The 1,070,345-nt window shown below is 39.7% G+C and overlaps 7 protein-coding genes, 1 long non-coding RNA gene, 3 other non-coding genes and 2 pseudogenes across 43 annotated transcripts; 7 read left to right on the top strand and 6 right to left on the bottom strand.

Annotated features, from left to right (window-relative positions):
* Positions 1 to 14,719: 14,719 nt before the first annotated feature.
* Positions 14,720 to 14,824, top strand: LOC117308768 (U6 spliceosomal RNA). Its single transcript, XR_004522949.1, has one exon. It is a non-coding gene; the product is annotated as a U6 spliceosomal RNA (small nuclear RNA).
* Positions 14,825 to 109,835: 95,011 nt separating this feature from the next.
* On the top strand, positions 109,836 to 338,226 carry SNTB1 (syntrophin beta 1). Of its 6 annotated transcripts, XM_073794702.1 has the most exons (8): positions 109,842 to 110,064; positions 110,232 to 111,012; positions 208,258 to 208,474; positions 250,320 to 250,527; positions 288,877 to 289,016; positions 324,191 to 324,387; positions 331,594 to 331,784; positions 334,691 to 338,226. In XM_073794702.1, exons 2-8 carry the CDS (start codon positions 110,439 to 110,441, stop codon positions 334,781 to 334,783), a joined length of 1,620 nt encoding a protein of 539 aa, XP_073650803.1. In that variant the 5' UTR covers positions 109,842 to 110,064; positions 110,232 to 110,438; the 3' UTR covers positions 334,784 to 338,226. The 6 variants fall into 6 exon arrangements, with proteins under 6 accessions (XP_073650805.1, XP_033698565.1, XP_073650804.1 ...); XM_019932062.3 differs by having other exon boundaries at positions 109,842 to 111,012; XM_033842674.2 differs by lacking the exons at positions 331,594 to 331,784; positions 334,691 to 338,226 and adding an exon at positions 330,876 to 331,313 and having other exon boundaries at positions 109,837 to 111,012.
* Positions 273,548 to 425,635, bottom strand: MTBP (MDM2 binding protein). Of its 7 annotated transcripts, XR_004522713.2 has the most exons (24): positions 425,448 to 425,635; positions 424,093 to 424,173; positions 421,126 to 421,199; positions 420,879 to 421,030; positions 419,179 to 419,237; positions 417,074 to 417,218; positions 415,933 to 416,050; positions 413,945 to 414,079; positions 411,811 to 411,905; positions 410,910 to 410,982; positions 406,460 to 406,577; positions 390,985 to 391,158; positions 389,682 to 389,789; positions 380,621 to 380,776; positions 375,776 to 375,914; positions 370,113 to 370,268; positions 367,260 to 367,355; positions 361,053 to 361,319; positions 359,231 to 359,480; positions 358,389 to 358,502; positions 355,297 to 355,362; positions 297,098 to 297,156; positions 277,881 to 278,041; positions 273,548 to 273,854 (listed from the first exon to the last, which is right to left on the bottom strand). XR_004522713.2 is itself a non-coding variant. In XM_073794701.1 (22 exons), the coding sequence occupies exons 1-22, from the start codon at positions 425,563 to 425,565 to the stop codon at positions 353,956 to 353,958; spliced, it is 2,730 nt and encodes a 909-aa protein (XP_073650802.1). In that variant the 5' UTR covers positions 425,566 to 425,635; the 3' UTR covers positions 353,651 to 353,955. The 7 variants fall into 7 exon arrangements, 4 of the variants coding, with proteins under 4 accessions (XP_073650802.1, XP_019787616.1, XP_019787617.1 ...); XR_012327329.1 differs by lacking the exon at positions 273,548 to 273,854 and having other exon boundaries at positions 277,786 to 278,041; XR_004522714.2 differs by lacking the exons at positions 273,548 to 273,854; positions 277,881 to 278,041 and adding an exon at positions 294,262 to 295,371.
* Positions 425,636 to 425,805: 170 nt separating this feature from the next.
* Positions 425,806 to 461,300, top strand: MRPL13 (mitochondrial ribosomal protein L13). Of its 2 annotated transcripts, XM_019932065.3 has the most exons (7): positions 425,807 to 425,964; positions 429,193 to 429,316; positions 434,483 to 434,576; positions 437,250 to 437,310; positions 442,929 to 443,015; positions 449,482 to 449,603; positions 461,011 to 461,300. In XM_019932065.3, exons 1-7 carry the CDS (start codon positions 425,881 to 425,883, stop codon positions 461,030 to 461,032), a joined length of 594 nt encoding a protein of 197 aa, XP_019787624.1. In that variant the 5' UTR covers positions 425,807 to 425,880; the 3' UTR covers positions 461,033 to 461,300. The 2 variants fall into 2 exon arrangements, with proteins under 2 accessions (XP_033698566.1, XP_019787624.1); XM_033842675.2 differs by lacking the exon at positions 442,929 to 443,015 and having other exon boundaries at positions 425,806 to 425,964.
* A 13,296-nt stretch (positions 461,301 to 474,596) lies between these two features.
* On the bottom strand, positions 474,597 to 742,008 carry COL14A1 (collagen type XIV alpha 1 chain). Of its 6 annotated transcripts, none has more exons than XM_073794695.1 (50): positions 741,088 to 742,008; positions 740,848 to 741,015; positions 723,213 to 723,323; positions 700,066 to 700,191; positions 690,167 to 690,283; positions 683,213 to 683,356; positions 678,832 to 678,921; positions 653,560 to 653,715; positions 652,519 to 652,638; positions 650,816 to 650,980; positions 648,012 to 648,173; positions 634,336 to 634,487; positions 632,687 to 632,816; positions 631,083 to 631,228; positions 628,297 to 628,426; positions 624,873 to 625,012; positions 617,342 to 617,468; positions 615,774 to 615,913; positions 615,155 to 615,287; positions 613,780 to 613,839; positions 612,023 to 612,174; positions 604,358 to 604,487; positions 598,644 to 598,766; positions 596,308 to 596,457; positions 593,066 to 593,182; positions 585,348 to 585,494; positions 581,233 to 581,289; positions 570,678 to 570,817; positions 567,679 to 567,802; positions 567,344 to 567,487; positions 565,997 to 566,161; positions 565,372 to 565,410; positions 565,051 to 565,189; positions 554,424 to 554,566; positions 550,086 to 550,195; positions 547,775 to 547,933; positions 540,837 to 540,914; positions 538,052 to 538,138; positions 532,115 to 532,168; positions 530,401 to 530,496; positions 529,188 to 529,241; positions 528,758 to 528,811; positions 516,787 to 516,840; positions 516,004 to 516,075; positions 504,009 to 504,044; positions 502,941 to 503,007; positions 499,887 to 500,075; positions 478,910 to 478,987; positions 477,087 to 477,242; positions 474,597 to 475,456 (listed from the first exon to the last, which is right to left on the bottom strand). In XM_073794695.1, exons 4-50 carry the CDS (start codon positions 700,151 to 700,153, stop codon positions 475,377 to 475,379), a joined length of 5,394 nt encoding a protein of 1,797 aa, XP_073650796.1. In that variant the 5' UTR covers positions 700,154 to 700,191; positions 723,213 to 723,323; positions 740,848 to 741,015; positions 741,088 to 742,008; the 3' UTR covers positions 474,597 to 475,376. The 6 variants fall into 6 exon arrangements, with proteins under 6 accessions (XP_073650796.1, XP_019787628.1, XP_019787629.1 ...); XM_019932069.3 differs by having other exon boundaries at positions 612,032 to 612,174; XM_019932070.3 differs by having other exon boundaries at positions 474,597 to 476,279; positions 741,088 to 742,007.
* LOC117308759 (U6 spliceosomal RNA) lies at positions 610,079 to 610,185 on the bottom strand. The gene has a single exon (XR_004522940.1). It is a non-coding gene; the product is annotated as a U6 spliceosomal RNA (small nuclear RNA).
* Positions 703,555 to 713,313, bottom strand: LOC101324563 (protein limb expression 1 homolog pseudogene; annotated as a pseudogene).
* TRNAA-CGC (transfer RNA alanine (anticodon CGC)) lies at positions 708,352 to 708,424 on the top strand. The gene has a single exon. It is a non-coding gene; the product is annotated as a tRNA-Ala (tRNA).
* A 22,894-nt stretch (positions 742,009 to 764,902) lies between the features above and the next one.
* Positions 764,903 to 912,147, bottom strand: DEPTOR (DEP domain containing MTOR interacting protein). 6 transcript variants are annotated; one of them, XR_012327328.1, is made up of 10 exons: positions 911,908 to 912,142; positions 875,947 to 876,125; positions 874,806 to 874,929; positions 847,128 to 847,306; positions 820,893 to 821,078; positions 818,774 to 818,908; positions 814,770 to 814,840; positions 812,629 to 812,733; positions 765,954 to 766,098; positions 764,903 to 765,070 (listed from the first exon to the last, which is right to left on the bottom strand). XR_012327328.1 is itself a non-coding variant. In XM_073794699.1 (9 exons), exons 1-9 carry the CDS (start codon positions 912,027 to 912,029, stop codon positions 766,087 to 766,089), a joined length of 1,113 nt encoding a protein of 370 aa, XP_073650800.1. In that variant the 5' UTR covers positions 912,030 to 912,142; the 3' UTR covers positions 765,134 to 766,086. The 6 variants fall into 6 exon arrangements, 5 of the variants coding, with proteins under 5 accessions (XP_073650800.1, XP_004323322.2, XP_033699138.1 ...); XM_073794699.1 differs by lacking the exon at positions 764,903 to 765,070 and having other exon boundaries at positions 765,134 to 766,098; XM_004323274.4 differs by lacking the exons at positions 764,903 to 765,070; positions 765,954 to 766,098 and adding an exon at positions 769,695 to 771,979.
* LOC117308754 (U2 spliceosomal RNA) lies at positions 853,170 to 853,276 on the bottom strand (annotated as a pseudogene).
* An 11,303-nt stretch (positions 912,148 to 923,450) lies between the features above and the next one.
* On the top strand, positions 923,451 to 940,390 carry DSCC1 (DNA replication and sister chromatid cohesion 1). Its single transcript, XM_019932072.3, has 9 exons — positions 923,451 to 923,886; positions 926,361 to 926,529; positions 928,981 to 929,115; positions 931,268 to 931,358; positions 933,431 to 933,569; positions 934,027 to 934,079; positions 934,271 to 934,425; positions 936,813 to 936,961; positions 940,193 to 940,390. Exons 1-9 carry the CDS (start codon positions 923,708 to 923,710, stop codon positions 940,299 to 940,301), a joined length of 1,179 nt encoding a protein of 392 aa, XP_019787631.1. The 5' UTR covers positions 923,451 to 923,707; the 3' UTR covers positions 940,302 to 940,390.
* Positions 940,391 to 942,856: 2,466 nt separating this feature from the next.
* On the top strand, positions 942,857 to 1,023,454 carry TAF2 (TATA-box binding protein associated factor 2). Of its 11 annotated transcripts, none has more exons than XM_073794681.1 (27): positions 942,857 to 943,261; positions 943,680 to 943,733; positions 952,243 to 952,403; positions 960,070 to 960,188; positions 961,520 to 961,661; positions 962,886 to 963,117; positions 964,312 to 964,496; positions 965,808 to 965,921; positions 967,523 to 967,622; positions 969,256 to 969,341; positions 972,456 to 972,591; positions 973,599 to 973,753; positions 974,408 to 974,522; positions 974,874 to 974,983; positions 976,854 to 976,919; positions 978,952 to 979,204; positions 980,634 to 980,774; positions 983,374 to 983,484; positions 987,583 to 987,776; positions 988,634 to 988,773; positions 991,621 to 991,690; positions 997,787 to 997,896; positions 1,007,275 to 1,007,504; positions 1,008,818 to 1,008,973; positions 1,009,465 to 1,009,570; positions 1,011,952 to 1,012,074; positions 1,021,926 to 1,023,454. In XM_073794681.1, the coding sequence occupies exons 1-27, from the start codon at positions 943,178 to 943,180 to the stop codon at positions 1,022,216 to 1,022,218; spliced, it is 3,786 nt and encodes a 1,261-aa protein (XP_073650782.1). In that variant the 5' UTR covers positions 942,857 to 943,177; the 3' UTR covers positions 1,022,219 to 1,023,454. The 11 variants fall into 11 exon arrangements, 10 of the variants coding, with proteins under 10 accessions (XP_073650782.1, XP_073650786.1, XP_073650789.1 ...); XM_073794685.1 differs by lacking the exon at positions 1,021,926 to 1,023,454 and adding an exon at positions 1,020,429 to 1,021,179; XM_073794682.1 differs by having other exon boundaries at positions 942,859 to 943,261; positions 1,021,956 to 1,023,454.
* Positions 1,023,455 to 1,026,089: 2,635 nt separating this feature from the next.
* Positions 1,026,090 to 1,035,773, top strand: LOC109549463 (uncharacterized). The gene is made up of 3 exons (XR_002175772.3): positions 1,026,090 to 1,033,336; positions 1,034,955 to 1,034,979; positions 1,035,098 to 1,035,773. It is a non-coding gene; the product is annotated as an uncharacterized lncRNA (long non-coding RNA).
* The last annotated feature ends 34,572 nt before the right edge of the window (positions 1,035,774 to 1,070,345 follow it).

Raw genomic sequence — 1,070,345 nt, 5'->3', positions numbered from 1 at the left:
ACCGCAAAAAAAAAAAAAAAAAAAAAAAAAAAGTATTTATCCAAAGAGAATGTTGAAAGGAATTTATTCTCCAATGAATAACCTGATTCTCCAAACACGAATTTCACTACAGTTTCCAACACAAGAAAGAGGGAAAAATGGCACAGAAGGCGATAGCATGACACACTGAGGCACCAAACTTGAGTCCTCCAGCCTCCTCTGTGCTCAAAGCTTTACCTTGGCTGTTCCCCTGAGCTTTCAACTGGCTTCAATTACCTCTAGATTTAGCTTCAACAAACAACCAAGTATTGAAAACTCAATTTTCCATTCTTCAAAGTGCATTACCAGAAAAAGTGAAATGCAAGGCAACAAAGAGCATTTAATCATTAGGATCTTGCCCTTGCTGTGGTGAAACCACACGGCTTGGCCCACTTCCAAGGCTAGAATTAATGAATGAGCAGGAATCTCAGGGAAAGCCTTTAACTACAGTCTGCTTAGCCCACAGAGCCTGCCCCTTTATTGCTCTTGGCATGTCTGCCTCTGTTTCTAATGGATCACCTTCCCGGGGAATACGCACAGGGGGAAAGGTGCAGCCTTATGAATTCCTGTTTCCATTTCTTTTCTTCTCTTTAGAAACAGACTTAAGGAGATTTAATTATGCTGAAGCAGAAAAGTCTTGAGTCTTAAGACTAAGACAGCAATCAACTGTGTTCCCTCTCTGCCATTTCTCAGCTGTGGGGAATCTGACACTTGCTTGCAGCCATGCTCCTAGGCTACAGTATCCCAACATCCAACCTTCCTTCAGCTCGGACCTCATGGGCCTCACAGCATCAGCATCACAGATCCCTCTACCTATACTCTACCTTCTTGAAGAGGCAGTGTGTTGTTGAGTCAGGGTCAAGGGCAATGCTGGCTACATCCTAGGGCTGGAACTTCATTAGATAAGCTATAGGTTAAGAGCTTTTGGCTTCTATTCTAGGTCTCCTCTCCTGATTGCTTCTCTCTGTTGGGCCAGCCTAAAGCTAGAGCAGGAAAACAGGCCTGAGGGTGCTTTGTGACATTTATTGTATGTAGGCTACCCAATAATCATATCCTTCTTCTTATATGAATGTCACCTCAATAGGCTTTTAAGGAGTTCCCTCCTCTCTAGACACAGACTGGCAACTGGCAACGAATCACCCTGCCCACCTCTAACCAATGGGTGAGCACATGACATAAGCTGGGGCCACATACCCTCCTCCCCCAAATTTTACTCTTCAGCAGGATGATTAGAAAAACTGAACACAGATTTTTTTCTTGAGGAAGAGGACTGTTTAGGGGAAGACACATTATCAGTTCCTGCTCTAAAGAGTCCACTCACCTTCTACTGCCCCCAGCACACACAGACGCATGCTGTTGTCCTGTTCATCAGCCCCCCTTCTGTTCCATGAGTAATTCCACATCCTTCCAATAAATTCCTTCTTGCATCAGTTAACCAGAGTCAGTTTCTGATACTTGAAACCAAGCAGCTGCATAATAGGTTCATTTTTTCTCAGTTTAATAAAGCCAACTCAAGGATGTAACTGGTCTCTAAAGATGGTCTATGCTTCCAATCTTCAAGGAAATCTTTGTAAATGTACATTATATTTGTGTGGCACTTCCCAGGCTTTAAAGTAACTCTCTCTCTCACACACACACACACACACACACACACACACACACACACAGCATGTGCATATATATAAGTACGCATTCATATATACACGTGCGTGTGTGTGTGTGTGTGTGTGTGTGTGTGTGGAGAGGGATAGAGAAAGAGAGAATCATTCTCAACTGAGACTAAAATAAAACAAACAGCTCTCCAACTCTGTGACATAAATAGCTATTGAACACAGAAAAAAGTGAAATGAGGTGCTTAGAAAAAGAATGGCATTGTAAATGTCCTCAGATTTTCTGGCTCCAGCCCAGAATGCTTTTAAGTAAACAACACACAAAAGCATAAAACCAAATGCTTTTAACACTTACTAATGAAGTATTATAGACCCCTTATCTCATTGAATCCTCTTCATAGCCATCTGGGATACTATTAGGCTTATTTAACACTATGAAGTAAATGAGAATTTCAAGTAAATTGTCTTGTGTCTCAGCTAACAAATTAGAAAAACAAGATGATGCAACACCAGATCGTTTGGAATGCCAAGTCTATGTTCTTTACCCCACATCATATCCATCCTCTGCAATGGGGGAAGAAACATACCCTTAATGGACTTAAATCAGAAAACACTTTTAATAAACGTTACTTGATAATAAACGGTTTAACTATGGGAGGGAGGGGTAAATTTCTGCCACTGAACATATATCAACATAAATTCAAGGTAGATTAAAGAGTTCAATGTTTAAAATGAAGCAATAACCAAGTAGAATAAAATATAGGCAAGATTTTTCTGATCTCAGGGTGGGGAAAGCCTTTCTAAGCTAAACAAAGGAAGCATCTTAAAGGACATTATTGATATATTTGACTGCATACCTATTAAAAACATCTGTAGCACAAAAAGTACTATGAATTGAATCCAAAGACAAACAGGAAAAATATTTCCAAAATACATTATGCAAGATAAATAGTCTTAGTATATACATATTTCTTCTAAAAAAAAAATAATAATCAACACTTCAATATAAAAATATACTCAACAGTCGTACAGTCAAATCACAGAAGTAATAGATGGGGAAGAATACATCTAATTTAAAAATACAGGTTCTCTAATAATAAAAGAAATACAAATTAAATAAACTATGAGTTTCTATTTTCACACACCACATTGACAAAAGTTTTTTAGTTGTATCAATACTATTACAACACTGAATGCACTGAGTAATTCTGTAGCAAAACTTTAATAATATGTAACAAACACCTTAAAAAATGTCATTATAACTTGTCTCAGTGGGAAGTGTTTAAAAATACATTACATTTATATGATAAAACGCAAGGCAGTTATTAGGTGTAGGATATTTTCATCTTCTTTGTTTATACATGTTATATATTTTCCAAATTTTTACAGTGAGTATCTACAGGACAATGTGTGTGTATGTACATACATATAAACACATATATTGCTATACATACACACATGTATATATATATATACATACACATAAATGATTTTTTTAATTTTGCACATTTAAGTTTGTATGTATTCGTGTGTGTGTTTATTGAGAATTTTAAACTCAATGGGGCATAAATAAGAAATCATTTCATTCTTTATTTTGTCAAATCTCCCTTTTCCCTCCCATGTTGATACCCTAGGCAGAGTCCATAATTTCTGGATTCTTTCAGTGATTTGGAAACTCAGTCTTTTCATTTTAAAACAGAGTCTGTTCTCTGCTTTGGGGCTCTCTCCAGCTCCAACCCCAGGCAATGCCCCAGCTTAGAGGCCCTCAGATGGAGAGGGGGCCGTGGTCTGCACTTGCCCTTTCTAGGTTGAGGTGGGAAAGGACGTGGTGGCTCCTGGGATACCCCCTGCTCTCCTTCTTATGGACGCAGCTTTTCCTCTCTGAGGGGCAAGGAGCCCAGGAGGCTCCACTGGTGGAACCCGCAGAGCCCTCTTCACATGGCTCCCTGTTTGCAAGACCCGCCTGTACACCACTTCTTCTGCACCCTTTCTCCTCTCCGCCACTCTGATGTTGCCAGAGCCTTTTGTTTCTGAGGCTTCTATCCGAGCAATAAGCCATTCAGGATAGAGGTCTCCGGGGCTTACCCATCATGGGGAGTGGAGAAAGAGTTAGAATACAGAGCAGGCAACTAAATGCCTCTGGACACCTCAATTTCTCTTCATTCCTGTCCCCATGAGCTCTCGCCCTCCAGCTCCCTGCCTCCCACTCTCCTCCAACTCATTCTCCACCCTGCAGCCCAAGGACTCCTTCTAAAACCCACACCCAATTGCTTAAAAACCTTTGAGTGATTTCCCGCACCCTGAGGGTAAGCTCCAAAGCTACTCACGGGGCTGTGAAATGGCATCTGGTCTCTCCTTAGTGTCTACCTTCATTTGGTCCTCCACTTCCTCTCCCATCTTAGCTGCACTGAATGTTTACCCATCTCCAACTAGCCATACTCTCCCCATTAGGTCTCCACACACGTGTTCCCTTTTTCCAACATACGCTCCGCCATGCCCAGTCCTATCACATCCGCCTCCCCCTTCACCTAATCAGTGTCTGCCCATTCTTCAGATTGCAGTCTAATCTATTACAATCCCTCAGGGAGGTCCCCCTCCTGAGACAGGGCAAGGGCCCCATGGACCCTTCCATCACCTGTCATACACTCATTATACTATTTTGCAATCACTGATTTAATTTCTGTGCTCTCTCGTAGGCCATAGTTCTGCTGAGAGTTAGAATTGCATCTGCCATATTTACATGGAGTTTATATCCTCAAGACCTAGCACCTAGTCACTAACCCAGAATAATAAATACATAATGAGGATTTGACTATAAACGAATTCCTAAACTTGGATTGAAGGCTGCTTAAGGGTATCTGGCATGGTCCTCTGCAGGACACAAGCTGAATAATCAAAAAGAACTGAATAAAAGGTGTATTTTTTCCAAACTGTGGGCACAGCCTAAGGAAAGCAGCAAGGGTGGAACAGCATCCTAAGACATGTACCTAAGGAAGCACTTACCACCCCAAGGCACAAGGGGAACAGGAAGGGAGCCTCGGTCAGGATCTACTCAGAGATAGGGCTGCACAGAGAAGGATACCTGAGCAGAAGCAAAGCTGATATGAACCTGCAATTCAGCAGGGAGTCAGGGAATGAACACCTGAACTTCTCCCTCCTCTCCACCCCCATCTCCTGTTGGTGTCTTCCATTGCCTGAAAAAATCCAAAGCCACAGGACAAGGAAGTACAGTGATGTGGTCCATCTAAACCAGGTTTCCAGGGTGCAGAGCAGGGTGGAGAAGAAGGGGGTGTAGATTTGGAGTGGTACCAGCACCAGCAGAGGTTTCCTAGCTCTACATTTCTTTGCATCCCCCTCAGTGCCCGGCACAGAAACAGTGGGCCATAAACACCCATGAAAATGGATCCACTAAATTGAATTGAATGAAACAGAATGGAATTGAATTGCTTTGAACTGAATGGAGCGAACCAGACTGCTAAGTAGTTTCCAAGTCAAAAGTTGTCTTATCTTTATGGTATAATCATGGATCTTGCACCCCTGAATTCCAGTACAGTCTCTCTAAGCCTCCTGGTTTAGCAGAGTTTGGAATGCACAACATCCCGTGTTCCGAGCAATTCCAGTGAATCCTGCAATTCACTGTTACATGACATTGTATGTAACTTCATATGTTATCTTTAATTCCTGGGTCTCCCTCCCCACTAAGTTTATAAGGCATGGTAAATTGGGCAAAGAAATATTGTTTGTCTTTAGGGTTTCAAACCCTAAGAGGTAGTAGACTGTTAGAGGTTTACACACATGCATTAAAAAATGAAAAAAAGGAAAGTGCTACTTTTACGTGGGATTTCCAACATTTGCAGCAGCATCTGTACAAGCCTCCAGGTGCTGGTATTGGCTGTAGAGAGCAGCACCTTGTGAACACGAAGCTGGTAATTTACCTGGTGCAGCGTCTGGGAGCACAGAGCCATTTGAACAGCAGCTGATGCTGGGGCAGGTGGTGTGCCCAAGGCATTACTGGCATCCCATTAGGAGAGCAGTTAGAGTCCTGGAGTTAGAAGGGTCACACGGGCCGAGTCAGGCTGACTCTAAAATAACCTGTCCAAAAATCAGTCATTTTAGTGGAAACAATTGCAAACTCTTAAAGTAACAATCAGATGATTAGATAGTCCCCTGTTTACCCAATCATGTTATTGATATTTTAGCGTAGGCCCAGTCTTAAAAAAGACAATTTAAACCCAGTAATTAAACTTGAACACAATGCGGGACTTCCCTGGTGGCACAGTGGTTAAGAATCTGCAGCCAATGCAGGGGACATGGGTTCGATCCTTGTCTGGGAAGATCCCACATGCTGTGGAGCAACTCAGCCTGCAAGCCACAACTACTGAAGCCCACACTCCTAGAGCCCATGCTCCACAACAAGAGAAGCCACTGCAACAAGAAGCCCGCGCACCCCAATGAAGAGTAGCCCCGCTCACCACAACTAGAGAAAGCCTGCGCACAGCAATGAAGACGCAACGCAGACATAAATAAAAAAAATAAATTAAAAAAAAAAGAAAATTTGAACACAATGCAAGTCCAAAGTGTCTAGTTGGACTAGAGGGTCTTTATGACTCCAGTAGGGGAACAGAACCCAACCTAGCTGCTATAGGAAAATTACTCTTTGTCAGATTTTTGGTATAATAATGAAAATCATAATAATTTCACCCACAGTTAAAACAGTCTGTGTAATTAAATCATGGTATAATGGGATTATACGGCTATACAGAGGCTGAAAAATCACTGATCTTGATGTCAAGATCTGACAGAACACAAAAAGAAACCCACAAAAACCTCACAAAAGTAGTGTTTATAGAGTCAACTATAAAATAGCACAGTGATGTGATCAGTTGTGTAATATGGAAACAAAAAAAAAGTTACATCATTCATTAAAACCTACCTAGTCTGTTCATTCCAAAAGAGAAGTATTTTAAATTAGGTTCAAATAGCATAAAGGGAGGTGGAGATTTGAAAATGATAAGGACACACTTTAAGCCAAAAGATTTTACGTCACTTTGCTGTGCAGCAGTGATCGGCACAATGTTGTAAATCAACTCTACTTCAATAAAAAAAGGTTTTTAAATAGCTATCCACTGATGATGAAAAATCTGAAAGACAAATTAAGGAAACACTCCCATTTACCACTACAACAAAAAGAATAAAATACCTAGGTATAAACCTACCTAGGGAGACAAAAGACCTGTATGCAGAAAACTATAAGACACTGATGAAAGAAATTAAAGATGATACTACAGATGGAGAGATATACCATGTTCTTGGATTGGAAGAATCAATATTGTGAAAATGACTATACTACCCAAAGCAATCTACAGATTCAATGCAATCCTTATCAAATTACCAGTGGCATTTTTTACAGAACTAGAATAAAAAAATCTTAAATTTGTATGGAGACACAAAAGACCCTGAATAGCTAAAGCAGTCTTGAGGGAAAAAAACAGAGCTGGAGGAATCAGACTCCCTGACTTCAAACTATACTACAAAGCTACAGTAATCAGACAATATGGTACTGCCACAAAAACAGAAACACAGATCAATGGAACAAGATAGAAAGCCCAGAGATAAACCCATGCACCTATGGTCAGCTAATCTATGACAAAGGAGGCAAGGATATACAATGGAGAAAAGACAGTCTCTTCAATAAGTGGTGCTGGGAAAACTGGACAGCTACATGTAAAAGAATGAAATTAGAACACTCCCTAACACCATACACAAAAATAAACTCAAAATGGATTCCAGACCTAAATTTAAGACTGGACACTATAAAACTCTTAGAGGAAAACATAGGAAGAACACTCTTTGACATAAATCACAGCAAGATCTTTTTTGATCCACCTCCCAGAGTAATGGAAATAAAAACAAAAATAAACAAATGGGACCTAATGAAACTTAAACTTTTGCACAGCAAAGGAAACCATAAACAAGACGGAAAGACAACCCTCAGAATGGGAAAAAATATTTGCAAATGAATCATCAGACAAAGGATTAATCTCCAAATATATAAACAGCTCATGTAGCTCAATATTAAAGAAACAAACACCCAATCCAAAAATGGGCAGAAGACCTAAGTAGACTTTCTCCAAAGAAGACATACAGATGGCCAAGAAGCACATGAAAGGCTGCTCAACATCACTAATCATTAGAGAAATGCAAATCAAAACTACAATGAGGTATCACCTCACACCAGTTAGAATGGGCATCATCAGAAAATCTACAAACAACAAATGCTGGATAGGGTGTGGAGAAAAGGGAACCCTCTTGCACTGTTGTGGGAATGTTGATTGATACAGCCACTATGGAGAACAGTATGGAGATTCCTTAAAAAACTAAAAATAGAATTACCATATGATCCAGCAATCCCACTACTGGGCATATACCAAGAGAAAACCATAATTCAAAAAGACACATGCACCTCAATGTTCATTGCAGCACTCTTTACAATAGCCAGGTCATGGAAGCAACCTAAATGCCCATCGACAGACGAATGATAAAGAAGATGTGGTACATATATACAATGGAATATTACTCAGCCATAAAAAGGAACGAAATTGGGTCATTTGTTGAGAGGTGGATGGATCTAGAGACTGTCATACAGAGTGAAGTAAGTCAGAAAGAGAAAAACAAATATCGTATATTAACACATGTATGTGGAACCTAGAAAAATGGTACAGATGAACCAATTTGCAGGGCAAAATTTGAGACACAGATGTAGAGAACAAACGTATGGACATCAAGGGAGGAAAGCCGCGGGGGGGTGGGGATGGTGGTGGGATGAATTTGGTGATTGGGATTGACATGTATACACGATGTGTATAAAACTGATGACTAATAAGAACCTGCTATATAAAAAAACAAATAAAAGAAAAAAAAATAGCTATCGAAAATCACTGAAGTCCTGAAACATTTTGAAACCGAGAGAACAAAGCAAGATGGGAGAAGCAATTATTAAGCTGCTGAAAAGTCCAGAGACAGGGACTGGACCCCAGAGAACAAAGAACAAGATGGATGAACCCACTTCAGAGACAATCGTATCATGCATTGCTCACGTCAAGGATCTGAAAACCCAGGGGGCGTCTCTGATAGAGCCATCTTGGGAAGGTCAGTGTGACACCACGCGTGTGACACCCTCCTGCTCTTCCCCATCTGCTCGTCCTGGACCCAACAACTGGAGAAAGAAAGAGAGAACCTGATAGGCAGCAGAGTCGAGGGTGGGGTGCCTCTACCCGTCATATGACCGTGGACCAAGTCTGAGCTTGATGGAAGGGAAACAACTCTGATTAGGATATAAGATTGAAGTCTTGACTTGGACCAGACTATATTTTTCAATACCTGAAATCAGACTGTTTCTTTCTGTTAAAGTGACTTGGCAGCTATGGGATTTTTCCAAGCTGTTATCAAGGGACAGGGAAGAAAGACACATCAAAGAAGGCAGCAGTAAGCAGAAAAGAATGTTATTTCCTCTTTGTCTTCAATTAATTCAATCAAGAAAACAGTTACTTGTGGAACTAAGTTTACAAACCCCAATCACACTAATATTAATGCCCCCCACCGACACACAGAGTATTTTAAGAGGCATAGAGCCCACACAGAAAAGTTTGTCTGATTAGTCAGTCTGAGTCACTTACACATTCTCAAATTGAAGGAGACCAAGCCCCAGGATTGAGGGTCCTGATGGTCCTACCATAATTATGTAAAAGTGGTAAAGAACATTTCCCCTAAGGAAGGGATGCTGGAAAAGAGAAACAAACAAAAAAACAGTGGATGGACATTACAGTACCAAAGTGGAGCATATCACAGCAGCTGACCTACATGTTTTGGTTTTGTCTCAGTTGTCAGTAATCATCTCCTTCTGTCTTTTTCATTAATCTACTTTTTAAACTTCTCCCTTGAATATTAGGATTGATTAAAGGAATCAAAGAGCAGGACATCTGTGAGGCAGAGGGAGTGTGGGGTAGACTTCAGGTCAGCGGGTTCTTCCTGGAAGCTGTATGAACTTGGGACAAATGACCTCATAACTTTTAAGCCTTAACACTCCTTTAAAAACTTACAAAATTGACCTAACAAAGAAAAAAAAAAAAAACAGTCAACGGTCACATGAGTGACTTCAGAAGCAACTTAATTAGGTATTGGTTTTCCTTAGAGGAATAAATATATAATCTATATTATGGTGCATCCAGTGGGTTTTAAAGATAAGATCAAGAAACATAAAGTCACCTTTTATGTTAAACAATAAAGAGATTTATATAATAGACTGCCCAGGTAATAATAAAGGCCTAAATAGAAGGGAAAGAAAGAGGATAGAAGAGAAATAGAAACGGAGAACAAAAATTTCAAGGAAAAGGCAGAGGCAGAGACAAACACAAACAAATACAAAGAAAGAAAAACCAGGCAGGGTGAGCGAAATAAGCTAGGGGTGGGGTGGGGTGGGGAGCGGGAAATACAAGCTAATGTCTGTATGATAGCAGCGCCATCTTGTGGCGTAAAAGGATAGTGCAGCTGATGGCTTCTGACGCCTTCCTCTCTCTCAACTGTACAGTAACTGCAAACAGTAACTTCACTTTCTTGGTACATTTGCAACGAACCAAGTGAAATCAAATAGCGGGAAAAGCCCAATGTATGGACTGAGGTTTCCCAATTCTTCCGAGGGGAAACAATGGCTCATAGAACATTCCAAACATTACAAAGATGAGATACACCTGAAAACATTCAGAACAAATCTAAAAATAATGACATTTGTAAGTAAAGTTTTCTTAATATTAAGTTTCCTGTGACTTACTTCTGTTTCATTTACCTCAATTAATTCATTTATTCATTCAACAAAGAATATTTATTGAACATACATGATGTGCCCCAAATAGCACTCTGTGGGTGGGAGATACAGCAGCTCCTGACCATGAAGCTTCTGTTTCAGTGGGAGATAAACAATCCAGAAATAAACAAGTAAATATAAAGTGCCAATTGGGATTGGGTGCTACAGTGCTAACCAAAGTGGCAGATAGGAAGCATGGGGGTGAGAAGGCATTACTGTTTTATCTGGGACGGATAGAATGAAAATGAGCAGAGACATGAAGTGAGGGAGTGAGTCATGTGGCTTTAGGGGAAAACAGACCCAAAGGGGACTAAGAGACAGAGGTGCTCAGGCTCTGGAGTCAGACACACTTGAGCTAGAACCCCAGCTTATCATTTACCAACTCTGTTACTTGATCTCTCCAAGCTTGCATTTCTTCAACTACAAAATGAGAATTAAAATGCTTTCTTTGTTATACTCTTGGAAGATCAAATGGGGATAAAATGTTGCAAAGGTTTATGCATATAAAGTGCTTTGCACAGTGCCAGGCACATGGCTTGTATACAAAAGGGTGGGGGGATAAATTAGGAGTTTGGGATTAGCATGTACACACTACTATATATAAAATAGTAACCAACGAGGACCTACTGTGTAACACAGGGAACTCTACTCAATATTTTGTAATAACCTATAAGGGAAAAGAATCTGAAAAAGTATATATATTTTTATATATATATATATATATAATATATATATATGAATCATTTGTTGTATACCTGAAGTTGACACATTGTAAATCAACTATCTTTCAATAAAAAAAAAAACAATAAACATTAGCTATGTCAGTTTTTTGGGGTTTTTTTTTTTTGCGGTGTGTGGGCCTCTCACTGTTGTGGCCTCTCCCATTGCGGAGCACAGGCTCCGGACGCGCAGGCTCAGCCGCCATGGCTCACGGCCCAGCCGCTCCGCGTCATGTGGGATCTTCCCGGACCGGGGCACGAACCTGTGTCCCCTGCATCGGCAGGTGGACTCTCAACCACTGCGCCACCAGGGAAGCCCCTATGTCAGTTTTGATCCATGTGACATTATAGACACAGATTTGAAAACACCTTGATTCTTACGTTTTTATGGGATTGTTCAATAATAATAGCTACTATCGAGTGCTTACTCTATTAACTTATGTTAAATCGTCACAATATGTCAAAAAGGGGTAATATTGTTTCCATTTTACAGATGAGGAAACTGAGGCCCAAAGAAGTTAAGTAGCTCGCCCATGTTCATTCATGCAGTCTGTGTGAGCCAAAATTCAGACCCAGGCAGTCTGACTGCAGAATCTGTGTTCTTAGTCACAACAGGAAACTAGCCCTCAATTAGCTGTGCACAGAAGGCAAGTGCTGGAAGCCAGAATCCGAACCCAGACTTCTCATTTCTTCCCCTCCATGTACCTCTCATTCAGACTTGATTTAATCTCTGTGATTCAAATTTGATCATTACACCCAAACTGCACCAATATGATGCCAAAACAATTGATCAGTGAAAAATAAGATTTCAAATCACCTACCCAGTTGTTTTTCATATTAGGGAAATAACCCATTAGGGAGTTGTGAAACCAATTTGGTCAATGGTAATCAGCTTCTTTTAAAAAAATGAAATAAGGCTTCCCTGGCAAGGTGGAGTCCGCCTGCCGATGAGTGGTTGAGAGTCCGCCTGCCGATGCAGGGGACACGGTTTCGTGCCCGGTCCGGGAAGATCCCACATGCCTCGGAGCGGCTGGGCCCGTGAGCCATGGCCGCTGAGCCTGCGCGTCCGGAGCCTGTTCTCCGCAACGGGAGAGGCCACAACAGTGAGAGGCCCACGTACCGCAAAATAAATAAATAAATAATAAAGAAAGAAATGAAATAGATAAAATGTAAAACACCATATAGGTACACATAGTATGGATAAGTATTTTCAAGTAAACCTTTGTTTCAGGCGCGCGCGTGCCCGCACGGGTCTATTTAAGTCCTCAGCACTCTCTGTATTGTGATGTAAAATGCATTTCTTACAGTGCGCCTCAATCTAAATATCTAAAAAAAACACTGATTTAGGTGATATTCTTTAATCTTCTCCAAAAAATGATTAGTTGCTCAATTATACTTTTTGATTTCCAATCTAGCCTGTTGAAATCAGGTATGTACATCATAAGATGAATTACCAGAATGGAATTTTCATGCCTTGTTCAGATATGTTGCTGTCATGGACAGACCAAGTCTTTACCTATATGTTATCAGCAAATCTGGAACAAGAGTACAATTTTACTCTTTAGTGTTTATTATTCTTCCCAAAGACTTATTGGATATTTTTTCTTTCATTGAGGAGACAAGTCATTTTAGCCTCCAACACATACTGCCTCAGTTTGCTAATCATAAAATTTATGTCACACACTGAAAAAGAATAAACAAATTACAAGCCTTAAAGAGACAGGTTGGATTTTCAACCAGTAGGTGAGCTTATAGACCATATATTCAGCCATCCTCAGGCATTTGTCGAAGTTGGAAATGTCAGGCATTTATATGGTTTATTTGTAAAGCACTAACAATAATTGAAACGTTATGGTCTTATTATTTGCCAAAGAAATTTATCTAAGCAATTCAAGTGGTTGAAGGTTAAGGGTGTAGAAAAATGTCATGTGACACCAAATAAAATTTTATTACTGTTTTTGCGCTTACATAACTTAGAAACACCTACTTAAAATAAATAAATAAATAGATTCCTCCCTTATGACAAAAGTTTAATCTTAGCTCACACTTTTAGAGACATGACATAGGGCAAAGGATGTTTTGATAGCTTTAGAATTTTTTGATAAAATATGATTTGGAGCCAAAAATATCAATACTCAAAACTAATCTATAATCAAAATATCAATCAGTTCTCGTAGTATGGACTTTGAGGCCAAAAACAAACAAAACCCAGAAAACCTTCAATGTGTCTGATAGTTTAGTTCCATGGTTGGCCTTCCTTGGTGTCCTTCAGTCAGTATCAGAGAAATTTCTGAAACTGAAGAACAGAGGTGATCAGAGCTCCTTCTCTACTCACCTTCCATATCACCACCATCTCTAATGCTACCACTTCCACCATTACCAGACCTACAAAGTCTAGAGCCCTCTGTGGGGAAAGCAATGAGTTCCTAAGTCTTGTCATCAGCCCACCAGCCTTCATGTAATAATCATTTGCTTCCCTATCTCTCTGCATCTCCACAATTCTATTCACCAACCACAGAACAATTGATTTCCAAGAAAAGACTTAACACTTCTATGGCCCTGATTTTCCTGATCATTTCTGGTTTCGAATACTTTGCCCTCCGATCCTCAGAAACAGGATTGAAATTGTGCCACACCTCCATGGTTGCAGCCTCTGTGACAGGTATCACTTATCGCTCTTTCCTGCTGAGCCCAGACACAGCTTCAGAATCCTCCTCAACCCTGCAACTGCGGCAACCGCTAGCAGCTAAACAGAGTTGACATGCGATTGAATGTATTTGACCTTCGTGTTACACACCATCATAATGTCTAAAACCAACACTTTGACGTTCAAACACTATATCTCAGACCGTCCCTGGCATTTGAGAGGGGAACAAAAACCAATGTCAGACAACATGTTTGATTTTAAAGTTTGGAAGAAAAGGGTTGCAGAATTTTGCATAATAAGGAAACGAATAGCTTCCAGGGAACAAAATGGCCATGATTAATATGAACAAATAATGGGAAATCTAGTTCATCCCCATGTCTAGCATTTTGCCCCATTGATCAACCCAAAATCAAACGTTTTGTCAAATAAAGAGCTGTTAGTTTTTAGATTTAAACAAAATTGACACTACAGCTATGACAATGTATTCCCTTTCTGGAGGACATTTGCAGTAGAAGTCACATCTCAAAGGGGAACCAAAGGATTTCACTTTAAAAGGATTTGACTTTAAAGAATTTCAGCCAGGAGAAAACTGGAAATCTTTGGTTATGGCAAGATAATATATGTAATATATTAATTTATGTCTTATACTAGTCTAAACTAAGGTACTTATCCCACTCTGGACTCAAAAAGGAGCCAAGCTCCCACGTTTTCCCCATGGAAAGTGGGCAAGATCCCCACAAAAGACACAGAGTATCATCTGAAGAAAATATCTGATCTACCCAGACATCAGCATTAAGCTGAGAGGAAGTAGTATTTGAGTATCTTTTAGAAGGGATCAGTTTAATTGAAAGAACATATGTTGGAGGCTCGCTTCGGCAGCACATATACTGAAATTGGAACAGTACAGAGAAGATTAGCATGGCCCCTGAGCAAAGATGACACGCACGTTCATGAAGTGTTCCATATTTTTAGAATCTGAAAAATAATAGATATATATACATATGTATAACTGAATCACTTTGCTGTACACCTTAAGCTAACACAACATTGTAAATGAACTAGACTTCAATAAAAGAAAAAAATTGGGTACGTTGGGTGGGGGGGAGAAATTGGATCCCCTTCCCCCAATTAATGACATTAAATGCAGGAAACTGACAGGATTCTTTAGTAAAATAAACATAACTAAGTTAAATAACAGCTCTGCAACATAACACACTGTGTTTGTAGTCAATGCATTTAATCGGAGTTTTTGGAGTCTTCATACTAAAGTGGAATAAAAATTGTTTTGAGGATTAGAGATGGTATACACAAAGTCCTTAGCACATAGTAGGTGTCCATGCAGTGCAGTCAGGGCAGCTTCAGGGGCTGATGTCTTCACGGTCATGACATCCTTTGTTTACTGATATAGCAGGTGACGTTATTTGTCCAAAGTAGAGAGAGGAAAAATATATTGGTGACATGTGGGACAGTTGAGGTTGTTTCCTCAGGAATTGGTGGGTATTGATCCTACTCTAGCACGTGCCATGAAGGAAACGTACTGTCTTCAGCTGATACGAGCCCTTAGGGGATATGTTAGCATCCCATTGACACAGGGGTATTCTTCCCAAAGAAGATGCAGAGCTAGAAATGCAGAGCTAGAAAATCAAAGCCCAATGTTGATCTACCTGGCACCAATCAGTAGGTACAAATGGTGTTTAGGGAGTTTGCAGCTTTCCTATCACCCTTAAAATGACATCATATAATCAGTAAGTCTTAAGTCTACCCGTATTCCGGGGACCAGAAAATCACCCCAGGTCTTTACTTCATCCTGCACTACTACGTATCACCACTAGATGACAGCAGTTGGCAAATAACTGCGTAGTCCAGGCTGGGACTGATTTTTTTTTTTTTTTTTTCTTTTTAAGGCAGAGCCGGATCCACACTTGGGAAAGTAAAGCGTGGAAGGAGAGTCACACGAAATAGTCTTTCAATAGGCTTCCATTTTCATTTTTCTCCATTGTTCCCCATCTGATAGCCCATTTGGAAAAACATGCCCCTGGGTATTCAGTATGTGAGGATTCCAAAGAACAATTGTCAAAGTGTTCTTCCATTGCTGTATCACAGGCCTTTGACTCTTCAAGTGATACTGGAGGTATAAAGAAAGTACTGTAGCAAATATGGCCTTGCAGTAGATCATGCATCTGATTTAAGATTAGGTAAGTAATGATTTTAGGTAACTCAAGGATACATTTGGTGAAATGTGACCTAAGTAACATTTTGACATGTATAGACTTAACAAGACTTAAGTTTGCTCCCTTTGAGTGGAACCAAGGACGATGTTACAAGAGGAGAAGGGAGACATTTTCAAAAGTAAAGCTGCAACGAAATAAAATAAGGCCCGCTTGGAGAAGAAAAACAGCCAGTGTAAAAAGAGAAAAAGTGATTTATCCAAAAGATCAAAATCGGTAACTGCTGTTTCACTGATTTGGGCTGAGTTCTCTTAGCCAGCATTCTGCTCTAATTGACCAATCACAATCGTCCCTCTGAGAGAAAGGAGTGTGCAGATAAAGCCTATGTAGAAGCAAGGACACAGCCCCTGGCTCCTATTCTCTCTGAATGAAGAGATCCACAAGTTGTCTCTGGCCTTGGGAAAGCTCTCCCGGCACTGAATGTGCTAAACACTTGAATTCCATCAACTCACCTGATACTCCCGAGGACAGCGTGTTAGCAGCAGGGGTTATGGGTTGGATCCCTGGTCCGCGGAGCTAAGATCCCACACGCCTTCCGGCCAAAAACCTGAAACATAAAACAGAAGCAATATTGTAACAAATTCAATAAAGACTTTAAAAAACAAGGGAGAAGAAACGCAGGGTCTAAGACCAAGACTCTTTCCTCCTCCAGGGCAAGACGTGGCAAAGCGAGAGGAGATAACACCAGCCGCTGAGGGCTCTGAATTCAGCGCAGGCACCTGCCCCTGTTCTCCATTCGGTTCCGCTGACGGAAAAAATCGGAAGAGTGGGAGGTGGAGAAACGTGGGTCCTACCTGCGCCAAACTGAGACCACAGCCTGCAACTGTTCCCTACGACCACCCACGATGATTGGGCAGCTCACGTCTGTGTTTACAGTAGAGACAGCCATTTCTGTGCTACAACCTTGTCTGTTGTAGTAATGAAACTGCTTGCTATTTGTTTTGTTTTGAGCATCACATGGCCACTTCCATCGTAAAGCTTCTCACAGGTCTTCGCTTAATGGTTTTGGCAGACATTGATGACTGGAATGGAGTCATCAGAAGGGACGGTTTTTTTTTTTTTTTTCCAGCTTTATAGAGATTAAATTGACATATAACATTCTGTAAGTTTAAGGTGGATGCCTGTTGAGTTGATACGTTTGTATGTTGCAGAATGATTTCCACCAAGAATGGAGATTTTTTAATCCTATCATTCCTCCTGCATTTATTAGCTAGAATTATCCAATAAAGAATGTTCTCTCAACAATTGTTGAATTACCTGAAACAAAAGAGGCGGGGTAGATGCTTCTTTCTTACCGTCTATTTTCAGAATAGTGAGCTGGTGCCCACGCAACCTCCAAACTAACTTGTTGATTTTACATACTTGATGTGTTTCACAGTGTTGTAATCATTATTTGTTTTTACATTCTTCCCAAATTTGGCCAGTGGGAAATCCTTCAAGTTGGCTCATATAATCTTGCTCTGGGGCATAATAATATGCCCCTAATTCATCTCAAAACACTTTCTTCCCCAGAAGTAAAATTAGGCATTTTTCCAAGGATCCCTGTTCCCTTTAAGATGGAAGTGGTACTTAGGTTTTACGTTCTGGGTACCCAGAGTGATCATTTAAACTGAGTTGGTCATGCTTCTAGGCCTTTTCAGTGGACAGGGCTAGGAAATTTGTAGTTTTTAGAAAGAGAAAAATAATCATAAATACTGATATTTCTAATTCAAATCAAAGATTACAGAATTTTTACTTCAATTCTTTTATTTTAAGTTTGTCTTTTTTTACTCTGAAAACCTTATCTCCTAAGGGTATTAACTTAATTTCTTAATTGCTTTACCTTGCACTCTATATAATGGTATTTAAAATAATAATGTGAATATTACCACTAACAACTAGCTGAAAGAATTCAATCTAAAGATATCTTTTAAAATTTATTTTATTGAAGTATATTTGCTTTACAATGTTGTGTTAATTTCTACTGTACAGCAAAGTGATCAATTATATATACATATACATTCTTCCATATTCTTTTCCATTATGGTTTATCACAAGATATTGAATATAGTTCCCTGTGCTATACAGTAGGGCCTTGTTGTTTATCCATTCTCTATATAATAGTTTTCATCTACTAACCCCAAACTCCCAATCCATCCCTCCCTCACCTCACCTCCCCCTTGGCAACCACAAGTCTGTTCTCTATGTCTGTGAGTCTGTATCTGTTTCGTAGAAAAGTTCATTTATGTAAGAGATCTTTATACTTTTTTTTGTCCTTAGGATATATCTCCCTAGGAATGTGAAATCGAAATATGTCTTTTAAAATCAGTTGAAATAATTCTTGAGATGGTTATGCCACAGAATTGATATAAAGTTAAGTTCACTTTTTTCCAGTTTATTTTAAAGTTTTAGGGCTTGTTGTGTTTTGGTTGCTTTTCTCTTTGATTTAACTTTGTTTTTAACTATGTAAAATATTTACATGATTCCAAAGTCAAAAAAAAACAAAAAAATTTCATAGAGAAGTCTATGTCCCCTCCATATCCTCTAATTACTTGTTCCCTCTATCCCATTTTTTAATTAATTTTTGGTTTATCCAGCTACTGAGATTATAAATAAGTATTTCCTATGTCTCCTCCTTTCTTATCTAAACTATAGCATTGTGCAAACATGCATGTGATGCATTTTGTTTTTGTTACTTAACAATATGTCTCGGCCGTCACTCTACATTACGACGCAGAGGTCTTCCTGATTCCTTTTCACAGATACATAATATGGCATTGTGTGGATGCTCCAAAGTTTATTTAACTAGCCTCCCTTCGATAGACATTTGGGTTGTTTCTAAGCCTTTTGCTAATTGGTTCTCTACATTTGTCTTATTTTGCCCGCCCAAGAGTCCAGTTGGTTTGGCTTCGTCTTATTTTATAGAAAAAGAAACTACTGCATAAGTAGTTAAGGACTTGACCAAAAGTCACAGAGTTAAGTGGGAGGGAACCAAGGATTCTCCCGCTTCCATAATTTCTGTTCTTTGCACAAATCTATATAATTCATACTTCGGTGTAAATAGCTGGTAACACCTTTGTTTTAGAGTGAGAAGGAAGGGGAGGAAGTGAGAAGCACATGCTTTAGGGTAGATTGTGGAGGAAAATTTAGCCTTAAGTTCAAGGCTGGAATTTCAGGTCTCAGCCAGACTGTGGGAGGAGTATCTGAGGGAACAGCTGGCCTCTCTGGCATTGTCCCCAGTCAAAGGAATGCCACACATCCACAAGCAGGTGGGTCTATTTTTGGCAGAAGGACCTTCTCTGTGCCTGCTAAAATCACATCTTGTCCCCTTCTATCGCAGGGCACTCAAGACTCCCTTTAAAGGATATAAAACAGTCCCTTCTCCACTCTTCCCTCATCTGTGACTACCCCCTTTGTCTTCTTTTGTACTCTGCAGACCAGGGGGAAAATGTTACATATACTAAACCGCACAGAGCAAGCCCAGTTCTGATAAGTAAACATCATTTTACAGTCTTCTTATGGGAGAAATTAAGCTGATATTTACAGGAAGACTTAAAGACTTGGAACAGAATCTTTCATTAATTTTCCCTTTTTCAGAAACGAAATTGAGCTATTTGTAATGAGGTGGATAGACCTAGAGTCTGTCATACAGAGTGAAGTAAGTCAGAAAGAGAAAAACAAATACCGTATGCTCACACATATATATGGAATTTAAGAAAAATAAATGTCATGAAGAACCTAGGGGTAAGACAGGAATAAAGACACAGACCTACTAGAGAATGGACTGAGGATATGGGGAGGGGGAAGGGTAAGCTGTGACAAAGCGAGAGAGAGGCATGGACATATATACACTACCAAACGTAAGGTAGATAGCTAGTGGGAAGCAGCCGCATAGCACAGGGAGATCAGCTCAGTGCTTTGTGACCGCCTGGAGGGGTGGGATAGGGAGGGTGGGAGGGAGGGAGACGCAAGAGGGGGGAGGTATGGGGATATATGTATATGTATAGCTGATTCAGTTTGTTATAAAGCAGAAACTAACACACCATTGTAAAGCAATTATACTCCAATAAAGATGTAAAAAAAAAAAATTTCCCTTTTCCCATCACTCTATTTTTTTAAGGGACAGTGTCAATTCTGAAGGAACATAAGCCCATATCATTATGTTATTTTAAAATGAGCATCTCAAGGTAGTGCCTCATCTAAGAATATGTTTCGCCCAATCTCCTCCCACCTTCTCCTCTCCAAAATAATCATATTTAGAATAAAGCACGGAGACCACTGTAAGACAGGAGGGTCAGCAGCTTTTCAACTTCAAGACACAAACCATATTCACTGCACAGTCCTTCCCAAGGCGAAACAGCGGCCACTACATCTTATAGAGATTTTCCAAAAGGGTTTAAACAAAGGAGCTTTCATCTCTGCCTGAGTAGTCGGAATACGCCATTCCCTCAGTAGTCTTGTTAATAAAGGTTGTATTGTGCCATTGCTACACTTCTGAAACCAAACAGCACAAGTAAATTAGGCACATTATCATTGTACTGCAGACGAGGCAGCAGGGGGGATCTGATCTGACCACGTGAGGATCTGATCTCATCATGGATCTGACCAGCTTTCCAAGCTAGTCTGGCTCAGGACTCTCCCCAGCTCAGCTGGGTGGACCCACTCAAGTAAAGCCAGTACCCCATAACTCTGACCTTTGTCTTGTCAAGACCCCATAACTCTGACCTCTGTCTTGTCAACTTCGACATGTGAGTCAATGCCTGAAAGTTCACTCACTCAGCATACAGGAAGTTACTTTCTGCCATGTGTCAGAGAGGAGGAAGAAAGTTGTGAGCAACACACACACACTCCCTGTTATCTGAGAGAAATGGGGAGAAATAGGGATATAGAAAGACAAATCTATACAAGGTAAGTGTTACAGCAGGACCTTGGGTACATTTTAAGCTCTTTCTGCCTGTTTGTAAAGGAGGATGACAAAAGTAGCTAAATCACAAGGTTGTTATGAAGAGTAAAACACCTAGTATCAGGCACAGGGTAGGTGCTCCACAAATGTTAGATAGAGTTAGTTATTAAGTGAATTTGAAGTTAATGTGAAGCTAGGTCTTCTCCCTATCCTTTCTGAAGCATATCTTTCTCCTCCAGGGTTTCATTTAATGAACCCAACGAGCCTGTAACATAGATGCTACCCACATTTGGAGAAGTTGAGGCCACAGAGATGAATGGGCTTCTCCAAGTCTTACACTTCACATAAAGTAGTGGTGGAACCCAGATCAACTCACATCAATTCAGCCCCCAAAATTCCTTATGCTTTTAATCCATACCTTACGCTACATTCCCTGTGAGAATCAAAACTATGAATAAATACCCAGAAGAGAGAGAGATTAATTCTATCAGGAGGCATCTAGAGAGGCTTCTTGAAGAAAGAAAGTGAGCACACACTGCCCTGCTAATCCTCCCATGGCTCCTTACTGCTTTACAATAAAGTGCGAACCCTTCACCAAAGCCAGAAATCCTCTTTTCCTTTCAGCCCTTGTATCGGAGTCCCCAAAAAGTCCTATAAGTTACACCCACGAATTTTATCCCAATACATCATTTTTATCTATCTATCTACTGCTACCACCCTAACCCAAAGTACCACCATCTCGTGTTCAGTTTGGTTTCCCTACTGATCTCCCTGCACCCCTTCCTGCCAACCTAAAATCCATTCTCTGCACAACAGCAAGGGTAAGCTTAAAATGCAAATCCGACTGTGGCACTCCCCCACTTTAAAGTCCTCCAGTAAATATCATTTGTATTTAGAGTTAAATCTAACTTCCTTTCCGTGACTCTACGTATACATGATCTGGTGTCTGCTTATTTCTCCCACTTCATCTAGTCAATGTCTTCTCTCCACTCATCATCCTGCAGCCGTAAATGCCTCCTTTATTTTATCCAACAGAAAACATTTTTGATCTCATCTCATGGCTTTGCACTTGCTGTTTTCTCTGCCCAGGATGCCATGGTCTTTTCTTCCAGACTCGTTCCGCCTTATTGTTCAGATCTCAAATATCACCTCCTTAAAGAGATCTTCCCGAGACACTTCATTTAAAATAGGACCCCATTCCTCCTGCCCCTCTCACCCGCCCCGTTTTTTCCTATTACTGCACACTGTCTAATTCCTTTAAGGTGCTAATCACACTCTATAATTTTTAATGACATATTTATTTGTTGACTGGATCCCCATTGAAATGTGAAACTCCAAGAGGATGGGGATCTTGCCTATATTGCTCCATATGATATCCAGGGCTTGTAGTAGACATTCACGACATAGTTATTAAAAGGATGCAAGGAAGGGAGGAAAGCAAGTTTCAACAGCATTTTTTCAGAAGCATAAGACTTGAGCAGGTAAATGTATAAGGAAAGTAGGGAGGCAATTCAGAGCAGAAGGGACAGCTTGAACACAAATCTTGAGTCAGATGAGTTCAAGATTTGTTTAAAGAAGGACACGTGTACTAATGTGCCCAGAAAGTAGCTGTATAAGGAAACCAGGATCTTCAATCCGTTTACAAATGCTTGTCAAATGCCTGTGATGTCACAGATACTGTGCTGGACGTTCCCGTTACATACTGCTGCATAGCAGATTATCCTAAAACTTAGTGGCTTAAAACAATCACAATCCTTTATCTTCCTCACAAAGCTGCAATTTGAGCAGAGCTCAGCAGGGGCAGCTCATCTCTGATCCACGTGACACTGGCTTGGTAGACTCAACTAGGGGCTGGAAGATTGACTTCCAGGACGGTTCACTCCCATGGCTAGTTAGCACTGGCTGTCGCCTGGGAGCTCGGCTCCCACTGTGAGCTGGGGCCCACGCTTCCTCTCCCTGTGGGCATTTCTACAGATTGCTTGAGTTTCCCCACGGCACAGTGGTTGCATTCCAACAGCAAGGGTCTAAAGGAGAGACACAAACGTGCGTGGCATTTTTATGACCTGCCTTTGGAAATAACGTATCATCCCCTTCAGCTCTACTGTTTGAGACAGTCACAAAGTTCCATCCAGTTTCAAAGGGAGGAGACAGGGAATCCACCTCTGGATGGGGAAGTGACAAGGTTCTAGAAGAATACTTGAAATAGGAGATATTGTTGCAGCCATCTTTGTGAAATAGCAATACAATCTACCACTCAGGGATACAGCAGTGAGCTCGGAATTACAGTACCTGCCCTCAGGAAGCTCGGACTGTAATGAGGAAGACAAACCCATATGGTTTTGTAAAGTGTAAGTTCAGTGATGGAGGAAAAACAAAGTGTTAAGCTGAGACCAAATGACCTGTTGCTACGCTCACAATTTAACAGCTTAAGATAATAATCAGTTGCTTTCTCACAGTTCCAGTGGGTTAGGAATTCAGGAGTGACCTAGGTGGTTCTGGTTCAGAATCTCTCATGAGGCTGCAGTCACCACATCAGACTGGACTGCAGTCGTTTAAACTCTTCCGCTTCCAAGATAGTTGCTGGCAGGAGGTCTCAGTTTTTTGCTACATGGACCCCTCCACAGTGCTGCTTGAGTGTTCTCACAAAATGATAGCTGGCTTCCCCTAGAGTGGGTCATCCAAGAGAGAGGGCAAGGAAGAAACTGCAACTCCTTTTATGACCTAGTCATGGAAGCCACACACCATCACTTCTGTTATATTCTATTCATTGAGCCCATACTCAAAGCCAGAGAATTAAGCTCCGCCTCTTAAAGGGAGAAGAATTTGTGAACATGTTGAAAGCCATCACAGACCTTATCTATTATGCAATGGAAAGAAATTTAGGAAGAAGTAATAATTGGGTCAGACATACTTTAGATAGATCACCCTGCTGGTGATACGCTGGATAGATTTGAGAAAGGTAAGACTGAAGGTCTGCAGACAAGTTAGAAGAGCCCTGAAATATCCCAAAGAGAGATCAAACAAGTCTAAGTGACTTGTAGCAACAGAGGATGAGATGGGTTTAAAAAATGCTAAGGAGGCAAAATTGTGTTATGAAAGAAATAAAAGCATTCAAAAATTAAATGTCATATTTTAGACTTGAGTGTCTGATTGGAGTGATGGTTACCAATCAAGATGGAAAATCCATGAGACAAAGCAGATGGAGGAGAAAGAGAAAATTCAGCATTAGATATTTTGAGTTTGAGCTTCCAGTTTTAGTAAATGAACAGTGGTAGGTTTTTGTTTGTTTGTTTGTTTTTCTCTTGCCACTGCAGCATTTATTTTTGTCTTATTTTGTTAACAGCCTCATTTTTACAAGGTGATCCTATCCTCACCCACTCTGCTTGGACAGGGCCATACCCCGTGATGTGCTGGTAAATGATCTCTCCAAAATAAGTAAACAAATAAAGCCCTAGTTTGTAGTGTGGATACTCCCACCTTTTCAAATTTAATGCTCGCAACAGTTTAACAATCAACTCAGAAAATTACTGGAATGTTATAATCAACTGGTCCTGGTACGATGGGACTATATCTCTGGTTTAGAAATGAATCACATGACCCAGATCTAAGCCAGTCAGCACACTGAATTGCTTCTTAACATGGTGACTGGTTCAGAGATGGCATTTTAGCCAATCAGAGCCAATGAGATGCAAAGAGATTCTTGTTATGCATCTGGGAAAATACTTTTATTTTTCCTTGATACTTGTAATTAAGAGATAATGCAACAGCACTATTACACCATGTGAAGTTTCAGAATGGAGCCAGCCTGCTCTGTGCAAAACAGAACTGAGAGATGGAAAGAAAGTAAATCTAGATGACATTATTTAAGCCATAAATCTACGTGTAGCTAAAACTAACTCTATTCATAGACGTTCCAATTAAGTGAGCCAATAAGTTCTATTTTCCTTTTTCTTCTTTCTTTCTTTATTTTCTTGTGTAAGTAAATTTTGTTTTTCCTTTCCTTTACATTCAGAGTTTCTCAGCTGGTATTATGTGTGACATCCAGATCCTTGGTTATATAAATCTGAAGCGCAGCAGACAAGTTCAGGATTGACAGAATTTAGTGAAAATTTAATCCATGAGAAGAAACAAATTCACCAAGGGAGAGAACCATCCTGCTAATCATAATTTTCTTAAGATTCTATAGAATGAGAGATACGGGAGCAACGTTAGAGATCATCCAATCAAACTCCTTCACTTAACAATTATGAAAACTGTGTCTCTAAAAGGTTCAATACTTTGTTCAAGATTACTTGGCTCTTTAGTCTTTAGAGCCAAGACGAAAACCCTGATTTCCTGACTCCTATGTATCCCTTTTCCCAATCATGGCAAATTCTGAGCTATAGGATCTAATTTAGCTGAGCAACTACATATCGTATTTATATTATGAATAAGTAAATGTATCATATACTACTTTTCAGTTTAATGGATAGCACTTTACTATTTCAGAGCACCTTGTATAATTTAACCTTCTTGCCAACACTGTAAAGTAGGTGGCACAAGTATTTTAGAGATAAGAAAATCTAGGCTTGGACTATTTGAATGACTTTTCAAAGGTCAAATAGCCAGTGAATAGTAAAGCCAGTAATAGAATCCAGGACACTTGATTCCTTCCTCCAATGCTCTTTCTTCTGCCTCTCTTTCAACTTAATGATGTTTCATTGCAAGTGCTTAAGGTGTAATTTAGATAGCACAACTTCCCCGGATTTGAGATGGCTTCTCATAATCGTCAGAAAAATATATTCTAAGATGTTTGCTCTCTGCACTATTTCTGTAACTCTCCAGGCTGCTAAGACTCAATCTGCTTAGTAATCAAGGTGTCAGCACAGATGGTTTCACAAGAAATGTATTTGTTTCCAGGGCTACTGTAACAAATACCACAAACTTGGTGGCTTGCAAAAATGGAAATTTATTCTGTCACAATGCTGGAGGCCAGAAGTCCATAACCAGGGGTCCTACTCCCTCCAAAGGCTCTAAGGGAGGATCCATTCCATGTCTCTTCCAGCTTCCAGTGATTGCTGGCATTCTCAGCTTGTGGCCACATATCACACAAATCTCTTCCTCCGTCTTCACATAGACTTCTCATTGTGCCTGCCCTCTGCGTATCTCCTATAAGGATACTCGGCATTGGATGTAGGGCCCACCCAGATAATCCAGAATGATCTTCTCATCTTGGTATCTTTTACCTTAATTACATCTACAAAGATCTTTTTGCCAAATAAGGTAACCTGCCCAGGTTCTGGGGATGAAGACATGGATATATCTTCTGGGGGGCCACCATTGAGCACACTATGAGAGGCAAAGGAGAAGGATTATTTATTTATTTATGTGCTGACAAGAGAAGAGTTATTTATCCGAAGGTCAGAAGGCTTACAAGTGGAGTGAATCAAAGATCTGCTGCACCACCAGTGATGACAAAGCACTCTTTTCCAAAGGTGACCTTCAACTCATTTACAAATTTTGAAAAGATCTAAGTGGTCCATAACACATTCTCTGAAAAGAGCCCTTGCCATCAGCTTTGTCAGCTAACTGTGGGTCACGGGCTAGAGGGTGAAAATGTATCCAACAAGTAGTGACTTGCTTACATGCTTAGGCATGTGCCCTGTTTATACGATACCCTCTGCCAGAGTTAGCTTCATGCCAAGAGGCAAACTTGAAAAGCCACTATTGAAACAAGAGCTCCTGTTTTTGTCTGACCAGAATATCAGATTCTTTGCATCATTCACTCTCTTGGAGAATCAACCACTAGACCATCTGTGCTTCTCCCATTGTCCTTTAAGTGAAGATTAATATGTGTTTGTTTCCAACTCCAGAGCTATGTCTGTGATGTGTCATAATCTACAGAACTCACATTTAAGGCACAGTCTTTCAGAGGCTAGTGGCAGCTCTACTGTGTGCTTATTCTTCCAAGGGAAAGACACCTTCTTGTTTACAGTCTCCAAAAGAGAAAAAGAAAGGAAATACGCTTACTGAGCATGCTGGGCATGTTCCATTTGCCCCCAGATCTACTCTCCATCCTTCTCTACTCTGCTCCCCAGATTACTTCCTGTGACCTTAATGGACTCTCTTACCAAATGGCTTCAAGTTGGGTTTGGCCACTAGAGAATTCTGAAGGAACTGGAGGGAGAGAAAGCAAGAGGGAGGGAGGGAAGCTGCTCTGTTCATTTCCCAGGCCCCCAGTTGTTGCCAAGGGCTGGCAATATCTCTCACGGAGGTCTCAGCGCCTCTCTGGCAGCTCCCTCGGCACAGTCTTCTCCATCTCCAAGTCCCAGGAAACACTGCTTTTACCCAGACTTTCAGGCCTGGAGCTGGTATCCCTAGAGTATTGCACTATCTTTTTTTTGGTTGTTGAAGTATAGTTGATTTATAATGTTGTGTTTGTTTCAGGAGTACAGCAAAGTGATTCAGTTACACATATACATATATATATATATTCTTTTTCAAATTATTTTCCATTACAGGTTATTACAAGATATTGAACATAGTTCCCCATGCTCTACAGTAGGTCCTTGTTGTTTGTCTATTTTATATACAGTAGTGTGTATCTGTTCATCCCAAACTCCTAATTTACCCCGCCCATCCCACCCCATCCCACCTCCTGCTTTTCCCTTTTGGTAACAATCAGTTTGTTTTCTGTCTGTGTGTCTGTTTCGGTTTTGTAAATAAGCTGATTTGTATCATTTTTTAGATTCCACACATAAGTGATATCATATGATATTTGTTTTTCTTAGTACGATAATCTCTAGGTCCATCCATGTTGCTGCAAATGGCATTATTACATTCTTTTTAAGGCTGAGTAATCGTCCATTGCGTGTATGTGTGTGTGTGTGTGTGTGTGTGTGTATATATATATATATATATATATATACACACACACACTACATCTTTACTCATTCATCTGTAGTATATATATATATATATACTACATCTTTATCCATTCATCTGTTGATGGAAACCTGGATTGCTTCCATGTCTTGGCTATTGTAAATGGAGTACTGCACTATCTTTTGTGGTTTTCCTACACTTCGCCTATACATTTTTCAAATAGTCCTGCTACTACACTTTCCCCAAATTTTCCTACTTTGAATGGACCACCTGTTTCCTAAAGGGGCTCAGGCTGATGAAGCCCAATCCTTTCAAGGTTTTCTTCTAGACGTCCCTTTATTTCAGTGATTACAACAGTCCTACAGGGTAGGTACTCTTAACCCCATGTTACGATGAGGAAATTGAAGCTTACTGAGGCGACATAACTTGTCCTAGGAGACAAGCTAGCAAGTGAGGAGTTAGGATTCAAACCCAGATTTGTCTGACTTCAAAGACCTTGGATTTTTAGCTATTTCTCCTCAACACTGAAGAAATGTCTTTTTTTATTATTGAGTTATAATTGACATATGATATTAGTTCCAGGTGTACAACATAGTGATTTCATATTTTTACACATTGCAAAATGATCCCCATGGTAGATCTAGTTACCATCTGTCACCATATAGGGATATTACGATATTATTGAGTATATGCTCTATGCCGTACAATACGTCTCGTTACTTATTTATTTTATAGCTGGAAGAAATGTTTTAAAGGATGCCTGGAGAAACAAAGCGTTTTAAGGCACTAAAATGCCAGAATGGCTTAAATGCTTTATCAAGGTTAAACTTTATAAAGCCATTCTGAGGGCCCATCTCTCCTTAGTATTGCATAAGGAGAAGAAAAAAAAAAGACAGCCCTACCCAGCAGCCACAATAATTGGAATGTAATTGACATCTCTACTGTATTCTCCTAAAAAAAGGCCAGGAGTAAATTACATTTTCAGTGCAGAGCCAGACTTCTTAAAAGCCTCTTTCTTTCCTTCATCATTCTTTCTATGTATTCCATATATGGCAGCTACTCACAAAATCTTTTCCAACCCATCCCAAGCTTTCAAGATTTCTCCCAACAGGCTCCCTGTCTCCATCTTTTCTGGATTCCTTTATGCTTTCTGGATATTTTCCCTCCTACCAGTAACTCTGCCCTTTCCAATGAAAATCCCTGTTGTCTCTTCCAGGCTTTTCCAGATTTCCCTTTGGCACCATGTCCCATTAACACAGCTAAAGAGATGGATTGATTTATCAATCAGAGCAGCACAAGCATCTTCTGGGGAGAGTGGGAGTTACGTTAATATTTCAAATAATTTTTTCTCTACATAATATAGATGTACTCAGTTTTCAAGGAGAAAAGATTTTGGTAGCACATATGAAATCTATACTAAGGATGAAGAATAAACTATAAGTACTGGAGCAGGGGAAGGGTAATGCGAGGGGTAAAGGGAATATTCAATTCACATCTTATTCATTCCCTCAACTTCCCAGTGGGCTGCCAATGTAGTACAAATATTTGTTTCAGTTCAATTGTGTGAAACTCCAGACGTATTTTATTTGAGAAACAGCATTATGGCTACCTATTTTATCCATGATAAATTGTGTTTGCACTTAAAATTATAATTACTAATTAATAATGATATTTATTTCCCTATCAATTGATTTACCATTAGTTCTTCTGTGTCCCAATTTCTAACCAGGTAACTACACAGTCATCCCAGCAATACCCCCAAAGCAACCTCTACCTCCTGGAGAATGATTATAAAATCCACTACCTTTCACATCTTTCCTTAAACACCTTAACTGATGGAAATTCAGGAAAAGATAGAATGGGTCTACAGTCAAGACAAGCTATTTGCAGTAGGTGCTTTTAAAAAAAAAAATCATTTATGGGTTGAAAGTAGTTCATCTGGAAGTATTCTCTTTGGCAAGGTAAAAAAAAAAAACAGTTGACTAGCTCTGGGACTTAAAAGACAGACCCTCACAGGAACATTAGATAATAACCCAATTCATCCTGAATCCACAGTTCATAAGATGACAAGGATCTTCATTTTTCTGGCCTCAAGAAAGGCATCAACCAAACTGAAAAGGAGACAGTTTGTTCTTTTTCTAGAGCCCGGTAGGGTAGGGAGTAGAGGAGGTGAGAAAGCTATCATTTGCTGAGCCCTGCTGTGTGTGAGACACTATTGCATAAGTTAATAACTTACCCTAGGGCACAAAATAAGAAAAGAAAGCAAATACAGAGGCCAAGAGTTAAGGAGTATTTGTATGTTCATTATCTGGTCTCTCCACCTCCACTGTTCTAGAAGTTGTAACATCTAGGGGAGCAAGCAGCTTGTCAGTCTGTTGCGGAATCCCCAGAGCCTCACATAGCACTTGGCACATTAAAAGGAGCTCAATGAACATATGCTAAGTAAATGAGCAAATGAATGAGTTCTTTCTTACTTCATAGCCCAGGGTTATCCTACTCCACCTTACTTGTGGCTAGAAAAACAAAACTCAAACGGCGCTTGCTCTGAGATTTTAAGATGTCTCCTCTGCGGTGTATTGATAGCAGGATAGAGTTTCTTCCTTTACAAACCAAACCTCCCCGTCCAGATAAATTATCATGGAAAATGGCACAGTACCATCAAATTGGAAATGAAAACCACAATTCCTGTTTGCAAACAAACACAATACCCTTAATGGTCATGGGAACACCTAACTTCGACTCCCACAGTTAACTTGAGAGCGAATTGGAAAGTTCAGCAGAAAAATTACATTATAATGAAAATTCCCATGAACTAATGCTGCTTTAGTTTTGCTTTGGCTGTATCTGCAGCCAAAACCCAGTCAATCAACCAGTTGTTCACCCTACACTATACCAAAAGAGTGGTTTGTCTGATTTTTTTTTTTTTTTTTTGTCATTGAATTGATGAATTGCTTTGGCATCAGGTAGCCAGCTTTTATCTTGGGAAATAATAATTTTCTACTGGGAGAGCTATTCAACAGTGTGGTAGTACTTTATCACCAGCTGCGCATAAGTGGTGCTGTTTGCAATTTGATAAACGTGCACAGAGGCTCAGAGGTCCCCAAACACAAGTCTGATATGTAAACATAATCAAATCGTACTATTAACCAGGGGATCGAGTTGTCATTGCTCATCCTTCTCTGTCTTTTTCAACTTCTCGGTAAAAAAATCCTCATACTTCATTCTGCACAGGCGAAGGGAGGGATAGTTTTCAGTCTTAGATGGCACTAGAATGAGAGTTAAGTACCTTCCACCTGTTCTAAACTGAATTTGTGATTGGAGAAAACCACATCAAAACAATTTCATAAGAAACTGGAGCACTTCCAAAGGCTTTTAAGCTCATTTCAAAATACTGAGCAGTACCTAAGGAATGCAGAAGAATAGCTTATTCTTTCAACTTTTCTCTACCAAAGACTTTGGAATCATAGAATTTCAGGTTAAGAGGAACTAGAAATGCCAAACACACACACACAAATAATACACACACACACACACACGCACACACACACACACACACACACACACACCCCTCCTTTCTAGACAACTAAGAACTAAAGTTAATTATTTAATTTAAGCCTTGCCAACAATTATGCCTTTTCTTCATTTTAAAGATTATGAAACTGAAGCAGAAAAATGAAGCAACTTACTATGTGTCCTATACTTGGTAAGTGCCAAAACTGGAACTCAATTCCATCCCTAAGCCCCAACGAATACACTGCACCACTTTGTTTCTATGATACTGCTGCCAACCTATGCTTGACTTCCTTTGTTGGCCATGAACTCAGCCCATCCAATCCTCAGACATCTCTGTTTGAGTTGTCTGCTCTGTGTTAAAAGTTGCCTTTCTATAACTCCTACCTACTGAACCTAGATGTGGCCTGGGGCCATACTGAATAAATGTAATCTCTCTTCCAAGTGACAGGCTTTGGAATATTTGAAGCTGACAATCGTGTCACATGGAGCTCTCTTTCTTGTGGGTTAATATTCCCAGATCCTTCAGCTGTCCTTCCTATAACATGGTTCACTCTCTTAATTGTTTTCTACTTTATACATGTTTCTCTTCAACTGTCATCTGGCCTCACCAAGAAGACCGGAAATCTCACCATCCTCAATCTATTAATGCAGCAAAAATCGAATTAAGATTTCTCCATTCTGCACCAATCCTATATTTTGAAACCTCCACTTTATGGGCACCCAACCTTGCCTCAGAGTCTCGCAACCCTCACACAGAGTGTGAAATCTCTAACAATGCTCGTCTGAAAGCACTAAGCAAAACCTCTATGAAATTAATCAGAGATCCCAATGGGACTCTGTATTATGCATCCTAATCCACTTGAATGTCCTGTCTCTCTCCTCAAAGCCTCATGGCCCAAGGATACCCTATCTCTAAGGAGTTCATAAATTCTTAAGTGTCTGCCACAAACCCAGTCACTCTTCTAGGAAAGTGGTCCCAGGTGGCCTTCCTCGCCAGAGTTGTCATTAATGTCAACAAGGTATAGTCACCTGTCACCCTTGCCATTGCTGACAAGACTGTCCCAAGGGGCTGTACAAGGTCTGGTTACCTTTGGAGCAACTATCATGAACTACAGGAAAAATGATGAGATTCTTATCAAAGGTGTCAAAACAACCTCATTATATACTCTGCTTAGAAAATATGTCAGAAAGGTAGTCTCCAAGCTCAAACGTGTGAGAAATATGTTTGCTTTAATTTCTTGACTTTATTTCTATTGCAAGCTCCCAGATTATTAGAGGTTTAATCCTAAGAAATTGAGGAGTCCCTCTCCTTTGGAAGGGGTTACCTCTAATTTGAGGGGATTTTATGGAGTGCTACTGCATCCTGCGACGTTGGGATGAAGGCATCTGATTTGGTTTATTTAACCTCACAGGCATCAACTGAGCTGTCTCCCTTTTTAGGTCCCCTTTCCTATCTTCAATCATTGATTCAATCACGTTTGGAATATATGGTCTCCATTCTTTCTTTTTTTATTTATTTTGGCTGCGCCGGGTCTTAGTTGAAGCACGTGGGATCTCCGTTGCGGCATGTGGGATCTTTTAGTTGTGGATTGTAGACTTTTCGTTGCGGCATGCATACTTCTTAGTTGCAGCATGCATGTGGGATCTAGTTCCCCAGCCAGGGCTCGAACCCGGGGCCCCTGCATTGGGAGCACAGGGTCTTACCCACTGGACCAAACAGGGAAGTCCCTATGGTCTCCATTCTTGACTCTAGGCTTTCTCCTCGTTCACTTCCTAAACACTCAGGGTCATTCTTCATACTTAAGCCAGACAGAACTACAGGAAACTCAGTAGAGCTGTTTATGACTCTTTCCTCCTTTGCATTTTCCCAAATCTCTGGGATAGTCTGTTCATACGCATCCTTTCAGATTCCCTCTGAATGCATAGACTTTTGAAATACAAATATCAAGGAAAAACTCTTTCTTTCGCCTTCTGACGTGCCATCACATTCCTGAGACAATGAGCTCAGAACCTCTTTCCTGTTACGTAATAGCAGAACGATATTCTAGGAATAAACACGTTTAAAATGACATTCCAAAAAGCATTAGTCTCTTGCAAGTAGAAGATGAGGGCACACAAAAAGATGGAAAAATCACTCAAACTCAGCAGCTGCCCCAAATGAGAATACAGGAAGTTTTCTGGTTACCATTACTATCCTTATTTCATAGGTGACCAAACTAAGATTACGAGAGGTTAAGAAACATGCGCAAAGTCACCTACCTAGTAAATAGTAGAACCAGGATTTGAGCCCAAAAGTCTGACCCCAGAGTAATGCCCTTAACTACTTCTGTGACAAGGAAAAGAGGCAGGAAGGAAAACCATAATGAAGGGCAATAGTGAACTAATGTTATGAAGAAACAGAAAATGTATAGTGCCACAGAAGTGTGTAATGAGGGTCAAAGGAAGAATGGGGGGGATCTGATCTAATCTGAAGCTTAAGAATAGATCTCTCTGAAGAAGTGACCTTTGGGCTGAGATCAGGAAGGTTGCCTAGGAGCTAACTGGTCACCAGGAAGAAAGAATAGCACGTGCAAAGGCCCTGAGGCAGGATGAGCACAGCTGTGTGTAGACCTGAAAGGAGGCCAGGACGCCTGGAGCAGAGGGAGTGTCAGGGAGACTGGTGAGTGATGAGGTTAGAAAAGGAAACAGAAGTCACTTCTGGCTGGGCCTTTTAAACTATGTAAATGAATTTTACTAGAAATGGCCATCCCATCAGAAGAACCTCAAGTCCTGCGTTTATATTATCTCTTCAAGCATTCATCTTGAATGAACTAACAAGACTTTGAACTCACAAGGTGTAAAATCTGATTGGTTCAACTTGGCTGACGTAGTCCCCACTTATCCAATCAGCAGGAGGGGCAGGATCACATGGTCTTCAGAGTCAATCATCATGAGGAAGAACGGGCGTTCTCATACAAACAAATATATGTATCTGGGCACAGGTTGCTGCATTGACCAGCATCTCTGAAATTACAAGATCCCCAGACATAGGTTTCCCCTGGGCAGTGGATTTTATTGTAAAGATAAAACGGGACATTAACTAAACCCTGATGTTCATTCAGAAAACATTAGCTCTAGCAATGCACTGCACACAGCAAAAGCACTAGCCATTCCATCACGTGATCAGCCTCGCAGCAGCAGGCCTCCAGTCTGAATGCGCTGCCGTTAAGGTTTCCTGGCATTGAGTCTCAGGGTCTGCTTCTTCTCCTCCTGTTATTATGACGTAACTCTCTCTATCTTCTGGTCCAGTTCCACAAAAGCGAGGGTCTGACTGAGCCGAGCAGTCACCTTCTAGTATTAGGCTTCCGTGTTGAGGAGCATGATTCCCATGGGTCATTTCTGGGCAAAAGCTAAAGAGACCTGCCATCACCCCAATGACATTTCCTCCCCGGAGAGCAGAAGGCGGCACAGTGGTGCTGTGGGTGGAGCATGAAAGTTCACACAGTGTTGTTTTTAAGTTAATGTGCAACCAGCATTTTTAAATAGAAAGCTTTCTTGTAAAACTCCAGATTTCCAGCTGCCCTTGAAAACCTGGAATATCAGACAACACTAGCCACAGTCAACAGATACTGCATAGTGAGTGACCTGTGACCCCTTTAGAGGCCCATAAGCTCTCAGTTCAACATAGCCTCCAATATCCCTACGGTCAACCAGCTTCACTGATTTAACTTACATGCCTGACCCTTGTAGGCATCTGAGTTGGCAAGTACTAAAGTATGTAATTACGTGCACTTTTCTCAAAAGGGAGTTCATGGTGAGGCAGGCACTTAGAGTCACTGACTACAAGACTGTCACAGTATCAAGTTCAGAAACTCTACCCTAGTATAATTTCACTGCTGCTGGCAACCCCTGAAACAATTTTGAGATAGTCTCTGAACGCAGTTAACTGGGGTCCCTGCCAACTGCTGCGTATAAGGCAAGTGAATCTTCACTCTACTGTGATAGCCTAACCAGACTCGACCTGACGATTCTGAGAAAGGTTAAGGATAGAGGAATGGCTCCTAGACATCGGACCAATTCCATTCCACATCTTAGGTCATCCCGCACTGCCCTAATAATACCTGTTACAAAACACAGTAATGGGATCTCCTTGCCAAGCTATGTGCTCCTCCTGGCTATCAGATGGCCCAGAGGAATGGATATTCATGCTGGTAAAATTGGGCACTTAGCCCCTAAACTAGCACGTTCAGGCTAGCATGTAGCATGTCTCAGTCTTGAGATGTTACGGCTTGTGGTAAAAACGCATCTTACGGGCCAAACTGGTGTCCACCTACCTGCCAACCACGTGACCTTGGCCGAGCCCCTTCATCTTTTTCGGCTTCAATTTCTTCACCTACAAAATGTAGATAATAATACGGACCTCAGTGAATATTTTGAGGATTAAAGGCAGTGATGGGTGTCTTCCTTCTTTACCCAGGTAGGGTATAAAATAACTTCAAACCCAGCAATTTGAATTACATTAAACCTCTCTAGCCACCCCCACCCCCCTCACCTTATCATCTTAAGAAGTTTCTTCTGGCCTCTTTCAGGTTACCACTCCTCCCAGGGCTTTCCCCAGTTCAAATATTTAGCCCTCGTTTTACAGAGAGAAAAACCGCTCGGTCCCACAGGTGGCTGCATACTTTCAACGAGGCTGCAGCTGCCACTGTTTCAGAGTAAAAGCCGCCTGCCCCCCTTGGCTAATTCACTACCAAAGCATCCCACTGTGCTGCCACCTGCCCCTGACCACCAAACCCGCGAGGCCAAGATGGGGCCCGGCTCAGTGCAGCTGCTGCGGTCAGCAGGCGCACAGCATGGGTGCAGAAAGAACCTCTGTGGATGACACAGGAGGGACCTGTCTCCCCTGGAGGCATATGCTGCTATGGAAGCTTCATTTGCCTATCCCATCTCTTGGGTCAGTTTTCATATTCCTGACGTTTAGGCTACCTGGCTGATGTTTAGGTTATAACTGATGTCTTCTCTCCCCTATCCCTGCCTTAACCAAGAATTGGTTCAGTCAGCACTGATTCTCCTTTGCTTTACTCTAGCATAGAGACAAGAACACTAAGTATTCAATTTTCCTAGCTGCAATCTAGCTAGCAGTGGTGATGTGACACAGTTCTGACCAATGATATGTAAGTTTAGTGACACACACTGTCAGCCACTTTCCCAAGACAGACCTCCCACCCAGCGTGGCTGAGTTGGAAAGCATTTCTGACACAGCGTCACCCTGTGACAGAACCATTCTTTCTCATGACTTCCTTAGTCTCCCAGGTCCCTGGAGGTAGAGAAAGACCTTCCATCTCACACTCTCCAGCCCGTCTCCTACAACGGGATGAGTTTGTTTCATCCATGAGAAAACATCACAAACGGGTAAAAGTCCTGGTCCAGCAGCAGGTACAGAGCAGATGCTCCTCTTGACCTTTTGATACCATTTGAAAATTCAACCACGGCATATACTATCTTCCTGACTAAAAATTTACTATCGTTAGTGTCTAACTGAGGCTTTTTCATTGTGTTATTAGAAAGAAGCAACAGAGCATTTAGAGGGAAATATATAACTGTCCCAAGCATTTTGTGTCTGAAACAAATACTTCAGGATTTGGATAAGTAGGAGGAAATCTAGATTCTATTTCCAATGAACACAATGCTTGACTAAGCCATAGAACCAAGGATGTAAGCTGTCTGGACTTACACTACTTTAATCCCATCTTGGACACAATGCCCAGTATGTTTTTGGCCTTCGACCTGGGCAAAAGGCAATGTCTGTGACCCATTTTGAGTCACGACAGCTTATTGGCTCATACCGAACATCTCTTCTGTTCTTAAAAAGTGGATTAATGTGGAATTTGCTGTCTCTGCTATGATCCCTTAAAAGGGCTACGATTACGGAGCCAAGCAAGGCCATCCGAGGTGGAGGCTCATTCTTGCTGTTCGTGCACTTGACAGTTTTCTCTGAGTGGTTCCCCAGTCCCATGCCTCTAAGGCCACAAGTGCGCTATCCTGCAGGGCCCAGCCAAAGAACTCCGGGTCGTGCCTTTCATCAGTACATTCAAGGCCAACGCCACGCGAAATTCATTTCAGCTGTCTCCCAGCTCAGTTCTCACTTCTACAGAGAGAAGAATCCGCTAATGGAGACCTTTGGTTTCAGTGTCAGTATGAGATTGTGCTGAAAGAAGAGACTTTTTAATGTAAAAATAGAGAGAAATTATTTAATTCATCATCAATCAGCAACTTTTCTTTAAGAGTTTGCTGAGTACCCGGAGCGGGGCAACACGTGAGTGCAGTGATAAATAACATGGGCCCCGGAATCAGAAAGACTTGGGTCTGAGTCCTGCTTCTGTCAGGTATTTAAGGTCGAGCCACACGATAGTTCCAGCATTCAGTCATTCTGAAATGTAACTCTAGGCAATGAGGGGCACATTCTCTCTTAGCATAGCAAAACCAGATGATTTGCTTATACGAAATGGGTTCTGTGTTATGGTAGTAGGAAGAAAACTAATCTCTCATGAAGGATAATAAAAGGTTTTTTTCTGAATGAACCTTTCTGCCTGCCCGGTATCATTGAATATCCATTCTATGGTATTGTTGGGGACCAGGCTTTTTCTATCCTCTGGTCCCACCATCCTTATGACATGACTCTCATCCTCATGATGGCAGGAGATGTGTTGCACCTTCAGCCATCATGCCTGCTTCCCAATCAAGAAGAAGGTAGGAGGACCACAGTTCTTCTACCTAAGGGAAGCCCTTCCCGTCAGACTGAATTTACGTACCATTGGTCAGAACTGTGTCATATCTCCACCGCTAGCTGGATTGAAGCTCGGAAAATTGAATACTTAGCTTTCTTGTCTCTGTGTTAGAGCAAAGCAAAGGAGAATCAGTGTTGAGTGAACCAATTCTTGATTAAAGTAAGGATGGGAGAGAGAAGACATCAGTTATTTAATGAGCTATTCATTTATGTTATGTTTATTTCCACAATCAGATGAGGGACTAGGGTTCAGGGAAACGGCAACAATTACCCAAAACGTAAAGGTAGGAGTCCAGCCCAAGTCATTCCTACTCCAATATTTTTGCTCTTAAAAAGAACTTTCCTTGCTTTGGACAAGAATCTAGAGTTTCCCTTTAAGCACCTCAAGCCAGAGTAATGGTCTCCATTACAATGTAGAAGTAACAAGCATGTTTGCAATTGGCAAGATACCTCCTTTACTGGCTTTAGGACGCAGTGAGATTGACAATTTAGTTGATTATTCAAGGTAGAGGCTTGCAAACCCTACTAGGCACTGCAGCTACTGATCTCTTAATACAATAGGCAAAAATACATCTATTTTTGGCCAATGATAAGGTCTCCAACTTGATTTAAGTACCAGTAACTTTCTCCACTTCTTGTAATGGTTTAAGTGGATGAACTAATATGACTTTTACAGTCATTTTCTTTTAAGACGTAAGCAGAAGGATGTTTAAACCATTTCCTCAGAAAGTAAAAAGCAAAGAGATACAGTTCTTGGGGCTTCTACAAAAAGGTGATCGACAAGGCATATAAATTGTGGCTGCTAAGAGATTAGTGATAGCCAGAGTTAGAAGGATTTGAGTTGGCTTCCAAATAAACCACAAGTGCAAGCGTCTGCGTATCATTCGGGGGACAAGGTCTTCTGCTTACTTCAATGCCTGATTCTTTAGGTGGAAGGTTTATCTTCACAGTGTGTTGCCTAAGACCAGACTTCATAGAATATAGAGTTGCATCATTTCAAGATAATACCTACCTTCAGAAGGCTCTGTGTCACCACACAAAGGTGAGCCATGGACAAAAGCATAGCACTCACTAAACTGCATGGTCCATAGAGTAAGGTGTGCAGCTATAGTGCTGGGTATCAGAGAAGTGACAGAATCAGAGAATCGGCTTTGGAAATTGGCCCACGGTAAATGACTCACTCACTCATTCCACAAACCTTCATTGATCACCTACTGAGCTAATTGCTGTGACCCTATTTGGAATAATCTGATCACAGATGAAAGGGGACAGTGACCTGCTTTAGTGTGAGTGTCCAGTTAAACCAGGCACCATCTCGCTTATTAAGAGCTACTTTGAGAAGAAACCTTCACCCTTCCCAGAAACAAGGGGGAGATGAGCCCACAATGACTAAGAGCATGACAAACTAATTCTTACTAGGACTTTGGAAGGTTTTGAAGCCTTAACAGGCAAGAACTTTTTGTTAAATAATCAAGCAGTTCTTTCTGAGAATCACACAGGGCTTATCCCAAAGTAAGTAAAAAGCTATTAGTCACCTGATGGGTTAGCCAATTGTTTATTCAACATGGTCTTTAAAGTAACCAAATGTGTACAAATTGAACTTTTGGAGCTATTGATGGTCATGATGGGGCATGAACTGATGACCAACTCCACTTAGCAGTTTTCTGAATTGAGCTGTTGAAACAGGCACCAAATTCATGATTTCACGTACCCCAGCACTCATCACACCTAGTAGCAAATTTTGAATTATATTGAAATAGTCTCCTGCATTATATGTCCTCTAAGGGCTGAAGATGTTCCTTATTCATCTGTGTATACTCAGCAGTTAAGACAAAGCCTATATATGAATACCAAGTTCATTTTTCTCTCAAAGGTAAAATTCACAACTGGTTAGGAAAATCACTTATGTCAGAGGTATAAAAATAAATCACTTTAATAAAAAGACAAAACAGGTGGATGAATACTTTTATTTGAAACCTTCTGTTACATTCTTCTTGGAGCAAAACAGCAACAAAATCTCTCCGTGTATTTACATGAAGAGGTGAAATCACGTCTCATTGTCAGTTCATGCTGCTATAACAGAATATCATACTGGGTGGCTTAAACAGTAAACATTTGTTTCTTACAGTTCTGGAGGCTGGAAAGACCAAGATCAAGGTGCCAGCAGATCCAGTGTCTTGTGAAGGCACTTTTCCTGGTTTGTAGACAGGTATCTTCTCGTTGTATCCTCATGTGGCAGAAAACAGAGAGTGGATGTCTCTTCTTATAAGGGCACTAATCCCATGCATGAGGGCTCCATACTCATTACCTAATTACCTCCCAAAGTTCCCCCCTCCTAATACCATCGCATTGCAGGTTAGGATTTCAACATATGAATTTTGTGGACACAAACATTCAGTCCATAGCAAACAGTTTTCTAAGATGAAGTTTTGAGTGATACCTTTTCTCCTAAGAACCCTAGGCATGATTTACAACTCAAACAATATATGGGAACAAGTCCACAATGCCCTGTTCTATCATTTCACTGCTTACTTGATAGATTTCTGTACAGGTTCACAGCAAGACATGCAGGCACACAGCAAGACATGCAGGCGCTCTCTGTAGATAATAATTTGGTGTTATTTCAAAGAAATGTTCAATAGTTACTTATTTGGGCAGGGAGAAACAGATTTTTCTCTAAATAAAATTTATACTGAAACAGATTCACTTACGAATTCAAATTCACTTATCAAAGCACTGAAATAATTTGGCAAAACCCTTTTATTTCTCTGCAATTCTTGTTTCTCTTTCATTTTCCTGTGATACTTAAGAAACAAGTCACCTTATTGGGAGGCATATTAATGTGTGCAAAACTTAGATAATGAAACAAATTCTGGGACACAGTACTGTATCATGCATTATTCATTTTTAGAATTTCAACAGATTTTCAGCGATGCCTGGACATGTGAGTCACAACACTTGACAGAGATAGGTGGGTGATAACAAGGAGGGCCTTTCTCTTTTTGACTTGAGGAAGCTCTCTATTTTGTCAGGAGCAGAACTCATTAAGCCTCCCAAGTTCTGTGTGGTAGGAACTTGAGACACCATAATTCTGATTTATTCTAAAGATGCTTTACCCTCCCTGACCCCCAACCTCAGACTGGGCTCTAAGATGCTGCATTTTGGGCATGCTTCTTTAAATTCATTAAGACCCCAGAAAGATCTAAAACAATCTCATTTAGTAAAACAATAGGGCTTTGAAGGAATTTAAAGCCCACAGCTGTCTCAGCAGAAGGCTAAAGGAAAGAAGACGTTATCATAAAGATATTTGTAGAGGTGGCCTCTGTCTAATGAAGTGAACCCCAGTAAGATTCCCAGGAGATTCACAAAGCTTTTAAGAAAAAGGAATCGGCAGAAATAGCAGCAGCTTGGATTGAAAGGAACAGATAGAGACAAAATGAAAAGAGGTCTTTAGAACCACTGAGAAGGCTACAAACTTGAAAACATGGCTACCTTTCATGAAAGAGAGAAAAATAACTCAGAGGTAGAAACAATAGCCCAGAAAGTGGAGCCAAGAGTCATGAGGGATTGTTTCCAAGTCTTTAGTCTTACTCACGCAACTACCAACCTGCCCTGCTGAATTTCAGAATTGCTATGAATTTACAACTCCTATATACCTTCAATTCCTCCCTTTTGAGAACAGAAGCATTTATAGTAGCTTTAGAGTAGAGATAAACAAACTACAGAATACACAAAACCAAAATTTGGTTCTTTCAAAAAATCAACAAAATTGACAAACCTTGACCTAGACTGACCAAGAAAAAAAAAGAGATAATACTCAAATTCCTAAAATCAGAAATGAAGGTTGGGATATTACAACTGACCTAACAGAAATTAAAAGATAGCAACAAATTAGATAATCCAAATGATATGGACAAATCCTAGAAGTATACAAACTGCCAAAAGAGACTCAAAGAGAAATAAATAGAAAATCTGAGTAGATCTAAAACAAACAAAGAGATTGAATCAGTAATTGAAATCCTTCCAACAAAGAAAATCCCAGGACCAGATGGTTCTACTGGTGAATTTTACCAAATATTTAAGGAAGAATTAATATCACCCTTTCACAAACCCTTCCAAAAGTAGAAGTCATAGAAACACTTTCTTACTCATTGTAGGAGGCCAGCTACTATTAATCTATTACCAAAGCCAGACAAAGACACCATGAGAAAAGAAAATAACAAACTAATACCCCCTATGAATATAGATGCAAAAATCCTCAACAAAATGCTAACAAAGCAAATCCAGCAGCATATTAAAAGAACTGTACACCATAACCAAGTGGGTATGCAAGGTTGGTTAACATCCAAAACTCAATTAATATGTTATACCAATAGAATAAAGCTACATGATCATCTCAAAAGATGAAGAAAAAGCATTTGACAAAATCCAACATCATTTCATAATAAAAACTTTCAAGTAGATAGAAATAGAAGGAAACTTTATCAACCTAATAAAGGGCATTTATGAAAAATCCACATCCATCATACTTAATGTTAAAACTTTACATCTGGGCTTCCCTGGTGGCGCAGTGGTTGAGAGTCCGCCTGCCAATGCAGAGGACACGGGTTCGTGCCCCGGTCCGGGAAGATCCCACATGCCGCGGAGTGGCTGCGCCCGTGTGCCGTGGCCGCTGAGCCTGCACATCCGGAGCCTGTTGCTCCGCAACGGGAGAGGCCACAACAGTGAGAGGCCCGCGTACCGCACAAAAAAAAAAAACAAAAAAAAAAACTTTACATCTAAAATCAGTAACAAGATAAGTAATCAACATTTTACTAGAAGTTTGAGACAAGACAATTGTTGGGGGGTGGGGGAGAAGATGGAAGAAAAGAAGGAAGGGAGGGAGGGAGGAAGGAAATGAAAGGGTATCCAAATTGAAAAGAAAGCTGTAAAACTATCTGCAGAAGACATGATCTTACATATAGAAAAACCTAAAGAATTCACAAAGAAGCTACTAGTGCCAGTAAACTGGTTCACCAAAGTTTCAGGATACAGTATTAATATACAAAAATCAGTTTTATCTCTACACACTAGAAAATGAACAATGCAAAAATGAAATTAAGAAAACAATTATATCGATACTTATAATAGCATCAAAATCAGTAAAATACTAAGGAGGTGCAATACTTATACATTGAAAGCTACAAAACATTGTTGAAAGATATTAAAGAATGGCTAAATAAATAGAAAGACATCCTGTGTTCATGAATTGAAAGACAATATTGTTAAGATGTCATTACCACCAAAAATGATCTACAGAGTCAATGAAATTCCTACTAAAATTCGAGCTGCCTTTTTGCAGAAATTGACAAACTGAACTTAAAATTTATGTGGAATTGCAAGGGACCCTGAATTCCAAAAGAATCTTGAAGAAAAGAGAAAAGTTGAAGGACTCACACTTCCCAATTTCAAAACTTACTACAAAGATAGTCAAAACAGCATATTACTGGCATAAGAATAGACTTACAGATCCGTGGAAAAGAACTGAGAGTCCAGGGATAAATCCATACATCTATGGTTAATTGCTTCTTGACAAGCACGTCAAAGATATTCAATGGAGAAAGAATGCAAAAGATTAAAGTTGGACATCTACTGCACACCTTATACAGAAATTAATTCAAATAATGAATCAAAGACCTAAATTTAAGAGTCAAAATGCTGGAGATTGGTTCAAGATGATGGAGAAGAAGGAGGTGCACTCACTCCCTCTTGCAAGAGCACCGGAATCACAACTAACTATTGAACAATCATCGACAGGGAGACACTGGAACTCACCAAAAAAGATACCCTACATCCAAAGACAAAGGAGAAGCTGCAATGAGACAGTAGGAGGGGTGCAATCACAATAAAATCAAATCCCATAACTGCTGGATGGGTGACTCACAAAATGGAGAACACTTATACCACAGAAATCCACCCACTGGAGTGAAGGTTCTGAGCCCCACATCAAGCTTCCCAACCTGGGGAGTGTGGCAATGGGAGGAGGAATTCCTAGAGAATCAGACTTTGAAGGCTAGCAGGATTTGATTGCAGGACTTCGACAGCACTGGGGGAAACAGAGACTCCACTCTTGGAGGGCACACACAAACTAGTGTGTGCATAAGGACCCAGGGGAAGGAGGAGTGACCCCATAGGAGACTGAACCAGACCTATCTGCTAGTGTTGGAGGGTCTCCTGCAGAAGCGGGGGTTGGCTGTGGCTCACCGTGGGAACAAGGACACTGGCAGCAGAAGTTCTGGGAATTACTCCTTGCCATGAGCCCTCCCAGAGTCCGCCAATAGTCCCACCAAAGAGCCCGGTGAGCTCTTTCTGTGTTTTAGTTTTGTGCGCTATAAACACAGGAATTCTGATGACTTCTATTTCGCATTGTTTCTCATTTAACAAATATATTAGTGGGGAAAAAATCAATGGGGAAAGAAGGAATTATATAGACCAGCATTCCATAATGGCAAGAGGCAAAAAGAGTATTGTTAATCTATTCAGTGGCTCTAAAGACAATAGGACTTAAAGATGAAAAACATAGAAGGCGTGCCCTCAAGATATTCCCTGTCTAATAGGAAAATAAATAAATGAACACTGTGGTTGATGCTATACAAAAGGACCATAAGAAGTACTGTTGGACTGGAGTGGGGAAAAGTTCAGTTAACCTTAGCTGGGGAGATAGTATAGGTTAAACAGTGATTAGAGGCACCTTCACAGACGCAGTGGTACCAGAATTTAGAGGGATGAGCTGGATTTCTCTGAACACAATAAAAGTTAAAGAACACTACAATCAGAAGAAAGTAAATATATGGGCAACACACACAATAACATGAAACAAGATGTTAAATTCTTGAAACTGCAACAACCTCAGGAGGACTAAAATACATATAGTAGAGTGATGAGAGATGGAAATGAAAAAACAGGCAGAGACCAAACAAAGCTCATTGCATTACTTGTTCCATGAATAATTAGTTGCATAAATTCATTAGGAGGAAGAATAAAGATGTATTTGTCCTTTAATTCAATTATCCCATTTCTGATCATTTATGCCATAAAGATAATCCAAAAGAAGAAAGATACTTTATGGGTGAAAATGTTTACTTCAGATTTAACTATAAATGCAAAAAAAAAAAAAAAAAAAAAACCCAAACCTATAATCAACTCAAAAGTCTGATGGGAGGGACTTCCCTGGCGGTCCAGTGGTTAGGACTCCACATTTCCACTGCAGGGTGCACGGGTTTGATCCCTGGTCGGAGAGCTAAGATCCCGCCTGCGGCACTGCACAGCCAGAAAAGAAAAAAAAAAAAAGTCTAATGGGAGATAGAGTGACTTAAAAAGTCTTCCAATGCAATTAAATGCAACTATTTAAAAGGTGATAGACATAAGGCTGCAGGATATAGAAAATATGATACAATGTTAAATGGAATAAGTAGATAGAACAAAATATATAGTATGATTGCAAACATGTAAAAAAATTCTGTCCCCGCTATGGTGGGATTGGCATAGGACAGGGGTCGATTTCTTGACACGCAGAAGCAGCCTCACGAGTAAGATGATATTTGTGCCTACTTATTAATGTGCATAATTATTCATCACACTCTCCCTTCAATTCTCAAGAGGCTCCCAGAAGGCACATGAAATTCTATGGTCATCCTCTCATGGGAAGAAATTTTACCCCAAGTAAAGAGTCCCATAGTTCTGGAAATGATAGTGGGTCATTAGGGAAGGGGGTAGTTTTGAGCACAAAATGAGGTAGATTACTCAAATTGTGTTTTAGTCCCACACCTCACTCTGTCCCCTAAGCTGTTGAGGGTATTACACAACCACATTAACTTTAAAATTAAAGATTAAACATCTGTGTCTCTAGTAAATTGAGATCACAAGGCAAGTTATGTTTTAGGTGTCACAGTGCATACTGCAAGAGCGTGGAAAAAATATTTCTCCCACTTCAGTGATGAATATTCGAGCAAGAAATAGAGAGGCCAAAAGTCACCTCACGTGGAATGGAAAATCAGCAGAGAGAATATCAGATATGAGGTGACCATAGAGGTAGGAGAGTCAGGGCAAAAAAGAAATTGATACGTAGGGATGCACAAGTTTTTGCACTCGTGTTTTTGTTTTAATGTATACTTGTGGAAAGGATGAGAAAGTGACGTACAGAAGGGAAGAGCAGTTGTTTTAAGGCAAGGGGAATTTAAGGGTCTTTTTCCCTTTCTCTAAAAATTTTTATGTAGTTCTGCATTTGTGACTTTCTCATAATAATACTTTTGTCTAAAATGTTGGCAGTTCTCTTAGGGCACTATTAGAAAGCAGAACCACTAGGGTGTACACATGTGTGTGCACATACACACATATATACATACATTTTTTACAAGAATTTGACCTTATACAATTTTAGGAGTCGGTTAAATAGTCACTCTAAGGCTGTTGTCTTTGTGTCTGATGCTGGAACTTGAAGTCCTCAAGGTAGACAATCAGGAAGAGAAGATGAATATAAAGTGAGTTCCAGCAAGATCCAGCTGGAATCCACAAGCATAAGCTGGAGCCTAGAAGGAGAGGCTGAAACCCATCAGTTCTTACCTGCATGGATGTTCTGTAGGATCCAAGGCCCTTCTTCACAGTTAAATACACACAGCTGGCCTGAGAGTTGGCGTAATGAAAGGAAGTTTCAGGAGAAGCACAAGGAGTTGCAGGCTCACCCCGGCATCGCCCCAAACGGGTGAGCCAGCAGATCAGTGACAGCACCTGCGAGCTACAAAATGGCATCTGCATCACATCACCATCTGTATGTCACCCAAGAATATCTCTTTTGTTCAACCCTAACCACGAACATACAAGAAATGGGAATTTGGGGAAATGTAGGTCACTGTGGCCAAGGTGAAACCTGACAAGGCCACCACAAAGCCAAATTGTGCTTTTTGTCAAGAACACCAACAGTTTCCATAACAAGACTGTGAAAATCTGAGCTCAAAGGAATCTCTCTTTTGCCGGGCTATCTTCGGTAGTATTTATTTAGAAGCATTTTATTTAACCTCATTCAGTTTCTTCCTTCATTATAAAACGAGGTTAGTAGTATCACCCGTTTTAAGTAGGTTTCTAAGTTATAAACCATAGAGACTAATTCGGACGCAGGATTTCTCAACCTCAGCACTACTGACATCTTTGCCAGATCATTCTTTGTGATGTGGGACTCTCCTGAGCATTGTAGAATGTTTACCAGCATCCCTGGCCTCTACCCACCATGTGCCAGCCCCCTCCCCAAATGTGACAGCCAAATATACTTCAGACATTACTAAATGTCCCCTGGGGGAGGAGGGCAGAGTCACCTGCAGTTGAGATCTACTGGTCGAGTGGATTTAGGCAGAGAGGAAATGACAAAGATTCTTTGCTTGGCCAAACTTTAGGCTCCTGAACCTTCTCCTAGCCCCATCTGTGTACTTTCTCATAAAATCTAGTTTTAGTAAGAACCCTGCTAAGTCAGTTTAGCCAAAATCCCCCAACCTTAATATCTAATTAGGTTCCTCACTCACCACCATCACCCAGGTGATATCTGATCAACCTGGTCTGTCGTCAGAAGAATCCTTTTAGGTTGGCTTAACCAGAATCTCCTTTACCCTTGATGTTTCCTCTCAGTAATTTTCCATCTACTGACCCCCACCCTGGTCCTTGGTTGTAAATTCCCATGTGCTCATGCTACATTTAGAGTTAAGTCCAATCTCTCTTATTTACTGCAAAATTCCATCACAGTGGTCCCTAAACCTATCACAGTAGCCTCCCTTCCTTGAATAAAGTCTTCCTTACAGTGATTTAACAGTGTCATTGAATACATTTTTTTCCTTTAAGGGGAATTCATTATAAAAAGATGTTGAATAGCTCACAGACTTGCTGGAACAGTAGATAACCAGGTTTGCATCTAGAAAGCAAGGAACAATGTGAGAAATTATGCCACAGAAATTTCCTAGAGAGAAAATTACTATTGCTGCTTCTAGGCTCTGCCCACTATAATCTGCACGGCTGACACCACTGACCCTTGACATCGGAACCTCCCTCCCACCCCGCCCCGGAGTCCCACTCCCTCTGCTGTTCAGGGTTAGTCTAACCCTAACCCTAACTCTAACCCTAACGATGGCTGCTGCCCCCACTAAAAGCTTCGTTGTGCTCCCCATTTCTTCTGGTTGCTAATTCCCTTTGCGAGTCTGCAGAGCATACATATGACCAGAGGAGACTGAGTTTATACCTATCCCCCTCTTAGCTGCATGAGAGGCTGGGGAAATGATTATCCAGTATCCTTCTGAGTCTCATGAGTGGGAAATTCTTCACACACAGGATACACTTCTAAAGCTGGGTGGACCAAATGAATGAGAATATCCACCAGACATATCAAGCCAATTGATTTGAGGATTATCTCTGATAATGAATGTGAAGAGTGTAGCAAGTTCCTGGCTTTAATTATAGAGCATCTGCTCCTTGCCTAGCAGAAGGCTAAGTACTATGATGGGTCCAAAGAAGTCAGGGTTCCTGAGCTCCAAGAAATGACAGTCAACTCCGACAATGGTCCAGAGTTGACCTTCCTCTAAGGTTAATCCCTTTAGCGCTGTCCTGTGTCCAGGGAGAGCAAACTCTGCCTTTTGGTTTCAGAAGACCTCATTACTGCTATTGGAAAGAACATTTTGGTCAGAGATAAACAACGTTTCCACTTTCTTGTTTGGAAAGCTATTTAGAGAAGGGGAAATGAGTGAGCAAGGGTTTCTGGTGATGTGATGGATGACAAAAAGCTTCTCTCCATGCTGCAATGGCCCAGAAAAGGCAGCAGTCACACACGTAATGCTCGTTACTGCTAATGGGAGTTGAATCTGGCATCCGGAGAAGAACATGCCCTTGGAGCTGTGCTTCCCTCTGTGGACAAATTGACATTGAGGGAACCTTTGTCATAAATAATGCCTGCCATTCAAGAGAACATTCAGCCCATTGCTGCGGAGGGAAGACAAAAGAGTCACTGAAGTTTCACAGACTCTGGGAGCTCTCTTTAGGAAGACGAAAGAAGGCCCAACAGGCCTCAGAGCTGCAGTGATGGATAAAAGAAGTAAAGAAGGGGTTCTGAGTTGCTGGGCCTTGTGATGTCTGTACTATATGCATATATGTCAAATATCCAGGCACAAAATGAAAAATTCAGTTCCTGTTCCCAAAAGCTGCAGTCTACTGTTTTGTGTTATATATTTTGACAAAAAGTAAAACAAAAAATAAAACACTATTTCAGGGTCGCAGTCCATTTAACCAAGAATTCTATCCCTGGAAGACTGTTTAAAGGTATCTTGGTGAAGGGCCCATGTTATATAAATTGACAAATAAATGAATGAGTGAAGGCTAAATGAAGGATAAATAAATAAATACAAGGCTTAACAACCAGCCTACTTGAACCTGTGTGCCTGTCATCCACCTCCAAGCACCTTTCAGAGAGTTCATTTTAAACTCTTCCAAAAGAGTTGACGACCAATGGCCTAAACGCTCCTCAAACCTAACTGTTCAGTTTGGATGGTAAATCTCATGAGACAAGTACTATAGAGCGTTGCTTCACAAAATGTTGTCTGAATGGAGTCCAGTTTACTGGAAACTTCAGTTTAATAATCTGTGCCAATCCTTTCAGCATCCCCTTGTCACAGGCCCCACCCCCACCCCCCACCCCCACCCCCACCACCACCTGCAACCCATGCCTCTTATGCTCTGACCATATTGGGCTTTTTCCCATTGCCTAAATAGACCCAGCTCCTGTCTGCCTCAGGGCCTTTGAACATCCTGTTTCCCCTAGCTGTGCTCTAGCCTCACCACCATTCAGTCAGCACCTCCCTAATGAGACCAACTCTGGCCTCACCCTAAGTGCTACCACCGCTGACAAAACCGCTCTAATCACTCCATTCACAGTAGACCTTTCCCCTCAGTCCAATCCTTTGCTTGTCTTCATAGCACTTCTGATCACTTGTACTGAAGGAGGTCAGAACCTGCCACCTTAAAATAGGCCACTTTAGCATATGAAGTATTTTGAGGTAAAGGTAATCAGAACAATCAGATGCAGGAAAAGCTCTTTATCTCCCCCTTAACTGCCTAAAATAAAGTATAAATTTCCCCTTTTCTAAAGGAAATTTGCATTTATAAAATAATTTTCCATTAGTAAAGGCATCTGTGTGAGGAGAAAACTACTCCCAGAGACAGTTGGGGTTTTTTTTAGCAGTACGCGGGCCTCTCACTGTTGTGGCCTCTCCTGTTGCGGAGCACAGGCTCTGGACGCACAGGCTCAGCGGCCATGGCTCATGGGCCCAGCCTCTCCACGGCATGTGGGATCTTCCCGGACCGGGGCATGAACCCGTGTCCCCTGCATCGGCAGGCGGACTCTCAACCACTGCGCCACCAGGGAAGCCCCCAGAGACAGTTTTTTTTTCACCCAAGAGACTCTTAATTGCATAACAAGGCAGCCTTTATTTACCAGATATTTCCTCCCCTCCCCTCCCCTAATTCACTCCCCCACCTAAGTGTCAAACCTCTATTTTCCGTAACTCAGGATAGTATACAAGTCTCAGCTGGACACCTCCTTGAGTCTTATATTTTTATAAAACTCTCCTGTGTAGGTATGTAATTAAAATTAATCTTTTTCTCCTGTTAATTTGTCTTGTGTCAATTTAATTTTTAGACCAGCTACAGAACCTAGAAGGATAGAAAGAAATTTTTTTCCCTCCCTTATGCCATCCTTATTTGTATATGTTCTTGCTTTTTCTTTTTTTCTTACTACAATTCAAGCTCCATGAAGACAGATGCAGGGTCTACTTGACTCCTTATCTTATCCTCAGGGCTAGCAGAGTAGTTATCACATGACATGAGATAAACAAATAAATGCTGAATAAATAAATGAACATATTCCCACCCCTCTCATTACAATTTTAGGAAAATGAGGAAAAAATAAAACAAGTTTATATTAAGAGATACATTCAAAACAAAAATTTCCAGCATGTATCCTGTGGGCAACAAATATTCAACCTAAGTATTACCTCTTTTACATTTATAACCAAACAAAATACCTCATTCAATAAGAAAATCTTGGAAGGCAGTAAGGAAACCAACATTTATTTATCTCTTACATATTACAGGATCTATGTCATTTCTTGCAGTTCCTCCAATAACTCTGGGATAGATATAATTAGAAAAACAAACCATAGCACTTTATTGTCTTTCCTTATCTGCAGATGTGAGACATAAATAACAATGAGAAATAGCCTGTGCAGGTCTCATACCTCAGGGAAAACTGGGATTGGTACAGATTAGAATGGTCAGAAGTGGCTTCATAGGAGATGTGAGGCTTACATTGAGTCTTGAAGAATGTGGGACATTCAGAAGGTAGAGAAGAAAAGGATGGTAAGTCCATGCAGATAGCAGAGCTTGAACAAAGTGTAAATAGTACAGGAGTCAGCACAAAGCATCAGAAAAAAATAGTGGAGAAATCAAAATGGCTGGTGGATCATGACAGGGAAAATTTAGAAAGATGGATTCTGTCGGCATGCTGGAATTCCTTAAATACTGGGCTGAGGAGACTGCATTTTATACTCCACACAAGAACAAACCATGAAAAGATTGCTTATGATGAAAACTGCATTTAAGGAAATTTAAGTTGTTTATGAATAGGTGAACTGTCATAAAGAGAAGCTAGAAAAAGTTATGAGATAAATAAGTACTGGGGTTGTAATGTACAACATGGTGACTACAGTTGCTATATGGTATATTTGAAAATTGCTGAGAAAGTAAATCCTAAAAATTCTTATCACAAGGAAAAACATTTTTTTCTTTTTTTTTTGTAACTATATGAGAGATGGATGTTAACTGAACTTATCGCGGTAATCATTTTGCAGTATATGTATGTTGAGTCCTTACAAGGTACACCTGACTCTTAGAGCTGTATGTCAATTATATCTCAATAAAACTGAAAAAAATATTGTCTTCCAATACAGAAAAAAAGAAAAGCTGGAAAAGGGGAGGCTTCTTAAAGAGCTAATGTTCTTATCTAGGTGCTTGGCAGCAGAAGTAAAAGAAAAGTGTTTAATTGTATTGTCAGAGTGTTACTGAGTCCAAGCTCACTCTGCTTGCTGCGAGGCAGGCCAATATACTGGGAAACGGGTGTTGAGTCAAGGAATATTGACTTTATTCAGAAAGCTGGCAGATGGAGGAGATGGCAGACTAGTGTCCCCAAAAAACATCTTATGGAGGTCTGGATGCCAGTTTCTTTTATAGAACAGAGAGGGGGAGGAGATGAGGAAGTAAAGTAAAAAAGCCATTAGTCTTGCAAAATATCTCCCGGCTTGGCCAGCATCAGGGGGAAGGGGTGTGTTAATTTCTTCTTTTCTGCAGCTATTCACAGGTGGGCAGGGTCAGATTGTCTCCCTGTGAGCTGAACAAAGGCACTTTAGTTTAACATTCAGGCAGAGGGGCAGGGTTCCCTGAGGCAGGCAATTATGTATGATTTTAATAACAAAAGCAATGAAAAGCAAAGGTTAAAATAAAAGAAACAGATCCAACATGGAGTCAGATTTTGCTCTTCCCTGTTACAAGGGTCCATTCAGAAAAACAGAAGCCACTCCAATCATTTTAAACAGAAGGTATTTAATGCAGAGAATTGGCTACACAGATGATATAAGAACTGAGAAGTAAAACAAGGGACAGTGAGGCAAACCAGGAATTAACAAAATCTGGAAGCTGTTACCGCCACCAAGGTTGGGGCAAAAATTGGGAAATAGCGTCTTACTGGAGTCTAGGTCTGGGGCTCTCTCAGAAGCTGAAGATGAAGACAGCCTGCCAGGACATAGATGCTGTTTATCAGAACATGGAGCCATGCAGCAGCTCTATCTGCTGCTGGTGATGCTACTCATGGAGAAAGGACACAAAAAATATCATAGTCTCTCCTTCCTTCAATCTCCCATTAGTGGTTCCTTTGTTTGAACCTAGACAGAAGGCAACTGGCCAAGATAGTTTGAAAAATATATTTTCCTACATGTCAAAGCAGAAAAGGAGGTTAGGGAATGTTTCTGAGAGTTTACAGGCAAAAAGACCAACATATATCAGTTAAAGAAAAGAGCAGCTGGGACTTTAGGACTAGTAAGCCATAAAGGGTAAAAAGTGTCCAGGTATATACTTCAATCATGCCATGAAAAGAAATGAAAGAAATTAGGAGAAAAGGTTTACAAAGAACAGCATCATTTTGCAGATTATGGAGTTGAAAACCAGAAAAGTGAAGTTATCTGACTAACGTTATGCAGCTTTTTCTTGAATGAATCCTAGGTTGAAACTGACCTCTTCTTCCAGGTAATGTAGTACTTTTTCCATTATATTCTATTGTTCAAATTTTGTACATGTTCCTCACATTGAAAGATTTTTTTTTAATGTAGAAACAAATACAGTAGGTGATTTTCAACTGAAAAGAGAATTTATCAGGCTTAATCATTCAAAAAAATTTTTTTTAATTTTATGCAACAAGTCTTAATAGAAGTTCTCCTTTATCCACATTTTCAAATGCATAATTCTGTCACATGTAGAGAAAAAGATGGCTTCTATGAACACCAAGGTTCAAACTGTGTGCTAAATGCTTGCAAAAATATTACCATATGAAATCAAAGTGGCATGCATCGTGAGGGACACCTTTCCAACTTGGCTTCAGAAATTTTTTCAAAAAAGTCTATCTCCTGCTGTGTCTTTATGCAATTATACACAGCATGATTAGATGGAAAAAAAAGATTCCTTAAATACCATGTACAGCTAGAATAAAGTTCTAATCAATTCACTGATTTTAAATTGTTTCAAAATATATCCTGGGTACTAAGACGATCATCCTTAACTTTTCTTATTTTAGTAGAAATTAAGTTCTGTTTTTTTGACCAATACATTTCTGCTCAAGATAAAATATCAAGAGGCTTAAAATTCTAATCAGAAAATACAAATTTAAGTGAGATACTATTTTTGTCTGTCAGGTTGGTAATGATTAAGAATGAAAGTATCTAGTTTAGCAAGAATGTGGGGAAAGGGGTAATCTCATATTCTTCTAGAGCAAGTATAATCACTACACTTTAGGGCAAGTGTAGGCACTATAATCATTTTGCAGTCCAACTTGGCAATATGTATTTAGAGTCTTTAAGAAATATTTATGCCCTTTGATCCAGTAATTCCAATTCTAGTGATTTGCCCTAAGGAAATTATCAAACAATACAAGAATGTTCATCACAATATCATGTATAGTAGGGAAAAGAAAGGATACTACTAAATATCAAAAAAGACAGTGTGATTAAATAAATCAGTATGTCATATATGATACAATATTTTCGGACCTCAGTAACCAAGAATAAAACATTGGCAAATAATATGTCGGTATGATATATCATTTTTTATATATGCCATTTTATAAAAGGTAGAAAGATATTACAATAGTATAATCCAATTCTCACAAGCTTTGTATAATATAAGTATATGCAGCTGTGTACACACATACATACACATACACATGAGTAGAGAAATGCAAATACTTTAGAAGTTTAGGCACCAAAAATATTTATAGAGCTTATGTCTGCCTGGAGATGATATCAACTTCAAAATGTTGCTGTCAAGATTCAATTACAAATATATATATAATTGACATACATAAAATAAAAGGTTTTTATTTACATTAATGAGTAATACAGATGTGAAACAACTTCCTTGTATGTCAAAGCCTCACTTGGGTAAATCGGATAATAGTTTTCACATAATGGGAGGATATTTCCTCAAATTTTGAGCTAATCACAATGTAATGGCTACAGATAAAAATGTCAGCATTCATGGCAGAAGTATATAGGTTGGCTACAGATACAAGAGCTTGATAAAATTCAACAAAAGCATTCTTTGAGAATTAATTGGCTACATGGAATTTACAGTAAAGAGTGTTGCATATTTTATTATTACTTGTAAATTGTGCATCCTGTATCTTTTATACTGGTAAAAATTGTAATGAACATACACACATAAAAAATGAATATTTTGTTTATTTTTATATTTTACATTCATATATCATATTGTATATAAACATATAATATTATATATAATATAATTAGTGTATTATACATATGTGTGTGTGTGTGTGTATACACACACACACACAATCTCCCTATCAGAGGGCCTGGGAAATAGTAGACCTTCAAAGAACACCAGTTACTTTCTTGCCTTTACGATGTTTTCCTTATGTAGCACTCACCCCACTCTATTCTATGCCTAACATGATCTGGCTCCAAGAATACAATCAGGGGGCTTCCCTGGTGGTGCAGTGGTTGCGAGTCTGCCTGCCGATGCAGGGGACACGGGTTCGTGCCCCGGTCCGGGAGGATCCCACATGCCGCGGAGCGGCTGTGCCCGTGAGCCATGGCCGCTGAGCCTGCACATCCGGAGCCTGTGCTCCGCAATGGGAGAGGCCACAACAGTGAGAGGCTCGCGTACCGCAAAAAAAAAAAAAAGAATACAATCAGGGATAGAGAAATACCTCAGGAAGGGAAATAAATCAAGCAGAAAACGAATAAGCTTCTAGAACTCTTTGCAGTGTCTCTGCACATATCCTGTCAGGCCAAAGCTTTAAGCTGATGCCAGCTTCCAAATGACAGCAGGATGACAGGGCTTCATCACCCAGTGCATGATCTTAAAGGCTACCTTACTGATGTACATAGACTGAGGATAACCTCTTTTTGAGAAAGTGTTCTCTTACTGCCTTTTAAAAGCATGAATCAGACCCTGGAAAGGCTCAGGTTCATTACTTTAAAATAACCATATAAAGGAACTTATATCCACATATCCAGGCCTAATGGATTCTGCCCCCTGAAAGAGGCATAATTTTGGACTCTGCTTCTAAGCGCCTGTTGGGTTTCCATGGGAACAAATGTCTGGGGGTCAACTCTACTCATCTTGGGGTTGGGGAGCTATACGAATGGGTGAGAGAAAAAATCTGTCCCCTTTGGGAGCTGATTGGGTCTAACTATGAGCATATATTTGGCCATTACAGAGGAAGGAAAGGGCTTGATGTGATATGGGGTTTTAAGGCCAGAGCCGTGAACACCTCACAGAAGTGTGACATAATTTTTAGCCCCTCCAAATGGCCCCCTGGCAAGCTGTTGCCTGACCACCTTTAGTCTGCTTTCCCTTTTGTTCAACAAAAGGGTAGATGCTATCTTTTCGGGCTATTCAAAACGAAGAGAGAAAGGACTCTCAGACCCCATCCTTCAATCTGATTTAATGGAAATGAAAGTCAAACTGAATGGAACAGTATCTAACATATAGTAGCATTACAACAAATATCTATCCAAATAAATATTTACAATGTATTATTAAATGAAAAATAAGGCTTTTGAGCATTGTGTAGTATATAATATTTTAAAATATACACTTATCAACTAAAGTATAAGTTCCAGTTCTTTTGCTTGCTGAGTAACTTTGACCAAATCGCTTAATTTCTCAGTGACTAAATGTCTTCATCCTTAAAATTGGGATAATATATAGTAACCACATAGGGCATTTTCATGAGAATGAAATGTGAAAATTCACATAAAGATTTAGCATAATCTTTAATATTTAGTAAATGTCCAATATGTCTGAGCTTAAAAATATGCATATAACTGCTATATATTATTACCACATAAAGGTGGACAAAGAATACATTAAGGGTGTAGATCAGGTTTAAAAAGAGAATTATCTGGCGGGTATATGAAGAAAGAAAAGAGGAAAAGGTAATCAAAAAGACAAAAACAACAAATATAATAAGACAACATTTATGAATTATAAAATTATGTCTATATATACATTTTAAGACATATTTTCAATAAAAATAAATGTCTTGGGCTTCCCTGGTGGCGCAGTGGTTGAGGGTCCGCCTGCCGATGCAGGGGACACAGGTTCGTGCCCCGGTCCGAGAGGATCCCACATGCCGCGGAGCGGCTGGGCCCATGAGCCATGGCCGCTGAGCCTGCGCGTCCGGAGCCTGTGCTCCGCAATGGCTCAGAGGCCACAGCAGTGAGAGGCCCGCGTACCGCAAAAAAATAAATAAATAAAATTGATAAATTTGACTTCATTGAAATTTAAAGTTTTGCTCTTCAAAAGACACTTTTAAGACTTAAAAAGGCAGTCACAGACTGGAATAAAATATTTACAATGCATATATCTTACAAAGTACTTTCATCCAGAATACATAAAGAATTCTTACAATACAATAATCAGAAGACAAATAACCTGACTTTAAAAAATATATGTATATGCAAAAGCTTATACTTCACAAAATAAGATGGCAAATAAGCCCACGAAAATACGCTTATCATTCATCATTAGGCAAACTATTAATAAAATCACAGTGAGATACCATTATATACCTATTAAATGGCTAAAATCAAAAAGATTGACAATACCAACTATTGACAAGTATGTGGAACAATCAAAGCTCTCCTACATCATTAGTGAAAAGACACACTGGAAAACAGTGGGAATTTCCTTTAAAATTATGCATAATCTTACAAAATACACAGAAATTCCATTCCTAGGTGTTTATTCAAGAGATATGGAAACATTAGTTTACACTTATACTCAAAAGCAGATTTATTCACAATAGCTCCAAATCGGAAAGAATTCAAGTTTCCATCAAAAGCTGAATAACTAAACAAATTGTGGTGTGTATATAGAAACAATGAAGTACAATTCAGCAATAAAAAGGAATGAATTACTGATAAAAGCAATAACATGAGTAAATCTCAAGAACACTTTTGTTAAGTAAAAGCATCCAGATACAAAAGACTACATACTGTATGATTTAATCCAAGTAAAACTCTAGGAAAGCCAAAACTATAGTAAAAGACAGCAGATTTATAGTTACCAAGAACCAGGCGTCAGGAAGAGAAAATTGACTTTAAAGAAGCATAAAGGAACTTTATAGGATGATGAAAATAGCATGATGACTGTAGAGGTTACACAACTGTATACAATTATCAAAACTCAACAAATTTTGCACTTAAATTAGTGGATTTTTATAATGTGTGAATTACACTTCAATAATGTTTATTTTTAAAAATAGAGTGCAGGAAAAAATCGCCTATGGCCCTAGTGATTTAATCATCAGTGGAAATTTTGTGTTGCTGTAATTTAATTATCAATAAATACAATTGCCTTAATTATAATAATGTAGCATTTTGCTGATTAGTAAGTTGCATGTAATCTGATACATGCTATGGTAATGAAACAGAAGGTTCAAAATACAGATTATTCTAAAGAGCCAAGGTAACAATACCAAGTATCACTGAGGATAGAGAGCAACAAGAACTCTCCTACACTGCTGTGGGAGCGTAAATTGGTACAACTGTTTCAGAAAATTCTTTTGCATTATTAACCTTGTTTTGTACGATTAACCCTATGACCCAGCAGTTTTATGTGTACGTATGTATCTGATAAAAATAAGGTCTTATGTCCATCAAATAAAATATACAGTAATTTCATAGATGCTTTATTCATAATACCTCCAAATGGGAAATTCATGAAATGTCCAAACACAAAAATTATTATGGAGAAATAAATTGTGATATATTCACCAAGGAATTCTATTGAGAAATTTACAGTGAACTACTGTTACCCACAACCATACAGATAAATCTCATAGGCAACGTGGAACAAAAAAAGTCAGACCCCAAATTCCATTCAAACTGTGTTAGAATAGGCAAAACAAATCTAAGTTGGTAGAAGTCAGAATGGTGCTTCTTCAGTGGGTAGTATTATCTGGGACGGGGCATGAGGGAGACTTCTGGGGCACTGAAAACACTCTGTCTTGATCTGGGTGGTGGTAACACATACACATGTAAAAATCCATCGAATTGCACACTTAAAATCATTGCACCTTACTGTGTGTAAATTATACCATAATTTTAACATTTTTCAAAGTTTAAATCATGCTTTTAAAAATTATGAAAAACATAAAATAATTATGATGTATCACAGCCTTAGAATACTAAATACTATTCTTGTTCTGTGGATAAGAGACTGAGAGAACATTCTCAGTCTAAAAGACTGAGAGTCTTTTAGAACATGCTCCATGTAAAAATCCTTCTGGAAGATATTAGGGAATTCTCAGGATCAGATAAGATGAACCTTCAAGCCATATGAGAAAAATGTGAGCTCTCAATTTATTTAAAATGTCAACACTTTCCTTACTCTTCCAGTGGTTATTTCTTTTTAGTTTCCTGTAAGGGTTGAGGACAGACCTGGCTTGATTGGTAGTCACCAGGTTGTACTTTAAGCCCCTGCTGCCTTCTGAGTAGTAGTGTGCACTTGGACAAGTCAGGTACCCTCCCTATGATTTCAGATTCCCAAAATACTATTACTAGCAATAATGAGAACAGCTTCTGTCTATTGAATATTTGTTATGAGCTGGACACTGTGCCTTCCACTTTGTACACAGTATCTCCAGCCTTGTGTGCAGGGTCTTATTATTGACAAGCAGCACAAGACTGTGTTCTCTGGAGTCAGATTCTGAGTTAAAACCCTGGCTCTGTTTCTTCCCAGCTCTGTAAATGTGGGCCTCAGTCTCTTCATCTATAAAATGAGAATTAAAAAAACATTCCTCCCAGGACTGTTGCTAGGATTAAGCAGATTTATATATATAAAGCATTGAAAATATGCCTGGCACATACGAAGGGCTATAAACATATTTGATAAATAAAAATGACAAAAATAATTTTAAAGATGAGAAAACACAAGCTCACAGTGGCAATAGCATAGATGGAGCAGAGTGCCACACTCTCATGTGTAGACAGTGAGGGGATGCATTGTATGCTGGATTTTTTTAATAAGAAAAATAAGACTTTTTATTATCATAATGCCCTGACAATTCAAAACACTATCGAAGATAAAATACTCTCCAAATGTTCTTGGACCACACCTACCTTGGACAGCCCTGCCTTGAGGTTAAATAACTTGCCCAAAGTCATAGAACTGCAGATGAGGAACTGAGATTCAAACCCATATCCATCAAATTTCAAAGTCTTCACTGACTAAACCTCCTCTAAGGGCCATCCTTGTTCTTAGAATGTATCTCTTAGAATCCCTATCTGCTGTATATAGTATTGAGGTCTTCTCTTGAAACATTTTTTATTCAAGAAATAAATAGTAGTACCTACCATGTATTGAGCTCTCTTCTAGCCACTGGGCATACAGCAGTGAACCAGACAATGTCCTTTCTCTGTTAGAGCTTATATTCTAGTAGGGTGAGACAGAAAAATGAATCCGAAGTGTTATTATGTTCAGATGGCAATAAATCCAGTTGACCCATGTGCAAGGTTGGAGTTAGGGGTGCTGAGTCTCTGTGCAGTTGAAAACCTGAGTATAACTTCACAGTCAGCCTTCTGTATCCAGTTCTGAATCCTCAGATTCAACCAACTGCAGATCCTGCAGTACTGGAGTACGGCTTTATTGAAAAAACCCATGTATAAGTGGACCCAAGCAGTTCAAACCTGTTGTTCAAGGGTCAAATGTAACTGAGGAAATAAACCAGGCTGATGGACCAGAGCTGTGCTGCCCAATAGAGTAACCATTAGCCATATGTGGCAACTGAATACTTAAAATGTAGCTAGTCCAATAGTTGAAATGTGATGTAGGTGTAAAACACATATGGATTTCAAAGATTTAGTACTAAAAAGAGAGTGTAAAATATCTCATTTAGCTTATATTTCTCTTTAAATCCTTGAAGGTATTTATATTAGCTTTTTTTTTTCTTTTTCTTTTTGCGGTACGCGGGCCTCTCACTGTTGTGGCCTCTCCCGTTGCAGCGGAGCACAGGCTCCAGACGCGCAGGCTCAGCGGCCATGGCTCACGGGCCCAGCCACTCCGCGGCATGTGGGATCTTCCCGGACCGGGGCACGAACCCGTGTCCCCTGCATTGGCAGGTGGACTCTCAACCACTGCGCCACCAGGGAAGCCCGTATTAGCTGTTTTAAGATCCACATCTGCTAATTCCATTACCTTTATCACTTTTGTTTTGTTTATAATAATGGATGCTTCTCCTGGTAGTAAGTTGTGCTTTTTCTACTTCTTCACATGTCTAGTATTTTGTTTCTATTAGACCTTGGACCCTGTGCATTTTATAATGTTGAGTGCTGGATTTCCTTTTAAGATACATTCCTTTAAAAGGCATTGGACTTCATTCAGGCAGGCACTTAAATTACTGTACTTGTTATTCAGCTTGAAATTTGCCAAGTTTTCTTACAAGCTTTTTAGTGCAGGTTTCAAGTGTCCTTAACTCTAGAGCTAGTTTATTCTCCTTCGTAAGGCAGGACCCTCCAGTGTCCTGAGGGCTTCAACACGAACTCTTTACTGTGGTTGACCAAAACTCAGACATCTCCCAGCCCCGTGTGCGTTCTAGGAACCCTTCAGTTTACAGTTCCTTGGTTGTTTCTTTGCCCAGCCTCATGGAGGCTCACCTTTCACGTCTGTAGGTTACTATTCAACGCTATATTCAAGGGGGCCTTTATGCAGATTTTGGAGAGTTTTTTTCCAGGCAGCTCCCTCCTTTCTGGTACTCTGACCCTTAAATTCCAGACACCTCACTCTTCCAAAATTCCAGCCTCCATCTCCTCCTATGCTCTGCTTGAGTTTCCCCTCCCTTCACTGCAATCTGGGAAGTGCCTCTGGACAGACAGCCCAGATGAACATAAAGTTCACATTATTTATTTCTCTTCTCTCATGAATCACAGTCCTGCACTGCCTGTTATCTACTGTCCAGAAACAGTTACCTCATATATTTCATGCAGTTTTCTCATTGTTTCCTGTCCCATCACAGTTACTCCATCACAGTCAGAAGCAGAAATAAGCCTGTATGAAATTTGGCCATTTATAAAAATTAAAATATTTTATTTTTAGAAAGTAAATGCATTCCAAGGGCATCTCATCATAAGAAGCATCTAATCTAGTCCACCGATTTTCAAACTTGGTTGCACTTTGGAATAACCTGGAATATCACTCCAAGGGTTTCTGATTTAGATGGTCTGGGATGTCATTTGGGCATTAAAAAATGTTAAAGACCCCTTGTTGATTCTACTAATATGCAGTCTAGCTTGAGAACCACTGATGTGATATACTGAAGTATTTACTGACTGACATTACACTACAAAGAAGTGGATGACGTGTGGTTTTTTGTTTGTTTGTTGTTTGTTTTGCGGTACGCGGGCCTCTCACTGTTGTGGCCTCTCCCGTTGCGGAGCACAGGCTCCGGATGCGCAGGCTCAGCGGCCATGGCTCACGGGCCCAGCCGCTCCGCGGCACGTGGGATCTTCCCGGACCGGGGCACGAACCCGTGTCCCCTGCATCGGCAGGCGGACTCTCAACCACTGCACCACAGGGGAAACCCTCCATTGGCACTTTTATCTTTGCTTCATCCTCCTAAGGGAATGTGAGGCATGTGTGATTCCTCTTTTAGAAGGTTTGCTTTACTTGTTATTGCTGCAGTTCACTCCTATCATTTCCTAATAATGACAATAGTATAAAAAGATTTTTTTTAATGCTTCCCATAGTTTTTTCATGTAATACCCATAGGATTATTACTGGTTATGTTTTATGATATAGAGATATTATAGATGCCTATATTTTTCTTTCTACCAACATGTAAAATGCTGATAAGTTAAAACCCTAGAGGGTGAGGCTTGACCAATCAAAGACAGGAAACAAGAAGAAACCTTGCCTAAAGGCATTCCACAAACATGAAGTGATCACCTAATATATTCCAGGCACTGTATCTGCTTAATAATATTACATGAAACTTTGACATAGACTATGCTGTCTTGTTTCTTTTTATGGTAAAAGGAGGTGGTTTTTTTCTTCTTTATCCTAGAAGCTACTTAAAAACTGGAATTAGTGAGAATAAAATAAAAGAGCTTGCATGCACAATGTCTTTCAAAAACGGCCATTTCTCTTAATGATAGCAAGTCTTGGAAATCTTGCTGAAAGCTACATGACTCGTTTAAAGTAAATGAGATTTCATCTTCCCATAATGATCATATCAGGGAAAGAGGAAATCTGAGAGATCAAGTGGATTACAAGGGCCAGAGACATCTCTAAAAACTATGAACCAGCACAGAGATGCAAATTTCCAATTTTTGGTCTTCAATGACAGAATTCAAAAATAAATTCAAACTATTATTACCATAATTCCATAATATAAAGAACATTTTAACCCCAGTAAGAAGGAAATTATCTCAGAATTCTAAAATTCTGCTATAAACTTAACATTATGAAAAACTCATTAAATATTTTATTTTTCTCAAAAGCTGGTGGGACTCAGGGTTCCTTCTGTCCTCCTTTAGTAGTTCATGCTTTAGTTTATTCTTCACTCATTTATTCACAAAACCTATGGTGAGTGCCCACTATGTTCTAGGATTGCTAGCAAAAGATGGAGATCTCTAAATACTGCAAAGTATGATTTTCAAAAAGTTAAAAACATGACTCATATGATCAATTTATTTAACTAATTTAATATGGAATGATCAAAGGGAATCAGCAGAATCGTAAAATAGTAACAAAGAGCATTTGAGGAACTGAGAATTTATAGGGATTAAAGAAAGAATATTGGAGTAAAATTGCTAGGTTAAGTAGAAAACGAGTAAACTGTCCTCTGTAGTTAAATTTTCTACGAGACAGAAATTTGCATCTCTATTAAACAAAAATCTACCAGTTAAAAGGTAACATGACAGAATTAGGGCCCTGATCCATAAAAAATACAATATCAAATACAGGCATTTTCTCCTTGATTATTAAGTAGTCATTGGGTAGGTCTATTAGTCAATGTTCCAGAATGACACTGAAAGGACACGCAGTCCTCTTTGCCTTATTTCTAAGTATCAGATAATTTTGAGAACAAGAAGCAGATTCTATGGGCTGGTCTATTACAACTATACTTCCCCAGCTGCTAGAAAGGAAAAAATAAAAGGATTAAAGAGAATTAAGTCCTCAGAATAAATAAACATATATAGAACTTACATGTGGCACTTTTTTTTTTTTTTTTTTTGCAGTACGCAGGCCTCTCACTGTTGTGGCCTCTCCCGTTGTGGAGCACAGGCTCCGGATGCGCAGGCTCAGCGGCCATGGCTCACGGGCCCAGCCGCTCCGCAGCATGTGGGATCTTCCCGGACCGGGGCACGAACCCTGCATTGGCAGGCAGACTCTCAACCGCTGCGCCACCAGGGAAGCCCCTACATGTGGCACTTTTAGTTCTCACGCAACTGAGCAAAGTGGTTATCACCAAGCAAATTTTAAAAATGGAAAAATCAAGGCTGAAAGCATTGAGATCCCACAAGAGGAGCCACTATTCTCAAATCCATACATGTCTGTTCGAACCTTCAAGCACTTTCCAGTAGGCTATGTGGCCACTCATGAAATTCACAGGTTTGCTGAGCCGTTCACTCACTGGTTAATTCGAAGGCATTTATTGATCACCTCCTACACACTCAGTATCTCAGGCCTGGCCCTGAAGCAGGGAGCTAAACAGGTTCTATCTTCATTTTATCTCTGCCTCATCAGCTTACATTCTAAGGGGCCCCAGGCCTTCATTTTAGCCAGTTGTCACGCAAGCATTTCCCTCTGACATACCAAAACACAGCAAAAACTAATTTGAAGTCATTTCTTTTTCTTTTTGGAAGCATGCCCCTCTTTCTGCCACTCAGCCCACAGACACCTGCCTGTTTCATCCGGCAGCCTCTCCCCTTTCCTGCTACCTCTCATCTTTCCCTTCCAAAGCCATTTCATTCCCTGAGTTCAGAGCTGCCGAGCTTTCCTTGCAAGTCAGACAGACACCTCACGCGTTCTATTCAAAGGTTTCAGATGCCTAAACAACCAGCAGCTGCTCTTGGGAAACCTGAGCCCAGAGCCCTTTCAAGCAGTGGCTCCAGGAACTCCCCTCCCCTCTGGGCCTGGGATGGACAGAAAGTCAGCCCAGGCTAGAGCTCACTTTCACACAGGACACATGTCTGAGAAGCCGGTCTTTGTTACGAAATGTCACAGCTACGTGAACAGTGGGAGCATAATCCAGGCCACTTTCTTGGTGGTCATTCACAATGGATTAGGTCACTGGTAAAACAGAACCCAAAGGTCCCCAGTGTAGAAGGGCTCCCTTTGGCTTTAGCAAGAATGCAAAACGTCAAGAGGGTGTACCTTTACAGCTCATGGAGACTATTATTTGCTTCCTTGTAAACTGGGGTAAAATTCATTTCTGTTTTGAGCTACAGTGATGTGACTGTGCAATGCTTAAACAGCAGGCCACAGAATCCTAATCTTTTAGACCTGTAAGGACGCTACCAAAAAAAAAGAAAAAAGAAAATGGTAACTATTGAGGTGATGGATATGTTAATTAGCTTGATTGTATTGATTATTTCATAATGCGTACATATATCAAAACATCAAGTTGGGGCTTCCCTGGTGGCGCAGTGGTTGAGAGTCCACCTGCCGATGCAGGGGACACGGGTTCATGCCCTGGTCCGGGAAGATCCCACATGCTGCGGAGCGGCTGGGCCCGTGAGCCATGGCCGCTGAGCCTGCGCGTCCGGAGCCTGTGCTCCGCAACGGGAGAGGCCACAACAGTGAGAGGCCCGCATAACACAAAAAATTTTTTTAAAAATTAAAAAAAAAAAATCAAGTTGTATACCTTAAATATTTACAATTGTCGTCAGTTATATTTTAATAAAACTGGAAAAAAAATCATATGTCCCATTCCTCTGCTTTCAGACAAGACTCCACAAGATCCGTAACATTCAAATCAGAGAAATCCAGTCAGAGCCCAAGGGAAGTGGGGTGGAGCTTCCCACCTTTCCCCTCAATCAACCAGTCCAAGGTTTAAGGATACTCAGCTCTCAAATACATTTTTCCTGGGGCATAAGTGAAATCCCTCACACCGGAGCCTAATCCTTTCCCCTTCCTCTTGTTCTGTAATTGCAGAGGTGCCATAAGACTGGTCAGTATCTACTGAAGTGTGACCCATTGCAAATACTTAAGCACAATCTCTAAATATTCTCGCCCCAAATGTCTGAAACTACGCGACTGGTATAGGTAAACCGTGAAGTTGAACCGTGAAGTTGAACTAGAACCCAGTGAACTTGTCTCTGTAAACTCCCTGGGGGTCTGAAACGGGAGGCTCTAACTAACCCGTGGGGAAAGGCATTTTTACTTCCTCCAGAAGGACTGACAGCCAGGCTCACTCTTATTATTCCCAGACCAAAGGCCAGGAGACAAATGGAGGCCCACATACCATATAACAATATATTTTAAAGGTATAAATCAAGCTGACAGACTGTTGGTTAAAGTATGTTCTATCCACCTTCCTTGAAAAGTACACCTTCATAATGACAAAATTGAACAATATTTTTAATACTGTTAAGTTTAAATGATTGTAAGTCAGTATAATATCAAGATAACTGAATTTAATTCAAGTTACAGTGTTCTGTTGGTAAGCCGCCAATGTCAGAATGAGTTCTAAAGACATGCCATTCATAAATTATTATGTTTTTCATAAAAATATGCCTTGCCTTTATTTCAGCACATCACTAATTACACTGTTAAAGATTTGTCACATAATCTGGGATCTACTGCCAGCAAAGCCAAATTAGACAAACTTTCTTGAGTCATCAGAGTTCTTAGTTTTTTAAATTCAATTCAATGTAGAGAAATTTCCCTCTTCCGAGACAATAGCAATTAGCATTGTCAATGAATTCTTTAAGCAAAACAGATTCAGAAAGTAATCATAATTTTACATGTCATTTAAAAATTTTTGATGTGGTCACATATAATAAATTATGATCACAAAAGTATCAAAATAATTTTATCATATAAGGCACAAATGCACTGTAAATTTAGCATCTCTTTATGAAATATTCAAATTCATAAGACGTGCGTTTCATTTCTCTCTTCTAGTGAATCTCATATGTTATCTAAATTTAATTTTGTTGCTCTAAGAATGATTTAGTCATTATTCTCAGCATGTGTCTGAGAGTAGTTATGATGTCAGACTTGATATGTTTCATCAACATGTTCCTCCATTGCCTAGATCCAGAAAACATATGTAATCTCTGATTTGTTCCCAGTGTCATTGCTATGAACATCGAGACCATTCTCCCAGTAACAAATTCAGATGATGTACCTTACATGGCACACGAAATATTTCTGTATTTCAGCCAACATTCTACTTTGCACACTTTATCACCTTACCCACCATTTGGTGCCATTATCTTAGGCCTTTCCTGATTGATCTTTTAATTACTTAAATAAGCTGAATCGTTTTTTTGAGAATTTTGTTAAATTGTATTAAATATTTTTATAAAGTACAACTTTTGCAATCCTAGCTTCGGTACCAATCTAATTGCCAATGTGAAAAATCAGTATCATGCTCCACATTCATTACATCTAGACCAATGCTGTCCAATAGAATTTTCTGCAATGATGAAAATGTTCTATATCTGAACTGTCCAGTATGGTAGCCACGCTCCACGTGTGACTAACGAGCACTTGAAATGTGGTGAGTAGGACAGAGGGCCTGGATTTTTTTTTTTTAAATAACCTCTCTTTTTTTTACAAAAAAATCTATTTATTTATTTGGCTACACCAGGTCTTAGTTGCAGCACGCGGGATCTTTTAGTTGCGGCACGCAGAATCTTTTAGTTGCGGCATGCGGTATCTAGTTCCCTGACCAGGGATCGAATCCTGGCCCCCTGCATTGGAGGCGCAGAGTCTTAACCAGTGGGCCACCAGGGAAGTCCCAGGACCTGGATTTTTAATTTCGTTTAATTTTGGTTTATTTAAATCTAAATAGCCACCATATTGGACAGCATAGATCTTGACCTGCATATAAACAAATTTAAAAGTAATATGAATTTTTCACACTGTAAAATATTTCTCATTTGGCACGTTAATGTATGCCTTCTTGTCCCTACCTGGAAACCCTATCTCCTTATGTAAAATTGGCTTCATGCTACCTGAGAGAAAGAACTTGTTAATTAATTTTTCTTTCTCTTAATTAAGAGTTCTGCCACTCAAATTATTTCCACGCCCTGATACAGTGTCTGTCTCCACTATCTTGTCCCATCCAGGAGAGGGAGTGGAAAAATGTTTTGTTGATGCCTGGGTTGTGTGTCTTATGTGAGACTTTCTAAAACGGTCTTAGGTCAAAGGCTCCTCTTGCCCAAATCTAGGATGAGGCATGTGGGTGAAAAGGAAAATCTTGAGTTGAGAAAGGAGGTGGGGAGAAGAGAAAAGAAAGTAGGGCACATAGATTGGTTTATCCTCACCCTCCTTCTTGCTTTCTCTCTTCAGGATGCCCAAATGTGGAGAAAAATGGTAGTCAGCAGCTTCTGACCACAACTTTTTTTCCATGAAAATGTTCACTGTTCTGAGGGAGGAGATCAGAACTTTGTGTAACCAATATGCAATAAGTAATAATTGATTGAATGACTCAGTAAGGCCCACATCCATATATACCACCCCCACCAACACTAGGAGGGACTTTGCAATCAGCCACTCTTTGGGATCCAATAATTTGACACATTTAACTGTAGTCCTGAGAACCTCTTGACAAACTACATCACCTCCCTGGGATTCAGTTTTATCCCTAAATCAAGAAGTTTGCAAATTGGAAAACAGAACCCATCTTCTCGATCTTCACTAATGTGCTATTCTGTGTACTGTCCGGACTTCTAATGGAATTGTTGAATCTGTCAAGTGAGAGGACTATAAAAATGGTACATCCAGGCAGTCCTCATTAAAGGAACACCATTTTAGGGGTATTATATTTGTTTGCTAGGGCTGCCATCACAAAGTACCACAACCTGAGTGGTCTAAACACCAGAAATTCTTTGTGTCACATCTCTAGAGACTGGTAGTCCAGGATGAAGTAGCTGATAGGAGTAGCTGCTCCCTCTTATGGCACTAGGGAAGGATCTGTTGCGGCCTCTCTCTTAGCTTCCGGTAGTTCCTTGGATTGTGGCAGCATAACTCCGATCTTCACATGGTGTTCTCCCTGTCTGAATGAGTCTGTGTCCACATTTCCCCTTTTTATAAGGACACCAGTCATAGTAGCTCATAGCCCACTCTACATCTTGATGACTTCATCTTAACTAATTACAACTGCAATGACTCTATTTCCAAATAAGGTTCTATTATGAAGTTCTGGAGAGACCACAGCTCTGCCAACTCCTTCGATTTTGGCTCAGTGATACCAATTTCCCACTTCTGGCCTCCAGAGCTCTGAGAGAATACGTCTACTGTTTTAAGCCATTAAGTTTAAGCCATGATAATTTGTTACAGCAGCCATGGGAAAGTAATTCAATACATCTGAATCCAAGTTTTTCATCTGTTGAGTTGGGGATGGGAGACAGAATAGATAGGCAATTCTCAACTCTTGCTGCACGATACCATCAGCAGGAGAGCTTTCAAATTATTCTGATGTGGGGCTGGCTCCAGAGATTCTGGTTTAATAGTCTGGGGTGAAGTCTGAGTAGCAGTACTTACAAAAGCTCTCCAAATGTTTATAGGTTGCAGGGAAGCTTAGAAACCACTAGACTAAGTGGTTCTTCCTGAATCTAACATGCTTTCATTCTATATTCTCGTACTTTAATACCATTACCTGTTTGAATGTGGGATAAGAAATCCCCAGAGAGGACAGGAGGAAAGAAACCTCCAGGAGAAACCAGGACAAAACTGAGTGATATGAAAGAGAACCAGAGGGACATAACAGCGAGTTTCAACATGTCCCTTTGGTGTTCAATAGCCTTCCTCTCCTGGAGAGAGTGAAATCACTCCTAGTAGTGAAGAAACACTGTAGAAGTAGGTGACTTTCAGAAAGGCTACATCCAAATGGCAAGCCAATTTACTTCTGTGCTTCACCAGAGTGAAAATCAAAGGACCAGTGGGAATTCAAAGGACTCCCTTTCTTAATGATTCATTTATCACTTTATGAAATATTTATTACAGTACTTTCTTGGATGCCATCCAACCTTTAGTCATTCAACAAATACATACAGGTTGCATACTGTGTATCAAGCACTGTTCTAGGTATTGAGATCCAGCCAATATCCAGAAAGATCCTATACTTGATGAGATCCTGGGGAAAAAACATGGTGTGAGGAAAAATAAGTCAGGGATGGGGAACATGAAATGGGGTGGGAGGTAGTGCACATGTCTGGACACGGAAAGGCTCCCAGGAGATATATCTGAGCAAAGCTCTGAAGTGGGTGAGGGAAGAGCCTTGGGCATTCACTTAAAGAGCTTCCCCAACAAAGGGAGTAGCAAGAACTCATGGCTACTTTAATAAATCTAGAGAATCATCTGTCTTCGGAACTTGAATACTTGATTCAAGAATCAATGTATTCTCTTCTGCTTTGCCCTATTTCAAAATAATTTGGAAATGGAAAATAGGAGAAACTGTTTAAGTAAAGCTTGAGTATGGGGGACACTGCATTGGTGAAGAATTGGTTCTATGAATAAGACCCTTTTATACTCTTTTTAGCAATAAAGAGCAAAAAGAGCCTTTTCAGGCAAATACCCCCAAAGCAAAAGTTGAGCCACTGTGGGGCTTCAGTCTCCAAAGGGCAAGTTCCTTGACAGGAAGCTCAAGGGAAGAACAGTGACCAAGGCAGTAGACGCCCCTAAGCTCCACGCTGTTTTTCAGCACTGTGCTGTGATTTCCCTTTATCATTTTTGGACCAGTCCCCTTTCCAATTGGGGATCACAGCTGCTAAGAATAAAGTGGTGTCTGTTCTACTGGCAGAAGGCACAATGGCCCACTCATGTCATCAATGGGAGTCATTGTTTGGGAAATATTGCCATTGAGATATTTTTAAATGTTAATGAATTAATTTCTGTTTCAATGCTGATTGTCACTCAGTTCCTTTTGTTTTTAAATGCAGGAGAGTTTTTTTAAAAAAACAAATTGTTGTGGATCAAAAATATTTCTCATGAATATATAAATTCAGAATTTCAGGAACCTCTAATATTATTTATTTAACCAACTCACTCAAAGAAGAGAATGCAGCTCAGAAAAGCTGAGTACTTGGCTAAAGCAACAATGCTACTTGATGACAGACTTGGAATTAAGAACCAGTCTCTGTGCTCCATCCAGCATTCTTTTCACTATAGCAGCCTGTGCCATCAGAAATATTTTTGTTAGAGGGATCTGTAATTCACCATTAAATTTTCTTGCCAAGTAAGTATATTCTCCCAGCAATTTTTTTCTTACTACTCAAATATGGAGTCCAGTCAAATTTCTCATGGCCTTCTCGTCGAATCAATGCTATCTTTTCCACTCAAGGAAAAATAGTCCTTGTACACTGGACAGTCTCAGGGAATCAAAGGAATGTGTTGTTCTTTCAGATACAGGCATGTTTCTTGATGCAGCCTGTTTGGTGGCTTGTGTGGACATTAGCTATAAAGCGTCCACCCCCTTTAGGTGTCCTGGTCAATGGTTTGTTGCTGTTAAATCACTCTTTCCAGAAGCTGAGGGTACATCAGCCATCTCAATACAGTGCCCTGAAGACTGCATACTCAATGAACCTCATTGGAAAAAAAAGGGGGGTCCCTTTAATATTGTGGAACATATAAGTGTGATTCAGTCCACACTTACATCAAAAAAGCTCTGCTTTATCTGAATACCCATTATTCTGCTGTCATTAGAAGAAAACACGACCCTGGTTTAGATATGCAGATTGAGCACACAAAAAAATAGCAATAAACTTGGAGTTCAGAGAATTTTTGCTTTAGGTACTTCATTCAATCATCTATTCAACAAAAATGTTCTTAAGACCTATGAAAAGTCAAATCCTATTCTAGGTGTTAAAGAAAAAATTATTCATGACACTTGGTAAAGATGAAAGGCAGACTTCATTCAGAGGGGGGCTACTGAGATCAGTATGGGGACCACTGTAATAGGGTCTTGTAGTGGAGAAGAGATATTGGTCTCAACTTTGAACACAACCTGGGCAAGTGGAAATTTATAGCCAAGGAGCAGGGTGGGGGTCAGTAGATAGAAAATTACTAAGAGGAAACATCTGGGGTGAGGGAAGATTCTTTCTTAACCAACCTAACAGGATTCTTGCTGAAGGCAGGCCAGGGTGATCAAACATCACTTGAGGGATGCTGGAAGGTGAGGAACCCAATTAGATATCAAGAGTGATTGGGGGGGACCTTCAAGACGGTGGAGGAGTAAGACGCAGAGGTCACCTTCCTCCCCACAGATACACCAGAAATACATCTACATGTGGAACAGCTCCTACAGAACACCTACTGAACACTGACAGAAGACCTCAGATTTCCCAAAAGGCAAGAAACTCCCCTACGTACCTGGGTAGAGCAAAAGAAAAAAGAATAAACAGAGACAAAAGGATAGGGACGGGACCTGCACCTCTGGGAGGGAGCTGTAAAGGAGGAAAAGTTTCCACACACTAGGAAGCCCCTTCGCTGGCGAAGACAGGGAGTGGGCGGGGGGAAGCTTCGGAGCCGCGGAGGAGAGCACAGCAACAGGGGTGCAGAGGGCAATTCCTGCACAGAGGATCGCTGCTGACCAGCACTCACCAGCCCGAGAGGCTTGTCTGCTCACCCACCGTGCGGGTGGGGGCTGAGAGCTGAGGCTTGGGCTTTTGAGATCTGATCCCAGGGAGAGGACTGGGGTTGGCTGCATGAACGCAGCCTGAAGGGGGCTAGTGCACCACAGCGAGCCGGGAGGGAGTCCAGGAAAATGTCTGGACCCGCTGAAGAAGCAAGAGACCATTGTTTCGGGGTGCACAAGGAGAGAGGATTCCTTTCCCGTGTGCCCACAGAAGGCAGAGTACCACCTAAGCAAGCTCCAGAGATGGGCGCAAGCAGCGGCTATCAGTTCGGACCCCAGAGACGGGCATGAAACACTAAGGCTGCTGCTCCTGCCACCAAGAATCCTGTGTGCAAGCACAGGTCACTACCACACCCACACCCCCCAGGAGCTTGTGCAGCCCGCCACTGCCAGGGTCCCGTGATCCAGGGACAGCTTCCCTGGGAGAACACATGGCATGCCTCAGGCTGTTGCAATGTCATGGCAGCCTCTGCCGCCACAGGCTCGCCCCGCATTCCAATTATGACTACTGTACCCCACCCTCTCCCTGGCCTGAGTGAGCAAGAGTGCCCTAATCAGCCGCTGATTTAACCTCCTCCTGTCTGGGCGGGGAACAGATGCCTGATGGTGACCTACAAGCAGAGGCAGGGCCAAAACCAAAGCTGATCCCCAGGAGCTGTGCGAACAAAGAAGAGAAAGAGAAAGGGAAATTTCCCACAACCACATAAAAGGATGCTCAACATCACTAATCATTAGAGAAATGCAAATCAAAACTACAGTGAGGTATTGCCTCACACTGGTCAGAAGGGCCATCATCAAAAAATCTACAAACAACAAATGCTGGAGAGGGTGTGGAGAAAAGGGAACCCTCTTGCACTGTTGGTGAGAATGTAAATTGATACAGCCACTATGGAGAACAGTATGGAGGTTCCCTAAAAAACTAAAAATAGAACTACCATATGACCCAACAATCCCAGTACTGGGTATATACTCGGAGAAAACCATAATTCAAAAAGAGTCAAGTACCACAATGTTCATTGCAGCTCTATTTACAATAGCCAGGACATGGAAGCAACCTAAGTGTCCATCGACAGATGAATGGGTAAAGAAGATGTGGCACATATATTCAATGGAATATTACTCAGCCATAAAAAGAAATGAAATTGAGTTATTTGTAATGAGGTGGATGGACCTAGAGTCTGTCATACAGAGTGAAGTAAGTCAGAAAGAGAAAAACAAATACCGTATGCTAACACATATATATGGAATCTAAAAAAAAAAAAAAAAAAAGTTGGTTCTGATGAACCTAGGGGCAGGACAGGAATAAAGATGCAGACGTATAGAATGGACTTGAGGACACTGGGAGGGGGAAGGGTAAGCTGGGATGAAGTGAGAGAGTGGCATGGACATATATATACTACTAAATGTAAAATAGATTGCTAGTGTGAAGCAGCTGCATAGCACAGGGAGATCAGCTCAGTGCTTTGTGACCACTTAGGGGGGTGGGATAGGGAGGGTAGGAGGGAAACACAAGAGGGAGGGGATATGGGAATATATGCATACGTATAGCTGATTCACTTTGTTATACAGCAGAAACTAAAACAACATTGTAAAACAATTATACTCCAATAAAGATGTTAAAAACAAAAAGAAGAGTGATCAGATATTGAGGTTTGAGGATTCTGGCTAAACAGACATAGCAGGATTCTTACTAAAATTAGACAATGCAGAAATAAACATGTAAATCCAAGAGTTGAAGCCTAGTTGAAAAAGAGTTTAGGAGAGCGTGAGTAGTTCGGTCAAGAAGAGAATCTTGGTTATAGGTTATAAGGGATGATGCTGAGCTAAGGCAGGTTTCCCGCTCTGTCATGATTTGCAACATGAACTTTGAAAAATCAGTTTTATATGTCTCGCCTTGGTCTTCTCATTTTAAAATGGGAAGTTTTAATACTTGCCTTGAGATTTACACAGAAGAAATATCAACACTTTATAAACTGTGAATCACGTTTCAAATGCAAACAACGATTTTAAAGACAGTCCTTGTGAGGGATGCTAGTAATAACAATAATGTGCGAATTCCTGTACTAGGATCTTTTAATCATCCCAACATCCTGCCAGACAGGCAGCATGATTTCCTTACAACCTGCCGTAACTGAGGCACAGTGAAGTGAAATGTTTGCCCAAGTTCCCAAGGCCAGAAGGTAGAGGATCTGGGATTCAAACCATGTCTGTGACTTGTTAAGTTCTGAACTGAAGACCATGCATATGTGACTTCTACAAAACAGAACTGACTTCAATTTAGCAAGAAAGAACCATAAATGACTATAAAACTCTTGGAGCAAAGTAACCAAACTGGTTTGTAAAATTTTATGCACATACAGTGACCTACTTCCCCTACCCCCAGCAATAGAAAATGTCTCCCAGACCCCGATGTCTTATCTCTTGATACAAATTCTAGAACCATCAAAAGCAATAATTGAAATCATATCTCCAGGTCAATCAGTCTTCAAATTTGACAGCTTAATCAAGAGATGTGTGGTCACCACTGTCAAAAAAACCTTTTTTTTTTTTTTGTATCTAGGCCCAGGCAATTTCAGGACGATAAACTCAGATAAATAAAGTTTACCTGGAGTTCATACAAATACAAATTTCAGGAACTGACCTTTGCCGGCCTAGACACTTTTTTCTTTCTTTCTTTTTTTTAACCACAAGCAAAAAAATCAATAGCAAAATCAAAACCAAATCAAACAAATGAACTGAAAAAACAAGCCTGAACAACTGACCACAAAAATTTCTAATTAGAAATTTAAACATCTAGGAAGAATTACCTAGAAAAGAAATTTTCTGTGGGTTTGCTCTCATCTTTCCTTTAAGGTGTCATTTTGGTTCTATGTGCAAAAGTGGATTAAAATCAACTTCACAGGCAGCCTTGACTTAAATCAAGGAGACAGTTCCATCATTACCTGGAAACTTTGCAGCCACAGCCCTGCTCCCATGTAATAATCCAAACCTTAACCTACGGCAAATTTGAAATGTTATATATATATATGTTTTAGGTAGACGTGTGTTGGCGGAGAAAAATCAACTCATCAGACGTGCTCATCTGCCACCTGGCTTCCTCTGGGTGCCTGAAACATCCCTCAAATTAAGAACATATCAAATGGAAAGAAAAAACAGCAAAGACCAAAGCTGAAGGCTCAATTCCAAACAACTGTCCAAAAACAATGTTAACATCACTCTTTCTCAACTCTAAAAATGGCTTTTTTTTTTTTTTTTTTTTTTTTGCGGTACGCGGGCGTCTCACTGCTGTGGCCTCTCCCGTTGCGGAGCACAGGCTCCGGATGCGCAGACTCAGCGGCCATGGCTCAGGGGCCCAGCCGCTCTGAGGCATGTGGGCTCTTCCCAGACCAGGGCACGAACCCATGTCCCCTGCATCGGCAGGCGGACTCTCAACCACTGTGCCACCGGGGAAGCCCTAAAAATGGCTTTTAATTAATTTATTAAAATCATTAAATTATGCCATTATAAAAAATTCATATTTTTAAGATATCTTTTCTGTGCTTTGTGTAGTCCATCCTCCAGTTGCCGAGAGAATGCTCACTTGAGCACAAATCTTCACTTCGCCCGCACGTATGTCGCCTGTGTGTTATGTTTATCGTGCCATACAGTACAAAGTTGGATATAAATGTGTTCATTACTGTTCCATGAAATGTATAAAGACATCTGGGTTGCTTTTCACTCATAGCAAACCCCTTCCATGTCCTGTCTCTTTCTGCTTAGCCTTAAAACAATCCTGTAAAGTAACTGAAAAAGGTACCATCACTCCCGTTTTACAGATTAAAAAAACAAAGCCTCCAAGAAGTTAAGTGACTCGCCTGGCAAAGGCTAACAGACTCAATGTCGTGTTGCAGGAAGAACAGGACACTGGAGCTGAGCAGACAGACCTCTAGTATTTACCACCTGCTTTCCTTCCCTTCTCCCTCCCTCGGTCCCTTCCCCTTCTCCCTCCCTCAGTCCCTTCCCCCTCTTCCTCCATCCTTCCCTGCTTTCCTTTCTCCTAGGGGTCAATAATTATTGAACTCTTTGAAGTCCAGGCAGACATCCTGTTCAGTCACTGACTAGCAAATTCATGGCCATACTCCCATTCCCGGCATCCAAAAGCAGAAACCCCAAATCTGACCAGTGTCAAATTTGAAATTGCGGCTCCTTCATGTCTTCCAAATCCTGAACTTTCCTTCCATCTTAGCTATCATAGGTATTTTTGTTGGCTAATTTGGATAAACATGTATGTTGTTTACCAGTCCACATAATTTCCACAACTGTGTCTGTTGGGATCGCATGAATATTCTTTTGTCTCCAAGTATCCTTGAGAACAATGATTTAAGCAACAAAGTTTGGGGTAATAAAAAACTGAGCAGACTTCCACATATGAGAAGGACTCAACTGGAAGATTAAGGAAGAAGGAAAGAGAAGTTTCACCCCTTGTCTCCAGCAAGACCACATTTCTTACAAACACCCTCACAATGCAGCTGCTATTTCTTGTTTCCAGCAATAATGCAGGGTCATTACTGTTGTCTTTAGTCACATGATCTCAGCTTCTGACCCCTCCATCCTTCATTCATGAAGTGAAGAAACATACCAATTGCTTCACTGTGAAGTTTGAAGGAGACTCCCTGGAGGCAATCAGCAATTTCATGATTAATGTCAATAGCAGAGATCAGTGAGCTATGGAAACGGGAGCTGGAGAGGGAAAGATAAAAGAGAAAGAAGAAGCAGCTGCATGGGAGACTACAAAAATCTACTTGTAAGTCAATTACCAATTTCCACATTTAGGTCTTCCTTGAAGGGAGAAAAATCAGTCTTTCCCAGAGTATGTGTAAAGACATGATGTTAATAGGCTTCACCACAAAAAAAAAAAAAAAAAAAAATGAGGGGTGGGGTAGGAAGTCTTATAGTCATTATTGGGCTAAATAAAATTTGAAATTTTGTAGACTTTAATATGTGAATGGAAGTGGTAAGACAAGATGAGTACAGAATACATTGGTTTTACCAGATTTATGTGATCATGGAAACAATTTTCTTACAGTCTATGACACAGAATGTTCTGTGGAACACACTTTGCTCAGTTATACCTGTAAAAAAAAAAAAAAAAGAAAGAAGAAGAAGAAAGAAATAAGAACTCCAGATAAGATATAGTTGAATTTCTCACATTCACATAGTAACTTACAGTTTATCAAACACTTAACTAACATAATCTCAACATAGGATGTTTTGATCTCACTGTCCCCTTGAATTTTACCTAATCCCATATGGTCCTCGATTAAAGCAGCTCATGACCCTTGTAAACAAGGAGAATTCTTTCTCCATCTCCCTCCAATTTCTCCCATTCTTTTCATCCAGTGTTCTCTCCTCCTTCCCCCTGGACACTAAGGTCCAGCACTTTCTTCTCTTCCAGTAGGATCCTAAAAAGAAGGGGAGTTCTAGGAGTGCAACTAGTTATCAGTTCAACTGGTGTTGAGTACGTACCATATGATTAGTTACTAGTTGGTGATGCTGAGGTTGTCCCATGTTTCTGGCACTTGGAAATGCTAGAGAATAGCAGCAAATCAGGTTGCTGTATGTATAAAGGTAAATTCCAATTAGATTGACATCCCAGCTTCACTGCTGCTGTTGGACAAAGGAAGGAGACAAAAGTATGTCTTCTGCCACTTTACATTGTAGACATTGCTGGTGATTGGATAAAGCAGGTAAAAATAATTATCTAGTAATCTCTGTGTCATTTTTACTAATATGGAATCTATAGGAGCGAGTTGGAAATTTTTTGAACATGGCTTCTCTCAACTCTTGGTCCATGTGATATGGAAAGGATGAATTTCATCCCCCTGATCCAGGGCGTGTCACATGGCCAGACAACTCCCTCCGTTGTTCAAAGGGATCAATTGAGGGATGGGCACATGACGTCAGTGGGTCAATTAGTGTTGACCCTCGGCACTTTGCTGAAACTCTCAGGAAAGAGGAGCTCTTTGTTCTCTGTGATCATTAGCTGTGAGAATGATGTAAGCCTAGAGATTTTGGTGACCAAAACCGCCACATTACTTCCATGAGAATGAACCCGAAACTGGGGAAGGCAGGGCCAAGATAGAGAGAGAGAACAAGGTGACTTACTGGTGGCATTATCTGAGCTACTGGATGCCTTCCTGAAGCTAGAAACACTTCTGAATTTCTAGTTTTATGAGCCAATAAATCCTTTTTTCCTAGAGAAGTTTGATTTGAGATTGTAACTAAATGGATTTTGATTAATGCACGTTAGAATTCTTAACCCCTAGAAAGAGACTGAAAATATATCCTTTTACTCATTTTGCCAAAGATGATTAGAAGGATTTCAAAAAATTAATGTTTGCCTTTGCTAGAAACTTAATATTCAGAGATATTTAAAAATTTTTTTTAATTGTTAACTTGGAAAAATAATTTCATTATCATTTTTAGAATGGTCCATTTTCTCTTAGTTTAAAAATGTATTAGCATAAAAATATTCATTGTAATTAGTTTTTTTAATCTCTCTGTATACTTATGTACCCCTTTTCTCCAGTCATGTATACTTGTTTATTCACTCTTTTTTTAATCAATTGACTCACAGTTTTTTCTATGTTATTATTACTCTTCACATTGAATCAATTTGGTAGTTATTGATCCTCTCTAGTTTTTGTTTTCTACTTCACTTATTTCTGCTTTTAAACTTATTGTTTTTCTTCCCTCTACTTGTTTTATGTTTAAATTGCTGGGTTTTTTCCAAGGGCTACAAATTTCCCTATAGTACAGTTTTAGATTTTTGGTAGGAAAAAACTCATGTATTTCAGTTCTAGGTATTTTCTGAGCTCCATAATGACTACTACTTAATCAATGGGTAAAAATGAAGTTTAATTTTTTTATTTGCTCATTTTGCTTTCCAATCATGTCTGGTAATTATTTAGTTTTATTTTTGTTGTAGTCTTCTAGTTGCATTGGGGTTATAGAAAAGAGTCAATATATTACTACTGAAACTTTGGTTTTCACTAAGGCATGCTTTGGAGGTAGATACATAATTGGTTCTGGCAAATGATCAATATATATTCACAGTGTAATTAGCAAATGTACATTTGCTAATCGTTAAATACAGAGTTTGTTGTAAATCCATTAGATAAAGCTTCTTAGTCGAGTTTTTTAATTTTTCTATGTTTCTCCTCATTTTTATTTTGGCTTGATTCATTCATTCACTCATTCACTTACTCAACCAATGCTCTGAGTGACTACTACCGGCCAGGCACTACTTCAGAACCTTGAGATACTGTGGAAACGATAAAAACAAAAGTTCCTGTCATCAGAAGGCTTCCTATGGGGGAAACCCTGATAATTTAAGAGAGAGGGAAGAAAGAAGGAATGAAAAAGAATGGAGAGGTATATGGTATCTGAGGGTTCGATTCACCCAGCTGCTGATGTGGAACCCACAAATCCGGAGGGCTGACTGTAGTGCCATTTTTGATAAGGGACTTGAGCATCAGTGGATTTTGGTACCCTTGGGGCTTCTGGAATCAGTCCCTCTCAGATACTGAGGGATGGCTGCAGAGAATTACAGGTGGTGATAGGAACAATGGAAAAAATAAAGAAAAAGATAAATAGTGCAAGGATGGGAAAGGGAAGTGGTCTGGATTATATGTGGGGTTCACAAGAAAGGGCCCACTGAGAAAGATACACTTGAGAAAAGACTCAAGAAAGTGGGGGTGTGAGCCAAGTAGATTTCTGAAGTCAGAGAAATTAGCAAGTAGAAAGGTCCTACAGTGAGAGCACACTTGGTAGGATCAAGGATCACGACGGACCAGTGAAGCTACCACAGAATAAGTAAGGGAGAGGCTAGGGCGTGATGATTTCAGCAAGGAAGGCTGCTGGGGTACAGTGAGGAGGGAGACTGAACGGGGACTTTTAGCTATTTTCAGGACTTTGGCTTTTATTCTAAGTGAGATGGAAAGTCATTGGATGCATGTGGAGTGATTAATATGAGTAAAATCATAAACAGGTCATTTGGATATCTTTTGGTGGGGGGCAGGAGGGAGAGTGAACAGCTGCAGTAGGCAAAGGGCAGAACCAGGGAGAACAGTTAAAAGGTAATTGAAATGTACATGTAAAAAACTATTGGATGTGGCACATATATACAATGGAATATTACTCAGCCATAAAAAGAAATGAAATTGAGCTATTTGTAATGAGGTGGATGGACCTGGAGTCTGTCATACAGAGTGAAGTAAGTCAGAAAGAGAAAGACAAATACCGTATGCTAACACATATATATGGAATTTAAGAAAAAAAAATGTCGTGAAGAACCTAGGGGTAAGACAGGAATAAAGACACAGACCTAGTAGAGAACGGACTTGAGGATATGGGGAGGGGGAAGGATGAGCTGTGACAAAGCGAGAGAGAGGCATGGACATATATACACTACCAAACGTAAGGTAGATAGCTAGTGGGAAGCAGCCACATAGCACAGGGAGATCAGCTCGGTGCTTTGTGTGAACTAGAGGGGTGGGATAGGGAGTGTGGGAGGGAGGCAGACGCAAGAGGGAAGAGATATGGGAACATATGTATACGTATAACTGATTCACTTTGTTATAAAGCAGAAACTAACACACCATTGTAAAGCAATTATAGTCCAATAAAGATGTAAAAAAAAAAAACAAAAAAACTATTGGAGCCCAGGCCAGAATGGTATCAGAGAAGGTAGTAAGATGAATGTATTCAAATACGGCTTAAAGATATAGCTAGCAAGATTTGCAAACAGATTAAATACACTTGGAGTATGAGATAAAGAAAGGAGTAAAACATGACTCCAAAAAAAGTTAATCTCTTCCTTCTTTCCATAACACTAAAGAGATTTTGAAAACTTTTCTTATCATGCCTCTCCTTTTTATATGTATTAGTTTTCCAGTATTTTACTTCCATCTTGCTTTACACCCACCAAATGAATCACTGTTCTCTTTATTGTTTTATATACAGCCGTTGCCATTTAGATTTGCCCACAGTACTGTCTGTTGTTTTTTGAAAACACACCTAATTTCTTGGATCACACTTCTTTCTTCTATATTCAACTTCCTTTTATCTAAAGTTTATTATGTCAGCTATCAATTTATTGATTCCTAGCTCGAAATTCACCCTTCAATATTTGCTCTGCAATAGTGGAAGAAATTCCTTTCAATATTTCTTCTTTACAATGAGTTAAGCTTTCTGGATAGAGGGCATGGATGGGCACTTCAGTAGGGAGGAGAGCTCCTGTTTTATCTGGATGTACTGTCAGTGAGGGGTATAGGCATTAAGACATTCAATGGTGCTTGGCCCTAGCCACACACCCAGAACATATATGGCTTTTTGGTCTAGCCTAGTGATCACTTGTCATGGTCTCAATAGGGACACTGTGAGTTCTGCCCACACTGGCACGCTAACTCCCTCTGCAATACTCCCTCTCCCTGAGGTTTGTCTCCTATGACCTGTGGCCCATGTACCAGACTTCTCACACACTCTGGCATCCTGACTCTCACTGCTTGCCCCTGCTCTGAGAAGTTTGTCTCCAGCAGCCCTCCTGATGCCACAGCCCTCCAGACAGGAACAATATATGGTAACCCCTCACCCACGCCAGCGCTCCACCTGTCCTGCAGACCTGCATGCCTGGCCACCACCTGTAGCATGCGTGTGGCTTGCCTCTGCATACTGGAGTGTTTAGAGGATGTTCTCTTATTGTCATTCTAGCTGCTTTTTTTTTTTTTTTTTTTTTTGCGGTACGCTGACCTCTCACTGCTGTGGCCTCTCCCGTTGCGGAGCACAGGCTCCGGACGCGCAGGCTCAGCGGCCATGGCTCACTGGCTCAGCCGCTCCGCGGCACGTGGGATCTTCCCAGACTGGGGCACGAACCCGCGTCCCCTGCATCGGCAGGCGGACTCTCAACCACTGCGCCACCAGGGAAGCCCTCTAGCTGCTTTTAAGATCATTTCTGTGTCTGTGCTATTCGGCAGTTTGACAGTGATGTATCTAGCCCCTCCCCACTTCTGTTGAAACCAAGCAGGTCCCTGTGGGACCTTCCTGGGGACAGACTCCCTGTGTCTCCCCCTTCTTATTTGTAGAAAAACTTTAGCCTCCTAGGCCTTCCACCAGTTCCAAAGAGCAAACTTAATCAGAGAAGTGAGAAAACGCAGAAACAAAAGAAAACAGTCAAGCAAGACAAAATTATAATACTTTAGCCATCAAGCAAGTCAAGGACATTTAGTTCCTCCTCAAGGGCCATAGATAATATCCTTAAGTTGTTTTGCAGATACCAAAACCCCCCACCAGTGGAAGAAGTTAACTGCATGCTGATCACCAGCGCATAGACCTCAGAGTGGTTGAAACTAGAAGGTTAATGATTGAAATTCTCAAATCATCACCCTGTTACCTCATGATCAACCAATCGAGAACTGTGCATAAGCTGACCACATACCCTGTGACCCTGTCCCTCACACTGTCTTTAAAAACCCTTCCCTGAAAGTCATTGAGGAGTTCAGGTCTTTTGAGCACAAGCTGCCTATTCATCTTGCTTGGCACCCTGCAATAAATGCTATATTTTCCTTTATCACAACCCAGTGTCAGTAGATTGGCTTTACTGCATGTTGGATTAGTGGGCCCAAGTTTGGTTCAGTAGCACTGTTATGTCCTTCTTGCACTTTCAAATATGAGAATCTGTGCCTTTCATCAATTCTGGAATATCCTCACCCATTTTCTCTTCAAACATTGCTTCTTTCTTATTCTCCCTCTTTTCCTTCCGTCCTCCTTTTTGACATACGTTAGGCCTCTTCATCCTAACTTGCATCTCTTTAACCTCTCTTTGTAGTATCTACTTACCCCTCCGTTCTGATAATTTCCTCAGCTCTACCTTCTACTTTCCCCTATTCTCTCTTTCAATGTAACTAATCTACAATTTAACCTATCTATTGAGTTTCTAATATAAATGACTCCAGGTTACATTTCCAGAATTTCTATTTGATTCATTTTCAGATTTGCCTGTTATTTTTTATAGCTTCTTATTTTTAGTTTTTTCTAAAGTTCTTTTGTAGTTCTTTAATTATCTTAAATGCTCTTATTTCATCATTTGAATTCCTGCTATTTGTTGTGTCTGCTGATTCTCAGGATAACTATTTTCTTAAATTGATTTATGATTTATCATTGTAAGTTTTTCTTCAGAAAGAATTTCTCAGTAAAAATCTTATGCATCACAGTTGAGAGTACATCCTTCAGAAGAAAAATTTGGCCTTCTGAAAAATGCCAGAACTATTTTTGTGTTAATTTGTCATCATGGAATCCTCAAACCATGCAGGCAGTAAAAAGTACAATCTCTCATCCAAGTGCGAACATGCCAATGGTTAAATTTATCAGAAGGAACTTTGTTCCCACTCAGAGTCCAGGGTGACAGACAAGGTTCCTTTTCATCTTACTGTGCCAATGGTTCATTTGTGTCTAATCTACCCTTTCACTAAAATGGTAGCCCTTGAAGGGTCAGACTTAATACAGTGGTCTCAGTTATAAACTTTTTTCTCATGTAGGTTCATTTTGTCCTGTCCCAGTATGTGCACCTAACGCCCTAGTTTACTAAGACTGACAACCACCAACTTCAGGACTTCCACAGTCCTATAATATCAAGTCACTTTTTTACAGCTCCATTGACACCTCATGTCTACCCTTACTCATTGAAAACCTAAGCTATGAACTCAAAAGGATGTTGTCTATATATTTTTTTAACATCTTTATTGGGGTATAATTGCTTTACAATGTTGTGTTAGTTGCTGCTGTATAACGAAGTGAATCAGCTATACGTATACATGTATCCCCATATCCCCTCCCTCTTGAGCCTCCCTCCCACCCTCCCTATCCCACCCCTCTAGGTGGTCACAAAGCACTGAACTGATCTCCCTGTGCTATGCAGCTGCTTCCCACTAGCTATCTATTTTACATTTGGTAGTGTCAATGTGTCCATGCCTCTCTCTCACTTCAGGCTATCTGATATTCCACCATGTTTCCAGATGTAAAAGTATGACTATTATTTTAAAATATTTTTCCCATAGTAAAATGTAAGTTTTCCTCATTCTGACACAAACAGTTGTAAAAAAGTTGTACTGCAACTGGCTTTACAACTGACAAATGAGAAATGTAATTTTCCTATTGCTCATTCTTTGCTTCCCAAAGTGCTTCTGTTAAACTAAAAGTCTAAGAGCAGAGAACATATTTTTATTTGAGTCTTCTGAGTCATATTAATTAGGCAATGTTTTCAAAGTGCTTTTTGAGATGAAACCATTATTCATCAGCAAACCCAGTTTTTTGTTAACATAATGATGGCTCCTTTTAAAGATGCTAATTGGCCCACCTGCCATGAAAGAACAATTTCACCTTTGCATTAATGACTGGAAACATCATACCTAGGCATCCTACTTATGAGTTCATAAATAAAGACTTCATAGGCAGAAATATATATAATTTTACTGTTACAACGGCGATGAAAAGTCACTGCAATGAAAGTGAACATTTTGGCAATGCTGTGTACCTCCTGAAAATAGAAAGTTGCTTGTGTGGGAACCACAAGAGAAAACCCATTATTATCATTGTTTCTATACATAAGAAAAATATTTTCATATTTCTCAGCAGACTAGACCTTACTGAAGTAGTCCATTCCCAACAACTGGCCTATGAATATGGTTTTAAACTAGTTCTATTCTATGTCTATAGAGGGGAAAGAACGATTAAATGATTTTTTTCAGCATTTAAATGAAAATAACAGTAACGAGTAACTTAGCAGTAACAAGAAAGTTTCTCTCAGGTTCTTCTCTAACATGCAAAGAGAATATTATGCTCTCTAAAATGTTATCCAAAGATTCTTTGGCATTTTTTTTCAAAATTATATTTTTATCCACTCTGTATTTCATTGGATATCAAATATTTGATATGGCATTTGAACTGACTTAATTTTTTCCCAAGGGCTAAAATGATTTTTTTATAAATCTTCCCTACAGAATCAAAACTATTTGGAAGGCAACATTAATAGCCTTCTCTTCTGAGAAAAGTGAGAGGGCTATAAAAATCTAGCATAGAGAGCCAAGTACACTACAGCTCTTATAAACCTTGAATCTAAAAATAAACCTTTTCATGACACTTGTTTGAAAAAAAAAAAAGGTTGTTCTAAGAGAATATTCTAGAAATAAATTTAATCCAAATGTCTCTTTTCAAAAGAATTAGTTTTGAAGTCGTTGTTCCATAATAAAACAGCCTAGTATATGAGCAATTTGCTAGCTGTAAAGTAGGCATTTGGGGGTGTTCAGTTAACTTTTTTGTGGATCCAGAGGCCCTTGAATGGGCTAAGTACCCATTTATGAAATGGTGCCCCAGAGTCAAAAAACTAAGAGAGCAATGAAAAACACCTAAATAATTGTCAACAATCAGGTTCTATCCCAGGATAATCTACATGGTTCATATATAACATAAATCTAAATGAAATTTTTAAAAATCTGATGATATATAATGTTGAGAATCTGGTTTCTAAACAGAAGTCTTATTTCTTAATTTCAAAAATCGATCAGGTTGGTTTATGAGGTTCCGTGCTATAATAAATTTCACTGTGCCTAAATAAGGAATGTTAAATAGCTGGGCCAAGAAACTCTCTACCATCAAGGAAGTTAGTTAGATGCATTTTAAGGGGCTGCAGGTGTGTCTGAAATTCAAAATTTGGATGTTTACCTTTACATATGGCACTAGGTGTTGGGTACATAAGAGGTGAATATAAAATAATGGTCCGAAGTTCAGAGGGGAGGCTGACATGTAGATCCGCAGTTATAAAACAGTGATGGCAGGAAAAAAACGAGCGATCAATTCTACTTGGGAAGCTCAGAGAAGATTTCTGAAGGAGGTATTTGCAGTCAGATTGAAAGCTGAGTAGGAGTAATGTAGGTGGACAAGGGGAACAAGGGGCATCCCAGCAGAGGTATGAAATAGGATTGCAGATTTGGAGAACTGTATAAGTTCAGTATGATTGGAGCATTAAATATACCTGGGAGAACAGTGGGAACTGAGGTTCCCAAAATACACACATACATATATTTACACGTTAACATTTCAGGCTTTTAAAAAAGGTGACTTAGAATCAAATTATAAGAAGGGTGTATTATGTACCTTGATGGCTGAAAACAACACATATTTATTATCTTACAATTTACATGGGTCAGGAGTCTGGCCAAGGCTTAGCTGGGTCCTCTGCTCAAGGTCTGACAAGGATACAGTTAAGGCATCTACTGCCATGTGCTCACCTGGAGGCTTAGCTGGAAAAGAATTCACTTCCAAGCACATGCAGGTTATTGGTAGCACTAATTTCCTTGTGGTTGTATGAGGAAGGGTCCCAGCTCTTTGCTGGCTGGTAGCTAGATGTCACCCTCACACCCTAGAGGCTGCCCACAGATCCCCACCATATGGCTCTCTCCTTAGGCAGTTCACAATATGGCGATCTGCTTTTCAGAGTCAGGAAGAGAATCTCTCTCACTGACAAAGTCTTATATGATGCAGCCTAATCAAAGGTATGATATCCCATCACCTTTACCATATGCTATTGATCAGCCCTAAGATATAACAACACAACACATAGAAACATAACAAACATTCTCAAACAAAATAATAGAAAATAAAGCTTTGATGAACTAATAGTGCTCAAAATAGCTATAAAAATTCAGATATTACAAATAATATTAATTCTGTATTTGATATAACAAACTAAATATTCAAAGGATAGCAAAAATGACACATTGGATTCGGTCATCACAACCCCTCTTCCCGTGGTCCACAGCGAGGTAACAGGTGCTGAGAGCTATTCAGAGCTTTGTGAAAACTATTTGGTCTCTGGGAGTGATCATTTCTGAATGAGATACCAAACAAAGCAATAGAAGTGGCAATTCCAAATGCAGCAAGTGATTACATGGAGTGACTTATTTACTAAAACCAGAGAGGAGAAACTTGAAAACTCCACTTATTCACTCAACAAGTATGGACACCTCCTACATGCCAGGCATTGAAAAAGGCACTGAAGACATGATGGCAAACAAGGCAGACTCAGTTCATGTCCTCAAGGAGTTCTCGTGACCTTGTGGTGTGTGGGTATAAAGTGAGCTCCTGTAGACTTGCCCTGCCTGGTATGGTACCCACTGACCACGTGTGGCTATTGAATATATAAAATGTGGCTAGTACTGATTGAGATCATTATATACTATACTAAACTATAAGCTTAAGATGTACATTGGATTTCACAAATTTACTAAAAAAAAATATATATATATATAAACTATCTCAGTAATTTTTATATCAATTACAAGTTAAAATAATATTTATGCATTGAATTAAATAAATATATATGTATACATAAAATATATTATTAAAATTACCTTCATCTGTTTCCTTTCATGTGGCTTACATGTGTGGCTTGCATTGTATTTATATTGGACAGTGCTCTAGACCAGGGACTTCTCATTTCTATGTCTTTTGTGCCAAAGATGGTGCCTGTCACATAGTTTACTCCACACCCATCAGGAAGCAGTAAAAGCAGAGAGAGAGGGACCACCTGGGGCTGTGTAACAAAGTAAAGGAGAGTTGTTATCAAAATTTCTCTCTAAACACTGCTGTTCTTGGAACTAGACAGTGGTGATCTACCACTAAAATATATATATATATAAAATAATTGTTTCTTCTCAATTTTCAGAGGGGGAAAGTCAAATAAAAGAATTTTCTTTAACTACTTTTTTTTTGTTTTTGTTTTATTCATTTATTTATTTATTTATTGGCTGTGTTGGGTCTTCGTTGCTGCACGCAGGCTTTCTCTAGTTGTGGCGAGCATGGGCTACTCTTCCCTGTGGTGCGCGGGCTTCTTATTTCAGTGGCTTCTCTTATTGCAGAGCACGGGCTCTAGGCACATGGACTTCAGTCGTTGTGGCACGTGGCCTCAGTAGCTGTGGCTCGCAGGCTCTGGAGTGCAGGCTCAGTAGTTGTGGTGCACGAAATTAGTTGCTCTGCGGCATGTGGGATCTTCCTGGACCAGGGCTCAAACCCGTGTCCCCTGCATTGGCAGGCGGATTCCTAACCACTGCACCACCAGGGAAGTCCCATTAGTATATTTTGTTCATGAATTTTTCTTAAATCTCTGTTACCAGTTGTTGCTTTTGTGCTATAAAATAAATAAGAAGTTAGTGTGATCAGTGGAAAAAACTGAAAAAGAGCCTCCATCTAGCAAACACTGAGAGCTTCCCTGGAAAACAGTTTTCCAGATTCCTTTGCAATTTATTTCCAAACTTCTTTCAAGTCCAGTTTACTTTTGGCTTCTGATCTTTAGTATCATGTCTTGTTTGGGATCCTCTTCTGCCCTTTGGACAGAAGTCAATATTTGCCTTTGCTAGCTTTGATGTTTGTTGCTACTAAAGATATTGGTTCTGTCCTTTTCTGGACTTGGGCAGGAGGAATCATAGCTCAGTTTTAGCCTCTTAGCCTTCCCGGTTAATTCTAAATTGTACCCACAGAAACAAGGTGTTAGACTGAGGAGACATTATTGCTTTCCACAGGATGAATCATTCCTAAGGAAAAAAGCATCAGCTTCCATAGTCTACTTGATACCACAGATGACCTTGTCATACTCCCTATAAGAAGAGGAACATTTTTCTGCGCCAAAATCCATGGCGGTGGGAGCTTTGGGAAGTTATTGAGAATCTAAAAAGTTACCTGTTCTTCAGATTACTTGTCAGGAGAGTGGGATGCTGAGAAAGAAGATGTACATGATGCAGAATGCATAGAATAAGAACTGTAAGAAATATCAGTTCCCTTGTTTTTCTTAAATTCAACTTAATTTGATTCTCTACTCCAACCCACCAGGTTGGCAGACTATTCAATCTCAAGCATTACTGGGGTCTTCTCTCCGTCCCAGGTTTGCACCACAGTGTGGGATCTAAAGATACAGGGAAGGTCTTCTAATTGCCAGTCTATATGAGGACCACTGAAGTCTCAGAGCTCAAGTATATTGTAGTTTAATGTGCCACTCATGGAGTCTGGGAACTCTTTCTAAAGCTGAGAACCTTCACAATAGGGTTTCCACCTCCTTATGCCCTCATCATACTCCTAACTTCTAAGTCCTTGTCTCCTCTTTAGGGACAGGCACAGAGCAGTGTATGGTATACAGATGCCCACTGGTCTGGGGACACACAAATCTTTCTCCTTTTCCACTTTCAGGGGAATCTCTTTTCATTTCCTAGCCCTCAAAAACCTTCATCATCTCACCTCTTTCTCTGGGGCACGATATTTTTAAATACCCACAGTATTTTATAAACGACAGAAAGCATTATTGACTTCAGGTTGCTTTTACTAAGGCTCTGGCTCCTACCTGGTACAGGAGGCAAGATGTGGTACAACAAGGAGGAAAAAAAAGAAAATTAAAATTTTAACCAATTAACCTGGGACCAACACTGTGAAAACCACAGATTTAAATAATGGCGTCTTTGTTTTTTAATCTGTCTCTAGTAACCAGTATTGGACGTGGCTCAATAAATATAGATTATGTAAATGAGTTAATGAATGAAGAGTATTCAGTTAGATTTATATCGGCCCCACCTTTCCCAAGGTCTGCCAAATTTAAGTTATCTCCGTCACTTTCTCAGGCTGCCCATCTAAATTTGTCTATTAACATGGCTACTATCTTGTGCAAACAAACAGACCTCGTAGTCATGGTCTGAACCTTCAATGGTACATGCATCAGACAAGCAGAATGCAATCCAGGACATTTCAAACATCTTTTAATCAAACAAAAAGTCAGTGCACCTATTTTCTTTACCCTTCTGTATGAGGAATTTTGATGGCAAGACTGTTCATTTCCCTACCAATTCTAATGTGAAAAGAGTCTGCAAATTTCTGCTCGTCCCACGAAGCCTGCAAAATCAGCTTCCATTTGAAGAAAAATAAATGCAAAGATAAGACAGAGTGGGGGTGAGACCCTGGTGCCTTCACACATCTCCATGTTGACAGAACTCAATTTTTTGCTTCACCCACTAAAAAAAGTATTTGTATCCATTTCTAGCCTTCTCTCCTTTGATCCTCTTCAGTTGAGAAGCCCTTCCCTATATTTCCCATACAGCTCTATGGCTTACGTGACTGCCTAAAGGGCACTGTGGGTTTTCACATGGCAAGTGTGACAAATTTCTAGAGCACAGTGAAGACGATGAGGTAATGTAGAGTCCCATTCCGTCGGAGTCATTTATTTGGTTTTCATATAAGGAGCAGCCACTTGCTAAACAGAAACATTATCCTCCACGGCTTCATGTTTCCACAGAAAGGTCGTCCCACTAAAGTAACACTCCTGGCCTCCTTCCCTACCCTTTTACTCCTTCCCAGCAGGGAAATGATTTATGCAAGTGAGGAGCGTGGGAGAAGAGACAGGACAGCTCTATTCCTTAAGAACTATTGGGTTAGCCCTGCCTCTGTGATGGGGATTGGAGAAGCTGTCTTGGACCAAAGACTCTGTGGTTGAGTGAGTACGTCTGTCTAATCCTAGAGTTCAATATTAGGAAGCAACATCTTCCAGCCTGGCTGTGGGGTCCCTTAACAGTCCAACACTACTGTGTCATGTTCACTGTGAGCTATTGGGAATACAAATACCCATAACAAATAATCATGGTCCCTTCACTCAAGAAACTCATGGCTCATAGGAGAGACCAGGCACATAAACATATAATTGCAATGTAAAGTGGTAAGTAGTGACTGAGAAAAGCACTGGGTACTAGGGGAACACAGAAAAAGACATCTCGTCCAACTTGAGGGGTTCAAAGAAAGCTCAAGAAGCAAGCTGAGTCTTCAATGAGAATTAAAATTTAGCATCAAGGCAGTAAATAACAACAAAAACTACCATCTATTGACAATGCGCCATGTTCTAGGCACATGCTTTACATGAATTATCTCATTTAATCCTCGTGACAATCTATGAAGTAGATTATTACTCCCATCTGAACACAGAGGACACTGAGACTCAAAAAGTAAATTATGTTTTTCCAGCTCATACATCTTGTCAGTGATGAGGCATATGCACTTTTTTTGGTACTTAAATCAGGATTCAGCAAAATTTTTCTGTAAAGGGACCGATAGCAAATATTTTAGACTTTGCAGATACTCTCAACTCTACTGGAATAGTGTGAAAACAGCCAGAGAACCTGCATAAATCAGTGAGCATCACTGTGTTTCAATTAAACTTTATTTATGGACACGGAAATTGGAGTTTTATATAATTTTTCTGTGGCACTAAAATCAATTCTTCTTCTTATTCTGAATTTTTTCAGGTATTTAAAAATGTAAAAGCCATTCTTAGCCATAAAAATACAGGCCATATTCAAACAGGTGCTAGGCCGGATTTGGCCCTCGGACCGTCCATTGCCAATCCCCGCTTTAAATCATTTTCTACCCCACTTCCTCTCTGATGCTTGCTTGCAGTTTTCCTTCTCCTTTGTGATGGTGGGGACCTTTGTTGGTTTTAGTTGGTTTTTATTAAAGTGTGAGTTACTGGATTTTCTTTGATGTCTTCTAAGGTAGAAAATAATTTCTCACCTTCCCAAAGTGCCCCATAGCTGAAAGTAAGCATGTCACGACTGGGACTTCCCTGGTGGTGCAGTGGATAAGACTCTGTGCTGCCAACGCAGGGGGCCCAGGTTCGATCTCTGATCAGGGAACTAGATCCCACGTGCATGCCGCAACTAAGAGTTCACGTGCCACAACTAAGGAGCCCGCCTGCCACCACTAAGACCTGGTGCAACCAAATAAATAAGTAAATAAAAACATTTTTTTAAAAGTCATGACTGATGCTGGCACCAGTTAGAACCCATCACAGTCTCTCTGCCCTGATGTGACTCTGAAACACTTGGCAGAACTTTACTTCTTGCTCTTCCAGCCCATTTTGTTTCTACCTTGTTATTCCCAGGCACATTCCTCTGAGTCAATAAGTTTATTCCTTTATAAGTCCAGACGGGGAGACTGATAATAAGCAAAGTGATGACTTCAGAAAATGGCCCTTCATGGAGGTGTCGGGTGAGCCCTAAAACATTCCTTCCATTTTCCAAAGAGGAGAAGTTAAAGGCTCTAGTAGACAAGGTGGTATGGAAGCCTCCTTGTAGGAAAGGCCCAAATAAAGTAAAATTGTCAAAGTTGAAGTCTGACACTTGTGATAATGGTGAGGGGGTAGAACTTTCTGAGCACTTCCATTCTTTCTTAGAGTCTGTTATGCCTGCTCAGCACCTCTTACCTATCTGCACACTTAGGTGCCCAGTGTCCTCAAAACGCCCCTTGCTCAACTACTCAGATCAAAGCCATTGGCAGAATGGCCTTTGGTATTTCGAAACTATAATGATGAGAACTCCATTTTTTTCCGACACCCAGGGATGGATCCTTTTTGGCAGAACTGCTAGTCGCTTATCCTAAAGTCCATTCTCCCTTTCTTTCTTAGTAATAGAACCCAAAATTGTTACCCAGGCAAATGACTGTCTAGAAAAAAGGTGAATTTTCCTAGCTTCCTTACAGCCATTTGTGAAGAAATGACTATGTTCTGAACAATGATATACAAGGCAGACTGTATTCAGTAGCTTTCAAGAAGCATACTTAGGTATCTGGTGTGCACCCCTGCTCTCCCTTCCTATTGTCTCTTTCTCCTTGAAATAAAGTTGCTATGGCTGTTGCTCCAGTAGCCACTTTGAAAATGACTATGAAAGCCACACACAAGGGATGCTGGGTGGAGAGCTGGAAGGAGCGTTGGTCCCTAATTTCATTTGGCCATCAAATTAGTTCCGGACTACCTCTGGATTTTTTATACATGGGCAAAAAATAAATCTTTATCTTACTTAAGCAACCACTTTATTGGGTTACTATTATACACAGCTGACCACACACACACACCCGCCCCTCCCCGAAGTCTAACAATCATCATTTGTTACAATTGATACAATCATCATGTTAGCCAAACTCATACAGGCAGAAATATTGAATCTCTGACTTTCTGAGGAAGTTCAAATCATGGACCACCAAGTACTTAGCGGTGAGTAAAGATGATCAGGGGCACCTCTGAGACTGTTACGGCAACTTCCTGGCTCCCACTCGTCAGATCAGTTCTCAGCTCAGCTATGAACTTCACGGTTTTCCATCTTACATAGGGACACAGGGTAGGATAGAGGTCAAGAGCAGAAACCCATGACCCACCCATACCTGCTCAACCTCTTACTCACCGTGTGTCCAAAAGTAGGTTAACCTCTTTAAGCTTCACGTCCTCATCACTAAAATAGTAACTACTTCATAGGATTATTGTAAGGCTTAATAAGTTAATGTAGGCTAAACAGTGTCTGAAACAAAGAGGTGCTATCTGTGTGCTGTTATTATTAATATTATCATCATTAGTATCTTTGATGCTTTGGACTTGATGTTGATAGCACTTGATCTTCCTAGTATAGAGTTACTATTTTATCCTTTGTAAGTTCATTTAAAATATTGTTTAGGGTTTCCCTGGTGGCGCAGTGGTTGAGAGTCCGCCTGCCGATGCAGGGGACACGGGTTTGTGCCCCTGTCCGGAAAGATCCCACATGCCGCGGAGCAGCTGGGCCCGTGAGCCATGGCCGCTGAGCCTGCGCGTCCGGAGCCTGTGCTCCACGACGGGAGAGGCCACAACAGTGAGAGGCCCGCGTACCGAAAGAAAAAAATTGTTTAATTATAAAAGAAATAAACGTTCTCTATTAAAAACAGTTAAACTGCACATAAGTCAATAAAGTAAAACTCAAAATGTTCCTTAACATGTTGGTTTCACTATGATTCCTAGGGTCAATCATTTTTTTTTTAATTTATTTATTTTATTTAGTTTTATTTTTTGCTGCGTTGGGTCTTCATTGCTGCGCGTGGGCTTTCTCTAGTGGCGGCGAGCAGGGGATACTCTTCCTTGAGGTGCGCGGGCTTCTCATTGCGGTAGCTTCTCTTGTTGCAGAGCACAGGCTCTAGGCACATGGGTTTCAGTAGCTGCAGCATGCGGGCTCAGTAGTTGTGGCTCACAGGCTCAGCAGTTGCGGTGCATGTGCTTAGTTGCTCCACGGCGTGTGGGATCTTCCCACACCAGGGCTTGAATCCACGTCCCCTGCAATGGCAGATGGATTCTTAACCACTGTGCCACCAGGGAAGCCCTCAATCATTATTAACGGTTGTACATGTATCCTTTCGGATATGTTCCATGCATGGAAAAATATACATAGACATATGTAGAGAGAGAAAGAGAGACACATATGGATATGCATATCCTATTGTTTTATACAAAAAGCTCCTACTATAGCTACTATTCTATTATTTGCTTTTTTGACAATATTATTATTTTATTGAGATGTAACTGACATATAACATTGTATTCACTTTAGGTGTACAACATAATGATTTGATACATGAATATATTGTGAAATGATTATTACCATGATAACTTTAGTTAATATCCACCACTACACATAGTTACAAATTTATTTTCTTCTGATGAGAACTTTAAAGATCTACTTTCTTAGCAGCTTTCAAATATACAATACTCCATATTGTACATTACAACCCCAGGACTTTGTCTTAAAACTGGAAGTTCGTACCTTTTGACTTAATATGATCTTGACATCCTTAAAAATGTTTGCATTGTATTCCCTATTCACGGACAAATATGTTGTTTCCAGTTTTTTACTATTATAAAAAACACAGTACCTTTGTGCATTTGTGTGAGTATATCTGTCAAAAAATTCCTGAAAAGAAAGAGCTGGGTCAAAGTCCACAAGCATCATAAGTAGTGCTGAAAACCTCTCCAAAAATTTTGTTTCAATGTATAGCCCACTGATAGGGAAAGGAGTTCAATCTCCCTACACTATCTTTAAGATTATTATCAAATGTCTTAGATCTTTGCCAGCCTGAGAGATTAAAAACAAAATGCTTTATTGTTTTAATTTTTATTATTAGTGGGGCTGAGAAGCTTCTGCTAAATTTATCATTTATCTGTTTTTTCTTTAAAAAATTTTTTTTAATGTGGTGTTTTTTGTTTATGTCCTTCCAGTATTTGAATCTTGCCGTTTCCTCGAGGACTCTGGCTCCGTGTGCCTTGGGTCACCACGCATAGGGACTCCTGCTGTAATTCAATCTCTTTCTGACTTCTGACACCAGGCACTCAGTTGGCATCTTGGCCTGAGTGCCTTGGTTCCAACTGCCCTCGTACGTAGATGGGAGAGGGGCTCTGGTGGGCAGGTTTGGACACACTCATCCAAAAGGGTTAAGTGACAGAATGAAAAACTATAGCCCTTCTTTCCTAAGTCATATCTCCTCTGTGAGTCAGAGGAGTAGGTTGTATAACCCTAGGCCTCTCCAAGCTGGTGTGAATCCTCACCCAGAGTCCAAGATCTCCAACAGCACCACATTTCCTAGTGAGAAACCATTACTCTTAAGTGAAGACTTTGCAGAAAGCCCAACAAGATCTACCATCCTACTGTCATGCTATGTCAGAGTTGAATCCCTTTAGGAATGGTTGAGAGGGGCAGGGTCCTCCAGGCAATAAGGTTTCCCCCAGCCCGGGGCCGTCTTTAGCTCACAAGGTTGACTCTGGCTAATACATTTCTTAGAGCTCCTGGAAGCACCTCTCAGAAGCAACTGAAGCCTCAGAATACAAAGGAAATACTAGAGAAAGTGGAGTCTACAAAACCAAGCTCTGGCTTTGCAAAGTGCATCTGTGGGCCATAATATTGGTAGGTACACAATTTGAAGAACTTGTTTGTAAGAACCTATGCAAAGCCCGGTGTTGTGAGGCAAGCATGTATAAAACCTTCCAGAGGCCTCTTATAGGCTCCTTCACTGTCCCCTAAGAAACAGCATGGTTCAACCCACTCTGCCTTATTCAGGGAAGCCCCTTCCCTCTTCTCCCACGGATGCTGCAAAATCTTGCTTTTCATCCCCTTCAGGGAATACCTGAACTCAGGAAGCTGGGGCACTTGGCAAAAGCAACAAAGTCCCCTTTAGAACAAAGAGGCACAGCTGTAAATGCAGCTCTGAGAACACGCCATACTCACCCACAGCGCTCTCCAGCGAGGAAAACCACTCACCTCTGAGAGAGACCGTGCATCACTTAGTTTGAACCAATCACCCACTTATTACTCATGCTTTTCCAACCCCCCTGTGCCCTCCTCAAACCACTGGGTCTGCACCAGTCCTGCTCTCCGTTTCTTTCAAGTTCCAACACAACACTTACTGTTCTGACCCTGTCCTTCTCTGAGGGTGCCCACCTTCCACATTTTCCTGGACACTGAAGGGTTCGGTCCCTATCGCGATGGGCTCCTTTGTGTTCACAGAGTCAGAACGGCACGGTGAAACTCTCCAGGACTTTGACATCCGGCAGAAGTGCAGCTGAATCCCAGCTCTGGCATTTGCCACCTATGACCTTGGGCAAGGTACGTAAGAGTTTCCTCCGTTGTCGGGTGGATAATCACAGTTGCCCTGGAAAGTTGTTCCAATGATTAAATCAGATAATTATGTAAAGTGCTTAGCTCTGTGCTTGATTCATGCTATGAGATCTAAATATTATTCTTAGCTTGACCTCTCTTTTTTGGTAGTTTCACATAATCCTTTTCTTTCAAATCCAAACTGTCTATCCTTTGAGATCACAAACCAAGTCCTATGTTTTTTTTAAAGCCCATAAAAGTGTCTAGCCCAGGCTGTTTATGGATTAGTCAATAACTGTTTCTGAAATTATTGGAATATTTAGACAATATTATGGTAAAATGTGAGAAAGACGGGAATCACGTGTAAGAGTTGATGGCCTCAACAGAACTGGTACAGTGCTGTACAGAGCATGATTCTCCAGATACTGAAGAAAAATGCTCAAGTTTGACTCAGAAAAGCTGAGTTATAATAACCTTGGCAACCTTGGTAAAGTCACACAACCTTGGGTTCTCGTCAGAAAATAATGCTTAACAAAACCTGCCTACCTTTCTGGGACATGTTGAGGTTCAACTGCCACCATCTATATGAAAACATTTTCAAACAGTAATATAGTATAAAAATGAAAGAGCTGAGAATGGCTGGGTAAATTAGACTTCTTAAGATTACCTAGGAAAGGAAGAAAGAGGTAGGCTGTTTCTCCTGGAAATTGTCCAGTGTCTGAACATTGTTAGGATTTGTAGCCTTGAAATGTGTACATAATCTGATCCTCCCCTGGATGACAGAGGGTCAGGCTGTACTTCCCAAGACTGCTCAGAACCAGATCTGCTAGCCCCTTCCACTCTGCTCCTGTGCCCAAGTTAACCCTGCAGTGGCTAAAAGCTAATTTCTAAAATATTAGGAGACTTTATGGGGAGCAAAATCCAGGTACTTACCCAGAAATGTTCTCTGGCTTGACTCCATTTACAAAGAATGTACAGTGCAGAGAATTCTGAGACTCCTATGGATTCAAATAAACCCCAAATTTATCTCTATACAAGTCTCATTTTTAGCACTTTTTGGGTCAGGTTGGTTTCTTTTCATTTGCTTTTGCTGCAAGCTTGTGGAAGTGTTTGCTTCTTGACAAGTAGGAGTTGGGAAAGAGGTGGAAAATTACAATCTGATAGCCACACCATGCCTTTTGGGCAAGAACCTAATAGAAAAGCATCGAGTCTGGTGTTGAACCATACAGCAGAAAACAGAAGGTCTAGCATCCTATTTCTATCACTAGTTTGGACAGTGGTATAGGCTGAAGGCGCATACCATGAAGCAGAAGAAAGTCCAACTGGCTAGTTGCCATAAAACCTACCTTGTAGCATTACACTTACTGTATGAGCAGGGATGGGACCTCCTTGGAGCTCAGAGGTTTCATTCTATGCTGTGAGAACATGAGATTGTAACAGATTATGTACTGAAGACTGAAGACAGACCAAACATATGCCAACTTCCCAGAGACTGATATAAACATCCAGAGCTCCAATTCGGTTATGTATAGTGGGAGGTACCAAGTCATGACCCAAAGTTCAAATCCAGCCTGCAGCAGTCTTTGTTTTGCTTGTCATTTATTTTATTTCTGGGGCTAAATAATATTTTATGCAAATTTGAGCCAAAGGTTTTTCCAGCTTTACTGTGGTATAACTGACGTATAACACTGGGCAAGTTTAAGATGTAAAACATGATGATTTGCTATACATTCATATTGTGAAATGATTACCACAGTTAGGTTAGTTAGCACATCCATCACTTCACAGAGTTATCTCTTTTTTTTAATGGTAAGAACTTTAAAGACCTACTCTCTTAGCAGCTTTCAAGTATGCAATACAGTATTGTTAACTACAGTCACATACTATACATTAGATCCCCAGAACTTATTCATCTTATGTCTGAAAGTTTCTACGTTTAACCTCCTTCACCTATTCTTCCCCACCCATCTGGCATCCACCAATCTACCCTCTGTTTCTATGAGTTTGGTTTTTTTAGATTCTACATGGAAATGAAGTCATAGAATATCTTTCTTTCTCTGTCTGGCTTATTTCACTTAACATCATGCTTTCAATGTCCATTCATGTTGTTGCAAATGGCAGGATTTCTTCTTTTTTATGGCTGAATAATATTCCATTACACATATAACTCACATTTTCTTTTTCCAGTCATCCATTGATGGACATTTAGGTTGCTTGTGTATCTTGGCTATTGTGAATAATGCTGCAATGAACATGGGGGTGCAGATATCTCTTCAAGATAGTGATTTCATTTCCTTTGGATATATATTCAGAAGTGGGATTTCTGGATTATGTGATAGTTCTATATTTAATTTTTTGAGGAACCTCCATACTGTTTTCCATTGTGGGTGCACCAATTTATATTCCCACCAACAGTGCACAGCATTCCCTATTCTCCACATCCTCGCCAGAACTTGTTAGGTCTTGTCTTTTTTTTTTTTTTGCGGTACGCGGGCCTCTCACTGTTGTGGCCTCTCCCGTTGCGGAGCACAGGCTCCGGACGCGCAGGCTCAGCGGCCACGGCTCATGCGCCCAGCCGCTCCACGGCATGTGGGATCTTCCCGGACCGGGGCACGAACATGTGCCCCCTGCATCGGCAGGTGGACTCTCTCAACTACTGCGCCACCAGGGAAGCCCCAGGTCTTGTCTTTTTGATAACAGCCATTCTAACAGGTTGAGCCAAATTTAGAAAGTCATTTAAAAGTATATTTCTTGATTGTTTTGGCAAATCAGAGCATCTGGCTCCTATGCTTTTCCCAAATGACAGCAATCACTGCCTGTTCCTGAACAACACTGGCTCTTGACAGGGAGCTTGTGCTCTCCAGGTTTGCATATCTCTCACCTCTGATTATTATCCAACACGGGGATCATTTATCATGGTGTTTGCAGAGAAATATCTCATCTATACTTATGTCTCTATCAAAATTTGGAAAATTTAATAGAAAACTAGAGGGCAGAGTATTTTAAGAAAACTGAAAGAGGACATATTTCCTTTTGGGGGTAAAGAATAAACATCCTCATCAAATACATATATATATATATATATATATATATATATATATATTTATCTATCATCATCATCCTATGGTCATAAGCGTCTCTCTTCCCCAAGGTAAAATCACTTTAGCCGTGAAAAACTTGCAGAGCTTACTGATTATAATTGACTTTTTGTGACAGAATCTAAGTTCACTCTAAGTTGATTCTTTGGGGGAAAACAAAATTCTCTCTTAAAAGGAAAAAAAAAAAAAGAAGATAGAAGAAGGAAAGAAAGAAATCCCCAACCAGCCTGAAACACATTTTTCAGTCACTTGATTTTCTGGAAAGAAAATAAATGGCAATAAAGTGTTTTGCATCAGTGAAAAAAATAAGACTCCCTTGCTCTGACTGTAATCTACAGCTGCCTTTACTTGGGGGCATTGGTGCTGGTGACATTGAAAAGAATAGCCATAGTTTTTTTAGCCTTTCAGAAAGCCAGTGAGACAGAGTTTAAAACATACCAGTGTTAGGGCTGCCAAAGACTCATTCTTTGGAAGAGAGGTTGATCCTCTTGTGGGTTTCCCTGTCAGAATGATTGTAAAGGCCCTCACTCAGAGGACCGCAGATGTAAAATCTGAGTTTCTATCAACTGAAGCTTAAAATATAGTGAAGGTGGCAGGGTGACCCAGTGGAAAGGGGACAGGATGTGGAGTTTGTCAAGCCTCAGTCTGAATTTCAACTCTTCCACCCAAAATTGATGTGACCTAGAATGGGCTTATTTCTCTGTGTTTCAATTCCCTGTGTATGAAACATGGATAACTTCTGCTTCACAGAGAAAACATAAATTGACCCATTGTAGGCACATTGAAGTGTTGATTCTGATTCTTTTGTTTGTTTGTTTCCTTTATGTATAATAATGTTAGCTAACATGGACTGAAATGTTTACTATCTGCCAGACCGATGCCCCTTCACCTACATTCCAGTTTTCTCCTGCTTTTAAAGTTGCTCTAGTCCCTTTCCTAAATTTGAATACACTAGAGCAGGAGTCATTCTTTTTTTCTGTAAAGGACCAGGTTAGAAATATTTTTATATTTTTGACCATCTCTACTGTCAAAGGGTTCAAAGGTCAAAGGGCTCTATAGTTTGTCAGATTATTCAAACCTGCTATTGTAGTATGAAAACAGCCACAGATAATATATAAACAAATGTCTGTGGCTGTGTTACGATAAAAGTTTATTTACAAAAAAAACAAAGAGCTGGACCAGGGACCATAGTTTGCTGCATCAGAAACCCCTTGATAAAATGTAAATTTCCAGACCCTACCAAAGGCCAGAATCATCAGAATCCTTTGGAGTGAGGCTTACGTTTCTGCGTTATTATTCCCAACTCTATTTTGAAAAAAAAAAAAAAAAGTATTAAGCCTATCAATAATTTGAAAGAATCGTACAATGAATCCCCATTTATCTTTCACTAAATTAACTTATTATTAATTTTGCATCATAGATCTCCTTCTCTTTCTCTTGTTCTCTGTCTCTATGTTTGAAAGTCAGTTGATACTTTGCCACATTTTCTTGGTAATCCCTCCCTTTCTCCATCTGAAAGTCAGTTACAGGCATCAGCACGTATCTTCTAAGAAGAAAAACTTTCTACGATTATCACCTGCAAGGAACTTAATTAACATGGATACAATTATATGATCAAATATACAGTCTGTATTTAAATGTCTTTAATTGCCACACACAAAAAATTCCTTGTAGTTTTTCTTTTATTATTGAATCCAAGGTCTTGCAATTTATTTGGGTTTCGTGTCCCTTTAGCTTCCTTTCTTTTAGAAAATTGCACCCTGTTTTTTGTCTTCCATGACTTGACACTTTTGAGAAGCCCTGGCCACTTATTTTATAGAATCCCTGCAATCTGGATCTGCCTGTTTCCCCATATTTAGATATTTAGATGGTAGATTGGATCAAGCAGCTATATGGTGATCTGCGCACCTTTACTGAAATATATCCTAAGGACAAAATGAACTACAGAGAAATTTTGAACTTACTAAGTAGGTTTGTTTTGGGTACTGCTATCAGGATAGTAATAGTAATTCTGAAACAATTTCTTTTTGTAATGTAGGACACACCAAAATGAATAGCTCTATTGACATGTATGAAAACCAGATTTCTCACATATTGGGAGACACAAATATGGAATAAGGAAAAGTAAGAAAGTATCTCATGGTGTAGAATTTGAAATGATAATAGGAGTATGAACTCTATCTACCTATCATCATAGTTTAAGTAAGCACACCTAGTCTCCAGATCTTGATTTTTAAATCACATTTCACACTGAAAGGAACCAGGGGTCGTTAAGGAATGGCTGATCCCAGGGCTAGGCAGATAAAATACAAGTTGATCCTGAAATCGCTTGTTATGCCAGAAAGCAAAAAGCAAAAAGCAAAAAAAAAAAAGTGCTTGATAATGAGGACCTGTCAAAAGAACACAAGAGGCAGCTTGAAGAGGTTCATACTGGCCATATTTGATATATTTAAGCAGAAAATAGAAAAATGATAGTAATGAATTAGAGCGCATTAGATAAGAATCTATATCACAGTGAAATTCAAAACCAACAACAAAAATCACTGTATATAGAAAGAAGTTCCTTGCTTCAGAAGCAATAATAAATGTGGAAGAAATTATTGAATTTGATACCTGCTTTTTTAACATGTTCCCCAGGTGGTTCTAATTCCCTCCAACCACTGGGAACAACTACTAGGTGTCTCCTTGACACTGTTCAATTTTATAATAGCCATGAATCTTAAACATAGCCCCAGGTCTGGAGAACCTCATACTTAATAGAAATATATGAAAAATAGAAATTCTAGTGAACCTGTGACAATTTGTTTTCTCCTTCAAAACACTTCTGAAAGTATTTTCCGTCGCTGTTTAATATATCAGTCATTCTGGCTACTCCTGAAACCTGCCTTTCTATTGTAGCGTGGTCCTAGGAGAAGTCCTGCTTACTTTCTCCATAATCCCCTGCCCCTGCAGTGCAAAGTCTTATCACCCGTGGAGACAGGAAAAGGAGGCAGCTGCCTGGGATTGCCTCCAGGCTCAGCCTCTTGCTTGCTCTATTTTTTTTTTTTTTTTTTTTTTTTTTTTGTCCCTTCACCAGGCAGACCAGAGCTTTCAGGCAGTGATTGCCAACTTCGAGTTTAGTCCAGTGGACACTGCGTGTAAATACAGTGTCTTGCAATGCCTCAGAGGGCTTGAATTTTCATTCCAGAAGTAGGGTAGTAGCCCTTTGCCTTTAAATATGTCTTCCGCCTCTGGGTTTCCAAGTTTTGCAATTAATTGGGGCTACTTTTGCATAGTTCTAGTTTAATTATGCAGAGAAGCAATTCAAAAGTTAGCATATAGTTATGAATTTCTCTCCCCATAAACACTTTTCCTTTGCTCCCATATTCAAATCGATTGCTAGACCCTATCAATTCTGCTTTCAACATTTTTCAAGCATCATCCTTTGACTTTTCACTTCCTTGCTACCACATTTTAAAGACGTGTATGGAAGAAATTTTGATTTCTTATTCCTCTTTACCTTTGCACCGGGACGTCTTCTATGCCTACTTAGGCCAACTTGCTAAAGTTTTAGTATGTGGTGGGATACACCTTGCCTACTAGGATTTCAGAGTCATTTTATTCAACATGTCTTCAGTATGGGATCTCACCTATCCTTCTACAGTTTTAAAAAAGAATCAAATTTATATCCCTTAGGAAAAGTGACTTAAATTTACAGCATGGATATTAAAAGACTGGGAATGGTTGGTTTCAGCAGAAGTAGTTATGAAGAGAACAAGAGAGAGTGGAACTCAATAAGAAAAGAGAGAGGATAAGCATCTATAACTACAATTCTGCCTCGAGCTAGTCTTGTTGCCCAAAGTCACCACTACAACATTCTAAACACAGTGAGCAATCAGATAACTCACCTGACCTACTGGCTGGCTGAGAGCCTGGGTGGTCGTCTATCTAGTTTACCAAGGATCCACCCAGCTATCCACCAGGTCTATGCAATAGAGTGTGTTGGCCAACGCACTTGAAATGGATGATGTGCCTGTAGGCCTCCTGGGGCACGCCAGAGAAGAAGGAACCTGCTCAGCCTTCTGTTCAAGCGCTGTGCCCCAGTCTCAGTGCTTCATCTTTAAAATAAGAGTCACTCCTCCTGTGCCTTGAAGAAACTTTGAGAGCCAACGTGGAGTCTTCCGTGGGTCTCCCCTTCTTGCAGCCAGTAGCCTCAAGGGTCCCCTTGGGCTAAGAATTGCATCTGGGCAATTCCTCGTTTCTCAAGGTGGTCTCTGTTGCCAGTTAAGACTCCTCAGTAGGTCTCTGTGAGGTTTCAGTGGCCTCAAAGCAGAGGGTCCAGATGGGGGCCTGACTGAGCCCTCTGCTGTCAATCTCAGCTTGCTCTAGCTGCAGCCACTAATGACAACCTTGTTTCCTTACAAATTCCAGCCTGTGACTTTCCAGCCATGTCGTTACTTGTAAAAAACCTATTCTTCTGTTGTCTTTGATGGGGTCAAAAAAATTCATGTAGTTACATAAAAATATCTGATTCACAGGGAAGCCAACTATATGTCTTGTGTTGGGACAGTTCAAAATGTAGTTCCTAGACGACTTTTGCAAATCGTTCTTGTTGCCAGACGCGCTCAGACATTGCTGTGCAGTTGTGGGGGAGGATGGAGGGAAGGGGAGGGGAGATACTTTTTTGGTCTTTTTGCTTTTTACCTTCCCCAAGAGGGGACAGTCTGGCCAGCTTGCTCCAGTAATGCAATAAAGACATTGCAATAAATAAAGCAAAAAATAGTGAAACAGTAGGGAAAGGGGCAGGGCACAACCTTTAAAGGAATGACATATCCTGAGGACACGACATAAACTGATTACAACCAAATAGGTCCAAGATGGTGGACGAGTCAACTTCCTCCAGACCTTGAGCCCCAGTATACACTCGCTGTAACACATCAGCACTCTAAATGACACATCCACAGGCACCATGACAGTTCCAAGGCTGACCATAAAGGTCAAAAAGTAGGTGGTGGCCCAATTCCTGGGAATCTCCACCCATTATGCAAAATAGCTAGAATACTCCTCCCACTCATTAGCCTACAAATTTACCCACCCCTATAAAAACTGACAACCCCATACCCCGGGGCTGCTCTCGCCTTCTGAGATGGCCCACACACTGTCCATGGAGTGTGTTTCTCTCTAAATAAATCCACTTCTTACCTGTCACTTTGTCTCTCACTGAATTCTTTCTGTGATGAGACATCAAGAACCTGAGCTTCATTAAGTCCTGCGACCAGGTGTGTGATCTCAGTTGAAAGACTGTGGGTTTTGGCCGGGTTCAAGTCCCAGCTACGTGGATGCAAGTCCCAATCAGGGTTTTGGCCAACTTTGAGTCTTGGATGCGTGGGTTCAAGCCCCAGTCTGGGTTTTGAGTCCCAGCCTGAGGGTTCAAGTCCCAATCTGAGTTGCACAGTTTTAGTTTCAATAGTGAGAAGAAGAAATAAAATAAGAGTCACTAACCAGAATTATGATTCAGAGTCTGGAATCTGGCTGCTTCCATTCATTTCACACTCAGTACTGCAGCCCTCTCATTCTCCCCATGAGTTCTTTATGTACATGTCTGTCTTGCTGTCTTAATTATCTTTGTATCCTTCGGTGTGCCTGTCTCCAGCACCTTCCACAGTGTTTTATAAGAGCAGGTACTCAGTAAGCATTTGGTCAACACGTATGTACACAGGTAGGCCTCAGCTTAGGAGCTCTGCATTTCAAGCACCCTCCTGCCCCTCTGTCATTCTGTTCTCTAATTTCCCCTCAGATGTCAAGGAGCTTTCTGCCTCCTCTTCTTCACAAGGTAAATACCTTATATCCAAACTCCATTCTGTAATTGGATAAATCCCCCTAAAGATGCTCAACCTATCTTCAGGAAACAGCATCAAAAGTACAATGATCCTATTTTCCAAACGTTAACACTGGAGCATGTGTTCTAACCAGTAAAAATTGACTCAGTAGGTATTAGGAAGTAATACAGTCTCTCGCTATCCGAGGGGGATTGGTTTCAGAACCCCAAAGGATACCCACATCTGAGGATGCTTAAGTCCCTTATATCAAATGGCATAGAGCAGTCGGCTTTCCATACTGCAAGTTCCGCATCCACGGATTTAACCAACTGCTGATACAGAGGGCCAACTGTAGTTGTAATGAAGACAGTTCCTGACAATGCAAAATGTATGATGGTTGAGGCTCAAAGAGGACAAGGAGAATGGATTGTGCTGTAATCCTCCAAGGCCCTCCTTTGTGGTCTGGCCCAGGCTATCTCTCTGATCTCCCCTCTGGTCTCTCTCTTCCTCCCAGGGGCTGCTCCAGCCATGCTGGCCTCCTTTGGTCCCTTGAACCAGGCAAGCTTAGTTCTATCTCAGGTGCTTTGCTCTGGCTCTTCCCTCTCACTGGGACCCTCTTCCCTAGATCTCTGCAAGATTCCCCTCTTCTTACCATCCATGTCTCAGGCAAAAGTCACCTCCTCACAAAGGCTTTCCTTAACAGTGGCCTTGCCCCTCGTCACTCTAGACCCTGTTGCTCTGTTTTATTTTCTTCCTGGTATTTACTTCTCCGTGAAAGTGTCTTAAGTTTGCAGTCTTTCTCCACCTCCACCCTACCGCCCACTATGATGTAAGCCTCATAGGGCACATCCTACCATTTGTCTGCTCGCATATGACAGCACCTAGAACAGTGCCTGGGACAGGACAGATGCACCACCAAACTTTGTGGAATGAGGGAGGAACACTGCCCCTTCTTGCTACTGCTTCATCACTATCCTCTGCTCTGTGCTGCTGAGGATTTCCTGGCCTGTTTTTGCAAGCCTAAGTCCACCCAAACATCTGCAGGAAAATGCACCTCCCACAGCAAAGGGGCACCCATGGGAAGATCCCACTTTGGGCTGGGTGGAAATGGAAGTCAAAAGTTTAGGACAGAAGGAGGAAACAGAACTGGAGACAGAGCTAAGTAAAAGAAATCTGGTTAAAAAAAGGAGGAGGGGACTTCAGCTGTAATATCTGGAATGCTCAAGTTGGACTGGGATTCATAACCCAGTTGTGTCTTTGTCACAAACCCACCACGTGGCCTTGGATTTGTCACTGCTCTTCTCTGAGCTTCAAAGGCCACACGCATAAAGTGAGGAAGCTAGTAGTCTTTTCAGACCTGTCCAGTGACCATTCTTCAAAAGGGGAGACCTAAGAGAACATAATCTGTCCTAATTGTAAGTATTACAGGGCTGCGGTGCAGTAGTCCCATCTAGAACCAAGAAATGAGGTAAGTAAAGTTTACCTTGGAGAGTCAGCCTTACTGCTCAGGGGCCAGATATGCAGAGCTGTGTGAGGGATAAGAAAGGGCTTTTAGGCCAGCAAGACCACAGTAGTCATCAGCTTCAACTTACTAACATGTCTAAAGAAAAGAATGTGTCAATTCTGGAAGGGCCGGGTGTGCTCTAACTTTGGAAAGCAGGAGAGGCCAGAGAGACAAGGCTGGCTGCCCCTTTCTACACACATCTAGGGGAAGGGTCTAAACCCTCAGGGCTTTCCTCCCAGTGGAAAGGCTGGCCTCAGTCCAAGGTGAACACTGGGGCTGACAGGTTCTGAGCATTTTTAGGACAGTGTAGGACAATGATTAAGGTCCAAATTCTTCACACCTGGGTTTGTATCCTGACTCTGCCATTCATTAGCTACAGGACCAGAACAAGTTTTACAATCTGTACCTCCACCTTTCCACCTGTGAAACAGGAGAGATGATAATAGTAAGTATCCCCAAGAATTACTGGGAGGATTAAGTGAACATGTATAAAGCACTTAGAATAGGGGCTATTATTCTAATTCCATTGGTGAAGGCATCTCTGGCTGACATGTATACCTCAGGCCTAATGATACTGAATATTTGCTCTTCTCCTTCTGATGCCACTTTCAACAAGCAACCTACTGCTTCCCATGTAGGGCTGCTTACCCGGAAAAAAATGTGCTTATCACAGAGATTCTGAGAAATTCCCATCCCGGAGCTTGCAATTTCTTATGGCAAATTGATACATTACTTCTAGTTATGCCTGGGCCTCTGACATCGCTTGACCACAGAGGCAAGATACAGGTGTGATGTGAATGGAGGATTTCAGTCCAAGGGCGATCTGTTTTGATTTCTAAATCATCACACTGGCATCCTGGTGCCTATCTCCACCTCAGTGCGTTTGGCAGCACTCAGGCTCCTGAAGAGCGACGTGTGTGAGTCCTCAGCCTCTAAAGCAGAGGGCAGCCCCCAGACGGTTTTCCTACCCAACACTGGAGCCGCCTGTGCTGTCCCGGCCGTGAGTACCTTTCCATGAAAGAATAAACAGCTTTTGGAACACTGGTGGGTTAGAAATATAGGAAATAAGGTTGCTACAAGCAGAAGTATAAATCTAAGCATTCCCCTTGACCTACCTGCAGTGACTTCTTTTCCTCAAAAACAAAAAAACAAAAATACCCAAAACTCAAATGTTTCCATTTCATTCTGGGACCCTGCCTGGAATACCAACCACCCGATCTCTGGGGATTGGTCTGGGTTTTTAAACATTCTCAATTAAAAGTGTGAGTCATTCTGGAAGGGTTAGAGAACTTCCAATGATAATACACATCGGTGGGAATGTGTTCAATAGATTTCTTTCCTCCTGACACCTTGCTGGGTTGGGTTTACCTTTAGGAATTCTCAGATTTGTGAATTTTGTTTTGGTTTTTGGAGAGAGGGCAGAGAGAGGAGGGAAAAGGAGGGAAAGGAGAAGTGTGAAACACTTCCAGAGTTCCATGAGACCTGCTTAGGGTCGGGGAGAACTTGAGAGGTTCAAGGACCAGGAGGGTTCTGGGAGGTTCATCTAAGACATGGGTTATGTTGGCATTTCCGCATTGGCCTGAGAAAGTAACCAATGATTATATCATTTCCCAGGAAAAATGCAGCTAGAGCTCCACATATGTCACTCATAAAGGAACTTTTGAGAGACAGTCCATTGCAACTGAGTTCTTAAATGGTGGACTTTCTATATTGGATCTCGGGAAGAAAGAGAACGTCACAGGAAGCATTTGGGTGGCACTGGGGGGAAAAAAAAGATAGGTCAGAAGCAGAGAGCATATAATGTGCTAGAAATGGAAGAACATATGTCTCTGGGGTCTGGGGCAGGTAGCGACCTGCTAAAAACCCCAGCCAGCAAAGACACCTCTCCAGAGACCCGGCAGAAAGATGTCCTGCATTTAAAAAGAAGTTTCTCGCACTCGGGTTATGCTGACGTTTCATTTTGGGGTCTTGGGACAGCCTTCCCTCGTGACTCTCAGGGAACCCAGGGCCTCTGCCTGAGTCTACCTGACAGTCCCTGCGAAAAGGAGAGACAGGTAAGAACTCAGCAGGAGAAGCCGAGACTTGGTTTGAGGAAGCCAGAGGGAGGAGATTTGAATCTAGACACCCCTGGGGGGTAGGACTGAGAGGCGATTCTACAGAGGGTGTGAAAGGGGAGGGGGCTTGGGAGCATCAGGCAGGGGACCAACGCAGGACACACAGACCACGCCAACGTGCGGTGTGGGCGCCCGCGGAGAAGGACGGGTGGAAACGAGACGCCTGGGGCGGGGTGGAGGGGAAGCTGTCCCTGCGGCGACGTGCGCTCGGAGGAGGGAGGCGGGGAGGGTCGAGCGGGCGCGCGGCGTGTGACCGCCGAGGCTGCGGCGGCTGGAACAGGTGAGCGGCCGCCGGGCGCTGGGTCCCCGCCCTTCCCCGGGAGCGACTCCCCCTACCGACCCTCGCCGGCGCTTAGCCGTTACGCGGCTTCCCCTCGGTTTGGGGTTTTGCCACTGGCAGCTGGTTTTTTTCCCCTTTCCTGTTTCTGTCTCTCCTTCTTCTTTTAGGTTGCTCCACCCCGCCCAGGATCAGGCCAGGGGGAACCGGCCGCACCGCGGTTGCCAACTCGCGCAGGGCGCTTTGGCGAAGTCCCGGAGTGGAGTCCCGCGTCCCGCCTCCTCCCTGCGGGGCGCGCTCTCCTTGCTCCCCCCCGCAACCCTTCCCCACTTTTCCCCCCTTTTGCAATCACATGGCATTTTAAGAATGCGGGAAAGATGGCGGTAGCGGCGGCGGCGGCAGCGGCGGCCGGGCCGGCCGGCGGGGGAAGCGGCCGAGCGCAGCGGAGCGGGCTGCTGGAAGTTTTGGTGCGGGATCGCTGGCACAAAGTTCTGGTGAACTTGAGCGAGGACGCCCTGGTTCTGAGCTGCGAGGAGGGCGCTGCGGCGTACAACGGCATCGGGACCGCCACCAATGGCTCGTTCTGCAGGGGCGCCGGCGCGGGGCACCCGGGCGCGGGCGGCGCGCAGCCCCCGGACTCGCCCGCCGGGGTCCGCACCGCCTTCACCGACCTGCCCGAGCAGGTGCCCGAGTCCATCTCGAACCAGAAGCGCGGCGTGAAGGTGCTGAAGCAGGAGCTGGGCGGGCTGGGCATCAGCATCAAGGGGGGCAAGGAGAACAAGATGCCCATCCTCATCAGCAAGATCTTCAAGGGGCTGGCGGCGGACCAAACGCAAGCCCTGTACGTAGGGGACGCCATCCTGTCCGTAAACGGGGCCGACCTGCGGGACGCCACCCACGACGAGGCGGTGCAGGCGCTGAAGCGCGCTGGCAAGGAAGTGCTGCTGGAAGGTGAGGGGTTAACGCCGGGCGGGCCGCTCGGGATGCGCAGCGCACGCCCCCCCGCCCCACCGCAGCCGCATCCTCACACCCACCCGCTTGCTGTCACCCACCAGGGGGCCGCAGCGCGCTGCTGGCGGAGTTTTGACAACTTTTGCCCACCTGGGGGCAACTTGTTCCCTCCCTAGGGTTGTCCCAGGCGTTGACCCGTCAGGGGTGTAGGAAAGGGCTAGGCGAAGAGGGTTTCTGTGCCGAGCACCGGGTCGGAGGCGTAGTGATGTTGTCTCATTTTTTATCCGCGCAAAATCCTTGTGTAGTGTAGGGGCTGGAAGTGAAACTGGCAATGAAGTGTACGCGCCCGCGTTCCGAAGCGAGCTCACTGAGTAATAGCAACTCTGACAGTTTTCTGCTTTGGCACAATTTTCTTCTCAGGAGCCTGGGCTGCCCAGCTAAAAAAAAGGGTTGAATCTCAAAGGGGCCAGAGAGGGGTGGCAACGTGTGAATGCTAGAACTCCCACCACCCTTCCCGATTTCCTCCTTTCAAATTGGAAACTGGGCTTCTGGCTCGGGAGCTGTGCCCAGGGCTGGGAAGTGAGGTGCAGCTGTATGCAAAAGTTCACTTCTGCTGCCAGGTGTTTGGCCGGTCCCTCTGGATTCCAGGTTGCTCCGGTGGAGGGCTGGTGAAGTGGTGTTTCTGCCTGCATCTTCCCCCGGTGTTTCCCCTCCATTCCCCCAGAGTGATGTGGAAACAACTTTGCATTTGTAAACAGTTTCCCCTGCGTGTGAGGTGTCTTAGAAACTACTCTCTTGAGATCTTATGTCCCCATTCTCCTAGTTACCGAATGTGAGCAGAATAGGTAGCACCGTTTTGTGCGCTTTTGTGACTGTGGGGCGTTACGTGGGGCAGAAGGGCAGTGGTAAGGGGATGACGCATTCTCCTTTCCCACTACAGCTGCATTTTTCACTGGATGCCTGCCACTCTGCCCCTTAGCTTGCTTTGTACATAGCTCTTTCAGCACTAATGTCATGGAAATATCTATTTATTCAGCTTTTCCCCTGCTGTAGATTGAGTTATCTGGGGTCTTTGATTTAGTTTGGGTCATCTCCCTTGAGCTCCATGACATGCTTGCTGAGTCAACGAATAAATGAACCCATGGCCATTGAAACAATGTTTCAACTGAGATCTTGTAAACCAGGTGGTTGATTTAAGCCTAAATTAAGAACTTAAGTCAATTTCCTGCTCATCAGTTGTGGTGCTGGTGTGTGAAACCCAGAAAGTTCGAAGTTGGGAAACCAACTGTTCCCTGTAACAGCTGATGCAACTCTCTGGTACATGGCCCACATCCTGGCCTAGAATACATGTTCCCCCCCCCCCCTTATTTGTCTAGAGGATTTGTGATGTCTTCATATTTAATTGCTACCCAGGATCCAGAAAGTGGAAGGCTATTTGCTTTGGCTTTATGGTTAACATAAATAAACAAAAAAAGTTTTCTTGGTTCAAGTGTGTGTCGGCTTCTGTGACAAGGGGCAGGTGGAATCTGGAGCAAGTGTAGTTTGGACTATAAACGGCTGAATACCTGCTTGGCTTGTAATATTTACTGCAAAATATCAGGGGGCACATAGGCAGGTGGCTTCTATTTCAGGCACTGCCCTTCATTATGTCTCTTCTTCTCCTCAGTTTCACTTTAATGAATAGTGATTTAGCAAAGAAGTAAAAAAAAAAAAAAAAAAAACTCTCTCACCCCAAAAGAGGAAGAAAATGTGACTGGCTACAGTTTAAAATAAACTTAGACGAAGAAAAAAAGTCAAGCAGTTGTCTGACTTTATTGGTGCAGCAACTGAAAAGTGAGCTTTGTAAAAATCTCTGAAGGTAACATTCTTACAACGGATTGTTGTGTGTTCCAGGCAGGACCTCTAGGGGCAGACCTATGGGCTTCTTAGACACGACCCACCTGGGCTTTGGGCAGCAGTCTTATTCCAGGCCTGAGTTTTCAGAAATTGACTGCTATTAAGATAAGCAAGAAACCCCCCCCCCCCCAAAAAAAAACAGTACCTCTTCTTCTGAGAGTATTGGTCCGAAATGAGGTGGGAATGATCATGTATCATCAAATCAAACAGCATACAACCTCTCTTTTGTAGCTTGGCCTAGTACAGGGATTCCCAGCTGAAGGTACTTTTCAGAATCACGGGAAGGGCTTTTTAAAATCACCTATCGGGACTTCCCTGGCGGTCCAGTGGTTAAGACTTCGCCTTCCAATGCAGGGGGTGTAGGTTCAATCCCTGGTCCAGGAGCTAAGATCCCACATGCCTCACAGCCAAAAAACCAAAACATAAAACAGAAGCAATATTGTAACAACTTCAATAAAGACTAAAAATGGTCCACATCAAAAAAAAAAATCTTGAAAAATATTTAATAAAATAAAATCACCTATCTACTTGCTACTGCACTGAAATGCCATCTTGATTTCAGAATTTCTACATAGGAAAGTCTTTGCTGATGTAATCTAGTTGGACCAGAGGGCTAAGGGAGATGTATTAAAGATATATTTATATGGCAAAGACACTGTTTTCTATTTAGATTGCTTTTTTTGGTTTGTATGATTTTTGAGGGAGCGGTTGGAGACTAGTTTCATCCCTCAACCGCAGCCAATATGACCCCCATTACATGACATGCGCCCCCTAGTGGAGACTGACTGCCTCTACTAATGGTACATCCTGTGAAATGAAACCCCGCCCAGCAAATTTCAATGCCAGCGTTCTAGTCTTAGATTCTGCCACAGAAGGATGTCAACCTCCCTGAGCCTCAGTGTTTTCTGAAAAATGAGAATAAAGAAATGCTTACTTACTGGGCTGCTGTATGGAAGAGCACTCTGAGAATTTAAAAAGGCCTGGGGAGGGGGGCGGGACAGAATGTATCAAATGCCTGCTGTGATTATTTTTACAATTCACATGAAGATGAAATTGCCCCTTCTAAGGGACACACCTTTCCTATTCCTTTACTAGAGTTTATATTTTTAAATTTTTATTTTTTTGTTGTTGTTTTTGTACTATAGAACTGTAATGTTAGGAGACCTTTGCTCTGGGAAAAGAGAATCACAGCAACAGCTAGTATCTCTTGAGCACTTAATATGTGCCAGGTTTTACTTATATTTGTTCATGTACACTTCTGGTAACCCCATGAGGTTAGTCCTACTGTTGCTTATTTTACTGATGGGAAACTAAAGTTTACAGACTTTACACGTTTAAAGTTTACAGGTTATTTGCATAAACTACCAGAGCTAGAAGGCATCCAGGTCTATCAGACTTAAAAGCTCATACTTAAAACCCCCAGGTGAAATTGATACTCTGAGCTTCTGCTTCAACTGCGTGCTTGAATCAGTTGAAGCTTCATCAGTTATTGGGCTCAAGATGTCCTTCCCCACTACTCGAATGTGCTGACATGCTTGGGCCGGCTTTGAGCAGGAAACAGCAATTGTATGGACCGCTCAAAAGGGAGAGGCAGGAAAGAGGATTGAGTCTCAAAGCCCTCATCACCAAGTGTCTGGCTATCAAGAGGGAGCGGCTGCGATATGGCCCAAATTTACAATGTGACTGAGCCTCCATCATTAAACACATGGCGGGCAAATAGACTCAATTGCAATTCAGACTTAAAGAGTGAATAAACTATGCCAGTGAAGTCAGTGTTAACCCAAACGTGCATCAAAGTTAAGATCAGAAATCTTCACACTGTGAACTCATTTCCCATTTTAGGGAGGTGGGAACAGGGACCCTGCATTCAGCCATGCAGATATTCAACCTCACAACTCCAGGGGTGCACCCTCTGGAGTTGGGCAGGGCGTACCTGCATAGACGTCTTTGGCAGCTTTGGGTACAGAAGGGGGGGTGGGGGAAGAGGTTTTTGCCCTTATATTAATAGTAAAATCATAATTTGGCCTATATCAACCTTTTTGTAACTGAAGCGACAATAAAATTGGTTTCTTCAGAACTTTGCTGAGATCGAGGAGTGCAGAATGTTCTGGAAGTGGAGGTGAGGGGTGGACAGAATTATCCTTGGCTACAGAGGTCACTTATGGAACTAGACTAGAAAAAATAGAAACGCAAAGGAGAAAGTCAGAGACAGTTGTTGGCATTAACCTTCTCCATCAGAGTTCCTCCCTCAGTACTACTCCCAGGAATGCTTGTCTGCTGAGATCATCTAAAATGTCACTTTCATAATCACTTTCTCCAGTGGTGGAAGTAGGGATGATGGGGCAGGGAGATGGCAGGGTGCAAGGGAAGGGCAGTGATATTGCTGGCATTCAGTCTCAGGATTGGATGAGAATTTGAAGTTTAAAGAATATTAATTTATTTAGGATGTACAGATTCTTAAAGAATACCCAAGAACCCTGGAATTAGAATCTTGAAACTTGAGTTATCTTTTAACTAATAATTACACTTTTGGCAATATACTTTATTTCTTTGGACCTTAATTTTCTTCATTGGAAAGCTAGAAAGCTGCAGTAAGCCATCTCTAAACCTTATTTCACTTCATAACTTATAAATTCAGACCCAACACACTTTTATTAACAAATCTTTCTAACACCCCTTTTATTATCATGAAATGAATTTCATAAATATAACCTAACTCTAATTTAAATTTAAAATCAAAATAATGCCCTATTATTAACATGAAAAAATGGAGAAATGAAGTGAATTATAAAAAATATGTTTCAACAGATAACTGCATGGTACAACTACACCAGAGGTCATAATGAAGGAGGTAGATGCTAGGACTTGTATGTAAAATTACTATCGATGCATAGCTACAAATGAAGATGGGTAGGGGTATGTAATATCACTTGGGATCTGGAAAAATCTTGCCCTGTGAAGGACTGGCTCAGACGTTGCAAGGTGTCTTGGATCCCTGGCGGCTATCACTAAATGCTAGTCGTATGCCAGCATGACCCACCTTGACCTCTAAAATGCCTCCATAAGTTTATGAACTGCTATTGGGGAAGGGCAAGAACCAACCTCTTAAGAACCAGTGTTCTGTAAGAATGCTAATTCTACTTTATAATGCCTAACCTTTTGTAAACTCTTTTTACACGTGTGATCGTACCTAACACTTATATAATATTTACCTTGTACCAGATGCTGTTCTTAGCACTTTACGTGGACCAAATCAGTGGTATCTCACAATACCCTGATGCTATCAGTATGTCTATTTTACAGATAAGAAAACTGAGGCCCAGATCAATTAAGCCACTTGCCAAAGAAACACAGTGAATAAATGCTGAGGCTGAGATTGAAGCACAAGCCTTAAAGCCTTTGATCCTCATGAACAGCTGTACAAAATAAGCGGACTAGGGATGCTTATCCTCAACTTGTTGATTAGGAAAGTGAAGCTCCAAGAGGTGGAATGATTTGTCTTTATGAGGCCTTTCTTCTACTTTCTTGTTTGAAATATTCGTTTTCTACTATGGCTGTAACAAATAACTAGAAACCCTGGTAAATTAAAACACACATTTACTATCTTACAGTCTGTTAAAGTCAGAAGCCCGATGCTGATCTCACTGAGCTAAAATCAACGTATCTGCAGGGCTGCATTCCTTTCTGGAGGCTCTTTTCCAGAAGCTTCTAGAGACCACTCTCCTGCCTTGACTCATGGCTCCCTTCCATTAAGCCTGGGGTAGCAGTTTGAGTCCGTCTCACCTCTAATCACTCCAACCTCTATTATACCTCCGTCTTGCATTTTAAAGGCCCCTTGTGATTACATTGGTCACATCCAGATAATCCAGGATCATCTCCCCATTTAAAGCTAATGTTTAGCAATCCTAATTCAATTTGCAACCCTAATTCCCCTTTGCCGTGTAAGGTAACATATTCACAGGATCTGGAGGCTGGGCATCTTCTTTTCAGGGGGTGGTGGAGAGGGATAATTTTTCTGCTACCACATCTGGTTTGCTAAAGTCATAATGGTGCAGAGTTCCCAGGTAGGACTTCATGAATACACGGAACCACAGTAAAGAATCACTTCCTGTCTCACTGCAAAAGAGTTCTTCATTCATTCATTTATTTATGCCTCTAACGAGTTATTTATTCCGTGTCTTCTATGTGCCACACGCCACTAGGGGATTGCCTTCAAGAAGCAACATTTGAGTGACAGACACAGATCAGCACCGGATCAGCACCGTACAGGCAACTACAGGATGGAGTGAAAAGGGCAACATGCGGGGTTTTATGGGATGCTGTGGGTTCCCGCGGGAAGGGCAGCTGAGCCCCTCTAGGGCTAGGGAAGGCAAATGCCTCAGGGCACCCTAAAAAAGAGCTTGGCCATCAGCTGTAGCCCAGTGTGGCTGAGCGGGTAGAATGTGACCTTCAGACCTTGATGAAGGGCAAGACTGAAAAAAGACCAGAGAATTGAGCAGGGGGCAAGGCTGGTAAGCCTTGTTACAGAGTTGGATTTCATTCTGAGGGTGAAGTGTTTTAGGCAGGGAAATGTCACGCTCGGTTTCACATTTCAAGAAGCTCGCTCTCTAGGGCGGTGCTTCTAGCATGAGGTTGGCAGGGCTTTAGTGAAATGACTGGCTCCCTGTTTCCACCCAGCTGCCCTGGGACACGGCCACTTGACCCTGAATTATACTTGGGGGCAACTCCATGAGTAAGGCTTAGGTTTGCAAAGGGGCTTTACTCACATTACGATTTTGTCACCAGGTCACCCCTTTGTGGATGCTTGGACAGGTGTTACAATCTGCCTTTTGCACAGGAGGGTTAGGTGACTGGTCCCAGGTTACCTGTCAGTGACAGAGCTGGAAATCAGATTATCTAACACCCCATCAGCTCTCCTGCTGCGCGCTACATAAACTCAAGACATCCTGTGGGGACCAAAAGAAGTCTCAGAGGAATAAGCCTTGGCCTCTGATTTGGGGAGCCTTACAGTAATTAGGGAGGCAGGGCATTTGAGGCTGACTGTGAAATACTTGAGATTAGTAAGACAAATAGGGTGATTTTGACCCCAGCATATATAGCATAGTACCTGGCAGACATCAGGCTGTTAAAATGTGTTAGAAAAGGAAAAAATGGAAGGACAGATGGAAGGAAGGGAGGGAGGGAGGGAGGGAGAGAAAAAATTGGGGGATTTAGCAGTGACCCTTTTTTTATGACTCCCATCCTCCAGCACTCCTGCTGTTAGACTATGGTGATAAACATCTGGCATCCGATAATGAAAACTATACCTTTTCCTGTAGAGAAGAGGAATAAAGAAGGGACTTTATAAACCTAGGAAGCACTTACTTAACATAGACCAGTCTTGAAAGTTCCCAGAAGAGGAGCCAGGCATGATTTTAACAGTGATCCGAAAATGTAATTAATTATCCTTTTCGTGTTATATTTATAACCACTTTGCCTTTGCCCCGCTGTGGCACAGGGACCTCCACATCTGAATAAGTAAGAACGCTTTCTACCCAAGGAGATGAAAACTCTCTGCTTAGATATTTTAATTGTTTCGTTTTTAAGCTTATGTATCAGCCTGAGAATTCAGACCATGTTCCTTAAGTGAAGCTGATCGGAATGGTCCTTCAGTTCCTTCTTTCTGCCGGGGTAGGGGATGTTCTTCTTGTTCAGCGGTGCATTTTAGCCGTCGCCCCGTGAAGTATGTATAAAAATAACTCGCTGCACATGGCTCCACACTTGTGAAAGACATCTAACCAAAGCTACCAGTGTTCTGTTTGGCGAAGGGAAATCATTCTCTGGCAGCTAGTGGCCTGCTAAGAATTCTACTTCAGATGATGCATTTCAAAGCAGTTCATGTTAAAGAAAAGCCAGAATTTCCCCCCGTATTTATAACAGGTGTTTTATGTACCAAACCTCATTACCCACTTCACTGGCTTTGATCTATAATAATGCTTGCCTTTAGCCCTGGTCTGCAGAGTGAGACTTAAGAGAAAATATATAATGTGCACCACAAAGTAAATATCCTAACAGACCCGCACAAATGAGCCGCATTCCCAGCGCAGAATAGACAAGATGGACAGGTTCATGATTAATAATGATTATCATGGATCTTAAAAGGATGACCCGTACTTTAGCTCAGTACTTTTAAAAACTGCTCCTCCCTGTGGACTGAAGCGTCGTTCTTAGCATGTTCATAAGTGTGGGAGGCTCTGTCTAAAACGTCACGGGTTGCTGAGGATGACTGCAGCTGACATGTCCAGTTTGTTTGCATTGCTGTTCAAACTGCTCTTGTTTCTTCCTTTCGCAATTTTGTTTTTTTTTTCAAAGTGGTAAAAGACAATGGTTCAGAGGGTGGGCCTTGGATTTATTTTGTCTGGGCTCGAATTTGCAAGCCACCTCTTTCTCCCTGTGTGATCTTGTGCAAGTTACTTAATTACAAGCTTCAGTTTCTTAATCAGTGGGTTCATTGTAAGGAGTAGAGTGATTATGTATGTAAAGTGGTTAGCTCATTGCCTGGAACCGTAGTCTGCACTAAATAATTAGTAACTGTGTAATATGTCAGGTCTCATGCTTATCTAGGTATTATTTTTGGATAGAGGGTTCAATCCTATAAGTAAAATGAAGGGTTCAATCATACGTTCTATAAAGCCTTTTGGGGGGCACAAGGGACAGCTTGGGATTTGCCATGTTAGGGAACCAAATGATGTAAGTGATGGCTTAGGAGAGTTCGTTTGCCTTGCAGGTGTGAATTATGATCCCACAAGGGTGTATTTCACTGATGAGTTTTAGTCGCATCAGGTGCTTTCCATCAACCAAACCACAGTGTAGGGTGCTGTGGCTTTTAGTGGGCAAATGTGAACTGTGTCTTAAAATGCTGATATGCAGGAACATGCAGAGGAGTGTTTTGTGAAGGAACAGTAGGCAGGTAGGGATTTAACCTACACAGCAAAATTCAAAACTCTAAAATTTTTTCTAGTCATTATAGGAATGTGGAGATCTTATTAACCCAAAGAAACCCAAATGTTTCTTTTACAAAAAATGTAAAATATTTATATAATCATTACTAAGTCAGAAATATACTTTAGTTTTTTATTCTGTTATTTAGTACTGTGTTTCACGGTCTCCAAGAGACCATCCAGTGGAAGATATGTCATTGTTTATGTACCCTGAAGAAAGAAAAAACTGTCTAAGATGGGAAGTCTGATAGGTTACCTGCATAAAGTTGGGACACCAAAGGGCTATGCCTTCAATGCAGGAATAAATGAAAAATAAACCCATCACACAAAAAGGGACAACGAAGGCACTCATTTCAAATTTGGTACTGGTGGAAGGAAGGAAGAATATATCTCCAATAATTTTGAATTGCAGGTTGGTTCTAATAAATATTTAGGTCTGAATATACAATGTCAGTGTGAGTTTTAAAAAGTACTTAGGCAGATAATCTAAAGTGTTTTCAGATAGAGAGAGCCCCCGATGAATGATAGGAGAAATTATAAATACTCTCTGCAAGAACTTGGTTTCCATCCCCACCTTCAGAGATTTTAAGGCCTATCCCCCAATTCAAAGATGATAAAATATGAAAAGAAATGGGCAGTTTGAATTGATGAGGTATGGTGTAAAATTGTTACACAACTATTTATTAAAATAATTTTTCTTTTAATGTTTGTAAGGTGGCACCTTGTTGGTAGATTGAAGCAAAAATCTGTAGAGGGATGAGATGAAATTCCTGTTCTAAAATAGAACAGCCCAGAGGGGAGACAGGTGTAGAGTAATAAACTACATTTATGTAAATTACAATAAGTTCTATAATAATAAAAAGTTATAAAGGAGTAAATGTTGTAACAGAACTTATGGAATATCTGAAGGTACTAAGGATATATGAAGTGGAAAGGAATGCTTCACAGAAAAGGTGACTTGAGAGTAGGATTACATAAGCAAAGTGAAATTTAAAATATAGGTAATTACATGGCTATCTGGGGCCCTGCATTTCAAATACTTTCATCTGAAATGTCCTTCATCTGCAATGAAAATCAAGGTTAATGATTTTTCTTTTTTGCTTGCGATATCCATATACTGTCCTCTGTTCTGTACTTCTTAGAATTTGTCTAAATCAAAATACTACATGTTTATAGCATTTCTTTGCCTACCCTCCCCCAGATCTTCTCTCCTGTTCCCCAGAATATTAGAATATATAGCAGTATAGGCATATTATTTAGAATATTCTAATAGCAGTATGGGCATATGATTTAGAATATTGGAATACTTTTTTTTACATACTAGAATATATATTCTAATATTCTGAATCATATGCCTATTACTGCTATTTCTTGATATATCAGATTTAGCCATTATTGACTAAATCAGTCTCTGTTTATAAAATTATGATAATGTCAGTATTGCTCCATTTTCCAGCCAAGTAATATTCTATGATCAGGTCTTTTGCACTTACTAACAGCTTTTCTTTTTTTTCCATTTGCTTAGTTTTCTTATGCCTAGCTCAATTTTTTTTTCCCAAATGCAGCACTAATGTATCAAATTTCTAGCAATAATTTTTTTTCAGATTTTCACACATATCAAATAATCCACCCATTCTGTTTATTTTTCTCCTGGAGCCCTGCCGCTCTGGACTGGTCTGTCTTGGCCTGGTGTATGGCCATCTTCCTCGGGTTGTCCTTGGCTTTATCCTGTGTCTGTTTTCCTGAATCTACTATCACCTTCATTTGTTGTTTACTCCCTAGTTTTGCTGGAGCACTTTTTTTTTTTTTTTTTGCGGTACGCGGGCCTCTCACAGCTGCGGCCTCTCCCGTTGCGGAGCACAGGCTCCTAACGCGCAGGCTCAGCGGCCATGGCTCACGGGCCCAGCCGCTCAGGCTCCAGACGCGCAGGCTCAGCGGCCATGACTCACGGGCCCAGCCGCTCTGCGGCATGTGGGATCTTCCCGGACCGGGGCACGAACTTATGTCCCCTGCATCCGCAGCGGGACTGTCAACCACTGCGCCACCAGGGAAGCCCCGGAGCACATTCTTCAGTGGCTTTCTGAGAAAGAATGTTTGGGAGGTAAATATGTGATAATATCTTTAATTTGTTTTCTCACTGGGTTGGTCCTTTGATTGTGGTGGTCTGAGGTAGCATTTTCCCTTAGCAGTTTTCAGGTTTGCTAGTGAGAAGTCTTAGGCCATTCTCGTTCGCTTTCTTTTATGTGTGAACTATTTCTTTTTGCTGGAAACTTTTTTTTTTTTTTTGCGGTACGCGGGCCTCTCACTGTTGTGGCCTCTCCCGTTGCGGAGCACAGGCTCCGGACGCGCAGGCTCAGCGGCCATGGCTCACGGGCCTAGCCGCTCCGTGGCATGTGGGATCTTCCGGGACCGGGGCATGAACCCGTGTCCCCTGCAAAGGCAGGCGGACTCAACCACTGCGTCACCAGGGAAGCCCTAATACTTCTTTTTATCTCTGAAATTCTCAGGTGTATAGACTGCCTTGCCTTGGTGTGAGGCTTTTGGTAATCAATTTTCCAAGCACTTAATGGACAGCAGTAGGCTGAAGCCGTAGTTCCCAAACTGTGTGCCAAGATATCCTAGGGTGCCCCAGTGAACTCACAAGGGTACCATGGAATATTTTAAAGTTTCAAGGAAAACAGCACCATCTCTTGGATACCAGGCAAACTGTTAAAGGGTGTTTCAACATTAGATTGCTGCATTCCTTCAATAATGTGAATATCTTTGCAAAGCCGGGTTTTCTGCGATTACTGTGATAAGAAATTAAATTAAATTAAGTACCACATGAAATGAAGGTGGCAGTATCCATGTGATTCCAAAGTTTTAGAAGTTGTGTAGTGCCCAACAAATGCTAAGTTTTTAGGACTTAAAGATGTACTACATTGTTTGGACTTAACTGCTTAATAAATTGAATTGGTAGGTGTTTCTTTGGGCCTATGAGTGTCATGAAAAAAATAACTAAGACATTTAGGGTGCCATTTACCGAGTAGATTGGGGTCTGTGGTCCAAAGGCTCTTACACGTCAGTTCTGGAACAGTTTTCTTGTATTATTTATTTGACAGTTCTTCTCCTTTGCCGTTTTTGCTCTCTGTGTGTGGAAATCTTATAGCTGGATGTTGGACCCTCTGTATGGACACACTAAGAAACTAATTTTTGTTGCTATCTTTTTTTCCTTTTTTTCTCCAGTTGTCCTTCTCTTTCATGTTTGTTCATTTTCATGAACAATTACTAGATTTGTATCTACAACTGCTGTATTGAATCTTTAAAAAATTTTATCTGTTCTATCTCTAAGCTCCAGAACATTCTCTTGGTCTCATTGTTCATTCTTTTCTTATAGCATTCTCTTGTTTTGTGGATACAATATCTTTGCTGCTCTCTAAGAACCCATGAATAATAAAACCCAGTTTTCTGAAGACTTTTTTTTGCACTAATATTGGCTCAGATGTCTCAATGTACCTTTCTGTCCACTTAATTTTTCAGTGTGTTTAGGCATATCTGATAGTGTCACGTATTCTGAGATTTGTTCCATTTTTGTGTTCCCCGAGAGGCAGAACCTGATAAGAGTATCTCAGTGTAAGAAGTTTATTTGGGGTAGAATCACAGAAAACACTGGTAGTAGAGTGGGAATGTAAGACGGTGATTGGAACAAACCCATAAAGACCCCACCGTGAGCCACTAAGCCACTCTGGGATGCATCAGATCCTAACTGAGGGGTGAGGAAGGGGGTGAAACTTATTCACCAGCTCGCCATCATCATTTCGTTAAGGTTGACTGCTGAGGGTATTACCTCTCTGATACTCTTGCTGGCATCTCTGCGAGGGTCACAAGTACCCTCCTGCCAAAAAGATGCCCTCCAGGCAGAGAACTGCAGGTATTCACTCTAAGCAGCCTTCTCTGCATGTAACATTGACTGCAGAGGAGACATGATATACTAACTTGGGCTTCATCAGAACCTCATTTCCTGATTTAAAAGTGTTCAGAGGAAATCGTGTTGGAAGATGTACTGTGCTCAGACCCATTTCTGTCCCAAAATCTTTTGTAAAGGCTGGTTCAGACACAATCAAGATGGAGTATATTATCCTCGGGAAGCCTTGTAAGGCAAAATTTTGCCCACCTTTACCTGATTTTTAATTTCTTTGAGTGTGTGGTTAGCAGAGAGGCTGGCAGTTCCACTTAGTTGATTGCACAGTCCCTGCAAGTAGGCTATGCACAGGTTAGATTAATTGAACCAAAGGGGAGCACTGTGTTTCTCAACCTCAGTGCTATTGACATTTTGGACTAGATAATTCTTTGTTGGGGAGCAGGGTCTGTCTTCTGTGACGTAGGATGTTTAGCAGCATCCCTGGCCTCTACCCACTAGATGCAAGTAGCGTCCTCTGCCCCTACTTATAATAACAAAAAATGTCTCCAGACATTGCCACATATCCCAAGGAGGGCAAATAGCCCCTGGTTGAGAGGCACTGGTGTACAGCCTATAGTACCGGTTCTCAGACTTGGCCATGCGTTAGAGACACCTAGGAAGCTTTAAAAAACCTCATGACTGGATCCCTACCTGAGGGATCCTAATTTTAACTAGTCAGGGATTTATTCTGGGTATTAGTCGGTTTACAGGCTCCCCAGGTGATTCTAATGTACCTTCAGGGCTGAGAACCACTGGCCAAATCGGTCTGCTCATTAACTGTAAAGTAGTGAAACAGAGTCTAAGGCAATCAGGAGTGGTGGGGCCCGTGGTGGACTGGGTTAATCCAATGTCATCTTAAGGTGGGCAACTTCGGCTCTTACTGCCATGTGGAAGAAGATCTCTTTTCTGTTTTGTCTCTGGAACTTGCGATTTTCCTTTATTGACGCTTTGGAGTGCACAAAATACATGAACAGCAAGCCCCTCTTTTGATAATACGATTCTTGTTCCAGGGACAAAGGAACTATTGAGTCTCAGAGGGACGGTCAAAAGTGTAGATGAGGCATGAGCAGAGTGGACAAACTAGCTTTCTGACCTTGAACAATAGCCTCACCTGTCTAGAACTTAGTTTTCTCATGGCTAACGTGGGGATAACAATAGTACTTTGTGGGGCTGATATGAGAATGGAAAGAGTGAATACAGAACTTAGTACAATATCTAGTACTGTGCATTGTATCAAAGTATCAAAGCGTGTTGGTTACTATTATGATAGATTTGTCTTCCTGCATAGATTATATGATCATAAGAGAAGGGATCAGGCCTTATCTACTTTAAGAACTTCAATGAACTGAACAGAATTGACTCATCGGTAGTTGTCTGTTGGTCATTAGCCATGGCCCTAAAACAGCAGGATTTGGGCAAAACTAAGAAACAAGCAGCTTCATTTGGTAAGATTTACAGATGGTTAAATAATGTACGTGGTGTTGGATCAACAATTATTTAACAGTGTCTCCATGTCGTAGGTCTTTATCAATACCTGGTTGAAAGAGGGGCCTAAATTAACAAAACCAGGTGCTCTGTCCCAATCCTTCTAACACCTGGAAAATAAAATTTTGAAATGGATTTGCTGGTTTAAATATATTTTGAACACTTTACAATTTTTACGTGGGTACATTTTATTTTAAATTATACCTCATGTCCCAGAATCATTATTTCTCATTCTGCCAGAAAACGTACTCTCCACAAATTTATCTTTGCCTCAATAATTATGAAATGACAGGAGACTGTATTTCCAATATGGTATGTTTATCAATCTGTATTTGTCAGGGAAAAAAATGAATATAACTTTACAACTGTTCCAAGTACTGAATTAAGTTGTCTATCCTTTGAAAACGTCCATAAGGCGTGGAAGGATGATCTGAAAGAAGAAACTTTTTTTTTTTTTTTTGCGGTACGCGGGCCTCTCACTGTTGTGGCCTTTCCCGTTGTGGAGCACAGGCTCCGGACGCGCAGGCTCAGCCGCCATGGCTCACGGGCCCAGCCGCTCCGCGGCATGTGAGATCTTCCCGGACCTGGGCACGAACCCGCGTCCCCTGCATCGGCAGGCGGACTCTCAACCACTGTGCCACCAGGGAAGCCCCAAGAAGAAACGTTTTAAAGAATGAATCTCAGCCACTGATTTGTAAAATTCCATTCTCAGCTGCTTAATTTTTTTATATATGTTCATATTTATATACGTGTGGGCATGTAATGTAAAATATGCACATAAAATATATTTTGGGAAAATGGAAAGTTTCCCTGATATAGTTGTAGAGAAAGAACATACCTAGAAAACACACATGACACTATATGACAGCTTTGCTAAATGAGTGTTGTGGACAGTAAGTGCTGCTACACACGTAATGAGGGAGGAATCCTGAAAGCTGTGGACAATACGGAATGCTTTTACAGCGCCAAGGCCTGAAGTGGACACAGATGGTTCATTCTTGTCTGCCACTGCGTCCTTCCACGCTGGGTAGAAGTAGGGTGCTTGCTTGCAGGGCAGGCTTCATCTCTTTCCTCATCAGCCCCGTCCCCCCAGGCTGGAATAGTTAGACTTTTGGGGGCCGGTCCCAGGTCTTGGGAGCCTCCCACTTCCCAGGTTCTCTCTGTCAGGTTTCATATCCAGACTGGTCTCCTTCATCTTTGGCTTTCCTCTCCAGTCTTTCTAACACATTTACAGATTCCACCCCTTGTTTTAAGTTAAATATGTCCCCTCTAAATTCTTGTGTTGAGGTTCTATCCCTCAATACTTCAGAATGTGACATGGAAATAGGCTCCTTGCAGATGCAGTTAGTTAAGATGAGGTCATACTGGAACAAGGTGGGCCCTGACTTGTATCCTCATGCAAAGGGGAAATTTGGACATGGACACACACACACACACACACACACACACACACACACACACACACACAACCTTGTGAACATGAAGGCATAGATTGGGGTGATGTTTCTACAAGCCAAGAAACTCCAAAGATTGTTAGCATGAAACTGATTCTCCCTCATGGCCCTCAGAAGGAACCAACCTGGCCAACACCTTGATTTCAGACTTCTGGGCTCCAGAACTGTGAGAGAATAAGTTTCTGTTGTTTAAGCCACCCGTTTGGGGTGCTTTGTGATGGCAGCCCTAGCAAACAAATGCACCCGCTATAGGAGGTTTTAGAATAAATTCCATTAAAATTTGGCAAGGAGTTTAAGGAGTGGGTGCATGGTCACTGAGTTCTAGCACATTTTTTTCTCTTTGTCAAATGTCTGATGACACCATCTGTCTTTTCTAAGTGTTCAAATAAATTCCTCATCACCTCTAGGTGTGTAAGTCAGCACCAGTAGGGCTGAGCAATGGTAAAGGCTGTTGCAGGTTGATCTGTGCTCATGAAATAGGTGGGAACTAGCTCTCTGTTATGATGCATACAGCACTGCAAAGTTTTGCTCTCATGCATCTTAGCCTTGCTGTGAGTACTGTTACTTGGAAGCAATTTCTCTACTTTCTGGCTGTGTCAAAACCTGATATCCACGCTACTGGAATAAATCATTAATGTCATTCCCCAAATGTTCACATATACGGTTGCTGGATGCAATACAGTTATTTGATTTAAATAATTTAAGTATAAGTATGTCCCAAATACTGCGTGGGACATAGTTAGGCTAAAAAATTGGGCTGCTTACCTGAAAGCCAAGTTTAACTGGGCATCCTGCATTTTGATTTGGTAAAGCTGGGAACCCAATTTACATTGCTTTCAACATTGTAGCCTTAAAGCCAGCCAGTGACAAAACCATGAGTCACTGGAGTAAGCCAATCAGAGGGTGGATCATTTAGAAAGGATTTTGTAAAGATACAAGTAAACCAAGAAGCTGCTCAGAAGGTGTGGCTAAAACCTAATATTACCACTGTGACCTGAAGTAGTTCTCATCTGAAAATTGAAGAATTGGCATCTTGATGCTGTAGGTGTAAAACTAATTAACAAGATTGTTATTACTAACAACCCCCCCCTTTACATCTTTACCCTGATTTCTTTCTAGCATGTCATACCCATAGTACTTCTATTCCTTAGTACAGCTGGCCTTCAGTATCCCTGGGGGATTGATTCCAGGACCCCTGTGAATACTAAAATCTACTGATGCTCAAGTCCTTTATATAAAACGGGGTAGTCTAGGCAGCCTTTGGTATCTGCAGGTTCCACATCCGTGGATACAAGGGCCAAATGTATGTATGTATGTGTGCGTGTATATATTTATATATAGTGCATATATTGTATATTGTTTATTGGTTTCTTGTCAGATTCCTTCTGTTGGAGGCTCTATTCCCAGTGCCTAGAGGATTACTTGGAATTCAGTAGACACTCAGTAAATACTAGTTAAACTGAATGAATGAATGCGTAAATGGCATTCTTTAAGTAACCCAAGGCTTTACAGAAGACCCTTTAGTTAGTCAATTTAAAAGAAAGGCTGACCCTCTGAGCTTTCTATGTGAAGGTCTGAAAATTTTCTGCTGTTGTGAATTAATTTGGGCTAGTGGGGGCTGAGAGCATGGTGGGAGAAATTTAGAGATGGAAAGGTCCTTTTTTCAAAACTTTCTAGCATTCCGTTCCAAGTTTTTGAGTTGTGTCAGGCTGCAAGACATTGTATGGTCTAAAGGACTTCTCAAAGTCTCTGCAGCTTCTTGCTAACTAGTAGTGAAGTTAACCTTCTTAATACTGAATTCACCAGCCATTTCCTGGTTCCTCCAGTTGGTTTCGTGAAGGGGAACAGAGGCATATGGGAAGAAAAGTTTCATCGCCTGGATCTTACCCTATTATTGCCATAACTAAACCAGTTGCAGGATTTTTTCTTTTCCGTGGCATTAAAAAAACATGATCATGCTTGACCGATATTAAAAATAAGTTGAAGCATATATTTATCATTGAGAAAGACACTGTGAGCTAGTCACACTTATGAAAGTCCTTTCATGTGCTTCAAATAGCAAATATGTAAAGATGAAAAAACACCTAATAATTTTTTCGTTCCTTGGCAGCAGCATTAACATTGAGATTAAATCTTTGGTTGTTAATGTGTTCTAGAATCTTGTAAATAGGATTTTTTAAAAATCACCTTAAAAAAATCTGTATTTGACTAGTTAAAACAAAGTGGGGTTTGAAGTTAAACAGGCTGAGTTGCCGTTGCGCAACTCCCCGGACCCTCACTGCCTAAATCTTCATAATTCCAGTTATCAGAAGCCAAGGACTCTGGAAGAAAAAAAAAATGTTTTTGAACTAGAGTTGGTCCCTTGAGTGGAACACTTAATAGATTGTATGCTGAGAGATTACCTTTGGGGACAGCATTTGTTCGTGGGCACCCGGTGTCCTCTCTCTTAGATCTTGCCTTATCTTTTCAGCAGCACGATTAGAAGTGGCGACTGCAGTCGCAGTGGAAAAATCCAGCAGGAGGTTATCATATTTAATGTTTCGGAAAACTTCCTTTTGAAGGCGATAACAGTATTTCTTAATCACCGTACTGCTGGGCAAGCACAGGTGTGTTGCATACCGTTAAACCACTCTCTCCTTACGACATAATGTTGTTCTTTGAAAGTATTTGGCTCTCCTTCTACCTCTTTTTCCTCCCACCCCCTCTTTATGCCAAAGAAGGCACATTTCCCAGACTTACTCTCCACACCGAGCAAGGTGTTCTTTCAGAAATCCCGGATGATTTTTTTTTTTAACTCATTCCATTCCAGTTGCATTTCCAAGCTCATGATGCATGTTTCTTATTTGGTTTCAGTCCACACATTTTGACTGAGCATCTCCTGTGTAATGAGCATTACAGCAGCTTCCAGAGGTAGAAGCAAGTCCTCGAGGGGCTTCCAATCAATCCACTGGGGGAAAAGACCTACAGAGTAGCCATGTTTTTCTCTTTTCTTGCGCTGCGTTAGGGAGAACCATGGTGTAAACAGATAGCTCAAGCCTAGTAATAAAAAGGGTGGGTTGGAATAGCATTTCAGTCAATTTTGGTCACATTCAAAGTATGAGTCTTGAAAGGCAAGTGAGGGAGAAGCACAGGACTTCTTGATGTGAGTCAGTTAAGAAACATTTTGTAAAACCAGCTACCTTTTAATTTTAACTGCAGGATACAACCCTCAATCTTTGGTCAGCCGTGGGAACCTGCTACAATTTTAGCCTCAACCTACTTTCTTCTTCCTTCATGAACACTAGGCTTTAGCTAAACTCTTCTTCTTACCTCCTAAAAACACTGTACAGTATAGGATCTGCCACAATACTTGGCTAGCAGCAGGTAATTAGTCAATATTTGGAGAATGAGGGAAAAAATCAATATGAATGTAGGTATTTCCTCTTCCATTTCAATTCCAAATTTCTGAGAGAGAGAGGAAATCTGACTGGTATGGCTTGGGTGAGGTGTCTCCCCTTTGTCCAGATAGCTGTGTCTGGGAAATCGTGTCCAGGGCAAGGTGGTCAGTCAGCAGGGGTTTGGAGCATCTGCTCTGGGAAGGGTGTCATGAGTATGACCTGCTGTACTTCTGGGCTTAAGGAGCAGAATTTATTGAGAGATTGTAGAGGATCAAGTATCTGGAAGGAGCAGCAGGGAACAAGGAGTCTGTTGATTTTCCTTCTTCGCCCTTGTAGTTGGACAGAGGTTGAAGGAATGGCCAGCATTGGAAAGAGTTACAAAGGAAGTGGTATTTTCAGGGGAAAGCCAGGCTTCCGTCAGGGCAAGTAGGAGGAGGGAGTGTTTAAGAAAAGATTGAAGATAAGGAGAAAGAATCTTTTTTCACAAGTAAACATAATTCATTTTAGTTTATGCTTAATTATGGGTATTGACATTTTTTTTTCTCGTTATCTCATTGTGATCAGATATGCATTTACTGAATACATAAGACCAAGTCTGCATGGGTAACATTGCTTTTATTTTAAATGATGCATTCCAGTTCCAAACAGTAGTGTTACAAATTGAAGGGAAGTAACCCACTTTTAGGTTGGGATTTACCCATGATTGTTGAATGACTCAGTGAAAAGTGAGTGAGTGAATGAGTGAGTTAGTATAAAACATAAACTGAGAGTGAGAAGTGGGTGTGTTTGGAAAACTATCAGCTTTATATAATTGACTCTTCTGAGAAATATTTGCTACTCTCTGTTGGTTTGCTGCCAGAGCTTGTTTTCAAATTAACCCAGATTAGTTGTCTCAAGTTAGATAGACAGATTTGCAAAAGCTTTTTAGGCAAATGTACAATTGCATATTATAGGAGAACTATTGATTAGATAAACCAAATAAGAGGAAAATTCTCCCCTTGTAAACTTCCTGTGAAGTGCCCTTGCTGTAAAGACCTGTCCAGGAAGAGTTGCGTAGAAATCAAAGCGAAACTTGTCATCCTTGCTTTTCTTTCTGGGTGGAGAGCAAAAGGTAAACATCATGGTCGAATGGAAAAGTAAATGGATTTTAAATTTTTATGTGTGTTTCCCCAGTTTGAGGTGCTCAGGCTTCATTCAGCTGTACAGTTAAAATTGACAAGACCCCTTAAAATGTGACATAGTCACTCGAGGGTTGAACCTTCCAGTATAGCTATCGGGTGGATGCTTTTGGATGATGACTTTGTTGTATAACATTTGTTATGTTTATATATAAATGCAAGCATATTTATTTATAATTTAAATTATTATTACTTCCTTTGATCCTAAATTATCCTAGAGTATGTATTCATTTAGAGGAGGTAATGTTATGGTTAGCATTTTCCATTTTATTTAGTAGAGGAGTTAACAGTGGGTAAATGTAAAGTGAACTTCTTTCAAATCTTTTTTTCCAATTGATTTTAATTTTTAAAGGGACATTCCTAGGAAAAGAAAATATTCAGTAAATTCTGTAAATGTTGTTCGGAGGAAGGCTTCAAGGACCTGGTCATTGCCTGGTTTTGTGGATTGAATTGTGTTCCCCCAATATTCATATGTTGAAATCCCAACCCCCAGTACCTTAAAAGGTGACCTTATTGGAAATTGAGTTGTTGCAGGTGTAATTAGTTAAGATGAGGTCATACTGGAGTAGGGTGAGCCCATCCAATGTCACTGGTGTCCTTATAAGAAGAGGAAATCTGCGCACTCAGCCATGCATAGAAGGAAGACCATGGAAGAGACACAGGGAGAGGACAGTTATCTACAAGCCAGGGAGAGAGGCCCAGAACAGATCCTTCCCTCACAGCCCTTAGAGGGAACCAACTCTGCTGACACCATAATTTTGGACTTCTGGTCTCTGGAACTGAGAGGCAATGAATTTTTGTTGCTTAAGCCACCCAGTTTTTGATACTTTCTTATGGCAGCTCTAGCAAATGAATCCACTTGGCTATGTAATCTGATGAGCAGGGGTGGCTATACAGGGTGCCGTGGGTCCCCCCTCGCTAGAAACTGACTTTCATTTTGGAAATTGCAGTTCCATACCCCACCTCCTGGTATTTCCCTTCTTCTCTTTAACATCAGACATTTATAATGTCTGATGAGGCTGAGTTGTGATATAATAATTTTCCAGGGAAGTCTATTGTATAGTCTGAAACTTCCTAAATAAGAATGGATCCCTTCCCTGCGTTGCAGAATTCATAAAAAGAGGCAGGTTGAGAGGGCATTGATAAGGTACAGAACTAGTAGAGAGGCTGGATTCTTGCTTTGGCTCTAGCTGTTAGCTGTGTGGCCTTGGACAGCTCACTTCTCTGAGTCTCAGTCTTTTGATTTGCAAAACAGAAGATCTTCTCTATCTTTTTGTGACTGTGAATGTAAATTCAAAAATCTAGACTACATAAGACAAAGTAAGCATACACGTAATCATAACATTTAATAGCCTTTTTCCACTTTCGTATTCTCCAAATAAAAATGCCGTTGGTTACAAAAAAAAATTGCAAAGTACAGAACACCTTATAATGAATATCACAGCCTTCTGCTTCAGCCTAGTTTTAACTAGTTTTAAAGTGAAGAATCCCCACCCTCCTTAACTTCCAGCTCACTTCCCAGAGGAAACCACTTTGAACACTTGCCATATTTAGCTCTTTTAGTGGTTACCACCCTATCTTTAATGATATGTTTATGCTACATTTCCTTGATGATCAGGTCCAGACATTAGCTCTTCACTCCCCAACGCTTACTAGTTTTAAAGTGAAGACTCACTGATTCAGCAGACATTCCTAATGCCTGTAGGTCAACAGAGTCTCACTCTCTGTGGATCTAATTTGAGAACAGAACTCTAGCTTCAGTCAAAGGGAAACCAGGGATTAGATGATTTCCACAGGGCATAAGACAAGATGTCGGGAAGGAGTTTGGTTTAATTACTCAGCCTCAAATTGGGCCTGAACTGTTATGTTTTTACTCCTTTCTCTTTTTTAATATTTTTTAAATTTATTTTTTATTTTTGCCTGTGTTGGGTCTTCGTTGCTGCGTGCGGGCTTTCTCTAGTTGCGGCGAGCGGGGGCTGCTCTTCGTTGCGGTGCGGGCTTCTTATAGTTGTGGCTTCTCTTTTTGCGGCACACGGGCTCGAGGCGCGCGGGCTCAGTAGTTGTGGCGCATGGGCTTATGTGCTCTGCAGCATGTGGGATCCTCCCGGATCAGGGCTAGAACCCGTGTCCCCTGCATTGGGAGGCGGATTCTTAACCACTGCACCACCAGGGAAGTCCCTCCTTTCTGTTTTTCTGCACATATTTATTTTAAAAGAAGTAAAATAAAACAAAATATTGTGTGTTATTTTTATAAAAAGGAAAAGTATCTACCCTGATAGCTCATCATTGATTAAAAAAGAAATTAAGAGATACTTGACAGGTTAGATGCTTGGTTCTTAAATACTAACCCAGCTGCTCTGAAAGGGTCAATTGGTGTTCATTTGTGGCACTAGTTTGATTTGGTTTTGCAACTTCCCTTTTCTGGAAAATTGCAATTGGCTATCCAAAGAGTAAGATACGGAGTTGAAGAAACCATTACTGTTTCTTGGAAACACAGCATTTCTGCAATACAGATTTTTCTGGAAATGCTATTAAGTAAATGACATTGGCTTATAATTTAGAAAACCTCTTTTTCATCCATGATGGCAATAAAATACATTTTACAAAGGTTGTCATGTTGACAACTTGGGGTTTCTTTGAACCTGTTCAAATAATCTGACGCGTCTGCTGTTCATTTCTAACTCTTGATCACGTTAGATGTCTCATCAAAGTGGAGACGGGAAACACTGATGTTAATGGAGTTTCGAATTTAACTATCATATATACCATAGCCACATATTAAGATATACATTAAGCCACATAGACCATAGCCACATAGATACATACTAACTCATAGCTTAAAGGGAGATATTAAAGGATGTGTCTACAAATGAGACAAACAAATTTGGTGGTGAGGTGAAAAGAAATGTAGAAGGAAGGGTTGGATTTTCAGCACTTTTTTCTATTTACCAACCCTCTTTCTGGAAACTCTCTTAGTTCATCCACCAGGGATCAAACCTGGGCCCTCAGCAGTGAAAGCATGGAGTCCCAACCACTGGACCACCAGGGAATTTCCTGTCTTGCCTTGTTGACTTCATAATAGCACTCTTTCCGACTTCTCCTGTTCTACCACCTATCTTTTTTTGGTAGATCATCCCCTATATGTCCCTAATAGGCTTTGGCAAGTGTCCATCTGTAATCTACTTCTTTTCTTCTTTCATAGTTCTAACTGTTATTTATTTGCACACAATTCTTAGATCCCTTTCTCTAGCTGCTGCTCCTATCCTGAACTTCCGGCATGCCAGCTGGACATTCCTGCATGAGTGACCCGGAAATTTCTCAAATGAGACATGCCCCAAACAAAATCGTCATTTTTCACTCTTCTGTTCAAACTTAACCTCCTCCCAGTGCCCTTCAGTTGGGTTACAGACTCATGCTTTGCCCACTTATCCAACCCAGGAAACGGAGGCTTGGGCTCTGCCCCTGCCCATCTCTCAGAGTTCAGTTCATTCTACCCACACAGTTTGCAAATCCTGATGCTTCTTTCTGTGCCCACTGTTCTTGTCCTAGTCAGGTCTTATCATCCTGTTTCTAGGCTGTAGCAACATCTTCATAGTTGGGCTGTCAGTCATCAGCTTCCGTAATCCTCCATTATTTAATTTTATTTTTTGCCAGAACTGTTTCACTTAGTAGGTGTTGTGATCATGTCATCTCCCTGCTCAGAAATCCTTGGCTAGATCCCTAGTGACTATCAGGCTACAACCGAAACTTCACAGCCTGACATCCGCCATTTCTTCATCTGTCCCCACTGGACCTGGCACCCAGTAGACGCCTGATGAATAAATGAATAATGAATGAAAGAATGACCAAATGAATGACTCAACAGGTATTGAGCGCCAAAGATACACTCGTCTCATGCTGCCAGGAAAGCTGTTTCCCTCCTTCTAGAATGGATGAAATGGTATCCAGTGTGTCATCACTGTGCACTTTCTCATGACTATCCAGACGTGATCAGTTTCCTCTCAGTTTGTGACTGGGGGATGTGTTATTCACACCACAGTCACAGCAGTTAGTATCCGTCATGGTTATTTACGTGTGTGCTGGGTATTCACCGAGAATTGGACCTTTTAGGGCAATGAAGACTCAACCCCGAACACAAAGCTTGGTGCACATGGGAAATCATCCCTCATTTGAATTCCCACCACCACTGATTTCTTTCAGACTCTCAGTATCTCTCACCTGAAGTTCTATAATAACTTCATAGGCGTTTTCCCTGTCTTCACTCTCTCATCCTAAAATCTACTCTTCACAGCCCTGCTAGGTTAATTCTTTTGACCTAAAAATGAAAAGTTTGCAAAAGTGTGAGAACACTGATGAAATCAGAGGTCGGGATTCTTGATTTAGAGGTTGTTGCCCTTTTGAAAGCATCTGAAGTTTTCCCTGTTTTGGTAACTCTGATGGTTTTAGAGATGTAGGCACCCTAGGTTGCAAAATGAATAGAATGTCATTTTGTGGGGCATGGGAGATCTTTCAATAAATTTTAGCTGCCTAACCATTTTGCAGTATTTGTACTTTGAGAGTAAATATAGAGTTAAGAGGAAGTGTTCCTGGGAGCAGGAAGGAGGCATGTCTAAGCCTAAAGTGAGCCTAATAAGTGTATTTCCCCTGCTAAGGGGTCTTGGAAATTACCTGAGTTGTAGCATATAAATACGGTTATTGCAGCTTGACGAGGTTATGTTCACATGCACATAGAGTGTGGACTGACGCAAATGACTGGACTTTGTCAGCAGAGCTGAAGTTTGCAGGACAGCTAAATAAGTTGGAGACTTGAGAAAGGGAGAGTTCTGAGAAACATCCATCTCACCAAAGCGTTTCTGCTGCTACTGCAGATGCCACTGTGAATTGGAATTGCTTATTACTTCAGTCACTTTCCATAGTGCTTTGGGGGATACCATTGCCTTTGTATTATCTAAGTCTGTTCCTGCCACCAGTGACCGGAAAGCCTAGGGCATTTTTATTTTTTATTTTTTTTGCGGTACGCAGGCCTCTCACTGCTGTGACCTCTCCCGTTGCGGATGGACGCACAGGCTCAGCGGCCATGGCTCACAGTCCCAGCCGCTCGGCGGCATGTGGGATCCTCCCGGACCGGGGCACAAACCCGTGTCCCCGGCATCGGCAGGCTGACTCTCAACCACTGTGCCACCAGGGAAGCCCCAAACCTAGGGCATTTTAACAGGCAGCCTGTTACTTGAGAGTTGGCTTCATGTTCCCTGTACTAAAGTAGACATTCCTCCTGGGATTTAACCTCCTGTGCAAAGCCTGAACCACTTCGGTAGGAAAAATGTGGCCCTAATCATGTTTGCCAGTCACCCGTGGCTTGCAAAGTACTTAATGCTTATTAACTCATTAATCTTCTCCATGAACCCTGTGAGGAAGGTAGATGTCAAGTCGTGTTTTCTTCCTTCCAGGGGTTGTGAATTCGAAACACAGATTTGCACAGGCTGTAGAAGCACATGTATGGCCAATCTTGGGAAGTGACCGTACCATTTTGAGCTTTGTGAAATCAACATATTTTAGCAGCTGATTCTTTTTTTTCTGGTAACTCCAAGACGGCTCTTTAAAGCCACCAAGCAAAAGTCCTCATTGAGTAAATCTAGCAAGGAGACATGGGCTGAAAAATAAAACTTGAAGCAACAGCGACTGTTGGATGGGGTGGGGAAGAGATACTTACAACATCAGGACCATGACGCATGACCTTGAGGTTGTTCCAAATTCAACATGTTTTATCAGTTTTTTGAGGCTCCTGTTTATCCAAGGGGTAAGGGTTAGTTTAACCAACTGTTTTCTAATCTCCTTAAAAATATTTATGAATAAACCATGGCAGGTGCTCTTTTAAGAGACCCAGTCTCTGGCTTCGGAGAGTTCTTTTCTTCATTCTAAATCTGAGCAGTAGAAATGCATCCTAGTTGAAGATTGGGATTAAATGCTTATAGCTGAAGCTGGGATATTATTCCTACTTCTAGGTAAGAGTGTTATTTCTGTCCCTTAGATCCATAAATTGAAGGTGATTTCTGAGGATCTGCCCTGTCACAGGGCCTGATTTTAATCAACGTGCTTCTCAGATAACCATATTGCCGTCTTATTATTTTCCTAATGAAGTATGCAGAGCCCAAGGACATGCAGACTGTTGATTCATCCATGTGTGCATTTATTCATTTCGCAAGTACTTCTTTATTACCCACCATGTGACAACATGTGCTAAGCTCCTGGGGGGTGCTGAGATGGCCAGGCTTAGGAGGAAGAGCAGGTGGGCTATTTAGCTCTAGGTCTCATGTTCATAAAAGGCCTCAAATTAAGACTCCTGACCTTGTTCCCAAATGAAGTTTTATTTTGGCTGTCAATAAGGGTAATTTGTGAAATATAAGCATTTTAGACTGTATGAGGGTTCTGATAATCCTGCTTTGGCAGGTCTTAATTCCATAGCATATTGGGAGTTTCGAAAGAGGAAGTGACCTGGGCCAGGTACCACCTCTGAGAGTTTTTAGGAATGGCTCTGACACCCTTCCTGTGTCTCATTGCCCCCCAGAAGATCAGGCATCCTTTCCCCCAAGAAAGAAAGAAGGTGGTTTGCCGGGATGAAGGAGCATCTCCTGGCAGCAGCCGTGGAAAATAAATATTAGATGGAAGGGGCAAGAGACAGCCTCTGGGGAATAGAACTGAAAAGGTATGGGACATCGTAAAGCCCCCTGGGCAGTTAAGGGCACAGTGAGACTAGAATGAAGCTTTCCGAATCTGATGTGCTCTTCTCTTTCCTCCGTAGAAGGGGACCTTCAACGAAAGATACTGTGCTTTACCTTGCTGCATGGTCCCCTACATCACTCCTTAGGATACAGGTTGACTTCAATTTGCCCTCCTCTCTCTCCCACACCCTCACTCCTTCTCTCCCTCCCTCCCTTCCTTCCTCCCTCTCTTCCTTTCTTCTTTCCCTCTCATTCTTTCTTTTTGTCTCTCTCACTTTCTCTCCTTCTTGTTTAATTGAGTACATCCTGCTTTATACTTATTGCCAGTGTCTTCTCACTACACTAGTCCATTGTTTCTACTAACAATAGAGGTTGGCCCACATCAAAAGCCAAAAGCTTGGTTTTTATCAGAACAATATTTGTGTTATGTGCTTTGATCTTGCTTGACTCTCCTGCCTGGGGCCAGAGCAGGACTTTATCACAACAGTGAACTTGAGGCTGTGTGTTCTCCTCCCTGGAGCTGGGATGGCCAGGATGCAGTTAGCCTGTTGCAGAATGAGTATCACTTGGACTAAAAACCTGCAACCAGTTTTTCTCAGTAGGTCCCAACTACGTAAGGCAGAGAGGGAGGAAAAGAAAAAACCCACACAAATATTACTCAGTCATTAAAAAGAATGAAATAATGTCATTAGCACCAACATGGATGGACCTAGAGATTGTCATACTGAGTGAAGTAAGTCAGAGAAAGAGAAATATTGTATGGTATCGCTTATATGTGGAATCTAAAAAAGAAATGATACAAATGAACTTATTTACAAAAGAGAAACAGACTCACAGACTTAAGAGAAGGAACTTATGGTTACCGGGGGGGAAGGGTGGGAGGAAGGGATAGTTAGGGAGTTTGAGATTGACATGTACACACTGCTATATTTAAAATGGATAACCAACAAAGACTGACTGTATAGCACGGGCAGCTCTGCTCAATGTTGTATGGCAGCCCGGATGGGAGGGGAGTCTGGGGGAGAATGGATACGTGTGTATGCATGGCTGAGTCCCTTTGCTGTGCACCTGAAACTATCACAACATTGCTGATCGGCTATACTCCAATATAAAATAAAAAGTTAAAAAAAAATAAAACCCACACAAACAAGCAACCCCCTTCTCTGCCTAAAACACAGAGAAGACAAACTAGGCCAGAGTGACTTATTTACCTGCCTGTCCTGTTCTTATTATTTCTCTTTCTTTGGGTTTTAGACAAGTGCAATATGACAAAAGTTTAACTCTGTGTTTTCCCTGGAGTTCCAGAGTTATCTTTGAGCTGCCTGGTGGATAGCACACTCAGTGTGCCAAAGGCTTTTCAAACTCAGCGTGCCAAGACTGCACATACCGTTTTCCTCTAGAAACCTGCTCATCCTCTTCAGTTTTCCAAATCTGCCCCCAAGATCCCAAGCTAGAAACACTGGGTTCAGCCTACACTCCTTTCACGCACCATGTTCTGTCAATTCTCCCGCCTAAACGTCTGTGAATCCAATTACTGCCACCTCTCCACCCTGTACTCCACATGGCTTCCAGGAAGATCTGTCCAAAATGCAAAGCCGAATGTGCCATTCTCCTTTCTAAAAAGCTCTGAGCATCCCCCAGACTCAGAGCATCACGTCTGTACCCGGAAGCATGGTAGAGCCACGCTGCAGCCCTGTCGGGGTTACCTGTAGCCACACTGAGTGTCCGACCAGGCCTTCACGGGGTGTGATCATAAATGCCCCTGTATCTTTGCTCTAGTTAGTTGCATCACCTGGAATATACTTTTACAGCTAGTCACATTCTGCTCGCTCTTTCAGATTCAGCTCAACTCTCTCTACTCTTTATTTTATTTTATTTTATTTTATTATTATTTTTTTGCGGTACACAAGCCTCTCACTGTTGTGGCCTCTCCCGCTGTGGAGCACAGGCTCCGGACGCACAGGCTCAGTGGCCATGGCTCACGGGCCCAGCCGCTCCGCGGCATGTGGGGTCTTCTAGGACTGGGGCACGAACCTGCATCCCCTGCATTGGCAGACGGACTCTCAACCTCTGCGCCACCAGGGAAGCCCATTTCTCTACTCTTTATCAAGTCTTCTAAGGCCTCTCAATCAGTTGGTGGCTTCATCCTTTTACCTGGAGTGTGGCTTACTAGAAAGAACATGAACTTCAGAGTTAGACCAAACAGATCTTGAGAACGCGTTTCACTCTGAATCTCAGTTGTGAGCCCTTTACAGAAACTGTCTTAGATGAATACTTATGTGTGACTTAGCATCATAAATACAGAATTATTATCATTCAGCGGATAATTACAAAAGTGGGAGCTCAAGATGGCAGAGTAGAAGGACGTGGGCTCACCCCTTCTTATGGAAACATGAAAATCACAGCTAACTGCTGAACAACCATTGACAGAAAAACGCTGGAACCTGAATCTCAGTTGTTTCATTCAGAGCATCGACACAGTGCCAACTTTGTAGACTCATTGGTAGGATTAAACAGAATGGCACTGTTTCCAATAAATACCAGTTTCCTTCTCACAAAACTGTAAAGATATATAGCACAGCGGTTAAAAGAATATGGCCCTGAATCCAGCGCATGTGGCTTTTATAAAGCCCAGCACCACCACTTACTCATATCAGTGACCTTGAGCAATGACATTCCCTTGAGCAAATTACTCTTCTTTCAGTGTCCTCATCTGTGTGATTATAGAACCTACTTTGTAGGCTGCTTGGGAATATTAAATGAGATAAATGTAAAGTTATTGTGTTTGACACACAGTAGTCATGCAATGGATGTTGGCTGTAATCATTTTTCCCCCGCACTTGCCATGCTATATCACAATTATTTGTTTACATTCTTCTTTTCCTGTTAACTTGAAGATTCCTAAAGGGAACAGGCTATGCCACACTCGTGCGTGTATCCGCAGCGACTACCAGGAAACATGGAATAAGCATTCAGAAGGTATTTCTTCAAATGGATAAAGCCAGGAGCATTTCATCTGAAGTTTTCATTCTGCACCACAATTAACAATACAGTCTGGGCTCCTTCCCGGACATTGCCCCGTTCTCCTATCCATGCCAATCACCCTTTATGATCCATTCAAAATTGGCTCTTTTAGGAAGCCTCCCGCCGTGTTACCCCAGGTCCATTCAGATCTCTCCTTTAGATCTCAGTTCCTGTTGTTTTATTACTTTTAAAGTCCATTATTATGATGATGATTTTGCAAGTGTATCCTCTGTAGGACTGGAGACTTGTCAACAGAGGGGACTGCCTTCTTCCCTGGTCTGTGAGTGCTGTTGGTACCAACAACAGTGACACACTTGTCAGTGCTTTTAATGAAACGTGTTACCTCTCAGGCTGCCTCTTATGGCAGCGTCTTTTCTTCCCCTTCCTTCCTTCTCTTCCCGTTCCCTCCAAGGGCTCTTCCAGCTTTTGAAGAATGTGGTTGATCACTGCTTTTGACTAGAGAGCTTCCATTCCTGCTCTGGACCCAGAGTCTGTCAGTTTAAGGAGTTTCTCTCCTCTGTCCTGTCTGTGGTGGGCACACAATTTTTAGTGTTCCCTATCCTTATTTCAGTTTAGTAGACCCCAGTTGTATTGGAGACATTTATCTGCGTCCTTTGTTATACTTTATATTTTTTAAAAAAGTGTGTCCCTGGGCTTCCCTGGTGGCTCAAGTGGTTGAGAGTCCGCCTGCCGATGCAGGGGGCACGGGTTCGTGCCCCGGTCCGGGAAGATCCCACATGTCGCGGAGCGGCTGGGCCCATGAGCCATGGCCGCTGAGCCTGCGCGTCCAGAGCCTGTGCTCCGCGACGGGAGAGGCCACAACAGTGAGAGGCTCTCGTACCGCAAAAAAAAAAAAAAAAAAGTGTGTCCCTAACCTTATATGTGAAAGGCAATCCAGAGGGTTCTGGACAGGACAGATATAGGACAGAGATAAAATATGTATTGTAACATTGTTACCCAACAGAAGTCCTGAGAGAAGCTTATTTTGGAAGATTTCTATTAGAAGGGCTAAATTCTGTTCTAAAGATGCTCAAAGAGCTTGATGTAAATTAAAGCTGTATGATTTGGGTTAAGTTTCAAAGAAGGCATGATTATATTTGTTTTACACGTTTTTCCATTGTTTTCAAATCAGATCCTCGAGTTGAAAATGATTCTTGTTTGGGAAGAAGACACAAACCAATCAAGGGCGTCTCCAGTTCAAACTGGTTGACTATTAAAAAGAAGCATAAGCAGACAGCACTTGCATTTACATCATCTTCATTGTATTCACTTTCTTAGTAAAGAAACCTAAATGCTTGTGATCTAAGGGAACAGAAATTACTTATACATTTTCCCCTGAATCTGTCCTTTTCTTTATTTATGTACAGAAACAAAATTTTCAGGTGTATTTTCCTAAAGAATAATTGTTTCTCCATTCTTCACATAACAGAAATAATAGAAACTAAAAGAGAATGCCACCCAGGGTTTCCTTTAATTCCATAAATTCTGATTTCCTTTTATCTTATTCTCTGGAGTCTGAGATTCTAATTTTTGACTGAATCCCTGGACCTTTCTCTTTTCCCAAAACATTGTTCACCTCCCTCTGGGACAAGAAGTTTCCTTTCTCAGAGATCCTGGGCGCCTGGCTCCATTCTAGTCCAGCCACAAATCCGGTATCACAGCAGCTGTCAAATATTCCTGATCTCCCCAGCTAACACCTTCCCTCACCCTTCCATTGAGTGAACCGTCTGGAAATAGATGGTCCAAAGTGACTCTTCCTGTTAGAATTCTGAGATCATTACTCCATACCTCTGTCTGTCTTTCCCATAACCCAGCTTAATGTAAACATAGGTAAAGATTGGTACCAGAAATAAATTGCTTAAAAAAATAAGCATGATCCATTTACATTAGATGAGTCTGCATTTTAAGAGGTACATCTTGGACACAGGATTTATAGTCTCCCTTTTAATATTGAAGATTAAATTGGTTTGAGGTCCAAATTTTCAGTAAGCACTTGAAATCAGGCAAAGAAATGCCCAATTATTATGCATGGTTCCTATCATGAAGGCCGGGGTGGATATAGGGAATGAGGTGAGGGAAAGTAAGGAAAAGATCCACACTGACTTGACGTTCTGCAGAGTGAATGGTGATTGTTTTTCTTGCCTTTTTGTGTCAGTCCCTTCACTGGGATCAATGTATGCTGGAAGGAAAAGCCACTTGGCAATGTAGGATTAGTAGAAGACAGCATCACAAGACTGATTACTATAGAGTCAGATGTTGCAGCAGTTATAGACATAAACTGGTAGGAAGAGATGCATTTCATGATGGAAAAGACAGCTGGGATGCATAGAAATGTTTCTCACAAAATACCATGGCTGATGATAACCAGCTGCCCAGTGATTAGCAAGAACAACTATGTGTAGCAGAGAGAGCCCTGGGCTAGGAGTGCAGACCTGCCTGTGTTCTAGGCCCTGCCCAACAGCAAATTTGCTATGTGAGTTTGGGTTGATCACATAATAATAATAACATCATAGGTATTGAATATATGGAGCATTTTGTTAGGCATTTTATATGTGCTGGTTATCTGTTGTGCAACAAACCATCCAATGCTTAGTAACTTCAACCACGTATCATTCTCTCTTACAATTCCATGGTCATCGTTTGCAGTGGAGGAAAACTGAGGCTCAGAATAGATGTACCAACTTGCCAGGGTCACAAGCCGACAAAGAGTAGAGCATGCTGTCAGGGCGTCATACCCTCTCTTTCAGCACCTTTTAAATGGAACATCTGGCAAACCTTACCAGCACCCCCCTCTGATGTACACTACTTCCTGCAACACTCCCTTGCTTGTTTCTCTCCAGAACCCTTATTACCATCCGGTATAGTCCATGCATACTTGTTTCATGTGAGTGTTGTCTGCCCCTCTCACTAGAATGTGGTCAAATGTAAATGATGTGGTTGCAGTATAAAAGAGGTACAAGTACAAGCTAGTGTTATTTGCACACAGGAAGTACCACTGTGTCCCCTATAGTATTCGGTATGACTTTAGGATGTCCCCATGATGAAGTTCTGAGGATGTGGGCTGCTGGGTATCCATCACTCCTGGCCTTAGGGTGCCAGTACACAGGCGAGGGGCTAATGGTTGGTGCCGTTTTGCTAGAACTTGAGTGGCATGAGGACGATGTGTTCCATGGGACTCAGTGGTGTGACGATGTACAGGTGGGTTAGTCTCCGTTTCAGGTTAATTGTTCCGGGCTTTGCTGCTGTTTTCTACGGTGAGTTTCACAGACAGAAACAACTGCCTCTCTTTCTAGCAGAGCTCTCAGAACATCAAAACCATTGTCCGGCTCTTGGGTGGATCAACAAAGCAATTGAATGCAGTTGCAGTGAAATAATGCAGACCCCAGAAAGGTCCAGCTGCTTGGCTGGGCCGTGACCATCTTCCCCAGTGATGCCTGCAGGTCTTTTGTGGGGAGTAGAGAAGTAGCATCTCTCTTTTCATTCATCAGAGTCATTAGTTGCAATTTATCGAGAATGAGAGAGGTTAGAGTTGGAAAGTGCAGAAGGATATATTAATATATATATATAGTATATTAATAATAATGCCACCATGCTCAAGAAACAACAAAGCCCGATAAAAACCTAGTAACAGAAGAAACGTTTTATTGAGGCATCTTGCAAGGGATTTCTGTGTTTTATCACATCAAAGGCTCTGAACAACCCTCTGAGGAAGTAGTACCCCTGTGTAACAGATGAGAAGCCTAGGGCACAGAGATGCTAAGTGATCGGCCCAAAAGTCGCACAGTAATGTGTCAGAGCCCAGGTTTGAACCAAGATACTTTAGCTGTAGAGCCTGAGTTCTAAACAACTATACCACTAGATCTTTCTACTGCCTTTTTTGCTTTTTTGTTGATAGCATTTTCAAGGTCTAAAGAGTGTATAAGCAAGTCAATGAATGCATCTAAGATGTAAGCTCTTTGTATTCTTCAACTATATAAGCATGGTGCGTGTGCAAACAATTTATAGACGTTGCTCACAGTTATCAAGTACGCTGGAGTGGGAAGTGATTTTAGAAGCAGTCTATTCCAGCTTCCCACCCAATGCAGGGATCCCCAGGGAATCATCCTTCAGGTTGGCTTCAACTTTAAGGTCAGGTGAATAAAAATACTAACAACCAGCATAAGAACTGATGTTAATAATTGCTGTAACCATGGAAACAAACTAGAACACAAATGACAAAAAAGGTTCTTAAAAGGGAATAAAACACACACACAGAGTAATGACTAGATTTGGGAACCCAAGTCAATGAATAAAGGCTGGATAATGGAGGAGAGTGGGGTTGGGAGAAGCATAGACACTAAATGCCTGGGCATCTATAAACCACGGTCAAACCCGTTGTTTGTTCATTTGTTTTGGTTAGGTAAATAAGATTTTTTGTGTGTTTGTGAAAAAACTCTGTGATAACCATTCATATAATTAAAAATAAGACGCCTGTCTTTTAAGTGGATATGGGACATAAAAGAGCCTCTAAAGGAAAACAAAAATAATGGAAAAGAAAAAGCAAGGACACAAAAGAACAACAGTAAACCCCCAAATGTATGCAGTATGGCAAGTTCATAGGTTTAAATTCTTCTATTAAAACATAAAATGTTTCAAAGTGGATTAAAAAGCAATATTCAGTCATTTGCATTCATTACCCGGTGAATTAAAATGGTCTAGTCAATTGTCACATTGTACAGTATTTTATTAGTTAATATCTTCTCTAATTACCTTGAAGACAGACTTTAAGTCTTATTCACTTTGGTATTGCCAGTGTATAGCTGGTATATTGTTGTCAAATATGTGTTAGATGATTTAATAATAAAAAGATAATACGTGGATAACAATATGAGGAAGATAGTATTTAATCAAAAAGTATTATACACAAGAGAGTGGGTGGTTTCACATTGATAAGTGATATAATCAATGATGAAGACATAATAGATTTGAAAGTTTATGTGCCAAAGAGCTTTGCTATAAAACATATGGAGCAAAAACTGTTAGAAATGCAAAGATAAATTGGTGGTAAGAGTATGGGCTTTGTAATCAGTCGTACCTGGATTTGAATCATGGCTTCGCTGTTTATTAGCTTGGACCAATTATTTATCCTTTCGGAACCTCATTTTCATCATCTGCAAACATGGAAATAACCTCATTGTTGTGAGGATTAAGCGAGGGAATGTAGGTCAAATACTAACCCACAGTAGTCAGCCGTCCCTCACCACCAGGTCCCTTAATTTTTTGGAAAAAATGGAAGGGAAGGAGAAGAGGGAGGGAGGGAGGGGAAGAGGAGCCCTGTTCTGTTTAATATATCACTGCTTGGATGTACCATTATTTGTTCTCTTGATGACATCTTTTTGGATGGCCATTAGAGAGTTTCTAATATTTTGCTATCAGAAACAAGACTGTAATGAATATTCTTAGAAATATGTCACTTTGCATACGTGTGAAAGTACTCCAAGAATTAGAATTTATCCTGAGTCAAAAGGTATGTGTGCTTATGACTTGGAGACTATTGCCAGATTACTCTCCAGAGCTATGGTGCCAGTCTACTCTCCACCAGCAAAGTGCTGAGAATGTATTTTTCCTCATACTCTTGCCCATTACATTGTGTTATCAACTTTTTGATCTTTGCTTATCTAATTGGTGGAAAAAAAAATTGAAACTTTGATTTGCATTTCACTTATTTTGAGTGAGGTCAAGCATCATATTGTAGATTTAATTTTTTTTCCTATTTCTGTTCTTTGCCCATTTTCTTGTTGGTGTTCTTTATAGTTTAAGGAAATTAGCCTCTTGTTAGTTGTAAAATATGTTTCCCATTTATCTTTTGACTTTGCTTAATAGTATTTTTTTCATTAAGACATTTAAAAAATGTTTATATAGTCAAATTTATTAATCTTTTAAAAATGACATTCAGGGTTTATGTCATATGTAGCAGGGCCTGCCTTACCTTAGATTATTTTAAAAGGTCATTTTTCTTCTAATATTTATTGGTTCCATTGTTTAAATTTACGTCTTGATCCTTCTGTAATTTATTTTGTTGAAGGTGTATTGTTTTAAAATGACCTCTACATTTTATGTACTAAAACCCAGTTGTACTAATAATCCCATGCCTTTTGGTGTCTAACACAAAGATAAGACCAGGCAACCAGTGCCAGATACCAGCAAGGTGGTTGTTGAAGAGAAATATGTTAGTGCTGTTAGGACAAAGACCCGTGAACTACTAGTTACAAGGAAACTGATTTCCGCTCCTCCAGGAAGAAAGAACATTTTAACAAATAGAGAGACCAACAATGGCATCACCTCCTTTTTGCAGGTTTCTTTGTGGCTTAGTAAGCTATTTTTCTGAGTATTCCAGGAAGCCTGCATTCCTCTGTCTGCTTTTCAAGAACTTTGCACTTTACAATGAGCATCATTAACCAAGCAGTTCTTGGGAAATAAGCACATGTAGTAATGGGATATGTAGAACTCATACTGTCTAAATAACAAGATGAATTTCCTGGGAATCACATACCTTGTGCTGGAGGTAGACGTTTCTGAGATAGTCCATTGCAGTGATAAGAGACTGGGCTTCAGAGTCAGAGGGCCTGTGGGCCTGGCTACACATACCTCTGAGCCTTAGTTTCTTCATCTATAGAATAGGGATAGTAATACTACCAAGGGATTGTAGTCAGGCACTCCTGAAAGTTTAAATGATTGATAAATACTAGCTATTTTTATTACTATCCTGTTTTGGTACAATTCCATTGCCTAGCATTTTTTTTTTTTTCTTTCAGCAAGCATTTATTGAGTGCCCACCGGGTACTGAACACTGTACTGGATTCTGGGGCATGAAGAAGGTTAAACAATGTACCTGTCATGAAAGACCACAGTCTTAGGTTGTACAGAAGTATGGGGACAAAATACTAATTAGATCAATAAAGCCAAAAGCACTGTACAAATTCTAGATTATAATCCAAACTAGAGAAGGAGTGGCACATAGAGCAAAGTACCTTATGTTGGCACCAAGCCTGTGAGTGCACAACAGCTGGTAGGAAAATCAAGTAGCAGCTTCCTCTGCACCCTCCAAGCCCAAACAGTCCCCTTCTTTCATGCACGTAACGAGAGATGACAGCACGGGATCAGGTCCTAATGCACAGGCTTTCATGAACCCAGTCCTTCTTTTCATCCTGATTAGAGGATAAAGAAAATGGGTTTCCTGGCTGGTCTCATCCTGGTAAACATTTTGCCTGCTTTACAGAACTGCCACCCTAGTTAAGTGCAATTTGCTGGACCTGCAGTTGGTGGAAAACAGCAGGGCCTTTGTCAGTGAATAGAGCTGTAGTGACAGGGGGGACATTTATAAAAATGCTGGTGTGTCTCATGCCGCATGCCAGCTGGTGCTGTTAGTGCTCTTTTATGTGACTCTTGAAATTCACTATAATCAATTCTGAAAGTAAAGCCAAGGCATAATGAGTAATCAAATTCAGTTCTCTGGAACCCATAGTAGCGGTGGTTTTAAACGCGGGTATTGTCTCACTGGAAGTTGAAAACTTCTGAGAAGTTGAGGAAAAAAAGGTTGATATTTGTGTAAAGAATCATATGGGTTCTTTTCCAGTGGTTTTATTTTTATTAAGAACCAGCAATCCGTGAGTTGCAGGAATACCATAGACTAGGCACCTTGTAAACAACAGAAATTTATTTCTCACAGGTCTGGAGGCTAGAAGTTCGAGAACAGGGTGTCAGCATGGTGGGGTTAAGGGCCGTCTTCCAGGTTGCAGACTTCTCATCGTATCCTCACATAGTGGAAGGGAGGGCCGAGGGATTTCTCTGCGGTCTCTTTTATAAGAGTGCTAATACCATTCATTAGCTAAGCACCTCCCAAAGGCTCTACCTTTTAATATCATCACACTGGGCATTAGGATTTCAACATATGAAATGAGGGGCAGGGGGAGACACACTCAGACCATAACAACATGGGTAACTGGAACCCATGGATTTACGTGAATCCTGCAAATCCTGGTCTGAGTTACCATTTTGAGAAAAAGAAACACTTCTATTAAAAGTCTCTGGTTGCCTCACAGGGTGTTCTATACCAAGCATAGGGGTGGGTTAACTATGACCTGTGGGCCAGTTCCAGTTCACCACGTTTTTTGGGGGGTTATCTGCCTAGGAATTAGGCTGTGTTTGTTGTTTCCTGGAACTGTAGGTGTCAGAGGCTGAATTCTTCTGATGTCCTTGTTTTTGTCTGCTCTGTTGTCTTGGGTTTCCCTAGAGACTCCTTTAGAAATATGATCAGAGCCTTGCAGTTAGCAGCAATCCCCTGTTATTATACAGTAGCCACACTGATGTGGTGGCAGCATGTGTGCGAGGGGAAACACTCTTTTATCCTTTGATTATGATTAGGTCTCAGTCCTTAGTCTCCATCATTGCAGATTTAAGAGCCTTTTAATTTCTTTTCCTGTTTATATTCTTTGCTCATTTTTCTGTTGGGTTGATTAACTCTTGTAGGCATTCTTTATCGTTTAAGGAAATTAGCCTCACATTAGTTTCCCATTTGTCTTTTTTTTTTTTTTTTTTTGTGGTACGCGGGCCTCTCACTGTTGTGGCCTCTCCCGCTGCGGAGCACAGGCTCCGGACGCGCAGGCTCAGCGGCCATGGCTCACGGGCCCAGCCGCTCCGCGGCACGTGGGATCCTCCCGGACCGGGGCACGAACCTGCGTCCCCTGCATCGGCAGGCGGACTCCCAACCACTGCGCCACCAGGGAAGCCCTGCCATTTTTCTTTTGACTTTATGCTCTTTTTTTATCCACAGAGAAAACCCCCCAAAAAGGTGAATACATTTGACTATATACAGTTCTTCACAAGTGGTTCTCAGAAGTTTTTTTCACCCCTTAGATGAAGCAGGAAGACGAGGAAGGGCTGCAGTTGGGTATTTCCCTTCTCTTAGCTCGTTTGGGTTCTAATCAAACCCCAGTAGTTTAGCCTCCGGTAAAATAGTTTCCCTTGAAGACAGGCCTTGTTAAGGAGAACAGAAGAGCCTGGGTATACAGTTGACCCTTAAACAAAACAGGTTTGAACTGGATGGGTTCACTTATACGTGGATTGTTTTCAATAAATACGTTCTACAGTACAGCACGATCTGAAGTTGGTCAGACCTTCAGGTGGTTGGTTGGTGGATGTGGAACCATGGATACAGAGTGCGGACTGTAAAGTTATATGCAGATTTTTGACTGTGGGGAGTGGGGCGGTGGGATGGGGTGGGGGGTTGGCACCCTTAACTCTCACATTGTTCAAGGGTCAACTGTATTTCAGAATGGTTACTTTTCCTCTCCTCCTGCTGGAGGCATGAAGGGCTCATTTTCCAGTCTTCACGTTGAGAACCTGATGGAGCTCTCGGAGATAAAACTCAGGAAAGTGTGGGAGTCCCTCAAGTCTAGGCCTCCAGGAGTTTTAATCTCTCAAGCTAGGCCAAACCCAGTCTCCAATAATTAGTAATTAAAGGCTGATCAGCCAATTGCAGTTTAGGTATTCCTACCCAATGCTGGCTCCAGCAGAGTTTGTGCTCCTGGTGAGGTGTGAATCTCTGTAGCTACCTGTCTGGCCATTTGTGGGAGCATGGTGATTTGCTCTCACACATTTGTGACCTCAACTCTCTAATGACCTAAGAAAAGTTGTTGATTTGTAGTTTCTCATCTTTTCTTCCTGTTGTGAGGATGGGAGCGACAACTTCCTAGCTCTTCGCGTGTCAAACCAGAAAGCGAGAGTTACCACCACCCTTTTTTGAACAGCCCGTGAGCTAAGAATTAAGTCGTTGAAAAAAATTTAAAAGAGAATATTTTGTGACTTGTAGAAATTATATCAAATTCAAACTTCAGTACCCAGAAATCAAATTCTGCTGGAGCATAGCTACTCTTATCCATTGATACATTATCTACGGCAGAATCGAGTAGTTGCGAGAGGGACTCTATGGTCAGCAAAGCGTAGCGTATTTACCCTCTGATCCTTTATGGAAAAAGCTTGCTGACCCCTGGTTTAGCACATTCTGGGTGCAGGTCCTGATTAAGTTCAAATCCTTTTTGACACTGTGCTTGAGTTGGAAATCAACATTGAGCACCTATCAAGTACGGGACAGGATCATCATATTCAGAGATGAGTGAAGACATAGGCCTGCCCCCAGGGAGCTTACAGGCTTGTGGGGCAGACTAAGGGTCAACCAAATAAGCATTTACTGGATTGTTTCAGAATGAAAGACATTGGAGTTAGCTTGCCAGAGAGCGTCATTAGAGCCCAGCCTATCGGGGCGAATAGGAAGTACTTGGTGATGGGCCAAGGGCTGGGTCTTCTTAGAGTGCCAAGGTCAGGAGATCGTTGGTGTGCTGTACTTCCTTACTCAGTGTCGATCGCTAACAGTGGTGGATGCCCCGTGACTGCTGTGGCCACCTCACTATTGTAATGCCACTTTCAAATAGGCATAACTGTGTCCAGTGTGGTTTTCAATTCTTATGTTACCAAGAAGTATACTGCTTTGGGGAGGGAGTGTGCTCATTTATCAAAAAAGTATGTGAAGCAGACTACCAACCTAATGACCAGTGAATCAGGAGAATTCCCTAAATGTGTATAAACAAGTAGAAATATGTGACCATTTCCAGGTTGGTCTTAACTCTGTTGGTCATATTTGCTGCTCTCTTTCTATCCTCTGAAGCTTGCTTTGGGTTTCCTGCAGAAAAAAAGCTAAACCACTAACTGTTGAGCTCATATATATCCTATAATGCAGAGTGAGTCTACTATGATCTCCATAGAGCATAGCAACTTTAGAACTCATGGCCATAACCTGTTTTAAACTCTTTCAGTCCTTATTGTTATGTGTATAACAGCTGAAAGATATCAGAAACACTTCCTGATCTTAAGTGGGTTGATGCTGAGGAAGGTCTGTGATGGGCTTATATAATAGGGTGGGTGTAGGCAACACGTAGATAGTACAGTCTGGATTTCCTTATTCATTGAAGATAACTTCAGTGAGGTCTGGAGTCTTTAGGAAAGAGAGATGACCACACTAGCCTCTTGGGTCTTCTTTGTGTTAAGTGTTAAGGTCAGCCGAGTTCCTGATTTAATAGTAGCTTTGAGTCTTTCTGGCTGTGTCCCCAAACTGCAGTCTGATTGCACACTATGCTGTGGTCTGGCAGGGGAACAAAGGTATATTCCCTTACCTTCTTCTTAGATTCTTTATCGGAGTGATTGTGAAATCCCCTCAGGAAGTCTTGTAAGTGAGCCATCAACAGATGACATTGCATGTAAATGGAGCTGGAGAAATAATGAAGCAAATGACCCATGCAGAAGTGACCTAGAGACTGTCATGCAGAGTGAAGTAAGTCAGAAAGAGAAAAACAAATATCTTATATTAACGCATATATGTGGAATCTAGAAAAATGGTACAGATGAACCAGTTTGCAAGGCAGAAATAGAGACACAGACGTAGAGAACAAATGTATGGACACCGAGGAGGGAAAGGGGGCAGGTGGGACGAACTGGGAGATTGGGATTGACATATATACACTAACATGTGAAAAACAGATAACTAGTGAGAACCTGCTGCATAGCACAGGGAACTCTGCCTCACTTTGCTGTACAGTAGAAACTAACACAACATTGTAAAACAACTATACCCCAATTTAAAAAAAAAAGAAAGTGACTGAGGCACGAGTAAAGAGCATATTCTTGACCGTCTTGCAGCTCTCATAGAATTTAGACTTGACAAGGACTTCCAACTCAATGCAGAGATCACTTTCATGAAAACTGTGTTCTGTTATCATCATCCAGGTCCTTTCTGAATGTGTCCAGAGGTGGGGAACTCATGCCCTCACCTCAACCCATATGCATTAGGGCTCACTAATGATTACGTTATAGGGATCTTGTGGTTGCGAGTGACTCCAAACTCAAACTCGTTTTAGGGAAAAGCAACATTTTTTAGCTCTCTTGACAAAACTTGGGAAGGGCAGGTTTCAGGGTTGAGTAGAAGCTAGGTTTGAATACTGGAAATCAATCAATTTCTCCATCTCTTTCCCTGCCTCCCTCACTTTCCTCATTTCCTCTTTCCCTCTCTGATTTTTCTCTATTCTCTTCCATCTTTCTAAGTAGAGATGGGCTTTCTCCACTTAGTGGAAAACAACACGGCCACCAGCAACTTCCCAAGCTCATGTATCCCTGCTTCACAATTAGAAAGGGTTTGCTGTTTGTTCTTTCTGGTTCCCGTGTTCCCAGTCGGGGGGGAAAGATCTGATTAGCCTACCTTCATCTGGTGTCTATACTCACGCAATCAAAGTAGCCAGGAAGGAAGGACACCCCCATTGGAATGTTACGGTTGGAATAAAGGAAAGTCTTTCACAGAGGAAGGGAAGAGTGTTAGGCTGATGAATCTAGGGATGCACATTAGAGACATCCTGGGTGCTTGGGAATGCTTTCCTGAATTAAAACTGCGTGCTTGCACTTCCTAGTTTCGCCTTCTCTTGAAACACAAAGTGCATTAATCCTTTCTTTGTGACCTTTCAAATATGTAAATACAGCTTCCACGTATGACCATTTGGCCTCTTACAACAATCTCCTGGCCTATGTCTCCTGTCCTGAGTGACCTTCTCCTTTCGCTTTCGGCTCCAATAGGACCTTCTTGGATGTCTCCCTACTTACTCTTTTCCTTTAGCCTCCTTACTCACCCTGTCATTCCACCTTAGTCCCCAGAGTTCCCCTTAATCGTCGCTCGGCTGGCCTTGGCAGCTGTGGGCCTGTTACCCAGTATCATGTAGGAATGCAGTTCTTTCATTAGAAAACAGGTTTGGGAACCTGATAGATCTGTTTTGATTCCATCTCTCCCACTGAGTAAAAGTGTGACCTTGAGAAATTGACTTAGCCTTTTGCAGTGTTGTCATGAGGATTACGGACTAATACCTACACATAGTCCCTAGCCCAAGGTCTGGCATTGAGTAGGCACCCAATAAAGGATAGCTGTGGTTATTGTCATCACGATGATTACCTTAATTCCTGACATCCCATAGGTGAGGGGCATGTGGCTAGAGACCAGATCCTCTAGCCTTTGTCCATGGAGAAAAAGATGAGACTTTTCCTAACCTGGAAAAGGAAAAAATTGGCAGGCACAAGTTGGACCTTGGGACTTCAATTTCTTTCTCCCCTGCAAGCATTAGATTTCAATCTCTGTGCCTCTGGGAATGTAGCAGTTGATTTTCTCTTGTTTTCTACCTCAGGTCTTAGGCCAATTGTCTTGAGGGAAATAAAACCTCTGTTATCCCAAGCTAGGGAATTGGACAGAATTCAAATTCCATCCAGGTCAGCTATTAGAGACCCTAAAGGTAGAGATGATTCTTCTCTGGGGCTTTCTTGAAAGTGTCAGCCCAACTCATTCAGCTCAGTTGAAGAAAGACGGTTCTCATATTATTACTCTGGGTAAATGTCTTGGCATTTGAAGCTCTCCAACTTTTGACTCTAGTTTAATTTTCCAGCTTTAATTCCCTTTACTTTCTAATACTTACCTTCTGCCATTCAGAAAAGGTCAATTTACTGTCCCCAAAGCTCGCCCTGTGAATAGGTACCTCTGAAATTTCCCTATATCATTACCCAAGTGGGTGTCCTGCACCAAACTAAATCCATCTTTACCACCTTATCCGTTCATCCATCCATGCCCATCTGTCCATCTATTGAATAAGATAATATTTGTTCTATTCTGTTATTAGTGTTCTGTTCCAGGTGCTAGATGTGACCAACATCAAGTTCCTGGTCTCGTGGAGTTTATATTCTAGTGAAAGAAACAGAAAACAAATACATAAAGAGATGCTTTAATGTCAGGTGTGTTAAGTGTTATGCTGAAAACTAAAGCAAAGTGAGGACATAGCAAATGATGTTGAGGATGGGAAGGGAAAGGGAGTGACGCTATTAGATACACTCATTATGAATCTTAGACTCTTAATGATTTGGAGGATGGGAAGTGGAAGTTTAGGCAGTCCGGAATACCACCTCGTTCTCTGAAAGATGTCTAGCCACGGAGACAATACACCATTGCTCTTAAGAGCATGGGCCTTGGAGTTGGATTAAACTGTGTTTGAATTCTAGCTCAACCACATGTCACCACTTGCTGCCATCTCAGAGAGGAGATTTTTTAAATGATATATATTTAATATTAATTAATGATATATTTTTATTTATTTTAAATTATATAGTACGTGTGTGTGTGTGTGTGTGTGTGTGTGTGTGTGTGTGTGTGTGTGTTTGCTAACCCCTGTGTTTCTGGGAACTTTAACTTAGCCAAGTTGCCTGACCTGAGATCAGATTGGATTTTTCATTACCCTTTTGTCTAATGAACCAAGTAAAACTGCCCTTCTACTAGGCTTGGCTTTTGATTTTTTTGTTTTTAAATGTATTTAGTATTTATTTATTTATTTTTGGCTGCGTTGGGTCTTTGTTGCTGCGAGCATGGGCTCTAGGCACGTGGGCTTCAGTAGTTGTGGCTTGCTGGCTCAGTAGTTGTGGCGCACGGGCTTAGTTTCTCCACGGCATGTGGTATCTTCCCGGACCAGGGCTTGAACCTGTGTCCCCTGCATTGGCAGGCGGATTCTTAACCACTGCGCCACCAGGGAGGTCCCAAGGCTTGGCTTTTGTTAATGATCTCTTTAAATTGGATATTCTTCTTTTCTCATGCTGTGTGTCATGACATAGTGTTTGGGGGAGGTTTATAGGCAAGAAAAAAACAAGACCGTCACCAACAACGGGTCGCAGGTTACAATGCCAAGATTCTCTGAAACATCTCAAATGACACAGTGAGCTGCGTGCTGGGCGGCACCGTTTGTGTCTGACTGCTTTAAGCTAGAACAAGGTGAAGGAAAGGGAATGGGTTGGAAAAGTTACCCGGTCGTAACAGCTGACATTTATTGGGTACCCACTGTGTGCAGACACTGTACTCAACTCTTACATGATGCTTCTCTTTTAATCCTCATACAGTTATTATCCCCAGCTTCCAGAAAAAGAAATGGAAGCTTACAGAATTTAAGTCGGTAGCTCAAGAGGTTGTAACTAATACGTGATGGAGCTGCTGGCTTAAGAAGTTTTTTAAAAAATATAAAATAATTCTTTGGCCCACGAGGGAAGAAAGCTTTAATCACGAGCCAAACGCATAAGGGAAAAGAAAAACCGGGACCAGCTGTAAAGGCAGGAGTTTTCTTCCAGTGCCAACTACAATATTGCCACCACTGCAGGTAGAGGTACGATCAGCGGGGACAGACTTCTTGCACGTAAAATCTAGCCTTTACGATTTAATTTGTGTGGATATCTGAAGGAGCTGTATGAAAAAGAAATGGAAATAAACACATATAAGGAGTGGCATGAGGGGCTTTGTAAACCCTTCCGTCCCAAAGTCTCTCTTCTACCCTGTTGTCACGTCTGAAATTCCTTCATTAGTGACTAATGTCCTTGCATGTTTTTTCTAGATGTCATCGTTATGTGGGCAACACATTCATAGCCTATCAGATTTCATCAAAATTCAGAGTTTGTCTTTTCACATCCACTGCCTCCTATTTCCTACCCTGAGATAACTTAGTGTCCTCACTTGGCCTTTCGTTTCTACACTGAATCTCACTTCCTCATCCCCTCCATTAGCACTTCTCCACTCTGTGAATCTGTCCCTCACTCCTTTGTTCTCTAAAGCTGACAGTGGGTGATAAAGGGTCAGTTATTAGGTGGAATCTCTTAGCCATAGATGATATGATTCCCCTCCTTAGCACACAGTGTGGTAATATTCAAGCAGCAGGCTAATTCTGTTGAGTTTTCAATATCTGAATCATAATATTCTAGGTCGGGGGGGGATGGCTGGAGGAAAGAGACAGAGTTCTTTTAAATTCTTCAGGAGCCTTTCCACATTCTTTTTTTTTTTGTGGTACCTGGGGCCTCTCACTGCCGCGGCCTCTCCCGTTGCGGACCACAGGCTCCGGACGCGCAGGCTCAACGGCCATGGCTCACGGGCCCAGCCGCTCCGCAGCATGTGGGATCTTCCCGGACTGGGGCACGAACCTGCGTCCCCTGCATCAGCAAGGCGGACTCTCAACCACTGAGCCACCAGGGAAGCCCCCTTCCCACATTCTTAAATCACAGTCCCCTTTGCTTGTGCATAGAGCTGGTTCTGATTGTAAAATGGAAGCCAGCTCTTCATTTTCCACCTGACTTCATGACAGATGGAAATGTCTCTTCCGCTTCTCCTTCTTATCGCTCAGCATCCTTCTTCTCTAAGCAAATGAGCATTCGTGACCCTTAGTAAGTCAATTCCATTTAAACAGAAGGCCAGACACACCCCAGTGTATTCAGTTATTTTATAATCAATTCCCTTTTCTGCAGCATCTTTCTTCCAAGGGTCAGAGAGCACTTTACGAACTATACTGGCAACATTATCACAAGTCGGAGCACAGTGAACGGCATCTGAGGACGGTGATTTAGGAGAGAGTGAATATGAAAAGACAAATTTGATTTTGATCAATGGATGATAAGCTCTTCGTGTGCTATCTCCATAGGCAACACCTAGAGAAATCAGCTCAACAAATGCATCCCAAACGAAGGAATTTCAGGCAAGCCAGTTGGTACTGGAAGTTAGGAACACAGCAAGTTATTTCACATTGTGGATACTTAGTAAATCTCTGCTGAATGATTAACCATGTAAATGCATTCATTCAAAATGTTTGTTGAGCTCCTGCTAGGTGCCAGACACTGGGCTCAGCCTGGGGATTATAGAGGCGGGGGGATGCTGCCACAGGGTGCAGTAGTGAATGAATATACCATAGTGCTGGCCTTTAGGAAGCTCAGATGAAGACACATGAGACAAATCAATGTAATAAAGATGATTAGAAGACACAAGAGAACAAATAATGAAGATGAAATTTATATAGCAGAGGTTACAAAACTGGCATATTTACAATGACCTGTTCAGAGTTTAAAAAGTAAATGTTCTTTTGAAAAATTGGGAGATCATACACACCCACCCACCCATACACACATGCACCCCTCAGATTTTGAGCTTCCTTTGAATCTCTCAAACCTGACAACATGAGCCCCTAATTCCCATTATGATATCTGGTGTATGCTGAGTAGCCTTTTAGAGACGGTGGTCCATCTCCGATTAGCCCCAGGTTCCCCGCTCCCACCCGTGCACGGTACAGACAAGTTCAGTTATATACAAGTGACCCTCTTTTGCATATATGCGTCCTTGCCACCCTAAGCGTTTAAGTTTGAAAAGGCTGCTGTAGGGTGCAGTGGGGAACGAAGAAGGAAGGAGTCAGTCCTATTTCGAGAGGTGTCAGAGAGGAAGTGAGTCTTGAGTGCTGTTAAAAGCTGAAGTTTTAATTAGGTGGTAAATGGTGGATGGCCATTAGGGGAACTGTGAGGTTTTGCCGGAAGCAAGAAGATATCTTTTCCTGGAGTGAGAAGGCAAGGCCAGATCATGGGAGACATTGCTTGGCGAGCTAAGAAATGTGGGCAAGTTTACAGCCTCTTTCTCTCGGCAACACCTTCTACTCAAAAAGACGACGATACAATGGCTTCTAAAAATTGAGTTCAAGATAAAGCCACCTAGTTACTAAGGCCAGAATCCTGAGTTCATCCTTGATTCTTCTGTCTCTACCCCTTCATGAATTTATTATCAAGCCCTGCTAATTCCACCTTCTAAGTATTCCTTGATTTCCATTCCTTTCCAGCTTCATCTCTTGTTCACTACATTCCTTCCAAGCCTTTGCACAGTTCCTAGATGTGTTTCTTCTCACCTCAGGTCTTCCTACATGCTGTCTCTCTGCCTAGATCTTAGTTTCCCTATGACAAGCTCTGGCCCACCCTTCAGGTCCTAGCTTAATTATCACTAACTCAGGGTACCTCGTTTTGACCTGGCCATGCTCCCTTTGTCTTCTTGCACAAGATATGGTCTTCCTATGTATGTTCTCAAAACATCCTTATGCTTCTCCACCACAGAAAATATAACGATTTTATTGCTTGTGTAATTATGTGTGCAGTGGCCCTCGCCATCATTCAGCTGTAAGGTCCAAGAGAGCAGGGGTAGGTTGTGTCTGTCTTGCCCACTCCATCACCTGTCCCAACCCCAAGCAGGTAGCAGCATAGTAACCACCACATCGTATGAGTCACATTATCGCCGTGGAGTAAAACTTATAAAAATAATTATAAAAAATAATGCTTCATATAGTAATAATACTGTGGTGTATTATCACTGCCATATTATTGCTGAGGAGTAATGACAGTGACAGGCTGTATGGGCAAAGGAATCTGGTTCATTCATTCATTCCAACCGTATATATTGGAGGTGCATTATGTGCCTAGTATTGTTTTAGGAGTTAGGGATAGAGCAGTCTCTGACTTTGTATGCCCATTGATGAGCGCATAAATGAAGGAGACAGGAAAGGATGGGCAGAAAGGAAGGAGGGAAGGAAGGAAGAATTATTAGCCTAAGTGATGGAATAATCTGTCTGCAGTAGAGAGGCCTGGCCTTGAAAGATCAATGAGCTTTCTTAATACTTCTTAATAATGAAAATAATCATGGTTATGATTGATTCAATTGAAACAGTTTCTATCCACATCCCATGATTACTAGAGTTCTATAAAGTGAAAGCTTTAAAGCTCGGAAAGGATCAGGTAACAGCTTTGATGCAAAGACTTGAACGGTCTGTTTGCCCAAAGAAGAAACAGAATCTGGACTCCTAAGGAGTTAGGTAAGTTCAAAATGGGCACTTTAGCAGACAGGGATTCCAAGACCAGCACAGACTTTTCCATACTAACAGTTCAATACTGCAGCTGCTGAGTACCAGCTACCTAGGCTTTCGGTGGAAATGTAAAGATGAGAAAAATAGCTGGCTCCTAACTTCCTATAAGTCTGTTTCAGTTTTCTTCATTGCAAACCTTTATCAGCATTTTTCACAAGACTTTCATAACAGCCGTAACACTCAACAGGCAACCACAAGACAGGGGCCTCTTCACAACGTACAGACAGCCAACCACAAGACACTACCAGGGAAGTAGAATAAAATGCACCAGGCACATACAGAGAGGGACTGTAGCGGTTTATGAAGAGTATCTTGATCCATTCCCTACACATGGAGAAACCAATAAGTTTAAGTAGTCTTTAAGAAAAGAGAGTTTTGGCTCCTCAGCAAGCAGTCTGGTCAACTGCTAGCATATAATGAAAGGAATTAGTTGAGACTTAGCCTCCATCACAACAAGATTCTGCAAACATGTAAAGAGGAAAGAGAATGCTTTTCCTTTCTCTTTTATTTTCTCCTGCAACCAGTGAACTGTTGAAGGTCTGCCCTAGCAGTTAATTTTAAAAGTTGAGGAAAACAGGTTGTTGGAAAAACTAGCTGGAAATAGGCTCTGACCCAGACGTTCTAACTAATCCCTGGAAGGCTGTACTCTAAATTTTTTCCAGACCTTCCTCTGATACCGAGTTTGAAAAATCAGGCAAACTAGAAGATTATTATTAATATGACCAGTGTTTGAAATAATATTTTTATTACTTATATTTAAACTATTAGTGAAATAACTAGCCTTTATTATTTCCTTTCTGGGTGCCAGGGACCATACTACCCACTGCACATATAATTACTAACAATAACAAAATCAGTACAGGGTTGGTAGTAGTATTTCTATTATTTTTAGAAGAGGAAATTGAGTCCCAGAGGGATGCAAATGACTTAAAGTCCCACAGCTGTGAAGTCACATGGCTGAGGACTCAAACGCTTGAGTCTGTCTTCCTCCAAAGCCTGGGCTATTTCCACGGCACTGGGCTTAGTGAAACCAGAACACCACCCTTTGCAGTGAACAAGGATATGTCATTAGCACCATGCTAGTCTTTTGCTAATACTTTTTTTGAAGTATTAACACCATTACCCTGGAAGAAATTTTCATATTTTATTTTCCTTTGGAATCCACTGCCTTGAAGTTATATAGTCAATTCAAGCACTAACATGTCTCCCCTTCTCTGGGCAGCTCCAAAGAGTTCCTGTGGCCCCCAATGCAGGAATTTGACTTTCCCAGACAGCAAATCACTTCACCCTCCTTTTCCCTCTCGAGTCTTTACAAGTCCTGCATGTGCCAGATGCTTCAGAAAACAGATCCTTTGTATTGAATTTCCAGACCACAATTCCCAGATTGCGGAAGGATGAGGACCAAAATATTTTTATATTCCATCAGCTCAATTTTTTGTGGATAGATATATTTTTAGAGTCAGTTAAAAAGGAGGAGGGAAAAAAACCCACTCCCGAGCAAACAACTCCCTGATCTAACACAGAGAATGCAGGAGTCCTTACGTTCAGTGGAATGGACAGGATGTCAACAGTTGCTACAACAGAGCTTGTTTTTCTTTGTTGTTTTTTTTTTAACATTTATTTATTTATTAAACATTTGGCTGCGCCGGGTCAGGTCTTAGTTGTGGCACACGGCATCTTTAGTTGCGGCATGTGGGCCCTTAGTTGCAGCATGCATGTGGGATCTAGTTCCCTGACCAGGGATTGAACCTAGGCCCCCTGCGTTGGGAGGGTGGAATCTTAGCCACTGCGCCACCAGGGAAGTCCCCAGAACTTGTTTGAATAGAGTGAAAATGTAATTTCTCTCACCTGCTTCAGAGCGGAAAGGGGGATGAAAGGTTTGGGTTAATTAGAGAAGTCAACAGTTACTCTTTGGCAGGTATCAAACAGTTAAGCACTGGCAAAGAAGTCCATTCAAGATCTCATCAAACAGACAATGCCTAGCAATGTGTAAAATGTATCTTTTGGGGGAAAAGTAGAGGGAAGGAAAAGGAAAAAATAATCACTTTTTTTCTCTCCACTCGGAGACAAACATGTTTAAAAATCGGTGTATTATTCTGGATTAATTTGTTTGTATACGTACATAGGTGTGTATGGGTATGCTTATATACATATATATTTTTTAAACAAAAATAGGACCGTGCTACATATTCTGTATCTTCACCTGCCTTTTTTTACTTGAAAATACAACATGAACCTCTTTCACTGGTTGAAAAAAATATTATTTTTCTTTCTTTTTTTTTTTTTTTTTTTTTGGCCATGCTGTGAGGCTTATGAGATCTCAGTTCCCCTACCAGGGATTGAACCTGGGCCACAGAAGTGAAAGCCCAAAATCCGAACCACTAAGCCACTAGTGAACTCCAGGAAAAAAAAATTTTTGTTTTACATGATTGTTTTTCATTGCTTCAGAGAATTCCTTGAGTGGATATATGAGTTATTGGCTATATATGTTGATTTCTACCTACCTATTATAAACTATCCATGTTGACATTCTTGTAGGCGAATCCTTATTCAATACAAATTTCCTTACGATGAATTAATAAAAGTGGCATTTATTGGGCTAAAAGCTCTGCGTATATTCAAGATTAAACTGTCCTCAGAAAGATCTACAGTCTGAATATAGGAAATACCATTTCTCTAATCTTCACTAATACTGAATATCCATGGTCCTGAGTAATAAAAAGAAAATCATCATTTTAAAAGCCAGCGACTTATTCATTTTGGTTGGCAAAAATTGCCTTAAGACTGCAACTTTTATATAGGAGAATGCCTCCTTGACCTTTTTTAGGTGAGAAAGGCTAGACCAGGGGGTGGAAAACTCTCTTCTGTAAAGGGGCAGATAGTACATATTTTAGGCTTCGTAGGCCAGCAGGTCTCTGTTGCAGCTACTCAACTCTGCAGGTAATGGGTATGGCTGTGTTCCAGCACAACGATGTACAAACACAGGTGGATTTGACTTCTGGCGCTATGGTTTGCCAACCTTTAGGCTAGACCCTCAGCATGGTCTTTAAGGATAAGATTGAGACAAAGACTGAACAGTAGTGCCTTGCAGGATAGAGTAACTGGTACTTGGGACACTCTTGGTAGGAGGGGCAGCAATTAGAGGGGGCGAAAGTTTGGGGGAGGTGGGAGAGAACTCAGACGAGTCCAGTATCAGGGCAGTTAGCAAGGCTTAAGGAGAAGCCTGCCAGAGAGCAATTCCCTCTGGTGGGGGTGGCTGAATAAATTTGGCCGAGGAATTTCGTCACATCTAAGGTTAATTTTAACTTATTTCCTGTTATGCTCCAAACAGGAGGCCTCCTCCATCTTTCTCAAGCCTCTGGTAAGATTTTGCTACACTTGCTACATTGTGGTTGTGTGCTTTGGAAGAATGAGGGCAATAGGACCAGTTCCAGGGGTGGGAAGAGGTGACATTGGCTGTGGTGAGTGAAGTGTTTGAGAATTAAACCAGAGAAGGGATCCAGGCAAATTGTGACAGGAGAATGTGATCTTGCTTCTCCCTCAGAATCTTCAGAAGTTCTGGCGGAATGCTGGACTCTACTCTCCATCTGTGGGATGGGGCTGTATCAGGCAGCATCCTGGCAGGAAACAGATGCAAAGCTGGAGCAGAGTCGTGGGCAGGGCTAAGGGAACCGGCCAAGATGGGGACGGGCCCAGGGACCAGTAAGAGTGGAGAGCCATCAGCACCCCTAGGTGTGGGAGAGAATAATGTCACCAGGGGCTGATGAGGGCTGGAGCCATCTAAGAGGGACCTGCTTGCCTTTGCTCGTAGCTGTGTGCAGCCTAGATCAGAGTAGACATCTAGGTGGCTGGGCCTGTTAAAATAATCACTCAGACCTCTTTTTTCCCATCTTTGTTCTCCTGCCTGTGTTCCCAGTGGCCAGACCAAATAAGTAAAAGTCAGAGGGCAAGGAGACTGGGCAGTGGAATTCCCAGAGGTCAGTCTCCCAGTACACCAAGAGGAGCAGAATGACCTGGGGGCAAAGAGTTGTAATCGAGAATACTATTCACTTTATTTGGATAATAATAATAATAAAAAAGGATATATCAGAAAACTGAAGGCCTTGGGATATCTGGGTTTTAATAAATCTGCCAAATTATTTAATGAACAACCATATTTTATTATTTATATTTTTTGTTTTAAACATGGCAACAGTGCTAGGTGCTTTAGACGGAGAGAGGAAGAGGGGACAGCAGATACATCTGTGATTCGTACTGGCTGCTTGCTCTTGTTCTGGTTTTAGGAGGCTAAAATATGCCCCTAATTAATCGATGTGTGACATCTATTCAAAGTTTCTTTTGTCCTGGGAAAACTCTACCAACACTAAAAAATAATAATAAAATATTAAAATAAAAGGAAAATGTTATGGCTGATTACAGCAGTTATAATTATAGCAATACGTCACATTTACTGGTAAAACATCGAACTTATGCTACATCAAACATATTAAGAGCAGCTGAAAAGGATGGTTTTGTATGATCTATATTTGGTGTGAATGATCCATCTTCTCCAGAAGAGTCAGCCTCCGAGGCTGGTAGAGGGGCCAAGACAAACGTTAGGACATAATCATCTTGTGTAGCTCTAGGAATCTGTACATTTTTCTATTGTACGGAATTGCATTAACACTGATCTTCACTTATGTGGATCTGTTGGCGTTTAGAGGCAAGGGAGAGGTACTAGTTAATTTTTAGTGTAAGAGATGTAGATGCACCTTCTTCTCAAGGTTGATTGAATCAGATTCTCTTCCTAATGAAACTGGAAATAAATGGAGGTGAAGACATGTCTCCCCAGCACATTAGTTTCTTGTCGGAGGGATTCCGGGACCAAAAAAGAAGCACAACATTTTCTTTTCTTGGGCCAGTACGATAACAGTAGTGTGCTCTGTGCTTTAGCCTGAGACACACAGTTTAGGAACAGATTGAGGCTATTTCGGCACCATCTGCCAACATAGTAATGATGACACCCACAAAAGCCCACCCCTCCCAAAGCCCCTCAGTCGCTAGACTACCTGCTGTTAGTTGAATGTTTTATTCATAGGTTGCAAGAGGATCTTACTCTATCAGGAGATAGAGAATTACCACTTGTACCATTGCTGCAAAACAAGCTCCATGAAATTTTCAACTTCCTTCACGGATGCACAGCCCCTTAAACACAGACCTTGGCGTGAGCCTTCACTCAGCTTTCTGTTAATATGGGCTGATTACTCCCGCTCACATTACAGGTCTCAGTTAACTACAGTGCTGCTGGCCAGGTATCGGGAACATCGATTGAGAAGCCAAGGAAAGGGTGCTGAGCGTGTTTTTGTAATTACCTCTGTGTTGCATGCAATTTCCGGACTCCAAGTGATAATGAAACACAGACACTCAGTGTCATTTTAAGAACTGTATCCTTTGAAGATTAAGCTTCATTGCGCTTGTCCTCACATACTTTGTCCCTACTAATCAGAGGTCTCCTTGCAGGACTGTTGAGCAGAAAGACCTAGAAAGAAGCATTTTTGCTTCCATAGTACGGTCACTGACTTAGAACCCAAAGGTGCCAGAGCAGGTTGCCAACTCCAAACCCTCTTTAATACTCACAAGAGAAAAACAAGTCTATTCATTTGTATTAGGCTTATATTAATGGAATGGCCAGAAACCTAGCAAGTAAGAACATGTTCGATGTTACCTATCTTCCAAGAACAGCTGAAGTTTTGATAGTTATCCCAAAGGATGACTGGTTCATATGGTCGACATCTGCTTGTGGAACTTTTGACCTTTCCTTTAGGAGTTCTGTGACTCTCAGGTTTTGACTGTGCACAAGAAGTACTTTAAAATTTGTATACACAATACCATGTTGGGCACTTTGAGAAATTTCTCAGCAGTAATTTTGGCCCTTCAGGATTTTTGCCTTACATTTAAGAACCCAAAGCCAGTCCCCACTCTCTGCAGAAGATGAGCTGTCACCCCTGTTCAGCAGAGTAAGTCTGTAACCTGGTTGTGCGTATAGTCAAGGGTCTTCAGCCTCCTGATAAGTAACTATTGATTGTTCTCTTAGTCTATTCAAAAACATATACTACTATAACAAAAAAAAAAAACCCATATAAACCGGGTGGTTTATAAACAACAAACAGTTATTTCTCATAGTTCTAGAGGCTGCAAAGTCCAAGATAGAAGTGTTGGTACTTTCTGTATCTGGTGAGAGCCCACTTCCTGGTTCATAGTCGGCTGTGTCTGAACTGTGTCCTCACATGGCAAAAGGGACAAGGGAACTTTCTTGGAACTCTTTTATAAGAACACTAATCTTATTCTTGAGGGTAGAGCACCTCCCAAAGGCCCTACCTCCTAATATCATCAACCTGGGGGTTAGGATTTCAACAAATGAATTTGGGAGGATGGAGGGGGGGGACACAGATATTCAGTCCATAGCAATAGTAAAAACAAACAAAAAAGGCTTTTTAGTCATTTTATTTTATGCCATTTTAGCTACAGCATTTTCTGATTGTAACGGATAATAGGCATAATGTCCGTGACCGGGGACAAAAAGGACAGAACGGATTATTTGTTGTGCGGAGCCTTGTGTGGTGGCTTTAGGATGCAGCCTCCTTGCTTCCTCCATGCTTTTCTGTGACTGCAGAGGCTGGTTCAGTGTCCTTTCTGTGCAGTTGTCATCTTTTCCCTAAATGCATTGTTTTGCATTTGCCTTTAGGGAAGAGGCAGTCCTTCTGGGGACCCTCTGCAGGACCTGAAGAGTCCTGTATTGTAACCCCACCTCACTTTACATTTCTTTGGAATGTCTTATTTTTGCCCTCTTGGAAATCTCTATACATTCTCTCTTCCCAATTATTATTAAAAATCTGCTGGGAATCACTATCGGTTTTACTTGTCTCCCACCCGCAAGATGTGAGTTGATCTGTCCTCCTCTCTCCCTTTGGCAAGAACCACAAGAGAGCCCTGGCTTAGTTTTGAGAAATTCATGCTGCCTTTGGGACCTCTTCTGATGTTTGTGTGGGGTTCCCCGTCTAAAAAATACCCATCAGTCTGATAATTTCCAGAAAGAGAAAGGGAAGTTTTTACTCTGAAAGAGAAATCCATTATTTCAGCCTGTATGGGGATCACTTCAAGCTCCTGAAAGAGACAGCCTAATGAAATGCCACCAGTGTGGCTTGAAATAGTTAACAAATGCCGGAAAGATGGAGAACTTCTACCCCCAGATGGAGGTGGAAGCTGGGCTGGGAGTCACACAGCTGGGGCAGGCTGCTCAGGGGCCATCTGTCAATCAAAACCTCTGCCTTCTGTAGGAAAATAAATGGCCTCAGACGAATGTGATGCTTTCAGTTGGAAACCTCCTTCAGAACAGGCGAGCTGGTCACCTCTCTCAATAATGTGTCCCTTACTCAATAATCCTAGGTTGGTACACTTTTCCTTATATCTCGTGAAAATCTTTTTTATTGCTTTTCAAACGAATACAATATAATGTCCAGGAGAGGCAGGAAGAGGGTTTTTAAAGGCACAGTTTTCTACCTCAAAATGCTTTTCCTTAAGCCAAGGGCCATAAATTGGCAGGCAGTGTTTTGCTTGTCTGGTAGATGGCTTGACATTTTTTTTTAGTTAAATGTCTTTGATTTTGTTCCCTTGTTTCCACAGACCCTGCCATTTCCTACTGTTTTTCCTTCAGCCCATTCACATGTGTGTTCTACCTGCCCAGCCCCTGTGGGTATTTGGGCTCAGGACTCTTGATTTAAACTCTTATTTTCTCAACTTGATAAAAGACAATAGTAACACGGTCACCTCTGCATCTCCTACACATACCAAACTTCAGTCCTAACCCTAGGATGTTTTTGGAGAATGAAGAGTTAATATGTGTTTTTCTCCCATATAGAAGGTTTCTCTCCCATTAGTAAATTGGTAGCATTTGCCAATTTCCACGGTATAAATCCTCCCACCATGGCTGATTCCAGGCTGCCAATACAAAACCATCAAGTGCTGATGTGGGAAAAGATGCACAAAATCAGTTGTGCAAGCCAGCCCCAGCACACTGCTCATTGTTGCTGCAGTCGTACCCATGGTCTCTTCTGGTTTATTTCCTCAACTCTGAGCTAATCAGATGAAGAGGACATTACTCCGATTGTGGCAATGGACAGAGCAAAATGCCCAAAGAAAATATAGAATATATTGCTCTGGTGAACTTTAGAAATTATATCAAACATGAGGTCAGCAATTTTTTTCCCCTATAAACAGCCAAATAGTAAATACTGTAGGCTTTGTAGGTCACATACAGTCTTTATCACATACTCCTTCTTAGCATGCCAGCCATACAAGTAAGGTCAGAAGCCCGTCAGATCGGTCTGTGGGCTACAGCTTGTAGGGTATAAAAGAGTAAACATGGGAAGATGGTCAGATTCATGTATATTTTAATTAGAAGGGGTCAAATACCCTAATTCTAACTATCTTTCTCTGAGTACCAATGCACAGAAAGAACATGAAGCAAAGTTACCTAGAGATTTTTAATGCAGGGAAATAAAATTAATGAGTAGTTGCCACTGAGACTTGGTAGACTTGGTCATATGTCTGGAATATAATCATCCTAGGATAATGCTTCATCCAAAAGGAAAAGCGCTATAAGAAGTGGAGGTGGATGCACTGAACACCAAAAACATGCATCCTTGGACCTAGACGTTATCATACTAGGTGAAGTAGGTCAGGCAGAGAAAGACAAATATCATATGCTATCACTTATATGTGGAATCTAAAAAATTATACAGGCACTTCCCTGGTGGCACAGTGGTTAAGAATCCGCCTGCCAATGCAGGGGACATGGGTTCAAGCCCTGGTCTGGGAAGATCCCACATGCCGCGGGGCAACTAAGCCCGTGCGCCACAACTACTGAGCCCGCGCGCCTAGAGCCTGTGCTCCGCAACAAGAGAAGCCACCGCAAAGAAGAGTAACCCCCACTGGCCACAACTAGAAAAAGCCTGCGCACAGCAACAAAGACCCAAAGCTGACAAAAATAAATAAATAAATGAATAAATTAAAAAAAAATTATACAAATGAATTTATTTACAAAACAGAAACAGACTCACTGACATAGAAAGCAAACTTGTGGTTACCAAAGGGGGAAGGGGGGAAGGATAAATTAGGAGTTTGGGGTTAGCATGTACACACTGTACATAAAATAGATAAACAACAAGGTCCTACTGTATAGCACAGGGAACTATATTCAATACCTCATAATAACGTAATGGAAAAGAATCTGAAAAAGTATGTATATACATATATATACACACACACACACACACACACACACATATATATGTGTGTGTGTGTGTGTGTGTATATATATATATATATATATATATATATATCTCAATCAAGAGAGAGAGCGAGAGGGAGCTGAGTCACTGCCGTACACCAGAAACTAACACAGCATTGTAAATCAACCACACTTCAATTTTTTAAAAAAGAAGGCAATGCATCCTTGTGTGCAAACTCACTGCCCAATGTTTTGTGAGGACAGAAGACTGATGTGATATTACTGTGCCTAGAGATTAAGAGCATGAGCTGTGGGTTCAGATCCTTGCTCTGCCACTGACTAGCTGTGATGTCATCAGTCTTAAACTCCCTGGGCCTCAGTTTCCACATCTGTAAAATGACAGTCATAACTGTAACCACCTCATAGTCCTGCTGGGAAGATTGAGTCGATAGATTTAAACTGCTTATAATGTGTGTAGCACATGGTAGGTGCTTTATTACTGTAAATCCAGTAAAGGGAATGGACGATGCCTTCTTAAGAGATCACTCTCTGGAAAGAAAGATGTGGAAGTGATGGGAGAACCTGAACCTGGGTGCTTTTTCCTGTATAAAATATGAAATAGAGCATGTGCCAAGTTCTTGACCATGACAGCTTCGTGACTCAGAAGACAGAGAAAGTGATGAGGGCAGCAGCCTCTCTCCTAATCTTGTCTTCAGCCCTATTTATAAGGGGTCCATCACTTCCCTTTCCTTCCAGCTCTCTTCATGTCACTAGAATTAAAGAATCCAGTATCTTGTCTGTTGCAAACACAGATCACAGAAACCTTTTTATGGGAAGGATGCAGACAACTGCTTTCCTGTTAAATTTCTTTTAGGACCATTGGCTGATTTCCCCTCGGTCTGCATGGGTTAGTCTAGGAATATGGGTTCATGCATGACTGTGTCATTTTCATTCATCCCAACCCCCAACTTCTCTGTTAACTTCGCAATTTTGAATAAGTTGCTCTGTGTTTATGATCCTCTGCTTCTTCACCAATAAAATAGGAGTAATAGCAACACTTCCACATCTGGGCAGAAGGCAAAAATGTGAGGAAGAATTAGAAAGCACTCTATAAGCCCAAATACTTTGTAAATATTTAATACTTAGTAGTTGAGGTAAATGTCAGGGGAGTATGGAACACAACATTCATCTTTTTGTTATGACAGCTCTTTAGATGTGTTTAATTTCCCAGTCCAAACACTGTGGACCCTGAACTTTTCTGACCCCTTTCTCCTTTTCTTATTTCTCTTCTTTCACAATACCCAAATATTTCCCACCCAACATCAAATCACAGTTCATTTTAATTCCTCAGCAAAGGGTAATTTTAGCTTATGAGGTGCCCCGATGTCCTGCTGTCCATCTTGAGTTCCTAAATGCTGTCACAGAAGAACTTAGGCTTCACTAGGAAATTCCCTTTTTTGACAGAAATATCCCTTTGTGTTCAAACTGGACTGAATGCCTTTATCCCAGAACAGCCCCCATTGTTGGAAGTCCTCCCTTCTCGTTAGGCTAGCTTATTCCACGGACAGGCTAAAGGCATTTCCTTCCAGCTTCACAACCCTACTGGGTCCTTGTCACTAATGAGACCCAGCGCCTGCTACTGTCAGCAAAGTTTCCTGATTGAGGCTAGGAGGGGTATAGGTAAATGAAGGCGGCAGGGGGATTATTTAAAAATGACACTTAATAATGCATGGAGATTTTTCCAGATTAACTCTGTTCTTTTGAAATGACAAGAGCTTTTCAGTAAACACTTGTCTGGATGCGGTTTCGCAAGGGAGATTTGCCACACTCTGAGGAGAGCTTTTGCTTCTAGTGTTTGTTGCTGTGCCCAGGTCACACCCACCTCAGCTGCCCAACAGAAGAGCAATTCTTATGAACAATGATTTGTTTTGCAGTTTTAGTTTATTCCTAATTTGCAGAAATGGTTGATGAGTGAAGTCTTCTGATAACTTTTTATTGGAACAGAATAGAGCATAGATTCAGGAATACTTGAGGCTGACATGTGTTTGGTGAAAAAAACAATAAAACCTCATGCTTTTTTCTTTAACTTCATGGTGATGCATGCAGTCATCTGAGGCTAGATATCTTATATTTATAGTGTGCTTTGCAATTTGCATAGGACTCGTACTTTCACGTGCTTCTCGGCTTTAAAGTACTATTATTGAGGGTTTGGGGTGATGATGTTCAGTGACAGCTTTAGAAGACAGCTGTGATGAGTGATTGGGAGTTGGGGGTGGTATTTCTTTTACATTTAAGAAGGAAGGAAGAAAGGATGCATGGAGGGAGGGAATGAGAGAAGTCAGCTACTTAACCTCGTCAAGACTTGCTTTTCTTACATGAAAAATGAAGATAATAGTAATCCTTACCCTGTTTGTCTCACAAGGTCTTCGATCCCCTGCAGTAACCTCTATATGAAAGTCCTACTTCATCCAAAAAGTGCTTTAGAAGTTCTAGTGGGTGTTACTGCTTATATTATGATGATGCATGGAAAGTCCACCCAGCCAAAATTGTTTCATTCACTGGCCTCCTGCACTGTGAAATGCCCAGTTTCAGGGGTAACACAGTAACTCCATAGCACTCATCAACACAGTAACTGGATTGGTTTAGCCACTTACATGTTAGCTTCTAGGGAGACCTAGTAGGGATGAAAAATGGGATTATATATTCTGATAAATAAGAAGGGGTTGACAAGAGTTCTGAACTGGAGAACAACAAGGAGAAAATGAGGACTGTATTGCAGGGGTAGGTTGAAGCCAGACTAAACAAAGACAGACCTTGACGTCCAGGCTGGCCCTAGAACTGCCTTCAGCCTTAAAACTCAACAACTGCTCTGACCCCTTAAGCAACTTCAGCACTCTTACGTCTCCCCAGTCTCTGGGTAGTCCTATGGTTAGGTCGTTCTGAGCTTGTTTTGGTTTTCATTTCTTCTATCAAAACTTGTCGGTTTATAGGAGATAATGTCAGGTTTGGACCCAAATTGCCCTTCTTTCCCCTCTTAGAAAACATCAATAGAAGGAGTATATGCTATACAAGTCATGACATTTGTTTAAACAAATTTATAGCTAACTTTTCTTTAATGCTTCATAGTTGACAAAGTATTTTTCAAGTATTATGTAATTTATTTAGAGCATTGACTCTGTGGGTAGGTATCCTAAGTATTGGGGGGAAAAGGGAGGTAGTAATACATACCTGCCACCCAAGATTGATAGGATTAAATGAGACAATGTTTATCAAGCACTCTGCTTAGCCCCCTGGCATACAGAAAACACATATTTCTAATGCCCCTCGTTTATGGATGAAGAAACAAATTCAGAGAGGTTATGTGATATGTTTAAGGTTACAGGACAAGGATCCGTAGGTCCGACTGCCTCTCCACCACGCTAACATGGCAATGAACAGTCAAACCACGTGACATTTAAGTTTGGATTCCATGTCACAAACTGTTGAGAAACAAACAGAGACAAAAAGAGGAAAAGGAAGAGACATAAAGAGAAAGAAGAGAGGGGGAACACAAGCATGTGCTGTGGTCTGAATGTGTGCCCCCCAAATTCATATATTGAAATCCTAATGCGCAATGTGATGCTACTAAGAGGTGGGCCTTTGGGAGGTGCTTAGCTAATGAGGGTGGGACCCCTTTGAATGGGGTTAGCACTTTTATGAAACAGATCCCTCAGAGCTCCCTGGCCCCTTCCATCACATCACAGATACAATGAGAAGTCTGCAGCCTGGAAGAGGGCCTTCACCCAACCCTGCTGACACCCTGGTCTTGGATTTCCAGACTCCAGACTGTGAGAAATAAATTTCTGTTGTTATCACCTACCCAGTCTGTGGTATTTTGTTAGAACAGCCCAACCAGACTAAGAGAGCTTTTTATTTTTGCCTGTGTTGGGTCTTCGTCGCTGCACACTGGCTTTCTCTAGTTGTGGCGAGCGGGGGCTACTCTTTGTTGTGGTGCACGGGCTTCTCAGTGCGGTGGCTTCTCTTGTTGTGGAGCACAGGCTCTAGGTGTGTGGGCTTCAGTAGTTGTGGCTCGCAGGCTCAGTAGTTGTGGCTCGCAGGCTCTAGAGCACAGGCTCAGTAGTTGTGGCACATGGGCTTAGTTGCTCTGTGGCATGTGGGATCTTCCCGGACCAGGGCTCGAACCCGTGTCCCCTGCATTGGCAGGCGGATTCTCAACCACTGCGCCACCAGGGAAGTCCTAAGAGAGATTTTAAAATGTTGACTTGCTAAGACATAGGTGAGAGATAATAAGTACTTCATCTAGGCACAGTTAGGATATTGTAAAAAAATAAGTGTGTGTGTGTGTGTGTGTGTGTGTGTGTGTGTGTGGTTGTGTGGCTTTAGTATGGTATGTAACCAAAGGGCTTATGGGAATGGAGCGCATTTAATTTTCCTCCAGCTTCTAGTTTCTTAGGCTTCCATGTTTTAGCCCTGCTGCATCAGACCTTGCATATTAATAGATGGTTGGCATGGCAATCCTTGGAGGGCCCCAGGGGAGGGAGAGGTCTTCTAATAAAATCCAAACTGGTTCAGCTGAAAATTTTGTGAAGTCTTTTTATATCTACTTTGTTTCTTGACCTCCCAACAAACATCATGGAAATGTCATTTCCAGCCACAGAAGTTTCCGTACCTTGATAGAATCTGAGGGGAAGTAGACTCACGTTCATTGGTTCCCAGCTCTTCTTTGGGGCCCCCCTACCATCATTCAGCATCTCTGACTTCCGCCTGCTGCAAAGTCTTAACTCACCTAAGGTCTCTTCAGAATCCCAACATTTGTGCTGGGCCTTAAGCTGTTACTCCCTACAATCCACCAGCCTAAGGGCTACCTTCCAAAGAGCACAGTTAACAATAAGGAGACTTGGGGGGATATTGTGACACAGCTCTGGAACTGTTTGAACCAGTCTCTTCCTGCCTCCCCCACGTTCCCCCGGCATCCTTGGAGAATCCCAGGTGACTCATTTGTTGCCTCGTGTAGTAGTTTGCTTAGGGCTTCCATAACAAAATATGCAGACTGGATGGCTTCCACAGCAGAAACTTATTTTCTCACGGTGCTGGAGGCTAGAAGGCTAAGATCAAGGTGGTGGCAGGTTTGGTTTCTCCTGAGGCCTCTTTCCTTTTTCTCACAGATGCTGCCCATGGCCACCTCCTCACTGGGTCCTCCCATATCTTTCCTCCGTAAGCACCCCCAGTCTGCTTTTGTGTGTCCTCATCTCCTCTTCTTAGGACACTAGTCACATTGAGTTAGAGCCTACCCTAACAGCCTTATTTTAACTAAATCCACTCTTTACCGGCCCTCTGTCCAAATACAGTCACATTCTGAGGTCCTGGGGTTAGGGCTTCAACACATACATTTTGAGGGGGACCCAGTTTAGCCCATAGCACCTTGACAGCTGTCAAATCTTCATGCTTTGCTGCCTCCATTGTTTGTTCCTTTTCTGGCCTCACCTCCCGCCAGGGGTTGTCTCATGGAGATCTCTTGTCTTCCTCTGCCAGCCCCTCTCCTGTGTTCTGACTCCTGTGAAGATTTGCTGACTTCCAGGCGGACTCGGGTTTGCGCAGACTTCGTTGCATTGACCTCATGTTGTCAACATGGCCGCGGCCACTGCTGAGTTGGACTATGGCCCCCTTCCACCAGAGTGATGACTCTTTTTCTTAAGACATAAAATGGGCAGATGTGTGTGTTCTCTCTCAGATGCGCCTAAGTATCTTGGCTGCTTTTCCTGTCACACTCTTTCTATTTTATATATCCTCCTTCTTGGAATTTCACACATCCACTCCATGGGCTGGGTTGAAAAACAATTGGCATTGTGTTTAATGCCAAAGCTTCCTTGTCAGATTATAGCCGTTCATCCTAGAATCATCTGCAAACTCTCAGAATCTCTATGCTGGGGGGGGGGGGGTGGCTCTCTTTCCTCCTCCAGGACTTCCTAGACAATTCAAAGGTAGCCATTGTTCTGTCTAGGGCTGGCCAGAATGTCCAAATGCTTCAGTCATATCTCATTGGAAGTTACACCAACCTGTATTAGGGAATACAGCATGGGCTTGATCCCTCTGGCCCTGGGGTAAATCCTAGAATTGCCTAGAATTAAACCCTATAATGGCCCCTCATTAAAGGAGTATTATTTCCCAAAGGTCTCAAGCTTCTTCATCTCTAAAGTGGTGATAATGAGAGTACCTATTTCTTAGTGCTGCTGTCAGGCATTAAATACGGTAGCTTAAAGTCTGGCACGTAGTAAGCACTCAGTCAATATTAGCTTTCATGACCATTATGCCAATAAGACGTCGTGGCAGTCTTGATCTTTTTACGTTAGAAGCTTCCTTCTTCCTCTTTGTGCTCCTCTTTTTATTCAACAAAATATTTATTAAATAAGTGGTATGTTTTAAGCACTGTGCTAAGGTCTTTGCATTCACTGATCTTACTGGATTTCTCACAGTAAGCCTTGCGGTGGGTATTATTAGGAACAGAACTTTACAATCCTGGGAGTATAGCCTTGAATAAGACAGATGTTGTAGCCTCTTCCCAGAGATTGCAGCATAGTGGGAAAGTCAGATGTTCGACTACAATAGTCATCATATCAGCCTCCTCTACTGGAGGTGGTTGGCTACTTCTTCTAGTGATCACGGGATCCTGGAGTTTAAATAGAGTTGGCCTTACTATTGCTAAGTGCTTCATGTTGTGAAATTATATCCCCAACCTCTGGCATCCCTTAGGGCTCTTATCAGTGAAAATCCGGAAAGCTTAGAGAAGGAAGAGAGTGGAAAGCATATGGTCATTTGTATTTTGTTAGATTAGAGCTGATTATTTATTATCACCTGGTAAAGAAGACACACAGACCCAAACTCCAGTCTTTCTTTCAGGAGGCACCGAAGAGCTTGGAATTCCCAGCCAGCATCCTTACAGAAGGCAGTTACTTGGTTGGTGGAATAGGAGTTTAGAACAGACCTATTGCTTGGAGATCCAGACTCACTGAGCCTGCCTGGGCCGTGCGACTCCGCAGAGCAGTATACCGAACACAGAAATAATGTTTTAGAGAGAAAAATGATACAGACGCCTATGCGTACACCACCAGTTGCCAGCCACGGCTACCCTTCCTAGCCCGCCGTTAAAAACCACAGCCAGATTTTCAATACGGGTAGACATTCTTGTCTGCACAAAGTGATCCCTCAGGTACAATGACTCACTCCAGGAAGAAGAAGGAACAGGCCACCCAATGATTCTGAAATAAACTATTGTACTTTTTTTTAAACCACTGTGTAAGTACTTCTCAAAGGTGATATTTACCTGCCTAATACTTTGCACACATATAATTTTATTCCCAATCAGGGCCTCTTGGGTGAAATTAGTTTCCTTTGTCACCCCGGTGATGTTTGTCACATGAACTAGCATTACTGACGTTGCCTAATAGCTGTAGTTCTAACTGTCCCTTGCAAAGATGTGTTTTAGTCTAAAGTACGATATAAACTCCTGAAGGCATAGGCAAACAAGGGTTGACTTTTGCCCATCACATAAACTTCTGCACCCTTTCTATCTGTCAGCCTGCAAGAGTCTCAGAGAAATAGTGTATGTGCTCTCTATTCATAAAATATTCCTGTGCTCGAAATAGAAACGATCAACTCTGCACTGAGGGAAATGACAAAATGATGTGAAAGCAAAAGGAGAACTTCTCATGCTCAAGAACCCAGAACCCACATCCCCTGAGCTAGGTTTCCGCTTTTCTGGTTAATGGTGAGGAATAACCAGCAAAGTCTACCTTAAATATAAGTTCTGCTAGAGACAACAAACATCATTTTGAATGTCCTTCCTTTTTTTTTTTTTTTTCCCCATCATAAGCTATAATGCTGTCTTCCTCTCAGTGGTTCAAAGTTGCAGAAATGAGGAGAGTTAAGGTATTTGATAACCAAAAGTTATAGGAAGCTATTTAATAACCAAGGGAGACTTGAAAAAAAAGTAGCTGATTACCAACGAGTCATATCAGTGCTTTGAAGAAAAGAACACAGCTGTTACATCCTATGAAAAGTGTGGGTAATAAAATCTTTACAAAGGTGTTGAGCTTTCCAACTTTATTTTTCTACCCTCGTGGAAAAATAAGCATCTTCAAAAGAGCCAAATTGCTTCCTATGGCTTTTTGAGTTTTGAGACACTGCTCACTGTTTATACAGCCCTCCCATTTCCATGAAATAAAATTGTCATTCTAGTCGCCTTTGCAGAAATTACACAGCATTGGGGAATGTTGAGTGTTTTCTGTTGAAGTTCTTATTAGGGGAAGTTAAAAATTCAACAAGTCATAATAATTACCCAGAATTAAACCCATGGTTATCTAGTAACAGCTGGGGTGCTGAATGATAGGGAAGTTCTGCCACAGACATCTGCGGGTTTGGCTTCTGGTTCTGGGTTTTGGTCCTTCCTGAGCGATTCAGGACAAGTCGCCTCTCAGTGAACCCCAGCTTCCTCCTTCGTGACGTGACTTGATGTCTGCATACTCATCGATGTCCTTTCCTGCACCAATGTTCTGGGACTCCTGGCAAGACCAGGGAGCTAAACTTTTCTGATGAAATATCAAGCAATCAAGATTTTAGGTCTCAGAAGTCATCTCTTCTAAGCCCCGTCCATCCAGAATGTCATAAACTGGCCCAGAGAGATGATATTGGTTCTCCTGGTCCATTTCTAATGCTCTGCCATTGACCTCCTTTCACTCTCTCTGGATCTGAAACCAAGGAGCTGCTACTGCCTCATTTTATGGAACGTGTGTGGTTCCCTAATATTGTGATTGTATAGTTTTTTTTTAAAGAGAAAAAAAGACAGCTAAGCATTCTTTTTTTCTTCTTCTTCTTCTTTTTTTTTTCTTGAACAAACTAAAATAACAGGGTATAATTTGACCTGGATTTATAAAACTGCGATTTATTCATTGAATGGAAAACAACTGTACTTTTTCTTCTTAGCTATTATTTTCTTTAACCTGCTTTTTTTATTAGCTATTATTTATTAAGCCACCCCATGCCAGGCACTGGGCTAAGTTCTTTTTCTAGACATACTATTTAAAATCTTTAAATCATCATGAAAGATAGGTGTCATTATGCCCATGTTACAGAAGATGAAATTGAAGTACAAAGATATTAAGTTGCCTAGAGTCACTCAGTTTGTGATGAAACTGAGATTCCAGTTCATCCCAGTCATCCTAACCACAATGTACTGTATATATACACAGATATATATCCTATACATGTATATATCAATATGTATAAAACATATTGAGGAGATGTAGGTAGTGGTAATGTTTCCACTTCCATTTCTAAAACAGTTTGTTGCAAAATGAAACTCATTTTAAACTCACCCCCCAAGGATTTAGAATTCATTGCAGTAGCCCCTAGCATAGGGTAGGTTCTCAGTTTGGTTGAACAGATGCTTGGATTTATAAACATGGGATTTATGTATGGGACATCAGTATGGGGTCGGTGATAGAATCGGCAGTGCATTTGTTGATGTTGAGTTGAGATGATGGCAGTCTCCGTGTTTGCACTTTGACCTGATACCGTGGTCATTGGCACGCTGCCTGTGGGGACACTGGGACATTAACCCACACTCTGTGTTTAAAATATGTCGGTGGAAAGATTAGGTCTGATAAACAGATTTCTCTCCAGACATGTTTTGCAATAGTCTCGCTCTTGTGGGAGGTTGATGGTAAGTTAGACATGGTCCTTGCCCTGGTCCTTCAGCCTGTTCTGAAAGGGACATGACTTTCACTTTGGGGATCTTTGAAAGGCATAGAGCATGTAGGCAAAGTGTGGAGATTTTAACTATAATTGATAATGATTATAGTTGTACCTACATAGGGAAATCTTATTTTTCAAAACAATTTTCAAGAGTTAATGCATGCATGGGGTACATAATTCAACAACTACCGAAAGTCCTACCTCCAGCCCTCCCTCTCATTCACCCAATTCCCCTCCCAGAAGCAACTGGCATCTTCCAGAATATTCCAGAGATACTCTAGACATATATAAGCACTTAGGCATTTATGTATTTTTTTTCCACCAAGAGTAATACATTTTATACAATCCTATACCTTGCTTGGAAAACAGGATTTTAAAAAAGTGTCTAGCATTGAAGGGTCATTTAGTAAATATTCTGTTTAACAAATTAATCCACAAAGGCAACAGCAAGAGGGAGGGGGTGGGGGAAAGAATATTTGCGTGGCTGGTAATACCATTCCCCAGTAAAGCTCAGAAAGATGTCTGTAGGAAGCTGGCTTCTAATCTCCATTTGTTCCTCTTGCTACAGTAGGAAGCTGGCTTCTAATCTCCATTTGTTCCTCTTGCTACAGTAGGAAGCTATGAGGTGTAGGTAAAAGATCACAGGGCTTGGAATCAAACTCATACTGAATCTGTTAGCCATTGATTTTCCCAGTGATCAGCAAACTGAGAATTCTCATAGGAAGCTACCCAGCCCAGTGCTCGGTACATGGTGGATGTGACGCAGGAACGATAGAAACTCCTGGTCTTTCATGAATCTCCTCTGCAGTATTTTCATTCTACTTCAACCTGGGTCTTGTTGCAATATTCTACATACTGTGGAAAAAATCTGGCAGTAGTTTTTCTGGTCTCTGAAAGCAGTGGCCAGCATATACTGAGTGTTACTCTGTGCCAGGCACCGTGCAAAGCACTTTGCGTACATGATCACGTTTAAGGCTCACCGAAACCCTATAAGATTATTGCCATTATTTTTCAGACCATAAACTGAGCAGAAAAGTAAAATAATTTTCTCACAGTCACCCCTTGGGTGAATGACAACTACAGGACTTGAACTCTGAGCTGCCTGAAACCAACGTGCATACTTCTCACACACTCACCTGCTCCTTGTCTGGATTTGATAGTTTCACACCTGTAGACACAGCCTTTGGACATCACAGGCAAGAATGAACTTGTTACCACCTCAGTCTAGTTCTCCACACACATCCCTGAAGTTTTATGCAGCTTTACATACCTCGTTAAGTTGTTGCAAACACAAGTAACAAGATGAGTCACACCTTGAGCCCACATGTCAGCGTTCTTCTTTACTTTGTTGGTCAGCAGGTAAGGGCTTGTACTGAGGTGCATTTTCTGATTTCTCCTACTCTCATCTTCCAACCCTCCATTCAGGAGCCCTTCCAGCTCTTGATCACAGCAGGAGCCATACAACTCTTGCTGCGTAACGCAAAAAGAAAGGGAGAAAAGTGTTGACTGAGAATTCTAGCAAACGTTATTTAAGCTGAAAAGGAGCGCTGCAGATTGACTGTTAGACTCTTAGTGCTAGGAATGCCCGGACACTTTCTTGTCAGCCTTACGGTTTCAGATTTTTATGACTGTTTAATTACCACCGCTATCCCACATTGCCCGCAAGTGCCTCTTCCAAACACTATGGAAGTTCATTGTCAATTGCAACCAGCTACGTTCACACTCTACATTGTGGGTCTTTAATAGCTTTCTTAACCCCACAGCGCTGTCACAAACAGTCCGATAACGGCTCCAGTTTTCCCTCTTAGAACTCATTTTTTTCCCTTATGTACCATGAAAACAAAAATCGGATGAAACTGTTATCTTTCTGCAGAAGAGTGATTTTCCTTGTAACGATTACTTAAACAGGAGTCTATTTCAAAATGTCCACCCTCATCTTACATGGTTTCAGAAATCTGTTCATAAATGTATTTCGCCATTTGGATAATTCTGGGAATTACATATTTGTAATATCGATGTTGAAAGAGGAGTTTAATCCACAGAGGGTGATTTAATCAAGAAAATAGCTTTGCTATTGGAATATATGGTTCTTTACAGAGCAACAAATCGAATCCTTCCTTATCCAATAAAATTTATACTCAGTGGCCAACAGTGTCTCTGAGGACATCTGAGAAACTAGGGAAGAGAGCATCTAAGGGCTAAAATAATATTCAGGGTTTTTAAGTGATAGCTGATGATTTTTAAAGAAACGTAAATTTTGAGCACAATAACCTAAATGGAAAAAGAATTTGAAAAAAGATAGGTACATGTATATGTATAAGTGAATCACTTTGCTGTACACTTGAAACTAACACAGCGTTGTTGATAAACTATGCTCCAATATAAAATAAACATTTTTTAAAAAGAAATGTAAGTGTTAAAAAATAGATTTTCTAAACTAAATGAACACAGAGCCCTTAAGTAAGGATGAGCAAAATAGTTTTGGTTATACTGCACCAGTGAGCAGGGAAAACTTTGGTTCCAGTTAAGTATATGGTGGAAACAGAAGCCTTCTTGTGGTGGGAAGGGAGAGGAGAGTAGTTTCAGTGTAATGAGATGCTGACCTCCCAAAGGATCATTGATCAGGTTGATTAGATTGGTTTATAGCAAGTCAACGGTCATATCATATTTTAGGCTTTTGGTACTAGGGGTCTAATTCATTATTAGTGTTAACGATAATGATTAACTTCATAGATTTTGTTAATGATATTAAAGGATTTCCACATAGCAACTTTTAAGAAAGTCTCTCCTGCCTGATGAAGCACCTGTCTTAAGGTAAGAAGACAGACTAGATAATGTCTTTAGAGTCCTTTCAGCGTATGTTACTATGATTAATACTGTGTATGGTCGGACCTTTTTGTAGGCATAACAACTGTTCTTTCTCTGCTGCAGCTGCTGCCGCTAACTTCCTTCCTCCAATCCTCTTTTAGTTTGGGGTCCTCTGAAAGCAGAGTCTGAGGCAAGGACTTAGGCACAGGTGCTTTATTTGGGAGGTGATCTCAAGAAGCTGGAATGAGGGCAGAGAGATTGATACAGGGAAAAATGGAAAGTCCAGGAAGAGCATAACATTGAAATATTGAGCTGGTGACCACTTTGGGCAACTGGGGCTTAATCTCATTGGGGACCCTTTAAGAAATCGTTCAGAATGCACCCAGAATAATCCCCCCTCGCCATAGGTTTGAAAGCTGCAACATCATCCACCAACTCCTCCCCCTGCCCCTGTTCCCTCTCTTCACCTCCCCCTTCCCTGCCTTCTCATTAACTCCTCCACGCTGAATGAATGGCTTCCGCAGCTCTGGAGAAAGTTCCGAGGCAGAGAGGTTGAGAAGCCTTAAGATGGGAGGCTCTCAGTATTTAAAGACCTGTCCACCACAGCCGGAGCTAAATGAAGTCAGACGTGGTTCAAGTCACAGGAGGCCATAGGGAGGGGGCACGAAGCCCCCATTAGCAGCTCCCAAAATATTCTAACTCCTTTTACCTACCAGCCCTTCTTCTCTGCCCCACAGCCCACTTCACTACTGTTCATTCGCTCTCTGCCTTGTACTTTTCAACCCACTGCCTTCACTGGTCCCTAAGTCTCCTTGCTTTTCCCCTCATCCCCATGTCTATCTTCATTCAACTGTGCAATTCTGCCACCCCTGCTTTTCTCCCTCTATTGGTGATATCGTCCTTGTTTGGGGGCTTATCGTTTTTAAATCTGCTTTCCATTTCATCAAAACAGAAAAAGGCCAAAAAAACAAAAACAAAAAGGGTGGGGATGGGTTTCCAAAGCTCAAATCTTACATTGGGTTAGTGATCGTAAAAATACTGTGAGCTAATTTGCAGCTGTCGCTTTAAAATCTAGTGCTTTCTTTCCATCAAATTACTCTTTTCCCTACTCCATGTTCCCTAGAAGGGAATCGCTACTGAAAATAACTTTTCAGCATTTGGAAGCCGGAATGTGGTGTGGCTTGAGGATTTGGGCTTGGTGGGGAGAGAGCTTTATTCTGAGAGCTGCAGGAAGATGCACACCCTGCTTAACAGGTGGCCCAAGCTGATGGGACTTCATGTTCTATAGCAGCAGTGAAGGAATGTACGATGGACGCCAACTAGAGCCCATTAGAGCAGACAGGCCCAGGCCCATGGCTGTCACTCTAAACCTGAACCTTGTCAGGGTGTCCAAGAGCTCTGACTCTCAAATTACCCACACACATGCTGTTTGGTGCCCCTGAAACGGGGGTCTGTTTCAAGGTCTGTAGAAACATGAATTAACCTTTGCAGCAGAAAGGCTCATCAATGTCCAAAGCCTTTTTTCTCTCTGCTGTTGTCTGTCGGTTTCCTTTCCAACTACAGGGACCCAAACGATCTTTGCAGAGACTGAACTAATCTCTTTCCTTCATGGGGAATGAGCAAGAATTTCGGACTCCCTGGCTCGAGCTCCATCAAGCATATGCCTCCTTTGAGTTCCCAAAACATATTGTTTATGCTTCTGCAGCAGCGATGATGGCGTTGTAGTGTCATTTATCTGTTTGCATGTCTGCTGTCTTCCCGTGAGACTGGAAGCACCTTGTGGCAGGAAACATATCCTAGGATGAATAACAGCTGCCGTTTGTTGGACATTCAGTATGAGCTAGGCATGGTTCTACGGCTGTAAGCATATTTCATTTTCTTTGCGGTAGTCCTGCTGGGAAGGTATTATTATCTTCATTTTGTAGGTGGGAAAATTTGAAGTTGAGGGAGGTCAAGTTTGCCCAAGGATATACAGCTTTTGAGGGGGCAGAGTTGGAACTTGGACCCAGTAGCCTCTATGTCTAAGCCAGAGTGTATGACCAGTGAGCTGTATGGTGTCGCTTTGTCAAGCAACCAACTAGGAGTGAATGAAGGAATTCACAGAGCAGGTTTAGCAAACCCCAGGCTCGTCTCACACACTTATTTCCACTCTGCATTTGGAAGTAATGCCAATCACACCCATCCTTCTACACTGAGGAAGAGCCTTTGCTTTGCTTTCTGAAAATAATTCCAATTGGCTTTCTGTATGGTTTGTAACGTTGGCATATACACTTTAAGTCTTTTCTAAGCGTGTACAATATGTAGTATATATGTGTGTGTATTTATATATATATAAAATATTGTGCTGTATATAGCTCACCTGAACCTTCTTTGTTCATGTAACAACATAACGCTATGAATATTCTTCCATATCAAAATATCATTTCTCTGATATAGCTGGAAACAAGTGTTGTGATAAAATAATCAGATTGGAAGGGACTCTCTGAAGTCACCACCCACCTTTATCTAAAGCGGTGGTTTCAAACTCATTTTTAACCATGACTTATTTTTTTTTCCAAATAAATCTATAAAGAATATCAACAAACGGCAGTAGGGTTATATTTGTATGAATTTATTTCATAACTGCAGCTTTACACATTTACTTATTGAGAAGGCAACCAACTAGAGTAATAAGGCTGTTTTGTCTAGACAGCCCTTTTTAGTTGGAAATTAGGGATGGCAGTTGAAGTTTTATGCGTGCCTTGGCATCTTGTTTCGATTGTGCTGTGATGGGAAGATCATGGACCACACAGCTGAGTATCTGTGAGTGGTCATCAATATGTAACCACCGCAGTTAGCTGAGTATGTGCTGCAGGAGAAGCTTGATTTCAAGGTCTGTACAAACATGAATTAACCTCGTAGCAGAAGTCCACACCTTGGTGTGTGCCAATGTGTCAGAGTTTCATATAAGACACATTGAAATCTGGGAGTACCGCTTTTTATTATCATTTTAAAAAATAGTCGAAGGTAAATTTTCACTAGAATATAAAATCTTAAACAAATATTTGTGTAACCCCTTAAAGCACGCATTGTAGAAATCTAGGATTCCATGACACTCTAGAGTTTTCTGGAACTCAGCTAGGAAACCACTGATAGAGCATCCTCCCACAAAGTCTAATAAATTTATAAAAGCTGGAAAACAGGGAGGCTACCCAAGACTGCTTCAGGAATACACCCAAGTATTTAAATCCCCTCATTATGGTCAGAAAAATTTTCCTCATGCCTGGCTCAAGTCTCTTAAGCTGCTACCTGAATTCAGCACAGTAGATAGAAGTTCTCAGAAAATCCTTGGTGACTGGTAGCTTGAGGCTTCTGTGGAGGGGTAACGTAGTTGGTCACCTTCCTTCTCGCCAAATAAACATGTCTTCTCTCACCACTCCTGACGTAGCATCGTGGGTACCCGGGATTCGGCAGCATCATTTCTGATTAGCCCCCAAATCCTGCCAAAGCAGTAGTGACTTCTTTAAGTCACCTCAACAGAGAAGACATTTAACTTGATATGTTTTCAGAGTTTGGGTTTGGAAAAGATCCTGGTTGATGCCCTTCATAGCACTTCTGTGTGTCTCTCATCCATCTTGTCATAGCTCAGTCCAGGATACAGGTGGTTGCAGTGAGTCAGGCAGAACGGGAAAGCCCGTAACTTGACCTGTCCACTTGAGCCAACTAGTTGTTTGGGAAGTTGGATTCACCTGCAGCAGATAGGAACAGGAAGTGGTAGGCAGATCTGAGGAATAAGGAAAAGACCCAGTTGTCAGAATGGGGTCACAAGGTCAGAGAGTCAAGAGCACTTGGTACTGATGGGCTGTGTCTTATGCTGAGGGTGCTTAAATCTATCCTTGCTGGCTTACGGCGGGCTTGTATGAGAACCAGGGTGCTGGCCCCTAGGACAGAAGCCAAGTAGGGAGCTGGGAAGAAAGCAAAGCTTCAGAGTTTGGATGCCAGGCAAGTTCTAATACACTTAGCATTGGGCAACCCCAGAGGGCATACATAGGGGGTTTGTCCACACACTCTTATGGGGTAGCTGGGTTCTTCTGGACATGGCACACCAGGAGGTGATTGAAATTATTTAGAGAGCACTGCCTTATCTTGCTGTCTGCTCCTTTGTCCTCGCCCATATATTCACTACATCACCTATCACCAGAAGGTGTGGTGGTAGCGCAAACTTCTAAGGGAATTTGCAGCTGTTCTAATCCTGATAGTGAGTATAAAATTTTTATTGAAATATATGGATAGTTTGAAATTGTTTTACAAACAGGAGAACAAGAGCTTTGGGTTTTCTGAGCCTTGGGTCCTATTCATGTAATTGGGTTCCTACATGAGAGAGAAAAAACGTCAGGCACATCCCGTGATAGGAGGAATGGTGTGAGCAAAGGTGAAGGTTGGGTGAATAAGTACGTTTCGACCCCAGCACACCATATTGGCTCTTCTCCTTTCTTGGTCCCTCTCTCTCCCCACATCCTTGTTTGTGCTTCTTGGAATTACCCTCCAAATAATTCACCTGCACCCAAGTCCTTATCTGGGGCTCTGCTCTTGGGAGGAAGCCAAAGTAAGAAAGTGAGTTTGACGATGAGACCATCGTCTTCCACTGAGTGTGCCGCAGCTTTGGGAGAACATTCTGTGGGGTGATGACCGAAGGCAGGCCCATCAGCCGAAACAGGCATCTTGACCTGAGCAAACCAGGGAGACTTGGCCAGGCCAATTATCCATGCATCCAAGAAAGCAGGGGTGTTCCTGGAGCAGGGAACTTGCACAGGGGGTAGTGAGGGAGGGTTGGGAACAGTGGCTTGGATCCAGTTGTAGACAACTTGGACAACCAGGTTAATGAGTTGCTTCTCTGTTCAATTCCTCGGCAGTTGGACAAGTCTTTCTTATACCCCGCTGTTTGCTTCTGACGCAGTGAGAGAGTTGGGGTTGGAAGCAGGTCCTGATCGATGCCCTCCACTGCACTTTCCTACTCGTGGTATCAGTGGAGTTCTGGAGTCACAAAAGCCCAGGCAGAAGAAAGTATTCTACTCTTCCTTTCTTGTAGAGAATTGACATTCTTTTGCCTCAATGCTTGTAATATTTGGGGTTTCTAAGGACCCACAGGGGGGAAATGTGCTCTATTTTGCTTTCCTCTTGGTGGTTTTAATTTCCCTTAACCTCTTCGTCTGTTCTGGTAGCTCTGTTGTGCCTCGTACTCAGCCCTCCAAAACCCTCACTTCCCACCTCCCAAATAACGCTTAGTCTTTCTTTCCCTTTCCCTCCCAAGAGCAGTTAGTGAGCAAGGGATGTGTCAGAAGCAGACCCGTTCCTAATATTTTCAGAGCCCTGGGCATGAATGCAAGTGGAGATCCACATGCTATTGGCCTAAATATTTTAACATTTTCAAACAGATTTTAAAAATTAAATAAAATCTATTTGGCCATCTCCTTTGCTGGATCATATTTAAAATTCTCAGGTCCCTTGGAGTTCCAGTCCAGAAACTGGTAGGGGAGAGCTGGTGGGAGAGCAGGCAGAGAAGTGGCCCTGGGGACACCTTCATCCTCTCTGTCTCCACCCTTGGCTTCACAGAGGCCACTACATGCTTTGTGCTCATGTGAGTGGACAACTAAGCCCACACAAGCTCTGTCTAAGCTCTGCCTCTACAAACATGCATTACTTTTGCTCCTCTTTGAGCCTGAGGTTGGCATACTCTGGCTCAATCAACCTCAGAAAGAAAGACAGGGGCCAATGAGACAGCAAATTCCAGGGAACTGAAAGGAAGGGAGTCACAAGCTCCAACTGGGCAATCCCCTTGGCCTACAGGATTCATCACCCCATGGGGAAGGGTGTGGCCAGAGAAGGACCAGAGCAGACCTCTTTAAGAGTAGAGCACAGGGCGATGTCCTCTCTTGCCTGGTTCAAAGGGCAGGACTTCTCAGAGCTGATGGGTGGATACATCTAACACCTCTTTTCTCCCAACTTCAGCCTGTCCTCAGGCACCCTTAGAAGTGCTCTCTTGTTTGAGCCACTTGAGGAAAGAGGGCTCTGGTTTTCATTTCATTTTTATTTTTTCTAAAAATACCCTGAAGATCCTGCCTCTAAAAGTGGGGGCATTGAATAAGCAGCTTCTAACCCTGACCCCATTTCTGTGTCTGGAACACACAACAGAAAGTTCATCTTGACTCTCCCTGGCTTCCCTCCACCCTGGACATTATTCTTGGCCATTTACCATCAGTGCTGCGGGAAGGTCTCATCTGATAATGCAAGCCCACTAGGTAGACTCCTGTCCAGCCTCTGCAGCAAGAGGTGGAGAAGGCAAACTTCGTGCTCTGGAGGCCTAGCATTATTTGCTAGCTGAGAATCTCCATCAGTAAAACTGAAATCAGAGAGAGAGTGTGTCGTGGCAAAGTTGGAACAAAAAGGCAGCTGGTGACCTGGTGAGTTTTAATCATATTCCCTGGGCCACTGGAGTCACCCAAGCATTCCTTTGTCTCGGGCCGCCTTTCTGCAAAGGCTCAGTGACTTAGCTCTAAACTTGTACAGTGGGAGAACAGTCTTAATATAGAGTGGGCCGTTTGAATGGGGTTCAGTGGGCTGCATCCCGGGCTCTGTGGTAGCCGGTGATATTACATATCATCTAGGCAGGACTGAAAGGAACATTAAACTGCATTTCCATTATCAGCGAGGTCCTGAGTGGCCTGTGGATCAGAATCAGAGCATTCTAATCAGTCTGCCTAATGTCTTCCTGGGCAGCCTCCTACAGGTCTAGGATTAGTTGGCACAGGAAGGCTGAACCACCTTTCACAGGGGAAAAAGTCATCCACAAGAAAGCCTGAAGCGTGTTGAGCCAGGGAAAAGCTAATGACAAGTTAAAGGGCCTCGTATTACGAACGAAAGGGCCACTTCTGGGGAACCTAAGGATTTCTGCAGAGAGGATCGGCTCTCTTGGCTAAAATCTGCGAGAACTCCTGTGAGGGGATCAGTAAGAAAATTGCTTTTCAGAGAAGCCCAGGCTCTGGACCTCTTGAGCTTTTACCCTTGCGTGAATTATTTAGCAGTCCTCAGAACTACTTCGTAGGGCTGGCAACAACTTCTATTTCCAGTGCAAAATCATGAAATTTTAGAATTTCAGGTGGAAGAGAAGGTAAGGGCATCTAAACAGAAGTGTGATGCAGAATTTCAGGTTGAAGAGAAGGTCAAGGACATCTAAACTGTGATGCTCAGTTCCTCTCCAAGGGGCTGCCCAGGGGACTTCCAGCCTCTGTGAGAAACCTCCCCTGACAGGGAACCCACTGCTTGTAGCTGAGGGCATTTCTGATTGTTAAAAGTTCTTATTCCCTGAAGTCCGGAACATCAACTGTCCCAAAACAGAGACCTATATTTTAATCTCTAGCATCCTCTCTGAGTGAGGAAGCACACATATTTGCAAAGTCAGCTGCTGGAAAAGATGATTAACTATCAGTATTGACCTTCACAAAATAGAGTCGTTTGCCTAGAATGCTGGCTAAGGAATCAGTTTTGTTCTGTGTGACGGTGTGAAGAGAATAACAGAATATAATGTGAATAGCTTAAATAGGGATAAAAAAATTAAGGTTACTGATGTGGGACAATACTTTGAAGTATATTTCAAGTGAAAATTGTCAGTACTAATAATAATAGAATTCCACACAGACTATATACTTTATCCTTGGGCAGTTAGTCTGTGGCAGATATGCTTAAGGTGAGAAAATGTATTCCTTTATTCATTCATTCATTTATTTTATATTTACTTTTTTATTGAAGTATAGTTGATTTATAGTGTTGTGTTAGTTTCAGGTATACAGCAAAGTGATTTAGTTACACGTATATATTTACATATATGTATGTATATATACATATATATGTGTATCTATTTATACATTCATAAAACATTTATTCGGTACCAACTCAGCCCTAAAATAGCCAGAAGAAAGACTTAAATTTTTTCATCTATGAAGGAGCCCAGAATCTGGTCAGAGAGAAGATGATTTAAATCACTCACTGTGGCTCACTGAGAAGAGGATTCCTGGGGTTCTACCAGGACTGAGGAAATGTACCTGGATTAAATCAGAAGGAATTTCCCAAGGTAAATGGGACCATCATATATTGATGTCAGCTAGTTCTCTTCGTTGCTTTCTCAGAAACCCTAGTCCCTTGATGAGTTAGACATTTGGCTTTTTGATTAGTCCAGACTCTGGTTAGTTTCTCAAAATGTTTCCCCCACTGCCTTGCAAGCAGGATGATATCATGAATACAGGGAGTGCTTAATAAATGTGAAACGAGGAGGAGAGAAACAAGAAAGGAGAAGAATGCCACCTCTCTTACTTGTTATTTCAACCTCTGGTAATGGGACCCTCTGGTCTCTGCCAAGTAGTTGGTCTCAGTACTTGACATCACTTGAAATCTTGCATAGAAATGTACTCAAGTCCTATCCATCTTCTTTGCTTATCATACTTCTAGGCATCTTCTTTTGTTTATCACTTCTTTAAAGGGGACATCTTTAAATCATACAACCCAACTCTATTCTTTTCTCTTTTAAACTACTCCCCCCCCCCCCCCCCCAATGCACAGCTCATGTGATGCAGGCTTGTTTGCTGTTGTTTTCTGGACTCTGTTGAATACTGCCAGCCTCACATTTTGATGAGAATCAGGAAACCTGAGCATTGGGTAGGTATACACTGTAAACCTCACTTAAATATCAGCAACTTATCCTTCATTAACACGATAATGAACCAAATTCCCTGTTCCTCTCCTAAGGATATTGTGAGCTTAAGGAGACCAAACACAGGCTTTGACTTTCATGCGTTCAATCTAAACTTGTTTTGGAGAAGTGAGTGGCTTAAGTTGAGAATGAATGACCTTGAATGTACTTTACTTATTAAAGGAAATGGAGCTATGCATGTCGAGGAAAAATGAAAAGAAGAGAAAATTACAAGATAAAGGTTGGATCTATTTTTTTACGACTCCTAGAGTTGTGTATTGAAAGAGAATTCCACTGTGATGGGGATTTACGTCTTTTGGGTACGTGAAATTCCTCCAGTTTGTGCTATTATGTAGCTCATCTTTTCACAGAAATCCCAGAGTGCTGACAGATCAAGAGGTTTAACATTTCAGATCCTTTCAGCATTCAGCAAATGCAATAAATATCAGAGGTGGCTTGGGTTGAATGTAAGAGCAGATTTTGTTTCTGCAGGAGAGAAACTTAAACCCACAGGCTTGCAGTAACTTTGAGGAGATTTTCTTCTACACCTCGCTCCAAATGTGACTTGGTATTTTAATAAATTTTGTGTATCTTGTTGCTTCCCTGTAGGGCATCATTCTTGCCCAAGTTGCCGCCTGAACAAGGGGTCATTTCTAAAACTCTTCTGTTAGTTCACTTAACAGAGGCTTCTGAACTTTTTGCTTGAGGGTTTGGAATTTATACCGACACCTCATCCTCTAAGACTGATTCTTGGAAAAACTCTTTGGGAATAGTATCTGCTTCCTATTTAGATTGAAGACCATGCTTTTAGTGAAGAATGTCTCTGCCAGAAAGGACTTAAAATATCCATCTCAATGATTCTGTTTCTTTCTAGTGTGTATCTATTTATTGTGGCCAAATCGCCTTCTGTGAAATGCAGTATTGGTGTCATACTTATGCGGGCCAGGCTCCAGTTCCCTTGGAAAAATTGAATTACACAGCTGGCCAGAACTGACAGCATAAGCTTTGGCTTTTGCTGAAGGCGAGCGTTATGGATGGCTTTTCACATGCTGGTCTCTCAAATGTAATCTTCTGATTTAGGTCGGCCGCTATCTCTGTGGTAGGCAAAAGGGAATGTTTCAGAAATACACTGGGAAGATACTCTTGGCATATCTGCATAGCAAAAAATTAATTTCTCCTCTGGAAGGCTAAATTCAATCCAGTTCCAACCCAAACTCCAAATATATGTGTTTCTGACGTGGGACGTCCTTAAACATACAAAGAATGCGATATGAGAGATGCTAATAATGGACTCCTTTCTCTAAATATACTCCAACCTGTGATAGGTTTAGATATTCTCCTCTTGGCTCTAGCACGCTCATGTTCCTGGGTTTCCTCTTTTGAATAATAATAACTGTTTTTTGGTAGAGCCTTTAATAGGTAATAATGTACATTATTTTAATGCTTCTGTCAAATTGTTATTATTGGGCATGAACTATTATCACACACTACAACATGGGTGAATCTCAAGAATATTACGCTGAGTCAAAGAAGCCAGAGACACACATATACATACTGTATGATTCTATTTATAGACAATTCTAGAATAAGCAAATCAGGTTGCTTTAGGAGTGGGCAGTAGGGAGGGTTGACTGAAAAAGAGCATGGGGGAAATTTCTAGGAGGATGGAAATGTTCTGTGTCGTCTTATGCACTCTTCTAATCTGACTGAATGATGTGTTTAAGATCTGAGCCCTTTACTTTATGTGAATTACACCTAAATTTTAAAAATTATGATTTCTATTAGTATATATACATGAGGAGCCTGAGTTTTAGAAAGACCAAATGAGTTGTCCATTGTCATGTAGCTGTGGAGAGAACTGTGCCTCAACCCAGATGACGTAACTCATAAGTCCAGGTTTTTCCACTCTAAAACAATTTCCAAGAATGGTCATATTTACATGACTCCACTATGAGGTCAGTGAGTTTTCAGAACTTTTCTTCCTGGGAATAGAGATGGCTTTCCAAAAGCACATGAGTGGGTACTGGAATGAGCAAAGAGAAGGGGGCCAGCATCACAGATTCACAGCGTGTGTAATGGTTAGTAGCTAGTGCTGGAATCAAAATTCTCACTCTGCAACTGACTATGCATGTGACGTTGGGCAGGTAAACCTGTCTGAGCTTCATCTTCTTCATATGTAAAATGGGTTGCTATGACGCATAAATATAGCCATTCATAGACAGTCCATAGGTGTCTATGAATTATCAATGAATGTTTGCTATTATTAGTCACAATTTTGGTTAAAGGAGGAATAAATGCCCTTGTGTTATTCACAGGTTTATTGTATTATACTGTATTATTTACCTATATGTATTATAATGTGAAATCTTTGTCTCTCCTATACCTGTCCAAGTGGCTACATAGTTAACTTATCATCATATTAAAGAAATGCATGTAAAGCTAAGAGTCAGTAGTTCCAGTACTTCTCTCCTTGACTTCCTTGTTTTGGCAACAGGCATTGTCGAACAATTTATTACTATATGTACTTCATATGCGGTGTGTATAATGTCATGTATTTTTCCAAGTTCTGGAAGAAAATTCATTCTGAGTACAATTCACTTATAAATCTATGATTCCATGAACTCTGGGAATGATTCACTGAAATGGCTTAATGTTTGTAAATGACTGTAGAACTGGAAGGGACCATCTTTTGGAAGTAATTAGTATATTACATAGTTTAATGTAGGTAGACTTTCTTAAAGCAGGATATTCCATTTAAAAAGTGTTTGAGTATTACTCAAGGATTTTAAAAAAAAAGAAGACTTTTTGAGACATGATAAACAGAATATATGGCTTTTTTTTTTTTTTTTTTTCCCGATACGTGGGCCTCTCACTGTTGTGGCCTCTCCCGTTGCAGAGCACAGGCTCCGGACGCGCAGGCTCAGCGGCCATGGCTCACAGGCCCAGCCGCTCCGCGGCATATGGGATCTTCCCGGACCGGGGCACGAACCCGTGTCCCCTGCCTCGGCAGGCGGACTCTCAACCACTGCGCCACCAGGGAAGCCCAGAATATACGGCTTTGATGGTGAAGTTTGTTTTTCCAGCTTCACTTCTATTATTATAGATAGCATATTAGACTATAAATGTTTGATTATTATATATCAGAGCCCTCTTTAGCTGGCTCAGGTCACAAATCCTGCATGACTTCTAGGCTTGTCCAACAAGGTAATATATTTTAGATAAGCACTATCTGTTGAACAAAAAAGGAGTGAAAAGTTTGGAGCTTGATAGGAAATAAAGCACTTATATATTTTTTTTCATGAAGAAATATTTTAAACTTTCTGGTTCAAGATGCCTGACAACATCTGCAACTTTTGTTTCCATGGCATGTTTGCATGGAGCGAAGCCTGGATACCCAGGACGATAGACAATAAGAATGTCTAGTCTATAATTCACAACCAGGATTTTCCATTTTGCAACCCTTCAGCTGGTGAGGTGGAGCTTGTAGGACCTTGCCTCAGAGGGATTTGGGGGAGATTTTGCCTTGGGGTAACAAAATTTAGAGTATATAAAGATTTTTTTGAATGATTTGTTTAAAACTCTGCAATATTTATAGATGTTATTTACATTAAGATAGTCCAAGTACTCTTTCAGCCTGTAGAAAACTGTTGAGTTTCATACGTAGAGTCAGTTAACCATATCATCATATTAGTACTGCCTATAAGTAATGGTATGAACCACAAAATTGATTTGAGATATTTTTCAGGCTGCTTGTCCCAGGCTTGTTAAAACTCTGGTTTTAGCCTCTGCCAGTGAACACCTGGTTCCAATGTTTCACCACAAGTAATGGTTTGTCCCTAGCACAAGCCAAAAGGATTTTCGGTTTGCATTCTTCTCTAAGTGCAGGAAATAGCCCTTCAAGGTCGACCAGCTGTCTCTTCAGGGTGTTCTGAATATGTGCTAAACATGATCTAATTGAAGGTTTATAGTAAATATATGACTTACATGTATTAGCCTCATTTAAGAGGTGCAGATACTAAGGCTTAGGGAGGTCAGGAAATGTTCCATATAGCCATTTGTGGAGGAATCAGTAGCATAAGCCAGATTGGACTGACTCTCAAATCTGTAATCTTTTACCTAAACTATATTGGTTCTTGAATAACCCAATCATTTTCCTGTTGTTTAGTTTGAGCTTTCCCTTCATAACACCCACAACCTCCTCCTCCTTCTTTCCTGCTCCCAGATTAGATCATGGAACATAGATAGTGTTTTAGAACAGGAGGAAGAGTTTAAGTCATCTGTTCATTTCAACAGCTACTTCCTTCTTAAGCTTTGATCTTTACATTTGCCCTTTGCTTGGCCCTTAGCTGTCTGCAAAGAAGATGGGGCAGGGGGTGGTGGTGGAGATGTGGATTACTTGGAACATAAGAAAATATCACTAAGGTTGGAATCCCTAAAATGACTCTAGGATGATACACACCTGCCAGCTCCCTCTGTCCTAGTGTTCTAGTTCTCTATGTCTGTCTCTGGGAGTTTGCCTCGGTTGGAAAGGATAAAGGGAGCTACGTGCGCCTTTTAAAATAACAGACACTATACGTATAGTATCTGGTTTAATACACACAACAGCCCCATGTGATTAGTATTATTTTCTTCATTTTGAAGAGGAGAAATCTCAGGCTTAGAGAGGTTTAGCAACTTGCTCGAGATCTCAGAGCTCATTCAGGAGAGTAGATTCTACATTAGTTTGGATTTCAAAAGGCAGCTTAGCACAGCACAGTGGGGAAGAGGAAGGACTTTGCAGTTAGATCCAGGCTTGAGTGAAACACCATGACTTTGAGGCTGTGAGGCCTTAGAGTAATTTATTGACTTCTGTGTCTTCATCAGTAAACTGTGAGTAATAAGAGTACCTATCTTTCAAGGTTGTTGTGAGAATTAAAAGACGTAAGCTATGTAAAATTCTGGACCTTTAGTCAGCACTCAATAAGTGTTAACCATTATGACTGTTATATTCCCTCTTCCCCCTGGGATTGAGATGAAGCTCTCACCACTTCCCAAAGCTTCAGACTCACAGTTCTACTGCCTTTTGATCTCTGTCTTCATGGATGGTCTGTCTACATCTCAAACCTTACATCTTCAAAACCGAAATAGTTTACTCTCATGTCCCAAATCTGTACTTCTTCACATATTTTCTGTTCTTTTTAATGGCATCACTGTCTACTTAATTAACCAAGGTATTTGAAAGCTTGGATTTTATAGATAAGGAAGCTTAAGAACATTGGAGGTTAAATGATTGCTAATGACCACACAGAAAATTAGGACCCCGGCCAGGATGGAAATCCAGGTATAATGAGCTCTAAGTACTTTACCTTACATCTTTTTCCTTTTTTCCTTTCTTTCTTTCTTCACTCCCTCACTTATTCATTCATTTTTTTTAAACCTTTCAATCCTATACTTTTAATTGCTTCTCGTCCTTTAACATTGCCTAGGGCCTCAAGTATTATACTGAATAGAGTGGTAATAATGGGTATCATTATTTTGGTTCTGATTTTCAAGGAGATGCTTTCAGCATTTCCTCATTTAGAATGTTTGATGTCAAGTGTTTTTTTTTTTTTTCTCTTTTGTTTTTACGTGTGTGTGTGTGTGTGTGTGTGTGTGTGTTTTGTTTTATCAAGTTAAGGAAGCTACTACCTTCTATTTCTGGTTTACAAAGGGCTTTTTTGTTTCATTAAAACTGCTTGCTGGTTTATATTATAAAATGATTTTTCTGATTGAAGTAATCGTATGTTTTTCTCCTTTTCTTCTGTTAACATACTGAATGACATTTATACATTTTCTTATATTTAACCGATCTCGCCTCCAAATAATCCAAATTTGTACTGTCTTCTAATATACTATTTGGCTTGGATTGCTGATACTTTGTTTACTATTTTTGCTTTAATTTATGAATGAAATGGGTTGGCAGTTTTCCTTTCTGAAATTTTTCTTGTCTGGTTTTGTTATATTAGCTTCATAGAATAAATTGGGGAGGCTCTTTCTTTGTTTTCTGAAATAATTTGATTAAGATTTGAATCATCTATTCTTTGAAAATTTGACAGAATTCACTAATAAACTCTGGTTCTCTTTTCTTTGTGGGAAGAATATTGACCAGTGTTTCTATTCCTTTAAGAGTTATAGGACTAGCCATGCTTCCTATTGCTACTTAGTTTTAGTAAGGATCCCCCCGCCCCCTGCCCCAGGAATTTGTGCATTTCATTTAAGTCTTCAAATTCATTATCCTAAATATGTCCGAAGTTTTATTTTATTATCTTTTTAGTCTCTCTTGTGTCTGTAGTTATTTCCCCTTCTATTTATTTATAATACTGGTTTTCTGTTACCTCTTTTTATTTCATCAAACATGCCAGGAGGCTCTATTTTTTCAGTCTTTCCTTTGCTGCTTTTAGATCTTTCCCTTGTGATGTGGAATAGTTTGACAATTTGAATTCTGATATCATCTTTACAGAATATGTTTATTAATTTAATCCTCCCAATATCCACAGGTTTTTCCAGCACCAATAGCAACTCATTAGTTATTAGTCACAATAACCTAGCCTATGTCTCCATGTCACTTGGACCATTTGCATTGCTACAGCTGGGGTTATTAGATTTATTCGATTAGATATTAGATTTAGAACATAAAAGACCAGATTCCAGGTCTGCTTCTTCCTTGAGGTAAGATAATTAAGCCCTCTGAACCCCAATTTGTCCACCTTTTTTATTGTTAAATTTTCCTATGGGTCTATTTATTACAAAGAGTTGTATCTCTTTTCTGATGCTTACCATCACTCCTTCCTTGCCTCCTTAAAAAACAAACCAAACAACAAAACAAGCCCTTCTATCTTGGCTGCTCAGGGTCAAGAGAAGCTTCTGGAGGCTTAGAGGAAAAACTTGCGAGGTTTTAGTCTCCTGGATCTGCCATTTAGATCCAAGAAGCTTGCTTAGGCCTCTCCTCTGCCATCCTGATCGGTTCTTGTAGTTCTTGGCAACTCCTCTCCCAAAAGACTCGTAAGCAAGGTCAAGCTAAGTTTGGCCTATGGGACAAAATCCAGTGCATCAGGTGTGACCAATAGGCATTAGTTCTGTTGAGCAAGATGTGTCTGTGTGCACGTATGTGTGCTTGGGAGGGGGTAGAATTTGGTGGGGAAAGTTGTTAGGCTCTTGCCTCCTGGGCCATGGAAATCTCAAGCAAATAAATGCACAGCCAGATTCTTACAGGACTTGGAGATCGTGCACGGTTCAGCGGGGATGACAATAAGTATGAAATGAGATTGTGCCCTTAGAAGTGTTTTAAACGGTAAAGCCTGTTGAAAATGGCAGGTATTCATAACATCGTCCAGTTTAATGGACCCTAATGTTTCAAAGCCCGCACCCCCATCTCCTTTACTCTCGGATGCTTCTACAGTCGCTTTAGGTCTGCAGCATATCCAGGTTAGGGTGAATAAAAAATCTCAGACACGGCCTGAGTCTGCCATTGGTCGTGATACTTTGTTTACTTAATGTGGTTTCTTTTGGAAAAGCTTGATGACTCTGGGCTTCTGCCACTGAAAAGTAACTGCAAGTTTACTGAGCCCCAAGTCTGATTTGCAGGATGTTATTACCAAGCTACATCTGGAATAATAGAAGTTTATTTTCCAGAGATACCTGTCAGGAGGAAGTGAGAGCAGGACTTCCTGCCTTTTGACGTAAAGTCCTATTCACACATGATCTTCTGTCTAGGAAAGAGTAAGAACAATATTAGGGCTTGAGCATTCAGACATCCTTTCTGCCCATTACTCATTTCCTGTCTTCAGATGTTAGGGTATAGCTGTTAAAACAGTTACTGTATTTTCTGAAGGAAGAGAAACTATGATTATTTGCGATGGTGAAGAGCTTACTGGCAAATTGTTGGAGGATCAAGTCTGTAGACATTGTTAATCCATATTCTCTCAAGTACTTATTAATACCTAATGAATACGCTTCAGTCCAATTGTGTGTGTGTATTGAATTGTATGCTGTAGCAAACCCCAGATTTAATTTATGTGCAGTAAATGCATGAATGAAATGATACTTTATGCACTGCTGATTTTGACAGTTCCTAGAGTTAGAAAAGAGATCGGTATTCTTGCAATACATGTTCTCATTTAAATTTCCTAACAACAGTAACAGCAACATAATAGCAATAGTTATATGTGAGTGCCAAGGATGTGCCAGGCACTGTTCTAATGGCTTTGCATACATTTTAAAAATTATTTAACCCTCATGACAGTTCTACAAGATAGGTCGTATTATTATCAGGTGAGGTAACTGAGGTTCAGAGAGGTTACATACCTTGCTCAAAGAAGCCCAGCTTGTAAAGTAGAAGATTTGGGGTTCGAACCCAGATTCTGTGACTCTAGAGCCCATTTATTAAACTAGTTCATTTTATTGTCTCTCTAAAGAAGACACTGTTTTCCTCATTTTCTAAATGAGAATTCTAAGATTTAGATATTGTAACTAACTGTCCCATTGTCACATAACTAATATGTAGCTAATAAGCATATAATAACAAAGAAATGTACAGCATGACTTCGCATGGTATACAACCATGACCTGCCCTCACTGTACTGGAGTCATTGGATTCTGCATCTTAATGAACCACATTCCAGGAAGAACATAGAACATGACAGCTTGAAGGGATTTTAGAAGCAATCTGTTCTTCTGCAGAGTAAAAGAATCTTTTCTGCAACGTGGGAGATAGCTCATCCAGTTTCTGCTTGAATGTTACTAGCAATAGCGAACTCACTACTTCACAGTGTTTTCTTACATTGAACCCAAATATAACGTCTATAATTTGTCTTCATTGACTGTGGCTCTACCCTGCAGAGATACACAGAGTGAGTTCGGCACAGCTTTCTGTTCTTCAGGCCCCATCAATCTTCGCTTTTCTAGGTTACCTTCTAATAATGGTAACTGACCCTTATGGTGTTTGCTATGCCAAGTTCCTTAGAAGTTTTTTTACTTATATTAACTCATTAAATCCTCACAATACCTATGAGATGAGTGAAAGAAATAACACATGAAGAACCTAAGTTATTTACTCAAGAACTTGGTGATAGAAAAGCTAGGAGTTGGACCCCAGCAGTCAGACTCCAGAGTTTATGCTCTTCACTACTATGAGCTAATGCCTCTCATTTAACCTATGTTTTCTTTATTTCTTGAATCTTTGACAAGCCGATTACCCTCTTTACCCTCATTTGAACATTGTCTAACCCATTAGGGCTTCAGGTATGGGCTGATCAAGGTGACAAAGAGGGGAACTATCCTCTTCTGAACACCATACATGAATCATTGGAGCCTAATGTCCTATTACTTTATTATGCAGTCATAACCATGGCCATCCCTAGAACCTTTCTACACACAAAACTGCTTATAATACAGTTCTCCTATCCTACATGTTACAATGATTTTTATTTTGAATACACAATGACAGAATTTTCCATCTTATCCCTATTATATTTCATTTATTTAGTTTGGGCTTGGGTGAAACTCTTAAATCCTTATTTTGTTATCTAAGGCATTAGGCCCCTCTTCCAGCAACTCTTTAGGGACCTAAAATAGTAAAAGCAACGTCTATGATGCCTGTCATACATTAGGTCATCCATTAACTCCTTTAGGCCCTGAGAGAATGTGGACCAGGAACCCGATAACAACTGGCTATCAGATGAGGAAGGTACTAGTGGTTCCAGCCTCCTTTTTGCCAGGCTTGTCTTTTTCTTTCTGTAAAGCCAAATATGTATATTTTATCTGTTTATAAGGTGCTCTAAATGCTTTGTGTACTCTGCAGAGTAAAGCCACCATCAGAGAATACAAATTATAGGAGTAAGATTTGGATTCATATAAGAAAAGGAGTATAAGAAAAACATTCCAGACAAAAAAGTCTTTTTAAAAGCATGACTTATAAATGTTCATGGTTGGACAAACAGGATTCGTTCAGGCACAAGCATCTAGCCATGTGTAGAGGCAGCATCCAGAGTGCAGGAAAGAACACGGGTTCGGACTGGGGGCTTTGGAGCCGGACTCCCTCAGCTCAGATCTGGCTCTGCCAGTTGCTGCTGTGTGACCTTGGGCAAGTCACTTCAGCTCTCCATGCCACACTCCCCTCGCTTGTGAGGTAGGCATTGTAATAGTCCTACTTCATAGAATTGCTCTTAAATAAGCTAGTATACTTCAGACATTTAGAGTAGGGCTGGATGCATAGTGAGTAGTCAGTAGCTGCTAGTTAGTATTCTAAAGCCCTTTGTCAGACAAGGCCCACTGCCTGTTTGGGTAAACAAAATGCTGTTGCAATGCAGCCACGCTGATTTATTGACATATCATCTGTGTGTCTTTCATGCTACAATGGAAGGAAGTAGTTGTGACCAAGACCCTAAGGTCCAACAAATTTTATATCTGGCCCTTTACAGAAAGAGTTTTTGCCAACCTTCATTCTTCAGGATAGAGGACAAGGATTTCTGAGCCTCGTCTGTTACTCCTTTGTCTTGAAACCTTGGATCAGCGACAGATACTCTCTGGCCTCTGCTACTTCTGTTATAAGCCTCCTTCTCCTGAAGAACAAATCTCTGAAAAATCGTATCTTGGAGATCCTACTAACTTTGTCTTTCATTTGCTCAAAACTTCCGTGTTTTACAGCCAGACTTTTGTGTTAATTGCTGTGGATATAGATGAGAATATCAATTTTTTATTTTTTCTAACACTAATGAATACTTAGCATGTGCGGACCTCAATTCTAAGCCCTTTATATGTGTTAGTTCATTTAATCCTCACAGCAACTCTTTGAGGCCGGCACTACTCTTTATCCCCACTTTACAGATGGAGAAATGGAGCCACCGAAAGGTTGAGAAAATTGTCCCAAGCTCACACAGTTGGCAGGTGGCAGTGGCAAGATTTGGAACTATGCAGTGTGGTTCCAGAGTGTAGAGTTTTCACTTCTACTGTAGTCACTCAACTTTGAGGACCTTATGATTCCACCAGAGAGACCTATATGTGAACAGATAACTGCACGTGATGTGTGTTTAAATATTTGTAAAATGAACCAGCACAGTGCCTTGCGTGGCATAAGCCGTCGTCATAATGTTTAGGTCCTGATGCTGTTAATATCAGTGGGGATCGCCACAAACCGTGGTTGGAGCTTAAGGGAGGCATGCCTGGAGGACTTCAAGAAAGAAATCTTACCTGAATTGAGACTTACTTGATATTAAGAGGAGTTTGCCAGAAAGCTTTCCATGCAGAGGAAAAAACACATGTGCAAAGAACGGAGGCATGTTCAGAGAATTAAACAGTATTTCTCTATGGCTGGTCTGCAGACAATGGGGACCAAGAGGTAGTCACTGATAGGAAGTGGGCAGGGCTAGAATGGCTCTGTAGGAATTGGGACAGACCCAGGTCCTTTAGTGGGTGTCTCTTTCAGAGCAGAGTTCTATATCTGTTTGTTTATTGTCAAACACACACCCCAATCCTGCTCATATGCACTGGAATGTAAGCACCTCAAGGGCAGGCACCCAGTCTGTTTTGTTCACTGAAATAACTCCAGCACTAAAGGCCATGCCCATAGCAGGAGCTCATTAAATGTTTGTTCAGTTAATGGATAACTAAACCAATCAGCATCCTTCTGGGTGGTTGTAGGACTCATGGAATAGGATACTTTCCCTGGGTCCACCTGTCATCCCTGGTGACAATGAGCTTGCTTTGTTGAAGAGTCAAGGCAGGAGGTCACCTCAAATGACTCTGCTGTAGAAAATAGGGTAATTTTTGAGTTAGTTTTTAAAGTAGAGGCTTAGCAAATTCATAACCAGTTTATTTTAGTCCTGACTCCACATATGAAAATTCAGCATCCTCACCCACAATGTCCTTGTGACCTCATGCGAACCTTTGGTCATCCTTCAAATGTCTGAAAATCCTACCCTCAAGGACCCACCTGGCAAAATATAAGTGAAAAAAATATTGGAAAGTGAATGAAAACAATGATTCTTCTAGGCCACTGTGCCAAAGTAAAGAAAAAGTAACCTAAGTATATAAGCTCAACATAGGTTTGTTTTCATTTGTCAGGTGCCCATAGGGCTTGGTAAAAAGTCAGAAGGCACATCTGCCTGAGGCCTCAGCATTTGGCACACATTTTAACGGTGATGTTAAATGTTTAACAGCGATTTCCCAAGGGATCATCGAATGTTTGAAGGGTAGGAGCCTTATTTCCCACCCCTGACATGTGAGGAGAATGAGGTCTAGAAGGTGAAATAACTTGCCCAGGGCTGGAGAGGTAGTTAGCGACAGGGCTGGAACTGGAACCAGGTCCCTGACTCCCAGGGTCAATTCTCTTTGCAGTTCACCGCTCAGCCTCCTGAGAGATTAGCTGTAGTTTCTGAGAAGCTTATATTACCTCTTTCATCATTTCTTGGTCTTTGTGGAAATATTGATGATCTCCCTCTGCATCTTTCCTAAGATGACCCAGGAAATGGCATTAAGAGAAGTCTCTTGCGTATTTCATTGAGTCAGCAAACCCCATTGTCACCAACTTGTCCCCAATTTGCAAGTTTCACTGAAGGTCCCAATACTCAGGTTTCTTGGCTCCAGCTGAGCCTTTTCCCCTTAATCACATTAGAAAATGTACATTTCATGTTCACATCCCCTAGAGCAGTGAAATATTTCTTTTCCTCCTGTAATCTGGAAATCCCTTTTTTGGTGGTTTTGTTGTTATTTTTAAGAAGAAAACTTGCACATAACAGAGGGACTTGCTGGTTCTTCAGAAACCAGCCTGGTAGGAGAGTTGATTGGATTTGCCTAAAGCATTTCCTCATTAGTAGCCTGTGTGTGCTTTTCCTTTCAGATGTCACCTGGCCTCCTCAACAAAGATTTAATTGTGGCAACTTGGGGCCTTTGCAAACGTGGGTTTCCTGAATGTTCTTTTGAAATCTTCACAACTGGGCATCTTTCAGATGAAAAACTGGAAACATATTGAAAGTGACTTGGTGCATTATTGGTTTGGAGACCACTTCTCATTTCTCTTCTACCCCTATTTTGTAAGGGAAGATTGGAATTTTAATTGCTCAGCCATGGTTTTTAATTCATGATGCCCAGAAAGGGCATGGTTTATTAATTAGTCCTGATTATGAGGTGCCCTGAGCCTGGGCCTGGCTGCTTCTTGATCAGTTTCAACAGTTCTTTGCCTGAAATTACTGTCTGTAAGCACATGGCGGTCTAATTATGCAGACACTAGCTGTTCAGATCTGCCAGGTTAAACCCTGTATTATACATATGACAGTGCCTTAAAAGGCATTTGTTGAAATGCCAGTTTATTAGTTCAGCCTTACAAAATCCAGCTCTCTTATGTTATAGGCAAATAGCCTTTTAATTGGATGTTTTCTCCCAGTACATGAAAACGTTGGCTTAAATACACAGACACACACAGACACAGACACACACACACACACACTCATCCAGTTAATTTTTTTAAAAGTGCGAGAAACAGTATTGCTTCATGGTTAAAGGTAAGGACTCTGGAGCCAGGCTGCCTCGATTTGACTCATGTGTCTGCCACTTTCCTGCACTCTAACTTGAGTTTATGAGTTACTCTGTCTCTCTCTCTATTGCACAGTCTTTAGTAAAATGGGAATGATTGCAATGTCTGTATCCTAGGGTTGTTGTGAGGTTCAAGTGAGTTAGTACACAACAAACACTTATCAGAGTTCATGAAACCTAGTTCTTGTGTTTTTTACTGATTGCTCCAATACATTTATTTGTGGTTATATCTTATAAAATCTAATTGTGTTAAGCTGGCACGGTTAGGGATATCTCCCTGTGGCAAAAGCTAAGAATTGTCCCCTAATGTCTATTTTCTTTTTCTTCCACAGTAATAGCCTCCCCTCACACCAACTTTTAGCCAAGTTGGCATAGAATTGTCCAGAGTTAAGAGTAAATTTCTTTTCCATGTAGAAGTGGCCATGTGACTAAATTCTGGCTGATGGGTTGTAAGTAGATAGTGTGTCAGCTTCTGAAAAGTGACCCTGAAGGAAGGGTAGTGTGTCTTTGACTTTTTCCTTCTTCCTAACGATGGGAATTTGGTCACGATGGCTGGAACCCAAGCAGCCCTCTTGGGTCATTAGATGGCAGGTTAGCAATGTAGAGCAGGAAAGGAGCAGAAGCCTGAGGACCTAAAAACTTCAGGGAGCAGAGTTTCCCTAGCAGCCCTTTTCTTTCACACTAGACTTTCGGTAAAAGCAAACCTCTATATTATTTAATACACTGTAATTTGGGGCACCTATTGCTGTCAAATCTAGTCTTAGGTAACATCTTACCCTCCCTGAATTAGACCACATTCATTATTTTGATTGCAGTGTGTAGAAGTTTCGGGACACTAAGGCACAAAGAACCACAGAAAGTTTTCACACACTCTTAATTTCCTATTAGAGGCACTGCTTTACAACACCCAGACATGGCTGCAGTGCTTTTACTGTCTGAATGAGGGGACTTAGCCTCAGGCCTCAGTTGGTGATTGGAGAGGGCACCGCTTGACAGTAGAATTATGCTCATCACTGATGGCCAAATCTTGTAGAAACTACTTGTAATATCCCTCAGAAGGGATAGTCTGACAATTTTATTGCTTCCCTTGGGCCAGAAATTGTGAGCCTCCGGACAAATCCAAGACAATTTTCTTTTGCTCTCGTTGCTATACCCAAGAACAAGTTTCTCCACTTCCTACAAATATCAAAAAGAAGCAGGACTCCTAAACAAAGGAACTTTAAGCAGGATTGTGGTGGTGTTGCTAGTTCTTCCTCAGGATAGATATGGAAATAGTTCAGTGATCTTAGTGTATCTTGCTTAGGAGCAATGATGATAATCTCTTAGTCTCCTTTATTTCCTTGAAATTGAATCTTATTTTCTGGCGGTGGCAGAGATCTCAAGACTCATTTAGGGATTTTGCTGAGCCATCTTCCCAACACTGGTGAAAAGGAGAGATGACATCTAAAGCTCTCAGAGGAAACATAGGTTCTAAGGAAGAGTGTCTGATTTCATACTTGGTACATCATGAAGAGTAATGATAAATGTTCTTCTTTATCCCCCTTCCAAACTGAGGTCCAATTTTCCTTTCCTATGGAATTGTGATAGAAATTATAAATCAGAGTACATTATATAAAAGAAGGACTGTTATTCTTACCTCTACTTTTAAAAGTCCTAGCTGCCCTTTAAGGCCAAGTTCAAATGCCACCTACTCCATGAAGCATCCCTGGATTCTCACCTCCACAATGCTCACCCCCTACTCCAGCCAGAAGGATAATAATACAATCAAAGTAGAATCTTCAATCTCAGCTGATACTTGAATTTCCCATATATGAATAAGTATAAGTCTACAATATACAAAGCTAAGCAGAGTTCTAGCTACTGCAAAAGCATTTTAGCGATGGAAATTCAGTACCTTCAAAAGAGAATTTATTTATTCCAGTTTTTAGACAGCTTAATTCTGTCCCACTAAATTTTCTGCATTTGTTTATAGGTATGTCTGTGCTCCTCTTTAAATACACTGCCCAGAAATAAACAATATTCCTTGAAATACACTGTCCCTGAATCACCTTTCTTCTTCTGTTACTGCAACCTGTGCTAACAGGTTTGCAGCAACCATGGAGCTGTTTTCTCCCAGTTGCACTTATATTCAGTGAAAATTCTGAAGTCTTCTTTTTAAATATGTGTTGGTGCTAAATGACATCTCCTCTGTCTTAAATTCATGTGGCTGGTTTTGAAATTTAGTTTGGGTCCTCCAATATATAGATCCATATTGCATGCATGTGGGTATGTTTGGTCTGCTTATTAAAGTGTTGCAAACCTAACCTGTCACTCAAGCCCCTAGATCCATTTGTCTGATGAATTCTTCCAAGGTCCTTTATTCTTATTATAGCTCATTCTGCTTTATGCCACAGTTCATGTACTTGTTTTATGCAACTGTCTTAGGTGGGGTTCCCTAGAAGCAGAGCCTCTGTCTGGGGAATCGGGCAGCAGCTCTATGGTCTCCCAGGTTTGACGGCTTCTGATGGTCCAAGAGCAGTTTTCCAGAGCAGGAGAGTAGCTAAGAATTGTTCTCAGCCAACACACAGCAGCTAGGATATAGGTGCCCTAGCTGCTGAAAAGGATCTGCCGGGACACCAACAGCACCCACTACAGTCAGCCATGATTTTGTAACTCCTAAGTATGGAAGCCACGTATTGTTTATTCCTGCAGTCTCCATGAACCTGAGTCCAAGTCTTACACAGGGAAGGCACTAGTTTGTGGAATTGAATCACCAGAGATCTGGAGGAAGTGCCCCCTGGTTTGCACCCATTCCAATCCACTGCCATTTGTAATAACAAATACCTCTAAGGGACTTACCATGTAAGTGACAGAGAGAAGGATATGGAAGCTTATATTGCATATTCCAAGAATCCAGTTTCCCTGTCCACTTGAAAGGACCAAATGCTTAAATTTAGAATTGGCAAATACCACCTTAGTAAGCATATCAAAGAGCAGAATTTTAGTCTGCTCCATTCAGCTTTTAAACGATTTTGTTTCTTTAAATTTTATAAAGTAATATATGCATATGGCTAAACATGAGAATGGTATAAAAGAGTAAGAAATGAATAGTAAAGGTCTATTTTTCCATCGTCTTGACTTGCAGTTCCACTCCTAGAGCTAACTACCGTTAACATTTTCTTGGATTTCTATCCAGAAATGGTTGTAGCTATACGAGGATAAATATCTATGATTTTATACACAAAATGAGTACAGTATATGCACTGTTCTCTAAAGTTTTTTTAGACTGTTAATAGATCTTAGAGGTTTTTCTACATCAACGCCTCTATAGCTATCTCATTTTTTTTTAATGAATGTATAAACGTCTTACAATTTATTTAACCTGTCCTCTTTCTTTTTAGTGGACATTTAGGTTGTTTCTAGTTTTTGGCTTATACAAGTAATATTTTTGCCATCACAGATTTTTACCATTACAAAATAAGTGTTCTTCTATGTATTTCTTTGCATATATGTTCTTTTTTAAAAATTTTTTTAAATTTTATTTATTTATTTTTGGCTGTGTTGGGTCTTCGTTGCTGTGCACAGGCTTTTCTCTATTTGCAGCAAGCAGGGGCTACTCTTCATCACGGTGCGCAGGCTTCTCATTGCGGTGGCGGAGCATGGCCTCTAGATGCATGGGCTTCAGTAGTTGTGTCATGCGGGCTCAGTAGTTGTGGCTTGAGGGCTCTAGAGCGCAGACTTGGTAGTTGTGGCGCATGGGCGTAGCTGCTGTGTGGCACGTGGGATCTTCCCAGACCGGGGATCGAACCTGTGTCCCCTGCATTGGCAGGCGATTCTTAACCACTAAGCCACCAGGGAAGTCCCTGCATATATGTTCTTAATACTATTAAATTGAAAAGCCTATCCCTGAGTCTCAACAGAATAATGGAGACGTGGATAGTTAATGTGGCCACCAGATTCCCTACATCTATACTGAATAACTGTGTGTCTTTTAGCCTAAGATATGCTTTCTCACTCTCTGCCCATTTGTTTTTCAGCCTCTTTCCCAGAATGCACCTCATAATCAGAAAAGATAGAAATTGTCATAATTGAAAAAAGCTGAGAGTAATTCTCAAGTTCAGGTTATCCTTATGGCAAGTTCTAAAAACCACGTCGGTACATAATTTAAGGAATAGAAATTTTGAATCTTGTTCAGATTTTAAGAGTCTCTGTTTAAGAGCTTATCTAATACAAGTTTCAAAAATGCCATCAGACTTTCCAGAAATTCAGCCCTGATGTACTGAAAAGTGCTTACTGTTGTCTTTTTGCTTGCAGTGAAGTATATGCGGGAAGCCACACCCTACGTGAAGAAAGGCTCCCCAGTATCCGAGATCGGGTGGGAAACGCCTCCGCCAGAATCCCCTCGGTTAGGCGGCGGGTCCTCAGATCCTCTGTCATCGCAGTCCTTCTCCTTCCATAGAGACCGGAAAAGCATCCCTCTCAAGATGTGCTTCGTCACTCGGAGCATGGCCTTGGCTGACCCTGAGAACAGGTAAGGGTGGCTAACGGCCTCCTCCGTATCTCACTGCTCTTTGGCCTCTGCAGCTGAAAGAGAGCTTTTATCAGGTTGTACTTGTGTCTGGAAACACTGGACGGTTTCCAAAGAATAGCCTGAAAGGACCACGATGCAGGAATGTATATGTCAAGCTAGGCCTCCCTCTCTTTCTTCCTCCATCCTTCTTTTTCTTCCTTTTATCCTCATGAAGAATCTGTATACTAAGCTCTGGTTCTGGAAAGAGTTGAATCAGTGGAGTCAGGATCTTATGTGTCTTCCCTGGGTCTGCCTCTGCCAGTATATGGAACTTTGGGCAAGTCTCTCGGAGCACTGAACCTCAGTTTTGTCGTATGTAAAATGGAAATAGTTGAAATCAATGCCTCGTTGAGTTGTGAAGATTCAATGAGGAAATCCATGTGAACTGCTAAGCCCAGGAAAACCTTCCATGAATCTAAGCTATATAATACTATGTATTATTCCTATTGGTTTTTTTTTTTTTGGCTACACCATGCAGCATATGGGATCTTAGTTCCCTTACCAGAGCTCGAACCCCTGCCCCCTGCATTGGAAGCACAGAGTCTTAACCACTGGACCACCAGGGAAGTCCCCAGTACTATGTATTGTTGATGTTAGGTAACAATAAGCAACTAGGCCTCTCTGGGCCTCGGTGTTCTCAACTGTGTACTTGGAGGGTTTGATGAGAGCATCCTTAACACTTTTCGGCTCTGAAGCGCTCTTTATCCTCCAGAGAGAAAAAGGAGTGGCCTCGATCCAAGCCTGGAGTGCTATTTCCCAAAGCCTGTACATGACATCTTTGCCACAGGAGAGATATATAACCCAATCCATGGCAATTAGAAGGAATCCAGGCAAGATGAGCCAGTATTTGGGGTCCCTATTCCCCCCAAAGTTTTCCTTTATCTCTGCTGACAGAAAACATACATCTGGAAGGAAAATAAAAGACGTGTAGAGAAGAGAGAGAGAAATTGAGCCAGAGAAGGGGGAATCGTGGTGACCTTTGCATCCTCATTCAAATGCTAGAAAAAGAAACAGCTCGACTGGCCCTTATTTACAAATGAGTGGGACAGCTGCAACCCCACCCCAACCCAACGAGGAAGTATTTGGCTGGGTTCCGAGCTGCTGATGGGGAAAACCCAAAGGAAATAAGAGCAGGGAGAAAGTTGCCTCCTTGGCTCACAGCTGAGTGCTTTTTTTGTTCTCTTCCCAGTAAACTTATGCTAAGGAAGCTGCTAGCCCTTCTGACCCCAGTCAGCTGCAGGGTCTACCCTGCTCCCCGCCCGTCAGTTCTATCTGCATAGGGATCAGAGATCAGCCATTGTATGAGCGAGCCAGGGGGTATTAGCAAAAGATGAATCTGAGAAGGCAGATTGGGAAGGAGGCAGAATTCTTAGATGGTCCATTCCCACCCGTTCTCTGTTTTGCTTCCCCTCCCCCCAATTTCTACCACTTTCCTGGGCCTCCAGTTGACATCCTGGTTCCTGAGTTTCCTCTTCCCTGGGCTTTTACCCACTCAGTCAAACAAGTCCTTTCTCCCAAGGGTCTGAGGTCTAAGGTTTCAGATCTGATGAATTCATAATTTATCCAGTGGCTATCTTGTGCTGGGCAGCATGCTAATTACTTCAACCCAGAGACTGCAAAGTGGCAGCCTTTAGGTGTCCCCAGCCCACAGATATGTTTTTTTAGTGGTCTATCTAGGGTTGCAAAGAAATTTGAATTAGTTGTTACATTGAATAGTCAGAAAATTTCGCATTAAAAAGCCAGATTTCTGGACTTCCCTGGTTGTCCAGCGGTTAAGACTGTGTGGTTCCACCGCAGCGGGCACAGTTTCAATTCCTGGTCAGGGAACTAAGATCCCGCATGCTGCATGGTGCACCCCCCAAAAAAAAGAAAAGAAAAAAAAAAGGTTTCTGCAACTTTCACATGGGCTATAAGAAATTACTTTATTAAAAAAAAAAGCCAGATTTCTAGAAAAATAAGAAGATCTAATGATATCATTAGGCCTATATTGCTGCAGGCAGGCCTCCCATCTATAGGAGCCCAGTAGAGTCTTATCCTTTGAAAAGGGAATGAACTCTCCTAGTCACTCCTTTTGCCTTACACTTAGGGGATTCCGTTAATTACCTGCCTGGGTCTTCGCATTTCCTGCCTTGTCCTTGAATTTGTAATCATGTTTAGTCCTCTGAGTTTCTAACATCATCCCCACTCTACAGATAAAAATAACTGAGGCTCAGGGCTTACGTAAGTTCCTGTGGTCATATAGTTAATGTATGATACAACTGGTCTTTAATGTCATGCCTATAGAATGGGTGACAGTGTCAGTTTACCATTCCCAGAAAAATACAGAGACTAGAAAACTCGGGATATTGTAGAAGTGGTTAATACATTAGGGAGAGAGTTTGAGTAGATGATTTCTAGGGTTCCTTTCAACGGTGGACTTACATGCTATCATATTTCTCCCAATCATTTAATTACATTGTAAAGAATATTTGGGGAGATATCAGGCCTTAGTTCAAATATTGGAAGCTTCATTTTGTCAAGCCAGTAGAGAGGATGCATTTAAAAAAATTTTATATTATTGAAGTATCGTTGATTTACAATGTTGTGTTAATTTCTGCTACACGGCAAAGTGATTCAGTTATACATATATATACATTCTTTTCCATATTCTTTTCCGTTATGGTTTATCACAAGATATTGAATATAGTTCCCATTTTTAAACTTTTATATCGGTGCTCTTCAAGTTGACCATTGATAAGTGTATGTAGGGCCTCCTAGGTGGTAAGGGAAAGCCGGTCCTGCTGGGGTGTGAGAACCAGTAGGGCAAGACTGAAAAAGAGAATCCAGCTAAGCCAGAGGGTCCAGGAGGGGATTTTGGTCCAAACAGATACAAAACTGCTGACAGTAAATTAACCTTTCACAATGTGCCTGTGTATCAAATCACCATGATGTGAACTTTAAATATCTTACAATTTTGTCCGTTATACCTCATTAAAACAGAAAAAAAGAAAAAAACCCCCAAAGACTAGGGGTTTAATTGAGTCTTGACCCTGGTTGAATAAAAGAAGAAAAGAAAAAAGAAACATATTTTATGGAACTCCAGTCACATGCCGGGCAGAGTATAATGTACCAGTCAGAAATATGGACTCTGCAAAATTCAACTCTGTGCTGAGTATGAGACACACCTAACACAAAGTGATTTTAAAAGGCCAAAAATATAGGCTGGGCAGATTATATAAGGCAAATGCAAACTAACAGCAAAAACAGAAAGCATCAGTTTTGATCTTGATATGTGACAGGGTAAAGTGCAGACTGAAAAGCACAGAACAAGACAAAGAAGAACTGGTTTATGTTAAAGGCCAGAGTTCACAAGGACCAGAATTCAGCAGTTATGCATGCACATCAGGTGACACAGCAGCAACCTTTACAGCAAAATATGCAGAAAATGCAAGAAGAAATAGAAGCATACTAAAATTAGGTAGTTCAATACTACTCTCAATCCAAGACAAGGCAATTGGACAAAAGATAAACAAAGATACAGAAGACCCAAATGACATAATTAAGGGATGTCTGGACACATCACAGTCTTTGTACCCTGATAATAAAGAGTACACTTTTTTTTTCTAATCCACATAGAACATTCACAAATTAACCATAGATTGTCACAAAAAAAAGCAGTAAGTTCCATAAGGTAGAAGTAATACAAACAACATCCTCTGATGATTGTGGAATAAAACTAGAAAATCAATAACTAAACCAAAGCACAGAAAGCCTTTCTTCATGGAGTTTCAAAAGCTCTCTCTGAAATAAATAACTCTTGGGTCAAAAGGGAAATAGAAACTGAAAGTGTACCATTTTTAAAAATAATGAAAATTATGCAAATATTAAATATAAAAGGGAAAGAAGTTGAAAGGGAGAGTGTTGCCTCTTCTGTCAGCTAGATCTACGGTGGAATCTTAGCTCCACCACTTACGTGTGAATTTAAGCAAGTATCTCATTTAATCCCGATAACAACCCTAGCTCATAAGTACTCTAATCTCTATTTTATGGACAACGAAACTTCGTTCAGAAACAAGAGTTGAAGCCAACGGGAAATCTGAGATTCAGACCCAGGCCTGGCTGGCACCAAGCTCAGTTTCTTAAACATGACACCCCATTGCTTCCGATTTTAGCGCCTGGCAGAACAGCTCACCTGAACTGTAAGCACCATGACCAGGAATTAACAGTCTCCTGGATGCTAAAACCTCAGCATCTTGGGGCTAATCCCCTCGGTTGGTGACACACAGCTACTCATAGTTTGCATTAAAAGCTCTAATGTTCGGGCTTCCCTGGTGGCGCAGTGGTTGAGAGTCCGCCTGCCGATGCAGGGGACACGGGTTCATGCCCAGGTCCAGGAGGATCCCACATGCCGCGGAGCGGCTGGGCCCGTGAACCATGACTGCTGAGCCTGTGCTTCCGGAGCCTATGCTCCACAACGGGAGAGGCCACTGCAGTGAGAGGCCCGCGTACAGCAAAAAAAAAAAAAAAAAAAAAAGCTCTAATGTTCAATTTCTCAAATTGAAACAGCCATAGAACAGCAGGTAGCATTGCTGCTCTTTGTGTAAAAAAGGTCACCCAGCAGGCACTGAATACACAAGAATATGTCACTGCTAGTGTTGGTTGTCAATGATTACAATAGTTCTTTTGCCACCTCGTAAATATCTCCTGTGTTTCACAGTCAGCTCTTTGCCATCATGGCCACTGCCCTAGTCCAGGCCCAGACTATCCCAAGTCCTCTGGACTATTGGAACATATTTTCTACTGGATGCTTCCAAGGTTCTAGTTTGCCCCTCCCCCATCCCCTAGCATCTACCCTACTCTCAGCTAGTTAAGGGAGTGTGAAACACTCAAAATTTATCCATTTGGTCAACGTGGCTTCCGTCACCTTCACTAATCATGAAACTCTTCAGTATTGCATAAAATCACCATGAGATTTTGGATCTTTCCTAACTGTCCAGCGCCTCTGCATCTCATCCGTTATGCTCCAGGAACCCTTCAACAATTTCTGCACACCCTACACTTGCCACCCTGACAGCTTCCTAGTCACCCTTTAAGCCTCAACACAGGGGTAGCACAGGTCCTGCTAAACATTGTATATAGATCCATTCATGATAGCATCCTTTATAATGACTTGTGATTTTTTTTTCCTAACATGATTACCCAGTTCTTAAAGCCAGAGGACCCTTGAGGTCTGGGATTCCCCATGCTTTTACTTTGATATCCCAGCTTTCTAAAAATTATTATGAAGAGAGGGAAGCAGCAAGTGATAGAGTAAATGGAGGGAAATATTAACAGTAGGTACACCTGGGTATTCATATATTCTTGGCACAATTGCTAATTTTCCAAGTTTTCTCTAAACTTGAAATTATTTCCAAATAAAAAGTTAAAGAAAAATCCACACACTGCCAAAAATAAGAATCCCAGCTTTCTAGAACATTGCTTGATATAAAGCAGGCATTCAAAAATATACGATGTTAATAAATGATAAATGGCATATTTATCTGCCCAGTTTTGCTATTCTTACCTTTTTCAAAAACTTCTTTTTAAAAAAATCTTCTACTAAATATTCTTGCAAATAAAAGAAAAAGCACGGTTCTATCCTGCCACGCTCAGCAAATTTAAACCAAGACAATTCATTAACCAAGCCCGTTGAAAGCAGATGGACCAATGCAGTGGGTGTTATACAAAGCTTTGTGCATGACTCTGTGTACTAGTAACAGATCCCACTGAAGATCTTCATGGTTAAATTACAGAGCACACAATCTTTCTTGAAAAACAGTGCACATCTCTAGTTATAGCACATAAGTGAAAAATGCACAGAAAGCGTCGTTGTGGTTTCAAATGGAAAAGCTCCACTCATCACACCATGATTCAGAGGGATGGGATCTCGTAAATCCTACAAGACCCATGGATTTGTTCCCACAAAGTGCCCTTGGTGATATCCCCATAATCCAGTGCCCAAGCTTCTGCCACAGAGGATCAGAAACCTAATTGGAGGCACAGTGACGTTGGATCCATCTCTAAGGGGTGGACTCATATTAACCAAGCAAACTAGGGTTCACTTGTAACGGGCAGTGCAGTTGTCAAACAGATGTAAACACCTGCATGGGAGGATCTGTGTGTCCCCGTTAGGGGCAGGCCGTATTAGAAGACAAATGTAAATAATAAGCAGAATACCAGAACTCCAAGTAACAAAAACACCGTGGACTTTCAAGGCAACCTAAGCAATGCATTCTCTCCATGTAGGCCAGCTATGTGAGAAATTAGATTGTCACCAAGGTTATCAGTACAAGATACGCCAATCGACCATAAGAAGTATATTTTCCATGAGGAAGCTGGAAGCTGTCCTCTCCTACATCAGAAGAGCTTTGCCACGTGGCCGTTATGTTAATTTCTGCTCTACTCAGACTCCCATCTCCTTTGGTCTGTATGTAAATGGCCCGGGGTTCCCCCAAGTGGCTCTCCACTGTCCCCTTAATTTCACATGATCTTATACCTGATGGGGATCAGAACAGTGGACTGAATTTTTGCTGATCAAATTATATGATTTTCCAGCCCTGGCTCCCTGAATTTGCTCCAGTATCCCCTGGTTCAGAGTTTTAGGTGATCCCAAATACTTCAGTTACACATTTATAAACAGATGGTCTTTTAGTGACCCCCAGCGGAACAGTAATCATTTTACTGGTTTCACCTTATTTTCTCCTTTTCCCACTGTCTGGGGACACATTATTTTCGTTCCCCCCCCCCCCCCCGCCATATCTTATGTAGAATTCTAAACTATACTCTTTAAACTTAGAATACTAGTGAAAAATCCTCTCCTGTAGTACATCCAGAAAGAAGATTCATGAGGTACTTATAACCACCTTGTTTCCACAGTAAGTCCTTGCGTATGAAAAGTGTTTCTCCTGTTAAGAGGCTCACAAAACATGTATTTTCTTGGTTCGGTTTTCTTCACTCTTGGTTGGACACATCATGGTGGCCTCATAACTGAAAATACCACCAGCAGATCATGATTGATGTTACATTTTGGAAACAAAGGAAAAATGAAAAATCAATTATATTGGTGCTGTAGTAAGTGGACACAGTTTAAATATCTAAAACAGAGGCCCAGATTAACTAATATCAATGAATAAAACTCTAGATTGAAGTTAGAAAATGTGAGTTTGAATCCCAATTCTGTTACTTATTCCCTTTAACTTGAGACAGATTATCTAATCTCTCTGATTCCCAGGTTCATCTATAAAATATGCTTTAAAATACTGACCAGATAAGATTGTTGTGATGATTAGATGACTTAATGTAGATATCCTCTAATTCCTGGCAGCATAACCATGGCATAAATGCAGCTTTCGATCAAAATATCCTTATTCCTGCGTGCAAGAGGGGTGGGGGGAGTTTTTTCCAGCAGAGAAGTTTCCAGGTGATCTCCCCAAGCTGTTGAGCAGAGGCTGTTTTGTAAGACATTCTTTCACAGAGGGGTTTAGCCTTTTGAGACGTCTGGCTCTCTGCAGAAACTTCAGTTCCAGTTTCCCAACTCCTGGGCTCACGAAGCCTTAGCTGTCATTTATGTATCAAGACGGTCCTCAGCCCCCCACCACTACCTGATGCACTCTCTGACACCACCCCACTCCACCCCGTTTCATCAGGGATGCCTCATGGTCAGACTGAATATTCACCCTCCTGGTTTTCAATGCCCTTGTACCCTTTTTTTTATACCTCGGAGTTTCCTTTTCTTTCTTGCAAGCTCAGTATTACATTAAAACATAAAGAAGCAAACTTTTCTTATTATATCTTATCCAGCATATCTAGGTGTTCATAGCAGAAGGGTTTCTGAATCTGTGTAGACCACCGTTGTGCTGGAACGGGAAGCCTCCTCTCATGACTGCAGACTTGCTTGTAATTGGCCATGTGTATCATGAACAAAAGTCAATGTTCTATTTTTTCAACTTATTTAGAAAAACAAGTTAAACTTTACCATCATGTTGAAAACTAAAAACAAACAATTTGAGTATTAACCTTTGGATGATCTACCACTTTCATTTGAAAATGTGGGCTTCCCTCTACCACCAAGAGCACAATTTTGGTCATGCTTATTCATCTGTCTATACCTGTCCGTTTAGCTATCTATCTATCTATCCATCTCTGTATCCATCTACTTATTTATCATCTTCATCAATCACATATCTATCTATATCTATCTATCTATCTAGTCATCTCTCTATCCATCTACTTATTTATCATCTTTATCAATCACATTATCTATCTATCTATCTATCTTTCTTTCTACCTATCTTGCTCTCTGTTCTTGTCTCTTACTCAGACAAGCCCAGTGAACTATTTTGTTACTGTAGGAAGAATACACATAAAACAAGAGATGGCCTTGGTGTTTGTTTCAACTGTGCTCACATTCTGCATTTGGGAAATATAGGAAATGGAATATATACTATTATTTCAACAATTTGTTTAAAGATAATGGGAAGGGGAAATTCAGGGAGATTGGGCTGAATTAGTCAGAAATCTGACATAGGAAATAAAGTCCTAATCAGTTGTATTGTTTTTAAGTGTACATAGTGAGACAAAGGAGGCATGCCTCACAGCATTCATAAAACAGACCTAAGAAAATAGGTAAGATGCTCCCTTTTTAAAGTTATTTTAAATGAAAGTTTAAATTTTATCAAAAAACAATAAAGGCAGATAGTTTAAAAATCAAATAAATCTAAAAGATTTGTTTTACAAAAAAAGCAATGGATTCTTACCATTAATCTGCAGCCCATTTGTAAACCAATCCAGAGACTCATGTCTGAGATCTGGGAAATTTCCTCATATTATTTATTTGATAAAATTCTCCTCTGTTTTCTTTGTTCTTTCTCTCTGCCTCCCGTGTTGGAAGGATATTGGACCTCCTAGATTGATTTTCTAAGTCTGTTTCTTTCTCTATTTCCACCATATTTTTTTACTTTATTTTTTGACCGTTCTCATGAATATATCTTGTTTAAATTTCAGCTATTATATTTTAGCTCTTTTTGTTCTCTGAATGTTCTTTTTTAAGAGAATTTTGTTCTTGTTTTATGGATCCCATATTTTCTCTTACTTCTTGTAGACTATTAATTAGTTTTGTTTATTTTTCATTGTGCTCTTTGTTTCTCCAGTTACCTTATTTCTGCTTGTTTCGATTTCATATTCCTTGCTGGAGGTTTTCCTCAAATGGCTGGTGACCCATTGCTATCTGTTCATTTTTTACATGGAGAGACTAAGAAGCCTGTGGGAACCTATGTGTGTGAGGAGTGGGGCTTAATCATTGTTGAGAATTCATGCACAGTTGCTGCCTGCTGAGTCAGCCATCCTAAGAGGCCCCTTCTGATTCTGCAAATGTTGGTGTTTGGAAGTTTGAGTTACTTAGGGGAGAACCATCTAGTCTTTCTGTGGGTGTGGGTGGTGGGAAGAGTGGAGAACCTCCCTCTGCCAGCTTTCTCACTGTCCCACCACTCAGCTTGCAGACCTCACACAGGACCCTTGTTTTGAGCCCTGCATCATCCCCAGTCCTCTCTCTGGAGGTTCCAAGCCGCTGCAGGTTTGCAGATCCAAGGGGCTCACACTTCACTGAAATCCTGTCTTCAGCCCTTCAAATTGTAAATTCCTTGCCTCTTAGTAAGGAATTAAGAGGAATTCCTTGCCTCTGACTCTGTAGTCAGTTACCTGGTTCCACTGCCGTCGGTCCTTCACACATGCATTGAACTCTTGCCTCTCTTATTTTCTTGTGGGTTTTATACCTATTTTACTGTCTTTTTCCTGGGATCTTTTAAGGGAGGGGAGATGAACATGGGTGGCCAAGCCACTATGTTTTTCCCAGTGAGAACCCTTACACGATTTGCATCTTTGTATACAACAGGGTGCACCAAAGGTTCATTTTAATGAGCTTAAAAAACATTTTCATAGCCTTGTTATTTTTAAGAAAATCAGTTTCCTCCATAGATACACTTCAGGACTGTATTCATCCTAATTATCATCCATTTTTAACCAGTGGGAGATGAATTAGTAAGGCTTCCCTGGCAATGGTAAGCAAGTTACAAAAGGGAATTCCAACTATCCTTAGTTAGCCTTGAGAAAAAGAGTTGAGGAGAAGACTTGCCAAGCATGGTTCTGTGATTTCATCAATACACCAGTAAAATGAGTTCATTTTAGTCCATTCCTGTGCCTCTAAACACCATTCCAGGAAAATCTCAGTTTCCCCTCTTCTAAGAGCACTTTGGGACATTGAACTTGACCATCTGGGTGCTGAGAGATTTTTGCTAATGTTGACTCTCAATATTTAGGTCTTGATCCTTTGCTCTTGATTCATTAATTGAACTCCATTTGGTTTGCAAAAAGCTGCCCCAGGATTTCCAGCTGAGATAATGAAGCTTCTGAAAATAACTCCAGTGCTCTCACGCAGGCGTTCTCTATTCAAGCAGGCATCACCTACCGGGCAATGGGGACAAGGGGGAGAGAGGGAGGCTCACAGAGCAGTCCCTGCCCTTCTGTCCTTTGACGCATGCGTGGAATTTTATTCTCCTTAGTAGAGGATGGGTTTGGGGCACAAAGAGCTGCAGACGCATTTAGAACAACACCCACTTGGATATACAGAGCCTGTGACTGTTGAGAGATACTCTGTTTCTAAATAATAGGAATTTTGACATTGCCCAGTCCTTCAAACCAGGTTGAGATTTCCTTCCTTCTCTTAATTTCAACTTTTAAATAGATAGTTTTGATCATTCTTTGCTAGATGTTGAAGCGGCAGCAATGACAGAGCTCTTGCCCTGACACAGCTTACTGTCAGGTGGGAAATAGGTACAAGCATGCCGGCAATTACAAAACAATACTACGGAAGGGTGACGAGAGAAGCGAGGGTGCTGTAGGAGCTGTCTCATGGGACAACTACCTAATCCAAAGTTCTGGTTTTGGAGGGGGTGGGTGCAGGCAATAAGGGGTGATTGTCGGAGGCGGTGATGTCTATGCTGAGACTTGAACCATAAAATAGAAGTTAGTCAGGCCAAAGGTCACTGCAGGGAGGCAGAGAAGGGATTCTTGGCAAAGGAAATAGTATGAGTCTAGGCACCAAGGCAAGAAAAGACATAGTTCTGATAAAGAACTGGAAGAAATCGGTCTCTTTGGAGCAGTCGATGAGAAGACTGTGTCAAGAGTCTGGAAGGGGGCTTCCCTGGTGGCCCAGTGGTTAAGACTCTGCGCTCCCAATGCAGGGGGCCTGGGTTCGATCCCTGGTCGGAGAACTAGATCCCGCGTGCATGCCACAACTAAGAGTTCACGTGCTGCAACTAAAGATCCCGCGTGCCACAACCGAGACCCAGAGCAGCCAAAAAAAAAGAGTCTGGAAAGGTTGTCACAATCTGAGCTAAGCCATTTTATGGTTAGACTTCATCCTGGGAGGGTCTGGAGCAGTGGAACAACAGGACAGAGATCCCTCGGGCCTCACGGTGAAGCAGGGGCTGGAAGCGGAAGGCAAGACTGGAGGCTGGGGGAGCGGTGAGATGGCTCTCGCAGAAATGGAGGTGAGAAATAATCCCAGCTTCTACCAGAGTAGGACAGAGGCACTAAGGAGAAGTTGGACGAATTTGAGAGATTTTAAGAAAGAGAATCTGCAGGAGTTCATGATAAAATGGACTTGGAGGGATGAGGGGAAAGAAGCTGCCCAGAACTAATCCATGGAAGCAGAGCCACACACCTGGCCACTGTTTCCTAGACGATTACACTGGCCCTGAGTGAACGGGACTGAGGACCCGTATGTTTTGGTACAGGGTTGGGGGTAGGTAGAGGCTTAGAACAAGTTTAGGCCTTTGGAGATACTGCCTCCATTGAGAGTGTGAGTATGACACCTTTGGATGGTTTTATGTCCCTACCTGGATTCACAAGCATCCTGAGGACCAGTAGCATGGCTTGGCTTTTTTTCGCATTTGCCACATTTCTTAGAAGACCACATAGAAATCACTCGCTAAATATAGAAAGGCAACTGCAGTGATTCCACTCAGGGTCCTGGCAGGTGTCTGTCTTGAAGGGTTAACTGAAGAGCTTTTAATGAAGGGACTGTTTATGGAAGAGTGGGCTGGGTTAAAGGAACCAACAACGGATGGAGAGGCGCCCAGCATTTAGCAACAGCAGGAAGCTATTCCTACCTCCTGGGACCGAGGGGCAGAGGGCACAAGTTTCTGCAGCCCAGTGAGGACCCTGGGAGATGCACAGTGGCCCAGGAAGGGTTGGGGGTAGGTCAATACCCTCAACCCTTCGTTTTTTTTTTTTTTATAAATTATTTTATTTCATTTATTTTTGGCTGCTTTGGGTCTTCATTGCTGCACACGGCTTTCTCTAGTTATGGCGAGCAGGGTCTACCTTTCGCTGCGGTGTGTGGGCTTCTCATTGTGGTGGTGTCTCCTGTTGCGGAGCACAGGCTCTAGGCATGCAGGCTTCAGTAGTTGTGGCACGTGGGCTCAGTAGTTGTGGCTCACGGGCTCTAGATCACGGGCTCAGTAGTTGTGGCGCATGGGCTTAGTTGCTCCGTGGTGTGTGGGATCTTCCTGGACCAGGGCTCGAACCCGTGTCCCCTGCATTGGCAGGCAGACTCTTAACCGCTGTGCCACCAGGGAAGCCCAACCCTTTTCTTCTTCTGCCCTAGAATCTCCTGTCGATGCTTCCAATTGGCTGCATGCAACTGGGAGCCAGAAGCTAGGGAGCCTGAATGATTAGTTAGAGTTTGACATCTTGGAGCACAGAGCAAGGCAGAGAAGGGCAGAGAATGAATCTGGAGGCAAACATAGAAAAAAATCACAAAAGTGTATATACATTCTGCCTTTTTGAACATAGGTCTGAAATGTTTATGACAAGTTATATACAAGTTATATACTAGTTATAAGAAAAATGTGGTTGACCCCAACACTTCGTTTCCTGATCTTGTTGGATAAAAACGTCTTGGACAGTCCCAAGCCAATATTTGTAGGTTCCTGCTTAATAAATGGTGTTATGCCCCGTCTAGAGTTTTTTGGGCCTCACACTGTTGTGGCCTCTCCCGCTGCGGAGCACAGGCTCCGGACGCGCAGGCTCAGCGGCCATGGCTCACGGGCCCAGCCGCTCCGCGGCATGTGGGATCTTCCCGGACCGGGGCACGAACCCATGTCCCCTGCATCGGCAGGCGGACTCTCAACCACTGCGCCACCAGGGAAGCCCCCGTCTAGAGTTTTGATCGAGATTTCTTTTCACCACGGTGATGCGAGCTGGATATAGAGATGACAATTGAGAAGCTTAGAGAAAAAGACAGTTTATTTTACGCAGGCTGGAAGCTGCCAGAAGGACAGGGAAGTGGAGTGGACAGGGCAGCATAGCTAAGAAATGGCCTTGATGATCATTGTTGTCATCTCTTCGGAAAGTGGCAGAGGTCTGGAGGGGGTGTCCTCTTCCATTATGACAGAGCTGAGGGCTGGAGAAAGGGCAGGTGAGAGCAATGCTGTGACTATACCAAGCTGCTTTTGACAGTGAAGTCTCCATAAAAAGGCAACAGGTAGACAGATGGAGATGTGAGGAGACGGGGGTACCTTTGAGCAGTAACCGTTGGTCAGTGGGAATCAAAACTGAAAACTCTTTTTAACATTCATTTGCTCTGATCTAAAATGCCACATCATATACCCTTTAGAGACACGCTTTGACTTGAAATATGGTGCTTTTTTTTTCCCCCTAGAATAAAACCCTCTCCTCTACCTCTGTTATGAAACACACAGTAAAGGCCAAGGAGTACAATGTGCTTCATTTCCTGTATTATTAAATATTCAGGCAATTGCAAAATGTTTCCTCATGTTACTTGGAAATGAAACACTAGATCCAGAAGTTAGAATTCTTGGAGCTATTTTCTCAAGCTCTCTGGCAATATTGTTTTACTGGATGTGTTGTGTCATCTTGAAAAGATGATTGACTTTCAGGCCAGGCTAACCTGAGTTCCATTGCTAGCTTTTCTACTTATTATCTGGGTGATTTTGGTCAATTTACTTAGCTTCTTTGAATTTTTTATATATATATATAAAATGAGGGTGATAGCATTTCTATGTATGTGCTGTTTTAGGAATTAAATAACTTGGTATGTGCCTAGTTACCTGCCACATAGTAGGCACTTAATCCCTTCCCATTTAGCTTTTTTTCTGGTGCAGAAATAGCCAACCCTAATAAGATTATCAAGAGAGTCTTTTAGTGTCATGAAGATATGTTAAGAATGTTTTAGATAGTTTTATTAAGTGCTTGGAAAGCCCTGGGAAGAATATTGAGTTCGAAAGTATAAAATACCTGTTTAGGTAGATGAAAACCCCATCGTGATTTTATACAGTTCTGTCTGATACCGCATCTGTAGTAGTTGACAGTCTGAAGAACTGGGTCAGTCTGCAAATAGTATCTTTAGATTGATTTCTCCAGGAAAGAAAGAGACAGGACTTGAATCACTAAGAAGGGGTAGACTCCTACCAAGGCCACATACAGTTTTATAGAAATATTCCAATAAGTCTTGATGGAAGAATTCTCTAGCCAGCTGTCAGATATGTAGAGAAGGAGAGTGATAGAAAAAAAAAAAGCGCATGCATGCGCCAGAGTAGGAATTAAAATCAAAATATTTCTGCGGATACCACAGTAATCCCAGGATCCTATTGACTTCAGTTTGCATCAGTTTTCCAGGCTTCACAAATCTATTATCATTGTGTCTATGTACAGAGTTATAACAGTGCTGTTGATGGGTGACCAGCAGTATAGAACGTGTATTTTAGTCATTTCTTTCTGGATGTGCAGATTCTTCTGTTATGTTCCATCCATCTTTTCTTTTTGAATTCTTTTTTTTCTTTTTAAACATCTTTATTGGGGTATAATTGCTTTACAATGATGTGTTAGTTTCTGCTTTATAACAAAGTGAATCAGTTATACATATACATGTATCCCCATATCTCTTCCCTCTTGCATCTCCCTCCCTCCCACCCTCCCTATCCCAGCCCTCTAGGTGGTCACAAAGCACTGAGCTGATCTCCCTCTGCTATGTGGCTGCTTCCCACTAGCTATCTATTTTACGTTTGGTAGTGTATATATGTCCATGCCACTCTCTCACTTTGTCCCAGCTTACCCTTTCCCCTCCCCATATCCTCAAGTCCATCCTCTAGTAGGTCTGTGTCTTTATTCCCGTCTTGCCCCTAGGTTCTTCAAGACCATTTTTTTTTTTTTTTTAGATTCCATATATATGTGTTAGCATACGGTATTTGTTTTTCTCTTTCTGACTTACTTCACTCTGTATGACAGACTCTAGGTCCATCCACCTCATCACAAATAGCTCAATTTCGTTCCTTTTTATGGCTGTTGAATATATAATATTCCACTGTATATATGTGCCACATCTTCTTTATCCATTCATCTGTTGATGGACACTTAGGTTGCTTCCATGTCCTGGCTGTTGTAAATAGAGCTGTAGTGAACATTGTGGTACATGACTCTTTTTGAATTATGGTTTTCTCAGGGTATATGCCCAGTAGTGGGATTGCTGGGTCATATGGTAGTTCTATTTTTAGTTTTTTAAGGAACCTCCATACTGTTCTCCACAGTGGCTGTATCAATTTACATTCCCACCAACAGTGCAAGAGGGTTCCCTTTTCTCCACACCCTCTCCAGAATTTATTGTTTGTAGATTTTTTGATGATGGCCATTCTGACGGGTGTGAGATGATACCTCATTATAGTTTTGATTTGCAATTCTCTAATGATTAATGATGTTGAGCATCCTTTCAATGTGTTTGTTGGCAATCTGTGTATCTTCTTTGGAGAAATGTCTGTTTAGGTCTTCTGCCCATTTTTAGATTGGGTTGTTTGTTTTTTTGATATTGAGCTGCATGAGCTGCTTGTAAATTTTGGAGATTAATCCTTTGTCAGTTGCTTCATTTGCAAATATTTCCTCCCATTCTAAGGGTTGTCTTTTCGTCTTGTTTATGGTTTCCTTCGCTGTGCAAAAGTTTTTAAGCTTCATTAGGTCCCCTTTGTTTATTTCTGTTTTTATTTCCATTTCTGTAGGAGGTGGGTCAAAAAGGATCTTGCTGTGATTTATGTCATCGAGTGTTCTGTCTGTGTTTTCCTCTTAGAGTTTGATAGTGTTTATAAGGTGAGAAATGCACCATTTTCAGGCAGATGCTTATAGTTTTTGATGTCTGTGGAGGAGAGGAGAACTAACTAAACATACGGGCGTTGAGCTGAATGAACTAACCAAAGCTCCATTACAAACCAATGTTCAGAGCAGCTGAGAGTTTTTGCTCCAGGTCTGTGTGTTGTAATGGAAAGAGTTTGTGCCTTTGAAAACAGAGGGACCTAGGTTTACATCCTGGCTCTTTGGATCTTGGACATCTTATGTTATCCCTCTAAGCCTCAGTTAATCCATCTATAAAATGGGCATTATAAGACCTACTTTTCAGAGTTGTTACACAGATTAAATACCTCTCAAAATGAGGTATGCATAGCCTCTTAGATAAAGTAGGTTTTATCAGGGAATATATAAGACCAGTAAATGAAGAAGTGTACTTTCCAGGAGCATGAATTCTTCTCTGAATTTTGGGAGAATAGAATTTATTATGGAGTTCATTCACATGAATTTTAAAGCCAAAACATGGGACTTCAAACAAATTTATGCTTGGAGTTATTTTAGCTCAAACCTAGATTCCCTGAAAGTACAAGTTTACTCATTTCAACAATTAAGAGTTCTTAGAAAGTTGTTAGAAGAACCTATATATATATAACAGTATTTAGCAGATGTTGTCCGTCACATCACAGTGAAGCAATAGTAACCAGCCTAGGTAACTTAAACAGAGAGAGATTTAATATAAGGAATTCACTGCTTACAAAAAATGGGGAGCCTTTGGAATGGGTCTCCCTTAATGACCCTCAGAACTATATAATACTGATATAATCAGGAAAGTGGGGAACCAGGAGGTTGCCACTGAAACTGTTGAAATTATATAGCACCAGAGCAGTGATCCAGGAGTCAGGAAATTGGAATAAAGAGGCTGGAACCTTGCATCTGCCTTGTGACACATAGAAAGTTGGTGATTGGACACCACAGCTCCAAGCCAGCTGCCATTGCCTCTTCCTTTTGATGCTGCCAGCCTTGTTTGCCAGCAGTGGCAGTTAAAACATTAGAAGTTTGTCCTCCTCTTCACTTTCACCTCCCAGATCTCATGGGAATATATAAAACCTATATCTGGCATAATCTTATATGTCTCCAGAACCCTAGCTGCAACAGAATCGGGAAAGGTGGATAAGTTTTTCTAAGCAGTCTACGTTATAGAGAGGGTATAATGGGCTGAGTTAGCCTATTCAGAGTATCCAACACATAGTGTTGGCTACATAGTGGGAGCTCATTCTCCTCTCTTTTTCTGTAAAGACTCAAAAACAAGAGGTTAAAGGAAATCCTGTGCCTTGATATGGTTTGGGGAATTGTGGCAAAGATAGGACCTCCTCTCCTGGATCAGTTTTGTAGAGTTTTGGAAATAGATGATAGTGGCAGGAACAGTAGTGCTCACCGCATCCATTTGTTCCTCTGAATTTCCAGGCCTTCTAGTAGTTATGTTGGGCCTTGTGACTAATTCTGTCTAATAAAATATGAGCAGAAATGATGGGCACACTTCTGGGCTGAGGCTGTGATGGGCACATGTGTTCTTGGAGATACAAGTACAAGATGGGGGAGCTTCCTGAGTGACTCCATGAGCAGATCCCCACCTTACCCACCTGGGACCCTTTATGGACATATAGCGTGTTATTTTCATAAAGTTTGGTTATGTGGGATGACTGAGGTACCAGGATCATTTGATACCACATTAAACCTATCCCATCATGACTAATGCGATCAGCCTGTAAACGCGCTAACCAGTCAGTCAAGCTGATTGATATTTACTGGAAGACACCCGTGTTTCTCCTGAAGCTAGGAGTCTTCAGTAAATGAAATTTTCTCTTTCCCACTTTATATAGTTTTTAATTTAGAACGCAAAAACAACCATATAGCTTTTTTTTTTTTTAGTGCATGAGCATGTGAATGAGCATGACTTAGCAAGTGAATGAGCATGACTTAGAGTTACCAGATGAAGGACCATCGGGCCTTTTCACACTCAGAACATGTGAAAAGCATCCTTTGTTGTTGCAATTATAGCTGTTGCTTTTGGGGACTGTTATTACTTGTGGCCAAGGCTCTTTCCCTCAGGGGCTAGAGGACACCTGTTTGGTCAATGAAGAACAGACTTGAAAACACTTTCCTCTCTAATTTACCTTTGCCCCTTTACCCATTCTCTCAAGTTTTCATCTATATTAGCTTCTCTACAATAATTCTCAAGCTTCTTTTTTTTAATTTTGTCACTGCATAATTGATGTGAAAATAAAGTGAGATAATGTATGTTAAAGTAGTTCACAATCTATAAAGATATAAGAATGTAAGAGAAAAACATACCTCACTGAAGATGTCTATATCTCATCACCCCTTCATCAAGGCCCAAAGAAACCAAAACTTCCCCAACTTGAGTCTCCATGTATCACCCTTTTACAGCTGTTACAATGTGATGGTGTTACATTTATTTGTGTCTTTATTTGATTAACATCTGACTCTCCCCCTAGCTCCCTGAGTTCACTGGCCATGTTTGCTTTTGCTCATCAGTGACTGGCTCAGGGCAGGTACTGAATAAATAGTCGTTGGATGTATATATGTAGGGATATATGGATGAATGGATTGATGAACGGAAGAGAGAAAAAGAACACAAGAAAGACCCAGGAGATAGGAAAGCGCTTCTCAACTTTCCTCTCCAGCATTTCTGTAGTCTGCAGGTTACCATCGATGGGCCAAACAGATGTCTAGAATTTCTTCAGCTATGATCTTTATGGTACCTTGTAAGTTCCCAAGGTACTTCTGGTTCCCAGATGGAAAAATTCTTCCTTACAATGATTGCCTCAGTCAGTATGTTAGATTGCAAAAACCATGAGGCACCATTTATGAGAGGAAAACTACCCTCCAATTATGACCAAAGGGCAGAGAATTCATTTTTTTCAAGGGAACCTCGGTTGACCTCTGTTGGCCTCTTTGTAAGAGTTGGATAGCTTTAATATTGTACCTTCCCTATTTCCATGTAGCCAGTGCTCTAATTGCATGTTGTAACCCTTCAGCTTAGAATTACTTGTCCCAAAGAGCCATGAACTTGGGCCCAGAGGACTGGTCGGGGGAAGGACTGGACTAAAGACTGGCCTTGGGAAGTCAGTGTCCCTCCTCTTCCAGGAGGTCCTGGAGCTAATCAGTCCCAATGGAGCCAGAGGACCCCAGCTCCAGGCATTCTGGGAATCAGACGGAGTTTGTGCCACTCCAGGTGGTGCAGCTGTCCCTCCATTGCCCTACGTAACCCAGGCAGAGAGGATGGCTTCCAACCACAGGAAATCAAAATCCAGCCTGCAGACAGATGTTATTGAAGGTCCACCCAGGAAAACAGACTACTCTGGGCATTTTAAACAGAGGCAATGAAAGGCAGGAAATTGGTTATACTGGTGAAGGAAGAGCTGAGAAGCCAACAGGGGTGATATGACCACCCAGAGCTGAGCAAGCTCTCTTAGACTGAAGGGACAAAGTAAGGAGGGGGGTGTACCAGCATCCAGGGCACAGGGCCACTCGTATGGGGAGGGAGAGAGTCACTGATTAAGCATACAGATTCCTGGGCCTACCCCAGACCCACAGAACTGGAACCTCCAGAAAAAGAGCATACAAATCTGCAGTTTTAACACATTTTCTTGGCATGTCTAATCATTGGTTAAGTATAGAAAATCCTCTTTTGAAATAATCAAACAAAAGCAAAAATCCCCAAATATAAAACTTGATCCAGTAGACTTGAGATCAAATACTGGTTGTGCCGGGATTCACTAGTTTATAGCCTCGGGCATATTTGGGCCTCAGGCTCCCTATCTGTAGAATGGTAGTAATGATGTCAGCTACATTGTAGGGTTTCTAAAAATGGAAAGAACATGTGTACATGAACCCTGAATGTGGCAGAGCTGCTAGGAGGCAGCTGGGACTTGAATCCAGAACTTTCTAGTCCGTGTTCACCATGAACTTTCCATTGAAATCTGTCTTCTTTTTGACTTCACAGAGGTGTCTACGTCGGAATTCTTCAAAGAATTTCTTAGGTGTCTCCAAAGAATTATAAATTTGATTCTATTCACAAAGCTGTAATACATGCCTACTTAGCAGAAAGTACTCAATGAATAGAGCAGTGTGTTATTTGACACCTTGCTGACGTCGTCCACCTAGAACCACCTATTCACCTCCCTACCCACTGACTCCTAACAGATGGACTTCATAAACTCCGGTCATTCTTTAGTCATCACACCAGGGGAGATATCACCTACTCTGGGAAGTCTTTGCGGTCTCCCTCTCTCAAGACAGAATCATTGCTATTATTATCCCGAGGAACCCTGGCTATCATTTTTACAGCACTTACTGTATTAAGACCAAGGCAGTAAGTGACAGAACTGGGTTTGAGCCCAGCCCTTTTATTCCAAAGCTCATATGGCATAGAACCATAACTTCACATACTCTCTCTCTCTCTCTGTCTTCAACCCCCTTCTAAAGTTGCCCTACGCAGATGTAGAGAATGGACTTGAGGACACGGGGAGGGGGAAGGGTAAGCTGGGACAAAGTGAGAGTGGCATGGACATATATACACTACCAAATGTAAAATAGATAACTAGTGGGAAGAAGCCGCATAGCACAGGGAGATCAGCTCGGTGCTTTGTGACCACCTAGAGGGATGGGATAGGGAGGGTGGGAGGGAGATGCAGGAGGGAGGAGATATGGGGATATATGTATATGTATAGCTGATTCACTTTATTATAAAGCAGAAACTAACACACCATTGTAAAGCAATTATACTCCAATAAAGATGTTTAAAAAATAAATTAAAACTGAAAAAATAAATAAATAAAAATTTAAAAATAAAATGTAAAAAAAAAAAAAAGTTGCCCTAACCATTCTGGATGGGGGAAAGGGGGGAAAGCCTATTTCCTCCACTGAGCTCTGACCTTCTAGTCATCCATTCCAGAGCAAAACCCCATGTTCCATTCAGTTTTGTGTCCTAGCACAATGCATGATTTATAATAGAGCAGGGGTCAAAGTATGGTCCCAGACAGCAACATCAGCGTCACCTAGGAATGTATTAGAAATGCAGATTCTTGGAAGTCTGAGGGTGGGATCAAGCCAACTCTATTCTAACAAGCCCTACAGATGACTCAGATGCACAGTCATCTGAAAGATGCACACTCCCTCCTACCTGCTCTCCAAAACACAGGTTCTCAGCCCTCTGTGTACTCTTAACAACCATTGCTTAAGCAGCTTTATAGCATGTGTGGCATCTTGTTATCATTGCCTGATTCTCTCTGTGAACTGATTTCTTAGTGCAGGTGTTTGATCTAGTGCATACTTAACTAGCCAGTACCTTATTCAGTGCCTGAGCCCTGGTAGGTGCTCAGTACATGTCTGCCAATAGAAGGGGTGAATTCATGAAGACAGGGAAGCTAGACCCATGCTTTCAAGAACACGATACATTTTTAAGAGCTGGAAGGAACTTTAGAGAACAATTCATACTAAACTGAAGCCCAGCTGAGGAGGGTTCCCAGGTTACAGCAGTGACTTAGTGGTAAAATAAGACATGAATGATGTCTTGATGTCTTCGAGCTCCTTGCTGTTCAAAGTACGACACAGAGACACCAGCAGCAGTGCATCACCTGTGGGTTTGTGAGAAACGCCACATCTCAGGCACCCCCTCCAGACCTGTTATACCAGAACCTGCATTTTACTATGATTCGTCTCACTACAGTTTGAGAGGCATTTTCATTTTGACTCAATCACTGAGCTTTCACCAAATTAATCTCTCATCCTTTGGTTGACTGTCCTTGTTTTTGTTTTCTAAAGATGAAATTCAATTTCCTAGTGAATCCACGTATGTGAGGAATTTATTAAGGAGGGGATGGTGGTGGTGAAATTAATTAAATTCACTCAGTGCCTTGGAAATAAAGCTTTAACAAATGATCAGAAAAAGTTCCTTCAGTGCAGATGGGACGACTGATTTCTCGTTTAGAACAGCACCCAACCTGGCTCAGATCCAGGCAAAATGTCAGCTGCTCCAGCTCATGAAAGGTCAACATATTGTTTCAAACAACTTTTATGAAATGCTCATCTTGGACTTCCCTGGTGGTGCAGTGGTTAAGAATCCACTTGCCACTCAGTGGTTAAGAATCTGCCTGCCGGGCTTCCCTGGTGGCGCATTGGTTGAGAGTCCGCCTGCCGATGCAGGGGACGCGGGTTCGTGCCCCAGTCCGGGAAGACCCCACATGCCGCGGAGCGGCTGGGCCCGTGAGCCATGGCCGCTGAGCCTGTGCGTCTGGAGCCTGTGCTCCGCAATGGGAGAGGCCACAACAGTGAGAGGCCCGCGTACCGCAAAAAAAAAAAAAAAAAAGAATCTGCCTGCCAATGCAGGGGACACGGGTTCGAGCCCTGGTCCAGGAAGATCCCACATGCCACGGAGCAGCTAAACTAAGCCTGTGTGCCACAACTACTGAGGCAGAGTGCCACAACTACCGAAACCCGCATACCTAGAGCCCATGCTCCACAACAAGAGAAGCCACTGCGATGAGAAGCCCGTGCGTCGCAAGGCAGAGTAGCCCCTGCTTGCCGCAACTAGAGAAAGCCTGCGTGCAGCAATGAAGGCCAAACGCAGCCAAAAATAAATTAATTAATTAAAAAAAAAAAGCCAGTTGCTGTTTTAAAAAAAGGAAAGAAATGCTCATTTCAAAATTGGAAGCACTATGAAGATGGTTATATGTAAGCCACCACCTCAATGTCATCAACCTTGTACCCTTACTCCAGCCTGCTTTGTTCCCACAGGATCTAAGGTGGAACCATTTGAGGCTTTGTTTTCTCCCATCTGAAGTAGAGCCAACTTTCTGTTATGGTTATGGCAAAAGAATAACAGTGTGAAACAGGGAAGCTCATTAGCATAAAATATTTCCCTCTAGAGTTTCAACTTCTGCCCTTAAGTCTAAGCCTAAGGGCTGCTTACAATTAGTAAAATCATGTGACTTGAGTTCCTTATTTCCTCTAGCTGTCCAGGATGCAAAATGAGTGATGGTGTTGGCAGGCACGAGAACAAAGGAGGAAGTATTAAAAGCATGGGTCATACCCAAGTCCTATAATTGGTTCCTTTCAAAGTTATTTGCTGTATACCATACAATACCATACTAATCAAAATCTCAGCAGGGTTTTCTATAGAAATTGACAAACTGATTAAAAAATTCGTATGGAAATGCAAAGGACCCAGAATAGCCAAGCAGTTTCAAAGAAAACAAAGTGAGACGACTAACACCACCTCTTTCAAGCATTTTTATAAAGTTACATGATCAAAACAGTGGGGTACTAACTTCAAGATAGATGACTTGATCAATGGAAAATAATAGGGGTCCAGAAAAAGACTCATACGTAGACGAACAACTGATTTTCAAGAGAAATGCAAAAGTAATGGAGAAAGGATAGTCTTTTTAGTGAGTGGTGCTGTAAAAATGGCATGTCCAAATGCGAAAAAAACCTTCGCTCCGTACTTTACACAGTGTATAAAATTAGTTCAAATGTATCATCAACTTAAATGTAAAACTTAAAACTATAGAACTTCTAACAAAATAAGGGAAGACTTTTGTGAATTTGGGTTGGGCAAAGGTCCTATATATGGCACCAAGAGTGCAATCCATAAAGACTGATAAATCGGATTTCATTCAAATGAAAAACCTATTCGTAAGAGAATGAAAACACAAGAAAATATTTGCAGAGTAATACTTGATAAAGGACTTGTATCCAGAACAATGTATTAAAAACTCTCTAAATTTAATAATAAAAAAGGAATAATGCAGTTTTTTAAGAGCAAAAATGTATACAGACACTTCACCATAGAAGATAGATGGATAGGAAATAAGCACATAAAAAGATGTTCTACATCATTAGGCATTACAGACGTGCAAATTAAAACCACAAATGAAATAACACTACACACATTAATCTGGCTAAAACTGAAAAGACTGATCATACCAAGTGTTGACAAGGGTTTGAAGGAATTGGAACCTCCATACACTGCTGATTGGAAAAGAAAAATTGTTACAAGCACTTTGAAATGCAGTTTGTCAATTCCTTAAAATGTTAAACACACGTCTATCATATGAACCAGCAATTTCACTGCTAGCTGTTTACCCAAGAGAAATGAAAGCATGTGTCCATAAAAAACCACAGTTGTTCATAGCAGCATTATTTGTAATAACCAAAAACTATAAACAACGCACATGTCCATCAAAAGGTGGTGGATAAACAAACAGTGGTATATTCATACAATGGATTACTGCTTGGCAATAAAAAGGAATGAACTATTGACACATGCTACAACATTGTATGAATCTCAAAATAATTGTGCTGTGTGGAAGTCAGATAAAAAGGAATATATACTGTATGATTCCATATATTAAAATCCTACATAATGCAAACTAAGCTATAGTAAGAGAAATGGAGGGAAGAAGAGCCATGGAGGGTATACATGTGTCTAAATCTTGTACACTGAAAATTATGTGCAGTTTATGGGGCTTCCCTGGTGGCGCAGTGGTTGAGAGTCCGCCTGCCGATGCAGGGGACACGGGCTTGTGCCCCGGTCCGGGAAGATCCCACATGTTGCGGAGTGGCTGGGCCCGTGAGCCATGGCTGCTGAGCCTGCGGGTCCGGAGCCTGTGCTCTGCAACGGGAGAGGCCACAACAGTGAGAGGCCCACGTACCGCAAAAAAAAATTTTAAAAATTATGTGCAGTTTATTGTATGTCAATTATAACTCAGTCACGCTGTTTAAAAAGAAATGCAGTTATAGAAAGAGTTTCCAATGAACTGGACTATTTGCTGTTTGAGAATATCCTCTGCTTCTGCGCCTCTCTGTCCCTGGTCGTGGTCCCCCTGTCCCGCAGACTGGAATGCCCTCCATCCATTCTCCACCTGTCAAAATCCACTTACTCCATAAGCCCCATCTCAAATGCCTTTGTCTTCCAGAAGTATTTCCTGATCCTTGCCATCTAGCAGCTTTCCTTGGATAACCTATGCTTCTTTAATGGCATACCTGTTCTGCCCTATGCTCTGCCACCACCCTCACTAGGCTGTAAATGGACTACATCCAACTTATCTTTGTATCCCACCACGCCCCACCATGCCTAGCAGACTTCTGTATCCATGTATGGTTTGGTGGACCCATTTCTCCAAAGATACAAGTATTAATTCATAAATCAAATGGTCAGGATAGAATGCTCTTCCACTCTGCTGTACTTTAACCTTTAGTATGTAAATTGTTCTCTCCTCTGCATTTCTACTGCTGGTACCCCCATAACTGCAGAGATGTCGTAGCAGGTGTCTCTCCCCTCCAGTCCCATCTCCCCAGCATGATCTCCCTAAAATACAGCTTGGTCATGTCACTTGCTGAAATGAAATTCTGTCAGTGGGTCCCCTTCAGCCTCTCTCCCCTGTTTGTCCCTTCACTTTCTTGCCCACATTTCCCCTACACTTCGTCTAAGCCAAGACCCACACAGAGTTTCCATAACGTGCAGTGTGGATTTCCTCTACTGTCCTTTGCTCAGGCTGCCCCTCTCCTTGGGATACTCTTCCCTGGGCTAGCCAACTGACTCCATCAACGATATTCTAACCAGTGTGCTATGTGGCCTTTCCTGGAGGGCAGTCATTGAGTTCTTTTTTTTTTTTAATTAATTAATTAATTTATTTATTTATTTATTTTGGCTGTGTTGGGTCTTCTTTGCTGCGTGCGGGCTTTCTCTAGCTGCGGCCAGCGGGGGTTACTCTTTGTTGCGGTGCGCGGGCTTCTCATTGTGGTGGCTTCTCTTGCTGCAGAGCACAGGCTGTAGGTGCGCAGGCTTCAGTAGTTGCAGCACGCGTCCTTAGTAGTTGTGGCGCACGGGCTTAGTTGTTCCCCAGCATGTGGGATCTTCCCGGACCAGGGATTGAACCCGTGTCTCCCGCATTGGCAGGCAGATTCTCCAACCACTGTGCCACCAGGGAAGCCCAGTCATTGAGTTCTTTGTCTGCCACTACCCACTCCCCCCTCACCTTTCAGTCCCTGCAGACAATAAGCTCCTCGAAAGCCATGGCCATATTGTCAGACTCAGTGTCCCTAGCACCTAGCAGACTACCTGGCAGAGAGCAGACCTTCAATAAATCTTTTTGAATGAATGATTCAAACATGATTAAGGTTATATGTACTTGCGCCAGCCTCAAATCTGTCTTCTTTCGGTTTCTTTTTTTGGAGGAAGTATATTGAAGTCTCGGTAAAAGCAGTCTGGGCTAATTGATAAGCAGTCCTCATGCAGATTGCCCGAGGGTACAAAGCTGGATATAAAGTTTAATCAGTTGCCTTGAACATCTGGAGGGAACAAATGTTTGGAATGCCTTGAGGCAGAGGCAAGTCTCCCTGGCAGCAGCCATAGAAGTCACTGCATTCTTTTCTCCCCTCCAAGGCCTGCCCCCTCCCACTGTCACCCACCCCAGTCCCCGGCACCTCCCCTACCCCATGCACTCCCATGCCAAGAAGTAGAGAGCTTTGAGTTAATTCCTTCATTTGTAACAATTTTCCAGTTCCACTATTTTAACATATATTTTCTTTAAAAAAAAAAAAAAGCAAATGAAGTCAAAACAAAATCAAACAAATCTAACCCACAGCCTTGCTGCTTCACAGAGAAACTGACTCTCTTTCCAACTTGTTTCACACCTTGGCATTTACTATAAGAATGAGGAAGATTGAATTTCGTGCAGCGTGACCTTTTGAAACTCAGGATGATCATTTGCATTATTCTGATTTTCACCCTCTCTTGCAACCAGTACAGAATTGCATGACAATTTAAAACTTGTCTAGATAGTTCAGATATAGATTTTTTTAAATAGCAATTTTGTGGGTAGCTGATTCATTTGTTCGTGCTTGTTTAAATCCTTCATGTAATGAAAATGATGATTGCTATCTACAAAAGAGGTGAAAGTGTCTTTGAGCAAAGCCTTCACAGAGAAAATAATTATGAAGCTGTCATTTCCATAAATACCTTGACAGTGAAATATCTACAAAATACTACAGTGAGTGTTTCAAACACAGAAAGAGCTACTAGCCTCAAATTCAGGATCAACCCTCTGGAAAATGGTAGAGAAAGTTGTTTGGCTCCAGCACACCATGAGTTCTCCATTCTTTCCCTATTCTCTGAACTTGGAACTTAACATGGTTGTTAAGAAGCTGGATTCTAGGGACTTCCCTGGTGGCGCAGTGGTTAAGAACCTGCCTGCCAATGCAGGAGACACAGGTTCGAGCCCTGGTCGGGGAAGATCCCACGTGCTACAGAGCAACTAAGCCTGTGCGCCACAACTACTGAAGCCCGTGTGCCTAGAGCCCGTGCTCCACAACAAGAGAAGCCACCGCAATGAGAAGCCTGCGCACCGCAACAAAGGGTAGCCCCCGCTCGCAACGAAGGGTAGCCCCCGCTCGCAACAAAGGGTAGCCCCCGCTCGCCATAACTAGAGAAAGCCCACACGCAGCAACGAAGACCCAACGTGGCCAAAAATAAATAAATTTTTATAAAAAAAAGAAGTTGGATTCGAGGCTCAGTAATATTGATACTACTGCCTGTAAGTGTGACCTTGGCTAAATCACTTCTCCTCTTCCAGAAGTTAGGGTTTTGTTGTTTTTTTTAATCTTTAAAACTAGTGGTTGGCTTAAATGACCTCTAACTTCCTTCTGGATTGCTAATTCTGTCTTTGGTCACTCATTCATTAATACATTAAACTACGATAATTTTGGTTTCTGCCTTTCTTTATCTTTATCTAGTTCTCTCATGCTAACGAAAATTGCCAATGGTCTTTTCCACTTCCTGAATCCAAATTCCCTGGCAGCTCTAGTCCTTTCAGGTGGTAGAACTTGTTCAAATTTTTCTTGCCCCATCCAATTTATGTCTCCTCTTTGCCTTTCTCTCGGGGCCCTCTTCTCTGCTGGTGGCTATTAATAATCTTTGTTGAAGGGTTCACGTCTATTAATGGTTTAAGGTGCTGCCTTCCGTAGCTAACACATCTTTATTTATATAGGGGTCATAGACATACAGTAGTGCTTTTGCCCTTATATTCTCCCCTTTTCTTCTCCTCCCTCCTTGAAAGACTTAGTCAAAATTAAAACTAAATGGATGAGTGATATTTTGGTGCTAGTGAAGCACTGTTCTCTATGTAAGCAGCTGCCAGTTTCACATGGTTAATTATTGCTTAAGTAATTTATAGAGAATTTAACAAAAGATTCTCTGCTCCTTGAACAGATACAAACTCTTCTCTTGTGTTAGGAATTTCTTATGATATTTGAAAACTTGAGAAAGTGTGTATGTTTGTCCAAGATTGCTGGACAGTAATCTTAGTGATTACAGGAACCATATCCGTGTTGAGTTGCCCTTCTCCTCATGTGCCTAATGCCATGTCTAGTAGGTACCAGACACTCAGAAAATAATTGATAAGGAAATAAATGAAAAAGGCATCTCACAATTTTGTAAATGAGGCAGACCCATAAGTCTTACTTTTTCACATGAAACTCTGACATAGAAGAGTTAGATGACATCCACTTCTATTCTTCTCTCTCAGAGATAAGCACTTTGAATTAGCATTCCTCGTGGCTTCAATTCTGTGTCATCATTTTACCCTGTTTTACACATTTGCAAGGCTGCCTGCTTTTACATCTAATCCGGGTAAGTCTCACAAGATCACAAATTGATTATTTTAGCCCAAGAAAATCATCTATGGCAAATTGTGTGATAAACATTATAATATGAAATAAAATACAATAAATATTTCTGAGCTGAATGCTATTGCACTTCACCCATGTAAACTAGCCTTCTCGTGGGACATTAAAACATGTTTGATTTTATTTAATGTACCAAGCTTATGACTTAGAACTGAAGACACTTTGTACCATAGAATTAAATTCCATTCTTCAAGACTAAAAAGGTTAATTTCTAGTAAGGGAAAAAATAAAAATGTCAGTGCAGGCAGTGATAGAACTTTATCTGGAGAGGGAGTTACTACAGAGATGAGACAATCTTTCAGTAGTAGACAGAGCCATCCATTCACTTAGCCCAACCAATACTTATGGAATACCCTCCTCCATGTGCCAGACAGTGGGGGTGAAATGAAGATAATTCTGCTATATGTCATACCCTCAAGGAATTTATAGTCTGGTGGGGGAGATAAACTATAAAAGGATAAATCTTGAAAGAAATTATCAGATGACTAAAAATGAGAACCCTCTCCAAGGGTAGGGCAATAAGGAGCTACATGTCAAAATGCTTTCTAGATATTTCTAGAAATATCAAACAGATAGCATGAGTGCTGTCAATCCTCACCGCCATGCCCATGGCAGACAGCAATGTATGATTATGTTACTTCACCTCATTGAGCCTAGAATGAGACCTCTGGCTCCTTCACAACACATCATTTCAGGAAACCACTACTTTTTAATCAAAGTTGACCTAGAAAGTAGAACTTATATCCCACCTTAGATATTGCTCCAGCTCCACTATGAAAATTTGGTAACTTACAGTCTGGCTAGCTTTTCTGAAAGGGAGATAATATTGATAACACTTGGAGACTGAATGAGCACCAGGAAAAAAAAGACAGGAGGCATCAAGGATGACTGGGTCATGCAACCTGGATTATTGGGAGGATGCTGATGCTGTGAAGACAGAGTAACCACAGAATACTCTTGGAGAGTAGCTGGTATATGTATATTCTACAAGTATGAAGTTATTACAAGACACCTAAATGAAGATGGAGCATTTATAATGTTTCTTGTCAAATCTGGACTTCGTTTTTTTTTTGTCTTGGTGATTGGCACTGTCATTCATTCAGTTGTATAAGCCAGAAAACTAGGCATCCTAGACTCTTCCCTTTTCCTCACTCCTCATAGCTAATCCATCATGAAGTCCTATCAGTTTTGTTTTCTATACATTTCTAATCCACGTACTTCATATGATTTCCACCACTAGATATTGTGCGGGACATACTTAGAGTAAAAAATGATTCATTGTTTATCTGAAAATCAAATTTGACTGGGCAGCTTATATTGTTATATGTGAAATCTGGCAACCTTAGCCCAAATAATCTGATTACACAGAAGCAGAAATAGGTCTTTAGGCTTCAAATGCTATGCTCTGGATTGAACCATGGGGTGGATTGTTTATTTTGTCAGTATATTGTACTAAGATTCTAGAGACAAATGTATATTTATCTGACCTGCATTGCACCTTGTATATTTACATGGCTTTAAAAAAAGAAAACTCCAGTTGAGTAAGGTCAAACCACAGAATATTTTGTGAGGTACAGATGAAGTGTGGAGTAGAAGAACAAAATGTTTTCTCTAGTTTGACATTAGCTGTCTCCTCTTCCAAAACTTTGATAACGATATCGCTCCCGTAGGAGAGACCAAAGTGCTGAAATTCTTCACATATTGTGTAAATTTATGTATTAGTGAAACACTGAAACGAGCCAACGTGAGAGAGATTGTCAGGTTCCCTCAGAGCTGAGCAGAATACTGTATCATGCATGACCTGTTTTTGAAATGGGGTTTTGTGAAAAAACAGCAGAACACCTTTTTCTGGCTTCTGCTGACACTTGACACATTCCTTAGATGATCTCGTCAGCTCCCATCATGGCAGCCATATTCCCAAATCTCCATTCTTAGCTGGGGAGTGTAGTTTTAAGCAACAGAATCAACTCTGGCTGAGGATATTAGGGTGCTCGCATATCTCCCGGAGTTCAGATAGCCAGGCTAGGAAGTTCAACATCCAACCACATGGTGAAGGCTGTTCTAGAAGAAATGCCACCGTTGCCATCGCTTAACAACCATCCACAGCCCACACAGCTGCCTCAGCTTGCTCCTGTGACAGCTGGCACTGGCCGAGCTCTACCACTACTGCCATCAAGAGCAGGGTGCCTCCACCACTATACGTGCCAAAGGATGGACCCTGTACTCACCTACTTTCTCACATTGCCTCCTTCAGAATTGCCATTTTGAGTGAGTGGCTCGGTGCCCTAGCGGTGAGGAGGGCTGAGAACTGGAATTCTGGCTTCTACTTTGGGGAAGCTCAACTCAGAGTTTGGAAAACTTTCCAAATACACAGGAAGGGTGTTCAAAAGATATTGAGCAAAGCGTGAAAATTCTTCTCTACTCTTTTAAGCAACAGACCATGCTTTACAAACGTCCTGCTGAATGGAACGTAATGACTGAGACACAAGCCTTGCAGTTAGGTGAACCTGGGTTCCAGTTCTAGCTTTGCCTCTTACTAACTGGGAGATTGGACAAGCCTAGCCCCTCTGAGGCACAATCTTCTCATCTGTGCTGTAGACACATTAATACCATTCCCCTCATAGGACGGTGATAAGGATAAAAGGAGGACAGTGAACTCGTTTGGTGGTGGAGTTTACATCCCACAGGACAAATCCTCATCCTCCTTTTGAACATTATTACTGCCATATTTTACCTCTTTCTTTAGTGTTGTCTTTTTCACAGAAGACTATCTTTTTTCTAGTGAATTGTTTCACTAACGACATATCGCAGAAGGTATGCAAGCATTCACTGTCTTCAACTTTTTTTCTAGTATTTTTTTTCTGATTACATTGCAAAAAGATGAGAAATTGTAGAAAAGCAGAAAAGTAGAAATAAAAATGCCTCGGAATTCCACTATCTAGGGGTAGCCACTGTTAAAGGTCTGCCATGTATTTGTGGGGAAATTTTGTATCAACCACCAGAGTCACAGATTTGTGGAACAGTAAACAACCATGTGGTTTGCGTTCCCCTTGATTCCCTGTAGTTCTGCAAGTCCATGGGCCACCTTCCTACTCACCACCTTCGTCTGTGTTTTCTCCAGCCTCACATTGGAGGGGAAAGGTCACTTGAAACCTTCGTTGCCAGGTTGCAAGTTATGTTTTATTTATTAATACTGTGTTAGGAGGCTTCAGTTTTGTGTGTCAGCCTTGTGTTTCTAAACAGGGGAAGTAGAGGATGCTGGGAAATATTATCTGGCTCTGTGAGAGCCTTTGAGAGAGTGAGAGGGGAAGAAAATGACTCTTTTGGTGTGAGGTTTGCCAAATGATCTCTGAGAAGCTGTGATATCATTCATAGGCCTTGCCAGGCTGCATGGAAACGGCTCATCTTGGCAGACATCTAGAGCGAGCATATAATTCCTCGGGGTTGGTATGGGCCTTTATCAGAAATAGTTCCATAGGCAGTATTTACATAACTGTGGTGGAGTGTGAGAATAAACACAGCTGTGGCATTGCCCTAAATATTTCTATTCAGTAGGGAATTAAAAGAGAACTTTATCGCTGAATAAAGATAAACACAATTCATCAAGCAGTGGTCAGTTCAACTGGGGAACAAAACAGGAGTTAGAAAAGACTGGCCTGCTGAAAATAGCTCCAATCAGCCAGCCTGACTTTATTGCTCCTTCCCTCCCTCCCTCCCTCCTCCTCCCCCAGTTCCAGAAATGTAGAAATCATCAGCTCTCAAAGAAGTTGTCTAGGTTTTTTTTTTTTTACACCAAGGAGGAAGTGGAAGCCCCTCAGTCTGTTTACTGCGTGTAGACCTACTGTGAGCCAGTATGCTTCCGGGTGCTTTATCTATGCGTCTCATTTTAGAAGGCTTCCCTTTTTTTTCGGGTTGTAGAATTGAATGTGAGTAGGGAGTAAGATTATTTTGCCAAGGAGAAGATTTTTTAATACCAACATGTGTTGGAATGGAAGCAGGATTGCCACAGCTTTAAGTGGTCTGCATCTTACAGGTTCCTTTCAGCATTCACATATATATAGGGTGCTGGCGATATTCTGTTTCTTGTTCTGGTAGTGGTTAAATGGGTGTTTGCTTTGTAATAAAACACTGAGCTATACAAGATAAAACCACGGTAAAATACTGTGTTTTAACTGAACAGAGGATAGCAGCTGATTTTTCCAAGTTTCTCTATAATAATTTCAATTTCTTAAATTTCGAAACATTATTCATTTACAAGAAGATGTGCATGTATATAAATGTAACAAGTAGCAAGTAAATAACATAAACATAAATAGTAAGAGAAACCCAGGAAAAATTAACGTTAAATATTTTATGAAGACCATCTTGAAGACAGGAAGAAAAAGTAGTTAAGGACTCTTTTCTTTGAAAGTGACAGACACTCAACTCAAACTACTTAAATGAAAAAGGGAAACCAGGAAGTTCAAGGGGGTGACTCCAACTACAGGCCTGGGTGGATGGAGTGATTCACATGATGTCATGAAAAATCTGTCTTGGCTCTAAGCATCATATATTTTAAACATTAGTGCAGTCCCAGGTCAGCTATGCACAGGAAGATAGTTCCACGGTTTATTAGTTTTCTAGGACTGCAGTGACAAAATGAGCACAGACTGAAAGCTTAAAAGAAAAGAATTTCATATATTCTCTCTCAGTTTTGGAGGCCAGAAGTGTGAAATCAAGGAATTGGCAGGGTTGGTCCCTTCCCGAGGCTGTGAGGGAGAAACCATTCCAGGCCATCCTTGGCGTTCCTTGGCCTTGCGATGCTTGACTCCAGTCTCTGCTTGCATCGTCACCAGGCCTTCATCTCTGTGTCTCTGTGTATCTTTTCTGTCTCTTCTACTGAGACTCTCATTGGATTTAGGACCCATCCTAATCCAGTGGGTAGATGAATAAAATAAGCATCTCATTATCATCCTTACTTTCATTACTTCTGCAAAGATTCTATTTTCAAATCAGTCACATTTGAGTTTCTGGATAGGCATGAATTGGGGGAGATACTATGCAACCATCTACACATGGTGAGCTTCTTGGGTGCAGGGACCATGCATTCTACTTTTCTCTGCAGCACCCAACACACATTGAGTGTCTGGAAGACTCACCAGTACTCACAGCATATTTTCTGTGTGCATGGGTAAAGACATCGCTGCATGTTCCCAACTCCATTTTGTAACCCAAGAGATTTACTGGCATTTTCTGTTTTAATAGGCATGACTGTCTCTTTACTAATAGTGTAGCTAAGAGAGAGCTGACTTGCTTATATGTGCCCATGGGTCCAGATAATATAAAAGCATTGCGTCCACTAATATAGTTTCTTTTTCCAGTAACTGAGACAACAACACAGTCTTAAAATGCCCAAAGCTTAAATGACAACTGCTAACATCAGGATTTACCAGTCATGAAGCACATTCACAGTTATTATCTCATTTGGTTCCTTAGTAATAACCCCATGAAGGCTATTATTATCACTTTCATTATAATGATCATTATCACTTTCATCATCATCATCATCATCCCTGTTTGATAGGAATAAAGAAACTCAAGGCTCATAGAAACTGTGACCTATTTGCGATCTGTGTATGATTCAGGACTTGTAGTTGTGTTTGAAAATTACACAGCTCAAACTGGCTTCTGCAGAAGGGGAACATGGAAGAAAATACAAGGATATGCTGAGTGTCAGGTACGGCTGGATCCAGGTCTCTCATCTTTCAGCTCTGCTTTCCTCTGTATTGGCTTCATCTGCAGGCAGACCACCCCCTTGATGGCCAGATGGCCATCAGCAGATCCATGATTATAACTGTTCCCTCTGTATATATGATGAGAGAAAAACATCATCTTAACGACGACTCCTGAAGAAATCCTGGGCCTGGCTCTCCTTGGCCAAATTGCATCACGCCTACAACCTTTAACCCATCAAGCCCCCAAATCACATAGACTGAGAATGGAGGTAAAGCCTGTTACCAGAAAGGGGGGGAGTAGAAACTGGGCAGACAGAACCACAGATGTCCATAGGAAGCATAGTTTATAAATGACAGAGCTTGGGCTTTGGGACAATGTTGTTTTAACCAACAGGCCAGTCCGGCTCCTCCCCCTCCCCTCCCCTCCCCCCTCCTCCTCTTCTGTTCAAATACAGTGAATACACAGTGGGTACACATGGAACAAAATTCAGAAAATACAGAGCTATACTGTGAAAGTTTCCCTTCTTAAGTGAGTGGGTTTGCTGATTCATTTTGGTTCTAACATTCTGCAAGGATTGATTGTGTTCTCAGTTGCTTGTTGGCATTTGTATTCAGGCGGGCCAATAAGACAGTTTTTATAATGTGGCTGTGTTTTTATGTGGCTTGCAAACATAGTTTGGTGCTATCTCTATTGTGAAGATATGGCTTCGATTACAGAACCTGGCTTTGGGGGACTATTGTACCTCTTCTGTTATTAAATGTGTATATGTTTATGTCTCCATATGTAAAGTCTAGCATAGAACTATTTTTTTTGAAATAAAATTTTTTTTAAATTTTTTAAAAAAGAGAAAGTTTCCCTTCTTATCTTGTCCTGTCACTCCATTTCCCTCCTAACTGAACCTACTTGTACACCTCTCCAGGCATAGTCTCCACATTTACAAACATTTATATGGATCATTTTTACATTAATGATATGATACTGCTCTCACTGTCTGCCCTGTGCATTTTTCACTTCCATCGTATCAGACATTTTTTGGTTCTCTGACTCTCATGACTTCAGCCACCCAACCACAGTGCCATTTTTACACACCACCTAGTTATTTTTCCACCCCTGAGTTTTTCTTTTCTTTCTCCCCCCACCCCGGCCACCTCCCCTCTTCCTACTTTATTTCCTCATCTTTATCTCTCCTTTAAAAATGGATGAGGTAATTATCAGAGTTGAAAGTGCCTTTTTAAAGAATGAGTTACCTGAAATATTTGACCCTACAAAATGGTTCTTTTGGGGTAGGTTGTCAGCAAAATACTTCAGTACGATGAAACCATTCCACATCTCTTTTCACCCCCAGAGTCACTGGTTAGCTCAGGCAGTTCAGAAAGCAAAAGGACTTCAACAGATAGTTGTAGCTCTAGTTATGCCTAAAACTCAACATAAACCTCATAAAGTCCTTTTAGGTGGAACAAATTAGGAAGTTGGGATAAGGGATAATGTAGAATCAGGTTTGCCCCAAATCTTCCAGTATCTCTCAAGAAACTCATGCATCTCTCCCCAAAGTTATTTTTTTTCCATCCCAAGATGTTAGAAATAGCCCTTGTATAACTTTTTAGTTTCTCCTGGGGCTTGCATTTTTTCAAGTCCAAGTACTCTGAAAAAGAGTCTCAGGGCCCACCCTGGAGGACTCTTCCTCGCCTCATGGGACCACTGCCATCTTCTTGTACGCAAATTGGGAAGACTCTTCATTGTAAACCGGAATACAAACCAGAATTGATCAAGATTAGCTTGGCACTGTGATATCCCACACATACGTTATCTCATCTTTGTCTTTTCAATGATCTTGAGAGGCAAGGTTGAGCCATCATCTTACGGATAAGAAAATTGAAGCTTAGGGAGGTTAAGGAACTTGGCTCACAGCCAACAAGTTTTAAAGTCAGCCTGAACCCCAAAATCTATATGCGTAACAACTACCTCCTGACACATGTGGGTTTGAATTGTTTTCTTTAAAAATGGGCCACTGAAAAAACTACTGCACAGCCAGCCCAGGAATAGGATTTTTCTCTCCTTATACTCCAAGACATGCATTGCACCTGGTACATTTACATTTTGGCAAAATAATATTAAATGACAAATTAAGCCAAAGTGTGTGTGTTTGAGATTTGTGCTAGGTAGTGTGATAAGTAACCACATATATACATAGTCACTCCATGACCTTGACCAGCATCTTGAGTTGTCTCTCGGAAGTTCTGGGGACTTTCGTGCTACCAGCTACTTGTTGTTTGGTTTAGCGTGTAGAGTACATTGGTATTAAAAGGAAAGGTTGGTACTCTTCTTCCTCCTTCCCCTTTGGGTTTAGGGAGCAGTGAATGTGGATCACTGAATTCTTTCATTTATTCATTGCACAAATAATTGACATCATTTCTGTGCCAGACGAGCCAACAATTCTTCACCCACTATCATTTTTTGGTGATTTCATGCTGCTCCCGTATGCTGTCAGTGAAAGGCTCTTTCTCATCGCCCTGTTGACACTGACCCTTCTCTTGAGTCACGTTCTGTCTCTTTACAGAATCTATAAAGCTGACAGAGCTGCAGCTTTGTCAGAAAGAATGGTCTCCCTCTTCACTCAGATCTGTAAGCCCTTCCTAGGCTGTTGATTCACAACCCCGAACACTCGCCCTTTACATTCAGGACAGACTCTCCAGAGCCTTACTTCATCCAAGGCCTGTCTGTGGTGGTTTTAAGATATGTCCCCAAATCCTTTGATTCTCTTCCCTTTAAGAAGTGAAGCCTAACTCTTCCTCGTGAGTGTGCGTTGGACTTAGTGCCTTACTTCCAACACAAAGAATGAATCAGACATATATACACTAATATGTATAAAATAGATAACTAATAAGAACCTGCTGTATAAAAATAAATAAATAAAATAAAATTCAAATCAAAAAGAAAAAAAAAGAAAGAATGAATCAGAACTGATGGTATATGACTTTGGAAGCCAGGTGATAAAAGGAGCAGTAGTTTCTTCTTGCTCTCTGGGGGAAACCAGCTACCACGTCATGAAGACACTCAAGCAACTTTTGTGAGATAACAAAAGTGTGGAGTTTTTTTTTTTTTTGATGTGGACTATTTTTTAAAGTCTTTTATTGTATTTGTTATAGTATTGCTTCTGTTTTATGTTTTGGTTTTTTGGCCCCGAGGCATGTGGGATCTTAGCTCCCAGACCAGGGATGAAACCCACACCCCCTGCATTGGAAGGCAAAGTCTTAACCACTGGACTGCCAGGGAAGTCCCAAAAGTTTGGAGTCTTAAGCCACTTAATTCTGGGGGAATTTGTTACTCAGCAGTGGATTACTAATACACTTTCCAAGAGCCCTCTGTTGTGTTGCCCTTCTGGTGACAATCCCCTACGGGCATAGCTCTTTTGGGGGTGGTTTGAGCTTGAGCTCAGAAAGGCCTGCCATAATCCTTAATCTATATAATTTGTGGAACATGTAAAGCATTTACCCAGGCCTCAACCTCTAGAAATTCTTAATAGGTCTGGGATGGGGTCCAAATATCTGTATTTTTTTGTTTTGTTTTGTTTTGTTTTTGTTTTTGCGGTACGTGGGCCTCTCACCGCCGTGGCCTCCCCCGTCGCAGAGCACAGGCTCCGGACGCGCAGGCCCAGCAGCCATGGCCCACGGGCCCAGCCGCTCCACGGCATGTGGGATCCTCCCGGACCGGGGCACAAACCCTTGTCCCCTGCATCGGCAGGCGGACCACCAACCACTGCGCCACCAGGGAAGTCCCAAACATCTGTATTTAATTAAATGATTAAAAAAGAAAAAAAAAACGACTCAGGGATTCCTGAAGAATACTTTTGATGGAGAACTTCTGCTGCCTTCTTTTTTTGACTATAAAAAGCCACAAGCCTCTCTATTCTGTATCCCCTCTGTTCCTTCTTTGAGACCGATGGGGCGGGGTGAGGTCAGTTCACTTTTCAGCATGTTCACTTCAGCCACTGGGGACCCTGGCAAACAACCAAGCTCAATGCTTTTTTCTTAGGACCCCATAGAGCACCCTTCTCAAACTGAAATTGCGTCAGATTTACCTGGAGGGGGATCGCTGGGCCTCACTCCCAGAATTCCTAATTCAGTGGGTCCAGGTACGAGTTGAGAATTTATATTTCTAATAAGTTCCCAGCTGATTCTGCTGCTGCTGGCCTGTGGTCACACTTTGAGAACCACCACTAAAAAGGCATAGGACCTGGTATTTAAACTTTGCCTCAAAAACAGTCCAAGATCCCCCCTGTAGTGCAGGCAACAACAACAACAAATGAAAACAGGCAAACAAAACCTCACCCATTTTGCCTGAAACAAGTCATCCACGGTGACAGAAATTCTGCTGGTGGTTATTTGAGGGGAAAATAACTGGAAAGGGAGTGTGAGGTGACGTCTGGGATACTTGTAATATTCTGTTTCTTCATCTGAGTGGTGGTTACAGGAATGTGTTCCCTTTGTGAAAATACATTTACCATCTGTGCACTTTTCTATATGTTACGCTTTAAAAGCTTACTTAAAAATTAATAGTAATGATAAATGCTGTCAAAATCTGGGGAAAATGGGCCTCCTCTTCACTAGCCTGGACCTCTGTGTATAGGCCAGCTTTCCTCTGGTTACGCTGGCAACCCAACAAAGAAATTATTCTTTCTTTCTTGCTGGCATCATTTTTGTACGCGCGCGCGCGTGTGTGTGTGTGTGTGTGTGTGTGTGTGTGTGTGTGTGTGTGTGAGATACCTGGCTAGTGGCTGCTTCCCAAACTGTCATTAAGAAAAAAAAATCCAGGTCTTCAAAGGAAAATATTCTAAGAGAAATATTTGCATGTTTTAAATTCCTAGAATAATGGATATTGATAGAATAATTTGAAAAGCAAGTTGAGCTCTCAGTGATGTTTTTGGAGAATCCTAGTTTGTGTTTGGCTACTCAACTTTACTGAGAACTTTGGGAGGGAAGGAAAACTCACCCTAGATTGACCACCCATTTCTTTGAAAAGTGCCTAAGAGGCATGAGAGTATTTTCTTCTGGGTAAGAACACATGTCACCTAAAAAATTCCCTGTTTCATCACATAAAACCTTTGAAGTCTTAGCGAGAAGACTTGTTTTGCAAATTTCTTACCGAAAAAAATCCGCTAATTGTTGCTAAAACTCCCCTAGAGATATTCTACTTTTTAAATAATTCTTTTTCTATCATTTCAGTTTATGGGTAGAAAAGGTTTACTCACTCTAAAATGTTGGTTTCAAATGTAAATGAGGCCAGGTTACACTGGGACTTCTAATTTTCTGATGATCTGCAAAACTGTTATTTTAAATTTAGGAGCTAAGTAGGACACTGTTGGCCATATTTGTTGGTGCTGATGCCTTGAGACAGCTGTAGAAGACAATGGATGCTCCCTTATTGGATGCCATCCAGTCTAAAAGGAGAGGCATTGTAATTCAGTATTTAAATTCACGGTCTTTTGAGCCTCAGCATCATGGGTTGAATCCCAGTATCACCAACGTTGTGGCCTTGAGTCAGTTCTTTCTCTGTCCCTCCAAACTTTAGTTTTTGTTTTTTTTTTTATCCTGTTAAATGAGGTAAATAATATCAGTCATAGGGATATTACAAAAATTATAAAAAATAATATAAAAGCGTTTAAATTTTTGCCTGACACATAGTAAATGCTCAGTTAATGTTAGCATAATTATTGAGGGATGAAGGGAAATTGATACATGGATCATTTCATTTAGTTTTGAATTTCCCAATCCCTGTATCTTTCTAATGCAAACATGAGTGAAGAAATGTTATTTATTTGCATGTATACACACATGAATGAATAAATAAAATGTATGCTTTTCTCTCTGCAATAAAAATTATCTGTCTAAAAATTATAGATGTGGAGAACAGGTTAATGGTTGCCAGGGACTTGGGATGGTGGAGGGGAGGGCAGCATTTGTGACTGTGAGGGGTGAGTGGGGGGAGAGTTATGTAAAATAGAAACCTCGGAGTAAACTGGGTAAAGGGTATACTGAAGCTCTCTGTCTTAATTTTGCAATGCCATGTAAATCTGTAAGTATTTCAAAACAAAATTTAAAAACTAAAAGGATTTGTCTAGAATTTCTGCCTTTTACCGTAATTACAGTATGTAGATCTCACTCTGAATCTCAGGTGATCCCTTTGGAGTTCTGGCATAAACTTTGGTATTTGACTTTAAATATAACACTTTTGGGAATTCCCTGGTGGTCCAGTGGTTAGGACTCCGTGCTTCTACTGCCGGGAACCCAGGTTCGATCCCTGGTCGGAGAACTAAGATCCTGCAAGCTGCCTAATGCAGGCAAAAATAAATAAATAAACAACACTTTTCGTGCATCTCTCTCCCCACTGTTACCCTCTCCTCGGCCAACTCACTCCTGCACTGCGCTTGTCCAAGTATTAAGTGGTAGGGAAATGAGCCACAGACAGGATTCTTAAAGAGTGCAGTTTGGTCGTCTTTGATGCTAATTCACAATTTACCCTAGCAGTAGGATTAAGCAAGTGGGTAGATATTTCAGTCTACTTCCCACCAGCAGCAGCTAGGTTGTGAGTATATTGTTAAAATCCTCTGTGGATTGAGAGGTAAGGAAAATTAATATCAGCTCACAGTTTGGAAGTCTTAATATGATACTACTAAAAACCCACTCAGCTGAGTAACAGGAAAACCAGACATCCTTAATTCAGGTGATTGGATGGTTGGATAGCTAGGCCCCCAGTACCTCGACCAATGCCTGCATACAGTCAGTGTTTGTAGATGAATGGATGAGTGAGTGAATGAATGAATGAATGAATGACGGGGGCATTAAGGTAAACCACGGGAAACAAGTTAAAAGTAAGAGTAAAGAATTAGTTCAACTTAGCGGGGAGAGACAATATAGAGGTAGGAGGTGGGGAAAAAGGTTATTACGGAATTATATGAACTCTCATCTGTGTGAAACTTTTGAAAATTGTAAAGCACTATAAAGAATCTTTTATTCAATTGAAAAATAAAATAAAAAATCTTAATTGAAAAGCTAAAAATTAAAATAAAATGTGTAATAGGAAAAGAAAACAATTAGTTCACCTTTGAGGCCCAGGACTTAGGAAGCATGATCTGCCAGGGAACCTTCCAACGCTTCTCTCTTTGCTTCTCTAGGCAGCTTGAAATCCACTCTCCAGATGCTAAGCACACGGTGATCCTGAGAAGCAAGGACTCAGCCACTGCCCAGGCCTGGTTCACTGCCATCCATTGCAACGTCAGTGACCTGCTCACACGAGTGATCACCGAGGTCCGAGAGCAGCTGGGGAAGACGGGCATTGCTGGGAGCCGGGAGATCAGGCATCTTGGCTGGCTTGCAGAAAAGGTAGGGAAAACGTTCCCCCCGTCGTAGGCATTTCCCCAGGCTTTCCCAGCACTTGCTGCAACCACTGAAGTCAGGTACCTCATTCCACAGGCTGATCCTCTCATTGGGATTTCTCGTCTGTCTCCAGCAGATTTTCCGTTGCATTATGCAGGGGCTGTGTCTTCAGCAACCTTGATTCCCCACAGACGGTCCAATATGTGGCAAAATGCAGGTGGTCACTAATTGTCTGTTGCATGGATGAATGAGTGAGATAGTGACCGAACAGTCTGATTCTCACATGTACACAGGAAGGGCAGGGGAAATAACTCAGACTCACAACACAGCTGTTCCCTTGGGAGGGAAGGAAGTTGAAATTGTTGCTTAAAAGAGGGTTCGTGTGGGGTTTGATGGACCTGCTTGTTAACATCGACGCATTTACAAATAATAACAATGATAATAACAGCAAGGATTTCTTAAGCAGCTACTCCATGCTGACTCTTATATATTATCTTTAAGTTGTATTCTTAAGCCAGCAGGCTCTGAATGTGTCATCATTTATGAGCACCTATTTTGTGCTAGGCACGGTGCTAGGCAGGAGTGGGGAAGGGTGTATAAAGATGAAAAAATGCTTAATGTCTTTCCCCAGGGAGGACAGCTGCTGTGGAAGGGACCTAGGGTCATGGTAACACTGTCACTTTGACTTCTTTTCCCAAGTGGTGTGATACGTTGAAGATAGTAAAACTCACTGCAGCAATCTCCTGGGAGTTAACCCTCCTCTTGATTTCAAAGGATTGAACCTTTGCCATTGCCCTTACATCTGATTGCTGTCCCTTGAACTTGACCTTCAGTGCTCAGGAACACTGGGCTTTGGTGACAGTCTGACCTCCCAGTGACTCACATTCTAATAGGTGGTAAATGGGAATAATGATTGTTGCAATAACAGCTTTCCTGCCAGTGAATCATGTCATCTGAGAAGACCCAGTCCAATGGCAACTGAAAATAATACTTGAACACAGCATTCGGCAGTTTTCCACCATTGTTCTTTGTTCGCATCAGTTCATGTGTGGGTCTCAGCCACAAAGTTCAACACAGAGTGGGCTGTTTGGTATTGTCCCATCTCTCACAGGTTTCAGAGGACTAAAGGGACAGTGCAGGTTGTGGTGGCACCAAGATCGTAATAAACAAAAACCACAGGTAGTCTCTCATGACACCGTGTGTGGGGATTCCTGATGAAAACAACACTGCAGATCTGGATGATAGCATTTCAGAAGTCGTTCTCTAACCCTCTCCGCTTTTTACTCTCTCCAAATGTATGTGTTTTTATTAGGAGAAGTCTCATTAGTCAGGGATCTTTCAGTTGCAAGTGACAGAAAGCTCAGCTCAGCTTGAGCATGAAAGGGGACCTACCACTTCTGAAAACTGCAGTGTCCAAGGGTAAGCTTCAGGCATGGTGGGATCCAGGGACTCAAATAATAATAATAGACCTGCCTCTCCATCTCTTTGTACCCTGTCCACTTTGTTGGTTTATACCCTAGCAAGCCCCCTTTACTTGGCCTAAGAGTTTCAGGCTCGTGGGGGCGGTTTTGTTTTGATTTGTTTTTGTAGCTGTGGCTATTTCAGTGAATAGAAACCTCTTTGCTCTCGTTAGTTCCCACAGAAGTCCTAAGATCAGCCTGACCCAAACCATGTGCCCCGTTTGTTGAAGGGAGGTGGTTCTCCCATGGAAAGTTAGGCCGCTGTGCAAGGAAAAGACTGAATGGGTTCTGGGAAAGCGAAAACAATAGACATTCGCTATAGAAGGAAAAGGGGAGGAGTTGATTGGGATGAAAAGTGTCCTCACTCGGTTAGGGTCCGGAATGGATGTGGAAGTGTACTGCATACTTTAGGATCCAGCAGGAGGTGGATGGCAAACTCAAAAGGGATGACTGGAAGGGATTTAACATAGCAATAATTTATAAGGTGTGGCCGAGGCAAGGAAAACCAGTAAGGGATGGAGAAGCACTCCAGAGCTCAACAGTTAGAGGTCACTGCCACCCTTTAACCTGAAATGGCCAGGAACGGGAGCAGTTACCTGAAACCAGCGAGAATTGTAGCTATAGAAAAAGGCATCCATTAAGAGCTATGGTCTTCGGGAGAGAAACACAACCCCTGCCGATCCCTGCCTGCCCATCTCCTGCTGGTGTCTCCCATTGGCTGAGGCTGATCTGAAGACAGAGGCAAGAGAGCCCCACTGATGCTCTGTTAGGGTCAGACTCCCAGGGCTCCGACCAGGGCAGAAAAGGATGGAGCGTGGATCTAGAGGCAAAAGGAGGCTGTCCAACACACATCCCTCTACCTTGCAAGTAACTGAGGTGGTCTCAACTCTAGAAGCTACTTTTCTCTCATCTCTTTTAATACCAACTACATTTAAAACCATTACTATCTGGATAGTTGAAAAATGATATTGTGTCATTAGTAGTGATCTTGACATTTTTTCCAAAGGTTCCATTTTCTCACTTATAAATTGTCTGCTTATGCCTTTTGCTTATCCCAGATTATCAGTAGACACGTTAAGCATTCCTGTGGAGCAGTCATAAAGGTGCATAAAAAGCTTTCTGCTTTTAGAATATTCTTATTCTTTTGATGTAATTTCAGATCATCATTACAGATGTTTCTTTAAATTGTAGTATGCGCTTTATCCGTAAGAGCAATCAATAATGAGTTATCATGGATAATTATCAGAGGCAAGGATGTCTTTTATTGCTTTCATCTTCAGAACTTCTTAAAAGATTACCATAGATCAAGTCCAAGGGAGCAAATGCAAACTGGAATTTTTTTGAATAAATATTTAATACTGAATCCTAGTGTGTAGACATATGAATGGTTTTTAGCAAAATGTTAGAATGAATGGCAAATCCTTAATACTGTGGCTTTCTTATATTATCACAAATATCAGAGAATTCACTTGGTATTTGTAAAGATATAAAGTATGATCCTATATATATTCAGCTGTAATTTACCTTAAATTGATATCCTTTGTCTTTTCCTATACTGTCGATCTTTGATTTTTTTGGATTAATAACAGTAGCTCTAGGACAAGGTCTGTACATATTATATTCAATTTCAAGTTTTTAAAACGCATTTACATGAACTAAAACAATATGAAGCAACATTTTCCCTTCTAAAATCCTATTCAGTGCAAACCCTAAAACTTCCTCTACACTACACAGAAGGAAAACTTTATATTTAACGTTATTCTTCATTGTGAGATGGTCCAGGGACTAGAAGAATGTCTCCTAAGAAATGCTTAGGTCTTGAGTCAATGGGGAGAGTTCAGTACACTCCAAGAGAGGAGAATGAGAATGAGAAAAAAGTGGAGTTTGTAGGGAGAGCAGACCAGAGACTGGTCTAAAGGGAAGTGGGGTCATCCTGAAGGAAGGCGGTAAGCAAATCTGGTACCTTGGATGGCACCCAATTATGGAAGATCTTGAAAGCTGGACAGATGGTTTGAATTTGATTTGGCAGCAATAGGAAATCTTCATGTAGAAAATCAGAGAGAAGGGAACTTAGAAGTGACCTCTGTGGACGGAACGTGTCTCCCCAGAATCCGTAAGTTGAAACCCTAATCCCTAATGTAATGGAATTTGGGGGTGGAGGCTTTGAGAGGTAATGAGGTTTAGATGAAGTCATGAGGATGGAGAGCTCCATGATGGGATTGGCGCCCTTATAAGGGATGAAGACACCAGAGCGCTCGCTCTCTACCACGTGAAGATACAGCAAGCAGGTAGACTTCTCTAAGCCAGGAAGAGAGCCCTCCCTAGAACCCCAGGCTGACACCCTGATCTTGAGCTTCCAGGCTCCAGAACCGTGAGAAATAAATGTTTGTTCTTTAAGCCACCCAGTCTGTGGTAATGTGTTACAGTAGCCTGAACTCTGGGACCTAGAAAATGGAAGGTGTTTTATTTATGGTCACACTTTAAGTCAAGATACAGGAATAATTAGTGAATGGGACAGTGCTGTGATATAATTTTTAATTTTTAAAAGAATCCAGTGCAGCTCATTCATGGCGATCAATTTAATTCTTTCCTTGAATTCTGGCAGCCATGCCCTGAACTCTCTACAGAATCAAGGTCAGCTCTGCAGTCGCCTTTGAGTGGGGCTGTATTCCTTGTCTCCTTGGTGTCCTCGGTCCTGTGAACTGACACCACAGTGACAGGTCCTGGACTGCTTTCCCCTGTGAGTGCCCTCACCTGTAGATGGGCCAGGTGCACCAATATAAAGTCTTTCCTATGATCATATTAGTCTCAAGCCTTTTAACTCTTTGCAAAGCCCCAGTTGCCCCAAAAGGCCCATAAATGCTCATCCCTACCCTGAACAATAAAATGCATTATGCTCCAAACAAGTTTTTTCAATCATCTTTCTTCAGTTAATCTTCTTACAGTCATTATTGAGGTGTTTTCAATGGTCCAATTTCAGACAAGAGAAAGAGAAAGAGAGAATATAGGGCTTCCCTGGTGGCGCAGCGGTTGAGAGTCCCCCTGCCGATGCAGGGGACACGGGTTCGTGCCCCGGTTCGGGAGGATCCCACGTGCCGCAGAGCGGCTGGGCCATGAGCCATGGCCGCTGAGCCTGCGCGTCCAGAGTCTGTGCTCTGCAACGGGAGAGGCCACAACAGTGAGAGGCCCGCGTACCGCCAAAAAAAAAAAAAGAGAATAAAATAAGGAATAATAAAGAAAAAATAAATAGAAAAAAATAAAGTTGTGACTCTCTCACTACTTAAGAAAACAATAATAAACAGGGATGTGGCAGAATTGTTAAATTCTGTTTTGTGCTCAGTTTGTAGGTTACTGTCTTTGCTTTACCTTGTTATCTCAGTTTGCAAACATTTCTTGTCAGATTAAAAACACAACACAATTAAAAAAAAAAAATACCCCGTTGGTAGCTCTGAGATGCAAGTTCAATTCTCAGCTTTCCTCATTTCCACTAGTTTCCTTCAAATGGGCAGTTTTATAGAGCTGTGCCTCCCCAGGGTGTTGTTGGAAGAGATGAAGCTGGTAATTAGTATTTATTATGTGCCTAGTCTGTCTCAGGCAATGTGCTTGAAATAATCCCTATCCTAGGAGGCAAACTTGGAGAAGTTAAGAAACTTTTCTAAGATCGCTCCTCTAGAAAGTGGCAGAGCCAGAGTTTGAACCCCTCTTTCTAACTCCACAGCTCAGAACTCTCCACTAAGCTGAGCTAATAAGGGACCCAGGGAACAAGTGTCCATATGAGTGAGATGCCCCCAGAACCCCGTGTCAGAGCACCACTACATACCAAAAGCACAGTTTCAGAACTAAGAGACGTATCAAAATTACTCAAATCCTTCGTTTGCCTTTATGAAAATAAAGGGTGTCTTTGTCAGTTCGGGCTATCACAAAGTACCAGAGACTGGGTGGTTTATAAACAACAGATATTTATTTCTCACAGTTCTGGAGGCTGGAAGTCCAAGATCAGGGTACCAGCATGGTTGAGTTCTAGTGAAGACCCTCTTCATGATTTATAGACAGTCCTCTTCTGTATCCTCAAGTGGCAGAGAGAGAGAAAGGGCTAGCTGTCTTCTTATAAGGACACTAATCCTATCTTGGGGGCTCCACCCTCGTGACTTAATCACTTCACAAAGGCCCCACCTCCTGATACCATCACATTAGGGCTTCAACATATAAATTTGAGGAGGACAGAAACATTCATTCCACAGCAGAGGGAACTTACATACCACGACAGAGCAACACTTACTAAAATCTTTTCTCTCCTGTCCTACAAAGACTGAAATTATCTTTGGTAGGATAGGTTAGAGGAACACTAGAATACACACACACACACACACACAAAAATATAATTTGTGTACACACACACACACACACACACACACATTGTCTATTAAATGCAGTAAAAAGGATTTGCACTGGTCCTTTCAGCAAAATATTGACTTACTGTGTGGCTCAGAGGCTAATACACCATGGTAACTGAAATCTGAACCATGTTGTTGAGAGACTGGGATTATTTAATTAAACCATGATAATTGGAATTCATAGATGTTGGAAACATGCAAAGCAAGGCCGATGCTGTGTGTGTTGTTCATCTCTGTTTGGTCTTTAGTTCTTCTAGATCGTTGTTAAACATTTCTTGGATTTTCTCAATCGCGCCTCCATTCTGTTTCCGAGATTCTGGATCATCTCTACTATCATTACTCTAATTCTTTTTCAGGTAGATTGCCTATTTCCTCTTCAGTTATTTGGTCTCATATGTTTTTACCTTTCTCCTTCATCTGTGACATTTTTTTTTGCCATCTCATTTTTGTTTTTATGAGTGGGATTGTGTTCCTGTCTTACTGGCTGTTTGGCCTGAGGCTTCCAACACTGGGGTTTGTGGGCTGTTGGGTAGAGCTGGGTCTTGGTGCTGAGATGAGGGACTCCATGAGACCTCACTCTGATGAATATTCTCTGGAGTCTGAGGTTCTCTGTTAGTCCAGTGGTTCAGACTCGGAGCTCCCACCACAGGAGCTTTGGCCAGACCCCAGGCTCGTGACCCAAGATCCCGCAAGCTGCCTGAGGCCGCATAAACAAACAAACAAAAATAACAAAGTAAAAGACAGAATTAGACTAGGAAACTAACAGATATGTTAGGAAGAATATAAAAATATAGATGAATCAACAACTGGAACGTACATCAGTACCACAACATTAAAAAAGAGGAGGGAAAAGAAAAAAAGGGATGGGATGGGGAGGCCTCGGCTGTGGAGGGCGGGGCCTAAGCAGTGGCGAGGTTTGGGCAGTGGGAGGGGCCAATGCTCAGGACCCACAGGGCTAGAAAGGCCCTGGGGCCTGTGGGGGTGGGGCTTAGGCTGAAGGAACAGAAGGGGCCCAGCCGTGCCCCCCACCTTGGTCTCAGAGGATAGGGTCCTCACCTGGGAGCCCAGCAGACTTCCTGGGCTCGAGTGGGTGGGGCAAACGCCCTCCTCTCCTCTCCTGCTCCTCCGGTCTGGGGTCAGGGAGGGGCCCTCCCACCTGCCTCTCCTGATCTCCCGGGCCTCCCTCCTATGCCCCCAGGACCAGTACGGCCGGTGGGGAAGGGGGAACCTTGGAGGGCAGGGGAGCGGCCTGGGAGCTCAGCAGGCTCCCCAGCCCAAGTGGGCCAGGTGATCGCCCTCCGCTCCTCTCCCTCTCCTTCCGGAGAGTTCCTCCCGCCTGCCTCTCCTGATCTCCCCATCTCAGGGGCGCCGAGCCTGTCTGGCCTCCACTTCTTCCCCCTCAGTCCCCCTACATCCTACCAGTTCACCTTGGGGTTACTTCCGTCTCCTTGGGTGTCAGAGTTCTCCACCAGCGGCAGGCAGGCGCCCTAGTTGTAGGGAGACGCTAACTCTGCATCTTCCCACGCTGCCATCTTCTCTGTTTTGTTTCAGGACTATCTTTTTTTTAAAAAAAGTTTGAGTGCTGTAGCATATTGCTTCTTATGAAATATAGCCTAGGGGTTTGTGTATTGTACCAAAATAGATTTAGAAGTGAACACTCCACTGTCTCTCTCATAGAAGTGTTCTTCCTTGGTGTCCCAACTCCAGGAAGCACACCAGTTATAATAAACAATTGTCTTGGACTTCCCTGGTGGTGCAGTGGTTAAGAATCCACCTGCCAATGCAGGGGACACGGGTTCGAGCCCTAGCCTGGGAAGATCCCACATGCCGCGGAGCAACTAAGCCCGTGCGCCACAACTACTGAGCCTGAACTCTAGAGCCCGTGAGCCACAACTACTGAGCCCATGCACCTAGAGCCCGTGCTCCACAAGAAGAGAAGCCACCGCAATGAGAAGCCTGAGCACAGCAACGAAGAGCAGCCCCTACTCACCGCAGTTAGAGAAAGCCCATGCACAGCAACAAAGACCCAAACAGGCCAAAATAAATAAACAAACAATTGTTTTGTTTGGGCCGCTTTAACAAAACACTATAGACTGGGTAGCTTATAAACAACAGAAATTTATTTCTCACAGCTCTGGAGGCTGGAAATCCAAGATCAAGGTGCCAGCATAGTCAGGTGAGGGCTGTCTTCTGGACTGCAGACTTCTTGTTGTGTCTTCAGATGGGGGAAAGGGCAAGGGGTCAGGGACCTCTCTGGAACGTCTTTTGTAAGGCATGGATTCCATTCATGTAGATTCCATGTCCTTACAACCTAATCACTTCCCCCAAAGCCCAACCCCATAATACCATCACCTTGTCCGTTAGTTTTCAGCATATGAATTTCAGGGAAACATTCAGACCACATGTAGAATTAAATATTTGCTTCGTGCTTCATAGTGATTTCATCTTCGTTTCCTTTGACATTCCTGAGAACTCACTGATTCTACTCCATCTAACTACCAGAGCAGAGTCGAGTTCTGTTCTCTCAGTGAGTGAGCATGAGGCTGTGTGCCCAGTTTAGAGGTGGGGACATCCTTGCTCTGCAGGAACACATTCCCTTTCAGGAAGAACACAGGCACAATCGGAGATGTTGTGCACGCCTCGTGGTTGTCATGGTGAAAAGTGCTTATTGGGATTCTGCCCAAAAAAGGTGTGATCGTTGAAAATAAAAGCTACTCTTTGAACTGTGCTGACAAGAAAGCCGATTCTCGGTGTTGGAATGATTAGTTTGACCTTTCGTTTTTAAGTGGTTTTATGAAAATATGAGCACTGCATGCACCGTAATTTTAAACAGGGAGTGTTGGGGTTTTTTTCTTCTTCAAACCAGACCTACAAAAATCAAGCTAATTTTAAATATCCATGTAGGGTCAGGTAATCATCTCTAAAATACCAACTGCTGGGAGTCTTTACCTCCTTCTTCTACTCTTAAAGAAAGGGAAACTGTTTAGTAATAGCAAGACAGTCCTACCCAAAAATGTCCTATTAAATAATTACTTTGAAACATGACGGATTTGGAGACCTGACGAAGCCTTTCTTTTCTGATACAGTTTTTCTGGTCCTGCTGGGGTTTGCTGTCCTCCAGGAAAAGGTGATAGGAGGTGTGTGAGCAGTATTCGTGTGCCAAATGATGCATTATGGGGATGCCTTGAGAGGCCCCAGTCTGGAAGAACAGGTTTTAAAGAGCTGTTTATTACTATATCCATTTAAGGAGGAAGTTGGTAGGAAGGAAACAAGGAAACAGGAAGGAAGGAAGGAGGGAGGGAGGGAGTGAAGGAAGGAAGGAAGGAAGGAAGGAGGGAATGGGAGAGAAACACATGCTTTAATAATTTTACCTCCATTAGATTGAAACCAGCTTATGTTATTCAGAGGATAAAAGTAATATTTGGATTTAAAGAGACATGCTTAAAACTTTCACTTGGATCCCTGATGCATGGCATTTGATTCCTGGAACTATGATAATAGCACTTGACAGTTCAGCACTGTCTTATTTAGGTGATAATCCTAGTAAATTCTTCATGTGAGTGGAAGGGCAAATGAATAACCATGAAGTCTCATGGGTCCTGCAAAGGGATTTTTTTCCTCCCCTCAATTTTTAATGAGGCCCCATATTTGTCGTCCTCCCCAATGGCTCCTGGGAGCACGATGTGTTCGGTGTGGGCTGTGGAGCCCACGCCGGGCTGCTGGCCTCTGCATTTGAGGAGTCCTCAGCTGAGACTCTGACCCAAGTTCCAACACATTGTTGGCTCCATCATATTGATTCCTGGCTCTGATATTAATGTGCAACTAATGAGTTGCATGGCGTACATATTAACCCAGGCTCTGGCAGTGCTAATGCCAGACGAGCCATGAGATGGAGTTGGGAGGAGGGCAGCGAGACACCCAGTGCACTGACATCTTAACAGACGCGAGCAATTAGCAAAGCTGTGTTGCAGAATCACCATTTCGTAGCTTACAGGAAGTAATAAGCCATCAAGAGGTGGAAAAACATGTCTTATATCTCCTCTTAAATAAAAAATCCTTCTGCATCAGAGGGGTGCTCTGTGAACTGTGAAGTAGGGAGGAAAGTTGAAATGTTTAAAGTCAGGTAATAGCTTTTATTACCAAAGGGAAGCTGAGTGACTTCCAGCCTTGCTGTTGAGTAACAGTAGATTTAAGACCTTCAGGCATGGCCACGTGGCACTGACCGCAAGGACATTGGTGACATTTCAAGGCAGTGCTGTGTTGTCTGGTTTTTTTTTGTTTTTTCAGGAGATGGCAGGTTGGAGGTACAAAAGGGCATGCCACTCTGGCCTTAGAAGGCAGTTGTGCACAAAAATTTCTACCAGCACATCCTGGGAGACATAATATGTCAAAGAAGGAATCGTGCCTAGTTTTGTATGGTACCCAGAGCGCCTAGCACTGTTGCTGGCTTATAGTTCAGGGCAAATGGATTGAACTGGTTAAGGAGTTGAGAAAATTGATTACAAACTCAGCCATGCTACAGAAGACAGTTATTTGACTTTGAACAAGGCACCTCTCTTAAATTTGTTCCAACTGCCTTATTTTACAGATGAGGAAACTGAGGCAAAGAAAGGTAAATGGTTTTTCACTTTACTGCACTGCTTCCATTAAGCATTAAGTTTATATAAGAAAGTACCTGCTATGATGGCATGGATAAACAGTGGACACCAAGCCCAAAAGACCCGGTTTTGACCCTCACTCTGCTCACACAAGCTCCTTCGTCTTGGGCAAACCACTGATAGTTTCTCTGAACTCTTACATGCAACCCTGAAAAAGGCAATAATGATGCATGTGTAAGCTCTTTGTAAACTGTAGAGCTCCATACAAATTGCTATTATTATTAGGACCACTATACAGGGTGGAGATACAAACATGATCGCTTTCCTCAAGTGTGCTCTGTCCAGGGCTGGAGTTAAATTTTAGCAGTTGACTATGGACACCACGATACGTGCTGCGGGGATATGAATGAAGTCAAATGAAAACAGGGATTCACTGTTTGGAGGGACACCTGGAAGGCTCTACAAAGACAATATTTGAGCTAGCTTTGAAGTAGATGTCTTCTAGGTGACAGCCAAACAAGCCCACTAATAAACAGAAAAAAACAAACAAACAACCAATCCTAATAGGACTTCCAGCAAACTCACAGGACATTCACCACGTGTCTGACACTGCCTTCTTGGTAGTTATGTGAGTTGGCTTCCTGTCACCTCATGTCTAAAGGTAACTGTTCTTTCTCTGATTTAATTTTCTGCAGAGACTGCCATAGGAAGCACTAAAAAAAAAACCCTGTAGATATTCTAAAATAATTTAAAATAATGATTCCAGTTTCTTTATTGACTCCCCCCTGCCCCTGCTGCTTCTAGTTGCTATTTAATAACTTTTGATTTTGCTGCTTCTCTCCCATCCCCACTCTTTGGTCACTGGCCAGCAAGTGTCTAAGAGTGACCATGAAGCAAGGTCTAATTACTTCCAAGCTTAGTGGTGGATAAAACTAATAACAGCCAGTATTAATTTCTTAAGTGCTCTGTTTAGCATTATCAAGAAAATTTAGCAAAGTTAGGTTAATTGCCTGCGGGAGGGTCAGCCCTGCTCAAGGGCATACGTGGGCTACAAATGCAAAACACAGTCCCTGTCCTCAGGTAGTTTATAAGCTGATCAAAAAAGGAAACAACAAAGTGAGAAGTTTCAAAATCAAACCATGATCCACAGAGAAAATGTGCAAGGCAAAAACCAATCCTGTTGGATTAAATAACAGTATAAGTCTTCCTGTGATTAATTAGGTACATCTGAGATCAGGTGGGCTAGGAACATTGGTCCAGCCTCATGGAGAGCCCCTAAGGAAAGATTTGGGTGGAAAATATGAATTTAGTAAGTCTCATCTCCAGTACCCTTAGGGATTACATATTTTCACAAGAGGCATCAGGTCTGTGCTATGATTCCAGAGTATATCAAGCCAATTTGTCAAGTATTTCCTACAAAGCCTGGAAAACATCAGGCAGAACTGTGGCCCAGCGCTGCTGGAATATCTGTGCGCAGAGACATGTTGAATATTAGATAAAGTGACACACGTTTCTCTTCTCTCCCTTCCAAGCAGAAAAAGAGGAAGAATGAGAGAGAGGGTGACATGATTCGTTTTCACTCGCTTCTGAGATTTTTTTAAACTTATTTTTCTCTTTGAAAATTAACGGGTGCTTGTTGTAAAAACTATTGTCCATTCATCTTTTAATTTGATTATAGATTTTGCAAGGGTGACTCTGCAGTGCAGGCAGCTCTCCCCAGAGACACTCCCTTGATGATGGGGAGGCAGGTTGAGTTGGAACTTCACATCTTAGCAAGAGTCTCCTCTGATGACTCAGGGCATCCTGCTCCCATCTGATGCCTGCTGGCTGGACTGTTGCTGGTAGGTGGTCATTGGATCACCCATAGAAGTCACTGGTGGGAGAAATGCTCCAGCATGGAGCTATACACATGGTCTACCCCATTATTTCCCGAGGGTTAAGGAACACTGGGTCATGAACTACACGAGAGGGAAGCAGGCAATTCTACACTGAGTTCTTCCTATGTTAGGATCTTCGCTTTTTCTGTTTCTTTTTTTTTTTTCTTGCCTGCTAGTGGATTTATTGTTTTTATTTTGTTCTTTTATTTTCCCTCTCTACTTATTTTGTAAATTATATAGCCTTTATCTGTTGTTTTAGTAGTTCCCCTTTAATTTTCAATATGTGTATATGACTTCACAAAATCTAAACAAAATTAATATCTCTAACTCATTCCCCCAAATGTAAGGATCTTAGGAAGCTTTTGCTCCACTCCTGTCCTACATGTTATTTTGTTCAATGTCTTATTTGCCATCTTGTTTTACATTCCCCAAATTAGTGGTCACTTTTTAAATCCAACAACAGACACTTGCTTAGATTTGCATACAAGTTGACTGCTCTCTTTGCTCATCATTGCTTTCTACACCCCACTTCTTCCTTTGGAATTCAGTTTCCTTCTTGATGAAGTACTTCTTTAGTGCTTTTCACTTTTGTTTTTGTTTTTTTCAGCAGGAGTTCTTTTCTTATTTTCAGCATCTTATTCCATGTTTATGGTTTCTAATATTTTTAACAGACTTCTATGTTAGTGTCTGTCCTTTTACTGTATATAGTTAGTTGTGTTAGTTTGCTAGGGCTGCCGTAACAAAGTATCACGGACTAAGTGGCTTAAACAACAGAAAATTTATTTTCTCACACTTCTAGAGGCTCCAAGTTTGAGATCAAGGTGTTGACAGTGTTAGTTTCTTTCTCTTGAAGCCTCTCTCCTTGGCTTGTAGACAGCCGTCTTCTCCCTGTGTCTTCATGGGCCGTCTTCTCTGTGTCTTCACTTGGTCTCCCCTCTGTTTGTGTCTGTCTCCTAATCTCCTCTTTTTAAAAGAATAAGTCATGTTGGATTAAGCGCCCCCCTTATGATCTCATTTAACTTAATTACTTCTCCAAAGACTGCATCTCCAAATACAGTCACATTCTTAGGTACTAGGGGTTAGGACTTCGACTGTGAATTTGGGGACTAGAGGAGACACAATTAAGCTTATAGCATAAATTCTTAGTGTTCTGATAACCCTATATGATGTGTCTGTTAACCCATTCTCATGGAAGATTTTTATCATGTGTTGTGAAATTTTGGACTGTAAACTTATCTCCTTCGGGGGCTTAATTATTGGAATACTTAGTGCCTGGGTCAAAGTTGTGTCCCTACAGAACAGCTTTATCTTGAAGGATCTGCCAGGTGCAGCCAGAGGTTCAGTGGCTCAGGTCAACATTTTTGATAATTGCTCAGCTTGGGGTTTCATGGACCATGTGGGCAGTGTAAATGCTGACCCCAGACCTTCGTGGGCCATAGCCTGTGGTTATAAATGATCAGAGGAGGCCTTTTATCCTATTCAAATCACAGGGTGTTGTCAAGGAAATTTTTTTCTGTCTATTCTTTCACTAACTGTGAAGCCCTTCAAGGGTTCAGATTTATTCATGGACAGCAATTACAACTTCCCACCTTGCAGGCATGGCCTGCCATGGCATTGGGCAGCAACCCGCTATTCCCAAGGAGTGCTGAAACCTGGTTTTGGTTATGGAAACCAGTAACCTCTCCTTCAGTCTACCCCAGCCTCTCTACGCCAGCTTGGCCGTAGCATCAACCCATTGCTTTGCAGTTCCCTCTTTTTTTCTTGCACCTGAGATTTTGAGGTATTCATTTAAAAGGATATGTGTTAGATTTTATCCAGCATTTTTAAGTGTTTCAAGATAGCTAGTCTCCCACTGCCAGAATGAAAATGTAAATGATGGGTTCTAGGGAACAGTAACATCTTTATAATGATGAAGAGTCCCTTTCAAGAACTGAGTATTGGTTTAGATTTTCTTTGAATCCCTCCAGTCTATTCTTTTTAATTTTCTTTACATGGATTTGTACTTATTTTTATTTACTTTTAGCTACTATACATAGGATCTGTTCAGTTTTCACTTTTCCAGACTGTATATATGAAGTCTGTGATTTCTATGTATTAACGTTGTACCTAGCCAACTTGTATTCTTCTGTTACTTGTAAGTTTTCCCATTGCTTCTCCTGGGTTTTCCAGTTATAGAGTCATCTCAACCCCCAAATATGATCATTTTACCTCTGTCTTCCAATTTTTTTATGACCCTATTTTATTTATTTTGCTGGATTGATAGTACTTTCTTAGCAGTGTTATATAATAGTGAGGATAGAAAGCATTCTGATATTTTCTTTTCCCTAACTTGGACAGGAATGCCACTTGTGGTTTCTTGTTAAGCTTGACACTGGCTAGTTCGCAGATTAAAGTAACTGACATTTCTGTAGGTCTTCAGAATTTAAAAGCACTTTTCTGTACATTGTCATCTTGAATTCTCACCACCACCTGGTTTTGTGAGACACAGAAAAATGGCCAATTTGCTTAATTTTCTTTTAAAGACGACTTATTGAAAATTGGACCTGAGTGGGCAGTGACCTTCAACTGGTACATACCGGTGGAAGTTTTATCCACTTTTGGTTACCAGATTTAATAATAAGACCTTCCTATTCAGACTTCCTATTGTTTATTTCTTATTGAAAACCCAAATTGGGTCTTCTCTTTAACTAAAAAGCAAGTGAGAAAAATCCAAAAGCAGTGGAATGTTTTGAACTGGAATAGATATGTCTCAGTGTAAACTTTTAGGGGAATAATAGCTGTTGCTTTGAGATGCTTGTATAAAGTGCTGAAAAACCCTCATCTGTTCTGTTTGTATTTACACAGTTGTTGATACTCACTAAGGCTGCTCTGTAAGTTTGTACAGTTCGTGCACCCCACAAAGGTGCCCAGCAGTGGGGAGTAATAGGGCAAAATCCAACTGACATTCCACTTGCCAAGCCTCCTGCGTTGGGTGTTAGCAGGAACCTGACCCCACCAGAAGAAAGGGCCCTTTATTTTCAACATAATGACAGTCTGTAGCTAAATGGTGTACCTGCAGGGCTGCTTCTTCCCAGAAGAGGGCGCCTTTTCCTAATTCTCTTAAAGAGGACATAGGCTGATACCACAAGCCATGGATTAAACCCTCTCCCCTAAAGCATAAGTCCATACACAGCTCATGGGGGTTACGGTGCAAATTCATGCTAGTGTTTTATAGGGGTTTTGCCTAATCTGGACTTTTAAAAACTTATTTATTTATTTATTTTAACATCTTTATTGGAGTATAATTGCTTTACGATGGTGTGTTAGTTTCCGCTGTATAACAAAGTGAGTCAGCTATATGTATATATATATCCCCATATCTCTTCCCTCTTGCGTCTCCCTCCCTCCCACCCTCCCTATCCCAGCCCTCCAGGTGGTCACAAAGCACCGAGCTGATCTCCCTGTGCTGTGCGGCTGCTTCCCACAAGCTATCTGTTTTACGTTTGGTAGTGTATATATGTCCATGCCTCTCTCTCGCTTTGTGCCAGCTTACCCTTCCCCCTCCCCGTGTCCTCAAGTCCATTCTGTACGTCTGCTTCTTTAGTCCTGTCCTAATCTGGACTTTGTTTTTACAAATGTGAGATAATTTTTGCAGAGGGTTCCCTTTTATAACTCTCAGTTTTGAAACATTATACCGTCTTCATCACTGTCAACAACACGCATCTACTGGGTATTTACTAAGCAGGGATCACTAATACACACTAGGTGGAAAAGAGTTGAACTCAGCATGTCTGCTTAACAAGCAGTAGCCAGAGGTGTGTGTCATGGATCATCTTGTAGATGTATTACTTTTGTTTGAAGCGACATTTCTAAAGAAGCACAAGCAGACGTGGTAAGGTCACTGGAAGCCACATATTTCCATCTGTTAGCCTTGCGGCTATTTCCTGGGAGGTTGGCAGTCTTTGTGGGAGCTGGAGGAAGTAACATCTTTTTCCAGAGTGAGTTACAAAACGCGGGAGAAGCACATAAGGCTCCTGAAAGCAGATGGAAGTCTTCGTGCTCTTCTGCAGCAGAGGACTCAGCCCATCTCTTGCTGCTCCTCCAAGCTTTGGAGAAAGGGAACTGCTGAGTCAGCACTGACGATTCAAATGAATACGGGGGGGCAGGGAATTGTGTACATCGCCCGCTCTACATTCCTCACACATGAAGGAACGTAAGTGTGGGAAGGTTCTTTACCAATCCAAGATCACATGCTTGTCATGGGAAAGTAGAGACTAAAATGCAGCACGGACCTCTACTCTGGGATTCAAGAGGCCCCTCCTTGTGAGATTTCAAGCACTTTCATTCCTTCAGTAACAACTTACGATGCACCCACTACATGCATTCATAGTCTCTGGAATAGCAATGGCTTGAATAAGGAAGCACCTCTTACTGGAGACAGTTGCCTGGCTTTGAATCCTGATTTCTATGTGTCTTACCTGGGAATGATTTCTATAGTTCAGTCTTTAGATCTGATGTTTCTGTTGGTGGAGTAGTTGGATGTATGAATATGGGACACAGGCTACCTATCCTTAGGCTAATACTGCAGTGGCTGATGACATGACCACACGAGAAAAGAAGAACTGATACTTTGGGAGCTTGCTAGAGTGAGCTGCTAGATGTGGAAGCCTAACTGACAGGTGATTGGGACTCAGAACCTGAGAGCACCTGAGCCATGAGAAAGCAGAGGATGCCCATCTGCAAAGAAAGCTGAACACACACATGAAGAAGCAGAGGTGACACCTGAAGAGGAAGAAGCTGCTTCCACTCCATCTGCCTTTCCATTTCTCAGGGGGCCTGGCTCACCTTCCCTCCTGGTCTTTGGGTTCTGTGAGACCTCTCCAGCCTCACTTTCTACGCCCCCTCTTGATTTGGTCCCATATTTGTCATTTTTCCTTTTTTGTAATCAGTGTCTGAACCAAAGTCAGCTGTCACTCTCAGACACTTGGACATGGAACCTTTGGGGGAGCAGGGGTCCTTTCACCCAAAGTCTTCACCTCATGACTCTCTTCATCCTGCTGAGAAGGGCTGCAGCCACCTCTTCACCGTCCAGGTTAGAATCCACACTGGGGAGATGAGGCCTTGACTCAAACTTTCTATTCTGTTAGAAAGAGCTCCAACAATTCACTAAGAGCTCAATCAATCCACTAATCCCCCAAGTGATGAGTGAATTGATTATTGAACTGAATTTTAGGTCTGAACATTTGACGTGATCCCTGAATGAAACTTGAATCCCACAGAACTTCTGGGAGACTCAGCCGTTGCCCTGTCTCATCCTGGGAGCACAGAGAACACTCGAGAGCACATGGTCTTCCTGTCCTGTCCTCCAGGACTGTGGTTCTCAAATGTTTATTTGCATGAGAATCATCTGGCATGTTTGCTGAGACACAGGTGGGTGGGCCCCACCCCAAGAGTTTCTGATTCACTAGGTCTGGATTGGGGTCCAAGAATTTGCACTGTTGACAAGTTCACAGATAATGCTGATGATGCTGGTTCCAGATCACGCTTTGAGAAACAGCTTTAGAACAAAACACAAGTGATAACTAGAGAGTGAATACTAAAGAGTCCAGGGCTGCTTTTGGAGATGATGAACATATTCTAAAATTAGGTTATGGTGATGGCTGGCCACAGAACTCTAAAAATATATGAAGAATCATCCAATTGTATACTCTCAATGGGAGAATGTTGTGGTATGTAAATCACATGATAATAAAGCTCTTTTCAAAGAGTCATGACTTTAATTAGAGTGGGTTGCAAGCAATATTTTTCTTTTAATTAATTGGAATGAAATAGAAAATATCAGCATGTGTTTTATATGTTGCATTAGTCAGGGTTCTCCAAAGAAACAGAAGAACAGGATATATACAGAGACAGAGAGACAGAGACAAAATCTGCAGGGCAGGCTGGCAGTTGCGGCAGGATTTGCAGTTGCAATCATGAGTCCAAAGGAAGTCTGGAGACAGAACTCTTTCCCCTACTGGGGGACCTCAGTGTTTTCTCCTAAGGTCTTCACCTCATTGGATGAGCCCTGCCCACATCATGGAGGATAATCTGCTTTATTCAAACGTACTCTGATTCAAATATTGACCACATCTAAAAAATACTTTCATAGCAACACCTAGATTGTTTAATCAAACAACTTCACTCCATAGCCTAGCCAGACATATAAAACTGACATAAACAATTTACCATCCACACAGTAAAAATATTACTCCGTGAAACTGTTGTTTCCATTTGCACATAGATGAACTGGCTTGCGATTTAAAATGTCTTCGTGACTGTGATTCCCAGATTTAAAAGTACGAAAGCCTCGGCTTTAGAAAACTTCATAAAGTCAACAAAACAAACAGAAAACCTGCTTTCTTACTTTTGGTGAAGGCACACTAAATGGAATGCAAGGAAATCTTTATGTGCCTCCAATTTAAAGACCCAGTGGGGAGAACACAGTCTCCAGACTCCAGGAGCCTCATCTGGCTGTCAACGTTATTACTCTAGACAGCCATATGTTTGTGACTGTCTGCGGGATTGTAACGCCAAGCCTGGGATGATTGAACCGAGTGGAAAACACGTGTAGGCTGGCAGGCACATCTCACAGACACATCAAGATGATTAAACAGAGGCTCCCTGTATCATTAACATGCAGCCAAAGCAGTTCTCGTTGAGGAGGCTCTTTTGACCTGGCAGCTTCTAAGCGTAAAAACACTGTGATTTCATATAGGTTATCACAGAATACTGAGTAGAGTTCCCTGTGCTATACAGTAGGTCCTTGTTGGTTATAAAACCTATATGAGAAAAGAATCTAAAAAAGAATGAATATTTGTGCATATATAACTGAGTCACTTTGCTGTACATCTGAAACTAACGTAATATTGTAAATCAACTATACTCCAGTAAAATTTAAAAATAAAGAGCAAATAAATAAAAACACTGTGGTTTCTTAAGCAGTTCCGTGCTTAGCTGATGCTCCTGAGCTCCCACTGCGTCCCCAGGCAAGGCTCACAGTATGAGTCGTGGATGGGGTGAGACACAGCAGTGGACGAAGTTGTCTGTGATACGCATTACTATGTATTTTTTATTTTGTAAAGGGCTGTGAAATTAAGGATCTTTTTTTTTTTTTAGCACGAAGGATGTGGTGAGGCTCTCAGTGGGACTAGAGATGGGGTCAGGCTCGGTATGAGGTACGGAATGTCTGAGCGGTATTTTTGGTAACACATTTACAATTTAAAGGTTTTTTTAAGGTAATTTCATATTGTCTCGTCCAAGTAAGCTGTCTCAGGATCTCAGATACTTTCATCCTCATGAGACTAGTGAAATCTAAATTCTAACATCGACATTCACCATCCCTAGGTAGGTAATGAACCCCCGCCCCCGATGTGGCCACCCCCTATCCCTTGAGACCAGTCTGATGGTGAGAGCCAGAGCTGGCCCCGTTCTTTGCTGAGATTTGGAATCATTCCCCAGAGTGAGAGTGCCCAGCTGGCCTGGCCCAGCTGTATTCCCAGCAGTGCTAGGAGACAGCCGGTCCTGATGTAACCCCACAGGGAAGCAGCTTGACTGCCGTGCCTCTTCCCCTTTGTCTGGGTCCCTTGGGCATCAGGCTCTTTTACCCACTTGAGTGTGCGGATGTGCTGGCACGATTTTCCTTCTCTCTGTACTACTGGCTTCTCCTTCCAGCTTTAGTGTAACCAGTCCCCCTCTCAGGCTGTGCATAGCTGTGTCGGGCTCTTGTTCTGTCCACCAGTCAGATTAACCTTGACAGCCCTGCTCTGTGACTTATGCCTCTGCTTCCTTCACTCCCCATCTTGCAGCGACGGCCCATCCATTTCCCCGTGACCAAGCCCAGTTTTCCCAGTTTTCCCCCCATTTCATGGCCAGCCTGAAACTGGACTACAAAACCATGCAATCTGGCTGTAGAGACACTACACCATGCTGACCAAGACAGTCTGTAGGTCAGTTAAATAATAAATTCATAGATACAATAATAGACAAGAAGAGAATTTCAGCTATCTATTGCTAAGTAATATCTACAACAATTGAATGCCTTTTTAATTGGGGTAGTGGCTTCAAAACAACCACCATTTTATTATCTCTTGCAATTCTGTGGGCTGACTGGATTTATCTGGAAAGTACTTCTGCTCCATGTGCTATCGGCTGGAGCTGCAGTCTGGGGGCTTGACTGAGCTGCCCCATCCAGAATGGCACACGCATACGGCTGTCCAGTGATACTGGTTGTCAGCTGGGAGCTTGGCTGGGATTGTCACCTGGAGCACCTTGGTCCTCTGTGTGCCTTCTCTGTAGGGCTTGGACTTCTTGAAGCATGGCAGTTGGATCCCAGGAGTTCCAAGTGTACAGAAGCAGAAATTGCAGATCTTTCAAAACCCAGTCTCAGAAGCTACAACAGCATCACTTGTGCTGCATCCTGTTAGTCAAAATTAGTCACAGGGCCAGCCTAGGAAAGGGAAATAGACTCCATTTCTTGATGCATTTGTATCCATCTTTAATCTGCCACATCAAGACAGATCAACAGATGAATAAAGAATAGGTGAACTGAAACCTTCCAGTTAAAGTTTTGAGGAGATAATGGTGGTTTTTATGTACTTCAATATAGTTGCTTCACTATATTTTCTGAAATACATAAATTGCTATTTTTTAACTTTAATAAGTATAATACATGCATGTATGTGCATATGTTATTAGTACAACTTGATGAATTTTAACAAACTGAACATACCCATGCAACTTGCATCCAGGTCAAGAAAGAGAACATTATCAGCACCCGAGAGAGCTTCTTCAATAGCTATTGCTTCTTACTGTGACCAAAAAAGTGTTGAAAAAGAAGGATCTATTATAAAAAACAGCAATTCTTACCAATCTTCTATCCTTTACAGGTAAAACCACATCTTTGACATTTGCAAAATAACCACCAACCCTTCATGATTATTTAAATTATAGATTTCAGGGCCCAATTGACTAATATCCATCAATTTGTAACAAATGAATGGAAGTGCATTTTCCTGACAGTTGAGTGGCCAGTCTGAATGTTTAGTGAATTGACCAATGGCCTATATTTCTTAGCAAAGCTTTTATCATTGTCAAAATGGTATTTAATTCTTCAAATGTGTTTTGAAATGAGGCATAAATAAATATAAAATTAGGGGTTTTAGCAAAAGCATCATCCAGCAATTAGCTTCAGAAACACACACAAAAAAATCTGCATGTGCACATAGTGTCATTTTGTCCACTTTACTATTTTCAGAGGTAGTAGCTAGATTCTCCTGAGCTAGAAATCACACAATTACACAACTGACTATTACACAGAATTCTGATTAATGTGCATTTATATTTTGAAATGGGCACTGATAAAAGATCAAGAACCAAGGCTTGTTCTTATTCTTTAAGTCTTGACTTAAAGTCTCCTCATGGCATGCACCTTCCCTGGCCACCTTATTTAGAGGAAGGACCCTTTCTTCCCACCTTGTTTGTTATCTACCTAACCCCTGTGATACCTTCAATAATAGGCTCAAAATATAACCAGGTCCTAAGCCCTGGAACCAGTGAATGTTATCTTCTATGGAAAAAGGGTCTTTGATTATGTAATCAAGTTCAGAATCATGTGATGAGGAGGTAATCCTGGAGTATCCTGGTGGACCCTACCAGTAACCACAAATGTCTTTATAAGAGGGAGGTAGGGGGAGGCTTCATACAGAAGAGGGAAAGTGATGCAATGGAAGTGGAGAGGAGAAGTCAAAGAGAGAAGATGCTATGCCTTTGGCTTTGAAGATGGAGGAAGGGGCCCCTGAGCCAAGAAATGCAAAGAATGCAGCTCTAGATGCTAGAAAAGCAAAGAAAGAATTCTCTAGAGCCTCTGAAGCGATTGCTGATCTGTGGACACTTTGACTTTAGCCTCGTATCACTAATTTTGGACTTCTAGCCTCCAGAACTGTAAGAGAATGAATTTCTGTTGTATTAAGTCACCCAGTTTGTGGTAATTTGTTACAGCAGGCATAGGATACTAATACGTACCTATCACAATTTGATTTACTTGTTGGCTTATCTTCTTTTTATTCTTTCCTCCGCAGTTGGGTGCTTGGCATAGAGTAAATGTATACAAAGTGATACTGAAGCTAATGACAAGTTGGAGAAGGTTTTTGGAGGAGTGCATGAACATTAGACAGTGGGTAAAGTAGGGGAGAGCGTTACAGACAGGGGGCGCTGTTATGAGCAAACGTGCAAAGGTGAGAATAAATTAACATGGGGTTTGGGGATATGAATGAAAAAAGAAATGGCCAAATAAACTCTGAGTTCTCATTGAGAAACAAGAACACTCTCCCCTGGAGGGATGACATGAGAGCAGATTAAGCAGGACTTTGAAAACCCAGTAAAGATGATAGGAGTAGAAAGGGATGCAGTGAAAGCTGGATAGCTTTGGACTGGTGGGCAAATGGTTTACCCAGTGGGCAGTTATAAGCATCAACAAAGTAGCCTCCCTTAACAAAAGAGAAAGCTTTATCTTTGAGGAATTAATGAAGAATTTTGCAACTGGAAAATCTACCGAGATATTCTTTTAATTTTAGCATACAATGTGTGTTCTGTTTTAAAATTAAATCTTGGTTTTATTTTGAATTACATGTAAATAAGTAAATCCACAACCTTTTTAGGACATTAAGCCTCTGCAGATCTTAAGCCTTTGAAGCTGCAAGATGGGCTAGAAAGCACTGGTCCATCCCTGGCCAGGGCTGTGTCCTGCCGCTGCCCCATGTGGCTCAGAACAGTGGATCGTTTCCAGTCTGCAGAGATCAGCAAATGGTGATCACCGATGGTGGCGCTCCCAAACTCTTGTTTTGTATAATGATGACTTACGTCCTCAGTAAGAGCTTACCAGTCAAAATGGTGATTAATTAGCAAACTCACTAATTGGGATCCTTCCTTGTGGTTCTGTTGTGAAGGATACTCATTTTTCCACTGGTACTTCCGAAAACCGCCATCCTGTAAAAATGCCAATTTAGCAAGAACCCTGGCTATGAAACAGGCATGTGCAAATCACACATGCTTATAAAAATCCATCACACCCCTTGTGGGGGGCAGATTAATGCCCCTCACGCCCACCAGATGTTGTATTACTTTTCTACAGCTGCTATTACCACAAACTTCAAAGTTTGAAATGATTCAGAAATATCAAAATCATTTGAGGTTTATACATGAAGGCATGAGCTTTTTAGAAGGGACTCCCACTTTGTAATTGACAAAAGTAATAAAGGCTCATCAAAAACTCAAACAATAGAGAATTGGGTAAAGTAAACAGTGAAAGTCCTTCCTCTCTTCCTGCCTGATCTTATCCTTGAGCAGTTCAGTATTTCCCTTCTTCAAGACAAGGACTTTTTGTATTTGTGAATTTGAGCCAGCTTTAAAAATAGACTCCCCGGATGCCTTCCTAGATGAGGTGATTTATGGGATTAGGAAAAAGCCCTGTCCAACTTGCCATCTCCCCAAATAATGTTCTCATTATGCCATTTTATGGCTGAAACTCCATCATTAGCAATTCATTTCTTTGGCTTAATGATTTGGTTTCTTAAGATGCAGATACCTCATACAAGACTAACCCTTTAAGCCCTAACGATCTTTATAAGAATGAGTTTATTTAAATTAAGACTTTCTCTCTCCCTCCTCCCTTATCTCATCACCTGCCTTGTTTATTATCACAGTTTGGAATCATTTGTGTGTTTCGGTGCTTTTTTTGTCTGTCACCACCACAGACTCTTAAGTTTCATGAGGTCAGGGACTACTTATGCCTTTGTCACTATCCAGTTACTGGGATACAATGATACCAGATGTGCTCAATAAAGATGTGATTGGATGGAAGACCTTGAAATAATGGAATCAGACATGAGACCAAAGGGTGCTGGAACATTATGGAAGGCAGGGCAATACAGTGTGAGAGGGTGGGGCTGCCTCCCAGGCCTGCTCTTCTGCTGATGTGTACCCGTCAGCATCTAGGGCTTCCTTCCTCTTGGCTCCCACTTCCGTTGGTGGGGCTGTGCTGTGGTTAAATAGCTTGAATATCACACCTGATGCCATAATAAAAATTTACTGACCTCACAGTTTTCTTAATTACCCACCCTGTAAATCAAAACTCTCTGGAACTGATTTTTTAAAGTCTGAGACGATAGAAAATCAAAGCAAGAGTATCTGTTTTATTGGGTTTTTTTCTCTCTGAGTCCCAAAAGCTGTTTTTTCCCCCTTTTTCTTTTTAACAGCTGTATAAACATTTGCAAAAACAAAAAACCATGAGAACAGGGTGTGGGTGAAGGATCATTTGCAAAGGAATCCGCTGTTTGCAGAAATATTTACAGAAAGGTAGCAACCTCCACGCACCTGTTATTCCAGGTGTGCACATCGAATTCACTGACCATGTTAGCACTTGCCTTGAATGGCGTTCAATGCACAGGGAATTGGGGAACTAAGAATAACAATGCTTCCGGAATAGGAGAAAGTAGACTTGACTCAATGGGACTCTGATATAAGCCTCATGATGAGTGGTAGCAGCCACCACAGTTTAAAATTGGATATTTATTGTTTGTTTGATGATTTCTGTAACATCTGTCTCCTCTTCCAGCCTATAAGCTCCATCTGGGGAGTCTGGTTCTGCTTCTTACAACATGCCCAGCTCCTGGCCCAGTGCTTGCATATAGCATGGGCTCAAAAATATTTGTCCCGTGAATGAATACTTATTACCTCATTCAGTTAGGATGGCCAGTACTGGTGGTGTGAATGGATTTTTAAAAATTGTTCAGCTTCTTAGTTTGACATAGGACTGTTCATTTATCATTTTTGTCTGAGTAGCTTTCTAGCAAAGCTTTCAGACTTTATTCACACTTTAAAAAAAAATTTATGCTGACAGACGACTCAGCTTTTCTCACGAATGGTGTTAACTGTGGATCATTAGTGACTGTTATAATAGAAGCAGTTGGAAGAGATTGTACCCGAAGATTCTCGTAATGAGAAAGTAGTAAAATTAAACTCAAGTAGTCTATGTTCTTCTTTTTACATGTTTCATCATCATCATCTTCAATTGAACAATCTCATGTTCAATTTAATTTAATGAGAATGGCTCTTTGCATCCAGAGACCAAACGCTTGCATATTACGGAAATCACTTCCCTTTAACCTAACTCACACCCCTTTGCACACAATGAAGATGAAAGAGTTTTTACAAGGGTGGGAGAGAAAAGGGTGCAGACTGGACTGTGTAGGACACTCAGGGGGATGAGGCTGGAAAGGACCCCAAAATTTGTTGGAGGCGAGGTATGAGGCAAGGGAAGAGACCAGAATGAGTGCCTTTACAGACTCATAAAACAGGGCCATTGTTGCTACCAGCTGCAGTCCTTCTATAACCCATTGCGTTGTCATGGTTAATATGTTTTCAATCCCAAACCTTACACTCCCCACACTGTGAGTTTAAAGCCAGAGTTATTCTTAGACATTCCTTCCTGACAGTGAGCGAGGAGGTCCTGGAGTTATGCGTCTCTGGCAAATCTTATCTAGAATAGCATGTAAGCCTTTGATCCTCAGTTCTTCAGATGGATGGGAGAAAAAAGTGACTCTAATGAAAAAGGTCACCAATTCTCTAGGGGTCAAAGATGAAGTGGACTAAATCTAACGGCGTTTGGTAAATGAAAAGCACATAAGAAGATGCTATAGGAAGATGTAAATTTGGGAAACGAAAGAGGAAAAGACAAGACGTGTGTTCTTGTGGGGTTGGGGATGGCTAATTTTCAGAACTTACTGATGATCCAAGGGCCAGGGAAAATCCAGGAGACAAGTGTCTGAGAATCCATGATGCTGAGTGTCGGATGCGTTACAGTGTATGTTTTGTGTGTTAACCACTTCTGCAGATGCTTTCTTTAGAGAAGTACAGTCAGTGTGTGCTGCATCCCAGTCTGTGTGTTCTGCATCAGTGGATATGGAGGGCTGACTGTATTGCCACTTTATATAAGAGACTTGATACAAGGATCCTTTTATATAAGGATCTTGGTATCCACGGGGTTAAGGAACCAATCCCCAGCAGACACCTAGGGATGACTGTATAACACCTCAAAGACAATTCATTCCAGAGAATCAAAAGTGTTGTCATGTTCAGTTGAGACCTATGATTAGCACAGGGGTAGCCAGGATCAGACTTGTTAAGGATGTGCTGATATGACAGTGGGCATCACTTCATGTGATGAGCCCTGTAAGGCCAACGAAAACTGTGGGGATTCCAGGAAGCATCATTATTAACAGTGTGCACTTTTACAACACACACTCCTATTGACACTCTGTATAATACTTCTAATACTTCCTACTTTTCATATGTTACCTCATTTGATTCTCAGTTATCCTGTGAAGTAGATACAGTTTTTTCCTTGAATTAGACCAGCATGAGGCACTGGTTAGAAACTAGAGGAAAAGAGCAGGGAGAAGCCAAGTTGCACTAAGGGATGACTAATAACGTGAAGGCAAAAATTTCGATTTCAAAACTCTCTGCAGAGTTAGCACATTGAACTGTCACTGGATAGCAGTTAAAACTATTCCTAAATGAAAATTTCAGCTATAGTTTGTAGCGTATTGAAACCATATTAGCCTATTTTGTCTCTTTACAACACTGGCCAAGTTAACTTTTTTATATTTGTTGCTGATTTACTCTCTTTGCTGCCTCGTCTAACTTCCATTAAGTGGCCTGAGACAGGGAGCAGAGTACCTAGCACACAATTTGTGGTAAATAAATACTTCTTGAATGAATGAATGAGTTCTGAAAGCAGAAAAAAATGACAAGAATGACATTTCTTTTCAGAAAACAACATTCTTTTTAGATTCTTAATAGTGTACTACATTAGCAGTTTTATAAATTTGAAGTTAGATCTCAGATTTAATTAGTATGAGGGTAATTTTATATGAAACCTGTCATTAAAAGTCCTCCCGGGAGATTCAAGGTCATCCAGAAAATGTCCACCTTTGGAGAGATTGCAGCTCTGACCTGGTACTGCATTTGAAACTGTGCCTTCTTAACAGTGTCTCATTTAATTCTGCTGAGCTATTGTAGAATGTTCAAATGACCTTGGAATTTTCCTCATGATTCTTTTACTCCTGAAAGTAGCATGTTGACCACAAAGAGATTGTTCGTTGCATAAGGGAAAGCTGAAAGAGAAAACGTTATTAGAGAGAGAAAGAAAAGCACATGTCACCCTATGTTTTCACAGTTACTTTTCTATCTGGAAATGACATTTATATTGTTTCCTGTTTGATACCTACAAAGAGTGCACCCACAGACATGAAAGAGACCTCTTTTCAGAGTAGGAGGTGCCTGGATGTGTGATCCGCCAAATGCCTATGAACTTGGATATTTAGACAATCCTAATAGGGTAGAGATGGAGGACATGCCTGTGTTGGAATTGTCAGAAGGGGATGAATATGAAGGAATGTGAAAGCTGAAGCTAGGAGGTAGAGTGTTTTAACTGGACATATTGTCACTCCTAATAATTTTGGTAATTCTAATTCTCTTAATAAAAAGAAGGAGAAAACAGACTTTGGGTGGGCAGCCAGCATTTATTCCCATATTAAGTAAATACAAAAAAAATCATGAAAATGGTACATTAATGACTAGAGTTTGGAAAAACTACTGTGCAGGAATCAAATGTCCATGGATATCCCATTAGGAAGAAACGAAGAGGGAGAATCCCTGAGCAGAGCCTTTTCTAGAGTAGAGGTTTCCTTGGGCCAACACACCTTTACTCAGGTCAACTCATTTCAGCAACATTTATCATACTATTGTAGACACTGATGAAATGGTTAAAAAATAAAAGGCTAAGGGACTTCCCTGGTGGTCCAATGGCTAAGACTCCACGCTCCCAGTGCAAGGGGCCCAGGTTCGATCCCTGGTCAGGGAACTAGATCTCGCATGCCACAACTAAAAGATCCCGAGTGCCACAACTAAGACCCAGCACAGCCAAATAAATAAATATTAAAAAAATAAAATTTAAAAAAAGAAGGCTATGATCCAGTGTCAGAATGAGTAATGGGCCAGGGAATCCCAAAGCAAGCTGTGCATCAGAATCTCCAGACGAAGTTGCAAAAAATAGAGCTGTGTAGTGTCAATACCTAGATATTACGATTCAGTGGATTTGGGATTCTAGAATCTGTACTTTTAAGGAGTCCCCTGGTGATACTGAGGCAGAGAATCCAAGGGCACTGGTCTTTGGAAATCACGGGTAGAAAATGAGTGCTCTGTACAGTATGATTGTGCACATGGTAATTGACACGTTGATGTTTTCAAACAATAGTGGACACAAAAATTCCCGAGCCTTTGCTGTAAATGCAGGGTCCTGGTGCCACCCCCAGTGCTTCTGAAGAACTGGATCTTAGAAGGGGCAGACATCTGAATTTGTAACTAGCAGCCCAGCTGATTCAAAAGCAGGTGATCTGCACGACAAATGTTGAGAAACACTGATTTTTGAGAACTTGATATTTTCCAGGCACTGTGCTATAAACCATATATACACAGTATCTGACTCCATCCTTCAAATAATCATATGGGAGAGGGACTTTTATTACCCCCATTTTACAGATGTGGAAACTGAAGCATGGAGAAAACTGGGTCAAGATCATACTGGAAATAGCTGAGTTGACTTGCAGACTAGAACTGTCTGACAGCAAGATTTATGATCTTAATACTAGATTGCCTCCTTGCTTTCAGGAGGTCAGAGGAAAAAAAAAAAAAAAGAATCTTCCCAGTTGAGGCAGGCTTTATGAAGGTATTTAAACAAAAGTAGGATAAGGGGACTTCGGAATTTGTTGCTTGGTCCTTGGACACATAAAGTTTGAGCTGTCTCTAAAATGAAGCCTTTTTTGCTTTTGTTTGTTTAGTTATAAAACTCTGAGAGCTCCAACTGAAAGCAAGCAAGCGTGTTGATATTTTTTTCATACAGTAAATAGTGGAATGGTGTCTGACATTATTGAATAGCTGTTGGACTAGGCCATGACTTTAGAAAATGCTGATGTGTTTTTGAGGCTGACACTCCCTACATTTTTTTGCCTTTGATAGTGTTTTTTAAAATTGAAATACAGTTGATGTACAATATAATCTTAATTTCAGGTTTATTACGTAATGATTTCACATTTGCATATAGTATGAAATTATCACCACGATAAATCTAGTAACCATCAGTCACTATGCACAGTTATTACAATATTATTGACTATCTTCCTTATGCTGTATGTTACATCCTCGAGACTTATTCCTTTGACGAGCTGTTGGTTTTCTCCTTTAAAGGATAAATAAAGTAAGAAAATAGATAAGGAAGCCCGCAGATACAGTGAAAACAGAACAAAGGATGCTGAGGCATAGATTATTTTTTTAATAACTTGCTCTTTTAGATTTAGTGATAATGTCAGCTGTCTTTCAAAAGATAACTTTTTAAAAACTTATAAATTTCTGCTGCCTATTAGCAGCCCTTTAGAGGGCAAATTTCCTGGGCATTAGAGAAGTGAAGGCTGTAAGTCAAAGATAACTTGTTTACCAGACAGGGACTGTAATTGAAATAGCCCTTTGGAATTAATGAAAGTATGAAATAGCTTTTCCCCAGCAGACCGAGAGGAGTCTAATTTAATTATCTGTGAGTGTCACAGATTAGAAGCAGCCTTTCATTCACTTCTAGAAGCTGAGTATGGACAGCCCATACCTAGTGAAGGGAACAAGGAATTGGAGCCATGGGTATGTGAAGAATGCCCATGGGAGAGTACGGTGATCACAGGCCTCTGGGCTCCAATGGCAGTAACGGTTAGGTCCTATTTACGGTGTTTATCGGGGGCCTGAGACACCGAGGTATGACTTCAGTCCTTCGGCATTCAGCCAGAATCTACTGAACGCCCCCCTGTATCCTAGGCGTTATGTAGGCACCATGCATACCTAGATACAGCATGGAACCGTGAGTATTTTGTCCAACCGGTTTCCTTTGGGGGACAGGGGGCAGGAGATTTCAAAACAAATGCCAAACTTCATATCACTTCATTCCATACGTTATTTTTCTAACTTGAACTAGTTGTCACCTGAGGTAGGCAGAGTAGTGGTCTCCCAGAGGTGTCCACAGCCTAACCCTCAGAGTCTGTGGATATGCTGCCTTAGGTGGGAAAAGGAACTTCGCAGATGTAATTGAGTTAAAGCTCTTGAGGTGGTCAGATTTTCCTGGATTATCCAGGCGGCCCCAATTTCATCACATGGGTTCTTACAAAGGGGGGCAGGAGGGTCAGAATCAAGACAAAGGATGTGGTGACAGAAACAGAAGGAGCAATGCCATGTGGGGTCATGAGCCTAGGGATGTAGGCAGCAGCATTTGGAAGGCAAGGAAATGGATTTTCCCTTCCAGCCTCTGGAAGGAAGCAGCCCCGCCAACACCTTGATTTTAGAACTTCTGACCTCCAGAACTGTAGGATAATAAATACCACTATGTTTGCAGTAATTTCTTAGAGCAGCAATAGGAAACTAATACACAAACTTTTAAAAATAGGGAGAACTCACATAATAATACAGATTTAGGGCTTCTTTTGAAAAATCAGAGACTGGGCAATGCTGAGCCCACAGTCTTTCCTGGCAATGATAGGCTAAAGCTGAAAAGAAGCTACCTTATAACTGGGATGTGGTTAGCTTGTTTTTTTCTTGTATCTGGTCCTCTGTAGTCTCTGAATTTGTGACTGCTTGTCTAGAAGATTCTGTAGTTCATATAGCCTCCATAACATTGCTGAAAGCATGTGTTTTGAATCGACCGTTATTTTAAGCCATGAGCTGGAAGGGTCAGAAGCCACTTAACTTCCTAGTGGTTCCAATATCTAGAAAGGTTTGGTAGTTACAAATATTCAAACACTATTTCATAGTCTACTGTACTCATCTGTTATATGTCCCTAAACATATGATATGTGGATGATTTAAAACTACACAGCACGTTAAACTGGACCTCACCCTCTTAGAACTTGCAAACATTTGTACTGGGGTGAACACCACCCATGAGGAAATGTGTTAACCAAAATAACAAAAACATGCACATTAAATTTATAGTGTAATGGAATGTTCCATCACCTTTAGAAAACAAACTGTGTTTCATTTACTAGCCCCTCAATTGTTCAATGAAGAGTAAACATAAGAGACTAATTTTCGTTCTAAATAGAAATATCCCTTTAGTGGAACAACCTATTACGGGTTATGAGACATTTACACCTTAGTCTTGAAATACTTTAATGAGATGTGAGACTGGGGGAGTCAAGAGCTTTGATGAAGGGAAGGGAAGTTAGGAGCTTGGATTAGACTGATGTCTGGCCTGAGTGAAGCCCTACGTGCCAGGAGGTGGGAAAGAGGGGCAAAGGGAAGGACCCGTGGGAAACAGCCTGCTGCGCGGGTGCACAGAACAGGGTCCCGGCTCTCCAGCCTGCAGGAAGCGTCATGGCTGAGTTCCCAGCCGTCTTCCCTCCTACCTTTTACCTCATTTTCCCACATCATCCCCCTTTTCTTGTAGGAGACAGCTTTGTGATATGAAAGTATCACAGCTTTGAAGACAGGAACTAATGTAACCTTGGCTGTACGTGGCTTCTCTGAACCACAGTTTCTTCTATAAAATGGGGATAATAATAAATGCCTCATCGTGTTGGAAGGATTGAAAGAAGTGAAACATATCACAGTGCTTGTCTTATTTCCTAGAGCTGCCATCACAAACTGCCGCAAACTGGGTGGGTTAAACAACAGAAATGTATTGCCTCACAGTTCCGGAAGCTAGAAACCCAAGATTCAGGCGCTGGCAGGGTTGGTTCCCTCTGAGGGCTGTGAGGGAGAATCTGTTTCTTGTTCCTCTCCTAGCTTCTGCTGGGTTGCTGGCAACCTTAGGCATTTTGTGACCTCTAGAAGCATCACCCTGATCTCTGCCTGCGTGTTCATGTGATGTGCTCCTTGTGTGTGTGTCTGTGTCCAGATGTCCCCTGGTATAAGCACACCAATCAGATTAGGGGCCCCTGTATTCTGGTATAAGCTCATCTTAATTAATTACAGCTGCAATGACCATATTTCGAAAAATGGTCACATATTGTAGTATTGGAGTTAAGACTTCAACATATGAATTTGGGGGAGGGGGCAACACAGTACAACCCATAACGGTGCTCATCATAGAGCAGGCTCTTAATACGTGTTTACTCTCTCAGCCGTATCCTCCCTTGATAAAGAGAATTCTTCCTTGTCATATAGATTTTTAAATTGTCAGATTTAAATGACTCAAAATCTAATAAGCCTCACACATGTCAGAATGGCTGTCATCAGAAAGCAACAGATAACAAGTGTTCACGAGGGTGTGGAGAAAAGGAAACCCTCTTGCACTGTTGGTGCGAATGTAAATTGGTGCAGCCACTGTGGAAAACAGTATGGAGGTTCCTCAAAAAACTGAACATAGGGCTTCCCTGGCGGCGCAGTGGTTGAGAGTCCGCCTGCCGATGCAGGGGACACGGGTTCGTGCCCCGGTCCAGGAAGATCCCACATGCCGCGGGGCGGCTGGGCCCGTGAGCCATGGCCGCTGAGCCTGCGCGTCCGGAGCCTGTGCTCCGCAACGGGAGAGGCCACAACAGTGAGAGGCCTGCGTACTGCAAAAACAAACAAACAAGCAAAAAACCTGGCTGTGCACTTATCTCCGTGGATATGTGTGATCTGCCCTAAGGTTGGCTTCATTATGAAATACCGGGGACCAAGGCATTACTTTTAATAGAGCCACCAAGGCCTCTGGGAGAGTCCGTTAGCATCTGACCTTCTGCATACTCAGTAAATAAGATAACTTTCAAAAAAATCTACTCTGGGTCTGCAAGTGTTCAAAGGGAAAAAAAGACAAAACTGGAAAACTGAAAATATAGTGGGTTCAGACCATTTTCTTATGATTAATTTCTTGTCTTAACCTTGCGCCCCCAATTCAGAACGTGACCTGGTTTGGAAATAGGGTCTTTGCAGATGTAATTAGTTGAGTTCATATTGGAATACAGTAGGCTCTAAATTCAATGACGGGTGTGCTTATAAGAAAGCCACAAGAAGACACACAGAAAGCAGTCCATGGGACAGCGGAAGCAGAGATTGGACACATGCAGTAAGAAGCCACAAAACACCAAGGAGTACTGGTAGCTACCACATGATAGGAAGAGGCAAGGAAGAATTCTTCCCTGGAGTCTCCAGAGGGAACATCGTCCTGTCGACACCTGAGGTGACTGATGTATCTATCACCCAGGCGCCAGAGTCTCACCTCACTAACTTGTATGTTGACTGTGGTGAGCATTCCAACCATAAGCCCAGAATCTGGGGCATTACTATATATGGCTTATAGGAGTCCAGACCCAGTGTCACAGTTTGGCAGAAGAGAGCAAGCTTGAACCTGAGGACTGCTGCTGTTGGTTGTTGGGAGAGTTGGCGTATAAAAATGATGTCCTCTTTAATTGCCCCACAGTCGGACTATATTTTTCATGCCATAGTTTTCACTCTGCTTTCTCCAGCATTTTTCATCACTGTCTGGACATCCAGCAGACAAAAGGGATCACTCAGTCTGCTGCTCACTCTAAGCCACCCTTGAATTCACCGTGGAATCCAGGTGCCAAACAATTTGGGAATTGTGTGAGAGGCGAGAAATTAGTCCTATGAAGCTGAGGCTCCCCCAGAACCCCGTCCTGAACCTTCTTTTTCTAGCCTTCTTCCCCTTTCTCCTTTGCTTTCTCTTTCTTTGCATTCTCCTCTGCGTCAAGCTGTGGATGACCCATCTGGCTTCTGAATGCTGGGTCTTGGTGTGGTTCAGGACCACTTGGAAGAGAGTTGCAGGTTGCGTGGGACTTGCTTAGCGCTTCCCTGTGCTCCCTTTGGTAAATTGGAGATGATCTTTATCTGCCTCTCGGAGAGTTGGTGCAGGGATTATCTAATGTTTGTAAGGCATTTGGAAGTCGATAACTGCTAATTATTTTACCCTGCTATCTTGTCCTTTGTTCTAAATACTTTGCAACCTGAGGTGAAAAGACATAAATTAAAAAGTGGTCGAGATAACCATGATCTCCAAAACAAAGGCTGTGATTGACCTTTTATGAACTGCTTTCACTCTACTGTTAGTCACTCCGCTTATGCTACACCTTCCTTCCTGAGCAGGATGGATGGAAGAAGAGTGCACTCAAGGTACGCAATGGAGAGAGTTAAGCTGCCAGTACCTGCCGTATGGGAAGAGCTTTATATGCATTGTCTCATTCAACCCTCATATAATATGCATAGGAGGTCATTATTAGCATCTTACACATCAGTGAACAAGTGCTTATGGCAGTTCTTCTAAGAACTGGTAAAGCCAGATTTTGAAGATGTTGTTTGGCTCCAAACACTTCTTCCTCACCTTGTGCTCAAGTAGAAGGAGAAAATAAGTGTGTTGTTTGTAATGAGGTGGATGGACCTAGAGTCTGTCATACAGAGTGAAGTCAGTCAGAAAGAGAAAAACAAATACCGTATGCTAACACTTCCCTCAATTCTTTTTTAAATTGAGATAAAATTGACATAGAACATTGTGTAAGTTTAAGGTATACAACGTGTTGATTTCATACATTTATATCTACTTCCCTCAGTTTTCAACCTTGACTTCTTACCACCCTCTCTTAGATTCTGCTTGTCTTTTCATAAGCCTTTTCTCTCATGCTCTGCAGAGGTGACTGTGCAATATCCCCCTATGGGATTTAGCTCACTTCAGTTGCACATCAGAATAATTTCAAAATTGAATGTCTGTTTCCCTGCTTTTTCGCTTCACCTTCTTCATTAGAAACATGATCAGTTCTTGAGTCTCTGACCGATGCAGCATCTGATGGCGGGAAGCTGGAGTGGAGATGAAAGTTGTCACATCCGTTTCAGGAGTCACGTTTCAGTAAAATGCAGACACATCCCCAGAACTGTTGCATAGACACTGGAGAATCTTTGGGTGCCAGGAAATTTGGACTTGTAACAGAAGTTGTCACCAAACTACAACCTAAATATTCAAGCCCGAAGAAAAGTGTCCTTGAAAGGCTTTACAATGTGGAGCTCACGTGGCCCAAAGTATAGTTTTAAAAACCTGTTCTTCAACATGAATATTTTCTCCTTGGAAAGTCGGTGGTCCTCATGAGCAGACTTCTACCTTTGAGCATCCACATAGTATCAAAACGAACATTCTGTACACAAGGATGGTGGGGATTGCCCACTCTGAGTCTTCTTGCAGCAGAATTAACTTATCAACACAGAAGTCTTTAATAAACCACAAAATGTTTTAGGGCTTTGGGATTATTCATACCTATATATGCCACTTAACATGTGGGTGAGTTTATGATTCCACCATTAGAAAGGTCTGCACTTTACTGATGGTATTTACTGTTGACATTTATTTTATAAACTTAATATTGTTTTTGAAGAATGATGCTTAGTTGTGTTCACATTTAAGTGACTGGTTCCAGTCAAAGTTAATGGATCAGATGTGACGAGGTAAGTAAGACAGGCGCTTTGGGAGGATTGTTTGTAGCTTCTCCAGTCCTATTCAATGAGCTGGAAAAGTAATTTACTAGGTTTAATGTAGAGGCTGGAAAAAATTTATTCTAAACCCCCCAAACACTTTATGCCTTGAGACCATAGCTTATTCACCTTGTAGGGTCTGGTACATTGCCTTCTCTAACAATTCATTTTGATCTCTTGAAGATACTGTTGGAAAAAGCAATAAGCTAAGGCTCAATTTTTTTGTATGCATAAAATGCATAAAGGGGGAAATAAGCCAGGCAGTCATTCACATTCTAGTATAAATAGCTCTACAGGGGATTTCTTCATTCTAAAAAGTAAATGTTTATTTGGAATTGTTGGAAGGTGGGCATTCAAAAGTAAAGGTGATCATTGTGTAATGAATTCTTCCTGGGAGGAGAATGAGTTGAAATTGTCAGCACCAAAGATAATCGTGTCTTGCCTTATAGTTTTTCCCAGGGAAAGCAGGTAGTTATATTGTTGCTGTTTCCAAAGAAGACCTTTTTTTGATAAGTTTAAAAATTGGTGAGCCTGCCACAATTTTCCCACCCTGAGTTTCACCATCTGCCAGGTACCAGGCTCAGCACATAACATGCACTGTCTCATTTAATCTCCTCTCCAGCATTATGAGGTCCATGCTACTAAACAGGCTCTAAATGATGTTTAATCTGCATTTTAGACATTTTAACTCAATCTTCACAACAACCCTCTGATATAGGTACTATTATTTCCCCATTTTACAGATATAAAAACTGAGATACAAAGAGAGTAATTGACTTGCCCAAGATCCCACGGTCTTGTGGGGATGTTGTAGCAAATTGTGGAGCTATGATTTATGTTCAGGCATTCTAGCTCCAGAATATACTGTTGTATATGTTATCAGTGAGGAAACAGAAGGACAGAGAATAACAACTTGCTCCAAGTTATACAGATCAGGCAGCCTATAAGCTACATAAACCTACAAAAGTTCAACCCTCATATCATCCTGCACACCTTCTCTTTGATCAGCCACACACACTTGCTTCCACCTCAATACAGATCTCACTGTGGTGCTTAGAAAAGATAATGATAAGCATAGAAAGGGAAGAAATTGCTTTATCATTTATTTAGCTTACTGTTTATTTATTTAGTTTACTGTTTCTTTTATTTCTGAATAAATTGGAGATGGTGGTTCATTATGAGAGAGTTGAATCATCACTGGATTAACTGCCAGTATCAAAGACAATCTTAATCTCGTCCACAGCAGTGTTTGTTATCTTTCATGATGATAAGAATCACCTGAAGATCTGGTAAAATGCAGATTCTGATTCAACAGGTCTGGGATGGACCTGAGATTCTGCATTTCTAGCAAGCTTCCAGGTGATGCTGATGCTGCTGGAACATGATCTGTGCTTGGAGTACCAAGGCTAGAGCACTGAGCTTTTCCAAACTGATCACAAAGATTTATGCCAGGGCCCAGAGTTCAAGTGGGAAGGAGGGCATTTTCATGGGTGGAAGAACACTTAGGGAGTCTGGTCAAATCAACACTGGGCAGAGGAGGGATGGCTCATGAGATAAGGTCTGAGCTACACAGACTCTCAGGATTGAAAGGAACTTTAAAGGTCATCTGGTCCAAACATCCAGCTGATGTTTGAATCGTCTTGTATCCCTGCCAGGTCATCTCAGCCCTTGAGTTACAGAAGTATTCTCCATGAAAGGAAATAAACATTCAGTTGAACAAAAGAATTTTAAGATGGTGCCTGAATCACAGAAACAATCTAAGAGTGAAAGACTGGGGGAAGAGCTGTGACGTCTCATGCCTGTGGAGACAGACATTTGCCTCCATGGTATATTTTTGGAGGCTTTGGATATTTATTCAAAAGCTTTCAGACCTTACCATTTCATAATAAAAACAATGCACTCTACCAGAGAACCAGCTGGGAGTGCTTATTCCCCTACGCATTTGCGTCCCACTATGAAATAGAGATTTCAGTGCTGACTGGCAGGTGAGAAACAGTGACACATGTTTGGCTGCTGGGCTACTTCTTGGCTGCACTGACTGTATATACCAGGGCCCTTGAGAAAACATATTTTCAAGGATCAAGAATCATGCAACCGGGGCTCCCCTGGTGGCACAGTGGTTGGGAGTCTGCCTGCCGATGCAGGAGACACGGGTTCGTGCCCCAGTCCGGGAAGATCCCACATGCCGCGGAGCGGCTGGGCCTGTGAGCCATGGCCGCTCAGCCTGCGCGTCCGGAGCCTGTGCTCCGCAGCGGGAGAGGCCGCAACAGAGGCCCGCGAACCACAAAAAAAAAAAAAAAAAAAGAATCATGCAACCATGAATAGTTTCTTCTCATTTTGATTTTTACAACCTGAACCAAAAGGCACTTGTATTGTTGAGTCTTCTGATTGGGGGGATGCCAACTTCTTTTCAGGTACTCTTTTCTCAGGCTGTTGCTTGATGGGTCTCTGCTTTCTGTTTCAGGCGCCCGGGGACAGCGAGAAACAGTGGAAGCCAGCCCTGGTTGTGCTGACTGAGAAGGACCTTCTAATTTATGACAACATGCCACGGAGGAAGGAAGCCTGGTTCAGCCCAGTTCACACGTACCCTCTTCTTGCCACCAGGTAGCCATGGTTTTGTGTCCGGGTATGATGTGTGGTCTGTTTGAAACTATTTTAATCAATTACAATTATTTCAGCATATTATGATATTACTGCTTCCTCTTGCAGTAAGAGCTGAGAGTTCCTCCAGAATATTGCCATACGTTTTTAGCCGTTTATTGATAGATTATTATTTATGACCAAACACAGGGCAACACAAAGCCAGAGAACAAACTGCTTCTCCATCAGGAAGGAACAGTGCCATCTGTGATATGGTCCCAGCCTAGTCACCTTCCTGGGTCTCCATCCCATTCCCTCTGAGATGAACTATACCAGTGTGTTTACAGTCTTGACGTTCAGGTAGAATTAAGAAAGGGACTTCACTTGGTGGCACAAAAAATGTCACGTGGGAATGTCCCACTGTGCTTTTTAAAGCTCACTCAGTGGGGGGCCCCATAACAAGTTCTTCTGCAGTTGTGTGATGCTGCCCATGGAAGTGGGGCTGCCAGGGTCTGTTTCTTAGCACCTTCAATGCATACTTACTGTTCATGTGACATTATCCTAATACATCATATGCTTACCCCCTTCTTTAAGGCCCTATATCCTGAGCATGAAAGCACATCAAACCAGAGTCTTGCCTTCACGCCTGGCTTCTGCTGCGAGCTCTTTCTGTATGTGCCTTATGACAATGGGTGCAGTTTTCATTACTCCTGTTACCTCTGTTTCTCTACCTAGAAGCTATGTGTGTTAACATAATGTTTGTGGCCCCTGCTGGCACAGTGCCTGGTAATTTGGGGCCCTTAAATGTCTGTTGAATGAATTATTGAACAATGTGGGGCAAACTCTGGAAGGAGTTTGGTCCAGTGGATGCAGCAGAGTGGACTGAGGTTTGGGGGCATCTGTTCTGAGCAAGAGGTAGAATCAAGGTGGGTTCTCCGTTCTGACGGGATTGAGATGCCCGACAGGTCATAGTCAAGGCTCAGGTGCAGGGAAGACGATGACACTCAGTGGCAGAGCAAAAGAACCACAAACTCAAAATGGCAATAGTGAATAGAGCTGAAACTCCCTAAAATCCCTCTTACTTCCACTCACGGTTGGTTATGGAGAACAGCAGAAGTAACCTGAAAATGCCAATTATTGGCCCCAGAGGTGAATAGAGGAAGCCTTCCGGGGCTGGGAACCAGGCCTAGATCACTTAGATATTAATCAAATAAATAAAATGAAATAAAACAGTAATTTAATTTGAGTCTCCTCAGCCTCAGAAATTTCGGCAGGCTAGCTATTCAAGTACTACTGATGTTTACAATAAAACCTCAATGATCAGAATCCAAGCATCCTGAAATGTTCCTGCAAAGATTCAGGCTATGTCTTGGGGTTCATTAAAATTCAAATTCAGCACAATCCCTATCACTTTCTTTTTTTTTTTTTTTTTTTGTGGTACGCGGGCCTCTCACTGCCGCGGCCTCTCCCGTTGCGGAGCACAGGCTCCGGATGCACAGGCTCAGCGGCCATGGCTCATGGTCCTCCGCAGCATGTGGGATCTTCCCAGACTGGGGCACCTGTGGCTCAGGGCACTCATTGAAGAAAATCATAGATATGAACCCATAAAAAAGCAAAGCCCCCAGAAGGAGAGATGGGTGCACAGACACAGTGAAGGGCATCTGAGTAGGTTTGGGTGGGGCGCCTGTCATAGGCTCATGAGCCATAGGGATGTCAGGTCTGGATTATGAGCAAAACACATGAATAGCCTAAAACCATAAGCCTGCCTCCAGTATGGAAATAGGAAATGGAAACCCCATTCAGTGCAAACTGCTCATTAGAACAGAAGATGCAACATTTCAAAAAATCAATGTCTGCCACCTAAATATAAAGGAGCTGTAGCGGGGATACTTGACCTCTTATCTCGCTACCCCTCTCCCAAATTACTGACCTCTGCACTGCAAAACACTTCACTATGATGTGCGTATATTAGCCGTAGGAGCAATGATAAAATTAGGCCCATAATCATGACCCTGATCTTAAGCTGGAAGCCTGTGAGGCAGAGGTAAGATGTTAAGGCAGCGCTGGCAGTCCATTCTTACTTCAGCCCCTTGAGCTAGTAGGTAAGGAGCTGTCTGTCCTTGAGCAGCAGGCTGGAGATGCAGGAGCTGAACTTCCCATCCTAGTTTTGCTCCCGCGAAACCAGTCTTACCCCGCCTGATCACTTCACCTCCCTCTTCTGAGTCCTCATCTGTTAATGCACTAGGCAGAATGCTGCCCTCTGCCAAACCCAGGGAGAGATGCGCTTTGGGGAAATGGGTTTTTCACTGACCTTGTTCATCAGCTACCGTGGTTTGCACACATTGGTCACGGTCAGCTCCCCTCCTCGACCCTGTGGATGTGTCTAGAAAAAGACTTTTGGCAAACAAAGAGCGAGGAAAACAACCCCTCCCTTCCCCTGTGTAATCACGTGGGGGAGATGCAGCCCCTTTGTAGCTCCAGGCTGTGAAGCAGCGTTCATCTCAGCTGAGGACTGAAACTCTTGTGTCCTTGCAGGTAAAGCTGGTTCTCTGAGGTGGGAGGCTGGGCTGAGGATGGTTTAGAGAAACCACCGTTAGAAGCGGTAGAAGTCCAAGGAAACTCTGGATCATTGCATTATAGAAGCTACCCCAGTACTTCCAGTGGCTTCTTCCCCGACCGCATGTTGAAGTTCATCAGGTGACTCTTTCATTTACTTTCCATGTGTTCCAGGCAGTCACATGTGGCACCGTGCCCTTGATATACGAGCATTTGGGCACATAGCCTGTCTAGTAGCGTTATTTGTCTTTGAGGGCATTTCTCTAAGGAAGAGGAGTCATGTCTTTTTAATATTTCTTTTGAAAACCTTTTATTGAGGTAAAATTTATAAACAGTACTGTACATGAATCTTAAATGTATGGTTCAATTAATTTTTATTTGTGGATACAGAGCCACGTCTTCTAAAATTTTATTATAGGTTAGGGTGTCTACTAATTAATCATCCTGGGTAACGTTATCACAAAGGCCATGGTAGTACCATTTGCAAATAGCTAGACCCAGCTGGTAATAAGCCAGTGGCTGACCTTTGTGGAGGGAGCATAGATCAACGCCAAGGGCTTTACATGGATTCTATCTGAGTTTGCAAAACTTATCCAATTTAAGAATCACCTGGCTGTTTATTAAGGATTCTGGCCCCAAGGCCCTGCCCTGGAGATTCTGGCTGAGCAGGCCAGGGTTACGAGTCAGGAGTCTGTTTTGTTGTTGTTGTTGAAGAAAGCAGCTTCTTTTTTAAAAAAGTTATTATTTTATTTTTGGCAGCGTTGGGTCTTCATTGTTGCTTGCAGGCTTTCTCTAGTTGCGGCGAGCAGGGGCTACTCTTCATTGCAGTGCACAGGCTTCTCATTGCAGTGGCTTCTCTTGTTGCGGAGCACGGGCTTCAGCAGTTGTGGCTCTCGGGCCCTAGAGCATAGGCTCAGTAGTTGTGGCACACGGGCTTAGTTGCTCCGTGGCATGTGGGACCTTCCCGGACCAGGGCTCGAACCCATGTCTCCTGCATTGGCAGGCGGATTCTTAACCACTGCACCACCAGGGAAGCCCAGGAGTCTGTTTTTAACAAGCATCAAGCACATGTAGTCCTCAGGGATACCACATTTAACCCTCACAACCCTACAAGGTTTAAGGTTTATTCTGATTTCACAAAGAAGTAAGCTGAGGAACTAAGAGGTTAAGTAACTTACCCACAGTCATACAGCTGGTGAGAATCAGACCTGAGATTCTGCTTCTGAACCCACCTTCTTTACCACCATTCTCTGCAGCGTCCCAGGAGCATGTTTCTTATTCCCTGAAGTTTTGGTGGTTCTTTGAATCTGCTCAAAGCATTCCTTAGCTCTCCTAACAACTTAATCATGAATAGATGGCCACTCAGATCCCCCAACAGAGTGAGGACGGAGCTGGGGATGCTCTCAGAGACCTGGAGTTTCTACCCAGGACTTAGACCAAGGGTTCTCAAAGTAGGGTCCCAGACCGCAAATTCTCCATCCCACTTCAGACCAATTAAATCAGAAACTTCTGAAGTGGAGCCCAGCCCATCTGTGAGTAAACAAGCCCTCCAGGTGTTTCTGATGCAGGCTAGTAAGAACCACTGGTTTAGAAGATTCCTGGAAGGCTCTGCTGCCTTCCAGGGTTCATGGTAGGAAGGAAATGCCATAGCAAGGACTGGGTTCTTTCTCCTCTGTGGTTCTTCGGAAGCACTGTTTTGCCTCAAGCTGTGATGACCAATGATGAATTAGTTCAAAGGGTGTCCTGGATCCAGGTGCTCACAGCTCCTAGAACGTACAGTATGGCTGCCCTGCTTTTTCATCTTATAGGCATTCTCCATGGGTCCTTTGCCCTCTACCTCAGCTTCCTTTGAATGACTGTGCAGTGCCCCACTGCATGGATCCTCCAGTGCACAGGATGTCACTGCACAGTGATGACTTAAGTACAGCCTTATTTAGCACGATGCCTGGCACATAGCAGGACGGGGCAGCTGTCAGTCCTCTTCTCTTTGCTTAGCGGTGCTGGGAAGCATTGTTCGGAATGTTAGAGACAGTCTTGCATGAGAGAAACTGGCTGGGAGTGTCACCAGTAGGAAACAGGTTTCTTCTATGATTGAATTATCCCTCAGACAGTACAACATGGCTCCAAATCCCAGCTACTTACCAGCTTTGGAAACTTGGGCAAATCATACCATCTCTTTTTGCCTCATATCCCATGTTTGTAATATGTGGATGATATTTGTACCTGCCTGGCAAGGTTGTTATAAGGATTACATTAGGGGCTTCCCTGGGGGCACCGTGGTTAAGAATCTGCCTGCCCATGCAGGGAACACGGGTTCGAGCCCTAGTCCGGGAAGAGCCCACATGCCGTGGAGCAACTAAGCCCATGCACCACAACCACTGAGCCTGCGCTCTAGAGCCCATGAGCCACAACTAAGGAGCCAGCATGCCACAACTGAAGCCCACGTGCCTAGAGCCTGTGCTCCGCAACAAGAGAAGCCACCGCAATGAGAAGCCCGCACGCCACAACGAAGAGTAGCCCCCACTCGCTGCAACTAGGGAAAGCCTGCATGCAGCAATGAAAACCCAATGCAGCCAAAAATAAATTAATAAAAAAAAGAGGATCACATTAGACAGTGTAACGTGCATATGATATGATGGTAAATGCTAAATAAATTTAGTTATTTTTACTCTTATCTCCTTAAAAAATAAAAGAACAACAACTTTATTTAATGGTAGAGAGGAAAGATCACAGTATTGGATTTGACAGACTTGGGTTCACACTCCAGTTTTGCCCAGTTAAGCCCAAGTTTACAGGCTGTATGATCTTGAGCAAATCACTTCTCCTCTCTGATCCTCATTTTCCTTGTCTGAAAACATTTTCCTTGTCTGAAAAATGTCTACTGCAGAGTGATTATGAAAGTTAAAATATGACGACTGTATTAGCTTGTGCTGCCACAACAAAATACCATAGACTGGGTGGCTTAAGCAACAGATAATTATTTTCTTACAATTCTGGTGGCTGGAAGTCTAAGATCAGGGTCCAAGCATGGTTGGTTTCTGGTGAGAGCTCTCTTCTTGATTTTGTAGATGGCTGCCACCTTGCTACAGGCTCACATGACTTCTTTGCATGCATGAGGAGAGAGAGAGAAAACTTGAGCTCTCCAGGGCCTCTTCTTACAAGGACACTAATCCCATCAGAGCATGGCCCCATCATTAAGATCTCATTTAACCTTAATGACCTTGGTTCTATCTCTAAATATAGTCACATTGAGGATTAGGGCTTCATCGTATGAATTGATAGGGTAGGGGTGGAGCAGAATTCAATCCATTGCACTGACTTAACTACAGCCTTATTTAGCATGATGCCTGGCACATAGCAGGACTGGGCAGCTGTCAGTCCTCTTCCCTTCATCTTAGCAGTTCTGGAAAGCATTGTTCAGGAGGTCAGAGATAGTCTTTTCTTTTGCACAGAAAGAACTGGCTGGGACTGTAGCCAGTAGGAAACAGTTTTCTTCTAAAATCAAGTTATCCCTCAGCTCAGACAGTTCATAGTTGATTTGCTGATTTGTTTTGAGGTTTTTTGGGGGGGCCTAGGCACATCTAATTTATATTTTTCTGGGAGATGAAAATTTGATTGTATTTCAAGGCAGAGGCCCTAGAAACGCTCACAATGTTCTTGGTGTCAGCCTCCATGCAGAGAAGTCACAGGCGTCACTTTTTCCACTGACAAAATCCCATGGTGCCTCTGTACATTGATGGCGCAGTTCATAGCAGTGTGCTCAGGAAGTTTGCAAACATGTTGTAATTTTAGTTGTTCTCATCCTTCAGCTTTTTATGCATCCCTGAGAAAACATTTTTTGCTTAGCTAAAAGCTTATTTGATGTTGCTGAACATTAAAAAAAAGAAAGGTATTCTTGCCCATAAGGAGTAAGTGTGTTGGTTTTTTGTCACTGTCGTCACAAATGACAAGTGAGATAGGTCTACAGAGAGCGAGGAGTAAGGTTGCAATATTTCTGGAATTCTAGAAGAAGTTTAACACAGAAATTCTGCTCACCCAGTCCCAGTGGTTGGTGAAAAATTCAGAAGCACAGAGCTTGTAAAAAGAATGACGCTGCTCTGAGCCCAGTTCCCAGACCTGTGGGTTTGAAGTAGCTCAAAAAAAGGAACAGATGGATATGCACGCCTCTCCTTTGATATCACTTGGGAACCAGAGACATGGAACATTTGGGGGAATCTTTGGTGCCTCAGGAACTAACCTGTTTCTAAGTGCTAAAAGTAGCTGCTGCCTCAGGCCAGCCTCAGACACTTTAAGAACGCTTTCCACTGGAAAAGGCTGGCCAATTGCATTTGTCAAACATTAAATTATAATCAGCCCCTGGTTTTCACACTAAGCCTAGGAGCCGCCCTCACTCTTACAGACTGTGGGCATATTCCATGGGCATTCCCTAGGGTAGCATGAAAGGATCTACATGCCCAAGAATCTGCACTCTGTCAAACTGAAAAGTGTGGGGTTTGCCTACACACCCATCCATTCCATTTGTTCCCATATACCTAGTACACATATTAACTGTCAGCCTCCTGCCCTCCTTCTTACCAATCCAGGAGTTCTTCAGAGGTGGTGAGTGGGAGATTAGCAGAGTGAGGAGATTCATGGACTTTGGAATCAGACAAACCAGGAGTCAAATTCTGAGACCTCTACTTGCAAAGTGATTTGGGGCAAAATATCAATCTCTCTGAAAACAAGTCTCCTCATCTATATGAAGGAGGTAATGGTATCTTCTGCTTCATATAGTTATTAATAGGACCGATTGAGACAGTGTATGTAAACGTTTAGCAGATTACTGAGATATAATAAGTGATTGATAAATGCTAGCAACTGTTATTATTGGGGAAAATATTAATAATTGGCATTAATGTATGAATGAGAAGTAATTGGACCTATTTGATCCTACCTGTGATACTGTATTTATCAGGGACTTGTAGTGTCTTAAACCAAAGTCATTGTGATGTAAGGACTGGGTTAATTAACAGTTGTGGGTTTGTTTATAGGGAGAGGGAAGTGTGAGATGGAAATAGGGAACCTGGAACCCCTTACCTCACATCACAAAGTTAGTTCTGAATGCTGCCTGTAACAGCATTGCAGGTAGGTGGCTAACTGATGGCTTCATCCTTGGAGAAGGAATTTCAGTTCAATTTAAGAAACTTTTAACAGGCTCCTGTTAGGAGCCAACATGGTACTAGAGGCTGATAGTAGGGGAATTAAAAAAATGCGAGAGATAAAAGCCAAATGTTGTAAGAGCTAATTGTTCAGTTATGCACTCATGGCTTTATTTTCTCAGTAAACCAGGGCTGATTTTAATTGTCATTACCTTACCTGGAGAAGTTCTTGAAGGTCTTTTAATAATATGTATTCTATACCCATTGTGATATACGTTGAGGTAATTAAAGCATAGATGGGATAGAAGAATATGTAAAGATAATCAGATGATTCAAAGAATATATCTAAAAATTAGAGTTCTAAAATTGCTCAATAATTAAAAGGCTATTAACTTGAAAGGAAAAACTTACCAAGACATTGGATGATCATGATGTGACAGCATCCATCAGACTGTGAGTCTTGTTTATCCCTGGAGAAGGAAAGTACATGGATGAGTTAAGCCCATGGATGACCTGAAGTCTTCATTATACTCTCTCACTTTAATTTCCTTCCCACCTAAAGTTGACCAGGTGGAGTTTGGCCCCTTTTCCTGGTATGATGGAAAGAGTCTTGTGGACCTGGGCTCAAATGCTGGACACTCAATATGTGGTCCTGGGCAGCTACTTTACCACAGAGAACCATGGATTCCTTGTTTGGAAAATGGAGCTCATAATACACTGTCAAGAGTCATTGTGGAGGATAGACGAGATAGTTTATCAGTGCAACTTTTCACATCTACTTTCCTCCCTCTTTATAACTGCCGGAAGCTGGCTCTGAATGATTGTGAGGCCATGGGGAATGTGTGGATGATGATCACGTGTCTCTGGAAATGCACCTGGGTAATACCATTAACTAGTCAAAACTGGGCTCCAGTCTGTTTTGCTGCTCATCCTCCTATGTTCAGTGGGTCTTTGCTTACACTCAGTATCCCTCAATGATATCAACTTTCTGAGAGATGGGACCTTGCCTAAGTCTTTTACCACCATATTCAGGTGAAAGAAGTTTAGAAGGTAGAAATGAGGTAAGTGTTCAATTATTCTTGGCCGAGGGACAGCACGCTTGTTCTTGGGCAGCCCTTCCTGTCTGATAGTTTGGGGTTTATTAGAGATTATTTCCCTTCACTTCTTTCCTGAAGAGTCTGTTGACTGCTGAGCCCCATTAGGGGTGACCAGTTGATGAAAGTATTCAAAAGGAGCACCAGAACCACTGAAGGGATCTAACCGGCTGCTTTTCCTCCCTCCCTCCCTCCCTTCCTTCCATCCTCCCTTTCTTTCTCTCTCTCTTTCTTCTTCCTTCCTTCCTTTCTTTTCTTTTCTTTACTTATTTTTGTGTGTCTTGCATTGTGGTATGCAGGGAGATGCTAATTACAGCAATTAAGTAAAATGAGGATGTAATATTGCTTAGCAACCCGGTTACCTAATCTGTAATTTTACTAATTTGGCTGAATCTGTGTGCTGCAACTGTTTTTGTTTTAATTAAGGATATTAATAATAATGTTTTTTTATGGAACATTTTATGTGAACACCTATCCAGAATTAAATTAGTGCATAAGCATCCCTTGTGAGATAGATTTTTTTGTTTCTGTTTATCTCAAAACCAGTCAGACAAAAGGGGCATATCTGAGGATCAAGAAACAATATGCAGCCTTATGTCATACCTCAGTTATTGATAGAGAAACAGGTGGCCTGGCCTCCCGCAGGAATGAGTATTTCTACTGTCTTGTTCCCCCAAATCTTCGACAAGGAATTTGACTTGAAAGTGGGCTTATCACACAGCCCTTCTGAGCCTCATGGAATCCACCACTTTGGGAATTGGAAGTAATTTTAAAATGTTTTGCCCTTTCTTTTTATCTTATAGAAAGATAAATGGGTTAGGGACCCAATTATATATAATTCTTCAAATGTACACTAGATCCGTGCTAGCCATGAATGTAAAATCTTAATGACTTTCATTTTTTTGATAAGATGATTACCTTCTACTCCCAGACCAAAAGAAACCCCAAACACTCAGACTCCCTAAGCAACCAAGCTACTACTGAAAACACCAGTTGCTAAAGATGGATTTGAAAGAAGAAACAGGAAATGGATGTTAGACTAATCTCGTAGAACATCCAATCCCAGATACCTTTCAAGATCACTTTTTTTTTAGGACTGAATTAATCTGGAAATTAGCATTTTAGTGGATGCAAACCAAATTCTTTGGATTTAGCCGTAACTACTGTTTGGTGTGGTTGAGGGATGGAGGGTGGGAGAGAAGTCAATATCTCATAGCAGTAATTAATCACAAACTTCTTGGAAAAGAGTCCTCTTTGTAGTCTAGCTGTTCATTTAGTCATTCATTTAAAAAATATTTATTGAGCGCCTGCCATGTGCTTGGAGTTGTTCTAGGTGCTAAGCGTACAGCAGGGGATAATCAAATGATAAGTCCTGCGCAGATCAAATTAATTATAATAATGCCTATTACTATATATTCTGTGCCAGGTGCTGTTCCATACAGTATTCCTGTAACTCATTTCATCCTGACATGTTGCTAACCCCAGTTTCCATCTGATGAACCCAAGACATGAAGAGTTTAAGAAACTTGTCAAGGTCATACCATTGGCAAAGAGCCATTGGGGTATCTGCCTCTCTGCTATGTCCCCTCCTACCTATGGCTTTATTCTCTTGCTCTACTCTTCTCATGTTATATGGTCCTATTCACTTGTTCAATTATCTACACTCCTTGCTAACAGGGAGTGTAAAATCTTGCTAGAGTTTGTGGCTTTGCTTCCAAACATGGAAATGTGTATCTGAATTTTGTACTGGAACAAAACATGTCCTTCGGCTTCTCAAGCAGTTTCAGATAAAACTTAGAAACTGGGTGTGAGACCAGAGGGCAGACAGCACAAGCAAGAAGAACTACAGTCCTGCAGCCTGTGGAACAAAAACCACATTCACAGAAAGACAGACAAGATGAAAAGGCAGAGGGCTATGTACCAGATGAAGAAACAAGGTAAAACCCCAGAAAAACAACTAAATGAAATGGAGATAGGCAATCTTCCAGAAAAAGAATTCAGAATAATGATAGTGAAGATGATCCAGGACCTCAGAAAAACAAAGGAGGCAAAGATCAAGAAGATGCAAGAAATGTTTAACAAAGACCTAGAAGAATTAAAGAACAAACAAACAGAGATGAATAATACAATAACTGAAATGAAAAATACACTAGAAGGAATCAATAGCAGAATAACTGAGGCAGAAGAACGGATAAGTGACCTGGAAGACACAATGGTGGAATTCACTGCTGCAGAACAGAATAAAGAAAAAAGAATGAAAAGAAATGAAGACAGCCTAAGAGACCTCTGGGACAACATTAAACGCACCAACATTCGTATTATAGGGGTCGCAGAAGGAGAAGAGAGAGAGAGAAAGGACCAGAGAAAATATTTGAAGAGATTATAGTTGAAAACTTCCCTAACATGGGAAAGGAGATAGCCACCCAAGTCCAGGAAGCGCATAGAGTCCCATACAGAATAAACCCAAGGAGAAACACGCCAAGACACGTAATCAAATTGGCAAAAATTAAAGACAAAGAAAAATTATTGAAAGCAGAAAGGGAAAAATGACAAATAACATACAAGGGAACTCCCATAAGGTTAACAGCTCATTTCTCAGCAGAAACTCTACAAGTCAGAAGGGAATGGCATGATATACTTAAAGTGATGAAATGGAAGAACCTACAACCAAGATTACTCTACCCGGCAAGGATCTCATTCAGATTCGATGGAGAAATCAAAAGCAAAAGCTAAGAGAATTCAGCACCACCAAACCAGCTCTACAACAAGTGCTAAAGGAACTTCTCTAAGTGTGAAACACAAGAGAAGAAAAGGATCTACAAAAACAAACACCCCAAAATCAAGAAAATGGTAATAGGAACATACATATCAATAATTACCTTAATTGTGAATGGATTAAATGCTCCAAACAAAAGACACAGGCTTGCTGAATGGATACAAAAACAAGACCCATCTGTATGCTGTCTACAAGAGACCCACTTCAGACCTAGGGACATATACAGACTGAAAGTGAGGGGATGGAAAAAGATAGTCCATGCAAATGGAAATCAAAGAAAGCTGGAGTAGCAATACTTATATCAGATAAAATAGACTTTAAAATAAAGAATGTTATAAGAGACAAGGAAGGACACTACATAATGGTCAAGGGATCAATCCAAGAAGAAGATACAACAATTACAAATATATATGCTCCCAACATAGGAGTACCTCAATACATAAGGCAACTGCTAACAGCTATAAAAGAGGAAATCAACAATAACAAAATAATAGTGCGGGACTTTAACACCTCACTTACACCAATGGACAGATCATCCAAACAGAAAATTAATAAGGAAACACAAGCTTTAAATGACACAATAGATCAGATAGATTTAATTGACGGTTATAGGACATTCCATCCAAAAACAGCAGATTGCACTTTCTTCTCAAGTGCACACGGAACATTCTCCAGGATAGATCACATCTTGGGTCACAAATTAAGCCTCAGTAAATTTAAGAAAATTGAAATCATATCAAGCATCTTTTCTCACCACAGCGCTATGAGATTAGAAACGAATTATAGGGAAAAAAACGGAAAAACCACAAACACATGGAGGCTAAACAATACGTTACTAAATAACCAAGATATCACTAAAGAAATCAAAGAAGAAATCAAAAAATACCTGGAGACAAATGACAATGAAAATGCGACGATCCAAAACCTATGGGATGCAGCAAAAGGAGTTCTAAGAGGGAAGTTTATAGCTATAAAAGCCTACCTCAAGAAACAAGAAAAATCTCATGTAAACAATCTAACGTTACACCTAACAGAACTAGAGAAAGAAGAACAAACAAAACCCAAAGTTAGCAGAAGGAAAGAAATCATAAAGATCAGAGCAGAAATAAATGAAATAGAAACAAAGAAACAATAGCAACGATCAATAATACTAAAAGCTGGTTCTTTGAGAAGATAAACAAAATTGATAAACCATTAGCCAGACTCATCAAGAAAAAGAGGGAGAGGACTGAAATCAATAAAATTAGAAATGAAAAAGGAGAAGTTACGACACCACAGAAATACAAAGCATCCTAAGAGACTACTACAAGCAACTCTATGCCAATAAAATGGAAAACCTGAACGAAATGGACAAATTCTTAGAAAGGTATAACCTTCCAAGACTGAACCAGAAAGAAATAGAAAATATGAACAGACCAATCACAAGTAATGAAATTGAAACTGTGATTAAAAATCTTCCAACAAACAAAAGCCCAGGACCAGATGGCTTCACAGGTGAATTCTATGAAACATTTAGAGAAGAGCAAACAGCCATCCTTCTCAAACTCTTCCAAAAAATTGCAGAGGAAGGAAAACTCCCAAACTCATTCTATGAGGCCACCATCACCCTGATACCAAAACCAGACAAAGATACTACAAAAAAAGAAAATTACATACCAATATCACTGATGAATATAGATGTAAAACTCCTCAACAAAATATTAGCAAACAGAATCCAACAACACATTAAAAGGATCATACACCATGATGAAGTGGGATTTATCCCAGGAATGCAAGGATTCTTCAATATACGCAAATCAATCAATGTGATACACATATTAACAAATTGAAAAATAAAAACCATATGGTCATCTCAATAGATGCAGAAAAAGCTTTTGACAAAATTCAACACTGGTTTATGATAAAAACTCTCCAGAAAGTGAGCAGAGGGAACCCACTTCAACATAATAAAGGCCGTATACGACAAACCCACAGCAAACATCATTCTCAATGGTGAAAAACGGAAAGCATTTCTTCTAAGATCAGGAACAAGACAAGGATGTCCACTCTCACCACTATTATTCAACCTAGTTTTGGAAGTCCTAGCCATGGCAATCAGAGAAGAAAAAGAAATAAAAGGAATAGAAATTGGAAAAGAAGAATTAAAACTCACTATTTGCAGATGACATGATACTATACATAGAGAATTCTAAAGATGCCACCAGAAAACTACTAGAACTAATCAATGAATTTGGTAGCCTTCCACCTGTGAGGCTGCAAGGAGAGGTCTGCAACCTGGTAGAGAGCTCTCACCCAATTATGCTGGCACCCTGATCTTGGACTTACAACCTCCAGAACTATACACCAGAAATACATCTACACGTGGAACAACTCGTACGTAGCACCTACTGAACGCTGGCAGAAGACCTCAGACCTCCCAAAAGGCAAGGAACCCCCCACGTACCTGGTTAGGGCAAAAGAAAAAAATAAACAGAGACAAAAGGATAGGGACGGGTCCTGCACCAGCGGGAGGGAGCTGTGAAGGAGGAAAAGTGTCCACACACTAGGAAGCCCCTTCGCGGGCGGAGACTGCGGGTGGCGGAGTGGGGGAGCTTCGGAGCCGCGGAGGAGAGCACAGCAACAGGGGTGCGGAGGGCAAAGCGGAGAGATTCCAGCGCAGAGGATCGGGGCCGACCGGCACTCACCAGCCGAGAGGCTTGTCTGCTCGCCCGACGGGGCGGGCGGGGCTGGGAGCTGAGGCTCCGGCTTCTGTCGGAGCGCCGGGAGAGGACTGAGGTTGGCGGCGTGAACACAGCCTGCAGGGCGTTAGTGCACCGCAGCTAGCCGGGAGGGAGTCCGAGGAAAAGTCTGGACCTGCCGAAGAGGCAAGAGACATTTTCTTCCCTCTTTGTTTCCTGGTGCACGAGGAGAGGGGATTAAGAACGCTGCTTAAGAGAGCTCCAGAGACGGGCGCGAGCCTCGGCTAAAAGTGCGGAGCCCAGAGACAGACATGAGACGCTAAGGCCGCTGCTGCCGCCACCAAGAAGCCTGTGTGCAAACACAGGTCACTATCCACACCCCCTTCCGGGGAGCCTGTGCAGCCCGCCACTGCCAGGGTCCCGGGATCCAGGGACAACTCCCCCGGGAGAACGCACAGCTCGCCTCAGGCTAGCAGTCACGACGGCCTCTGCCGCAGGCCCGCCCCGCACTCTGTGACCCTCCCTCCCCGCCGGCCTGAGTGCGCCAGAGCCTCTGAATCAGCGGCTCCTTTAACCCCGTCCTGTCTGAGCAAAGAACAGACGACCTCCGGCAACCTACACGCACAGGCGGGGCCAAATCCAAAGCTGAGTCCCTGGGAGCTGTGAGAACAAAGAAGAGAAAGGGAAATCTCTCCCAGCAGCCTCAGAAGCAGCGGATTAAAGCTCCACAATCAACTCGATGTACCCTGCATCTGTGGAATACATGAATAGACAACGAATCATCCCAAATTAAGGAGCGGTGTGGATGAAAGGCTCTTGGTGCTGCAGCCAGGAGTTAGTGCTGTGCCTCTGAGGTGGGAGAGCCAACTTCAGGACACTGGTCCACAAGAGGCCTCCCAGCTGCACATAATATCAAACGGCGAAAATCTCCCAGAGATCTCCATCTCAACGCCAGCACCCAGCTTCACTCAATGACCAGCAAGCTACAGTGCTGGACATCCTATGCCAAACAACTAGCAAGACAGGAACACAACCCCACCCATTAGCAGAGAGGCTGCCTAAAATCATAAGTCCACTGACACCCCAAAACACACCACCAGACGTGGACCTGCCCACCAGAAAGACAAGATCCAGCCTCATCCACCAGAACACAGGCACTAGTCCCCTCCACCAGGAAGCCTACACAACCCACTGAACCAACCTTAGCCACTGGGGACAGACACAAAAAACAACAGGAACTACGAACCTTCAGCCTGCAAAAAGGAGACCCCAAACACAGTAAGATAAGCAAAATGAGAAGACAGAAAAACACACAGCAGATGAAGGAGCAAGATAAAAACCCACCAGACCTAACAAATGAAGAGGAAATAGGCAGTCTACCTGAAAAAGATAGTAAAGATGATCCAAAATCTTGGAAATAGAATAGACAAAATGCAAGAATCAGTTAACAAGGACCTAGGAGAACTAAAGATGAAACAAACAATGATGAACAACACAATAAATGAAATGAAAAATACTCTAGAAGGGATCAATAGCAGAATAACTGAGGCAGAAGAACGGATAAGTGACCTGGAAGATAAAATAGTGGAAATAACTACTGCAGAGCAGAATAAAGAAAAAAGAATGAAAAGAACTGAGGACAGTCTCAAAGACCTCTGGGACAACATTAAACGCACCAACATTCGAATTATAGGGGTTCCAGAAGAAGAAGAGAAAAAGAAAGGGATGAGAAAATATTTGAAGAGATTATAGTTGAAAACTTCCCTAATATGGGAAAGGAAATAGTTAATCAAGTCCAGGAAGCACAGAGAGTCCCATACAGGATAAATCCAAGGAGAAATACGCCAAGACACATATTAATCAAACTGTAAAAAATTAAATACAAAGAAAACATATTAAAAGCAGCAAGGGAAAAACAACAAATAACACACAAGGGAATCCCCATAAGGTTAACACCTGATCTTTCAGCAGAAACTCTGCAAGCCAGAAGGGAGTGGCAGGACATATTGTGTTGAAGGAGAAAAACCTGCAACCAAGATTACTCTACCCAGCAAGGATCTCATTCAGATTTGATGGAGAAATTAAAACCTTTACAGACAAGCAAAAGCTGAGAGAGTTCAGCACCACAAAACCAGCTCTACAACAACTGCTAAAGGAACTTCTCTAGGCAAGAAACACAAAAGAAGGAAAAGACCTATAATAACGAACCCAAAATAATTAAGAAAATGGGAATGGGAACACACATATCGATAATTACCTTAAATGTAAATGGACTAAATGCTCCCACCAAAAGACACAGTTTGGCTGAATGGATACAAAAACAAGACGCATATATTTGCTGTCTACAAGAGACCCACTTCAGACCTAGAGACACATACATACTGAAAGTAAGGGGATGGAAAAAGATATTTCATGCAAACGGAAACCAAAAGAAAGCTGGAGTAGCAATTCTCATATCAGACAAAATAGACTTTAAAACAAAGACTATTAGAGGAGACAAAGAAGGACACTACATAATGATCAAGGGATCGATCCAAGAAGAAGATATAACAATTGTAAATATTTATGCACCCAACATAGGAGCACCTCAATACATAAGGCAAATACTGACAGCCATAAAAGGGGAAATCGACAGTAACACAATAATAGTAGGGGACTTTAACACCCCACTTTCACCAATGGACAGATCATCCAAAATGAAAATAAATAAGGAAACACAAGCTTTAAATGATACATTAAACGAGATGGACTTAATTGATATTTATAGGACATTCCATCCAAAAACAACAGAATACACATTTTTCTCAAGTGCTCATGGAACATTCTCCAGGATAGATCATATCTTGGGTCACAAATCAAGCCTTGGTAAATTTAAGAAAATTGAAATTGTATCAAGCATCTTTCCCGAACACAATGCTATGAGACTAGATATCAATTACAGGAAAAGATCTGTAAAAAATACAAACACATGGAGGCTAAACAATAAACCACTTATAACGAAGTGATCACTGAAGAAATCAAAGAGGAAATCAAAAAACACCTAGAAACAAATGACAAGGGAGACACGATGACTCAAAATCTATGGGATGCAGCAAAAGCAGTTCTAAGAGGGAAGTTTATAGCAATACTATCCTACTTTAAGAAACAGGAAACATCTTGAATAAACAACCTAACCTTGCACCTAAAGCAATTAGAGAAAGAAGAACAAAAAAACCCCAAAGTTGGCAGAAGGAAAGAAATCATAAAAATCAGATCAGAAATAAATGAAAAAGAAATGAAGGAAACGATAGCAAAGATCAGTAAAACTAAAAGCTTGTTCTTTGAAAGGATAAACAAAATTGATAAACCATTAGCCAGACTCATCAAGAAAAAAAGGGAGAAGACTCAAATCAATAGAAGTAGAGATGAAAAAGGAGAAGTAACAACTGACACTGCAGAAATACAAAAGATCATGAGAGATTACTACAAGCAACTCTATGCCAATAAAATGGACAACCTGGAAGAAATGGACAAATTCTTAGAAAGGCACCAGCTGCCAAGACTGAATCAGGAAGAAATAGAAAATATGAACAGACCAATCACAAGCACTGAAATTGAAACTGTGATTAAAAATCTTCCAACAAACAAAAGCCCAGGACCAGATGGCTTCACAGGCGAATTCTATCAAACATTTAGGGAAGAGCTATCACCTATCCTTCTCAAACTCTTCCAAAATATAGCAGAGGGAGGAACACTCCCAAACTCATTCTATGAGCCCACCATCACCCTGATACCAAAACCAGACAAGGATGTCACAAAGAAAGAAAACTACAGGCCAATATCACTGATGAACATAGATGCAAAAATCCTCAACAAAATACTAGCAAACAGAATCCAACAGTACATTAAACGGATCATACACCATGATCAAGTGGGGTTTATTCCAGGAATGCAAGGATTCTTCAATATAAGCAAATCAATCAACGTGATACACCATATTAACAAATTGAAGGAGAAAAACCATATGATCATCTCAATAGATGCAGAGAAAGCTTCTGACAAAATTCAACACCCATTTATGATAAAAACCCTGCAGAAAGTAGGCATAGAGGGAACTTTCCTCAACATAATAAAGGCCATATATGACAAACCCACAGCCAACATCATCCTCAATGGTGAAAAACTGAAAGCATTTCCACTAAGATCAGGAACAAGACAAGGTTGCCCACTCTCACCACTCTTATTCAACATAGTTTTGGAAGTTTTAGCCACAGCAATCAGAGAAGAAAAGGAAATAAAAGGAATCCAAATCGGAAAAGAAGTAAAGCTGTCACTCTTTGCAGATGACATGATACTATACATAGAGAATCCTAAAGATGCTACCAGAAAACTACTAGAGCTAATCAATGAATTTGGTAAAGTAGCAAGATACAAAATTAATGCACAGAAATCTCTGGCATTCCTATACACTAAGGATGAAAAATCTGAAAGTGAAATCAAGAAAACACTCCCATTTACCATTGCAACAAAAAGAATAAAATATCTAGGAATAAACCTTCCTAAGGAGACAAAAGACCTGTATGCAGAAAATTATAAGACACTGATGAAAGAAATTAAAGATGATACAAATAGATGGAGAGATATACCATGTTCTTGGATTGGAAGAATCAACATTGTGAAAATGACTCTACTACCCAAAGCAATCTACAGATTCAATGCAATCCCTATCAAACTACCACTGGCATTTTTCACAGAACTAGAACAAAAAATTTCACAATTTGTATGGAAACACAAAAGACCCTGAATAGCCAAAGCAATCTTGAGAACGAAAAACAGAGCTGGAGGAATCAGGCTTCCTGACTTCAGGCTATACTACAAAGCTACAGTAATCAAGACAGTATGGTACTGGCACAAAAACAGAAATATAGATCAATGGAACAGGATAGAAAGCCCAGAGATAAACCCATGCACATATGGTCACCTTATCTTTGACAAAGGAGGCAGGAATGTACAGTGGAGAAAGGACAGCCTCTTCAATAAGTGGTGCTGGGAAAACTGGACAGCTACATGTAAAAGTATGAGATTAGATCACTCCCTAACACCATACACAAAAATAAGCTCAAAATGGATGAAAGACCTAAATGTAAGGCCAGAAACTATCAAACTCTTAGAGGAAAACATAGGCAGGACACTCTATGACATAAATCACAGCAAGATCCTTTTTGACCCACCTCCTAGAGAAATGGAAATAAAAACAAAAGTAAACAAATGGGACCTAATGAAACTAAAAGCTTTTGCGCAGCAAAGGAAACCATAAAGAAGAACAAAAGACAACCCTCAGAATGGGAGAAAATATTTGCAAATGAAGCAACTGACAAAGGATTAATCTCCAAAATTTATAAGCAGCTCATGCAGCTTAATAACAAAAAAACAAACAACCCAATCCAAAAATGGGCAGAAGACCTAAACAGACATTTCTCCCAAGAAGATATACAGATTGCCAACAAACACATGAAAGAATGCTCAACATCACTAATCATTAGAGAAATGCAAATCAAAACTACAATGAGATATCATCTCACACCAGTCAGAATGGCCATCATCAAAAAATCTAGAAACAATAATTGCTGGAGAGGGTGTGGAGAAAACGGAACCCTCTTACACTGTTGGTGGGAATGTAAATTGATACAGCCACTGTGGAGAACAGTATGGAGGTTCCTTAAAAAGCTACAAATAGAACTACCATATGACCCAGCAATCCCACTACTGGGCATATACCCTGAGAAAACCATAATTCAAGAAGAGTCATGTACCAAAATGTTCATTGCAGCTCTATTTACAATAGCCCAGAGATGGAAACAACCTAACTGTCCACCATCGGATGAATGGATAAAGAAGATGTGGCACATATATACAATGGAATATTACTCAGCCATAAAAAGAAACGAAATTGAGCTATTTGTAATGTGGTGGATAGACCTGGAGTCTGTCATACAGAGTGAAGTAAGGCAGAAAGAGAGAGACAAATGCCGTATGCTAACACATATATATGGAATTTAAGAAAAAAAAATGTCATGAAAAACCTAGGGGTGAAACAGGAATAAAGACACAGATTTACTACTAGAGAATGGACCTGAGGCTATGGGGAGGGGGAAGGGTAAACGGTGACAAAGCGAGAGAGAGGCATGGACATATATACACTACCAAACGTAAGGTAGATAGCTAGTGGGAAGCAGCCGCATAGCACAGGGAGATCAGCTCGGTGCTTTGTGACGGCCTGAAGGGGTGGGATAGGGAGGGTGGGAGGGAGGGAGACGCAAGCGGGAAGAGATATGGGAACATATGTGTATATATAACTGATTCATTTTGTTGTGAAGCTGAAACTAACATACCATTGTAAAGCAATTATACTCCAATAAAGATGTTAAAATTAAAAAAAAAATTAAAAAAAAATGAATTCGGTAAAGTTGCAGGATACAAAATTAATGCACAGAACTCTCTTGCATTCCTATATACTAATGATGAAAAATCTGAAAGAGACATTAAGGAAACACTCCCATTTACTATTGCAACAAAAAAGAATAAAATACCTAGGAATAAACCTACCTAGGGAGACAAAAGACCTGTATGCAGAAAACTATAAGACACTGATGAAAGAAATTAAAGATGATACCAACAGATGGAGAGATATACCATGTTCTTGGATTAGAAGAATCAATATTGTGAAAATGACTATACTACTCAAAGCAATCTACAGATTCAATGCAATCCCTATCAAATTACCAGTGGCATGTGTTATAGAACTAGAACAAAAAATCTTAAAATTTGTATGTTGACACAAAAGACCCCGAATAGCCAAAGTAGTCTTGGGGGAAAAAAATGGAGCTGGAGGCATCAGACTCCCTGACTTCAGACTATACTACAAAGCTACAGTAATCAAGACAAAATGGTACTGGCACAAAAACAGAAATATAGATCAGTGGAACATGACAGAAAGCCCAGAGATAAACCCACGCACCTATGGTCAACTAATCTTTGACAAAGGAGGCAAGGATATACAATGGAGAAAAGACAGCCTCTTCAGTAAGTGGTGCTTGGAAAACTGGACAGCTACATGTAAAAGAATGAAATTAGAACACTCCCTAACACCATACACAAAAATAAACTCAAAATGGATTATAGACCTAAATGTAAGACCAGGCACTATAAAACTCTTAGAGGAAAACACAGGAAGAACACTCTTTGACATAAATCACAGCAAGATCTTTTTTCATCCACCTCCTAGAGTAATGAAATTAAAAACAAAAATAAACAAATGGGACCTAATGAAACTTAAGAGCTTTTGCACAACAAAGGAAACCATAAACAAGACAAAAAGACAACCCTCAGAATGGGAGAAAGTATTTGCAAATGAATCATCAAAGGATTAATCTCCAAAATATATAAACAGGTCATGCAGCTCAAACCCAATCCAAAAATGGGCAGAAGACCTAAATAGACATTTCTCTAAAGAAGACATACAGATGGCCAAGAAGCACATGAAAAGCTCTCAACATCACTAATCATTAGAGAAATGCAAATCAAAACTACAATGAGGTATCACCTCACACCAGTTAGAATGGGCATCATCAGAACATCTACAAACAAGAAATGCTGGAGAGGGTGTGGAGAAAAGGGAACCCTCTTGCACTCTTGGTGGGAATGTAAATTGATACAGCCACTAAGGAGAACAGTATGGAGGTTCCTTAAAAAACTAAAAATAGAACTACCATATGACCCAGCAATCCCACTACTGGGCATATACCCAGAGAAAACCATAATTCAAAAAGACACATGCATCCCAGTGTTCACTGCAGCACTATTTACAATAGCCAGGTCATGGAAGCAACCTAAATGCCCATTGACAGACAAATGGATAAAGAAGGTGTGGTACATATATATACAATGGAATATTACTCAGCCATAAAAAGGAACAAAATTGGGTCATTTGTAGAGACGTGGATGGATCTAGAGACCGTCATACCGAGTGAAGTAAGTCAGAAAGAGAAAAATAAATATCGTATATTAACACATATATGTGGAACCTAGAAAAATGGTACAGATTATTCGGTTTGCATAGCAGAAATTGAGACACAGATGTAGAGAACAAATGTATGAACACCAAGGGGGGAAAGCCACGGGGGGGGTGGTTTGATGAATTGGGCAATTGGGATTGACATATATACACTGATGTGTATAAAATGGATGACTAATAAGAGAATAAATAAACGTTTAAAAAAAAAAGGAAATTGGGTGTGAATTGCACCTTGAAACCCTGTCCCTGGGCGCCAGTATTTTTTCTAGCTGGGTAAGAAAGTTATCTTCTCTAGGGAGATAGCATTTCCTTGGTTTCTGTAGTGTAGTCCCCACTGCAGATAAGAGACAGATGGTCGTATTTTTAAGGATACACTTGCTTAAAAATGTAAACTAATTGAAAGATAAATAATAGCTGTTTCAGAGTCCCCTGCCCCCCACCCCATCGAGACTGCAGATCAGGAAAGATCTTTGGCAAGAATCTTGAGAGGAATGTAAAAAGGCTGTTCCTGGCAGGATGGGAAAAACTCAGGCAGACAGATTCTGTCCTTAGCCCTACCCTTTCAGAAGTCCAAATGATGACTTTTAAAATCTTACTGTCCAGCTGACATTTACTTGGTACATTGTATCCAGAATCTGACTACTGTAATGTGTTCTCAAATGCAGTCTGCAAATGAAGAGCCCAGTAGGAGCTTTTCACTGGCCCCAAATTTCAAAGGATTTCAAAATAGGTCAATTGTGTATGAGTGTGTGTGTTTGTGTGTGTGTGTACTTCCCTTTGTAAAATTGAACTCACATTTCAAAAACTTTTGAAAAACTTGCATTGATGCCGTTACTCAGCCAACATGTATTGAACACCGACTATGAATCAGGTAAGATACTACACACTGAGGAATCAATGAGAGATGGGACAAGGCTCCTAACTTGAAGGACATTAGGGGAGATGACGTGGTGATCTTAAGCAGTGGGGTAAATGAATTGATAATGATGTGTGGCGTCCAGAGGAGGGACGCCTACCTTGAGGAGATCCATGCTATGCTTGGTCTTGAGCACCAGCCGATCACTGTGCTGTCAACAGCAAGTCTGCTTCCCCCAACATCTTCCTACCCAGGAGCTGTCAACTTTGACACACGAGCAACAAACCTTACATACAGAGAGGGCACCCAAGAACTCCTGCTGGCTGCCAGCCTAGGCAGTCTGAGCCTTGCTGGAAATGTCGCTACCTCACCTTAGATCCCAAGAAGCAAATCATCTACTCCAAGTGTGGTTCTCCCAAGAGGGCCCAAAGTCCAGGGACGGCTTTGATCTAACCATAGACTCTGAAGGTGAGAACTCTACCATCCCTGGGGAGTCGCTGACCAGCCCATGCTTGAACACTTCCACAGATACTGCAGACATGTATGCTTGCCCCCTTCCTCCTTCCCGTTCCTCACACGGTCTCTCATCGCCAAATTATGTTCTGAGTGATTTCTGGTGCTCAGTTGAAAGGATGGAAGAAGAGGCTTGAACAGAGCAAGAAGCTCGTCGAAGGCCCCCCAGTGCACCCCTGAATCCAAAAGGATCGTGTAACTTCAACTGGCAGGTCTCAGCAGCCCTCGTAACTCACTTGCTGGAGGCCAGTAGGTTCATGTAAGGGATTAATGAGGCCATGAGTGTAGGTTTCATCCCACATGGATCGGTTAACTTCATTCTGAGAAAGGCTATTCCACAGCCACAGGCTGCAGGTGTCAGGTAATAGGAGCTAGACATGGACAATTTAGACTAACGCAGACACAAACGAATGCAAGAGGACACAGATGAGTTCATCTAGTATTCCAGCCCTGAACTGCCACTAACATTAAACAAACAAAACGTGTATTCCACACTGAGTCAGAATGCATATATTTTTCAGTGCAATGGAAGTCCTGATTCTAGAAATTAAGGTGAAATATTTGGTTTCATTTTAGTCCCATAGCCTTGTAAAGCTAATCTTTACCTTGTGCAGTATATGTTGCTTAGAGAAAAATTTAAGAATTAATAAAGTAGAAATGAAATCAAGCATGAAATTGCTTGACAGTTTAATGGATTTTTTTTAAGCTTTTATTTTACAGAGTTCAATTGCATATTTGGAGCCTTTCAATGACTACAGGTGCACTTCTCCACATTCACATATGTGTTTCTAAAATAATTTGTTGGGACTGTGTAGTACCCCATCCAGAAGGTGTGTACCCAAGTGCATTGTGTGGATATCTGATGTAGTTCATTTGATTTTCATCTGGAAGAAGTATCCTTTTGTTACCAGTATGCACATTAGGTAGCAGAAAAGACAATTTGCTCTGTCTCACAGTTTACATACAGTACTGTACGTTTCATTAACCAATATTGGTATATTCAAAAGAACACATAATTCAGCATGTTCTTCAGATTGCAAATCAACTTGTTCTTTGACACAAATGTTAGATAATTCACACTTGGGTAGGTGAAAAATCCATTTTGCCTCTTCCCTTTTCTTCTTCAGTGAGAATTTGGTGATGAAACAAATAACAAAGTACACCAATAGTCCTCCCCACAAAGGGCTTTTTTTTTTTAATCATTATTTCCTGTAACACGGTGAATTTCCCCATCAAGGACTCCCTGTGCCTGGTATTGGTCAGCTAGATACAGGGCTTCCTCATACCTTGTTACACTCTGTTAGTAATTTCATTCCTTTATATCCAGACTTACCAAATGCAAAATTCCTAACAAATTGCATTTTCCAGTTATTATTGGCTTTAATTTTATAGTCTCTCTAGAGAAAAAGAAATATTGGTAAGAAATTCACAAACATGTGACATTCTTCAGAGGGTGGTGTAACTTCTTTTTTGCTTCACTTGTGCCTCTGTGTTACATTTACACTATCCCTGGACTGTGACAAAGTTGATGTCCTCTGGGTGGAAATTTAGCGGATAGAAAGTGAGAACGTGAACAGGGAAGGCATCAGGAAAATCATTTTTACTGAATGCTTACTATGATGCACTAAATACTGGATCAAGTCCTTTATATATTTTCTTTTTGTGTGTGTGTATAAACATGACATTTAATGCATTTAACATTTATGTACCCTTAGGAACATAAAGAACCAGGTTTGTTTTTTCTTTCCTTAAAAAAAAGTAATTTTAACTAAAAAAAAAAGTACCCAGTTAAAAGCAAATAAGAGTAGAAAAAGATATATAAGGAGAAGTCAAATTTTCTACTTCAGATCTGTTTCCCAGGGCAACCACTATTAGTATTTTCTTATATGTTCTTATGTAAATATTTTATAAACACACAAAAGCATATATAAATATGTAAGTGTGTGTATTACTCCTTCCCCACCTTCTTTTCTTAAACAAATGGGAGCCTGGTCTATTCACTTTTGTTTACTATAGATGTTTCATTTCTGTAAGCATCAATACAGCCCATTCTTTCCACAAGCATATATATTATAACTGAGTATATATACTATGAGTATATATATATGATGACATTTAACCAGGTATTCCTAGTCTTTTGCTTTTATAAACAACGTGGCATTGAAAATCCTTGAATATACATACATTCCTTCACATACTTTTTAATTTATGTAGAAGCTGCCCCAATGTATACCCCAAATCTGTTACCAAACTTTTTGACCTCTTCATTTCTCTTTGGTTAACATTAGCATCTCATTGTTATTTTGATTAGCCAGCCATCTTCTGTTTAGTTCCACTGATCTTCCCATTTCTACCTGAATGAGTACTAAGCTGTTTTGAATAATACAGCCTTAAAATATATTTTTATGTCTGGTAGGTTCAGTCTCCTTATATTTATCTATAAAAGGAGCATTTAAAAAATATTTTAAGGACAACATTTCAGATTGCCTTAATGACAGACTCATACAAATCCGTCACAGGCTGACCTTGGAGATATTGTGGTTTGGTTCCAGATCATCACAACATATTTTCTTTATATACTTTCTTATATTTAATCCTAATCATATGAGGCAAGAATTATATTTTTAAAGTAAGGAAACAGAGGGTAGGGGCAAGGGATGGAATAATACTTATTGATTACAAACCATATCTAGGTTCTGTACAAGTACGGTACACAGATCATTTCATTGGATCTTTATAACACTACTTTATGAGGTGGTGACTCTTAGAACATTTCACTAATGGTAGAAGAGGGTTCTAATGCAGTTTGTTATGCCTCCCAAACCTATGTCCCTTTTCGGTTTACCATGCAGCCTGCCACCTGTGCCCAACTGACACAGATTTTAAAAAGGAAGAGCTAGATATATTTCTTGAAGCAACTAAAACGTAAACACCTTTGAAGAGAAGAACACTTTTGAGCAAGTAAGAAAACACAATAGGAATTTGTGCTTTCTGTACATACTTCTTCTTAATGAAGTTTTATCTGATCCTCAATCCCTTTAAATTCTTAGGCTTTTGAGAAGTGCTTTCCATTTTCTCTACTCTCACCCAGATTTTGAAACCTCCCAGCAGCTTCTCAGTTACTCTTGTTCCCTTCTTATTACAAAACACCCTCCTCCCTCCCAACGAACTCGACTCAGTCTCTACATGTTAAATCCCTGGGTGGCGGCACCCATGTCAGCAGACATTTTCCTTCACGCTGTCCTGGACTCTCCTCTCAATGAGATTCATGGAACTTCTGTCTTGCGTTATCTTTTTACTGGGGTATAATTGACAAATAAAAGTATACACGCGATGCTTTCATGTCCATGGATATTGTGAACTGGTTACCAATCAAGTTAATACATTGATCATCTCACATAGTTACCTCTTTTTTCACAAATTTTAATTAGCAGATTTCAAGTCTACAATACAATATTATTAACTATATCACCAGGCTGCTCATTAGATCCTCAGAATGTATTCATCTTACAACTAAAAATTTATACCCTTTGACCAACATCACCCCATTTCCCCCAGCCTCAGCAATCATCATTCTACACTCTGCTTCTATAAGTTTGCCTTTTTTTTTTTTTTTTTTTGCGGTACATGGGCCTCTGACTGTTGTGGCCTCTCCCTTTGCAGAGCACAGGCTCCAGATGCGCAGGTTCAGCGGCCATGTCTCTCTGGCCCAGCCGCTCCGCGGCATGTGGGATCTTCCCGGACTGGGGCACGAACCTGTGTCCCCTGCATTGGCAGGTGGACTCTCAACCACTGTGCCACCAGGGAAGCCCAAGTTTGCCTTTTTTTATAAAAGATTTCACGTATAAGTGACGTCATACAGAATCTCTCTTTCTCTGTCTGGCTTATTTCACTTAGCATAATGCTTCCAGGTTCATCCATGTTGTTGCAAATGGCAGGATTTCCTTCTTTTTTAAGGCTGAATAATATTCCATTATGTATATATGCACCACATCATCTTTATCCATTTGTCCACTGATGGACTCTTAGGTTGTTTCCATATCTTGGCTATTGTGAATGATGCTGCAGTGAACTTGGGAGTGTAGGTATCTCTTTCAGATGCTGATTTTGCTTCCTTCAGATATTTCCTCAGAAGTGGCATGGCTGAATCATATGGTAGTGCTAATATTAATATTTTGAGGAACCTCTATACTGTGTTCCATAGTGGCTGCACCAAGTTACATAACCACCAACATGTACAAGGGTTCCCTTTTCTCCACATTCTTGCCAACATTTGTTATCATTTGTAATGTCTCTATCTTCAAAGAATTGTACAGCCAAAAACCTTTTTCAATTAACCTTTTGCTTCAAGTCAGCACTGCAGACCACATCTCCCACTGAGTTTCAACTTTGTAAGTAAAAGAAAGCTCCTCAGAGTTAAACGAGCCCGTCGCTAGAAATTCAGTGGGCTACAGTATGTTTTATTTCAGTGATAATTTTGGTCTACAATATTTAAGCTTGCAAGAGAAAATAAGCTTTTGGATTTCCTCTGTACAATTTTTAATCTAGAGGTAACAAGCCCTTTGCCTAAGAAAATAACTCTCTCATCCACCAAGTGAATAGACACCTGGAATTTCTCTAGCCAATACTGAAGTGTTTCTTTCCGTATTAAAAGATAAGGCTGAATATGCAAATACCCTGGAGAGAAGTAATATTTACTAAATTATACTCATTCTCTCCTGCAAATTATTGATATGAGAGTCTCTCCCAGAAGGAGGTTGGGGTGTGGAGGAGAAGGAGAGAGCATAAGAGATTTGAGTGTTTACAGGGGGCAAGTGGGAAGCAGGAGCCAGTGCCTGCTCAGAGGGCAGCACTCACAGCCTTTGATTCCTCATGTTTCCGCTGCCCTTTCAGAAAATATTTACCATGAGAGTCACATTTTATGCTGTGAATGTATGTTCTAAAGTCAGTGTGAAATCATGTACAGTAAAAATCACCCTTGGAGGTGCATCAGACCCGGGTGACAGGCAGAGCCACGATGACGTTGCAACAGCCCTGAGGCTGAGTGGAGGTGAGAAAACAGGCTCACGGATTTTAGGGCTGTGCCTGGGTTCCACAACCGGCAAGTGACTGAGGCACCACTTCATCCAGTTCTTCCAACTTTAAACCCTTCTGTCTCTCAAGTGTTGGGTGCCTGCCACAGGTCCCCGACCAGGGATCAAACTCAAGCCCCCTGCAGTGGAAGCGCAGAGTCTTAACCACTGGACTGCCAGGGAATTCCCCAGAATCTGCTTTTTACCAAGACCCCTCCTGCCAACCAGCTGTGTGGCTCACAGGGTCTTGGTGCTCCAGCCGGGTGTCAGGCCTGAGCTTCTAAGGTGGGAGAGCCGAGTTCAGGACATTGGTCCACCAGAGACCTGCCAGCCCCTTGTAATAACAATCGATGAGAGCTCTGCCAGAGACCTACATCTCAACACTAAGACACAGCTCCACTCAACGACCAGCAAGCTACAGTGCGGGACGCCCTATGCCAAACAACTAGCAAAACAGGAACACGACCCCACCCATTAGCAGAGAGGCTGCCTAAAATCATAAGTCCACTGACACCCCAAAACACACCACCAGACGTGGACCTGCCCACCAGAAAGACAAGATCCAGCCTCATTCACCAAAACACAGGCACTGGTCCCTTCCACCAGGAAGCCTACAAAACCCACTGAACCAGCCTTGCCCATTGGGGGCAGACACCAAAAATAACAGGAACTACGAACCTGCAGCCTGTGAAAAGGAGACCCCAAACACAGTAAGTTAAGCAAAATGAGAAGACAGAGAAACACACAGCAGATGAAGGAGCAAGGTAAAACCCCACCAGACCAAACAAATGAAGAGGAAATAGGCAGTCTACCTGAAAAAGAATGCAGAGTAATGACAGCAAAGATGATCCAAAATCTTGGAAATAGAATAGAGAAAATACAAGAAATGTTAAACAAGGACCTAAAAGAACTAAAGAGAAAACAAACAATGATGAACAACACAATAAATGAAATTAAAACTTCTCCAGAAGTAATCAATAGCAGAATAACTGAGGCTGAAGAACGGATAAGTGACCTGGAAGATAAAATAGTGGAAATAACTACCACAGAGCAGAATAAAGAAAAAAGAATGAAAAGAATTGAGGACAGTCTCAGAGACCTCTGGGACAACATTAAACACACCAACATTCGAATTATAGGGGTCCCAGAAGAAGAGAAAAAGAAAGGGACTGAGAAAATATTTGAAGAGACTATGGTTGAAAACTTCCCTAATATGGGAAAGAAAATAGACAATCAAATCCAAAAGTGCAGAGTCCCATACAGGATAAATCCAAGGAGAAACACGCCAAGACACATATTAATCAAACTATCAAAAATTAAATGCAAAGAAAAAATATTAAAAGCAGCAAGGGAAAAGCAACAAGTAACATACAAGGGAATCCCCATAAAATTAACAGCTGATCTTTCAGCAGAAACTGCAAGCCAGAGGGAGTGGAAGGACATATTTAAAGTGATGAAAGGGAAAAACCTGCAACCAAGATTACTCTACCCAGCAAGGATCTCATTCAGATTCGACGGAGAAATTAAAACCTTTACAGACAAGCAAAAGCTAAGAGAATTCAGCACCACCAAACCAGCTTTACAACAAATGCTAAAGGAACTTCTCTAGGCAGGACACACAAGAGAAGGAAAAAACCTACAATAACAAACCCAAAACAAGAAAATGGTAATAGGAATATACATATTGATAATTACCTTAAATGTAAATGGATTAAATGCTCCAGCCAAAAGACATAGACTGGCTGAATGGATACTAAAACAAGACCTATATATATGCTGTCTACAAGAGACCCACTTCTGACCTAGGGACACATACAGACTGAAAGTGAGGGGATGGAAAAAGATATTCCATACAAATGGAAATCAAAAGAAAGCTGGATTAGCAATTCTTATATCAGACAAAATAGACTTTAAAGTAAAGACTATTACAAGAGAAAAAGAAGGACACTACATAATGATCAAGGGATCAATCCAAGAAGAAGATACAACAATTGTAAATATCTGTGCACTCAACATAGAAGCACCTTAGTACATAAGGCAAATGCTACAGCCATGAAAGGGGAAATCAACAGTAATGCAATCATAGTAGGAGACTTTAACACCCCACTTTAACCAGTGGACATATCATCCAAAATGAAAAGAAATAAGGAAACACAAGCTTTAAATGATACATTAAAAAGATGGACTTAATATTTATAGGACATTCCATCCAAAAACAGCAGAATACACTTTCTTCTCAAGTGCTCATGGAACATTCTCCAGGATAGATCACATCTTGGGTTACAAATCAAGCCTCAGTAAATTTAAGAAAATTGAAATCATATCAAGCATCTTTTCTCACCACAATGCTATGAGATTAGAAATCAATTACAGGGAAAAAAAAAAACATAAAAAACGCAAACACATGGAGGCTAAACAATACGTTACTAAATAACCAAGATATCACTAAAGAAATCAAACAGGAAATCAAAAAACACCTAGAGACAAATGCCAATGAAAACATGACGATCCAAAACCTATGGGACGCAGCAAAAGCAGTTCTAAGAGGGAAGTTTATAGCAATACAATCCTACCTCAAGAAACAAGAAAAATTTCAAATAAACAACCTAAACTTACACCTAAAGCAATTAGAGAAAGAACAAAAAAGTCCCAAAGTTAGCAGAAGGAAAGAAATCATAAAGATCAGATCAGAAATAAATGAAAAAGAAATGAAGGAAACAGTAGCAAAGATCAATAAAACTAAAAGCTGGTTCTTTGAGAAGATAAACAAAATTGATAAACCATTAGCCAGACTCATCAAGAAAAAAAGGGAGAAGACTCAAATCAATAGAATTAGAAATGAAAAAGGAGAAGTAACAACTGACACTGCAGAAATACAAAGCATCATGAGAGATTACTACAAGGAACTATATGCCAACAAAATTGAAAACTTGAAAGAAATGGAAAAATTCTTAGAACAGCACAACCTTCTAAGACTGAACCAGGAGAAATAGCAAATATAAACAGACCAATCACAAACACTGAAATTGAAACTGTGATTAAAAATCTTCCAACACACAAAAGTACAGGACCAGATGGCTTCACAGGCGAATTCTATCAAACATTTAGAGAAAAGCTAACACCAATCCTTCTCAACTCTTCCAAAATATAGCAGAGGGAGGAACACTCCCAAACTCATCCTACGAGGCCACCATCACCTTGATACCAAAAACAGACAAAGATGTCACAAAAAAAGAAAACTACAGGCCAGTATCACTGATGAACATAGATGCAAAAATCCTCAACAAAATACTAGCAAACAGAATCCAACAGCACATTAAACGGATCACAACATGATTAAGTGGGGTGTACCCCAGGAATGCAAGGATTCTTCAATATAGGCAAATCAATCAATGTGATACACCATATTAACAAATTGAAGGATAAAACCCATATGATAATCTCAATGGATGCAGAAAAAGCTTTTGACAAAATTCAACAGCAATTTATGATAAAAACCCTCTAGGAAATAGGCATAGAGGGAACTTACCTCAACATAATAAAGGCCATATATGAAAAACCCACAGCCAACATCATTCTCAGTGGTGAAAAACTGAAACCATTTCCACTAAGATCAGGAGCAAGACAAGGTTGCCCACTCTCACCACTATTATTCAACATAGTTTTGGAAGTTTTAGCCACAGCAATCAGAGAAGAAAAAAAAGGAATACAAATCGGGAAAGAAGATGTAAAGCTGTTACTGTTTGCAGATGACATGATACTATACACAGAGAATCCTAAAGATGCTACCAGAAAACTACTAGAGCTAATCAATGAATTTGGTAAAGTAGCAGGATACAAAATTAATGCACAGAAATGTCTTGCATTCCTATACACTAATGATGAAAAATCTGAGAGAGAAATTAAGAAAACATTCCCATTCACCACTGCAACAAAAAGAATAAAATACCAAGGAATAAATCTACCTAAGGAGACAAAAGACCTGTATGCAGAAAACTATAAGACACTGATGGAACAAATTAAAGATGATACAAATAGATGGAGAGATACACCATGTTCTTGGACTGGAGAATCAACATTGTGAAAATGACTATACTACCCAAAGCAATCTACAGATTCAATGCAATCCCTATCAAACTACCAATGGCATTTTTCACAGAACTAGAACAAAAAATTTCACAATCTGTATGGAAACACAAAAGACCCCGAATAGCCAAAGCAATCTTGAGAAAGAAAAACAAAGCTGTAGGAATCAGGCTCCCTGAGTTCAGACTCCACTACAAAGCTACAGTAATCAAGACAGTATGGTACTGGCACAACAACAGAAATATCAATCAATGGAACAGGATAGAAAGCCCAGAGATAAACCCACAGGCATATGGTCACCTTTCCTTTGATAAAGAAGGCAAGAATATATAAACTGGACAGCTACATGTAAAATAATGAAATTAGAACACTCCCTAACACCATACACAAAAATAAACTTGAAATGGATTAAAGACAAATTTAAGTCCAGACACTATAAAACTCTTAGAGGAAAACACAGGCAGAACACTCTATGACATAAATCACAGCAAGATCCTTTTTGACCCACCTCCTAGAGAAATGGAAATAAAAACAAAAATAAACAAAAATAAACAAATGGGACCTGATGAAACTTAAAAGCTTTTGCACAGCGAAGGAAACCATAAACAAGACGAAAAGGCAACCCTCAGAATGGGAGAAAATATTTGCAAACAAAGCCACTGACAAAGGATTAATGTCCAAAATATATAAGCAGCTCATGCAGCTCAATATCACAAAACCCAAACAACCCAATCCAAAAATGGGCAGAGGACCTAAATAGACATTTCTCCAAAGAAGATATACAGATTTCCAACAAACACATGAAAGGATGCTCAACATCAATAATTATCAGAGAAATGCAAATCAAAACTACAATGAGTTATCACCTCACACCAGTCAGAATGGCCATCATCAAAAAGTCTACAAACAATAAATGCTGGAGAGAGTGTGAAGAAAAGGGAACCCTCTTGAACTTTTGGTGGGAATGTAAATTGATACAGCCACTATGGAGAACAGTATGGAGGTTCCTTAAAAAACTAAAAATAGAACTACCAATATGACCTAGCAATCCCACTACTGGGCATATACTCTGAGAAAACCATAATTCAAAAAGATATAAACCACAGTGTTCATTGCAGCACTATTTACAATAGCCAAAACATGGAAGCAACCTAAGTGTCCATCAACAGATGAATGGATAAAGATGTGGCACATATATAGAATGGAATATTAATCAGCCATAAAAAGAAATGAAATTTAGTTATTTATAGTGAGGTGGATGGACCTAGAGTGTGTCATACAGAGTGAAGTAAGTCAGAAGGAGAAAGACAAATACCATATGCTAACACACACATATGGAATTAAAAAAAAAAAATGTTCTGAAGTACCTAGGCACAGGACAGGAATAAAGGTGCAGATGTGGGGAATGGAGTTGAGGACATGGGGAGGGGAAAGGGTAAGCTGGGATAAAGTGAGAGAGTGGCATGGACATATATACACTACCAAGTGTAAAATACGTAGGTAGTGGGAAGCAGCCGCATGGCACAGGGAGATCAGCTCGGTGCTTTGTGACCACCTAGAGGGGTGGGATAGGGAGGGTGGGAGGGAGACCCAAGAGGCAGGGGATAGGGGATATATGTATACGTATAGCTGATTCACTTTTTTATACAGCAGAAACTAACACACCATTGTAAAGCAATTGTAGTCCAATAAAGATGTTAAAAAAAAATCACTCTTGAAAATCCCTTTAATCTCCCATAAAATGCAGTTCTCCTCCATGTCTCAAGAAGTCCAGCATTACTGTTCTTTTTCAAGCTTTAACACTGATACACAGATTGCTACTTCTTCAGCTGAGTCCCCTGGTTGCTTGCATTTGGAGGCTGTGAGCCTGAGAAATGCATGCAGAAGTGCAGCCAGATGATCCAAAGTACAAGAACACAGGGGGTAACTAAGTCTAACCCAGGAAACAACAGATTTCCTTTCTTGTCTCATGCTCTCACTGGGTCATACATATGCCCAGGAATGGAATGGGAGAGATGGGATTTTCCACATTATTTAAATTGTTCTCTCAATCATTTACTTAATTGTCTTCCTTTCTGGTTGAGTAAGTATAGCTGAATTTGTCTAAATAAAGTTAAAGTCACAATATTCAATTCCTCTGCATAGTCAACCGGATGCACAGTTCTCGGCCACTATGCTAATCTCCCTCTACCATTGGCCAGGCACTGGGTGAGGAGATGGCAGAAAACCATGGTGAACATTAGGGTATAGTGGACCTTTTGGTTCCGGATCAGAAAATTGAGAGCAAATCACCAATTTGGGGCTTTTCACAGGTGTATCAGGTGAATACAGTAGTTTCCATTTTGATCATTTCTCTCTCTCTGTTTTTCTCAACAGGCTAGTCCATTCAGGTCCAGGGAAAGGATCACCCCAGGCTGGTGTAGATCTGTCCTTTGCAACACGAACTGGTACCAGGCAGGGTATTGAAACGCATCTCTTCAGGGCTGAGATCAGCAGGGACCTCTCACATTGGACAAGGAGCATAGTACAGGGGTGCCATAACTCAGCTGAACTCACTATTGAAGTCACCACAGGTGAGCATTGTTGGCTTTGGTTTTGTGATGTCACATCCTTATGGAAAGAATGCACTGTCTACTCCACCACAGCCTCAAAATTGTTTCCATTACTGGCCATTTGGGGTACTTAAAATTCCAGAGATAAACTTAAATTCCAGAGGTAAATTTAAAATTCTTCTAAATTAAGGCACTGAATGCCCTACTAAAATGGAACCTAGGGGTCTGATTGTGAAAATATCTCATCGTCATTCAGGAAAAGTGGGTAACTTGGATAGTCAGATGTCATTTCTACCATGGTAAACAGTGCAAATCTAGAACATTTCCATCATGGTAGAAAGCCCTGATGGTATCTGCTCTGGATGAACAGGATTTTCCCACAAGACCTCTAAGGTTATGAAATAAATGAAATAGACACCAAGAAAACAATACCAAAGATCAATGAAATTAAAAGCTGGTTCTTTGAAAAGATAAACAAAATTGATCAACCTTTAGCCAGACTCATCAAGAAAAAAAGGGAGAGGACTCATATCGATAAAATTAGAAATGAAAAAGGAGAAATTACAACTGACACCGCAGAAATACAAAGGATCATAAGACACTACTACAAACAACTATATGCTAATAAAATGGAGAACCTGGAAGAAATGGACAAATTCTTAGAAAGGTACAACTTCCAGGACTGAACCAAGAAGAAACAGAAAATATGAACAGACCAGTCACAAGTAATGAAATTGAAACTGTCATTAAAAATCTTCCAACAAACAAAAGTCCAGGACCAGATAACTTCACAGGCAAATTCTTTCAAACATTTAGAGAAGAGCTAACACCTATCCTTCTCAAATTAAACACTCCCAAGCTCATTCTACAAGGCCACCACCACCCTGATACCAAAACCAGACAAAGATACTACAATAAAAGAAAACTACACACCAATATCTCTGTTGAACATAGACACAAATATCCTCAACAAAATACTAGCAAACAGAATCCAGCAACACATTAAAAGGATCATACACCATGATCAAATGGGATTTATCCCAGAGACGCAAGGATTTTTCAATATACGCAAATCAATCAATGCGATACGCCATATTAACAAAATGAAGAATAAAAACCATATGATCATCTCAATAGATGGAGAAAAACTTCTGAAAAAATTCAACACCCATTGATGATAAAAACTCTCCAGAAAGTGGGCATAGGGAGAACTTACCTCAACATATGGCCTCAAAGGCCATATACGACAAACCCATAGCAAACATCATTCTCAATGGTGAAAAACTGAAACCATTTCCACTAAGATCAGGAAAAGACAAGGATGTCCACTCTCACCACTCTTATTCAACATAGTTTTGGAAGTTTTAGCCACGGCAATCAGAGAAGAAAAAGAAATAAAAGGAATACAAATTGGAAAAGAAGAAGTAAAACTGTCACTGTTTGCAGATGACATGATACTATACATAGAGAATCCTAAAGATGCCACCAGAAAACTACTAGAGCTGATCAATGAATTTGGTAAAGTTGCAGGATACAAGATTAATGCACAGAAATCTCTTGCATTCCTATACACTAGCAAAGAAAGATCAGAAAGACATTAAGGAAACATTCCCATTTACCACTGCAACAAAAAGAAGAAAATACCAAGGAATAAATCTACCTAAGGAGAAAAAAGATCTGTTTGCAGAAAACTATAAGACACTGATGAAACAAATTAAAGATGATACAAATAGATGGAGAGATATACCATGTTCTTGGACTGGAGAATCAACATTGTGAAAATGACTATACTACCCAAAGCAATCTACAGATTCAGTGCAATCCCTATCAAACTACCAATGGCATTTTTCACAGAACTAGAACAAAAAATTTCACAGTCTGTATGGAAACACAAAAGACTACGAATAGCCAAAGCAATCTTGAGAAAGAAAAACGAAGCTGTAGGAATCAGGCTCCCTGACTTCAGACTCCACTACAAAGCTACAGTAATCAAGACAATATGGTACTGGCACAAAACCAGAAATATAGATCAATGGTACAGGATAGAATGCCCAGAGATAAACCCACAGGCATATGGTCACCTTTCCTTTGATAAAGAAGGCAAGAATATACAATGGAGAAAAGAGAGCCTCTTCAATAAGTGGTGCTGGGACAACTGGACAGCTACATGTAAAAGAATGAAATTAGAACACTCCCTAACACCATACACAAAAATGAACTTAAAATGGATTAAAGACCTAAATGTAAGGCCAGACACTATAAAACTCTTAGAGGAAAACATAGGCAGAACACTCTTTGACATAAATCACAGCAAGATCTTTTTTGACCCACCTCCTAGAGTAATGGAAATAAAAACAAAAACAAACAAATGAGACCTAATTAAACTTAAAAGCTTTTGCACAGCAAAGGAAACCATAAGCAAGACGAGATGACAACCCTCAGAATGGGAGAAAATATTTGCAAATGAAGCAACTGACAAGGGATTAATCTCCAATATATACAAACATCTCATGCAGCTCAATACCAAAAAAACAAAGAACCCAATCAAACAATGGGTGGCAGACCTAAATAGACTTTTCTCCAAATAAGACATACAGATGGCCAAGAGGCACATGAGAAGATGCTCAACATCACTAATTATTAGAGAAATGCAAATCAAAACTACAATGAGTTATCACCTCACACCAGTCAGAATGGCCATCATCGAAAAACCTACAAGCAGTAAATGCTGGAGAGGGTGTGGAGAAAAGGGAGCCCTCTTGCACTGTTGGTGGGAATGTAAATTGATACAGCCACTATGGAGAACAGTATGGAGGTTCCTTAAAAAACTAAAAATAGAACTACCACATGACTCAGCAATCCCATTCCTGGGCATATACCCTGAGAAAATTGTAATTCCAGAAGATATATGCACCCCAATGTTCATAGCCGCACTACTTACAATAGCCAGGACATAGACGCAACCTACATGTCCATCAACAGAGGTACGGATAAAGAAGTTTTGACACATGTATACAATGGACTATTACTCAACCATAAAAGGGAACGAAATTGTGCCATTTACAGAGACATGGATGGACCTAGAAACTGTCATACAGAGTGAAGTAAGTCAGAAAGAGAAAAACAAATATCGTATATTAATGCATGTATGTGGAATTTAGAATAATGGTTCAGATGAACCTATTTGCAAAGCAGAAATAGAGACACAGACATAGAGAACAAATGTATGGACACCAAGTTCGGGGGTGGGATGGATTGGGAGATTGCGACTGACGTATGTACACTAGTGTGTACGAAGTAGATGGCTGGTGAGGGCCTACTGTATAGCACGGGGCGGGGAGAAAGACGGTAAAATCTGTTGGAAGGACATATATTAAGTTAACCTTAAAAATGCACTCCAATATACATTAGATGCAGACAAATACTGTTTGACTCCACTTACACGAGGTATGTAGAATAGCCAAATTCATAGTCAGAAAGTACACTGGTAGATGCCAGGGGCTGGGAGGTGGGCAGGGGAGGGGGAGTGGGGAGTTAGTGTTTAATGGGGACAGAGTTTCCATTTAGGAAGGTGAAACATTTGGGAGATGGATGATGGTGAGAATTGCACAACAATGTGAATGTACTTAGTGCCACTGAACTGGTTAAACAGTTAAATATGGTTAAAATAGTATATGGTTAAATATGGTTAAAATAGTATGTTTTATATTATGTAACTTTTACCACAATAAAAAAAATTCTTTTAAAAAGAATTAATTAAGTGGAATATAAATCCTTTCTCCATCTCTGCTCTGAAGCAGAACTATTCCTCTATCCTAAACGAATATCTGTCTCTTGAGGTTCCTGAGTTAGGTGTTTCATCCAGGGAGGGATGCCATATAAAAACAAGACATTTTGTGTTTACTTTAGGTTAAAATAAATTAAGTTGGCCTTAAAAAAAACAAAACAAAAAGACCTCTTAGGTACAGTGTTTCCAAACTTCAGTCACACTGAAAACAAGAACAACAAAAACAAAGTTTTTTAGTTGTACCCTCAGAAGCCTCCGATTGCTGATGCCTATCCCTAGAGATTGTGACGCAGCAGTTCTGGGGCAGGGCCTGAGAATTTGCATCTAGTACGATACCAGGCAGTGCTGGTGCTGCTGGTCCGTGGACCACTCTGTGTGCAGTACTGCACTAGGGTGCAACTTCCTCCAGCACCCAGGAGGATTCTAAAAGATGGGACCCACGTCAACGTGTAGTAGGGTTTCTCCACATTTCCTTTACTGGTGCAAACATGAAAAACCAGATGTTTTGTAGAATTTCTGCTGCAGCATCTCTGAGATAATCACTGTCTTTTAAAAATTATCCTGAAACTAGTTAGTACCCCCCAATATTTTCCAACATTGTTGAAAATGTCTCTCGGAGTGTCACTGAAGTTTTTATTTTTTAAGCCACTCTGTATGGCACGAAAAACTAGAGTTTCAAACCTGAGAGTTGGAAAAGGCTCAAGTCACCTGAAAACTAAATTTAATGAAGTTATACGTGTAATTGCAGAGAAGTCCAGACTCCTTGCAACAACTTCTGGTGTGTTCTAGAAAAGAATGAAGATGGCCAAAGGGGTTTGGTTTAGTTTACATTCCACAAATTTCATAAAATCCTTCTCTCAGTAAGCTGAACTCTACTTTGACAGGAAAACAATGAGGCTGTTAATAGACTAGCCAAAGGAGAATAACAAAGAATTGTGTGGACTGAGCTAGCTGGGTGGTGGGAGAGAAGAAATTATGGAAATGACCAAAGGTGCAGCCCAGTTTCAAATGGAAAGATGCCTGCAGAGAGTTGGGGGGAGGGGCTTATGTTTTAATCAGAGCTTCAATTAACTTGATAATGGGTTCAATTTATCCTGTGTAGATTAAGAACGTCTTCAGATACCTGATTACATTATATATAAAGGCCACGAATACCACTTTAGGTCAGTTAAAATTAAAAGTAACCAGAGTCAATTAATTCAAACCATCCAGTGGCACAGCTTTCAAATTCAAACATAGAGGAAGGGGGAAAAAACATGTTTAGAGCTCAGGCACCCACATATTCTGCAGATGTTAGAAGTGAAAACTTTCAAAAACGAGGATTCGAGATGGGAAGTCATAACTACATCTGTGCCGTGTCTATGTTATGTTTTGGTCATCCTTGAACTGGACGGGTGGCAGGGGTCTAGGGCCCTTCTGAGAGGATAACTTAAGACTTGCCAAGGGGCTCTTCCCTGGACTCATTAGAGAATGCACCTTTGGAAAATACCAACCCTTTGTTACAAGTTGAAAGATGGCTGCGGTCAGTCGAAGGAAGGGGTATATGTTTTAACCAATTAAAAGCCACCTCATTCTGTGGGCAGATAGACACTCTGTTCCTTCCCCCAAACTCTGAGGGGCTCCCCCCACCCCAGTTATTAGTCTGAGAGCCTCTTTGCCAAGATCCCTCCCCACACGCCTCCGTGTCCTGAGCACCAGCGTGTGAGAAGGCTGTACAAGACAGACTGGAAGGAAAGAAATCTAAACCACTGGGTTGTGACATGTTCACCTCTCTGAGCTTTGCTTTTATCACCTATAATATTAAGCTAAGGTCCTGCTTCTAAAGTGTGCTGAGGTGAAATTCAGTTTGGTATATAAAGCCGAGCTGAGCTGAAGTTGGTAGAGAGTAATCAATACTGCCTATGTCCTCCTATCCTCAAAGAGCTTTCAGATGTATATGAAGGCCAGAGCCAATTGACTTGCCAGGGCCGGTTAAATGTGGTGTTTTGTGAGGCAAAAAAATCCAATCTGATACTTTTGCGTTTTTTTTTTTTGGCCGAGTGGCTTGCGAGATCTTACTTCCCCGACCAGGGATCGAACCGGGGGCCGGCAGTGAAAGTGCCAAGTCCTAACCACTGGACCGCCAGGGAATTTCCTCCAGAACTTTTTTTTTTTTTTAAAGCCTTTATTGAATTTATTACAATATTGCTTCTGTTTTATGTTTTGGTTTTTTGGCTGCGAGGCCTGTAGGATCTTAATTCCCCAACCAGGGATCAAACCTACACCCCCTGCATTGGAAGGTGAAGTCCTAACCACTGGACTGCCAGGGAAGTCCCTGTTGGGTTATTTATTTATTTTGCGGTACGCGGGCCTCTCACTGTTGTGGCCTCTCCCATTGCGGAGCACAGGCTCTGGACGCACAGGCTCAGCGGCCACGGCTCACGGGCCCAGCCACTCTGTGGCATGTGGGATCTTCCCGGACCGGGACACAAACCCGCGTCCCCTGCATCAGCAGGCAGACTCTCAACCACTGTGCCACCAGGGAAGCCCCCTAGAACTTTTTGATTAAGGGTTTTAAACACTCACAAGTCTTCCTAATGGGAACTTGGAATCAGGTAGCAGTCCCCCTGTCGAGCTCATAATCTGAGAGCGCTGGTCTCTTTTCCTAAACGCAAGGTGGACCACAGAAAAATGCTGGCACCTAACCTGATCAGAAGGTTTTACTTTTGTTCCGTTGGATCAGAGGGCACCTTGTGGACACCAGCTGAGGTTCCTGAATACCACACTGGACAGAGGGAGGAAACAGCATCCTTCACCGAAGGTGCCACACCTGACATCGATCTACAGCAGCAGCTTTTCCAGGACCCAAGATGATCAGATCATCAGGGAAACTCAAAAAGCACTTCTTTCTGTTTATAAAATGAGCTTTATTCAACTTTTTTAAAATTAAAAATCAGGTTATTTTTTCACTACTCACTCCTGACTTCTTACGTGTGTTTTTGTTACCTTGGGTAATGTCACTGGGGGATTGCTTGCTTCTTTCACCAGGTGGTAGACATGGCATTGATTGATCGATTGATTGACTGTGTGTGTGTTGACGATGATCAGAGGTAGCTTACTCTAAATCAAATGTCAGTTTTTTCCAGCTTGATACAAGGCCATTGGAACACCCGTCTCCCTACATACATGTTGTCAGATGGTCATATAAGGGCTAGAGCCCAGACAAAATCCAGCAAAAGGAATTTCTTTCAGTTTATTTCCCTTAGTTTCACAGGGCAAGTTAAATTACAATGTCACAATCAATCTAAGGAGAATATTTTCATGCATGATTATTAATTTTTAACTTTAGAAAGAAGTTGGTGGCTGGGCCCTGGGTTTGGGAAGACTAGAAGCTTAAGTGCCTGGGAAAATGGATGGACTTCCACTGTTCATACTTCTGTCTCCATGTGTCTCTCTCTCAGCTTGCACCTATAAAAACCAGGAGTGCCGGTTGACCGTACACTATGAGAATGGATTTTCTATTACCACTGAACCACAGGAGGGTGTCTTTCCCAAGACAATCATACAGGCTCCTTATGAAAAGCTGAAAATGTCTTCAGATGATGGAATCAGGATGCTGTATTTAGATTTTGGAGGCAAAGATGGAGAGCTTGTAAGTGCACTTTTCTTTAGACAGTGTGGTTTCGTATATTTTGTCTTGCAGTACACCCATTATGGCCTGCAAACATAACGCTGCCTGTATTTATTTAGCATTTGACTATTTACAAAGTACTTATAGGTTCATGTCTTAATTGAACCTTTAAAAACAGTGAGGGGATCCAATTTTTTCACAGTTCCTTACTTTGGTCTCATTTCCCATGGGAATATTACAGAAATATTTGAATCAAGGAAAGGATCCTTTACAAAGTCAGCATTAAATTCTTTTCAAAGAGGGTCCCACCAGCTTTAAGATATACCATTCATTGTTTAAAAGTATCAAGCATCTGATCTAACCTGGGCATTGCGCCAGGTGTCAGGGATGTAGGGGTGTAAAACACCAGTCCTGGCAACCTGGGGGTTCTCAAAGGAGCAGAGAGCATGAAGAGTACAGACGGGGAGGGTTGGGAAGGGGCAGAGTGGAGGGGGCAGTGAGGAAACCCAGCAAAAGTGGTCAACTCTACCTGAATGGAGAGAGGGCCAGACAAGGACCCAGAAGTTTTGAACTCATATCAAAAAGTGTCCAACAAGCTCAGCAAGTTTGTCAGTTAACATAACATGTACTTCATATCATTGCAAATTGCCCATGTATTTAAAATCATGATTTCCTGTGATCGTTACCGCCTACCATAGTGAAAAAATATGTTACTCTAGTTCCACTGAAGGGTGAAAGTGGCACATTCCTCTACTTTCTAGCAAGTATAGTTCTCAAGAAGACATAGCATCTCATTTAAGCTGTGGAATGTAGAACTTCAAACAGGACCTTGATTTGGAACTAGTCTCTGTCTAGGTCCTTCCTAGTCAACAAATATCTGTTGACTCACACTTGATAACGGGGACAGGGGATATATAAAATGCAGAGATAAACCTCAATTTTAAAGATCTAGTCATTTTAACTCGGCTACTAGCCTTGCACAATTCTCCCTCTCCCTACTCCCGTCTCTCTGAAGGAAAGGGCCAGGGCCACACTTGAAAGAGCATAGGAGCCGGAAATCTCAAAGTTTCAGCACCACTGTCCTAGGTCATGCAATACTACTAGCCCCAGTGCAGTACCAGGTTTCTTCCTATGGGTGTCACAGGAGTCATGACGAAGTCAGTGCCCCGTGGCTGACAGGTGATCTGAACTCACTTTCTGAGAACAATTTCCAGCCAGTCATTTTTCTAACCTTTAAAATGGATCCGCAGAATTTTTTAGAGTTTTGTTGTTTATTTGTGTGTTCAATCGGTAAATTCAGCCTGAAGGCACCAGTTTGGAAAGAAGAAAGTGGTTGGAAAGTCCATTTTGCTGAGAATGCTTCTGGTTCAGTTGCTGCTCTCTCCATCACCCAGCTGTGCACTTTTTCCTAAGGGTGACTGCTCCCTAGCAGCAGGGAAAGGAACAAGAAGCAGTCTCCTGTTTTATCCATGGCTTGAAAATTCAAGGCTTTTTTGCCCATGAGGAAAAAAATCACTTGTGTCTAAATTTCAGCCTTTCTGCCTGTAATTACAACCTGACTTGAAAGACTTAGGAAGGACTGATTTTTTGCTGCCAATATATTAGGCTGATAAGCTCAAGTTCAGACACAGCTCCCCCAGGGTCTAGCTATGCAACCCCCAGAGGCAGGTGCCAGGGAGGAGGAAAGGAACAGAGGTGAGCTGTACAAAATGCAATAAATGGAGGGTCAGGAGACCCTTGCTTTCTTTCTGAGTGTGGAACTAACTCACCAATTGTCTTGCGCAAGTCCTTTTATTTCTTTGGATCTGAGTCTTTATCCATAAAATACAGTGACTGAAGTAGATAATCTTTAAGGTTACTTCTAAAAGTTGCATTCTGTGTTAGTGAAATAGAATATGGTGATTAAGCCCAGACTCTGGCATCAGACAGACCTGCGTTTGAGTCCATGCTTTCTCTTTACTGCAAGATCTATGATCTCAGAAAGTTTTATAACTTCTCCAAATCTTAGTTTCCCTTATAAAACATAGAGATAGTAACGATAGCTACCTCATAGTGATTTTATGAAAATTAAATAAGATAGTATATAAAAAATATTTAACACAGCACCTGGTTCATGCTAAATACAACTTAACTTTGCTGGATGTTATTTTATGATCAGGTTGTTATTCCCCAACAGTGTCATCATCAGAACAGAACTGGGGACAGTGGATGAGAATTGGGAGCAACACACTCAATGCTCCTGAAATAGGTCAGGTGATAAAAATTCAGCCTATTAGGCTCTGACCACGTGCCAGCCCAGTAGGAACACACGGAGAAAGATAAAACTTTAGAGGGGGCCTTAACAGACAAGTGATGTATGTGATTACAACAATCTACGAGTATAGGACAGTGAGGACACAGCTGCTTCAAAACCTGGGTTCTGCATTTTATGGTTTATAAGGAATTTTCACATACAGTATCTCATTTTAATACTCTACCCGCTGTGAGTTAGATAGGCCTGGGAAAAATTTTCACTGACTTGTCCAAGATTATGTACACATCTAAAAAGTATTAGAACCACGACTGAAACCTATGATGTGAAATTTAGTACCGCTTCATACTGTACCTAATCCGACATAAATAATATCACTATCGTGATACCAAAAATAAATGGTTTAGACAGTCAAGAAGGGCAACACTGATATTTATGCTATGGGTATGTATAAATTTCACAGAACTTATTTTGGAAAAAAAGATATACGAGATGTAAGGAATAAGCTCAAAGAGTTATTTTTTTATCTCACTGGGGGGGCAAGGATTTAAAAACACAATTGCTCCAGTTAACACTTAAAAGCAGGAAGTGCATAGATCTGTTTGATGTGTAAATCACTATTTTGTATCAAGCATTAGTTTAAAATCTTTCATATTCTCTTCTTTTTGAATTTCAGCAACTGGACCTTCATTCCTGCCCCAAGCCGATTGTTTTCATCATTCATTCCTTCCTGTCAGCTAAGATTACAAGGCTGGGGTTGGTGGCCTGAACAGAGGAGCGAATTGCCTTTGAGAAAAGGAGGGCTGCGATGCCACCGAAAAGTGTCATATCAGACACCATTTGCAGTGATGCACCAGATGTAGCATGCCACTGTCAGCTTTAGATCCCAAGAGTCCTGTGTAACAGTCCCAGACTCCTCTGTCAATTTCAGCAACCATAAACAGTCCCAGACTCCTCTGTCAATTTCAGCAACCATAAAGGGTACCTTCAGAAAAATTCCACAAGGATTATCAGAATGAAACTGTTTTTTTAGAACAGTAAAAGGGTAAAGAGGTGAGGCTGATTGGAAATACACAGCATAGCTTTTAAATAATGACAATCAAGGACATGAACATTAGAACAGCATGTGCAGATCTTAATCATACCAGTTTCTAGGCAACTGGTTCACCCAGGTAAGCAAGGGCTGTATAGATGAGAAATGGACATTTTTCACCTCTCCCCTCCCCACCCCAGTAATAAGGACCCCTTGTTTTATTGTGCTTTATTTCCTATTTCTAATTGAGTTGACTTTCACTGGTAAGGAAAGAAAAGTACTTCAAATGGAAACCCACCTTTTATTTAAGTATGAAACAGCTGTTACTTTTTCTTAATGAATTATCTTTCAATGATATAGAATGATTCTGAAGTGTTCTTATTAGCATATGATGAGTGGGAATTAAATAAAGCATCAGATACTGATCTGAGCTGTAAGCTGGTGGATTCTGAGCCAAAGTAGACTGCTTAAATTGCAAAGCTTTGCTGAAGAGTGGTGTGCGTGAAAGATGATTAATTCTGGGACTACACTCATACCCAAAGTCTGCTATCTTAGAGCCATGACTTATAGCTTTATTTATAAAAGCAAATTATGGATTTTTTTAAAAGATTGTCAATGGATATATATATATATATATAAAATAATTCATGCGGGGTTAACTAATTTTCCCCATTTTGTGGTTTTCAGTGGAAGTACTCAGCAATTTATTGGCCCTTGTTTCTGCCTGTGCTTGTATGCATGCATTTTCAAGCAAGTAATAGAGCAGCCTTATATGATTCTGGTTAATGCTGGGTTTTACATAGAAAGCCAATGTTATAATCAGACCCATCAAACCCATCAACAGCTCTTTTGGAATTCCAGGGAAATAATATAATGACCTGATATTTTTCTACAAGAATATTTTCAGACATCGTATAGCATATTACTGATTTAACACTTTTGCTTTTATCTTTCAAAACAAATTCACTGAAAACACACCTATTATTTGATTTTAAAGTCACTTTTCTCAAATCTTGAAAATTAGCTCTAGAATTTCTGTATTTGTAACTGTTCTCTCCCCTATAGTTTTACATAGACAAATGTTTCAGGTTAGGTTTGTGTGTTATTTTTCAGAACCGTATTTTAGCAAATACCTATGCAAAGAGCTTTAAAAAGTAAAACTGTTTTAAAAGAATGTGATTTTGTTCACTCAGATACATGTGTTTCTTGAGTTTTACTTTAGATCAGCATTTTATTTTAGATCAGTGTTTCCCCAAAGTAATACAGGTAACATGTAATACAAGTTCCAAGGGGCATTGATTGGTGTTTTGTCGGGGGGCAATTAAAGGGATTGGTCATCAAAAATGTTTGTTCAGGGCTTCCCTGGTGGCACAGCGGTTGAGAGTCCGCCTGCTGATGCAGGGGATACGGGTTCATGCCCCGGTCTGGGAAGATCCCACATGTCGCGGAGCGGCTGGGCCCGTGAGCCATGGCCGCTGAGCCTGCGCGTCCGGAGCCTGTTGCTCCGCAATGGGAGAGGCCACAACAGTGAGAGGCCCGCGTACCACCAAAAAAAAAAAAAAGTTTGTTCAATACTGAGTTAAAAAATGTTAAACAGATTTCATGATTGCAGGCCTCCTCAAAGACTTTATTGCACATTGCGATTCTGCAAGGGGGGGCATCCTGTGTGCCATTCCTAACGCTTACCTACAGAACTCCTCTCTAAAGGAGCATCTTGTGAAGCTAGTGTTAAAACACACACACACAAAACAAAACAAAACAAAAAATACATTTTGGAAAACACAGCTTTAGGACACTGATTTTGTTTTGTTTCCTATTTTAAAATGCTGAAGAGTGAAGTCCCAGCCTGAATATTGTAGGAAATCTTTGATGAATTGTAAATTGTAACGTACTCTTTCATTATATATTTTCAAAATCACTGGATTGTTGTTATACGAGAGAATTATAGTTGTGTATTGTAAATAACATATTAAAATACATATATTAATGCCAATAGCTTAATTCAACAATGTGTAATCTAAGGTGCTCAGTACTACATGAAGTGTGAGTTAATTACTCATAATTTAGTTGCAGAGATCCTATTATATATTTATAGACAAAATGATCATAATTACAAATATTATTTCTTCATCACTTGAGTTTTGGACTGATTAATATCTGGATGCGGGTCAACAGAAACTACATTCTCTGTGTTTATAAAAGTTTAATTTAAATATTTATATTTTAGAAAAATATATTTGAATAAAGTTAATGCATTTTCTGAATTAAAATGTGTTATTAGCAAGAAATAGAAAATTTTACTAAGAGAATTGTGTAGATAAATCATTTTTCTTCCTCAAAGTTAAATTGTATCATATCAGAGTGGCTATGATGAATCAATTTAAATACTCATTTTTTCTCATTCTGAATTCAACAGGTTATAAGTTTACACTGTAGATTTAATCTTGTTGATGTGTGTTATGAATGTTGTGAATAACACAAACTCATACATCTGGATCGTGCGTGGGTATGGTTACCAAATCAACTGAGTGATTTTGGGGGGTTTGTTTTTGTCCAGTTCCCTCTGTGCTCAATCTGTTTCTTATTTGAATTGATGAATTATTAAACTCACAATGTCTGTCCTTTTAGGGGCAGACCAACACCAATGAATGATGTCTTAATCTATATTTTGTGGGAAGCTGCCCATTTGTTAGATGTGATTAGGTGAGCCCTTTGGTGTGGTGACGTATCTTTAAACCATCCCGTTGGAATTTAAAGAAAGCCAACAGGAAGATTGCTATCAGTTTTTTTTTTCTGACTTGAATTAAGCAGGAGGAACAAAACTATAAACCTATTCAAAAAAACACTTCAGGCAGAGACATTTCATTAATTCTATCAATTGATGCATTAAAATGCTGGAAAATGCATGTTTCTTTATCCAAATGCTTGTTGACCCTGCTTGGTTGAAGTCAGAAGGAGGTCTTAACGGGCAGAAGGATTCTTCTGAAATTAATGAGCAGGGCCTTTCTGGCCCCTGTTACAAATACTGGATACTCTATCTTGACAGGATTGGAGTAGACTGGGGTAAGGGAGTAATTTTTGAATGTACCATGAGTTAAAAAAAAAATGTGCCTATGTTTATAGCACTGTGGCTATCATGTAAAATTGATATATGAATTAAATAAATATTTATCTCTGAATATGGTGGGCTGGCTGGTGGTTTCCTAATAGCCACAGAGGGATATGGGTGTGTAAAGACACATCCTGTTAGTCTGTGCCTCCAAGACTGGCCTTGAAAGGTGCTAGTGGGTGGAGGTGAGGGGATGATGCCACTAGCAATTTTTTTGTGTGTTTTTGTGTGTATAGTTCCAGGATGGGTCTTCACCTGGGGCTTAGGACTTTCAACTCTCATTTTAACTAAATTTTCATGGGATTTTACCTGTACACCAAGCTCCAAAAACTCAAATTCTCATAGAACTTGGTTCGTGTCTAACTTAGTTGTAATAAATGTAACAGGCTGGGGTTAAGTCTTTTACTATTTGAAAATTTAGTACTATTGAGATTTAGAACTGTAGAATCTGTTTTGAAGAGACTTCAGAGGTCATCAAGCACATTATTGCTCAAAGTTTACCTATAATTTTAGCAATACTACCTTAGTATTGATATTTTAGGATATGGAATTTGCTAGTAATATAGCAACATGGTGTATACATATAAAAATGAATGTAGGGCTTCCCTGGTGGCGCAGTGGTTGAGAATCTGCCTGCCAATGCAGGGGACAAGGGTTCGAGCCCTGGTCTGGGAAGATCCCACATGCCGCGGAGCAACTGGGCCCGTGAACCACAATTACTGAGCCTGCGCGTCTGGAGCCTGTGCTCCGCAACAAGAGAGGCCGCGATAGTGAGAGGCCCGCGCACTGCAATGAAGAGTGGCCCCCGCTTGCCACAACTAGAGAAAGCCCTCGCACAGAAACGAACACCCAACACAGCCATAAATAAATAAATAAAATTAATTTTTAAAAAATGAATGTACACCAATTATAATTTTTGGAAAAATCTGTACCACCACCACATACACTATAATCCAAGTACTACATTTTGAGAAACATTGACCTTGTAGCATATGCCACTAAATTCAGGAATCTCTTTCTGAACATCCCTTGTACTTGTTCATTCCACCTGAAATTGAAAATTTTCAGCTATACGGAGGAGGCTCCTTATCTCCTGAGGCCAGCCATCCCATTGCCGGATGGCTAGAGTTGTTAGAAAATTCTTACACTCGTAGAGCCAAAACTTAACGTCTGTGTCAATTTTAGTCATCACCCTGTTCTACTCTAGAAAACACTGAAAGTCCAATCTCTTTTCCACGTGAGTGTCCTGTACAAAAGACAAATCAAGGCTGGGGGCTCCTAGGTAATATAAAATGATCTGAAAATGGCTTTAAATAGGATATTTAAACTTTCTCGTTTTTATCTTTAAAGAACCAATTGGCCAAGATTAAAGCTTCCACAATACTTAGTGGTGGGAAGTGATGGGAAAACAGGCATTTATACACCCATTAGTAGGTATATATTTGGAGGGCAATTTTGCAATATCTATAAAAATTTACAAATACATGTACCTTTTGACTTATGGGAATTTGTCCTACAGATATATTACAGAAGTGCACAAAGGCTAACGTATAAAGATCATCTTTGCAGCAACATTCGTAACAAGAAGCTGAAAAGGTCCACGTGACCGTCGATAGAGCTAAATAAATCACAGCTCACCAATACATCAGAATATTCTGCAGCTGTTACAAAGAATGGTCCATCTAATATGGACAAAATTTCTAAATGCAAGTTCTGAAAAATGCAGATATAGATATGTAGTTATATAGTCCATTTGTTCTTTAAAAAGAAGTGGTTCTCAAGAAGAATGGTACTGCGGGGCATTTGGAAGTCTGTGCTACTGTTGTTGTCACAATGATGGGGCTGGGGCGGGGGAAGGGGTGCAGGAGTATGACGCTATCAGTTTGATGAACAGGAGCCAGGGTTGGTTAGATTCCCTGCAATGTGACGACAGTCCTCACATCCAATAGAACCATTTCCCACACAATTTTTGTGCCTGCTGAGTTAGGTGAAAAACACGTATAATGATCTGAGCCTAGACCTGACTACATTTTACAAATGAAAACATTTTTTGACTCATTCAATATATTCTGAATTTTCTAGGTATACAACTACCATGCATATAGAAGAAAGGTTGTGTTTTTGTTTTGCTCAGGGCATTTTATAAAAACAAGTCACTGGTAGCGAGTGTGTTTGTGGTACTTGAGTCAAACACATGACGGCTATTATATGTGCCTCATTCATGCTGAATCCAACTAAAAGTCAAATATTCGACTACTTCATTTTGACTTTCAGTGTAGTAGTACCCCAGCTTCTCCATATTGAAATGCATATTATATTATCATTAATCTTTTCCAAAACTTCTTTACAATTAGGGGATATCAATTAAAACAAATTTCTGAGTGCATGTAAGTTAGATTACTCTACTAGGCACATCCTGTGTATCTCCTCAGATTCCCTCAATGCGATTGCCTGGTCTCCCAGACTTTTCACCCGCTTATTCAACTTCAGGCATCACCACAGACAGCTCTGCTTGACCTAAGTGTTTCTGCCACTTAGAGCCAATCCATTGCTTGCCTGGAAACGCTGCTTCCCCTGACCTCTCCCCTGGGCTGCTGCCAGGCAGCCAGGCTAAGGAGAGACATACTTGCATTTTTGGGTTCTCTCATCAATGCCAGACTTGGATGAAAAGCCGCTCTGTAGGGCATAGGTGTCCTGAGCAGCTGCTAAAGGTGATGACCTGAGCAACCCTGATCTGTAGGCGATTTATTGAAGCCTTTGTGGAGCCAAACGGGAGATGATCACAGGAAGGAGCTGGGCAGAGAACCTTCCTCTGCCTCCTTCCTGTGGACCCGCCATGCACCGTACATCCTGAGAGGCATCCCATGTGACTGCACACCTGCTAGGTGACTGGCCGTGTCTCTCTGCGCTTCATGAAGCAGCAGCCGGTGTCATCATGCATCACCTGCCTTGCTTCCCTGCCCCCTGCCCGCTTCTTGTCTTCACTCTCAGTGAAGGCCTTGGAATTGGGCCTCCTAAATAAAGCATCAGCACCTAATCCTTGCCACATGTTTCATTTTCTAGGGAACTTGGCCTAAGACCAGTATTTATGAATTTCACCTGATGACAGCAAAGGGGCCATTAGAAGGGGTGTTGGGTCTGCTCGGTTGAGGAGAGATGGACGTGTGTATAATACGCTTGTACTTGTATAAAAATGTCCACAAGGATACATTTTTTTAAAAAGGCCTCTTACTATCAGTTACTGCTGAGAAATGGGGCCAGGGAACATATGACTATAATACCCACTATATTACATGAACTTCTTAAATGTGCATTTAAAAATCCTCTTTTAAAAAAGGTTTTCTGGGGCTTCCGGGAAGATGGCGGAAGAGTAAGACGCAGAGATCACCTTCCTCCCCACAGATACACCAGAAATACATCTACACGTGGAACAACTCCTACAGAACACCTACTGAACGCTGGCAGAAGACCTCAGACGTCCCCAAAGGCAAGAAACCCCCCACGTACCTGGTGCGCGAGGAGAGGGGATTAAGAACGCTGCTTAAAGGAGCTCCAGAGACGGGCGGGAGACGCCAAGGCTGCTGCTGCCGCCACCAAGAAGCCTGTGTGCGAGCACAGGTCACTATCCACACCTCCCTTCCGGGGAGCCTGTGTAGCCCGCCACTGCCAGGGTCCTGGGATCCACGGGCAACTTCCCCGGGAGAACACACGGCGCGCCTCAGACTACTGCAACATCATGCCGGCGTCTGCCGGCGTCTGCCGGCGTCTGCCGGCGTCTGCCGGCGTCTGCCGGCGTCTGCCGGCGTCTGCCGGCGTCTGCCGGCGTCTGCCGGCGTCTGCCGGCGTCTGCCGGCGTCTGCCGGCGTCTGCCGCCGCAGGCCCGCCCCGCACTCCATGCCCCTCCCTCCCCCGGCCTGAGTGAGCCAGAGCCCCCGCATCAGCTGCTCCTTTAACCCCGCCCTGTCTGAGCAAAGAACAGACGCCCTCCGGCGACCTACACGCAGAGGCGGGGCCAAATCCAAAACTGAGTCCCTGGGAGCTGTGAGAACAAAGAAGAGAAAGGGAAATCCCTCCCAGCAGCCTCAGGAGCAGCGGGTTAAAGCTCCACAATCAACTTGATGTACCTGCATCTGTGGAATACCTGAAGCGACAACGAATCATCCCGAATTACGGAGGTGGACTATGAGAGCAAGATTTTGATTTTTTCCCTTTCCTCTTTTTGTGAGTGTGTATGTGTATGCTTCTGTGTGAGATTTTGTCTGTATAGCTTTGCTTCCACCATTTGTCCTAAGGCTCTATCCGTCCGGTTTTTTTTGCTTTTGTTTTTATTTTCTCTTAATAATTACTTTTTTATTTTAATAACTTTTATATTTTATCTTACTTTATTTTATTTTACTTTATCGTTTTTTTTTTTTTTTTTTTTTTGGATTAGGCGGGCCTCTCACTGTTGTGGCCTCTCCCGTTGCGGAGCACAGGCTCCGGACGCGCAGGCTCAGCAGCCATGGCTCACGGGCCCAGCCGCTCCGCGGCATGTGGGATCTTCCCAGACCGGGGCACGAACCCATGTCCCCTGCATTGGCAGACGGACTCTCAACCACTGCGCCACCAGGAAAGCCCTACTTTATCTTCTTTTTTTCCTTCCTTCCCTCCTCCTTTCCTCCCTCCCTCCCTCCTTTCTTTCTTTCTTTCTTCTACTAATTCTTTCTTTCTACTTTTTCTCCCTTTTATTCTGAGCCGAGTGGATGAAAGGCTCTTGGTGCTGCAGCCAGTGCTGTGCCTAAGAGGTGAGAGAGCCAACTTCAGGACACTGGTTCATAAGAGACCTCCCAGCTGCACATAATATCAAACGGCGAAAATCTCCCAGAGATCTCCATCTCAACACCAGCACCCAGCTTCACTCAACGACCAGCAAGCTACAGTGCTGAACATACTATGCGAAACAACTAGCAAGACAGGAACACAACCCCACCCATTAGCAGAGAGGCTGCCTAAAATCATAATAAGTCCACAGACACCCCAAAACACACCACCAGACGTGGACCTGCCCACCAGAAAGACAAGATCCAGCCTCATCCACCAGAACACAGGCACTAGTCCCCTCCACCAGGAAGCCTACACAACCCACTGAACCAACCTTAGCCACTGGGGACAGACACCAAAAACAACAGGAACTACAAACCTGCAGCCTGCGAAAAGGAGACCCCAAACACAGTAAGATAAGCAAAATGAGAAGACAGAAAAACACACAGCAGATGAAGGAGCAAGATAAAAACCCACCAGACCTAACAAATGCAGAGGAAATAGGCAGTCTACCTGAAAAAGAATTCAGAATAATGATAGTAAAGATGATCCAAAATCTTGGAAATAGAATAGACAAAATGCAAGAAACATTTAACAAGGACCTAGAAGAACTAAAGATGAAACAAACAACAAGGAACAACACAATATATGAAATTAAAAATTATCTAGAAGGGATCAACAGCAGAATAACTGAGGCAGAAGAACGGATAAGTGACCTGGAAGATAAAATAGTGGAAATAACTACTGCAGAGCAGAATAAAGAAAAAAGAATGAAAAGAACTGGGGACAATCTCAGAGACCTCTGGGACAACATTAAATGCACCAACAGTCGAATTATAGGGGTTCCAGAAGAAGAGAAAATGAAAGGACCTGAGAAAATATTTGAAGAGATTATAGTTGAAAACTTCCCTAATATGGGAAAGGAAATAGTTATTCAAGTCCAGGAAGCAAAGACAGTCCCATACAGAATAATTCCAAGGAGAAATACGCCAAGACACATATTAATCAAACTGTAAAAAATTAAATACAAAGAAAACATATTAAAAGCAGCAAGGGAAAAACAACAAATGACACACAAGGGAATCCCCATAAGGTTAAAAGCTGATCTTTCAGCAGAAACTCTGCAAGCCAGAAGGGACTGGCAGGACATATTTAAAGTGATGAAGGAGAAAAACCTGCAACCAAGATTACTCTACCCAGCAAGGATCTCATTCAGATTTGATGGAGAAATTAAAACCTTTACAGACAAGCAAAAGCTGAGAGAGTTCAGCACCACAAAACCAGCTCTACAACAACTGCTAAAGGCAAGAAACACAAGAGAAGGAAAAGACCTACAATAACGAACCCAAAATAATTAAGAAAATGGGAATAGGAACATACATATCGATAATTACCTTAAATGTAAATGGACTAAATGCTCCCACCAAAAGACACAGATTGGCTGAATGGATACAAACACAAGACCCATATATTTGCTGTCTACAAGAGACCCACGTCAGACCTAGAGACACATACAGACTGAAAGTAAGGGGATGGAAAAAGATATTTCATGCAAACGGAAACCAAAAGAAAGCTGGAGTAGCAATTCTCATATCAGACAAAATAGACTTTAAAACAAAGACTATTAGAGGAGACAAAGAAGGACACTACATAATGATCAAGGGATCGATCCAAGAAGAAGATATAACAATTGTAAATATTTATGCACCCAATATAGGAGCACCTCAATACATAAGGCAATTGCTAACAGCCATGAAAGGGGAAATCGACAGTAACACAATAATAGTAGGGGACTTTAACACCCCACTTTCACCAATGGACAGATCATCCAAAATGCAAATAAATAAGGAAACACAAGCTTTAAATGATACATTAAACAAGATGGACTTAATTGATATTTATAGGACATTCCATCCAAAAACAACAGAATACACATTTTTCTCTAGTGCTCATGGAACATTCTCCAGGATAGATATCTTGGGTCACAAATCAAGCCTTGGTAAATTTAAGAAAATTGAAATTGTATCAAGTATCTTTTCTGACCACAACTATGAGACTAGATATCAATTACAGGAAAAGATCTATAAAAAATACAAACACATGGAGGCTAAACAATACACTACTTAATAACGAATTGATCACTGAAGAAATCAAAGAGGAAATCAAAAAATACCTAGAAACAAATGACAATGGAGACATGACGACCCAAAATCTACGGGAGGCAGCAAAAGCAATTCTAAGAGGGAAGTTTATAGCAATACAATCCTACCTTAAGAAACAGGAAACATCTCGAATAAACAACCTAACCTTGCACCTAAAGCAATTAGCGAAAGAAGAAAAAAAAAAACCAAACTTAGCAGACGGAAAGAAATCATAAAAATGAGATCAGAAATAAATGAAAAAGAAATGAAGGAAATGATAGCAAAGATCAATAAAACTAAAAGCTGGTTCTTTGAGAATATAAACAAAATTGATAAACCATTAGCCAGACTCATCAAGAAAAAAAGGGAGAAGACTCAAATCAATAGAATTAGAAATGAAAAAGGAGAAGTAACAACTGACACTGCAGAAATACAAAAGATCATGAGAGGTTACTACAAGCAACTCTATGCCAATAAAATGGACAACCTGGAAGAAGTGGACAAATTCTTAGAAATGCACAGCCTTCTGAGACTGAACCAGGAAGAAATAGAAAATATGAACAGACCAATCACAAGCACTGAAATTGAAACTGTGATTAAAAATCTTCCAACAAACAAAAGCCCAGGACCAGATGGCTTCACAGGCGAATTCTATCAAACATTTAGAGAAGAGCTATCACCTATCCTTCTCAAACTCTTCCAAAATATAGCAGAGGGAGGAACACTCCCAAACTCATTCTACGAGGCCACCGTCACCCTGATACCAAAACCAGACAAGGATGTCACAAAAAAAGAAAACTACAGGCCAATATCACTGATGAACATAGCTGCAAAAATCCTCAACAAAATACTAGCAAACAGAATCCAACAGCACATTAAACGGATCATACAGCATGATCAAGTGGGGTTTATTCCAGGAATGCAAGGATTCTTCAATATACGCAAATCAATCAACGTGATATACCATATTAACAAATTGAAGCAGAAAAACCATATGATCATCTCAATAGATGCAGACAAAGTGTTCGACAAAATTCAACACCCATTTATGATAAAAACCCTGTGAAAGTAGGCACAGAGGGAACTTTCCTCAACATAATAAAGGCCATATATTAAAAACCCACAGCCAACATTGTCCTCAATGGTGAAAAACTGGAAGCATTTCCACTAAGATCAGGAATAAGACAAGGTTACCCACTCTCACCACTCTTATTCAACATAGTTTTGGAAGTTTTAGCCACAGCAATCAGAGAAGAAAAGGAAATAAAAGGAATCCAAATTGGAAAAGAAGAAGTAAAGCTGTCACTGTTTGTAGATGACATGATACTATACATAGAGAATCCTAAAGATGCTACCAGAAAACTACTAGAGCTAATCAATGAATTTGGTAAAGTAGCAAGATACAAAATTAATGCACAGAAATCTCTGGCATTCCTATACACTAATGATGAAAAATCTGAGTTGAAATCAAGAAAACACTCCCATTTACCATTACAACAAAAAGAATAAAATATCTAGGAATAAACCTACCTAAGGAGACAAAAGACCTGTATGCAGAAAATTATAATACATTGATGAAAGAAATTAAAGATGATACAAATAGATGGAGAGATATACCATGTTCTTGGATTGGAAGAATCAACATTGTGAAAATGACTATACTACGCAAAGCAATCTACAGATTCAATGCAATCCCTATCAAACTACCACTGGCATTTTTCACAGAACTAGAACAAAAAATTTCACAATTTGTATGGAAACACAAAAGACCCTGAATAGCCAAAGCAATCTTGAGAACGAAAAATGGAGCTGTAGGAATCAGGTTCCCTGACTTCAGACTATACTACAAAGTTACAGTAATCAAGACAGTATGGTACTGGCACAAAAACAGAAATATAGATCAATGGAAGAGGATAGAAAGCCCAGAGATAATCCCACGCAAATATGGTCACCTTATCTTTGATAAAGGAGGCAGGAATGTACAGTGGAGAAAGGACAGCCTCTTCAACAAGTGGTGCTGGGAAAACTGGACAGGTACATATAAAAGTACGAGATTAGATCATTCCCTAACACCATACACAAAAATAAGCTCAAAATGGACTAAAGACCTAAATGTAAGGCCAGAAACTATCAAACTCTTAGAGGAAAACATAGGCAGGACACTCTATGACATAAATCACAGCAAGATCCTTTTTGACCCACCTCCTAGAGAAATGGAAATAAAAACAAAAATAAACAAATGGGACCTAATGAAACTTCAAAGCTTTTGCACAGCAAAGGAAACCATAAACAAGACCAAAAGACAACCCTCAGCATGGGAGAAAATATTTGCCAATGAAGCAACTGACAAAGGATTAATCTCCAAAATTTATAAGCAGCTCATGCAGCTTAATAACAAAAAAACAAACAACCCAATCCAAAAATGGGCAGAAGACCTAAATAGACATTTCTCCAAAGAAGATATACAGACTGCCAACAAACACATGAAAGAATGCTCAACATTACTAATCATTAGAGAAATGCAAATCAAAACTACAATGAGATATCATCTCACACCAGTCAGAATGGCCATCATCAAAAAATCTAGAAACAATAAATGCTGGAGAGGGTGGGGAGAAAAGGGAACCCTCTTGCACTGTTGGTGGGAATGTAAATTGATACAGCCACTATGGAGAACAGTATGGAGGTTCCTTAAAAAACTACAAATAGAACTATCATATGACCCAGCAATCCCACTACTGGGCACATACCCTGAGAAAACCATAATTCAAAAAGAGTCATGTACCACAATGTTCATTGCAGCTCTATCTACAATAGCCCGGAGCTGGAAACAACCTAAATGTCCATCGGATGAATGGATAAAGAAGATGTGGCACATATATACAATGGAATATTACTCAGCCATAAAAAGAAAGGAAATTGAGCTATTTGTAATGAGGTGGATAGACCTAGAGTCTGTCATACAGAGTGAAGTAAGTCAGAAAGAGAAAGACAAATACCGTATGCTAACACATATATATGGAATTTAAGAAAAAAAAATGTCATGAAGAACCTAGGGTAAGACGGGAATAAAGACACAGACCTACTAGAGAATGGAGTTGAGGATATCGGGAGGGGGAAGAGTAAGCTGGGAGAAAGTGAGAGAGTGGCATGGACATAAATACACTACCAAACATAAAATAGATAGCTAGTGGGAAGCAGCCGCATAGCACAGGGAAATCAGCTCCGTGCTTTGTGATCGCCTGGAGGGATGGGACAGGGAGGGTGGGAGGGAGGGAGACGCAGGAGGGAAGAGATATGGGAACATATGTATATATATAACTGATTCATTTTGTTGTAAAGCAGAAACTAACACAGCATTGTAAAGCAATTATACTCCAATAAAGATGTTTAAAATAAATAAATAAGGTTTTCTGTTTATGGGTAAGTAATGATCTGATAGTAGTGAATAATATTTTTAACTTGTTTATAAAATCTTACATAACAGAACTATTTGAATATAGGACTTGAAATTGATTATCATGTCACCCAGTCCTCTAAATTACACTAAATTGGATTTCACTAGGGGAAGCAAGTCTAATACCTCATTAAAATAACTAAACCATGTCCAAGTAAGGGATGGAAACACATTTGTCTGATAACAGAAAAGCAGTAGGAACCTGTATTTTGGCCTTTTATCCTCCATTGTTTTTTTTCCTTCGACATAAAAAAAGCAGTTTATTGCAAGGGTATAAGACTCGACACTGAGAACATTGCTCAGACATTGTCAGAGCAAAGAGTAGGGCAGAGGCGGAGGACGGTGAAAACAAGGATGACCAGTGCGCACAAGAGAAGTGGGAGCTGATGCACACGCAGCCTATCCCCCAAGGCACAGGTAGCATGCGGGCAAGGCCTCTAACCCTGAATCTAGCCTCGGGCAGAGCCCATCCTGCTCTCACACTTGGCCTGATGGCTGTGATTCTGCCTTAGCTTGGAGCAGCGCCTGGGAATGTTGAAAAAAAAACTTTGTTCTTTTCAAGAAATAAAGCCAGTTATATTTTCAGCAACTTTCAACTGTAATTCTTTGGATGAATATAGTCTATTTCTTCCCAAGAACTCAAAGGAAAGTCCAGGAAAGACCTTCACAACCCCTCATTAATTGCAGTGTCCCTGCTTTGTAATTTTCACCTGCACAAGGGGTGAAGGAAATGCTCCCTCTGCAAGTTTTCTGGGTCTCACAAGAAAGGCAAACCCAGTCCAGAAAGAAGCGACTTCTTTCTTCTTCAAGTCAGGCCTTCGAACTAAGACCTTAATCAGTGAAGTTTTTGCAACTTTCCTTCTTGCACCTGGCCTCTCAATGAATTCTTCAACATGAACAGAACATAATGTTTACACAAAACAAACCACTTCACAACCTAGTGGCTTAGAACACAGTGCCATATTATCTCACTATTCTGTGGGTTGCCTGGGTTCACTCACAGAATATGGCTGTATGTAGCTGGAGCATTCTGTTGGACTGAGGTCCAAGATGCCTCACTCACTGTCTTGCAGCCGGTTTGGCTGTCTACTGGGTCACCTCAGTTCTCTTCTGTATGGCCTCTCAACATCTAGTAGGCTAGACCAGTTCCCTTATGTGCCTACCTTACATTCAGGCAAGGTTCTACAAGAGCAAACCGGAAGCTGCAAGATGGTCAAAGCCTAGGTTCTAGCTCACACCATGTCATTTGTACCATATTCTACCAGTCAAAGCAAGTCACACTGCCAGCCCAGATGCAAGGACGAGGGAGATAGACTCCATCTCTTGATGGGAGGAGCTCAAAGCTTTGTGGCCATGTTAAACCTACTGCATTCCACTCTCTGGCCACAATTATTTTCATTTCTCTTACATACAAAATATGCTCATTTCCTCCCAATATGGGATAAAGTCCAATATTTCATGATTTTCATCAGTCCAGATAGGGATGAGACTCAGGGTGTGGCTTTTAAAAATCCAGAATATTGTGACCTAAGAAACCTAAGTTAACTGCCATCTGTACGTCCAACATACAATGGTGAGGCAGGGACAGGGTAACTGCAGCAGACACTTCCTTTGTTAAGGGACTAATCACTAGTTCATAGTAATTCTGAAATCCAGCTGGGCACATGTCACCATTTATCCCTTGCCGGGGCAGGGGATGTGACCCAGGGTTCATTTCTGCTACCTGGGAGTGGTACTCTAATCCATTACTATTGGCTCTGCCCTTCGGCCTCTTGGCTTTGACTTTCTGAAAAGTCTTTCTTTTCCATAAAAAAAATAGTCCATATTTGCAACTGAACACTTTTCTCACCCTGCTTCATGCCCACTGAAATTTGGTGGCTCAGAAGTCTCTTTTCATTTTGATACAAATTCCTTAAAATGTTATGGACTTTCTGTTGCTAAGAAAATTCAATGGAGAAAGAACTGTCTTTTCAACAGATTATGCTGGTAAAACTGGATACCCGTATGTCAAAGAATGATGGTGGATCCCTTCTTCACACCATACACAAAAATTAACTCAAAGTGGATCATAGACTTAAATGTAAGAGATAAAACCGTAAAGTGGAAGGACAGAATTGAAGAAAATATTTGTAAATCATAGATAAGGGACTAGAATCCAGAAAATATAAAGAATTCTTATAACTCAACAATAAAAAGAGAAATAATCCCACCTAAAAGTCCTTAAAAAAGGATTTGGTGGACATTTGCGGAAAGAAAATATGCAAATGGCCAATAAGCATGTGAAAAGATGCTCAACAACATTATTTATCAGAGAAATGCAAATCAAAACCACTATGAGATATTACCTCATATTTCCTATCATTTGTCAAAAGAAAAATAATAACAAGTATTAGCAAGGATGTGGAGAAATTGGAACTGCTGGTGGAAATGTCAAGTGGTGCAGCTGCTTTGGAAAACAGTCTGCCTTTTCTCAAAAAATTAAACAGTTACTGTTGAATACATAGTCCAACAATTCCACTCCTAGGCATATACCCAAGATAAATGGAAATATATGTCTATGCCAAAACTTGTATATAAACCTCCATGGGAGCATTATTCATGATAGCCAAAAAGTGGAATCAGCCCACATGTCCATCAGCTGATGAACGGATAAACAAAATGTGGCAGATTCATACAGTGAAATGCTGATACATGCTACAACATGGATGAACCGTGAAAACCTCATGCTAAGTAAAAGAAACCAGACACAAAAGACCATAAATCATATTAGTCCACGTACATCAAATGTCCAGAATAGGCAAATCCAGAGAACCGAAAGCAGATTAGTGGTTGCCAGTGGTGAACAGAAAATGACTGCTAGTAGATACGGAATTTCTACTGGGGTGAGGAAAATGTTATGCAATTAGACAGTGGTGATGATTACACAACTTTGTGGATATACTAAAACCTGTTAGATTATACACCTTAAAGGGTGAATTTCATAATATGTGAATTACATCTCCAATAAAAATAAAATGTGTGGGCTCTCTATGTATCAAGTTATAGTCTAGTCTATTAGATGAAAACCACACCCACAATTCTTTTCAGGACAGGTCCTCTTTACTTTGGGTGTCAGAGTGCCACGGGGCAACACCCTGAAGATTCTTAAAAGCCCTTTTGTCTTGCTACGAGAGTTTACTTTAAATATTTCTAAGGTCTTAATAAAGAATTATATCGCTAGACCTTTGGTTTGATCTTTTTCTTGAGGCTATTACTTACTTGGAGAATATTTTGCCATTAGAGATACTAGAAGCGGGAAAACATTTTATTTTCCAATCCAGAATGTTCTAAGCCCTCTGTATCTCCTCAAAGTGCTGCTAGAAAACTGAACAGTCCCTCCTCTTGTTCATCTATCTTGTCCTGCACCTTATTGTATTCAGCCAAATAAACAAACAAATGGCTCATTGACACTTCTAGCATTCTGTCTGGAAATAACCTTAACTAGATCCATGAGTTCATTTGGTACAAATTCTCTTTTCCAGGTTATGCAGGCAACAATTTTGCCAAATGTACCATCACTAGATAACGGAACTGAGCTAGTCCAGCCCTGTGGCTCCCTCTTTCTCCAAAAAAGAGTCCTTATAAAGAGCGGGAGCTTTAGGCATTATTCCCAGCACTGGGAAATAACTCCTCAGAACATCTGATATCTAAGCTCAGCCTATATTCTCCCTCCCACATGAGGTCCCGCTCATACTTATCGTATATATAGACAGAACAACTGGTCAGCAGGGTTCCTCTCCTGGAACACAGCCCAAAGTATGTACAGCTGAACCTCAGTTCAGCCTGCCTTTTCTTCCATGACTTTTAGTCTATTCCAAAAATTGACCTGAAGTCTTTGGGCCTTTTAGATCTCTCCTTTGTACCTGCTTTCAAATTTATCTGAAATATCTTGTCACTTTTTACTTTGAAATATTTTTTATGGGAAGTTCACAAAAGGTATGAAGTAGGAGCACTGCATGGAAGTTAAGTTAAAGTAGTATCCGAGTATGGAAAGCGTGCAGGTATAGGGAAGGCTTGTAACTCCCCTTCTCCAGAAGCCCAAATAAGGGAGGCTGCAGCCCAAACCTCTGACCCTGTGGGAGTCTAGGCCCTGACGTGGATAATGTGGAGATCAGCTTTGGAATTCCAGGAAGGCATCTAGAAATTTAGAAATTAATTTCTTTGACCAATTAAATTTACTGAAAAAGCGGCCAAAATATTTTTTAAAATGTTCACCCTCACTATTTTCAGCCATCAGAAAAGGAAACGGGGACTCTGCTGGTGGGTGTACACACTGATCTCTCAGAAAGGCAATTTGGAAAAATTTACCAAAAATCACAAATTCCACTCCGAAAAACTTATACTAAGGAATAATCAGTGATGTACCAGGAATATTCATTAAAGTTTTATTTTTAGTAAGGAAAAATTGAACTCATATGTCCAACAATGAGGGACTGATTTAACAAATTGTGGTTCATTTGTATCATGCAGTTATTAAAATGATGATATATGATATAAAAATCATTTTATATCATAGATCATTAAGTTATATCACATTGTTAAGTGAAAAGCAGGCTATAAATTAATATAATATACACACACATCACACATATAAACACACGTACACAAACATACACACACATATGACACCAATTCTGAAAATATTTTAAACATAATGTTTAAAAATATTAACAGTGGTTACCTATAGACAGAAACAATGTTAGAATTTTTTTCCACTCTTTTTTGCATTTTCCACATTTTCCAGATTTTCTGCCATGGGAAAAGGTATTTTTTTTCTGGGAGTCTGTACTTAGTCATTTTCACTGTGTCTTATTTTCATAAGTTTTGCTCTTTCTTCATTTTTGATCCCAAATAAAATGAATAGCTCAACAGTGGTGGCTCTAGGGCAGGGGTAAGGGAACATGGCTAACTGTGTGAATTTTCTTGCCAATATTTTCTAAATCAGGGGCCATCCAATAAATCATGCTATTGGAACACATGAGAAAAACCACTGGCAATGTCTTACTTAAGACTTATTAATTTAAATAGGCCTAACAACAAAGACATTTACCAAGAAGTAAAGAAATATCTTTTTCTATTTATTGGAATAATTAAATAACCAAGAGTAAAATTTGTAAACATATATAAAAATATTAAAAAATTAAAATACAGTAAAACTATAAAATAAGTATACAATTATAAATACATTAACTGAGCAACCTCAAAACTATATAAATATAGGATATTTATGAAATTCTTTAGAGATGTAACATCTATTCTTTGAATAAAGTTTGAAATTTGTTTGTAATTTTCAAACTATGGAAGGAAAAAGTAAATAATAGCTCTGTCCAATTTATAATTATCCAAAGAGAATGATTTTGTGCTATTTCTTGCTTGTCTTTTCTAATACCCATTCAATCACCTAGGGAGAGAAAAAAATATGATTATGGTACATTTCTATTGGAAACACAAGTGATAGAAAAAGATATTGTTAAAATTTCAAAAGAGTATGGTAGAAAATTTAAAGCAAAAAATAACCTGTCAAAATCTTAAAATATATATTATCTTGAAAATACATTTTACTAGCAGTTACCAGTGGGGACAGGGAAAGGGGAAGGGGCAATATAGGAGTATGAGATTAAGAAGTACAAACTATTATGTATAAAATAAGCTGCAAGGGTATATTGTACAACACAGGGAATAGAGCCAAGATTTTATAGTAATTAAAAATGGAGTATAACCTTTAAAAATTGTGAATCACTATATTGTACACCTGTAACTTACATAATATTATACATCAACTATACTTCTATTAAAAAAAAAAACTAAGGAAATGATTATCACACACACACAAAAATCAGTAGAGCGGTTACCTCCAGAGGTGATGCAGTGGGATATGGTGGGGAAGGGATTCTTTGGGGGTTTCCAAGGTCCCCACAATATTTTATTTCCCAGGTTGCACAGTGAGTGATCCCAAGGATATTCTCTTTTAAAATTATGTTTTTAAATTGTATGTGTTAGGGAGGGTGGGAGGGAGGGAGACGCAAGAGGGAAGAGATATGGGAGGGAACACATGTATATGTATAACTGATTCACTTTGTTATAAAGCAGAAACTAACACACCATTGTAAAGCAATTATACCCCAATAAAGATGTTAAAAAAATAAATAAAAATAAATTGTATGTGTTTCTTTGCATATGTGTATACATATTATATGTTAGATCATGAATTTTTAAATGGAAAAAAAACCCCACATTTTATTTTCTTGCTCAAGAACACTTTTTGCTGAACTTCCGCTGCGGAATACAGTAGTGTTCTCGCTGGACAAGATGTTCTCACTGGACAAGCAGTTTTCTCACTGGACTCTATTTTCTCACCTTTATTTGAAAAATGTACTTTCAAAGCATCACTAAGAAGAAATTAACTAAACTGAAAATAGCTAATAGAAATGGATTAATTTTTCCAGCTCTTTGGATTTTTTTTTTCTGTTTCTTTCTTAACATCAGTTTAGAAGCTCCTTTGTTAACAGAGAAATCTCTTAAATACTACTAAAGATTCTGCTTGCATAAGTCTATTATTCACTATTTTAAAGAGTGGTCATAGGGACAAAGTTGAAAAGACCACTCACTAATTCTTACTGCATATATTACAGCATCATAGGTACTAACCTGCAATAAAATAGCAATTTAATTGAATGTCGTTTCTTGGGAATAATTTATTTACCTGTACAACATTGTTGCTTGCTGTTTTCTTCATTTCTTCAAATAGACCCCTTGAAGTTTTAAGATCCTAAACATAATAAAATACAGCAGCTTAAATCTGCACATTAAATTACAGAGAACAAGTCATTATTAAAAACTTGAGATGATCCTAATTCTGTAAGTATCAACATGAAGAGGGAGATACTACAAAAAAATCAAAGTAACAGATTATAATTTAGTTCCTGTCAAAGTACTCTAACCAAAATACATCCATATATACATAAATCCATGCCACTCTAATCTCAAATACTCAATGGCACTGACCAAACCTAAGCCCCATCCTCAACTATGAGTAGCCACATTAACTTCATTACTCAGGAAATGAACATACAGTTCATATTTATTTTTCAGATAAAATAACTTTTTTTCTCTCTCTTCTTTTTGGCTATTTCATTCCACCACAAAGAGGGAATGACATAGGAAATAAAACTGAAATCTCTGACTTGTAAAAAGGTAATGACTATATCAAATTATATTATAAAAATTTTAAAACCCAATTGTATTTAAAAAAAAAAGTAATCCTCTGCTGCACTTCCAAGCTATGTTCCATTGAAGTAGTCACTTTGAATTCTTTAAGCTCTTTCTCTTATTTATACCTTCATGTTACTAAATAATAAGCTTATACTTTATTTCGTGATTTAACAGTTCTAGACAGTGATTGCTGTTATCCCAGATTCAGGTCTCTGAATCCTCCCACCTCCCTTCTCTTCCTCTCAGTAACAGCTGCACCACAAATTTTTGATTAGTAAATAGTCAATGTTTGCATTTTATACCTAAGCAAATATAGTTCAATCCTGAGCTAAGTAATGTATAACGGTTATAATTTCTCTTTCATCTGTTTTGTTTATCCTGTAGTTGAACTACGTTTGCTTAGTTTTCCACGTGTATAATCCTACCCCCACCCCACAATGCTGTGAAAGACTGATTAAATGTACAGCAAAGTTCTTCAAACACTCAGGGATCCTGGATAATCTCTCACTTCAGCTTTTCGTTTTTGCTTTTGTTTTCTTAATTGTATTTTTTTAAACTGGAGATCCTCCTCCCATAGCCTGCTCCAATTTGGTCCAATTGCTCCCTCAGCCTGGTCCCATTGGGACTTATCTTCCCCAGTCTAGGTTAGTTCTTCTTTTATTTCTTGATTCAGTCCCTTGTTCTATTGAATTTCATCTTCTCACAGATTTGTCAAAAGGGTAAAAAAATGACAGAATTTTTCAGACCTTCCATGACTGAAAGTATCTGTACTGAATTTTCATACCTGACTGACTTCTAGACCAGGTATAAAATACTAGGTAAATCACTTTCCTTCAGAATTTGAAGATACTGTTCTACCTTCTTCTGGCACACAGAAAAATCCAATGCCACTCTTATTGATTCTTTGTATGTAAACTACTTTCTCTCCTGGGAAGCTTTTAGGAAATATTCTCTCTGTCCCAGGAGATGTGACATTCCACAGTGATGTGGCTTGTAGAACTGTCATCCACTAGGCTGGACAAGCTGTGTGCCCTTTCCAGCAGAAGGAGTGCGTCCTTCAGGTCTAGAAAACTTTCTGTTATATTTTTGAGTTTTCTCTCCTCTAGTCTCTATTTTTGAAACTCCTATTATTAGCATATTGGATCTTTTGGATTAATTCCCCCATTTTCTTATCCTGTGTTTAATGTTTTTATCCTTAATTTTGTCATTAATACTAATTTCTGGTAAATTTCTTAATCTCAACTGTTCAGCCTTTCTATTGTACTGATTTTATCATATTTCTAATTTTAAGGAGCTTTCATGTTCTATAGTTTTTGGAAACAGCATCCCATTCCGGTTTTGTGCACCCAATTATCTTCTCTCTGAGACAATATAGTTTTTTATGAAGTTTTCTTCAGCTTTCTGCTCCTTTATAGTTCCCTTTGTTCCTTCATGTTTTGGCATCTGCTGTATTAGAAGCTTTTCTAAAAAGTATGCTAACTCTTGGCTGTCCAGTCATATTTTAAAATGAGATAGTAAAAATCTTACTGGAAGCTCTGTCTGTACAGAGCTTGTTCATTGGTATCTTTACAAGGTAGGGGAATAAGGGGCCAGTTGGACTTTTTACCGTGGCCTCCAATTCTTTTTTCTCCAGAGACTATTTCCTGCATTGTCGCAGGGGTGGGGTGGGGGGTGGTGAGGATAAAACTATGTATAATATACTTATCTGTAGTTAACATTGCGGGGGAAAAGCGTGCAGAGCAAACTGAAGGCTCCCCAGTTCACTCTGTAGATCTCTATTTAACTCCTCTTTTTTTTCACCTGGCACCTTGCCCCTGCTTTCCATGATACTTGGTGTCTCCAAGACCTGAGCAGGTCACAGACCGTGTCTGTTGAACTGGCTTGCCTCTCACAGGTGTCCCCAGGCAGACATTTAGGCTGTCACTTCTTCTACTCTGTTATACCACGCTTCCATGTATTTTTTTTGGTTCAACAATGTATGAAAACATTTCTACATTTCTCCTTTCCTCTTTTCTTAGTTTTTGTACTTTCAATACTGTGTTTCTTGAGAGATATTAGAAGGGAAGGGAATCGAATGCATGCGGTCCATCTGCAGTTTTAATCAGGAACCCATATAAAATTGTGATTCAAGTCAGAAACTCTGAAAACTGGAACTAATCTAACACCATCTAAGTTTTACAAAATTGTCATCTGAATGGCCGATCTGTCCAATGTCTTACAACAAGCAGATAATGGATCCAAAATTAGAAGCTGGGTGCTTCGATACTCCCTCCAGTAGTTTCACTATATACTAAAATTACTTGAATAAGTTGAATAAAGTAAGTGGAAGCTTATTATCAACTTAAGTCAAAGGCTTGTTAGGGAAACACTGAGGATACCAGTTAAAGTGTAGTTTTCTACATCTGAGAACTAAAATCAAATAAATCAAATATAAACTTTTTGACTCCAATTTTTCTACCTCCATTAAAAAAAAATTGGCAATAAGCTATCAGTGTAAAAAATACTCAGTCAATATTATCTTGTGTCAAATAGGAACATTAGAACTTGACCTCGATTTTGCCATCAGTAGAGAAGACACTGTACCTTTAGATAGAACTTCGAGATCTCAAAGAGACGTTGGCTGCAAGCCGTGAAACATTCGTGAGCCTCAGTAATCCTGTGTTTCTTCAGGGTTTCAGTAACTACTTCTTTCAATATCTTGAACAGAACATAGTATACAACAAATATGTCTTGGAAAAGGTACAAACATATTATTTCAGCTTTAGAGTTAAGTTCTGTGAATCACAGAACCATGTAGCTATGCTAAAGATAGATAAGCTCATTAAGACAAAGCATCTAGAAGAAAGGAGATCTGAAACAGTGACACGATCACACGTGTCGCAGGCTATCTGTCAGGAAGAAAGGACCAGAGTATCTGAAGAGAGGAATTCATATCCTGAGTTCTGAATCAAAATCTGAGTGTAAAAGGTACACACAGCAGGGATATACAGGTGTGTACTTATTTTTTATTATGGAAAATGTCAAACACTGTAAAGAGAATATTTGTAACAAATCCTCATCTCGATGTATCTACTACCAGTTTCAAGAAGGATCAATTTGTGGCTCTTTCTGTTTCACTTATACGCCCCCACTCACTTTTCCATTATCCTTCTTGCACTGAATTTTTTTTTTCCTCCATTTTTTTGGCCATACCACACAGCTTGCAGGATCTCAGTTCCTGGACCAGGGATTGAATCCGGGCAAGGCAGTGAAAGCCCAGAATCCTAACCACTAGGCCACCAGGGAACTCCCCTGAATTATTTTAAAGTAAATTAAAGATACCATTTCATTTCATTCGTAAAATTTTTAGACAAACGTTTAAAACGAATCAAATGAAGAAATTTCTTCCCGTGCAGAACTAAGAGAGTCAGGAAGTAAATCTTTACCCGTGTGTGTTTCTGTGATCTGGATTCCTTACTGGGCCTCGATGTTTTTGATTCAGGCACACTTTTTTGACCTGAACTGGCATTTGTAGTGACTTTGGGAGTTTCACTGCTAAGAACTGGAAGAGATGGACAAGTCACAGGTAATGATCTCTCTGCCCGTGGCTTTCTGGATGTCACTGCATGATGATGATGATTAGTAATGCCACTTCTCTGAGAAAGAAGAGAATCTGAACTTTCAGATTTCACAAGTCTAATGGGGGGGAAAATATAATGCAGATGAAGTGAATCAACAATGAAGTCCATTTTCTGTCTTAAATGTTACAACCATAACCATTGACATATAAACCCAAGAAAAGCAAACACAATTTCTTGCTACTACTGCCTTAAATAAGCAGTCAACATCATATTATACAGTTGCTCCCTTAGTTCTTCAAATGAGTGACTAGAACACAGAAGGCAATGAATAACATTCTAGGATTTCAGCTAGTATTAAAAGCTAATAGGAAAAACTAGCAACATTACTGTCACCCTCCCCGTTAATTTACAATTTCTCACAGAAATCAGGGATGGCACTCCAGGCAATGCTATTTATAGATCCAGTACTCATCTGCCAAGTACTTATACTTTTCTATTAAGATAATTTTGATGAAGAAACCATAATAATCATGCTTGCTGTAGCTATGCAACTACCTGAGCAAAATAAATAACAGTGTTAAAACAAACAGAAATAAAACTATAAAAGTAGCTCTTGTTTCAATCTTTCTAGAATGTTTAAATTTCCTGTTACAAGATAGGGTCTCATATTTTTCAATTCTGTTAACCTAGAGGCCACAGTGTACTTTCTTGTCTGGAACACATATCTATCAGTCACAGTCAGAAATAAAAAATATTATTACAAAATACAGTATCCTAAATGTCAATGGATTTGCTTTTTAGCTTTATCGCATGTAAATATTACCATGAACTTGTAAAGTCCTCATGAAAATAATTTAGTTATTCCCCATCAGGGAAAAAGGATTCTAATAATTTTCACTGTTTAAAAGAAGATTTGAAAGTTTCACTTTAAGATATTTGACACTTTTTGAAAGATTTACATATAATAAGAATTTAAGGTTTGTTTTAGGTGCCAAAGACCTAAATTTGACAAAGGTTCTAAAGATATATAAATTCAATAGAAATTAGAGTGTTTATCTCATAAGCTTCTAATTTCTGTTCAGGTATTTGGATATTTTATTTAGCTAGCAAATAAATTAGCTAGAAAGATCTCATTTTTCATATATTATTATGTAGGCTTTAAAGCTATATTTTATATGAAACAAGTTGTTTTAAAACGGTACCTCATGGGAATTTCCTGGTGGTCCAGTGGTTAGGACTCCTCGCTTTCACTGCCATAGCCCAGGTTCAACCAAAAATGGTACCTCATGAAACCCCTTGTTTAAGGGGCCAGTGTAGGTAGGAAACAGTGAGAAGAGAGCTAACAGAAAAACTGCATCCCTAAACATCCCCTTCAACAGAGCAGCTCAGCTGCTTAATCTATTGGATAAGATCGCCAGTGTTCCATGGCTTAAAAGCTTTACAACCCATCGTGCTGATGGGCTGTATATTATAAAGCAAGAAACAATGTGTTTTTTCCAAGTCATTTCCTTGTATAACTTATAAGCATAATCATCAACTGCTCACAATACAAACACAGTTCCTGTATGAATGAATTACATTAAAATCTGCACAGAAAGCAGCTTAAAAATCTGAAAGATTAATTCAATTACCCTCGGCCTAAAATACTTTCTGTCAAGATACTATCTTTATGTACTTAATATACCACCTTTTGGGGGGATAAAGGCAGTTCAGATCTTTTGATCTCCTTTTTCCTCGGGAGACTTCAGTCCGGAGTTCACTTTGTAAAGCTTCTCCATCAGGGACACTTCCGGGCTCTGACAAAACTGCTGGAGACGGAAGAGGGCTCAGTACGGTAGGTACTGGAAAACTTTCTCTGGTGCATGTAGTTTGAGTTTCATAACGAATAAGACGAGACTGAAGTTCTGAAAATCCCCCATCTCTTTCTAATGCTTTTCGGTCATCCAAGCAATATCTAAACAAGAGAAAGATCTTTAAAATCAAAGACTCCAAGGCAGCCATGGGCTTTTCCCTGCCAATTAGGGAAAAGCAAAACATGTGCTTAAAAAGTTCTTACTAAACTTCCTAATAATTGTTGGAAGGTTGAGTGAACGGCCAACTTCCCTCACAAGTTCAGTTTTTTCCAGCCTGCTACACAACATGGCAAAAGATTAAAAAAATTTGAAGTACAATCTGATTCCTCTTTGACTGTTTCTGGGCAACAGATTAAGTTAATCCTCTGGCTTATTTTCAAAATAATACAGTTGCTGTTTTGATACTTTTTAAATCTCTACCAACCTCTGATACTTCAGCATGGCTGATATGTAATGACGTGAAATGCTAACTTCTGTTAGAAAGAACAAGTTTATTTTCAACACAAAGATTAACAGGGTATAAAGGCATTCTAAACTGGCTCACCAAACACAGCTCAGAACATTTTGAAATTTCCCTTTGAAACTCATTTCCACCTTACTGACTGATTGACAAATTTTCCTTCAAACACTTCAGCTGTGTGTGCATTTGGTTTCTAGCTAAATCTGATTTAACAACAATGAGATGTTTGCTCAGTGATTTAACATCAATGAGATGTTTGCTCAGTGAATGCTTCTGGACTTAAAGAAATCCCATCTTAGGGACTTCCCTGGTGGTCCAGTAGTAAAGAATCCGCCTTACAATGCAGGGGATGCAGGTTCTATCCCTGGTAAGGGAACTAAGATCCCACGTGCTGCAGGGCAACTAAGCCCGCGAGCCACAACTATTGAGCTCGCACCTCAACTAGAGAGCCCGCGTGTCGCAAACTACAGAGCCCACGCACCCTAGAGCCTGCACGCAGCAACCAGGGAGAAGGCCGTGCGCCGCAACAAAGAGCCTGCGCTGCAAGGGAAGATCCCGCGTGCCTCAATGGAGATCCCGCGTGCCACAACTAAGACCTAACGCAGCCAAAAAATAAATAAAAATAATAAATAAATAAATGCTTTGATAAGGCTTAAAAAAACAAAGAAATCCCATGTTGTTAAGTACAACAAATAAGCGTATCAAGAAAATCACCAATGAGATGTGTGACCTTGGAATACCCTTCACATTCTCCCCTTCTACATCAAGGAAACAGTTTCACATATACGATGACAGGACTTTAAACATTAAAACCTTTTTCTGTTATCTGTCCTCTTTACTTGTAAAATTCTAAGAAGTTTCCTTAGAGTCAGAACTTTGGGTCTATAAGCTTTTAGTTCAACACTCAAGGAGTGTATCATTACCCCAACCTGATTGCCTGACGGAGGTTTTCTCTTTCTCTTGTGATACATATTTGATTTCTAAGAGTACAGACTAGAGAGCCAGACTCCCTGGATTTAAATCCAGCTCTACCACTGTGTGAACATGGCCAAACTACTTAATTTTATCTATGCTACTGCTGCCTCTTCTGCAAGATGAGATTCGTAGCAGTATCTCAAAGAGCTATGGTGAGGATCATGAATGGGTACACGTACGCACTCAGAAACAGTGCCTGGAACATGCAAGCAAAGCTGTCAGTAAATGTATGCTGCTGCTCTTATCATCACCATCATCATCATCAGTGGTTTCATTTTCTACCACAGCAAATCTTATGCTATGCTGATGATATGTAGCTCAGCCAGGATTCAGACCCAGGTTGGTGACTTCAGAGTCTGACTTTAACCAATTTCGTATGCTATCTCTCACGTAAAGTGTAAGGGTCATCTTACTTAGGGGTCAACCCACGGCTGAACATTAGAATCATCTGAAGAGTTTTTATGAAATACTGATGCCCAGAGTTTCTGCTTTAATTGGTCTGGGGTTGGAATCAGTCTTGGACATTTTTTTAGAGAGCTACCTAGGTGATTCTAAAGTGCAGCTAGGACTGAAAAATCTCTGATATAAACCAACAGTTTAATTTAACAGGTGGGAAAAATGAGCTCCTAAGTTATACTGTTAACTGGTGGCAGAAGAGTGACTAGAACCTAGGTCTCTCAATTCTCTAACATTCTTTCTCTAGTCTGTTGTTTAATAAAACACATTTCATTAAAAATCAGCCCCAACCCTAAGGATTACTGATGAGTCCTATTTCTATCCTGGGCGATTGACAGAATCTAGAAAACCACTAAGAACCATGAATGTTAAGGAAAAGTTCTAGGAGAGAGGAAATGTAATTCCTGGTTGGCTTACAGGAAATTTTTCAGAGAAAAATAATGCATAGTTTGACTCCACATGCATACTTTTTTCTACTCTAAGATTTTGATTCTAAGATGCAGATTTTTTCCTTCCAGTTTTAACATCTCTTAATCACAGCTGTTCATAATGTCATGCCTCCAACTGAATTATGTGCACTGTGCATATTGACTTCAATTGTCATTTAAAATGTCTTCAAAGTGATTTTACTATGATTTGGCATCAAAACAAAAAGTGACTTTGTAAATAAGAAAGGAACAGAAACAGAGTAGCAGGGTGCGTATGTGATAATAGTGAAGAAAAATATTCACTGTTGGATGAATGAGTAAACTTCCATATTTTCTTGCAAAACAATAACCAAATGCTTTATGTGTCCAAAGAAAGAAAAATACCTATCAGAAGATGAAGCTATCATTGTCCTGTAACTACAAAATAGGCAAGATACTGCCTAGCACACACCAAGCAATGCCGATGAAAGCCGGGAAAACTGCCAAATCTCTTGGAATACATGAAAGAAAGTTCAGAGCAACAGGAGGCTGGTGTGGCCAACTGACTCTCAGTTTGACAGTGGAATTCAATTTGTTGTTAAAGAAAATGGTGCATCTTACAATCAATGGTATCTTACACTCCAGGATAGGAGAGAGAAGTGAAAAACAAGTCAACTGTGGATAGATTTCATTTTGGCTTAAGTAAACATTGATCTGTACTTGAGCAGTTTATATATTTCTTCCAAATATTTCTTATGTTTGAGTAGAGGAAAAGCTCAAGGATTCCAGAGGCTCACGGCAATGTAAGAAGAGAGAACTTTCTTTGCAGTGTCATATTTACTTTGAAATTTCACTTGAACTTTGCTTCGAGTAGAAATTTAATCTACATGTAATGTGAATAGGCCCTCACACTATAAACCCAAATCCTGAAAAAAAGCATGTTTCTGGACCCACTGTGCTCACCTCCTGCAACTTTCTTAGTTTGATCTCAATGGCCCCAGATTAAATTTACAGCAAGGAAAATGGAGTCACAAATTTGTTTATTTGCTTATAAGGGCAGGCAACTTTCACTTTTTAAAGTCCTTAAATTCTTATTTCAACTGTTTTTTTCATACTCAGACAGACAGAAGTTCAATGTTGTTGCATGTATACATACATTGTTCCTTGTTATTACTGAGTAGTGCTGCTTTAATACCAGTTAACTTATCTATTCTCCCATTGATGTACACCTAAGGCTATTTCCAGGTTGTGGGTATTATGAATAAAACTGCTCTGTGGGTTCTTTTACCAGTCTTTTTGTGGTGTTAGGTTTTCATTTCTCTTAGGAAAATGACTATTAGAAATGCTGAGCCAGGGAGTCTGAGTATGTTCAGTTTTATAAGAACCTGCCAGATCCTTTTCTGAAGTAGATAAATCACGTTATACTTCCACCAAAAATGTTCCAGGGTTCTGATTGTTCCATACGCTTGTCAACACTCATCGGTCTTTTATTTTAACCATTCTGGTGGCTGCACAGTATTTTATTTTATGGATGCACTATAATTTATTTAACCAACCTCCTACAGTTAGACATTATTTCCAATGTTTCTTATTTTAAATAACACTGTGAAAAATACCCTTGCCTAATAACTTTCCATGTAAACGCTAATTTTATCATTAAGTGAAGTTAATCTATCTGATATTATAAACAACTGCATGGCTTTTGGTAGATTACCAAGCAGCCCCCCAGACAGGTTGTAACAATTTATATTCCAAGCTGGCTTATTCATGTCCCTTTACCTCCACCATGATTTTATGGGTGAAAAGGATTCTCACTGTTGTTTCAATTTACATTCTTAATGTAAATTTAAAAAGCTGACTGGTGAAGAAAACAACTCTTCACGTGTATTGGCCATATTTATTTCCTGTTTCAAAAACAAATGGTTTAAGATGTTGCAAACTCTTCCATAGGGGCCTTTATCTCATTTTCTTATTGATTTGTAAGCATTACGAAGAAAATTTACCTTCTCATTTATGTCAAAAAATATTTTCCTCAGTTTAATCCACACTTTTAATCTTGTTTCTGTTGATAACTGACATTACTGTTTTAAAAATTAGGACAAATCTATCACTCTTTTTTGATTTCTTCCTCTGCTAGAACAGATTTTCCTCTACATTTTATGCTAGTTCTTTACTTTCACAGTTTTCCCACTTTTAATTCTTAATACATCTGCGATTTATTTTGATATTCGGCGTGAACAAAGAATCATTTCAAACAGATTTATTTTTATTTGAATACTTAATCAACATTCTCACTACTATCTACGGAACATTTTTCTTTTGCCCTCTGATTTGAAATTCTTTTTCTATCAGATCAAATTATCATGTATTCTTGCTTTTTCCTTGGAATTTCTACTTAGGTCCAGCCCCACACTGTAATTACAATAGCTTTATAATAAAATTTTCTAGTAATATGATACAATTTATCTCATTCTTTAAACGAGAGGAGACTTCTTACCAGATAAATTATAGAATTATTTCATCAAAAGGTTCAAAATCGACAAGAACTGTATTAAATGTTTGCATTGATGTCAGGAGAATTAACACCTTTATAACACAGGATCTTCCCATAGAGAAACAAGGCATGTTTCCCCTAAGTAATCAACATTGCTTTTATGTCCCCTAATACATATTATTTGTAAATTTTCCCATTCTACATTTCTTACAAGAATACTTCTGATATTTATGATTTTATCTATTTTGAATGGGATCATTTTCATCCTGTTAAAAACTGGACATGGCTAGTTGAAAGGAAAACTTGTGTCTTTTATATGTATTTTATAACTGGCTACCTTACCAAATTCTACTACTTGTAAGTCTTTCAGGTCTCTTCTCTGCAAAATAAAAAGCAAATACAAAAAAACCTTTTGGTATCCGTTTTACTACATGTAACTCTTTTAAACTCTTTAGTTTTCCTTATTTTAACTGATTGGCTAGAACATATAGAAAAATGATTAAAAAGAAAAAATTGGTCAGAGCAGGTATCTTTTTCTTGCCCCTGACTTTAACGGAGAGTTTAATTTTGATGCTCAAAAATAACCAAAAATTTTTGCTTCTAGTATCAAATTTGACATAACTTTACATATTCTTTAAATAAAATAAATCTTATTTAAGCATAACAAGAAACCTAACCATTCCTAGAATGACCTGTTGTCACTAAGGTCTTGAAAATTTAACCTAAAATACATTATCTCTATCATTCCATTTCTTGTCCTGGTGAAAATGGTAGATGTGCACATGACCTCCGGAACTCCTAATACCTCTAAGCAAAAGAATCCTTGGAAATTTCATTCATCTGGTCAATTAGAATTCCATAAAAATGTACACATAATTAACATGTTGCAAATGAGAATGCATTTTATCTAACAGTTTCTGAGCAATTACAATGACCAGGGAATATTAATGTGACCAGTAGTATAAATACACATTTACAATGTAGGGACTAAAATAATTTTGACTAAAATATCTAGTAACTAATAATAGGATGTTTAAATGTAAAACTGATTAATCATCAAATAACTTTTTTCCAACAGAAGACAAATTATTTGTGTACGTACTGCTTAGTTTTTTGAGGTTTTTTTGACATACTTTCTCTTTGCTTCTCTGTCCCAATTTATATCATTTTATTAGTCACTCTTCACACTCACCTAAGATAAGCTACATCAACAACACACAGAAGAGTAAAGTGAAAGTAAAAAACTCACTCAATTCCATGATAATGACATACTGAGGCTTTTTCAAAAGGTAAACCCTGAAGTTTCCGAGGACTGAGTTCTGGTGTCAGGACAAAAGTCTTTTCCCTGAAACAAAAAGTTTTTCATTTGTATTTAAAGTTTATTTAGTGATGAAGAGAAAGTTCAAGAAACTGTCTAAAGAAGGAAATCTGACTTCCTTCTCTATAACTGGATCTCATATGGGACAAAGAAGGAAATGAAGTGAGGTTAAGCCTATGGGTTTTGTCACTTACATTTTCTGTGTCCCAAGTTTCGGAAGTTACCATGCTACTTCACAAAACTATTCTGAGAAATGGTTAAATCAAGAATAGAAAATGGTTTCTAGTGGAAGTTCAAGAAACAGCATTATTCCTGAAGAATATTTTTTTCTTGGTTTACGAAAATGTTTATGAATTTAGCTAAATTCTTTTTTCTAGGGGAATAAAGTCAAACTCCAATCTTTAGTGACAAAAGAAGTATTTACTTCCTCCTATAACCACATGAGGAATGCAGATTTTTCTTTGCCTGGGAATGAAGTCATTTTGACACCTACTTTAAGAATCAGTGACCTTTTAAATATCAGAGGATAAAAAGACTAACTGCTGATTTCAGTTCTTCTTCTGAAGTAAGTTTCCAATCAGCAGGTATGTTGGAACTAATCATGTGGTGAGTTTACATAAAATATTCATGTTCTACCCCTCCACACCTAGACCTGCAGGGGTACATCAAAATCTCAGGAAGAAGCCTGCTGCAATTAGGTTAAACTCTCCTAGTTGTTCTAATAAGTGCTCTCCTTCTCTTCCTGAGTTGGGAGGTACTGTTCTAATGAACTGAATCATGTTCCTAGAGCTCAGAACAGGTTAGATGGGAATGGGAGAATTATACAAGTGGTCTTTACACAGTTAAGAGGCAGAATGAAATACCAGGGGCTTGAATTCAGAAGACTTAGAAATGGTATACATAAAAACAAGTAGATAGTAGAGTACCATGAATAAATTGGCTATCACATTTTCCCCCCTTGGCTTTAGTAATGAAAACTGCCCATATGCCACCGAAAATTAAAAATTATCTCTGAGTACTAAGATAAGCGCTTGAAATTATTACATTAAAATGTAAGACATATGCAAGTTAATGAATCCCAAAAACCAGAATTTATATTCAATGCATCCATTTAAACAGTTCTGAATAAATAACATGAATAAATTGCAATGATCCCAGTATTCTGATGACTAATTATTAAAGTGAATAATTTTATAATATAGAACTATTTAGGTACCTAGCATTTCACTTCTTTCCTTTGCCATGTTGTCTTCCATTTCTTATTTTAATCTCTCTAAGCAGCTCTATCTATTTTTGTTTAATTTTACTCACACCTTGTTCTTTCTAAAGGTAACACTGTAATACATATGTATTTTGTCAATGTTTAATATTCCTCTGGTGTATATATAGGAGTCACTCCTGTACTTTGTTTAACTTAGTATTGCATTTCGGTGGTTCCTTGCATGGGTAGACATTTAATAAAAGTCTGCAGGTCCTTGATTCATTACCATGAAAGCTCATCCTTCAACTTTAATTTTAATAGAAGATATATTTGATAATGACACAGTTCTTTACTAACATCAAGGAATTATAGCAAACTTCCCTAAATAAATCACTGGTAAACTACAGAAAGAATTAATAGCATCTCCCCTAGACATTGCAGCTAGAAAGACATTCTGGTCAAAAAGAGTACAACCTACATAATCAGTTTTGGCAAACCCATCTGACTCTGCCAGTTCACGCTTAATGATTTGGAAGGACAGTAATCCAATAACTAAACAGATGAAAATGTGTACATAGTTCTTCCCTTTCTTGACTCCCACAAAAAAGACTATCAATCTCTCAAAGCTATGAGAAAAAGAAAATTACTCTAAAATCACACTATTTTTATGTCATTAAGATCATTAAGTCATTAAGACTCCAAATTATTAAGATCCTCATGTTTTCAAAGTTGCTCCCCATCTCTCTCTCTTTAGTGAACACACACATGAAGGCAATATGCTCTAACATTAGTTTTGAGAGCTAACTATTTTCAAATAAATCCTTTCCAAAATTAACCCTTAAATTCAATATTTGCCAAAACAAGCTTTGAAAAAGTAATCAAAATGTTCTATAATTCTTAAGGTCCTTTGGAAGGTTCTCAGAATAATGGAATAGAAAAAAGAAATTGGGGTAGTGAACAAATTATTCAAATCTCACAAGGGTATGATGCCATAATTTTATCTGTAATTAAGTAAACTTCAGTAATATCCAGAATTAATTAGTAACTTAGTGGAAGTTTTCTTGGAAGTCAAATTAGTTGTAAATTATTCATGTAGACACTGAGTTCTTCCTTGGTAATGGTATAGCTTTGAAAGCATTTTTATTACACTTCCCCAATCTCTTCAGTTGAAAGGCTGTCCTTTTTGCTATTAGACATAACTGACAGTGTCACGGTAAGTAGTGGCAAAATCAAAACTAGAGAGTGATACAGAAAAGAGAATTTTTAAAAATATCTGCAAGTCAAATTACAATTTTTTCTTAAAAAGTATTGCCATCTGTATACAAAGTAGAAGCTGATTTCTAAGAGAAATATGCTGAGGTTGCTTTTATTATTCCTGTTTCCCTTACAGTCAATACTACAAAACAGTAGGACATTTGGCTAAGGTAAAATGTGAGGATTAAGGCCAATTGATAAATGCTGGGCTCAAACTTGTAGAATTTGTCAAAGTGTCACAGAGCACTAATTAACTGGAGAAATGAGATGCCATGTGTTTTTTAAATGATTGCTTAAAAATTAGTTGAAATTGTAAGTTTGTAACTTACCCTTTCTGAATCTGTAAAGGTTGAAGATCTCCAATTGGTAATCCATCTGAGGTAAAGAATTTCAGCAATTCTTTAGCATCCAATAATGTGACTGAATCCCGTGGACCCTCTTTGTGGCCCAGTAACTGTTCAGATGAACGAGGTAATGAACCAGTTCTGAGAAAAAAATGTTATGTAGATTTATTAAAAGTGGATTAGGGCTTCCCTGGTGGCGCAGTGGTTGAGAGTCCGCCTGCCGATGCAGGGGACACGGGTTCGCGCCCCGGTCCGGGAAGATCCCACATGCCGCGGGGCGGCTGGGCCCGTGAGCCATGGCCGCTGAGCCTGCGCGTCCGGAGCCTGTGCTCCGCAACGGGAGAGGCCACAACAGTGAGAGGCCCGCGTACAATCAATCAATCAATCAATCAATCAATAGACAGAGTCAGAACTAGACTGATTCTGAATTAGATACTTGTTCTATTCTATAACTCTATGAACCCAAAAAGTTCCAGAAAGTTTTAAAAACGGTAAAGAGGAAAATAGTTTCAGAGAATGCTAAAGGTTTTATCAAGCACTGAGTCACAGATCATGACATTACTCTGTCACCAAAGCAAAAATAAAATCTTTCAATACCTACACGGAACATTAATTTCCTGACTTTATATTAATTCAACTATTTCCTGATTATTTAAGCACTCAAATCAAGCATTTTTACTGATAATTTTATGATTAAAATGTTGACATTATGGCTTTAGACATATTTCGAAACATGACAGTGCCTCTTTCCTCTTCCTATTCCCTTATTTATTTATTTATTTATTTATTATTCATTCTTGGCTGCACTGGGTCTTTGTTGCTGTGCGTGGGTTTTCTCCAGTTGCAGTGAGTGGGGGCTACTCTTCGTTGTAGTGCACGGGCTTCCCATTGCAGTGGCTTCTCTTGTTGTGGAGCACGGGCTCTAGGCGCATGGGCTTCAGTAGTTGTGGCACACGGGCTCAGTAGTTGTGGCCTGCAGGCTTTAGAGCACAGGCTCAGTAGTTGTAGCGCACAGGTTTAGCTGCTCCATGGCATGTGGGATCTTCCCAGACCAGGGCTGGAACCCGTGTCCCTTGCATTGGCAAGTGGACTCCCAACGACTGTGCAACCAGGGAAGCCCTCCCTTTATTTTTAAATTGAAAATATAAATCTAATAAAAATAGTCAAACAGAAAAACACTTAAATATTTTCTCTGAACTTTATACTCCAGGAGGGCAGGAACTACATTATGAGTTTAATTTAATTTCTGTGTGGCCATTCTTTAATAGTGACTCACAAAATCTTAATGAATATTACTCTCAATCATTTTATAAGCCAGTTGCAATGGGGAAATGTATACTTTGCATTTACATAGAACCCAGGACACAAGAATATCAGAGCAATTTAAAAGCCCAGTTTGTGATGAATTATACTATCAAGATATGTCTTAGGTTAAAAACAAAACAAAAAATACTGACAACACTTTGTTTATTGTTTTCAAGCTTACAAAGTATTTTTTCATACATTATCTCATTAAATTTTCACAGCTTTGGAGTAGAATTGGGATTGTTATCCCCATCTTAAAGATGAGGCAACAAAGTCACACAACAGGTGACTGAGTTTGTCTAAAACCAAATTCTTATGACTTTTAAATTTCACTATGTAATGGTCCTGTATTCCAGCTGAACCTGCTTTAACACAAAACAAATTATGAAAATATATAACATAACTTTTGTCCCCAGCCAAGAATTTGATGGTATTTTCCCATATTTTGAAGTGTCCACAAATATTGATTGAACATTTACTCTGCAATTATCATTGTAAGGTACTGAAAAAAGAGTTCACTGATGATAATTTACAGACTCATAATCACTGCTCTCAACTGTGTAGAGGTATGACTTGAAGTAGGAGAAAGAAGGTGAGGAGAGTGAAAAGAGATAAATACACCAATGTAGAATGAGGTAGAAAAGGTACAATAAAATAAGTTTCATGAAAGAAGTAATAACACAGTTTTTTAACTGCATCATTTATAAAAGTCTTAAGAGAAAGGTGCTATTTGAGCTAGACTTAAATGACAAGCAAGCTTCTTCTAGTTCAAGATGGTGGATTAAACATACACATTAACCTTTCCACTCAAACAAATAAAAATCGAAGTACTGGGCACTAAGTCTATAATAGGATTGAAAAAAGGAAGAAGGAAAAACAGTGGACCAAAGAGTTCAATGAATTTCAGGAATAAACTAGAACAAGAGCCTCAACAAGAATTAGAGAGAAACCTACAAAAAAGGTAGAACATGTCTTCTTTTTTCCATCCCACAAAGCCACAGAGGGAGTCTAAACTTGAGCTTGGAGTGGCAACGGGCAGAAATCAGGTGACATATTTTCAGAACTCTACTAGAACTCTTGTTCTAGTACGACCCTCCCACACCACATCTTATCCCCATGCTTTTACCTCCAAGTCAAAAACCGAAACTGTGAAATCCAGAACTATGTGCCTGTCCTACTGTTGGTGGTGGAGCCCCCAGAATAAAGCCCCATTATTTTAGTTATGGGTAAAGGACCAAGGCTACCTGCCTTTTGATACCCCCAGGGGCCCTATATCTCCCCTCCCCCAGCATTAATTCAGGTGTGAGCAGGTAGGGAACAGAACTACACATATATAGAGAAAATGTATGCAACTACCAGTATAACATAGCCTAGTACTAAATTCTTAGCTATGAAGAATCAAGGGCCACCAGACACTAAAGAACTACACCTAAGAGAAAAATACCAGAGGAGCAAATAAAACAGATCGAAAGGATCATTTAAGGAACAGATAAAACAAGTTAAAAGAAAACTCCAATTAATATTCTTATAGTATCTTCTCAATTCTCATTATTAAAAGAACAGGTAGCTATGAAAAAAATAGGGTAGATAACAAAAAAGAATTATTAGGAATTTTAAAAATGGCTGCCAAAAATTTAATAGAAACGATGGAAGTGAAGGTCAAGGAAATATCCTAGAATGTAGAGCAGAAAAGATGAAGAGATGGATTATTGAGAGAAGAATCAAATTTGAATGAAAAATCAATCCAGGACATCTAAAATTAGTTAAAACAGATATTACAGAGAAGAGAGAAGAAAAAAGAAAACAGAAGGAAGACCACTATTAAAGAAATAATAGAAGAACATCTCCCGGAGCCGTAAGGCATTGGTGGTTCAATGGTAGAATTCTCGCTTCTCCCAGAGCTGAAAAAAAGACAAAAGGCTTGAGACCAGAATAGTTCACACCATGATGGCCTCATGTAATTTCAGAACATTATGGAAAATAGAAAATTCTAAAAGTCCCAGACAGGGTAAACTACCTATTAAGGAACAAAAATCCATGTTGCACCTGACTTCTCATTAAGATACGAGATCCAAGAAAATGCAGTTCTAATCTAGAAATGTATTCAAAAGAAATACCAGGATAACAGTTGTGCAGGTAGAAAGGGTCAGTCCAAATCAGAGTAGCAAGTCAGAGAGGTGCAAGAAAAATGACTTCAAGAAAAAAAAAATTGCCTATTGCAAATAACATAAGGTGCCAGAGAAAGAAGAAGGATAAATGGTGAAGAGAAGTAGAGATGTTAATTTCCTCCCCTTTCACAATGGGAAGTTAAAATATACAATCTAAAATTCACGGGTGGGCTTTCCTGGTGGTGCAGTGGTTAAGAATCTGCCTGCCAATGCAGGGGACACAGGTTCAAGCCCTGGTCCCGGAAGAGCCCACATGTCATGGAGCTACTAAGCCCATGCGCCACAACTACTGAGCCTGTGCTCTGGAGCCCACGAGCCACAACTACTGAACCCGTGCGCTACAACTACTGAGCTTGTGCCCTAGAACCCACATGCCGCGACTACTGAAGCCCCTGCGCCCAGAGCGTGTGCTCTGCATCAAGAGAAGCCACGACAATGAGAAGCCTGTGCACCACAGTGAAGAGTAGCCCCCGCTCACCACAACTAGAGAAAGCTTGCACACAGCAACAAAGACCCAATACAAACAAAAATAAAAACAAATAAATAGACATTTAGAAAAAAATAAATAATCACGGGCAAGAAATGCAAGTTCTTTTACGGGTAACCTGTCCTTTTCTCAACCTTCTTTCTAGATTGTCATTTCCCTCCTGACCTATAAACATTAGAAACCTTCAAGGAATGGTCTTAAGCCCTCTTTCCTTTTTCTACATGGTCTCACCAAGTGATCTCATGCACTAGCATGTATTTAGAAAAACCCTTTTAATGACAACTGCAAACTGACTTCCAGATTTCTCCTCTGATCCACCTAACATGTCCACTTGCATAAGCCATAGAGCAAACTTAGCATCCTTAAAGCAGAACTCTCGATTTTTCTCCCCAAATCTGTCCTTACTCCAACTTCTCTCCAATCTTCCCCAAACCATAAGTGAGAACACCACTCACATGCTGTTCAAGCCAGAAATCTAAACTGTCTTGGTTGCCTCTCTTTCCCTGTCCTCCACATCCAGTCCATCACAGGAAGGTTTTTTCCCCAGCTAATAAGCACCAAAATATATCCCAAACTTGTTCTCCACTACTACTCTAGTTAGAAATCAAAGTTATCTCTCAGCCTACAGAAAAAGCCACCCAACTGATCTGTCTGTTCCTAGTATCCTCCTCCTACAATCTATTCGCCACGAAAGAGTAAAAGTGATTTTGCAAAATCAGATCACGTCACTCTTTGGTATAAAATCCATCAAAAGTTTACCAATGCACTTACAATATAATCCAGGGTCTGTATGAAAACCTATAAGGTCCTGTGTGACTGAATGTGCTTCACCCATTTATCCATTAGGTCTCAGCTCCAATGTAACCTCCTCAGGGAGCCATCCCTGACCATCCACCTCATCTCTCCACGCCCACAGCAAGTAAAATCACTCTCCTTCAGTCCCTCTGTTTCAGTCATTACACATAGAGTAATTTATAAGTATTACATTTACTTGTCTGGTTACTCCTCTAAGAGGAGAGCCTGACACGTAGTTGGTACTCAATAAATCTGTTGACATCTATAAACAAAATGTTGTTATAGCAAGTCACAAATGTTATAGCAAGTCATAAATGTTATCAGCAGAGGATCTAAAGATAAAAATGTGATTTGGGGGAAGTGAGTTGGAGGAGGGCAATGCAAGAGAGCCAAATCCCTTCTCTTTATTCCATTATTCTACCACTCAACAATTATGTACTGAGTGCCGACTATGTATTGAACCAAAAACAAAACAAAAATAAACTCTGCCTCTTAGAGATAGTTAATAGATACTACACAAACATAAAAATGTAAAACAGGAAGAGTTTAAAATAGCTCAAAGAAGAAGAGTACTCTTTCTTCATTTTACATGTTCCTGTATTGTTTAAATTTTTCTTACATATTCATATACCTGTGTATATCTATAGAAGATGGTCTGGAAAGACATCCACTAAAATGTTAACTGTGATTATGTACACCTAGAAAGTACAAGTAGAAGGTAGTAGAAAAAGAGCATTTCGTGGACACACTACTCTGTAGTGCTCTATCTATCTATGGATTTATAGTAAGCATATATTTCTTTTATAATAAAACCATAAACTACTAATATCTCATAAATACAAGGATTAAGATTTAAAAAGTCATTAAAAAATACTGAGCTATTTAAATATTACCTCATTTTTTGTTTAGCTTTTTCAAAAGTTTCCAAGTTTTGAAGAACATGCCTTTCTGGCCACTCCAGAGGATTGGTTTCCACTAGACTTGAAGAAATACGTTCCACTGGATTAGAATCTGAAGAGAAATATGTAAGTACTGAAAGGTGTTAACATACTGAATTTTGCTATATAAAAATGTATGTAGATACATACATACATTGTGTGTGTGTGCACATGTGCATGTGTATAAAGGCAAATTCGATTAATTGTACAGTACTTACCTCGGGCATTTATTAAGGATATCTCTGATGGCCTGAACTGTGCAAAATACCATAGAAAAGTTTTTTGGAAATGAAAAAAAAAATCAGTATTAAGCTTTATTTTACTATCTCCTCATAATAAAAGTTATGAGCTAGAATTCAGAAGATAAATTAGCACTGTAAAAACTCATATGGAATGAAAGCATAACTTTGTTATTTTTGTGAAATTAGTTTTAAATGGAAAGGAGACAACTCTGTGGAGAATATACTGGATATATTATGTGATTTCCATACTACAAAGAGGAATTATCACCAGTATCCTGAGAAATTCATATCTTTAAAAGAGATTACCGGACTTCCCTTGTGGCGCAGTGGTTAAGAATACGCCTGCCAATGCAGGGAACACAGGTTCGAGCCCTGGTCCAGGAAGATCCCACATGCTGCAGAGCAACTAAGCCTGTGAGCCACAACTACTGAGCCTGCGCTCTAGAGCCCGTGCGCCACAACTACTGAGCCTGTGCTCTTGAGCCCGCGAGCCACAACTACTGAGCCCGCGTGCCACAACTACTGAAGCCCGTGTGCCTAGAGACTGTGCTCCGCAACAAGAGAAGCCACTGCAATGAGAAGCCCACGCACCGCAACGAAGAGTAGCCCCCGCTCGCTGCAACTAGAGAAAGCCTGCGCACAGCAACGAAAATCAAAAGCGCCCAAAAATAAATAAATAAATTTATATTAAAAAAAAGTGAGAATCATTAAAAAAAAAAAGAGAGATTACCTCATTCTCAAAAGTACAGTAATACCATAAATAACTTACGATGTTTGCAGGTAAAGGTTACTTTAGAAATAATTCTCACTATGTATTAGTGTAAGATGCCTTAACACACATTTTCAAGTAAATCGCTAACGTTAAATATTATTCTACCACTAATAAAATATTATATGTAAGGGTGTGCTTATCTTTCCAGCCAGTATGCTTCAATGAACTAACACTGAGATTGTTGATAACACTGCAATTCTCATCAAAAACATACAGGGACACCTTCCATTCTCATTATAAATTATGAGTACATCCCAACTGTTTTAACACTGGCAAAATAACTAACTGTACTACATTTTGGATTCAAAAACTATCTGGTGTTTTAAATTGTTTGAACTATTACACACTAATAAACTGACTGAAAATTACTGGACATTAGCTATTTGACTAACCATCAACCCTGACAAAAATACCCATTTTATAGTTTGGGGTCTTACAAAGTGATAATGATTTGGTAAGAAATTTTTGAACAAAAAAGAAAAAAATTAATCATAAATGAAAACAGAAGCCAACTGCATAGTATTTTTCCTTTACTTATTAAACTATTTAGTCAAATAGCTTAAAATATTTTTAATGCCTACACTGGACTGCCCCAACCAAAGACCATCCAAATATAGCACTTCCCATTTTTTAATAAGGTGGTGAAATACTATTTTATAGAATAATGAGCTTTATGATGAAATAATCTACTTTATAATGTTGGCATGGCTTTTCGAAAAAAGTATAAAGAAAAAAATCATTAGTAGTTCTGAACAGTTACAGGCTGTGTTCACAAAGAATACAAGCCATTTTAAATAAAAGTTAACATTAATTATTCCTAAATATTACAATATAATTAATTATTAACTTTGACTATACAATCTACATAAATATAAGTGACACAGGCTAAATATTAAGGAATGGATAGGCAAACATTCATATGTATCATGTCTTTTGGGGAATAACTTAATTCTTACAATAAAATGAAATACAATATTTTATTTATGTGGCAAGCAGGACACGGAGCCATGCTGACAATCAAAAAGGAGCCTCTGAGAAACCAAATATGCTGCTTCATTTTATTTATTTATTTTTAAAAAATATCTATTTATTTGGCTGTACTGGGTCTTAGTTGCAGCATGCGGGATCTTTATTTGCAGCATGCAAACTCTTAGTTGTTGCATGTGGGATCTAGTTCCCTGACCTGGAATCGAACCCAGGCCCCGTGCATTGGGAGCACAGAGTCTTAGCCACTGGACCACTGGGGAAGCCCTACCACTTCATTTTAAAACAGTGTTTTAGGGGCTTCCCTGGCGGCGCAGTGGTTGAGAACCTGCCTGCCAATGCAGGAGACGCGGGTTCGTGCCCGGGTCCGGGAGGATCCCACGTGCCGCGGAGCGGCTGGGCACGTGAGCCATGGCCGCTGGGCCTGCGCGTCCGGAGTCTGTGCTCCGCAACGGGAGAAGCCACAGCAGTGAGAGGCCCGCGTACCACAAAAAAAAAAGTGCTTTACTTTACAGGAGAAACAAAGAAATGGAAGTGATACAAAAGGTAAGTAAGGACTCAAAACTGCCCTACAGGGCTTCCCTGGTGGCGCAGTGGTTGAGAGTCCGCCTGCCGATGCAGGGGACACGGGTTCGTGCCCCAGTCCGGGAAGATCCCACATGCTGCGGAGCGGCTAGGCCCGTGAGCCATGGCCGCTGAGCCTGCGCGTCCGGAGCCTGTGCTCCGCAACGGGAGAGGCCACAACAGTGAGAGGCCCGCGTACCACAAAAAACAAACAAACAAACAAACAAAAACTGCCCTACAAAATCATAAATCACAGCAAACAAAAAGGAAAGTAATATTTCAGGTAACAATATGTGGCTAATGAATACAGGCCATGATAGCCTTACATTTCAAAATATGAATGAATCACCAAAAAAAGGTTATAATTGGTAGATTGTGTTTATTAATAGGGCAAGAATTATAAACATACACTAGAAGATTCTTATTAAAGTATTTGAAATCAGAAAATTGTGATCTTATAGCATTATCCAGAAAAGTCATTTATGCAGTGTTTATGTGCCCCAACAGTCCCAGGTAAAGGACACTGTTTTTTGAGTTCAGATATCACATTTGGCATTATGAAAGTCTTTAGCAAGTTATGGCAATGAGTAAATAAAATGGTATGTCTATACTCTCATTTGTTACACATGCTAGAGTTTTCACAAAAAAAAGAAAAAAAAAACGGATCAATAACCCTAACAATTCCTAATAACTCCTAGTGTGCATGGTTGCAAATAATGGATCAGAATATGAAATATAATTGACCTTGCTGCTTCTTTTGCTGTAATTTGCATGTAGGTGTACAGTTGACCCTCTGTATCCACGAGTTCCGCATCCACAGATTCAAGCAACCATAGATAAAAAATATTTGGGCGAAAAAAAATTCCAGAAAGTTCCAAAAAGCAAAACTTGAATTTGGTGTTTGCTGGCAGCTATTTACATGGCATTGACATTGTATTTATAACTATTTACATTGTATTAGGTATTATAAGTAATCTAGAGATGATTTAAAAGACAGGAGTAAGGTACAGAGCTGGGATTCAGCCTTGTTAGTATTGCTCCAGAGCCCATGCTATAACCAAGAAGCCATGCTCTCTCACTTACTGAACATATCTTGCACTTAGAAGTAACCTTATACTGTCTCCAACATCTTTCAGATTACTACGCACTATTTAACTTTGGTACTGATATTAACAATAGTGATAATGAAAATACAAACAACAGGTAACAATTTTTTGGCACTGATTGTGTTCTAAGTGTTTTACATGTATCAACTCAGTTAATCCTCATAATAACCCTAGTAACTGGGTAATATTATCATCCCCATTTGAAACATGAGGAAACAGAGATATGGAGAGATTAAATAACCTGCCCAAAGACGTACGGCTAACAAGTGACAAAGCTGAGATTTAAACCCTGGCAGTCTATCTCCAGAAGCCTGGGCCCTTAAATGTGGCACTAGATGCTGTATTTATATTTTGTTTTCCAAACAGATCATAAGCCTGTAGAAAGCCAAGGACCCAAATTTTTACTTCTTTGTGTGCCTTCATGGCATCAAACAGAGAAAAGGCACTCAACAAACATTATTATTAACTTGATTCTTTGGTCATTTTCTTATTAATGTACGAATAAAAATGATTCTCACAGAATAAAAACAAAAAAATTATCCTGTACTTTTAAAATGCCAGGCAATCTTCAAATGCTTCTTTGTTAGATCTTGAAAAGCTTCACTCTATTCAAATTCATCACAAGAATGGAAACCAGGAAAACAGAAAGAAATGCAAGTTAATATAGAAATTATTTCCTGCTCCCTCAGTAGAAGCTTGGTACTGTTCCTGCTATAATAAATGGCAAATGTGGAGCATCTTATTATATGTACTTTTAACTATATTAAATTTACTGAGTAGGTTCTACTTTTTTTATCTTATGAAAACATAGCTTAATGGAAATCCATCCATTCTAGTAGCTTAGTAACAGTTTTAAGGGGAATCACCTTAAAGTGTTTCTCCCTCTGCTCAGAAACAATTATACTGAACATGCTTCAAGAAAGAAATTATCAGAGAATTTCTACTGTTTAAATGATGAAAAATACAGCTTATTATATATACATACATACTTGTATATACAAGTATATATCACTATTAAAATTTATGATAGATTTTTATTTGATTGATATATTTTATTAGTTTTAATAATAAATAACCATCATAAATGCCACACACAAAAAAGAACTAATGTTTAAAGTAACAGAAAACTTACCATTTAACCTATTGGAGGTGTTGTCTGTCTTTATTAGACTTGTTTTAGGGATAATAGCATCAAAATGATCGAAAAAGCATTCCCTTGTGAGTATTAATAGACTTTTGAGTTCATCCACAGAAAGTACTTCTGGCTGCTTTGCTAACTTTCTCCTTTCTGTAAGACAACAAATCAATATGATTAACAATATAACTGTCATTTTAAAGCCTTGCGAGCTCATCTACTAGTCTTTTATGGGAAATATTTTCAAAAATAAAACAAATGAATCTCTCCAGCAAATCAACGTTCCTGGGTAGGCCTGTTTTCAATTTAGTCCCATTTGAAGGTAACGGTAGAATTTCCAGTTTTGTGAGATAAACAGAAATACAGTGACTTGTTAACACTAAAAGGTGACCAACGGTAAAGGCAAGTTTACGGAACTTTTCAGGAATACACTGCAGAGCATGAAGAACAGCCTTATGTTGGTGTTTATGTGAAAATAAAACCTGTAAGACTTTCAGTTAAATGTGGTGGTTTGGCCATTTCCATCTATTTCTTCTCCCACCCAAAACTTAAAATCACAACAGAGGAATAAAAGAGGACAACAAAAGAAGACAATAAATAGTGACAGTTTTCAACAAATTTTGGAAGATAAGATAATGCTGGAGTGGTAACTGAGAGTTTGCAGAGCAGAGGAAGTGTTAACTTGGGTGCCTGCAGAGGTATCAGGAAGGTCCTGAGCTAAAACAAGACTCGACACACATGGACGTTCTGTATCTAGCCTCCAGCCCTCAAGCCAGATGACTCTGCTCTCATCTTTTTGGGTAGAAACAGAAAAGGAGTCTCAGACTGCAGAATGTCAGGAACATTAAAAGGTGGTACTGATGCTGGAGTTACAACTAAGAGATTAAGTAAGAGTCTACATCCTGAAAGGTCAGACTCCAACCCTGGGGCCAGAAAGCTAGCAGCTACAAATGCCCCACTGAAAAGACTAAAGGATTCTCCTTTTCAAAAACTGAATGCCCCCATAGAAAAGAGCTTGATACTGACATTACAGTGGAATTAAGGATAGGAGCTCACAACCAAAATGTTAAGTAGCTACTCCACCACTCTTGAAGCTTCCCAGATATTACATTATAGTGAGACATAAAATTTCCCACTTAGGACAGACAGAAAAAAAATCACTAGACATCTAAAGAAAGGTACTGAGGGGAGAAGGGACTCTGCATTTCCATGGTCTTATGTTTAGACGTGTAAGGACTTTGATTCAGTAATGCTCCCAGCTCCCCTTTCCCTCCCATCACTCACTGAGCTAGTCTGGAGAAGAAACTAGGCACGTTCTGATTAAACCTTTCCTCTCCAACTTTCATCTGAGCTAGCAAGTTCTTAGGATACACACTCTCTGCAATGCAGTGAGGGCCCTGCCCGGTCAGGGTTGATCTGCAGGTGTCCCGCTCTGGCTGTCATTCAGGGGCTAAATTCAATTCTGGGTATATGTAGAAGAAAACCCACCATAGATCTAAAAAGTCATATCCTTCAACTCAGTAATTTATCTCCATCAGTGTGTTTCTTAAGTTTATTTCTCAATTGGTTCCAAATTTGGGAGAGAAAACAGGTATTATTTACTAGGCCCCTCCAAGCTAAAATAAAGTCCAGGATGAAAAGGAGAGGCTAAAGCAAGCAAAAAGAAAACAGGAGCCCAGCAGAAATAAAAACATTCCAGGGAACAAAAGAAAACTTGCCATAATTAATACTCTCGTCGAAATAAGAGAAGATACTATACTCATGAAACAAATACAGGATGCTCTGATAAAGGAAGTCAATGAACAAGAAAATATTTTTTAAAATTAATCACATGAGAGCTCAAATTTTTAAAAGCTGCAAGACATCTCCCAGAAACTAGAACGAAGAGATAATAATATGGAAACAGGAAGGAAAAGCAGGCATTCTGTCCAAAAAAAGCTGACATATAACTAATTAGAGTTCTAGAAAGAAAAAAAGAAAATGGGAGAAAAAATTATTACAGAGGTAAAAATTTTCAGACTTAAGAACGTGAATCTTCTGTTGATATGGCTCATCAAGTACACAGCTCAGGGCTTCCCTGGTGGCGCAGTGGTTGAGAGTCCACCTGCCGATGCAGGGGACACAGGTTCGTGCCCCGGTCTGGGAGGATCCCACATGCCGCGGAGTGGCTGGGCCCGTGAGCCATGGCCTCTGGGTCTGCGCATCCGGAGCCTGTGCTCCGCAATGGGAGAGGCCACAGCAGTGAGAGGCCCGCGTACCGCCAAAAAAAAAGAAAAAAAAAAATACACAGCTCAATACATTGGAGAGGGGGGGAAAGGGGAACACGCACATTATGATTCAGAGTAAAGCTTTCAGAGACAAAGCTTCTGGAGGTAAAAGTTCTAGAAGGGGTAAAAACAAACCAAAAATAGGCCACTTCAAAGGATAAGACTAGTATGAGATTTGTCAACAGGAACACAGCAACATAAAACACAATGGGATAGGGACTTCCCTGGTGGTCCAGTGGTTAAGACTCTGCTTTTCCACTGCAGGGGACACAGGTGTGATCCTTGGTCAGGGCTCCCGCATGCCGTGCCACGTGGCCAAAGAAAAAAAAAAAAAAAGACAATGGGACAATGTCTTCAAAATTCTAAGGGTAAACAATTTTTAACCTGGAAGTCTATATGGATTATCAATCTAGTGAAGATATTTTCAGACATGCAAGAGCTTGAAAAATGTATACCCCATGAATGAACTTTTACTCAGGAAGCTACTGCAAGATATGCTCCAACCAAACAAGAGGGGAATTCAAAGAAAAAGGGAGGACAAGGGGTCTAGAAAACAGGAGATTCCAAAAGAAGAGAAGAGGAAACAGGAGTCTCTTAAGATGTCAGTAGGTCTAAGGAAGCATTTTGTCTAAAATACAGTAAAATATGAAACACTCCAGAAAAAAAAAAACTATGAGACATAAAAAGGAACTACTGAGTTTGAACATGCAATAAATTTACTGATAGATGTGTGGCAGAAATGTTGGAGGCTCTGGGAAAACATAACAGTATTTTGCCTGTACAGAAGAATGGGCAAATTAAAAATAAGGTGATTATCAACCTTAAAAAAAAAAAGATTATACAAGAAAGGAGAGTTGACCATCATCATATACTACATGACTCAGCAGTAAACTTATACATAGGTACATAGGTAGGTAGGTAGATGGATAGCTAGACAGGAAGAGACAAAGGAAGGGAGGGAGGGAGAGAGAGAGAGGGAAACAAAGAAAGAAAGAAAGAAAGAGAGGGAGAGAAGGAGGGAGGGAGGGAGGGAAGGAGGAAGGGAGGGAGGGAGGAAGGAGGGAAGGAAGGAAGAGGGAGGGACAGAGGGAGGAGGAAATGTTAAAACTAACCATTAGTTTAACCCCAATTCATGATTTCACTGTAAAGGATGGAAAGGGAAAGGGAAGTTGATGTGGGAAAGCTAAGTATTCAGTTCCATAGTTAGGCATTAAGATAATGTCTAAAACTGGTAAATCAAGAAATAACAGCATACATATGTTATTCATAAAGCTGGAGGAAAGGTCAAGGAAAACCAGCCGGAAGAGCTGAGGGCAGCTGCCTGTGGACAGAGACAGAAAGATGGGGAGAAGGCAGGGCACTGCTGTTTTCCATTTTAGGTTTTTCAATAGCATTTGAAATTTTTAACTATACCCATGTACTACTTTTATAAAAATATTTCATTTTTAAAACACTTCTGAACTAATAACATTTTCTTCTATAATAAAACAGTGAACTATAAATTCGTAGAGAATTCAATTCAACAAATATTTATTGAGTATGTACTGTCTGCAAAGCACTGTGCTGTGCCCTTAGATACAGAGGAGTAAAGCATATTCCATCACACTGTGTGAGGCTGGCACATAAATAATACAAGGGAATAGCTGGACGCCTCTGTAAAATCCCACCTCACCAACCTGGATGTTGCCAGGCTCAATCCAGTTCTGATCCAAAATAAGTAACACATGATTTCTGCAGTCAAGAACATTAGTAATGGTAAAGTAAGAGTTGTAATAAATGCTGCTTTTATTACATTTTCTTAGTGAAGATGAAGCTTCAGTTGAAGCTTTTTATTTTCTTACCATCTTCTGGGAGCCATCTAAAATGAAAAGTTGTCAAAGATTTGCTTTCATCTGAAAGATGCACAGTAAGTAATGTGCTACAGAAATTTGCCCCAAATTTTTATTAATGCTAAAAATATACTTAAATAATGAACCTGACCTATGCTTATTAAAACTGTCAATTATATTACAATAACGGGCAATCTGAAGAGCAGGATATGACTTCCTATTGACCTTGATGACTGGGCAATAGAGAGAGAAAACAGATAAGGTTTAATAGGATGATGAGCAGGATAATTTACCTAGGTGAAAAATAATCTCTACACAAGTGAGTTTGCAACACAAGTGGCAGATAAAGATTTGGGAGAAAAATACTGGACTAAAGTCTAAAAACGAATTAGCAAAAGAATGCTTTTCCTAAGAAAGCTAGTAATAACTCAGGACTTAACTAAGAAAAATAGAGTGTAAAATATCTAAAAGTATCAGCAGATGGACCACCAATCAGGGCTGCACTGGGTTCTATAGATTTAAAAAAGATGTGGGAAACTCAGAGTAGTGACCACAATCCTGGAGCAAAATGTCAATACTGCTATTTTGGTATTTGTTTTGTATCACACTGAACAGTTTTTTATTTAAAAATTGTTCAGCATTCTTAAACCTTTTCTTTAAAAATCAGTGAAACAAGATACTTAATATTTCTAAATACAAAATTTATAAATTATAAAGATCAGGTAAAACATAAATTATAAAATTTATATATCATTCTAAATGTTTATATCTAAATATCTATACATCTATATCTAGATATAGTATGGAGGTTCCTTAGAAAACTAAAAATAGAGTTATCATATGATCTAGCAATCCCACTCCTCAGCATATATCCAGAGAAAAACAATTTGAAAAGACACATGGACCCCAATGTTCATTACAGCACTATTACAATAGCCAGGACATGAAAGCAACCTGAATATCCATCAACAGAGGAATGGATAAAGAAGATGTGGTACATATACAATGGAATATTACTCAGCCATAAAAAGGAACGAAATTGGGTTATCTGTAGAGACATGGATGGACCTAGAGACTGTCATACAGAGTGAAGTAAGTCAGAAAGAGAAAAACAAATATCGTATATTAATGCACACATGTGGAATCTGAAAAAACTGGTATAGACGATCTTATTTACAAAGCAGAAACAGTGACACAGAAGAAGAGAACAAACGTATGGATACCAAGGGGGAAGTGTGGGGGGATGAATTGGGAGATTGGGATTGACATATATACACTACTGATACTATGTATAAAACAGGTAACTAATGAGAACCTACTGTACAGCACAGGGAACTCTACTCAGTGTTCTGTCATGACCTAAATGAGAAAGAAATCCAAAAAAGAGGGTATATATGTATACATATAGCTGATTCACTTTACTGTACAGTATAAATTAACACAACATTGTAAAGCAACTATACTACAATAAAAAATATAAACAAATAAATAAAAATTAGATATAAATTTTAAGAATAGAATTAATAAAAATAAATTATTCTAAAAAATTAAACCCTAACAGAAATTTTATTTGATTTTTGTGTTATTTTAAAAAACAGAGTACCTCATTAATGTGAGTAAATTTTCATGCAGATTTTTCCAGTTGCTTGTTCTGATGTAGTATACTCAGATAAACAGTGGGGGAGATAAGAATAAGTTTACTCCATGTCTTATTGATAATTTTCAAAAAAAATTTCAACAACTTTTTGTTTTCCAGCAAAGACTACAATCTGTATTGATACTGAAATGTTAATTTTTTTCCCAAAGAAAACTGTTCCTATTATATCAGTTTTCATCATGTATAAATTAACTGTATCGATTTAAATACTTTTATATTTGTATTCACTTCTTTGAAAATCACTGAAATAGACACTAAGATAGTCTTACGTTGGAAACTTCATTTTGTTGTCATTCTCCTCTGTCTTTAGAGATATTTGAAATCTAAACAGATGCATCTTTGTCCCCAGATTTTCAATTCATTATTAACTCTCTGGGTAGAGGAGAGATTGGTTAAGCAAATAATTCCATCATAAATAGATTAACTGGATCATTAATCTTAATCAAGATTTAATGCTCTAGATTACAAACTGGCTAGTACATGGATACCCCCAGAGCTGATGTCTCCAGCAGCTACTAGCTCTGAGGCTTCCTTCAACTTCAGGCCCCCTACTTGCCCTTGCCCAGTGCTGTGGCATCCTTACAGCTGCTGCCTGTTTTACAGCTCAGATGCTGGTAACTTCTACATTTTCAGCATTTATTTAGCACTTTCTTCCCCCTCCCTACCCCCAGCAGAGCTTCCAATCACAACTACTAGGCAACAACCTAATTATAATTATATTTCCCTTCCCAACCAAGCAGGAGGGATGGCCTTACTGGGCTTAACTCTTCTTACCCAAAGGAGAGATACACCAACTTCAGATAGCTGCCCATTCTTCCACTCTCACAGTTTTTCTGGTTGGAAGGGTAAGGAAGAGACGTGAAGATGAAAGAGAGGGGAGATGTTGAAGGAACTCAGTTTAAAGAGCTGACAGAGGCTTATGGCAAAGAATCAAAGCCTAAAGGGGGTTTAGCAGGGCTAGAACAAAGTCAAGAAGTGAATAACACTAAGCTAGCAGATGTTAGAAATAAAGGAGTTTTATCCACAAAAATACTAGTATTTCAGCATTTTTTTCCTTTTTCTTTTTAATTGAAGTATAGTTGATTTACACTGTTGTGTTAGTTTCAGGTGTACAGCAAAGTGATTCAGATATATACATATAAATATAAATACATATATTCTTTTTCAGATTCTTTTCCATTACAGGTTATTACAAGGTACTCAATATAGCTCCCTGTGCTCTACAGCAGGGCCTTGTTGCTTACCTGTTTTATGTAGTGTAGTCTATATTTGCTAACCCACACTCCTAACTTATCCACCCCCCACCGCCCCCACCTCCCACCCCACGGTCTTCTTTGGTAACCGTAAGTTTGTTTTCTATGTCAGTGAGTCTTTCTGTTTTGGAAATAAGTTCACTTGTATCATTCTTTTAGATTCCACATGTAAGTTATATCATATGGTATTTATCTTTCCCTGTCTGACTTACTTCATTTATTGTGGTAATCTCTAGGTCCATCCATGTTGCTGCAAATGGCGTTATTTAATTATTTTTTATTGTTGAGTAATATTCCACATCCTCTTTATCTATTCATCTGCTGATGGACATTTAGGTTGCTTCCATGTCTTAGCTATTGTAAATAGTGCTGCTATGAACGTTGGGGTACATGTATCTTTTTTTTTTTCTTATTCTAGTAAAATAGCTTTACAGTGTTTGTGTTAGTTTCTGCTGTACAATGAAGTGAATCAGCTATATGTATACCTATATCCCCTCCCTCTTGGACCTCCCTCTCCCCCTTCAGTTTCCACCTTTTCCAGATACATGCTCAAGAGTCAGATTGCTGGATCATATGGTAACTTTATTTTTACTTTTTTTCCCTTGGGTTAATATGTAGTACCTTTTATTGAAACTAATTTGCCTTTCCTAATTATACTTTCCTTGAGCTAATATCATTTTCATAGTTAAAAAAAAGTGGTTCAAGGAGTTTAAGACTACACAATTACCTTTGTACAATTGAAAAAGTAGATAATTCTTATATGAATAATCAAGACCAAGTATTCTAAAATTATTTTCCATTGAATAAAACAAAATACTGAATCCAAGGTATTTTTTAAATGCTTTTAAAGAAGAGAGTGGGGCTTCCCTGGTGGCTCAATGGTTGAGAGTCCGCCTGCCGATGCAGGGGACGTGGGCTCGTGCCCTGGTACAGGAAGATCCCACATGCCGCGGAGCGGCTGGGCCCGTGAGCCATGGCCGCTGGGCCTGCACGTCCGGAGCCTGTGCTCCGCAACAGGAGAGGCCACAACAGCGAGAGGCCCGCGTACCGCCAAAAAAAAAAAAAGTGATATTTTTCATTTTATAATGTATCTACTTAATAATCATTTTTTCTATATGTAACTAATGAGGCCTCACAATTTGAATTAGTTTCTTAGAAATTCTATATCAATTAGCTTAAAATAAGTCCAGATTAGGTACTAATGAATGATTATTTATAAAAACAATGTTAAGACTGATAACCAAGTTAACATTTAGTAATAGAGGAAAAACCTTAAATAACGACCCTTAAAAAAGTGTCAATTTCTTGAATAAAGAAAAATCCATAGTGCCAACTTCACTCAGTATGTGAAATGTGCTTAGTTATGATTAAAGTCTAAGGATCAATGCTCACGTTAACATATTAATTTCTCTAGATTTGTATTTTCTTCTATTTGCAGTCTCTATCCTCCAGTATAGCCAAAAAGATATAAAGAAAAATTTTGCAAAAATTACTACATTAACCAGAATAATAAAACTTAGGTGTCTTTTCTAGCATACAGTTAAAAATAATGAGAAACAAAATTTTCCTGGACAAGTATTATTATAAATGTTAAAAGCAATGTACAATAGCAATATACTGAATCTGGTGGGAAAAAAGTTACAGACCTTTTCTACCCTACCTCACCTCTATCAAGAACAGCTCTACAGGGACTTCCCTGGTGGTGCAGTGGTTAAGACTCCACACTCCCAATGCAGGGGGCCCAGGTTCGATCCCTGGCCGGGCAACTAGATTCCCGCATGCATGCTGCAACTAAGAGTCCACATGCCACAACTAAGGAGCCTGCATGCTGCAACTAAGGAGCCTGTGTGCCGCAACTAAGGAACCCACGCGCCACAACTAAGGAGCCGGCAAGCCGCAACTAAGACTCAGTGTAACAAATAAATAGTTCTACAAATGAATATCATATCTAAAAGACAAAGTGTATAAGAAAAAGTGACAAAATAACAATGCCTTAGGTCTGAACAAGTCAATATTCCTACACCAGAATCAAATGCACCAATCATTACTTACTCAGACATTCTTTCAAAGCCAAAGCCTGAACATTAGCTAACTGTTTCTCTCTCTGTATAAGTTGCTCCCCAGAGAAATTTGGAAGTGACAAAAGGTCAAGAGGAAAGCCTGAAAAACAGAAAAAAGTCAGTATTTAAGACGATTTGTAACAAAAATCAATATTCAGTCCTCAAGAAATGTGTTATAACATAATTAAAAGTCAATTACTCATCTTTCTTGACCTTGCATATTTCAAAGTAAATAATAATAATTGAGCAGCAGAAAATAAGTGTACTAAATTATTTTGCATTTTAAACTTTGACCTCCTTCTTAAATTGAGAGAATTTAGGTAGCAGAATAGAATTCCTTCCACCACCTTTTCTTCTACCTGCTTGGCTCTTGAAACTCTTACACAAAACACAGACAGAGTATGGGAGCTGGTCTCCAAAGATGGCTTCCCAGTGAATCACACTTCCTGCCACTCATTCGCCGTGCAGTCCTTCCACAGTGAATCTAGGTTGGCCTCACGTAACTAATAAGGTGTAGTAAAAGTGACAATGAATGGCTAGGTCACAGGAAGCCTTATAGCTTCTTAGAACAACTGCTCTAAGAGCAGTTAGCAACCATAGAAGGAATCAGACTCCCCAGAGACCATGATGTTGTGAGGAAGCCCAAGTTGGCCAGGAGGACAGGTCACGTGAAGAGGAAGTAGGCTCGCATCTGTTCCAGCCATCCTAACCCAGGCACCACGCGTGCGGGTTAAGAGCCATCTTACACACCAAGCCCTGTTAAGTCTTCAAAATGATTGAAGCCCCAGCTGTGTGTGACTGCAGTCATATGTGGATCTTCAAAACAGAAACATCCAGCTGAGCCCAGTCAACCTACAGGACTATGAGACATTATAGTAAATCGTCATTATTAAGCTGCATTTGGGGTAGTTCGTCATACAGTGATAGGTAACCAAAGCATGGAGCTTGGAGAGAAAAATAAAAAGATGGGCAATAAAATAGAACGAGACGCTTGAGAGAAAGTAAGTGAAAATAAGAAATAAATTCTAGAAAAATAATACTTGTTTAAAGTGGAAAACACTAAAAATTTTCCTATTTGGAATTGAAGGCTGGCCTACTAAATTTTACTAAGTATAATGTATAAGGGATTAATTCTCTGCACTCTAAACTGTCCAAATATGTTATAAAATATTTAAAATAAAAGTAAATTTACTGAAAGTGAAATGGAGTTTGGAGACAATAAGTTCATTAAAAGTTAAGTATGTACACAAAGAAATGTAAAAATGTTTTGTTTTCCACCTAAAGTTAACACTTACTCAGTTTGGTCTCTTCTGTCTTTGCTTTCATCTTTCCATGAATTAAACTGAGTGCAAATGAGCCATTGATTTGGTTGGCTGAGTGAATCAATGTGGCTTTACACTTTCTGTTGCCATTACCTTGTAACAAGAGATAATAGCTAGAACTCTCTCCTTTCACTTCAACATCTGGAACTAAACAAAAACAATTATTTTGTTAAGTATGTGAAAATTCAGCAGACAACATAGCAGAATCATACATTTGATCCATAGGATATAATGACATGTCTATGTTATTTCAAAACAAGGTGTTACCCAATACATTGGGGGCAGTAGTTGTTCATTTAACTGAGGAAGCTGTTACAGCAGAGAATCATAACAAAAATGATACTCACAAAGCATATACGTTTTACTTTACATTAATGTAAAGTAAAATTTACATATATATTTTACTTTAAATTAAAACTATGTGTACTCATTCATTAACTTTTGATGTGGCTCATTAGCATTCCATATGTCTTTCCTATATATCCACACCCGTAACGTATCAACTACTATTTCCAGCCTCTCCTTCTTCAAAGTGGAACAAACTGACGCCTGCAAGCACACACAGCTCAATTGTGGGAGCAGAAGTGTACAGATATACTTAAGGGTAGCTTTTTGGTCCCTGCAGTGTGCATCCATAATGTATTTTACAGGAGGACTGGAGAGCATTCATTAATCTGGCTTGCCAGAAACGTGAAGGTCAGTTAAGACAGTCCAGTGCATTTTAAAAACAAATCAAGTGAGGGTTACAGTGAAGTTTGAGGAAAAACTGTGAAGCCTTTGAGACTAAAAATAGAAGTAGAATCCCTTTTGTTGAAGATGGTGAATTGGACATAAGCATTTATTTTCATTATCTCCTGAAATTCCATGAAATGAGAATAAATTTAAAAATAGCATAAAACTACAAGAACCAATGTCTGAGAGAAGAGACAATAGCAACTAAACCTTGAAAGCAGGAAAGCAGATGAACAATTGGTAACAGACCTCAGACTCTCAATTGTTAAGGAAGCTGAGAAAAACAATAGGGAAAGCTTGGAAGCAGCAAAATTTATACTATAGCCCCTGACAAGAGACTCTGGGATGGCACTGCAAACAAAATGAAGGTGAAATAGGAAAGGAGGTTGAAAGTCTACCTGAGAAGCAGTTTGGCTCCTGACCTCTTCTTATTCTATTCAGGCAAAAGATTGTCCTCTCCCCAGCCCAGAAGACTAGTGGTTATTCTCTGGAGAAGGTAAAACAAAATGCCTCTGGCCTGGGAGATTCAAGACAGAGCTTAGGGTTGGAGTTGAATATCACTGCATTAAGTGAATGCTTGTATAGTGAATATTGAGGCCCTTTACCTTTCTTCACCTACAGAACTTCCACAGTTCTGGAAGCCAGATAGCAGAATTGAGCCTTCTTTTAGAAATACGGTCAGTACTAGGGGAAGGACCAAAGAATTCCAACCTTGGGATTGCCTAATGTCTCAGTGAGATCACCCTAAAATGAAGATCAAAGCCAACAAGCTCCAAACATGCGCTCAGATTTTCCAACCAGCTTTCTCATACCCCCTCTTAAATATGACCAGGCAGCCAAACACTATGGGACGTCAGGGAAAGTCTCTAGTATGAAAACCATATGACAAAGCAAGCAAACAGAAACAAAGTGACTTGTAGGGAAGCAAAGAATATACAGTAAAAAGAAATCATAAAACAAAAGCAAACAACAGACAAATCAGGCACTAAAATCCTCAGAGAAGAGACTATATTGCATCCATTAAATAAGAACAGGAAATTGTAAGAAAAGAACACTAAATAAGAAAGAGCTCATGGAAATTAAGAAAGCAGAAATATATATTTCAACTAAAAGGTTAGCATATAAAGTTCAGTGAATCTATCAGAAAGTAGAGTAAAAAGTCAAAGAAATGGAAAATAGGAAGAGAGACACACACAAACCATAAGGAACAACATTCTACCAGGAATATTAGAAGAGAGAACATAAAAAAATGGAGGGAAGGAAATTATCAATAAAATAATGATAAGAACATTTTTCCTGGGAATACCCTGGCAGTCCAGTGGTTAGGACTCGGCACTTTCACTGCTGGGGGCCAGGATTCAATCCCTGGTCAGGGAACTAAGATTCTGCAAGCTGTGCAGCACAGCCAAAAAAAAATAATAATAATAATTTTTTTCCCAATAAAAAAAAAGCTTCCAGGCATGCTAGAATAAAATAGACACACCAAAAATAAAAACAGACCCACCAAGGTGCATCATCATGAAAATTCAGAAGACTAAGAAGAACAAGTATATTCTACAAAATACCAGAGAAAACTTAGGTTTCTTATTTAAAAAATGAAAAATGAGAATGGCACAAGACTTCTAAGTAGCCTCACTAAAAGCTGGAAAACAATGGGACAACTGGGAACAATGGGAACAATGCCTTCAAAATTCCACTGGAAAAATATTCTCCAACCTAGAATGCTATATTCAAATGAGACGGTAGAATAAAAACTTTTCTAGGCATAGAGGGTCTCAAAAATTTCCCTCCTATGCACCTTCCCTCCTATGCACCTTTTCTCAGGATGATTTTAGAGAATGTGCTCCACCAAAATGGGAAAATGAAAAAAACAGGAAGATTAAAGGATCCCAGGAAACAACAAAGAAAGCATACAAAATTTCTATGATGAAGAGAGTCTTAGATCCAAAAGCTATGGAACAAATCTGGAAAGTAAAACCAACCAGTCTAGATTAGGCAGGTCATAAAGATCCAGAAGAGATTTCTTACATATACATGATTGATAGGATGGTTAATATGCTTTAATGTACTGAAAGGAGTTTCACAACTAGGGGAAGGCTTTGTGATTGAATTTTTTAAGAAAATCATTAACTCTAGGTAAAACAAACTATTGTACAGGAAAGAAAAATAAAATATAGTACATGGCTCAACTGTGAATAGTGATTAGATCATAATAATTAAAACAATGAACATTAATCTAAAATTACTATATGACCATTCTGGGAGGACTGAGAAGAAAATGTGAAATGAGGAAGAATGTAAAGGAAATGAGAAGAATGTCAGTGTGTAGTAAGGGCAAAGTGAAAAAGGATTCATACTTGTCAGTGTGGGAACTTACTATAAAGCTACAGTAATCAAGACAGGGAGGCACTGGTATAAGGACAGACATACAGATTAATAGAATAGAACTGAGAGTCCAGAAATATGCCCTCACATTTACAGTCAAATGGTTTTCAATAAAGGTGCCAAGACAATTTGATGGAGAAAGAACAGTCTTTTCAAAAATGGTCTTGGAATAACGGGACATCCATATGCAAAAGAATGAAGTTGGACCCTTACCCGCTACCTCCCAATATGTAAAAAAAAAATAATTCAAAATGGATCATAGATGTAAATGTAAGAGGTAAAACTTTAAAATTCTTGGAAGAAAACAGACAAAGGCATAAGTCTTCATGACCCTAGATTAGGCAATCATCTATTAAATATGAGACCCGAAGTACAAGCAACAACAACAACAAAAAGAAATAGAAAATTGGATTTCATGAAAATTAAGCATCTTTGTGCTTCAAAGCACATCATCAAGAGAATGAAAAGTCAATCCACTATGGAGTTTGGGTGATAAATGTGTCAATGTAGGCTCATCAATTGTAACAAATGTACCACTCTGATGTGTGATGTTGATAAGGGGGGAGGTTATACGTGTGTGGGGACATGGGCTAGATGGAAATTCTCTGTACTTTCCACTCAGTTTTGCTGTGCACCTAAAACTGCTCTAAAAAAATAAAGTTTGTTAATTTAAAAAAAAGTATCCATATGACAAGGCTGCTGTTAGGATTAAATGTGAGACGCTGCATGGAAAGTGCTTAGATCACTGCCTAAAGTATTCTAATTGCTCAATAGTACCAATTAAAAAAAAAGTCAACCCATGAAATAAGGGAAAATTTTTGTAAATCACGTATTTTATAAGGGATTTGTATCTAGAATATATAAATAACTCCTATAACTCATAACAAAGAGACAACTCAAAAAGTGGGTAAGGAGTCTGAATAGGCATTCCTCCATAGAATATACAAATGGCCAATAAGCATGTGGAAAGAGTGGAAAGATTCTTAACATCATTGGCCAATACGGTCACGTAAATCCAGACCACAAAGAGATACCACTTCACATCCCTTGGATGACTATAATCAAAAATACAGACAATAACAGGTGTTGATGAGGATGTACAGAAACTGGAACCCCCATAAATTGCTGCTGGGAATGTAAAATGGTACTGCCACTTTAGAAAACATTTAGGCAATTCTTCAAAAAGTTTAACATATAGTTAATATACAATCCAAAAATCCCATTCCTAGGTTTATATCTAAAATAATTTTAAGCATATGTTCACACAAAAATATATACACAAGTATTTATAGCAGCATTATTTATAATAGCCCCAAACTGTCAAACACTTCAACTGATGTGTGAATAAATAAAATGTGATATATCCAAATGACTGAAATATTATTCAGCAATAGAAAGACATGAAGTACTATACTACAACATGGATGAACCTTGAAAACATTATGCTATCCTTGAAAGAAGGCAGTCATGAAAGACGACATACCGTATGACTACGCTTAGATCAAGTGTCCAGGCAATCTACACAGACAGAAATAGATTAGTGCTGCCTATGGGCTGGGAAGAGAAGCAGGCGATGGGAATCAGGAGTAACTGCTAATGGGCGTGGGGCTGCTTTCTGGGGAGAAGAAAATGTCCTCAAATTGATTGTGGTGATGGTTGCACACTCATAATCCATCCTGTAATAGACTAAAAACCATGCAATTGTATTTTAAATGGTTCAATTGTATGGTGTGTGAATTATAACTCAATAAAGCTGAGGTTTTTAAATTTATAATGATTTTAGGAATGTAAAGTCTGCTCACTAAAAAAGTTCTTAGCGTTTTGAGATATATACATATGTGTGTATTTATATACAGTATATATATAGTATGTGTGTGTACATATATATATGCTAAGAAAAAATCTACTGTAACTTTATTACAACAGTTTATTTCACAGATATGAACACACTGTGGGTTAAAGACTATCCCCCCAAAAAACCATGAAGTACAAAAAAATTTTTTGCAATTAGCTAGCAATAGAAACAGTAATCCTGTTCTTAAACATCAGTCCTAGAAAAGGAATTTAAATAAAGGTTATCAGAAAGGAACAACGCTGTTACCAGTTGTATTTGAAACTAAGATTTGCCAAGAGTTATAGTGACCTTAATTCATTTACCAATTTAGCACCTTGCCAATTCAAGTTATATGCCTCTTCAATCCATGATATTCTTTCCACATTTATTTTAAATCCTGTCACCCAATGAAGGTACTATAAAGCACTTTAATCACTGAAGCCTGTAGTTACAACAATCTTATTTTCCTCAAGAGAAAAATGTTTATTTTAAAGAACTCCCCTAACCATAATGACCATGTAGTCATTTAAAAAACTTTGCTCCAGATTTGGCAGGTGTTAACTGAAGACTTATCAGATAACTTTTATGTAAATACCACAGAGACTAACTGATTTACAATTAGCATAGTTATTCAATTCCCATAGCTCTTCCTAAAGAAATAAGGGAAAATGATTACAACAAAACATTTCTATTTTCATCTGTTATTTTTACACTATCAACTTATAAGAGATTGATTGGCTTGCATGCCCCCTCTCCCACTAAAAAAACATCCACTTTGGATCTACTATCTAGGTAAAATGGGAGAAGCAGAAATTCCAAGTGTCCTTTAGTTGTATCAAATTTTACGAATAACATATGAACTATAATGAAGAGATGTACCACTATTAGTTTCATTAGCAAACAAAATTCTAGTATAATAAAAATCAAGTCATATTTTATATCAATAAGTTTCTCAGTGGTTCTTAAAAGCCAGTAACACCCTTTCTTTTCTTGCACTGTTAGTGGGAATGTAAATTAATACAGCCACTATGGAGAACAGTATGGAGGTTCCTTAAAAAACTACAAATAAAACTACCATACGACCCAGAAAATACCACTACTGGGCATATACCCTGAGAAAACCATAATTCAAAAAGAGTCATGTACCACAATGTTCATTGCAGCACTATTTACAATAGCCAGAACATGGAAGCAACCTAAGTGTCCACCAACAGATGAATGGATAAAGAAGATGTGGCACATATATACAACAGAATATTACTCAGCCATAAAAAGAAACGAAATTGAGTTATTTGTAGTGAGGTGGATGGACATAGAGTCTGTCATACAGAGTGAAGTAAGTCAGAAAGAGAAAAACAAATACCGTATGCTAATGCAGATATATGGAATTAAAAAAAATGGTTCTGATGAACCTAGGGGCAGGACAGGAATAAAGACACAGATGCAGAGAATGGATGTGAGGAAATGGGGAGGGAGAGGGGTAAGCTGGGACAAAGTGAGAGAGTAGCATTGACATATATACACTACCAAATGTAAAATAGATAGCTAGTGGGAAGCAGCTGCATAGCACAGGGAGATCAGCTCGGTGCTTTGTGACCACCTAGAGGGGTGAGATAGGGAGGGTGGGAGGGAGGCGCAAGAGGGAGGGGATATGGGGATATATGTATATGTACAGCTGATTCACTTTGTTATACAGCAGAAACTAACACAACATTGTAAAGCAATTATACACCAATAAAGATGTTAAAAAAAAACAGTTCAACAATATAAAAACAAAATCATATTAATGTACAGAGGAAATAATATTCCATATTATAAAATGAAAAATATCCCAGGATGATTAGGGGAACAGGATATTCTGGTTAAGTGAATAGTCTAAATTATTGATGAGTATTATATATATTTCTTAAGAAGCGACTAAATAATATACCCAATTAGTTTGATAATTATGCCAAAAATTAAACAATAAAATAAAATCTAGCCTTCAATGTAGGCATTTTAGGAAGCTATACACTTTCCAACAGTTACATCACTGTAAATTCTAGACTCAACTTTTGAAATGGTCCTTAGGTCAGCTAGGGAATCACAAGAAAAAAATGTTAATTACTTTACATTGTTAAAGCAATTACAAAAAATGTATTGCCTAGCTTGATCCCCCACCTTATTCATCAGACTAAGCTTTGAACAATTTATCGTAAATTTAAAAATAAATCGTAAACTGCCAGAGACTCTCCAAGAAAATGCCCTGGGGCTCAATTTTAGAAAGAATCTAACATGGTTTAAGAAATAATAGTATTGTGGAATAGGTGTTAGAAGCCTCCTACTGAGAAGATTCCAAAAATGTAGAAGAATTTATAGATTCCACTATGACTATTTCAACCAATTAAATAACATTAGGATCATAAACTGTATACATTTCCTCTTAGTTGAAACACAGTAAAATACACAATATGAAAGCTACAGTGAATAAAGAAGTTATTCAGAAGATATTTCAAGATCTTACTCACCATCATGAACAACAATGATCCTTTATTGTTTCACAGACATAGAAAGGATTTAAGATAGGACAGAATAACAAAAAGCTATTGCAGAGTTTACAAAGTGTTTACCTTCATTACCAATAGTGTCTAACAAGTTTGCAAGATATACTAAACAAGTATATTATCCTCATTTTCTAGCCAAGGAATTAAAGGTCTAAAGTAGTTATCCTTAAACCTTTTTCTGCCTCAAAGCATCTGAAGGACTTTCAGAAACAGTGGCTCTCCAGCCTAGAGTTGAAGAGAGCATGCCTAGTGCAGAGGCTCTCAATACTGGGTGCACATTTGAAACACTTGGGTGCTTTTACAAACTACTGATGCCCTGATCCTCCCCAGAGATTTGCATTTAATTGTTTTCAGGTAGGGCCCAGCTTGACTTTTTCTTTTTTGATAACTGCCAAGGTTATTCTAATGTGAGCTGGTATTAAGAATTACTGAACTAGGATAGAAACAAAACTCTGCATTTAGGTCTAAGAGCCTTCAGGTGATTTTTGCCAAAAAAAAAAGTTTTAATGAGGTATAATTTACATACACATGTCAGAGTCTAAGTTTGACTAGTTTAAGGAAATTATACAATTGTTTATCCATGATTATAATTCAGTCTGGAAAGCTTCCATTATCTTTGTAGTCAATCTCCTTTCCTGCTCATGGCCTCAGGCATCTATTGATCTGCTTTCTGGTCCTTCTGCCTTTTTTAGAAATTTCATATAAGTAAAATCATGTACTAGTCTTCTAAGCCTGACTTTATAAACTTAGTAATATTTAGGTATACTCAAAACTTTTCATGTCTTTTTACTGCTGAGAAGGATTCCATTATATGGACGAAACAAACCATGTTCATCTGTTCACCAGTTGACGGATATCTGCATAGTTTCCAATTCTTAGTTATTATGAATATTGCTTTTATAAACAGCTGCTTGCAAGCATGTGTGAACATATGCTCTCATTTCTCCTGGATAAATACCTAGAAATGGAAGAACTGAGCTGCAGAGTTAAGTGTAAGTTTAATGGCCCAACTGTTTTCCATAGTAGCTGTACCGTTTTACATCCCCACCAACGTGTGAGACTTGCAGTTTCTCTGCATCCTCATCAAAATATGACAGTCACTGTTTTTAATAATATCCATTCTAGGGCTTCCCTGGTGGCACAGCGGTTGAGAGTCTGCCTGCCAATGCAGGGTTCGTGCCCCGGTCCGGGAAGATCCCACATGCTGCGGAGCGGCTGGGCCCGTGAGCCATGGCCGCTGAGCCTGCGTGTCCGGAGCCTGTGCTCCGCAATGGGAGAGGCCACAACAGTGAGAGGCCCGCGTACAGCAAAAAATAGTAATAATAATATCCATTCTAGACAGTTATTATAGAATCACATTGTGGTTTTCATTTTCATTTCCCAAAAGATTAATGATGTTGGGTATCTTTCATGTGTTTTTTTAGCTCTTCATGTATCTTTAGAGAAATGTGTATTCAAGTCTCTTACCCACTTATTAATTGCAATTTCTCCTTACTACTGAGTTGTAAGAATTTTTTTTTATATACCTGTCCATTGTAAGACATATGATTGAAACTATTTTCTCTTAGTAGCCTTTAAAAGTTTTTTCTTAATAGTTCTTCAAAAAGGAGATTTTTTTTAACATCTTTATTGGAGTATAATTGCTTTACAATGGTGTGTTAGTTTCTGCTGTATAACAAAGTGAATCAGCTATACGTATACATATATTCCCATAACCCCTCCCTCTTGCCTCTCCCTCCCCCCCTCCCTATCCCACCCCTCTAGGTGGTCACAAAGCACCGAGCTGATCTCCCTGTGCTATGCAGCTGCTTCCCACTAGCTACCTATTTTACATTTGGTAGTGCATGTATGTCAATACAACTCTCTCACTTCATCCCATCTTACCCTTCCCCCTCCCCATGTCCTCAAGTCCATTCTCTACGTCTGTGTCTTTATTCCTGTCCTGCCCCTAGGTTCATCAAAACCATTTTTTTTCTTTAGATTTCAAAATGGAAGTATTTTTAAATTTTGGTGAATTTATACATTTTTTTTTTCTTTTTACAGATCATCCTTTTGGTATATATGTTTTTTAATAGAGGTTTTGTAGTTTTAGTGCTTACATTTGGGTATATGACTCATTCTGAGTTAATTTTTATGTAAGATAAAAGTCTAAAAATTACATATTTTATATACATATATATGTAATTTTTGAGTTTTTACATACGGACATCCAATTATTCCAGTACTGTGTTAAAAGGACTATCCTTTTCCCATTGGCATCTTTGTCTCTATTCTGTTCCACTGATGTGTGTGTATTCTCCAACACCACACTGTCTTAATTAGTATGGCTTCATAGCAAGTTGTGAATCAGGCAGTGTAAGTTCTCAAAAGTTGTTCTTCCTTTTCAAAATTGTTTTGGCCATTCTAGATCCTTTGCAATTTCATGTAAATCTAGTATCCGTTTGTCAATTTCTATGAAAAGTCCTCCTGAATTTTGTTAGAGATTAGATTGACTCTATAGGTCAGTTGGAGAGAAGGACCATCTTAATAATACTGAGTTTTCTAATCTATGAACACAGTATGTTTCTCCATTTACTTATATCTTCTTCAACTACTCTCAGCAATGTTTTGTAGTTTTCAGTGTACAGGTTTTGCACTTCTTGTTAGATATAGTCCTCAGTATTTTATTCATTGGTGTCTGGTCTAATTTCCTTCCTTCTACTTCACTTGGATTTAGTCTTCTAGCTTCTTGAGGTTGATGTTTAAATTACTGATTTTAGATCTTTCTTCCATTCTAAGATAAGCATTTAGAATACTCTTAGTACTGTATTAGCTGCTTTCCATAAATTTGATATGTTTCTATTTTCATTCAGTTAAAACTATGTTTTTAATTTCACCTATGTGCTATTTAGAAGTGTGTTTAAAATTTAGTTTCCAAGTATTTAAAGGAGTTCTCAGATTTCTTTCTGTTGTTTATTTCTAATTTAATTCCACTGTAACTGGAGAACATACTGTGTATTGTATCTATTCTTTTAAATTTATTGAGCCTCATTTAATAGCCTGACAGATATATGGTCTATCTTGAAGAATGTTCCATATGTGCTTGAAGAGAACCGGTATGTTCTTGAGTGGTGTGTTTAATAAAAGTTAATACAGTAAAGTTGGCCGATTGTTTTCACTACTGAATTCCTAGCACCTAGAATAATGCCCTGAACACGACGGGCACACGATAAATATAAATATTTGCTGACTGAAAGAATACTTTGACTCTGCCACTGAAATCTCTTTCAAGATCTTTATCTAAGTCCTTTACCTTTTCTCAAGATCAAAATTATTTATAAATCAGTTACACTGAGTCATTTTAACCTTAGTTTCAGCTCACTATTTTGAAACACTTCGATCACACTGACTTGAGTATGAAGAAGGCACTTGCTTCCTCAATTCAAAATGCTTCATTAGTCCTTGCTAATAATTTTTTTTGCCAAGTACCTTTAAAATGTTTCCTTTCAAAAGAATTCCAATTTTTTAAAAAATGAGGCAACAATAGAACTCAGGATTATGAAATGATCATGGATGACCGGTAGGAAGACTTGAGTGGAAATTCTGATCTCACCCTGTGACCTTAGACAAATTTGTTGATTTCTCTGTACCTTAGCTTTTTCATTTGTTATATGAAATTAGGCAATGATCAACATCCAATTTTTTGACAATTTCATAAAACATCTCTGTGAACATATGGTGAGCCAGGCTCTTTTCATTATACAACTGGCTTTTCAATATAGTTTTAAATATAGAAGCCTTTCTTCAGAAATGTAGTAAGGTTTAGTTAATTGCATTTGTTCATATAGTTCTTTTACGCTTTTCCCAGTACCATAATACTTTCTGGGTATTTCACTGCAAAACACTTTTAAAAATCATTCTTTAAAATTGGGCATTGTTCTTCTATTTTAGGTCAAACCATATGAATTGCTGATATTTTAACAATTTTTGATATACAAAGAGAGGTTCAAACTAATACATATGTCCTATGTATAATACATTGATACATCCCTTTATTTCATCAAGGGATGATACATTAAACTTAAGCAACTGATAAAAACTGGAGCACAAATTTTGGTTCACATTGCAGTCCATTCAGTCTTTCTTTACTTTTCCAGACAGCGGTTATTACTAAATAGAAATACACTACATATTTCACTTATTATTTTACAAATATTTTTGAGTACCTATTAAGTGTCAGGCACTGTTCCAGGCACTGAGAATAAAGCAATGAATAAAAGTAAAAAAACTTCACTTTGTCTCTTCTCACTTCTAGTGAGAGAAACGGACACACATTTAGTATATTAGATGGTAATCAGCACTAAGGAGAAAAATTAGAGCTGGGAAGATGGAGATGATGTCAGGAAAAGAGTCCATTTGCAATTTTAGATGGGATGGCAAAAATTAGGTCCTGAATGAGAAAATGACTTTGGAGTAAAGGTTTTCTGAAACTGAGAGACCCAGCCATATGCCTATCTGGGGCAAGAACTAAACCTGTTACCTCCACTAACATGTAAGCTCCCCAAGAGCAAGTTCTTTGTTCAATTTACTGCTGGTCCAGCATGTAAAACAGTGCCTAGTATACTGTAGGTGCTCAATAAAAATATCTGTTGAAAAACTGAGTATTTCATGCATATACAAACATATAAATGCTTACTTCACACATCTGAGCTGTTATCTGTACCACAAAAGGTAGCATAATAATGTTTGCACACCTTGTTTTATTTATGTAATATCTCTTAGGGATTGTTTCAGCCCCTCCTCAGTGCCTCTTTTCTATATTACAGGATAAATTCTAGAAGAGGATGAGCCAAGTCTGTCTTGCTCACCAGCAACCCCCAGACTGCGGTACCATACCTGATTCATAGTATCTACAAAGCATGAATAGAAACGTGACCGATTGAAGGCATGAATAACAACATGATAAAGGTGTAAAACCAGGGAATAGTTTTAGGAAACAGTACAAAGTTTAGTCTGGAGGATAGGGGACAAGGAAGGCGACAGCCAAGAACAGTTGGGCATGATTCAGCAGGTTATGGGGAAACAGAGTTTTGATTTAGGAGGCTGATAGTTAATACCTTATTTTGTAGTGAGAGAGGCCATTAGTAGTGGCACTATGAATGGGATAAGACGTTTTCCTATGTAAGAGGCATCAAAACTTACACTAGCTAAAACTTGACTACTCTTTACAAAAGAAGTTCTGTCAATGGGATAAATAATTTCCCCTACAGAAAGGGTTATGGGTAAAATAGAACTTAATAATCAACTGTTCAATTTGATTGTTTCTACTTCTGAGATTAAAAAAAAAGAAGATTGTAAAGTGTCAGCTTAATCAGCCCTTAATGATATGGTTTAATCAACAACTTGGCTTCGAAGATGGTCATGTGATATATGTCTAATTATTATTCAGAAGTTACTAATACTAATCCCCAAATTTTAAGAGGTGATAATTTAAAAAAATCAAATCAAGCCTCATGATAAGGTATTTTCTTAAAGTTGCAATGAAAGTCATGAAAAAAAAAAAAACTAAGAGTAAATTCTAAATCAGTAAATTATCTTAGAAAAAGTTACAAGAGGAAAAATAAATAAAGGGTTGTCCAGGATACACTCAAGTTTAGTTAAGAGATGTTACTATTCATGTTAATAAGTTGTAAACCTATGTAATATTGAGAAATGGATATTATCCTGTGATTTCACGTAGTACAGTGAAACTGACTCTACTGCCACCCAGTAAGTCTACTTCTGATTTTGTTTTAGCATCTGCCAAAATCACCAGGTATACACTTATTCCCTGTGAGCTGAGAAGGGTTAAAGCCACAGTTCTTCACGAATTAGTGCAGTGCAATAAACTACATTAACTATGTCTCTTCCTCCAGGAAGCCTTCCTGAATTCTTAAGGCTACGTTAGGTCATACACTCTGAAAGTATCCTCCACTTTACTTTCACCCTGATGGATAAAGAGATTTATAATGATTTTTCAAAGTGCCTTCTTCACTTGACTATAAACTTTACAAAGAAAAGGACCATGCCTCTAATTCCTCAAGTGTAAGAACCCAGTTTGACTTCCCTATATTTCCCACACTTTGCACAATACTCTATATTATGCAATAAATGGTATTTTGATATTGATGTTAATGATTATAACTCTTTAGGGTCTTCCAACTACCATTTACTAAACCATTTTCTAACTTTTCCTCCACTTTACCTTAAATTCAGGTATTTCTAAAGGTCCTATCCTTGGCTCTCTTCTTTAGCCATGTTGTCTATGTGTTTTTTCCCAACCACTCCTGTTTCCACTATCACCTTTATACACCCGCGGTGGACTTTTACACTGGGGGCTTCCCAGTATTCAGACCCTTGTATAGTCACCTCCCTCTTGAATCTGGCCCATTCTTGTGAGTAGCTTTAAGTAAGAATACAGCAGAAGTGACACTTGGCCAGTTTTGGGAATAAGCCTTAAAAAGTCCTTGTCACCTCAATTTTTCTTCATTTTGGAATCTTGAGTAGCCATGTAAAAAATTCCAGCTAAACTGCTCCAGAGATTACAAGAAAAAAGCACGTGGCAAGGAAAAGGCGTTGAGACTACATGGAGAGAGAAAGACAGCTGTTCCTGCATCCCATCTGAGCCCATCCTCCAAACAATCCACAAGTTCACCGCAGCCACATATCAGTGACCACTGGTAAGACTGGCAGAAGAACTGCCCAGCTGAACCTAGCTCAAACACAGAAGTATGAGCAAATAAAGTGTTTGTTCTTTTAAGCCACTTAGTTTTAGGGTGATTTGCTGTAAAACAGATAAACAAAAGAGCTGGTAAACTAAAAATCTAAATCTCCTGCCCTGACCACCCTCTAGAGATACACATCTAAACTTCAAACACTAACTTTAAATTTCCACATAGATATTATCTACATTTCAGATTCAACACTTGCTAAAATGAATTTTAGTATCTCACCTATTTCCTATAAAGTACTGTGTAAACCGCTGATTTTAAAATTGTATTCCTCAGAATTCTAAGGTTCTAGAATACTTCTAGAGATTACAATCTGGGTAGATACATTTCAATTCCAGTTCTTAGTCCCATAATATCACAGGTCACAAAAACTAAGTATAAGCTCATAATTAAACTAAACAAATCATCGTCCAATTAAAACAGAAAACACTGAAACAAAGTACGAAGGAACACACTTTAGCTATGTGACTTTGGACAAGTAGCTAACATTTTGACCTGCAATTACTTAATGAAGTATTAGAGATTGGATCTAAATAATCTGATTTTATAATAGAAATTAATGACATCTTGAATGTAATAGATTATTAGAGAGGCAACACAGTGCAGGGGTTAAGAGCAGAGTGCCTGGGTTCAAACCCTTGGAGATGTTAGAGCTATTAATTGGCAGAATCTTGGTTCACATCCTGTTTCTGCCAGTTAATAGCTCTGTAACTTCTCCAAGTCCCAATTTCCTCACCTGTTAAATGTTTATAAGGTTATTTTAGGTTTATAACGTTATTACAAAAATTAAATGAATCAAGATTTCTAAAGTACTTAGAATACTGCATAGCACATAAAAAGCTGTTAAATAAATTCTACAGAAAATTGTAATCACAAGTTTGTTTTTTTAATATAACCATATAATAAATTAATCTATTTCCATAAATTTTATTCCTGAAATGTCTCTAAGAAACCCATGTTTAATATAATTAACTATCTAATTAACCAAAATTTCTGCCTTTAGAACACTGATATTTTATGAATGAATAACGTTGTATATACTTTCTGTTGCAGTAGGTTGATAAGAAAAACATCTTAAAATGATACGGGTCCTCTTAATCAGTAGTAATAATATATTTTCTCATAAAGAAATGTTATCTCCATTTCAAAGTTGATAAATACATTATTTATGTGGCACCATTAAAACTTAAAAATTTACTACTTACCACTGATTGTCTTAGGCTTTCTAGCTATATATTCCTTCCATTTTCTTGAACTGAGCTGGCTGGGAGGAGGAGTAAGTATGCTACTAATGGTACATGGCAATACAAAAAGAGCACCAACCTGGATAAAACAGAACATATTTTTAGTGCGTGCACAATGAAATCAACTCTAAAATAGCGTCATCTGACAATTTTCCACTCATATTCCACCTACATAACACGTATTTAGTCACATTCTTTCCCAAGAATTCCACTATAAAAACTAAAAAAAGAAAAAAACAAGAACACTGCCCTACCTCCACCAAAAAAAAAAAAAGCCAGAAAACAGAGAAAGGATTCAAAGTTACAGGTATCCGTTTTACTTCCACTGAGTCATGTATCTCTGAAAACCGTATTCACAATGTTTAAGTTTAGGTTGTGGGTATAATTTCTTCGTATATCTGCAAATCAATGAGAGGTCACGAATTCTAACCTCAAAAGATTTTGTCATACCGAGTTATACTTTTATAAACTTTTGACTGGATGGATTATTGGTCTGGCTTCAAAATTAGAATCTAAAGGCAATTTCAAAACTTTTGTTGCTAGATATCAGAGATTTAATGCTAGTAGGTATAAAATTTAGAGAAACCATGAATCATATGCCAGAAAACATACAGCAGCTTCTAACTGATTGATGAGCAAACTCAACTTATTCATCTTTGTATTCCCAGTGCTGGGCACACAGAGGTTTGTTAAATATTTGTCCCCCCAAACCCACCATAATATATTTAGGTAAATTCTCAGTTTGGTTAAGCACTGAATAAAACAAACTGCAACCTTGAAAGCTGTATTTTGCCTGTTATTTTAGAAATGTAAGCTACAAAATCAGCACATCCCAATAAATACATTTTTTGTTGTTTTTTTTTTTTACTTTTGGGGAAATTTAGGCAAGGCATTTGCTATCAATCTCAAATCTAATGCAAAATCACTTTTAACTGTCCTATGTAGATAGAAGGGTTACATGAGATATGTGACACAAAGTTAATTAATACTTTTAGTTGCTATTTATTATTTTTACTTACGTATTCTTAACTAACGAATATGAAAATAAGTCTATCGGGAGTAAAACAAGGAAGGTAAAATTAAATATGCTTATTTTTCTTGATTATTATAGCCATAACCTTTTTATTTTAAGTCAAATGTATTTTACATAGTCAAGCATTAGATATTAAAAATAAAAATATTTAGGAATGGAAAATAATCATTAACTATAAAAGATATATATTTAATTTCCTAAACACTAAGTCCTAGTTCTTCCTTCTTGCTTAAGTAAGACTTCTTAGACCAAAATGCATAACAAAACTGTCTGGCCCAAAGGGTGACAAAGCTGTAATGTGAGTATGCCAGATCAGGGCCCAATTATAGCTTAACAATTATAAAACTGTTACAATTATAGTTACAGCTTAACAATGTAAAGATACTAAATGCAGTTCATTGCATAATTTATAGCCTGACATAAATGTGTCCTGACCCATCAGCAAAGGAAGTGACCACATTTCTGAGACAGCCTATTTTTGATTAAACATTTGCTACAAATATGAAAATAAACTTTTCTAAATCCCATAAGCTATAATTCCCTACAAAATAAATTTATGTCAATAGTTTACACTACAGTCACAACAAACTTGGATTCTGATAACTTGTTCTCACTCATACACTAATCATTAGATATACTTTGAGAGACTTGAGGATGATCCTTTTATGTTAACATTCTATTCCAAAATTTAACAGCCAAATAACATTTCAAACCCAAGTTTCAAAACTTTGATTCAATCTTTTCAGCAGGCAAACCCCCAAACAAGCAGGCACTATGGCAATCATGTTTTTAGCCTTATAAATTCTCCTCTTTAATAAAAATATTCCCTGTCCATGTGATTAATAGACATCATGATTCCCTAACAACCCTATTTTGCCTTTTCTAATCTAATAAAATAAGTTTTCTTCTAAAAGGCTTTTATTTTTATTCTGAGGCTAATCAAACATCTTTTTTAAGCTCAAAAGTTGACTTAGGATCACATAAAGCACTAGAATTTAAGCACTTTGACAGCTTCCCAAGGAGGGAACTTGTCCACTTTATTCTCTCCAGTATTCTCTCCAGTTGCAACAAGCAACTGGCAGGCAGCCCAAAAAACAAAAAGAAAAGTTGAATAAATAAATGAAAACCATGTTATAAAGCACTGGGATTATTTCAAGGAATGACCGTGGAATTCAATTTTTTTTTCAAAAATGTAAAAGACTAACTATGACACAGTGTAAAAGGACAGTGAACTGCTTCACATTTAGAGATTTAGCCAAATTACATAATGTATGTTTCTAAAAGTTATCCCTTTGCTGAATTAAAGTAGGAACATATATTTAAAGTTCTATTTATTTGTCCCCGACTGATAAAGTGTAGTCCAATATTTCAGTCATTGTCCGAGAAGCAACAAATTTAAAATAAAACAATTGAAAATACTATATTAATAGATATCAATAGTTTAGCTTTCTTCTAGGATTAGAGTTGCCTATCTTCAGTATCTAGATGGGTTAAGAATTATTTTATAACCGAGTTAAATTATAGGTATATGTCTGATTTTGACTTGAAACATTACCTATAAAACTAATTCCTAAAAATTTCATCATAACTTCAAAATATCTAGAGCATATCTAGTGCTTTATAAATTTCAGGAAAATGTTTCACTTAAGTGTGTCTATCATTTGGGCCACATAAACTTCAAAGACAAGAATTAGATAGCAACCATCATCTGTATCATACTGTACAGTTTATAAAATATATTCCAATTTGGCTTTCATTACAACTTTTTGAAATAGGCAAAACAGGAATTATTATTTCCAGTTCACAATTTAAAAAGCTATAAACCAGTGAGTGGCAGAGCTAGGACTTAAATCAAAGTTTTCTAAAGTACATGTTCTTTTACTTGAGACTTTCTACTATATCATATTCCCTCCCTCCCTTATTTGATAATATAGGTGAGATGATTAATGATAAATGACATTCTCATTTCCTGGATAGGGTTACATAGTGAACTATTTAGCTACTTGGGTTAAAATATGAACAGAGTTGTTTGTTTGTTTGTTTTTATTCTTAGTGCTTTTTCTTCTTCTGTTTTTTTTTTTTTAACTATACCACTTCACAAGACTTCTGTGTGCAAATTTCTGTAGAGATGTACGATCTTATTAGCCTGTTTAAAGTACACCATCCACCCTACTACCCTATCTCAGCCTGCTTATTTTCTTCATAGCTCTTATTTTCTATTTTTCCTACCAAAATGTAAGTTCCATGAGGGCAGAGTCTTCATCTGTACAATCCATCATTGGAGCCCTAATATCTAATACAATGCATAAGGTAGAACTAATGTTGAATAAACAAAAAAAGAAATTTTAAATTTCAAAATGTAGCACATTGGGTACTTCAGAGGTGAAAAAACAGGCTAACATTATCTTCAGACTGTTCCTTTAAAGGCCATTTCATCAAATAAATACTCTGATACACTGCTGCAAGTCAAAATTTTGAGGCTGCAAGTCAAAATTTTAAGTTATTATATAGCCAAGCATCTTAAGGCCAAAATCATATTTTCTTTACTACATCAATTTTCTAAGGGAACTATAACCAAGATTTGATTAATAGTGCCATGGGGAAACCATAATTATAACAATCATTTTTCTCCCTGCAGGACTATTTGATAATTGAGTACTTGTTGTTAAAATAATAAGAAAATGTTATGCAAATATTGCCAATGAACATTTTGTGCATTAAAAATTGTTTTCATAGAAACAAGGTAGTTGAGCAAATAACCAGAAAGAAAATTTTAGTTTTTCCCATTGAAAACTGTACTTGACTTTATATGATTCCACTTAAAATTCTTTATGTTGTAGTTAAAAATTTTTTTAAATATACCAATTCTACCATATCATTATATATGTTTTATATATATATATATAAACTAGTCAAATAGCTGAAAATCTTCTAAACATCACCAAAATTAAAAAAGAAGAACTGAAAACTTACAAATGATAATTTAGTGAAGTTTGAGACATTTTTCTCACCTCCACCTACCCATCCTACCATGAGAAAGATAATGCAAGCATATACATATCTTGCCACGGAACTGAAATCAGATGTGAAAGGGGAAGGTTAACAATAATCTAATGTGTTCTAAAAGCAATTATCATCATGAAGCTTATTTTTGAAAATCTCTTCTAAAAAAAAAAAACATCACTGCATGTCTGCAGAAGACTTTGGGGTTATTATGAAAAGTCCAAAGTATCTTAACATGAATTAGGACCAAAACCTTATGTTAAGTTAAAGAAACCAAATCATCACACAGAAACAGATTTTAAAAAATACATTCCCTTTTCTCACACATCTGTAAATGTTAAAAACAAAACAAAAACAAAAAAACACCCTCTATACCTTGCCACACAGGGAAGAAACCTGCTCCAACAGCAGCTTGGAATTCTGTTTGGTATTGTTTTCTGTCAGTCCTCTGCACTAAGGAGTTAAAGAAATGATGAAATGGTAATTGTCAAATAATTCAACTCCCTAAAATAAGTTTGATTCTCCAATTCACAAGGTACTTAAATTCACTGATCAAAATTTTTAACTGTGGGAACTCACAATTACTCCTTTCCAAGGACAATTATTTTTCTGATTCTGAAAATACATCAAGAAATAGTGATACTATAAATAGCATTACTCTAAACTATTAGAACCAGAGATTTGTACAAACTGGAGCTTCTGAATAAAAATTCAAGAACACTGTACTAGGGTTTCATTTCTGGCCAACAACAAATTCCTTTTATATAAAATATTGTTCTTAGATCTGTTCCTAAAACTTCTTAGATATATTTTCTTAAAAAAGAGTCTAAAATATGTTGAATGTTTACAGACATATGTGATAGCATTCTTATTTACTTAAGTATTTAAAAAGATACAGTGGACTGGCACTTGTATCTATCCTGCCAATGGCAAGAGAAACATCTGAACATTCCAATAGTATATAAATTATTTTGTTTTTCTTCACAGATCCCTAACATTTCTCCCACTTACCTACCCCATAAGCAATGAGTAATAATTTCAGGAAGTCTTCTGCCTATTTTAGAGGCATAAATATCGTGCCTGAAGGAGTATTCTTTTTTTGCAAGCTGTAGAATTTCTCTTAAAGCAATGGCAATGAAAAGTATACTGATATTATAAAAAAGAAAAACAACAACAAAAGTATGGGCAAATATTTAAATGTGGTGGTACCAGGAAACAGTCTTACTTGACACAGAAAAATTGTGATCTATAATGAACATGTAAATGAAAAGGATACAACTCAAATTCGATGTCTGACATATAGCAGGAAGGTAGGTCTGATAATTTTATCATCTGCACAAATTCTAAAGCGGGGCCATAATAATGAAAAACCTAAAAAAGAAATTAAAATTATGTAAGACTTTAAATACTATAAATAAAATGAAAGTGAACAAATTAGTCATCAGGGTTTAAATCTTTAAAATGGGTCTTAAAAAGCACGTATTTACATATTATGCAAGACAAACACTTAATTCTCTATCAAAGATAAGAATTTCTTCCATATCAATTCTACCTTTCCGAGTAGAGAGATATGGAGATTTCTTACTAACTGGAAAGAGTTTTAACAGGAGGAAAATGAGTATAGAAAGAGGCAAGCAACAGAGGACAAGAGTTCTCAACTTTTCCTGTTTATCTCTAGGAATACAGACAGATAAGCCAGGAGGCTAGGATGTTGAAGAGGGTCTGCGAAACTGAGAAAGAGAAAGAAAAGACACTCCAGGATGAACTTTGGTATGCTGAGATTAAAAAAAAAAAACAAAAAACAAAACAAAGTCCTTGGAGGAAATACTAAAGTAATTAAAGAGAGAACTAGTAAAACAAGAATACTAATTAACAAAGAAAGCTCCACTCAGAGAAATGAAATTCAGTATTTCTTTGGATAGAGTCTAAAACTAAACTAAGAGTGAGCTAGTGAAGAAGGTAATTCAAGAGTTGGGGCTAGAGTGCTTCACAAGAAGGGCAAAGAAAAGCAAACACATCTTCAAACACACAAAGTTTTAAACTTGCAGAAAGCTGAGTAATTTCATCATATATGATTATGTGTATGTATGTGTATGTACACATAAATACACAACACACCTAGTGTGTATTTATATATATGTATGTATGCATGTATTTGTTTATGCATAGAGAGGCTTACATTTATTTAAGACGTTGAACCCTAAATTTCTCTCAATAGCAGCAAAAATCAGACACATTATTCATACTTGAATGGTGTACTACCAAAGAAGAAAAGTTGAGGTCATCAATCTTATGATTATAATCTTTAGAAAAGAATTTAATATTCCTGTGAAAGATGGTCATGGTAAGTTACTTAAAGTAAGTAATTCTGAACTATTAGGAAATGTGTCAACATCAGAAATATGTCTTTTGTACCACCCTTTGATCAGAAAATATTACCCATCAATTTGACATCCTTGCAACTTCATGACCACTATGTTTTGTGCATTCTTGAAATGCATCCTTCAAAGTGAATTTCTAAAGTGCTTCTATATAAATACTTCTTCTTATATTTGTCCAATGTGAAAAAAAAAGCGAACCAAACCCCTCTTAATTATTATACTTTATAATTACTTGCATTTTAAGAATAAATCTATGGAGACATGGGACAAGAATCAATACCTCTTAAACTGTAAATGAAGCTAATGTCAGGTACTATATCAGATGCTCATCTCTTACTTCATTTAACCCTCATAATTTTGTATGATAAGTGTTTATTACTATCTCCATTTCATAAATGAATTAATCTACCCAAGGTGACAATACCTCATAGGTGACAAAGTCAGGTTTCAAACCGAGGTCTACCTAACATCAAAGCCTGTTCTCTTTCCACTGTATCATACGCCCTTCAAACTGAGTCTTAGAAAGGTCACATGGTAAAGTTGAAATCAAAAGTGGTTTCAGGGGCTTCCCTGGTGGTGCAGTGGTTGAGAGTCCGCCTGCCAATGCAGGGGACACGGGTTCGTGACCCGGTCTGGGAAGATCCCACATGCCGCGGAGCGGCTGGGCCCGTGAGCCATGGCCGCTGAGCCTGGGCGTCCGGACCCTGTGCTCCGCAATGAGAGAGGCCACAACAGTGAGAGGCCCACGTACCGCAAAAAAAAAAAAATAAAAAAATAAGTGTTTTCAGGCCTATACTGATCTAAAGTTAGGATCGTTCCATTTTGAAAACAATTTAAAACAATGATAGTTTTGCCAACATTCAATACTGATAATACAGTATAATTTAAGCACTTAATTATAATTATAGTAAAAGTTATGCAAGTGAGCACACTTAAGCACATATATTAGTAATGTTAATTAAAGATTCAAACATATCTTATGAAATATTCATGAATAGATGATGGCAAAAACAATTAAACATAGATTACCTTTGGCAAAATACTCTTATCCTTTGATGGTATTATCTTTTTGTCAAGAAAGCAAGTTTTTAAATTAGATGTACTAAAATTCTTAGGTGTGACTCCCTTTAAACAAAATTCAGGAAAACTAATTTCACATCCAAACTGAAAAGAAACGAAGAGAACACAGTTACAGGCATCATGAATTAAGTTACAAAGATTAATACATCTCATTGCAATGTAAAAGTTGAGAGGAAAACCATATGTAAATTTATTTTTGATCTGCAGTTCTTCCATTTATGTACATATCATTCGTATTTCAACTTTCACATGAATTTTTCATGAAAAGCTCTCCTTGGCCTTTCACTAGCCCACAAGAGGATACTAAGCCCATTCTCCGCAACCAGAGAACAAAGCAACCCCCTTTACATATAGTTGTTCAGTACCTGCTTCCTACTGTCTTAAGTTCTGCAAAAATAGAACTTGCTTGTCTCATTCACCACTAGATCCTTAGTGCCTCACACATAGTTTGCTTTCAATATAAGCTGTTGATAAAAAGATCAATTCCTGCACAAGTAGTAATAATAGGGGTACTAACAGTAATGGTAATGACAATGATAGGTAACACTTACTGAATGGTTACTTTGTGCTTTAAATAATTTAAACCTCATAAAAATCTGAGTTAGGAACTACTATTATACCTGTCTTACAGATAAAGATAACTGTGGCACCAAGAGGCTAAATATTATCTAACATTTCACATAAAACTAGCAAGAAACAGAATTAGGATTTGAATGCAGGCAATCTTAACTCTAGAATCTATGTCCTTAATCACTATAATGCCCCTAAGCTAAAAGCTATTCTCCACCAAAAAAAGTGATTTCAAGTTTTAAATGCAGCCTGGGGAGATATGGACATTTAATTTCTTATCCATAAAAGAATAAAAGAATCACAGAACCCTGCCATTATCTGTCTGTATGTAGACATGCAATTTCAAAAAATGTATACAAAAGTAATTCTCCTAGGCTAATTGTATCCTGCATTCTTCTTGTAGGCTATATGACTTGTTTACACTAAAATCACTTGCAAAGATTTATCTGCAGATTTAACTTCCCCAAGATAAAGAAGAGCTGGCGTGCAACTCAACAAGAAGGGCCCAGCCACGTTAATTCCTGTTGTCTTATTAGAAGTTTTATTAAACTATAATTAAGAGTGAATTGAAAAGGAAAAAAAAAGTCTAGTAATTAGTACAATAAATCTTTATAGGAACAGAACGATCTACTCGTGCTCCCATACTAAACAAACATTAAGAAACTTTCTTTTAGTTTTGCCTATAGACAGAAACACATAAAATACCAGGAACACTGATTTCAACATGGACACAGCTTATAAAAACCACCAAACATATTCATTCACGGTAAGGGATCGCAAAATAGAATTGGAGCCTCATAGAAATTTAACATTAGCGGGGTTTAATCTAATATTCTCATCTTATAGTTGAGAAATCTGGGGTCTAATAAGGTTAAAAAAAAAATTGTTCAAAATCAGCTGGTTAGCAGAAAGCACTGATCACTTAAGGTGGTATCATAGGCAAGAAAACATGTTCTAAGCAGTTTTCCAGGAGTTTACATATGCAATGAACTAAAGCAGCTTGGATAAACATGAACTCAACTAATGTTAAATTCTGCTTTAAAAGAATGTTACATTCTAGAACTGCAGTGCCCAAAACAATCACAGTCACTATTTAAATTTAAATTAATTAAAGTAAAATATAGTAAAAGATTCAGCTCTGTGTTTGAAGTAGTCAAGTATAAAGTGCTAGCAACATGAAGCCAGTGGACTATTGTATAAGGATAAATTCAGAACATTTCCATTAATGAAGAAAGTTCTATTTAGATAGTGCTTTTCTAGAACATCTTTATATGGTACCTTTTCATTAGGATTCATTTAAACTATCTGTGTTGTAAATAAGGTCGAAAGGCCTGCTTTGCAAACTGTGATAACAGAAATCCACTTACCTTCCTTTCCCATATCTGAATCTTTCCCCTCCATAACTCCTTTGAATCAATAGCATTTCTGAGATCTTGTAAAGACACAATATTAGCAGAAAGGTATTCGGCAATTTTCTGACAACTTCTATAAATAAAAGTTTATGATAATTAAATACAGGGTTTTAAATTTGACTTAGATTTAATGGTTATAGTTAGCTACAAGCCAAACAGGCAAAAATGCAAAGTTTATATTGCTGCTTTTATCAACTAATACTATAGAACATTCATTAAGTCAGTCTCTGAAGAAGTTGCTATCGTGTGTTCATTTAATCTCAACATCTCCTTGAATTATGAGTAATTACCCTTAATACTACAGATGAACAGATTTTCCAATTATTATTTATTAATTTTAACGTCAGATATACACATATGTACACACATATACACAGATTGAATGAATTCTTATCTTCAAAAGGAGAACTGCTCTCCTCAATTGTTCCCACACAGTTCTGTATGGAATTTCATAATAGCACTTATCACAGACTATCATGACTATTTGCATTCCTGTTCCTCCCTGTATTTCAATGAAAAAGATCAAATCTCACTTTCTTATTATCAGTATATATTGCTGTGCTTGGCATAAAGATAGTGCTCAATAAACAACTGCTGAGTGAAGAAAATCATGAAGTTAACAAATCTAATACTCATTTAAGGATCAAAACTGTAATACACAGTTGATCCTTGCTAAAATGTCATAAAACACAACAGTATATATTTATTTCTACATTGCACATAAAACAAAAAACAAATATGACATTATAAATCTGGTGTATCCATGTATCCATGGTATTTATCACAGTGTTCACTGGACAATACAAACCTGTTTAAAAACATATAATGTGTTTGGAGAATTAATGCTCAATAATAGTTGTAAGAAAGCATCAACAACAGTTACTAAAAACTTAAAACTTCTCAGAAATATAAAGTATGAAATAAGAAAAATGTAGGTTCTTCTCAACAGATAAATCTCTAATCACAGTATGACATAAAACTATCTTGTCACATTTTAAAAAATCTTCAAAGGCTGGGTCTATTAAAAACAGGGTAGCAAGTTAATTGTAAAAGCGGACAACACAGATAGTGGTCAAATATGAACAAAGAAGCTTACGTTTCACAATGATTTCCTGCTATGGTAATTTTTGCTGAATACCATTCCTTCAAATGTTTTAATGCTCCTACAGTAGGCAAACAGTCTCTCAATTTAGGTGGATCTTTGTCAGAAGGCAACAGTATTATATCTATCATTGCTCTACCTAGAAAGAGATAAAGGCATTTTTGTAATTTTTTAAAAACATTTTTATTTTATATTGGAGCATAGTTGATTAACTATAATTTTTTAAAGATGTTAGATCTGGGGGCTTCCCTGGTGGCGCAGTGGTTGGGAGTCCGCCTGCCGATGCAGGGGACGCGGGTTTGAGCCCAGGTCTGGGAAGATCCCACATGCCATGGAGCAGCTAGGCCCGTATGCCACAACTACTGAGCCTGCATTCTAGAGCCCGTGAGCCACAACTACTGAAGCCCACGTGCCTAGAGCCCGTGCTCCGCAACAAGAGAGGCCACCGCAGTGAGAAGTCCGCACACGGCAACCAAGAGTAGCCCCCGCTAGCCGCAACTAGAGAAAGCCCATGCACAGCAATGAAAACCCAGTGCAGCCAAAAAAATACATACATAAAATAAATAAGTTCAAAAAATAAATAAATAAAAATAAATTTTTAAAAAAAAGATGTTAGATCTGAAATGTCTCAAAACAGTACCTTGAACAACTGAATTTTACGTTTATTTAGAAGATGAAGGATTTTAACTTTAATTGCTGAAATTCTTCAAAAAAATATACATCTTCAGGAGTTCAAAATTTTTAAATGTTCACATTTGATTTAAAGCCATGTTACCTTGAAATAGCTAGCATATGCCAGAAAAACAATGAACTATATCATAAATACTTGCCAATTATGTGCCAGTGGTTAATTATACATTGCTCTTGAGATCATCAATGCTATTGTTGTACTGAACAGAGGGAAAAAAACCTGTGCAATTCATTATGTTCTTCTATACTTTATTTTGTTATATAAAAGGGAATGAATTAGTATAAAACTGTAATGTTCAAATAAATTATTTCTATTTTTAAAGAACAATAAAGCACTCAGAAAACTCAATTATACTGACAACATCATTGGTTCCTGAGAAAGAAGGTTAACTTCATGAAACTTTAAATTTTATAAAATGATAAATTTTACTGAAGGACCAGAAAAATCAAAATGAAACAGAAACCAAATAAAAGTTTGATAATGAAAGTATTCCAATTTGCCAAAATAGCAACTGTACATTCCATATTTTGAACTTCATATAAAAATCTGACACGTTTGTTTATCAATGTATTCAGTTATCTTCCATATAGGATCTTTTATACTAAAATATAACATTGAATATAAGGATTAGACTGTGAGCTATAAAGTCCTTTATGATAATCACATATGCTTTACTCATCATTGTATACTCAGCTCCTAGTACAACGCCTGACATATAACAGACACAACAACTATCTGCCTAATAAATGACCTCCAATAATAAAAATATTCAGAAAAGTATTCAAAAGTATTTGTGGATGCCAAAGCGTACCAAGGTTTAGATGAATCAGCTACTTGATTCACACAAAGGAAGATTAATTTAAGACAAAATACAGTTTTAAGAATAGTATGATGCAGTATTTCATAAAATATGCTTTCTATTATAGGAAAAAAATGGATTGTGTAAAAAAATGCTGAGTCAAGGGCTTCTTTTACTGCATGACTTTCTATTTGATAATATGTATAGTGACTTCACACCATAAAAGTATGTTATCCAAATGATCTAGGTTAAAGAACTTCTTTTTCCAGGATTTGCTCATGGGAGTAGAGTTCTATAGAACATTGTGGAAAACAATGGTATATACAGTGCAAAGCTGCTTCTTCAGTAATAACTGAAGAAGGAAACAGATGAGTAATTTCTTAAGTTCTAATTTTTGTCTAAGTAAATGAAAACAATTAAGAAAATTGTGATGTCTCAACAAGGTACTTTATTAAAGTAGTAGAGTATGTTTTTTAACAACTTCATATAGAAAATTATTTTTCATTTCAAAGGTAGAAGTGAGAACACGAGCATAAAGAATGAATTTATCACTCATTCACAGAAAGTAAGATAAGGTACAAATTATTGAAAGTAGTCATAAAATATTACCAGGAGCAGGAAGTTTGTCTGATAACTGATGCAAATTTTCTGCAGATTCTTCATATAGGCTAAAATAAAACAGTAGGTTAGGAAAAAATATATATACACACATTACATATAATCATAATAGGTAATATTAATTAAATGGATCTATGTGCCATACACTATTAAATACTTAGCATTCAGCATCATCTCATTTGATCCTCATGACAATCCCATGAGGCACTACTATAATACTATTTTTATCCTCACTTTAAATAATTCACCTAAAGTCCACATAAGCTGTAGCTGTGGAAGCTAGGATTACCCTGAGTCCAAGTTCTTAGCCACACCCCCAAAACAAACAAACAGCATTAACAAAAAAGGGGAAAAAAGTCCTCCCTAAATTATATCTAGTATATTAAATATAAATCATAACTAATAGACCATTTTTCTGAACCTTAAAAGTAAGGTATTACTAAGTATTTAATAAAGAAGGCTACTGCTTTTCTCTGAATGGCACATAACAGCCCTGACAGGAAAATATGATACTCTCCTCCAATTCTTTAAAATCTATTCATTTTACCCATATGATGAATTTTTTTTTCTCAAGATAGTTTATTATATAACATAAAGGTATTTAAATCCTTTATTATAAACTCACCATTGTCTAAAAAACTTAAGGCGCCTTACGGTAAAGTATAGTTTTCAAGCTCCCTCTTGTGGAAATAATTATTAGGTCACTTACTAGAAATAATCACTTTTATACTTGCCATCTTCTAATAGTGGTGAGAAAACATATGGAATGGTAAGAGCCCTAAGGCTAGAAGGCATCTTAGAAATCATCTAAAAGGATCTCAACACTTTACAGATGAGAAAATAAAGCACCAGAGAAGTTAAGTGACTGGCCCAAGATTATATAATTAGAGACCACTTCTATTAGCCTCTGTTACAATGCCCTTTCTATGGTTCTACAATGTCTCCCTTCATTAATCAGTATAAACAAATATGATTTGAAAACAGGAAACACAATTTGAAAATCTGCAGCAATTTATAGAAGTATAATATTTGAATATTAAAATAAACAAAGGAGTTTTTTGTAATGAAGTATTACAGAAGACTGAAATGACAAGAATGAATTACGGTTCAGAGATGGTATATTTCATGAAGAAAAAAAAATTATCAAAACTCACATCACCTGGATCATCTTATATACTGTACCACAATTCAAAAAACCTAAAAGTGAATTCAATCATCTACATACACCTCAGAAACTATGGATTTTAAAGGTGCCTGAAATGCTGAAGATACATATAAATTGAAGAAATCATATATTTCAGTCTCAAACAGCAAAATGAAAATGATACTGTGGTTTGAATGCCAGTTATTAACCTTAAATAAAGTTTCTATTCAAGCTCTTGAAATATAACATCAGGCAGAAGTTTGCTTCAAGAAAGTGACATTTTAATAAAAATATCAATTTTTATGATTCCTGCAATTATGCAAGCTTAAGAAGCTAAACATTTTCATATACCAGTTTGTGCATTTTAAAGAATTTTATTCAAATAAAAGGCCCAAATTGCCTGTCTTCCAAAACAAAGAGTTGAAAATTTGAATTATGTAAAATTCCCTCACAATAGCTGCTAACGTATCAAATCTTCACTCTCACAGCTAAAATACTATCTAATGTCAAATATTTTAAAGACATGATAGAAAGTACATAAGCATACTCAGCCAAGGATAATGATTCCCTGCTATTACTATCTTCGTCCTCAAAACACTCAACAGCACTCAAACATTCTTCGATATTTCTTTGAAGAACATCTTCAATTTCATCTTTTTCCACACCAAAATGTATCTCTTCCCAGTCAGAACTACAAAACTAATATAGCAAAAGACTGCATTAAATAATGGGTTCATGGAATTATTTATATTAACAAAGACATTCACTAGTGACTATTTTCTTATTTATATTACCTGATAAAATCCACATATTGCCTGCACTGCAAAGAACCACTTCCTGGAGCCTGGTAGACCGCCTACCAAACAGCCTTGAAAACAAAATCATACTTATTAGAAGAAAGGCATACCACAAATAAGCAGATGTTATAGCATACATACTTAGAGAGTTATGTAATTTATATATATATATATATAAAATATGGATCTTTAAAAATCTCTGCTAAAAATTCAAACAGGAGAAGCTGCCTAAAGAGCAAAATTATTCACTCGCTATGAATACTCTGCTTTAGTTCATCACAATTCAAAATCTACATCATTATATTAATCATCATGTCAAACACTAAACTCTACTATAAAGATGTTGAAAAATACACCCACTCGATTACTCTTGAGTAATACAAAACCGTGCAAGTCATTTTAAGGAAAATGGTTCCCTCCTCAAACACCATGAAGGTTTGGTTCAGCCTTGCCAAAGAGAGAGGAGTTAAAGAGTAACTTCAGCCTAGAGATAAAGAAGATGCTCTTCTTGGAGGCTGGAATATTACATGAAGATACAAAATTAAGGGTCACCCCAGGGTGTGAATCAAAAGAGCAATGAAGAATTTAGAGCTACAGAATTTGTATTCAAAGGAGGGAGAAGGAGAAATGTGATAACTGAGCCGAACTCATGGAAGCTAAGAATGATGCTAAGTGCCTATTACCAGTTACTGCCAAAATCTCAGAAGACTTTACCTCCTACTTCCTTAAGAAAATAGAAGCCGGGCTTTCCTGCTGGTGCAGTGGTTAAGAATACGCCTGTCAATGCAGGGGACACAGGTTCGAGCCCTGGTCTGGGAAGTTCCCACATGCCGCAGAGCAACTAAGCCCATGCACCACAACTACTGAGCCCGTACTCTAGAGCCCACGAGCCACAGCTACTGAGCACACGTGCCATAACCACTGAAGCCCGCGAACTCTAGGGCCCCTGTGCTGCAACCACTGAGCCCATGTGCTGCAACTACTGAAGCCTACGGGCCTAGAGCCCGCGCTCTGCAACAAGAGAAGCCACTGCAATGAGAAGCCCGTGCACGACAACAAAGAGTAGCCCCTGCTCACCGCAACTAGAGAAAGCGCATGCACAGCAACGAAGACCCAACATAGCCAAAAATAAATAAATAAATTTATTTTAAAAATTAAAAATAAAAAAATAAAGAAAACAGAAGCCATTATAACTCCCATAACATCCTGTCAGCAAACATATTGCCCTTCCTGCATTCCCATTAGGTCTTTCCTCATTCTTCCCGGTTACATGTAAGAGGCACTACCCTTCTGATCAAGGTTATCCCTCAGACTTCTGCCAGGACCCCAGCCCACTGACTTTCCTGCATCTTCAATCTCTCCTTCTCTGTCATTTCCTTCCCATTAGCATTTAAATATGCACAAGTATTTTTCAAATTTTTTTTTAATCACTTTTAAATTCACCTACCTTTTCCAGTTACTACTATATCTCTTTCTTTACTCTTCAGGAAGATAAACTTTCTAAAAGCACTATCTGCACTTGACTGTCTCTATTTCCTGTTTACCTTTTCTATTCCCCTTCTAATCCAATTTAATCTGTTCTTCTGTCTCCAACATGCCACTGAAACTACACTTACCAAAGTCACCAATGACTAATGTGTTTCTAAATTTAACAGTTTTTAGTCCTGTTGGTACTTGACCTCTCAACGTAAGACTAAGAAAGGAATCGAAAATGACACATTTGACTACTTTCTCCCGAAAACACTTGCTTTCTGTGGAACCTATCTTTCCCACTGCTCCTTCTCATTCCTTTAAAAACTGGTGTTCAGCTCCTTTAAATACTGGGATTCATTTCAAGATTTTCTGCTATTCTCACTATCCAAAACAATCCCATCCTTTCTCATGGCTTGAACTGACATCTATATGTTGATGATTCTATAATCTGTTTCTCCAGCTTCACTCTCCTTTGGAGTTCCAGACACATGTATCCAACTTTTACAAAATATTTTCACTTTGCAATCTTACAGGCAACTAATCACATGTTCTTAATTGAATATGTCATAGTCCATCAAAATCTTTCTTGCAATACTAGTACTGGCTTAAATTATACCAACTTGAAAAATTAATGAGTATTACCAGCACTTGGCAAACTGGCTAAGGTAGCATACAGATATTAGAAATAATTTCCCAAAGGTGACAGTTGAAACCCAAGAGACAGGTTCTCTGATGAAAGAGAAAGGAACAGATTGTACAGTCACGAGAACTATAAAGGTATCAAAACAAGCACACTCTCCCTGACATCTCCAGAAACTTCCTTCAGCTTTTAGACCTGTTTTGATAACTCCTTTTTTCTGAGCCTCTGAAAGACACTCTCAGATAGAGGCCAAGAAAAGGAAGAAAAAAAGAGGATAACTAACAAAGATGTAAATACATGGATCTGTATAATGCCAATAGAAACCAAAGGAGAAAAGATTTTTACAAAGTAAAGAGTATTTTATTTTCAAAAAAGTCAAATACTTTGAAAAAGTTAAAGCAGATAAGAATGGAGAAAAGATGACTGAGTTTAACAATTATGAAGTGCTTTTAAAAGAATCAGTAAGAGGTAAGGATGGAAAAATAAAAGGTAAGGAAATGGGTATAAGATTAATGATGTATTTGTACTCATGACAAAATCACAAATCCTCCTTATAATGCCACATTACTCTATCTTATATGGAGCTGAAGATGGGCAAGAAAATCTCATAAAGGGAACAAAACTCAAACTGAGACCCTAAAATAATTTTCATAACAACTTTATGACATCCAAGCATCAGGAAGAGAGGGATAGCGTCTTTTCCATTTTGTATTTCTTTCATTGCTTCCCTATCCCAGTGACTTGTACACAGTCAACAAGTGTTTCTTGGACTCCCATGTGACGAGATTAATTAAATTTATTTCCAATGCAAATGCTGTGCCAGTGAAAAGAGGGGTTTATGTTTTACTTACCAGGGAAGGTACTATCTTCTGGATTAATTGAAGCATTAATGCTTCTTTTCAGGAGGTGATAAACATTTGCTGCTCTTAAGTCTGAAAAAGAAAAAAACAAACTAAGTCAACTGGGTTCAAGAGTTACACAATGTAGACCTATTCCAGTTTCACCATCAGAGATTCTCAAGTACACTATATTGTACATAAAAGAACTACACTCTGTTCAAGTTTTGATATAATAAATCTAAAGCAAGCAGAGAAAATAGGTAAAGCTCCCGGTTTGCACATGCCTGCCAGTTAACACAAATCCAAAATTCCCCCAAAAGAATAATTTTAAACGGAGAAGGAAAATCCTGTTACAATACTCTGTACACAACCCCATACACTTCCTCCTCAAAGCGCCGCTTTATCAAAACAAGCTAAATAAAATGCAATACAGGGCTTCCCTGGTGGCACAGTGGTTGAGAGTCTGCCTGCTGATGAAGGGGACGCGGGTTCGTGCCCCGGTCCGGGAAGATCCCACATGCCGCAGAGCGGCTGGGCCCGTGAGCCATGGCCGCTGAGCCTGTGCGTCCGGAGCCTGTGCTCCGCAACGGGAGAGGCCACAACAGTGAGAGGCCCGCATACCGCAAAAAAGAAAAAAAAACTTAAAAAAAAATGCAATACAGATTCTAGACAGGTGCACCAAAAAGCTGTGCATTCTCAAACGGTCGTAATTGTCTTAAATTTATGATTTGTTTTGTTTTTTTTGCGGTACGCGGGCCTCTCACCGCTGCGGCCCACTCCCGCCGCGGAGCACAGGCTCCGGACGCGCAGGCCCAGCGGCCATGGCCTACGGGCCCAGCCGCTCCGCGGCATGCGGGACTCTCCCGCACCGGGGCACGAACCCGCGTCCCCTGCATCGGCAGGCGGACCCCCAACCACTGCGCCACCAGGGAAGCCCTATAATTTGTTTTTTAACTTAGTTTACGTGTGGAACGTCTCCTCCCGTTAGGATGTAAACTCTAGGAGAGTAAGATCCTTTTCCATCTTGTTCCTTTCTGTATTACCTGCATTTGGAACACAGGAGGCAGAACTACCTATTGAATGCATATATGTCCAAAGAACAGAAATTCCATTTCCAAGGCGTAGGGAATTTATACAGTTAAATATTTACTGTGTCGGAAACTTATGAGCGCTGGAATCTTACATCCACAATTTTGTCCCTATTTTTTCTACGGAGAAAATATTTTTATCAGCCCTTACCAGGTCGATCCCAGATAGAATCACAGCTTCCTGGGACAACTCCATACAGGTCACTCCGGCAGAACTTGATCACAATTTTTTTCTCCTCCCTGCAAGCCGTTCCCGCTCTTTCTCAGCCCAGCGCTTACCTGGCTGTTTCTCGGTACCCTCAGAGGACGAAGCCCCTGGCCCATGCTCCGCCACCGCACTCGCCACCGACGGGACTTTTTCTTCCTCCCAGATCACTAGGAGTAGGTACCGATCCATCTCTCAGGGCTGAGGCCCCGTTTCAGGTCTCTGCTTCCACATCCAAACAGGCCCGCGCTACTGACGCACTTCCGGTTCCTTCTACTTAGGTCGGCTGGAAACTGTGTGCCCTCCATTTGTTTTCCGCAGCTTTTCCAGCAAGCGAGTTACTTTCGGGGGTTATTCTCTCAATAACTAGATCATTTCCTCCCTTCATGACGAAGCTGCTACTGTGGCAAGATTGGAGGAGATGCAGGAAAAGCAGAGAAGCAGACGAGTGCTGGCTTGTCCAGGATCTGACATGTTCAGCTGCATGCGTTTCCCGCCGGGCCCTTGATGCTGCGGGACAGGTCTTGGATCCTGGAAAAAGGACTGTCCTGCTACTGGGGAAACATGTCGAGTTTTTCTAGGGCGCCCCAGGTGAGATCGGACTCTTGTAGCTCGATGGCATTCATTACGCTGACAGAAGGAGGTCGGATTTAGTGAAGCTGAGTAGGATGGGAAGCCGGGTCCTTGGGCCAGGAGATGCTTCGGTGAAGCACAAAGGGTGGTGATTCTGACCACCACTTGCTGTCGTTTTCTTGGTACTCCTACCCTCCCCTTTTCAGCCAACCCCTCTCGTGTTTCTCCCCCCCCCCCCTCGGGAAGAAGGAGGGAAGGTCAGAGGAAGCTGGATCATATAGGGCATTGTAGACTATTGTAAGAGTTTGATTTACTGAGCAAAATAAGGGGAGTAACATGATCTCGCTTAAGTGTTAAAAGGAGCATTCCGACTGCTGAGTCGAGAGTAGACTGTACAGAGATGGGGATTGGTGGAGAAGAGAACCAAAGAATCTGTTTGGAGGCTATTGAAATAATCCCGGCTAGACATGATGGTGGCACAAACCAGACTTAGTAACTGTGTAGTATTGAAAAGTGGTCACGTTCCGTTTTAAGGTGGAGCCAACAGGATTTCCTGCAGGACTGTATGTGCGCCGACAGCAAAAGAAAAAACAAGGATTATTCCAGGGTTTTTTGTTTCAACAACCGGAAGAACGTTCCATCAACTGAGATAGGCAAGGCTGAGATTGAAGCAGATTTCAGGAGGAAGAGCAGGAGTTGGTCTAAGCCGCCTCTTAGTCTAGTCCTGCTCCAAGTGTGATTCCTTCCTTGGACTGTTTGTTACCTGTCCCTAATGAGGTAAATACAGGAAGTAAAATTAAACATTAAAAAACTGTAGCAGGGCTTCCCTGGTGGCGCAGTGGTTGAGAGTCCGCCTATCGATGCAGGGGACACGGGTTCGTGCCCCGGTCCGGGAAGATCCCACATGCCGCGGAGCGGCTGGGCCTGTGAGCCATGGCCGCTGAGCCTGCGCGTCTGGAGCCAGTGCTCCGCAACAAAACTGTAGCAATTTGACACTGTGGCAGTATTGTAATTGTTTTATCAAAAGTTTTGTTTTTTGTTTTGTTTTTTCTATCAGGTATTGGTCTGCAGTGGATTGGGGAAAAACTAGTCTTCTGCTGCATATGGTTTAAGAAGCACTGTAGTGTATATGCCAGGTGGGCAATTGAATGCAAGTGTAGAGTTCAGGAAAGAGGTCCAGGCTGGAGATGTAAATTAGGGAATCATAAACATACAAATGGCATTTAAAGTTATGGGTCTGGATGAAGCCTGTGTGGAAATGTGTAAAGAGAAAAGAGGAGGACCAAGAACAGTTCTGGAACATTTCAACATTTCAGAGGCAAGAGAAAGAGAGAACTAGCATGATAGGAAAACAAAACAAAACAAAGCAATAGAGGGTGGTGTCCTGGAAATCAAGTGAAGAAAGAATACCCGGGAGAGGGGAATGATCAACTGTGTCAAAGACTTAGAATTGACCAGTGGATTTAGTAATGTGAAGGTCATGGTAAACTTGGCAGGCAGTAGTGTGCTGGTGATGGTGTGGGAAGATAAAAGCCAGGGTGGAGTAGGTTGAAGAGAGAATGAGGAGAGACAAATTAAAGTAAAGACAACTCTTTGCAAGAGTTTGCTACAAAGAAGAGGAAAGAAATGAGGCAGTCGCTGGTAGGGAAGGGAGGTCAGGCGTTTGTTTTTTTTATGGATAATTTTAATCATACATAAAAGTAGATATCACCCAATTTCAAAATCTCACAGCCAATATCATTTAATCTGTACCCCCATTCATTTATTTCTCTTACTTATGAATTTGAGGTAAATCTCAGACTCATATTATTTCATCAGTAAATATTTCAATATGTTCTTTACAAGATAAGGATTTTTTTAAAAATCCCATTACCATTTATCAAAGCTAAATGGAAATTTAACAGCAATTCCTTAGTATCATCAAATATCCAGTATGTGTTCAAGTTTCCAATTTTCTCACACATATCATGTATATTATATAAATATGTAATATTTTTACGGTTTCTTCCTTTGGATTAGGATCCAAAGTAGCAATAAGTTGCTATTTTTTTTATGTCTCTCTTAATAATAGGTTCCTTTTCCTGTCTTTTTTTCTTACAGTTTATTGAAGAAACAAGATTGTCCTGTAGACAATTGAATTGAATTTTTTTTTTTTTTTAGTTCATAAGCTGAGAGAGGGAAAGTATATGGGCTAGAAGCTTATTTGCAAAGGACATGATCATCTATGTAAAAACTGGAATTTACAAAAAGTTACTAGAACTGATAAATGAGTTTAGCAAGGTTGCAGGATACAAGACCAAAATACAAAAATGTAGTGCATTTCTATATACTAGCAACAATCAGAAATTTAAATTAAAAATACAATACCATTTACAATGGCATCAAAATATATGAAATAAACTTGACAAAAGATATAAAAGGGGAATGGGGTAGAGACTAGAAGAATGAGAACAGGAAAACAGCAGATTGGTAAGCAGTTTTATAAGCTGATTTGAGATTTGTGATAATTAAATTTAAGATAAAACCAGAGAGCCTAGTTGTACTTTTTCCAGCACTGTTTGGCTGCTTGTGTATATCCATAGAGAAAGCATCTGATCAAGATCTTTCTAGCCTGTGCTTTTCTTAGAGTTTGAAGGCAGTGATGGACACAAAGACAGCGGTTTAGTCCTGAGCCAGCCTAAGATGTCTATCTAAGGCAGTGTTTTAAAATTTAAGTTTATTCAACATCATCCATCTATGCTTTTCCAGCTACATTCTGCTATTTAACTCTCCCTTGGAATTAAACTCCTGAATAGTCTTCAGTTCATAATTGGCCACTCATCTTTCAATGTTAATGTACCTTCCAATCTCAAAATATTTTTGAAGACCTTCATAAACAACTTCTACTTTCATAAGAGCTTTTTGTGACCCCTCCAGATTCTATTCTATGCGGTACAAAAAATATAAGTCATAATGTAAAGGGAAATAATATCTTTGGAATGTTTTTAAAAAGAGCATAACCCATATTGCTAATAGAAAAGCAAGCAGGAAAGATCACTGTGTTAATCTTTGCAGAGTAATGAGAACAGATCCCCCTTTTCCAGAGATAGAAATGAGAACAAAACAAAAAAATTATTTAGTGATAGGATCTTTTTTCATAATAATTATTGATGTTAACTGTAGATTATGTGTGATGGTATATAATAGCAAACTCAGCTGTTTCCATTTAATTAGAATTTTCTTTGTTTCCTCTTCTGTCTTTTCAAGCAATGGGCCACTTTTGCTCGAGTTTGGTATCTCTTAGATGGGAAAATGCAGCCCCCTGGCAAACTTGCTGCCCTGGCATCAGTTAAACTTCAAGGATTGCATAAGCCTGTGTACCATCAACTGAGTGAGTATCATTTTAGACCTGTTGTTGGTAATCACAGTTTTCATGTCAGGATAGAATTTTGAAGATGTTTGACTGGGCTGTTTTTTTTATTTTTTTTTTTATTTTTGGTTGTGTTGGGTCTTTGTTGCTGCGCGCAGGCTTTCTCTAGCTGTGGCGAATGGGGGCTACTCTTTCTTGCGGTGCGTGGGCTTCTCATTGCGGTGGCTTCTCTTGCTGCGGAGCACAGGCCCTAGGCACGTGGGCTTCAGTAGTTGTGGCATGTGGGCTCAGTAGTTGTGGCTCACGGGTTCTAGAGCACAGGCTCAATAGTTGTGGCGCACGGGCTTAGTTGCTCCACGGCATGTGGGATCTTCCAGGACCAGGGCTCGAACCTGTGTCCCGTGCATTGGCAGGCAGATTCTAAACCACTGCACCACCAGGGAAGCCCTGGGCTGTTTTAAGGATCTCTTTTTTACTGAGGATCCCTTATTCCATTCTTGTTAAAAACCTGTTGGGGGCGGGACTTCCCTGTAAGATCCAAGTATCAGTTCTTACTCTTCATCTTGCCTGACCTGTCAACAGCATTTTTTGTAGTTGATCATAGTTTAAACTTTATTTTGAAACATGAAATATACAAAGATATATTTAGATAGATAGAGATGTATTCCTCTACCTATATATGAATATAGATAATATTTTAAAGAAAATTAATAATAATGGTGGTGAAATGAATACCCATACACTCAGCATTTGGGTTGTTTTCCTCTTTTTTGCCGTTACAAACAACATTGCTATCAGTATTCTTGGACCTTTTTCCCAGGGCACATGTGGAAGAGTTTCTCTGAGGTCTGTCTGTAGGACAGGAATTACTGGGTTGAAAATGGGAACCTAGTTAGTCTTTATATGCAGGTGTTTTCATTATTCCTCATCTCAGTAACATTGACGTTGTCGTTCTTTTTAGTTCTGACTACTCTAGTAAATGGGAGATGCTCTTTCTTTGTGGTTTAAATTTGCATTTTCCTGATTGCACATGGAGCTGAGAATCTTTTCATTTGTTTATTGGCCTTTTGTCATTTCCCATTTTGTAAAAGGTCTATGCGTTTCTTTTTCCCATTTTTCCACTGAGTTGTTTGTCCTTTACTTCTTTCTAACTTTTATTATAAAAATGTTCACATTTTCAGAAAACTTCAAAGAGTAGTACAGTGAATTTCTCTATACCAGCCACCTAGATTACCCAATTATTAATATTTTATCATATTTTTTACTCAACGATTTGAAAATAAATTACAGATATCATTATACCTCCCCCTAAATATTTCAGCATATGTCGCCCAAGAACAAAGATATTCTCCTATGTAACCCAAACGCCATTATCACACCTAAATATTAACTTTTATAGCCCTTCCTGTATATATGGCCATCGTTTGTCATATTGTTTTTCTGGGAAATTGTATTCCAGTTTTCAAATAAACATGTTTACAGTGATTATGAACACATGAAACATACCCAGTATATGTTAGTAAAAACTTAAAACAACATATTTGTAAATTGAAAATTGCGTGCAGTTTGTTTTGATTTTAGTGACATCTTATGGACATGAAAAGTCCAAAGTTTTGCTGATAAAAAACAAATATTAAATATAGTGAAACAAAAATGCAATTCATTCTTTAAGAAGTAAATTTCTAATTTCATAGAAAAGCTATTCTCCATTACCAGGGAAGGATGGCCGACAGGCAGCCCCAAAAGCTCCTCTGGTGTTCTAGCAGCACGCTTATTCATCAGTACTTAAGGAATACTTTTGCAGTAATGACGTGCTTGTAAGGAAGCAGAACTTTAATTCAGTGGACAGATAAGTGCTACACTTTAAGAAGAATTAGGTGGCTACTACTGATTCCACCTGCTCCCAAATTCTGTGAAAGGAGGGCATTCTTCACTAACTGCTAACTCCAGATCATCTTGATCTTGACCCAGACCACAGTTTCCATAAAAAAATAACCTTATAAGTGGAACGTTGGTTTGCCACAGCATCTCACAAAGTCCATGGACCTGTATGTATGTTCAGATACATAATGTATACAATATTTGAACTATTTTATAGGCACTCCCTTCTCCTTCTGATTAGAGCTGCCCTCCTGAATGGGAGACTTGGGAGCTCTTTGAACATGTTTGCTTTTCACTGATACAGGAAAAGGAAGGCCACTTGGTGATTTTTGGATTGTGCCTTATTCTTCTTGAGGATTCCATTCTTTTCACTGCCTACAAATTAATCAGTTAAGGAGAACCATATGAGCATTTAAAAGAAGCAAAGGGAAACCTTTCTTAAGCATTATCTAAAGTTATTAGATCATCTTAAAATACTTCTGGTGCACATGGAATGAAATCAAACGAAAGTTTCACACAGTTCTTAAAGGTTAATGTTATGAATGTTAGCACACCAAACAATTCTAACGATTCACTAGTCTAGTATTCACTAGTATTCTGCCTTGCATTATTTATTTAAATCTTTTAAGGATTTGTTAGAAAAAAAAAGTTTAGAATGCTCTTCTTAAAGTTACACAGCTAATGTATGTTTCTCTCTTACTATTCAGTTGCGTCAGTCTATTTCAAATGTTAACTCTGCGTCGTTTAAATTTTACAGTCTTAATCGCAGATTTATTCTTCATCTCACTCCTAGAATATCATTGTACAAAGCACTGAAGCTTTTGCGCCATGTTATATGTAGAATGCATGCCTCTTTCAAAAGGAATATTTACATATTATCATAAATTTGAACAACACACCTTGTTCCTCTCACAACTTCTTTACACTCAGTAGATTTTGTGGTAACTTACATGATCCTCTGTCACATTAGCCCTTCAGAATTTCAGGGATGCTAAAAAAACGTTGAAGTAGGCATTTGGACATTTGTCCTTCAAGGCTGGAAACAAACATAAAGGCCAAAGCCAACCTTTGTTGCTTACTAAATTGGAACAGCTATTTTTCAAACGTTTCTCAAACCAAATCTTGTAAGGAGACCCAATATGTAAAAGCAGTGTTGCACTGGATGAAGGAGACCTTAGATTCCCTGACATAAACCTTTGAGTTTTCCCTTTGATTGAATTAGTTTGAATTTTATTTGGCCATTTAATTTAGCACCTAATATTATAAAAAGAAATCAAATAGGGTCAGAAATCTAAGTTGATAAATTTTTGTAAATAAACTCAATTCCTTTTTCTAAAAATTGCTTATTACTAAACTTTAACTTTTAAAAAAAGTTTTTAAGTTTGAAAGATATTAATTAACGTCTACCATCTCTTGATCAGGTAGTAGAGTTCCAATTTATATGTATTTGGTGCATATTGTAAAATGTAAAATGTTTCAATTAAAATTTTAAAATGACATATATCTATTTATTTGGATTAACAGAAATTTAGATAGAAATGATTGCACTGTATCCAGGATTTTAGGCTTTAATCATAATATTGGCTTTTGTTTTAATACCTAGTGCAATTAAAAAAGATTTAATTGCTGGTTGGTTTTAATTAGAGACAGTGGAGAAGTGCTTCTAAGAATTATTAAATACAGTAGAGATTTGGCATAAGTTATTAAGGGAGAATAATTTTTCCCAGATTAGATGTTCATACCTTAGAGCTGAAAGAACACGATTGTCAACTGATTTGTGGTATTCTTTCTAATGTCCCTTGAGATCCTTTTTGAAGTAAAAATGTGTTTTGAATGGCGCAAAATGCTTTTTGCATATTTAAAGCTTAAACAACATTTAAAAAATAAATTCAGGTTTATTAGAAAGTTAAAGATTCCATTTTTCCTCCAAATAGGTGTCACAGAAAGAGCCTGAACAGGGAGTTAAATACCTTGTTGTGAGCTTTGACAAATCACTTAATCTTAACAAGCCTTAGCTTCTTCAACTCTAAGTGTCCGGTTGAAAGCTAGTGTAATTTCGGCATTATTTGGGACTGTGTAGGCATCTTCTCACCCTCTTCATTTGTTCTTCAGGGTCATTTGCCCAACTGCCTTAGTAGCCCACCATGGGTCACTTTTGGGAACTTTAGTCACTTAATTTGCCAAATAGTCAAACTTTCCTTTTCAACCAGCTAACGGCAAGCTTCCCATTCCCAGATCTTTCCTTCCCACCCCTGGATTCCCTTACACGCTAATGAAGAAAACTCACCTGCTTTATCCTCTTTCCTTTACCCTTGCCTTATATAAACTATGAACTTCTCACTGAAAATTCTGTCACTCACATTCAAGCTCTGCGTAGACTCTTATAATGTAATCTTCAGTTTTGAGATACTGTACTTATTTATACTTATTTTTTCAGTGGTGATTTTTTTCAAATAGATAACCTTCAAGAATCTTTTGAAGTTTGTTTTTCTATTACTAGAATAGGCACTTAATAAATGTTTCTGACTACTTGATTTTGTCATGTACAGTGACTTGTGAAAACTTACACGTTGACTTCTCAGGTTTTTTTTTTTTAGATGAACAGCCAGGCCTAGGGGTACTTTTCACTGGAAAATTAATCCAAAACATATATTTTGATTTTCAGATCATCTGTTGCATCAAGTATATGTGTACTCATAGTTGCTAGTCGCAGTTTAAATTTAACTAGTTAAATGTGTTTGGAAAAAAACCTTCGGTTAGTAGTTAAGCATAAGACCCTAGTATTCTTTTCTCTGAATTTGAAAAGAATAATCAATTATGATGTTTTACATTTGTTTCCAATTTACCTGTTGGTAAAACAAACCATTTTTCATCTATATGCATATGGTTTTCATTTTCTCTTTTATTTTTAAGGGAAAATTTGTATGGATATTTAAAAGTGGTGAAGTGTAATTAATAGTACATTTTAATGAAGTGTAATTATTGATCGGCAGAGAAAATAGGAGTAACAGTAGTTTGCCTTTAAAAGATGTGTCATTGTTACTGGCATCTTTATTGAATTCTCTTTTACCTTCCAGTGTTGAGATTTTCCAACTGTCCAGCCAACTCTTTCGATGCTTAGATGTTATGTGAAAGAGAAACATAAATCTATTCAATGATTTTGATGTTGCACTGTGACTTGCTTTATATTTTTTGATGTGTTTTTTGGACTTTGATAAGCTTTATAAAAAACCAAGCTCACTTTTTCTTAAAGTCAAGAATTTTCATATAAAATCTTTTTTTTTTCTTTGTTCTTTTTAAATCTAGGTGACTGTGGAGATCATGTTGTCATAATGAACACAAGGCACATTGCATTTTCTGGAAACAAATGGGAACAAAAAGTATACTCCTCACATACTGGGTAAGATAATGCTTTTGTCAGGGAAGATAGGCAGTTGAATATATTACTTTAAGAATATTATTGGTCTTATTTAAAAGAAAAAAGGTTTTTTCGAAATTTAAGAAAATACCAATTTTGTTCATGCCACATGTATGATTTACTCAATCAAAAAAACTGCAATACTGTACCAAATACTCATGATTACCTGAGAATATTCGTTTTTCCTGGAAGCTTTTCATATAACCTCTCTGATCTAGATTCTTCCCATTTTTTAGTCAGTCTTCTCACTTCTTTCTTTCTGTTTCCTATAATTCACCTTACTGCTGTTTCCAGAACCATCTTGAACTTCTAAAAGCACATGAGATATTGAAAGAATGGTGAGTGAAATCCCAAGTTTGGAAGATACCTAAAATCTCCACAACATGCCTTTCAAGTTATAGGTCTGCCTATCTGAATAGTAGCTATCTCCTAGCTCATGAGGCAGCCCATTCATTCTGCCTTTGATGTGGTCTAAATTTTAGAAAGATCTCAATGCTCTTGAGTCATCATCTGTTTTCCTCTAGCTTTCAGAATGGTCTTAGTCCTTTTTTGGACAGTGTAAAATTATATCTTCCACATGACATCCTTCAGATAGTTTTGAGACAATGATCAGCAAGTACCCACTGATCTGTCTTTTCTCTAGACTAAACACCTGTAGTTCCTTCAAAGTTCTTTTTATGGCTTCCATTCAGATGTCTTATCTCCATTATACCTTGGTCACTGTTCTCTGGGTGCAATCACTGCTTATCAGTATCTTTCTTAACTAAATACACTCACCTGGCTGTGTTTTAGTGGTTTTCTGGTATAATGTGAGTCCACCATCTTTCAGTTATGCAATCTTCTATTGTAGTAGAACTTTTCTTCAAGGCCATATCACTATGTGCTACATTGAGTTCACCATCAGTTAAAACTTATAGGTCTTTTTCAAACATGCTGCTGTTCAACCATGTATCCTCCTTCCTGTGTATTTTAGTTGCATTCTAATCAACTGTAGTACCTTAAGTTTACTCCATGTAAATTGTATCTCTGGCCTTCTAGGATCTTTTGAGATGTTGATTATGTCATGTAATGTGTCAGTTAACCCCTCAGTTTCAGGTCATGTACAAATTTAGTTAAGCATACCTTCTTCAGTATCATGCAAGATATGATTAAAAATGTTGGCTTTTCATTCTTGATCAAAATTATTATTTTTTATTTCCAAGTGCACCTTCATCTTAGACAGGCAGACTTTGATATTCCCATCTGTTTCTTTTCCTCTCTTGCCCAAGTAGGTCTTAAATGCTTGGGATAACTTTTTTGTTTCCATTAGCCAGCCTTTGCCCATTCCTACACTTAAACACTTTCATGAACTCTTTATTTAATGTAACAAAAATGAATTCACATCCATCTTTAGTAATTTTTACTGTTGGTAAATCTCTATATACAAACCAAGTTTTATAAAATTTCCAGGTAATTGGGAAAGAAATATGAAAATACAAGATAACAATGTGATAAAACATAAAGTATTTTTTTCCTGGAGAGAAAGAATACAGGAATAGAAGTCTAGACAGGTATTTCTTTTTTTGAGGCTGAAATTCCATGAAGCAAATGAAAGAGCATGAGTTTGAAAATTATCCATCTTTCTCAGCAAATTTCTAAATTTGCTTTCTTAAGTTTTATTCCTAAAACGTGTTTCTCTAAATCATCTTTAAAATGTTTTCAAGTCTTGTTGAAAGAAAGTTATAAAAGGAATCATATTTAGGTAACCTTACATTTTTCTTGCAGTCTATTGCCTTTACATTTTATTTTTCCCTTCCTCAAAAATCATTACCATTCAGTGTAATAAAACCTTGCATCTGTATGTTGTTTTTGTTTTAAATTTCTTAAGCACTGTCACTTGACTCTGATAAAAATCTTGAGAGGTAGATGGGGCAGATATTATCATTTTCCTTATATGAGCAAACTCATATATAAAGAGATGAAATGAGTTGCCTAATATTATACTGGTAGCCACTGGCAAAACCTAGATTCCAGACCTGGGTCTGGGGTATTCAAGTTACCAAGATGCCCTCAGTACTATCCCAAATATTTTTTTTAATCTACATTTTATATATAATTTTGATCTGAACACAATGAAATATTTTATTACTTAGAACCAACACATGACTTCCTGTTAATAGGAAACAGGAGCACGACTTGTTTAGAGTATTAACTTGCCTTCAGAACCAAGTAGTCTACCACTGTTTTCTTCAAACCTGACCCCTAGCTTATTCACTTTGTCTGATTTGTCAGGGAATGTGAAACATTCTGGCACTTTGCTTTTTTTTTTTTAATTCAAATAGTGATAAACTAAGCAGTGATAAAAATGTTTGACTGAATGAATGAATGATGAATAACTTTAACTTCCAGTAGAAATATAAATAGTTAGCCAAGAAATTTTCTAAGATGTGGAACTTTTTATGAAATAATGATTGCTAATTTGACCACTTAAGAGAATAGCATTTCAAATAGCATAGGTTACTGCTTAATTTTTAAGACATTGATGAACAGCATAGTTTCGAGAAACAAGTATAATTTCATAATAAAAATAGTTTTCATATTATAAAAGAATGTTCATTTCAAGAATACTGTACCATAGCCTACTCCCAATTTTAATGTCTTTGTTTCTTTTAATAGCTACCCAGGTGGATTTAGACAAGTAACAGCTGCTCAGCTTCACCAGAAGGATCCAGTGGCAGTAAGTTTATAGTATTTTTTATTATATCACACAAGTTTTGATAGGTATTATTTCGTTATCATTCAATTCTATATGTTTTTAATTAGTATGTTTTGCATTTAATCAAAGAATTTTGATGCTTTTCTTTTTAATTTCTTAACATCTGCATGATCACCTAGAATATGATATGATTGCTGAAAATGTTTGGGGGAGACAGATGTATGTTTGTATGTGTGTATATATGTTTATTTTCCATTATATCAAATATGCTAGGTATGTTGTTCCAATCTTAAATTCTCACTGACTTTTTCGTTGTTGTTGTTCACTTGATTTACTGATTACCTGAGTTATGTTAAAATCTCAGTTGTGGATTTATTAATTTTTCTTTGTAGTTCTGTCAGTTTTTTGTTTTTTTGTTCTGTATGTTTTGAAGATTTAGTGTTAGATGAATTAACTTAAGTTTGGGATTATAATCTTCTTAAGGAATTGATCAAGGTATATACTGACTCTCTTTATCTCCAATAATGCTTTTCAACTTGAGGTCTGTTCTTTTTATATATTAATATAGCTATATCAACCAATTTTTTAATTTTGTTTGCCTCATATTTCATTTTACAGTTTAATTTACTGAGCTAGATTTTATTTTCTTTTTTATCCCCTTCTTTCTTGCCTTCTTTTGGATTGACTGAGTTTGCTTATTAGAAGTCTAGGATTAATCAATATCTTTACTTTCCTCAAAATCAAATCAAGGCCCCTAGCAGATTATTAATACCTATTCTCCCTTTCAACCTGTATGTTTTCTCTGTTCAAGATTTTTAAAAACTCTTAAAATTCAGCATTCTTGTTATTGTCTTATACTGTTACTGATTCTTTATGGTCTTCTTTGCTTACGATCGCTTCTTGTAACTGGGATCAATGTCCTTCTCCTCGAAGAACTTCTTGTTGACATTCCTATCATAACATTCTGAATAGTGAACTCTCCTTTTCTGTCTGAAGCTATATTTTTGCCTTCATTCTTGAAAGATAGTTTTGCTTTTATATGCAATTCTAGGATTACCGATTTTTTTCTCTCAGCTTTTTGAAACTATGATTCACATAGATTTTAGTGTCCGTTATTACTGTTGATATCAGATGTCACTTTAATTGTTTCTTTATGTGTATTCTGTCTTTTCTTTCTGAATACTTTTAAGATCTTTTCGTCGACTTTGGTTTTTATATGTTTCTTTTTGGGCTTTGTCATTGTTTTGCTTGCGGATTGGTGTCTTCCGAAAATTCGTCAGCTCTTCTATGTATCTTCTAATATCGGCTCCCTTTATTCTCTGTCCTTTCCCTTTGGAAATCAGATTATACATACATATACAAATAACTTCAATTATTGTATTTTTTTCCTTTTCTTGAAGCTTTTACTGTTTGTTTTTTTTTCAAATTTGCTGGTCGGTTTTGACAGTCTTCTGTTCCCTTTGTCATACTTTGGTTCCCTCTTATATTTCTTTAAAGATATTAAACGTAATTCTTAGCATTTATGTCTGATTCTGATATTTGTGGTCTTTGTGGGTTTGCAATTTATTGTTTCTGTTCAGGATACTTGGAAAGTATATGTACCTTGGAACTTCATCTCTGGGAATTTTTGAGACCTACGTTAAAAATGAATTTCTTCAAAAAAGATTTACTTAGCTTCTGGCAGGTACATGGGGCCATATATACGTATATACCTATATATATATGTATATATATGGCATCCTAAGACCTCTTTAAGCTATACTTTCGACCCCTGGATTTTGGTCCCCATAAATAGGGTGAATTTGGGGCCTTGTAAGGTCAGGTTCATAGTTTAGCAGTTATCTGTCAGGAAAGACTTTTGTTTTTTCATTTCCTCACTCAGCACCCTGAGTATTGCCTTTCTGTTGAGAAGCTGGGTTTATGAGGTCATCTTGATCCTACCTCCTAACCCCAAAGTCATAGTCCTGTAAAACCCAAGCCCTGCACTAAACTGATGCCCTCAAGGCCAATGCCAGCCCTAGGACTCTTTTGTCCTTTCTTTTACTTTTGGCCTCTAGTCAGTCCCATGCTTTTAAAAAGATTTAAAAAGCAATACTGTTAACTTCACTAATGTTTATTATGTTATCATTAGAGTTATATACTGGGAGAAATTTCTAATCCAAATGCTTGTCCTCAGTATTGCTAAAAGCAGATCCTCCTTTTGCCATTTCACAGTTTTATTTTTTCTTCCTTAACTCTTGATAACCTAGTCTTTAAACTGTACTCCTAGATTTGGTAGCATTTTCCCCATTGGGACCTGTTTTAGCTTTTTACTTAAATGAGCAAAGTGTTAGACTGTGAAGACACTCCTTTTTACTTCCCTAAAATGGTGAATAAAAATAAATGTCTATTGTCAGGATGCAACCATTTGTTTGGTGTTGTACTGCCTATAATTTTCGTGGCTAAGGTGGTGGTGGGGAAGGGCATGTTTATTATTATAAGGTCTGACATGGCATTTAGACGTTACATGCTTTACTGTTTATTTTTACTTTTCATAATTATAAAAACATGCTCAGAAATTGCTTCTTAAGAAATATTTAATGTTCTGCTTTATAATTCATGTGTCTTTAGATTATCACGGGTCAAAATAAAATATCCTATTTTGACTATTAATATGGATTGCATATAATAGTAAAAAGTTGTTAGGGCTACTGGTAATATATACTACAACTTTTACAACAAATTATAGTTTTAATACTTATAAATATGTTTCAATGTTTTTAAAATTAGTTTCTAGTTTATTCAGGTATGCCAACTATACACTAGGAGGCAGTATAGTCCAACTTTTGATGTTAAGAATTTGGCTTTGGATAACATTTGTAGAAATTGTTTCAAATTATTTTTTATGAACAAAGATTGAAATGCATTGCAAAATGTTTGATGACGGCTTGGAAAATATTTAGAGTTAAATCCATTTGAATTTTTACCTCATTAAAAGATCTTAATTTTTTTTTTAAGTCTTAATTTTGATTGTGTTTCTAAAAAGACTGACATGTTAACGAAGAGGTCAGTTATTTTACTTCCAATTGAAACACTCAGTGTTTTTCTGGAACAGTAGGTCTTCTTCCAGCAGACATAATTTGCTTATCAGTACTTGGTATATGTGGCTTTTAGGAGAATTTGTTTCATGAAGCATCTTTCTGATTATTAGTACGATCTTGGAATATTACTTGTAAAGTACATTGATTAACATATTTAAATAGTAGGCTTTTAAATATTTCAATATATTTTTATAATTACATAGAAGATCACTAATTCTAAACTCAAATAAATATATTGATTCAGCCCTTTCCTTATATCCTTTCTCCCTCTGTCATACATTTTAGTTTCCTTAGGAGTCTCTGTGTTCTTGTATTTTTCTTCTAATATGGTTCCTTTCTTATGTTTATTCCCTCTCCTATAGTTTATAAAGATGCTTTATGTGAAACAAATGTCACATGCCTGGGTTACACATTAGATGAGGAAAGTATTTAATACTTATTAACCTTACCTTGTTCTATCTTTCTCACTTTCTGAATTCCTTAGAGTTTATGCTTAAGTCTGTACAGCTAGAATTACTTCATTGCATATGCAAGTTGTGTCACATTTATTTTTTGGGGTATGTATATTTGTATGTCTGTCATCCCCTTTTTCGCTCACCTGGCAGCTTGTAACCCTTTCATACTTTCCAGCTTTCTCTAATTTGAGTGTTATGTTTGCATTTTTTAATAGGGCATATTTTAAAAATACCAACTTGTTAATTCAAGTAAATACAACTAAATGTTTTTAAGAACATGAAAACCAAATGCCAAGTAACCCTGCTAATGCAACAAAATTGCTGTTAGGATGATATAATGACAGAAGATACAATGACTTGCTTATCCAGACAAGATGCTGAGTAGTCTTAACATTGTCACTTTCTACTAAAGACTTTTAAAACATTAAAAATTTTAAAGACTAATATCAGTGCTGCCCAAGAGAAATTTCTGCTATGATGGAAATGTTCTTTGTCTGACCACTTGAAATGTGGCTTATGTGATTCAGGAACTGAATTTCTAATTGCTTTTAATTTTAACAATGTAAGTCTGTATTTAAATAGTCTCCAGAACATAAAGTCTCAACAGCACTAACACAGAAAATAGATGGAAAATATATATGGGATGCCATTAGCTTTAGTACATAGTGAGGTAGTCTGATGTGATGAGAAAATAAAAAGATCAGGAAATCCTCTTATAGTGCAATCCTATTCCAATGTGTATTGTTTTAATGGGTTTAGTTTCATACATGCCAAATGATATCCTTGAAATATGAGTACAGATGGAAAAAATCAGTTTGACTCTCCAAATGTCTCTTAGTTTTATGAAGCTTTTGCAGTATATTTGTATACACTGTATACCAGGAGGCCCCCAGGAAATTATGGAGCACAAGGTGACACTGCGTGCCTTTCTCTTGACAAAACATACATAAAATCACATTCAGGCCAACAGTGAGGATAACCTTAACAAGGGGAAAAGTAAATCATGAAAAGGTTAGTTTGCCGTCTTGGGAGTGGGTATGACAGGGAGAAGGGACTTTGTCTTCTCGAAAAGTTACAGAGAGAAACACATTATAGGTGTGTTTGCAAGTCCTGTATGTCTGTTCTGGGAGTAAACCTACCTGGATTGAATCCAGCACCACCACTTAATAGATACATGAAATTACGGGGTGCGGTTCTGTAACCTCACTAAATTTGTTTCCTCATCTGTGAAGTTGGCCTTAGTATCGTAAACAAGATAACGAATGTAGTGCAGTGACCGCTGTACACACAGTAAGTTTTCAGTGAATGCTAGCCATTACCATTGTTACAGATTGGTGACTTACAGAGTCAGTCGCGTGACTGTATGGTCAGGCACAGTTTATGAATTGGAAACCTCCTGATCTCCCACCTGGAGGAAACGAGATTAAGCCTCCCTAGGATCTGCTCTAATCTGTATGTAATAGGTTATTATTTTTTTAATAAATTTTTTAAATTATTTATTTTTGCTGCCTTGGGCCTTCGTTGCGGTGCGCGGACTGCTCACTGCGGTGGCTTCTCTTGTTGCGGAGCACGGGCTCTAGGCACGCAGGCTTCAGTAGTTGCAGCACGTGGGCTTCAATAGTTGTGGCTCGCAGGTTCTAGAGAGCAGGCTCGGTAGTTGTGGCACACGGGCTTAGTTGCTCCACAACATGTGGGACCTTCCTGGGCCACGGATGGAACCCGTGTCCCCTGCACTGGCAGGCGGATTCGTAACCACTGCGCCACCAGGGAAGCCCTGTAATAGATTATTTGAGCCACAGGTTCTTGTATAAGCTTAAAGAATTTTTTCTTATTCTATCTAAAATTGACACACAAACAAGTTATCTGTTATCTCTTCCTTTTGTCCCTTTTCTAAATAAAAATAAACAGATTTGAAAGAAAATAGTAATGTACAAAACAATAAAAGTTACTTTTCTGTTACTGCCACATATATGCTTAGGTCTCAGTTTCATTTCTTTCGTATTCACATTGAATCTTAGCCCACTCGTTTTCATCACTATCTCTTATTGTGTTTATATCCCCAGCACATTTTTCTTATTGAGTCCCCCGTGTATCTGTTTTTCAGATTGTTAAACTAGCTATTTATGGCATGCTGCCAAAAAACCTTCACCGAAGAACTCTGATGCAGAGGTTGCATCTTTTCCCAGATGAAGTAAGTCACTGATACTTTCTTAAATTTTTTTTAACATCTTTATTGGCGTATAATTGCTTTACAATAGTGTGTTAGTTTCTGCTTTATAAAAAAGTGAATCTGTTATACATATACATATATACCATATCTCTTCCCTCTTGCATCTCCCTCCCTCCCACCCTCCCTGTCCCACCCCTCTAGGTGGTCAAAGCACCGAGCTGATCTCCCCGTGCTGTGCGGCTGCTTCCCACTAGCTATCTGTTTTACATTTGGTAGTGTATATATGTCTATGCCACTCTCTCACTTCGTCCCAGCTTACCCTTCCCCCTCCCTGTGTCCTCAAGTCCATTATCTAGTAGGTCTGCGTCTTTATTCCCGTCTTGCCCCTAGGTTCTTCATGACTTTTTTTTTTTTTAGATTCTGTATATATGTGTTAGCATATGGTATTTGTTTTTCTCTTTGACTTACTTCACTCTGTATGACAGACTCTAGTTCCATCCACCTCACTACAAATAACTCAATTTCGTTTCTTTTTATGGCTGAGTAATATTCCATTGTATATATGCACCACATCTTCTTTATCCATTCATCTGTTGATGGACAGTTAGGTTGCTGCCATGTCCTGGCTATTGTAAATAGAGCTGCAGTGAACATTGTGGTACATGACTCTTTTGTACCACATGAATTATGGTTTTCTCAGGGTATATGCCCAGTAGTGGGATTGCTGGGTTGTATGGTAGTTCTATTTTTAGTTTTTTAAGGAACCTGCATACTGTTCTCCATAGTGGCTGTATCAATTTACATTCCCACCAACAATGCAAGAGGGTTCCCTTTTCTCCACACCCTCTCCAGCATTTATTGTTTGTAGATTCTTTGATGATGGCCATTCTGACCGGTGTGAGATGATATCTCATTGCAGTTTTGATTTGCATTTCTCTAATGATTAATGATGTTGAGCATTCTTTCATGTGTGTGTTGGCAGTCTGTATATCTTCTTTGGAGAAATGTCTTTTTTGGTTTTCTGCCCATTTTTGGATTGGGTTGTTTGTTTTTTTGATATTGAGCTGCTTTCTTAAATTTTTAATTAAATGTTTTCTCATTTTAAAAATTGTTGTATTTTCAGTAATTTTATGTCAACTTCTGAAATATTTTTTGCATTTTATAGTGAATGCACTATAATAACAATTGCTTCTATCTTAAATCATAAAGTGAGCCATCATTGGACTAAAAACCAAAAGTCTGTAAGTTCTATATTTTCATTTTAATAACTGCTTTCTTTGGAAGAAGGAACTATGGTCTACTTTGTTTGGAATAAGAAATTATAATTAGAGCCCCTGTTAAATTGAGGGTACTCATAGATAATTTCATGAACTACAAAAAAGTATGAATTTAGTTTACTTTTTTTGTGACCTGTAGCTTCTATGAATCATAGATTAATAGCTTGGCTTTGGTTGCTAATTATTTCCCATGATTTAACTTGAGAATACTTATTCCTACTCAGAATTTGTTCAGCTAAAAAGTACTTGAAAATAAAAATAGACATTTTTATCCATAACTGTTGTACTGGTATAAGTACTTGGTTTTTCTCTCTGGTATAATATAATGAAACACTATAGAGGTTCTATAATAAAATAGTTGAGTCCAGGCCATGGAATCGGACTGCCTGAGTTTGAATACATGCCCCCACCGTCTACTGACTTCATGGCCATTATTATCTCTGTTTTCTTATCTGTGAAATGGGCATAATAATAGTACCTACTTCGTAAGATTGCTGTAAGGGTTAGATGAGATAACATTCGTAGAGTACTTAGACCAGGCCCTGGAACAGTAAGTTCTAGTTGCTATCAATATTATGGGTTATAATTGTTGTCCTTATAGTTCCTACTAGAGGAATAAGGTAGAATTCATTCCAGGCTATAAAGTTATTCAACTGTTCAAGACACTTGTATGTTCTGTTGTTAGTTTAAATAATGCATGAGTAAATTATTCAGGCTTTTATCAAAGTGGCTAATTTATTACCTTTACTTTGCATGAATGAGTAGAATAATTTCCCACTATTCACTTTACCTCTGAGGTAACAAGTATGGGAGCAGTATCATTATATAAGGATAAATGACTTTGGGCATGAAATCACAAGAATTTTAAAACTCCTGTTTCTGATTATACTTTCACATGCTTTTAGGAACCATAATTTCTACAAGGAACAAAAAAATAGTAATGTTATTTTTACCAGTTATAAGGTAGATACATTTCAGCATAAATTACTTAAATAATTTCAGGCTATAAAATAAATGAGCCCATTTCTCCAAAAATGGATTGCTAGATTTTTTATTGTCATGACCATGGGGAAACAGGCACTCAGACATTGCTGGTAGCAGTACAAAATGGTGCAACCCACAAGGAATCGGGGAATTAGGTAACATTTAACAAAAATACATACATAAGGAGATTCATGCTTGATCCGGCTATCTTATTTATAGCAATTTACCCTGAAGATACACATATACAAGATTATTGTTTCCACATTATCTACAATAGTAAAGTAATAGAAATAAATAAATGCTTATTCATAGGAAATTGGCTAAATTATGCTATATCTATTCAGTTGAGTACTATGCAATTATAAAAAAGGAATGACAGATATCATTGTAATGATAAGTAATGCTTTCCAGGATGTACTGCTAAGTTTAAAAAAGCAAAGTGGAAAAGAATATAGATAGCATACTACCTTTTATATGCATTTATACATATGTATGTTTACATACACACATATATATTTATCTCTCTTCTTTTTGCGTAAAGAAACACAGGAAGAATAAATGAGAAAATGAAGTTGGTTACTTACTAGATGACGGACACAAAAAGATGAAAGGAGTAGGGAAGAGAATGAGATTTTTGGAGAATACCTTTTAGATTTTTTTTTTTTACTTTAACTTTTTTATCATGTTGAGGTTTTATATATTCAAAAAATAAAAGGACAATACCAATAGAAGTAAGCAGAAGTAGTGCACAGATTGTGTTTTCTAAGTGCTATTCCCTATTAAAGGAATGTGGTTCTTCTTAGAAATGTTGTTTCTAGGTCCGGAACAAAGAAGAAGGTTATTTTGGAGTGCACACATGCACAAGATTATTATTTCTGCATTGTTTATAATAGTAAAACAATAAGTAACAGAAAGTAAGACAGTGATCAAAACCCGATGGAGAAATATCAAGAGAACAGAGGAGGCAGCTTGAAGTGGTGCCCACTGACCAAATATGGACTGTGTGAGCCTTGAATGGTCATAATGGTGGATTACCTTGAATAGAAAACAAAAATCGATGAGCCCACAATGATAGTCCCAAAATTATTTTTAACTGATTATAATTTCCCTTCTTTCTGGAGAAGGAAAAGCTCTTCTTTAGAGAAGAATGTCATCTAAAAAATGTAGAAATAATACTGAATTAGAAAAGCCACCATTATCAGCATATTCTGTATCTATTGAGTAAAGCATTATAGAACAGGGTATTCACACAGTTTCAAAACATCATGTCACCAAGTACTTACTATTTAAAAAGAGAAAAGATACTTTTACGTTAAAGCCATCTGGTGAACCACCACTCATAACCAAGATATTAAATATATCATCAATATGGGACAAACTGACATCACGTGCCTCCTGCTATGAATGAAGCACTGAAGACCCAGCATAAACTATATAGTGTCCTGTCAGAAGTGTTTAACCTAAATCTAACGATGAGGAGAGAGTCCTACACATCCCAAAAAAGGACATTCTGCAACATAATTGGCCTGACCTCTTCAAAAATGTTAATTTCATAAAAGAGATAAAACAAGGAAACTCTTCAGATTAAAGGAAACTAGACTAAATATATTATGTATGTTAACCAACATAATAACATAATAGCTGTAGCATGTGATCCTTGACCTTGGATTGGAAAAATTCAATTTGGGAAATTGGAATATACACTGTATATTAGAGTAAAAGGTGTTTCATCAATGTTAGTTTTCCTGAACATGAATTTGTAATGTGGTTACATCGGAGACAATTCTTATATTTAGGAAATATATATGCTGAAATATTTAGGGATGAAATATTTGCAGACCACTCTCAAATGGTGCAGTCAAAAAGAATGTTTTTGGTGTATGTGTTTATGAATAGATGAAAAGAGAAAGCAATCATGTCCAATTTGAACAGTCAGTGAATTTAGGTGAAGGTTAGATGAGTGTTCACTCATTTTTGCAACTTTTCGGTAGATTTGAAATTCCTTTAGAAATTGCAAAAAAGTGGGAGTTCCCTGGTGGTCCAGTGGTTAGGCCTCCACGCTTCCACTGCCTAGGGCCTGGGTTTGATCCCTGGTCAGGGAACTAAGATCCTTTAAGCTGCGTGGCACGGTCAAAAAAAAAAAAAAAGTATAAAGAGGAAAAATTTCAAAAAAGTAAATGATCACCTCACCCCTGTGTTTCTTTTTTCTACTTTTATTCTTTTCCTTATTTCCCTCTTAGGTTCACCACCTGCTCTGTGCAGAGGACATAAACGCATAAAAAGAAAGTTTTTCTGGTTTCATGTGTAATGCTTAATCAGCATCTTTAATTCCTAACTTTGCATTGATTTTGTCCATTCTTTCAGTGGATTCCTTTAATAGTGGTGAAATTTGGTAAGCTCATTTCAGTCAAAAGTCTATTCAATTCAGCAAACATTTACCAGGAACCCACTATGTCCCAAACTCTCTATGCTGAGTGAGCAGTTGGCAACTTTTAAAATTGTCTTTGCAAATACAAGCTAAGGATTTTTTTTAATGGCTTCCCAAAGAAGTGTGAAATAGTCATAAATTTTCGTGAATACCAAACTGGCAGATAGACTTCTTTAGTAAGTAAAAAAATAAGGACCCCTTAACAGTATTTCATGTGTCCAGGCTTTCTCTGCTTGTTCTGATTCTGTGTGCTTACACTTGCATATTTGAATATGCTGGGGAAGGGAATTTAAATATTTTTCAAATACTTTTCAGTGAAGAAACACTTCTCAGTAGTATTTATTGTGTTTTGTATATGTTGATAGTGACCCAGCCTATCCAAACCATAATTTTAAAGTCATTTTAAATTTTAAAAAATATTTTTTAATTTTTGCTATATTAGGTTTTAGAATGAGTTTATAGTGCAGTAGAGCTCTGTGATTCTCTAAAATTATTTTTAAATTGTATTTGATACTTGACATCTTGAATAACTTATTTGATGCCATGTCCTTGCCCAGATATTTGATTCCCAATTATACTGTTGCTCTCTGCAGACAACTGTAATTTACTGTATAATCATCCTTCTTTTCTGAAAATGTTTAGGAACACACTAAAATGAAAAGAGGGAATTCTGTCTACGATCCCTGGGGAAATGCCCATAGGACACTTCCATATTGATACCTTACTGTTTTTTTGATAGACTCTCCAAAATTAACTGATCATTCAGATCCACAATATAATTCTCTTTCCCTTATTTTTGTTCCATGAGCACAGTATAAATGTTAATTCTTCTGGTTATTCATGCTCTTCATCTTATCATTCCCTTTATTTAGTCCACTTCCTGTTCTTTTAAGATACCTCTCAAATGTATGCTTTACTCTTCAGCTTGCTTTTCGTTACCCAAGTTCAGACTTTCTCATATTTTACCTTTCCTTTTATTTTTCTGAACATTTGGATATATTTCCAGGGGAAAGTAGTTCTGGGCAAGTGCCATTAATAAAGGCACCGGGATTTGAGTGTAGACCAACGCCTGAAAGGTGGGGAGGTTGTTTACTCAGAAGCCATGGGCATTTGCGGAGGGGTGAAGTCGGAGAGGTGCGCTTCCTGGTTTAGCTAAGGAGTTAGAACTTCATCCTGAGAGATTTTTAGCTAAGGGGTGACTTCTTTAAAACTGCAAGCCTTTAGAAGCCATGATCTTTTTATTTTCCTTTATATACTCAGCACCTAGCACAATTTCTAGTTCATAGAAGGAGTTCAGTAAATGCTTGTTGGCTAAATGACGCAAAGATCCAGCAGATGTTCATTTTCGAAAGTTTTTTTTGGCAACAACATGGAGCATTAATTGAAAAAGGTTGTGGCACTGGAAGCAACAGACCTTGTGCATACACTCATCAGATGAAACATTGTGAGAATGAGCCAAAGCAGTGCCTTTTTTGCAGTTGAAAGGAGGGGGGAAATGTAACAATATTCAGAAAAAGTAGAATTTATTGACCAGATACTTGTCAAAATTGAAGACATCTAATGTATCATTAGGAATAGGTTTGTCAAGATTAAAATATAGAATGTATTACTATAATGAGATTACTTATGTCACTGATTTAATGTATTTTTCAGGGATTTTTACAAAGTTTTAATTTGAAGATTGTGTTGTTCTCATTTTATAAACATTCTTTTATTATTTTTTAATACTAAGAATTACTAATTTATTACTAGGGAATATATTTTAAGAAGATTAAGCCTAAGTTTTTATTTACTCTAGGATATACCAGAAGATATTCTTAAGAATTTAGTGGAAGAGCTTCCTCAACCACGAAAAGTGCCCAGACGTCTAGATGAGTACACACAAGAAGAAATAGAGGCTTTCCCAAGAGTTTGGTCTCCGTAAGTCTTTCTTTTCCTTCCTATTTTTGTTTTTTAACCTGAGTTTAGTTTCTCCTGTTTTCATATCCAAATGATAAGATCCTTGAGGGTAGGAAGAATGAACTTCTTTTCACTCTCTCGGATACTCTTTGCAGCTTCTACCTACAAATAAGCTCTAGATGTAGATGGTAGAACCAAAAGTCTCGGAGTCTTAAGACCTTGCTAGGTAAGTGCAAAGATGTTCATATATGCCTATAAATTATCAGATATTTTGTTTGGGATGACACAACTTGGATCGATTGTAGTCTCTTGGGATAATAAATGAATTGTTCTTACCTAAAACAAAGTGATTCTCTGTTTTTTCAGATTGCTTCACTAAGCCAAGAATATGATCTAATGAAAGTCATTAGTTCTGGATACTTAGAGTCAATCCAAATAGAAAAACAAAATAAAAAAACACTTTTGCTCTCCTCTATTACAATTTCCTCTACCTATGAGCCAGAAAGCTGCTTAGCTTTGACATACTGTCCTATCTAATTGTTTCCAGGCTGTTTTGCCTGGCCTACCAGGCTCTTTGTAACCTCATCAGCTTCAATTCTTCTCACTCCACTGTGCTGGTCTAGCATAGCAGACTGTGTAAGCTTGGCACCCTTTTTATGCAATTTAACTTTTCCATGACTTTGTTCTGCTGTTACCTCTGCCTAAAACAACACGTCCCTCACCTCCTCCTCCTCCTCCTCTGGAATAACTCTTACTCATTCTTTAGGCCTTAGTTCAGATGTCAGTCTCCTTTAAGAAGCCTCACCTAAACATCAAGAGCAGACTAAGTGCTCAACCATCTTCTGCTGTAGCACCTGCCGTGTAGCTCTGTCATTACCACATTTACCTCCTCAAAAGCAAGGGCTGCATTTTGTTCATTGTTACATCCCCAGTGCATAGAACCGTACCTCACCTGATAGGGCCTCAGAAATGTTTACAGAATTTACACAGTAGGTTTAGAGAGAGCCACGCATCCTCGTTACTTGATCTACAAAAGACAGCTAATCTTCCCACAGGATACTTAACCACTGTACTCTGAAAATCCATATCTCTTGACGGGCTGTTTGGCCAGATAGGTTTGTGAAAACCTAAGTTTTCCCAGGATTACCAGTATGTCCAGGAATCTAATCCTTGACTTTCATTGTGTGTGTATATATAACTTCACTCTTTGCACACAGAGGTCTTTAGGGTATTCTGTTTAAATCTTTTTGACTTTGCTGACTTGTATAAGGTTCACCTTTAATTAAATCTGCATATAATGAGCAAAATAATATTATTAGTGATCATTTACACTTTCCAGCTGGCCCGCACTGTGCTAGGTGGTTTGCATACATTGTACCTAATTCTCTTACCAATAAGATAAAATACATTATTCCTGTTTTTAAGACTAAGCCAAAGGTTGACTGGTTTGTAGTACAGCCTGAATTTGAAACTAATTGTAGCTGATTCCAAAACCTGTGTTCTTTCCACGAAAGTAAACTGCTGCATTAATTAATTTATTTATTCAACAAATATGTATTATGTGCAAGACACTCTTATGTGCAAGACACTATAATAAGCACTAGGACACACATTTGAAAAATTACCATTAAAGCAATTATTTAATTCCATTTTACAAACTTTTATTGAGTTTATACTACGTGCTGTACCTTTTGACAAATGCCAAGGAAATGCAGATGATGAAGCATTTAAATGAAACTTCCTCCAAAAGTCCTTCCTATAATCCTTGAGCTGGGTTAGGCCCCCTTTATAGGGTCTCATTGTACATGTTCCTTTTCTTTTACTGTATTTATTCTAATGTAATTAAATATATGCATGATTACCTGTTTAACGTCATTCCCTTACGAGACTCCATGAGGGACGTGTATGTTGTCTTGCTTAGCACTGAGCACAGTGACTGGCTCATTAAGTGGGCACTCAGCAAATATTTACTGAATGAATAAATGAAGAAATAGAGTATCCTTTTATCAGCTTTTATAAATGAGGTTAGAAATAATTTTTAGAACGTATGAAGGTAGTAAAATGCTCCAATTTAATACTAATTCTTCATGTCAGAATCAGTGAAATTGACCAACTTATAAAACCCTTTGTTTTATTGTTTTTGTGCCTGGTCACTGTATCATCTGAATTATCCGGCTGCTTTTCAGTTGATATCAAACAAGTGATTAACAAACTCTATGTGAAAAATTGAAAAAATTGGCTTTATGATGTCTGTTATTTTTATCAGCTAGTTATTAGGATACATTCTCATGTTAAGTATTTCTCTCTAAAATAAGGAAGTACATTTTCTATTATTCCCTTATGTTCTGGTTTTGATTGCTTGACATTGACATACTTATGGACGAGAAACTATATATTATGTGACCTGATTTGATTCTAACAACTGAATTAAGTGTGGAGTGCTTTTCTCTTTTCCCTGGCTAATTTTTAGATACCTGTTTAATAGTTTGCCTTCTTGTCAAAACCTAAGATTCTGTTTTTAATTCTTTTTATTTAAATTCTTTTTTTTCCTCCAGATCATATAGTGGTTTATTTAGATAAATCAGTAAATAAAAGGTTTTAAAGTTTGTTCCACATGCTATGATAGTTACAATTATTCCCTCCTTTGGCATCTGAGAAATGAAGCTTCTGAACTACTTTGATGATGTTTAAACTTTAGGAAAAATCATTTTAGTTTAACTTGTTCTTAGAGATTTACATGGTCATTTAGTCAAGACATATCCAATGTACCTTTTCCTACTTAAACTACATAGAACTTACATTTATCCTTAAAACTCAGTCCATATAAACATAGCACATTTTTCTAGGAAGATGTTAACATTTTTACAAGTTCCTTAAAAGAGACGTGGAATTTGCCACAAATTGAAATTAATCCCTAACTTATAGAAATCATTTATTAGCTTAAATTTACCACCCTGGAACCTTTTCTTTACTAAAAATTCACAATAATATAGACTGCACATAAAATAGACAACATTTACTTGAAACATAATACTCTTTGGAAAGTAAACTCAGGCATTCAGTTGAAAAATATTTTAATTTGGGGTTTTTTAAAAACTACTAACTGTTTGGGCTTCCCTGGTGGCACAGTGGTTGAGAGTCCGCCTGCCGATGCAGGGGACATGGGTTCGTGCCCCGGTCTGGGAAGATCCCACATGCCACGGAGCGGCTAGGCCCGTGAGCCATGGCCGCTGAGCCTGCGCGTCCGGAGCCTGTGCTCCGCAATGGGAGAGGCCACAACAGTGAGAGGCCTGCGTACCGCAAAAAACAACAACAACAAAAAAACTACTAAATGTTCATTGTAGAAAATAAGAATAAGATATATACGTAAGTATATAATTTCACCATACTTAACATTTTGGTGTGCTAACTTCCTGCTTCTTTGTGTTAGTTTTTATGTTGTATGTACGTTTGTGTGTTTTACAAATTTGGGAAATTATGATTTTTCTCTAAATATGGTCTCACTGCACATTTTCCCAATTTACAAGATTTTTTTCCCCACAAGCATGATCTTCAATGGCTGCAGGATATGACATCAGTTTTATTCTGTAAATCTAAGTATGTCATATCTGATTTTCTTATAGAAACTCTGTCATAATTAAACTTATATTCCTAACCAAGATGGATGTGGTACTTTTTTTTTTTTAAACTGGAAATACCAAAGGTGCTATTTAGTTAGTTATGTGACCAAACACATATTATTCATATAGAATTATATATCATGAATATTCTAAAGTGTATTCTAAATCAGTTAATCCAGGCAGTATAATAATGAAATAACCATTCACAACAAATTATATTTAATGTTATTATAGTCAGAGAGTACTCATCAAACTGTTCATTTTACTAAGGGATTACTGGTTCATTTAAAACAAATCAGAAGGTGACTGAATGCCTTCATTATATTAATGGAATTAGAAAGGGTTTTTCTATAATTATTTTTAAGGAGACTTTTAGTGAAACTTAGAGCCACTTGATGCATTATTGAGTTACTGTTTTGAAATGGATTTTCCTGCCCCTTCTTTTCATTCCAAATTTCCCTCTGGCAGGAATATACATTAGACACAGGCTTTCCTTTATGCTTTATTAAAGTTGTGATCCTTCCTCACTAGTGGCCACACAATATCTGTTACCTTATGTTAACTTATATCTGTTAATATTATGTGTTAATAAAGTTCAACTGTCAAATAGTATATACATTAGAACTACAATTAAAATATTTGATACACCATGCAGTGCAATCCCTTGAAAGTGAGATTCCTCATTACTGATAGATTTGCTTTTATGAGAAAAAAATTTTTTTTCTCCTTTTGGAGAAGGAACCTACTTAAAATATACTTTTTGTTCCACTCAAAATAGCTAAGCCAAGAATAGAACCTTCCTTTGGAATGTAGTAATTGGAAATTATTCAAGATAGATCTGATGGTGAACCTGCAGAGACTTGACTGAAGCAGATGCACCTGGATTGCACCATAAATAAATACAAACAAAAATAGCTTGCTTTGGTTTTTGTTTCCCTAGCAATAAAACCTAACATATGTTTATGTTATAAAAATGTACATTTTTTAGTTGCAACTGTTACTAGCTTTTGGTTCAATGTAAGTTCTTTACCATTTCTGTTAGAGACAAAAAGCTTCTGAGCAACAGTAACAATTGACAAACTAAGCTTTGAACCCGGTAGCTGATTAACAAAATTATTTTAATCTCAGTTAACAGCTACCATTGTTGGGATTTCATTTAAGTTATTTTCAATCACTTAAAAAGTTGTATTCCCTCAGGGCTAACTTCGGCATACTCTAGATTTTGTTACGCTAGTTGTTTATTTATTTTTAAAACAATGGTAGACCAGAAGGAAAGAAACTTTTATGAGGAAACTATAAATATTGTTTTATAACTAAAAGCCACTTTCTCATATGAGAAGTATTGCCTATACACCTCACTTCTTAAACTAGTGTGTATACTTGGTGTATTAGTAGTTTTTACATCTCATGGATATGTAAATTGTGTCAGAATATGTTATAAGGTTTTATCTTGTGTTTCTTGATGGTACAGAGTAAATGTGCATTTGCCATGGGCAAGTGGTGATTGTAGGGTGCACACTTAGAATTTGTTTCTCAAAGATAAAACAGTAGCACTTATCTCTTTTCCACAGTTCAGTTGCCTGAGATTGTAGCTTTCAGACGGTCAACTTATTTTAATTCTGTCAATAATTATTTCCATGGTCATTGCAGTTTTGCCAACACATTACAAAACCACAATAATCATGGAAATTATAATGCTGTCACTGTAATGGAAATTTTTCATTATGTAGGGTAAAAATAAAACAGTTCATTTGAAACTTTTAATTTTCATTTCTACAAAACTCTGTAGGAGAGCTTTTCTTAGGAAAAACTAGGTATGTAGAAAATTCCAACTTAGAGTTGCTTCACATTATCCACAGATTGATGAAACAAAATCAAAAAAGAAATATGTTTTTTACTCCTCACTCGTTAAATCAGTAATGCTTTATTTTAAGCATAACCCTCACCTTTGTAGAGAAACTAAGTGTGGAAAGTTTCAGCATCAGTAAACGCTTGAAAACAGACGTTTATGATGAAAACCTATGTTCCTGGTCTAACTCTCTTTACAGAGTGTGCTGTTAGAAGTGTGCCTGCAAAAGAGAGAGAATATGAGGATGACAGTGAGAAGGCTTGAGGACAACCGTGATTGGCCTTGGAATTGTCTTTGCTGAAAGTAGGATTAGATTTAGGGAGTTTAATAGGTAATCCATGCAGCTCTGTAGAAGAAAACGGGTGCCAGGAACGATAGCACTGCAGGAGGGACTTGGTGAGCATCCTGTCCAGTCTATAGCTCTGGAAGTCAGCAAGGATTTCAGCTTTCGGCTTGCCCTTCGATAGAAAAGCTACTCATCCCCAAAATGTACAGATTTTTGGTTTTAGTTAAATGAATGCCCAGAGAAAAATAATTTTACCTATGGCTTTATAAAATGTGCTTCAGATCAGAGACTTAGTTAAAGACGGTGGAGAAGGATTTTTACCTTTTCAAAACCCATAAAGATCTGGGACCTGGACATCTTCAAGATTTTCCATAATTGTGTGCTAGTCTAGTCATGTGGCATTTTCGTACAAGATTTAACTTAATTTGCTACTCTTCACAGTCAGAAGTTATTAGCTGGACCTGGGGAGAAAGCTTACGTTCCAGCTTTTCCATCATTTCAACCAGCACAGCGTTGGCTTAAACCGTAGACCTCAGTATTTCCAGTCCTGAATTTTGCTCATATTAAGCCTTCTAAACTATACTGTTCTTTTGGATATGAACACATTAGGACTGGTTGTTAAAATAAAAAGCAATCTTTATATAAACAACCAAAACCAAATCATTTACATCTGCTAGCCAATAGAGCTTATGACTTAAAAGTGGTAATTGAATGTAACAGTAATTCCTATTAATTTTAATTGGAAAAATTTTTTGATTTTTAAAAAATTTTAACAATCTTATGAGTTTATTTTTTAATTTTTATTTTATATTGGAGTATAGTTGATTTACAATGTTGTGTTAGTTTCAGGTGTACAGCAAAGTGATTCAGTTATACATGTATCTATTCTTTTTCAGATTCTTTTCCCATATTGGTTATTACAGAGTACAAATAGAGTTCCCTATGCTATATACAGTAGGTCCTTGTTGACTATCTATTTTATATATAGTAATGTGTATATGTTAATCCTGACCTCCTCATTTATCCCTCCCCCCCCCCCGCCACCTTTACCCTTGGTAACCATTAGTTTGTTTTCTATGTCTGTGAGTCTATTTCTGTTTTGTAAATAAGTTCATTTGTATCATTTTTTTAGATTCCACATATAAGTGATATCATATGATATTTGTCTTTCTCTGTCTGCTTTACCTCAGTTAGTATGATAATCTCCAGATCCATCCATGTTGCTGCAAATGGCATTATTTCATTCTTTTTTATGGCTGAGTAATATTCCATTGTACCTAGAAGTGAGTTTAGTTTTTAAAAAATCACTGTTGAACTTTTTCTGATCAGGTTAGTGGTACAGTGTCTGGGGAAATGAGTGTAGCAGCACCATTGCTCTATTACCTGTACAGCTAACATCTTTAGTTCAAGGAGTATGTGATGTGACCAGATTTTCTGGAATGGTTTATTCTAAATAGTTCCATTCTTACAGTAGAAGTGACTTAAAACTCAATCAGACTGACCTTTTGTATTTCTTTCTCTTTTTTTTTGATATACAATATAGTGTTGTTAACTACAGTCGTCATGCTGTACATTACATCCCCAGGACTTTTTATTTCTATTTTTTAATTTTTAAAAATTTTTTGGCCACGCCACATGTGGGATCTTAGTTCCCCAACCAGGGACTGAACCCGTGCCCCCTGCCTTGGAAGCGCGGAGTCTTAACCACTGGACCGCCAGGGAAGTCCCTGAGAATTCAATTCTGATTAATGTAATGTTGCTGTACATAGACTAGCAACTTTTTAAGAACCTAAATACAATGACATTTGCTCAGTTACTAAAGATACAGTTAATCTTTTTTTTTTTTTTAATATTTATTTATTTGGTTGCTCCGGGTCTTAGTTGCGGCAGGCGGGCTCCTTAGTTGTGGCATGCAAACTCTTAGTTGCGGTACGCATGTGGGATCTAGTTCTCTGACCAGGGATCGAAGCTGGGCCTCCTGCATTAGGAGCGCAGAGTCTTATCCACTGCACCACCAGGGAAGTCCAAGTTAATCTTTCTTTCATGATAGATGCTAAAGGAATTTTAGTACCCAGGCTCTGTTGATGTTATCATAATTTACAATTAGTTATTGTTGTATCAGAAAAGCATAAAACTGCCTGTTAATAAAGTCCTCTGGTGGGTAAAGAGCCAGAAGGATACTATATATCTATTAGAATCATGTCTAGCTAACGAGGAAGTGTGTTACCTTCTATTAGGCACAGCACAGCTTTAGAAACTTCCTACTGAAAGCGTTTCTTTTGCTTCTTCAGCGTCTTCAAATAGTCGCCCCCTCCGTCTTATGAACAGCTCTGTCGGAGGTCTGAGGTGAACCCTTGCTTGTCAGTGTGCGGTCCACGGACCAGCATTGCATCACATGGGAGTTTGTTAGAAATGCAGAATCATGAGACCCTCTACAGACTAACTGAATCAAAATCTGCATTTTTACAAGAGCCCAAGCAATTTGTATGCCCACTGAAGTTTGAGACCCACTCAGCTAAATAGCCCTCCCCTCCCCTTTCTTATATTATCTTGGATTGCCTTCTTTTAGTGGGAGTAAGCAATACAGATGTGTTGTATGTGTACCTGCTTTCATTTGTGTAGGTGGAGAGAGAAACAGAACCATATTTAGTGTAAAAACCTCACTTTTCCCCACAGGGGTACCTCCTGTAGCCATGTAATATGTTTGATTGTCTCGCACTTGAGTTGATATTTCTAGCTCTGCGAACATCCAATGTACCTCGTCTCTTGGCTATGATACTGTTCCCCCTCCGCCCGTTAGAAGCAAATTAACCATCTGCAAAAGATTCCAAAAGCGGAAAGGATGAGTCTGCAAACAAAGTGGCATTTTCAAGGCGGTCACTATAATTACAAGTATCTTACAAGCCTCCACTACGTGCAAGATGCTGTGCTAATTGCTGGTAGTATAAGATCAATTATATTGGGACTGTGCCTTCAAAGGATAGGAGTTGTGTAGAATAAAATGGTGTTTGCAAACACTGGAGTCAGAAGGTCTGCACTAGATCACTACCATCTACTTCCTAGCTGTGTATCCTTAGACAAGTTACTCAGCCCCTCTGAGCATCAGTTTTGTCAACTGTAAAATGGGGTTGATAACAGTGTCTTTCTCACTATATAGTTAGGAGGGTAAAATGAGATAGTGCATGTGAGGTAGTTAGTATATTTCATGGCATCCAATAAGCACACAGCACTGTTATTTACATACATAACAACACTTATTCACTTACTTAGGGCAAGTATGTAATTTGAGAAACACCGTAATAGAAGTATGCATGAAGTTCTCTGGCAATCTCGGGGAAAAGAGCCGTGCCTAAGTTAGGAAAGGAAGAGTTGTGTAGGGTTTCCCAGAACATGTGACTTGGGGGGTGGATTTTGAAGAATTAGTCAAGTCCACCAGGCAGAGAAGAGATAGGAGATACTCCAAGTGCAGAAAATATCAAGTACCCAAGTCCAGAGGTCTGAAAGTTTCTATCTGGGCAATAGCAAGTAGTATAATGGGACCAGAACGGACAGGGTGTGGAAAGAATGACTCAGAAAGGTTAACTGGGACCATGTCCTGGAGGGCTATGTGTTGAATTCTGTGTTTGAATTTGACAAAGCCGTGGAGAGCTAGTGAAAGTTCTTCCACTCTATGGAAGTGGGATAAGAAAGAATCTATGTTAGAGACTCTCAGATGTCTTTCCCTTTGCCCCATTTCTCCTAAACTCCAAATCCTACTTACTAGCTGCCTGCCATGGCCAGATTTCATCATATTCAAAACAAAATCCTTCCCTTCAGAATCTGTTCTCCTGCCTGTATACCCTCTCCTGAACAAATAGATAGCGTTGCCATTTCCTGAGTTCTTCAAGGTGAAAATTAACAGTCATCCTTGAATTGTCATTTTCCAGTAGCTCCTTCCTCTGTCATGCGCCTGGTCTCTTCCCTCTTCCCCTCCCTGCCCTGGACAAGTTAATTTTCTGCTTCTTGAATCCTGAACCCATCCTTTCTTCTTACTCATCACTGCCCCAGCCCTAACAGAGCCATCATCTTAACCCTCCTCACTTCCTCCAAAATGTCTTGAAACAAAATTGGGCTTCATTAGCCCCCGATTGCCTTCAGGTCACTGTCGACATTTTTTACGTGACAGATTACACCCTTCGTACATGTTTCCTATTTTACTTGTAAATTCCACTAAAGGGTACTTTCATCATCTCATTGTTAATAAATTAACTTTTGGTGTGGAAACAACCAGACTGTGACTAAGCACATTTAATTTCACTGAGTGGAATTGCAGAGACTTCTTGTTAGGGCTACTTGTTAGAAATCTTAGAAGATTTCCTTCCAGTGGCATCACCGCCACCCTTTTGTAATTATATGAACCAGCTGGACAAGAGAATAAATTGTTTCTTAAAATGCACTGGTGTCTCTTGACTAGGAGCTTTGATTGTATTGAGTCACATACCCAAGATTCAAAGGGTGCACTTTGGAGCCCCTTCCAGCTATTGTATCAAACTGTCATTTCCCAGACTTTGGATTCAGTTTTTACATTTGAAAAGAGATTTCAGAAACAGTGACAAAATGCTGCAGTTTCTCTTCTTGTTGTTACAGAATGACGATATGGTGAAGCATATTTGGTTAGTTTCCCAGATCAGTGCCTGTGTTCCTCATAGTTAAATAATAATTTTAAATTGTAATATAGTTCATTTACTTAGTTACCAGACTGTTGGTCTTCCTATCTGGTCTCTTTGTCTTCTTCTTCTTCTTTTTTTTTTTTTTTTAAGAAAAACATGATTTAAATGTAGAAAGGGATGAGATAAGTTGTTTCAGGACAAACAGAGTTCACCTGTTTCCTTTTTTAAAGGGATTCAAACTGTTGAATATTTTTACAGCTGTTTCAAAAATATCTATTTAGTTTACTAATCACTAAATTCCTTCTGAAAATTCTGTAGGAGCTCAATACCTACAATTACACTACTCTGTAAAAGATAACAGGACACTAACAGTTTTCGCATTCCATAATTTCCTATTCCTCATTTTCTCCATTGTTAAAATTTAACATTTCTCTGAAAATGTTCTTTGTTTTAATTTACTACTGGAAGGAACTTTCAGGTGTGATTAATCCTATAAATATATAAACAAAGAAAAGACTATATATGTATATAGTAAAAGACCATATATGTATATAATAAATGTGTGTGTAATTAAAATATCAAAGGGCTGGTGTTTATACGTGTGTTTTGTATGCTCCTGTAATGAAAATTAAATTTAGCATATGATAAAATAATACAAATAGGGAAACTGCTCATTCAGAATTTGCCATTATTAGGCAAATCCATACCTTTATATATAATCCTTTCTATTAAAAGGGCTTTTGGGAAATTGAATTCAAGCTTTTAAGTCACTACATACATTCATGCATAGGCACAGGGGGGCCTATATTTATACTCTGCAAAGAACTTGAGAATTGTCCCTTAACTGTCTACTTTGCGATGATTTGGCCTTAATGTTTTTCACCAAAAATTTAGATATGATATTTGTGGATATTTCTTGATGAACAGTTACTTTCATTTTAAATTGGAAAATAATCTTCTTGCATCATGCGGGAGAAAATGAAACTGATTTGTGAAAAAATAAATGTTGATTTTTGTCTTTCAGACCTGAAGATTATCGGCTATAAGAGAAGGAAAATTTCAGAAAATAACAGTGCGGTGATTGAAACTTCTTCCTGATGAGTTTCTCCTTCCTACAGGGCAGGGTGAAACAATTGCTGCCTTTTGACAAGAAACCTGTTTTGGGCGCTGAATGTTTGTGAGGAAAGGTCAGGAAGGGATATTCCTTCAACAGGAAATTGCAATAAAATACATTATTTTATAGAATTGTTTTATTATGTAATCTGATTTGAATGTTATAATGATGATAAGAATAAAACTGCTTACTTGACTAACTATTCAGTTTCTCACTTAATGAAAAAAACCAAACCCTAGGTAGCACTGCAGTTAAAATTGCCAAGTGCCCATTCATGCAGATTTCCTCACGTTCCAGCTCCCTGTTTTTGACACCTGGGAAAACAAGGCCCACCTTCACTTTTCTTTTCAGTGACTATTTTATCTAACCTCGCATCATCTGAGTTCATCCCTCCAGCTCAGTAAGGTAAGGTTTGTCCTGAGGTATTTTCAAACTGCTTCACTTTTTTCTGTGTCCCATAGAGCCTCTTGGTTTCCATGACACCAAAATAACAAAGTAATGCCTATCTGCTCCCTAGAAATCTCACTGCCCCACCTGTGATGCTGTTTGCAGACCCCCGCACCGTGTGTCCATATCTCTTCTGTTGGCTCCTATTCACCTCTGTGCTGGGCACTGAGGTTGGACCGCCGGGATCAATGTGTCCAGCAAAATCTCCTCCCTGGGAATTAAAGTGCTGAGACACTGCATTTGGGCATTTTTACGGTAGTTTTCTTCTCTTGCCCTAGCCAATCAAGGAGTGTCTCTGACCCCTTCTCCCGTTCATGCAGCAAACATGTACTAAGTACCTGCTATATGCCAGGTGTTGGGGAAACAGAAATCACACATGTCTTCCCCCAACACCTCCATGCCCCACCAAAGAGCAGAGTATCTATTGCAGGGCGGAAAGGAGCTGTAGATAGATTTGTAAATAAGTGCACCTGGGTGTCAGACGTGCTGATAAAACTATGTATGAGCTGTGATATAAGTACATTAAATATAAAGTACTGATAGTAAGCACCTGATAATATGCCAAAAACAACTGCTTTATATACATTAAAATTCATTTAATCCCTATATCACCCTATAATGTACATAATGTTACCTCCCCATTTAAAACTGGGCACGCTGAGGCAGCAATAAGTAACTTGGCCAAGGTCACAGAACTGCTAAGTGGCAAAATCAGGTTTGGATCCAGGCAGTCTGCCTCAAAAGTCCATGGACTTAGTCGCCACTAGGCGAGAAAAAGTATTTATGTATCACAAATTCTGTAATAAAGCAAGCGTGACCCGGTACAGGTCAACAGCTACCATTCAAGGAAGTGGCAGTTACAGTTTAAACTACTGGACCAAAAAGAAGCCCCATCCCTTTTGATGTGGTGATCTTGGGTGTGAGCCCCCAGCTCCCAGTGCAGCAGCTTTAGTAGGGAGGAATTCTTGTCTGGTATATCCCAAGCACCTAGAACAATGCCTGGCACATATTTCTTGATTGAGAAGGGCTCACTGAAGGAAGCCCTTGTTTCTAACACAGCTGCAGGATTTGAAAAGGTGAGATCATAGCGACATGCTTTATAATAATATTGAGCCCAGTCATCATACCGTCAGCCCTCCACATCCACGGATGCAGAACCCACGGATTCAGGGGGCCTATTGTATCACGCCATTGTATGGATGGGACTTGAGATCCTTGGATTTTGGTATCTGCAGGGAGTCCTGGGAACCATTTCCCCGTACATACTGAGGGACGACTGTATTGAATATTCAGGAAGAATATTGAGACCGATCACCATAACCCTCATTCTCACTTGCTGTGCGAGAGTCCTTTTGTAGGGGGAGGGGTTGCCTGAACTACAGACCCAAGTAGACCTAAACGGGCTATATTGTTGGACTGAACTGCCCCTCCTGCTGTTGGGAGTTAGCTCCATTTTGCATTCGGAGAGAACCAGAGCAAAGAGGCTTTTGCACCAAGTGGCCTTGAGAAGCAGAAGCTATCAGACTTCCCAATCCTGCCCATTTGCCATTGCTTGAGAGTTTAACAGCCAGATCTGTGCGTTTCCTAGGAGAACACAAACACAGTAGCCAAATAAAAATCAAAACTCGCGGGCTTCCCTGGTGGCGCAGTGGTTGAGAGTCCGCCTGCCGATGCAGGGGACACGGGCTCGTGCCCCGGTCGGAGAAGATCCCGTGAGCCATGGCCGCTGAGCCTGCGCGTCCGGAGCCTGTGCTCCGCAACGGGAGGGGCCCCAACAGTGAGAGGCCCGCGTACCGCAAAAAACAAACAAACAAACAAACAACTCGCTGTATAGGACCCAGGAACTTGAGGCGGGGAAGACAAGCTGAACCGCTAGAATTGTAGCTCCAATTAAAGTAGAATGAACAGAAGAAACAGAAGGGAACTTTAAAAAATACGAACACTTACAGAAAAAGAAGGAAACCCTAGTTATTCCAACATCACATGGGAAGGAAAAGAAAGCTTATATATATATATATATACATATATATATATATATATATATATTCTGCAGCGATGTGTGCCTGTAACGTGCAAATTAGCGCAGATAAGGAATGAAGTCACTAAAACCAAAGTTATATTTGTCCACATGCAGTTTTTCACCAGGTGCTATGTGTTATGCTATTAACACCAGGTAAATGAGAAAAACACCATCCAGTTGAGCATAATGACCTGTGAAAGAATAATACACAACATCTGTCTCTCCATTTTACCTACATGCATTGCCTGCTTTGTCTCCTCAGTAAAACATAAGTGTCCTGATTCTAATAGCAAAGGAAAAGCCTTAAATATTGCAGAGTTTTGAAACATAGAAAATGTGATTTTGCAGTAGCCGGCGGGGGGGGAATGAATACAGAAACAACACTAAAAAAAAAGACAAGAGCTTAATCTTAACCTCCCAATAATCACCTGCTTCCTGGGGCACTGAAAACTGAAAAGCACTCATTTGCAGTCGGTAAGGATAACTGCAAACCTCCTGCAGCAGGAGAGCACTTTGTGTCATCTGATCTCTTTTGGGTTCCCACAAATAGCTTCCTTTTGAGAGGGGTCAATTAACAAAACAATAAAAGAACTATTGTTTCTTTAAAACAGCAACCCAATATTTTCTCTCCTGAAGGAGAGATAAAAACCATATTCAGGCCAATGAGGAATAGGAGGAACCAAACAGGCTCAGTTGGGGAGGGTCCACCTGGGGCTTCCTGGATCCAACTCACCATACACAGAGTTTGGGGTAGAGGAGGGTGGGCCCTTCTATGACGCTTTAGTCCCCTCTCAAGTTTCTGAATTGCCACTTTCCAGGTCCCCTTTCTGTCTTAAGCCCATTCAGCGGAACGAAAAGCAACAATAAGCCACAGCCATCTACCTCTGATTTCCTGTTTCATTTAAAAAAATATAACCTTCCTCCCAGCTATTCTCCATGGTTCAAAAACCACAACTCTTCACCATCAACACCTCTACCGAGCAAACTTCATGTCTTGTCACAATAGCATACTATATTTAATATAATGTTTCCTTATTAGGAACTTGTGATATTTAAAACTGTGATAGTTTTCTTGTATCACTTGCAAGACGGTATAAGGTTTGAGCTTTTCTGCCTCAACTCCATTTTTCCCATAAAACCATAATCCATCACGCAGGAATTATTTTTTAGGAATGCATATGCCGCATTATAGGACAGACAGGTGTACTCACTGTAAATCCTGGTTTAGCTCATTCTTCCATCAGGCGGACTCTTCATCCAGGGTCCTACGAGGTCACACTGGCTCAACCCCAGCAGAAGTCACCACCTAGGATATACTGTACAAAAGTCTGCTGCCGTCCCTTTATCATGTCTGGGTTGGAGTAGGGCCCACCTACTAGTGACGTCATTGCCACAGCCTGCCCTCATCTCCAGGCCTGGGGTATCCCCAGGGTTCCATTAGGACCTAGCAGGTGGGCCAAGTTAGAGCTAACTTCTAAAGCAGGTCTTTAAAGCCATCCTTTACCCAGAATGCAATCCTTTCTTTTCTCATCCTACTTCTTACTCTAAATTTACAAAGCGAATACTAAGAACTATGGGCACTGAGATTGATAAATAATGTCTCTTTGTTTAGATAAACTGGGCCACAAGCTGGCCCAGAGGCTAGGGCCGTAGTGATGAAGTAATGCTGCCATCTTTAAAAGTGACTGAAGAGCAGAATTTTGTTTTACTTGTCAGGTGTAACCCAAACGAAGGAAGTTTTTTTAAAAAAATGCATGTAAATTGCAGTTATCAGATTCTTACTAGAGTCCCTTCCTCTCCTTTCTTGCTAATTCCCTCCTTGCTAGATCCAGGCACCGTCACTATGCCTGTGCTCCATCTTTTTTCTATGCTGCATGATTTGTTTTCCTACCTTCTCCTGGAAAAGGGGTTTAGTACCACAGTCGGCCAAGAACAACATTAAATGTCCAGGTGTCTCCTGGCTGAAAATTCTCCCATAGACCGGTAGCAAGTTCTGAGTCCGCAAAGCCTAAAAGCCCCAGGAGGGATTTTGCTGCCTATCTCTACAATGCTAAGTTTGAATTGGATAGAACCCTATTTAAGAAGGTATGATCTTTCCAAGACAGACATTAAGACTCCATATCAACTTAAATACAGGTTCTTGCAGAGAAATAGCCTCTCTCCCTCCCCCCCACCCCGTCTCTCCGCAAAAACTTAAAATAAGAGAGTTGAGTAGTTTTGCAGCATCACTACTGCTCAGGGCTTCACCTTAGATGAATGTTAACCTGAGATCAGCTACCAGTAAAACGGCCAGTCACTCCACCTGAGGCCAACTTTTATTAGGCTGTGGCTGCCAGGAAGGTTTAGGATACATTTTCCACATGAAGATGGCATAAACAGGACCACTGAAGGAGACACACACATTTTTGCCAGTGCCATTTGGTCCATGAGAAGCTCTTCGATTTTCAACAAAGTCTTTATTTCAAGTCTTGACTTTGCTTTCACTGCCTTCACTTTTCAATTCCAAAGTTAATACCTATTAAAGTCTTGCAAACAGTGGCTGTCAGAAGAGCATCTGTTGCTCGTGGCACACCTGTGCTTTATCTGTTGGGGTTATGGAGCTCCAACTCGTCAACCTGTATTAAACCATTGAGAATCAACACTTTAAAAGGATGATGCCATCTGGCATCTTCTTTACCAATCGTGAAACTAAAAAGGGTTTTTATTTTACTTTTTTGAATTTTATTTACTTTTTTTACAGCAGGTTCTTATTATCTATTTTATACATATTAGGGTTTTTAATATTTAGAGGAAATTCTGAGCATAAAGCCTATCCTTCTTTTACTTTTTGGCAAATTCACAAAGTCCAAATAAAATATTTTTATAAGTTGTTAGAAAAATATTATCAGTTACTTTATTATTATGCACTGTTACCGGCACAGTGGATATGCAGAGCCAATAAATCATGGAGAAATATGCGTATGTGTGTCCTTCAGAAAATCTAATCTGGAAGTCTAAACCATGGAAGCAGTGATTACTTAGCCAGCTCTCTAGTCTATATTAACAAGGAATCAGCTGCTCTGTTGCAGTCACTCAACCAATATTTATGCTCCAGAAACTGTTCTAGGTGTTTGAGATGCATACGTGAATAAAAGTTTCCTGCTATCATGGTGTCCCACTGTGATTTATAATAAAAAAATATATATGATATATATATACTCTCTATATATTTGATATATATACGTGATATATACATATATTTAATATATATACTTGATATGTATATATATTTATACTTGATGTATATATACATATACTTGATATATATACATATATTTGATATATATACTTGATATATATATACTTGATGTATATATATACTTGATGTGTATATATATATATATATATATATATATACCTGATATATATCTATATATAGATAGATACTTGGTCTTTGTCCCTCTTTCTGGCACAGAGCTCTTAAAATCCTCGGCATTTCCTAAGTGATGAGAGCCATAAAGTTGTCGTTTATTATGTTAATGAGGTGCTTTTGGACCACATCTAAGGATGACAGGGAGGGGAGAGGAGATGGAGTTTGAAATAATCAACGACAGCCAATGATTTACTCAGTCATGCCTATGTAATGAAGCCTCCATAAAAACCCAAAGGTCAGGTTTCTGAGAGCTTCCAGGCTGGGGAACCAAAACACATCCACATGTCAATGTGCTGAGCCCCAAACTCCATGGGGACAGAGGATCCTTTGCTCAGGCCTCGCCCTCTGTATCTCTTCACCTGGCTGTTGATTCGTATCCTTTCATATTCTTTGTAATAAACCAATAATCAAGTAAGTAAACTGAAGTTTACTGAGTTCTGTGAGCCGCTCTTGCAAAGTAATCGAACCCAAGGAGGGGATCATGAAAACCTCTGATTTATAGCAGTCAGTCAGAAGCACAGGTGATAACTTGGCCCTGTGACTGTCATCTGAAATGAGGGCCTTCTTGTGGGACTGAGCCCTTAACCTGTGGCATCTGACGCTAGTCCAATTCTGATGCTAGTGTCAGAATTGAGTTAAACCTGTGGGACACCTGGACAGCTTCCATGGAGAGGGAGTGATCCATGAGGTTATATCTGGAGGAAGAGCATTCCAGGCAGTGGGAATGGCAAGATGTGATAGGACATTACCTGGCATATTCCAGGAACAGCAAGGAGTTAGCATGGCCTCCCACCAAGTTAGTTCTGGAACCCAAACACCCTCCGTCTTATAACTCCAGCCTCCTAGAAGACCTTGGAGTCCCCTGCATTCAGGTGGTAAATGGGAAAGAAACAGGTAGACAACACACACATACTTCTTAACTCCCTTGACTTGGAAGCCACAAACATATTTCATAGGTTGAGAACATGTCACGTGGCCATACTGAGGGAGTCTGGAAATGAGAAAATAATTTGTGCTCAAGAAGAAGAGAATATAATTTTAGTTGAAGCTAGCCTGTCTCTAACACAGCAACCAATATGAATTATCTGGCATTGGTGTTGGGCTGCACCCTGCAGGCCTGCAAGGCCTCTACTCACCCAGCTTCAAGACAGAAGAGCCCAGAGTCAGCGACAGAGACATCAGTGGTTTAATGGATGGGGGAGCCTACCTCTCTGAAGCAAGGTCCTGGAGCAACACCCCACCACGTGCAGCAGACCACGGGCAGGACAGGGCGCAGTCTTCACTCCCAGGGGGAACGCGGAGATTGCCAGTTACAGGGGGAATTGACCTCAGGTTGGCTCATCGGTTACCAGGGAAATTTGCAGAGGGGCACGCCCCTCACCACCCCTGGATAAGAACAATCACTAGCTGGGGCCTGGTGCAAGCATATAGGAAGGTCAGTCGTGTGAGTGGGGTGTGGGTGAAGCAGGCACCGGTCGATCAGGGGACGTACAGAGAGCAAGAGAACAGTCACCTTGAGTTGCCTGACCGTACAGAGTGTCTCTTTAGTGATACCAGATTTAGGGAGATGAGAAGGCCAGTCTTTAATCAGTTAAGGGAAGAATGTATGGTCAACAACTCCAAGCTAATATAGGTCCCTAATGAGTGACAAAGCAAGTGATTGATTCCAAACACACCTGATATTGCTGCAGTCAGTGCCTGCTTTGATAGGCACAAAAATTCAAAAAAAAACAAAAAAACAAGTAAATGTTAGGGTTCAGAAATGGTGTCCAAGCCATAATCTTTCTGGTGACCACAAATGTCATTGTTCAGCTGTCTAGAAATCTGACTGCAGAAACCATCAGGCCATTCGCACACTGCCAAGCTGCTGGGTAGATGCGTGACCGGGTTCGTAGTCTTTTTAATTACTCTCCATTCTTCAAAGCCGCCTTTAGCCATGCAGGTATAGACCCAGTTCCTTCAGAAAGCACTCCACATGTGGACTGTAGATATTTCAGGAGAAGAAAAGTAAACTTTCCCAATGCTCTAGACAGACTGTTATTGCTACCTGTACAATCAGCTTTTGAATTGTATCCATTTTTCTAGCTTTTCTGTGGCCTGTGGTCCTTCAAGTTGTGGCTCGCTCCCGATTTGATAAAACATGCTCACACTTGAGAGTGGAATCAGAGATAGAACTTGTTGGCAACACTCCAAGAACAAGAGCAGGTGGCCAGTGACAGTGGAGATTTAGTTAGCAAGGCTTCTACTTGTGGTGTCCAAATCTGATAACTGGAATGTTTGTAAAAAGAACTCTATTTGTGAAGTTTGATCCTTTCAGCCTGCAAACTTGTCAGCTCAGAAGCATAATATAACCATATACATGAGAAAGGACAGGTAAAGTGCAAGCACATGAATTTTCTAATAACCAAATCCTCTTCAATACATCTATTCAATAACTGAGCACATTCAAATAACAGTGATTTCTCAGAGGGAAAGCCCAGCTGGTTAACGATTTTGTGACATGAGTTTTAGGGCATAACAGGGATACGGTTTTATCAGGAGTCACTGAATGTGGGCCAGATGACAGGACAGGGAAAAATGGAGATGAAATGTCTCCGGTAATTATACATATCTTTTCTGTCTGACTCAGTTTTGTTTTGTTACCATACAAAATTCATTTTAGAGCTGAAGAAAAGATATTTTTACTTCTTTGGATTCCATTATAAAACTTCTTTTAAGTTAGGTTAGAAAAGTTGATTTTCACTATGTTGGTCATGGTAATGTTTTTAATCAATGAGATAAAATGCAATTAAACATTCTAGAAACAAACAATGAAATATGGTTATTTATGCCAGTGTATGTTTTTTTATTACTTAGCAAGATACAGAGAAAAAAGTAAATCATTACTAACATTTGTGCATTTAGATATGCTACCAAAACAAGCAAATTATCCCAGCCCTCCTACTGCCTCTTTTATTCTGCTTTTAAAAGTAGCCCTGCCTCCACTTTCCTAAACATCAGTGACTCATATTTCTTCATTCATTCACATCATTCATTAGGATGAGACTATTAAAAAGGTAATAGATTATTTTTGTAAAGTAGAATTTTGCTCTGAAATCTCCTGTGATTTTCCTGTAAAATTTCTGAGAGCACACGCTTGTTGCAAAATATTTTTCAAACAATACAGAAATGTTAAACATGAACAGTTAAGTGAAATGAACACTTTGCACAATCCCATAACCAGGAAGTAAGCCTGGTTAAGTGTCTGGAGTTTATTCATCCCAATTTTTCAATATAGATGAACAGAATAATAGATAAATATTGTACATATTGTTCTGCAACTTGCTTTCTTCATTTATCAATTAGATTTAAGCATCTCGTGTCAGCCGAATTTCTAATCAAATTATTCAGTCTGATAAATAACGTAAAACTGTTGCAAGTATATTCGTGTAGTTAATTTTTGTTAAGGATAGAGTTATTCTAGAGAGTACAGAATAACCAGGACTTCGTGACAAAAGAATTCTCTGAACTCTGAGCTTGTCTAGCACAAATGGACCATTTACATCAGTGTTTCCAATGCCACAGCAAATCAGAACCAAAAGTTATGATTTTTTTAAACCAAATATTTTGGTTCATACCTTGGAAACTTCCATTCTGCATTTGAACAGCCCTTCTTTGGGGGGACAGGCCCAAAGGGATTAAGTTCTGGTGGTTGTCACAGACTAAATTAGTCATCCAAAATCATTCTTCACTGTCTCAACCTTCTTGAGTTGTTATCTGCCGTTAATATCGTACTTACTCTGAAAAAAGCAGAAAAGCCTCAAAACCAGCATGCCATTCTAAAATCATTCTCTCTTCCTCCTCAAGTTTCTAACTCAGTGAAATTCCCACTCACTCAACCTCCCAAACTTGCAATCTTGAAGTCATTCTTACCTTCTGCCTGTCATTTCCCAACCTTATCCCATCAGTCAAGTTCTGCCCATAGTACATACTTCTTCATCAGCTCTCAAATCTCTCTCCTCTTCTTATTCCTCACTGCACCACTGTGGTCCAGGCCCTCGTCATCTGAACTACTGCACCAGGCAGCGTGGTACATACAGGGAAGGGGTCATGAGCTACGAGAGCAAACCAATTAGAGTTAGAATTCCTTCTTTTCCTCTTCTCTGGATGTGTGTCATGTTACTTACCTTACATGTCTGATCGTTTGTAAAAAGGGAATACTTACCTAACTTGTGGAAATCAACTTAATATAAGGAATCCGGAATAGAGGCTAATACGTGGGAGGTCTTCATTAAATGTCTTTTTCTTTTCTTGATCTTTCCCCACACCAGTCAATCTTAAATTTACACTATATAAAAATTGTGTCTGCAAATAATACGCCCAATCAGGTCACTTACCTACTTAAAGACCCCTACTGACTTCCTATTGCTTTCAGGCAGAAATCTGAACATTTTTTCATGGGATAGATCTTCCACAATCTTGTCCAAATTACCTTACCTGCTTCAACTTAGAGCAAGAAGTTAGGAAGCTCCTACACCATCATATCCACCTTTTCTTTCCCTGCACCCTAATATGTGGCTGAACCCGTGGCAGATACTAATTAAAAGTTTGATAGATGGATGGATGCATTCACAAAGAGATGGATGAATACATGAACACATGAATGAATACATGTATAGGAAGACAAGATGTAAATACCTCTTCCTCACATTCTGAAATACTTAATAGATCTGAATTCGCAAGCTTCTAAGAAGCTGATCATTCATTCCTAGGCATAATTGCTGTCTCCCAAATGTTCTGGCTTATAGCTAGAGGAAACTCTTCCCACTGTAGACTGAGTATATGATTTGACTCAGACTATAAATCAAACTGTGCTAGGGTGAGATGATTCTACAAACATTTACTGAGCAGCTGTTAAGTGCTAAGCACACTGTGGACAGTCTGAGACCGCTTAAAGTATGCACACAAGTAAAATGGGAGCTCAGAGGTTAAAGAACTCACTAGAAAAGGGGACTATGGTGTCATGGTTATGGAGGTTGTCCAGGTGGTGATGGTGGGGTTCAGAGAAGGCTTCACACAAGAGGAGGAGCCTGGCTTAGTTTCAAATGGTGAATATGAATAAAAGTAGGTCCTTTACTTCTTTGGGACAACTGAGGGAAGTTGAAAATTAAATGTTATTATGGAATAACTGTTACTTTCATAAAGTGTGATAATGAAATTGTGGATTTGAGGAAAATAACCTAGATGCATGTTGAAGCGTTTAAGGGTGACGTGTCATGATGTCCATAACTTGTATCAAAATACTTTAAATTTATGAAACAAATATGCCCAAATGGTAAAACTTATTTTTTAAAGGAGATGGTATATGTTTATTTGCTAGTCTCTCTACTTTTCAATATGTTTAACATGTTTCATAATAAAAGTGAAAACAAACAAACAAAAATAAATAGGTCTTTTAAACTGGGGTGGGACAAAGATGAAGGTTTCCCAAGTGGAAGAAAAAGCATGCCAAAGATAAATAAGAGAGAGCACACATCAAGGGTTTTTGCAACTAGTTCACTGTGGCTGTAGTCTGGAGAATATTTAGCTGAGAGATACATTTCAAAATAAAATAAGAAAAACCAGGTTGGAGAGCTTGTGGAAACAAAAATGAAAAAGGGATAGTAGAAGGTAGGGAAATGTTCCAGGTGATCTCATCCATTTGCATAGCCTTTAAATACTACCTACATGCACCTGACTCCTAAATTTATATCTCTAGCCCTGGTTACTCTCCCAAACTCCGACTTATGCTCAGTTTTCTCCTAAACTAAACTTTTCAACCACTCTGCCCCGAGTCTGTAATTCTAGGAATCAAGAGTTTCTAACCAAAGTGATGAAAATTCTGAGGAGTAATGTCCTTTTATGAAATTACACTTTATTACTTTCAGAAATGATATAAAGTATAAATTAAAATGTAAGTATATTCCTGCCAAAATAGGTAAGTCAATAAAAATGTACTTCAAAATAAGCTTTTATTACAAGGCAATGTACTGTAAACATAAAAATCTTGAATTTGAATTACACCTTTTATTATGAACATTTCACTCAATAAAAATCTCATGAACTGGGTCCAAGTGATGACAAATTCCAAACTAATGAAGTGTTCCCACAGCTTAAATAAACAAATTTAGATCACCAAGTAAAATCAAAGCCAAGTGTATTTGCACAACTCAAGAATGATATGGGGACTTCACTGGTGTTGCAGTGGTTAAGAATCCGCCTGCCAATGCAGGGGACACGGGTTCCATCCCTGGTCCGGGAAGATCCCACATGCCACAGAGCAATTAAGCCCATGAGCCACAACTACTGAGCCTGCACTCTAGAGCCCGTGAGTCACAACTACTGAGCCCGTGTGCCACAGCAACTGAATCCCATGCGCGTAGAGCCCGTGCTCCACAACAAGAGAAGCCACCACAATGAGAAGCCCGCGCACCACAACAAAGATAGCCCCCCGCTCGCCGCAACTAAAGAAAGTCAGTGCGCAGTAATGAAGACCCAACGCAGCCAAAAATAAATAAATTTATTTTAAAAAAAGAATGATATGAATGGACTAGAACCTCTAGTGTTTATACTTCGCCATTTATATCAAACTTTGAAGGTCTTCTGAGTGACATAAGAAGTCTTTGCATTTCCAAGGGCCAAACACTAACGTATACAGAATATCCTCTCTACTCACTTGTTGAAGACCAAGAAATCTGAGATACAAGGGAATGCTATGACTAGTGACACACCCCATTCATTTAAAGAGTTCTCTCAGGTGATTCTGGGCCATTCAATCTTGTGCAAGCTTTCCTCCTCATTAGTCCTGCTTTCTACATGTGGAAGCATGCGCCATAACTACAAGGGAACCACTGTTGGTTATCTGCTCACTGTCTTCTTTCATTTCTTGCAAAGGCAGCAAAAAATATATTTATGTTTACCTGGATCCCCAAAGGCACACATAGACCTTTTTGTTTGAATACTTTGGATGGGAAGGTCTTAAACCAATCTGTGTGGTGAGGGGACCCAAAGAATCTCAAGAGACCTTCCTGATCCAGGAAGACTCCAGCTTCTGGTGATAAATGACCCCATCCTTACTTCTGACAATTACCTGTTTTTAGGGAGATGCTATAGAGGAAAAGGAATATACGTTCAGTTTATGGTTCTCTTTCATTTCTATTTTCAACAAACAATTAATAGAACCCAAATCTTTTTCAAACACCTAGTGTTTTCCTTTATGAGCAAAAGACAAATTATAGTTTAGAAATTAGAATCTATTAGATTCAACCTCATTTCTTCTTTGTCTTCTAGAGTTTTTCTTAAAACCGAAAGATAAGTTCTTTAGGCAAACATTTACTTAGCATCAGTCTTACATTTTCACAGTCAAGTCTGTCTGGTAGGTTATATAGGAATAATAGAATTCTGTCAGTCTGTTAGGCTCAAGTCAGCTGCCTTTTTCTGTTAAGTATCCTACCACACTCAGAATGAATGAATGAATGAATGAATGTTTGAATGAGTGTCTAAAGGTAGGCAGCTGTCATTTTTCTGGTTAAACCTAAGCCAACTACAAAAGTTTAAGGTGACATATAGAAATGGAATAAAATAAAAACAATCCACACACATTGTTTAAAATTTTTATTTGCTTAAAAAAAGAATGGAAATAGGTTTGCAAAAATATATCTGCATGTACAAAGTAATCCATGTGGTTAAGGAGCGCAAGCTCTGGAACATACTGCTGGATAAATTATTCATCAAAATTGGATCTTTTTCCATCAGAATCAGTGGGAAGTCATTATTTTACATGTCAAAAGCCACTGAAAAAACTAAATCTATTTTTACAATCACCAAATTCGGAAAGGTTATATTCTAACACATATTCTTGGATACCAGTGGAGCTAGTTACCAAGTGATCTCAGAGTTGGACAGATCAATTTAGCAAGAGGTAGTTTCTCCAATCATGTCCCTCCTTTCTTTTCAGCAAGGTCATTCCTAGAGGGGATAAGGATAAACAGCATAATCTTCGAGTCCCTTTGAATTCCTGTTCTGCTGGGACCCCATTTTCCTCAAAGACAGTCATATCTGTCTTGTTGCATTTTAGGACTTGAGATCATCTACCACAGAAAAGATTCCAGAGTTCAAACTTCTTGGCCAATTTTTCTTTGAGCATGCCATTAAAACAACAAAGAGAAATCAATCCTATGGTGTCATGGATTAGGGGAATTGTTTTAAACATACTTTTTGTTAATATAACAATATTATTAACAATATCCAAGGAGGAGATGTAGGCTGGTGAAATGAGTCCCCTCCCAAAGGCAGCATACAAACCACATAACGACATTCTTCTTGAATAAGTTGCCTTAGGAGCTTTTGCGGTTGGTCCTCCAAGTTCTCCTGAGACTATCAGATCCCAGAGCCCCACAGCTCCATGGCTTCCAGCTCATCTTGGACAGGGGTGAACTCTGGCTCATCAGGATGGGGAACTAGAGAGGAAGAGTGGGGGTGGGGACGTGATAGAACCCAGGAACCATAAATTGATATCCTCCCCTTATATGGGTCCATAGAGACATAGTCTCTAAAGTACAGAGATATCCTGCTCGGGTAGAAAGTAGTAGCTACCTTTATCCACCACAGTGCTTGCACCTTTGCCAGGAGGTTTCAGATGGTTAGCGAAAGAAGGAAGGTACAGATATACCGCAGAAATTGTTAGGAAACTAGAATCACAGCCAACTGCTTAAATATTACATGTTTTATTTACAAAAGAAACCCTGAAATCTCAGCAGAATGATGAAAGAAAAATAAATTTTAAAAACCCATCTCATGTTAGAAGTCCAACACCAGGGGGCAGTAGGGAGGGGAGGTGATCAGAGGAAGAATGGATAGTAGGGTGGTCAGGGAGAAAGGTGCCCAGCAATTTGTGTGGCTACAGGAAAGAGGAGAAGACACATTTAAGTAACTATTCCTGGGCCTTCACCTAGGGAAGCTTGGGATAATTCTTGGTAGACAATCTTATACCTACGCTCAGGCTGATATGCAGCAGTCAGTTTCTATAACAACTGACACATGTGATTTGGTTAAGTTCCAGTCTTATCATTGTATGTGCTTGGAGCAGGGAGGGCAAGAAATGTGACAGTGGGCAGGTAGGGAAGCAGGTGAGGCAGGGAAACAGAGTGCCCATTGTTAGGGGCAGGGGATGGGTGGTGGTGGTCAACAGGACAGTTCTGTATCTGCAGCCAATTGCCCAGGCCAACGTAATCAGTGGAGGAGTTCCACATCAGTGCTGGTAATCATTGTAAGGGATCAGATCTTAATAAGGGACAGGGATATTTGAGAGAACGGGGAGGGAAGAGATGAACAGAGAAAAACACATCAGCAAAACTTTGACCAGTCCCTCTGGCAAATAAGGTTAAATTTCTTCTAAAGCAGAAAATTTAAATTCATTGGCTAATAAGCTCATTGCCCCAAAGCAGTCTTTGAACCTCTCTCTTGATGCTTCCAAGTGTGACTATGTTAAAAAATGTCCCATTACACAACCCTCCAGCATGCAGACCACAGATGTTTTCAGGAAGCATAATCTTTTCAGAATCTCAGTCTAGTGGTTAGGAAGAGGCAAGGACAGCATGGCCACTTTTGTTTCTTAAAATAATCCTTGGTGACCTAAAATGCATGCGGTGGGCAGGATGTCACCCAACAGTATCTCCAGGGCCCTCCTAATTACGGGGAAAGTTCTAAGTTTGAGGTTTCCCCAAAACAAGAGTAAAACTTTAGAGGACTTCGTGGCCACACCACAGAAATAACACAGAATGAGAGGCCCCAAAGAATGTTCAAACATGTCCCTCAATGATCAGATATGAGGTCAGAGGCCAAATCTGTGTGGATCGCCATTTGGAAGCAAGGAAGACTTAGATGTGGTATTATTTTAAATTTCCTCTTCAGAGGTAACCTCTATATTAATTTGTACTTTACAGAAGATGCCTCTGGATAATTTAAAAGGTTGTGAGCAATTCAAGCTCTGCTTCCTGTGCATAATAGGTCTGCTTTTATAGCCCCCTCACCATTATGATACTAAGCATAGCAAGACATTGCTCAAAGCCCACAAGGGCCGACACTTACCTCCTACGCTGTAGGCAGAACATGAAGAGGGGTCGCAGTATCCAGGCTGGCCAGAAGGACCTTGTGGTCCAGGCACCCCCAAGTGACCTGGTGGACCCCTTGGTCCAGGAGAGCCAGGGGGTCCAGGGCTTCCTGGCCGACTTTCCCCGGAAGGTCCTACGAAGTACCCACCAATGAAAACAGTTGGTCTTTTATCATCACAGGGTGAGTTTTCAGACTACCAAGAAGTAAACTAACTCTTACAAGAAGCCATATTACACATCTTAACAACTGGGGTGATCTGCCTCTCTCTACTCATTGAGTTCTATTCCTGAACTGGATTTCCTGGAAGAGGATCATACTGCAATCACATGTTCTCCTGGAGGTCAATGCTTTCAATCAGCTCAGGAAACCAGAAAGCAAAATGTAGTCTTTTTTTTAATCACCTCCTGGATATGAAAGGGAAAGGAGCATACCACTGTCAACCTTGTTTTCTTTATGGAGTTTCTGTTTCCCAATGCAGGTTCCTTATGAATTCAATGTATGGCCATGCACACACACACACACGTACATATGCACACACACATGAACACACTTGATCTCAACCTTATAACTTATCCTGGTTTATGGCCCCAGATAATTGGAATAAATTAGTCTAAATATGAAAGAAATTATACTGGAGGAGAAAAATGAGAATTCTGAAATTGGACCCAATATACGAATCCAAAATTTCTTTAGGCTAGCTTGAATCAATTGAGAACTTACACTGAGTGAAAGTGAGACGGGGACTAAAATTTCTGTGAATTTAAGAAGTATGTCAGTCTGGCATTTTTCTGGTTTATGCGTTTGCTTTGTTTTGCTTTAGGCCTGGATTCCAACAGTGCTTAGAAGGCCTTTTTCAACTAGAAATGAAACTCTTCAACTAGAACCACAATGAAAATTAGGAACACGTATCACCTTATATTTGAAAAGCGTTGTGACTCTCAGATGCATTCCGTTTCATTCAATTAACATTCACTAACCACTCATTCTGTGTAAGGCATGAGCTAGATCAGTTCCTCATACAATCTCTAATAACAGGAGTATTTATACTCAAAGTGAATCCATTGCATTAGGAATCTCTCCTACAAAAGGTATTTTCCAAAATCATCATTAGGTTGGAAAGAAAAATCGGTAAGTCATTTGATTCAATATGGCTAAGACGGGGATTGTAAATATACAATTGGATTGTAACCTTATAACTTTAATAACAGAGTATGATCATCTGGAAGCCATTCTGAAAGCACATAGTAGAATACACAAAACTCATTCAGTAAGGTGACCATGGTGGCAGAAACTACGAGTGTTCATCCAATATCCATGCGTTCCCCTAGATTTTGAGACTCCTTTACAGGTCGGCTGGGGCCATATGGCTAGTTTCAGCCAGTGAAATATGACTGGAAATGACATCTTTCATCCTGCATTCAGGAAGCTGATGTGCCTCCTTTATCTTTCTCCCAAGGCCTTTTGTTCCAAAATGGGGGGAAAGTTACCGTACCCACATCAAACTTTGGGTAAGTATCAATCCACTAAGCACTGGGGATTGATTTGTTACTACAGCATAGCCTAGCCCAGCCTAACTCACGCAACCAATAAGATCCCAGAATATGCTGTATCTTTGGGGGTTTGTGTATTGGGAGGTTCGTTACTAACAAACTAGCCTTCCAATGAAAGGAACGAGAAATATAGCCATTCCAGTTGGACACAAGGATGTAATATGGCCATTTGCCTCACCTGCAATGTCAAGTGAATATAGAGATTTAGGATTTCCACCTTACAGTTTCCTGTTAGGTAGGAAGAGTTACCTGCTGGCCCAGGGGGGCCTCTTGGACCTTGAGTTCCAATGCCTGGATTTCCTTTATCTCCCTTCACACCAGTTAAACCTATTCAAAAAAAGAAGAAAAAAGAAAGAAAGAAAGAAAAGAAAGTTCTCCTTAAAATGACATCTGGGTGGTTCTGTTTTTCTGGGTTTCGAAAGGATATCGCTGATGAAGGCAATGATGAGGGTTGATTTAGGGTTACGGTTGTCATGGGACTTTTAAATTGAATCCTGACACTGGTGACTTCTGCACAACCACATACAGAAGGCTGGCTCTGTATCTGAGTTGTCTTCTGTATTTGTAATACTGCAAGTTTATCGTCCTCCCTCCCACTGAAGTGGCTCAGCCTGCAGGGATCTGGCCTGTGTCTTTGCACGCACCAGGCCATTGGACGCATGCAGTTGGCACCCCACGAGTAACACAATAGAAATCACAAGTGGACATATCTAACATTTTCCTTTTGGTCCACCCTGTAATGTATCTGCAAAAGGCATGAATTATAATTAGGCAGCAAAGTTCTAAAGAGCGTGAGTTTCCATTAAAAACTTGGAAGCTTCAGGACGGCCTGTGTTTGATTTGGCTGATTCAGCCCCATAAAAATCTAAATCTATTCATGTTTCTTTTCCACTGAACAAACTTCTTATTCCAAATAATTTACGCTGGTGTTAACAAACTATAGATTTTTACAGGCAGAAAAACAGAGAAATACAGGATCTGACACCTCATCGTCCAAATGGGTCCTATCACAAGACTGCTGAACAGGTGACAGCATGCTATATTGAGGCCCGATTCGTCAGACAGAGAGAAGAATCAGACTGGGGTCTGGGTTACCCTGGCTCGCATCACAGAAAGTCTCTAGTATCTGTTTTTCATGTACAATAATACTTCGAAATAATAGAATGCAGAAATACATCTCTTCATAATTACAAAGAAATTATGTGTGAACTGGCAAAGCCTAGGAGGGAACATAAATAAAGGAAAATAATTTGATAGGCAGCAGGCATGCAAGTGATCTAAAGTGTTTATAGTTACAAATAGCTTTTTTTTCCCTTCTAAGTGCAAGGCATGTTCACTGTAGGCAAATTAGAAGATACAAAAAGCAAGGACTCCAGTCCTAGAAAAGAATCACTTTTAACATCTTGGTTTGTAACTTCCAGAAAGAAAGGTATTGATGTAGTATTTGCTCTGGGAATAGCAGTGTTTTTCTACACTGCACATATACTGATGGTCCTTTCGTTTGACGTTTTGATGTCTGCTGTGTTCCTTGTTGACCACCTCTTGGGGTCAAGGTGGTATACCTGTCACCTTTAAAAAAGCCCTTCTTCCTTGTTAGCGGTCCTCAGGGCTGCTCGATCCACCTCAATGCTTCCCTAACATCCATGCCTATTGCATGTGGCCTTGGTGGTGTTTTCTGAGCTCACGGAAGACCAGTACTGCAGGAAGAGGGCAGGGCACTGAGCACCAAGCCTCTGACCTCCTGTTCTGAGACTCACTCTTCTCCTAGGAACTGACAGGAAGAGAGTTATTTCTCAAAAGTAAAACTACAATCATATCTGAGTTTAAAAATCACATAGACAAGCCAACATCTAATGCTCAATTGCTAAATCAAGTTGTTCAGACAGAAAATCACCATGAGTACGTCTACTGGGAGTTACCCAAATAGCTACTGGTTTAGCTAACTGGGTAATAACTGGAGTGAGTACTTTTATTTTTTTGCTTTTTATTTTTTTGTTTTATTTTTGGCTGTGTTGGGTCTTCGTTGCTGCGTGCGGGCTTTCTCTAGTTGCGGCGAGCGGAGGCTACGCTTCGTTGGGGTGCGTGGGATTCTCATTGCAGTGGCTTCTCTTGTTGTGGAGCACAGGCTCTAGGCGTGCGGGCTTCAGTAGTTGTGGCACGTGGGCTCAGTAGTTGTGGTGCCGGGGCTTAGTTGCTCCGCAGCATGTGGGATCTTCCCGAACCAGGGCTCAAACCTGTGTCCCCTGCATTGGCAGGCAGATTCTTAACCACTGTGCCACCAGAGAAGTCCTGTGAGTACTATTTTTAATAGGAGGTAGATGCTCCCTCACTTGCGAACAATTGTGCCCTAACGTGCATCTGGAAATTTAGCAGAAATAGCCTCTTCTTCTGTGAGAGTTGGAGTTGCTTTCCCCACAGGGAACCACTGATTTTTAAAGAATTAAAACACAAGAAAATACACCGATGACTAACAGCAGGCTGCATGATTAAATGCACAGTGATTCAGAGGCCTCCCGTGACCTTACAGTACCTAAGGATCAATGGTAAGGACATGGCTTCCCCACAAGTGGAAGACGTAGGCTGAAGACAACATCCAGGACAGTATCCTTGGGAATAAGCCCCTGATAAGAGTTTCCTGACCTATCCTTTGCTTATTCACAAAGAATGCAAAAGGTGGGGAAGACTGGGGAGTAGAACGTCTGGTTGCTTTAATTCTCTAATTATGTAGAGAAAAGCAAGTGGCATTTGTTATTATCTGCAATACAAGTCAAAGTAACAGAGGAAGGTCCTCAAAAGAATAGTCCAGCCCCTCAAGATGCCTTAAAAGAAAAAAAGAAAAAAAAGAAAGCTTTTAAGGATGTAGTTATATATTAACAGAGAATTTTAGATTTCCTTATCCTTGAAGTTATGAAATGTTCCAACTACATGTAGGCTAATATATCAATATTTGTCTATGTCTTCACTTGTGTTTCTCAGACTGAAGGAATACTCAGGTCCATGACAACCGATAAATCTTTCTTTTGGAATGAAAAAAACTTGTTAAAAAACACCATTCAAGGGACTTCCCTGGTGGCCCAGGGGTTGAGAATCCGCCTGCCAATGCAGGGGACACGGGTTCGAGCCCTGGTCCGGGAAGATCCCACATGCCACAGAGCAACTAAGCCCGTGCGCCACAACTACTGAGCCTGTGCTCCAGAGCCTGTGAGCCACAACTACTGAGCCCGTGTGCCACAACTACTGAAGCCCGCGAGCCTAGAGCCCGTGCTCTACAACAAGAGAAGCCACCACAATGAGAAGCCTGTGCACCGCAACAAAGAGTGGCCCCCGCTTGCCCCAACTAGAGAAAGCCTGCACAGCAACGAAGACCCAATGCAGCCAACAATACATATATACATACATACATACATAGAGTTAAAAAAAACCCAGACAACCACTATTTAAGTACCTAAGATGAGGACTGAAATTGAAAGCTAAGCTTAGAGGCCTCAGATCTCTAAGAACAGAACTGGATATACTTTTGATAAGCCTTGTAGGCTGTGATTAAAAGAAAGGAAATCAAATGTTCTAAAATGTCAGCCTGTGACTGTCCATGAAATGACAATAAAGTCTGGGCATAGTCATTCTTTACAGACAAAATGCAGTCATCGCCCATAATAAGGGCTCCCTCATACATCTCTTTTGTGAGGGTCCAAAGTGGGGCCATTTGGTGCTGAGATGGGGTCACCAGAGCAAAGACATGGGAACTCCTGAGTTCACAGGATATTCCCTCCTGAAATACCCTTTCCACCTTGGGTGTCTCCATACATACTCCTCATTCTTAAAGACTCAACTCAAAGCTTCTTTACAACCACAACAGGCAGAAGCACAACAAATTCAAGGATTATCTGTCTCAATCATGGCTATATCCCCTACATTTCCATGGTGCCTTCCACATAGTACCTAACCCACAAATATTTACTGAATGACCAAATGAATGAATGGATGAATAAATAATTTGCTTCCGTATTACCTGTGCCTCCTTTGGCACTTATCCCATTGCACTGCTTGTTCTCATGTTCACCTCGCCCGGCACCATGAGCCTGATGACTGCAGGGACCATGCCTCATTTATTGCTCTAGTGTCAGATCCAAGCACAATCTCGCACATAGTAGGTGTCCAGGAAGGCTAACTGAATGACTGAATGTCTACACCAAAACGCAGCTGACTGTTAGAAAGCAAGCATGACCTTTGAAGGATCAAAAAAAAAATTCCTTAGGCTGGAACTCTGCTTTTACTTTCACATGTCTGGCTTTTGTGAAAACTGTTTTTTTCTCACAAGCTCCTTATGTGGCAATATTAACTACTAGCGTTATTTAGAGATGAGTATCATGGACTCCAATTAAATTTAAGTTTCTGTCATTTTTTAAAAAATGAGCATAGGGACTTCCCAGGCGGCGCAGTGGCTGAGAGTACACCTGCCAATGCAGGGGACACAGGTTTGAGCCCTGGTCCGGGAAGATCCCACATGCTGCGGAGCAACTAAGCCCGTGCTCCACAACTACTGAGCCTGCGCTCTAGAGCCCGCGAGCCACAACTGCTGAGCCCATACGCTACAACTACTGAAGCCCGTGTGCCCAGAACCCGTGTTCACAACAAGAGAAGCCACTGCAACGAGAAGCCCACGCACCACAACGAAGAGTAGCCCCTGGTCGCTGCAACTAGAGAAAGCCCGCACGCAGCAACGAAGACCCAACGCAGCCAAAAATAAATAAATAAAATTTTTTAAAAAATTGAGCATAGATGACATAAATGAAGATCTAACTTACTAAAAATATGATTTAGCTAAGATTAAAATATCCTTAGTTTTCTGTGGAGTTACCAAAAATATTTAGAATAGAATAAAATCTTTTCTATTATTTATTCGTTCATTCTTTTTTTCTTTTTTTAATGAGAATTTTTATGATCTACTCTCTTAGATCTTACTCTCATTAGAATTTTAAGATCTTGCTCTCTTCTTTCTTTCTTTTTTGAAGCTTTTAAAATAGACTTTACTTTTTGAGGTTCACAGCAATACTGAATAGAATGTAGAGAGTTCCCGAATATCCCCACCCCCTACACTTGCATGGCCTCCACCATTACCAACATCCCTCAGTAGAGTGGTATATTTGTCATATTCTTTCTTTTTTAAAAGTCTCATGAGAAACCACATCAGGGCTACCTGATTCTCCCTTACTACTAATCTAACACTGACCCTCCACTATTTTCTCTTACAGATCTACTAAGGCAGAGACATGTTTGTTCTAGTTCATCGTTATATTCCTAGTACCAGGCACATATTAGTCACTCAAGAAATATGATGAATGAATGAAATACAAGGTCTGATTACAGATTTTGACAAACCAAGGATGTGAACAGTTGGTGTGTCAGCTATTCCTATAAATGGCCTCACCAGGTTTTGAATGCTAGATGCTTTACATGTACAAACTCACTTAGTCTTCACAAGAACCAAGATGGCAGGCACTACTGTTAACCCTAAAAGAGGCCTGTGATTCAGAGAGGTTAAGTCGTTTGTCCTTAGCTAGTAAGTAACAGAGCCAAGATTTCAACATGGGCAGGTTGATTCTGAGGCCTATACACTTAACCACAACACTCCCGGCCTCTCCATCCCAAGCTGGACCTAGAGGCTGAGTTTGTCTTGTTTGCTGTAGTCATGGCTTCCTGAACTGCCTGTCCAATCAATCTGCACATTTCCTCTGGTCCCACACTCAGAAATCAGCCCTGTGGTTATCATATTTCTTCAGCTTACTTCCCTTGGTTCACACACTTGCCCTCTGCTCGGAGCAATACTTGGGGTTGACTTTAATAGGATTTATCCTGCTCACACGGATGACTTGCCCAGGATCTGGCTTTTGGTTATCAGTTTCCTATTTTCCTTGGCCTGTTGGCCTCTGAGTGGGAAGATTTTACCCATTCCTATGGTCCCATGACCACACCAAGCACTCAGGCTGGAGTCTCATGCTACTCCGAGGAGCAGAGACATTCCCTCTTTATTCCAGACATTCGGAGCAACTCTCAGAATTAATGCCCAGGCAGATATGCAAGGCCTGGGTAATGTTTTCATTGTAATTCTACCAAGAAGCCACAGAAAATGTGAGACAAGGCTTCAGCTATGTTATTATATTGTCTGTTGCCTGGGAAATGGCTGGTGATAAATTCCAAGTATAGTCTGTTTTTCATTCAATGTATGCTTGAATGCCTGCTAGGTACAAGGTACTGGATCAAGTACCTAGCTACAAGGTGGCAGATTAATTGGACTCAATCCAACAAGTATTTAATGTCCTTTTCCAGCCTCTGCTATTTTTACATGCTTGGCCCATAGGATTAGTACCAGCATGTGGAGCTCCACATTTTGTGCTATGGTGGCCAAGACTGGAAAATACATATTGGTTTGTTTTTTTTTTTTGCGGTATACGGGCCTCTCACTGTTGTGGCCTCTTCCGTTGCGGGGCACAGGCTCCGGACGCGCAGGCTCAGCGGCCATGGCTCACGTGCCCAGCCGCTCCGCAGCATGTGGGATCTTCCCGGACCGGGGCACGAACCGGTGTCCCCTGCATCGGCAGGCAGACTCTCAACCACTGCGCCACCAGGGAAGCCCCTACATATTGGTTTTAAATGTAAAAGAATCTTTGCAAACCACTGCTATAGGTCCCTCTCCCTACTGCCTTTTTCATAAAACAACTAGTCATCTAGTATGCCTCTATAATTCAGGGCTCAGCCAGGGAATGGTAAACCACTCTAGATCTTTCAGGCAGAGGGAATTTAATACAGGGATTTGGTTACATGGGTGACAGAAGGACTGAGAAACCAAACAGAAATGATGAGGCAACCCATAACATTAGCAACAGCAGGAAGCAACTATCACCCCTAGGTGTGCAGGGACAAAGAGAGGAAATGGTGTGCCTGGAGCTTTCTGGTAGGATGTAGAATGAGAGTGAGAGATGCTCCAGTGGAAGCAGGAGCCACACAGGGGCTGTAGCCACAGCTGGAGTGGCAGCGGAGGCAGGGGTGGGGCTAAGAGGAGAAATAGTCTGACTTTTCTCCTCCTCTTACCCTCTAATCCTCCGCGGTGCCTCCCATTGGCTGAACCTGCTCAGGAGCAGAGGGCAAAGAAGCCTGGAAACACAGTGATGCACAGTTAAAGGAGGGAGAGGAGCAAACCGAAAGCAAACTCCCAGTCCAGTCCTAATATCAGGTACTGAGAATTCAGAGTCAAAAGCATCCTTCCTGCCTGTCACAGGTCACCATGCAGTAAAGAGACAAACGAGTAGCTATAATGCGGTATGAGAATTGCAACAACAAAATATGAGGGCATCAAACTGAGGCATCTGTGGGGGATCTCAGAACGCTTTCCAATAGAGCTGACCATCGGAGTTAAGTCTTGAACAGCAGGCATTAGGCAAGGAAAGAAGGGATGGATGGAAATGCACATGCAAAGGCTTGCTGATGAGAGAGAACAGGGAGCGCCTGGGGAGCTAGAAATGGTTTGGAAGAGCTTTGGTGGCTGCTGGCTGGGGAGTGGTCTAGGTCACGTCAGGACAAATTTTGTGTATCAGACTGAATTTGAATATGGGCCCTTACGTGCAGAGAACTCCTTCAATACTTTCTACCTACCCTTTTCCCCCCCTTTTTTTTTGTTTGTAGTAAGTCATACTATTTTTCTTAAAGAGGAACTCAAACTGTTTAAGCTTCGGGACCCACAAAACATGGGTCTGCCTCTGCTGGATGCTACAAAGCAATACAACTAGCTGAGATGGACCAGAATCCCACAGAGCACAACCCCACCAACAAACACTGTGTGGGCTTCCCTGGTGGCGCAGTGGTTGAGAGTCCGCCTGCCGATGCAGGGGACACCGGTTCGTGCCCAGGTCCGGGAAGATCCCACATGCCGCGGAGCGGCTGGGCCCGTGAGCCATGGCCGCTGAGCCTGCGCGTCCAGAGTCTGTGCTCCACAACGGGAGAGGCCACAACAGTGAGAGGCCCGCGTACTGCACACACACAAAAAACAAAACAAAACCAAAAAAAACCACTGTGGTAGTCCCACTGAAAAGCTGAGGAAAATGCACTGAATCATTAAGTAGTGCTACCCAGTAGCCAAAGGAACCCACTCACCAGATCAAGAGCAAGACAACAGGATAGTTTGCACTTCAATGTTTTCTATCGCTCAGAGACATGATAGTATAGGCAAGAGGTCCTCAGGTCTTTTGACCACAGACATCTAAATTAGACACACTTACATTTGGGCAGTGGAGGGCAGGGGGAAGCACAGAGGGAGGAGGCAGTGAAGGAGGGAGAAGGGAGGACAGAGGAGAGAAGATGATGAGGTACCCAGCTCATCATCACACACTAACCCTATCTCGTTGTTTGCAGGTTGACAGTTCACAGCTGCAGAGGTGGAGCAAAAGAGAACAGGGATTAAATAGGGCACCAGGAATCCTGGTGTTTTGTCCATCTAGTTTTGCCACTGATATTATGACCTCATAGGTACATAATAAGAAGGTCAGACCAAACGCCAATCTATCACTTTCAGCTCCAAAGTTCTGATTGCTCTTCCTCAAATGCATATCATTTCCAGCACTGACTGCTGGGAAAATTATAAATGATACAAAGTTAGCAGGAAAATGAGCCAATTGCTGTAGCTTAAAAAATGAGTATTGTAGGTTCAGCACGGATATTCAGCCATTTGATGGTATTTAAATAGATATTTAAATTAGAGCTTCGTCTGGTCTTTATTCTTTACAGAACTGAAAAGTGATGTGATGCTCTCCACTCTCGGAAAAGAAGGGAGTTTTGTCAGGGCATTGGGACAAGGCCAGGGTCTATGGAGTTTAAAACAAAATGTGTTATGGCCAACAGCCCTTCATAATAAGCATGAAGAATCACTATTAAGGTAAATACATCCTATATCTAGGATCCTCATCATGTTTTTCTGAGCTAGTAAAAAGTCCAGAAAAGTCAAATTACTTTGCTATATTCACATAATAATTTAATGTCTAAGTTAAATCTAGAACCAATGAAAATGGAAAGGGTTAATGAATGTATCTTCTCTATGTATGTTTTCACCCATGTACACAAATGCATTTGGTATACTTATTTATTATAATGTACTTATTGCTTTAAAAGCCATGTCAAAAAATTCACTGAAAATGGTTTATCATAGCTAATATAAACAGCTTTAGTTTTATCCTATAAACTAGTACATGGTATACTTCCATTTCACTTGTTTATGTTCAAGGCCAGAAATTTAGAAAATGACAAAACACATTTCTACATTTAAAAGATAGGGAGTGGGGAAAAGAGAATTGGATGAAGGACGTCAAAATGTACAAACTTCCACTTATAAGATAAATAAGTACTAGGGATGGAAAGTATGACATGATAAAAATAATTAATACTGCTGTGCTTATATATGTAAATTGTCAAGAGAGTAAATCCTAAGAGAAAAATATTTTCTCAAGAAAAAATCATTTTTTTCCAATTTCTTTAATTTTGTATATCTACCAGATAATGGATATTCACTAAACTTACTGTGGTAACCATTTCATGGCGTATGTAAGCCAAATCATTATGCTATATGCCTTAAGCTTATACAGTGTATGTTAATTATATCTCAATAAAACTGGAAGAAAACATGATAAAAAATAAAGTAAAGGGAGTCTCTCTCTTTCTCTATTTCCAGATTTGTGTGTGTACACGTGCACACACACACACACAGAGGCAACATAGGCAGAAGATCCTTTGACCTTTTTACCACAGACATCTAAATTAGACACACTTAAATCTGGGCACTGAAAAATCCAATGCTTTTTCTATGTATTTAGGAAATGCATATAAAATATATCCAGTATAACCAAAACTTCTATTTAAAAATTTCACCCTGCTTTTCCAGCTAAAATTATATGATGATGATTTGAAGAAAATGCTGACGCTGTCAACTTGGCAGTCATTGGCTATTAACAGGATGTCTTTAGATTGATGAACTAAACCACATGGGCTTCTGCTTTTATCATGGCTCTAGGGCTGAATGAGAAATGGCAGCCAAAAAGCTAGCCAAGTGGTAGTTAACACCATAAATCACTTATGAGTCATGAAATAGCTATCAGATAACAGGTATTATGAGGAATAAAAGGAAAACAGACATTAAATTTGGTTTGTGGGGAGCATGTAGTCTCATTGGTGAAACAGGATTAACAGAGGTGAAACCAATAAAGGACAATTCAAGAAAGTATATTCTACCTTGGCGCTAAACAACATGTTTTACACGGTAATGAGGTAGGGATCGGCCATCCATTCATCTGTCAAATATGTGTTCAGCTCCTTTGTGGAGGATGCAGAGATGAAAGGCACAGTCCCATTCAAGGAACTCACAGTCCAGTGGGAAGACAGACAAGTACACCAACAATTACAATATAACGGGAAACTGCTACGATGGAGGCATGTGTTTGGGGACCAGGGAGTACAAACGAGAGAGATGTTACTCAGATCTTCCACCTGTTCATCCAGTTGGAATAATGTAGTGTAGCAACAACAAACACACTGGCCAAACAAATAAACCACAGTGAGGGATGAGTGGTCTGGCAGAGTTGACTCTTGAGATGAGTTTCAAAATTTGAGTCTGATTGAGCCAGAGGAGGAAAGAGAGCTCTGGGGAGTCAGAATAACATGTGAAAATCCATGAAAGGCTATAAGAACAGGGCACAACAGGAATCAGCCCTGAGTATGGAAAGGAAAAGGCATGTATGAAGATGTGGTAAACCGAAACAGTGGTCTGAATTCTTCACTATTCTGCAATCGAATTATGCATCTGTTCTCTTGCAGCAGGCTCATGCATCTCCCTAGCCCTTGGATTTTGACTTGGCCGTGTGACTTGCTTCAACCAATGGGATATCAGTGGGCAATGATGTGAACAGAGGTTTGAAATATGACTGGTGGGTGGGTTGCCCTGTTTATTTCTGCCAATGCCATAAGGAGAACATAGTCTAGGGAGCTACTGCCCCCCCAGCCAGGGCCCCAGCAGAGCAGAGCTGCCCTTGCCTCCCACAGACATGTGGTGAGAAATAATATCTATTGCTGTATGTTACTGAGATTTTTGTGGTTTGTTACGCAGCAAAAGCTGACTCATACTGAGAGCCCTGAGTAGTTCAGTTTGGCTAGAGCAAAGGGTACAGACTTGAAGTGAAGCTGACTGGGAAACATAACCTGGGACTACACAAAGATATCTTCCTGAGATGGCATTAACATTGGGCAGTATTTCCAGCATATTACCCATCACCTAAGACAAGGACTGAAATCCAATGCAAAGAATCTGCTACAACCTACTACACAGACATTCCAATTAAGGATTTCAAAAAAAATTTAAGCTACAGAAACAACTATATCAGTTTTCATGGCAAAAAGTAAACAAAACAACAGTTACAGTTTTTTGTTATTGTAATAGTCATATTACAGTAGTACGAAGAGTGGGGACACAATTTAATGATAATTTTAATTTGTCAATGCCTTTTTAAAATAATTCTTTGTGTTTGACTGGCAAATGATTTTACCCTGATTACAATGAATTCCAGAAATAGGGACACGAAAAGTGTTAGTCTACAAAAAGCCTTTTCCAATAGGTGCTACTCTTTCAAGGTGCTTAAATCTACATCTTATATTTCCCTCTAAAAAGCTGCATCTGGCATTTGAATACTTTAAAGGAGGAGGGGGAGAAAGACACCCATTTAAATGGCAAAAACAGGCAGACACAGCATGAGCCAACCCTCCACAAGTGCACTAGAAGTCAGACTGTGTGGAAATCATTCTTACAGATGAAAGCATCACCGTGGTTACATGGCAAGGGCAGAAAACCTTGGTTGAATTTAGAACAATGTGATTAAATACATACTCACAAATTCTATGCTCCTCCCTTCAAAGGTACAGCTTAGCCCCCCTCTACTTGAGCATGGGCAGGGCTTAGTGACTCCCTCCTAATAAAGAGAATATGATGAAAGCAAAGCTGTGACTTCTAGGACTAGTTACAAAAGGTACTGTGGACTCATCCCTGCTCTCTTGCAGGGATTACTGGCTCTGAGGAAAGCAGCAGCCATGCTGTGAGAACATCCAAGCATCCCTATGGAGAGACTTGTCCTTCCCATGCAAATATAAGCAGAGTAGTCAGGGAGGGCCTGAGACCCTGCTAATCATTCCTGATAGTGAGTGAGCCAGCCATCCTGGAAGTAGCTCTGCCAGCCCCATTTGAGCCTCCAGCTAACTGTAGCCCTGACTGACATCTTAACTGCAACCTCATGAGAGACCCTGAGCCAGAAGCACCCAGCTAAACTATTCCTGAATCCCAGACCCATAAAATCCACGATTATATATGTTTTGTTGTTTTAAGCTTCTAAGTTTTAGAGTAATTTGTTCATAGTAATAGATCAATACATAGGGCTTCTTTCTGCAGCCATGGTAAATGCAAAGGGTCATTCTGTAACAGGAAAAAAAACCAACAATCTACAAAATAAAAGATGGTACAAAGAGATAAAGAGATAGAGCATTCATTGTCAATGCCTTAAGGTCACTATACATTAGGAAAACACAATCCATCAAACCTTCAGAGAAAGGTCTTATTCCAAAGGACATTCAAACTGGACTTTACCGGATAATTAATGGGTGTGAAAAGAGAAAACTATTTCTCTGGAATTCATCTCTCAGGATATGAGAGGGAGGGGATAGGAAAGCAAGAGAGGAAGAAGACAAACATGTATTTCAGCAGATTTTTATCAGCAATGAAAAGACGATGTCTCATGCAGCTGAGTATCAACCATAACACAACATCACAGGGAAGACTTGTAAATATTTAAGCATCAACCAGTAACTTATTATGAGAGCTCTACTGGCCCTCTATCTTTCATCACGTTGATCTGTCCCATAAAGAGAATTTTTCCAGGAATAAACCAGGATACAAGGGACATTAAGAAGTTTCACAGATGCTTACCATTGAGGCATTCCTGGCTCACAACTACTATGCTTCACTTCTGAATTTGTGACCCAAGTTTTCTGCCAAATGTATCGTCTGTGCCAACAGCTCTTTTCAGCCACAGGAATTGAACATAAGAACCCTACTTCTCTCACCCAGCTTTGAATCCATTGGGGACCTAGCTTTTTCTCTAGACTTCTCAGCCCTGTGGATTCACAGTAAACTGTGGCACGAGCATAAGGGACTCAGTGTTAGCTTTAGTGTGTCATCTGCTGCCCTGACAGCCACTTCTCTGTCTCTGAAAGGTGGTGTCACTGACTTAACGGCAACCAGAAGATGGCCGATTCCTTTTCTATCTGTGTTTGCTTAGGGGAGTTCAGTTGTGTTTCATCTTATCCTTCTCCCATCCCCCTTTTCTCATTTTCTGAAACGAAGACAATCTTTTTCAAGTTAACCACAGAACCTGACTGATAAAAATTGATCTCTAAAGATTGTCTTTCTTTACATCCAGTCATTAGAAATTTGGTCTTCGGTGGCAGGGAAAGCTCAAGGAGAGACATTTTCCAACTTCAAGAGTCACTCAGGGATTTTATCCTCAAAGAACAATAACAAATTAATCCTGAGAGCCAACAGAGGTTAGAAACTGCCCTAGCGTCAAGCTTTTAGACAAACGTGATATTTTCTCTTGATTAAAATGACATTCCAGGGCTTCCCTGGTGGCGCAGTGGTTGAGAGTCCGCCTGCCGATGCAGGGGACACGGGTTTGTGGCCTGGTCCGGGAAGATCCCACATGCCGCGGAGCGGCTGGGCCCGTGAGCCATGGCCACTGAACCTGTGCGTCTGGAGCCTCTGCTCCGCAACGGGAGAGGCCACAAAAGTGAGAGGCCGGCGTACCGCAAAAAAAAAAAAAAAAAAAAAAAATGACATTCCAATATTAATATTTTTTAATCCTCAATAATAATATTGGAGTGACTAGAGCTCTTACATCCAAAAGATTTGATCCCACAGAGTAGACGTAAAGTGCTCATGAAATTTACAGAAACTAATGAAGTCCAGCAAAGGGAAAGTCTTTGCAATGATAACTTCCAGTCATTTCCAGTAAACTTTTTTTCAGGTGCTGGCATAGGGAAAGACATGACCCCGTCTAGTAGGAAAAAGGACATAATGAAAAATCAAGAGATGTGTTAACCAAAAAACATGTGCCTGAAAAAGTAGGAGAAGGTAATTTACATTTATTTGCATAATGCCAGTGATGTACTTGCTATCTTAATAGATCTTCACTGTGAACACAATAGAGACAAATGCAGAGACATAAGTAATTGATAAAGCTCAACTATATCACCTTGAATTTGGAACTGTTGCATTTTAATAATTCTTAAATACAAGTACATTTTGATTTATTCTTTATGTTTCCATTGTAGTTATGCTGGAAATCTGTATATTGGAATAAAGTATTTGACCATAAATTACTCTCCTTTTACTTCTTTATATTACATAGTACGACATTCTATTTTTTTAAAATTATGTGTGAAGGCAGGTAATATTTATTATCTATAAGTTTCAGTTTAGAACAGTAACAGAAATGTTGCAAATTATTTGTTATAAATAGGAGACAATATGTTTGCTAGGGCTGAGAATCATGGCTTTATAGGTTTCAAGTCCCTTCCCACCTCAGGACCTTTGCACATGCTATTGCTGTCTTTGCCTAGAATGCCCTCTTCTGACTTTCTTTCTTACTGATATGGCAAACTCCTAAACTTTCAGGTCTCGGTTAAAACAGCACTGACTCAACAGAGTAAGTCAGAGTCCCCTCTTCCATGTTCATAGAGCAACCTACATTTTTTCATAACACATAAAAACTGAAATTAAGCTATTCATGTATTTTTTTGTTTAATATCTGTCTCTATGCAAAGTACATAAAAGGCAAGAGCTGTATCCCCTGTTTACCACTGTGCTGTTAACACCCAACACCAGGCCTGACATGTAGTAGATGCTCAGTAAGTGCTGGTTAAATGAATGAATGAAGATTCAGAAAGATTAAGCAGCCAAGATTACATAGCTAGTATGTGGCAAAGTTAGGATCCTAACCCATATGTGATTGATGCCCCAAACTGCATTCTTTCCTTCCCATCATGCTGTTTCCAGCTAAAGCAGCATCACGCATAGTAAGGTGAAAACGGTTTCTCTTCTAAAATATCAGAAGTGAAACAAGATTAAATTACTTTGTTCCAGGTTTCTCCCTATTTGCCCCCAGGCTGAGACACTATAATAGAAGTATAACTTCTATGGCCAGATCCATGACCAATTTCCCTATAGGTTACTGCCCTACTGGGCCTATGCTAAAATCCAGAAGAACTGTCAAGTGCCAAAATATATAACCGTAAAAAATGCTTTTATCAGGGACTTCCCTCATGTCCCAGTGGTTAAGAATCCACCTGCCAATGCAGGGGACACAGGTTTGAGCTCTGGTCCAGGAAGATCCCACATGCCGTGGAGCAACTAAGCCCATGAGCCACAATGACTGAGCCCACGTGCCACAACTACTGAAGTCTGCGCGCCTAGAGCCCGTGCTCCGCAACAAGAGAAGCCACTGCAATGAGAAGCCCGCGCACCGCAACGAAGAGTAGCCCCTACTCGCTGCAACTAGAGAAAGCCCACGTGCAGCAACGAAGACCCAGCGCAGCCAAAAATAATAAATTTTTTAAAAAGTGTCTTTATCATGTTCATAGGTACCCAAAACAGGTCACCTGACTTCTCAAAGCTGGTCATCTGCCAGGTCACGGATGCCCCAAGGCTATCCAAACACAGCAGAACAGAATGCATTAAGAAGCTTGCAAATAGTACAACTATAACCCACTAAAACACTGGTTAGTGTAGCAGTTCACATGCTATTAACTGTGGATATTAGGAGCCATAATGAAACAGGGTTCACCAAACCCTGCACAGTGCTGGCCTCCTCTGTGAAACGCCTGCCAAGCAATGAATTTAAAGGTGACAACAGGGCAGAGGTGAGCAAGCACAGATATTCTGGAATCATACACATCTGGATTCGAATTCTGGTCCCCTGCTGTTCAGCTGTGTGGCCTTTGTGACAATTGACCATCTGGCTGAGCCTCAGTTTCCTCACCTAAAAATGGGGCTAATACGGATCTCATAAAAGTTTTATGAACATTAAAAATATACTAAGCAACTGCTGGCTTATTAAGTAATTGCTTAATAAATGATAGCACCGTTTCTTATCAAAGGCCACAGTGCTGTCTTCCTCTAACTTCTGACAGCATGTACTTTCCATATAACTTGCTTAGCAGTTGCCATCTCCCTACTTGTACATTCAGTTAATATATCATATTCTTTCCTTATCCAAACCGTGTCTTCTATTTTATCCAAATGAGGTTGTATATATGGGACCGAGCACAATATTGCCAGATGCATCTGGCGCCTAACATAACAAGCAAAAGCCATAAATCATAGTATTATCTCACACACTGCCCAGCCAAGAGCCTTACATAAACCTTGAATTTCATAAATATTTGTTGATTTATTATAGAAAATAAACCAGCTATGAATTCCAGCTGTTATGGATATACAATCTAAACATGAAAATCTTTAGTTGGGTGGTTCCTCTGATCCAGTATATTTTGGAGAATCATGGAAACTGAAGGAGTTGCATGAAGACTGAAATCAGGGAAATTTCCCAGTTCTTTTCAGATAAATAAGTAAACTGAATTTTGTGGAATCTAGACCAACTAAGCTACTGTTGTCTGGGTTCACAGATGGTTCAAGATATCAGTGTGGATAATGAACATGTAAATAAATGGAAAAAGGAAATCAACAGATTGGTCATCTGGGAATGACATGCAGAGATCACAATTAGAAATTGAGTTGTCAAGACGATCTCGTTAGAATCACACAAGGCTAACTGGAGAGTGAGTTTAAGTCAGAATAGATAGGACTCAATTGTCCCAGTTCAGGGAACAACAGAGGAACCTCAGAGCTGATCCCACCCATTTTTCTAAATTTTGGAAGCCAGGCTACAGAGCCATTTACCTGAAGATGGTGCAGTTTAATGGGGAAAGGCAGCGAAAATGTAGCCTAGTCCATGGAGGAATCGCTTTTCTCTGACATAAGTTAACAGTGAGGAGAGAAAGCAGGCGCGTCACATTTTGCTTCTGTGATGCAAGTGGAACCCCTTCAATTCTGGGTGTCAATAATGAGCCAAGTCTCAGCTGGAGTTTAAGCTTTGGAGGAACAATGTGGGCTGCAGGATCTCTCTGAATCATTAAAGTCTGAGGATTCTCTTTCTACTACAACCTATGGGAGAAGACAGCTAAGAGACTGTTCCACACACTCTTATGAAAAATACTTTAAGTTAAAGGAGACAAAGGGTTAATGAGAGCGAGAAAGACAATCAGATGGAGTGAAAATACAGTCTTCTGTTAGGAAATAAGGCAAGTCGTGAATGGTCGTCTACTTCGCCGAGCTGATGTGGAAGGAATGTTTGCAATTTCTATTCTCTAAAAATGCATATTCTTTGGATATTTCAGTGATAAGAATGGCGTTAATCAGGGGCTTCCCTGGTGGCGCAGTGGTTGAGAGTCCGCCTTGCCGATGCAGGGGACACGGGTTCGTGCCCCGGTCGGGGAGGATCCCACATGCCGTGGAGCGGCTGGGCCCGTGAGCCATGGCCGCTGAGCCTGCGCGTCCGGAGCCTGTGCTCCGCAACGGGAGAGGCCACAACAGTGAGAGGCCCGCGTACCGCAAAAAAAAAAAAAAAAAAAAAAGAATGGCGTTAATCAAAGATCTTGAACTAGAACAGTGTATTTCAAACTGAGGTCATAAAACCCAAAGGTGCCCCTTAGCCATTTTTTTTTAATTTTTATATTGGAATATAGTTGATATACAATGTTGTATTAGTTTCAGGTGCAAAGCAAAGTGACTTAGTTATACATATACATATATCTCTTCTTTTTCAGATTCTTTTCCCGTATAGGTTATTACAGAGTATTGAACAGAATTCCCCATGCTGCCCCTTAGCCTTTTAACAAAAGAAAACAGGAAACAATAGTAAGGGAAAGTATTATTTCTATTTGCCTCAGTTATATAAGTTTGAATGCACACACATGCACATGCATACAGCATCATGATGTAAAGTGTATTTCTTCTTGTTCATTATGTTTAAGAAGTTTGAAAAACTTTTGAAAAATTAGAATAGAGAAATCAGATGGAGTACTTCTGGTGAAAAATTAGCCGTATCAATAGAGTCATGAATTTTTTTTTTTAATGAAGACTCAGCAGAAAGTGAGGTTCCCCTCAATGCTATGCCAGAATCTCAACACCCATATTTCTTACAGTCTTACTTTTGTAGCTTATTATTTGTCTAAGTACACCGCCTAGTAATAGCACTTATTTTTACTCATTATAATAAAGTGTCCTTTTAAAATTGTATTCTACACTATAGTGATAATCATATTTTATACAGAAGAAAAATCAAACTGATCTCTGGTTTTTATTTCCAGTCCTGACATTGGCTGACTTCTAGCCTCTTTGGGCCTTGATATCTTTATAAGTTTCTTTTTTATATAAAATGAGAGGGTCAGGAGAAAAGATGGCTGAAGTTTCTTCAGTTTTAAAATTCTATTGTTTTGATTTCGTGGAAAGGCAGACATTTTTCTGTATCAATCTTTTCTGGGTTTTTGGACCACAAGGCTAATATCAAAACATGAATCACTTTGCTGTATACGTGAAACTAACACAGCATGGTAAATCAACTATACTTCAATAAATACTTTTTAAAAAAAATTATTGTGCTCCTTGCAACCATGAATCCCAATTGCAACAGGATTGAAATACTCTGCTGGGAATGAAAAGTGCCCTGGGCGCTGGCCTATAAACCCCTACCTTAAACCCCAAAGCGCACCCTCCCAGTTGGTGATCAACCAAAATCACCTTCCCTCATGCTCAGAGGGCATTTCTCACTTTCTTTTACTGTCATCCTACCTGTGTTTGTGAAATACAGGATTTTGCTTATCTACTATACTCTTTCGGAATATATACATACATGTATGTCAGCAAATTATATCATGGAAATTCATATTTTGAGGGCTGTCTGGACCACTGTTTGAGGATCCTTGGCTGACTCTTCTCTGATCTAAGCATTCAAGTGTTCTTGCAGAGCAGGAAAGACTCAGTCTGGCAGGAACGAGGACAGGACTTCCAAAAAGAACAAAGACAACTTGTGACTTGCCGAGTGTGACTCAGGCGCTGGCTCTGTGCTCCCTGAGTCACAGCTGATCCATCACCAACCCCATTAGAGGGTGTCCTGTTGACAGAGGTGGCCACCTTCCTGGCTGCCAGATCGCTGGTACACTGCGAGGAAATTATGTCCTTCTCTACATCTGCTGATTTAGTGCCCTGGCACAGGAAAACCCTTTAGAAAGGAAAATCAGAACTGGGTTGCAATCAAAGCAACAATTATCTGATGAGGACCTATTATTGCACAGCAATTCAGACCTGAGCCCTGCTTTCTGCCATCATGCTGTTCATTAACATGTGATGACTGCTAAAATGGGTGGGAGAGATGGTCAGAGCATCAGGTATTCAGGGGGTGGAGACATCTGTTGGTCCAGAACAATCAACAAAAACTTCATGCATGAGACAGGGGTTAAGCTGAGCCTTGAACTAAGAGTGAGATTCACATAAGGCAGGGAAAGGAAAGGACATTTCCAAAGGGGGAAGAACAAAGTGTCCAAAAGTGCAAAGGCAGAAATGCACATGGCCTGTTGGCATGGATCAAGAATAAACATGAGATATTATCTTGGTAATCTGCATTTTACATCTCAAGTTTGATCAAAGAAGTATATCCTACCCATCTCATTAAAGCAATATGACTCACAAGAGCAGATAGGTACTAGTTAGCTTTTCTCCCAATCTACATTCCATAAAATTGTGTCCTAGAAAATACTTTTATTGGTTATCTCTTTTCCTGTCACTTTCTTTGTGGCTGATACGTAACCCCTTTTCCCACTCCTCTTTGACCTGATCTGCTTCTGGAGTGGGAGATCTTGGCCAATTACAGGATAGGGTGAAATTCAATCGAAAGAATCCATTATTGTCTTACACAACACTGCTAAGACCTGTAAAGGGTAGAAGAAAAGGCTAAGTAGGATCTCTATTTGAAAGAAACTTTAGTAGGAAAGATTAAACATTGGCCCATGGAACTGTTAAATAAAATACTGCCTCATGTTATAGGAAGATGAGCCACAAACAGTATTTAATTTGAAGTTTAGAACTGGCATGGTCTACATAAGCACATGTAAATCATATGTTGATATGACTCATGCCTTACCTCAAGGCTGACCGTTGCCTGGTATGGGCACTGCACAAAAAAATGTACCAGACCTAGGAAGTGAGTTCTCTACTTGCCATGACACATGTGGACAAAGAATGCTGCTTGCCATACGAGCAAACAAAAGATGTTGTGTCCATCAAGCCAGCAGCCACTACGGCTGCCCCCACCAGTGCACCCTGAGGAGATTCAGGATGGAAAGGAACAGAATACTGGCTCTAGGTAGTTAAGGTTCGTATCAAAGGAATGATTTCAATGAGCCCAGACTCTTGCATCTTCCCATTCATAGGAAAGTGCTAAACTCATTAATTTGAGATGCCTGTTTTTCCTTAATTAACAGTTCTCTTTTGATGTTCCCACTACCTGGTTTTTGTTGCAAAACTCCTACAAATCCAGGTCCTCCTTCATCTCTTCGGAGCAGCTCCTCAGACCCATCTGAGAGGCTGCATCCCAGGCTTAAGTCCTCAGTGAGTCCGCCAAATAAAACATAATTCTCAACTTTTAGGTTGTGTGTGTGTTTTTTTTTCAGTTGACACATATGTTTGATGCTACATCTGTCCAGAGTGGGGTATCATGTTGTAATTCTACCTGGATGGGCATATTTTTTTTAATTCATCCATCTAGTGGGGACCTCTTTCTCTCATGAGCTCAAAAGCCTTTTAGAGGTGAATTGGGGTTTCTGATCCTCCCTTTGCATACAAGCAGGCGTGGCTCTTAATAAATGTTTTGTAGATTACTCAATTTTCTCAATATTGGGAATTAATAAACAAGAAGCTGAAGAATAGCTGGAATAGAATTAATTTAGGTCCATTATTTGGAACTTTATCATTGCATAAGCACCACCGTTACACTCTTGTTTCGGCGCACTCAGTGAGAGGAGTGGTCCAGCTTACCTCGTTCTCCTGGGGTCCCTGGCACACCCGCATTTCCTGGGAAGCCTGGGGCACCTGGGGGTCCTTGTTCACCAGGGGTTCCAGGGGAGCCTGGTCTCCCAGGCTCTCCAGGAGGCCCTTGGATGGTCCGAATTGACGTTGACTGGCTGGGAATCTGGTTGAGGATGGCTGTGTACCTGGCCATATGACCTGAGACACGAAGGACAAAGAAGCATTCGATGAATTGTCACACTTAGAAAGGGAGAACTGAAGGTATTATCTGTCAAGGTTCCAAACAATTCTGTTAGACACCCACCAACAGGAAGAAGCACATCCCTCTGAAATAAGTTGATTTCCAACTGAAAACTTTTTGCATTTTACTTCGGATGATATTAACAGCTGGACTGTATTCAAGTCGCATCTCATGTGTTTGGAATTCCACAGCTCACGTCAGCATCTCAGTAAACATCACTGACCAGAAATCATAAATTTTGTCTTCACCCCCAACATTTATCTGACCCCTAAATCCTCACCCAGCTGCCCCTTTTCCCCAGCGATTTCCACCCAAGTAATATGTCTTTCTTCCAACCCACAAAGCCTGTCCCACCCTCTTGCTCAGTAATCCCCAGACAAGTGCTCTGTTTCAACTCATTTCTTCATTGCCAAGGCTTTTTGCAGAAACCTTTACTTGGGTCCCAGCTGCAGAAACTCTGAATAGCTTTATTTTTTAAAAAAATCTGGCGCTCTCTCCCAGAATCCCTTAACTCAGCTGTGCCTGGAAGAATGTATTTTAATAATTAGAAGTATAGATTGAGAAAGTATTTGATACCATAATGCCCCATTTTTCAGCATCATCAGGAGATAACATTTTCCCAAAGAAGTGAACTTTCCAGATGACTGTCATTTATTCCTTTGTAAACATTGAACCCTAAATAAAGAATAGTAACCATTTTTAGAGGGATGATTTCTAAGATATAGTCAATGCGTTCTTAAGCATAGGACCATGACTGTAAGTAGGATTGGCCTCCTGGTGACCCGGGAGCCATTAGTAGGCATGTCCATGAATGTGTGGGTGGGATCAGACATTTCCACATCTGCTTTTTCAGCTTCCTCCTTTGATAAAAGGGCCATCCTTTATTATTGATACTTCTCTAGCTGTCATCACCTCAGCCTCACACAGCTTCCCACATAAACTTTCCTAGCATAATTCAGATCTGGACTAAAAACCAGGTAACTGAGCATGTGAGGAATTCTATGCTAAATGATAATCAAGTTCTGAGGTGAAGCCTAAGGAAGGAAATAAGAAGCCCAGAGAAACGTGAAGGGGTGTGTGGGCAGATGATTGAGGTACCAGAAATAAAGCTTCTGGGTGGGTTGGGTTTTGCTCATAGACTGGCATAAAATCTCTTCTATTTTTTTCCTCTGACAAGGACATTGACAGGCAGGGCCTCCCTATTTTACTGACATGGTTCAGCTCTTGTATAACCCCTGTTGGTTTCTATTTCCTAGAAGTTATTCACAAGAATCTGAGAATTGCTGATGGGAAAAACTGCATTTTGGACTCTCAATTTTTAGGGCATGTTTCAAATAATCACATATTTATATAAGATTTTTATTCTACAGTGGAATAAGATAGCAACTATTGTGAAATCTTCCTTATATTATAGTCAGTGAGTCATGTTAGGATTTAACCCTTAGGTTTCCTTAAAATCATTACCCACCCATTTACAGTGTATACTTGAAATGAGAAACTTACAAAATAATCCAAGGTACAGGTTAGCTTTGGACATATTCTACTTAATGTTGTTTCCCTTTTATAATTAATTGTATCTTCAGAGATCCTATTTTGGCATTAAACTTAAGTAGTTTCATTTAACTGATAAATTCTTTCACAACCACTAGCTTGGGCAATATAATACAAAATGAAATAAAGTTAAAATACACGGAGCGTTACTACTACATCTGAAGATAGTAGCTTTGTATTCAGTTTGCCCTAAGATTTACGTCTTAATGAAAACTCTTCCAAGCCCCTGTAGACCTTCACTCCATGCTTTCTGCAGGATGAGATCTGGGTTTATCTACTGCAGATGGAATTTTGGACCCAGCCAATGGCACCTTCTTGGACACTTACAGGATTCCCAAACTTCCCAGGTTAAAAAAAATATAACCTCAAAGCTGTTAAGGCAGCCGCTTAGGTAATGTTGGCCTTGGAGATGGTGGATGCTACAGAACCAGGGGGCTTGGCAGCAGAGCTAGGCCAGAGCTGTCTGGGTTTGAGAGGAATATTTCATCTCCTTGTGGCCTCAGATCTTTGTGGAACTAAACAAATGACTGGCAGAGAGAAGGGCCCACTCTAGTAACCCTCTGGTTAGATTACTGAGACAAAATATAAAGTCAGTGGGCAGGGGAGAAATGCACAGATGCGTGGGTATGGAAGTGAATGAGCATGAATCAGTAACTGAAATACTGGCCTGTGGGAAAGTTCAAGTTTAAAATGAAGAAATGGGACAGGTGTGATATAAAGTGTGTTCCAGTGTAATTTTTGGCACGGAGCCCAAGTATCATGTCAAATGTTCACATGAAGCCTGTCCCCATGTGTGCATGTATGTTTGTGTGTCCGCATTTTTTCTGGTATAAATCTTAAAGAATAAAGGGAAGGGCCTTGGGCTAACCAAAAGCAATGGGTAAGAAAGAGATATGGATTTAAATCTAGGGGCTTGAAGGTAGCTTCTGATGCCTTAGTTTGGCAGCTTTTAAGTGCTGAGGACTTGAGAAAAAAATCTATCTATCTGGAGAGATGAAGAAGAAATAAAAGATTTGATATGGACTGTCAAGTTAAACCTACATGGGCAAACAGAGAGTTTTTGGACAAACAACAGAGAGGAATTTGGTCTCTGCACTATCGATGCAGAACTCTAGCGTAATATGTAATGATCACTTAGATGGGTTAGTGATGGCCATCTGTAAAGCTTATGTTTCTGCAACAAGACAAAGCTTAGTCTTTACGCTTGTGTGAAAGGCAAATTCCCATCTGGACGTGTAATAAAAAAACATCTGTAACTATAACGCACTTACTTTGGATGAGCTGTTCGCACACCTGATGTGCCACTGCTCTCACCATGGCTTGAGACTGTAGGTCACCCTGGATGAGAAAAAAGCAGACTGCTGACTCTCAGCCACAAACCCAGCCAATGGCAGGACTTCCAGGATGGAAATGGGACTTGACTCATTGTTGCCAACCTGGGCTCTTTGTCTCCTAGCAACAGGTAGGATTGATCACCATGGTGCACACGGAGAAGGTGTAAGCAATCTGGCACTCATGGTACAAGGTTCCTGAGAGCCTTTATGAAATTAAAAAGTTCAAGTGCTTCTGGCCCCAGATTCTAAAAAATTTACTAGTTTTGTAATAAACCCATACGTATTTAATGCCTTATTTATCGCTCTTTACAGTTTGAAAATACAGCAATTTCTCAACCAGTGGCTTACTTAATACTAACAGCAACTCAGAGGAAAGATGTTAAATCCATCTTACAGATGAACAGAGTTAAACATACTGCCCAAGTGTTCACAGAGGTAACTGGATGAGCCCAAGGTCACTGCTGTTTCTACTAGAGCCGACAGCACAATTATATGAGCAGTGGCACAATTTCTCAAAGGATATAGAAGGCCCCTGAAATAAACTGATCTAAGTTTCGCAGCCAGTTCTTTGATTCCACGCTGCCTTTGTCTTCCTTGGTTCCCATATTGGAAATACACAAGCCTCAATCTACCGCTTGGCATTTTGAATAGAGCTTTTACTTTTCTGAAGCCTTTTCACATCCATTATATTATGTCTTCATTAAATCCACTTTGTGAGTTAGATGAGTTTGATTCTCTCCATGTTAGCCTGAAAGAAGTGGCCTAAGGTCATCTAGCTGGATAGTAGCAGATCTGCAACTAGAAGTCAGCACTCCTGATTTCTAGCCCACAGGGTGGTTTTCCCTTGAAAATGTGCTCACAGCCAAGCGAGTTGAGGAGAGGGGGAAGAGGAGTGGTATTAGAGCAATGAGTAATCATGAGAGTAAATGGTTATCCTTTATCAGGCTTATGCAACAAAAGGTATGCAGTCAGCTGCCACTGGTCAACACTCCAGAGGATACTTACTCTTTCTCCTCTTTCTCCCTTTGCTCCAGGGACACCCTGTAAAATTTTAAATTGTCAAGTTACTTGTGACACTGCACTCGGCCAAGCATGACAGTGTATCTTTTCTTATTGTATCAACATTTTTTATTAGCTCTCATAATTCTACAGCAAAAATAGATACACAGCAACAGGGTTAAACAAACAGCAACCTGTAAACTCATCAAGCAGAGACAGCTGTTTTAAACATTTTACTCCTCCAGCCTTTTAATGCACAGACACAATAAGTTTGAATACAAAATTGGGATCATGCAGCAATACTGCTTTGCAACATAGTGTCACTGAATAAGTCATTCACATCGTTTCACACAAAACACCACCCTCTGAATTGTACTTTACTGATGCTGCATAATTGATTTCACAAATCTCTGCTGAAAAGATAAACTTTTAATTTTTGAAAGAATATCTCTCACAGAAAGGAAAAGATCTTCCGACTTAAGAGTTCAAGTAAAAGATGAAATCTGTGAAATCCCACATCCTCACTCTGCTTTCCATCCAGAATAACAGCAAACAATTCTTTCTCCCTGAGTCTCCCTGATGATACGAGCTTGTATTAACACGAACTGTCAGCTGAATCATTATTTTGTTTTGTGGCTTAGCTACTCTTTGATCCATAGGAAACTTTACCATATCTGTAAAAACTTTTACTGATAAAACAATGGCGTTTTTAGTGTTTCTGCAATGAAGTTACATGTATAATGCAAAACATGTGTTTTCAGAATAATTTCATCTTTTTGTTTCAACTCCAAGGCAGCGTAATAGATTTACTGAACAACATTTTATCCTCTCTATCAAAAGGGTAGTGAGTGCCATTTAGAGATGGAATTTGTCACATTGTCAGACTGTTCCCAGTTGTTACTATAATCTCAACAGGTCCCAAATCAAACTCATATCATCTCCAAAATCTCTATTCAGTTAGTCATCCAAATTCAAAATTCTGGGTTCACCCCACGGTGTGCAGGTAAACTGGCTTTCTGGAAAAATGAAAAGCCCTCACTTGTACTGTTTGCTGTTTTCAGAGGTGTAAATGCTTGTACTATGGCTGATTTCAAGTGACAAATGTGCTGTCACTGAAGATGGAGTTTCAAAGGGAAGAGAAGCACAAAATCTACTCTCCCAAGCACGTACAAGCCAGTCCAAGCCCATCACTGGTTATATCTTTTACCCTTCCTTCCCTTGCCTCCTTTTTTTCTTTTTGAATTTTATTTTATTTAATTTTTTATGCAGCAGGTTCTTACTAGTTATCCATTTTATACATATTAGTGTATATACGTCAATCCCAGTCTCCCAATTCATTACACCACCACCGCCCCTGCCACTTTCGCCTCTTGGTGTCCATACGTTTGTTCTCTACATCTGTGTCTCAATTTCTGCCCTGCAAACTGGTTCATCTGTACCATTTTTCTAGGTTCCACATACATGCGTTAACATACGATATTTGTTTTTATCTTTCTGACTTACTTCACTCTGTATGACAGTCTCTAGATCCATCCACAACTCTACAAATGACCCAATTTCGTTCCTTTATATGGCTGAGTAATATTCCATTCTATATATGTACCACACCTTCTTTATCCATTCGTCTCTCGATGGGCATTTAGGTTGCTTCCATGACCTGGCTATTGTAAATAGTGCTGCAATGAACATTGGGGTGTGTGTGTCTTTTTGAATTATGGTTTTCTCTGGGTATATGTCCAGTAGTGGGATTCCTGGGTCATATGGTAGTTCTATTTTTAGTTTTTTAAGGAACCTCCATGCTCTTCTCCATAGTGGCTGTATCAATTTACATTCCCACCAAGAGTGCAAGAGGGTTCCCTTTTCTCCACACCCTCTCCAGCATTTGCTGTTTGTAGATGTTCTGATGATGCCCATTCTAACTGGTGTGAGGTGATACCTCATTGTAGTTTTGATTTGCATTTCTCTAATGATTAGTGATGTTGAGCAGCTTTTCATGTGCTTCTTGGCCATCTGTATGTCTTCTTTGGAGAAATGTCTGTTTAGGTCTTCTGCCCATTTTTGGATTGGTTTGTTTGTTTTTTTTAATATTGAGCTGCACGAGCTGTTTATACATTTTGGAGATTAATCCTTTGCCCATTGATTTGTTTGCAAGTATTTTCTCCCATTTTGAGGGTTGTCTTTTCGTCTTGTTTGTACTTTCCTTTGCTTTGCAAAAGCTTTTAAGTTTCCTTAGGCCCCATTTGTTTATTTTTGTTTTTACTTCCATTACTCTGGGAGGTGGATGAAAAAGATCTTCCTGTGATTTATGTCAAAGAGTGCTCTTCCTATGTTTTCCTCTAAGAGTTTTATAATGTCAGGTCTTACATTTAGGTCTCTAATTCATTTTGAGTTTATTTTTGTGTTAGGGAGTGTTCTAATTTCATTCTTTTCCATGTAGCTGTCCAGTTTTCCCAGCACCACTTATTGAAGAGACTGTCTTTTTCCCATTGTATATCCTTGCCTCCTTTGTCATAGATTAGTTGACCATAGGTGCATGGATTTATCTCTGGGCTTTCTATCCTGTGCCATTGATCTATGTTTCTGTTTCTGTGCCAGTACCATATTGTCTTGATTACTGTAGCTTTGTAGTATAGTCTGAAGTCAGGGAGTCTGATTCCTCCAGCTCCGTTTTTTTTCCCTCAAGACTGTTGTGGCTATTTGGGGTCTTTTGTGTCTCCACACAAATTTTAAGGTTTTTTTGTTCTAGTTCTATAAAAAAAATGCCATTGGTAATTTGATAGGGATTGCATTGAATCTATAGATTGTTTTGGGTAGTATAGTCATTTTCACAATATTGATTCTTCCAATCCAAGAACATGGTATATCTCTCCATCTGTTTGTGTCATCTTTGATTTCTTTCATCAGTGTCTTATAGTTTTCTGCATACAGGTCTTTTGTCTCACTAGTTAGGTTTATTCCTAAGTATTTTAATCTTTTTGTTGCAGTGGTAAATTGGAGTGTTTCCTTAATTTCTCATTCAGATTTTTCATCATTAGTGTATAGGAATGCAAGAGATTTCTGTGCATTCATTTTGTATCCTGCAACTTTACCAAATACATGGATTAGCTCTAGCAGTTTTCTGGTGGCATATTTAGGATTCTTTATGTATAGTATCATGTAATCTGCAAACAGTGACAGTTTTACTTCTTTTCCAATTCGGATTTCTTCTATTTCTTTTTCTTCTCTAATTGCCATGGGTAAGACTTCCAAAAGTATGATGAATAATGGTGGTGATAGTGGACATCCTAGGCTTGTTCCTGATCTTAGAGGAAATGCTTTCAGTTTTTCACCATTGAGAATGATGTTTGCTGTGGGTTTGTCATATATGGCCTTTATTATGTTGAGGAATGTTCCCTCTATGCCTACTTTCTGGAGGGTTTTTATCATAAATGGGTGTTAAATTTTGTCGAAAGCTTTCTCTGCATCTACTGAGATGATCATATGGCTTTTCTCCTTCAATTTGTTAATATGGTGTATCATGTTGATTGATTTGCATATATTGATGAATCTTTGCATTCCTGGGATAAACCCCACTTGATCATAATGTATGATCCTTTTCATGTGCTGTTGGATTCTGTTTGCTAATATTTTGTTGAGAATTTTTGCAGCTATGTTCATCAGTGATATTGGCCTGTAGTTTTCTTTCTTTGTGACATCTTTGTCTGGTTTTGGTATCACAGTGATGGTGACCTCATAGAATGAGTTTGGGAGTGTTCCTCCCTCTGTCATATTTTGGAAGAGTTTGAGAAGGATAGGTGTTACCTCTTCTCTAAATGTTTGATAGATTTCATCTGTGAAGCCATCAGGTCCTGGGCTTTTGTTTGTTGGAAGACTTTTAATCACAGTTTCAATTTTGGTGCTTGTGATTGGTCTGTTCATATTTTCTATTTCTTCCTGGTTCAGTCTCAGAAGGTTGTGCTTTTCTAAGAATTTGTCCATTTCTTTCAGGTCGTTAATTTTATTGGCATATAGTTGCTTATAGTAATCTCTCATGATCCTTTGTATTTCTGCAGTGTCAGTTGTTACTTCTCCTTTTTCATTTCTAATTCTATTGATTTGAGTCTTCTCCCTTTTTTTCTTCATAAGTCTGGCTAATGGTTTATCAATTTTGTTTATCTTCTCAAAGAGCCAGCTTTTAGTTTTATTGATCTTTGCTATCATTTGCTTCATTTTTTAAATTTATTTCTGACATGATCTTTATGATTTCTTTCTGTCTCCTAACTTTGAGGTTTTTTTGTTCTTCTTTCTCTAATTGCTTTAGGTGTAAGGTTAGGTTATTTATTTGAGATGTTTCTTGTTTCTTAAGGTAGGCTTGTATAGCTATAAACTTCCCTCTTAGAACTGCTTTTGCTGCATCCCATAGGTTTTGGGTCGTTGTGTTTTCATTGTGATTTGTTTCTAGGTATTTTTTGATTTCCTCTTTGATTTCTTCAGTGATCTCTTGGTTATTAGGTAGTGTGTTGTTTAGCTTCCATGTGTTTGTATCTCTTACAGATACAAACACATTTTCCTGTAATTGATATCTAGTCTCATAGCGTTGTGGTTGGCAAAGATCCTTGATATGATTTCAATTTTCTTAAAATTACCAAGGCTTGATTTGTCACCCACGATATGATGTATCCTGGAGAATGTTCCATGAGCCCTTGAGAAAAAAGTACATTCTGCTGTTTTTGGAAGGAATGTCCTATAAATATCAGCTAAGTCCATCTTGTTTTATGTATCATTTAACACTTCTGTTTCCTTATTTATTTTCATTTTGGATGATCTGTCCATTGGTGAAAGTGAGGTGTTTAAGTCCCCTACTATTATTGCGTTACTGTCAATTTCCCTTTTTTATGGCTGTTAGCATTTGCCGTATGCATTGAGGGGTTCCTGGGTTGGGTGCATGAATATTTACAATTGTTATATCTTCTTCTTGGATTGATCTCTTGATCATTATGTAGTGTTCTTCTTTGTCTCTTGTAATAGTCTTTATTTTATAGTCTATTTTGTCTGATATAAGAATTGCTACTGCAGCTCTCTTTTGATTTCCGTTTGCATGGAATATCTTTTTCCCTCCTTTCACTTTCAGTCTGTATGTGTCCCTAGGTCAGAAGTGGGTCTCTCGTAGACAGCATATATATGGGTCTTGTTTTTGTATCCATTCAGTGAGTCTGTGTCTTTTGGTTGGAGCATTTAATCCATTCACATTTAAGGTAATTATTGATATGTATGTTCCTATTACCATTTTCTTAATTGTTTTGGGTTTGTCTTTGTAGGTCCTTTTCTTCTCTTGTGTTTCCCACTTAGAGAAGTTCCTTTAGCATTTGTTGTAGAGCTGGTTTGGTGGTGCTGAATTCCCTTAGCTTTCATTTGTCTGTAAAGCTTTTGATTTCTCCATCGAATCTGAATGAGATCCTTGCCGGGTACAGTAATCTTGGTTGCAGGTTCTTCCCTTTCATCACTTTAAATATGTCATGCCACTCCCTTCTGGCTTGTAGAGTTTCTGCTGAGAAATTAGCTGTTAACCTTATGGGAGTTCCCTTGTATGTTATTTGTCGTTTTCCCCTTTCTGCTTTCAATAATTTTTGTCTTTAATTTTTTTTCTTTGTCTTTAATTTTTGTGTATTTGCTTACTATGTGTCTTGGCATGTTTCTCCTTGGGTTTATCCTGCCTAGGACTCTCTGCGCTTCCTGGACTTGGGTGGCTATTTCCTTTCCCACGTTAGGGAAGTTTTCATCTATAATCTCTTCAAATATTTTCTTGGGTCCTTTCTCTCTCTCTCTTCTCCTTCTGGGACCCCTATAATACGAATGTTGGTGCATTTAATGTTGTCCCAGAGGTCTCTTAGGCTGTCTTTTCTTTTCATTCTTTTTTCTTTATTCTGTTCTGCAGCAATGAATTCCACCATTCTGTCTTCCAGGTCACTTATCCGTTCTTCTGCCTCAGTTATTCTGGTATTGATTTCTTCTAGTGCATTTTTCATTTCAGTTATTGTATTGTTCATCTCTGTTTGTTCTTTAATTCTTCTAGGTGTTTGTTAAAAACTTCTTGCATCTTCTCTATCTTTGCTTCCATTCTTTTTCCAAAGTCCTGGATCATCTTCACTATCATTATTCTGAATTGTTTTTCTGGAAGGTTGCCTATCTCCACTTCATTTAGTTGTTTTTCTGGGGTTTTATCTTGTTCCTTCATCTGGTACATAGCCCTCTACCTTTTCATCTTGTCTATCTTTCTGTGAATGTCCATTCCATTGCCTCTTGCATGTCTATTACACACACATACACACACGTACATGCACACTTTTTGCATTGCAATTCCTCTTATATCTATCTCTTCCACTCCACCACCAAGGTGCTACCCTACCCATTTCACACCAGTGCATTTGCAACTTCCTTCTAGCTGGCTTCTCTAACTAAAAACCCTCCCTTCCAGTTCATCCTCTACAAAACCACTAGTCTCATCCTCCTCAGATACTACCAGCATACAACTTAGAAAGCTCAGTGACTGTTGATTGATGGCAGCTCTTTCTTCCTCTATTCAGAAATCATTCAGTGATTCTTAGACATCCATGTGACACAGTCAAAGTCCTCAAATTCAATGTCTCGTTATTTAGCCCCATCTTCCCCACCTCCTGCTCATCAAAATTACAACTTCTCATTCTCACAGACCTGGTCTAGTCAGTGTATAAAAACATTTGAAATGTGAGAAAGGTATTAAGCATATAACTTATAAATTAGGTATCAACAATAGGAATATTCTAATGCAATACTTAGTTCAAGTATCACCTATCTGACACTAAATTTTCATTGTAGTATAGCTACAAGTCATTGCATGGATTTCTCTTCTCTCTGTGCAGATGGTAAGACCTCTAATACTGGGGACCATAACTTATATTACTTTATGTTTCCAAAACCACCTAGCCCATTTTTTGCATAAAAGAGTCACTCGAACATTCAACTAAGTCCAATATTAAATTTAAATATTTATTATATATCTAGGACTGCTGCCTACTTCCTTTGCAAGTATTTGACACAAAGCAAAAACAAAAATCAGCAAACAAGAATAAGTAACTCTTTCACAGTTTTTGTGTGTGTGTGTGGTACGTGGGCCTCTCACTGCTGTGGCCTCTCTCGTCGCGGAGCACAGGCTCCAGACGTGCAGGCCCATTGGCCATGGCTCATGGGCCCAGCCACTCCGCGGCACGTGGGATCCTCCAGGACTGGGGCACGAACCCGCATCCCCTGCATCAGCAGGCGGACTCCCAACCACTGTGCCACCAGGGAAGCCCCACATTTTTAATATATTAAGAAACTGTTTGTAAGTACTAGTAGTTTAATACTCAAGCTGATTTTACCATGTTCCAAGCACTGTCCTCGGTGTATTAACTCATTTAACTCTTATAACAGCCCTATAAAATGAACTCATTTAATCCTTGTAAGATTCCTATGAGATAAATATATTTATTCTTTATAAGAACCCTATGAGATATTACTTCCATTTTACATATAAGGGAAGTGATGTACTGAGAAGACAAATAACTTGCCCAAGGTCATACAATAAGAAAATGGAAAAGCTGGGACCTGAACCCAATCAGCTAAGCTCCAGAATCTGCACTCTCCCCAGAACACACTACTGCTGCCATGAAAGAGAACACTGCTCAACAAATCTGCTAGCCAGAATCATCTTTTTCAGTGAAGATAATATTTTGCCTAATTAAATAATAATTTAAAAAGCAAATATATATCTCCCAAACCTCACAGCAGTCATTCAGAATTAGATTTTTGTTTTGTTTCATTTTGTTTGTTTTTTTCGAGTGACTTATCATTTTGTTTGAGTCGTTTCTTATAATCTATTTTATCTTGAATATTTTTGTTTCTGAACCAATGTGTTCTTTGATATTTCCACTGCTAGCTATCATTTATTAAGTTGTCTTGTCTGAAATGCTTGAAACGTAGAAAAAGAAACTACAGGGACTTCCCTGGCAGTCCAGTGGTTAAGACTCCACGCTTCCACGGCAGGGGATGCAGTTTCGATCCCTGGTTGGGGAACTATGATCCTGCATGCCATGCTGCGCAGCCAAAAAAACAAAAGAAGAAGAAGTAAAAAGAAAAAAAACTACAGTGCAAACCTGAGTGATAAGGTAAATGGACAGCATCAGCTGTGGGCACCTTCTGGTATATAGAGATGGATGTATTTAACTGGGCCTGAAATTCCTCAAACTCAGCCTCACAACGCTTGTTACTAAGTAGCTGCAGGACATAGCTAGGCAGTCTCCAAGAACGATCCATTTAGTGACTATATCTGAATGGCAAGAAATTATTTTTTATTCCAACTTCTCTGACATTTTTTCTTTGATTTTTGCAAAGTAAAACAAAAACAAACTAAAAATTCCTGAGTGAGTTAAGGTTCATAACGCCACCAAAGTATGCTTTGAGGGAAAACACACATTCCCTGTACATGTAGGTGAGAAAAAATGGCACATTTTCCTTTAATTTCAGGAACCTTGAAATGTAAAGAAAAGAAAATACAGTAGCTACATTCACAGATTCACAGAATTTTAGTCCTGAAGGCAAGAAGAATGATCTCATGGTCCAAGCTCCAAATATTAGATGTCTGCTAACCAAAATCAAAACATCCCTCATTCGGCTCTAAATGTCTCCCACATCTGACCCCAATCTGTAAGAATAACCTTCTCATACTCACCTGCACATCAGCCTAACTGGAAGGCAATCATACCTTCATTCTTTCTTTTAACAAACACTTATTAAGTACCCTCTATGATACTGAGCTGGGGTCTAGGAATCAGAACATGAGTATGATAAAATTTCTGCCCTCAAGGAACTCTCCTTTCGTGGAGAGATGGACATCAATAGTTGAAATGAAGTCTCTCAGCCTGAGGACATGAGGGTGGCCTCACACTGGAAGTGCACAGTTTAAGAGAGATAATAGCCAGAAGCTCACCAGGTAGAGAAAGGAGGAGAAAGCAACCCAGACAAATGGAAGAGCATCCCCAAAAGGCAAAAAAAAAAAAGTGTGAAACAGGATGGCATATATTGGGGGAGCTTTAAATAATTTGGGGTGACAACTCCAAGGGATGTTGTCATACCTCCAAGAGAAAGGACGATGCCAGATCAAGTTGGAGGGTAAAGTAAGGGCCCATCGTCAAGGGCTAGGTATACGTGGCTGAATATTTGGGCCCTATCCCCTGGTGACAGGGATCCACTGAGGAGATTCAAGCCAGGAAATGACACAACATTCCTCCTGCAGTTCTTCTGCGAGGGGAGATACCATATTTTAGCTTACGCTTAAGCCTCAGGTAGGAATTATGACTGCAACAGCATTAATGCCCATTCTGTCCTGGGAAGTCAGCAGCTAAAAGCAGGGTTCATGAAAGCAAACATTTTCCTGGCACCGACTATAGGAAACACACTGCTATTTTCAGTGGGGCGGTATGTCTTTCTTGGTCTCTTTCCCTCCCGCCTTCCTAGACAGACATCCATGGGAAATCAATCAAGGCCTTTACACCGTGACACTGAGCCTACTTTACTAGACACGCCAGTCTGGCAGCCAGTAGGCATATGGCTCCTCCCAGCCCAAAACACAGGGAAAAGTCTGGGCTGGACGGTTCAGAGAACAATTGGCTTTTGAGAGAATACCCAGTGCTGTCTCTGATATAAATGCCACCATCATTGGACCTTTTCTGTTGATTTATAACAATAGAAGCTAATATTATTAACGAGTGTTTTATTTCCAGGAAAAAATGTGTTGCTATTTTTCTATGCCCCATATTTAAAGTCTATTCTAGAGCTACAAAAGGCCAGATGGATAAGCAGGGTGGGGTCCTACTTACCTAATGTATTTCATATCTCACTCTACTCCTCCCACACCCCACTGTTCTCTCCCAAGTACTCCTAGAGCCTGTTCTTTCCTATCGCATTCCATCCCTCTGCAGTTAGGGTCAACCTAGCTTGGGTTAAGGGAAACTGCACAAATACATTTGTTTATTGTCTAACCAAGTTAAACCAGTGTTTTGGTTGTTTGTTTCACCTTAAGGTGCCTCAAAGTCTTTGCTCTCCTAAGACTTGTCATGACTTTCTGAGAAACAGATTTAGTATACACTATCTCTGAGACTTCTTTCCCAGAACCCCTTGCTCTCTGAGCCCTGCTGACATATTCTGGAACTCTTGTTTCCTGGAGCACATTTTGGGAAGTGGACTGAAGCCTGGTAGCAGAGATAATAGAAAAAGATGTATGAGGATAAAGCAATCAAATTTTCTTCTGTGACCCATTAGCGATTTGATATGAAAAGAGGAGATCTAAAAGGTTTTGCACCATGATAATGTAGCTATCTTAAATAAGTATATGGCTTTGTAAAATGACAACTAAGGAGAGCTTTGAGTGTGCAAATTAGGATGTGTTTGCTAAAATCTGGAGGCATTTTTTATGTTCATGTCTTATGTGTGTTTGTGTACCTGCATATGTGTCATGTGAATCACAGCCTAGAATAGGACCCTGAGGGCAAAATCAGTTTATTGAAATGGGTTTCAAGAATAAAGAGCGACTATCTGAGTAGCTAGAGGGAGAGAGTTTCTTTCTGAATGAGAACCAATGTTTCTGTTATGCCTTCTTCAGTGTGGTAGGCAGAAAAAGGCCCCTGAAGTGTTCATGCCCTAATCCCCAGAACCTATGAATATATTACTTTATGTGGCAAAAGGACTTTGAAGTGTGATTTAGTTAGGATCTTGAAGTAATGTAGGGAGATGATCTAGGATTATCTGGGTGGCCCAAATGTAATCACATACATCACTCAAAGCAAAGAAACTTTCTGGGCTATGTTTGGGGGAGATATGATTATGGAAAAATGGTCAGAGAGATGTGACACTGCTGACTTCAAAGTGGGCCACAAACCAAGGACGGTGGGAAGTCTTTAGAAGCTAGAGAAGGCAAGGTAACAGATTCTCCCCTAGAACTTCCAGAAAGGAAAAGCTGACACCTTGATTTTAAAACCCAGGGAGACTATATCAGGCTTCTGACCTACAGAACTGTAAGATAATAAATTTTTGTTGTTTTAAGCCCCTGAGATTGTGGTCATTGTTATAGCAGGGAGTAGAAATCTACTTCATTAACTTCTCCTACCCTCACCCTTCAGATTTCACTGTTCCACGAATCCTTAGCACATCTGCAATGTATATACATTGACACTTCTCAATTGCTTTAGTTTATGGATACAGATTTGGTACCTCGCAGATAACATCAGAAGGCTGACTAATAAGTACACCCAGAAGGAACAATTTGCAAGTCGCAGAAGATGCCAAGTGTGCCTCTGGAGGCTGTACTTCAACAACCTTATTTTACAGACGAGGAAACAGGCCCAGATAAGCTCATCTGTTTCTCCCCCATCCTACCCCTACCCCCTCCACTGATCACATTTAAGCACCAACCTAAGAGATTAGAAGCACAAAAATGGGAGGTAATTAGTTCCATTCACTGGGCCTTCATTTACACCACTATTCGCGAATGTGTGAGTGTGTGTTTTAATGGCAAAGTCTGTCTTTCTCACAGAGTTTAGAAAAGAAAAATCTCTTCTCATTTTCACTAATCCTGGACTTTCTCCAGCCTTGTATTTCTCACCCAGGAGACAGGCCTAATTAACAGATAGTATTGTACCCAGTCCCTGTAAAGATGGCATTGAGTTGACTTAGCCAAATACAGAATAACAAACAATGGAAATATATATAAGCAGAAGCTTAGCTGCAGATGATTCCCTGTTGGGACCGTTTGTCTTTAGCCATGATATATGCACAGTCTGATCTTAATCTTTATCCTATAGGAGATTCTCTGTTTTCCTCATGGATTCCCACAGAATCCAGTCCTGAAAAAAACATTTTGACCAAAGAAGATGCTGTAAATTTAAACACATAAATAAACCAGAGGGATAACTGGGCAACCATCCTGACTGGCTTACAGCCACATACTCACAGGTGGTCCGAGGGCGCCTTGGGGTCCCATGCTTCCTGTGATTCCTGGGACTCCAGGGGCTCCGGGAATGCCCTAATAGACAGGAATACGGAGCAAAGGTGAGGACTCACTCATTCTCATCGAAAACAGCTAGCTATCAAGAGAGAGCAGCAAACATGCACAGTTAACCTCACCTCCCCGCCCAACACCAAGTCTTCAGGATTCACTGCTCATTCCTGTTTCCAACTAACATACCACAAAAGTAAGGAAGACAGTTTTGGAAAAGTCTCCACTCTGTCGGTTAGATGTAGTTCTTTCAAATTCATATACACACTACTATATAGAAAATAGATAATCAACAAGGACCTACTGTAGAGCACAGGGAATGCTACTCAATACTCTGTAACGGCCTATATGGGAAAATAATCTAAAGAAGAGGGGATATATGTATACGTATAACTGATTCACTTTGCTGTACACCTGAAACTAACACAACATTGTAAATTAACTATACTCCAATAAAAATTTAAAAAGAAAAAATAATTCAAGTCTTATCTGTGTCTAATAAAAGTAAATCAATGCAGGTGATCTTATGGCAAAGTGGCTCAGAGGTAGAATAATCAAGCCACATGGATACATTATTTTTTAAGGATGTTTTAGGAAGAGCTCTGTACCAAGGGATGAGCTGTTACACTATAGTAAAGATGGCCGCCAAGGTGAAAGGTTTGACAGAAGAAAATCTCACAAAAGAGATGAATTGCTTTAAAGCAGTACTACATCCCAGTAGTTCCTGGAAATACTTACAATTGGCCCTGGTGGTCCCGGAGGGCCAGAGGATCCATCCTTTCCAGGAAAGCCCTGGGGGAAGAAAAACATGGTGTGTCAACTATGCAGTTGCTTTACATGGCCTTCAGAAAAGGTGCACTTAATCCCATTTAATATCTGGGGGCAAGTCCTGTCATTTACTCTGGACTTCCAAGGATTCACTGCTTTTATACCCTTCATGGGAATTGTTCTTGGCAAAGACTTTTGTGTCTGTTGGCTCTATGAAATTGTCCGATGTAAGAATTTTAGGTGTAAGAGATACCACTTACAAACATAAACAGGAACTTGTTTCCAGAAAGTGTTTTTCATTAAACTAAGCATAACAAGTGAGAAGGGAGATCAATTCTGGTCATTAATGACCAGCCAAAAAGACGAATTAGTGTCTTTCTGGACCTAAGGGAGTTGGGGGCAGGGAATCCCTATCACAGGAATCTATATTACAGATTAGGAGTATTACAATATCTGCAACTCTACAGCTCTTCAGGAGCTGCCTGGGGGAAATCTGGGGGGATTTCCTGCTGTAATGATACAGTTTTGACTGCTGAGCAGGTTTACTGAATGTGTGTACATGTTTGCTTCCCATTCCATGATGGAAGAGTTTAAGGCAGAAAGGAAACGATGTTCTTTATAAAAGTATCTTCCTCAATGATTGAATGTGTGTATGTGCATGTTATTTTTATGTGAATGTTAAAAAAAAAATAGAACAGCTGGGGTGACTTACTCTCAAAAGGTTGCAGTTCTTAATTGTGGGTGCTGGTCCTTCCAATGCAGTTAAAAACATGAGAGAGGATCTTCCATCTGAATTTTATAATAGTTTATAAAATTTTGTTCAAGACATTACATTCTACTATATGGAGAAATGGACTTTTCATCTTGGGATTTGTCCCCTACTAGAATAACCCATTCTCATCTCAAGTCAACTCAAACCAACATCTCCTGGCTTCCTTGCTGCCTCTCCCAATTCCCTTTCTGAAATGTGTGCCACTTTTCCAGTGAGCTGTCTTTTCCATTTATCTGGCTCATGAAAATCCTTCTCCTTAGGGGTGCCCATCCACATTCACATTATGTCTCCTTATGTCAAGGTATCAAATAAAAGAGAGTCAAGATGAGGCTGGATGAAAGGAAATGGTGTGAGTTGGGAGAAAAGGTACGAAATGAAAGTTGGCATGAAGAGGGGGTAGGATAGGAAAAGCAATGGTCAGTAAGGCCCTTTCATCATACTCTCAAGCTCAAATACTAGCAAGTCTTTAAACCAGCTAAGGCAGAGGATTCTAGAACCCAGCAATCTTGATGGTTTTCCTTTTCTGCCTGGGCACATTATGAGGTAACATCTCCCAGCCTCCTGTTCCAGCAATTCTGTCAGAGCCATGGGGCTGAGTTCTGGCCTGTGGAAAGGGGCCAATTCCACTTCTGGTTCATAACAATTTCCTATGGGTAATCCTCCACTTTCTTTTCCCCTTCTTTAACAACTTTAGGGCCCACATGTTGAAGATCAAAGTGTCCCAAGACGGAAAGACCTTGAGTCCCTAAGTGACTGTATGGATTATAGACTAGCTCCACCCCACAGCCCCACTCCTCTACCTATTCTGTCGACAGCACTGGCTGTGACCAAACAACAGACTTTTCATTTCATTTCATTTATTTTTTTTAATTGCTTGAAACCACTGAGATTTTAGGGTCTTTGTTATAACAGTTATCCTATACTAATATAAAGGCTAGTGGTTTTTTTCTCTACTACTCCTATTCATTCACTTTAGTTATTCATTCAAAAATATTATTAAGTCAGAAAGCTTCAGTGATAGGCCCTGATACAGATTAAATTACACACACACACACACACACACACACACATACATACATACACACACACACACACATACATCCTTCTTTGGATCTGCTAGCTAAACAACAAAAATTAATACTGACATAGGCTGAAAGAAATTATTTTACATGGAGTTTAAATATAGCATATCCAGGAAGAGGGTGTAAAAAAATCAGAATTTGTAAAAGAAAAACAGAACCTTAGAACTCCTCCAGCCCAACTCCCTCATCTGGTCAGTGAGAAAACTTAGGAGGCCTTACCATTAAAAAAAAATTTTTTTAATCTACTATTATTTTCTAGATGAAGTTCACATACGAAAAAAAGGGACTCTGAGCACATAGTCAATAATTTAAGAAGACATTTTTCAAAGGACATCATTTGCTTCCTGCCTTAAAACTCTTCCAGCACTGGAGGGGAAGCAAACACACACTCGTGTGTAAGGCCACATATGACACACATGGCCCAGCAGTCAAAAGTATAGCATTGCTGCAGGAAGCCCTCCCTGACTCTTTTCCAGGCTGTGTCCAGAGAGAAAAAAAATCTCAAAAACAAGCAAGGGCAATTTTATTCAGAGGGAGGCAAGCCATGTCATACTTTCTGAAAAGAAAACTGTATTATTCCAAGGAAGACCTGCAGGAAATAATACATTGACTCCCCTCTCCCAATCATGTTTACAAAGCAATGATCTGTCAGCGCTCTCCTTCATCGTGGCTCTGGAAGGATGCTCTAGAGAACAGTTTTGAATTCACTTGATTTACAGACACCATGCGTGTATCATCTGGAAGCGAAGAGGATGAAATGTCGTTCTTATATAGGCGCTAAATTGGGCCGAGAGGCTATTGCTTCTGTGCGATCAAATCAAAAGAAGAGACTACATGTTTGTTCACTCTGTGTTCTTCCACCGAAAGCACATCCTCAGAAGCTGAGATTTCTTTTTTTTTTTTTTGAGGGCAGAAATCATGTCTTATTCACCGTTCCTTTCCTAATTCCTCCCTAGCACATGGTTGGCACAAAATAGGTACTAATAAAAAGTTAAATTTGAATAAAATTGAGGCACCTGGAAGAAGTGTTCTGGTTATCATGTATAAAATACATTTATCATTTCTAAAATAAATAAATATGATTTGCAGGTATAATTAGTCCGGAAAAGCATAGGGTGGGCTGAGGGGTGGGGGATGCCAATCTTATCCGTCTTTGCTCTTGAACCCTCCACAAGCCTGGAGGAAAGGGATCGGAAGCTGAAATTTCATTTCAGTGACTATCTGAGAGGTGGTTTCCTAGAAGCAGACTGGGTTGTTGTTCCTTTGATTTATAGCGGGAGTGTTCTTGGGAGAAAGCTTTTAGGTATGAAGGAGGCAGGAGAGTGCAGGCAGAGAGGTTAGGTTAGAATTGGATTTAGCTATGACTGGCTTCAGTCTGACCCCATGGGGAGCTCTGGAGTGTGAGTTACACCTCAGAGTTGACTTACCACAAGGTTTTATATACCCACATCAGTTAGTCATTGACTGGAGCCAAGGTGGCAGTTCCAAGGGTAGTTCTCTGTAGAAGAGGTAACTGAGTTGTTAGCAGTCAAACCCGCAGCAGCCGGGGATGGAGTACACCTGCCAGGTAAAGGGGCTCTGACCGGGGCACCAGTAGCATCCATTCCAGTGCATTTTACTCTAGCTCTTTCGTTCATGGAATGTCATGAACGACTGCACATTTTTACATATAACAGTTCAAGAATAAAGGCGTTCTTAAGGGTACTGTGAGTTTCCTGTTTCTCTCATTACAAATTAAAATTTACTTGCTATACCTGGTTATAATTAAAAGGATGTTAGGCTCAATATTATTTTAGAAACATTAGCAAAGCCCTTTTTCCCCCAAATCTCTTCCTAACCCTAAAAAAGTTCACAATTTCATCACATAGTTTTATTTTATTACTTTTGAATCATGCTTTAAATGTATCTTTGAAAGATTTGTTTTACTTGTAAGCCTCACATTTGTCACATTACTGAAACATATTTGCAGAACTACTATGTGCTGGGCATTTTGCTAGGTTTGGGGTAGACCATGATGAACAAGACAGTTTCTTTTCAAGGAGGTGACGGTTTTGAGAAAAGTCAACAATTGAAAGTAAATGACAATGAGCTATGATGATGCACTAGAAGATTCCATGGGAACATGCAGGAAGGGCACCTAATCCAGGTGTGGGGTTTCACAGGAGAGGTGGAATTTTAAGTCAAGGGATCCAGGATGGTTGGGACACTGCATCACTCTCCCTGCTCAGGTACCACTGCAGCACCCACATTACAGCCCAGCCTCACATGTCAGTCAGCTCTTTATATCAAAGCAATAAACTCGATGAAAAGAAAAACCACGTAAAATGTCTGCATTTTACATGGCAAAATCATCGGCAAATTCTAGCTTTCTGATTCAGCTTCACTTTAATCAAAGCCAGCTGAATGGTTTTCAGCCCTAAACAGCTAGAAATGGGTTTGCACTTCCCCAAACATTTCTAGATCTATAAATTATCCATTTCATATCAGGAAGCCAATCTCAGTACATGTGTGTTTGCGGATTAAGCACCCTCATAAAAAACAGAAAACTTTAATTAAGCAATGAAGAATGTATATTAGGGGATAGAAGATTAAACAATAAGCATAATGTGAGAATTCACTTAAACCGATACGTTTATTTTTTAAAGCGCAGAAAATCAGCCACTTACAAACGGGTGTTTTATAACATGAGTAGCTCCAATCATTTTTCCTTTTTGAGATTCCCACCTCAAAATATTAATACGCACCAACAGCCCACATTAAAAATAATTTTTGCTATAAAAACTTGAAAGGCTTTTTATAATTTTTTTGGAAAACATCTGGCTCTGAGCAACTTATTAAGTTATGGTGGGCTATGATTTGTCAGCAAAAGGAAATCTATCCAAAATGTGTCTTCAAAAATCACTGATGTTGGAATAAATACTAAATTTAACCATGGTTGAAGTTAGCAAAGTGTAATGTTTTACAGACATTTAACTAATTTATTAATTTTCATTTTTCTTTTCCATACACAAGAGCAAACACATATGCTTTTTTCAGGTGGCAAGCACTTTTCGTAGGCTCTTAAAAAGTTTGTAGTTTCAAGGTACTGTCTATGGCATCTAAAGGATGAAACAGATGTGCCCACAAAGTGTGTTGTAACTAAAGTTAGAAGCTAGAATATTTATGTTTATGTAGATAACAGAAATAGCACTCAGAGCTAGTGACTCAGTTATGATATTCACCATCCATGCCTTCTTTGAAGCCTGCAAGGGTGGACCACGGACACGAACCGTAATTGGTAGTAACACAGCCAACTGTTAAGGTCCTTTGACGGACACCACACTCTCAGGTAGAGTGGGATCTGTAAGCAGCTGGCATCTGATGAGTTTGTTGAAGCGGAACAAACTCAAGCAATGAAGACTATAGACACACTTGAAGAAACCCCATCTGCACAATTTCAACCCTGAGAGCAACGGCAAGAGACCAGCGTGGCAGTCAGCCATAGGAAATAAGGCTTTACTTGCAACTAAGGATTAAGACCAACCACCAGATGAAGAGGCCAAGGGGTAAAAAGCCACAGACTCTGTAAACACTGGCCCAGGTTAGAGATCCAAGTTCAATCCTGAGTGTGATACTATGCTGAGTCACACTGGGGATTTTCAGTTTCTCACACACACACACACACACACACACACACACACAGCACGTATGTGTGTATATATATGTTTATATATACATATATTTTATATATGTACACAATACACTACTTTTTTAATGTACAAATATATATATATTACATATATAAGTTAAATGTATATATAGAAATATAAACATGTGTATAGTTTTAGTAACCTGCAATGGTGACTTCAGTGAATTACAACCACAGCAATATTCTACCCAAGAAACTACTTTGACACACAAAGGGCTTAACATAATATACTATCCAGTGATTCTAAAACCTAGCTGATTATTAGAATCATTAAGCTTTTTTTTTTTTTTTTTTTTTGCGGTATGCGGGCCTCTCACTGCTGTGGCCTCTCCCGTTGTGGAGCACAGGCTCCGGACGCGCAGGCTCAGCGGCCATGGCTCACGGGCCCAGCCGCTCCACGGCATGTGGGACCTTTCTGGACCGGGGCATGAACCCGTGTCCCCTGCATCGGCAGGCGGACTCTCAACCACTGCACCACCAGGGAAGCCCTCATTAAGCAGGGAAGCCCTCATTAAGCTTTTTTAAAACTATACGTGCCTAAGTCATACCCAAGACCTTTGTATCTGAATCTCTGAGGCAGAAGCTCAGGAATCTGCATATTTAAAAAAACAAAACAAAACACAAAACAACAATTTGGTCATTTAAGTTGTGGAACTGCTGGTTTACAAATATAAAAATGTCTCCCCTGACCCCAAGGGACAGCGTTAGAACCAGAGTGCAAGACAGATAGCATTTGTACCCTATGCCCCAATAGAAGCATCTTTAAAGCCAGTAATAACATGATACTAATTTCCTAAGTAACAGTTCTCTCCTCGGATGGGCCACTATCCAAGTAAAAGTGAAAAGTAATCACGGAAACATATTCTTATGTGTGAACAATCAATTTCTACTTCCTCAAGAAAGTCACCCAAACTGGATTCCTTCTCCACAAAAAAATGCTGGGTGAGATATCTTCAGTGACGGAGTCCTTCTTATTCATATTTTTACTGGAAGAGTTGCCCATATTAACAAAATCCCACTTTACCCTTTAACATAACTTTGTGGAAGGAAAGAGTGCAGTGTTGGCGCCTGAGAGTGGATTCTAATCCTGGCTGCAATGCTTGCTTGCTGTGTGGCATTGTTTGAGTGACTTCAACTTTCTGAGCTTCAGATCCTTTGTCTTTATAATGGGGTCACAGTGCCTAGCATTCGTGATTATTCTGAGGACTGGAGGACATAACATTTGTAAAGCACTGCAGTTAGTCAAGAATCAATGACAGTGGCCGCTGCCCTTTTAATTAAAATAATCTGCCAAATCCCAATTGCATATACTGTCATCACTGTGGTTGACTGGGAGAATGTTTTCCTGGGATTTTATAAAAACCCGTTTAGATCCATGAAAAGGAAAATCGTGTCGTTCTCTCCACTGGCTTTGTGATGAGTTTTACATTTCCTCTTCTGGAGGAAGGAAGATACTCAAGGGGATAATTATCATGAATCTTAGTATTTAATAAAACAGTCCTTAGATGAATCTCTCATCATAGCTTGACATTTATGATAGGAATTAAATCCAGATCGTTGACTCAAGTTCAATTTTTCAAGTGTATTTTAAGTCCAACTCGCTTTGATGAAGTGGGACATTCATCACAAGTATGGCCTTTGTTTACATCAAACCCACATAAAAAGGAAGCGTGTTCCAAACGTCCTTTCAATGTGGACTCCAAGAAAATTAAACGACAAGCCACTTGCTTTTTCTTTAGACTTTTTTCATAGTTCATTAAAATCTTCTAAGGTGCCTTAATAATGCTAAGGACAGGCATTATAAAATATTGCACTGTCCTGACTCATTAGGTCTACACTGAAAATAGTGGATACTTGTATCAGCTAAAGTTGAAATTTTATATAGAAATTCTATATATGAATTAATTCCCACAATAGCTCTATGGAGTCGAATATTATTTTTTCCACTTCACAGATGAGGAAAGTGAGGCTTGGGCTTTTTAAGTAACTGGTTCAGTGTCACATGGCTGGGGTTCAAACTGAGGTCTGGCTAACTGGCCAAGTCTCTGATATTTACCACTGGACCATCCTGCTTCTCGTAACCACACAAGTTCAGCAGAATTCATATGTAGAACTTTTTTAACAGTATTTCACCTTTTAGAGATGAAAAAGGAAGGCTGTGGTTATGGCATGAAGACAGGAGAGGCAGGGAGCAGTAACTTGGGGGGAAGGAAGCATTCCAATTTCAGTTTACTTGGAATTTTAAAACTAACACCCTTGGTACAAAGGAGGAATTGCTACCTTCCAGATGCCATACCATATATATCTCCTGGTCATTTTTATTTCTTGTCTCTCTGACTTTTTAGAAAACCATAGTAAGAATTGGAAAATAAAAATAATTTTAAAATTTTCTATTTGGAATGCTTGACAGAAAGCTGGTGGTCTTGGATATGAGGGAGCCTCAGAACTAGAAAAGAGGTAGTCTTTCCTTTCCTTTTCAGTTCTTTCTTTCACTGCTTATACTTATCATCCATGTCTTGCCCGTTTTTCCTGGTTTCTCTAAGGACCACCTGGGTGTCTAGGGTGGGGGATGAGAGATCCACCCTACATCAGAGGAATCCAAAGATCACAGGGTGGACCCTGGGGTCAGAGACACCAAGAAAAGAAGAGGAAGGAGGCAAAAAGGGAGATGGCAAGATTGACAGTGGAAAAGAAAGATGAGACAAGGATGCTGTTGGCTGCAATGACTCCGAATGAAAACTGATGCCTGAATACATTTGGCTGTTAACTCTGCACTTGCGCTGTTGCTTTATATGGTGTGGTCCTGCATTGTGCTCTACTGGCTTCCCAGCAAGAGGCTGAGACTGGTTCAGTGACGAAGTCCAACTTTTGCTGGACTTGCTTATAGCCTGAGGCCCAGGATCGCCTCTACAAGTCAAAGATTCCCCTTGGGAAAAGCCAGAATAAGCTAGAAACATTAGAAAACATGTTTCCTGTTTAAAGAGGAGACGCTTAATCTTTTTTTTTAGTCTCTGCTAAACCCTCCTTCCTTGTAGACTAAATGAATAAGTGACATTGGCACTGGCTCTGGGTAAGGGATGCTAACCTTTCCCTAAGCTAATAGTCAAGGTGATGGCTCTAGCTTTGGGCTATGAATTCTTAACAGTCTATAAGAAAAGACAATGATTAACAAGGAAGAATGACCAGTAAGGAATAGCCCCTCACTCCTACAGCACACCTCACTCACCTACTCTCTGCAGCTCTCCAAGGAGCTAGAAGCACTGATTGGACATCACCACACATATTTACCCCAGCTTCCTCCTTCCTTGCCTTGAGTGGTCTTTACTCACTCAAGATCAGAGGAAATGAGGCACAGTAATGGGAAGTCATTTCAGGGCTTCGAGTAAAGAAAAGACAAAATAACCTTGTCTTCCTGATTCCCCAGACAGTTTTCTGGAATTAGTTTCTCAGGCATTTCAGCAGTAAGTTTCATCATCCAGTGTGTTTGCTCTCAGTCTGTTCTATGCCATGGTTGTTACTGTCATTATTATTACTTATAATTTATTATGATTATTACTACTACTATTATTATTGCCTTTCTGAATGCAACTTTGCCTTTTAGGATAGCCTAAGGCAGAGCAGGAATAATCTTAAGTGTCTGTCCTTAGCTCTCTTTCAGCAACACCCTCTCCCACAGCCCAACCAGAAAGAAGGAGCTCCATGTCTGAGATCTGTTCCTACCACTATGAAAGTTGGTCCTGGACCTCCAACTGTACAATCCTGCTAAATAACTATCTAATTGTTTTAGACCCTTTACTTTCATTAAGACCCCAGATACTTGACTAAACAGATCAGAGCCTCCTAAATAACTCTGTTTTCACCCATCTTTCCTCCCAGCTTGACTGTTTCCGATGAAGACCCATTGGTTTTCCTGGCCCCAGGGAAAAGTCATGGTCTTGATTCCACTTCCTCCTTCTATTTCTTCCTGGTAGATGATGTACAAATTGCCTCCTTTAGTTATTGAAAGTCTCTCCTGTTCTGGATATTTTCCTTCTGGAGGTAGTAATGAACAACTCTCTCTAGGCTGAGCATAGAACATGGCACATAGTATGTACTCAGTTAAGATATGTGCTCAACTAATATCTTATTAAATAAGATGTTACGATATTGAAAAAAATATTGGGTTGGCCAAAAAGTTCATTCCCGAACAAAATTTTGGCCAACCCAATATATAAGTGGTCCCTTCCTCAAGCAGGGCAGCCCCTCCTCATGCTACACAATTCTAGGCGGCACCACTATATTTTATTCTGTGTTTTCGGCACCCCCTCAAGTTGTACTCTGGAATAGTATTGCCCTCAATATCTTTTCTAAAGCAGTTGTCACAGGATTTGCACAATCTTTTTTTTAACATGGCCCTATAAAGAAAGAGTATCCTCTGGAAACCAGTTTTAAAAAGCAATTCCATTCCCATCCAAGAATTTTTCAAAATAGGAATTAGAGACACTTGAAAGTTTTACCTCCAGATTGAGCGAGAGAGGGAAATAAAATCTATGTACATATATATTAACGCTTTATTACATGCTAAGACTTTTTATCCTATAGAATAAAACATGTTTGGAAGAATGGCAAAATATTTATAAAAAGTCTGCATTGGTATATTGGTTTTAAAAAAAATTCCAAACCCAAACGATCTAGACACTAATCCAATATGTTTGATTTGGGAGTTCCTTGCCAAGACTAGCCTCTACGCATGGATAAATCAAGTAAATTCACTGAACCAAATCTTTAGAATTGCTGTTTTCAGAGCTTCAGAAATCATGAAGGAATCTAGGTGTGTAACCACACAGGATTTTAGCCTAAGCCCTTTGCCAAAACATACAAATACTTTTAGACACTCCTTCCACATGTACAAGAAACCTACATAAATCTAACTTTTAGAGAATGCCTCTTTTAGATACCTTCACCTGGACATGCTTTACAAACTAATTCCATTTGATAGATAGAGACTAAACTGAGATTTTAAGCAAATGAAAGCTGGATGTGAAACCAAAAAAAAAAAAACCACCCAACATGGAAGGAATTTAAATTCACACACCTACACTCCTATAGAAAAAATGATTTCCTTATTCTTGAGCAGTATAGCTAAAGGCAGCCTTGTTTGAGTAGAGAAGTGTGTCTTCCAGTCAATCGTTTGCTAACCTAGTGGGTTAGTTGTCCCCAGAAATACCAGGGAATGTCACCAAATGTGTTGTCCTTTACTGGATTGGATCTAAGTGGTGGACACTATATATAATTCAGTCTTGAGAGAAACTGTGCAGCTGCCCACATGTCTACATCAGTGTCCTTTTAAGGAAGACCAGCCTCTCTCCCTTGCTGAACATGTAATGACTTCCTGTTGCCTTCCTGTTAAAGCTCAAAATCCTTGGTCTGAAAAAAAGATAGCTGTTGTGAGTTTGTTTTTACCACTTCAGTTTCATCTCTTGACAATCTCTCCACACCTGTGTGCACACACGTGTACACTCGTGCACGTATACACACACACACACACTGCAGTCTAATCTCCAGCCATACGGAACTAGGTTCAGAAATGGAAATGCCCCACCTTCTCTTCAACTCCATTCCTTTATATGCCATATAGGCTGTCCTCTCTACTTGCAATAGCTTTCCTTTCCTCATGTATCTGGCTAATTTCTATCTCTCAGTTGAAATCTAGTCTGTATGGTGCCCCCTCTGGGAAGCTTTCCCTCACCCTCCAAGTCTGGCTTAGTTATCTATTCTTTGCGCTCCCACAGGGCTCTGTCAATACTCCCATTATAGCATATGTTTCTTATTTGGTTCTATTTCCCCCCAAAAGCTATAAACTCTTTGAGGACAAGAACCTCAACCCTGGCTCAGTGAAGACATGTTGAGTAAACAAACTCTAGTTGTTAACTCGTCCCTCAACCATCCTTATACTTTCTTTTATTGCTGTCCACTTGAACAGGAATTGATAATTGATGCATATTAAATAAATGGAGAATATTACAGAGAGTCATAATTACTAAATTCCAATTCATATGATTCTTGATTTCCTTTAGGTTTGCTCCCTGAGAATTTGAAACAACTGGAAAATCTGTTAGACCAAAGCACACTATTCAGTGCAAACTATATTCAGGTTACGGGAACATTCAGAAAGAGGTGTGGTTAATTTGGGAAGGTTTGATGAAAGTTTCTAGATTTTGAGGAAAGTTATAGACATGGAAGAATACCAGTTAAGGGAAACAGATGCAGGATTGGTAGAATGCAGATAGATGGGAGGAAAAAATAAAGAAAAAAAAAAAAAACACCTGGTTTGCCTTCCTTGCATAGAACTTGCCAACAGCAAGAGTGACTTGGTGAGAAATCTACTGTGCTAACGAGCAACCTTGGGCAAGTCCTTACCCTTTGGCCTGGTGAGCCATCACGTCCTGGTGAACCAACACCTCCTGGGATGCCCTAGATACAGCAAGGACAGGAAAATGGCAGAGTTATCAAGTTATCGAAACCAATTACCCTCTCACCCAGCTTCCCTGAAATAAATCAAGGCCTCCAAACAAACCCGATAGCATAAAGGTGAGGCCTTCCTGACTGAGCATTCAGAACCCAGAAGTTATTCACCAGAAGGAAAAGAAGTGTCCCCCACCAGGGCTCACCCAGGGGAGCATCAGTAGGACCTAAGAGGGGGCTGAAGTAAACGAATACACGCTAATGGTCCTCAGTGTAGAAACCACTCATTGCCAAGATCACAACTGACTTCAGAAGCTACAGTCTTCTTTCTTCTTGGCAAAGCTCTAGAGCTGAGAGCAACGGAATAAAAGAATAAAAGTAATACCTGTGGGCCAGGAAGTCCAGTCGCTCCTTTCTCTCCTTTTTCGCCTGGCATTCCCTGAACAACCAAAAGGACGTGGGATTAAGTTCACATAGGTAAATAGGTAAATTCTCAGTCTTTTCTTTTTCTCCACTGACTCTTTTAACATTTCCAACATTAAATTGCTTTCACACTAACATCCAAATACAGCGTATTTCACTTTTCACATAAGCTACACCACCTAGGTAAGCATGCCTACAGACCAGAACGTTTATATAGCAGAATAGTTTAAACACAGTGTATACAGTCTGATATGGCTAAGCTCATACTGTAAATACGTGAGGGGAGTTGAATATTTCAGTATTATTTATAGTTTAGATTTTAAAGCTTATATCTCTCTATATTTTTGTTTTGTTTTGGCCAGAAATTTATAAGAATGGAAAAGCAAACACAGTACCTGACAAGTAGCAGGACCTCAACAAATAGTTAGTAGTAGTAATAGTGGTAGTAATTATACAAACTGGCATGTTAATGCTTGCTAAGATGTGAAAATAACTCTGGAAAAGACTTCTTAGCTAGGGAGACACAATCATATGCACAGAAAGATTGCTAAAAATGTGCTTAACAGCATCATGCTTCAAATACTAATGACAGAGATTGGCTTTTATTCCTTAAATCTAGATCCGTCTAGTAAGATCACTGAAAATCAGTGAGTGGGATTGAATTTGTTTTCATTGGTACAACTTATACAAAAAAAATGTGGCTGTAGAGAGTATACTGTCTATAATCTAAAACTCAGAGCACCACACTTTGAGGCCTGTTGAGATAAAGATCATAATTAAAAGGCTTTCATGAAGCTATTTCCACAATTACTACAAATGCAAAATGAATAACTTAAATTTGTATAACATTTGTCACTTTCTAGATTTTATCATACCCCCTAAGGACTTAGTCAAACAAGAAAAAGGGCCATACATGTCAAGCCCTGCTTTCTTTTCTATAGACAAATTACCTACTCCCTAGGCACATATCTGTTTGTAAAAGACCCCCTTCGTTGAACAAAAAATTGGCTAATGAATGAAGTCTCAATTATTACTTTCAGTTCTCAGTTCTTATTTTTAGGGGTTGGAAGAGGCTGAGGATCATTATCAAGGCACAGAAGACAAAAGTTCATTCTATATAACTCATGGAGAAGTAATAACAATAAAACCCATCTGAATGTTTACACACGACTCACAGGCATTCCTTGAATGGACAGACCACTTGGTCCTTGGGGTCCAGGAGGACCCTGAGGTCCCGGAGGGCCTGTTTCACCCCGAGGGCCATCTGGTCCCTGGAAGGCAAGAAGTCATCCCAAAGGTAAGTTAAACCCTCTGGTACCCAGAAATATCTGCTACCCAGATATTTCTACTTACGGCGTTTATAATTTATTTCATTAACTAATTTTTCCTATGACATAAAACACTCATAGGATAACAAGACACCAGGCCTCAGATGATCCACCTCCCAGGCAAAGTGTCATCAGTAAAGCAAAAGAGTAAACACACAGTAGTTGCTGCAACTTCATTTATTTATTTTTGCTTACATAAATAGGAACATTGTGCCAATTATGTGAGTAACTAGACGCCCACACTCCACAACAAACCCAAAAGATATAAATGATACAAGACTACCCTCTTGGTTTGTGAAGGTTCACACCATCCAGCCGAACTATAGTCTCTCCCCCTTCACTACTGTGAACTATCTATCTCTGGGGCACTCGTCTGCGTTTACTGAAGACATTGCCTCCCTTGTAGTGTATGAGATGGAGCCAAGACATCAAGTATCTGCCTGAGAAAATGTGTCACAATCTCAAAAAATAAAACAAAACAAAAAAAAGAAGATATCTTATGGTCTGAGTTTTGAGCTGCGTAGTACCTGATTAATTATCTTCAGCCTTCTTTCACTGACTTCTCCCCTGTAAGCCTGCCCCCACCCTCCACATTTGCTCTTACCTTGCTCTACTTGTTTCCAATTTTCTAGTAAAACAACATTGCAATGTTCTCTTCTCCATGAACAAATACTATGCAAATTTAATAAGTCACCATACTGAAGCAGTAAGTCAAGCAAGATGGTTGGAGCGATGATTCGGAGCAACATGGTGAAAATGAGATAGTAAATTATAAAGGGCCTTGAATGTCATGCTAAGGAGGGTGAATTGTGTTCTCAAAGCAATCACACATGACTGCAGGTTTTAAGAGTATGATGTGATCCAGTATAACTTTAAAGAAATGAATCTGGGGGCAGATGTGAAGAACCAATCAAAAAATCAAGCCACTGGAGCCAGAAGAACAATTAGAAGATTTGCCAAAAGCCAGGTACAGGATGATGGGGCCTGAACTCAATTAGTGGCTGGGCTTCTGCCAACCCTTAGGGCACCTTTGTGCAAAGTAGAAAAATGTGTACCTTGACATGGATTGGCACCAACTTGGTCCTCTTAGTTGGTGCCTTTGTACAGTGTACAACCTGAACCACCACATTTGATGGCCTTGGGCAGTGAGAATGGAAAATAGAGCTGTGTGTTTGATTATACAGTACCTGGTGGGAGGGGAGAAGGAGGAGGCTGAAACCTAAGAAATTACCTGGAGGACTGCTGCCTAGTTGTGATTCAGTGCTCCCTCGATACATCTTTTTGCAGATAGAGGAAAAGAAGACTATATATGAGCAAGAACTGCCTAAGCAACTAAACCACTTGGAACACTGACACTCTATTTCTTACCCAGAAACCTTTCTTTTCACTTAAGTTACTAAATTTTTTTTTGATGAAAAAACACAAGCTTTTAAGAATAAGGGGAAAGGCTTCAACACAACTTTCATAAAAACATAAGGAGCTTTAAACTGCGAAGGGTGAATATTACTTAACTCCAAAATTACATTATGGCTAGTGATGTGAGAGGGAGGAAGAACGTTACCTTTGGGCCCAGGTCACCCTGTTGGCCCTTTGGTCCTCGGAGTCCTGGACCACCCTGGCAAACAGATGTTAAGTATTAGCACAAAGACAAATCTGAAAGCAATATATTTCATTCATTTTACTTAATAATATGGATTATGTAATTCTCATTTTGTATAAAGGCCAACACATTGTGTAATGGTGTATGTGCATCATGATCCTGAACGGGAAATCTACCCCCCAGATTCACCTTTTCCTGCTGATGATTACACAATTTGAGCAAACGTTCTATGCAAAATCCCTTTAAATTAAAAAAAAAAAAAGCTACAGGATCTTTTAATTGAGTGTGTAAGAGTACAGCTATTGATGACGCAAATAATAAAAATATACTGTTAATCTAAAATTATGCATGTCCTATACCAAGACTTTGAGATTAAATTATTTAATTAAATTGTAAAAAGCATATAAAACAGTAACAATTTAATTTTCTTTATTTATACCATAAAAAGCTAATGACATTAGTGTTTCTGAAACTTCAGGTATTTGCATTTTCCCCTCAAAATTTTGTCATATTAATGCACTGCCTGTACTATTATTTAATAGCATTTTCTTTATATACATACATACATATGTACATACATAATAAATATGTATATATGTGTATATGCATTCTTTGTAAACATATGCTTTGTATATGTGTACATACATATATGCAAATATACACTGAATATTTTTTAATTGACTCATATTTCACTTAAATCTATTTTGAAAGCAAATATTATGTACTATAGTAGATGGAAAAACATATAGATACTTAAGTATATAAGTATTATATAATACTTAGTAAGTATATAAGTATTCTTATATACTTACTAAGAATATAAGATAAACCTAAAAATATGCTATAAATAATGTTGGTAAATTTAGCTAGATTTTGTTCCTAGTGAAGTCTGTGAGCAATTGGTTTGCTCTTTGTTAAAAAGGGGCATGGGTAAGTATTAGAAGGGTCATATGGGCACCAGTCTGAGAATATTGCTTTCACTTGAGCAGAAGGATGAAAAGATCATTGAAAATGGAATAGCTTTCTCACTATGTGAGTCTAGTTGATTTCCTGCTATGTCCATGACTACTGAAAATCATTTTGTGTACCATCAGCAAAACACTTGCATCACTTGGGAAAAGACTGGATCAGGTGATAGCTAAGGCTTCTTCCAGTTTAGCAATTAAATTCACTCCCCCGCCCCCATCAATATTAGTTGGTTGCTTACCTTCCAGACTTTTAAAATACAATTAAAAAATTGTGTTTTATGTATGTGTATCTATAGAAAATATTACCTATTATTAGTGTTTTTGTGGTATTCTTTGATATATATAGATTGCATATGTGATAGAACACTTTACATATATTTTTGAGTTAATATGTTTTTCCATAACATGACTAACTTATTCTAAATGAGTTGCACAGTTATCTGTACAATGGATAGTTTGTTTAACCATTCTTTCGTTATTGGAAATGGAGGAGTTTTGCCCACAATTTGTTGCTGTCTAAACGATACTACAATTAACATCCTCATACATGCCCTGAGTACAAACTTTAAGATTTAAGTACAAATGTTAATATTTAACATATCATCAAGTAGAATTTTCAATGAAATTTAATGGATAGGCAGATATATTGCTAAACTGTGCTCCAAAAAAACTGTGCCAATTTATTCATCTGCTAGGAGTTTGAGGGTCTCTGCTTCTCTAAACCTTACTAGCACTTGATATTGTTAAACTTTGCATTTTTATGAACCTGACTCGTAAAAACAATACCTTACTCCTATTTTAATTTTTATTTCCCTTAAAACTACTGTGATTGAGCATCTTTTCATAACATTTGTCCATTTACATTTTATTTCAATACAACTAACAATTTATATACTTCACCCAGTTTTCTATTGGGTTACAAGTCTTTTTCTCTTTAATGTACAGAATTCTTCATATATTTGGATGCTACATCTTTAACTGTTATAGATGATGCAAATGTTTTTCCCAACTGTGGCAGACACTGTTGGTTGACTATCAAAGAGTCTTCTCTGACTCCTTTCATTTTTCCAGCTATAAAGACAGAGATTTGCTTGCTCAGCCTCCTTTGAAACCAGGAATGGTCATGTTAACTGGTTTGCGCCAATTTGATCAAGAAGCCGCAAGCCTAAGGAAAGCATATTTGGAAACTGGAACAAGCTTGGGTCTCGATAAAGTTGCTGAGTGCCATATTTGCTTGGGATCATCTACCTTTAGGTCTTTTGTTGAGCAAACAATAAATGTCCAAATGCCCCAATGATTTACACCACTGTGTTAGTCAAATTTTCTGTTTCTTGCAACAAGCCCAATGCATCCCAATTAACATACCCATTCTGGCACACCTCTTTAATTTTGTTTGCTCATCTTAAATGATTGTTTTTTTTGTTTTGTTGCGGTATGCGGGCCTCTCCCTGTTGTGCGGCCATGGCTCACGAGCCCAGCCGCTCCGCGCGCATGTGGGATCCTCCAGGACCGGGGCACGAACCCGCGTGCCCTGCATCGGCAGGCGGACTCTCAACCACTGCGTCACCAGGGAAGCCCCAAATGATTGGTTTTTAACTGAAGGTTTTGTCCAAATGTGGCAATTTGGCTCACAGATATCCACACACGATGTACCATGTCTATAAATCCAGGAACCTTTTTATACTTATTTTCCACCTTACCCCTAAACCTTATCATGGAGTAGATGACAAGAATCCAACAAATGTTTGTGGATATAAACTTCTATCCTTTTAATAAGAAAGGGTTAGTCTAGGCAAAAGAAATATGGTTCTTTCACCCATGGCTTCCTATGGCTTTTCTAGAGTTTTATTGGCACGTAATACCACTGTGTAAATTCTTGAGTGAGAAAATAATCACGACTATGTTAAATCATCAGACGGGGTTTATTGCATATTGTTTGGGATACTATTTCTTCAATGGTTTATTATACTTTAAATATTTGAAAATGTCAGTAGCTTTTCTGTTTTACCTCTCTTTCTCTCCAAGTCAGAACTCAACCCTTCTCTCTCACTTCTCTGCTGCTTTTTTTCTCATTATGAAGTTTGACTCTTAGGTCATATGTAAATATTTTGTAACTTGTTCCAGCAGCACTGCAGATGAAAAAACTTGATAACCCTCCAGCTAAAAAAGCTTATTAATGCTACTTAAAATAAAATAAACATTATTCTAATTAAGAGAACTGAAACCTTAAATACCAGGAATGAAGAAGAAACAAAACACCAGAGCAGCAGGCACGTACACTGAGGCTGCCTTGGGGGAGGAAGGGGAAGATGCTTGTGGGTTTGCTGGAAAATGTGTATTTTATAGCCCACACAAGGCAAGGAAATGTGAACTGGGACCTGTGAGAGGTGGAGGAAGCATAGAATATGAAACATCCTTTAAAGCTGAGGAACTTGAAAGGCTGCCCTCTGAATGAGCTAGAACAACAACACGAAGTCTCAGTAGCAGGTGGAGGATCAAGATGTTTTTTCCACTTTAGCTATGGGAGGGGTAGTAAATGCCTCCACTAAGAAATATTACCCAGGGGCTTCCCTGGTGGCGCAGTGGTTGAGAGTCCACCTGCCGATGCAGAGGACGCGGGTTCGCGCCCTAGTCGGGGAAGATCCCACATGCCGCGGAGTGGCTGCGCCCGTGAGCCGTGGCCGCTGAGCCTGCGCGTCTGGAGCCTGTGCTCCGCAACGGGAGAGGCCACAACGGTGAGAGGCCCACGTACCAAGAAAAAAAAAAAAGAACACGGACACAGTTTTACAGTCATCATAAGTGAAAGCTCTCACACCTGGCAACATCAGACAGTGCTGGTGAGAGGCAGGGCAACTAGACCTCTCATACAGAGTGTGTGGGAGAGGATATTGGGACCACCACCTTGAAGAGTAATTTGGGGTTTTTTCGTGAAGTTGAACATGCACCTTCTTTTTTCTCCAACAAATCTAATTCTAAGTGTTATTGCAAGAGCACTTACTCAAGCTTGCAAAGAGACATACAAAGGACATTCACTGTAATGATACTGTAGTAGGAAAATACTCCACAGTAATGGGTCAATAAACTCTTGTTTATATAGTGGAATTCCTTACAGAAGGTACAACGAATAAACTAAACAATGTGATTAACCTTGATAAAGTTTTTGGGATGAAAAAAAGCAAGCCACACACAGTCGAAAATAAATCTTTGTTTTCAATTCTCAGATTAAACTAAAGACAACTCCTTACATCTGATCAATGGGTTATAATACACAAAATACGTTGATACATATTTTTCTGTGTATTCCTCACAATACCAGTTCAAGAGGTGGGTGTTGTTTATACATGAGGAAATGGAGGTTCATAGAGGCTCCATGTATTACCTAGTCTTATTTAAATTTAATGCTTTTACCATTAACTCCACATTTGCTTCTTTGGGATAAAGAGTCTTTTGTTAAAAAAAAAAAAAGTATCAATATTCGGGTCTACGGCCAGAGTTTGAAAGAGTGTTCTATGTGCCAAAGATAAAGGAGAGACTGATGGGATATATTCCAGATACATTCAGCAGGTTCTCTTCCTTTTTGTTCAGTTCGGTAAGTGTGCTACACAAATGAAGACAAACTATGTTGGTGGGGCCGACCTGGAGCAAATGTCCATGCTGCACGCCAGCTGTCAGCGAGGGGTATCTACGCATGCGTGCTGACCGCACCGGTTGCCAACAGCAAGTCACGTGTAAGCACAGGTCCGCCTCAGAACATTCCTCCTGCAAGGTCTGGATTTCATGTGCTCCTGCATCTTCTCCCTGTTTTCTTTGTCTTTCTGCCTTGATCTATTTGCCACTTCCTAACCAAAGACCAGCTATATCATACTTATCTTAAAGAACCGCTGATAACCCCAGGTTAGCAGGTTAGACGTAAGTATTTAGACTTATTACAAAAGAGCTATCACAGTCAATTCAAAGACCCAGAGAGTGCAATTATATACATTTTATATTTTTTAAAAATATTTTCTTGCCTATTGGGTGTAAGATAGACTCAAGGATATATTGTACAATGCAGGGAATATAGCCAATATTTTATAATAACTGTAAATGGAAAATAACCTTTAAAATTGTATAAAAAAAATTTTAAAGACCTATTTGTAGAGATATATAGACAGTTACCAACCTATGCTAAGAATTTTTAAATGTATTCTTTGAGTGAAATATGATATAAATTAGCATGATTTTGCAAATTAACATCAACACCAACAATAAAAACCCTTCCTTTTGTAGTATTTGACCAAATGAGAAAAGGTTATGTTTACTTTTTACATGTATGTTTACATGTATGAATCTATATATATATATATAATGTTTATAAGAAAAAAATGTTTTCTTTCTCTCTCTCTTTCCCTCTCTCTCTCCTTTCCTCTCTTCCTCTCCCCTTTCCTTCCTTTTTCCTTCCTCTCCCCTTTCCCCGCCCCCTTCTTTTCTGTATGAAGTTCCAGTCAGTAATGGAGAACTTCATGCTCACATGGGATACTTTTCCCAGTGATTTTGAAAAACCTCCCTTCACTATCAATGTTGATATAGAATGGGCAGAGGGGATGTATGCAAATCTTACAGCAACAAGCAGGGGGCCAATGTTGGCAACATTCACACTGAAAATAAGCCACAGGACTTCAAAGGGAAGATTCTGAATAGATAGCACTGTGAGACACAGTATGCTGCAGCAGTTAAGAGCATCATCTATAGGAGTCACAGAGACCTGGATTTGAAGAGCAGCTCCTCCAAGCTGTGTTCTTTAGGCAAGTTACTTGACCTCTCTGTGCTTCAGTTTGCTTGTAGGATTAAGTGAGTAAGTATTTAGCACAGTGATGGGCACAGACACGCAAAAGTGATAGTTATAAATATTATTGAAGAACAATTTAAGTTCAAACTAGGCAATACTTACCGGTGGGCCTGCTGGTCCCAGAGCCCCTTTATTGATTTCAGAACAGGAGCAGGAATGTGGAAGCTCTGGGCAGGTCTCTTCATCCCTCTGAGGAGAAAAAGAAATAGCATAACTATTAACAAGATGGTCTATACAAATGGCTTTATGGACTCAAAGAAAACACTTTAAGACACTTCAAAAAAATTAGTAAGTGAGCATTAGTCTAGAAAGGCAGAGAATATTCTCTCCTGACCACAAAATCTTTTCTTGAAAGAAACAATGAATGGCTCTCTAGATCATCATTATTATCAAAGGATGTTGATAAAATGAGCTTGGGAATCCAGGTGAAGAAAGAAAGGCAGAAGTGGGTGCAAAAAAAAAAATTCTGGTTACTATTTAATTCAGTTGGAGGAGTAGTACTCTATGGACTAAAGGTCCTGAACACTTCCTTTGTGTTACAACATTTTTTTCCATTTCAAAGGATAAAAGAAAACTTGTTGGAATGGTCCGTCAAAACAACTGCATCTACACTAAAACAAAGAAACAAAAGAAAACAAAAACAGTGCTTAAACACATCATCCCTGTAACAATTTTAACTACTGCTCACCTTCTGTGACTGAAAGTAAGAAAACATCACAGCATCAATCTAAAGCTTTGGGATAGGAGGTCATTTCCTCTTGGAGAATTTTGCTGCCAGGTAACACTACAAGATAGATGATGAATACCAGGCTGAATGTATCTGAATGAGTTACTGGAGTGTAAACCAAGACAGAGCACTTGCTAAGGGCTATTGAATGATTTGTGAATGTCACATTTGGAGTAGCAGCTAAAAAGAAGTCTTCCCTGGGATAAAAAACTACAGAACTTTGAAGGGTTCATCTGTCCCTTTGGATAGAGAGAAAGTGAGCTTCATTTTCTAAGACCTTGGGGAAATGTAACGTTAGAGCTGAATAGAGCACAGATGATAATTAAATTATCAAGATGAAAATGACCTCAGTCTCTGAAATATTCACAGCAGAAACCCAAAAATTTTGAGCCAAGAGCCTTTATATGCTTCTCGCTAAATATTGGACGATAGTTAAAAGTTTCAGCTCATTACAGGATAAAAACCCTGCTAACATATCTGGCCTGATATCTTGGGCAGCTTGAGTGAAATACAAACTTAAGTATCCTGAAAGATCCCCCCACATTAGGCTGACAGCAGACCTCCTATGACCACAGACTCGGGAATGGTTTCGCCATGGCTGTTGACTGTGTCTCCATCCATGTATTTCTACCACGGGATTTACACATCTTCAGTGATAGAAATGAAAAAGAAAGTTTTGAGAAGGGCTGGGTCCTTCCTAGGAGATGTGGTGATCACATTTTCCATAAGATTCTGAGTGTTTCCCTTTACAGTTTCCAATCCACCTGCCCGTAAGCATAACATCACAGTGTCTCTGATGTAATTCCTCACCACAGTTTAATGGAAACTTATTTTGATGAAAAAAAAAGTTATTTCCTTCTTAAACATAGTCACCATGAATTTACTGCCTGCAACAGATGATGTGATCTCATGTAAGGTCTTAAAAAAAGCAAATCTTTTAGACTTGATAAAGTCTTCCCCATGCCCATTCTCCCAGTTGAATTCTTAAGATATGATGCCTGTCCAACCATAACAGGGTCAACATTTCAGCTCACTGGTCCTAAAGATCCTTAATTATGAACAATCTGTCTTTATATATACAGGTACCCCCTCCCTGTGAATTACACTTGGTATTAATAATGAGGAAAAGTTTATTTTTCTAGCAGCCTTGCATAGGTTATATAGATCATGACCATGATTCCCAAACTGTGTGGAAAGATGGCCTGGGGCAGTACAGCAAACTCACAGGGGCACTCTGAGTGTTTAAAAGAATTAAGAGAAACAGCAATATTCGGCACCCATTGGACTTCGTATGAATGACTAGCTCGAGGGAGTTCACAGCTTCAACACTAGATTTTTGACGTCATATATTTGCAAATCTGGTTTTTCACCAGTAGCTATGAAGGAAAGCAAGTACCATGGGGAAAATCAATGTGGAAAAAGAAGTGAGAATGGTGATGTCTGATCAGATTCCAAGACATGAGAAATAGTGCATTCTCCACAGGCACACACATCCCATTAGTAAGTAGTTGTGGTTATTTAAAACTAAGTTTGGGCTTCCCTGGTGGTGCAGTGGTTGAGAGTCCGCCTGCCGATGCAGGGGACACGGGTTTGTGCCCCGGTCCAGGAAGATCCCACATGCTGCGGAGCGGCTGGGCCCGTGAGCCATGGCCGCTGAGCCTGCGCGTCCGGAGCCTGTGCTCCACAACGGGAGGGCCCGCATACCGCAAAAAAAAAAAAAAAAAAAGTTCATCATTTAAAATTTTCAATTTATGTTTATCATTTTTTCATACAGCTACTGAGTTGTTAGGATGTAAAGACTTATGAAGATGTTTGGACCTAATGACCTTATGTATGGAATTGTTAGGTATTTCTTTGGGCTCAGGGGTGCCATGAAAAACATTATTGTGACACCAAAGGCTTCAGTGAACCTGAAATTTGGGAACATCCGGACTCTGTAGAAGGCACTCTGTGGAGCTGTGTCGCTCCCCACCGCGTGTGTCCTGCTGATTTCAGACACACCTCCTTCTTAATCTCTTTCTAATTTTCATCATCATCATCACAAAGAATTATCTGTGACATGAGTTTTGTGAAACAGCATTTCATTTTCAGGGAAAATTAAATATAACTTTAGAAAACTTCGGTAAAGAACAGACCAAATAACGAAAGAAGAATTCTTACCAGGCCAGGAAGTTCACAGCATTTGTCTTTACTGGCCCATGATGTGGAACAAATAATATCAAACATCTGTAACTGGAACTTCAATTTAAAAAGAAAATTGTCATTCAATAAAAGATATATAGATACATTGTGTTTATAATTGTAATGATTTCATAGTATGTATTACATAATAGAACACCAATACATTTATAACATAATATTACAGTGAATAAATTAAAGTCTAATAATATCAATCTTTGTTCCTCAAACATACAGTGATTTAAGATTTTTGTCAGTAGTTACTCCATCCACCATCTAAACCCCCTTATTTAGCACAATTCCTCCTTCCGTCTCTACCTAAAAAAGCTTAGTGCCTCTGTTGAAATCCTCCCTGTCCTGTCCATCACAGTTACTCCAAGTGCCTCTGTAATCCCACAATGCTCCATACATCTTTTATAGCATATGTCCCACCATACAGTACAATTATTTATATTTTCTTCTCCTCAGACTGGGAGGTCATCAAAGAACATAGAACCACTTATTCATCTTTGTGCCCCCTATCATAACATGTGGCATGTAGAGAATTCCCTGGTGGTCCAATGGTTAGGACTCCATGCTTCCACTGCAGGGGGCATGGGTTCTATCCCTGGTCGGGGAACTAAGATTCCACATGTCATGCCGTGTGGCCAAAAAAACAAAAACAAAAACTTGTGAAAACATGTGGCATGTAGTAGGTATTCATGATGAAGACTTGTTGAATTAATTCTGACTTTCATCATTCATGCATATATTTGGTATATATATATACCATATACCATGATATATATATATATATATATATATGGTATATATATATACCATATAGTATTTGCATATACTTTTTTTTAGTGCATAATGCAAGACAGATACCATGTAGACCTCCTTTAGGATATGAAAATGAACAAAACCAGAGCTCTGCCCTCAACGAATTTATAGGGAGTAAGAGACAGACACATAAATACTGTTTACAATGCGGTGTCATGACAGGCTCTCATACGGTGTTGTGAGAATCTGTGCTAAGCGTATTTTTATTTAAGGCATCGATCACACCATAAATATTTAGACAGTCTTGTTCTACTCATTTATGTTGACAACAAGTTAATGTATATTTTGAAACATTTAGAAACATCATTATAATATCATTAAGGGCTCACACTAGCTTCATGATGTGACCATTTCTAACACTATATTTCTTCCTATATTATTTTCAAATATCGAATATCATCATGAGTTTGGTATTAATAGATACACACTACTATATATAAAATGAACCACAAGGATCTACTGTATAGCACAGGGAACTGTATTCAGTATCTTATAATAACCTATAATGGAAAAGAATCTGAAAAAGAATAGACATTATCTATCTAGCTATCTAGCTATCTATAACTGAATCACTTTGCTGTACGCCTGAAACTAACACAACATTGTAAATCAACCATACTTCCATTTAAAAAAACAAAAAAGAAAAATGTGTCATCAATTACGGAGCTAGGAGAAGGATGAAATTCTTTGCATTTTAAATCTGTAACTTTCCTTCAGCAAGTGGTGTTTTCAGCAAAAGCTGGAAACTCTTGGTGCCGTATTTTCTCTCATCCCTGTCAAGGGTCCCCTGGATGAAGATGAGAATACTCAAGTAGTTGGTATGACCGAAATAGGTTACTAACAATGCTTCCAGCATCACAAAAGAGCCTGCCCTATCTCACAGTAAAGAAAATGAAGTCAGGCTTTCTCTTGTTATACCCAGGAAGAATTGTGCCTTGCTGCAAACATCCTTCCCTAAGTGAGTTTTGCAAGATTCATAAAATGACACAAATTTTGAAAGCAGATGCATAAATCAAGACATCCTGTTTTCTTTTTTCAATATAAAGCTATTGTGTTATTTGAAGAAATAGTGCATGATTCACTATTCTTTTTTTTTCTGTATTAAAAAAATTTTTTTTCCCAAAGGGCATGATATTTAAGTCTGCTCAGGGAAACCATACAACAAAATTATGACCATTAAAAAATTAGGTTTTTAAAATTAAAGCATTTTTAAAGAACACGGCTGCTGATTTTCATAAACAACAATAGCAACAAAGATATTTCAAGGAGCATAGAGATTAGGAGGCTATGGAGCTAGGCTGCCTGGGTATAATCCACTCACAAGCTAAGTCACTTGAAACAAATTAATGTGTTGGAGTCTCAATTTTCCTTACCTATAAAATTAGGATAATAATAGTAGCTATTCATTAGAGTAATAATAGTAGCCATAACAATAAAATGAACTCATAAAGGGAAATATTCAGAACAGTTCCCAGAATACAGTTATAAATAATAAATATTTTTTCTTTTTTAATTATTTTTTAATAAATATTATTTTAATGTAACATGCACAAAAGCCCTTTTATAATTGATCTTTAAGCTGTAGCAGTATATAATACAGAGGCCAAAATAGTAGAATGAAAATGAAAGTGATGCAGTATTGAGAGCAGAAATATAACAGTAGTTTGTGTCCCCAATAATCAACGTTTTGGTTGAGAAAAGTCTTAGCAAATAACAATAGCAGCAAACACTTGTTGAAAAACTTACTATGTGCCAGGCATTACCCTAAGGACTTTGCTTATATCATTTAATCTTTCAATCACCACTATGAGGTGTGATAATAGTAATGTCAACCCCATTCTGTAAACTAGGACTTGGGACGAAAAAGTCAAAGTAATTTAAGCACATGTTGAAAGCTGAATTCTGGCTGGGATTTGAACAGCACACCTCATTTTCTTGTGGTTTATTCTGCAGTAAACAGATCATTAGTCTAATGTTTAAAATGTAGATACCCCAGCCTAACTTGACAATGCCATTTGTCTGGGGACATTTATTAAATGGGTCCCATTATGACAGCATTAGATAGATTCAGTCAATTCTGTAAGTCATTCATCCATTAAGAAATTTTCCATTTCTGAATAGAGCCCTCAGTGTGAACACATTTTAGTGAATGGAAAGATTTATTTAAAGCATAGTCTTTTTATTAGTCCCAGGATATACCAGGCTTTCTTGAAGTTTTTCGAATTCACTGCCCAATCACCTATAACAGTATAATGTCTCCATACAAACCTTTGGCTAAAATTCCCCTACCCTATTGAGTCACTGAGATTCTTATGAGTTCATTTTATTTATTCAAGAGGTCAAATACCTACTAAATGCTGAATGAGGCTGATACTATCATTTGAAGAATGCTTGTGGGCTGTCTTTTCTTTTTCAAGTTAGATGAAGTCAGCAGCCTTTTTTGTGTGAGTACAACAAATTTATTCATAATTGTTTTGCATTCGTAATAGTTTAGATTCCTCAGCCTTTATTTAGAGACTTCTTTTCCAAGGCACATTTCTGGGGATTGTTCTTTAAAAATCTGGCTTTTATTCCAGAAGCAATTACACACACATTGATACAAATCATGGAGGAAACATTACAGAGATGACATGTCCAAAGATCTTATATTTGAGTGCCTCAAAGTGCAAGACAATGTGGTTCAAAATAAATCATACTTCAAGTGACTAAGAGGCAGCCCCTTTTCACTTCTGCAACTTTTTCCCTTTGTAACTGACTGAACATTATGAAAAAAAATATCTGGCCAAATAAAAAACAAGTACCCTCCCACTTTCACTTTTTATAATCTCTTTCAAGGGAATACTTAGACAATTACAAACACTTTTTCATTACTGGACATTTTTGTTTGGGTGTAGCACAAAAGGCAAGTCATTTGGGGTCAGATGTTAGCATGAAAATAAGATTAAAATATTTCTTGGCAGTTGAGTCACTGTGATCTGTGAATGGAAATTAAAATGTACCCCTGGCTCAACTTTCCACTCAGTACCAGTTTTCATCTGTTGATTTTTTTCCTAGTATAACATTTTTAAGCTTATAATTTGAAGTCAAGCTGTACCTGAACTTATACAAATATTTAGAGAGCTTTACATTGCCCGAGAACATAGAAGAAAGAGTCCTGAGGACCTAGGCCATGTCCTGCTTTTAAATTGGTGTGTAAATTTGATTGATTCCACCTCCAAACTAAGATTTATTAAGCCTTTATCACTTGTCACCTATTGAACAGGGTGTTTTTACTTGCTCGCCATCAGCTTGCTGAATTTAAGGGAAACCATGATGGTACTATTCAATTAGGAGATGAAAAGGAACAGCTGTTGTAGTTGTTGGTAGTAATGAGAATGTTTAGGTGTAGACATGCTTGGGGGGAACATTTTGATCACGTTTATTTCAAGGCTGTAATTCAAATAATGGTGAGTTTTTGAACCTGCCCGTGAATAGACAAGGCGTATGGTCACTGTTACAGACCAGATTCCCTCCTCTGCCTTAAGTTCTATCATAATCAGTCTGAACCAAGGGAAAAGAGCTCAGAATGGAAATTGGGTAACCACATGCAACTCAGATACAAGCTCATATCTCACTTTCCTCACTTTTGAAAGGGGATTCCTCCCTAACTTATTCAAGTCTCAGTTTCTGCATCTATAAAATGGGGATAATAATAAGTATCTCTTCCTAGGGTTATTGGAGGATTAAATGAGATAATATCAGAAATGTTCACACTGCCTAGTCCATAGCAGGCAATAAATGTTAGCCACTATTATCATTTTAAGGAGTAAAAGATACAATCCAGTGAAAACACAACCATGTCCTTGCAATTTAAAAACACTTGTTTCTAGAGGATCATTGACTAGTCTACTATTGATTCCTACATAAAAGTTTAACTCTAAATAAAATTACTAAAAACTCCATAACATAACTTGTATTTGTCTTTATTTACACATCAGAGGGCCAAATAAATATCAGTTGTATAATTATATAAGTGTTAGATTTGAAAAGGTGGAAAAAAGACACTAACAAACATAATCAATGCCAGAAGCTCAAATTTTTTCTTGAATTATCTCTGATTGGCAGCATGATAATTTCATTAGGTATCAGAAAAGGTAGAAGAAACTTCTCAGGAAAAAGAAGATTGGAAAGGAGAAGCACAGTTGTTAAGTTTCTTCCCATGTGTGTTTTGACGGCTAAATTAAACCTGCCTATTAGTTTAGTCCCACTAGGGACTTTTGCTGCATGTAAAATCTTGCATTGCTGAACGCAAGTTGTTTTTATTATGAATATGAGTAATTTCAATAAAGTAGTTACTATATCCCTAAATCCATTCATCTCTCCTCCACTCAACTTTGGTTTAAAAAATCTGTAGTCTTGAAGACTGATAAAGTGAGTTCTTCCATCACTTGACAGTTTTTGAATCATTGCTGAATTTGCCAGGGAATGCTTACCTATAAACTACTCATCCCTCTTAGATGATAATTACCCCTCCTGGAATGACCCAAAACGTGTACATTACACATTCCCTTTTGCATATGTATATCAAGATTATATTAGCAATGTATGATTTCTAAATTGAGAATTGAAGACTGAAGCTTCTCTCTTGCCTTGCCCTGAAACAGTTAAGTAATAAACCAAAAAAGCAAGTGAGTTTTCAATCACATTCTTGAGATCTACTCTAATATCATCCATTTCAACATAATCAAATTCCTCAATAAGTGGGTAGACTAAAAATCTATTTAGTAATCCTTTGTAGACTTCTAGATTCTAGCAAAAGCTACAACTTTTTTCCTACTAGGCTTACAAAGAACTCTTTAATGATTGACTTCTATAAATTCCCCTTTGTCTCCTACTGGGTGGAAGTTACCACAGAGGGTGCTCTGTTTAATTGATTTTCTGTCATGGTCAAAAGTAAAGATTTATCACCAGTAGACCTGACACCTACAGTCATTTTTGCTTTCAGAAATAAATTCTTTAATATTTAATTCATCACACAACTGGAGTAAAATTACTATGTAGAGTGTCATTTGAAATACAATTAATTTGTAACTGTGATTATAAAACTGTAGTTGTACAGTATGAATTATAATTAGGAGATGGTATGATATATATTAGTGGACTGTTGTCAATACCACACATGGAATACTATACATGCAAAACATTTTAAGAAAAGACATGATACAATTCAAATAGATGACTTCCTATTTGCTGGCTAGTTCTACAGATCTCTGAAAGCATAAGACAATAAGAGTGAATAATAATTAACCTGATTATTCTGCTACACAGAAGAGAAGTGTAGATTTGAATATTTGGAATTGCTTACAAGAATAAAATTCCCTCCAGGCTAATTGGTTCTAATTATAGAATGACTCAAATTAGAGAAGTTGCTAATTAGCTGTGAATGTGTGGTGTGAAAACAAAAGCTTGTGTACACTGCTCTTTTTTGCGGGTAGTGACTGAAGGGAATGTGATTTCTTTGTCAATTCGAAGTCTCCTCGTCTAAAACTCCATGTTGTATGATGAAAAATATATCTTAGAATGATTTGTTATTTAAATAACTATTAACAATTAAAGGGTTAATTTTACATTAGCAATAGCAAGAATCTAGTTTTAAAATGCCCAAATCTAACTCAAATGAGAGACTTATGTCAATTTACTGTGTATAATAATAACATTTTATTCGGATTTGTATCTGCTTATATAAATGAGTTTCATTTACAGTTTTGATTCTCATTAACAAACCATTTATGCCACACTATTTTATTTGAATTTTAAAATATGAATATTTTACTATTTGAATTTTAAAATCCATTTAGAAAACAAACTAGTCTAATTCTCGGAGCATTCTCCTTATAATACAGCAGAAGCATATTGCCAGAGCTTTGAACGTTCATGTTTTAATTCATCTGAAGAGGCCATTATCTACTTGTTTATCCATTCATCAATCCATCATTCATCCAGCCCTCCCTCCATCCATCCCTTTACCAAATTTTTCCCCTGGAAGATAGATAATTATATTTCAAGAGGATTTTTTTCTTTAACAATAACACAGATTCACTTATTTATCCACTTACTGGGGCAGAGTTTCCATTTGGTCCTCTTGATCTAACCATTCTCCCTAGGACTTCGACACCATCTAATGTGATATTAGACGATGCATTTACTGCCTTCTCACCCACTTGCTTGCAGTCAATAACCACTTTGGCCAAAGTCTTGCTGATAACAACATGCAGCTGATAAAAGTAAAGATGTTTTAGAAGGTAAGAAGCAGGAGAAAATATCAACCAAACTTACATAATTGCATGACCCCTCACCAAAAAGTATGGAAGAGAAAAGAAGGAATTCTGTCACTATGTGTTTTGCTTAAGGAAAAAGGTTCTACTTTTACCATTTCCATGCTTGTCCCACATTCAGGTACCATCTCTATGTTGTTGTGTTTTTTTAAACACTAAGGAAATCTCACAAGCTTTTCATTTCCCCTGTAATATTTCTTGGCTACTTTGTGACTGACTCTGCCTAACCAAGAAAAGAATCATGTCTAGAGGAAGTTGGTAAATAAATGACAATAATTCCAAAGAAATGCTAATGGGACTATTTTGAACCATGAAGTAATAAATCATCTGCATCTCACGTGTTTTTAAGATACCTGTACTTCTGGTTGCACAGTCCGATTAAACCAGAAAAAAAAAAAAACATTTTTATGCAACTTTTCTTAGGCAAAAAAGAGTCAGACTTTTGTTATGCAATTGTTCTTATACAGTTATGGTATTCAAAACCCCAGAAAGTAGCAAAGTTGTGTAGATTAGATAGATCTGCCCACATTCTACATCAGGAGACAGAGGCAAGATGAAGACTGCTTTGCAACACCGCTTCCCTCCCTCTGACAGTGCAAGAAGGGCACGGTTAAGAGGCAAAGCTTTTTGCAGTACCACTTAGTAAACCCTCTGCTCTCCGGCACTCTTGGTGTTGCATTCCTTAACAGCCCAGAGATCAGCGGGCTTATTCACTAAACACAAAGGAAACGGTAAAGTTTGGAAGGAAGCATGTCTACTCCAGTGATCACCAAAACAAAGTGTTTCAGAGATGTGAAATGTGAATGAACAGAGTTCTGTCACAAGCGCCAGGTTAAAATAAGAACAACTGAAGTCAGGTTTTACCAGCTTCCTCTGGGTAACTTATATAATGGCAGTGATGGGTGGTCTGTATGTGTGTGTGTATATATATATATGTCTCAGTGCAACCTGTCTACATATTTCAACATGATTTGGCTGCTGGTATTTATCTATATTGGTGGCCAGGTAGACCAGCAATCCTTCCTACATCATACATAATGTAGTGAACTAACAACTCTCTGCTAAATAATACAGTATCTTCTACTACATGGTTCCTCAAAGTAAGAACCTGGACCACTTCTGTGGTAAGGCACCAAAATTCGCCATCTCAAAATGTCTCTTTGGTATGTGGATTGTTTCAAGCTGAAAACAATCAAGGCCCAAAAGACTCAGGAAGAAACTTTGACCTTCCTTCTAACTGCCTAAAAGGATTCAGACAGAAGTCCAGTTCCCAGAACAGACCTATCACCAGAGACATCTGCAAAGAATACAGACTAGGTATGGTGGGGGAAAATCTGTGTCCCGTTGTCTCTGCAGGCCCAGCAAATATTTATTTACCAAACATTTGCTTTTCCATCTCCATGTGAATTACCTTCCTTCCCTTTGAAGTCCCAAACTACCACCCCCAAAATCCTCTTTTGTCTTTAGCTGAAGAAGGTGAAGCTTTCGGCTATTTTGGTGAGATACTCAGTTTTTCCTGGGTCTCTCCCATGTATACATGTTATTAAACTTTTGTTTGAGTTTTTCCCGTTAATCCGTCTCATGTCAATTTAATTCTTAGGCCAGCTAGAGGAACCTAGAAGGATAGAGGAAAATATCTTCCTTCCGACACTATCAATATCCCCTGCGGTACTGGATAAAAATGTACATTTTAGGGCTTCCCTGGTGGCGCAGTGGTTGAGAGTCCGCCTGCCGATGCAGGGGACACGGGTTCATGCCCCAGTCCGGGAAGATCCCACATGCCGCGGAGCGGCTGGGCCCGTGAGCCATGGCCGCTGAGCCTGCGTGTCCGGAGCCTGTGCTCCGCAACGGGAGAGGGCACAACGGTGAGAGGCCCGCGTACAGCAAAAAAAAAAAAAGAGTACATTTTAGAGACCCATCCCAGAACTGCCAAATCAGAAGGTCAGGGCATTGTTCACAAGCCCCACAGGTAATTCTTACTTCAGGTGAAGTATGAGATCGAAAGCTCTATGGATTTTTTGTTTTACTATCTTCTGTTTCTTTGCCCACAGCAAATAGAATAAAGAATATACGTATACAAGGCATTACTCACCTTGTGAAAGCTTCCGTAGAAAATTTTCCTAATTTCAGGTCCTTCAAAAGTAACAGTTTGAAAATCCCCACTGTAGTCATGGTTGAAATATGTTAGGGTTTTCCCACCATCTAATCAAAGAAAGGAAAAGATAAACATTTGAGAAAGTATTAAAAGGAGTAATATTTTAAAAAGTCAACTCAAAATAATGTAACCTTTGTTTTCAGGCTGTGTTTAGGGCAAAGTGACGAGTAGGTAAGGAAATGACCTATAGTCCTTGGGTTGCCCCAGGCTTTCAACTGGACAGATTAACTAACTTAACCATGTAGTGTGATGATGAGGCAAGGACCCTGACATATATTGTTCCTCTGTAGTTCCTTGCCTATACTCCCATTCCCACTACCCTTTTGGGAGATGGTTGTCTGACGTTGGAAGTAGAGGCAGACAAAAAGGAAAAATGAAGTTAGTCAAATTGTTGCCAGAGCTGCTCCAGATCTTTGTTCAAAACCCATCAACCGTCTAACCCGCACCTTTGGCAGGAATGCCTGTGCTCAAAAGCTGCCAACCCCCCATCTTTAGCAGGAGTGAACATAAATTTTTAAGTTAAAAGGTCCAGAGGTGGGCTTCCCTGGTGGCGCAGTGGTTGAGAGTCCGCCTGCTGATGCAGGGGACACGGGTTCGTGCCCCAGTCCGGGAAGATCCCACATGCTGCGGAGCGGCTGGGCCCGTGATCCATGGCCGCTGAGCCTGCGCATCCAGAGCCTGTGCTCCGCAACGGGAGAGGCCACGACAGTGAGAGGCCCGCGTACCACCAAAAAAAAAAAAAAAAAAGTCCAGAGGTAAGAAAGGAAGGTACAAAAAACACAAAAAAACAGATGGAACCAGCTGGGACCAAGATGATGATGAATCTGACCTCCAACAGACCTTGAGTCCCGTTATACGGTGATTTACTACTTCAGCATGTTACCTACACCTACTTACTGGCAGCCATTAAGGACTAAAAAAGGATAAAAAGGAGGTAGCACACAGCCTCTTGGAAAAAGCCCTGCCCCTTCCCTGGTAGACTAATGCATATGCTTCCCCAGCATCAGCCTCACTCCTCCTCCTCTCTTTGTCTTTACTTTTTAAAATTGAATCACCTCACATCAATCAGAATGGCTATCATCAAAAAATCTACAAACAATAAATGCTGGAGAGGGTGTGGAGAAAAGGCAACCCTCTTGCACTGTTGGCAGGAATGTAAATTGATACAGCCACTATGGAGAACAGTATGGAGGGTCCTTAAAAACTAAAAATAGAACTACCATATGACCCAGCAATCCCACTACTGGGCATATACCCTAAGAAAACCATAATTCAAAAAGAGCCGTGTACCACAATGTTCATTGCATCACTATTTACAATAGCCAGGACACGGAAGCAACCTAAGCGGCCATCGACAGACAAATGGATAACGAAGATGTGGCACATATATACAATGGAATATTACTCAGCCATAAAAAGAAACGAAATTGAGTTATTTGTAGTGAGGTGGATGGACCTAGAGTCTGTCATACAGAATGAAGTAAGTCAGAAAGAGAAAAACAAATACCGTATGCTAACACATATATATGGAATCTAAAAAAAAAAAAAAAAAAAAAGTGGTTCTGAAGAACCTAAGGGCAGGACAGGAATAAAGACGCAGATGACGTAAAGAATGGACTTGAGGACACGGGGAGGGGGAAGGGTACGCTGAGATGAAGTGAGAGTGACATGAAAATATATACACTACCAAATGTAAAATAGATAGCTAGTGGGAAGCAGCCGCATAACACAGGGAGATCAGCTCAGTGCTTTGTGACCACCTGGAGGGGTGGGATAGGGTGGGAGGGAGGGAGACGCAAGAGGGAGGAGATATGGTGATATATGTATATGTATAACGGATTCACTTTGTTATAAAGCAAAAACTAACACACCATTGTAAAGCAATTATACTCCAATAAAGATGTTTAAAAAAAAATTTAAATCTCTCTCTTCAGGTGGGTGAGAAGTTGATCTGTGAACTTAGTTTCCACTTTTCCTTTCTTTAGCCACTGAATAAAGCTTGTGCTGTGTCAATCTCGGCTTCGGTTTTGCTATTCACTTACTTAAAATGGAAAGGAAAAAGAACCCTCCCCCTCCAAGGCAGAGAGCATGGGCCAGGCTAGGCCCTGAGCAGGGTTCATACAACTTAATTCGGTAACAAAATCTTAAGAAATAAAAACCAGATTCTTTGCCTTATTTAACCACTGAAACAACCAGTTTTCCCAGGACATGTAACTTACACTGCCCCAAAATAGTGATATTTCAGCATGTCTTTTATTATGAACAAACAAGTTAAAAAAAAAAAACCTTCCTATTCTTGAGTACTTCATGTTACAGGGAATATTTTATTACAAAAAGAGAGGAACATTTTTCTCACTAATTCATTCCCCGGTTACAATTAAATTTTTCATTCTGCTTTCTATAGGAGCAAGTAGTATTAATCATTTCAAGAGACTTCTTTGTTTTCGAGTCCTGGTTGGATATAGAGTTAGCAATTTACACCTTTTTAATCTACAGCTTTCCCTTAGTTTCAAAATCAATACAAAATGCTTTCACAATGTTTAGTTGTTGATTTATTTCCATGTACTGAAATGTCCTTTAACAAATACTAGTTGGAAACAGCTTAAAATACTTTTCTTATCCAAATGTTCGAGTTAATACCTAACAATAACCACCAAATTTTCATTCCCAGATTGACTGGGATCCTAAACTAAAAATATATTTAGAAAACTCAGGGACATTAACCAAAAACTTGATAATTCTCTTAAGTGATAATCATTTGTGACATCCAAGAGTAAAGGTTAAGAACTTTCCTTTATTGTTTCCTCCTCAACTTTCCAATCTCCAAACAATGGAATTTCTCATTCACAACTATTCTCTTTTCTTTCTGGACTAACTCTCTAGATGATCTCACATATGCAACTTTCAATTTTATATCTCCGCCCCAGAATTCTTCCCAGAATATGCCGCTGCCAATCTGACATTCTTTTCTAGGATATGAAAGAGGCATTGCAACATTGTGACTTAAAAGAAATATATATTTGTTATTCAGATGACCAAAATATATTTCTCATATATACTTGGTCTTTGTCTAGGGTTCCTGCCTCACAGCCCCTAAAACCGTTGGAATTTCCTGTGGTCAGAACAAAAAAATGTGCCTTTTGTTATGTTAATACAGTGGCTTTTGGAAAGCCCTTAGGTAACCTAAGGATAAGGGCTGGTTGCCTGGAGAACCAGTCATGTGACGAGAGGGTTAGAACTTTCAGTCCCCCTACCCCCTCCAACTTCTATGGAGGGGAGAGGGGGTGGAGACTGAGTTCAATTGCCAATGGCCAGTGAGTTTATCAATCATTCCTATGTAATGAAGCATCCATGAAAACCCAAAAGGATGGGGTTCAGAGAATTTCCAGGTTGGTAAACATATGGAGGTGCCGGGACAGTGGTGCAGGTGGAGAGGGCATGGAAGCTCCCGCCCTCCTTCCCCATGCCTTTCTCCTAAGTTATATCCTTTCATGATAGACTGGTAATCTAGTATGCAAAATGCTTCTCTGAGTTCCGTGAGCCACTCTAGCAAATTAATTGAACCCGAGGAGGAAGTTGTGGGAACCTCTGATTTAGACTGTGGGTCAGAAGTACAGGTAAAACTCTGGACTTTCAGTTGACATCCTGAGCTGGAGCGGGTCATTGGAACCTCCAATGTGTAGCTGGTAGCAGCCTGAGCTTGCCACTGGTGGCTGAAATGGAGGGGGAGGAGGGCAGTCGTATAGGAACAAGCCCTCAACCTGTGGAATCTGATGCTACCTCTGGTACATAGTGTCAGACTGGAGTTGAATTCTCAGATACTCTGCTGGTGTCCAAGAATCGCTTGGTGTTGTGTGGGAGCCTCTCCTCCACCCGCCACGCCCAACACACATGTTGGAATTGGGCCCAGGAACCCAAGAGAGGCATCTTACACTTATCCTATCCATATAGGAAAAATGACTTCTGATTCCACCCCTCGCACTGATCCTCTTCTGCATCAAGTTGCATGCTCTTCCTGCAGTCGGCATGTCTCACCTTGCTCACTACTGAATCCCAGAGCCTGGTGTTGGCAAATGGTAGGAACTCGATGAATATTTGTTGAAAGAATGAGTAGATAAATGAATGAATCAACTATCACATAGTTCATCATTAGTATTTACAAATAGCTTAAAATAAGTGAGTTACTCTACAATACACACAAACCAGGCAAGATGACAGGCCACATACGTTACTCATACATGTGTGTGCAAATGTTTTATAAATAAATATACTTACTATCTAAAATGACTCCAATCAATGGGTCAGAATTTTTATTTAAAATCTCCCAAAGAGCAAATGGCTCCTCTGGAGTATCAGGAAGAATCCGGAATAGAAAACTGATTGTATAGTCAGAGGGCAATCCTTCTGGATGTAAATATCTGAAAATAGAAAGAAAATAGTATATTTTATTGTATCCCTCTTTAAGAAGTTATCTATATGGTTATAAAAGCAAATACACTTTCATTATACAAGATGTGAAAAAACAGAAAAGAAGAAAATAACAGATCACCATTACCCCATTCAGAAGTGATCGCTCTTTTGGTGCTGTGCATTTCCCTCCAGCCTTTAAAGAACGTCTGTAAGTATTTGTCCAATTTATATAATTTTGCCCCTTTCTTTTCTTAGCACCATTTACTACATATTTCACATTCCTTAAATATTTTTAAGGGCATGATATTTAATATCCGCACAACCTTCTCTTGTTTGGCTATTCCATAATTTATCTTATTAAACATTTAAGTAGTTTCAAGTTTTAGTATTATAAATAATGTTTATCTACAGCCCTTTTATAAAACTTAAGACATTGTCACTTTCTACCACATGTTGCAGTTAGTTGCATTCCTGTCTGTGCTATGTGCCCTGATGTACCATCTAAATCCACCTTTAAGAACTGAGAATCGACTAATCCTGCTTCTGGGAGTGACGTCTGCAGACAGCTCTCCGATACCAGTTCCCTCGGGAATGGCCTCAGCAGATGAGGGGTGCCTCTCCCAAGGTCATGCCAACTTTATTATGGTGCCTCTTTTTAATGACTAGTCTTTGAAGGAATATAAGGACCAGAGCCTCTCATTCTAAAGGAGATAACTCCATTCTAAGAACTGCTGTGTGGGGGTCAACTGAGGCTTCTACTGAAACTGCTTCATAGCTTGACTTCTCTCCTTTGCCCTCTACCCTGCTTCCCTCTGTTCCCTTCCAGAAGAGCACAGCCTCATCAACTCCCCACACACTGATCTCCACCTTCGGATCTGCTTCCTGGGGAACCCAACCTGCTACACCATCTTACCTCTCTAACAGTTAACTGGATCACTTACGTACTTTAAAATTTTTTCCTCAAACAACAGATACAGGCTTTTAGATATATAGGAGACCCATAATATTTATTAATCAAATTGACAGATTGGTGAACAGGTTGGAATTTAGCATAAATGTAAAAGTGAATGTTTGATTTGCATACACTAAATAGGTATGTATTCATTCATTCAATAGTTGTTGAGTGCCTACGATGTACCAGACATGGTAATACGCATTAAGATACATCGGTGAATCAAACTGGCAAGGAACCTTTGTATGAGCACTTGAATTTGAGCAGGGTGAATTATACAGTTTATCAGAAGGTAATAAGTGCTATCAAAAACAACAACAAAAAGCAGCATAATGGGGACTGGGAATGCTAGAATGCATTATTTTGCCATTTTAGTTAAAGTCATCAGCATTGGCTTCACTTAGAAGGTTCATTGAGAAGACTGCATTTGAGCAAAGGTTCACTGAGAAGGTCACACTTGAAGAAAAACTCATAGGAGATGAAGACATCCAGCCAGTGCAAGGATACTAAAGTGGGGTGTGCCTCGTATATTTTGAGAACGGACTAAAAGAAACAAGAGGTAAAGTCAAAGGGGTAATAGCTACCCAGATAATGTAGGGCTCTTTGGCCAATCAAGAGCTTTGACTTTTATGCCAAGGGGAATGAGGAATCACTGGCAGATTTTGGAGTAACATGATCTGATTTATACATAAAAAAAAAAAAAAAACATTCTGACAGCTACTTGGAGAACAGACTCCAAGAAGGCAAGGGTAGCAGCAGGAAGACCAGTTAGGAGGCTGCTGTAATGATGTAGGGAATAGATGATGGTACCTCATATCAGGGTGATGACAATAGAGGCAGTGAGAAGGAAGAGACAATTAGGATTCCTTGGTGGATTGATGTGGGGCATAAGAGAAACAGAGGAGTCCAGCTTCTTTGCCTAAGAAACTCATTAAATGTAGTTAACATTAAGATGAAAAAGGTCATAGGGGAAGCTGGTTCTGGAGGTAAGATCAGGGATGTGGTATTGAACCTATAAAGTATGAGATGCCTATGAGACATCCAAGTAGAGATATCTAGTAAGCAATTAAATATGTAGGTCTAAATTTGGGGAAGTAGATCTGGACTGGAAGTATAAAATTTAGGAGTCCTTGGCATATAGATGGGGTTCAACACTACGATACTGAAAAGATCACTGGGAAGAAGGGACAGACAGAGAAAACAAGGAGGTTCTGAGCAAGTCCTGGTCCCTCCAACATGAAGAGGTGGAGGAGAAAAGAAGAGCCAGCACTGAAAAGGAACAGCCTGTAATGTAGACAGAAACTAGAAGCAGTGTGTATCCCAGAGGCCCAAGGAGGAGAGTAAATCCAGGAGGAAGATATAACCAACTGTATAAAATGCTGGTGACAGGTCGAGTGAGATAAAGGCTGGGAACAACAAATGAATGGATTTAGCAAGGTGGGAGGTGAGGGCATTGCTGGCCGGATGAACAATTTCAGTGGAGTGGTAGAAGATTTTCCTTCGGCAATTCTCATTTTTGTCTAGGCCTCCAGGAATGATTTTCAAATATCCATTTTAATAGTCATCACTAGACAGTGTAAAAAAACCTGTCGAAAGGTAACGTCAGATGTTGGATTTATCTAAAACTACAGATAGTACTGTAATTAGCTTGAATTCAATAAACAGTATTTTGGAAGAAGTTAGAAATGCAACTTGTTTACAAATTGGACAGATTAATTTAATACTCGAAAATGATCTCCTCCACCTTTTCATGCATATGTGCACACTATATCAAAACGTGGGCACAGAAAAAGTTTCACATTAAAATACTGAAGGTATTTTGAGACAAAAAAATGAATATTTGGAATGTAAAGTTGCAGGTGACATCTTGAGAGATAACCCCTTAAACCAGGAACTCCTAATTTGTAATTTCAAGTACCTCTGGAGATTTCAGAACTGTTGAAATAGCGCCAGGAATCCCTAGGTGCATCATAGACTGTAGAATAACTAGATAATTAATTTTTTAACACCTTAATGGGAATATAATTGCTTTACAATGTTGCATTAATTTCTGCTGTATAACAAAGCAAGTCAGCTATATGTATACATATATCACCATAGCCTCTCTCTCTTGAGTCTCCCTCCACCCTCCCTACCCCACCCCTCTAGGTGGTCACAGAGCACCGAGCTGATCCCCCTGTGCTATGGAGCTGCTTCCCACTAGCTGTCTATTTAACATTTGGTAGTGTATATATGTCCATGCTACTCTCTCACTTCATCCAATCTTACCCTTCCCCCTCCCCGTGTCTACAAGCCCATTCTCTACATCTGCGTCTTTATTCCTGTCCTGTGTTAGGTTCATCAGAACTTCTTTTTTTTCCTTTAGATTCCATATATATGTGTTAGCATACGGTATTTGTTTTTCTCTTTCTAACTTCACTCTGTATGACAGACTCTAGGTCCATCCACCTCATTACAAATAACTCAATGTCGTTTCTTTTTATGGCTGAGTAATATTCCATTGTACATATGTGCCACATCTTCTTTATCCATTCATCTGTTGACAAACAAATTGGTTGCTTCCATGTCCTGGCTATTGTAAATAGTGCCACAGTGAATATTGTGGTACATGACTCTTTTTGAATTATGGTTTCTCAGGATATATGCCCAGTAGTGGGATTGCTGGGTCATACAGTACTTCTATTTTTAGTTTTAAAGGAACCTCCATACTGTTCTCCATAGTGGCTGTATCAATTTACATTCCCACGAACAGTGCAGGAGGGTTCCCTCTTCTCCACACCCTCTCCAGCATTTATTGTTTGTAGAGTTTTTGATGATGGCCATTCTGACTGGTGTCAGGTGATACCGCATTGTAGTTTTGATGTGCATTTCTCTAATGATTATTGATGTTGAGGATCCTTTCATGTGTTTGTTGGCAATCTGTATATCTTCTTTGAGAAATGTCTATTTAGGTCTTCTGCCCATTTTTGGATTGGGTTGTTTGTTTTTTTGATATTGAGCTGCATGAGCTGCTTGTAAATTTTGGAGATTCATCCTTTGTCTGATGATTCATTTGCAAATATTTTCTCCCATTCTGAGGGTTGTCTTTTCGTCTTGTTTATGGTTTCCTTTGCTGTGCAAAAGCTTTTAAGTTTCATTAGGTCCCATTTGTTTATTTTTGTTTTTATTTCCATTTCTCTAGGAGGTGGGTCAAAAAGGATCTTGCTGTGATTTACATCATAGTGTTCTGCCTATGTTTTCCTCTAAGAGTTTTACAGTGTTCGGTCTTATATTTAGGTCTTTAATCCACTGTGAGTTTATTTTTGTGTATGGTGTTAGGGAGTCTTCTAACTTCATTGTTTTACATGTAGTTGTCCAGTTTTCTGAGTACCACTTACTGAAGAGGCTGTCTTTTCTCCATTGTATATTCTTGCCTCCTTTATCAAAGATAAGGTAACCATATGTGTGTGGGTTTATCTCTGGGCTTTCTATAACATTCCATTGATCTGTATTTCTGTTTTTACCCAGTACCATACTGTCTTGATTACTGTAGTTTTTTAGTATACTCTGAAGTCAGGTCACCTGATTCCTCCAGCTCTGTTTTTCTTCCTCAAGATTGCTTTGGCTATTCGGGGTCTTCTGTGTTTTCATACAAACTGTGAAATTTTTTGTTCTAGTTCTGTGGAAAATGCCATTGGTAGTTTGATAGGGATTGCATTGAATCTGTAGATAGCTGTGGGTAGTATAGTTATTTTCACAATGTTGATTCTTCCAATCCAAGAACATGGTATATCTCTCCATCTGTTTGTATCATCTTTAATTTCTTTAATCCCTGTCTTATAGTTTTCTGCATACAAGTTTTTGTCTCCTTAGGTAGGTTTACTCCTAAGTATTTTATTCTTTTTGTTGCAGTGGTAAATGGGAGTGTTTCCTTAATTTCTCTTTCAGATTTTTCATCATTACTGTATAGGAATGCAAGAGATTTCTGTGCATTAATTTTGTATTCTGCTACTCTACCAAATTCATTTATTAGCTCTAGTAGTTTTCTGGTGGCATCTTTAGGATACTCTGTAGTATCATGTCATCTGCGCACAGTGACACTTTTACTTCTTCTTTTCCGATCTGGATTCCTTTTATTTCTTTTTCTTCTCTGATTGCTTTGGTTAAAACTTCCAAAACTATGCTGAATAATAGCGGTGAGAGTGGGCAACCTTGTCTTGTTCCTAATCTTAGAGGAAATGGTTTCAGTTTTTCACCATTGAGAATGATGTTGGCTGTGGGTTTGTCATATATGGCCTTTATTATATTGAGGTAGGTTCTCTCTATGCCTACTTTCTGGAGAGTTTTTATCCTAAATGGGTGTTGAATTTGGTCAAAAGCTTTTTCTGCATCCATTGAGATTATCATATGGGTTTTATCCTTCAATTTGTTAATATGATGTATCACATTGATTGATTTGCATATACTGAAGAACCCTTGCATTCCTGGGATAAACCCCACATGATCATGGTGTATGATCCTTTTAATGTGCTGTTGGATTCTGTTTGCTAATATTTTGTTGAGGATTTTTGCATCTGTGTTCATCAGTGATATTGGCCTGTAGTTTTTTTTTATGAAATCTTTGTCTGGTTTTGGTACTAGGGTGATGGTGGCCTCGTAGAATGAGTTTGGGAGTGTTCCTCCCTCTGCTATATATTTGGAAGAATTTGAGAAGGATAAGTGTTAGGTCTTCTGTAAATGTTTGATAGAATTCGCCTGTGAAGCTATCTGGTCCTGGGCTTTTGTTTGTTGGAAGACTTTTAATCACAGTTTCAATTTCAGTGCTTGTGATTGGTCTGTTCATATTTACTATTTCTTCCTAGTTCAGTCTCGGAAGGTTGTGCTTTTCTGAGAATTTGTCCATTTCTTCCAGGTTGTCCAGTTTATTGGCATATAGTTGCTTGTAGTAATCTCTCATGCTCCTTTGTATTTCTGCAATGTCAGTTGTTTCTTCTCCTTTTCCTTTTCTAATTCCGTTGATTTGAGTTTTCTGCTTTTTTTTCTTGATGAGTCTGGTTAATGGTTATCAATTTTGTTTATCTTCTCAAAGAACCAGCTTTTAGTTTTATTGATCTTTGCTATCATTTCCTTCATTTATTTTTCATTTATTTCTAATCTGATCTTTATGATTTCTTTACTTCTGCTAACTTTAGGGTTTTTCTGTTCTCCTTTCTCTAATTGCTTTACATGTAAGGTTAGGTTGTTTATTTGAGATGTTTCATGTTTCTTGTTCCTTGAGGTAGGATTGTATTGCTATAAACTTCCCTCTTAGAACTGTTTTTGCTGCATCCCATAGGTTTTGGTTCATCGTGTTTTCACTGTCCTTTGTCTAGGTATTTTTTGATTTCCTCTTTGATTTCTTCATCAATCTCTTGGTTATTTAGTAGCCTATTGATTAGCCTCCATGTGTTTGTATTTTTTACAGTTTTTTTTCCTGTTATTGATATCTAGTCTTATAGCGTTGTTGTTGGAAAAGATACTTGATACTATTTCAATTTTCTTAAAGTTACCAAGGCTTGATTTGTGAGCCAAGATATGATGTATCATGGAGAATGTTCCATGGCACTTGAGAAGAAAGTGTATTCTTTCTTGTTGTTTTGGGATGGAATGTCCTATAAATAACAGTTAAGTCCATCTTGTTTTATGTATCATTTAATGCTTTTGTTTTCTTATTTATTTTCATTTTGGATGATCTGTCCATTGGTGAAAATGAGGTGTTTAAGTCCCCTACTATTATTGCATTACTGTCAATTTCCCCTTTTATGGCTGTTAGCCTTTGCCTTAGGTATTGAGGGGTTCCTAGGTCGGGTGCATAAATATTTACAATTGTTTTATCTTCGTCTTGGATTGATCCCTTGATTATTACGTATTGTCCTTCTTTGTCTCTTGTAATAGCCTTTATTTTAAAGTCTATTTTGTCTGATATAAGAATTGCTACTCCAGCTTTCTTTTGATTTCCATGTGCATGGAATATCTTTTTCTGTCCCTTCACTTTCAGTCTGTATGTGTCCCTAGGTCGGAAGTGGGTCTCTTGTAGGCAGCATATATATAGGTATAGTTTTTGTATCCATTCAGCCAGTCCATGTCCTTTGGTTGAGCATTTAATCCATTTACGTTTAGGGTAATTATCAATATGTACGTTCCTATTACCATTTTCTTAATTGTTTTGGATTTGTTATTGTAGGTCTTTTCCTTCTCTTGTGTTTCCCACTTAGAGAAGTTCCTTTAGCATTTGTTGTAAAGCTGTTTTGGTGGTGGTGAATTCTCTTAGCTTTTGCTTGTCTGTAAAGGTTTTAATTTCTCCGTCAAATCTGAATGAGATCCTTGCTCGGTAGAGTAATCTTGGTTGTAGGTTTTTCCCTTTCATCACTTTAAACATATCCTGCCACTCCCTTCTGGCTTGCAGACTTTCTGCCGAAAGGTCAGCTGTTAACCTTATGGGGATTCCCTTGTGTGTTACTTGTTGTTTTTCCCTTGCTGCTTTTAATATTTTTTCTTTGTATTTAATTTTTGATAGTTTGATTAATATGTGTCTTGGCATGTTTCTCCTTGGCTTTATCCTGTATGGGACTCTCTGTGCTTCCTGGACTTGATTGACTATTTCCTTTCCCATATTAGGGAAGTTTTCAACTGTAATCTCTTCAAATATATTCTCAACCCCTTTCTTTTTCTCTTCTTCTTCTGGGACTCATATAATTTGAATGTTGGTGCGTTTAATTTTGTCCCAGAGGTCTCAGAGACTGTCCTCAATTCTTTTCATTTTTTTTTCTTTATTCTGCTCTGTGGTAGTTATTTCCACTATTTTACCTTCCAGGTCACTTATCTGTTTTTTTGCCTCAGTTATTCTGCTATAGATTCCTTCTAGAGAATTTTTAATTTCATTTTTTGTATTGTTCATCACTGTTTTTCTCTTTTAGTTCTTCTAGGCCCTTGTTAAATGTTTCATCTATTTTCTCCCTTCTATTTCCAAGATTTTGGATCATCTTTACTATTATTATTCTGAATTCTTTTTCAGGTAGACTGTCTATTTCCTCTTCAGTTATTTCATCTGGTGGGTTTCTACTTTGCTTCTTCATCTGCTGAATATTTCTTTGTCTTCTCATTATGTTTAACTTACTGTGTTTGGGATCCTTTTCGCAGGCTGCAGGTTCATAGTTCCCATTTTTTTGATGTCTGCCCCAGTGGGTGAGGTTTGTTCAGTGGCTAGTGTAGGCTTCCTGATGGAGGGGACTGGTGCCTGTGTCCTGGTGGGTGGGGCTGGATCTTGTCTTTCTGGGAGGCAGGACCTCGTCTGGTGGTGTGTTTTGGGGTAAACAAAACTCACATAGTAAAACCTTACTATGATTTTAGGCAGCCTCTCTGCTAATGTGTGGGGTTGTGTTCCTGTCTTGCTTGTTGATTGGCATGGGGCATCCAGCACTGAAGCTTGCTGGTCGTTGAGTGGAGCTGGGTCTTAGCGTTAAGACAGAGATCTCTGGGAGAGCTCTCGCCGATTGATATTACATGGGGCCAGGGGCTCTCTGATGGTCTAATGTCCTGAACTCGGCTCTCCCACCTCATAGGCTCAGGCCTGACACCAGGCCAGAGCACCAAGACCCTGTCAGCCACAAAGCTCAGAAGAAAAGGGAGAAAAAGAGAAAGAAAAAATAATAATAAATCAAAAATAATAATAATAATTTAAAAAGAAGAGGGCAACCAAACCAATAAACAAATCCACCAATGATAACAAGCGCTAAAAACTATACTAAGATAAACCTAGAAATCAGAAACAAATCAGCCGCAGACAGCAAACCCCAAGTCTACAGTTGCTCCCAATGTCTACTGCCTCAATTTTGGGATGATTTGTTGTCTATTCAGGTGTTCCAGAGATGCAGGGTACATTAAGTTGACTGTGGGGATTTAATCCACTGCTCCTGAGGCTGCTGGGAGAGATTTCCCTTTCTCTTCTTTGTTTGCATAGCTCCTGGGGTTCAGCTTTGGATTTGGACCCACCTCTGAGGGCATCTGTTCCCACACAGACAGGAGGGGGTAAAACAGCGGCTGATTAGGGGGCTCTGGCTCACTCAGGCCAGGGTTGGGAGGGGTACAGAATGTGGGGCAAGCCTGCGGTGGCACAGGCCAGTGTAACGTTGCAAAAGCCTGAGGCGGGCTGTGTGTTATCCCGGGGAAGTTGTCCCTGGATCACGGGACCGGCAGTGGCGGGCTGCACAGGCTCCCAGGAGGAGAGCTGTGGATAGTGACCTGTGCTCGCACACAGGATTCTTGGTGGTGGCAGCAGCAGCTTTAGCATTTCATGCCCGGCTCTGTTGTCCGCGCTGATAACCACAGCTCGTGCCCATCTCTGGAGCTCGTTTAGGCAGTGCTCTGAAACCCCTCCCCTCGCACACCCTGAAACAATGGTCTCTTGCCTCTTTGGCAGGTCCAGACTTTTTCCCAGATGCCCTCCTGGCTAGCTGTGGCGCACTAGCCCCCTTCAAGCTGTGTTCACACAGCCAACCCCAGTCCTCTCCCTGCGCTCCGACTGAAGCCCAAGCCTCAGCTCCCAGCCCCGCCCACCCCGGCGGGTGAGCAGACAAGCTTCTCAGGCTGGTAAGTGATGGTCGGCACAGATCCTCTGTGCGGGAATCTCTCCGCTTTGCCCCTTGCACCCCTGTTGCCGTGCTCTCCTCCGTGGCTCCAAAGCTTCCCCGCCACCCACCTCCCGTCTCCACCAGTGAAGGGGCTTCCTAGTGTGTGGAAATTTTTCCTCCTTCACAGCTGCCTCCCAGAGGGGCAGGTCCCATCCCTACTCTTTTGTGTCTGTTTTTTCTTTTTTCTTTTGCACTTCCCAGGTACATGGGGATTTTCTTGCTTTTTGGGAAGTCTGAGGTCTTCTGCAGCATTCAGTAGGTGTCCTGCAGGAGTTGTTCCACAGGTAAATGTATTTCTGATGTATTTGTGGGGAGGAAGGTGATCTCCTTGTCTTACTCCTCCACTATCTTGAAGGTCCCCCCAATAATGTGATTTTTACATCAACTATATGGAGTTGCTGTTGTGACTTCTCCAGGATAAAAACCATCTGAATTCATGGCACTATCTTAAAATGGTTCAGGGTGTGGATTCTGGGATCTGCAGGTGCAAATCCCAGCATGGTCTTCAACAAAATATGTGATCTCACTCAAGTCATTTAGCTTCTTTATGCTTTAGTTTTGTTATTTATAAAACCAAGATAATAAATGACTCTACTTCATAGAGTTATTGGGAGGTTTGAGTGAGTTACTAGCATTTAGAACAATGCCTGGTCTGTGGTAGTGCTATGTAAGTACTAACTATCTTTATATTTTGCTGAGATGAACAAATATGAAAGTTCAAGCAGCATTATGTGTAGGTCTAACATTTTTAAAGAAATCTAAACATCATCTGCTCTATCCATCATGGAAAATCCTGCTGGGAATTATTACAGCATATTTCTAGTTGATATCATTTCCACAGTGCGATATAATAAACAATAATTGACTTTAGTATCTTGCAATGGAAACATACTTGGTTGGCTGGGAAACCAGGGCATCTTTATGAAGTTGATAACAAGGATACACATTGAAGGTACCAGGCTCCATAGAAACCCCTTCCACCGATGAAAATTCCTTTTCAACCAAACCAAACATTTCCATCATCTTAAATCCTTTAAAAAAAAAAAAAGAAAGAAAGAAAGAAAAAGAAAAAAAACAGGGATAGAGAAAAAGAATAAACAGGCACTTTAGGATTTTAAATTTCAAAATTAGTCTATTAAGGATGAAAAAATCTGGACCCAAAATGGGAGTTATTTAATATATTTGTATTTGGAAAATTTGCGAAACTGCATACCTGCAAGATCAATGTCATCCTTATGCACCAGTGGGCAGGCTGGAAGACAAAACAAACAAGATAAAACCCTAATTCAGATATTTTCCAAACATATTCTTTCCTTGTCCTGAGAACAGGAAGCTAACAATCTTGACGGAAGTCAGCTGTGGAGGGAATCCACACCACATGTGGCTACAGCTTTCTGTGGATTCGTAAAGACTGAAACACTCTCACTTTTCGTTTTGAAACCAAAGGGTCCCAACTTCCTTCTCCTCTCCTGGGTCCATTAAAATCGATGGTGGTCACTTGATAGCATGTCTTGGGAGAAGTCCCACTTCTAATGTGTTACCCTGATGAGCAGACTTAACACATTTTTGAAAACTATCTGCTATAGCTGTTCAAGAGAGTTGCTTTTAAATACAGACCCTCGTCTTTTTAGGGAAAGTCTTTATCAACCTAAAACCCTGAACCAAGGAGAGGTAAGGTTTACTTCCCATATGCTTGAAACCACAAAACTTAATGTCTGCATAACAAATAGCTTCTCCAAGTCAATTTTCTCCCTTCGGATCAGGATGGTATTCATTATTTAACTGGTATAAATATCTCAGCATTTAAGCAATGTAAGTGCAAATTCCAAAGAACTAACTTGCTGACGCGGTTTCACAGACAAAAGTAATCAATTCATCTTCAATTTTCTTAAAGGCGTCAAAGTCATCCACAAAGAAGACATGCCGGGCGCTGGGCTTACTGCCAATGCTAACCAACTCTGAGTAATCTGCATCAGCCACGCCGACTGCAAAAATGCTGTAGCCTGTGGTAAAAGGGGAACAGATTTCTGATGACTTTAAATCGCAGCAAAAACAAACAATGCAATATGAGACACGTCCAAATATTTAAAACATGTTTATTTAGGAGGGCCAGTGGGGGTGGATAATGCACTCTTTACAGTTCTTCAGAATTCTGCATGCACATAATTTACTCTATGATAATTAACCCATCATCCCCTAAAGAAAGTTTCCACTTTTTTTATTTATTTATTTTTTTTCACAGTACGCGGGCCTCTCACTGTTGTGGCCTCTCCCGTTGCGGAGCACAGGCTCCGGACGCGCAGGCTCAGTGGCCACGGCTCACGGGCCCAGCCGCTCTGTGGCATGTGGGATCTTCCCCAACAGGGGCACGAACCTGTGTCCCCTGCATCGGCAGGCAGACTCTCAACCACTGCGCCACCAGGGAAGCCCCGAAAGTTTCCACTTTAAAGAAGCTTAAGAGAGTCAGTGTTTGAGACAAAATAGTTACCATTTGAGTAACATCTTTATTTTTGCATATTTTTAATAATGATTTTAGTATTTATGGGAAAAAGTGCAATTGAAACAAAAAAAGTTTTGGGTTTTTTTGGTTTTGTTTTGTTTCATTTTCAGAAGTAGAAACTGAGATATTACAGGCTTAGAAGCCTGAGGTGGGTCACAGTTCAATGCTTGGCAAATACATACTAAGCTAGTCTTTGCTCATACAGATCTTATAGAATGCAATCTTCACATTTTGTGTTCTCCATTTTACAAGTGTGGAGGCTGAGGCTGAGGAGTTTCTGTGATCAGTTTCCCTCCCCTGGTCCTTTTCATAGTATTGCACTTAATTTTCTTTCTTTTCCTTTTTTTTCTTTTTGACCACACAGCATGACAGGGATCAAACCTGTGCCCCCTGCAGTGGAAGCATGGAATCTTAAACAAATGGATCGCCAAGGAAGTCCTATAGTGCACTTAATTGATGGAGTTGCTTATATAGGGCATCCTGTATGTAACAAAAGTACTGGAGAAAATACAGCAAAATCATAGGTTTGTAACCTGGAAACTTTTAAAAATCACATTGTCCAGTTAATACTAAGAAAGATTTAGAAACACTTTAGTCATGCTGATGTAGCCTATAAATGTCTATACAGAAAACAAGGCTAACGGTATTATTGGTAGCCACTGTTGCTTATCTGTGTAAAACTTACCATCTGATTGCATCTCCCTGGAGATTTTGCTCACATCATCTTGTGATCTTCCATCAGTTATAACCACGATGACCTTTGGGATGCCTCTTCTGGTTCCTGACTCTGCAGTAAACAAGCTATCTCGGACATGCTTAATTGCTTTTCCTGAAACAAAGGAAGGCAACAATTCAATTTCATTTCCTCTCTTGCTAGAGATGGAAGAGTGGGAATGAAGTTCTTAAGTCAATGAAAAACCTATTTTTAAAAAAATCTATATTACTATGCTTCAAAGAGAAGTCATTTCAGTAATTAGTAATAATTATTTCGGGTCTTACCTGGGCTTCTTGTGGTCTTACCTGTTTTTGTATTTCCTCCTTTGTACGAGATATGTTTAATTGCATCAAGAACAGTCTCTTTGGTTTTGTAAGAGTTAAGTTTAAATTCTGTCCTGGGGTCATCAGTGAACTGGACCATTGCAACCTAGAGAGAGAAGGTGTGTTCATTTTTATGTATATTGTAGACTTCCTCTCTGCCAGAGAGCACACACTATAGAATGATTACAACTACAGTTTTTTTTAAATTAATTAATTTATTTATATTTTTAATTTTTGGCTGTGTTGGGTCTTTGTTGCTGCATGCAGGCTTTCTCTAGTTGCGGTGAGCGGGGGCTTCTCTTTGTTATGGTGTGTGGGCTTCTCACTGCAGTGGCTTCTCTTATTGCGGAGCATGGGCTCTAGGCACGTGGGCTTCAGTTGTTGTGGCTTGAGGGCTCTAGAGCGCAGGCTCAGTAGTTGTGGCACACAGGCTTAGTTGCTCTGTGATACGTGGGATCTTCCCAGACCAGGGCTCAAACCCGTGTCCCCTGCATTGGCAGGTGGATTCTTAACCACTGCACCACCAGGAAGTCCTACAACTACAGTTTTAATTTCTTTTTTAACCCAGTCCACAATTTCCTTGGTTTAAACCACACAAGTTACATACCAAATCTGACGACGTCTTAACAAAGTACTTTTCAGGAAGTACTTTATTTTAAAAATCTCTCCCTAAAGCATGAAGACCTTTTGCCATCTCATTTGACAGATGGGAAAATGGCAGCCTAGATCTTCTAACTTGACAAAGTTCAGAGAAACAATTGAAGTTGGACTATTTCCAAGGATTTCTTTATGAAACAAACCTATGAAATAATTACTACTATTCTACCATTTTACAGATCAGGAAACTGAGGGATAGAAAGCCAAGTAATGTACCCAAGATTACCAGAGTAGCCACTGGCAGAACCAACAGCTGAAGCCAGGTAATTCTACTTTAAAATCTGTGTTCTGAATCACTGCAGTATAAACCATCCTGGCTTCATTTCCTACAATTTGCTTCTATTCCTGTGCAACTTTGGGGACATTTTAAATTTATTATATTTTTTGTTTGTTTTTCAGAATTATGAAAGGGCTTCTTTTTGGCTTTGTGAGCCTTCAATTTCTACCAGCCTATCAAGGTCTATTGCAAATGTCATCATCTTTAGGAAACCTCTATTCAAAACAAATTTCGCCCTCCCTGAAATGCCTGAGCATTTTATCTATTCTTCTCTTCTGGTTCCCCTTACATCCAAGTTTTCTCGGCCATTCTTCCAAGACATATTTTCAATCTGTTCACTTTAGTGCATCTCACTGCTACCACCCTAGCCCAGGCCTCCATCATCTCTGTGTTGGACCATGACACCAGCATCCCAGGTGGTCTCTCCACTTCCACTCTCACCTTTATTAGTACTCACACTCCACGAAGCAGTCAGAATGATCATTTTTAAAAAGCATATCAGGGGCTTCCCTGGTGGCGCAGTGGTTGAGAGTCTGCCTGCCGATGCAGGAGACACGGGTTCGTGCCCTGGTCTGGGAAGATCCCACATGCCGCGGAGCGGCTGGGCCCGTGAGCCATGGCCGCTGAGCCTGCGCGTCCGGAGCCTGTGCTCCGCAACGGGAGAGGCCACAACAGTGAGAGGCCCGCGTACCGCAAAAAAAAAAAAAAAAAAAAAAAAAAAAGCATATCAGATCTTCTCTCCTTAAAACTTCCCAGTGGCTTCCCAGTGTATTTAGGATGATACCCAACTTCTTCAGTGGGTCATAAGACTCAAGGTGATCTAGCTCTGTCTACTTCTTCCACCTCTTCTTCTCCCCCCAGCCCTCCCACATGCTCCTCCATTATGTTCCAGCCCCAAGTTTTAGCACCTGAAGCCTCAAAACTCATTCTTGACTTAGGCCCTCTGCAATTACTACTTTCCCTGTCTGGAAATTCTACTTTCAAATCTTCTCAGCATCATTCACATCTCAGTTCAGACGTCACCTCCTCAAAGAAGACTCTGTGGATCACTCAGCTTAAAACAAACTTTGGTAAATTTAAATCTCAGGTCGAAAGCTCGCATCCCTACCTTGTGAATTTATTTGTTTGCCAATTTGTATCTGTCTCTCATCCTCCTCCTCTCCCTACCTTTAAGAATATGAGCGGGCTTCCCTGGTGGTGCAGTGGTTAAGAATCCGCCTGCCAATGCAGGGGACACAGGTTCGAGCCCTGGTCCAGGAAGATCCCACATGACGCGGAGCCCGTGCGCCACAACTACTGAGCCTGTGCTCTAGAGCCTGTGAGCCACAACTACTGAGCCCCCGTGCCTCAACTACTGAAGCCCGCATGCCTAGAGCCGGTACTCCACAACAAGAGAAGCCACTGCAATGAGAAGCCCGCGCACCACAACAAAGAGTAGCCCCCGCTCGACACAACTAGAGAAAGCCTGCACAGCAACGAAGACCCAACTCAGCCAAAAATAAATAAATAAATAAATAAAATATACTATCGTCTTGAGATTTAAAAAAAAAAAAGAATATGAGCAACATGAAATTAGGGACATGTCTGTCATACCCATTATGACAGTACTGTACCTAACCAAAATAAGTTCTCAATAAATATTTGGTGAATGAATAAATTAGTTTTCTATGTTCTACTTGTTCTGTAGTAATTTGTGATGATGACCTCTCTCTTTCAAGATTTTAACATCCTCGAGGGCAAAGAAAACATTGGATGTTCCTTTAGAGAGATACTCTGTCCTAGTATATAGAAGACACATCTGCTGACATGGTCATTCTAACCTGTCTTAGTTTGCTGAACTCAAGCGCTTTTAAGGATTAGCCTCTTCTCAAGCTCTGTCACACACCAGTAAGCTGCTTCTAAACTCAGACTTGTCTATACTCTCATTTAGGGTTGGATCCAATCAGGATAGTTCTTTACCCATATTCCCTGACAAGTAGCCATAATAAGAGCTTGGAATAATTTTTTCATGCATAGAATGAATTAATGATTGATCTATCAGCCTTACTTGAGTTCCATCTGCACCTATCTTGTCCAGAGCTCCAACAGTGCTATACAGGAAGTTAATGATCTTATTGAAATTTTCATCACCAATACTCCAGGATCCATCCACCATAAACACCAGGTCGGCTTTGGCAGCTTTACATACTGGAGACCAAGAATTAATTTTGAATCAGGGAAAAGGGGAAAACACAGTAGTTATGACACCAACAAAGCAGATAATGGTTTCCCTCTGGTAGCTACAGCCCGAAGGAAAGATATACATCTTACTCCAACCTCTTGCTCATGACCATCATGGCTCTCCTACACCCAAGTTTCCTAGTCATGACAAAGAAGCTTCAATCAAATGTGTGGAATTAAAGAGAAAAAAATCTACCAATCTCAGCCCCAAAGAACAGAAATGGGAAGAATGAAAAGTGTAGAACTAAAGTGATTTAGAGACAGAAGCATCAGCAAACACTCTAGTGCCTACTGATTAGAAGGAAATCCAAGCTACCACTCTGTGCACCCTGCCCTCTGCTGATTGAATTAACAATGTGAGAGAGATTCAGCTTCCGGGAGGAAGGCATACCACACAATGGAAGCAGATTAATCTAAAACTTGATATGCATTTGGACGGAGGCCATAAGCAAACTTTAATTCCAGCCTTGCTCAGAAATCCTGTCTATGCCCTTCTGACACCCAGTGATGCATATCAAGAAATGCACATTATGCCAGCTCAGGGAAACTTTTATCAGCAGGTAATACTGATATCAATGTTGAAAAACAGGCAAAAATCACATTAACAAAAACCTATTCCACTGAAAGCATTTTTTAATAGTCTTGTATCACGTGCTGTTTCAGATTATCTATGCCTCTCTTCCCCTTCATTAGTGTAGACCACGGTGGTTAACTCTGTTTTATGATGAAACAAACAATTTAGTCTTTAATAATCTGAACCTTTTTATCTTAGGCCATTTGCACACAAATATTCTGTGAGCTAATGTACCTTTCACCTTTCTTTAGAAAAAAAAATTTACTTGACTTTTATTTTATTAAGTGGAACTTTATTCCCTTAAAGCTATTTACGATGTAAAATAAATCATCTCTGAGTTAGTACTCGAGGGACAATAAGGATTTGGTGAGGTTGTTCTCATGAGTTCCACGATGTATAACATTTTACATATTTATGGTTTGAATTTGAAGCTGAAGGGGACCACAAGATCTATAATTATAGCTTACAAAAGAAAACCAGGTGTTCTGTTTTCAAGGAAAGACAAAATCTAGATTAGGTTTTACCTTCGAAATGAGAGCAAAATCTATTTGGAAACATACTAAAATTGAACAACTTACTTAATACAACAAAGAAAAAAAAGAATATACATCAAAATACAGGAAGGAATTACGCCTGGAATATGAAATTGTGTTTTTAATTTTCTTCTGTGTACTCTTTTCTGTTTCTTTTTAAACATCTTTATTGGAGTATAATTGCTTTACAATGGTGTGTTAGTTTCTGCTTTATAACAAAGTGAATCAGCTATACATATGAATATATCCCCATATCTCCTCCCCCTGGCATCTGCCTCCCACCCTCCCTATCCCACCCCTCTAGGTGGTCACAAAGCACCAAGCTGATCTCCCTGTGCTACACGGCTGCTTCCCACTAGCTATCTATTTTACATTTGGTAGTATATATAAGTCCGTGCCACACTCTCACTTCATACCACCTTACCCTTCCCCCTCCCCATGTCCTCAAGGCCATTCTCTACGTCTGCGTCTTTATTCCTGTCTTGAGCCTAGGTTCTTCAGAACCAATTTTCTTTTTTTAGATTCCATATATATGGGTTAGCATATGATATTTATTCTTCTCTTTCTGACTTACTTAACTCTGTATGACAGACTCTAGGTCCATCCACCTCACTAAAAATAACTCAATTTCATTTCTTCTTAAGGCTGAGAAATATTCCATTGTATATATGTGCCACATCTTCTTTATACATTCATCTGCTGATGGACACTTAGGTTGCTTCCATGCCCTGGCTATTGTAAACAGAGCTGCAAAGAACATTGTGGTACATGAGGAAATTTGAATTATGGTTTTCTCAGGATATATGCCCAGTAGTGGGATTGCTGGGTCATATGGTAGTTCTACTTTTAGTTTTTTAAGGAATCTCCATACTGTTCTCCATAGTAGCTGTATCAATTTACATTCCCACCAACAGTGCAGGAGGGTTCCCTTTTCTCCACACCCTCTCCAGCATTTATTGTTTGTAGAGTTTTTGATGATGGCCATTCTGACTGGTGTCAGGTGATACCGCATTGTAGTTTTGATGTGCATTTCTCTAATGATTATTGATGTTGAGCATCCTTTCATGTGTTTGTTGGCAATCTGTATATCTTCTTTGAGAAATGTCTATTTAGGTCTTCTGCCCATTTTTGGATTGGGTTGTTTGTTTTTTTGATATTGAGCTGCATGAGCTGCTTGTAAATTTTGGAGATTCATCCTTTGTCTGATGATTCATTTGCAAATATTTTCTCCCATTCTGAGAGTTGTCTTTTCGTCTTGTTTATGGTTTCCTTTGCTGTGCAAAAGCTTTTAAGTTTCATTAGGTCCCATTTGTTTATTTTTGTTTTTATTTCCATTTCTCTAGGAGGTGGGTCAAAAAGAATCTTGCTGTGATTTACATCACAGAGTGTTCTGCCTTTGTTTTCTTCTAACAGTTTTATAGTGTTTGGCCTTATATTTAGGTCTTTAATCCACTGTGAGTTTATTTTTGTGTATGGTGTTAGGGAGTCTTCTAACTTCATTGTTTTACATGTAGGTGTCCAGTTTTCTGAGCACCACTTACTGAAGAGGCTGTCTTTTCTCCATTGTATATTCTTGCCTCCTTTATCAAAAATAATGTGACCATATGTGCACGGGTTTATCTCTGGCCTTTCTATCCTGTTCCATTGATCTATATTTCTGTTTTTGGCCAGTACCGTACTGTCTTGATTACTGTAGCTTTGTAGTAGAGTCTGAAGTCTGGGAGCCTGATTCCTCCAACTCTGTTTTTCTTTCTCAAGATTGCTTTGGCTATTCGGGGTCTTTTGTGTTTCCGTACAAATTGTGAAATTTTTTGTTCTAGTTCTGTGAAAAATGCCACTGGTAGTTTGATAGGTATTGCATGCAATCTGTAGATTGCTTTGGGTAGTAGAGGCATTTTTACAATGTTGATTCTTCCAGTCCAAGAACATGGTATATCTCTCTATCCGTTTGTACCATCTTTAATTTCTTTCATCAGTGTCTTATAGTTTTCTACATACAGGTTTTTGTCTCCTTGGGTAGGTTTATTCCTAGGTATTTTATTCTTTTTGTTGCAGTGGTAAATGGGAGTGTTTCCTTAATTTCTCTTTCAGATTTTTCATCATTAGTGTATAGGAATGCAAGAGATTTCTGTGCATTAATTTTGTATCCTGCTACTTTACCAAATTCATTGATTAGCTCTGGTAGTTTTCTGGTAGCAGCTTTAGGATTCTCTATGTATAGCATCATGTCATCTGCAAACAGCGGCAGCTTTACTTCTTCTTTTCTGATTTGGATTCCTTTTATTTCTTTTTCTTCTCTGATTGCTGTGACTCAAACTTCCAAAAATATGTTGAATAATAGTGGAGAGGGTGGACAACCTTGTCTTGTTCCTGATCTTAGAGGAAATGGTTTCAGTTTTTCACCACTGAGGACAATGTTGGCTGTGGGTTTGTCATATACGGCCTTTATTATGTTGAGGTAAGCTCCCGCTATGCCTACTTTCTGGAGGGTTTTTATCATAAATGGGAGTTGAATTTTGATGAAAGCTTTTTCTGCATCTACTGAGATGATCATATGGTTTCTCTCCTTTAATTTGTTAATATGGTTTATCACATTGATTGATTTCCTTATATTGAAGAGTTCCTGCATTCCTGGATTAAACCCCACTTGATCATGGTGTATGTGCTGTTGGATTCTGTTTGCTAGTATTTTGCTGAGGATTTTTGCAGCTATGTTCATCAGTGATATTGGCCTGTAGTTTTCTTTCTTTGTGACATCTTTGTCTGGTTTTGGCATCAGGGTGATGGTGCCCTTGTCGAATGAGTTTGGAAATGCTCTTCCCTCTGCTATATTTTGGAAGAGATTGGGAAGGATAGGTGATAGCTCTTCTCTAAATGTTTGATAGAATTCGCCTATGAAGCCATCTGGTCCTGGGCTTTTGTTTGTTGGAAGATTTTTAATCACAGTTTCAATTTCACTGCTTGTGATTGCTCTGTTTATATTTTCTATTTCTTCCTGGTTCAGTCTCAGAAGGTTCTGCTTTTCTGAGAATTTTCCATTTCTTCCAGGTTGTCCATTTTATTGGCATAGAGTTGTTTATAGTAATCTCTCATGATCCTTTGTACTTCTGCAGTGTCAGTTGTTACTTCTCCGTTTTCATTTGTAATTCTGTTGATTTGAGTCTTCTCCCTTTTTTTCTTGATGAGTCTGGCTAATGGTTTATCAATTTTGTTTATCTTCTCAAAAAAACAGCTTTTAGTTTTATTGATCTTTGCTATTGTTTCCTTCATTTCTTTTTCATTTATTTCTGATCTGATCTTTATGATTTCTCTCCTTCTGCTAACTTTGGGGGTTTTTTGTTCTTCTTTCTCTAACTGCTTTACTTGTAAGGTTAGGTTGTTTATTTGAGATGTTTCTTGAGGTAGGATTTTATTGCTGTAAACTTACCTCAGAACTATTTTGCGGCATCCCATAGGTTTTGGGGTGTCGTGATTTCATTGTCCTTTGTTTCTAGGTGTTTTTTTTATTTCTTGTTTGATTTCTTCAGTGATCTCTTGCTTATTCAGTAGTATATTGTTTAGCCTCCATGTGTTTGTATTTTTAACAGATTATTTTCCTGTAATTGATACCCAGCCTCACAGCATTGTGGTCAGAAAAGATACTTGATATGATTTCAAGTTTCTTAAATTTACCAAGGCTTGATTTGTGACCCAAGATATGATCTATCATGGAGAATGTTCCATGAGCACTTGAGAAGAAAGTGTATTCTGTTGTTTTGGGATGGAATGTGAGAATGGAATATCCTATAAATATCAGTTAAGTCCATCTTGTTTTATGTATCATTTAATGCTTCTGTTTCCTTATTTATTTTCATTTTGGATTATCTGTCCATTGGTGAAAGTGGGGTGTTTAAGTCCCCTACTATTATTGTTACTGTCAATTTCCCCTTTTACGGCGGTTAGCATTTGCCTTATGTATTGAGGTGATCCTGTGTTGGGTGCATAAATACTTACTATTGTTTTATTTTCGACTTGGATTGATCCCTTGATCATTATGTATTTTCCTTCCTTTTCTCTTGTAATAGTTTTTTTTTAAAAGTCTATTTTGTCTGATATGAGAATTGTCACTCCAGCTTTCTCTTGATTCCCATTTGCATGGAACATCTTTTTCCATCCCCTCACTTTCAGTCTGTATGTGTCCCTAGGTCTGAGGTGGCTCTCTTGTAGACAGATATACAGGTCTTGTTTGTGTTTCTATTCAGCCAGTCTATGTCTTGTGGTTGGAGCATTTAATCCATTTATGTTTAAGGTAATTATTGATATGTATATTCCTATTACCATTTTCTTAATTGTTTTGGGTTTGTTTTTGTAGGTCTTTTCCTTCTCTTGTGTTTCCTGCCTAGAGAAGTTCCTTTAGCATTTGTAGTAAAGCTGGTTTGGTGGTGCTGAATTATCTTAGCTTTTGCTTATCTGTAAAGGTTTTAATTTCTCCGTTGAATCTGAATGAGATCCTTGCTGGGTAGAGTAATCTTGGCTGTAGGTTTTTCCCTTTCATCACTTTAAATATCTCCTGCCATTCCCTCTGGCTTGCAGAGTTTCTGCTGAAATATTAGCCGTTAACCTTATAGGGATTCCCTTGTATGTTACTTGTTGTTTTTCCCTTGCTGCTTTTAATATTTTTTCTTTGTATTTAATTTTTGATAGTTTGATTAATATGTGTCTTGGCATGTTTCTTCTTGGATTTATCCTGTATGGGACTCTCTGTGCTTCCTGGACTTGATTAACTATTTCCTTTCCCATATTAGGGAAGTTTTGAACTATAGTCTCTTCAAATATTTTCTCAGTCCCTTTCTGTTCTCTTCTTCTTCTGGGACCCCTATAATTCGAATGTTGGTGTGTTTAATTTTGTCCCAGAGGTCTCTGAGATTGTCCTCAGTTCTTTTCATTCTTTTTTCTTTATTCTGCTCTGCAGTAGTTATTTCCACTATTTTATCTTTCAGGTCACTTATCCGTTCTTCTGCCTCAGTTATTCTGTTATTGATCCCTTCTAGAGAATTTTTAATTTCATTTATTGTGTTGTTCATCATTGTTTGTTTTCTCTTTAGTTCTTGTAGGTCCTTGTGAAATGTTTCTTGTATTTTCTCTATTCTATTTCCAAGATTTTGGATCATCTTTACTATCATTGTTCTGAATTCTTTTTCAGGTAGACTGTCTATTTTCTCTTCATTTATTAGGTCTGGTGGGTTTTTACCTGCTCCTTCATCTGCTGTTAGTTTTTCCATCTTCTCATTTTGCTTAACTTACTGTGTTTGGGGTCTCCTTTTCTCAGGCTGTAGGTTCGTAGTTCCCATTGTTTTTGCTGTCTGTCCCCAGTGGTTAAAGTTGGTTCAGTGGGTTCTGTAGGCTTCCTGGTGGAGGGGACTAGTGCCTGTGTTCTGGTGGATGAGGTTGGATCTTGTTTTTCTGTTGGGCAGGTCCACGTCTGGTGGTGTGTTTTGGCATGTCTGTGGCCTTATTATGATTTTAGGCAGCCTCTCTGCTAATGGGTGTGGTTGTGTTCCTGTTTTGCTAGTTGTTTGCATAGGGTGTCCAGAATTGTAGCTTGCTGTCCGTTGAAGGGAGCTGGGTCTTAGTGTTGAGATGGAGATCTCTGGGAGAGCTTTCTCCATTTGATATTATGTGGAGTTGGGAGGTCTCTGGTGGATCAATGTCCTCCACTCAGGTTTCCTACCTCAGAGGCACAGGCTTGACACCTGGCCAGAGCATCAAGATCCTGTCAGCCACACGGCTCAGAAGAAAAGGGAGAAAAAAACAATAAAATAAAATAAAATAAAGTTATTTAAATAAAAATCAAAAAGTATTAAACAAAAAAGAAAGAAGCGAGCAACCAAACCAAAAAACAAATCCACCAATGACAACAAGTGCTAAAAAGTATACTAAAAAACAAAACAAACAAAACAAAAAAACCAGACAAAACCCTAGGACAAATGGTATAAGCAATGCTATACAGACAAAATCACAGAAAGAAGTATACACATACACACTCACAAAAAGGGAAAAAGGAAAAAATCTATACTTATTGTTTTTAAAAAAAAAGGAAGAGAGCTACCAAATCAATAAAAAAAAATCTACCAGAGATAATAAACTCTAAATACAAACCAAAGTTAAACAGAAAACTAGAAACAAATTAGATGCAGAAAGCAAACCCCAAGTCTACAGTTGCTCCCATAGTTCACCGCTGCAATTTTGGGATGACTCATTGACTATTCAGGTATTCCAGAGACGCAGAGTACATCAAGTTCATCGTGGAGATTTAATCTGTTGCTCCTGAGGCTGCTGGGAGAGATTTCCCTTTCTCTTCTTTGTTTGCACAGCTCCCAGTGTTCAGCTTTGGATTTGGCCCCACTTCTGTGTGTAGGTCTCCTGAGGGCGTCTGTTCCCTTTTGGGAAATCTGGGAACAGATTTCCCAGATTTCTGGGAATCTGGGAGGCCTTCTGCCAGCATTCAGTAGGTGTTCTGTAGGAGTTGTTCCACATGTAGATGTATTTCTGATGTATTTGTGGGGAGGAAGTTGATCTCCACATCTTATTCCTCTGCCATCTTGAAGGTCTGTCTTCATAAGTCCCACTTTGTAGGAGAGCACCACTTTTCTCCAATTCTATAAAATCTTCAACAGTGATGAAAATATAGTCCACTCCAGGAACCTCACCCTCCTTATGTGGCCCTGTGGTGCCTAGAGCTCTGTTCAAAGGAAGCAGAGAAGCCACACGTCTTCTCCCACATTTCCATGGTCCTCATCAGTGTCTTCTCAAACCACCTGTACTGATCCAACCCATTCTCAGATCATAGAATTCTCTTGATAGAAGTAGTCCCCACTGAGCTTTGATTTTTTTCAGCCTGGATGTCCAGAATTTTTTTTCTTTAAGCCAGACACAGTAACACAAAACTGCCACTGAGGCTTTTTTTTTTCCCCTCCTCTCAAATATGAAGCCTGCAGCACTTCTCTCTCTCTCTCTCTCCCTCTCCCTCTCCCCTCTCTGGCTTACACTCTCTCCCTCGGTTTCTCTTTCCTCAACCCCCACCAGCAACCTCATTCTCTTTTCTGTTTCTTAATGTTTGTTTAATAAATACTCAATATCACTTGAATAATAAAAATTTACAAGCTTTTAAATTAAATACAGCCAGGACAAATAGAAACTAAGATGAATAATGCATTAAAGTTGCAGAAGCCCCACTCTCTAAAACCATCATGATGAAAACTACAGGAAAAATGTTCCTACATTGTCAATCCTCACCCTCATAGACCCTTCCAAATCACATGTCTACCATGAGCATTCATGAATGTTGACTGCATGACACTCATGTTCTGCTATAAATAAAAATATTCTGACTTCAGAGAGTCCTGTAATATCTGTATCAGAAATGTCTGATAAATTCATCAATTAGGATTCTGTTTCCAGTTCCAATAGTGAAAGTCATCATAAATAGTTAGACTAGCAAAAGCTAGATATGAAGATGGAAGAAGAAAGAGTCTGGCATTCCAGGTAGAACCAATAGCATTAAAAGATGCAGGATAGCATAAGGCATGTATGCAGAACCCGGAGTTATACAATTGTGCTGTTAACTAATATAGTCTGGGACATGATACCACAACATAGGTTGATCATTGAAGACTTTGCCTGGTATGCTAGGAAGGATGTTGAGCTTTATTTTTGTACAGTTTCTCATTACCTCTTTGTTTCCTTGATCCTTACACTCTCCAGCATCAGACCCCTCTGACTATGCTCCTGTCCCTTGCAGGACATTTGGTCCTGTCCAAAACGTTGATAAGACATTTGGTCTACACCAACAGGTTCTTCAAATTTGATCCTATCCAAAATGTTACGAGCATATTTGGCCCATGCCAAATTGTTTTGGACAGGACCAAATATTAAGGAACTTTTGGCATGGACCATATGTCTGCTAACACTCTGAAAGGTGGGAACAACTTATTTTTCATTGTATCTCTGGTACGTAATAGGTACTTTAAAATGCATGGTAAATGGAAGAAGTCTTCCAAAACAACCTTCCAACTATGTGTTCTAGCTTTATCTTCTCCTGCCCTAATCCCTTCTCCCCATTTCACCAAGGTTATCTTTCTTAAACATAGATTTCTGCAGGTCACCCTCCCTTCATAAAACTCCTCATGGCATACCATGTCCTGTAGGATAAAGCACAGCCTCCTTATTCAGGCACACAAACCACTTCATAACTCTATCTTCACCTTTCTCTATGGGTCACACTAAAGTGCTTATGGTTCCCCAAACACATTACGTGCTTAGATCACTCCATGACTTCGAGTGCTTGTCTCTCCATTATTTACTTGTAAAACTCATTCTTCAAAATGTAAATCTAATTCCTCCTCCTCCTTTACAGGTAATTAACCTGCAGCAGCATTAACTCTTCTCATTTCTGGGCTACCATAGTATAATCTCCACTTTTTAACTCATTTCCTTGGCTGGTAATGACCTAGGCAAATACCTATCTCTCTTGTAATACTGAAAATAAGCAGAGAGCAGTAATCATAGATTGTTATTGTATTCCAAGTACCTGGCATAAGAGCTTTGAGAATGAATAGTAGGGTTAATAAATGTTCATTAATGGAATAAAAAAATTAATGATCACTACTGTGTTTGAAAGGTTTTTAGAAAGTTACCTTAATGGCTCAAGTAAGAGGTGATGAGAAACTCTTGTGATGAAGATAGAAAGAAACAACTGGGAGAGACATTTGGAGGTAAGCTGGAACACTGCTACCCTTGTCTACAGAATTATAAACTACATTCTCACTCATAAATTATGTAACTACTCTTCCTTGGTAAACATGTACTACTCTATTTTTGATGAAATAAATATGAAGAAATTCTGTTAGAAAATTTATTCTGTGTGTACAGAGTCTATATTAGATGATTTTCTGTTGAATATATTTGACATATACACTGCATAAAGTTAAAGTGTACAACATATTAAGTTGATACATTTATATATTGTAATATTGTTGATATAGTGACATTTAGCATCTCTATCGCATCACATAATTATAGTAAAATATTGCTGCCTCTATTCGTTACACTGCATATTAGATCTCTGTGTCTTATTTACTACTCATTGCAAAGTTGTACCCCATAAGGGTTTGATAAGCATTTGTATTAAGGAGAAAATATCTTCCATTAATACCTTGGTTTTTAAATGAACAAGCAAACAATACCAACAGAAATCCAAAACCTAAAATCACATCATGATTGTATAATTCTTTTACCTTCTTTTGCTGGTGGAATAGTTGGAGGAAAAGTAGGTGGCCGAGTAGGAAGTGATTCTGTAAAGGAGAGGGAGAAACAACATCAATTAAGCATCTCATCTGTGGTGAAGAGAGGGAGGTCACGGAGTCATAATTCTTCAGGGGACTCAGTGATTTTGACAACTGTCTTCTTTGAGAATTTAGTGAATTTAGTACCCACTACAAATCAGCCAAAGCCTGTGCAAACTGGTTCCAACCATCCCCTCAACATCAGACTGAAGGCTTGAAATGTCATTTTGCCACAATTCAGTTTACCCAGTGGGAGTCAATGCAATCAAACTGTCAACTACAAAGTGGTTTTAATGCTGATTTAAGGCTGAAACCCTGCCAACCTATTTCAGATTAGTCTCTGGTTGCTTTCACACATATAATAAACTTTATTTCCATTCTGCCTAAGGATTGACCATCAATCCATGTTCAATAGCACTTTCTCCCTTTTGACCCTGCATCCCCAGGATGTGGTCGCCAAGGGAGTCTGATTTACTCTCTACTACATTCAGACCGTGTCTGGGAAACTTTCAGTTTTGAGATCAAAATGGCAGGACCTTGGGAGGCTATGGTGTGTCCTGATCAGTTTAACCTGGATGATGAGGGATGAGAAATCTGTGTAATACGTGGAGGTGTGGTTTGGTTAAAGGTCACAGATATAGTCACATCAGAGCAGTGACTTTCTTACCAATTCACATGTTAAAGCACCAGGAAGCTATGGCGTCATTAGGTAAACATCCTAATATTATTTTTTTATATTTTTTTTTATTCTTATTTGACGCTAAAGACTTAAGAAAAATTGAGAAAATTATTTTTATTATTCCAGTTTAATATGAGGGAAAACCCTCAACGAATCATAGTCATTCACACAGACGAATGTCTAGCCTCTGCAGACAGTAAGCGCCAACTAGCTGGAAGGATTTGAGCTCAAGCAGACTGTTTGCTGGGAACGTTGTAAAAGGAATTCCTTCACTGCCAGGAAGGTTGGAAGAGACAAATTTTAAGGTCTCTTCCAATTCTAGGAGCCAATAAAATAATATTATTTGAGTAAAGTGATTCAACATTTAAAGGAATGAGGTATATTACTGATATGGAAAAATGGAAAAGCGTTTGAGATTAATCCTTACGTGAAATGAAGCAGAAAACCATGGTATGATCCCATCTGTGAAAAAATCCTATTTAACTGATAAATATAATATTGATTTATCTATACACGTCTATATGGTTACACACACACACACACACACACACACACACACACACACACAAACAGGTAACAGGTAGAATTTCTTGAAGGAGACCAAGCTGGTACAAATGGGTATTTCTGGGAAGAAAGAATGAGGAAAGCGGGAAGGTGACAACACAATATATACCTTCTGTTGCATTATTACAGATATAGAATATCACTTTTTTTTTTTAAAGGCAATTTTTTGGAAACTAAAAAGTTTCAAAAGTAAAAACATTTCAGACATTTTAATATTAAAACTAGGACTGCAAAACTTTTTTGAAAGCACCATAAAATCCTTCTAGAGTCAGATGTATTTATCTTAAAATTTGTGGAAGCATTGGGTCATCTTTACAATGGTGCATTTTCTTTGATGTGAAAAACTGAGACATATCCTAACTTTAGTCAATAAATCAAGAACAAAATCAGTGAGTGGTTCTGGAAGCCAGATCAATATGTTTGGTCAGAACATCTGGCCTAAGAGTCTCTTGGGTAAGAAGAACCACAGTGAACTGGGAACATGTGTTTATATTCTGTGTGGCACACAGATGGTCCCTGCGTTCAAGTCTGTGAGAAGCTGTCACATAGAAGAGGGAACAGTCTCAATCTGCATTTGCTTCAGAAGGTTGAACTACAGCCAGTGGGTAGAAGCTATAAGATGACACATGTCCCCAACAGAAGGAAAACATTTACACCAAACACAGCTTTCCAAAATAACCCTGGACTGGTAGTTAACAGTTGTGAGGTTAAGGTTAGGGGAATTTGAAGGAGACCACAGTCCCCAAACTCAAACAGTTTTAGAGGTCAGGCAAGTAATGAGTGGGAGCAAAGAACACAGCCTAAACATTAAGGAATAACAAACTTAAGAGCACATAACGCTGTCTAAAAGAGACAGCAGTTACTGAGTTTCTGTAGATTTAGCAGCATGAGGATTTGTGTGCCCTGTCTTGTCAGATCTTTCGAATTTTCAAGAATACTTTAAAACTTAAAAAAAAAATAGCCCAGAGAAAAACATAGCTGACAGTGAGATCTAACCCCATGGCCATCAGTTTGTGACTTCCAGGAAGACAGCAACGGTGATAACAAAAGTACTTGTTCAATAAGATACAGGTTGAGAAGTTCCTCAGCAGGCTCTTTTCATTGGATCTTTACCACCACCAAAGGAGGTAAGAGAGTAGGTATTTAATTTTATTGGTAAGCAAAAAGCAGCTCAGAGATGTTAAACTGCCCAAGGCCACAATGCTAAAAAGGACCCCAACCAAGCCTATTGGACTCTAAATCTCATGCACTACCAGGCCTCTAATAAATTTAAATTATATAATCCTCTATCCATAAAACAAATTCTAATGAGCAATCAAAAGCAACAAACAACTGATGTATTCTCCAGTGTGGATAAACCTCAAAAACATGCTAAGTGAAAGACGTCAGATGCAAAAGACTACATATTACATATTTCCATTTCTATGAAATGTCTAGAAATGTACAAGAAAACAAAGTAGACTGCCTGGGGCAGACAGTAGGAAAGAAGACTCACTGGGGATGAGCTTGAAAGCTCTCTGGATTGATGGGAATGTCCTAACATTGGATGGTAGTGATGGCTGCACCACCTTTTACATGTACCAAAGATCACTGAATTGTATGCTTAAAATGGGTAAATTTTATGGAATGTAAACTATACCTCAAAAATACATGTGTCCTGTAAACTGTTGAATATTTCACTGTTATGAAATAAAGTCTCTGTGTTGGAAAGTAGACGATTCCATTAACTATACTTTCACCTTATCTGTTGGAAGATTATATATTGATGATGATTTCTTTCTGCATGTTCAGAGCAACTGAAAGGCCTATATACACGGGTAGTAGAACTTTCTAAACATCAAATGCATGATAGAGGGGCTACGAAGAAAGCCCATCACCCACCACCTATTCCGATACCAATCTTTGGGGATTTCAAGTTTAAGTTCAAGATACTGAGTTGGGGACACACATATGTCCCCTGGAATTCACTACCATTCAAACCATTTTAATGTTTGTGGCCTCTAGGTCTGGAATCCTTGATTAAAAGGATACCAAGAAGTGGACATACCAAGAAGCTGATACCCTCCTTGCTGTTTAGAACATGTAAAAAGTGCCTTGTTTTCATTTTATAGTTTGCCTTTCCCTTCAGTGCATCAGATTTCCAGCCAGCTTGGAAAAAGAGCGAGAGCCTCTTAAGTAGGCAAGTCTAGGGTCAGCCAGTTGGAACGTCTTGGCTCCATTCCCACCCTCATGGCTGTAGTAATGTGCCATTGTTTTAATGTCGGGACCCAGTCCTTACACTTCATTTCACACTCCACATTCCACAGATGTTCCTAATGGAAATAGATCACAATATAGGTCATTGTTTCAAGCACTTTGCCATCCTATGGCCTTATAGTCCCTGTGACAACATATGGAGGATGGAAAAAAACCATACAGATGACATTAGTGGGCCACAAGCAGGGAATTCTGGGATTGAATAAGACACACAAAATTGTATTACAGATATTCCCACACAGCAATGGCTAATATTTTTCTAAATGGAATAAGATTTTTGAACCAAACAGGACGCCTAAAATACCATTTGTTCATGAAGACAGGGATCAGGAGAGAACACACTTGACTTACGTGTTGTTTTTTTTTTTTTTCCCGGTACGCGGGCCACTGCTGTGGCCTCCCCCGTTGCGGAGCACAGGCTCCGGATGCGCAGGCTCAGCTGCCATGGCTCACGGTCCCAGCTGCTCCACGGCATGTGGGATCCTCCCGGACCAGGGCATGAACCCGTGTCCCCTGCATCGGCAGGTGGACTCTCAACCACTGCACCACCAGGGAAGCCCTGACTTACGTGTTTTTTCCGTTATGCTCACACTGGGTCCCTCAATCTCGTGGAGCTTTGTGTAAACACTGATTTTATATTCTGAATCTGGCTGAAGTCCATAGAAGCAATGTCTGTTTGTCCCTCCACCCAGAGTGGATTCTTGCTTTTGTGTATCTATAATAAAAACAAAACAAAACATACATGAACAAAACATACATACATGAACTTTTTTTAAAAACAGCCATCAGTAGATGATTTGCTTCTAAAATGCTTAATACGCATGGCCTATTCAGATAACTCCAGAATGAATTAAACCTGTTTGAGGGGGTGTATCTTTTTTTTAAAGAGTTAACATTTCCACTGTTTTTTTTACATAATTGAAACTCACATTTTGTATGTTTAGAAATGAGACTGACTAGTAAAAGGCTGCTGAGGTCAATCCTTTAACAAATGGAGAACTGTTCATGTTTATAATTATATGTACACATCTTAATTGACCTTTTGAACAGGTGTCAAGGTGAGTATATTTATATATATATATTTATTTATATAATTCTAAAAATTAGAATTCCCTTTTATTCAATATGATTCTTCAGAACACAGTCGAACAATTAAAACTTGACATAAAAAGATACATCCTTTTGGCCCCATACAACTTATTACCATACAATAGGATGCCCTTCTTGCCAATGGCCTAAAGATATAAGTATGGAGTTAGAAATTGTCGGGTGTTAAGCAGGTCTCATGCCTGTGGGCTAAGAAGTGGGCTTCCAGGGTCTCAGAAGGTTCATCTATGGGTCCAGGCGGTTTGCATAGTTGCCACAAATGCAGGCGAGAGCTTGGAACAGCACTAGGACAGCCAGGGTGTCCCCGGACTGTCCAATTCATACCTCTCAGTCTTGATTTTTCACTGACACTCAGGATTTCTTTCGATAGCAAAGGAGACTGCTAGGAAGCTAGGAGGAGGCTCTCCAAATTCCTTGGATTCACTTTAAAGATCCTTTTTTATTCTTTTAAAATCATAATTGAGGAAATAGGACATGGCGCTTAAGTGGCTTACGACCATAAATCATCCCATACATCTTGGTCTCCCAACTCCTGGTTCCGATATTCTTTTTGTTCTACCAAGGAGACATGCCACACACAGCCATTTCCACTGCCACCTTCTCTGTCCTGGCTCTACCATGGCAGAGGCATGTCAAAGAATTTAGGAGGCCTGATTAACTGTTGGCTAATTTCTTCATTCCCATATCCACAGCAAAATTTCTTTGCCTTCTTAGAAGAATTAGTGCTTGCCCTCAGGTTTGGAGAGTGGGAGAAGTTGGATTAATTATATTAGTCACTTCCTGAGAGCTCACTATGGTACCTGGTTCAGTGCTTGGTATTTAATGATAAAAATAAGAGCAAAGGTAGTAATGGCCAACATTTAGTGAGTACGTACCACGTACTGGGCACTATTCTTAGGATTTTATGTGTATTAATTCATTGGATCCTTACAATATTTATAATTATCCCCAATTTAAAGACAAGAAACTGAAGGCTAGGAAAGTTAGTAGCTTACCCAAGTCCATACACTAAGTAGCAGAAGTGAAATGTAAATTCAGAACTTGAAGCCCAGTCTCAGAGGATGTTGCTTTAATTTCCATTAATATATCATAAAATAATATAAGTTAAATATACAATTTTTTTCAAAATGAAAGAGTTGGACAGCTGCTGAGTACATATGAAATTAGTAAGCATGATAGTAGGGAGATCACATGAGTCCTCGTGGCTCAGGGCTTTATAGCTCCATTGGACACAGCTGCCTACCTTGGTGGATTCCATTACTGAAGAATTTAAAATTGGTATTTCTCGTAGGCATAGAGTGTTTATTTATTTATTTTTTAACCATTATTTATTTTTTATAAATAAACCATGGATAACTGGTTAAGAAGAAGAATCCCTGCTACCATGAAAAAAACTACCATGCAAATTTCCCTCTAGATTGATTTTCATCTGATCCACAAATTGCATGCTAGTCAAAGCCTTATATAGTTTTATTTCTAGGAATTTAAAAACCAGTGTTTAAAAACTACATTGATTAAATATTATACATATTTCTGAGAACTCCTGCAAAATGTTATAGTTTATTAAATATGAAAATATAGAAAATATTTAAAAATACCAGTTGCAGGGAACTATATTCAATATTTTGTAATAACCTATATGGGAAAAGAATCTGAAAAAGAACATATAAACATATGTATATATGTGTGTATACATATGTATACACACATATATATAAATGAATCACTTTGCTGTACACCTGAAACTAACACAACAGTATAAATCAACTATACTTCAATAAAAAATAAATAAATTTTTAAAAAGAGCAAAAAAAATTGCTTTTTTAAGCATAAAACACGAAAATGCTAAAAAGTGATTTTGGTCTATTTTGAAAGTATAATACCTAGTAAATTTCAATCCATATCTCAAATACATATATGAACAAAAATATATTTATTATAACATACATGTCAGAACAAACATGATATATGTCATTTAAAATTTTGTCTATGGGCAAATCCTGATTTTTTTAAATATAATGAAATTAAGGCCATTTGTTGAAAGCAATTTGAAATGTATTTTTATAATTGTGAATATTAAAGAGTTTCAAAAGTGAACATAATGTAATCTCTAGTAATATATTTATGTGGAATGACTTAAGGTCTACTTCAATATTTTATCATATATTATTCAAAATAATGAAATACAAAAATTGTTAAGGTGTTTGTGAGATTATGTACTGCTGTGAAAGGAGTTTAATAGTAAGAAAGTATTAGTAAAGCCTGCCCTCTGCTTTGCTGATGTCCAAGTTCAGTCTGTGGTTCCCAGGCTCAGAACCCCATAATAGCTGCTTCTTTCTGACCATTAACCACTCTTTGGAGCCTCCTGCAAGCTTCTGTGAGCCACCTGTAATACAAACATTTCCCAAATCCATGCATAGATCATCTTTATCTATCTCCACAAAAGCTTCCAGGACTCTCCAGGAATCAATCCTAGAAATGCACTTTTCTGTCATTTCCTCTATTTCTCATGAATACCCATGTCACAGACCCTTGACAATAGAATATAAATGGGCTTCACTACTACTACAAAACCAAAAACAAAAAATCTACAAATCATTGGAAAACTGGAACAGATACAGGAAAATTAATGGGAAACAGTATCAGTTTGATCCCAGTGCTAATGAAGGGTTACATGAATGGGGATGCATCCATGTTGCTTTTGGCATGTGTGATTCAGGTCTAATGGCTTTGCCTTAAAGAAAAACATTTAACGCAATCAAATGATGATTAATTTCCTCAACACCTTGTGCCAAAAGCCAGGAGTTAAATTTATTTTTTTGGAATGGGGGAAAAAATCTGTCATTGTGCATTCATTCTTATGAAGCAAGGCTAAATACATTCTCTGAGTTACTGTCATAGTGATCATCATGACACCAAATTGACTCCCCAAAATGTCCTATGAGTGGTTACTGAGATCCACAAGCAAGTAATATCCAGGATCCAGGATAGTCAGCTGGAATTTGATGATATATGTTTCCACTCTCCAGGTCTTTCAAATACCCTGACCCCCAAGCATAATATCACTGCTTCAAAAAAAGTTTAATCTTGAGAATAGGTTTTTGTTTCATATGATCATTTTGGGGGGGATCTGTTCCCTGATAAGGTAAGCTCTCCACTATGCTGCAATTCTCTATTCTTGTTAATGGATGACACAGCAAAATTGACATTTTGGTACCTAAAGATAGAAGACAAGTTGAGCATCCTTTGAAACGTAAAAAAATCAGGCTAAAAAGAAAGTCACCAAGTTAATGCGATTAGGGAGGGAATACAGTATCGTGGTCCATGTGGTGTATAAATACATGAACTTGAAGGGAAAAACTACATCCATCCTCGGGTGTCACTTCAACTCAGAAACAGCTGGACAGAGAGACAGAACTCTTGAGCATCTGCAGAACAAACGGAGGTTCTCATGGGGTCCTGAATTATTCAAAACCACCCCAAAGTCTCTGACTTTGGTCTGTCCTACGATTAACCAAAAGCCTACAATTTAATTTGGAAAGTGGATGACTGACTCAAAAGCAGATCTGAATTCAGTCTCTCTTAAGAGGACTTGATTCTTTTGGTAACCTTTCTTTTTCTCCTTATTGGCAATTAAAAAATGTCAAGGGCTTCCCTGGTGGCGCAGTGGTTGAGAGTCCGCCTGCCGATGCAGGGGACACGGGTTCGTGCCCCAGTCCGGGAAAATCCCACATGCGCGGAGCGGCTGGGCCCATGAGCCATGGCGGCTGAGCCTGCGCGTCCGGAGCCTGTGCCCCGCAACGCGAGAGGCCATAGCGAGAGGCCATAGCAGTGAGAAGTCCTTGTACCGCAAAAAAAAAAAAAAAAAAAGTCAAAATATTTACACGGGTAGAGGACAGCTGTTGTTTTTGCCTGTCTTGCATCTAATCTTTCTTTCTTTGAATCCATTCCTCCCTGCTCTGAGTTTTTTTGATTTGGAAAGGACTGAATAAGAACACCCACCTCCCCTTCCAGACACAGGGCTGGGAAGTAACCAGGTTTCACCCATAATTTTATTTCATGCCCTTGAACTGAATGACAGATTTAGGAGCATGTGACCCCAAACCAGGCCAATACAACTCAGTTCCTGGACTTTTGTAGGAATAATTGAGAAAGAGGAGTTCTCTTTTCAGTAAAACTATTAAGCTGGAAGCTAGGAGTATGTAATTTGGATTAGACTGGGGCCAACTCACAATCTGGCTGAGAACGAAGGCAGAGGAGAGCAGAGCAGAAGCATGGAGCAAGGCTTCATCTCGATGAAACTGTTTGAACACCTAGATTTAGACATGCCTAAAGCCAGATACTGTTGAACTTCTCAGTATGTTAGCCAAGAAATTGACCCTTTCACTTAAGTCCCTTTTATTCGTGTTTCTACCATTCCCAAACAAAACAAGCAAACCTGAATGATACGGCCTTGCTGCTTTATTCACAAAACCTTGGAAATTTACAGGTATTACCTCAGGTGAAAGCCTCAAAAGAAGTCATTTAGGAGAAACTGAAGCCCAGAGAAGCAAGTTGACCAGCAGCTGTGGTCAGAGCAGACGCAAACCCACCGACTTCACCTCAGGATAAAAGTGCACTGATCAGACCATGGGAAATACACACACACACACACACACACACTGAGAAAACTACCTGTCAAACAGTAGGAGTTTAGCAGAGACATTCATAAACAAGCCAGCCTGGGATGAGGCTTTCCTCCATCACATGGAGGAATTGGGTCCCATTTCTCTCTAGTTTCCCCTGTGATTGAGGGGGAAGGGCTAAAATTTCTGCAGAGGTAGCATATGTAGCCAGTGAGAGATATTACAGAGTTAAAACAGCGGGAGCCCTGGGACTTCTGTGCCCATGGAAGAAGGGGCATCTGATCACAAGTCCTTCGAAGGCAGTGATCAGGATAATGATCACATTTCTCTGTGAGATAAAGAAACTCAACCTAATTCTTCCCCACTCCAATGTGGAAAGACTATTCCCTGACCTAAATTGTGTAAGTTAAAATGTCTAAACATATTCCCTACTGCTCTCCCCACATTAACTCCCCACCCCAAACATCCATTAGAATCTGTTGCTGTCTAGTTGGTTAATAATATTCAGTTGGACACCTGAGTGAGTAAGATGTAGGCTAACTGGGCTTATAAATCTCTCAGCTATAAGTGCTGATGAAAAATAAATTGAGCAACACTTTTGTCCGTTCCTATTGAATTGAGACTGTTGAGGCTCAGTCAAAGAGGTTTTTGGCAGCCTGAAAACAATCCTGGGAGAGTACAAATTAACTGGAAGAAGGAAATAGGGACTTGCATTTTTTGCTAGTAAAAATCTTGGCATCAGAAAGAGCATACTGAGGTTTTAAATTACCAGATCAATGTTATCAGACCCGTCAATCACATCCTCTGATAAGAATCCCAGTGCCATTTTGCAAATATGCCAAAGTAAAATCATTAAAAAATAATAATAATAAACTGATGGATTTCACTAATCCGTGATAGACAGTTTTGATATCTTTATGTCAATCTATATAATTATAATTTTTAATGAAAGCCAGTGAATATCTACAGGAACCTATGTCTCAGTGCCAACTTCTTAAATGATATAAAAGATAAAAATATTCTGGAGTAGTTTGGAAGTGTGATTTTTATAGCTACTATTTTGTTAAAGCTTAACAAATACCACCAAAATGTGATAAATGTCAACCGTTCTATATTAAAGTGCGACTTAGCTAGCCTTAAAAAGATAAATGAAACATAACTCCTCAAGATTTATAGTTGTTTCTCAAACACTTGCATATCTTTCATCTAATTCTGCTTAAGCATCCCATAAATCACATAAAACCACCATAAAACCCATATGGTTTGTCCTGACTTTCCCTTATTCAATGTTTATTCCAGATTAAAGCCACTCCCGTAAGCTTAGCCAGTCTGGCTAAAGAGACCCTTATGGGATCACATGCAGGGAATCAAGGAATTAATAGCTTAAGCACGCCTGCGGAGACAATGCCTTGGCTGGTGTTGGCAGGAATCTCTTCTCCTGTTCTCATCTCCTATTCTCGTATTTTCAGCATATTTCCAAACACTCTCAGCACTCTACTAAACTGTGCTTTCCACTTTCTGGATTGGATCAAAAGTGGGATTTCTGCATGTTGAATGTAGTTATAGCCAGGGATGTGGGCTACGAACTAAACTCAGTCCTATCCAGACCCGAAAAATTAGCTCTTTCTGCTTTTTCAAATGGGGAAACCATGATCATTTACCCAGAAAGAAAAAATATTTAACGATCTTATTAGCAAGTTTGAAAGGTTAAAAAAAATCATCTGGGATTCTCTAGTGTCTATGTCCTCCCCCAAAAATAACAAGACGCATCTCTTCTACTGATAATACAAATCTGATTAAAGTAATTTTCATTATTGGATCTCATCTTCTGAATATTACTCATGTTGATAATGTGAAAAGAGGATTAATGGTCCCTATAAACTCATTTTTGGGGAATCAGTCTTTTGCCATTCTTCTTGATACTTTTAGTGAAAATAAGCAGACATTTTTAGTGTTTCAACTTTGAAGCCAAGTCCCAAATTGTAGATGTACTTGAGAGCCGTGACGCTGAAGAATCCGTCCATGATAGCATAGATACCTCATATCATCTCCTGAATGAGGGTTTGCTGCTCATCAATTATCCGCAAAAGTAAAAAAAAAAAAAAAAAAATCACTGAGAAAAACATTAGAGTCAAACCTAGATCCCCATGGAGTGAAGACCAACATAACAGCGCCATATAATTTTAACATATGTTACCAGTCCTGCCTATTCAGCTCCTATCACCAATAGCAGCTTACATTTCCTGGGTGCTTAATACGTGCAAAGCACTGTTGCAAATGTTTTACAGGGATTCTCTCAGCTTAATCCTAGCAGAATGCCACAAGATCAGCACTACGGTTCTACCCATTAACTACAGATGGGAAAATGGAGGTTTGGAGAGGTTAAAAAATTGGCTTAACCAGCCGTCCTGATTCCAAACCCCTGCACGATCCATAACATAATATTGCCTCCTCAAAAGAATGCTTTTGTCTAATGTTCCTTGTGTGTTGTCCACAGTGATTGGCACAGAGTACATGAGTATTGACAAAAACATATGTGATGGATTGCACTTACCCTGACGGGATTCGATAACTATCCTGTAGGCAGTGGCATGACGTTGCACCTGCCAGCGAGCACACACGCTGGTTGTTTGGATCTGGTCTGCCTGAAGATTGGTCACACCCAAAAACACTGTAGTGAAATAGAAACATAACTATGTCATATTGCAGACAATGCCACAAATGTCCCCAAGTCTGAATTAACATGGTAAAATTCGAATTCAAATTTCCGTAGCCAGTGGTGGGAAATTCGTAAAGTCACAATAAATTAGTGCACAAAAGATTAACTATTTTATAACTTAAAAAAGCAGTTGCGGGCTTCCCTGGTGGTGCGGTGGTTGAGAGTCCGCCTGCCGATGCAGGGGACGCGAGTTCATGCCCCGGTCCAGGAAGATCCCACATGCCGCGCAGCGGCTGGGCCCGTGAGCCATGGCCGCTGAGTCTGCGCGTCCGGAGCCTGTGCTCCGCAACGGGAGAGGCCACAACAGTGAGAGGCCCGCGTACCCCCCCAAAAAAAAAAAAAAAAAAACCAGTTGCAAAACATGATGTATGATAGGGTCTGTCTGCTATTTGCAAACACAAAAGAAAATATATATTCTGGAAAAGACCAGAAGCAAGGGTAGTAAACTTATGGGTGATTTTAAATCTTTCCTCTTTATTTATGTGTGCTTTTAAAATATTCCACAATTAATATATAATACTTTTATAATAAAAACGTTTAATACGATATACACTCATCAACCACTGAAAGATAGTCATGGTTTAAATGAAAGGGAAGAGCAAAGCAGACAAAGGGGAAGTCTTATTCAGACAGAAGCAGTTCACACCGACTGGTCTTCAAAACATGATTGAATGACAATGGATACGTATTTGAAAATTTAAAAAGGAAAGATTTTACACAGATAAAAAATAATCAAAAGAAATACACAGATTCTTATACTCTTAGAGCAAACGCTGTGATATTCAAAAATGATTCACAGGGAGTTTATTTGGGGAAGCAGTAAAAATGTTGTTTCTCCAATACAATAGAGGACTAAACATTCAGTGTTTATCACTTAGAGCCAAGCAGAAAGAGCAGAAAATTAAGAATGTTTACTTTCTCTAATGACCTCTGACTTCATCCACATCATTTCCTCATACTTCCCCTCTCTTTTAGCTACTTCATAAAGTTTAAAAATAGCTTATAATTACTTTTCAAGACAGTAGAGATAATCTAGACTAATCAGTTTGCATCTTGACATTATTCCTTTCTGTTAGGTCAGCAAGGGAAAACCTTCTTCCCTAAGGCCAATTAAACAACCCTCTCCCCCCAAGAAAAAAGGAAATCAATAACGATTTATATAACCACACTAAATTTTAAAAACACCTTGAATTAATTTATTTGCCATTGTATGGGGTTTTATCTTGCTTGGGAGAAAGAGAGAAAACAAATAATAAGCCAATCTAATTTTTACTTTAAGGGTAGACTATAAAACAGTTCAATACCCTCAGTCTTTTAAAATATATTTGGAATAATCACCACATTTAATAAAGGGGAGAAGAGGGATGAAACAGAAGAAAGAGGGGAGCAGAGAAAGGAGGATAAAAAGAGACAAGAAAGAGTAAGGAGAAGAAAGACCAATAGAAAATCATGGACATAAAACATGGCACAAACAGAAAGGGTAATCTGGAGAGGAAAATGAAGATAAACTAGAGGAGAGAGGTAAGAAAGGGTAGGGAAATGCACAGGGGACTCCAAGCTATTCCTAAGGAGGGACTGAGGGGTTGCTATAATGGCACAACACAGGGAAATTACTTGCAGTTTACAGTAGTACCTAAAACAGTATCATTTCAACAGCCAAGTACGAGATCAGAACCACAGGCCAAAGCCTTCCTAGGTCTGTTGAAGACAGAGACTATTTCTTCTGAGATTAAACTGATTCCATATCTAGCCTTTAAAATCTAAATATATTCCATAAAAGAGAATTCAGGAAGCTTTCTCTAATGAAAGGATAGGCCCTATATAAAACATAGTTGCCAGATATAGGTGGCTTGGGGTTTGGTCTAATATATGCCTCATCCTTACAAATTCCTTTTATCGGATTAATTTTTTGATTAGCAGTCAGAGTGAGATATGGCCCAAATGCATAAAGCACAATTATTACAATAATAATAGTGGCTATTCATTGAGTGCTTGCCATATGGTAGACACTTTTTATACATTATCTCTTTAATCCTGCCAAGCAGCCTGTAAACAGTTATGATTGTCTTCATCTCGGAGTTGAGAAAATTTAGGCTCAGAGAAGTTAAGTAATTTGCTCAAGGCCTTAGCTAATAAGTAGGAGATTTAAGGTTTATACTTCTGATTATACCATGATGATCATTCTCGAGTATGGGGCATGTACTGTTGATAGCACTCAGGATAATTTCAGTGATCACACAGCCAAACCCTTTTTATTTTGGTCATTTATGTATTAACCTTTAACGTGTATTGAAAATACTGGTTTTCTGTTTAGAGTAATTTGTGGGTTTTAAAAGCATTTAAGTAAAAAAAAAAAAAAAACAGAAACTGTAAGTCCATTTAAAGAAATATATTAAACAGATGGTGTGGAAGCATAACAAACGTCAGGAATATGGAACATATGTGCTGGAGTTGGAAAACACTGTATTATGCCATGGGTGTCTGCAAGTGGTGCATGCCAAGGAGAAGTCCCAGATGGTGAGCAGACAGCATGTAAACCCTTCAAAGATAGAGAAGGAAGTCTTTTGAGTGGTGCAAGTATCTTTTACGGATGGGGTGTGTGTGTGTGCGTGTGTGTGTGTGTGTGTGCACGCGAGATAGAGAGAGAGAGAGAGAGAGAGAGAGAGAGAGAGAGAGAGAGAGAGAGAGAGAGAGAGAGGAGGGGCAAAGGCTTTGAGAAAAGGCAAATTTCCCCCGGCTCAACTTTGATAGGTTTTGGCCACATCAGGCTATACAGGTTGGTTGGAAAATTTCACCTAATTTGAAAAATACCAGCAAAGACTTCCCAGAAGGAAATCCCATCCACCACCATCAAATATATTGGAATGCCAGGTTCTGACATTCCGTCTGCCAACCAGGACTCTGAACTATAGCCCTGAGTAAGGAGCACACCTTTCTTTCCACGAAACACCATCCAGAAAGGGCAAGGCTGAGAAAAAGAAAAACCAACCGCCAAGTTGAAGCAGGGGTTGAGTTATAGGGAAAACAAAGCAGCAAAACCACATGCAGGGGCTGAAGTGACAGGACATCAGTCTTACGTGTTTTCACCACGCCTGTTAGAGCGTCGCTGAAACCTGAGGCCTGGGAAGCAAATATTTTCACGTTGTAGTCCATCCCACTGAGGAGGTTTGTAATAAGGATGGTGTTGATGTTAGCCCCTACGAATGTTTCCAGCGTTGGGCCAGCAACTAAGAAGAAAGAGTGTATTTCAGTTATAACAGAATGTGGAAAAATGGAAACACTCCTGAAGTAACAGTACTTATTCCACTGTGTTTCAGATTGTCCCAAAGGCAAACAGCAGAGCTGGGGTTTGAATCTAGCCCCATTTAGCTCCAAGACTTACATACCTGACTCCCAGCCTAAGGCTCTTTTTAGGCAACTAGTTCTTCCCCTGGTACTTGAAGAAGCTGGCCCACCCCGCAATCCACCACCCACCATAGTGCGAGGCCTTCACAGTGGAGCTCCTATCGTTGCCATAGGCTTTGGGGCATGTGCTAAACAGAAGTCATTTTCAGTTACCCCACCTCAGGTACCTAGCTTTGTCCCCGGACAGCATGCAAGTGGCCTTAGCAGCAAATTTTATCATGGACACTATGCCATACCTTGCCACATGGGGGACCAGCATGTATGTTACCATCATGGGCTTTATCCACTCCTCTTATGCTTTTTAAGACCAGACAGATGACACTTGTACTCCAAGGCCCTTGACTATCTGGCTTCTTTGGGCTTCTACATTTTCATCTCTGTTTCAACTCAGCGGAATCTCTGATCATTAAAAACACTCCATGCTATGTCCTATACAAGTGTATTTACCTCCTGCCTCTTCCCCTATGTGCTCATTCTTTGAGCGCTTTGACTTAATAAGGTCCTAAAATACTTATCACTTTACTCCAGAACCCCCTCCTTCCAACAATATATTTATATTTTTCTGTATGTATGTGTTATCTCAGTAGAGATTTTCCCACACCCCCAACTCTCAATGCAAATGACATCATACAGTTCTTCCACTTGACCTAGAACCGGATTTTTCAACCTCAGCACTGTTGACATTTTGGGCTAGATAATTTTTTATTTTGGAGCTATGGGGGAGTAAGTTGCCTACACTGACTTGTAAGATGCTTAACCGTACCTGCTAGAGGCCAATAGCAACTCCCTACACCCCAAGTTGGGACAGAACGTAGACAACCAAAATATCTCTGTTGGGCAGCAAAACTGTACCAGTTAAGAACCACTGGCCTAAAACAAAGCTATTTTCCCTCAGAAAATCTGCTAAGTATTTATAGAATGGTCCAAAGAATAAATTCAGCAGGGCTGTTTTGCAAATGAACACGTGCCTCAGGCCTAAAGAAAAGAAACAAAAAAGTTGGTGTTGGATCCCAAGGCATCAGTCTTGAGCAAGCTAGTGCATTCATGGTATATTCTTGCTCTTTCATTTTTATGGTTCATAGATATGTCTGTCTGGAGAAATTGGAGGTGGAGTATTTTAACTGTATGGACCTAGATAATGGGACACAATAGAAAAGTCTGGAAGGTGTTTCAGAGGCAAGAGCTACATCTCAGATGACAGATTGAGACTCACAGAGTTTTTGAGGGCAGAAAGAGCTTTTTAATGACCCAGAGGATGATTTTTAAATTTTCCTGCCAAATCAAGAGAAATAATAGGAGAACCCTTTCCTGCTGAACAATTGGAGTACTGAAGGCCCAGGTCCAGAAAACTGAGAAGACTCTTATAATATCTATTTTTAGCCTCCTGTTTAAACTTCATGAAAATACTCAGTGTCAGGAGATGATACTGTAACAGGTGAAGTTGCACATGGTCCCCACGGGCAGATGGACCAAGGGTACAATCTCCCCCATCTGGGTCATTCTCCTGCCTTCAGGAAATAATGATGTGGGAAGTAAGGACAGAGGTGATCAAGGTGGCTGAGAGGTTTATGAGAAAGCCTTTTACTACCACAATCTTAGGGCTCTGATGAATTTTATACCTTAACGTAGTTTCCAAAATAAGGAGACTGAGAAGTTGGTAAATGGAGTTTTTCCAACTAATTCAAGAAGAGGTAGAAGAGGAATTAGAGATTACAGATTCCAAATACTCATCGAGCCCTAGAAGCTTCCTACTGCTATGGGGTCAAGGTCGGTTTAGGCAGCTCCTTGTCTGGGGTGTGTCTAGGTCAGGTGTAAACTAAGTATATATTCTGCTCGTTAGCGTATCAGTTATGTTTACGTAAGGTCATAAGTTCAAAGCCTTTTTTTTTTCCAAAATGGTAAGAGACTCTTCCCATTTCTTAAAGCCAAAGATGAAACCAAACATAGAAAGTAAAAACAAAAATAACCTATCTTGAAAGACAATAATTTTTTAAAAAGCGTGACTTACCACTGACAGGTTTGTAGACAATCCTATAGCCCTTTACAGGGGAAGATGGGGGATCCCATGTAATGCGCAATCTGTTATACCATTCTTCTGAAACCTGTAAGTTTTGGGGACCAGAAGGTGGCACTGGGCAGGAAGGAAGATGAAAAAAGGGGGTTTAGTGTGGTTTCCATCTTTACAACCTACCCTGTGGTTAACAAAATCTAAGATATCTTCCCACAATGTTAAAAATACTGACAAGGGAAATGTGCTAAAACACATGGTAAGAAGGCTTTGAGAATCCATGGTTGTGTTAAATATTAAATAATAGAAAATAATTGTTCTTGTGGTAAAACACTGTTTTCTGAAGATCAGCAGTTCATTCAATGAAATTTGGGTTCCTTCTTCTTCAGTTACTTTTAAGTAAAACTGAATTGAGTAGTGTTTATTAAAAAATTTCTGTTGACACACCACTCTGTTTCACTGTCAAAGGATGTTTGTACAGCCATATCAAGGATGATTAGATAATAGTAATGATGGTAATTCTCAGAGGTAAGATGCTGATGATTTTTTTTGCTTTCATCTTCACATTACCTATATTTTTTGAAACTTTGTATCATCATCCATCAATTTTTTTATCAAAACATTAAAGCCATTTATATGAAGGACCTTTGTAAAATACTGTGAATATTGATGGATATTATCATCACTTTGTTGTTGAGAATTTAGTTGTGTTGACCACTGCTTAAAAAATGTGGACCATCCAAACTTATTTCAAAGGACACAGTTTGAAATAATTTTACTGTAAAGATACTGTTAAATGTGATAGTATTTCCGTAATGAAGTTTAAGTCATATTTCTATAGTAATAGTCTTTAAATAGTTTTTATTTGTGTGAGTGTATCATGGAACTCTCTTACAAATTATGTTATTTTAAATTTTTTTAATTTTTATACAATTTTTAAAGGTTACTTTTCATTTACAGTTATTACAAAATAGTGGCTGTATTCCCCGTGTTCTACAAGACATCCTTAAGCCTATCTTACACCCAATAGTTTGTACCTCCCACCGCCTCACCCCTACATTTCCCCCCCTGCACCACTGGTAACCACTAGTTTGTTCTCTATACCCTTGAGACTGCTTCTTTTATGTTATACTCATTACTTCGTTGTATTTTTTAGAACCCACATATACAAATTATGCTAATTTTGAACATGTGAAACTTAAAAGTGGTTCTTCGAGTCCAGGTCATCAGCCTTGATGGAGCCCCTTTGCCTTCCCACTGCCTTCCTCCCCTCCCCCCAGCAGTGGTGGATTTAAGGTAATTTTATGGAATTTTAGAGTGTTAAATAACAAAATCCAAAACCAACTCTGAAGAGCAGAATTTACTATGCTACTTTTAAACCACTCTTGCCTGCTTTTTTTTTTTTTTTTTAAATTTATATTTAAAAGCACATGGTAGATTGCTTTGGGTAGTATAGCCATTTTCACAATGTTGATTCCTCCAATCCAAGAACATGGTATATCTCTCCATCTGTTTGTATCACCTTTAATTCTTTCATCAGTGTCTTATACTTTTCTGTATACAGATCTTTTGTCTCCTTGGGTAGGTTTACTCCTAGGTATTTTATTCTTTTTGTTGCAGTGGTAAATGGGAGTGCTTCCTTAATTTCTCTTTCAGATTTTTCATCATGAGTGTATAGGAAGGCAAGAGATTTCTGTGCATTAATTTTGTATCCTGCTACTTTACCAAATTCATTGATTAGCTCTAGTAGTTTTCTGGTAGCATTTGTACAGAAACACAAAAGACCCTGAATAGCCAAAGCAATCTTGAGAAAGACAAACGGAGCTGGAAGAATCAGGCTCCCGGACTTCAGACTATACTACAAAGCTACAGTAATCAAGACAATATGGTACTGGCACAAAACATAAATATAGATCAATGGAACAGGAGAGAAAGCTGAGAGATGAACCCACGCACATATGGTCACCTTATCTTTGATAAAGGAGGCAAGAATACACAATGGAGAAAAGACAGCCTCTTCAATAAGTGGTGCTGGGAAAACTGGACAGCTAAATTAATTTCTAAACAGTGAAATTAGAACACTGCCTAACACCATACACAAAAATAAACTCAAAATGGATTAAAGACCTAAATGTAAGGCCAGACACTATAAACCTCTTAGAGGAAAACATAGGCAGAACACTCTATGACATAAATCATAGCAAGATCCTTTTTGACCCACCTCCGAAAGTAATGGAAATAAAAACAAAAATAAAAAAATGGGACCTAATGAAACTTAAAACCTTTTGCATAGCAAAGGAAAACATAAACAAGACAAAAAGACAACCTTCAAAATGGGAGAAATATTTGCAAATGAAGCAACTGACAAAGGATTAATCTCCAAAATTTACAAGCAGCTCATGTAGCTCAATATCAAAAAAAACAAACAACCCAATCTAAAAATGGGCAGAAGACCTAAATAGACATTTCTCAAAGAAGATATACAGATTGCCAACAAACACATGAAAGGATGCTCAACATCATTAATCATTAGAGAAATGCCAGTCAGAACTACAATGAGATATCACCTCACACCAGTCAGAATGGCCATCATCAAAAAATCTAGAAACAATAAATGCTGGAGAGGGTGTGGAGAAAAGGGAATCCTCTTGCACTGTTGGTGGGAATGTAAATTCATACAGCCACTATGGAGAACAGTATGGAGGTTCCTTAAAAAACTAAAAATAGAATTACCATATGACCGAGCAATCCCACTACTGGGCATATACCCTGAGAAAACCATAATTCAAAAAGAGTCATGTACCACAATGTTCACTGCAGCTCTATTTACAATAGCCCGGAGATGGAAACAACATAATGTCCATCAACAGATGAATGGATAAAGAAGATGTGTGACATATATACCGTGGAATATTACTCAGCCATAAAAAGAAATGAAATTGAATTATTTGTAGTGAAGTGGATGGACCTAGAGTCTGTCATACAAAGTGAAGTAAGTCAGAAAGAGAAAAATAAATACCATATGCTAACCCATATATATGGAATCTAAAAAAAGAAAAATGGTTCTGAAGAACCTAGGTGCAAGACAGGAATAAAGGCACAGATGTAGAGAATGGACTTGAGGACATGGGGAGGGGGAAGGGGAAGCTGGGACGAAGTGAGAGAGTAGGAGGGGCATATATACACTACCAAATGTAAAAAAGATAGCTAGTGGGAAGCAGCCACATAGCACAAGGAGATCAGCTAAGTGCTTTGTGACCACCTAGAGGGGTGGGATAGGGAGGGTGGGAGGGAGTTGCAAGAGGGAAGAGATATGGGGACATACGTATATGTAAAACTGATTCACTTTGTTATACAGCAGAAACTAACACACCATTGTAAAGCAATTATACTCCAATAAAGATGTTAAAAAAAAAAAGCACATGGTAGATGCTTCATAAATGTTAGGTGAATAACTACTTCTTAAATTGCTGTTTAAGTCTGTGGTTCTCAACTGTTTATTTAGCAGCAAAATACCAAAAGATGCTGGAAATGCCAATATGCTGATCAAATCAATATGCCAACATATGGGAAAAGTGAAATGAAGAGCTCGGTGCTGTCCCACTGCTCTGCTCTTCCCTTTCCTTCTCTCCTTCTACATGACCCCTAAGGAAATAACCGTAGCAGCTCATGTGGCTGCTAATACTCTGATCTGGACGATATTTAGCAAACTGTGCAGGCTCGGTGTGAGCGTGGGTGGAGGCCCTCATAGCACGGGCCCGGGGAGGAGGGGGAGATGCCAGCACTGTCGAAGGAGGAGCTAATAATACCCATTTGCTCAGCTGAGCAGAGTCAGGACTTCGCGTTTTGCAGCTACAGAATTTTAATAACTTTTATACTTAATTAAAAAATCCATACTTAGGGGCTTCCCTGGTGGCGCAGTGGTTGGGAGTCCGCCTGCCAATGCAGGGGACGCGGGTTCGTGCCCCGGTCCTGGAGGGTCCCGCATGCCGCGGAGCGGCTGGGCCCGTGGGTCATGGCCGCTGGGCCTGCGCGTCCGGGGCCTGTGCTCCGCGGTGGGAGAGGCCACAACGGTGAGAGGCCCGCGTACCACAAAAAAAAAAAATCCATAATTAGGTGCCCAGGTAGAGAATTCAGCCCTTGCTACCATTCTGCACCTAATCACGCATAATGGCTTAGTAACTGTGGTAGACTGAAGATCAGCCCAGGTTTTTTGTCCTTCCTCCCATTGAGAGGTGGAAGGTATGATGCTGTCTTTGAATTGGGTTCTATGACCACCTTGACCAACAGACGACAGCAGAAATGACATTGTACTAGTTCCAAGCGTAGCCCTTAACTGTCCTGACAGTTTCCACTTTCCACCTCTTGGAACTCTTGCTCTTATAGTCCTGAGTCATCATGTAAAAACCACGACTATCTTGCTGGAAAGACCACATGGAAACATGCTAAAATGACATGAAGGGGCCCAGCCTCTGGGCATCTCCACCAAGATGCCAGGCATGTGGGTAAAGTTGTTTTGGACCCTCCAGACCAACCCAGCCACCAGGTAACTGTGGTCAATACTACGTGAAACAGAAGGATTTTCCAGCAAGGCTTGCCTAATATCCTGACCCACAAAATCAAGCAATACAATAAAATAGTTGCTGTTTTAAGCCACCAGCTTCTGGGGTCATCTTCATGCAAGTAGCATCACAACAGTAATGAAGACAACTTAGACTCTGTGGTGCTTTGACCATGTGTTTTCATGCATGCTTCTCACTTGATCATCATGACCAAGACATCTACAACACACATGCTGTGCTGCCTTCTCTGTGCCACACAGCACTGTAGGAGCTTGGTATATGCAGAGATGACAGTACAGGTGAGGTCCTGGGCACTTATGATGCTGCTCTCCAGGGATGGGAGACAGACAGTGAACAAATACATGAGTAAGCAAGAAAGTATCAGATAGCAAATAGGGCCATGACATGACCAAAAACAAAACGATAACAAAAACAACCCAGGATGATATCAGAAAGAGTGGGAGCTGCTTTGCATGGGTGGTCAGAAAAGCCTGAGCAGGTGACATGGAGCTGAGACCAAAATGACAAGAAAAAGCCAGAAAGGCAAACATCTGGGAAAGGATATTTCCTACGGAAGGAATGGCTAGTGCATAGGTTCTAAGGCAGAAACAAGCTTAAAAAGTCCAGTGAAGAGCAGGAAAGGAGGTATGGCTGAGAGAACTGTCAGGAGAGGAGATCAAAGAGCAGGGTCCAGGTCACCTAGGGCCCTGGAGGGCCTGGGAAGGACATTAGATTTTAGCCCGAGTACAATGGGAAGCTGTTGGGTGGCTTGAAATGAAGGTGTGACATGAGATCATTCATGTTTTAAAAAGCTTCTCAGGCTGCTGTGAGGAGAATAAAGGATCCAAGAATGGAAGCAGGAAGACTCATTCGAGTGGGAGAATTAGACGCTGGAGGAGTAAGATGTAGTTGCATTTTAAGTCTTAGGTTTTAGAGACAAGAAAACGGAAGCCCAGATCAGTGAAACAACTTGCTCAAAGTCACGCAGCTTGAATGTGTGAAGACAGAATTCAAACGGATTTTCTCTCTCCAAATCATTTTTGCTCTTTTCACCCCGCTGCACTGCGGCTACCCGGGCGGGTTGCATTACACAGGACAAGCATTTTCACCTAATTAGTCAGCTAGTGACCACAGGGGGAAAGCTTCACTCACAGGTTTTTCCAGGGGCAGAGACACTGACCCCTTCTCCATCATCGTAAATGGGAGTCACTGTGACTTTGTATTCAGTATCGGAAAGCAGATTCTTCAGAAGGAGATTGTTCTGGCTTCCAGGCACCATAACCTGAAGAGAAAAGCAAAGGACCGTGGTCTTAGTTAAGACTTTCATTCCTGCTGCTCTACTAACGCGGTGGGACTGTAGGCACGCTGAAATAATTAGAAGCAAGGAGATGTGCTTGGGGGGTGATGATAAGAAAGAAGGGCATTCATGCAAAAGCATTTCTCTCTGAAATTCCCCTCAGAACACCCCTTAGTTTCTAATCACTAATACGGAAGGCTTAAATTTGAAGCTCTTAAGCCCTAAGGGGTGGTCTTCTCTCAACATCTTTTCAGTATTTGTAAAGCAGCCAGAAGAGAGAATAATCTTCCTTTTGGAAAGCAGGTGTTTATGGCTTAGGAGTGTTCATTCTATAATCTAGCCCGCATATCACATTGGATTCTACTTGAAATCCTCTTGAAAATTCAGCCTTCCATTCTTTCCCTTTCAGAGATCATCTAATCCCAGTATTTTAGAAAAGGGTGGATGCTAGCCAAGAACAACATTACCACACATTAAATCCAAGATTTCCGAGTTGAAAGATATTTACCAATGACACTAAACAATGTCGCAGCTTTTTTATTTCTGAAAGGAGATGTCTTCCTCAATCTGAAATCACCATGCCTCTGACTCTAAAGGCTGCATAAAATAAAATGCAGCGATGGGGTGGACACCGCTCGAGCATCAGTGCAATGTTCCATGTGGCTCAGCAGTGCGAATCCTGGCATCTCTAAAAGAATATGTGGACCAGAAAAGCCACATGTTCTCAATACTAAAACCACAGAACTTTCTGCCTAGGCTTCAGCAGTGCGATGCTGGCACATCTCTGGGCCATTTAAAAGACTTAATCATGGTTGGAAAAAATGCTAGGTTGTAAGAACTGACCCAAACGCATTTAAGGGAGTCACAAGACTGGGACAGCTGGAGATGCTTTTGGATTCAAGAGCTGGGTAAAATGCCAGCAGGCAAAGGGCATGCTGTCTCCTTCTGGATGAGGGAAGGAACCTATAAATCATGGAAAAAGCCCTCGAAAGCCTCGAGGTGAACTCAGAAGCAGCTGTTGCTAAGATATTGCTAAGCTCTAAAAGCAGGATTTTTTTTTTAATATGAAAAAGGAAGTCTGAATTAAGTGATTTATATTAGAGTAATATGATTTTCTCCTCATGTGAAATGACACTGCAATACACCGGATGGTACTGATGTAGTCCTGGGAGGGAGATTTTATAAAAGGAGCTCTGTTTTATTCTAAAATGAGTTAGATAAGCCTGGCATTAAGAACTTGTAAAGAAAGAACTGTGGTTGCCCTGTCTTGTCTTAGCCTATCCATGCAGCTTCCTTTAGGGCATTTCTTTTCAATATAACCCTCTGGAGCCCAGAGCCTGGGCATTTGTTCCGAGCTGTCTGCCTAGCAAACCACCCATGATGATGTTCCCTATATAAGGTCATCCCTCAAACTGAGAAGCACACGGCCTTGGAACCAATCAAGTTTAGCCTGTAGGGTACTGAAAAGCAATGGGACCATTCCGGAGGGCTCATTTTTGCTTGCCAGGTAGTAGTTGCTGTGGTTTATAATAACAGCCCTCATTTAGCTAGCTGCTATTATCTGCCAAGTACTACTCTAAGTATTCTAATGTAGTAATTCAGTTACTCTTCACCACAACCTTTTGAGGTAAGAAGTATGATTACTCTCATTTTACAGATGGGGAAACTGAGACCCACATAGCTATTGGGTTAAAAAAAAAAAAAAGCCATATTGAAATCCTGAATATCTGGCCCGAGCCTTTTTTTTTTTTTTGCAGTACGCGGGCCTCTTATTGTTGTGGCCTCTCCCGTTGCGAAGCACAGGCTCCGGACGCACAGGCTCAGCGGCCATGGCTCACGGGCCCAGCCGCTCCGCGGCATGTGGGATCTTCCCAGACCGGGGCACGAACCCGTGTCCCCCTGCATCGGCAGGCAGACTCTCAACCACTGTGCCACCTTCCCGAGCCTTTTTTAAATCACTGCCCTCTGCTCCACTTGACTGCTCTAGCAAATCTCTTTATCCTAATGATACTCATTCCCAAGAATAAAATGTAAACCTCCTCTTGGGCATTCAAAGTTCCTTCTACTTGACCTCTGCTTGTTTGCACAAAGCAAGGTAAAGATAGGTGCCCACTTAGAAGATCTAAATATACACTTCTCCAAAAAAAGACATACAGATGGCTGGATAGCACATAAAAAGAGGCTCAACATCACTGATTATTAGAGAAATGCAAATCAAAACTACAATAAGGTATCACCTCACACCTGTCAGAATGGCCATCATCAAGAAGTCTACTAATAATAAGTGCTGGAGAGGGTGCAGAGAAAAGGGAACCCTCCCAAAGTGTTATTGGGAATGTAAATTGGTTCAACCACTATGGAGAACAGTATGGAGGTTTCTTCAAAAACTAAAAATAGAGCTACCATATGATCCAGCAATCCCACTACTGGGTATATATCCAGATAAAACCATAATTCAAAAAGATACATGCACTCCAATGTTCATTGCAGCACTATTTACCATAGCAAGGACAAGGAAGCAACCTGAATGTCCATCGACAGAAGAATGGATAAAGAGGATGCGGTACATATATATAATGGAATATTACTCAGCCATAAAAAGGAAATAATGCCATTTGCAGCAACATAGATGGACCTAGAGATTATCATACTAAGTGAAGTCAGACAGAGAAAGACAAATATATGATATAACTCATATGTGGAATCTAATTTTTTTAAATGATATAAATGAACCTATTTACAAAATAGAAAGACTCACAGATTGCGAAAACAAACTTATGGTTACCAAAGGGGAAATGTGTAGGGGGGAGGGGATAAATTAGGAGCTTGAGATTAACATACACACACTACTATATACAAAATAGATAACCAACAAGGACTTACTGTATAGCACAGGGAACTCTACTTAACATTCTGTAATAACCTATATGGGAAAAGAATCTAAAAAAGAATGAATATACGTATATGTATAATTGAATCACTTTGCTGTACACCTGAAACTAACACAACAGTGTAAATCAACTATACTCGAATAAAATTTAAAAAAAAAAAAAGGATAGGTGTCCACTAAAGACAGATGCTACAGGTCATAGCAGATGATGGTTTTGCTGAGAAAACAATTCTATAAAAGATGCTCATGGGTAAATGAGGTGCAAATCTAACCAGTGAACTTCATGTTTTTAATTTTTTCAGAAATGCAACTTCATGTCTGGCTCCATGATTGTCCAGAGCTCTTCAGAGCAGCCTGGATCCCATCCAGCAAGCTGTTTCCACAGTAGAAGAGGATTCCCCACATCTCAGTTTGTTCCTATCTTAGAAAGTTCTGTTTCTAGACAGTGATTTTCATGCCTTCTATGGTGAAAGACTAGGTAGGGCTAGTGCCGTTATGTTTTAATCTCAGTCCCTGACGACCAATATTTTTATAAAATACAGTAAAACAAAATCGCCAGAAAATACGGTCATATTCTTGGACGTTCCAGCAGTGTCAGATTGCTGTAAACGTTTCTAAGCTTAATCTTAATACCTGAACTTATCTTGTAAGAGACTGAGCCACATTCTGAGTTTCCCTACTCTAGAACATTTCTTGCAACTCAGAATTCAGGACATGGTTTTAGATTTTTACATGTAGGTTCTAGAAAAGCCTGGAATCCTGATTGGCCTTTCACAAATTAAGACATGTGAGACCTCCCTCCCCTGGCAACAAAATTCAGGGCAATGTCATTGCTACGTCTCCATATTTCTGAGCAGAGTTGAAAGTCAATCCTTATGAAATATCTGACAGGGGGGTTTACTTTCTAAGAGTTCAAAAGCTTTTTATTGGGAATATTTGGTAGATTTGATTATACTTAGAAAATAAAGAAATACTTCACTTAACCTCAATTGGAAAAGTAAATTTAATTCCCCTTGCTTTATATATATTAAAGCCTGACTTTGGTTTACAATATACCTATACTATTCTCTAACTTCAATACTTTAGCTTATCATTTCCTCAGGTAAATTTAATCAGCTTTTATAGTTAAGGAAAATTTGGAAAGATGGTAAGAGGCATTTCTCTTATCCAGACATTTCTTTTCTCACTTTTGTAATATGGTTTAGCCATCTGTCCTTCCCTGCCTGCATCATTATTTTAAGATATTCATTTGGTTGAACCTGTCTACAAAACAGAAACAGAGTCACAGACATTGAGAACAGACTGGTGGTTGCCAAGGGGAAGGGGTTGGGGGAGGGGTTGAGTGGGGGATTGGGGTTAGCAGGTGAAGCTATTATATACATAATGGATAAACAACAAGGTCCTACTGTATAGCACTGGGATGATAAACCATAATGGATAAGAACATTTAAAAAAAGAATGTATATATAATATATATATGTATAACTGAATCACTTTGTTGTACAGCAGAAATTAACACATTGTAAATCAATTATACTTCAATAAAAAAACAAAAAAAAGAAAATATTTAAGATATGCATTTGCTGTGTGGGAGTGAATATAGATCTTCAAGTTCCTGACCTACGTTGGTTCTATAATCTAAATCTAGATGCATGCACTTTCTGTCTTCAGTAATAATAATACGTTACATTTACATAGTAGTAACATTTCATAAGACACTGAGATATAAATTCTCAATTACTCCTCAGGTGAGTCCTTGAAAATATGCCTGTAAATTAAGAGTGAACAAATCTAATTTCATTGGAATTCACTATAGGGGCTTGAGAGTTAAAGAATTCTAAAGTACTTTCTTCTGTGGAGCAAAAATATTTCTGCACAGTAAATAATCACCATCAAAGTTATCAATATTTTTCATTTTTATTAAGGGTTTGTTTAACTGGGGCACATGTGTGTTGAAGACTTTTGATCTTTTCTTCTTCATCTAGGTGTCCAAGTTTGTTTCAAAATAAACAGTGTGAAATGAAAGAAACTAGCAAAGGGAAAATTATCTAGAGATAATCCAAAGTAAATATTATTATTATTTTACCTTGCATAGCTTGTAAGTGCATGCACAAGATTAAACTGTAACTCATTCCAAATTAGCGGGAATAATTTAGCAAGAAGCTTAATGTGTTTCTTGGTAAGAGAAGAAACAAAAACCAAAACAAAACTCTCACTCTGGGAAGTTTTTATGGGTTTCATTTTAGGGACTAAGTTAAAATATGAGGGCAATAACAGGGAAAGTAAAACATCCAAATTAGGTCTTTAGTTACCACGGCTAAGCACAATTTTAATTTTTTTGAATTTTCCAATCATGGATTATTTGAAATCTATGATCCGAGTGAATTTATAAATCAACCTATTTTGTTCAAGTGTCCATTAATTTTCCAAAAGTACTCCCAGACCGATTTCATGGACCTTCTGCTTGTTCACAGTGGACGTGGTTACTGTCCATTGTGTTATCATTGTGTTCTACAACAATTCATCCATCAGCTTGAAATTAAGTACTTTCCTGAGAGACTCTTGAGCTCAAACCATGGTTTATGTATTGATATCATACAGATACAAATAATTTGCCACCAAAGGCTTTATAAGTAAGGAAAAGGAAGAAAGGATAATAATGCTATTCTTTTTTCTTTTTTCTTTTTTAAATATGGAACGCTTCACGAATTTGCGTGTCATCCTTGCGCAGGGGCCATGCTAATCTTCTCTGTATCGTTTCAACTTTAGTACATGTGCTGCCGAGGCGAGCACAATAATGCTATTCTTGAACAATAATGTATGTGGAGATTTCTTTCCTAGAGTGTCACAAATATAATGCAGCAGAGGGAAAGAAATGCAACTAATGAAGCTAAATAAAGCGTATTTCATAACTAAAAGGAAAAATTTCTCTTGGATACAAACCGGAGTTATCGGGCCTGATGGGAAGTGTGCCTAGGAAACAATTTTCAGGTTCTAGAGTAAAAGGAATGGTATGGTGTAAATAAAGAAAACATGGGAAGGCCACGATTAAGACTGTACCCAAGTTTTCCAAAAACACTAATTCAAAAAGATACATGCACCACAACGTTGACAGCAGCACTACCTACAATTGCCAAGATATGGAAACAACCTAAGCGTCCATCAGCAAATGAAGGGATAAATAAAATGTGGTACATATACACAATGGAATAGTACTCAGCCATAAAAAAGAATGAAATCTTGCCATTTGTGACAGCTTGGATGGACTTGGAGGGCATTATGCTAAGTGAAATAAGTCAGGCAAAGAAAGACAAATACTGTATGATATCACTTATATGTGGAATCTAAAAAATACAACAAACTAGTGAATAAAACAAAAAAGAAGCAGACTCACAGATATAGAGAACAAACTGGTAGTTACCGGTGGGGAGAGGTGGGGAGGTGGGGAGTTAGAGGCACAAACTATTGGGTGTAAGATAGGCTCAAGGATATATTATACAAAGTGGGGAATATAGCCAATATTTTGTAATAGCTGTAAATGGAAACTAACCTTTAAAAACTGTATAAAATTTTTTTTAATTTTAAAAAATAAAAACACTTTATTTCTTAATAAAAAAGAGTCTACCCAGGTTTTCAATAGAGAAAAACAAATACAGATGAAACAACTTAAAGAAAACTCAACACATAAAAACCTAAATCCCACAGGGAGACACTCATGATTAAGAATACATTAGAAATGACTATAAATCTGCTCAAAGAGAGTCAATGTCAGTGAAAAATACAACTATTTGTTAATGGATGGCATTTCATTAGGAACACTTCAACTGCGTAAAGAAGACCTTTGAGTTATGCTTCATTTAAAAACTTTTAATCAGATTCCCAAGGGCAAAAAAGTTACATATGTGTATATATACATATAGAATTTTATATATTGGACTTCCCTGGTGCTGCAGTGGTTAAGAATCCGCCTGCCAATGCAGGGGAAACGGGTGCAATCCCTGGTCCGGGAAGACCCCACATGCCACGGAGCAACTAAGCCCAAGTGCCACAACTACTGAGCCTGCGCTCTAGAGCCCACACGCCACAACTACTGAGCCCGTATGCCTAGAGCCCGTGCTCCACAACAAGAGAAGCCACCGCAATGAGAAGCCCTGTGCACTGCAACAAAGAGTAGCCCCTGCTCACCGCAACTAGAGAAAGCCCACGTGCAGCAGCGAAGATGCAACACAACCAAAATAAATAAATAAAAGAAGTTTATATATTAAAAATTTACATATCAAAAGTATACACACACTCACACACACACATATACCCACACACACAGACAAGTGTATAATGGACTATTTATGACCCAATTTTTGTGCTCTAACATGTTGTCAAGGCAACAGAAGCAAAGCGGTAAAGAAGGTTCAGATGCTTTATCAATTTTAAGCACGTTGTATGCGGAGCACGTTTCGGAGACAGAAAGTCATCAGGAGACCAGTTGTTAAGTTTGGATCAAGCAAAAACATTAGTTTCCAGAGAAATGAAGAAACGGGAGTAAAGCTTGCGTTAATCTCAGGAAATAGTCTCGTTAGCCTGGTTAGTCAGGAAACTTGTGGAGTTGCTAGTCAGCTGTATTTATACAGACCGTTCCTACCACTTCTTCGGCAGGGTCCCCTTGAGCAGTCAGATAGGTCACCCTGAACTGCTGCACACTGCTGTCTGAAATGTCCCATTTTACCCGCAGGCTAGAAGTGGTTTCATCATCTACAACCAGGTTTCTGACTCCCGTGCGGAAAACTGGAATAAACACAACCAAGTATTTAAGGAACTTTTCATCCATCATATTTCAAAATGAGCTACAGAGATGATTTGTGGACATGACAACAAGTATCATTTAATGTATCTCTACCATGTAGACCCAGGTGAAGCGAGAACAACTCAGCTTTAGTTAATAGAGAGCCATGATACCTACTGGTAGCAAACAAAAATGGGCTTAAGAGATCTCAAGGTGAGATCATGGATCGCTCAAACCACCAGCTCTGTATATACACTAAGAAGGGGAACTGGGGAGCAGCCCTTAGACTAGGAAACCAGAAGGGGAACCCAAAGAGGAGCACGACTGTGAGAACTTCACATTAGGGCTGAGCTGGAGAAGAGGGCGTGAGGGACCAAATGTGGTCAACCTCGGCGTGCAATCTAGCATCCAACACACATCCCATCACCTGCTCCCCCATTTCTGTTTTAACACTTGTCACTCAAAGCACAAATCTCCCACCAGGGCTGCCTCTATCCACTCAGGCCACATGGATTTCATCCTTTCTCTGAGATCTGTCCACACTCCTTCACTCGTTTTCTCTGACACGTTCCTTTTCATCTCCCAAAGTGACTGCTCTCTCATTTGTCCCATTGTTTCTTCTCCCTCTTGTGCCAACTTCCTTTCATTCTGTCCATCTCCATGGACTCTTTCTTCTCTTCATTCATTTATTCATTCATTCAGCAAACGTTCATTGAGCTTTTCCTGTATGTCAGACTGGTTAGGCCTTTAAGACATACAATGATCTACAGTCGACAAAAATAGTGAAAGTGTCACAGAGGAGACAGGAGAGTGACATTTATCAGGCAAAACTTTACCTACTAGGCTGTAGGTACAGAATGCAACATCTCACCTTCAGGGTTAGGAGTTCTAGATGGCAGGAGGATATGGGAAAAGCATGAAACATATGGTTGAGGCCAGGAAGGGAAGCAGAACCCAGTCAGGAAGCATCTTGTATGTTATGATTAAGAGATGTGGGGTCATAAAGAAGGGCTCAGTAAAGGTTAACTGAAGAATGAATGAATCAGTGAACGAATGAATAAATGAATGGTATTGGAGATTCACTGAAAGGTTTTAGGTCAAGAAATAAATATCAACAAACTTGCTTAATCTAGTTGACTGTGACAACTAGTTGGGAGGTATATTATAACGGAGGGGAGAGTTAAGCTGAGAGAGAAAATAGCTGATGTAGGAACACCAATACACCAGCCACGGCTCAGTTACCCACAGAAATGCATGGAAACAATGATATGAATAATTCTCAACAGAAAGCAATAGGAGAAGGTACTGAGACCAAGAGTAGGGCAGAGACTCCTGGGGCTGGATACTAACGTCCTCTAAAAGATTAGAATGGGAATTCAAAACAAAGATGGGAAAAATAGAGAGTACCACAGTGATACTGATTAGTAGACGAGAAGACCAATTAGCATTTAGGGATAAGAAGAGGTTGAGAGCTCTGAGGGGAGTGAAATTTGAACTGGTATGCCCTGTTCCTAATCAATCATATAAATCAAATAAAACTCGGATAATATAACTTCTGTTTAAATCAAATTTTTCTTATGGGTAAACAGGCTTCTATTTGTCCTTACCTGATGTCACAGGCCTGGTAGGTGCTTCGGTCGTAGGCGGTTCTGTCCAAACACTGTCAACTAAAAAAATATTCCTCACTTTAAAATTCTGTAATAATGACAACTCTATACATTTGTGTATATCACTTTATAGTTTTCAAAGAAAAGTTCACCTATATTATGTCACTTGTTTCTCACAACAACCTTGACCACGGTTGCAAGAGAGAAGTGAGTTGTAAGGTAGACATTGTATCTATTCCACAGATAAGGAAACAAACCCAAAGAAGTTAGTTTCTAATCACAGATACCAGCCTTCACATAACCACTTGAATTACATCTATAAAATTGTGAAACCTCCCAGTTACTTTGAAATGGGGCATAACCATGGTGAGGAAAGGAAATTAAACAGTGCTATAGATCAAGTTGTAAAGGGGCTGCCAAATAGGACCAGCAAGGAAGACAATAAGAAGTGCATCTGCTATTTCTTGTATCCACCCTGGACAACCAGTGGATGGAGCTGCTGTGTGGTGATCCGCCTAGATGCCCTCTTCATCAACATACTCATCCAGCAGCTTCTGGAGTACAGCTGCCAATGGCTCAGAGCTCTGGTAACTGCCTTGCCTGGGGTTGCAGACTCTGTCAGGGGATGGCCTGCCTCCAATCACTGGGGATGCAGGGATAGAAAGGCCCAGCCCCTTTGACTCAACTTGGGACCACTCAGAAGGGTCATACCAGGTCCAGAATTTCTAATAGAATTAGCTGAGGGCTCTGTTTTAGCTTCTCCCTAAGTCCTATTTCCTTACAGATATATCTCCCAACTACACTCTTCAATAAACCTTCTGGATGCAATTTTCTACTTCAGAATCTGGCTCCAGGGAACCCAATCAAAGATAATTTAATATGTGGTTAATACCTCATACTTAAAAAATGAATCAGCAAGTGAATTTTGTGGATTCTTGGAACCAAGATCAACTTGGGAAATTCCAGAAACTCTTGGACATTTTTGCCCTATATTTATTTGTTTGCTCATTTATAACTTATTTCATCTATCCATCCATCCATCCATTTATCCACCCATCCATCCATCCAACCATTCCTCCATTCAACAAATATTCATTGCACAGTTAAAATATGCCAAGAACTGTGCTAAGTGTTGGGGACATAATGGTGAACAAGACAGATATGGTCCCTGCCTTTAGGTGATGATAGACTAGGAGTCTAATAAGATGCTCCACATATTGCTTTCATTAAAGGTAAAAATGTATGAAGAGTTCTAGGGACAAAGCCTCTGTAGCCAGGAATAAGGCTGATGTGCAGGGAACCTGGTGGCGTGAAGAGTGTGTCAGAATAAATGGTCGGAGCTTGTGAAGTCCATCTTGGCCTGACCAAGACTTACGTGTGGTCCCAACGGCAGTCACTACCTCAGTCTCACTTCCACCATCCAGTACAGCCAACAGGGAAACTTCATATTCAGTGCCAGGTTCCAGGCCTTCAATAACATATGAGTCTTGGTCTTCTTTTAGGACAACCTGAAAAGTATTTGGTGCTTAGTAACTGGGTTTACTTGAATAACATAGGAAAAAGTTAAGAAAAAATAATAAAATGGAAAGATGTTATCCCGAGCGTAAGCAATAAGTGACTAAGCATCAACAACTTCAGGGCCGTTGAATTCAATTTTAAAGTCAAACCAGAGACTTTTTTCTTTTCAAATCTCTCAGCAACTAAACGATTAATATTGCAAAAGGGGCCTTTTTTGAAGTTTTTAAAAATTTCATTTATGACTATCAAAGAATCTGGAAATCCATAACATATATAACTAAAGCCCTAGCAAAAATGCATTTTAATTTTACAAAAGTCATATGATTTGACATTTGTAAAACTCCAGGTCATGGAAAATAGTAATTACTTTTGGGATTCTCAATGTGTCTTAAAACAAAGACCAACTCAAATGCAGCAGTGGGCATTCACTTCCAGATAAAACGCCCTGGATTAATTTTCAGCCTCAGACAACTCACTTCTTCAGTCTTCCCACCGTAGACTGGAATCCACATCAACTTGTGTTGCCCTTCATCAACTGAGAGGGGATGCCAGGTCACTCTAAAACTATCTGTTGTCACCTCATCAATTTCCAAGTATTGCTGGGCGGGAACTTCCTCTGTAAGCCAAGGAGGGAGATTTTGTTAGGGAACTGAGAAGGGAAGAAAACCATAACTCAAGCAGCTCCCCGGGGCCACAGGTAGAGAAGACCCTCTGGTGAATCTCTTGTGTTAGGAAAGCACATGGAAGCAGGGAAAGCAGCGCGAATTAGTCCAGTGTGGGCTTATGTTTCTGTTTCCAGCATTTACCCACAGAACGAGTTAGGAAGACCAGGGACACAGCAGATTTTTACAGTTTTCCTGGAATTTCCAGAACTCTTAGATTCTCTATTTGGCCCTTTTCATTAACTATAAAAAAAAAAAATAAGACTGCCATATTCATTACTTTACAAAGATACTATTTTCCAAGTATTTTGAAGAAATTAACAAAATGATGCCCTAGAGGCCTGAGAAATGTCACTTTTAGCTTTATTCACGTTGGTGCCTAAATCACTCTCTAGTAATAAGTTAAATCCTAGAGAAGAACGTTCATCCTTTTAATCTTGTACATGTGGCTGCCATCAGGAGTGAAGTATAATTTATCAGACATCCATTATTTCACTGCTTAAACACTTCTGGGATGTACAACAGAGACCATAACATCTAATTACACCGAAAATGAATTGTCAGTCATTGATTTTTATTATATGAAATCAGAGATTTTAAAACTCTTTGACAGGATACCATGAGAATTCCAACTACAGTTAGCCCTTGCGAGATTTTGCAAAATTACTGAACTTTTTTCTGTGAAGATTATTTCTCAGTCCAGCTTATTTCTCATCTCTCTCCAAATTACCTTCTCATCTCAATACAGCACTAAATTTGTTTCCAAGTGCAATTCATGATAGGTCCAGAAAGCAAACAATAGAATTTTTCCACCAGGAGGCAAAAAGAAGTTATATTTATTGACTACAAGGTATATATAGAAAAGAAAAATAATGCATTCATGCTATATTTTTCATTTTAGTATTTAAAATATCCCATATTATTGTATTAATATTGCAAGCTTCATGAAAATAATTATTGGCTATAGATTGATGTATTAGGTTAAATGGTATGAAACCATCATTTTTTGTAGGTCAAAAACTGTTGGAGAGCTCTAATTTTGGAAGTTCAACTTAATATACACATATATCAATGGAAGAAATGTGAAAATTTTATGTCGATAGAACAAAAGAAACAGTGTGAGATCAGGAAGAAACAATGCACACTTTTATTTAACTGAGACCTTTGAACTTAGATGGTCCTGTCCCTCTTTCCCTTGCTTTGAAAGAACATGATTAGCCAGTAGGCATTCTACTCACCTAATTGTTCATTGGGTAATAATACTATAAAGTAAACAAATATTAAAATGCAATCTCTTCAAAATCACAATTGAAGAAGCTGCTCCAGCTTCTGGTTTCCATACAGTGACTCTTGGAAACTTTTCAAACCATAATAAGGCTTACCTGTGGTAAAAATTCCAGTCAGAGGCTCCGACTGTCCTTCATCATAGATGGAGAAAATGGCAACAGTATACTCGGTGAGGGGTGTCAAGCCCTTCAGAGGGAACGTAGTAACAGGATCAACTTCAACCTGCAAAAGAAAGAAGTCATAATAGCTATATCATAGGCAGAACATTCTATGACATAAATCACAGCAAGATCCTTTCTGACCCTCCTAGAGAAATGGAAATAAAAACAAAAATAAACAAATGGGACCTAATGAAACTTAAAAGCTTTTGCACAGCAAAGGAAACCATAAACAAGACAAAAAGACAACCCTCAGAATGGGAGAAAATATTTGCAGATGAAGCAACTGACAAAGGATTAATCTCCAAAATTTATAAGCAGCTCATGCAGCTCAATAACAAAAAAACAAACAACCCAATCCAAAAATGGGCAGAAGACCTAAATAGACATTTCTCCAAAGAAGATATACAGACTGCCAACAAACACATGGAAGAATGCTCAACATCATTAATCATTAGAGAAAGGCAAACCAAAACTACAATGAGATATCATCTCACACCAGTCAGAATGGCCATCATCAAAAAAATCTAGAAACAATAAATGCTGGAGAGGGTGTGGAGAAAAGGGAACCCTCTTGCACTGTTGGTGCGAATGTAAATTGATACAGCCACTATGGAGAACAGTATGGAGGTTCCTTAAAAAACTACAAATAGAACTACCATATGACCCAGCAATCCCACTACTGGGCACATACCCTGAGAAAACCATAATTCAAAAAGAGTCATGTACCAAAATGTTCATTGCAGCTCTATTTACAATAGCCAGGACATGGAAACAACCTAAGTGTCCATCATCGGATGAATGGATAAAGAAGATGTGGCACATATAGACAATGGTATATTACTCAGCCATAAAAAGAAATGAAATTGAGCTATTTGTAATGAGGTGGATAGACCTAGAGTCTGTCATACAGAGTGAAGTCAGAAAGAGAAAGACAAATACCGTATGCTAACACAAACATATGGAATTTAAGAAAAAAAAAATATCATGAAGAACCTAGAGGTAAGACAGGAATAAAGACATAGACCTACTAGAAAATGGACTTGAGGATATGGGGAGCAGGAAGGGTAAGCTGTGACAAAGCGAGAGAGAGGCATGGACATATATACACTACCGAACGTAAGGTAGACAGCTAGTGGGAAGCAGCCCCATAGCACAGGGAGATCAGCTCGGTGCTTTGTGACCGCCTGGAGGGGTGGGATAGGGAGGGTGGGAGGGAGGGAGATGCAAGAGGGAAGAGATATGGGAACATATGTATATATATAACTGATTCACTTTGTTATAAAGCAGAAACTAACACACCATTGTAAAGCAATTATACTCCAATAAAGATGTTTAAAAAATAAATAAATAAATAAATATAGGAAACAGAAGCCATTTTATTGTCTGCAGTTCACTTGGCTGGCAGCAGAGCTGCAAGTACTGCAAAAGAGATACTAAATTATAAAACCATTTAGATATTCACATTTCTAATCTTACAACCTTAAATAGAATACCTATCAGTTAATTCTCATGACATAGGTACAACCAATATTATTTCCATTCATTAAAGATATAGAAAGTGAAGTACACAAAATTTGCAACGCTAATACAAATAAGTGTAATGTTTATAGCCGGATTTGCTAGGAGTAGCCAGACATGCACTATAACTTCTGTAGGAGTTAAATAGATGAGCAACCATACAGGAGAAGGTGAGCACAGTTGCTGTTAGTTTGGTTCTTCAATGAGTCAACATTTTTTTTTTTAACATCTTTATTGGAGTATAATTGCTTTACAATGGTGTGTTAGTTTCTGCTTTATAACAAAGTGAATCAGCTATACATATACATATATTCCCATATCTCCTCCCTCTTGCATCTCCCTCCCAGAGTCAACATTTTTTAATTGGTAAGTTTCACATAAAAAGAGAAATCCCTGGTCAGACACACCAACTTTCTTTCCATGTCTTTTTCACCTCAGGGAGTTGGCACATGCAATTCATTCTGTCTGAGACCTTATTTCCTTGGCTCTTTTCAAAATTAGGGCTTCACCGTCTGTCAGGACTGTACTTATATTTCACCTCCTCATGGGGGTGTTCATTTTTCTACGTATCTCAGTAGGGTGATTCCCTAACATTGCCTTTGTTTGTTTTCTCCCTAGCACCCATCCCAGCCTGAAATCATTTTATTTCCTAGTAGAAGATGTTTATTATTTCCTGCATAGAGTGTAAGCCCCTTGAGGTCAGGACCTTGTTTAGCTTCTTTGCTACTGTATGTTGAATTATAGTGAATAGAATACATAAATGAAAACTGAGATGGAAGCACCAAAGATCCATTTTACAAGAGATTAAAAAAAAAGGGAGGGGGCTCATCTGAGCAAAAAGTTAATCCAGAAACCATAGACATCTTGAAGGAATTGACCTCAAGTCAAAAAAAAGATTGCCAGCCCTGGGGGAAGGAGTTTCCCTTTTCACGTTTCTGGAATTCTGAGTCACTCTGCTAGAGAGCACCAGCCAACCCCAGCCTTTTCAGCCACCCCAGACATGGATTGAAGTCATCTTGGAAGTTCCAGCCCAGTCAAGTTTCCAGATGAATGTAAGAGTCACCTTAGCTGAAACCACATAGAGCAGAGACAAGCTGACCCTGCTGAGCCTGCCCAAGTTACATAATCATGGGTTGTTATTTTAAGGCAGGGTGTTGGTTACATAGCCAATAGTTAATTGAAAATATGTATTATCTTCTTCTGAATCTAGGCCTGATAATATTATGGGTAATTCTTAGCATTTGATGTTTACTCTGGTCTGGGTATTATCTCATGCTTTACATGCATTAGTTGTACTTACATCCTTACCACAACATTGTAAGGTAGCTCGTTATTACCCCTAAGTGGAAGATGGAAAAAATGAGACTCCGAAAAGTTAAGGAACTTGCCCAAGGGAAAGCCAGCTAGTTCCTAAAACTTAAACACAAGGGTTTCACGCTCTAAATTCTCTGTTTGTAAATACTATTTACAGTATGGCTCCATTATTTAAACTCACAGAGAAGACAAATACTTAAAATATGAGTTCAAGATGGTCTTCTAAACTATATTTCCTATTGCTTTCTGTTGTTTTGAATCGTAATGGCTAAGATTTACTGAGCACTTATAATGTGCCAAGGACCTTACATTCATTGTTTTATTTAGCCTCCTATCCCCCGTCAAACACTAGGTATTTATGACTGTTTTACAAATGAGGAACCTGAGGCACAAAGACCTTAACCAACTTTCCTGCAGACATAAAACTATTAACTGGAATGAATAGTTAGGCCTTGGTATACTTATATATAAGTGTATATTTATATAAATATACACACATATATATACACACATATAAATATGTAAAGGCATATGTATTTTGAACATTATATATTGAATATATATATTTTTTCAACATATATATATATCTGTTGAAAAGATCTAGTTTATTAAAAACATTTTATTTGATGCTGAACAGACCATATTTTATGCATTAATTATTGATCATTTTATTTCATCAAATGAAAACTTCTAGGTATCATTTATTTTTACTTGTTATGTTTTAGATTAAGTTCTGGAACTCATTTTATTGGTAGTACTTTTAAGATGTAAGAGAAGAATTTGGGAAAATGGTAACAAATGACTATGATTCATTGTTATGCAACGATTTTTGAGAAAAATTTTTCAGACTATCTAGCAAAAACTCCACTTCAGCCTATTCTAGGATGGATGAAGAGAATCCTTGATGAGGAATGAGGGACTTGGGCTCTGCTCTGGGCTCTGTTGTTGAGTCACTGCTGTAGGGGACTGGACTTGTCTCTCAGAGTCTAAAAACTATGGCCTTTCATTTCTAAAACTCAAATGGCAGCACTTTAGTTCTCCATCATGTTTGCACATTTCCCCAAATCTTTTCACAGTACATGTTATCTGAGATGACTTCTTTCTGCAGTTTGACAGGTCAGGCTTTGGCAACTTTTTTTTCTATAAAATTTGCACAAGGTGCGCTCTGTAAAAACCTCAGAGGCTGTCTCAGGATTAGCACTCAATGTGTGTTAGCTGCCATCATCATCACCATCATCATCACCTCCATCATCATTATCACCACCATCATCATCATCATCACCATCACCATCATCATCATCATCATCATCACCATCATCCTCATCACCATCATCACCATAATCATCACCATCATCATCATCATCACCATCATCATCACCATCATTATCACCATCATCATCACCATCACCACCATCCTCATCACCATCACCACCATCCTCATCACCATCACCATCACCACCATCCTCATCACCATCACCATCATCACCATAATCATCACCACCATCATCATCATCATCACCATCATCACCACCACATCATCACCACCACCATCATCACCATAATCATCACTATCATCATTACCACCATCATCATCACCACCATCATCATCACCATCACCATCACCATCACCATCATCATCATAATCATCACCATCACCATCATCAGTAGCAGCAGCATTTGTTTAAGTGCTCTGTTTTATTTTTTTTTGGTCTCCAAAAGTTAGGGAGAGGGGTCATGCAGAAGACACAGAGGAGGAAGAGGAAGTGAAGGAGGGAAGATGGGAGGAAGTGAAGCAGAGAAATAGGAATTGAGTTGAAAACAAGCTTTTACAATCAATTACATGTTATGTAGTAAGTAGATTTTAGTTGGGATATTTTGAAATTCATTCCAGAATATTTTGGGAATTTCCTAAAAATCCAATTGTAGCATTATCTTTAAATAAAAGCTTAAATTAATAGAAGTAAAGCAAAATATCGTAGGAATATTCACCGTTAAAATCATATATTCCACAACTAGGTAAAGTAATATTTGATTTACATAAGACACTTATCCAGCAACCTTTAGTCTCAACTGCATGGTTAACAATTAAGAATTAAGAACACACACACCAGTCAAAATGGAAATGTTACAAAATCTACACATTGTTTATGCATTTTACTCAAACAAAATGTTCTCAGACTTTTATTCATGGTCTATTTACTCATATTTTAAATTCAGTTTTATCAAACATAGCTTTCTAATTTCCCAGCACAATACAAATTAGAAATAGCAAATACCAAAGGCACTCCCAAGATTGAAAAACACTGCAAAAAAGCACATGTATTTCTTAACAAATATATTATTAGTCTGGAGTCATTATTTATAAAGGCAAATAACGTAAAATGCCATGAGAGGCCAGAACAGCTAGAATTTTTTTTAACTGGATGTTAACTTGACCTATTATGAAATGTCACAATGAATACAAATATTAAATCATCATGCTGTATACCTGAAACTAATATAATGTTATATGTCAATTACACCTCAATAAAAAATATAAATATATTTATATAACTCATATTTACATATATATGATAAATTATTTTTATTTCAAGAAAAATTATCACCAAATAAGAATATTTTGCAGTGAAAAAATATGCTAGTGAATACGGTTGTTATGTTATTATTTATTTATTTTTTTTGCGGTACGCAGGCCTCTCACTGTTGTGGTCTCTCCCGTTGCGGAGCACGGGCTCCGGACGCGCAGGCTCAGTGGCCATGGCTCATGGACCCAGCCGCTCCGTGGCATGTGGGATCTTCCCGGACCGGGGCACGAACCCGTGTCCCCTGCATCGGCAGGTGGACTCTCAACCACTGCGCCACCAGGGAAGCCCTGATATTTTAATTGTTCAATGAGTCAACATTTTAAAATTGGCAAGTTTCACACAGAAATAAAAATCCTTGGTCACATAGTCAAGGGGAACAAGACCTGGCAGCCCCCGGCTAGATTTCTGTGCAGCAACCGTCTTCAGGAGCTGACACCGGCTGCCTCTTGGATGAACATGTACAAACTCCCCGGCAGGGTAGTCCCCACCACACCCAGCATCCGTGTCACTGTAACCCATTGTCCCTTGTCATTTACTGTTGTCTTTCAGTAGAGAATTTCTTCTACATGCATGTCCTCAAAATGGGAATATGAAATATAACCTAAGGTAGCTTCATATTTCAAGAAAAACAGGTGAGACTGTATTTCTTTGCAGGTGTGACAATTTCTGCACTCATTTACATTATCTGAATAACCTTCCTACACAGCTGAATTTGCAACCCTTGGGAAAGTAGTTTATTTCTTGGTGATAACAAAGAGACACCAATAGCTCGGTGCTTTAGACTTCCTTCTTTTTCTACTCCAGGATCTCATCTTCAAAAGCAAAGCAGCTAGTCTAAAGATTCCAGCTTTGTCAGAATTATTTGCCCTCAGGATTTTTGACGATTTAATGAAAGATGCTGAACAGTATTTCTGTGCTGTTAGCAAATGCGCAGTTATGGTCCATTCATTGCCTAGTGTCCCGTATGACGGCACATTCCGCAAAATATTGCTTGGATTTACTTGTAGGAAAAAGTTTGTCTCTGCATATGAAAATATGTGCTTTATTTGGTCAGAAAATAGAAATCATGTAATCCAACCTATTTCCCTTGTTGTCTTAGCTTCTTGGACCAAGATAAGGAAAAAAAATAAAAATAACTTTGCTATCTAGCCTGCTAAAATATATTTCCAAGGAGAGAATTTCTGAAGAGGATTCGTCACTGAGTGCAAAATACTGTATCTTCATGGGTTTCAATAAGTTCTATTATTTGAAAGTATCTTCCTACACAAAACCTGAATGGTTCAGTTTTCAATGTAAGCTCATTGAACTAGGGTCTTTCAGATGCCGGTTTACTAAAAAGCAGAGGGATAACCTGAAAAACACTGATATTTCTAGTTTACTACTTGTGTCAAGATACATACACTTCCTTATCCCTATTCGCTGGGGCAGACTGTATTTTCCAAAGATGGCTGTGTCAATATCTATCTCTCATCCCACTTGCCTCCCACCATAGGTTGGCACTGTTCTCCTCCCCATCTTAAATCCATGCAGGGACTTGTGGCGTCTCCTACCTATGGAGTGTGGTGGAGGTGATATTTCTGTGACTTTTGATGCTAGGTAACAAAAGGTGACACAGCTTTCACCCAGCACTCTCTCTGTCTCTCCGGATGCATGTCTGGGGACTCCTGAGCCAGCAGGTAAAAAGTCCAACTCCCCGAAAGCTGTCATGCTGAAGGGATCACGTGAAGAATCTGCTTAGAGATATAGGGCTTCCCTGGTGGCACTGCTCCAACTCCCAGCTGGTCTAGTCTTTCCAGACCAGGTACCAGACATGAACATGGAAGCTGCTGTGATGACATCAGCTCCAGCCACTACCTGGCTACAGTCTCAAGAGTGATCCCAAGCCAGAACTACACACCCAACTCCAATTCCTGACCCACAGAAACAGCAAGAGAAAATAAATAATTAGTACTGCTTTGAGCCACTGTGTTTTGGGATGATCGGTTACATAGCCATAAAAAACTAAGACCCAACCACCGGAAAAACGCACATCCTGTTCCACAGCTTACCTCGTTGATTTCAGTCCCATCGGCGTTGTTATATACAATCCGATAACCACTGATCTTTCTTGAAGTTGGGTCCCAGGCTAACCGAGCACTGTTAGAGCCAACACTGGAGATTCTCAGGTTTCTGGGTGGACTTAAGGGCACTTTGCAGTAAACGAGAAATAAAATTTTTCTGGAGTTCAGTGCAATAAAGGGCACTTTGCAGTAAACACAATTTTAAATAACATACATGTAAAAAAGACTCCCAAAACACAGCACCTCTGACTTCTGAACTACTTACATATGAAAAATTTCACCCAGGTAATAACTGATAACAAAGAACATTAACACATCAACAAAGAAAAGAAGTTTTCCTTGTAGAGAATGAATAGCAGCAAACAATTACACATTCTTAGAAATAAATGAGGTTTAGGTAAATCTTCTGTGCCTTTCTTTTCTAGTCAAAGCTATTATTATAGGCTGATACAAATAAAAAACCTAATGGATCAAAAACCAGGACACCTGAAGTTAGATCTTAGCTATTGCATTCAACTATCATCGGATCCTGGAAAAGTCACTCTACTCCTCCGATCCACAGTTTCCCATACGTGAAATGGTTTCCCATCTGCCATCTCCACATGAGTATCTATTAGGCATTTCCACCTTAACATGTCCAAACCCGAACCACTGACTCCTGACACCTCTCCCAGTCTTCTCTCTCAGTCTCTTTCTCTGAACAAATGAAAACTCCTTGCCTCCCATTGCTCAGGCCAAAAACCTTGGAGTCATCCAAGATTCAGGTTTCTGAACATGTGTCCCCTTCTCAGTGAAGCTTTCCATGATCACCTTATGTAAAATAATCCTTCCACCTCAATACTACCTAACTCCCTTCCCGGATTCTTTTTTTTTTTTTTATTGCACATTTATTGGTCTCTTGTCTTTCTCTTCGAATATACTATAATCTCAGGGGACTGCAGAATTTGGTTTAATTTTGTTCCCCTCTTTATCCCCAGTATCGCAAGTTCTCAATAAATATTTCTTGAATCAACGAGTAGGAGTCTTGCCCTGGATACATCCCGCTGGCTTTGGGAGACTAGATAAAAATAAACACTTTGCTGTGGCTTTAAAAGTATTTAAAGAGGTGTTAATATTTCTGCAGATTCCTGACTACCAGTTCCAAAGCTTTTTGCACTCCTTGAAGGACCCCTTTCTGAGTCAACAGATAAAATTTGTCAATAATCTTTGAGGGCTTCGTGAGCTTTTACAAGTTTACAGTAAGAAACAATTGTTAAGATTGACTGCAGGCTTTCTATGAGCCTGAGATGTAACACGTTATCTCATCAAATCCTTACTTTAGACAGCAAGGATAGAGTTACAATTAGCCCCATTATACAGATCATGAAACTGAGGTAACTTGGCCAAGGTCACAGTTAGTAGAAGCAGAAGAGCAGTTTGAATTTAACCCAGGCAATTGATCAATTGATTTGAGAGCCTGTGCCGCTAGAACCAGCAGAATAACAACCTAGGAGATAAATCATGACAATTGTCAGCTGTAGCCATAAGCATGATGTTTCCTCACCCCAAAAGCTAACCCTTTCATTAATTCAATATGTACCGATCATATGGTAATAAAGAACCTATAGGACTTGGTGACTCTCTACACTTAAAGGGCTAGAAAGTGTAGGAGAGAGAAAAGCAATGTAATTACTTTAAGTGCTGTGCACACTTAGCTCTAAATTGTTCTGGAGTTCAGTTACTCTTGGCAGTATAGTGGGACAATGTCTAGTTTCCTCCGTGCATAAAAGTGTCAGTCTCAGGAACAGGTAGCCAGGATATCATTTTTAGGACTTTTAAAAAAATCAACTACTAATGGGAAAGAGTCACGGACACTTTTTAAAACCACAAGTATCTGCTTTTTGAAAGTTCAATTTAGGCCACTTTGCTCTTGCAAAGGACCAACATTAGTACCTAACTCAAGGTTTCACTGACTGAAAGAAATCTAAAGAGGATTTTTGCTTTTATAAAAAAAGGCAAAAGCAAAAATAGCATTCAGGTTCTGCTTTGCAGCAAACCATTATGGAGACAGCGTGCACCCCAGGCAGCAAGAGCGGCCCCGCCTAGCTCCTTCCCCTGGAAACTACACTCAGCGTCTCAGCATCAAGCCACCACAGCTTTGAACTCTGTCTGTGAGCATCTGTGCTTTATCTTGATTTATTTTGTGCATCCATTAGCAAGATGTGTCCTAAAATTAATTGCCTCTTCGCTTTATGTCATTTGGCTTGCGAAGGGTTTCATGGGAACACTACTTTTAAAGGGTGGGGGAAACCTGAATAAACAAATGAGTATTCTGAGTGAAACAGAGAGATGGGTGGTTGGGAAAAGTTTTCCCTCCGAATCTACAGAGTCCCAAAATTGACTTAAATGATATATTAGATGCTTCCTGACTTATTTCTTTTCTCCTTCTTTCTTGGGCTCTCCCAGTTTTGTGGTTTGTTGTTTTAATTACACCGGTCTTCCTCTGAAGAGCAAGACAACATAGCCTCGACTAACAGAGAATGGATGTGGGAGAAAATTTCCTTATCATTAAATTTCTTTGTATGTTTCTCAAGTAGAATCTTCAAGACAAAAGCACAGTAGAAATCGTGTTATTCACCTCCTTCCAGGCTCAGAGTGATGTGAGAGACCCATCTCCTTGCCCTTTCTTATTCAAAACACAATGAATAGACCCCTATTCTTAATCGTAGGTGACAAAACATTGTTAGTTTGGCAGGGTAGCATTTTCTCTATATCACATTTTCAAATAGATAACTACAACTCTTAAAAATATTATGAACTCCCTACATTGACCCAAATTAGACTTGCCAATACAATTTTTACTCAATTTTTAAAAACTAATTATAATAATAATAGTCTGAGGTCAGGAGGACATCAAAGATTTTCAGAAAAAGTGTGAATTTTGGTATGAGTGGGAGTAAAAAAAATATTGAGTAACTGTGTGTTAATAACTTTCATTTGTATTACTGTATTTAATCTTCTATCAACCACATGCTATAAGGTTATTGTTCCTCCTTTCACAGGCTCAATAATGCTTCATCACTTGCCCATTTTCACCCACCCAAAATATGACTTCAGCTGGGATTCACATCTTGGCTGCTCTGATTCCAAAGCCCATATTTCCCCCCCATATTCTGCTCTAGCATTTGGATTTAGACAAGGACACTGGTGGCATCATCTAGAAGATGCCACAGTTCAGTTCTAGAATCCATGTGACTCAATAACAACAAGACGAGAAGAAATACACTTCCTTCCCCTAAATAAATTAGACATTTTCTTACGTTACAATTAGCTCTTACGAGGTTTCAACCTAAACCAGTATTTCTAATTCAGAATCCCCATATTTGTCTGGGCTTTTATTACAGCATTTCATCTGAGTGACTGAACCACTCACATGTTGTTTCTTGTCCTGTAACAGGGTCGCTGGCCTCTTCTCCAAACATAGCATAAACTGTGACTGTGTATTCCGTATTGGGCAACAACGCACTCAGCTCAATATCCGTGTGGGTCTCTCCAATTTTCATCTGAAAAGAACACACGTTATCAGATCGTTTGCCAATGTGTATTATTCGTGCTGATCAGAGCGCAGGTGAATACAGGTGAGACTTTATGTAATAAGACTCTGCCTCCTCACAAACCCTTCATCAAACAGGTTTCAAGCCATAATTTTTTTCATTGTCTCATGTTATTTTATATTAGAACCAGGAGCTATGAAACCATATAAAACTGAATGTACCATGAGTGCTCTTTTAGGATAACTCTTTACATCTGGACCAGTGGCAGCTGCAGCCAGAGTAACAGTGTCAAATATTTGGTCCCCAGAAGAGCATGGGTGGAGATGAATCAGAAATGTTCTCCACAAAGAGAGTAAGCTCCAGGCGGCATGCTGAGAGTGGGATGCCAAGTGGGCATCTTTCACCCCTTGCCTAATTCTCACCAGTCCTCTGACTGGATGCCCAGTTTTTGCTGCAAAGCCTATGGAGCCAGACCAGTGTGGCCCCATTCAACAGAGGGGCTTGTCCACTTGGATTGCAAGTCCCTTCCAGGAGTCCAAAGAGATCAACCCACCTTGATGCCCAAATCGGCAATTTGCTTCTTGATTTGGGGATGATTTTTCTGACCCTGGGGGTCAGTCAAACTAGACAACATTATCAGTGTGTGGCAACTGTGTGACACCTGTGTGACAGGAATGGTTTTATTTTTGTTTTGGAAAGAGGAAAAATATCTTCATAGACTGTCCCCTGTCATACAACCGTCAGTGGTATGGTCAAATTCAAATATTTAATTTTGAAATATCTCAGTGTATATAATATAAAGGTAGAGAAAACAACATAATATTCCCTGATGCACCCACCGCCCAAATTTAATAAATATCAACATTTTGTTATATGCACATCAGATCTTATTTTAAAAAGCACCATACAGTCAAATAAAACAAACTCTTTCTCACCACCTCTACCCTAATGTTGAAGTGTGTCTCATTGATCCATTTTTTTTACTTCTGCATACATACAAATACATCTATAAGCAATATATGGTTCAGTATGTTTAACAATGTGCATAAATGGACCATTCAGTGTAACATTTTTACAGTTTTTTCCCTGGCAATATTAGGTTTCAAGATTTAGCCATGTTGGAACACAGGGACAGAGCTCATATTATTTAATTCCCTTATGAGATTCTCTTGTATAAATACGCCATTATTTTCCATTCTCTTGATGAACGTGGCAGTTGTCTGCAATATTTTGTTCTGACCAAGTGCCTGCATTGAAAAGTCCTTGAAGGATGTTTCTCAACGATATATACCTAAAGATTTGTATATATCTTTAACTTGATGAAATATTTCCAATTATTCTCCAAGGTACCTGTACCAATTGACACACCAGTTTACACGAATGTTTCTGTCTCCCCACATGCTCACTAATATGTAGTATTATCAGACTTTAAAAACTTTGCTAATCTATTGGGTGTGAACTGGTATTCCTGTCTTTTTTATTTTTCTCTTTCCTGGTGAAGCTTAGTGTCTTTTTAGCATCATTTTAAAGTTTCCCTTCCACCAAAATAATTCAGATCGACATTAAATCCAAGTGGGCAAAAACTGTCTAGGCCTTGGTAATAAAAGAACACATGTCACCAATATTCTGTTCTTGACACTGGAATCACCATATTATCGGCCCTAAAGATTCTCGTCAAAAGAGGCAGGTTTTAGATAATGTTAAAGGGTCGAGTGCTATACTCCCTCTCATAACCCCTCCACCTGCCTGGTCAACACTCCCAACGGTCATAGACATCTCTGCTTTATTCCTTGAATGTCCATATTGTAATAATTGTTAACTATAAATTAAAAAGGACTAAAATAAATGATTCGAAAGTCAAAGATTCGTCATTTAAAATGGAAAAAATGCAAAAATATCCACATCCATGAGATACATTTATCTACCTCTCAACTTAGTAAAACAAATTTTTCAAAGTCAGTGTACATAGGGTCATCACAGTCATTTGTGATCTGCATAGAGCAATATAAATTATATAAAATTTCTCTAGAGTAAGGTGGTAATACCTAGTATAAGCCTTAATAATTTGCATACTCTTTGAAAAAGAAACTTCACTTCTAGGAATTTATCCTAAGGAAATAATCAGATAACCATGCAAAGTTCTATGTTAAGAATGGTCCCAAAAGTATATTTATATAGCAAATTATCTCTTTTCTTTGGCCGAGCCCCTGTGCGGATTGCAGGATCTTAGTTCCCCGACCGGGCCCTGGCAGTGAAAGTGTGAGTCCTAACCACTGGACTGCCAGGGAATTCCCCTATATAGCAAATTATCCAAATGTCCAATAGCATGAGATTAATTAAACATGACCTGGTACAAACCAACAATGGAATACTATAAAGTTGTTTAAATGACTATATAAAATATTATTTAATGGTATGGAAAGATATTCACAGTAAGCAAAAGGAAAATTAAAAAACCATTCCCATTGGTTGTGTTTAAAATGCACTGGAAAAGACTCTTAACTAAATGATAACAATGGCTACCTCTAGGTGGTGGAATTACAAGTGATTTTTTTCTTTTGCTAATGTGACTTTTATAAATTTTATACATTTTTGTAGTAAAAACAAACCAAACTATGTTAAGGAAGTCAAAAATCCTAGGACTTTGGTAGGCAGCATGCATTACCTCTTTTTCATCCCCAGCCAGGCCTTCCGTGAGAGGAGCGTAAAGGATCAGGTACCCTGACGCTCCAGCCACTGGGTTCCATCTCGCCCGCAGACTGTTCTCAGTCACATCGTACAGTTCAAGGTCAGAAACTATAGGTAAAGAAACTGCAAGAGGAGTTTTTTTTTTTTAATGGTCAGCCATTTATCAGTGTGCTTGCTTATTTCAAGGTATCTATCTATATGTTAGGGTCTAAAACTAAACATATTTTTCAGGTAATTTTTGTCCTTGAATCTGTTCACATGGCCATATAAGCCCCTTTGGGGAAGGTAAACATAATGAATGTTTAAGAGCAGGAATGACACCTTTTAGCTTCTTATATCTCATTACAGTGATGGGCACAGCTGTCTGGGAGCCAGTCAAGAGTAGGAGACTCTTCTGACCGCTGTTTTATACCCATTACCAAGCATAGTGTCTGACCTGCAGCAGCCATTAAAAATAGTTGTTGGGTCACTTAATAGATGACAGAATGGGGGGCTGGATGAACAAATACATGAATAACTAGATACTCATCAACACATTCAATCAGAGACAGTGAGGAGACATGACTGTCGGTAACAATAGGGTTTGAGAACAATAAAATAATCAAGAAATAGGATTTGCCATATTGGAGAGGTAGGGATTAAGAGTAAATTGCAAGTTCCTGGCTTAAACAATGTCAATAAAAACTACGAAATGTTGTTTTCAAATATAATTCCAGGTCCTGCTTGCACTCCCAACCACAATGCCAAGTTCAGGACTTTGCTTACAGGTGCAGTTCCCTATCATACTTCTATTGGCGTGCCCGTAGTACTTCACTGCACTAATTTGTTTGTATATCCTTGGGTTGCATTTTCTCCTTTGCTAGTCTAAAACTTCCTTAAGGGCAGGGACTGTTGCTAAAAATATTTCTGCAAAGCAGGAGTATTAACAGCTGCCTTACAAATTGCTTTCAGGGATAAATCCAATAACGTGTTGGATGGGAGTGTAATTGTCATAAAGCCTGGCACCTTTTTATTGTTCTATCAGGGACAGAGTTTTTAGATCAACTTTATATACTATCTGGCATGTAATAGGAACTCAATTAATGTTTGAAATAACTAAATGAGGAGGTGATCAAGTTTCTTAAGATTATCTCTTCCCAGGATTCCCTGAACATGTGTGCATGTATATATGTGTGTGATCATGATCTTGCTGCGTTAAGGAATGACTGACTAGTATTCATAAGTTTTAATTACAGTGACACGCATAAAGAAAACAGATGTAATGCACTTTCCCTAATATTCTACTAGGCAGGACAGCTACAGAGCTCCTTCTCTACTTCTAATGACAAATTCAAGCCCACTGCTTAGTTTATAATAAGAATTCACTAAATATTTGTTTATTAAATGAATAACTGTATTTTGCACCCTTCATCGCTTAGAGAGATTTCTCTCTCCTAAACATACCAGAGTTTTATAATATCCCTCCCAACATATGGCACCTGCAAACTGCAAATATAGCATGGACCAGTACTACGTACAGCACAACTAAGCCACCTGAGCAATGTCATACAGAATCAGAAGTGGGTACAATTCAATACACACGTGTGGTTTCAGTTCCCCGAAGGCCTTCACTAGCAGTGTGAGCGTATATTGCAAAGACTGCTATCTGATATTCGGTCAAAGACATCAAGTTTTTCAATACTGTGGAAGATATGCTTCCATCCACCACCACCTGTTGAAAGAACAGTTTGAGGAATGAGAAAATGGAATATCTCACATGCAGACTGGAAATCCAAAAGCAAAAATATCTCTAGCAAGAACCTTTCATTAAATATTTTCTTATTTGCACCACATCCTCTTTCCCACTGTGGCAGTCAATTCCCCTTGAATTCTCACATGAAGTGACCCACCTTTTAGGAGTATGTCCAAAAGTCCCTTATTAATTCACATCTAATGGAAACTGTGTCATTCCCAAGCTAACGGTTATCCTAATCACATCCACTTAGTAACAGTTGACATGTGATATTTTTCCATGGAGCCTTAGGAAGCATTTAAAAGGTTTATTAGTAATGAAAAAGATAGAGCAATTGGAAGCACTCTGATTTTTTTTTTAAGTCCAGATGACTTAAACCTCTAGAATCTACTCAAACACTGAAAAAAAAACAAAAACCAAAAAACATAAATCCTGCCATAATGCAGAAGAAAACTGTGAAACATGCTGAGGTCAGTCAGAGGTTAGAACAACATAAGGTGTTAGCACTTCCAAAGAAGAGAGGGAGGGACTTCCCTGGTGGCGCGGTGGTTAAGAATCCACCTGCCAATGCAGGGGTCACAGGTTTTATCCCTGGTCCAGGAAGATCCCACATGCCGCGGAGCGACTAAGCCTGTGTGCCACAACTACTGAGCCTACGCTCTAGAGCCCGCAAGCCACAGCTACCAAGCCCACGCACCACAACTACTGAAGCCCGCGCACCTAGAGCCCGTGCTCCGCAACAAGAGAAGCCACCGCAATGAGAAGCCCGCGCACCGCAACGAAGAGTAGCCCCAACTCAATGCAGCTAGAGAAAGCCCGTGCGCAGCAACGAAGACCCAGCGCAGCCTTAATTAATTAATAATTAAAAACAAAAAAAGGGAGATTTCATCACATTTTAACATAGTCCCTGTATCAGACATGAAATGGGAACCATCCAATCATCTGGCAATAGATGTTCTCTCCCGTGATGGCCAACCCATGAGAAAGGCCAGCCACAGGTGTTTTATTACGGCTTCTCTTTTGCACGAATCTCCGCAAACATCCAGGAAATCCCAAACCCTGGAGGACTATATGCCCACATTATTTGGAACACACAGACTTCCTTAAGGCAGAAAGTTCAGACCACTCACAAAGTAGAAAGAAAATATCGGTAGCAAAAGGGGATTCTGGCCAGATAATTAACGACTGATTCCTTTTGCCTTAGAACTCATTAATTTTTAAAATCACAAAAAAGTAAAGTCAAAATAAGTTGTGTTAGAAATGGACACATGACCAGTTCTGAAGGTTCCTTGATGGAGGTAAGAGGAGAGGATGTAAATACCATAACCTAGAGAGATAGAAGAACAACATAGACACATGGAAACGTATTTCAGTCAAATAATTTTAAATGCTTGTGACAGAATAATCTCCTTATATACACATTTCTGTCTCGTCTTCACTACCGTACAAGAATTGAGAGAATGAAAATAATGGTTAGAAAATACTGTCCCCTTATTACCTCTTCTGGTTTTCCACCCCTGGCAGGATAATACACGACTCTGTATTTTTCCACTTTTCCTGGGGCATGAGTCCAGTTTACCATAAAGCTCCTGGCAGTGACTTCAGAAGTAATCAGTTCTGTAGGTGGCCCAGTGGTGGCAAGGGCTGAGGCTAAATTTTAAAGAAACACATCAAATGAGCCTCTTTCCCATAGTTATTTCCTATGAACCTAGGAAACTCCACTAGTCAGAAATGATTGTTGATTTTATGCTGCCTCTAAGATTTTCATCTCTAGATAAATTAATTCAGTAATTCATTACAGGCATACCTCAGAGATATTGTGGGTTCAGTTCCAGACCTCTGCAATAAAGCAAGTCACACAATTTTTTTGGTTTCCCAATACATATAAAAGTTATGTTTACCTTATACTGTAGTCTATTAAGTGTGCAATTGCATTACGTCTAAAAAAACCCAATATACATACCTTAATTTAAAAATAATGCTTTTGAAAAAAATGGCACCAATTTGCTCGACTTGCTCGACACAGGGTTGTCACAAACGTTCAGGCTGTAAAAAACACAATATCTGCAAAGCGCAATAAAGCGAAGCACAACAAAACAAGGTATGCCTGGACAACATTTGTTTATTGAAACATTTGTCTATGAGGTACCAATCACTATGCTAGGTTCTGAGGATACAACCTTAAATAAGACATAGCCCTTGACTCTAAGGAACTTTCTTGCTGTAGAATAGTAAAAAAACAAAACCACAACATTGAGTTTGTATCTAAAGGTACTCTTCTGAGCTCTTTAGAAGTATTACCTCATTTAATTCTCAATAGTTGCTATTATTGTTCCCATGTTGTAGGTGAGAAAACCAAGTCAGAATGATGTGAAATAACTTGCCCAAGTCACACTATTAGTGAGTATCAGAGATGAGATTGATTCCCAAGCTTCTTGACACAAGAGCCTGTGTTTTTATGCAACAGAGGGTACCGCCTCTATACTGAAGACTTCAACAAATGGCCAGTATTTAAAAGTAAAAAGAGAAGAAAAAGCAACTAATATATACTGAATGTCCACTATAAGCTAAACATCATGTTAGCACTTTGTGTGTGTTATATACATGTTAAAACAATGAGTCTGTAAAAGATTTGGGACATGTAAAGTTTAAAGTCCCTGAACTTTAGGATTTATTATCTGCCAGGGGCATTTACTTAAAGGGACTTTAGTAGCCATAACAATGGGGAAAAAAACATAGTTATGGAACGATAACTATGACCAGGTACTTTATTACATGTTTTATCAGCAACCACATGTAGAATTTTTTGTGGGTAAAAATGGGCTCTAAAGTCATCTCATCAAGCACCTCAGAGAAATTTATTCAGGAAGCTACTACTTGGCTGCCCAACCTAGTCCCAAGAGTTCTAGTCCAGGGAAAGAGGAATGATGGAAGAGAGAGGGACAAGTAGCCGAATAGAATCACTCCACACCCTGGGTACAGTAAAGGCAGCAAATAAAACCAAACTCTTAAAGCAAGATCTGGATATTACCTTCTTCTCGATCACATCCCTATTAACCAGCTGTAACCTGTAGACCAATGATATCATGAGGAACAAGGGTTAAAAATTCCATGATGGCTGAGCATCCAGGAAGACAGAGCAGATGTGCTTTTCCCTACTCTTCTCCTCAAGTACAACCAAAATTTCTGGAAATTATGTATAAGACAAGCGTAAGACCCTGAAAAGTAAAGGGAAGAAGGTAGATGGGCAAGGGACTGTTGGACCCAGGGAACGGTACAGTGGTGAGTTCCCTGAGTTTCCTTTTGCCTCATGTATCCTAGACATAGAGCTAAAGAATCCAGCCACCTAGAAACACAAACAAATACAGACAAAAATAATCCACTGAAGCCTGCTCTCTCTAGCCAAAGGGCCAGGAAAGGAGCAGCCTACCAAGACACAAAACCTTTAGGCAATAACTGCTCTAGTCTAAACAAAAGCCACAGGAAAAAAAACCCCAACTGTGGCCCCATCCCCACTCATACCAGCAAAGGTCAAGTGGGGAGTCAAGACGTCTACCTTTCCTGACTGTAACAGAGTGCCCCAACATTTACCCTCATCCTATCTGCAACCAGGGTGGTAGGAGAAATTGCCAAATAGGGAAAAGAGACAATCATCCCTGACAAGTAGTAACAAATCCTTCCACCTCACTTCCGTCTGTGATATATGGGGAAACCACATGAAGAGCTGGGACTTCCATCCCCACCTGGTAGTACTGAGGCACCACTCCCCTTTCCCTCTGGGATGGTATCACAGTAGATCTGGTGGTAAGTCAGTACTTGAAGAAAAAAGGCCTGAAAAATTCTCAAATTTGACAAAAGGTGCAAACTATAGATTCTAGAAAATGAGTGTACCCCAAATAGATAGGCCAACAGAAACTCATCCCAAAATATACTGTAGTCAGACTTCCTAAAACTAAACTTAAAGAAAAAAACGTAAAAGGAACGGGAAAGAAATAACACCCACCTTATTTTTAGGGGGACCTTTTTTAATGACAGCAGATTTCTCATCAGAAACCATGGAGCCCAGAAGAAAGTGGCATAACATTTTCCAAATATTCAAAGAAAAAAGCTGTCAACGAAAACTCTATCTAACAAAAAATATCTTTTAGGAATGAAGGGAAAATCAAATCAGTCTCAGATAAAGTAAAATTAAATAAGAATTTTTCACCAATGGACCTATCCCAAAAGAAGGACTAAAGGAGGTTCTTTAAACAGAATAACAAAAAGAAGGACTTCTGGGACTGCAGAAAGGAAGAAAGAATGAGAGAAAGCATAAAAGTATGGGTAAATATAATACAGTTTACTTCTCCTCTCAAGTTTCCTAAATTATGTTTTGTGGTTGAAGAATTATAACAGTTTCTGATGTGGTTCAACATTTTTGGAGAGGAAATATTTAAGACAATTGTATTACACACAGATATGGTAAAGGGACTTGAGGGAGGTAAGGTTTCACCATTTCACTCAACCTGGTATAATATCAACATCAGCAGACTGGGATAAGTCATGTTTATATAATATAATAACTAGAGCAACCACTAAAAGAGATAAACAAAGAGATTCCATCAAAAACATCATAAATGAATCAAAATGTAGTTCTAAAAATGTTTAAGTAACCCACGGGAAAAAAAGATAAAGAAAACAGAGATGTGAAAACCAGAGAGAACAAACTGAAAAAATAAATAAATAAAAATTAAAAAGTAGGTTTAACCTCAAACATATCAATAATTACATTAAATAAAAATGGCCTAAGCATACCAATTAAAAGGAAGAAATTATCAGAGTGGATTTAAAAATGTGATCAACTATATGCTATCTACATGAAATCCACTTCAAATATGATATAGGAAGGTTGAAAGTAAATAGATTTTAAAAATTATATTATGTAAACATTAATCAAAAGGGAGTAGAAATGACTGTATTAATATAAGATAAAGTAGACTTCAGAACAAAGAAAATTACCTGAGACAGAGAAAGACATTACATAATGATAAATCGTTAATCAACCCAGAAATCCTAGCATTCTAAATGTATATGCAGCAAAAAAAGAGTTGCAAAACATATAAAGTAAAAACTGATAGAACTGAAAGAAAAAACAGACAAATCCACAATTTTAGATGGATATTTAACATCTCTCTCTCTCAACTACTGATAAGACAACAAAACAAAACAATCAGCAAGGATATAAAACTCAACAAGACCATCAACCAACAGGATCTAGTCAAAACTTATAGAACATTGCATGTGACAACAGCAGAATACACATCCATTCCAAGCACCTACAGAGCATATACCAAGATAAACCATATCCTGGGCCAAAAAACAAACCTCAGAAAATTTAAAACAATGGAAATCATACAGAGTGTGTTCTCTGATGACAATGAAATAAAATTAGAAACCAATAACAGAAAGATAACATAAAAAAGCCCAAGCACTTGGAAACTATGAATAACACACTTCTAAATAATCAATGGGTCAGAGAGGACATGTCAAGACTAAAAAATATTTTAAATTGAATTAAATGAAAATACAACATATCAAAATTTAGGGACATTGCTAAAGCAGTGCTGAGAAGGAAATTTAAAGCATTTAAGTAATTACATTATAAAAGAGAAAGCATCTCAAATCAATAATCTAAGAGTCCATCTAAAGAATCTAGAAAAGTGAAAGCAAAATAAACCCAAAACAAGCAAAGTGAGGAAAATGAAAGAGCAGAAATCAATGAAATAAAAAAAAGAAGAAAAATAAAGAAGTTCTATGAAACCAAGAACCAGTTCTTTGAAAAAAATGCAAACATCTAGCAAGCCTGAAAGAAAAATTTAAAAAGAGAAGACAAAAATTACCAATATCTTGGAGGAAACAGGAGCTATCACTATGGACCCTGCAGACATCAAAAGAATAAGGGAATACTATAAACCACTCTACACACATGAATTCTACAAGTTCTAGGAAATGGACCAATCACTTGAAAAGCAGACGCTTTCCCTCTAAGATGGAGAATAAGGCAACAATACTCATTCTCATCACATTTAACACAATATTAGAAGTTTTAGCCAGTGAAATAAGGCAACAAAAGGAAATAAAAACCACAGAAATCAAAAGGAAAGAAATAAAACTATCACTATTTGCAAATAATATGACTTTCTACATAGAAAATCTCAAAAAATCTAGAGAAAAACTCCTATAAATAATTAATTATTTCAAATAATAGGGTCAGCAGGTACAAGGTAAATATACAAAAATATAATTATATCTGTATATACTAGCAATGAAAATGTGAACACCAAAATTAAAAACACAACTAAAATTTCTCAAAATAAAATTAAATACTAAATGTAAGTAGAACAAAATCTGTATAGAACTTGCATCCTAAAAATTACAAAATGCTGATGGAGAACTCAAAGAATATCTAAACAAATGGAGGGATTTGCTATGTTCATGGATTAGAAGAATCAACAGATTAAAGATGTCAATTATTCCTAAGTTGATATCTGATAATTGAAAATTGATTTAATGCAATTCCTATCAAAATTCCAATAAGCCTTTTTGTAGAATAAAAATTATTCTAATATTTATATTAGATTATTATATAAATTAAATATAAAATATAAGTATTATATAAATATTATTCTAACACTTACATGGATGATAAGGAAGTATAATAGCAAAAACAATTTTGAAAAAGAATAATCAAACAGGAGAACTCAGTCTATCCAATCTTAAGACTTACTATATAGCTACAGTAAATCAAGACCGTATGACATTGGAAGGCGGTTAGACACATAGACCAAATGGAAAAGAAAAGAGACCCAAGATATAAACACACACAAATGTCTCCAACTGATACTCAACAAAGTTGCAAGGTAATTTCAATGGCAGAAATACAGCCTTTTAAGCAAGTAGTGCTGGAATCTTAAACTAAACTTCAAACAAAAAATTAACTCACATCATAGATTTAAATGTAAAATATAAAACTTTTGGGAAAAAAATAAAAAGGAAAATCTTTGGGAATCTAACACCAGGTAAAGAGTTCTTAGACTTGACATGAAAAGCACTAATCATAAAATGGAAAACAGATAAACTGGACTTCATCAAAATTTAAAACTTTTGTTCTGCAAAAGACCTTGTTAAACAGATAAAAAGATAAGCAATAGATTGAGAGAAAATATTTACAAACCACATATCCAACAAAGGATTATTACCTAAAATATAAAGAATTCTCAAAGCTCAACAGTTAAAAACTAACACAAAAAACAACCCCCAAAAAAGTCGAGTTAGAAAATGGGCAAGGGGGGGGCGGCTTCAAGATGGTGGAGGAGTAAGATGTGGAGATCATCTTCCTCCCCACAAATACATCAAAACTACATCTACACATGGAACAACTCCTACAGAACACCTACTGAATGCTGGCAGAATACCTCAGATTTCCCAAAAGGTATAAGACGCTCTCAGGCGACCTACACACAGAGGCGGGGCAAATCCAAAGCTCAACCCCAGGAGCTGCGCGAACAAAGAAGAGAAAGGGAAATTTCCCCCAGCAGCCTCAGAAGCAGTGGATAAAATCTCCACAATCAACTTGATGTACCATGTATCTGTGGAACACCTGAATAGACAATGATTCATCCGAAAATTGAGGCGGTGGACTTTGGGAGCAACTGTAGACTTGGGGTTTGCTCTCTGCATCTAATTTGTTTCTGGTTTTATGTTTATCTTAGTTTAGTATTTACAGCTTATTATCAATGGTAGATTTGTTTAATGATTTAGTTGCTCTCTTCCTTTTTAATTTTGTTTTATATATATATATATATATATTTCATTTTCCTTTTTCTCCTTTTGTGAGTGTGTATGTGTATGCTTCTTTCTGTGATTTTCTCTGTATAGCTTTGCTTTTGCCATTTGTCCCAGGGTTCTGACTGTCTTTTTTTTTTTTCAGTATACTCGTTAGCACTTTTTATCATTGGTGGATTTGTTTTTTGGTTTGGTTGCTCTCTTTATTCTTTCTCTCTTTTTTAAAATTATTTTTTATTTTTAATAAAGTTTTTCTATTTTAATAACTTTATTTTATATTTTTCTTTTTTTCTATCTTTCTTTTTCTCCCTTTTCCTCTAAGCTGTGTGGCTGACAGGGTCTTGGTGCTTTGGCCAGGTGTCAGACAGGAGCCTCTGAGGTGGGAGGGCTGAGTTCAGGACATTGGTCCAGCAGAGACCTCCCGGCCCCTCATAATATTAAATGGTGAAAGCTCTCCCAGAGATCTCCATATCAACGCTAACACCTAGCTCCATTCAATGACCGGCAAGCAACAGTTCTGGACACCCTATACCAAACAACTAGCAATACAGGAACACAACACAACCCATTAGCAGAGAGGCTGCTTAAAATAATAATAAATTCACAGACACCCTAAAACACACAACCGGAAGAGGTCCTGCCCATCAGAAAGACAAGATCCAGCCTCATCCACCAGAACACAAGAACCAGTCCCCTCCACCAGGAAGTCTACACAACCCACTGAAACAACCTTACCACTGGGAGCAGACACCAAAAACAACAGGAAATACGAACCTGCCACTTGCAAAACAGAGACCCCAAAAATGGTAAGTTAAGCAAAATGAGAAGACAGACAAATACACAGTAGATGAAGGAGCAAGGTAAAAAACCCACCAGATCAAACAAATGAAAAGGTAATAGGCAGTGTACCTGAAAAAGAATTCTGAGTAATGATAGTAAAGATGATCCAAAATCTTGAAAATAGAATGGAGAAAATACAAGAAACGTATAACAAGGACTAGAAGAACTAAAGAGCAAACAGAGAGTGATGAACAACACAATAAATGAACCTAAAAACTTTCTAGAAGGAACCAATAGCAGAATAGCTGAGGCAGAAGAAGGGATAAGTGATCTGGAAGACAAAAGAGTAGAAATACCTAAAGCAGAGAAGAATAAAGAAAAAAGAATGAAAAGAATTGAGAACAATCTCAGAGACCTCTGGGAAAATACTAAATGCACCAACATTTGAAATATAGGGATCCCAGCAGAAGAAGAGGAAAAAAAAGGGACTGAGAAAATATTTGAAGAGATTATAGTTGAAAACTTCCCTAACATGGGAAACAGTCAATAAATCCAAGGAGAAACACGACAAGACACATATTAATCAAACTATCAAAATTTAAATACAAAGAATAAATCTTAAAAGCAGCAAGGGAAAAGCAGCAATTAACATACAAGGGAATCCCCATAAGGTTAACAGCTGATCGTTCATCAGAAACTCTGCAAGCCAGAAGGGAGTGGCAGGAAATATTTAAAATGATGAAAGGGAAAATGCTACAACCAAGATTACACTACACAGCAAGAATTTCTTTCAGATTAGACGGAGAAATTAAAACCTTTACAAAGAAGCAAAAGCTAAGATATTTCAGAACACAAAACCAGCTTTAAAACAAATGCTAAAGAAACTTCTCTAGGCAGGAATCAAAAGAAAGGGAAAAGACCTACAATAACAAACCCAAAACAATTAAGAAAATGTTATTAGGGACATACATATCGATAACTACCTTAAATGTAATTGGATTAAATGCTCCAACCAAAAGACATAGACTGGCTGAATGGATACAAAAACAAGACCTATATATATGCTGTCTACAAGAGAGCCACTTCAGACCTAGGGACACATACAGACTGAAAGTGAGGGGATGGAAAAAGATATTCCATGCAAATAGATCAAAAGAAAGCTGGAGTAGCAATTCTCATATCAGACAAAATAGACTTTAAAATAAAAACTATTACAAGAGACAAAGGAGGACACTAAATAATGATCAAGGGATCAATCGAGGAAGAAGATAAAACAATTGTAAATATATATGCACCCAACATAGGAGCACCTCAATACACAAGGCAAATGTTAACAGCCATAAAAGGGGAGACTAACAGAACACAATCATAGTAGGGGACATTAACACCCCACTTTCACCAATGGACAGCTCACCCAAAATGAAAATAAATAAGGAAACTCAAGCTTTAAATGATACATTAAACAAGATGAACTTAATTGATATTTATAGGTTATTCCACTCAAAAGCAACAGAATACAATTTCTTCTCAAGTGCTCATGGAACATTCTCCAGGATAGATGATACCTTGGGCCACAAATCAAGCCTTGGTAAATTTAAGAAAATTGAAATCATATCAAGTATCTTTTCTGACCACAGCGCTATGAGATTAGATATCAATTACAGGGAAAAAATCTGTAAAAAATACAAACACATGCAGGCTAAACAATATACTACTGAATAACCAAGAGACCACTGAACAAATCAAAGAATAAATCAAAAAATACCTAGAGACAAATGATAATGAAAACATGACTACCCAAAACCTAAGGCATGCAGCAAAAGCGGTTCTAAAAGGGAAGTTTATAGCAACACAATCCTACCTCAAGAAACAAGAAACATCTCAAATAAACAACCTAACCTTATATCTAAAGCAATTATAGAAAGAAGAACAAAAACCCTCAAAGTTAGAAGGAAAGAAATCATAAAGATCAGATCAGAAATAAAGGAAAAACAAATGAAGGAAATGATAGCAAAGATCAATAAAACTAAAAGCTGGTTCTTTGAGAAGATAAACAAAATTGATAAACCATAGCTAGATTCATCAAGAAAAAAGGGAGGGCTTCCCTGGTGGCGCAGTGGTGGAGAGTCCGCCTGCCAGTGCAGGGGACACGGGTTCGTGCCCCGGTCCGGGAAGATCCCACATGCCACGGAGCGGCTGGGCCCGTGAGCCATGGCCGCTATGCCTGCGCGTCCGGATCCTGTGCTCCGCAACGGGAGAGGCCACAACAGTGAGAGGCCCGCATACCGCAAAAAAAAAAAAAAAAAAAAAAGAAAGAAAAAAGGGAGAAGACTCAAATCAATAGAATTACAAATGAAAAAGGAGAAGTAACAACTGACACTGCAGAAATACAAAGGACCATGAGAGATTACTACAAGCAACTATATGCCAATAATATGGACAACCTGGGAGAAATGGGCAAATTCTTAGGAAAGCACAACCTGACGAGACTGAAAAAGGAAGAAATAGCAAATATAAACAGACCAATCACAAGCACTGCAATTGAGACTGTGGTTAAAATTCTTCCAACAAACAAAAGCCCAGGACCAGATGGCTTCACAGGCGAATTCTATAAAACATTTAGAGAAGAGCTAACACCTATCCTACTCAAACTCTTCCAAAATATAGCAGAGGGAGGAACACTCCCAAACTCATTCTACAAGGCCACCATCACCCTGATACCGAAAGCAGACAAAGATGCGACAAAAAAAAGGAAAACTACAGGCCAATATCACTGATGAACATGGATGCAAAAATCCTCAACAAAATACTAGCAAACAGAACCCAACAGCACATTAAAAGGATCACACCATGATTAAGTGGGGTGTACCCCAGGAATGCAAGGATTCTTCAATATACGCAAATCAATCAATGTGATACACCATATTAACAAACTGAAGGATAAAAACCATATGATAATCTCAATAGATGCAGAAAAAGCTTTAGACAAAATTCAACACCCATTTATGATAAAAACCCTCCAGAAAGTAGGCAGAGAGGGAACTTACCTCAACATAATAAAGGCCATATATGACAAGCCTACAGCCAACATCATTCTCAATGGTGAAAAACTGAAACCATTTACACTAAGATCAGGAGCAAGAAAAGGTTGCCCACTCTCACCACTATTATTCAACATAGTTTTGGAAGTTTTAACCAAAGCAATCAGAGAAGAAAAAGAAATAAAAGGAATACAAATTGAAAATGAAGAAGTAAAACTCACTGTTTGCAGATGACGTGATACTATACATAGAGAATCCTAAAGATGCACCAGAAAACTACTAGAGCTAATCAATGAATTTGGTAAAGTAGCAGGATACAAAAGTAATGCACAGAAATCTCTTGCATTCCTATACACTAATAATGAAAAATCTGAAAGAGAAATTAAGGAAACACTCCCATTTACCACTACAACACAAAGAATAGAATACAGAGGAATAAACCTACCTAAGGAGACAAAAGACCTGTATGCGTAAACTATAAGACACTGATGAAAGAAATTAAAGACAATACAAACACATGGAGAGATATATCATGTTCTTGGATTAGAAGGATCAACATTGTGAAAATGACCTACCCAAAGCAATCTACAGATTCCATGCAATCCCTACCAAACCACCAATGGCATTTTTCACAGTACTAGAACAATAAATTTCACAATTTGTACGGAAACACAAAAGACTCTGAATATCCAAAACAATACTGAGAAAGAAAAACAGAGCTGAAGGAATCAGGCTCCCTGACTTCAGACTATACTACAAAGCTACAGTAATCAATGACAAAGCTACAGTAATCAAGACAGTATGGTACTAGGTACAAACATAAATATAGATTTATGGAACAGGATAGAAAGCCCAGAGATAAACCGATGTGCATGTGGTCACCTTATCTTTGATAAAGGAGGCAAGAATATACAATGGAGAAAAGACAGCCTCTTCAATAAGTGGTGCTGGGAAAACTGGACAGCTAAATTAATTTCTAAACAGTGAAATTAGAACACTCCCTAACACCATACACAGAAATAAACTCAAAATGGATTAAAGACCTAAATGTAAGGCCAGACACTATAAACCTCTTAGAGGAAAACATAGGCAGAACACTCTATGACATAAATCACAGCAAGATCCTTTTTGACCCACCTCCTAGAGTAATGGAAATAAAAACAAAAATATACAAATGGGACCTGATGAAACTTGAAAGCTTTTGCATAGCAAAGGAAACCATAAACAGGATGAAAAGACAACCTTCAGAATGGGAGAAAATATTTGCAAACGAAGCAAGTGACAAAGGATTAATCTCCAAGATATACAAGCAGCTCATGCAGCTCAATATCAAAAAAACAAACAACCCAATCCAAAAATGGGCTGAAGACCTAAATAGACATTTCCCCAAAGAAGATATACAGACTGCCAAGAAACACATTAAAGGATGCTCAACATCACTAATCATTAGAGAAATGCAAATCAAAACCACAAGTGGTATCACCTCACACCGGTCAGAATGGCCATCTTCAAAAAATCTACCAACAAAAATGCAGAAGATGGTGTGGAGAAAAGGGAAACCTCTTGCACTGTTGGTGGGAATGTGAATTGATACAGCCACTATGGAGAACAGTATGGAGGGTCCTCAAAAAAGTAAAAATAGAACTACCATATGACCCAGTAATCCTAGTACTGGGCATATACCCTGAGAAAACCATAATTCAAAAAGAGTCACGTACCACCTTGTTCATTGAAGCACTATTTACAATAGCCAGGACATGGAAGCAATGTAAGTGTCCATTGACAGATGAATGGATAAAGAAGATGTGGCACATATATACAATGGAGTATTACTCAGTGTTAAAAAGAAGTGAAATTGAGTTATTTGTAGTGAGGTGGTTGGAACTAGAGTCTGTCATACAGAGTGAAGTAAGTCAGAAAGAGAAAAACAAATACTGTATGCTAACACATATATATGGAATCTAATAAAAAGCCAAAAAGGTTCTGAAGAACCTAGGAGTAGGACAGGAATAAAGATGCTGACCTAGAGAATGGACTTGAGGACATGGGGAGGTGGAGAGGTAAGCTGGGACGAAGTGAGAGAGTGACATGGACATATATACACTACCAAATGTAAAATAGATAGCTAGTGGGAAGCAACTGCATAGCACAGGGAGATCAGCTCGGTGCTTTGTGACCACCTAGAGGGGTGGGATAGGGTGGGAGGGAGGGAGACGCAAGAGGGAGGAGATATGGGGATATATGTATATGTATAGCTGATTCACTTTGTTATAAAGCATAAACTAACACACCATGGTAAAGCAATTATACTCCAATAAAGATGTTAAAATAAATAAATAAATAAAATAAAAATAAATAAAAAAAGAAAACAGGCAAAAGATATGAATAGATGTTTCATCAAAGAGGATATACAAATACAAATAAGCATGTGAAAAGGTGTTCAACTTCATTAGCTATCAGGAAAATGAAAATTAATACCACAGTGAGATAGCACTCCACACCTATCAGAATGACCAAAATAAAATACAGTAACAACAAATGTTAGTGACAATGCATAGAAACTGGTTCACTTATATATTGCTGGTGGGAATGTAGAATGCGACAGCCACCCTGGAAAATTGTTTGGCAGCCTCTTAATTAAAACTAAGCCACACATGCAATTACAATATGATGAAGCAGTTGCACTCCTGGGCATTATCCCAGAGAAATGAAAACTTATGTTCACAGAAGAACCTATACATGAACGTTCATAGCAGCCTTTTTGGTAACAGCCAAAAAGTGGAAAGAACGCAGATGTTTATCAATGTGTGAATTGTTAAACAAAGTGTGGTACATCCATACCATGGAATACAACGCAGCAATAAAAAGGAAAGAGCTACTGATACATGCAACTACTTTGATGAATCTCCAGGGAAGAACCCTGAGTGAAAAAAGCCAGTCCTCATATACATACTTTATAATTCCATTTATATAACATTTCCAAAATTAAAAGTATTTTGAGATGGAGAATAGATTAGTGGTTGCCAGGGGTTAGGAAGATGTTGGAGGCGGGAAGGAATGTGGCTATAGAAGGATAACAGAAATGGTCCTCATGGTGACGTGAATGTTCTGTATCTTGTCTGTATGAACATCACTTTCCTGACTGTGATATCGTACTGTAGTTTTGTAATATGTTACCATTGAGGGAAACAGGTAAAATATACATGATCTCTTTCTACATTATTTCTTACAAATTCATGTGAATGCTCAATGATCTCAAAATCCAACATTTAATTAAAAAACAAACATGATGGTCTAAATGCAACACCATGGAGATATTATCTAGTAATTTAAAGTATCCCTCTCACAAGCCCATGGAACCTACCAATATACTCCCTTTTCTACTCTGATGATCCCTGTCTTGAGAGCACAAAGGACTGTTTAGTAAGTCGATGTGAAAAATCATAAGAATTTTCATAATCCATGATAGATTTTTGCACAGAGTAATACCCATATGAGCAGAGTAACTCTGCTCTGTCATTCATTGTACCTTTGATCTCCCTGTCCTGTTCTTCCACCCTGGAGCAGACAGTCCTCGTCAGACTCTCCACAACTGTGTGCATCAGGTCAAATTCGGCGACGTTGTACACATGAGTGTTGTCTGGTTCAGAGGCGATCTCCTGCAATTCATTCTCATCCGCGTTTTTCACCCCTGGCATTGAGGACAACAGGGAGGGTCATGACGGTCATGCCCCATTTGAAAAAGCAACTGCAGTGACCCCGACCTGCACCCATCAGTCTCCACCTGGACTTTAAAGAGGCACATCTCATGTCAGATTGTTTTTTAAATTCACTTTCAAAGTCATTTTTATTTTAGTTTTGAATTTTTATGATTTTTTGGCCTCACCGCTCGGCATGCGGGATCTTAGTTCCCCAACCAAGGATTGAACCTGTACTCCCTGCAGTGGAAGGGCTTGTCCTAACCACTGGACCACCGGGAAATTCCCTCAAAATCATTTTTAAATGATTAAGTCTTAATTTTGTTCAGTACATCTTAAAGGAAGATGTATTGATGAAACTAACTTCTGTCTTTCATAAATATTGCAGAAGCAATAGTAATTAAACCAGTACTCAACACTATCCGCACTTCAGGTTTAAATTTTTATAAAATTAGTTTACTTAAATTGAGACAGAAAATCCTTGGCCCTCTTGGAATTTTCTAGTCTATCTTAGCCATGGATACTAACAGTTAGAGTGTGCTTACTATGCCCCAAGCACTTCAATGTTTTCTATATATTAACACATTTAATCTTCACAACCAATCCTATGAGTTTGGCGTTACTGTTTCTCCCATTCTACAGATGACTAAGCTGATGCACAGAGAGGGTGATTCACTTGCTCAAGGAAGCACAACCAGTAAGTATACAGCTGGGGTTTCACCCAGGCAGTCTAGATCCAAAGTCATATGCTCTTAACTACTATCTCAAGCTGCCTCTCAGAAGATTACACATTAAAATGAGTCAATATTTACCAGTGAAATTAGAAACAGAAAAAGGGAGGCACAGGATTCGGTTTCATGGGTGTAAAGGTAGATTTCTCTTCCCCAGGCTTCAGTAAACAAGGAGCATTTCTTTAAAAATCCCAGTCATTGCAATTATCTAAGGATGTTAAAAAGGGGTACTACGGAAGCAAGGAAGAGAGATTACCTGGGGCAACATTAATTACTTCTTAGGTGCCCAGCTGTGCCATTTAATTTATCTGCCAACCTCAACAGATTGAGTAACAAAGCATCGGTTGTTTCTGAACTATTTGCTTTAGGGGGTTATAAAATAATAAATACTACTGATTTTCAGGTAATTCCCAGAGAAAAAGTCCAAATCACATCTGAATGAGTTCACTTAAACTCATCCATTCATCATTAACGAGACCACAGAATAGAGAGTAAACACATAAATTAATCCCTTAATAGCATAAGTCTTCTGCAGGGATTGTCTTTGTTGAACAAAAGGATAGAAAAATAAAAATTAAAAATTAAATCAATCTCTCTAATGTTCCTTGTCTGACGGACCTCTACAATAACTTTTAAAATGCATAGCTGGATCTGTGTCCACAATAGCAAAATAACAGTGCATGCTGAAGCAATGAGCTTAATGTCAATAATACTTTTCATGGCATTTAGTTAAAACCAACAAGTTTGGATCATTTAAGAATATTCTAGAGAAGATAAACCCCAAATCTCTCTTTCTCTCTCACCTTTCCAAACAAAACAGTCTGTTGTAAAGAGCACGGAAAAGTGAGGAAATGGTAATCATGACTTGGATGGAATTTGTTTTGTAAGGATTTTGCCTTGTTCATATTTATGCTCCAGCACCCACCAAAATGCCTGCCACCCAGCAAAGAAGCAAATACTTCTCGAATGAAACATTCTATAAACCACATTTTGAGTAACAAATCTAGCAATGAGTCAGAAGAATTGTCTCAATTTTTTTTTTTTTTTGGTCAGTCTCTACTAAATAGAAGGACTTCCTATCGCCAAAGAAAATGTAAATAATTTAATCAAGAGCAAAATTGCATCAACTAAATATTTTGCAGTTATTCTGAGTGTGTGTCATACATATTCTTCCCACAAACCGATACCTTATAAAGGGTTATTTTCAAATAAATAATACTGCATATCTATAATTCTTTGCTTTCTTAACTACAAGACCTTAATTCCTTGAAAATGATAAATTGGTTTCTCTCTACACTATCAGAGAAGAGATAGCTATAAAGTGATACTAAAGAGAAAAGTCTTGACTAATTAAATGGTAACAAATATGTACCCAACCGTTGCACTTTATGCTTTTCACAACATTTTGTGTGTGGTATCTCACCTAGAGATCCTCACACCATAAGATCCATCAGTTCCATCACTTCCATTTTTAATGTAAGGAAGTTGGGCTCAGATCAAATGACTGGCTATGACTACAGCTAAGGGGGAAAAAGGCCGGGGAGAGGCGGAGGGATAAATTGGGAGATTGGGATTGACATATACACACTACTATCTATAATATAGGTAATTAATAAGGACCTACTGTGTAGCACAGGGAACTCTACTCAATACTCTGTAATGACCTATATGGGAAAGAATCTAAAAAAGAGTGGATATATGTACATGTATAACTGATTCACTTTGCTGTACAGCAGAAACTAACACAACATTGTAAATCAACTGTACTCCAATAAAAAAAAAGAAGACTTGAAAGTGTTCAGGTCTCCTGGCTTTCAGTGGAGCGTACTTTGCATCATATATAGTTTTAAGTGGTCGTGTGTGTGTGTGTCCATTGTTGAAACAGGACCATAATTAACAAATACCTATGGCAAACAGTTCTACACCAGATTCACGAAGGTTTCTGGATGGTGGAATGATATCATCTTGGGATTTTCCATCTGTGATTAAAATGCCAATTTTGGACACTCCAGTCCTCGCTCCCGCTTCTGGTTTAAAGCTGTTTTCAAAGACGTAGTTCAAAGCAAGACCTAGGAGAAAACAAAAAAAAATAAACACAAACCAACCATCTCTAATAAAAAGCCTTCCAATTCTGCAAATGTAACCACAAGATGAGTAACTTAGAACGTTAAAAGAGTTTTTATTAGATGTGCACTTTCATCTTCATTTTTACAATAAACTATTCTTTGACAGATCCGATGAAAAACTAAAATCCACCAAAACAGAGGTAATAAAAAATAGCTGAATAGTGCATCATTTCTGAAACTAACATTCATAAAGAACACTGAATTCATATCAAATGTATATTGACAGACCTGTGTACCAGAAAATCTAAACCTTTATAATTAAGGATGAAGCAAGAATACCCACACAGAAGCAAATGTCCCAAATATCATCACTACATTTTCAATTTTGTTCATGATGATCTAAAAAACCCCACAAATTCTCTTTCTCTGTTTTATAGCGGTAGAAGGGGCAGATCTAAAACGATAGTTGAACTCCTGCCTTTTGAGTGTGACACTTTTCACCCAGAAAAAATAAATACCAAATATTGTTATAGGATTTGTGTTTAATAAAGTTTTGTTGTATTAACAAAAAATTTGTTAGATTAAACCTCCAATTGGCAAAGCAATTATCAGGATTTCAGTGGTTTACTTAAAATTCAATGACAGCATCTCTATTATTTAAACCGAGCATCCACATTGTGGTCCCACAGAGGGAAATAGCATGTATTAGGGTTAAAACCTGTGATAACTCTTTGTGGTTGGGTCATGGATAATTGTAATCTAAATATTCTTACATTACAGTTGTTCCTTGGTATACACAGGGCGATTGGTTCTAGGACCCCCTGTGACACCCAAATCCATGGATACTCATGTCCCCCATATAAAATGGAGTAGTATTTGCATACAACAAACGTGCATCCTCCCGGATACTTTAAGTCATCCCTAGATTACTTATAATACCTAATACAATGTAAATTGCCTGTAAATAGTTACCAGCATGCGACAAATTTAAGTTTTGCTTTTGGGAAATTTCTGGAATTTTTTTCCAAATATTTCTGATCCCTGGTTGGTCGAATCTGCAGATGCTAAGGGCCGATTGTACTAATTTATCAAAAATATCGGTGAGCCAAAGCTCCATAAATATTTCCATGATAACTACCGATTGCAGAATAAGGGTAAAGAAAATATCTTCCTTGAAAATTGGTAGAAATTTTTTTTTATTTAATTGACAGCATGACTGGAGGAAAAACAGGTGAAGAGGAAGAAAAATGAACTGACAAAGGTGAAGACAGCTACCAAAGCCTGTCAGTGTCAGGGACTGCTCGGTTCTCTTCTAGTTCAACCAAGCCCTTCCTGGGACATTATATTCATATAGCAAAAGGGATGAGATGTCTAGGTTTTAACTCTTAATGCTAGGTTTGAGAAAAGAGCCATCTAAGAACTTTATATGCTAGTTTGGTTTAAAAATACTATGCTAAGACATGCAAAGTGGCAAAACGAAGTAATCAAACTATTCTTCAGCAAGATATGTTGCTCAAAATGTGGACTAGACAAAAACATACCTGTTAGTGTATTTCCTCCCTTGTATGGTAGATTTCGGACAGCTTCGATCACCTCATCTTTTGTGTTGAAAGCATTCAAGTGCCATTCTATTCTGGGGTCGCCGCTATACTGTGCAAGACCTGGAAAAGGAAGATGAGAAAGCCCACCCAGAAATGAAGGGTTACTCAAAGATCTAGTGGACCATTCAAGAAACTAGAATGACGAAGGGCCTAATCTTTGCAACATTTTTTTCTCTGCCTCACTATGTACTTTCAAAATGAGTTGTTGACATCAATTTAAGGAATTTTCAACATAGCTGGGAGCTGAAGGAATGTATATATTTTCTAGCCATCTAGAAGTGAGCACCCAGTCAGGTACTTAGCTTTTTTTTTTAAAGTCTGATCATGTTTGTAGATAAAAGGTCTAGATTTATTTAATTTTTTTTATTGAGGTAACATTGGTATATAACATTATACCAGCTTCATGTGGACAACATTATATTTTGACTTCTGTACACATTATAGTGTTTCTTTTTGGTTTTTTCCCCAAAGGAATGAGTTTTCTTTATGGCTATTTAAAAGGGAAACTAGGAGACTTTATATAATAAAATGGATATGTTGCTCAATGATTTACACCTTTTATTTTGCTTTTTATCTCAGCTAGAATTAATTTGGCAAATATTATCTTGTACTATAAAACATTTCCCAATTGTTAAACCTTTCACTGGATTCAGCTGTATTTTGTTTAAATAAAAAGAAAACTTTTACCTGATAAATTCTTAAACAAATGACAACTTTAAAATTATTATTACTATTAGGCAGAGAAGATTTTGGCTTTCCAGAAAATTGAAATGTCTTCAATAATTAATTGAGTGACACTGTCATTAGCAAAAATTAGTAGAAATAAATATTTATTGATGCAAACTTGCCCTTTTGGGAATATCACTATTGTTAAACCTGTAATTCTGAAAACCATTTGGTAAAGAATCTTTGAAATTTCTTAAGAAGCTTCCTGGTGGTTTTACACTGGCAGCAGACTGCTGTTAACGGTAGAAGATGTACCAATTCGTGTCTTCTCGGAGCCCACGTCGAATGCTGTAACCAGGTTTTCCAAAAAAGACCGAACCAGTCTGAAGTTGAATCTTCCAATACTCCATGAGCCATCAACCAGAATTATAATATCAGCAACAGCTGGAGTTTGACAGAAAAATTTCACTTCTGCAAAGTACAGACCAAAAAAGTATCTGTGTTACTGTTGGAACTTTTAAAAGAGTGAGTTTATTTTAAGTCTTTCAGATAATTTGGTGCTAAGAATACAATAAAGTTTCCATTAAAGCAACCATATTTTTATAACCATTCTTTTAAATGCATTTTTACCAGGAAAAAAAGTGTGGTAATGGCTGGCAGCAGAGTCAATGTTCTGGAAATAGCAAAACACTGGTAGGTTCACACCATCTTGGCAACTCAAGGCTTCTGCATTGTTTAAAAAGTAGTGTCTGTGCAAAAGCATCCAGTTTTGGGTTTTAGTCTGTAGCTTCTTTCCAGGAAAGGTCTTAGCAACACCCATGTAGGAGAGTCAACAGGGATGGGAAGATAGGAAGCAGAGAGGCGGCTCTCCCATTCTGATAAGTCTATGCTAGAGGAAGTCAGTCACAAGAGAAGAAAACATGGGCTTCCTGAATTCAGGGAAAAGGCAGGGCCATGCGTTTAATCTAAGAAAGGTACACAGACCTTTGCTAAAATAGGAAGGGTTTGTGGAAGAAGAAAATTGGAATAGAGCCCAAGAATTTCCCCCAATTCAAATCTTTTTACAATTGGGTCTATGTGACAGTAAGATTTTATCCCTAAAAGTCATTTAAGTAATTGATATTTTAAATTAAGTTTCAGAATAAGCATCTAGAAAAGGATGCCTGGTGGCTGGAGCAGCACTACCTTAAGCTTTGCCCTCAGGGAAAGTCCTAGCCCACAGTGATCGTGGGCAAGATGTGAAGGGCAAACAGCTGTCTTTGCAATAAAGGGGGTAGGTCTGTGCTGGATGAGGTGAAAACCACCACTTACATTCACACAGAGCCAGAATACTAGAATATTCTTAATGGGTTTAAGAATCCTTAAAAATGTCACAGTATTGTCAGCATCTTTACCAGCAGTGCTTTTTACTGCAGTTTGTGCTTCCCAAAGGATGGCTTAACTTTGCTGAATTTTCATATTAGGACTGGAGATCAGGAATATTGTGTGTGTATATGTGTCCATGTCAACTTCTTGAAATGCCCAGCAAATCCTTACTTTGCTTTCTAACATTAAAATGACAATAAAACAGAATTTAAAATATAATTTATGTAGTGAAAAGCAAAATAAAGAAGTGTTCATAAATAAATTGAATATATATTTTCCTGTGGGGGAAATAGTTGAACTACTATGTTTAATATATATCTCAGTTTAATATATATCTCTGTACCTGCTGGCCACATTTAGTTAAAACGATCTTGGATCTTGGTTTTTTTCACATTCATGGAATACCTAGATCCTTTTACCAGATGGGGAAAAAGTGTATTTGCCAAGGAAATACTCAGATACTCATTATGTAAGCTAAACAATACAGCTCAATCCAAAGTTTATATATTACATTTTTGGGCACCAAATCTCCCTTCTTTAATGACCAAATACAAAGCCACCACTAACTTAGGAGTCAGCCCTCTGTACCACACTAAAAAGTTCTAAAACAGAACAATGCAAGAAGTCATGGGGTAGAAATTAGTTTGTGCTTTGGAAATAATCAGGAGAAATTAAAGTCTTAAGAAGCTTTAAGAATCTATTTCTCTCAATTTTTATGGGGAAATTTACCTGAAATGAAAAGTAGTTTTCTTTTTCTTCCAAAACTATTGGGGATATTATTTCACTTTTTAATTTAAATTTTTTTAATTGTTTGGATACACTGCAGACAGGGTCTTAGAAAGGGAGCAGTTTCTCTTTGCTTACTTAGAAGCGGGCTACGAAAACTGGTATTTTCCATTTTAAAATTGTTTCCAATAAAAATAGTCTGTTAACTTAGCTCATTCGAGTCATTTTGACTTGGAGATAAAAATTCTAGATATCTCCAAAGTAAGATAGAAAATTAATTGAATAGAAATTAGAATACTGATAAATTTAGTGATATTAATTTTTTTAAAGTTGTTCATCAAAAGACACCTTAAATAAAATAAAAAGATAAGTTATGATTGGAAGAAGACATGTACAATATAAAAAACTGAAAAAGGATCAGCATCAAGAATATATAAATACATAAAAAACCATGAATAGATACTTCAGAGAATAGGAAATAAATAATATGGTTAATAAATGAATGAAGAGAATGTTTAACTACATTGGTGATCACAATAATAAAAAAATCAAGACCATAATGAGGTACAATTGTACTCATTCAACTGGAAAAAAATAAATTTAATAGCATTTATGATTACTCTAAAGATAATGAAATATTTAGGTATATACTTAAAACATGTGCAAGATCTGTGTGCTGCAAATTACATTACTGATAGAAGTCAAAGAAGACATAAATCAGTGGAGAAGGCTACCATATTCATGGACAGGAATACTAAACATAGTAGAAATGTCAATTATCCCCAAATTGATCTATAGGTTTAATGCAATTCCTATCAAAATCCCAGAAAGGTTTTCCTAAGACATAGACAAGCTTATTCTAAAATTTATATGGGAAGGCATAGACCCCATAATAGTTTTTTAAAAAGTCATGACAAAGAAAAACAACATGGAAGGAATCATTTTACTGGGTATTCACGCTACTTACTGTACATAAGTAATGGGTATTTCAGAGGGTTAGATACACCCATCAATGAAAAAGGATAGAAAAGCCAAAATAGACCCATACAAATATACTCAACTATATGATTTTACATCTAAATATGATTTTAGACAAATGTTCAAAAATACTTCAACAGATGGTGTGAGAGCAACTGGATATCCATGAAAGAAAGAAAGAAAGAAAGAAAGGAAGGGAGGGAGGGAGGGAGGGAAGGAGGGAAGGGAGGGAGGGGAGGGAGGGAAGGGAAGGAGGGGAGGGAGGGAGGGAGGGAGGGAGGGAGGGAAGGGAGGAAGGGAAGGGAGGGAGGGAGGGGGAGGGAGGGAGGGAGGGAGGAAGGAAGGAAGGAAGGAAGGAAGGAAGGAAGGAAGGAAGGAAGGAAGGAAGAAAGAAAGAAAGAAAGAAAGAAAGAAAGAAAGAAAGAAAGAAAGAAAGAAAGAAAGAAGGAAAGAAACTTTACCTAAACCCTATATTTTATACCAAAATTAATTCAAAGTGGATCATCAACTTAAATGTAAAAAGTAAAATTATAAAGCTTTTAGGAAAAAAGTAGAAGAAAATCTTTGGAGTGTAGGTCTAGAAGAAGAGTTCTTGGAGTCGACACCAAAAGTACAAACACATAAAAAGAAAGTTTGATAAACTGTATTTCATCAAAATAAAATACTTTTGCTATGTGAAAGCTCATATGAAGAAGATGAAAAGACAAGCTATAGACTGGGAGAAAGTATTTGCAAACCACACACTCAGCAAAGGATTAGTATCTAGGTTACATAAAGAACTCTCAAAACTCACAAGTAAATAAAACCAAACAATCCAATTAGAAAATGGGTAAAACCTGAACAAATATTTCACCATAGAAGGTATACAGATGGCAAATAAGCACATGAAAAGATATTCAACATCATTAACCCTCAGGAAAATGCAAATTAAAAGCATAATGAGATTTCACTGTACACACCTATCAAAATGGCTAAAATAGAACACAGTGATAACAAATGCTGGTATGTATGTATAGAAACGGTATCACTCACACTTTGCTCATGGGAATATAAAATGGTACAACCACTCTGAAAACAGTCTGGCAGTTTCCTTAAAAAGTATACAAAAAATTACCATACAATCCAGCTATTACACTCTTGGACACTTATTCCAGAGAAGTGAAAACTTACATTCAGACAAAAAACTGTACACAAATGTTCATAACAATTTGATTCATAGTAGCCAAAAACTGAAATTAGTCCAATTAATTATTTTAAATGAAATAAATTCTTTTTGCCGTCAATATCGTATTTAAAGTTAAACCAAAGGAGCAGAGGAAATGAATTCCTGAACTGTATTTTAATTCAGCTCTTGGCTTAACGTGAACTTTATGTAAAATGCAATTCTGAAAATACAGGTAGTACTAAAAAAAAGGAAAAAAAACAAGCTAGGCAGCTGACCACAATTGAAGGAAAGCACCCAGTACATGGGCTACATCACAAATGAAAACAACACTCTGAATGTCACAGATTGAATCAGAAGGAACAATTCCCATTATGTAGTACACCAACTGTAGGTAAAAGATAAGGATATCTGAAAGTTATGCACATCGTTAGATTAAACATTGTGCCCTCTACACTTATCTACTGACTTAGTCCTCATAACAGCTCTATAAGACAGGTATCATTATCAGTCCCATTTGCAGCCAAAAAAAATGATACACATGGGCTGTGTGATTTGCCCAGAGTGCCACCCAGTGAAGAGGCAAAGCTTTGATCTGAACGCAGGTAATACATCTCCAAAATCTATGCTCTTAACCACAGGATATACTGACTTCAATCAGGTCCCTACATTACATCAATTTAGAAAGCAGGGGGAAAAGTCTCTAATATGAGGCAGTGTCCCCCCAGCACTTGCCCCTGCTGTGTCCACAGGTAGTATGTGCCATTTGCAAGCATCACTGTCTAGATAAGTTTTTTCCCTCCCAAATGTATGCACTTAGCACTTAAGTAGCCCACATGACAAGTGTCCCTTTTACTATAGTTTTACACCAATTTTACTGTGTTACTGACATCATGAGGAAATTTTATGTTGAAAATACAAGTTAATTCAAGGAATCTGAATCAGGATAAATCAGTCTACACTAAACCTATGTATATTAATTTCATATTAACTAATTTCCTGTATGAAATTTACTTATTAAAAATGTGTTTATTTAATATTTACTATATCCCAAGCACTCTTCTGGGCAACCAAGAATACAATTAAGTTCCTACCTTCCAGAAGCTTAAATTCTTAGTGAGAGGAAACAGACTAACAAAACATAATTTCAGACTTTTAAAAGAGCTTTATAGAAATAAACACAGTAATATAAAGAGTAGTGGTGTGGGGGGCCTTTGGAGGTGCTACTTTAGTTTGAATTGTATGAAATTACCATTTAAAGTCTTCTTTTTATATCATAGTATTCCTTTTGTTCTAATGGCATTCAAATTAAAGATGTAATTATAGTTAATATAGAAATATTTACAATGTATTTATGGAGAAGGGTATTCACCAACTTAGTTAATTAAAATAGAAAAGGGAAAATTGACAGAAGCAGCCTTTTTCTGCCAGGTAAACTCCTATTCATCCTTCAAAGCCCAGGTTACACTCCACCAACTCCAAGAAGCTCTTCCAACAGTCCTCAGATGGGACTCATTACCTGTTCTTCTTTACTGTCTCTGCATTTGTACATGGTTTATTGTACTCAGAACACTGGGCTATTATAATTTGTTTCCATTTCTATCTCCCTGACTAGACAGAACTCTTTGAGAAGTGAGGGATTTGTGTCTTATGTTTTTATTCCCTTTGGCTGAGATCTCGGCACATAGTACATCAATAAATATAAAGTACATTGACTTGTTAAAAAAGAATTCCTCTTTTCACATAATTCATACCTACAGCAGGGCACTAGAAAAATGAACCATGCTGGCTCAATTAAATGTGGTCTCTCCTCTTGCCCTGCCACCCTACCACACTGGAAAAGTGGATTACGGTTATTTAGGGATCAGGGAGATTGTATCAGGTTTGCCTGTCTTCCTTGATATTTTCCCAATGCCAGAGGCAAAGCTAAATGCAAGGGGAGCACATAATATTTTTACTCACATTATCTCAATACGCACTCAGAAAATCTCATGATCATTTTCACCACAACTGGTCTGATACATTTAGTGGTTCTGAATTATTTTTCTCAGTGCCACTAGCAAAACATCCAGCTAGGCCACTCATTAACCACGACATCTGAAGGAAAACTGTGGTCACAGAACAATTTCTCACTTAAGTCTCTGGTAAGGTTGAGTTCAAGTTTCCAAACTAAGAGCTTGCTTCCAAGATTGGCTTCAGCCACATCCCAGGAGAGTTTTCGTTTTTTAAGAGTTAACATCATTTTACATTTGCAAAGAGCTCAGTGGTTCTAAAAGGATTTTTCAATACATTGGCATATTCTGATTCTTACAACATTCTTGTGGGGAGCCACGATTGTCCTCAATTTTCAGAAAATGAAATTGAGGTTCACAGAGACAAGTGAACAGTTCAGGCAGAGCCAGGACTGGGCACCAGGTCTTGTAAAGGTTTGGTTGCCTCTTCCATCATACCATGCTACTAGCACCATAGAAGGCATCCTCACCCATAATGCAACATGGGTGGCCACTAGATATCTGTCATATTAATGTTACAAGCTGTCCATCTATCAGAAGGGGAGGGCGTCCCTGGTGGCACAGTGGTTAAGAATCCGCCTGCCAATGCAGGGGACACGGGTTTGAGCCCCAGTCTGGGAAGATCCCACATGCTGTGGAGCAACTAAGCCCGTGAGCCACAACTACTGAGCCTGAACTCTAGAGCCCGCGAGCCACAACTACTGAGCCTGTGTGCCACAACTACTGAAGCCCGCACGCCTAGGGCCTGTGCTCCACAACATGGAGCCACCACACCTCAAACGAAGAGTAGCCCCCACTCTTTGAAACTAGAGAAAGCCCGCGCGCAGCAACAAAGACCCAACTCAGCCAAAAATAAATCAATTATTTATTTATTTTTTAAAAAGGAAGGGGAGCAGGGGGTTCATTTCAGTCGTGTTCAGAGTCGACATTAATCAGAGGGCGCTTAGTGTCCGTTTAGCCCAGTCTTGCTGGAGACGTACATTTTAAAGCATCCCTGACAGACGACTATCCTACCCAGCACTCCCCATCACCCTCTTCCCTTATTCTGTCTTATTTTTCTTTGTAGAGCTTCTTACTTCCTAGAAATATACTATATAGTGTGATGCTTAATTTTATATGTCAACTTGATTGGTCCATGGGGTTCGTGGACATTTGATCAAATATTATTCTTTGTTTGGGAGGGTGTTTCTGGATGAGATGAACATATGAATCCACAGACTGAGGAAAGCAGATTGCCTTCTCTAATGTAGTTAGTCCTCATTCAATTGATTGAAGACCCGAATAGAACAAAAAGGGAACTGCTCCTGCCTGACTGCCTTGATTGGAACATCGGACTCAAAACTGACACACTGGCTCTTCTTGTGTCTCGAGCCGGCCAGTTCTCAGATGGGAACTTACCCCATCGGCCCTCCTGGGTCTCCAGCTTGCTGACTGCAGGTCTTGGGACTTCTTAGCCCCCATAATCATGTGAGCCAATTCCTTATAATAAATCTTTTTCTATATTTATATATATCCTATTGGTTCTGCTTCTCTGGAGAACCCTAACACATATAGTTATTTATTTATTGACTGCAGCAGATACTTTTCATTGCTTCCTTTTTTTTAACAATAAAAAGATCTCCCATTTAGTGACTGCTTTCATCAGATGCTTTGCATATGTCTTTTCCATTTAAGCCTGATATTAATCCTATAAGACAGGTGTCCTTTTCACTCCATTGAAAAAGAAAGGTTAAGTAACTAGAACCTTTCTTTTTCAATGGAGTGAAAAAGACACCTACCTTATAGGATTAATAACTTGCCCATCATGACACAGTAAGCAGGTAGAAAAGCTGGAATTCAAATCCAGGACTGACTCCAAAGCCTGAACCATTTAGCTATTGTGCTATTCAACTCCTATGACAGAAGAGAAGAAAAGTATTTGAAAGGAAGGAAGCGAGAAAGGAAGGGAAGAAAGGATGGGGAAAGAAGAAGAGGGAGGAAGGGAGAGAAAGAAAGAAGGGAAGGAAGGAAGAAGGAGGGAGGGAATGAAGAAAGGAAGGAAGGAAGAGAGGGAGGGAGGAAGAAAGGAAAGATTGCTAAGCCTTGTCATTAAAGAAAGCATGAAATCAAAGACATACTTGTCTTATATCTTGGGGTGAATAACACCATGACAACTTGGAGGCACATGAAGCCCAATCCCTGAACCATAGTCAAAGAGCTCTGCATCTTAAAAGTAACTGACAATCCTGTAAACATGACATTCATTACATTTCTCCTCTGCTCATAAACTGTAAGAGACTGGGAGAAGACATGACAGCTGTCTTCAAATATTTAAAGGGCTGCCATACAGAAGGGGGATTAGGAGTGCTCTGTATGCCCACAAGGAGACAGATTTCAACTCAACCCAAGAAAGAACTTTCGAACAGTCAAGATTTCCAGAGACCGCTGCCTTGAGAAATAGTGAGAGCTCTGTCGATGAAAGCAGATGCTCGTCAACATTTGAGGATGTGGCTGAAGAGCCTCAACCTCTCAACTGGTCGAACTACATGGATCTCAAAGTTACCTTCCGACTCCAAATGTTAAGATTATTTCTTCCCTCCCCCACCTACCAAATTGAGCCTGAACTATTCACTGGGTTCTTCAAAGCTCTCCATAATTCAACTCCACTTCACCTGTCCATATTGATTTCTCACTTCATTCCAGTACAATTACTTTTCTTTCCCCCAACAACATTCTCAACTCTGAGACCTTTGACTCAATTTTTATCCTCTCTGCCCCCCACCATTTCTTCCTATCTAGCCTCTCCATACTCTACCTACCACAACGCCAGATGCCGAAAACAGGTTTTATTTCCTTTGAAAATATACAGTCCTTTTAAAATACTTGTAGAGAAAGTGTGTCCTAAAATTTTATTTGTACAATGACCTGGTTATTATTTCCTAACTTTCATAAGTTCATGCTGACCCAAGAGAGGCTATTTTGCCTGACCACCTCTATTTAGACACAAAGCTTATTCAGGAGCTGGTTTATTACATTCACATGTACTCTCAGCTCTGTATATAATATTATGTGATTTGGCTTTATGTTTACTTTAGTTGTTCATGGTGAGTTTCTGAAAACATGCAATAACTCAATCATCCCTGTTACTCCAATTCATCAATAACAAACAGAACCTGACATTTTGAAGTTTCTCAGGCTGAAACACCTGCTTTATTTGATACCGTCAGCCCTGCAGGTATAGAAACAAGATGTTTAATAAAAAATTCTCAGACAAGAAGGAAGGTATCAATCAGATGAGCCCAAGCATTGCTACTGGAAACAGCCTCTGCCAACATCTATAAACAGTGCTCATAGCTGTAAAATATCTGACTTAACAGAAAGATATATTACAAGCTCTTTTCAAAATGAGAACATGTGCTACAGCCTGAGGGAGCCAGAGCACCCTAATCAGCTGCTCCTTTAACCCCGTCCTGTCTGAGCGGGGAACAGATGCTCTCAGGCAACCTACACACAGAGGCGGGGCAAAATCCAAAGCTGAACCCCAGCAGCTGTGCGAACAAAGAAGAGAAAGGGAAATCTCTCCCAGCAGCCTCAGGAGCAGCAGATTAAATCTCCACAATCAACTTGACGTACCCTGCATCTGTGGAATACCTGAATAGACAACGAATCATCCCAAATTGAGGAGGTGGACTTTGGGAGCAACTGTAGACTTGGAGTTTGATGTCTGCATCTAATTTGCTCCTGGTTTTATGTTGGTCTTAGTTTAGTATTTAGAGTTTACTATCATTGGTAGATTTGTTTATTGATTTGGTGGCTCTCTTGCTATTTTTTTACATATATATACATATATTTTCCTTTTTCACTTTTGTGAGTGTGTATGTGTATGTTTCTTTGTGTGATTTTGTCTGTACACCTTTGCTTTTACCATGTGACCTAGGATTCTGTCTGTCCATTTGTTATTTTTCTTTCTGTTGTTTTTTGTAGTACAGTTTTTAGCATTTAGCATTGGTGGATTTGTTTATTGCTTTGGTTGCTCTCTTCTTTCTTTCTTTCTTTTATTTAAATTAATTTTTAGTTATTTTATTTTTAATAACATATATTTTATTTTAATAACTTTATTTTAATTAACTTTATTTTATTTTAATAACTTTAGCTATTTTTTTTTTCCTCCTGTTTATTCTGAGCCGTGTGGATGACAGGGTCTTGATGCTCTGCCAGGGGTCAGGCCTGCGGCTCGAAGGTGGGAGAGCTGAGTTCAGGACATTGGACCACCAGAGACTTCCCGGCCCGTTGTAATATCAAATGGTGAAAACTCTCCCACAGATCTCAACCTCAATGCTAAGACCCAGCTCCACTCAATGACCAGCAAGCTACAGTGCTGGACAACCCACGCCAAACAGCTAACAAGACAGGAATACAACAACACTCATTGGCAGAGAGGTTGCCTAAAATCTTAATAAGTTCACAGACACCCCAAAACACACCACTGAACACAGTCCTGCCCACCAGAAACACAAGATCCAGCCTCATCCACCAGAACACAGGCACCAGTCCCCTCCACCAGGAAGCCTACACAACCCACTGAACCAACCTTAGCCACTGGGGGCAGACACCAAAAACAACGAGAACTATGAACTTGCAGTCTGTGAAAAGGAGACCCCAAACACAGAACGTTAAGCAAAATGAGAACACAGAGAAAAACAAAGCAGATTAAGCAGCAAGATGAAAACCCACCAGACCAAACAAATGAAGAGGAAATAGGGAGTCTACCTGAAAAAGAATTCTGAGTAATGAGAGTAAAGATGAGCCAAAATCTTGGAAATAGAATGGAGAACATACAAGAAACACTTAACAAGGTCCTAGAAGAAGTAAAGAGCAAATAAATAATGATGAACGACATAATAAATGAAATTAAAAATTCTCTAGAAGGAATCAACAGCACAATAATTGAAGCAGAAGAATGGATAAGTGACCTTGAAGATAAAATAGTGGAAATAGCTACCACAGAGCAGAGTAAAGAAAAATGAATGAAAACCTCTGGGACAACATTAAATGCACCAACATTCGAATTATAGGGGACACAGAAGAAGAAGAGAAAAAAAAAGGGACTGAGAAAATAACTATTTGAAGACTTCCCTAATATGAGTAAGGAAAGAGTCAGTCAAGTTCAGGAAGCTCAGAGATTCCCATACAGGATAAATCCAAGGAGAAACACACCAAGACACATATTAACCAAACTATGAAAACTTAAATACAAAGAAAGAATATTAAAAGCAGCAAGGGAAAAGCAACAAATAACATAAAAGGGAATCCCCATAAGGTTAACAGCTAATTTCTCAGCAGAAACTCAGCAAGCCAGAAGGGAGTGGCAGGAGATATTTAAAGTGATGAAAGGGAAAAACCTACAACTACTATGACTCTACCCAGCAAGGATCTCATTCAGATTCAACAGAGAAATTAAAACCTCTACAGACAAGGAAAAGCTAAGAGAATTCAGCACCACCAAACCAGCTATACAACAAATGCTAAAGGAACTCCTATAGGCAGGAAACACAAGAGAAGGAAAAAACCTATAATAGCAAACCCAAAACAATTAAGAAAATGGTAATAGGAACATACATATCAATAACTACCTTAAATGTAAATGGATTAAATGTTCCAAACAAAAGACACAGACTGGCTGAATGGTTACAAAAACAAGACATATATGTATGCTGTCTACAAGAGACCCACTTCTGACCTAGGGACACATACAGACTGAAAGTGAGGGGATGGAAAAAGATATTCCATGCAAATGGCAATCAAAAGAATGCTGGAGTAGCAATTCTCATATCAGACAAAATAGAGTTTAAAATAAGACTATTACAAGAGACAAAGAAGGACACTACATAATGATCAAGGGATCAATCAAAGAAGATATAACAATTGTAAATATTTATGCACCCAACAGAGGAGTACCTCAATACATAAGGCAAATGCTAACAGCCATAAAAGGGGAAATTGACAGCAACACAATACTAGGGGACTTTAACACCCCACTTTCACCAATGGACCGATCATCCAAAATGAATATAAATAAGGAAACATAAGCTTTAAATGACATATTAAACAAGATGGACTTAACTGATATTTATAGGACATTCCATCCAAAAACAACAGAATACACTTTCTTCTCAAGTGCTCATGGAACATTCTCCAGGATAGATCATATCTTGAGTTGCAAATCAAGCCGTGGTAAATTTAAGAAAATTGAAATCATATCAAGTATCTTTTCCAAGCACAATGCTATGAGACTAGATATTAATTACAGGAAAAAATCTGTACAAAATACAAACACATGGAGGCTAAACAATACACTACTAAATAACCAAGAGATCACTGAAGAAATCAAAGAAGAAATCAAAAAATACCTAGAAACAAAATGACAATAAAAACACGACAACCCAAAACCTATGGGATGCAGCAAAAGCAGTTCTAAGACGGAAGTTTATAGCAATACAATCCTACCTCAAGTAACAAGAAACATCTCAAATAAACAACCTAACCGTACACCTAAAGCAATTAGAGAAAGAAGAACAAAAAACCCCCGAAGTTAGCAGAAGGAAAGAAAACATAAATATCAGATCAGAAATAAAGGAAAAAGAAATGAAGGAAATGATAGCAAAGATCAATAAAACTAAAATCAGGTTCTTTGAGAAGATAAACAAAATTGATAAACCATTAGCCAGATTCATCAAGAAAAAAAAGGAAAAGACTCAAATCAACAGAATTACAAATGAAAAAGGAGAAGTAACAACTGACATAGAAATACAAAGGATCATGAGAGATTTCTACAAGCAAATCTATGCCAATAAAATGGACAACCTGGAAGAAATGGACAAATTCTTACAAAAGCACAACCTTTCAAGACTGAACCAGGAAGAAACAGCAAATATAAACAGACCAATCACAAGCACTGAAATTGAAACTGTGATTAAAAATCTTCCAACAAACAAGAGCCCAGGACCAGATGGCTTCACAGGCGAATTCTATCAAACATTTAGAGAAGACCTAAAACCTATCCTTCCCAATCTCTTCCAAAATATAGCAGAGGGAGGAACACTCCCTAACTCATTCTATGAGGCCACCATCACCTTGATACCAAAACCAGACAAAGTTGTCACAAAAAAAGAAAACTACAGGCCAATATCACTGATGACATAGCTGCAAAAATCCTCAACAAAATACTTGCAAACAGAATCCAACAGCACATTAAAAGGACCATACACCATGATCAAGTGGGGTTTACCCCAGGAATGAAAGGTTTCTTCAATATACACAAATCAATCAATGTGATAAACTATATTAACAAATTGAAGGAGAAAAACAATATGATCATCTCAATAGACGCAGTAAAAGCTTTCAACAAAATTCAACACCCATTTATGATAAAAACCCTCCAGAAAGTGGGCATAGAGGGAAGTTATAACAACATAATACAGGCCATATATGACAAACAACATTGTTCTCAATGGTGAAAAACTGAAACCATTTCCACTAAGATCAGGAACAAGACAAGGTTGCCCACTCTCACCACTATTATTCAACATAGTCTTGGAAGTTTTAGCCTCAGCAATCAGAGAAGAAAAAGAAATAAAAGGAATCCAAATTGGAAAAGAAGAAGTAAAGCTGTCACTGTTTGCAGATGACATGATACTCTACATAAAGTATCCTAATAATGCTACCAGAAAACTACTAGAGCTAATCAATGAATTTGGTAGAGTAGCAGGATACAAAAGTAATGCACAGAAATCTCTTGCATTCCTATACACTAATGATGAAAAATCTGAAAGAGAAATTAAGGAAACATTCCCATTTACCACTGCAACACAAAGAATGAAATATCTAGGAATAAACCTACCTAAGGAGACAAAAGACCTGTATGCAGAAAACTATAAGACACTGATGAAAGAAATTAAAGACAATACAAACACATTGAGAGATATACCATGTTCTTGCATTGGAAGAATCAATATTGTGAAAATGAGTATACTACCCAAAGCAACCTACAGATTCCATGCAATCCCTACCAAATCACCAATGGCATTTTTCACAGAACTAGAAAAAAAATTTCACAATTTGTATGGAAACACAAAAGACCCCAAATATTCAAAGCAATCTTGAGGAAGAAAAACAGAGCTGGAGGAATCAGGCTCCCTGACTTCAGACTATACTACAAAGCTACAGTAATCAAGACTGTATGGTACTGCCACAAAACCAGAAATATAGATCAGTGGAACAGGATAGAAAGCCCAGAGATAAACCCAGGTGCATATGGTCACCTTATCTTTTATAAAGGAGGCAAGAATATACAATGGAGAAAAGACAGCCTCTTCAATAAGTGGTACTGGGACAACTGGACAGCTACATGTAAAAGAATGAAATTAGAACACTCCCTAACATCACACACAAAAATAAACTCAAAATGGATTAAAGGCCTAAATATAAGGCCAGAAACTATAAAACTCTTAGAGGAAAACATAGGCAGGACACTCTATGACATAAATCACAGCAATATCCTTTTTGACCCACCTCCTACAGAAATGGAAATAAGAATAAAAATAAACAAATGGGACCTAATGAAACTTAAAAGCTTTTGCACAGCAAAGGAAACCATAAACAAGACAAAAAGACAACCCTCGGAATGGGAGAAAATATTTGCAGATGAAGCAAGCGACAAAGGATTAATCTCCAAAATATACAAGCAGCTCATGCAGCTCAATATCAAAAAAACAAACAACCCAATCCAAAAATGGTCAGAAGACCTAAATAGACATTTCTCCAAAGAAGACATAGAGATGGCCAACAAACACATGAAAAGCTGCTCAACATCACTAATCATTAGAGAAATCCAAATCAAAACTACAATGAGGTATCACCTCACACCAGTTAGAATGGCCATCATCAAAAAATCTACAAACAATAAATGCTGGAGAGGGTAGTGGAGAAAAGGGAACCCTCTTGCACTGTTGATGGGAATGTAAATTGATACAGCTACTATGGAGAACAGTATGGAGGTTCCTCAAAAAACTAAAAATAGAACTACCATACGACCCAGCAATCCCACTACTGGGCATATACCCTGAGAAAGCCATAATTCAAAAAGAGTCATGTACCACCTTGTTCACTGAAGCACTATTTACAATAGCCAGGACATGGAAGCAACCTAAGTGTCCATCCAGAGATGAATGGATAAAGAAGATGTGGCACATATACACAATGGAATATTACTCAGCCATAAAAAGAAATGAAATTGAGTTATTTGTAGTGAGGTGGACGGTGTAGAGCCTGTCATACAGAGTGGAGTAAGTCAGAAAGAGAAAAACAAATACCGTACGCTTAAACATATATATGGAATCAAAAAATAAATGTTTCTGAAGAACCTAGGGGCAGGACAGGAATGAAGACACAGACGTAGAGAATGGACTGGGGACATGTGAGGACACGGGGAGGGGGAAGGGTAAGCTGGGACGAAGTGAGAGAGTGGCATGGACATAGATACACTATCAAATGTAAAATAGATAGCTAGTGGGAAGCAGCTGCATAGCACAGGGAGATCAGCTCGGTGCTTTGTGTGAACTAGAGGGGTGGGATAGGGAGCGTGGGAGGGAGACACAAGAGGGAGGAAATATGGGGATATGTGTATACGTATAGCTGATTCACTTTGTTATACAGCAGAAACTAACACACCATTGTAAAGCAATTATACTCCAATAAAGATGTTAAAAAAAACCATATAGGCTTATAAAACTTAAAATATATGTAAATAAAATTAATAAAATGATAACTTCAGATATCTCTGAAAAAAATAAAAAAACTAAAAAGAGGACATTTGAAAACTTACTTAAGGCAGAGCTATCTTTTTTTATAGCACTGGAAAATTCATGGGTTAAGAATGATAAAATTTGTTGGAGGCCAACAGAAGAGGTGTCAAAAATCCTTTAAAAATGTCTTATCAAGAGTGGTCAGGGGTAGTGGAAAGTCAGAGTAAACAGGCGGTCTCCTGCTAGGAGAATCTCAGCCCCTTGCCCTCAGGGAAACCTTATAATTTTATGCACAGGTATCATGTACTTTGCAGGTGTTCAATGATTATTTTCTGAATGACTGATTCTGTTTCATGTTTTTTTGAGTTCCTGAAAACATGAATTTTAATGCTTTACATCACAGCAAAAACTGAAATCTGCTTTCTTATAATAAAAATATTCTTTTCATGAAAACAGTCTTTCTTAATCTTCTCTAAGGGAATGTGAACCTCTCTCCTTGAGTCTAAAACAAGCCAAATCCAAATATTCAACAAATAGTTATTGACAATGTAAGACACTCTGCTGCATTCGGTAGGCTAATATTTTCTCTTTGAAAAGAAGACACTAGAAAAAAGGAAATAGAAAAAGGGATGCAAACTGACATTCATTCCATACCTGTTATGTTCCAGGTATGTCACAAACCTGATAGCATTTAATCTTCCCAAACCTGCATACTCGTTATGGCTATTATGCTCATTTTGCCAATGAAGAAACTGGAGCTTAGAGAGGTTTCTACGCCTTAGGTTGCCGAGGTAGGTAGGAAGCAAGGGAAGATTTCATTCCAAGGGATGTATGACCACAAAACCTGTGTGCTATATACTGAGCCACACTGACCTCAAGAAGTAACAAGGAAATTGAGGGAGAAAAAGGAAAGTTCAATAGGGGAAGAAAAAAGAATATTCTAACAAAAATGTTACTGTTTATCCTCTTGAACCTTGGACTGAAAAGCCACTCATATGATCTGATTTCTCCTCTGAGCATGGCTACTCAGACTCAGACCTACCATATGGCTAATGCCATGGGCTTGACAGACCACCTGTGCAGTTGCTCTATGCTTCTAAGAAATGTTATGGAATGATTGGAGAGCAGAAGTGAAGAGAAACAGGGCCAAAATTACATCACCACTTCTGTTGGATCAGGGTTTCTCAACCTTTTTTAATAAATTAATAACTTGAATTAACATTACTTATTTAAAACAGTGGTTTCACTTAATATGCCAAAGAATTGAAGAACAGACAACTACCCATAGCTAGATCTCCATCACTTAGAAATGGCTTCTACAAGTCTTTTTATTCCCCCTTCATCCTGTTTTGTCTGTTAAATCTTATCTTTTACTTTGGTGTTTTACAGTTTCACCAACACGATTCTGGGTGTGGCTAATTTTTCATTTGCACTCTTCAGAACACTTTATGTTCTATTCAGTCCCTTTTTAAATCTTACCTACTCTTGTTTTCATGGTCTCTCATCCTTCTCTTGTTTTGACTATTTCTATGACTTCAATAATATTGTTGTTTATTTTATAGTATTTATGTAATCATTTCATAATTGGAAATCATGGGATTCTGAGACCACCATATTTGTGTCTCATGACTTATACTCATGGTTTTACTTTTGTGTTTCAAAATTTTGGATTATTAACTCTTTCTGGCATTGCTTTATCTGTGGTTAATCTTTAGAATTAGGGCTGAGCATGTGTGCCTCAAAGGTGATTTTGTGTTTTCTTCTGCCAGGGACCCTACTTATACCAGCTTTGAGCAAGTTTAAAATTAATTTCTTGAATATTAGGACCCCAGAACATGTAAAGAGTATAAATGTGAATGCCTAATCTGTATGTGGTACAGGCCCATGGTTATAAATTCTCAAGGAGACATTTTTCCACTCAAGACACAGGCACAGACAGAGGGGCTTCCAAAAATTCTCCTTATGCTTATGAGCAGAGATTTTCTAGTTCACCCTAGTGTTGCTGGTACACTATGTCAAATGTCTAGGTAATGATAATAATTATTATTATGAGAATAATGAGGAAGAGAAGAGGAGAATGAAATAGACAGAGAAGATGATGAAGAAAAAAAAAGAGGAGGGAGAGGACCACTTAACGGAGCATACTCCATGGGCCAGGCATCCTTCTAGATCCTTTAATGCATGAATTCCACCCACAATCTAACCCCAAAGTCCAGTTTATGACCAGACTCAGTCCCTTCCCCCTTGTGTCCAAAAGTCAAGATCTAGCCAGAATTAACCTACAAAACCCACCCACTCACCTGTGCTTTAGCCAATATTCTGACTGCTGCATCACCAGAATTAAAATTTTCTCCAGTCCCACCCTGGTCAAACTAAGCTCACAGTGTTGGGTTCAGCAAATTTAAGGTCCAGAATAACTAGTGGAAAAAGCAGTAAACTTTCAAATTGATCTCTTAACTGCAAGCCAAGAACTATAAAAGTATTATAGGAAGTAAGCAATCCCAGTAAGTGAAAGTACACCTGGAGAATAATCATGTGCCCTGGCTATGCTCAACCATAACTCCGTATAATTCAAACCTGACTCTTCCTCAAGAGAAGGCAGTGGGTAAACACGTTGAGTCCCTGCTAGACTATGTAAGTTTCATGAGGGTAGATAGAATCCTGCCTACCATGATCACCAATTAATTCTCAGTGCCTAACTCAGTGTTCAGCACTGGAGGGTAATCACCAAATCTCTTCTATGCATTTATTGTTAAATCACTAACACAAAAGTTTGGTCTTTGATGATAGTAATTCATGCAAACTATACATTCTAATATTAATAAAAAATAACTATGTAGCACTGACTATGTTCTAGACACTATATGTATTAACTCATTTAATGTTAATTGGGAGAATTCGTGTTTCAAGTAGGGAAAAAAAAACAAATGTGAGAGTATGAGAAGTAGGATCCTTTGAAGGCATATATATGAGAGTACATCCTATTGGAAATACCAAAATGGACAGCTGGCCTTAGAAAAGCAGTGAACTACTCAGTTCAGTGAGTAATTCTGTTCCAACATATTCAAAAGTTTTAAACATTCTAAAGCAAGGATTGGCAAACTTCTTCTGAAAAGGGCAAAACAGAAAATATTTCAGTCTTTGTAGGCCATCTGATCTCTGTTGTATCTGCTCAACTCTGATATTGTGGGAAAGCAGCTATAAATGGTATATAAAGGAATAAGCATAGCTGTGTTCCAATAAAACCCATTTACCCACTTAAGAAAACAGAGGACTGGATTGGCCCATGGGCCATAGTTTGCCAACCCTTGGAAAGAGTAACTTAAGCTCATCTTATTTTTCCCTCCTAAAAATCAGAGCATTGGGACCCTCCCCTTACCTTCTCCCTGCAGAGAAAAATAATTCATTTAAAAAAACGCAAAGAGGGTCAGAGATCTTAATTTAAAAATCATTAAGAGGAAAAAACAAGGAAACCCTATGCTACTTTTTCTTTCTATCTCATTATCTTTTTCAATCAAGTCCTGTATTCTTGTGCAAAACACCAAAAATAACTGGAGAAAGCTGTTTGGACAACACAGAAGAAATAGCATTTGCTGCAGATGTGCCAGTATTATGCTCCAAGGCCAATACCACTTTTGTCTGGGAGTTGGATTTGGATTATTGAAGAAATACGTACAGTAGATGGCAAACCAGGAACCAACTGCACAGCAACTTCTGTTAACGATCTTAGCTCTTTACATCTAAACTAAAATTCTAAAATATGTGAACTATGTCCAACTGTATCTGAGCCACTATCAATGTAGACTCTTATACCAAAAGACTGTAGATTGCAGGGAAAACAAAGATCAGGGTTCAGTGTGAATCATGGAAGTATCACATCTTGAAAGAAGGGCTATGGAAAGAAGTACATCAAGTGAATCGGTTTGCAGGGCAGAAATAGAGACACAGATGTAGAGAACAAACGTATGGACACCAAGGGGGGAAAGTAGTGGGGTGGTGGTGGTGGTGGTGGTGGGATGAACTGGGAGATTGGGATTGACATATATACACCAATATGTATAAAATGGATAACTAATAAGAACCTGCAGTATAAAAAATAAATAAAATAAAATTTAAAAATTCAAAAAAAAAAAGGAGTACATCAAGGCTTGGGTGGGGAAGACCTTTTTAAAATCTCCAGTGGGCCCCATTAACCCTCCCCTTCACTCTCCTGGAGCCCTAATTCTGGCCTGAATTCTCACCATTGTTTATAACTTACTTCTTAAGACTATTCGCTCATATCACCAGTGCCCTCAGAATCCTCTGACCCTTCATATACCTCATGGGAACCCTCACCTAAAAGAGAAAGCCATCTTTTATCTACAAAATTCCTGAAGGTTTTTGCCCTAACCCAGGTCTTCATCACTGCAATAAATATGTTGAAACAGCCCCTAGTGAAAGTGGCTCAGGAAAGGCCTCTCCAGAAACATGTGTTCAGTGCGTAAAGCAAATGAACTGCTGAATGAAAGGTCCTTCTGCAGATGTCTGTGAGGATTTATCAGAACACATATTAATGTTACTCTCACTTTTCACTGTTCATTTCCCTGTGTTCAATTCACTTCACTCAAACCTATGTTTCAGAAGAGCAAGAGGAAGGTGCATCAGGGAAAAGGAGAACTGAGGACATTTTAGGAATATCTAGTTATAGCTAAATTCTGGCATCAAACTCTAATCCGCGGATGGAAGATAGGTTTCACCTTGAGCGCCATTCTTCAAGCACTGCCTGGAAGAACACTAAGACAAAACTCAGCCGAGAACTCGCACGTAAAATCCTCCAAAAATATTTAGAAATTAAAAAAAAAAGCACACAGGGAAAGTAAATCAGAAATTAATGAGTTTGGTTATTTAAAGGTGGTGAGGAAAGCTGGGTGGAAGAAATAGGAGAAGTCATACTTCTTTTGAGTATTACCCTTTTGTATACTTTTTTACTTTTGGAACCACATTCATGTTTTCTGTACTCACAAATTAACCTGACTGTATTAAAAATGACTAACAAAACCACAGGGAAGAGGGAAGAAAAGAACTAACCCAAGATCCTTTTGAACACAGATATTTTAATATATACCCCACACTAAAGGCAAATATCGAATTCTAATCAACAGACTTTTTGCTAAGTGTTTAATTAGCAAGTTTGAAACTATTTCTATGATTGAGCATATAAGTAGGTGCATTTAAGATATCGGGAGCCATGTTACCCAACTCTTTTGAAGAGAGAGTTGTAAATATGGAAAATGAAATGCTAGAATAAACCCTGTGGTATGGATAGATGATAGATACAAGGCACAATAAGATAGAGGATAGAAAGATAGATAAATAGATAATAGACTCTGTGTGTGTGTGTGTGTGTGTGTGTGTGTGTGTGTGTGTGTGTATTCTCAGATAAATGGGCCTAGAAACAATGACAACCCAGAAGCATAAACACATCTAGTAACCACATTTTGGTATCTAAATACCATTCTCCATGAAAAAAACCCAACTCCTTGAAGAAGTGGTTGATTTCAGGACAGGGCACAAAAACTACAAGAGGAGCCTGGAATGCAAGGTTTGTGCCAGAAAGTAAGGAAGAGCTTCAAGAATGATGGGGATATATTAAAAGGGCATAGGAGACACCTTGAAATAGCTCCCACTGAGCAGTTCTGGAAGAATTTGAGCATCAAAATACATGATAGTAATGGATTATAATCCATCACATGAAATAAAAATTCATAATAAATAAATAAATAAATATGGGAGAAGGGAAAGATCTCCCTTACAGTAGAACGCCACCTAATAAATGTAGAATGAACAATGAAGTTAGGAAAATTATCATTTCAGAAACATTATAGTAGTAGCTGACTCAGGCAAGAATCATCAATGGATGTTAAAATAAGTGGGTAAAATGAAACAATATTTACATAGTGTCATATGAATTTGTAACATTGACAAGCTTGAGCATCCCCAAACAAGAAATTAACATAAAATGGTTCCAATTTGGTAGCAACCAAGGGGCACCTCTCTGGAAGTGCTCACTCCTAAACTATGCTGTGAAGAATTCCCACAAAAGAGCTCACAAATCAAAGTGACATGTCAAACAAGAAAACAAGCACCATGAATGAAAACCAGTAAAGAAAAGAAAAGAAAAATTTACCCCTAAAATACTTTAGATAATATAATTATTGGGTTCAGGATATAAAATAAACATGATTAAGACAGCAGAATAATTTTTTAAAAAACACTAAAATGGAACAATGTACCAGATAAATTTCTAGCAAAATTTTCAAAAAATCAAATATAATTTCTAGAAATGAAAGATTTACTCATTAAAAAGGACAGGCTAAAAAGCAGATTAGAAAGAGATAAAAAGGTAATTAGTATACTAATAGAAAAATAAAGGAAATTACCCAAAATGTCATTGATAATATCAAAGAGGTAGAAAATGCTAAAGTTAAGAGACATAGATCATCAAAAAAGACTATCTATGATAAATATAATTTGAATACAGAGAGAGAAAGAGGGAAGAGAGAAAGAAATAGGTAACTGAGAAAAGGAATATTTGAAGAACTAAAGGTTGAGAATCAGTGAAAGTTATAAATCCTGATTCTAGGAGCACAAAGAGATCTATAACAAGACTTATTGTAGTGGAACAACAGAACACCAAAGAAAAAGAACAGAAAACCTGAAAAACATCTGGAGAGAAAAGAGAGACTGCCTGAAAAGGAGTAACATTTAGACTGTCAACAGACTTGTCCTAAACAAGAGCCAAAAGAGAGTGAAATATCTTCTAAATGATTAGAGACAACAACTTTCAATCTGGTACCCAGCTAGTCCTTCAAAACTGAGGGTGGGCTGCAGATATTTTTGTGTGAATAAAGTTAAGTTTACCACCACAGATTTTCTCTAAAGGAAACTGAACACATGCAGAAAATCTGAGATGCAAGATGGAATAATGAGCAAAGAAATTTATAAACATGGGAAGTTCTGGACAAACAATGACTGTTAAAATTATAATTATTATAAATATTACACCTTCATGAGGCAAAAACGTTAAAATTAATGTATTTGTTATGAATTAAGTAAAATATAGAGGGTAGATAATTGAAGTTAAAGTACTATAAAATTTTGTATTGGTTGGGAAATGGTAAATATACTGATGAGTTTTAGAGTTTGGTTTTGTAAGCACACTAAAAATTTAATTATAATCATACAAAAAACACAAAAGAATTAAATACCTGCTAGTTCAGTAGAGGGGAAAATGTATTTAAAAAAAAGAAAAGTGATCAATTTTAAGTAAATAAGGCATACAAGGGGAAAATGTAGCATAATAGGAAGCATAAAATTAATGGCAAATCCAAAATGTAAGTGGACTACAGACACCAATTAAAATACAGAGATTGTAAGAGATGATTTTTTAAAATCCAACTAAATGCTCTTTAAAGATTTACTCACCTTGAACCTGAGAACACAAATAGGGTGAAACTTAAAGGGCAGAGAATCAATATGTTATGTGACTATTAAACAAAATAGTGTCTAAGTCAAATATTGAATTACTAAGAATAAGGAAAATTTTTACAAAATAAAAAGAATTATTCACTAGGACAATATAACAACTCTTAGTTTACATGAACTTAGCCTCTAATTAAAGCAAAACTACCAGAGTTACAAAGAGAAATGGACAAATCTCCCAGACACAGAGATTAAAATTTTTCTCAAGAACACATGCGATGGTTAAAAAAAAATTGACCACATTTAAACAATAAGTCTGAACAAATTTTTTAAAAAATTGGTACCACAATGCAATTGTTAGACACCAACAACAAATACATATCTTTTAAAAAATCTCTGTATGTTTAGAAATTAAATAATATATTTCTAAATAACTTGTGGATCAAAATAGAAAGCCTAGTAGAAATTAGAAATTATATAGCATGAACTACATAAAAATAAAACTACATATCAAAATCTATGTGATACAGCTAAGCCAATACTTGGATATTTGTAGCCTTAAAAAATGCATATAATAGAAAAGGAGAAATACTGAAAATTAATGAGATAAGCATTCAATTCAGGAAGTTAGAAAAAGAAATCATAATAAGGAAAGAATATTATATATAAAAACATATAAAATAATAAGATACCATAGACAAGATGAACAAGGTTGAAGATATGCACACATTATAATTGAATAATTCAATATCTAGGTGTATATGCTAGAGAAATTCTATCACATGTACAGAAGGCAACATAAATAAGAATAGTTAGAGCAATTTTTTTTATAGCAATTTTATAATAGCAAAATACTGGGAACATCAGAGTAGAAGAGTTAAATATATTGGGTTATATTTATCCAGTGGAATTCTACACAACAAAGATGAATAAATTGCCTCACATAAGTCAACATGGATAATTCAAAAAATCTAATATTTTGTGAAAAAAAGCAAGTTGCAAAGTATACATAGATTTTGATTAAATGTATACAAAATTTAAGATATGAATTCATAATTAAAATATGGTTTCAGGATTCATATATTTATGTAGTTAAATGATAAAGACACATATTGGAATGATAAACACTGAATTCAAATACTGGCAGCCTCTTAGAAGGGGAGGAAAAGGAATATTCGGGGATATATAGGGAGTTCCTACTGTGCTGTTTATATTTATCTTCTTAACTGGATAAAGTTGCTTATTACTTATTTTTATACTTTTATATACCTGATATATTTAACAATAAATCATAATAATATAGTTAATATAAATATAAAATTATAAATTATTAGAAGAAATAGGAAAACTTTGAAACTGAGAATTTCAAATATTGGAAAGGGTGTACGTTTTAAGAATAAATTATTGAAAAAATTGTGTCAGTTTGGTAGACTATCAAAATTGTAAAATTTGCATATCCTTTAACCCTGCAATTTCATTTTTAGAAGTATGTAGTTTTTGCAATGTGTTCGTAAAGTTTTAAAATTAAACAGCGAGATGAAGAAGGAAGGAGATGAAGAAGGAAGAAAGGTTGGTAGGTCACAAGACTATGGGGGGCCTTGAAAGTCTTGACAAGGATCTGGCCTCCATCCTAAGAGCAGTGGAAAGCCACTGAAGGAAGGGGTTTTAAGATGTGCGGGGGTCGGAGGGGTGGTACATGGAGCGTAGAGTCAGATTTGTTTTGCAAAGATCACTCTAACTTCTGGGCAGAGAACAAATTGAGATCTTGCTAAATAATAATGCACACCAGGAAAGAAACGGGAGCTTAGCGGAGTACTGGCAATAGACATGGAAAGAAATGAACAGATTCTGTCAGTATTTCAATAGAAAATAAACTCACTAGAACTTAGTGACGTAATAAATATGGAAAAGTAAGGGAGAGGAAGTGTTGACAGTTACTGTGTGTGAGGATGGAAGGAGGGAATGAGGTGGGCTGAGGGAGATTTTCGTATTAGATCTGTACTCCTCTGATGGGACCAAAGGCCAAGGATGTATGTATTGCCTGTGTTCTTAAGACAACTCAATCCCCCAAATAAGCAAATAGTAAAAAAAAAAATCTGACCTTCTTCTGGTACAGATGGTTTATTCTCATTTCCTTTGTCCAAAACCTTGACTCTGGGTTTTGGTTCCTTTCTTTTTTCTAAATCTTTAACTGGAAAAAAAGTAAAAATACAGCAACATGTTAGGTTAAAGTCTAAAAGAAAATATTCAATGAATTTTTACTAAAACCCTTGCAAGTATTGAAAGTTTTAAGTAGAAATTAGCTCCATGGTAGAATCTCATTTCAGAAGATTGGAGCTGCTATTTTTTTCAATGTTGTCATGGGAATGTGTGGAAATCACAGAATTACGTTGGTAGAGTATTCACTATGGGCAGATGTATCAAATAAATTTAACCCTTCATAATTGTTATAAAATCAAAAGATTAGCCCCATTTCAGACATGAGGGAATGAAGGACCAACAGGCTAAGGAGCTAAGACTTATCTCATAAAACCAGAAAGTGTTGGCACAGGATTCAAGCCACGTCTTCAGATTTCTGGAAGGCCTGTGAGCTGGCCCCTGTTCTAGAAATATCTTAGCCATGAATATACTCATTTGGAGTTGGTCTATCTGCAATAGAAGATAGGGAACTCCATAATAATTTCCTTTCAAACTTAAAAAAAATGTTTCCCTACTAATAAATAGTAGTATTTCTTCGTTACTTTCCTTATGAAATATTCATGGACCCAGAATGACCCTCGGTCCTTTAATACATTCATTCCTATGTACTCCAATAGCTTTACTTTTCACTCCACAGCAGCTTCCCTGCTATTGCTTGGCACCTGAAGTTGTCCTGAGTCATCGCTAAATGGCAGTGGTATCTGCACAAATAAAATACCCTGTGGAAAGGAGGAAGTGATCCCATGGCAAAATATTTCATTTAATTATTGCATTCACTTCATGGAAATCTGCAAACTTATTGGAGGGTTGGCTCTGTAGGGTAAGCAATGATTTCCCTTGAACCATCCTTCTTGCCTTCTTAGGGTATTATTCCATGAATCCTGTCTTTATCATCTCCTCCTCCTCTTCCTCTTCTTTTTACTGGCTTCCACCCCTTTGCTAAAAGGGTTTCAGACTTGCCATCTGCCAAGGCCGGGTTGCTCTAGTTCTATGATTCCTTTATAGAAACCTTCCTTGGCTTTCTGGTACTTAGAGATTAAATTCCATGATTAAAAATAATAATAAATACAAGATGCCTTAATCCTGCTATTTCCACTGATCTTCTCATTTTCTAAATCCATTTTTAGACGACTTCTTCTGATTTCTTTATAAGGCGTGGACACTTTGGAACACCTCTTCCTTTAAATTCTTTTCTTTCTCAGTTTTTAAAAATGCATTATCCTGGGTGTTCTCATATTCCTCTGACCCCTCCTTTACATTCTCATTCTTTGGATCATTTTTCTGCTTCCATTCCTGAAACACAGTCATAAACTACATTTCCCTTGCATCCCTGTACACCCCGCGTACAATTTTATCATCCCACAGTTTTAATTCTCACCCTTCCGTGGATAATTTCCAAATCTATATGTTCAACCCCACCCACACATAGACCACGGCCTCAAATTGCTTTCATTCTGTGAAAGAAAATAAGTCTGCAACTTTAGTGTGAGGAAAGTTGTACTAAAAGTAGAAATAGATCTGGGAAAGAATAATTGCAGAGGTGGAGACTCTGAGAAACTTCACCAGGAAGGTGCCATTTGGGCCAAACTTTAAAAAATGAGCAAGATTTTGCAGGCAGAGATTAGCAAAATATATTTCCAAAGGGAAAAATAGTGGCCAAAAGTAAAGTTTGCCAAAATACGGCCAAAATCCATTCTACAGATGAACAAGAAAAAAAAAAAACAGTCACTTTGAATTGGGCCACTAGGTCACATACAAGATGTAACACGTGTCACGCCAAGCTTCTGTCCTCCTCACGCAGGAGGCAAAATCAATTAGAAAACAGACTGTCAAGAGTAAAGTGGTATTAATGGTATTAATGGTATTATGGTATTAATCATAACAACAAAAGCAACCATGCCCCTACTGTGTGCTGACGTGAGTTAATCCACACAATAATAGGCACAAACCATCACCCCACTTGCCCATGAGGAAACTGAGGCTAGAAGTTAAGTTGCTTGGACAAATACACACACCAGATTTGGAATCATAACAGTTCAGACATGCCTTTCTGTCTTCAAAATCCAAAGATTGCTCCTTATGTTTCCCTATGTAGAAGACGGACTTATGAAAAATTCAAATCCCTACACTAACTGCAAACCTATATCCACAGGATTTGTCTAGATCATTATTTTCCTGGATCCAAGAATGAAAGGTTTCCAGGGAGGGGAGAACAGGCTTTAGTTCCATCTCACAGGGAGCAAAAACATAACTGAAATGCAAAATGGAAAAGGAAACCATCCAAACAAAGTTATTTTAATTTCATTCTTATAAATTGTTATTTGGGAAGAACTAAGACCTCTAACCTGCCAATAAAAATAACATAGCTAAAAAATATATATGCGTCCATATAATTTATCTAACAAGTTGGACTGTTTCACTAAGATTATGTCAGCAGAGCTAAGCAAACTGAAAACAAATGCATTTCCTTTTAAATGTTTTGAGTAAATAGCTGTTGGCAAAGTTTTAAGGCTACCTGTGATTCTTATGCTGCTAGTCAGTGGAATATTTGCAATAATCAATCGCACAAAAGCTTAAGACTAAAGTGAAATGAATTGTTTCTCCTTGTCCTTTTTACTGCTTCTCACAAACTTTAAGGAAAGTTATTTCCCTTACTCATGTAGGAATGTCAGAGGCCAGAAACTGAAGCACAGTGCCAATAAAATGAGACAGAAGGCTGATTTATATTGAAAATAACATAAAACCCTTTCCCAGAGCTTCCAGACACTGTGAATCTCAAAAGAATGTAACATTTAAAACATCTGTATGTCCTGCTGACAGGTGGATTCACCAAATGTTTTTTTTTTGAGAAGTTTCAAGAGGTAGCGGGTTAACAAAGTTTTTCTTTTTAATTTAAGAAAAATCACAAAATGTGTCTCGTAAAACATAACCTAGAAGAGAAAGATAAAAAGGAAGGGAGGGGACACGGGTTCGTGCCCTGGTCTGGGAAGATCCCACATGCCGCGGAGCGGATGGGCCCGTGAGCCATGGCCCCTGAGCCTGCGCGTCCGGAGCCTGTGCTCGGCAACGGGAGAGGCCACAACAGTGAGAGGCCCGCGTACCGCAAAAAAAAAAAAAAAAAAAAAAAAAAAAGGAAGGGAGGGACAGAAAAATCCAGATAGAACATTGCTGTATATAGAGTTCTAGAACCCACAGCCTCCCCGATTTGTGGATTAACCCTTTAAAAAGCTACTGTTATTTGAAATGATGTGTAGGATTCACTTCAAAATAATATGAGAGAGGGGAGTATGGGGGTATAAATGAAACAAGAGTGACCAAGAATGGTTAATTGTTGAAGCAACTGATGAATATTTAGGGGTTTATTTTATGAATCTGCTGATTTTTTAAGTTATGTTTAAAATTGTCCTTAATAATGAGTTGGGTTTTTTAAAGAGTCTACCTTAACAATGAAGTAACACAGAAAGTTAACCAGGACAGACCTCTTCTGTTTGTATTCCTGATACACAAAACTCTGCCCTCCAATTAGATAAGTCATCTCCAGGAAGAGAGAGTTGCTGTAGTCTCTGGTCACTAGAATATAAGGTCCATGGGGGCAGGGATTTGTCATGTTCCCAGGGCTTAGAACAGGGCCTCACACTTAGTAGCCATGCAATATACACTTGTTAAGTGGAAAAAAAAAAAAAGAATGAGTAAATGAATGAATATTTCCTGAAAGCCAAAAGAATCAGGGTCTTTGTGGACAACTTTTAAATTCAACATAAGGAAAAGCTTTCTAATGGAACAGCACAGACATGGATAGGGCTGCCTCAGAGCTTTCTCTCCTGCTTAGAATGACTCTGTATGTCAAGTATTTTCCCAACTTACTATTTGAGAACTGGCTCAAATATGAAGACACTCCCATCCATTCTCTTGCTAGACCATTATGGGGGCAGAGAGAGTACCTCCCTTCACAGAATCCTGAAAGTATTTATTGAGCAGCTATTATGTGCTGGGTAGATGAGATGTCTGCATAAGGCTCAGTGGACAGTGTCAGGGAGAGCATTTAAGAACTAAAACCTTTTTAAAGGATAAGTAGGAGCACCATGAAATGGGTAAAGGAAGGGACAGAGAATATTAGAGATAAAAGGAACTCACAGAAGATTATACTAAATGTCTTTGAAGATCTTTTCAAATCTAAACAATCTAGGATTTTAACCTGTTATCGATACAATATTTACCACAGACTCAAACTCAGAGCTGAGATAGAGTCCCAGGGCAGCCCTTGATGGTCTGTAAATACATACTTCTGAATTGGCCTTGGGCTGGCTTGCTTTCTCTGTCTTTATTGTATGCAATAATTTGCACTGTGTAATTCTGGTCTGGCATCAGACCTTGAATAATCGCTTTAGTTGCAGTGTTCTGGAGATTCAATTGATTGGTTTTTCCACCTATAATAAAACAGAAAGATAAATCAGTTCTAAGAAGTGGGTTAACTGTGTACATTAAGAAATTTTATTAACCAGAAATCAAGATTTTAAAGGTGAAGACATTCAAAAATATGTATAATGCTATTACATAATACTAATTTTAGTACACTTTTCATTCTCACTTTCAGTTATAGTCTTTGCATTAGACAAACAGTTGTCTAAACTAGATAAAAACACATTTGCAAATATCTTTCATCATAAAACTGTTGCTTTTTTTTTTTAACATCTTTATTGGAGTATAATTGCTTTACAATGGTGTGTCAGTTTCTGCTTTATAATGAAGGGAAACAGCTATACATATACATATATCCCCATATCTCTTCCCTCTTGGGTCTCCCTCCCTTCCACCACCCCATCCCACCCCTCTAGGTGGTCACAAAGCACCAAGTTGATCTCCCTGTGCTATGCGACTGCTTCCCACTAGCTATAGGTTTTACATTTGGCAGTGTATATATGTCCATGCCACTCTCTAACTTCGTCCCAGCTTAACGTTCCCCCTCCCTGTGTCCTCAAGTCCATTCTCTAGTAGGTCTGCGTCTTTATTCCCATCCTGCCCCTAGGTTCTTCATGGCCATTTTTTTTTCTTTTTAGATTCCATATATACGTGTTAACATATGGTATTTGTTTTTCTCTTTCTGACGTACTTCACTGTGTATGACAGACTCTAGGTCCATCCACCTCACTAAAAATAACTCAATTTCGTTTCTTTTTATGGCTGAGCAATATTCCATTGTATATATGTGCCACATCTTCTTTATCCATTCATCTGTGGATGGACACGTAGGCTGCTTCCATGACCTGGTTATTGTAAACAGAGCTGCAAAGAACATTGGGGTACATGACTCATTTTGAATTATGGTTTTCTCCAGGTATATGCCCAGTAGTGGGGTTGCTGGGTCATATGGTAGTTCTATTTTTAGTTTTTTAAGGAACCTCCATACTGTTCTCCATAATGGCTGTATCAATTTACTTTCCCACCAACAGTGCAAGAGGGTTCCCTTTTCTCCACACCCTCTCCAGCATTTATTGTTTGTAGATTTTTTTGATGATGGCCATTCTGACTGGTGTGAGGGCTTCCCTGGTGGCGCAGTGGTTGAGAGTCCGCCTGCTGATGCAGGGGACACGGGTTCATGCCTTGGTCCGGGAAGATCCCACATGCCATGGAGCGGCTGGGCCCGTAAGCAATGGCCGCTGAGCCTGCGCGTCTGGAGCCTGTGCTCCGCAACGGGAGAGGCCACAACAGTGAGAGGCCCGTGTACCGCAAAAAAAAAAAAAAAAAAAAAGAAAGAAAGAAATATTTAAAGTGATGAAGGAGAAAATCCTACACCCAAGATTACTCTACCCAGCAAGGATCTCATTCAGATTCGATGGACAAATTAAAACCTTTATACACAAGCAAAAGCTAAGAGAATTCAACACCACCAAACCAGCTTTACAACAAATACTAAAGAAACTTCTCTAGGCAGGAAACACAAGAGAAGAAAAAGACTTACAATAAAAAACCCAAAACAATTAAGAAAATGGGAATAGGAACATGCATATCGATAATTACCTTAAATGTAAATGGATTAAATGTTCCAACCAAAAGACATAGACTGGCTGAATGGATACAAAAACAAGACCCATATATATATGGGTCTACAAGAGACCCACTTCAGACCTGGGGCCACATACAGACTGAAAGTGAGGGGATGGAAAAAGATATTCCATGCAAATGGAAATCAAAAGAAACCTGGAGTAGCAATTCTCATATCAGACAAAATAGAGTTTAAAATAAGACTATTACAAGAGACAAAGAAGGACACTACATAGTGATCAAGGGATCGATCCAAGAAGATATAACAATTATAAATATTTACACACCCAACATAGGAGCACCTCAATACATAAGGCAAATACTAACATCCATAAAAGGGGAAATCAACAGTAACACAATCATAGTAGGGGACTTTAACACCCCACTTTCACCAATGGACAGTTCACCCAAAATGAAAATAAATAAGGAAACACAAGCTTTAAATGATACATTAAATAAGATGGACTTAATTGATATTTATAGGACATTCCATCCAAAAACAACATAATACACATTCTTCTCAAGTGCTCATGGATCATTCTCCAGGATAGATCATATCTTGGGTCATAAATCAAGCCTTGGTATATTTAAGAAAATTGAAATCGTATCAAGTATCTTTTCTGGCCACACTGCTATGAGACTAGATATCAGTTACAGGAAAAAATCAGTAAAAAATTAAAAGCACATGGAGGCTAAACAATACACTACTTAATAACCAAGAGATCACTGAAGTAATCAAAGAGGAAATAAAAAAAAAAGTACCCAGAAACAAATGACAATGAAAACACGATGACCCAAAACCTATGGGATGAGGCAAAAGCAGTTCTAAGAGGGAAGTTTGCAGCAACACAATCCTACCTCAAGAAACAAGAAACATCTCAAATAAACAACATAACCTTACACCTAAAGCAATCGGAGAAAGAAGAACAAAAAAAACCCCAAAGTTAGCCAAAGCAAAGAACTCATAAAGATCAGATAAGAAATAAATGAAAAAGAAATGAAGGAAATGATAGTAAAGATCAATAAAACTAAAAGCCGGTTCTTTGAGAAGATAAACAAAACTGATAAACTATTAGCCAGAATCATCAAGAAAAAAAGGGAGAAGACTCAAATCAATAGAATTAGAAATGAAAAAGGAGAAGTAACAACTGACACTGCAGAAATACAAAGGATCATGAGAGATTACTACAAGCAACTATATGCCAATAATATGGACAACCTGGAAGAAATGGACAAATTCTTAGAAATGCACAACCTTCTAAGACTGAACCAGGAAGAAAGAGAAAATAGGAACAGACCAATCACAAGCACTGTAATTGAAACTGTGATTAAAAATAGCACAGGGAGATCAGCTCAGGGCTTTGTGACCACCTAGAGGGGTGGGATAGGGAGGGTGCGACGGAGACGCAAAAAGGAGGGGATATGGGGATACATATATACATATAGCTGATGCACTGTTATACAGCAGAAACTAACACAACACTGTAAAGCAATTATACTCCAATAAAGATGTTAACAATAACAAAAAAATCATCCAACAAACGAAAGCCCAGGACCAGATGACTTCACAGGAGAATTCTATCAAATATTTAGAGAAGAGCTAACATGCTTACTTCTCAAACTCTTCCAAAATATAGCAGAGGGAGGAACACTGTCAAAGTCATTCTACGAGGCCACCCACCATCACCCTGATAACAAAACCAGACAAAGATATCACAAAGAAAGAAAACTACAGGCCAATATCACTGATGAACATAGATGCAAAAATCCTCAACAAAATACTAGCAAACAGAATCCAACAGCACATACACCATGATCAAGTGGGGTTTATCCCAGGAATGCAGGAATTCTTCAATATAAGGAAAGCAATCAATGTGATAAACCATATTAACAAATTGAAGGAGAGAAACCATATGATCATCTCAGCAGATGCAGAAAAAGCTTTCGACAAAATTCAACACCCATTTATGATAAAAACCCTGCAGAAAGTAGGCATAGAGGGAAATTTCCTTCACATAATAAAGTCCATATATGACAAACCCACAGCAAACATCATTCTCAACGGTGAAAACCTGAAACCATTTCCACTAAGATCAGGAATAAGACAAGGTTGCCCATTCTCACCACTATTATTCAACATAGTTTTGGAAGTTTTAGCCACAGCAATCAAAGAAGAAAAAGAAATAAAAGGAATCCAAATCGGAAAAGAAGAAATAAAGCTGTCACTGTTTGCAGATGACATGATACTATACATAGAGAATCCTAAAGAAGCTACCAGAAAACTACTAGAGCTAATCAATGAATATGGTAAAGTAGCAAGATACAAAATTAATGCACGGAAATTTCTAGCATACCTATACACTAATGGTGAAAAATCTGAAAGTGAAATTTAGAAAACATTCCCATTTACCACTGCAACACAAAGAATGAAATATCTAGGAATAAACCTACCTAGGAGACAGAAGACGTGTATGCAGAAAATTATAATACACTGATGAAAGAAATTAAAGATTATACAAATAGATGGAGAGATATACCATGTTCTTGGATTGAAAGAATCAACATTGTAAAAATGACTCTACTACCCAAAGCAATCTACACATTCAATGCAATCCCTATCAAACTACCACTGGCATTTTTCACAGAACTAGAACAAAAAGTTTCACAATTTGTATGGAAATGCAAAAGACCCCAAACAGCCAAAGCAATCTTGAGAAAGAAAAACGGAGCTGGAGGAATCAGGCTCCCTGACTTCAGACTCTGCTACAAAGCTACAGTAATCAAGACAGTATGGTACTGGCACAAAAACAGAAATATAGATCAATGGAACCGGATAGAAAACACAGAGATAAACCCATGCACATATGATCACCTTATCTTTGATAAGGGAGGCAAGAATGTACAGGGGAGAAAAGACAGCCTCTTCAATAAGTGGTGCTGGGAAAACTGGACAGGTTCATGTAAAACTATGAAATTAGAACACTCCCTGACACCATACACAAAAAATAAACTTAAAATGGATTAAAGACCTAAATGTAAGGCCAGACACTATCAAACTCTTAGAGGAAAACATAGGCAGAACACTCTATGACATAAATCATAGCAAGATCCTTTTTGACCCACCTCCTACAGAAATGGAAATACAAACAAAAATAAACAAATGGGACCTAATGAAACTTAAAAGCTTTTGCACAGCAAAGGAAACCATAAACAAGACCAAAAGACAACCCTCAGAATGGGAGAAAATATTTGCAAATGAAGCAACTGACAAAGGATTAATCTCCAATATTTACAAGCAGCTCAATATCAAAACAACAAACAATCCAATCCAAAAATGGGCAGAAGACCTAAATAGACATTTCTCCAAAGAAGATATACAGATTGCCAACAAACACATGAAAGGATGCCCAACATCATTAATCATTAGAGAAATGCAAGTCAAAACTACAATGAGATATCATCTCACACCGGTCAGAATGGCCATTATCAAAAAATCTAGAAACAATAAATGCTGGAGAGGGTGTGGAGAAAAGGGAACACTCTTGCACTTTTGGTGGGAATGTAAATTGATACAGCCACTATGGAGAACAGTATGGAGGTTCCTTGAAAAACTAAAAATAGAACTACCATACGACCCAGCAATCCCACTACTGGGCATATACCCTGAGAAAACCATAGTTCAAAAAGAGTCATGTACCACAGTGTTCACTGCAGCTCTACTTACAATAGCCAGGATACGGAAGCAACCTAAGAGTCCATCAACAGATGAATGGATAAAGAAGATGTGGCACATATATACAATGAAATATTACTCGGCCATAAAAAGAAACGAAATTGAGTTATTTGTAGTGAGGTGGATGGACCTAGAGTCTGTCATACACAGTGAAGTACGTCAGAAAGAGAAAAACAAATACCGTATGCTAAAACATATATATGGAATCTAAGAAAAAATAAAAAAAGGTCATGAAGAACCTAGGGGCAAGACGGGAATAAAGCACAGACCTACTGGAGAAGGGACTGGAGTATATGGGGAGGGTGAAGGGTAAGATGTGACAAAGTGAGAGTGGCATGGACATATATACACTACCAAATATAAAATAGATAGCTTGTGGGAAGCAGCCGCATAGCACAGGGAGATCAGCTCGGTGCTTTGTGACCACCTAGAGGGGTGGGACAGGGAGGGTGGCAGGGAGGCAGACACAAGAGGGAAGAGATATGGGAACATATGTATATGTATAACTCATTCACTTTGTTATAAAGCAGAAACTAACACACCATTGTAAAGCAATGATATTCCAATAAAGATGTTAAAAAAAAAAAAAAGACTGCTTTGGCTATTCAGGGTCTTTTGTATCTCCATACAAACTTTAAGATTTTTTGTTCTAGTTCTGTAAAACATGCCATTGGTAATTTGACAGCGATTGAATTGAATCTGTAGATTGCTTTGGGTAGTATAGTCATTTTCACAATGTTGATTCTTCCAATCCAGAAACATGGTATATCTGTCCATCTGTTTGTATCACATTTAGTTTCTTTCATCAGTGTCTTATAATTTTTGCATACAGGTCTTTTGTCTCCTTAGGTAGGTTTATTCCTAGGTATTTTATTCTTTTTGTTGCAGTGGTAAATGGGAGTGTTTCCTTAATTTCTCTTTCAGATATTTCATCATTAGTGAGTGTATAGGAATGCAAGAGGTTTCTGTGCATTACTTTTGTATGCTGCTACTTCACCAAATTCATTGATTAGCTATAGTAGTTTTCTGGTAGCATCTTTACGATTCTCTATGTATAGTACCATGTCATCTGCAAACAGTGACAGCTTTACTTCTTGTTTCCCAATTTGGATTACTTTTATTTCTTTTTCTTCTCTGATTGCTGTGGCTAGGCTAAAACTTTGGAGGTAATTTTTAATTGTCAATAGACCAAAAGAACTGATACATGTTGAAACAGAGGTAGTGAGGATTCTTGATAGTCTGAAAATTTTGCCTGAGGAAAATTATGGGGAGTCCAATAGTTATTCTTTAAATTTGGGGAACATTATTTTCTTGAGTAGAGGGTAAGATTTCAAGCTCCAAAGCTTAAATAAAACCAAAATCCTTCAAATGAGCTTAAAGCAGCACTTAGCACAATACATTTTTAGGTCCCTGTGTGCAAAAAATTTCTAATACTCTAAAAAATACAGTTGAGTGTTTTTACCTGAAGCTGGAGTCACAAGAAGTTTGTATCCACCAAATTTCCCTCTCGGAGCCTTCCATGAAATCTGGATACTATCATGAGATAATACATTATATCTTAACCTTGTGGGTGGAGCCACTGAAAAGGAAAAACAAAAATTTTTTAAATTTTTAAACTTTTAAACTTCCACTGTTAAGTTGAAAAGCCAAAGTAATGTAATCAGAATATGCAAGACTTCATGTTCTTTCTACAACTGCATTAGTGAGTTGATCAGTTTGCAAAATAACACAAACTCAAAAGCATTTGTTTCTTACTCAGGAGATAAGCATTTGCCAAGTAGTACTGATTTTGTGACAAACAACTATGACTTAGGGTTAGAATTTAATACCTTAGTCCAGCTTAATAATTGAAGCCAACCTTGTAAAATGTTTTTATTATGTTATAAGGATGAATTTTTGTACTTGGAATACAAAAGCTTTTGTAATCTACTCTAGTGGGATCTGTTTTATGCCTTTAGGTTTTTCACTTTATTAATTGAGTACTTTTTATGATATGATAATTTAAGGTCATTACAGACATATTATAGTAATAAGATCTTCATTTAAAAACATTTTGAGAAAGAGATTGTAAAGGACCAAAATAAAAAATAATAATAATAATAAAAGATAATTGCTTTATAAACTTGAATTCATTCTTCACGTGTAGCTGATTTATACCTTTCAGAAAGACACACAGCACATGGTCATGAATCATCCCAGCATATTTAATCTTTCCCGATAGTTCACAAAATAGGTCGGTCTATATTACTTTTTGTGTAAGTCATTCAAACTTCAAAACATATCTTTGGAACTCTACAGCAGTGCTCCAGAATTTCTAAAGAAATATTTTCGTAAGAAGATTTTTACTATATAATATATAAATTAGTTTGTCACAAAAGAAAATTTAATGCTTAACAGAAAAGTTAGCACTTATTACCCACTTTTATGCCTGGCCTTTCCCACTTTAGGACACAGAGTCTGGGGAAGGAAACAAACATTCTTTTTAATAGGTATATAGCATAATACGGGGTTTGGACATCAGTTTGATTCCCAGTTCTGTCACTTATTAGATGAATAAGCTTGAGCGAGAGCTTGTTTCTTCCAACGCCTTATCTTTACAAAAGGTGACAGCAATACTTTCTGCACAGGATAAGTGAAAATGTTAAAGAAGATAACGGATATAACGCATTATGATAGGTGGCCAATAAATGTTTGTTCCCCTCCTCTTTTACTTCATCTAATGGATGATCTCAAAAGCTTATTTAATATTCACAAAAATACATTGCTATCCCAATTTTATATATAAGGGATACAAGGAGAAGCTAAGAGATTCATCCAAGTTCACATACTGGTGCATGACACTCTCTGACCTCAAACAAAATGCTCTGTTTCTTCGGGAGAAGATTTATATTAAGAAGTCACCCTTCACTTAGCTAGAAGAATGAGTAATTTAACACTACAAACTCTCCACTCATCTGAAATCAGCGAGAACTGAAGGACACAATCTTAAGAGTAGTATTCTCTCTCTACTTGCCATTTACTACCTCTTAGCAGAGGATGCTAGTCACACAAAACAAAAACACAAGCTTCCCATTCTCAATATGACTTGAATGAAAAAGTCTACATTTCTCTGGCTTATGGGAAAATATGGATTTATCATAAGAACTGTTATGTTGAACTAGAAAAGGAAGTTGGCTAAACCTAACATTTGGATGAACAGAGAAACTATTACTGTTTGGCTTCGACTGGAACTTGGGGAGAAAAATGTATTTATAGATAGGTTCTTATTACTTGTGGAAGAAAATTAAAAATAAAAGTTTTTAAATGTTAAACAACACATCCAGTTTCTGAGCCAAATCTTGCCAGTGGGCTGGTAGACATCCTTGGCCAAGCTTATCACAAAGTCCTCATTTTTGCTCGTTTTTTTAAAAACTGAGTACACAGTATAAAGGTTACTAAAGGCCTGACAGAGGCTTCTGGTGTGTGTGGTTTTTTGTTTTTTGTTTTTTTTTTTTTTCGGTACGCGGGCCTCTCACTGTTGCGGCCTCTCCCGTTGCGGAGCACAGGCTCCGGACACGCAGGCTCAGCAGCCATGGCTCACGGGCCCAGCCGCTCCACGGCATGTGGGATCTTCCTGGACCGGGACACGAACCCGTGTCCCCTGCATCGGCAGGCAGACTCTCAACCACTGCACCACCAGGGAAGCCCCTCTGGTGTGTATTTTTAAGCATTTCTAATGATTTCTAGCTTTGTTTTAATTGAACTTAGTTTTTGAAATCTACTATTTGTATTACTGGGATCTGCATTTTTTTTTTCTTTTTTTTGGCCACACTTCACAGCTTGTGGGATCTTCCCAGGCCAGGGATTGAACCCAGGCCACTGCAGTAAAAGCCCAGAATCCTAACCAGTAGGTCACCAGGGAAGTCTGGGATCTGCACTTTTATTTTTGATTTCTGCTAATTCTTATGAAGTATGTCAGGGGTTGGCAAACTACCACTCATGGGCCAAATCTGGCCCATTGCCTGCTTTTATAAATAAAGTTTTATTGGAACACAGCCATGCTGATTTGTTTACATATTGTCTGTGGCTTATTTCACACTGCAATGGCAAAGTTGAGTAGTTGTGATAGATACCGTATAGCCCACAATGCCTGGAATATTTATTATCTGGCCTTTTGCAGAAACAGTATGCTAACCTCTGAAATAAGTGCACAATATATATGAAGTGTGCAAAGTGACATTACTAGATAAACATGGTAATCCTGAAAAAATGGCAGTGTTGGTGCTGAAAGAGTCATTCATCAGTAGAGCAAGGAAGTCTAAATGTGATAAAGTGTTTAAGGAGTGCTAATGTCTAATGTTTGGAATTTAAGGCTGTAGAAAAGTCAGATGCAAGAAACAGCACGCCCTAAGTGAGGCTCACTTGTTTGGAAAGGAATGGAACTTGACTCTTTGCATGGTCAAATAGTTTTAAAACACTTGGAGTTAATGACCATACTTCCAACTACTTCCTGCAACACACAGGGATCAGTTGGGAAGAAAAATTCTCTCTTGTTTTAAGCACTGGCTTTGTTATAATTTGTTACAGCAGCAATAGAGAACTAATACAGTCAGTATTAAAAGGTATACAGGAAACTAACTCTCTCCTCCTAATCAACCTAATGCACTTTACCTCTTAGTCTCTCCATGTAATTCTTAACTTTCCCTCTACAGAGAATGTGAACCTCCATTGACCCAAATAACTGTTTATATCTGGATTATTCCAGTATTTTCTTTTCAAGACAAGTTATTAAATGAATTGGAACACAGAGAATATAATGGTGTGTTGGTTGTAGGGAAAAAATATGTATAGCATGACAGAATGGTGGCACCAATACTGTCTCAGAACTTCACAGTAAATCTATACTTGGTTCTAGCAGTGTTTGTTTTGGATGGTTACAAAAAGGAAACACTAAAGATAAAGTAGTTGTCACTTAAAAACTTCAAAGCATATACATTTGAGACTTTGCATAGGGGCTAGATTTCACTTTATAGAGACCTCTGTGTTAACACATTTACCCATACTTTTTGCTGTTATTAGTAGTCAAATATATTTGGAAGTTTGAGAATATTTTCTTTACTACTGTTTTCACCATCTTTGTAATAGATCATGAGATTATAACATTTTAGATTCTAAGCAAGATAAAGAGAACTCTCTAGCATATCCCAGAGTAAATTTCCCTCAAATTTTAATTTCTCCTATTTCTAAAACAATACTTTTAATACATTTACCAATACATTTAATTAAAAAATGACTGAGATAAAAAGTTAAGGTCTTCTGTTATTTGTTTGTGGTTTTTAAGACCACTTGGAAATATAATACAAATACTTCTCTGCTGTTTAAAGGTTTTTTGCTTAATAAATATAATAGTTTATTCCACCAGTACAGCACCCTAAACTATGTTTTGAAGGGGAAAACACTCTCAGTGCCCATACTGCTCCATTTCTATCAGTCAGAGATTTTTAGTTGCAAATAAAAGAAACTTTCTCTGGTCAATTTAAGCAAAAAATGTATTTACTGGTAGATAAGGAAGTAGGTCATATAATTATAGTAAAAGTTAAATAGGCTTTGAAAGTATAGGAATCTGGGAACACTCTGGATACAGTTTCTAGGAACTAGTGACCATTTTTTCTTAGGGCATGTCTTTGGAATGAAATGACTGGAGCTATTTTCCATCCTTCCATCACTGGACACAAGTTTCAGATTCTTGGGAGAGTTGGCCTGACTGGTTTGAGTCATTTTCTCACCCCTTAGCCCAGAGAGGAAGCCTGGTGGATACAGCAGCCAAGGCTCTGTGTGGTGGTGGAGGGAGTGTTGTTCCTTGGACGAAAACCAAGAGATTGTTAGAGAAGCAAGAGGGAGACTTCCCTGGTGGTGCAGTGGTTAAGAATCTGCCTGCCAATGCAGGGGACAGGGGTTCGAGCTCTGGGTCCAGGAGATCCCACATGCCACAGAGCAACTAAGACCATGCGCCACAACTACGGAGCTGGCACTCTAGAGCCCATGAGCCACAACTACTGAAGCCCGCGTGCCTAGAGCCCGTGCTCTGCAACAAGAGAAGCCACCACAATGAGAAGCCCACGCACTGCAACGAAGGGTAGTCCCTGCTCGCCGCAATTACAGAAAGCCCGTGCGCAGCAACAAAGACACAACTCAGCCAATAAATAAATAAATTTATATAAAAAAAAGAAAAGTGAGAAGGGAGGTGATCATGAGTAGGGAAGAACAGAAGATCTTCATTTCAGTGTTCCTTTGTAAAAAGTAGTGTTTCAAAAATTAACGAGAGTATTCCATTAGAAAGATTTCAGATGAGGTGAGTTGAACTGAAGTGAAAGAAAGGAAGGAAGGAAGGGAGGGCAGAAAATTAGTCCTTTAATACATATTCGTATTAATAAAATTTCCTAAGTACCTGATAACAATGAGTCTTTGACAGAAGACATAAACATTCCTTTTCTGCCTACAAGATTTGATTTCTATGAGAATGATTGCAGTGAAACTCTCTGAGTTTTTTAAATTTTATTTTATTTTTTAACATCTTTATTGGAGTATAATTGCTTTACAATGGTGTGTTAGTTTCTGCTTTATAACAAAGTGAATCAGCTATACCTATACATACATCCCCATATCTCTTCCCTCTTGCGTCTCTCTCCCACCCTGCCTAGACCACCCCTCTAAGTGGACACAACGCACCAAGCTGATCTCCCTGTGCTATGCGGCTGCTTCCCACTAGTGATCTATTTTACATTTGGTAGTGTATATATGTCCATGCCACTCTCTCACTTCATCCCAGCTTACCCTTCCCCTTCCCTGTGTTCTCAAGTCCATACTCTATGTCTGCATCTTTATTCCTGTCCTGCCCCTAGGTTCCTCAGAACTTTTTTTTTTTTTAGATTCCGTATATATGTGTTAGCACATGGTATTTGTTTTTCTCTTTCTGACTTACTTCACTCTGTATGACAGACTCTAGGTCCATCCACCTCACTACAAATAACTCAATTTTGTTTCTTTTTATGGCTGAGTAATATTCCATTGTATATATGTGCCACATCTTCCTTATCCATTCATCTGTCAATACACACTTAGATTGCTTCCATGTCCTGGCTACTGTAAATAGAGCTGCAGTGAACATTGTGGTATGTGACTCTTTTTGAATTATGGTCTTCTCAAGATATATGTCCACTAGTGGGATGGCTGGGTAGTATAGTAGTTCTATTTTTAGTTTTTTGAGGAGCCTCCATACTGTTCTCCATAGTGGCTGTATCAATTTACATTCCCCCCCAACAGGGCAAGAGGGTTCCCCTTTCTCCACACCCTCTCCAGCATTTATAGTTTGTAGATTTTTTGATGATGGCCATTCTGACTAGTGTGAGGTGATACCTCATTGTAGTTTTGATTTGCATTTCTCTAATGATTAATGATGTTGAGCATCCTTTCATGTGTTTGTTGGCAATCTGTATATCTTCTTTGGAGAAATGTCTATTTAGGTCTTCTGCCCATTTTTAGATTGGGTTGTTTGTTTTTCTGATACTGAGCTGCTTGTAAATTTTGGAGATTAATCCTTTGCCAGTTCCTTCATTTGCAAATATTTTCTCCCATTCTGAGGGTTGTCTATTTGTCTTGTTTATAGTTTCCTTTGTTGTGCAAAAGCTTTTAAGTTTCATTAGGTCCCATTTGTTTGTTTTTATTTCCATTTCTCTAAGAGGTGGGTTAAAAAGGATCTTGCTGTGATTTACGTCATAGAGTGTTTTGCCTGTTTTCTTCTAACAGCTTTATAGCATCTGGCCTTACATTTAGGTCTTTAATCCATTTTAAGTTTATTTTTGTGTATGGTTTTAGTGAGTGTTCTAATTTCATTCTTTTACATGTAGCTGTCCAGTTTTCCCAGTACCACTTATTGAAGAGGCTGTCTTTTCTCCATTGTATATTCTTGCCTCCTTTATCAAAGATAAGGTGACCATATGCACGTGGGTTTATCTCTATGCTTTCTCTCCTGTTCCACTGATCTATATTTCTGTTTTTGTGCCAGTACCATACTGTCTTGATTAATGTAGCTTTGTAGTATAGTCTGAAGTTAGGGAACCTGATTCCTACAGCTCCGTTTCTCTTTCTCAAGATTGCTTTGGCTATTTGGGGTCTTTTGTGCTTCCATAGAAATTGTGAAATTTTTTGCTCTAGTTCTGTGAAAAATGCCATTGGTAGTTTGATAGGGATTGCATGGAATCTGTAGATTGCTTTGGGTGGTATAGTCATTTTCACAATGTTGATTCTTCCAATCCAAGAACATGGTATATCTGTCCATCTGTTTGTATCATCTTTAATTTCTTTAATCAGTGTCTTATAGTTTTCTGAATACAGGTCTTTGTCTCCTTAGGTTGGTTTATTCCTAGGTACTTTATTCTTTTTGTTGCAATGGTAATGGGAGTGTTTCCTTAATTTCTCTTTCAGATTTTTCATCATTAGTGTACAGGAATGCAAGAGATTTCTGTGCATTACTTTTGTATCCTGCTACTTTACCAAATTCATTGATTAGCTCTAGTAGTTTTCTGATGCATCTTTAGGATTCTCTATATATAGTATCATGTCATCTGCAAACAGTGACAGTTTTACTTCTTCTTTACCAATTTGGATTCCTTTTATTTCTTTTTCTTCTCTGATTGCTGTGGCTAAAACTTCCAAAACTATGTTGAAGAATAGTGGTGAGAGTGGGCAACCTTGTCTTTTTCCTGATCTTAGTGGAAATGGTTTCAGTTTTTCACCACTGAGAACGATGTTGGCTGTGGGTTTGTCATATATGGCCTTTATTATGTTGAGGTAAGTTCCCTCTATGTCCACTTTCTAGAGGGTTTTTATCATAAATGGGTGTTGAATTTTGTCGAAAACTTTTTCTGCATCTATTGAGATGATCTTATGGTTTTTATCCTTCAGTTTGTTAGTATGGTGTATCACATTGATTGATTTGCGTATATTGAAGAATCCTTGCATTCCTGGGATAGACCCCACTTGATCATGGTGTATGATCCTTTTCATGTGCTGTTGGATTCTGTTTGCTGGTATTTTGTTGAGTATTTTTGCATCTATGTTCATCAGTGATATTGGCCTGTAGTTTTCTTTTTTTGTGGCATCTTTGTCTGGTTTTGGTATCAGCGCAATGATGGCCTCATAGAATGAGTTTGGGAGTGAGAGAAGGAGAGAAGGATAGGTGTTTGAGAAGGATAGGTGTTAGCTCTTCTCTAAAAGTTTGATAGAATTCGCCTGTGAAGCCATCTGGTCCTGGGATTTTGTTTGTTGGAGATTTTTAATCACAGTCTCAATTTCAGTGCTTGTGATTGGTCTGTTTATATTTTCTATTTCTTCCTGGTTCAGTCTCGGAAGGTTGTGCTTTTTAAGAATTTGTCCATTTCTTCCAGGTTGTCCATTTTATTAGCATATAGTTCCTTGTAGTAATCTCTCATGATCCTTTAAATTCTTTGAGTTTAAAGAGAATCTTCCCTCTCAAAAAATACAGCACAACAAAATAAAAATACCCCTGTACTTTCAGTAACAAGGCTAACCCTGCAGTCGAAGAAGGTAACAACTGGACCCTCCTTGGTCTTCTTGCGAAATCCCCATTTGGGATGTTTATATATTCACAAATGTTGTAATCGGCCGTAACCCACATAGGAAGCCTGACTTCACTACACAAAAGATGAGTTCGTTGGCTCGCTCTGGGTTCTTGATGTGTGCCAGAAATCAAGCTTTACACTTAATTTTTGTCTTTAAAGATTTTAACTGACACAATTAACTTTTGAGTCAAGTTCATGCAAGCATTTATATTTATTACAGAGTTAAGTATATGTATTGAAGCACCTCCTTTGTGCTTGCAAAAAGAAAAATCATGGTTCTGGTATTAAATATACAGACACTTTTGTTCCATGAGATAAGAACAATTATTTCTCCACTGCACTTACAGTGTTTCTGTCAATCTTGCTGCCTTTGCTTTGGCACAAGTCCCAGTGCCTTCCATACAGGGAAAAAGGAGCTAACTTTGAAGTTCAAATCTGTGACCTCAGGCCTGTTTCTTTCTTAAGTAACATATCTTCTTTTCAGTGTTTTTCCCCTAAGGGCAAAAACCTAAAGGAAATATAAACTTTGTGTCTAACCAAGATTTTCTTTTAATGATTATAGAATATTTATGCATATCTTGGCAACAGATGGGGTCCACTGATAAAAGAAAATGGTGGCATTGTTTTTTGCTAGTGGTTGTAATGGGACTGTAGTCATATAAACCATTTGTAAATTGTTTTTAAAAAAAAGTTGAATATTGATGGATTTCGTTGTTGCCTTTGCTACACACTTTATTTCCTCGAGTAGTTCAGTTGAAGCCAATGCCACTGTGGGTTCTAAAGCACCGTCCGTGTTGTCTGGGCATGATCTGTGGTATCTGGGCATGGTCATTACTTCTCCTGGAGGTTCAGAAGGTTGGCCTATTGACTGAAAAGATGTTGTGGGCTACAAACTCAGACCACATTTAAAGAAAAGAGCCTGGGTAGAAGATGCTACAAAGATTTCTAATCTTTAACCTAGGAATCCTGAACGTTGTTAACTTCTTTGCCCTCCTTGCGATGTCAAGACACCTGGGGTGCAGACAGAATCAGCTGGCCCTGAGAACTGACCAGACTGAAGCCTCCATTCTGCTTCTTATACTTTTCCACTCGATGCTTCCCAGGATGCCCACTTCCTGTCACCCAGGTATGAAGTGGCAGAAATATTTTGTTGACAGTCTTTTAAAGAGACAAGGCATGATCGAGATACATATATACACACCTTATAGCCCCTTATTAACAGAATTGATTTTGCAAATTTGACTTTGCTGATTAAATTTGTATGACATATTCAGAAGCACATTAAAAATGAGCTGTTTGGGCTTCCCTGGTGGCGCAGTGGTTGAGAGTCCGCCTGCCGATGCAGGGGACACGGGTTCGTGCCCCGGTCTGGGAAGATCCCACATGCCGCGGAGTGGCTGGGCCCGTGAGCCATGGTCCGGAACCTGTGCTCCGCCGCGGGAGAGGCCACAACAGTGAGAGGCCCGCGTACCACAAAAAAAAAAAAAATTAGCTGTTTAACCAGCTGCCACAAAATTAATATGCTCAGTCACTGGTGAGGTCGTAACCTTCATCAAAGTTGTGGCACATTTCTACAATGTAAACAGTTAGTGAAACTGAGTAAAAGCCAACATATGACCCTGCCTAAAATCACAGCTGAACCAGTGAAGCACTCTTAAGGTAAATAAAATAAAAAATGATAATCAGAACCAAAATGGCCAGACTCCCAGACCCTAATGATTATATTCAACTTTTCCATTACCTTGACCCTGGACATTGGTGCAAAAATAAGTAATTGCCAAAAAAGCTGGAAACAGCCAATGCTGCATCTTGCACTGAAAAATCTTCATTTTATTTCCTGCTTTTCACATGGGATGTAACGGCAGTCCTAGAAACAGAGAACACAGAGGTATTTTGAGAAGACTTAAATTATATGCAGTCGTCTAAGACAAACAAGCCAACATGTATTAGTATTGTCAGGAAGTAACTCATTCCTTAGGGCATTGTATATTTCACTCTAAAACGTACACTGATAAAAGAAAGATTTTTGAGAAGATGCTGTAAATGAAGAGAATTATTAAAAATATTTGGGCGAGAAGTTCAGAAGGTACTCTGTGACTCTTTTGTAAGGCAAAAATAGCACAATGAATTTCCCAGATGGATAAATTCCAAAAGTTGGCCTGAAATGAGCATTATAATCAGACAGTTACAACTCCCTTGCCAGTCATAAGTATAGATATACAGGACGATTCTTCTAGTGATCAAGGAGCATTTGAAAAACCACTTTGTGCGATTATTAAATCATCACTGAGCTTTCACTTCATTGGGCTGAATAACCCTTAATCTTTTCATCTTTGCTTATAATTTTTTTCTCCATATGTGTGAATCTAAAACTCTTCTAAGATCATCCTTTTCATTAGAATATCAATAAAAGAAAAGCTCCAAGAAAAGGTGAAAGAAATGAAAAAGGGGGAAATTAAGGAAGGAAAAGAAGGAAGAAGGGAGGGTAGGAAGGAGGGAGGGAAAGAAGGAGGGGGGGAAAAGTGTGAATGTTTGGGGTTAATTTAAAAGGCCAGTCTACAAGTGCTGACTACAATTCTATTGCAAGCCATTACAGAGGAGAAATTCTGAGTCCTTACCTCAGAAATTAAGACATCTCAAAAGTTTTCTTCTATCCAGTGCATTTTTTGAAGTAGGTATGATTATAATATTGATTTACAGATAAGGAAAATAAGGCAGAGAGAGTTTTCCCAAGTCACATAGATAGTGAGTTCAGGATCCAGGATTTCAGCCCACACAGACAATCAAACATGGTAGAAGCATCTTAGGAAAATGCTTCTAAAGTATCACATTTCATATCACTTTCTTTTCACTTTAAAATATCTTTTCTCATTCTGATTACAAAAATAATGAGTTTAATCATAGAAAATTAGAAAATACAAGAAAGCACAGCAAAGAGTATGTGCAAATATTTGCTGATGACATAAATGTCCTGTTACAATATGCATGACAATATCACAACTTATTTATTATCTAGCTTTATTTGTAAATGTAGATTGTTTCTAAATTTCCCTAATACATGTAACACTGGAATGACTATCCTTATTCACACCTCTTTGAATACATGACTATTGATTTCTTTGGCTAAACTCCCAATTGTAGAACTGTTGGGTAAAACAAGATGTGTTTTTTAAAGGTTTTTAAAACATAGGTACATAATGCCTTATACTGATTTCCACTTCTATCAGCATCTTATATGAGTACCAAATCACATCACTTCCATCATCACAGGGGTTCATTGCTTTCAACATATCCTGATTTGATAGGTAAAATGTGATTATCACAATATCATCTTAATTTTTTTTTATAATCAGTAAAACGTAACATTTTGTGTTTGTTAGCTACTTATACTTTTTATAAAATACCTGTTCATATATTTCACCCATTTTCTCATTGATTTGTAAGAACTCTTTATATATTAATTTTAACATATATACTGCAGTATTTTTCAAGTTTGTTTTTGACCTTTCAATTTTGTTTTATTGGGTCAAGATTTTTTTTTTAATCAAGGCATCTGATTTGATCTTTTTCTTTATGGTTTCTGATTCAATGTCATGGGTAAAATCACTTTTTCCATCTCAAGGTATATTTCTAGTTATCTTAATTTTTTAATTCCAGTTGTGAATGGAAACCTGGATTATTTTTTAATATAGAAAAGATAGTGACTTTTATCTATTTATTTTATAGTAGACCACCATTTTGAACTCTTACTCTATATTTTTTCAATTTAATCTCTTGCATTTTCCAGGTTGACAATTGCAACCACCGTGTGTGTGTGTGTGTGTGTGTGTGTGTGTGTGTGTGTGTGTTTAATTATATAGGCCAGGAGTTTTAAAACCATTATTTTACAAGGAATGCCTCAAATATTTCATCACTAAGTATATTGCTAGTAGTTAGATTGAGATATATTGTCTCTTTCTGTTAAAAAATAAATTCTTGACTTTTTACTGGGTATTTTTTTTCAACCAGGAATGAATGCTGAATCTTGCCTTTTTGCTGTTTCATCTATGGAGATGTTCACGTTTTTCATCTATACCTCTTAGTGTAATTCATTACTTTGGTAGTGTCTAGTATTAATGTATCCTTGAAACACAGAAATAAATCCTGCCTGTTCATGAAAATTACTGTGGGTTTTTTTTTAACTTTAATGTAATTATAATGGTTTTAGTTTTCAGCCAAGCCATTTTCAAATAGATGACAGAGTCATATTATTTCTTTCAAGAAGATTCTGTAACATTTGAGCTATTGGTTGCTTATGGTCTAATTAAACTCTTCAAACTGAACGGATGGAAGCAGAATTGTTTGAAATAACAAAGACAGTAATAGAGCAAAAGAGTCCTTCTCTCTAACTCCTAAGGGACTAACCAAACGCAAGCACTCTTTGTTAAATGCTAATGATTTTTCAAATGTTTTAAACTTTAAAATACCTATGATTTTCTCTGTTATAGATATATGTCTGTGGTGGCAGAAAATAAAAGTAAATGAATTCAAGTTACCTATTTGCAAATTAAAAATGAATATAATTGATTGCAGGACTCAAAAATTGGATATTAATTCTTCTCGAGAAACAAGAGTGAGTACTATTCTAGGTGACATTTATCCCCAAATGGAAGAGTATGGTAAAAAATTATTATTACAGTGCTATTGTATGCCACATTAAGTTTATCTAGTATTTTCATACTATTACCTCTTCAAGAACTTTGATAGACCCAGATAAAACCCCTTCTGTAGCTTTGGATTATATCTAGTGGAGCTATCTTTTAGTTTCCAAAGCTTGGGAGGAGACTCTGACCCTTGCATGTTTTTTAAAGCAATCAATATTTCTTATTTAATCCAAGTATTTTTAAAATTGCTATCATGTTACTTCTTCCCAATCCTGGCTGCTGTTCTTTGAGAGATGCTACACTGGCACATTCTTTGAAACAACATATGTAATCTAGTGAAGCACATGTCAGCCAGACTTAAGGCTGGAGCCAGTCTTGGGAAATATTTTTCAAACAATCCTGCTTCCATCCTTATAGTTTGAAGAGTTTAATTAGAAAACTGAACTGAGTGAGTACTGGGTCCTATAAGAGTGAGTCCTACTATTCTCAGATTCTGTGAATAAAACAGGAGGATTTTAGTAGCAGTAGGAGGATTCGTGCAGCCTTCAGGTAGCAGCTATAGATGCTAAAACATCTGATGACCTACTTCAGTGAGCTTCCACATGTTGGGATCTGGTCTCTGCCATCCTTGGGGGCACCTGGGGCCCGGCCTTGCTAGCAATACCACACAGGGCTCTGAGGCTCAGCCTGACCATCTCTGGGTGAGGAAATGTGAAGGCCACTGTAGATCTCAGTCAAGGCTAAGATAGTGATTTCTTTCTTTTCTATGTAAAATCATAGTTATCCTGCTTTCTTGGCTTCTTATAACTCCCCCAAGGCCATTCATTGCTCTTGAGAGAGGATTCCTTTTCAAGGACCCTTGCTCCTTCATGATCCAGTCCAGACCATATGGCTGTTCATCTTTCATCCAGGGAATACTGGAAATAGAAGATGACTTCCTGTCAGGAATGCTTTGTTTCACAAAGGGCTTTTCGGCTTCCTTTCCAGTGCAATAGTTGGAAAATGGTCATCAGCTCTTGAAATAAACATGGTCGTCCCAGTGTTTAACTAACATGGAGTCACAGGCTTTGATGCAGATGCTGGAGTCATCGGCGCATCTGGTGTGCCTCTGATGCCGCAACTGTTTCCTGAATGCTTTCCATAAAGAATTCTTTGGTGTGATCCTTCTGAAGGGCAGCTCACTGAAGAAGGAGTTGACTGGGACAACTTCAGAGGCATCCCATCAGGCCTCAGCTCTACCTAAGCAGCACTGAAAATTGCCAAAACAGTGTCCCCCTGGGAGGGTCACATTACTCACAAAGGAAGGTCTAAGGGATGACATGGACCTGTAGACCACTGCAGCTTCACTTGGGAGTGCAACCCTTTGCTGCTGCTTGCTTTTCCAAAGTTCCTGTAACACTGAGACAATATTGAAGTCTTCAGAGATGAGAGCCAGATCTCTCTGAGGCAAGAGCTGAGCAATGTAATGTCTGAGGGATTCCAAGGTTATGTCCACCTTCAGTCTGCAACGTAAGCCTTCTGCAGAGTGCTCCCAGGCTTGAATTCTTGCAGTCCTGGACTGAGTCTGTGCAGCTCATGGACGCATTGGATTACCAAAGAATCCCTTTAACATCTGCCAATCAGACATCTTCCAGAGTCTAAAGACTCCTCAGGGCACCCTCCTCCCGGGCTAACTGATCTTTGTTGTTTCTGCATATTATTGTTTTTATATCATGTCGACTTTGTATAGCTGCTTTTTTGGATCTATGTTAATAACCAAAATTGACTAAGAGTTTTCTTTTCTTAAAAGGTTTGGTGTCAAGATTATTCTAGCTTTATAAAAAAAAGTTAGAAAGGTTTCCATTTTTTCATTGTGCCGTAATAGTTTTGTTTTGTTTTGTTTTGGGTTTTTTTGTGTTTTTTGTGGTACGCGGGCCTCTCACTGCTGTGGCCTCTCCCGTTGCGGAGCACAGGCTCCGGATGCGAAGGCTCAGCGGCCATGGCTCACGGGCCCAGCCGCTCCACAGCATGTGGGATCTTCCCGGACCGGGGCACGAACCCGTGTCCCCTGCATCGGCAGGCGGACTCTCAACCACTGCGCCACCAGGGAAGCCCCGTAATAGTTTAAGTAGCATGAGAAAGATCTACTCTATGAAAGCCTATGAATAATTTGAGTGAGAAAATCATATGGGCCTATTCCCTTTCTGAAGCTAATTCCTACACAGCTTTAAAAATATATTTTGTCTTATTCATAAACCTATTTAGCTTTTTTACTTCTTGGTTCTAGTTTGGATATTTTCCCTTAAAGTTATTCTTTTAATTTTGATTTTCAGATTGAATAGCACAGGGTTGTGTGATCTCTCAAATTACAACCTATCTTTTCTTGTTATAGCTCCATTATCAGTATTAAAGTGATGTGTTTCTGACTTTCTCTTTTCTCTCCAAAATAGATAAGCTATATATATATATTTGTCCAGATTGTAATTTTTTGAGAATAGGTTTTTTTTATTTGCCAATATTATTTTTTGATTTCTAATTTATTTAGTTCTGTATTTATCTTTGCTTTTCTGCTTTTATAATATTTATTTTATTTATTTATTTATTTTGGCTGCGCCGGGTCTTTGTTGTGGCACGCGGGATCCTTTAGTTGTGACACGCAGGCTCACAGCTGCAGCATGTGGACTCTCAGTTGTGTCATGCATGTGGGATCTAGTTCCCTAACAAGGGATGGAACTTGGGCCCCCTGTATTGGGAGTGTAGTCTTACCCACTGGACTACCAGGGAAGTCCTGCTCTTATGTTTTTAATTTTTGTTGTTCTTTTTGTTTATTTAATCCTTAATTAATGTAATAGTCTTTATTTGAGGCCATAATTTTTCTCTGAATATGCTTCAGCAGCAACATACAAACTTTAATTTCCTTTTTAACCCAAGAGTTATTTCAGTGAATGTAGCAAAGCAGAATTCTATGAATCTTCAAAACAATATGATTCACGCACTTAAACTTATTCTGGTTTTATTCCAGAGTGATACAGTATATCCAGAGGAATAAATTAATTATATTCCTTCAAGCAATCATTCATAAAAAAATTTTTTTGGCAACCACTTTTTATAATATCCAGTGACAGTCTAGCGTGCAATTCTTTTGTATTGCCAATTAAAGGAAGAGCCACATGCTTTGATAATCATAGAAATAATCAAGTTAAGATCCTATAAAAAAAATTAAAGAATGTATTCATTTGTATTTAGGGATCCAAAAAGCATCTCCCCCAACCAGCCTACTATACTTCCAAAATGCTAATTACTAAAGAATATTTTCTTAAATTAAGACGTTCACATACTAGAAGCCCCTTAAAATTCAATGGAATAGGTAACACATTGAGTGACTATTTTATATGTAATATATACGGCATTTTAGTCTGGATGAATTTATTATTAATTTATTACAGATTAATAAACCAACTATGTGTCAGAGCACAGAAGAAATGGGACAAATGGAGAGTGAATTTAGATAAAATACAGGGGGAAAGGCCCTGAGGCATCTAGAGAACCCTAACCCCACCCAGCCAAGTAGAACAAGATCAGGTGGGTTATCCAAAGGACTGTGAAATCACTCTTTTGCTCTTTTGTGTACAGAGGCTTGAATACAGGGGATTTGCAAAGAGAGGGGAGTAGGCGTCAGCCCTATCATGATCAAGACCGTGATACCCAAAGAAAACCACAGAAGTAGAATCACTCTCTCAACTCAAACGAAATATTCTTTCTAAGATTTTGTTCCCCAAACATAACCACAGGTTTCATCCAGAACAGGGCAAAGGGAGGGAGAGGTAAGGAAACAATTTGTCTTTTTGGCATGCCCTTTAAGATCAGAGACTTTTATCAGATATCACACGATACTATGTTAACATAGTAGAGCAAGTCCTTTTACAAGCCACAGTCCAATAGTCTTTCTCTTTCTCATCAAAACACTGCAGTTCCTGTGTCCAGGTGTTTTGAAGCAATACTTAACACACCACATTAGAAGTTAATCTGCATTTCACACAATTTAAATAAGTAAATACACCGATGAATTAGTGCTACCCTAATCTTGGCAACTTTTTTTGAAAACTGTGTATTATTTATATGGAAAAAAAACTGTAGCCCTAGATTATCTTTAAATTCTTCCTTTTTTTGTGTGTTTATTTTAAATTAGGATGAGTAATACCATATTGGGAGAACTGGAATTTTCATTTTCCCAAGGTTTTCTGCCAAGTCTCTTTTTTGGACAGTAAAATAGAGGCAAGAAAAAATCCCAATTCCTATTAAAGTGCCATGAGATACTTTAACACTTACCAAAATATCAAAGCCTAATTTGTTGAAACTTTGCCTAAAACCTTGCACAAAACAGATAACTCTGCCTTAATTTTTTTTTTTTTTTTTTTTTTGGTTTAAAAACATCATGTTAGAAGTGGCTATCTAGCTCTAAGTTCAGAAGGTATAAACACAATTTGAGGAAAGTTGATAATCTTTAGTACAAGTTTTCTCAGAACACTGTCACGAGATTATGTAATCAGTAACTTAAAACTATCCCCATTAGGACTAACTGACCCTTCCTCTACTTCATATGTTTGTCTTATTTAATTGCATTTATACAATTAAATTTAACAAGGAGCAAAGCCCCTTGTGCAAGCCAGTTTTATCAAAATCCCTTAAAATATTTATCCTAAAGTTTTTGTAAACTACTCATATAAACACACACACATACACACACAGACTTACACACATATATACCCAAACCCTGGATAATGTTCTACTCAGTCAGTGCTGACACACAAAAAACCATAAACTTAAAACAAAATTGTTGCCAGCCAACTGGCACACCAGGCCCTGAGAGAGACTGTGATTTGTAATATCAGAATCTTCATTCCAACAATCACTAATGAGAGCCCTACTATGTAACCAAAGCTCTCTACTCTAAGGGAGATACAAAATTTCATACCATATGATCCCTGCCTTCAGTCAACTCACTTACAGTTGACTGCAAGCAAATATATTGCCAAGCTAAATGCAATAAGTATGAAATAGAACAAAGAGTTAACACGAACTGGAGATATGAATAGAAAACTGGGAGCTAGGAAGACAGATCTGACAATAATTTGCTAGGGGTCCTTGACTAACTAGTTTAACCACTCCATGACTTGATTTCTTTATCAGCAAAATGTGCCAGTGAACATCTGCCTTATAGGATGATTGTGATAATGTAAATAATGTACTTAGAAACTCAGGAAGCTCTCAAAAAGTTCTAACTGGTAACATGTTAGGAACAGGTTGAAAGGACACAAAGGAAAAGGGAATGATAATCATCAATGAATTTACTACTTGGGTAGATACTAAAGGAGGAAAAGACTCAAGAAGTCTTTATCAGGACTTCTCTGGTGGTCCAGTGGGTAAGATTCCGCACTCGCAATGCAGGGGGCCCAGGTTCGATCCCTGGTCGGGGAACTAGATCCCACGTGCATGCTGCAACTAAGAAGTCCACATGCCACAGCTAAGAAGTCCGCATGCCACAACTAAAAGTCCACATGCTGCAACTAAGTCCACATGCCACAATTGAGTCCGCATGCTACAATTAAGAGTCCGCATGCCACAACTAAGAGTCCGCAGGCCACAAGAGTCCGCATGCTACAACTAAAAGATCCCGCATGCCGCAACTAAACATGCCGCGACAAAGATCCCACGCGCCATAACTAAGACCCAGTGCAACCAAAATAAATATTAAAAAAAAAAAAAAGAACTCTTTATCTCCTCCATCTAATGAAGGTTGTGGGACTAACTTGGCATAAAGGTTTAGGCAAAAACAGAAGATCCAAATAATGACAGAGGCACAATTATTTGCACGGGTGGACTACTTTAAACTTTTCTAATTACGTTCCTATCCATTTTTTATCATTTTTCCAGATGACAGCTCTATACAGGTTCAAAATAATCAACCATCTGAAGATCTGGAAGATTTGACTTAGGAGCAATTCATTGACTAAAAAGAAGACTTAGCAGTTTTAGTTGACAAGCCCATGTAAAGAAGATTTGAAAGAAATGGGAATGATTAAGCATGATTTAAGCCTAGGAAAAATAAGAATCGGAGGCACATAATGGATGTCTTCAAATATCTGAAGGGCTTTAACACAGAAGATAAAACAAGATTATTCTGTGCAGTTTCTGCAAATAGTACTAGAATCAATGGACCGAGCCACAGAGATGCGGATTTGGATATAAAAATTCTCTAACAACTAGAATGCCTTCTTCACTTTTATTAGAAGTTCTGAGGCAGAAGCTGGCTAAGTTTTACCCATGAGAGGGGTTATAGAAGAGATTCCTGGATTTGTGGGCAGGGGAACTGGACAAAATTACCTTTAAGTCTGAACTCTTTCTGGACTCTACATTATTAATATTTTTTTTTCTTTTTTTTTTTTTTTGGTGGTACGTGGGCCTCTCACTGCCATGGCCTCTCCCGTTGTGGAGCACAGGCTCCGGATGCGCAGGCTCAGCGGCCATGGCTCACGGGCCCCGCCGCTCCGCGGCGTGTGGGATCTTCCCGGACCGGGGCACGAACCCGTGTCCCCTGCATCGGCAGGCGGACTCTCAAACACTGCGCCACCAGGGAAGCCCAACATTATTAATATTTTGATATCACTTTTATAGGAGAATTTTACAGTGAATTGATGATCTAGGTCATACGTATTTACAGATAAGAATGGAGAGACTAAAAACAGGGCTAACATCTTTGCCCAGTGTGTTGACATGTTTAGTATTCCTTATTTCATCTCTGTAGTGAAAATACCACCCTCCTTACACCCAGAATAACCAAAAGCGTTTTCATGATTAGTTAATGAGGTCTACTTAAAAACAAGCCCTAGAGGAAGTCAGTGGTTATCACTCTTCTCTGTTAGCATCAGGACACAGGAGAAAACAACTCTAATTTAGAAATAAAGACCTAGTTGTGTTACTATTAGCTTGGTGACTAGCCTTTTATTTCCCCCTGCGCGAACTCCCCACTGTGCATGGCATTGTGATTATAAATCAAGTGGAAAGCCACAATTTTATTAGCATAAAGTATCAAAGGGTAGAAGAGTTCAGGAATGCCAGAGACTGGAAATTGAGAAGAGGTGCGTAAGAAAAGAGTGAGCCACAAGTAGGGGGAATCAACTCTGCATAAAAACGCCCCTCGGGACTTCCCTGGTGGTCCAGTGCCTAAGACTCCATGCTCCCAATGCAGGGAGCCCGGGGTTCAATCCCTGGTTGGGAAACTAGATCCCACATGCATACCGCAACTAAGAGACCACATGCTGCAACTAAGAAGCCTGCAAAGAAGCCCACATGCCGCAACTAGGAAGCCTGCAGGCCACAACTAAAAGATCCCGCATGCCGCAACTAAAAGATCCCACACCTGGCAATGAAAATCCCATGTGCTGCAACTAAGACCTGGCGCAGCCTAAATAAATAAGTAAATAAATAAATATTTTAAAAAAGAAAAAAAATATCCCTCAAGTCCTGGACAATTCAGAATAAAGGGTCAATTAATCAAGAAAAGTTAACAATCATAAATGAGTACGTGCTTAATAATAGAGTTTCAAAATACACAAAGCAAAAACTGATAGAACCAAAGAAAGAAATAATAAGCAAAGTTAGAGATGTTAACAATCCCCTCAGGAACTGACTGAACAACTAGACAAAATAACAGTAAGGATATAAGAAGATGTGAACCACTCTATCAACTAGTAATTGATATTTATTGAACACCACATCCAAAAACTGCAGAATATTCTTTTTTTAAAAAATTTCTTATAAAATCGGCCATATTCTGCATCCTAAAATGAGACAATAAATTCCAAAAGACTCAAAGTTTGCAGAGTATGTTTTCTGACAACAACAGAATTAAATTAGATATCAATCATAATAAAATATCTTTACAAATTCAAAATATAAAAAGATAACACATGAAAATTTGTGGGATGCAGCTAAAGGATTAGAGAGAAATATTTACATAAAAAAAGAAGGAATTTAAAAATCAATGATCTAATTTTCCACTTAAAGAAGCCAAAAAAAGAAGAGCAAATTAAAATCCTAATTAAGTTGGAAAAGGGATTAATAAAGATAAGCATAGAACCCAAAAATACATAAAATAAATATTAGTAAAAAATTAACAAGGCCAAAATTTGCTTCTTTAAAATATTAATAAAATTGAAAAATCTTTAGAAAGAGTGATCAACCTCCAACAGACTGCACTGGCCTCTTATCCCATTGTAACTCTCCAGCTAGCTTCATGGCCCCCGTAACTTTACCGTCTGAGTCTTGGGTAACATAATACATCTAGATGGGCAGTTTAACCCATAATCAAAAAAGTTCAAAGTGCATGATAGTCAATCAATAAATACTGATTGATTTAATGATCAATGATTGAATGACCAGGGCTGATGTGTACAGTTCACAGTTGACGCACTGTACAATTTGCAGTTGGCCTAGGGCAAGTAATGCTTGAAACTAGCAGACACTCTCTCCAACTTGTATGCAAAACTGTTTTCCAGAGGAAAGGATACTGTCTTCTTCTCCCAATAGCACGGGTCTGCCCAGAGGTACCTTTTTCTAGTTCACAGAAAGACCCCATGTAGGATCATAGCAGCCCAGTGAATGGCTCAAATGCAAGGGATATGTCTGCAGATCACCCTCAGAAATATAGCTGTTTAGTCTTAAACTAGGTTGCTGTAAGTCCTACATGACAGAAGGCAGAGCCACTCCAAAAGTATGGCAAACTGGAGACTCTCTTTGACTCAGGAATGTTCCATTACCCGGCATTTTTTTTTTTAAGGACTGACATAGCTTCTTGGTCAAAGAAATGAGAGTTGCTTTTAACTAAACTCTATCTACAAGCAGCATAAAGGGCAGCTGCACATCTCAGCATAGACATCTCATCCTTTAGGAAGGCTTCCCTGATCTTCCAAGTATGGGCCAGATGCTCCTTCTGTGTTTCCTACAGTAGTAATCTTTATTTTCCATTCTAAACCTACAGTAGAACATCATTTTTTGATATCGATTCAGTGTGCTCCCCTTTGCAAAAGCAGACAGAAAGCCATGGAGGAGGAAATCTTTATCCAGTAAAAGATCCCGTGAGTACCTCTAGTTAGAGACACCACCTATGAAACTCAGAAGAACTCAGCCAAGCCTGGCCTCCCTCTGGATCAATTTTCATAAACAACCCAGGTTATCTCTGGTAGGAAAAAGACTAAACACTGTTCCCTACAATTAAAAGTTAGGGACCCTTGCCGGTGAGCTCCAACAAAGGCCCACTGGCAGAAAAGTTCTTCGACAGCATTGATTTTAAAAAATTACCCTGAAGTATAAATTAAAAATTAAATTAAATTAAAAAAAAATTACCTTGAAGAAATGTGGAGTCTAGACTGTAAGCCCCAACTTAAACAGACACTCAGTTCTCAGAATTTCCTGAGAATTTCCTGTGCCTTTCTAGTCACAATCCCCTCAAAAAGTGGAGCCAGAGAAAGAGAGAAGAGGAAACGTGGGAAGAAGAAAAAAAAAAAGGTAGAAAGAAGGAAAAAGCAGCAGGAGACAAGAGAAACCAGTTTTGTCTTCCCGACTCTGTACTAAATCATTTTAGGCCTTAAAACATAGGGTGGCTATGTTATCCCTGTTTTCTAGAAGAGAAAACTGAAGCCCAGAGAGGTTAAGGAACTTGGGCAGGGGCACAGAACAAGCAAGTATAGATTTCACCCACACCTCTCTGCCTTCCAGCCTGTTTCAGCTGCCAGACTTGTATGGCCTCAGTTGATGTCATCCATTTACAGTCACACACCCTTGAAGGCAAGGGTCACTTCACCCTTCCCCACCAAAGAAGCTGATGGAGCAATGGGGTCTGGGTTCAAATCTCATACAGGCTTTTCTTAATCATGTATCTGGTACTTGCTGGCTTTGCAACTCCAGGCGAGGTAGTTTATATCCCCGAAGCTCAGTGATCTTACATCTAAAAGAAGGAGAATATTTACTTCCACAAGTAACTGGGGGGCTTAAACGTGTTTCTGAAAAAGAAAAGGGCAGGTACCCAACAGGGACTCGAAACACACGCCAGCACTTCCTCGACTACACACACCCATCTCCCAACTAGAACAGGATAAGGCTTGGTCTTCACAAGGCTTGTTCTATATAGAAGAGTAACTGGGGCCCTGCCACTTTTTAGTTAGTTAGTTACCAAAGAGGAGGAGAAACAAGAGGAGACTGTTTTCTTGCCATCCAGCACTATCAGGGGGCAAATCTGTCAAAGAGGAAGTTTGTTTTTCTCCCTTTCCCTTAAACTTTCCTCTTCTCCTCTCCCCCACCCTACCCATCCCGCTGTTCCCCTAGGTCATTTATCATCTGTTCTCTACAAATTGTCATAATCCCAGGTAATCTGTTAGCTCAGTGGTGCTCAAACACCACCACCTCAGCCTGCAGCAATTCAGGAAGGTCCTGGTCCTTTAAAGGAACCTTGGGTTACACTCGACTGCATGGAAAACAGCAGTCGTTTGGCTGAGTTTGGATTAAAATGACAGCAAATGTGGCTCTAGAGTCACATAATTGCAAAGACTCTCAGCTTAAGACAGGCAAAAGATCTTTGTGTTTTACTAGCTGACACCAGGAAGTATTTAAGGGTCAAAGGGAGTGTACCCCAATGAGCCCTTTTTTGCTGGGCTGGGGCTTGTTCCAGTGCCCCTCAAATCATACGAATTTGCTCAGCCCTTTCTTTAAGGCCAGCCCTGGCTGATTCCAAAAGCCAAGACTTTCACGGACGGCCCAGCGTTCTCTGAAATCCACAGCTGGACCATTAGCAGCAGGAAAAATGCCAAAGGACTCCTCCCATCAATCCCAAAGCCTGGGACCTGCCCAAAACTGCTCCAGGAATCCTGATGGGTTCCAAGGAATCCTTCCCAGGGAATTACTGAGAGCCCTCACCAGTGTGGTTCTTGTCCTTTCAAAGGGACCCCCAGGAGGTCAGGGATGTAGTGGAGGTTCAGGTCTGTCCTGGCTCAGGGCTCCCCAGGCAGAAGGAGGCGATGCCCAATGCTTAGTGAGAGTATACTGTACATAATGGATAAACCTTGAAAACATTTTGCTAGGTGAAAGAAACCAGTCACAAAGGACCACACATATATTGTATGCTTCCATTTACATGAAATGTCAGCAGAAAGTAGATGAGTGGTTGCCAAGGGTGTTGGGGGGGCGAGGTTGGGAAGAAATGGGGAGTTTCCGCTAATAGGTACAGAATATTTTTTTTTTGGAGTGATAAAAATCTTCTAAAATTGATTGTGGTGATGATTGCACAACTCCGTGAATATACTAAAAAACCACCGAATTGCACACGTGTGCAATTGTATCTCAATAAAGCTGTTTCTTCAAAAAAAATCCTATCCTGAAGTCTATCTTACAGTAACCACACCCTTGGGACCAGGTTCAAAGGAAATCCATCCAAGTTGCTCTTTTGAAACAACTCAAAATCCAAATGCTATCCATGCGTTATTTCATTCACTCATTTTACATTTACCAGTGAGTTCTCTGTGGGCAGAACTGGACCACCTTGTCAGAAACACACCACCAGCTCTCCCCACTGCATCCAGCTTAAGCCGGTTTGCTGGATGCGAGCAGGGCCTCTTTATCACATGCTGCAACCAGGAAGGGCCCCCCCTTGACTCTCTGTAGCTGAGGAGCCCCAGAGCCTTTAAGAGGGGAGTTTCAGGAAAACTCTTTCTCATTTCTGCTCCCCATAGAGCCACCAATGTCTTATCCGCATGTTTCTGCCCCCCTTCCACCCCCTTCTACTGCTGCAAGCAGCTGACTCTCCAAAATTTCCAGGAGGGAAATGAGGCTCTCAGCTTTAGCTCCAGAAGTAGTTTTCGGGGGGGGAGGGGCAGATATAGGCCGCTTTGAGAGCTGCACGCAAGCTCCATTTGCACAGTTGCCCTTAAGGGCATGCCGAAAGCCTAAGCACAATGCGCGACCCCGGGTCAATCCAGAGCTTCGACCCCGGGTCAATCCAGAGCTTCGCGTGCCACAGGGCGGAGCCTCCCACAGAGGACCCAAGAACCCAGCTCCTGAATCAGAGTGCCCGTGTCCTGGACTTGCAGGCAGCGTTCAGACCCTTGCTTAGGACTAAGGCCACTCCAGTGGCACAACGCCGGCTCCTCTTGGCCGGGCCCTAACCCTGTCTTGACTGTGCGCTGTGCACGCTAAAGCCAAGCTCGGCCAGATGCACCTCCGCCTAGGCGCTGCGTACTAGAGCGCTTGAAGCCGCCAGCAGTTCAGAGGGATAAAAGGGGCGGGTGGGGGAAAGGGGGTGGGAAAAGCCAGGGCAGAGGAGACCCTCCAGCACCACAGCGTGGTGGTGCGTCTGAAAGCTGCAACTTCCTGGGTCCAGACACCAAAGTAAAACGCGCGAAGCATCCGGGTTTCCTGGCGTGGACGAGCTATCACTACGTGGAAGAGCTATCACTACTGCCAACATCCTGCATCGAGGCACTCCGTTTGCTTGCTCCTCTTTTCGCGAGCACCTGGTCCCCAGCGCGGGTCACCCACGGGGATCTAGGTGAGTTGCGTACCCCATGATCTCCACCGACTGTTTTCCCAAGCGACCCTTAATACAATCTAAATAAAAACAGCGTGCTTTCTGTTCATATACAGCTCTCCAAAACAATCCCTAAGCCCCTTTCTCAACGGAATGGTCGCCTTTACGAAGCCCCTTCTACTTGGAAATTCTGGAGTCTCCACTGTCTCGAAGTGGAGACACCCGCTCTTTCCCGCCGAGCACTCACAGCGCCCAAGTACAAGGGGGAAAGCTCCTGAGAGCAACCCAGGGCATCTTCACTGTCTGCATTTGCATCACGCAGTGCCACCAATCTCCCTGCCCAGTGACCCCCTGCGAAGAGGCACCCGGTGCACCTTCCCATCGCACCTCAAACGTCCCCGGGCCATCCGAGGCGCGCGTGAAGAGAAGGTCCATGGAATTGCACGGCGTCTGCAGGTGGCTAGTCCTTCCCACTTTCCCTTCCTCAAGAATAGACTTTGCAAAGCCGACCCGAAAGAAGAGCAGAGAAAGACTGGAACTAACCTGTTCAGGAGAAGATTCCAGCCCAGGTAGGGGGCCTCTCCGTGCCTAGGGAAGATCCAAGTTCCGCCGCGAATTGGTTCTTGGCGGCGCACGGGTCTTGTGCGCTTCCCGCCGCGTGCCCCTTTCAATTAGCCTCTCTCCCTCTCCTCTACCCGCTTCTGCCCCCACTCCCGGCCGCTCAGAGCTGCCTCCTCCTCTCCAGGGCTTCCCTCCTGCTAGGCGCCCGGGATCAGATAAGAGGAAAGGAAGGCCCGCTGCCAGCCAATTATAGAGCGGAAGGTGGCTGCGGGGGGAGGTGGGAGGCAGGCCTAAGCCCCTAACGCACCCCCGCTTCCCTCCTCCTCTTCTCCTCCAGCCCGGCCCCACAAGAGATGCTCTGAGGAGCCCGCCCAGCGCCGCAGGCGCGCCAGCCCAGACCTGGCGGCCGCCCCAGGTGCGAGCCGCAGCCGGCTGAACGGTGCCGGGAAAGAGCGGCTTTTGCCCCTCCACTCGCACCGAGGCTAGCGTGCGGCTGGCTTTTTTGCGAGGTCTGGAGCTCTCGAGGACGCAGGTGCTGTGTGCCCGCTTCCCCATTCCCAAAGGCCAGCCTCGTCAGGGACCCCGCGCTCGGGCGGCCAGTACCCGCTATAAAGGGGTAGCCTGTCTTGGGACTTCCCTGGCGGTCCAGTGGTTAAGACTCCGCGCTTCCACTTCAGGGGGCGCGGGTTCGAGCCCTGGTCGGGGAACTAAGATACCACCAAAAAAAGACAAAAAAACAAGGGGTACCCTTTCTTCCTTCCTTCTTCTGAACGAGGGCTATAAAATGCCAAAGCAGATATGCTCAAACTTTAATGTGCAGGAGAATCACCTGCGAATGTTGAAATAGACATTTTTGGTGTTTAAAAGGACGAATGTCGGCTGTGTACTGTGGTAGGACTTCTTAAACTGCATATGCTCTCTCGTAGAGATCCTGTTTCAACAGGTCTGGGCTGAGGCCAGGGACTCTGCATTTATCAAACACCCTGGTGGTTCTGATACATGCAGGTCACCCTCCGAGAGGCTCTGCTTGAGCTGTGAAGCCCACGAGGCGCGCCAGAGCCCCGCGCCAGGTCTCCAGGGACTCGGCCCTGCGCGGTCATCCCCTGGGCCCCCTTGCAAAGTCATCATCGTTACTCATTTTTTAACCTCACGAACAGCCTCCCACCCGCTCCCGCGGCGTCTTTACAATCCAGCTTGTTGTGTGCGCACAAATGTTGGGAGCTGGGAGGTATAAAAACTAAGTGTTTATCAAGAAGCCACTTTTGGGCTTCCCTGGTGGCGCAGTGGTTGAGAGTCCGCCTGCCGATGCAGGGGACACGGGTTCGTGCCCCAGTCCGGGAAGATCCCACATGCCGCGGAGTGGCTGGGTCCGTGAGCCATGGCCGCTGGGCCTGCGCGTCCGGAGCCTGTGCTCCGCAACGGGAGAGGCCACAACAGTGAGAGGCCCGCGTACCGCAAAAAAAAAAAAAAAAAAAAAAAAAAAAAAGGAGCCACTTTTGTGAGAAAATACCCTCTCGCCTTGGAAAACTGCAGAGGGTATTTCACCACCGTTAAAGGCTGGTGATGGCGAAGAGAGAAAGGGCAGGCGGTGCTCTTAAAAGGTCCCCGAACCTGCTACCACCCTGCTCAGCCCAGAATACAGAAAGAGGGGCTGTGACCCATCCACCCCCTTTCAAGGGGGTCCTTCGGATATTCTAACCTTCCCAAGCCACGTCCTCTGCTTTCCCCGAATTTGCTGGTATTCGCATCCCCTTGTCCACGCTCTGAACTTCCCCGCTTGTCCTGCAATTGGAGTGCAAAAGGCCCTCTGCAGCTCCCACCGCCGCCCTGCGTCTGTCGGTCGCTTTCCGAACGCGCCTCAGGTCTGCCACGGGACAGGGCCCGAGCTAGGCGCCGTTTTGCTTCTGCGCTTCACCGAACGTGATTCTCCCGGGTCAGGCAGCCAGCGCGACTTTTTAGCAGACAGGGTCTAAATCCGAGGGTTCCATTCGCTGAGCTGCGAGCATGCGAGCGCCACCTGGTGTCTGCGACTGGGAGTTCGAGATAGGGCGGGAACTGGAAAGCTATCCATCCATCCTAGATTAATACGGAGGGACCAGAATTCCTGAAATTCAGTACTTATAGCTGGAGAAAACTACACTTTAGTTAGATCTCCTTTCCTCTGCCCACCCCCAAACGAGTGCCTACTACCTTCATACTCTGTCCCCCCTTTTTCACTAATAAAATCTACTCTTGTGTTCTTCATTTTTAACAAGATATAGATGGCTAGTGTAAGCTTAGCTTTACGTGTAATTCCCTTGGGGGAGGTAGTGGCGTGTTAGCATAAAGTTTGAGGCAAAGGCTGAGAAAAAGTGCTTGTGATGGAATTATAGATAATTGGAAATGAGGAATTCCCTGATGATTTTAAATACGTGCAAAAATCCATACACAGCAAATAGCAGAATATTTATTCCATAGAAATCTTATACGATAATGTATATTGATTTTGTTATGATATAAAATGTTATTTTAAAAAGTTCTAAGTCATCCTTCTTTCATCTTTTAAACTTTTGACTTCTTGCATTTATTTCACTTTCAACATAGGTAGATAAATTTCAGTTAATGTTGAATCAGAATGGCTGGTTTTAATTAGTTTTTCACTTAGTTGCAGTTGTGTGTGAATTTCCAGGCCTTTCAAGGGAGTGTTTATTCAACATTTATCTTAAGGTCAGCCCTCGGAGTTTAGAAGAATACTGAGAACTGAAACAAGCCCAGAAGACCCCTCTAATGGTCTCCTCTCTCAATCAAAAAAATAAAAAAAACCAAAAAACCTCCGAAAGGATTTTTAAATAGAGGGGGTCTTTTCAAAGATATCCAAAAATTCCAGCTTCCCACAGTAATTTATTCCAGGACTCAACAACTCCTCCTAGGATTTCATCCTGAGTTTGTGTCATGAATGTGATTTTCTTTCTCTCGAAGGACTCCATACACACCCTGTTGCCACTCTCCTCCTTGTCCCCTAAAACCCTGCAGGAAGATTTTGAACTCAAACTTGAATTGAAGGGACTCTGCCCCTTGCTTGTCTCACTCTGGTGAAGTTATTTTGCCTCTCCGAGCCTAACTCCTTGTGTATAAGAAGGGAGTAATTAATTATATCTCAGGGGATAGTCATGCAGATTAAATGACAAATGTGTTTATGGACCTAATCCATACTAAATAATAAATAGCAACTATATCACCCAAATTAGGACTTTATCTCCCTTCTGCCCAAGGCATACGGCTCTCCTCTCTTCAGTAGCCCCTTACGGATAACTCTTGCAATCTGTCTCAACAGAGGTGCTTTGACATTTTGGATAGGTCGGCATAACTGTCCCAGACATTGTAGAACATTTATTATTCCTGATTCCATCACCAAATTCCAGTAGCACCCTCCCCATCTCCTAGCCATTGTGAAAACCAAAAATACCACCACACATTTCCTTATACACTCAGCAGCAAACCATTAACTCTCTGCAGTTCTACTCCAAACCCTCTGTAATGGCCAGCTATGATTTTTCCTCAGCCTATCCATTCCCCCTTCTTTTGGTTACAGAAGGTTCATACTGATAATATGAGCAATAACCTATAAGCAATAACCACGGCCCAGGCTCCTGGCTCCACGTGCCCACCCCCTCTTCCATGCTGACCCCCGGGACTCCTAGTATTGGCCCTCATCTTGCAACAGCACAGCTGGTAATGAAAGGCTAACTCCCAACAAATCAGAGAAACTTCAGGATCCTGCCCCCTAGTCAAGGGCTGATGTACCTTCTCACTGATTGATGTCCCTGCCGTACTAGCTGTCAAATACTTTATTCTCAAACAGGTTATTCTCGCCTTAGAGTAACAAAGACCTGACTTATGTTAGGAAAGTGCCTCCACTCCATTGATGCAGCTGTGGCTGGGCTGTCAGCTCCGAGTGCTCTGTTCTCCTCTAGCCGAGTGTGGGCAGGAGCTCGCAACTAGGCCAACCACACACTCTCTCCCTCAAATGTGACTGTAACGCAGTGGGACACAAGAGGAGGAACAAAGTGCTAAATTTTTATCTCGATTCATCCTAGCAGTGAGGCCTGCAGTAACAATAAATAGCTCCTTAAATCTAGACATCCTGCAGAAACACACCAATACAGCTGTACCGGCTGTTAAAATATTGAAATACCTCCCTGCCAGTTGGTAAACAGCTGCCTCTCCACCACCCTGGATGTCCTCCCCAGCATCCCCTTCCTGGGATCACTACGCCTGCTTTCCCTCTGATACAGCAGCTCAAGAGGTAACCCCTGTGCTATGGTCTAAATGTTTGTGTCTCCCTAAAAGTCACATGTTGAAATCCTGACTCTCAAAGGTGATAGTTTTAGGAGGCGGGGCCTTGGGAGTTGATTGCAACTCTTGAGGGTGGAACGCTTATCATGAATGGGATTAGCATTCTTGCCTAGAGAGATGCCTCGCCCTTTCTCACTACAATGGCAAGTCCGGGACCTGGAAGGGAGCCTGCCCTCCGCCATGCTGGCAACCTGAGCTTCGACTTGCAGCCTCCAGAACTGTGAGAAATATATTTCTGTCCTTTATAAGCTACCCAGACTGTGGAATTTTGTCACAGCATGGATTGAGACACCGTGTATGAGCTGAGTGCCGCTAGGTCTCTGTGTGGCTACTGGTATCCGTTCCGATTTGCCTGCGCCATCTTGTTGTTTTATCGTTTGAATATCAGCCCTGCCCAGAGCTCCACAGTATCTGGCTCCTGGCCTTCCTGAAGCTTTTGTCTCAGCTCTGTGAGCTACCCTATTTTTGCCAAATCTGATTTCTTTTTCTGCTAACTGAAGAACTCCAAGTCCATCTTCATTTTACCAAACCTGAAGCTGCGATAAAAGACATGAGAGAGTTTGTCAAACTTACCTGGGGGATTAATGGCAAAGTCAACACTAGAATTCAAATGTTTTAACTCCCAGGCCAGAGCTTTCCCCACTAGAGTGCACTGACCCCTTTCCAAACAATACTAGAGATACAGCTTATGCTTGTATAGGATTTTCACTTTACAAAGAGCATTCAAGTACATCATCCCATTTTAAATATATCAGCTCTGCAAGGTAAGACTCATTCCAGAGGTTGAAATCATATTGTCTTAAAATGTCCTTCCTGGTGCTGGAATCCCCTCTTTGTCTCACAATCACCTTTCATGTTCTTGAACCAGTGATTAAGACATTCCTCATCTTCTCGGCTCCACAGCGTAGATCAAAGTCAGGACTTTAAAAGCAGCCAAGGGCTTCCCTAGTGGCGCAGTGGTTGAGAGTCCGCCTGCCGATGCAGGAGACACGGGTTCGTGCCCTGGTCCGGGAAGATCCCACATGCTGCGGAGCGGCTAGGCCCGTGAGCCATGGCCGCTGAGCCTGCGCGTCCAGAGCCTGTGCTCCGCAACGGGAGAGGCCACAACAGTGAGAGGCCCGCGTACCAAAAAAAAAAAACAAAAACAAAACAAAAAAAACAGCCAAGTTTCGCATGTGTGACTGCAACCTGTCAGTGTATGCATGTTGCATAACAGGTCCTGTTCATAACATAATAGGGCTGGAGCAGGCCTAAGAGATTTTATACATATATACATATATGGTAACCCCTTCACTTTACAAATGAAGAAACTGAGATCCCATGCATTAAATCCCCAGAAAGCATCAGTGGCAGATATTATGAGATTCAACAGCATCTGACAATAAGTCCAGACTCTTTCCAATAATAATAATACCACAGAAGAAGAAGAATCTTTACTGAGAGTCGTTTGGATACCAAACTTCTGTGAAAGCCCACATGGACACTTAATTTTTTTATACCATTTTACTAAAATAATTTATATATGTAATTTTAAAATTTAAATAATACTAAAAACTTGTTAAAAAAATATTACTTCTGCTCACCAGAAGTAATCACCTTTGACTCTTTTAGCAGTTTTTCTTTGACATTTTCAAATCTCCATATTTCTCGATATAATGTATGTACTGCTATGTGTTTAATAATCAATTTTAAACATCATTTCTATATTTCCTGTTACGGTAGAAGAGGATGTAGCTCTTTCAGGCTGCCATCCGTTTTCTCCTCTTTTATCTTCCCCATATGATGTTTACCTCCATATTCAGTGTTTCCATTCCTATGCTTTGCAAATATTCACATAAAAGCATCATAATGTATTATGATCATTTTTCCTTCTACTTTTAGGTTTTCTCTAAAGTTAATAATTGTCTTGCTTTTCCTTTGCTTTATTTGATTTTTGCTTATTGCTAATCTTTCCAACTACTTCCAATAACGTCTCCGTGCAATGTCCCAAAGTCACTGATATCAGGTAAAAATATTTTTAAACATCCCTCTTCTCCAGGCAGGTTTTCCTTTAGACCTGCTGCTCAGTTGTCATCCTGGCCTTTGTTTTCTACCAAACTTGGAATTCCTTCTTTCTCCAAGATTGGCTTCCCTATTTCCTGGATATCATACCTTCCTCTTTCTCAGTATATTCCCTTGTTTGGGTTGATACTTTCTCCAGGAGTTTTCTCTGGTTAAAAGATGGTTCCACAGCAGCAGGCACAGTGCTGACAGCTCCAAACAGCTTGTCTCCTGAGTCTTGCCGCTTCCATCTGGGTGGCTGCCCTTTACAGCTGAATTACGAATTATCTACACCACAGTCATTATTCTGGGGGTTCTCTCCTCTACTGGATACCGTGTTCTCAATTTTGCACATCTTCCTAGATTGAATTATACTCCCTCTTTTTTGTTGTTTTAATTTTTTCTTTCAGTTTTACTGAGATATAATTGACATACAGCACTGTATAAGTTTAAGGCATACAGCGTAATGATTTGACTTACATATGTCATGAAGTGATTACCACAATAAGTTTAGTGAACATCCATCATCTCATATAGATAATGAGATGATGATAAATATTCCCTCATTCTGAGGAAGGACATCCTCTAGTGGTATCCTAAGACAAGGGCATGGGGGGCGGGAAATCGATACATTTTTGAGACCTTGTATGTCTTTATGCTCAAATTTCATTACCAGTTTGGCTGTGCATAGAATTCTAGCTTAGAAATTATTTTCCTTCAAAAATTTAAAGGTATTGCTCCCTAATTTCTTACCTCCAGTATTGTTTTTGTGATGAAGAAGCCATTCTTGATTTTTGGTGAAGTCCATCGCAGGCGGAATTGCCTTTCCCTCCTTTGAGGTCTTACAGTAATTACTGTCTACTTCTGCAAAAAAAAAAAAAAAAAAGCACAGGTTACTTTGAGAAGGCTCTTTTATTGCTCTCAACTCTGGTTAATATTTTTTATTTTTCTTTAATTTTTTTTGCGGTACGCGGGCCTCTCACTGTTGTGGCCTCTCCCATTGCGGAGCACAGGCTCCGGATGCGCAGGCTCAGCGGCCATGGCTCACGGGCCCAGCCGCTCCGCGGCATGTGGGATCTTCCCGGACCGGGGCACGAACCCGTGTCCCCTGCATCGGCAGGCGGACTCTCAACCACTGCGCCACCAGGGAAGCCCCTGGTTAATATTTGATACATTTCTTTCCTACCTGCCCAGGGTAGAATGCAAGCTTCCTGGGAGGCAATATAATAGTGGTTAAGAGCATGGATTCTGACACAGAGTTCTGGCACGATTACTAACCTTGGACAAGTTAATGAACCTCTTTTTTCCTGTTTCCTAATTTGTAAAATGGGAATGGTAAGGGTACCTACCTCATGGGCATGTTGTGACTATTAAATGAATTAATTCATCTAATCTAATTAGCCCATTAAGCCCTTAGAAGAGTATCAGGCACCCAGTAGGTTCTCACCATTAGCTGATGTTAACTGTGCCAGATACTACTTTGTACCCTCCACTCTTTCTATTCCATCCTTTGTATAACAAAGTCCTAATATATATGTGTGCATTTAAAATTTACTCATATAAAATGATATAGATAAAATATACCAGAAATTAACTATATAAGTATTTAAACAAAAGTGAGTCCTAAATGTTCAGAAAATAATGAGGAAAAGATATGATTTTTTGGCTAATTTGTAATATATTTATTTTTTTCTTGTCTCAATCAAAAGTGCACATCAATGAGCAGTGTTGGTGCACGATTCTGGTAGAACTTTAATAGCTTTAACATTTGCACGTCTAGAAGTACTCGGGTTAACACAGCTCTCCAAAGTCTATAATCTTATGCTGTATTGCTCTTCTGAATTATTTTTTCTGAGTATCAGATTTGCCATTATTTGAAGGTGAAGGATCAACACCCTTACGAAGCCCATCAATGGGATTAATCAGCAGCCTAGAGCCTTGATTGTAGTAGGGATGTGACAAAGGCTTGTCAATTTAAATTTATTTCAACAAGAATCGGAAGGGGGTGGGACTTCCCTGGTGGCACAGTGGTTAAGACTCCATGCTCCCAAGGCAGGGGGTCTGAGTTCGATCCCTGGTCAGGGAACTAGATCCCACATGCATGCCGCAACTAAGGAGTCTACCTGCCGCAACTTAGACCCCAGGCAACCAAATTAAAAAAAAAAAAAGAATCAGAAGTAGGGGGGGTCCCAACTGTCTGAGGAAGCCTTTCTGCTTTGGCTCTTCTTTGTAAAAATCGATTATAAGGCTTCTTCAGAGAAGCAGATGTGCCAATACCAACCCCCCGCATATGGCCTTGCTCATAATAGGGGCTGGATAAATGTTTGCTACATTGAATTGAATACAATTCATCAGTTATGCCTCCTCAATTCTTCCCATGTGGCTATCATCAGTTTTAAGTCATCCACCTAAATCCATATGTGTAGCACATGCTGGCTGTGTGATTAAGGTGACAGAATCCCCGGAGCCATCCGTTTAGTCAGCAGCCCATATTCATTCAGTCAGCAAATACTTATTCAAGCAGGAACTACTTGGAACTTACTCATGGAGAGAGAGAGACAGAAAACATCATTGGCAAGTGATAGAAAGAAGAATAAGACGAGGAGGTGGAAGAGGACGAACTGCTGTTTTAGGTGGGGAGGTCAGGGATGAGTCCCCAGAGACGACATTGGAGCAGAGACTGAATGAGGGCAGAGAGCCAGTGGTGGAATTCACTGGAAGAAGGGCAGGGAGAACCACAAATGCAAAGTCTCTGAGGACGGAGGAACCGCAAGGAGGCCTGTGAGGCATAAGAGAAATGAGCAAGACAGGCACAGTGAGGGATGAGATCAGAGAGGTCTCTGGGTCCAGATATGGTGAAGCCTTCAGGCAAAGACTTTGGATTTTACTCTGCTTGAGAAGGGGAGCTCAAAACACAAGAGGGATCTAGTCAGATTTCACTTCCAGAAGAATCATTCAGACATCCAGTTCTGTCTTTCTCATTTGCTTCCCTCATCCGAAAATCTTGTTGTTGTTGTTGTTTTAATAGATCTTTACTGGAGTATAATTGCTTCACAATACTGTGTGAAAATCTTGTTTTTGAGGGGGAGAAGAAGAATGTTTATGGGATAGCCACTTTGCTCTCAAAGCTTCCTAAAATAAACTATCATGCATGATCTTCACCACACAACTCTGGTTATAGAAAGAACGCACAGTATCACCCATTTAGAGAAACAAATGGAAGCATGAAGAAATCAAATAAGAAAAAGGTTTCTTGTAGTTCATGGCAGATTCCCAGGAAGCATCACCTCTTCAGGATGGGGTTTGACTTGCTGCATAGTTAATTCGCTTGATCTCCTCAAACACCATGAAACACTTCCATTTAGAAACCCAGAGGAGGGTCCAGGAACATAAAGGTTAGATATATTCCTTGCTTCGAGGAGGTATCTGCACAGGGACCCTGTCTTAAACTGGGGAGACATCCTGACAAACGTTCAGCTTATTCCAAACCTCCTGTGCAGTGAACTTGCCAAGTCTGATCTATCAGCACTTGTGATAATGAAGTAATTTATGACAACCTGTGATGATAGACTTGAACACGATTTCAAAACCTTTTCTTACAACACAGGACAAAAATGCATTTTCATCGAAGAGATTTCAAATCAATGATCAAAATAAACTATCCATCTGATCTTTGAAAGAAGTAGATTTACTCCTGGTATACAATGTATATTCATTTGTAACATTGTAAGAGCTTTCAGTAATTTTATTTAGTACTTAAACTCAACCACATAGAGAGGAAGTAAAAATTCTGTTGGTGAGGCTCTGAAATTCTGTTAACTCGAAATATTTTTCAGAAAGGAGTTCCCTTAAAAAAATTTTTTAATATAAATTTATTTATTTATTTTTGGCTGCGTTAGGTCTTTGTGGCTGGGCGCGCGGGCTTTCTCTAGTTGCGCTGAGCGGGGGCTACTCTTTGTTGCTGTGTGTGGGCTTCTCATTGCGTTGGCTTCTCTTGTTGCGGAGCATGGGCTCTAGGCGCACGGGCTTCAGTAGTTGTAGCACGCAGGCTCAGTACTTGTGGCTCGTGGGCTCTAGAGCGCAGGCTCAGTACTTGTGGCGCATGGGCTTAGTTGCTCCACGGCATGTGGGATCTTCCCGGACCAGGGCTTGAACCCGCGTCCCCTGCATTGGCAGGCGGATTCTTAACCACTGCGCCACCAGGGAAGCCCCCCTTTAAATTTTATGAATATATTTTATACATTTGAACTTCACAATTAAAATGACTGTTGGTCATCCCCAGGTCTGCGGGGCTATCTGAAAGAAAACAGTTGACTTGGCTGACCTTCCACAGTTTCCCCTTTTTTCCTAATTTTATGATGCATGCAAGTGGACTTTTCCTGGAGTTTCAAGTGTATTCTTTTTGTTTTCCCAAACTTTGTCATGTATGACAGCCGCTGCTTTTATGTACAGTTGGTCTTGTTGGAATGGCACTTTCTTGCACGCTTGCCCAGAAAAGGGTCTGTTACAGTGTCCCTGGAGCTCATGGTCTACTGATTTCCATACTAAATTTCTCTCTATACACTTTTCTAGTCAATTCTAGAAAGACCCATTAACAAGACAGATTCTAAAAGAGTTGAAAGCTGTAAGATTCTTCATCTGGAGTTAGTTAAATGAGGTAGTAGGGGAAAAAAATGGTAAATCATTCCAGCCAGGAAACATTCATACAAAATGATAGACTCATCCGCTGGAAAGCGTTTGGGGAATTAGCTCCTCTATTTTATGCTTCCAGGGAAGACATTATCTAAGTCATTTCACCTCCTCAAACTCCACCAAACTTTTGGAAGATTCCACTGAAGGAGAACTACCCTTGTCAGCTCCCTTTCTACCAACAGCCTCATTTGGGGGAAAGTCTTTCATTCCTAGAGACCAAATAGCTCTACAGAAGATAGAAGCCTATACCCTAGTGATTTTGCCCATAGGACAAAAAGTGTGTGTGTGTGTGTGTGTAGAGAAAGAGAGAGGGAGAGAGAAAGAGAGAGGCTTTAAATCAAAGCTGATAAATTATTAAAGATATTCAAAGGGCTTTGAAAAACTTAACACCATTCCTACTTAGTTTTGAAATATTTCCATTCAGATTTATATAATTTTAAAAATAGTTTTAAAAAATACTTTTATCTAAATAATTCATGTTCATTATGAAAAATTACAAAAGGAAAAATAAAAGAAAAAAGAATCACCCAATATTCAACCTCCTAGAAACAGCCACTGTTAATAGCCACTAGGTTTAAAACTATTTCCTCTGTATATAGGGATCTCTGTGAATATTTTATGACGAGCTCATACCTTTTACAATTTGTAACTTTTTCTTCTTACTGACCATCACATCACCATCTTTCCATGTGTATAAATAGTTATCTATATCATAATTTTAGTTAATTTTAAATGTATTGAGTGTTTTAAAAATCACCTTAAACCTCCAAGGCCGATAGAGGTGAGACAGCCTACATATTCTTAACAAATTTCCATTAAAAAACACCACAAAACTATACAACATATTTATATAAAAGCTCTTAAAATACATTGTTAAACCAGTAAGAAATTTTTTTTTAATCCTTAGAAAGCAAAAATTAATAAAAGGCAGGAACCCAGAGGTAAGTAAGCACACAAGCATGCTTTGTCCTCGAGCATCTGCCAACCCCTGGAGTCTGGTCTATTTTGGCAGCCTTTCAAGCTCAAGGGTAGAGCCCTCAAAGAGAGAACTCCTCTAGGAGACCCTCACATAAAGCTGGGAACCTACATGGCTATATCATCAATGAAAAGGAGATCCAGAAATAAACCCACTCTCAGAAGCAGACAGTAAAGAGTTGCTTGGCTTTTTTTTTTTTTTTTTTTAATCTTGGAACTGGGTGAATGAGTGGGGAGAGATATTGCCTGAGAAACTGTAGCTCTAAGACAGCCCTCATCCAGGTTTATGGCCTGAATTCACACTATCCGTGTGAATTACAAAGCCCCAAGGTTAACTGTGGAAAACAGTATGGAAGTTCCTCATAAAACTAAAAACAGAATTACCATATGACCCAGCAATCCCACTCCTGGGCATATATCCAGACAAAACTATAATTCAAAAAGATACATGCACCCCTATGTTCATAGCAGCACTATTCACAATAGCCAAGACATGGAAACAACCTAAAGGTCCATCAACAGATGAATGGATAAAGAAGATGTGGTACATATATACAATGGAATACTACTCAGCCATAAAATAGAATGAAATAATGCCATTTGCAGCAACATGGATGCAACTAGAGATTATCATACTAAGTGAAGTAAATCAGAAAGACAAACGCCATATGATATCACTTATATGTGGAATCTAAAATATGACACAAATGAACCTGTCTGTGAAACAGAAACAGAATCATGAACATAGAGAACAGACTGGTAGTTGCCAAGGGGAAGGAGGGTGGGGGAGGGATGGAGTGGGAGGTTGGGATTAGCAGATGTAAGCTTTTAGATATAGAATGGATAAACAACAAGATCCTACTGTATAGCACAGAACTATATCCAATATCCTATGATAAAACATAATGGAAAATAATATTAAAAAATGTATATATTCAGTCATATATATTGTTACATATAACTGAATCACTTTGCTGTACAGCAGAGATTAACACAACATTGTAAATCAGCTACACTTCAATAAAAAAATATTAAAACTGAAAAAAAAGCCTCAAGGCTAAGAATTGTTTTGAATTTGTCACATGTTGATATTGTCCTTAAACATCTAGCAGAAGCAAATGGGGTCCTTTCTGGAGGAACTCACTCTAAATGGAGGCCTCAAATAATTTCACAGATAGATTTCCAAGGAGTATGAATACATGGTCAAAAAAAATCACAAAACACATAGGGAATAATAGACCATGAGCAACAGCCAGCAGAAATAAAACAAAAATGATAGAACTAGATCTGCAAAGACTTGAGATAGTGAAACTAATAAGCTAAGTTATTTTTAAATGCTTAAAAAGCAAAAGATGTAATTAAGAATAAGTACTAAAGCACATACAATTTTAAAGATAGCAAGGTATAAAATTAACATACAAAATTAATATCCTTCATATACACAAAGTAATGGGAGAGTGAATCCCATTTACAATAGCAAAAAAAAAAACAAGATAAAATACTTAGAAATAAACTTAACATGAAATTTGGAAAATCTACATGAGGAAATGCTAAAACACTCCTGGAAGATGTATGAGCTTAAATGGACAGGCATCCCTTGTTCTTGAATAAAATGACTCAACATCATAAAGCTGTCAGTTTTTCATAAGTTAATTTAATAAATGTTTCATAAAGCCTCTGTAAAAATACCAAAAAGCTTTTATCTTAAAATGAGATAAGTTAATATTAAAAATCACATGAAAAATACACATGCAAGAATACCCAGGGAAACACCAAAAAAGAAGCACCATTGAGGGACAGGGAGAGGCATAAATCTCTATCAGACCACCAAATATATCAGAAAGCCATTTTAAGTGCAAGGATGTGGGAATAATTCATGAATAGACACATGAATCAGAGAAATAGACTAGAAAGTACAAATATATATGGAAATGCAATGAGTGATAAAGTTGACATCTCCGATCACTGGACCAAAATTGGACCAAAATAACTGGAAAACCATTTAGAAAGAGATCAAATTGTATCCCCAACTCACACTGTACAAAAGGAAAAAACAACAGTAACAACAACAAATAGATAAGAACTCTAAATATAAAAATGAAGCCATGAAACTACTAGAAGAAAACAGGTGGGTTCCTTTGAAACCTGTAAAGAAAGACTTTCTAAATACATCTAAAAATTTACAACAAAAGAAAAGATTCATGAATTCAACTAGATAAAATAAAAATATTTTTAAAGAAGCTTTGCATGGCACAAAACTCTATAAGCAAAGTCAAAAGGCAAATTACAAAGTGGAAGAAAATACTTAACGGCATATATTGCCGATAAGAACTAATATCACTAACGTGTAAAGCACTCTTAACACCAAGGTGAAATTGATCAAACCCCATTAGCTAAATGGGCAAAAAACATGAAGCAGAAAGTAGCCCCCTAAAAAGATATAAATGTTCCTTATACTTATGAAAAGCTCTTCAGCATCACTCATAATTAAATTCAAATTAAAAGGAGAAATACCATTTCTTATCTAAGCGGCAAAAATTAATAATTATGATATATTCTGTTGGCAAAGCTATAGGGTAACTAGTATTCTTATACATTGCTGACCAATGTATAAGAATACTAGTGTGTGCAAAATGATACACTCTATCCAGACATCGTGTCACAAAGACTGTTTCATTCTTACAACTATGTTTATCTCCTAATGGTTCTGCTTCTCTGCACCCTGACTAATACAGAAGGCTCCACTAAGGAAGTAACATTTGAACTAAACCTTAGAGTCTAATGAGTTGGATTTCTCATGTGAAATTTGATAAGTTTGAAAATGTAAACCAATTGCCTCTCCTATCTTGTAACTTTTTTTTTCCTGCCATGTTGCCTTACAGAGATACCTCTAAGAAGATAAGCTCCCCTGTAACCCTACTGCCATTGGTCACGTTTTATCCATAAAAAAGCTAACTGCCCTGTGCTTTCTGGTTATACTTGTACGTCTCAACAGTTGTACCAATTAATGTCAGTTCACAATATTTATATCTAAGATGTATCACAGTTGTTTCTTGAGCTCATTTTAATTGTATAACATACAGATTAAAAATTTTGCATTTTGGGGGACGAGAGGACGACTCTAGACCAGCTATCTATCTTAGGTTCTCCAGTTGGGGCTCTAACAAAAACCAGATTAACGAGACAAAAACAAACAGAAGTTTACTAACATGTGCATTGTGCATACACATGGGAATACCCAGTGATGAGTAACTCAAAGGGATGGTTAGAACTTGGTCTTATAGAGCATCTTACCAAAAGAACAATACATTTTTAGAGAGGTGATAAAACAAAGAAAAAAAGACTTTGAGCTTCTAGGGGTGGCAAACTGTGGGAAGAGAAATATATGAGGCCACTAACTTACGGTAGGTAAATGGTAAGTTTAGCAAGGCTTGTTAGGCAGATTCCTATGGTGCCACCTCGTAAGCTCACAAGGGACTAGAGTTGTCTCTGGTGATTAACTTCTGCCCTTTATGGAAAAGAGGAGCAGGGAGGGACACCTTTATAAATTTATATTGTGCTCTTAAGCAAATAAGGGAAAGGCAGAGAGTTTTTCTTGTACCTGCTTCTTCTCATTTGCCTTCAGTTCAAAAGAATCTTTTATACTAAAGTGGCATATTTGGGAAGGCATATTCTGCTACCCTTCGGGGAAATGACCAGACATTGTCTTTCACCAAATAATTCCTCAGCAAAAGGGGATATTATAGACTACAACAGAACAACAACAGCAGTGCTGTGAATCTCAACAGGTTGCATATAAAAGTTAGAGGGGAGAGGACGGCTAGGAACGTATATGAAAACTAGTTCTGAGACAGAGGACCTTCAAAATGTGTGTACTCTTTGACTCAGGAAATACAGTAATTACACTTGTAGAAATTATCCTAAGGAATTATCATGGCTGTATGTGATGTTTAAATGACAATCATAACAGCAAAACAAACGACTTGTATTTTATATGCATGAAAAAAAAGTCTGGAAGAATATATACCAAGGTGTAAACCACAGCTTTCCATGAGTGGTGAGATAGTGTAAATTTTCTTCTTTTGCTTCTCTCTGTTGTTAATGTTCTCTATAATTATTATGCCTTTCTTTTATAATTTTTACAGAGGTTATTTTTTTTTTAATTTGTGGGTGGGTCTTTTCTAGTGTGAAAGCATTTAAAAATGTTCTCTGCTCCAAGAGTAGAAGTTAAAATTCCAGGGAAGAGGAATCTAGTTGTAAACACAAGGGTTGTGGAAACACTAAGAAGTTGAGTCTCCTTCCCATCCTCAGACTATCTGGTTTGATATTAAGCTAGGTCTTTTCCAGCCCCCACTTCTGTCATGAAATGATTCCTACTGTGTCATGTAGATGGCTGTTAAAGGCCGAGTGAATCTATGCTTGGGCAGCGAGCCTGGAAAAATAGAGGGTACTGCCAAAAGGGAGTTCAGATTCCTCCCCAGTTTAATTGTTTTCCATTTCACCATGACTAGATGACCTCCTGGTCTTCTCCTGCCCAAGAATGTCCCTAAAAACTTGGATGCTTTGCTTGGTCTCAGGAATGAATCATCTGGGAAGAAATGATTCTGAGAATAAACATTTTCTGTACCAAAGATATGTCAGAATCTGAGTCAAGTACTAGCCCAAGTCCCTCAACAACCTTAAGATTCTCCCAGGTGTGGAGAGAGTGAGAAAGATGCCATGATGGATGATATGTAAGAACCAGGTGCAAAGGTCTGTGGGGTCCAGCCCATCATGGGTAGAAGTAAGTTTGGAACACAGCCTCTTAGAAGTGCATTTCAGTGATGTTTTGTGAGCATTAAGAGACATGGTCTTACTCATGAAAAGAAAATTCAGGAGACTCTAAATGTTTTCTACAATACTCTCCATTGAAGAGCAGCAGGAAAGCAAGCAGATTGGACTTAAATTCTTACTAAAATTATAGTTGGGTAAATAATTTGAACCTACATGTCTTTGACTCCAGAAACATTTTGTTCTGTTTTTTAAACTATGTGATACTGTCACCAAATATATCAGTGTTTTAAAAACCTTTTTCACCGCAATGGAAAAAAATTACATCACACACACATACACTCTAACACACATTTACAAAGAAAAGCTTCACAAAACAATACACACTTTTACTATGTGTAAATAGATCATTTCTATTCTATCCTATTCTTTTTTATAAGATTTTTCTTTTCTTTTCTTTTCTTTTGGCACTGGTTTCAACCCACTCAATATATTTCACAACCCAATGATGGATCAAAACCTACCTACATCACTTACACAAGCTGCTTCAAGCAATTTTTTTCCCAAAATTAGCTCTTAAATTTTCATGGGTTTATTTTCTACACCATTACCACAAAAAGAGAGTTTGTTTTATGTTTAAACACATTTTTAATAAGCTCCTCATTCTGACAAAACCTTCTCAACCTTTTCAATTAAGTATTCTGTGTTTAATTGCTTGGGTAGAATCCTTTTTGCACGAATAATACAGGCATTGCATGTCCAAGTCATTAATATTGTGGTGCTATGGGAAGCAAGTTCTCCAGGTAATTCTATATAAAGTTGGTTAGAATAACAGCATGCTCCTAAAACAAAGCATCCTACTTACTGTGTGATCTTTAAAGAAGTTACCTAACTTCTCTGCGTGATGGTTACCTCATCTGCAAGATAATGCCATTTTATTGGACTATTGGGAAGTTTGTATTCAATAATCCAGTGAAAGGGCTTGACTCAGGGCCAGACACAACATAGGTTCATTTTGAGACATGAGCTAGTATTATTTTAAATAAATCCCTTGTGTTAGACAAGGTTCTCTAGGAAAGAGAGCCTGAAGCAAGCATTAAGATCCTAATACTGTTTTGGAGTGAAAACCCTCCTTCCTGCTCTACATTTGCCATTCTCTCTCACACACACCTGTATGTTCTTCCCACTTTCCTATTTAACCTGGCCATACACAACTGGACAATTTCTGGCTACAATAATGACGTCTAAGCCATCCCAAGCTCATCACATCCTGGCACACATCAAAGAAATTGATAAAGGTAAGTGGTGGTGTAGCTAGCTGCACACCATCAGTGCCACCATTAATCCAGCCTTGAAGTGACAGTAAAGATGTCTCTTGAATTTCTAAGCTCATGAGAGAGACAAGTTTTACAAAAATTCCAGGAGGTGAGTGGAGTCAGCCTGACCTGACACAGCTACTCCTTGAGAGAAGCAATTAGACCTGGGGACAAGGCCACATGTCCTTGGTGACAGTGCGTTACTATATTGGAACAAAGTAGGTCTTGAAGAGAAGACCTAGTGAAATGGTGGAAATCTAGGGTCCAATCTATAAGAAGCTGTTAAACATCATGAAACTTCAGGTGTGATTGTATTTGTGTGTCTGAAAGAGAAGCTTCCAGTCAGAACTGTCACAGATTGGAGTGGATGAAGGAGAAATAACTGCTAAATATAATTCGGGATCCTGGATAGGATCCTGGAACACAAAAAGGACAACAGTTGAAAAACTGATGATATTGGAATGAGGTCTACATTTTAGTTAATAGCATAGTAATGATTTTAATTTCCTGGTTTTGATAATCATACTACAGTTAGGTAAGGTGTTAACATAAAAATAAGGTTATTTTGAGTCAGCTCTACCATTGAGAACCAACTAGAAAAGCTGGAATTAATTACTGAGGTGTAATTTGTATGCAGCAAAATGCACAAACTTAAGTATAGAGCTCAATGTATTTTTTTCTTTGATTTTAAAAAAATAAAAGTATAGTTGATTTACAATGTGGTGTTAGTTTCAGGTATACAGCAAAATGATTCAGTCATATATATTCTTTTTCAGATTCTTTTCCATTATAGGTTATTATAAGATACTGAATATAGTTCCCTGTGGTATATAGTAGGTCCTTGTTGTTTATCTTTTTATATATAGTAGTGTATATTTGTTAATCCCAAACTCCTAATTTATCCCTCCCCTCTCCTTTCCCCTTTGGTAACCATAGATTTGTTTTCTATGTTTGTGAGTCTTTTTCTGTTTTGTAAATACATTCATTTTTATCATTTTTTTTTAGATTCCACATATAAGTTGTATCATATGGTATTTGTCTTTCTCTGACTTACTTCACTTAGCATGAAAATCTCTAGGTCCATCCATGTTGCTGCAAATGGCAATATTTCATTCTTTTTTACGGCCGAGTAATATTCCTTCGTGTGTGTGTGTGTGTGTGTGTGTGTGTGTGTGTATCTCACATCTTCTTTATCCATTCATCTGTTGATGGACATTTAGGTTGCTTCCAAGTCTTGGCAATTGTAAATAATGCTGCTATGTACATTGGTGTACATGTATCTTTTTGAATTAGAGTTTTCATTTTTTCTGGCTATATGCCCAAGAGTGGGATTGCTGGATCACATGGTAACTCTAGTTTTAGTTTTTTAAGGAACCTCCATACTATTCTCCATAGTGGCTGCACCAATTTATATTCCCACCAACAGTGTAGAAGTTTTTCCTTTTCACCACAACCTCTCCAGGATTTGTTATTTGTAGACTTTTTGATGTTGGCCATTCTGACTGATGTGAGATGATACCTCATTGTAGTTTTGATTTCCATTTCTCTAATAATTAGCAATGCTGAACATTTTTTCACATGCCTGTTGGCTACATGTATGCCTTCTTTGGAGAAATGTCTATTTAGGTCTTCTGCCCATTTTTTGATTAGGTTGCTTTTTTTTTTTTTGGTATTGAGCTGCATGAGCTGTTTGTATATTTTGGAAATTAAGCCCTTGTTTGTCACATCATTTGCAAATATTTTCTCCTAGTCCATAGGTTGTCTTTTCATTTTGTTTATGGTTTCCTTTGCTGTGCAAAAACTTCTAAGTTGGATTAGGTCCCATTTGTTTATTTTTGCTTTTATTTCTTTTGCCTTGGGAGACTGATCTAAGAAAGAATTACTTCGATTTATGTCAGCAAATGTTTTGCCTATGTTCTCTTCTAGGAGTTTTATGGTGTCATGTCTTATACTTAAGTCTTTAAGCCGTTTTGAGTTTATTTTTGTGTATGATGTCTCAATGTATTCTTACATATGTAATATATAAAATGTGACATCACCCTACACATCTAACCCAGATCAAGATATAGACTGCTTCCCTCACCCTTACCTCATGAACCTATGGTATTAGAAGTCAAGACAGTGGTTACCTTTGGAAAGAAAGGACAGAGTAGTGATTAGGAGGGGCACCTAGGGAGGCTTCTGGGGCTCTGGTAATGTTCCATTTCCTGACTCCGATTTTGGTTATAGGTGTTGGGTTCATTTTTTGATAATTTACTGAGCTGTACACTTATGGTTTGTGCACTTTGTGTATGTATATTCTAATTCTATTAGAACATTTATTTTAAAAATATAATTTGTACTGAATCTGACTGAGGGAACTGCACAGTGGAAGTCATTTTAAAGTCCTTAAGTGATCCTAGGCACTGGAATTTGTTTGGACAATGTTTTCCACAATTTCCCAAAAACAAATTTTCCACAATTTCCCAAGTGACAGATGAGTTACAACACAATTCTTCATCTGAGTATCTTCAGCATTCCAAATAAGAAAGGATGACCGATTTAATGGAATGGGATTGGCATTTATAAGGGAACTTCTTTTTTTTTTTTAACTTTAGAATTTTTAAATTTATTTTTATTCATTTATCTTTGGCTACGTCGGGTCCTCGCGGCTGCCTGCGGGCTTTCTCTAGTTGGGGCGAGCGGGCTCTACTCTTCATTGCGGTGCGCGGGCTTCTCATTGCGGTGGCTTCTCTTTTTGCAGAGCACGGGCTGTAAGTGCACTGGCTTCAGTAGTTGTGGCACACAGGCTCAGTAGTCGTGGCTGACGGTCTCTAGAGTACAGGCTCAGTAGTTGTGGTGCACAGGCTTAGTTGCTCCACAGCATGTGGGATCTTCCCGGACCAGGGCTCGAACCCGTGTTCCCTGCATTGGCAGGCAGATTCTTAATCACTGAGCCACCAGAGAAGTCCCAAGGGAACTTCTTTTAATTTATTTTTTAAACCAAGTATCAGGAATATTTGATTCAGTGGGAGTTGAGCATAACAGATCAATTTTTAAATGAAGAATTTTAATCAATTTAAAATGAAGAATGTATTTAAATTTTGTAAAACTAGATGAACCCCGAGAAAACACAAGGGGGCAGCATTCCATAACATTATAAATGAAGAATGCTGAAGGTTTTTTGTTTTGTTTTGTTTTTTAGTAACAATATAAATATTGAGAATGGTCCTTAAAGAGAACGTCTTATCAAAGGAAGAAACGAAAGGTCAAAGAGATTATTACGGGAGTCGCTTTAAATTCCCTTATATCACAGAGGTCAAGAGTGGCAAAACAAGGACCACGGCTTATGTTTCCCCACTGCAGATTGAGTGGTTTTTCCACTCTGTATCGTCTCAAATGGTCTCCTGGATGAAAGAGCACTTGCTGTGTGCTGGAAATGGTTAACTTCTCACCAAAAGACCCTCGGATAAGATCTCCATTTACTGTGGACACGGATTAGGGTGTAGGTGCCTGACACCTGTTACTGAAGATGAGTAGTTTAATCTGAGTGAAACATGAATCAATTTGCAGAGCAGAAATATGCTTCCAATTTAATATGTGCTGATCTTCAATATAAAGGAGGCCTTGAGGGAATGGTTAGATGGTGATAGTTTTAAAAATGTGGTTTGGAAATGTTAGCGCTGTGCATTGTAATTTCGCCCTTGAATTATGTTTTATTGCACTCTCTCACCTCTGAGAAGGAGCCATTATTAAGCCTCAGGGTGATAGAGTGTATTTGCCCTCTTTAGAAAGACAATAAAATCAGGCTTTATGGGGAGAGATAATGAGGGTTTGCAGTAGCTTTTAGCTGTGGAGTCTTTTTACTACATCAAGGTTAAGCCTAGTGGACTAATTCAAAGGGTTCTTCCTAGTATAGAAAAGCCACCCTTTCTGCCCATGACAGCTGGGACACAAGACTTCCTGCTCCTTGGGAATTCCCTGGTTGTCCTGTGGTTAGGACTCTGCGCTTTCACTGCCAATGGCCCCGGGCTCTCGGGAAACTAAGATCCCAAAAGCCACATGGGTGTGGGAGGGCCAAAAAAAAAAAAAAAAGACTTCTTGCTCCATGTTTCAAGGTGGCTGCAATGTCAGGGAAATAAGAAAAGCTCACTTCTTCTAACTGATGGGATTATGGGAAGAAGAAAGTGAGAATGGACCAAATGAGGAAACTAAAGTCCAAAGAGGTTATTCAGTGAGTCACTTTTAAGTTCCCTTAAATCACAGAGGTCAGAGAAGAAGGATGGAGAATGCAGTGCTCAGAGTGTGTCCTGACTTCCCCTCTCCAGGAGAAAGCCTAAAACCTGGAGAAGAAAGCCAATAGGAAGAGAGATTTCTACCTTCCTTCTCAGTTAAGACTCTGAAAAGTAACAGCCACTTCTGGCAACCTGGTGGTCGGTGCAGTTAGTAGAGGGAGGCCTTGACTTTGAGGTTCTCCAGGCAGCTCTCAGTCCCAGGGCCCAGGAGTCCCTGAAGCTCCAAGAGACCTTGGAAGGCAGCAGAACCTGCAAACCTACCCAACGCCCTGTGGCAGAGGATGAGGCTGCCACGGGGCAGAGCCTGACAGTGGATGGGCAATGGATAGGCAGGCCCAGAGGGCTTAGGTGGGAGATGTGGCAGAAACTCAGGTGATCTGTTGGGCCAGACAGAGCCAAAGTGAGACTAAGACAGCCAAGGAGGAACTCAGACCCTATCCAGGCCGAGAGAAAGCAGTTTACAAACTGCAACAGCTACAGCCTGTTAACGGCTGAAGATATTGAAATGTTATCCCACCTGGGTCAAACTCTTTTATTCCATCACAAGCAAGACAGCTTCACTCCCTCCGTTCCCTAAGGCTGCGTATCGGCCTAGCTCTTCTTTGCTATGATTCATTAACAATCCCTTTATGTCCTTATTTCTCTAGGGACCTGATACCAAGTCCCCGTGGTACTGAAGCAGAAAACATCTTGACCGGCGTTGAACTAAAAAAAAAATCTTTCTTTGTTAATTCCCAGCAGGTGCACCCCGAACATTTTCCCAAGCATTCCCAAGCTTCTGCACCCCAGAACATTTTCACTCCTCAAGGGGCCATGCCTTCTGTATCTGGCGTGCTACCTGGGAAGTCAAAAGGAAGCCAAGGGGTCTCCCCAGTTTTGGAAGTCTTAGCCCTGGGGAACAGCCATCCAGTCCTAGCTCACTCACCTGGGATGCATCAGGCTTTCACGCTAATAGGATTTTCATCTACCTGTCCACGCACAACCCGGACATTCTCTCACACGCTCCAACTGGCAGTAAGTATGCAGTTAGGCCCTTACTCCAAGACCCTCGCCATTGCTCTGAGGAACAGCAACAGAGATAACGATGCTCCAGGAAGAAATAGGGGTCAAGGGGTTGCAAGGAACACGCCTCATGAAACTCTCTTTCTGCCAGGCAGTGGGAGTAAAGATGGCTGCAGGTCTAAGGCTCTGCAGTGTCTCCCTCCACTGGCCTACGAAAGAATTCAAGAGAATTCATGGAGTCCATGGAAGGACAAGAGGTTTACTGTTAGTTAATTAGTCAGAATTATGGATGGTAACTTGGCCACACCCCCAGGTTCAAATTCCATCTCTGCCACTTACTGTGTGACTTTGGAAAAGTCACATAACCTCTCTGTCCTCGGCGGCATTCTTATTTGTAAAATGAAATTAATAACAATACCTACGTTGGAGGGTTGTTGCAAGCATTAAATGAGACAATGAGGTATTCCATGCAAAGTATATAGCGTGTGACTCACAGAAGGATAAATGTTACTTATTATTATTGGCTTAATGGCTTTCGTTTGCTTAAAGAGATAAAGTTTAAATAACTCTGGAAATCAACACATTTCCATAACCAGATAGTACTGATGGATGCAAAATCATCTTTATGTTTACTGGTATAGATTCTAAACTCTAACACAGTAAATAACCACACCTGGATGTAATTAATACGATCCATTCTACCCTTGTCTCCAGAAAGAATTATCACCATGTTCTTGGGTAAATCATCTGAGTAAGGCTCTCCTTATGAGCAAGGCTGAAGTGGCAAAGTGAAAAGAACACTGAATGGCAAATTTGCAACCTTTAGAATAGGCAGAGGCACCGCTCCACCAGCTTCTGACCCTTTCAATCAGGATTTATTAACGTGTGGGTCGAGGGGAGCATGGGGCCTGCAGAGGTGTTTTGTTGGGGCAGTGATTTTGTTCTATGTTGTTTTAAAACAACTAAAGATGTGAGCTGAATGCTTTAGGAGGAGCATGCCTTCTACACTAGTGGTAGCCTCACCGTTCACTCTTGTCTTAGGCTGTGCCTCTCCACACGTGTCCATCAACCACCTGTCAGTCGGGCATTTGAGATATCTCTTGAATAAAAAAAAAAGGTCTATGGGCTTCCCTGGTGGCGCAGTGGTTGAGAGTCCGCCTACCGATGCAGGGGACACGGGTTCGTGCCCCGGTCCGGGAAGATCCCACATGCCGCGGAGCGGCTGGGCCCGTGCGCCATGGCCGCTGAGCCCGCGCGTCCGGAGCCTGTGCTCCGCAACGGGAGAGGCCACAGCGGTGAGAGGCCCGCGTACCGCAAAAAAAAAAAAAAAAAAAAAAAAGTCTATGGACCAGGACCTACCTTAATTTCTGTTATGGGGCTTCTCATTGCAGAAAGACCCTGCGGCATCTTCTCTTGCAAACACAGAATCCACACCCAACCGAAATCCGCCAAGTCCGAGACCCGCCCTTCCCTCTCGCTCTCTTCACAGTTCACGTCCAACTCTCCACCCAGTTTGTGGGCTGGATTCTGCAGAAGGGAGGGGCCTCTGTTAATCTTGTCAATGCGTCTCACCTTTTTAATAGGAGACAAATTACTTACCTCTTTTCACGTGTTTTAAATGATGTGACTCTTGGCTTGGTCTTGTCCTAAATAAACAGCAAAACGTCAGGCAGATCCAAGCATTCAGATATCTTCTGACTCACTGGGAAGCTGTGAGCACAAAGACAACCCCAGGCTATAGGCTGGGTGGGAGAAGCTTCCAGATTTGAGGACTCCTTTTCTTTCTTTTTTTTTTTTGTGTGTTACGTGGGCTTCTCACTGTTGTGAGAGCCATATATGGAGTTTGAGCCATATAATTATAGAATGTTAATTGTAGACTGTAAATAATTCTCATTCTAGGGTGTGGGTTCAGTCTGTTTCCTACAAACTCAGTTGTTGTTTCATAATGACCGAGGTACTGGGGGTTTCCTAACCATAACATCCATGATCCAAGGGGTGGCTTTTCTTTGTTTGCTAAATACTGCAGCACTCTGGATACCTGCTCAGTTCAGTCACTGCAGGTCTGCCCCTCTTCAGCCAGATCAATAATCTGCTCCTGCTGTATCAGTGGATGTGATGAGAGTGATTAGAGTTTGCTTCCTGTGATGAGAGCCTGACTAATTGTGTTAAAATAAAGCAACGTTCTGATTGGTTTTGTTTTCTCTTTAAGCAGAAACATGGACACTATGACATTTCCTGTGTAAAACCAGTAAAATAACCTCTGATTGGCTAAAACTAGGATTTACTCTTAACTGTTTCACTTCCAACTGGATATAAGCCAGTCCTTTTTTTTTTTCCTTCTATTTTTCTTTTTTTTAGCTGCATCAGGTCTTAGTTGCAGCACGTGGGTTCTTCTTTGAGGCATGTGGGATCTTTCGTTGCAGCACGGGCTCTTCGTTGTGGTGCGCAGGCTTCTCTCTAGTTGTGGCGCGCGGGCTCCAGGGCGTGTGGGCTCTGCAGTTTGTGGCATGCAGGCTCTCAAGGACCTACTGTATAGCACAGGGAACTCTGCTCAATATTCTGTAATAACCTAAATGGGAAAAGAATTTGAAAAAGAATAGAAAAATGAAAAAGGAAAAGAATAGATATATGTGTATGTATAACTGAATCACTTTGCTGTACACCTGAAACTAATACAACATTGTTAATCAACTATAGTCCAATATAAAATAAAAATTAAAAAATAAAATAAAAGGAAAAAAATAAAAAACTGGTGACCTTTGAGATGGAGGCTGCTCCATCAGCCTGAGTCCTGGAAGGACAAGGTGGAGCTGTGTCCCCAACCACCTTGTGAGCCAGACAAAACGCTGGCTGCTTTGAGATTTGGAGATTGTGTATTACGGCAGCAAAACCCGGTGGGTCTGGCAGCTTCCGTATGCTCTGTAAAACGTATGTTTCAATTGTGTGTGTGTGTGTGTGTGTGTGTGTGTGTGTGTGTGTATGCTGAGTCATGATGCAAAATGAATCTCTTACTGTACATTATAATCAAGAAGTTTGCTAGCTAATGATACAGATTGCAGTTTTACCTTATATCATCTCTCGGTAAAAAGATTAGCACTGGGGCTTCCCTGGTGGCGCAGTGGTTGAGAGTCCGCCTGCCAATGCGGGGAACACGGGTTTGTGCCCCAGTCCGGGAAGATCCCACATGCCGCGGAGCGGCTGGGCCCGTGAGCCATGGCCGCTAAGCCTGCGCGTCCAGAGCCTGCGCTCCACAAAAAAAAAAAAAAAAAAAAAAAAGAGTAGCAGTGGAAGGACCCTGAAAAATCATCTAGTTCCATGCTCTCATTTTAGAGATGAGAATTCAGAGGCCGAAAGAAGTCAAGTCATTTCTCCGAGGTCACAGGGTGAGCAAAGGACTAGGACTCAAACACATGTTAGACTTCAAGCTGGTGCTTTACCACGAAACCCTGCTTTGGGGCTGATCTTGTGAAAGTGCTTTAAAACTACAAAACCTCATAAAAATGTCAAGTAATGAAATTATTACAATAACTAGTCAAGTAAGTTGGTAAAAGGCCTAGGCTTTGTCAAACCTGGTTTCAAATGCCGGCTCTGCCACTTATGAGCTATATAACCTTGGGGACATTATTTAATCTCTTTGAACCTCTGTTTCCTTATGTGTAAAATGACAATAATATTATGTATGTCCTATTTTCCTGATGAGTAAATGAGATAATAAATGCAAAAGTCCTAGCACAAGGCACATCTCATAGTAAGTGCTAATAAGTTATTGATATTTGTAGTAAATATAATGCCAAAGAATTTGGTTTGGAATAACCACAACACAAAAAGCAATGCCTGGCCTTGGAAAGAGCCAGGGTTTAGTGCAGAACAAGGTTTCTCAACTGTAGCACTATTAAAATTTGGAGTCAGATGATTCTTTGTTGTGAGGGCTGTCCTGTGCACTGTAGGATGTCTAGCAGCACCCAGGGATGCTACCCACTAGATGCTCCGAGTATGTTTCCAGACATTGATGAATGTCCCCTGGGGGCAAAATCAATCCCAGTTGAGAACCCCTGTTGTAGAAACTGTGCTTAGAGTTTTGCAACGAATTCTTCCTATTAAACAACAAAAACATAAAAGAAGGTTAAACACTGAGAGAAAGGAGTCTGAGCTTCCCTATTCTTCAGATGCACAAAAAAGGATATATGTATAGTTGATTCACTTTGCTATAAAGCAGAAACTAACACACCATTGTAAAGCAATTATACTCCAATAGAGATGTTAAGAAAAAAAAAGGATCACTGAATCAATGAATGAAAGTAATTTTTTTCTGCAGTCCTTATCTAGTAACTAACAGGCACAAGGTTCCTGCAGGATCAATAGGGTGGACTAGGTTTGTGGAAAGTATCCATTTTCTTCACCCCAACTCTAAAATAAAAAGGTTCCTGAGGAGAACCTATTCTTAACAAAACAGTTAAGGTCTGCACCAGAGCACAGGTCCTCAGATAGCGGTATGAAAAGGGCAAAACAGGGTCCCAGTTTTTAGGGTGAGCCACCGGGACCCAAGAATCAGCATGAGAAACCCCTTCAGGTCAAACTGATAGAAATACAAGGTCCAGAGTAGCTTCAAAAGTCCCCGGGGCAGGTAAGGACTGGTCTGACGCCAGAGCTGGGGTGTGGAGAGGGCTGATTTAGACAGGTAGAAAGAGGAGGCAAAGTCACAGTAGATCTGACTCTGGCCCCCTCCTACTGTTTGACGTTGTGGACTGCGCCCCAGGAACACAGCTGCCTAGAAAATGATGTTTTTGTTTTTGTGTTCTCGGTCACTCTGCCCTTGTTATTTCTCACATGTGGTGGTTGAGTGAACCTGAAACAGCGTGCACCCACTCTTCTGCTCTAAAACCGTGCTACCCACTTAATGATCTTGTGACTCTGCCTGGATATACAAGTCTAACAATAACCATTCTGTTTCGTTCTAACCTCTGTTTGGATGCCCCCCAGGAACCACAGCCTTTTCTAACTATTCTGGCAATCGTGAATAAAGTTTCTTATGTATTGAGAGTCTTAGCCGTTGAGCGGACTCCTGTGATTCTTGCTGGTACCCACCCAAAGCCACTTCTTTGGCTTCCCTGCATCCCACAGCTGGACCCCATCTGTGTCCATGGCTTCCTGGACGCCATCTCAATTTACGTTTCTCCACATGAGTCTATGGCTTTGCTGCTGTGGATGAATCTCATTTCTACTTCCCTTTTCCAGCAACTTTGAAGCCCGTGTTTATCATCTCCTGCATATTTTCCTGCATGCTTTGTCCTTGGACAAAATACCATTCCTCTTTCCCTCTATACCAAAGATGATCTCTGTAGGGTTTCCCAACAGCCAACAATAAAGAAAGAATTGTCTTGATAACCCAACAGAAAATGGGCAAAGACTTGAACGTTCTCAAAGGAGAATATCCAAATCGCCAAAAACATATGAAAACGTGCTCAGCTTCATTGGCCTCCAGAGAAATGCAAATTAAAACCACAATATACTCACCACCCCAATGGCTCAGGATGGAAAACACCAAGTATTGGTTTTAATGTTCATGGTCTGCAAGTGGCAGTATAACTTGGTACAGCCACTTTGGAAAGTGGTAATGTGTTTGGTAATATCTACTAAAACTAAGTATTTTAAATTCCCTACAGCAATCAGCATTCATGCCCTGCCAAAGACCTATTCTAGAATGTTCTTCGCAGTGCTGTTCATAACTGCCTCAAACTGGCACTACCCAAATGCCCATCAACCACAGAGTAGATAAATCAATGGCATTATCTTGTCACAGTGGGAGACTATATAGCAACAGGAATGAATTATGCACAACCTCATGCAACACCATGAGTGAATCTCCCAAAATGTTGAGCAATAGAAACTTGACACAAAAAGAGTATACACTATATGACACCGTTTCAATAGAGCCCTAAAAGAGACAAATCTATGCTATTGGAAGTGATAATAATGGTGACCCTTAGTAATGGGAAGAGAGCATGTGGGATGTCTCTCTTTCTTTTTTTTTTTTACTTTTTTTAATTGAAGTATAGTTGATTTACAATGTTGTGTTAATTTCTGCTGTACAGCAAAGAGACTCAGTTATACATATATACATTCTTTTTAAAATACTTTTCCATTATGGTTTATCCCAGGACATTGAATATAGTTCCCTGTGCTGTATAGTAGGACCTGTTTGTCCACCCTGGATGTTTCTCGATTTGGGTGCCGGTTACACAGGTGTGCTCATTTTGTAAAAATTCGTCAAGTTGTACAGTTATGGTCAACGCACTTGTCTGTATCTGTGTTTTACGTTATCAGGGGTCAGGTTATCTGGAAACAAACTCCAAGATGGAGATTTATATGCAAAAAGTTTATTGGGTGGGAGCTCTCAGGAACAATACCTGTGAGAGTCAAGACTTCACTGAACAGGGAGAGCAGGTGACTGGGAAAGCCGTCCTTGGCCAGTCCCACAGGGAGTTCTGGAATTAGGGTCGTCCTTCAGAGACATCAAATTGGGAGTGCGAGAGTCAGGCCTTTATACACTCAAACTAACCACATATTGTCTTTTGAGCAGTGTCCCTTCAAGTCTTTGTGAATTTTCTGTTCAGTACGTCAGTCCTTTCTTTTTTTGTTTTTCTTTTGCCGCACCCTGTGGCATGTGGGATCTTAGTTCCCCAACCAAGGATCGAACCCGTGGCCCCTGCAGTGGAAGCACAGAGTCTTAATCACTGGACCGCCAGGGAAGTCCCATCAGTCCTTTCTTTAAAGATATGGACTGTCTCCAAGGAAAGGGCCATGACCTTGGATGAGGCAGCTCTCTCTCTCTTTTTTTTTTTTGCCCTTTAAAATTTTTGTCTTTGGTGAGAACATTTAAGTTCTGCTCTCTTAGCAAATTTCAATTATACAATACAGTGTTATCAACTTTAGTCACCACGTTATACATTAGATCCTCAGACCTTATTTTTTATTTGTTTTGGCCTCGCCTCGGCATGTGGGATCTCAGTTCCCTAACCAGGGATCGAATCCCCACCCACTGCAGTGGAAGCACAGAGTCTTAACCACTGGACCGCCAGGGTAGTCCCAGACCTTATTCATCTTATAACTGAAAGCTTGTACTATTGTACCAACCTCTTAATATTTCCCCATCCGCAACCCCTGGTAACCACTTTTCTACTCATACTCTCTAGCTGGACCAGAAAGGGGCTCAGCTGAGGGTTACTGGCCACCTGCACTCCCAGCAGATGGGCGATTGAGTGCCTCAGTCTGGAAGGGGTTGCAAGCTGTGCAACCACTCCATATTTGAATTAAACATTGAAAAAGAAATAGTCTGTCTTGAACAGTGAATAAAGAGAGACGAAACATTTGAAAAAAACAAATGAACAAAATGGGACCACCAATAGGTACACTGACCATAGACCAGCACTGAAATGATGATATCAACTATCAATTTGTTTCATTACCCTGAACTCTAGAACAAGCTGAGCTATGACATATTTCATTAGCTACTTCTCCTGAACTAGATGTCCATGCTTGTTTGTTTATTCACATACTGTTTAGTTCCAAGAATTTCCTGTGACTGACCCAGATACTTTAAGCTCAGCAGGAGAGAATTCACCTATTAATAGCCCACGTGGAATCTCCCATTTAGAATGTGGAGTCCCAACAAGTGTGTCCAGCTTCCAGCATTTTCAGCCTTACTGACTGGTTCCAAAGGGCAGGGCTTACTGGCAACATTCCTGTTGTTCAGCACTGTGGCAAGGGTAGCCCCATCCGCTCCAAGGGCTTGGGCTGAGCCCTGGGTTATTTATTAGAGTTCAGGCTGCAATTTTCTGGAAGGCACAGAGGGACCTTGGGGTGAAGCGCTCTCTCCAGCAAACACTGTGTTCCTCACTGTGGTGAGGGATCCATTGCGAAATAGTATCCCATTGGGCCTCGCTCTCCACCCAGCCGCTGTGCCGAGTGGCTTCTTTGGGTGGGAGCCCACAGTCACCCAGGCAGCCTTTCACACACTTATCCACTCCTTTTTTTTCCCAGGGAAGGGCTGGGCAGGGAGAAAGCAGACTGCTGCTGAGTTTTAGCCACCATGCGATCCTCTGCAAAGTGGAGAGGACCGTCCCAGGGTGGCAGAAGGTAGCGTCTCTGTTCCAAGTTTTATCACAAACGGTGGTGCTTTCCAACAACAAGCTGAAACAGGAGCCAGTGGCGGTAGATTTGGGAGCTTAACCAAGCTGTGATGGAAGGGAAGTCTGCCTCTAGCGCCCTCTTTCTGAACCCTTTTCTAGGGAGTCCTCACTTGTCTTTCTGTTCCCAACTCCCCCTCTAAACTCATGGTGCCCACTGCCCTTATGGTTCTGCCAATGCCTTTTTGGGGTAAGTTCACTTCATTTGAGAGGTTCTAGAGGCTCATAGGAACACCAAGCCCTGGGGCCTTCCATATCTCTAATGGACTGTTATATACTAGACTCCAAAGGGATAGAGCAATCCACTTTGTGAAAGTGGATTGTAAAGAGTTTCCTGGATAAATGGGTTAATGGTAGCTCCAGCATTCGGACAGCTGTATTTCATATAATGTGTATTTTATCCAATAGCTGTGTTTTAGGTTCCCATACTGCCAGTGGATTTGACAGCAGGCACTCTGTAAGAGGCTGTCATAGTGGATATATATGGTTTTGTCTCTCAGAATAACTCTTCTCTTTGGGGAAATGCTTCTTTAAACTACTGGGTCTATTGATTAATGGTACTCCTATGTCATCGACACAAGAAGGGCATATGACCCAAGGTGAACCAATGGTAGGAATGTATCCTTTTGTTCACAAAGATTGGTCCAGGGGTTATCAGGTGACACAGGGCAGGCTGCTTGAAATTCTGGGGCAGGTTATTTTATACTGAAGCAGATGGAAAAGCATCTTTTCTTCTCTGACTGGTAATCTGTAAGAATTTGAGCCTGGACCTTCTGGCGGTGTGCCCCCTGCTACAAACGCTTATGCAAATAGAGCCCACACAAGAGAAGTAGAAAGTAGAGAAAAGTAACTGTTACACAAAGAGAGAGATGCCTGGCAGCCTTTTAGGTTTCTTTCATTCTGATTTCCTTACATGAAGATCCATTCCAGTTTGCCCAAGGCAGGCCCAGTTTACATCTGTTATCCCAGCTTAATCATTAACATCTCCCTCTTTCGTTCTCAGAAGTGTTCCAGGTGGGTGATAAATTATATAATCACTGCTCCTATCACAATGGGGTTAATAAAGCCGTAAAGTCCTTTTTGCCCTTAAGCTAGCTCAAGCTGGTTTTCTGTCATTTGCAAACAAAAAAATCCTAACTGACCTACCATTCATTTCTAAATTAATCAGGAAATCTGATTTCCTAAACTCCTAAACTTGACTGTTTCTACTTGCTTGAACTCTTTGGCAGATACCTGATTCTGTATCTGGTTCTTGGTCTCCACCTGTTCTGTGGAATTGACACCCTGCGCTCTTCCAGGCTTACCCAACCACCTTGTCCTGATTCTGAGTGCCTTTACTCCACACGTCACCAGAGGTCAGCATAGCCCACAGATTTCATCCGAAGGCTCTGGGACCAGGCTTAGAGAAGAAAAGAACCAGGGTAGGTTTGAGGGACCACCTGGGTTCATGAAATTCAACTGTGTTTCCCATTCATGTGTTATTCTGCTCAAAGTTCAAAGTCCTGGAAGAGAGTGTTGATTTAATTTGAGTTTGGGGCCCATTCTTTCACTAGGAGAAACTAGGGCACCATGACAGACATCTTATCATAACTATACAAAATGAGGGAGAGGCAATTCACCTCCAGGATATAGGTGTTGTTAGCAAAAAAAAAAAAAAAAAAAAAGGGAATGAGTGCCAGGAGACCAAAAGCATATTCAACAATGTGTATTTAATAATGCTATTGGGTAGTTTTGCCAGCTATTAATATGTCTATACCAATGAGAGCTAAGTGAGCTCTTAAGATACAGATGCCTGGTGCTCAGAAAAATTGGAGATGAGGTGGTTAATCTTTCTGGAAAAACCATGAACCCCAAATCTGACTACCCTAAGTGATAATGGAGCTAGTCTTCATAACCTGTGCATTTCTGTAATCCATGATCAGGACACAGAAATGCTAGCTGGCATTTGTAGGGATTTTTGGAGGGTTCCTGCTGTTCTCATTCACTTGCCTCAAATCCTGTCCATCAGGGCTGTCCCCTTGGCCAGCATTACATGAAATTCAGTCTCCAGGTTGAGCCCCTCTTCCTGATTCTGTCCCTCTACACTCAGTCCTGTTACCCTCTTCTGTCTTCTGGCCTTGTAGTACATTTCCCTTCTTACGGCACATCTCACCATTCTGAACTTTCAGCACTGCCTCTTTAGCTTTGCGTTTTGGTTCTCTCTTTCCCCACTGTTCTTGACCTATTAAAGCCCTGGGCTAACACATCATTTGATCTAGTTTGGCCTCTGAGACCTTGTACTTTATCACTGACGCTTGCAGGAGGCACCTTGACTGGTTCATCCCAAACTGATGTAGGATGGAGTCAGGAAAAATACTGGTCCTAGAGTCAGACACACCCGATTCAAGTCTCAGTTCTGCCATTATTGTCATTATGCAAACCTGGAATCTAACCTCCCAGCAGAATGATGCTCTATAGCTTTCCTAAAACTCCACACACAATTTTGCAGATTTGTTTCATGTGTGAATATTTACTTCTCCCTTACTTGCTAATGAACTGTTTTCAAATAACTAATTTGGAGAAAATTTGTTTCCCTTCTCTTCAACATCGTTGTTATTAGTCAGAGTTAGATGATCTATGCTACAATAATGAATAAGCCCTCGAATCTCAGCGGCTTAAAGAAAGTTTGTTTTCTCTCACATCGTAGCCTGATGTGAATCAGGATGCTGTTCTCCGTAGATGACTCAGGGATCCAGGCTCTTTCCATCACGTGGCTCCTGTATTGCAGAATCCTTCTCTTCTAGCTCCATATAAGGAGCAGAGAAGACACATAAGATTTCACAGGATATTCTATAGCCAGCCTTGGAAGTGGCATCCATAACTTCTACCCACATACCATAGGCCAGAACTGAGTTACACTGTCCCTCCCAGATACAAGGCAGGCTGGATAATATAGACTTTCTATGTGCCCAGGAAGAGGAAGCAGTGTTGGTGTCAAGCATCTAGTTAATCTACCACAATCACATTTCCCAGCTGGTATGTGTTGAAAATAAAACCACATGATGTTATCATATAATTATTATAGTAAGTATAATGATATTAAGCCAAGCATATAACATATGCCAAGCATATAATAAGCTCTTTATATGAATTTTTTAAATTAATTAATATATATATTATTTTTGGCTGCATTGGGTCTTCATTGCTGTGTGCAGGCTTTCTCTTGTGGCGAGCGGGGGCTACTCTTCGTTGCAGTGTGCGGGCTTCTCATTGCGGTGGCTTCTCTTGTTGCAGAGCACGGGCTCTAGGCACATGGGCTTCATTAGTTGTGGCACGCAGGCCCAGTAGTTGTGGCTCACGGGCTCTAGAGTGCAGGCTCAGTAGTTGTGGTGCATGGGCTTAGTTGCTCCACGGCATGTGGGATCTTCCCGGACCAGGGCTGGAACCCTTGTCCCCTGCATGGGCAGGCGGACTCTTAACCACTGCACCACCAGGGAAGTCCCTACATGAATTATTTAATTCTCACAACAACCTCATGAGTGTTACAAGGATTAAACAAGATAAATGTTGTGGAAATGCCTGGTGCCAGTAATTATTCATCTCATTTGTTGGTGCATTTCACATTCCACAGGGCAACTGCCCAAGTTAGGATATTAAAATAGACCCTAGTACTGTCTTTAATGTCTATGTTTGGAAATGAATCATTTTGTTACGGAGTTATATGAGAGGGATGTGAGGTATACCAAAAGGAGTCTGCTCAGGTCTTTAGTGATAAGACATAACAACCATATAAATAGAGTTAATATGAAGCAGACAGTTACAGGGCATAAGGATGAGTCTGCTGGAATTCTGATTTAATTTAACTGGGGTTGATTTGCAAAGACATGACCTTGGTTCTATTTCTTGTTTGTCATCCAGCATGGACCCACCAATAGATATAGCCTCTCCACATAGATTCTCCAGGGCTCTACTATTATGTAGTTTTGCACCCACACTCATGTTTATGCCTACCCCATCCCAGCCACCCTCCCAGAGATAGACTTCAGCATTCAGTAACTGCTGGAAGAGGCTGCCAGAGGCTGATAAGGAGAAATAACAGATTTTATGTCAAAATGGGGAAGGAAAGAGTAAGAGAGAGAGAAAATCAGTTGGTGGTCAAGGAAACAAAAGGCAAGGAGGATCAAAAGGAAATAGCCTTGCACTCCAACTCAGGGTCCGCATAAATTCTTTAAAAAGAAAGCTTTCCTTTAAATTAATCTAGAGTCTGGACACTAACCGTAAAGAAACTTTTCACCAAGAAAGACGAGTACTGAATGAGAAGCTGTGCACGCACTATTTTTTTTTTTTTTTTTTTTTTTGCGGTACGCGGGCGTCTCACTGTTGCGGCCTCTCCCGTTGCGGAGCACAGGCTCCGGACGCGCAGGCTCAGAGGCCATGGCTCACGGGCCCAGCCGCTCCGCGGCATGTGGGATCTTCCCGGACCAGGGCACGAACCCGTGTCCCCTGCATCGGCAGGCGGACTCTCAACCACTGCGCCACCAGGGAAGCCCGCACGCACTATTTTTATTTTTTGCAGTAGGATTCCCTTTGGGGTGGCAGGGGTTAGACTCCAGCAGGCAAATGAGAGGCAGTCTCTCTTCCTACAAGGGGAGGTCTCGGCCCTTACAGAACCCTACGAATGTCTGGCCCCGCCAGACTCGCCTGACACAGCAATGCATGCTGGACTTGCTCTTTCTCATATGAAGAGGTTGACATCCTCCAAAGGCATCTGCCATATAGTTGATGCAAACAGAAGCCATTTCCAAGGAGTGAGAAGCGGGTACTTCAGCCCTCGGCTGGGCGGGTGGGTGTGCATTCTGCTCTTGCTTCACAGGGCTGGGAGCTGAATTCAGGAAGCCCCCTAACAATTACGTGCGTTGTGTTAAAAAACCATAAATACACATCACCATTGAGTTTTTCTCATTCTAGGCACTAATGATCTTGGATTATGAACAGTCCCTTTCTCTCCTGAGAAAATGTCATAGTCAGTAACTTAGCTAGGCTGTGAGGCAGTCTTCCAGAATCAGATGACGTGTTCCTATTTCTAAGTGAAAACTTCAACACACTCTTCCTGACTTCTAATTCATGTAAGAAAAGCACAACAGATCCAAGCATGAAGAATTTGTCAGAAATGAAAAGATAGCACAACTCTCACAACCTGCATTAAGAGGAAAGTTTCATTTCCTTCACATCTGTGTGTGTGTGTGTACGCACATTCGTGCGTGAGTGATAAGTCCAGCTATATCACAAAGCCCTGGCCTTATAACCTAGTTGTTCTCATGATGGAGGTTGTAGGGGAGGGAGAAGATCAAAAGCAAAGGTGGAGTTGATAAAACATCGTGACATGCATTAGAAAATGGTTACTCGGGACAATGTGCAGAAAGTAAATAAAACACTTAGTAATGCACATAAAATACTTAACATGGGCAGGGCACAGAATGGACATTCAATAACTATCACTATTATCATTTTTTAATTAATTAATTTATTTTTGGTTGAGTTGGGTCTTCGTTGCTGTGCGCGGGCTTTCTCTAGTTGTGGCAAGAGGGGGCTACTCTTCGTTGCAGTGCGCAGGCTTCTCATTGCAGCGGCTTCTCTTGTTGCAGAGCACAGGCTGTAGGTGCGCGGGCTTCAGCAGTTGTGGCACACGGGCTCAGTAGTTGTATCACTACTACCGTTGAGAAACTCTTTCTAGAAGCCTGGAGTCCTGGAGATTTGCCTTCATTCCTTTTAAGGTGGGTCTGTGACCTAAACGTCTGTCCTTGTAAAGAAGTAATTCTGGAGATACACAGACACACACACACACACACACACACACACACACACACACACACACAGAGAAATCCTACTCAGCCATAAAAAGAATAAAATTTTGGGCTTCCCTGCTGGCGCAGTGGTTGAGAGTCCGCCTGCCAATGCAGGGGACACAGGTTCGTGCCCCGGTCTGGGAGGATCCCACATGTCGTGGAGTGGCTGGACCTGTGAGCCATGGCCGCTGAGCCTGCACGTCCGGAGCCTGTGCTCCGCAACGGGAGAGGCCACAACAGTGAGAGGCCCGCGTACCGCAAAAACAAAAAACAAACAAATAAAAAGAATGAAATTTTGCCATTTGCAACAACATGGATGGACTCAGAGGGCATTATGCTAAGTGAAATAAGTCAGAAAAAGACAAATACTATATAACATCACTTACATGTGGAATCTAAAAAATACAGCAAACCAGTAAATATAACAAAACAAAAGCAGACTCATAGAGAACAAACTAGTGGTTACCAGTGGGGAGAGGGAAGCAGGGGGGGACAAGATAGGGGTAGGGGATTACAAAAAAAAAGAAGTTCCCTTTGTCTGTCCTCTGTCCTTGCTGTAAGTTCACTTTCTTTTCTCTAAGCTTCAAGAAAGATGCCAGACTGAAGGTCTCCTGTGCTCCAGTAGATGTCAGTCTGGCCTTATGGGAGGACATAGGGAAAACTAAGATACACACAAGGCTGCTTCCAGGAATGAATGAAAAGGGGGGTGGAGTGCCTCTCACAGGCCGTCTAAGAAATAAGGCAGGAAAGAGGAGGCAGCAAGGCTTCGCAGCCACTTCCATCTCAGGAAAGTATATTGTAAATTTGAGATTTTTACAAACACAAACTTTTATTTAACAAACATTAATTGAGAGGTTACTGTGTGCTGGGGACCTTCTTAGGTCCTGGAGATATAGGATTTGTTGATGTAGTTCCTATCCTCTAGGGCTCCCAAGTTACTTTTTAAAAAAAAATTATTATTATTATTATTATTATGTGTTGAATGAATGAAATGAAATGCATGCATGAGAACAAAAGTGTCTGAGTGTTTGCTTGCAGAAGAGCATCTTGGAAAAATAGCCACACACACACACCCCAGTTTTGTAACAAAGGAAACCCTAAGGATGAACCAAATGATACGTAGTGACGTTGAGAAGAAAGAGGAAAACAGGCGTAACCCCTGATGTCTGCAGGAGGAAAGTCAGCGTGAAACAGCAGCCACCAGGGAAGGGGAATGAGCCCTGGATCATCACAGCTGAGGAGTGCAGTGATGCGTGTGGACCCCACAGCAACATCAAGGAAGTGGAGTCCTTGCAAGGAGCTAGTTCTGGCTCTCAGTGGTTCTCTGCTACTACGAGCATGTGTGATCTTGGATCCCTGGGCCACCCGGGCGGCCACAGGAGCCAGATACCATCAGTAGTCAGTGACTGGTTCCAATTCTGACCCACCACTTGGCTGGTGTGTGGCCTCGTGCCACCAACTCCACCTCCCTAGAGAGCTCCTTGCCTATAAAATGAGGATTTTTACTAGAACCTACCTTACGGAGTTACGTTAGATCATCCCTAGAAAACGACAGACTAGCTGGTATATATTGAGAGTGCAATAAACATTAGCTGTTATTGTTTACTGTTATTCTTATTAATTTTTCTAGGACTGTTTCTCCATTCATAGAATGACAGAATAAACCAGCAAATTTACAAAGTCTCTTACCAATGTAAAAAGAGATGATTGTGATTTCATACTTTTGTTTCCATTTATACACTCATGTGGAAGTGTGGAGCTAATTCTTGTCAGCAAGAAGGAAAACAAAGACCATGGACTGGTAAGGAGAGAAGTAAGTGAGTGGATTGCCAGCTGGTGATAACAAACAAAAAGATGGTACAGGACCTCCTCCTCGTTCCCCTTCTTCTTTTTTTTTTCCTTTCTTTGGCTGCACCACGTGGCTTGTGGGGTCAACCAGGGATCAAACCCGTGTCCCTGGAAATGTGGAGTCCTAACCACTGGGCCACCAGGGAACTCCCCTCATTCTGTTTCAAGCAAGGAAAGCACTAGAAACAGTTTTTCATACCCAATGTAGCTCAGATTGGCTGAAAGAAAATCTGAAAAAAACAGGGGTTCTTTGTCTCACACAGACTGGCTGGTCTGACATGTGCAGACTCGTCTTCCTTAGAGCTCACAGCATTTGTTTCCTTCCCTTTCCTGCTATGAAACACCAGACCTGGGAGCCTCTCTGCTTAATCATGAATGCACCTTCAAGTTCCCGAGTCACATGGTCCATGGGTTTCCCAGGCTCAAGAATAAGGGCAAGTATTCTACTTCTTCACATTTCACGGTGGCAGAAACATCCAGAACTTGTAAAATCTGGGCTCCTCTCAGAGTTTTGGCTACATACACATTTTCAAAGTTAGGGTAACAGAACCAATGCCCTTCTTCTCTCTTCCTTTCTCCTCCTCACTGGCCTATCTACCCAAGACCCATCCACTCAGGTTGGATCTCAAGACGTGTCACTAGCCACCTTCATAAAGTTTATATTATGAACTGGCCTCTGTGGACCCAGACATTTCAGACTTCAGGAAGAAATGAGTTTAATGTTTAACCCCAAGGGAACAAAGGGAATTTAGAAGATGCTATGGGGTCCCAGGAGGCAAAGAAAGAAAGTCAGAATGAAAGGCAAAGGAAAAGAGTTGTCAAATCCCAGATGTAAGGACAGGAGACACTTTGCCAAGTTCCTCACAGAGCACTCCATTATTTTGCTCACTACCTTCGTCAGATGTACAAGGCAAGCAGCAACCTGTGTCTCCACTCCCTGCCTGCAGAAAGCTTGTGCCAACAGAAGCACAAGGTGGTGATCTTTGCTTACATAATTCCGGCATGAATCCTAAATCTCTAGACTTGGGAAGCTGCCCACTAAAGACAGATGGACAGATGGAATGACGTCTCAGTTAAGGTGTGCTCAGGAGAAGAACTTCCTTTAGAATCAAAACTAAGTCTCCAATATACCCTGAGAGATAGGGTTTGCCAAGGAAGGTGGGGCACAACAATTGATGACTATTGCTTTCTTCATAGGATCTTAAAGTGCCAGAAGGGAATTCTCTGGCAGACCAGTGGTTAGGACTCCAGTGCTTTCACTGCCAGGCCCAGGCTTAATCCCTAGTCAGGGAACTAAGATCCCCGCAGGCCACCAATATACAAACAAACAAACAAAAAAAAAACAAAACAAAACCAGGAAGGGAGCAAATGCAGAAACAAGGGAGGAGCAGTCAAGCAACAACAGTGCAGCCTTGAGGCAGGGTCCTGGTTCTTCCTCAAGGAATATACATCACAATATCATTGAGTTCTTCTGCAGGAACTAAGGCCCCCACCCAGGTGGTAACTTCAGGCTGAGCCTAAGATTCCTGGAGTACCAACCAGTTATCTCACCACCAACCAACCTGAAGAAAGCCACACACCCTGCAGACCTCACCCAACTTATGCCTATAAAAACTTTTAGCTGAAAACCAGTGGGGAGTTCAGGGTTTTAGAGCAGGAGCCACCCATCCTCCTTGTATTGGCGCTGTTAAAATAAATGCTGCCCTTTCCTTCACCATAACCTGGTGTCAGTAGATTGGCTTTACTGTGCGCAGGAAAGCAAACCTGAGTTTGGTTCAGTAACATATTGTCGGTGATGAAAACATGTATGTACAGACGATATATAAAGGCGATCTGATGGATTCGTGTGGGTCTTTCAAGGTATCAGATAATCAGCATGGTATAGTACTAAAAATGATAAAAATAGTTATCGTTGGTTGTTTTTGGAGTACTTAACTACTTGCCAGGCACTATACCAAGACCTTTAAATGTATTAACTCATTAATCTCCATAAGAGCCTTATGAGATTGTTATTTCTCAAAAATGAGAAACCCAAGGCACAGAGAGATGTACTGAAAAGAGCACTGACCGAGCATTTTGGGGGCCTGAAGTCCAGTCCCAGGTACAAGTAAGTTGACATGAGTTTAGGGAAAACTCTAGCTTCTCCAGAGAGCATTTTCTTTTTTTTTTTTTTTTTTTTATTTTGCGGTACGCGGGCCTCTCACTGCTGTGGCCTCTCCCGCTGTGGAGCACAGGCTCCGGACGCGCAGGCTCAGCGGCCACAGCTCACGGGCCCAGCCGCTCCGCGGCACGTGGGATCTTCCCGGACCAGAGCACAAACCCGTGTCCCCTGCATCGGCAGGCGGACTCGCAACCACCGCGCCACCAGGGAAGCCCAGAGAGCATTTTCTTTTCCATTTAGTACACAAACAAAACAAGAGAAACATCCAATTACTGGTTATTTAGTATGGATCAGGCACAAGAGTGAGCATTTTACACGCACTATCTCATTTAATTTTCATAGTCAAATGGGGTGGGTACTGGTATCCTCATTTTACAGACAAGGAAATTGATGCCTCAGAGGTGAGTAACTGGATGTGCTCCTAAGTGCTACAGCTGGAATCTGAATCCAGGCCTGTATGTATCCAGAGCCCTTAACCCTCACAACCTTTCTAGCTTCAGTACCTTTAGACTTGCTTCCTTTACCTGCAGTCCTTCTTTAAGGCTGGTTCAATCCCATCCTTTAGGCATTAACTCAAAACATCAAGTTTGTAGAAGCTTTTCCTCAAGGCTGTTGCACTGCATAACTCCAGGGGGCGCTGTCCACATGGACCATCACGTGAGAGGTGCCCCACTGGAAATGAGTAATGTGGCAGCTGTTTTCACTAACCACCGCATGAAATCCTGGTCATTCTCTATCACCCCATCTGGTTTCATTTACCTCTTATGACTTACCCCCATCTAAAATGAATTATTTTATTTATATAATTATCTTCTATGTCTCTGGGATGTTGTGATTCATAGTAACACATATTTGGTCTTTGTCACATTTCTGGCACAGAACTCCTAAAACCTTTGGAATGTCCTAAGTGATGAGAGCAATAAAGGTGTCTTGTGTTATGTTAATGAGGTGACTTTCCACACACCCCTAAAGGTGGTTGCCAGAAGAACCAACCATGTGATTACAGGGTTGGAACTTTGAATCCCACCTCCCTGACTTCTGGGGAGGGGAAAGGGACTGGAGGTTGAATTGACTGCCAACGGCCAAAGGTTTAATTAATCACGCCAGTGTAACGAAACCTCCATTTAAAAAATCAAAAGGTTGGCTCTTGAAGATGGCGGACTAGAAGGACATGCACTCACTCCCTCTGTCGAGAGGACCAGAATCACAACTAACTGCTGAACAATCATCAACAGGAAGACACTGGAACTCACCAGAAAAGATACCCCACATCCAAAGACAAAGGAGAAGCCACAATGAGATGGTAGGAGGAGCGCAATCACAGTAAAATCAAATCCCATGACTGCAGGGTGGGTGACTCACAAACTGGAGAACACGTATACCACAGAAGTCCATCTACTGGATTGAAGGTTCTGAGCCCCAGGTCAGGCTTCCCAACTGGGGGTCCGGCAATGGGAGGAGGAATTCTCAGAGAATCAGACTTTGAAGGCTAGCGGGATTTGATTGTAGGACTTTGACAGGACTGGGGGAAACAGAGACTCCACTCTTGGAGGGCACACACAAAGTAGTGTGTGCATCGGGACCCAGGGGAATGCGCAGTGACCCCATAGGAGACTGAACCAGACCTACCTGCTAGTGTTGGAGGGTCTCCTGCAGAGGTGGGGGGGTGGCTGTGGCTCACTGTGTGGACAAGGACATTGGCAGTAGATGTTCTGGGAAGTACTCCTTGGCGTGAGCCCTCCCAGAGTCCGCCATTAGTCCCACCGAAGAGCCAGGTAGGCTCCAGTGCTGGGTTGCCTCAAGCCAAACAACCACCAGGGAGGGAACCCAACCCCACCCATCAGCAGACAAGTGGATAAAAGTTTTACTGAGCTCTGCCCACCAGAGCAACACTGAGCTCTACCCACCACCAGTCCCTCTCATCAGAAAGCTTGAACATGCCACTTAGATAGCCTCATCCACCAGAGGGCAGACAGCAGAAGTAAGAACTACAACTCTGGAACACGTGGAAGGAAAACCACATTCAAAGAAAGATAGACAAAATGAAAAGGCAGAGGACTTTGTACCAGATGAAGGAACAAGATAAAACCCCAGAAAAACAACTAAATGAAGTGGAGACAGGCAACCTTCCAGAAAAAGAATTCAGAATAATGATAGTGAAGATGATCCAGGACTTCGGAAAAAGAATGGAAGCAAAGATCAAGAAGGTGCAAGAAATGTTTAACAAAGATCTAGAAGAATTAAAGAACAAACAGAGATGAACAATACAATAACTGAAATGAAAAATACACTAGAAGGAATCAATAGCAGAGTAACTGAGGCAGAAGAATGGATAAGTGACCTGGGAGACAGAATGGTGGAATTTACTGCTGTCGAACAGAATAAAGAAAAAAGAATGAAAAGAAATGAAGACAGCCCAAGAGACCTCTAGGACAACATTAAAGGCACCAACATTCACATTATAGGGGTCCCAGAAGGAGAAGAGAGAGAGAAAAGACCCAAGAAAATATCTGAAGAGATTAGAGTTGAAAACTTCCCTAACATGGGAAAGGAAATAGCCAACCAAGTCCAGGAAGTGCAGAGAGTCCCAGGCAGGATAAACCCAAGGAAAAACATTGTGAGACACATAGTAATCAAATTGACAAAAATTAAAGAAAAAGAAAATTTATTGAAAGCAACAAGGAAAAAACGACAAATAACATACAAGGGAACTCCCAGAAGGTTAACAGCTGATTTCTCAGCAGAAACTCTACAAGCCAGAAGGGAGTGGCACGATATATTTAAAGTGATGAAAGGGAAAAACATACAGCCAAGATTACTCTACCCGGCAAGGATCTCATTCAGATTCGACAGAAAAATCAAAAGCTTTACAGACTAGCAAAAGCTAAGAGAATTCAGCACCACAAAACCAGCTCTACAACAAACACTAAAGGAACTTCTCTAAGTGGGAAACACAAGAGAAGAAAAGGACCTATAAAAACAAACCCATAATAATTAAGAAAATGGTAATAGGAACATACATATTGATAATTACCTTAAACGTGAATAGATTAAATGCTCCAACCAAAATACATAGGCTTGCTGAATGGATACAAAAAGAAGACCCATATATATGCTGTCTACAAGAGACCCACTTCAGACCTAGGGACACATACAGACTGAAAGTGAGGGGATGGAAAAAGATATTCCATGCAAATGGAAATCAAAAGAAAGCTGGAGTAGCTATACTCATATCAGACAAAATAGACTTTAAAATAAAGAATGTTGCAAGAGACAAGCAAGGACACTACATAATGATCAAGGGATCAATCCAAGAAAAAGATATAACAATTTTAAATATATATGCACCCAACATAGGAGCACCTCAATACATAAGGCAACTGCTAACAGCTATAAAAGAGGAAATCAACAGTAACACAGTAATAGTGGGGGACTTTAACACCTCACTAACACCAATGGACAGATCATCTAGACAGAAAATCAATAAGGAAACACAAGCTTTAAATGACAAAATAGACCAGATAGATTTAATTGATATTTATAGGACATTCCATCTAAAAACAGCAGATTACATACACTTCTTCTCAAGTGCACACGGAACATTCTCCAGGATAGATCACATCTTGGGTCACAAATCACTCCTTGGTAAATTTAAGAAAGTTGAAATCATATCAAGCATCTTACCTGACCACAATGCTATGAGATTAGAAATCAATTACAGGTTTTATAGCAATACAAGCCTACCTTAAGAAACAAGAGAAATCTCAAATAAACACTCTAACCTTACACCTAAAAGAATTAGAGAAAGAAGAACAAACAAAACTCAAAGTTAGTAGAAGGAAAGAAATCATAAAGATCAGAGCAGAAATAAATGAGATAGAAACAAAGAAAACAATAACAAACATTAATAAAACTAAAAGCTGGTTCTTTGAGAAGATAAACAAAATTGATAAACCTTTAGCCAGACTCATCAAAAAAAAGAGGGGGAGGACTCAAATCAATAAAATTAGAAATGAAAAAGGAGAAGTTACAACGGACCACAGAAATACAAAGCATCCTAAGAGACTACTACAAGCAACTCTATGCCAATAAAATGGACAACCTGGAAGAAATGGACAAATTCTTAGAAAGGTATAAACTTCCAAGACTGAAACAGGAAGAAATAGAAAATGTGAACAGATAAATCACAAGTAATGAAACTGAAACTGTGATTAAAAATGTTCTACAAACAAAAGTCCAGGACCAGATGGCTTCATAGGTGAATTCTATCAAACATTTAGAGAAGAGCTAACACCCATCCTTCTCAAACTCTTCCAAAAAACGGCAGAGGAATGAACACTCCCAAACTCATTCTATGAGGCCACCATCAGGCTGATACCAAAACTAGACAAAGATACTACAAAAAAAGAAAATTACAGACCAATATCACTGATGAACACAGATGCAAAAAATCTTCCACAAAATACTAGCAAAGAGAATCCAACAGCACATTAAAAGGATCATACACCATGATCAAGTGGGATTCATCCCAGGGATGCAAGGATTCTTCAATGTATGCAAATCAATCAATGTGATAAACCATATTAACAAGTTGAAGGAGAAAAACCACATGATCATCTCAATAGATGCAGAAAAAGCTTTTGACAAAATTCAACACTGATTTATGATAAAAAACTCTTCAGAAAGTGGGCATAGAGGGAACCTACCTCAACATAATAAAGTCCATATACAACAAACCCACAGCAAACATCATTCTCAATGGTGAAAAACTGAAAGTATTTCCTCTAAGATCAGGAACAAGACAAGGATGTCCACTCACACCACTATTATTCAACATAGTTTTACAAGTCCTAGCCATGGCAATCAGAGAAGAAAAAGAAATAAAAGGAATACAAATTGGAAAAGAAGAAGTAAAACTGTCACTTTGCAGATGACATTATACTATACATAGAGAATGCTAAAGATGCACCAGAAAACTACTAGAGCTAATCAATGAATTTGGTAAAGTTGCAGGATACAAAATTAATGCACAGAGATCTCTTGCATTCCTATACAATAATGATGAAAAATCTGAAAGAGAAATTAAGGAAACACTCCCATTTACCATTGCAACAAAAAGAATAAAATACCGCGGAATAAACCTACCTAAGGAGACAAAAGACCTGTATGCAGAAAACTATAAGACAGTGATGAAATAAATTAAAGATGATACAAACAGAGGGAGAGATATACCATGTTCTTGGACTGGAGAATCAACATTGTGAAAATGACTATACTACCCAAAGCAATCTACAGATTCAATGCAATCGCTATCAAACTACCAATGGCATATTTCACAGAACTAGAACAAAAAATTTCACAATTTGTATGGAAACACAAAAGACCCTGAATAGCCAAAGCAATCTTGAGAAAGAGATGGAGCTGGAGGAATCAGGCTCCCTGACTTCAGACTATACTACAAAGCTACAGTAATCAAGACAATATGGTACTGCCACAGAAAACAGATCATAGATCACTGGAACAGGATAGAAAGCCCAGAGATAAACCCACGCACCTACAGTCAACTAATCTATGACAAAGGAGGCAAGGATACACAATGAAGAAAAGATAGTCTCTTCAATAAGTGGTGCTGGGAAAACTGGACAGCTACATGTAAAAGAATGAAATTAGAACACTCCCTAACACCATACACAAAAATAAACTCAAAATGGATTAGAGACCTAAATGTAAGACCGGACACTATAAAACTCTTAGAGGAAAACATAGGCAGAACACTCTATGACATAAATCACAGCCAAATCCTTTTTGACCCACCTCCTAGAGAAATGGAAATAAAAACAAAAATAAACAAATGGGACCTAATGAAACTTAAAGGCTTTTGCACAGCAAAGGAAACTACAAACAAGACGAAAAGACAACCCTCAGAATGGGAGAAAATATTTGCCAATGAATCTACCGACAAAGGATTAATCTCCAAAATATATAAAGAGCTCATGCCACTCAATATTAAAAAAACAAACAACCCTATCCAAAAATGGGCAGAAGACCTAAATAGACATTTCTCCGAAGAAAATATACAGATGGCCAAGAAGCACATGAACAGCTGCTCAACATCATTAATTATTAGAGAAATGCAAATCAAAACCACAATGAGGTATCACCTCACACCAGTTAGAATGGGCATCATCAGAAAATGTACAAACAACAAATGTTGGAGAGGGGGTGGAGAAAAAGGAACCCTCTTGCACTGTTGGTGGGAATGTAAATTGATACAGCCACTATGGAGAACAGTATGGAGGTTCCTTAAAAAACTAAAAATAGAATTACCATATAACCCAGCAAGCCCACTACTGGGCATATACCCAGAGAAAACCATAATTCAAAAAGACACATGCACCCCAGTGTTCATTGCAGCAGTATTTACAATAGCTAGAACATGGAAGCAACCTAAGTGTCCATCAACAGATGAATGGATAAAGAAGTTGTGGTACACACATACAATGGAATATTAGTCATAAAAAGGAACGAAATTGGGTCATTTGTAGAGACATGGATGGATCTAGAGACTGTCATACAGAGTGAAGTAAGTCAGAAAGAGAAAAACAAATATATTAACACATATATGTGGAACCTAGAAAAATGGTACAGATGAACCTGTTTGCAGGGCAGAAATAGAGACACAGATGTAGAGAACAAATGTATGGACACCAAGGGGGGAAAGCGGCAGGTTTGGTGGTCGTGGTGGGATGAATTGGAAGATTGGGATTGACATATATATACTAATATGTATAAAATAGATAACTAATAAGAACCTGTTGTGTTAAAAAATAAATAAAATTCAAAAATTAAAATAATAAATGAAATAAAATAAATAAAAAGATTGGGGTTGGGAAAGCTTTGGGGTTGTTGAACACATGGAGATTTAGGGAGAGTGGCATGTTCTGAGAGGACATGGAAGCTTCATGCCCTTTCCCCTTACCATTCCCTGTGCATCTCTTCCATCTGTCCATTCCTGAGTTATATCCTTTTATAATAAAGCAGTAATCTAATAAGTAAAATATTTCTCTGCTTTCTGTGTGCCGCTCTAGCAAATTAGTCAAACACAAGGAAAGGGTCATGAGAACCTCTGATCCATTCAATCAGAAGCACAGGTGATAACCTGGGCTTGCAATTGGCAGCTGAAGTGAAGGGGAGGGGCAGTCTTGTAGGTCTGAACCCTTAAAATGTTGAATCTAATGCTGTATCCAGGTAGATAGTGTCAGAATTAGGTTGAATTATAGGACACCTTGTTGGTGTTGGAGCATCGCTTGATGGTGCTGGAGGAACCCCCCACAATGGAACTGGGTGCAGAACTTCTTTTAGTCCCCCAAGAATATATAAACTTCATAAGGACTGGGACCTTTCTTATTTACTGCTGTTTGGGAAAGATTTAGTTACAGGCCCATAGTAGGTGCTTAATAAATTCTTTGTTGGGTGTTTTTGAAGATGTTACATGGCTTCCAGTAATCCTTGTCTCATCAAAATCATAGAGTTGTTGTAGGGTAAAAGGTTTCAAAGACATCCTGTGCGTAAAGAAGACATTGATATACTAAGTTAGGATCACAAACGACTTCTTACATGTTTTGTGCTTTAAACTTTATGAACTTTGCAGCAAATGAGAATTCTCAATATCATTGACCTAATAAACATTTGACAAAAATTAAGAAGTTTCAGAATATAGGTGTTGGATAAGATACTGATCAACATATATCACTTTTATATTTCAGATGGGCAACTACATTGGTTCAACCACTTTGCAAACTAGTTACATGTGATCTTGTAGAGTCAGTATTCACATTTCCTATGACTCAGAAATTCTTGTGGATACCGAAGAGAAACTCCTACACTTGTACCCAGGAGATGATATCAGAATGTTCATAGTAATCCTACTTATGACAACAACAATGGAAACAACCCAAATGCCCATTGTCAAGAAAACAGACAAAATTTGTGCTCTGGAAATTTATGAAGCTGTAAAAAATGAATTAATTATAACTACATATAAAAATCTAGAAGAATCTTAGTAATATAATCTTGAATGAAAACAAGCAATTCCCAGAAGTTTATATAAAACTTGATGTTCTTTTAATAAAGTTCGTTTTTTAAAAAACCTAAACAATGATTAAGAACAAAAAGAACAGTGGGGAACTCCCTGGCAGTCCAGTGGTTAAGACTCAGCGCTTTCACTGCTGCACAGCCAAAAAAAAAAAAAAAAAAGAACAAGAGAATGAATGGTAAACTCAACATTTGCCATTGTGCTTTCCTTGGGTAAGGGAAAGTGGGGGACAGGATTGGGAAGGAGACAACAGTTTAAATATAAGTTGTTGTCAGTGTTCTGGTCCTGGGGTTGGATGGTGGTTTGTGGTATTAAAACACCCGTATCAACCCAGGATTTCATGTTCCCACCTCTCCATGGAGAGAAGTCTTCTAGGAGACAGGCCTAGAGGTGACTCTTGAAGGATGAGCTGAATCCAGGGTCCAGTCTACTCAGTTTTATACTTCCAGGGCCTACATATACTGTCCAGCAAAACACAGGTCCTCAGTGAGGTTTCTTGAATGAATGAAAGAGCAAGTGAATAAATGAGAGAAAAATGTAAAGTCCTTTTGGTTAATATTGCGCATAGTCTGAATAACCACTCATCTCCATACTTCTACCCTACACATACTGAATTGTGTAACTGATTTCCTAATTAGCTGAAAAAAAAACAAAAAGCAAAAAAATAGCATTCTCTCAAAATAGTAAACAACGACATAGCATATTTCCATATAGACTATTCCATAACACACATCAGTAACTGTGTAGTGAGGAAATGATTCCAAATCAAATACACTACAGAAAAAGTTTTTTAATGCACTTTTTTTTTTCCAGGCAAAAGAGCTTCAGAAAACATCCATCATTAAGTAGTTTTACAAATGGCACTTTTGGCTACATTAGAGAATTAGATATGAGTCCCATGTGTTTTCTCTGATGGGTTAGTAGTAGATCAGCTTTACAATGCAACCCTTTCTTAGGATAAAAAAAATGGCTAATTTGTTCTAAAAGACAGAAAAAGCTGGAACCCTAAAGTCATTGTTTTAAAAATTTAACATTTATTTCATGCTATAGTGTCTATTTTCATATTATAATTTTAAGTATTTTGCTATAATTTTTAAGAAATGGAGAAAATAAATTTCAACCTAATTTAAAAATAAACATATATATTAAGTACATATATTAATGCATTTGACAATACCATATGCTAACTTTGATGATGAACTTCCTTTTGGTACACTGCAGATTTGTCCTTTTGGTATTGAACTGAGGACAAACATATCACACCTGAAATTCTGCCTTAAATGAGTAAAACCATGGTCAATGACACCAATAGACTCCAACCAATTTGCAAAACTGAAATGTTCTAGAGTTATTCTGATCATGTATAACCAAAATGAAACAGGATTAATATTCAATGGGAGAGAATAGTCAACATCATTCAAGTAGATCTTAAAAGCAGATTATTTTCACAACATATTTGAAAGTAATGAGTATTTGGAAACGTGAGACTCAATTCTGGCCCGAAAGCAATGATTTTTAAATTATTAATTGCTACCACTCCAATGCATTCACCTTTTATAAGGTAGTGTGAAGCTGACAGTATCTAATCTACTCAAACATGGATATCTTCTTCATGTTACCCACCATTTCTCAACTAGAAATGTATCAATTTATACAATTATTTATCAGATATTAATAAGAACACATCAGATAACAGAACCCACCCAAAAGGCAGCTGCATTTTTCTCTCTACAGCACAATTAACCAACATGGCTTTCAAATCCTATGCTAAAGAATTAACGAAAAATGATTTCTGTCTCTATCACAGAAACACAGACACATTACACAAACACCTGAAAACCCAAAAGTGTTTTCTCTAGGAACAAAGTAAGCCATTTCAGGGATTCTCCATGAGTGAACTCTCACACACAGTACACCAATATACACAGATACACACATACATAGGAAATAAAAGCTCTTAGAAATACTGCTTACTGTTAATTTAGAATCATTCTTGGTGTTACATTTAGGAATGGAGTTTCTAAATTTTAAAGCCGTTCAACTGTCAAAATATCACATAAAATATTTATTTTTTAATGATAGGATTTAACAACTCAAGGCCTGAGTTAATTAAAGTATGTATCCTTCACCTGCACAGGTACATGGCACAGCTGCATTTTATGAATAACCCAATGCCAAAGGCCTGTTTTCACGGCATTACCCTCCACTGCAGGAGGCTATATAAGGACATAGGATTGGAGGGCGGGAGGCTGGTGTTGGGCCCAGGCTCTGGCCCCAACAAGCCTCATGAGTCTGGGCACGCCACCTGACCACTCCACACCTCAGCAAAATGCAAAGAATAGAAACCATGCTCTCTGTGGCTCCATGCAGCACTATTATTCCAGGATTTTTCTGACTCTAGTTTTCATTAGGCGTGGGGCTTTATTCACAACTGTTGTACTTCAACGCAGTGGTTGGTCAGTAATTTACATCTGGATAGCTGAAGCCTTTCAGTAACTAGGTAAGTTTTTGGTCCTTTATTCAAAAAAATAGTGAGTACCTAGTCTTAGTGGGTTTAAAAATGGCCAGATTCTTTGCAGCTCCTCCCATCAAAAGGAAGTCTGTTTCCCAGCCTCTTGATTCTGGGCTAGCTCTGTGACTTGCTTTGGCCAACAAAATGCTGTGGAGGTGACACTGTGTGACTTCCAAGCAAGTCCACAAAAGGTCTTGCAGTGTCCATGCTCCCCCTCTTCGATCTCATGAGGCTTAACGAGAAAGCCTGGGCTAGCTATGGGGAAAGGCCACGTGAAGTGAACTGAGGCACTCCAGCCAACAGCGAGATACATGCACAAAGCCATCCACAATCAGCCAGCCCCGCAATCGACACGCTCCCTGACCACAGATGTTTGTCTGAACCCAACCCGTACCACATCAAGCTGTGGCTGGTCATCCCAGGTGAGCTTTGCCCAAAAGGCCAACCCACAGGATCACGAGCAAATAAGTAGTGTTATAAGGTGTGCTTTGGGTTGATTCGCTAGACAGCAATGGATAGCGGACATACTGCTCTGTGTTAGGAACTGTGAAGGGACTACCTGGGCAGCAAGACACAGTTCCTGTCCTGCAGATGCTTGGAGTGTAGTCAGGGAGACAGACGTGTAATGGGACAATTTCAAAGGAAATGTCATCAGTGCTCTCATCACAAGAGGGTGGTGTATAGGGATCCATGGGAATTTAGAGAAGGGCATCAATCCCAGAACTAGATTGCTGGCAAAGATTTCTCAGAGGTACTAGCTAAGAATATCTAAGCGGAATTAATAAGACAGATTTTTCCAGGCAAAGAAGGAGAAAGAATAATATTCTAGGGAGGAGAAACTGCACGGGCAAAGGCTGCAGGGAGCTAGACCGGGGCCCTTTTGGGACTGGAGCTTTCACTTTAACTACAGGGTGAGGATGCCAGGGGTGGGCTGGGACTATAGCTAAGGTGAAGCTCTCTTGGCCTTAAATAGAACTCTCTGGCATTTGCACTTTAAGGGTGATGGGAGTCAAAGGAGGAATCAGTTCCATCCTCCCTTCCTGCTTTTATTCCCTTCCTCCCTCCCTCCCTCCCTCCTTCCCTCCCTCCCTTCCTTCCATCCTCCCTTCCTTCCTTCCTTCTTCCTCCCTCCCTCCTTCCCTCCCTCCCTCCTTCGCTCCCTCCCTTCCATCCTCCCTTCCTTCCTTCTTCCTTCCTTCTTCCCTCCCTCCCTCCTTCCCTCCCTCTTTCCCTCCCTCCCTCCCTTCATCCATCCTTCCTTCTTCCTTCTTCCTTCCTTCCCTCCCTCCCTCCTTCCCTCCTTCCTTCACCTTAGTGTTCATTTGAGCAAAGATATCAATGCCACTCTCTGAATCAAAGAAATTTCACAGGCAGGAGGCTGTGTGAAGTCAATAAAGGCAGATGCCTCTCTGGTGCTTAGACTGGCTGAAGGGAAGTGGTATTATGCCAACGTCCAAGACAACAGGCATTGGGACATGCATAAAAAGGACGGGTAGCAGCAAGAAGATGCCACACCCAAAAGGCATTCCTCCTTCTTTTAGCAGTTAATGAATACATGCAGACAGGAGGCATTTAGGACTTATCTTTTTTTTTTTTTTTTTGCGGTACGCGGACCTCTCACTGTTGTGGCCTCTCCCGCTGCAGAGCACAGGCTCCAGAGCAGCCATGGCTCATGGGCCCAGCCGCTCCACGGCATGTGGGACCTTCCCGGACCAGGGCACGAACCCGTGTCCCCTGCATCGGCAGGCGGACTCTCAACCACTGCGCCACCAGGGAAGCCCTAGAACTTATCTTTTAAAGATGTTATACATTTTTTTAAAGCCTAATGGTAAGGCTTCCCACTTACTAGCTGTGTGGCCTTGGGTATATAACTAACCTTTTTATGAGTCCATTTCCTAAGTTGTAAAATGGAGATGACGACAACACTGACCTCACAGGTCAGTAAGGATAGGCAATGTATAGTTTTAGCACAGCACTGGGTACAGGATAAGCCCTCAACGGAAGGTCCCTAAATGCGGAAAGGCTGGGGAATGTAGGAGAGGGAGTAACATGGGCTTTAGCATTAGATAAACTCGTGTTTGAATCCAGGCTCTATCACTTAGTAGTTCTTGCAACTGTGTGAACTTGAGACCATTTTAAAACTTGCTCAGGCTTAGTTTTCAAGTCTGAAAAATGGGGGGCATAATACCAACCCTGCTAGGTTGTGATGAGTATTAAAAGAGAGCACGTATGTAAAGTGCCAGAGCACACAGCCCGGCACATAGTTTAAACGCACATACACACGGAGACGATAATATTTCTCAAATGTAGATCGACAGTATTAATGTTAGCCATCCTATATTACTTCAAAGTCCTATTCTCTGACTAAAGCTACAGACCAGAAAAGTTGGACTACCAGAAACATATAAATGTGGTATCTTTAACACGGTATGTCCATTCCACCAGTACCATTACATTATGATAACCTATCACCCAAAAATGGCCAAGGTACAACATTCATATTTTGTTACTACATGATAAGAAAGTAACCTTGTCGTTCAGAATGTATTATATGAAAATAAGAGGAATTGAGCATTCCCTGATTCCCTAATTTGGCACGTTGAGGAGCTTCCTCTATACACCAAGCCCCAAAATGCATTCTCTTTGAGACCAAAAAAAGAAACACGCATATATACAAGTGAGCTGAAGAGTTACAACACAAGAAGTTGCTTTTGGTGAAAAATAACCTTGCCAAATAAGCAACATGTCATGCCCTTAGAATATGTCACACTAGAAAGCTAGTGAAAATTCAGGCCAATAAGGCAATTTAGTTTCAAGTTTTATCATATATGGGCCAAGTTCTAGAATATTTCACTTAAAAAGGGACAACTTCAAAGTGAAATCTTGCTAGAGGCGTGATTTTGAATTATGTGTGTATATACAAACTTGTCTGTTTCGACATTCAACATATTCAGGATTATTTCTAGAAAGCTGCTGTTGCTGACTGATAGAACAAAATGATGTAGGCTCAGAAAGAGAAAACAGAGCACATAGTTTTAAGTAGTTATCTCCCTATCTACCCCAACCATACCATTATAAGGTTTTTGGTTTTTGACCAATGCCATAACTGAAAACACATGTTAAGTGAAAAGTTGATACTAAAGGCAGGAATTAAGTCAAAAATTTGATGGCTTTTAAGCACTGAATGATTTAGAACCTTCAAAGTGCTAATTAACAAGTACTATTCCTTTGGATGTTGTTTTAATTTGAAATTTGGTGAAATCTAGATCCTCTAATAAACAGTTCCATGCTCATTTGCTGACGGTACAACTTAAAGTCTGTAAAAACTACTTTATTGACTCCTGTGAAGGGGATTTTAGCACATCGCTGTTTTGGCAAGAGAAGCATTTCAACAACTTTCTGCAAACTAAGATATAAAGCAATGGATGAGACCTGCAAATGGAAATTGAGTAAGGCAATGCTACTATGTAAAAAAAAATTCTGTTTCTCAAACTTTTTCTACACTGACGTAAGTCTTTTTTTGTTGTTTTTTTTAAAAAAAGATGTATTACCCGGTTCTTCCACATTCAACAGGGAAACAGTGTGTGAAACTCAAATTAAGATGTGTATGTACGGAGAAAAGATCTGTATGTCCAAAACCATCCAGGTATACAGAAGTCTTGTCATTGCAGAGCTTTGTGTTGTTCTGCCTTTGATCCTCCGCAGGCCACGGGATGGGCTGGGAGGGCTACCCTCTCAGCACTCTAACTCCTCCATGACCTCCATCACAATCGTCCGTGGGCCCGTCAGAATCAGGTTGCTCACCGTCCGGTAGTCAACGTGCAGTACGTTAAGCCCATTTACAGAGACGACGAACTGACAGACCTAAAGGAAGGACAAAGAAAAAGCATCTCTTGAATTCCCTAGCGGTCCAGTGGTTAGGACTCCCCGCTTCCATCAGCAGCAACATGGAAGGACCTAGAGATTCTCCTACTGAGAGAAGTAAGTCAGACAGAGGAAGACAAGTATCATGAGATATCGCTTACATGTGGAATCTAAGGAAAAGGGCCTACTGTATGGCACAGAGAACTCTACTCAGTACTCTGTAATGACCTATACGGGGGAAAGAATCTAAAAAAAGAGTTGATATATGTATATGTATAACTGATTCACTTTGCTGTACAGCAGAAACTAACACAACATTCTAAATCAACTAGACTCCAATAAAAATAAAAAAAAAAAAACTATGCACATTGAAAGAAAAAAAAAGCATCTTAGAGCTCCCGGTTTTTCACAGACCTAGAATAAAGACATTGTGTATCTTTAACAGGTAACTTCCTACATTGGTACCCAACTGTACCCAGCCAGCAACTGCAATTTAACAATTTCCAAGAAACTATACTTTTCCTGGAAGGCGGTATAATAGAAAAAGCATTTGGTTTAGCGTTTTACCAACTTGGGTTTAAATCCTAACTCAGCAACTTACTAGCTTAAGCTAGGTATTTAAATTCCTGAGCTTCAGTTCCCTCAGCTCTAAAATAGGGGTGATTAATAATCATAATATCTACCTTCTAAGATTGTTGTAAGAATTAAATGAGGCCAAGGACGTAAAGCTTCTACTCCAGTGCTCTGAACCTATGGGGTACTCAATACTTTTTCATAATCACAGTGTTTGTGGCTGTTACTATTCATTTGGACTCAGTTTACAGCGAGATTCTATGTCCTCGTGTTCCCCAAACAGTCTTCTTTTATACCTATTATTCCTGCATGATTATTAATAGTTTCTCCTTTCACCTGCCATGGTGTCCCAGTTGAGATGATAAATTTCACCCATTTCCCTATTTCCCATCCTTACGAAAATGGATGAGGCCAACAAAGGTCAGCTTTTAAACTAAGTGAGTATTAGTTTACCTATGATAGGACAGATAATTACAATAAAAAAATTTAAAAAGCGTTATTCAGTAATGAGCGGCCACTTTGGATGTGTCATACTGAACATAATACTGATCACAGCTACTGCCTCAAACGGAGGGGCTTCTCTTGAGGTTGGTGGTGGCATCAGATGCTGGGTACTTTCCATTTAGCTGACACAGATTAACAGATGGTATATCTGTTGTGTGTCTGAACAGTGCACACTGGACAGGAATGATTTGTTTATATCTCTCAAATAGAAAAATGGACAGATCTCCAGCTGTCGGTGATAAGTACTTCCAATCAGCAAAACAGAATCAAACAGAATATAAATCTATAAGGTGCTTGGCATATAGTAGGCACTGGTGGTGAGCTGAATGATACCCCCAACCCCCAAAGAGTTCCATGTCCTAATCCCCAGAACCTGTGAATATATTAGTTGACATGGCAACAAGGAATTAAAGTTGCAAATGGAACTGGACTGCTAATCAGCTGATTTTAACATAGGGATTATCCAGGTGGGCCCAATGTAATCACAAGGGTACTTATAAGAAGGAGACAAAAAGTCAAAGGCAGAGGGGCTTCCCTGGTGGCACAGTGGTTGAGAGTCTGCCTGCCGATGCAGGGGACACAGGTTCGTGCCCCAGTCCGGGAGGATCCCACATGCCGTGGAGCGGCTGGGCCCGTGAGCCATGGCCGCTGAGCCTGCACGTCCGGAGCGTGTGCTCCGCAACGGGAGAGGCCACAACAGTGAGAGGCCCGCGAGCCATGGCCGCTGAGCCTGCACGTCCGGAGCGTGTGCTCCGCAACGGGAGAGGCCACAACAGTGAGAGGCCCGCGAGCCATGGCCGCTGAGCCTGCACGTCCGGAGCGTGTGCTCCGCAACGGGAGAGGCCACAACAGTGAGAGGCCCGCGTACCGCAAAAAAAAAAAAAAAAAAAAAAAAAAAAAAAAAAAAGTCAAAGGCAGAATTAGGAGATGTGACCACAGAAGCAAGACTGATATGAGGAAGGGGCTAGGAGCTGAGGGATGCAGGTGGCCTCTAGAAGTTGAAAAAGGTAAGGAAAGGGATTCTCCCCTCAGAACCTACAGAAGGAATGCAGACCTACTGATACCTTTATTTTAGACCTTTTACTCCAGAACTATAAGATAATAAATTTGCGTTTTTTTAAGTTACGAAGTTTGTTAATTTGTTACAACAGCAAAATGAGATGAATAAAATAATCAATACATATTCATTGTTGAATGAACTGAATGAATAATGTATTAAGCAAAAAAAGCACAATTAGGATTGAGCCTGAAGGATTTCTGGCTCCTTATAAATTATTTCTTCATTGATTGGGAAAATAAGAAAATAAAAAGAGGGACTTCTCTGATGGCACAGTGGTTAAGAATCCACCTGCCAATGCAGGAGACATGATCACTGGCCCGGGAAGATCCCACATGCTGCAAAGCAACTGAGCCCATGTGCCACAACTACTGAGCCTGTGCTCGAGAGCCTGTGTGCCACAACTACTGAAGCCCATGCACCTAGAGCCCGTGCTCCACAACAAGAGAAGCCACCACAATGAGAAGCCTGCGCACCGCAACGAAGAGTAGCCCCCACTCGCCACAGCTAGAGAAAGCCCATGGGCAGCAACGAAGACCCAACACAGCCAAAAATTTAATTAATTAATTAATTAAAGAAAAAAAGGAAAAGAAGACAAAAGGGAAGGGACAGAAGTTGGAGAGAGGGGGAGGAAAGGAGATGGCTGAGGTTGATTAAGTTAATGAAGTTGTTTTCATGGCTGTTAGATTCCAGCTCTAACCCACCCCCTTCCTTGAGGGAACATAAGCTGCAGCTGTGGAGAAGTGTTATCCTTATCTTATAGGAAACCACCAGAAAAGAAAAACAAGAACCCACCAGAACTGGTTAGAACCAGCCAAATCCAAGATGGCAGAAGACCTGACCTTCAGGAGACCCTGAACCTCATTATACGCTCATTGTAATATGTTAGCATGCTAAATGACACACCTACCAATACCATGACAGTTGACAATTGCCATGACAACAACCAGAGGAATCCATATTAGGACTGAAAAGGGATGTTGCCCCAGTTCTGAGCAAACTACACGCCTGTTCTCGGAGAAGTAATGAATTCCCTCCCCCTAACCCCTCCCCTCTATATCAGAGGTATCCCAGCCCAAGTCTGGTGAGAAGGTGATTTGCAAACTAAGTTCCCGATTCTCCATTCTCTGGCCTCCGAATAAAGCGTGTGCTGTTTCTGTCTCAGCGTCGGTTTTGTTATTGGCTGTGGAATCCAAACGGACAAAGAACCTTCCCCACAGAGACAGGGGGTTCTGGCCAGGGCCAGGGCCCAAGTGGGGGTCCGTCCAACCAATTCGGTAACAATGTGTCCCATATCTGTTGTTCTCATTATCATACTTCTTTAAGTGTAATGTCTTAAGAATTAAGGTGCACACCTGCTCCCAATTATTTATTAATAAATTTAGTGTTGACAACACAAAGAATGTGAAAATACTAAAACACTTGAAAATCACTGTTTCCTTTTATTGTTTTCTGAGTGGGTAATATCCACAGAAACTCAGACACCGTATTAAGAAATATAACAAATATGAAACAGAAATTACATGTTATATTTTAAATGTAAGTATGAAATAAAATACATAAAATACTGTATTAAGTCTAAAGATATCTATACCTATTACTTAGATAAACCAAAAGTGGAACGTATTAAAAGGGCAGCTGTGTATCTGTGGAAAAGATGAAGGATTTGGAATCAAATGATATGTATTTAAGTCCTAGGCTCCTTGGCTGGATGATCTTTTTTGTTTGTTTTTTTTGGCCGCATAGCTTGTGGGCATCTTAGTTCCCCGACTAGGAATGGAACCCAGGCCCTCGGCAGTGACAGCGAGGAGTCCTAATCACTGGACTGCCAGGGAATTCCCTGAATGATCTTAATAAAGTCATTTGCCTCTATGCCTCAATGACATCATCTACAAAAGAGAGTTAGGTAAAAATGCTTAGCCTCACAGGTTCAAATTAATGAATTGAAAACCTTTGTGCAAATACCAAGCCCTATACCAACACTAGCTTCAATGAACTTCTTTCCCTTTAAAAATACCCACTGTTTTCAAGGTCACACGCAAAACAAAATGGAAAGTGCACAGTGGCAAGCACAGTGGTTATTTACTCAATAAACACTCGCTGTTGTCATAAGCCTCAGTATTTTCCACTCCCCAACTTATAAAATACTATGGTGTCATTCTACATAAGCAGACCGACCTCTGTTTTTCTTTTCGTTTCCACAAATCTGTCACCATGAATTGAGGGCACTTTTTTTTTTTTCGTCAGAGCACATCTTGTACAGAATCAGCAGTTCTCAACCATGGTTGAAGTCCTAGTAAGAATCAAGGTCTCGCATCCTGAAACAGGCTACAAGTATAATTTGCAGGACAATTCAGCACGAATTCAATGTAGACATTTGCTGGAGTTTTGTGTTTTCTACTCCAGCATGCTCTTGAGCCAAAGAATGAGAGGAATTCCACCCCCACCCAACCCAGCGTGTTGACTTTAGACCCGGGTCCTTCTTTTCTCCAAAGTGATGAACAGCCTTTCTGTGTTGCCCAAGGAGAGTGCAGAAGTTACACTCTAGCTAACCCTTCATAGGCTCCCAAAGAAGAAACATGTCTCTGCATCACTCAGGGATCACCTGCAGCATTTAGTCTCGACCAGAATTGTATTCTCTCTCTCCCCCATAGTGTTGGTTTCAATTGACCAACATTTAAAAATTAGACAATTTTCACATAAAAATCTAGATTCTGGCTTCTCTGGAACAATCTGAAGAGCTAACGATACCAGGCCTGGATGGCCACTTAGCAGTGGCTCCATAGGGGCTGCCCCTTCTAGATGGGCACACGTTCTCTCGTTGGCCGTGGTCCTCACCACTTCCTGTTTTTCTTACACCTAGCTGAGAGACATTTGAGTCTGTGATCCCTGATCTGGGGCCAGCAGAGAGAGAGCTTAAGAGAGGAGGGCTTGGTGCTTCAAAACTGATGGGCCCCAAATGTTTAACAGCTGATGAAAGGGGAAATAAAATGTGGTATATCCATACAATGGAATATTATTCAGCAATAAAATGGAACCAACTACATGTTACGACATGGCTGAACCTGGAAAACATTCTGCTAAGTGAAAGAAGCCAGTCCCAGCTCTGACTCAGCCAGGCGATCACAAGGTAAACAATAGATACACTTACAACCGTTCTGTTTTTCACTTTCAATACAGTATTCCATAAATTATAAGAGACAGTCAACACTCTAGTACAAAACAGGATTTGTGTTAGATGATTTTGCCCAGCTGTAGGCTAATGTAAGTGTTCTGAGCATGTTTAAAATAAGACAGATTAAGCTATGATGTTCCCTAGGTTAAGTGTATTAAATGCATTTTTGACTTACAGATATTTTCAATTTACAATGGGTTTATCAGGATGGAACCCCATCATAGGTCATCTAGTTCTCTAGACCTGCCTTTGAGTCTCTTACATTCTTGATATCCTTCTAATCAATTTCTTTTTCTTTGTTTCTTTTTTTTTTTTAATGATAGCTGGTTTCTGTCATTGGCAACCCATGCTCATCAATAAAATCCTTAAGAACAAACTGAATATCAGAGAGGTTAAGTTATTTGCTCAAGGGCACACAACTAAGTGCCTCATCTGGAATTTGAACTCCATGACTCTACAGCCTGACATAAGTACAAATTTATAAAGTACAACATGCAAGTTCTGACGAATGCAGAGAACAGTGGAAAACAAGTGTTTTCTCTCTTGGCCTTAACTGTTAATTAAACAGTCTGGGTTCGCTCAAATACCTTGTGATGTTGATGTTAAGGCTCTTCCAACTTCACTAAGAAGGATTTTACTCATTTAAGGTTGGGCTGCTTTTTGTGTCACTTAAAATCCTCAACAATATGTAAATTTGGACATTTATTTCAAATTTTTTTCCTTGAATGAGGCAAGAAAAAAAAAAAGGTCTTTCAAACACTTATCATGTTTATATTCAAGGTAGTAATTTTAGAGTCAGGCTGTTGGAAAGACGTCATCTCTCCCTAAGTGGTCCCAACAACTGCTGTGGTTCCAGCAGTTCCAATATCCTGTTACTAAAAATGTGCAAAATGATCTAGAAATGCAGGTATTACTATGTAATGTATTCAGTTTTAATGGACTTTGAATTAGCATCTATGGTACACTATGTTCTGAAAGTCAACACACAAGCAACAACAGGAAGCACACGGCCTGGGGGAAAATTATTTCTCTACTATATTAAAAAGCACAAACACACAGAACATGTGATGACCTCTGAATAGACCTACCTTAGATACCTATTACCTCCTATCTGGGGTGGGGGACTTAGGTGCCACCCAGAGGGGGTAATGAGAATTCGAGTGAGGCTGTGATGCTTTTCTTCTGCTTATAATTATCTTTCTCAGATTTGTTTTCAAAGATTTGAATGCAATTCCCTCATGTCCCCAGTTCACTGAAAAGAGCTGTCATGAGCTCCTATAGCTGCTCTGAACTCGTCTCCTACAAAAAGGAGGGTACCTTCACTTTAGAAAGAAGAGATGCAGAGGGCATTATCCTTAATGAAAAGGAAGAACCAAGCCTTCATAAGTCATGGGTAAGTGATGTCTCTGAGCATCCGGGCAGTGAAGAAAAGGCCTAAAAGTAGGTCCAATAAGAGTTAACAAGAAGAGGGAGTCAGGACTCATACGTTTCAGGGTGTGATCACGTTGGGATAAACACCTAGGCTGAACTCCAGGCTTCTTCCTGATAAGGAGCCAGAACGACTAAATAATCTTGCCTCTAATTCCTCTCCCTGAGCCAGTGCTGGCAGATGTACACTAACCCTCTGAACAGATTGAGCGCCTGTGGGATGATGCAATTGCACATGAGTTCTCGTATGGCTGGAGTTCCATCACAACCATTTGATTGTTTCAACCAAAGTGGGAGTGAGATTGAGGAGAAACACTACACCTATGATTACCTAAGTGTCTTCTCACTGCCATGGAGATCTCTATTCACTAAGTCACTTGCATCCCTGAAATGGCTGCATTCATGTGAAAGCTACTCTAGCTTTTCTCTATTTTTTTTTTTTCTTTCTGATCTTGAAGGAGAAAGAAGGATTGGAAGGTAAGGCTGCTTCACGCTTTCCCTGAAAATAATAAAACATTTAGCAAGATAGAGACCGAGGCAGATAAAATTTCAGAGACAGAAAGAGTCATAAGGAGAAAAAAGATAGACCCAGACAGATACAGAAAATAATCAGGAAGGGCTGAGTCCTGGTGAGTAGGAGACAGAAGCTTGTCCAATCAAACGATACAGAAAGCAGAACCAAGATATTAAGGGCAAGTAAATACTTACATTCTTAATCAAGTAGAACCCTCAGATGTATTCTAGAGATCACCCTAATCGAGCTCCCACTAAAAGTAGAACTCTCCTCTACAAATCCCTGCCGGGCAACCAACCTATCTTACTTGAATGCTACATATGACAGGAAATGCACTAATTAATGAGGAAGCTTATTTTGAGCCAGTTACATGTTCGAAGTTTCAGCTACACATTCAGTCAACATTATTTAAACCATTTTCACTGTTCAGTGCCTAAGTGAAAAGTGTATCCAAATATAAAACAGTGGCTCTCAAACTGTAGTGCAAATATAAGTCACCTTTGAGGGCTTGTTGAAAATGTGAATTCTCAGATCTTACCCAAGGCCTACCAAATATGACTTTTCAGGGGGTGGGTCCCAAGAATCTGCACTTTCATTAAGCATATCAGGCGATTCTGCTACAGCACAATGTTGAAAAACCAATGCTATAAAGTATCCACCAGAATTTTTTGTACCAAAAGTTAGTTTATGTGCTCATCCCATTCCTGTTAGTATTGTGATAATACATTCTATGGTTTGAGAATTAACCACCTCAAATACAAGAAGGGGGCTGACATTTCAGATTTTATTATAATTATTACTTGCCTGAAGTCTATTTCATTTTTACAGCCAAATTTTGCTATCTTCTAGACTTTAAAATTAATAATAACAATGTATAAAATGCTTACGTTTAGAACTATTATCAGAGATAATATCCAAATTGCTCAAAATGCAATACCCCAAATAACCAAACCTGCTGCCATGTTACCACACATGTTTTTAAAGCCATGTGTGAGCCACCAATGTCAACTGTTAATGTGGCAAACACAGCCCACAACCAGACCTGGTGAGAATGAAGCTTGAGGCTTTTTGACAGCCAAAGTATCCAAAGTAAAGGTGGGTGAACCAGATTAACAAAAGTCATAAGTAGATTAAGAAACATTTGAAAGCTGCTGAAGTTTAGAAAGAAAAAAGGTATATTTTGATTGTTCCTATTTCTTTAAACCTTGCTCCAAATCATACACCATGGCTTTCATAATCTGACATAAGAGGCTGTGAAAGCAATAGCATAAATATTTAAATAGAGAACTATCTTTTTATGGATGATTTTTAATTTCTTTGTTATCCACCCTGGGAAATCCTAGCCATTTGATCCATATACCTGGACCACTTCTCAGGTTACAACTTGCCAGTCAGCATGGGCAGTGCTCTAATTGCTAACGGGACCACCTAATATTTTTCCAAAGTTCTTTACATGTGTAATCTCATTTAAACTTCCCAACATACCCTATGAGGCAAGTATGATGATTATTGTTATTATTATTTACATCTCACAATCGAGGGTACAGAGAAATAAAGTAACTGGCCCAAGTTCACAAAGCTAGTAAGCGGTGGAGCCCAGATTTTTACTCCAAACTTGTATACTTAAGCCCTAGGCTACCTTGCCTCCTAAGTAATAGATAATCAGCTCCCCTAAAATTGGCACTGACACCACATGGATAAACACCTCAGTATGGTATCTAAGCACCTCTCACACACAATGAAGTTTCTTAAGAACACTGCCTTTGATTTTTCCTTCTATGATGCTTGAAAAATGGAATAATGCTCACTTCATCATCATCATCATCAGGGAAGAAAACGATGGAGAATAGTAAGGGGGCATTTTTTACTTTTAAGAATAACTCAGGCTCTGGGCTTCCCTGGTGGCGCAGTGGTTGAGAGTCCGCCTGCCAGTGCAGGGTACACGGGTTTGATCCCTGGTCCAGGAGGATCCCACGTGCCACGGAGCAACTGAGCCCATACACCACAGCTGCTGAGCTTGCGCTCTGGAGCCCGCGAGCCATGGCTGCTGAGACCGCCTGTCACAACTACTGAAGCCCAAGCGCCTAGAGCCCGTGCTCTGCAACAAGAGAGGCCGCCGTAATGAGAAGCCCGTGCACTGCAACGAAGAGTAGCCCCTGCTTGTTGCAACTGGAGAAAGCCCACGCACAGCAACGAAGACCCAACGCAGCCAAAAATCAAATAAATAAATAAATAAATTTTAAAAGAAGAATAACTCAAGCTAATCTTTACATCTCAGGCTAGACTTGGCAGGTCTTATTATCCTCAACCAAAGTTTAAAAACCATGTTTCTTTATAACTCTTCTGCTAGAGTGAGGTGAATGTTAATGATTCCTGAATGAAGATTTTAAAGGTTCCAGGAGGAAGGACATAACACAAATAGAGGTTTGTATAATTACCCTTGGTAACAATGCTGCATATAATTCAGCCAGCAAACTCCCCCAAGGCACACCATTTGTCATGGTGATTACATCACCTAATCTGTGCCTTTAACTGGCATTACCAATTCCACTCACATTCCCTTTTTGTTGTTGCAATCTTTGCTTCACAATAGAAACAGGACAGCAGAAGATTCAATATACCATCTGTCTTCTGTAGGTGGGTGAGAAAGCTGGTATCAGGTGATCAACACAGAATGGGTGTTGCCAAGTTCAATGTGAGGCACCCTTCACTTGTCTGTAAAGCTTGGCTTATTCACAGCAAAAACAGACTTCCTAAAAAGTGTATCTCCAGGGATACACTCATTCTCTCCTTCCTTCCTGCCTCCCCAGTGAGGATCTCCCCAAGGGTAAATTAAGCATGGAGCAATGGAGAAAGCACTGGATTAGGAGTCAGGAGAGAAATCCTAGTCTCAGCTCTGCACCCAAACAGCTGAATCATTCTGAACATGCTGTTTCACTTCTCCAAGCATTAGTTCGTCATCTGATCAACTGGGCTGCAAAAAACTGTATATTTATTAGAGACTTTAAAGCACCTTTCAGCTCTAAAATTCAATGAGAAAAAAATAACTTCTATTAGTTAGTGATTGAACAACATTTACTATTAATAACTGGTTATTTAGGTGCCAAGAACTAGGTCAGGAGTTTGCTTGCATTACATTTGCAAAGGAGACATTATTTTTAGATATGTAAACTGCAGTTCAGAAGAGTACAAATGAAGAAGTGTAAGATGAATCTCTCTCAGGCACTTAAGTGTTTTCGATATGTAAATAACAACAACAAAGGTCTAAAAGACATATTATAAAGCTACGGCCTATTATTATAGTCTATAAGATGGTGGTAGTATTAGTATTAGTATAGGTATATAGACCAACGCAACAGAATCAAAAGTCCAGAAACTGGACCCCTACACGTGGGCTTACGACAAAGTCAGCATTGAAGAAAAGGACATTTTATAATGTACAAGGTTCAATCCACCAGGAAGATACAAAAATTATAAACATATATACGTAACAAGTATATATATCAAGCACAAACACGAAATGTATATGCCGGACAAAAAAAGCCCCCAAATACATGAAGCCAAATGCACAGAATTCAAAGGACAGACAATTCAGTAACAGCTGGAGACTATTCTGCTCCACTTTCAATAGAGGATAGAACAATTACTCTAGTTACATGTAACATATACGCATAACTTATGACCTAGCAATTCCACTCCTAGATATGTACCCAATATGATGACTGCAATATGATAAATTTATGCGGCGAGCCGCTTCTGACCAGCAGAATGACGAGTCACCACACGCAAGATTCTTCTCGTATCACACTTTATTGGAGCACAGCTTAGTTGAAGAAAGATGGAAGGAAGACCCTACGCAGCAGAATATGGCAGGCTTTATACTGGCCAGAAGGTCCACACAACAGCCCTGGATTGGTGTGTGTCAGTACATGTGACAAAATATTGCTACGCCTACAATCCACGGGATGCACGCGTGGCGCCTTACGCGGCACTCCCGGGTAGTGCAAGCAAGATGCAACAATGTAACTTCGCCTTCCTCTGGACCAAGAATCCAGCTCCTTCCTGGCGGCGTCCCACAAATTTATATAAATTTCAGAAGTAGACAACTAATCCATGGTCTTAGAATTCCTAGGTAGTAGTTGCACTAGTAATTTACTCTGTAATATAGTTTGAGATGTGCATGAATAATTTGTACATTTTTTATATAGTGCAATAAAAATTTGTTAACTCTCATTTTTATAATTTACTAGTTATGTGACTTTAGCCAAGTGTATCCCTGGAGATACACTTTTTAGGAAGTCTCTGAGTTATACTTTACTCATCTGTAAGATGGGGATCGTGTTTATTAGGATCAAATCTGATTAAGTACTAAGCCCAGCGTTCAATACCAGTGAATGTTAAATAAATATTTGTTTTTCTCTTCTGTCCCTCTTCCTGCGCAATCTCTCCCTCCAAAAGAGCCCAACGGATGCAGATTTTTGAAAGGGAGACAAACCATTGCACGGGTCCACATCCAGGAAGCCAGTTTGGGTTCTGGTTTGGGAAATGGAAATAGATGTCAAGTTGCAGTTATTCATTCAGATAAGAAATTTTAAATAAACATACTTATTTTAAATGGATAAATTTAAATGGAGGATAAATTAGGAGGTTGGGATTAACATATACACACTACCATGTATGAAATAGATACCAAAACAGACCTACTGTATAGCACAAGGAACTCTACTCAATATTTTGTAATAACCTATAAGGGAAGAGAATTGCTGCGCTGTATTCCTGACACTAACATGCCATTGTAAATCAACTATACTTCAATAAAAAAATTTAAAAACTTTTTTTTGTTTTTTTGGTTATGTGGCATGCGGGATGAGGGATCTTAGTTCCCTAACCAGGGATTGAACCCATGCCCCCTGCAGTGGAAGCACAGTCTTAACCACTGGACCACCACAGAAATCCCAAAAGAAAATTTTTTTTTAAATTAAAAAAAAACCCATAAAAATAAAAAAACAATACAGGGTGATAAGATAGAATTTTCCCCAATCCAAGAGAACTCCATAAGGATAGAGCATCCAGGAGCCCCAGTAAATAATCAGCATAATCTTAAAGTAGTGGAATTCAGTTAAAGAATCTCTGCTCCTGTCCCTAAGATATTCACTTTAACAAAGTTGCTTCAGAACTGAAGTAGTTGTAGAGTGTAGCTAGACTCATGGATGGTCCTTGAACAAAATATTAGACAGAGACATAAGCTGAGTCAAGATTTGTTAGTTACATCTATGGAATGAGTTTCTTTCCTCCATAGAATGCTTTATGTTTACCCACACAGTCAGATTCAGCAAGGGATACCACTTAGGAGTTTTGGACATTCCTGGAGTAAATAAGTTGTGTGTGTGTGCTTATTGCATAACAGCCCTCACAGCAGAACACTGTTCTTGGGGAATAAAAGAAAAAGAAAGAAAATTTGCAGCTGTATGTTCAGTTCCATAAATCTCTCCACCAAATATGCAACTGGCTAGAGAGTGACTGGTGTGGGAGGAGGCAGAGATGCAGTTCTTGGATAAACACAGGATCTGCTCTCCAGAGAATGACCGTCTTCCTCTAAACTTTATGCATTTTAAGCATGCTATGTGGCTATGTGGTATCCCCAAAGAACAGACTGCACCATTAGCCTTGAAGGAAAGCCAACTGTGTGTAAGAATGACTTTCTTTCACAACAAAACAGCGGCAACAACAAAAAGCAACTCTAAAGAATTTTTGTTGCAAATTGAGAAATCAAAGTGCCTGCTGGTTTCAAACAGAATCTGCTCGCTCCCAGCCCAAGTCGACCAAAGGTCTGTTTCGGATCCAGGCTCAGCCTTGGTCCACTTTGCTCAGTCGGGGGTGGTGGTGGTGTCAGGTCAGTCACGGGGAGGGGGGATTGTGGTGTACTTAAAGGAGGGGGCGATAGGAGGGACTCAGGTTCAGTCCAGAGAACTTGGATTCCCAAAGTTAGGATGAACGTTTGCCTTCCTGGCGATTCTCTCTAGGGACGTGTGTTAGACTGAATAGACGATTTGTAGCCTACCCTGGTGGTTCTGTCACCTTCCTACAAGCAGTTCATGATTGCACTGGGACTGCATCCAAGGTCTGCTTGTGCTAAGGACAGACAGCATGCCCTTGATCTGGTGCTTTCCCGAGGTTCTAAGAAGTGGTCAGGCACCGAAGAGAAGCAGCACAGACACATTATAACCACAGATTCCTTGGACTTCCTTTACTACTGAAGGAATCTGTTACCTGGGAGCCTTTATACCACAGGGGATATGCAAATTATCACTCCTACCCATTCCCCCGCCACAGACTTGGCTGCCCCTTGTGGATACAGGAAGTTCCTTAGAATTGCCCGTATTTGCAGACTCGGGCTTCCAACAGCAGGAGACACACTCTGACCACATGTATTAAACTCCCACAGGAGTGACGGCCAAAAGTAAAAAGGCTCCAGAAGGTCAGACTTCCTCCCTGACCCCAAATTCTTTCCTCCACAAGAAACTTTCACTCAATTTGTAGTTTGCCCTTAGAATGTTTATTATTAGCCATTTGACACCCAGAAATTATTATGCTTTTTTTCTGGATTATACTAAAATGTAATATTAATATACCCAAGATCTTCTCTCTTTTTTTAAAATTAATTAATTTTTGGCTTAGTCAGGTCTTAGCTGCGGCACGTGGGATCTTTCATTGCAGTGCGCGGGCTTCTCTCTAGCTGTGGCGCGTGGGCTCTGGAGCTCGCAAGCTCAGAAGTTGTAGCGTGTGGGCTCTCTAGTTGTGGTGCAGGGGCTTAGTTGCGCCGTGGCATGTGGGATCTTAGTTCCCCAACCAGGGATCTAACCCGTGTTCCCTGCATTGGAAGGCAGATTCTTAACCACTGGACCACCAGGGAAGTCCCTCCAAGATTTTCAAAGATAGATTACTTAACGAGATACAGAACACATTAAGGTTATTCATCAGACGAAAAGTTGCATTATAACTGTTTTCACAAATGCAACGCATTTTTTTATATATTATTTTAATCATAAGAGGAGACTTGTTGTGTGTTGATTACACTTTCTAGCTTTAGAAAAGTGAGCCAAAGTCTCGTTTCCTTTATTTTACACCTCCAAGGTGGTGCTGCTCTGATCTAAGAACAAAATGTCTGTGTGTGTGTGTGTGTGTGTGTGTGTGTGTGTGTGTGTGTGTGTGTGTGTGTAAGTACTTTGCAGAGATACATAGGCCACCATCTACTTGGTAGTGTTTGGTGGGAAAAGTAAAAGGATTATAAATAGGTCTGAGCATGGAGCAACCTCCTTTGGGGCATGATATCTGGACCAAAAACCTTAGACATCCTTTGCGAAGGCTAATGGGAACTGAGTACTCCCAAGGTGGGTAGCCAAGCCTGTGGTTTCTGCTGTAGAACCCCTTCCTTATTCTATCAGTACCTGGTGCTATATTCAGGACCAAGCAATCTGTGGGCCAAGAAATGGACCTGCCAACCAGGCTCCTCAGGACTGTCTCAGTTTAAGAACTTGTGCTGAAGGATCAAGAGAGTTCCACACTGACTTGGCTAAAGGATGGAAGAATAAAGCCGCCTTTTTTTTAAAAATATTTATTTATTTATTTAGGCTGTGCCAGGTCTTAGTTGCAGCACGCGGGATCTTCATTATGGCATGCGGGATCTTAGTTGCGGCATGCATGTGGGATCTAATTCCCTGACCAGGGATCAAACCCGGGCCCCTTGCATTGGGAGCGTGGAGTCTTACCCACTGGACCACCAGGAAAGCCTGTGGAGGAGTGAAGCCTTCTATCTCTCAACTCCCACAGTCTAGCAATAAACGGAGGGCACGGCCCAGTGTGTCATATTCTGGATCATGTCAACTTCAGAAGCCGCTCACACCAGTCCCAGAGAACGTGTGGAGTTGAAGACCAGGGTTCCCTCCAGTATCTCCATTCCTAGAGAAACACCTAACCCCTGGCAGAGTTGATTACGTATTTCGCCAAGATTAGCCAGATGGAGAAACTCAGGACCAGAAAAGTAAAATAATGTGAACAGATTTGAAGAGCACCACGATATAATGGAAAGATCAAGGACCCTGGAGCCAGACAGACCTGGGCTAATCTGGCTTTTGGTTCTGTCATTTAGTTATAAAACCAGAGGCTCTGATTCAAACTCTGTCAGCCTCAACTGTAAAATATAGCTACTCTCCAGCTCATAGGGCTGTGACAAAGACGAGAGGAGATGATACATATTAAACGACTAGTAGAGCACCCAGCCTGGTGCCCAACAAAAACTGGCTCCTTCTTTCCGCCACCCCTATAGAACATACCAGACATTGCTACATTAAGCAGCCTACCCTCCAGGTCAGCTCTCATGCCTGTGAATGTTTACTTCTAATGCTAATCCACTGCATTCTTAGCCAAGACCAAACGCTTTTTGCTAAGCCTGTATGCAGGAAAGTGATTATAGGCTAACCCTGAGAAGCTGACTTCCAATCTGGGCATTCAAAAATGCTTCCAGGAACACTTTCCAGATGGCCGTATTCAGCCTGGTCATATTTCTTCTGTCTTTTACAAAGCAGCGAAAATAAGCCAGGTTGTGTATACAACTCTAGTCTGCCAGAACCAGTTCTTTTTAGAAGTTTGGAGAGAAAAGACCAAACTGAAGACTCCTATCTTAAACATTTCATCCTTTTTGGGTCCCTGCCTCAAGGAACCAGAGGGAACAAGACAGAGATAGTTTCTGCTTACAGAGACAACAGTGAAAGCAATCTCATCCTAGACGTATGTAACACAATTCCATATGCAGTAGCGTGTACAAGGTACCGTACCCAAGGGAAGATCTACCCCTTTTTCAGGGCATCCTCACTCTCCTTTACTGGCTGGATCTCATATTCGTTCTCCCCATCCCTTCTGCATACTTGTACCGAGGACATTTTGTGGGTCAGTTAGTAGGAAGGACATGAATATAAATAAGAGGGTAGAGCTCTGTGGTGTCAACTTGGCCAAAGGAGAACTACATTTCCCAGATTCCCTTCCCAGGGCAGTTTCAGAGTGGAGTTGGCCACAGAAGAAATTAGCATAATATCTGGAAGGTGGAAGTGAGAGCAAACATTCCTCAAGGCTGCCATGGTTAAATGCAGTGAGAGGCCAACATGGAGATGCCACAGAGTTCCAGCCTGTCCTTGTTCTGTGCTGCTCCAGACCCAGTTCTTCTCCCCACTGACAGCCCTGCCGAACAAGCGTGGCTTCAAGCCCCCCACCAGCCAATGAGCTCATAGCTTTCCAGAGATTTCTTCACCAGCTTCCCTGATAATCCCATTCCAGAACCTTCAGGAAAGAAAGTGGAAGTCACCCAACCAGGAGTAAAGATTTGGAAACCATAAACAACTGAGGGGTTTGCTGAGTGTCCAGGGAATATGAAATGAGTAGTAGAAAAAAGAAGTTATTAATGCACATGCAGAGATGTTAAGGGATTACAACTTGTTCTCAGTTGCCCTTGAGGTGAGAGGTAAATGCAGAAGGGCTGGTAGTTTCCAGCTTGTCCTGGCTCCCCCCAGCTCTGTATCTATCTCTTCCTCCCAACTGCCAGCCCTGCCAAGAAGGACTCTCACACCCACCACCAGACCCTCTAAAAGTAGTGTAAAAAAGGAACTAGTCACCCAGGCTTGAGACAGAGGACGAAAGAGCCAGAACTTGAGTTATAGTGATGGAAATCTAAGGGAGGCATAAAAATGGAAATTGCATAGACAGTGCTGAAAGAGTTGAGGATGGAGTCTGAGGATTAACAGGAGAAGCAAGTTGGGTTTTTTTTAACATCTTTATTGGAGTATAATTGCTTAACAAATGGTGTGTTAGTTTCTGCTGTATAACAAAGTGAATCAGCTATACATATACATATATCCCCATATCTCCTCCCTCTTGCATCTCCCTCCCACCCTCCCTATCCCACCCCTCTAGGTGGTCACAAGGCACTGAGCTGAGGGGGAAGCAAGTTTAAGGCAAAGATGAGCAGGGACTTGGACACACTGCCGTGCTGATGAGACATGCTGGCACTGGTGTCCGGGGTGACATGGAATGTGGCCTGGAGCTCTGAGATAGTTTGAGGTGAAAAGTCCACATTGGGAGTCTATGACATTGAGGTGATGGGGGAAGCAGTCGGGGATGGACATGGAATCCTTACTGCAAAATGGAACACCTCTCTCTTCCCTCTTGGAACATATGTATATGTATAACTGATTCACTTTGTTATAAAGCAGAAACTAACACACCATTGTAAAGCAATTATACCCCAATAAAGATGTTAAAAAAAATGGAACACCTAATTATAGACAAACATGTAATTTTTTTTCCAGCTATTTCTCTCTATATATATCCTATTTCCACAAGATCAGAAGCTCTTAGAGAGGATGACTTTGGACTCTCCACAGCATCGGAGATGCATAAGTCGTGCCGCACATGTGGCCCCACAGCACTGGATTCCAGTTTACACAGACATGAGTACCCTGCGGTCCTCCGCCTCCGCTGACCTAGCCAAGGTGGGAGACAGTCACGCCACCTCTGGGCCTACAAAGAAATGCTCTGTGCCTTTTCCTGATTATTCTGGCTCTGGGGAGTGGAACCTGATCTCATCAACCCCAGCTGTGGGTACATGCAGGCGGCTGCCCCGCGCAGAACACAGTGTAGTTAGGGCACTGTGGTCCTACTGTGGTAAAACAGCTGGTCACGCATGGCCCCGGACAGAGGCAGCTTTCTCCTCCAAGACGCAGAGGGGTTCTGGGGGCCCTCCTTAAGCAGACGGCTGCCCTTCCCCGCCCCCGGCAAGAGAGCCCCATTTAAAAGCCTGCTCTGGGAACTTTTCATTACTCAGCGCAAACGGTAGCCAGATCTGGGTGGCTACAGGTCTAGTATGAAGCAAAGGGGCAGGGGAAGTAAACATTTGCTCTTCAGCGGAGAAACATCCATGTTTTAAACTGAAATACCCAAAGCACATTTGAATTAATAAGAAATCAATCTCCTTAAACCAGCCTTAAACTTGCCTTGGGACAGTATGCAGTGTATTTTCCTTCTCTTTTAAAAAGCTTCTGTTGTTCAAAGAGAACAGGACACAGTGGAACCTTCCCAGACTACAAGACCACAGCTGTTCACTGGCAGCCTCATCATCCAATGTGGCTGAAAATCCATCCCCAAACCCCATCCCTCTGTACGGGACACGCGACAAGAGCTATGTCTTATGCTGGCTGTTAGGGGAAGCCGGGTTTCTTGAATGCCACGTGGCATGGCTGCAGTGATTCAAAGCAGCTGAGATGAGCTCAGGAGCAAGATGGGCTCGAGCACTGTGTTACTGGGCTTTGGGGGCTGCTGCATTGCATGTTTTGCTCCATGAGCATACTGACATCAACTGGAGCTCAGCTATTTCTAAACGTGCTTGTAACTGACAACACTGCAAGGAAACACCTCAATGCCCAAAGCACACCATGCAAATGCCTTTGCAATATCTTTCAAAGACAAGCCATGGAACACCACCTTCTGCTTGAATCTGAGGCATGAAAACCAGCACAGCCTCTCATCCAACAACCAGAAGGGATGATGCAGCACTGAACCCATCTTTTTAAGAGGTCGGGGGGGCTTCCCTGGCGGTCCCGTGGTTAAGAATCTGCACTTCCACAGGTTCAATCCATGGTCGGGGATCTAGGATCCTGCAAGCCTCGTGGTGTGGCCAAAAAAAATAATAATAATCACTTTGGACTTCCCTGGTGGCGCAGTGGTTAAGAATCTGCCTGCCAATGCAGGGGACATGGGTTCGAGCCCCGGTCCGGGACGATCCCACATGGTGTGGAGCAACTAAGCCCTTGTGCCACAACTACTGAGCCTGAACTCTAGAGCCTGCCAGCCACAACTACTGAACACATGTGCCACAACTGCTGAAGCCCGCATGCTCTAGAGCCCACGTGCCGCAACTACTGAAGCCCATGCGCCTAGAGCCTGTGCTCCACAACAAAAGAAGCCACCGCAATGAGAAGCCCATGCACCGCAACAAAGAGTAGCCCCTGCTCGCTGCAACTAGAGAAAGGCTGTGCGCAGCAACGAAGACCCAGTGCAGCCAAAAATAAATTTAAAAAATTTTTTAAATGTTCAAAAAAATAAGAGGTCTGGGATGGTATTCCTTACTCTTGGCTGCTGCACATTTAAATCACCTGGGAGTTTCTGAAAAGTACTGATGTCTGAGCCTCACCCCAGACCAACTGAGTCGCTACCTCTGGGTATTTTGTAGGAGTTTCCCAGGTGATGCTGAGGGATAGTGAAGGTTGAGAAACACTGGTCTGGGCATTCGTTCAAGGACCTTCGTGTTCTTGCTTATGTTTATTTTAAACAAGAGGATTAGACGATAGCCCAGTACCCCCAAAATGTAATTCACGGCATGAGAAGAGCTGGAACTCACTCTTCACTTGGCCCTGAACAACTTACTTGGGTCTTTGATTTTCTTACATGTAAAATGGAGTTAATAGTACTTATTCAGCTCTGTATCAGGAAGTTGTGAGAAATGTAATATTCTCTGACACATGTTTTACCAAAGCAAGGCATCTTCATTATTACTATTAAAAACAGTTGAACATAATATAAACTCAAACCAGCCCATATCATATTAATCACTGAAATGAATATGATGGTAGGGGTGGGGTAGAGAAGGGATGGAAATAATATAAACTGGGTGTCCCCTGGGCCAGGCATTAAAGCTGATATATTACACACATACAATTTCACAGCACGGTCAGGAGTGCTCAGACCCCAGTTCTGCTTATCTGCCTTAACCCTGAATAAGTCATTTCACTTCTGTGGGATTTACCTTTTTTACCTATAAAATGAGATTAGACTGGGAGATTTTTATCCTGGGGTCCAAAGATAAGTTTTAGATGATCCACAAACAGCATTAAACTGTGTGCAAATGTGTTTCTCTCTCTCTCTCTCTCTCTCTCTCTCTCTCTCTCTCTCTCTCTCTCTCACACACACACACACACACACACACACACTTTTTTCCTAGGAAGAGTGCCCATAGCTGTCACTGGATTCTCAAAGAGGCACGTGACCCCTAAATAATGGGGTCATAATTATGACCTAAATCATGTGAAGAACCAGTGGAACCTCTTTAACTCTAAGTTTCTGATTACTGGTAGTGGAAATAACACTACTATTGGTGTTGGAAATTCAACAGACATTTTTATACGGGTGAATTTCAAACACATTTATAAATCTACCCAATGAAGAATCCTGGATAACAGCCAAGAATAAAATCTAGCCAAGAACCATTAAACATTGTCAATGGCTTCTTTCACCTCCCAGAAGTCAAACTAGTTTGAAAGTGATATCAAAAGACGGCCAAAATCTATACTGGCCTAGAGAGGTCCTGTGGGGATCAGAGCATCCTAGGTCCCTGGCAATCTGGAGGTCTTCTGTAGATGCTGCACTCTGGTTGCACAGCAGGACTGGTGGAAAGAGTACGTATGTGCATGGGGGCTGAGGGATAAATGAAGCAGAAAATGAAGTCTTAGGGCAAAGGGGGACAAGTCTAAAGACAGGACTAAGCCAGAATGAGAACTTGAACCAGTGTCAGACAAAACACAGAATGAAGAAAAACCCTGAGTGGAACTAAAGCCCTAAGTGGAACAAGGTATCTGACAATGCTTAGTACGGATGTTGCTTGAGGCTCTCCATGATCACATCGTCAGGATCTATGCTTGGTATCCCGAGACACTAAGAGTCATGCTTTCAGGCTTCCGACCAACAGAAAATATTCATGCAGGAGCCCAGCTTAAATGCTGAGTATCATATTACAGCTAATGATACACAGATTCCGGCTGCTCAAATCCTGGGATACAGAAAGCTCAGAGATAAGGACATACTCTTTCTAGTTTTCAAAGCTCAATCCTTTACTTTTAAACATTTTATTGATCTGAATTTCTTAACTCACAAGAATGCCACCTATCAGTGTCTTGTTCTTGGAGGACATAGCTATACAAGGGCCAATACAGAGCAGACCCAAATGCAATATTATCCTTCTGTCCACAGGATCATCTAAATCCCTATGAGATATTAAGGGCATTTTTGGCTTATATCTTCTCTTGATATAATCAGTTCCACACATTTACAATAATGGTTCCAAAGCACAGAATCTAGAGCCAGGCATATCTGAATTCATATGCGTCTTAACCTTAGGCAAAGTTCTTAACGCTTCTGCACCTCATTTTTTTCCATCTGTAAAATGGAGACAACACCTATGTCCAGAATTGTTATTATCAATGATCAGAGATAATGCACCTAGCACAGTGCCCAGCATGTAATATCGCTCAACAAATGTTGCTTTAATTGGTCTTAGAACTGTTTTCACTACTTCTCCATTAAATCTACTGAAAGGATCGGACATGTGCCCCAAAATGTTACATGGAAAAACTACCTTTTTATACAACTATATTCAATGCCATCTGCCTCCTTATCTTAAATAATATATTGTCTGGACGTCCATGGACATGCTCAAATTCTTTTAAAAAACAAAAATGGGTACCAACTTTGTACAAGGCAAGATGCTAGCGATTTTCACATGAACTATATGCTTGCTGTTGGTCTGCAGTATATTTTATACTTGTCTGTCTCTCTTAGAATATAATGATAGAGCTTTGGGGATCAACTTCCAATTATTTAAGACGAATAAATGGAATCAATTGAGATTTTTAAAAATAGTGAGCACCTATTGTCATGTGGTGTGGTAGGTGCTAGAATGAAATTCCACTGGCTATCTGCCACTCTAACAAGCCATTTTACTCTAGTAAAGCAGAGATAGCGCCTAGACTTGACTCTCCACTGTCTCTACTCACCAAAGTCAATTTATTGACTCAACAAACATTCATTGAGCACGTAGTTAAAAAAGAAAAAGATTTAGAGGGACTTCCCTGGTGGTGCAGTGGTTAAGACTCTGGGCTCCCAATGCAGGGGGCCTGGTCAGGGAACTAGATCCCATATGCATGCCACAACTAAGAGTTCACATGCCATAACTAAGGAGCCAGCAAGCCGCAACTAAGACCTGGCACAACCAAATAAATAAATATTTTTTAAAAAAGGAAAAAGGATTAGATACTATCCCTGCCCTCATAGAGCCTATGTCTTAGAGAGGTTCAAAGAAAATAAATACATATCTATGAAGAAAATAGACATGAAGGTATAAAGGAGAGAAGTGAGTGGCTCTGGTAGATACTGTTAGTTTGATTCGACTCACCTCATCCCATCCACTCTTTCTCTCGCCCTATGAAAGTTGGAAAATAAAATATTCAAATTCCCAGCCCCTTTGAAGTGACCACACAACACAATTCCAGCCAATGAAATGTGGTCAGAAATGCTATGAAGACTTCCCATCCTAACTAAAAAGGAGATGTGTAAGGTGCAAATGCCTCCTGGAGAGAAAGCAATCACTGGTTTGAGGAACTAAAAGGTGGTAATGGAGGCGAGCAAAGAGGAAGGAGGCAAGGAGAGAAGATTTGAAAGACAGGTAGAGGTCAGATCACGTGGGGCTGTGAGTCCAAGGTAACGCTTTTAGATTTTACCCGAATTGCAAAGTGAAACCGACTAAGGCTCTCAAGCAGGGGAATGGCAGACCTGATTGTTTTCAGTTGCTAGGTGGGGAATGGATTCTAAGGCTACGAGGGAAGGGATATGGGAACATATGTATATGTATAACTGATTCACTTTGTTACAAAGCAGAAAGTAACACACCATTGTAAACCAATTATACTCCAATAAAGATGTAAAAAAAAAAAAAAAAGAGTAGCTGTAAGGAGCCCAGTTAGAGCCACAGTAGTCCTGGTGAGAGAGGACAGTGGTTTGGATTTGGGAAAATAAAGAAAAACAGGTGCATTTGGGATACATTTTGGAAGCATCTTGAATTGGAGGGAAAAGAAAAAAGCAAGCATGACTTCTAGGTCTCTGGCCCCAGCAACTGGGTGGATGGTAATGTTATTTACTGAGACAGAAGAGACTGGAGGAGCAACAGGAATGTGCAAAACAAGCATTCAATCAACTCAACATCCATAATTCCCGTCCCAGTGACCTGACCTCTGCCAAACTAATGTTTTCTCATCTCGCTCTCCATCATTTCACTTTCTCTCATAGGCTCTCCTCTGAGAATTGTAAGTTGTAACTGTAATACCAACGATATTTGACTTTATCTGGCAGAAAAAGAAATGATGGGTGAAATTAAGAGACTCTGAAGCTAAAGGCAAAATGGCAGACTCAGCATATGACTCTGTAGTCTTCAGCGTGGAGTTCTCAAAATGAATGAAATACGCAAACTTATAAAAATGTGTACCTGAGACCCCAAGTCTTGCACCCAGTAATGTTCCTGTCAAACACACATATTACTGTTTATAATTAACTACTTGAGTGAATAATTAACATCTGCTTCACCACTTGACCTGAAGCTCCACGAGGGCAGGAGCCTCACTTGCTTTGCCCACCAGCAGACCCCACAGGGCACCATATGCAGTAGGCACTCAATAAGTATTAGTTGAAGGATGTTGGTACAGCTCTTTCTGGTCAATGACAGAAACTCTTAGTTGTCCTCCAAGATCCATTGTCCCCACTCTCTTTACTAATAGAACCTCCTTTTTTTCCCTGGACACGGTCACTGTATTAGTTTCCTAGGGCTACCATGACAAATACCAAAAACAGGGTGGATTAAAAGAACAGAAATCCATTGTCTCATCGTTCTGGAGGCTAGGAGTATGAAATTAAGGTATCAGCGGGCCATGCTCTTTCTGATGGCTCTAGGGGAGAATCCTTCCCTGTACCTTCTAGCGTCTGATGTTGGCTGGCAATCCTTGGCATTCCTTGGCTTGCAGACGCATCTCTCCAGTCACATGGCCATCTTCTCCATGTATGCCTTCACATTATCTTTATTCTGTGTGGATCTGTCTCTATGTCCAAATACACCCATTTTGTAAATGTACCAGTCATATTGGATTAAGTCCTAATGGCCTCATCTTCACTTGATTACCTCTGTTAAGACCCTATTTCCAGATAAGGTCACATTTCTCAGGTACTGGGGGTTAGGACTTCAATATATCTTTTTGGGACCAGTATACAACTGAACCCATAAGAGTCACCCAGAATAAACTTAACATTTCCCAGATTCCCTTGCAGCTAAGTGTGGCCATGTGTGGTTACGTTCTAGTCAATGGAATGTAAACAGAAGTAGTGTGTGCAACTTTCAGGAAGTAAACCTAATGGCCAGAGTTACAGCAGCCATCCTAGACCATGAAGTGGCCTTGCGAATGGAAGCCGAGCAAAGTGAAAGCACACAAAGTGGGAAATCAGAGACCTCGGAGACGTATCTCAGTCTTGAATTGACTTTTTTCCAGCTTTTACGTGGCAAAGAAATACTAGTCTAGGGACTTCCCTGGTGGCACAGTGGTTAAGAATCTGCCTGCCAATGAAGGAGTCATGGGTTCGAGCCCTGGTCCGGGAAGATCCCACATGCCACGGAGCAACTAAGCCCACGTGCCACAACTACTGAGCCCGTGCCCCTAGAGCCCATGCTCTGCAACAAGAGAAGCCACCACAATAAGTCCGTGCACTGCATGGAAGAGTAGCCACCACTCGCTGCAACTGGAGAAAGCCCGTGCACAGCAACGAAGACCCAATGCAGCCAAAAATAAAGAAATAAATAAATTAAAAAAAAAAAGAAATACTAGTCTTACCCACTGTTCATGAAGATTTCACTTCGTTCATAAAGGAAGCTAATTGTAACTGATATATAGCCTTAAACTGTGGAATCTTCTGTAAGTCACATACAAGTGGAGACAGTAAAGACACTACTATATTTATCTTTACTTCCCATGATACTTGGATTGTTTATGGATAAATCCAGGAGTACAGCTTTGGAAAGAGATGTCCTGCCTGCGTTGGGACAGCTTTGAATTTCTTCCAGATACAGTCAGTCTTGGGGAGGTCCCTGACTTTACACCTGGAGACAGTCTTGGGGTAACTGGTTTTGTGGAGTCCTTCAGAGGGTTGACAGGATTTGGCCTCTCACTAATTATTTAGTTGTGACCCAGAAAAATAAAGTTACCACCTAATCTATTAAGACCCGGGGGGTCCCAGGGCTGTCCATTTCTCAGTACTTGCCCTTCTTCCTGTCTCCAGGGATCCAGCACAAAGAAAGCCAGTATTAGATCCCATAGCAGATCTACTTAGGAACAGCTCAGGATTATACCAAGATATTTCTAACACTTCCCGTGTCTTTGCTTTGTAAAAGGTTCCTTTTTCTACAGTTCTGATTAAAAGTGTTTAGTTTCACCTCAGTGTTAAAAAGTTTAGCAAGACGTGACAACAAACCCACTGATATGTGTATAGCAGTCAGTAGGGCTGAAATTTGATGTAATGCCAATAATCACTTATTTTCAGATGCACCTTTTAACAACTCTGCAATCGGGTCACATCTTATGATCAACGCACCTTATATTTGATGAAATACGTTAGCTGATGCTCACTAAATGGTACTATGTGACAGGCCAGGGGCTTGATACTTCATACACATTTCCTTATCTATCCTCACAGTCATGCCATGAAGCAATTAACAGTGCCATTTTAAGATGAGAAACAGAGATTTAGCATTTCTAAGAAAGTGATAGAATTGTAATGGCATGCGGCAATATGGCAGAAACATATGATTACATAGATTCTGCTTCCCATGATATCCCATTTTGGCTACTGTTTTGTGACTCTGCGTTATGTGTTTGTAAACATAAATTTATTTAAGCGAGACTCAGCCAGAAGACCATCACAAAGATTCTAACAAGCAATATAATACATGACACCTACAAATGCTTACTGTTTATTATGAGCCAGATACTGTGCTAGGACACATTTCATTTAATTGTAACTATTATAAGTGCCATTGTAAAGGTGAAGAATTTAAGGGGGGAGGGCAAATAGGGGCAGGGGATTAAGAGGTACAAACTATTATGTATAAAATACATAAGCTATAAGAATCTATTGTATAACATAGGGAATATAGCCAATTTTATAATAACTATAAATGGAGAATAACCTTTAAAACTTGTTAATCACTATGTTGTACACCTGAAACTTAAATAATATTGTCCATCAACGATACATCAATTTAAAAAAAGAAGGTGAGGGCTTCCCTGGTGGCGCAGTGGTTGGGAGTCCGCCTGCCGACACAGGGGACACGGGTTCATGCCCCGGTCTGGGAAGATCCCACATGCCGCGGAGCGGCTGGGCCCGTGAGCCATGGCTGCTGAGCCTGTGCGTCCGGAGCCTGTGCTCTGCAATGGGAGAGGCCGCAACAGTGAGAAGCCCGCATACTGAAAAAAAAAGAAGGTGAGGAATTTGAGGCCTAGAGTTTAAGTAGTTATCCTGGGTCCTATGGAAGTGGTGAAGTTGGGCCTCAAACATCTGGTGTCTGACACCCAAGCCTGGGCTCTTTATGACATGACCTAGTGCCAAACACAAATGAGAAACTTAAGCCCTCGGTGAATGTGGGATGGGCCACAAGTAAAGGAAATGTGATGTGTCAGATGAAAGGAAGAAGAATGGCCAGGAGAAGTCAGACATGACTTCTGGAAATTTTCTGGGAGATTTTATTAAAATTAATTTTTATTGGAGTATAGTTGCTTTACAATGTTGCGTTAGTTTCTTGTTGCACAGGAAGGTGAATCAGTTATACGTATACATACATCCACTCTTTCTTTGATTTCCTTCCCACTTAGATCACCACAGAGCACTGAGTAGAGTTCCCTGTGCTATACAGTAGGTTCTCATTAGTTATCTATTTTATACATAGTGGTGTATATATGTCAGTTTCTGGGAGATTTCTGAAAGTGCTAGTGGATGAAATCCGTCAGAAAGGACCTTGCAGCCTCAGTATGCAGTGGACTGTGGCTTTCTAGATGAGCTTAGGAGCAGAAACATGGGGGAAGTGGGAGGACTGGGCAGAATTCTCAGGTCACGAGGCAAATGGCAACTTAAAGTGGAAAGGCTGGCGCTCAGGGAATTTGAGAAGGATTTCCAGGATTGAAGAAATGCTCAGACTTATTCCACAAGCTAGGAACACCTCTTCGAGATGTATTCCTTGCAGTCACGCTGCGGGGAATGAAGGGCAACCCACCTCCCTCACCAGCCCTGTAAGGAGGACTCCGCATATGTCCTCATTTACCAGATGAGAAAAAACCCCAGAGAAAAGAAATACTGTGCCAAACATCACAGAGCCATGAGGAGGGGAGCCAGGATTCTGTCTGACTCTAAGTCTAAACTAATTTCTGGTGACAGAACTCATAACAGTGGTTGCCTCTGGTGGGAGGGGACTGACTGGAAAGAGGCAGGAGGGAACTTTCTGGAATACGGGAAATGTTCTATGTGCTGATTGGTAGTTACACAGGTGCATACATTTGACAAAACCTATCAAACTATATACTTAAAAGCTGTGTTGGGAATTCCCTGGTGGTCCAGCGGTGAGGGCGCAGGTTTGATTCCTGGTCAGGGAAATAAGATCCCGCAAGCCGCGCGGTGCAGCCACAATAAATAAATGAACGAATAAATAAATTTTAAAAAGCTGTGTATTCTGTCATACGAAAATTAGGATTCAATTCAAAACACAATTTTATAAATCTCTTAAGCTTTCCTCCCCTAACTTGTGCATTTTCATTGGGGGTGACCTAGGTAGTTTTTTTCCTGCCTCTTAGCAGATGAAAAAACAATCTTCCTCTTTTTATTTATAAAACATATACATACATATACGCACATACATATAGTCCATAAACAGGTATATAGTTATCTGTGGTATCCACATTTCATGGGGGAGAGATGAGTAAGGAAAAAAAAAATGCCCTGAAAAGGCTCCTTAAGGGAAAGCTAATAAAAAATAGGTTGAGAAACACTGCTCAAACTCACTGCTACCCCCTCCTTCCAAAATTTTCTTTACACTGCAGTCAAGTCTTAGTTGTCATTCTTTTCTTCCAAGGAACTATGTTCCATTCTGGGTATAGAATAAACCCTGTGTGTGTGTGTGTGTGTGTGTGTGTGTGTGTGTGTGTGAATTATGTGATGAGGTCTCTCTCCCTCTTTAGACCTTAAATCCCATGAAGGCCTAACATGATGTCTGGCTCATGGTAGGTGGTCAAGAAATACTAAGTGAACAAAGAACTGTGCAGAGTTGCCCTGTCTTCTCCAGGGCTGCCAGCGCTTGACATGAGGGATGGTTCTCCGCCAAGGAAGGGCATGGAGCAGAAAAGAGGTCTGAGCTAAGGCCCTGAGAAGTGGCCTCTGGTGCTGGCAGGGCCCCCCACAGAGAGACTGGTCATCTCTCTCTGCCCACCATGCCCAATGATGAGCAAAGGAACACTGACCCTTCCACTTCCTGTTGACTGAGAAACTGACAACTCCGCTAGAATAAGACGAAGCACAGTGCATCAGACAACCCTTTTTTTTTTTGCGGTACTCGGGCCTCTCACTGTTGTGGCCTCTCCCGTTGCGGAGCACAGGCTCCGGACGCACAGGCTCAGCGGCCATGGCTCACGGGCCTAGCTGCTCCGCGGCATGTGGGATCTTCCCAGACCGGGGCACGAACCCGTGTCCCCTGCAACGGCAGGCGGACTCTCAACCACCGCACCACCAGGGAAGCCCCCCAGACAACCCTTTTTATCCGCACATACGACTTTTCTGAACTCAACTGGAAAGGAACTACTTTTAAAATATCACAGTAAGCAATTTTTTTCATATGTGTTGATTATCATCCCACCATTTGCTACTTCAGTGCCCAAACTGTCCTGGCTAAATTAATTAGGGACGTGGGATGGTTTGCCCAACCTGGCCTCTTTTGGTTCAGGAGGAAAATTCCATGGAATATACAGGTTTGTGGACATGGGGAGGAAAGATCAAAAAGGATTTTGACATTTTTCTTCTAAAAGAGAAATAGGGATTTTTGAGAGGAGAAAAAAAGAACACAATGGCCACTAATTCCTTACTCTGACTCAGATGGCTTTGTCTCCATATAAACATACAAAGAAACAAACAAACAGGGCAAAAAGGCTTCATACGTCCACATCCATCAATTCATCACAGCAGGAAACAAGAAAAGAAGCCAGGAGTCTTGAAATCCCTCTGAGAGTTGGCATAGGGTTGCGTGAACTTGAATACCATTTCTCACAGGATTTAATTATTCCCACCAGAAAAAAATAAACTTTCCAGAAAAGACCAAGGATATCTTTTGTTTCTTATTTGTAAATACGGCTCAAATTCCTTCACAGTCTGAAGGCTGAATGGTTTGCTCTGGTAAGTGTTTGATTAAACTAACAGAAGTGGATTTTTTGTTACACCTTTCACTTGGATGACCCTGCAAGATCTAGCCCTGACCTAGGTGAGGGGCTGGTGCTAAGAATAAACATCATGTATTTGATCTTCTTCAAGCCAAGGCAGGTGAACATGTGACCACCGCAACAATTCGTCTTGAATTGAATACAAATTCTCCACTCAAGAGACATGAAAAGTCATGCATCCATGAGCAGTTCACAAAGGGTTTAAGGTTTTATTGGACTATATCATCTATTGGGCTCTGCCTCATGGGTTTGTATTTTTTGAAGTAATGCAATAGGAAGCATTATGAGGACTTTGGGGTGGAGAGACCAGGTTCTAACCAAGCTCTAACATTTACAAGCTGGGTGACCTTGGGAAAAGGATTAACTGGGTCTCAGTTTCCTCATTTGCAAGGAAGGGAGAACACGACCCAACCCCACTTCAAAAGGTATAAGAACAATAAAAGAGACAATGTGTGTGAAATGCATGGGAACACAATGCAGGTGTTCAATGAGTGAATTCCTTAGCCTTTCTATAGAAGCACCGATTCACTGGATCATTCAACAAATTTGCTTCCAGTGCTTACTAAATGCCGGGAATTGTGCTGAGTACTGGGAATATAGTAGTTAAGACAGACACGGTCCGTACATTTATGGAGCTACTGGAGACAGATAAATAATAAATGTTAAGTACTATTATCTGATTCTGATAAATGTTCTGTCTTGAAAAAATAAGACAGGGTAATATGATAAAGAGTAACTGGAGGGAGATAGGGTATTTAAGAAAGTCTTCCCTGAAAAATTGACATTGAATCTGAGACTTGAATGACAACAATGGAACCAGTCATTCAGCCTGAGGCCAATGGGGTTGCAAGCAAAACAGGGTTAAAGATAATGTTCTAATCAAAAAGGCCCAGATCATGTATTTTGAGGGCCATAGAAGGCGTCTGGAATTTATTTTCATTGTCATGGGAAGCCAATAAGGTTTCAATAATCAGAGTCAAGTAATCAGATTTACTTGAGGGGCAGACTTAGGCACACTCATGATGTATCTGTGAAATGTAAAAATTCTGCCCTGACTAGAGTGAAAGATAGGTACTAGAGGATCAGGGAAAATGAAGTTATGATAGAGAATGCGACCCAGAAATGGGTTTAGACTTGATGTGATAAAAGCAGAAAAGAGGATGTCATTAAAGGTTGCGACATGAAGCCAAGTTTAAGTGATATTCACTAGACTGTAGCCAGTAGACTGTTCTGGGGAAGGGACTTTATTCCTTTTCAAAGTAGACGAAAAGAGGTAAGAAATAGAAGTATTCCTCCTGGAAATATTTCTTCCTTCAGGATTTTAGTATTTACCTGCTGCTAGGAAGTGCTCATGTACAGAAAGGGGCTAGCATGGTGCAAGGTCAGGCATACAGAAGACACTCAATAAATTATTGGTTTTTTCTCTTCTTTCCTCCTTTCCCCATTGTGTTGAAATGAACCAGAAGTTACTGGTATGGAATTGCTAAAGGATGAGGGAAGGGTGGCCAGAGGGAAAATGTACAGAACAACCTCTTTCAGATGAAAATGCATTGCATGGGTTGACTCAACTTTGATGGGTCCTGTATTTCATGTTCCATTCTAGAGTTGCAATGCCAAGGAAAGGTCTTCTAAGCCAGAGGTTTACAGATTTCATTTTTTAGGTAAAAGAACCTTCAAAATAAAAATAACTCCAAATTAAAAAATGGTGGATCAAGTGAGAATTCCAATGATACTACTGCTGTTGTTCTCTAGGCCGTAAGGGGGTGGAGAGGAATATGAAATAATATAGAAACTTACCAGCAAAGGTGTAATTAATTGTTCTCTTTTTTTATGTTCATCTCGATTGAGACAAAACTGAAAAGTAAGATTATAGTTTGGGGCCTCTGGTAACATCTGTTCCCTTTTTGGTCTCTGGGGACAAATACGCTATTACTGCATGAGGAGGACAAGGTACTTGGAAGGGAAGAAGGGAAATGGACTAGAGTAAAAATAAAATTTTCAAACCAGCTGGAGATGATGCAAAAGTCTTTTGACCAAAACACTTAAAACTCAATTCCGTTTACAACTGAAGTCAAGGTGGAACCTTCCCTGGCCTACATCTCAGCAATCCCCTCTAGCAACTTAGCTGCCTGACCCACCTCCAGCAGCCTGGGTCAGCTACGAGGAGGCTGTGAGTACGAAGAGTTCTGGGAATTGGAGCTAGATCACAGACTTCTCCATCCCATCCAGAAAAGGAGTTAGGTGGATCTTATCACTCTCCCTAAGGACACATTTTCTCTGGAGTTCTTCCAGAACTTCTAGAGAAGGAAATTTTAATACAGGTGTGACAGTCTCCCCTCGTCATGGGGGAAGGGTTCCCTTTAAACCAGGCAAAGAGCTCTTCTCTGGGTCTGGAAAGGTCGAGAAGTGTTAAGAGGAGAATATGAAACTCAGTATCTTCACTCTGGGGCCTGACCTGTCCACACACTGGTGGCCCACTTCTTAAAATTTTCCAAGCCTCATTAAACAGTAAAATAAAAGCGAGAAATGGGACAAGCCTCTTAGATAGCCTCACCCACCAGAGGCAGAGAGCAGAAGCAGAAGAACTACAATCCTGCAGCCTGTGGAAGGAAAACCACATTCATAGAAAGACAAAAAGAAAAGGCAGAGGATTTTGCAGCAGATGAAGGAACAAGATAACCCCCCAGAAAAACAACTAAATGAAGTGGAGATAGGCAACCTTCCAGAAAAAGAATTCAGAATAATGATAGTGAAGATGATCAAGGACCTTGTTAAAAGAATGGAGGCAAAGATCAAGAAGATGTAAGAAATGCTTAACAAAGGCCTAGAAGAATTAAAGGACAAACAAACAGAGATGAACAATACAATAACTGAAATGAAAAATACACTAGAAGGAATCAATAGCAGAATAACTGAGGCAGAAGAACAGATAAGTGACCTGGGAGACAGAATGGTGGAATTCACTGTTGTGGAACAGAATAAAGAAAAAAGAATGAAAAGAAATGAAGACAGCCCAAGAGACCTCTGGGACAACATTAAAGGCACCAACATTCACATTATAGGGGTCCCAGAAGGAGAAGAGAGAGAGAAAGGACCCGAGAAAATATCTGAAGAGATTAGAGTCGAAAACTTCCCTAACGTGGGAAAAGAAACAGCCACCCAAGTCCAGGAAGCACAGAGAATCCCATGCAGGATATACCCAAGGAGAAACATGCCAAGACACATAGTAATCAATTTGAAAAAAATTAAAGACAAAGAAAAATTATTGAAAGCAACAAGGGAAAAATGACAAATAACATACAAGGGAACTCCCATAAGGTTAAAAGCTGATTTCTCAGCACAAACTCTACAAGCCGGAAGGGAGTGGCACGATATATTTAAAGTGATGAAAGGGAAAAGCCTACAACCAAGATTACTCGATCCGGCAAGGATCTCAATCAGATGCAATGGAAAAATCAAAAGCTTTACAGACAAGCAAAAGCTAAGAGAATTCAGCACCACCATACCAGCTCTACAACAAATGCTAAAGGAACTTCTCTAAGTGGGAAACACAAGAGAAGAAAAGGACCTACAAATACAAACACATTAACAATTAAGAAAATGGTAATAGGAACATACATATCAATAATTACCCTAAACGTGAATGTATTAGATGCCCCAACCAAAAGACACAGGCTAGCTGAATGGATACAAAAAGAAGACCCATATATATGCTGTCTACAAGAGACCCACTTCAGACCTAGGGACACATACAGACTGAAAGTGAGGGGATGGAAAAAGATATTCCATGCAAATGGAAATCAAAAGAAAGCTGCAGTAACAATACTCTTATCAGATAAACTAGACTTTAAAATAAAGAATGTTGTAAGAGACAAGGAAGGACACTACATAATGATCAAGGGATCAATCCAAGAAAAAGATATAACAATTTTAAATATATATGCACCCAACATAGGAGCACCTCAATACATAAGGCAACTGCTAACAGCTATAAAAGAGGAAATTGACAGTAACACAGTAAGAGTGGGGGACTTTAACACCTCACTTACACCAATGGACAGATCATCCAGACAGAAAATTAATAAGGAAACACAAGCCTTAAATGACACAATAGACCAGATAGATTTAATTGATATTTATAGGACATTCCATCCCAAAACAGCAGATTAAACTTTCTTTTCAAGTGCACATGGGACATTCTCCAGGATAGATCACATCTTGGGTCACAAATCAAGCCTCGGTAAATTTAAGAAAATTGAAATCATATCAAGCATCTTTTCTGACCACCACACTATGAGATTAGAAATCAATTACAGGGAAAAAAATGTAAAAAACACAAACACATGGGGGCTAAAGAATACGTTACTAAATAACCAAGAGATCGCTGAAGAAATAAAAAAATACCTAGAGACAAATGACAACGAAAACATGATGATCCAAAACCTATGGGATGCAGCAAAAGCAGTTCTAAGAGCGAAGTTTATAGCAATACAAGCCTACCTCAAGAAACAAGAAAAATCTCAAATAAACAATCTAACCTTACACCTAAAGGAACTAGAAAAAGAAGAACAAAGAAAACCCAAAGTTAGTAGAAGAAAAGAAATCATAAAGATCAGAGCAGAAATAAATGAGATAGCAACAAAGAAAACAATAGCAAAGATCAATAAAACTAAAAGCTGGTTCTTTGAGACAAAAAATAAAATTGATAAACCTTTAGCCAGACTCATCAAGAAAAAGAGGGAGAGGACTCAAACCAATAAAGTCAGAAATGAAAAAGGAGAAGTTACAATGGACCACAGAAATACAAAGCATCATAAGGGACTACTACAAGCAACCCTAAGCCAATAAAATGGACAACCTAGGAAAAATGGACAAATTCTTAGAAAGGTATAACCTTCCAAGGCTGAACCAGGAAGAAATAGAAAATATGAACAGACCAATCACAAGTAATGAAATTGAAACTGTGATTAAAAATCTTCCAACAAACAGAAGTCTGGACCAGATGGCTTCACAGGTGAATTCTATCAAACATTTAGAGAATAGCTAACACCCATCCATCTCAAACTCTTCCAAAAAATGGCAGAGGAAGTAATACTCCCAAACTCGTTCTATGAGGCCACCATCACCCTAATACCAAAACCAGTCAAAGATACTACAAAAAAAGATAATTAAAGACCAATATCACTGATGAATAGAGATGCAAAATCCTCAACCAAATACTAGCAAACAGAATCCAACAGCACATTAAAAGTATCATACACCATGATCAAGTGGGATTTATTCCAGGGATGCAAGGATTCTTCAATATATGCAAATAAATCAATGTGATACACCATATTAACAAATTGAAGAATAAAAACCATATGATCGTCTCCATAGATGCAGAAAAAGCTTTTGACAAAATTCAACACCGATTTATGATAAAAACTCCAGAAAGTGGGCATAGAGGGAAGCTACCTCAACATAATAAAGGCCATATACAACAAACCCACAGCAAACATCATTCTCAATGGTGAAAAACTGAAAGTATTTCCTCAAAGATCAGAAACAAGACAAGGATGTCCACTCTCGCCACTATTATTCATCATAGTTTTCGAAGTCCTACCCATGGCAATCAGAGAAGAAAAAGAAATAAAAGGATTACAAACTGGAAAAGAAGAAGTAAAACTGTTACTGTTTGCAGATGACATACTATACATAAAGAATCCTAAAGATGCCACCAGAAAACTACTAGAACTAATCAATGAATTTGGTAAAGTTGCAGGATACAAAATTAATGCACAGAAATCTCCTGCACTCCTAATCACTAATGATGAAAAATCTGAAAGAGAAATTAAGGAAACACTCCCATTTACCATTGCAACAAAAAGAATACAATACCTAGGAATAAACCTACCTAAGGAGGTAAAATACCTGTACTCAGAAAACTGTAAGACACTGATGAAAGAAATCAAAGATGACACAAACAGATGGAGAGATATACCATGTTCTTGGATTGGAAGAATCAACATTGTAAAAATGACTATACTACCCAAGCAATCTACAGGTTCAATGTAATCCCTATCCAATTACTAGTGGCATTTTTTACAGTACTAGGACAAAATATCTTAAAATTTGTACGGAGACACAAAGACCCCGAATAGCCAAACAGTCTTGAGAGGAAAAAACGGAGCTGGTCAATCAGACTCCCTGACTTCAGACTATACTACAAAGCTACAGTAATCAAGACAATATGGTACTGCCACAAAAAACAGAAATATAGATCAATGGAACAGGATAGAAAGCCCAGAGATAAACCCACGCACCTATGGTCAACTAATCTATGACAAAGGAGGCAAGATTATACAGTGGAGAAAAGACAGTCTCTTCAATAAATGGTGCTGGGAAAACTGGACAGCTACATATAAAGGAATGAAATTAGAACACTCCCTAACACCATATATAAATATAAACTCAAAATGGATTAGAGACCTAAATGTAAGACCGGACATTATAAAACTCTTAGAGGAAAACACAGGAAGAACGTTTTTTGACATAAATCACAAAAAGGTCTTTTTTGATCCACCTCCTAGAGTAATGGAAATAAAAACAAAAATAAACAAATGGGACCTAATGAAACTTAAAAGCTTTTGCAAAGCAAAGGAAACTGCAAACAAGACAAAAACACAACGCTCAGAATGGGAGAAAATATTTGCAAACGAATCAACCGACAAAGGATTAATCTCCAAAATATATAAACAGCTCATGCAGCTCAATATTAAAAAACAAACAAAAAATGGGCAGAAGACCTGAATAGACATTTCTCCAAAGAAGACATACCAATGGCCAAGAGGCACATGAACAGCTGCTCAACATCATTAATTATTAGAGAAATGCAAATCAAAACCACAATGAGGTATCACCTCACACCAGTTAGAATGGGCATCATCAGAAAATCTACAAACAATAAATGCTGAAGAGGGTGTGGAGAAAAGGGAACCCTCTTGCACTGGTGGTGGGAATGTAAATTGATGCAGCCACTATGGAGAACAGTATGGAGGTTCCTTAAAATACTAAAAATAGAATTACCATACAACCCAGCAATCCCACTACTGGGCATATACCCAGAGAAAACCATAATTCAAAAAGACACATGCACCCCAATGTTCATTACATAATTCAAAAAGACACTATTTACAATAGCCAGGTCATGGAAGCAACCTAAATGCCCATCGACAGATGAATGGATAAAGAAGGTGTGGTACATATATATAATGGAATATTACTCAGCCATAAAAAGGAATGAAACTGGGTCATTTGTAGAGATGTGGATGGATCTAGAGACTGTCATACAGAGCGAAGTAAGTCAGAAAGAGAAAAACAAATATAGTATATTAACACATATATGTGGAACCTAGAAAAATGGTACAGATGAAACACTTTGCAGGGCAGAAACAGAGACACAGATGTAGAGAACAAACATATGGACACCAAGGGGGGAAGTGGCGGGGGGGGCTGTTGGTGGTGGGATGAATTGGGAGACTGCGATTGACATATATACACTAATATGTATAAAATGGATAACTAATAAGAACCTGCTGTATAAAAAAGTAAATAAAATAGGGGCTTCCCTGGTGGCACAGTGGTTGAGAGTCCACCTGCCAATGCAGGGGACGCGGGTTCATGCCCCGGTCTGGGAAGATCCCAGATGCCGCGGAGCGGCTGGGCCCGTGAGCCATGGCCGCTGAGCTTGCGCATCCAGAGCCTGTGCTCCGCAGTGGGAGAGGCCACAGCAGTGAGGGGCCCGCCTACTGCAGAAAGAAATATATATATATAAATTAATTAATTAAAAAATAGAATTCAAAAATTTTTTTAAAAAGCGAGAAATGGTAAACATACAGAAACTAGTTACAAAACGATTTCTGTTTTGGCAAGGAAAGCAGTGAAATTAAGCAGCCACAGTAAAAGTAGAAAAATTCCGCTGGATGGAAAGGTCACAAAGGCCCAGATGTAAAGCTTTGTCACATTGGAAAGTAGGAGAAAACGAGGGCTGAGACCTGAGACATGAGCCCGGTCTTCTGTGTAGACACTGCCATGGAAGGCAAAGTGGGACACTTTTCACTGTCCTGGGTCAGCTCTTGCCAGTCAGAGGTGCTAAAAGGAGGCTTCTGACCAGATGGGCAATTTCTACCACCCAGACCAAGCAGGTTGGTCACTGCCCAGGTCACCAGATCCTTCCCCAGGACAGGTTCTTGTACGGGTCACCCCCGCTGCGCACCCCCTTCCCCCCAGCTGAGCTCCACACAACCAGACACGCTGCCCTGCAGTTCAAGAGCAGCAGCGATGTGACAGGTTGGTGGTAACAATCCTCCAGGATTGGGTTATACCAGCGGTCCCTGACCTTCTTGGCACCAGGGACTGGTTTCGTGGAAGACAATTTTTCCCTGGACCAGGGCGGGGGTGTTAACACTAGCGATGGGGAGCGGCGAGGAGCGGCAGATGAAGCTTTGCGTACTCACCCCGCCGCTCACCTCCTGCCGTGTGGCCCGGTTCCTAAGAGGCCACAGACCAGTACCGGTCTGCGGCCCGGGGGTTGGGGACCCCTGGGTTATACAAAGGGCTTTTTATATAAGTTATTCTATAACAAATACATATGGTAAATATACGAAATAATTCATTCAGTGTTTTCCATAACAAGGTAATGGATTTAAATGAACATACACAAGTAGATTACATGGAAGAGAATGTTATTCCCTGTCATTTTCATTTAACCAATAGTACAATTCAAAAATATCTCAATACAGTCATTCTAATACAGAATTTCATCAAAAGCAGGTTTTTAGAACAGGGCTATATTTTAAGATTTCATTTCAGTGATAAATGTTGTGTTAGATAATTTAAACAGATTTTTTTTCCCCCAGATGGATTTCCCAGCATTTTTAGTATGCTAATGTGCTTTTTGTAGATTTCCAAGAGGGGAATAAACTGTGCAGCAGTTGAAAACTGTTTTGATCACAGAACCTCAGGACAGGATATTTTGCTGGACCAGAGAGCTGTATAATACAATTTTGGAAACGCTGTTCTACTGAATGCTGTACTGCCCTATAACATATGAAAACCATTGTACAACCCCCTGAGAAACTAAGAATATAAAGCATATGAAGTGTTAGCTTCTGAAATTGACAAAAGTGTATCAGGTTACCCATCTATCAGGGTATGTACATTCAGAAGTTAATTAAGAAATCAACTGACAATGTCTAGAACAGTTATGCATGTTAATCAATAAAGATGGACTAGAATCAATGAAAGACACCTGGCTAAGCAAAACAACGTCTTTAGCTGCAATGTAAATCCATTGTTTTCCCCAAAGGAAGTATGCTTCAAGCCCCATGCGAGTGAGTGCACGCTCACAACCAAAGCACGCTGCCAGAAATAATTTATACTGAGGTACTTTACTGTGGGAATAAAATATAAAACTCTTCCCACAGCCAAGAGTTCCATTAGAAAATGAAAAATTCGGCCTCAGCGCAGATACAAATGCTCCTGGCCAACTTTCCTGCTCTGGGTTTCTTTGGGGCTGTGCCCACTGCAATACTGAGGATGCAGGAAGGGCCTCTAATACAGATGGACTTAGCCAACGAGGCTTCTGTAACCTACCCAGAGCACAAGACACAGGAAGCCTGTGCCTCCCTGTGTGAAGGAGGTGTTCAAATCAGGGGGCAGAGTCAATCCTGAATCCTACCAACATCGGTTACCTGGACTGGCCATAATCTCTGCTCTGTGCTCCCTTGAGCTGGTCTCGGCTGCCCACCTCTCTTTTCTAGTAGGTAAACCATTGCCAGAAGGTAAGTGCTGGAAACCAGAGCTGTGGAGATCCAAACCATGCCATTGCTTCACTGGTTTACTGCTCTAAGAAAAGGACTGAGGGGAGAGGGTGAAAGTATTGAAGAAATAAAGAGGGGAATAATCTGTGGCTTTCAAGTCTTCTGCATCCTCCCATGGTCCCAGATAATCAAGAGATAAATACCCTCTGTGAAATATTTTACAGATGACAGAACAAAACTGTGCTAGATAAAGGTGTTTTGAAGCAGAAAACCAGTGCTCTCAATATCCTCTTATACCATATTTCTTTACAAATAAAAACAATGTGTATATATATACTTATATGTGTATGTATGTATATATATATATAATATATACATACATAGAAGTCTGGAAGAATATAAATCAAAATGTTAACAGTGATACACTTCAATGTATGTCAATTACACTTCAAAAGAGCTGCTTAAAAATGTAAAGAGTGGTTATCTCTAAGCTAGGAAAGATTATAGGCAGTTATCATTTTTTTTCTGCCTGTGTGTATTTTCCAAATTTTCTTGACTCTATATTCATTACTTTAATACTAAAAATGTGTAAAAATTATTTTCAAAAATCTTACACAATTCACTCAGTTTCTTGATGTTTGTGTAGTTCTTTGTACTTTATCAAGTGTTTTGACATATTTAATCCATAAAACAGCAGAATGAAATATGATTATCATTTCAGAGAGGAGGAAACAGGCTCTGAGATGTTACAGAACTTGTTCAAAGAGCTAGTAAGTAGTAAAAACCAATAAAAGAATCCAGATCTCCTCTTCCAAACTCCACGACTTTTGTTCTCTTTTTCTCACTATTTGCTGTTTCTTGTGCCTTGGCTGCTTAAACGCCACAAGTATATACTTTGAACAAAAGCAGTAGAATGACTGTATAAGATTTAAGCAAAAAGAAACTTTTTTTCAAATTCAGTATTGGTTCAGGAGAGAAATGTAAAATACCGAGGGAGGTTTGGAGACCAAGAAGGCAATAGTCCAAGCGATAGAAAAACTTATCCTTTTAGTTGCTACCTCATACGCTCTCGGCTTCATTTCACCCCCATTCAGAAAGCGAAAAGGAAATGACAAAAATGGGACCAAAACACGCAGGGAGAGAAAGTACAGATGGCACCAAACAATGAAATAAAGCGTGAAGTATTTAGACACTGCTGTACTGGAGGTACCTTCATTCCTGCAGCGGCTGCTGGGCCACTGGGATCCACGGCCTGGATGTGGCATGGCTTACTGCCTCGCACCACAAAGCCCCAGCCTACTGCGTCACCAACAATCTAGAGAGGAAAACCACAATTAGCCATCAGCAGACGGTCCCTGGCAGTGTGCCCGCCCTTCCAAGACAGAGAAAAGCCAAGACTAAAGGCATGCCATGAGATACCTCTTCTCCACTTCATCTCTACCCTGTCAGGGGAACGGGACTCTTCTATCACAAACACAGGCTTATATCTCTGTGCGGAAAACATGGTCATGAAACACCTGTTTGGCAGAAAGAAGCTTCTTCTGTGAGGTCACTACTCAATCAATAACTGGCAGATGGCCTCTTTCTTAGGCTGCTATGCCGTTGAATATCAGACTCAAATGGGAAGTCTGAAGATCTTAAAAATATGGTTGAAATTTCCCTTCAGATCCAGTTTCTCTTCCCCTGCATCCAAAGGATTCTTTCCTGATGCTCTTGATACGTCACTGAACTTTTTTTTTTATTGGAGTATATTTGCTTTACAATCATTGAAGTTTAAAGTAACCATTTAAATTACTAATGGGGGAAACCATGAAGAGTCTTGGCTCTCTTGAAACCCAATTTTCTGTACCAAGAAAAGACAGTGAAAAAGTACATAAAGTTCACTTTGGTCCAGTTCACTTCCAGTTGACCAGTTCACTCTGGTCCAAAAGTTGTTTGAAACTGGAGGGTGACTTTCCTTATAGAATCATAATTAGAATTGTCAGTTACATTCTCTGGGCAGCTCCCAGACATGTCTCTAATACATACCCCAACTGAAATAGAGACGACAGCCATTCACAGTCAATTACTAGCAATGCTGGCATTGCTATTTAAAACCGAAAAGAAATACAGCTAAAAAATACAATCCAATGTCTCTTGAATGCTGGAGACTGAGGAAAAGTAGGGAAGCAACTGAAATTTTTGTGACCATTCTCAAAAAGACTTTTAGGGCAGGTTTTAGTGTCGATGAACTCGTATTAGTTTTTGCTTGTCTGAGAAGTTCTTTATTAGGTATTTCATTGGCTTTAGGGTTTGCTGCTCTTAGTTCATTAGACCTAATTGCACTTCCAAATGTCCAGTTTACCTTTTCCCTGATACAGACATATTACCAGTGTTTTTTTCATATTGACTGGCTAGGACTGGACCCATCCTGTTTTAATTCCTTAGTGCTCAGGACGTGAAGTAGTCCTCGACAAATGTTCCTAGCACAAATGAGTGTGGAAACCTTTTTCCTCACCCTGAGGTATTAAAACAAAAATTAGAAGACTACAGGAAAGATGACAAGTATTTTAAAGAAGACGTCAATATAGATGTGAGGAGACAAAGAGACAGAGTCAAGTTGACAGGAAGTGGGTGAGGTGATGTCAAGCAGAGAACGTGGATTCTGTTTGAAGAAGACCAGTGGGGGACTCCCCTAGTGGTCCAGCGGTTTAGACGCCGTACTTCCACTGCAGGAGGCATGGGTCCGATCCCCAGTCAGGGAAGTTCCACATGCCTCAGGGTGCGGCCAAAAAAAAAGAAAAGAAAAGAATACCAGTGGGACCCTAGGAGTAGAAGGAAGGCTGAAGGACCTCCAAGAAAGGGCAGGTGGTCAGGAGGTGATCACAGTTATGCAGTGCGCCCAAATCAGGTGCTTGTATAACTCAAGGCACAATAACATTGTCAAAAACGTCATTCCTTATGGTAAAACAATCTATGCCATCGTTTTCTCTCTCTATCTTAAGACTTCCCTCATGTCTTAAATAATTTTTAGAATTAACTATAATGCAGAAGGGATCATTAGCATTATTTGTTCTACCATCTGCCTTTGAATCTGTCAATATATTAGGATAAGTACATAATGGAAATCTTTTTTTAAGGACACATCAAAAGGAATTTTAAATGCTGTATTAATAATGAATTATATCAAGTCCTAATGCATTTTAGTGCCTAAAGGTCAAGAAAGTCTACTATTATAATCATGCTCAAAACAAAAGGGAAATTGGGAGAAGCTTTTCAATTCCGTCCCTAAGCTACATATGGACACACTGCCATGTTGACATGGCCCAGACAAACGAGCAGCACAGGAGAAAAACCAAATGATGAGCCTACCGTGAATGTCTTCCTCGCATACGGAGCCCCGGGAGTCAGGAGTTCCTCAGAAGTGACGGGTCTTTTTAACACTGTAAGACAGACACAGTGTCAAGGTACAGACCCTTCTGAGCCCTCTGTTCTTTCATTCAGCAGATATTTACTTAATGCCTCATGTGTGACATCAGTGACCAAAAGTGGCAAAGATCCCTGCCTCCCAGTTTATATTCTAGCCGCACAGAGGCAGAAAATATTAGCAAACATAAATAACCCTAAACCTAACTTACAGAGCTACAGAAAGCAGAGACGGGAGCAGGGGGAGGGGAAGCAAGAGTGCCAGGGGTGGGGTAAGCAGTGGCTTGACATTTTTCTATAAAGGAAAAGACCACATTTTCTAGTTCCTGAATTTCTTTCTCTTAGACCTTGATGTGCATTCAACATGTCAAAATTACGAGAAATCCTTAAAGATGTTAAAAAAAAAAAAAGGAATTCTGACTCTGGCCATCTGATAACCGTTTCCACTCCATACAAACCCCTCCCCCATCATACCATACACGCCCCATTCACCAAAGCCTCACGGATTTCCTTATTAATACCCCAGATTGCGGGTACGCACTGCCTTTTGCCTTGAATCGTAACACTGGGGAACTCTTCTGCATAATTAACATGTGCTAGGTACTATGTTAGGCGCTTTAAATATATTCTATTATTTAATCATCACAAGAACTAATGGGTTCATTTCATCCTTATCCCTATTCTATTCAGGAGGAAACAGAAGCTGAGAAAAGTTAAATAGCTTGTGTCCAAGGCCTCAGAGTCAACAGGAAGTAGAATTAAGATTTAAACTCGGGCTTCCCTGGTGGCGCAGTGGTTGAGAGTCCGCCTGCCAGTGCAAAGAGAAGGGGTCCATGGTTGAGGATTCTGACCTTTTTATTCCCTGTCACTCAACTGCCTCCAGGCCCCTACCCACACAAGCCCCTCTGGGGTTTATGAACGTGGATGTAGGAATCACACTGTACTTGTGATATTTGACAATATCGACCATTTATTTTTATTACACTTTTTCCCTATTTTTATTGAGATATAATTGACATATAACATTATATTAGTTTCAGGTTACAACAGAATGGTGCATATATTATGAAATGATCAACTACTCCAGTTGACATCATCACCTCACATGGCTACAAACTTTTCTTTTTCTTGAAATGAGAGCTTTTAAGATCTACTCTCTTAGCAACTTTCAAATACACAACCCAGTATCATTAACCATAGTCACCTTGCTGTACATTACATTCCCCAGGACTTACCTATAAACTGGAAATTTGTACCTTTTGACCCCTTTCACCCATCTGGTCCACCCAACCACCAATCCCCGCCCACCGACCAACCCCCCTCTGCCAGTCACCAATTTGTTCTCTGTATATATGAGTTTTTTGTTAGATTCCACATACAAGTGAGATCATATGACATTTGTCGTTCTTTGCCTGACTTCACTTAGCACAATGCCCTCAAGGTTCATTCATTTTGTTGCAAATGGCAGGATTTCCTTCATTTTTATGGCTGAATAATACTCCGTTGTGTACGTGTGTATATGTATGTGTGTGTGTGTGTGTGTGTGTGTGTATTTATATACATACAAAAAAAGTACCACATTTCCTTTATCCATTCAACCATTGATGGGCACTTAGGTTGTTTCCATGTCTTGGCTATTATAAATAATGCTGCAATAAACATGGGGTACAGAGAGCTTTTCAAATTAGTGTTTTCATTTCCTTTCGATAAATACTCAGAAGTGAAATTGCTGGATCACATGGTAGTTCTACTTTTAATTCTTTTTTAAGGAACCTCCGTACTGTTTCCCATAGTGGCTACACCAATTTACATTCCCGTCAACGGTGCAAGAGGGTTCCCTTTTCTCCACACCCTCTCCAGCATTTGTTATATGTGTTCTTTTTGACGACAGCCATTCTGACAGGGATGAGGTAATATCTCATTGTGGTTTTGAATCACACTATATTGTAATATTTGGCAACAATACTGATCATTTAATACACTTTCTCTCTTATGTTAAAAAATGTAGAAACTTTGAAACCTAGGGAATTATTTCTAGCTTACTCTTTTCATATCCTTGGGAACTTATTTACTCATCACAATGATACTGATCATGTTACTTTCTGTAGCACTTTCTTTATCTGAATTAGGGCATTTATATACAGTGTTAAAAAATATATCCTGATGGATATCTAATGATTAATTTTAAATGCCTTACTGTGAAGCCTGCTTACCTGCTTGAGAGAAAAAAAATCACAGATGAGCTCCCTGCATCTTGGGAACCCTCTTAGAGTGAAAGAGAAGCTTGTCAGAATACAGGTAAGAGGTAGGACTTATGAACCACAATGAAGTCCTGACAGCTTTGGTCCTTAGAGACCCAAAAAAGGCAACCTGACCTTTCTTTTCTGTCTGCATATCAGTAATATTTTCCCTTTGAGTGGAGGGCTAAGGAGAAAGAGGAAACAATGCAAACCTACCTCAGGGAAGATGAATGTGTAATTTAAGCAATTAACACTTTGTTCCTCCTTCTACTCTGGTAAAAGCATCAAAAACATGTAAAATGGCTTTAGCACAACTAACCCTTTCCTGAAATTGAAGCTTCTGATTCTAACTTGGACGTATCAGATTTCTACCAGGGCTTCAAACATGCTATTTCAAACAATATAGTTCTTCTCATTCTACCTTATCAGCAGTGCTCTATTAATTGAAAAACCTGGTAATATATGGGTTCTGGAAGATTTTCCAGCCAGAGACAGTGTGGAAGCAAATTTCTTCATTTACTTGCAGGTTACAACTTTATTCTTAGAGCTAACCCTCCAGAAGACAGCAAAAAAAGAAGAAAAGAAAAAGTTAGATGAAGAAAAATACCTAGACAACAGCAATAGATGACTATTTTCTCTCAAAGCCCTTTAACAACATCTATTTGTCCTTATTCTCATGAGTGCATTTTTTTTTCCTCAAAGAGATGATGTGCTCACTGAGGGATGGGGTCATGACCTCTCATCTTTGTATCCCGAACATCTGGTAATAAGGAAACGGCATGAACAAAGGAACAAAGTGCCTTCCCTGAAGGTGATACATGGAACTGAGGGTAGACAGGGCACTAAACAAATGGAGTGGAAGGTGTTTTCAAGGCCATGGTTATCACGATGGACCAGGCAAGCTAATCCTGGAAAGGAGGTGGGTGAGCACAGTGAGAAGGTGGTGGTATCGATGGGTTACAGGTTCCTGTGGGGCTTGAAGAACTGATTAGATCTAAGTACAAGTTCATTAACAATCTTTGTGCCTAGGTTTTTTTTCTGGAATGTAAAAGCCATGGAGGTTGGTGAGTAGAGTTTGAAACCACAAGGCACCAACAGTCCACTGCAGGGATGGCTAGGTTTGCAGAGATCCAAGCTTCTTCCTTAGGGGTGCGGAGACCCAACAGATCTTTGCATCAGTTGCAGTCTGGGACAGCGCTATCTCCCCTGCTGTTTGCTGCTCAAACCTTCCTTCAGGACTGAGGGTTTCCTCCCAGTGCTGAGACTGCTAACAGCAGACAGCCCTCAGACAGCCAGTGTTCTCAACTGTCCTTGGAACTCTCTCTCCAAAGACAGCCGCTTTCCCCAGGTCACGCCTTCCTCCCAGGGGCAGCCAACATCCAATGACTGATCAAGGTGAGGGTATAAAAGCCTGGCCACCTCACCCCAAATTGGGACAACTCTCAAAGACCATCCCAACTCCAGAGCTCCACCTGGGGTGAGCCGCAGCCTTCACGGGGACTGCACTGCAGCCCAATTCTCCCTCGGCCCAAACCCACGTCCTTCCCTTGCATCCAAGGGGTGCTGTCCCCCAAGAGCACAATGTAACAAGATGCTCCCACGCTAGTCTCCCTCTGCCTGAGAATCCGCTTCCCGGGGAGCCCCGCCTGCACACAGGCCCAGGTCCCCCACAGTCACGGTCAGAGACGGGGCCGCTTGTCAGCCACTCACCAGACTTGGGGTTGCAGAGCACGGGGGGGCTGCCGCTGGCGGGGGGGCTGCCGCTGAAGTAGCCGCTGCCGCCGCAGCTGCTCATGCTGCTTCTCCGCATGGCAGACACGATCTTGACCTCCTTGCTGGGGCTGACTGTGGGCCGGGAACACACAGAGTCACCGACGGTGATGGTCTCGGCTCCCCAGAGCATGCACGCCGGCTTTCAGCTGCCAGGTACAGTGAGGCAGGTCACGTGTGCCGGGATAAAGCACTCTGGCCTTGGCGTCGGAAAAGCAAGGGTTTGAGTGGCAGCTCTGCCCGACGAATAGCACAGCCTGGGGCCATTCCCTCCGGTTTTCTAAACGTACAGTTTCCCCAACTGTAAAGTGGGCAGAATGCCATCTCATGGGACTGGTGCAAGGAGTGGATTATATATTTAAAAGTACTCAGTTACATAAAATATTATTTTAAGAACTACCGAGTCCACGCTAAGCATCCCTGAGAGGATGTAAATTAAGTGCTGGCGAGACGCTTAATGAGTTAACAGTGATGATAAGTGCCTCCTGGTTGAAGATTAAATCTTTAATCACCCAGAGCCACAGAAGGAGATTAAAACACAGAGCACAACTTCAGGCTTTGAAGGTGTATGTGAGGCAGCAGCTTCAGTGATATGATCTCGTTCTCTCCACTATGGAGTTGGCTGGCTCTCAACGAGGGAAAGAGAGCCCTTAAGGCATATGATCCAATGAAAGAAACCATGGAGAGTGCTCTGCTCAGTGCCTGGCACATGGGAAGCATAAAATCAAGGCTGGTTTTTATGGTGACCATGGTTACTGTATCCTTCTCATCATCATCACTTGTTCACGTCTACGGGGCCCACTGAAAAACAGGCAAACCTCAGTACCAGCGAAGACGTGAACGGTTCCTCTGCATCTGCAGGAGACGGCAGCCTTAGGGACACACAGCTGGTGCACATCTAAGCACAGGCCTAGGCTCCTGACCCTTGGCTAGTGTTTACTTTCCTGGAGTGGCTATTGGCTCCTTCTCTGCTCCATCCCAGCTGTGTCTGAGGAACCTGGGATGTAGAAGGTTGGGTAGGAGCCGGTATAATATAAGCACTGGGATAAGACAGAACTGGTGCAAGACCCAGCCCTGTCCATCACTTTCTAGCTGTGTGACCTTGGGTAAGCCACTCAACTTCTCCATGCCTCAGTTTCTTCATCTGTACAATGGAGATAAGAAAAGTCTTTCCTTGAAGAGTAATAGAATTAAACGAGAAAATGTATGCAACCAAGCTTGGATCTGTGCCAAGGGCACAGAAAGTTCTCAATACATCTAGTTGTAAGTGTTCTCACGGTCTGCTCCTATTCATAACCAAGACACATTTTCATTTTGCTCTGGGTTTCGGGTGAAGCCCATAACTTCCAAACCTTAGGCCAATCAGTTTCTCAAGTCAATGTCAAAGTTTTCAGAGGAGTTGAAGACATCCTGTTAAGCACCTCACCCACTTACACAGAATGACACACCAAGTTAACCTTTTCTGGGTGAATGGGATTATTTTATATTTTGTTTAAATGGGGTTATCTTTGCGAACATCAGTCATCATTTCTGTCCAGGTTAATTGTCAATATGGGACAGTCTGACCTAACATACAATGTCCCAGGCTGTGCCTTCTGAGCACCCGTGTCTACCTTTCACTGTTTTAATTTGTTCTGTGTGATGGATTGATAATCGGTTGCCTTTTAGTTGTATATGCCCTAAGAAGACTTTATTCATCCTTAAAATATACAGCTTCTCAATGCTGTGACTTAGAAAACTGGATAATTAACGATATGTAAGGATTGTTTGTAAATAAAAAGTAAATAAGGTAGGAGTGAGAGCTTGAGTGGTCTTCTATAATTCAAATACATAGTGTTATAAAACAGAGTTCTTAGCATGTATGTTGGCTGCACAGGAACAATCTGGTTGTATGTGTGTATGGTTTCTTTTGGGGGGAGTAATAAATAAATAAATAAAATTTTGGTTATCAATAAATACAAATTTTCTGAAGAACAGAATTTCACAAAGGTGAGTTACAACTATGTTATTTCTCAGAAGACAGATCTATATGATCAAACAAACAAGGGAACTGACATACCTGACATAAAACTGGTAGATTTCCGATTGTCATGGCTCTGCTTCCTCAGGCAGAAGGGGCTGTCATGAGTTTCCTGGGAGGAGGGGGATTTTTCATTGAGCAGCTCCATCAGTCTTCGCCTCCGCCGGAAGTTCATTCTGAACTGGTAGAGAAGATTGCTGTCCACAAACGGGTGCTTGTTGGACACTGGGGAGAAGAAACAGTAGATGAGGGCTGCCTGGCCACTAAGCACTGTAGCCAGGAGACTCCAGCCAACAGGAGGAAAAGTCTTGAGAAAGGGTTTAGTTCTACAGATGTCCCAGGAGCTTGCAGTCCACACATGGTCCCAGATTCTTTCCACATGTCATGCATTTTAAAAATCTGCTAACCAATTCCTCTGGGGGAACTCTGCCTGATCTCACCCCAATCTAAGCTACACTCCTCCTGGTATTGTGCAGGCTCCTACTTTACCCCCATCTGAGCACTTGTCACACACGCTCTCATTGTCCCTCAACTTCTCTGTCTTTCCCACTAACCTCTAGGCTCTTTGGGGCAGTGATCGTGGCTTCATTTATTCATGTGTCCACTGGGCCCAGCACACTGCTTGTCCCAGAGCAGCACGGCCATTCATTTTTAAACTTTTTATCTTGTGATAATTATAGAGAGTTGCAAAATAATATAGAGACCACATAGTATATGATTCCATTCATATGAAATATGAAATATGAATATGAATATTCCATTCATATGAAATATCCAGAACAAGGAAATGTGCAGACACAGAGTAGACTGGGTGGTTGCCAGGGGCTGGAGGGGATCTAGGGGGTTGGGGATGTTAACTGAAGTGTGAGATTCCTTTTTGAGGTGATAAAAATGGTCTAAAATTGACCGTGGTGATGATTGCATATATCTGTGAATATACTAAAAACCAACGAATGGTATGCTTTAATATGAGTGAATGGTATGGTATGTGGACTATATCTCACCAAAGCTGCTGAAAAAATCAACAGCAACAAGAAATAGTAGAGAGTCCCCGTGTACTCTTCACCCAGATTCCCCCAGTGGTTTCATCTTACAGAAATAACTAAAGTACAATATCAGACAAAGACATTGACATTAGTACAATCTATAGACTTTATTCAGATTTCACCAGTTTTTACGTGCACTCATTTGTGTGTGTGTGTGTGTGTGTGTGTGTGTGTGTGCATTTTTAGGCAATTTTATCACATGTACTGATCTCTGTAACCACCACCACACTCAAAGCACAGGACTGTTCCATCATGACAAAGGGACTCCCTCATGCTAACCCCTGATAGCCTCCCACTCCAATCCTTAATGTCTGGCAACCATTAGTATGTTCTCCACCTCTGCAATGTTACCACTTAGATGATTTTATAGAAATGGAATCAAATTTTATGCAGCTGTTTAAGATTGATGCTAAATGAATGAATGGCTATCCAGATAAAGGCTGGTTACTTCCCAAGGAAAATCTACACTTTTGAGCACCTAATCACACCAGGTCATCAACTCAAAATCAATAATAACAATAGCTAACCTTCATACAGCATATTCTATGAATTCAGCATTATTTTAAATGCTTCATTTGTATTAATTCCTTTAATTTTAACAACAGCCTTGGGTATAGTTACTGTTACTTTCTTCCTTATTTTTTGATGAAGAAACTGAAGCCCAGAGATATGAGTAAGACCCAAAGAAGACACAGTAAATGGCAGAGGTAGAAATATAACTACAGTATCTGACTCCAGAGTTCAAGTTCCAAATTATTACTCTCAACTGCCTCTCTGAAAAACAATTCCTGGGCTTCTTTAGGTTCTCATAAAGAACTGAAGTAATGTTACATAAAACTGCTAATGTATGGCTACCAGGCTAAATTTACATCCAATTCTACATTACCATTTATATCTCGGGGAGCTACTGTGGTCTATTCGCAAGTTTATATTCTGAGTTCTAATCGTGGAGTTGTGAAACAGGCAAGACATCAAGCTCCAAAAGCCATGTTCCTAGGTCATTTTGTCTCTAGGAAGTAACCAGGAACCCTGCAAACTGGCCAGCGTCATGCTGAAGTCCCAACCCCCAAAACTGAAAACAATTGAATAGATTTTACAAAAATATATATATAATGAGCACGTGAGAAGCTCAACCTCATTAGTTAATATGGAAATGCAAATTAAAATCACAATGAGATGCCACTTCACACCCACTAGAATCACTAAAATAAAAAGAATGACAGCATCAAATGTCGGTGAGGATATGGAGCAACTGGAACTCTCATTTTGCAGGCAGGAATATAAATGGTAAAACCAGGTTGGAGAATAGTCTGACAGATCTTATAAAGTTATACAGATATCTACCCTATGTCCCCACAATTCTTAGGGATCCACCCACAACAAATGAAAACATACATCGCCCAAAATGTTCATTGCAGTCTTATTCATAATAGCCAAAAACTGGGGACAACCTGTCCATCAACAGGAGAATGGATAAGTAAATTGTAGACACAATGAAACACTACGTGACAATAAAAAGGAATGAGCTGCTGACACATAAAACAACGTGGATTAATATCAAAAGCATTAAGTTGAGTGAGAAAAGCCAGACACAAAAAACATACACTGAGTGACTTAATTTACATGAGGTTTAAGAATAGAGGAAATTCACATATAATGATAGAAATCAGAAAGGGGAAGGGGAGAGGATTGACTGGAAAGGAGTAAGAGGAAACTTTCTGGGGTGATGAAAATGTTCTATATCTTGTTTTTACATGAATATATACATTGTCAAAATGCACCAAACTAAACATTTAAGATATGTATATTTCATTGTAGGTTAAGTATATGTATGTTAATAAAAAGGAAACAAACAACAACAACAACAAGTCTTACAAATGGACTGGGAGACTAGGAACAACAGAGTCTTAACAGGGACTTCCCTGGTGGTCCAGTGGTAAAGAATCCACCTTCCAATGCAGGGGGCACGGGTTCGATCCCTGGTCAGGGAACTAAGATCCCACATACCGCGGGCAACTAAGTCCGTGTGCCACAGATACAGAGCCCACGTGCCCTGGAGCCCGCGGGCCACAACTAGAAAGAAGGCCATGCACCTCAACGAAGACCCCGCATGCCGCAACTAAGACCCAACACAGACAAAAAAAACAAATTAATTAAAAACAAAAACAAAAAATAGAGCTTAACACTGTAAACCCACATTGCCAATATAAGATGCTACATAATGTTAATGCCCAAATAATCATTTGGCTATTAACCACTGGGCATATGGTCAGTCTCAGAAAGGAGTGGTCCTATTATAGTATAATTCACCCACTTAATGTGCATAGTTCTATATATATTCTAGTCTATACTATATTCACAGAGTTGTGCATCCCATCATCACAATCAATTTTAAAACATGTCCATCACCCCCAAAAGAAACCCAACACTCCTTAGCTATCACTTCCAATCTGCCCATAACCCCTAGGCAACCCCTAGGCAAGCACTGATCAACTTTCTGTCTCTGTAGATTTGTCTATGTTGGGCATTTCATATAAATAGAGTCATATAAGATATGGTCCACTGTGACTTGCTTCTTTCACTTGGCATAATGTTTACAAGCTTTATCCATGTAATGCCATGTATCGGTACTTCACTGCTTTTTACTGCCAAATAATATTCCATTGTATGGACATACTATATTTTGTTTATCCATGCATCAGTTGATGGACACTTGAGTTGTTTTCACTTCCTGGTTATAATGAATAATGTTATTAACATTCATATACAAATTTTTGTGTGGACATATGTATTCATTTCTCTTAGGTTTACAGCTAGGAGTAGAAAGGCAGGATCACATGGTAACCCTATACTGTATGCCAGATTCTTCTCCAAAGAGGATGCCCCATTTTACATTCCCACCAACAGAGTAGGGGGTCCTAATTGTTCCACATCCTTAGCAACCCTTGTTATTCTCTATCTTTTTTGTTACACTTGTCCTAATGGCTGTGTAGTGGTATCTTATTGTGATTTTGACTTGCAATTCCATGATGGCTTATAACGTTGAACATATTTTTATGCGCTTATTGTCTATGTGCCTATCTTCTTTGGAGAACTGTCTATCCAAATCCTTTGTCTATTTTTTAATTGGATTGTCTTTAAAAAAAAAAGAGATTTATTTTTTAAAGCAGTTTTACGTTCACAGCAAAACTGAGCAGAAAGTGCAGAGTTCTCATATACTCTCTGCCCCCCAACACACAACTTTGCTCTACCATCAATTATCGAGAAAGGAACAGATGTTACAATTGATGAATGTACACTAATACATCATTATTATCCAGAGTCCATAGTTTACATTAGGGTTCACCTTGATGTTGAACATTCCACAGATTTTGTCAGATGTATCTACCATGATATTGGTCAAAAAAGTTCATTCAGGTTTTTTCTGTAAGATGTTACGGTATATAGTATCATACAGACTATTTTTGCTGTTCAAACAGGCTCTACTAGCTAAGCCAGTAGCTTACTTGCTATATGCCACTGTACTAACTTTACAAATATTATACAATACTGTCCTCACAATCACTCTGTAAGTGATTTACAGTGCAAGAATTGAGACTGAAGTTACTTCAGTAACTTCCCCAAGGCCACACAACTTTGGCTTCTGATCCAAAAGCAACATGTTTACTTAGAAACACAGGCCACAAGAGATTGGAAAAGACTCTAAAGTTATAGTAAAATGTCACCTTCTCCAACACTCAACTTCCATGTTCATCACAGAGTACATTTTTTATTTTCTTTCTGTCACCCATACACCTAGCGATCGGCAGTCTTTTTGTGACACCACACTGTAGTGTAATATGGGTTTATTTGCTTGGCGGAGCACATCTCTTTCCCCAACTAAGTCACTCTGCTTGAGAGCCTGGGCTGTGTCTTAATCATTGTGGCATCCTCAAACTACTACATGTTTGGGTCAGAGTAGGTGCTCTGTAAATGGCTAGAAGTGAATTGTCCATGGTGGGTAGACAAAGGGATATGAAGCACATCCAGAATACAGCTAACTTTGAACTACCTAGTGGCTACTTATGTAGCAACCAGTCAACCTGTGGGCTCATGGTATGTCATGAAGAGTGTGTTGGGCCATGGGGAAATTGCAACATTAAGGACAATGGATTTAGTTTTTCCTAAAAATAAGTATATTCCATTTAAAGGCTTTCATTTATTCTAAAATTATATCATCACAACTTTTTTGTTGTTCATTCACCCGCCCATTTATTCAACTAACGTTTATTGAGTCAGGGTGACTATATGCCAGGTATTTTTCTTGCCCAGTGTTTTATGAAATTATGGTAAAAACAGAAGTTCTTTTTTTTAAGCATTCATTCTTGGCAAAAATTTTTTTTTGGACTGTGAAATTCAAAAATTCTATAAACCACTGGGAAAATAATCTAATACAATGTATTAAGAATTACATTAACCCTTTTATCAATAATGTTTACTGGTTCAACAGCCTCCTTGGGTATTTCACAAACAGAATCACATCGCTTCTAGGTCAACACCAGCAAATGCAATCTAGGGTTGCGACTGTATTTATCATCCACATTTGCTAATGAATAACTCTTCTGGTTACATGAATATCAGAGTCTCAGAAATGTGGGTCCCTATCAAGAGAGTACACCCTGCTAAAATTTAACTTAATGATTCATATAGCTGTTTCACAATCTTTAAATGGTGATAAACTATTCACTTCAGCTAAATGAATGATGTCGGCCACAAAGACAAACACATCTAATTCAGTGATAATTCTGCATGTTCTCAGTAAATAATACATTCTTGCATTCAGGAGATACTAAATGCATCTTGAACCAAAAGATAAGCCAATTACACTTTGATATGATATCTACAAATAGTAGCTCTTTCAATAGTCAAGTTTTTACATAAATTTAGCACATTACTACATTCAATAATACTATAATATGGGACTTCCCTGGTGGTGCAGTGGTTAAGAATCCACCTGCCAATGGAGGGGACATGGGTTCGATCCCTGGTCCGGGAAGATCCCACATGCCACAGAGGAACTAAGCCTGTGCACCACAACTACTGAGCCTGAGCTCTAGAGCCTGTGAGTCACAACTACTGAAGGCGGTGCCCCCTAGAGCCCGTGCTCTGCAACAAGAGAAGCCACTGCAATGAGAAGCCCGCACAGCAACGAAGACCCAATGCAGTCAAAATAAATAAATAAATGAAATATAAATAAAATTTTTAAAATGCTATAATACAATTTTATAGATAAGTTATTTATTTCTGGCAACCTGTTCTGAGTTTAGGATGATTTTTTAAATCCTCAAGGTGACTTTGGCAACAGTATCTTAAATTATAACCTGAAAATACATGGTACTATATATAGCCTTATTAACACCTATTGTTTTGTCTTTGTACAGTGAATTACACAAAACATTGGCTTTGGTATAAATAAATCCAGAAAAGCATTTGAATCTAAATGAATTCCATAACAGATAAAAGTACTTTAAAAATATTTTTAATTGAAGTGGAAATTTGACTACTAAGTTAACCTCCTCAGGCTTTGACTACTGAGTCAGAGATTAATTCACCCCCATTCCCCACCTCCCCAGCATGGTACCACCTCTATCTTAAAGGGTAAACATACTATCTAAGATAAGACACAAGGACTAAGTTTAAATAGGCTTTACTCATCACATTCTCTTTCCAGTAGTGTACATGACCTTCAACATGACCAAATCAGGGAAAACCAGGACTGGATGAGATAGTAGACTATCCATGTAAAGCATAATGTCAAGCAGATTGTAAGAAGGCAATAAATTGCACTTTTGGGGCTTCCCTGGTGGCACAGTGGTTAAGAATCCACCTGCCAGTGCAGGGGACACAGGTTCGAGCCCTGGCCTGGGAAGATCCCACATGCTGCGGAGCAACTAAGCCCCTGCACCACAACTACTGAGCCTGCGCTCTAGAGCCCGCAAGCCACAACTACTGAGCCCGCGTGCCACAACTACTGAAGCCTGCGCTCTGGAGCCCGTGAGCCACAACTACTGAGCCCGTGTGCCACAACTACTGAAGCCCACAGGCCTAGAGCCCGTGCTCCGCAACAAGAGAAGCCACGACAATGAGAAGCCCGTGTACCACGATGAAGAGTAGCCCCCGCTCAGCGCAGCTAGAGAAAGCCCACACGCAGCAATGAAGACCCAACACAGCCAAAAATAAATAAATATACATGAAAAATAAATAAATAAGAACATTCAATTAAAAAAATTGCACTTTTGTTATTTTACAACGACTGTTGTTGTCTTCACTGTGACCATCATTTGCTGGTGATACACTGCCATGTGACTTATGGGAATCCAGTTTTGTGAGACACTGCATTTAATGCCCCACTTCAATTTTCAAGGACTTATTTGGGTGTTAGGGCCTCGGGAGCAGCCACATGAAGGTCTCCATGTGTTCATCCTCCAGCTGTGTGTCTGGCACAGATGGAGTCAAATTCTTCTCTCAGAAGAGAGAAGTGACAATTGCATGTGTTACTTGCATTGTTTTCAATGAATTATTTGACTTTTAAAAGGATTCTTTATTTTTTACCCTCTCATTAAAAGTTTAATAACATGAACAGAGTTTCATACATTTGCTTCGTTTGTGAGTGTAGCCCTAGGTATAACAAAGATAATCGTAGCTACAAAAGCTAAGAGTGCAGGTAGACAGCCATATAACAGCATCAATCAATCACACGTGACATCATTCATTTATTCAACCGAGTACCTAGTAAGTGACACGCAGGATCCCAGCCATCTATCCTAGCATGCTGATTGGAATATGACACCTTGTCTGCTCATCCTTTCAAGCCCATCAATACCAAAGTCTTCTAAAAGAGACATTGTTTCACATGAGAAGAAAGCAGTTAAGTTGGGATTTTTCTGAAAACTCTCTTAATGCTAAATAACTTTTAGAAAACAGTATCATGCAATGAAAAGCAAAGGTTCTAGAGTCAGAAAAGCTCGGTTTTGCTCCCAGTTCTGCCACCTTTATGAACTGAGTGATTAGGGCAACTTACTAAATTTAAGCCTCAAATTTTTTGCATAGTTTTGCTGTGAAGAAGAAATGGGATAATTTACATAAGAGATTTGAAATGGTATCTGACATATAGTGTTTTAAGTGTTCTTCTCAGATTCCTAAAGATTGACTTTAGCTTTTGGTCACTTAAGTTCTTGCACAGAACCCATTTCTTCTGTCTTTTCTGCCCTTCTTTTAAGAACACTTTGCCCAGCTCCCACGAGCAGTTCTGTCATCTCTCACTTGACAAAAATATGAAATCTTAACCAGATGTCCAGTTCAAGCTTGGCAAGTATCCCACTGGAAAATAATTAAATCTCAGAAGTCAAAGAAAAGCGAGAAATAAAGGAGTGAATTAAGACACAGGAAGTTTTAAGAATTAGTTTAAGGAAGCCAAAGATTTCTTTTGTTTCGCCATAAATTACATATGTAGAGTCTCAAGAAATAAAAATGGCTAAAGGGCATACAGTTTATATTCCAGAGAGAGAGATGCATTGATTCTTTCTACACTTTAACATGACACTCTCCAAATGAAATGCAAAAATCATTTGCTACATAAGCAAGTTGCTCTTTGTTAAACACAGAAAAAATACCCTAAGAGCTAAGGGGAAAAAAATTAAAGAGAAGGAAAGAAAAATCAAGGAGGAGAACAGTGACTGGTGTCTCTAAATCTTGAGGTCATTCCAATTCTTCATTTCTTAGATCTCAGTGCTATACAGGACCTATATATTAGAGTAAATGTTGTGATATATATAATTTAACAGATTTCATTCTTTGCTCCTTGAGAATATATATATTTTTTAAAATGGGCACATCACCATTGTTTGCAGCTATACAAATTTGGAACCAAAGTTGATGCCTAGCAATAGAGGAATAGTTGACTGAATTGCTCCTGGAGAAGATTAATCTCTAAGCAGGAGGAAGTAAGGAGAGACAATATTCAACTCAGTATCTACTGTTCTAGTTGTGCTTTTATCACAGCTGTAATTGAAAACTGACAACTTCTTACTCATCCAATTTATAGTTTCTGGGACTTTCCAAGCATTCTCTTTTTATTGGTGGAATTCTCTAGGGGCTTGGCTTGGCTTAGTATTAAGTGAGACATAAAACAAGAGGAAAAGCAGAAACAGCCAGAAAGCTGAAGCAATGTAAATACAAGACAATCTTATTGCTTAGGGAAATGGGGGCTTTAGAAGCACTAAACTCCCAATGTTCATATTTGGTAAAAGAAAACAGATCCCTATTCACTGTATGCCTTCACTTTTTAAAAAAAATTAATTTATGTATTTAGTTTTGGCTGCATTGGGTCTTCGTTGCTGCACATGGGCTTTCTCTAGTTGTGGCGAGCAGGGGCTACTCTTCGTTGCGGTGCGCGGGCTTCTCATTGCGGTGGCTTCTCTTGTTGCGGAGCACGGGCTCTAGGCGCTTCAGTAGTTGAGACAGTGGGCTCAGTAGTTGTGGCTCACGGGCTCTAGAGTGCAGGCTCAGTAGTTGCGGCACACGGGCTTAGTTGCTCCACGGCATGTGGGATCTTCCCGGACCAGGGCTCAAACCCGTGTCCCCTGCATTGGCAGGCAGATTCCTAACTACTGCGCCACCAGGGAAGTCTGCCTTCACTTTTCAGAAAGCATGAGGGGAACGTCATGGAGTCTACCGAAATCATAAAGTGACACAGTTCAGATATATTCTTTTGGTGGATAATGTGGCTACATTTTTTCTCTTATAAATTATTAGGATGAGTTAGCAAAGAAAGGAATTTTTAAAAGCTGATTATCTGAAAGAAGGAGAATTGGCTTCTATTCCATTCACACATTTGTTCTAAGGATGAATATAAAAACTTATCATCTTAAGCCCTGTAAGTTCCGCTGAATATAAGACATTTTAGGCTACTTATCTAGCTGGAGAGAGGAAGATCACATACCTTCATCCATCCTTGAAATGTTTGCTGGCAGATGACATAACACAACAGACATCATGAAATAAGTAACTGAATCCAGCAGTGTGATAAGAAAGTAAGAAGGTGGTGGTGAGGAAGGGGGAGGGGGAAAGAATGTGTGTACATCAACTGTCCCCTGAACAGCACTTCATCAGAACTTTTAAAAAGTTTTAGAATTTAGAAGAGTCAAAAGAGGGCTTAGACAGGGGAATAAGGATAATGACTATTATAATGGGGAAGAAAAAAGACCAGCAAAGAATGAGGCTGGGGGGGCTGTGACTAGTCCTGCAAGTTGGTGTCAAAGCTAAAACGTCTTCAAGGTCACCTTCCCGGCAGAAGGCCCTCCCTGGCTGTGATTAACATCGTTATCATCAGAACATCGCACAGCAGCAAAGGTGGGCATGGCTCACCACTTCACCCAGTGTGCGATGGTGGGTGAAGGATCTTTCTGGGCCATCAAGGATGTCACTCCATCCTACCACTGGCTCCATTTCCTCTTGTTTTCTTTTTTATATCCTACTGACCCTTATAGCTCCTCCTGAAAGGACATTAGCACCTACAGACATTGCTTAAGAGGACTGACAAACTTTAAGGATTAAGAGGTGGCAGATCTAGTCCTCAGACATTTGCGTTAATAAAAGGCAAATAAATTCTGCCTATGAAACTGCTGCACCTTCCCTGCCAACAAAAGCTTTCAGTTGTTTCACACGTCCAAGTATGGATCTGCACTCTTTTGCCTCCCTGCTCCTGCTAGATCACAGTCCTACAGGGTCCAAGTATTTTATGTCACTTAGTACGCTGCATATTTAAAAAATTGTCAGAACTAAAATACATAAATATTATGCTTTTTAAATGTGTCTGTTGGAAAATATGAATTGAGCATTAATTACAATAGAAGATGAAAGCTATTCTTTCAAGAAAATCTAAACTGTACTTAAAGCCATAACTACCCATCTCAAACCATCCTAAAGCGATGCAGGAGTTGAAAGAGCTCTGTTTTCCAAAGCAGCACAAGTCCTTGATTCGAGGTTAGACAATTAGGCCACACAAGGACAGTTAGGTGCCTGGGATACAAAACTCTTCAAAAGGCAATACCAACAGTCAGTCAGAGAACTAAAATAATTACTTCCTGAGTACTGACAATATTAAGAAGAGGATATGAGAGCAGAAAATTGATTTTAGGGCATAAAGTTCTATGAATTGATATTACTAAAACAAAACACTTCATATACACAAAGTTAGAACCCAATTACACTTATTTAATTGGCTGAAGGGAGGAAAGGAGATGGAAAAGAGGAAAAAGGATCCAAGTAACTTCAGTAAGATTGCAGAAAAGATGAAAATCAAAACATGACATTGTAATTGTACGGGTTTCTGCTGCTTCCGTGTCTTACTGCGAGAAAAGTAAAGGCAATAAACAGATGCAAGGTCAAATTATATTTTATTCTTCTCTATGCATCTTTAAATAACAGCTGGGTGCATTCCAAAGCCTAGAACCTCATGTTGTTAGTGATAAAATTCATAACAAAGAGTATGTTTTTCAAAAATGAGGTTGTTTTTCAGAGACTAATTCATATTGTAAGTGCAGAGAGGTCTGAAAACAAATTTACTTTGTCTGGCAAATGAAATCCTTCATATGCGTAATTCAATGAAAGAAATCTGTAACTCTGTTCTAGAGCCTTTGGAATTGTGGCATAAATCCAAGGGCCTTCGGTGTTGATTTATTTTTAAAAGTATATATTCAGTATAGAGTATGTATAAGATATTAAGACCAGCAATGGATGAGGCCATTAAACGTATATTAATCTCTACCCACCAAGGCATCTGATGATGAGGATATATTGATGATAACAATAATAAGAGTAGCAATCAGCTAACATTTACTAAGTGGTACACATGGCATGATTATATCATTCAGTTCTCAAAGCAGCAGAGAGAGCTATTGTAATTATTTGTATTTTACAGATGAGATTACACAAGGTCAACTTGCCCAAGGTCCCATAGTCATTAACTGGAAGATCCAAGACAGAAGCATTGACAGATTAACTCTGAAACCCCATCCCTTAATCTCCTCCCTAGACTGTCTCCCATCCCATAATAATGCCAAATGAGGAGGCAATGAGCTTACAAACACCAGAAAGCAGTCTGCTTTTTCCTCATTTATTCCTGTCGCCAGGTAACAGAAGACAACTTGGCTGGGCATGTTTTCTACAAAATTCTTCACCAGGGTAAAATGTTGATTACCTTGGAATTGCTTATTAAAAGGACAAAGAGACAGCATGGTAAACACCCCTCTGCTTACAGATGGTCTTGGGTTGAACACTGGCTTCACTCTTTACTAAGTTACTTAACGCCCCTGAACTTCAATTTTATTCATCTGTAAAATGAGTTGAAGAGGTAATGAAACAACATAGGTAAAAGGCTTATTAGAGTTTCTGGTACATAGAAGCATTCAGTTAATGTTAGCCATGTGTGGGCTTCCAATTGAGGGCCCACCCAGGTGTCAGTGCCCAAAGGATACCTTTCTAATCCTTTTCAGACTTCACCTATGTAAGCAAAGCTTCTGGCAGCAACTCTAGGTGGTCTGTGGGAAAAGAAGGCATCCTACCTAAACCAGATAAATTCAGCACGGCCAGCAACGTAGAGAAGGACATCCAATGTGATGCTGGAGGTATCAGAATAAATCCTACTCAAAACCACTAGCTATGAAAGCCCACCAAAGCCTTATTCCCAGATGACATCTGCTTACCATTCCCCGAAAAGTTACCATATAACCTGTGCGTGCTTTAGCATACAGTAATTTATCAGGTATTCCATATGAGACCGGAGAGACTAGGACCCTTGAAGGAGGAAGATGCAGACGTTCAGAAAAGGAGGATGTCAGTGGTGAGATTTAGTAGCTTTTAAAAAAATAAGTCTCCATATATTTCTATATTATTTATACTTGTACTCATCTTAAACAAAAAAGGAAAATAGGAAATACCTCACCTACTTTTTTTCCCAGTAAACTTTGTTTTAAAATAATTCTAGATTTATAAAAAAAAAAAGCTGTAAAGACCGTACAGACAGCTCCCATATATCCTTCACCCAGCACCCCCTGACGTTAATATAACCATGATATAAACTAAGACAAAACTAGGTCAAAACTAAGACATTAACACTTGTACATCCACCTGCTTTAAATCTAGCTTAGAGCTACCAGGAGCTCAGGCTGAGGACAGAGGAAACAAACTGTTCCTTGGAAGCCCATGTTTCAGAGGGAAGGTCACTTAGTTACTTAATGAAAAAGACACTTGTCCTCGTGGCTGACAATACTAGCTGCTTGTCCAAAACCCATTTTCCCTTTCTTCCTCCTTTATTATTTGTACAGGGCAGCAGTGTGCCCGGCTAACAGCATTAGATTCACTGATTGCCATCCGGCGGACGAGTCCATGTTGACACAGATCTGGCCCATGTAATGTCAGTAGAAATCTCTGGGAAAGGTGACTCTTCCTAAATAAAGAGGAACCTTTCTGTTCAAGCAGGCATTACTACATTTTCTCTTATTTGCAGCAAAACACAATTCTGTTATTGTTCCAAACTCAGGTCTGGACACAGAAATCAAAGGCTTAGAAAACAAACACTTTCTGTTTATCTGCAGCCCACACCTTGTAACAAGCTATGCTTTACTCGGAAGCCAAGAGCGATTAGACAGAAAGTCTTACAGGCAGAAGATATGCCTTCCAGCAACTCGGCTCTGATTCCCTGGTGACAGAAGTGGTTATGGACAGTCCCTGGGTCTCAGTGTTTCCATCTGTGGAAAATAAATTACAATAACGTCTTTTAACCAAAGCAAGTGAAATTAATAAATATATGGGAAGCCACAGCTCTCTGGAAGACAGGGCTGCAATGATGCCCGTGTACCATGAATAAATAATATTGTTCTGCTGTCAGCAAAAATCCAAAGGATCCCATGACAAAGACTAGGAATTTAAAAAAGTGCTCCTGAATTTGGGTTCGTATACTGAATAAGCCCATTCTGAGCAAAAAGAGAACTGCTGGGGCTTCCCTGGTGGTGCAGTGGTTGAGAGTCCACCTGCTGATGCAGGGGACACGGGTTTGTGCCCCGGTCCGGGAAGATCCCACATGCTGTGGAGAGGCTGGGCCCGTGAGCTATGGCTGCTGAGCCTGCGCGTCCGGAGCCTGTGCTCCGCAATGGGAGAGGCCACAACAGTGAGAGGCCCGCGTACCGCAAAAAAAAGAGAACTGCTGAGTTCAGATCCAGTCCAAATGATCTCAGTCAACAATTTCTGACTTGTGGAAATATTAAAAATATTTAGTCAAAGGAAATATTTAAAAAATCAGAGAAAAAAGAAAACATGACTGTGAAATCACTGAGCTAAAGAAGAGAGAAGAGGGACTTCCCTGGCAGTCCAGTGGTTAAGACACCTCACTTCCACTGCAGGAGGCACGGGTTCAATCCCTGGTCGGGGAACTCAGACCCCACATGCCGCACAGCAAAAAATAGGAAAAAAAGTAAAAAAGAGAGAGAGAGAGAGAAGAATTGTTGCCATTCCAGAAACTTGTGTGGCTGGCACCCAGGTTTACTTGGGTGTCCAAACTGGTACAGCAAAATAGAGACACCAAGGTGCTTCCTCAACACAAACTTATAGGCATTTCAGCTGTCGGGGAACAAAGATCTCAACAAAGATCTCTGAGCTAAGGGGCTGAAAAGTGGAATACACACTCACTGGGATACCACCATACTCTGTGCTTTGCTCAAAGGTCTAGAGCTTTGCTCTTCAGAATGGCTGACAAGCACCAGAAATGTGGCAAGGAGCTATAAGTGTAAAATACACACTGGATTTGGAAGATTGAATATGAAAAAAAGGAACATAAAAGAGCTGATCGCTATTTTCCATATCGATTATATTTTGAAATAACATTTTGGAGATGAGTTAAATATATATTATGAAGGTTAATTTCATCTGTTCTATTTTACTTTCACTGCGGCTACTAGAAAATTTAAAATTACATATATGGATTGCATTTGTGGCTTTCATCCTATTTCCATGGAAAATAGGATCAGTCTAGAGGCTGGTACCTCATAGGAAGAGATCAGCTAACAAACAAGTTCATCCCTTTAAGTGTAGCACTTTGAGAGCCATTTGTCCTAGAAGATAATTCTTATCCTGAGCTCTTGACAGCCAAGTGGTCAAAAGTTGTTGGTATTGCTGTCTGCTTCCCCCTCACACACACTATCTCCCTATCCTATTTCCTTCATTTTGATGAGGAAGTACATTATGTTCCCACTTGACAGGAATCCTTTCTTGAGGTTAAGTTCCCAGCAACTGTGGAAGAGGACTTCAGAGAGACAGGAGTGGTTTTGCCAGTGGCCAAAACCAATACCCAGACCCCCTTCTTTGGCCTGGTGGCTTTGGTCATTTCCAATCAGACTGAAACCTAGGCCACAGCTAAGGGAGTGGCTAAAATAAAATGGAAGGAATATAGACTCTGATATGCAGGCTTTCCTCGGGTGGAAAGGAGAGAGGAGAGGGGCTGGGCTCCTTGTTGGGTCAAATGTCATTACTGGGACAGAGAGAAAGAAAGTGAAGGGGACCTTTTCAGAATAAAGCTAGATAAAATGTTAGAGTCTTTAAAATGTTATGTCAGGTTAAAAATAATATATATAAGCAATTTTACAAAAAGATTACTCTCCATTTTAGATTAAAATTGCTTATGATATTAATAAAAGTATTTTTCCAACTGTAATAAGGATGTATGTGTGTGTGTGTGTGTGTGTGTGTGTGTAATCCCTTCTTAAATTTTAACTTAATACTGTTCTATAGTCACATTGATCAGAGTTTACATATGGTCAGTTTTTTTTTTTTTTACAATTTTTAAATTCATTTAAAAATTTTTAAAATTTATTTATTTATATTTTTGGCTGCATCGGGTCTTCGTTGCTGCACGCAGGCTTCCTCTAGTTGCGGTGAGCAGGGGCTACTCTTCGTTGAGGTGCGAGTGTTTCTCACTGCTGTGGCTTCTCTTGCTGTGGAGCACAGGCTCTAGGCGCGCGGGCTTCAGTAGTTGTGGCTCACGGGCTTAGCTGCTCCGTGGCAAGTGGGATCTTCCAGGACCAGGGATCAAACCTGTGTCCCCAGCATTGGCAGGCAGATTCTTAACCACTGTGCCACCAGGGAAGTCCTGTTTTGCTTTTTACTTGAAGTACAGTTGATTTACAACATTGTGTTAGTTTCAGGTGTACAGCAAAGTGATTCAGTTACACATTTTTTTTCAGATTCTTTTCCATTATAGGTTATTACAAGATATAGTTTTCTGTGCTATACAGAAAATCTTTATTGCTTATCTATTTTATATTTTTATATTGGTGTGTATCTGTTAATCCCACACTCCTAATTTATCCTTTACCCTCCCTACCTCTTCCCTCTTTGGTAACCACAAGTCTGTTCTCTATATTTGTGAGTCTGTTTCTTTTCTGTAAAGAATTTCATTTGTATTGTTTTTTAGATTCCACATATAAGTGATATCACATAATTTTTGTTTTTCTCTGACTTCCTTCGCTTAGTATGATAATCTCTGGGTCCAACTATGTTGCTGTAAATGGCAATATTCCATCCTTTTTTATGACTGAGTAATATTCCAGTGTGTGTGTGTGTGTGTGTGCGTGTGTGTGTGTGTGTGTGTACCACATCTTCTTTATCCATTCATCTGTCAGTGGACACTTAGGTTGCTTCCATGTCCTGGCTATTGTAAATAGTGCTGCTATGAACGTCAGTGTGCATGTATCTTTTCAAATTACAGTTTTCCTCTTTTCTGGGTATATGCTCAGGAGTGGGACTGCTGGGTCGTATGTTAATTCTATTTTTAGTTTTTTAAGGAACCTCCATACTGTTCTCCATAGTGGCTGCACCAATTTATTCCCACCAACAGTGTAGGAGGGTTCCCTTTTCTCCACACCCTCTCCAGCACTTATTTGTAGACTTTTTGGTGATGGCCATTCTGACCAGTGTGAGGTGATACCTCACTGTAGTTTTACATATGGTCAGTTTTATACCTGATAATCACTCCATGGTGTCAACAGACTTCAGCTTGTTGATCCATTTCTGGCAGAAGCGGGGAGGAGGGAGCAGGGCGGAGGCAGCTAGAAAGAAGGAGCGTCTCCAAAGGACTATAGGCCAGAACACAAAAGACAACCCAGTCACACTGCCTGAGACAAACGTATCAGCAAAGAAAAACTGAGTTAAAGTGAGTGGCTAAGAATTGAGAGCCCTAAGTGGCAGGTGGGAGATTTTCTAGAGGAAGAACTAAGAGAGACCTCAGTGTGGCAAAGATGAAACGGCCATGAGAATAATCGTCATAACTGCTCAAGGAGAGCCTGGGTCCCACACAGGAATCCCTGCCCAAACTCCCAGCCTCCCAGCTGAGAGAGGAGCTCCCTCAAGATTGACACAGGGTCAGAGCTAGAAAAAAGAGAATGGAGGCAGTTTGTCCTTAAAGGAGAACCTCTTAACTTTTTGCCCCCCTCACCCCCAATCTCCCCTTGAGGGCTGTGGTCAAGCTCATGTCCATCAGTAACCAGGAGTGAACACCACCGTGCTTTTTGACCAGGAGAAGAATCAGCAGTCTGAACTGTCCATTCCACCCAGGAGATCCTGACATATTGTTCTTTTAATAAACTTGAGACCCCAGCCTCCAGGTCCCTCCAAAAATGACCACCGAAACCCAGCTGAGTCCTTAAATTACCATGTAAGGCCAGGAGACTGCATACTTTCATAAACTTCAACTGCACAGAGATTGTGTGCATGTGTTTTTAAGGCTTCCTTGTGCCACTTTAACAAGGTCACATTTGGGCAAACTGAAGACCCTGTACTGCAGCGGCCACCGGCCCACAAGCTGTCAGAAGCAAGGCAGGAGTCGGTAGGGGCCCAGGCTACAGAGCCACAGTCTGTATCTAGAGGATCAGTTTCTGGACACCTGACAAAAGCTATACTGATGTCAACTGAGGAAAGAAATATTTACAGTTATGACACTGTTCACAAAAGACCTCTATTCTTTGCACATAACACCCTTCTTTTGGAAGATTACATAAGATGAGGCATCTCTCACTCCTTTCATACCTTCTAAAAGTCAAGCCTTTGTGTAGCTACAGACCTGTTGTCCTTCAACAAAACCAATACTATATTGTGTGCCAAAGTATTAGCCTGTGACTTTACCAAGGAAACCTGTTTCCTTCTGTTTGCATTGTGACAGCAGGCTGGCTGTGTCTGTTTTTCTTCCTGCTTTGGATTCAGCTATAATAAAAAGTAAAACAGAGCCAAAGCCTATCAGAGGGCACAGTAGGAAAATTCCAAGAAATTTTAAATCGAGAAAGGAAAAAGTTACAGTAGATAACAGCTGCTGATAAAGATGACACTTGAAATATTAATTATTGAAAGCAGATTATGGAACTATCCTACCCAATCTGTATTTTCTTCTATTCAGAGTATAAAATTTAGGAGCCGAGAATGATTAGGCTCATGGCAAATGCTTAAATATTGTCATCTAAAGCAACAGGGAAAATAATATCAAGTGAATTGATTTGGGGGGAGGATTAAATGAACTGATAGCAGTAAAGGACAGCTTGTCTGTTGCTTTCGCCTGCCCAGCCTGCCTTGTGGTAACAGAACTTTCAAGAAAAAAATTTTTTTTTCTTTGGGTGGAACAATGACCCACCACCACTTGGTTAGTCTGTCAGTCAAAGGGCCCTGCCTATCCAGGGGGCAAGAGGTGGGCATGTGACCCAGACTCAGCCAATCAGAGTTGTTCTCTAGAGTTTAGTCTCTGGAGAGAGGGCCAGCATAGGCAGAAAATAGCTAGCACTGGTTTCTTAGCTGTAGGTGTCTGAGAGGGATTGCCCTTCATCACTAGTTCCTCGCAACTGGCTCCCCAAGAGCTGCTCCAGTTCTTCTCCAGGCAGCTTGGCTTTCCAGGGCTTTAACTATCAGTTCACTCTGCCATATATTTGAAGCAAATGATGATTGAGGCTGCTTATATTCAAAGAACTCTAGCTGGTGTAAACACCCAACGGTGTGCCTGGCAAATGGCAAATCCTCAGAAAGTGGTCACTACTGTCGTTCATTCGTTCTACACATTTTTTACTGAATAGCTGATACATAAGTGCCAAGCCATGGGCGATACAGAGACAAGAAAACAAACCCTTTCTTTGTTTTGGCTGCACGCACAGAGCAGCATGCAGGATCTAGATCCCAAAACAGGGATGGTACCAGTGCCCCCTGCCATTGAAGCATGGAGTCCTCACCAATGGACCACCAGGAAGTTCCCAGAAAACAAATTATCTGTCTTCAAAGCACTTATATTCCAGCTAAGGGTAAAGAAACACTAAGATACTGGGTACCACCTGTAATGGAAAAATCTTCATTTTGTTGGTGACAAGGAGTTACCAAAAGCAAAAGCAGGAGAGGATAGTCTCGATAGGGAAGAAGAAAGGGCAGGTAAGCAAGGGTAGGGTGCCATTGACAAAGACTCTCTCCTTTCCAGACTTCAGTCAGGTTTCTCTGAGCCCTCATTTCCATTTCTTTTAAAAAATATTTTTATTTATTTATTTGGCTGCTTGGGTCTTAGTTACGGCACGTGGGATCTTTCGTTGCAGCGCGCGGGCTCTTCCTTGAGGTGTGTAGGCTTCTCTCCGGTTGTGGCGCTGGGGCTCTAGAGTGCACGGGCTCAGTAGTTGCAGAGCACGGGCTAGTTGCCCCTCGGCATGTGGGATCTTAGTTCCCTGACCAGGGTGGAACCCAAGTTCCCTGCACTGGAAGGCAGATTCTTAACCACTGGACCACCAGGGAAGTCCCTGAGCCCTCATTTCTACTAGGCCTTGACATTGGCCCCTATCCTGTGGTAACAGAACTTACAAAAAAAATTTTTTTTTGGTGGAAGAATGCCCCTCCCTGACTTGGCGAGTCTGTCAGTCAAAGGGCCCTGCTCATCCAGGGTCAGGAGGTAGGCATGTGACTCAGCCAGATTTGACCTACCCAGCCCAGCCTTAGCAAAGAATCCTGCTAAGTCAGGATCCCCCAAATCGTGATACCTGATCACTCTTATTATTTTATCAATTTCCTCATCCTCCATCTTTGACGTCTAAGTCCCTGGCCTCAAAATCCCCCTGCCCTTGGTGTCTCCCATTAATAAATTTCCATCCACTGACCCCCTCACCCTGTTCCATGGCTATAAATCCCCACTTGTCCTTGCTGTTCTTGGAGTTGAGCCCCATCTCCCTCCCTTGCTACAATACTCCTATTGCACTAGTCTTAAAGTCTTCCTTACCATTTTAACAAGTGTCAGAATAACTTTTTTCTGTAATATCATATGGTCTTGGGCAAGTTGCAAACTCCTCAATCATCAGTGCCTTTGTTCTTCCTTCCTCCCATCCTTCCCTCCCTCTCTTCTTCTTTGGCTTCGCTATTCCAGGCTGGGCCGAACTCTGTCAAGTGCTCTTAATTACTGAGAAGATGGGGTTAATTCCTGTCTGGATCTGGCATCTAACTTCCTTTGCAGAAGATCCCAAATTCTCTCTTCGTGGCTACCAGGGAGAATGTCTCAGCTACTGTCTTCCACTGGAGAATGGGATCACCAAAACTACCCTCGAGCAGCTGGGAGGATTAAAAATATAATACATGGAAAACTGCTTTGTGTGTTGCAAAATTTATATAATTATATTTTTCAAAAACAAAAGAAAAAGAAAGAGGGCTTGATGAAGTGTTGAAATTGTTAAAATGCTCTGACTAAATCTTTAAAAGAGGAAATTATATGCCTGGACACAGCAGCGGTAGCCTGATTATCCAGGGTCAGCTGCTGCAGCTGTGAGCAATTTACCCACGTGACTCTGCTGTCTGTTACCCTCCATTTAAGGAAAAGATAGCTGGAGAGCAGCTCAGCAGTTGAGGGAGATATTTACGTGAGTAAAGAAATGTGTTCATCGCGTTGGCAAAGGTCACACAAAAATCTCAAGGTACTCGGTCATTGTTTGCGAAAAAGGAATCTTGTAATATTTTACGAGCTAACAATGATTATAGTTGCAATATCTGACAGGCTGTGTGAGCTGATGCAATAAAAGTTGAGAATTTTTTTCCTAGTCTAGGGAAGCTTATAATTAGCATCCAATCTTCTTTACTGATTAAGAGCCAGATTGCCTTGATGTGAATCTACCATTTACTAGCTCTTGTCTTCAGCAAGTTACTTAACCTCATTTTAAGAATGAGAATTATTATGATACCTAACTCATAGAGTTATTTAAAGGAGTAAATGAGGATTAGAACAGTGTCTGGCATATAGCAGGGACTCTGTACATTTTAACTGTTATTTAGAATTGATCAGATCAAGTACAATAGCTGGCATTTGAGGGCCATAAGAGGTAGACTCTGCTAAAAGCTTTTGCCCACCTTTATCGTTTAATTCTCACAGCAGCTCTGGGCAGGAAAGAGTTACCATAGCAGCCTTGAAACAGAAAAGCGTGCTTGTGGGCCTGGCCCGTGGCTAGCTTCTGGGAACTTGGCTTTTGAAAGGTTCTCTGAGTTACCGTCTGATAAGGCAACTTTGCTCTACCTGGGACACTGAATTCTGCTGCACCAGCCTGCCCAGATTGTTTGCACAAACACTGCAATTAATGGAGAATACGTGCTTTCCTTCTGAGAGTCTGGAAGGCACGGAGTATACCGTGTGTATACTGTGGCTGTAAGGCACGGAGTATACTGTGGCTGTCTGGGCAGGCAGAGTATACCTCTATGAGCAGCCCCCAATAAAAATCTTGCCCTCTGAGTTTCAAGTGAGTTTCCCTGGGCAGAGATATTGTACACGTGTTACTGCATGTCCCTGCTGGAAGAAGGAACCAGTTCTGCCCGGCCCTGGAAGGGAGAACAGAGGAATCCTGCACCTGGATTTCTCCAGACAACACCCAATGTGTCTTTTTCCCTTGCTGATCCTTCTCTGTGTCTTTTTAAGATTAAAAAACCTTAGCCACGAGTCCAATCATATGTTGAGTCTTTCTAGTACATGTGGGTAGTCCTAGGATTTCAAAAAGCAAAACCAAAAACCCAACGAACCAACCAAACATAACAACTCTCAAAGGTATATAATATGACTTTAATTTAATAAATTTTAAAACCTCAGGAATGGAAGAGTTGAGATGTCAACAAGGTCACACAGTAGGTGAAGGAGATGGGATGTAAATCCTGCCTGTTTCCCTCCAAAGACCATGTTCATTCCACAGTGCCCGGCAAGCCACACCCGATTACATACATCCTGGACCAACGGAAACTCCTTTCTAAGGCACAATGCCTAGTAGCTACTGGTTAGCTATGCAACCTTGGAAAAATATCTTAAAGGCTTTGAATTCAAGAATTCTTCACTGTAAAACTGTAATAATGATAATAATATCATTTATATATATATATATATATATATATATACACACACACACACATATACATTTGCATGCAAGTTAATTACTCAGCTAACAAGTTCTGTCCTGATTACAGAGCACCATTAACCATTCAGAAATGAAGCTGCTTAGGATTTCATAAGTGGGCTTGATTTTTATGCCTACCGGTTTCAAGCTAGGGAACCACTTTTATCCAGCAACCTTTTGCTCAAAGCCTAGAGGCTGACTTTCTTTAATGTTTAACTTATGAAATTAATTATTAGCTGGACAATTCAGAGCTCTGCTTAAGATACTAGCTGGTATTTATCATTAACTCTAACGTACACATATGTGGTGGCCATGTTTTCATAACTCAAAGTTAGAATCTGTGATCTAGCAATGAGTTGCTGGGAAACTGGAACTCCCTTGGAAACTCTGACTCTGTATATATAGAGAATATTCAATCCTCCTAAAACCATGGAAAACAAATTTCCGTGGATAAGATTTGCTAACAATAATTCCTTATTTTATCCTTTACATCACAACGTTATGGCATTTATGTTTAAAGCATTATAAAATTACACTGTAGGGGCTTCCCTGGTGGCGCAGTGGTTAAGAATCTGCCTGCCAATGCAGGGGACACGGGTTCAAGCCCTGGTCCGGGAAGTTCCCACATGCCACGGAGCAACTATGCCTGTGCGTCACAACTACTGAGCCTGCACTCTAGAGCCCACGTGCCACAACCACTGAAGCCTGTGCGCCTAGAGCCTGTGCTCCACAACAAGAGAAGCCACCACAATGAGAAGCCCGCGCAGGGCAACGAAGAGTAGCCCCCGCTCGCTGCAACTAGAGAAAGCCCGCACAGCAACGAAGACCCAACGCAGCCAAAAAAATAATAATAATTACACTGTAATTGAGGTATAATTACTCACTCTTTGGAAATCATTTGGAAACAATTTGTGGCATCCTCTATCTTCTCTCTGAAGTTGAGATGTACATTATCAGTCAGTAAACGGTAGTATAAAATTCTGGTTTTCTCTAGAGTTTGGTATCACCAAGTTTTCTGTCTGGAGCAAAGATGACAGCGTTAACTCTAACCCAAACACACCATTTTTCATGGTGGAAAGCACCAGTCACTCCAACCAATTCTGAGTTCACACTTATTAGCGATAATATCCATTTGGACACTACCACCTGAGTGGCCTCATACAAATTACTTAACCTACTGGTGCCTTGGTTTCCTTATCTGTAAAATGGAGATAATAAAATACCTGCCCTGTAATTAATGGTTACTATTTCGTACACTTAAAAAAAATTTGTTAAGAGAGTTGATCTCATGTTAGGTGTTCTTACCACAATAAGATAAATTTAACAACAACAAAAATTAGAATATCTGACTCAAAGAGTTTAAGAGGTTTCAATAAGTTAATGTGTAAAATCTCTAGGACAGTGCGTGGCACATGGTATAAAATAAATAACCAATAAATAAACTATATCCTACAACTTCAATTGCTCTTTAATTGCTTCTATATCCGTTTTATAATCTCTACAAGACTATAAGCTGTTTAAGGCCAGGAACCATACTGGTATTTTACAATTCTATCCACCTTCCAAACCTCAATCAATAGCCCAGCAGGAAACATATCAGACCGTCAATAAACAGTTGTAAGTGCCATTGTGGCAACATCAGTTAGGAGAAAACACCCCAAAATAACTGAGTGGCTTGAGTGCCTTGCAAACCAATGCTTCTAGATCAGGGGCTTTTCAAAATATTTGACCACAATGCAGAGTACTAATTTTTATGTTACAAATCAGTGCACACATGACTATGGTCATATGTTTATATAGTGTATATCTAACTGCAATAAAGTTTTGCAAAACAATCCTTGACCTTATTACATAAACTATGCTCTGAAATTTTCTATTCTAGTTAAATCCAATCCACTGCATCTCAAACTTTTAAAGTGCATTCGAATCACTCGGGGTTATGCAAAAATGTAGATCAGATTCAGTGGGATCAGAGAGTCTGCATTTCTATCATGTTCCCAGGTGACACTGTGGGTCCATGGACCACACTTTGAGTACTAAGAGTCTACTCTAGTCTATGAAAAAAAGTTTTTTTCTTAGTAGTTCTTTTTTTAAAAAAATTTTATTGAAGTATGGTTGATTTACAATGTTGTATTAATTTCTGCTGTACAGCAAAGTGACAGTTATTTATACATTCTTTTTCATATTCTTTTCCATTATGGTTTATCACAGGATACTGAATATAGTTCCCTGTCCTAAAAAAAATGTTTTTAACGCTGGGGGAATGACTCCCTAAACTTATTTCACTAAACCCACTAAAGGCTTGCAATCTGCAGTTTGTGAAACACTGCTCCCAATAATTTCAAAAGTTTCTTTCAAATAATTCCATTATTATCTCCCTAACACTTGGATAGAAATTCTAGGCCTGTGTGGAAGTGGAGGTAGGAGGGTTTACAGTAAGAATGATTCAAGTTATTACCTTTCATATTGACTCCTAGGCTGAAATGCTTATCTGGTTCCCGGCCCTTTCCTCACTGTTCTAAGCCTACACCTTGCAGCTATATTAGTAAATTGATTGAGCACTTATTAAGAGCAAGGCACTGAGCCAAGTGCTTTATATCTACCACCTGTACTCCTACAACCAACCTATGCAGGTATGCCCATTTTACAGATGAGAGAAGGTAAGTAGCTAATCACTGGTGGAGTTGGGATTCCAGAGCCTGTGTTCTTGCAATAGGCAGCCTCATGAGAACTGAGATGGCTCCAGTGATCCTTGCCTCCTGGTTAGCACACGCATAGTCCTCTCTCATACTCAACAGGACTGACCTGGTAACCAATAGAGTATTGAAGAAACAACAGTGTGTGACTCCCAAGGCTCAATTAAAAGACACTGTAGCTTCTGTCTTGCATTCTCTTGGATCACTCCCTCTGCAAGAAGCCAGGTTGCCATGTCATAAGAATTCTCAGGCAGCCTTACGAAGAAGTCCATAGAGCAATGGACAGAAGCTTCCGGCCAACAGCCAGCACCAGCACTTCTATGGTAGGCACAGAAGTGAGCCACTGTGGAAGCAAATCCTCCAGGCTATCAAGCCGTCAGATGACTGTAACCCCAGCCAATGTCTTGACTGCAACCTCATAAGAGACCTCCAAGCCAAACCACCCACTAAGCTCCTCCCAAATTCCTGAGCCACAAAAACTATGTGAGATCATAAACATTTATTATTATTTTATACCATTAAGTTTTAGAGTAATTTCTTATGTAGCAACAGATAACGAATAGAGTTCCTGAACGTACATTATATTGCATTATGATTCAGCTCTAAAAAGAAAAGTGAAAATCTGAAGGCCTTTGGATACTTCTTCAGTGTGGCAGCTTGAACCACGGTTCAGCGAATTTTCATTCTCCCAATGCGACCAACCTTGCGAGAGCCATCTACTTCCCATCCAGACTTGACCAGATGACCTGCTATAGCCAACTGGACATGAAGCTGTAATGTTAAATCACACCCAAGCAGAAATGTTTGGAGACGCTGCAAGAATCTGCCTGCCTTCTCTAGCTTCTGCCCTCATCTGTCAAAACAATAGAGTCCAGAGAGTGGATGCTCCTTTACTCTGAGTCCCAGAATGAGAAGGCATGAAACACATAGCTGAATGTGACCCCCAGTTTGGAGACAAGCCAAGCGGAGCCCAAGCAGAGGCACAGTTGACTTACAGAGCCATGACTGAGAAATAAAAGCCTGCAGTCGTAGCACAAGATTTTAGGGTTTAGCAAAAGCTGACCATACACTCACCGTGCTGTATGATGCTGTGCTCCATAAGCCGGTGGCAGAGCTGTTCCGCCTCTTTCCTTGTGGTGGCCTCACCCTCCTGAACCAGCCAATCCAGGAATTCAGACGCCATGAAGGTGCGCTCGTACTTGACCCCTTCCTCTTCCCTGGGCTGCAGGAGTGTGTTTTCAGGGCTCATCAGCCTGGAGGAAGAAAGTGAAAAAAATAAATAAATAAATAAACCTACACTTACCAGTGGGGAGAGGGAAGAGAGGAGGGGAAAGATAGGGTTGGAGGTTAAGAGGTACAAATCACCACGTACAAAATAAACAAGCTACAAGGATATATTGTCCAGCACAGGGAATACAGACAATATTTTATAATAACTTTACATAGAGTATAATCTATAAAAATTTGGAATCACTATGGTGTATACTTAAAACTAATATTGTAAGTCAACTATACTTCAATTTTAAAAAAAAGAAAGAAAGAAAAAGAAACCTACACAAAAGGAAAATTACTCATTTGAAATCCCACATCCTAGGCTTCTGTGAAGTATCACCGCAAGGTTGTCAGACAGACAGATGTGGCTGTCATGTGTTGCCCCAAATGCAATTGTCAAGAGAAGGATCTGCTTCAGAAGTGAATAAGATGCATTTTTTCCTGGTGATTAGAAAAAAACTGAAAAAGCAATCCAAAACTCTAGCTTTAGCAAACTGTATTCAGTTTAGCCATCTTGAGAGGGAGTTCCTGACCAAACGCCACCCTACTTTCCTAAAAAACTCTCGTATTTCTTTCCTAAAGGCATTTTTCCTTTTCCCAAGTCATTGGGCTAATAAGAAGATGACTTGCTATGGACTGAATGTTTGTGTCTTCCCCAAATTCACATAGTTGTTAGGGGAACCACTGATTGAAACCACCCACCCTAGCCAGGCTGGATAGTAGCCACTTGCATGAGTCATCTTACAACAGGAGGTCCTGGTAAGGAACGCGGAACTAACAAGCTACCACCAACTGGAAGAATTCAGGAAAGGTCAGAAGGAGAGAGGAGACGCCAGTCCACATGTCCTCCCAACCTCCCAGAATCCTCCTCGCTGGAATCCATCTTGGCTGAGTGATGCAAGCGCCACCAGGAAGGACCCTGAGTCAGAATGATTGGCCAGAGATAACCCAGAAACTAACCCCATTCCCATAAAACCCGAGACTGCGAGCCACGTGGCAGAGCAGTTCTCCTGGGTTCCCTTACCCTCCTGCTCTCCCCCCGGGCGCCCCTTCCCAATACAGTCTCTTGCATTGTCAGCACGTGTGTCTCCTCGGGCAATTCATTTCCGAGTGTTAGACAAGAGCCCACTCTCAGGCCCTGGAAGGGGTCCCTTCCTGCAACACAAGGACTAGGGGTGGGAAAGATCTTGGGATATGTGAGGGTGTGAAAGGAAATAGGTGTGCCCTGACATAAAGGGGGGGTTGGTAGGGAATAGGTCAGCAGATCCCATGGGCCCCACTGAGGATTCTATTCTAAGTGCAATGGAAAATAATTGAGAAGTCTCAAGCAGAAGTATGACAGGATCCGATCTAAGAGTTCAGTATATTGGCAACAACTACATAGTATGCTCTAAATGTATTTCCACGTAAAATACATCTGATACGAGAGGGTCCACCTATTAGGCTCTCTAGGGCCCTAGAAGGGGCCCCCCTTTCTGCAACATACTGAAACGTGATAGAATTTGGAGGTGGGGCTTTTGAGAGGTGATTATTTCATGAGGGTGGAGCCCTACTGGGGAGGAAGAAGTTTTCCTCTACCCTTTTAGTTTCTTCTGGCTGGTCTAAGAAGTAGATTGACATAAGACTGATTAACAGGAGAAAATCATACAAAAGTTTAATAAAATGTACAGGGGAGAGACCCAGGGAAACTGAGTAACTCACCAAAATGGCCAAAACCCTCACTTTATTTTTTTAACATCTTTATTGGAATATAATTGCTTTACAATGGTATGCTAGTTTCTGCTGTATAACAAAGTGAATCAGCTATATGCATACATATATCCCCATATCTCCTCCCTCTTGCGTCTCCCTCCCACTCTCGCTATCCCACCCCTCTAGGTGGTCACAAAGCACGGAGCTGATGTCCCTGTGTTATGCAGCTGCTTCCCACTAGCTATCTAATTTACATTTGGTAGTGTATATATGTCCATGACACTCTCTCACTTCCTCCCAGCTTACCCTTCCCTCTCACCATGTCCTCAAGTCCATTCCCTACATCTGCGTCTTTATTCCTGTCTTGCCCCTAGGTTCTTCAGAACGATTTCTTTTTTTAAATTTTAGATTCCATATATATGTGTTAGCATACGGTATTTGTTTTTGTCTTTCTGACTTACCTCACTCTGTATGACAGACTCTAAGTCCATCCACCTCACTACAAATAACTCAATTTCATTTCTTTTTACGGCTGAGTAATATTCCATTGTATATATGTGCCACATCTTCTTTATCCATTCATCTGTTGATGGACACTTAGGTTGCTTCCATGTCCTGGCTATTGTAAATAGAGCTGCAATGAACATTGTGGTACATGACTCTTTTTGAATTATGGTTTTCTCCAGGTATATGCCCAGTAGTGGGATTGCTGGGTCATATGGTAGTTCTATTTGTAGTTTTTTAAGGAACCTCCATACTGTTCTCCATACTGGCTGTATCAATTTACATTCCCACCAACAGTGCAAGAGGGTTCCCTTTTCTCCACACCCTCTCCAGCATTTACTGTTTGTAGATTTTTCGATGATGGCCATTCTGACCAGTGTGAGGTAATACCTCATTGTAGTTATGATTTGCATTTCTCTAATGATTAGCGATGAGCATCCTTTCATGTGTTTGATGGCCGTCTGTATATCTTCTTTGGAGCAATGTCTCCTTAGGTCTTCTGCCCATTTTTGGTTAGGGTTGTTTGTTTTTTTGATATTGAGCTGCATGGGCTGCTTGTAAATTTCGGAGATTAATCCTTTGTCCGTTGCTTCTTCATCTGCAAATATTTTCTCCCATTCTGAGGGTTGTCTTTTTGTCTTGTTTAAGGTTTCCTTTGCTGTGCAAAAGCTTTGAAGTTTCATTAGGTCCCATTTGTTTATTTTTGTTTTTATTTCCCTTTCTCCAGGAGGTGGGTCAAAAAGGATCTTGCTGTGATGTATGTCAGAGAGTCAAAACCCTCACTTTAAATACTACCTTCAGGTAAAGACAAAAGAGGATGTTGGGGTAGTGGTTCAGGACTTCAAAGGGGAGGAAGGCAATTCACATGGAGATGTAAAGGCAACTGTTTGGTAAATAAATGTTTGTTGTGTCATGCAGAGACAATGGGACACAGAGGGGAATTTTAACAGACTTCCCAGGTTTCTCCTTGCCTACACACCTAGCTCATACTATAGTTATCTATGTTGATAGCTCCCTTCCTGGAACAGGTCCTCTATCTAAAATTTTTTAGGCAGTTAGGTCACAGGTCAAAGGTTCTTCCAGAATCTTTCGGGCCTTGATTGTTTTCAGCTCGAAGTAATCCACACACCAAAGAGACATTTTGGGGTGGCAAACTTTGTTCCCCTACAGACCCACGATGAGATTACTGTCCTTATAAGAAGGGACAGAAGAGAACTTGCTTCCTGTTTCTCTCTTGTGACGATAATACAATGAGCAGACCTCTGCAAACTAAGGTGCCTTACCATACACCAGGTCTGCTGGCGCCTTGATCTTGGACTCCCCAGCCTCCAGACCGTGAGAAATGAGGGTCTATCGTATAAGCCATCCAGTCTATAGTATTTTTGTTAAAGCAGCCTGAACTAAGACAACTACATAAGTCACTCCTTTACCACCCCCCTAGCCCCACGTATCCTGTCTCACACCTACCTTCCCATGCACTCTTCACTCCTCTAGCTTCTGCCTTTACTACTAGGGGCACAAGCATTCTCCCTTGTGTCCATATACGATGGACATCTTGTAGGTCCCCCATGTGGTTGACATTAATAGCATCAGATGCTATTGAGCACTCCCCTCAGTTAGAAGGACGTCACACACTATACTGCTTTCCCTCTGTCCCTACCTTTTCTCAGTGACCATTGTGGGTTACCGTCACTTCATCTCCATGGACTTTGAAGGCTGGAATCCCTTGAGATTCATTTCCCCAAATATCTCTTTTCTCTCGTCTCTCAGGCAAGTTCTTATATCCCCATGGCTTCAACTACCATCCATGCCCCAAGGATTCTCAGATTTATATCCTTAGACCAGGGCTATATTCCCAACCCCAGACCTTTGTATCCACATGGACATCCCAAAGACATCTCAAAATCAACAAGCCCAAAACTGAATTCAGGTTCTTCCCCCCAAATCTGAGGTCCTGTGCCTATGAGAGCTTCCACCATGCAGCCTGAAAACAAGGCTTCATCCATGATGCCTTCATCTTCCTCAACCCAGTCTATCAGTCTGAACTGTGGTTTTTACCTCCCAGATAGCTCTCATATATGTCTAAGTCTTCCCATCTTTGGCACTGCCACTGCCTTGGCCCAAAATACCAACACCTTTAACCTAGACAATTACATTGGTTTCTTAATTGGACTATACTATGCACCCACTCTTGTTCTCAACCCAACCTCAAGCACCCAAGACCAGACACAGCAATTAAAATGATCTTTTAAAAATTTGAACCTGAAAATGTCCTGCCCCTGTTGAAGATACACTTTAATGGCTTCTCATTGCTTTTAGGCTAAAGACCAAAACCCTTTATATGGCCTATAATGCATGCATGGCCCTGACCCCGTCCCCTTTGGAACATTCTCACCTCTGGCCCCTGTGTGCTCCAGAGAGGCTGGGCTTCTTTCAGTTCAAACATATCATGCCCATCTACCACAGGGCCTTTGAATATGTCATTCCCAAACCTGGAACATTCCTCCTCACTTCTCTGGACTAGTCCTCTACTCCTCAAGCCTACTTAACTTCTTATCCTTTGCATTTCAATCATTATCAGATCTCCATTGCTCCCTATACAGTCTACGTAATTATCAGATTAAAGACTACCTTCCCTACTCAACTATAAGCTCCAACAGGATAGATAGAGTTCATGTTTGTCCACAAAACCTTGTACAATGAAAACAGAACCTCATAAAATGTCACAATCATTGTATCATCTTCCTTTAGAACTGTTCCTGATGAGTTCTTGTCTTCTATATGAAAGTTCATTTCTCTCTTTTAAAAACCTTCAGGTCTTCTCAAACTAACAACAGTATGCAACACAAATTGTACCATTTCATTCTAGAGCAGGAAGAAACCTTAGAGATTATTACGATACAACCCCCTCTTCATCCATATGAGAAAAATGTAATTCTCATCCAAAGGAGAAAAAGTGAATGACAGCATTCAGTGTTGCGGGGAGGAAACCTGCTCAGGGTCATACAAATGAGAGCACTTTACACGTTTATAAATCATATCATTTGTGGGTAACTGAACCTGCGTACCTCAGTGTCCACTCATATGATGTTCATTTGCAGTGCTTTCAGACTTAGAAGCCCAATCCTGCTGTGGAAAGAATATTCAACTAGGAATTTGAAGATTTAAGTTTTATTCAGAATGGGTCACTTGGTAGCTGTGAGATGAAAAGCAAGCCACTTTTCTTTTTATAACCTTCCTTTTTCTCAAGAGTATAATGATAGCTTCACCCATCTGTTGTGAATGATAGAGTGAGTATGAATGAAACAACTTAACAATACAAAAGACGATGTATATACAAAGCGTTAAACTTAACTAATCATGGTGCGTTCCTCAGGGCGTGATGAATTTGTGCCCGTAGCTATACAGGGACTCCTCTGGAGTGGGACACCTCCACTCTTCCCAGAATCTTCAGAGTTCTACTAGTTGGAAGCCATGGAAGGAGCACAGCCTTGGGAAGTAGGACACCTGGGACTCAAATACAACTCTGCCACAAACTAATGACATGATTTTTCACTACTTCAAGTGTCCCCAAACTCATATTAAATGAGGAAGATAATACATGTTCTACTGCCTTCGTTGGATTGCTATCATTAAAAACTTTTATTAGAAAGTTCTAAGAATGTAAGTGTATGCTTTTATATTTAAGAGTATTTACACTAAACTGATAAGAACAGATACCATACTTGATCTTAGCCAAAAGTCCAAGAAGTAATTAAGAGTATTTATAAAAGCTTTTAGCATATAACTGAACTTATTAAAAACCTTATTCAGCTTGTAACAGAACTCACTTTAAAATCTTATTGGCAGGGGAGTGATAAATTAGAACTTGGGATTAACATATACACTCTACTATATATAAAATAGGTAAACAACAAGGACCTATTGTATAGCACAGGGAACTCTACTCAATATCTTGTAACAACCTATAATGGAAAAGAATCTGAAAAAGAATATATGTATATATATACACATATATGTATATATATATGTATATGTATATACACACATATATATACATGTATGACTGAATCACTTTGCTGTACACTTGAAACGAACATAGCACTGTAAATTAACTATACTTCAATTAAACAAATTAAATCTGCAAAAAAAATATTATTTAGACCTCTTCCTAAGTAAACCCTCTTCTGTACTTTAATCCATCCTTAGAAATAGCTACTAGCCTGCTTTCAGAGGCTTAGTAGCAGCTGAGTTGGTATGAGCCATAAGAATTAGACTTAATATAATAATGACCAGGCCCTTCTTAGAAGATGGAAGGGACAACTGCCACATATACACCTCAACACAAGGGGCAGAACCCTGACGTCCCATAGGAGACTATGCGCCATGATGGCCGCAACAGCTCCCGAGGCTTCTTTCCAACTGACTTCACTGCTTCTCCCATCAAGAGGTTGAGTCTATTTCCCCTTCCCTTGAACCTGGGCTGCCTTTGTGAATTCCACTACCCAAGCAAATGCAACAGAAGCAACATTATTTGACTCCCAAAGCAAGGCTTTAGGAGGCCTTGCAGCTTCCACAGTTGTCCCCTTGGAATGCCATACTGAGACCGCAGTGTAAGGAAGCAAGTGCAGCCTGTTGGAGGTGAAGAGGCCACAGGCCCAGGCGACAGCCAGCACCAACTCTCAGACATGAGAATGAGGCCATCTTGGACGTTCCAGCTCAGCTGACCCTCCGGCAACCGCATGAATGAGCCCAGGTGAAACCAGTACAGGAATCGCCTTGCAAGCCACAGAATCAGGAGAAATAATATATCACTGTTGTTTTAAACTAGTCAGTTTTAAGGCGATTTGTCTTGTAGGAATAGATAACTAGAATATATTCATATCAATGAGAAATGGCAAAAAAGATGTGAAACCCACAAAGAGGAACATGTCACATCAGTTGGAAAGTACTGAAAGAACAGTTAATAAATACTGGAAGGTCCTGGAAATAAACTGTATAAAATAAAGCCACATGGAGTTAGACCTGGGAGCCTGCATCAGTGATAGGAATCTAGAAAACAAAGTGCCTAAATAAGGAATACTACCATTTCCTCATTTCTTTTCACCCTCAAATAAGGTATTTTATCATATTTTATTTATTTATTATTATTATTTTTGGTCGCTCCGAGCAGCATGTGAGATCTTAGTTCCCCGACCAAGGATGGAACCCATGCCCCCTGCACTGGAAGTGCAGAGTCTTAACCACTGGACCGCCAGGGAAGCCCCCAAATAAGGTATTTTAGAGTGAAGATGAGCTTCCTCAGTTTTCCAGTTTTAGTTGTTATTTCTCTAAGAAATCTCCCATCCCACAAATCTAGACCACGTGCCACTTCTAAGAGCTCCCAGAGTCCCTGAAAGGCCTTCTCAGAGCCCTGGGGAAATGGTCTGCTCACTTAACTATAAGCTTTTTGAGACCAGGATCCCTGTCTATGTAGTTGACAGCTGCTTCCTAGTACAGTAGGTCCGAGAAAAGTATTTTCTGAATGATAAATGAAGCTCATTTCTCTGCATTCCCCTGCTACACATCATTATCCAAGAGTATATAAAAAATGACCCCCTTAGAATTCCCTGGTGGTCCAGTGATTAGGACTCCATGTTTCCACTGCAGGAGGCATGAGTTCGATCCCTGGTCAGGGAACTAAGATCCTACATGCTGCAGAGTGGCCAAAAAAAAAAAAAGGCTCCCTTAGAATGACCCTGTGTGGAGACGAGATGAATCAAGAGTTTCTGCCCTGGGGCTTCCCTGGTGGCACAGTGGTTGAGAGTCCGCCTACCAATGCAGGGGACGCGGGTTCGTGTCCCAGTCCGGGAGGATCACATGCCGCAGAGCGGCTGGGCCCGTGAGCCATGGCCGCTGAGCCTGCGCGTCCGGAGCCTGTGCTCAGCAACGGGAGAGGCCACAACACTGAGAGGTCCGCGAACCGCAAAAAAAAAAAAAAAAAGAGTTTCTGCCCTACTGATACTCCATGTAAGATACAGACACAAATGCCTGGCCTTCACTTCTGTTGTCAATCCACTCTGTCCCTTCCAGCTTAGCAATTTTCCTTTCAGGGTGTGGGGAGGACAAGTGGATAGCGGTTTATTTGTGTCACTTCTTGAAACCAGAAAAATGACCTGCCAGCCCTCTAGAGCTCCTGCTAAGTAACTCCTGGCCTCTGGACAAACGGCTGGTTAGCTGCTGCTGCCAATGTGAGCTTTAGACAAGAGACCAGTTGGCAGGCCTGCCTGGATCGGCTCAGCTAGTTATTTAAAACATGCTCCACAACCCTTAGCTCTTCCCTATTTCATTTTCCCTTAAAATCAAGCATAATACTATTCCTATCCAGATTCCTCTCCTTAGGACAAAGGCTTGCCTGGGACTGATTTTAGTATCAATATGTAGTCACAGTGTTAAAACAATAATTTGACTCACTACTCGGTCCAATGATCTCTTGCTATGTAACGAGTTGCCCCAAAACTTGGTGGCTTAAAACAACCACCATTTATGGGAATGTATTTAAATTGGTGCAGCCAGTGTGGAAAACAGTACAGAGGTCCCTCAAAAGACTAAAAAGAGAGTTGCCATAAGATCCAGCAATCCCACTCCTGGGCATATATTCAGACAAAAGTATAATTGAAAAAGATACATGCACCCTTATGTTCTTTAATATTTTTTTTTTTTTTTTGGCCACACTGCGCAGCATGTGGGATCCTAGTTCCCCAACCACGGATCGAACCTGGCGCCCTGCAGTGGAAGCACAGAGTCCTAACCACTAAACCACCAGGGAAGTCCCACCCCTGTGTTCTTAGCAGCACTGTTTACAATAGCCAAGACAAGGAAACAATCTAAATGTCCAGTGACAGATGAATGGATAAAGAAGATGTGGTACATATATATGCAATGGAATACAACTCAGCCATGAAAAAGAATGAAATAGGGGCTTCCCTGGTGGCGCAGTGGTTGAGAGTCCGCCTGCCGACGCAGGGGACGTGGGTTCGTGCCCCGGTCCGGGAAGATCCCACATGCCGCAGAGCGGCTGGTCCCGTGAGCCATGGCCGCTGAGCCTGCGCGTCCGGAGGCTGTGCTCCGCAACGGGAGAAGCCACAGCAGTGAGAGCCCCGCGTACCACAAAAAAAAAAAAAAAAAAAAAAAAAAAAGAATGAAATAACATTTGCAGCAACATGGATGGACCTAGAGATCATTATACTAAGTGAAGATACTAAGTGAAGTAAGTCAGAAAGAGAAAGACAAATACCTTATGATATCACTTATATGTGGAATCTAAAATATGACACAAATGAACTTATTTACAAAACAGAAACAGACTTCACACACATAGAGAACAGACTTGTGGTTGCCAAGGGTAGGGGAGGCTGTGTGGAAGGGATGGATTGGGAGTTTGGGATGAGCAGATGCAAACTATTATATGTTTGTATAACTGAATCACTTTGCTTTACATCAGAAACTAATACAACACTGTAAACCAACTATAATTTAATAAAACAAATTTTAAAAAAAGCCCAACCACCATTTAATCATATCTTAGTATTCTGTGGGTTGCCTGGGGCTCAACTGGGCAATTCGTCTGCCACCTTTGCTTGGGATCATTCATGCAGTTGCAGGCAGACAGTGGGCCAGGGCTGGATGTCTGGCCCTGTGGTGCTCCTAAGTCAGTACAGCCTTTCCTTCCCATGAGACAGCCTGGACATTGAGATACAGAGCTCAAGAGGAAAGAAGCAGATACTGCCAGAATTTTTTTACACTTTTATTAGCATATATTAAGATATTAATAATAATAATAATACAATATTATTAATATATATCCACTTACCAGACAACTCACCCATTTAACATGTAAAATGCAATGGTTTTCGGTATATACAGCGAGTCGTACAAACATCACTACCATCCATGTTAAAATACTTTATCACCCCAAAGGAAGTGCTGTACCATTAATAATCATCCCCCACTTCCCCATTCCCCCTGCCCTAGGCAAACACTAATCTACCTCCTACATCTATGAATCTGCCTCTTAAAGACAGTTCATACAAATAGAGTCATACAATATGTGATCCTGTGTGACTGGTTTCTTTCATTTAGTATAATGTTTTCAACATTCATCATGTTGCAGCATGTATTGGTACTTCATTCCTTTTCATTGTCAAATAATATTCCACATATTGTATGAATATTCCACATTGGGTTTATCCATTCATCAGCTGATGGGCATTTGCGTTGTTTCCTTTAGGTTATTATGAATAATGTTACTTTGAAAATTTATATACAAATTTTTTATGTGGACATATGTTTTTTTACTCTTGGATATACACCAAGAAGTAGAATTGTTGGGTCATACGGTAACTCTTTTTAACCTTTTGCGAAAATGCCAGACTGTTTTCTAAAGTGGCTGTGCCACTTTACATTCCTACCAGTACGGTATGAGAGTTCTAATTTCCCCACATCCTTGCCAGCATCTGTCATCTGTTCTTTGTTATTAGGATCCTCCTGGTGGGTGTGAAGAGGTATGTGAGTGTGTTTTTGATTTGCATTTCCCTGATGATTAATGATACTGAGCATGTTTTTGTGTTTATTGTCCATTTATATATCTTCTTTGGAGAAATGTCTATTCTGATCTTTTGCGCATTGTAAAACTAGATTACTTGTCTTTTTACTATTGAACTTTAAGTGTTCTTTATATATTCTTTGATGCAAGTCCTTAATCAGACATATGATTTGCAGATATTTTTTCCCATTCTATGGGCTGTTTTCTCACTTTCTTGACGGTACTGTTTCTAGCCCCAAAGTTTTTAATTTTTATGTAACTCAATTTATCCATTTTTCTCTTTTGCTGCTTGTGGTTTCGGTGTCACATGTCAGAAACATTGCCTGACACAAGCCCATGAAAATTTACTCTTATGTTGTCTTCTAAGAGTTTCAAAGTTTTAGTTCTCACATTTAGCTCTATAATCCACTTTGAGTTAAATTTTCTAGAAGGCATGAGGCAAGGGTCAAACTCTGTTTGCTTGTATGCAGCTATCCAGTTATCCCAGCATCATTTGTTGAAAAGACTATTCATCCTCCATTGAATTATCTTTTTGACTCTTATCAAAACCGATCAACCATGCCAGGCCTTCTTAAACTGCTTAGGCTCAGAAGTCACAGAATGTCAATCGCCCTGAATTATACTTGTTTAAAAGCATGAAATTAAAGACAAATGTAGCTTCAATTCCTAACTCTGCATACCTGTTAGCTACGTGACTCTCCTTCCGCAAGTGTAAACTGCAGATAATGACAGTGCCTACTTGGGGAGCTGCTGTGCAGTTTAAGTGTGATTATGCACGAAATGCTTCAATCGTGGTGTTGAACACACCTTAAACACTGAATACATTTTAGCCATAATGATGATGATAACGATTATGATGCTAAAAATTTTCTAGATGGAGCCATAAGATCAAACCCCTTTCTTTATGGCAAAATGAACTAAGATTCTGTGCATATTTCTATAGACAAGGATAACAATTCCATTTTAATTAGTAATGAGAAATGGGGATGATGCTCTGAAAGTCTTATTTTTATAGAACAAATTCATCTTCAGCCAAAATGGTCCTGTGTGGGCCTATAACCATGATATAAAGCCTTATAAGATATAAGATAAAAGCCTTATAAGATATAAGATAAAAACCATGATATAAAGCCTTATAAGATATAAACCTTATAAGGTGTTAGGCATTAACAATATTCGTCTCCTGGAAGTACTCACCAGATTTTGATTGTGCATGTGACTGAGTTCAATCTTTCCTGGATATATATCTGAGTCATATTTCCCAGACTCACTCTAACCCAGGGGAAAGGCAGCATCACAATAGAAGGAACTGCTACATTTAGGAGCCAGTACAGGAATAGAAATAAGCTGATAGCAATCTCCTTGTGCATTGAAAAAAACATTCAAAGGAACTGAGAAGGCCCTATATAACGTGGGAACATATGTGAATGGTATACAAGGGCACAAGCTAGGGAGGAAGCCAAAATGACCCATGGGCTATTAGGCCGGAAAGATGCTTTAGAAATTAAAGAGCTTTAAAAAAATAAAAAGTGTTAGTGTAATGGTAAATTATTTTGAAAAGCAGAACATAAAATTATATAATGATAACCATTAAAAATTAAAAATTCATTCATCCAAATATTAAAAGAGTTACTTACCCCTGGGGGCAGTTTCTGAATGATTTTTCTTTTCACCTTAATAGAATTCTCTATTACTCAAATTATTCCCCAGAGAGAGTATACTATGTTTATAACTGGGAAAAACGTTATCAATAAAGAAGTTATATTAAGGTTAAGTTTATATTTCACCAGATGACTTGTCCCTGACAAAATGCTTATATTAATGCCCAATATAATAAAGTTGCTCCCAATGTATAAGTTATACATATAGATGTATGCTTCCAAAATACAGTTTGAATGTGTAACACTGACTTGTGTGATTAGGAAGAAAGTATGAATTATGGCGAAATGCTTATATGAGCATTGATATTTTTGAATACTGTGCTATTATAATACTATGCTATTATCTATAGAATAGATGTGACAGGCATAAATTGATACAATTTTCATAATAATTTGGTTAGGAACTAGTAAACAGAGAGCTGTTTGGTTAATATTTGTCAGTAAAACTATTATATATTTAAAAAGTGAGGGAAGGGGAAGAAAAACAGCATTTTACACTCTTTGCCAACAAATACCTTTCATCTTCCTTCAGTTGTCTTCATATCATACACTGAACAGAACATACTCCTTCTCATCTTTTTTCCTTACTCATGTTCTTCCCTCACATCCTCCCTCCTCCCCTTCCCTGGAGAAATCCAAACTATTCTTCAAAAAAAAAAAAGGCGCTCCTCGTACACTGGTGCAGGTTGTTCACTGCACAAGGGAACCTCGCTTCAGTGACAAATGAAGTCTAAAATCCAGTGCCCACTCCTCAAGAGCAGTCCCTGTGGAGGAGAGGTACTGTAGGAGCTTGAAGGGAAGGGCAAAAGGGCGTCTTTCTCATTCGCACAAAGGTGCTAAGTGAGATAGTGTGGTTCTGCTTTGAAGGGCTAAAGTACTAACCTCTCTTTGAAAATATCCCAACTAAAAAGCAATTCATACAGATCTCTCCTTTTTTTTTTTGAACTCTGAGCCAGTACCATAGTTTTGTATATATTCTCTCAATTTTTAACACACTATTTTTACCCCTTCAGCTAAACTAGAAGCTTCTGAAGGATAGACACCATGCCTTCAATGCTGGTGAAAACCCAGCCCCGGGAGGCAGTATAAATTAGGTGCTTAACAAATATTTGTTAATCAACTGACTGGAAACTAAGAACACCACAAACAACAGTAATGGAGAGTGTTATTTGTCTTTGAAGTTAAAATCCCTTCCTCTTTGCTTGCTATTTTAGATTTGCTGGAAAAAAAGCAAGAACTTTTTTAGTGCTGGTTTTATGCTCTGAAGAGACGGATATGCTAGAACCTAAGTTGTAATTTTCACATTGCCCACAGTTTTTAGTGTTGTGCTAAACATTTTCAGCTTTTTAGTGTGGTTGTGTTAAACATTTCAGCTGTTGTTACTGAACTTGAATCAGCTTTAGATAGAAGCTGAGCGTGGATTCCAAGGCCATGGCTGTCCTAAAAGGCTACATGCAGCTACGGTTTCATAACCATAAAATTACACAAGAAGGAGAGAAACCAAGCACTTCTGCACTGAATTCAAAACAATTCAAACCTCTGTGAACCCTTTCAAACAACTGTCAAGGGAAGCTGGGTTCTCAAACATATTATAAAGGCTCCTTTTAAGGGAATGGTTATTATTTATTTTGGATGCTTCCATAATTATTAGAAAATAGAAGGATTTGCTGCCAAAAACAAAGGAAGAAAAAAGGAGGTAAAGAAAGAAGGTTAGGAAGGATAAGATGAAGTAATTAAGAAAAATTAAAGATAATACCAACAAGGGAAAATAAAATGAACATATTTTAAAGAGGTAAGCAAAAATGATAAAAAACTGAACACAGTGACAAGTAGGGACTACTTTTCTGCAGGTTAACAGGCTAGGTGACAGAAGGACCACTTTATCCTGCGTATTTGTGGAAGTTACACGAAAAAGAATGCGAAACAGTCTTTCCTCTTTTTTTTCAACCAAGGTCTTACATTGTACAATCCTAAGACTCCCTCTCTTAAAACAGATTTTAAAACCACTTCTTTGATACATCTATGGCCAACTGATTTTAACAAGGGTGCCAAGGCCATCTAATGGGGGAGATAATAGTCTTTTCAACAAATGGTTCTGGGATAATTAGAGAACCACATGTAAAAGAATGAAGTTGGACCCTTACCTCAAACCCTATAAAAAAAATAATTCATAATATATTAAAGACCTAAATGTAAGAGCTAAAGCCATAAAACTTTGACAAGAAAACATAACCATAAATCTTCGTGACCTTGAATTTGGCAAAGGATTCCTAGATATGACACCAAAAGCACAAGAAAAAAAAGGAAAAATAGATAAATTAAACTACATTAAAATGTAAAACTTTTATGCTTCAAAGACACCAGCAAGAAAGTGAAAAGACAACTCAATGAATGGGAGAAAAGGCAAATCATATGTCTGATAATGGATTTGCATCTGGAATATATAAAGAACACTTAAATAAGAAGACAACCCAGTTTAGAAGTGGACAAATGATCTCAATAGATCAAAGAAGATATATAAACGGCCAATAAGCACATGGAAAGATGCTAAGCATCATCAGTCATCAAGGAACTGCAAATCAAAACCACACTGAGGGGCTTCCCTGGTGGCGCAGTGGTTGAGAGTCTGCCTGCCGATGCAGGGGACGCGGGTTCGTGCCCCGGTCTGGGAGGATCCCACATGCTGTGGAGCAGCTGGGCCCGTGAGCCATGGCCGCTGAGCCTGCGCGTCCGGAGCCTGTGCTCCGCAACGGGAGAGGCCACAACAGTGAGAGGCCCACGTACCACAAAAAAAAAAAAAAAAAAAACATACTGAGATACCACTTCACACCTACTAGTTGGCTAAAATCAAAAAGTCAGATAATAGCAACTGTGGGTAAGGATGTGGAGAAACTGGAAGCTTGTTGGTGGGAATGTAACATGGTACAGTCAATTCAGAAAATACTCTCGCGGTTCCTCAAACCATTAAACACAAACTTATAATGTGATCCAGCCATTCTAATCCTAGGTATATTGCCAGGAGAAATGACAACCTATGTCCACAGAAAAACTTGTACACAAATGTCCTGGCAGCATTATACATTATTGTCAAAAAGTATAAATAACCCAAATATCTATCAACTGATGGAATTGAAAATGTCATATATCCATACAATGGAGCAATATTTGCCTATAAAAAGGAATGAAGTACTGAAACACACTACAACCTGGACAACCCTTGAAAACATTATACTAAACGAAAGAGGCCAATCACACAAGACCATAAATTATATCATTCCATTCACGTGAAATGTTCAAAACAGAGAAATCTATGGAGACAGAAAGTAAATTAGTGATTGCTTAAGGACGAATGGCAAAATAGAGAGTGATAGCTAAGAGGTACAGGGTTTCTTTTGGAGGTGACAAAAATTTTCTAAAATTCTGGTGATGGTTGCAAATGTCTGTGAATATACTAAAAAGAATTAAATTGTACACTTTAAATGGGTCAATTGTATGGTATTGACCCAATTATATCTCAATCAAAACTACAATGATATATCATCTCACACCAGTCAGAATGACGATCATCAAAAAATCTAGAAACAATAAATGCTGGAGAGGGTGTGGAGAAAAGGGGACACTCTTGCACTGCTGGTGGGAATGTGAATTGGTACAGCCACTATGGAGAACAGTATGGAGGTTCCTTAAAAAACTACAAATAGAACTACCATATGACCCAGCAATCCCACTACTGGGCATATACCCTGAGAAAACCATAATTCAAAAAGAGTCATGTACCACAATGTTCATTGCAGCTCTATTTACAATAGCCAGGACATGGAAGCAACCTAAGTGTCCATCATCGGATGAATGGATAAAGAAGATGTGACCCATATATACAATGGAATATTACTCAGCCATAAAAAGAAACGAAATTGAGCTATTTGTAATGAGGTGGATAGACCTAGAGTCTGTCATACAGAGTGAAGTAAGGCAGAAAGAGAAAGACAAATACCGTATGCTAACACATATATATGGAATTTAAGGAAAAAAATGTCATGAAGAACCTAGGGGTAAGACAGGAATAAAGACACAGACCTACTAGAGAACGGACTTGAGGATATGGGGAGGGGGAAGGGTAAACTGTGACAAAGCGAGAGAGAGGCATGGACATATATACACTACCAAACGTAAGGTAGATAGCTAGTGGGAAGCAGCCGCATAGCACAGGGAGATCAGCTCGGTGCTTTGTGACCACCTAGAGGGGTGAGATAGGGAAGGTGGGAGGGAGACGCAAGAGGGAGGGGATATGGGAACATATGTATATGTATAACTGATTCACTTTGTTATAAAAAAAAAAAAGAAGGATATCCAAACTTTTATTTAAAAAAAAAATCACTACTTTGGACATTTCATTTATTCATTCATTAATCCAATAAATATTTACTGAGCATCTTTTCTATCCTAGGAGATGCAGAAATGAAATGACATGGACTTTGTCCTTAACTTGCTTACCATCCAGTGGGAAGCAAACATTAAAAACCTATGGGTGGGGCTTCCCTGGTGGCGCAGTGGTTGAGAATCCGCCTGCCAATGCAGGGGAAACGGGTTCGTGCCCCGGTCCGGGAAGATCCCACATGCCGCGGAGTGGCTGGGCCCATGAGCCATGGCCGCTGAGCCTATGCGTCTGGAGCCTGTGCTCCGCAACGGGAGAGGCCACAATAGTGAGAGGCCCGTGTACCGCAAAAAACAAACAAACAAACAAAAAAAAAACCTATGGATGGGACTTCCCTGGTGGTCCAGTGGTGAAGAATCGTGCTACCAATGCAGAGGGCCCGGGTTAGATCCCTGGTCAGGGAACTAGAGCCCGCATGCATGCTGCAACTAAGAGCCCACATGCTGCAACGAAGATCCCGCATGCCACAACCGAGACCTGGCGCAGCCAAATAAATAAATAAATAAAATATATATAAAAAAACCTATGGACAAGGTAGATAAATGCTACGGTAGAGTTATAAGTATATATAGAATGAAAGGAAAGTAAGGAAGAAAATACCCAAGTCTACCATAGAATGAAAGGAAAGTAAGGAAGAAAATACCCAAGTCTACCAGAGTCTCTTAAGGTCAACTCCTGTTTGACGAAACAGGAGTTGACCTTAAGAGACAGTAAGGGGGGACTTCCCTGGTCACGCAGTGGTTAAGAATCTGCCTGCCAATGCAGGGGACACAGGTTTGAGCCCTGGTCTGGGAAGATTTCACATGCCGTGGAGCAAATAAGTGCATGCCACAACTACTGAGCCTGCAAGCCACAACTACTGAAGCCCGTGCGCCTAGAGCCTGTGCTCCACAACAAAAGGAGCCACCACAATGAGAAGCCCGGGCACCACAACAAAGAGACGCCCCCGCTCGATGCAACTAGAGAAAGCCTGTGTGCGGCAACAAAGACCCAACGCAGCCAAAAACAAATAAATAAAAATAAATTTTTAAAAAATTTAAAAAAGAGAGACAGTGAGAGGATACAGGATCAAGGAGAAGCAAGTACAGATGCACAGTATGAGGAGAGATCAGGACAAGCAGTTCAATGTTAAGTAGCAGCACGATGCGGGGGGGTGGTGGGAGTAGGTAGCAAAGCAGAAGGAGATAAGCATGGGCAATGGGACGCCATTAGGCCAGAAAGGTTCTGATCCTATAAGTGATAGAGTGGATGAATTCTGAGCTCAGAATTGTCAATAAAGATAACAAAGATGACAGCACAGTGATCCTTTCACGTGATGGTCACCTTTCACTTTCCATTATGACAACTGTGTTTTCAGCTCAACAAATGTATCAGCACTTATTGGATACCCCACCCTGCACTGGTCACTAGAATACAAAGAATAAGTCAGAGTTCCTACTCTGGAAGACCAGGAGGAAGCAAAGTTACCAAACTTCTTGAAAGCTTGAGACTGCTCTCGTACACTCTGTCTTCACCCACCTGCTAGAAAGCGGCAGGGAGTCATCGGTGGCAAAGGACCAATCACTAACCTCAGCCTAGGAGTAATGGGATAAACACTCAGCAAGCTGGAGCCACTGGTGCTCGTGGAGATGCTAACAGCCTCTCAGCCACCTCTTAGCATGAACTAGAGGGAAGGGCATGGTCTGAAGAGTGAAATGTGATGGCAAGGAGAGACTTCACAGTCTTTTTGAATCTATCTGTCCTAGCGCAGGCAGGAAATATTGATATAATGAATACAAAACAATATCCCTGTGCCACGCAAAAGCAATCTGGGACTGATCTGGATGATTTTCTTCTCCTCTGCTCTTTCCCATCAGTACAAACAGTTCCAGGGTGACAGTGGCAAGGGGAGGGAGTCCTAGCTTTCAATCTCTGAACTGTGATTTCCAAGCTGGGGTTGGGCTCTATGATTCTCTGAGTTTCTTCTCTTATGTAATGAAGGTAATAATGCTTACCTCAGTGGGGTTGTGAAAATTAGAGGTAATCTGTGTAAAGCATCTAGCGTATTGTCTGGCACAAAGCAGCAGTGAACAAATGATACACACACACACACACACACACCCCTGAGAGTTGACCCTTATCAACTCTTATCAATCCTTGTCAGGTTGGACAATAGTCCCAACCAGCCAGAAGAACCAATTCCAAGCACCTGGGGAGAGGAGGTGACAGGTGAAACATAGAAAAACCAAAGTTTACTTACTTGAAAGGAAATTTTATACTCTAGAGAGTGCTAACACTGAGGCAAAAGTTAATTTTATTTAGGAGGTTGAATCATGGTAGAATACAGAGGACGATTTTATAAAAAATATCATTTGGGTGGTTGTTCCATAAGCGTGTTCAGTTTGTGAACACTGAGAGAGCTGCACACTTATGATATGTGTGCTGTATATAATGATATACTATACTTCAGTACATTAAACTTTACAGTTAAAGTTTGACTACATATTTAACTTTAATAAAGTTTAAAATGTTATCTGATTTTCTTTCCTTCTGGTCTGAAAGACTCTTTTGTTAGGGGCTCTAAAATTAATAAATGCTTTCTGTAGATTTGGTAGAACAAGGCCATTGTTTACACTCCCCAGCTCTGTGTGAAGAGACTGTGATTCAGCAAGGATGTTTTCCTTTAGCAAACAAAGCAAGAAAAACAACACAGCAACTACAGCAAGTCCCCTGCATACGAACCTTCAAGCTGCGAACTTTCAAAGACATGAACGTGTGTTCCATCAACGTCAGGCGTGAGTGACGTTGCAGCTTGCCCTCCGTCTCCTATTGCTGAGAATCCTTCAGCTCTACCATCTCCCACCTCCTCTCCCTCCTCCAGTCAGTAACTCTTCTTGCCTGTTCACTCGATGCCAGCCCCTGTATGCCAGCTGTTGTACCGTACTACAGTACTTTTCAAGGTACCGTAGTGTAAGATTAAAAATGTTTTCTTTATTTTGTGTGTGTGTTTGTTTTTTAAGTATTACTAGTGTGAAAAGTATTATAAACCTATTACAGTACAGTACTATATAGCCAATTGTGTTAGTTGGGTACCTAGGCTAACTTTGTTGGACTTACGAACGTGCTCTCGGGACAGAACTCGTTTGTATATGTGGGGGACTAATTGTATACCTCTTGGAATCATCTCTGCATTAAAAGACAAAGCCGCCTACCCAAGGAGTCTCCACACAAAGCTTCTAACAATGGAGGAATAACCTCCGACTTTAAAAACCCCAACGAGTCAAGCCTTCCCCTGGTATCGCTCCTAGAAGGTCTACTTTTATTTTGCTCCAATAAGTGTCTCTCCTCCCAGGAGGTCCTTCCTTCTCTCCTACTCCCTGTGTGTTCTTCTTCCCCTTTGTTGCAGAATGTTTGGCATCACCTCACCCTGCCCCACCCACCTTAGATCCATTCACTCTAGAATCTCAACACTTAAAAACACACAAGAGCCATTTCCTCTAGAAAAGACTCCGAGTTCTTCATCTCTTCCAGATGGAATAAACTGACACTTGATGTGAACCAGAGTTGTTGGATTCAAAGCATACTGGAGAGAGACATTATGCCATTTCTACAGGCTCACTCAACTGGAGGCTTAAAGCATGTTACTTAGCCCACCTCAAATTTGCTTTCCTTCCCTGTAAATTGATGGGGAAAATCTCTCCCTCTTAGAAGTACAGGAAGAATTAAATAAAATAATATGTGGAAGATATTTAGAATGATGCCTAATGCATAGAAGTCCTCAGGAAATGATGGCTATGATTATTATTCTTACTCTTTGAATGTCTGTGATCAGAACCTACAATGAGTAAATACGAATAGAGTGATCTTAGAATAGCAAATATCTACTCCTGGTTTTAGTCCAATTTGAAAATGCCAAGGTTAGGAAAGAAAGGGGCTGTCCACTGACTTCTTTCCTAAGTAAGGATGACCATGCGTTCATTTATCTATTCATCTCTTCAGCAAACATTTATTCAGTATATGCTGTGTACTGGACATTGAGGCTCTAAAGTTGTGTGCGACCTCAAGGTCCATAACCTCAAAGAGCTTCTAGTCAAGCTAGAGAGACTGAAACATCAAGCACAGTCACCTTGGAGAAATGTGGTTGCCGGGCTAGAACTCAGGTTGACGAGGGTCAGAAAGGGAGCCAAAGAAATTCATTATAATCCAACCATACTCCACACTCATAAACAGTGAGAGTACCCTGTGCTAATTCCAACCATCACATCACGCATGGTACACACTCAGAAAAAAACAGAAAGAGCAAGTGACTTTTCCATTGATAGAGTGTGGGCAATGGACAGTGTGTGGCCTGTCCATTCACGGAGATAGGAGACAACTCATTTCAGATCCCAGGTGGGTCTCACAGGCTCTGTCAATCAGGGTCCCCTAGCAGGAAACTACAAAAATGTACAAATGGGCTAATAAGAGGTAGTCTAGCATAAAAGAACTACTAAAGCTATGGGCAGGGTTAAGGGAAACTAAAAGAGATGGCAAAGGTCCAGACTAGCGGTCTGTGATCATTAACAACTCCAGGCCTCAGGATTATGGAGAGAGGGCAGTTTCCAGAGCCTAAAGGGGATAGATGTTAAGAAGAGGGCTGCCTGATGGGACCTGTGGCCTTCAAGAGCAGGGAGCAAGCAGAGAAATAAGTACTCTGACCTTACTCTCCTCCCTTCTACCTACTTCCTGCTAGTGCCACCCACTGACCCAGCCAAAGGCAATGGAGCCTGTTGACTCAGGCCATGTAAGTCAGCCTCCTGGGGCACACGAAAGGTGGGAAAAGGGTAGAGAATGATCTGGAGGACAAACAGAAATGTCCTGCGTACAGGCTGGGCATCTGACCATGCAGAATCTAATTCTTGCATATAAAGGCACGTGTTTGTTTTTTTTTTATGCAACCTGGGTCACACGAGGATACTTTGGACGATGTGCATTTTTCCTCACATATTGAGAAACACAACACGTCCTGTATGAGGTGAGACTCTGCTGAACTTTATCTCATTTAGTCTTCATGACAAGTTTGTGAGCTATGTCTGTTCTTCCAATTTTATGGATGAAAACAAGACTCGGACAGGTTGAATGTCTCGATAAGTGGCAGGAGAAGAACTCTGACACACGCTTCTCCACCCGCAGAAATCTTAAATGGCTTCTCCATGCTACCAAGTTGAAAAGTAACTACAGAGATTGATCGGCAAAATCGATGTTACAGAGACTTGGTTCGTCGTCCTGCAATTACACAAGATCAGGAAAACTTGGCAGAAATGACCGGCAACCAATCCCTGTCGAGGAATCACGTCTACTGTTGAAGCAACAACACGTGTCTACCTCTAAATCGAGTCATTTCTGAATAATCAACCAGAGCTAGAATCTGTACATGACAATCTAGGGCTGACGACTTCTGACAAGCACAGCTGGCCTGCTGCCTGTGCTGTATGTTAACAAAGCTCTAATATTATCGCCATATATTTATTATACGGAGGGAAAGCGTGGCATTGCCAAGAAGCAGTAAAGAATGATGTGATTTCCAAAACCAGACTCAAGGACTTAGTAGAAACCAGGAGATGAACACTTTTTTCAGGTCCATTTATTTATTTGTTCATTTATTTATTTTTTGGCCACACCATGCGGCATGCGGGATCTTGGTTCCCTGACCAGGGATCGAACCCGTGCCCCCTGCACTGGGAGCGCAAAGTCCCTTTCAGGCCCATTTAAAAATCTACAAGCTGCATATTGTTTAATATTGTTTAGTGGCATTCATTCCTGCTACAGCCTCCTTGGATAGAAGCTGTAGAAACTTTGTGAATTAGAAGCTGCAGACTGAAAAGGAGTTACACGTGGGCTCACGTGCTCTGGAGCTGGAGACCACGGTTTGAAATGCTCCCCCAACACCCCACCGCTGATTTCTGGCTATGTGAAGGTAGGCAAGTTCATTTACGACTCTAGCCTCGATTTCCTTATTTGCCAAAGGGAGAATCACATTTTTTATCTCATTGGTGTAGAATGAGGCTCGAATAAGAAAACACATGTAAAGGGCACGGTATCTAATAAGCATCAATAATGTCCTGTGGTTGCTCCTTTCATCAATATCATCAGCATCTTCAGGCCTCCTCCACTGTCCCTTCAACTCCTCTCACCATCTTTTCAAGAATGTCTGCATAATGAACAGACCGGGAAGATAAAGATAATTTCTCCTTCTGGGTCAGAAAGCAGGTTTGCTTGAAGACCATTTCAAAAGGTTCCTCGAGCCTGGGGTTCCTCTTCCGTAACCCAACCCTGGCAGGTGTCATCTGCACCTCATTGTGCTGTTCTTTGGGAGCTAAGCCTTGGAGGACCTGTCAAGAAAATGATGACGCTCTGCCTACCGCTACTGCCAAGAGCAACAAATTGTTCTTTGTCTCCCAACCCAGGGGTCTCCTACCTGCGTCCATGAAATGGTGGCAGGCAAACCCGTTAGCTTGCGAGTAAGATAAAATCTCAAGACTCTTGACAGTTCTCAACGTGAGTTAACACAGTATCAAAACTCATGCCTTGTCACCCAGACTAAATAGTTGCAAAAGGTAACAACTTTTATTCTACTTACACTGCAATTTTAGCACGCCCTTCAAATCATCCAAGAAGGAAATATTTACTCCAAGATTCCTGTGAAACCACTAATTAACTGGGAAGCACAAGCAAACTGTGAAAAGCTGTATATAACATATTAGAAAGTATTTTTATTTCAGTTTGCAAAATAATTAAGATATACTTTGAACATAAAACTTGAATCAATTTGCAGAACTCAGGATCCCGGTTTGGAAAGCACTTCTATACTGCAAATGCAATAAGACAGAGACAAAAACTTGAAGCCTTTTTTTTTTTTTTTAAACTCCAGCTCCATGTTCTCAGGTTACACCAGCCATTAAGCCTCTTTCTAGCTCAGGTGCCCCATCTCTGCAATGGGATTAATTGTGCCTACTGGGTGTAACTCAGAGCTGTCCAGAGCATCAAGCAGGTTAATGGACAAGATGCTTTGTAAACTCTAAAAAGGCAAGACAAGGTACACCTCTGACTCCTGTCGCTTACCATGAAAAGCAAGCTCTCTTTAGCTTTTTCAAGGTACCAGCTCAGCAGCTTGTAGCAATCACAGCATGTAGAATCCTTTGTTTATTCAACAAATATTTATTGTGCCAGCCTCTGGGAGGGAACAGGAAAAAGATCCCAGGGGTATATGGTAGAGAAACCTCTGATAAGATAAAACACACAAAGGGGCTTTTCCCCTTTGTATATAGTTCTCCCCTAATATTTCTCTTCAGTTCTATGAAATAGAGAATATAAAGGAAGCAGTGGGAACTCAAAGAGATCTAATGGCATACAGGCACTTTAATTCTTCAACCAGGTATACACTCCTAAGCAGAAGAAACAGACTGCTGGTGGCTGGAGAGAGAAACTCCTGATAAAGGCTGTATCTTAAAATACTATCATAAAACAAGAAAAACAAATGTCATTTATTTATATTATGATTTACTAGTCTAATAGCAGCAGCTCAGATTTCGTGGGCTCTCAACTCTATGCCAAGTACTGTACAGACTGGATTTCATTTAATCCTTCCAACAGCCTTTCCAAGTGGGTCCCCCACTTATCTCCATTTAAGACTACAGGTCAGAAAGGTTCAAAGCCTACTCAAGGTCACGGAGTGAGCAAGTTGTGAGGCTGGGATTGAAGACCAGGACCGTGCAACTCCAAAACCCACACCCTCTGCCACTTACTGTGAGAGAGACGCCTCATGTCACCAGCTCCCCTATAATGTTCCTCGCATTGGGACAACTTGAAAAAGTCAGCTTCTGCTCCTTAACTAGCATTCGCTGGAGTACCTCTGAGTTGAGGTAACGGAAGTGACGTAGACACTAAAAGGCAACACACACAGTCACTGACTTTTAGTCCTGAGACGCAGATTTGTCCTACAAAATAGACTGAGAAACACCACCAGGGGTTAGAAAGCCAAGGTGCCCCCAAATTAGTACATCTCAGCAAAACCCCAGCCAGAAACCACCAAGTTTCACAAAGGCCTATAAATAACACAGAACAAACAAGCCAGAGGAGAGCAAAAAGGAAATACTGACAATAGAACCAGGCCCTTAGGGCTGGATGGAAGGCTGGGGAAAGCACGGCCTGCACACCTGTCACCCTGGGTTCAGGCATCTCCTGTCCCCCTCGAGCTGTAGCACCAGGACGCAGAAGTGACTTAACTGCTCTGGATCCCAGATTCCCCTCCTTCTGGGACAATAACGTAATGCCCCATCTATATTATATAATTATTTACTACCTTATCACTATTATTATTACTGTTATTATTTACTACTCTATTATTACTCTGTTCAGGAGGTTCAGATAAAATAATCTAATGGCAGTGCTTTGAGAAGCTTAATGTACAAATAAAAGGTCCCTGTTGTTTTTTTTTATCATATTTACAGAACACCACATAGATTTACCATGAAGGAGAATCATTTTACTCCCCTCTTCCAAAGTCTACTTTAAAATCCTGGAATATTTTCAGTAAATTTTTATAGCAAATCTCATACCCAGATATTCACAAACTCCATGTTACATTTTTGAAGTAAACACTGGTTTCATTCATTTAATCTCCATTGAAGGCAACAGAAGAGATTTATTAATAGCCTAGTAACAATAAGTTTGGGCTCTAGGTTCAAATCCCAGCTGGTTTATTTATTTATTTATTTGGTTTTTTTTTTTTTAAAATGAATAGGGTGACCTTGGGTAAGACACTGAACCTCTCCTTGCAACTTTTTTCTCATCCATAAAATGGGAACAATGAAAGCATCTAACTAGGGGTTGTTATGATGATTAAATAAAATAGATCAGTCAGGATGTCTGATATATAGCTAGCAATCAACAAATATTATCTATTGTTATTATCTTAAAAGGAAAACAACTAAAGGAATAATATATCTTTCATAAGACCTTCTTTCACTAATATTAGAGATATCCTAAACAAGGGTTCCAGCTGAAATAAGAGAGGGGGAAAAAGTCAGTTCTAAAATAAAGTCCTTGAAAAGATGAGCTATGAACAAAATCAGCTATTCATTTCTTAATGTTATTTTTTTTAAGTATCCAAGACTTACGAAATAATAGTACATGCTGAGATTCATGGAAAAAATGGCCAGAGAAACAAGGAAAATGCATTAAAAATATAGATAAGTGTATATACCAAACAAAATTGATCAAACAGGTAAACTGAACTATCAATTCCAAAGGCCCTAAAGTTTGTTCCACGCATGTTCTAGCAACCAAAGGTAGGGGCCAAGATTTGTGAGGTGGCAGTTAGGTCGTTCAAGTTCAGTACTTATGAAATTACTTCTCCTAGTGCTAATTTTACAAGCAGTTTGAAGAAATAAATTTACTTGGAATTGAGACACTGAACATTAATGACTAGAAAGCCAGTGCACACAGAAAAAGTACAGCAATATTGATCAATTCGTCCAGGGATCAGAAAGTTTCGTCATCCTTTTCAGCAAATATTTACCATCTACGATTGGCCGGGAACATGTGAAACCATAAGAAATACAAAGGAGGATAAAGCAGTCCCCCCACTTAAGTTTCTTAGTCTAATGCCGTAAACAAAACGACATGAAAGTTTAACACAGTTCTTTCATGGGGTAAACACAGAGTAGCAGCACCTAACTCAGTCTTAAGGGGACGCGGAAGGATTCTCAGAAAAGGTGAGATTGAACACGAAGCCAGGAAGAGTCAGAGTGAGCTAGAGAAAGGGCTGAGCGTGGCAGGAACAGTCTTCTAGACAGAGGGAACAGCATATGCAAAATGTACATCAGATCACCACTTTACCACTCCTTACTGTCTGATGGCCTCCCATCACACTTAAAATAACATTTTCGATATCGTGGCGGTAAGGGCCCTTCACGATTTGGTCCCAACTCATCTCCTACTCTCCCCCTTACTTCCGGCCCTCTGGACACACTGGTCTCCTTGCTGTCCTAAACTATGTAGAGCATTCCCACCCGAAGCTTTTACCCTTGCTGTGTCCTCTACCTTGGATGCTGTTCCACCAGATACACACAAGGCCCACTTTATTCAAATGCCACCTCTTCAGGGACGTCTTCCCTGTCCCCCCATCTAAAACACCTCGTCACCCTCAGTGAGTCTATTTCTCCCTCTATACTGAAAATCACCCATACTAAACTACATTCCTCTTAATGTCCACCTCTTCAACTAGAATGCAAGGACTTCCCTGGTGGCACAGTGGTTAAGAATCCGCCTGCCGGGCTTCCCTGGTGGCGCAGTGCTTGAGAGTCCGCCTGCCGATGCAGGGGACACGGGTTCGTGCCCCGGTCCAGGAAGATCCCACATGCCGCGGAGCGGCTGGGCCCGTGAGCCATGGCCGCTGAGCCTGCACGTCCGGAGCCTGTGCTCCGCAACGGGAGAGGCCGCAACAGTGAGAGGCCCGCGTATCGCAAAAAAAAAAAAAAAAAGGAATAGTTATGTAACCATTCCACATGGAAGAGCCAGGCTGAAGTCAAAATGATAAAAGACTGAAATAGCCCTGCTTCTCACTACAAGATTACAGAACATACTTCTCATACAGCCTCTGTCCTCTCACGAAGGCCTTCACTTCGTTGTCCAGTGGGAAGGTGCCATCGTCCTTTCTAAAGCGATAGAAGAGTTTGACGTCCTTGAATTCCTTATGCTCGTCACACACTGAAAGGCAATATACACAGAGAGGCGAATAAGAAAAAAAACCTCTTATTTAATTACTCAAATGAAGGAGGATGCTAATTAAGATTTGTTTTATTACCTACTTTCTCAAGCACACTACTCTATGATTTAATACAGAGTAAACTATTTAGCACGGTACCTGGCACAGAAAAGTGCTCAGTTTTATTAGCTATCATCATCATCATCTGTTAAAAGAGTCACAAAATTCAATTCATCATGCTTTCTACAAACTCTTCTTGAGCATGATATTGGTGTAGGCATCAGCCTCAAAGAATATGAAATCTAGCGAGATTAAAAGAAATGTCGACATGCAATTAAAATATGGCATGACCAGGCTACGAAAGAGCTGAGGAGATATTCAGTGGGAGCCCAAAGGAGCGCCCAGTACCCCAGCTTTGGGGAATGTACACGTCTCTGAAGAGTTTGAATGTAAGTGGACACCTGAAGAATGAGTAGAAAACAAGCAGAAATGCAGACGGAGGGCATTCCAGCCCAAGACAATAACAGCATGCTAAGGTCTTGGCCAGGATTAGAGATTTCAAGGAGACACGTTCATGAATGTTCACTGAACCACTGAGAGTAACAGCAAGAACTTGGAAACAACTTAAATGTCTGTGAGTAGAATGCATAAAGGTGTGATGGCATACACTGCAGCGAAAATGAGCAAACAAGATACACTATCAACATGAGTGAATCCCACAAACAGCAAATTGATCAAGTTGCAAAAGAATAAACATGCCTCTCTATGATGACTTAAAACATTTAAAACGATATGTTACATTGCTAAGAGACGTATCTACAGAAAGGAAAAAATATAAAGAAGTCCAAGGAAATAAAGCCAAATGCGTCTTGGAAGAAGGAAGGGAATGTAATTGGGGAGAGATATACAAGAGACAAAGTAAAATGTCTATTTCTTAAATGGATGGGTTCATATCTGAAACAGAAGATATAGTCCTTTGTTTCGTCTCGAGTTACCTTGACTGTCGCCACCTCACTCACCGTGATGAATAATGCCCCGGTCTGCTAATTTCTGCATGAGTTTAATCGCCGTCTCTCTGTCAGAAGCCTCTTTGTGTTCAATCAACCAGTCAATCAGTTCTTTCGCAACAAAACAGTTTGGGTAGGTTTTGAGATGATGTCGCCTATCTTTAATAACCTTTTCTTCATGCAGCCTGAGCCTGGAAAGAAAATTTGGCAATCAGTTGAGGAATTCTGATAACACATTATCATTAAGCCAATCCCAGAGAACAGTACAAAATGGAAGCCTGAGATGCATCAGAGTGCCATCCAAACACCTTTATGTCAGTGGGTGATTTCCATACTGTCAGAGCCCAGAGGCCCCAGGAAGTGATTCCACCCACAGACCTAGAGATGATACAGGTAAAGGGGAGGGAAACCCAACCACGGACAACCTAGACCTCTCCTGTCACTCAGGAGACTGAGAAAAGCTTTCTCACCCCTACTCTGGCTCACTCCCTTCTCTCTCTCCACCAGTGGGCTTATGGTTGCAACCAACTAACAAACAAGACTCTGGAAACTTGCTGAAACAAGGTACTTCCTCTTCATCACAGATTGCTCAGGATCCACCATATTTGAATTCATTCAGTCACATAACAAATATGAACGAGTGTCTACCACCTGCCCATCAGGCACTTGCAAGCATTAGAGACATACATCGGAAAATGGGCAAGATCCTTGCCCTTGCTGCCCTTGTTTTCCTAGGGGCAACAGCTACTCCTTTTGTGAGGCTCTTTACATAGATTAAATCACCTAATGCTCAAAACAACCTCATCAGAAGTCATTATTACTATCTCCATTTTTTTTTTTTTTAACAGCAAAGAGAACTGAGGCCTCAGAGAGATTAGGTGACTTGTCCCACAGCTAACAAAGAGTGAAAGTGAGATTTGAACCCCGATGGTCTCACTTTAGAGTCTGGCTTTCCAACTGCCACATCACGTTGCCTCTCGCTAGGTAGGGATAACTGAAGAATCCAGGAGAGATGGATAAAAGCTGTTGGACAAACACAACTTATTTACAGGCTGCCGGATTATCCTGGAGAAAAGTAAGTGACACAGAATCTTCCCTGGCTCTCTTCAGAACCCAGTGACTTTTTTCCAAAAGGGTCTTAAACCTGCCTTAAAAAAAAAAAGTTTCTTCCATTTGTCTTCCTTTCTTTTATCAGCTCTATGTTTACTTTTTAATTCTCAAGGGAAGGATTGAGTTGGGTGAAACGGGAGGTAAGTTTTCTTCCTATTCAACCCACGTGACTCCTATGCTTCTTACCTCGTCATCTCTGTTGTTGAGAAATGGGATTGACTGAGTAAATCACACAGTAACCATGTGACCTGGGCAAGTGACTTAATGCCTCTTTTTTCCTCTGTAAAATGGAGGCAACTATGCCTACCCTGTCCTTGGTGATGTTGAGATTTGGGGCATAATGTCTGTTAAGTACCAGCAACACAGTACAGTACCTGACACATAACAGGTCCCATCCGCCTTTCTTCCATTTCCTAAGGAAGGAACTAGGTCCTATTCCTGCCTGTTTTTGTTTTGTTTTGTTTTGTTTTGTTTGTAGTACGCAGGCCTCTCACTGTTGTGGCCTCTCCCAGTTGCGGAGCACAGGCTCTGGACGCGCAGGCCCAGGGGCCATGGCTCAAGGGCCCAGCCGCTCCGCGGCATGTGGGATCTTCCCGGACCGGGGCACGAACCCGTGTCCCCTGCATCGGGAGGCGGACTCTCAACCACTGTGCCACCAGGGAAGCCCCCTGCCTGTTTTTTGAACAGAGTGCACTGAATGGAATTTAATGGGTTTTGATAGCCCAAGGGTTGTGATTATGAGTTGGGAGCACACTGGGCTGGAACTCTGAGGCCTAGATGCTCTTCCTTTCTAGACCACTGTTATAGGCTGAAGGGGGTTCCTCTGAAATTAATATGTTGAGGCCCTAATCCCTGGTACTTCAGAATGTGACTGTATTGGAGATAGGGTCTTTTAAAAGGTAATTACATTAAAATGAGGTCATTAGGGTAGGCCCTCATCCAATAGGAGTAGTGTCCTTATAAGAAGTGGAGATTGGGCTTCCCTGGTGGCACAGTGGTTGAGAATCCGCCTGCCAATACAGGGGACATGGGTTCAAGCCCTGGTCCGGGAAGATCCCACATGCTGCGGAGCAACTAAGCCCGTGCACCACAGCTACTGAGCCCGCACACCACAACTACTGAAGCCTGTGCACCTAGAGCCCGTGCTCCGCAACAAGAGAAGCCACCACAATGAGAAGCCCGCTCGCCACAACTAGAGAAAGCCTGTGTGCAGCAATGAAGACCCAACACAGCCAAAAATAAAATAAATAAAATAAATAAATTCTTTTAAAAAAGATAAAAACAATGAACATCTTAAAAAAAAAGAAGTGGAAATTAGGACACAGACATGCGGAGGGAAGATCATGTGAAGACAGGAGGAAAGAGCCGGCTACAAAGCAAGGAGAGAGGCCTCAGGAAAACCTCCTGCCAACACCTTGATCTCAGATTTTTAGCCTCCAGAACTGTGACAAAGTAAATTTCTGTTGTTTAAGCCACTCAGTCAGTGATACTCGGTTATGGGAGCCTGAGCTAAGACAACCACCAATTGCCAAAGAGGCTCCTGAGTGGTCTGGGGATGAAGGGCCCAGCTGGGGGAAGGGAGAGGACAAGAGAGATAAGAGTCCTTACAGATATAAACTGCATAGAAAGAAAAGAACCATTTTAATGGAGTTGTTGCTGTATGCTCAGTATTGTACTAAGCATTTTCACATGAGTTGACTTAACTGCTATAGCCTGAATGTTTGCACAAATTCACACGTTGAAATACTAACCCCTAAAAGGTCACTTATGAGAACAGTCAGGAACACAGGGCTTGGCTCTCATCTTGGCACTGCCAGTAATTCCAGATGACCAAACTTCTGAGCATTAGCATCTGCATCAGTAAAATGAGGATAACGGCAGCTACCCTGCTTACCTCGTCACACTGTCACAAAGCTCATTAATAAGAATAAAGATAGCATTTGAGCCCTTGCTATGTGCCAGGAACAGTTTTGACTGCTTTATTTATTTATTTTTTTGCGGTACGCGGGCCTCTCACTGCTGTGGCCTCTCCCGCCGCGGAGCACAGGCTCCGGACGCGCAGGCTCAGCGGCCATGGCTCACGGGTCCAGCCGCTCCGCGGCATGTGGGATCTTCCCGGACCGGGGCACGAACCCGTGTCCCCCGCATCGGCAGGAGGACTCTCAACCACTGCGCCACCAGGGAAGCCCTTGACTGCTTTATTGGCATTAACCCCCATGACAATTCCCCGAGGCTGGTAATATTGCAGCCACAGATGATACCAAAGTAGAGTTGTAATTATTAATAAAAAATAAATGAGCCCTAATAAAAAAGAAAAAAAACACACTCACATCGGTGTGCTAAAGTCATCACATGAATCCCTCTAATTAATTCAGTGACAAAGACACTGAGTAATTTGTTTAACATGCTCAAAGTGGCAGAATGCAAAACATTAATTTTTAGACGGGATGTCTGTCAGGAATCTAAGAATAATGAAGACCAATTTATTTAGAAATTGAAATGTGGAATAAGCTACCGTATAATTTGGTGGAGGAGGAATATGTTATGAGCCGAGAGACAAGTTTCAGCTCCTGTAAATTTTCCAACTTAAAAAAAAAATGTATTAGGTAATGTTTAACTTTAATTACTACAGAATAGAACCTTTCAGTTACTATCCTGTCAACCTTGAGCTTGGTGCTAATTCTTAAGCATACTTGATTCCCTCTGATTCCCACCCTGCACAGTAAGAAGCAGCACCGGTCACTACCCCTGCAGCCCCACAAGGACCTGGTATATTTCCATGTTTAGAAAACTGAGCAGAAATATGATGGAGGGGAAAGAACTTTGAATCTGGGAGACAGCATAGAACTTGATCTTTTTAGACATGTTACCAGGGGTTAAAAATGTTCAATAAATGTTCAATGCCATCTGTTTTTCTTTGATAGTCAGAGACACAGAATTCTAAAAATGAGCATTAAAAATTATATATTCCAGAAAAGCTATCCCAATAAAGAGGTAAGAATTTTCATACGCTAAATAACCAAGTGTTTTGCCTAGCACTGTGGGTACTTAATAAATATTTGGTGAACAAATAAATATACAGGGGCACTAAGAGAAATGACACCCCTTTCTAAAAGGTAGGGAGGCTTCTCACTAAACAAGTGGGAGTTGCCACCCCACAACTTAGTAAACATCTAATATCATGGAATTCATCTTTTGTAAAATAACTAGTTATATGCTTTCACTTCTAGGGCAATCAATTTCCAAAGTTTTAATCCCTGTTGTGTGGATGGAAATGTGGTCTGTTGGTCTGTTGGTTTGTTTGGGCTGCACTGTGTGGCTTGTGGGGTCTTAGTTTCCCGACCAGGGACTCAGCAGTGAAAGCGTGGAGTCCTAACCACTGGACCACCAGGGAATTCCTATGTATATGTGTTTTTTTTTAAAAAAAAAAAGCATTTCCGTTTATTTGAACTCAAGTTACTGCTTACAAATTTCCACAACACTTAATACACTAATATGCATGGAGATCACCAAGAAGGACAGGCAATATTTCAAAGTCTTGTGGAAAAACAGAAATTCTGCGTAGTTGAGCCTCTCATGGAATAGCATTCTCTAGAAAGACTCTGTAAGATACTGAACCGGGGCTGAAAGCCATGCTTTTAAACATGGTGTGTTGCCTGGACACGTCAGTCAGTCACCTTGTCTGCTATGCTCAACAGCCCCTTCGATTCAAAACAGCCTTCCACACCTTACCCACACCAGGCAGGGTTCAAACACCCCATGCCTGTTTTCTTTGCACAGGGCGGCGCCTGCCTGGAAGAGCCCTTGACTTACAGAGGCCCCTGCACACGCCCACCAGCAGTTCAATGAGGGCACCAAGGCCACAAGATTCTACCCAATTCAAGTGACAGTGATTAGCTAAGCCAAGCAGAATGGCTCCATCCAAGACTGAAACTAGAGCTGAAGTTTTCAAACCCTATTTGTGCTGGGACACTTTCTTCAAGTGGAACTTACCTAGGGGTCAATGTAGAAAACAGAGCAATGTGGAGTGCCCTGGCTAAAAGTGGGTAGGGCTCCCAGGTCCAGGATGTTTCCTGGTTTTCCCATTTCGTTCTCCCATGTATACCCTCCACATCCCCCAGACCATCCACATGGAGTTTTTAGAACACAGGTTAAAAAACCTCAGTATTACAAGACACTGAGGAAACTGGGCAAGCAGGAAGGAGCGGGGGTGAGGCAGGCCAGCTCCAGGAAGCCAGAGGGCAGGAGAAAGAGCCCTGAAGCCACAAATGAGAGACAGCAAGAGACACCTGACCCTGGAGCGCCTTGGTTCATCAGAGTTTTCCAGTTCTTCTTCCAAGCTACATACACTCTAATAATCATCAGAACAGGACCAATCCTTTCATGTGGCTGTAAAAGCCTTGACTACCTGGATCCAAAATAACTTCACCTACCCAGGCTCTAGGGAGGCCTTCACCTTGACCCCAGGCCGCCTCCCAAGCTTCCTCTCCCTCTCTCACCTCCAATCACAAGCGTGCCTGTCTTATAGTCTGGATGTCCTGGATTCTTCTCCATCACCCTCCATGCCCCTGCTCAAGACAGAGACCCCTCTGTTTAGAATGCTCCCTCCTCCTGCCTGCAATAATTAAAAACAAATTCTACTTGTTCTTCAGCTTAAAAGGCACCTGCTCGTGAACATTTTCTCAGACTTCTAAAGGCAGAAAACAACCTTCACTCCTCTGTTCTCTAAAATACTAGTGGCTATTTTACAGACACTAGTAAAGAATTCATCCCACTGTATTACAACTAGACGACGCGAAGGATGCTAAGGGAGAGGTGCTTATCTGATTTTGCAATTCGAGTGCCTAGCACATAGTAGGGGATAGATCCTCATTGATGTGAAAAATCAGTTAGTGCATATATCACGTCCTCAGCCTTGAGGTGCATACGGCAGAAGACTCTTCTGAATAACATAGTGCAAATCGATCCACATTGAACCCCTGGGAAAAATAATCATCTCTGTTTTAGCTACATTTTCGACACCACTGGCTAAGGAATTTAAGTACAAAAACCACCTTCCCATCATTCATTTCAGACAGCTGGTTCACAGGCTTTAGAGTCAAGGTGATTCTGTAATATTCTATTCGTGGCCAGCGAACCAGCTGCTGAAACTGCATCCGACAATTTCCTCTTCCAGCCCTAGGAGAACAAACACTACTGAGTGCAGGGTGTTAATAATCCTTAAGAAATTACTGTCCATAGGAAAAGAAATGCAGAAATTGTTCTTCAAAAAAAGAGCTGGTAGAAAACTGCAGCAGGTTGCAGGACTCAAGAAACAAAAGGGGGACAGAAGCCACACATTCTCATTTAAAAACAGCGTCATAAATCTCAGCTGAAGTAAACAGTTTAATTAAAAAACACAGCATGCTGAACAGTGGGGCTGACAGTGTGGGCCTTGTGATTTGGGCAACAGCACTGACATAGATGTGCTTTAAACCAAAGCTATTGTCCTTTCCAGATGTTCTGCAACAGCCAATATCTGTCCCTGGGGATCGGAGAACTTACAGAAAATCACTCTAAATCACCTACCCCTGAAAGGCCCCGAATCTAAAAGGATGAGAAAAAAGACAGGAACAAATGAAACCTAACACACTGCATTTCCTTTTCATGTTTGGATTTATCTTATAATTAAAATTTCAAATTATCAAACTAATGCATGCTCCTGGTAGATTAAAAAACTTCAAATAAGTATAATCCAAAGCTGGGTAACTGGTGATGAACTGATACTTGTTGAAGCTAGGAGATGGGTGCATGGGAGGTTGCTGCACTATTGTATTTATTACTTTGGGATAGGTTTGAAATTTTCCTTGACCCCCACTTTTCAAAGGAACCCAGCATGAATAGTTGATTAAGTATTCTTGCAAAAATCTATTATGTCCATATGTATGGTTATATATGTATACTTTTATGTGAAAGGATCGTAATAGACATTTCAAGTAGTTGTGTTTTTTTTTTTTTGCGGTACACGGGCCTCTCACTGCTGTGGCCTCTCCCGTTGCAGAGCACAGGCTCCGGACGCGCAGGCTCAGCGGCCATGGCTCACGGGCCCAGCCGCTCCGCGGCATGTGGGAATCTTTCCGGACCAGGGCATGAACCCGTGTTCCCTGCATCGGCAGGCGGAATCTCAACCACTGCGCCACCAGGGAAGCCCAAAAGTCTTTTTTTTTTCTCAAGACAGGTCTTTGGCCGAGGAACAAGTGAACAAGCTCACTCACATGAAACGTAATCAGCTAAGCAGCAAGTATAAATGACAGTATTGACTCTGTTCCCATTTTGATTGGAAGGGAGTTTTAAAACAGGAAGGTGCACGATTTCGAGGGAAGAAGAGGAAACAGCTGGTCCCGCTGGTGGGGAAGGATGCCCAACGCAGAAGCTGGGTTCAGAAAGCAGACTTCACCCTCGTCCCAGAGCAGGTGGACCCACAGAAGCCAGGTGCTGTGCTGTCTCTGCGAGAAGTCAGGCCACCTGAACAATAGCGCACAGCCTCTGTCTAGGAAACGTGACCTGGAGGAGGGCCCTTACGACTTAGGACCTCAATTTCCTAATCCGGAATATGAGGAAGCCAACCACATTTATCTAAACTCTCTTACAGCTCTAACTTCTCTGTTTTTTATGGACATTCTGAAGCGCCTCCAGGGTAAATCCTCACTTATGAGATCAAAATAGAACAGGCCATTTGGGGCACATTTTGTACTGAAAAGATCAGCCACAAACCACAGGCCAGGGAGCACGAAACAGCAAATTTCATTTCCTTCGGGCTTGCAAGCAAGGATGAACATATCAGAGCAGATCCTGTGCTAAGCATGCTGTCCAAACACCGTCTAGGGTTACCATCATCTATTTTCAGCTCACAGGACAGATGCTGAAGCTGCCCAAGTGCTACAGGCTGTGGGTGTGCGGGTCTATCACAGGGAATAGAAAAGGTCTCTTCGGGGTTAAAATTATTCCAAGAGGCCTCAAAAGTGTTATTGGGGACATCCGTGGCTATAGTGGAGGCTGCTTTCAGCTAAGGGGCTTGTGAAAGATTTCTCAACCAATATGCATTTATTGAGCTCCAACTGCATACCAGGCATAGCTTAAACAACTGCTCAGAGTGGACTAGTCTCTATAACTGAAACAGGTGTTGTTTCTTCAAAATGAAAATGCTGTGTCCTCTGTGTATAGGACACACACACACCCCCCAAAGTCTCCATAATACTCCAAATTCAGTTAAAACTGAATCTATCCAACATTGTTTTCCTTTTCCTCTATTTCCTCTGTTTTAGCAAATGCATCACCTTCTTTTCTGCCTCTGTCCCTAGACTTACACTCTTCCCTTTTCAGTATATGCTCCCCCTCTTTTCCTATCCATCTGTTAAAGTCTAGCTTAACTCAACCTTCTTCCATAATGTCTTCTCACAACCAACCAGATATGATGTGGTTTCCTGACCCCCTATGATATATTTTCTACAAATGCCCATGTTTACCCATGTATTATTTCGTATTACTTTACTCTTATTTGCATTAATTCTCTCCAACTATAGTACAAATTGTATGAGGAAAGAACTATCTCCTTCTTTCGTATTTCCCGAAGTGTCTAGGACAAGGCTAATGGTAAATGATACTCAGTATAAGAGTCTGGGCTTTCATCTTTGTTTTCAGCTGGACAGAGAGAAATTTGACCACAGAACAGAATATAAAACTGAGTCTCTAGTCTTGGGCCCTTTGGTGGCTGTAGACCTACTCTGGCTGCTCTTACTGGGCAGTACTTCGAAGTGTTTCTCCATTGCCTTTCCATTAATATGAAGGAGTACTTGGACCATCTGTGGGTGTTTGGTTCCCCCGGGAAAAGAAATGTTAAGTAATTCTTCCTTCAGGAAGAGCCCACGCCATTCTCCACAGAATGAGTATACAGCAGGGGTCTGGCTTTAGCTCAGGGTCTGTCTACTGTCAGGATCCAGGCGGGTCTGGGCAGGTACAGCTCAGGCCAGTGGCTGGGGCCCTCCAGGAGTCCACGGGCAGCCTGGCGGAGGAGCTAGACCCCCAGAGAGGAGGAAAGCGGGGAGACGGCCACAGTGCCTGGCAGCCCCAAGAACAAGGAGGCAAATCTGAAGGTCCTGCGTTCACTCAACTTCTGTGACGCCAAGGGCCAGAGGCAGCTCTGCTGTGGGGAAAAGGTGACAAAGCACAGACATAAAAAAAGGGAATACTGAGAGTCACAGGTGCCGTGATGCAAACACACACACACAAATACTAGGGGACAAAAAAAGGTCATGGACTTTCATGACAAAAAAAAGGTCATGCAGGGCTGTTGAGAAACATCCAACCACTCAAAAATAAGCATCTTGGGAGGTTAACTGTCCCTTACAAATACTCAATACACTTCCATCCAAATCTTTAGGTCACCTTTTGCACTCCGTGGGGACCCCTAATACACTTGTTATTATGATTTTTTTTCATGACTAACAGAATGCAAGTAAAAGGAAACCGTGGGAGAAACTCAAAAAGCCTGAAAATCTGTATTTCACTTATGACTATGAAGAAAGCAAAAGAGGTTTATCAGGGCTACATAATAAAATGCTATTCCTGATATCACCTTCAGGAAAATCTTCACAGACTCAACAGTCAGACACAGCTAGTGAGAAAAGTTCCTAGAAATCTAGGTATTGGCTTATTCAATAGGTTTACATTTTCCCTTTCTTAACATAGTGACCCTTGCAGGTACTCGATACACTTACAGTTAAATTTTCAGGCGACTTGTGTACCGCTGTGGTCGCTGAATACACCTGGTGTCTGTTTCTTTGTATTTAATGAGGCGTTAGTACATATAACCTTATGTACCTAGACCCACACTTATCTGGGTTCCAGGTTACTCACACTGTTTGAGGATCAGAGAGAAGAGCGGCCAAAGCAGAAGCAAAAACCATCAACAACAGCCAAGAAGGAACTACGCTGCCTGTGAGAGAAAAGCTCTGGGTGGTAATTCTAGCATATGCAGTTTTCTCTGAGTCTGAGTCGCCATGGGGTTCTACATACTAATAAAGCCATGTGCTTATGAGCACATTATGGCTTATAAATGACTTCCATGCTCTTCACCTCATTTGATTTTGCAAACAGCCATGTGAGGTAGTTAGGGGAGAGGTGATTAACCCCTATCTACAGATGAGCAGAAGGTTTACTCTGGTGGTCGGAATTGGCCACTAATAGTTTACAAGTGGAGAAGCCACATATTGAATCTAGAACTTAAGATAGCTCATCTACCAAGACTCCACGCTTGTAAGGATAGATCCAATCTCATTCATTAATAAGAATAGTTCTGCATGGCTGTAGCTGGCTATGTTAGTGGTTGTATCTGCAGTGGTATTTGCATATTTATGCTTTTCAAGGGTCCTCCGTGACTTTATAAGCACCCCAAACACTCCATCTTCTCTACAACTCTCTAGTTTGCTATGGTGGATAGGCAGCTATTAAACCCCATTGACGATTATATAAGGAATCTGAAAACTTACCAAACCCTAGGGTAAGCTCACATATTAACATGGTTCCAAACACCTGTGGCTACTTATGAACTACAGCACTCATTAAACCAAAGACAGTACCTTCTAAAGATAGCTAGATACCTAAAGATCTAGTCGGCTCTCAGCCACATTCTCCTGACAGCTGTCATTTGAACTGCAGTGGCATTTCCACAACTAAAAAGTCACACTATTAATTAGACTACCCGAGGCATAGTAGCAAAGCTACCAAAAGTAGACTGTTTGGAAATCACTAAGATTCTAGAGGGGCTTGGAAAGGCCTTTGCTAATTTAAAGTCGCCATGCTACTGCTTTTGTTTCCAATATGCTTCCATCCCAGTACTTGTCTTATCGTGTGCTAGGAAGCAAAGCCGACATAAACTCTCACTCTAGGTACCAAGAAGCAAATGATACTCGTGTCCTGTGAATTGGTGGTTTTTAAAGGAGGCCCTCACATCTGTGTAAGTGTAGGGTCTGTTCCGCAGGGACTCTGATTTACATCATAATTACATCTGTCCTGTGAGCGTCTGATAAGTTAAACTATCTGGTTTTTTCCTTGAGAAACCTTACAATGTCCTGCAAATCAGTCTCCATTTATCAGACTTGTAACTTTCCCACTGAATACATAATGAAGGGACAAATATGCGATTTGATTGGATTGCTATTTGATTCAATAAACTCTTTTCCACAAAAAAAGAATCTTTCTTCTTCTAGTCTTTCTCCTGTTTTTCTTTATTTTTTTATTTGCTGCAATGACCACACTATCTAGTTCTCTAAATCTCTGAACATTTAACACAAAGAAAGGAGAAGCTCCTACCCAAACCAGACTCAACCAGTGAAACTTTCCACAATGAATCTGCACTAATGACTAAGTCCAGGCATCACATTGGATGTACAATTACTTCTTTACATGTGCTTGCAGTGTGGCTATCACAGCTGAGAATAAATTCTGCTCGTTTTTGTAATATATTACTACATTTGAGTCTTATCTTGTAGTAGATCCATTGAAGTTTTACTTAATATTATGTGTATTCTGCATTTCTTGAATACATGAGCTGAAGGTCAGGAGGTGACCTTAGAATGAAAAGAAAGGTGAACATCCTGGGTTAAAAACATGTAGTGAAAAAATCAAATCCAGACCCCCGCCAAACTCAACATACACAAAACATGGTGGACACAAATCTGCAATCATTTCAATGCTCCCACTTTTCTTTCCTCCCTCCCTCCACACCTCTACCCATAAACGCACACATTCTCTCTCATCATCATTCCCTGCCAAACTAGTTCCTCTTCCCCAACATCTGATTGCTAGGAATGATTCCCCACATATTCCAGCCACCCAGGCAATATTCTTAGGCACCTTGGACGAAGAGCTCCCATTTCTGTGTCTTTGCCCATGGCATTCCCAGTGCCAGGAATTCCGTCTTCTTCCCTTCCACTTCTATAAAACCTACTCATCTTTCCTCACGTCCCATGAAGCCATCTCCTTCTTTTCTAGGTCACAGGGAGTTCTCCTTTTTAAAACTGTTGCTTTAATTCTCCAGGGTTCTTCACAATATTTTGTTCAATTACCCTCCATTTATTCATGGATTCCTATTCTATTTCTCTACCTAAAAAGTCATCTTCTTGGGGGCAGGAACCATGCTGTTTATTTCTGGATATCTTTTCCAGTACAAACAAAAGCTGCCCCACAGGCTCTTGATAAATATTTGTAGGCTGATTAACTAAAGATAAAACATTATCAGCAGGCATGTGTATAAGAAATTTCTCTGGGAGGAAAAGATAAGAAAGGGTGTATCTAGGTTTCTCTGAAACATGCAGATGAAATCTATATTCTATATATACCTACAAGTATATAATCTTTTTTTTTTTAATTGAAGTATAGTTGATTTACAATGTTGTGTTAGTTTCTGGTGTACAATGAAGTGATTCAGTTATACATATATATACCTAGTCTTTTCCATTATGGTTTATTACAGATATTAAATATAGTTGCCTGTGCTATACAGCAGGACCTTGTTGTTCATCTATTTTATATACAGTAGTTTGTATCTGCTAATCCCAAACTCCTAATTTATCCCTCCCCCACCCTGTAATCTTAACTAATCTATAACAAAATGTTAATTGCGCTTTTTAAAAGGTTCACATACACTGCCTTAAGTCTTCTTTATATTCATCTAACAATTGCAAGGCCTGTGACAGACCTTCTGTTTTGTTTGTTGCCATGTGAAAAAAGACAGTTCTGTGGCTAGAACATCATAGACCCTTATTCTCACAAGTCAAACAGAAAAGTATGCTTTTGATGTTGCTATCATTATCCATAAGAGCCATGGTGGGAGGAAGAATGGCCCTCATTTTCTCTGCCTGCTTATACAAGGGCTATTTACCATTTTGATAGGTCTTTCATCAGTGCCAAGTGCTTCACAATATCACTTTTATTAGTCACTCCCATAAGCGCCACGTGACATGCGGGAACATTATTGCCCCCTGCTGAACAGCGCAAATGCCCTCAGGAGACACAGAGAAATTCTGTGAGGGTCTTGCCCTCCCTAAGATAAACAGTGGGAGTCAGAGCTTGAACTCAAAGCTCTGGTGTTCTGCTTCGGGTCTTGGGAAAATCCACAAAGGTCTTCCTTCAGTAAAGCTGGGGAGCATTTGTCCTATCAGCTCATCACTTTAGGCTTACCCTCCAGCAATACTGAAAAATCAACTCAATCCAACAAATACTTGCTGGATGCCTAGTAATGCAAGAAACAGTGCTAGACATGGGAGAAACTGCAGTGAATCTGACAGACCTGGCCTCCCTCATGGAGCTGAGGGTCTAGACAGTGGCTTACAAAGGAGGAACCTAAGACCATCCTTTGGGGTGTGGCTAGAAAATATCAGAATGTCTATATTTCTTTTATCTCGCCTTTCAAGGGATTTTTGTTTGTTTGTTTTGGCCGCACCAGGTGGCATGCTGGATCTTTTTTTTTTTTTTTTGCGGTACGCGGGCCTCTCACTGTGCGGCCTCTCCCATTGCGGAGCACAGGCTCCGGACGCACAGGCCCAGCGGCCATGGCTCACGGGCCCAGCCGCTCCGCGGCATGTGGGATCCTCCCGGACCGGGGCACGAACCCGCGTCCCCTGCATCGGCAGGCGGACTCTCAACCACTGCGCCACCAGGGAAGCCCCGGCATGCTGGATCTTAATTCACGCCCTCGGCAGTGGAAGCACGGAGTCCTAACCACTGGACCTCCAGGGAAGTCCCTAAAGGGATCTTTTAACTTTCTATTTTGTGGGTGTGCTTAGGATACACATAATGCGCACCTGTGTATAACAGGTAATATGCTTATACTGGGGGAATCTATGCTCAAAATGTTTGCACAGACATGGATGGGCAAGCAAGACATTTGAAAACCAATGGACTGCAGGACTATGTGGACTTTCCTGAACATGCTATGACATTTCACATATTCAAGTCTTTCTTCTTGCTATTTTCACTGTCTAAAAAGCACCTCCTCCTCTTACTGTTCTCCTTCCTGAGTAAACTCCTGAAAACCCAGCTCAGCTGTCACCTGCTCGGGAAGGCCTTCAGAGGCCGAGCCATTCTATCCGCGGCTCCCGTTGTACCTTGGACATCCCTCTACCACAGAAATTATCATGCTGCATTGTAACTGTCCACATTTCTCTCTCTGGCATTAATTGGCTGGAATCTCTGGTCTGTGAGCTCCTTGAGGACAGGGGTCCTGTGGTATACCTTTTGTTCTCAAAGGCTAGCCCTGGTGCTTGTCACGTAAGGGACTCTCACAGTGCGTACGAGAAATTTATTCTTTTTTTTTTTTTTTTCTTTTTTGGGACTTCCCCGGCGGTCTGGTGGTTAGGACTCTGTGCTTCCACTGCAGGGGGCGTGGGTTCAATCCCTGATTGGGGAACTGAGATCCCGCATGCTGCACAGCCCAAAAAAAAAAAAAAAAACACGAACAAGAAAACATTTTTTTTTCCTTTTAATTGTGTGGAGGTGAGGAAGTGTGTTCATACTCAAGGTATTAGACTACAACCCCTGACTCCCCAGTGAAGTAGAAAATTTAGAGATGGGCTATGAGAAAGTGATGCATTTAAAATTTACCAGTGAGGGCTGGCCAGTTTCAATCCTGAATTAAAGGCAGAGACTAAGTACTGCTAAAGCTGGGAAGAACAAATCAGAAACGCAGAGAGATGCTGAGTTCAGACGGAACAGTCTGGCGGAGACGCCTGTGCGACTGAGAGGAAAGGAACTCAGGACTGCGTCACAAGGCTCATGTTCTGCCTCAGCTCTACATACACTAACCACCTAACTGCCTTGGGGCCAGTTGGTCTCCAGAGAAGGAGATCATCTTGATTCCTCATAAATACTTCAGAGCTGACATGATGAAAGTAGGGGTAGAGAGGAACCAAGACGGTCAGTTCCATCCTTACTCTGGTACCAAGTCAGATGGCCAAGCAAGAGTCATTTAAAAGGCTGGATTCGATAGATTATCACTAAGGTCCCAACAGCCTAAAGTTCAACCACTTGATTATGCTGATGACATGGAGATGGTATGTCAATCAACCATGTTATGATCGATCCTTTGGGAAGACCTTCACTAAGGTGTGACTTAGAGCAACTACGTTAGTTTTCTGGACCTTGCCCAGTCAACAAACATTAATTGAACATCTAGTATCCATCGGGAACTGTAAGTAACAAGTAAACAAGATATATATTGACTCTACCTTCACGGAGCATGCATTTTTGTAAACTTCACTTTCCTTGTCTCCAACACGTAAAGCTTCTTTCATGTCTAAAAACCCTGAAATGTGATGATTCAGTGTGAACTCCAAAGCAGCATGGCCCTCAAGACTCCCTCTCCAATTGATTTTTTTAAATTCCATTCACACACATCAGAACCACAGAACTTACTATTAGCTGTAAAATAATCCCTGTTCAATTTAAGAGATATGCATTCTAAGATTTCAAACATATTTCTTTATCTTACCTCCTACCACGGAACACAACTTCAGTTGCTCTTGCTGGGGCATCAGCACTACAAAGCTGAATGTGGGATTTGGAATCAAAAATCTTAAATCTGAGTTCTGCCCCCATCACTTAGTAACTGTGTGTCCTTGGCCAAGTCACTTAATCTCTCTGAGCTGCATTTATTTTTGTCACTTAGCAAATTTTTATTCCATGTACCCAAGTATGACAGAACTTCAGGAAAGCACTTCCCCTCTAAATTTGGAATCAGAATAATCACTCAGGATAACCAACAAGGGCCTGCTGTATAGCACAGGGAACTATACTCAATAGTTTATAACAAGCTGTAAGGGAAAAGAATCTGAAAAGGAATATAGATATGCATATGTGTGTGTGTGTGTGTGTGTGTGTGTGTGTGTATCTGAACCACTGTTCCTACACACCTGAAACTAACACAACATTGTAAATCAACTACATTTCAATTAAATAAAAAAAAGAATCACTGATTCCTCTTAGCTCACAGGCTAAGGATCAACAGAAGGTTAAGAATCAATAGAATGATACATATAAAACCTCTTTCGAAAATAAAAGATGCTGTTTAAACGTGAGTTGGTGTTTGTAACTGGTATCACAAATACTCATCACAAAACAAAGATAAAGAAAAACTGTTATAGAATTGTTATAATGGAATTTTTGAATATATTCATCTCGCCCAGCAAGTGTTCTGTGATTTTACAGACCAAAGGCTCACAGTATGGCCTCCACCCATTTTTTCTGAAGGTATCTGAGCCATCAACTAATAGGTTCTGTGGATCCACAAGGCTGTAATTATCGTATCTTTCTAATAGTATCTGTGAAAGCTAAAAATATTAATATGTTTGTGTGTCATCTTACCCGCAATTGCATAATCAGCTGACTCTAAAGTGGGATTTTATGTTTGTACCTAAATATTTAGCAATTTTAACAGCACACTGAAGTGACAGACTAAAAATATAAAAAGACCAAAAAATGTTAACTGGCTCACGATAGAACTGCCTAAGTGTCCTTGTCCATGGACACTCTGCTTCTTATGCCCAACGTCAACTCTAAAGCATAGATAAGTTCAATTCCTAAAACCTCAGTGTCCCTATTTTTTAAGGAGGAAAAAGAAGAATGAAATTTCATGACTTGAAAACCAAAAGCAATTTCACTTTCCATAAAGGATCAATCAACAAGCATTTATTTATATTCTACCCTATTCCTAGAACAGTGGAAATGCCACGAGAGTTACAAAAATAGAACAACATTCAGCCCTCTATATAACAAATGTGGTTACAAGTCAAACACTTTTAGGTAAGTAAAGCTCATACAAATGTGAGGGTTCGTAAGATGATTATTCTATCCCAAGCAGAATTAGTCTTTGTTTACACTTTGTAACAGACAATATTTTATATAAATATCCCTGACTCTTTGCTTTTAGCACACACACACACACACAAAGTAAGAAAACAGAAAAGGTTAAAAAAATATGAGTGTAATAAGTATCTGTGATTTTTGTCACGTAGTATTCATATGTCTCATTCCTGGTACTAATTTCTGTGTCAGTGATGGTTATGAGAAACCGAAACTAATTCTGGCTAGTTTAAGCAAAAAGGGATTTTACTGAAAGGATATAGAAGCTCTTACAAATTTGAGAGAAGGCTGAAGAAGCAAGCTTAGAAACCGCAGGAACTGTGTTCCTCTGAGAATATGCTTAAGACTCTCACTAAGGAAGCACGGGGGGCTGCTAGAAGGATTTCTAATTAGATAGGCAAGAAATTTCCTGGTGACTTTTTTTTTGGCCGTGTCGCCCAGCATGCCGGATCTCCGTTCCCTGACCAGGGATCGAACCCGCACCCCCTGCAGTGGAAGCACGGAGTCTTAACCACTGGACCTCCAGGGAAGGTCTTAAGACCTTCTAGAAGATGGAGACTGCAATATCTTGAAATAGGATAGCAAATTTCTCTGAGCTATATAGTGATTCAGGGAGTACAAACTGCTGTTGTTTCATAACAGAGTTGTGATTTTTTTTTAAAGGTTTTACAAAGCAAAAGCCATTCCAATTGCTGACGACAAAAGACTTGTCTCTGAAAGAAGATACTTTGTTGAACTGAGATTCTTGACTAACAATTTAAATATATACAGATTTCTGCATAGATTTAAAGCATTAACTTCTATAAGCTCATGTTGAGTGTCTAAATGAATGTGTGCATGCCTTCTTACCCATCTGATAGACAACTATTCCCACTAACAGGAGATATGGAAATGAATGAAAAGAGCAGGTAATTCCTTCTTTATTCAGTTCCTAGATTAGGTCCTGAGACAAAGAGTAAGAATTAACAGGGGTGAGAGGAGTTGTAAGTGGTTAAAGTGCAAACCAGCTAAGTAATAACCATAATTTCTAGTGTAATTTCTTGTCTAGTGATGTGAAGAAGCCTGGAAACATACACACGCACAAGCAGCTACTCAACGTGGGACAAAATGAAGAAAGCATTATATCACAGGAAAAGGAAAAATTAAAGAATAAATGTGACCTTATACCTACAACACTATTTTGATATCTATAGTGGCTGACAGAGGGTTTTGGGTGAAGGAAAAACAAAGATGGGAGAAAATAAAGTCAGCATTTCACATCTTGTTAAAACGGCAACATGTAGTCTTGACATGGTTTTCACCAAAAGGAATATGGGCTTTTGGCAACACTGCACAGAGAACATTAGTCTACAGTTAAGTATACATTATTAATGTCATCTTCTGTATCAGTGCAACAGGTATCAGGCATGCATGCTGGGGAAAAAATAATTAGAAAACAAACGGTTTAAGATTCTATGTGGCTAATTAAGTAAAGTCTTTACTTTTTTCTCTCAGGATACTTGAAAATTCTAGCATTATGCCCAAATATCCTGATATCTTAGAAAATTTTTATACTTATTGTTTTGAATCCAAAATTCCCCAACCCTGAGAGTTCTGCATTCTTCTAATCCTAAAATCAACACCTAGACTACAGGACCTATTTTCCTGCAAATCTAAAGGCTTGGTGTGAAAAATTCAATTATAATCATAAAATGATTGCCTTACGCATTCTTACAAAGGAAACAAGAGGATCTTGAACTAAATGCCCAGTGCTTATTTTTCTGGCTATTTCAATGTCCTCTCTTTGAGAACAATGAGTCAGGAGCTCTATATTAGAGTCTACTGCACGGATCTACAGTTAACTAAGTTAAAAATTTATTCTAGCTCTAAACAGAAGCTGAGCAATACCTTGAAAAGCTCCAAAATAATATCTGGAACATTTTTTAATGTTTCTTGCATGAGATTCTACTGACTAATCTATTCCTCACATGCAAAACGTAAGTCCGAGGATATGCATCTTTCATGTTGCTGAGAAGCGGCAATAAATAAGTTTCCTTCTAGAACCTAAAATATGGCCCACTGGACTCACATTCCAGAACTTCTAATTCAGTTAATCCATAGGTGAAGAGTATTTACTATTATCTTCAAGTGAAACACACAAGTTAATCTGACACACTGCATGTATACACGCGCATCAGTATGCTTCCTGGTAATCAGCCATACATAGCAGTGTAAATAGCCAATTAGTCACACAGCGAACCCAAGTTTTTGTAGCTTTTAAATAACTCTTAATAAGTTTTTAAATATACTAATGGTGCTATTCATCTTTTTCATGTATGTAGACATAAGTATTATTATATATGTAAGTTTAATTTTTGCCCAACACAGAATAAATATTCAGAGACAAGACAAATTTTAAAAGTCCAGGCTCCATGTCCATAGTAGTTGGGGAGTTCTTTGCTTCTGACCTCCAGGCTCCAATGGCTTAGAGCTGAGCGCAGCTGTATCCTCAACGTGTACGCGCTAAGAGCATGACTTGTGCAGGACACTGTGAAGCTGCAAAGCCCAGCTCTTCTATTTGCTGGCCTTGTGACCCTAGACAAGTTTCTTAATTTCTCTAAGACTTTGTGTGCCCATCTCTAAAATGGGACTAATGATACCCACTCAAGGATTAAATGGTATAATTCATATAAAATACTTATCACGCTACTTGGCATACAGTAAGTGTGCCAAGCTTACTATAAATAAATACTGTTTATTATAATTATTATTATTTACTGAGAAGGCTAAAAGAAAATCAGAATAACACCAATCCAGTGAATATCGCAACAAATTACATAGCTATAAAACTTAGAACCTACTGCCAAGGGATGATTTATCCATCTCTCTTGGCAGAAGGAAGCCTGGTGTTAAGGTATTAAAAACAAGGCCAGAGGTTAAAAGACATAACCTAGTTTGACCTTTGAAGTAAATACCCTCATTTATAAAATAAGGTAAAGTTTAAAGTCCTCGTTTCAAAACTTCAGAGTAAGTCAAAATGCACTTGTAGCGTTGAAACACGGTATGCCTCTTCCTGGATTTTAGACACAGAAGTTCTGGACCTAAGAATCAGTAAGGTGCCGTACCTTGCCTCGGAGAGTGCACACACCCGCCAGCTGCTGGGGGGGACACAGCAAGATTTGTGACCTTAGAGGCCCAGCCTGACTTCACAGGCAGCGCGCTGGCTGGGACTGGGAGCCTGGTCTTTCCCCAGCAGGAGGGGCTGTGACTTCAAACAAGCCCCGGAGGTCTCCAGGTGCTGATGCATCTGGCATTTCCCAGCTCGGACACTTAGGCGCCTGAGTTCACATTATTTGTAACCCAGAGATAAGGCCATGCTCATGCTTGCATTATAGGAAGGTTGTGTAGCCGGGGGTCAGGGTCCCTCCGGTGGAACACAAACACACTGTATGTCAGGCAGCTTCATGCTTATGCCCAACTCTGTGGAATAATGAGAGAATGGAGGACCACATATCCCCTCTTGCTGACCCTTTGTGTTGATGGGCCCCCAGTAAATATGTTCTTTAATCCACACCATAAACCATGGTATTCACCTTCACCCTCCCTCACTACACAAGGACAAAAATGGAAAGGGTTGTAGATGCCCTGATGTACGTCTGTACAAGGTACTGGAAGGCTCAAAACCAGAGAAGCACCCATTCTTTTAAGTCACTAGAATAAGTTCAGCAATGAGAGCTGGACTTCCCTTTTAGAAGGTGTTACCTTTTGCTGACACCTCCCATTCCTAAGTCTAAAGGGCGAAAGGGGTCAGGCCTGCAATCACCTTGACCCTCTTCCAGGAGAATCATCAAGCTGGATGCAGGGGCTCTTAGAGAAGAAAACATCTGCCCTGTGAAAACACATACTTCGCTTGAATAATCCTTCTCCTGTGGGAGGCGGAGCAGGTCACACAGATAAGATACCATTCTCAAGGCCTTATGGTGAAATACTGAAGTATGTGCATTCCAGTAAATGCAGTTTTAAGTGACACACTGAGTATCTCAAATTTAACCTCTGAACACGTCTCTGAATAGACTACCAAATAGTTTTAAATAAGTGTTTTTTCTTTGTTACCTATTGTACTATAATCTCCATGAAGGCCTATCTCCCAGAATTCCCCAAGCAAGTTAGTTTAGTATCTACTGCTATGCTCTATCAAGAAGAACATTTTTGACTACAAAGTAAAACAGACTGTCATATTTTATTATAGATGGGTGTTCTTTTAAGGAATGCCAGGCTACATTTCAGTAAATTTTTTTTCACATAAGCCACCAATAAGGACTACAATGATTTCCCCCAATATATATTAGATTCCATAATTATGATTGCAGTGCTAAGGGTGGCCTATGCCCTCACCACCCATACATGTAGACGCTCATAAGGAAGTGACTGAGTCCTGGCCACTAGAAGTTTTCTCTGGCAGAGGCTAGAAGGTCAGCTGAGGAGCGTTAGTTGGGTAGGCACAACATCAAAGAACTGAAAATATCCAGATAATCCCCCAATTCTCACAGGGTTCAAACTCCTCCCTGAATAAACATTCTTTCAGAACTGCTGACAAATAGCCAAACCGACTTCCTCTCCTCCTCTGTGTTCCCCTTTCAGAAATGAAATCATCTAGCAGCAACATAACCACCCGAAGTGGAGCTACAGGAAGACAACTGAAGAGATGCCCTCTGGTTCGTTAAGCTTTTAAACCATCAAATGGTTTTGTCCCTTGTTAAACAAAATGGCCTCACAAACCCTGATGCATTGGAATTGTGGTTTCTAAGGCATTCCTGGCCCTAACCACTACACCTCCACTTGAGGTATCATAATTGCAAATTATGATAAAGTCCTGAATAATCAGACTCTGCTCTTCTTGGCTTAAAGCCCCAATTACTGCCAAGTCAGCAAATGCTGAACGTGTAGACAAATGCATTGGCTCCAAGCCCAGCTTCTTAGCTTTCATCGATGCTTCTCAATGGGTTTAACTGGAGCTTCTCTCTTTTGTAGCCAACACAGGCATAAGAAAAAATCACAATTTTAAATCACAGTTTCTTGTCAGTACTTGAGGACAAAAGGTTTATTGCATTTGTACACACACCACCCATTCTGAAGAATAAAAGGCTAAACTCATGCAGTGTTCTCCGAGAATAAAACCATAAGAATAAATTGGGATTTATTCCTATTAGTTATCCTTATGGTAAGATGCGGTACAAAATCAATGCCAAAGTTGCTATTGTAAAGTCAATGCAATGGTGCAATGAGATATCAGCTTAAATCTTACTAACAGTGGTGAAAAATCTGCCTTCTTGATAATCGAAGGTAGCTCCTATTTCCAATTTCTGGAGAGGGGAGGGAAAACATTGACAAAATATATTAAAACACATGACCTGAAAGATCTTTCTTAGTTATGTAAGTAAGGAACATTTTGAGACTTCCTCAGAAAGTCTGCATCTTAATGATTCCTAAAGCAGCCTGCTTAAACAAAGAGATAACGTTTATACAGCTTTGGCTGGGAGTCTTTCTGGGTGGAGGTGTTACTTGGAAAGACATCAAAACCCAAGTGATGCAAAAATCATTCTTTGCAATTTGAACCTGAGCCACCTGCCATTTTAGTCATCTGTTGAGAGTTCTATTTTACTTCTATTACTGAGCAAACCCTGAACACCAGAGGCATCTCTTCCATTTCAGAGGGCAGTGAGGGGTGAAAGGTGAGGGAGGGAGCATATGGATGGTGAACAGGTGATCGTCATGATGGGGAAGTTTACAGGGAAAATTACTTTGAAAGCACTAGGGTCCAGGATGTATGCCAATGTCTCCTAACCACTCCCAAATTGTGTCTTCTTTGTGGCTTTTCTGTGAGCACTTTCTTCTTCTCTGTATAAGCTCCCCACCCCTGCAACTTTGTTATTTCTCCTAAAATTTGGCCTTAATTACACCATACCCTGTACAATTTTTTTTCCACTGGTTTCTCATCATTGAGCCCAAATTATCATTTGTGGAGGACACTGGGCTTATCTCTGCAACACCCAATGAACCCTTCACCAGAGTATAGCAGCTATGATCCTACCTGTGCCCCTAAGGAGGAGGCAGGGGGCTCCTGCTTGACTTAAGGCAGTCAGGGTAATACCATCCTTCTTGCCACAATATTGCAGATGGGTAAGCCTAGGGCAACCAGCAAAGGACTTTGTTCTGCTTTAATATCTTGTGAGTCTGTAAGTCAAGATGATCCAAAAACATGAACGCTCAAGACTGCTGTAGATGGTTGATGGCAGCCAGTCCTCTCTTTTCAGTCTGACCGGTGCTAGTGGCTGTCATATGACTGCAAAAGCAGCCTTCATGAAGGCAAAGTTAATGCACAGAGAAAAGTAGAATCAAGAGAACTTAAGAGAAATAGACCTGGAATCCTGATCACACCTCATGTGAAGTCTACATATCTCTGAAATTTAACATTACATAAGCCAAGAAATCCCCTTTATTGTTTAAACCACTCTACATGCTGCCCTTTATATACTGCCCCCATATATTATTTAAACGCATATGTATTTTTCCCCTCTCTACCTGGCTTAGGCTGTGACCTGAAGGCAAGAAGGATGGGCCTTACTGCTTGCTCGTTTGCAGAGTTATTTCCCTAGTTGTTTGCACCTAGTAGGAATTCTGAGAGGCCTGGCTTCAAAATCAAGCTCCCATACTTACTACTTATGTGACTTTGGTCAAACTGCTCATGCCTTAGTTTCTTCCAGTTAAAAACAGGGATGACAGAATTATTATCAGAATTCAATAAAACAATATACATGCAAGCTCACAGAACAGGACCTGACATTTTGCTATTATTATTGTTTAGTAAATGCCTGAACTGTCCAACTGTCCCTCACTTTACAATCCACATATAAAAACACAAACCTTGATCACCCTCCTCTACAATGATTATCATCATCTCTAACTCTTTTGTACCAAATTTCCCTACAAGTTAGGAGAAGATCTTTGTACTGTACCAAACTACGGCCCCATGCTTGTTAGGGAAGAGTAGGATATTCAAGGCAACCCAGAACCTGAAGACCCGCTTCTGGCCAGGTTTCCCATGATATAAGCTGTTTATCACCTCTCAGACTCATGTCCTAGGTCTCTGGCCTATGTCTTTCTTTTGTCATTGATCCCTCTTGCCCTGCAGGAATTTCTGAGTCAGTGATCTCCCCTGTGCTGGAAGCATGGCTTCCGTTTCTAAGTGTCCTTCTCTGCCATAAATGCATCTTCGACACTCCCCGTCCTTAGATTTTCAATAATTTCTTTTCCATTCCTCTCCATTTTTATACTTACTGAATTATACTGCATCATTAACATATGAACTTATTAAATTATATTTATTATGTATCCATATTTTAAAACAAATTTATTATGCAAAGATATATGAGACAGGAAATTCATGTAATATACGTTACTTGCCCTTTCCCACCCTGGCATCCTTGTAGAGTTCACTCCCCTAAGGTATCCACCCCTGCATGAAATTAATTTTGCTTCAGGAGAAATACAAATGGAACAAAGGACTCTTGCCTTAAGCAAGTCCAGAAATGTTATCTTAAGATTAATATTCTTTTTATTATTTTGCACTTGATTTATTTCACGATTTGGAAATCTTACACCATAAAAGTGAAAATAAAGTTTCTGATCCACAATAGGCCAAAAGCAGGCTTGAAACTCTGAGAGATACAAGTGATGATGACAGAGGGAAGTCTGGAAAATGAAGGTCCTCCTCTTGTCCCCAGCACCTAACCCAGTGTCTGGCATCTAGATGGACTTTGGAAATTATTCATAGAACTAGTGATGAGACACTGAGAGGTCTCCTGCCTGGACATGGCAGGACAGCAGAGCCCTTCATTCTGCTGTTGAAACAGGTGTTGGCTTCAAAAAGTAAAATCCAACCTTTCCTTCAGCTTTGTAACACTTCTGCTGAGTCCTGGAAAGGAAAGGGAGGTAAGAACTCCATAGATGACAATTCTATAGTAGAGTATCACAATTCTAAGGATACAGTATTATTTCAGAAGAAATATAATTACATATGCACATGGTATCAGTTGGTTATTCACATCTCCTGGATTTCCAGTTACGGGGGTGAATACATTGTTTGAGTCGATTTTCTGTTTCTTGCAGCCAAAAGCATTCAAAGATATCCAGATAGGGGTTTGGGTTTCACAGATGTATGTCTTAGTCAGTACTCATCAAATGGTGCATTTCATTATACATAAGTTTTATCTCTTAAAAAAAAAAAGAAACTTGTAGCAACATGAATGGTCCTAGAGAATATCATAGTAAGTGAAGTCAGTCAGACAGAGAAAGACAAATAACATATGATCTCACTTAGACATAGAATCTAAAAACATGATACAAACAAACTTATTTACAAAACAGAAACAGACTCAAACATAGAAAAAAACATGGTTACCAAAGGGGAAGGTGGGGAAGAGCGATAAATTAGGAATTTGGGATTAACAGATACACACTACTATATATAAAATAGATAATTAAGGACCTACTGTATAGCACAGGGAACTATAATCAGTATCCTGTATCACGCGCTAAAGCAAGCACGGTGGAATGTTAATTGTGGAATCCAAGCGGTGGAGAAAAGGACGTTCACTGTAGAATTCTTTACACTTTTCTGTATGTTTGAAATTTTTCGTAATAAAATGTTGGAGGAAAAAGCTCTAGTTCACTCTTGTTCCTTATATTTGAATGTCCTTAAATACTCTGTGATAACTTTTGGCTCTTGTAAGTATGGTAGCAGGATAAGTGTACTTTATCATGGCAACTAAGGTCTATTCATCCTCTCTCATGAAGACAGGTTACATCAGAGTCTACAAAACAGTCATTAATAAAGTAAATTCTTTTTTCCCCAATATTTATTTATTAATAAACATAACGCTAATTACCTGGCATAGTTATAAGTGCTATACAAATATCAACATATCATTCTAAGACCAATTTACTGAAGTGTATTTTCATCACCAGTTTACAGACTAAGAAACTAAGACACAGATTCATGAAATAAGTAACCCAAGGTCATCCAGCTGGTAAATAACAGAATCGGGGTTTAAGCTGAGGCATTCTGATTCCAGTCTATACACTCTTCAGCCCTGTACTTTCAATCCAATATAATCAACATGTGATCCTTTTCAGCAACTTCATCTGTGATCTCCGGTTATTTCAAGAAAACCTTAGAAACCACAAATAAGTCATGCTATTTGGTACAGACCAGTAATGAGCAAATTTTTTAAAATGTATTAATAGTTATCTTTTTATCACTTCATTTGTTGTATCTGTGTTGTGTATATGTGTGCTTCATTTATTGTTTTACTCTTTAATAAACTTATTTTAGAACAGCTTCGGATTTAGAGAAAAATCGTAAAGCTATACCACACACCACTAATATGGCAAATTTGATACAGCTGGTTAATACTGATACAATATTGTTTACTGAAGTTCATACTGTAGTCACTTTTCCTTAGTTTTCTTTTTTTTATTTTTAAAATGTCATTTTACTTTTTTTATTGGAGGATAATTGCTTGACAATGTTGTGTTAGTTTCTGCTGTACAATGAAGTGAATCAGCTCTATGTATACCTATATCCCCTCCCTCTTGGACCTCCCTCTCACCCCCCTGCCATCCCACCCATCTAGGTGGTCACAGAGCACCGAGCTGAGCTTCCTGTGTGTTATAGCATGTTCCCACTAGCTAGCTATCTTATGCATGGTAGTGTATATATGTCAGTCCTAATCTCCCAATTTGTCCCACCCTCCCCTTCCCCTCTCTGTGTCCACATGTCCATTCTCTACGTCTACGTCTCTATTCCTGCCCTGCTAATAGGTTCATCTGTACCATTTTTCTAGATTCCACATATATGCGTTAATATACGATATCTATTTTTCTCTTTCTGGCCTACTTCACTTTGCATGACAGACTGCAGGTCCATCCACATCTCTACAAATGACCCAATTTCACTCCTTTTTATGGCTGAGTAATATTCCACTGTATATATGTACCACATCTTCTTTATACATTCATCTGTCCTTGGACATTTAGGTTGTTTCCATGTCCTGGCTATTGTAAATAGTGCTGCAATGAACATTGGGGTACATGTGTCCTTCTGAATTATGGTTTTCTTAGAAAGTAAATTTTAACAAATGTGAAGGAAAATGAATCATGGTTTATGCATCAGATAACTGCCTTAAAACCTCACCTCTAAACTGATTTTTGTTGTGTGTTTTTAAGAAGAAAATAGTACAAGTAGGAGCTTTGGTAAAGTCTTATTTTATCAACCTTCCTATAGCTTAACTAAAGATGATATAAGAGGCACTTGGCACCTAGATGTAAATAAAATACAGTCATATAGCACCACTGCTTTTTCCAGTGAATACATTCTGTGAAAGTCACTATCATTTATGGAAATGTTAATGACCAAAGGTAAGTAAAACTTTTATAAAAATATTCAGTGAAAACAGGGTGCAAGTTTACCCCATTCTCCTTTCCTCCTGGGGAACAGGAAAGGAATCGGGAAGCAAAACAGTACTTCTACAATCCAAAAGTTCACGCTTTACTGGACTCAGTATATGTGCCTGAAAATAGTGTGCAAACCGTATAAAAAGAATTGCCTTTTTTTTTTTGTGGTACGTGGGCCTCTCACTGTTGTGGCCTCTCCCGTTGCGGAGCACAGACTCCGGACGCGCAGGCCCAGTGGCCATGGCTCACAGGCCCAGCCGCTCCGCGGCATGTGGGATCTTCCCGGACTGGGGCACGAACCCGTGTCCCCTGCATTGGCAGGCAGACTCTCAACCACTGCGCCACCAGGGAAGCCCAAGAACTGCATTTTAAATAGAAAACTAACCCAGGATCCTCAACAGAAAATGTGCTAAATCCTTTTCTAAGATGGAAAAAAACAATCCTTTCTTAACATATCCTTTTTGTAAATTTGCACATTTATACACTGGTTGTTCTTAAACCAGTACCTCGTTATATGTCTCTACACTAACCCCCTCCCAATCCCCCTTGTTTTTTGTTTGTTTGTTTGTTTTGTGGACACACCACGCATAGTGTATTCCTCCAGAATTTTACAACTTGTTAGAAAATGGTCAACTTCACACATAATAAAAGCACAGGGACTAACCTAACTGTAATGAAAACAGGATAGCATGAAATGAGGCTTTCTCTCTTAAGGAGAGAATGTTCATTCCGATCTTCTTTTGTTTCTCACACTTTAAGTCATGATCAGAGAAGCTACTGAGCACTTTGTACTAGGACTGGTCCTTCTGAAGCCTACCTGATCTGCCACAAAGCACAAGGTTCGGTTCTCTGGGGCTGTAACAGTTTCACCACCCAAAGGAGAGCCTTACAGAGCTGGATGATCAAAATAAGGCCAAGACCTAAGTGGGTGCTGAGCCACAGTTTACTTCAATGAAAGGAACCTCTGGGTAAATATCAGAATCAGAAATCTGTAGGTACAAGTGTTGCAGGGAGACCGTGTCATCAGGATTAAAACAAATAACAAACACATACCACCAACAATAACAAAATCATCAGAAGCAGCTAAAGGTTCCAAGTGGAAAGATTTGAGCCTTTCTCTGATGACACTAGCTGCTATCTACCTCCTCTGCAGCTGCCGTGGGCTTCCCCCAGCTGGAGGCCCTGGCATTTGTCCCCTCTTGCCACACCCTAGCAACAGCTGTTATCAGAAAACTGCACAGACAAAAGGATATCTTGTCCCCCACTCCCAGGTGTGTTTTCTTTCTCCATCTCGCCTCTCCTACTCAACCTTAAAAATATTTGGAAAGCTACAGAAAAGTGACTCTTTGTGCAGACGAGAGTAAATTCCTGCTCTCTCTGAACTCTTCCAGTTTGGGGCCATCCCAGCCCTGATGAAAATAGCTCCTGTTGCCCCTGCTGGCACTGCCACGGGAACAGCTGTTTACAAGCAGGCTGTCTGATCCGCTAAGCTCTCTCCCCGCACTCCGTCTCCACTGATGTTCCCCCAGCATCTAATAATCCATAAAAACAGTCACTGCCATAGGCCTCCAAGTTTGGTTAAAGCTGATAATACGGGGACAAGGATCCCAGATCTGGGACCCATCTCTGCTTGGTAGGTAATGAGGAAGAGAGAAAAGTGGGATGACTTACTAGGTAGAAGGAGGGTTGATGAGTGTTTCCTTTGTCTTTTCCTAATCACTAAACTCATAGACACCAACCATTTAAGAGCCGCCACCTAATAAAGGGACGTGAGTTCCTGATCCAAATAAATACTAGAAATTCTAGGAGAGGAGAACAGTCATCCGCCACCTCTCATTCGCTTCTTTTGAGGTGTGTTTATTTAATAACTTATTTTCCGGTTTATTGATTCCAAAGTCGACAGAAGCCAAAACCTAAATACCAGGATTGGCCTTTTAGAAAAGTAACCACGAACATATTACTCAGAAACAACTAACACTGCACTCATTTCAAAAACAGGTGTACGTCAGGATAAGCGCATGAAGGTGTACAATAATTCCACAATCGTGTACCGAGCACTTACTCAGTGTCTTCCATTTGCATGAGGGTTTTGGCAAGTGACAAAGTACTTTCCCAGGCTCTCTCTCCAGGGAAGAAAGGAGTCTTTACTGAGTTTGCTATGTGCCAGGACTGTGCCTACTGTCCCCACACCCAATGTGTGAAGCAGAAAAGATGTTCGTAGGAACAGGGTCTGTATATGAGAAAAGCCTCTGGTGTAAAGGCAGTTCATCACTCTACACGAGGCTTGTCTGCACTGACTCCAAATACAGTCATTTGCCATTTCCTAAAGTTCTCCCTTTTTCATCTGAACAGGCGGTAATTTCCCAAGGCCAGGATATCCTCTCTGCTTATTAGAAGAATAAAAGCGTATTCCTCCTGCTTGGATCCCTACATTTCAGTAGTAGCATCTGGGCAGTAGCTTTCCCTCTATTCCCTTTGGTTACAATGGTTACTTCCATATTAACGGACACCAGTAGGGGCTACCCCCTAAGACATTCTCTAAGCCAATTTTGAAGTTCCTTAAGTTCAAAGTGCAATAAAACAAACTACAGTTGACCCTTGAACAACTGGGATTTGAACTGCTCAGGTCCACTTATACTTGGAGGTTTTCAATATAAATACTACAGTACTACATATTTCATGATTGGTTGGATCTGTGGATGGGGAACCAGGGATGAAGAGAACGTCTGACTATAAAGTCATACTCGGATCTTCAACTGTGCAGAGGGCGGGTGCCGTGACCTGCACATTGTTCAGGGGTCAGCTGTATTTCTCCTTGTTCTGTTCTGTATCTCTAAATTCCATATCTCATATTTACTTTATTGTAGATTGGCCTTTAGTTCCAGAAGCTGACTTGTACCTTCTATCTGCGTACTGCATTAACATTGGCAAAACAAATTCAGAAAAGCAACTTAATATTGATTTAACATGTTTTTATGAAAAAGGCAATAGCAAGGCTGTAAGAGTCTGGAAAGGCAGTCTGGTGTAGCAAAAAGGCAATACATCAAACAATCTGAAAGAACGGCAATTTCCTACAACTTACCTAAAACTCATTGCCTCGTAAATTGCTTTTAGGGACCCAGCTTTAATGACTGGATAAGACTGTTGTAATTAGCATATTTAGTCTAGGTAGGTGAGCATAACTGAAAAGCTTGAGGTGTTTTCTCTCTTAATTAAGCATTCCTCATTACATTCTTAATTCTCCCCCTACCCCGCTCCCATCCTCACAGCTGGCAAAATAGTGAACTGTAATTTATCTTCCCATTAAAATGATTACAAATTCAGAATGAGTGGAGTTCAAATTAAGTTTTCAAAACCATATGGCAAGGGAGACCCACTTTAAAAGTTAACGGGGAAACTGACCATTCTATCTTGTAAAAACATAAACACCTCTAGAAATTAATTAGATTTTTCCCGACAGAAGCGAAAAATCATTTGTCTACTTGCTTGTTTGCAAAAGTTCTCATACCAGAATATCACAGTCTTATATATATGATTCAGTTTTACATTGGTCTTACCCTGACACTTCTTAATCCTCTAAATTGTAATCTAGCATTTTGCTTAAGAGCAAGAACTCTCAGCCCTAGCACTTTCTGGCTGAAAAATCTATGGCCAGTTAGCTTACATATTTCATTCCTCAGTTTTCCCATCTGTAAAATGAGGATAACAAGTATATCTTCTACACAGAGTAGCTTAGAAAGCTTAAAGGCATATATATGCTTTTGATAATATATATTTATATATATATTTCTAATAATATATATAAGCACTTGGAAGAGTCTTTGGCAGGTAATATATGCCATATAGGTATTATTGTTATTATTATCATGCCTACCATTACCACAGAGAGAACAGTGAGATTCACTGGCCTTCTTTATTTAAATGCTCTATTACAAACCATTTTCTTGCTAAGTATCTCTGGGATTAATCTATAGAAGAAACAGAAGGTGGATTTTGGATGCTGTAATTAGAATGTCAGTTATGATTGCATGACAAATCTCAAGATAAAAGATTTATATATAAAACATAAAAATAAATAATGATTTAAAAAGTCATCGTATGAAACCTCACTAATACGAAGGATTTTTATATGGTTAATTATCTTCAAATCAGGAATGTTCTGAGACAATTTTCTGGACTATTTACGGTATATTTTCTCTGTGCTGTATCAAGAATGATACCATAAAAAGATATATATAAAATATCAGTCCCATCTGGCGTGGTAGTCATGTGTTATCAAGTTAATGATAAAATTCATCACATTCTTTGGCCAATCCAAAAAGAAAGCATAAAGTTTATTTTAAAAGTTTTAATATTTTGTCTTTCATCACTCTAATGTGTCATCCAAATGCATTTTTGTAGTAGTTTTACTGAGATATAATTCACACACCACATAATTCACCCATTTGCTGTATATAATTCAATGGTTTTTAAGCATATCCACAGAGTTATGATATCATCACCACAATCAAGTTGAGAACATTTTCATCATCCCCAAAAGAAACTCTACACCCATCAGCAATCACCCTCCATTCCCCCTCCCCACTGCCACTGGCAACCACTTTCTGTCTCCACAGATTTGCCTATTCTGGACGTTTCATATAAATGGAGTCATATTGGGTTGGCCAAAAAGTTGTTCGGGTTTTTCCGTAACATGGAAAACCCGAACGAACTTTTTGGCCAACCTCCTAATATATGCCTTTTTGTGTCTGCCTTCTTTCACTTAGCATCATGTTTTCAAGGTGCATCCATGTTGTAGTATATATCAGTACTTTATTCCTTTTTATTGCTGAATAATACTCCCTTGTATGAATAGACCACACATTATTTACCCATTCATCAGTTGGTGGGCATTTGAGTTGGTTCTGGTTTTGGCTATTATATAAAATGCTGCTGTGAAAATTTGTGTACAAATTTTTATGTAGACATATGTTTTTGTTTCTCTTGAATACATACCTAGGAGTAAAACTGCTGGGTCGCATGGTAATTCTATGTTTAGTCTTTGAGGAAATACCAGAATGATTTCCAAAGTGGCTGCATCATTTTACCTTTCCACCAGCAGTGTATAAGGGTTCCAGTTTCCCTGCATCCTTGCCAACAGTTCTCATTATCTGTCTTTTTGATTATAGCCATCCTGGGGATGTGAAGTGGTATCCAAATGCAGTTTTAAGATACAAAGACACTCAGATACATTGAGCAAGGAAGTAAAATCTTTTACGACAAGGGAAAGCACAAAGAGATTAGGAAAAGGATCCTGCAGTCAGGCTGGAGAAGAAAGCAGGAGATGTTTTTAAATGTTACTCAATTTCATATCCTTATGCAACCAGCTGCCCTTACCAAAATGTCAGGATTATGGAGCCAACCCCCAATTTCACATCTGAAGTTTATAATAATCATAGCAACAACTACTCTTGACTTATTGATTTATTTTACAAAGTTCCTTCCCATGTTATACCCCATTTGCTCCAACACCACAGATCTTACATGGGAGGATATTATTATTCCCATTCTGCAGGCACAGTCGCTGAGGCCCAGAGTGGCTAACTGACTTGCCCAAGCAAAAGTAGTTGAAAACAAATACATACATCCATTTATACATCCATAAATAAATATTAAATTAATAAAATTCACAGAGCTGGACCTGGAAGCCAAATTTTGTATTTCAAATCCCAATCCTGGTGTCTCCTTTCCTTACCACCTTCATTCACCTCATCTTTGATGACCCAGAAAGCAATGGAAAGGAAAGAGAAGGCAGAGAGGAGGAATTGTCTGTGTGTCTGTGAGTGTGTGAGTGTGTGTGTGTGTGTGTGTGTGTGTGTGTGTGTGTGTATAGCAATTAGAGGCAGGAGGCCTGCACATCACAAAGTCCCCACAATCCACCTGTGAGAAAGCAGTTAGGGATGTGAAATCATGTTGTGACAGTGACAGCCAGGAGGGCTGCATCCCTACTCCTTTAAGAGAGGTTCTTCCAGTAACCAAGAAGCTAGTGGCATACATGGCCACTTAACTCTAAATTCTGAATATTACATTATCTGTATTTACAACAGTATATTTAATTACATACACTAGTTATTCAAATATTCGAGTAATCACTATACACTCTGTACTCAGCACAGTGCAAAGATGGTAGAGGTTTTTAAGAAGCAATGATGACAGTTCCCCAAAGTAAAATTAAGTAACTAACATTTACTAAGCCTTTTACATGTAGCACCTCCTCATTTAATCCTCACAAAATTCCTGCAAGAGAAGTAAAACGGAGGCACAGAGAAGTTAAGTAAATTGTCCGCAAGTCACAGGACTAATAAATGGTGGAGACAGAATAAGAACCCAGATAGCCTGTGTTCTTAACCACCAACCAATCCTTTCTGCTAGATCTTGCTCAGCTGGAAGTCACCTGTGGTGACACACAGAGACCAATAACACTCGTTAATTCCAACAACCATTTGTTGAATGCTCTTCAATACATGAAGCCCAGGGGAAAACTCTCACAACAACCTATGAAGTGCTATCTTCATTGCCTTTCTACAGATGAGGAAACAGGCTCAGAGAAGTGAATTAACTTGTCCAAAGTCACAGAACTATAATAACTAAGGCTGGCATGGTGCATACTATATCCCAGGCACTGATCTAAGCACTAACTCATCTAATTAATCTTCATCACAATACAGAGGTAGGCTCCATTATTACCCATCATTCTTAGTTAAGTAACTTGTCCAAGGTCCCACACTATTAAGTAGCAAACCCAGATTCACTCTGGTTTTAAAGTCCTCCTCAAAACAACTTAATGTTAACTCTTGGCAACAAAGTGGCTGAGCAGAAATTCAAACCCAGGTCTATATAACCCGAGTGCGAGACAGCCCTCTATCTTCTTACCGACACACTAAGCCTAGTCCTCAAACTCGCTGCCGTGCAGAGGGGTGCCTGGGAAGAGGAGAAGTGCTCTGGGGACTTCCCCAACCAAGGAAGGGGTATTTAAGCATGTCGAAGGTGAAAGTGCTTTCTGGACAAACAGAGGCACCCTGCAGTTTATCATTTTAAAGGAAGTGAAACGTACCCAATTGAAGAGCAGATAAATTATTAAAGTGTTTCAAGGTGAATCAGAAAAGCTTTGATTCTTTTCAGTTAGAAAATCTCTTGATGGAAAAGCTTTTATTCCCTTTAATTCTGACTATACATTAAAAAATCACCAAGGGATAGAAATGCACAATTTGCCTCTTGTAACTTGTAACTAAATTAATTCTGACCTCCAATATTTACTTTCTCAACCTAAGGGCAGCAAGCAGGGTGGTTACCAAACCTTTAGGGATCGTTGCAAGAGTCTCTCTCCTTCGGGTCCTGAAACACAGCATTTTAGAAACCAAAACGAGCCTGGAGATTCAGGCCAAGAACTAGAAGTAAGAGGCAAGCGCACCGTTGCGATGGGACAGGGGCCGGCATGCAAGTTTTGGCTCAACCACTGTAAAGCCAAGGGGTTTTTCCCCTGGCAAACTGATTAATGACCTCAAGACGCAGCTGCGGAACCGGTCATACCATAAGGAGAATTCTCAAACATGAATCCAAGAAGGACCAGGATGGGATGGAAATGATAAAGTGGGCGGGAGGGGGTCCTGAATCTGGGGGTAACTGCCTGTCCTGGACGCAGTGACACACATCAAGTCCCAATTCTTGCAGCAGCCGGGGGCCAATGGACCCTGCTACCTAAAATGTGCGCGCTGGGGGAGCTGGCAGCAGGGCAGCGGGACAAGGTGCCTCCACGCCCCCTTGCGGACCCAAATAATGACGGATGAGTATGTGCCAATTAAGTGATAGGTACAGTGTTTCAGAAATGTTCTCACTTTAGCCCCCACCACAACCATTCAAGGAAGTTGCCGTGATCAGCCCCATTTTACAGATGAAAATACTGAGGCTCAGGGGAGTGAAGCCAGACTTGCAAGCCAAAAGTAAAACCTTAAGTGAAAGGGATTTGGTCTGGCTCCTTTTATCTAGGAGTAAAGGGGCTGGGGTTGGGGCCGGCGGGGGGCCCGGCGGGGGGCCCTTCACCCACTCCTCTTGCTCTCTGAGCGGAGGAGGAGCTAGCTGTCAGCCAGGAGGCCTGGCAGCTCCCGGGTGCCCGGGCAAAGAGGGCGAGCGCGGTCGGCAGCAACGCGTCTGCGGGGCGCAGGGCTGCAGCAGCTGGGCGAGGGCGCAGCAAGCACCGCGCGCCCGCCCGCGTCAGCCTCGGGAGCCCGGCGCCAGTCCGGAGTCCTCAGGGCGCCGGGCTGCAGCAGCTAAACGGCGGCGCGGCGCGGACGGTCGACGCGTCCGCAGGCGTCCCGGAGCGCCGCGCGAGTCGCTAGCCACGAGCCACGGCGCGCGCGCGCGCGCGCGCGACTGCCACGGACACTGGCTGGCAGTGCCACCGCTAGCCTCCCCCGGCACTGCCCCTCATCTTACCGTAGCTGCTCTCCGGTGACCAGGACCTCAGCCATGCGCTCCAGCTCCCTTTGCTGCGCCCCGCCACTCCCGCTGGTGCTGCTGTCGCTGCCACCGCTGCCAGCGCTGTTGCCCCCCTCCATGGTCGGGGCTGCGCCGCTACCTCTGTCTTCGCGGTCCGCCGCGGGTTCGGGTATTAAATCAGCCTGCCCTCACTGAGGCCTCCCCCGCCATCTTTGTTAGGGGCTGTCCCGTAGTTCACACGCGATTGGCTGGAGAGGGAATCCCTTGTGGGTAGGCTGAGGCGCTCGGCGAGTCAGCCCCAGTAACTCCAGCTTGGGGGCGTGGCTGGAGCCCCGCGTGGTCGGGGGCGGGGCCGAGAGAGGAAAATATCAACATCTGGGCGGGGGGCGGTTCTGCGCTAATTGTGCTGTTTGAGGTCGAGTTCGTTGTGGACCTCTCCCATTACCCACAAAGCTCATGCTGTGGGATCCTGGGGACGGGCGGGGAGGTTACTAGACAAGCGTGGAGGCGTTTTTATGATACTGTCCATGTCCCAAATTGCCAGAGAGTGAAAATAATAATTTAGCTAAATAGTGAACAATGAAGGCTGTACATGTCATTGCAGGGCTTTAAAGAAATTAAAGCAACGTCCTCACCAAAGACAGCTTACTTACCTTACGGTGTAGTCAATAAAGAACGCTGGCCTGGGAATCAGACAGACCTGGGATCCAGCTCCACACCTATAATTTTGTAACTAAATGTGCTTAATCCCCAGTTTCTTCCTTTACAAAATAAAAATAATTGTGGCTATCATCTGTTGACAATCTGCTGCATTAAAGACGCTTCAGGTAGCTGTTACCGTCTTTAACTGCAACAAATTATAAAATGAGTATTGTCCTCGTTTTACTCAGGAAGCAGGCCCGGAGAGATGGGGTAACTTGATCCAAATTCTGCATAAAGTAGGAAAATCGTTTAACAGAAGTAGAGGTCCCGGAGATAACGAGATTAACTGGCTGTTGCTCATGTTTTAATTCTGTAATCATTACATAGACTATCAAAAGTTTGCATGGGGGGGGCTTTCCTGGTGGCGCAGTGGTTGCGGGTCCGCCTGCTGATGCAGGGGACGCGGGTTCGTGCCCCGGTCCGGGAGGATCCCGCATGCCGCGGGGCGGCTGGGCCCGTGAGCCATGGCCGCTGAGCCTGCGCGTCCGGAGCCTGTGCTCCGCAACGGGAGAGGCCACAACAGTGAGAGACCCGCGTACCGCAAAAAAAAAAAAAAGTTTGCATGGGCTTCAAGCTCAAAAATGAAGTTTCTGTCCTGATTCTGTCCTTTACCAACTTTGCAAACTTATGCTAGTTACTTAACTTTTCTGGGCCTCAATTTCCTATCGATAAAACAGGAATAATTCCTACTTTATAGGGATGTTGTGTGGCTTAAATGAAATAACATTACGAAAAATTTCCAAGAACATGCTATGTATTCAATAGATGTTCTCTTTAATATCATTACTGCTTTTAATATGAAGAAGAGAAAGAAGGAAAAAAAGAAATTCTTGCCAGATACTTTCCATTATGAGTTTTTGATGCTAGACAAAACACTTTTCCTCAAGTTATCTCTAATGAATTTTTTATTATTAATAGGCCTTCAGAATGAAGAAAAGAGAAGTGCAGACCTAGCCCCACTAAATCTCTCTTTGATTTAATGGTTTTAAGCTTTTTGAAAGTGCAAAATGAAAAAAAAATTTTACCTGTTCCTAATTATCCATTGTTCAAGCAACATTTAGTTTTATCCAAAAGCTCTATCTACATATTGTAAATCGTATCACTATTATGATTGTCTTCTGGTTTTTCTCCCTTTAAATCTAGTCATGTGTGGTTTGAATTCAGACAGATTCCTTTACCTGAAAAATAAAAATGAAAAATGTATTTTTTTTGTAAAATACTTTCTTGTTTAATAGTTTCTGATAAAAAGCTCAAGGTCAAAAACTTTTATCATGCAAGTTTATGATAAAAAAAACTATTTAAAAAAAGCACCTTAACATAAGGGGGAAAAAAATCAAGTCAGTAACATACCTGATACCACTACTCCAGTGAGAGATAGTGCAGAATTTATTTTTCATGCTTGATGAGAAGGTTGTGTGTGTGTGTGTATGTGTGTGTATAGATGTGAACAGGAAATGGGGAATTGGCATGCTATTATTGTTTTAACCTTTCTTTTGACATATGAGACACACCATGTTCCATTGGGTTAGAAGACAGCCCCTTTTTCCTAACTTAGGGGAATGTTAGTGAACTGACTCTTGAGGACATGTGAGCATAAATGCCAGGACTCTGAGCTCTGGAGCAACTGGCCCCAGAATAAAGTGGGATCTATAGGTGTTGCTAGATGAGAGAAGGCTGCTGAAATGGCAATTAATCCAAGATCTTCAAAGGGCTAAAAATTCCAGCAGATCTTGGTTTGACTCCTGGCTCCATTAGAGAAAGTTCATTATCTTTTCTATGTTTTTTCCCTTCTTTGTAAAGTCAGGATCATACCACCAAGCCCACTGGGTTGTTGCGAGGATTAAATAAAGTCGAATAAGCCCACTTATCATAGGTAGAAACTATAAAATGTGAGGCTTCTCCTCCAGCGCACCCTACTCACCTGCTTCACGCCTTCTGGCCGTTTTGGTGTTCTGGAGCCAGTGCTTCTCAAACTCTTGGTAGATAAGGATCAAATGTGTGTGCGTGTGTGCTTGCACAGGTGTGTGCCTATGTGTGTTTTCAATCCACTGAAGACTGACACTTTGGTAAAATACAGTAAAAAAGAAATTAAAAAAAGAAAGCACAAGCCCCAATTTTTCATTGTTGTGGTCAACAGACAGAAAATTGTCAAATTTCTGTAAACCTTTATAAATGATTTCTCTCAATTTCTGTATGTCTCAGTGTCTCTCAGTACAGGTAATGGTTACCAGCTGGCCGACCACGCTTTGAATAGTTCTGGAAAAGGGTGAGCAGCAATGTGAGAAGGTGAACTTGATTAAAACCTGTGAAAGAATACTGTTAACTACGAAGCTTAATAGCATGTTAACTATCACTGTTATTGCCTCTCCGTATATACCTGTATTATTCCCACCTGATCTTAAAGACAACTCAAACCCCACCTTCTCTGTGCTATCTCCTTGCACTCCCCAAAGTGGTGTGTTGCTCTTGTCTACACATTTTCATAGTATTCAAAGACGTACATTATTCTTAACCATTAAAGGAAATCTGGAATCTCCAGCTGCCATAATTTTTATTCTCCTTTTGTGAATGGAAGCAGATTGATGGTTTAGCAACATCCTGTCCAGATATATCTGTTGATCATTTAAGAAGGGAACTTGTCTTTAAAAATTAAATATAAAGATAGAGAAAAATTAAGTATTCATGTGTTCATTACTTGCACCCATTTTCAATATTTTTGTCACCTTTTTGTAGCGATAGAAATAAAACATTACAAATAAATTTGAGGTCCTGCAGTCCCAGCCCTGCTCACTCCCAAGTTCTTAATGCTGTAGTGTCAAAAATACTTAATCTTTGGTATCTGCTACCACCTAGTGGTCCATTTTGCAATGACACTAAATGATACTGGGTCTCCTGCAGGAAAAGGGCCACGCTCGGGAAGGCTTCGGGGAAATTTGGATGGGGTTGGGGAGGAGGGTGTAGTTTGTCTCCTTATTGGGCGTGTTCCTGGCTTTTAGTGAGCATGGACTAGGGATACTAGGTATTCTCATTTTCTTGAGACAACACCTCACAAAGAAGAAATGAATTGTCCTAAATCCTGAATGTTTTTCCTATGTCCTGTGGGATCTTCAAGTGTAAGAAAAACCTGTTTGCAGTTAACTGAGCTTTAACCTAATTTGGTTTTACATAGAAACACAAGATATTTTTAAATTTTAAAAATGTAATTTTGAATTGTCCATGGATGCAATTATTGTGTACATCAAGAAAAATTTGTACTTTGTTCTGTTCAGAACTTTACCAAAAAAGGTTCATCATTGTATAACATTGCTTCACCCACCATTTGTGTGGTACCGTGAGAACAACACACCTTTTTCAGTGCATTTGTTAGATATTGCATGCCTGTGTGTGTATTTGCATAGGAATATATTAAGCCAAATTGTAAAATACCAAATATAAAAAAGAAGTGATGGCAATATTCAGTTAAATATTGTCTTAATTCTGTTATTCTAAAATTATTCATTAGTTATAAATATCTGATGACCACACTAGGCCTTCTACTAGAGTCATTTGAATATTAAAATAAAAATTATTTTGTTATATGTGATTTTCCTTTTCTATTTCTTCCCTATATTTCAGCATAAGGGCATCATATTGATTTTCTTTTAAATAATGCACCTAGAAAGCTTATGTTCTCTATGAATTTAATGAAAGAAAATAAAGTGAGCATCACATACTATCTATTATTTTTAAAGGGGACATCGGGTTAGATGGGATTGAGGATTTTTTAATGGAATAATAATGTTATATTTATTGAGCTCTTTCTCTGTGACTGGCCATGTTCAAAGGGTTATACATGTGGTAAACAAGTATTCCTCAAAATAACCTTGTGAGTTGGCCACTTTTTCTTTCTTTCTTTCTTTCTTTTTTGTTTCTTTCTTTTTTGTTGTTGTTGAAGTATTGTTAATTTATAATATTGTGTTAGTTTCTGGTATACAGCAAAGTGATTCAGTTATACATGTGTATATTCTTTTTCCTATTCTTTTCCATTATAGTTTGTTACAAGGTATTGAATATAGCTCCCTGTGCTATACAGTAGGACCTTGTTGTTTATCTATTTTGTGTATAGTACCAGTAGTTTGTCTCTGCTAATCCCAAACTCCTAATTTATCCCTCCCCCAATTCCCCTTTGGTAATCATAAATTCTTATTCTCTGTCTGTGATCTGTTTCTTTTTTGTAAACAAATTCATTTGTATCACTTTTGGTTTTTTGGCTGTGCCATGCAGCTTGTGGGATCTCAGTTCCCCAACCAGGGATCTAACCCGGGCCCTCAGCAGTGAGAGCGCAGAGTCCTAACCACTGAGCCACCAGGGAATTCCCTGTAACACCTTTTAGATTCCACATATAAATGATATCATATGATATTTGTCTTTCTCTATCTGACTTACTTCACTTAGTATGATAATCTCTAGGTCCATCCATGTTGCTGCAAATGGCATTATTTCATTCTTTCTTATGGCTGAGTAGTATTCCATTGTATATATATATATACCATGTCTTCTTTACCCATGGTTGCTTCCATGTCTTGGCTATTGTAAATAGTGCTGCTATGAACATTTGGGTGCATGTATCGTTTTGAATTAGAGTTTTCTCTGGATATATATTGTACTTTGTATCTGCTAATCCCAAACTCCTAATTTATCCCTCCCCCCACTTCCCTTTTGGTAATAATAAGTTTGTTTTCTATGTCTATGAGTCTGTTTCTGTTTTGTAAATAAGCTCTTTTGTAAACTTTTTAAATTGCAGAGTAATATTTCATTGTATATATACACCACATCTTCTTTATTCATTCATCTGTTGATGGACACTTAGGTTGCTTCCAAGTCTTGGCAATTATAAATAATGCTGCTATGAACATTGGGGTGCATTTATCTTTTTGAATTATGTTTTTCTCCAGATATATGCCCAAGAGTGGGATTGCTGGATCATATGGAAGTCTATTTTTAGTTTTTTAAGGAACCTCCATATTGATTTCCACAGCAGCTGCACCAACTTACATTCCCACCAACAGTGTAGGAGGGTTCCTTTTTCAAGGATGTATATTTTAATCCCTATGATAATTACTAAAAAATTGCAAAGAGAAAGGGCTAAAAGATCAATTGATAAATTATAATGACATTCTTTTTTAAAAATTCAAGTAATCCACAGGAGGGAAGAAAATGAAGGAAAGATTAAAAAAGGTGAGGAAAAACCCCAAATAAAAAAGTGGCAATTTCACTAGGAAAGACCAGGTGCTAGGCCACAAAACAAGTCTCAATAAAATTAAAATAACTGAAATCGTATGGAGTATGTTCTCCATGTATAAGCCATACCATAATGACATTAAGTTAAAAATTAATAAATATCTAGGAAATCACAAATATCTGGAAGTACAGTCTACTCCTAAACAATTCATGGGTCAAAGAAGTAATCACAAAGAAAATTAGAAAATATTTCAAACTGTGTGATAATGAAAGATAACTTTTCAAAATTTGTGTGATACAGCTAAAGCAGAGCTTTGAGAAAAATTTATAAACACATTTTTAACTGTTTATATTAGAAAAAAGAAAGGTCTAAAATCAATGATAAGAACTAGAAAAAGAAGAGTAAAGCAAACCCCAAGTAAATAGAAGTTAATATTTCATGAATATTCCTTCTCCTTTTTCCAGTGGGCATAAGGAAACTTTTGGGGGTACAGAGAATGTTCTGCATTTTGATTGTGGTGGTGGTGTCACCAGTGTATAAATTTGTTAAATCCTTAAATTGTACGATTTAAATGCATGCAATTTATTTTACTTAAATCGTATCTCAATAAAGTTGATTTAAAAACAAAGGAGTCCTGAGGCAGCAGTGCCTCCTGTAAATTAAGGGAATAGCAGGGGCACCTGGGTGAGGGGGTGGGGAGGGGATGAAGATTGTATAAGGTCTTATGGGCCTTGATAAGGACTTTGAGGCTGTGGACACAGAAAAATTAAGATCAATAAGACAAAGAGCATTGCTCACCACCCAGCTCTATAAGGGTAAAGTCATAACCCACTGCCATTGACCACCACCAGTGCACCCTGAAAGGAATTCAGGATGAAAAACAAGATGAGGCATTCTATGCTTTGGATGAGCAGGCCCTTAGATAGATGCATATCTCAGTAAGAATTTCAATGATGCTAGATTATTGCATCTTCCCATACACAGAAAAGCAGTAAAATCATTAACTAGAGATATCAGCAGTCATCTTTTACCAAGATGTATGATTGACTGCACGTATTTCCTAGCCAAAAATCGTGTATAAACTGGTTTTTCCCCTACCTCTTCAGAGTTGTGTGGTTGTCTCCCAGGCTCTAGTTCTCATTAAGATCCTGAATAAAACTGAAATTCACAACTCTTTCATTGTGTATTTTTCCTTAAGTTGTCAGAATTTATTCTGAAAGTGATCAGAATCCTTTGGTGGATTTTGAACAGAGGAATGCTGTGATCTGACTTACGTTAGTGCAAGGACTGCAGAAGATAATGTATACAGGATACACACCTGAGTGCTTGACTCTCAGTAAATATTTAATAGATATGTCTTCTCTTTTCTAAGGCAATGGAGAACAAAACGGCAAAGCAGGCTAATCTGTGAAACATGAAACACTAGCACCATCTAGTGGGGAAAATCCTGTTCTACAAGCAAAGCCTAAAAAGTTTAATTAATAAAGGATATGAAGTTAAAATCTAAACTACTGTATTTCCCACAGAATGAAATAAATCTTGCTGTGAACCGGCACTTCCTTACCTGAAGTGATTTTAAGTAAATACAAGGTAATGTGGTTTCCAAGACACTATTCTGTTTTTCCTACCATGTGCAATTCTTTCCTCCAGGGAGGTATTTCTTTCAAGGCTTCCACCTCCACTGTTCGGTGAGATTTCATCTTTAGTCCAGTTTTTAGTTGTACATAACACTCTTGCTGGGTGATCTTGTTACCACACCAAACTTGGGTCTGCTTGCCTGATGTGCAGCAAAGCCAATCTACTGACACCAGGTTGTGGTGAAGAAAAGTGAAACCAAGCAGGACCCTGTGGGACTCCTGGGCACAGAAGCCTTTCAAACAGTTGCTAATCAGGGAAGGGAAGGGATGCAGAGACAAGGGAGGAGAGCCAAGAAACAATAGTGCAGCTTTGGGGCAGGGTCCTGGCTCCCCTTCAAGGGAATACACACAACAATATCTTTGAGCTCTTTTACAGAACTAAAACCCCCAACAAATGGAAGATGCTAGCATTCTTCATTCCAGAGAAGGTCACAGTTTGGTATCCTCGGGAAGCTCATCAGGAGAACAACTGAGGCCAGATGAAAGGAGTGCAGGCCCTGCACACACCCTGATCCTTATCAGCAACCCTGCCCTCGAGCCACTGCTATAAAACTCCTCACCAAATCCTCCCAGGTTGGGGCATGCAGGTTTTCAGGGCACGAGCCCACTGTGTCCCCCTTTGCCTGGCAAAGCAATAATGCTATTCTTTTCTACCTCACCCAAAACTCTGTCTCTGAGATTCTATTTGGCACCAGTGCACAGAGGCCGAGTTTTCATCAAAAGTACAGCTTTATTGCAAGGTGCTCAACATGGGGCTAAACGAGGAGAACAGGCAGCTCATGCTCAAATGACCAAACTCCCTGACGGCTTTTCAGGAAATGGCTTTTAAAGACAGTGTGAGGAAGAGAGTCATGGGATGTGTAATCAGCTCACATACAACTCTTCTGATTGGGTGGTGGTGGGGTAACTGGGTGGTATTTCAGGAATCAACATCATCAACCTTCTTGTTCCGACTGGTCTGGGGTCTATGTGCTGGTGGTCAGCAGTTAACTTCTTCCACCTGATGGGGGTTTTAGTATCGGCAAAACAACTCAAGGATATGGTTTAGGATATTATCTGTAGCCCTTGAGGAGGAACTAAAGGTCCTTGATTTTGTTTTATGGCTAAACTATTATTATTTTGTCTTGCTTGACTGTTTTCCTTTGTTTCTGTATTATCTCACTTCTCTGATTAACTTTGCTCTTTGGAACTAGGGAAAGGCCTAGGAGGCTAAAGTTCATCTGTAAACGAGAAGAGGGGATGGGGGTGTGTGTCTGTCCTTGGAAAGGTCCCACGGGGTCCTGCTCAGCTCCCATCTCATTCACAGGCACCCTTGTAATTACCATATATGTGCATTTAAAAGCTTTATCTTTTAGCTCCTGGGCAAACCTTTTTTCAAACTCCAAGTTCTAGATCCTCACGTGTATATTCTCATAGCAACTCAATCTCAAGTATCAAATCCAGAACTCATCTGACTCCAAACCTATTCCTACCCTTCCTACAATATGTTGTAAATGAGGGGATGCAGTTGCTCATGCAGGAATCTAGAATTCATCCTTCATTCTTTTCCCTCTCTTACTCTCCATGTCTAATCAAGTAGCCACTGTTGTCCTTTCAATCTCAAAAATTATTTCTCAAGCCCAGCCACCCTCATCAACCATTTAAGGTCTTACTAGTCTCCTTCTACACTTGTCTCCCTTCAATCTGTGCCAGGAACTCTTTTTCTCCCTTTTCCCTCCCTTCCTCACTCATGTGTGATTTATTATCTGTCCATTTAAGTTATTTGTCTGTATGTCAGGGTTTTTTTTGTTTGTTTGCCACACCATGAGGCATTCAGTATCTCAGTTCCCTGACCAGGGATTGAACCCGTGCCCCCTGCAGTGGAAGTGCAGAGTCTTAACCACTGGACTGCCAGGAAAGTCTCCATATGTCAAGTTTTGTAATACTGAGGAAAAATATTTTAAATATATTTTATTACACATGTTTAATGCATGTATATGCTCTCAGTGTTAAAATTTATACAGTAAAGAAAAACCAGAAATCCTTTTTGATGTCCCCCTGCACTCCCCTCCTTAGAGGTAAACATTGTCACAACTCATTCATTTATTCACTCATTGAACTGTTCAGCAAATATATATGAAGATCCATTATGTGCTGGGCACTCTGCTTAATGATGACTGAAAACATATCCTAGTGAAGTTTATAGCTTACAGTCTTAGAGAAAAAAAACCCAACCAAACAAACAAACAAAAAAACTCCACATTAAGTAATTACACAAATGTAAATTTACAACTTACTTAAAATCTAGGCATGAGAGGTACCTTTGGCATGAGATATATATTTGACAGGCTTGACCTGATCAGGGAGGTCAGAGAAAGATTTCTGAGAAGAAATCTTGATCCAGGCTTGACCCAGAGTTTAATGATCCAGTGTAGTAGCCACTAGCCACCTGTGATTATTTAAATTTAAATTAACTAAATTAAGTAGAATTTAAAATTCAGGGACTTCCTCGTGGTCCAGTGGGTAACACTCTGAGCTCCCAATGCAGGGGGCCTGGGTTCGATCCCTGGTCAGGGAACTAGATCCCACATGCATGCTGCAACTAAGGGCCTGCATGCCACAACGAAGATCCTGCATGTCACAACTAAGACCCAGGGCAGCCAAATAAATACATAAATACGAATTAAAAATAAAAGAAAATGCAGTTCCTCATTCACATTATCCACATTCCAAGCAGTCAAAAGCCACCTGTGGTTAGTAGCTACCAAATTGGACTGTGCAGATATAGAATATTTCCAACATCTCAGGAAGTTCTGTCAGACAGTGCTCAGCAAGGACTCTGTGCTTTCACTGTGAGGGCCCGGGTTCAGTCCTTGGTCAGGGAACTAACATCCCACGAGCCACATGGAAAAAAAGTAAAATAAATAAAAGACACGTGCTCAGCAAGAGAAGAACATGCCAGACAAACAGAGGCCCAAATGGTGGGAGGCACCGAAAGATCTTATTGTAAGCCTGTGTGCCTGATGTTAGGAGGAAGCCTTGAAGAGGAAGAGGGAAGCAGTAGTAGATGAGGCGGGATATAGACCTTCCAAATCGCCAGAGGGAAAAAAAATCAAACAAACAAAATCAGTTTAATGAGGGACAGTGAAAAAATAAGAAGCAACAAAACCAAAAATGTTCAATAAATAAAAAAAAAAAGAGAAGCAGTCAAATATTTATATTAGATCTAAATTTGCATACCGTGTATGCGAGCCTGTGTAGATCTGCTCGGGGGAAAAATGCTACATTCGGCACAGCCTAAGATCTAGGTTTGGTAGAAGATCTTATCTTGATGTATTAGAAGACACCTTAGAGAAAGCCGAGGGAGCACTTTACACATCCTGTAGTGGTGAGTTTGTCTCCCCAGGACTCTGCAGGGCCTTGCCTACCTCAGGAAGGTGCTTTCCTCTTGACACGGGGTCTCAGCCCCTCACCTGCCACCCAGCCCAGACTAGGTACTCAACGAATGGATGGATCTAGTCCGAGCCATAGATTCCCAGATATAATGAGTGGTCCCCAGACCCAAAGAAGTGAGATGTCCTGTGCAATTCTACCAGGACCTCACTCCCGGTCCAAGGTGTTTGCACAAACTCGGTGCGGTATTTTTCGAGCCGTAATAGACGAGACTGGAGTCAGACTTTACTACCTCCTGGCTGTGCCACCTGGGGTAAGGAGTTTGCTTCCTCATTTGCAGAACGGTATTTAAAAGGGTCCACTTCACAGGGCTGTGGTGAAGGATTCATGAAATTATGCATGCAAAGTGCTTATTGCAAGACCTGCCACTGGCGGAAGACGCGACTATTTTGATGGCGAGGAAATGGGGGTATTGGCAGGAAACAGGGCGGGGAGGAGGGCAGCGGAAGCGGTGCAGGAAGGTTCTACGTGGCGCCCCGCGGGGTCGCAGCTCAGCTCCCGCCAGCTTCCGCCGAGAGCTCCCCGCGGAGGCCGGGTTTCCTTCCAGCAGCCGCTGCTCGGCCTGGGGTGACCCGGCAGTCCTCGGCGGAGCACGAGTCCGGGAAGCTTTCGGACTCTCTCGGGGACGCCCCCGCGGCACGCTCCGCCCCGGAAACACGCCCCCAGCCGCCTAGGCGCGCTTTTAAAACAGGCACTGTTCTATTTCTTGTTTCGCCGGGTCGCGGCCTCCCGGGGAGCTTTGTTCTCCTGTCTTAAACCTGCGGCCCCTCGCGCACTGCGGAACCCCCCCCGACCCCGCGCAGCGATGAGGAGGACCCGCGACGAGGTGGACGCGACCCTGCAGATCGCCAAGCTGAACGCGGCCGAGCTGCTGCCCACCGTGCACTGCCTGGCCTTCGGCCCCGGGGCCAGCGCAGCCGCCGGCGACTTCTGCCTGCTCGAGTTGGAGCCCGCGCTGTGCCAGCAGCTTGAGGCAGGACACAGGTGAGCCGGGGCCGGGACCTGCCGCCTCCAGCCTCGTGCTATCCACCTTCTGATTTTCCTGCGGGGAAACACAGGATGGGGAAACTGGGCCAGAGAGGTGCATTGATTTGACCAGGTCCCTCGCAGCAGGCCGGTGACCTGATCCCCAGCTGGCTACCTTTTCCCGAGGAGTCCGCGCCACTGTTAATCCGTCCAGTTAGCTGGACTAGTCCGGCTGGTCTTGGAGGCCTCTGTCAGCGAAAACAAGTCCGGAAATAGAGTCTCGGGGAAGTTTTGGAGATGTTAACAGTGAGGCCAGGCACTACACAACGCTTTGCCATTCTATCTTAAAGTCCATTGGTAATATCCAGTATTTATGGAGTTCCTCTTGCCTGCTACTTATATGTATTTTACTCAGTAGATAGGACTGGGGGGGAATAAGTGTAAAGCTGTTTTTACAGACTTGGTAATTGTGGAAGGCCCTCAAAAAACAAACTTGCTTGGGGTCACTCAGTGGGGATCGGAAGCTGTTTTCTAATTCTAGGTCAGCTACGCATTTGCTGCAAGACCATGGGTTGAAAAACAGAGGAGGGCTTCCCTGGTGGCGCAGTGGTTGAGGGTCTGCCTGCCGATGCAGGGGACACGGGTTCGTGCCCCGGTCCGGGAGGATCCCACATGCCGCGGAGCGGCTGGGCCCGTGAGCCATGGCCGCTGGGTCTGCGCGTCCGGAGCCTGTGCTCTGAAACGGGGGAGGCCACGGCAGTGAGAGGCCCGCGTACCGCAAAAACAAAACAAAACAAAGCAAAAACAGAAGTCCGTTCTCTCAACTTTGTGCAGTCCCTGGAAATGAGGGAAATGAGGAGTTAGGGGCTCTGGTTTAATTCTGTTCTGCTCTGTTGTTCCTCCCACACCTGTATTTTATTAGGTATCGTTTGTTCTCTTTTATGTTTTTTTAATTGAATCCTTCAGGCTTTCACTTTGCCTACTTTACTCATCTAGCCGTGTTATAGTTAACTGGCCAGTCTTCAGATGCTAGCAATAACGTATCTTTAAGGGAACTGAAGGAGAACGTCACTCATGGGTTTTCATCCCAGCTGAGTTGGCAGGAATTTGAGAAAAGACTTCAGGTGCGAGGACCTTCTTTGTACAGTCATAGTTAATCTAGCTGACAAAAACCAGAATGAAAATGTGTGTTTTAATTTTTTTTTTTTTTTTTTTGTAGAGGGAAGGGGTAGTTGTTTTAAACGAAATATTTGAAAGCAGGGATAGTGCCACGTGGAAATAAATGTTAAGAGTAGGTACTTGGGACTATTAAATGTTGTTAGCACCAAGAAGCTTTAAAAAACCTTTTATTTTCACTTAAGGATTAGTTTTTTTTGTTTTTTGTTTTTTTGCGGTACGTGGGCCTCTCACTGTTGCGGCCTCTCCCGTTGCGGAGCACAGGCTCCGGACGCGCAGGCCCAGCGGCCATGGCTCACGGGCCCAGCCGCTCCGCGGCATGTGGGATCTTCCCGGACCGGGGCACGAACCCGTGTCCCCTTGCATTGGCAGGCGGACTCTCAACCATTGCGCCACCAGGGAAGCCCCAAAGGATTGGTTTTAAAAAAATATTTTCAGTCTTCTATTTCAGGTTTTTTATTATTTATTTAAAAGAAATGAATTGTGTACAGGAGGTTTAAATACTTTATAGACAAGGAAAACTACTAGAATCAGCTCCTTTTTTGTCATCTCCATTATCTTTATCATTTTTCTTCTTCCACCTCCTCACTTTTGTCCTTCCCCTCTTCCTTCTTCTTGCTTTTTTCCACCTGTGACCCTTTGTCAGAGACATTATTTAGTCTAGTTTGTAAACATACCATTTTCGTATTTTTCGTTCAACATTGCAGCTTTCTTTTCTCAGGGTCCCGATTTCTTTGCAGCATAGGTGACGATTAGGCCAGGTTGTGCTCCTTTGATTGTTAGGGGATACGCAGGCCAAAACAAGGACAACTCTTGGGTGGGTACCAGGACCAGCAGCATGGTCATCATCTGGGAGCTTATTAGTAGTGCAGAGTCCTAGGTCCCATCCCAGGCATACTGCATCCTGATCTGCTTTTAACAGGGTTCCCTAACGTGCCTACACATAAGTTTGAGAAGTATTGCTTCAGTAATTTTAGAAAGTTGTGAAATCTTGACTGAAGCTTTTGGAAGCTTTTCCCAGCAGTTTGCACAAAGATGCCACGTGGTAACATTTGGCCTCTTGGCCTCCTTGGATCTTTTTTGCCCATGTGGAATTATTTTTCCTTAGTGAGGGCACCGGCTGCCCCTCTGGGTCTCAATTGGCCCAGGCCTTGCTCTGTGGAGCTCATGGGAGGGCTGTGAGAGCAGGGGCCAGACACAGCCTTAAGACTTAGCTTTAAATTCTAGAAGCCTAGGCAATTTTGGAACTGTTTATAATGAAGATGTCCATTGGTGTCTCAGTAAACCAAGTATTTTCTTTTCCCACTTTCCTGCAGTCTTGTGATTCGTGGTGATAAGGATGAGAAGGCCGTTCTGTGCAGTAAAGACAAAACATATGACTTGAAAATAGCAGACACTTCCAATATGTTGCTTTTTATTCCTGGTTGTAAAACTCCAGACCAGATGAAGATGGAAGGGACACACTGTAACATTATTCACACTGAGGTACGGTCTCCTGATTTATGTGAGAATGACAACACATGTGCCAATCTTGCGTTTAATTAAAAACTCGAGGTGTGGGACTTCCCTAGCCGACCAGTGGTTAAAATTCCGTGCTCCCAATACAGGGGGCAAGGGTTGGATCCCTGGTCGGGGGAACTAAGATCCTGCATGCCGCACAGCGTGGCCAAAAAAAGCAAACAAACAAACTTGAGGTGTGAAATGTACAATCATAGAGAATCTGAAAAGTTCCCTAATGAAATTTGAAATTTCTCAGCATTATTTTTGTTTGTTCAGAGTCACGTAAAGTTGTCTTTCTTATCCCAATCTGATTTTTAAGTCCCAGATAAGCTGACCATTTTCTGTAATATAGAAAATCTGCTATTAGGTGACTCATTTTAAAAGTTTTACCGTGGGGCTTCCCTGGTGGCGCAGTGGTTGAGAGTCCGCCTGCCGATGCAGGGGACATGGGTTCGTGCCCCGGTCCGGGAGGATCCCACATGCCGCGGAGCGGCTGGGCCCGGGAGCCATGGCAGCTGAGCCTGCGCGTCCAGAGCCTGTGCTCCGCAACGGGAGATGCCACAACAGTGAGAGGCCCGCGTACCGCAAAAAAAAAAAAAAGTTTTACCATGGATAGGTTTTGAAAGGACTCCCTCAAACCATAACTAGTGCATTAGATGAGGTAGAGAAATGAAGAAATTTGTTTCTGAGGGAAGTGTGTTTTTCACCTTTGAAATTAGTTTAGTTCATTACTATTCATAGCCATGTATAACAAATTTTTAATTATTTTGGAGACTGCTGTTGGCAGATACCAAACCAAAGTCTCCATCCTGGCTAGATTGTTACATATACACAATCAAAGCACAGCCCTTAAATCTATTAAACTTTAGGCCAGCTACTTCCTAAAAACAGAATTGGAATAGAAATAAGGGAAAATACTGGGACATTTCAGTGATTCATATATGTTGCTAGAACAGAAGAGCTGCCAGTAAATATTGTATTTTGGTTTTTGTAGGGTTGTGTCTTTCATTGTAATTAACTAGAAATATTGACAGTTCATCCTTTTGGAAAAGGTGTTATTTTTCTTATCATGTAGCTGTTTTGTAGGTGTTTGGGGGAGGGTATAACAACACCTGTGAGTATCTTTGAGCTCTTATGGGAATTCTGTGTTCTGAGACTGAGTAAAACTTAACAAAGCTCTACTAACCAGAGTTTTTAAATCTGTGGTTACACTTTAGATGCCTAAAAAGGCTGGGTAAGGAATGCACGTGAGCAAAGCAGACTGGTGTTGATAAATGGGAGTGGATACCCAGTCTCAGGAGTAATAGGGAATGGGGGCTCTATGGCAGATTGCAGCACACAAGCCCCAAGTAAGTGCATGGGCACTTCTTGGCCTTGTGGGAAAGCAGGCCCAGCATTGCCAGATCTTCTGATTTCCTTTGTCCAAGTGAAGCTTAAAATTTAGATTTTGGGGGGCAACATCTTATTTTTCAGTGTTGGCAACTAATGAAAACTCTATACTAAACCTCCCTTTTTCCCCAACACAAAAGTACACACCAACATCTGTGCGTTGGATACAGCCAGCAGGCTGCCCATTTGTGAACTGTGGATGAAATCAACCTTTGTGTTTTGGTCCTTAAACTTTTCTCAGATTCAGCAGCATCTCCATTAGGCTCTGGGCCTTGTCTTGTCAATCAAGGCTTCTACTAGTTTTAGAGTAGATGCATTCCCTGACCTTCCATGTTAGAGCTGGAAGGAGACAGTCCATTTCTGCCTTTTTCCCTTCTTTCATGTGAAACAGTTATTGGGCACCTACTAAGTGCTAGACATTGGGCAAATCCTGGAGATACAGAGAGAGATAAGAAATATTTATCCATCATTTAGCCACTGTCACCTGGATTTCTTTAAGTGATAAGCCTCTCACTGTTTCCCAAGTCCATAAGGAATTAGTTGCAATTCTAACTAGTGGGAAGTTCTTATATTGAATAGGAGTCTTTCTTCCTTAACATAATGAGCAACACAGAACAATGGTTCCCCCCCTTCCCTTTATCATATATTAATTGTTTGAAGACAGTGGTAATGCTTTTTCTTTATTTTCTGTTTGTCAGCCTAAAGATATTCTTCTTCTGTGTTTCTACCTGGCTTGCAGAATTCTCAGCATCCTGGTCATTCTTTTCTGGGCATACTCTAGTTTCCAGCGTATACTTGAGATATGGAGCTTAATTATCCATTCTCACTATGTTGGCAGTCTCTTCTTAACTGGGGATTGAAAAGATGTTACCTGAAGATACCCATCCATCTGCTTGAGATGGCTGGACGGGGGCCTTCTCAACAGAAAGAATACTTTGGCTCCCTTTTCTTGCTTCTTGTGGAGGGCAGATGGGTTGGTTGAAATTTTATATGAAGATTTCTTTTAGAATGGCCCCTAAATGATTATGATGTATTTGTAATTTCTAGATCTTTGGTTTTTCTAATAATTACTGGGAATTAAGAAGATGTAGACCTAAATTAAAGAAGCTAAAGAAACTTTTGATGGAAAATACCTATGAAGGACCTGACAGTCAAAAAGAAAAGGATTCAAATCACTCAAAAGTAAGACTAGTATTTTCATTTTTTAATTTGGAATTTAAAAAATAGAGCTATAGAGACACTTAATGCTGACTTTTTTTTAAAGTTCATATTATGAAAATTTCAAACATACCCCAAAACGGAAAGATCTCCATATATTCATCACTCTCTTGAACATCTGTCAATATTTTGTCAATCTCATTTATTCTGTCCACCTGCTGCCTTCCACCTTTTTTGTTTTTTTGTCTTTTTCTGGAGTATTTTAAAGCAAGTCCTAGATATCATGGTGACATTTATGTAGCTGAAAGCTTCTCATGTTCCTAACTAAGAAATGATAGTTTTTTAGAGGTTAAGATAATTTATTTAATTAAAAGTTATAATTAGGGACTCTTGAGAAAAGACATTATGAAAATGGAAAGTCAGAATGGACTAATTCCTGGAAGTATGGAAAAATATTTATAAACCAGGTAAAAAAAAATTTAAGTTTTAAATGTAATTCAAAGTTATAGAATTCTCCTGGTATTCTGAAGACCATATTTGTATTAGAAGTTTGACTGACTGATAGAATTTTTTTCTTTGTAACAGCTTTATTGAGATATAATTCATATACCAAGCAATCTACTCATTTTAAACTATATAATTCAACGGTTTTTAGTACATTAACAGAGTTGTGCGATCATCACAGCAATGAAGCTTAGAATATTTTCACCACCCCCAAAAGAAACCCTGTACCCCTTAGCTGTTAATTTCTAATCCTACCTTTCCCTCCTTCTCTCTCCCACCTCAACCCTAGGCAGCCACTAATCTACTTTCTGCCTCTATTGATTTGCCTCTTCTGGACCTTTCATATGAATAGAATCAATAAGTGGCCTTTTCCAACAGGCTTCTTTGACTTAGCATGCTGTTTTCAAGGTTCGTTCATGTTGTAGCATGCGTCAGTAGTTCATTCCTTTTTATTGCTGAATAGTACCCCATCTTATGGATATACCATAGTTTATTCATCCATTCATCAGTTGATGGACATTTGGGTAGTTTCTACTTTTTGAATATTATTGATTATTTGATAATTATGGATAACACTGTTGTGAACGTTCATGTACAAGTTTCTAGGGAACCTATGTTTTCATTTTTCTTGGAGATATATACACACACACACACACACACACACACCCCTAAGAGTGAAACTGATGGGCCCTGTGCTTACCCTGTATAGCCTTTTGGGGAACTCCCGGACTGTTTTCCGAAGTGGCTGCACTATTTGACATTTCCATTGTGTGAGGGTTCCAGTTTCTCCACATCCTAGACAACAGTTGTTTCTATCTGTCTTTTCTGTATCCATCCTAATGGGTTTGAAGTGGTATCACTGTGGTTTTGATGTGCATTTCCCTGATGACTAATGATGTCGAGCATCTTTTCATGTGCTTGTTGACTATTTCTGTATCTTTGGAGAATGCCTATACAGAAACCCCTTTGCCCAATTTTTAATTGGGTTATTTATTTATTACTAAATTGTAGGAGAGTTCTTTATATAATCTAAATACAAGCTCCTTGACAGATACATGATATGCAAATATTTTCTCCTATTTTATGAGTCGTCTTTTCTTGATTTTTTAAAATTGAGGTAAATAAACAGAACATAAAATTTACCACTTGAACCATTTTGACCTGTACAGCTCTGTGGCATTACATACACTTTGCTCTGCAACCATCACCAGTATCCATCCACAGAAAATTTTCATCTTCCCAACCTGAAACTCTGTACCTATTAAACACTAACTCCCCAGTTTCCCCTGCCTCTCACCCTCCGGCAACCACTATTCCACTTTATGTCTCTGTGAATTTGTCTATGAAATATCTCCCATGTAAGTGGAATCATACAGTATTTGTCCTTTTGTGTTGATGATGTTTTGAAATACACAAGTTTTCATTTTGATGAAGTCCACATTATCTGTCTTTTGTTGCTTGTGTTTTTGGCATCATATCTAAAACCATTGCCACATCCAACATCACAAAGAGTTATCCTCTGTTGTAGTAATCATTACAGATTAACAAAAGAAACTAAACTAGGGTACCTTGCCTTAATCTCTTCTATGTATTTATTCAATAAGTCTAAAAAAATTCGTTGGCCTTAAAATGTGCTTGCTTTTTTTTTTTTTTTCCTGTTTTCTTGTTTCAGTATACAACTGAAGATTTGCTTGATCAAATTCAGGCAAGTGAGGAAGAAATAATGACCCAGTTACAAGTTCTAAATGCCTGTGAGATTGGAGGTAGCATGACTTACTATTATTAATAATGATGGAATTGGGCATCATATGAGAGACATTTTTGGACATCTTCACCTGTTTATTGCTGTTCCATGCTATTTATTTAACCTTCTTTTGGGCTCAGAGATGATATTTGTATTTTGGGGTGTGGGGTAGACACTACGTGTGATCACCTTTACAGTCTCTGACCAGTGACTTTTTCTACTCCTTACAGGCCTTTTTCTTTGGACTGAGTGGTAATAGAAGAACCATATTAGATCAGGAAAGGTCTTAGATATCAGGTAGTCTAATCCCTTCATTGTTTTCAATAGGTGAGGGAAACTAAGGCCTAGGAAGGGAAACGGACCTGTCCAGGGTTCCATGTTGAGTTAGTGACAGGATAAGGCATAAAACCCAGGTACTTCAACTCCTGGTTCAGAATTAACTCACTGTATTTCCAAATTGCTTGGAAGATGTGTTTCTTCTTGTGATAACTCAACATACTTTTAAATGTGTTAAGTAGTTTATGTAAGAAACCTGTATAAAAGTTGTAGTGGTATGTGTTGGTCTCAGGGGTTGGTGGAGAAGCCCAGTACTATCTTGTATTTTGATTATCTCCTGGTCTGGAGTGGTGGAGTAGGAGCTATTTTTTTTTCTGGCATCTGGGCCTGCAGTAATACTTGAGTGGATGTTTGTATGCATTTATCAGCCCTCTTTTTTTTTTTTTTTTTTTGGTGGTACGGGGGCCTCTCCGGTTGCAGAGCACAGGCTCTGGATGCACAGGCCCAGCGGCCATGGCTCACGGGCCCAGCCGCTCCGCGGCATGTGGGATCTTCCCGGACCAGGGCACGAACCCGTGTCCCCTGCATCGGCAGGCGGACTCTCAACCACTGCGCCACCAGGGAAGCCCTTTTTCAGCCCTCTTAAGCTTGCCCAGAGAAGCAGCTTAATTCTGCACCCATGTGTTGGAAAGGAGGAAATTGGCATGGTTTGGTGGATGCACTCTTAAATCTTTTAAGCAAGATTAGCTTTTGTGAGACCGTAACTCTCAAATGTGGTGAATTCTGCTGAGTGAAGCAGCTGCAGATGACTTTATAACTAACTGGAAACACTTAGCTCTTTGTTGTGGTTCCTTGAGACACATTTGGTCCTAATCATCGGGCATAAAGTTTCTAATTGTGGATGCCTGCTGCTAATTACTATGGTATAGGGGGTACCATGAATGTTAAGGTTAAAAAAAAAAAAAGAAGAACCAATGGGCTTAATGCAGCCCTCTGTATTATTCACTTATTGCATGGGAATGGATAACATTTTGGGGGGTATGTGTGTGTGGGGATGCAAAGATTATTTTTTCCTAGTTTTCTTTTTCAGTTTTACATCACGCATTCCATTTTTTAACATTGCCTTTATTTTTTCAGAGTAAGAATAGGAACATTCTCCCTTGGTGTGAGTGTACTTGAATTGGTGGGTGTGTATGTGATTTGTTTCTCCAGGGGTGGTGGTAGTGCCTTTGGTTATAAGATGACATTTCATAGTTTTCACAGGAATAGGGAAATGTGTCTTGAGGCTCAGCTTTTATTTTGCCGCTGGTCCACATTGTACTTCTGAGTCTGTTATCTCTTAAATGAGCTGGACTTCTTTATGAGCATGAGAACACCTCTCCAAGATCGCTGAGATGAGGGTTGTAACCATGGCAGTGCCCCATAGCAGAGATCACTGTGTGGGATATCCAACCTATGACCTTCACCTCATTTGTATGACGTTCTAGTGAAATGACTGTACCAGCTACAGGTTTCCACATTTCCATTTAGAACGAGAAGATTATTGTGAGATAATTGAGTATTAAAGCACTTGAAAAAAAATTAAAATGTTAGTCATATGAAAAGTACCCTTTAAAAACCATCTGATCTCCCATAAGACACAATTTGTAATGATCAGGAGACAAGCATAAACAGAAGCATTGTTTATAAAGAAAGCTAAGGCTTTTCATGTCTCTTTTTTGCAGTGGGCAAGAGTTTACTGCTGCTTTATCGGTCTATCAGCCAATTCATTTGTTTAAAATGTCCTTTGGTAAATATAACTTTTGGAATTTGTAGGTTATTGGAGGATTCTTGAATTTGATTATGAGATGAAACTTCTGAATCACATAACTCAGCTTGTGGATTCTGAATCTTGGTCTTTTAGTAAAGTTCCCTTGAATACATGCCTTCAGGAACTTGGACCATTAGAGACAGAGTAAGTATGTTATTCATTGTCCTTCCAGATTTCCTTAAGGGGAAGAAAATTATTTTCAGGGTAGGACTAAACCCAGGGCATAGACTATTTATATTTTGATATCTTATAGAAATCTAAAGAATATACAACCAAGAAGGACTTGGGAATTTTGGTCATTCTGGTGAATAAATGTGTATCTTTTTTTTCTCTGCCATAAAAAATATAAAGGAATAATTTAAGCTATTTTATAATAAAGGTATGCTCATATAATTTGTGTAAAAATATTTAGCATGGGACCTGGTATATAGTAACTGTCCAGTGTATTTTAGTTAGTTTCTAATGTAAAGTTTTATACTTGGCAACCAAAATCCTTTAGTTATTTCAAATTTATATCTTAGTTTCTAGTTAGCAATGGTGTTTAAAAGATAACGTATAAATATGTGAAAAACTTTTCAAATAAGTGTTTAAAATTTTTCAGGGAAATGATCGGACACTGTCTTAAATGTTATGGAAAGAGATATACAGAGGAAGGTAAGATTGGGAAAGTATTTTAATGGGTATTTTAACTCTTATGTGTTAAAATTGGTATGCCTTTTTCAAGTGTCTTCCTGTTAAAAATAAGAACTCCATAGGGTGATGGGAGATGAGTTGTGTATAAAAATGAGTAGTATAATTAATTGTCAGAGGACCATATGAAACTCTCTTTGATACGTTTTCCTTAGGTGAAGTTTATTTTGAATTGAGCGCAGATAAAATCTGCAGAGCTACAGCAGAAACGCTACTTCAGAATGCAGTGAAATTCAATCTCGCTGAGTTTCAAGAAGTGTGGCAACAGAGTGTTCCTGAAGGAGTGATAACTAGGCTCGATCAGCTTAAGGTAAGGTAGCGATGGTGATTACCTCCATAACTCAGCAGGTGACTAGGTGAAATGAAGCCTGTATTGGAACTGAATTTGGAGCCTGTTTATTTTCCTAGTCCCCCATTAGGAGTGCATTCTACATCACAAAAATCCTTAAAAAAAAAACCCCAAATCCCACTTTATTGAAGTGTAATTTACATATCACAGTTCACCCTTTTGAAAAGGGTGATTTTGTAGTAAATTTAATGAGTTACCAGCCACCACAGTCTAGTTTTAGAACATTTGTCAACTCAGTGAGATCACTCAGGCCCATTTACAGTTTATCCTGGTTCCCACCTGGTGTATCTCATTTTGTTCCTTTTCTCTCCATTTCCATCAGCATTGTCTTAGCTGAAACTGTCATGTTTGGCTCACAATAGCATCCCGAAGCGGGCCTTCTGTACTTTTAACTGCCCACCTCCAATCCATTCTCTGCGGTGCTACTAAAACGATCTTTCAAAAATGTCCATCAGATTAGATGAACTTCTTGCTTAAATCACTTTAATGATTTCCCATTGCATTTAAGATATAAAATCCAGAGTATTATAATATAAAATAATATTTTACAATAAAATATGTAAAATCTTGGTCTACAAGGCTCTTCATACCATCCCCTGTAAGCTTCATCTCTTGATACTTTCTCTCCTGTCTGCTGCATACCAGCCTTCTTTCAGATTTTTAAGATCATCAAGCTCTTTCCTACCTTAGGACTTTTACACAAAGCTTTTTGTTCTAGAATAAACTTCTCCCCAGTTTCACCTGGCCACCTCCTACACATCTTTGAGTCACTTCATCAAGGAGGCCTTCCTTTACTCTAAAAAAAATATTTCCTGTTTTACTCTCCATGGCAGCCCGGATTTCTCCTTCATGGTACTCTCACTTAGCTTCAGAAAAATGTTTCATTATGTGGTTCCCTGCTCTCCACTTTAATAGAATTTTTTTCACTGTTGCTTGCCAATATATAGCATACTGCCTGGCATGTAGTATATGCTCAATGAGAATTTGTTAAATAAGTGAAAGTATTTGCTCAATATTTACAGAGTTCCTTTTATGTCTAAACACCTTGCTAGATGCTGAGCAGAAAACGTCACACAAGGTGCCATCTAGGTCCTCAGCCTGGGGTCCGGCAGTGGGGGTGCACGTTACACGTATATATCTCTTCTGACAATGTAGAGTGATCTGTGCCATGGGAAAAGCATGCACAAGGTGTTATGGGAGCACATGAAGGGGCTTGTCCATCTGACTGGTCAATCAGGGATGATTTTCTGAAGGGATGAATGTTCTAGCTGCCGAGTATGAAAGGATCATGTGTTACTCTAGACGGAAGGGCAGAGACAAGGTTCCAGGAGAGCATGGAGGGATAAAAATTGGGACACACAGTAGGGATGCATGACTTGAGAGAAGGGTGCTGGTGAGTTGGTGAAGGACACTATGGACTGTGCTAAGGAATTTCAACTCTATCTAGAAAGCTCTTTGGGGCCATTGAGTGGCATCAGTTAGAAATGCTACCTGATGAGTTTTGCCTTTTGGAAAGAACACTGTGACAGTAATGAGGATGGATTGATGGAAAGTTGGCTAGATTATGAAAAATCTAGGTTTCCAACAGTTTACTCCTAACTAAGAGAGTATTGGCCAAAGAAATAGGTGATGGGGAAAGGATAGAGAAATGTTAACGCCTTAAAATCTATATGATTTAGTGACCACTTACATGTGGGGTTTGAATAATGGAATCTAGGATGATGCCTTGGTTTCCTAGGATTAGCAGGATGAGAACAGGTTTGGATGACAAACACAATGAGTGCATATATAGGTTTGGATATAGAGGTCTGGTGCTTGGAAGAGGGATTTGAGTTGAAGATACTTGCTGATGACTGTAATATTTGTAAGTAAGTGGTGGTTGAAGTCATGGGTTTAGAGAGGTTACCTAGGACAGTGACGGTGAAACAAGTAGCGGGATGGAGTAGGGGGCCAGGGAACTACAACATCAAGTTAGGAGAAAAATAATGAGATCGTGATGCAGGCTTAAAGGCTTAGAGGAAGGAGTGATCAACACTAACAAAATAAACGGGTCTAGAGAGATGAATCCAAGAAAAGGGCCCACTGGATTTGGCAACGACAGGTCATCAGTGACCTTTAGAACTAGAGCCATCTCAAGATATTGGTGGTAGTAAAAGCCAGATTACAAGTAAGTCACTGCTTAGAGGAGCTCTTTTATGAAAAAGGCTAGTGTAAGTTTCTGGGTAGTTTGTGTAAGTTTCATGTGGATGATGTTTTAAATACCTTGGGCTAAGCTAAATGTAAGGTAAATGAGTCATTTTTAAACATCAGACCATTACTTGAACTGTCCTTTTTCTCATTTCTTATAGGGTTTAGCCTTGGTGGATAGACACTCAAGACCAGAAATCATATTTTTGCTGAAAGTAGATGATTTGCCTGAGGATAATCAGGAACGTTTTAATAGTCTCTTCTCTCTGAGGGAGAAGTGGACAGAAGAAGATATTGCTCCATATATTGAGTAAGTAATTTCTTACAAATTGATTTTTTTTTTTTTTTTTTTTTAAACGGTACGCGGGCCTCTCACCGATGTGGCCCCTCCCGCTGGCAGAGCACAGACTCTGGACGCGCAGGCTCAGCGGCCATGGCTCACGGGCCCAGCCGCTCCGTGGCACGTGGGATCTTCCCGGACCGGGGCACGAACCTGTGTCCCCTGCATCGGCAGGCAGACTGTCAACCACTGCGCCACCAGGGAAGCCCACAAGTGGATTTTGACTGTTCTTCTTATGATGAGTGGCATAGGGTTTTAGATTATCAGAATTTTTTTTTTTTTTTTGAGTATTCCTGGAAGACACTGCTTCCTTCCAAACTTTCTCCAGTGGTGGCTGTCTTCTCTATCATTCTTCACAACTGCTGATCTGGGGAGGTGGGGTATGTGTCATCTCTCTTCCTTACTACTTCTAGAATCACTTCGTTGCTCTTCTCCTTTCAAACTGCAGCTTATAGAGGGACAGTCAACTGTATACCCTCCTATGACTCTAAGGCAAGCACCCCTCTCTGATGGCCACCTTCTTTCTTTCCCACTCCCTTACTTTAACATTCTGGTAGAAGCCAGACTGTGGAAGAACAAGTTAGCCCTGAAGCCACTGCTTGTAGAACCAATCTCAAAGCCACTAATAAACACTACCACTTCCTCACTGCATCTCCCACCTCTCAGGGTCTCTCTCTTCTCTTTCCCCGGCTTGCTTTCCAGGGTCAGCCTTTCTAACTCTTACTGTACCCGCGCTACTCCTTGCACCCTATCTCTGTGTCTTGTCATACCTCATTGGCAAAAATCTGCAAAGATTAAACCCAACTTTCTGTTTACTCTGTACCTGCACCAGGGCAGCTGAAATTTCCTGGAGAGAAATGACACAGTGTGGCTTGCTAGTCTCACTTAAAAATTTAAGTGGTAATTAGCAGGGCCCCTGGCAAGGCACCATTTCCTCATGAAACTTTTCAACCATTGGAACTTACTTTACATCTTTTTTTCTCTTTTCATAGCAGCAATACCCCGTTTCCTCTTCATCCTCAGCTTATGACCGTATTTTCTTTTTTGGCTGCATTGGGTCTTCATTGCCGTGCATGGGCTTTCTCTAGTTGAGGCGATCAGGGTCTCCTCTTCATTGCAGTGCGCGGGCTTCTCATTGCAGTGTCTTCCCTTGTTGCAGTTGCAGAGCATGGGCTATAGGCACGCGGGCTTTAGTAGTTGTGGCGCATGGTCTCAGTAGTTGTGGCTCGCGCTCTAGAACGCAGGCTCAGTAGTTGTGGCACATGGCTTAGTTGCTCCGCGGCATGTGGGATCTTCCTAGACCAGAGCTCGAACCTGTGTCCCCTGCATTGGCAGGCAGATTCTTAACCACTCTACCACCAGGGAAGCCCACGACCATATTTCTTGAGAAAACAGAAGCAGACAAGACAAGACAACTACCTCCTTTCCCATGGCCTAGTCTGCCGGCCTCCTGTGTGGGCACACACCTGCTCTGCCGTCCATCCTGTGTGATGCATGAACTGTCCTTGCTCCTAAGGCCAACCCTCCTTCTGCACTAGATCCATCCCCTCTGGCCTTATTAAAAGGATCCTCTAGTTGTCCCTTCCCGTGTTGTGTTATCAACGTCTCCCACCAACTGGATTATGGCCAGCAACACATGTATCACTATGAACAGTATTCTGTAGTACTGTTCATCTTAAAAAAAAAACAGTCTATGGTACCCCACGTCCTCTGCTCTCCTTCACAACAAAGCTCCCTTTAAAAGTTTGTGTACTCAGTCTCTGCTTCTTTGTCTCCCATGCTTTCCTTAACCCAATGACAGATCCTTAACCTAATGGCATCTATCTTTTTTACATTCAGTGGTCAATTGTCCTTGTTTACTTGGCCTCTTAACACTATTTGACGCAGTGGACCACTTCCTGCTTGAAACACACCAGCCTTCTCCCTTCTCCCACAAGGCAGCTCCTTTTCCATCTCTTGCTGATGTCTCCTTGTTTTCCCATTCTTTAAATGTCGGAGTGCTCTAGCATTCTATTATTGGCTATCTTCTCTTCATTTTGTATTTTTTCTTTTGGTGCCCTCATGTAAGCCCAGTGACTTCCTAATTTTATCTTCATACTTGACCTTTTTCCTGAGCTCCAGATTCTTACATCTAGTTACCTAATCTAAATTTCTGCTTGGATATCTAATAGGAATTTCCAACATGCTCATAATGCAACTGTTGATTCCCCCTGTCCTAACCCCATCACCCTCATCTCAGCTACCAGCACTACCATTAATCCAGTTACCCAAGCAAAATGTCTAGAAATCTTGTCTTTTTTTCTCTTGCCTCCTGTTTCAAACTTTGAGCAAATCCTGATGGATCATCTCATACCTGCCTCTGATTGGTCTCCCTATTTTAGTTTTTGCTCCCTTCTCCTCTCCCCCCTTTTAAACTTCTGGAAAATTTTAAACATTCAAAAGTAACAGTAAAATATAAGGAACCGGACTCCATGTACTTACTACCTAGCTTCCATAATCATCAACTCATTGCCTCCATTATTTAAAACTTAGATCACATTATGCTTTTCTATGAAATAAAACCCTCCACTGGCTTCCCATTATATGTACAATTAAATTACAACTCCCTCTCATGTTCTTCAAGGCCCTGTGTGATCTTCCCTTGATCCCTTCTCCAGCTCAGGTCCTCCCATATCTTCCCTTCCCTCATGATGTTCCAGTCAAAGTCTTCTCTCCTTTGAGGTACAGAAGAGGAAGCTAAAATTCAGGTAGGGTAGGTAACCTAGATAAGCTCACACAGGTAACCGGGTATCCAGGTTCTCTGAGTCTAGACCCCACTGTATCACATTGCTTTTATGTCTGATTTGGAAGCCTGTGTGATATAATGGAAAAAACCCAGACTTTGGAGACCTACAGAGCCGGCTGCAAAACTTGGCTCCATCCTTTACCACCTGAACCTCAGTTTCCTTATATCTAACGTGGGGTTAAATAATACATTACTCTTACCGTGCAGGTTGGAGATCATACATGCATGTGATGTACCTCGTTCAGTTATGGCTTAGTAATCTCTCCCTACCCTCTCTCTCCCACAAATACACACCCTTATGTTTGTTGGAAAGATGGATTTGGGGGAGAGAGATATAAATAGCTAGTGCTGTGAAAATTGTGCTATGTTCCCTAGAATATTTATGATGTTGATTAATTTCTTTACTGTTCCCACAGAGATTTGTGTGGAGAGAAGCAAACCATTGGTGCATTACTCACTAAATATTCTCGATCTTCGATTCAAAACGGTGTTAAAGTTTATAACTCAAGAAGACCCATTTCTTAAAAAGAACAACAGTCTTGTCTTTGCAACTAAAGTTGCTTTGTAAAGTTGCTGGTTATAAGAAAATTTTTTATGTATTTGTGTTCCAGACTTTTAAAAACCTAATTCTTTGAGGCTTTTTTTTTTTTTTTTTTTTGGCAGTACGCGGGCCTCTCACTGTTGTGGCCTCTCCCGTTGCAGAGCACAGGCTCTGGACGCGCAGGCTCAGCGGCCATGGCTCACGGGCCCAGCCGCTCCGCGGCATGTGGGATCCTCCTGGACCAGGGCACGAACCCGTGTCCCCTGCATCGGCAGGCGGACTCTCAACCACTGCGCCACCAGGGAAGCCCTTTTGAGGCATTTTTCTCCTCATCTTAAGCATTTAAAAACTACTGCTCTTTTTTTCCTTAAATGTAGTAGGGTATTTTATATCTTTCAGGTTATATTTGTATTATGTACACAGTGAAAACAACGACAAAAGAAAGTTATTTCCTATATTTAGTGTCTCTTAGTAGTTTTTGTGGGTTTATTTATAGAATAACAGTTTTGCTTTTTTTATATTTAAAATTGCATTTCTTTAATTAGGATTTGACATTCTAATTATTAATACATTTAAAAGTTTTCAGAGAGCTAAATAGTTTCCTAGAATTAGTTATTCACTTAAATGTCATTTCTCAAGTCAGTTCCCCTCTACTTTTGACTTTCTACCCAAACAGGAGGTCACCTGATACTATATCATTTATCTAAATTAGTTGTTTATATTGATGAAATTGGCTTGACAGCTGCTTCTGTTCACCTGGCTGATGTAGATATGATTTCAGAGGGACAGCAGTGAGAGGTTCTAAAGAGAGATCTTAGTTCCCTGCCCAGGAATTGAACCTGGGTACCTGGATGAAAACCAGGGATCCTAGCCACTAGTCCACCAGGGGCTAGAGGCGAGAAGCAAAGTTCCCCTGGCTCTTGCCCGGTTTGAAAGCAAGAATGTTTCTAGAAGGCAAAAACTGTAAAAACAGGTACAAAGTTTATTATTAGAGACATGGCGCAAGTGGGAGAGCACACAGAGAAACAGATTGTTTAAGACAGAAGCAAGGCAGAAATACACACTCAGAGAGATAGGGTGTGGGTGTCCTCCCTACTGAGGAGCGCAGGAAAGAGGTGATTTAAATCACTTACATAAGACAGTTTTTCTGGGTCTTTGTTTATCTTTGGCCAATTGTTTCTTTTCCCACATCTAACCTGTCCTAGGACACTCCGTAACATGCGTGCCCAACTTGTTGCTAAGGTGGATTCCACCGCAGAGGCTTGTGGGGATGTGTCCACACGTATCATGGGTGGCACTCCTCTCTTTTTTGAACTCCAAGGAGCCTTTCTGTGCCTGTGCAGTCAGGGAAATTTTCTTGACCTCAGGAGTGGTCACCTCATCTCTTTACATCAGCAGAGGTCAGCTTCTGCCACTAGCTTTTATCCTTGGCGTATGGGGGGGAAACAAAGCTTCAATTTTACTTCACTTGACAGACACCAGGTGTCCAGCCCAGGGACCCATCTACTTCCCACCTCAGATAAGCACTCTGGGATGAAAGTTTGCGTACTCCCTCTCTGCTTCTTTGTCTCCCATTCTTTCCTTAATCCAGTGACCTCTCTTTAAACCAATTGCATCTATCTCCCTAAATATCCCCCTCCATCTTCCATGGCAAATGGTGTTAAAGTTTATAATTCAAGAAGACCCATTTCAATACTAATCCTAAATGAAGAATGCTAACAGTAGTTTATAATCCTATAATAAAGGATACTGACACAGGTAATACTTGAAAACTACAAGTAATCTCTGGCTGGTTTTGGAATGCTTGATAAAGTTCCTTTACATCTTTACTTTCCTAGTGTGTTTTCGTTTAGACCAAAGTTCAAATTTTAACTTAGCTAATGAACTTGTCACCAAGACAGTTGGAAGGGGTAGGCCAAGGTTAAATCTGGTCCGAAGTTAATTTTTTTTTTAACTGCGTAATCCACAATTAACCAAGATTTAACTTATTGGAATTGACAACTTTTATTCTCATGCATAAAATGCAAATACGATGGCTTTAAAATATTTGTCCGGTTTTTCAATAAATTCTGCATCTATATAATCCACTAATTTCATGTTTTTCTCAATAAACACTGAGGCAGCAGTGCCTAGTGAGGACTCCGGAATTCGATTTAGACTCCTTGAGGTCTAATCACGTATTTTACAGCCTAAATCACTGAGCTCCAGTGAGTTTATGGTGTTTTTTCACACAGCGGACCAGAGGCACACCTCTCCTGGTTTCCTATTTCCCGGCTTCCTAGTCGCCAGACCCTGGCTCTTCGAAAACCTTTTCCCCATACTGTTCAATATGTTTGCGCTAGATCTTTAGTCCTCTAAAATTTAGTGTTTCCTTTTTTCCTTCTCGCTGTGTTCGCCTCACCCACAAAATATCTCTGGCTGCTTTCCGAAATTTTAATAGTTCTCACCCACCGTCCGTATACGAATAGACGAAAACAAAAACTCCGGCGCTCGGGCAAGCCCCGCCCACTTACACGTAACTTCCGACTCCTGCCCTCACGGCTGTCCCACTTCCGCTGACGTCGGAGGTCAGAGGTGACCGGCAAGATGTCGGCTGGCTGGCGCCGTCGGTGCTTGGTGTGAGGAGCATCTCCGTGACAGAAGCTCGGCGGAGACAGCTGACGGAGCCGAATCGCGGGAGAGAGTTGGAGGCGTTGGCGGCGGCAGATCGGGCAGGGCCGGGAGTGGGTGCCGAGGGAGCCCCGGCCGCGGGGTGTGACTGTTGGGTGCGCGGGGGAGCGGGGAGTGTCAGGTGCCGGAGACCGGTAATGCCCCGCCGCCCCTCGGAAAGCCGGGAAGCCGAGCTCCGCGGGGTCTCTTCATGCCGCCGACTGGTTTAGAGCCCGCCAGAATGAACAGGAAGAAAGGAGACAAGGGCTTTGAAAGCCCAAGGCCCTATAAATTATAAGTATTTTTTCATCTCCCTTTCTTCTACGTTTGGTTTTCATTAATTATATTTTGTGATTGCTTGAAACTGATATCGTGGGCCTGGGAGGCCTAGTGGGAAACTGGGAGCCACTCACGGTGATGGGAATGGTGTTTGTAGGGCGAAACTGGTTTGAATGACAGTGTGATTCAGCAGATCTGCTTCTTGCAGGTTAATAAACCTTTTTCTTAAAGTACTAAGTTGCATTTTTGCCCAAAGAAATTTATTTTCGTGGCTGTTGCTAAATTTAAAATGAGCAAGTTACCCTAATTTGTAGGGTTTTAGCATGAAAGATAAGTGTGATTCTGAGCTGCCTAGAACACAGTTCTTGTTTGTACTTGGATAGAGTTACGCATTATTTAATAACTGAAACATTTTCTTTATTCTTTAATGTACAACTCATCAGGTCGTCTGCATCAACAACATAAACTTCCAGAGAAAATCTGTTGTGGTAAGTATATCCTCAGCGGTTATAAGCAATAACAGTCCATCCTTTACAGTACTTAGAAACTTTTCTGTTCAGGTAACTGGTTTCGAGAATAGGTAATAATTAGAACTCAGAAGTCTATATGACTCCAAGGGCCATGGCTGTGCTGTATTGGCTGCCACCTCAGTTCTCTCTTTTCTTTTTCTTCCTGTTTCCTGATTAAAGTTTTATTTCTTTTAATCTGTTGCGGAATATGAAAGTCCGTATTACCAAACATTTTAGAATCGCGTATGAAAGAAGAATAAGTCCACAGCGAGATTTTTTCTATGAAAAAGTTAAGGTTGGTACGTGCACTGACTTTTTAACTTGGCTGTTAAGAGGCCACTTGTGTTTTCTGATTCTCGGCTGACCTTGTTGAGGTGGCAGTGCTTTACACTGAAGCTCTAGATAAGGTGTTTAAAACCTAGTAAACTGCCCGCCCCGCCCCAGTTTAGATGTATGGATTGTTGATATATCTGTTCTAGGAAAAGTCCTTGATAACCCAAATAATTTATTCTTTCAGGGAGATCTGTATTAACTAGATCAAAATCTCAGTGAGAGCCGGTTTTCTTTGAGTGAGGACATCAACTTCCCTCTCAAACTTGTTTACTTAAGATGAGCTGTTTAAAAATGTAACCTTTTCATTAGAATCACAGAATCTTAGATTTATAAGGATCCTTAAAGGTTTATTAAGTCCCATATCCTCATTTAAGGAACTTCTCTTTCAAAATCCCTTACATATGATTATTTACCTTATACTTCATGGAATGATACTTTAGGTATGTTGGGTTGTGTGAACTGGGTATGGAAGTTATGAGGATTAAAGAGTCTCGTTAAAAGGTTACTGTAATAATCTAGGGTAGAAATGATTTAGCCCTGAATGGAGGTATCATTAGTAGAATGGCATAGAAATAGAGTTGACATGATTGACTGATAGTGAACATTTATTATATACATACTACATGTAAGACCATCTTCTAAGGTTTTGTGTGTATGACCTCACTTAATCTTCACAGTAACCCCATGAGGTAGATGCTATTTTTTTTTTTAGATGGATACTATTTTCATCCTTATTTTTATAAGTAAAGCAGCTGAAAGAATGGAGGATAAGTAAATTTCTTAAGGGCATGAAGATAGCAAGTGATTGAGCCATTTTTAATCAGACATTCCCCTTTCCACATCCTCTACCCCTGGCACAATGACAGGTAGAAAGGAATTGCAGATGACTCTTAACTAGGAATGCTAGAAAGGAGTTGTAGATGATTTTTACATCTCCCGTTGGAAAGATTGGTTAGATGGCCTATGGGCTAGGGTCCCAGAAGGCACATTCTACAGATTAATTGAGGGAAGTAATGAAGGGACTACTTAGGGTTAAGAGAAACCAACAAAAGTTGGAGGAGCACCCTAGGTTAGCAATGACAAATAGTTATCACTTCTAAACCTGAAAGAACAAAGGAAGAGAGAGGTTACAAGAACCTACTGTACCTGTAGGAAAGACTTAGCTTACAGGAGCTATGGTCTTTGATAGAAGAGTGGGGCTACTGCCTCCTTCAGCCTGGCAGGGAGGATCCTGGGGGAATAAATATACGGAGCTCGATTTTCTGCTTTTAGTTTTCTCTTTGTGCCTCCCAGTTGATCACCCCAACAGGCAGCCAGAGGGCTAGTGCCTAGTTAATGCTACTCCTGGGGCGCAGAATGAAGCTGAGAGGGCAGATTAGGAGGGGCAAAAGGAGAATATCTAGAACAGTCTACCCCTTTTGCCCCAGATCATCCTCTCTTGTCTTTTGTTATGACGAAAGTGTTCCCAACTTAATGAAGCCCTATCAGCTATTGTAGGCGTTGGCATTAGCTAATTTCCCGTTTTTGTGAGTCAAGTTTTATTTGATCACAGCCACAGCCACTTATTTATACACTGTCTATGGTTGCTTTGGAGCTACAATGGCAAAGTGGAATAGCTGCGACAGAAACTGTGTGGCCCGTTATGTCTGTTTACTATCTGGCCCTTTAAGAAAAAGTTTGCTGATCCCTGGACTAATCTATTGGTGTGAAGAAATGGCAGTTCAGCATTATTCCCATCTAAGATATTAGCTATCACCAATATCTTTCATATAAGACAGTAGAAGAAAAGTGGTTGAAAGGATGTGAAAATTAATTGCTACAGCCTCTGCTTTCTTTAGCTGGTGTCAAGGTCAGGGTTGATATACACAGCTTCCTTATTCCTCCACCCATTCATTTTTCTCTTTCCTTTTGACAGCATTTCTTTTGGTCCGCCCTAGACGTTCATTCCTGTAGGATCTACATCCTTGCTTGTTTTGACTTCATTGAGTTGTTGCAGTTTTCCATTGGTTAGGACTGTTGGTCAAGTGGACCTAAGAGGCATTCCAGTGAATCCCCTGGATTGCAGATGGAATTCTTGCTTTTATTGTGTAGTAGAATCTCAGCTGCTGCTAGTCATTCCAGCCAGTACAGTGACCCCTTTCTCTGCCTGTTAGTTCAGGCATGAGGAGCCCAAAGTGGTCAAGTCTCAGCTTCCAGTTTAATAGAACCATGACTCTGTGCCCAGGTGGATGCATTCCTCCCTTAGCTACTAAGACCTCCAAACATACTGACCCTGAGGTCATGAAGACAAGAAGCAAAAATTGTTCAGTGGCTTTTTGGAGGAATGGTGAACATAGTCACTCCAACTTTTGTCCCTTGGTTCCCAGATCTATTTTGGCTATGAAGAGATGACCTGATATATTGTCCACTAGTTTAAGATGGCATCCTGTTGGAGGTCTCAATTGGTGCTGTAACTGAGCCTTCAGTAGTTGATCGTGTCAGCTGCTCTGGATGATAGGACAAAAGGTAAAACGAGTAAATTTTGTGTGTAAGAGCCCACTGCCACACTTTTCTATACACATGGAGGCATGTATGGGATAGCATGTTGACATGTATGGCTTTTTGCACGTATATTATAGGGAAGGAAAATCTAGAATATGTGTCTATTTTTATATAAGGACAAATTACTGTCTCCCTCCATGATACCAGCTGTCTAATGTAGTCATTTTACTACTGAGTGACTAACTGATCCTTCCTGGGAAGGTCCCGTATTAGAAGCTCATTTTGACCCTCTGCTGTTGGGAGGTGAGCACTCAGCACTGGTGGTAGCTAGATCAAGCTTCGTTGGGGGAAGACCTTGTTGCTGGGTTCATGCATAGCCTTGGGGTCTTGCCCCAATGACCACTTTGTATATTGAGCAGGGTGGCTAGGGAAAGAGTCTGGACATCTACTGGATAGATAATCTTGCCAGTTGATTTTTGAGGGCTCCCTCTGCAGTCTCTGAGGATGCCTCTGTTGGTCATTCATGTGATGATATAAATATTTTCATATTATAGCTACTCTGAGAAATTCATTTTTACATTTACTTCTCCCACCGTCCTCTTGTTTTCAGTTTTCTTGTCTTGTTCTTTCCATATTCCTAACCAGCTGGCTAACCCAGCAGTTGCCATGGATCAGTGTAGATGTATACTTCAGGTCATCTCTACTTCTATAAACAGTGTACAATCAGTTGTATTCAACGTTGTGCCCACAGTAGGCTTTTCTTCCGTTGTCTTTCAGGACCACACTTCAGTGGGTTCTGATGGTAGCTACCATCCACTTCCAACTGCGCTGGCATGCTGTGCAGACTTATTCATAATTCAGGCTTGTGCTTTGTCCTATTCTTTTAAGTGAGCATGGGGACCTCTCCATGAGGCCATGGGTGTGGATTGAGGGAGCGGTGGAGATGCAATGGGAACAAGTCCCGTTGGATTCTGAGTCACCTGCTCATGCTGTTTGCTCTTTGTGCCTGTGAACTTCCTTGGGCCTGGTCCAGAGGTGTTGTTTCCATTTAAAAATGGAAAGCTACTGCACATACTGAGTTCGTAATGGCCATTTTAGGTAACAAAAATTACATGAAATTTTGGGGAGTTCCGTGATCATGTGTGCAGTCTCTACTGCAGGGTCTTGTAGCAAACCAGTAGTTGCTTTGCAAATGGAAAACAGTTGTTGGCAGAAGAAGTCTTGGGTTTCCTCTGAAACCCCAGGAATGATGGTGTACTGTCATTCTGTTGAAGAAAGCCAGAGTCAGTAAAGTATCTTTGTCTGCTGTGGACGTTCCCAATACCGTTGGATATGCTGAGTCATAATGCCCAAGTGGCAGGGCAGCTTGAACCACAGCCTGGACCTACTGCAGAACCCTTCCTTGCTCTGGACCCCTCTCAAAGCTGATAGCCTTATAGGTTGCTTAGTAAGTAGTATGCCTAAATGTGTATATTGCTTTCAGGATCCAAAGAAGCCTACCAATTTTTGTGCCTCCTTTTTTTCCCCCTCTTGGTGGGCAGTGCAAAGTGAAGCAACTTGTCTTTTACTTTAGAAGATTTATTTTTATGTGCCTCAGACCACTGGAACCTTAGAAGCTTTATTGATGTGACAGGCCCCTGAACTTTCATGGGATTTAACTCGCAGCCTCTGCTATCCACGTGTTTTCTACTAAGGCATTTAGAGAACTTACTCTTCCTTTCTTACCAGGTCCAGATAGCATAATGTTGTCAATATAACATGCCAGTGTAATTCTCTGGGCTGTCCTGTCCTCTGGGCTATCAGGGGACTTTTGGACTATGTCTTGACTGAGCAGGAGAGTTGATAGAGTTATTAGTTACTAGATGACAGTGAGGGGTTTCTGACATCTGGAAGACAACCTGCTTCTGATTGATTTTTTTTTTTTTCTGATAGGAATTGGGGGAAAAAAAATTTGCCTGATAATTAGTCGCAATATTAGCTACCAAGAACTGTGTTGATTTGCTGCGGTCAAAGTACTGCATCTGCAAACATGGTTGTGATTGGCAAGTTTGCGATAAATCACTATCATTCTCGAAAACCTACTTGACTTTTGCACTCGCCAAATAATTGAGTTAAATGAAGACGTAGTAGGCATCATTCAAGTCTCTGTGGTGGCACTAATCTCTGCAATTCCCCAAAGATGTCTAGTTGCATTGATTTACTACCTTGGAGAAGGGGGACGGGTGTTCCAGTGGTGTCCACTTAGTCCTTCCACTGTAGTCTTCACTCAAAGAGTGAGGTCAGAGAATGAATATGGGGATTTGCCAATTACTAAAATGTATACTGTATGTTCTGGACTGGGGAGATAATCTCCAGTCCTACTCTGCGTTAGACGTGGGAACCCCTTTATTACTTGACCTCCAAAGGCCGCCAGTCTGGGGAATACCCTGGCAGTCCAGTGGTTAGGACTTCACTCTTTCACTGCCAAGGGCCCGGGTTCAGTCCCTGGTTGGGGAACTAAGATCCCACAAGCCGCACTGCACAGGCAAAAACAAACAAACAAACAAAAAAGACCCCAAAGACTTCCAGTCTGACTAGTGGACTACTGTAATGTGTTGGGACTCCAGGGATTAGTGTCAGTTCGGAACCAAGATATAGTAACCCCAGGAAAAGGGCAAAAATTAATTTATTTGAGGTGACATAAATGTCAAGATTTTAAAAGAAAGATAAGTGAGAGTCGAACATGTTTGTAGGCATGGAAAAAAGTCCTATAAAGAGGAGAGATTGTAATTATAGGAGAGGGTAATTAATAGAGCAGGATTTCTGAGAATACTACAGAGGATGGCCTCTAGTGCAGTAGTGGAAGGATCATTCCTAAACAGGAGGGAAAGATAGGTATGTGCAGCAGAAGGGCAAGAGAATTGATAGTTGGCAGTTGAGTGGTTCAAGTTAAGGATCTTGGGTGGATGAGGAAGAATGTAGCGCTAAAAATACCAGGGAGGATTGTAGTGAGAAACTGGAGGAGGCCAAGGGACAGGAGAATTTCATGTGGTTGAACAGGAGGACTGGCAGAGAAGTACGGGCATTGTGGACGTTCCAGTTTAAAATGTCAACGTCAGAGCAGTCCTGAGGAGTGATGAGGTGTCTTTCAGAGTGTGGTCTTGATTGCTATCTTGGAATGGCAGTGAAGATTGTAGGAATTGAAATCAAGGAACTTTGAAGCAGTGATACTGTATGGATCAGCTATATCTGCATTCATGTCATGTAGAGTGATGGCTGAGATGGGTTAGAAAGGTAAAGAATGAACCTTCAATATTGGAGTATTGGGGAGTTTGGGCAACATTAATGAAAGGAACAGAGGATGGTGTACCTGTATGGCTTGAACACATAGGAAAAGAAGTAGAAAAGGACAATAATAAAAACATTTACTGATGCCAGCTATGATTTTAAGTGCATTCCTTGTATTAAATTGCTCAATTATAATAACAATAGGTAGGTAGTGTCAATATTCTTGTTTTACAGATGAGGAAACTGAGGTACAGAGAGCTAGAGTAACTTAGCTCAAGATCATATACTTACTGAGTAGTGGAGCTGGACTTGAATGTGGGCAGTCTACCTCAAGAAGACAGTGACACTATTCTGCCCTTTCTCTTATAGCATATGCTGTATAAAAGCCTATAAATGATCTAGGAATAGTGGAAAGTAGGAGGTTTCCTGTTTTCCCTTCTTCTAATTTATAGTGAGTGAAAGAATAAGTAGCTTCTTTTCAAAGGGGATTCAAGAGATGTTTCATCTAAGGCTGACAGGTAGAGGAGTTTTTGAAAGGGCTGAATAGCACAGGGGAGTTACTTCAAATGGGGTAGGGACTCTAGGAGGATGGTCCGCTGTCAGGTGGTGGGGAGAGAGCAGGAGCAAGAAGAGAGAGTAAGTGAGAGGTTAGGTGACCTGGTGGCTTGCAGTTATGCTAGTAGCCAAGGTTGACAGGGATTGGAGGCCAGTCAGTGGGCCTGTATGTTGCAGGCAGGTGTAGGTTAGGGCTGTAGGTGGTGTCAGAGACCTGATGATTCAAGGAGACTGGGCTTTCCCTATCTTCATGAAGTATACTCCGTTCACTGTTTTATTATTGTTAAACTTAGTTTAGAAAGCAAAAGCCTATTCTTATGTCTCACTCCTGTAACCACTTCATGACAGCACTTTACATAATCTTTTCTAGTTCACTTTTGACATTATCTTGGTTCTCCTTGCTGTCTTTCAGCTGATCCTAGCTCATTTATGTACATTGGTCATTGGATTGCTGGTATGCTAATTAAGGGAATTTGGATCTTCATACAATTGCTCACAGTTTAACACCTTTCAACTCAGAGACTTCATCAGCAGTATTTTTGCTTCTGCTTTTTTCTGTTCTTATTTGCTTCCACATAAATCTGTCCAGATGGTCTAATTTAAGGATGTATGACTCTCTTATTTGGGAATTGGGGGAAAAAGGGCTGTAGAATCAATAGGCTTTTGAGCAGTTGGGCTGAATGTTCTCTAAAAAATATTCTTATGTTCTTGCATGTTATTTAAAAGCATTGTACTGAGAGACATTATGGCATAATGGGAATCAGTTGGGATCATTTAGATGTGGGTTTGAATCTCAGTTCTCCACTTATTAATGGTATGATTTTCTTTTTTTTTTTCTTTTTTTTTTTGGTATGATTTTCTTAACTCTTAATCTGTAAAAAGTATAAAGTAGTACTTGTCTCTTAAAGTTGTTAATGGGATTAGAACATATGAAAGTAGTGTAATGTCTGGCATATAGTAGGGCTCATTAAATAGTAGCCATTGCAGTTGTTATAATCTACTTCTGTACGGTTATTGCCTGAATTTCATCTTAGATATTCCTGTTGCAGCCCCTGAAATGTTACTATTTCATGTCCTCCATATTTTATGTTTCCAACCCAGAATATTAAACTCACTGGACATACATTCATTGTTTCAATGGTCCATCTTTCCCATTTGATTCAATGCAAGAGGGTGGTGGACAGTCGGTATATATAGCTGTCTCTCATGTCTTATGTACCTGCTTCAGATAGATGGCTTGCCACACAGCTAAGGTGGTAGAACTGTATATGGCCTTGGGACTGCTTGGTAGGAAATCATGCAGTGCTTTGAAGTGTCTGCTGCTCTTGGAGGTGGCAGTAGATTTTTCCCTACTTGCCTAAATGTTTCTTGTAACTCTTGCCACCTCACATCCTGATTTACCTCCCATGAGCAGAGGCTCATACTTGTTAGCTTTGGTGGTATGGTTTTTTACCCTATTTTGAGGGGCCTTGTTCTTTTACTCACTGAAGTGGTTTTGATTCTCTTTTTGCTCTGTTGTTTTTTTTCCCTTCCTTTCTGTTTGGATTCCAGTCTGTCTATAAATTCTTATATTTGTGAGTAGTCCTTTTATTTTCTTTTCTAGCAGATGGTGTACTTTTCACTGATAGTGAATGTGAACCACCAGGATGATAAAGTAACATAATTCAGACCCATTCAGTCACTAGGACAGCCATACTTGAAGTGAGGATCCTTGGAGAGATTGTATGTGTGTAGCTATTTGGGATTCTGTCTCTGGATTGTAGTATGTGTATAAGAAGTAGAAATCAAAGAAATATGTTCTAAAACATACCTGTGTTCATTTTAATGAAATTATTATTCTTTATCTTTACAGGGATTTGTGGAACTGACTATATTTCCCACAGTTGCAAACTTAAATAGAATCAAGTTGAACAGCAAACAGTGTAGAATATACCGAGTAAGGATCAACGATTTAGAAGCTGCTTTTATTTATAATGATCCAACCTTGGAAGTTTGTCACAATGAATCAAAACAGTAAGTTACATACTTTAAAAGTCGATATTTCTAACAGTTTTTTTTTTCATTGATTGGATTAATTTTTTTCAACAGATTTTTCTTAGATTATTATTAGATTTTGGTTCCCAATTTATTTTTTCTAATTATAATTTCTGTTGCTTCTACCACTACACACATTTGGTTCAAAAAATTTTACTAGCTCTGGCGAACATAGTAAGTTATTAAGTTTCCTTTCTTCAGACTGCAGTTTTAAAGAAGTACTATCAGAGAACTTTAAATACATTTTCTTAGCCATTTTTCTACTTTTAAAGTTTTAAAAAAATATTAGTTTCATAGATATTAATGTAATCTTCAGTGAATTAGATGATACTGTAATCTGTAGATCAGAAACTACTTTAAAATATTCTATAAAATATTTGACAGCTTTCGAATATCATATAAAAATAGTCTGAAATATCTCATTCCTTCACCTTAAATATTGCATCTGTTGAGGCTACTTCTGATTTTTATCAGTAAACTTATATCTTTGTGATCAGCTTTATGTTCTGCATTTTTCATTTAAATACTTTGTTTTCACCTTTCCACGTATAATATGATAGGCTTCGTTTTTTTATTGTTTTTATGGTCAGGTAATATTCCATTTATTCAGTATACTGTGGATTACATGATTATTTTCTAGATCTTTTTTTTTTCTTTTACTTTGAATTATTTCCTTAGGAAAATAAGATTACTTATTATTCTTTTATGGCTCTTTTTAGCATTTCACTTGATTGTGCCCTGGGAAGATTTGTACTGATTTAAATACTGTCAACTACATTTGGAGGCACTTGTTTTTTCTGTTTTGATAGCATTGCATTATATCATTTCTGTGATTCTTAGTATTTTGGGTTAGAATGCCCCAAACTGTAAACTCTGTTTAGTCAAGGTGATATTTTAACTAGTCTGTATGTATAATATTTGACTATGGCAGCAGTTCTCAAAGTGTAACACCTAGACAAGCAGCATCAGCATCACCTGGGAACTTGTTAGAAATGCAGATTTCCAAGCAGTACCCCACACCTACTGGTTCAGAAACTGGGGATAGGGTCTTGCAATTTGTGTTTCAACTAGCCTGCCAGGTGATTCTGATAAAAGGTAAAGCTTGAGCAGGAACCACTGCTTTAAGGGATTGGGAGGGTTGAGAAAGGACACTTATCAATAGACATATTTATCATCCCAATAATCATTGGTTTAAAATCTTTGAAACTCAGAAGAGAAAACGGTGTTGGGAAAATTCAGGGAGTCTCTGAATTGCTCATGTGACTTCCCATTCTATAAAGGTGAGTGGTTGAAATTACATGCTTTTACAGCCACACTTGTGGAACTGACATGAAAAGACTTATTACAAAATCATCTGCATCCTCTTTCCCCCAGAAAAAAGCAATCATTTGCCTTTGGAGCAGTAAGTATGTACCACTAATGGATGGAAAAGTCATGTGTAAAAGAGCAGGTAGGGGAGTCATTACCTTGCCAGAGGCCAAAATAGCCACCCTGTCGAGCCTAGAACTCTGCATTGATGACAGGGTAAGAAGCTTCTCCATCTGCCAGTCACAAAACAGTGTTTGCACAGCTGCTTTACCAGTTGTGGCCGCTCAGGTCTCAAAGAAGATGATCTGTGACAGTGCAATGACAGCAACAGTGAACTTCAAATCTGTTGAGAAAGCAAGCTTTGCTATGTTAATTTTGAGGTGATGATATCCCCTAAAACTTTTCTCTAGTGATAGGGAAGATACCTCATCACTTTTAGTATTATAAAGAAAGAAAAGGAAGTCATAAAGGAGAATAGTGTCGAAGGTTAGGTTAGGAAATTGGGAACAATAGAATATATTTAAACTTTTCAGGTAGCACCAGAGCTCTCTTAGCCATGGTCACTTAGTATTTTCTGCCTGGCTCTAGAATCCTGATTACTTTTTAAGAGAGATGACAGTTATTTTTGCCGGTGTTTGTTTATTCTCTGACTTGTTCAAAAGAGGATTTGAGAGTGGTTTTAGAATTTTATTAGACAACAGTTTTTTAAAGTAGCTAATGAAATTAGCCCAAAGGGTAAAAAAGTATAGGATGGTGGGTACCACACTGTTAAGTTACTAGAGGAAAACTGTAGATTTGGTTTTGATATTTCTGGTTGCCATACGAAAGAGGGAAACACTATTGTTTATAAGATTTGTAAGGCAAAAGACAGAAACCTACCAGTTATTCAGAAGAAATGCTGCTTAGCAGTTAGATGTGAAAGGTATCTCGTGTGAATGATGTTATTTATTTTTAAAGAGAACTTTGGCAAAGGCAGATAGTTAAGGTCTTTAGCATGTCCCTAGATACTTCTGTTACTTTTCTTGTTTCTAAAGTAACTTTCTTTCTCTAATGAAGCAGTAAAATTTCTGCTAAAGCTGAAACAAATTAAATGTAGCAGATTTGATTTGAAAGTTAAACTTAAAACTCAGTGGTTAAATTTGGTCTTGAATATGTACAAGAATGTCCTAACATTCAAAGAAGTAATATGCTACTTCATCACACTTTCTCCTTATTTGTTTTAAAGTTAAGGTGCCAGGCCTTCCTATTTTTAATGGCAAGAGTGTGCTTACCTTGGTTGAGATTCAGCACCTTTAAACTGCAGGGGGAATGTAAGGAAGGGAAACATTAAGATAAGGGACTAAGAGGCATTTCTACCTATTTGATCCAACTAAACGTTAGCTGAGTTGTTAAATTACCTGTACTAGCAAATAAAATACCTGTTGGTTATGTAACATCTATAAGGCTTCTCTTTCTCTCCATGTCTCTGTCTCTGTCTCTCTGTCTCTCTCTCTAGCTTATTGTCTGCCAGGAAAATAATTTAAGCACTTGAAGTTTCTCTAAATATATTTTCTGTTTGAATCTTACATATTGTAGGTATAGTTTGCCTCCATAGAAGCTATGTCTCTTTGGTGGTTTTTCTGTTTTTCTTTTTTCTTTTTTTCTTTTTTCTTTTTTTCTTTTTTTTGCTATAGTTCTCTCTTCTTAGAATAAAGTAAATGTAGATTTTTACCAGAGAGACTGTTTCTGTGCATGAGTAGCCTACAGTGGCTGACATATCTTTCCTCCTTGTTTCTTTTCCTTCCCTGGATAGGCTTTGCTGCTTTGAGAAGACCTTTTTTATTTTACTTGAAAAGTCTCCACTTTCCTGAGTTTCAAGAATCAGTTTAATTCCTGTCTCCTGTCTTCATTTCCATTAAGGAGTGGCAGTAGAAATGAAGCTAACTTAAGATATAAATGAAGTAACTTTGAGTGATTGGAGCAATTTTTAGAGTGATTAGAATTGATTTTTTAAATTGCTTCTTTTAGAAAAAGATTTTCTAGGTCCTTTATTTTAATACAGACGTCTACAAAGGGATTTTAAATGTTATTTTACTGATATCATATGGTAGAAGTGGTTGATTCCTTTTTTGATTATGGTTAAGTAATATGGATACTAGTTTTATATTTTAACTCAGCCCACAGTGCCTCACTGGCAGTTGTTTTAGTAGTATTGCTTGGAATTGAGTTGTCATAATTGGAAGAACTTTGGGGTTTGTTTAGTCAAAACTTCAGCAGGAATTTTTCCTATATTATTCTACCTTCTGCTTGAATATGTCTAGCTCAGGAGAGCTTATTATATTTTAAAGCACCCCTTTCATTTCTGAATGCTAGGAAGTTCTTTATTACATCGAGCCACAGTCTGTTTTGCTATAATGTTCACAAACTTATGCTAGTTAAAAATTGTTTTCCTGTAAGTTTTCTTTTCCAGTCTGTAGTATCTCAATACTTTCAACTATTCCTCATTTAAAACTCTTTCCAAATTTGTTAACCTTTCTCTTTGCCCTGCTCTGAATACTCTCTGGTTTGGCATTGTGTTTTCTTGAATGTGGTAACCCTAGAACTAGATAGGGTTCTTCTTATTTGGACTTGTAATCACACATGCATAGCAGTAAAGCCATTTTGTTCTTATCTATACTCATTGTTTCTAGTGGCTTGAAATTCATTAGCTTTTCACAAATAGCTACTTTAAAGTAATTGATTCACGTTTGAGCTTGTTATCAGTGAAATACCATAGGCTTTTTCATAGAAAAACTTGTTAAGGTAGAATTTTCTCTAAGCAACCTTATTTCATGGCATCATTATCAAATGTTGTTTCAATTATTTTTGAAAAGTCATTTTTATTAATTTTGATATTGGTTCCATTTCTGGAAAATGGATTTTTCTGTTGGCTTTTACTTATTTATTTATTTATTTTATTCTGTATGTGAATTATAAGACAGAAGAAAAAACTGAGTGTGACAAGGATATAGAGCAGAACTCTCAAACACAGCTAATAGAAATGTAAATTGAGATCGAAAGTATACATAGTCTATGATTGGTGGTCTCACTCCTACGTGTATATCCAATATGTTCACCAAGAAAAAAGTGCAGAACTGTTCACAGCAGCATTTGTAATAGTCAAAACTGTAAATTACCTGAAAACCCATCAATGGTAGAATGGTAGATTGTGGTATATTCTTACACTGTTGGAATTCTAAAAGTAATGAGACTGAATGACCAACAGCTAGATGCAATGATATGGATGGATTTCACAAACTTAATGTTGAATAAAACAGGTCAGACACAAAAGAATGTGTATTAAGTTATTAATCTATCTCATTAGATGTCAGAATAATAGGTTACCCTTGGTGGTAGGAAGCTGGGCTAGGTTAGTGATTACAAGAGGGCTTCTGGGAGGCTGGTAAAGTTCTGTTCTTGCTCTGCATGCTGGTTACTTTGGTTTTGTGAAAATTCATCGAACTGTATACTTAGAGTGTATATATATATTTCTGACGTATATTGTGCTTCCATGAAATGTTTTTAAACGGAGAAAAAGTTTACAAATAATTAAATCTTAAGTTTTGCAAAATCTGCACACACAGTCTTAAGAAGCACACGTTCTTTATCTGATAAAGAATTAACAGATTATTTTAATTTAATATAGATGTTTATAATAGGTTCTTGGAGAAAATTCTTTTGATTACCTTAATTTACTAGTTTTTAAGTATCCCCTACAACATTACTCATCTTTAAGCTTTGTTTCCTTAAGGAAGAATGGGTGGTGGTTATAGGGCAGGGGCATATTAATATTTTGCAATCATTATTATTCTGAAAATTGAAAACATTTATAATCTTGTCTTGTAATTTTTGGCTTTTATTAGGTTATTATGAAAGGAAACATTTTTGATTCATATTATGAAAGGAAACACTGAAATCCAAGCCATGAGAAGATTGTTCCTCATAACTGACTTTCCAATAGATTCCATTTATAATGACTCACCATTTTATTTGGACCACTTTACCTTTTCTCAGGAAATAAGGAGATTGAGAATAATTTTCCATTAAAAAAAAATGAGTGGTTTAATATGTAATGTTTAAATTTGGCCTTTTGTGTAACAAAGATTTTTTTATTTTTGAATTTCACAGATAACTGGGGGATATTACAAGTTCTTCAGCTACCTTTCAGATTTCATGTTTTTGAAACCTTACTGAAAAGAAATTGCAACCTGTAAATGTACAAAGTAGTTTTTAAAATTAGATAGTATGTTAACTAAGTACTGGTAAGGATGCAGAGCAACTGGCATGTTCATATATTGCTGATGAGAATGCAGAATGGTATAGCTATTCTGGAAAACAGTTTAGCAGATTCTTATAAAGCTAAACTTATGTTTACCATATGACTCAGCAGTCCCACTCTTGGGTGTTTGTACTACAGAAATGAACATTAAATTCACATAAAAACTGTTACACAGTTATTTGTAGCAGCTTTATTCCTGATAGCCAAAAGCTGGAAGCAACCCAGATGTCTTTCAGTGGACGAACGAATAAACAATCTGTGGTACAGTCTATTCAATGTGATACTATTCATTATAAAAAGGGACAAACAATAGATACATGTAACACCTTAGATGAATTTCAAAGACATACTGAGTGAGATAAGCCAGCCTCAAAAGGTTGCATTCTGTATGATTCCATTTATTTGACACAGGGCATTGCACAAGGGGCTTTGTGGATGGCAGAACTGTTCTATATCCTGATTGTGGTGATGGTTGCACATGTTAAAATTTATAGAATTATATACCAAAGGAAAAAAGTTACTTTTACTGTATGATAATTAAAAAAAAAAAAAAGATGGTATGTGAAAAAACAGTCATTTGTTTTTTTATTGTGGTCCTGGAGTTTTTAATACCTTTATTTTACATATTTACCTAAGAGAAAGAAAGTGTTAAAATTATTGAGAAGTCTGCTTAACTACTTTTAGAACCTTGTGTTTTGTAGTTGTTAAAAGTCATAGTTAATATTACATCCTTACTAGTTAGGAGAGAGTTGGAGATGGGGGAGGAATGGCCTCCATCATATTGACAGTGTGTAAGTTTAATGTTTTCTTTCATGGCTTTTCCTCTTTTATTTTCCCTATAATTACTCTGTAGAGTATATGAAACTTGTCTTTTAACTAGGTTAAAAATTTATTAAGCTAGTGAAATATCACTGACTTGACTTTATGGAGTTATCTAATGGCAAGATGATAGACATAAAGGTGCACAGCAAGAATATGGCTCACAGTATCGTGTCTAATCTTGTTTCCTCGCTCTTGCCATTCCTTGTCTTTTTTCTTTCTTCCACTTCTTCCATATTACTTTAACTGATTTCAGTGAGGAAATGCGATATGTGTGTGTATGTATATACATATATATATATATATATATGAGTTATTTTTATGGAATAAAATTAGAAAATCATATGAGAACAGTATTTTCATATTTTCATAAGGCTTCTGTGTATTGTTTTCATTCAGTAGGAAATAAGGCCAAGTACCTATTGAACAAATATTTTTTGAGTGTCCCCTGGCATTTAGGGGATATAACAGTGAACCATCCGAAAGTTCCTCTCCTTCATTAAGGTTACATTGTCATGTACTGGGGAGTGGAGGGGAGCAGTATTAAATTTTGAGGAATTAATTCCCATTCTGATTTGTTTTAAACACCTTAATTTCTATCAGATTATAAAGCTTGTTGAATCCATTCAAATTTTTGCCAGATTGATAAAGAATAATTATTTTTTCAATTCTACGTATATTCTTTACATTTGTATTAGGAAAGTGTAGTGGCTTTGGCATTCTAAAATTAATGAAGGATGTGATAGTCATAATGATCACATAGCATTGGCGAGTAGACTATATATGCCATTGCATTTATAGTTTTTTTTTTGTTTTTTTTTTTTGTTTTTCTTTTCTTTTTTTGCGGTATGTGGGCATCTCACTGTTGTGGTCTCTCCCGTTGCGGAGCACAGGCTCTGGGCGTGCAGGCTCAGCGGCCATGGCTCATGGGCCCAGCCGCTCCGCGGCATGTGGGATCTTCCCGGACCAGGGCACGAACCCGTGTCCCCTGCATTGGCAGGCGGACTCTCAACCACTGCGCCACCAGGGAAGCCCGCATTTATAGTTTAATAGTTTTAGTCTTGGGAAATAGAGCAACAGTTACTTGGCTAAAGAGCATTCCTATGAGTTATGTAAGATGATATAATGGTTACAGACAAATGGTGCCAAGTATTTAAGAAAATGCTTGGTGAAATATATGGCTTATTGTTAAAGCTGGCTTTCTCTTTTTTTTTCCCCCAGGAGAAATCTCAATTATTTTTCCAATGCTTACGCAGCTGCGGTTAGTGCTGTGGATCCTGATGCAGGAAATGGAGAACTTTGCATTAAGGTTCCATCAGAATTATGGAAGCACGTTGATGGTAAAATACCAAGAACATGTTGAGTATACAGTAAAATCATGTTGGATTCAGTGACTAGAAACTTTTCATGAAAATTAATGGTACCTAAATTATAAATTAATCAGTTGAAATACACAGGAGTTGGAAGCTCTTTTTTTCCTTAAAGATAATTGGCTAACAGGAAAATAGCAATCAAGGGCTATGACAAAAAGCAACTCATTTCACTGTTGCTTTTAAAGCGAAAGTTATAAAACAAAAATTAGATGGTTGGAACAATTTGTCAAGATTTGAGAACCCACACAGTATTAACTCAGTTTAGAATTATAGCATTTTATAAAAGGAAGGATCCTAAAAAGTCATCTGATTCAATTCTTTCCTTTTATGGAAGATTAATCTGAGGTTTAAAGAGAGTAAGTGACCTGCTGGATGTCACTAATTAGTAGTAGAGCCAAGGCTAGAATGTAGGGCTGCTAACACCCACTCTGCATACTTTTACTTTGTCTTATTATTTCTGAATCTTCTTTATTTCCTTGTATAAAGTTACAGCCATTATAATTATCATACATAACCTTCTGCCTACCTTTATTTTGCTTTATAAAATTAATCAAGATAAGGAGGTAAAAGACTTTGTTTTGTTTTTGCTCTTTTTGGATAGTTTGTATGTGTATATGGTGGGGGGAGGGGTTTACCTTGCAGGGGGGTTGCCTAGTTTAGGGTGCAGGCGTGGAAGGTCATCGCTACATGTTCACGGGTTGGAGAAAATCCATATGGTTTAATGTTTTGAGGGAAATTAAAAGGAACATCTTTCTTTAATCTTACAGAAGCAACACGTATTTATTACTTAGAAATCAAACATAGTAAATAATGCTGCATGATGTAAATTTTCGGATAGTCCTTCCCTCCTACCCCACTCCGTACTCCTTAAAGTCACAAGTAGGGTTAACAATCTGTGCGAGAATGTACTAAGAGAACAAACTTGAAAAGTAAGTTTTGAATTGGATCTGGAAGGCCTTAGCTATGTGGTAGTTTTAAACTCTTTTCTTTAGGCAGTATAGCATTGTCAGAAATGTTGAGAGGGGGATGTGGTCTGACCAGTATTTTGGGAGAACACAAGTAGCAGTGACTAGAATTGAGTGGAGGTAAGAACACCAGTGGAAGCAGACTGTTGAGTTCCTTATAGGCAAAGAGATGGTAAAAGCCTAAACTAGGTTAAGTAGTGTGATCTTTTATGTAAAGCTCAGCCTTTGATTCCCACTTTATGTTCAGTGCAAGTCTTTGCCCTTATTATATCGACCACTGTTACCTAATTATATTTTTATATATCAATGTATGTATGTATTTATTTGTTGCAGAATTAAAGGTGCTAAAGATACACATCAATTTTTCTTTGGATCAGCCAAAAGGAGGTCTTCATTTTGTGGTACCCAGTGTAGAGGGAAGTATGGCAGAGAGAGGTGCTCATGTTTTCTCTTGTGGGTATCAAAATTCCACAAGGTAGATTACTAATTCTTACGTATTTCAGTTGATTTCATTTTTTCAATTGCATTTTTTTCTATGAATATGCAATACATGTATTTAGTGTAAAATGAGAAGTATGAGCTTGATCCCCAACTACTTGAACCTCTTCTGAATCTTGTTCCTCTTCAATCCTGTCTTCCCTCCTTTCCTTTTCAAGTCTACTGTTCTAAAGTTGTCTCAATTCTTTCATTTTTTAAACTTTCGTATTGAAGTAAAACATACAGAAAATTACACGAATTGTAAATAGAAAGCTCAATACATTTTCACAAGTGAACAAACTCGTGTAATTCACACTCACATCAAGAAAAAGAACATTAACATTACCAGCATCGCAGAGTACCCCTTCTACCCACCTCCATTCACTCTTGCCCACCTGATAGCCTCCTGCCCTAGGGCAACCACCATCCTGATATCTAAAATACTGTAGATTGATTACACCTATCTTTGAACTTTATTAAATGGAAGCATATGCCTTATGCTCTTTATATCTGCCTTTCTTGTGTAACATTGTGGTAGTGAGATGTACCTTTATTGTTGCATGTAATTGTAGTTCATTCTCATAGCTCTGCAGTTAACCATGTTATTGAAATATTATGTTATGTGTAGTCTCCTCAGATTATTAACTCCTCCAAGCCAGGGATGATGTCTTATGTTTCTCTGTGTTTCGGTAACAAATACAGACCCTGGCACATAGTAAAACCTGATCTGAATAGAACATTGAATAGAAATTTTATGTCTGGCTTTACCAGCATTGTTTGAATTTATGCAATGCATCACATACTCCAGAAAAGCAGTTTCCTGACATTATGGAATAGATTCTGAATATTGTACTTTTAAAAACTTTTTTGTAAGCATTTTTAGTTTCCAAAAATGAATGCTACGTAAAAACTGACTATGAATATACAAGTAAAAATTATTTTTAATTAAAAAATTGGAAACTAAGAATTGCTTACCTCTTTTCAGGGTTTAAACTGGAGGGTACTACATGATATATTTTATTAATATTGCCAATAATATTTGGAGACAGAACTTTATCTTTAATCACATTCTTTCAGGTTGCTCAGTAAAAAACATCAGTGGGCAGATAGCTAAAATTTCTTCTTGTGCATGTTCTGTAAATGTTAAAATAACTTATATGTGGCAGAAACAATGTAGGTTATACTTTCAACATGTTTTCTGCACTGTTGATCTTTTTTCTAGATTTTGGTTCCCATGTGTTGATTCATACTCTGAATTATGTACATGGAAATTAGAATTTACAGTGGATGCTGCAATGGTGGCTGTTTCCAATGGAGATTTGGTGGAGACAGTGTATACCCATGATATGAGGAAGAAAACCTTCCATTACATGCTTACCATTCCAACAGCTGCGTCGAATATCTCCTTGGCCATTGGACCTTTTGAAATACTTGTAGATCCATATATGCATGAGGTAAATCATAGCTTCTTGCTTCTTTCCCTCCCACTCTTTCATGCCTAATCAGAAGAATATTAATTAAATACTAAGTTTTTCTTAATTGTTCTTTCAACTGTTAGAACTATCACTAGAGAGAAAAGGTTTCTTTATCTGAAATATATAATGACATGCAGTTTGGGCCCTGACCACTAATGTTAAATAAATGCTCACCGTTCACTTACGGTAGTCTCTAATCTGTTCTTTTATAATGTTGTCAGAAGGATAGTTTTTTTATTGTATATTAAAAACTTTCCTTGCCTCCATATCCTGCAGTAATCAAATTTCTTTAGCATGGCTTTCAAGAGCTTCTAGAATTTGACCCTAATATTCCTTTCTAGCTTTTTCCTCATTACTTTTCTATTTATGGTTGTTATATTCAATATAGTTTACTTAGATTTTTTTCTGACCAGACCATATTTTTTCCCGTCTTTGACTGTTTGGGATGTCCTCTTTTCCTCCTCTCCTTACCTATGAAACTTTTGTTCAATTCATAAAGATTAGCACAAATGTAGTCTTCATGAAACCTTGCTGAGTCATTCTAGTCAGAGTGATATGTCATTATTGATGTTGTTCATTTGGCACAGAATCATAATAAGAGACAGTGAGACAGTATGTGATATTTGAGTGTCTGTGTCCAAAGTGGGATGTAATGTAAGATGTAATTATTTCTGTTGCTGATATTTCTTATCTCCTCACTACCAGTAAGCTTCCCTGCAGTTTTCATATTGTTTTTTATATGTACTGAAGATAGTATAATGACTGTTAATTATTTAAGATAGTACTATGATGTGCAGTATTCACTAGGTTAGATATTTATGAATCAAAGGCAGGTTTACAATAAACCTTGGAAATTTAGATTGTTTTGTATGCATATGCAAAAGAAACTTTAATTTGGAACCAAAGTTATTATTTTCATTGGGTCTAAGCATTTCAGACTTATAATCCATCATGAATTTAAGTCTTAAGTGTAATGAATATTTTGTAAGCATAGTAAATAGTCACTAATTTCATACCAGTATTTTCTCTCAGTGCCATGGATTTGTTAAAAAAAAAAAAGGTGGGGGGGAGGGATTTATATGCAGCTTCATTTATAACTGAGATATTTAGGAAATTTAAGATTTCAGTTAACTCTTTTATTTAATGATCTTGTTCCCTGCTTTTTATTTTTAGGTTACTCATTTTTGTTTACCTCAGCTTCTTCCATTGCTTAAACATACCACGTCGTATCTTCATGAAGTTTTTGAATTTTATGAAGAAATTCTTACATGTCGATACCCATATTCTTGTTTTAAGACTGTATTCATCGATGAGGCTTATGTTGAAGTGGCTGCTTATGCTTCCATGAGCATTTTTAGGTTTGTATCCAAATTCAAAAGGCCTAAAATAGGTTAATGATGTGAAGATAGGTTATTTATTTTGTGATCAATTTTTAAAATTATTTATTTATTTAATTTATTTATTTTTGGCTGCGTTGGGTCTTTGTTGCTGTGCGCGGGCTTTCTCTAGTTGTGGGAGCGGAGGCTACTCTTCGTTGTGGTGTGCAGGCTTCTCATTGTGGTGGCTTCTCTTGTTGCAGAGCATGGGCTCTAGGTGCACGGGCTTCAGTAGTTGTGGCTCGCGGGCTCTAGAGCGTAGGCTCAGTAGTTGTGGCACACGGGCTTAGTTGCTCCGCGACATGTAGGATCTTCCCAGACCAGGGCTTGAACCCGGGTCCCCTGCATTGGCAGGCAGATCCTTAACCACTGCACCACCAGGGAAGCCCCTGTGATCAATTTTAAGATGCAGTTTGAACCTTTTCCCTTCAATTTAGTTATGGTTGGCTTTGTAGAAAATCCAGTGTTTTCAAAATTGAAAAATGTAGAAAAGCATAAAGAGGAACATTTCAAAATAACCCAAAAGATTCATAGTATCTTTATCCAGAATTAACTGATACTAATTTTTACATATGTGTTTTAGTCTCTTTTTGGCTTATGCATTAAAAACAAAAATGATGCAAGTTACTATATGGGTATCTAGTGAGGTTTTTGTCCTAGCACTATTTAAAAATTTATTGATATCATCAGAAATTTGTATGCAAAAAAAAAAAAGTTTTATTTCTTTTTTCTTTTACCCTCTTTACCTCCCTCCCTTCTTTCATTCCTTGAAAAGTGCCAAATTTAGAAGTTGTATGTCTCAGGGTCAGTCATTTTTTTGGGGGGGTCTATTTTCTCTTCTGTAAAATGGACATAGTAATAGTGTTCTTGCATTCTTCCGAGTTGTTTAGACAATCTGATGGGTCAGTGCATTTGAAAGTAAATAATATAGCACAAAACATTAAAGTATTATTAGGAAAAGATTTTTGAAATTAGAAGAACCCTTCATAAAAAGGTTAGTCTCTGCTTAACATATCAGTTTCTGATTGATGCTACAACCCCCTACCCTCCTAAAAGGGTATTTATATTTTTCATGGAAATAAGTGGGAAACATTACAGTCCTTGCTTTAAACAAAAGTTATTAAGATTATGAATTTCAACTAAAATTGTAAAAGCTGTTGGGGACAGTATTCTGGTTTTTCTCTTTTATGTGTTAATTGAATTCTGTTATTTTAAAAGTGTGATTATTTTATTTTGATTGAATAATTATTTATTTCTTGGTTATAATGAGCTGTCTCTTCTTTTAAATTCCAGCACAAATCTGTTACACAGTGCCATGATTATAGATGAGACACCTTTGACTAGAAGGTGTTTAGCCCAGTCCTTGGCCCAGCAGTTTTTTGGATGTTTCATATCCAGAATGTCTTGGTGAGTAATTTCAAAGTTTACAACTACTGAGAAGAATCAGGAAAGTTTATTTTTATTTTCTTTTCCTGCAGTGTAAGTTGAACTTTGTCCTAACTGCAGATAATTAACAGACACTATTATATATATTTAAAGAAAAGTAATCAGTATAAATTTCATCCTAAATTTTTGGCCATGTCCTCAGTATATCAATAGAGTTAATTTTGTAATATGCAATAAGAATAAGGTAAGAATTTTGATAACATCAGTTTCTTAAAGAACTAAATAAATACTGTAGATACAAGGACTTCAGTGTACAGAGAACTATAGTTAGAATTCTGATGTCAGTATTCAGTGCAATTGGTAATACTTAAGGTAAAATAATGGTCCTCTACAATAGTGATGATGCTATAGGGATTTTCCTGTTAGTTCCTAGATTTGTACTAATTTACTTGAAAGATGTGAGAAATACAACACTTTATTTTCTTTTTTAAACTTGAGGTGAATTTGAAGAAATAGACAAAATTCCCTTAAGACTATAACTTATGATTATAATATATAGTATGTAAGTCTTGGTGTCTTTTTCTTTCTTTCTGGAGGGGAAAGGGTGGCGGGTAAGGCCTCTTGATTTGTAATTTTCCTAAGACATAGTTTCATTAAAGGATAGTATCTGGAACATGATAGACAAAATGTTTTAATGAACGAATGAATGAATGGATAAACATAAGAATAAATGAATGAAAGGTGTCATTGCCTTTCCACTTAAGAAACTAAAAAATAAGTAATTAAACTTGAGGTCTTAGAATCTCACTGATAATTATGCATGGGATTGGTAATAAAAGAATGTGGACTTTTAAGAATTGAGCAGTATTGGGGCTTCCCTGGTGGCACAGTGGTTAAGGATCCGCCTGCCAATGCAGGGGACCCGGGTTTGAGCCCTGTTCCGGGAAGATCCCACATGCCGCAGAGAAGCTGAGCCCGTGCGCGACAACTTCTGAGCCTGCGCTCTAGAGCCCGCAAGCCACAACTGCTGAAGCCTGCGTGCCTAGAGCCCGTGCTCTGCAGCAAGAGAAGCCACCACAGTGAGAAGCCCAGGCACCACAATGAAGAGTAGCCCTCGGTTGCTGCAACTAGAGAAAGCCCGTGCACAGCAACGAAGACCCAACGCAGCCATAAATCAATCAATCAAATCAATCAATCAAAAAAAAAAGAAAGAATTGAGCAGTATGGTCCTGGCTATGGGCACCTCTTTCCTTAGAGGCAGACAGTATGGGCAGACTTGGGTATAAGGGAAGCAGCACTGCCAGAGCAAAGCACAAACATAGGTACCTTGAGCCAAGAGTATAAAGTGGTCTTATAATTAAGTTGATGCCAGATGTGAAGAAGGTACAATGAATGGATAGGCAGAATTCAGTCAGAGGAAGTGGGAAAACCAAATGGTTTGATAACTTTCATTTTCTTTAAGAAGGCAGAGAAGTACATGCTAATGCTTGTTCTGTTACCCTCTTTGGCCTTTGGCCAAAAATATCTGAAGAATTTTTATTATTAAAATAATAAAATTTATTATATTTTATTTATATTAAAAATATATAAAATAATGTATTATTATTTGACTTTTTGTTTAGGTCTGATGAATGGGTATTGAAGGGAATTTCAGGCTATATTTATGGTCTCTGGATGAAAAAAACTTTTGGTGTTAATGAATATCGCCATTGGATTAAAGAGGTAAAAGCAACTAGATCCATTTTCCACTTAGAAGTCAATAAGACATGTTAGTGTTCTCCAGATTTTCAAGTCGTGTGTCCTTTATTTTTTAGTAACTATAAAATACTTACTGTCATTTGAAAGTCCTTGAGTTTTTCCAGCAAAATGAGAAGCATTTTACAGAGAAAGACTAATGGTCTATTTTATCTGCTTTCCATTGTCAGTGTTGGCCTCCAAAGACTTTTTTGCTAAGGACGAGAATATTTAAGCTCCTTAAACATCAAGTTAGTTGTTAGATATATTCCAGCTCCTCATAGTAGTCATTTTTAATGTAATTTTGTGCTTTCTAAATTTGTTTAGGCTGAGAACCTAGATTCTGGAGTCAGTTTGCTTTTCATTTTGCTTCAGACATTCACAAGCTTTATTTATGATTTTGCTTAATCTTTCCAAGCGTCTTTTGTATAAGGAGAGTAAAGTAGTAGTAGTATCTACTACTACTAGTAGTATCTACTGCTACTACTAGTATGGACAGGGATTGTGAGACGTTATACGTGTAATGTGCATAGTGCCTACGTCATAATAAGTACTTATTGTATGTTGGCTAGTCCTTCAGTGTATTTATGTTCTCTGTCATTTTCACATCTTTTCCCATTATTTAAAGATTTGGCCAAAAAGAGAAAGTCAGTTGTATTTTGCCTAGCCCATTCTGTTCATATACATTTTAATCATATCATGTTTGTCTTCTCACCTCTCAGGGGGAAAAATTTCAGCCTTTAATAGCCTCATTAAATAGACCCCCTCTATCCTCCTTTTCTCATTTTATATACCTTCACCATCTAAACCTAAACTTAAGTAAGCCAAAAAGTAATTGCAAAAGATTTCAAATATTGAGAACTATGAAAGATTCATACATCTAGAACTGAAGAGTCCATTTTTAATTTCAAAAACTTAAAGTGTTTCAGGCACTGTTACAAACATTTTATAAATAGTAACTATCTTAATCCTCCTAACTACTCTTATTATTTGCATTTTACAGATAAGGAAACTGAGGCACAGAGAGGTTAAGTTATTTGGCTAAAGTTACACAGCTAGTAAGTAGTAGAGCCAGGATTCAAACCCGGCTTTTAACCACTTCATTATGATTTTTCCCACTTCTCTGTACTGCTTGTATGTTACCTAAACTAGTCATGAATTTCCAGCACAGTTGTGTTGTCTTTTTCCACTTAAACTTTTATTTTTTCATTTTGATCTGTCATATTAAAGAAAACTAGAGAAGTTTTAAAATTATAGATCCTGTCATAATTTTATCCCTATTTGTTTTTACTTGCTTAAATCCTCCACCAGAAGCAAAATACAGAGAAGGAAGAAATAAACTTGGAGAACAGGTCAGAGAGGCTGGGGAGAGCCATTAGGAAAACTTGCCAGGCTACTGGCCAGCCCTAAAGTCACAAAGTAGAGAAGGTTTTTTGGCTCTATCATTATTCGGCCAGTTGTGTAGTCTGCTTTGTTTATAACATAAACTACCCTTCAAATACATTTCATTTATTTTCAGAAATTTACATTCTGATTCCAGGAAATTGGAAACCACAGTTGAATTCTAAAATTTGATATGTAAAATAATTTTCACTGACCCCTATTTTTATGTCTTTTTAAGGAGCTGGACAAAATAGTGGCATATGAACTAAAAACTGGTGGAGTTTTATTACATCCCATATTTGGTGGAGGAAAAGAGAAGGATAAGTATGTTTATTGTTCAGAGATACTACAAACCTTGTTTTATGGGATTAATCTTTTAGGATCACTTGTATGTGTATCGAGGCCCACACAGGCCAAAGAAGTGTTAATAATGGTCTGTAATAATACTGAGCCCATAGACATCGGTAGTATTCTAATTACTCCTTTCATTACTATTGCATGTGATGACTGTAAATGGATTTAAGCATTAAAAAAAGACTAAAAATAATAAAGCTTTTTTCTTTTTTCATGTTAATTTCCTAATGCTAATATATTGTACTATTCTCATAAATGTTTAAAAATAATAGAAAAGGCTAAGTAGATGATTTCAGCATCAACACATCCTACCTATACCTGTTTATCTGAATAGTCAGCTACCTAGACACTTATTTACTCTTTCCTTTTCTTTTTTTTTTTTGGCGATACACGGGCCTCTTACTGTTGTGGCCTCTCCCGTTGCGGAGCACAGGCTCCGGACGCGCAGGCTCAGCGGCCATGGCTCACGGGCCCAGCCACTCCGCGGCATGTGGGATCTTCCTGGACCGGGGCACGAACCCATGTCCCCTGCATCGGCAGGCGGACTCAACCACTGCGCCACCAGGGAAGCCCCCCCCCCTTTCCTTTTATTTCCCTTTTTCTCACTTTCCTTCTTTTCTTTCCCTTTCTATTTTTTAGCAAGTCACTGAGACAACCACTTATAACAACATAATGGTACTAGCAGGGATTCTTATTTGTTCTAGGGTCCATTAATTCCCTAAGGGAATATGGATTGAATTGGATGGGAAAGTTTTTCTGTATTTTTTACTCACCATTAACTGAAATTTTATATTTCTTTTAATTATGACTGTAGGTAACAGACAGTGCTGTGACTTTGTCAACAGTAGAAATCGTGGATGTTTTCTTGTCACATTTTAATTGTTAGCAAGTATCTTGAAATATTCTTTGCACTCATTACCTTAAAATTAGTACAGTAGACCACTGCTAGGTCTTGTTATTTAATGCATTAATAAACTAGCACATATGTTGGTAATGTCATAGTTTTAAAAAATATTTTGATAACTGTATTTCATTATAATTGGTTTCCTTTGTAAACCTGTGTATTTTATTGTGCACATTTAAAAGCAGTTTTTTCTGTGGTCCGTAGGATTAACCAGACTACCCAAGTGTCTAAAAGTACAACAAAGGTTAAGAAACTGCAAGTTGTATAATCAGTAGTCTTTTCTTTGGTGGAAGTATGGTCACTGAGACAAGATTAGGTCAGTGGCAAGGCATAGGAATTTGGAGTTAGACAGACTTGGATTTTTGTAGTTACTGATTTTTGTGAGCCTAGAAAATTGTATAACCTTTGTGAGTGTGTGCGTTTTAACGTGTAAAACAACGATTATCCATCTTAACCATGTTGGTTGCCAGGATTACTTGAGGTAAAGCTTTATACATAGTATGCACTCATTAAAATGTTAGTTCCTTTCACTTTCTTCTCTTGACTGCCTGCTATATGGCAGTTTCCCAGCATATAATTAGAGCATTCCCATTGTGTGTAAATAATTATTTACACTAAATGCTTTTACCTTTGTTCTGTCCATTTATTTAGTTCCTTTTGTATGTTTGATTTTCAAAATTTATGTATAAAAGCAACACATGAACGCATGCTCTTTGAAGAGATTCAAAACAAGACAGTTCAGAAGCATGTGGAGTAAAAAGTAAAAGATCTTTTTTAGCCCTCTTACCACTTCTCACTCCCATCACTTCCTCTCCTTGGAGATAACCTGATTATAAATTTGGTATATTCCAGACCTCTTTTTTTTTCTGGTCTTTATTTATGTGTATATGGCAGTTACAAAATACAATTTAGTCATGCGTGTTACTGTGTACTTCTCTTTTTTTTAAAAATTAACCGTATCTGTATTTTGGCAAGCATTCTGTGTGACTGTATGTGAATTTACTTTGTTCTATTTATATGCTATATAGTATTCCATTATACCTTGGAATTTATTTAACCTTTTTCATATTGCTGTCCATAAGCCCAGAAGTAATAGTGGAGTATAAAAGTAATTTTTCGGGCTTCCCTGGTGGTGCAGTGGTTGAGAGTCCGCCTGCTGATGCAGGGGACACAGGTTCGTGCCCCAGTCCGGGAAGATCCCACATGCCGCGGAGCGGCTGGGCCCTTGAGCCATGGCCGCTGAGCCTGCGCGTCCGGAGCCTGTGCTCCGCAACGGGAGAGGCCACAACAGTGAGAGGCCCGTGTACTGCAAAAAAAAAAAAGTAATTTTTCAAATATCAAATTACAAAATTTTATATTTCAGTATGCCATGCTTTTTTAAGGAAGTGTAATGACTATTCTTACACGTTGATTGTGAGAGTATAATTTGGTACACTGATTTTGAAGGGTAAATTGTTAGTACCGATCAGAATTTTAAAATGGGTAATTTTTAGATTCAGCAATTCAACTTCTGAGTATGTTATCATATAGAAATTATTCTCCTAGATATTTGCCATACAGAAATACTGCACATGTATGAAAAGATAATCACTGTAGCATTATTTGAAATAATAAAGTATAAACACCTTAAATGTTCATGTATGTTGTAAATATTTTCTACAGACTGTACCTATCTTTTAATTTACTGATGATCTCATGTCAGAATTTTTAATTTTTACATAGTCTGGTCTATATGTCCTCTGGATTTTATATTTTTCCTTGTGAAGATTTTTCCCACCCCAAAATTCTGAAAGAAATTTTTTTCCTTTATTTTCTTCTAGTACTTTTATAGTTGTTTTTGTTTAAGATATATAATCCATCTTGAATGTTTTTTGTATATGCTTTAACCTGGGGCTGTTGATTGGAATTGCATTGATTGTATGGATGAATTTGGAAAGCATTGAAATATTTACACTATTGTGTCTTCCTACCAGGAGGTTGGCATGTGTTTCTGTTCATTCAGATTTTCCTTTATGTCTAGTTAAGTTATTTTTAGATGTTTCCTAGTCTTCGTTGCTCTCATATTAAGGAAACTGCTAAGGTATTCCCATGGGGTTTTGGATTTATTGTCTTGATGTAGCTATGAAATTTATTGTTTATTTAATTCAAATTTGTTATATTAAATCTGTTTATTTTTTTAGTCCAGCATCCCATCTACACTTTTCCATAAAGCATCCACATACGCTTTCCTGGGAATACTACACTATGTTTCAGTGTAAAGCTCACCTTGTGATGAGATTGATTGAAAACAGGATCAGTATGGAATTTATGTTACAAGTAAGTATTAAAGAACTTAACAATTGTAAAGAAAGATCTGTTCTATATGTATATAATCTGAATACTATTCTGTAGAATAGGAGTCAGGGCATCCAATTAGCCGTTTGCCCAGTAAGTAACCTGTTCTTTTTGTTTGTGTTTCCTCAGATGTAGAGTGGGTATGAATACTTGACCCACTTAATGCAGGATTTTTATGAAGATAAAACTAAAATGTGAGGTTAAGAGTAAAACCTGTTTATGCTATGATTTTGTGTTTGGCATTATTTAGAATATTAAGGATGAAGTGCCATTTACAAATATTTTCAATAGAAAAAAGCACATTTATCTAAAAGATGGTTATTTTTGCTATCGCTAAATTCTGCCATATGTCTTAAGCAAGTTTTGGCGGAAATAGTTGATATGTACTAGTTGAGGTAATAGAAAGCCAGTTGTATTATAAATGTTCAGCTATTCTTTTTCCATTGATAATATTCTTAGAGGTAAGTGGAAAATAACTTTTTAGTAATCTTTTTTTAAAAAGCATTTTAAATTTGCCTTAAAGTTAAGTTTCTTGAATCCTTCTGTCCTTTATCTTACCTTTAAAGAACAGAAATATTAAATGAGATGTGGTCTGTAAAGAGCCGGTTCACTTCTTAGAGTGGTATAAATGCAAATGAGTGTTCTCAACTTCTTAAAGAACGTATGGTTCCTATGTAAAGCTCGTAGCACAGTATGTTATAGGTGTTGTATAGTATTATAGCTCTTAAAAACACAGTATTCATTGTCTGGCCAGGATGTCATTAAAATTCAATTATATTTAGAGGAAGAATGATTTTATAGTCTGGCTGTTTAAATCTTTTCATGCTTCCACTGCTAATAGTCTTTAATTAAAACAATCAATGAAGTAAATGTGAAATTGTCTTTTGTAATTGTCTGTAATAAAGTTATAATGCAAAGTGGGAATAGTACAGAATTGCAAGCAATGTATATTATCTTATACAAACTAAATGATACTTTGATTCTTGCAGGTTTTCAATAAACTGCTAAGTTTGGCTAGTACTGCTTCATCTCAGAAGTTCCAGTCACATATGTGGAGTCAGATGTTGGTTTCCACATCTGGATTTTTGAAATCCATCTCGAATGTCTCTGGCAAAGACATCCAGCCTTTAATAAAGCAGTGGGTGTATCCTTTTCAATAGCAGTTCAGCAAAGGAGGGAAGGTTATGTGTATAAGGGGAAGGAGGAAGAAAAGGGCTTTGCGGGATGAAAGGAGGTAAGTAATAGTAGAAATAACCAGGAACTGTAAATCATTTCCTCTAAGGTGCCTACTAAGTATTGAGACACACATACATACACATCTGTATTTGTAAAATTTGGCATAATTTTAAAGTACCTTTTAGTGTGTGAGTATAGCAATAGGTTTGATGGTGAGGGAGGTAAATAATCCACCAGACAGGCCTGTAGGATTACTTGTAAGATGCAGTGGTCTGGTGACTTCTAGATGTGGTTAGAGGTTGGCACAATTTGAGTGGTATCTTGGAACTTTTCAATTGTTACATTTTTTTCATTTCAAGGCACTATATTAGTAACCCAGTAGAGTGGTTTTGCTTCTTTCAAAAAAACTAATTTCTTAATGTTTCAGAATTTCTTTTTAAATCTGGGGAAACATTTTTCACAAGAATTTTGAATACTTTGCCACCTGGTTTAGAGTGGAGTACGCTCTTAAGCTTTGAACCGGGGGGAATGCATTTGAAAATTATTACTACCCTAATGAATAATTTATTTTGTTTAGTACGTATTTATTTTAGTATGCAAAAATTCCTTTACAATTCTTCAGAGACCAGAGCGGAGTGGTAAAATTTTATGGAAGTTTTGCCTTTAATAGAAAACGAAATGTCTTGGAATTGGAAATAAAACAAGATTATACATCTCCTGGAACTCAGAAATATGTGGTAAGGTTTTTTTCCAAAATGGCCTCCTGCACTGCTTTCTCGCCAGTTTAAATAAAGGAAGGGTTTATGGTTGGGGAGCTGGTTGGAAGTTTCATAGTGAGATTTTGTTTGCAAAGAATGAAATTGAGAAAACACCGTCAGGGAAGGGAGAAGAGGGTTGCTGATACAGATCTTGGAGGAAACAAATTCTCCCAATTATCCCCAGCTCTGGTACCAGCTGCCTTTCTGTGTCTCCACATGGAGGTCTTGTATAGTGTTATATTATATCTTGATATATATACCTGTACACATAAGAACACACATTGGTTTTTTTTCTAGTACTATCTTTGAACAGTATGTTTCTTTTTAAAGGGACCACTTAAAGTGACAGTACAGGAGTTAGATGGATCCTTCAATCATACATTGCAAATTGAAGAAAACAGTCTTAAACATGATATACCCTGCCATTCCAAAAGCAGAAGGTAGGCATTGGATCATAACTATAAACTTCAGTCTCACAGATTAAAATGCCAAAATAAAAACCCTAATGTATACCTAATTTTTAAGTAGAGAACATGTTATCTAGTATTTTCCCCCCCCCCTTTTACTTCAAGTTAGTATTACCAAACGTTCTTTTTTTTTTTTTTAATTTATTTATTTTTGGCTGCGTTGGGTCTTCGTTGCTGTGTGCAGGCTTCTCATTGCAGTGGCTTCTCTTGTTGCGGAGCGTGGACTCTAGGTGTGCAGGCTTCATTAGTTGTAGCACACGGGCTCAGAAGTTGTGGCCTGTGGGCTCTAGAGCACAGGCTCAATAGTTGTGGTGCACGGGCTTAGTTGCTGTGCGGCATGTGGGATCTTCCCGGACCAGGGCTTAAACCCATGTCCCCTGCATTGGCAGGCAGATTCTTAACCGCTGTGCCACCAGGGAAGTCCCCAAACATTCTTTATTTGCTTTCTGTTCTTGACAACATTTGTATCCTTAGAATTAAATAATTAATTTTAAAATTTAGGTTTGGGAATCCTTATTTTGTAGGGACAGGGGGAAGTGGAATGGAAGTTCGAGTTTTTGGAGCCAGGAAAACTTCAAGACAAATCTCTTAGGTTCATTCTTATTAGTCTCATTTGATTAATGTCTATAGAAAATATTGGGGAAATGATCATTGACTATAAGGAGAGTAGCTGAATACATATGTCACGAAAAGCCCCTGCATCTTCTTTACTACGTCTCCTTTACTGTCCCTTTTCTCTGTATCACCATGCCCTGAAAGAACATTCTTGATGTCTTTCAAAGGCACGTTACCAGTTTACTTAAAAAATGTCCAATGGTTCATCTTTTGTTTAATATATTTTTTCTTTACCACTTTTTTTGTTTTTTAATTCAGCTATTAGCATATGCTCTGAATAGTGAAAGGAATGTGTAGTAATATCAAAATTTCAGGGACAGAAGTCTTATACTTATGACTATACTTAGGTTATCTCACACAGACAAGAATGTCAGTTGATTTTGAAGGCGTTTAGAGAACTTGATTCTGAAATCTCTGTAATCATTCTCTGTGAAAATTCTTTCTTAGTTCAAAGTGAAATTCTTCTTCTTTTTGTCCTGTGCACCTTTGAAATTGAGAACATCTGATTGCTACCCTTTTCATAATATTTCCTTTGTTTTGTTTTCTCTGTAGTAATAGCACATCATTTATGTATCCTTTGGTGTGAGGAACATAAAAAGACTGTGCTCTCTTTTCCTATTTTGTCCTCATGTGACCATGCATTTAGTGTAGTGTCCAGTAGATTTTATGATTCAGGAGTAATTTGCATGGAAGCAGTTGCTTTTGTTTTGGCTTATCTTAAATCTTGTGCATATTAATTAATTATACATATTAATTAGTACTGTTAAGATGTTTTGTGGTTTACCACTTGCTTTATTTCATATAGGACAGCACCTTGCATGTACATAACATGTTCAGAATTATACATGTCTCATTTCAGGCCTGGTTATTTTTTCGTTTTTTTATAAAGGATTTCCTTATTTGGTAGATCTCTTATCTTTCTGTATAAAACTTCCAGGTACCAGTTTTTGGGAATATATATATGTTTTAAGTTAACATTTAGTTGTATATTTCTGATTTTTGTTAAACTTTGATCAGGAAGACATTTTAATATCATTTACTTCATTCCCTTCAGTTTCAAAATAGACAGGTTTTGTGGTGTTTAAATTCCATTACATTTTCTATCTCTTCCTCCTTAGGATATCTTTCAACACTATGTGAAATTCTTAATTTGAACTTCAGCTGCTCTTTATCTGTTTTCAGAATTGGAAATGTCACAATTTTCAGACTTACTTTTCCTTAAATGTAGGAATAAGAAGAAAAAAATTCCACTGATGAATGGAGAAGAAGTTGACATGGATCTTTCTGCAATGGAGTAAGTTAGTTACTTAAGTTTAAGGATATAACATTTTCTGCATTCTCATTTGTCTTGTAATATATTTACATCTAAAAGTATGTAAATGTCCTGAAATTAGTACATTTAATACTTTTAGAAGGCAATAAAAACCTTTTGTTGAAAACAAATTTTAACATAAAATTATAATTACTCAAAGAGAGAAAAGTGAATCTAGCCTGGCCCAGGTGAAATTCAGAGGAAGTAGCCTTGAATTAGTTTTCTTGCTTCCCTCGTGGCCTCTAGAGCATTGCTTCTCAAACTGAAGTGCGTGTAAGTCACTTGGGGAATCTTCTTAAAATTCAGTTTCTGACCCAGCTCTTCACTAGTGGGTCGTGATAGTTTGCATTTCCAGTGAGTTCTCAGATGTTATTGGTTTTCTTTGTCTTTGGACAAAGCCCCAGGGCACTTTGAGACTTGCTATGTTTGCAAAAAACAATTTAAATATCATTGTAAAAATTTTGTGGTAATATTTATTGATTGACAGGCATTTTATTTTTAAATATAATGTAGCTCAGAGTTTATTTCGCCCATCCATATTGTGCCTGTGTAGTTTTTATAAAACATCTGTAATTATTTACTAACTTGGTTACCAAATATCACTTCTATTTATTACACAGTTTATATAATCTTTCCATATTAAGTCCTTGCCTGTAGTAAGTACCCAGTAGTATTTGTTGAATTGAGTTTATATTTCAGGTGGTGTTCTTTGATAAGAGTGTTAGACTAGATTTTTAGGCTGGTTGCTTTTCTCTTTTTTGGCCATGCCCCAGGCGGCATGAGAAATCTTAGTTCCCCAACCAGGGATCAAACCCGAGCCCTGTGCAGTGGAAGTGTGGAGTCTTAACCACTGGACCACCAGGGAAGTCTCTAGACTAGATTTTTAAAACTGTTCTTGTTACTTTGAGAGGTACATGAGGATAAATTTATGCTATACCTCTGAACTATGATTTCAGAACTTTGTTTGATAAAAATGATCATGAGTCTAGCATTTTTTAAAAAATAAGTCAGCTAAACAAATTAATTTAATAAATTAATAAGAAATAATTTTATCTGGGACTTCCCTGGTGGTCCAGTGGCTAAGACTCTGCACTTCCAATGCTGGAGGCCTGGGTTCGATCCCTGGTCAGAGAACTAGATCCCACATGCCACAACTAAGAGTTCGCATGCTGCAACTAAGAGTTTGCATGCCGCAAGTAAAGATCCCGCATGCCACAACGAAGATCCCGTGTGCCACAGCTAAGACTGGATGCAGCCAAATAAATAAATTAGTTAATTAAGAAAAAAAAGAAATGTTTATTTTAGTTACAGATTGATGTCTCATAAAGAGTGGCATTTATAGCCATTGGCAAGTATTAGACTTTAGGAAGTAAAATGAAGAAATTTGGTCCAATTTCCCCTTTTCACATCATACAATCACTAATCAAAATCCCCAAATTAATATTTTCAGATGGATTTTTTTGTTTCAACAAGATCAATATAGGGCTACCCTGGTAGCGCAGTGGTTAAGAATCCGCCTGCCAATGCAGGGACACGGGTTCGAGCCCTGGTCTAGGAAGATCCCACATGCCGTGGAGCAACTAAGCCCGTGCGCCACAACTACTGAGCCTGAGCTCTAGAGCCCGCGAGCCACAACTATTGAAGCCCGCACCTAGAGCCCGCGCTCTGCAACAAGAGAAGCCACCGTGATAAGAGAAGCCTGCACACTGTAACGAAGAGTAGCCCCCGCTTGCTGCAACTAGAGAAAGCCCACATGCAGCACCGAAGACCCAACACAGCCAAAAAAAAAAACAAATATATAAATAAATTTATAAAAAAAAGGATCCATATAGATGGACATTGTGAGAAACTTGAAATTCATATTAAACATAATGAGAAAATTGTCAACGTGATCTTTAAAAACATGAACGCAGTAAAACTGCATGGAGAAGGGAATCTGGTTAATAAATGCTGTTTTTTATAAATATATGAAATTGAAAAAATAAATAAAAAAGAAAATTATATTTTCTTTCAGTGCTGATTCTCCTTTGCTGTGGATAAGGATAGACCCAGACATGTCGGTATTGAGGAAAGTAGAATTTGAGCAAGCAGATTTTATGTGGCAGTATCAGCTCCGCTATGAGAGGGATGTTGTGGCACAGCAAGAGTCCATTTTGGCCTTGGAAAAGTTCCCCACTCCAGCATCTCGGCTTGCCCTAACTGACATATTAGAACAGGAGCAGTGTTTCTACCGCGTGAGAATGTCAGCTTGCTTCTGCCTTGCAAAGGTGAGATTATGTACAGTAGAAAGAAAACAAGATGGCTGATGCGTATTTTAAAAAAACAAAATTATCTCTAAAGGTGAATTAAAATTCACCGTAGTCTTTAATTTTACTTGGTGGTTGGTCTCTTGAAAGCTTTTGCCAAGTGCTTTTAACAAGGCTGATTTGAAGAAACACGTTTTGACCTGAAAATAAATAATGCACTAAAATTTTATAGTTGTTAAACTGAGTTTAAAACCAAAGAGAATTTTCCCATTTTACTGGATTGCTGACCAAAGAATTGTTAAAGCAAAGAATGTAAGAAAGTCCTTGGTTTGAGTGATATTTTATATTGTAGTACATGAAATCAGTTCATCTTAATTATCCCACTGTGGTGGTGATTTCTTGTTGGTTTGAGCTTAGTAATCAATATTAGGGATATGGAATTTAAAATGATAGGTTCTATTATTTAACGTAATAGAAAAGTTAATTTATTAAGAAAACTACATATTTTTCTTTAGATACAAAAAAAACCCCTGAAGGTAGAACAAATGAAAGCCAGAAAATGCAGACAAATATTTGGCCAGAAATACTGGGTTCCAGGTATTTAAAAAGCATATTGGTACTAGGTTCATTCCCATATAGTAACTCTCTTGCCTTCCTCCCTGCTAAATCCACTTGTCCAGTATTTCAACAGATCATAATGGTTTAGATTTGTTTTATCTCTAATGGTAACTAGTGAGCAGTTTGATTCCTACATCTACTCAGATATATGAGGGAAAATGTGATTTTCTTTGATAATCATCTGCTAAGGATGTAATTTCATTGCTCCTATAAAGTTCTTCGTGATTCTCACATGCAAAATTCTTAGCAGATCTGTAAAATTATAGACTTATTTGAAGTTAATTATAATTTCATTCTTTTCAGACATGATTTTTATATACACTAAAAGTATCAATAGCAAGATGTGGATTTTTTGGTAAAGTGTTCTTACAGACATAGGTGGTAGCACTGTACTTGCTTATTTTTAAATTAGGGTAGATTTAAAAGCCTTATTTAAAATCCATGGTGATGTTTCTATCTGATAAATTTAAAACTTTAGAACTGCATCTGCCTAAATGGACAAAACTTACTCAGAATAAAGTCTTTGCAAACAAGTTTTCTTAAAACATAAGAAGAGTGCTCCAGTTTAGAAACTAACTTGTTGAAAACAGTTACAAGTGTACATAAGAATTTTAGGGGAGGTAGAGTTTATATATATTTATAAATATATAAATGTATTTATATACATTTTCTTGGAAATGATCATGAGAAGCTAAAATGTATTAAATTTCTAAGAACTGAAATTGTTAAAAATGAATCCGATTGTATTGATAACTTTTAGAAAGCTATTTTATTTATTTAAAAATATGTTTTCCATGGTGGTCAAATTACTTCATTTTCTAATTACTTGCAGATTGCAAATTCAATGGTGAGCACATGGACAGGACCACCAGCCATGAAGTCACTCTTCACTAGGATGTTTTGTTGTAAAACTTGTCCAAACATTGTGAAAACAAACAACTTTATGAGCTTTCAAAGTTACTTTCTACAGAAGGTACAGTCTCCCTTCTAGTTTTCTTATGATTGTTTTTTGCCAATATCTGTATATCTCATTTTAACCTGGGGACTCTTCAAATATTATTTACTTTCTTATAAATGATTTTGTCTGTGTTCTCTTTTTGCTCCTAAAATGTTTTCCAAAGTTTCAGTTGTTCATTGATTTTATGAACTGTGTGCGAGTAAGTCACTGTCCATATTAATACTAAAGTAAGTAGAAATGGATAATTTGACTTTTTGGTTGGTTACATGGGGGATGGAGGTATGGGTGGGTCCTTCTGATGGCCATCCTTGTAGGATGTGGACAGCATTTCTGAGTCAGAGACAATACAGCACACAGCTCTAGTTTCAGTCCCAGCTCTGCTGCTCACTAGCAGTTTGCAAGAGGACAAGTTTCTTAACTCTCTAAGCCTCAGTTTACTCAACTGTAAATTTATCTTTTTTTAAAATTAAATAATATCAAGCATGTGAAGTGTTTCGTACTATATTCTTATCAAATAGCAAGTTTTTTACAAATGGTAATTTAGAAAGTGGTGGTGTGATAGAGCCACTGTTTTAGGAAGTGATGTGGGAATGGCAGGGTGGTCAGCATTTGGGCAATTTGGAAGTCATTTGTAAAATATTTTGAGTAAGTTAGTAATGAAGGCCCAGATTAGATTAACTGGATTAACTACAAGGAGGAGTAAAGTTGAAGTAGAAAAAAACTAATGAAGCCTATTCTTTCATGATTTGGTGTTGAAGAGTGTGAGAAAGGTGACAGGTTGAGGATAAAGCAAGGCTGAGAAAGGACATTTCAGGTTTTGTTTTGTATAGAGGGAGAAAAAGCTTGAGGCATGTTTGGCACAGAGAAAGGAACCAGTGGAGAAGCAGAGATGAAATATTCATCTCTTGGGAGCAAGTAAATATAAAAAACATAAGATAGAGCAAATTCTGAAGTTATTAGTAGTGGGTGGGGACATAGTTGTGAGGTTAATTTTAGAAAAGATAAGAACATTCCTTTTTCTGAGGCAGGTAGAAAGCAGATTAAAAGTAAATGAAATGATAGATGTTGAGGGGAATGTTAAGCAAGGTGAGATTTGTATGTGATGGAGAGAAATGTGAAAAGAATTAACCCAGCCACATGCTGAGAGTGGAAGTCATGACATATTGATAGTGAATTTCATCAGCAGAACAGATTCAGGAGATCGGGTTTGGGAAAAGCCAATATTGGTGTGATCAAAGAAGTCTGAGGCATCCTGTTATTTTAAAGAACCGGGCATTTCATAGTACTTGAACATGTTGCTCAGCTCTCTATTGCCATTTCACTAATGTATGGTCTGAAAGCAACTTAATTTCTTTGACTACCGAATGTGTCCCCTTCATTATGCCATTGTACTTCCATATACCTGAGATCAATATTCAGATTGGGAGTTGTGATCCATTAATGAGGGGGGTCATGAAATCAATTTGGAAGTTTTTTTTTTTAAATAAAAGAAAACAATAGGCAGTATCAGAATGCAACACATGAAATAAGGGTAGGTGTAAGGTTTTTTTTTGTTTTATTTTTTACTTTGTATACATGACGTGTGTGTGTGTGTGTGTGTGTGAGGTTGGGATGTAAATGTATTTCTTACTGTGGGTTACAGTCAAAAAAATTGGAAAAGCAGTGCTTTTAGACTAGTTCACCTTTCACATAATACTTCTAGTGGCAGAAAAGAGAGAGAGAGGATTAGTGCTTAAATCAAATTTAAGTCCTTATTTCTATGGAAAAAAAACCTTCCCTCAGTTCTTACAGCATTAATAGTAACTATTGTAGCACTGACCGTCCCCTTGCTTCTGGTCCTTCAAGCAAGCAAAGGAGTCCTGCTACTTTCTGTCCCCCAGCTTAGAGGGAATAGTTATTTTGAATCAGAAGACGGGGTAGTCCAAATCTCTCTGTGTACTGGGGACTGTGATGTCTATTTGTCTGTAGTTCTGCCTCGAGTTTGAATAGCTTGGTTTTACTGGTAGAGGTTACCACTGTGAGTCAGGCTTCTACTTCCTTAGAAAGGTTGCCTATGAAAATTTGGAGAGGAGAAAGTTAAGCTGGATTTTAGATAATTTACCATTTTTCCTTAGGCTGAGAATGGGGCAGTGGTACTGGAGAATCAGTATCTTCTCAGACTGGTGATTGAACTCTACTGTCTGCCTGCCACATGCCTCCAGCCACTGTATCCATTAATCCTGAAAATGGTTGTGAGGAAACTAGACTCCTGCCCAGTAAGCAACTAGCTATAATAATCCATCTTAATAGGCAGTGGTGTAGAAGTTGAACAATGGTCTTATCTAATGTTAAAGCCCATACCTTGTCCCTTGTAAAACACGGAACTGAATTTACATTACACATACCTCTTCTGACAAATGGGCTACAGAGTGTATCCAGTTATGCAGCTTTCCCCTTGGTTTCCTACTCAGTTCCTTTGTTAGCATGTTTGAGACATGTTCCCAGTGGGAGGGGTAGGAATCGGTGGGGGTTGGAGTCCATCCAGATACCTGTGTCAGCCCCAGAGTAACCCTGTTTCAGCATATACTTCATTGAATTGTAGTAATGAAAATTAAACAAAATTTTTTTTTTGTAGACTATGCCAGTTGCGATGGCTTTATTGAGAGATGTTCATAACCTTTGTCCCAAAGAAGTCTTAACATTTATTTTAGACTTAATCAAGTACAATGACAACAGAAAAAATAAGGTAAGATACCTCAGTATTATAAAAGTAGCCAGTGATATTTTGTTTTTAAAGAAATATTTAGACTGTGAAATCATTGTTGTGTCCATTGTACTTGAAATTTATAGAGAAAGAAATATACAAACATGATTTATTATAATCAGTACATGAAAACCAAGATTACTTGGTTTTTAAATGTTCTGTATGCTGTTATAACGTGGAGATAGAAGTACATCAAATTTTGGGAACTCAGCTAACTTTTGTTTTGGTGACGTCTGACAGCTCAATTTTATTTTTATTCCTTTTTTCTTTTATCAAGTGATACCCAGAAAACAGTTCCTCTTGGGATAACTTGTTCATTGATGAATTTGACTTTTTTCTTTTTTACCATTATGTGTGTTTTATTCATTTATTTAGTAAATTGCTATTGAATGCCATGCTTCAAAAGTTATTTCACCTTACTTGTTATCATTCTAACCATCAGCAAGTGTTTTTGAGAATATATGCTATGCTAGGCGGTATACCACGTTACATAGAAAGAATGCATGGTAGTTGCCGTCTGGAATTTCATTTAAATTAAACGTCTATTGAAGAACTGCTGCATATCACAGTCTGATTCTGGGGCCTCAAGGATTCAGCCTAATGGGGAAATCAGATAGGTAAACAGGTTATTCATAACTGCTAAAGTGGAGGTATGTATACACAAATTTCTAGGGAGATTCAGAGGAAGTAGTGCCTTCTTCCAAGGGTATAGAGAGACACTCAGGGAAGTTTTGTACATAAGATGTGACCCTCGAACTGAGTCATAAACAATAGGATTTTCCCAGTCTGAGTAGGGCCAGTCTAGGAAGGTTACTCTGAGCAGAAGGAACAGCACATATAATGACACATGTAACTTGTAGGATAAGTTGAATTCATGAGAAGTTTAATAAAACATTACAACAGTAAAAAAAAAGTCACAAGTGGACCTCCCTGGTGGCGCAGTGGTTAAGAATCTCCCTGCCAGTGCAGAGGACATGGGTTCAAGCCCTTGTCCAGGAAGATCCCACACGCCGCGGAGCAACTAAGCCTGTGCACCACAACTACTGAGCCTGCGCTCTAGAGCCCGCGAGCTACAGCTACTGAGCCTGCGTGCCTAGAGCCCGTGCTCCATGACAAGAGAAGCCAGTGCAGTGAGAAGCCCACTCACCATGACGAAGATTAGCCCCCACTTGCCGCAACTAGAGAAAGCCCATGCGCAGCAACGAAGAGCCAACGCAGCCAAAAATAAATAAATAAATAAATAAATTAAATTTTAAAAAGTCACAAGTGTTTTATTTACAAATGGTGATTTATATTGAAAAATCAAGAAGGCAAAATTTTCCTCTTTAAGTCAGTAGAGTAACATTCAAATGATTTGAGAGTCCTTAAAAAAATTAGTTCTTTAAAGAATGCATTATAGCTGATACACTTTCTTTCCATTTTTGAATATTGTTAAAAAAGATTTTGTAAGATTCTTTCCTTCCTAATCTGCTGGTTTGTTTTGACTTTCACTTATAGTATTGCTTTCTTCACCTACACGTGAATTTCTTTTTTTGAAGATATAATTGTCTTCAATTAAGACTAGCATACATCTTAATCCCTGAAGATATTAAGGACAGAATAAATGCAAATAATAACAACAGTAATAATAGCTAGTTTTTTGTATGTTCCATGACCTGTACCAAAACTTGATTAATATGATCTTCATCAGACCTCTGAGATAGACACTATAATTATCTCAGTTTCCATTTGAGGAGATAGAAGCTAATAAAAGCTAACAGATTTACTCAAGGTCATATATGCGGTAGGGCCAGGAGCAAAACCTAGATTTGTCTGATGTCAAAACTTAAAAATTATTGTTGAGAGAAAAAGATTTTGTTGTTATTTAAAGATTTGCAGATTAATAGATTAAAACTGGAAGAAAAGATGTGATTGGATGGTGCCTAAGAATAGTTCATTGATTTTCTTATGTTCGTTTTTAAAGTACTTCACTTCCAACCACTAATGATTTGTCTCTGAGGGCTTTGGTTAAGCATATTTTTTAAAAAAGGTTCACTATATAAAGTGCATGAGAAGAAATGAAAGATTTTTCTGGGATTAAGATTAAATTAGAAATACAGAACATTAAATGCCAAAAAGAAGTTGGGATTTGGGGGTGGGAAGATATTTTTAAAAATTTTAACATCTCATGAATTGGGCAGGAGCGTTAAATTCAATATTCTAGATAACTTAGTTTTCAAGAAGACTAAAATTAAATCCCTTTCAAGCCTGGTTATTAGTCCTTTTATATGAAAATCTTTTATATATACACATGAATTTCTAACATATTTCTAATAAATCATATATACATTTATGAAATTTGTCTTCTTAAATAAGTATGCAGAACATGGGTTGAACTATTCCTGATACCAAACGATCATTGTTAAAAACTTCAGTCAGCCTTTGCTGCAGTACGTTGACGTTGATGCCTTCAGTTGTTTTTTTTTTGTGGGAAGTTTTGCTGTATGTACTAAATGCCCCCACACCCCCCCAGTTGTGTTTCACAAATTATTTATTCTTCACTTGACTTTGGGGTGATCAGATAATCTGGCCTGTTCAATTAGGAGTATAGTGTCTGTGAGAATTGGATATGGTCTGAGGGGTAAATGTTAAATATTTTGGTTTTTGTACTTCATCCACATCCCTGTCTCATTTTTAATTTCTGAATTTATTCTGTGCTCTGAATACTTAGTTCAGAAACGATGGTTAAGTAAATGGTCTTTTGCTTTGTTAGCAAAGTAGTTATCAGAGGTAACAATGAAACTATAAAAATACTTGGAGAAAACCTATGAACATTATTTAAATGATCTCTGAATGCAAATGGCCTTTCTGAGTGTGAAACAAAACTTAGAAACCGTAGAGAAAAGGTTGACTGAAGTTATAGAGATTAATTTTTTTAATCATTAGAACAGTTTGAAAACAAAACTCATCCATGGTGAATACTTGTGGAGTATTTTTTCTTTGGTTTTGTTTGTTTTTATGTGCCTTGTTTTTTTTCCTACCTGGTATTCGAACATAGGAATGTTTAGGGACTGTGCCATTATGTGTGTCAGTTGGAGGTTCTGGCTCCATGGTGGAAGTCAGAAGGGGCCAGGTCTTCTTCCTTTGTCTCCTAGCAGTTTGTTTTGCCACAGCATAATCCCAACACTGCTGATAGAAGTAATTAATTTGCTTGCTCCATGTTCAGATTTCTAGGCTAGAGCATCTGAGTTGCTGAGTTTAAATCAAACCACACCCAGATTGCTTTCAATAAATTGCTTCTCTGGGAGTTGACTGGGATATGGATTTAGGAATTTTTATTTGTTTTTTTGGATGGTTTCCTCCCTTTTCTCTGCTTCTCTTGCTAGAACTCCTATTATTTGTATGTCATGTGTTCTACACCAGCCTTCCAACTTCCTTGTGCTTTCTTTCCTATTTTTTATCTTTTTTTTTTTTGCTCAAAATTTTTGGAGTTTTTTTCAATTTTATATTCCAATTTAATTTTTATTCTGATTCTCTGCATATTTCTTTTTTTAAAAAATGTATTATCCTGTTGGAAGGGATATCATTGGTTACTTCTCAGACAATATTAATGGTCACTTTTGAATTTTTTTCCCTCTACTGGTTTTCTTTTCCTTGTATACTCTTATTTCCTCCAAGTCACTTTTCCCACTTTGTTCTGGTCTCTCTTTATGTTAATGCTTTCTTCAACTATCTGGTGACCCTTGGTTGGATGTTTTAGATGAGAATAGAGCACTGAAATAGCTGATTTGAAGCTCTGTATTACCAGCAGGATTTGTGGACTGTGGTCTTCCTTTTAGAGGAATCTGGCTAGATTACTATGAGAGTGTCTTACATGTAGTAAACATTTGTCAAGTAAAGTAATGTATTTCTAATTAGTAGACCTCTTTCACTCTTTTTTCCACTGTGTGACTCTATACAAAGGACGGAATTGAATACTAACCTGAAAACTTGCTTATGTTTTCAGATGAATTATGTTTTTAAGTTATCATATTTTATTTTATTAACTTTTGAATAGACATGTAAATTCTGTTGTCTTCTCGTAATTATTTTTTGGCTTAGTTTTCAGATAACTATTATCGTGCAGAAATGATTGATGCCCTTGCCAACTCTGTTACGCCTGCAGTCAGTGTGAATAATGAAGTTCGAACTTTGGATAATTTAAATCCGGATGTGCGACTCATTCTTGAAGAAATCACTAGGTTTTTGAATATGGAAAAACTTCTTCCGAGTTATAGACACACCATCACTGTCAGGTATGATGATTCTTCGTATTTGTTTCTTAAAGTTATTTGCTTTCATAATTATAAGAGAAATTTATTTGCATAGAGAATTGGGAAATACAGTAAAGTAAAAGAAAATCCTATATGATTCTACCACCCATGGATAAATTATTGCTATTTTGGAGAATGGCCTTCTAAATTTTTTCCTCTGGTAACTATATAAATTTTAAATTATTTGCCATATTGTATATATAGTTTTTATATTCTGCTTATATCATAAACACTTTCTCATGTCATCAGAAATTCTTCATAAGCATTGTATTTGATGTCTGCATAATCTTTTATCCCATTGGATATAATTTAAACTCTATTATAGTTTATTGTTTATTATTGTATAATTATAATAGTTATATAATAATTATAATATAATATTATTATATTATATTATTAGTTTATTGTTAGGCTTCTTTTACAGCTTCTGTCAACTTTGTATGTATGACTGTCGACAAGTTCTGTCTAAATCAGCTAAAAAAAAGTTGATTTACCCATTCAACATTATGAACAGTTTCAACTTTCCATATATACTAGTGAATAAACTATATATGTATTACTAAAACTTTTGGAGAGAATACTTTATTTAAGTTATGTTTTATGCTAAATACATTTTTCTGAAGTGTGTTCCAGTTAAAATACCTGAAACTGAATTTCCAAAGTTTTGAAATTAGTTTTCTTTTAATAGGGTTTTTTATTGTCATTGCAAAAATTGAATGTTAAAAAATTAAAAAGTGGATTCAAATTACATTCATTTTTCAGCTTACTGTTACGGATTAATTTCTAATGCCTTGGAAACAAGTTTAAAAGAGTATTTAACTATAAATACATTTTCCTAGTTGTTTGAGAGCCATACGAGTGCTTCAGAAGAATGGCCATGTGCCAAGTGATCCAGCTCTTTTTAAATCTTACGCAGAATATGGCCACTTTGTGGACATCAGGATAGCAGCTTTGGAAGCAGTTGTTGACTATACTAAAGGTAATGCTTTAGAAATATATGCCCATAATCATTTTATCAATAGAAAGAATTGTTTACCATTTACTATTTAGTTATTAGGGTTTTCATATTATGTACAATACAGATATTTTGATTTTAAATTCTTGACTCACTGATTGAGAGTTTTTGGTAAATGTAGAATTCATATAAAAATTAGTAAATGAGGGAAAAGAAAAGAGTTATAGATAGATATCTTTGGTCTTTCTGAAAAGTTAGTGTATCATTTTATAGCTTTAATTACATGTTATTTTAAGAAATAGAAGGTTGGGGAGAAATTTCTAATTACATAAGGTTTCAAGAAAACATTTTGGGGCTTCCCTGGTGGCGCAGTGGTTGGGAGTCCGCCTGCCGATGCAGGGGACGCAGGTTCGTGCCCCGGTCTGGGAGGATCCCACATGCTGTGGAGTGGCTGGGCCTGTGAGCCATGGCCGCTGGGCCTGTGCGTCCGGAGCCTGTGCTCTGCAATGAGGGAGGCCATGGCAGTGAGAGGCCCTCGTACCGCAAAAAAAAAAAAAAAAAAAGATTTTGTACCTGTCAAAACTGTTATCTGTGAAAGTAGAGCAAGAGATACAAGTAGGAACTTCAGGAGGGGGATTAGGCAAGGCTTTGTGAAGTTGAAAAAAAACATAAGGAAAAACATGAATAAGAGAACACTACATATTCAAAACATTTTCAGAAATAGAAGAAAGTTAAGGAGATGAAAATATTTTTAAAAATTGTCATAACGGGCTTCCCTGGTGGCACAGTGGTTGAGAGTCCGCCTGCCGATGCAGGGGACACAGGTTCGTGCCCTGGTCCAGGAAGATCCCACATGCCGCGGGGCGGCTGGGCCCGTGAGCCATGGCCGCTGAGCCTGCACGTCCGGAGCCTGTGCTCCGCAACGGGAGAGGCCACAACAGTGAGAGGCCCTAGTACTGCAAAAAAAAAAAAAAAAAAAAAAAATTGTCATAAAGAATAGAGCAGGTGGAAGAAAAGCAATAATCCCAGAAATAATAGAATACTTTGAAAGAGTGTAAATGAGACTGACCTAAGCTAGAGTCTGATGAAATTTAAAATTTTAAGGTTAAGGGAAAAAAATGTATAAGTTCCTAGGAATATCAGAACCCAGTTATTGTACAAGGTGAAAAAATACTGTGGCCTGTAACTTCTTCAGAATAAGAAGAGTTCAAAAGACAGTGAACACAGGCTAACATAATGCTTAGGGAAAATTATGACCTAAGATTTTCTACTTTGCCAAGTTGTTGTTCCTATAGCCTTGAAGACTTAGAAGTACATTTCCTATGTAACATTTTAAAAAACAAAAGTCTGAAAGATAACTTTCAGCTGACCTGTAAAGGAATCAAAATGATAACTCAAGATTGATGAAAGTGTGATATGAAAGGCCCAGTGACAAGCAACTATGCCTATAAAATAAAGAGCTAAGCTTAAATATTTGTTAACATGGTTGTAAAATTTAATGCAAATTTCAAAGAAATTCTTAAAAAATAACATGTCAGTATAAGAACTATGTAAATTAATCTAAAATTCCAGATTATACTAAAATATGGGAAGAATAAAGAAGTTATGATAACATTCTCATCTGAATGTAGAAAGAGAGGAATGGGTGAGGGAAATTCTTTAGTAGATACTGGTTAAGTTTCTCATGTTAAGTAGAGGAAAATATACTCAAATCCTTATAATTTTTTGTAAATTTCAATAGAAATACTGCTTCTAGAAAGACATTATAAAAGAGTAAGAACAATATAGTGTGTGTGTTATATGTGTTGGCCCAAGTTCAGAAAGGACTGTCATTTGTTCTTCCTTTTTGTTGAGGGTTAAAGTAGTCTTTCTTTTAAAAAATGCTGGTTAAAATAAGAACGTTTTTTCACGTATTTCTTGGCAAGAAAAAAAATGTAATCTTATGTCAGTTTTCAGTTTTATTTTGCCTTTTACCAATTTGTGAAATATGGAAATCTTGAGGTCTACCAAATATGCCATTATTCCCAGCCAAGTTATATGAATGATGTTCACTCACATAAATCATATAATATGAAGAATTCATGAATTAGTACTACCTGAAATCAAATAGAATGCTAATATTATGATTTCCAAAAAGAATGCTAAATTAATAAGTGTAATTTAATTGAGAGATATTTAAGTGTGAACCATAAATCCAGTTCATTAGAAAATGAAAAAGTGGAAAATATTAGAAATAAAATTCTAAAAATAAAGCTTTTCAAATCATAAAAGCAATACTTTTTGAAAAGGTAAATGGAAATAGCTAATAAGTTATTTTGTTAAAGTTATTTATATTTATAGTACTAGTTTTGCAGTTGTTTCTTATGTTATAGTGAAAAGTTAAGGCTGCTCTTTTGTCTTAAATGAAAGAAACCACTTGGGCAGAAACAGTTTACCATACTGTATGATATAGTTGAGATACCATTGAGTATCGAACCTCTCTATAATTTGATTTAAGCATCTAGAAAAACAATTTAAACACATTTCCATTTAGAGTTAATCATCTCTAATTTAGAGCTCTTAATAAATTACAATTTGTTTTATGTTGTATTTACTGTTGATTTGCGCCTTAGTGGAAAATATACTCTTGGTCCTGTTTTATGTTTTGGCTACATATATAGCACAGTACTTGTAAAATTTGCCAAGTGGCCTGTTGCATTAAAACATGTAAGAAATCACCTACATCCTTCAACTCTGATTGGAAATACGGCTAAGGCAGAATCCTAAATATTAAAGGCAGAATCCTAAATATTAAGTATAAATTCCCTATTTGTCACTTGTTTAAATTTGTTATAATTAACAACAAAAGTATTTCTTTATTTTTGTTTTCAGTGGACAGGAGTTATGAAGAATTGCAATGGCTACTTAATATGATTCAGAATGACCCTGTACCCTATGTAAGGTTAGTTTTTTTATGCTGTAATATTTTGTTTTTGTAAGTCCTAAAGTAAATAATTTCAGAGCATTATACTTGTTCCATGTATATGGAACATGTATATAATTTTTGAAAATATAGGAATATGTTATCCATTTACTCATGTCCTTATTTATTTTATTTGCCTTTGGAAAGACATTTTTAAAAATACATTGTTACTAAGGGTAATTCCCTGAATTTTACATGTGATTTCTATTGTAACTTAAAGAAAAGCTTGTGTATCCGTTTTTAGTGCACATGGAGGAAGAAAGCCCTTATCCTAAAACCTCTGTATCGATTGATTTAATCTATTTTAAAAGTAAATAAAAGCAGTGTTTTGATGTATCCCATTTGTTCCTTTCTATCTTATATAGAATCTTAATTTTTAATAAATGGACTTAGGATTTTAAAATGTAATATGACATTGTTAAAAATTTAGAAAATAAGGGATAATAAAAGAAAATCCTGGTCCTGACGTGGTAACTATTTTCATTTTTGTATTTTCTTCTTCATTTCTTTCATTTCTGCTGCTTTCTTTTGCAAAGTAGGATATTTATAGTGTATTCGTGCAGTATTAAAATTTTTACCATTTCTGCCGTCCTTTCTTTACACCTAGTAGACTCAAATTTGTGTTCACATGTTATAATAATTCAGTCTCATAAAATGAAATTTGAAAGCTGGAAGATAATTTAGATTTTAGCTATTCCAACTAGAAATAAGAACACAGAGACATTGTCTTCTTCAACTTTACACATCAGTTGGCAGATATTTTTCATCTAAAAAAGCATACAAATAAACTCTGCCTTTTTTTTTTTTTTTTTAAACTCTGCCTTTTAACTTCACTGAAATGCATCTGAGCATGAAGAATCCATGTAAGGGATTTCAGCTAACTGAAATCTATATTTCAAGTGTTTTAAATGATGCTTATTAAATAAATATTCTTTGTACAAAGTTCTTCTCTTTGTATTTCATAGTTCTTGATTTGTGATCTGAATTGTATTTTAAATAATTTGCCCTTGTATTGATGTGTACCAGGGGTAAGGTTGACATGGACAAAAATCTCATAATCACCCATTCTGAAGTAAATACTCATATAAAAGAGAATAGGCAGGAAACCAGCCTCATCTCTTTATCTGCCAGAGCTCATGCATTTGAAAGTTTATAATAAGATGCTGCTGATGACAAGTAGGGACAGAAAGTATAAATACAGTATAAATAAAGCTTATCATGTATTCATTTATGTTTTCAATTCACATCAAGAACTAACATCAAGGCACATATTTCTTTTTTTTTAATTAATTTACTTTTAACTTATTTTTGGCTGCATTGGGTCTTTGTTGTCATGCATGGGCTTTCTGTAGTTGAGGCGAGCAAGGGCTACTCTTCTCTGTGGTGCACAGGCTTCTTGCTGTGGAACACAGGCTCTAGGCACGTGGGCTTCTGTAGTTGTGGTGCGTGGGCTCAGTAGTTGTGACTCACGGGCTCTAGAGCGCAGGCTCAATAGTTGTGGCGCACAGGGTTAGTTGCTCCGTGGCATGTGGGATCTTTCCGGACCAGGGCTCGAACCCGCATCCCCTGCATTGGCAGACAGATTCTTAACTACTGCGTCACCAGGGAAGCCCCAAGGCATATATTTCTGAGATCTTAAAATTGTGTTTTGAGGATCATTTTCAGCAGATTATAATATTATATAATACTTGTAGTTATGTTTCTAAATTATATACTGTACAGTCTAAATGATTGCTTTTGAAATGTGGAGCTGTTAATGTCATTCAAATTTTAAGAGCACTGTTATTTACATTCTAAACTGAAAATCTGTATAAAGATATATTTCATGATTATATTTGATGTGTTTACTTCATAAGTGATGTGATTCATTTATATCACGAATAGGGAACCTCTTAGGCTTTACTTAATGTCATCTAGCCCATAGTTATAGTTAAAAAAAGTTCAACACATCTTAAAGAAAGTCTTTAATGGCAGTGAATGGTCACAGGATAGGAGTGTTATTACCACATCAACAGTTATTGTATGTGTGTATTATTTGGTGTCTTGGGATATCTGTCTCTATTTTTGTGGGGGTTTTTTTTCCTCTATTTTTTATGCTTTGAATAGGAACTGTGTCCTTTTCTCTTTGTCCCCATCATTACCTTTTCTTTTCCTTCCTCCCTTCCTATCTATTTATATTGAGGTGTAATTGACATATTAGTTTCAGGTGTGTAGCATATTGATTCCATATTTCTATGTTTTAGAAAATGATCACCACTATAAGTCTGGTTAACATCCATTACCATACATAGTTACAGATTATTTTCTTTTGATAAGAACTTCTAAGATCTATTCTCTTAGCAACTTTCAAATATGCAACACAGTATTACTAACCATAGTCACCATGCTATATATTACCTCCCCATGACTTATTTATCTTACAACTTGGAAGTTTGTACCCTTTGACCCCATTCACCCATTTCACCACCACCCAGCTCCTGCTTCTGGCAACCACCAGTCTGTTCTGTTACTTTTTCTTAAACTCGTTGAGTAGCCATCATATAGAACTGCTATATTCTGCTGTGTTAATTGGATAGAATTCTTAATCTTAAAGGTAGGTAAACGTTTCTGTTTCTGTCTGTCTTAAAATCAGTGACATTCGTCTCTCCTGCCCCCAAAAGAGCGTTTTATTTTTATGGCTTTTGGTTGATTTTTAAACTCCTAATAGTAAGATGGTCATTAATAAGAAATTTTTTTTAGCTGTTGATTTAAAAAATTTCTGTATTATTATGTATATCACAATTGCTGATTTTTTGAGAGTTAGATAAAGCTCTGAAGAATTTGGAGGCTGAAACCTTAAAATTTAGAGGAAAGAAATTAGTTACTTGTAATTACTCCTGTATGCTTTAAAGCTAAATTTGAACACCATTTCTACAAGGATACTTTCTTGACTACCTGCACTAGGTCATGTCCCTCAAGTCATAATTGCCCATAAAATCCTACAGTTGTTCCTTTACTCAAGTACATACATAGTTCCTATGTATGTGTATTATTATAGTTTGATTTTTTTTGTTACTGCTGTCTCCCCCATGAGAGTATAAGTTTTAAAAAGACAGGGACCTTGTCTCCTTTTGCCACTGTATGTCTGGCACATAGCATGATGCTTTGCATATAGGTAATTAAATACATGTTAAACAAGTGGTTGAATATAATTTTTCCCCCTCTAATCATATATATGTTTAACTTAATTCATATGTTAAAGAAAAGTGATTTTATCTCTGTAGTGACAACTGTATGTAAAAAAAAACCTTAAGCTGTTTAATTATTTTTAAATGTTTGGGAAAGTTCTTGGTCTTTTATTTGGGTTTGATGTTTTAAATGTAATAATAGGGTTGTTGGCTTTCCTTGTATAGTCTTCTCTCAATAGAAGATTTTCAGGACTTCCCTGGTAGCCAGTGGTTAAGAATCCGTCTGCCAATGCGAGAGACACGGGTTCGAGCCCTGGTCCGGGAAGATCCCACATGCCGCGGAGCAACTAAGCCCGTGCGCCACAACTACTGAGCCTGAGCTCTAGAGCCCATGCTCCACAACAAGAGGAGCCACCACAATGAGAATCCCTTGCACCGCAACAAAGAGTAGACCCTGCTCACCACAAATAGAGAAAACCTGTGCGCAGCAACAAAGACCCAATGCAGCCAAAAATAAATAAATAAATGAAAGATTTTCAGATTGTAAATCAGTTCTTTATTAGGATATCTTAAGAATTTAAGTAAGTGTGCTTTGGTGCATTGTTTTTAAAACAAATTTACATTTTTGAAAATTACAGTTTCCTTTCAATGGGAATAACTTAAAATGCTCATTCAGATTTGCAAAAATATAAACTCACATTAAGAAGACAACTTAAAAATAGCGTATAATTATTTCAACCAGAGCAATAATTCTTAACATTTTGGATTATTCCTTTCCAGTCATTTCTATGCATGTATATTACTTTTTACATTAATAAGAAGAACTTATTAAATATATTTACTTTAGATTTGGGTAGGATTATTTTAAAGATGACATGGAATTATCTTCTCATGTTGGAATCAGGCATGCATATATGATCACAATATATCATTTCCTCAAGGGACACACTTACACTGAATGCCTTTTCTCCAGAGAGATTTTGAACATTTTTCTGGTTTCGATTTGACTGCATTTCTTATAGATAGTGATTGGCAATGGGATTGGACTAGTCCACCAAGAAATTTGTCAGTTGTTTAGGGAAATAATGTGTTGTTTTTGCTACCATGAACATGGCATAAACCCATGATTTTCTCAGGATTTGCTTCAGGTCTGTTTCGTATATCTGAAGTGTATGCTTATTGTGAATTTTGTTTAATCTCTTAAAAATTAACCATAAGATTCTCATTTTCTGCCCTTAAACTTTATCTCCTCTGAGTATTGCGTTGAGTGTTTAGTCAGTTATAAATACTTCCTTGTGAAAGCCTTTCTTCTATCATCTAAACTTTAAAGAAAAATAACTTTTGAAAAAATGCTTAATTTACTAAAAGTAGTACACATAATAATCATTATTGCTCTTTTAATTATAATTTCAGAGCTATCCCCAGAGTACCATTTACAATTCATTGGCATGGCTGTAAAGAGTTTGTAATGATCTGAGTAAATACCATGAAGTTTTATTTGTTGGGCCCTACGGTATTTGGGGTAATTGGGGAAGCAGCCGGATAGAAACTTAACTTTTCTTCTTCATGCAAATTAAAAGTATTAACATTAACATCTTCTAAAGAAAAATCCATCCACGTTTTAAACGGTGTTATTTACCTGTAATACCGGTCTATTCTTACAAACAGAAATTGCTCCTAAAGATATGAAAATATCTTTACTCATAAAGATATGAAAATATGGATATGAAATATCCATAAGGTATGTATCCCCTTTCGTATTACCTATGTATAAATTGCATCTATAACCACATTTCACGTTTGGTTCTCGTAGCCTTTCAATAGTCTTCAGTCTTAAAATGTCAAATCACAAAAGTATGTTAACAGTGAAAGTCACATCTTTCAGTTTTACAGACAAGATATTGAAGCCAAAAGGGGTTAAGTGACTTAAACTACAGCCTTGCAGTTCTACTTTCCTCCCATCTTTTTTTCAAGTACAAATCCAATTTGATCTCTTGCCACTAAACGTAAAAATTTCCCAGGTTCAACTTCTTTAAGGTCTTGCTAACCTCAACAAATATAATGACCTAAGTTTCTTTCTTCCTTAGTTATGCCCAAGCCTTCCATTATTCTGAGATCTTGAATTTCTCAGACCTAGTCCTAGACCTGGCTTTTATCCTGAATGCTAGACTACTGCCGTGGCTTCCTTGCTTCTCCTTTTCTTTCTCTATTCTTTTTTTATGGTGTCTCCTGCTCGTAGCATTGAGCATTTGTTTTTCAAATTTTGTATTGATCACATTGTCCTATTTTTCAGAAGACTCCATAATGTGTTTGGGTAGCCTTTCATGTAAGATAAAAACTTCCAATAGTGGAGTTTAACTCCTATCCTCTGTGAGGATACTTTTCTTAATTGACTCTCTTAAGCTTCCGCTTATTTTGAGGAAACTTTTTTGCAATCTCCATATTTAAAATAGTGCTGCACATTTTTATGCTTTGCAAAGTTACTATAATAATAAAGTTTATATTGTCTCAAATGTAGACTTCTTGGCCTACATGTGATTTTTTTTTTGCCTCATTTTAAGATTTTTATATTTGCTAACCAGTCTTTTTTGTAAACTTTTCTAAGAAGAGTAAAATGTTCATTTTAGAAGTGGGATAGGAAATGTTGGTTAGGAATATATAGAGTCAGGTTTTAGAAGACGTCATTCTACCCTAGGGCACTTTTAGAGAGAACAAATCCACCAGAATTTTTTAGTAAAAAAACAATAGTAAATGTTTAGAATGCAACATAATGTCTTTTGAAATGGAACTAAAACGCAAAGGTAGATCTCAGAAGAGAGACGATAAAATAGGAAGGAGGAACTGCAGATAATTTTCAAAAGTTTTTATTTAATGGTTAGCAAAAATTTAATTTTTCTTTATCTTTCAGACATAAGATTCTAAACATGTTAACTAAGAACCCACCATTTACTAAGAACATGGAGTCTCCCTTATGCAATGAAGCTTTGGTAGATCAACTTTGGAAACTTATGAATTCTGGTAAGACAGCAATGGCTTTAAAAATTTTTTTTATTATTGGGGTATTTTCATTTTATAACAGGTTATCCATACTAAAGAACTGTGGTTAATTTGTCCTTTTTTTTTTTTTTTTTTTTTTTAAGGAGAATACTTACCTTCACAGTAGTGGCTGTGATTATATTTGCTAAGGACATAGACACTCACTTTGCCCCACAGGGTGGTTGAGGAAACAAAAATATTAATTTATGGGAAAGTGTCCCAAATGTTTAAAGAGCTGTAGACATGAATTTGCAAATATTATTATTTTTATTTCAGAAGGTTACAGAGGGTTGAAAAAATGGCTTCTCACCTCTTTTCCCTAGCCTCCTAGTGGCCTTTCCCAGAGGTAACCAATTTCTTGTGTATCCTTTCCAGAGCAGTACATATTGTTACTGTTCTGCACCTTGGAGATCATGGTATCTCATCACAGTTTTAATTTCCATTATTTAAGTGAAGTCAAGAGGCGGTTAGTGCTCCCAAGCATGAGCTCTGGAGCTAGTTTGCTGAGGGTTAAGTCTCAGCTGGATGACTTACTCTCAATGTGACTTGTCTAAGCCTATCGTTTTTCATTTTTAAAATGCAGGTGATGATGGTACCTACTTCTGCAAACTGAAAATTAAATGAGTTCATATTTGTAAAGCACAGTAACTAGTTCATATTATGTGCTCAAAAATGTTGTTATACTAACATAGTAATGATATCATTATACTTCTCATATATGTCAGCTATTTGTAGTTCCTTTCATGTAAGTCATTCATATTCTTTGCCATTTTTATTTAATTGAATTATTGGTCTTTTCCTATTGACTTCTAACTGTAGTATATATGTAAAAAAAATTTGCCTTATGTCTCTGATATGTTGAAATTGTAATACTGGTTTTGATTTAAAATTCACTGGTTTTGATTTAAAATTCAATCAAAAGCTAGGCTGAAAAGTGTTTTGCTTAAAGACAAGTTGTTACAGATAGACGGTGAGGGAGCAGTGGGTATTCGTTCTAATAAATATGTCACTTTACCTTCTTTCTAGAATATTGGAAAATAACTTGCCCTGCCTATCTTATTAGTGACTGCTTCACTGAATCACAACTAAATACCAAGTTCTGATTCTTTTTCAAAAATTATTTAATTTACTATCACTGAGATGTTGTGGTTGTATAACTTCTGTCCCTCAGTTTCATAGTCATAGTCCAATAACCCCAAGTAAAGGCACCATAGTAGATATTTCATTGAAATTTAATAAAATTGAAAATAGAATGGCCCTTGTCCTCAAAATATTCAGAAAACAACACATAATCCAGTTTATCGATATTGCCAAATTATTATTCTCATATTTTCCCTAATACCTAGAAGAATAAGTGCTACTGTTTACATGTTTTATATTTTGCTACTGGTGGTTACCTTAAAGAATGTTGTGATTACTGTCATTTAGATCCAGGGGATGAGCATACAAGTTCACAAACTTGTAAAGGATCATTCAGCAGTTAATATGTGGCACAAACTGTACTGTGTTGAATATATTCTTAGTAAGAATGCATGATTCCATGGTTGTGATGGATTACAACTTTGAGGAAGGCATAATGAAGTACAAAGAATTCTCATATCGCCTTCTAGGGAAGATTTCGTGGACAAAATAAATGTGTGTTTAAGATTAATGAGACAATCTCTGTAAAACATTTGAAGCCCATTGGAAGATTGTGGTTATACAAACTCAAGGTCTGATTGATGTTTAGTATTTATTTTTGATAGTGTTCAGTATAAAGTACAGTTACTGCTTCAGTTTGGAATTCTCTGTGCCAATAATCTAAACAGAACAGATCAGTGAGGCCATGGTCATAAGCAGTTTTTTGCTTGGTTCTTCAGATAAATAACTGGGAGCAATATGAACAGTGGGAGTGGCACAAATAATTGGGAGGGTTTTTTGGTTTTGTTTTTCTTTTTAATGTTTTTGGAGAACATTGGGCATTAGGGAAGATTGATTAGAAGGTTGCCCATTTCCCTTCCAAGCCTGGGCCTCTGGGATACATAAATGAATCTGATCGAAGAAATTCCTTTAAAGTTTTTTTTTCCAATAATAAGTAGTGTCATGTTGCAGAGTTTGTCTGCACAAAATAACATAAAAGGAAAATACCATATAATTTCATTATATCTCCACTGTTCAGATTTGAGTGTATTTGGTCTTTAGGGAAAAAAATTGCTTTTTGTGTATAGGTGTATGGACATAGTTGTAGTGATGTTTTTAAATTGCATTTTATCATGAGAATTTTTCACATTGCTATATTATCTTCTTAACAGTTACTGTTTTAAGAAATGTTAATGAGAACTCACTTGTAACAAAAGGAGCTAGAGCATCATCTAAGTCCCTAAATCCTTTGGAACTCTGCCTGCCCCTTACTCTTTATTGGGGTTCCTGGGTTATCACGTCACTTGAGATAAGCATTATCTTGATTTACATATGGAGAACAAATAAATTGTGGGCGATAGGGATTTAATTATATTTAATTCATTTATTTTTGTCCTGTTCCAAGGTGGATTTGAAAGGTGTTGACTTTGCTTAGTTATAAAATTTTTGAACTCATTTGAAATATATGGAGACGTATCATGGCAGTTAAGGAAGGATCATCTTATGAGATGGTCATCAGGTACTCCTGAGGAATCAAAGTTTCTTTGCTTAGCTGGTTTCAGAAACTTTTCAATAAGAGATTAATTGCAGTAGGATACACAGAAACAGGATTTAGAAAATTGAAATTAGTTTGAAAGTAAGATGAACTAAGAAATCACATTTGTGCTTTTTAAAAAATTGATATATCATTCAATGACTATTAGTAATACTCTTTTTAGAAATGTACCGGGGGGATTTTAATGGCTCTGTGCCAGAAGGAGTGTTCTCAGACTTCTACTCTCAAGATGCCAGGACTGCCTGGTATCTGCACTCTGCCTGCTGTGTGGTAGCTCCACTTATCCTTGAGTTTTGGGCGCTACTCAAGTATCTTCCTAACAGTTTTTGCTGTGAAAATACACACACACACACACACACAACTATAGATGTATGTACACGTGCATACTCATATTAGATATCTTAACTCATTCACTGGTTTAATTTTCCCATATAACATTTTCTCCCCACCATTTTGTTTCTAAAATTTTCAAAGCTTAGAAAAATTTAAAAAATGGTATAAAGAATAACCATATATTGAATATTTTCAGCTCTGTTAACTAGTTGTTAACATTTTACCATATTTACTTTCTCTCTTTTCACTCTCTGTGTATATGTTACAAACCCTCTTTTTCTGAATCATTTGAAAATAAGTTGCCTCATGATACTTTTCCCAAAATACTAAGCATATATTCCTAAGAATAAGGACATTCTCCTGCATCTACACAATACCATTATCATATATATCCCATATTCAGGTTTCCTCAGTTGTCCCCAAAAATGTCCTTATAGTTCCCATATAGCTTTTAAAGTAATAATCCTCCACAGAAAGTAACACATTTTTAAAGAGAAACATCTTTCACATTATATAGTCTTCATCCCTCGTTGCTTAAGAATCTTAAATAGTTTTATTTTTAGTTAAAAATATTACATTGTCCAGGGGCAATTCTTTTTAAGGGTTTCAAGTATTAATTTATTCATCAGTTATTTCTTGAGCACCTCCTGTTTGCCATTGTGCTATGTTTTTTGTTTTTTGTTTTTTTGTGCGGTACGCGGGCCTCTCACTGCTGTGGCCTCTCCCGTTGCGGAGCACAGGTTCCGGACGCGCAGGCTCAGCGGCCATGGCTCATGGGCCCAGCCGCTCCGCGGCATGTGAGATCTTCCCAGACCGGGGCACGAACCCGCATCCCCCGCATCGGCAGGCGGACTCCCAACCACTGTGCCACCAGGGAAGCCCCTGTGCTATGTTTTTGCATACAAAGATGCCTTTTCCATTAACTTAGTATAATGGAAAGAGAGACATAGGAACAGATAGACCATAATACAAACAGGTAGTTGCTAAAATAAAGAGAAGAGCAAAATACCCTGGTAACCTGAAGAACAGAACTGTGAGCCCTGCCTGGAATGCTGGACTATTCATGGAGTGGTGATATTTGAGCCAGCTCTTGAGGAATGGAAAAGAGTTTATCAGGAGAAAGACATTTTAGGTAAGAGAATTAAGTATATGTAAAACCTTTGAGTTCTGAAAGGATATTTGGAAAATAGTGAGTGTTAATCTGGAAAGATAGATTAGGATCCAAAAGCAAAGGGCCTCAGGAATTTGTGTTTTATCCTGTAGGCAGCGAGGAGCAGGTGGAATTATGACCTGTCTGACTTCTGTTAGCTGTATGTATTTTTTTGCACACTGAAAGAAATCGTTTTCCTTTCCCAAAGAAAAATGTTTCAAAATTCAAAATATATGAGATCCTACTTTTTGTAGCTTTTAGGTAAAGTACTGGATTATAGCTCAACATGACAGTAATTTAAAAAATTCATTTAAAAAATAAAAACCTAAGAATCAGAAATTTTTATTGGTGCTTTTTTTTTTTAAGTCAGTATAGTGTTTATTTCCCAGTTATAACAACTGCAACAGGTGTAAAGTCATTCTTTATAAAATGCACAAATCAAATTACTGAACATAAAATACAAAATTGTAATCACAGTAATAAAAAATGTTAACTAATTATAATATAGTAATTTGTTTAAAATAATTACACATCATTTTTCCATGGCAAATAAATTTATTACAGCAATTCCAGTATTTATTTGTAACTGTGTCTTATTCTATAGAAATGGCCACTGGACTAGACTACATTTTTTGTAATACTGTAGACCTTAAATCATGTTTAATAAATTTTCAGTTTGAGAATAAATTCTCCACTGGCGCTGATATTGACAGAGTTACATGTAAACTGACAGCCAGATAAGTGTTTGGAACTGTGTGCAGTAAATTAATGCTGCATGATGATGTCCCATCAATATGTTATTCATTAGCATGTTCATCAGTAAATTTCAGTTGTAAATTTTTATGTACTTGTACTAATTCATTTCTACAGATTTCAAAGTATATATGTCATCTAGAGCAGAGGTCAGCTAACAGTGGCTCTAGGGCCAGATCTGACGCACCGTCTGTTTTTGTACAGCCCATAAGTTAAGAATGGCTTTTACATCTTTAAATGATTGGAAAAAATGTTAATAGTGTCTCATGACACCTGAAAGTTTTATGAAATTAAAATGTCAGCATCCACCAATAAAATTTTATTGGAACACAGTCCTACTCATTTGCTTACGTATTGTCTATGGCAACTTTTACACTACAGCATCACAGCTGAGTAATTGAACAGAGACCAAAAGGCCCACAATGTCTAAAATACTATATTTTAAAATGTAACTACTTTCTCTGGTCTTGCCTGCTTAACAATGCTTTTTTTCCCCCTTAAGATAATAAGCATTCATTGAAGAGATACTATATCATCATGAAGGAAATTTTAGCCCTTACTCACAAGCTGCTCTTCATTGTTTGGCATTTCACTGTAAGAATGACATAAAAACATTTATGTAATTATTCAGAACATTGAAGGCTGTTTATTTACATCAGAACTTTTAATGTTTGAAAGTTTACGGCTGTGCTCTAGAGGGTAGAATGAAGGACTACTTAAAATTCAGTTCGGTAGGATTTGCCAGGTTTCGGAATAAGAAAATAAACAATTTTGAAATTAACATCAGATTTCAAAGTTCCGCCCCTCTGTTTCTCTCTCCCCCAAACCCTTCCTCTTAGAAATAGGAATGGTGGAAGAAAATTAAAACATTTTTATTAGACGTAATTCATTTTTTTGTCAGAAATTATATATGTAAATGCACACATGAATATATATGAAATTTGCTGTGTTTTTTTACTTTAGTGTAAGATAGACAGAAAGATCAGGACAGAACTACCATATGGCAGTCATACTTGTGTGGCCTAGCTGTACAAATTTTTAAGCTTCTGTCATCAATAAGGAGTGCTGGGTTTATTGAAAAATGTCCTGGGGAATTCCCGGGCAGTCCAATGCTTAGGACTCTGCACTTCCACTGCAGGGGGCACGGGTTTGATCCCTGGTTGGGGAACTAGGATCCCACAAGCCACAGGGCGCAGCCAGAAAAAGAAAAATGTCCTGAAAATGGTGGCTTTTAAAGTGAGCTTTCGTCTTAGCAGCTTTTTGGCTTGATCAGCTTTAACGTCAATTACTTCAGAAAATGAAGTGATGTTCTTTTTTAAGATCAGATTTGTTATTTGGAGGATTTGTCTTTAGATACTTTCTGATTTGAATAGAGAACATCAACACTGAGCATTGTTCTTCTGATTCAGGTAAGCAGGGCTTGTCCCAAAGTATAACTGCTAATGAGACCAGAATGGACAGCATTTTTACCTGAGAGGAAAAAATAATGACTTGTTTTTCCATATATATGGGCATTCCTTGCCATATAAGTGATTGTGTTGGGAGGGGTAGCTAGAAGATTAAAGAAGGGTCTTCAGAATGCTATCACTGAGGGTAGAAATCAGGAGCTCTTCCAGGGCTTATTTCTCATAGAATTGGTTGATTTGGAATCATGGAATTTTAGACCTGAGAGGACCTTAAAGATTAAGTTAATTGTTCTCATTTTATGTCCTGGGCAGCTGAATTGCCCAAAATCACAGAGCTGACTAGTAAGTAAGCAGAAGTGTTTTTTCCGACTGTATTCCACTATAAAGTGACAACCATTTTAAGATGTTATGCCATGATTTTGAAACATGATGTTCTCATTTTTTTTCTGTCTTATAATTTTAACAGAAGCGCTGCTTATTTTTTTAGCTCCCTCTTATCAGCCTTAAATTGTAATATTTATAAGTCAGTTTTTTGTGGGAAAAAAACATTTAATCAAGGACTTCCCCCAGGAACAGAAGAATAATGCTCATTCCTCCCTACAAATTGAAGGTCTACCAAAACCTTTACAAATCCAAAACCAAAAAGCCCACATAGAAATAAAAAGTAACAAAAACCATATTCTAGAGGTTCAGTGCTTTTAGCAGCTTTCATTCACTGTGCTGCCTAACCATCCTTAGCTGACTTTTAAAAAACAAAACAACACCCTAGCTCATCAAAATATACATTATCTACTTGCTTTTTAAAATTAATTTTTTAAGAAACTTTTAGTAATTCATACTCAGTTGCCTGACTTGTTTCAATGTCATCTACCTTGTATAAAGATTCCAGGATCATTATTTGCAGTGGACATAATTGGGCAATACTGCTCTTCAAGGTTAAGTTTTATTCCAGTGTAAATGCACCCTAAGCCATTCTAGCTTCTTTACTGATAAAGTGCCTGAGATTCACTTCTTTTCTTGCTATAGCCATGAATAAATAGATAGATACAGGGCTAGCTGCTCTGGCCGGATTCCCTCCCTTTCCTGAGAGGGTTGAGCCCCTCCAGCCTTTGTAATAAAAGGCCCAGGAATCTGATACCTATCCTTTGTGGAACATTTACATATGTAAAATTCTTTGAGAAGAATAATGAGTGCCTACAAAAAACTAGGCAATGTCAGTCCATTAAAGTATCCAAATATGGATATTCCAGAGAAGGAAATGGATTTCCAGTATAAAATCCTTACTTTCACTCTGTACTGTTCTTCCGATTTCTGGTTTCTCTGTAGTTTTTATGATATAAAAACTCATACTTCTCGAGCTCCTGCCTCTTTCTCTTGCTTTCAGCAGTGTTATGTATCTGTTACCTTATCACACAGTAGCAAAACTGAAGATGTCTCAAATAGGATTGATAGCTGTTTAATGGCATGCATATTGCCAAGCAAGTGTGTAGTATATAGTAAGAACTCTGTAAATTAAAATTATAAACCCATGTGGATGTTCTTTGCACATAGTTAATATAATAGTTACCTATCTGTCAGAGTAAATCTTACCAAAATCGTACTTGCTTACAATGTATTTACTTATTCTAATATTTGTTGTTGAAAACCACAAAGCTTAATATTTATGCTGTCTAAAGTTTGCTGTAGCAACTTCTTTCCTTTTTGTTTCTCCTTTTTAAAACATTATGGTACCTGTTTGAAACCACATTTCTTGGCCAAAATTAAGTATTTATATGGTTTATTTTTCTTATCCAGAAGAATATTTCTTATTCTCACATGTTTTAAATTCTCTAGGTCATTTTAGATTCTGCCTAGAAACCATAGAAATTATCTAAACCTAGATGATAATTTCACCTTGACAGTTCTGTTTGGTGGCAGTATCTACCTGGCGTGTTCCACTGGGGAAAAGAAGGCAAGTGAGGAAGAGTTCTGATGTCACTGTGCTCTGGTCTTTTATTGCTATAGGGTAAGGTATAATCTGAGACCAAAACCCTTATTTTGGAGATGAAGACACTGAGACTCATCAGAGAACTTGGAAAGTGTCTCTACTTTAAACTGAATTTCTACAGATGCAGTTTTCTTCTGGTTAATACATGTTTTATGACCTGTTGCCATCTCCGGGGTTTGCTTATTTTTGTTTTTTGGTTTTTTAAAATAAATACCTACTAGAACAACACAAATATGAAGGTGTTTAGCAAAATAGTTTACTTCTCTAAAATAAGTCATAGTTTAGAATTGTGTTATTTCAAATAGTTGTAGGGTTTCTTACTGTATTTAAAACCTGAAAGTAATAAATTTGAGTTAGGAGAATTTGTTTCCAGTGGTAGGGTTCATGAAGGCTCTTGGTGTGCTGTCTTCCTAACAAGCTATTCAAGAAGAAAATCAGACAAGATAAACAGAATGAATGAATGTGGAGCAGTTACCAAGGAGGAGGAACTAAAAGGAGGATTTAGGGCTTCCCTGGCGGCACAGTGGTTGAGAGTCCGCCTGCCGATGTAGGGGACGCAGGTTCGTGCCCCGGTCTGGGAAGATCCCACATGCCGTGGAGCGGTTGGGCCCGTGAGCCACGGGCGCTGAGCCTGCGCGTCCGGAGCCTGTGCTCCGCAACGAGAGAGGCCACAACAGTGAGAGGCCCGTGTATAGCAAAAAAAAAATAAATAAAAGGAGGATTTAGAGCCAGAAAAAACACTGTTTTGGGAATATTAGATTTATGCTAGGTGTCTGATTTTTATTTTGTAGGAAGAATGAAAGAATAAAATATTTCCAGTTATAAGATTCATGATTGCATTTGAACATTTATTGTTTCTGTAGCAGTGTAGGTTCCCGTGTTATAAGAAGCGTCTTTAGAGTGGAGGGTTTGCCATTGGGGCCTAGGTCAATAGGTGGCTCCTTTAGGTATCATAACCCTCTCATCCCTTCCCTCTGTACAGGTTCTGGAGCATTTGAAAAATGTATGGATAAACGTGTATGTTGACTTTTTATTATTACTGTTATTTACTTCCTAGGTACTTCACATGACTGGCGGTTACGGTGTGGTGCTGTGGACTTGTACTTCACACTGTTTGGCCTCAGTAGACCTTCCTGCTTACCCTTGCCAGAACTTGGCTTGGTCCTTAATCTGAAAGAGAAAAAAGCTGTCTTGAATCCAACCATAATTCCAGAGGCCATAGCAGGCAACCAAGAAGCTGCGGTTAATCCAAGTAGTCACACACAGCTAGTTGGATTTCAGAACCCTGTAAGAATCACATGTGTTATAGAAGGTGTAGTTTTATTATGTAGAGCTCTGAAGAAGAGAATTGTTTCTTTTGAACTGGTGAATTTTAAAGCCACTAACAGCTTCTTGTGCCATTTAGAAAACTGCTAGCTGACATTAGTTTAGCACTGACAATTTATAAAGTGCTACTGACAGCTATTGATACAGAGCTGCACATAACAAATGATGTGCTGCTAGTCCATTTACTCCTTTTTTTGTGATGACAATGATTTTTTTGTACTTGAGCATAGAATTTCTACTTTGAGTAGTAGAATACTGAAATGAATATTTAACCTATTACATATTAACCTATCTTGTCCATATATTGTAATGGCAAGCTGTTTGAACACAGGGCCTTGACTTTTTTTTTTGCTACTTTGCATAATAGCACAATTCTAAACATATGAAGGGTGCCTGGAAAATGCTTATTGAATCAAATAAATAACAATGAATGGTCAGGTAAAAGCGTAATCTGCTGATTTTGGGAGGAGAGTATGCATTATATTTTTAAATTTACATATATGTGTATGTGTGCTTTTAGAAAAGCTTTTATTTCCAACTATGCATTATGAAATTACCAGACTTTTTGTAGAAAGACCTTTAGGGTCATATCAATTATTTTACTGTAATTTAAAGAAAGTTTTCCAGAAATGATTTTCTTATTGATGACAAAATGTCCCCAGTACTTGAAGCTTCATTTTTCACCAATATTTAGACCAGATTACTTGCCTGGCAATTCCCTGCTGGTGTTTTGACACTTTAAAACTCAAATTTCTCTTTATGCTAGTTAGTAATAGTCATTTAAAAGTACTTATCCACCTAGATTTTCTGAAATATAACCATACTTATTTGTTATAAATTTAAAATATATCCTAGAGTTTGGGTTATGAAGAAGTAAGACACATCTTTTAATAGAAAAAAAAGGAGTCTCATTAAAGAGCTCTTTTATATCTGAATATTTAGAAACCAGTGGAAATGAATATGTTTATAATTCTTGCCCATGTATATTAAGTTATCCACTTTCATACTTGGAGTCTTTAGGATAAAAGAAGAAAATGACACCAAAAGATATATGCTTTGGGGAAAGCTTTAAAAGTTCACTTTACCGACTCCCTTCTCCCCCCCAAAAAGACCAGCAGATAGGAAAAGGTGAGATTTATTTTAAGCCCATTGCTGATTACTTTTAGGCACTGGGCATGCTCTAATCTGCATGGTTGCTATAGGTATTAGTTTTCAGCTATAACATGAGCTACTTGTCTTCAGAAATCTAATTTTGATCTTGAATATTGCCACAGGAAGATGATCACCTTGCCAAGGAAGCATCATGTAATATATCAGCTCATCAGCAGGGAGTGAAGAGGAAGGCTGATACACCACTGGGGTCCCCACTAGAACCTGGTCAAATACTGGAGAAGAATGAGGATAGCAGTAAAGTCAAACTCAAAATCAGAGTAAGAAATACAGGTTAAACCTGTATTAACAGTGTAGGATATTCACCTTCTTGTAAATCTTTTTGAATACTTGCAATGGTTTTTCCTTAGCAGGAACAGTTGGGACAGACTGAACCATAAAAGAACTCAAATGTCCATCTAAGACATTCCAACTGATTGTTAAACTTCTATTATCACATACTTCTTCTCTGTTTGGAGGAGGAACTGTGTGTGCACAATCTACCACAGCTCACTATTTCTTCCCACAACATAGGAACAGATTTTAGTTGCTATTATATTTCCTGTAATTTCCAATCAGCTTCTTTTGGAGGCTGAACCAAATAATCTTTTCTTTCTCTTAATACTTTTTGAGAAAAAAACTACTTTTCCTTTTAAGATTTTTTGGGGGTATATCTTGTGGCCTTTCTGCTACCTTTCTTAAGAGCAAAAATCCAAACATAAAGTGATATAATGGCTCTTTTGCTCCTTTGTTTTGTATGTGTGTGTTTTAGTTTTCAAGCTCTCAAGATGAGGAGGAGATTGATATGGATACTGTTCATGATAGCCAGGCGTTCATTTCCCATCATTTAAACATGCTTGAAAGGCCGTCAACTCCAGGTAAGATATATTGCATTCACTCGGGTTGATGGAGAAAGTTCATGCGATATCACTATTTTAAGGTGTGTTGCTTTATTTTGAAGAGAACAACTATAAAGTTTAGAAGTAGCCAGTATAAAATACTAGATTGTATCAGATTATAACACATGTCAGCAAAGGAATAGAGTTTTTCAAAGTATTTCATTTGATTTTTACTTTATTATGGTCCTTTTTAAATATTCGGCTTACTTCTAGATTTGTTTTTTCAAAAATCCATGCATCAGATTCCTTCCAATAGCTTTCATTTCTTTTTTTTGTTTTGTTTTTTGTAGTAGGCTTAACCTCAAAATAAAATACTAAATTTGTTTTTTTATAAATAATGTAACCATAATTATATACAAAACTTCTTGACTACAGTAAATGCAGCCTGTAACACAACTACTTTCTCTTCTTGACTGCCTGTTCCACATAATATTATATCATATCATAGATTTTTGCATGCATCTCTCAAACATCATAATCATTTCTTTTGAAAATGTTACCTGAGGCGGTATTGAGTTGATACACTTGAATTTACCTAATTATTTCCCTGTGGGCAGGCATTTGTTTCCAATTTTAATTTTTTGCAAATAATTCTCTCTGAATATCTTCATACAAAAGGTTTTGTTTTTGTCAAATTATGCTCTTAGGATAAATTCCCCAAAATATATTTTTGGTGATTTTTTAGCTTTATTGTAAGATACTTATCTTTAGAAGATTTTCATAGCTCTTGATATTATTGCCATAATGCCCTTTGAAGAGATTATACCTAGTTCATGTCATCAGCGTTTTTAAATTTTCAGGAATAAAGCTTTGATGTAACTTGCATGTAAGTTGTGAAATACAGTAATAAAACAAATATTGGTGAACCTGCCACCCACCTTAACATGTATATTATACTCCATGCCGTGGCCATTCCCTTTATGCTTCTTCCCTGATTCTGTTCACCTGTCTTTGCATTACAAGTAAATAAATACTGTCTTGAATTTTTTTTCTTTTTTTTAATCATTCTTTTGCTTTTCTTTACAGTATACCACATATATATATGATCTATATGTTTACTTGCCCTTAGTTTTTGAATTATATGAAAATGGTATGATGCTCAGTATGACTTGGTCTTCTTCACTCAACCTTTTGCTGCCCAAATTCATCCATCTTGATCCATAGGTGTAATTCATTAATATTTATCATTTTTGTATCTCATGGTACTATTTTATTGTCAATGTAATAACTTAAAAGATATTTATTAACTATAAAATGATCATTAAGTTTATAATGCACTTCTTTTATTATGAATATGACTATTTTTCTTTTTTGCGGGGGAAGTCCTGTTCCTGTTTCTTTTTACTGGAAAATCCTATTTATACTTCATGCTGCTTGTGGTTATATTTTATGATCTTTACATTTGCATGAGGTTTTTTTTTTTTTTTTTAACATGCTGTATTTGTGCAAGTCTCCCTTACCTACCTTGGTCTGCTTTTTGTTTGTTTGGCTTTTTGTTTAATTTTATTTGTGAGACCTACGGTACTTTTTACTATCTAGTAATCTAGGATGAGCTAGTAGAAAACTGGCATCAGGTAGAATATGAACCTAATTATCTTTGAAAACTGACAGGTCGTGAATTCTTTGGCTTTTATACTTGTAAGAGGTCTTAACAGTTATTTATCTATTCTGTCAATTTTACAGACAAGGAAATTTAAGCAGAGAGATATTAAATGATTTACCCTAAACGACACACCCAAGTAATAGCCAACTCAGTGCTAGACCCAAATCCTTGAACTTTTCCATGTGACAAATGAAATTGAGGCACAAAAAAATAAATGTCTTACCTGGACTGTATATCTAATTTGTGGATAATTTGGAATTAGAACCTGGGTCTCCTGATACTACAGTGCTGTTCACGTTATACCATTAAAATGTTCCTGTTTTAAATATCTTCTGTAATCCCTAAATTATTTTGATCTATTTGTTGAGTAAATATTATAATAGAATTTATTAATAAGTTTTGGGGGGAGCAGGCATGCTTTACTATATGCAAAGTTCCACATAAATAATAAAAAACATGACATGGTTCTGCCCCAGAATGTAGACTCCAATTTAGATGTTCAGCAGTCCAGTCAGGTATACTGTCTTTCTTGAATGCGTATTTTTCTCAGACTTAAGTATATTGGAACCATGACAAAGAAGTAAATCAAATGGGGGATCTTCAGTACTTTAAAAAAGTAGTATTCTTTTTATTATTGGAATTTTACTGTTGAACTGATTCTGGCTTTAAGGTTAATTTATAAAAACCTTCAGACTGTTTTCTTCTTTGGGGAAACAAAGAAATAAATCCCTGTTTTCGCTCTTCTTTGTCATTTTAGGGCTCTCTAAATACCGGCCAGCCAGCTCCCGATCTGCTTTAATCCCCCAGCACTCATCAGGTTCTGATGGCACACCCATCACAAAACCCCAGTGGAATATGGAACTTGCACGAAAGGGAACAGGTGAAATTATTATTATCATTGCTGTTGTTTCGCTCAAGAACGAATCTATTAACTTCATAAAGTTTCTTTATCAACTTAAAGAATACATTAAAAACGACAGATCTCAGGACTTGCTTTTCTTGTAACACATTGACTCTATATTATCTGACATAAAGACTTTTTTTTCAAATGTAAGCTACATATATTATTATTTTTTACTGACGTATAGTTGATTTACAATGTGTTAGTTTCTGATATTAGAACACAGTGATTCAGTTATACATATGTGTATATATATTCTTTTTCAGATCCTTTTCCTTTATAGGTTATTACAAAATATTGAGTATAGTTCCCTGTGCTATACAGTAGGTCCTTGCCGGTTATCTATTTTATGTATTATAGTGTGTATATGTTAATCCCAAACTCCTAATTTATGCCTTCCCCCCTTTTCCCCTTTGGTAACTGTAAGTTTGTTTTCTTTGTGGGTCTATTTCTGTTTTGTAAGTAAGTTAATTTGTTTTTTTTTTTTTTAGATTCCACATATAAACAAATATCATATGATATTTGTTTTTCTTTGTCTGGCCTCCTTCACTTAGTATGATAATCTCTAGGTCCATCCATGTTGCTGCAAATGGCATCATTTCATTCTTTTTTATGGATGAATATATACAGTATTCCATTGTATATATACACCACAGCTTCTTTATCCATTCATCTGTCGCTGGTCATTTAGGTTGCTTCCATGTCTTGGCTATTGTATTTAAATAGTGCCACTATGAACATTGGAGTGCATGTATCTTTTTGAATTATGTTTTTCTCTGGATAAAGGCCCAGGAGTGGGATGGCTGGATCATATGGTAACTTGATATTTTTAGTTTTCTAAGGAATGTTCATAGTGTATTCCTTAGTGGCTGCACCAATTTGCATTCTTATCAGCAGTGTAGGAGGGTTCCTTTTTCTCCACACCCTCCAGCATTTATTATTTGTAGACTTTTTGATGATGGCCATTCTGACTGGAGTGAAGTGATACCTCATTGTAGTTTTGATTTACATTTCTCTAATAATTAGTGATGTTAAGCATCTTTTCATGTGCCTGTTGGCCATCTGTATGTTTCTTGGGGGAAGTGTCTATTTAGATCTTCTGCCCATTTTTTGATTGGGTTGTTTACGTTTTTGATATTGAGCTGTATGAGCTGTTTGTGTATTTTGGAACTTAATCCCTTGTCAGTCTCATAGTTTGCAAATATTTTCTCCCATTCTGTAGGTTGTCTTTTCATTTTGTTTATGGTTTCCTTTGCTGTGCAAAAGCTTTTAAGTTTCATTAGGTCCCATTTGTTTGTTTTTGTTTTTATTTCCATTACTCTAGGAGACAGATCCAAAAAGATATTGCTACGATTTATATCAAAGAGTGTTCTGCCTATGTTTTCTTCTAGGAGTTTTATAGTATCCAGTCTTACATTTAGGTCTTTAATCCATTTTGAGTTTATTTTTGTATATGGTGTTAGAGAATGTTCTGATTTCATTCTTTTACATGTAGCTGTCCAGTTTTTCCAGCACCATTTATTGAAGAGACTGTCTTTTCTCCATTGCGTATTCTTTCCTCATTTGTCATAGATTAATTGACCATAGGTGCATGGGTTTGTTTCTGGGCTTTCTGTCCTGTTCCATTGGTCTATGTTTCTGTTTTTGTGTCAGTACCATACTGTTTTGATGACTATAGCTTTGAAGTGTGGCCTGAAGTCACAGAGCCTGATTCCTCCAGCTTCGTTTTTCTTTCTTAATATTGCTTTGGCTTAAAGACTTTTAAATTAGGCGTTTTGCTATTTCAAAAGTAATATACTCCTATTGTATAAAACTTTGAAATAACAGAAAAGTAGAAAGGAGAGAAAAAAAGCATCCCATATTTAATGCCATTTAAAGATACTCATTATATTAACATTTTGATCTTTTCTTGCAGTGCTTTTTCTAAGAATACTGTAATATGAAAATGTCAGCTTCAGTAGCAAGTGTGAAATCTAAAGCTTCATACTTTTATAAAATATAAAAATCAACTACTTACTTCCCTCTCAGCCTCCCCCTGACAGGTTTACAATTGGTCATTCATGGTCAATCATGAAGACTTGATGCTATATATACCTAGAAAACTAACATATTTTGTCTTTTAAATTTATTTCATACTAATTGGACTTAAGTTAATGAAAGATAATTCAGTTCAGATGTGGCTGTTACCTGTTTTACTATTGTACATTGTCTTCTACTTACCCTGTTCTTCTTTTGCTTAGAAGACTATAATCCAAATAAAGAGTAAACTTGTGATGCTGATGAACAAAGATTCAGTTTTCAAGTTTTGGAGGGACAGGGAGTGAAAAACAAGATACATAAGCAAAATCATTTTTAAAGAATACTTCTTCCAGAAGTCATTAGTCAGGCTTTAAAATTCCAACTGATGGATTTTGTTTATATAAACCATGTTTTTATCATATAAACAAAAGAGTAACTGTTTAATGATTTGAGGAGCTTAGGGATCAGTAGGAGCTGTGATTAGTAGGAGACTGAACAAAAGCAACACCTCAAAATATTTTGGTATTGAGACCCCAGACTGTTGGTTGCCTGTATCTCTTTGTGTGTTTTATGCATTTATTGTAACAGATTCTCACAAAATATATTTCAGAAAGAAGTCAGCTGGAGACTTTAGCATTTAACTTTAATAAGTGAATTTTGACATTTCTCGGCCCTTGCCGATTTTGTATTCTCTGTTTTTGCTTTGGGATTTGGTGTAAATTTGCTTAATTATCATTATACTTATTAAAACTTTTTCAGACACGAAAAGTTTTCTACATCTTTTAAAATTATGAAGCGTAGGGCATATCAAACCTCTTGATATAGTTTGAGAGTGATGCTTCTGCCTATCTTCCATGCCTTTAAAAAAAAGTAAATTCTGTCTAAATTCCAGCAGTCAGATAAATTCTTGTTCCAGTAAAAATTCTGAGTATGTTTGTTTGGTTTATCCTAGTGATGTGGCATGCTAACATATGAATAGAAACAAATCTTAACACCTTTTTGTGCCCACCAGTGTGCCTTTGTTTCATATTGCTTTAAAAATTACATTTTTACTTTTTTTGGAATCTCTTTACAGTCTTATATTTCTCATGGCATCTTATGGGAAGACTAGAGAGGAGATAAAGGGGTAGTGGTAGGGAATAGGAAAACATTAACATTTTAGCTTTGGTTGCTTCAGTGTAGGGCCCTTTTATGTCACGAAGTAAATTGTATACCAGTATATTATATAGACTGATCTGTAAAACTTAATTTTGAATATATTCTTTAATGTGCCTTTGTAATTTCCCTTAAATGTAATTATGCTGTCCAGTACCCTGCGACCACTGAGCAAGTCTTAAAATTCAACAGTGTCATTATTAGAATTTAGAAAACATTTGTTTTACCAATGGTAGTGTTCCAAAAGTTTATTTATACATGTATTTATTTTGGAATTCTAAAAACAGTTTTCCCGTAGACATATTATATTTGATAAGTAGCTTTCCTGAACTAGCCAACAAAAACCCTTTTTAACTTATACTGAAGAATAGAAGTATCAAACCTAACCACTGTGTGCCACAGTATTTCTAAGAGAAAGGGTACTAAGAGCTCTATATTTTGGGCTGTTGGAAGCACAACTTTAACCTAACCCAGGTAAAGTTGGCAGTAAAACAGGAACAGAAGCTGGGATCTCCTACTGTGGTAGCTACCTTGGCCTGGGGTTGAGAGTTGGGGGTTCTGGAGAAGAGGCACAGAATAGTGGTAAGGGAAGCTGTGATCTCTCTTAAATCTCTAGGAATTCTAGATTAAAGTTAACAGGTGGGTTTGAGGGGCCTTATTGAAGCTTATCCAACTGAGGCATCTTTTATTTGGCTATAGAATTCTTACAAACATTTTTGAAGTAGTTGACTAAAAATGAAGAGACTGCAAATAAAGATTTGGATTTCCAGCTTCTCTTGAAAAAGAGTTAACTGAGAGGCCCTCTTAGGCAGGGATGTGCTTTCCATTCCATTGATTCCTTCTGTGTTTGCACCCGGTAGTCTGCTTACTCATTTATGCTGTCTACTTAGGTTGAAGGCTTTTGAGTTTGAGACCCCTGGTGTTTTTTTTCATATGCTGAGATGAAGTCCGAGATGGCTGCCTCAGAGCCAGCGTGCCAGATGGCAGTTGAGAACTGGAATGTGTTGCAGACGTCATCTGGAAGGGGTGGACACTGTTAAGTAGAGGATAGGTCGTGGTTTACTTTCTAACACCCCACCAGTTTTCTCTTTCCTTGCATATGATAGTGAGGGGCATATTTTAGGGTAGGGATGATATGTGTTTGGTAGGTTAAGCCATTTGGGGTAAGAAAGGAGAAGCGGCAGGGATGTTTTCCTTCATTGCTTAACTTTCTCCTTCTCCTGAGTTAAGGAAGGGAATCCGGGGAAAGGGCTGCGTGGGGCGCATGGTGTGATGGGTTGAGCATACCACGTCCTCTCCTCTCCCACCGCTGCAGCGCCTGAGGCCGCTGGTCTGTCTCCCAGGTTGCTGCGGGGATTGCAGTGATGAGGAGCGGAGGGAAGTCCCTGGTGGTTTCTGTAGGGAAGAAAAGAAGAGTTGCTGCAGTTGCCTAGCCAGGGCTGCTGTACTATGTGACAAATTCTTGCCTAAGTCAGAAAAGCACTATTCTGGTATAGAAATCCGTTTAAAAAAAAAAAAAAGCTAGAGTTCTTTCTTTTGAAAGTCTAATATGAAAAAGACTTTGATATTTTTCTTTAAATTATAATGATATAATTCTACACTTTTTTGATCTAAAGAAACTGAAGAACAGACTTCACACATTTCCTAATAGAAACTGCAGGTTTTGTGTTAAATTTAAATGTATACCTAGTGCGATAAATTTAATAGAATTAGCAGGTTACTCACTGTTATCAGCACTTTTATCAGATGGGCCCGAAAGCTTCCACCTTAGGTGTGTATTAAGTACCCCTTTCTGTTTGTTTTGCATTTGTTAAATTGACTGCAGCTAACCCTTATCCATAGTGAATTCAGTAGGTCTCTAGGAAAGATTTTATGTTAGATAGAACAACAAAACTGAACATGTTTTTTTCTTTCCCTATAACATGAAATAGGCAAATCATAATATTGTGAATTATTTTTATCTCCTTTTCTTGGTATATCTCCTATCTGCAATAGAGACATATATTTTGTGTCACTAAAAGTGCTTTCATTAGTTTTATTTTTAATTTTTTAAAAATTTTGTTTTATATTGGCGTTTAGTTGATTTACGGTGTTAGTTTCAGGTGTACAGCAAAGCGGTTTAATTATAAAAGGGCTTTCATTAGCCTTAAAATGAGTGGCACCTAACCTTGGGTGGGCCTCAAGTTCCCAGGCATCTTGTAAACCCCTAAAATGATATGTGGGATTATGCATTGTGTCACAGGGATGGTAATGTATGCATTTTTCTCAATAGAGATTCTATAGTTGACCTCATTATGCTAGTGTGAAAGTAAGCTCGTATGTGTCCCAAATCTTACTGTTATACAGGTCCACATGAGAGGGAAATTGTACTTTCTTATCACCTTGAATTAGACCTGGTAAAAATTATTCAGGAAAGAAATTAAACAAATAAAAAATATATATTGTCTATAATAAATGAAAACTTACGAGCTAAAGGTTAGTGGTGATGCTAGGGTAACATTAGGTTTTATTAGATGTTCTGTTGTTAGAAACACGATTCTAATGAATATTTCTGTATATATTTCTTTGCACTTATGCATGAGCACGTTTGTGGGATATGTTTCTAGAAATGAACTTTCTAATTTAAAAAATATGAGCATTTAACATTTTCATGAATAGTGCCAATTTGCCTTAACTTCTCCTTTTTAAAAAACACTTTTATTATAGAAAACTGTGAAGTAGTCAGACTAGTATAATGAACCCCCATGTATCCATTACTCAGATGCAGAAATGATCAATCAGCTCATGGTCAGCTTTGTTTTTTATCTATACCCTTTCCCATTTCCACCTTTCTGAATTATTTTGAAACAAATCCCACATATCATTTTATGCATAGGTAATTTTGTGTGTATCTCTAAAAGATAAGGACTTTAAAAAGTCATAACCACAATAATATTCTTGTACTTTAAAAAATAAATGACTTTTTCATATCATTAAATATACAGTCACTGTTTACATTTCAGTTGAATCATAAATGCCATTATTTTTATTTTAATTTTTAACAATTTATTTGTTTGGATCACTGTCCACATAGGGTCTACACATTGCAGTTGGCTGATATATCCTTTACATCTTTTAAAATTAAAAGTTTCCAGTCCATTGTTTTTTCCCCTTTACAGTGTTATAAACTCCAGGGTTTTGATCTGTAGTTTTCAAGTCTGTATTTTGCTAATTGTATACCTGTGGTGTAATTAACATGTTAGAGTCCTCTGTATTTCCTTTAAATTTGTAATTATATCTAGAAACTTAATTGGATTCAGGGTTATAGATGGTAGTGTGTTCTTCCATCTGGAAGCATACAATGTCTGGTTGATTTTTTGTGAGGTTAGCCACTAAGGTGTTCAAGGCCTGGATCCATTAATTCATTAAGGGTTACAAGATGGTGATATTCTAATTCATCTTTCTGTTTTTATTTATAAGCTGATTATTTCTATAAAGCTAACTTGCCCCTCACCTGCTGTTAGCCATTGGTATAGATCATATAGCAAAAGAAAGATAAAGACTTGATTCTCTCTATGTATTTAATAATTTTCAAAATAATAATTTGGCTAGCATCTTCCAATGGTGATCAATTAGTTCTAGTCCATTACAGAATATTATCAATTATCAATTATCAATTACAGAATATTATCAATATTCAGATTTTCCCAGCTTCGATTGGTGAGAACTCTTGACTCTTGAGTTCTTGAGAAGGCTTTAAACTTCCTTTCTATTATTATACCAGATGTTTCAGGCTCATCTTGTAAATATTCTAGCCAGACCTGGAATCAGCCATTTGTCCTAGGAGTCCTGGTTTCTAACACCTTTATCCTTGGATCTAGCTAATCCATTGTCTTCTTAATAGACTTCATACAAATCAAGAGAAATGCAAGAATTCTAATCAGTATATCTTGAATGCAAAGTGTAAGATTGCTAGACAAGAGATTGAATTTACTTTTGAAGTGGCTATTAGTATTCCTTGGAAAAGAGTACACTCAGTTGTATACTTGGCAGTTGCCTCTACTGGGAAGTACAGTTTCTAGTATAATCGTTGGCTTTTCTACAATCCAAGTAGGTGTTTAGGATTAGATGATGAAACTTCTCTCAGTGCAGAAAAGGACCTCAGACTCCCAGTAGTGCAGACAGCCAATTGGAAAGCTGCAAAGTCTCTTGATGTAGACTGACTAAATAATGAGATAGGAGTTAAAGGAATTTGTTTATGAAGCTCTATTACTCCTTCTTGTCACTTGGCTATACTCTGTTAGGTAGGGACCTATATTCCCATATTTATAGAATCGAGAATATATTTATATAGTTCATTTAAAATATAAATTAAAATTATATAGTGGCATATTTAACTTAACTATAAATCAGATATCTCTCAAATTTTTTCTTTTTCTGAAGAATATCTGGGCACCAATTATTGCAAAAGATAGAGTCCCCAAACTAGCTTATATATATAAGCTCTCTCTCTCTCTTTTTTTTTTTTTTTTTTTGCGGTACGCGGGCCTCTCACTGTTGTGGCCTCTTCCGTTGCGGAGCACAGACTCCGGATGCGCAGGCTCAGCGGCTATGGCTCACGGGCCCAGCCGCTCCGCGGCATGTTGGATCCTCCCAGACCGGGGCACGAACCCGTGTCCCCTGCATCGGCAGGCGGACTCTCAACCACTGCGCCACCAGCAAAGCCCCAAATTACATTTTTTATATTCATGATTTTTTGGTAAAGCTAACACTAACAGTAATGTAAAAAAAAGGGGGGGGGGCTTCTCTGTACTTCGCAGTAGAGGCAACTGCCAAGTATACAACTGAGTGTACTCTTTTCCAAGGAATACTAATAGCCACTTCAAATACACAGAGTTACGAAAGGGCTAGTCTGGAATATATAGAAAGGAATAGTGGAAGATAAGATAAATTCAAGAGAGATTGTAAACTGTCCTTAAAATTAGTGGTGAAAGTGATTTTTAGAAAACTTCTATGGTGATGCTTGTTTTGGTAAAAACATGGCTTGGGGCCGGATTGGATCAAAATCAGCACTGAGAATTTATGTTTTAAAAAGGAAAAGAAACTACTGCATTAAAGTCCATTTTAGTGAAAAGCTTGGTTTTTTGACTACTCTGAATAGAGAATATATTTTTTTTCAGAAATTGCTGCACTGAAGTCTAAGGATTTTGTTCTGCCAGTAGAACTACCTGAGTTTTTAAACAAGTAATCATGATAGCTTTGTTTTTAGGAAGATAACTATGCAGCAGGGCCTCTGAACTTCAACACTGTTGACATTTTTGGCCATGAGAATTCTTTGCTCTAGGAGGCTGTCCTGTGTTTTGAATGTTTGGCAGCATCCCTAGCCTCTACGCACAGTCAGGCTAACACTTCCTCCCCCCATCCCACCCTAATCGTGACAACAAAAACGTCTCCAGACATTGTCAAACAACCCCTGGGGAGAAAAGTTGCCCCTGTTTGAGAACCGCTGCTGTGAAGCTATGTAAAGTGTGGATTCAAGTGTAAGACACTTCAGGCAAAGAAACCAGTTCATAGGAGACTAGTACTGTGATCCAAATGAGATGAGGTGGTCTGAATTAGTACAGTTGCAGGCGGGATAGAGAGGCAGATTAAAGAGATTCTTGTAAGTAAGAATAAACAAGATTTGGTAAGCAGCTAGATCTGGAAGGGAGGGCACCTGGTCTTACTTGGCTGCATGTAAAGCAGTGTCATTAACCTAGAGTAATACAGAGAGAGAATTCTCTGGGTATGGCCCAAGAATTGTAGGGTATGGAGGAAGCAAGAAATTCCCGTACACTAGAGTCTGAGAACTACTCACTATTATAGATTCCTAGGCTGATAGAACATTGGAAATGGAAAGAACCTTCAAAGACATTTGATCCATTTCTAGGTGAGATAAAATACATGCTGAAGTTTTTGGTTTGACATTGCATCTAAGTTATATTTATACTATACTGTAGTCTACTAAGTGTGCAATAGTGTTGTGTCTAAAAAAATGTACATACCTCAGTTTAAAAATGCTAACCATCATCTGAACCTTCAGCAAGTCATAATCTTTTTGCTGGTGGAAGTATTTTGAAATATTGCAAAAATTACCAAAATGTGACAGAGTGACTAGAGGTGAGCAAATGCTGGTGGAAAAATGGTTCCAATAGATTTGCTCGAGGCAGGGTTGCCACAAACCTTCATTTGTAAGAAGCGCAGTATCTGCAAAGTGCAATGAAACGAACTATGCCTGTAGTGCTAATCTCCCCCCCACCCGAATACCATAGAGCAGAACTGTGGTTAAGGAGCTATGTTTTCATTGACCAATGTCAGTCTTAATCTCTAACACACAAATCTAGTCATTGTCACTTCATAGTACTTTAAAATATTGAATATTAATTTTTAGAAGATGGTTGGATAACACACTGGTATATATCATAATCTGTATAGACTACAAGGAATTGAAATACTCACTTCCTGGTCACAATGCTGAAAACTTACCTTTGTGTAACTAATTGGATGTCTTACTTGGATACTTCTCCCATTCCTGATTTTTTTCATGGAAGTGATATAAACGCTTGGGAATCCATTGTCTTTTCTGTACTGTCACCAACTCCCTCTTACTTTCATTTCACTTTCCTTGTTATTAACAGGAATTCATTTGGGTGTTTTTAATCTTGAAGGTAAAGAACAATCACCTTTGGAGATGAGTATGCATCCAGTTGCAGCAGCTCCACTCTCAGTATTTACTAAAGAATCTACGTCCTCCAAACACAGCGACCACCATCACCACCATCACCATGAGCACAAGAAAAAGAAGAAGAAGCACAAACATAAGCATAAGCACAAGCATAAGCATGATAGCAAAGAAAAGGACAAGGAGCCTTTCACTTTTTCCAGCCCCGCCAGTGGCAGGTCTATTCGTTCTCCTTCTCTTTCAGACTGAGAAGGGGACAAAGGAGACCTTTTCCTCAGTGTTCAGAAGAATATATGTAACTAAAGCTTTGTCAGCTATAAAGAATGATAAAAGGAAAAAAAAATAGTTGCCTCCCATAGAGATTCAAGTTCTAAACATTTGATTTACATTATTTATACAATTGAAATCTAATTAGGAAAATGTGTTTTATAGTTCTGAATAAACCATTTCATCCTGTTTCCTCCTTAAAATACACACACACACACACACACACACACACACACACACACACACACACACACACACACACACACACACACACACACACACACACACACCACACACACACAGAGCAAACCCTTTCATAAGGCCCTTATATCCACTGGCAGTCCCCATTCACATCATGATCTCCATGTGTACTGCCAAAGTCAATTATGTTTTAAAGCCTTTGATGGATGTTATGGGGCAAAGTTATGTTTTAAACAGAAGCTACAGCCAAATCTGTGGTAAAACCACTATTTCCAGTGAAATATTGTATAACACCATTTGGAACTACTGAAAGACAGAGGCTTTTCTATAGGAATCTTCTTTATTACATATTTTTTTGCGTGTTAACCATAGAAACTAAGCATCAGAATTCATAAGCAAGAGTACATGATGTTTTCTTTTGCTCTAAAATACTGGAATTTTCAGAAGCAGCTTTAAAAAGAAATTTGAATCACTTTTTTGATAGCACATTTGGTGATTATGATGTTGGAATTTAACAGAACTATCAAATCCACAGTTCTCAAATCAAGATGTTTAAATTTTAAGTTCCTTTTTTCACTAAGTATGAGTGAATACATTCATATGTAGAATATGTTTGCCAAATGTGGACAATTTAAATGCCCAATACATATTCTAAAATTATTTCTCTAAGTATGGTACCTTAAAAAGGTGTTTATATACTGTTTATTAACTTGGACACAGACAGTTTGGCTCTCATGTGAGTATACCAGAAGCATTTAAAAACATACGAAATGTTTTGCTTTCATACTTCAATAGTTTGTATGTTTGTGTGTTTTTATTTTTATTTCTAAATTTACCATGTGCTTTATTGTTTGTTTGTTTGTTTTAAAATGTTATTCATACCTGTTCTATTTTTATCATTTCCCTTATCATTAGAAAGTTGGACAAAATACTTCTTCCCAGAATAGATGTTTCAAAGGGATCCAGTAAAGTTGGACTTTTGAATATACTTGTTTAATAAATAACTTTTTAAATTGATCATTCTGCCTTTGTATTTTCTTATATCTTTTGTTGCCTTTCTCTTTGTGTGTGTATGTAATACACCTGTTCACAAAGTTTGAGGAGAGCTTTGTGGATAAGCAGGATTTGAGCTGGCCCTGTTAGGAAGAGTGATTTCAGTAGGCAGATGGGGTAAAGTTCTCTCAGCAGAAGAAACAGTATTTTCAAAAGTATGGAGGAAAGCAAGGACATAGTCAGGAATTGTAAAGCAGTGCAGTTGGCTGAGAGTGTAAGTGCAAAGGGTGTGTGATCAGACGTTGAAGAGCCTAAATGGCAGTTGTTTAAATATTCCCATTAACTGAGTGTTGGCCAACTGAAATTATTTCTGGAAAAAGGAATATTTTTTATTACAGTGTTTAGGGATACCATCTATAGAATTCTCAACTTTGAAAATAGTAAGGATAAATTTCAAAATAATTATGTATTGTCTGAAGACAGTGATGAGTAATAGCTACCTACATAATTTAAGCACCTCTTGTATATCAAGCATTGTACTAGGAACTGTATGGTATGCATGGTATTTCTAAATTGGATATTTATATTGGATGTTTCGTACGAGGAACATTTTTTTATGGGGAGCTTTCAGTTATTTAAGTTGATGCATAGAAGTAAACAACGAAAAATATTCATATTTTTGTAGATAACTACACATAAGTAATACAAGCTCTAGTGTTAGTTTTCTCAGTCTCCTCCCCCAGAGGTAGTCACTGTTGCCAGTATTACATGTTTAGATCTAGTCTATACATATATCTATACAGTGTATGCATTTTTTTAACAAATGATACTTGCAGAAATTTTTTATTTTTGTATAGTTTTATGTAGTTTTTTTAATAGTCATTTCTGACTACCACATTTTGTGTCATACCAACAAAGGTTTTTCTTATTCCATGACTGTAAAATAATTCTGCCATTTTTTTTCTATTGGTTTTAAAGTTTTATGTTTCAGATTTATATCCTTTATCTAACTAGAATCCATCTGGAATTTATTTTGATAGAAGGTAGGAGGTAAGGATCCAACGTTTTTTTTTCCTTCCAAGATGCTACCTAATGTGTTTAAAACTCCATCTTTTCTCTCTTGACTGCAAGTGTTCTATACTAAATTCCCTTATATATTTGGGTTCATTTCTGGACTTTGTTGTCGGTTTCATGGATCTGCCTACTCATCTGCCAGCACCACACTGTTTAGATTATTTTAGCACTGTGGTATGTTTTGATATGGTAGAGCTAGTTTCTCCTCGTTACTTTTCTCTTACAGAACTTTTTGACTATTCTTGTGGGTTATATTCTTTTTCTGGCACACTTATTCATATACAGTAGAACTTATTCTTTGTGATGTACATTTCTCTGGATTTTGGCAAATTCTTGAACTTGTGTATCCAACCAGCACAGTCCATCACTCCAAAACTCCCTCATGTTGCTCTTTTGTAGTCAACTCCCCCAACACCCAACCCCTGGCTTCCACTAATTGATTTTCCACTCCTGTTATTTTGCCATTTTTTGTGGATTTATCTTTCTATATTAATATTAGAATCAATCTTTCTAGCCTTTCCCTGAAATTGTATCTGTAGGTTGATATTGGCTGTGTGTTAAGTCAGGAGTTAACTTAGAATTAATATCTTGGTGTTGATTATTCTTATTAGGGATGTCAGTATAACTATTAATATAATATTTCTTTTTAGTTTTATAAAGTAGCTTATTTTTTTTCATTTAGTATTCTATAAATGATGTCTTTTCATTATAAGGTTATATAGTCCTTTATGCTAATTTTGTGCTTTTGTTACTGTATTCATCAATTCCAGAGAAACGTAATATATATTTGTTAAAAAGTATTGACTCAGATGATTATGGGGGCTGAGAAGTTCTACAATCTGTTACCTGCAAGCTAGAGACCCAGGAAAGCTAGTGGTGTAGTCCAAAGGACTGAGAGCAACAGAGTCCGCAGTGTAGAGTCCAGTCCAGTCTGAAGGCCTAAGAACCAAGACTGCGAGGGCAGAGGAAGATCAGCGTCCCAGCCTTCATACAGTCAGGCAGAGAGGGGATTTAACCTTCCTCCACCTTTTTGTTCTGTTCAGGCCCTCAGCGATTGGACGATTGCTCACCCACGTCTTTGCTCACCCACGTCGGGAAGGGCCTTCTGCTTTACTTAGTCCAGCAATTCAAATGCTAATCTCTTCCTGAAACACCCTCCAGACACAACCAGAAATGATGTTTAACCAGCTATTCCCACATCTCTTGACCTAGTCAAGTTGACATGTAAAATTAACCATCACAGCCACGTTACTAAATTCTCAATATTTTAAATGCGTTTCTTGGGTTTTACTTGAAAATAATCACATCTATAAATGATGGGTAATTTTTATTTATTTATTTTTTACGGTACACGGGCCTCTCACTGTTGTGGGCTCTCCCGTTGCAGAGCACAGGCTCCGGATGCACAGGCTCAGCGGCCATGGCTCACGGGCCCAGCCACTCCGCGGCATGTGGGATCTTCCCGGACCAGGGCACGAACCCGTGTCCCCTGCCTCGGCAGGCGGACTCTCAGCCACTGCGCCACCAGGGAAACCGAAATGATGGATAATTTTATTACCTCTTTTCTAAGGTTTGTGCATTTCATTTTCCGATTTCTTCTTTTGTCTGACTTCTTTTTCTTGCTAAGTTTGCCTGAGAGCTGCAGGGATGGGCATCTTTCCTCAACATCTTCACTCTGCATTTGATAGCCCTTCCTCATGTGTTGTGGGTTTGCATTTCTAATTTCTTAGAAGTCGAAGTTTACAATTTTTGTTTCATGTTCTTATTTCTTTTGGATGATTCTTAAGGAGGAAATGGAAAAGCTACTTTACTACACAAGCCTTGTAAACTCCTTAAAAAGACATTTTGATAAAAATTATTGAAATCCTTGTCTGGTAAATAGCTGGAAAGCTTCTTAGTTTTCCCATCTTCTTCTCCTGACTCATTTCTTCTGTTTCCAACTTACTGTAAATAAATGCAACTCTTCATGTCAAATGTGCTCCAGCCCAAGCCCCAAGCGCTTGAGGACTGGACTGGACTTACTGACTCACTTCTAAAGAATAGAGTATGGAAAGGGGACAATAGTAGCTTTACAGCAAAGAAAGGTGTTAGGACACTGCCTTAACCAAGTGATCATGGTAAACATCACCAGTGTTAAGTCATGTCCACATCATGTTCTGATGTGATGAGAAGGGTACCTCTATAGATATACTTCTCTGTGGGTATAAAAGCCCACAATCCTAGTCTACCCAGTCTAATCGTGAGGGAAAAAAATCAGACAAACCCAAACTGAGGGACACACAACAAAATACCTGATTATTATTCCTCAGAACGATTGGAGTTCTGAAAAACAATTATGTGAGAGACTGTCACAGATCAGAGAAGACTAAGGAGGTATGACAAGAGTATAATGGGTTTTCCTGGATTGGATCCTGCAACAGAAAAAGGACATTAGTGAAAAAGCTAGTGAAATCTAAATACATTCTGGAGTTTTGTTAATGTCCCAATGATGATTTCTTAGCTTTGACCAATGTTTGGTGGTAACGTAGAATGCTAACAATAGGGGTAACCGGATGAAGGATAGATAGGAATACTTGCTAAGAGGGAAAATTTACTAATGCAGTTGTAATCCTTCTAAGCTATGAGTGTGTTTTGATCATTTCTGTAACCTTATTTACTTCATGAAGAGATATAAAAATTCATTTTCCTCACCTCATGATTTTAGAAGAAAATGTATGTACTTAATGGAGGAATATTTGAAGAGAGGTCAAAGGATAAAGACCCGAAAGTTGAAAATTGTGAAACTTAGGAGGAGAAATATTAAAAAAATAATTTTTTCTAAAGAAGAGAAGAAAAGGCTGAGGAGCTTTAAAAAAAAAAGAATTTTAAAGTTTCCAATTAAGATGCTGTAAGAAAATGAGGACTTTCTGATTCTGAGTCTCAGTTCCAAGAATTCTTGTAGTAAAGAAACATGTTTAACACAACATTTTCCCAAACTTACTGGACTGTGGACCTTTTTCCTGTTAGAATTTTGGAAAATTCTATTCCATAGGTATGATTTTCAGTGTTACCCTGATATTTATACTGTGTTGACTATTTTATCACCAAAATAGGGATTTCTCAACCAACTATTCTAGAAAATTTATTGTCATTGAATAATCAGGCTTTACTTAAAAATATCCTTACTGTTTAATAAAACAAAACCTAATTATTGAGATCCTTCTTTGTTTATCACACTGGTGGAGTACTGTGACTTTTAAAGTTTCTTGGCAAACAGTGGTCTATATTTTTTATTTTTTATTAAAAAAAATTTTTATTGAAGTATAGTTGATTTACAATATTGTATAAATTTCAGGTGTACACAGCACAGCAATTCAGTTATACATATATATAAGTATATATTTTTTCAGATTCTTTTCCCTTCAGGTTGTTACAAAATATTGAGTATAGGTCCCTGTGCTCTATAGTAGGTCCTTGTTGGTTACCTATTTTATACATAGTAGTGTGTATATGTTAAGCCCAGCCTTCTAATTTATTTCCCACCCCCCTTTCCTCTTTGGTAACCATAAGTTTGTTTTCTGTGTCTGTGAGTCTCTTTCTGGAAATAAGTTCATTTGTGTCTTTTTTTTTTTACATTCCACATAACGATATGATATTTGTCTTTCTCTGTCTGGCTCACTTCACTTAGTATGATAATCTCTAGGTCCATCCATGTTGCTGCAAATGGCATTATTTCATTCTTATTTTTTTAGTTTTTTAACTTAATAATTATCTATGTCACTTAAGCACAATAATTGAATGACTATACACACCACATTTATTTATTTTTTTGCTAAAATAAATGTATTTCCTCTGGTTTAGCCCAGTGATCTCCAAATATTTTTGTTATTCACTCCATTAGTTTAAAAAGAAATTAAGTGCATATATCAGATGTACGTACATTTGTTTATAAGTATGTAGTAATACATAACAGTTCAGTCTGGGTGGTGGTTTTTTTCTTTAATCCATGCTGACAAGCTTTGTCTTTTCAATAGTGTATTCATATCATTCACATTTAAAGTAATTATATAGTTTATAGCTGTATTAATATCTACCATATTCATTATAAAAAGTATACAAGAGGGGCTTCCCTGGTGGCGCAGTGGTTGAGAGTCCGCCTGCCGATGCAGGGGACAAGGGTTCGTTCCCCGGTGCAGGAGGATCCCACATGCCACGGAGCGGCTGGGCTCGTGAGCCATGGCCACTGAGCCTGCGCGTCCGGAGCCTGTGCTCCAGAACAGGAGAGGCCACAACAGTGAGAGGCCCCCGTACCGTTAAAAAAAAAAAAAAAAGTATACAAGAAAGCATCAGATAAAGATGAAATAAATTTTTTGTATATGTCCTGCAATTTGTGATAGCCTTGTACTAACTACTTAATATCTCAAAGCCCAGTATAAACTTTGTTCAAGTTTCATTAGTAACATGTATTTGTCCCTCCATCTTTCAAATTAATAATTTATTTTTTTCTTCTCTGATTTGATTAGGAGATAATAAAAAAACTTTCTATGTACTATGCACTAGTCTAAGTACTTTTTATGCATTAACTAATTTAATCTTAACAACAACCATATGAGATAGGCGTTGTGATTATGATAAAGAAATTGAGGCGTAGAAACGTTAAGCCAAAAGTCACACCTTGTGAGGGAAAGCATTTGGACTCAAACCTAAGAGTTGTTATCTCTTACACTAGCACTGTCCATGTAGTAGCCACTAGCCACATGTGGCTATTTAAATTTAAATTATATTTGAAAAATAAAAATGTAGTTCCTCAGTTGCACTAGCTGCATTTCAACTGTTCAATAACCATATGTTAGTGACTACCATGTTGGACAGCGCCCATCAAGAGCATTTCCATCATCGCAGTAAGTTGTATTGGACAGCACTGACTTACACGATCGGTCACCATGTTTTTATCTTGCAGCGTGGCTTTGGAAGAGCTCATGCTATGAAACAAGCATGGGCGTAGCTCTTTTTCAGTTGTTTGTCTGTGCTTATATGATTGGTATTGTCTTCAATCCAGTGTGTTTTTTTTTTTATAGGAATCTTTGCAAGACAGTTGTCTACTTTGTTGTGTTTGGTTTAGTTAAACCTAGAGGATATAACCCATAAGTCCATTTAACTGGACACATATAAACTGCAATATGTCAAAATACAGGAACGAGCGAGGATACCACTGTCCCCAACCCCTTGCTGTTGTGAAATACCTCACATATTGTCTGACACAGGATTCAAGTGAGAATCTCAATGTCATTTGTATGTAGATAGATCCATATAAGCAGATGTTCTAAACAGTCTTCTTAGATCTCTTGCATGTTCCTTGTAGTACATAGGCACCCTACTTGTAAGGTCCCTACTGTAGATCTTTGACCTTACACTTTTGACCTGTTTATCCTTCTTCAGTGCCTCGCTTTTTAAATCATTGTTCCTCTGGCCTGTGCTTTGCAAAAGAATAAGCAAACCTTAGGGCTTGAGACCAGCAGGATTTGCTCAGCAGGGGAACTGAAATCTTAACAGGACACAGATGTTTACTATGTGGGATACAGGGCCAGAAGGAGACAATAAATAAAAGGATAAAAATAAGAGTTCTTCAAAGTTGCTTTCTTTGATTCTTTTAAGAAAAATTGTGGTTGCTTCTTTGGCAAGATAAAAATCCTTTCTTCTTAACATTTCTTGCAAACACATTTTCTTCTTTTAGCACCACTCTTTTTTTTTTTTTTGGTGGATAATTTTTTTTGAACTTCTTTTTAATTGAAGTATAGTTAATGTACAATATTTTATGTTACAGGTGTACAATATAGTGATTCACAATTTTTAAAGGTTATACTCCATTTATAGTTATTATAGAATATTGGCTATTTTCCCTGTGTTGTACAATATATCCTTGTAACTTTTATACATAATAGTTTGTACCTCTTAATCCCCTACCTCTATGTTGCCTCTCCCCTCTTCCCTCTATCTGCTGATAATGACCAATTTGTTCTCTATGTCTGAGTCTTGTTTCTTTCTTTGTATTAAACTTAGTGTCACATTTTCTGTTTATTTACCATTTCACTAGAAATTCCTCCATGCAATCATAAAAAAATATGACATTTTAATTGAATTTATTTCACAATTGATAGGGCCTGATATTTGTTTTTTTAATGTGTATGAGACAATAAAATTGGGATTAATGTAATTCCTTTGCCAATACTTTTTTTTTTTTTGGCTGTGTTGGGTCTTCGTTGCTGCCCGCAGGCTTTCTCTAGTTGCGACGAGCGGGGGTACTCTTTGTTGCGGTGCGCGGGCTTCTCATTGCAGTGGCTTCTCTTGTTGCGGCACACGGGCTCTAGGTGTGCGGCTTCAGTAGTTGCAGCATGCGGGCTCAGTAGTTGAGCTTTGCTAATACTTGTCAAACAGTTGTCTGTGTAGTGTTTTAAAGTGAAAGGTGACATGAAACTAGTAGACTTCATTATCTCTTGAGAATACACTGTGCTTCTCAATGGGAGCACGATTAGGCAGCTGGGGTATTTTGTGAAGGACTGTCCCACGTGTTACTGGACATTTAACACTCTGGTCCCAGCCCGATAACAGGCCCAGTCATTGCAACAGTCAGAACTTTCTTACCTATCTTCAAATGCCTCCCCTGGAGTGGGTGCTGCTCGGGTTGTGGACTGTCTGGCTATCAGTATTTTCTCCAGACTCTCATTACTGTCTCTCAGCTTAAGGGAGAGAATATTACGACAAATCTCTAGTTAAAATTGAATAAAAATTTCCATTCATAAAAAACAAAACAAAACAAAGCCTTATAATTTCTAACAATAGCTCTTACTCATTAAGCATCTACCATGAGCCTGGCACTGTGCTACATACCTTATGTGCATCTTCTTGTTTCATACTCATTGTAACATGTGACATGAGTGGCAGTATTCTCATTTTACAGATGGATGAGGAAACAATTATTAAATGCATAATATGTGATTAAAATTTATCATCCAATATTTGTTAAGTACATTCTACATACTAAGCACTGAGATAAATTCATGAACAAGATAGACACATTTTGCCCTCAATGAACTTGCCCTGAGTTTACACAGCTCAATAAGAAGCATGAAGATTTTAACCCAGATCTGTCATTTCTAAAACTGTCTCCTATTTCTACCACTACCTCTACCCCAATTGTCTTCCTGAAGAAGAATTTAGTCAGCCAGAGTCATTGTAACTGATGAACTGTAAATCTATGTAGGTGACAAACAGCACTCGGCAGTAAGCTTTCCGTTCTTTCTCCTCCTTAGGGTTGCTGGGATCCATGTGAACAGCCCTCTTGAGGGTAGTGCAGTGTACAGCCTGCACGGCTGTGAATGAGCAAGAGACATCTCTGCCTGGGATACTTTCCCCTTTCCTATACAATGCTTTCCTGACTAAGGAAGTTGTACCTTGTATTGAGACTCCACTAAAATACCTCCTCTGACCCATAGGTTTTTCATGTTCTAATCAACCAACCTGCCTCTCTCCCTCCCTTCCATCCGTCCTTCCTTCCTTCCTTTCACTCATGCATACGAGTATTTTTGAATGCCCACTACACTGTGATCATAGTGTCAATAAGATAGACAGTCCTATCCTCAAAGATCACACCTCTCAGAACTAGTCTTTCCACTCCCACCTTTCTCATCGTGTGTATAACTCATATAGTGCTGCATAGTTTATTAGGTACTAGTGTGCCCTTCAGTACTTTACTATGATGGCATTTGTTTGGAACATTGATTAGAGTAACACTGATGGGCATTCACTTACGTGACTTTCTTATTTTGATTGGCATGATAGCTGCAAGTTTGTATGCCAGTGTATAGGCTGATGTGCAGGGTTTGGTACAAAGGAGAATTGCATAAAATATATTATTTCATTTTCTTACTTTCAAACATTGAGGAGTAGGCTCTAGAGGGCTTTGTTTTTTCAGCTAGTTGCCTATATCAGATGTTCTATGTAACATGCACATATTAGTTATTATGCATATAGTAGAGACAGAGGAAAGGACTCGGCAAACGGGATGGGTCAGAAAGGTTAAAAAAATTTTTTAATTTCTCAAGATAAACTTTTACCCCTAAAACATGTTCCTTGGCTATGTGAAGTCCTTCCCATTTGATTATGAGTCACTGAGGGTAGAGGTCATGTCACTATCCTGTTTATGATGCTTATTCTCCCTTAACCATCTAGTATCACTGCAAGTCACTGTTGGAACTTCACATGGGCTCAGATTGTATTGAATTGACTATGAGAGCAGAAGGTGATTTCATCACCTTCTGAATAATATTGAGAGATCATGGTTCTGGAAAACAGGAAACCTGGATTCTATGTCCCAACTGGAATATCTAGTGTTGTGCCCTCAAATATATCACCCAACCTCACTGGGGCCAGTTTTCTTGAAAAATGAGAAGACTGGATAAGATTGGCTCAAAGTTTCCAAAATCCTGTGATTATTCTGTTACCACTCTAGAGTAAATGCGTAGGGAAATTTACACATTGGGTAAGAAATCTAGGTTGTAGAGCCCTTATTTCCATTTTTAAATATAGGTAGCCTTGATGGGTTTTATTTGAACTTTCTAAAAAGGACTTATATTTCCACTTCAGACTGTCTGCAAATGCTAGGAGCATATGCCTAAGACATTTTGTAGTTAGATATGTGAACATGAAAGTTTTCAAATGACTGTAAACTATTTTTTCTTGTCTTTTTGGAGAGACTCATCTTTTTCCCAAGACCGGCTCCCAATGATGCTCATCAGCTGCTATGATTCGTGTTTAGAACTTTTACAGACTCCACAGTCATCAAACCCACACCAGGTCAGTAGGTGTCATTGAATGCCTGCTGAGTGAGAGATTCCATGGAGAATACAAAGCCCCTGCCTTCAAGGTGGCTAGGTTCTAGTAGTAGAGTTAAAATCAATACATAAGTAGCAGTAATAGGAACTTGAACCTGGAGTCTAAGCTTCAACTATTGAGATATAGATAGACCTTCCTCGATTTGTTATGGGCTATATCCCAATAAACCCATCATTAAGTTGAAAATATTGTAGATAGAAAATGAATGTAACCTACTAAAACATCATAGCCCAGCCAACCTTAAACATGCTCAGAACACTTACATTAGCCTGCCGTTGGGCAAAATCATCTTAACACAAGCCTATTTTATAATAAAGTATTGAATAGCTCATATAATTTATTAAATACTGAACTGAAAGTGAAAAACAGAATGTTTGGGTCCAGAATGGTTGTAAATGTATGGGTTCTTTACCCTCGTGGTCACATGGCTGAGCTGGGGCTCCCTACTCCTGCCCAGTATCACAAGAGTATCATACTGCATATCACTAGCCCGAGAAAAGGTCAAAATTCAAAAATCGAAGTACGATTTCTACTGACCACATATGACTTGTGCACCATAATAAAGTCAAAAAATCATAGAGTGAACCATTGAAAGTTGGGGACCTTCAGTACTTCAAGGCAGGCCATGAAGGGAGTAGGGGAAACCTTGCCAAGTTCTCTTCTCCAATTACAGATATGCTCTAAAAATTCCTGGTGAAGATTTTTAATTGCATACTTTCTAAAATTCTTGGGCCCTGCCTGTAATTCTATACCAGAGAGCCCTCTTACCCTTGAAATCCAGTGTCTAGGAAGTCTATCCAGGACTGAGAGAACAATGCCAGGACAGATCCTATGACTCTTCACTGTTAATCTGTGCATATCAAGTAAAAAAAAATAGGATGAGGGAGAGAAATTTTAATAAAACTCATTCCTTTTACTTGGAGGATAAGTATGTCCATCCTAGTTGTTTGTGTTAAAAAGTCCTTTTCTGAAATGATGACAGTGGTAGGTGGTTTGTTTGGTTGGCTGGTAGATTGTTATGATTGTCGTTTTAATGTTCCTACTTGGCAAGGTCAAAGTTGATAATCCTTGAATTCCCCAAGTGTAGTAACCACTGCTGTCAGTGCTATGCAGACTTAGCTTATGTCTCCATGGAACTTATCTTCTGCTCTTTCACCCTATCTGAGGAAGTAAAGCCAGTAATACTCTGCTCATTTTATGGTTGAACAAACAGAGTTGGAACCATGTGTTCTACATTTTCTATTAATGTAATACAGGCTTGTCCTGGCATTGATTAAAAATCTGCTCTCCAGACACCTCTGTACATAGTCATTATATGCATAGAGTTATATATGAGGTCACCAGACCTCACATGTCCCTTACACCTTGCAAATATGGGACCAAGTCCTTTCATGCGGTAGGGAGGCATCATTCTCTAAATATTGTGGTTTTAATTAGTAATGGTAAGGGGTTTTTTTAACTGAAAAATGGAGATGTCTATTTTCCTGGCGAAAACTTCTAACATCTTTTGAATATCTTGCTTTGAGGGGACACTTCACACATCAGGTTTTCATTCTCATGCAGTTGTTTTCCATTCCAGGAGGAGCCAACTATTATCCTAAAAGGTCAGTATTTGGTTTCCATGCTTAATCAAGCAATCGAGCTTCATGACAGTTTTTCTATTAAATACAGAGGGGTTTTTGTTGTTGTTGTTAAAACAGATGTCCTTCTGTTGCATCTTAGGTGATTGCCTGGTGTTTCAGAAGACTTAACGCAAGAGCTGGCTACTTCTTCACTTCTTTTTCCAATTATTCCTGCAGGGGCTCCAGCTGAGGCGTGCCTTAGCATGTCTATAAGGGGGAAAAAATGTGAATCTTAAGTAGAGTACAAAAAGTAATTCAGGAGCAATGGAACCGGTTAAAGACCTCTACGCAGTTGTCCTAATGACTCTACATTGTTACTGCTTAGGCTTTGGAGTCCAGAAGGCTGCCTTTGAATCTTGCCTCTGTGATGTAAAACACTGGTTAGGTGCTCACCCAGTCGTATTCGTTCTGTCCTCTTGCTTACAGAACCTTAATTTTGTGTGCGTGAAAATGTGTCTCCTGCTTATTTTCCTTTCAAGCTTCACTTCAGCTCAAGGGGCCGTATATGACAGAACCCTGGCCATCTGCTGGGGTTCTGTCACAGCTTTCCTGATAAAAAGAGGACGCTTATGGCTCATACCCTCTTCTGCTCTCTTTCTGCCTTAAACATTGACATGATGTCTGGAAATGCAGCAGCTATCATGTGCTTCTGCAGAAAAGGCTGAAAGAGTCACAGATACCAGCCCCCTGACATTGTTGAAAAGCTAATCCAACATCTGCATTCACCATATTCCAGATTGTCAATTATGTAGAAGAATAAACCGTTATTTGTTTAAGCCATGATATTCATATAGTCCTTTGCTTGAAGTTAAATACATTCCTAACTGCTACAGGAAGTACCATTCTTATCTCAGAGGAAACTGAGGCCCAGATATGTTGAATAATTTGTCTGCTTTACATAGCTAGTCATTGATGGAACTGGAGTTCAGACCCCACAAGGCTGAATTTAGAGCCTGAGCTCTTAACCACTTACCTTATGGTTTGCGGAGGAATGAAATGAAATTACTTATATAAAGCATTTTAGCTTAGCATGGTGCCCAGCTTGTAGTACATGCTCATTAAAGTGTTGTGCCCAGCTTGTAGTACATGCTCATTAAAGTGTTAAGACCTTTCCCCAAACCACAGCTCCTTGTTAACGCTTAACAACATAATCCTCAGGTTTAGATTTTGATGAAGTTATTTTCCATTCAGAGAGGAGTCAGCTTTTATCCTGCAAGGTCAGTATTTTGTTTCCATGCTTAACTGAACAATCTAGTTTCATGACTATAGTAGATGCTCAGTAAGTTTGTTGAATGAGTGAATGAATAATTCTCTTTAAGAAAATTCTCAAGTACCACACTTAGGAGGTTACTGTGTACATTTTTGGTATCAGTATAGTACAAAAGTTCAGTGAAAGTTCTAGAAACTAGTCTGTCTCGGTTCAAATCCAGCCTCCACCACTGACTGATGAGCTGTGTGACCTTAGGTAAATCACTTAATCTCTCTGTGCCTTAGTTGCTTTATCTGTAAGAAAGGGATAATAATAATCCAAATTGCCTCATAGTAATGTTGTTAGAATTAATTGAAATAATACAATTAAAACAATTTTTGTAAAGCCCTGGTATATGCACTCAACAGATGTTAGCTTTTACAACTATTAATTATTTTTATTAATCTATATGTGCCCTGCCAAAAGTGGCTCCAATTAATTAAGCCATGTTGAAAACAAGATTCTCCTGTAGTAGATGCAGAAATTTAAGTGTGGATTCATGGTGACTTACCCACATTCAAATATAATAGGATCAGAATAAAAACTTGGGAGTCTTAGCTTGGTAGCCAGTTCCTACATGCTTGCTTTCTTTTGTAAAATATAAATTCACGGGCTTCCCTGGTGGCACAGTGGTTGAGAGTCCGCCTGCCGATGCAGGGGACACGGGTTCGTGCCCAGAACCGGGAAGATCCCGCATGCCGCGGAGAGGCTGGGCCCGTGAGCCATGGCCACTGAGCCTGCGCGTCTGGAGCCTGTGCTCTGCAACAGGAGAGGCCACAACAGGGAGAGGCCCGCGTGCTGCAAAAAAAAAAAATATATATATATATATATATATATATATATATATATATATATATATATATATAAACTCACTTTAAGTCTTGGTATTTGCCTTTTAACACTACAAAGAAAAAAAAGTGTACTCTTAACTTGACAAATTATAAAATGTCATTCCCACTTGGTTCCCTCTCCCCATTTCTGTTTTCAGATTTGCATATAAATTTATTTGAGAGGAGTCAAGTCAACTTGATCAGGAAAAAATAGCATCTACCTTACTAGCAATTATCATTACAACTTAAAAATGAAACAGTCAACAACAATGACAACAAAAACTGGCAATTTTAATGTTAGCTTACAGAATTCTATTTTTAAAAAGGGGCTAAAACTTCTGGAAAGGTATGAAGAGATCTACAGACCCATTCTTTAGTGAAACAACCATAGCTGGTGAAAATGATAAAAAAACACAACATTTAAAGTCTCTGGAGGGACTTCCCTGGTGGCACAGTGGTTAAGAATCCGCCTGCCAATGCAGGGGACACGGGTTCGAGCCCTGGTCCGGGAAGATCCCACATGCCGCGGAGCAACTAAGCCCGTGCGCCACAACTACTGAGCCTGCGCTCTAGACCCCGCGAGCCACAACTACTGAGGCCCCTGCGCCTAGAGCCCATGCTCCGCAACGAGAAGCAACCGCAACGAGAAGCCTGTGCACTGCACCAAAGAGTAGCCCCAGCTCGCCACAACTAGAGAAAGCTCGTGCACAGCAATGAAGATCCAATGCAGCCAAAAATAAATAAATAAATTTATTATTTTTTAAAGTCTCTGGAAATTGTCCTAGGAGCATATAGCAAATGGAGAAATATTTATTCGGCAAAATCTATCAAATGTGTAAGACTAGTGAGAATCAGTGGCACTTGAATCATAACCCTCTCCCTCACTCTCTCTCCCCACTAGCTGAGCTTGAAGAAAACTCTAGTCTAGGCAGGTGTGGCCAAAAAGACAGAATTCCCATTCCCTCAGTTCCCATTCAAGGGATGTAGTATTTTACCAGAAGGAACAGGCCAACAACATTTCTAATCCCATCCAACTTCACATCACAGAGGCTAAGTTCCTGGTAAGTGCATCCACAAATTTGGCTACCTCTGTCTGCCAACCTTTCCTCCCCACTCCCTCCCCCACAGAGTAAAGGGTGGAAGCTTACCCTAAGCGTGGCAGTAGGAGAATAATGCAGCACCAATTATTGCCACCCCAGCTAACTCATAGGATGAAGATTCCATGCCAGAAGAGGCAAGCTGAGAAGGCCAGTGGCTACTACCCCTCCCCAGATCTCTGCTCATAAAGCAGAGGTGTCACTCCAAGAGAAGCAGGCCACAGTCACTGTCCAGCACCTGGAACAGTGGTTCAGAGATTTTGCCCAGGGGGGAAGATGCAGCCAATAAGAACAAAGAGCTCTGAGCGTGTCCCTGAAAAGAGTTGACTTTATTTGAAACAGAGTGAGGGGAAGTTCAAGCCTAAAGGCATTCTCTAAAACAATGGAGGCTTGGTGGTAAGAAATTAAGAGAGGCTGGTAGCTCTGAGAGCATCAAGTTAAACCATAGGCCAGGTAGTTTGTTAGAATCAGGAAAAGAGACAGCTTCTAAGAGCCTTCCTGATCTGAGAAAAAAAGCCTCAAAGACTCGCCTCAAACTACCCATGCCTGAATTTAATTAGATAAAACTGAGGAGCAGTTTATGTCCCAGGGCATTGTCAAAAAGAATAGGACAATCTCATGTAATTAGTGGAGCCTAACAGCCAAGTGTGGTACGAAAGAGACAGACAACTAAACAGAGAGATCAGAGGCAAAGAAGGTCAAAGAGAGCCCTGCTAAAACCATTGTCATCCCAGGATGACTGTGTTCATGCCAAGCCTTCACATTATGGGGGGTGGGAAAGGAGAATTAGATTTCATTAAAGCAGTATAGCCAAGCCACTAAACAAATAAACAAGTGCACGCACATGCACACACAAGAAGCCCCAGAAGGAGAGGAGAAAAATCAGTATCCAGAATTGTTGCTATATGTTACCTAAAATGTCCCATTAAAAAAAAAAAAAAAAAAGACAAGACATGGAAAGAAACAGGAAAGTATGACCCATACCTACAAGAAAAGCAGTCAATATAAACTGTGAGGGGCTAGATCTCAAATGTAATAGACAAAGCCTTCTAAGCAGCCATTATAAATATATTCAAAGAACTAAAGACACTATACTTAAGGAATGAGTGAAGGTATGATGACAATATCTCATCAAACAAAGAATATCTAATAAAGAGAAAGAAATTATAAAAAAGAAGCAAATGGAAACTCTGGAGTTGAAAGTATAACTGAAATGAAAAATTCACTAGAGGGACCAACAAGTTTGAAAGAATCAGTGAAGTGGAAGTTAGATGGATAGAGATTTTGCAATCCAAAGGACAGAAAACAAAAAGGATGAAGAAAAATGAACAGAGCCTCAGAGAAATGTGCAACACCTTTATGCATAAACATGCACATAATGGGAGTACCAGAAGAAGAGGAGAGAAGGGAACAGAAAATAACATCACAAGAAATAATGGCTAGAAACAACACCCCAAATTTGATGAAAGTCAATCTACATATCTCAGAAATTCAATAAATTGTAAGCAGGAAAAACACAAAGAGATCCACAAAGAGACACATCACAGTAAAAATGTTAAAATACAAAGACAAAGAGAAAATTCTGAAAGCAGCAGGAGAAAAAGGACTCATCACATATAAAGGAATCCCTCTAAGACTAATATCTGACTTCTCAGAAACAATGGAGGCAAGAAGGCAGTGGAATGACATATTTGGAGTGTTGAAGAGAAAAACTATCAACCAGTAATCTTACATTCACCAAAGCTATATTTCACAAATGAAGGCAAATAAAGATAGTTCTCGATAGAATCTGAGAGATTTTGTTGCTAGCAGACCCACCTTACTAGAAATAATAAAGGGAGTTCTTAAGGCTGAAAGCAAGTGACTGCAGATGGTAATATAAACCCTCATGAAAAAACAACACTGGTAAAAGTAATTGTGTAATTATAAAAGACAATATAAATGCATAGTTCCCCTCCTTCTACTCTTAACTGATCTAAAAAGCAATTGTTGGACCTAAAACATGTAGAAATGTAATACATCTAACATAACAGCACAATGAAAGTAGGTGAGAATAAAGCTGTATTGAAGTAAGGAAATGACACCAGATCATAATTTGAATCCACAAGAGAAAAATGAAGAGAACCAGAAGTGGTATATAAAAATGTTACTATATCAAACTCTATAAATAATATTTTCTTTCATTTCTCAATTTCTTTAATAGACATAAGATTATATTATGCCACATTTTTAACAGTATATTGTTGGTTTTGTAATATATAGAGATGTAATATGTATAACAACAATAGCACTAAAAAGGGGAATAGGAAATAGATATGTGTAAGAGTAATGTTTCTATATCTCATTGAAATTAAGTTAATATAAATCTAACCTAGGTTTTGATAAGTTAAGGTGTATATGGTAAACCCTAGAGCAACCACTAAGAAAATAACTCATAAAAATATAGAGAAAACAATTAAAGGAAATAAAATGTTACACTTAATGCAAAAGAAAGCCATAAAGGAGGAATAAAGAAGGAAAAAAAAGACATGAGACATATAGAAAACACAAAGTAAAATGGCAGATGTACATCCAACTATATCAATAACAAAACTAAACGTGAATGCATTAAACAATCCAATCAAAAGGCAGAGATGTCAAACTGGATTAAAAAATAAAAAACAAGATCCAACTGTATACTGCCTATAGGAGACACAGTTTAGGTTCAAAGATAGAAATGGGTTGAAAGTAAAAGGATGGATAAAAATATATCCTGCAAAGGATGAAAAAGCTGTAGTCAATTTAAAAAGCTGAGTGGCTATACAAATATTAGGTAAAAAAGATTTTAAAACAAAAGTCTGTTATTAGAGATAGAGAGGGACATTTTATAACGATAAAGGGCTCAATCCATCAGGAAGATATAACAGTTATAACTATATATGTACCTAACAACAGAGCTCCAAGATACATGAAGCAAAAGTGGAGAACTGAAGGGAGAAACAGACAATTCAATGGTAATAGCTGGAGATGTAAATATCCACTCTCAATAATGCATGGAGCCACTAAGCAAAAGATCAGGAAGTAAATAAAAGACTTGAACAGGGGCTTCCCTGGAGGCGCAGTGGTTGAGAGTCCTCCCGCCGATGCAGGGGACACGGGTTCGTGCCCCGGTCCCGGAAGATCCCACATGCCACGGAGCGGCTGGGCCCGTGAGCCATGGCCGCTGAGCCTGGGCGTATGGAGCCTGTGCTCCGCAACGCGAGAGGCCACAACAGTGAGAGGCCTGCGTACCGCAAAATAAAATTTTAAAAAAGACTTGAACAATGCTATAAACCATCTAGATCTAATGGCCATCCTTGGAATACCCCACTCAACAAAAGCAGAATACATATTCTTCTCAAGTGCACATGGAACATTTTCCAGGATAGACCATATGTTCAACCATGAAACAGTCACTGTAAATTTGTAGGGACGGAATTCATACAATGTTTTCTGAACACAGTGAAGTAAAATTAGAAATCAGTAAACACAAAGAAATTTGGAAAAATCACAATTAGGTGGAAATTAACAAACTCCTAAATAACCAAAATTCAGAAAATACTGTGTGATGAATGAAAATGGAGGCTCACATACCAAAACTTATGGGATACAGCTAAACATTGCTTAGGGGAAAATTTATATCTGTAAATGTCTACATAAAAAAAGAAGAAAGATCTCATATCAATAATCACCTTCTAAACCCAAATCAAGCATAAGGAAGGAAGAGTAAAGACTGGAGCATCAATAAATGAAGTGGAAAATAGAAAAACAATAGAGAAAATCAACAAAATTAAAAGTTGGTTCTTTGAAAACATCAACAAATTTAACAAGTCTTTAGCTAGATTGACCAAGGGGGAAAAAACTCAGATTACTAAAATTAGATATAAAGAGGAGATATTACTACCAAGATTCCAGAAACGAAAAGGATTGTGAACATTGAAAACATCATGCAAAATGAAAGAGGCCATTTAAATTAAATGTGCAGAATAGGCAAATCTATATATATAAAGAAAGTTGATTAGTGGTTGCCTCGGGCTGGGTTGGGAAGTGGGGGAGATGAGTCACTGTTAATGGGTGCAGGGTTTCCTTTGTAGTGATGAAAATATTCAGAACTGATGGTGATGCTGGTTGCACAATTCTGAATATACTAAAAACTATTGAATCTTACTCTTTAAATGGGTGAAATATATGAATATATTTCAATAAAGCCATTATTAAAAGGGGAGGGGTGATAAGAGAAACATGCCTGTCAGATGGCAAAGACAATTATAAGGAAGAGCTAGAGAAGGCTTTGTCAATACGTGGGATCATAAAGTAGGAGAGGAAGAAGGTTAGTAGTATGCAGGGTGGGAGGCTTTTGTTAGAGAAGACTTGGAATTGGAAATTTCACAAGTATGCATGCAAAGAGTTGAGGAGTGGGAGGGAGAATCATGGATGTTAGGGATTTGAGGAAATGAAAATATTCTCCTACAGTACTTGCAAATGGCACCTGCTTGCAATGCTTTAAGTTGCATGTTTTTCTCTTTGCAAACTGGAAAAATTTATATTTGATTTAATATCTACTTATGTCCCAGAAGGCAAACTTATTTTTTGATGCTGAAACACAGCCAGTTGGAATAATTGGTTGCTTAGGCTCTGTGTTTGCACCAGACCTTGCTTTTCATCTCAAGGAGAGAAACTTCTGGAAATTACTGACCTCAAACCATTTTCATGCAAAAATGAACCAAATTTAAAAAAAAATCCTTTGATGCAATATGAATTTTACAATGATAAATTAAGCCTTGTCTGTATATTCCTATGATTTGATCTTTGTTAAGATGTATTTAAAAGTAAAGGCATTGGCCTGCTAATTGGGAATGATTTTGCTTTAAAAACCTTTCAGCAATTCCATTTTTGAGAATTTTATTCTAATTGAGTCAGCTAAACAGTGATTGTGGTATAATTAGTTACTTTAGTATTGTAGTTTCCACTTCCATATTTAACTGATATGTTCCAAAGAGTAATTTAAACCCTTCATCATGAGGTGGTGATTAAAAAAAAATGGTGGGTATGTATTTACAACACCAGGTTTAATATAATCATTACTATATGCTAAGTAGTGAGGTTAAGTGCTGGAGGTATGAAGATATGAAGGTAAATGAGATAGAATAGTCCCTTCTCTGCAAGGAAATTTTCATCTCAAGGGACAGGTTGTCCTAGAAACAAGTAATTTCAATACAATGTGGGAAATATTATGTTGGATGGCAGCCAGGGTGCCCTGTGACAAAGATGAGGGCACTAGGCAGGCAGAGGTGGGCAGGGGTAGTGGAAAAGACAGCTTGGTCAGGTGGAGATTTTCAAAGGAGGCAAAATTTCAAAAATACGTGTTTGAGGCAGAAACATACACACTTTCCTTTTCACATCAGAAATTAATCTTTATTAAATAGCAAGTAACATATTAAAACAATTTTTAAAGAAATCATGCCAGTGATGCACGGTTCCGTCAGGAATTTCTTTCTTTCTTTCTTTCTTTTTACTGTAAATCTTATTTTTATTTTTTAAATTAATTTTTATTGGAGTATAGTTGATTTACAATGTTTTGTTAGTTTCTGCTGTACATCAAAGTGAATCAGTTATACATATATCCACTCTTTTTTAGATTCCATTCCCATATAGGTCATTACAGAGTATGAAATAGAGTTCCCTGTGCTATATACAGTACGTTCTTATTAGTTATCTATTTTACATACAGTAGTGTGTATATGGAAGGTACACCATCTGCTTTCCTGGGTCTCCAGATCTTGGACTTCTCAGCCTCCATAACCACATGTGCCAGTTCCTTAGAATAGATCTCTTTTTGGCATGGGAAGGAGCAGTAAGAAGGCCAAGAGGTTTAGAGCAGTGGTTCTCAAACATTTTGGTCCAGGACCCTGTTGTGCTCCTAAAAATTACTGAGGATCCCCAAGAACTTTGCTTATATGGATTCTAGCTATATTTGTCATATTAGAAGTTAAAATTGAGGAAATTTAAAAATACTGATTCATTTAAAATTATAATAATAAACATAACACATGTTAATATAAGTAATATTTTTATAAAAAATAACTGTATTTTCCAAAACAAAAAATTTTAATGAGAACGGTAGCATTGTTCTGCATTTTTTGCAAATCTCTTCAGTGTCTGGCTTGCTAGAGGACAGCTGAATTGTCATAGCTGCTTCTGCATCCAATAAGTTGTAGTGTGTTGTTTTGGTTTTAGTATATGAAAATAATCTGGCCTCACACAGATACGTGGTTGGAAAATGGAAGGTATTATAATAGCCTTTTCAGATATTTGTGGTTATTCTCTTTTGATAGTGCATCAAAACTCAACAAGTGGGCTTCCCTGGTGGTGCAGTGGTTGAGAGTCCGCCTGCCGATGCAGGGGACACAGGTTCGTGCCCCGGTCCGGGAAGATCCCACATGCCGCGGAGCGGCTAGGCCGGTGAGCCATGGCCACTGAGCCTGTGCGTCCGGAGCCTGTGCTCTGCAACGGGAGAGGCCACAACAGTGAGAGGCCCGCGTACCACCAAAAAAAAAAAACTCAACAAGTGATAGTCTTTCACAGGGTAGTTGCAAAGTGGGATCTGAGACCGTATCAACAAAATATTTGTTCTCTGGGGACACAGACATGAGAAAATAGACATGAAAGCAACATCTTAGTATTAGGATAAAAGAAATCTTGATCTCCAGACCCCAAAAAGGGTGTCAGGGTGTACGTTTTGAGAACCATTGCTTTAGAGCATAGTAATTGAGGAAATAGTGGGTGAAGGTGTCCTCAGAGAGTCCATGTAGGAACTTGCAGGTTGTGAGGAGGACTTGGAAATTTATTCTGAGTAAAATTTGAAGTCATCGTAGGGTCTTGAGCAGAGAAATAAGTTGGTCTAACATCTCAGAAGTTCACTCTCTGTGTTTGTGGAGCACAGACTACAGAGGATGAGGGTGAAGCAGAGAGGTCAGCTAGGAGGCAGTTGCAATCATCCAGGTGAGAGATGACGGTGGCTTGGACACAGAGGACATCTTGGAATATCTCTGGAATAACAGAAATGGAAGCCTATCTTTACCTAATGTCATTTTGCCACTGTGTGAAAGTTGATTAAATGAATTTAAGCAGAAGCCTCTATTTTCCTTTGTGATACTTCTGATCATCTACAAAGGCTCTTGGTGCCTCAAGGAATCAAAGTGTGTCAGAGCATAAAAGAACCTTGAGGAGCATCTTTGTCAGTGATTTCTAAATTATTCTCTAAGGAGTCACGGGATCTCTCTGAAGATTCCATGTCAGTAATTATAGAAATTAAAGGAAACCAGTAGGGTAGCACTAGGCTCCCCCATCTCTGCTTCGGCCTGAGCAACTTCACTTTTACCTGTTTTATTAATAGAGTCTTTAAAAGTCGTTTGTCCAGGGAAAGCATTCTGTGGCTAACAAGCGTCTGTGAATCAGTTGGGCCCTCTGCTCAGTCAAGGTGCAGCCTCAGAGTTCTTCTCAACGAAGTATTCCACTTATCTATGAATAACAGGTCAGAACTGGCACTTTAGGTGGACAATGTTTGCCATTCCTCATGTAAGTCCAAACTTGGTGTCTTATCACACAGCCATCAGTAAATTTCAATGCCTCTCACTGACTTTACTAGTTTCTACTTTACAGCCACCCTACGCTCATGGCTGTGTAACTGTCATCCACATAGAGATCACAGAATGGTCAAGCTAAAAGAGTATTTATAGAGTGTTTAGGGGTTGAAAACTCAAATGCCTTCAGAGGACAAGTGGACAGCAGGCAAAGAGTAGAGACCAAGTGGGAAGATGAGCCCAGAGTGTGGATGTCTTGACTAAAAGGCAGTCAAATTCAGAATTTTTAAAAATTCCGGCAAACAATGACAATTAGTCAACAAAACAAATAAAAACATTCCACAATGCCTTATGGGCTTTTTTGCCCCTCTGGAATCTCAAATTGGTTCAACTTGCTCGTTTTTCGGAGGAGTCTTTTCTTTTTATATAAATTTATTTTATTTTATTTATTTATTTTTGGCTGCATTGGGTCTTCATTGCTGCATGCGTGCTTTCTCTAGTTGTGGCGAGCAGTGGCTACTCTTCGTTGCAGTGCGTGGGCTTCTCATTTCGGTGGCTTCTCTTGTTGCGGAGCACAGGCTCTAGGTGCGTGGGCTTCAGTATTTGTGGCACGTGGGCTCAGTAGTTGTGGCTCGTGGGCTCCAGAGCACAGGCTCAGTAGTTGTGGCGCACGGGCTTAGTTGCTCCGCGGCATGTGGGATCTTCCCGGACCAGGGCTCAAACCCGTGTCCCCTGCATTGGCAGGTGGATTCTTAACCCCTGCACCAGCAGGGAAGTTCCTCGGAGGAGTCTTATAAAGGTGCCATGACATGAGCGATTGTGTAGTTTGGGGACTTACAGCTTGGATTTTAGAGTCAGACTGACCTGGTTCGTATCCTAGGACCACTGTTTGCTAGATGTGTTATCCTGGAAATAATGACTTCCACAAGCCTTCATTTCCTCATCCTCACATCCACAGAAAGCACATGGTCCAGGGCCAGGCACAGTAAGTGCTCAGTAGAGTCCCACACAACTAGTCTCGTGCAAAGCTGGAAGATTCCCCATCATCCTGCGATTTTACTTTGAGGAAGTCTATGATTGACTTCTGGTCTCTGAGTGCGCATGCTCACGTGCGTGCGTGGACATGGCTGCTAAGACATAGCAAAGAAGAGGATTGGAAAAAGAGGAGACCTGGGCAAGGGGACGAATTAAGGGATAGTTTGTGGCACGACACAAGCTTCTCTCAGCCTGATGTTGTTTCTCGGGAGCATCTGTTTTGCCTTAAGCATGGGGTCCCTTTAGGGGATGTTTTTAAAGGAAGTTGATCTTTTCCTCAGGTTTTTCCCAGCTCTGCCATGTGGTTCCGCAGAGGCCAGTGGCATCCAGAGTTTGTGCACAGGCAACACTGCCTCCTGGGAGCACCAATTTACTGAGAATGAATATGGACTGCTGAATGGCTGTCAGGAGGGAACAATTTTCCGTCAGTTCAAATCTAGAACAGATGCCCTGGAATTAAAAAGTCATCCTGTCTCTGGTTGAATAGAGAATGAAGTTTGCAAATGCGGTTTTAAGCATGTTGCTTGGATGGGCTTTATGTTGCAGTATACCCTTCTCTAGAGTGTTAAACACTTTATGAATATCTGTTGGCTCTTTGGGTACAGTATGGTTTTGATTAAATTAGATTCACATTTCTGGAGAAATGTCCCTGACATATCCATGTAGTGTAGGTTTTCGGTACTTAAAAAGAAATGCTTTTTTAGAGGGTCCACTCCATCGATTCAGGACCTTGAGACTTGCAAGTTAATTTCTTGTAATTAAATCATTTATAATGTGCTTAAAGGGGAGAGGCAGCATGGTATAACGGTAAGAGTATGGGCATCAAAGTCAGGAGGACAAATCCCAGCTCTCTGCTTTCTTTCTAGGTGTCTGACTTCATCAAGTCACTTACATCTCTCTGAACCTCTCTTTCTTCATCCCTTAAATGGGCATAACAACATCTCCTACTCAGGACAGGGCTGTTAGGAGATTCAAACTGCATAATGTTGAGTACTCAGCTCAGTGTCTGGGAATTAGTGGGTGCTTCTGAACACCAGATCAACACCCTCTACTATCTTAACAGCCTTGATGAGCAAAAATAATGAATCACATCTGTACAGTCTGAATTAGCACATCATGCATTTAGGTGTCTTTAGTTCAGGGGGAGCAATCTTCAGTAGTTTTCTTATCATACGGCAAGTTCTGGGAGGCAAGTCGAGCAGAGAACTGAGGATGACATCTTTTTCCCTTTCCTGGGCTTTCCAATGATCACTGATGTTCTGCATTGGAAAAGTGTAAAATAAAAAAACAACCGCAAAGGAAAGCAATAACTGATGATGCCAAACAAATCAGGCTTGATTCACAGTTCTAGTAGATAGATCGTGAGATGGGAGGCAACTACAGTGTGGGCTTAAGTCTCCTGAGAAAATTTGAGAGTTAAGAAAGGGAAGTTTGAGAGCCCCAGAGAGATAGGTAGAAAGGCCAAAGGACCAGGCATAGTGGCTTCCTCAGGGTTCCCGGAACCCAGACTGCCCTGGAGAAGCACCATCCCCGGGCTCTACCGAGAGGCGTGAGCATGGGTGTTCTGTGTTCATCCGTTCTGCTTGACGGAGCTGCACCTGCAGTGATTTCTGAGTGGTACCTCCGTAACTCCTGAGCTCAGCCCCCAATTTTATCCCTCCCTCACCTGCTGAAATGCTCATAATTGCCTTTCACGTGAAGGTGTTTTTCTGAACCAACCACCCTTTTGTCTCTCATTAAAATAAAAAAGAAAAATCTTTTCAGGAGAGTTTTCCAGTTATTACCTACTTTGCTGTGTGTCAGATGGGTGTTTTCCAGTGAGACAGCTTGCCGAGGGTGGGGCTGAGAACACAGGGCTTGTGATTTTGAAAGAGGAGGATGTGGTGCCTGACGCACTATTCTGGGAAGTCTTTTAATAAGTGTGGTCTGAGCACCTATATCACAAATCCTACCTAGACTGCTTATTAAAAATTCAGATTTCTGTGCCCTACCAAATCAATCTTTCAGGGGCAAGACCTGGGAATCTGCGTATTTAATGAACGCTTGAGTGATTTGATCACAGCTTCGAGAGTCCCTGCCCTGGTGGAGAATCCCCAGGGGTGAACTACATTAAGGTTCAATCAGTCAAATGTATGACAGATTTGCTTACATAATTGCCCCTAAGACAAATTCCATCTACTGTACCTCAGCATCTTTGTAGAGCGCATCCTGGTACTATTTCTCTTCCATGCAAGGAATGCCTGTACCAACGGACTTGAGACGGAGAGGCAGGACCAGGGGGGTGAATAATCTTCCTTATCCCCTCTACACTCACTCCTTATTCTGCACTAACAAAAATCATCACTCCCAGGTAGAAATACACAGGTCCTTTGATCCCAGTTGTGTTCAGTAGAGTACCACTGTGAGCATATCTGAATTGTTTTGTTTGGAGCTTCAAGGAGGAGAGAAAAAGTGTTTAGCAGCTCCCTACAAGATCATCAGTCCATGACAAAAAATCTCCAGGGAGCAAGTGTTGCCACAATCTGTTGTACAGAAACACACTAAACCCCGTTCCAATTTTGTAAGACTGGTTTGCATGTTCCGTAAGTTCTGTGGTGATCTTTTGCTTTTTGTTTTGTTTTGGCAGAGCTGGAGGAAAACTATCATGGGGGTTATTTCCCGTACTTTTACCATAAATTTTTATTTATCCAGCAGGAAAGACAAGAAGCAGTAGATTGAATATTCTGCTCTTAAGAAAGACACAAGCAGGAGGAAGGAAACTCACAAGGCTTTTAATGACATCATTTACAAAGGAAAGTCCTTAGAACCCTTCAGTGCTCCAGTAGGACTTGACTGGTTGGTGTCTGAAGGAAATGAATTGATTCCTGTTTTTGTACGCAGGTGGAAAGAGCATTAGAAGTTATGAATAGTGCTTTTACCTTGATGCCTGTCCTCCAAACTTGCAAACAGAAATAAATGCCCTCTCTCAGAAGTATTTTCTGAGAGAACCAGTTTAACCGAGTGAAGGGGCATCTCTGGTGGTCTTCATTTCTGGTTGGAAAGGAAGGATTTTTGTATCTTAAAACTTTTTTTATAGAAGAGTATGCAAGGAACGATTTTTGTGTCTTAAATGTTTTTTAAAGAAAAGTAGTAATAAAGGAATGCTGAGGTTTGAATTGTGTAACTGCTTACAAATAGTTTACATGACTCTATACATCATAAATTTTCTTACAGTTTTTACCTCTACTTTTTTTTTTTTTTTTTTCGGTATGCGGGCCTCTCACTGCTGTGGCCTCTCCCATTGAGGAGCACAGGCTCCGGACGCGCAGGCTCAGCGGCCATGGCTCACGAGCCCAGCTGCTCCGCGGCATGTGGGATCTTCCTGGACTGGGGCACGAACCCGTGTCCCCTGCATTGGCAGGCGGATTCTCAACCACTGCGCCACCAGGGAAGCTCTACCTCTCCTTTTCATATTAGTCAGACCAAGGTCATAGCAGAGGCTGTGCCACTTAATTTCATAATAGTTGTAAATGTATTGAGCATTTACTTTATGCCAAGCATTATAATATTGCTTTAGAAGTCTGATATTGTAAGAAATCAAAAGAGTTAAGTATTCTAATTTTTATGTTTCAGATAAGCAAACTGAGACTTGGAGATGACCAAAGTTAATCCCTTCCCAGCAAAAAGTAGTGGAAGATCTGTAACTTGAAACTAGACCATCTGGTTCCAAAGTGTGTGGAGTAAGTACAACCATAAGCTTGTAGTTTTCTATAGTACTTTGCTATGGGCATGCACACTCGTGCGCGCACACACACACACACACACACACACACAGATGGATGATTATTCCTTAGGGACAAGTTATTCCTTTACTTCATTTTTTATACTGGCATTGGTGGTATAGTGGTGAGCATAACTGCCTTCCATTTTAAAGGGACCAGGTTCAAGAGAGAGAGGAGGGACTTCCTTGGTGGTGCAGTGGTTAAGAATCTGCCTGCCATTGCAGGGGACATGGGTTTGATCCCTGGTCCAGGAAGATCCCACATGCCACAGGGCAACTAAGCCCATGAACCACAATTCCTGAGGCTGTGCTCTAGAGCCCGCGAGCCACAACTACTGAGCCCATGAGTCACAACTACTGAAGCCCGTGTGCCTAGAGCCTGTGCTCCGCAACAAGAGAAACCACCACAATGAGAAGCCCGTGCACTGCAAGGAAGAGTAGCCCCCAGTCTCTGCAACTAGAGAAAGCCCGCCTGCAACAATGAAGACCCAAGATAACCAAAAATAAAATAAAATAAAGAGAGAGAGGATATTAGAAGCTGAAACAAAGAACCCAGACACTTGGGAAAATAGGTCAGGGCTGTCAGCCTTCTGATACTCTTTCAAATCATTTTGGTATTTTAGTTTTATTCTTTCACTAACTCTTTATGTTCTTATTAGCAAGTGCTAATGTCCTTGACTCTGGGTTTTCTCATCTGTAAAAGATGGAGCTGGAGCAAATAACCGTTAAATTCCTTCAGTTTCTAACATTCTGTATGTATGGTTCCTGCCTTGAAGAAGCTTGCAGCCTCTAAGGCAGGTGTAAAAATACAAGCAATGCATGATGTAAACAGAAGTTCAAGTGAGTGATTGAGGTCTCTCTTCAGGTGGTCTTGGAGTCGTTGCTAAATGAGTGGTGAAGATTGTAAGGAAGGTGTAGAGATGACTCAACCCTGGTGCCATCTGAAAGGATTTACCCAAGAGGATAAAGTGTAAGCTGGGTTTATAAAAAGTTCAGACAATCAGACTTGCAAAAATTGACAAATTGAATATATGCTCTTTGTAATGAGTCAAATGCTACAGGAGTACAGAAGTTGAAAGGTAGCCAGGATGGGTAGGGAAAAAGATGGGAGTCCTTGCTCTAGTATAGTTTGGTTTTTCATTGTGCTGTGTTCCCCTTAACACTTCAAACACATTGTGACTGACTTCACATCACATCGTTGTCGTTCACTCTTGGCACTTTGAGTTGATCTGGAATTCCTAGATGACACTTCTAGATCATCATATCTGGTACAGTGCGTGCAGCAACGATGCACTTAGCGAATAATCGGTTGAATGAATGTTGTTATATTTTGGAGATGTTTGTTCACCCATTTAAACAACAACAGTACCTCAGTTGAACACGTTGTGGGCCTGGCACCACGTGCAAAGATTAAAGTGAGATTGATCTTGCTCTCACGTATCTCCATAGTCCCATGGGGACGTGTTCATAAATGCAAAGTAGGAAGGGAAGAATTCCTCAAGAGAAATTTTGTAATTGAGACTCTTCCAATTTGGATGGACTAGAAGGAAGGGTGCAAGTAAATTTTCAACTCAATAAGGCCTAAAGAGAAGACATAGAATGGGAAAATATAGCCCCAAATAACTAGGTGATTTTCTTTGTCATATCAGTTCCCCAACTCTCAAATGGATTAGTACCCTTAGACCTTGGATATTGACTCAAGTTTTCTCCACTATTCCAGCATCTTGTAAGGCTGTATCCAAAGACTCAGATCACTTCCTGACTTGTGGGCAGAAGTGTATCTAATTCTAGAAGAATCCAGAACATGTATGAAAACAATATAACAAAAGTGTTGGTTCTTATCACAGACTGAAAAAGAACTCAGATGGAAATGCTGGCCTGAGACTGAGGGGGAAAGGCGAGGAGAATAAAAAGAATAGGCTAGTCTTTTAATTTCCATATATCACCTCACAGAGAATTAAGCATGGCAAGTCTAGGTGAGTGGTGGTTCCGTTTTTAAATTAATTCATTCGTTTGACAACCACAAATGGAGTGTTAATAATGTCCAAGGCAATGTGCTAAGCTCTGAGAGACCCCAGAAACTCACCATTTCTGTAAATCTGTGACAGAATATTCAAAGTGTATTAGTTTACTAGCGCTGCCATAACAAAGCACCACAGACAGGGGTGGCTTAAACAAGAGACTTTTATTTTTTCACCATTCTAGAGGTTAGAAGTTCAAGATCAAGGGGTCAGCAGGGTTGTTTCATAGACCTTTCTCCTTGGCTTGCAGATGGCCATCTTCTCTTTCTATCTTCTCACAGTCTTTCCTCTGTGTGTTGCCTGCGTCCTAACCTCCAGTTCTTATAATGACACCAATCATATTGGATTAGGGCTCAACCAAATGTCCTCATTTGACCTTCGTTACTTCTTTAAAGTCCCCGTATCTCCAAATATAGTCACATTCCAAGGTACTAGGGGTTAAGACTTCAACATATGAATTTTGAGGGGACAAAATGTAGCCCATAACATGAAGCTTCAAACACTCAGCCTCAATTCGGGAAGGGGAAAAGCTTGGGGGTGTTTATTTTATTAAAATTTACCTTTAATAGGTAAATAAATATAGGTTCTTTTAACAAAATGAAAACCAGCTTGAAGAATCCAAAGCATTAAAATTTTCCATTCACTCAGGGTTTGATTGTTTGATAAAGATAGTGATTTAAAAATTTTTTTTTGGCACTAAACTCCATTAACCAGCCCTGACTGTTTTGTTTACTAAGTCCTTAGTTACAGCCTAGAGTTGATGTAGAATATCTTACTCTGGAAATGTGTACACATTGTACAAGCTCTAAAAGAAGAAAAAACATGATACTTTGCTGGCTTTAGGGTATTTGCTATAAAAAGGATTTCAAGGGTGTTAAAACATGGGATGGATGGTGCTAAATAATTTTCTTCCAATGGACATAGGCAAATTGTTTGGACTTGGATAAAAGGAAACATTTTGACTTGGAATCAAGGGGAACAACGCGACATTAAGATTGTTGGTTATGCTTATCAACAGGAACCGCTATGCTTATTAAAGGCACTTCTATTCCCATAGAGGTCATTTTCATTTATGACCTTAGTCATGACATATAAGAGCCTGTGCAAAAAGATGAAAGATAATGCAAAATTCTATCTCTGAGTCGATTTTGTTATTATCACAGGGTGGTAACTTAAAAAAAAATCCTAATTTTGTGCATGGAATATTAGATTGAGGTTATTTAGATAGTACAATTTATATGGATTTTAAATCTAGTAATGTTATTAACTTGATTTTTTCCATCGAGAAAGAATAATTTTCATAATGCATTTATAGAATAGTTGAACTCTATGACGTATTGTAAGGCATTTTGTTCAGCTCCCTTATCTTACAGGTGAAGAACCTGAGGTTAGCAGATGTGGCATATTTCTCTTAAGATTATCCTGTGAATTAGTGAAAGAATCAGGACTTAACCCAACTGAATTCAAGGTTCCTCAACTTCCTATTTAGGGCTTGTTCCAACTAGAGAGTCACAGAGCATTTGTGCTAAATGACCTCGGAGGCCGTTGAGTCAAATCCTCTTGTTATAATTGATTACTTCATTGTTGTTAATTAAGGGACTTGCAGCCCACAAAGGTGAGACAGTCTGCTGAGGGCACAGGGAATTGATGGCAGAGCCAGGATCTAGAACCTACATCTTTATTCTCCAAGTCCCTGAGAGCCTTCCTCCAGGATTTCTCTCGGGATGTTCTGAGTGTATGCTGTGCACAGAGCTAGTTAACGGGGCCCTGGCCCTTTATCTCCCAGGGGAAGGAAGCGTGGGGTTTGGGGCTACTCTTCTTGGAATCTTTATCTTCCTTTTGTACAGAAGGATGATGAGACAGGGCTCAGGGATTCCAACAAGAAACTAGCCAAAGTTCCAGTTTTACTTACATGCAATGGATCAACTGAAGAATATTTTTATCAATCAGTCAAACTACTGAGTACCTGCTGGTATGCAAAGATAAAAAACAAAAGAGCCCCAGAAAAATGCACTCTTTCTATGCTTTCTCCATCATCCATGTAGGGAAACTAGATATAAACACTCCAGTATATACCTAAAAATACACTAAGCATAAAACTTTTCTACTCGCATACCAGGTATTCCCTTTCTTTTAGTCTCAGGGGCACATCTCCTCTCCCCTTCTAAATGGAAAGTTCCTTGAAGTAAAACTGTATCTTAGTCATTTCTATCTACAATATTTATCATGTCCAATACCAGTTTAACTCAATGAACTTGCATTTAACAACAATACAAGAAAGATTTCATAATACACAAGATGTCATAAGGCATCTAGACCCAACTGTGGGAAAAAGGAAAGAAAAGCAGTAGCTTAAACAAGAAGAGACATGTTTCCACCCCACATTCAAGAGGTCTGTAGGCAGTAGCCAGCGCTTCACAGTGCAACTGGTCTAGACATCTTCTTTCTTATTGCACTGCTGGGTATGACTTCCATTCCAAAATGGCTGCTAGAACTATAGCGATGACATGTAAATCCTATCCAGCAGAAGGGAGGGAAGTGAGGAAGAATGATATGCCCCCTTTTTTAAAGAATACTTCCAAGAAATTGCATACCCCACTTCTGCTTATGTCACATTAACCAAAATTTAGTCATGGACATAGCTAGCTGCAAAGGAAGCTGGGAAATGTAGTCTCCCCCCCACCCCGCCAGGACCATAAGAATTCAATTAAATATTAGGGATTTGGGCTTCTCTGGTGGCACAGTGGTTGAGAGTCCGTCTGCCGATGCAGGGCACACGGGTTCGTTCCCCGGTCCGGGAAGATCCCACATGCCGCGGAGTGGCTAGGCCCGTGGGCCATGGCCGCTGAGCCTGCGCGTCTGGAGCCTGTGCTGTGCAACAGGAGAGACCACAACAGTGAGAGGCCCGCGTACCGCAAAAAAAAAAAAAAAAAAAAAATCAGGGATTCAATTACTGGAGGAGAAGGAAGATCAGGGAGAAAACTGGCAGGATCTGACACAACTTCAAGCTCCTGAAAAAAGTATTTCACTGCAGTATTTCAGTATTTTTTTCTTTTTTAATCAGGGGAAGGTCAGCCATCTCTAGTCTTATGACTAAGATTGTAGATTTAATAATAAACATCTGATTGTACTCTGGCTCTGCTGATTACTGCATGTGTGTGACTTTGGTTAAGGAACTTAACTCATAAGATTGTTGGAAGAACTAAGCCACAGTCTTGGCACAGATGCAATGTGCAATAAATGCTGGTGTTTATTGTCATTTTTTTCTTACTAATTTCCCTGTTGAGAAAATATATACCTCAAAACATGTCTAGTAAAAGATATACCATCCATCAGCTGGAGGATGCATACCTTATAAGCTGCAGTCACCAGCGTGCCAAAACAAGGAGTTGTATTTTTCCTTCTAATTGAGTTGGTCTGGGGAATCATTGCTGTGAATATTCTGTATATATGGGTCTTGGTCGTGTAGCCCCATGGGAAATGCCATTACTTGTAGGATCCTCTGTGTTTGCAGGGCAGGTGTCCTGGATGGAAATGGCATACAGGAATTCCAGAATCTTCATTGGTTGGTTGGTTTTGAATTAATTGAGCGATGAGGTTGAGCACTAGTTATTTACCCCAACCTTGGTGTTTTCAGGCTCTTTTTAACAGAGGCAAATAGGTTATAGAACCACCTGCAGTGACCTCGGCCTAGAAAAAAACAACTCAGTAGAACAAATATCCATTGAATATGTGGCAGGCACCGTATTGAGCAATGAACAGCATTGATATCTTGTGGCAGAGACAGAATCCAAGGGAAGAGATGATACCCAGATAAAGCATAATAATAACAGAAGCTCTCAGGTCAAGAAAGTTTGCATATTCATCTCTGTACAACGTAGCTGGAAATGAATATGTGTACAGAACTCAGGTTGGACAAATTTCTATTAAAGAATGAGCAGGAAAAATATAAAGCTATTTGCATTGTGGCCTTTCTTTTGTCACTATTTTGTGACCTCTGTTGGTTTAGTTACCATTTCCTGGGCACTTAACTATTGACAGGGATGAAGCCAATGCAGTCTGGCTGGTTTACAGGAGGGAGGCTAATAGGCTAACATTGTACCAACACAGCCCTGGGTACAGTGATTATGTTTTGCATGACAATCACTAGGAAACTATGATCTGAAGTGTATTACATTTTTTAGTTTACAGGTATTTGTTAAGTTATTGTAATCTGACTTGGAAATTAGCATAGTGGAAACAGGATGGTGCTTTGAATGCAGGACAAGCTTGTGTGTAAATCTAGCTGCCTCCTTAGCTTCTGTGTGATGGCACAAGGGTTACTTAATGTCTGTTAGCCTCTGTTTCCTCTTCTGGGGGACTTTTGTGAAGATTAACTGTAATGATGTATGCAAAACACTAGTGTATTGCCTGGTATGTATTAGATACTTATTATTAGTTTCTCATTTTCCCCTCCACTCTCCTTCCTTCCTGCCCAAATTGCTCTCACCAATTGCCAAATTCTGTGGACAATTTCAGGGCTTGCTTTATAACCCTTGTCAGCACTGGACACTGCTGACTGTACACCCTTTCTTGCTTCTCTCTCCTGTTGTTTTTCATAATGCCGCTGTTTCTTGTTTTCTTCCGGCCTTTACAATTCTACCCTTCATGGGCTCAGCTCTCCCCACCAGCCCCTTAAATACTGGTGTTCTCCTGCTTCCATCTTCATCCTCCTCTTACTCTATACTCTCTTTCTCGGCAAATTAATCTATTTCATGGCTCCAGCCACTACAGCTTTCAATGTGCTGGAGACTTCTAAATCCACACCTTCTGCCCTGACTCCTTCCTGAATCTCAGTTCTGTGTTTCCAACTGCTTGCTTTCTATCTTCCTCTGAATGTCCCAGGAACTTCAACAGATTAAAAAATAAACTTTTCCCTCTGCTATATTTCCTCTCTCAGCTAATACATGGCCATCCACCAAGTTATGTTTTTCTTTTCCACTTGGCCTAATCTTCCCTTTTAATCGGTTACAAAGTCCTGTCAGTTTGGCCTGCAGAATTTCTCACAGACTTTTTCTCTTCCCCATCACTGCCACCACCACCCTAGTTCGGGTTTGCTTCACCTCTCTTCTATTTTGAATGAGCACGATAGCCTCCTAATTGGTTTCCCGGCCTCCATTATCTTTCCCCTCCAGTCCATCTGTCAAAATCATAATTAGTTTTATATCAACATATTCTCTTCTACTTAACTATTTTCAATGGAGAAATTTTGGCTAAGACAGGGGTGGATAGCTGTTTCTACTCCAATTCTATTGACATCTTCTAAAACCAACTGAAAAAAAAAGAAAAGAGAATTTTTATTTTCAAAGAACTTAGGAAATACCTATAACCTCAAATTCTGAAGAATAATTGCTAAGCATAGTAAAATTTGGATCTAATTGAGGAAAGACAGTAATAGTAAATCTGTATTTCCACAGTCGTCTTTAAAAAGAGGCAGCACATCATTAATGAGCCAACTGTGCCTGAAACAGCAATGTGTGGGGTTGTGGATGGACTAAGAAAGTATCTAAGTTCCAGTTCCCCACTGTGGAGTGTCATGGGAAGTGGAATCAAAAGAGAATCCTGCAGATATGCCATCTCTACAAGAGTTCTCAGAGTGAGAGTGTACACTAGAGAGGTGAAAATCATATCAGGGTCAACTGACATATACAGGTAGACACGTACACACCAAACACTGCTGACATAAGAGCCTTCACTGTATGCCAGGCAGACTCCTTGTTCTTCCAGCAGGTAGTTCTCTCTAAAGAAATAAAAGGAAATTCCCTGGCAGTCCAGTGGTTAGGGATCCAGGCTTCCATTGCAGGGGGCCTGGGTTCAATCCCTGGTCAGGGAACTAAGATCACACAGGCTGTGCAGTGCAGCCAAAAAAAAAAAAAAAAAGTGAAAAAAAGAAAAGCAGACATATCGAAGAAGATAAAAACAGACCACGGACCAAAAGTTAGAAAACAGAGGAAGCATTAAGAATAGAAAACATAACACAGAGAATGTAACTAAGGACAAACACCTCTATCCTGTCAATAAATTGAAATGAGGGTAACATCATCTTTTAAAAGAAAGACACAAAGAATGAAAAACTAAAATCAAATCTATATATGACACCTTATAGCAAAACAAACTCTTGATTGATTAAAACTGTAAACATAAAATAGGAAGTCATAAAAGTATGAAAGAAAAAATGGGTGGATTTAAAAATAATATTGGAAAGGAAGAGACATTTCTAAGAACTGGACAGAGCCCAGACTGAGAAGCAGGAATAAGCCCCGTACTCTGGGATGAAGACAGGGACTCATTGTTTATGGCCTCCATTTGTACTGCTTGAATAATGTTTCAAATATGTGTATGGTTTTCATAATGAGAATAAAAAGGCTAAATACAAAATACAATCAAATTCAAAAGAGAACATTTCAAATCTCTTTAATGATCCTGCATTACTTGTAGAATAAATCCAGAAGCTCTGCCTCTCATGGTTAGCTAACCCAGCTGACCTTGCGAACACCAGCTCCCAGCATTTCTCTCTCTCTCTCTCTCTCTCTCTCTCTCTTTTTTTCGGCTATTATGCATAAAGTTACTCAATGTTCTTGTACTAGTATTTTTGTGGCTCTATGTATTAATTCCTGTAGACATATTCCTAGGAGTGGGGTTTCTGGGCCATAGGATGGGTATATGTTTAACTTTATAAAAAACTATCAAATAGTTTCCCAAAGTGTTTGGACCACTGATGCCCCACCAGCAACATATGAGAGGGTCAGTTGCTTCATTGCCTTGCCAGCGCTTGAGATGGTCGGTCATTCTTTTTAATTAATTAATTATTGATTGAAAGATCTTTATCAGAGTATAATTGCTTTACAATGTTGTATTAGTTTCTGCTGTACAAAAAAGGGAATCAGCTATATGTATACATATATCCCCATACCCCCTCCCTCCTGCATCTCTGTCCCACCCTCCCTATCCCACCCCTCTAGGTGGTCACAAAGCACCAAGTACTATGCGGCTGCTTCCCACTAGCTATCTATTTTACATTTGGTAGTGTATATATGTCCATGCCACTCTCTCACTTCGTCCCAGCTTCCCTTTCCCCCTGCTCGTGTCCTCAAGTCCATTCTCTACATCTGCGTCTTTATTCCTGCCCTGCCACTAGGTTCATCCATAGTGTTTTTTTAGATTCCATATATATGTGTTAGCACATGGTATTTGTTTTTCTCTTTCTGACTTACTTCACTCTGTATGACAGACTCTAGGTCCATCCACCTCACTACAAATGACTCAATTTTGTTCCTTTTTATGGCTGAGTAATATTCCATTGTATATATGTACCACATCTTCTTTATCCATTCATCTGTTGATGGACACTTAGGTTGCTTCCGTGTCCTGGCTATTGTAAATAGAGCTGCAAAGAACATCGTGGTACATGACTCTTTTTGAATTATGGTTTTCTCAGGATATATGCCCAGTAGTGGGATTGCTGGGTCATATGGTGGTTCTATTTTTAGTTTTTTAAGGACCCTCCATACTGTTCTTCCCCAGCATTTCTTTTGATCAAAGAAATGAATGAATAAATGGATGGATGCATAAACATTTTTTTAAAAAAAATCTTGCACTCATGTTTCCAATGAACATCACATTTTGACTAAAAGAGCTCTGAAATCTTACTGTGTACTGTCCTGTATTTGTCTTAAGTATTTTTTTTTCTGCCTTCACAGAATGCATTTGAAAGTGTGAAGCTCTAGGAGCTGGGAACTCAGCTCATCCACAACCACATCTTTCCCATTTTACAGACTAAAAGTGTCAGACTTCTTTCCTTGTAGTATTGATGGATGTTTCCAAATGCAAAGATGCTGGGTTTTCTAAGATGTCTTCACTCATGGGTCTGCCCACCCACCCCTGACATTGCCTCTCCTCTAGCCATACCTATCTTGTTATAGTTTCTTGAGCACGTCATGACTTCATTGTCTTTATTTATTTCCCCCTTTTGCATGAATGTCTCTGATTCCTTCCCAGAAAATTGTTAGTCATCCATTAAGGCCCAGTTCAAATGATGCCTCATTTATGAGCTCTGACCCTACTGTTCCAGGCAAAACTAGCTTTTTCATCATCCTTGCTCTGGTAGCACTTTAATCTGAGAGAGGCTAGATTTGTTGTCTTCTCAGCTGCTCTGTGAGTCCCAGGAAGAGCAGGTGAATCTGAGCCCCCTTCAGAGCACCTGATCAGGGCTCCAGTTGCTGGGAGAATTGACTCATTCCCGTGGGACTTCCGCGATTAGGGATTGTGTTGAATGCCAGTTTGGGCTCCATGCTTGCTTGGGCAGGTCACCATACAGGAGGAAGGGGACAGGAAGGGTCTGGACACGTTTGCTAATATCACACACGTATGTGTTTTACATAAATTACCTCATTCATTCTTCACCTTTCAAAGTAGGTCTTATTATCGTCGTTTTGGAAATGAAGAAATCTGAGGCTCAAAGAGGTTAAATAAATTACCCAGAGTAGATGGTGGAGTTTGGTTTCAAATTTGGGACTTTCTGGCTCCAAAGCCTGTCCCTGTTCAATTCTGGAATCTGTGTTCTGGGGAGGGAGACGTTCGGCTGAAGCAACAGTATTCTCACTTGAGAGGCTACATCTCCAAACTCTCTTTTCTCTTCTGCTGTGGAGGTGACCAAGGGCGGGGCTGAGGGCAGGGATATGGAGGGTCATGTTGGGGAAGCGGGGTCTGGGAAGATGGGGAAAGTCATGTGTGGCAGCTTTCCCTCTGCGTGGCGTTTACTCTCTAATCCTCTGTGGAAGTTCTGGATTTGTGGATGCTCTCCTGACCCCAGTCCTGTCCTTCCAAAAGACCAGCTGGAGTGATTATGTTTTCTGGAATAACACAGAGAAGATGATGATTAATACTTGGCAAACTTCGGAGGAGGAAATGTGAAACACGTGCCTGTTTGGGGTTCCTTCGCATGTTTCTAATCAACCAACCAGATTTCACTAGAATCTTTTATGGCTTCTCTGAAATTTGTAGTGAAATTGAAAGCCAAGTGTAGCCCTTGGACCAATTTGTGGTTGCTATAATAACTATCCCTTTCCCTGACTCCTTCCACCACTTAGTGAAAATTATTATTGCAGTAAAGTTTCTTAGTCATACTTTCCAGGGGGTTGAAATTTCTTAGCTTGTCATACGGATAAATCTTACATTTATGTTAATATGAGAGCAGCATGGTTGGATGAGTCTTTGCATGGAATTTGACAAAAGACACAGTTGAAATTAGTTATTGAAAATTCTATATGTAGGATGTTCTCCACCTTCAATTCAGTTTAAGAAGCATTTTGAACACCTATTATGTGTGAGGTATGTCTGAAACTGTGTGTGCAGAGATAATTCCTACCTTTACTTCTTAGGAAAGTCCATAACTTAAACTGAATACATCTTAGTGAACTCTCTATCCTTATAGTCCTGAGCCCAGATGATGATACCACCAGTGACCCAGTTGCTGAAGCTAGAAATCCTAGGATCTTTTCTGATTCTTCTCCCTCTCTTATTACCATATTTAACCAAGTCCAAGTGATTTTTTCCTCCTCAATTTCTAAAAAAAAATTTGCATCCTTATCTCCATTGCCATGATCAAGGTCTAGGCTTTCATCATCTCTTGCCAGAATATTCCAGTGGCTTTCATTCTCACTTCCCTGCCCACAGGCTCTCATCTTCCTTACCCCTTCTAGAGCAATTGCTCAAGACACAAAAATGAATATGACACTCCCTTGTTTAAAACTCTTCATGAACTCCCTCTTACCCGCAGGATGAATGCAAAACTCCTCATGAAAATATTCAAGGCCTTCCCTGTGTTGCCCCGGGTGCCATGTTGGGGGAAGGTGGACAGGCCCATGAGTTGAAGACACCTTGGAAAGACCATCATCTTTTCATTTGGAAACATCCATCAATGCTACAAAGAAAGAAGTCTGGCATTTTTAGTCTGTAAAATGGGAAAGCTGTGATTTTGGATGAGCTAAGATGAGTTCCCAATACCTAGAGTTCCACCCTTTGAAATGCATTCTGTGAAGGCAGAAAAAAATACATTTAAGCCCATTATAGGACAGTAGGTAATAAGATTTTGGAGCATTTTTAGTCAAAATGTGATGTTGATTGGAAACATGAGTTCAAGGTTCTTTAAAAATATGTTTATGCATCCATCCATTTATTCATTCATTTCTTTAATCAACAGATATCCATTGAATACCTAGACAAGAAAGTTACAAAGAACCATGGTACAGTCCCTGCTCTCAAGTAAAGAGATAAATAGGCAATTATAAAACCATAGAATGAGCACACTGTTATGAAAAACACATGGTGCTTTGAGAACACATATTGGGGGCTCCTAATCTAATCCAAGAGGGTCAGGGAAGGCGATATTTAAGTGGAGAGAAGAAAGAAGAATGTGACTTACCTACGTGAAGAGAAGAATGAAGAAAAGTTCAAGTGGAGGAGAACATGGGCAAAGAGTCAGAAGCAAGACAGAGGGGAATTTTGAGATGCTAATATGGCGGGATTATAATGCTGAGGTTAGGATGGAAGCACGTATAGGGGCTATTAGATATGCACCTACAGCAGGAAGTAATAGGTCATCGAGGGGGGATCTCCAGCCCTTCCTGTGTCTTAGGCAGAATGGGCCAGTGCTAGGGCTCATGGCTTGGCATGTGGAACACGGACCAGGTTCTAGCTCACTAGACTCCTTAGCTAGAAACTTTTGTCTATAGGCAGCAACCTTGACCAGATTATCGCTAAACTAGATTATGGAATTAACACTTTATCTTTGGGACAATGGGAAACCCTGCAGTGTATTAAGCAGAGGAATTAGGTCAGGTTGGAATTTTAGGACGATCTGTCCGGCTGCAGCATGGAGGGTAGGTTAAAAGACTTCAAATTGGAGTCAAGGAGAATGGTTAGGTGACTTTCTCAGCGGTCCCTATGAGAGGTTATGGTGGCCTGGCCTTAAGGAGTGGCATTCACTGGAGTTAGTGCCAACACATGAGGAGTTAAGAGAAACTCAGCAGGAGCCTTCGAGGAGCCAGGCAGGAATTCTAGTCTTGCTCTTTCTTACAAAAAGCCCACCTTGGTGAGAGACACAGAATAGTGGATTTGCTCCACCATGATTTTGACTCAGTGAGGAAATAGTTTCTTTTTCTTTCTTTTTAAACACATTTACTGAGGTGTAATTGATATAAAAAACCTGCACATATCTAACGGATATAATTTGATGAGTTTGGCCATATGCATACACCAAATCAAAGTTAACAAACATAACCATAACCTCCAAAAGGACTCTTAACGATAGACATTCAACAAAGGAGCAGGTAGAGAAACAGCATGAGATTCTGTTTGTCCTCCAAGCTGGCCCAAATGAGTATCGCCTATGACCTTTTGTTGTATAATCACCTGAGGGGCACATTGATGTTTGTGATAATTTGTTCTGTTTTTCCTCCCATCGGAAACATTTTCACAAGGCAATTGAAGAATCTCATTCATTACCCCGAAAAGCAATTTGAGCTTTCGTGGTTGTGCAATCGCACCAAGTTAAATTTTTACAGGCCCTTGGTTGGCCTGGGGTGGGTGAGATGTGAGCCAGCAGGGGTGGGTGGGAGAAGGACAGGGAGTCAGACGGTAAGGGAATTAGCCACACTGCAGATCTGCACTGGTCTGTGTTAATATCCTCCCTCACCAACTCAGGGGTGCTTTGAGCGCTAGTGTTTGATCTGGAAAAACCATTAATGAACAAAAGAATCATTCATATTTTCTCCAGTTTTCTAACCATGTTCAAAAGTCTGTTATTTTTATTTTATTTATTTAGTTTTTGGCCTCACCACGCGGCGTGTGGGATCTTAGTTCCCTGACCAGGAATCGACCTGTGACCCCTGCAGTGGAAACATGGAGTTGTAACCACTGGGTCACCAGGGAAGTCCCCCAAAATCTGTTATTTTAACCAAAGGAAAAAAAAAAATCCCTGCCTTAAAAGAACAATGTGTCAGGAGAGTTGAATTCTATCCCCAATATTTTCCTTTCTCAGGCATTGTAGAAACTTGATAAGACACAACCTTTTCTGGGCTTCATTTGCTTGTCTCAAAACTCCTTTCAAAGTGAAACTCCCGTGCTTCTCTGAAATATTTGCATTTTGAAGTGTCAGCCCATAGTAGGCTCTCAATATATATCTGTAAAATTGGAGGAGCGAGCCTCGTGTGCTGGGCCCAGGGCTATTAATAGGAGACACAGAAATAAATGAAAAAGGTCCTTGTGTTTTAGTTGTTCACAGTCATACGCACAGGTGATGACTGGACACTGTCTAGGCTCTGCCCCACAGGCATGTACAAGGGGCTGTGAGATCACAGAGGGGAGGAAGTCAAGAAAGAGAGACAGTTGAGCTGAATCTGTACAGAGGTTTGCCAGATGTGCAGGAAAGGCCATTCAAAGCAGCAGAAGTCAGATGAAGGTCCGCGAATTACCCTCTGTAACTCGAAATAGACACTGGATGCTTATAGGCAAGAACAGCACCCCTGGAGCTGGCAGGATAATTGACCACTTGATAGCAAAATGGGTAGATCCTGTGCCCACTTGCTACAGATGGATGTGTCTGACCATTGGATTGCCTACCAAGGGTCAGCCACTTACGTGGTTTGTTTTAAATTTATTTTTTATACAGCAGGTTCTGATTAGTTATCTATTTTATACATATTAGTGTATATATGTCAATCCCAATCTCCCAGTTCATCCCACCATCACCACCCCCCCACCCAGCTTCCTGCCTTGGTGTCCATACGTTTGTTCTCTACATCTGTGTCTCTATTTCTGCCTTGCAAACCAGTTCATCTGTACCATTTTTCTAGATTCCACATATATGCGTTAATATACAATATTTGTTTTTCTCTTTCTGACTTACTTCACTCTGTATGACAGACTCTAGGTCCATCCACCTCACTACAAATGACCCAATTTCGTTCCATTTTATGGCTGAGAAATATTCCACTGTATATATGTGCCACATCTTCTTTATCCATTCGTCTGTCAATGGGCATTTAGGTTGCTTCCATGACCTGGCTATTGTAAATAGAGCTGCAAGGAACATTGGGGTGCATGTGTCTTTTTGAATTACGGTTTTCTCAGGGTATATGCCCAGTAGTGGGATTGCTGGGTCTTATGGTAGTTCTATTTTTAGTTTTTTAAGGAACCTCCATATTGTTCTCCATAGTGGCTGTATCAATTTACATTCCCACCAACAGTGCAAGAGGGTTCCCTTTTCTCCACACCCTCTCCAGCATTTGTTGTTTGTAGCTACCTACATGTTGAATTCAGATGTACCTAAGAGACACCGTAGGAGGGCTTAGCAGAGGATGCCAGAGGCAGGGCTGACACATAACAGTACAAGGAAAGTAAAGAAATTGCTGGAGAGGAGTGCAGATAAACAAGACAAGACACAGGGTCCATTTAGCCTACATCCTCTGCCTGCTAATGGCACTGATGAGCATTTGGTGGGAAGAAGTAGGTTCTCTCCATCAGCTTTTTATGCCAGGAATGGACCTAATCCGTCTCCTCCCTCCAACTTTCCATTGACAAGTACTCTTTGGCTTCAGCTACATCTTGCCACTGTCCCTACTGTCATCAAGCAAAACACAGACGACCATCTGGCAGTGGGTATCTGCATGGTGTGTGAAATTTTCCCAGAATAACGGTTTGAATTATTTTGTAAAGCAGCAGAACCTTCTTCGCATATTAAATTTTACTTAGAAGAACAATGTGAAAACAGCTGTAGTCAAACATCGACAAGTACCACACCATAAATATTTATCAGGCACTTGTAATGGCCCAAGTGCTGTGCCGTGCACTTGCTATGCATCCCCTCATTTCATCTTTATCATGATCCTATGATGTGGTGCTTATAAGGTAGGGTTGTTTTTATCCTCTTTTTAGAAATGAGGTAGCTGGGAATGAAGAGTAACAGCTAACATGTGGCAAAGCCAGAGTCTGATCCAGGCAGTTTGTCCTCGATGTGGCGTCCTTCTGGTGCAGGAAGTCCTGTCCCAGTGGCCTGGCTGTGACGGGACTGGTGTGGCAGAGCTGAGCCATCCGGGAATCCAACCGCTGTCCCTTTCTTCTGCGGTAGCAGGTGTAGCTAATCCCTGTATCCTCCTTCCCCCAGCTCAGGAATTTGGTAATTTACCAGGTTGCTGTGTAATGTGGTCTAAGAAATACTGCTTTGGTTTGTCCTCCAAGATCTCTCTACAGAGTCCATAATCTGCCACATCGACTCAATATGAGAGGGATCCTGCGGCCAAATAAGTCTTCAAATGTGGAAGTAAATGCCTATCACACACACACACACAAAAGTAGTGTATGACTCCATTTATGTGAAATGTCCGGAAGAGGCAAATCTATAGAGACAGAAAGTAGATTAGTGGTTATCTAGGGCTGGGGGGCTGAGCAGTCATGGGGAGTGATAATTAAGGGGTACAATGTTTCTTCCTGGAGTGATGAAAACGTTCTAGAATTGATTGTGGTGATAGTTAACCCTGTGACTATCCTAAAAACCATGACTTGTACCATTTAAATTGAGGAATTTTATGTTACGTGATTTACAGCTCAATTAGGCTGTTAAAAATCCCCAAACAAAAAAAAACATAGAGCATCTCTTTAAAAACTTGTTTAATGTGGTAATCCATTAATTTATCTCTAGTTGGGCGGTCTGCAAGACATGGGGGTACAAGGAGGAAGGATCACCGGGTCAAAACCAATCATGACACAGCTGCTGGCGGCAGCACAACGGCTCTAACGGGGACACGTGCAAAGAGAAAGGTGAGCCCTTTGGGGACACTGGGAAAGATCTGGCAGAGGAGTTGGTATGGAGCCCCAATCCAGATTTTACCGGGAAGTCCAGAGGCAAGGAAACTCCTTAGACAGCTGAGATGCTCTATGGGTGCTCTTGGTAGAGCTGATATCACGTGAAAGCTTGGAGCAAGGACAGTGCAGGACTTGTTTTGCGGTTTGCATGCCTGGATAACATGATGAATGGGAGGACTCAGGGGAAGAGGATTGAAGGATAAGCTGGAGCGAAGTGACCCCATCCCTTGAATCATTCATTCATCCCTTCATTTCCTTCTCAAGCATCACCCACGTGTCAGGCAGAGGTTAGGTCAGTGGTCTCAAGCTTGGCTTTACGATTGCCTGGAAAGCTTACCAAAACTGGTACCAAGGTCTCATCCCAGAGGGTGCTCTGGGCATCAGGATTTTTCAAAACTCCTCAGGGAATTCTAATTGTAGTCAATGTTGAAAACCAGTAGGATGTCTGATGGAGATAAAAAATTAAAAAAAGATTAAGGCGAAGATGGTGTGGCACCTGGGGGTTTAACAATCAACAAATGTTTTCTGAGAGCCTATTAAGTACACCCTGGGCACTGGGGATACAGCAGTGACTAAAAGATGGGTCCAAGCCCTCATGAAGGTTCAGACTAGTGGAAGCAGCAGGAAATAGGCAAGTAAGGGAACAAGGGAATCTCTCATTACAACATGGGATAAATGATGTGATGGACATAAAGAAGGCTAACAGGTAGCTGATGATGAGGGAGAGGATGGTTCCCTATATTGGCTGTCAGGGAAGGTCTCTTTGAGGAGGTGACTTTAAGCCTGGTTCTAAAGGAAGGAACTGACCTTGGAAGATCCACAGGAAGTATGTTCTAGACAGTGGATACATGTGGGGTGTGTGTGTGTTGTTATTGTTGTTAAAACGAACAGGCATGTATTCAGACCGTATTAGGAAAAACGGAGTACATTGTATGAGAGACAGTTGAATATGTTTAGCGACTGTGATTTTTTTTTTTTTTGCGGTACGCGGGCCTCTCACTGCCGCAGCCTCTCCCGTTGCGGAGCACAGGCTCTGGACGCACAGGCTCAGCAGCCATGGCTCATGGGCCCAGCCGCTCCGCGGCATGTGGGACCCTCCCGGACCGGGACACGAACCCGTGTCCCCTGCATTGGCAGGCGGACTCTCAATCACTGCGCCACCAGGGAAGCCCCTGTGATATTTTATTTATTCTTGTATTCCTAGAATCAAAGATGCTGACTGTCATGTGATTTATACATGCAATGTATAAATGTCTGATGAATAAATGAACTAGTGAAATCAGTAAAGAAGAAACTGAAGGATAGAGGGATGGCTGATGAAAGAATGTTCCAGAAGACATGGGAAGAGAGGGATTCCATAGCATACAGAAGGAGGGCCACTTCGAAAGTGGGAGGCAAGGTGTGGAGACTGGAAATAAGTTTTCTGGTGCAAGGACAGGAAGCAGAGTTCCCTCCTGATAGTGCTTGTGCCCTTTGCTGGGGGAGAGGAGGTCGTTTGCTGAAAGTCAGCTGGGAGTGGGGTCCGGGTTCTCCAGGGGTGGGAAGAGTGACTTTGTGGAAGTGAAGTGGTGGGCTGACCAGGGACACTCATAAGGAATACAGTGGTGCTGGACCCGGCACCTAGGCTGCAGAGCACACACAGGTGGTGGTGCCAGTGGACACGGTGTGTGATGCTGTGTAGCTCTAGCAGACCGTTACATCGTGGCTGAGGGTTTGCAGATGGTATATGGCAGTGGTTGGACCAGGAAATGAACAAACTGAGGTGGAAGGAGAGTAAGATCGAAACCGACATTAAAGTCTAGGCTGGGACATAAAGGAAGGAAGTAGTGTCGAGAAGGAGGAACAAAGTGGAAAGAATAAAGGACAAACTCTAATGAGTCAAAAGCCAAAAACGTATAATGGGGAGAAGGGAATGAGCTGGAAGGAAGGGAGTTCCTATTCCATGGTAGCTGCTGCACACATTAAAGCATCAATACTTTAAAAGACAACAGTAGCTACCTATTGCTGAGCACGACTGTATGTCAGAAGAAAGGCAAGGGGCTTTACCTACATAATTTCATTTAATTCTCATAGCATGTACCATAATCCCCATTTCACTGCTGAGAAAACTGAGGCTTACTGAGGTTAAATATATTGCTCGCATTTTTTTTTTTTCGGCCATGGCTCACGGGCCCAGCCACTCCGCGGCATGTGGGATCTTCCCAGATCAGGGCACGAACCCGTGTCCCCTACATCGGCAGGCGGACTCTCAACCACTGCGCCACCAGGGAAGCCCGCTCGCATTTTTGTAGCTAGGAAGAAGAAGAAACTGCATCTGTCTGATGAAGCCAATGCCCATAACCACCAAGCCAGGTTGATATATATATTCTTCTTGTTGTAGAACAGCATAGGACTCCTGCATCCTTTTCTTATGAGCTGGTAACCCGGAGCCAGTTATATTAACCCATTGGGCTCCGCAGGATGAAGTCCAAATTCCCTCAGGTGACACAGGAGGCTGGTCAGAGTCCAAACCCACACCCTCCTCTCTAGACACAGCCTCCCACACCCTCCGCTCTTGTCTGCAGGAACTATTTTCAGTTTGCCAAAGGCATCAGGACAGCTTTTGGACATGATGTTGTATGAGTCAGTGATGTGCTTCTTCCTCTTCTCCTCCTGGCTGACTCCTTCCAGTCCTGCCAGGCTGAGTGTGAGTATCACGAAAAAATGAGGGTGATGCCATTGGCCAGACCAGACATCTCTGGAGCATCTCCGCAGACCCCCATCACAGCTCTCCTCTTCACACTAAAATCAGGGAGGCTGCCTCCTTGTTCACGGGGGCTTTCTTTACAATCCCACAGCCTCTTCCCCTTCTATT

Source organism: Tursiops truncatus, chromosome 17 (assembly GCF_011762595.2).
Source record: "Tursiops truncatus isolate mTurTru1 chromosome 17, mTurTru1.mat.Y, whole genome shotgun sequence".
Classification (NCBI taxonomy): Eukaryota; Metazoa; Chordata; class Mammalia; order Artiodactyla; family Delphinidae; genus Tursiops; species Tursiops truncatus.
The sequence above is the reverse complement of the archived record's forward strand: the minus strand, read 5'-3'. Positions and strand labels throughout refer to the sequence as shown.

What these genes read in the sequence shown, in the direction of transcription:
- SNTB1 (XM_073794702.1), top strand. Translation starts at nt 110,439, where the DNA reads ATGGCGGTAGCGGCGGCGGCGGCAGCGGCGGCCGGGCCGGCCGGCGGG. An exon ending in CAAGGAAGTGCTGCTGGAAG is followed by an intron (nt 111,013 to 208,257) that starts GTGAGGGGTTAA and finishes TTTTGCTTGCAG; the next exon opens with TGAAGTATATGCGGGAAGCC. An exon ending in CACTATTGAAGTCACCACAG is followed by an intron (nt 324,388 to 331,593) that starts GTGAGCATTGTT and finishes TCTCTCTCTCAG; the next exon opens with CTTGCACCTATAAAAACCAG.
- TAF2 (XM_073794681.1), top strand. Translation starts at nt 943,178, where the DNA reads ATGCCGCCGACTGGTTTAGAGCCCGCCAGAATGAACAGGAAGAAAGGA. An exon ending in GGAGGAAAAGAGAAGGATAA is followed by an intron (nt 969,342 to 972,455) that starts GTATGTTTATTG and finishes TTATTTTTTTAG; the next exon opens with TCCAGCATCCCATCTACACT. An exon ending in AGACACACCATCACTGTCAG is followed by an intron (nt 987,777 to 988,633) that starts GTATGATGATTC and finishes ACATTTTCCTAG; the next exon opens with TTGTTTGAGAGCCATACGAG.
- MTBP (XM_019932057.3), bottom strand. Translation starts at nt 425,565, where the DNA reads ATGGATCGGTACCTACTCCTAGTGATCTGGGAGGAAGAAAAAGTCCCG. An exon ending in GAATCATTATCCTTGGCTGA is followed by an intron (nt 419,238 to 420,878) that starts GTATGCTTATGT and finishes GTTTTATTTTAG; the next exon opens with CCTATATGAAGAATCTGCAG. An exon ending in TGCCTTTATCCCCCCAAAAG is followed by an intron (nt 359,481 to 361,052) that starts GTGGTATATTAA and finishes CCCCCCCATTAG; the next exon opens with ACTTGTGAAATCTGAAAGTT.
- DEPTOR (XM_033843247.2), bottom strand. Translation starts at nt 912,029, where the DNA reads ATGGAGGGGGGCAACAGCGCTGGCAGCGGTGGCAGCGACAGCAGCACC. An exon ending in ATGCGAGGAAGACATTCACG is followed by an intron (nt 812,734 to 814,769) that starts GTAGGCTCATCA and finishes TTTCCTCTCTAG; the next exon opens with ATTGTTGGTGACGCAGTAGG. An exon ending in CAGCCGCTGCAGGAATGAAG is followed by an intron (nt 783,764 to 812,628) that starts GTACCTCCAGTA and finishes TTCCCAAACCAG; the next exon opens with AACCCAAACTGGCTTCCTGG.
- DSCC1 (XM_019932072.3), top strand. Translation starts at nt 923,708, where the DNA reads ATGAGGAGGACCCGCGACGAGGTGGACGCGACCCTGCAGATCGCCAAG. An exon ending in GTAACATTATTCACACTGAG is followed by an intron (nt 926,530 to 928,980) that starts GTACGGTCTCCT and finishes TGTAATTTCTAG; the next exon opens with ATCTTTGGTTTTTCTAATAA. An exon ending in CTTGGACCATTAGAGACAGA is followed by an intron (nt 933,570 to 934,026) that starts GTAAGTATGTTA and finishes AAAATTTTTCAG; the next exon opens with GGAAATGATCGGACACTGTC.
- MRPL13 (XM_019932065.3), top strand. Translation starts at nt 425,881, where the DNA reads ATGCTGCGGGACAGGTCTTGGATCCTGGAAAAAGGACTGTCCTGCTAC. An exon ending in GCCTGTGTACCATCAACTGA is followed by an intron (nt 429,317 to 434,482) that starts GTGAGTATCATT and finishes TTTTAAATCTAG; the next exon opens with GTGACTGTGGAGATCATGTT. An exon ending in ACCAGAAGGATCCAGTGGCA is followed by an intron (nt 437,311 to 442,928) that starts GTAAGTTTATAG and finishes TCTGTTTTTCAG; the next exon opens with ATTGTTAAACTAGCTATTTA.
- COL14A1 (XM_073794695.1), bottom strand. Translation starts at nt 700,153, where the DNA reads ATGAAGATTTTTCAGTGCAAGATGCAGCATTGGCTGTTTCCAGCTTTT. An exon ending in ACAGGACAGGGAGATCAAAG is followed by an intron (nt 634,488 to 648,011) that starts GTACAATGAATG and finishes TTTAAAATTTAG; the next exon opens with CCTCAGCCCTTGCCACCACT. An exon ending in GCTGTGAACTTCCTGGCCTG is followed by an intron (nt 538,139 to 540,836) that starts GTAAGAATTCTT and finishes TTTTCTCCTCAG; the next exon opens with AGGGATGAAGAGACCTGCCC.